This window comes from Bos indicus x Bos taurus, chromosome 4, assembly GCF_003369695.1.
Source record: "Bos indicus x Bos taurus breed Angus x Brahman F1 hybrid chromosome 4, Bos_hybrid_MaternalHap_v2.0, whole genome shotgun sequence".
Lineage (NCBI taxonomy): Eukaryota > Metazoa > Chordata > Mammalia > Artiodactyla > Bovidae > Bos > Bos indicus x Bos taurus.
Window position 1 is genome coordinate 32,273,490 of NC_040079.1, and position 830,135 is coordinate 33,103,624.

Genomic DNA, 830,135 nt, shown 5'->3' on the forward strand with positions numbered 1-830,135 from the left:
CAGAAATGATGGTCGACTGGATGCAGTGGCCTCAGGATAGCTGTTCACCTGCCTGGGATGACATCCTGTGTTGGCTGCTAAGTCACTTCACTTGTGTCCGACTCTGTGCAACCCCATAGACAGCAGCCCACTAGGCTCCCCCGTCCCTGAGATTCTCCAGGCAAGAACACTGAAGTGGGCTGCCATTTCCTGTGTTGGTACTCTCCCCTATTTTTCTGTAGATAAAGCCTCATTGCTAGGTTAACCCGAGCACATCTCTTCCTTGCAACTTTAAAGATTCTGAGACACTATTGTTCATATGAAAAACTCTGGAATGCACTCAGACTAAATTTTTCTTCAATGTATGAAACCACTTTAATTTTATCCAGAACAGTGCCCAAAAATTGATCAGAAAGGAAATAAATTATCATAAAAAGAATTCTGATGCTTCATAATGTCATCTTTAAAAAAAAAAAAATTTAAGGTTACATTACAGATTTCTCTAACGAACCAAGAAACTGACTGTCTCTCAATTTCAGTCATTTTGAAAGTGATTTTTTCTCAATTCAAAATGTTTTAAAATTTTATTTTCTAAGGAATTCAAGACACCTTGGAGGAGAAAGTTATAATGCTTTCATTTAAAGTTTCCATATTGGTCAAAAGGAACTAATGTAGCTTTCTTATTTCCTGAGATTTTTTTAAAGTAAATTATCCTTTTATTACATGAAAACTTTGTAAAGAAAAAAAGTCAAAATAGGTAGAAACTAGCTCACCTAGTTTCCTTTCCAAAGCATACATTTTTAGTGTCTTGCACAATATCTTCTCTGTTCCAGATTATTTTTAGTAAGAGCTTTTTCAATTTGGTGTATAATTCAAGATAGTCTATGAACTATTTTCACTGTTAGGTTACACATGGATAGACTTCAAAAAATTATCATTAACAAACAGTATTTAAATGGAAATTTTAGTAAAAATATGACTATGATTAATAACCATTGTTGAAATGTCAAAGCATGACACATTCTTTTCACATCTTATGGCTGTAATTAGCCCATTTGGAGGAAAAGTGTGTCCCTAACATGTTGCCTTTAAATTACAAATTTTCCAAAGATTATTTTAAATCACGTTTGCTCCAACTTTCTGCTTAAGTGACATTGTCTCAGAAATCAGATTAACTAGAATACCAGATGCCTGTGTGGAATGGGACTTTGCAAAAGCAATATCTATTCATTGTTGTGCCTTTTAGATCAATCAAACTCAGTGCCATACATTAATTAGGTCACCTGGGAAGGGTTTTTGTTTTCCTTTTGATAATAGTAGAGGAAACAAAAGATTTTAATTGGACAAGAGAGTTGGGCTTCCCTGGTGGCTCAAACAGTAAAGAATCCTCTTGCAATGCAGGAGACCTGAGTTTGATCCCTGGGTTGGGAAGATCTCTGGGAGGAGGGCATGACAACCCACTCCAGTATTCTTGCCTGGAAAATCCCCATGGACAGAGGAGCCTGGCAGGTTCCAGTCCATGTGGTTGCAAAGAGTAGGACACGACAAAAGCGAGGGAGCACGCACTGATGGCAGGGCTAAAGGGCTTCCCAGGTGGTGCTGGTGGTAAAGAACCCAATGCAGGAGACGCAACAGACTTGGTTTCAATCCTTGGGTTGGGAAGATCCCCTGGAAGAGGGCGTGGCAACCCAGTCCAGTGTTCTCGCCTGCAGAATCTTATGGACAGAAGAGCCTAGTGGGCTACAGTCTGAAAGGTTCGCAAACAGTCTGATACAACTGGAGCGACTTAGCGTGCCTGCGTGCAGAGCTTTAAAATGAACCAAGATTTGACCGACTGACCACTGATTTTTTTTCCTCAAAGGGAACACTGAAGAGTCAGGAGAAACTGTAAGACTAGGAGTCAGTTTGTACATTGCTTTATCTTTACTGTTTTTTTGTGACCACACATAGACTCCTCTGTGTGTGTGTTCAGTTGTGTTTGACTCTTCGACCCCATGGACTATAGCCTACCATGCTCCTCTGTCCATGGGATTAGTTTGTATCTTTTGAGTCCATAGAGGATTTAAGGCTAACGGATGTTACAAAAATCCCTTATTTCTTTCCATATGTTTGCTATTCCTATACATTTTCTTAAATTTGGCCCACCCAAATTTATGCAGGGCCTTTATTTTTGACCAAGCATATGGGGACAGGAAACTTAACAACGAAACTAACAATGAGCCATCTTACTTTAGATATGAAACTCACAGACAAGCTTCCTTAGATGGCGATCTGGACCAGAGCTCTTTATATGGTCAGCTTAGGACTTTAGCCTTGTAAAGAGTGACAAGCCACAGAATACACTATGCTTCTGATTCCAGAATGGGACGTCTGATCCTCTGCTGGTGCAGAAGAAGATAGACAATCTTAAGAACCAAGAGAGAAGAATCAGGCCTGGAGGTGTGGAAGGCCTGGGCAGAAATATCAAAACCCATACACCCTACTTTCCAAAGTATTTGAATTCAGTTGCATTTTGTTCACCCGAAGGTCACATTTCTGGCAACCTACCCAACACCTGGCACATAATAGATGCTCTGTAAATATTGGGGGAATTGATTAGAAAAAATGGCAATAATAAAATCTTTGACTCCACAGGAAAAGTCCTCTTTTGAGTCATAGATAAAAGTCCATTGATTTACAATGATGAAAATTTTTTTTTTTAATTTAACAAACTTGGTCATCTGTGTCCCTAGATCACAGAAAAAAACAATATTTTGGAAAGAATGGCCAGACTGTTGTGCTAGAAGCTGATGTTGAGAAAGAACAGCTGATATAAGACCCAGAGCTAGAAAAATAGGGTCTCACTGTGTTCACAGTAAAACTGAAACAGTTAAAATTTATCACTGAGTTGCATTAGAGAAGTTTATTTTTTGTTTAAAATACTGTGCTTAAGAAGACAGGAAAATATTAATGTGCATTAAAAGATGTGATTTAAATATTTAAATGGTTAAATATTACAGTGAATAAATTCTAAGCCTGAATTATTTAAAGCAATTTTAATTATGGGAAAACAGCTCATTTTCTGATAAAGTTAAATAGATGATAGTCTCTTTTTTCTCTTTCTATATGAAATTAAGACTCCGGGACACAGAGCAGATATATACTCTCCATGTTCCCCCTGAAACACAGTAATTGCCACACTTCTTCCTGTTACTGTTCTAGCAATGAATTGAATGCCAGTCAATGTTAGCTACCAACACCTGGGGGCTTCTGAAGCTCGCATGCTGACTCTGTAATTAAAAGCCTGTGCAAGGAAGCAACTGTCAGCTCAAGCTTTCCCTCCTACTGTTGGATGTCTGTCAACTCAAGGATTTATTTTTTTAATATGAGAAAATGTCAGTTGCTGTCCGAAATAAATTTTTCGATGATTCAAGCAAACATTGAATGCCTGGTGGTTAAATAAGAAAAATACAACAATGCTTTGAAAGCAACTCCTTTCACATTGTAAAGAGGATTTTACCCAAGATCTCAGGATAGATTGTAAATGTTATATATTCCCAAGTTGTAAATGAAGGAATATATACACACACTTTAAATAATGTGTGCATACATAGTATTTTTTAAAGCTTTTGTCTGTATTGAGGAACTGATTAACTATCAACTATTATAAAATTACAAAAATGTGTGATGCTAATAAGGTCATTGTTGCTGCTGCAGCTGCTGCTAAGTCGCTTCAGTCATGTCCGACTCTGTGCGACCCCATAGACGGCAGCCCACCAGGCTCCCCCGTCCCTGGGATTCTCCAGGCAAGAACACTGGAGTGGGTTGCCATTTCCTTCTCCAATGCATGAAAGTGAAAAGTGAAAGTGAAGTTGCTCAGTCATGTCAGACTCTTAGCGACCTCATGGACTGCAGCCTACCAGGCTCCTCCGTCCATGGGATTCTCCAGGCAAGAGTACTGGAGTGGGGTGCCATTGCCTTCTCCGAAGGTCATTGTTGAAGTTTAAATAAAGAATTCCATTGTCTTAACTGAAACCGAAACTTTTGGCTTTCACCTTTTCTTAGGGTGCTAAGAACTTGAGTAGGAGCAGTGTTTTTTAATAGAAGAACCTAGAAAAACTCAAGATCTCTTATCATTGCATCTGTTCCTATGAACACAAAAACATTCTTCGTAGGGAAACACTATGAAGTTTAGTCACAAAAATGATATTAATTCATCATGAGCTTTAAAACTTGTGAACAATAGAAAGCTTATCCTGATCTCATGTCAAAATAACAGGCTAATATTTTTAGTCCAGGAAAAAAAAAAAAACAGCTCCCATGTTATGAATATTTGCCCATAATGATATTTCCTTATCAAATTCAGTCATGTAAGTTTGAGTATGACTTATCTACATTAATTTATAAAAGCCAGACCTATGATTTTGATAGAGACAGAGTAATGGTAATATCTCATTTCCCTCTTGTTGTCCCATCAACTCAAACTTTAGCCATGCAGATTCCCAATAATTAGTTTGGAGATTCCCATGAATCACATATGTTCTTCAGTCTAATTCTGTAAGACATCACTCCTTCCCCACCACATTTCTTCCCCTTAAAACCTTCCCTGCTACTGCTAAGTCGCTTGTCGTGTCCGACCCTGTGCGACCCCATAGACGGCAGCCCACCAGGCTCCCCGTCCCTGGGATTCTCCAGGCAAGAACACTGGAGTGGGTTGCCATTTCCTTCTCCAATGCATGAAAGTGAAAAGTGAAAGTGAAGTCGCTCGGTTGTACCTGACTCTTGGCGACCCCATGGACTGCAGCCTACCAGGCTCCTCCGTCCATGGGATTTTCCAGGCAAGAGTACTAGAGTGGGGTGCCATTGCCTTCTCCAAAAACCTTCCCTAAGAAGGACTAGTAGGACCACCGGACACTAATATTCTCACCGTGCTGTGGCTCAGCCAGTTCATATGTTCTTCCTGAAAATGGATATCCTTCACTGTGCATATCCTTTCTCCCACAGAACTTTTGGCTGGAGACATGTAGGCCACTGTCTCCTCCTCTTCTCCTTTTCTTTTCCTGCTACCTGAGTCCTTCCAGTACTTTTTCTTTTAATGTCATAAACAGAAGGCTGCACACAAACAACCCACCCAGATCAGTCCCTTTAGACTCTACCCAAAAGTCTTGCTGAACTTCTAAGTCACAGGTAGAGTAGCTGGTACATATTCATTTCTTCAGCAAGCCTTTACTGAGAGTTTTCAAATTTTTCAGTACGTTAGCAAAAGAAAAACCTCTATAGGATGAAGAGTAATGACAGGATGTTAGGAAGATAAGCTCATTAAAGTAAGAGGAAGACTTCTCTTGCTAAGCTAGTTTAGTAGCAGTAGGTGTCCAAGTGTGATTACACCCAATACCTGCTTTTATGAAGTGCCTCTAGATGACTTCGTTACAAACCTTAAGAGCAACAATTTCATCTTTATTTCATAGTTTTATGAATATATCTAGAGGCCTATTTGAGGTATACACTCCATAAACCCAGTTAATAGCTAATAACTCTCTAAGATCACTCAGTTGCTAAAAAGGTGGCACATGCTAAGTTTTTATTTGCAGGGACTGAAATAAAATATGACATTTTGATTTCACACAGCCTGAGGTAAGGATTACTAAAGGTGCTAAGCCCTATTACTAATCTCTTTCCTGCACAATCAATAAATACATTTTTGGCCTCCTGTCATATATAAGAAACTCTTGCCGGGTATTTTGATGCATTAAAAAAATAAAAATAAAGTCACTGACTTGAAGATAATATCTAGCTTGGGAAGAATATATATATATATATATATATAAGACCATATGCTATATTCCAAATTTGCAGAATTGATAAAGCTATGGAGATTTAGAACTTTCTTTAAAAATAGGCACTCTGCTTATACAAGAGCACAGACTCTTGGCTAGTAACTGTTCAGAGATAACTTCTGTGGTCCTCATCTTTTGACATAAAATCTCTATGTTGAGACCTTGTTATTGATATATGGTATACAAGAATAATATAGCATTGCTTTTGAACCAAAAACATGTTTTCTTTGAAATATATTCCTGATGGGTTTTTTCTGATACATAATGTGTTCACTTGGTAGGATATTCAAAAGGTAAAATATAAACAGTGAAGGATAAATCTCAATCTCTTTTCTCATCCATAGTTACAACCCCCACTGCCCCGCCCCGACTCCGAGCTAATACTTTAACCTATTTCTTGTATATGTCTCTATAGAAGTGTTCTAATTTGAAAACTAAACATAAATACTCTGATTTTTTATATAAATAGCAGCATACTATACACACTCTTGTCCCTTCACTAAATATCATAACCTAGAGTTATTATGATATGCATGCTATTTTTATATTAGCCCATGTAAAAGTAGATATGCCATAATGTTCTTAATCAGCTCCCAGTGAAGGACATTTAGTTATTTTCCAATTCTTGCAAGCACATGCAATGTTTTCATGAAGATCCTTGTACATACATTTCACATACAAAGTGGAACTGCTGGGTACATTTTAAGTTTTGATAGGTGTAGTTAATTTCCTTCCAACAATAAACTTCTTTAATGGCAAATCCACTTAGGAGAATAGCAAATCCATGGAAGGTATCTCTACCTTAACATAACGAACCCACTTGTTCCTTAGGGATGTAAACATTCTTGTCTTAATGAGCGGGAGTACTCGAGGTGTAGTAAATTTGTTGAAAATGTGTTTTTAAAAAACTATGAAGGGGGAAGGGGAAAAGAAAATTACTGTTTCCCACCGATTGTATAAAAATTAATTAACTCAACATGCAGATGTTTCTGTGGATTATCAAATTCTCCTTGCTTTTTACTCTGATTGTCGAGTCATCATCATTTTTGAGGTAGGCTTTAGATGTTAGAGCACTGCCAAATTATTTTTGCAAAGTGTCATTGGAAAAGTTCATAATGGTCAAGAAATACCAGGGACACATAGATCTTGAAGCAAGAAAAACATCTGTTTTATTATGCAAGAGCCAGGTGGTTTGAAGTCTTAAGTTTACAGACTATATCTATAACCAGAGTGGTAAAGCCAAAATTATTCAAGACTTATTTTAAATGTAGCATCTGTCTTCAAAATTAGCCACAGTCCATAGAGTATAATTGTCAAGGAAAAAATTCTGGGGCTTTTATTTTTACTAGTACTAAGATCTTAAGCAGGGTAAATGGGAAATTTTTCTGTCAGTAGGATATATAAATATGGTCTAATAATTTTTCTGAACATTTTCTCAAAGTATTTATTTAAGTCAACAAACTACTTGATAAATATTTACTGACATGTATCTATCATGAGCCAGGGTACTGTTGTAAATAGTTACTGGGCACAGCCATGAATATTTCATGGCCTTTGACTTCTATTTTTCTATAGCCTTGTACAGGGAGAACAATATGTTAACAAAAAGGCAGTGAAGTGTTACAGAAGTGTTAACAAGGATCAATGGACACACACAAGAAAAGATCAATTACTTTGGAGAGAGAAGGAAAGACTTCACAATGGGGACATCACTTGAATTGAGTCTGAAAGGATGAGTTGATATTCAACATGCAGTTTTGGAGAGGGGATGACGTGAGAAGGTAGAGGCCAGAGGATGAAAACATCTGGTATATTCCATGAAAAAATTCAGAATAACCAGAGGAAAAAAGCTATAGAGACAAAGATAGAGATAGAAACACACACATATATTAGAATACATGTATACACATATGTATGTATATTTACACACATATAATACTAATACATCATATATCTATATTTGTGATATATGTGTAATACACCATATGTGTATGTGTGTATAATCATAGATTACCGAGGGTAAGGGAAAGAGCAGAAAAGGAATGAAGCTTGGATAAGGCTGGAGGGGAAGGCAAAGACTGGGTGAGCTCTGTATGACATGTGTAGGTATTTTGACTTTGTATCTTCTAAATCAAAGTTTCCCAAACAATGTCCAATTCATAGGCTGACTGTATTCCAGGCACCCATTCCGAGAACAACTCTGCTCTGGGGTGTCTGAGGGTGCAACAAAATAACCGTGGACAAATCATCTCATCCATTTGCCCCAAGATAATTTTCCATGTGTTCCATGAAAAGGGAAAAATAGAGACATACTTCTGTCTAGATAATAAGGAGCTATTTAAGACTTTTTTCCAATGTTTTTTAATGAGGTATAATTGAGTTACAATGCTGTGTTAATTTCTGCTGTACAGTAAAGTGATTCAGTTATCCATACACATAATTCTTTTTTTATATTTTTTCCATTATGGTTTATCATAGGATATATTGAATATAGTTCTCTGTGCTATACAGTAGGACTTTGTTGTTTATCTAGACTTTTAAACTAGCAAATTAAATGCAGTTTACAAGGCTCAGTAGCAGCTGCATAAAAGATAAAGTAGTTTTAAAGTGCAAATGCAAAGTTGAGAATTGCTAACAAGAAGGTATCATTAATATGTCCAAGGAAGTAAAAGGATACACCCACATTTTGGCTTCATTGATGAAGAGAATAATGATGCCTTTCACTGCATTGAAAAATAAAGGATAGGAAAGAGCTTTTTGTGAGAAGGATGAGTTGCACAGTAGAGTCCTCACATGTCAAATGCCAGTGGGACATGTAAGATACCTGTGCAATGTCAATATAAATATCAAATATTGCTAGTAGATACATGGGTACTTAAAATCAAATAATAGAAACTATAGATATAATTATCTAGCTCCTGTTAAAATCTACCCTGATTATGAATAACAAATACATGAAAAATTAGATTCAACAAGATAGAGATTTTTTTTTCCCAGGTAGCACAACTGACCTGGAGCTGGGTATTCCTGGGCTGGATGACTCAGCTCCAGTATATAAACAATGACCCAGGCACCCCAAGCTTTTCCACTGAACTATGCTTTCTGATGGTGTCCAGCCTTAAAGTCATAAGGCAAGGCCATAAAATGGCCACCATTTTTCTAACTAAAATGTTCACAATCCACAAAAGAAGAACAAGAGGAGATGACCAAGGCCACAAGCCAGCTGAGTTTAGTCACTCTTTTAGGACATCCCCCAGATCCTAGCCATTAACTTCTATCCGTACCTGGGTAATCAAAACGGTGACATGTTAAAAAAAAAAAAAAAAATTGTCTACACGTGGCTGCCCTTTTCTGCAAAAAAAAAAAATCCTGGAAATGTGATTTTTCAGTTATGCACGTTACTATCCCAACTAAATCTTAGATCAGTCAGAAAGAAAATAAGGGGATTAAATACTGGGTGCATTACTATAGTGGTTCCTGGCACTCAACCTACTAGATTAAAAAGAGGAAAATATCATTTGAACTCTTATTTTGAAACCATGCTACTCCACAATGACACAAAAGTTTTTTGTTTTTTTTTTTGCACTGTTCAAAGCACTTTCTTAGACATCTCACACGATCCTCACAACCATCCAGTAAAGTTGGTGGGAAGTAATGCTTTGTCAGTTATTTTAAAGAAACAACAAAAAAACCAGAGCTAGTAAGCAGTGAAAATAAAACAAGATGCCAAATTTTATAAGATTAGAGTTTCTGCCATGGTTATAAGGAGCAAGACTGACCAGTTTGTAACTGAATTGACAGGATATCTTTAATATTAGGTAGGCCCAATGTTTCTCTCCATCCTTCAGAAGGTATGGCAAATTACAGTAGTTTATTTTCCAGTTGATATCAACTTGGAAAAAAGTAGTCTACCATTTGCCTAAACAATTCCAGGTCAACATTAGGATGGCATCACAAAGTCCCTTTAAATATGCATTGGGGTTGAGGTCGGGGGTTGGGGGGTGGGCTTCCCTGGTGGTCCAGTTAAGACTTCGCTTTCCAACGCAAAGTGTATGTGTTCAATCCCTGGTCAGGAAGCTAAGATCCCACGTTCCACATGGCCAAAAAACCAAAACATAAAACAGAAACAATATTGTAACAAATTCAATAAAAGACTTCAAAAATGGTCCAAATTAAAAAAAAAAATCTTAAAAAAAAAAAAAAAGTGTGCATTGGGATAAGGAGATGTCAGGAGAATGAATGATTAGACCTGTTGTTCCTTTCTTGCTTCTTACTGTGATCAAGGGGCTTCAGTAATGCAGATACTTTGTTCATTTAATAAAATGTTACCATGAGACACGACTGAATGTGTATATTGTAGATGGTCCATTCTGAGTAGACTGGAAAAAAGAAGCTCTTGCTTTGAGAGATGATGAGAACCCATCATGATCTAGCCATAGGAACTGACAGTCACCCTTACCCCAAAGATGTTGAAACTTGCCTCTGGGATAAAGATGGACCCTGTAAGGGTGACAGAAGCCTAGAGAAGTCAGGGGGCACTCTAAAGGAAGAGGAGAACAGGAGGCTGAAGAAAGAATATGCATAAGAAGCTGACTCAGTGTGTATGGCAAGACAACTTGGTATGAAAAGTTAAGTTTTAGCTTTCAGGGAGTTTGAACCACCTGTCTCCTTGTGTGGCCCTGCAATAAATTTTTCTCTGTTTCACACACACACACAAATAAATTTTACCCACCTATGCGTCTTCATTTGCATCTGAATCAGCCTGTAATGCATTTGTTTTCTAAGTATTTTGCTATCTCTGAGATTAGAGGTCCTTCCCAGCTGACAATGAATTTAAACATCTTGGTGTAGCTGGGAACAATATTCAGAGAAATTAGGACTTGAACAGAGGACTACATAAAGAGATAGCAAAATGAGAAAAAATTAGAACTATCTCCACCCTCTTGGTCAGATTAGAGCTCAGATATTTTCTCTGGGACTTTTCAGAAGCTTGCCAACATTTATAGAAGATCAGAAAAAACTTAAGAGAAATAGAATAAACAAGAGTTGCTTGGGATTCTTTTAATTCCAAAAAGAAAAAAAAAAAGGTAGCTTCATTTAGGGGCAGTCTTTTTCCCAGTGGTACTTCCTTTGCTTTTGTTCACTTGGAATGTTTGTTTGCTGGTGAAGTGCGTTAGTCGCTCAGTTGTGTCCAGCTCTGTGATCCCATGGACTGTACCCCTCCAGGCTCCTCTATCCACAGAATTCTCCAGGCAAGAATATTGGCATGTATAGCCATTCCCTTCTTCAGGGGTCAGACCCATATCTCCTGCATTGCCAGTAGATTCTTTGCCACCTGAGCCACCAGGGAAGCCCTTGTTTGCTGGTAAACATGCCTTGTAAATAAATTTTCTTAGTCTGTAATCCAGGGTCCTCAAGGCCAAATGTTATTAGTAGAATAACAAAATTTGCTGAATATTGCATACCCTTCCAAAAACCTTTTGATATTCTTTGTCTAAGCAATCTCCCATTAAATAAAAATCACTTATTATGGTCATGATTATAATATAAACAGACAAACTCTTGACATTTCTGTTTTAAAAAATATATCCGTCAATTACCCTATTCCTTTCAACATTTCTCCTTTGGTGACTCATACGTTTCTTTTTCAATTACTGTCCCGTTTACCTTAAAAGGTAAATTAATACTCTAGAAAAAAAATGTAAGTGCAATGACAATCTCATGAAAATAATCCCACACAGAAGCTTTAATGTTTTGTTTTCCATTTACCTCCATTGTGAGAGTTTTCATTTCTTGTGAAAGGAAAATTTATCATCCAAGAATTACAGTAGTTTAGGAAATGGAGCCATTCTTTATATCTGCGTGTATTCTCTCACCTCAGAGACCACATGCCCAGACCTCTCTGAGTTAACCGTATCTTAATGTCAGTTGGGTGCTTCACATTCTGTAGTTCATTAATAATAATGACTGCATTTTTTTTTTAAATGGTAAATATTCCTAGCAGCTCAGGTAATCTTTCTCGGTTTTTTGTTTTGTTTTCAAAAGGTGTTGTGTTTTGTTTTTTTTTTTTTTGGTATGTGCTTTTGGCAGAACTTGTATGATCTTTTTTGGGGGTTTATCTGTTCCTTCTGCCTTCTATTTTCTTTTTCTACTTCCGACAGCCAGGAAATAGAGAATGTGTCTTTTACTTTCATTCTCGAATTTTCAGTCCTTCACAAAAAGTAGAGAGAAAAATATTTGCAGTTAATGAAAGGCAATTTTTCCTTTACCCACTGGAGAAACTGAAAATCTAACCTTTTGAGAGACAGCTTAAACTCTGATAAAATCTACGCCAAATTAAGTGATACACCATTCCATAATTGCTCTAGTAGTTGAACTCACTCAGTATTACTCAGGAGTCAGCTTATTTTATACAATTTACAAATACTCTCTACTTTTTCCCTGTGAGTTGACCCCTTAATTTCAGTCCCATTACTTCTCTGTCATTTTTCAGCTTTCACCCATTTGCTGATCAAATTACACAGCAGCCATCAGTAATCTTGAAAATCAATTTCACGTACAATAAGTTGAATGAAGAAGCTCATAGAAATGTCTCCTTTGCCTGAGAAGAGCATCTTAATTTTTATGCTGGGAAGAAGGTCTATATCCTATTATGGGTTTAGATATGACTAGTATGTAACCTGCATCTAGTCTCATTTCTAAATTATGAAATAGGAATGAATAATCCTCTTAGGACTATTGTCACACACTAGCAAAGTAATGCTCAAAATTCACCAAGCCAGCCTTCAACAGTACATGAACCATGAATTTCCAGATGTTCAAGCTGAATTTAGAAAAGCCAGAGGAACCAGAAATCAAATTGCCAACATTCATTGGATCATAAAAAAAGCAAGGGAATACCAGAAAAAAACATCTACTTCTGCTTTATTGACTCCATCAAAACCTTGGCTGTGTGGGTCACAACAAACTGTGGAAAATTCTTCAAGAGATGGGAATACCAGACCACCTGACCTGCCTCTTGAGAAATCTGTATGCACGTCAAAAAGCAACAGTTAAAACTGGACATGGAACAACAGACTGGTTCCAAATCAGGATAGGAGTATGTCAAGGGTGTGTATTGTCACCCTGCTTATTTAAATTATATGCAGAGTACATCATATGAAATGCTGGGCTAGATGAAGTGCAAGCTGGAATCAAGGTTGCCGGGAGAAATATCAATAACCTCAGATATGCAGATGACACCACCCTTATGGCAGAAAGTGAAGAAGAACTAAAGAGTCTCTTGATGAAAGTGAAAGAGGAGAGTGAAAAAGTTGGCTTAAAGCTCAATATTCAGAAAACTAAGATCGTCCCATCACTTCACAGCAAATAAACAGGGAAACAATGGAAACAGTGAGAGACTTTATTCTTTTGGGCTCCAAAATCACTGCAGATGGTGACTGCAGCCATGAAATTAGAAGACACTTACTCCTTGGAAGAAAAGCTGTGACCAACCTAGACAGCATATTAAAAAGCAGAGACATTACTTTGCCAACAAAGGTCCATCTAGTCAAAGCTATGGTTTTTTCAGTAGTCATGTATGGATGTGAGAGTTGGACTATAAAGAAAGCTGAATGCTGAAGAACTGATGCTTTTGGACCATGGTGTTGAAGAAGACTCTTGAGAGTCCCTTGGACTGCAATGAGATGAAACCAGTGCATCCTAAAGGAACTCAGTCCTGAATGTTCATTGGAAGCACTGATGCTGAAGCTGAAATTCCAATTCTTTGGCCACCTGATCCAAAGAGCTGATTCACTGGCAAAGACCCTGATGCTGAGAAAGATGGAAGGCAGGAGGAGAAGGGGACAACAGAGGATGAGATGGTTGGATGGCATCACCAACTCGATGGACACGAGTTTGAGTAAGCTCTGGGAGTTCGTGATGGACAGGGAGGCCTGGTGTGCTGCAGTCCATTGGGTCTCAAAGAGTCAGACACAACTGAGTGACTGAACTGAACTGAACTGAAATCTTTTAGGGTGGTTGCGAGAGTAGAGAAAGGTCCTATTACATGATGAATAAAAAAGATTATAACAAAAGTAGTAATAACAGGAAGTAAATGATAGTCTAGCAGTTTAAGCAGTACAAAGGGGTTTCACATGTAGGTTTCATATATGTATATTATCTAACTTGACCTCACAAGGAATTCAAGAAGTACATAGCTAGAAGATATGACCAATGAGGAAATGTAAGAGACTTCAAGTATCTTTATCAAGGCAAATCTTCTTCATTAAGAAGAATCAAAACTTTGACTAAAGCAGTCATTGACTTTTACTCTCCAAACTATTTTTTTCTATTTAAAATAAAATAATATATAACTAAGTCTACTACTCTTCATTCTTAAAATAAAATACTACTGTTCTGATCATTGAAAAATAGCCTCTAAAAGTTAGAAAATTCTTATAGCCCAGTCTGTGACTCTATCCATAAATCTTTTCCACAACATATCAGATTCTCTGGATTCTTCTTAAAAGCAATGCCAGGAAACATTCCATCTTGTTTATGGCAGCCTGATCCACTGTTAGTGTGAGTTGTCTTATCTTTCGTGGAGTCAGTATTTTGTTCCTCTCAGCTTCAAATTATATATGCCATTTACCCTCTCCATGTAGGAAAATCTGCCTGGCATTTGGCTATGTTCTTCGGGCTCTCTTACCCTAGCCCATTCCACATTGATGAACATATAAAATGCTTGACAAAAATCTGAGGCCCATCTGTGGTTACTACCCAACTGAATAAAATCATAGGTCTTCCATCAACAGAAGAGATAGATTTCACTCACATATTTGGAGACACATAGACTCAAAGATCATTAGCTCTCCAAGTGAATTTAAGGTCTCTATAGCAGCATAGCCCCATGAAAACTAAATCCTTCCTTTTTTTTTTTCATGAGGACTACTGTACTTCAAATCATATTGATGTTAAAATAGGTCTTATCTATTAGCTAAGCAGAATCTTAACTAGGTCTCAGCTATTAGCTAAGCTCTTAGCTTAGCAGAATCATACTTGCCTGCTATAATAGACATGAAAACAGAAAAATATTGTCAAAGCATCTCCCAACACTCAGACAGGTGGGAAAACTGCCCAGAACCCAGGATAGAGTCACACTAAATAATTGATTGGGAAAGGAAACAACCAGTACTTTTCAGGCTTTCCTCGTGAAACAGAAAGGACATGGAGACCATACATCCTACAGTCTCCAGCCTCTACTTCACAGACACGAGTGGAGCGCCCAGGCAGGCACACCTGGACCAACTGCAGTGGCAGAATACTGCCTTGGAATCACTCAGTACCTTGCGATGTGTACCTTGCAATGCTCTGTACCATCTTCTTTTAGGACTTGGCCAAAATGGGATGACGCCTTACTGCAGGTAGGTCTGATTGAATTGATTTTTAAATATAAACAATGAGATGGACGCTTTTGAATGCCGCGGAATGGAATTCTGTTAAAGGAATCGGTCAACTTACACTTTTCAGTACCTATCGTTATCGCTGTTCAGTCACTAAGTCTTGTCCAACTCTTTGCAACCCCATGGACTGTAGCCCACCAGGCTTCTCTGTCCACAGGATTTCCCAGACAAGAATACTGGAGTGGGTTGCCATTTCCTTCTCCAGGGGATCTTTCCGACCCAGGGCTTGAACCTCCGTCTCCTGAATTGCAGCAGATTCTTTACCATTGAGCCACTAACTCACCAGTACTTACTAACTAATTCAAAATAACATTCCACTTTCTGCTTGTCTAAATCCTCTGAGAAATCAATATCAGGAGGATTAAATATGCAAGGAATGTAATACAGGAAATTCCTATGTGAAAAAAATAAAGAGACAAGTGGAAAAAACTGAGAGAAACTAAGATTGAATTCTGAATTCAGGTGAAGGAGAGAACCCATGTTTCTCCATCCAGCCAGAGACCCTCTGCTCTGCAAATAGGAATATCTGGTTCTAGATCCCACTAATCTGGATCCCACTAACCTCACTCTGCTCACTAAAAGTTGCATGACTGTGAATGAGTGAGCACATCTCTAAGACTAGTTTCTTGAGCAGTTGAACAGGAATACTAATAGTGCTGCCCTGCTAGAGCTGTGCTAGTGAATGAAATAATAACTGTAATTCAGTATCTAGCATAAGCTAAATTTTCAATAAATATAGCTATTGCAAAAAAAAAAAAAAAAAACCAACTTGATTACCTCAATTTTCTTCCAGATAAAAGAAAATAGTTTCAAAATAACTTTTTTTCTTTTGATAAGCAGCATAGGATAAACGCAAAGAAATAGAGGAAAACAATAGAATGGGAAAGACTAGAGATCTCTTCAAGAAAATTAGAGACCAAGGGAACATTTCATGCAAAGACGGGCTCAATATAGGACAGAAATGGTAGGGACCTAACAGAATAAGAAGATATTAAGAAGAGGTGGCAAGAATACACAGAAGAACTGTACAAAAAAGATAATCACGATGGTGTGATCACTCACTTAGAGCCAGACAGCCTGGAATGTGAAGTCAAGTGGGCCTTAGGAAGCATCACTACGAACAAAGCTAGTGGAGGGGATGGAATTCCAGTTGAGCTCTTTCAAATCTTGAAAGATGACACTGTGAAAGTGGTGCACTCAATACATCAGCAAATTTGGAAAATTCAGCAGTGGCCACAGGACTCGAAAAGGTCAGTTTTCATTCCAATCCCAAAGAAAGGCAATGCCAAAGAATGCTCAAACTACTGCACAATTGCACTCATCTCACACGCTAGTAAAGTAATGCTCAAAATTCTACAAGCCAGGCTTCAGCAATACATGATCCGTGAACTACCAGATGTTTAGAAAAGGCAGAGGAACCAGAGATCAAATTGCCAACATCCGCTGGATCACAGAAAAAGCAAGAGAGTTCCAGAAAAACATCTATTTCTGCTTTCTTGACTATGCCAAAGCCTTTGACTGTGTGGATCACAATAAACTGTGGAAAATTCTAAAAGAGATGGGAATACCAGACCACCTCACCTGCCTCTTGAGAAACCTGTATGCAGATCAGGGAGCAACAGTTAGAACTGGACATGGAACAACAGACTGGTTCCAAATAGGAAAAGGAGTATGTCAAGGCTGTATATTGTCACCCTGCTTATTTAACTTGTATGCAGAGTACATCATGAGAAACATTGGGCTGGACGAAGCACAAGCTGGAATCAAGATTGCTGGGAGAAATATCAATAAGCTCAGACATGCAGATGACACCACCCTTATGGCAGAAAGTGAGGAAGAACTAAAGAGCCTCTTGATGAAAGTGAAAGAGGAGAGTGAAAAAGTTGGCTTAAAACTCAACATGCAGAAAACTAAGATCATGGCATCTGATCCCATCACTTCATGGCAAATAGATGGGGAAACAGTGGGAACACTGGCTGACTTTATTTTTCTGGGCTCCAAGATTGCTGCAGATGGTGATTGCAGCCATGAAATTAAAAGACGCTTACTCCTTGGTGCTGAGGTCCAGCCCTGGCTGATCCAGGGTATTCGAAGGAGAGACAGCTTCGGCGACCTATTTATTTATTTACTTATCAAAGATATAAAGAGTAATAGAATGAGGATAGCTCAGTAGGAAAATTCAGTAGAGAAAAGAAGCTGAGTAGCTTGGTTTACACGGAAAATCAATATAACCCGTGACACCAGGTTAGCTCTGACCACGGAGGCCGCAGGGGCCCTCTGGAATAGCGGAAGGTGCCCCACCTTAGACACCTTCTCGAGTGGGTCTTGGAAGCCCAGGCAAATAAATGGTCACAGAGGATATCCGAGCTCCAGATGGAGACTCAGCTGGAAGTTAAGGAGAAAAATGACATGGGGAGACCAAGCTTTGGTGAGCAAGGCCCGTAGGTTTATTTTCAACAGGGGCTTTTATACCCTGTGTTACACATAGAGGATAATAGGGGATGCAAAGTCAGCAGTCTTTGATCCTTATCAAAAACCAGGGTTTCTTTCCTGCAAATTTATCGTATACAAATGGTTTAGGTGATTTACATCATCTTCTGGCCAGAAGGCCTATTAACATTTTATGACTCTTGACAAAGACTTATTTTCTCTAAGAGTAATTATTTTAAGGTTTGGCGCCATCTTCCAAAGGTGTTAGATAAAATTGCATTCCTATAGGGCGGATGTGTAATGGGTTTACAACAAAGGAAAGAATTTATTACCTTAAGAGTCTAAAGTTGCTAACACCAAGGCCACTACTTATTTTTTCTACATACCAACTATATTAATTAATACACATTCAAGGATACAATACAGGGGATGTGAAAACTTGGCAGCAAGCATTGGCTCATCAATGAAATCTTTTACTAGTTTTATTTTGACAGTTTCTAACTCTCTGAGAGGCTCTAAGCTATTTGAATATCTTAAGCTTCCCGTGCCTCTCGAGGCTGGGAGACTGTAAACAATCGTATGCATAGCTGTAGGAGTCCGGGTAAACTTGTCAGGTGAGTTAGAGAGCTATCTGAGGGGTTTGGATTTAAACACTCCTAATTGCCCAGGAACTTTATTAATTGGAGCTGTAAGTTAACTCTTTGACAGAGAGAGCGAGATGGTGGTGGGGGACAGCCCCCAGTAAAGTCAGAGGTGAGAGCACAAAGCAATAAAGTAGGCAGACTCTGGTTTTTTGCAGGTAGATGCTCGAGAATATCCAGGGGGACTCCTGAGGCTCGATCCCGCCTTTGCGTATGCCGAGCCTCCTTCCTCATGACCTTTGTCACGAGTGGAATGCCTCACCGGCTCCCGGCACCTTGGAAGGAAAGTTATGACCAGCCTAGATAGCATATTAAAAAGCAGAAACATTAGTTTGCCAACAAAGGTCCGCCTAGTCAAGGCTATGGTTTTTCCAGTGGTCATGTATGGATGTGAGAGTTGGACTACAAAGAAAGCTGAGCCCCTAAGAATTGATGCTTTTGAAACTGTGGTGTTGGAGAAGGTTCTTGAGAGTCCCTCGGACTACAAAGAGATCCAACCAGTCCATTCTAAAGGAGATCAGTTCTGGGTGTTCATTGGTAGGACTGATGTTGAAGCTGAAACTCCAATACTTTGGCCACCTGATGCGAAGAGCTGACTCATTTGAAAAGACAGTGATGCTGGGAAAAATTGAGGGCAGGAGGAGAAGGGGACAACAGAGGATGAGATGGTTGGATGGCATCACTGACTTGATGGACATGCGTTTGGGTAGACTCCGGGAGTTGATGATAGATAGGGAGTGCTGGCATGCTGCGGTTCATGGGGTCGCAAAGAGTCAGACATGACTGAGCGACTGAACTGAACTGATAGGATAGTGAAGGGTGACAAAAAAGGTATTTTAAAAGCATAGACTGCAATCCCAGAGACCAGAGTTTGAATCACATTTCAGCCCCTCAAACCTACCAACCTATTGCAGATTAATCAAAATATCTGAGACCTTTCTCATCTGTACAATAGGGCCAAGGATAATATCTATAGGAAATAGTTGTATCAAGGATTAAATGAGATAATAAATGTATTAAAAATGCCTAACCAGTGCCTAACACATAATAAGAGCTCAATAAATGTCGGTTATCAACAATTATTCAGTTCAGTTCAGTCGCTCAGTCATGTCCAACTCTGTGAGCACATGGACTGCAGTACACCAGGCCTTCCTGTTCATCAATAACTCCCAAAGCTAATTCAAACTCTTCCTATCGAGTTGGTGATGCCATCCAACCATCTCATCCTCTGTTGTCCCCTTCTCCTCCTGCCCTCAATTTTTCCCAGCATCACTGTCTTTTCAAATGAGTCAGCTCTTCGCATCAGGTGGCCAAAGTATTGGAGTTTCAGCTTCAGCATCTGTTGTTCCAATGAATATTCAGGACTTATTTCCTTTAGGATGGACTGGTTGGATCTCCTTGTAGTCCAAGGGACTCTCAAGAGTCTTCCCCAACACCACAGTTCAAAACCATCAGTTCTTTGGCATTCAGCTTTCTTTGCAGTTCAACTCTACATCCATACATGACTACTGGAAAAATCATAACTTTGATTAAACTCATCTTTGTTGACAAAGTAATGTCTCTCCTTTTTAATATGCTGTCTAGATTGGTCATAACTTTTCTTCCAAGGAGCAAGCATCTTTTAATTTTATGGCTGCAGTCATCATCTGCAGTGATTTTGGAACCCAAGAAAATAGTCCTTCACTGTTTTCATTGTTTTTCCACCTATTTGTCATGAAGTGATGGGACCAGATGCAATGATCTTAATTTTCTGAATGTTGAGTGTTAAGCCAACTTTTTCACTCTCTTCTTTCACTTTCATCAAGACACTCTTTAGTTCTTCTTTGCTTTCTGCCATAAGTGTGGTGTCATCTGCATATCTGAGGTTATTGATATTTCTCCCAGCAATCTTGATTCTGGTTTCTGCTTCATCCTGCCCAGTGTTTCTCATCATGTACTCTGTATATAAGTTAAATAAGCAGGGTGACAATATACAGCCTTGACGTACTCCTTTCCCAATTTGGAACCAGTCTCTTGTTCCATGTCCAATTTTAATTGTTTCTTCTTGACCTTCATACAGATTTCTCAGAAGGCAAGTCAGGTGGTCTGGATTCCCATCTTTTTAAGAATTTTAAACAGTTTACTGTGATCCACACAGTCAAAGGCTTCTGTGTAGTCAATAAAGCAGAAGTAAATGTTTTTCTGGTATTCTCTTACATTTTTCATGATCCAACATACGTTTGAAATTTGATCTCTGGTTCCTCTGCTTTTTCTAAATCCAGCTTAAACATCTGGAATTTCATTGTTTCGCGTACTACTGAAGCCTGGCTTGGAGAATTTTGAGTGTTACTTTGCTAGTGTGTGAGATGAGTGCAATTGTGCAGTAGTTTGAGCATTCTTTGTCATTGCCTTTCTTAGGGATTGGAATGAAAATTGACCTTTTCCAGTCCTGTGGCCACTGCTGAGTTTTCAAAATTTGCTGACATATACATTGCAGCACTTTCACAGCATCATCTTTTAGGATTTGAAATAGCTCAACTGGAAGTCCATCACCTCCACTAGCTTTGTTCATAGTGATGCTTCCTAAGGCCCACTTCACTTCACATTCCAGGATGTCTAGCTCTAGGTGAGTGATCACACCATTGTGATTATCTGGGTCGCAAAGTTCTTTTTTGTACAGTTCTGTGTAAACTTGCCACCTCTTCTTAATATCTTCTGCTTCTGTTAGGTCCCTACCATTTCTGTCCTGTATCGAACACATCTTTGCATGAAATGTTCCCTTGGTATCACTAATTTTCTTGAAAAGATCTCTAGTTTTTCCCATTCTATTGCTTTCCTCTATCTTTTCACTGATCACTGAGGAAAGCTTTCTTATCTCTCCTTGTTATTCTTTGGAACTCTGCATTCAAATGGGTATATCTTTACTTTTCTCCTTTGCCTGCTTCTCTTCTTTTCACAGCTATTTTTAAGGCCTCCTCTTACAACTATTTTGCCTTTTGTATTTCTTTTTCTTGGAGATGGTCTTGATCCCTGCCTCCTGTACAATGTCACAAACCTCTGTCCATAGTTCTTCAGGCACTCTGTCTATTAGATCTAATCCCTTGAATCTACTTGTCACTTCTACTGTATAATCGTAAGGGATTTGATTTAGGTCATACCTGAATGGTCTAGTGTTTTTCCCCACTTTCTTCAATTTCAGTCTGAATTTGGCAATAAGGAGTTCATGATCTGAGCCACAGTTAGCTCCCAGGCTCATTTTTGCTGACTGTATAGAGCTTCTCCAACTTTGGCTGCAAAGAATATAATCAATCTGATTTCGGTGTTGACCATCTGGTGATGTCCATGTGTAGAGTCTTCTCTTGTGTTGTTGGAAGAGGGTTTTTGCTATGACCAGTGCGTTCTTTTGGAAAAACTCTATTAGCCTTTGCCCTGCTTCATTCTGTACTCCAAGGCCAAATTTCCCTGTTACTCCAGGTGTTTCTTGACTTCCTAGTTTTGCATTCCAGTCCCCTATAATGAAAAGGACATCTTTTTTGGGTGTTAGTTCTAAAAGGTCTTGTAGGTCTTCATAGAACCGTTCAACTTCAGCTTCTTCAGCATTACTGGTCGGGGCATAGACTTGGATTACTGTGATATTGAATGGTTTGCATTGGAAACAAACAGAGATCATTCTGTCGATTTTGAGATTGCATCCAAGTACTGCATTTCAGACTCTTTTGTTGACTATGAGGGCTACTCCATTTCCTCTAAGGGATTCTTTCCCACAGTAGTAGATATAATGGTCATCTGAGTTAAATTCACCCATTCCAGTCCATTTTAGTTTGCTGATTCCTGAAATGTCACCATTCACTCCTGCCATCTCCTGTTGGACCACTTCCAATTTGCCTTGATTCATGGACCTAACATTCCAGGTTCCTATGAAATATTGCTCTCTACAGCATCAGACTTTACTTCTATCACCGGTCACATCCACACCTGGATATTGTTTTTGCTTTGACTCCGTCTCTTCATTCTTTCTGGAGTTATTTCTCCACTGATCTCCAGTAACATATTGTGCACTTATGGACCTGGGGAGTTCATCTTTCAGTGTCCTATCTTTTTTCCTTTTCATACTGTTCATGGGGTTCTCAAGGCAAGAATACTGAAGTGGTTTGCCATTCCCTTCTCCAGTGGACCACGTTTTATCAGAACTCTCCACCATGACCCATCTGTCTTGGGTGGCCCTACATGGCATGGCTCATAGTTTCACTGAGTTAGACAAGGCTGTGGTCCATGTGATCAGATTGGTTAGTTTTCTGTGATTGTGGCTTTCATTCTGTCTGCCCTCTGAGGGATAAGGATAAAAGGCTTATGGAAGTTTCCTGATGGGGGAGACTGACTTAGGGGAAAACTGGGTCTTGTTCTGGTGGGCGGAGCTATACTCAGTAAATCGTTAATCCAATTTTCTCTTGATGGGTGGGGCTGTATTCCCTCCCTGTTATTTATCTGGGGCCAAACTATGGTGGAGGTAATGAAGATAATGGTGACCTCCTTCAAATGGTCCCATGCAAGCACTGCTACACTCAGTGCTCCCAGCCCTGCAGCAGGCCACCGCCCACCCATGCCTCCACCAGAGATTCCTAAACACTCATGGGCAAGTCTGGGTCAGTCTCTTGTGAGGTCACTGCTCCTTTCTCTTGGGTCCTTGTGTACACAAGGTTGTTTGTGCCCTCCAAAAGTCTATTTCCCCAGACCTGTGTAAGTTCTGGTGGCTCTATGGTGGGGTTAATGGCAACATCCTCCAAGAGGACTTATGCTATACCCAACACATTATTCTCTATTATATATCATATAATATTATTATATTTTAGTTTGATGGCTGATGAGTTCAATAGAGTCATCAAAACCTAAATTCAGACACTGCGATTTATACCCTCAAGATTTTCATCATCCCTTTTAAAGATGTTTTTCAGTCTCTTACTTTGTTGTTATTCAACAATCATGGACTGAAGAGTCATTCTTGTCATCCTTACCAGTGACAAAGTGACCATTGTAGGGGATTTGTTCCTTCTTGGATTTTACTTCTAATCTGCTAGGTGCCTGGTAACTAGAGATTCAGATTTAACTCAGTTGTGTATAAAATAAGGATAAATATATTGTGATGAGAATCTGGAAGATTTTCTTTATGTAATATTGAGCTTGAGTACCAAGACATCAGTGAGAAGCATTTTATTTTCCAAAGGTCATCTTCACATGCCTCCTGACTCTGCACTTTATCCCCATCACAACTCTCAAGCAGGCTGTGGTTGCTAACTGCAGTCCTGTGTACATACAAGATGCCAATAGATGGCTGTTAATTGAATGAAACGAATTACCTTGAAATTTAGTAACATTTATGGCCCTTTTTTCAGTGTAATAGTGTTACAGACTAAACAGTCTATAAATGTTCACATTGTTTTATTTCTATCAATCACTTCACATGTCTGGCCACATGCCTTTAGTAACTTTGATTCTCTACCTTTTTACTAACAAAAGAATGAAAACTGTGCTAGTCCTGGCACTTCTCTTGTGTCTGATTAGGCAAGTATTGGCATATGAACCTGCCTTTAGTCACGGCAAACATTCAATAACTCTCTGCTTATTTGGCTTTAAAAAGTTTGTGAAGTGTATGTCTGGGTATCCTCAGCACTTCATTTTCCTTCTTTTCCAAGTGGCATTTAATACTAAATAAAAACTGATCAGAGGTTTAGAATTATCCTTGGCCCATTGTGTTTCCATGGTTACAGGTCTGTGTTGTTCATCTTCCGAATTCAGCCTCAGTGACTTACCCTGGCTTTGTGACCTGTGCTTATTAAATCTTGATTACTATGTTCTCTCTGTGTCAGCCTCTTATTTATACACTACAGTCACTTCTAAAGGAGACAGTCTTCCCACATCGTGATTGAAGCACCTGAACACAAACACTCCTTTTTCAATATTTCTCACCTCTCATGGCAAAGTCCACACTAAAATAACTAGCCCATTTTCAAGTTACTCTTTGAAGAAAGCAACGTTTTTCTAAATCTCTCTTAACAATGCTACTCTTTCCCTATTCTCTCCAATGGATGATTAACCACCCACTGGTCTACCTTTCCACTTGGCAAAACTATTATTTGCATGTTTGTTTCTTACCAGGGTAATGAATGGATTAATGCAAAATAGAAGATAATGAGATTGTGTTACCAAATTAGTAGAATGTTATAACACTAATTAAAAGAAATTTTTCTGAAAATAAAAATGTAACTCAATTCATTTGGAGTGCCTACTACACTTTGTGAGTATGTTTTAGAAAATCTTTTTTTTTATTTTATTTTATTTTAAAACTTTACAATATTGAATTAGTTTTGCCAAATATCGAAATGAATCCACCACAGGTATACCTGCGTTCCCCATCCTGAACCCTCCTCCCTCCTCCCTCCCCTACCCTCCCTCTGGGTCGTCCCAGTGCAAGTAAAATAGAGAAACTTAAAGTAGATTATCAAAGGAAGGTAACTGAAAAGTAGTCTGTGTCATCATGTAACAACCATAACAAAAATAACAAGAAAATAATCACATCTTAAGGAAAATAGAAATTTATTTTTCTCACAAAAGAATCCTAAAAGTTGGCTGTCAATGGAAACAATAGCAACTCCACAGCCATCAGGGATCCAGGGTTCTTGTACCTGATGCCTCCAAATTCTTAGTGGTCTGATTTATGATTCAGTGTGGTTGCTGGAGCTCTAGCTCTCATATCCACAGTCCAGGCAACAAGATGGAAAAAGGGGAGGACTCCTTGAAACTTCATATGTCATGTGTACTTAACATCTCTTTGGCCAGAACTTGGTTATCTGGTTACATGTAGTTGCAAAGGAGTTTGGGAAATGTAGTCTTTTAACTAGACTACAATGTAACCAGCTAATTCTGTTACTACAGAGGAAGAGGGAAATTGATATTTCCCTGTTTTCTAATAGCAGTCTTTTCCATAAATTTTAAAATATATAGCTTTAAAAGCATAAAGAATACAGTGGACAATATGCACTACGGACATAAATCATATTAAAATAAGCTTTGTAGCACCACACACACACACACAATATTTCAAATTCCTTAAAACAAAAGAATATTTGAAAAATTAAATTTTCATCTTTTCCCCCTTCTCATCTCTGACAATGTCACCTGTATCTTTGGTAGGCCATTTGATAGTAAAGATAATTGACATTTATTGAGCATTTATTAAGTTCTAGGCAATGAACTAAAGTTTTTACATGGACTTTTTTTTTTAAACCCTCAAGCCAACCTTTTGATGAGATTGTAAGTAGTTTTCTTTCCATTTTATAGAAAACAAATTTAAGGAGGTATGCAATTTGGCCAAAGTCACAGAACTATTAAGTGGGGAAGCCAAAACTTTAACCCAGTTCATCTGACCAGGGAATTCTCTTCTCACTATACTATGGCCTTCTTCACTAAATGTTAGCGCTCGTCTCTTGTGCTACTTCTATGTACAATTCTTACTTCCCTTACCTTCTGCTTTTTATGTCCAATTACCTTTTTCCGCTCATTTTCTAACCAGCACTCAGTAAATAACCTAAGCTGTCTACTGAGATGCAATCTTGAGTAAATTAGTGTGCTTATTGTCTAATCCAGCCTCCACACTGCCTAACACAGACCCTTGCAGAAAGAAGGTGTTGCTAAATAATTAGGGACAGAATAATAGAAAGTAATAGATGATATACTTGTGACTGGTTTGGAAGCAAATTGTTCAGGAAGAAATAGATCATAACATATGAGCAGAAATAGAAAACAGAAATTGGGCAAGTCTACACTCTGAAGTTTTGCATTAAAACATTATGGGTTGAAGAAAGGCTAAAAGGACTAGCAGGATTTTGTGCAATTTTGATTCCGATCATTTAGTTTTTGTTTGTTTTGATTTTGTCACCTGGGAATGTTGAGAATGTTTAAGGATATAAAAAGCCTGATGAGACAGAATGATATTATTGGTAAGGGAGAGGAAAAAATATGAAAATAACTCTGAAGAAAGTAGGTCAGGATGAGATGAAGGGGTAACATGAGGAGCAGAGTCTCATCGAGGAGAGAAAAATCCATTTTCCTGAGCTGCATAAAAGGATCAAGACATAGGATCAATAAATAATTGTCCTTTACAAAGACTTTGTTAGGCTCTATTGTTAATTGAAGAATCAAGAGAAGGAGAGGGGCTTCCCTGGTGGCTCAATGTATGCCTTAGAGCAACTAAAGTGGTGTGCCACAACTCTCGAGCCTGTGTTCAAGAGCCTGGGAGCCGTACTACTGAGCCCAGGTGCCCTAGAGAAGCCAGTGCAATCATAAGTCCATGCACCACAAACTGGAGAGCAACCCCCCTCGCCAGAACTAGAGAAGAGCCTGCACAGCAACGAAGACCCAGCACAGCCCAAAATAAAAATAAATAAATGAATTTAAAAATAAATAAATAAATAAATAGAAGAGTAGGAAGGAAAATTGAATCAAAAGGATAAAGGAGGGAAAATGTTGGTGTTGAGTCATGAAGTAACCTAAAACCTAGACATGGGAGCTTAGACACAGAAAGGTCATCAAAGAGCACTGCTACCGATGGGCAAGTCAGGATGGTGGCAAAAGACGTACTGAAAGGCTCAGAAAGAAGTCACCAGGGAAGAGGAGCCCGTGCAATGGATGAAAATAAAGGTACTGAAAGCCAACCCCAACTGGGTGAGGGCATCTGAAAGAAAAGACGGAGGTAAGCAGGGGAGGTGAGAGATGAGTGGACTTCTCCTCTGATAAACATTCTTTCGTCAGGTCATTGCATTCCAGGGTAATTTGAAAAAATCTGCTATTTTAGCACATGACAACAAAAGAGGAGAAGAACATCTTGTACAGGTCTATTCTTTGAGGATATTCAAAGTGGCAGCATATTGTTTCTTATCGTATTTCATAATCACAGAGTTATTATACCCACCTGACATTTTTGTCAAGTACTCCCTTTATTTTCCTCACCACCTCTCCTTTTGACTTCTGATACTATTTACAAATTTATCTCTTTGGTGAAATGAGATCTTGAACTATTGCTCCGTGAAATAACTCATCAAAGGGTACATTCTCCAGACACAAGGCCAAACTGCCCCCAGTGGCAACTTTCAGCTGTGTAAATGCCGATGCTGGTTATTTCCATGAAAAGATCCTTATGGTTTCAATACTGTTATAGCATTTGTGTTTAATTATTTCCCCAACATGAGGTATATTTCCAATACACATTCCTTCATAGGGTCCTCTGTGATGAGAAAATATTTCTGAGGAGTTATGCTTAAACCAGGATTGCTGCTGCTGCTGCTGCTAAGTCGCTTCAGTCGTGTCCAACTCTGTGCGACCCCATAGACAGCAGCCCACCAGGGTCCACCATCCCTGGGATTCTCCAGGCAAGAACACTGGAGTGGGTTGCCATTTCCTTCTCCAATGCACGAAAGTGAAAAGTGAAAGAAGTCTCTCAGTCATGTCCGACTCTTAGCGACCCCATGGACTGTAGCCCACCAGGCTCCTCCATCCATGGGATTTTCCAGGCAAGAGTACTGGAGTGGGTGGCCATTGCCTTCTCCAAAACCAGCATTAGCAAAATTCAATAGATCATTCAAGAAAATATTCACCAGGCTTATTCTGATCCCACCGCTGCTGTGGGCACTGGGAATACAGCAGTGCATAAAACAAAGTTTCTGTCATCATGACACTTCCATTCTGGTGCAGAAAGCAGACATGAAGCAAGTAATTTAGTATATGGAATATCAGTTGGGAAGAAGTACTATGAGAAAAAAGGAAGAAAGAGGGGATGAATGAAAGTTGTTCAGTCATGTCCGACTCTTTGCAACCCCATGAACTACACAGTCCATGGAATTCTCCAGGCCAGAATACTGGAATGAGTAGCTGTTCCCATCTCCAGGGGATCTTCCCAACCCAGAGATTGAATCCAGATCTCTCACACTGCAGGCAGATTCTTTACCAGCTGAGCCACGAGGGAAGCCTGAAGGTAGGATAGCACTGGTGAAATAGGGCTTCAGTTCAATTCAGTTCAGTCGTTCAGTCGTGTCTGACTCTTTGCGACTCCATGGACTGCAGCACGCCAGGCTTCCCTGACCATAACCAACTCCCAGAGCTTGCTTAAACTCATGTCCATCAAGTCAGTGATGCCATCCAACCACCTTATCCTCTGTCGTCCCCTTCTCCTCCTGCCTTCAATCCTTTCCAGCATCAGGGTCTTTTCCAATGAAGCTAAGGAAAAAGAAATTGCAATCTTAAATAAAAAGGATAAATAAAGTCTCCTTGTTGAGAGGGATATCTGAGTGAAGAGCAGGAGAAGTTGAGACAAAAAAACTAGAAACCAGAAGAAGGTGGAGAGAGTGGAGGAGGAGGAAGAAGAGGAAAAGAAGAAGTAATTAAGTGGGACTGGGAATAATGATGAAAAGACCCCAAGAGACTGAAGATGGAGCCTGCATAGTCAAAGAAATGATGGGGTTGGAAAAAGAAAAAATCTTGTAGAGTTTTTTTTTTTTTTTTTTTTTGCAGTTTACATTTTAATGCCTTATTTATTTATTTTTTAATATAAATTTATTTATTTTAATTGGAGGTTAATTACTTCACAATATTGTATTGGTTTTGCAATACATCAACACAAGTCTGCCACAGGTAGACAGGTGACCCCCATCCTCAACCCCCCTCCCACCTCCCTCCCCGTACCATCCCTCTGGGTCGTCCCAGTGCACCAGCCCCAAGCATCCAGTATCATGCATCGAACTTGGACTGGTGATTCATTTCGTATATGATATTATACATGTCTCAATGCCATTCTCCCAAATCATCCCACCCTCTCCCTCTCCCACAGAGTCCAAAAGACCATTCTATACAGCTATATCTCTTTTGCTGTCTTGCGTACAGGGTTAGTGTTACAATCTTTCTACATTCCATATATATGCGTTAGTATTATTTAATCCTTTCTCTCCAATTTTCAGAGCTGTGGTCCACCCTAGACGATCTCTTTCCAGACAAATTTCCCTAGATTTGATGTTGTTATCAACATTCCTATTAGGTTTTTTAAATGTTCCTTTAAAAACTCTTTTTATTGTGAAATATAAAACATGAATAGAGAAATATATAATATATATTATATGCAATTATATATATATTGTAAATTACAGTGAATAGTTATATAATCATCACTCTGGCAAAAAAACCTTGTAAGGTCTTGTAGACCATTATAATATGAGAAGCTATTGGAGGATTTTGTGCAGAGGAGTAACACAGTTTTTAATAGATCACTCTGGACACTGTGTTGAGAAGAAATAGTGGATGGCAACAGTAGAGTCAGAAATGGTAGAAAGGCTATTGCAGCATTCTTGAGGTAAGGAAGGATGGCAGCTTGCTCCAGAATATTAATAGCAGAGGTAATAAGAAGTGATAGGCTTCGGATACCTGTATTTGCTAATGGATGGGATGTGAGATATGAAATAAAAGAATAAGCAGTGACTCCAACATTTTTGCCATGAACAAATGAAAAGCTGGCATTGCTATTCAGGGCCGTGGAGGTAATTGCCCAAGGAGCAAGCTTGCAGCTTCTCTACTGATGGGAGGTTCAAAGACGATAAATTGAAATGTAAGAATTGCCACGTAATTCTTCCAGATGGCTTGATTAACTAGAGGAATGAGGAAGGGGTTGAGGATCATTTATCCCAATCCAGCCACACTGAATATTCATCAAACCAGACTCTTGAAGAAAAAACCAATTCGTTTTGCTCCAAAGAACAAAACAGGAGTGAGAGGCACCAGCCTGTGTGACCTTTTGGCTCTTATGATGCTACTACCACTTGTGGCCTTAAGAGAGGCTCTTCTCAGCCAGAGTACCCTCCCTCAGGTTGGGGCTTGGGGAGCCATGGCCAGAAGGCTAATTGCTCCCCTTGCTGTGTTGTTGTTGTTCTGTCACTAAGTCGTGCCTGGCTCTTCGCAACCCCATGGACTGCAGCACGCCAGGCTTCCTTGTCCTTTGTTATCTCCCTAAGTTAGCTCAAACTCATGTCCATTGAGTCAATGATCTAACCATTTCCTCTTCTGTCATCCCTTTCTTCTCCTGACCTCAATCTTTCCCAGCATCAGGGTCTTTTCCAATGAGCTGGCTCTTCGCATCAGGTGGCCAAAGTGTTGGAGTTTCAGCTTCAAAATTAGTGCTTCCAGTGAATATTCAGGGTTGATTTCCTTTAGGGTTGCATGGATTGATTTTCTTGCTGTCCAAGGAACTCTCACGAGTCTTCTCCAGGGCCACATTTCAAAAGCATCGATGCTTTGGTGCTTAGCCTTCTTTACGGTACAACTTTCACATCTGTACATGACTGCTGGAAAAACCATAGCTTTGACTTATGGACTTTTATTGGCAAAGTGAAGTCTCTTCTTTTGGGGAGCATCAGAGAATGAGATGGTTAGATAGCAACACCAACTCAATGGATTTGAAGTTGAGCAAACTCTGGGAGACAGTGAGGGACAGGGAAACCTGGAATGCTGCAGTCCATGGAGTTGCAAAGAGTTGGACATGACTGAGTGACTGAACAACAAACAACATGGTAGGTGTATGCTTAACTTTGTAAAGAAACTGCCAGACTGTTTTCCAAGTGTTTGGAAAACATCATTTCACATTCCCACTAATAATACAGAAGAGCTCCAATTTCTCCATGTTAATGCCAGCACTGGATCTGGTCAGTCAGCTAATGACAAATTCTTTCAGCTTTCACATGTCTGAAAAAGTATTTATTTTATCTGAATTTTTAAAAGATATTTTTCTATGGTTATAGACTTTACGGTTGAAAGTTTTTAATTTTTTTTCAGGGCATTAAAATTTTGCCCCACTACTTTCTGGATTTCATTGTTTCCTACAGGAGGTCTTTCATCATGCTTAGTTTTCTTCTCTATTTAATTCATCATTTCCCCCTGGCTACTATGTTTTCTCTTTAGTGCTGGTTTTAAGTAATTTCATTATTATAAGCTTTGGCATAATTATCTTCATGTTTCTTTTGTTTAGAGTTCATCAAAATTCTTAGATCTGTAAGTTTACAATTTTTATGAATTTGGACAATTTTCTGACCATTATCCTTTTAATGGATTTTACTTTTTAGAGGAGTTTTAGGTTTCACAGCAAAATTGAACAGAAAGCACAAAGTTCCTGTACACGTCTTGTTACCCCACCATCCCAGCCCCCCGACATGGACAGCCTCCACCACTGTCAACAGCCTGCTCCAGAGTAATAACATTTGTTATAATCGGTGAGTCTACACCATCCAAAGTTCTTAACTTGCATCAAGGTTGACTTGGGGTGATATATATTCTGTGGGTTTTGCCAAATGTACAATGACATGCATCTACCATTAGAATATCATACAGAATAGTTTCATTGCCCTAAAAATTCTCCATACTCCCCCAACCTCTGATAATTGCTGATCTTCCATAATTTTGCCGTTTTCAGAATGTCATATGATTGGATTTACAGACGATGTAGCTTTTTCAGATTAATTTCTTTCACTTAGTAATATCCATTTCAGTTCAGTTCAGTTGCTCAGTCGTGTCTGACTCTTTGCGACCCTATGAACCACAACATGCCAGGCCTCCCTGTCCATCACCAACTCCTGCAGTTTACCCAGACTCATGTCCATTGAGTCAGTGATGCCATCCAACCATCTCATCCTCTGTTGTCCCCTTCTCCTCCTGCCCTCAATCTCACCCAGCATCAGGGTCTTTTCAAATGAGTCAGCTCTTCGCAGGAGATGGCCAAAGAATTGGAGTTTCAGCTTCAACATCAGTCCTTTCAATGAACACCCAGGACTGATCTGCTTTAGGATGGACTGGTTGGATTTCCTTGCAGTCCAGGGGACTCTCAATGGTCTTCTCTAACACCACAGTTCAAAAGCATCAATTCTTCGGCGAAGCAACAATTCTTCGGCGCTCAGCTTTCTTTGGAGTCCAACTCTGACATCCATACATGACTACTGGAAAAACCATAGCCTTGACTAGACGGACCTTTGTTGGCAAAGTAATGTCTCTGCTTTTTAATATGCTGTCTAGGTTGGTCATAACTTTCCTTCCAAGGAGTAAGTGTCTTTTAATTTCATGGCTGCAGTCACCATCTGCAGTGATTTTGGAGCCCCAAAATAAAGTCAGCCACTGTTTCCACTGTTTCCCCGTCTATTTGCCATGAAGTGATGCGACCAGATGCCATGATCTTAGTTTTCTGAATGTTGAGCTTTTAATATCCATCTAGGGTTCTTCAATTTCTTTTCTTGACTTAATAATGCATTTATTTTTAGCAGTGAATAATATTTCATTGTTTGGATGTATTAGATTTTATTTTTCAATTTTTCTACAGAGACTACTATTGTTCTTTTCTTTTTTTTTTTTTTTAATACATCTTCAAATGTTTCTCTGTTCTTTCCCCTCTCCCCTACCTCGTCTCCTTCAGGGACTCCAGGTGCATGTATATTAGGTTATGGGAAATTGTTCTATAGCATTGTTCTCTCTCTCTCTTTGGTTTAGCTTTTATTCTCTCTGAGTTTGGTTTCAGGTATATTCTATTGTTATTTCTTCAAGTTCACTGATCTTTTCATCTGAGGAGTGAGTCTATTATTTTTTCCAGCCTTATTGAAATATTATAAACATATATCTAAGTTAAGGTGTAGATAATGATAGTAGATAGTGAAGTAGCTCAGTCGTGTCTGACTCTTTGCGACCCCATGGACAGTAGCCAACCAGGCTCCTCCGTCCATGGGATTTTCCAGGCAAGAATACTGGAGTGGGTTGCCATTTCCTTCTCACTGACTAGTCTATGCAAATACTGCCCTCTAGAGTTCTGAAAGGTGTCTCTGACTCCTAGTATCTACTGCACAAATTAGCCTCTGTCTTTAAATTCCAACATTTAGGACTTCCCTGAAGGCTAAGTGGTTAAGGCCCCTGGGCTTCCCATGCAGGGAGCAAGGCAAGTGCAATTCCTGGTTGGGGAACCAAGACCCCACATGCCACGTGGTGTGGCCAAAATAAATAAATAAATAAATAATAAGTAAATAAATTCCAACATTTTGGTCCCTTCTTCATTCTAAAATCAGGGAACCTTGCTTCCTACTTCACTGGGGTGGGGGGGGTAGGGGGGCAGGGGTAGGCATAGTAAGAAAGGAACTTCTACATATTTTTACCATGTGTACACTTCTTTTCCTCTTGCTTCTGGGGAAAAATATCCTTTCATAGAGCAAAGGCCAACTCTTCTACTTGACCAAATCGTACCACCTCTTGCTTACTAAAAACAAAGCTCCAGAATTTTTAATTCTCTCTCTTTCTCTCCTGAAATCAACTTCCCTCCTCTACTAGGTCATTCACACCATACAAAAGCTTGCTATTATTGATCTTTTAAAAATGTATGAATTTATGAGCATGGGTGAAAGTGGCTGGTCCCAGCAGGATAGTCACAGGTGGTTGACCTCTTAATCCTTGAGAAATGCTTGTTTTCAAACTCCAGGAATATAGTCCTTTCTTACCTCTACAAATAGGGTCTAGATAGCCTGTGAACAGCTCCTAATTCTAAAATGGAACAAAGGCAGTAGGTTTGAGAATGCATGTCCTCTTTCTCTTCAGTTCTCACTCCTTTTTTATCTTCCTGTCTTTCCATCTTGCCCATTTCACTTTCTCTGTTCTGTTTTGCTTTGTTTTTTTCTAATCAGATCCTTTGGTGGTCCAGACCACCAAGGGATCCTTGAGGATGGCACCACTCTGTGCACCTGGTGGTGGCTGATGAGTTACTGACCTCGTAGCTGTAGCTGAGAAAGATCCAGAAGGTAACCAAGTGGAGGGTTCTTACAGCTCTCCTGTAGCCAACCTACCTCTCACTTCCCATTACCACATATTTTTACTAAAGATTTATTCCAGAACCTCTCTTTTCAACCTTTGAAAATCATATGCTGCCCCAAAACTAGAACAAGAAAATTTTCACAGTGGGATAGCATTTATTAAAAACCAAATCAAAGACTTCACTTCTTTTATATGTTGAGAAAGTCTCAGCTTGGGGCAACGTGGTATCTTCCATTGAAGTCAATCTATTTAACTGGAGTTTCTAGAGGAGTAGCCATGGGGTAGCCCATTCCTATAACCCTATTACCCTGAGTACTCCCCAGGTTAGAAGAAACCAGGCATGACCTGTTCATGTTTTCTCTATTCATTTTTATTTTTTTGGTCATATAACACAGCACAGCACTTGGAACTGCCCTGAGCAGGATTGAACCCTGCAGTGCAAGTGCAGAGTCTTAACCACTGGGCCCCCAGGGAAGTCCCAGACATGAAGTGTTTTTAATCAATGATTCTCAAACTGTATGAAGCATCAAAATCACTTAGCAGGCTGGTTAAAATTCAGATTGTTGGGCCCTACTCCCAGACTCTCTGATTTAGTATGTGTGGGTAGAGTTCACGAATTTGCATTTCTAACTGTTCTCCAAGAGATTCTAATACTGTTAATCCAAGGAATCTTGGCTTTAGACCCTGTAATAGAGGAGTGTCTCTGAGGGTGGTACTTAATCTTTCTGCCTTAACCCCACCCAGTCTCGTGGAGTTGTGCTATGTCCTAGGGAGAGAGACAAAGCAACTCTGAGGCTCTAGAGGTGTGCTTGGCTTTTGTTCGCCTCTAATTGATGCGACTGAACTGAACTGAACTGAATTGAATGTAACAGGAGCAGGAGAGAGTTATTCTCCTGCACGTATCTCAGACCACCAGAGGCTCTGCACCTTGAGTCTTGAAGTGTTCTAAAGCATCATGGCCAGTGCATGGGAAGAGCGATGAAAGCGGAGGGAGTGGTGAGAGCAGTTATATCACCTGAATCACAGTCGTTTTGCTGTTGATGGCGAGGATGGTCTTTAACTCCTTTTTGTCAGAATTTTTCCTAAGGCCTTTGGATGGGATCATTTTAGTATTAAATTAAAGTTCTTGAAGCTTCTATAATTTGCAATTTGCCAGTTGACCAGGTACATGCTCCCAGGGTTTCAGTAATGTGTACATTCAATAAATTGAAGACTAAACAAATTAATGCTATGATTCTTATTTAAAGAATGTGATAAAAAGCAGAGAAAAAAAAATGAACTTGCTTCAGGCTCCACAGGTTGGTGGCAGAATTAGAAATAGAAGAGAGAATGAATGTGGATCCTATGCTTGGACCACATTAGTTATTATTAAATATTCTTTTCAAATGCTGACCCTTCGGGAAACATCGCCACACCAGAAAAATTCAATTCTGACTTTTCCCGAATGCCAGTAACACAAGGAAGAAAATGTATTTGGCTAATTGGGAAACATCTGATTCTACCTTTGGGGGATCTGATTTGGTATTGCCTTAATAAGGGTCAAAGGTGAAACTTCATGACAAGCCTATGAGGAAAGGAGTCCTATTTTTTAGGAAGGGGAAAAGGGGAGACAGGTAAACAAAAGTGTGCTCTTCATTTTAAGATGAGAACAAAATCATGTCTCCCACAGCCTTCAAGGATGGATGCAATCTTCCTCCCCAGAATAAATACATCCTGGGAAAAATGAGACTAAGCACAGACTGAAAAGAAGCTTCCCCTGGATTCTTTGACTCAGGACTCTGGTTTCTCCGATTGCATCGTCTCCTCTGATTCTTACCCTCCTGCCTCCTCTTGAAAGTAAAGTGAAAGTGAAGTTGCTCACTCGTGCCCTACTCTTTGCGACCCCATGGATAGTAGTCTGCACCAAGCTCCTCCATCCATGGGATTTTCAAGGCAAGAGTACTAGAGTGGGTTGCCATTTCCTTCTCCAGGGAATCTTCCCAACCCAGGGATTGAACCCAGGTCTCTCACATTATAGACAGACACTTTACCATCTGAGCCACCAGGGAAGTCCAAAGCCTCCTCTTATAAAGACCTTTGTAATTACATTGGGCCCACCCAGGTTTCCTGGGATAATTTCCCTAATTTAGCGTCCTTAACTTAATCACATCTGCCGTCCCTTTTTGCCACAGACAGTAACGTATTCACAGGTTTTGTGCATTAGGATGTGAATATTCTGGGAGGAAGACGTTAAAATGTAAATAAACTACCACATTGTATTCACATTGTGGCAGTCACATTGTTGAGTTCATATTGTATTAACTTGGGGTCCCTTTGCCATTCCCACTGGTCCAAACACTGATCAATAAATGTGCATTCACAGACCTGCCAATCATGGGAACCACTCTCCACAAAGTCATCTACAGGGAACTTATAATCACCTTTTGTCCCATTCAATTTTGATGCATTAGTTCAAATTAAATGCCCAAGCCACAAGTGTTTCCCTAAAAACTAGCTGCCAATTTAGCATCTTTGTCAATTTCAATACTTCGAATGACATAAGATTGTAATCACATGTGTGCATTTCTCGATTATGCTAGGAGGTTGGTTTTATGATTTTCAAGGCCCTTGCTCTTGTGATACAGTAGGACGCATGCTCTGCTCTCCTTGTACTCATCCTGCATTCAACAGCTGTTTTCTAAGTACCTAGTATGGGCTGTCGTGTTCTAGTTGCTGATCCCAGAGTTTGCTCGGCAGGATTCACATGCACACACAAGAAAAGAGCCAGCCTTTGAACTGCTAACTCCAGGGAACCTCAACCACCAGTTAGGGACTCACTTTATATGTCTCACATTCAAGCTTGCACAAAGGGAATCTGGGTTACTTGAGTGGTCACTATCATTATAGAGAGTGACCCTGTGGAGTTCAGTAGTCCTGGGTCCTGCGGGTTCTCAGAATAAGGCAGTGTATACAGAAGGCAATCTGCCTGGTGTATCTAGGGAAGAAAACAGATAGTAATGCTTTTGTTGCACATTTCACTTACCATCATTCTTTCTCTCATCTTTCTCCCCTCTTATATCTGGATCTATGTCAACCAAAATTCACCTTTTAATTGCAAACTATTGTTTTGTCATCTCCCTTTTAAAATTTCCTGCTTCTTTCATTTTGTTAAGCATGTAGATCAGATGCTTTCTAATATTCTGTTTCCTAGTGTAATTTTTAAGTATAGTTTACCTTTGCATCAGTGGTTTCTCATTTTATGTTCAAGGATGCTAAGGTTCATATTGGATTACTTCTGCTTTTTTCTTCTTTGCTTATCACACATAGGGTCGATGACTTTCACTTTGTCTCCTTTGTCAACTGTAATTATCAGAATTATCCTCTCAATTTTGAAGGTGTTAATTAAATATTTGGTGTCTACCTGGTGTAGTTTTCCAGAACTTATTTTCTGAATTCATGTTTTGATCTGCCTACATAGCTATGGATTCCTAAATATTTAGATATTTAGAAGTAATGTGTAGTTTTGATGTCTCTGTGTTGTTTAGTCACTAAGTCGAGTCCAATTCTTTTGTGACCCGATGAACTGTAGCCCACCGGGCTCCTCTGTCCGTGAGATTTTCCAGGCAAGAATACTGGAGTGGCTTGTCATTTCCTTCTCCAGGGGATCTTCCTGACTCAGGGATTGAACCCACATCTCTTGCATTGGCAGGTGGATTCTATATCCCTGAGCCACCAGGGAAGCCCAATTTGTAGTTTATCGGTTGTCCAAAATAGCATCAAAAGACTACAAATTCACAAGTTCCCTGCTTATAAGGCTCTTTTTGTCTCTGAGGTTTTCTTTTTTTTTAATTGTATTGGTGAACATTTATGTGTCCTCAGCCACTCACCCCATGAACTGTAACCCAGCAGGCTCTTCTGCCCATTGGATTTTCCTTGCAAGAATACTGGAGTAAATTTCCCTTTCCTTCTCCAGGTGAACTTTCCAACCCTGGGATTGAACCCACATCTCCTGCAGTACAGACAGCTTCTTTACCGCTGAGCCACTGAGGAAGCCTGGTGAACATTTATACACATAGGTAAGTTGAGAAGACTAGAGACTCCATGTAAACCAACATTTATATATTTCAATAAAGGTGCTAAGGAAATTCAACAGGAAAAGGATAGATTTATAAACTAGTAGCCTAGAAAAATTGGATTTTCTTCCTTTTTTTAGTTTATTTTTAATTGTAAGATAATTACTTTACAATATTGTGTTGGTTTCTGCCATAATCAACATAAGTCTCTGAGTTTTTTGTGTTTTTTTTTGTCTCTGAGGTTTTCAATTACTGTCTTCATATTCCAAGGTACCACCCTCCACCAGGCATTCAGTTCCACAGTAGCAACATTGAATACTTGGAATGTGGGCCTAGACTCTTGATAGAAAAAGAGCTTGCCTCAAGTGGGTGCTACTGTAGTTGTTTGAAAGTTAAAGAGTTAGTTGCTCAGTGGTGTCCGACTCTTTGCAACCCAGTGGACTTTAGCTCGCCAGGATCCTCTGTCCAAGGGATGTTCTAGGCAAGAGTATTGGAGTGGGTTGCCATTCCCTTCTCCAGGGAATATTCCCAACCCAGGAATCTAACCCAGGTCTCCTGCCTAGCAGGCAGATTCTGTACTGTCTGAGCCACCACTGTAGTTGTTTGGACAGCTGCAAATCAAATTTGCTTCCAGTGAGACTACAAAGATAGAAGGGCAGAGTTAAGCTTCCAAGTTTCCTCAAACAGCTCAGCGTGAATACTGGGCTGCTCCCCCACAGACAGCCGGCTAGATCTCTCAGCCTCAGGGCCTTTAGGGGTGGAGTTCTGAGCAGCAAGAGCACAAGTTAGAGGTGGTGCAGCCCAAAGCCGGCCCCACAACTGGACAGGGAAGCACCTGCCAGGAGACTACCTTCAGCAGGTGCCTGGCAGAGCAGCCCATTCTGCATCCCCTGGGGTCAGACTCGATTGCGAGCCCACAGGAGTCACCTTCAGAAATATCTAGTGGGGACTTTACAGCGAGTTACAATTTCACAGAAACCAGATTACACCAGAGTCAGGGACATTTGAAGTCACACTCATCAGCAATTCCCTTTGTCTCCACAGGCTGGTCAGGGAAGGGGAAGCTCGAAGACAATAACTACAGAAACAAACGAACAAAGAGAGAAAGTCCTTTAGGCTGCTCCCTTCAGTAGATATCAAGTTTAAAAATTGTTTTACTAGTGGTAAGAGGGCCCTCTTTCAATTCATCTTGAGCAGTGGGAGCAGTGACAAACATAGCCTCACCACATAAGGGAAAAAAAATAAACAGTGACGATAATGGAACAAATGGATATATATATAGCTTTTATATATCCTAAAGATATATAAAACCTGAGCTCGAGGTACTGGGATCAGCAAAACAATAGCCAAGGAAGCCACCTCTCAATTTTAGGGAGTGAGTGGGCACTGTGCGGTGATTTCTCTGAGTTAAGAAGTCCAATGGGCAGCGAAGAAAATTGCACATCTTAGACGAGGAGCCTTGAAGATCTCAGCTTCCCACAATTTCTTGGGTGGACTCTCACAGCAAAGATTTTCTTTATTGTTTCTTACACAGATTCAATGACTTCCCAGGTGGCTCAGTGATAAAGAATCCTCCTGCCAAGCAGAAGACCTAGGTTCCACCCCTGGATTAGGAAGAGCCCCTGGAGAAGGAAGTGGCAACCCACTCCAGTATTCTTGCCTGGGAAATCCCACAGAAAGAGGGGCCTGGAGGGCTACAGTCCATGGGTCACAAAGACTCAGACATGACTGAGTGACTGAATGCACACATTAGAGAGGTTGAAACTTTGATTGTGGCATCTGTGCCCAGCAGCTGCAGAAGCTGGGGAGGCAGGGTTTTTGAAGTTGACCTTGTTACAGCACTCAGTGAGCAGACTAGAAATATTACCTGGGACATGAATGGACAGAGAAGACTTTATCTTTCCTGTAGTTCAAGTTTTAGGTATAAAGAATGAGACTATCCTATTGAAATGATGGAGAAATAAGCTAAAGACACCTCCAAAGATATAAACAGCATGATTATGAAATAGGGATGTCTTATATGGGAATAATCAAATCACCTCAGAAGCAAGAGTCCACATTCCAACCCCATTTCCCTGCATCCAGGCCTGATAACAAACCAGCAAGCAAAGCATAAGCAAATCCTGCAGCTAGGAAAATGGCAAAGTCAAAAATGAGCCAGGGAAAATTTGCATCGGGAGGGAGGTATTTTCTTGCATGAAACACTAATGGGGCCAGGAACCTGGTCCCAAACTGGAAACTGTGGCAGAGATTCTCAGTACATGCCCAGGAAGTTTCTTTGGAATAGAAGGATGACAACCAGCCAACTCTCTGTCTTCTTCATGATTATCTATATGCTCGAGTTCTTGACAATAACTGGGCAGAGCAGCCTGATTGTTGTAGCGCTGGGCAGAGAGTGGGTGCAGACTCAAAGGCTGCCACCTGCGGACATGATTCTCATCAGCCTGGGCATCTGCCGCTTCTGTCAACTGTGGTCATCGATGCTGTACAACTTTGGTTCCCACTTCCACCCTAATTACAATTTTTGGTATTTCGGGATCATCTGGGAATTTACTAACATCCTTTCCTTCTGGTTGACCAGCTTGCTTGCTGTCTTCTACTGTGTCAAAGTCTCCTTCTTCAGCCACCCCGTCTTCCTCTGGCTGAAGTGGAGAATTGTGAGATGGGTTCCTCGGCTGTTGCTGGGCTCTCTGCTGATTTCTTGTGTGTCTACCATATTTCCAGCTACTAGTTATTACATTGATATTCAATTCATCGCCATGAAGCATTTCCCTAGAAACAGCACCATGCTTGAGAGACTTGAGGCGTTCCTGTGGGATTTTTCCACACTGCACAAAGTAGTTGTGTTGGTTATTCCTTTCCTCCTGTTCCTGGCCTCCACAGTCTTGCTCATGGCCTTATTATCCCGACATCTGAAGCAGATGAAAGACCTTCACACAGGCTGCTCCAACTCCAGCCGGGAAGCTCACTCTGCCGCCCTGAGGTCCCTTGCCATCGTCCTCATCTTGTTCACCTTTTATTTTCTCACCGTGCTCCTCTCCATATTGGATGTCCTATTTAATAAAGAGTCCTGGTTCTGGGCCTGGGAAGCTATCATCTATGCATTAGTCTCTATTCATTCTACTTTACTAATGCTGAGCAGTGTCAAACTGAAAAGAGTTTTAAAGGCAAGGTGCTGGAGCCTAGAAGCTGCCTGAGGCATAGCGGACAAGACCTCTGCGCAAATGAGCTTTTGCACGGATACAACTAATACCAATAACCCAACTGGCAGGATCTTGACAATCCCCTGTGTGACAATGAGAAACCATAAACATCAGCCTCATTCTCTTTGCCCACAGCCATCTATCTCCAAACAACCAAGCTCTTCTGTTCTGTGCCACTGCTCCCTTCTCCTGTCCACAGTCCCCAGGTTGGTGCAAACTCTCTCATGGCTTCCCCTACCTCTCTACCTCTGGGATCTTTCTCCTGGTATATTCAACACAAGAGACCCGAAATCATGGTGTCCCCATTCTGTTTTTATTTGACCTACTCTATGACTGCCAATTCCTCACTGACTAATATGAGTCTCTTCCCTATAAAGCTTATTGCCCATACCCTGAATGTTTTCCATACTAACCCCTTAATTTACCTTCCCTACTTTAGTCAGGAAAAGATCTTGAATATCTCTCTCTGCTGCTTCTGAACTTTTATCCTATAATATGATTTTCCTTATTTGTGTCTCTTCCAAATTTGTGTCTCTTCCTTTATGCTTTTAATACTCAAATCAAATTTTAACTCTTTCATTTTCATTTGTTAAGACATTACACTTTTCTCAGAAAAGGAGATGACTTACCCAATCTAGGTTCATCTTGGAATTTGTTCAAATATTGGCAATTTAATTTGACCGGTTGATTCCCTGGCATAGGAACCAGCAACCAATTCAAGTATTCTTGCCTAGAAAATTCTGTGGATAGAGGAGTCTGGCAGGCTACAGTCCATGGGGTCACAGGAGACAGACACGACTGAGCAACTAAGCACACACACACGTGTGCGCACACGCGTGCACACACACACACAGTTTCTATTGGCTGGATTCTTGCCTCTTTAGTGTACTACAAGACGGTATGAAATTTCTAGAAATATTCCCAGATTGAGGCTTAGCTGGTTTTCTTCCATGCGTAACCCAGATGTCAGCAGGAACTCCTCTTCATAAAATCTGAGTGACATTGGCTTAAGCCTTCTATAATCTTCTTTGCTCTCTGATAGTCTAAAGTTCTTTCCAAATGGACAAGAATATAGGAACTACGCAGGAATCTAGTTAAAATCACCTTTAGGACTCAAGTCCTTTTCAGCTTCCCCAATCCCACAGGTTTCTCTCATACTCTTATCTTTGTAGGACCAAGTCTTACCTTACCCTCATGGCATCTATCTCCTTCTTTCTTTCCTCTCCACCCTCATCCACCAGCAACAAAATTGGTAACTGACGACTCACTGACCTTTGAGTCTCAGCTTCCATAAGCTCCGGCACTTATCCACATATTGTTCCTAAGGACAGCTTCATCTCTTAAAGCTTTCTGATGTCAGAGTTAAGAATACACTTTGTTCACCTCATACATATTAGGGATGTCTGGTGAACTGAACTTCTGGTTCTGCCATGAGAAGACTTAAGAAAGTAGATATCTCAAGTTTGACTACAAAAGAAGGCTTAGTCCTGGAAGGAAATGGAAATTCTGACCTGGTCTTGGGTCTATCACTCTGATTTGTCTCATCATCTCTTGAATTCATATTTGAAACCAAGGGTGTGGATTATAAGTACAAATTGAAAGAACTCTTTCCAAAGACTCTGTTCCATCTGATATATCTCAGTAACGTTTCTGCTGTTGCATTTGGCATTTCCCAAAGCCCAATGGTTCAACTGTAGCAGAAAGTGGGACAGGACCCAGTGAATGCAGTAATGTCAATTGAGCAGAGTCATAGCTAGATGAAACTGCACTGGGTAGAAAAAAGAAAAGTAGAAGGTAGAAATCAACTTTGTGTTATCTGATCAGAGACCCCCAGGAATGCTTAGGAGACTGGTGGGCTGGTGTGTTGCTAGAGTTTGGGAGCCTACCAGAACAAGTGGGACAAAAAAGCAACTGAAATTTGAGTGATTGCTATTGGTCATTTGTATCCACATATTGCATGTTCTAAAGTCTCAGAAAATTGAAAGAAACTGTATTCCTCATATATGTGTAGAGAAAATGGACAAAATAAAAGCCTTCTTCCTCTGCTCCCAACTATCAAATACAGAGATATTCTTCTAGAAGCTCTTAAATATCTGTAATACTTTCACTGTCTTCTTCGGAGGAAGGTGCAATGGAAAAGGTATCCAGAATATGCATGAGGTGGAGATGTAAGAGCCAGTGGAAGGGATCCAGAAATTAATAAAATAAAATGAAGACACAGAAATAACAACCTCCCCTTATCGTTGTAGCACCTAATAGTTCACAAAGAGCTTCCACATGTATTTAATAATTTTCAACTGGACAAGGTAGGTCATGATAATCCAATCCTGGGAAACAGAGCTACAAAAGTCATGTGAATTACCTAAGTTCATACTGCTGGCTAATACCAGACCTAAGAATTAAAGGAAAAGGGATGGAAACCAAGAGGTAAGTTTTAAAGGCTTGAAGAGTTTTAATTTGGAAAAAGATGGGTAGGATTTAATAGGGAGATACTTTACAAAGAATAACAGAGGTGTTTGGAGCAAGAACAAAGTTACCGTTGAGAGCTTAAATTAGCAGTCACCAGGGGGCTATCCCATATAACACTCATTATTCATAGCACCTGCTGAGATGATCATTTGATTTTTATCTTTCATTCTATTAATATCACATTTATTGATTTGTGCATGCTGAATCATCCTTGTATCTGGGGATAAATTCCTCTTCATTGTGGTGTTTAATCCATTCAGTGCACTGATGAACTTGATTTGCTTATATTTTGTTGAGGGTTTCAACATTTGTGTGCATCAGTGTTCTTGTCTAGCTTCAGTATCAGGATAAGATAGCTTCATAAAATTACTTGGAAAGTGTTTCCTCTTCTTTAACTTTTTTAGAAGAGTTCAAGAAAGATTAGTGTTAATTCTTTAAATGTTTGATAAGCTTCACCGGTAAAATCATCTGGTCTTTGGTTTTTTCTTGTTGAGAGGTTTTTAATTACTGATTTAATCTTCTTAATCATTATTAATCTGTTCATATTTTCTCTTTCTTCATGATTCAGTTTTGGATACTTTTATGTTTCTAGAAATTTATTCATTTCTGCCAGGTTACCTAATTTTTGGCATGTAATTGTTCATAGTAATCTCTCATGACCCTGTGTGACTCTGTGATGTCATTTGTAGTGTCTCCTCTTTCATTTCTGATCTCGTTCATGTCTTTTCTTCCCTTGGGTTTGTCAATTTTATCTTTTAAAAAGCAGCTAATAGTTTTACTGATCTTTTCTATTATATTTCTAATCTCTGTTTCATTTATTTCCATGCTGATCTTTGTTATGACTTTCTTTCTACTTACTTTGAGCTTAGTTTGTTCTGTTCCTAGCTCTGTGAGATGTAAAGTTAGGTTATTTATTTAGCATTGCTCTTTTTCATAAACATATACATTCATCACTGTGAATTTCCCTTTAAGAATTGCTGTTGCAGCATCCCATAGATTTTGGTGATTGTGTTTTCATTTTCATTTGTTTCAAGATATTTCTTAATTTCCTTTTTGATTCCTTCTTTGATCCATTTGTTGTTCAGGAATATGGTTCCTGCATGCTTCTAAAGTTTCCAGCTTTCTACTTGTTGATTTATAGTTTTATACTATAAATCAAAATGGAGCTATTCTTAGGAACCTGTGGAATCTATAATACTCAGAAGAGGTGAGAAATGATGCTCTCTGGTACATGTTTGAAGGCAAGGTTGGAGAAAAACTTGTTTCTTCTGAGCTGTCTATTCAATAAAATTGTTACAGGAGACATAAAAGTCAATAAGATGTTAAATGCCCCTACGTTTTCTGAGATTGTTATCAGGTGTTGTGTATTACATTCTCCTTATAAATCGACCCTGAGATGAATTCCTTTCTCAGAAGGAACTAAACCAAAGGCCAAGGTAAAGGCTTGCCTCTGATAATCCTTTGTTTTACCACGACCACAGCTTTCATGATTCCCTTTACTTGAATCCAGACAGAGTGACCTTAAATTTTGGACTTGAGCACAATAAGTTTCAGTTTCTACTCATGAGTAGAACTCTGAGTTCTGCTCTTTTTCCCATTTTGGTGTTTGTGTTTATACTTTGTTAAAGGTGTTACTGTCCTTGTGTTAATGGTCCTCATTATTCTTGTGTGTGCGCAAGCTTAGTTGTATCTGACTCTACGACCCCATGGACTGTAGCCCACCAGACTGTCCGTGGAATTTACCAGGCAAGAATACTGGAGTGGGTTACCATTTCTTACTCCAGGAGATCTTCCTGACCCAGGGATTGGATCTTCATCTCCTGGTCTCCTGCATTGGCAGGTAGATTCTTTACCACTAAGCCACCTATGAAGCCCCCATTGTTCTTGTGTTTCTATCATAAACTATGTCCAGTTCTTTCCAAAATTGTTCTTGATAAAGGTAAAGGTGCAGAAGAGAAATAAAGACCATCAAAGGTAATAGCATGAGAAGTATTGTAGTCAAAAACCAATCATAACATACGTGGAATTGTAAATCTTTTTAAAAAAATTTATCTAGATTTACTTCAGTTCCAGAAACACATATTAAGGGAGAGGGTTGGGAAACTTTCCCATAAAGCCCCCAGGAGTATCTACAATATATTTTACAATCAGTACAAGATAACTTATTCCTGTGGCTATTCATAATGTCAAAATGCTTCCTAATAGGAGGGGGAAAAGCATCATCTTTGATTTTTCTAGACAGAGCTTTTAATAGAATCCTTTAGATTCATTCACCATTTTTAGCCGTATCTCAAACTTCCCAAACACTTGTTTAGGATTATGTTCTATTTTTAATAAAGCTTACAAAATTGATACTAAGTGTGAATTGACTTTTTGCTAGTTTGGTGGCAAAGATATAATTATATAAACTATATTTTTTGCAGTGCCAAGTTTCTTCAAATATTTTTTTTAGATAGAATATATCAAAAATGACAGGTCACATTGGTTAGATAAAAGATAAATCCTATATCATGACCGAAATTTTCCTTTAAATCTTAAACTAAGATTTAAATGTTAGATTTTTTTAAGATTAACATTTATTAAAATATGCTAATTTAATAAGTGAAACACAGCAAAGATATAGTCAAAATGACTGGGAATAATCACTTGCATTTGCAGGAAAAAATAGATCTTAAAATTTAAGTTTAAAATTAGAGGGAAGATAAGTTTCACAAGCCCTCATTCTTAAAGTCTAAAGATAGAGTGTGTAGGTAGATATTTCTTGAGAATATTGGCAGATTGGTGTTGTCAGTATTTGATGGTTTGAATGAGATCCACTCCAAGAACTTAGAAATAAGACTGTCTTCTGAAGGATAAATCAAGAAATCAACTTTGCTCCCTACCTCTGCTCTAAATGTAGGAACCTAAGAATTAACCAGAAAAAGGGTGGGTAGAATGTGCTCCCATCAAACCTCAAGATTAATGTCTAGACAAAGTCCAGATTGTAACATGTTACTCAGAATGAGAAATAAAACATGTCTCAAAATAAACTAACAAACAAACAAACAAACAAAAATAGTTAAGTAGAGAAAAAATAGGTAAGAGATTTGAACTTGATGATATTATTCCAGGTCTGCCCACAGTGGGACAAGGGCATGTTTGGTCAACCAACTTGAAGCTTTCTAGTCCTATTGATAAGTCCTTCAAGCTATCATCTGAGAGATTTGTCACAAGCTCATACAAATCCCTCCAGTTTTTCCTCTATATTCTCTTGCTCACTCATTATTATGATTTGGCATTTTATGTTATGATAGTCTCTGACTATGCCTCTAAGTGGACATAAAAGGAAAATGTATAGGTCCTAAAATATGGGTACAAGTAAGAAGAGGATCCATGACATACGTGAGTACAGCATGGCAACACTTTCGGGACAGGTCCTGGAGATTCGGAAAGTGTCTGATACCCACACCAACTGCTCTGCCACCTTTGTTGCCTTCTGAGAGCATCCCCTGAGACACAGAAGAGAGACTGCAAGGCTACTGTGCAGCTGAGGTTATCATCATGTTTTTGACACTTGATAAATATTAACATATTGATTTCTATGAGCTTCATTTCTCCCATCTTCTTTCTCAGTCCCAGTTGTCTCTACCCAGACTTAAGATCATATAGTTTGAGTTTAGGGTGAAATTTCCCTGACATCTTGATTATTTAATTAACATGCATGCTTATGCTCACCTCAACCTCATTGGTCTTTGTGTCAGTTTCAGTAGTATGAGTCCATTTCTTTTTTATTGAAGATATATATGTTCTTCAATAAAAGGAATTTCCCTTTTATATTCACTTAGAGGCATGGTCAGAGATTATACACACACACACACACACACACAGATATATATTCCTTTTCAGATTCTTTTCCCTTGTAGATTATTACAAAATATTGCATATAGTTCCCTGTGCTGCACAGTACATTTTTTGTTGATTATATTTTATACACAGTAATGCTTATAAGGAGAAGGCAATGGCACCCCACTCCAGTGCTCTTGCCTGGAAAATCCCATGGATGGAGGAGCCTGGAAGGCTGCAGTCCACAGGGTCACTGAGGGTCGGACACGACTGAGTGACTTCACTTTCACTTTTCACTTTCATGCATCGGAGAAGGAAATGGCAACCCACTCCAGTGTTCTTGCCTGGAGAATCCCAGGGACAGGGGAGCCTTGTGGGCTGCCATCTATGGGGTTGCACAGAGTCACCCACTACTGAAGCGACTTAGCAGCAGCAGCAGCAATGCTTATAAAGTTGAAAAGTGTGAGTTGACAATTTAAACACAGTACACGGATCACTAGCTAACTTAATCCAGAAATAAAAGGAAAAATCAAAATTATACAAAATTTTAAATAGCAAAAAAGAAATAATCACTAAAACATAAGAACTTTTTAATAAAAATTATGAGACCATTTGCAAAACTCTAAGCAAACAGTTTTAAAATAAAGATGAAATAAATTATTTTCTAGAAAAATACAATGGGAACTTCCAGTTTTCTCTTCCACATGTAAGGAGATTGAAAGTTGATATTCTGTCCCAACAGCAAGTAAAAAGCTAAACAACTGAGCCCTGGAAAATATTACGTAGGCCAAGTGATCACAGCTAATCTCATCAATAAGGCATGTTGATAGATAGTATGGGCCCTTGTTATAAAAAAGTGAGAACCACACTTAAACTTTGTGATGTTCCTCCTAAAACTCTAGTCTAACCATGAGAAAAACATCACAGACAAGCCCAAGTCCAGGGGCAGTCTACAAAATATTCAACCAGTACTCCTCAAAACTGTCCAGTTTATCAGAAAGTTGGAGAAATTCTCACAGACCAGAGGAGACCAAGACAGCATAATGAGTAAATTCAATGTGCTATTGTGGGTAAGATCCTGGAATAGAAAAAAAAAAAAAAAAAAACATTAAGGAAAAACTAGTGAAATCTGAATAAGCTTCAGAAGTTAGTTAATAGTAGTGTATCATTAACATTAGACCCTTAGTTTCCCTGGTGGCTCAGACGGTAAAGCGTCTGCCTATGATGCAGGAGACCTGGGTTCGATTCCTGGGTGGGGAAGATCCCCAGGAGAAGGAAATGGCAACCCACTCCAGTACTCTCGGCTGGAAAATCCCATGGATGGAGGAGCCTGGTGGGCTACAGTCCATGGGGTCGCAAAGAGTCGGACACGACTGAGCGACTTCCCTTTCTTTCTTTCTTTCCAACAGGTGTATATGTTCCCTATATATCCTAATAAACAATCAGGGAAAACAGTTATTAACATTCTTTGTTCTATCTTTGCAACTCTTTTGTAAATCTGAAAGTGTGTTTAAGTCAAAGTTTATTGTTAAACAGCAATTGAAGTTCCCTGTCTAATACTTCCAACATTTGGGTCATTTCTTTGTCTCTTGAAAATGATTTCATTTTTCTTGTGTGTTTTGTAATTTTTTGTTGAAGGCCAGACATCTTGTGTAGACTTGTAGAGGCTGAGATAAATAACATTTGTGTCTAGAGACAGCTGTGTCATTTGTACTGTCAGGGTATAAGAATGGTGGCTGGCATCTCTTTCTGCCTTGCTCTGCACAAGTGATCCATTCCACACATTCCTTCTCTCTTTGGAGGAAGTTGTCCCTCCATCAGTTTAGATTATTTAGTTTCCTTGTATCTGTAGTTCTCTGATAAGTTCAGAGAAAGTTACAAATTTGTCATTTATCCAGCTTTTCTCATTGATAGATGGGAGCATGGCTTTTTTTTTTTTCCCCTGCTTCCTACATTCTAGAATCAAGTAGAACATCAAGGTTTTTCCTTCTTAACTCTATGTATACTACAGTCAAACATGCATGTAGGAAGAATGAAATGCAGGAAAGGGATTAGAATACTATTAAAAAAAAAAACAACCAAGAGATTCTGAATGTTTGAAAAATCACATAACCTTAACATTGAAAGGAATTATTAGAAGCTGTCTATCCTAGATTTAAAATCTTTTGATTTTAAATATCTTCTTTTGTTAAAATTAAATTTTCACTCCTCATATTTCCTCTAGAAGGAGATCTCTTGCTAAAAATCACTTAATCTTCTGCATATCTCCACCAGTCAAAAATTATCTGTTGCACTTTCAGCTGATACGAAAAGCACAGAAATCATTTTTATTTATAAAATAAATTTTAAAACTTTATTTTTTACAAATAAAAAAATCATATTCTAATATTGAGAATATTTTCGAACTGTGTGCCCCTTTCCTGATTCTGGTACACCATCTGGAGCACTTCCCTGGTGGTCCAGTGGTTAGGAATCTGCCTGCCAAAGCAGGGAACACTATTCAAACCCTGCTCTGGGAAGATTCCACATGCCCAGGGACAACTAAGCCCACACACCACAACTCCTGAGCCTGAGCTCTAAAGCCCTGAAGTCGCAGCTACTGAGCCTGAGTCCTGCAGCTACTGAAAGCTGCCTGCCCTAGAGTCTGTGCTCTGCAACAAAAGAAGCCACTGCGATGAGAAGCCTGCACACCACAACCAGAGAGCAGCCCCTGCTCCCCACAACTAGAGAAAGCCCGTGTGCAGCAACAAAGGCCCAGGGTAGCCAAAAATAAATAAAATGAAATTTTAAAAACTACCATGTGGAATCTCCCTCACCTCAGTTTGAAAATTATCTACTGTACCAAACACTCATCAAAAAATTTTTTTTTTCTTCTGTATATGTGCCTATAGGCTTCCCTGGTGGTTCAGATGGTAAAGAATCTGCCTGCAATGTGGGAGACCTTGGTTAGGAAGATTCCCCTGGAGGAGGGCATGGCAACCCACTCCAGTATTCTTACCTGCAGAATCCCCAAGGACAGAGGAGCCTGGCAGGCTACAGTCCATGGGGTCACAAAGAATAGGATATGACCAAAGTGACAGAGCACAGCACATGTGTTTATAGAGAGAAGTGTATTATGCATCAAATTCTTTCTACTAACACATCAACTTAGTAATCCCAAGGTATAAAATGGGCAGAGTGGGGGAGGTCAGAGATATATTTTTTGCAAGGAGGTTAAAATATCTGCTGTATAAAACAGAACTGACCCATCTAAGGATTCAGTGTATCTAAGCCAAAAATGGTTAAACACCAGTCAAAGAACTAAGGTGATGGAACAGATTTAAATCAAGCATCTCTATCCTTTTACCAGAGGCAGGAATCTATGTAAAGAAGAAATCAGAAGCATCCACAATGTGAGGCCTGAAGAACACAGCCCCTCTTCCTTTTCTGTAATTCCTAAATGTTAAAGAAAAAAAGCCTATAATGATGACCACCAATCAGGAAGATCTAACCTTGTAGCAATGTCCTCTGACCTTACTTGACCTAAGCTTCTTGATTAGAAGAAGGTCGATGACCTAGCTTCTTTAAAGAAAGATTTCTGGGAACAATTCCAGACTAACAAATCAGAGTTTCCGGAGAAGCTGCTAGAATGTGCACTTTTAACCAAATTTCATGGGATTTCTTGGATCAGAATTATTAGGGAAACAGTATTAGAATACATTCTCTTACAATTTCTCATCCTAATCAGCATTTTTGTATTACTAGCTAATCATTGCTGATGATCAAGGCATGATCAATGTGATGCTTAACAATAAAATATTAAATACCAGGAGCTGCCTGGGTGCTGCTAAATTATAATTTCCTTTCTCAAAGTATAAATAGAAGAAACTTAATATTGAATTCACCTTATAGTAAATTTTAGTGAAAAGCTGGTAGCAAACATGTATTTTCTTTATTTTTCGCCTGGATAATTTCCTTTAGAAAATTATTCAAGGATAAGAGATAATCTTTTTAAAGGAATTATTTCAAGGCAGGTAAAATTATATGAGGAGGAACAAATCAAAATTTATTCATGAAGACATGACTGACAGAGGGTAGAATCATTGCTGAAACCTCTGGAGAATATGTCTCAGACGGAATCTGCTTCGAGAGCTTCTTTGTGAAATATCCAGGGCTACATACTTCAGTGGAAATGTATTTGCTTTACAAGAAAGTGAGAGTTTCTAATGAGGAGAACTTTGTCCTTTGTGGGAAAGACAAAAAGCACCAAGGCTTGATCTTAATTTGGGGGAAAGGGCTGATAAGACTGTAGAAAGATCTTTGAATTTTCCTGCAAACTACCCCTTGAGTTTTCATCACTGACCCTCAGGCAGTGTTTCTCAATGTTTGGCTCAAGACTATCTGAATCAGCACTATTTGATGGAAGTGTCTAAAATGCTAATTCCTAGGCCTCTATAGATTCACTGAATTAATATTCCAAGGATGGAACCCAGGAAGCTACATTTTTAAAAAAGTATTCCAAATGATTTAGAAGAACATTGAGGTTGGAAAACAAGTGCCCTTAAGCAGAGATCAGCAAATCTTTTCCAGAAAAAATAATTTCTAAGTATTTTATTTTATTTCTAAACCACTTTTTTGAGGTGTGATTGACATGTAAAAAGTGGTATGTATTTAAATATTTATATATATTATATATAGCTTGATGAGTTTTAAGGTAAGCGTATACCCCTGATATCATCAACAAGGCCATAAATATAGCCATATTCATTCAACCTCCTAAAGTTTCCCATGCTCCCCTTATCATTATTATTATCATTGTTTTTGCATGTGTGATAAGAACATAACAGAGGCTCTATCCCCACAGAAAATTTTGTGTATAAAATACTGTTGATAAGTTTTAGGCCCTGTGCTATATGGCCAGAACTTACTTATCTTGCATAACTGAGACTTTGTACTGTTTGACCACCACCTCCCCCATTTTCCTCTCCCCCCAGATCCTGGTAACCACCTTTCTATTTCTTACTTCTGTCAGTTTGTTCATTTTAGATTTCCATATATAGATGAAATCATAAGCTATTGGTCTTTCTATGTCTGATTTATTTCACTTTGCAACTTAGCATAATGTCCTTCAGGCCAGTCCATGTTATCACAAATGATGGGTTTTCCTTCTTTTTAAGACTGAATACTATTTTATTGTTTGTATACACATTTCCTTTATCCATTCATCTGTAGATGGAACATACGTTGTTTCTATATTGTGGCCATTGTGAGTAATGAAGATAGGAGTGCTGATATCTCTTCAAGATCCTAATTTCAATTCTTTTGGGAAAACATCCAGAAGTGGGATTGCTGGATCATATAAGCAGTTCAATTTTTTAATCTTTTGTGGGGACAGTATAGTTTTAGAATGCCTTTAGATAGAGGGATAAACCAAATTATACTTTTATCTAGAATGTTTTTGTGTTGTCTATTAAAAAAAAACATAACAACCTAATTGCATTTTTAATAAGAAAAATCAGATACACTAGTCATAATGAAGTGCTTTTTTCTTTTTAGCTTATTTTAGATTCCACATATAAGTGATATCATATGGTATTTGTCTTTCTCTTTCTAACTGATTTTACTTAGTATAATAATCTCTAGGTCCATTCATTGTGCTGCAAATGGCATTATTTCATTACTTTTTATGGCTGAGTAGTATTCCATTCCGGAGAAGGCAATGGCAACCCACTCCAGTACTCTTGCCTGGAAAATCCCATGGACGGAGGAGCCTGGTAGGCTTCAGTCTATGGGGTCGTGAAGAGTCAGACACGACTGAGTGACTTCACTTTTACTTTTCACTTTCATGCACTGGAGAAGGAAATGGCAACCCACTCCAGTGTTCTTACCTGGAGAATCCCAGGGCTGCCATCTATGGGGTCGCACAGAGTCGGACACTGCTGAAGTGACTTAGCAGCAGTATTCCATTCCACATATTCTTTATCCATTCATCCATTCATATATCCTATGATGGATATATAGGTTTCTTCCATATCTTGTCTGTTGTAAACAGTGCTGCTATGAACATTGGGGTGCAATATTCATATAATTTTAAAATTTCATAAATTCATATAAAATTCATATAATTTTAAAAGTATAGTTTTCTTCAGATATATGCTTAAGAGTGGGACTGCTAGGTCATGTGGTGGCTCTACTTTTAGTCTTTTAAGGAAACTCAATGCTGTTTTCCATAGTGGCTGCACCAATTTACGTTTCTACCAACAGTGTGAGAGGGTTCCCTTTTCTCCATAGCCTCTGCAGTATTTGTTATTTGTGGATTTTTTTTTAAACAATGGCCATTCTGAGAAGTGAGAAATGACCTGTGAGAAGTGATATCTCATTGTAGCTTTGATTTGCATTTCTCTCATAATTAGTGAGTTGAACAGCTTATCATGTACCTATTAGTAGTCATCTGTATATCTTCTTCTCCATACCTTTTTGTCTCTACCCTATCCTTCACCCTAAGATGACTGTCTTAATACCCTAAGATGTTCTATGTATGCTATCCTCCTTGCCCCCATCAGGAGCTAAAAACTTTGATCCTCAAGTCAATGATTTGATTCTCAGGTTAAACAGTAATACAACACATTTGGATTACAATCCATTTTCCTAGCCTGTTCTCCTCATAGTCTGGTCTGGTGTTGGCCAGAGGAGTAACAGCAGTTTCGTGGCCTCTGGTTCCATGCCCTGTGAGCTCTTTCCAAGGGGAGCTGTGAAGCTGAATGTCTTCCATTGCTCACCTTATAATAGCACAGCCCAGGATGGCTGCACTGTTGCCCAGGTTACAGGTTGATTTGCATGAGACACAAAAATCTCCACAAACTGAAGATCCCCGCGGAGCTGATCGTTTCAGGAGATAAACCATGTAAGAAGGGTTTTTGCAAAGTGATTGTTCTTTCATTCTTAAAATAGACGCTAATTTCAGAGATAAAACATCTTGGAGACAGGAAAGGCCAGGAGGAAAGTACAGATAAGAACTTACCTTTCACTAAAACATGAATATTTTACACGTGAAAACTGAGATTAACTTTTGCTCTGGTGCTTGGATTTTATTCTCCAGCTAGAATTTGCTTTTCTCAAAGTGTAGCAGGAAGATTATATAACACAACAATATTTCCTAACATTGTCCCTCCTGTGCTGCATTCAACTGTTGCTGATCACCTGTTTAGCTTGTGCTTCAGACTGCACATAGCAGTCGTTATTAAAACCTCAGACAGACACTTTAAAATTTATTGCCAGTATTTGCATTCTTAGTGGAAAATGTCTCCCTAGTCTTTCCCCACCTACATAAGGGAGGGATGGGACAGGAGAAAATTATTATAAACTAAAGGCAGGACTATGAGTAAAATATTAAGCCATCTAAAAATATATATTTCAGTCATTTTGAATAAACAGCTCTACGAGTATGTAAAGGTCCTTGTGTTTATGTGGATTACAGCTTGTATTTATATACAATGTGATGCATTGGTATGTAAACACTAGAAGTTGCTACAGCCTCTCCCTCAGGAAATAATATCTATTTCCTCTGTGCCAAAGGACTAGGAAGCTCTCTACCATGTCAGGAAGAAATCATCCAAGGGGAAGGAAGGAAGGATGCAATAAGAATGGAACCCTACTTGTTTAAACTGGATTAACCAAGCCGAAGTCACAATGAACATTAAGAAAAACAGTTTTTGCTTACCATTAAGAGAGGAGGAAAAAGCAAGCATAAGATGTCTTGTCAAACCAAAATGAGAATGTTAAATTCTGTCTTATGAAACTGTGAGCACTAACAATCTGTAATTGAGTCTTGTTTAAAGGTACTACAGACAATAAAAAGCCTAAAAAGAAAATTATTAATAAGTTTATATTATATCTCCCTGATGCTGGGAAAGATTGAGGGCAGGAGGAGGGGGAGACAGAGGATGAGATGATTGAATGGCATGAACCCAACGAACATGAGTTTGAGCAAACTCCAGGAGACAGTGAAGGACAGGGAAGCCTGGCATGCTGCAGTCCATGGGGTTGTAAAGTCAGACATGACTTAGCAACTGAACAGCAATCTCCTTGAATCTGTGGATGCAGCCTGCTGTACATGGTGTAGTAGGAGTAAATGGGCACCAGTCACTGCAGACTTGGATTTAGAGAGCTTTTGAAGGATGACAAACTGTTTTTATGTTTGTGATGTGTGTGTTTTCTTAGGGTTTTCTTGCTTCATTTTATAAAATAAAGAAAAAGAAGTCAGAGAGATAGAAAACTGAATGTGATAGAAATGAAAATACTAAAAATCTACAAAGATTTGAAATGGGAAGGAGGAGTTGGTTGCCAGCTTCCATTCCACTTCTGCCTATATTTCATCAGAACAGTTGGATCTCCCTTTGAACACCAACTTTATCTTTTCCGATAGCCCCTTTCCAAATTTCGTTTCCCTTGCCTCTAACTTTCCATATCTGTCCCTCCACTCTTCTTGATTCTCTACACTTCTTTTCCTCCTTGTCTTATCTTTCTTCCTCTAATTCTTACTTCTCTTCCCTTAATCATCAGAAACGTGCAACTTGGAAGTATTGACAAACACACAGAAGGACCGACACACAGAGGCACATTTAGGGGATCTGCTCGATTCTGCTCCTCTTCTCCTCCGCAAAAAACAGATCAAAGAAGAGAGTGGGGAAGGAGGTGAAGGAAGATGAGGAGGAAGAGGGAGACAAGGAGGAGTGGAAGACTAGGAAGACTAGGAAGGAGTGGAAGACTGAGAAGGGGGAGGGAGGAGGAGGAGAAAAGAACTTCCACAAAAAAATAGCCAGTGACGTTTGGGGACAATTAGACCTAAGCTTGAAGCACTAAGAAGTGATGCAGTCAAAATGCGGGGGATCAACAGAGAAGAATAAGAAAGGGTGTCCATGAAGAGGGCAGAGATTAGGATTAGTCATGAATACAAGCAGGAAAATGTGTAAATTGGACTGTTAAAATTTTGTATTCAATGCTCTCAGTTATTAAAGCAAAATATGATCATTCATTATAAAGGCTTTCATTCTAATAGTATCAAATGACATACCAATTAAGAACTGAAATTGCAGCTAAGTACCTTGTTTTAAAAATATATTAGCAACACTTAAATGTACAGCATATATAAATTCTTAAATATTGCCCACTCAAAACTATGAATAATTCAGTTTAATATGTAGCTGCTAGTTCAGACAAATGGCTTCAGCAGACTTATTTAAATAATGAAAGACTTCATTAATTATGAAGGTTAGTAGAGGGATAGAAAGGCGTTCAAATTGGTTTCTTTCTATGATATGTTCTTACAGAGAATTTTAAAATACTCTAAGTTTAAGCAAAGATGAGATTTGCAGTCTGTTAAAACATCAAAAACTAAGGACTGAAATACTGCCAAATATCTACTTGTATTCAATATAATGCCATACTAGAGGATGTTATCTTTTTTTAATTTGATTATACCCAATAGATTGTATGATTGTTGTATATCCAATTATCTTGTGAAATTTCTAAAGAATAAATTTTCAGATAAGTGGGAATATAACCAGGTAAATTTTTTTCATAGGGTAAATCATACTTTAGGATACCTAGAGAGGCTAGCAGTAAATTTAAATTTTATTAATAGGACAACTGTGTTAGAACTAATTCAATAATCTGTAAAGGGACCTAAATATGTTTTAAATATATATTATATAATTCAGTCAAAATTGCTGACCATCTACTCTTTATTTAAGACCCTATATTAGGCACTCTGTGTGCCTGCTCAGAAGTGTTTGATTCTTTGCAACCCCATGGGCTGTAGCCCACCAGGCTCCTGTATCCATGCAATTTTCCAGGCAAAAATACTGGAATGGTTTGCCATTTCCTACTCCAGGGGATTTTCCTGACTCAGGGATCAAACCTGCATCTCCTGCACCTCCTGTATTGCAGACAGATTCTTACCAGTGAGCCACCTGGGAAGCCTGAATTAGGCACTAAGGTGGACAAAATATTTTATGTAAGAAACAAAAATACAAGTAATTGCAAAACTACGTTTGCTTTTATGTACACTTTGATAGTTCAACAATACAGTGGGAGAATAGATGTAGGAGAGATTAAAATAATAATAGGAGGATCTGGAAAATCCCTATGGATGATGAGAATAATGCAGTGCCTCCAACAGATATAACAGGATTAGGAAGTTTCAAGTAAGTGAAAAACAAGAGCTAAGACCCAAAGGTAGTCATGCTTTTATTTTTGAAGTGTCTGCACTGTATCAATTTGAAATCAGTTCCCTTGTGATTTCAACCCACTGATACTTCTCCTGCCTCTGGGGTCACACACACTAAAACTATTCATTGCACTAAAAGAAAGCTTTTAATAATGACTGATTGTGTCTGAGTCTTCCGTAAATAAAGACCTTCTGTTCCTTTTTAAATGACATTTTTAAAGTGTTTCTTAGCTGTCAAAGTTTTGAATCACTTTATTATCTCCATTGTTTTCTTCTAAATCAGTTCCAGATTGATAATACTGTTTCAAAAGTGTTGTCAAAAAGTCTTTTTAATGGTAACAAAGCAAAACTGGATTACAAGATCTCCTGCTCCCAAATGCAAATTAAACAACAATCAAAAATTACAAACCATTACAATTAAAGAAAAAAACAGAAAATTCTAGGGGTTTTTTATGTGCCTCTTGGAGAAGACAATGGCAACCCACTCCAGTACTCTTGCCTGGAAAATCCCATGGACGGAGGAACCTGGTAGGCTGCAGTCCATAGGGACGCACAGAGTCAGACATGACTGAAGCGACTTAGCAGCAGCAGCAGCAGAACCCCAAGAAATATTACTGAATTTGTTCTGGAAAAAGTAAATTTGATGAAATTGTAAGAATTCTCACTAATATAATCAATATAGAGAGAAATGTACTATAAAGTTGGTGGAGCAGAGGAAAGCTTTGAGAGTAGAAGAAACTGTGATTGACATCAGGCTTTTAGAAGCTCAGAAGAGGCAGAAAGAATTATTATGGATCACACGGTCTAGGGGTTAATTTCAAAACAAGGGAACAATCTAAAGCTTGAAACCATTGTCTCTTGAAAATACAACAAACCTTGAACTAGATAGTGTAGACTCTACAAAGACAGGAGTGGGTTGTGAACAAAATATTAAGTGAGAACTCAGCTTTCAAGTCCTGTGAAGAAGGCTCCAGCTCACACATATATTTCAAGTTTCACAAAGGAGATAAAATGCATCCCCAGTCTTTAAGCAGAAGATAAATCAGTCTTAAGCAAAGTGCTAAGGCTGCCAAAAAAGAACCCAACCACTTTATATCAAAACATTGAGGATCTGGATACAACTGCCCATATTAAATATCAGTAAGCTGAGGGAAAAGAGCAAAAAACAACCACAAAGAAAAAACAAGCAAAGATATTAGAGAGAGAATGAGAGGGAAAGAGGGATGAGGACAAAGCATGTAAAGACAGATGAAGAACCTTATATGGAAGAAAACATTATCCGAGGTAAAGAAAAGCTCTCCAAAGTGTTTTGAACCATAGAAAAATAACATATGAACAGTCATTCAATAAAAAATAAACTAAAAAAGATAATAAAGCAGTTATATAAATGGCTTAAGAAATAACATTACGTCAGAGCTAATCACTAACTTGAAATCAGCAAGGAACAAAATTGACGTGGCTGAAAATCTATTAATTATACAGAAGAAAGGCTTGAGATAATCCCAATAAATGCAAAAGGTGAAAAAGGAATTAAAATAATTAGCTAAAACATAATACATATATTGCATTGCTAAAAGTAGAGGTCTGAAGAATAATTTCCCTGAAATGAAAATCCAAGTACATAGATCAAATGGGTACATTGTAATCCAAGAAAAAAAATGAATGTAGGATTCTCTATATAAATATGTTCTAGTTAAACTGTGTACTTCAAAAATAGAGTTACTTTCTCCTTGGAAGGAAAGTTATGACCAACCTAGATAGCATATTCAAAAGCAGAGACATTACTTTGCCAACAAAGGCCCGTCTAGTCAAGGCTATGGTTTTTCCAGTAGTCATGTATGGATGTGAGAGTTGGACTGTGAAGAAAGCTGAGCGCCGAAGAATTGATGCTTTTGAACTGTGGTGTTGAAGACTCTTGAGAGTCCCTTGGACTGCAAGGAGATCCAACCAGTCCATATAAAAGAGATCAGCCCTGGCTGTTCTTTGGAAGGAATGATGCTAAAGCTGAAACTCCAGTACTTTGACGACCTCATGCAAAGAGTTGACTCATTGGAAAAGACTGATGCTGGGAGGGATTGGGGCAGGAGGAAAAGGGGACGACGGAGGATGAGATGGCTGGATGGCATCACCAACTCGATGGACATGAGTTTGGGTGAGCTCCGGGAGTTGGTGATGGACAGGGAGGCCTGGCGTGCTGCAATTCATGGGGTCACAAAGAGTCGGACACAACTGAGCGACTGAACTGAACTGAACTGAAGTGATGCACATGTGGGAGCTGGAAGTATATGGGAGATCTCTTTATCTTATTTTTAATTTTGATACAAACCTAAAACTGCTCTAAAAAAATAAAGTCTTAAAAAGAGAGTTCTTCAGTTACTCCAAACACATACACTCACATATCACCATAAGGGGAAGAAAATTGTTCAATAACAAAAGAAGTCAGTGAAGTTCTACAAAATTCTGATATTAAAAAAAAAACAAACACATAACTTCAATTTTTATCCTTAGCTTAATTGCTTGCCTTCAGGTATATGAAATGTTTTCCATATAACTATCTATGAATCTACCCTTTCATAAATATTTTAACCCTTTAAATCACCTTTTTTCCCCCCTAGTTACCTGTGTATTGTTTGGAGTGATATTCACCTAAAGTTAAAATAGTGATTTCCAAGTTGTGAAATAGCGATTTCCAAGTTGTTCACCTTTATTCACAAGAATATTTTTCCCTTGTACTTCTCTGTATTACTTGAATATTTTTTTAAAGTATTCAAGGAAAAATAGCACCTGAGTGTGTTCCAATAGAACCTAGTGAAACTTTAAGGATTTTTATATTTTAATCTTAGAAATTCCTTCTTCTATATTCTTTTGGTCAAACAACTTGAAAAGGCCAGCCCAATTCAAAGAGAGGAGATTTAGACTCTACTTCTCAATAGAAGAGCAGCTAAAAATTCAAGACCATTCTTCATCTACTTTTAATCTACACATACTGACATGCCTAAAATCACAAACTAGTTCCTTGAACTTTATAGCTCATAATTATCTTCATGCATTTCAGAATAGAACTATTTTTAATGACCTATAAATATGAATTACCTTGATGACAAGTTAGGGGACTTAGTTTACAGTCCTCACTTAATAATTAAGTGAGGTGAAGTGAAAGTCACTCAATCATGTCTGACTCTTTGCAACCCCATAGACTATACAGTCCATGGAATTCTTCAGGCCAGAATACTGTAATCAGTAGCCTTTCCCACTCTCCAGGGGACCTTCCCAACCAAGGGATCGAACTGAGGTCTCCCTCATTGCAGGCAGATTCTTTACCCACTGAGCCACAAGGGAAGCCTAAGAATACTGGAGTAGATAGCCTATCCCTTCTCCAGTGGATCTTCTGGACCCAGGAATTGAACCAGGGTCTCCTGCATTGCAGGCTGATTCTTTACCAACTGATGGGAAGCCCTAATGATTAAGTAATGTTGAGCAAATCATTTAAATATTCTAGTCTCAACTTTTTTCACCTATAAAAGACGAATGTTGGGTTATGTTAACCAAGACTTTACTCTGGAAATCTTGAGGTGATGCCTGGAGATGCTGATACTGAAGTCCTAGAGCAGTGTTAGGAGAGGGCAGTGCTCTCCTTCCTGCCCACCTGGAGCAGCAATGGGGCTGTGTGTTGGCAGGACCACAAAAGCATCTGTCAAGTAGGTGCCTGGCTTTAAATGGTCACTCTCTCCACTTCAGCTTTAGAATTATCATCTGTTATTGAAGAGGAAAAGTTAAAATTTTACAAAACCTCTTGCTCGTTCTGCCTCTGAAACTCAACTTGCTCCTTGCAAAGTCTGGAGCATGTAGGTCACGTAGTCTCAGAAAGTGGGGACTTATAATACTAGGAACTGGAGCTTATCTCACTCACCCTTGTCTTGCTCTTTGCAATTGCCCAGCCCCTGAAAACCTGCTTAATCATGCCTGTCCATGTTAAAGGTCAGGTATTCCCTTCCCTATCTTGACTGCTGTTCCCGTGCATGCAAAATCCCTTAGTTTAAACCAGCCAATTAACAGCTAGTGTTGCCCACTATAGTCTGTCTATAAAAATTCTGTAACCCCTTTGTTCAGGGGCTCAGAGCTTAAAGTGTTAATGCCTCTGGGTCCACCAGCATAATAAACCTGAGTTCTCCAACTCTCCAAGTATGGTGCTTGGTTTCTTGATTACTGGTTTCTGCAAATTATTGGTAGTAGGTCAGATCAACCTGCCTTCATTTGTGGATAACCTCAGTGGGTTAACACAATAAAAGTGTATTTCTTACTCACATGAAGTCCAAACAGCAGGGGCTGGGGATGAGAGCCGATTTGCTCCATGAAGTCGTTCAGGGACAAAAGCTTTATACATTCTGTAGTCCCACCATCTGTTAGAAACTCATAGGCTTCCACTGAATTCTCCAAAGCCATTTGGCTGACAGAAGGAGAGAGAAAACAGGGAAAATCACACAGTTGCCCCTTCTGCACCAGTCTGAAAATGACATATAACCCTTCTGCCTTCCATTTGGCTGGAACTCACTTGTATCTGCTACACTTAAAGAATGGGAAAGAAGGTCTATCTGTGACGCTGAAAGAAAAAGGAAATCGATTGTGGTGAAGATTCTGCTGTCTGACACACTGCCTAATCTTTGAAACAGGGAAGAATCATGGTGTTGTTCAAATCCAGGTGAATTCATCCAGTTGTCCTTTAGAATGAAAAGAGAGAAGAATTTTTTTCAAGATTCCTGCCTAAGGGATACCAAATATTGAGTGCCAAAAGGAGAACTGAACAAATGAAACTCCTACTTGTTCTTTTTTGTGTCAATGCAAAGTTTTCAGTTACAACTAGAAATGTTCATAAGATGTACTATGGATGTTGAAAATGCTTCAGAACATGCTAAAGTTCCTGTTAATGGCAAATGAATGCCAGTAAAATTATCAACCCTTTCTTGATGACCTGGGGTATACGAGAATTCCTGTTGGGAAGCTCCCATGACATCTGTCCACACTGTGCTTGCTTTCATAGGCAGCACTTGTAAGCTGCCACTTTGTTAGGCAGGACATTTACACACCATTTCTTCAGAAATGCATCACTGTGTGCCTACAGTTCCCAAACAAGAATCTCAAACGTTTGAAAAGATTGCTCTGTAATCAGAAACCATTCAAATTAAGCAAATCTGTATTTGCTTGTAAAATGACTCCCTCTCTTTTCATCGTGTTCTTTAATGAGGCTTATTATTTTCATGTCCAAGGTTAAATGTCCATTCAGGCTTAACCAGTTTGCTCCTGATGTTCATTTCAGACTTGTACCCCAAGGAGGTCATGATGTCAACTCTTGGGAGTTGGAAGAGTTACTGAAGTTATTTTTTTTAAGTATTTGATGCCTACCTCAAAAGCAAAAATATAAGGAGATATGACAGGTAGCAAAGACTTCAAGTCTTCAAGCAGTTGCCTAACTTCTTATCTATTTTCAAAGCAAGAAATTGACACAGGAACAGAACAATACTACAAGCTAGAATACATCTGGTACCCCACGATTCAACATTTTTTTCTGATCATTGCTATCTTTTATTTATTGATAAGAAACAAAATCAGAGTCTATAATTTTTTTTAGTATTTTAGTCCAGTTATTTTTATAATTTCCCTCTTTTTACTCCAAGTCATGTTAATTTTCTATTTATATCCATTATAAGAAGTCAATTTAAAGAAAATGTTACTTGTTAAATAAGTAACATTAAAAGTCGACTTGGGTATGGCAAGTATTCTGAGGGTGGTACAAGAACGAAAAACTTTGGGAAACAGGGTATGGGGAAATTATGCAACACACATTCAACTGTATCTATAGTTGTCATTGCTGAAGTAACATGCAAAAAGAGGCAATAATATAAGAGGCCATTTTCTTTGTACTAAACTACAAACTATTATATTCACAGTTTGTATTGTTCTTCACAGGGGACATTCCATGCTAAGGAATAGTTATTTACACATATTAAAGCAGATGGACTTGGCTATTAGACAGTGCTTCCTTGGTAGCTCAGTCGGTAAAGAATCCACGGGTAAGGTTTACTTTTTTCTCCTCTAAAATTCATATTACAAGTGATCCAGGAGAGTCTCATGTTTCTTGTTCCTCTTCCATCCCTGGAGCAGCTACAGGTTCAAAGATGCCTCACCACCCTGTCCACATCCCATACAGCAGGATGAAGGAAGAGACCAAAAGAACAAAAGCTCCTTCTCTGTAAGTGCTACAGTGCTACATGTTTGTAAAGACCAACTCAGAATGGCCACATGTACATTTAAAGGAGGCTGATTGGTTGGCCGTACGGTCCCCTGAAAACTCCATTCATATAGAAGAAGAGGATGTTGATGAACAAATAGCAGTCTGTCTAAAGATCTGAGTGATTTCTCAGAACAGAAAAGATGAAATTATATTTAGTATTATTTTATCAATGCAGCACTTTATAGTATCTTACTGTTCCGTTCCATATCAAGTTACGTACAAACACCTTGGCCTAAAGCTAAAGAACCTTCATAGTTGTCCACAGTGTACAAATGTGGCATAACCTGAAAAAACTTTGAAAAGGCAAGAAGTTAGAGCAGCTTCTTTTTCAAAAACTATACAGTGAGACTGACTTTATCTGGGTGAACCTGATAGTTAAGCAAGATGGGAATTTGAGCATTAAAGAGCATGCATATAGGGTTTATTTAGTAAAGATGTTAACCGACACTAAAGCTTAGAAAGGTATTTTTATATTTTTAGCTCTGCTAAACGACCAGCAGGTCACAGAAGGTAAACTTAAGACTCCCACAGAAGAGGCTGACACTGACAAATGAAAATGAGGTTAAACAGAATCATTATAAAAATCCCTCTGGTAGAATTTCAGAAAAATAGAAGTTAAAGCCAGATGCTTCTCTTACCCAGCTCATCCAATTTAAGTCTACATAAGAATCCAAAAAGCTTGATTCGGAGTCTTCATAGAAAATGCTCAGGGTTTGGGGAGTGGCAGGAGGCTTGGTTAGCATTGGCCAACACTGGGACATTTTGTAGGAGGCCCCGAAATCACATAACTAAATTTATAGGAAGTCCTTGAAATCTGTTCTAGAGATAATAATTAAATAATATTCATTATCATGATACTGCCATTGGGAAAATAACTCCCAAATTTTCAGTATCCTAGAAATAATTGTGACATGTGATAAATAGAAAGTTTAGCCATATTCTCCACAGAGTAACATAGCTTTCAGTCCAGTATAAAAATGAAAATAGTGTGGAAACAATGATTAATAGAACAGAGTGACATTATTACTCATTGTTCAAATGATATCTGAATATAAGAACACACTTAAAATTGGTATAGTCATTATGAAAAACAGTAAGGAAGTTTCTCAAAAAATTAAAAATAGAACCACCATATGACCCAAGGGCTTCCCAGGTGGCACTAGTGGTAAAAAAAAAAATCCGCCTGCCAATGCAGGAGATGTAAGAGACACAGGTTTGATCCCTTTATTGGGAATATCCCCAGGAGAAGGGCATGGTAACCCACTCTAGTATTCTTGCCTGGAGAATCCCATGGACAGAGGAGTCTGGCAGGCTAAAGTGCTTAGGGTTGCAAAGAGTTGGACATGACTGAAGCAACTTAGCATTCACCATATGTCCCAGCAATTTCACTTGAGTATTTTTCCAAAGAAAACAAGAACACTAATTCAAAAAGATATATGCAACCCTATGTTCATTGAGCATTATTTGCAACAGCCAAAATATGGAAGCAACCCAAGTGCACATCAATAAACCAATGGATAAAGAAGATGCAGTATATATATTTCAATGGAAAATTGCTCAGCCATAAAAAGAGCGATATCTTGCCATTTGTGACAACATGAATTGATCTAGAGGGTATTACGCTAAGTAAAATGAGTCAAACAGAGGAAGACAAATAATACTTCACTTATGTGTAGAATCTACAAAAAAAAATGAACAAACATAACAAAACAGAAATAGACTCATAAATACAAAGAACAAACTATTGATTGCCATAGGGGTGAGGGATGGAAGAACACATGAAACAGGTGAGGGAAACTAAAAGGCACAAACTTCAGGTTATAAGGTGAATATCACCTCCCAGTGACATTTGTAATATACAAAATAGGAAATATATTCAATAGTATTGTAATAACTTTGTGTAATGAGAGACAGTAACCAGACTTATCATAAGGATCATTTTCAAAAGTATAAAAGTTTCAAATCACTATGTTGTGTACCTGAAACTAAAATAATATTGTAAGTAAATTATACTTTTTAAAAAAAGAATAGGGAGGCAATGTACAGCTTGATGATTATACCTGCCGTCAACTTACATGCAGAATCTAAAATATGGTACAAATGAACTTATTTACAAAATGGAAACATACTCACAGATTTTATAAACAAATTTATGGTTACCAAAGGGGAAAACTGGGCTGTGGGAGGGAGATAAATCAGGAGTTTGGGATTAACATACACACACTAGTATATAAAATAGATAACCAACAAGGACTTGCTATATGATACAGGAAACTATACTCAATATTCTGTAATAACCTATATGGGAAAAGAATCTGAAAATGAATGAATATATGTAAATGTATAACTGAATCACTTTGAGATACACCTGAAACTAACACAACATTATAAATCAACTGTGCTCCAATAAAGTTTTTTAAAAGGTAATGCTGAGAAAATTAGCTTAACTGGGTATTGGGTATAGTTTCACACATAATGGCAGAATAAATAGAGCCTCTGTCCTTTCTTAGAGCCTAGCTGTTCTGCTCAGAGCTTTAAATTCCCAGCTCAAGATCAAAAGAATGAACCAGCATGTTCCCTTAGGTTGTATAGCAAAATGGTTGATATTTAATGTCAGACTTTATTTTTGGGGGCTCCAAACTCACTGCAGATGGTGATTGCAGCCATGAAATTAAAAGACACTTACTCCTTGGAAGGAAAGTTATGACCAACCTAGATAGCATATTAAGAAGCAGAGACATTACTTTGCCAACAAAGGTCCATCTAGTCAAGGCTATGGTTTTTTCAGGGGTCATGTATAGATGTGAAAGTTGGACTGTGAAGAAAGCTGAGCACCGAAGAATTGATGCTTTTGAACTGTGGTGTTGGCGAAGACTCTTGAAAGTCCCTTGGACTGCAAGGAGATCCAACCAGTCCATTCTAAAGGAGATCAGTCCTGGGTGTTCTTTGGAAGGACTGATGCTAAAGCTGAAACTCCAATACTTTGGCCACCTCATGCAAAGAGCTGACTCATTGGAAAGGACTCTGATGCTGAGAGGGGGCAGGAGGAGAAGGGGACGACAGAGGATGAGATGGCTGGATGGCATCACCGACTTGATGGACACGAGTCTGGGTGAACTCCAGGAGCTGGTGATGGACAGGGAGGCCTGGCGTGCTGCAATTCATGGAGTCACAAAAAAATCGGACACGACTGAGAGACTGAACTGAACTGAACTAAACATTTCTAAAAACAAACCTAAAGTCCAATCCTGCAGGCAGCTAAATGATAATGTGTGTGGAATTCCCAGCCATATATCCTCTTAAAGTTGAAGCACTGATTGGAAAAGAACGAGAACCATGAAAATGGGAATGAGAGCACCTGGATTAATTCTAGAGAAGCTGGGGAGCTTGAACTTCCAAATTCTGCTTTGCCACCTTTGCCGTGGAAGCAGCCCTTTCTTGCTGTCTAAAGAGGCTAGACTCTTCTCACCGAAAGAACCGATAATGATCTTTCCAAGAGAGTTTTCTAGCAGGGAAATTTTAATCTTCCTCTTCTTGTTACTCCTGACATATAATTTTATTAAGATCCAAGATGTTAGGCACAAAGGAAGAGGAAGTAGTACACACAATATTGTAAGACTTTGCCAATATTCATTAACTGAAGCCTGGGGAATACTCGTCATAATGCATTTTAAGGGGCTAGAATCATGTAGAAGGAAGGCAATATTAGATGAAGCCAAATTTATTGATATAAGAGGAATTACCAGAAAATTTGAATTAAAGGCATTAAACAAAGTAGCCTGGATTGGCTGGTTTGATTGCTTGCCTAAGATTTAGAATCAAATATGGTTTGTGCTAACTGGGGCTGAAGAATCAGAACTAAGCTACGATCTTTTAGTGAAAGGCATCAAATATTTAAGGTAATTGGAATGCTTTGGTGACTTTTTAATCACCCATCTTCTAATTATGTCCCTAGGGAAGGTCTGGAGGGTGTCTCTTTCATAAAGGCTTTGAGAAGCACGGTAAGGGCAGGGACCACTAGTATGTTTGAAGTCTTCTGGAGGCCAGGATTAACAGAGTGGGAAATGCTGCTATTTAAATAGATTCTCTGCATTCAATGTGGTATACAGGTGTTGACTTGGTCATGTCTTTTTTCTATACTTCTTAGAAACCATCAAGAGTAGCTTGCTTTCAACTCTCCATCCCCATTGTATTTAGTTTTCAGGGACTTTGAAAGCCTATCTATCCCATAGTATATAATGCTGATTTAAAGCAATGTTATCACATTGACTGGACCCTCCTGGTAAGCAGGAAGTAGAAACCTTGATATGTCACATGAGGATCAGAGAGTAGGAAATATCCCCCAGGAAAATTCAGGGGTGGACAATTCAGTGAAATTTCTGGGAGTCCAATAGTCTGGGACACGTTGGTATAGCCTTCCATGGTGAGAAGTCCTCTTTAGCTACTAAGAAAGAGGCTAATTAGATTCTCTGTATCTCTTGGTGGTATTGTATATTTTATTGGAGTGTAATGTTCCAAATCATCTACCGAGAAACCAGAAGGGCTTCACATTTTTTGTTTGTTTTTGTTTCGTTTAATTTTATTTATTTATTTATGGCTATGCTGGGTCTTCACTACTGCGTGGACTTTTCTCTAGTTACAACAAGTGGAGGCTACTCCCTAGTTGGGGTGCACAGCTTCTCATTGCAGTGATTTCTTTTGTTCCAGAGTGTGGGCTCTAGGATGTGCAAGCTTCAGTAGTTGTGGCTCCTGAGCTCTGGAGCACAGGCTCAATAGTTGTGGTGCATGGGCTTGGTTGCCCTGTAGCATGTGGGATCTTCCCAGATCAGGGACTGAATTCTCCTGCATTCAATGTCTCCTGCATTGGCAGATGGATTCTTAACCACTGAGCCACCAGGGAAGCCCCTGGCTGCAAGTTTAAATGGGAAGTGGGTCCAGAGCAAAAGATAGCTCAGCAATAGTCCCAGGCTGCTGTGCAAATTGTTCTGCCACTTGGTCATACAACCCAGCAGATCCATCTGTGTTTCAAATGTTTGTGGCAGATAGGAATGCTATATGGAGTCTTTGGCCAGACCCTGTAATTAAAATACATCACAGATATTTCAGATTTTAGGGCAACCAGTCAATCCTAAAGGAAATCAACCCTGAATGTTCACTGGGAAGACTGTTGCTGAAGCTGAAACTCCAATACTTTGGCCACCTGATGCAGAGAGCTGACTCATTGGAAAGGACCCTGATGCTGGGAAAGATTGAAAGCAACAGGAGAAGGGGGTGACAGAGGATGGGATGGTTAGATAACATCACCGACTCAGTGAACATGAGTTTGAGCAAACTCCGAGAGAGAGTGAAAAACAAGGGAGCCTGGCGTGCTACAATTCATGGGATCACAAAGAGTCAGACACAACTTAGTGACTGAACAACAACAAATGTTATCATCTGCAGATAACTATTTTCCTTAAAAAAAAAAAAAAATCTTATGACTTGCCAGTGAGGGTAAATAGAGGTTGAATGCTTGATCATTCGCCCTCAGGTTGCCATATTTTCTAAGTTGCCCGTGCTGAATGGGAAGGTATCTGACCTTTGAGTCAGAAAGTTGAATGTGCACAGAAACAATCCTCATCAGGAAAAAGTAGTATAAAGGAGATGAGAATTAGATAGGTCCCAAAATACAAATAGCAAATGAGTCAGATTCCTGTAACTCCTACTAGAGCCACATCTTCTTTATCTCAGCCTCATGGGAAGTTCACAACAACCAAATGATAAAGAAAATATTCAGATGGTTTCCCACACTACACTGGAATCGCCCAAATGGAAGAGTTGCAGCTCTGCGGCTCCATTGCGTGGGTAACCCTGAAGTACAAGAGTGAAAGGAAATTCTCCCAGTTGGCAGGATTTAGAATAGTACTTTTCATTTTTCATTTTGCCTGGAAAGATAGTCTAATCCATGTATCTACATTGGCTTATAGGCAATGGTAACGGTTTGGCTAGCTGTCAAAAATTTGGAAGAAACACAGGTAGAAAATTGATGGCAAGAAGGCCTGGGGATGAGATAGTGACCCTCTGAATGAGCATGGAGTGTAAGGATATTTATGTTGATGTTTAGTCGCAATGTGGTGTCTGCCTCTTTGTTACCCCATGGACTGTGGCCCCTTAGTCTCCTCTGTCTATGGGATTCTCCAGGCAAGAATACTGGAGTAGGGTTGCCATTTCCTCCTTCAGGGGATCTTCCTGACCCTGGGATCAAACCCATGTCTCTTGTATTGGCAGGCAAGTTCTTTACCACTGAGCCACCAGATAAGGCTAACGGATATTTATATCATATGTAAAATCACGTGAATGAATAACTTCAGCAGAAGAGAAATTTAATGATCAAATGGAGCAGATAAATCACTCTGTAGATGTCAGTCAGACTCTCGAAAACCACTCCAACCTTGCCAATAAAGGGGACATGACAACAGGAATGGAGGTTATGTTTTCACTCAGTTTTATGAACTTTTAATCCCCAAAGCCAATATGTCTCTACTACTTTTGGGTTCCCAGCCTGTCAGTAGCAACAACCAAGACTGATTCCCTGAAATAGTATAATTCCCTAGGAAATATGGCACCTGTGGAAAAGGAAGCATTTTGTTCCCGTTTGGACAGACACCTATTCTGAAAATGTATTTTCCTTCCCTGCATGCACTATTTTGACAGAAACACCATCCAAAGATTTACAAAAATCCTATTCATCACTGTGGTATTCCACACAGCATTGCTCCTAACCAAGGAACTCATTTTAAAGCAAACAAATTTCATCAATGGCTTATGCTAATGGAATCCACAGAGTTGGCCTCATACTATAGTGTAATGGACTTTGGACGACTCAGTTACAGTGCCAGCCAGGTGACAAAGCACTGTGGACATAGCTAATATCTTCTAGCATGAGGTCATGCTCTAAACAGTGATCGGTATGTGGTGGTGATTTCCTTACAGCAAGGATTCCTAGTTCCTGAAATCATTAGGTAAAAATGAGAGTGGTTCCTCTCACTATTACCCCTAATGACCCTCCAGAAAAAGTTTTGCTTTTCATCACCACAACTTTGTAGTCTGACAGTTTAATAATCTTAGTTCTCAAGATATGAGTACTTCCACAAGGGGACACAACAATTGTTCCATTAAATTGGAAGCTGAGAGTGCCACCTGGCCATGTTGAAGTACATATACAGCTGAATCAACAGGCAACACATGTTACAGCTCCATTTGGGGTTATTAATCCTATTTGTCAAGGACAATTGTGGGGAGGGGGTTTGATTTTTATACAATAGACTAGGGAAGAATTCAGGAGATCTTAAGTGTATGGATCAGTTTCAATCATTCAGAAAGCATACACTAATACACAGTTGGAAATGCAAAAGAATTAACAAGGATATTCCTTGAGAAAACTTAAGGAGAAAGGAAACAGGAATAGACAAGGAAAGCTTCAGACCATAATTCAGATCTGACATCTGTGAGGGGAGACTGGTAGATCAAGTCTCCTACTGTGAGTCAGCTTGAGAAAGTCCTGGTTAGCCTCATAGGGAAGTTTCCTATAGAGGAGTCCCTTATTTGGCCAAATAGTCAGGCCCTCGTACCCCAGGATACTCGTTATGGGCTGGGAGCTCCCTGGAAGAGCATAGCCTGAGTCTGAATGCTGTAGCAGATCCTGAAGGTGCTACAGCTGGAGGCTGTCAGTTCACTGCACTCCTTCTGGTAGGTTGTCTCTTGAAGCAAACCAGAGTGTTTCATCTCCATGACTGAAACAGTTCACCCACTACACAGACACATTTCTTCATATACATTCAATAGAAGATCTTCTATGGGTCTAGTGAGCCTCTCCCCTTGAGAGAAAATTTATTAGTGGGATGAACTCTAGCCCTCATCACTGAAGTTGGTCTTCTGTCTGAAGCTGGTACTCAATATCTTCTTTCTCCACTATTTAGTCTAAATTTTTTTTCACCCTTACTCATCATCTTGACAGTTCTTCTTATATAGTAGTGTGACATATACCTTCTTCCTAAGAGTTCTGGTCCCCTGTTCACATATACTTTTAGGCATAGATTGTGTCCTTTGTCCATTTATAATCCAAAAGTCAGGAGGTATCCAAGTGAACCAACAAGGTCCCGTAATTATTCCTACCTGCCTGTACTGTGTAACTGCAGTTCCCCTTCCTCCTTCTGAGCAGAGGCAATTATCCCTGCTAAGATGTTAACTCGGAGAAGGCAATGGCAACCACTCCAGTACTCTTGCCTGGAAAATCCCATGGACAGAGGGGCCTGGTGGGCTGCAGTCCATGGGGTCGCTAAGAGTTGGACATGACTGAGTGACTTCACTTTCACTTTTCACTTTTCACTTTTCACTTTCATGCATTGGAGAAGGAAATGGCAACCCACTCCAGTGTTCTTGCCTGGAGAATCCCAGGGACGGGGGAGCCTGGTGAGCTGCCGTCTATGGGGTCGCACAGAGTCGGACACGACTGAAGTGACTTAGCAGTAGCAGCAGTAGCAAGATGTTAACCACCCTTCTCTGCTTGTCCAAAAACACAGGGAATCCAAAGTGCTCAAATGGTAGCCATGGTTATAGCTCAGTGAGACCTTTGTTGTGTCTTGAAGAAACAGTAACCATCCTTTGGGGACCAGGCCTTACTACTTTGTAAAGACTAGAGTTGAGATGGGAGGCAGAAAATCTTCCAGCAGGTCATTAGAGTCAGTGCAGCCAATTCTGCTTTTATCCCTTGATTTCTAGACCTGTGCCTCCATATTATTCAACTCCTGTGCCAACAGGAAGCAACTGGACCCCTAAAAACTTTATGATATATCAAGTTTCTTAATATTCATTGGATTTATTTACTATACTCTGGAGAGTATGTGCCTTATTAATGCTTCCAGCAAGCTAGCCTCTTGCTCATTCTGTCCAATGAGCATGATGTCGTCAATATAACAGATCAATGTCCTATTGTATAGGATGTTCTTATGGTCCACATCTCTGCCTGGGAGAGTAGGAGCCTCCCACATGGCTTCCACTGATACCATGGAAGGGGCAACCTCAATACCAACAAACAGGGGTGAAAGTCATTACTGTCCACTAGGCCTCCTCTGAGTATCCCAGCAGGGAAAGGAATGAGTGCCTCTTTATTGCTGGGTGTTGTGGAATCTATTTCACCCATGAAGTCTCCACTGACACCCTGCGGTGGGATGTCTTATTCTCATTACTCCTGGAAATGAAAGTCCTCACTCTCTGCTTAGCCTCCTCTGATTCTTCCCCAGCCAGGGAACTGGAACGCCTCCTTACAGCATGACAATAGCAGAGTTCTAGGCTTTTGCTGTTGTAAGAGGAAGGAGGACGAAACCATAGCTTTTCCCCATGATGTTTAGTTGGAGTAGAACAGTTATTATCCACAAGTTTTCTGTCTTGCTGGCATACCTCTTTCCTGGTACTTTGACGAGCTGAAACAGATTTTGTTGGAGTTATCATTATCTGTGCCTGTTAGCATTTCCAGGTCGCTGATTCTTTAAGTTTGGGATCCATAAGACAAATATAAAACCTAGAGAATTCACCACTATGTTATTCCTTAAGTACCAAGGTCCCTAGACAGCCTTATTTCCACCTTTGAGGGAACTCTTATATTTATTTTATATATAAAGTTTAGGATTTTTCATTTGTACTTAATAGGAGGAATAGAGGGGAAAAAGCACATAAGCTTCATCTTCCTGGAAGGCGAAATCCAGCTTGTGTCTTTTAAATTTTAAGTCTGATTGTAACATTCAGTGCATTAAACTCTCCAATAGTTTAATGCACTATTAAACTATTTTAATAGTGTCTTAATAGCTAGAGTAAAACCCAAAATCCTGATAGCACCCAACTATGTCTTATTCTAATAGATATCTGTTTGCCTGACATTATCCCCCTGACTCAGTCTCTGGTACCTAGAAGAGGCCTGGCCCCTAATAGGTAATCAATAAATACTTTTGAATTAATGAATTAAGTGATCTCTTTTTAATATTGAAGACAATCACTTGAGCAACCACATTCCCAGAGGGTCAAGTCTCTCATATCTCTCTTTGGACCTGCATTCCCTGAATTATCCAAGAACCCCAGAGGCTTGCTTATCCCAAAGGGGCTCTAGTAGAAAGAATTCTAAAAATATTCCCCCAAGATTTCTTTTCCTAACACCAGGGACTGCAAATATGATAAAATATTATGCTTATAAATACATCATGTTGTGTGTCAAAAGGGCTTTTCAAGGAAATTAAGGTTACTAATTAGTTGACCTTAGGTTATTAATTAGTTGATTGACCTTAAGATACAGTGTTCTGGATTATCCAGCTGAGTCTAACATCAGTCCTTTAAAAGCAGAAGAGGAAAGCAAAGTGGAAAGCATGAGAAAGACCTGACATGCCATTACTGGTACGAAGACAGAGGGGCCATGTGAGAAAGAGAGTGAATTAAAAGTTGAATGAGGCCCTCTGGTCAGTTACTGGCAAGGAAGCAGGAAATCAGTCCTATAGCTGAAAGGCACTGAATTCTGCCAACAGCTCTAATGAGGTCAGAAGCAGATTCTTCCCCAGAGCATCCAGAAGAGAGCCCAGCCTGGTCAACACCTGGATTCCAGTCTCTGAGACCCTGAGCAGAGAATCCAGTCTTGCTGCAGTCAGACTTCTGACTTACAGAACTGTGGCTAATAAATGAGTATGGCTTAAATCTCTACGTTTGCGGTGATTTGTTACACAGATATGGGGGGGGGGAATATATATATATATATAGGGACCATTCTTGAGTCCAAATGCCAGAGAAAGTGCTAGAGGAGTTAATTGTTTCCTTATTTCCTTTGTACATAGTAGTTTTCTTCTGTCATTGCTTCTGTTAACATGTGTAGACTATTGTTATTGAAAAGAACTCATCTTGCACTGTTAACACGTCCTTACCCACCAGTGTGGTGAAGCATATCTCATCCAGTTCTCACAGCAGCATTATTATTCTTAAGGAAAGCTCGAGCTCACAAGCTAAAGAATTACAACTGAAGATTGTACTTACTAACTGAGTCATTGTTTTTTGAAGAATGCTACTACTCGAAGGTGGCTTAGTCCAGAAGTCCTTCTAACTGCAGCCACAACTGTGCTGGAATCTCAGTCCTCAACTGGTCTAGGACAGTGGCAAGAAACTGTTAGTCACACAAGATGCAGAATGGTTTTGATTTGCCATCACACTTAAATGCTGTTTATTATGAATGGCAGGTATTGAATTCTGTACCCCCAAATCCATAGGTTGAAGTCCTAATCATTGGTACCTCAGAATGTGACCTCATTTGGAGATATGATCTTTTTATTTTTAATTGAAGGATAATTACTTTGCAATACTGTGTTAGATTCTGTCATACACCAACATGAATTAGCCATGGGTATACATATGTCCCGTCCCTCTTGAATCTCCCTCCCACCTCTCACCCCATCCCACCCCACACCTCTAGGTTGTCACACAGTACTGGTTTGAGCTCTGGAGTCACACAGCAAATTTCCACTGGCTATCTATTTTACATATGGTTCAGTTCAGTTCAGTCGCTCAGTCGTGTCCAACTCTTTGCAACCCCATGGACTGCAGCACGCCAGGCTTCCCTGTCCATCACCAACTCCCAGAGCTTGCTCAAACTCATGTCCATTGAGTCGGTGATACCATCCAACTATCTTGTCCTCTGTCATCCCCTTCTCCCACTTTTAGTCATTCCCAGCATCAGGGTCTTTTCCAATGAGTAGGTTCTTCGCATCAGTGGCCAAAGTATTGGAGTTTCAGCTTCAGCACCAGTCCTTCCAATGAATATTCAGGGCTGACTTCCTTTAGGCGGTGTATATGTTTCCATGCTTCTCTTTCCATTTGTCGCACCCTCTCCTTCCCCTCCTCCTCGTGTTCATATGTCTGCATCTCCATCACTGCCCTGCAAATAAATAATTTCATCAGTACCATTTTTCTAGATTCCATACATATTCATTAACATACAATATTTGTTTTGGAGATACAGTCTTTAGAGAAGTAATCAAGTTAATCAAGAGTTAATCAAGACCTAAATTAAGGTCATTAGTTTGGGCCCCCAGGCAATATGACTGGTTTCCCTTATTGCAAAGGGGAAGGTCAGGCCTGCAGCTTTTAGCCCTTGGCTGTTATCCTGAGATCATTATCTCAAGATAGTACAAGACTGGGAGACTGCAAGACCAGGAGACTGCAAGACCTTGAGACCGTTAGCCAATAGTGGGCCAGCAATGGTCCTCGAGGAGGAGAGCGCGGTGAGAGAAGGATTGCTGCCTTCTCCCAGGGGCCCTTTGAGCCCTCTAGTCTTCAGTTGGCAGGTAAGCTGGAGGGTTTGGGGGCAGGCTGAAGGCTGTGTCCCACAGAACTCCAGAGCCCCGGCCATGGCTGGCCGTGCTCAGGCCTTGAATCAGTGGTAAACTTCTCTCCCATCCCCACCTCTGTGCCTTAAAGGTGGGATTGGTCTCCATGGGTTGTGATCAGAGGGACCCAGACCACTTTGGGCAGCCTGAGAAGCTTGGCTGGGTCCTGGGGGCCTGGGTCTCTCAGTGGTGATGGCTGGGCAGGGTCTGGAGGCCTAGCCCTGAAGGCCCTGAAATCTGCCTCTTTAGCTGGGCCTTGGCACTGGCAGAAAGACTCAGACTGGGTGCTGGACAAATACTCCTGGGCATGAGTAAATCCCCTCCTCTCAGCCAGGACCTGGGCCTTGGAGGGTAAAATTCAAGCCTTGGGATCGTGCCCTTTCTTATTAGACCAGAGAATAACAGTAGCATTGGTTTTGCTGGAGGTTTACAGGAACATCATGAAACCTTTCTTTACTCCAGACTCCAACATTTTAATATCATTTGGACTCACTTGCATTCAATAACAAAGTGAAGAAACAGGGAGAAGATGGCCACTTAAAGTCAGGGTTCAGATCAGTTCAGTTGCTCAGTCGTGTCTGACTCTGCAACCCCATGGACTGCGGCACACCAGGCTTCCCTGTCCATCACCAACTTCTGGAGCTTGCTCAAACTCATGTCCATCAAGCTGGTGATGTCATTCAACCATCCCAGGGAGAGAGGCCTAGAACAGATTCTTCCCTCACAGCGCTCAGTAGGAATCAACCCACCTGACACCTTGATTCTGAACTTCTAGCCTCCAGAATGTTGAGACAGTAAAGATATCCTATTTATGCCACTCAGTCTGTGGCACTCGGTTAAGGCAGTTCTAGCAAGCTAACATAGCGGGTATGTGCTCTCTACAAGCAACCTCCAGTTGGGCTTCACTGGTGACTCAGATAGTAAAGAATCTGCCTGCAATGCAGGAAACTTGAGTTTGATCCCTGAGTCAGGAAAATCCTCTGGAGGAGAGCATGGCAACCCACTCCAGTACTCTTGCCTAGAGAATTCCATGGACAGAGGAGGGCTACATGGAGGGTTACCATCCATGGGGTCTCAGAGTCAGACATGACTGAGCAATTAACACCTTTACCCTCTCTACAAATTACACCTTTTCTTGAATCTTATAAGCAGCAGCTGTACATATTTACTTTACCTGCCTGGACCCTTGAAAAGACTTGCATTTGTTGGCCCTAGCAGTGAACTTGGATGAACAGTCCAGACCTACCCTTCCCTTTGAAGAGCACTCTATGATCCCTTCATTCTAGTTTGCCTTGGACTTTCTCAGTTTTGGCACTAACCATCCTGTGTCCTGAGAACCTCTCAGTCCCAGGCAAACTGAAATGGCTAATCTATGTCCTTTCCTGCCAGAAAGCCTTAATTGGAATTATACCAATCAATCAGAGAAGTTCTAAGAATGTTGAACACCCCAAATGCAGGGTTGATACCAGGGGACACATGGCCTCCTAACCAAATTTTCCAGCCTCCTTTTTAATGTTCTCTTCTCTGAACTCACAGTAATAGAAAAGAGTGACTACTTTAAGCTGCTTTACCACGTATTCCCAGAGCAATGTGTAGTGCCTTGTGTTAAATCAATGCAAACAAGGCAGACTGTTGAAATTATTCTTTTAGAGCAAGTAAATGCTGCTCCAAGTCAGCTTACTACCTCCAATTAAGTCAATATGTTGCTGGCAATTTGAAATGGAATCTTTCTCACAAAGAAAATTTTAAAGTTCTACTACCATTCCCCATTATGTTGAGAACTCTGAGAGCAGAAACTGTGACATGTTTATTCCTTTGGCTCTGTAATGCCCAGAATCATTCCCAGCAAATGTCAATAAGGTTTTATGGAATGAGTCCAAGAATGAAATAATTAGGGCCTAGACAGGGGATTTGGGAATAGAACACAAAGGAATTTTTGGATTAAATTAAATTATCAGGAAAGTGTTGTGACCGGGGCACAAAGCTGAAAAAAAGTCCAAATTTTTAGATTTCAGGAACAAACAGGCAGCAGGGGAACCATGGACAAGAAGGGCGAGAGCGCTGCTTCTTCAAGTGAATTTAAGCTTGAAAACTAAAATTTTCTTAGAGGATGGTAAGAGAAATTTCAGAAATAGAGAAGTCAGAGAGATGTAATGCAGTTTGAGAGGTGCCTATGAATATAAGATAGATATATATTTGAAACATAAGGAGCTCTTAGAGGTACTTAGGATCCCAAGGAAATAGTCCTCCAGAAAGGATCATAATCAAATTAAAGGGGATTATGCAAAAGGAGCCAACAAAGAAGAAACTTAAAGAGATAAATGGAGAAAGAAAAAAGTTATTGTGTCAAACCAGGCAGTATACAGTATTGTCAAATATGGAGAATGGAGAATAAGAATATACACTGATTTAGGTATGTCTGGTCACTTTTTAAATGAAATGTTTTCTGTAAAATGGAAACAGTGGAAATCCCAATAAAGAAGCACAAAATTTGAAAAAAGTAGGAAGTGACTGCAGGAATATTTTGTTTGACCAAGATAAAACGGACAGAAAAAGTATTGGATTGGCCAGAAAGTTCATTCAGGCTTTTCTGTACGACATTATGGAAAAACCCAACTGAACTATTTGGCCAACCCACTAAAAGCATACAATTTGGGTACATAAGGATAGAAGCCATACCTCCACGTGTTTGCATATAGCACGACAGGAAGTGATGGAGGACAGATACAACAACAAAAGAGAAAGCAGGAAGCACAAGCATAGGGACAAAGTTGAGGACAGGCAGGTGCGTGAATAATAGGTATGTCCCTGGAGAACAGCTGGCTTATCATTATGGTATTGGGAGATGCGGGAGAATGAAAAAAGATTAGGAGCCACAATCAATGATGTTTGCCCAGAAGGGCACCTCAGGAGTAGAAAGAAAGCTGAACATGGTAGAAAATTATATATTCCTTCACCTTGATTGGCCTTGTCATTCTTATAAACTTTTGTTTTAACTGTATTCTTGAGTAGGCAGTATTGCACTAGATCACAGTCATGCATTTTGGATTACTGAATATTTAACAATAAATATCATGATTTTGGTACTAAATTATGCTGTGTACTCAGTAATCTCAATTATGAAACATAATTTTCCAGACTATAGCAATTTTCCAGTTCAATAGCAGGCTACATTTACATTAACAAAGTCTTAAAAGCCTACACATATAAATCCCAAATTGAAATATCATTGATACCATGCAATCTCGGGTTTGGAATAAATGGAAAGATTTAAGAAATGCTCCTTTCTTTTGCTAGTTGACATTATGAGGTTAAGTAAAGTTATAGAGACTTCCAACTGAAGGGAAGCTTTTCTTTCTTGAACATTTTTCTTCCACTTTGTTATTCCTACTTTCAATCTAAAAACTCAATATAGCCTTGACATAGCTTAAGTTTGTTTATTATTTTCACTTATTTTCCTCATCTTAAGAATTCTAAGAGAGAGGAGGCAAGGAGGAGTCCTCTTCAAACTTCTACACTAATGCTGCTTTCATTGAGTAACTTTCAATTAACTGGCATCTGAGCCCCAGACCTATACACATCTCCTGGAAAAAAATCAAAATTTCAAATAAATGCCCAGTAAGCACGCTCAGTAAAAGATGTCCTGGTGTTTATTATCAAGATTTTGTTTTCACATAAATTAGGTTTCTGGTTTCATAGTTTTCCTCTTTTACTATTAGGAGAGAGCAGATATAAATATAACAAGTTATTAGAAAGTAGAATATTTCTAATAAAATGAATATTGCCTTGTTTCTGTTATTGATGATCTCTCTCCTTTTGTTGGGACTGAATGGCAACTATAAAATGATTTTTTACATGAATTCTTTGCTAAGCTCTCTGGGGTTGCAAGGAAAAGACAAATTAGATATTAGGTTATTATAAAGATACCCTAGAACGTAAAAAAGCATGGAAACCCAACACAGCAGCTATATTTATTCAGAAGTGCATCGTGACATTGAGGTCCATGAAGAACCAGAACAAAGGTCTATTTTCACTTAGAATATTTCAGACTGAGGCCTAGAAACCCACCTTTTATTGAGGCAGCCTCCCATTAATGAGGTTATCCAATATGGAACACCCCAATTGGGCTGAATTTTGTACCAAGCTATCTCAGTAGCCGATGGCATACCGTATGTCCAAACCATATAAATTTACTTTATGCAGGGCATCTATCTGTGGCTGAATCCCTCGGTGCTGTATCTATTTAATTTTATGCACCTGGCATAAACCATGGTCTCTTAAACAGAAGCTCATTTCCTTAGAAAGGGTCTGAAAGCTATACGTACCCACCATTCCTCTCTGGCTTTATTGCTTCTGGAGGTAGGTGCTGTCTAAATAACAAAACATCAGTTCTCAAACATGAATATGTAAGATTAACCTGTAATGTTTATTTAAAACGTGGATGTCGATCCGCAGTGCCTGCATGCTTTTATTGAATAGATCTAGAGGGAAACAAGGGTGTCCATTTTTAAAAAGCACCTCCAGTGCTTTGATAAAGCTGATGAAGATAGTAGAGGGCCATACTTTGAGGAATTCCTAATAGAGAAGACTCAGGATTTGATGTTTTCTTGGTGTGCTTTGCTTTGTCCAGAATTCAGTTGAAGTTATTCAGAATTTAATTTTGTCATATAATCTTGCCCTAAGATTCTTTAAACACTTCAGAACAGGAATCAGAAACACTTTGCTGCTGCTGCTGCTGCTAAGTCGCTTCAGTCGTGTCCGACTCTGTGTGACCCCAGAGATGGCAGTCCACCAGGCTCCCCCATCCCTAGGATTCTCCAGGCAAGAACACTGGAGTGGGTTTCCATTTCCTTCTCCAGTGCATTTAAGTGAAAAGTGAAAGTGAAGTAGCTCAGTCGTGTCCGACTCTGCGACCCCATGGACTGTAGCCCACCAGGCTCCTCCATCCATGGGATTTTCCAGGCAAGAGTACTGGAGTGGGGTGCCATTGCCTTCTCCGCAGAAACACTTTAGATACCCATAGAAAGAGAAGAGAGAAATAAAGGGGGGGAGTGTGTTAGATGTTACCTATCACATCAAGATTAGAAAAAAATTATATATCAGAAATGATTCTGTGCAAAGTGACCATAATTCACCATCATCAGCACTTCTAAACTGTTAGACGCTGTTAGAATGGGGGCCATTAGAAGTCCATCCAGCTGGACTTGGAAACTTGATGAGATCGTAGCCCAGTGACAGATGGTACCATGGAAAATAACGCAAAGCACAACTAAATGATAGCTGGAAATGAGGGTTCATACTGGGAGGTAACACACCATGATCCTTAACTAACTAATGAGAAATTAAGTTCATTTAACTAAACTTGTCTAAGCCTTCAGTATTAGGTTGTGTCAAGTGTTAGGAAAAAAAAGAAAAAAAACTTTGCCTAACAAGAACAGACCATTTCTTTTATAAAGAACTTAAACATAATGATTTGTCTTCTTATGTGGATGGTTAGATATTTTCATTACCAAGCTTTTCTTGCAATACTTTTTAATCGATTACTTCTGTTTAAAGGGTAAGTGTTTATAAAACATCAGTGGGAAATTTTGCTGCTAGATAGTCATATAAAACTTATGAATCATTTGTTAGGAAGCAGTAGAGGTGATCTCTCCTCTACATGTAACTGGACCTAGAAGATTAAATGGGTAATACTCCTAAAATATTATAGAAGGTTTCATTAAAACTAGGTGATTCAGCATATAGGATTTGGAGAAGCAATGTTTGTCAGCAAGATGGGAAGATGGGCACTGGAGAAAAGATCAGAAAGGCTGAGCATGAAAGAAACTAGAGTTGATTAAGAACTAAGACAGCACAGGAGCCCAATAACAGAGTGGTTGAGAGCGTAGATATTTTTTTCTCTCTTCCCCCTGCCCTCCCAGGTTTATAATCCTAACTCTTCCCTATCTCTAAAGCAGTGATAATAACAGTATCTGTTTCACAGGACAGCTGCAAATAGTCAATGAGCCAACATTGGTGAAGAGTTTAAGCCAGAGCCTGACACATAGTAAGTTTCAAGTAGCTCTTGGCTCTTATTATTAACAGGAGACTCCTGCTACTCTAAGACAGGGGTTTTAAATAATAAAACCTTCCCCATAGGCAAGCCAAATCCCTTCTTCTCTTTCAATTTAAACTCATATTCTCTTATTCTGTCATTTATGGCAATAGGGATTAGCCAGACACTTTTCTCTGCATGATGACCCTTCACACTCTGAATAGTTTCATGCAATCGGAAACATTTGTGGATGTAGAGCTCTTCAGGGGAAAATGTGTCCCAATCTAATTTCACAAAGTAATGTCAGGAAGGAAACAATCAATGAGGTTACTCCAAATCAAAGTGGTTTAGGGAAACTCTTTTAATCCATCTTTAGGCCAGTAAAGCATAGAGACTCACTGATATACAAGAGATGCATAAGAAAGGTGTTCTTACATCTGTGTTTCTTACTATATATTGAGGTAAAATGAAAGATTGAGAAAAGGTCTGATCTACTAAATCAGAGTCTTCTACAGTCTGCTTCTGTATTAGGCTATCAGAATATTAGTTTTGAACCCTGGGTTTTATAATCCATGATTTTACTTTAGTCTAATCTTGGTTTTCAGTACAGTTCAGTTCAGTCGCTCAGTCGTGTCCGACTCTTTGCGACCCCATGAATCGCAGCACGCCAGGCCTCCCTGTCCATCACCAGCTCCTGGAGTTCACTCAAACTCATGTCCATCGAGTCAGTGATGCCATCCAGCCATCTCATCCTCTGTCGTCCCCTTCTCCTCCTGCCCCCAATCCAGCCCAGCATCAGAGTCTTTTCCAATGAGTCAACTCTTCGCATGAGGTGGCCAAAGTACTGGAGTTTCAGCTTTAGCATCATTCCTTCCAAAAAACACCCAGGACTGATCTCCTTAGACATATTTAGATTCTCACAAACCCAGCAAATTTTTTACCCATTTTAAGTATTCACTAAACATTAGTGCTCAATGAATCTATAGTGGTCAAGTCAGAAATTTAGGAACTAACTAACTTATGATTTCTGAGCTGTTTATTGAAAATAATGGCAACTGGTGAACATCACACAGTGGTGTACATTCCACATATATGCTGTTTTTTTCAAACAGTGCAGACATATAGTAAATACAACGGAAACTACATTGTCTTTAATGAGCCCTGAGGGTGCTCAAGGGCCAGTTGGGGGATGTGTGGGTGAGGTATTCCGGGGCCTTGTGTGTGGGGTTCTTGGTGGAGTCAGTAGGACCCAAGTCTCCTTACTGCCCTCTGAGAGTCCTCTCTCTTCTTCTCCCTCCCTCATTTTCTCCCTCCTGTCCTGCAGCTTCTGACTCAGTGCTCTATGAAGCTTGTGCCTCACTCATGCATCTACATTCCCCCATTGGAGAAATCATGGATCAGGAAGTTCCCACTTGGCCCTAACCTGTGCCAATTTTGGCAGGGTTTGACATGGGGTCTAGGGAGTGACCCAGGTAAATTTCCTCCTATCCTCTATAATGCTTCCAGACTTACATTGTTTTTCTCCAGTGGTGTGCTGAACTCCTCCACTAGAAACCTAGAAAACAAAAACTCTCTCATCCATCCGTGACTGGTCCAAGACACTGTTCTCCAGGAACTCCCAAACTGCAGTAAAGAGGGGCTGGAGCCAGTTCACAGGCCACGGCTGGAGTGCACAGACAAAGGCACTTTGATCTGTGGATCGATACCAAGTTGTGGTTGTTGAGGGCGAGGGATGTAACCAGAGTCTTAGCCAACCACACTGCTGACATCATCCTCAAACATATACTTGACTCATGCAGGTTCCTCCCTAATGGAGCAATATGTTTCGTTCCCTATGTTATATCATCAAGTCACCATTCTCCATGGAATCGATACTGGCCGCAGGCCTTCCCTGACTTCATTCTCATTGAGTTCTGAGGTTGTTTCACAATTAGTCAAATCCCTGTAAGAAATAAATCAGAGCCTTTGACAGCACTATAGACCCAGTGCTTCTATAGTGATATAGAAGCACTATATATTCTATACTTCTTTTCAAGTAGCATCAGGATATGTTTTACATATTAAACATTAATATACACAATTCTTCTGTTGTTTACCATAACAAAAATTTGAAAGATATGTAACAAAAGACAACTAGAATGCTTCAGGGTGATTTTCCCCTAAGAAGTCCATAAAGTTAAAAAAAAATTTATCATTCATGTCATCTCTCCCATATGTACTTGGGAAATGGTAAAAGAGCTGCAGATTACTAGAGATCATGTGATATGAATCTAAATATTAGAATCTAATGACTAAAAACCATGTGAATTACAACTGTACAATAATCTTCCAGTAATAGCAAGAGCTTAAGCGTTTCCCTTGCATGTTGAATTCTTTAACTGTAAGTTTAATCTGTTATTTTATGTTCTACAGAATTTTACTTTGCTTTTATTTATGTTTGTTTTCATCTTCTATGTTTATGGCTTAGGCAGTTCCTTACTGAATTGTCACCTGCAGGTAAGGTTGGTGAATAACTGCTGATGATATTTGAACTATAGAGAATATACAAGTGCCCCATTTATTCCTTCATTGCATGAACTTTATACTCTTTTAAAATTAAAACATTTCATATCCATTATTCTCTTATTAAAGTTCAAATATGATGCTTAGAATAAATGATGTTTTAAGTTGTTATCACTCAGTCACTACCTCACCTTGTAATCAACTTAGTAAATATGCATAGTTCATGGAATCTTAAGTAGGTAAGTTTATAACATATTCAATTCATCTTTTCATGAGTTTATTATTTTTAGTGATATTTATTAAGAAAACTGTGTTTTAGCTTTCAACCAAATTAAAGCAGATTTATAGGCAATTCCAGATAGGCTAATGAACATTTATTTCAGTCATAAAGTGAAGTCACTCAGTTGTGTCCAACTCTTTGTGACCCCTTGGACTGTAGCCTACCAGGCTCCTCTGTCCATGGAATTTTCCAGGCAAGAGTACTGGAGTGGGTTGCCATTTCCTTCTCCAGGGGATCTTCCCAACCCAAGGATGGAACCTGGGTCTCCCACATTGCAGGCAGATGCTTCACCATCTGAGCCACGAGGGAAGCCCTGTAAAGTCTATATTTCAGTTATAGACTTTAAAAAAAAATAAAATATAAGGTTGAGAGGAGGAGGCAGGAAAATTAACCGAAACTTCAATGGTACTTACAAAATAAATGTAATATGAACTTAGATTGGTAGGTCCAAGAATCAAACACTAAAACCTAAAATGGAAATTTAATAAACTCTTTTCAACTGTTACAAATTACTCAAGTAAAGAACAACTCTATAGAAAGGAAGCAATGCACACACACAGGACCAACAAATGTTAAAAATTTCCACTAAGTTTTTAAAAATAAAATGTGCTTTAAGACAGCAATGTGAAGTTTCTACCTCAATTTGTCATATTTTAAAAGTTGAAACAACAATTGCACTGAGAAAAAAACAGGTATGCCTTACATGGATGGAGGGAATGTTAATTGATATAGCCTTCTTGGCAACTGGATGATAAATATGTACACAAACTTACTGGCAATTTAAAAATACATACCAAATAACTTGACATACATGTTTATTAAGTCAGAAATACCTCTCCCAATAAAGCTATTCTGAGGAAATAATATATCTGCAAAAATGTAGCCGTGTTAAACTCTGTAAATAATCTGGGTGAGTAACTATGTCATAAATTATTGGATAGCCTTTTAAAGGCTCAGATGGTAAAGAATCTGCCTGCAATGCATGAGACCTGGTCCGATCCCTGGTTGGGAAGATCCCTTGTAGACAGAAATGGCAACTCACTTCAGTATTCCTGCCTGGAGAATTCCATGGACAGAGGAGCCTGGTGGGCTACTAGCACTTTCACTTTCAGCCTTTTAAAATGATGTTTACATATTTGCTGATGAAACGTATTTGTTGGCATGTAAAATTATTTTAAATTATTGCTAATGTGAAAAAAATCATTTTTAAAAGAATATAAATATCTATGCATATAAATATAAATAGATGTAATTTGGGGAATACATACCTGTGTGGTGGGAATTTGTGTAACACCTTTTTTTTTTTTTTAACTTTGGTTTATCTATATTTATAATTTTGTTCAGTGAACATGTACTTCAAGTTTTTTTAAGTAATCTAATAATTATTATATACAAATGGAATATACCTTAAATATATCATGCCCCTCCCAAAAGATCTCAAGTTGTGATCCTTTTTAATGAAAGAAAATTAGAAAATATATTAGAAACTCTTTAAGCCATACACTCAGTGTATTGTCCTCATCTCTGACAACTATTCTTGTTCACCCAGGTGGTAGAGCCCAACTCCTGTATTTATAATGGCTAATGCTGCTGTTACCAAATGTGGATATTGTGCAAACAAAGCCACTCAAGGTTTCCTCCTCTTCTGGAAACTGGAATTCATATTGACCCCAAAGCAGGTGTGTTATATAAAAAGGTAGAGAAAATAAATTTACTAAGAGAGAAAGAAGGTGAAAAAAGAGTAGAGAAGATGGGAGATGTACCAGAAAGAAAAAAAAATGACTAATCTTAGTTTCAGACTGTTTTCTAAAGCTGATCAGGCCTGATTGTACTTCCTGTTCCAGGATTCCAGGAAAAAAACTATATTCCACTATAGTCTATTTTGTTCTTCACCTAGTTTAAGTGAGTTTTTGTTACTTGCAAAGAAAAAACATAAGTTAAGAAATGGTCTATCAATTAAGAAAATAGGAATCATACCAACTATTTTAACAAGTGAATGTAACAGAAGGAATTGACTTAAAAGATAGTGGAGAGCTGAAAGATGAGTAAAGGAACACTGGAGTATGGTACGGAGAAGGCAATGGCACCCCACTCCAGTACTCTTGCCTGGAAAATCCCATGGACGGAGGAGCCTGGTAGGCTGCAGTCCATGGGGTCGCTAAGAGTCGGACACGACTGAGCGACTTCACTTTCACTTTTCACTTTCATGCATTGGAGAAAGAAATGGCAACCCACTCCAGTGTTCTTACCTGGAGAATCCCAGGGATGGGGGAGCCTGGTGGGCTGCCGTCTATGGGGTCGCACAGAGTCGGACATGACTGAAGCGACAGCAGCAGCAGGAGTATGACAGAGGAAGCTACCACCCCTAGAGCTGAGATGACAGAAAGAAGAGAGTGGGAATCCTAGAAAAACTAGTAGTTTGAGGACAGACTGGCTGGGGCTTGTAACTCACAGTCCTAGAGGATAGATGTCAAGGAGCTGAGATTCAGATATGCAAGGATAGGATGTCAGCCAGCTGGTGCTGGTCTCCTGGAGAAGGCAAAATGAAGCAGATTGCTTAATCTGGGGAGATGTAGAAACTAGAACCAACTGCTGCTGTACCTACTGCCATGGTGAAAAATCATTGCTCAGGTGATGTTGACAGTCACAAGAAGCAAGACAGGAAAGAACATGCCCCCGTTTTCTGCTCCAGTCTCCAAAGACAAGGAGACAGTCGTCAAAACAGAGAAGTGATTTGCAGAGCCCTGGCCCTAGTAAGACAAGGCAGAGTATAAAAGAGTCGGTTTAAAACAGAAACAAGATGACTTAATAACAAGTAACTATGGTAAAAGTACATTTTATTTTGCTTCTTGATTTTATGTTGATGCCAAATACACAGTCTAAAAGTACTTTCAAAATGAATGAATAACTCTGTAGAGAAATCATAGGAACTGCTCAATAGATAAATGAAAAAATTCAGGGAAAATTTGCTATTTTGGCAGCCTGTGTCCTACTAAAAGTCTTTTAATTAGCTTTGTTTAGCCCTAAATATAATCAAGTTTGTGAATTTAGAAGCAATTTAGCATGTTTCAGTTGAATAAAAATGAAAAAACAAGTTGATAACTTTTTGTTCCCATTGAATTCCAGTAGTACCAAAATGAGTGTAAGACCAGGAAGTCAAAAATTAAATGGTAACTATGTGAGATGATGGATGTATTAATGATGGATATGATGTTAATTGCTTTGATTATGGTAATAATTTCACAATGTATGCATATATCAAAACATCCATTATATTCCTTAAATATATACAATTATTCATAAAAAAATTAAAAACTAAATACTCCTAAATCTATTGAAGAAATTGAATCAATTACTTTAATAAAATAAAGTCACATTCTTCAAAAATTTCACTAGTGACAATTCCCAAGTATTTAGGCAAGAAATAATATTAATCAATTTCAGATAAACTCTTTAAAAGAGCAGAAGAGTAAATATTTTCCATATGCTTTATACCAACATAGATATTACAAAAAAGTGAAAGTATAGACCACTCTCTTGCAAATGTAGATGAAAAAATCCTTTTAAAAGTTGTTAAATCAAATATAGGCTTATATGAGAAGAATAATGCATCATAACTAACTGGGGTTTATCCCAGGAATGCATCAAAAATTAATTAATGTATTTTCTACCTTAACAGGATGAAGGAGAAAAAAATGATAATTTTAAGAGATGTGAAAAAGGTATTTGATAAAGTTCAACACCTACTCGTGATTTTTAAAAAATCTTAGCATACTGGGACTAGAAAGGAATGTTCTTAAACTTATAATGATTGTCTATGAAAACCCCACGGAGAAGGCAATGGCACCCCACTCCAGTACTCTTGCCTGGAAAATCCTATGGATGGAGGAGCCCGGTAGGCTGCCATCCATGGGGTCGCTGAGGGTCGGACACAACTGAGCGACTTCACTTTCACTTTTCACTTTCATGCATTGGAGAAGGAAATGGCAACCCACTCCAGTGTTCTTGCCTGGAGAATCCCAGGGACGGGGGAGCCTGGTGGGCTGCCATCTATGGGGTCGCACAGAGTTGGACATGACTGAAGTGACTTAGCAGTAGCAGCAGTATGAAAACCCCATAACTAATATTGCAAATTTATTGGAAATATTGCAAATATTGCAAAAACTATTAGAAAAAGTAAATGCTTCAATCTGAAGTCAGGGATAAGATTCAAAGGCCTACTCTCACCACTGTTATTCAGCACTGTACTAGAGGTCCTGGCATGTATAAAAAGACAAGTAAAAGAAATAAAAGATACAAAGATCAAAAAAGAGGGAGCAAAACTGTTTATTTGCACATGACATATGTATGTATATTTGTTAATCCAGATAAAACATATACAAAAACTATTAGAACTAATAAATGAGTTTTGCAAAGTTGCAGGATTAACAAGGTTAATAAACAAATATCAATTTTATCTTCTGTGCTGGCAATGAATCAGTAGAAAGTAAAATATTAAATCAAAATCATTTACAACAACATCAAATACCTAAAATTAAATCTAACAGAAACTGTGAAAGACCTCTATGATGAAAATTTTAAAACTTTATTAATAAAAAATTAATTAAGCATGGCATTCACCATATTTATAGTTTGGGCGACAATATTTTTAGGATGTCAGTCCTCCCCAAATCAACCATGATTTTAAGGCAATACCATCCAAAAGTGTAGAAAGGTGTGTGAGTGTTGGTCAGGGTATAAACGGCAAGGTGTTTCTAAGAGTCACATAAAAACTCAAAGAAACGAATAGACAAGACAAGCTTGAAGCAAATGAACTTGGAGAACTTTCAGTATAATATTTCAAAATTTACTATCATGCCACAATAATTAAAAATATGGCATTGTACAAGGGAAAATAAATGGAACAGGGGAATCAAATAGCCATTAGCACCACAGCAATTCAGTGGGAAATTAATAGTTTTTCAATAAATTGTTCTGAATAATTGGATATCTATATAAAATTTTTAAAAGCCCTTAACTTCCTGCTTCATAAACTATATAAAAATTAAATAGATGTATCAAAGGCAAATGTGAAAGGTAAATAAATAAAGCAAATAGAAAAAAATAGAGGACAGTATCTTTAGTATTTTGGGATAGACAAATACTTCTTAATATTGCACACAAAGAGCAGTAGCAATTAAAAAATGGATTTGTTGGATTGCATTAAAATTAAGAACTTGTAATCATCATCAAAAGATACCATTATATGATATGACAGCATTACTGGTGAATGATATTTTCAGTTTGTCTAACTGTCAAGGGCTTGTATCTAAGATATTTAGGAACGCAAATATTTAGGAACTCAAAAAAAAATGAGGGTTAGGTTAGGGTTATCTGTATAAAGACAGATAACCCAAGAGAAAATCAAGCCATAAACTAAAACAGGCATTACAAAAAGAGGAAATTGAAATGACTAATAAATGTATAAAAATATGTTCAATTTTAAATGTCAACATGAAAAGAACAGACAAAGATGACAAGGATGCGGAACAATTGAAGCTGTCATACAGTGCAGTAGTGATGTTATCACTTGGAAAAACTATTTGGAAATACCTACTAATGTCAAATTTACACACATGTTATCAAGCTTCTATTCCTTGATATGTAGCCACCATGTTATGAATGTTAATATGAAGAACATATATAAGAATTATTCATAGCAGTGCTGTTTTAGTAGCCCTAAATTGGACAAATATAAATGTCTATTTGCAATAAAATTGATAAATAAATTGTGGTATTATTTTTTAAAGGAACACTACAGAACAATGACAATGATCAAATTACAACTTCATGCAACAGTCTAAATATATTGCTATATTGTTAAAAGAGAATATATGCTAAAATTCCATTCATAAAAAGTCAAAAGAAAAAGAAAAAAACAGACAAAACTAACCAGTTCTTTTTAGTCAGCATATTGATTGCCCTTGTAATGGGAAGAGAGGCTTGATGCAGCATAAAGAGGCCCTGAGATTCTGGTAAAGTACAGAGTATGTGGGTGTGTTCACTTTGTGAAAACACATTGCTGCTGCTGCTAAGTCGCTTCAGTCGTGTCCCACTCTGTGCGACCCCATAGACGGCAGCCCACCAGGCTCCCCTGTCCCTGGGATTCTCCAGGCAAGAACAGTGGAGTGGGTTGCCATTTCCTTCTCCAATGCATGAAAGTGAAAAGTGAAAGTGAAGTCGTTCAGTCGTGTCCGACCCTCAGCAACCCTATGGACTGCAGCCTTCCAGGCTCCTCTGTCCATGGGATTTTCCAGGCAGGAGTACTGGAGTGGGGTGCCATTGCCTTCTCCGAAAAAACATTAAGCTACTCTTAATAGCTTAAGATGTGTTGATTTGTGTATTTTTAAAATGTCTGTTATAATCCAATCATATTTGCCTTAGCAAACCTGAATGGAAGCACTAAGCAGTTAATTAAAGAGAAATGAGGAATAATGAGATAACTGGAAAACAGATCCAAAGAAACTTGATAAAATCAGAAGACAAATAGAAGCAATTAAAAGATGCAGAAAGTAAAATGACATGTGCTAATGTATAGAAAATCGGGGCTTCCCTGGTGGCTCAGATGGTAAAGAATCTGCCTGCAATGCCGGAGACCCAGGTCCAATCCCCGGATCAGGAAGTCTCCCTGGAGAAGGGCATGGCTACTCACTCCAGTATTCTTGCCTGGAGAATCCCATGGACAGAGGAGCCTTGGCGGCTGACAGTCCATGGTGTCGCAAAGCATCGGACATGACTGAATGACTAACACACACACACAATGTATATAAAATAGTATTCCAGAAGGATACAATAGAAAGGGAGAACTCATATTGGAAAAGGTAACAGTTCATCATTTACTAAAGCTGATGAAAAATTAGAATGTTCAGTTTGAAGAACCACAAGAAATCCAAATGAGGATAAATAAAAACCAACACACACTTCAAGTGTAATGAAATACAAAACACCAACAGACACCTATACACATACACTCAAAATTTAAGCAGCAAGAGATAGAAAAATTACCTTAAAAAGGAATGACAATTATCCTGGAAGCCGGAAAACTGTGGAAAAATATCTTTCAATCTAGACATGTATACCACATGCCTGTACCCTAGAAGAAAGTAAATCTGGGAATGTGAATGTATTTACTTCTTGGAAAGGCTTAATTTACAATGTAGAAAATGGCCAAAAAGTAAGAAGAATGTTCAGAGATGTTGGACAGCTCCATCTAATGAATATCCTCTAAATCTCACCCCTTGATTGCCCAACCTCAGTGTGCTAGACATCCAAATATTCATTCTCTCACCCCAGCAGAAGAATGCTGCTTCAACAAAAGCAAAGCATAATAAAATATGCTCATTTCCTCCCTAAACAGGTTCAGAAAAAGCCTCCCCCTAAAGTGCCACTTTGGCATGTGCAATCATGATTGCCATGAGCTAAAGGCAATCAAGACCCTGTGGGCTCAAGTGAAACTTGTTTCTCCTGTAACTACTTAGAAGAATTTGGAGAGTCTTTTGCAGAATGAGAATTATTACCAGAGACAAATTTTATCTGAGTAACCTATCTGTATTTCAGGGCAAACATCAAATTATTATGCATTTGATCTTCTTTTTATTGTCCTGTGAATTGCCTTCCTCCTCTTTGAAACCCCAGGCCCTTTCCCCATTCCTTGGTTCAGGATGGCATACCTACCTCATTTTATGCTTCTGTCTTGACATAATTTTTTTTCCCAGTTAATCTGTGTCATGCCAATTGATTATTAGACCAGCTGAAAGAACCTTGTAAGGATGGAGGAAAATTCTTTCTCCAACACTTCCTAAAAAGGCACAATACATAAATTTCATTAGTTATTGCCTCCAACTCCAATTTCTGATTCCTAGGTCATGTGCTCTCCTCCTTGGGATTACTCACAATGATGATTTTGTTGTTTTTTAAATTAAGATATGATTAACATATAACATTATGTTACTTTCAGGCATACAACATAATAATTTGATATTTGTATATATTGCATAATGAACAACGGAATAAATATAGTGGGTACCCATCACCATGCAGTTACAGTGCTATTTTGATATTTTATAATTTATCAACTAAATTCTAAAAATAATCACCAGCCACAAACCCTATATAAAATACTAGATGAAATGGGGGAAATAAAACTTGATTAATACTCTAAGTACCATTTTCATTTCTACAAATAATCACTAGACCTTAGTTGGTGAACACGACTTCCCTGCACACTATTCAATCAGTATTGCCTTTGTCCTCAGCCACCACCTCAGCTCATTAAGACTTTCTGACTGACAAAGAGGATCAACTTCATTCATTAGAGAAGTGAACAACGGATGATCCTGCCTGGGTGAAAATGCTATAATGTTCCATTAATTCTAGTGAACACCATAGTACACGAGGACACTAGGGGATCCCAAGTTTCCATCTGTGCTCCTTCCAGTCCTTATTGTTTACTTTGTACAAAATGCTCTGCAAAATGCCTTCTGCTGCTTTGCAGTATCTTGAAAATACCATTTGTTTGGCACTACCGCTGAGAGTCTTTGGGAAACTTGAGGCCAAAAATACATATACACACTCAAAATTATCTTTAGAACAGCATAAACAATATGCCTTCTCCATCTATGTACTGCTGTTTTTAAAATGTGTAGATGCTCTGCTGATTAATAAAATACAGCTTATTTCATTATTTCACTCATTCAACTTTTGTTAAGGGGATTCAGTCCATCTCATCATGTGAAACAAATAGAGGGCTGGAATGATGACCTCAGGAACGATTGTTCTCTTACCAGGAGAAAGATGATACCTTTTGAGGCAAAAGCAGAAAATAGCCATCCCACTATTTTCAAAATCTGTATAAGCACAGAAAAACGGGAATTAAGATTTAAGTTTTGAAAATCTGCCAATTATTATCTCTTCTACTTGAAACTCTGTATATAAATACAAAAAAGAAAATGACCACCATGATATAATGAGGTGTGAGGAATCTTAGCTTTGGTCTTAGCAATATCACAACAGAATTATTTAGTACCTATGTAAACAAGTTTTCTCGTTCTAAAAATGGAGGGGAAGGTCAAGGAGAGAAAGAATTGAATAAGCTAAGATCTACAGTATCAAAAACTCTATCACTATCAAAATTCTATGCCTTTCGATCTTTCAAGATTTTTAATTACAAAAACTCATTTTTCCTTTTTCTTTTTAAGAAATGGATATTTTTAATATGGCAGGCTTCCCAATTATGAGTCACATATATGCCATGGGAATAATTTTATTGTCTGATATTAAGGTTTGAGTAAAATCAGAGCTGTACTATTTAATGACAAATATATAAGGAAAATTTTTTATGGAAGTCTAGATTCATATTTTGATAGGATTATTTCTCTGACCTGACTAACACATGACTTGGATGCTTTTATAAGAAAAGGATGATGTGTTAGGAATAGATTAGAGCTCATGAAAACATGTTGCACTAACATGAAGTACAGTAATCATGCATTAGAGTCCAGGAGACTAGAATCAAGCAAATGATAATTGCCATTTTCTCAGTGAACTCTAAAAAGGATGCTTTACAGCCCTGGATAGAAAGATAATAATAATAACCCTTTATTAAACATATACTATGTGACAGCTATTTTGTATGTTCTCTGTAACACTCTATTATAAACCACATGGCAGTATTGTATGTAGTGACCACCCGCTAAAATTTATGTATGAGGAAATGATGCGATTAGGGCTCAAATAGATAAATAACACAACTCACAGATCTGGTTACTGGCAGACATGGATCCATTCTCAGTTCTCTTTGATCTTACGATTCCCCTGTCATTTCCACTTTGAGACCATGACCTTTTGTGATCTCCAAAAAGGGAGTGCTATGTTCCCTGAGAAATACCTCTGTCACATTTAAATCTCAGATTTTACTTCATAAAAATCAAGTAAACCAAATGAGGGAAAGTCTACAAAAAAATGCAGAAAGAATATTGAGGAGTTGCAGCTTTTATTCTTTAGTATGTGGTGGAGTGTATGAAATTTTGACATAAAGAGCAAACTGGCTCTCATTTCTAAATCCATAATTGCATTTGGTAGTAGTCTTGTAAAAATTGTCTTACTAGAATATCTAGCAGAAATAGAATATTTGTTTACTAATTTAGGAGCTGTTTAAAGCTAGCAGTTTACAATTTTATTTGGAGGAAGATGCCTCAGAAGCAAGCAGCACAACTAACTTAGCAGCCGAAAGTTTCTTACTCTTAAAGAATGGTGATTGTTCCTTATTAAATCAGTGGACACAGATCAGCAGAGCTGCCTCCAAAGGTAATTTTGGTCGAATGAAACCCTCAGGGAACTGAGGCAAAGGTTTCATGTTAATTTAAGTATGCCTCACAGTGCCAAAGGCAATAACGGAACCCACAGCAAGGAACATGGTAATAAATTAGCTGGATGTACATATTGGAAAAGAGAAGTCGAATAGGTAGCTAGTCCTAGTTAAACCTGGGGATTTTTTTCTATTCTCGATTTTCACAACAAAGTGATTATACAAGTGCAGGTAAATCTCAAGAGGCTGAATAAATGATTCACAAGCCAGTTGGAATGTCTCTATTTTAGATATAGTCATTGTTTTGGTAATGACATTGATTGCTTAATTCTGCCAGTTTCCTTAACAACAAAGGGAAATGGAAGCCATTCCTGTAATTGCCAGTCCCCGGCTTAAAACAGAATCCAGTTGAACTGGAATGAAAGCATGCTAGCTTTTCATTTAATGAGGCTTCTCAATCAATCAGCAATAGTTGCTGAGCGACAGCTCCAAGGATACTCCTCCAGGTAAACTCAGGTTGTTAGATTTTCTATGGAGAGCTACACCGAGTGCCTCTCAAAAATTTGGAGGGAGAGGAAATGAGTTTGCTTTAAGAGCTAAACTTTGAAATCAACATATTAAGCAGCAATGAGCAAATTTGCCTCCAAGAGATTGAATGGTTCCCCTGACTAATTGTAACCTGATTGAAAGAAAAAGCAAGTTATTTAAAGGAAGAACGTATTAATGAATGAAGAAATGAATTTGCTGGCAGGGAGGTGGGGAAACAAAGGAAGGAAGTGAAAATCCGAACATCCAGAGGAAAAGGAATCTGGTCAAAGCAAGTCTGAGGCAAATTTAATACTGGAATATTCTACCTTTGAGGACCAACACAAATCAAAAATAGGAGGCTTAATTCTTCCTATTGTAAATAAGAGAACTTTTCTTTCTTCCCTTTTCCTAGGGTAATTACGCTAAAGTTTATAAGTTCTTCCTCTCCTTTTCAAAATGTATGTCTTTTCATTTTTGTAATTTTTTAAAAATTGGATATATTTGACCTATTTGACCTATAGATATATTTGACTTTGTGAAATGAAATATTTTCCTCTCTATGCTCTACCAGTAAGCTGCTGCTGCTAAGTCGCTTCAGTCGTGTCCGACTCTGTGTGACCCCATAGATGGCAGCCCACCAGGCTCCATCATCCCTGGGATTCTCCAGGCAAGAACACTGGAGTGGGTTGCCATTTCCTCCTCCAATGCATGAAAGTGAAGTCACTCAGTCGTGTTCGACTCTTAGCGACCCCATGGACTGCAGCCTACCAGGCTCCTCCATCCATGGGATTTTCCAGGCAAGAGTACTGCAGTGGGTTGCCATTGCCACCAGTAAGCTAGTCTTTTCCAAACATAAATTTCTGAGCCCAGGTGAAACAAAGCCAGCTATTTGGAAGCCATCAGCTACTTCCTCCCCAGTAAGAGCTGAGGAGCTGGGGGATGTGAGAGGTGACCATCCACCACATTTGCCTTCTGTCATGGTAAATAAGGAATTAATATGTGAATAACAAAGAGAGCAGGATTGGCCCCAGATAACTAGATGCACATAAAAGGTATGATTTCAGCAAACCCAGATGCTTTCCTCTTCCCATACATGTGAGATTTAGTTTTCTCTTAATTAACAGTAATATTTTAATATTTAGATTACCTGCTCCTTGCTGCAAACTTGTATGTAGCCTGGCTCCTCCTCTGCTTCCTCAGAGTCAGCTCTCTTGGGGTCACCTGGGATACTGTCTCCCAGGCTAGAGTCATAACATTCCCATAGAATAAAACCTAACTCTCAACTTTTAGGTTGCATGTATTTTTTAGTCAACAGTATCATATTAGCTTCAGGTATATAGCATAATGGTTTGATATTTGTATGAATAGTCTACCCTCCACATCCATGGGTTCCACATTTCTGAGGCTCAAAAATATTTGAAAAAACATTCCAGAAAGTTGAGAAAAGCAAAACTTGAATTTGCCATGCTCTGCAAACGACTTATGTATTTATGGCTACTTATGTAGGATTTACATTATATTAGGTATTATAAGTAATCTGTAGGTGATTTAAAGTATACAAGCTGTTCTTTCCCTTAAAAAAATAAAAAATAAAGTATACAGGAAGATGTGTATGTTATATGCAAATACTGTGCCATTTTATATAAGGAAATTGAATATCCCTGGGGTTTGTAATTCACTGGAACCGATCCCCAGGATACCCAAGGATGACTGTATTGAAAAATTATCACCACAATAAGTCTAGGTAATATCCATTACTGTTCACAGATACAAAATACAGTATATGTCTTCTTTTCCCAATATGTTTTATTGAGATATAATGACATACAGCACTGTGTAAGTTTAAAGTATACAGCCTAATGGTTTGACTTACATACATTATGGAATAGTTACCACAATAGGTATAATAAACATCTATCATCTTGTTAGGCAGAATAGGAAAAAGGAGTCCAGAATGGCAGTGGCTAAAAGACAGAAGGGAAAAGCCCGTGAAAATAGAACAAAGGAAGGTCCGAGGACCAGAGTGAGGAGCTCAGGTAAAACAAACAGCACTCCTGGCTAGTCCAATTTACATAGGGCAGGCCCAGGGGGAGGAGAACAAAATGTATAAAAAGAGGAGCCAAAATTTGGCCAGGGCTTCTCTTCTCTTCTCTTCGTGTCTTTTGGGTCAACCCACTCTCACACATAGAGAAGGCAATGGCACCCCACTCCAGTACTCCTGCCTGGAAAATCCCATGGACGGAGGAGCCTGGTAGGCTGCAGTCCATGGGGTCGCTGAGGGTTGGACCCGACTCAGTGACTTCACTTTCATTTTTCACTTTCATGCACTGGAGAAGGAAATGGCAACCCACTCCAGTGTTCTTGCCTGGAGAATCCCAGGAACGGGGGAGCCTGGTGTGCTGCCGTCTATTGGGGTCACACAGAGTCAGTCGGACACGACTGAAGTGACTTAGCAGCAGCAACCCTCACACATTGAGGATGTATTTTCCTTTGTTTTCCAAAAAAACTGAGCTGTAACACAGCTGTTACAATGGTCCATCTGAGGAAATTACACAGGGCTGTAACACCGGTCTGTACATCGGTTCAAATTTTTGTTGCGATGAGACAGAACTGAGGAAATTACACACTCCTCTGACAAGCTCATGTAGATACATTAAAGCAATTCAAAAGTTTTATTTTTCTTCTGATGAGAACTCTTAGAATTTACTCTCTTAATGATTTTCATTTACAGTGTCCAGCACAGTTAATTACCTTTGTTATATTATACATTACATCCTTAATATTTATCTTTAAACTGGAAGTTTGTACCTTTTGATTGCTGTTAGGTGGGATCAGAGCCCAACAGTGGCCAGGAGTCCTAGAGTGGTTCCCACCTATCAGTGTATGGGGCCAAGTCCTGGGGCTACTGCCAGTCCACTGACAGGCAGGCCAGATCCTGGGGTTTCAGGCTGTAAAAGGAAGGGTCCTGGAGCTGGTTCCAGCCCACCTGTCAGTAGTTCTGAAGCCCAGGGAGACCCAGAGCTATTGTCAGCACACTGGTGGGCCCTGATGAACCCAGGATCCTTGGCTAAGGGGCACTGGGGGTCTCAGTTTTGATGTCAACTGGCAGGTGGGCAGAGCCAAGATCCAGGCAACCCCAGGGCTAGTGCTGGCCCTCTATTGGGAAGGACTGGGTCCAACAGCCAGCTGCAGGCAGCCCCAGGGGCCCTGGGGTTAGTGTCAGCCCACTGTTGGATGTTCCTGCATTCTGGGTTCCTCTGGTGGTGGGACTAAGTCCACAGACAGCTATAGGCTCAGGGGGACCTAGGGCAGCTGGCCTACTGGTGGGTGAAGCTGTGTCCCTGCCTAGCTACCCGCCCCACCTGGCTTAGGGCATCCTAGGACTGGTGCCCACAGGCTTGTAGGCAGGGCCAGTTCTGGCACTAATAAATTAGAGAGAGGATTTCAAAATGGTGCTCATCAGCTCCAGTGTCCTTGTGGTGGCATGCACTCTCCCGGCTAGCTACTGCCAGACTCTACATCCCCAGGCTGAGTTTCAATTGCCTCCTACCTCTCCAGGAGGTTCTCCAAGATCAGCAAGTGGGTCTGATCCATGTTCTTTTCAAAGTACTGCTTCTGCTGAGAGTTCCAGAGTGTGTGAGATTTTTGTGTGCCCTTTATGAGTCAGATCTCCATTTCCCAGAGCCCTGTTTCTCCCCTGAAAATATGTTTCACTGGCTTTTAAAGCCAGACATTCTTGGGGATCATCTTCCTGCTATGGGACCCAATGTGGAGCTTGGATCTCTCACTCCTTGGGAGAAGCTCTACAATTATAATCATTCTCTTGCTTATAGATCACCTACCTGGTGGTATGGTTCTTGACTGTACTATGTCTTCACCTCTCTTACCCGATCTAACTGTGGTTCTGTCTTTATCTTTATAGCTGTAGAAGATCTTTTCTGCTAGTCTTCAGAGTGCTATTGTGGATAGTCGCCCAGCTATTTTGGAGAGTTGCAACTTTGGTGTACCCATGGGAAAAGGTGAGGTCAGTGTCTTCTGGCTTTGCTATCATAACGTGTCCTCCCACCACTCCCTCATAAGTCTTTTCAAAAGTTAAAAATTAGCTTCTTGCCAGCTTAAAGACCCAAGAATGTTTTTCTCAAGGACCTAGGGCTCATATCTTGGAATTGTACTAATCAAGGAAGATAGCACCCCTATCTCCCAGCTTCTGTGGGAGAATCGTGGCCTAACTTCAGTAGTAGCTTCATTTCAAGTTGCAAAACTGCCTCCTGTCATAAACATATGAAGTTTATTTTTCTTTGGATAAGGCCAATTCACTGCCACTGCTGATCACCGCAATTACCAAGTGAATTGAGGATGAACTCTGTGTGACACGTGGTTTTTTACTGAAGAACTTACTGTACACCTTGAGAACAAGTATGTAATGCATCATACCCACTTGGCTACACTAAAGGGAGAAAATTGTTTTCGTTTTTGCAATCTCATTAGCACATTGCCTGTGATGTGCATCACATTGTTGATGAATGCTTATTCAATAATAAAATGGTTTTCTTTCTTTTCTACTTTTGTGGTGAAGTTCTCCAAGACAGGAGGATTTTGTTTCTGATTATGTTTTTCTGATACAACTCCCTTTGCTTTGATTTTATGCTTGTTACAAATTCTTTATTATAAATGGTTGTCCCTAAAAAGTCTGAGTTTAATGCATTAAATAGGTGCAGGAGTTTTGATTTGCAAGATTATTCTTCTCATTATAAAATAACAAATATTTGATTACACACATCAGTCTCTATGAGTTTGATTATTGTCATCACTCTCTCAAACAAGAGCCCATTGTTAATATGCTATCAAGATTTTAGGTTTGTAAATCTGAGACCTAACCTCCAATTCCTGATGAATTGCTAAGATTAATGCTATTCTTTGAGGACACAACAAACAGCCAACAGCCTTCCCTAGTGAATTTCTTTAGACATGCAAAATTTCTTCAGAAATAAGAAGGAAATGGCAACCCACTCCAGTGGGAGAATCCCAGGGACGGGGGAGCCTGGTGGGCTGCCGTCTATGGGGTCGCACAGAGTCGGACACGACTGAGGTGACTTAGCACCAGAAAAAGTTGACTCCCTAGCAAGAGCTGCTAAATGTTAAAATAAATGCCGTCTATTCGGGTCTTACTCTAGGCTTTAGACTAAAAAGAGGTACTTATTAGGAAGGCTTCAACTCTGTTTCTGTGAATTCTTTAAGGTAGAAAGGAACAGGTATTCTATTAAGGAATTAAGAAAACAACTACAACATTATGTTCCAGTGTCCCTGTTTTAACATCTCTCAGACACAGAGCTTGGTAGACAGCAGATGGAAAACACCAAAAAGTCCTCTTTATTTTGACCTTAACATTAGGGTTCACTGCTCCCCATCTACAATAGTGTAGAGCTTTCATTTTGTTCACCATTTGGGGAGCCTGATACTCTGTGATTTATAGAGGTTTTATTGTATGTATCTCTGACAATTTTAGTTCTTGAAAATTATTGTTAAATATTCACGTGCTTCACTGACTCAATGGACACAAGTTTGAGCAAACTCTAGGAGATGGTGAAGGACAGGGAAGTCTGGCATGTTGCAGTCCATGGAGTGGCAGAGAGTCAGACACAGCTTAGTGGCTGAACAACAACAACAGTTCTTAGGTAGCATAGAAATTGAAAGAAACAATTTTCTTGGAAATTTCAAGATACCATTGATTATCTTGAGCTAGATAATCTTTTAACTAGATAACACAGTTGGATCCCTTTGCTTGAAGTTCTAATAACAAGCTCTCATTTCTACTTACTCTTCCCATGCTCATTTTGTCATATAGCCTTTAAATATGCTGGCACATTTTCTCAGAGCAGCTTATCTTCAGTATATCATCCTTTCTCTGGACTATGTACAACCTAACACTATGGATGTATTTCACTAGGCTGCTGCTGCAGCTGCTGCTAAGTTGCTTCAGTTGTGTCCGACTCTGTGCGACCCCAGAGACGGCAGCCCATCAGGCTCCCCCGTCCCTGGGATTCTCCAGGCAAGAACACTGGAGTGGGCTGGACACTATAAATTCCTTACGATTCTAGATAAACAATCTGTTTTTAAATCACTGTTTACTAGGAAACTTTTTAGTTTTCGAGTCCCTGATTTTTAGACTAGCTTAAATTTTGAATATGACATATTAGGGAGGTATGCCCATAACTAAATTTTATTATTCAAAAAATGAATATTCAATTATTCACCTCAATGTCATCCAAAAACTAAAATATTTATGAAAATAGTAGCTAGTTACATTTTAATCTCATCCCTAGTTCCCATGTTTTGTAAGAAAAAAGGTATTAGATGAATAGTCTATTAATCTCAAAGCCTTATCCCAACTTTAGTCTTGAAGTGTATAAAACATATAATCGTTGTTAGTCATACTCATCAAAGGTGAAAAACAACAAATGTACAAAAATGGGCATTTGAAAATGGCAAGCATAATTAGTTCACAGACTTTCTTCAAAATCTTCTATAAAAGTTTTAATGGAAATTAAGCAGAGTGAGATCAAATTGCCAACATCCACTGGATCATTGAAAAAGCAAGAGAATTCCAGAAAAACATCTATTTCTGCTTTATTGACTATGCAAAAGCCTTTAATTGTGTGGATCACAATAAACTGTGGAAAATTCTGAAAGAGATGGGAATACCAGACCACCTGACCTGCCTCTTGAGAAACCTGTATGCACATCAGGAAGCAACAGTTAGAACTGGACATGGAACAACAGACTGGTTCCAAATAGGGAAAGGAGTATGTCAAGGCTGTATATTGTTACCCTGCTTATTTAACTTATATGCAGAGTACATCATGAGAAATGCTGGGCTGGAGGAAGCACAAGCTGGAATCAAGACTGCCGGGAGAAATATCAATAACCTCAGATATGCAGATGCTGCTGCTGCTGCTACTGCTGCTAAGTCACTTCAGTCATGTCCGACTCTGTGCGACCCCATAGATGGCAGCCCACCAGGCTCCCCTGTCCCTGGGATTGGATTCTCCAGGCAAGAATACTGGAGTGGGTTGCCATTTCCTTCTCCAGTGCATGAAAGTGAAAAGTGAAAGTGAAGTCGCTCAGTCGTGTCCGACTCTTAGCGACCCCATGGACTGCAGCCTACCAGGCTCCTCCATCCATGGGATTTTCCAGGCAAGAGTACTGGAGTGGGGTGCCATTGCCTTCTCCGGATATGCAGATGATACCACCCTTACGGCAGAAAGTGAAGAGGAAATAAAAAGCCTCTTGATGAAAGTGAAAGAGGAGAGTGAAAAAGTTGGCTTAAAGCTCAACATTCAGAAAACGAAGATCATGGCATCTTCCCATCACTTCATGGCAAATAGATGGGGAAACAGTGGAAACAGTGGCTGCCTTTATTTTTGAGGGCCCCAAAATCTGCAGATGGTGATTGCAGCCATGAAATTAAAAGACACTTACTCCTTGGAAGGAAAGTTATGACCAACCTAGACAGCATATTCAAAAGCAGAGACATTACTTTGCCAACAAAGGTCCGTCTAGTCAAGGCTATGGTTTTTCCAGTGGTCATATATGGATGTGAGAGTTGGACTGTGAAGAAAGCTGAGCACCGAAGAATTGATGCTTTTGAACTGTGGTGTTGGAGAAGACTCTTGAGAGTCCCCTGGACTGCAAAGAGATCCAACCAATCCATCCTAAAAGAGATCAGTCCTGGGTGTTCTTTGGAAGGACTGATGCTAAAGCTGAAACTCCAGTACTTTGGCCACCTCATGCGATGAGTTGACTCATTGGAAAGACTCTGATGCTGGGAGGGATTGGGGGCAGGAGGAGAAGGGGACGACAGAGGATGAGATGGCTGGATGGCATCACTGACTCGATGGACAAGAGTTTGGGTGAGCTCTGGGAGTTGGTGATGGACAGGGAGGCCTGGCATGCTGTGGTTCATGGGGTCGCCAAGAGTCGGACGCAACTGAGCGACTGAACTGTACTGAACTGAAACAGAATGAAAAAGTATCAATATTAAAAAAAAAATTATATATTTGAACATACAACTTAAACTGTACTTCTGAAACTAACTACCTGTATCACCCATGTATAGATAGACCCATATATAGACATATACATGCACATACACACAACATGATTTATCTTTTATTTTCTGAAATCCCCCATAATATTTTGTATCCTTCTTTGGATTGAAATCAATGTCTGAATTTTGCTACCTAAAGTTTTTAAAAGATTCGTATTAATATTGTTTTTCACTTGCTTAAGAATGTTCTGTTCCATCCTATATTATACATAGTTTGTTACAAAGCTGGCTTTTTGCTTCACTACGTGTGCATGTGTTGCTAAGTCCCATCAGTCATGTCTAACTCTTTGCTACCCTATGGACCGTAGCCCACCAGGTTCCTCTGTCCATGGGATTCTCCAGGCAAGAATACTGGAGTGGGTTGCCGTGCTCCCCTCCAGGGGATCCTCCCGACCCAGGAATCAAAACCCGTGTCTTGTATGTCTCCTGCATTGACAGGTAGGTTCTTTACCACTAGTGCCCCCTGGGAAGCCTCTTGCTTCATTGTGTGTTAGTTGCTCAGTCATGTCCGACTCTTTGTGACCCCGTGGACTATATAGCCCACGAGGCTCCTCTGTCCATGAAATTCTTTAGGCAAGCTATTAGAGTGGGTTGCCATTCCCTTCTCCAGGGGTTCTTCCTGACCCAGGGATCAAACCTGGGTCTCCCACATTTCAACCATATTCTTTACCGTCTGAGCCATCAGGGAAGCTCCTTGCTTTACTATAAAAGTTCATCCTTCTAAGTCACTTCAGTCATGTCTGACTCTGTGCGACCTCATAGACGGCAGCCCACCAGGCTCCCCTGTCCCTGGGATTCTCCAGGCAAGAACACTGGAGTGAGTTGCCATTTCCTTCTCCAATGCATGAAAGTGAAAAGTGAAAGTGAAGTCGCTCAGTCGTGCCCGACCCTCAGCGACTCCATAGACTGTAGCCCACCAGGCTCCTCCGTCCATGGGATTCTCCAGGCAGGGGTACTGGAGTGGGGTGCCATTGCCTTCTCCGATAAAAGTTCATAAATTTCACTTAAAAATAAAGTGCTTAAAATATAAGTTCATAAATTTCACTTAAAAATAAAGCACTTAAAATAAAATCCCCATCTCTACCTCCAAACAAACCCATCTGATTTTTAGTTATTCTTCAAGTGGAAGAACTTGTAATTAAGGTCTTATCATCTATTTTGTCTTATTCTTTCCAGTGCTAATCAGCAATTATATACAGAGAACATGATTCTTTCCATTAAATTATTTATGTGATCACATCATAAAAAATGTGATTTCATTAAAAAAAAACTTATAATAAAGTTTTGTGATTTAAGTAGCTAAATTATATTTAGCAGTTAAAATGTAATTTCATTTCATGTTGTCTTAGAGGGTGTTGAAACGCTACATTCAAACATCGAGACAGGAGGAGAAATTTGGGTTTAAATTGTTTAAACAGCAAGACTCTGACAAATAGGAAGATTCACTGGCATGCAGTAGAAATTGACATGCCCTGAACACTAAAATATCAAATTATTTTCTTATCTTGCTTTAGTAATCCTGGTTCTCAGTTGCAAAAAATTCAAATAACCATGTCTATTACTTCAGCTCTTTTCCAGGATGGCCAGGTGCAGTCAGAAAAAGTTCACTGAAATGAAGAGAAGCAGTGATGGGGTCTCTCTCAGGGCCAGGGTCTCTGGTTGTTCATGCCCACCTCCAGGGAGTGTCATTTACCTTCACAATTGCCCTGGACTTGTGTGTTTACCGCTACAGTTGTCTGTACTTGTCTTGAGGAAGAGATAGTTTTTTCCTAATAGGAGGAAAAGCACCATTCATGCTGTGGGACAATAAACCAGAATCTCTATCTGATTAATTTGCAGCTTCAACCAAACCTGTATCCGTTATGAAAATATGTGGAAATTCAAATGTGTTATTTCCACTAGAAAACTACTAACTTTACTGAGGATACCCTAATCTGAAGTAAAATAACAAAAAATGATTAGCTTTTATGGTAAAAATATAAATAGAAGTCTAATGAACATATTATTGGTTCCTCTCGGTTGCAGTCAATAGTTTTAGTTGGTTTCAGTTGAAAAATGGCTAAGAATTTTGGACATCATAATTTGAAATGGAATATAATTAGAAAATAAATTGAAAAAAATTTTAACAATCTCTATATTTAAAAATTAACCTAGGAAAGAAAATGAAAACAAAATTGCAATGAATGAGCAAAATAATGGTACATTAAAATACTTGAGACTATTATAGAGAAGGAAGTAGTTGCTTATTAAATGTTATTAAAAATAATAATGTAGCAAATACCGTGACGTTGTAAAAAAATATGTTAATATAAAGCCAAGAGGGAAGGTAAGTACTTGTCTTAATTCTTTTGTTCTCTTTACCTCTGTTTTAACACTGTATTTACAAAATTTTTAACTTTTTATATAGCTGCCTCCTTTGCTAGTCTGTGTAATCTTCAATAATAGACTCCCAATATTATAGAATTTTGGACTTTAGAGCCTGCTATAAAACCTGACACGCATGCAATTAGTATGTTTCTTGTACCCCTGGTTATTAACATCTTCTAAGGAAGGTGCCTAGTTTCTGCCATTCTACTTAAAGATTAGGAATAGTTAACTTTCACTCCTCTATATACTTCAAATAGTTGCAAGTCATGGTATTCAGTTCACTTCAGTTCAGTCGTTCAGTCATGTCCGACTCTTTGTGACCCCATGAACCACAGCACATCAGGCCTCCCTGTCCATCACCAACTCCCAGAGTTTACCCAAACTCATGTCCATTGAGTCAGTGATGCCATCCAGCCATCTCATCCTCTGTTGTCCTCTTCTCCTCCTGCCCTCAATCTTTCCCAGCATCAGGGTCTTTTCAAATGAGTCAGCTCTTCGCATAAGGTGGCCAAAGTATTGGAGTTTCAACATCAACATCAGTCCTTCCAATGAACACCCAGGACTGATCTCCTTTAGTATGGATTGGTTGCATATCCTTTCAGTCCAAGGGACTCTCAGGAGTCTTCTCCAACATGACAGTTCAAAAGCATCAATTCTTCGGCGCTCAGCTTTCTTCACAGTCCAACTCTCACATCCATACATGACCACTGGAAAAACCATAGCCTTGACTAGACGGACCTTTGTTGGCAAAGTAATGTCTCTGCTTTTGAATATGCTGTCTAGGTTGGTCATAACTTTCCTTCCAAGGAGTAAGTGTCTTTTAATTTCATGGCTGCAGTCACCATCTGCAGAGATTTTGGAGCCCAAAAAAATAAAGTCTGACACTGTTTCCACTGTTTCCCCATCTATTTGCCATGAAGTGATGGGACCGGATGCCATGATCTTCGTTTTCTGAATGTTGAGCTTTAAGCCAATTTTTTCACTCTCCTCTTTCACTTCCATCAAGAGGCTCTTTAGTTCTTCTTCACTTTCTGCCATAAGGGTGGTGTCATCTGCATATCTGAGCTTATTGATATTTCTCCCAGCAGTCTTGATTCCAGCTTGTGCTTCTTCCAGCCCAGTGTTTCTCATGATGTACTCTGCATATAAGTTAAATAAGCAGGGTGACAATATACAGCCTTGACATACTCTTTTTCCTATTTGGAACCAGTCTGTTGTTCCATGTCCAGTTCTAACTGTTGCTTCCTGATCTGCATACAGGTTTCTCAAGAGGCAGGTCAGGTGGTCTGGTATTCCCATCTCTTGAAGAATTTTCCAGTTTATTGTGATCCACACAGTCAAAGGCTTTGACATAGTCAATAAAGCAGAAATAGATGTTTTTCTGGAACTCTCTTGCTTTTTTGATGAACCAATGGATGTTGGCAATTTGATCTCTGGTTCCTCTGCCTTTTCTAAAACCAGCTTGAACATCTGGAAGTTCACAGTTCACGTATTGATGAAGCCTGGCTTGGAGAATTTTGAGCATTACTTTACTAGCATGTGAGATGAGTGCAACTGTGCGGTATTAAGAGACTGTATTCTGCAGGTAGACTATCTATATTCAAATTTCAGCTCAGCTGTGTACTAACTGAACAGCCTTGAGACAGAATGAGAATGAAGGCATTTGTTCCCCAACCCTGAGTCTTTTTGAGATGTGTGTGTGTGTGTGTGTGTGTGTGTGTGTGTGTGTTCAGTTTCTCAGTCATGTCAGACTCTGAGATGCCATGAGCTGTAGCCTGCGAGAGGCCATGAATTGTTGCCTACCAGGCTTTTCTTGTCCATGGAGTTTTTCAGGCAAGAATACTTATTCCAAAAAAAAAAAAAAAAGAATACTTATTCCTCCTCCATTTTTCTCTTCCAGAGGATCTTCTTGACTTAACGATTAAACCTGCTTCTCTTTTGTCTCCTGCATTGGTAGGCAGATTCTTTACAATTAGCACTACCTTGAAGAAGTTACCTAACATCTCCAAGTCTCAATTTCTTTAGCTGCAAATTTGACATAATAATAGAAACTACTTCGTGGGAGTTTGTACAAACTCAGTAAGAAAATTCATATTAAGGTCTTAGTAAAATGCTGGGTTATAATGCACATATTCACCTTTAAGTAGATGGCAATGCTTCTGGGTGTAACTTTAGGGAAAGGGAAGTCACTCAGTTGTGTCTGACTCTTTGTGACTCCATGGACTGTAGCCTACCAGGCTTCTCCATCCATGGGGTTTTCCAGGCAAGAATACTGGAGTGGGTTGCCATTTCCTTCTCCAGAGGATGTAACTTTAGTTGTTATTATTACTATTGATATTATTAGCCCCTTAAATTTTTTACTTCCAGTATGATTAGATATCACATTTCAAATAATAATGGAATTTTATTACTGAAGGGAGTAACTGAATGGACTTCACTTTGGAAAAATTCCAGATCATTTTACTGCTGAAAATTAACAGTATCAACAAGATGCACTCATGCCAGGATTGTACTCTATTGTTCATAGGCCGTCTGTTTGCAGGAAAGCAAGTTTTATATTTCTAGTTAATCTTCAACTCATCATTTGAATTCACTGATGACTATCTTCAGGGTATTAGCAAGTGTCTATATTATTATACAAACTCTAAAATTCAAATAAAGAGTTGGCAGTGACAGGGGAAAATGTTAATAATATTTTGTGGTACATTCAAAATGCTGCAAATTTTCCCATATTTTCTAGCAAGATATCATTGTGGATAGGTCAGGATTATGAAAGATTTGGAAAACTGATCATTAACTAAAAATGCTGGTTATTTGGTATTGTCCCACTAACTCTTTAATTTTTCTTCCTAGTTTCAGGTCTTGAAAGTTTGTGTATGTGGTGGAAATATGTGTAGGTATATATTTGCCATAGGAAATTTAATTATATAAATGCCAATGCTTCTAGTGAAAAAAAAAAATCCCCAAATATACAGATTCCTTTAGAATTCCAAAGAATCTCACTTGACTACATTATAGCTCTTTAGTATTAGCCCTCTGAAATCAAGTTGAAAAAATTAAATTAGTTGGAACTTATAGAAATTGTCCTGTAACAAAGTTTAGCTGTGATTTTTTGTTGGACTACAGAAAAATTGAGTTTATTTTGGAAACAGACTCATAAACCCTACTCTGTTCTTTGTAAATGTCATATTTAGGAAAGAAAAAACAAAATGTAAGATCAATTTGCAGATTCAAGTGTGCCAATTGTGAGAGGATAGCAACTAAAAAGCAGCAACAGTCTCCTCAGAGATAAACTCAATTAGGTCTGAATTTCATGAGCTTTTGTAAGCACTTATACTGTGCCATGACTTGGGAGTACTTTCCCTGAATTCTCACAACTGCATGTGAAATATTTAATCCTTGTTTGTTTGTTTTTTTTGGCCAGTACTTCCAATTTAATGGGATTACAAGCACTACTGTTAATATTATATTTTATTTTTACACCTGAAATATTCTCCCTCCTCCCTCAAACTAATCCTTTTGTGTAATCAGCGTTGCTTAAAATAAAAGATCTTTTTTCAACATAGGAAGAAGAGAGAAATAAGGAGAAAGGAGAGAAGAAGGGAAACAATATCCATCTGTTCAGCTAAGGAAGTAGGGGGAGTAGAGTAGAGATGAGGCAGGAGGACAAATTCATAGACTCAGAAAGCAGACACAGAAATAATGTATATTTGATTATGTGACCCTCCAAGATTTGTGGAATGTTGATTTTTTAAGCACTAAAGAATTTTTTTCAGATATTCAGCAGTATTACTTTTTTTTTCTATTTTGTAATAAAATATCTTCCAATAAAATGTCAATTCTCTATAAGTCATTCCATCCCATGCCTTTTGGAAGTCTTTTATCTTTAAAATCAACTTTATAGAGCTATAATTTATAAATGATGAACTGCATATTAATGATAAAATTGTTGAGCTTTGACATATATATGTATCTGATAAACTATTGCTACACATCAAGATATGGAATGCTTTAATAACCCCCGAAATATTCCCCATGGCCCCATGCAATTTATTTCTCTCTCTGCTCCTGGCTCCAGGCAACCTTTGATCTGCCTTCTGTACTGATAGATTGGTTTGCAATTTCTACAATTTTAATGAAATAGATACATATGTACTTTTTGTGTCTGGCTTCTTTCACTCATAATAATACTTTTGAGATTGATCCATGTTGCATGTATCAGGAGTTTATTCCTTTTTATTACTGAGGAATATTCAATTATATCAATTCACTAATTTAAAAAAAATCCATTTACCAGCCAATAAACAATTGGATAGCTTCCAGGTTTTAACTATCGTGAATAATGCTGATCTGACCATTCATATACTAGTCTTTGTGTGGACACAAGTTCTCATTCTTCTAGGGTAACTTAGGAATGGTCATACGGTAACCTTATGGGTTTTCCAGGTGGCAATAGCAGTAAAAAAAACCATCCTACCAATGCAAGAGACGTTTAAGACACTTGGGTTCAATCCCTACGTCAGGAAGATCCCCTGGAGAAGGGAATGGCAACCCACTCCAGTATTCTTGCCTGCAGAATCCCATGGAAAGAGGTGCTTGGCTGGCTACAGTCCATGGGGTTGCAAAGAGTCGGATACAACTGAAGTGACTTAGCATGCAGGCATGGTAACATATGTCTAACAGTACTAGAAACTGTCAAATAATTTTTTGAAGTGGTTGCACCATTTCACATTCCCATCAGTGAAATATAAGTTTCATGAGTTCCACATTCTCCCCAAGCATTGTTGTTGCTAGTCTTTGTAACTTTAATTCAAATGGGTATATCAGTTTAATTCAGTTCAGTCGCTCAGTTGTGTCCAACTCTTTGCAATCCCATGAACCATAGCACACCAGGCCTCCCTGTCCATTACCAACTTCCGGAGTTTACCCAAACTCATGTCCATTGAGTCGGTAATGCCATCCAACCATCTCATCCTCTGCTGTCCCCTTCTCCTCCTGCCCTCAATCCCTCCCAGCATCATGGTCTTTTCAAATGAGTCAGCACTTCGCATCAGGTAGCCAAAGTATTGGAGCTTCAGCTTCAACATCAGTCCTTCCAATGAACACCCAGGACTGATCTCTTTAGGATGGACTGGTTGCATCTCCTTGCAGTCCAAGGGACTCTCAAGAGTCTTCTCCAACACCACAATTCAAAAGCATCAATTCTTCGGTGCTCAGCTTTCTTCACAGTCCAACTCTCACATCCATACATGACCACTGGAAAAACCATAGCCTTGACTAGACGGACCTTTGTTGGCAAAGTAACGACTCTGCTTTTGAATATGCTATCTAGGTTGGTCATAACTTTCCTTCCAAGGAGTAAGTGTCTTTTAATTTCATGGCTGCAGTCACCATCTGCAGAGATTTTGGAGCCCCCAAAAATAAAGTCAGCCACTGTTTCCACTGTTTCTCCATCTATTTGCCATGAAGTGATGGGACTGGATGCCATGATCTTCGTTTTCTGAATGTTGAGCTTTAAGCCAACTTTTTCACTCTCCTCTTTCACTTTCATCAAGAGGCTCTTTAGTTCTTCTTCACTTTCTGCCATAAGGGTGGTGTCATCTGCATATCTGAGCTTATTGATATTTCTCCCAGCAGTCTTGATTCCAGCTTGTGCTTCCTCCAGCCCAGTGTTTCTCATGATGTACTCTGCATATAAGTTAAATAAGCAGGGTGACAATATACAGCCTTGACGTACTTCTTTTCCTATTTGGAACCAGTCTGTTGTTCCATGTCCAATTCTACTGTTGCTTCCTGACCTGCATATAGGTTTCTCAAGAGGCAGGTCAGGTGGTCTGGTATTCCCATCTCTAAAAGAATTTCCCACAGTTTATTGTGATCCACACAGTCAAAGGCTTTGGCGTAGTCAATAAACAGAAATAGATGTTTTTCTGGAACTCTCTTGGTTTTTTGATGAACCAACAGATGTTGGCAATTTGATCTCTGGTTCCTCTGCCTTTTCTAAAACCAGCTTGAACATGTGGAAGTTCACAGTTCACGTATTGCTAAAGCCTGGCTTGGAGAATTTTGAGCATTATTTTACTAGCATGTGAGATGAGTGCAATTGTGCGGTAGTTTGAGCATTATTTGGCATTGCCTTTCTTTGGGATTAGAATGAAAACTGACCTTTTCCAGTCCAGTGGCCACTGTTGAGTTTTCCAAATTTGCTAGCATATTGAGTGCAGCACTTTCACAGCATCATCTTTTAGGATTTGAAAGAGCTCAACTGGAATTCCATCCCCTCTACTAGCTTTGTTCATAGTGATGCTTCCTACGGCCACTTGACTTCACATTCCAGGATGTGGGTATTTAGTACTGTCTTATTGTGGTTTTAATCTAAATTTTCTTAATGGTTAATGATATTGAGTATCTTTTCACGTGCTCACTTGCCATTCATATATCCTCTTCTGTGGAATATCTATTCAAATCTCTTTCCTATTTTTATGTTGTATTATTTGACTTATTAATGAGTTGTACAAGTCCATTATATATGTTGGGACCAAGTCCTTTGCCAGATATGTGTGTTGTTGCTAAATTTTTTTCCAATATGAATAGTGTCTTTGTATAGAAAAATGTTTTTAATTTTGCTAGAAACCTATTTATCATTTTTTCTTTTATGATTTACTTTTTTGACTCTAATCTGAGAAATCTTCATATAACTTAATGTCAGGAAGATTTTGTCTGTCTAGAAATTTTTATAGATTTAGTTTCTCTCTTAGCTGTACCATTAATTTGAGTTAGTATTTGTGTATGATAGGAGATGATGGTTGATACTTATTTTTTGCATGGGTATCCAGTTAATCTAGCACCAATTATTGAAAAGATTATTTTTGTGCTACCTTTCATATTTTTCACAATGCTGATTTTCTAGTACTAACCAAAGCTCAATTTTAAAATGTTTAGCAATATTATTTTATACCTATTTTATAATAAATATCATCATCTGCCAGGAAATGGTTAAAACTCCTTATGGCATTTATTCTTTGTCTTTTGGGAATCTTTTTTCAAAACTAAGTTTTATTGAGGTGTAGTTTACATACAGCAGACTTTTAGTGAACATCACTTTTGAAGTTGAGTCAGAAGTGAAATCAATGATCTTTTGTTCTGTTCCATTGCTGTCTTCTCCCTAATTTTATTCAATGAAAATTATGGATCATTTCTTTGTATCATGTACTGTGTTAAGAAAGAGACAAGAATAAGAAACCATTTCCTAGAAGATTTCATTTTAAGAACTAGGAGTAAAAACGTCACATACAATCTAGTCACTGCTATAATAAAGGTTAAGAAAAAAAATATTGACAATCACAGAGAAAAGAGAAGTTAAGAGAAAACTTCATAGAGATGGTATTGCTTGAATTAGTTTATCTTTATTATAGTACTTTTTGCCTTCTTTTGAAAAAGAAACATTCATCACAGAAAATTTAGAGTATAAAAAAGGATATTTACCTCATTAATCTGGATTTTGGATGTTAGGAGGCTCATCTTGATCAGAAAGCTCAATGGTGAGGTGTGCCTTAAATAAAGAAGGGAAACCTGTACAGCTTGCCTGAGAGATCTTCCCTATAGAGAAGTCATTTATTGATTTGGTTACTAGAGCTAGCCACACCCAAGTGCAAACTGTCTTGGACTGCACAAAAGAAAAAGAATGAATATTAGAGGAAATTGGATGGCTATGAAAGGCCTGGAGGTAGGATTCCATTAAATAAGAAGAGACATATTGAAACAGGCAGTGTCTACTGTCTGCCTAATGCTCACCCTGAGCTAAGCATCCTCACTGCTTTATTGAATTCTCACAGCATCCTTAGGGAAGCTTTACAAAGAGAGAAATTAAGGCAAGAAATGTTAAGGCCACCATGGTAGATTAAATTATGGTTCAAAAATATTCACCCTCCCTTACCATCACTGTTCCATCCACTGATCTTTGGGTTGGTCATGTGATTGGCTGTGGAGTGTACTTCCTGGTCCCTTTGCTTAGACTTTGGGCTTGGCCGTGTGATTTGCTTTGGCCAATGGGATGCTAGCAGACATAACACAAGAACGGGTTGAAACATGCATGCGTGGAGGGCTTTTCCTCTTATGTCCCTGCTTTCAGTATGAGGCGAACATGCCCTAGGATAGCCTCCTGGTCCAAAGAGGATGAAAGACAAGTAGAATGGACCTGGAACTGACCTGTAATTTGGAGCACAGCCCAGCCTGGATCAGGTAACCCACAGAGAGGTGAGAATCAGTTCAGTACAGTTGTTCAGTCGTGTCTGACTCAAAGCGACCCCATGGAATGCAGCACAACAGGCCTCCCAGTCCATCACCAACTCCCAGAGTATACCCAAACTCATGTCCATTGAGTCAGTGATGCCATCCAACCATCTCATGCTCTGTCGTCCCCTTCTCCTCCTGCCTTCAATCTTTCCCAGCATCAGGGTCCTTTCAAATGAGTCAGTTCTTTGCATCAGGTGGCCAAAGTATTAGAGTTTCAGCTTCAGCATCAATCCTTCCAATGAATATTCAGACTGATTTCCTTTAGGATGGACTGGTTGCATCTCCTTACAGTCCAAGGGACTCGCAAGAGTCTTCTCCAACACCACAGTTTGAAGCATCAATTCTTTGGCGCTCAGCTTTCTTTACAGTCCAACCTTCACATCCATATATGACTACTGGAAAAACCATAGCCTTGACTAGGCAGACCTTTGTTGGTGAAATAATGTCTCTGCTTTTTAAAATGCTGTCTAGGTTAGTCATAACTCTTCTTCCAAGGAGCAAGAGTCTTTTAATTTCATGGTTGCAATCACCATCTGCAGTGATTTTGGAGCCCCCAAAATAAAGTCTGTCACTATTTCCCCATCTATTTGCCATGAAGTGATGGGACCAGATGCCACGATCTTAGTTTTCTGAATGTTGAGCTTTAAGCAAAGTTGTTCACTCTCCCCTTTCATTTTCATCAAGAGGCTCTTTAGTTCTTCTTCACCTTCTACCATAAAGGTGGTGTCATCTGCATATCTGAGGTTATTGATATTTCTCCTGGCAATCTTGATTCCAGCTTCTGCTTCTTCCAGCCCAGCATTTCTCATGATATACTCCTGTAAGTTAAATAAGCAGGGTGACAATGTACAGCCTACACATACTTCTTTCCTGATTTGGAACCAGTCTGTTGTTCCATGTCCAGTTCTAACTGTTGCTTCCTGATGTGCATACAGGTTTCTCAAGAGGCAGGTCAGGTGGTCTGGTATTCCCATCTCTTTCAGAATTTTCCACAGTTTGTCATGATCCACCCAATCAAAGGCTTTGGCATAGTCAATAAAGCAGAAATAGATGTTTTTCTGGAGCTCTCTTGCTTTTTCGATGATCCAGCAGATGTTGGCAATTTGATCTCTGGTTCCTCTGCCTTTTCTAAAACCAGCTTGAACATCTGAAAGTTCACAGTTTACATACTGTTGAAGCCTGTCTTGCAGAATTTTGAGCATTACTTTGCTAGCCTGTGAGATGAATGCAATTGTCTGGTAGTTTGAGCATTCTTTGGCATTGTCTTTCTTTGGGATTGGAAATAAAACTGACCTTTTCCAGTCCTGTGGTCACTGCTGAGTTTTCCAAACTTGCTGGCATATTGAGTGCAGCACTTTCACAGCATCATCTTTTTAGGATTTGAAATAGCTTAACTGGAATTCCATCACCTCCACTAGCTTTGTTCGCAGTGATGCTTCCTAAGGCCCACTTGACTTCATATTCCAGGATGTCTGGTTTTAGCTGAGTGATCACATTATCGTGATTATCTGGGTCATGAAGATCTTTTTTATGTAGTTCTTCTGTGTATTCTTACCACCTGTTCTTTATATCTTCTGCTTCTGTTAGGTCCACACCATTTCTGTCCTTAATCGAGCCCATCTTTGCATGAAATGTCCCCTTGGTATCTCTAATTTTCTTAAAGAGATCTCTAGTCTTTCCCATTCTGTTGTCTTCCTCTATTTCTTTGGAGTGATCAGTGAGGAAGGCTTTCTTATCTCTCCTTGCTATTCTTTGGAACTCTGCATTCAAATGGGTATATTTTTCCTTTTCTCCTTTGCTTTTTGGTTCTCTTCTTTTCACAGCTATTTTAAGGCCCCCTCAGACAGCCATTTTCCTGTTTTTCATTTCTTTTTCTTGGAGATGGTCTTTATCCCTGTCTCCTGTACAATGTCACAATTCTCCGTCCATAGTTCCTCAGGTGCTCTGTCTATCAGATCTGATCCCTTGAATCTACTTGTCATTTCGACTGAGTAATCGTAAGGGATTTGATTTAGGTCATACCTGAATGGTCTAGTGGTTTTCCCTACTTTCTTCAATTTAAGTCTGAATTTGGCAATAAGGAGTTCATGATCTGAGCCACAGTCAGCTCCTGGTCTTGTTTTTGCTGACTGTATGGAGCTTCTGCACCTTTGGCTGCAAAGAATATAATCGATCTGATTTTGGTGTTGACCATCTGGTAATGTCCATGTGTAGCATCTTCTCACAAGTTGTTGGAAGAGGGTGTTTGCCAACAGAACAAACTGGTCATAGCAAACACCCTCTTCCAACAACACAGAGAGGTGAGGGAGAATGGCTGACTGTTGTTTTCTCCAGGGGGTTTTGGTGGTTTGTTATTCAGCCACCTAAGTGAGTGGCAGAAAGAATCTGAACACTGACAATACGGGTACCGAATCTCTATCATACTTCTACCTGTACAAGAAATAATGAATTTTTTTCAAATGTTCAGGTAAAGATAATTAGTTGGAGGACAAAGCAAAGGTCCATAACTCAGGAGAAAGTAAAATAGATCAGGAATTAAGAGAAAATTTCATCAATAACTAGATCTTGGCAAATCGTTTAATCTCTCTGTATTTTCCTTGAAAGACTATTGTGAAAAATAAAGTGATCGCTGTCAAAGCTCTTTGAATATGTTAAAAGTGTTATGGAAATTGTAGTATTTCCTTTAAGTCTATTTTGTTTCCTGCAGAATCTCAATGCCTGATGTCATAAGTGTAAGTACATTTGTTAAAATAAATTGAAGTAAATTCTTTGCAAACAGCATTCTCAGTTCATAACTAACAAAAACATAAAGCATATTTATTATAAGGGGAGTAATTAATTTCTATTCTTGACAAGAGCAGGAAAAAAATGTCAAGGAAGTCCCTTGCTTTTATAGCAGTTGACCCATATGGAACATACAGAAGATGTCATTTCTGACCTCTACTACCAACTAATGCTACCCAGACTGACATTGTATAAATCCTAACACTAATGAGAATGTTGCTGCTCTTCTAACAGGATGCCTTTTGCCCCAAAGAGTGTTTTATTAAAGGGAAAATATTTGAATTTAATATATTTTATGCAGTTTAAAAATTGAGTTTTATTTTAAAATACAGATAATTCAGAAAACAACCAAAGGAGGTAGTGAATTCCAAAGCTAGGTCACTATGATAGGAAGAAAAGGTTCATTTATCCTTTTGCCTTCTCTTTTTACCATAAAGCAAGATGTAGCCAAATGAAATGTCTCCTTTTTAATATATTTCACATTTTATTCACTTAGGATTCAGGCCAAGATAATGGTTAGTTTGGGTTCAGGTTAGGAGGAAGTTTGTTCCTCATACCAAATCACAGAGAAATTCAAGGTTTAGAGGTGCCATTTAGGTTTTTCTACTTTCTATTGTAACATAGCCTGCCTTTTTGTCCCAAAACTTCTCCCATGATTTCCTGAAAAAATTTTTGGTGATGTAGATAAAGAGTTACATCAGCTCCAAACTTTCCTGTTAAAATATTAAACAGTAACATTTGAACAGTATTGCATCACCAACATGAAACGAACAGTCTGGAAGCAATAAATTTCACCTAAGTATCCTTCACTGCAGTGAGTGTTTCATCCTGTGACAGATATTCTCCAGTGAGGATTTTGAATGAAACTTTCTGTCTAAGCTAAAATCTTTTAATAGCCAATCCTGAACCATTTCTGCCCTCCTGTCCATATGAATTAGGAATGTGATTAAATCTATTGGTGTCATTATTATGAGTATTGAAAGAAAGGAAGAAAAAGATCAATCTTCTCATTTTGGCTGTAAATTTTCATCATAATGATTTCTTTGTTTTATTTATCCAAAATTTATTGTATCTGTGCGAAGGCCATATATTTATAATTCTTTGAAATGATGGAAGATGACAGGAGGGAAATAAACATCAGAAATACAAATATAACTGATATCGTGGATTCCTTGACAGGATCCAAAGTATTAAAGTTGGTTTTATTCCTTCCCTGGAATAGAGACACAGACATAGAGAATGGACATATGATCACAGGGCAGGAAGAGGATGGTGGGACGAACTGGGAGATTAGGATTGACATATATACACTACCATGCGTAAAATAGATAGCTAATGGGAAGTTGCTGTATAGCACAGGGAGCTTAGCTCAGTGCTCTGTGGGGACCTAGAGGTGTGGGATGGAGCCGTGCAGGGCAGTTTAAGAGGGACAGGAAATATGTATACATATGACTGATTCACTCTGTTGTATAGTAGAAACTAACAAAGCATTGTAAAGCAATTATACTCCCCTCTCCCCCAGCAAAAAAGTTGGTTTTATTCTACTCACAAAAGTTTACCTAATTTTAGTCTCCACACTCTAGATGAAATAGAAACGAAATAGAATTTAACACTCTTGTAGGGACTGAGGTAGTGGTTTAGACGCCAAGTCATGTCCCACTGTTGTGGCCCCATGGACTGTAGCCTGCCAGGTTCCTCCGTCCATGGGATTCTCCAGGCAAGAATACTGGAGTGGATTGCCATTTCCTTCTCCAGGGGATATTCCCGACCCAGGAATTGAACCTAGGTCTCATGCACTGCAGCCAGATTCTTTACCAACTGAGGCACGAGGGAAGCCCATTGCAGGCACATTCTTTACCAACCAAGCTAACAGGGAAGCTCATATCAATATTGATTGTGCTTAGTCACTAAGTTGTGTCCAACTCTTTGCGACCCCACGGGCTGTAGCCTGCCAGGCTCCTCTGTCCATGCGGATTCTACAGACAAGAATACTGGAGTGGGTTGCCAGGCCCTCCTCCAAGGGTCTTCCTAACCCAGGAATTGAACCAGGGTCTCCTGCATTGCAGGCAGATTCTTTACCAACTAAGCTACCAGGCAAGCCCCTTGCAGTGACTTCAATCTTATAAAAGAGACAAAAGGGATTGAACGGCTCAGGATTCTGCGGTATAAAAACAATAGCAAGTCAAAAATGTTAGTTTTGAAATCTGATAAAAACAAAAAATTTTCAATTAAAAGAATTTCTTAAGCTGAGTGCTGCACAAACTACAAAATTTGGGAGAATTTCTTAACACTTTTCTCTCATCTTTGCCTAATATCTTCAAGATGTTCAAGCTATTTCAGTTGTACTTCCTCTATTTCTTTCCAGTCACTTCCTTTTCTTCATTTCTATTACCCTCGCCTACTCTTGCCATACTCTAAACTCTGTAGTACAACCTGGGTGATTTTTATTGTAAAAAATAAAATATGTGACTATAACCCTGGTGCCTAACACCTTTCATTGCTCTTTGGATAAAGGTCAACACCTTTAGGATGGTCTACAGCACTCTATTTTATCTGGCTTCACTTCTATGCATTGCAGCCACCCTGGCCTTCTTTCTGGCATTTAGAACAAACCAAACTCCTTCTTGCCTCAAGGTTTTCAAATATGTTCCACTTTCTGCCTGAAATACTATATAATCACTATATAAATATACATATTTATTACATATAAACCCATAAAGTGCTTCTTATTGAAATGGTCTAACATTCATATTAATAATACATGTCTCATCTTATTTCATCTATGGTATCACTCCCCCTACCTCCTGGGTCAGAAAAATCCTCTGGAGAAGGAATAGGCTTACCCACTCCAGTATTCTTGGACTTTCCTGGTGGCTCAGCTGGTAAAGAATCTGCCTGCAATGTGGGAGACCTTGGTTCAATCCCTGGGTTGGGAAGATCCCCTGGAGAAGGGAAAGGTTACCCACTCTAGTATTCTGGCCTGGAGAATTCCATGGACTGTATAGTCCATGGGGTTGCAAAGAGTCGGGGATGACTAAGCAACTTTCACTTTCACTTTCACCCTACCTCCACCCCAGATAATTTTGAAGCAAATCCCAGACATGTAATAAAGACTTTCTAACTCACACTTACCCTGAAGATCTCTGCTCAAGCACCAGCTGCTTCCCCCATCCCTCTGCCTTCTAAGTCATACCTTTTGGTCATATGGTCTCATTGTACCCAGTGCGTCTACTTTAATGCTATTATTTCAGTATGTAATTATATATTTATGTGTATGGGTTTTTAATGTCTATCTTCACCCTATACTTTAGGTTCCAAGAGAGAGAAATTGTGTATTTTTTGCTCATTATTCTGCCTTCACAGTGCCTTTCTCAGAGTGAATTCTTAACAAATATCCATTAATTAAGCTGTGGGGATTGTCATAATAGAACTCTGTCCATTGTTGCCTTCTTAGCATTCTTCATGGTCTTTTATTTTTTAAAAAATATTTATTTATTGGAAGGTGCCAGGTCTCAACTGCAGCCCACAGGATCTTCGATCTTCATCATGGCATGTGGAATCTTTAGTTGGGGCCTGTGGGATCTAGTTCCCTGACCAGGGATCGAACCTGGGCCCTCTGCATTAGGAACCCACAGTCTTAGCCAATGGACAACCAAGGAAGGTCCCTTTTATGGTCTTTTAACATGGGAAGATTTCCTGCACATAGCCCCTGCCGTGTGGTACCTTTAGTCTCTCCCTATAGAGAGTTTTAATCTCTCTTTGATTTCTTTTGAAGCACTTGACCAGGTATTACTTTACCAACAGATGCAGTTGGTCCTATTTTCAAAATGAATGTGCAAACAAAACTTATAAGTAATATTTATTTTCTCTATTTTTTTAATGCTCACTAGCTTTTACATCATAATACTATTTCTCTCCACTGAATAATATTGTCAAAGAAAGCATTCTGGGAAGATGCCATCAACATAAATGTTTATTATGTATCATTGGTATAACCAACACTATGTCAACTGAGAGGAAAAATATTTCATTGATAGGGCTGATAGATTATCTTAATGAAAATGACTGTCAACAACATTACTTGATCTTAGTTTCTTAATTTTTAAAATTTTAGATCATACGAATGTAAGTTTTATTGTATTACTTTATTTACATAAATGCCAATATTATTTGGATTCTATATTTTAATATAAGAAAATCTATATATCAAGAAAAATTAAGAAAGTGAAATTCTGGGAAGTTTTTGAAAAGGTAAAAATGCCCCTACGAATCTGGTATTACATATTTCTAAGAAATTCATAATTTCTTGGAATTATTTTATAGTTCTTTAAGACAATAGCATATTTTGATATTTCGTTGACAGAAAATTTTAACCTAAATGTATAATTCTTAATAATAATTGGTCAATAGATTTTCCTACCTTGTAATATAATGCTATAGGGGATTCTCTGTTTATCAGTACTTCATAATGACTAATTACAGTTTTCTGCAAAACTACTGCATCAGCTTGAATTAAGAGATGTCATAATGGTGTAATACAGAAGATGACACTGTTCAAAGGAAGAGAAAATTTTAAGCAGTTGCTAGAAAAGCAAATCTATAAAATTAAATATGCCCCCAAATCATAGCAGTAAATATTTTATTAGAGATTTTCATGTGATTATGTAATGAAGACTTGGTTCTTGTCTTGGATTCACCCATATCAACCTTCCTGACTCCAAATTTTCCCTTTCCACATTTTCCCTTGTTACCTTGTCACCTCCACTGCAATGGTTTCTATTCCTTTGGCATAAGATTGTTCATCTTAAAAATAAAATATCCTATAACCAATTTTAAACACTCTGTTTATTAAATCTGTTTATAAGTGATAATTAAATGGGATATGAAATATTACCTCTCCTGACTGCATCAGCCTGAATCAGAAATACATTCTATAATTAGCATATCTTAAATTACTCTTCCCTCACTAGGTATATAATCTTACTAGGTAGAGAAAATGATTGAGTTAATTCCCCTACAGTTTCTCAACATTTGAAAGGAAGTTCTTGCATGCAATGTCATTTTTAATTTCCATCAAATTGGATGTTTCAAAGGACTTTTAAAGACTCTTACTGACCTTGGTAGAAATTGATACTGTATATAATTCAACCATTTCATTTGTCATATGTAGTATGTGTGAAGTGGCTGTTCAGAAAATGTTAGTTGAAATGAGAATTTCAGTTATTTTTTTTCCACCTATGGTTGGCAACTAAATCTGGGCAAAGAGGCTTTAACATTCTGTGATATATGAAAAATAATTATGTAAAGATTCTAATTATACTTATACTGACATTTTTACAGCATAAGACTCTTTAAAGATCAAACTCTATAACCTAGTCTTTTAACTGCATATGTAATAGACATATTTTAGCATTCAAGTATCTCACCAAATTAAAGATACAGCACCATCTTATGGATATATCTATATTTTTAAATTTTGGAAATATAAAAATCTTTTGAGTTTGAGAACAGAAAAGCTTTATGAGTAAAATAATTGTAGGAGGAGAATATTTTACTGTAACAAGGAAAAGGGATGCAATATTGAATAACTTGAATGTGTATGTGGGCATGCAGGTATGAATGTGTGTGTTTGTGATGGCATGGTAAATAAAGAGATTTGAAATTCTTTTTTCCTGTCAGAATTCAGAATTTGAAGAAGAAAAATAAACCATCATCACAATACAAATTCATAGCTTTGTGAAATAAGACATGTAGCTCAGAATACTGTCAGTCTCTAAATGACACTGGGACATCACCTATTATCACCTTGCAAAGATATATTCTTATAAATACATGAACCACACTTTTTAGAGAGTGATAAAAAATTTAGGTATGATAATAAACCTATTTAACTACCTCCTAATACTACAGAACTGGTAATAAACTCTCCTTATATTTATCTAGCATTTAAATCGGAGAAGGCGATGGCACCCCACTCCAGTACTCTTGCCTGGAAAATCCCACGGACGGAGGAGCCTGGTAGGCTGCAGTCCATGGGGTCGCAAAGAGTCAGACACGACTGAATGACTTCATTTTCACGCATTGGAGAAGGAAATGGCAACCCACTCCAGTGTTCTTACCTGGAGAATCCCAGGGACGGGGGAGCCTGGTGGGCTGCTGTCTATGGGGTCACATAGTGTCGGACACGACTGAAGCGACTTAGCAGCAGCAGCAGCAATTAAATGTTTTCATAAGTAATTTATGTCCATTATTTTGTTCCAATTTTAGGTACAGATATTTTTGAATAAACACTTCCTAATAATCATTATTATTTTAATATAAAACACAGCCATTTTAAGGAGATTATAAAAAATTGATGAACAAAGCTCCCCTATTAATTATTAAGGTGGAATTATAAGTATATGGTTCATATCCTTAATACTTAGCTCACTTTAGCTATCACAAAGACTTAAGGCTCTACATGATTTACCCAGTTCATATCGTGTAAAATTACTCTATGCTGACCAAAACACAGATTCCGTGGTTCTTGACTTTTTGGTGTCTTGACCTTCATGATAAAAGCTTTGAAGTCTCTCTTCTTCAAAAAGTTCATATATAAAACACATTTTGCACACAATTTTAGGGACTTTTGGACTCCCTGGAGCTCATCCATGCTCTATGATTTTAAATATTATTCTCCTTATTTTAACATTTCTTTCCTTAAGATGTAATACTGACAAGTAAAACCGAGGAGCTTTATCACAAAAATGCAAAGTTTTCTTGTGGTAGAAATGATACATAACTTTTACACACACACACACACACACACACACACACACACACACACTCCTATTGGGCCTTAACTCATTTTCTCCCACAACTAAATTATACTAAAAGACCAGTGTAAATAAAGAAGTTCTTGTTAGTTTATTTTTATACACATTTTATTTTCATGATATTTACTTTAGAGTGAGATGTATTATATGATACTACAACAATAAAGAATTTTTGGTTTTATCCTCATGGAGTACTACAAGTTCCAATAATGTCCTGTTATGAATAGTTTTCTGTCATTTAGACTAGACTCTAAATTTCTAAATTGTGCTTCAAATGTAAATGAATTGATGTAACAAATTAAGTTATTCCTGGATGTCCATATTAATAGAAAAATGCAACATAAAGTTAAAAAATTCTAACTACACCATATATATATTTTTATGTTCACTTCTGAGATGTGGATAAGTAGTTTATAGCTTAATAAGTAAACCAGGGAGAATTAATAGATTTATAATAGTAGTATTATATTTAAATTCAGATCCAAGACTCTACATTAATTTTTCATGTTATCAACTGCAGAATTATCATAATACAAAAGTTATTTTATTGGTATCCTAAAACCATCTTCCTAACTTAATACAATGTTTTAATTTTTAAGGGCATATTTGATAAAAATTCATGAAAAATTTAGATACCTGATAATTTAAAATAGAAATGAAAATAGTTTCACAACCTATACCTTTCACTGTAATAAGATCCATGGGATGGATTTATCTGCTGTACATAGTATAATACTTACTTTGTCCTTCGGAGAAGGCAATGGCACCCCACTCCAGTACTCTTGCCTATAAAATCCCACGGACAGAATGAGCCAGGTAGGTTGCAGTCCATGGGGTCGCTGAGGGTCAGACACGACTGAGTGACTTCACTTTCACTTTTCACTTTCATGGACTGGAGAAAGAAATGGCAACCCACTCCAGTGTTCTTGCGTGGAGAATCCCAGGGACGGGGGAGCCTGGTGGGCTGCCATCTATGGGGTCGCACAGAGTTGGACATGACTGAAGCAACTTAGCAGCAGTACTTTGCCCTTAAATTGGGAGGAAAGAAGAATATTTGAGAGTTAAGTAATTGCTGAGTAAAAAAATGAGTGAGCTGCAATAGTAAAATTGGAGACCAAACCTTGAAGACGAAGGATTCTCAATGCAATGTCAAAACAGTCAAAAAAAAAAAAAAAAAAAAAGATCTATGGTGCAGTAGAAATAGTGGATTCCTGCTAGAGCTTTAGCACCAAAATCAACTAGTAATCATTGTGTTCACTGTCATACACTAACAGAAAAAAAAAAAAAAAAGCCAGATTCACTTATGAATATTTCTGATTAAGAAGTAAAAAAATATTGATTTAAAAAAATCTCAATCCTTGGGTACACATTTAAAAAGTAAGGTGAGATGGAATGAGAAGTATACATAAAACACTTTTGCTATATAATGAATGGCTTCCCTGGTGGCTCAGCTGGTAAAGAATCTGCCTGCAATGTGGGAAACCTGGGTTCAGTACTTGGGTTGGGAAGATTCCCTGGAGAAGGGAAAGGCTACCTACGCCAGTATTCTGGCCTGGAGAATTCCATGAACTGTTTAGTCCATGGGGTCATGAACAGTCAGACACAACTGAGTGACATTCACTTTCATATAATGAAGTACGATGGTGTCTAGAGAACTGTTTGAGTTGCAAGCCGAACTATCCACTTTTTTCACAGAACACTGTTTTTACTTGTAAGAACAACTCAACAAACAAATTATAAATAGTTAGATATTTGGCAGACACTTTCTCAAATGAGTGTGATTAGCTTTTCACTTTGAGGAAAATAGCTGACACCTTTTGTTGTCCAAGTGATAAATTCAAGCTTTCAAGTGGAAACTAGAATTTTGTAAAAGGTTATCTGCCAAAGTAAACAGACATTTTCCCAGTAGTTAATGACCTTTTGATGAGATTATTGACAAATGTAATTTGTTGAAACTATATAATAAAATTAAATGTGTCAACTTTTTGACCGTCTACATTGCCCAATGAACCAGTGTTTTCCAAATGACCAATGATAGTATGAAATTATGTATCAGTAAAAGATCTATTCAAAGTTCAAGATAGACTAATGGATTTTTTAGAACCATAGAGTAAGAAAAACTTATTGATGTGGTTGTACATTTCACATTGCAACTAATCTTAAAGAAACTACCACTCATTTAGTTTTGGTTTAATATCAAAGAAGAATATCCACCATTGTGTGAAAAGGCTATTGAAATACTCAACTCCTTCCTTTTCAACCACATATCTATGGTTATTTTTCATCTTTTTGAAACAAAGCAATATATTGCAACAGATTGAGTATAGAAGTAGATAGAAGAATGTAGAAGCACATGCAAACCAGACATTAAAGAGATTTCTGTAGTGTAAACTAACACAATTATTCCCACCTTTTTATAAATATAGTGTTTTTTTCATAAAATATGTAACATGTTATATAACAGGTTATTATTATTAAATGAATAGTCATTTCTAAATTTCTTTAGTTTTATCTTTCTAATATTAGAAATACTAATAAATTTAACCTACATAACCAAGAGATCTTTGGGAACCTTAATAACTTGTAAGAGGGTAAATGGTTCTCATACCTGAAAACAAATGTATTAATCACTGTTAGTTCAGTTTAGTTCAGTCGCTCAGGCTTGTCTGACTCCTTGTGACTCCATGGACCACAGTATGCCAGGCCTCCCTGTCCATCACCAACTCCCTGAGTTCACCCAAACTCATGTCCATTGAGTTGGTGATGCTATCCAACCATCTCATCCTCCATTGTCCCCTTCTCCTCCTTCCTTCAATCTTTCCCAGCATCAGGTTTTTTCAAATGAGTTGGCTCTTTGCATCGCATGGCCAAAGTATTGGAGTTTCAGCTTCAACATCAGTCCTTCCAATGAACACCCAGGACTGATCTCCTTTAGGATGGACTGGTGGATCTCCTTGCAGTCCAAGGGACTCTCAAGAGTCTTCTCCAACACCACAGTTCAAAAGCATCAATTCTTCAGCGCTCAGTTTTCTTTAGAATCCAGTCTCACATCCACACATGACTACTGGAAAAACCATAGCCTTGACTAGATGGACCTTTGTTGGCAAAGTGATGTCTGTGCTTTTTAATATACGGTCTAGGTTGGTTACAACTTTCCTTCCAAGGAGTAAGCGTCTTTTAATTTCATGGCTGCAATCACCATCTGCAGTGATTTTGGAGCCTCCCAAAATAAAGTCAGTCACTGTTTCCACTGTTTCCCCATCTATTTCCCATTAAGTGATGGGACTGAATGCCATGATCTTTGTTTTCTGAATGTTGAGCTTTAAGCCAACTTTTTCACTCTCCACTTTCACTTTCATCAAGAGGCTTTTTAGTTCCTCTTCACTTTCTGCCATGAGGTTATTGATATTTCTCCTGGCAATCTTGATTCCAACTTGTGTTTCTTCCAGCCCAGTGTTTCTCATAATGTACTCTGCATATAAGTTAAATAAGCAGGGTGACAATATACAGCCTTGAAATACTCCTTTTCCTATTTGGAAAGAGTTTGTTGTTCCATGTCCAGTTCTAACTGCAGCTTCTTGACCTGCATACAGGGGTCTCAAGAGGCAGGTCAGGTGGTCTGGTATTCCCATCTCTTGAAGAATTTTCCACAGTTTATTGTGATCCACACAAAGGCTTTGGCATAGTCAATAAAGGCTTTGGCATAGTCAATAAATTTGAAATAGATGTTTTTCCAAGATTCTCTTGCTTTTGCGATGATCCAGCATTTGTTGGTAATTTGATCTCTGGTTCCTCTGCCTTTTCTAAAACCAGCTGGAACATTTGGTCACTGTTAGAGACCGTGGTAATAGTAAATAGTTAACAAAGGCATATTCTTACTCTCCCTGCTCAATATCAGTAGACTATCCCTCATAATTTTCTCTGGTTAAAAACTTGATTTCAATTTAATTTTCTTGAGCATTATTGTTGAAACAGTTAAAAGTATTTTTTTTTTTGGTAGGACTAGAATCTTCATCCCTGGAGATATTGGTTGAATTCCTGGTCAATCAACACAATGCTTTCTTTACAGTGTCCTAGTACAGTGCTTAATATAGTCTAGGCACTCAATAAATTGCATTGACTAGCAGAAAATGTGTTTAACAACAAAGTCAATAAAAGTGAAAAAAAAAAAAACTGTGAGAGCTAGAGGGAAAAAATTTCCATTTATTGCTTTATCCATTTATGAACATAATTACTAGATTTTATCCATACCCACAAAATAGTTTGTATCTCTATTAACATTTAAAACACAAACACATTCTTGTAGGATAAGTACCTGCTTCTCTAGGAGATCTTAATTATCATCACATATATTATACATCTTGAATTAATGCAAAACTTTTTTCATGACATTTTGGGCCCATAGGTCACAATATGCTTTTACCTTTCTTTATTCCCTGTACTTTACAACAAGCTCATTTCTGTTACCTCCTCCAAATTTCTTATAAAATGGAAATTAAAAAAATGGAACTGTAATCAATCATTGTTGAATGCTGACAGATTGAATAGGAACAGAAAGAAAGTAACTTCTTATTGTGGGCTCAAACCTTCTTATAAAAATTATGAAATCTTTAAGATTTTAATAAAATCCCTTACCATATTTGGAAGTTCTTTTAGTTCAGTTATTTCAAGGCAAATAATTTAGACATACAAACTATAAGCTATGTTAAAAAAATCAATAAATAAATGCATTGAATCATTTACTAATTTATCTGCAATTTATTTCTATGGTTCTACAGTTTAAAGTGAGCTACATAATAAAGTAATTACAATAACAATAAAGTACTTGGCATTTACTCTATGCTGCCGCTTAGGCACTCAGTTCTGTCTGACTCTTTGTGACCCCTGAGCTGTAGCCTACCAGGCTCCTCTGTCCACGGGGATTCTCCAGGCAGGAATACTGGAGTGGGTTGCCATTTCCTCCCCCAGGGGATCTTCCCAACCCAGGGACTGAACCCAGGTCTTGAGGATTGCAGGCGAATTCTTTACCATCTGAGTCACAGGGAAGCCCATTTACTCTATACTGGATAATCTTTTAGTACTTTGGATATATTATCTTATTTAATCTTCACAACAAAAGTTTAACTGTATCTTGCATGTGTAACAGTATGGACTAGTAATTTTTCTGATCAATTTGTGCTGATCATCTGCATATATTCCTATCCTTTATTTGTAAAAAGTTGGGGGGGGGACGTCACAGAACAATCTTAGCTAGGATTCAAATTCTAACTTGAAAGGTGAAAAAGAAAAAGCTGGAAAAAAGAAAAAGGAAATGCAAAGTAAGTAGAGAGATTTCAATGAAGTCGCCAGGAGGATTACTGCCTCATAAGATATACTCATCTTAAAAGTTTCAAAAATGTGTTATTTTATCTCACTTTTACAAATGCATACCTTTTTATTAGCTAGGTTTGTGAGTTGACATTTTTCTCATACATATTTATGGAACTGGTCCTTCCATTTGACCTGAAAAAGATTCCTGTCTGTTGTAATATAATTTTAGCTATAACTACAAAAAATCATAGACTTAAGGAATATTTTGTGAATTTTTTCTCTATTACCACAGGAGCATATATTACCATAACTTCTTATTTTGTTCATGTCTGTTTCACATGCACCCCCTCAGGGACTAAATTTTACTGTTTCTATCTACTCAGAATAGTGCATAGCCTAGAGTGGGTGCCCCCAAAATGTCTGTTCAGTGAAATTATGATTTCATCTGTGACTTGAAAGAGTTAATACCTTTCTTTCAGGTCAAATGCACAAATCAATTCTCAACTAGAAAACAGACCACCTATAGCTATTCAGGTCACACACCTGTTTCCTTAAATATCGTTTCCAAAACACATTTGATATTCTATTTTATTACTGTACATCCATCTTATCCTAGCATTAGAAGTGTTTCATTAAAAAGCAGTATAACTTCCATTTGTTTTTATGCTCACCTTGACAAAAATAAAAATGAATCATTGACTACAGTGTATTTTGTGTATTTATGAAACGGCATAAAGCAATCATAGTCTTATTTTAGGCATCATTTATTCAATTATCCCAGAGCATCAACTGATGTTATAATTACCTGAAAAGGTAATATTTAAGGTAGAAATTTGGCAAGAATATTAGTGTAAGCACAAACTCAAAAATGTTAATTAAAAATTATTAGGGCTCTGTTTATTCTTAATGATCAGGTTTTCTTTTCACATTCCTTTTCTTCAAACCATCTCTATTTTGGAGGACAGGTAGGGAGGGTTCCTCATAAATGCATCATTGGCCACCTTCTCACCACGAATGTGTTTTCTGGACCTCATAATCCATACCTGCAGCTTCAACTACCACCAACCTGCTGATGATTTCTTTGCCCAGGTGTGAGTAACAGGTTTGCATTTCCAAATGGGTCTAGGAGCACTCCAATAAGCTCCTCAAAACCTGATGTTTCTCCATACCTACACGTCCCTTAGAAGTTCACATTTCATCTCTTGGTTTGTCATATCCTGGGAATTACAGTCTACCCTTGACCCTCTTCCTCAGCATCTCATACATGTTCCCTTAATTCCTTTGTCCATCTCTTAGGCTTTCCTCCCTTGCTCATTTCCATCTTAAATTCAAGCCCTCATTGTATCCGTCCCAGATTTCTTTAGTAACTAATCTCAGTGGTATCCTGCATCTTGTTTTACTGCCCTTGTATTGCTCCAGATTGACTCTTAAGAGTTAGAGATCACCTCGTGTTGTACCTTACTGTTAACTTTGTGTGTATTCCCATTTTCTTCAGGACATAGTTTATATTCCAAAGCATGGTATACAAGGGCATGGACGCCCGCCCACTGTCCTTCTGCTCAAGGCTGAATTTGCCTCTGTCTGCTCTCTAGCCTCATCTTCCCCATCTTCATATGTAACCTTTATTTAGGGCATGCTAGTTTGCAGTTCTCCAGAGGTGAAAAACAATTTCATACCTTTGCAAATGTGGTTGCATGGTCTATAGTGCCCTCACTCCAATAACTATAAATCATTCTTCAAAACATCTATCAAGCATAGGGGAAGCCTTCCCTTACTCAAACTTGAATAAGATATTTTTTCTCTGTATTACCATTATCTCCCAGGTTATCAGACCTATCACTGGATTACAGTTCTAATATTTATTTTCTGTTTTTTCTCAATGAACGTTTTCTCCTCTGTCATTCTCTAACCTGAAATTTTCTAAAGACTATCTCTGGTTCTTCTAAATATACCCTGCATAGTTTTAACAATGTTAGTTTCTTAACCAATATAAGTTTCATTAATTAAATTCTTAAACATTCTCTTTGTTGTTTTGGATGTTTCTTTAATTTATGCCCTTTAAGCCATTTTCATCATTACAGACATTGTATGTTATTCTACAAATTATTAGGTATTTTCCAGTGGGATTTCCAAGGCTTGGAGAATCTTTAATTCAATAACCATTTTTTAATAGGAAGAGAATAATAAGCTATCACATCAAGCAATTTTAACTAACTAATAAAGGAAACAAAAAAATACCTTTCCTTGGCAAGAAAAGGAAGGGCAATAAAGCTGCTCTATATAAATTACACTTTTGTGTGCCTAGGAATTAAATTCTTGTTATCTATTTAATAAACATCATACATTTAATATACTGATTTATAATTAGACAAATTATAATAAAAGCTACTATTTGGAACTAGAAAAGATTCAGTATGTTGTGTCCTTGTTTTATTAGATGTTGGTTCTGCATGAAAGGGTTGTCTAAGTCTCAGGATCCTTATCTGTACAATGGAACTAAAAATAAATGGGATCAGGTTTGTAAAGGGCTTAGAGTAGTACCTGGTACAAAGCACTGTGAATAATAATCCTCATCACCTATCTCAAAAGGCTACTTTGGTGACATTATTCGTCAAGCACATGTACAAAACTTTACCAAATGTAATGTATACAGCATTAGACACTATAACTTAAATGAATAAGCTTGTTATTTATGATTTACCCTGCCAAAAATGAAACACTGTCTTTAAATAATCAGTTTTTGAGATTTGTGTTTCTTGGCAGATGGAGCTCAGCCAGCTGAGCACCTGAGGTGTCACACCCTCAGGAAACACCTTTTATCACTGTGGGCGTCATCAAGGATTGATAAATAGGCAAGTTTCCTCAAGAGTAAATGCCTCTTTGTTTTTCTACGTCTAAGGAGACTATGGGTAAATGCTGAAGGAAAGTTTCTCTCATGGGTACCTAACTGTGGAAGTGGCTGCAAAAACCAAAAGCTCCTATCTGGCCACGGGGTAGACAAGCTCAGAGCCGGAAGTTTTACCTGCCCGGTGATAACTGCCGTGAGCTTCAATTGCTTCCCCGCCACTTTGGCCACTGCGCACTGCACCTTGAGTTGAAGGCACTGTTTTCCCTATTTCCTTCTTCGTCCGGATTAAGAACACCAGAAAAATCACAGAAAGAAATTCCTAGGTGGTTCTAACACCGGGACTGAGAAATCTGCGCAGTAAGACAGGCTTCGGGTGCTGCAACAAGACGCCCACTTGAGGCCGGAACCAACAGTGACCAAGTGTGTGCTTCCATGCGCTGCGGGCTCTTCCAAACGCTAACAGCCCTGGACACCCGGCGTGCGCCCAAATATTTACTAAATAAATGTCTACACTGCACAACTTGTCTTGAGTCAAATGCATCCCCACCCAGAAAATAATCAAGCTATGTGATTATTATAGAGCTGAATCAGACTGCCATTTCGCAAATACAAAACCGATCTTGCTCATGCATCTACAGGAATAAAGACGGTTTAAAAAGAAAGCCTCTCGCGTTTTGTTTTTGCTTTTCTTTTCAAGAACATTCCTCTGACTTTTACAATATGGACTTCACCATAGCATCGGACAGCAGCAGAGCAAGATAAAGTCTCTTCCCAACGTTATTTGGAGGTAAACGGCTCTGGCCGCACTTTTCCGCTCTGGGGTTCAATCCTAGGTATCAATTTCGGGTCGGAGACGCCCCTTATGGCCGTTCCCCTCACCTGGGGAGGTAGAAGGGGGCAGCTCTCCTGGCCCCCTGTCCGCCTGTGCCTCAGAAATCTTGCGGAAGAAAAGAAAGGTGGTGATGGTGAGGTCACGACCATCTAAAGATCCCGGGTCGGCGCACGCAGAACCACTAAGCTGAGCGCCTCTGTATCTTTGCGAACCGCCCGCCTGGCACCCAAGCATTCGGCCCGGGTCGCGGCGGCGGCGCGCGCACGCGCACTTCGCGGCCCCGCGCCCGCTCCTCAACATTCCATTCCACGTGTTGCTTGTTGTAGGCGCCACAGGTTCCCCACCTGCGCCGGGGCGCTCGGGCGGCCGCGCCTCGGCCGGCGGAGGTTGAGGAACCAAGAGGGCGGCGGGGCCACGGCCCGCTGAGCAGTTCACTAGGCGCTCGGGCTCACTCCCGGCGCTAACTCCGCCTATTTAATCCGGGCGGTCCCCGCCCGCCCCTTTCGCCCTGGTGGTAGGAAACACTCCTGGGTCCAACTCGACGTGTCCGGAAAGCCTCGGTCAGTTTCCCTTTCGTTCTGCCGCAGCAGCTGCCAGCCGCTCAGCTCGTGCAGACCCGCGGGCGCAGCCGCCGAGAGTGAGGCGCCTGGGGGGCCGCGGATCGCGCGGCAAGGCGTCCGGCGCACCATGCTGGACCCGTCTTCTAGCGAAGAGGAGTCGGACGAGGGGCTGGAAGAGGAGAGCCGCGATGTGCTGGTGGCGGCCGGCGGCTCGCAGCGAGCGCCGCCGGCCCCGGCTCGGGAAGGGCGGCGGGACGCGGCGGGGCGCGCAGGTGGAGGCGCGGCCAGACCCGTGAGCCCGAGCCCCTCGATGCTCAGCGAGGGGCGAGACGAACCTGAACGGCAGCTGGACGAGGAGCAGGAGCGGAGGATCCGTCTGCAGCTGTACGTTTTCGTCGTGAGGTGCATCGCGTACCCCTTCAATGCCAAGCAGCCCACCGATATGGCCCGGAGACAGCAGAAGGTGAGTTGCTTTCAGGACCCGGCGTTTCCAACCTCCACTTCTTCCTCCCTGGGCTTTTCTCCTGGTAGAACTCTGGGGCCCCTGCCCGCTGTCCTTCTGCAGGACACTGTGTTTTTGTTACTCTTGGAGGGCAAGGGAATCTTTGGGGGTGTGGGTGTGTGTGTGTGTGTGTGTGTGTGTGTGTCGAGGGGTACAGTTCTTCAGCCCGCCGGGTGTCGGGTTGCCGCGGACTCGCCTTCTCCCCCACGGTTGGCAGAAGCGGTCAGTTTGGCATCCATGGGGCTGATACCGGCCCGGCGGTGCGGCTGCTGCACCCGACGGGCTCGGCCCCGGCCGGATCCGGACGCAACTCCTATCAACTTTAATTTCAAAACACCGGTGGTGCATTCCTGTCCACTTAGTTCTGCTAGAGCAGGGCTTTACCCTGGATCTGAATGAATGCGGGATCTGAGCAAGAGGGAAGTCTTCTCTAAGGAGAAGGTGTAGAAATGTTCCCCAAAACAAACCTAACCTGACAAGTTTTCCTGTACTGCTGTACAACTAGGACATCAAATCCTAAGGCGGAATAGTGTGCAGCTTGGAGAGTGGCTGTGGGTTAGTAATTACTAGTCCCGGCAGGCCTTAATGAAACACGCTATTGATGAAAAATAGGATTGGTTTGTGACCACTTCAAAACAACGTACTACACACCCCGCCATTCCCAAAGAGGTAAGGCATTTGTTTCGGGTGAAATGCACGCCAACTTTAGTTTTGAAACAAGACCCCCAGGAGTCTAATTTTGTAGCAGACAAAAGTAATGACTCAAATTGCCCTAATTGGGTATATGTTTTTGATAGAAACTAAGAAACCCTCATTAACAGAATATGAACCTAGAGGTTCGCTGGAAATTTTCACCAGTCGCCTTAGTTTGGGACAGGATATGAAGACCCAGAGAGACTGTAATTTGCCCAGAGCATGCCTGGTCTCACAGAGATTTGTTTTCTGAAGCATTAACCTCAGAATGTGAGGCATTTCTTAGAAATTTGGAGCACTTCTGAATTGACTTGTGAAAAGCTATATTTCAGAGTAAATGCAGTCTCCCCATTACCCTTCACCCCCATTTACCCAGCTTCTCTAAAACAAGCCTAAACCAAGCAGCTGTCTTGAATCACTCTCTGGGTATGCTTATGGGATGATTCTGTACACCTGGAAGCTAATTACCCAGACCCTTCAGGTGCCTAACCCTCTAGGTAACTCAGTCACAGAATGCTAGAGCTGGAAAAAAACCTGGGATCCGGACAGGCCTCTCATTTTGGAGACATATTTGAGTAACATTTCCTATTCCCTAAACAATTGGCATGATCAGAGCCACCATTCCTGAGGTCAGTTTGGAGGCAGTGCCCCATGGAGTTCTTGGAGCCTTCCATTCTGCTCTCAGGTGAGTACCACACTGTTCTCTTTTGCCTGCATTGGGTTGCACTGCAGTCACTCACTGCCTCTCAGCTCTGTAGGTCAAGTGACTTTCAACTTCAGTACCTACTCTAAAATTATAACTAAATTTTGATGTATGTTGTTTAGTCATATTGAGTTTATGACTATCATCCAGTCTCCAGTACTTCCATTCATATTGCATTTAACCTTATTTTTGGTATTAAAGTATAAAAATAATGTGTAATGAAACAGAGACTATTCCTATCTGGAATATTATTACTGAAGATGCTTTTGCAAAAAGTCACTTGCTGATAGCTGATTCTTACTGTGCATACTTGTTGCATTTTGTTAGTAAAACAAACACTCCTTTGCTTGTTCAAATAGTACAGATTTCTCTGACTCCTCTTGTTTAAATAGAATGTTTTTCCAGAAATTATTTGAATTGGCAAACAGGTGCAGTCACAATACCGCTGAGGAAATAATTTTTTATAACATCATTCAGACGTCATCAAAAAGAATTACGAACAGCAGAAAAAGAAGCAGAACTCTGTTTGTGCTCTGTGCAAGAACACTTGGAAATTTGTTTCCCAGATATTGAGCATTGAATGCTGTCAGATGAAGTTTTGCAAAGTATTCTTATTTTTAAGGGGGAAGGCCCCGAAACAACTTAAGTGTTTTCCCTTATTCAACAAGCCCCACATTTTTTCTCTAAGCATGTTGCTTGCTGAAGGGAGCTGGAGTAATTCTTAGCAGTTGGGTTCCCTCCTAGGACAAAATGAAATGAGAATTTAACTATATTCCTGTGAATTTGATGCTCAAGCCAATAATTAATGCCCAAAACTTTGTCTTGAATTATACAGTTGGGTTATATAAAAGAAGTACCAGGATAATTGCAAAATCACTAATCCATTGTATATTTTTATTCTGTATCTTGAGGTAGTCAAACATCTAGTAAAAGGATATAATGGCTTAAATTGTTGTCATTGAAGTGCATATTGCTGCTTACTCCTCCTAACTTGAGAATTTAGAAACAGAAGTTGAGATCTGAAAGGGTCCTCATCTTTAAAAGAAGAAAACTAATCACAGGATGGTAGAAGCCTTATTCTGGCGGTCAAAGCTCTCTTGCTATTAGGTTGAGTGAGTTGGTTGAGTTTCTGTGAACCAGCTGAGCTGCAGTGATTTTTGTTTTCCTAGCTGGCTAAAATGGCCCACAAAGCTATCAAGAGGTTGTATCCATGAATTGAAAAATCGTAGTGGCATTAAACTCAGTTGACTTAAACATGGCTGTCTTTGCTTTTGGCTGGGAAGTTTCAGCTTAGAATAATAATGGTGGTTGGCTTATGCCAGTCTAACTTAGGACTTTACAGAAAATTCTGGAAGTGAGTGTATAGACATTGACGAAACTTTCACGAGGTGGTCACACTGCCTAAATGGTTTGCACATGATACAACTGTGAAGTAACAAGCAGCCAGTGGCAGAATGACTTCAGCTGTGGCTAATGCCTCAGTCTCTGCTTATTTACATAATCTTTGCTCTATCCGTTAACAGATAATGATGAACCTTGGATGATTCCAGATCATTGGTTAAATGTGGAATCAGTGTTCAAATTAGGAAACAATAACAGATAAAGCTATTACAGTTATTACTTAATAAAGGCAATTTGTCTTTGGACATCAATTTTTACTTCATAAAGGCAGGTTGTCTTTGGAAAACATTGAGACCCTAAAGGAAAAATACAGTCCATAGTTGTTAGAAGGTAGGGGAAAATCTGATGAATATAATGACTGCCATAGAAGAGGTTAAGCACATTCCTTAATTGGGGGCTTACAGATTGCAGGTCTCAATTTATAAGAAATTTCAGGTGTGTATGCGAAGTTTTGGTTGTCCACTCCATAGGTTTATAGTCAGTAAGTTGCTTTTTCATTATTAAATTTAGTGACAGATACTAAAGCCAACTACCTTAAACTAGAAATAATGAAGAGGGAATTTAAAAGATTAAAATGGTACCTGATAACTCTCCATGGGATTCATATACCCATGTTCTTTGCATTTTTATGTGTCCCTGTAATCTTACTAAACTCCTTAAACCTCCTTATGTAATCACTCCCACCACTTTGCATAATTTTCCACACTAATTAAGTTTGAGAAATGTATACAAATAGTGTGAAATCGCAGATGGTGGGGAAGTAATCTCCTTTGGTAAAACTGATCAAGGAGAGAGCATCACGGGGAAATAGTATTGGGTGGAGTGACACACGGTGGGTTCTTGCCTACATGTCTCACATGTGAGTGTCAGGCTGCAATAAGTGGCTGCTTTTAGCCCTCTTTGGAAATGGGAGTATTTTTGTGGCTGAAACAAAACAAAACCATTTCTCACTGCTTAGATGATATCCAAGCTCGGGGAAAGAGCCAATTTTATGGGAAAAAAAAAAAAAGCTAGATTTATAAACTCCAGGAATCACATACCTTACGCTAGACGTCATTGTGCCTTAGTGCTGTGTTGTGCCATCTGCAAGACCTAAGATACGACTGAGGCCTGGGGTATAAGAATCTAGTAAACGCTTGTTGGATACATGAAGTATCAGGTTTAGTCCATGTTTCAAAGACCTAGTGAGGTGTGTGGGCTTAGTCATTGCCGACTCTTTCCGACCCCATGGGCTATAGCCTGCCTGGCTCCTGTGTCCTTGAAAATTTCCAAGCAAGAATACTGGAGTGGGTTTCCATTTTCTTCCTCTAGGGGATCTTCCTGATCCAGGGATTAAACTCCAGTCTCTTGCATCTCTCGCTTTGGCAGACAGATTCTTTATCACTGAGGCCCCTGGGAAACCCCTCAGTGAGGTATAGGGTGGCAGAAAGAATATAGAGGGAAAGAGTCGACTTCTCTTCTTGGAAATTAATCTTCCTAAACATGTTTTGAGATCTCTTGGACTCACCCCACCCTCCATAGTGCCCTGACCAGGGACTGAACCCAGGCCCCCTGCATTGGGAGCATGGAGTCTTTAGCCATTGGACCACCAGGAGAGTTACCCCACCGTCTCTAAGGAAAGCCATGAAAATGATAATACCTGCTGCTGTATAACTAATGACTTCACAGGGGTTTTCCCAATGCCACTACCAAATCCAGGGGGACAGGCAGTGTGGAAGCCCCATGAGGTGCCTTTCTTGCTTGCAGGGTTCCAGGAGATACGGTGATAGTCTAAAAAGCCCAGCCTCTCAGGGAATTGGGATAATTCATGCTTTACTACTCAGGCTTTGGTTCTTTATGGGGCAAACACAGAAGGGATGGGTTATGTTGTTTTTGCTGCTTTTAATAATAGGGAGTACATTGTCCTATGGGGAGTAAGTAGGAAACCACACATTAAAGTGAAACCTTGGACTGGACTTACACAGTATCTCAGAGAAGAAAGTGCCACTGGTTTCAAGTGATTCATCTGTCCCTCCAGAGGGTATCTTGGGACCGCAGCACTTAATTTGGTGGAATGAGTTGTGCTAATGAGAACTCAAATGGATTGAGTGATGTTGGAGTTTGCTTCGTTCAAAAATGAAATCAGCAGTAATCTCTGATATACATTGACTGCATATAAAGTGAAATAAAATATTGTGTGTGTCCCCTCTTCAGTTTTAAATGGAAGCAGTTTCCTCAATTTCTACACTCACAAGATAAATAGCATAGTTTGTAAAGTCATTAAAGACCTTCAAAACAGAATTAAGGCCAGTTGCCAGGTTATTAAGTATGGGAATTATGAATGGAAAATCCCATCAGTTATAATTTTCTATGAGACAAGCCTCTTGAGTTATTGTGCTGCTTTTTATGCATTTCAAATTAGGCCTGTTTTGGGAAAGAGGGTGGGTCTCATTGTCATGTGTTACTGCCATTTCAGTTTTTAGCCTAGGGAAAAAAAACCTAATAATATCATTAGATGATATAGTCCCAAGGTTTTAAGAGTATTCAAAAATCAAATCATGAAACTGTCCCAAATCTATAACATTTTTTTAGGACCAGTATTTAAGTGACTTATATATTTTGATATGATTTCCTTGTTGTTGTTGTTCAGTCATGTCTGACTCTTTGCAGCCCCATGGACTGCATCATGCCAGCCTTCCATGTCCTTCACCATTGCCTGGAGCTTGCTCAAACCCATGTCCATTGACTCAATGGTAACATCCAACTATCATGTCCTCTGTTGTCCCTGTCTCCTGCCTTCAATCTTTCCCAGCATCAGGGTCTTTTCCAATGAGTTGGCCATTTGCGTCAGGTGGCCAAAGTATCAAAGCTTCAGCATCAGTCCTTCTAATGAATATTCAGGATTAATTTCCTTTAGGATTGACTGGTTTGATCTCCTTGTGGTCCAAGGGACTCTCAAGAGTCTTCTTCAACACCGCAACTCAAAAGCATCAATTCTTTGGCGTTCAGCCCTCTTTATGGAAAGGCAGAAAGATACAATTTCCTTTCTTTACAAAAACAAAAAAGCAAAACTTGGGATTCTTCTCCTTAGCTGCATGCTAGAATCATCTGGAGAGCTTTTTAAACAATCCTGTTATTCAGATTGTACTGCAGACTAATTGAATCCGTCTCTGGGGTTATAGTCATAAAGCTTTCTGGGTGCTTCCAAGGTACCATCAGACATGAGATGCCCTGTTTTAAAGGGAAACTACAGGGAAATGACTTACAGCTTGTGTCTGTGTCACCTGGGCAAGGTGAAGGTATTTGCAGTAATGAGTTAGATTGCTCAGTAATTAAACCCATATTACACATGAAGGAAAAGGTAATAGGGATGCTCTAAGCAAGGAACAAAAAACATCAGTATTTTAGACTTTACTGAATCAATAGTGGGAGGGCAGTGCATATTTGGACTTTTAAAAGGTCTTTAATATGATGAAATGCTGTAGACCATTAAACTGCATTAACAGTTGTATAATTTATTTATTACAAAACTATGGATAGATTGCTAGGTTCGCAACAGAAAATACAGCAGGGTAAACCTGAGTGTTTTTTTTATTAAAAAATGAACTGGAAAACATAATATAGTGAAACCTTAAGTTGGAGTTGACACTGAGCAATGACTAACTGCTTCCCAGTTGGCTCACTGGGATAGAACCCACCTTCCAATGCAGGAGACACAAGAGATGCAGGTAAGATCGCTGGGTCAGGAAGATTCCCTGGAGTGGGAAATGGCAACCCACTCCAGTATTCTTGCCTGGAAAATTCTATGGACAGAGGAAGGCCACAATCCATGGGGTTGCAAAGAGTTGGACATGACTGAGCAACTGAGCATGAATGCCTGAGTGAATTTCACAACAATTTCCTCCTAGGAGATCATTGCTGCTGCCGCTGAGTCACTTCAGTCCTGTCCGACTCTGTGTGACCCCATAGACGGCAGCCCACCAGGCTCCCCCGTCCCTGGAATTCTCCAGGCAAGAACACTGGAGTGGGTTGCCATTTCCTTCTCCAATGCATGAAAGTGAAAAGTGAAAGTGAAGTCACTCAGTCATGTCTGACCCTCAGCGACCCCATGGACTGCAGCCTACCAGGCTCCTCCATCCATGGGACTCTCCATTAGTGGGTGGCATTTTTCTTCAGTGTGTGTACTAAGAATGTATATGGGTTTTTCAAAAAGTAAACTTCAGGAGACATTCTCAAGTAATTGTTTTAAGTGAAGTAATTACAAACTAAGGACTTAGCTGAGAGTGTCTTTATTTATGTACTCTTTTTCCAAACTATAACATTAGGTGGACAGGTAAGGAAAACCTCCATTTTCCTCACACTGTGTAACTTAAGTCTTTGGTTTGCATTTGGGAGCCTTTGACTTTGTAGAGCATCATTGATGCTTTGCTTTGCTTCTTGAGATTTTATCACATCACTTTGTAAACTTTATGGTTTGAATACTTTCATTTTATAACCTCCAAGTTAGTAATACATTTTTATGATGAGAATGTTACTGGGGCAAAGGGTATGAATAATTAAAAGGCTATCTTTCTCAATCTGATAGCTGAGATGATACTTAATTTGCTCATTTCTGATTGCTTGGGGGGTGATGAATGTATATGATCTGATATCCTTTTCCCACTTTTCTATTGAGATCATGGTTTTACTTATTAATGTGTCCCCTTCATCAGTATGTTGAAGATAGTGTTCCTTTGGGGAGACTGTTTATGTAGTCTGCCTTTCATTTTGTTTTTAGATATAGTTCAATTGATCTTTAAGTTTCTTAAAAACTTATTTCTCATTTATGTTCTTAGATAATCAATTTCCCATTTTGAATTAAAGTTTGAATCAAGGAGTTGACTTTGCTTTTTTCCCCAAACAGCTCAGCTATTCTTGAAGCCTAACTTTTGATTAAGCTTTATTTTCATTACTGAGGTGTTCAGTTCAGTCACTCATTTGTGTCCAACTCTTTGTGACACCATGGACTGCAGCACGCCAGGCTTCCCTGTCCATCACCAACTCCCAGAGCTTGCTCAAACTCGTGTCCATCTAGTTGGTTATGCCATCCAACCATCTCATCCTCTGTTGTCCCCTTCTCCTCCTGCCTTCAATTTTTCTAGCATTAGGGTCTTTTCAAATGAGTCAGTTCTTTGCATCAGGTGGCCAAAGTATTGGAGTCTCATCTTCAGCATCAGTCCTTCCAGTGAACACCCAGGACTGATCTCCTTTAGGATGGACTGGTTGGATCTCCTTGCAGTCCAAGGGACTCTCAAGAGTCTTCTCCAATACCACAGTTCAAAAGCATCAATTCTTCAGCAATCAGCTTTCTTTATAGTCCAACTCTCACATCCATACATGACTACTGAAAAAAACCATAGCTTTGACTAGATGGATCTTTGTTGGCAAAGTAATGTCTCTGGTTTTTAATATGCTGTCTAGATTGATCATAGCTTTTCTTCTAAGGATATTTCTAATTTTATTATGCTGTCAGTGTGGCTCACTGAGCTATTTCACTATATCTAACTAGTATTTTTACATTACAAATTTGTATATATATAGTCTGACTTTAAGATGTAAAGTTTTATATCTAAATCAGCATTATTGTAGTAACCCTTCCTATCTGGTCATCTTTGCAGTAACTGAATTATCCTATAATTATGTGGACAGCTGACCCTTGAACAACATGGGTTTGAACTGCACAGGCCCCATCTGTACACAGTTTTTTCAGTAGTAAATACTACTGTACTACCTGATTTACCATTGGCCTATGCAGAACCTCGGATATGGAGGAATGGAGAGTTGGAGTGCTGGCTATAATAATGTGCTGATTTTCAACTGTGCCAAGGGTCAGTGCCCCTAAGCCCAGCATTGTTCCAGGGTTGACTGTATTTTCAATTTATCTTGCATTTCTAGAAGTATTCATGAATTTTAATGTTGGATTCTTTATATACTTAGGAATTTTTATACTATTACCAGTGAAAAGTAACTCCCTTTGATTCATAGTGTGTTGAGTAAAATTTCTATTCAATGTTTTATCCAATTTTAGCATTGAAACAACTTTCTTTTGAAGAGTTTATCAGGTATATTGTAGGTATCCTTAATACATACACATCCGCACTCATACATTGACCTATATATACTTTAAGCATTTGTATACACATTATTTGCATATGTATGTATATATGTGGGCTTCCCTGGTGGCTAAGTCAGTAAAGAACCTGACTGCAATGCGGGAGACCTGGGTTCGATTCCTGGGTTGGGAAGATCCCCTGGAGGAGGGCATGGCACCTCACTCCAGTATTTTTGCCTGAAGAATCCCTGTGGACAGAGGAGCCTGGCGGGGTACAGTCCACGGTGTTGCAAAGAGTTGGACACGACTGAGCGACTAAATAAATGGACACACACATGTATGTATGTACACGTTTTGAGGTTATTTTGTATTAAAAATTATTACAATTTTTACCTAGTCTTTGCTTTTTATAAAAATGTTTTAAACATTTTTCGTCATTGCCACTATGATATATTTAATCTAATTTTCTATTTTTAATGTTTTGTTTCCTTTGCCTTTTATTTTGTCTTTGCTGTGTGGCATTTCAGCTCTCCTATTCTGGAGTTAAGGACAGGTAGAGTGACATGATATAAATCTTTTTTTGTCTTCCTCATGGGCTTCTCTAGTGGCTCAACTGCTATAGAATCCGCCTGCAGTGTGAGACCTGGGTTCAATCCCTGGATTGGGAAGATCCCCTGGAGAAGGGAAAGGCTACTCCACTCCAGTATCCTGGCCTGGAGAATTCCATGGACTATATAGTCCATAGCGTCGCAAAGAGTTGGACATGAGCAACTTTGCCTTCCTTATGGTTGTGCTTAATGTTTTGATTCACTGGGCAGAGCACGCTTGTTTTAAGAGGCTCTGTCTCCAGTTTTCTTCATGGATTTTGAAGCTAGTGGACATTCCTCTGAAAATCAGGCTTTCATTTTATATTTAGTCTGCAGTGTTTTTACAAATTTTATGGATCTGTATATTTCATTGGAAGATGGGAAAAATTAAATTCTGCCATGAAACCTGTATTCTTACTATTTTAACAAATTTAGGGAAATATATTCCAAATCTTATTTAAGGAGATGAGAATGTTGTTTTGGTTCTCTAGAAAAATGCCTAAGACTAAAATGCTACTGTAGTCAAAAGGCTTACAAAATATTGAATGTCATCAAGAGCAGTTCTGAAATATAACAGGATGAATCTAACCTATATTTGTGAGCTCTGGTTTCCTTAACCAGAAGGATTGCGTATGTTGTTGGGCAGTGGTTAAGTAAGGAGACTGAGATAAAGCACATTCTTGTTATTCCATCTCGGCTTCACCCATGGTCATGCTGCTTTTACATATTAGAACAACACACCTAAAATGACAGAAGGGGAGGATGAACTGTCTAATTATGAAAAATTTGTGATTTGAGTGTAAAATCCCATAAGAATTTCGAGAGTTTGATCACCACGTCCTAGAATCCTAGGCTTTCAATTTTATTTTTCCCTTTTATTTCCTTACACATATGTGAGACAAGTGATGGAGGATGTATGGTTTAATCCAATATACATCTAATCGGTGAGGTGTGGAATCTGTGGTCCTTCAAATAAGTAGAGATCAAAGGACAGTCATTTGGAGCTCAGGGGAAAGATTTGGTTTCAAAAGGTAAACTTGAAAACTGTCCTGTGGATAATAATTGAAGTCATGGGCACGGCTGTGGCCAAAATAGAATCCAGTAAAGAGGTTTTAATGACTTAGTCTTAAAGAACTTCAGGATTTAAAAGATAGGAGGGAAAATTGAATTGGCAAAGGAAATGAAGAAGGAACAGCCAGGTCTATAAGAAAGTTAGGATGACCTTTGTCACAGAAACTAAGAAGAGCTATTTCAATAGAAAGAGGTAGGAAACGATGTCGGGTGTTCAGAGGTCAAGTGTAATAAGATAGGGATTGAAAATGTTAATATAATTTGGCTAAATTAAATGGAGATGACTGCAGTATTGCAACTCAGAAGCTGAATTTCACAGCCCAGTTTCTCAAATGTTGATTTCTAAACTATAGTTTGTATGCTGAATTCACATCTGATGAACAGCTTGAGTGGTAACACAGTGACTTTGCCACACAAAAGGTTCAGTGTTTGCATAGACTGTTTTGTGCGGGACACTGTACAAATATAAATGTGTACATGTACATGCATATGTATTTGTGCTTTTGTTTGATAGAAGTGAAATGAAAATTATTAGTGATAAACCTAGATTTCAAATATGGAACAGTTGAGACAGATCACGAAATATGCTGCAACTAGTAAATCTTTGACATCAGTTGGGTACTTAAGTTTAGCTGTCCATCTGTTTTGAATGAAATGATCTCAGAATTTGTGCAAAGGCTGGAATGTGTAGAAAGTGGGATAAAGGACTTCCATGGTGGTCCAGGGTTAGGATTTTGAACTCCAAATGCAGGAGGCCCAGGTTTGATCCCTGTTCAATGGACTGGATCCCACATGGCACAACTAAGACCTGGCACAGCCAAATACATAGGTAAAAAGTAGGATGAAATCAGGCTGGTAATAGTTTTTAGCCTGACGGTAATTTATCTCTCCCCTGTTGTCCCCTTCCTCTTTCTTTTACTTTCCCACTTCCGGTGTCTGTCATGTTTATGGGAACCTTGTCTGAGAGGAGTGGGGTTCAGCCTTTCCTCATCCTCTAAATTGCTGTCTCCTTATCTGTAAAATGAGGCTTCCCTGGTGGCTCAGTCGGTAAAGAGTCTGCCTGCAATGCTGGAGACCTGCTTTCAATCCCTGGGTGGGGAAGATCCTCTGGAGAAGGAAATGCCAACCCACTGCAGTATTCTTGCCTGGAGAATTCCATGGACAGAGGAGCCTGGCGGGCTACAGTCCTTGGGGTCACAAAGAGCTGGACACGACTGAGTGACTAACACTATCTGTAAAATGAGTCATACTCGCTCAGTAAGATGCTGTGAAGATTACATAAAATTTCTGAAAAGTCCTTAGCACATTACCTGGTGTGGAGTAGATCTGCAGAGTTTCCTTTCTTGTAATTTTCATTTAGTAAGGAATTTTCATTCTGTAAAGTGTATTTCATTTAGCTGTCAAATACCGAGGCTATGTTTGAACAGATACTATATGCTAGGCCCAAATTTAGGCATTGAGAGTACAGGTGTAGACAGGACAGCTCCCATGAGACTTGTATTATAGTAGAGGAGACAGATCATTAACATGTGTATGTTCATATTAAGGGATATTGACTGTGGGGAGGGATGGAGGCATTGGCAACTATTTTGGGTAGGGTGGGCAGGGAGTGCCTCTAAGGAGCCAACAGTGGTTGAGCAGCACTTGAATGAAGTGAAGGACTGAGCCACTTTATGATGGGGGCGTAGAGGGGAGAAGGACATCCAGATGGCATTCACAGCAAGTGCAAACAGCCTTGCAGGGGAATAAACCTGTCTTATGAAGACCAGCTTGAGGTCTAGGGTGGCTAAGGTGGAACTGAGAGAGGGCGAGTAGGAAGTGATGAGTCTGGAGAAGTTGGCATGTGTCAGCTTGTGTACGTTCTTTTAGGCCAGTGGTCCCCAACCTCTTTGGCACCAGGAACCGATTTCGTGGAAGACAGATTTTTGGGAGTGGGTTGGGGGAATGGTTTCAGGATGATTCAGGCGCCTTGCCTTTATTGTGCACTTTAGAATGCTGTCGCTGATCTGACAAGAGGTACTCTTCCATGGCCTGGAGGTTGGGGAGCCCTGCTTGGGCCATGGTAAGGTCAAGAATTTAAGTGAGGTGTGAAGCTGTTGAGTACTGAGCAGGTTCAACAAGTGATCTGATTCACATTCTAAAACAGTCTATATCTGAGAATAACCAGTGCCACTGCCTTGCACAGTTCCAGGGATCATCCTTTATGCAGAATTTAAGACCATGCCTCGAGGTCGTCCAGCCTTGAGAACAGACTGTCAAGGCAAGAGTGGAGGTCTGGCAGTGGTTCCAGTTTGAAGAAGGTGGTAGCCTAAAGGGGAGTAGAAGATATCAGTAGTATTTGCTCACCATTTTTTAAGTTTATGATTATATTAAAATGGACAATATGGAAGTAGTGTTATTTTGAAAATTATAAGGTGTTGTATCTGTTTAAGTAAATTTGTTCATGTGGTTAAAAATCCAAGCCTTTCAAAACTTACAATAAAAAGCAGCCTCCTTTCCCACTCTTCCCCAACCCCAGTTACAGTCTCCATGGGCACCCTTTGACTCTTCACTCTGATGTTTTTAATTCTTCTGGTGCATCCTTTTATACATTGGATTAAGATGTACAAACCACTTTTTCCTCCTCCAGCCTCCTAAAATGTCAGCCATTACTTTCTGTAGAAGGGAGGAGAGGAAGTCGGAGAGGTCAAGCTCACCTGCAAGCACCTGGCTCACTTGCTTCTAGTTGGGATGTGGTTATTTACCATTATTGGTTTCTGATAGTTGACCCCAGTAAGTCCACAGACGTCTTAGCTAGGTGCATGGCTACCTTTTCTCATGTTGTTCTTTTTTTTGGCTAACCGTGGGATTGAGCATGATTATCTGCAGAGAGTGCTGGACAAGAACCCAGCCCAGGGGAATGTTGACTTTATTTCTCACACATGAGAACAGGACTGGGTCCCATGAGACCATAGGTCTTCAGGAGAAATTACACAGGCAGTGTCTTTGTCCTTACAAGAATTCAGAAAGTCAGGCCATGAGTAGCTGAGATTTGCTGAGAAGAGCAGACACTGAGTCTTGGCAGACTGGAAGCAAGTATGTGGCAGACAGATTGTTGCCAGGAATAGTTAGGGTTGTCAATGGCCATCAGGAGAACAAGCAGGGAATCCCCCTGTGGTCCAGTTGTTAGATGCGATGTGCCACTTTGATTGCTGTGCCAAGGTTCCATTCCTGGTTGGGAAACTAAGATCCCACAAGCTGAGAGATGCAGCCAAATGGTTAAAAAAAAAAAAAAAAAAAGAAAGTGGGGCGGGGGCGGTCTTTTCTCTGTACCGGCTTCTGGTGGCTGGATAGAGCCAGAAGACTAAGTTCAGGCAAGTGCGGTAAGAATAGAGGTGACCTCTGCAAACCTTCTGGGCCTTTCCCAGAAGAGGGACACATCCTCCCTTTTTCCCACAGGCTGGAATCCCCAAGTCAGCCCCTCGATCAGCCATGTGGATGAGGAGGACATAATTGCTACTTGTTGAGAATCGCAGAGCATCATGTCTGGGGAAACTGGGGCCCTCATAACTTTGCAAGGAAGAGCTGCCACATGCTCAGATCTCAGAGAAACAAACTTCTGTCATGTTTGTGCTAATTTTAGGTGACTTGATTTTGGTTATAGTCTCTGCAGCAGAGGATGAGATGGTTAGATGGCATCATGGATTCAATGGACATGACTTAGAGCAAACTCTGGGAGATAGTGGAGGACAGAGAAGCCTGGCAGGCCACAGTCCCTGGGGTCACAAAGAGTCAGATATGACTTGGCAAGTGAACAGCAGCAACAAATAATCTCCGTTGTATCCATATCATATCTACAATTAGCCTTTTTAATTTATGTAATATACTCATCCCTCTATTTCTCAGTTTTCCATCTATAGCCTTTATAGCTGTACTGTTCCTGCTGTTAGTGTTAATTACTTGCTGTTCATTTCCTCCTCTTTGCTACACTTCTAACCTAGCTTCCCTGGAAACCTTTGTGGCCATGTCACAAGGTTCTGGGGTAGGAGACAGGAGATAATGCTCTTGTGGCTGAGGAAAACACTAAGGGAATTCGAGATGTGGGGTAAGGCACACTTGATTCTGAAACCGTTGCCAGCAGCACCAGCATCCAGACTTTTTCTGTAAGGAAAATAACCTACCCAGGTTGCTAATCTTATTTCACATTTTGTAAGAATCATTAAGTTCTCTGCTCTTTGAGTAGTTGCTTCTAGAAATTCAAGGCTGCTTAATGGAGTTGACATCATCAAGACTGTTTTTCACTGTGAAACCCCATAATACACTTGATTGCATTTCTTATAAAATTATTTTTTTTGGAGTCTTTTCTTCTCTACCCATCTTGTCTCCCTTCAGTGCTTCCTTAAGTTGTTCCATATTATAAACCGGAGCTTATCAGCAGGGATGGTAATAATGCGTGGCAGACATTTAAAGAAAATGGAGTGTTTTTTGGTTTTCTCAGTGATTACAGGGTTGTCACTGCTGTTTAGTGGGTGGGCTCCAGGGATCCTAGAAATCCTGGAATGCATGCTGTGCTGTCTATCATACATGACATTTGAATTCCCAGTTCACATTTCTGTAAGGTAAAGCTGGTTTATACTTATTTGAGCCTAGAGCATAACTCTCCATTTCAAAATGAAAAGTATTTTTTTGCATGGGTTTAAAAAATTATTTTTCTAGAACTACAAGATCTGAGTAAATTGAAGGAAGATTGGACTCCAGTAGGAACTTTCCTGAGACTTGCTCACCATTTTGAAAAATGTCACCAACAGCAGCGATGTTTCTGATATTGTGTTAGCAATACACAATGCTTGTGTCAGCCTTCATTTTCAGTTGTCACATTCTCTTTGATTTTATGGGTCTGTATATAAAAACTATTTAGCCCTCATTTCAAAATGTCAACACTGTTCTTTGTTCTTTTGACATCTTTCAGTTAAATAGTGCCTAACTTCCCTTAAATTCTGACTTCTTCATTTTATAAGGCTAGATGCATACATTCACTGTCTTGTAGACCAGCTCTGCCTAAACATTTACATACTAATAGCCGTGTTATTTCAGTTATTGATATTTTATTGTTTCTGTTCCAGTTAGGATGTTTATACTTTTGAAAACATCTCTGCAGATAATATAACCTAGGTATAAATTTCATTGCTGCAGAGCAAAAGGATTATTGTTCTGTTGTCATTTGCAGTTATAGGACTCTATCAGTTAGTGCCCAGCAGGAGAGAGCGATTGCACTCCAAGGGGCAGTTCACAAATGAGAGAGTCTGACAGGTTTAAGGGAGCCAGTGAAAGGAACGATGAAGCCCTTACTACCCGTGGGCCTCCAAGGGCAGGAGGAAGGCTGCCTAACTGAGGCTGTGGATAGCGTCTAGTCACTGAGACTATGCCTGGCATGGAGAGAGCTAGAAGTGTGACTCTCCCTTGTCTTTGTCTTCCATCCTTCCGATTCCTCTGATGCTGGTCCTTCACCAGAGAGGAAACCCAGAAAGAAGGTGGGGAGCACAAGTGCTTGCTGGTGTGAGTCACTGGGGCCCCAAGGCACCGGGCAGAGTAGACGGTAAGGGTAAATAGGCCTGGAGGGTGAAGGGGAACAGCCAGCACAGGGAATGTTGTGTCTGATTAGCTTTGAGTCATGATTCCGCAGAACATTCATCTCTCTCTCTCCAGTTCACCCCAGATCTGTCCCCCATATGGTCTTCCTCTGGGGTTCTCTAATCTGAACTGGTGTTTGGACAGCAGACTGCATTGTCATTCTCCTTTCATTGTTCTTTTGATTTGGTGACACTTGTTGTTTGAAACTTTTCCACTTGCACCTTTGTAAGAAAGAATGTGATAAATTTTTCAAATCCATACAAGTCTGTAGTTATCTTTATTGTGATGGAGGGATGGGCTGGCCATAGAAGTCTGGGATGAAATCATTTTCCCTCAGACCTTTAAAGGCATTGCTTCACAGGTGTTGCTAATGAAAAGTTTGAAGTCTGGCTTCATTTTCACATGACCCATTTTTTCCCTGTCTCATATGCTTCTACTGTTCTTTATTTTGAGGGGATTCTAAAATGTTATGACAGTCTTTTTAGCTTTTAAAGAATGAATTGTGCTGGGTACTTATTTACTCTCAATATGGCTGTAGGAGTGTATCTTTCAACTCTTGGACATTCTTATATTTTGTGAACTTGAAAGGTAGGGAGGCTAGGCAGTAAAGGGTGGTGTTTGTTTACCTTTAGGTTGAGACAGCTTCTTAATCTTCCTGCTGTCTTTACTAGAACATTTAAAGCATTCTATTTGGATGCATTTTCTAATCATAATCTTGAGATTGTGATTAACAAACAAGTGACTTTCTTTTCGTCTGCCTCTTGGCTTTACTTCAGGAACACAGAGTAATATAAAATTCAAGAGAATCAAAGAACATGACAGTATTTATATTATGTGCATATTCCTTATTATATAATTTTCTATAACTTCGTTTTATGTTTGACTCTCCTGTGCATTAATGAATCTGTTAACGGGAATGAGGCCCAAAGATCCTAAAATGACCTTGATATGATGAAATATAAACATCTGGCTGTAGAAAGGAATTTTCAAAAGAAATGTTCTCATTCATCATTTTTGCCTATAGGCATTCACGTAATGGTAAAGATAAGAATAAAATGAAAGGTTCTCACCTAATTAGTTATCCAGCTCATTTTAACCTGTGTGTGTGTATGTATATGACTTCAGTCGCTCAGTCATGTCCAACTCTTTGTGATCCCATGGACTGCAGCCCGTCAGGCTTCCCTGTCCATCGCCAACTCCCGGAGCTTGCTCAAACTCATGTGCATCCAGTTGGTGATGTCATCCATCCATCTCATCCTCTGTCATACCCTACTCTTCCTGCCTTCAATCTTTCCCAGCATCAGGGTCTTTTCAAATGAGTTAGCTCTTCGCATCAGGTGGCCAAAGTATTGGAGTTTCAGCTTCAGCATCAGTCCTTCCAATGAATGTTTAGGACTGCTTTCCTTTAGGATTGACTGGTTTGATCTCCTTGCAGTCCAAGAGTTTGGGATATTTTCTTTAATGCAAAATAGTATAAATTTTCAGTTAAAACCAGGTTAAGTTGAATATTTTAAGCAGTGTTGGGACAAAACCAATAAGGGAGTAATGAGGGGAATTAACTTATGAAGTAAGTGTTAAGGTCAGAGAGAGGCCTGAATTTCATTAGTAACTTTTTGGCAGAAGTTGGTTCTTTTTATAGTGTAAGACCCCCACGCCCTGCTCCTTGACCATATCAATATATAATGGTTTCAGTAGGGAGTACCATCTGTGTTTTTTCCCCAACCAAGGTCCAAGTGACTTACAATGAGAACATTTATACTTTTTACAAACCAGCTTCTTGTATTCTCATTAAAGATGGCTCTTCTTCAACGTATTTGCTAAAGTACTACACTTTGGACTTGGGTTTTTTTCCTTCACCAGGGACTTTACCAGGCCAATGTTTTCATTAATTCCCGAATTATATATTGCTGTTCAGAGTCCTTACAGCAGAATAATCTCGATCTTCACAAAAATATATAGTCTAAAATGTCAACTCTACATAATGTGCCTGAAATATTAATGTTTACCAGGTGCTGCTGAGATATTGTTCTTCAGAGCATGAAGGTTAAAAAGGGATAATACTCATGATGGTTTTTGAAAGAAATGAGAAGGATTAAATGGCATTTTTAAGTGTTTGAAGTCTGAGCTCCTCTTACTTCTTTTTCTATATTTGCTCAGAGAATGTAAGCAATCTGCTTAAGGTCATTCAGTTTGTAAATGATGGTGTTTGAGTTCTAACTCAGATCTCTGTCTCCAAACCCTTGGATCTTTACTCAGGCACTTCCTAAGGTGTCTTTTTTTTTTTTTTTCTTGCAAGATTAGAACTGCTGTTTCTGGTCTGCTGCTGCTGCTAAGTTGCTTCAGTCATGTCCGACTCTGTGCCACCCCGTAGACGGTAGCCCACCAGGCTCCCCTGTCCCTGGGATAAGAGCTCTTATTTAAAACTCTCTTATTAGGTTATACTGAAGTCAGGAGTACATGGGTCAAATCACATGCCCCTGGAACTTTACTGTCTAGAGTGAAAACCTGACATAAGATAACTTGGAGCATTTTTGTGATCTTCAGCAGTGGCTTTAAAGGGAAGTTTGTGGGGATTGTGTGGGAAACTGAATAGGAAATCTAAAAATGTCAGGACCTCATAATTGGAATTCTGAATTCACATAAACTGTAATAGAGTGTGTCAAACTACAAAGGAGGTTATTGATCTCGATTCTAAGTGCCTGCTCTGGGGGGCACCTGTACCCAGCTCTTCTCATTCTGAATCTGGCTAGGGAAAGTTGTCATTTAAAATAGCTCAACCCAGGTTTCTGTTTTACTGTTTCAACTTTTACTGTCTTTTTCTCTATTACTTATCAATTTCCAGAATTTTTTATATTCTGAATATAGAAATATGTGCTTATAATAAAGTCCAGAAACATAAACTGGGCTGAAGTACTTATGCTTTACCCAGAGGGTAATGGCAATGAGTCCTGAGCAATTCATCCTTCTCCTTCACACTTCTGTTTTCCCCGGTTGATCATGCTATAAACACAGTTTGGTACCTTGCCTTTTCCTGAAAAAGAAGCACTAGATCCTGAACACTTTCCTATTCAAAACACTTCTCTTAATACTTTTTAACAGTTGTGTACTCTTTCCTTAAATACATATCATAACAATTATGCTGTGATGAGCATCTGCGTGTATCTTATGGGATAAGGGAAGGATTTCACAATGTTTCTAGTATGAGAATAAAGAATGCAGATATTGAGATTTGTAATGTGTTGAATAATTCTTGAACAAATGTACACACATATTCCTATGAATAGTTTATAACAAATACACTTATTTCACTGTGTCCTTGCTGACTTTGAACATTGTCTTTAAATTTTTTTTAACAGACATCTGGTCCTTACTATTGCTCCATAGTTAGAGAGCTTTGTATATTTGACACACATGGTGACTTGTTTTTTATTTTTTAATGTTAAGATGCTCGCTTTTCATGTGTTTTTCAGACATCATTGAGCCCCATATTGTGAACGCTCTTGAGGCAAGCTAAGGGCCAGGAACTCATGTTGGTGTGTCCAAAAAGACTAAGGTTTGTATTTGTAAGAAGATTAGCAGGTTGGTGATAGGGAGAGGAGTTTGGTAGTGTTTCATTAGTCTAGGAGAGCATGAAAGTGGTGAAGGTAAAGATGTAAAACCCTCCTTTTACAACAGGAGGGTTGTAAAAGATGTGTAAGAAGTAGAATGAGAAGCAAACAGGTACTGATTGGATGAGGAGGATTTAAAGATTCTTCGGATCTTGCTGGTGCCACTTGTGGGATGAGGAACCATTACCAAGATGAGAAACAGGAGAAAGGTTTGGGTGTAGTCCCGTGCAGATTATCTTGGCCCTGAACAGAACGCCTAATAGCTTAAACCACTGGACTTACTTAGCTCACTTTACAAGACACGTTGCCTGGGTTGGTGGCTCAGATGCCATCAACGTGCAGCCTCCTTTTGCTTGCTGCTCTTCCATCCTTTGTTGTTCAGTCGCTCAGTCCTGTCTGACTCTCTGCAACCCCACGGACTGCAGCATGCCAGGGTTTCCTGCCCTTCACTATCTCTCAGAGTTTGCTCTATGTCTGTTGAGTTAGTAATGCCATCCAACCATCTCATCCTCTGTCGCCTCCTTCTACTCCTGCCTTCAATCTTTCCCAGCATCAGGGTCTTTTCCAGTAAGTCGGCTCTTTGCACCAGGTGGCCAAAGTATTGGAACTTCGGCTTTAGCATCAGTCCTTCCAGTGAATATTCAGGGTTAATCTGCTTTAGGATTGACTGGTTTGCTCTCCTTGCTGTCCAAAGGACTCCATCCCTGGCATGAGGCTTTTGCCTTCATGGTTGCAGCTACCTGCAGGTCCGGTATTTATTTCAGGAAAGAAGGAGGAGCTGTGGAGAGACTTTATTCAGGAGAGGAGTATTCCTCTCCATCTTGACTTCTTTCTGTACCTTATTGGCAAACTGTAGCTATAAATAAGGCTGGGATAGTAATTTTTTTCTTACTGATCTCTGTGCTGGAGAAAAGCAGAGAGAGAGGGCTTTGGAATGGGAGTTAAGCCACTGACAGTCTGCCAACAAGAGAGCAGAATACAAATATACATTTTAGTCATGTTTGTAAAAAAGGCTTTTATGGAATGGAAAATAGCATGTAGATTTCAGAAGTTCTCAGGATTTAGGGACAAAGGTAGATGCAGTCTGAATTTGCTTCATATTCAATCTTGTAACTAAAGGACTTCAAATTCCTGTTTCAAGGTTTTTCTTTGCGAGGACCCCACCCCGTACCTTCCAACTATAAGGCCAAACTCTCATGACATCCCATCAATCTGGTTCAGTTTACTGTTCTTAATTGCCCTCAGAATTCTCTTCAGTGTGCTTATCTTGTTAGTGGTAGGGTCCTTTGTCCACATTTGGAAGTGGAATTCCAGTCTGTGATTTATCAGATATGACAATAACCACATTTTTCAATCACTCTCTATATACCTTTTTGTATCTGATGAAATAGATTGTTAGGACTAAATAAAATGTGTCTAGTAACTCACTTCCAATGATGGCTGCCTTCCTTTCTCCCTCTCCACGATTTTGAGAGGAGGGCTAGGCTAGCATCCAGGCAGAATACTGCTAAGGAATACTACTTACACCAATAAGAAAGTGATCCCCTGCATGAAATTCACAACCTCTTTCTCTAGCATCATGCTTGTTTTCCCATCAGTCTTCCTCTCCTGCCCTGACTTCAAGCAGATGGGGATCAAAGTCACACTTGAAAAAGCTTTCAGACTCCACAACCAACTACTTCCTCTCTAGGGAGAAAGGCTTTTAAGTCATTCAGAGCTTTTATAGGTTATATTTATATGAGTTATATTTTCATATATAACAAGTCAGTAAACATTATCTAATTTTTTTAGACCTTGTATAAATATAGTGATGTCTCTTTTGTACTACGATTTTCAAGGACATGATTCCTTTTTTTGAATTAAACAAAGTGGTGACTAATAGCTGGGGTGCTAAAGCCAGAGTTCTCTGTTCAGTACTCTCTTCAGAGGGTACCTGTCTTCCCCAGGGTCAATTCAGCATTCCCTTCATACCAAACACGTATGCAACACAATATAATCTTAAGTGTTTTGCTGTGGAACTTGTCACTCTCTGCACATTCAGCTAAATTTTTTTCCGTTGTTGATGCATATTCTTTTATCTGCAGTGATAATAAGCATTAGCCCCGAGGTTGCTCATGGGAGTTCTGGGCCCTTGATTGTGTGGAGCGTGCCTGTGCCAGCATGGCTGAGCATTGTGGTGGTGTGGGGTGCTTGTTTGTTCTGTAGCAAATGTGGGTGGTGGCTTTGTCTTGACACCTTAATGGCTTGAGTTTCTCTCCCTTTGCTATGCATATGTATCCTCTCCTGACTTTCCAGTTATTATATGTTACATGCAAAGCACGGACCTGGTGAAAGAAAGCAAGCCCCTCATTTCTGGCAGCTCCTAGAACATTGCTTCAGAGTGCCTGGAGCTCAGTTGTGTTGACTGATAGTAGCAGGCTCTCCGGAAGGACTGCAGTGGAGTGTTCTACCAGAGCTGTGTGCCAGGAGGCACCTCTGGGGTTTCTCCCTTAAGCTATAGGAAAACGCTTACAAAGCATGAAACCTGATGCCCAGTGCCTGCCCTCCACCTCTTCTTCCCCCCACCGTAAGTCCCTTTGTCTCCTGTCTCTCCCATTTCTTCCTTTTTCCTGCCATCCCTCCAGCCTGATTTCCTTGGGACAGATTTGGTATGAACGGTGTGGATCATGCAGGATGATACATGATACTGTCAAGATTTTAACACAATAGGAACATTTGTGTATCTTTTGATGTAGGAGTTCACTGGTCAGGATCCAGTTAGGAAAACAGTGACCCCCAAGCTGTTTAGTGGTGGGAATTGAGTAGAGGGAACCCTGAAGGTGTGGGAAAGCCAGAAGAGCACATGTGGATGTGTCATGCAGTGCAGTGGTCACCAACTTCAGGAAGCTGCTGCTGTCCCTTGGGCTAAAGGGACACAGGAAGGAATTGGTGTTTATTGGAGCCGGGGAGGGGAGCTGCCTGCTGGGGGCTGGACTGAGGCAGAGGAGCTGCCTGGTGAGAGCAGAGCTCAGGATCTTGGGTTGCCCGCAACAGGTGGAACAATAAAGGAGATGTGGTTTTCTAAAATATATATATTATACATATTATATATCTGTATGTATACAAAAGCTTTTCTGCTACATTTGATAAAGGCTTATTTTAGAAAGCTTGTGAATTTTTACCTAACTAAAAAATTGATGGCATTTTGATTCCACTTATTTGACTTGGCATGAATAGAATGCTAGATTCCTAGTTAAAAGAGATATGCAACAAGCGGCAAAGGTTTACTGTATAGCATAGGGAACTATAGTCAATATCTTGCAATAACCTATAATGGAAAATAATTTCAATAATATATGTATATATAAAGCTGAATCACTTTACTGCCCACCTGAAACATTGTTAGTCTACTATCCATCAATAAAATATATATATATATGTATAAAAACAAAGGAAATGTGACTGCTGGAGGTGCTACCTGCAGGAGAGGAAATGGGGGTAGAAATACCCTGAACTTTCCCTCCTTAGTATTCATTCTCCCCCTCAGTTCCCACTAGCTGCCAGTCTATCCAGGAAGACTACCTATGAAAGGGGCAGGTAGAGGGGAGGGCAGGCAGAGTTTGAAGAGCTCTGAGGTTCATGAAATCTGAAATTTTTACCAGGAAACTTCCTTGCCAATCTATAGCAATGGCATTTCTGCTGTCCTGAATACAAATAGTCAAGCTGTTAGGATTCATCTGTGCTGTAAGTGTACTTTTAAAGAGGCTTAGTAAAACGCAGACTAAGCTTGTTTTAGATATTCTTTGACTAAGCAGATTAAACGTAATGAAAATAAGTTTTCCCCCAGATATTTTACAGATTGAGAACCTCAGAATGCACTAACATACTTTGTAAACAGAGCTTTTCCAAAATTTGATAAACACAAGCTGGATTTGTGCTTATGAAAAAAAATGGGCAACTAACGCACTTCTTAATCACTGATAGAAATATGAATTTCTGCATTGTCTCTAGATAGCTTAGTAAGGAGATGGAGTTTAGACTGAATTTCTTTCTTCGCCTTCAAATGAAAACTGTAGATGCAGAAGGTTGTGAAAGATTTAATAATTATTTGTTAACCTGACTGGGACTTTGGAAAGCAGATTCCATGCTCTTGCATTGAAACTCTTAATAGTACATGAAAAGCTGTTATAAGAGACTTCGGAAGAAGCATTTATTTTCTTCCCTGTGAATTCTTCAGAAACACAGTGTAGGGGAGGAAAAATAATTTTCTTTCTACCCTTCTAGGTTCTTGGCTGAGATAGTCCATGTAATAAAAGACAGATTAACAGGAGAAAAGCAAACAGAAGTTTTGATATCATGTATACTTCCTATGGACATGGACAGAGGAGCATGGTGGGCTACAGTCCATGGGGTTGCAAAGAGTCAGACACGACTGAGCAATTAACACTTTCATTTTTTCATGCTTCCTATATACATGGAAAAGACTCCAGAAAACTCCCCGAGTCATGCCGTGAAATGACCCAAGCTGCTGTCTTAAATATCATTTCCATCTAAAGACAAAACAACACTTGGGGGAGGGAAGCCAGTTATGGGAGATTTTCAGGCAAAGCACAGTATACAAGGGGATGGTTATTACTTAGGTTTAAGTTAGTTGCCTTAGCCATTGATAACTCAATGATAAACTCTTTGGTAAGAGTTTCAGAAACCTGATCCCCTCCTTATTTCCTGGAATAGAGAGGGAGAAACCCTTTTGCAATTGGAAATTTCTCTTATAAATGTCTTTCAGAAGGGTAACTTCTACTTGGTTTTCAGAAGATTCTGCTATTTCTTAAAAAAATCAGCTCAAGATAATTCTTATGCCAAAGAAGCATATTTTTGGGGTGATATATTCTCCCCCTCAGTAACTTCTGGGTATAACTATCCAGATTTCCTAGATGTAGTTTCTCTTTTCCACCATCCACTGCTTCTGAGTTTGTCTAGTGTGGCTTGCTTGAAGCTGCTGGTTGCCTTGGTGTGTCAAACTCTTGAAGGAAAAGTAAGAGCATCACATTTTAGACACCGATGCAGAGTATATGGCCTGTTAACTTGGAAATATTTTAACTTGTAGTGATCTCAGGGTAAAACAAAGTGCTGTGGAGGGCAGAGAGGACAAAGGGCACTCGGGACTTGGCTTCTGTGAGACGTGGTAGAGCTGGGTTTCTGAATCTGGTCTTGAAGACCTTCGAGCCTTGGTTCTCTGGTGGCTTCCCTGGTGGCTCAGATGGTAAAGAATCCACCTGCAATGCAGGAGACCCGGGTTCAGTCTCTGAGTCGGGAAGATCCCCTGGAGAAGGGAATGGTTGCCCACTCCAGTATTCTTGCCTGGAGAATTTCATGGACAGAGGAGCCTTGCAGGCTACAGTCCATGGGGTCCCAAAGAGTTGGACACAACTGAGCAACCAACACTTGGACTTTTTCACTTGAGCCTTGGGGAGCCCTGGCTCCCCTTGGAGGAAAGCAGAGCATAGATCGGGTGCATAATAGCCTATAGACACAGGGTCTCCGTTCTCTGAGGTTGCACAGGCGTTTGCCAGCTTGAGAGGAAACTTTCTGTCCTTTGCTCTCTTTCTGTGTAAACTGAGGAGACATTCAGACTCCCTTGTCCTCTTTGACCCAGCAGTGACTCGGCGTCTGTGGGCTCTGTCTGAGGAAGGGCTTGTCCTGGCACACAGCCTCAGCGGGGACTTCTGTCTTAGTCATGCTAGCTCCTGGGCTGAAGAATAAAGGCATTGCTCTTCTGGGATGTCTGTAAAACCAGAGCCTAGCTTTAGGCGAATACTGAGGTATGCTGATGTCGATTTTAAAAATGCACAAGTTATGAGTGAAGCTTTTTTTGAGGCAAAATGAGAACTGCAGCCTGGGAGACAGCACCTTTGAGAAACTGCTCCAAAGATCAGGGGGGAGGTTAGGGGGGCAGGTCAGTATATATGTGGTTTTGGTGAAGGGAGAGTACATGCTATCAAGCATATATTTTCCCAGAAGGTTTCTGCCTAGTTACGAGGCACAGTCATCACCATGAAGGATTTTAGTACTTTTCTAGATGGGAGGAGATACAAGAATTGGGCTCGTGAAATCAAATCATGAAAATACCTCAGTATCTTGACAGTTCCCCCTGACAACCCCAAGCATCAGTTCAATTCAGTCGTTGAGTCGTGTCCAACTATTTGCGACCCCATGAATTGCAGCACGCCAGGCCTCCCTGTCCATCACCAACTCCCAGAGTTCACCCAAACTCATGTGCATTTAATTGGTGATGCAATCCAGCCATCTCATCCTCTGTTGTCCCCTTCTCCTCCTGCCCCCAATCCCTCCCAGCATCAGGGTCTTTTCCAATGACTCAACTCTTTGCATGAGGTGGCCAAAGTATTGGAGTTTCAGCCTCAGCATCAGTCCTTCCAAAGAAATCCCAGGGCTGATCTCCTTCAGAATGGACTGGTTGGATCTCTTTGCAGTCCAAGGGACTCTCAAGAGTCTTCTCCAACACCAGAGTTCAAAAGCATCAATTCTTCGGTGCTAGCGTGCCTCATCTCTGCCCTCTACCCTGCACTCCTTTCAGGAGGTATTGAAGGTCAGCAGCTGCAGAAGCACATGAGTTAATTTTTGAGGAGGTAGATGGCAAGTGCCAATTTATAGGTGGTACTCTGAGATCATCTCATGGCAAATTACCCTGGTGCACTGGACCAGAGTAGTTACCTTCTGTCCCAGCTATCCTTCTGTTCTCTAGACACCTTTTAGTTGAGCCACCAGGGAAGTCCCCTTAATCAGCACTTAAAGCCTTTACCACTCACTGCAGCTACTCCTGTTCCATGCCATGAACATGCTGTTTGCTTCCTTTCTGTATTGGTAAGCAAAACTTGCTTCAAGGAGATTAAGTAAATAATACTTAAGAGCAATAACTGATAATGCTGTCTGAGTTTGAATATAATTTTACTCATTTCTGGCAGTGTGAGTTGAAGCAAAAGTATTTTTGAAAGTGTTTTCCCATGTGTTAAATTGGCAAAATGAGAGTTTCTTCCCTATAGGGTTGTTGTTAATGATTGAATGAAGAGAAAAAAAATTTTTAGGTCGATCTGAGTATGTGTTGGCCATTTTTCAAGCAAGTAGAATGATGTAAAAACAATAAGTGCAATAAAATGAGAAAAGATAGAGTTGTATACATAATTATTGAAGAAAGTAAAAGATCCATCAGAGTTTGAAAGGAGTTTATCATAGACACCTTCTGGTAGGAGGTGAGTGAACTAGATTAGAAGAGGTGAATATGTGGAATAATGGAGAAGAGAGACTTAAGTTCTGGTCTTTAGAATAGTGGTCCTCAAACTGCAGCATGCTAGTCACCTGAGCATCAGGCAGAGCTGGAGATGTACTTCTGTTTACGTCTGAAAGCCTGAGAATTGAGGGGCTGCTGGTGTGTGTCTGAGACCGAAAGACCAAGAACTCTGATATCCAAAGGCAGGAAAACGATGTATATCGCAGCACAGGTACAGAGAGCAAATTTGTTTTTCACCTTCTTTATTCTCCTTGAATCCTCAGTGGACTGGGATCCAATGCCCAGCAGCAGTGGTGAGGACAGTCTTTACCCAGTCTCCTGGTTCAAATGCTAATGTCTTTGGGAAGCACCCTCACAGACACACCTGGAATACATCTTATTAGCCTTTTCTGAGCCCAGTCAAGTCGACATGTAAAATTAATCATCACATCACCTTTCGTGTTTTTTGTGTTCTGTGTCTTGGGACCTCATTTTTTACTGCATTCAGCCTATCTGATCTTGCTGTTCCTTACCAAGACGTAAGTCACTGGTCTGCCTCTTTCTTTACATTTTTGGCTATGTATTTGAAGGGCTACCAGCAGAGTCTGTTTCACAAGTTATATCACAATTCCCTTCTATAATGATTTTTGGGCTAAATTTCTGAATATACATAGCTCATACAGTGGCATTTCAAACCCCTCCTGATAGGTTTCCTGTTTCCTTTTACCTCTAACTTGGGCTTCCCAGGTGGCTCAGTAGTAATGAATATGCCTGCAATGCAGGAGATATGAGTTTGATCACTGGGTCAGGCAGATCCCTTGGAGAAGGAAATGTCAACCCACTCCAGTTTTCTTGCCTGAAAAATCCTAAGGACAGAGGAGCCTGGCAGGCTGCAGTCCATGGAGTTGCCAAAGACTCAGACACGACTGAGTGACTGAACAACAAACTCAGTTTACCTTTGAGATTTACAAAGCATACCTATCAAGATGAAACTGGAGCCTATTATACAGAGTGAAGTAAGCCAGAAAGAAAAACACCAATACAGTATACTAACACATATATATGGAATTTAGAAAGCTGGTAACGATAATCCTGTATGTGAGACAGCAAAAGAGACACAGGTATATAGAACAGTCTTTTGGACTCTGTGGCAGAGGGAGAGGGTGGGATGATTTGGGAGAATGGCATTGAGACATGTATAATATCATATATGAAACAAATCACCAGTCCAGGTACGATGCATGATACAGGATGCTTGGGGCTGGTGCACTGGGATGACCCAGAGGGATGGTACGGGGAGGGAGGTGGGCGGGGGGTTCAGGATGGGGAACACGTGTATACCCATGGCGATTCATGTTGATGTATGGCAAAACCAATACAATATTCTAAAATAACTAGCCTCCAATTAAAATACATAAATTTATATTAAAAAAGATTCTCAACATTTATAAAATATTAACTATTTTCATTGGTATTTGAGAGATTTATACCTTTTGCTTTAGGCTAAATTCAGTATACTGTCTTTTTAGCGTATGAAGCAATTTTTCTTCCACGAGGTTGTTAAATCAATTTTATATCTTTTTATTCCTTTATAACTTTTATTCCTTAGAGTAGGGGTGAATAAACTTTGCTTACTAGATTTTATGGTACCTTTATCACTTAATATTTGAACATCCTCAGCACTTTAATATGACTAAATGGAATATGTAAGATGCAGTGCTGGCCATTTATTACCTTGCTTTACAGTAAATGTTCCAAAAACTTAATTGTGAAATTCCTGCAGATACATAAAGTCGCTCAGTTGTGTCTGACTCTATGTAACCCCACAAACTGTAGCCCACCAGGTTCCTCTGTCCATGGGACTTCTCCAGGCAAGAATACTGGAGTGGGTAGCCCTTCCCTTCTCCGGGGATCTTCCCAACCCAAGGATCGAACCCAGATCTCCTGCGTTGCAGGAGGATTCTTTACCCTCTGAGCCACTCAGATCAGATCAGATCAGTCGCTCAGTTGTGTCCGACTCTTTGCGACCCCATGAATCGCAGCACGCCAGGCTGCCCTGTCCATCACCAACTCCCGGAGTTCACTCAGACTCATGTCCATCGAGTCGGTGATGCCATCCAGCCATCTCATCCTCTGGCGTCCCCTTCTCCTCCTGCCCCCAATCCCTCCCAGCATCAGAGTCTTTTCCAATGAGTCAGCTCTTCGCATAAGGTGGCCAAAGTACTGGAGTTTCAGCTTTAGCATCATTCCTTCCAAAGAAATCCCAGGGCTGATCTCTTCAGAATGGACTGGTTGGATCTCCTTGCAGCTAAGGGAGCCCAATATGGGAACTCACCATATTTCCTTACTCCTGAGTTTTTCAAATACATATATACTCCAATTGTCTCCTTCGATATTTTAACTACCATGATGTGCCGGGGACCAGCCCCGGCTGATCCAGGGTATTCGAAGGAGAGATGGCGTAGGCGAAGATCAGGAAACAATTGCTTAATTAAACGTTAATTAAGGATATAAAGAGTAATAGAATGAGGATAGCTCAGGGAGGAAATTTAGTGGAGAAAAGAGACTGAATAAAATTCCAAAGCAGGGAATTAATGTCACCTACGAAGGCCGCAGGCGTCCTCCCGTTCTCCCGAAGGAGAGGAGACACTAAGGCCTCCCCGGTCGGATCTTAGAAGCCCAGGCAAAATTAGTAGGCTTGACAAGCTTCCCTGCCTCAGAGGAAAAATTCAGCTAGAAGGTGAAAGAAAGAACGACATGGGGACACCAAATTCCGGTGAACAAAAGGAGATACTTTATTTTCCAAAGCAGTTTTATACCTTAAGTTGTGCATAGAGGATAATGGGGGAAGGGGTAGAGGCATGCAAAGACAGCAGTTCCTGATCCTTATCGAAGTCAGGCTTTTAAACTTATCATATGCAAAAGTTTAGGTGATTTACATCATCTTCTGGCCAGGAAGCCTGTTAACATTTTAAGAAACTTATTTTTCTCTAAAGGTGATTATTCTAAAGTCAGGCGCCAGCCTCCAAAAAGCATTGGAGAAAGTTGCATTCCTATAGGGCAAAGGTGAGGTGGGCTCAATCAAGAAAAGAATTAACTCAAGGGTCCAAGATTACAAACATTGAGGCAACTGCTTACATTTCTATACACCCATTATATCAATCAATACACCGCCAAGGACACAGTAGGTAAGGGATATGGAGACTTAGTAGCAAACATTGGCCCAACAAGTGAAAAACCCTTCACCAATACAATTTCTAATCAATCTTTTAACTACTCAAAGGAATCTGTGTTTAGACAGTTTAGAACATCTCCTGCCTCTCACAGTTGGGAGGCTCTGAACAATCACATGTTGCCGGAAAAAACCTATTCAGGCAGGCTAGAGGACTTCCAAAGGAGTTTGTATGTTGAAACACTGTCACACCCAAGAATTATTAACTGGAGCTGTAAGCTAACTCTTTTTTCAGAGAGAGGTAGTGGGGGACAGCCCCCCGTAAAGTCAGAGGTGTAGGTGACAGCACAAAGCAGAAAGTAGGCAGACTCTGGTTTTTGGGGGTATATGCTCGAGAATTTCCAGGGAGACTCCTGAGGCTTGATCCCGCCTTTGCGTATGCCAAGCCTCCTTCCTCATGACCTTTGCCAGGGGCGGAGCTCGCTCCCCACAATGATGTGCAATACTTTGTTTCCTTTTGTCTCTTTAAACATCTGGGTACCATGACTTTTCCTGGATAATCATGTCTGACTCTTTGCAACCCCATGGGCTGTACAGTCCATGGAATTCTCTAGGCCAGAATACTGGAGTGGGTAGCCTTTCCTTTCTTCAGGGGATCTTCCCAACCCAGGGATCGAACCCAGGTCTTCTGCATTGCAGGCAGATTATATACCAGCTGAGTCACAAGGGAAGCCCAAGAATACTGGAGTGGGTAGCCTATCCCTTCTCCAGCAGATCTTCCCAACCCAGGAATTGAACCAGGGTTTCCTGCATTGCAGGTGGACTCTTTAGCAACTGCCCAGATAGTAAAGAATTAGTATGCAATGCAGGAGACCCAGGTTTGATCCCTGGGTTGGGAAGATCCTTTGGAGAAGGAAATGGCAACCCACTCCAATATTCTTGCCTGGCCAATTCTATGGAGAGAGGAGCCTGGCAGGCTACAGTACATGCAGTCCCAAAGAGTTGGACACAACTGAGTGACTAACATACACACACACACCCCCTTTGTATCGAGTACTAGCTTTGTCTCCTTCATTGTTTCCCTCTCCAAAGGGTATCACTTTATTATCCGGACACAACTTGTTTCATGATTTCAGACCAAGGTATGTATATATGTGTGTATATGCCAGGTCTGCAGCTGAATAACTTAAAGCTCTTCTAGATCCCTTAGAGTAGGAAATGGCAACCCACTCCAGGATTTCTTGCTTGGAAAATTCTACAGACAAGCCTGGCAGGCCACAGTCCATGGGGTTGCAAAGAGTCAGATGCAACTGAGCACACACACACGAGTTTAACTAAGGACACATTCAAGAATCAGAGATGAAACTTAAGACTACATGTCCTAGCCCCTGCTAGTCTTTGATTCATGTACCTCTTTTTAAGAAGAATCTTTAAAAAAACAGGTTTTTTTGGAAATTATTTTTGGTTTTTTGATGCTAATGCAAAACCCATTAATGTGGGGTAGTGAGTAAGCTGGTGATCTTCATTCCTGTTCCCTGTCTTCTGTCCCCTGGGAAGTACCTCTGTCCTGTATAAGCTAAGCCTGTTTCTCATGATAGCTAGCTTTCTGCTTTCGATGGCTGAGTAGTGACTTTATTTGCCATAGGGCTATTGTAGTTGCTCTCTGGAGGCTTAGGGACCATGGAATGTAAGGCAATGATGCGAGCTCTTCTTGAGCCATGAGGGCAGAAGGAAATACCTTCCAAATATGTGAATGATTAGAACCTAAATTTCTAAAGAAAGTAACTAAAAAGTAATATTGACGAACTAGTATGCAGACTTTTTTTTTTAAAAGCAGGCACTTAAAAAGTGAGAACATTGAATCACTTACTAAGTCTACTAGTAGGACTAGCGCTCCCTTTTTAAAAAACATCTTACATTAACACCATTTCTATCTTGAAATAGAATTATTAGATGATCTATAATATTTAACTAAGCATATTTAAATAAATGTAAAATATAATTATATAATATAAATCAATATAATACATTATAAATCAATGTGATAGCCTATCTATAGCACGAAGAAGTACAAATGATTTTAGAAAGTAATGTGTAAATCAGTATTCAATTAACTTGAGCATAACTACCCTGAAGAAAACATTTAAAACGGATGCATTCATATTTAAATTGAAGGACTGTTTGGCAATCATCAGTGCAGACTGCTATAACTATGTGCTATTGTTGATTCCAGTATTGTGGCCAGTAACACGATTTTCCAAACCAGCAGATAACCACTGATAAATTTTCTTGTAGAACAGAATACTGCCTTTCATGGATTTGTATAGTGGTTGTATTTCTGAAAGGCAGAGGAACCAGAGATCAAATTGCCAACATCTGCTGGATCATGGAAAAAGCAAGAGAGTTCCAGAAAAACATCTATTTCTGCTTTATTGACTATGCCAAAGCCTTTGACTGTGTGGATCACAATAAACTGGAAAATTCTGAAAGAGATGGGAATACCAGACTACCTGATTTGCCTCTTGAGAAATTTGTATGCAGGTCAGGAAGCAACAGTTAGAACTGGACACGGAACAACAGACTGGTTCCAAACAGGAAAAGGAGTTTGTCAAGGCTGGATATTGTCACCCTGTTTATTTAACTTACATGCAGAGTACATCATGAGAAACGCTGGACTGGAAGAAACACAAGCTGGAATCAAGATTGCCAGGAGAAATATCAATCACCTCAGATATGCAGATGACACCACCCTTATGGCAGAAAGTGAAGAGGAACTCACAAGCCTCTTGATGAAAGTGAAAGTGGAGAGTGAAAAAGTTGGCTTAAAGCTCAACATTCAGAAAATGAAGATCATGGCATCCGGTCCCATCACTTCATGGGAAATAGATGGGTAAACAGTGGAAACAGTGTCAGACACTATTTTTCTGGGCTCCAAAGTCACGGCAGATGGTGACTGCAGCCATGAAATTAAAAGATGCTTACTCCTTGGAAGGAAAGTTATGACCAACCTAGATAGCATATTCAAAAGCAGAGACATTACTTTGCCAACAAAGGTTCATCTAGTCAAGGCTATGGTTTTTCCTGTGGTCATGTATGGATGTGAGAGTTGGACTGTGAAGAAGGCTGAGTGCCGAAGAATTGATGCTTTTGAAGTGTGGTGTTGGAGAAGACACTTGAGAGTCCCTTGGACTGCAAGGAGATCCAACCAGTCCATTCTGAAGGAGATCAGCCCTGGGATTTCTTTGGAAGGAATGATGCTAAAGCTGAAACTCCAGTACTTTGGCCACCTTATGCGAAGAGCTGACTCATTGGAAAAGACTCTGATGCTGGCAGGGATTGGGGGCAGGAGGAGAAGGGGATGACAGAGGATGAGATGGCTGGATGGCATCACTGACTCGATGGACATGAGTCTGAGTGAACTCCGGGAGTTGGTGATGGACAGGGCAGCCTGGCGTCGATTCATGGGGTGACAAAGAGTCGGACACGACTGAGCGACTGATCTGATCTGTATTTCTGAAAAACTGTATATTAAAACCATGCAAAAAAAATCATGCAAAAATACTTCATTTATATAAAGCTGGCTTAGAGTTAGGCTCAAACAGTAGGTGAATTTTCTGTTAACAAGAATGTCCTGGAAGATGCTTGAAGCCCCAGAGTGTCCTTAATGTGGCAGATCATCTGGTAACTCTAAGTTCCTCTTACCTAATGCCAGCTCTACCCCTCATCACTGGGACAACTACAAATAACGCCACAGATTTCCAAACTATCTCTCAATGAAGGTAGGATATGGCCACCTTAGAGACCCTCTGATCCTGTCTTTTGGCTGGGGCTTACCTGTTGGGGAGCTGCCTTGGGGCAGGAGGAGGTGGGTGAGGACCCCTGTGACCCTCAGTGTGAGAACATCCCTGAAACCAGATGAGTCGAAGGCCCTGTCATTCATACACATCAATGTCTCAAGTACACATCATATTCTTGATAATAGTATTTACTTTTCTCTCCAGTAGTGAGTTCTGCTGTAGAAATTTAAACTTTGACATTAGAGCTAAAATCTGGGTAAGGTAGGTTATATGTTACATTAGAAGCACTTCTAGGGTTAAAGTTTTGTGTGGTGAGGCAGTGACTTCTAGAAAGGAGCAGAGCTAGTGGTTTCAGGATAGTCCAGGATAGGGTGAGTGGGGTTCCAGGATAGGCTGGGTGGGTGTGTATATTTACACTTTTTCCTTTTTTAGGTTTTTCAAATTTATACATTTTGGCCACACCATGTGGCATGTGGGATCTTAGTTCCCTAACCAGGGATTGAACCCCAGCCCCCTGCAGTGGAAGTAGAGCCTTAACCACTGGACTGCCAGAGAAGTCCCTTAAGTCTTAGGTATGGATTGATTTATACTTAGGTGTCAAGTGTAGATTGAGGTTTTTTCCTTAAAACATGCAGTCACACTCCCAGTGCATGGACACTGGGAGGAAGTTCCTTCTGCTACCACATGATGGCCTTGTGCATGTGACTGGTTTTGCCCAATAGGATTTTACCAAATAATCTGGTCACAGTTGGGTTGATCCAGACCAGAAAAACTGTACATTTGGTTCATAGGGTTATGAGGAATAATATTTCTCGTTTAAATCCCTTAAGTTTTAGAGCAGCGTATAACATAGCTCAAGCTGACTAGTATAAGAATCATCCAGATAGGAACAGCGGAACCATTCAGCTGCCCAAATTGTTAGTCCACAGAATTGTGAGGTATTACAGGATTGTTCCTTAGCTACTGTTTTGAGATGACTTGTTACACAGTCAAAGCTAATCGATACATATTTGTGTGCAATAAAAGCTTAGTTCTTGTTTTCTCTCTATACCCACTCTTCTTGGTTGCCAAAACTATGGCCATCTCCCTAATCCCTCTTGCTTGAGGTGTAAAATCTTACAGTTCCTTCCCTTCTCTTGCCTCTCTGTGATGCTTCTGGTAACATCTTTATAGTCTGTTGCTTCTTTCAGTTCCCGAAAACAATAGGCCTTTGTTAGAACCATCTGGCCAAGCATGACAGCTGCACTGTAGACTTTGTTACAACTCAATCTCCAGCTCTTCATAATCACGTGTGTAACTTCTAGTGGAACAAATATTAAATTTGAAGTCAGAATAGTCGAGTATAACCTGGCTAACTGTTAGTTGTGACCGTAAGAACTTTCTCCAGTCTCTTCAAAATCTGTGTCTTCAGCTCTTTTCACCCATCACTTATTTTCTGTTTCAAACTTTGGCCTTGTCCTCTTCACTTCGAAAATGTTAACTGCATTTAACAACCCAGGCCTTTTCTGCTTCTGTCTCCTCTTAACTTGCAACCTCCAATTCACTGATGCAATTTGTATTTTAGAGTAGGGTCCTCCCTAATTTATGCTGGGCATAATCTTTGATTCTCCCAAGTACTGCATTCAGCAGATCAAGCTGGACTGAAGGTGTCCTGGTCAAGATGTTTTTTAGCTGCAAGTAATAAAATCTACTTGAAGGAGCTAAGAAACAAAAAGGGTAGTGATTATTATTATAAGGGAAATGTCTCAAAGTGCTCAAGGGCAGGGTAATCAGCCAGGCCTCTTGAAAGCCTTGACTTGCGAACTGGAAACTCTTAGGAACAAAGACAGCAGATTTGTTTTTCTGTCTGGGGCTGTATGACCTCTCCGATTTGTCTCTGGTCTCATTCTTGGTACTGCAGTTTGGTACGCTCAGTTTCTTCATGCCTAAGACTATGATACATGGACTTGACATGTTATTAAACTGCCTACCAACAGACTGCCTAGAAGAGGTGGTTCTGGATCCCTTGGAGAGGGAAACTCTGACCTAGCTTAGGGCAGGTGTGCGGAGAAGTGTGATAAAAGTGTGAAAGGTTCACGTGGGATACACATGGCATTGCCTCTGGCCAGGACAAAGGAATTCTTGAAAGGACCTGCTATGAATAGGGCAGACAGACCATGTGTGTTTTCTTTTTTTCTGAATAAACTGATTTTTGCCTCTCTTGCCCTCATTTATGAAGTCAGAATCCACAGTGGGATCTATAGGGCTTGTGGGTGAAAAAAAAAGTTTTTTCAGTGTCTTCCCTTAAGCTTTGTTCATACCTGATGATAAACAGTAGAACTATCCTTGGATACCTACACTGTTTGAAACTGTCTTGTTGGTCCTGTAGAACACCAGTGACTGAGGGTGGCAAGATAATGTCCATCTGGTAGCTGAGCCAGGAAGAATGGTATTGTAGTCCTTCTGGCAAGAATGAAAGTGGCTTAGTTGTGTCCAACTCTTTGTGACCCCATGAACTGTATGTAGCCCACCAGGCTGTCTGTCCATGGAATTCTCCAGGCAAGAATACTAGAGTGAGTGGCAGTTTCCTTCTCCAGGGGAATATTCCTGACCCAGAGATCAAACCCAAGTCTCCTGCATTACAGGCAGATTGTTTACTGTCTGAGGCAATCTGGCAAGAAGGGATACAAAATACTGTTCTGTTAGTAGCTCTCAGCTCTTCAGTGGAAGATGGGGCTCAAGTACTAGGATGTAGTCAATGTGAGAAACTGATGCAGGTTCCTTCATTTCTCACTCAAGGCAGGGCTGGAGAAGGAGACAAACATTTTTGCTGCCCCATAGTTCACAACCATGGTTTCACATTAGTGTCATCTGATAAGCCTTTAAGAAAAGCCTCATCCAGATCAAGTGAATCAGAACTCTGGAGCTTGGCCTTTTTCTAAGCTCTGTAGGTGATTCTAACATCAGTCACAATGAGAGATGACTTCTCTGTCCTTTCTTGTTCCACTTATAGGCTGGCACATTGTTCTATCTAAGGCTTTTATGTTCTGGTAAGATTTCTGGGTAATCTATGTATCTAAAATGTGCTAGCTGTATGGATAAAAGGTTTTATTCACTTGTTAAGCAAATATAAGAGATGAAACTTGACAGATGGGAAATAGATATGCAGAGCCTTTTGCAGGACTTTGGGCTTTATTCTGTAAAATGAGATCTAGTGAAGAGTTTTAGAGAGAGAAGTATAGCAAGATCAGGTGAGTGCTTTTAGAAAGATTCTTCTGGGCGAAAAAAAGAAAGATAGAGGAAGGCAAGGTGAGTATCTGGGGGAAGTCCTGGCAAAAAACATGACCACCTGAACTAAAGTAGTTGCTGAGTAGGTGGATTAAAGATTTACCGTGTTGACAGGATGAATAGGATTTGATCGTGGATTGGATGAGTGTAAGAAAAAGATAGGGATTTACCGTGACTGCCATGTTTTGGATTGACTGATGGTGAATGGTGGTGGATGTCCTCAAGTTCAGGAATGCAGACAAAGCAGAGTTGAATCTGAGACTAGTGTAATCTGGGCACTTTGATGGGACTCACTGGCTCTTGAAGCCTAGGCTGATTCAAACTAAGCCCCTTGGAAGGGTCGGAAGCTAATAGTATTATGAGCAGAGGTGCAGTTTTTTTTTTTTTTTTTAAATTTTATATTGGTGTATAGTTACAACAATGTTGTGTTAGTTTCAGGTGTACAGCAATGTAATTCAGTTATACAAATACACATCTATTCCTTTTCAGATTCTTTTCCCATTTAGGCTCTGATAGAATATTGAGTAGAGTTCCCTGTGCTATACAGTAGGTCTTTGATAATGAGTTTTATATATCAGATCATTCAGTCGCTCAGTCGTGTCCGACTCTTTGCGACCCCATGAATCGCAGCACGCCAGGCCTCCCTGTCCATCACCAACTCCCGGAGTTCACTCAGACTCATGTCCATTGAGTCAGTGATGCCATCCAGCCATCTCATCCTCTGTCATCCCCTTCTCCTCCTGCCCCCAATCCCTCCCAGCATCAGGGTCTTTTCCAGTGAATCCACTCTTCGCATGAGGTGGCCAAAGTACTGGAGTTTCAGCTTTAGCATCATTCCTTCCAAAGAAATCCCAGGGCTGATCTCCTTCAGAATAGACTGGTTGGATCTCCTTGCAGTCCAAGGGACTCTCAAGAGTCTTCTCCAACACCACAGTTCAAAAGCATCAATTCTTCGGTGCTCAGCCTTCTTCACAGTCCAACTCTCACATCCATACATGACCACAGGAAAAACCATAGCCTTGACTAGATGAACCTTTGTTGGCAAAGTAATGTCTCTGCTTTTGAATATGCTATCTAGGTTGGTCATAACTTTCCTTCCAAGGAGTAAGCGTCTTTTAATTTCATGGCTGCAGTCACCATCTGTAGTGACTTTGGAGCCCAGAAAAATAAAGTCTGACACTGTTTCCACTGTTTCCCCATCTATTTCCCATGAAGTGATGGGACCGGATGCCATGATCTTTGTTTTCTGAATGTTGAGCTTTAAGCCAACTTTTTCAGTCTCCGCTTTCACTTTCATCAAGAGGCTTTTGAGTTCCTCTTCACTTTCTGCCATAAGGGTGGTGTCATCTGCATATCTGAGGTTATTGATATTTCTCCCGGCAATCTTGATTCCAGCTTGTGTTTCTTCTAGTCCAGGGTTTCTTCCAGTCCAGGGTTTCTCATGATGTACTCTGCATATAAGTTAAATAAACAGGGTGACAATATACAGCCTTGACGAACTCCTTTTCCTGTTTGGAACCAGTCTGTTGTTCCATGTCCAGTTCTAACTGTTGCTTCCTGACCTGCATACAAATTTCTCAAGAGGCAGATCAGGTGGTCTGGTATTCCCATCTCTTTCAGAATTTTCCACAGCTTATTGTGATCCACACAGTCAAAGGCTTTGGCATAGTCAATAAAGCAGAAATAGATGTTTTTCTGGAACTCTCTTGCTTTTTCTGTGATCCAGCAGATGTTGGCAGTTTGATCTCTGGTTCCTCTGCCTTTTCTAAAACCAGCTTGAACATCAAGAAGTTCACGGTTCACATATTGCTGAAGCCTGGCTTGGAGAATTTTGAACATTACTTTACTAGCGTGTGAGATGAGTGCAATTGTGCGGTAGTTTGAGCATTCTTTGGCATTGCCTTTCTTTGGGATTGGAATGAAAACTGACCTTTTCTAGTGGCCACTGCTGAGTTTTCCAAATTTGCTGGCATATTGAGTACAGCACTTTCACAGCATCATCTTTCAGGATTTGGAATAGCTCAACTGGAATTCCATCACCTCCACTAACTTTGTTCGTAGTGATGCTTTCTAAGGCCCACTTGACTTCACATTCCAGGATGTCTGGCTCTAGGTCACTGATCACACCATTGTGATTATCTGGGTCGTGAAGATCTTTTTTGTACAGTTTTCTATGTATCCTTGCCACCTCTTCTTAATATCTTCTGCTTCTGTTAGGTCCATACCATTTCTGTCCTTTATCGAGCTCATCTTTGCATGAAATGTTCCTTTGGTATCTCTCATTTTCTTGAAGAGATCCCTAGTCTTTCCCATTCTGTTGTTTTCCTCTATTTCTTTGCACTGATCACTGAAGAAGGCTTTCTTATCTCTTCTTGCTATTCTTTAGAACTCTGCATTCAGATGTTTATATCTTTCCTCTTCTCTTTTGCTTTTCGCTTCTCTTAGTAATGTGTATATGTTAACCCCAACCACCTAATTTATCCCCCCCTTTCCTCTTTATTAACCATAGGTTTCTTCTTAAGTCTGAGTCTATTACTGTTCTGTAAATAAGTTCATTTGTATCATTTTTTTAATATTCAATATATAAGTGCTATCATGATATTTGTCTTTCTGTGACTCACTTCACTCAGTGTGATAATCTTTAGGCCTCTTCATGTTGCTGCCAATGGCATTATTTTGTTCTTTTTAGTGGCTGAGTAGTATTCCATTGCATATATGTGCCACACCTTCTTTATCCGTTCCTCTGTCGATGGACATTTAGATTGCTTTGTGTCTTTGCTGTTGTAAATAGTGTGAGCATTGAGGTTCATGTATCTTGTCAAATTATCATTTCTTCAGATGTATGATCAGAAATGGGATTGCTGGATCATATGGCTCTATTTTTTAGTTTTTTAAGGAACCTTCAAGCTTTTCTCCATTAGTGGCTATACCAAATTACATTCCTACCAACAGTGTAGGAGGGTTCTCTTTTCTCCATACCCTCTGCAGCAATTTTTTTTTTTTTTTGGAGACTTTTTGGTGATGGCCATTTTGACAGGTGTGAGGTGGTATCTTACTGTACTTCTGACTTGCATTTCTCTAATAATTAGTGATACTGAGCATATTTTCATTTATCTCTTGGCCATCTGTATGTTGTCTTTGGAGAAATGCCTATTTCAATCTTCTGCCCATTTTTTTTTTTGATTGAGTTTTTTTTTTTTATATTGAGCTACATGAAGTGTTTATATATTTTAGAGATTAATTCCTTGTTGGTCACATCATTTGGAAGTATTTTCTACCATTTGGTGGGTTGTCTTTTCATTTTCTTTATGGTTTTCTTCATTGTGCAGAAGCTTTTAAGTTTAATTAAGTTCTATTTATTTTTTCTTTCTTTACTCCAGTAGACGGATCCAAAAAGAACTTCTGTGATTTATATCAGAGCATCCTGCCTGTGTTTTCTTCCAGAAGTTCTATATTCTGGTCTTACATTTAGGTCTTCAATCCATTTGAATGTGGTGTTAGAGAATGTTCTAATTTCACTGTTTTACAAGTAGCTATCCAGTTTTCCCAGCACCATTTATTGAAGAGATTGTCTTTTTGAAGAGATTGTCTTTTCTCCAATATATGTTCTTGTCTCCCTTATTGACCATAGGTATGTGGGTTTATTTCTGGGCTTTTTTTTTTTTTAATCCTGTTCCATTGATCTCTAAGTCTTTGTGCCAAAACAGTAGTGTTTTGATCATTGTAGCTTTGTAGTATAGTCTGAAGTCAGGGATCAGATGGTTAGATGGCATCACCGACTCTATGGACATGAGTTTGAGTAAGCTTCAGGAGTTGGTGATGGACAGGGAAGCTTGGTGTGCTGCAGTCCATGGGGTCACAAGGAGTGGGACATGACTGAGAGACTGAACTGAACTGAAGTCAGGAAGCCAGATTCTTCTAGCTCTGTTTTCTTTTCTCAAGATAGATAAAGATTCCAAAGGGAGATGATATCCTGTTCCTTTTGAAACAGGGTCATATCTGGTTAGAGGAGGTGGTTCACTAGATCTGAGTCAATTTACCTAGCAACCAAAGGTCTTTGGAGGCCTTCACCTGGAGCTACCAGATACTGTTGTTAATCAGTAGGACATCTCAAGTTTGTCATCTCTTTGTGTTGTAACTTTTTGACAGTAGAAAGTGACATTTCATAGGTCAAAACCTTATAGCCATACTATCAGACTATTTATATTCCTTCTAAACTTAACATTTTTTTTTTAATAGCTCTTTCCGTTATGGCAGATACATGTATATAAGTGGGTGGCTTTCATCCTCTCTCCATCCTTATATATTGAGGGTAAGTTTCTTCTGTATGTTTTGGTATGGAAGAAAAATATCTTGTTTACTGAATGAGTACAGTCTTTTGCCTAGCAAAATTCATTCAGAAATGAGTCATCTGGTATTCACAGAAAGCATCGTTCCTTTAATGAAGCCTTTTGTTTTTCCAACTACAGTATCGTTAGCCATTTCTAAAATCAGCATAATCTCGTAAGTGCCTTAGTCATATGAAATGAAGGCATTGTTTTCCTTTGTGCCTTTTTCCACACTCAAATGTGATAGCTGTGTTTTTCATTTCTGCCCCTGATTGTGGTTCCCTTTTAAAAAACTTCCCTGGTATTGTGGTTACTAAAAAGCTTAGCAGTCTCTCTAGCTTATTTCCTCTTAATTGTCTGTAGAGCAAAATTATGGTTGTTTTCAAACTAAGCATTCCCCAGGCCCTTATTGGATAATGTAGACAAGTGTTTCCTTTCCTCCTTTTCTTTCTCCCCCTTTATGCCTCTATCTGTATTTGTTTGTATAATGGCCTTTGAACCTCTAGAGAGTGTGTTGACATAACACTATCAACATATCAGCTTTCTTTTCATTTTAATGTATATATTCACATAACCTTAACATATAAAGGATGTGGTTTATTTTTCATATGCCACATTATTAGCATTGTCTACATTGGACTTAGTAATGAGCTTAATTGACTTTCCCATATTGTTATATTTCTAGTTGTTGTGATTATTTTGATGTTAAGCATCAAAGTTTCTAAGATGGCTAAAGAGGACAAGAGAAAGCCTTCATGTTATCAGGGGCTTTTCACTGGGTTTCAGGGCAAGGCCTGAGACTGGCAAGAACAAAGCTGCAAAGCAGAGCTTTAAGCAGAAGAGAGGTCCTGAGTGTGGGCTTACCCTGCTACACCAGATTTCTTTCCTTTGCTCTCCTAGACCCACCTTCTACTCTTCTCCAGTCTGCTCTCTGCCCCAGGGGCTGACCTGTGTGGACATGTGCCCTCCAGCTTCGGGTTGGAGTCTGGCCCATGGGAACCTGGCAGAAGGTAGAGGGGGGAAAGACATCTAAGCATTCATTCTCTGTCTCCCTGTGAAGGTCATCTGGAGGAAATAGTATGCCTTAGCTGGAATTCACTGCTCTGCACAAAATAATCAAGTGTGTGATGATCCCGCGGGTTGCAGCAACTGCTGCTTCCCAGCTACCTGTTCAGCCTGGGGGAGGTAAGAACTCCAGGGCTGCTGGCCAGGTCAGGGTACCATCCCTTGGTTCCGTTACACCCCCTCCTTGTCAATCACTCTTTTGTAAATAAATCCTCCTCATATAATCTCATTCTGAGTATTGCATCTCATATGTGTGTGGCCCTGACTGATGTATTGGTTATACTGGATATTTTGCTTAGAAGAACATTCTGGGTATCATGTGTGCATACTAAGTCGCTTCAGTTATGTCTGACTCTCTGCAACCCTATGGACTGCAGCCTTCCAAGCTCCTTTGTCCATGGGATTTTCTAGGCAAGAACACTGGAGTGGGTTGCTGTCCCTTCCTCCAGGGGATCTTCCCAACCGAGGGATCAAACCCAGTTCTTTTGAACTAGACCAGTCTCTTAGGTCTCCTGTATTAGCAGATGGGTTCTTTACCACTAGCACCACTTTGGAAGCCCTCTGGGTACCACTTAATAGGAATTACACTCTTTAAATTTGGGTTTAGTTGACTCTGGCTGAGGTTATTCAGTTCTTCCTTATTATGATGGTTTTAGAAGGGATAGACAGGAATCCAGGTCAATTTTTTGGGCTATTTTATGGTGTGCAGAGAGGATAGCTGGGTTTTTTTTTTTGTACATTCAGATCTTTGGATCTCTTTTATTTTCACCAGCTGCTTGCAGCAAAGCTTGAAGGAAATTAATATTCCTTCAAAAACCTAATAAATACTCAGTTTTCATTTCTATCTCTACTTTGATAAAATGATTTAAAAGAAAATGTGTTTTTCTATGAGGTGTAGATTTAAATGGAAAATTTTCTATGGTGATCTCTACATAATCATGTAATTCTTCCCAATCCTTTAGTTTAATATCAAATGTATCATATTAAATTTTATATAATTAGGTTTGCTTTTCCAATTTTATGGTAGTGAGCTTGGGTTTTAATGACTGTAAATTTGTAATAAGGCTTCGCTTGGAGCTCAGTTGATAAAGGATCTGCCTGCAATGTTGCAATTTGTAATAAATGTATCAAGTAGGGGTATACTGGCTTATCTCTTTCATTTTTCTTGTAGAGTATTCAGCTCAGTTTAGTCGCTCAGTCGTGTCCAACTCTTTGTGACCCCATGAATCGCAGCACGCCAGGCCTCCCTATCCATCACCAATTCCCGGAGTTCACTCAGACTCACGTCCATCGAGTCAGTGATGCCATCCAGCCATCTCATCCTCTGTCGTCCCCTTCTCCTCCTGCCCCCAATCCCTCCCAGCATCAGAGTCTTTTCCAATGAGTCAACTCTTCGCATGAGGTGGCCAAAGTACTGGAGTTTCAGCTTTAGCATCATTCCTTCCAAAGAAATCCCAGGGCTGAGAGTATTAGATAACATTTATTCTTTGAAATTAAATTTTTATTGATAGTTGATTAATATTCCAGAAAATATAGAATTAACTGAAATAATTGACATTTTGAATATTCAGGTTTTTTCATAAAGGGACATTCATTTGCGTTATTTCTAACACTCTCATAATGTTGCATAATTCTGTTTATTGCAAATCTTACTCCGTATTTTATAATTTTTCTTGGTCTTGTGTGTTTTGTGTGATGTCTGCCTTGTTTAGTTGCTTAGTTGTGTCCAACTCTTTGTGACCCCATGGAGTGTAGCCTGCCAGGCTCCTCTGTCCATGGGATTTCTCAGGCAAGAATAGTGTTGCAATTTCCTTCTCCAGGGCATCTTTCCAACCCAGCGATTAAACCCGCGTTTCCTGCTTAGCAGGCAGGTTCTTTGCCATTGAGCCACCCATGATGTCTACCTACTTGCTGGTATACAAGAATGCAGTTTTTACTGTGTACATGGCTTCACTAAATACTGTCAATTTTGCCATTATTCTGTAGATATTATGTCTGAATAATAGTCATTTATGTTATTTCTTAATCTTTCATAGCTTCATGTTATTTCTTAATCTTTCATAAATCAATTTTATAGTAATGAGAATTTTCAAAGGAGTATTAATGATGGTAGTAGACTTCTTTTTGAAGCTGATATATTTGAAGAGAAGTTCTGCAGTTTTCCCTGATGAAGTATGTTTTAACTTTGGTATAATACATTTAACCATGTTTATCAACTTCTATTTTTAAAATATCTTAATTTTAAAAATAATGGGAAAATTGTTTTATCATTTTTTCCCCTAGATATTTTGGACAGTAGCAAAGCCCCCCTTAAGTTGGAGGCTGCCTCTGTCTGTGCTATGTGGGTTTGGGGTAACTTTTATTAGTCTTATGTATGCTATTGTTGGCTTCCCAGGTGGCGCTAGCGGTAAAGAACCCACCTGCCAGTGCCGGAGACATGAGACACAGGTTTATTCCCTGGGCTGGGAAGATCCCCTGGAGGAGGGCATGACAACCCACTCCACTATTCTTGCCTGGAGAGTCCCACAGATAGAGGAACCTGGTGGGCTATGGTCCATAGGGTCACAAAGGTCAGACACACTGAAGCGATTCAGCATGCCTGCTAGTGTTACATTCTCAGATAGGCTAGCCCAGGGAATCTCTGTTGTTTACGTCTCTCCCTTAAGGAGTTTTGGTATCACTTTGGCTGCCTTGAGCCTACTCTCTACTTTGATATACAGTAGAACAGAACAGAGTGAAGCAAAGAAAACCAAAGGAATCTGGAAGATGGTGACTATGGATTTTTCTTTTCAGTGCCATTTTTGTAGAATGCCATGCTAGATTATATATGCAATTGTGTGTCTTTTATCCAGAATTAAGAATAAATTTCCTCTTAATGCTTGTACTGGTGTTATTTTAAAATATTTAGTGATGGTTGGAGATGATGTGGGGTGGTGGTGGAGATGGTCAATATTACAACTGGAAAGTGGATCTACAGTTATCAGAGTAAATGTATTATACAAATAAGACAAGCCTGGCACATATATACCTATATAAACATGTGATAAATATTTAATCTCTTGGCTGACAAAACACAGTGTTATAATCTTTATTGTAAATAAAATCAAATTGATTAGTTAAATTTTTATTGGTACTTTTATAAACTGGATGCTGTTAATTATCTTTCCTACAACTGAATTGTTTATCCTTGAAAAATGGTCTATGCAGAAAGTGAATAATATAAGATGTAAGATAATCTGTTTTATATCAAATCTAATACTATGTATAAATTCATTTTCACATGCAGTATTGCTATTGAACAAATGGAGGGATTAGGTAATTTTCATTTCTTATCACTCAAGTAGACATGACTGAAGAGTCTAAGTCTTCCATTTGTTGTCTTTATTTTGTATCTTGCCAAAATGTAAAATCAAAGGTAACATGCATTCTAACACTTAAGGTATTTGTTTTCCCATAGTGTAAAATTTATAAAAATATAGTTCTATTTCTTGGTTGTTTTTTTCCTTTAAAATTGAAATTGCTTACACAGATAATTAATTCTTGCCTATCTATAGAAAAGTGCTTCATAATTTTTTCCATGTTATGTTATACTTGGAGATATGGTATTTGTGTACTTCTGGTTTTGTGTACTTCCAGGTAACCGGAAAGGCTACCCTCATTTGAGTTGATAGAACCAGGTGATTCTTGCTACCCTGGGCCTAGCCTTGTTCTGGTTCATGGCACATACGCTGTGGAGTCTAGTGTAGACCTCATTACAAATTTAACCAGCATAGTGAATGCAAGTTCAAGACTGTTAAACACAGAAAGCACTATAGGAATAGGTCCAGTCACTGAACGGTTCTTTCTTGGCTGAGGTCTCTGCCTTAGATGGTTTTTCATTCTTCTCCAAACTCTCCAGTGGCTCCCTAATACTCACAGCAGAAAACCTGAAGTGCTTAGAGTGACCTCCGAGGTGTTGGCCCGTTGATTTTGTGCCTTAGGAATCTCTGCCTCCTGTTCTTTTCCACTCACCGCTGGCCTCTTTGTACTGCCTCATGTGCCAGTGCCCTGAGAGGCTCCTCCCCAGATACGTCATGTCTCATTCCTTTACCACCTCAAGGTCTGGCTCAGATGTAACCTTTTGTCTGAGACCAACCTGACCACTCTTTCGAAAATGGATTTGTTGATTTTTTTTTTTTTTTTTCCCCTTCACTTCCCTGTATATTTTCACGTTAGCTAACGGGGAACTTGGGTGTGTTCTCATCTTTTTCGGAAAAAGGTGAAGCGCAAAATCTGCAAGGTATCTCAGCTTGCCCTTCCTATAGAAATTGCGTTCTTGAATGTCTTTACCACTAAATCCATAAATCCATTGGTGTCTTCTCAGTTGATGTTCTCCTGCCCTTTGTAGCAGGAGAAACTTAAAAATGGTTCCTCACTTGCTGCTTCTTTACTCGCTAATTTATGTCCGACTCTTTGCTATCCCATGGACTGTAGCCTGCTAGACTCCTCTGTCCATGGGATTTCCCAGGCCAGAATACTGGAGTGGGTTGCCATTTCCTTCTCCAGGGGCTCTTCTTGATCCAGAGATCGAACCTGCTTCTCTTGCATTGGCAGGCGGATTCTTTACCACTTCCCCTTAAGGGAAGCCCTTAATTCCACCCTACTCCACCCTACTCTAATTCCACAAATGAGTTCCATTTGTGAAGCTTTGATGGCTCTTCTGTTTTTCTTTCCTTTCTTTGTTTTTTATTTTTTAGCAGCACTTTGGATTCTTCAACTCTTTAGGGTAATTTCCCAAGGGTTAGACTCTCACTTTTCAGTAAATGTCTGTTTAGTTTTTCTACCTCAAATATGTCACCTATTTCTATCATATTGCTGTCATCTCTGTTCTTCTAGGCCTATCTTGGCTGTTATCTTCAAGGGCACACTTCCCTAAATAGTTTATAAGTATTGTTTTTAGCCTAACCTGTTTGTCAAGTTATTCTCTGCTTCCTGGTTGTCTCCCTGCGCACCCCCCCCCCCACCCTCCCCCTCCCACAGGTTCAAACCTTCCTTGTTCTTTAAGAACCAGCTAAAAGCTGTTTGCCATCCGAAATCTTCCCAGAGCACTCTAATCTGATATTTCTTGAATTTTTACAGCACTTCTTAAATCATGTAATTTTAAGGCCATGAATGGATCAAGGACTTATTGTTAACTCTTAACTATTCTTAAAAAAAATTCCTTTTAGCTCTTGAAGCAAAAGTTTTAAGGGAAATGTCTTTGGGTACCAGTTAAATACTAAGAAGTGGAAAATACTTTTAATGTTTTGTTCCTTAAAATTGTTCACTTTAGTACTTAAAGCATGATACATATCAATAATTGTTCCGTGAATTCCCAATTTAATTATAGTATAGTGGAAAATGGTCAATTTCAGTAGGAATTAACACATTGAAAAAAAACTAGATACATTTTCATCTATTAGCAAAGATTTTGGATCCTGTAGTGGCCTGTCATGTTGCTAATAAAGTAGGATCTCATGAGTACAGTTAGGTAAAATAAAAGTGTTATGGACAGAACAAAAGTTGGAAGGAAATAAATGAAAATGTTACTAGGAATTGTGCATAGACAACTCTCTGGATTGTTTACCCCATTTTTTGATAGGAAATAGTACCCTACTGCCATTCTGTGTTCTTGCCTGGTGAATCCCAGGGACAGGGGAGCCTGGTGGGCTGCCATCTCTGGGGTCGCACAGACGGAAGCGACTTAGCAGCAGCAGCAGCAGTAGCCATTCTGTAATACCATACTGCCATCATAAGCTGAGAAGGAAAATGCATTATTTCAGTTAACTAAACTGGTTTTTTTTTTTAATTAAGACTTTTTTTTTTTTTTTTTTTTGAGTAGTGTTAGGTTCACAGCAAAACTGAGGTGAGGGGAAGGTTCAGAGATTTCCCGAATACCCTCCACTCATACACATGCCTCACCATTAGGGTGGTACGTTTGTTAACTGTGAGCGTACATTGACACATAGTCATTCTAAAGTCCATAGTTTACCATAGGGTTCCTTCTCCGTGTTTTGCATTCTCTGGATTTGGACAAATGTGAAATGACATATATCCACTATTATGATATCATAGTATTTTATTGTCCAAAGTGAAGTGAGAGTGAAAGTCTCTCAGTATGTCCGACTCTTTGCGACCCCATGAATCGCAGCATGCCAGGCCTCCCTGTCCATCACCAACTCCCGGAGTTCACTCAGACTCACGTCCATCGAGTCAGTGATGCCATCCAGCCATCTCATCCTCTGTCGTCCCCTTCTCCTCCTGCCCCCAATCCCTCCCAGCATCAGAGTCTTTTCCAATGAGTCAACTCTTCGCATGAGGTGGCCAAAGTACTGGAGTTTCAGCTTTAGCATCATTCCTTCCAGTCCATGGAATTCTCTAGTCCAGAATACTGGAGTGGGTAGCCTATCCCTTCTTTAGAGGATCTTCCCAACCCAGGAATCGAACTGGGGTCTCCTGCATTGCCGGCGGATTTTTTACAAACTGAGCTATCAGGGAAGCCCAAATTGTCTTTAAAATTCAACTGTCATTCTCATTATCAAAATTGCATAATTTCATGGAAAAGGGGACTTTGGTGGTTTATGTCTCAGCTATGTTTATGGTCTCAGCTACAGTATGGTGGTTTCCATATTGTACTGTGATTTCTTCTACAGTTTAGCTGTGGTTTTGGATATATAGCAGCATTTTAACATCTATTCTTTTACATATGTGGTGATTACTTCACTGGTCTTTAAATGGCAGCTGAGACCAGACAATAATATTGCTGTCCATCCCCCATGGCTATGCTGATAGATTTCTAGTAGCACAGGAAGAGGTCTACTTATGTTCCATTTCGCCCTAATTCAGATGGAAGACTAGACTCAGAGAAGCATGTCCTTATGTCTCCAAATGACTTCTGGACATTTGTGGTAGGATAAGACTAACTTATGGGTAAATAGGCTTTCGCAACCATGTGTGTCACATTTGCTTTGGCGAGTGGTGCAGGCAACGGGCCCACATGCAAGACCAGATTTCTAAATGGTGATTCAGGATTCTTTTCTAAGTTTACACTTTTATTTAGTAATTGCATGTATGCAAACATAGGTGATTTTTTACTTTTTATATTAGTCTAACTGTTTTATTTAAGACCATGATCTTGCAAATAATAGCTTTGCCAAAGTATTTTTCAGAAAGTGACTTGTAGATGTTTTCAAGGGAATGATATTATTTACCTCTCATCCTCCACTGGCCCTGACTAGAATTCCATGAAAGACAGAACCAATATTTCATATATATGTTTTAACTATGCTTGACTACTTACATAGTAAGTTGTTTCACTAGTGGCTCAGATGGTAAAGAATTTGCCTGCAGTGCAGGAGACCTGGGTTTGATCCCAGGGTTGGGAAGATCCCCTGGAGGAGGAGGGCATGGCAACCCATTACAGTATTCTTGTGTGGAGAGTCCCCATAGACAGGCGAGCCTGCAAGCTACAGTCCATGGGGTCACAAAGAGTCGGAGTCCACTGAAGCAAATAAGCACACAGCAGTTAGTTTTGAATGAGTTCAGAGTAAGGGAAATATACACACGTACATAAGCAACCCTATACACTACGGTGAGTATTTTATAGCATAGTTTGTTACATTCATGATCTCTAGCCAGAATGGAACCATCCTTTTATCTTTGGAATGATTAAATACAGCTTTCTTTGTATTCTGTTAGCATTTCCGTTTTCCTAGACAGATTTTCATTAGTTTTTAAAGGGAAAGGTTATCATTTATTACAAACTTCAGTCTCTTAATATTTGAGAGCTACAGTGGTAATCCCAGCATATGCTTTTCTTCTGTATGGTGCCCTCTTACCAACCTCTTTGTCCAGCAGTTTGTCAGGTAAAAAGGGATCTTTGGTCTTCGGTGAAATTGCTTCGTGTGAGAGTGAGTTTTCTGAGTTCAGACTTTGCCCGGTGCTGAGGTGGAAAATTAGTGAAGTTTGTAACTGACATTTTATTGGCAGCAATCCCAGGGACTTAATGTAAACCAATAGCCACACCCATCCTCATTCCAGCAGGAATTGTAGAAGTACTTCCCTACTTGGGCATGTAACTCCCAGATCTTAAGTCCTTTTTACTTTAAAAAATGAGCTTTATCTGTATATATTCCTTTGAAATACAAATTTGATATTAAGTTCTGATGAAAATCTGTGATTGAAGATACTTAAGATTTTGGAGATAGGGATGTTTGTTTTTCAGGTATGGATGGCAGAGTTACATGTCTATTTTATTGCTGGGGGGAACCCCAATTAACACCAGTAAGGCATCATAGTTTGTTGCTCGAGGTGATGATGTAATATGTGTCTGAGTTGCTTGCTGTTAGTCACTAAGGCATGTCCGACTCTTTTTGTAACTATGTGGACTGTAGCCTCCCAGGCTCCAAACCTTTCTTAATTGTGTAATATTGAATTTGGTTTCCCTTTTACAGTCAGAGGAGCCAAATAACAGCTCCAATTGATCCTACTGGAGGCGAGGGATGAGGCCTGCTTTCTACTTCTTATTAGAACATTGAGTTTTGCCTGGTATTTCTTCCAGCTTCTGAATTGCTTTTGGAGTCGCTTAATAGAATGGCCCTCAAATGTTAATTTCTCCATTAAAAAAAAAAACAAAAACATATAAACAAACAAAACCTTTCTGATGTTGGATTTTTCTATTTTCATTTAAATCTTCTGGTTCTTTATTATTATTATAAATTCTGTCCAGTGAAAGTCCAGATTGCTTTCTTTTACTGATGACATTTTAGAACTATGTTCTTTTGAGCTTTATTATGTTATAGCTGAAACTTAGAAAACATCAACTGACTTTTTAAATAAATGAAGTTATTTTATAACTAAAGAGGATATTTATTGAACTTGGAAATATAACTTTCTTTTACTTTTGCCATCTACAAATTGTTGCCTTGTGATCTTTAGCTTTTCTTTTTTTTTTTTTCTGAATAACCTATTAGATAAAAATTGAAGATTCCTCAGTTTCCAGGTGCAGATTTTTTGCTGTTATTACAAATGAAAAAAATGGAAATTATTGAAAAAAAATCTATTAAGCCTATTTGGTTGGTTGGTTGTTTGTCCTCTGATAATGCACTGTATATGGGAGCAATTAAATTTCTTTTTAGTTTATTTCAGTGTTTAGTGCTTGCTTACTTTTAAACGGCTGCGTATTATCCTGAATTGTTTGTCATCTTTGCAGATCTTTTGAAATCAGTGTGATTGTTTTCATCCATTGATTTTAGCGGCATCAGAATAAGAAAGTTTTGATTTCATGCTGTTTCTATAGCAGTGTCAGTGAATGAATGCTATTTGTCTTTATTTCACTTAGAATAGAATCTTACAGATTTTATATTTACTTTACCTTTTTAGTCTTGCAGTAGACAATCTTGTGAATTCTTTTATTTCCCAGGACTGGAGTATTTCTGCAGTGTAGTGTTAGGTTAGGAGCCAGGGACTCTGAAAACTGCCTGCCTGGATTTAAATAGTGATTCTGCTTCTTGCTATGGTGTGACCTTGAGCAAGCTAGTTAACATTTCTGTGTTGAAAGTATTCTTACTTTGAAATAGGGATAATAGTTCCTATCGGTATTATTTTACACTATTACGTTCACGGCTATGAAGTATAATGGATTGTTGTATAGAATGCCTTGTTTTACAGATTCATAAGTGTTCTTGCTGTATAGCACAGTTTTTACATAGTTGAAAAGGTGGCTCTTCTTGAGCTATGATGAAGATAGCTTTATTTACCTGGTTAACCATCATTCTTCATTCACAGAATAGTTTAAAAGATAGTTTTCAGTGTGGCTTTTGCATGCAAAGGCAGGAATCTGGGAGGCTGGTTTTACAATGTTGTTCAGAAGATTTCTTTTGCTTTGAAAAACATTGTTAACAAATTTGATCTAGTATCTCTTTAGCATGTGAAGGGAAGAAAACTTAAGTTTTGCTTTTGAATTCTCTGTGTTGAAGAAAAATAAAACGTGTTAAAATTGATGAATACAAGTAATATAAATTGCATACATAACCTTAAAATGTGGGTGAAATCAATCAGGTTAGAGAGAGTGGAGGACAGTGCTCTCTGACCAAGGGAGTACCTAGGTGTTACTGCACCTGACCTTCAGCTGGACTCTCAAGGTTGTAATGGCCTTGTTCTTAAGGAAGGACACAATACACCATTATCATATTTTTTTGCTGTTAAAGTGGTGGTTTGGAGATGGACACTTAAGAACTATTTAAATTTTTTGTACACTTTAGTTCTAGAAAAGATGGTATAGGAGACAACCCATTTTAGACAAACTCTAAAATGTAGTTAGGTGAACAAAATTGGAACAGCGCAGTGGCAAGTGTCTTGTGTCCCCTGCACCCAATCGAAGACCACCCGCTTTTAGCATATCTTACTTGCAGCCTGGAATAGCATATCTTGACCTACAGCCTGCAATATTTTAAAGTGCTAGTAAAAACAGAACTATTTACTACAAGTTTTATCATTCTGGAAAGATAAAGGGAAATAAGAACCTTCTAAGATGAAGGAAAATGAAGAACTAGTTGTTTAACTGACTTTTGCTCAAAGACTGGCTAAAGTTCTTCAAACAGAAAGGAAGTAATGTGGGCAGGAATCTTGGTGCTTCAGGAAGGAAGACAAAACATCATAATGAGTGCATGCAGGAGACTAAACATTTCCTCATGACTTAAACACTTGATGATTAAAACAAGTGATCACATCTGTTTGTAAAACAATGATACTTAAAAGTGGGGGAGGCCAAAGGACCTAAATGAAAGGGAGATCTCCATGCTGGAGGTGACAAAATGTTGGAATCAGTAAATTGTTACAATTCATATATATAATACCCAGAGCACACTGAAGAAATCAAGGAATTCTAAAAAGTAAAAAAACAAAACAAAAAAAACTTCAAGTAACCGGAAGGAAGGCAAAAGAGAAACCACTTGAGATAAGAGGAATGAAGAAAACAAGTACGAAACAAATAACAGGACAGACTTAAGCACTGACAAAGCAATTACTTTAAAATTAGATTCTTATACCAACCATTTGCAGGGTTCAGCATAGTGGATAAAAAAATTATACGCTGCTTGCAAGAAATGCACTTCAAATTCTGTGCCTGTGGGTAAGTTGAAAGTAAAAGGATGGAAAAATTTATACCATGCTATCATTAATAAAAGAAAATAATAGAAATGACATGTCAGTACCTGGAGAGTTAGATTCCAAAATGAAAAAAAGTTGTTAATGGGATGTTAACTAATGATAAAAGGGGTAAGTCCGCCAGAGATATGTGCATGTGTGCTCAGTCACTTAGTCGTGTCCAACTCTTGGCAACTTCATGGACTGTAGCCCACCAGGCTCCTCTGTCCATGGAATTTTCTAAGCAAGAATACCGGAGTGGGTTGCCATTTCCTTCTCCAGGGGATCTTCCCGACCCAGGGATCGAACCTGCATCTCTTTCACTGGCAGGCAGATTCTTTCCCACTGAGCCACCAGGGAATCCCTGATTTCTCTTTATCTTCTGAGGATATTGTGTTGTAAGATTGTAGGTTGACAGTTTTTGTTTCAGCACTTGTATAACACTGGGCCACTTCTGACCTCCTTATTTTCTGATGAGAAATCATTTTCTCCCCCTATAGGTAAGGCATCATTTTTCTCAGCTGCTTTTTTTGTTTGTTTACTGTTAGATTTCAGAATTTTAATTATGTTGTGCCTTGGCATGGATTTCTCTGGGGTTCTTCAACGTAGGGTCTTCTCAGCTTCTTGAATTTGTAACTTTGTCTCATGGAAAATTCAGAGTTTTTAGCCATTATTTCTTCTAGTACTTTTTCAGACCCACTCTTGTTTCTCCTCTGCTTCCGTGATTCCAATGAACGTTAGATTGTTACAGTCCCACAGGTCACTACGTTTTTCTTCCACTATTTTCTTTGGTATTTTCTACTGTCTTCCAGTTCACCGATTCTTTCCTCTGTCCCCTCCATTCTGCCTTTGAGTCCATCTGTGGAGTTTTAAATTCTGGTTACTATATATTTCATTGCTAAAATTTCTCTTTTTTGTCTTTCCTTTGTAGACTGCCCATGTCTTTGAGGTTTTCTATTTTTTTTCTATGGGTTTTCTTTCCTTCCTAGACTTCCCATGTCATTTAGGTTTTCTATTTTCTCCCCATGTATTTTACATGTAGTCACAAATGTTCCTTGAAGTACTTTTATGTTGGCTGCTCTAAAAATCTTTGTTTGGTAAGTCTAACATGTCATTTCAGTATTTGTTATCTATGAGATCTTCCTGGTTTTTAGCTATGCTATTTTTTTTTTCTATTGAAACTTAGATATTTTTGTATCATGTTAAGAGACTCTGGATGTTGTTTAACCTTTGTTTTAACTGTTTCTGATGGGGCTGTGGTGGGAGAGAGGGATCCTGCCTCATTACTGCCGGTGGAGATATAAGTCCAGGTGCCTCAGTTGACGAGGAGGAGGGGATTCTTATTTACTGCTGGCATTTCTGCCTCAGTTTCTCCCTCACCATGGACTGCATAGTGGTTCCCACTGGTTGATGGTAAAAGTCCTTAGTCTCCACTAGGCCTTTTCTGCCCCTACCTTGGAGGAGGAGGGGCCCACCTTATTGTGTGGGGGCTGAAGTGCAAGCTCCCATGTTGCCTCCACTGAGACAGGTAGGGGTGCCTGTTACTGCATAGTGGGCATGATAATCTTGACTCTCTACTTGGCCATCTTTGGCATCACTCAGGCAGGGGCACAGGGAACATTGTTCATCTAAAGAGAGTGGAATTCTAGGTTTGCACTTTTCCTTTGCTGGCATGAGGGGGTAGGGGTAGAGGTTTTCTGTGGTGATTGGTGGAATAGAGAGGCTGTTATCTAAGTGTTTTCATTTTTGTTATGGTGTACATTTCCTGGTCCTTAGGCTGCATCAGTTCAGTTCAGTCACTCAGTTGTGTCCGACTCTTTGCCACTCCATTAATTGCAGCACGCCAGGCCTCCCTGTCCATCACCATCTCCTGGAGTTCACTCAGACACACGTCCATCGAGTCAGTGATGCCATCCAGCCATCTCATCCTCTGTCGTCCCCTTCTCCTCCTGCCCCCAATCCCTCCCAGCATCAGAGTCTTTTCCAATGAGTCAACTCTTCGCATGAGGTGGCCAAAGTACTGGAGTTTGAACTTAAACATCTGGAAGTTCACGGTTCATGTATTGCTGAAGCCTGGCTTGGAGAATTTTGAGCATTACTTTACTAGCGTGTGAGATGAGAGAAGCCCTTTCCACTAATTTTTTCACTTGGGCCTGTTGGTGTTTCTAGGTCTCCTACATCTTCATCTCCAAGTCAGGGATATATGAGGTGGCAGATACAACCCCCATGTCCTTACTTGGTTTGCATAGCTTCTATCCTGTCTGCTGTTTTCTCTTTACCAGTCTTATGCTTGTTTTATATATGATAGCAGATATTTTCAGTTGTATTTAATGGTGGGAAAAGTATGTCTACTCAGTCTTCCCAGAAGGAAAAGTACTGTATAGCATTCTGAAATGACACAGTCTTAGAAATCATGGACAGATTAGCTTGTAAGGGGGTTAGGGACCAGGTGAGGAGCGGCAGGATATGAAAGTGAAAGTTGCTCAGTTGTGTCTGACTCTGTGTGACCCCATGGACTATTCAGTCTACAGAATTCTCCAGGCCAGAATACTGGAGTGGGTAGCATTTCCCTCCTCCAGGGGATCTTCCCAACCCAGGGATTGAACCCAGGTCTCCCGAATTGCAGGTGGATTCTTTACCAGCTGAGCCACAAGGGAAGTCCAAGAATACTGGAATGGGTAGCCTATCCCTTCTGCAGTGGATCTTCCCAACCCTGGAATCGAACTGGCGTCTCCTGCATTTCAGGCGGATTCTTTACCAACTGAGCTATCAGGAAAGCCCAGAAAGGACATGGGTGATGTGTAAACTGGTGACATGACAAATCCGAATGTGTCTTGTGTCCACAGGATGGATGTAGGAACCTTCGCAGGTGATACAGTCACGTACAACTTACTATGCACACACAAAACCTGGCAAAACTAAATAAGATGGATGGATTATCTGTTAAAGCATTGGTTGTGATACCATAGGATGGTTCTGCAAAATATTACCATGGGAGCAAACTGGCAAAGTGGGCATGAGATCTCTTTGTATTATTTCTTGTAACTGTGATTTTGTGTTTAACTCAGTAAAACTTTTAATTAAAAATACATTAATGATTCAGAATAGAAATTTTGTTTCCAAAGCTAAAAGTGTATAGTAAGGTAATATTCATAGAAATCTTGTTTCCAACCCTGGGCCCTCCCTCTTGCTGTAGGTAACCATGTTAATAATTTTTGTTTTATCCTTGTACTGTTCCTTTAGAGAAACATATTTTCCATTAATTTTGCGTCCCCCATGCCCACTCAGGAAGAATCATGAAAATGTTATTCTGCACTATGCTTTTCGCTTAGCAGTCTTTGTTGATCACTGTATATAGACTGGTCTCTGTAGGGAGCTCAGACCTTCATCAGTGGGTTGCATGGATGAACCATATTTGTTTGCTCTTATAAGTAATGACACAATATCTTTGTGCTTGGGTTGTTTCGTATTCTTGCCAGTGTGTTTTAGAATATACTAAAGACAGGATTTCTGGATCAAGTGTGAACATATTTGTATTATTTCCAGAATTAATTCTAAATATGTTATAAAACATTTAATATCTGCTGTGGCTGGACTGCCTTCCTGTTTATGAAATTACTGTGCTTTTCCTGGCTATTCTTGCTATTTATTTTTCCACCTCGACCTTTTAAATCAATCTTGATAGGGCATCTCGACTGTTTCAGCTATTGGATTGCACCTACATTATATGGTTTTATTAGTCAAAATTTAGTATCTGAAAAAGATGGCATATCAAATCAGTGTGGGAAGATAGACTTTAATAAATAGTGTTGGAACAATTGGATAGCCATATGGAAATATAAAATTAGATTTGTTCCTCACATAATATGCAAGAATAAATTCCAAATTCAGAATAAATTGTAAATACTGAAAATGAAATAGTATAAACCCTTAGGAGTGGAGAAAAACATTCCAGTGCCAGATTCGAACCCCAGAAGCTGGTACATGACCAAAGACATCAGGAACAAAGTCAAAATACCCAGACAGGTTAAGAAATTTTGTTATGTGTCAGAATAAGGGCTAATCTTGATTTGTAAGAGCTACTAACTGAAAAGTGAATGAAGCTCATTAGACCAAAGGCAAAAGAGGAAATAAGTGCAAATAGTCCTTAAACTTATGCAGGTACATGTAATCTGTAATTTAAAAGGTCATTTCTGGGATTTCTGGTGATCCAGTGGCTAAGACTCCATGTTCCCCATGCAGGGGACTCGAGTTTGATCCCTGGTCAGGGAACTAGATTCCTCATGCCACAACTAACGCTGCTGCTGCTGCTAAGTCACTCAGTCGTGTCCGACTCTGAGCGACCCCACGGACTGCAGCCTACCAGGCTCCTCCGTCCGTGGGATTTTCCAGGCAAGAGTCCTGGAGTGGGGTGCCATTGCCTTCTCTGCAACTAATCCTGAGAGAAGCCAAATAAGTAAATGTAAAAAAAAAAGGGGGGGGGGCATTTCATCACTATCAGTGGCAAAATTCCGTTTTATATTTCTCACCTGGCAAAGCTTTGAGGAGAATGGATTCAGACATTGCCTGTGACTTCAGATTCACTGTTCCTGGGCAAGAGCTGTTGCAGGGTGTTGTAAAGAGCATGCATATCATAACCAGGCGGGCCTCTGCTCCTGTTAGCTCTGTGACCTTGCTCAAACTTCTTAACCTTTCTTAAGTTTCAGTCTTCTTGGCCATGAAGTAAGGATGGTAAAAACACTTACCTTGGGTTGGTTGCTGTGAGAGTTGAATGATACATAGATATACTCAGTTTTCATCACTGCCTTTATTATTGTCACTGTTTCCTAATGTTTATATTAAACAATGGGTGCTAATCCTTACAGGACCAGGAAAGTTCAGAGTAATTCATTTAGCTGAAGAATAAGGAGCAGGAGGTGTGAGACCCCATGGACTGTAGCCTGCCAGGCTCCTCTGTCCATGGAATTCTCCAGGCCAGAATACTGGAGTGGGTAGCCATTTCCTTCTCCAGGAGGTCTTCCCAACCCAGGAATCGAACCCAGGTCTCCTGCATTACAGGCAGATTCCTTACCAGCTAAGCTACCAGGGAAGCCCACTTGGAGGTTGAGATTGGGTAATTGCACGCTGGTGCCTTTTGCCTGAGCTTGTTTACCTGCCCTGCTGAGGCAGGTCCAGCAGAACCCCCAGAGAGCTTTTTAAAAACATAGATCTACCACCTGCACCCCCAGTATGATACCTACTGGAGTAGGTGGTGAGTAGGGACCTGGGGAGAAAGAGGAGAATGGGACTAGGTGCAGATGGAAAGAGACTATCTCAGGGGCCCAGCTCCATTAGGTCTACTCCAGGTTATGCTTTAAGTTTCTGGAATGGACTCAGTGGAGTCTCTGTTCCTTGCAGCCAAAATAGCCCTTCTAATTGCAGCCAGTCTCCATCCATACTCAGTTACAGAACCCTGTTACTTAAAGATCATGGACAGGCAGGAGGATCAAAGCTTGTTAGAAATTTGAAATTTCTAGCTCCACCAGAAGCCTACTGAATTAGAATTGGTGTTTTAGCAAGATCCTCAGAAGATTTATATGCATATCAGTTAGAAGCACTCTGTTGGGTTCAGTTCAGTTCAGTCAGGTCTGACTCTTTGTGACCCCATGGACCACAGCATGCCAGCCCTCCCTGACCATCACCAACTCTCAGAGCTTACTCAAACTCATGTCCATTGAGTCGATGATGCCCATCCAACCATCTTATCCTCTGTCGTCCCCTTTTCCTCCTGCCCTCAATCTTTCCTATCATCAACGTCTTCTCAAATGACTCAGCTCTTCGCATCAGGTGGCCAAAGTATTGGAGTTTCAGCTTCAACATCAGTCCTTCCAATGATCTCCTTTAGGATGGACTGGTTGGATCTCCTTGCAGTCCAAGGGACTCTCAAGGGTCTTCTCCAACACCACAGTTCAAAAGCATCAATTCTTCAGCACTCAGCTTTCTTTATAGTCCAACTCTCACATCCATACATGACCACTGGAAAAACCATAGCCTTGACTAGATGGACCTTGTTGACAAAGTAATGTCTCTGTTTTTTAATATGCTGTCTAGCTTGGTCATAACTTTCCTTCCAAGGAGTAAGTGTCTTTTAATTTCATGGCTACATTCACCATCTTCAGTAATTTTGGTGCCCCCAAAATAAAGTCAGCCACTATTTCCACAATTTCATCTATTTCCCATGAAGTGATGGGACTGGATGCCATGATCTTAGTTTTCTGAATGTTGAGCTTTAAGCCAACTTTTTCACTCACCTCTTTCACTTCATCAAGAGGCTCTTTAGTTCTTCACTTTCTGCCATAAGGGTGGTGTCATCTGCATATCTGAGCTTATTGATATTTCTCCTGGCAATCTTGATTCCAGCTTGTGCTTCTTCCACCCCAGCGTTTCTCATGATGTACTCTGCATATACAACCTTGACGTACTCCTTTTCCTATTTGGAACCAGTCTGTTGTTCCATGTCCAGTTCTAACTGTTGCTTCCTGACCTGCATACAGGTTTCTCAAGAGGCAGGTCAGGTGGTCTGGTATTCCCATCTCTTTCAGAATTTTCCAGTTTATTGTGATCCACACAGTCAAAGGCTTTGGCATAGTCAATAAAGGAGAAATAGATGTTTTTCTGGAACTCTGTTGCTTTTTCCATGATCCAGCAGATGTTGGCAATTTGATCTCTGGTTCCTCTGCCTTTCCTAAAACCAGCTTGAACATCTGGAAGTTCACGGTTCACATATTGCTGAAGCCTGGCTTGAAAAATTTTGAGCATTACTTTACTAGCGTGTGAGATGAGTGCAATTGTGTGGTAGTTTGAGCATTCTTTGGCATTGCCTTTCTTTGGGATTAGAATGAAAACTGACCTTTTGCAGTCCAGTGGCCACTGCTGAGTTTTCCAAATTTGCTGACATATTGAGTACCTCAATTAAAGCTATGAGAAACTATATCTAATTAAAATTTTTATTACCTGATTTGGCTACCTTTTCATTCTCAATATTGAGACTTTATAGTGGAAATGACCTGCTGCTGCTAAGTCGCTTCAGTCGCGTCTGACTCTGTGCGACCCCATAGACGGCAGCCCACCAGGCTCCCCTGTCCCTGGGATTCTCCAGGCAAGAACACTGGAGTGGGTTGCCATTTCCTTCTCCAATGCTTAAATGCATGCTAAGTCGCTTCAGTTGTGTTCCGACTCTGTGCGACCCTGTGGACAGCAGCCCAGCAGGCTCCTCTGTCCATGGGATTCTGTAGGCAAGAATACTGGAGTGGATTACCATTTGCTTTTCTGGAAATGATCTACTAATCATCTAATATGCTAAGATATTAAATACTGTATACACATTGTCATTTAATACTTGAGTTAGGTTCTAGTCTACCCATTTTGTGGACGGGGAAACTGAGGCAAGGGGAGTTTTTCTCCCTAGAATGGGATGGTGATGTTGTTTGTTGTTAAGTCATGTCTAACTCTTTTGCAGCTCCACAGACTGTAGCCCACCAGGCTCCTCTGTCCATGGACTTTTCCCTACAAGAATATTGGAGTGGGTTGCTGTTTCTATCTCCAGGGGATCTTCCCAACCCAGTGATCAAATCTGTGTGAAATTTGAGATGAGCATCAGATGTTTTCTCTATTTGATAAGGATTGGATTTTGAAGGAGCACACCCCTTGGTTTAAAATTTATTAAATTTAAATTTTAACCTTTGGGAAAGTAGAACTTGATCTTTTCTTTCTGCTAACAATAACTCGGTTAATTTCTAAGCTAAATAATTTCAACTGGAGCTACTTTGGAATTAAAAGGAAACATTTTTCTATTAATGGTTGCTAGTTTAGAGGTAATGATTGACTGTTATCATGTGGGAACTCATACAGACTTACTCTGTATTACTCTCATCACGGTCTAATGGATGTCTGGAACAGTCCATGATTTGGGAGACTATTTCATGATTAGCTATGGCTGTTTATTTGTTGTATTTCTCCATACTTCCACCCTCCTTTACTGCTTCTTGCTCGAGCCCAACATGGAGAATAACATTTAGAATCACATTTCCATTGACTTCTAAATGAGGGTTAATGTTTAGATCTTTTGTTACAAATTGCAGTTGAACTTTTCTGGGGTACAGCTTTTCAAAGTTACCATGTCAGTTTTTCCAGATGTGAGGTCAAAGCATAATCATTTGAACACCTTCATGAGTTTGGGCATTACGGGGGACCTTGAACACATCTCTTGCTAGAAGGGAATTAGCTGGCATTTTGGGTTCGTTAGGAGTTGCATCACCAGTAGGTGAACTTTTGCAGATCGACTCAATTATAGTTTTGATTAGGAAAGCAAACCATATGCTCCATGTAGAATAATTTAATGAGTTGCAAGAGTAACGTACCCAAATCACTTTCTTTCTTGTAGTTGTGTTGCAAAGTCTGTGCAGAACAGTCTCTTTATTTAGCCTCATTTATATCTTAACTATGTCTTGGCTTTTGCATAGACAACTGCCTGCTTCATTTTTTTTCCCCCTTCATGCTTTCTAATTTGAATTTTGAGCTTTGTGTAAGAGCTCTGTGGGACTGACCTAGGAAGTATTCCCACCTAGCCTGTTACAGTATATTTTGGCTGAGTGGCTTTTTAGTCATGTCCCACTCTTTGCAACTCCATAGGCTGTAGCTCACCAGGCTCTTCTGTGCATGGAATTTTCCAGGCAAGAAAACTGGAATGGGTTGCCATTTTCTTCTCCAGGGGATCTTCCCAACCCAGGGATCAAACCTGAGTCTTTTACATCGGCAGGTGTATTCTTTATCACTGAGCCACCAGGAAAGCCCTTACAGTATGTAGCCCTTTAATTAAAAGTGTCCAAAGGAGGTTTCTAGAAAAATAGAATGTAACAAACTTAGTTAAACAGCAGTTCTAGTTGGTAATTGACATTGTTTATTGATTCAGTTTCTTTTATTATGAAAATAATACTATTTTCAAAATCACACAATAATAGATTCAATTTGTTTTAGTACATTCAGTTCAGTTCAGTCCCATCTGACTCTTTGCGACCCCATGGACTGGAGCACACCAGACTTCCTTGTCCATCACCAGCTCCCAAAACTTGCTCAAACTCATGTCTATCGAGTTGGCAATACCATCCAACCATCTCATCTGCTGTCATCCCCTTCTCCTTCTGCCTTCAGTCTTTGCTGGGATCAGGGTCTTTTCAGATGAGTCAGTTCTTCACATCAGGTGGCCAAAGTACTGGAGCTTCAGCATCAGTCCTTCCAATGAATATTCAGGACTGATTTCCTTTAGAATGGACTGGTTGGATCTCCCTTCAGTCCAAGGGACTCTCAAGAGTCTTCCCCAACACCACAGCTAAAAAGCATCAATTCTTTTGCACTCAGCTTTCATTATAGTCCAACTCTCATGTCCATACATGACCACTGGAAAAAACATAGCTAGATGGACCTTTGTTGGCAAAGTAATGTCTCTGCTTTTCAATATGCTATCTAGGTTGGTCATAACTTTCCTTCCAAGAAGAAAGCATCTTTTAATTTCATGGCTGCCATCACCATCTGCAGTGATTTTGGAGCCCCCCAAAATAAAGTCTGCCACTGTTTCCATTGTTTCCCCGTCTAGTTGTCATGAAGTGATGGGACCGGATGCCATGATCTTTGTTTTCTGAATGTTGAGCTTTAAGCCAACATTTTCACTCTCCTCTTTCACTTTCATCAAGAGGCTCTTTAGTTCTTCTTCACTTTCTGTCATAAGGGTGGTTGTCATCTGCATATCTGAGGTTATTGATATTTCTCCCGACAATCTTGATTCCAGCTAGTGATTTTTTCAGCCCAGCGTTTCTCATGATATACTCTGCATATAAGTTAAATAAGCAGAGTGACAGTATAAAACCTTGACATACTCCTGTCCTGATTTCGAACCAGTCTGTTGTTCCATGTCCAGTTCTAACTGTTGTTTCTTGACCTGAATACAGACTTCTCAGAAGGCAGATCAGGTGGTCTGGTATTCCCATCTCTTGAAGAATTTTCTACAGTTTGTTGTGATCTACACAGTCAAAGGCTTTGATGTAGTCAATAAAGCAGAAGTAGATGTTTTTCTGGAACTCTCTTGCTTTTTGGATGATCCAACAGATGTTGGCAATTTATTCTCTGGTTCCTCTGCCTTTTCTAAAACCAGCTTGAACATCAGGAAGTTCACGGTTCACATATTGCTGAAGCCTGGCTTGGAGAATTTTGACATTACTTTACTAGCGTGTGAGATGAGTGCAGTTGTGCTCAAACTATGAGCATTCTTTGGCATTGCCTTTCTTTGGGATTGGAATGAAAACTGACCTTTTCCAGTCCTGTGGCCACTGCTGAGTTTTCCAAATTTGCCTGCATATTGAGTCCAGCACTTTCACAGCATCATCTTCTAGGATTTGAAATAACTCAACTGGAATTTCATCACCTTCACTAGCTTTGTTCGTAGTGATGCTTTCTAAGGCCCAGTTGACTTCACATTCCAGGATGTCTGGCTCTAGGTGAGTAATCACACCACTGTGGTTATCCGGCTCATGAAGATCTTTTTTGTACAGTTCTTCTGTGTATCCTTGCCACCTCTTCTTAATATCTTCTGCTTCTGTTAGGTCCTTACCATTTCTGTCCTGTATTGTGCCCATCTTTGCATGAAAGGTTCCCTTGGTATCACTAATTTTCTTGAAGAGATCTCTGGTCTTTTGCACTTTATTGTTTTCTTCTGTCTCTTTGCATTGATCACTGAGGAAGGCTTTCCTATCTCTCCTTACTATTCTTCGGAACTCTGCATTCATATGGGTATATCTTTCCTTTTCTCCTTTGCCTTTCAATCCTTTTTTTTTTTCTCAACTATTTGTAAGGCCTCCTCAGACAACTCTTCTGCCCTTTTGCATTTCTTTCTCTTGGGGATGGTCTTGATCACTGTTTCCTGTACAGTGTCAGGAACCTACGTCTGTAGTTCTTCAGCTCTCTATCAGTTCTAATCCCTTGAATCTGTTTCTTACTTCCACTGTATAATCATAAGGGATTTGATTTAGGACATACCTGAATGGTCTAGTGGTTTTCCCTACTTTCTTCAATTTGTCTGAATTTGTCAATAAGGAGTTCATAATCTGAGCCACAGTCAGCTCCCAGTCTTGTTTTGCTGATTGTGTAGAGCTTGTCCGTCTTTAGCTGCAATGAATACAATCAGTCTGATTTCATTATTGACCAACTGTTGATGTCCACGTGCAGAGTCTTCTCTTGTGTTGTTGGAAGAGTGTGTTTCCTATGACCAGTGCGTTCTTTTGGAAAAACTCTCTTAGCCTTTGCCCTGCCTCATTTTGTACTCCAAGGCTAAATTTCCCTGTTACTCCAGGTAACTCCGGACTTCCTACTTTTGCATACCAGTCCCCTATAATGAAACGGACATCTTCTTTCGGTGTTAGTTCTAGAAGGTCTAGTAGGTCTTCATAGAACCATTAAACTTCAGCTTCTTCAGCTTTACTGGTCAGGGGATAGACTTGGATTACTGTGATATTGAATGGTTTGCCTTGGAAATGAATAGAGATCATTCTGTCATTTTTGAGACAATATCCAAGTCCCCATTTCAGACTCTTTTGTCGACTCTGATGGCTACTCCATTTCTTCTAAGGGATTCTTGCCCACAGTAGTAGATATAATGGTCATTTGAGTTCAGTTCACCCATTTCAATCCATTTTAGTTCACTGACTCCTAAAATGTCAATGTTCACACTTGCCATTTCCTGTTTGACCACTTCCAATTTACCTTGATCCATGGACGTAACATTCCAGGTTCCTATGCAGTATTGTTTTTTACAGCATCATACTTTACTTCCATCACCAGTCACATCCACAACTGGGTGTTGTTTTCGCTTTAGCTCCGTCTTTTCATTCTTTATGGTGTTATTTCTCTACTCTTCTCCAGTAGCATATTGGGCACGTATGGACCTGGGGAGTTCATCTTTCAGTGTCATATCTTTTTTTCCTTTTTGTACTGTTCATGGGGTTCTCAAGGCAAGAATACTGAAGTGGCTATCCATTGCCTTCTCCAGTGGACCACTCTTTGTCAGAACTCTCTACCATAAGCTGTCTTGGGTGGCCCTACATGGCAGGGCAATAGTTTTATTGAGTTAGACAAGACTGTGGCTCATTTTACATAAATGTTTTAGTACATATATGTATAGAAAATACTTTCGGCTTCATGGGCCCATGGTATCTTGGTATCAACTACTCTTGTGTCATAGTATGTACTACATAGCATTCATAGTACATGAATGAATGGGTTTGGCAGTATTCCAGTAAAACTGTCTACACTAATTTTAATTCAATGTAATTCTGACATGTCACGAGCAATATACTTCTGATTTTTAAACATTTATATATTAGAATATCTGTCTTAACGCACAGGTCATGGAAAATATTTGCCAACCCCCATATTTTAGATTTTATAATTTTTACTGTTATATTTATGAAGTTAAGATGGTTATTACAGTATTTGTTTCAAAAGTCTGCATTCATTTTGGGCTTCTCTGAGAAGGTTTCATGTCGTCATTTTGCTTATACACTCTGCCTAATACAAGTCTCCTTCCTAGTGGAAGTGTAAATGGTATAGCCCACTTTGGATGATAGTTTGGCGATTTCTTACAAAACTAAGCATACTCTTACCATACAGTCCAGCAATTGTTTTCCTTGGTCTTGACCCAGAAACTTTTGTTCACATAGGAACCTGCTTGCGGATATTTGTAACAGCTTTATCATAATTTCCAAAATTTGGAAGCAATCACGATGGCCTTAGTAAGTGAATAGATAAATAATCTGTGGTACATCCAGACAATGAAATATTATTCAGTGCTTTAAAAAAAAGTGAAGTATCAGGCCATGACTAAGATAGAACTTTAAATTCATATTAAGTAAAAGAGGCCTTTAAATGCATTACTCAGTATATGTATATGCAGAGTACATCATGAGAAACACTGGGCTGGAAGAAGCACAAGCTGGAATCAAGACTGCTGGGAGAAATATCAATAACCTCAGATATGCAGATGACACCACCCTTATGGCAGAAAGTGAAGAGGAACTCACAAGCCTCTTGATGAAAGTGAAAGAGGAGAGTGAAAATGTTGGCTTAAAGCTCAACATTTAGAAAACGAAGATCATGGCATCCGGTCTCCTCACTTCATGGAAAATAGATGGGGAAGCAGTGGAAACAGTGTCAGACTTTGTTTAAGGGGGCTCCAAAATCACTGCAGATGGTGATTGCAGCCATGAAATTAAAAGACACTTACTCCTTGGAAGGAAAGTTAGGACCAACCTAGATAGCATATTGAAAAGCAGAGACATTACTTTGCCAACAAAGTTTCGTCTAGTCAAGGCTATGGTTTATTCATTGGTCATGTATGGATGTGAGAGTTGGATTGTGAAGAAAGCTGAACGCCGAAGAATTGATGCTTTTGAACTGTGGTGTTGGAGAAGACTTTTGAGAGTCCCTTGGACTGCAAGGAGATCCAACCAGTCCATTGTAAAGGAGATCAGCCCTTGGTATTCTTTGGAAGGACTGATGCTAAAGCTGAAACTCCAGTACTTTGGCCACCTCATGCGAAGAGTTGATTCATTGGAAAAGACCCTGATGCTGGGTAGGATTGGGGGCAGGAGGAGAAGGGGATGACAGAGGATGAGATGGCTGTATGGCATCACTGACTCGATGGACATGAGTTTGAGTGAACTCCAGGAGTTGGTGATGGACAGGGAGGCCTGGAGTGCTGAGATTCATGGGGTTGCAGAGAGTCAGACACAACTGAACGACTGAACTGAACTTAAGTAAATTTATATTACTATGCATCTGAAAACGCTTCTCTATGATTCCAACTATGAAATTCTGTTAAAGGCAAAACTATAGAGAAAGTAAAATGATCAGTGGTTGTCAGGGGTTAGGAGAGGGGAGAATAATGAATGGACAGAGAAGAGAAGATTTTTAGGGTAGTGAAAATCTCTGTGTGATATTAATACCATCATTATAGATACATGTCATTATGTGTTTGTCCAGACCCAGAGACAACACCAAAAATGAACCCTAAGGTAAACTGAGGTTTGGCCGATTTTGATGTGGCAGTATAGGCTTACAATTGTAACAAACATTACCACTCTGAAGGATGTTGAAACTGATGCTGTGTATGTTGGGACCAGGGTGTATGGGAGATTTGTTCCTTCCACTCAATCCTGTTGTGAATCTAAAAAATATTAATTGAAAGTTTGCATGGATAGAAAATACTACTTTTAAAACTGGGTCAGATCTCCCTTCTCCTTAGCTATCATTAAGGAAGTGTTAAAAGCTAGTGCAGCTGTAACTGGAAAAGAAAGACTGTTCCTTAAGTATTGGGTTGGCCAAAATGTTCGTTTTCCCAAAGCCAAACGAGCATATTGGCCAACCCAGTATTGCCCAATACCCATTGTGCTTTTTGTGCTATACTAAAAGTGGTGTTACCAATTAAAACACTAAAAAGTAGTTCAGACGAGGCTGTTCTTCAGAACTGTATGGTATTAAAAAGCAAAGACATCACTTTGCTGGCAAAAGTCCATATAGTCAAAGCTATGGTTTTTCCAGTAGTCATGTATGGATGTGAGAGTTGGACTATAAAGAAGGCTGAGCACCGAAGAATTGATTCTTTCAAACTGTCGTGCTGAAGAAGTCTCTTGAGAGTCCCCTGCATAGTATGGAGATCAAAGCAGTCAGTCCAAAAGGAAATCAACCCTGAATATATTCATTGTACTTTGGCCACCTGATGGGAAGAGCTGACTCTTGAGAAAAGACACTGATGCTGGGAAAGATTGAAGGCAAAAGGAGGAGGAGCAGAGAATGAGGTGATTAGAAATCATTGATTCAGTAGGCATGAATCTGAGCAAACTTGGGGACATGGGACAGGGACAGGGAAGGACAGGGAAGGCTGGCATGCTACAGTCCATGGAGGTTGCAAAGAGTTGGACCGGAGTTAGAGACTGAGCAACAAGAACCATGTGGTGACGTTGTCAGAATGCCCCTTTGAGGCCACCATGCATCCCCAGGCATTCACTTAAGTTCAACATTTTATGAGGAAATTCAGTTTCTAAGACAATTTCTGCACTTTGATAAGGCATAAGCAAGCAAGGTAATTTACAAGTGAATATGGTTCTGAGTGTTTTTTGACTAGAGAACTATAAGAACTCCATTTTGGTTAATAAATAATTTGAAATGATGAGTTTTAATTTCACAATAACACTAGCAAAAAGACTTAAATGCAATCATTACAAATTAGCATAATTAAGCATTATAATTAGACTTTTAATATAGTTAAGTGTAAAATACTTGTATAGAAAATGAACGTGTTTCTTGATTTTGTTTTAAGTATGTCTTTAAGTTGGAAGTGGGAAGAATAGAAAATAAATGTAAATGCAGGTTATTGATTTACATCTTGCAGGAAGGGTCAAAAGGCACTTGGTGGTATAAAGACATAATCAGCTTGCTTGTTTCTCTAAGATAATGAATAACATTGACTTTTAAAGTTTTTTCTGGCATATGTTGCTTTGAAATCTGTGGGCAAAGAAGAATGGGCAGTGATAGACCCTTGCCTGTTGGTCCTTTTATCATAGCTTTCCCTGTTGCTTTCCACATGGGTATAACCCCCAAAGTATGTGAATTCTAACTTTATGACAAACAGTGCATTGAGAGCCAACTGAAAATAACTTTCCAGTGTGCATCAAACAATAGCATTGGCTCTGTAACTTCATTGTTAGAGGGCACTATACTTTAAAAACAACTATAGTAGTGTTGATAGAATTAGGTTTTATTTTTAGTTTTGAATTTACTGTAATACCTGGAAGAGAGTAAGTACTAAAATATGGAATGTGTAAATGCTGTGCACTAGGTGCTGTAGAGAGATTATGAAGATATGTTAATGTATTAAACTTGTTAAAGTGTTTTAACACTTTATGTTAAATAAAGTGTTTTATGTTAAAGTGTTTTAACTTGCAATTCCCATGTTAGAAAGTTCTTTTTTACACTAGTTTTCTTTTTTGTTTACTAGAACATTTATCATTTCATAGACTTTGAGCTTTTAGCATCTATTCTAAGTTTTGCATCTGTAGCTGCTGCTGCTGCTGCTGCGAAGTCGCTTCAGTCATGTCCGACTCTGTGAGACCCCATAGACGGCAGCCCACCAGGCTCCCCCGTCCCTGGGATTCTCCAGGCAAGAACACTGGAGTGGCTTGCCATTTCCTTCTCCAATGCATGAAAATGAAAAGTGAAAGGGAAGTCGCTCAGCCGTGCCCGACTCTTAGCGACCCCATGGACTGCAGCCTACCAGGCTCCTCCGTCCATGGGATTTTTCAGGCAAGAGTACTGGAGGGGTGCCATCGCCTTCTCTGGCATCTGTAGCTAACTAGAAGTAAATGCTCTTTCCATTTTTTGAAGTTCTATTTTTTATCAGTGCCATGAAAATCCTTTAGAATAATGCTTTTCAACATGTAACCTCCATGTATACATCATTTCCATCTTATACATGAGGAAATTTATTTGCTTAAGAAACCACTGAGTAAGCTACTGTTACAAATAGAATATGTAGTCTTTCAGGACTTCAGTTTACTGAGTTCTTTGAAATACACGGGAGGGAAAGCAATCAGTGAAATCTCCAATTAACTGGGGACCAAGAACACTAAAATCTTAGAAAAGGAAAAAGTACCAGCAAATGATTTAAATGACTGAGTAGATAAATAAAAGATGAGTTTAGCAAATTTTCTCCCCAATCAGTAGTTAGTCCTGCTTATTAGCACAGTGAAATATAATAAAATGTTCTTAGGAAAAAGTTATCTTGCTATTTAAAAAACCACTTAGCTATAAGATTTTTCCATGTCTTTTCATGGCTTGATAGTTCTTATTGTGGGTACTTTAAAATACCATATTAAAAAGCTGTTTTATACTAGGATGTGAGGGAGCATATTTTTATCTTAAGACATTGCCATCTTTTTAATGTTGCAATTTTAAGCATTTTTCATGATATGAAATAGCATATATTTAGTATGCATTCAGAAAACCACGTGAAATAAATATGGAGATTAATTAATTATTAAAGGCAAGTGCCCTTGTCTGCATATGTACACATACATACATACATACATATATGTGTGTGTGTGTATATATATATATATATCTACATGAAACTAAAGGTAGATAAGCCCCTAGTTTCTACTCTTTCCTCTTTCTACTGAACAAGCATAGAAACAATAACCAAATGAGTGTAGTATCCCTAGTGCCAAGACTGAGGTCTTTAAATACTGCTTTCCACAGACTCATCCAGTATCTTATAATTTGTTGACCTGTAGAACATTATTGAGGCAAATGCTAGAGCATCAAAAGATGTCAGGTGGATAGTTTGCCTCTTTTCAGAGCTATCTGAATTTGATTTGCTTTATGCTTCTGTTGTGGCTCAGGTGGTAAAGAATCTGCCTGCAATGCAGGAGACCCAGGTTGAATCCCTGGGTTGGGAAAATCCCCTGGAAGGAAGGCATGGCAACCCACTCCAATATTCTTGCCTGAAAAATCCCACGGACAGAGCAGCCTGGTGGGCTACAATCCATTGGGTCACAAAGAGTGGGACACAACTGTGGAGCTAACATGTTTCACACCCCCAAATATTATGGGCTGCATTGTGTCTGAACTTCTCCAAATTCATGTGTTGAACTTCTAACCTGCAGTACCTAGTACCTAAGAATGTGACTATCTGGATACCTTTTAAAGGGGTGATTAAATTAAAATGAGGCTGTTATGATGTGCTCAAATCCAATTTGGTCAGTGTCCTTACAGTGGGAGATGAGTGCATAGAGCCAGTAACGCATACACACAGGAAACACTGTGAGGACGCGGTATGAGAGTGGCCTTCTGTAAGGCAAGGAGGGAGGTCTGAGAAGAAACTGAGCTGCTAGCTACTAGAACTGAGAAAATGAGTTTGCTGTTGAAGCCACATAATCTATGTATGTTATGGCAGCCCTTGCAAGCTAATAAACCAGGGCAGGAGTGAACTTAGAAAGGGAGCCCCCTTTCTAAGGCTGGGATTCAGACCTCCTTGTAGGAGCTATGGATGCAGCCCACTGGGTGTCAGAAGTTGACAGAGTTGTCCAAGCCAGAGCTGGTTCACCATTGCGGCAAGCAGGAAACTTCTCCAGGTGAAAGGCAGCTTGAGACTGGTAGATAGGCAACACCTCTCAGGAGCTCGGGTGGACCCAGACTTGTGGGTGGATGCACAGAGAGATTCAGGCTGGGAACCTGGTCTTGGGCTGAGTAGGGCAAAGCACTGGGGTGTGCAGTGTCGGGGCCATGGTGCTGTGCTTACTGGGCCAGGGTGGATCTGTGGTCTCACTGAGGTTCTGTGGCTTCAGGTATGGGCTGGAGTGCTGCGTGCCTCCCGTGTGCTTGCTGTTTACTGCTCAGTGATAGTACCCGGAAGGCGCTTTTGTTGTTCAGTCGCTAAGTCGTGTCCAACTCTTTGCAACCCCATGGACTGCAGCATACTATGCTTCCTTGTCCTTGTCTATCTCCTGGAGCTTGCTCAAACTCATGTCCGTTGAGTCAATGATGCCATCCAACTATCTCATCCTCTGTCGTCCCCTTCTCCTCTTGCTCTCAATCTTTCCCAGCCTCAGAGTCTTTTCAGCCAAGGCAGGCATGTTTGAATCAGGGAGAGAAAGCTCCTTCCTTCTGCAGTGTTCCTCTGGCCTTCACCACAGACAGAGCTTAACATCACCTTTAGTGCAAAGGAGGAATGCTTCCCAGTGTTCAGCTGTCTTTATGGACAGGCAAAGAAGGGTGGATCTGGAGCCAAGGAGTGATAGATTGACAGATGGTTAAATTCTCCCTCTCCTAGAAACTAATACTGTCTGTAAATTTTTGGAGGAAATCATTAAGAAAAAAAAAAAACAACTTTTAGCTGACTTCTTTGGTTCTAATATTCCCCATATTCAGATCATAGGCTAAACTAACATATTTCTTTCTAGACTTGAATACAGTTATGAATACCACAGAGGGAAGGATTATGTAAGGGAGTAGGTTTGGCAAAAATTCTTTGTGCTAATCTTAAGTAACTCAGGGTTTGATCTTTATTATGTGTACTGAGATTGCCGTATTAGACTATTTCAGGCTTCTTTATGGTAAGCTGTGAGAGAAAGAGAAAATGAGTAGGGTGGTTAATAGATGACAGGACTCTGGATGATCAAGTTGTATATCTAGACATATTAAGTTATTTAAGTCAGTGTTAAAGTAGCATTTACAAATCCACTAACTGTCCTTGCCAGTAGAATGAAGTTACTATAGGAGGAATTAACTGGGCAATAAATCCTAGATTCTGGCCTTTATTTCCCAATCAGAACGTTGTTAGATGTGTCCTTTTTTAGTTTGGGTGCAGGAACAGGGAAAAAATAACAGGTCAAACTTTTTTATTGCTAGTTCTAAGCAGCTTTGTTTCAGCATAAAACTAAGATCATCACCAAAGTTATTTATTCACTCAAAAGAGAACACTAATCTTGTACAGCTGCAGAAATAAGAAAACATTGATGTAGAATCAGTTTTTATAGCTTCAATATAATTTTGTAAGTGATCTTCATTATGAATAGCTTCTGACAACCCAAGTCTCATCTGGTGAGTTGACCACAGCAGGAATATCCAAAAACCTGAAGATGCTACAGTTAGTAGCTCTTCTTATTACTTTCAGAAGTGATTATGCAGCCAAGGTTTGCATATCCAGAGTGCTAATACAAATGTTAATATAGTTGAAAAGGCATGACTCCTACTTAAATGAGAAACTACTGTTTTGTTGGAGAAGACACTTTAAAACTACATAAAACATCCATAAAACACTAGTGTCATAGGTCAGTGTGTCTCCTTTTATCACCCTATTGAAGTTTAAGCACTGGTAGGAAATTAGTAGTATCTTTGAGGACCTGGTGGCTCAGAGGTTAAAGTGTCTGCCTTCAATGTAGGAGACCTGGGTTCGATCCCTGGGTCAGGCAGATCCCCTGGAGAAGGAAGTGGCAACCCACTCCAGTATTCTTGCCTGGAGAATCCCATGGACGGAGAAGCCTGGTGGGCTACAGTCCATGGGGTTGTAAAGAGTCGGACACGACTGAGCAACTTAACTAACTTTGCATATTTTCCCTTTCCTCTGTTGTTGGGGGTTGGGATTCTTTGAGTTACAGGGCACACGTTTTCCTGGTGACTGCTGTGTTGTCAGGTCGTCGCTGTTGGCCTTTCACTAGTCCTTCAGAGTTCTGAGAACCTCAGTTGTGACTTCTCCTCATACTTGTCCCGGGTACAAGTCTGATGGCTTGACTCATAATTGGGAAAGGTGTTTAAGTGACATGGCAGGGTAAAAGATTTAGAAGCACTACAATTTAGCTTGCAAGCTCATAAGTGGTGGAGAGTTTTGATCTTTGTTTCTACAAAGATCAAATGAGTCTTAAGCCATCTGGACCTAAACTGTGTAAAGTATAAAGGAAGTAAACAATAAGTGTCTGAGAATTCTTTCATTGTTAGTCAAAGCACTGTGCTGAGTGGTAGCTTTGGGAACACAAGGAGATACCCTATGGTTTTTGCCCTTGAGGAACTTGTAGTTAATAATGGAAGATAAGACCCACAGCACTAGTATTAACTGGATAACCTATTGCTAGTCCATAGTACCACTGACTCAATGGATATGAACTTGAGCAAATTTCAGGAGATAGAGGAGGACAGGGAAGCCTCACGTGCTGCTGTCCATGGGATCACAGAGAGTCAGACACGACTTAGTGACTGAACGACAACAACCTGTTCCTAACAACTGGTCCTAACCAGGTCCTCCCATTGAGGTACAGAGCTTGTGTTTGATAAGAATGCTCCTTTCTACTCCCCAGAGGTTATTCATTGTTTCGCATGGGGTTCTAACAAACTCAGTGGCCTAGCTTTTTGTTTTAAGTGTATGATGTTAATAATAGCAAATAGGTGAGGGTAAGAGATTCTACAGACAGCATAGTGATTAGAATGAAAACTGGTGGTTGACTTCCAGGCAGGAGCTAGAGAACGTAAAAAATGTGTCAATCTAGAAAATCTGGAGAACAATCCAGGAAATCTAGAGAAACAGACCCTCTATGGTATATTGTGCCCTGAGGGCCTTTCTCTCTATGATTGAGAGTAATAATTGCCATTCATAATAATAAGGAGTTTAAGAAAGGCTTAAATATTTTCTGTTTCATTGTCTTGGTACCACACACTCTGGTTATTCCAAAATCCTTGGTATTTCCTTTGAATGCTATCAAAGAAAATATTCTATGAAAATGGTAAACTGGGTTATCTTTTGTCTTTAAACACAACTCATCATGATTCTAAAATTGTCATTCATCTGCATAGTATTTCAGAGATGCTGGATGTTTGTCAAAACTATTTTCCTGAAAGAATAAAAGTATAACTAGTACACAGTTTATACCTGTGGTTGTGAAAATGCAACATGATAGTCTTCCATGTTGTGAAGTCTTCCATACTTATATATAAAAAAAAACAACAAGCCTGACTGTCAGGTATCATGCCAGTCCCTGGAGACTTAAAGAGACAGGATTCCTGCACTGGTGAACCTCATGTTCTGGTCAGGATGCCAGGCAGTGGGCAGGTGAACAGACTGACATGATTATGGTTTGAGATTCACAGTGAGACGGACCTACACCTGGGGTGCATCTGGGCACATGTACACTTGCATTAGACAAAATAAGGCATTTTTGAGCTGAGATTCAGTGAGTGAGAGGACTTAAGAGCACAACATTTGAGACAAAAGAGTGGGATGTGCAAAGACCCTGAGGCAGGAATGTACTCAGCATATTGGAGAAAGTTAAAGATCTTTTATCATCTGTTTCGTTTTTTCTTGTTGAACGTGAACTGTAGATAGAGTGTCAGTTTTAAAAAGCCAGTTTTTTTTTAGGCATTTATAGGGTAATTTGGGAGGTATTTTATTTATTCACAGTATAGATTCTTCCATAATAGACACAAATTTTTGCTTCATTTATTCAGTTTATTTACTTTTTTTGTCCTTCAAGGATTTCTTTAAAAGGTGGATTTTTTTTTCATACTGTGACAATTTTTAGACTTTTAAACTTTTTTTCTGGAGATTTTTAGTTAATTGTATGTTTTACATTTTGCTTCTTACTGGAGTCTTATAATAGTTACTAAATTGATTCTTTTAGTGTTTACATGTAAACCGCTATACAATTTTTTAGTTAACTAAAACTTTTCTTCCTTCCCTATGTATATTTTTTGATTAACATTTTCATTTTATTGCATTTAAAGCATCCAGTATGTGTCTTATAAGCAGCAGTGATAATAGTTGTCCTTGTCTTTTTCCTGATCAAATGGGAACATATCTAATATTTTACTATTAACTATTATATGTGGGATTTTGTGCTAGATATACTTTGATACTCTACTAAATGAAGCACCTCTCTTGAACACTGTTCCTTACTTGTTAGTATTTTTGTTAGCAGAGGGTAGATTGAATCTTTTCAAACATTAATATGATGACATGACTTTTGCTCTTTAATCTGCTGATGTAACAGATTATTCAGACATCTTTTCCATGTTAGACCACCTATGCGTTCCTGGCATAAACCTTAGTGGATTTGGGCAGCATTGTTAACATCTGGGAGCTTATTAAAAACTCAGACTCTTAGGCCCCATCTGTGTCTCCTGATTCAGATTCTGAATTTTAAAAAGACTCCAGGATGATTCCTATGAATGTTAAAGTTCAAGAATCACTGCTTTGGAACTCGATCAGTGTTTGTAAAGGTTATGTGGGTGTTTTGGGGAAAAAAGCATATTATCTGTGAGGTAAAAATTTTTCTCTAATTTGGTTTGACAAGTTGTTAGGTTGAACACTCTGTGCTCTTTACTTTGAAAATCTTGAGGTGTGTTAAATTTCCAACATTTCATAAATAATATTTACATTGTGAATCAAATTTCTGGTAGGAATAAAACTAGTATTATGACTTGAAGTATTCACTTATTATTGAATGCATAATATTTTCCAGGTATTGGCCTAACAGTAGATAATGATGTTCTGTGTTCATGCCATTTATGGAGCACCGTTTGCATATAGTATTGTGTACCTCCGGGGATAACTGACTGAGAGGAGTTATACTGATGAGGATCTAGACACATCTGTTCTGAAGTCTTCCTGAAGCTTCTAAATGACACAACCAAGATGTCATTTCACCTCTTGATTTTGTGGTTCAGTAACTTTTTTCTCCTATCATCAGTAAATGTGTTGACTGAGAGAGCTGTGAACCAAATCCTCCATAAGACAAAGCAAACAACTCCCTATTTAAGATTCAGTTGGTAGTGTATATTCACTAGTTGGAAAGTGCACTGTTAATATTTTAATCTCCTTGTCCGGACTCCTTTTTGGCTCTTACATAGATTTTAGGCTTGCATTTGGTTCTCTTTTTAATTCTTTAGGTTTAATTATATATTGTATCTTCAGAGAAGGCAATGGCACCCCACTCCAGTACTCTTGCCTGGAAAATCCCATGGACAGAGGAGCCTGATGGGCTGCAGTCCGTGGGATCACAGAGTCAGACACGACTGAGCGACTTCACTTTCACTTTTCACTCTCATGCATTGGAGAAGGAAATGGCAACCCACTCCAGTGTTCTTGCCTGGAGAATCCCAGGGATGGGGGAGCCTGGTGGGCTGCTGTCTATGGGGTCGCACAGAGTCGGACATGACTGAAGCGACTTAGCAGCAGCAGCATATATTGTATCTTAATGAGCTGTACTCATTTAAAATGCAAGTCTGTTAATCAAAGGAAAAAAAGAAAAGAATGTGTCTTGTGTTCGATTTTTTGCACTATTTAGTCACCAATTTTGTAGGTAATAGTCTTAGATAAATTGGCAATATCTCAAAGCTGGCATTTAAAGGGAAAGTTCAGTATTCTTGGATGGTAGGAAGTTAACAAATTTGAATCTGTTTAAGATGCTTGTAAAGCCATTTGTGATTTATGTACCCTGTGAATGAGTGAGCATGAAATAGTATTTTCACAATGGAAGACCATTTTCTAAATGTGAGGTACACCTGGGCAGGTGATGTCTTCCTTGCCATGGGTATAGGGGTCTTCATTGGGTCACACCTAGCCGTCCATAGTAACTGTTAACAAGTGCCTTTTGCAAAGGGAGTTTTCTCCCCTTCCCCACGCTGGGTCTTGGAACAATTGAGCAAATTAGGCAAATTTGCATAAATAATCTACAAACTTGGGAAGCCTCAAACATTCTACTCATAGTATTGTTCTTTTATTTTCCTCCTGGGGACAAGCACTTCATGAAGTACAGTTTATAATAAAACAGAGGTCTCTACAATCAAGTCCAAAAAAACCTGTGATGAAAGCAATGGTAGTTTCCTGTGAAGGTGTTAGTCACTCAGTCGTGTCCCACTCTTTGCAAACCTATGGACTGTGGCTCACCAGGCTCCTCTGTCCATGGAATTCTCCAGGCAAGAATACAGGAGCGGATAGCCATTCCCTTCTCCAGGGGAATCTTCTCGACCCAGGGATCGAAGTTGGGTCTCCTGCACTGCAGGCAGGTTCTTTACTGTCTGAGCCACCAGGGAAGCCCAGAGTTTCCTGTAGTGATTTTAATAAGATCTTCATTAAGTTGTTAGAGTCTTCTGTTACATATTGAAACTATAATAAAAGTAGGCTTTGTGAAGACTAGTCTTTGGTTGGCTTTGCAGTATTTGAGATAATAGAGAACATATGTACAGGTTGATGTAGACAAGCCGTAAATATCCTCTTGCTGGGTGTGTTTCCAGGTTAAATTAAAGAATTTCATTGTTTCAACTAGTATGTCACACCTTAAATAATCTGGTTAGTCTGTGGGAAAGTGTATATGCTTATTTTGACTTTTCATCAAGGAGGGCATTTTTACTTTGACCCAGGACTAGGTGAGCTACAGCCCTGGGCAGGCAGGGATAGTGGTGTCAAGAAGCAAGATGATGTGTTTGAGGAGTTTTATAGGATCTTTTTCTGTTTTTCTTTTTCCCTTGGTAATTAAATAATTAGGGAAGGAAAGAGAACTCTTTGGTTAGAGCTTCCCCATAGTGTTAGAGTGCTTTTGTAGACATACTTGAAGGGATTGTAAAAATGAGAATTCTGGGTTTGAACTTCAAAGCATAATGTTCAAAGGTCACAGATAGGTGGGATTGACTGAGGAGTTTTAATCAGTGGAAACACAAAGGGGGGAAAACTTGTAAAATCATAAGGAGCTTGAGAGCTCTTTTTTTTTTAAGGGAGAATTTTAGCACATGTAATGGTATGACTGAAAGGTAGAGTTGTTTACATTTCTTCCTCTGCACTCAGAACTCACTTAAAAACAATCCAATAGGAATATTCTAGTTTGTACATGAATCACATTAGAACCGCCCGGATCCTATCCATGGCATATTGGACTAGAGGCTAACAGAGGCAGGGTGCTATTAGGTAAACAGTTGATCTTGAGAAACCAGATGTTTGCTGTTAGTTGTTTCCTGGCGTGGGGTGAGCCATCTACCTTTATTTGTTCACTTTGTTCCTATTAAGACAGAACATCATGTAATTGGTTCACTTTCTCTGCTTTCTAAAGAAAATAGACTATTTAAAAGATCATCATATCTAATTTACTTAAAATTCAAAACGCTGTGCCATTAAATACTTTTGAGAATCGTAAGAGTGCTTCTTTTAAAGACTGTTGCATTTTTAACAGTTAAAGTTAGTTTAAAACGGTATGTTTTTCTACACTAGCTTTTATGTTCTGACAAGGGTCCGTGTAGTCAAAGCTATGGTTTTTCCAGTAGTCACGTGTGGATGTGAGAGTTGGACCATAAAGAAAGCTGAGCAGCGAAGAATTGATGCTTTTGAACTGTGGTGTTGGAGAAGACTCTTGAGAGTCCCTTAGACTGCAAGGAGATCCACCCACTCCATCCTAAAGGAGATCAGTCCTGGGTGTTCATTGGAAGGACTGATGTTGAAGCTGAAACCCCAATACTTTGGCCACCTGATGCAAAGAACTGACTCATTGGAAAAGACCCTGATGTTGGAAAAGATTGAAGGTGGGAGGAGAAGGGGACGACAGAGGATGAGATGGTTGGATGGCATCACTGACTTGATGGACATGAATTTGAGTAACTCTGGGAGTTGGTGATGGACAGGAAAGTCTGGCGTGCTGTAGTCCATGGAGTCACAAAGAGTCAGACAGGACTGAGCAACTGAACTGGTGTTATCAGAATAATCATGTCTGTTTACCAAAAGATGTGCTTGAAAATTATATCTTGCTTGGTATAGTGTGTTCATTTGATTGGCAGATAATGAGTCTGCCTTTTGTTTCAGGTTCCTTCCTTTTTAGTATTCAACACAGAAAGCAAATGTGATACGTGGGAATTGGTCTGTTTACAGACTGACTTTCCTATATGATTTAGTTACCTTTAAGGCATCAACATTAATATAAAATGTATTTTCTTTACCAGTGATGATTTTGAGACACAATTAGATGCATATGAATCATTTATTTTAATGAAAAATTTGCATTTGTGATTTAATCAACCTGTTCGGTAATCTTAATACTCATGACTTTAACTTTGCACAAACATTTTAGATTATGGATTATAATTAGATTGAGTACATTTCAAAAAAATTTAAAATTTACTCTGAAATTGAAAAACTTCCAAGACAGGCTGTTCTTGTTAAAAAAAAAAAAAAAAGTTTTTCATTCTGTCTTGCTATGCTTAGAATAATTAAATAGCAATGGATTAATGTTTAAGTTGGTAAATCACATTTACTTGTTAATGGCATCCTGTGTAGTCTGTCTTCAGATGGTTTGAAACGCTGCTGTTAACCTGGCAGCTGCTATCCGTTGCTCTGCTGCTGTATATCCCTATGTGCTGTTTGTCCTTTCCTGGTTCATGACAGACTGAAGTTTTAGTTCACATTGGGAGTCAAATAAAATGACCTAAGGAAGATGGGAATGTTTGAAAGAAGAACCAAGAATAGTTAAGGTTTAAGAATTGATTGTTGTGTGTTTGTGTGAATGTCTAAAAAGAACCCCATCTTGTTTCATCTCTGGTTTCCTCTGTGTTTCTTTCTGTAGTATAAAGTCTAGAAGTTAGACACTGTTTACTGCCTAAGAGAATTTCTTGTATAAAACAAGTACAGGTAAGAACTTCAGCATCTGAACTTTATACATACATTACAGTTTGCTCATTTGTATTCGTTCTTTCCCCATCAGCATTGTCTCCTACAACTGATTTTGCTTGGTCCATCGTGGTCTGAAGTGCGGGAAGAAAATGTAACTCAGATATCTGGGGGAATCGCACCCGTATAGGCACTGGGGGCATGCTATGTATTGAACTCTGAATTAAAATGCTTGCTTTTTTATTTTAGGTGCTGCCATTTCCTTATGTACTTTGTCATAGTTACTATTCCTGGCGTTTAATGTTAAGACTTGATGGCTAGGAAATGTTATAAAGATGGACTGTGAGAGCTTGAGTCCACTAAAGCTTGGATTATATGCCTGTGAACTTTCAAGTATTGACTCAATTAGGCAGAACTAGTCATGCATTAGGAAATCTTTAAGAGCCATCTTGAAACAAATTTCAGACCCGAATGGTGTTCATGAGCTATAATTTGAAGAGTGACTGAGGGATGTGAGTACTAGATTTAGATACTTATTTTAAAAAACAATTTCCTGTGGATTAAGATGGATGTTTTATTCATAAGTGCTAGTTTGATCTTTATATGCCTTGATATTTTAAAGTCTTACAGTTCCTGTTTTGAATTCATTTCTATATAAAGTCTTCATTTTCAAAAGTTAAATTGGACAAGGAACTATTAGTATTGTCTTGGGTTATAAGAACTTTGATAAAATCCCATTTGAGGAAAAACTCATCCACAGTGACAGGTTTTTCTCTTTTTAATCCACAGCTTTTTCGTTTGCAAACTTAGATAATGGGACCTGTGTTTCTCTCCTCAAACCTTCCCACTATGTGAACATGTAGAATTTGTCTTCCTTTAGCATTCTACCTTCAACTGTGGTTTATTTTTGTAGGAAAATGGGTAAGTGCCATTTCTGTTTCCTTTCCTGTGAACTGAATATTCTTTGTTCAGGAAGATCCTTCTTTACCTCCTAGCACTGCAGATACTTCTCTGCACATTTCTGCCTTTCTAAATGGTGTTTTTATTTTTTGTCCTCACACATTTTAAAGTTTTATATAGTCAAATTATCAGTGTTTTCCTTTTGGCCTCTAGGTTTTATATGCAAATAACCTTTGAAGGCATTTGTTGAACGTACACCTTTATCTTTAGGTATCTTTAGCTGTAAGTTAACTTCTTAGAGCATACTGTTATGACTATTTGGTTGCTGTGGGAGGGGGATGGGTTAGTATTGATGTCCTCTGGGCTGGAAGACTAGAGACATTTTGAGGTTAGGATGTCATACTTCTAGTAAGTGGCTGAGCTTTTTGTATTCCTTAGCAGTTATCCCCTGCAAGACCTTTTTTCTCTAGAGTGTTTTCCAAAGTCAAGATAAAGTGGTTGAGGCAATTAAATAGGAGCTCTCACTTCTAATTACTGGGCCTTTGGAGTCAACGAACCAATTAGAGGCTAAACCTTCCTTGAAATGTTCGGGCCTTGGGGAAGTTGGGTAGTAGAGCAGTATGCCTTCCTTTCTGACAGATAAGGAAGAGGTTATAAAAACACTTAAGCCCTGAATATTATCTAGCTGCTGTCATTGGCATTCCTTCCAGTATGAATGATACCCTAATAGTGAAATCTCCTACTTCACGTCCTTACCATCCTTCCTCACGTGGTAACCAGTGCGGCCAAGCTGAGGTCCAGGAGAATCATTATCATCGCCTCTACCATCTGAGGCTTTCCCTCTCTGAGAACTCATGGATGCTGAGCTGCTGAGACCAAGAGTTGGAGAGGGAAGGTATTGTTGTCTCCTTCATGGTCAATGTCCGATAGGAGCCAAGGTGTTCTGAGTTTTGGAAACAGTAAGGGTTAGTAAAAGGGAAGTAATGAACTGCTTCTGCTGCAGCAGGCATTTGCACAACCCTGGTGACTGGTTGAGAACTTAGGTCCTCTGGGGAGGACAAGTCCACTTAAGCCTGACTGAACACAGGTGACATTTCAGTAAACTAGTTTCGTTGCACAAGGGTTTTCATCCTGAATGCATCTAAAGTCATCCTGAATCATGGAAAGGGTGGTTACCACAAGACTTTGTAAAAATCTTGCCTTAGCCCTCTTAGCCTAAGATCATCTGGGACATAGCTGTAGTCCAAAGAGATCATTGACTCACTGCAGTGAGGGTGACCACACACTAGAGGAACCATTCATGGTCTTCCTCCCAATGAAAGGAAAATAGAGTTACAGAATTTTGGAGGAGGAGGGAATTCAGGTGAAATTTAAATGAAGTAACATTTTGATAGGTTCAAAGCAGAACAGGACTGTGTTTGAAATGGGTCAACATGCCTGCAAAGTGGACCATGGTCCTATTTCCTAGGAAACTGCAAAGTTGAGAGCAGTGTGGAATGTTGTATCCAGAAGCCTCTTTCAGAAACTCTGCACCGGGGCTGTAAATCAAGGTGACTTCTGTTTGAAGAACAACTTACATCTTCCAGGCAAGAAGGAAAGGCTTCATTATAACTAGAATTTCAAGCAGCAAAGTTTCTGATAGTTTGATTTTAGAGAATGAGGTTTCTCCATGAGGAAGAAGAATATCCTTGACAAAAATATAGCCTCCTGTCTGTTACTCCAACCTGATGAATGACTGGGCAGATTTTTTCTTTCTTTGAGTGAATGTTTGCTGCTCAGTCTCCTGTAGCTTGCTGTGCCATGTGTAGAGCATCTATGCCATCCAGTCTTTGAGTGTGTGTTCAGTCAATTCAATCACTAAGTCATATCCAGCAATTTGTGACCCCATGGACTGCAGCACATCAGGGTTTTCTGTCCTCCAGTATCTCCCAGAGTTTGCTCAAATTCATGTTCATTGAGTTGGTGGTGCTATCTAACCTTCTCATCCTCTGCCACCCTTTCCTTTCTTTGCCTTCTATCTTTCCCAGCATCAGGGTCTTTTCCAGTGAGTTGGCTGTTTGCATCAGGTGCCCATAGTATTGGAACTTCCACTTCAGCATCAGTCCTTCCAGTGAATATTCAGGGTTGATTTCCTTTAGGGTTGATTGGTTTGATCTTGAGTCAAGGGACTCTCAAGAGTCTTCTCTAGCCCCACAATTCAAAAGCATCAATTCTTCAGCCTTCAGCCTTCTTTATGGTCCAGCTCTCACATCCGCACGTGACTACTGGAAAAACCATAGCTTGGACTACATAGACCTTTGTTGGCAAGCGATGTTTCTGCTCTTTAATATGCTGTCTAGGTTTGCCATAGCTTTCCTTCCAAGGAGCAAATGTCCTTTAATTTCATGGCTGCAGTCACCATCTGCAGTGATTTTGGAGCCCAGGAAAATAAAATCAGCCAAATGATTTAAGATATTCCAGAAAGTTGTCCTACCTGCTGGGACCAGAAGATTTCCTGGAATGTAGTTACTTCTCTTGGCTTGTATATCCTCCTATTTCCCTGTCTCAGGCAAGTAAGTGGAAGCCTGTAATGAGCTATGCAATGTACTAGGTGCTTCAATTAATTACTAATATGAACACAACATCATTTTCTTTGCAGAGCCCGTCTCTATTGGAGGAGATGGATGTGGAAGCAAATTGTTACAGTGTGCTATAGTTAGCATTGAAGAACTGAACCACCTGTCTTGGGGACACACAGCTGGTGGTGATTAATTGCCTGTTTCCAAATGTCTGTTCGAACTATAATAAATCTTCAGTCATCTGGAATTTGGGCCTCACATTGGGCTCAAAGTCTGGGCTCAACAATGAGAGTTCAACTGTCAATTTTCAGAGTGTGTACATCATTCAGAAAGTTTTGTAATAAGGATTAAATAGCTGATAGGCCTGTGGTTTTTATAGTCCTTTCTGCAGTGCCCCATGGAAGTGTGGCTTCCCTGGTGGCACTAGTGGTGAAGAGCCTGCTTGCCAATGCAGGAGACTTAAGAGACATGAGTTCTGTCCCTGGACCAGGAAAATCCTCTGGAGGAGGACATGGCAACCCACTCCAGTATTCTTGCCTGGAGAATTCCATGGACAGAGGAGCCTGGTGGGCTATAAGTCCATGGGTTTGCAAAGAGTCAGACACGACTGAAGTGACGTGGCATGCAAGGAAGTGTATGCACAAGTTCCCAATACTTTGCTGTCAAATGGGCTGAAACACAGGTGACCAGACTTTCAGATTTTTTTTTTTTGAGGGGAGGCATGTTGTAAAACCCTTGTGAAATGCAGGAAGGTGAGATATTTTGTCTCAAATCACTCAACTGGTAGAGCATGGCCTGTTCTTCTGCTTAAAGTTTTATTTTTTCTGGAATGGTTTACCCAGAGACTATTTACGCAAAAGAGTCAAGAATGGTGGTTTCTAACTAGTCCTTAATATTCTTAGGGGGCTTAATTCTTAAATATTAAACTAGATCTGCTTTCTCTAGCAATGGTGATATATTTTTGAGAAAAATAAAAGCTTAATTCCCAAGGAACTCAGTTTCAACTGGGGATAATGGATGGGGCTGGGAGGACTGGGTCATAAACAGGCTTCTGTTTTCCAGTGTGAACTTTTTTTTAAACCCTTTTGGAAAAAAAGTGGCCAAAACATATTGGAAAACCACTTTTATAGAAGGGAAAAAATTGAGTTTGGTGATGCTTCATTGCCCTTTGCTTTTTTCATGTAATGGCCAGAGCTCTGAAAGTAGCTGTTGGAATCCTGTCTTGAATATAACATTATACTGTTGACTATCACCCTTAGTAGAAACACTTACATCTCAAATTGGAAGGGAAAATTATTCACAAAAGTTGTGCTATATGTTTCTTACCTAGACAGTACCATACACTCACTGATAAATCTATCAAAAGTTCTTGATAAATCCTTACAGTCAAAATTTCCCAAATTGACGAATAATAGAATCACTGCAGATGGTGATTGCAGCTATGAAATCAAAAGATGCTTACTCCTTGAAAGTTATGACCAAACTAGATAACATATTAAAAAGCAGAGACATTACTTTGTCAACTAGGGTCCGTCTAGTCAAGGCTATGGTTTTTCCATGGATGTGAGAGTTTGACTATAAAGAAAGCTGAGCACCGAAGAATTGATGCTTTTGAACTGTGGTGTTGGAGAAGACTCTTGAGAGTCCCTTGGACTGCAAGGAGATGCAACCAGTCCATCCTAAAGGAGATCAGTCCTGGGTGTTCATTGGAAGGACTGATGCTGAAGCTGAAACTCCAATACTTCAGCCACCTGATGTGAAGAGCTGACTCTTTGGAAAAGACCCTCATGCTGGGAGGGATTGGAGGCAGGAGGAGAAGGGGACAACAGAGGATGAGATGGTTGGATGGCATCACCGACTCGGTGGACATGGGTTTGGGTATACTCTGGCAATTGGTGATGGACAGGGAGGCCTGACGTGCGGTGGTTCATGGGGTCGCAAAGAGTTGGACACAACTGAGCAACTGAACTGAATGTCAGTCCTTGTTCAGTCACCTCCAGATGAAATCCTTGTGTAAACCTAATCTATAAATATATTGCTTACCCACTTGTATATGTCTGTAAATAATGTTGACTTTAGGCATTATCAGTCCATTCTTGCAGTCTCTTGACTGCTTGATCCTCTGCCCTCCCATTTGAAATTTACTCTTGGCATTCTTATGCTCATTATTAGCAGACTTGCAGTTCTTCCTCTCACCTGTCACCCAGTGATGCTAATTTACCACATACAGGAATAAAAATTGTAGTTAGATGTTGACTATAGAGATGGAGCAGAGAAGGCAATGGCACTCCACTCCAGTACTCTTGCCTGGAAAATCCATGGACAGAGGAGCCTGGTAGGCTGCAGGCCATGGGGTCGCTAAGAGTCGGGCACGACTGAGCGACTTCACTTTCACTTTTCACTTTCATGCATTGGAGAAGGAAATGGCAACCCACTCCAGTGTTCTTGCCTGGAGAATCCCAGGGCCGGGGAAGTCTGGTGGGCTGCCATCTATGGGGTCGAACAGAGTCGGACACAACTGAATCGACTTAGCAGCAGCATAGAGATGGAGACATAAAAGATCAAAGGGATATGATCCCTTCTAAAAGATAAGGTTGGTTTCTTCTGGAGCCTTGTTACTTGACTCTTCTGACCCAGGAGGACTTAGAAACAACTGGGTTAAAGGAGACCTTGTGCCAGGTGGGGCTTCAAGGAAGGGAAATGGGTCATGTGTTTGGGGATGGGGGGCTTGCTGGGAGAACAGTGTTGGAACCCCAGAATAAAGAGCACCAAAGAGGCAGATCTTGGGAAGAAAACCTTGTCTTCAGAAATCCTGGAAGTAGGGGTATGAAATTGTGTTGGATTTATTATCTGTAGACTTTTTGATGACATTCTGAATGGTGTGAAGTGATACTTTATTGTAGTTTTTATTTACATCTCGCTAGTAACTTAGTGATTTTGAGCATCTTTTCCTGTGTCTTTGGACATCTGTATGTCATCTACAAAGAAATGTCTATGTAGATCTTCTAGCCCTCTTTTGGATTGTTTCTTCTTCTTCTTTTTTTTAAATATTGCGCTGTATGAGCTGTTTATTGTAGAGATTAATATCTTGTCTCTTGCATCCTTTGCAATTATTTTCTCCCATTTTGTAGGTTGTCTTTTCACTTTGTTTATGGCTTACTTTGCTGTGTAAAACCTTTTAAATTTAATTAGGTTCAATTTGTGTGTTTGTTTTTATTCTCATTATGTGATGGGTCAAAAAAGATCTTGCTGTGATTTATGTCAGTGTCCTGCCTAGGTTTTCCTCTAGGAGTTTTATAGTATCTGGTCTTATTTAGGTCTTTAATCCATTTTGAGTTTGTTTCTGTGTATGGTATTAGAGAATGTTCTAATTTCATTCTTCTACATGTAGCTGTCCAGTTTTCTCAGCACCACTTATTGAAGAGACTGTCTGCTACACTGTATTGTGTATTTTTGCCTCCTTTGACATAGATTAATTGACCATAGCTGCATGTATTTATTTATGGATGTTGTATCCTGTAGAGGATATGGAGAAAAGAGAACCCTCCTATACTGTTGGTGGGAATGTAAATTGGTACAGTCACTATGGAGGACAGTATGGAGGTTTCCTTAAACTAAAAATTGAGCTAACATATGATCCTGTAGTCCCACTTCTGGGCATGTATCCAGAGAATACCATAATTTGAAAGGATACATACACTCCAGTGTTCATTGCAGCACCACTTGCAATAGCCGAGATACGGAAGCAACCTTAATGTCCATCAACAGATGAATGGATAAGAAAGATGTTGGGGGGGTGTATGTCTATAAAATGGAATACTACTCAGGCATAAAAAAGAATTAAATCCATTTGTGGCAACATGGATGGGCCTGGAAATGATTATACTAAGTGAAGTAAGTCAGACAAAGACAAATATCATATGATACCACTTACATGTGGAATCTAAAAAAAAAAAGATACAAATGAACTTATGTACAGCACAGAAATAGTAAACTAATGCTTACCGAAGGGGAAACATAAGGGTGAGAGGGGGAGATTAGGAATTTGGGAGTAGCATATACACACTACTATGTGTAATAAACAACAAGGAGCTACTATATAGCAAAGAGAACTATACTCATGATTTTGTGCTCACCTATATGGGAAGAGAATCTGAAAAAGTAGATACATATATAACATATAAAGTGTATAACTGAATCACTTTGCTGTGCACCTGAAACTAACATGTTGTAAATCAGCTTAACTTCAGTTGAAGAATAGGGTGCCGGATATTTGACTCCCCAAATATCCAAGGAGAAGCTGAATGTCTGGATTGAGTCACCCAAGCTCCTGAGCCCGAGAGAGGACAAGTAGACCTGAGAACAAAGAGGCTTCCCTTTGCTGTCTCTGCAAGAGCTGGAATGAGTGAAATTCAGAATAGCATTAGGGTTTTAGTCTCTTAGCTGGATTTTTACTGGGGAATTTACATAAGTACTGATGCCTAAGTACTTCTGTCAATTCTCATTTAAATTAGGCATAGGTCCCTAGGAGTCTTAAACTTCCCACCACCTAGGTGAATCTAATATGCAAATTAGAGATCCTACATCAGACTGGAACTGAAAGAGCAATCTGCAGAAGACCTGTAGCTGGAGAGAGGAAAATGAAAACAAATGAAGTGAGGTAGATTTAACTGTGGCATCTAAAAATCTTAATCATGAATTCCCAATTAAATGGTTTCCAAATAAAGGAGAGGGAGGTTGGTTGGTCACTGTTGAGACCTGATTCAGTATCTGGAAGATTCAGTGCAAAAAAATCTCAAAACATAAAGGAAAGATATGAAAAGCTAAAATAGAAATCATGAAGACAAAAATGAGAGTTGGAGAGTAGATTTGAGACTGTAAGTGAAACTAATTGGAGTTAGCCTTGTTAGTAAGGCACATAAATGGGAAAGGTGATAATTACATAATAGGGGACAATCTTCCTGACCTGAGCTAGAGAGAGAACTGGGCCTGCAAATTGAAAGGGCTCAGTAAGGTCTAGGCTCACCTGATGAGAAAGGTTTACATATATTCTGACAAAATTCCCATTTTCTCTATCCATATGTACTCTGCTGTGTTTAGTCTCTCAGTCACGTCTAACTCTCTGCAACCCATGAACTGTAGCCAACCATGTTCCTCTGTCCATGGGATTCTCCAGGTAAGAATACTGGAGTGGGTTGCCATGCCCTCCTCCAGGGGATCTACCCAATCCAGGATTCGAATCCAGATCTCCCGAACTGCAGGTGGATTCTTTACCATCTAAGCCACTGAGTGTGTACTAAGTCACTTCAGTTGTGTCCGACTCTTTGTGACCCTGTGGGCGGTAGCCCTCCAGGTTCCTCTGTCTGTGGGATTCTCCAGGTAAGACCACTAGAGTGGGTTGCCATGGCCTCTTCCAGTGGATCTTCCCAACCCAGGGATTGGACCCATGTCTCATTATGTCTCCTGCATTGGCAGATGGGTTCTTTACCACTAGTGCTGCCGGGGAAATCCCAGCCATAAAGATACAAGAAAAAAAAAAATCAACTTTAAGATAATGGTGCAAGGTGGCTTCTAGCTGGCTGTGGTTTTTTCATCTGCCAGGGAGTTAGAAAGAGATGAGATAGGGGTATCTATACATTATTGAGAGAAACGTACCACAATCCAAGAATTTTACTTCCAGCCTACATCATTTACCTGCCTAGGATAAAAGAAAGATACTTGAGTCTATGCAGGAATTCAGAGTATCACTCACCTGCCCCATCTAAGAACAGATGCTAACCAAATAGTAAATGAACTAGAATAGATTTCAAGATGGGAAAAGGTAAGGAAGTATTCACAGTAAACCTTAACGTTATAAGTACTCAAGATACCAAGAAATTAAACCTCAATGGATGGAGATAGCTGTCCGGGGATTTGTAATCTAGTGCAAAATAAGGACACAGTGTTAATTGCTCAGTCATGCCCAACTCTTTGTGATCCTATGTACTACAGCCAACCAGGCTCCTCTGTCCATGGGATTTTCCAGGCAAGGATACTGGAGTGGTTTGCAATTTTCTTCTCTAGGGGTCTTCCTGACCCAGAGATTGAACTCAGGTCTCCCGCTTTTGCAGGTGGATTCTTTACCCACCGAGCCACCAGGGAAGCCCAAGCATACTGGAGTGGGTAGCCTATCCCTTCTCCAGAGGATCTTCCCATCCCAGGAATCCAACCAGGGTTTCCTGCATTGTCAGGAAGATTCTTTACCAACTGAGCTACCAGGGAAGCCCCAGGACACAGTAAGCCTCTCTAAAAATGTAAAAATGAACTTCATCAGACACCCTAAGTGGTGAAAGTGGTGGGCAGAGGAGAAGCTTTCTGAAAAGATTTTGAGAGAATGAGGAGAAAAATACGAGTGAGCTTACTAGGGGATAAAAGAGGGTAAATAGAGGATTATAGTTGACAAACTCAGTTTCTTAAGCAGAGTATTTGTAATCTTGTTTCCAAAGAATTGTCATCTGATTATGAGAATAGGAAAAAGGAAGATGACTACTCATCAGATGAAAGAGTATAGCAGAATTTCTAAACCAATGAGGGAGAAGATAACTTGATCAGCCCCTCAAAAATAAGGAAATGGAACAAAAATAGCAATATAAACTGACTGAAATACAAAATAAAAGGAAGGAATAAAATGACTAAAATACCAGTCATTATATTAAGAATGAACAAATTCAGTTATAAAGTCAAAAGTCATGAAACTGGCTTAGAAAAGCAAACCCAACTAGGTGCTATTTATTGCTTTGTTGTTGATATGTCTACAAGAATGTTTGAAATACAGAGACGGATTAAAATGATGCTAGGAAATGCAAAATATATTGAGAGAGCAGTATTAATATTAGGGAAAGAGGCTAGGACAGAGTGAAAATGCAAGTTTGAGGGTAAATTAAAAACATAGATGCACCAAGAAACATCAGTTTAAAATATAAAACAGCAAATGAAGAAATGAACAGAAAATCCTTGCACATAATTGATTATATCAGCACATTTGGTGTGGATGGCCCAATACAAAAGGTATAAGAAAAGCATCTATTGATATGCAATGACTTCCTCAGTCATTTCCAATGAAAATTAAAATAGGAATAGAAAGAAAGAAACTTGAAGCCAGTCCTTAAAGTTTAGAATAAATATCACCAACTCAATAGACATGAGTTTGAGCAAGCTCTGGGAGTTGGTGATGGACAGGGAAGCCTGGCGTGCTGCAGTCCATGGGGTTGCAAAGAGTCGGACACGACTGAGCAACTGAACTGAGTGTTGTTTTAGTATCAACCAAGTTATTTAGTCATAGCATATTTAACATGTTCTGGAAGATTTTAATAAATTTTAGTAGCAAAATATCCTGCAAAGGTATTGAAAGAGAAGATTATCTTTATGCTAATAGATGTTATTTTTTTACCTAGGAAACTGAAGAGTGTAGTTGATAAGGTTGCTAGAATTAAGTTAAATGTACTAAAATTAATAGTTTTTCTTTGCACTAAACATCTAGAAATGCAAATAATTTGGAAGAAAGACAAAAGTCGAGTTAGTAATAAAGTCAACAAGATAAACCTAAGACGTGAGACGAAAATTATAATTCTAACATAAAATCAAATCTGAACAAATAGATTGACATTTCTTGTCCTTAGATGAAAGGTTCAATGGCTTCAGTATGTAAATATCAAGTCATTCAAAATATACAGACGTAAAAGCCTTTTCACTTCAGATCCTATCCTGCTGGTTTTTTTTTTTTTTTTGATTGGAAGAAATAATTGTACATTTTATATAAAAGAATAAGTGCTTGAGAATAGAAAACTTACTGAGGAGGAAACTGGCTACTCAAGTTGGGATATCTCTAAATCTAGTACTATAAATTATCAATATAGTATTAAGAATAGTTAAGTCAGTGGAACGAAGTGAAATCTAGAAATATATTTTACAAAATTTTACATAGGATAGTGATGATTCATTATGAAAGTAGGAAAGGATAGATTATTAAATGGTACTGGCACAGTCAAAGGAGATGTGAATTCTCTTGTGTATTAGAATAAAATAAGGCACAAAGGGGATAAGACATAATATAAAAAATTGAAGCCTAGAAGTAGAGGAGACCTCCTTAACCAAGACTAGAAATAGAGAAAAGAACATTTGACTTCATGAAATCTCTTCTGAGTAGCAGCAGATACCATAATGTCAAAAGTCACCGCCCTCTGCAAATATGGTACAGATGGTAAAGTATCTGTAGCAATCCTGTGGAAAATCCTTTTACTTAAAAGACAAGACAACAGGATAATGGATAAAGAAATAAATGCAGTTCAGAGAAGACCAAGTTGAAATGAACACATTTATGAAAAGATGAAAATCAAAGTGGTAAAAATACTGCTTTCTACTAATGCTTTGTCTTTGTTTCACTGGTGTGGCTAGAAGGGTTAGTCTTGGATATAAAACTTTCTAGAGTGATCTGTCAAAATCTATTAAAATTAAATGTACCTTTTAACTCAGCATTCACACACATGGGAGTCTACTTGGTAGAGTCAAAACAGTGTTAAGTAAGGATATATGCATAAGAATGGTTTTTGGTATATTATTTGCAATGTCATAAAGCTGGAGACAGTGTAAATGCTATCAGAGAGGGGATGGCCATGTAAATTACAGTGAAGCCCTATGTTGTGGACTGTTGTTCAGCCCCTAAAAGAATGGCTTAGAGCTTCAACCAGATATCTTGGAGGAGGGGAGGTTTCCCTGGAGGTACAGTTGAGTGAGAAATACAGCCTACCAAAAACTATACAATTGCCCATTTTTGTAAAACCAAAAACAACCATGATTTAAAATACCTTCATGTGCAGTTCATGTAGTTGTGTGCATATTTGCATCTAAGGCATTATGAGTATAGGGAAAAATAGTCCAAATGTTATCAGTTCTCACTTAGGGGCAGGGTGGCATGGAGGTGGTGCTCAGAGGTTGGTTATAAGACTCAGTATGTAAAGAGAAGGCTGATGAGGCAGTAGTGTGGAATCAAACAGAAAATAAAAAAAAAATGGTTGTGATATTCATGTATTTATGTAAAATTATGTAATGTATAGAGAAATGAATTAAAATTATCATAGTCTCTTTTGGACTTCCAATGTCAAGATAAGTTGAGCCTACACACTTTTTTCTCCTAAAAACGTTGAAAGGAACAACAAATATCTAAAAATTTAAAAACTTGGCAGTACTGCTGGAAAACATGGAAGGATGCCACCAAGTAGCCTGAGACATTGAGGAATTTGTAGCAGTTCCACAGCAGATAGGCTCAGATAAAGGGAGATGCTGACTGGCCATTTAGTCAGCACGTGCACTGGATGGGGCTGTCAAGTGAGTAACCAGTCAGTGGATGCGTTTCACCCTGAAGACTTAAGTCTTTAGTTTGAGCACCAGGATATTGGAGCATCATAGGAAGGTGTGCGGCGGGTGGTAAAATGAAGGCTTTGGACATGTATCAACAAATTCTGCACATATGACTCCTCACTGAAGACTGATGATAGAATGAATGGGAGATTGGCCACAGTGGGCTTTGCTTTCCTTGAGCCTTGGATCTTGAAGACCTGGAAGGAATTGTTACTGGGGCCAGGAGAAGGGGAACGGAACTAAGGAGCCTTTACTCAGTTGCATATTGTAGATGAATATTTAGGTTGTTGTCTAGCAAATGCTCACTCTCCTCTCTGCTCACTCTGGGCAGAGTGTAGTCCTGCCTGTTCACTTCAGCTTGGCCTTTTGACTTGTTTTAGTGGGTGTAACATAAGCAAAGGTTTGACATGTGCCGTCGAGCTGGGGTTGGCCCGCTGAGAGTTATGGACTCCAGCATGAGGAGACTGTGTCTTAGTAGCGTCTGTCCGTTGAGCCTGGCCCCAGCATGAGACCAGTAGAACAGTCACCACCCTGGTCCACCCCACCCTGAGCAGAGCTGTTCCAGTTGAAGACCAGCGAGCATGAAAATTAATTCTTCTTCCGTGCATGGAGAAGTCTGTGGTTGTCACACAGCAGTAGCTGAAATGAGACCATTTCAGTAGGAGGAAAATTGTTTTACAGTCCTTGCAACTATATGTTCCTCTACAGTTAAAAACTATAGGGGAAAAAAATATTTGAACTTGGAAAAAGTACTAGTTAAAAAAAAAAAAATCCTAATGAGGGAGGAAGTGGAATGGAAGAAATAGTAATGAATACTGAGGCTAGTAAAAATTTACAATTAAGTTTAATATCTGTTTATAAGAAGGTTGTGAATCTTAATGCAGCTAGGGAAAGATTTTCAAAACGCACAAGCTGTCCTGTTGGAAAGAACATCAGGAATCTACTGTCAGTAAAGTTTATGTTGATCTGGAATGGAAGTGAAAACCTTGTTTACCATTGTGTTTTATTAGGGGAAAAGATCATATATAGTATTAATTCTTGATGGTGATAAGCAAACGTGGGTTCAGATATGCTAAAAAAAGGATAACCACTAGTAAGAAAGACACACTGCATCTTTTTCTTAAAATACTGTATCTCCTTCTGACACAGGGGGCAGATTTATTTTCTAACCAGAGTAATAAATTGCCTCTCTCTGGAACAAAGTTTGGGTAGATGTTCTGGTAGCATCTTTAAAAACAAAGAGAAAATGACATTCCTTAAACTGCAGGATTCTTCAGCTGTAATACAAACCCGCTGTGTGTGCAGCATCCCGTTGAGCCACCTTGCGTTACCCCTTTGGGGTTTGAGGGCAAGGAGGACCCATGAGAACATGAAGCTAATCCTGCCTTCTGTGTTGTGAATAATAACATCCTTTATCTTTGATCCAGGAGTATCATGTCTTGCGCCAGTATTTGTTAGCTTGCAGATAGAGTGAAATCTCAGACTCGTCACAGACGTTGTGCTGTACTGTTTAATTTTTTATATCATACCTAGGTAAAAGGTATTAGTATAATGAGACTGAGTATAATTGTCATCAAACTTTTATAATGCAAAACAACACAGCAACTGAATATATAAGATGGAAACTCCTAGAATACTGTAGGTTATTTAGTATTTTAAGTCATAGTTGAGAGACTTTAACCAGTTCTTTCAAAATTTAACAACTGGTCAAATCTCCTGAAATTTGTATTTGCCTATCAGCCTCTAAAAGCTGGAGTAAGTATATATATTGAATATGTATAGAGGTACATGTACCATATTTAAAAAATAACGTAAATTAAGTGTCCATGAAACAGTTTAAAGCATTAAATATAGTAGACTTCAAAGGACATTTCAATACATATTAGAGTAGAAACAGTTCAGTCTTTATTTGCTTGCTTAAATCCACTTAAATTAGAAGTTTGGGACAAAAAAAAATTCTAACAGAAATTAACATTCTTCTAACTTGGGGATCAAAGAGAATATGAAACAGGAAATTAGACTGTGGGAATCATAAGAGACATGCTCTGAGGCAAAGGTTATGGTAACTGGATAGACCATAGTTGATAGAAAATTTTTAGCCTGTGCTTTTATCAAACAAAATGACCTGAAAATAAATGAATTTAGGCCTGGAAACTAGGGAGTCTAAACGAAACCATTTTCCTTGGAAATGTTTCTGGTTCTTATTGCTAAATATAAGCCTGTGCTCACACATTGTTCCATTTTTAGAAAAGAAAATATAGCTCTTTCACTTTGAAGGAAATAAATTGGCATGATGAATTTTTTGTCAGTTAGTATGTTTCCACTGTGTTTTTGAATTTTATAGAAAGACCAAAAAATTTAGAAAGGTAATTTTTTATCTTCAGAAAACAACTTTCAGTAACTCAGACCTACTCTTAGAGAGATGAATACTTATTTCAATAGGCAGTGATTGAAATTAAGTGAAATTGGAAAGTTTTCTCTTTTAAAATCTTAAAATGTTTATGTGACTTTAATTCAGTATCTGTGAACTACATTGATGTTTTGTTTTTTTCTTTCTGGCTGTCTCTTTTCTACACCTTTCACTAAAAAAAAACCTGTAATATTCAGAGTTTGCACCAAGCAAAACTAAGCAGCCAAAAGTTTAATCTATATAGCATGCACAGCAAACAGGTTTTCACAAAATATGAACCCTAGACGTCAGAGCAAAACTGGTGAGATCTGTCTTCGTTTCTCTAAAATGTATAAAGTAATTTAAGGAAACTGCCTAAGAAAAGGAGTTGGAAGTACAGTCATATAAATTTTGGTTTGCTACAAGTAGAAAAGAAAATTAAATTCTTGTATGCTAACCTTTTGCAGATATTAAAGCAATGCTAGTAAAAGTAATACTTGTTCATTGTGTAGCATTTAGCATGTGTGTAAACATATAGAAACGTTTTGTCAGCAGAATCCTTTCCCAAACTTTTGGTCTGGATTCTGTTTGTTCATCTTGTGTCCAAGGTACATTCTTCAGTCTTCTTTCATGGTTTAATGTACAGTAATAAAGTTATGGGTTTATCTTTATTTTCCTATTAAAATAGATAGCCTTAAAGTTCAAACAGTCTTCATTTTTTTTTTAATATCAACAATTTAGTGCTGTCACTAATCACGCTCAGTAAATGAGCAATGATTTTTGAATTATTGGGGCTGATTTATTTTAGAAGAGGAGCTGCATAAATAGAGTAAATAATGAGTGAGGCTTAGGCCAACTAGCTTTTCAGAAATGCTCTGCCTGTTTTCATACTCATCACAAATGTTTAAAAGCTTCCATACCTCCACGTCCTTTCCAGCATCAAACATCACAATTTTGAAATTTTTAATCTAATAAAAAAACTTACGATTTAGTGTTCTTTTTTATTAATAGAGCAGTTGAGCACTTAAAAGTATTAATTTATATGAGCTGTTCATATTCTGTATTTCAGTTCTAATTCTAGAAGTTAACTTTTGCCCATTTCATGTGATGCAGTTTTCTTCCAGTTTGTTTGCTTTTTAATTTTCCTTAGGATCTGTTTTGACATATATCTTGTACATTAAAAATCATTGATTCTTATTTCCTTTGCCTGGAAAGTTCTTCTCTGTCAAGAGCCTCGATTTTTACCTTTGTTTTCTTATACCTTTATATGGTTTAAGGATCTTGTCTGTACTGGATTTTTATTAATTTTGCATGTGGATTTGTGAAGAACTGGCATTCACCTTCCCATCCAGAAACAAATGGTATGTTTCTCCAATTATTTAGACTTTCCTAAAAATCTGTTAGTAAAAGCTTGTGGTCCCTATACAGGTCTTTGACCCTTACATTTTTTTTTTTCCTGTTTTAGTTTGTGATTATATTTACCAGAGGAATTTTCTATTACACTGAAAATTATCTTTGTGATTTAGGAAAGCTTGATTTTTTTTTTGAGCGGACGTTTTGATTCTATCTATTGGATTTCCTGAACTCCCTTATTTATCATTTAATTTAGTTATTCAATTAGCTCAGATTTCCCAGATGGAAAGTAATATCAAAGTAAAGTGATATTCTTATGAGTGATTCTTTTGTTGTATGACTTTTAATGGGATATTCTCAAATTTTCACTGAAGGAATACTTGCTGTTTTGAGAGAAAGGTTGTAATGTGACTCTTAAGATTTATTTAATTAAAAAAAATCAGTCCATGAATTTGACAAAAACCTTTTTTAGCATATATTAAGCTGAGCACCAAAGATTTGATGCTTTTGAAGTGTGGTGTTGGAGAAGACTCTTGAGAGTCCCTTGGACTGCAAGGAGATCCAGCCAGTCCATTCTGAAGGAGATCAGCCCTGGGATTGCTTTGGAAGGAATGATGCTGAAGCTGAAACTCCAATCCTTTGGCCACCTCATGCGAAGATGGATAGGAAAGAAGGAAAAGAAATGAGCATCTCCTTGTGTGGCTGGCACTGTATACAGACTTGTTACACATGGCATTCTCACTGAGTGAGGCAAGGTGCCTCTCTGAGGGTTCAGAGTTCTGCAGAAAACGCTGAGTTCCGCTTCTTGTCTCATCAGTTCTGTGCTTCAATTTCCTGATTTGTAAAACAGATACTAGTTCCCATTTCCTGGGTAGCCTTGCAGATTAAGTGAGTTAATTATGCAAGTGCTTAGAAAACTATCTGACATATAAATGTGCTTAACACGTCTTCCCGGCTGATGCTAGTGGTAAAGAACCCACCTGCCAATGCAGTAGACATAAGAGACACAGGTTCTATCTCTCAGTGGGGAAGATCCTTGGAGGAGGAAATGGAAACCCACTCCAGTATCCTTTCCTGGAGAATTCCATGGACAGAGGAGCCTGGTGGGCTACAGTCCATAGGATTGCAAAGAGTCGGACACAACTGAAGCGACTTAACACAGCGTGTGACAATTATGATAATTTTACTCTTAAAAGAGCCAATTGAGATTTCCATTACTATTCCTGTTTTAGAGGAGGAAAAAAATGATTTAACAGCCTCCGATGTTAAATTACTTGTTCCAGGTTACCCAGTTAACAAGTATCAAGTTTAGACTCACATGTGTCTTACTGTGAAGCTCAAACCATTTATTTTATACCATAGAGTCCCTGAACAAGATAAGGGTATTTGAAACCATTAGTATTTTGAAGTCTGTGATTAGGAAGTTTTTATTTTATCTTAGAGACCATTAACAATATTGACCTCTGGCAGAGGGACTGATAGTATTTCAAGAAAATTAGGCTTCATGTATAAAAGATTTAGAGGAGGAAGGGGCTTTTGTAGGGCAGAGAATTGTCACTGTAAGGTATGATGGGTTTTGAATGAACAAAGTGATAAGAGTTGAGGAATAACATGGACACTGTGGCCTGGAGATGTCAAGGAGTCCTCAGAATTGTGCCACTGGGAGCTGTGGATCCCAGGGCTACTTCCCCAAGGTATGGAGAGCTCTGCCGTGTCACAGATGGGAATGGTTCAGTTCAGTTCAGTCGCTCAGTCGTGTCTGACTCTTTGTGACCCCATGAATTGCAGCATGCCAGGCCTCCCTGTCCATCACCAACTCCTGGAGTTCACTCAGACTCACGTCCATCGAGTCAGTGATGCTATCCAGCCATCTCATCCTCTGTCGTCTCCTTCTCCTCCTGCCCCCAATCCCTCCCAGCATCAGAGTCTTTTCCAATGAGTCAGCTCTTCGCATGCGGTGGCCAAAGTACTGGAGTTTCAGCTTTAGCATCATTCCTTCCAGTGAACACCCAGGGCTGATCTCCTTCAGAATGGACTGGTTGGATCTCCTTGTAGTCCAAGGGACTCTCAAGAGTCTTCTCCAACACCACACTTCAAAAGCATCGATTCTTTGGTGCTCAGCCTTCTTCACAGTCCAACTCTCACATCCATACATAACCACAGCAAAAACCATAGCCTTGACTAGACGGACCTTTGTTGGCAAAGTAATGTCTCTGCTTTTGAATATGCTATCTAGGTTGGTCATAACCTTCCTTCCAAGGAGTAAGCGTCTTTTAATTTCATGGCTGCAGTCACCATCTGCAGTGATTTTGGAGCCCCAAAATATAAAGTCTGACGCTGTTTCCCCATCTATTTCCCATGAAGTGATGGGACCGGATGCCATGATCTTCGTTTTCTGAACGTGGAGCTTTAAGCCAACTTTTTCACTGTCCAGTTTCACTTTCAACAAGAGGCTCTTTAGTTCCTCTTCACTTTCTGCCATAAGGGTGGTGTCATCTGCATATTTGAGGTTATTGATATTTCTCCTGGCAGTCTTGATTCCAGCTTGTGTTTCTTCCAGTCCAGCGTTTCTCATGATGTACTCTGCATAGAAGTTAAATAAGCAGGGTGACAATATACAGCCTTGACGTACTCCTTTTCCTGTTTGGAACCAGTCTGTTGTTTCATGTTCAGTTCTAACTGTTGCTTCCTGACCTGCATACAGATTTCTCAAGAGGCAGATCAGGTGGTCTGGTATTCCCATCTCTCTCAGAATTTTCCACAGTTTATTGTGATCCACACAGTCAAAGGCTTTGATGGGAACAGAGATGCTACCGAAGCCTCATCAAAATGGAGAGAGTGAGATTTGGACTCTAGTTTTTGACCTATGAATTTTAAAACCATTTTTGGCAGAAGGACAGAGCTAAGTGTCATCTATCCAGGAATCATAAAACTAAGCTGAATTGTCTGAAGGGCAGTGCTAATCAGTAAGCAGAAAGTCACATTAGATGTCTCACTCAGTTACCTACTGAGGTCTCCAGTAAGTATGCGGTATGTATCTCATATTAAAAGTAGATTCAATTTGACAGTACAGTTTGAATGGCAGCCTTGCTGTAATCTGGAAATACATACTTATGGCAGCTGGGACTTTTTTTTGATAGTGGTACTTAGCAGCATATGCTGTCTTTCAGGTTATCTACATTTTCCCATCATAAGCTCTGTGCTTTGCAGCTTGGTTGTCATTCCTCATTTGGGTTTTCTTTTTAGAATAAAGTACATCTTCTGTGCTCTTGTGACTTTATATTCATGAGATCTTTGGGCTATTCAGTACTGAAATACAACACATAAAAGGCAAAATATTTGCTTATAAGTCTAAACATATGGCTTCCAAAGGAACTGTTATTACTTACATAATTATGCACAATATGATTTTCTTCACATCTAAGCAGAAACCTTAAAAATAGCATGCAGTTTATTTCTTTTTGCAGAACTGAAAACATTATTTTGTCCTTTTTTTTTTGGCATTTTGTTTTCAATTTAAAAACAATCACAATTCTCTGTGACTGATACTGTTTTAAAGATCAGTAGTGAAGGACCAGTGGGTTAGCTACTTCAGAAACCTTTCAGGTTCCTCTTTTATTTGACCTTAGGATTAAGTAGCTGTCTATTTGGATCCTATATTTGGTTTTAAAATATTTTAAATAGTTATAGGAACAAAGTGCATGTGTGCTCTGTCCCTAAGTCATGTCTGACTTTTTGCGACCCCATGGACTGTAGCCTCTGTCCATGGAATTTTCCAGGCAAGAACACTGGAGTGGGTTGCCATTTCCTCCTCTGGGGGATCTTTCCAGTGACCCAGGGATTGAACCTGCGACTCCTGCCTTGGCAGGTGGATTCTTTACCACTGAGCCACCTGGGAAGCCCATGGGAACAAAGTAGGAATTTAAAAAATTTCTGTTTTCCTTAGACTTACAACGATTTGTTACATATTTCCGATATGGGTAACTCAATCCTTGTGTTATACCTTCACCCTCACTACTCAAGCATGCTAGAACATTAAGTAGCAAATGAAGGTCATGCCTCTAGATTTGGGCTTGCCAGTATCACCTGTTTCTGTGACTAATCTGTCAGGTGCTTGTCTCACTCAGCCAGGTCTGCAATAGAGACTCTTGAAGGTGCCTGCTTTAAACCATCCTTTATTAAGAGACAAGTTTGACTTTAATTATCCCATTTCCTTCGTTAATTTGTGATCGAAAGCTGGCTACAGACTTTAAGAAAAGCTGTATATAATAAAAGCTTTCTCTGCCCCCCAGTCTTTAGTTATTTTCTAGATTTGTGAGCAAAAAGCAATGTAAGCTTATGTCCTCGCAGTGAAATAAGGAAACAAGAGGCAACAGATTAGTTCCAGTAAGGGTATCTGAATACCAGAAGCTTTGTAGTACAGATTATTGAAGTTCTATTAGGAAATGCTTCCTTCACCCCTTTTAACTATCATCACATGAATATCTGAAAATCTGGAAGTTCTTTCAATCAATAATAGCTTCCACCATCATATTTTCCTAAAGGTAGTTGGAGTTAGATGATTTGGAATGTCCATGACTAATTTACAGTTACTAAAATTATTTACACACCACACTGTCTAGAGGTAAGGCAGAGGGAATAAGAAAAAGGCACAGTGGATGTGCCAGCTGTGTAGAATTGAAGGCTTTGTTGGTCTAACTGCACACTTTTGAATGTCTCTCAACTATCCACTTTTCCTTTTAGAGATAACCACACGGTAATCCCTCTCCAACTGAGAAGTTAAACTTTCCTGAAAAGCACTGTGGTTGGCACAGCCATGGTCTCCAAAGAAAGAGAGAGTTAGGGTAACATAATGTTTAAAAGCATAAACTCTAGTATCAAACAGACGTTCAAGTTTGGAATCCCAGCTGTATCATTTGTCGGCACGGGCAGTGTCCTAACTTCTGAGTCCACAGTTTCCTATCTATGAAATGAGGATAATATCTTTGTCACGAGAGTCTTGAAGATGAGAGCACTGTTTAGCATGGAAACCTGGGAAACATTCAATACAGAAAGATGTCTTAACTATCTAAGAAAAGAGTTAAAATGACATCAAAGGCATGTTTAAAAACCCATTAAATCAAACTTCAAAAAGTTCTTCTTGAAAACAGTCTATGTTTGACAAGCATTGAAAACCTGCTGCGGCAGGTAGCCTTTTCCTGAATCTTTTCTTACATTGTCTAGGGGCTGATTACTATTTTTTTAATTAGGTAGTCAATAAATGCCAGACATTTGTCTTTTGTCCTTTATATGTATTAGTTCACTTCATTCTTATGTCAGTCCTGGGAAGTAGAGACTACTTTTATCTCCACTTTCCAGATAAGAAAGGGAGCTGTAGAGAGAAGAGGGGAGTTCCTTTTCCAATAACCAGCAAACGGGGGAGTGGGGTTTTAGCTTCAGCTCCATCAATAGGACCTGAGTTTACCTGTCACTCCCTATCATGTTAGCTGGGATATATCATCTGCCGAAGAACCTTCTGCCACATCTCAGTGTTCCGAAAAGCCCTTTTAAAAGCTTTTGAAATAACCCTTTCTTGCTTGAGATTTATTGTCTTGCACTGGCACGTACCCTTGCTAACACCTAAGAAAAGGTGTTAGCGGGATGGCTTTTCAAAATTACCTTGGTGTTAAAGGGCATGTTTTTTTCTTAGCTGAATCTGTCTGTATATTGAAAGGGAAAGGAATGAACAGTCTGTCTTGTTTCCCTACCCCGTGGCCCAGTGAGCATGGTCTATGGGACACGTAACAGAAATTACTGGGTTTGTTTGAGAAGAGTGAGCCAAATGACATGCTGGTTAAAATGATGAGATACAAGAATACTCTGAAATCTTTATAAAATATTTCTAAATCACAGCTGGATGACAAAGACTCTTTTGCATTTACGTGACAGCGGTTCAGATCATTTCAAAAAACCCTCGTATTGTTGGTTTACCTTCGTAAGAGATAGAGAAAATGAGCCCAGAAGACAAACACTTGGGATTAGCTCCACACCCATCCAACTCTTTCGTTATCCTTGGAAACATCAGCTAGCTGGAGTATGCCTTCTCAGTTGTAAATTGGAGACAATAAGGGTTACCCTGTAGGTTCATTTGTGTGAGAAAGTGGGTTTATGTTTCAGGTAGCAGAGCACATTCTGGGCTCTCAGTTGATAGCTGTTGCTTCAACTATGATCATTTTTATTGTTATTTGATACCTTTCTTTACATAGAGGGCACTTTATATCTCTAACAGAGTATTTGTATTTAGTTTTCAGTTCAGTTGCTCAGTCGTGTCTGACTCTTTGCGACCCCATGAATCGCAGCACACCAGGCCTCTTTGTCCATCACCAACTCCCAGAGTTCACTCAAACTCGTGTCCATCAAGTCGGTGATGCCATCCAGCCATCTCATCCTCTGTCATCCCCTTTTCCTCCTGCCCCCAATCCCTCCCAGCATCAGAGTCTTTTCCAATGAGTCAACTCTTCGCATGAGGTGGCCAAAGTACTGGAGTTTCAGCTTTAGCATCATTCCTTCCAGTGAACACCCAGGGCTGATCTCCTTTAGAATGGACCGGTTGGATCTCCTGTATTTAGTTTTAGAAATATCCAAGACAGCTTTGCTTTAAATAGATATTGAAGTGGATGCTGTAGGAAGAGAGTTTGGGTACTACTGATCCGTGGGTTCCTCCCTGCTCCTGCCCCCCGGCCCCTCTCTCCCAACCAGGGAGTAGCTAGCAGTCACTTATCTAGGTGCTATTTGGATATTTAGATTCTTACATCTTCTGGGCATTCTTCTAGGTACTGGCTCTCCATCCTTAGCTTCCTGGGTTTATTATTATTTTTAACACAGGTCAGAAGTAAGCCATGTAAAGTGACTAGAATTCTCTGGCCACTGTAATCAGTTGTCCGTGAGGAGGGAGAATTATATATACTATTAGGCTTGAACTAAAAATCCTTGATTTAGAGAAATTGATATCCTACTTGATATAATTTTAATTTGAGCCCTGACTTTTTGCTGGAGTAAAATCTAACTGTGAGCCTTCTAAATCCTGATCTGGCCAGTGTACTGTTTGGAGCATGTGAACTCCGTTACATGCCAGAACATGTAGCCTTCAATTGGTATAATCCATCAGTGTCAGATGAGCCCCTGTGTTTGGATTAGATTCATGAGAGACAGAGTCAGTGAGGGACTCTGTATGTCTCAGAAAGCCGGCACACTTGGCCAGCCATCTGCCCCAGGCTGAGTTGTGGAAGGAGGTGCAGAAGCCATGAAACCACAGAGTAGGATGGAGTCTAGGCAGCAAGTGTTGCTTTTAGTTTAATAGACTCCAGATTGTGTCAATGGGGAAAATAAGGCTTCGATGGGATGAAATTATTTTATGCACTCAGTTTAACCAGTGAGTGGCATGCCCATGCCTGCCTCGAATGCATCCAGTACGTTGTCTTTTCTGGGCTGTGCTGTTTGGTTATTCTCCTTCCTGGAATAGTCTTCCCGTTGATTTAAGTGACTTTTCCATTTAGATCTCTACTCTTAATCCTTCCTTCTGTCATCATTCTAAATAGTACTCTGTCCTGTCTCTTTTTATCTCTAGACCCTGCTTAATAACACCAAGCAGCATCCTTCCACTGTGTTTTATACAAATACATATATACAGCCAGCCCTCTGAATGCGGGAATGTGGAGGGCTAACTGTACTCCTGTTGATATGTGCTCAGTCATGTCCAGCTCTTTGTGGCCCCGTGGATTGTAGCCCTCTAGGCTCCTCTGTCCATGGAATTTTCCAGGCAAGAATACTGGAGTGGGTTGCCATTCCCTACTCCAGTGGATCTTCACAACCCAGGGATTAACCCCTGTCTCTAGTGTCTCCTGCATTGGCAGAGGGATTCTCTACCATTGTGCCACCTGGGAAGCGTTGAGTGTACTACACCATTTAATATAAGGAACTTGACCTTCTGCAGATTCTGATATCGGGGGGGCGTTCCTGAAACCAATCCTCCACAGGTACTGAGGAGCCCTTTTTTCCTGCATCTTTCTGTTTCTCTATGTAAAATGTAAGCTTCATGATGGTAGACTATTTTTTCTTTTTACAATTTTATTTCCAGTGCCTGGCACATAGTAGGTGCTAAATAAGTATTACTTAAATTAATGAACAAATGTATTTGTTAATCAGAATGTATGTGTTTATGATTACCATGTTGGTTGCCAAGGATACAATTATAAATAGGATAGAGTTACTGTAATCAAGATCTTATTGTCTAATGGAAGAGAGTAAAAACCAGGAAATTGGTGTATTTTATGTTCTGATAGAAATATGAATACTTCATGGCAAATAGATGGGGAAACAATGGAAACAGTGATGGACTTTATTTTTGGGGGGCTCCAAAATCACTGCAGATGGTGACTGCAGCTATGAAATTAAGAGACACTTGCTCCTTGGAAGAAAAGTTATGACCAACCTAGACAGCATAAAAAGCAGAGATATTACTTTGCCAACAAAGGTCCGTCTAGTCAAAGCTATGGTTTTTCTAGTAGTCATGTATAGATGTGAGAGTTGGACTATAAAGAAAGCTGAGCACCAAATAATTTATACTTTTGAACTGTGGTGTTGGAGAAGACTCTTGAGAGTCCCTTGGACTGCAGGTAGATCCAGCCAGTCCATCCTTAAGGAAACTGGTCTTGAATATTCATTGGAAGGACTGATGCTGAAGCTGAAATTCCAATCCTTAAGCCACCTGATACGAAGAACTGACTCCTTGGAAAAGACCCTGATGCTGGGAAAGATTGAAGGCAGGAGGAGAAGGGGACAACAGATGGTTGGATGGCATCACTGACTCAATGGACATGAGTTTGGGTGGACTCCAGGGGTTGGTGTTGGACTGGGAGGCCTGGTGTGCTGCAGTCCATGGGGTTGCAAAGAGACACGACTGAGCAACTGAACTGAACTGAGGAATATGAATAGGCTTCTATAGGAACACCTAGGATAAGATTTCCAGACTTGGGAATCAGAGAAGGTATCCTGGGAAATGTATTATCTTAGCTGAGCTGTCTTAGAAGCAGCTTGAATGAAACAAAGTGTGGGAGGGGTCATGAGGGGGTACACCAGGGAGAGGGGACTCTGGATGGAAGCATCTGAAGAAGCAGCAGAGCTTAAAGCATTTTAGAACTTATGTGCCTGAGTAAGTAGATCTTAAAGTGTTCTGGACAAATTGCATATATACATCTTTAGATATACTGATGAAATAAATACATATTCATAATATTTGGCTACACTCAATCTCATTTCATATAAAGTAATTTTGAAAACCTTGCTTTTCCTGCTTTAATAGTTATTATTTATACTTTTAGTGTGTATTTTCCATGTCAGTATTGAATAGAACCCCTTTGGTGTTTTCAAACAGAGTTCTCCAGAGCTCATTCGTAGTTGCTAGGGCCATCATATACCAGGCACAGTGAATAAAAATGGACAAAACCCCTTTCCTCTCATGGATGGAGTTTATAGTTTGGATCTTGGTGATAAGGTGCTTTTTGAATATAGGTGTGGTGTTGCACAGTGTTATCTCTGTCTATCTGCATAACATTCAGAACCATTTTTGTTCCTCCCTCTTCTGACAGTTAATTATGCCTGTATTTCTAAATAATGTTGCTGTTGTCAGTACTGGTGTATTGATGAGTCTGGGCCCTTATTTGCTGATTTCCTATCATCAAGGTGTAGGGCTTAGTGCGGGTACCCGTCCATCTCCTAAGTTTCCCTTCCCTCTCTTCACTCTTCCCATAGAGTTGTGTGAAACTTTATTCTCAAATCACTATATATTATGTAAATACCAATACTGTTCACCACTGGGAGTTATGTAGTACAATTATATTTCCTTTTCTTTCTCCTGAAGCCAGTGGTGATTTGTTTGTTTCTTAGTTTTCACTTTACCAATTGCACATTTTCCCCCACGATCCGAAAGCCCCTCAACACTGCTCTCTACAAAGTTGGTCCATGTTCAGGACATCCCTTTTACTTTTCGTGGTTTAATCTCTGGAGACCTCCATCTTACTAAGTGGCCTGGTTGCTCTGCCTAAGACCTAGGCAGACTCCTAGGTCTTCCTTCGTAGAACCTTCCTTTGCTGCTGTTCTAGTTATTCAGTTTGCCTCTTCTAAGTCATTTTTCCTGCAACCTAGATTTCCTGTGTTTTTCTTTGTCTTTCCTTTGTTAGGTCAGGACATATTCTGTCACAGCATCATCAGATTAAAAAGAAAGTGTGAGAGCAAAGTGCATTGTGATGACAACCCTTAACAAATCTGCCCTTTGAGTCACGGTGCTCCAGTCTGGGCAGGGGTGCTTTCTGTGGCTCATGCATCTCTCATATCCTAAGTTTTCTCCACCTTCCTAGTTGAAGCTTCTGTTTTTTATGACCTTGTCCTTCCCTTTCTCGGGACAGAATCTCCTTTTGATGAAGCTCATCTTCCAAAAGCTTCCTGAGAGATGGTGGTACATGGGAGGAATATTTTTGAAATTCTTGAACACTGAAAAATGTCCTTTTTACTCACCCACTCAGTTGATAGGATGACTGGGTAAAGAATTTTAAATGATCAATTTCCTGGAAATTTTTGAAGCCCTGGCTCAGTTGTCGAAGTTGCTAGTGAAGAGTCTGAAGGCATTCTAATTCCTCCTCTGTTTATTACAGTGATGTGTTTGTTTCCTGTTTATTTCACCTTTGTGCTGGGAACTCAGCCTTAATCTGGAAATTCACAAATTTCCTTCCTGGGAGGTTTTCTTGAATTAAAAATTATCTGTTCATTTGCTTTTCAGCTTTCCCTGCTCTTTGTCTGGATTTCCAATTAGCCTGGTTGCTTAGCTAGTCCTCCAGCTGTCACTTCTGTGTTCTGTATCTCTTTTTCTCTGCTTTCTCGGGGAGTTTTTGAATTTTTTCCCCCCAGCCTCCCTGTGGAGTACTTCATCTCTGCTATAGTATTTTTCAAGAGCATTTTTTGCTGAATTTTTTTAATAGCTTTAGGTTCTTTCATGTTGGATCTTTTATTTTTCAGGTAGTATTAGGGATAGGTTTGTTGTCTTTCTCCATAGTCTGTTTCTTCCAAACTGCCTTTTTCTGTTTGTTTTTATTTTATTTTATATTAGAGACCCTTACCTCTCTGGGAATCCTTGGTTGAGTATATGTAATTATATCTTATCAAAATATCTATGTATTTACAGGTACAACTGAGAATGATGACTTGTTTGCTTAATAATACGTTTTTATATACTGCTGATTAATTATACAAATTCATAATTACATAGCATATATATACACCTGTGAAAGTGAAAGGTGTTAGTTGCTCAGTGGTGTCTGACTCTTTGCCACTCCAGGGACTGTAGCCCACCAGGCTCCCTGTCCATGGAATTTTCTAGGTAAGAATTTTGGTGTGGGTTTCCATTCCTTTCTCCAGGGGATCCTCCCAAATATACCTGTAGATACTTAAATACACAATATGCATATACATACTGATTCTATTATGTTCTCTCTATGAAGTTATTCACTGTACATATCTACCTGTATTCATATATTTGCCAATTATACAGATATACACACAAATCAATCTTGTGACAAATTCTGAATTAGTTGGAGAAAGATTCATATGTGTTATCTTCTCTTTATAAGCTTACTTTAGGCATTAATCCAGTTTAGATTTTTATTTTCTCATTTGCTACTAGCCTTAAATGTTTGCCATATCAATTGAATATAATTAGGCAAAATAATACTAATATCAAGTTACAAAGATAAGTAGCTTTCTTCAGAAATGGTGACAATCAGATTAATAGCAAAGGTCTAGGCATGAAGGAATTCTGCATTTCTACAGTCTCATTTCTGAATAATCAGTTATCCATTAAAATCATTAAAGTCATCTATAAATCAGTGTAATGACTGTGTACTCTAATGAAATTAAGCTCTTCTACAGAATCTAGGAGTTTCAAAAGCCTTTTTGCAGTGAAACCCCAACTTTCTAAGATTTGAGGAGCAATATCCCTATCATTTTCCTTTGATTTGCAATGTGATTTGCTTAATGGAAATGTACCAAGTTAGTAATTCTTTTCTATTTGTACTTTTGAAAAATCAGAAATGTAACTTTATTAAAATGTTATTTCATTTTGTTTTTTAACCTTTGCATTTCAGTCCATACTTTGTCTTTTGTTTTAATCCTGCTTTTTGTCCACTGACATATGCTTTATAACTTGTAAGAATGTATGCCTTTTCAATAAAATAACTGTTCATTACTCTGCATGTGTGCTCAGGCGTGTATGTCTGACTCTTTGTGACCCCAGGAATTGTAGCCCACTAGGCTCTGTCCATGGCATTTCCTAGGCATGAAAACTGGAGTGGGTTGCGATTTCCCTTTCCAGGGGAATCTTCCTAAGCCAGTGCTTGAACCCACGTCTTCTGCATCTCTTACTTTGGTGGGTGGATTCTTTACCACTGAAGCCAGTTGGGAAACCTTTTACTCAGTAAGAACCCTAACTTATTATGTCACTAGATCTTCATTTTCAGACAATAATCAAACCTAAATGAGACAAGCTCCACATTGGTTTTGGCAGTACCTTGGAAGACTACATAGACTGTGATAATCCATAGGGTGAAAAAATAGTGAATTTTTTGTCTTTGTGGAAATAATGGTTTCCTCCTTTAAAACTATCTGAATTCCTTAACCTGTTATTTTTCTTTTAAAATCTCCTGGATTTTCCCCCCGGAAATAGGGAAGTTCTTATAAACTATTGTTAGTTTGTGAAAAGTAAAAATTTTCTTTCCAACAAAAGCACTCTTTAAATGTGTTAACTTTAGTGCCTTTTTATTTTTCTGGCCATCCCACTGCCCCAACTCTGTTGATAAAGATTGGTTTAAGAAACACTGATGGTTTGTAGCTATCACTTTTTTTTAATCCCAAAGGCTTTCATGGTATAAAAAAGAAATAATTGAACTCCTTTCTCACTGTGAAGGGTGGCTTAGCATCAGCTCTGAAGATTGCTTAGCAAAAGGTCAGTAAACATGCAAATCCCACCTTCTGTTGAATTTAAGAAGCTTTTGCCCCATGTCCCTGCATGTCTGATTTCCTATACTATTTTAAGAGCTGGCTTAAAACTCAACATTCAAAAAACTAAGATCATGGCATCCGGTCCCATAATTTCATGACAAATAGAAGGGGAAACAAGTGGAAACAGTGACAGATCTTATTTTCTTGAGCTTCAAAATTACTGCAGACAATGTAGCCATGAAATTAAGATGTTCCTTGGAAGGAAAGCTCTGACAAACCTAGACAGCATATTAAAGAGCAGAGGCCTCACTTTGATGACAAAGGTTCCATATAGTCACAGCTATGGTTTTTTCCAGTAGTCATATATGGATGTGAGAGCTGGACCATAAAGAAAACTGAGCACTGAAGAACTGATGCTTTTGAACTGTGTTATTGGAAATTCTTGAGAGTCACTTGGACTGCAAGGAGATCAAACCAGTCAATCCTAAAGGAAATCAATCCTGAATATTCATTGGAAGGACTGATGCTGAAGCTCAAGCTCCAACATGTTGGCCACCTGATGCGAAAAACTGACTCATTTGAAAAGACCCTGGTGCTGGGAAAATTGAGGGCAGGAGGAGAAGGGGGTCACAGAGGATGAGATGATAGGATAGCGTCATTAACTCAGTGGACATGAGTTTGAGCAAACTCTGGGAAATGGTGAAGGACAAGGGGAGCCTGGTGGGCAGCAGTGCGTGGGTTGCAAAGAGTAGGACATGTCTTAACAACTGAACAACAACAAAAGATGATTTGATGTGATGCCCCCTTTTAAAAGGGCTTCCCAGATGGTGCTAGTGGTGAAAAATTCATGTGCCAGTGCATGAGACATAAGAGACGTGGATTCATCCCTGGGTCGGTAAGATCCCCTGGAGGAGGAGATAACTTGGCATGTTTTGAGTAGGAAATCCTTTTAAGAAACATAGATACTAAAATCCATGTCATTGCTACTCAAATCAGGCTGTTGATTTCACCACTTGGGATACATCACAAAAACATTATTTTACAGTCCTTGTGTTTTACTCCAGTAGAAGAGGCTTTCAAAATCAAATGTGAAATTGCATTTACTGTCTCACGTCTGTGGTCATTGAAATACATATGAAAACATTTACAAGTCTTAATGTGAATGCCCAGAAAGCATTTTTTAATTATATTTTACTTCATCGTCTAAAATGTTTGCTTTATTTGCAATCTGACCCTTTTCTAAGGTTGCTTACTCCAAAATTCATTTGAGAGGTGACACACTGTATAAATTGAGAAAGAAACAGCAACCCACTCCAGTATTCTTGCCTGGAGAATCCAATGGACAGAGGAGTCATGCAGGTTACAGTCCATGGGGTCGCAAAGAATTGAACATGACTTAGCGATCAAACCACCACCACCACACACTATAAAAATCAATAAGCCCTGGCTGTTTTTGACCAAAAGCAACTCCTAATTTCATGGATTTAGGGTGCTTTTTGAGGACTTCCCTGGTGGCTCAGACGGTAAAGCGTCTGTCTACAATGCGGGAGACCTGGGTTTGATCCCTGGGTCGGGAACGTTCCCTGGAGAAGGAAATGGCAACCCATTCCAGTACTCTTGCCTGGAAAATCCCATGGATGGAGGAGCTTGGTGCAGGCTACTGTCCATGGGGTCGCAAAGAGTCAGGCACGACTAAGCAACTTTACTTCACTTAGGGTGCTTTTACATGTACCTAAACAACTGAGATTATAATCCAAGTGTATAAACACTACAAGAAAGTTATTAACAAAGTACAAAGGGAAGCAGGTGTATCTTCTTTGGGTTCCATTTGCTTTTAAGAATGGATTTTATGCTTCTCTCTTGGGAAAATGTTTGGTTTTAAGTGTCATGTGATTTTTTTTTTAAACTTTAGCATTTTAAGTAGGAAAAGCAATCATTTTGGGAAATCATGACTGTACTTGTACCTCATACTTCTGTCAGTCTTTTTCTCTCTGAACTATGTCAATATACTCAGGAAGATGGGCAGGCTAATAGAATCTGGCCTAGAAAACCTTTTATAAAAACTTTTAAAATGGATTTCTACTCTGTGTCAACAGTATGATGTGAGTAATAGCTACCTGTGGGGTTTTCTTTTTTCCTTCAATTATAATTTATTTCTCCTAACCTGCAAGTACCTCATGGGGTCTTCCAGGTGGCACTAGTGGTAAAGTACCCACCTGCCAATGCAGGAGACATAAGAGACTTGGCTTTGATTCCTGGGGCAGGAAGATCCCCTGGAGGAGGGCATGGCAACCCACTCCAGTATTCTTGCCTGCAGAATCCCACGGACAGTGGAGCCTGGCAGGCTACGGTCCTTAGGGTCACAGAGAATCAGACACGGCTGAAGCCACTCAGCACATACACATGCAAGTACTTAGTAGTTGTTAGTTACTTTTAAAACATGCAACTAGAGATTAAATGTCCAAAAAAAGAGTATTAATAAGAGAACTGTTGAATCCTTTGAAATTTCAGCCGATTTCTTGGGGCATGTATGTCAGGATTATCTAGAATTATAAATTATTACAAGCCATCTAAACCAGGAACTGGAATTCTGAATTTGGCCAAGTGAGCCTCAACCAGGGCATTGCTATCCCCTTCCTGTGTTGCCACAGAGAGCACTTTCAAAAATAATTGTTTAACTTATGCTAACAGAAGCTGAACAGCAGGGTTTCAAAATATTGCCCCTTGGCCATGTTTCAGAGCTTTCCCACCAGTGTGCTGAAACACACTAAAACGGGACATTTATAATACATACATACATATAAACATTTGAGAAGGAAATAGCAGCCCACTCCAGTATACTTGCCTGGAAAATGCCACAGACAGTATACCCTGGTGGGCTGCAGCTCACGGGGTTGGAAAGGGTTGGACACAACTGAGAAACTGAGCACACATACAAATATATGGAAAGAGGGAGAAAGGGGCAGGGGACGCGCTGCTTTGCAGCGTGATTCCAGGAAGTACTGCTCACATTGATTCAACACAGAGGGTATTCCCTGGAGGTGTGCAGGCTGACAGGACTGTGGATACTGCACTATGAGGCACCAGCTGGAGGGGACTGGGATACCTGAATGGCGTTTGATGAAAGAACCTACGACTTGATCATATATCATTCTGATACGAGACTATTTGCAAGTGTTTGGAAACTCAGTTATATATCAAAGGTATAAATATTTAAAAGCCAAATCTTTTATTAACAAATGTACAAGTTTCTTTTGTAATATAAATAAACTTCCTTAGATAAAGAATTTCAAAATTATTCCTTAAGCATACTTGGAGAAGGAAATGGCAACCCACTCCAGTATCCTTGCCAGGAAAATTCCATGGATGGAGGAGCCCGGCATTCTACAGTCCATGGGGGTCGCAAAGAGTCGGACACGACTGAGTGACTTCACTTTTCTAAGTTTACTTAGATGCTGTTTTGCAGTATTCAGATACAAATGATAGCAGCTGAACAGGGCTTCAGTTCAGTTCACTCACTCAGTTGTGTCTGACTCTTTGTGATCCCATGAACTGCAGCACGCCAGGCCTCCCTGTCCATCACCAACTCCTGGAGTTTACCCAAACTCAGGTCCATTGATTCAGTGATGCCATCCAACCATCTCATCCTCTGTTGTCCGCTTCTCCTCCTGCCCTCAATCTTTCCCAGCATCAGGGTCTTTTCAAATGAGACAGCTCGTCACATCAGGTGGCCATCAGGTGGTATTAGAATTTCAGCTTCAGCATCATTCCTTCCAAAGAACACCCAGGAATGATCTCCTTCAGAATGGACTGGTTGGATCTCCTTGCAGTCCAAGGGACTCTCAAGAGTCTTCTCCAACACCACAGTTCAAAAGCATCCATTCTTCGGTGCTCAGCTTTCTTTAGAGTCCAACTCTCACATACATACGTGACTACTGTAAAAACCATAGCCTTGACTAGATGAACCTTTGTTGGCCGAGTAATAGGGACTTGTTTTAAACTCACTTTCTGACTTTGCTTTTTTATTTTGAAACAATCGACCTTGTCAGTATGCATTGAGCTATTTTTATGGACTCCTTATAATTTTCAGTTAGTTCATTCTGGTTCTGTAGTGTCCATTAAGTTAGCCATCTTTTAAATCCATTCACATCCAGCAACAAATCCGCAAAATGAAAATAAAGCGTTAATAATTTTCTTAAAGAGAAAAATACTTTTAGCTTAAAATTCATTACTAAACTTTTTTGTACCATTAGTACACTATGGTAGGCAACAAACGATGCGCTGATCCTGTTTCTTCACATAAAAGCTGAAAACAGATGGGACAATGCAGTTGAATTATATTATATTCACTCTTTTGCTAACATAATTTCGTGTAGAATCCAGGCGAACTTCTATAGGAAGCCTTGTTTGGAAGAAAACGATGTGTTAATTGAAATGTTTTCAGAATCAACTCTTGGTGTCAAAGCCTTTGCATATTCCTGTCAGTGTAGACATAAACATAGGCCTCATTTGTGTAATGTCTTATTGATTTCATGGTTTTCTTCTACCGCACAGAATATTTTATACCCAGTATTTTGTATATTTCTCTACAAAGCAAGTAGTGTTATTCCAAGCATTACTTCTCAGTGACTTAATTTTTTATAAAATATTTTTCATAACTGGGTATTCACTAATATATAATGGGAGTTCTTTTGATAAAATAATGTGAATTTGTGTTGTCTCTGTCATCTGACATCTTTGTTTCTACTAAGAATTTTGACAACTGGCACCTTTCCATTATCCTTTGCTTCATTCATCCCTTATACAATACAGTGTCCATACAGTACCATATTCATGACATGGTATTGATCATGTGTGTAAGCTGATGAAATAGGTTTTGGTGAGAGACTTGGTTTTAGCTCTTATTTGCATGACCTTGAGTCCGTGAGTTCAGTATGATAGTCCTGTAACCTAGCTTGTGAAACTGTTGCTAAGCTATTAAAATTCATAGATTTTTAGTATTTAAGATGGATGTATTATGGGAAGGTATCAGCCTGATTAGCTTGGTATTTTTGCTTAACTTGATAATGTTTACATGAGACATTTTTTTTTTTTGCATAAAATTGTTAAGAGTACACAAATCTAGATTTTGTATTGTCCTCATCATATTGCCTAATTAGTGGCAAAACTATGACTATCATCAGAGGACAGTCTTTATTTAAAAAGTGCTTTTTAGCAGAAACAGATCCATAAAAATCTATTTAAATACAAACTTTTGAAGGAGACTGAGCTGTGAGGAATTTAGAAAATTGATTTACAAAAATGAAACCTGTTTCCTGAAGAGTGTGTAAAACAGCCTATTCAAAAAATTTAAAATAGGATTAGGACATACTGAGGCCACCTCATGCGAAGAGTTAACTCATTGGAAAAGACTCTGATGCTGGGAGGGATTGGGGGCAGGAGGAGAAGGGACACCAGAGGATGAGATGGCTGGATGGCATCACTGACTCGATGGACGTGAGTCTGAGTGAACTCCGGGAGTTGGTGATGGGCAGGGAGGTCTGGCGTGCTGCGATTCATGAGGTTGCAGAGTTGGACATGACTGAGCGACTGAACTGAGGTATGAATTTTATCTAATTCAGTAGTTAAAATCTAGAAATTCCCATGATACAGATATTATAAGCATAAGATTAAAATTTTTAAATATGTATTTCAAAACTCTCAAGATTCTTTTGCTTAGTCCTTTTAAGTAAATTGCATTTATTATTTTAAAAGCAAACATTTTTTCCCATTGTCCAGTTCCCTTGAGTCAATTTGTTTTCACTTTATTATTACCAGTTATAGTTAATAAAGTTCATAAAATTCACACAAACTCAACTTAGAAGTACTAAAATAAGGAAATAATAATGAAGACAATATTAAACAATAATAATGATGTAGTGATGGTAACATCTTTATTTGTTAGAAGGAAAGATTATGAAAGAGAAGCAAATTAAGTGAGAACTAAGCACTTTTTATGTGTATACTAAACACTTTTTGATTATGAAGGGATTGTGACTAAATTTGTTTTACTGACAGATTTAGCCAGAGGTCAGGGAGTCCATGGGGTCATAGAGTCAGACACACGCAGAGAGAGAGATTTGTTTATTACTGAATTGATGCTTTTTAAGTGTGGTGTTGGAGAAGACTCTTGAGAGTCCCTTGGACTGCAAGGAGATCCAACCAGTCCATTCTAAAGGAGATCAGTCCTGGGTCTTCTTTGGAAGGAATGATGCTAAAGCTGAAACTCCAGTACTTTGGCCACCTCATGTGCAGAGTTGACTCAGTGGAAAAGACTGATGCTGGGAGGGATTGAGGGCAGGAGGAGAAGGGGACGATAGAGGATGAGATGGCTGGATGTCATCACCGACTCGATGGACGTGAGTTTGAGTAAACTCCGGGAGTTGGCGATGGACAGGGAGGCCTGGCATGCTGCGATTCATGGGGTCGCAGAGTCGGACACGACTGAGTGACTGAACTGACTGTCCAGCACTTGATGGGGACTGCTCTGCATCAAGTTTTATCTGCCAAAATGACAGTTACTTCATTAAGAAAGTTGAGCTATTGAAATAATATTTAAATATGATCCAGCAGTTTAAATAGTGGTTTGAATAGTGGTTAAGAATAACAAAAAGGGCCACCTGCAGTACGTTGGTTGGAATGCTCCACCGTGTAAAATATGACCCCCAGTAGATGGGTAGGGGTGTATATATGTCCACAGATTCATGCAAGCATTTGTATTTGTATGTACTCAACTGAGTATATTTTAAATTATTCATCTTTTTTGACGGCCATTGCTACTGTCTAACGTGCTATATTATAATCCAAGACCATAGGAAGAAAAAATTCTGCTTTCTTCAACCATAACTGTATTCAAACATCTCATTCAAAGTATTAGGTTATTTTACAAAGTATTGGAAAATGTGGATTTCCCCCGCCCCCCCCCAAAAAAATATCTCTATTGTTTGAGAGTAGGCATTTCTTTCTTGTCTTCCCTGTCATTGTTGCAGTACTTGGAATATAGAAGGTTCTCAATTTGTTGAATCGCTCATTCGCTGTGTATATGAAGAAATGTTAAAAAGTTGAGACAGTTAATGCTCTAAAGTTTAGTTTCCTGTTTTCATGCATTTAGAAAATTGTAGGGTGATGCAGTAGTAGAGAAGCAAGCATCATTTAAGGCTTTAGGCCTCACTGAGTCCAAAAGTCTTTTCTTTACATCTATGTCTCTTTTGCTGCCCTGCATGTAGAATCGTTGGTACTGTCTTTCTAAATTCCATATTTATGCATTAATATACAGTATTTTCTTTCTCTTTCTGGCTTCACTCTGTATAATAGGCTCCAGATTCATCTACGTCATTAGAACTGACTCAGATGCGTTCCTTTCCTTTTTACAGCTGAGTAATGTTCCATTGTGTATATGTTCCATGACTACCTTATCCATTCGTCTGCCAATGGACGTCTATGTTGCTTCCATGTCCTAGCTATTGTAAATAGTGTTGCAGTGAACATTGGGATACATGTGTCTCTTTCAATTCTGGTTTCCTCAGGGTGTAGGCCTAGGAGTGGGATTGCTGGGTCATATGGCACTTCTATTCCCAGTTTTTTAAGGAGTCGCTATACTGTTCTTCATAGTGGGTGTACCAGTTTGTATTCCCACCAACAGGGTAAGAGGGTTCCCTTTGTTCCACACCCTCTCCTGCATTTATGCTGCTTTTGTGTTGTAAGGAACTGATGGGTTTACATACTAACATATTGCAGGAATATTTACAAGAGAGGGGTCCTGCAAACAGTACTATACTCCAAAGTGTTTGCCTACCAAACTGTCTTCATTCTATAATGACAAAGAATAGGGCGAGTGACTAATATTTGGAAGATGTGATGAACCACAAAACGGTCTCATGGAAGTTTTTAAATTGTTTAAAATTTACCCACCAATTTTTCACTTTGATAACCTCATGTAATTCCTTGAGATATACTAATGATTTTGATGCTAAATTATATTTGTGATTGTTAATATATTGATTTCTTGTATTGATGTTATATTTATTCACCTCCCTTTGTAGCTAAATTTCACTGTGATATTCAGATACATTTCAGGAATTTGTCATACTTAGGACTTCAGAAAGTTGTTCTGGAAAGTGTGGAATGTGCTGTTCTTTGCTACAAAAACAAATTTGGGTGGTTCTGTAACTTAGCAATGTAAATAGATATAGGATCAGGGGTATTTGTTAAAAGGATTTTCATGAGAGAAATTAACTGAAAAGAAACTAACCCTAGGATAATTTCTTTAGTATGAAAAAAAAAAAATTCAGATCCATTGTAGCACAAAATATTTAAGTTTTCTGTTCTATATATTCACATCCTAGAATATCTTTTAGTTTTTGGCATCTTGAATTCCTTTTGAGTTTTCTTGGACATCTGTTTTGTGATTTTAAGTTTTCTTGTATAAAATGGAACTGATAGTATTTCTAAATATTAATGAAGTGAATAAGGACTCTCCTTTAAGCTGGCTTGGCTCTGTGTCTCCCAGTAGGTGGGCAGCAGATGGAGTGGAACCAAAGGCCCCTGTACCAGGTGACAGGGTTTCAGGAGCAAAACGCATAGGCCATGACCAGAATGACACAGCATTTCACTGTTTACAAGTCTTTGTTTATGGGTGTTTAGTATAATTTTAGATTCTCTCTTTAAACCAATGTATTGTGTGGTGATACATGGGACATCTGGTCACCGGTGAGCGGCCTGTGCGGTAATCCGGCTCCACCCCTGCGGTTTTTGTTGTATTTGGAGGTTTGTTCTGTTTGTGTAACCAGAGCCTTTCCGTGTTTGTTCAAATTGCTTTAATTTCTCAACATTATAGCCGGTTTTATATTCTTTTTGTTTTTTAAAGCTTATAGGTTTAGTGTAAACTCACCAGTTTCTGTAAGATCCAGACAAGTTAAGGTTAGGTTGTCCTAAGTGAGAACTTTGCTTCAGATGTCATCATTTCTAAGTTTTTCTAGTGGGCAGGATGTAACACCTAAGAAGCGCTTATATCTTAAAATATGATTTATCATCACACTAACCAGAGGATGAATCTGCTCTTGTTTTTTTGTCATGGGTAAAAGCCTAATTTAAAAATTTATTTCAGTCCTATCCTGTGTATCATGTGTATCTATCATTCCATCCTAGGTGGGTCAAAAATTAAAATTCTGAAGTTTGTAGCCAAGTATTGTGCCATAGACGTCTAAATCATTCATTGATACCTTCCTACCATTTGATTTAGTTGAGTAGATTTGTTTAACTAATGAATACCAGGTTCAGCAAATCTCTAACCTAGCTGAACATCAGCCCCTTCAGAGCTTAAAAACTGAATAGCTTTCCAGGAGGTCCCTCTATTCAGAATTCGGAAATAGTCGGTGTAGGTTAGGTATTCAGTATGTACATTTTTGAAAAAGCTTCTCAAAGTTTATGATTAGCCAGATCTGGAAACTTGATGGTTTTTTATTATAGAGAAATAACCAGACTTGCCTCTTTGTGGCATCTCATCTGTTTGCCTGGATTTAGTCTTGCACAGCAGCTTGAGCTCTGCTGTGGAAATTTCCTCTGAGTTTCCTTTTCAGGCAGCACTGAAAAGATTAAGAAGTTGGACGTGACTGGAACTATGAGACATTATCAAGTCTGAAGAGGCAAAGATAACTAGACAGAAACAGACAACCTGATGACTGAAAGAAAGATGTTATCAAAGACTTAGAGTTAAGATCAAAAGCTATACTACAAATGAAATATAGGATGATTAGTTACATTTTAATTTTAGGTAAATAATGGATAATTTTTATTTGCAAGTATGTTCCAAATATTTCATGGTATACTTATAGTAAAACCTATCTGGAATGTTTAATGTAAATGTTTAATCATTATCTATTTATCTGAAATTGAAATTTAATGGGACCTCCTGTGTTTAGCTTGGCAGCCCTACCTTGGAATCCTAGGGCTTCCCAGGTGACTCTGTGGATAAAAGAATCCACCTGCAGTGCATGAGACACAGGAGACAAAGGTTCAGTCCTGGGGTTGAGAGGATCCCCTGGTGAAGGAAATGGCTGTCCTCTCTAGGATTCTTGCCTGACATATCTTATGGAGAGAGGAGCCTAGCAGGGTACAGTCCCTAGTGTTGCCAGCAGTCTGACACAGGTGAAGCGACTGAGCACGCACAAGTGCACACATACCTTGGAAGCCCACAGTCTGGAAGGAGGGCAAGGCACCCTGCTCAGATGAAGTGGAACACACAACAGCTAGCTGTTCAGCTTAACTAGCCCCAAGAGCAGGCTTCATTTTAAAATACCTGTTTTTGATCTGAAATGAAGACATTAAATTTTTATTGAGATATATTTATAGTATATTCAAGTGTGTAATGTAGTGATTCTTAGTTTTTAGACTTTATACTACAGATATTGGCTATAAGTCCCTGTGCTGGACAATATATCCTTTTAGCTTATTTTACAAATAGTAGTTTGTACTTCTTAATCTTGTTATCTGTCCTGCCCTTCTCTGCTTCCCTGTCCCACTAGTAATCACTAGTTTTTTTATCCTGTACATCTGTACTCTGTTTCTTTTTTGTTATATTCATTAGTTTTTTAGATTCTACATATAGCTGATAATATACAATATTTGTCTTTCTCAGACTTTTTTCACTAAGCATGATACTCTCTAGGTCTGTCCATGTTGTTGCAAATGGCAGAATTTCATTTTTATGGCTGAGTAGTATTCCGTTGTGTATATACCACATCTCCTTTCTCCATCCATCTGTTAATGGGCAGGTTGCTTCCATATCTTGGTTATTGTTAATAATACTGCTGTGAATATGGGGTGCATGTATCCTTTTGAATTCATTATTTATTTTTTTTCCTAGATGTATACCCGGGAGTGGAATTGCTGGTTCGTATGGTAGTTCTGCTTTTAGTTTTCTGAGGAAGCTTTATACTGTTTTTCATAGTGCTTGCGCCAGTTTACATTCTCACCAACAGTGCACAAAGATTTACTCTTCTCTGTATCCTCAATAACATTTATTAATGACGATCTTTTTGATGATAACCATTCTGACAGGTGTGAGGTGATATCGCAGTGTGGTTTTACTTTGCATTTCTCTGATTAGTGATATTGAGCAAATTTGCATATGCCTATTGGCCATTTGTATGTCATCTTTGGAAAAATGTCTTTTCAGATCTTTTCATTTTTAAAGAAAAAGAACATAAAAAGTAGCAAGGAAAAATAACAAGTTGCAAACAAGGTAACTCCCATAAGGATATTAGCTGACTTTGCAGCAGAAATTCTGCAGGCCAAAAGGGAGTAACACTGTATATGTAAAGTGATGAAAAGGAAAACCTGCCTTAAGATGACTCTACTCAGCAAGGCCCTCACTGAATTTGATCGAGAATTCAAAAGCATATAGCCAAGCAAAAGCTGAAAGAGTTCAGCACCACCCAGTCAACTTTACAAGAAATGTGTTTGTTGTGTTAATCACAGTGTGTCTTGGTATAGCCCTCTTTGGCTAATCTCTTTGGGACTCTTTCTGGACTTGGATGTCTATTTCCTTTTCCAATTTAAGGAGATTTCCAACTATTATGTCTTTAAATATGTTCTCTACCCCTTTCTTTTCCATTAAGAACCCCTATAACATGAATATTGGTACATTTGATGCTGTCCCTGCAGTCTCAAATAGCCCTCATTTGTTTTTAGTTTCCTTTTTTATTTTATTCTGTTCAGCTTCAGTGATTTCCTTCACTGTCTTCCAGCTCACTGATCTATTCCTTTGTCATTTAGTTTACTGCTGATTTTTTCTAGTGTCTTTTCCGCTTCATTTATTGTGTTTTTCATCTGTTTGGTTGTCCTTTATATTTTCTCTTTGTTAAAAAAAATTTTTTTCCCCTAACTTTCATGCCCTGCTCATCCTTTCTTCTTCTCCTGTGTTCTTCAATCGTCTTTACAACCGTTACCTTGAACTCTTTCTTGGGTAGATTGCCTGTGTCTACTTCACTTAGTTCTTGTTTCTTCATTTGGGACCTGGACATCTATTGCCTCGTTTTGCCTAGCTTGTTTTTTTATTTCTGTGTATCTGGGAAGTTGGTTATATTTCCTGGTCTTGGAGAAGCACAGTTTTGTAGGAGACATCCTATGAGTCCCAGCAGCACATTCCCCTCTAATTCCGAGAGCCATATGCTCCAGGGTTGCCTTCTAAGTGGGCTGTGTGGGTCCTTCTGTTATGACAGGCTGACCACTGTAGGTTGTCTGGGAGGACATGGCTAGCTCCTGGTTTGGTTGGCTGTTAGATCCTGCCTTGTTCTAAGGCTGCCACCTGATGGGTGAACTAGTTCATGAGATGGCTGTTTGGGAAACCCTGGGGGTTCCTGAGACTAGTGCTGGCTCACTGGAGGGCAGAGTTGGGGTACAGGAGATTCTGGGGTTGGTGCCCACCCACTAGTGAGAAGAGCCATGTGCTGACATCTGACTGCAGGGCATGGATGTCCCAGAGTGGGTGTTGAGCCACTGGTGGGTGGGGCCTGTCCCCAGTTGTTCTATAAATAGTTATAATTTTGGTGTGCCTATGAGAGGAGGTGAGCTCAGGGCCTTTCCACTCTCTGCCGTTGTTGAAACTCCCTCTGTGTGTGTGTGTGTATTAATTACTTGAAAGCTAACTTTGTGATAGAATGGACACTTATTTTGTTGTTCTCTCTTAAGCAGAAATGGACTTCCCTGATGGCTCAGACTGTAAAGCATCTGCCTACAATGCGGGAGACTCAGGTTCAGTACCTGGGTCGGGAAGCTCTCCTGGAGAAGGAAATGGCAACCCACTCCAGTATTTTGCCTGGAAAATCCCATGGATGGAGGAGCCTGGTAGGCTACAGGCCATGAGGTGGCAGAGAGTCGGACATGACTGAGCGAGTTCACTTTCTTAAGCAGAAAATCACTATGTTCTCTTTTTTTGACCTTACTTGGTGAACAGATGTGCTAAGCATTTGCCTTTACCTAGGAGCAGTCTTTTGTATTTGAATTCAGAGTTGCTTTTATAATCCAAAAATCTAAAGCAAATATTTATATTATGTTAGTCTAGGTGGTTCAGTTATTTTAATGTTAATCTTGAAGAGGATTTTTATCTGTTTAATCTTCACAGATCCTTGAGTTTGCCAACATGTATGATGGCTTAGAGGTAGTATGGCATTTTTTTGCTGGCTAAATTTTGTAAAGTTAAGGAAGTGTGAAATAATCTTCATTGTTAAGGGAGTAATGTAACCCTTGCATTTTTGTCCCCAAGTATATAGTATAAATGCAATAATCAGTATGATTTAGTTCATTTGACATTTTTAAAGTTGTTGCAGCTAAGATTTCTGTCCTAGGTAGAGACAGAATTTTGTTATTTCTTAGGCTGGATGGCATCACTGACTCGATGGACATGAGTTTGGGTAAACTCTGGGAGTTAGTGATGGACAGGGAGGCCTGGCGTGCTGCGGTTCATGGGGTCGCAAAGAGTCGGACGCGACTGAGCAACTGAACTGAGGGAAATTGTGTTAGGCATTACGAGATGTTAGTTGATTATTTTTTACGTGGTTTTTGATTCAGGTCTCCTTATTGGAAAGGTCAGGACAGACAGCAGAGCTAGTTGACCAGATGGTAGCTGTCCTCTATCTACTTTTTCCTTAACAGACTTTGGATTTTATTCAGATACATGGTTCCTGTTTTTTAAACAGGATTGCCTGATTTCTTCTTGTCTCTGGGTGACTCTTCATTGGTCAGCCATAATATTTACTTTCCTTTAGTGAGTTCTTTAGGAATGGGTGCATGAATCATTTCTGGCCTGTGACCTGTGGGGGAAAATCTTTTCTCCTCCCTCTCTTTTTCAGAAAGGGAATATTTTCTTCCATTTTTCCTTATTGTTGCATGAAGATGCCTTGCACAGATTTGACATACATTTCTTTGGAGACAATAAATCTGTGAAGAAGCAAACACAAGGAGGATACAGACTTACGGACAAGGTTTGGGTCCTCCATGAGTTTATTGAGTCACCAAGTTAACTGACTCTGGAACCCTCTCACCTTTGGACTTTTTGAGATATGTGATAATAATCCTTCTTATTGTTTAACAGGCTGTTTTGAGCTGGGGCTTCTTCAGCTTTCAGTCAAACGCACCATCACCAAATTAATGGAGTAGACTTAATATTTTTCTTAATAGAGTCTACTCTGCTTTATTGACTATGCCAAAGGCTTTGACTGTGTGAATCACAATAAACTGTGGAAAATTCTGAAAGAGATGGGAATACCAGACCACCTGATCTGCCTCTTGAGAAATTTGTATGCAGGTCAGGAAGCAACAGTTAGAACTGGACATGGAACAACAGACTGGTTCCAAATAGGAAAAGGAGTTCGTCAAGGCTGTATATTGTCACCCTGTTTATTTAACTTCTATGCAGAGTACATCATGAGAAATGCTGGACTGGAAGAAACACAAGCTGGAATCAAGATTGCCAGGAGAAATATCACTAACCTCAGATATACAGATGACACCACCCTTATGGCAGAAAGTGAAGAGGAACTAAAGAGCCTCTTGTTGAAAGTGAAAGTGGAGAGTGAAAAAGTTGGCTTAAAGCTCAACATTCAGAAAACGAAGATCATGGCATCCGGTCCCATCATTTCATGGGAAATAGATGGGGAAACAGTGGAAACAGTGTCAGACTTTATTTTTCTGGGCTCCAGAATCACTACAGATGGTGACTGCAGCCATGAAATTAAAAGACACTTACTCCTTGGAAGGAAAGTTATGACCAACCTAGATAGCATATTCAAAAGCAGAGACATTACTTTGCCAACAAAGGTTCGTCTAGTCAAGGCTATGGTTTTTCCTGTGGTCATGTATGGATGTGAGAGTTGGACTGTGAAGAAGGCTGAGAGCTGAAGAATTGATGCTTTTGAACTGTGGTGTTGGAGAAGACTCTTGAGAGTCCCTTGGACTGCAAGGAGATCCAACCAGTCCCTTGAAGGAGATCAGTCCTGGGATTTCTTTGGAAGGAATGATGCTAAAGCTGAAACTCCAGTACTTTGGCCACCTCATGCGAAGAGCTGACTCATTGGAAAAGACTCTGATGCTGGGAGGGATTGGGGGCAAGAGGAGAAGGGGACGACAGAGGATGAGATGGCTCTGTCTCCATGGATGTGAGTCTGAGTGAACTCTGGGAGTTGGTGAGGACAGGGAGGCCTGGCGTGCTGCGATTCATGAGGTCGCAAAGAGTCGGACACGACTGAGCGACTGATCTGATCTGACTGATCTGATGTGTACGTATGTCAGAAGGATGGGTTCACAAAGATGACAAGCTGAAAATCCCTTACCTTCCTTGCTAGTCAGTCTTGTCTTCTTTACAGAGAGCCATTTCTCATCCATGACACCCCTGCTTTAGAAAGAAAGTAAAACTGCAAACATTTCGGGGAAAGCAAATTTATATCATGTTTTCTTCTTTCAAAAGAAACTATCTCAGACTACTTACTATCTACTGGAAAAGGCCATTCTGTGTCTTGGAGCTGGTCAGTGTGTCTGAGCTGTTAGGCCAGCCCGTGTCTACTGCTGAGCCTGTCTGAGTTCTTTAAAATGAGTGTAAAATCACTGTTTCTTGCAAATATGTCTCCAGCATATGAAACTTTGCGATGAAATACCAGATGGTTTTTAGGCACTAAGTTCTTCCTGCCTGAGAACAATATCCTCTGCAAAACAGAACCACTCACATTACAGCTCGACAAAGAAACCCTTTGCTTTCCTTCATGCCTCACCGAGTCTGGCCACGAACTTATTGGACACACTTATTGGAATTCTTTTCTAAGACTGTTTGTTCCCTCTTCTTCATTCAGTTTTATCTCTGCCAGTGTCTTCTGTCATGGTTGTGATGGGATACATTCCCAGAAAAGCAGTAGTGAGTGGTGATATTTTCTTCCACTCTGGATTTTCTTCCCCTCTGGATAAATTCATAATCAATAAACATTTTCCTTAGTGGGGAAAGGGGACGTATAGAGGTAACTGCCATTGCTGTTTAAGGAGTCTGCCCCTTAGCAAGGAGAAAGCCATGTGAAGCAAATGATACGTGTGTGTATGAGGTGCAAAAGGGACAGAGAGGATGGGATGACTTAATATGGGGGGAGCAGAAGGAAGATGATTTCTGGGAGGTTTCATCTGAGTTATGTTCATAAAGGATGAAAGGATATTCCAGGCAGAGGGAAGTGTTTTCAAAGGCTCAGTAATGTGGAGGAGAATGATGAGATGTTTGAAGGTAAAGGGGAAAACGAGGAGCTTTTCCTTGCCTCCTCAGTCTGATCAAATCACGTTTGGCTTTTCTAGCCTCTGATAGCCCTGTCTTGACATGAGTATGAAGAATGGGGTTTGGGGAGTTCCAGAAGAAACCCCAAGGTTTGCCAGTGGCTAAGAGCATGCCAGTGGATATACCCGTCTCTGCCCCCAAATTGTATGAATTGGACTACTTTATTCACTTCTCTGAGTCGGTTTCCTCCAATTTTAAACAAGGAACCCACCTTGATAAAAAGTTTAAAGTGATCCTTGTAATGAGGTTAGAATCCTTGTAATGTGCTTGCTATGTATAAGTAGTCAGCTAGTATAAGGTACTGGGTATTAAATTACACAATAGTTTTTGGTTGGGGGAAATTAAATTGTCTCAAAAAGGCAGTTCCTTCATGATGTGTCTTGACATAATTCACTAGTGTTATTTGTAGGAAACCATTGGCTAGAGTTTGAAAGATGGCTCATGGCAGACTGTTCAACCTTTGTCGGACTATAAGGTAGCAAAACTTATCCTGAACTATTTCCTATTCCTACTATTTTTCCATAGTAAACCTCCAAAATTGGACTTTTGAGGAAGCCTTGTTGATTTTTGTCAGACCTTAATGGGGGAGAGAGAGACTTTTCATTAGAGTAAGAACATCTCAGAGTGGGTCCTAAGGTTTCTCTTTGAACTTTCTACCCCGACCCCTACCTCCAGCCCCCAGTTCGGTTCAGTTCGGTCGCTCAGTCATGTCCGACTCTGCGACCCCATGAATTGCAGAATGCCAGGCCTCCCTGTCCATCACCAACTTCCAGAGTTCACCCAAACTCATGTCCATTGAGTCGGTGATGTCATCCAGCCATCTCATCCTCTGTCGTCCCCTTCTCCTCCTGCCCCCAATCCCTCCCAACGTCAGGGTCTTTTCCAATGAGTCAACTCTTCGCATGATGTGGCCAAAGTATTGGAGTTTCAGCTTTAACATCAGTCCTTCCAATGAACACCCAGGACTGATCTCCTTTAGGATGGACTGGTTGGATCTCCTTGCAGTCCAAGGGACTCTCAAGAGTCTTCTCCAACACCACAGTTCAAAAGCATCAATTCTTTGATGCTCAGCTTTCTTTACAGTCCAACTTTCACATCCGTACATGACCCCAGTCATCTCTAAATTGCTTGATTGCACCAGATTACTAAAGCTGTTATTATTTATGGTGATTGGTGTATTAGAGTTTTATAGAGAAACAGGCCCAGTAGCAGATTATATGTGTAAATATAATACAGGAATTGGTTCAAGCAATATGAAGGGCAGAATGTCCCATAGTCTGGCCTCTGCAAGCTGGAAAAGTGAGGAAGGCATGTGGTATCTTCAATCTTGAGTCCAAAGACCCCAAGAACCAGGAGCTCCAATGTCCCTGGGCCAGAAAAGATGGACCTATCAGCTCAAGGAAAGAGTTTGCCTTTCCTCAGCCTATTTCATTGTATTCAGCCTTCAATGGATTACCTGATTTCTGCCCACATTAGTGAGGGTGGATCTCTTTATCTGGTCTACTGAATCAAATGCTAATCTCTTATAGAAAAACTGAGTGATATACACTCAGAAATAACTAGCAGCTATCTGGGCATCCCCTGGTCCAGTCAAGCTGACACATAAAAGTAATCATTGCCTTTGGTTTCGCTTTTGATGAGCTTATGTTAAAATGAGGACCATTAGAAGTGACCTGTGGAAGACCCTACAGATTGTGGAGTATCCTGAATACAGACAGCAGTCTTAAGCTAGAGCTTGTGCTCTTAATTACTCACTCTAGTGGCCCATTATATATTGTTGTTGTTCAGTTGCTAAGTGGTGTCCAACTCTTTGTGTGACCCCATGGACTGCAGCACACCAGGATTCCATGTCCTTCACCATCTCTTGGAATTCTCTCAAACGCATGTCCATTGAATTGATGATGCCATCCATCCATTTCATCCTGTTACCCCCTTCTCCTGCCCTCAGTCTTTCCCAGCATCAGGGTCTTTTCCAATGTGTTGGCTCTTCACATCAGGTGGCTAGTGTATTAGACCTTCAACATCAGTCCTTCCGATGAATATTCAGGGTTTACTTCCTTTAGGATTGACTGATTTGATCACACTGCTGTCCAGGGGACTCTCAAGAGTCTTCCCCAGCACCACAGTTTGAAAGCATCAATTCTTCGGCACTCAGCCTTCTTTATGGTCCAACTCTCACATCTGTACATGACTACAGGAAAAACCATAGCTTTGACTATACGAACCTTTGTCAGCAAAGTCATGTCTCTTCTTTTTAATATGGTGTCTAGATTTGTCATAGTTCCAAGTCATATATAACCTTGTTAATTGATGAAGTGAGTGATGAGAACTATTATAGGCTATTTTCTCATCCATTGTGGTGGTTTGAGGCACTATTTTAATAAGTAATTTGTGCTGTTCTCATCCTCAAATTGCTTTTAGTGTAGAGGGGACTTTTAATAAGTGAATACATACAGGAATGAAATACTTCTTATTGGGAAAAAAAAGTGTGGCTATGAGGGAAACAGGATAAAATGGAGGTTGGAAAGAATGTACCCTTTAGATCAGGATAATGGTTGAGATTTTGCTCCATCTTTTCCTAGATGTGCAATTAGGCAACATGCTTAACTTCCTCATTTGTGAAATGAGGATGAACTTCCTAGAAGGTTGGGGGGGGGTTAATGAGACATGTGAAATGGGCTAAGTATAATGCAGCAAGGAAATTCATAAAATCATGGATTTAACTTTCCTAGTTTCTGTGTTCACTAGAAGCTCCCCTCCCCCAAGACCATCCCCTATAATGACTTGTAATCTTGCTGGGGTTTGATTTTGACTAGCAGGTCAGTGAGAGTGTGGGTAGAAGTCATATTTAGCAGCTTGGTAAGCCGCACCTGGGGCCCATTGTCCACAATGCAATGGACTTTTCTGCTCTGTACTCATCACTTAGTGTACATGCTATTATAAAATATGTTAAAGCAGTATTTGCAAACCTGGGGCTTTTAAAAGTTCCCTGTTTCAATAACTGTGGGACCAGTACAACTGTCTGTCCAAATAACTTTATTTTTAGGCTGCCTCAGGCACTTGGAGTCTGGTATTCACTGTTCACTGGGGCAAGTTCACTGAATGAGGACTTTTTCATATAATATAGCATATGGAAAGAATATTTTGGTTTAGAGTGAATCAGGATAAGCTTTACTAGCCAGGGATGGTAGTGCTAGGGCATTGCCTTCTTAATGGGGTGTGTCATTGAGATTTCTAGCTGTTAGGATTTGGTTCAGCCATATGACCAGTTATCCTACCCCCACTCCCCCAAAAGAGTGATCTGTTTGTGTGTGTGTGCTAAGTTACTTCAGTCGTGTCCGACTCTTTGCAGTCCTGTGGACTGTGGCCTGCTAGGCTCCTCTGCCCAAGGGGTTCTCCAGGCAAGAATACTGGAATGGGTTGCATTCACTCTTCCAAGGGGTCTTCCTAACCTAGGGATTGAACTCACATCTCTTACATCTCCTGCATTGGCAGATAGGTTCTTCACCTCTGGTGCCACCTGGGAATCCCAAGCCATTCATAGCGATGTTCATTTCTTTTTCATATAAAAGGAAGTTGGGAGGTGGCAGTCCTGGGTTGTAGTGACTGCTCTGCACTGGGGAGGGTCTTAGGCTCTTTTTATCTTATTGCTTCACCATCATCTTGGGCTAAGTGACAGTTCTAGTTAGCAGGTCAAATTTCAGCCAGTGGAAACAGAGGAAAGAGGCAAGGAGGGGCTTGCTTCAGCTATTCTTTATGGTTTCCTAGAAATCACACACAGTTTTGCCTACATCTCACGGGCTTTCATTTGGTCACTTGACTATGCCCATTGTCAGGTGAGGATGGTATTTGTAGTCTTAGTTGGGCATATTCACGTATTCACATGTCTGAAATACCTGCAGTGATAGAACAGAGTGAGAAGTCATTTGGTTCAGTTCAGTCGCTCAGTTGTGTCCAACTTTTTGTGACCCCATGGACTGCAGCATGCCAGGCCTCCCTGTCTATCACCAATTCCCGGACCTTACCCAAACTCATGTCCATTGAGTCGGTGATGCCATCCAACCATCTCATCCTCAGTCTTCCCCTTTTCCTCCTGCCTTCAATCTTTCCCAGCATCAGGGTTTTTTCCAATGAGTCAGTTCTTCATATCAGGTGGCCACAGGATTGGAGTTTCAGCTTCAACATCAGACCTTCCAATGAATATTCAGGGCTGATTTCCTTTAGGATGGACTGGTTGGATCTCCTTACAGTCGAAGGGACTCTCAAAAGTCTTCTCCAACACCACAGTTCAAAAGCATCAGTTCTTCGGCACTCAGCTTTCTTTATAGTCCAACTCTCACATCCATACATGACTACTGGAAAAACCATAGCCTTGACTAGATGGACCTTTGTTGACAAAGTAATGTCTCTGCTTTCTAATATGCTGTCTAGGTTGGTCATAACTTTCTTTCCAAGGAGTAAGCATCTTTTAATTTCATGGATGCAGTCACCATCTGCAGTGATTTTGGATAGGAAATTGTTAATAGCAGTGACTCCCACAGGATTGTATAATGTATGAGATGGGCTGGAACTCCTTTGTTACTCTGTTCTGACAGGCAGTTTGGGGAAGTCTGTTTCAGAAACCTAGAAGGCTATTTTTCCAGTGGTTTTAAGCAAATATTTTTGGCAGAGTGTCCATAGCAAAGGAAAAAGCAAAACCTGTCCCATAATCTCCAGCTAATATCTTTTCCTTCGTTTCATTAACGGGAGTTAAAGCTATGCCTTTGTGCGTTTCTGAGACCATCTTTACATGGAATAAACCCTTTACCTCCTTGAAGAGTGTTTTTCTACTTTATTTAAGATTTTTGTGTACACCAACCCACTGCCACCCCCCACCTCTGCCACTGGTCACCTGCCACTCTGCTGTAGAGTCTGCTGCTGGTCTCCTTCACTCACCAGGAGGTCATGCAGTGCCTGCCATGAGTGTTAACACTCATGATGAGGACTGCAGGTCAAGGCAGGCTCACACAGTGGTGGCTGTCCAGTTCCTGAGTAGCATAATGGTTGGGCTCCAGCTGTAGCCAGGATTCGGGCTAATCCTTCAGTTGGTCATGACTTAGAATGAAAAGACTAGCATATAATTTGAACAGGGAGAAAAATAAAACCTAAAAAAACAAACCAAAAAAACCCCAACACTCTAAGGAACATACACCATCTGTGAACTCTGCAAGTATTTTTTCTGAGGCCACCATTATTATGAATAAATTATCACTGCAAGACCAGATTTATAAAACTTAGCTGTAACTGTTAGTATTTTAAGTGTTCTTTATATAAGGCTGATTTCTAGCAAGGATATTTATGTTCTAGTTTAGTTTCATATAAAAAGCTCTTCTAAATTCCCATTAAATAATTTCAGGTGGTCAATTTTTTTTTTTACTTTAGAAAAATATTCATTTTTTAGTAAATAGACTAGTGTGAAGACAGTCCATGGATGAAACTAAAATATAGGCTGACAAATAAAACTGGCTGCCCTCCAAAATGTTAATCAATTATGTCAAATAGGAGGTATGCATATGCCAGGTTTCCCCCTTTGCTTAATTCTGAACTGATTTTTTATAATTATCTGAAGACTGCAGATAGCATCTTATTATGTTAGTGTTATAACAGCTGGGAGGGTTCTTTGGTCATGGAGTGAAGGAATCAATCCCAAGGAAAAAAAGTCAACTGGAACAATGGATCAAGTAAATGGAGTTAAGATGAAATGTGGCTTGATGAAGCACACGTAAGAATATTTTAGAATTTTTGTTGATTATAAGCATGATATGAGTCAGTTGATGTGACTGCCAGGAGGAGTTCATTTGTTTTAGTTTGAACTAATAGACACAGAGTGCTTAGAATGTGGGAAGTGTTTCTCCCACTTGTCTGTGTTGGCCACATGACCCTAGGATAATCATGATCAGTCTATTGAGTATATTTGAGGAGGGACATTGCTGTTCTAATGAGTGTCATGATGTTGTAGTGTTCAGAGTGCTTTCTTATATTTAGTATTATGTAAGTAAGTTTTGCTTAACTAGGTAATGCTTAATTTACAGACAAACCAAAGAGTACTCTTAGGTTGTTGGAGGGAACTGGGAAAGTTTGTTCTAGAGTTTAATTCTAGAATAGAAGTTTATTCTAAAGTTTATTCTAGTACCTGTCTCCAAGTTCCTGAATGCCTGTATTGAAGAAGAGAAGTAACATTTAGTTTGTTTGGTCTTAGATAGTATAGAACTAGCATTTATGAAAGGCATAGGGAACCAGGTTTTTTTCATTCATCAGTTCAGTTCAGTTGCTCAGTCATATCCATCTCTTTGTGACCCCATGGACTGCAGCAAGCCAGGCTTCCCTGTCCATCACCAACTCCTGGAGCTTGCTCAAACTCATGTCCATTGAGTTGGTGATGCCATCCAACTATCTCATCCTCTGTCGTCCCCTTCTCATCCTGCCCTCAATCTTTCCCAGCATCAGGGTCTTTTCAAATGAGTCAGGTCTTCGTATCAGGTGGCCAAAGTATTGGAGTTTCAGCTTCAACATCAGTCCTTCCAATGAATATTCAGGACTCATTACCTTTAGGATGGACGGATTGGATCTCCTTGCAGTCCAAGGGACTCTCAAGAGTCTTCTCCAACACCACAGTTTTTCCTTCATAGATGTCTAAAATTAAAATGAGCTTCATAGTGAGGTATAAAGGTAGCATGTGTATGTGTGTGTCTATTTTAGTTTTAATAGGCTCAAATGGAAACTGAGCAACTACTTGATATGGTAATGCATTAAGTAGACTGTTGAGTACCATGGTTGTTACAGCTTTTTCTGTTTCTGTGAAATTCTCAACCTTGAAATTAAAAAAAAAAAAAAAGATGTGGGGGATACACAGTCAAGTTCAAATCTTATACCTGAAAGGAGAAATGAAAAAAGTAAATTGGTTTGTTCAGCCTTTCTGCAGGATGATCTGATTTAAACAATGTGCAGGGGGTTATAATTGTTCTGAGTTTAAAAATGTGTAAAGTGGCTATTAAAACTTAATTTAAAAAGAAAATTAAAATTTGAGTATATAAAAAGTATCCTGTGATTTAAAACTTAAAATGAATAAAATGATACAAGTTGAAAATTTTTTTCATCCTTATTCTCCATATGTCCAGTGTCCAAGGACATCCTTCTTCCATAGTTTCTGTGTATGGAAGCAAATATATGTTCTGATTTTTCAGAATAAAAATGGGAGTGGTGGCTTATTTTACGTACTTTTCTATATTGTTTCCTTTCCCAAGATATTTTGAAGATCTTTTCATATCAGTACATAGGATAACTTGGTCATATTTTTTTTTCATAAAGCTAATAGGATTACCACTATTTGGATGTAGTGTTATTTACATGGCAAAAAGTGAAGAGGAACTAAAGAGCTTCTTGATGAGCATGAAAGAGGAAAGTGAAAAAGCTGGCTCGAAACTCACATTCAAAAAACTAAGATCATGGCATCCAGTCCATCCCTTCATGGCAAATAAAAGGGGAAAAAAGTGGAAACAGGGACAGATTTTTTTTTTTTTTGGACTCCAAAATCATTGTGGATGGTGACTGCAGCCATGAAATTAAGATGCTTGCTCCTTAGAAGGAATGCTATGACAGACTGAGACAGAGCATTAAAAAATAGAGATATCAGTTTGCTGACAAAGGTCTATATAGTCCGAGCTATGGTTTTTCCAGTAGTCATGTACACATGTGAGAGTTGGACCATAAAGAAGGCTGAGCACTGAAGAATTGATGCTTTTGAACTGTGATCCTTGAGAAGAGTCTTGAGAGTCCCCTGGACTGCAAGGAGATCAAACCAGTCAATCCTGAAGGAAATCAATCCTGATTATTCATTGCAAGGACTGATGCTGAAGCTCCAATAATTTGGTTACCTGATGTGAAGAGCTGACTCACTGGAAAAGACCTTGATGATCAAAGAGATTGAGGCAAATGGAGAAAGGGGCAACAGAGGATGAGATGGTTAAATAGCATCACCTATTCAATGGACACGAATTTGGGCAAACTCCAGGAGATAGTGGAGGACAGGGCAGCCCTGCGTGCTGCAGTCTATGGGGTTGCAAAGAGTCAAACATGACTTAGTGACTGAAAACAGTAACTTATGAAAAGTTGGGTTGTTGGCTTTTTTAAAATTTTAAGATACTATGGGTCTTGAGGGGGTGGGAAGTGCTACTGTGCAGAGCTGAAATTGGTTAAAATTAACTGCAGTTTTAACTCAAGCCTTCCTTGTCATGTTGAAAGCCTTAAAGGGATTCCAGAGTTCCAAAATATTTACATGAGACACATACTGCCAATGCAGTTGTTATTTAGGTGGGAGACAGATTTCTGGTGCTTCCTATTCCATCATCTTCCCGAATCCTTCTGCTCTCATGTAGACTTCAGTTAGAAAAAGAAAAATGTAAATTGTTAGGCATGCTTTCATAACTTGATTCATTTCTCTGAGTGTATCCATTTAGTCTATATTTCTGTTGTCTTATAGGTTAGACTCTTGTCAATTTCCAAGATACGTGTGTTTGAAAATTAAGATGGTAACAATAACCCGTACGAGACAGCAAAAGAGACACTGATGTATAGAACAGTCTTATGGACTCTGTGGGAGAGGGAGAGGGTGGGAAGATTTGGGAGAATGACATTGAAACATGTAAAATATCATGTAAGAAACAAGTTGCCAGTCCAGGTTCGATGCACGATTCTGGATGCTTGGGGCTAGTGCACTGGGACGACCCAGAGGGATGGTATGGGGAGGGAGGAGGGAGGAGGGTTCAGGATGGGGAACACATGTATACCTGTGGCGGATTCATTTCGATATTTGGCAAAACTAATACAATTATGTAAAGTTTAAAAGTAAAAAATAAAAAAAAGGAAAAAAAAAAAAAAGAAAATTAGTTCTTTAGGATATGAGTTGCAAGTATTTTTTTCCTGGCCTTTTTTTCCCTCAGTGATTTTGTTAATGCTAAATTTATTTTTTTTTTAAAGATATAATTGACCTATAATATTTTGTAAGTTTAAGTATATAATGTAATTATTTGACACATATCTATGTGGAAAAATGATTACCACAATTTATTTTTAATTTATTTTTAATGTTTATGCAGTTAAATTTAGGACCTGTAGATTTTGATTCATGATTTAAAACAAATTTTCTCATATCAGTGTTTAAAGGATTTCTCCCATTTCTTTATACCTTTATGGTATAAGAAGTTACAGGTAATTCATTTGGGCTGTAACCTTGTGTTATGGTTCAATTTAATTTTTTCTGCATGGCTACCTAGTTATTCTAACACCATTGATTGAAGAAACCATCTTTTACTACTGATTTGAGGTGCCATAAAGGTATTTTATAGTATACTTCTAGTTGTATTTGAATCTATTTCTTGGGTCTATTACATTGGTCTCTATCTATTGATTTATAATACAGTTTATTTTGATAATGCAAATAGCTTTTTGGAAACTCTGCTTTCTGCCTTCCCACTGATAGATTTTAAATTGCCTTTTTTCCTCCATATCTCTTTTATACGGAATTGTAGACCTTTTCTCTGTGCTAATAAAGTATTTTCTGATTGACTGTTCATATATTGTTATAATATAGCTATCATTTTATGTCTTAAATGTAACTACAGTAATTTTTATCTATAAAAAAGTTGAAGCCTAATGCTCTGGCATGTTTTGTGAAGGACATGAGCATTGTTAAGAGTTTCTAAGAAGATGGTTTGTGCAAATCTCCTTCTCTCCATTCATATTCAGGAATGTTCCATGTCGTAATCACCAGAACATAACTCATCGCAACAATGGCTAAACCAAAACACTGGCAAACTAGAAATTGCAGAGATTTAAAGGAGTTCCTACAGAACAAAATGCCTCTGATAGAAGAAAACTGAATAAAGATGCCCCAGTTTCTAGGTTTTGAATAATATTTATTTCTCAAACAAGGGAGATGGGACAAATGATCATTGACATCCTCTCCAGGTCATTGTCATCCCTCCCGAGTCTCTTTCCACTATTTTCTGAATACCTGGACACTTGGTTTGCAAATTGAAGCCCTCCTTGGCAATTCCCGGTGCTTGGCAACTAGAGTGCTATCAGTGGTCTCAGCAATTGCTATCCTCCTTCCATCTGGTCCCTTTGGTGAACTGTGTTTAGAGAAGGAAAGGCATGGGCTTAATTTGCCTTGCTAGTACACACACACACACACACAAGGTACCTCCTTTCATTCTCTGTACATTATATAGAAATGGAGAATGTAATATGATGTTGATATTCCTGCTTTCCAGCTTGGTTTAGCTTTCCCTAAAATGAAGAAGATAACCTGAAAAATGGAATGTTCACTTTCACTTTTCTCTTTTATGCATTGGAGAAGCAATGGCACCCCACTCCAGTACTCCTGCCTGGAAAATCCCGTGGACGGAGGAGCCTGGTAGGCTGCAGTCCATGGGGTCGCTGAGAGTCGGACAGGACTGAGCGACTTCTTTCACTTTTCACTTTCATGCACTGGAGAAGGAAATGGCAACCCACTCCAGTGTTCCTGCCTGGAGAATCCCAGGGACTGGGGGGCCTGGTGGGCTGCTGTCTATGGGGTTGCACAGAGTCGGACATGACTGAAGCGACTTAGCAGTAGCAGCAGCTTCTCTTTCCACTGCTCAGGGCAAGAGGTTTTTTACACTGGAGCACAGTAGGACACTTCTTTATCAATTTGTTTCTACCAGCAGTGATTTTTTTCACAGGCTGTCTTGTTTGTTAGAGTCCTAAATAAAACCCATGTTTTGAAAGAGCATGTCTCTCTGATTTGAATGGCATTTTAACAAGCCTTTTGAACAGTTTTAAACTTACTTCATATCAACCTTCTTTTCGAAGCCAGATCATCCCAGCTTGTTTAGTCTTTCTAATCCTTTAATCATTTTGTCTTAGGCACGATTCCAAATGCTTCACAACTCTCCATAGAATCCAGAACTGGGCTGAATTCTTTTAACAGTCTGATGAGGATGACTGAAATGGAGAGATCACTCCTTCCTTGTCCCTATATATCTCAGGATTTGTTGTTTTCTCTGCAAGACTATGTTCTGTCTCCAGTTAAGCTTTTAAAAAAAAAAAAAAAAAAATATATATATATATATATATATGTATGTATGTTTTTTATGTGTTTGTGAGCTGTGTTTAGAGCGGCCACACGGGCTCCTGCTTAGAAGGGTCCCATGCCGGGTTGAATGCTCTTTTGCTGCTGTCTTGAAATCAGTTTTTTCATTAAGGGGCTCCTCGCTCTCATTTTGCAGTGAGCTGTAGAAATGAAATAGCTGCTTCTGCTTGTAGTTGATGACTAGAAGATGTGGTTAGTAAGTCATGGTCCGTGTCTAACCTACCCTCCGTAACCTGGTAGATAGCTCCAGGTGAGCAAACGTGGTTGTAAACTTACACTCCTCTCCCTGAGTCACTGCCTTCCCCTCGCCTGCCTGGAGATGCACTCACTGCCCCCATTGCCTCTCTGTTCCCCTCCTCATCATCCCTTTATCACAGCTCAAGCACTGAGATGTTTTTTCATGATAATCCAAGCTTTTAGCATCCAACAGATGTCCTTTCTAGAGAATTCTTTCTCTGAGTCTCTGTCTTTCCTGTCCTGTTCAGAGCTGTTGGTTGTCCACTCACCTCCAAGAATTCTTATCCCTCTGCCCTCTGTTCAGGACAGCTGGCAGGCAGTTAACTTTTCATTTGAATTTTAGATTTTTTCCCCTTTCTCTGCAAAGAGATTGGAGTGTAGTCATCACAAAAATGCTGTTTGGGGCAGAAATTTGGATTCCGTTTTCAGTATCAGGTATTCCAAAGTTCGTGGGGCAGTAACTTACTGCTGCTAAGTCGCTTCAGTCCTGTCCGACTCTGTGCGACCCCATAGACAGCAGCCCGCCAGGCTCCGCCATCCCTGGGATTCTCCAGGCAAGAACACCAGAGTGGGTTGCCATTTCCTTCTCCAATGCATGAAAGTGAAAGGTGAAAGTGAAGTTGCTCAGTCGTGTCCGACTCTTAGTGACCCCATGGACTGCAGCCTACCAGGCTCCTCCGTCCATGGGATTTTCCAAGCAAGAGTACTGGAGTGGGGTTCCATTGCCTTCTCTGGGGGCAGTAACTTACAAGCTTTTAAAAATTGACCCATAAAGTGAATTCTGAGTATTGAGTCTTAGACACATGTGGCAAATATAACTCTTAAAAAGCATTATGTGTCATGGATTAGCCAGTTTTTTTTTAATCTGATTCCACCCCCTATTTCTTTTTTTCTTACAGCTTAACAAGCAGCAGTTACAGTTACTGAAAGAACGGTTCCAGGCCTTCCTCAATGGGGAAACCCAGATTGTAGCCGACGAAGCATTTTGCAATGCGGTTCGGAGTTACTATGAGGTGAGTTTGAAGAGCTTTGTTTCTGGCATTCTGATGCCTTTTAAAAGATGTTTTTAATGGCTTCCCCTTTTAAGAAGCTCACACGTATAATAGGAAGGCTGTGAGTTTGCAGCCTTCCTTGAAAGCATTGTTGATTCTCTTTTGCAATTTAAAAACTAATTCCACAGCCTGGTTTTGAGAGATAAACAGAATTGGAAATTATTCAGATCTTTTGTGGAGAACTAAGCTGTTTAGAAAAATCTTCTGGCACTGATTGATAGAGCTGCGCTTAGCTATCTGTGGGTCCGCATGTCTAATTTATCCTTTTTAATCAGAATCTCAATAGTAAATTCCTATCTTAAATAGCAGTTAATAAGCCCTTAAATATTACTTGCTAATAGTACATGAGCCATTCTGTTCACTAAACTTTTTGTAATAATTAAAGCCAGTAACTAATTTTATGACAATGAATGGAACTCTTTTCTTGACGGAGAAATACTACAATCCCAACTTTCTCTTTCTTCTGATTTTAGCTTGTGACTCATCAGGAATTCTCTGTGGACTTCCTATGGGCATCAGTTTTCACTCAGGGTCATTAATTGCTTCAGTGAATGGCCAGTAGTTGTTAAGAGTTTCCTTTTTTTCCCTAAGGACTTCAGACTCATTTTGGGCATGGACTTCTTCCACTGTGCACATAACTACACCTCTCAACTGAAAAACAACATGCAAAGCCGTATTAGGCTAGTACAGATGAAAAATGTAGAGGTACAATGTGTCTGAACTTTCTGAGGTAGGGAAATATCTTTGCAAGAATAACAGAGTAACTGGATGTACAGATTTCTGAGGTTAGTGATTAATTGATGATGTGTGTGCCTCAGAAGTTGCTTAATGCAACTCTAGAGAGATTTATGTTCAGTCGCTCAGTCGTGTCCGACTCTCTGCAACCCCATGAAACACAGCACGCCAGGCCTCCCTGTCCATCACCAACTCCTATAGTCCGCCCAAACCCATGTCCATTGAGTTGATGATGCCATCCAACCATCTCATCCTCTGTCGTCCCCTTCTCCTTCTGCCCTCAATCCCTCCCAGCATCAGGGTCTTTTCCAATGAGTCAGCTCTTCGCATCAGGTGGCCAAAGTACTGGAGTTTCAGCTTCAGCATCAGTCCTTCCAATAAACACCCAGGACTGATCTCCTTTAGAATGAACTGGTTGGATCTCCTTGCAGTCCAAGGGACTCTCAAGAGTCTTCTCCAACACCATAGTTCAAAAGCATCAATTCTTCGGTGCTCAGCTTTCTTCACAGTCCAACTCTCACATCCATACATGACCACAGGAAAAACCATAGCCTTGACTAGACGGACCTTTATTGGCAAAGTAATGTCTCTGCTTTTCAATATGCTGTCTGCTGCTGCTGCTGCTGCTGCTGTCGCTTCAGTCATGTCCGACTCTGTGCTACCCCATAGCCAGCAGCCCACCAGGCTCTCCTGTCCCTGGGATTCTCCAGGCCAAAATACTGGAGTGGGTTGCCATTTCCTCTCCAATGCATGAAAGTAAAAAGTGAAAGTGAAGTCGATCAGTCGTGTCCAACTCTTAGAGACCCCAGGGACTGCAGCCTACAAGGCTCCTCCATCGACAGGATTTTCCAGGCAAGAGTACTAGAGTGGGTTGCCATTGCCTTCTCCGAATATGCTATCTAGGTTGGTCATAACTTTCCTTCCAAGGAGTAAACGTCTTTTAATTTCATGGCTGCAGTCACCATCTGCAGTGATTTTGGAGCCCAGAAAAATAAAGTCAGCCACTGTTTCCACTGTTTCCCCATCTATTTCCCATGAAGTGATGGGACCGGATGCCATGATCCTAGTTTTCTGAATGTTGAGCTTTAAGCCAGCTTTCTCACTCTCCTCTTTCATTTTCATCAAGAGGCTTTTGAGTTCCTCTTCACTTTCTGCCATAAGGGTGGTGTCATCTGCATATCTGAGGTTATTGATATTTCTCCTGGCAATGTTGATTCCAGCTTGTGCTTCCTCCAGCCCAGTGTTTCTGATGATGTACTCTGCCTAGAAGTTAAATAAGCAGGGTGACAATATACAGCCTTGACATACTCCTTTTCCTATTTGGAACCAGTCTGTTGTTCCATGTCCAGTTCTAACTGTTGCTTCCTGACCTGCATACAGGTTTCTTAAGAGGCAGGTGAGGTGGTCTGGTATTCCCATCTCTTTCAGAATTTTCCAGAGTTTATTGTGATCCACACAGTCAAAGCCTTTGGCATAGTCAATAAAGCAGAAATAGATGTTTTTCTGGAACTCTCTTGCTTTTTCAATGATCCATCGAATGTTGGCAGTTTGATCCCTGGTTCCTCTGTCTTACTCAAGCCCAAACCTGTCGCACAAGATAAAAGTATAGAAGTGTTGCTTACCAGATCACTGTGTGGCATGAATCTAGAGGCACTAGTAGATGCTGTCTATTTGGACCTTGACTCAGAATATCTTAACAAGTATAAGGCATTACATTCTATCTTGTAAAACTCAAGGTTTGAGTCTTTGTGTTGAAGTCTTGCAAGATGAAATCATGGCTATGAATCTTAATAGAGGAAATGTAAGAGCCTATACTTGCATCATAAAATGAAACAAAAGTCAAAGTCTGTTTAGGATGAAAGAAAGGTGTTGAGGAAAGTAATTTCTGGGAAAAGATGTAATTAAGAAAACTCATTTTTGGTTCAGGTAGATGTACTGTGGTACTGTATGTGTTAACATTTGGAAAACAAGCTGGGTGAGGGGGCCATGGATGCTGTTTGTACTACATGTGCAACTTTTGTGTAAACCTAAAATTGCTCCAAAATAAATATATTCCAAAGTAAGTATTTTTAGTAAGGGTATTACAAAGAAGTAAGCGTAATATGTTGTTGTCAGTTTAGTAAAAGGCACACTTAAACTGTGTTAATATTATTCCTTTAATGAAGGAGTATCATCACTGTTTTTTTTTTTAATATTTATTTTTGGCTGTGGTGGGTCTTCATTGCTGTGTGGGGTTTCTGTAGTTGCGGTGTGAGGTCTCATTGCAGTGGTGTCTCTTGTTGCAGAGAACGGCTTCTAAGGTGTTTGGGCTTCAGCAGTTGTGGCATGAGGGGGCTCTAGAGCACGGGCTCAATCATTGTGGTGCACAGGTTGAGTAGCCCCATGGCATGTGGGATTGTCCCAGACCAGAAACTGACCCCATGTCTCTTGTATTACAAGGCAGATTCTTAACCACTGTACCACCAGGGAAGCCCACCAGTGGTTTCTAAATGAGAATTGTGCTCTCTTCTGGGTACTAAATATAAATGAAAAGATGTGGATAAATTTAGGGTCGTCAAGTCTGAAACATCATATAAGTCACCTGAAGGGCCTGGAGACAGATTAGGCTTGTGTTGTGTGTGGCCCCAAGAATAAAAAACTAGGCCTAACGTGGAAACTGAAGTAGGCAAGATTTTAGCCTAACATCATTGGAGTTTGGTTGCACAGCCAACATACTGAGTAGACTGGAGAGTGCAGCATCGCAGGCGATCAGGTTCTGGCTCACGTCACAGTTTTCTGGGAGGCATTTTGCATAGATGGGTCCCAGGGCCCTCTCCTGGACACACTGAATCAGAATTTCAGGATACCTTTTAAATACCTTTTCTATACCTTTTAAAAGCTTTCCAGGCGACTTCCTTTCAACTGGTAGATTGCCAACCAATGGAATTAGATGATTGCTTGGCTGCGATTGTTACAGCTGCTAAGTCGCTTCAGTCGTGTCCGACTCTGTGTGACCCCAGAGATGGCAGCCCACCGGGCTCCCCCGTCCCTGGGATTCTCCAGGCAAGAACACTGGAGTGGCTTGCCATTTCCTTCTCCAATGCATGTAAGTGAAAAGTGAAAAAAGTGAAGTCGCTCAGGTTGTCTACTTGAAAGTTATACAGTCGTGTCTGACTCCTAGCGACCCCATGGACTGCAGTCTACCAGGCTCCTCCATCCATGGGATTTTCCAGGCAAGAGTACTGGAGTGGGGTGCCATTGCCTTCTCTGGCGATTGTTACAGAAGGAGATGTAAATGCTGAAGAGGTGTATTCAAAATGGCTGCTGGGAAACAACCAGCCTACTAGAAAGTCACAAAATGTGGCTTCATATCAGACTCATATGTGTACTAAATATGTAACACCACACAAGTCATTGACCCTCTGTGAGCTTGTGTTTCTGTTTATGTCGTTGGGCTTCCCTGGTGGCTCATACAGTAGTAATGCTTAAGTAGTGAACTAAGTAATCAAGGGTTTCTTTTCTTTGGGTAGTATTTCCAGCAACTGTTGGCTTGTGAAACTATATCCAACTTGGCTTTGTGGAGTTCTCATAGGAATTAAGATTTGTATTATTAATGTGTATGGAGTCTATATTCCTGATTTACATTTGAAGGGTTACCATTTCCCAGGTGGTACACATTCTGTACTCAAACTCTTGAATGGATTAAGTACATTTTGTTGGGAAAGTGAAAGTCGCTCAGTCATGTCCGACTCTTTGCGACTCCATAGACTGTAGCCCACCAGGCTCTTCTGTCCATGCAATTTTCCAGGCCAGAATCCTGGAGTGGGTAGCCATTCCCCTCTCCAGGGGTCTTCCCAACCCTGGGATCAGACCCAGGTCCTCCACTTTGCAGGTGGATTCTTTACCATCTGAACTTGCAGGGAAGTCCAAGAATAATAGGATGGGTAGCCTATCCTATCTCCAGTGGATCTTCCTGACCCAGGAATAGAACCGGGGGTCTCCTGCATTGCAGGTGGATTCTTTACCAGCTGAGCTACCAGGGAAGCCCTTTGTTGGGAAAATAAGGTAAAAAAAAAAAAAAAAAGCCTTTTTCTCAATTTTTCTCACATAAGACTTTCCCCTCTTTTTCAAGGATTATATTTTCATAATACTTTGCTATGACTAAGAATGCCGGTAGTCTCAAGTGAAGTCAGAAAGAAAAAGACACAAACCATGTGCTACCACTTATATGTGGAATCCCAAACACGACACAAATGAACGTATCTAGGAAAGAAAAACAGATTCGGACATGAAGTACAAGGGGGGAGATCAGGTGGGGGGAGTAAGGAATGAAAGTGTGAGATTAGCAGATATAAACTAATATATAAAAACAACAAGACTGTACTGTATAGCACAGGAAACTGTATTCATTATCCTGTGGTAAACTGCAATGGGAAATAATACACATACATGTAACTGAGTCATTTTACTGTGTAGTAGAAATGAAATACAACATTGTAATCAACTATATATACATCAGTAAAATTAAAAAAAAACTGCTGGTAGCCTCTACTATAATTACCTCTGTGTAGTATTTCTTATAGCTTACCAAAATATTATTTTTTTCTTCTGGTAACTTTGTGTTAATCAGTGGCATTATTACCCACAAATTACATAAATAGAAACTGAAGCTCACAGAGGTTCAATGCCTTTTCCAGTGTTATATATTTGGTAGGCTTCTTCAGTGTAAATCCAGATTTTCTGACTTTCATGGTGCCATTTTGAATACACTTGTGCCAGGTACTGTGCAAAACACTTCAAAAATGTTTTTATTCTGTAGAGTAAACCTTTTAAGCAGAATTATTCGAATCTTGGGCTTCCCTGATAGCTCAGTTGGTAATGTTCATCGCAGCACTGTTTATAATAGCCAGGACATGGAAGCAACCTAGATGTCCATCAGCAGATGAATGGATAAGAAAGCTGTGGTACATATACACAATGGAGTATTACTCAGCCATTAAAAAGAATACATTTGAATCAGTTCTAATGAGGTGGATGAAACTGGAGCCTATTATACAGAGTGAAGTAAGCCAGAAGGAAAAACACCAATACAGTATACTAACGCATATATATGGAGTTTAGAAAGATGGTAACGATAACCCTGTATACGAGACAGCAAAAGAGACACTGATGTATAGAACAGGCTTATGGACTCTGTGGGAGAGGGAGAGGGTGGGAAGATTTGGGAGAATGGCATTGAAACATGTGAAATGTCATGTATGAAACGAGATGCCACTCCAGGTTCAATGCACGATGCTGGATGCTTGGGGCTGGTGCACTAGGACGACCCAGAGGGATGGTATGGGGAGGGAGGAGGGAGGAGGGTTCAGGATGGGGAACACATGAGAAATAAAGAAATTAAAAAAATAAATAAATAAATAAAAACATGACTATGCAGAGATCAAAAAAAAAAAAAAAAAAGAATTCACCTGCAATGCAAGAGATCCTGGTTCTATTCCTGGGTCAGGAAGATCTGCTGGAGAAGGGATAGGCTACCCACTCCAGTATTCTTCAGCTTCCCTTGTGGCTCAGCTGGTAAAGAATATACCTACAATGCGGAAGACCTGGGTTTGATCCCTGGGTTGGGAAGATCCCCTGGAGAAAGGAAAGGCTACCCACTCCAGTATTCTGGCCTGGAAAATTCCATGGACTAGTCCATGGGGTTGCAAAGAGTCGGACACAACTGAGCGATGTTGACTTCATTTCACTTCATTCCCATCTTAGAAACGAGGATAAGTGACCAGTGCCCAAAGCTGCTACCTAATTAGTAGCAGAGCTAAAACATCTCTCTTTCCATTAAAGCTTATTAAAAACAGATCTTGAGTTCTGTTCAATACCTATTGAATCAGAATTTCTGGGGATGGACATCAGAATTTTGAACTTGCACCGGGATAATTTTGATTTACTCTATATTTTGAGAAACATGTTGACCTAGATCTTAATGACTTCTACAATATATGTTCCATGAAGGAAACATTTCTATCCTGGTTATCATCTTATTCCACAAATATAGCACTTATTATGGCACACAAATGCTTTAAACAGGTTGACTTGTTGACTAAGTGGATGAGTATCATAGCACTTACTTCTCTGTGTAAAAATTATGTATTTTGTTTTTTCTTTATAATATTTTAAAGTATCACTTCAATACTGCCATGGGATTTCTTCCTATTGAGATTTCAGTTTCATGGTTTTGTGCTTTCTCAAAGATGGCCGATGCTTCAGAAGCATGGTTGGGCTTTATGTTATTTCTAACTTAGTATTCTTTGATTTTCTTGTCTTTTTTGGCTTCTATATTTCAAAATCTGTCTTTTCAGAGATGTTACATGTTTGCCGTAGAGAGCTCTTTTCAACAGTCTATCAGTGGTGCTTTTCTAATATATTAGATTTTTGTTAGTTGTGGTGGCCATTTTTAACCATGAAGATATGTATGTGTGGGAATATATCCATATGTGTGGAAACCCTAGTAAATGTGAATTACCAATTATATTGAAAATATTTCTTAATACTGAGGGCTTACAAGTTTCCTAAAGTCTGCTTGTTATTAACTTTTTTAGCTTCATAAATGTTATTGCTTCAGTGATTTCATGTATAGTCTTTTCCATCTTGGTTGTATGTCTGTATTTTATATAGACAATAAAGAATCATTTATCTCTTGAATTGGTTGTACCTTGGAATATTTGGTTTAATTTACGACTCTTTAATAGGTGTCATCTTGCTGGGCAACTCAAGATATTTCTTTTTCTCCACATTATTTGCCCAAAGTAATTTCAACTAGATCATGACAGGATACAATCTTTCTAGGTTTTCAATATGTGGTGCCTTCTTGGGTGTGTATTCCTGTGTTTTTGTATATCTGTGTCAGTATTGAATATTTATCATGAATATTATTAAATACAGCATTTACTGTGAAGATAATTTTTGTATGACAGTGCTGTTTCTATCTCTCCCATTTTTATCGGACGTCTTAACTTTGATTTGAATCAGTTCTGTTCAGTTCATTCACTCAGTTGTATCCAACTCTCTGTGACCCCATGGACTGCAGCACGCCAGGCTTCCCTGTCCATTGCCAACTCTCAAAGTTTACTCAAACTCATGTCCATTGAGTTGATGATGCCATCCAGTCATCTCATCTTGTGTCATCCCCTTCTCCTCCCACCTACAATCTTTCCCAGCATCAGGGTCTTTTAAATGAGTCAGTTTTTTGCATCAGGTGGCCAGAGTATTGGCATTTTCTCTTCAGCATCAGTCCTTCCAAAGAATATTCAGGACGGATTTCCTTTAGGATGGACTTGTTGGATCTCCTTGCAGTCCAAGGGACTCTCAAGAGAATTCTCCAACATCACAGTTTAAAAGCATCAATTCTTACCTTTCTTTATAGGCCAACTCTCACACCCATACATTACTATTGGAAGAAACATAGCTGTGACTAGATGGACCTTTGTTGGCAAAGTAATGTCTCTGCTTTTTAAAATGCTGTCTAGGTGGGTCATAACTTTCCTTCCAAGGAGTAAGCATCTTTTAAATTCATGGATGCAGTCACCATCTGCAGTGATTTTGGACCCCCCCCCAAAATAGTCTGTCACTGTTTCCACTGTTTCCCCATCTACTTGCCATGAAGTGATGGGACCAGATGACATGATCTTACTTTTCTGAATGTTAAGCTTTAAGCCAACTTTTTCACTCTCCTTTTTCACTTTCAACAAGAGGCTCTTTAGTTCTTCTTCACTTTCTCCCATAAGGGTGGTGTCATCTGCATATCTGAGGTTATTGATATTTCTCCCAGCAGTCTTGATTTCAGTTTGTGTTTCTTCCAGCCCAGCGTTTCTCATGATGTACTCTGCATACAAGATAAATGAGCAGGGTGACAATATACAGCCTTGATGTACTCCTTTTCCTATTTGGAACCAGTCTACTGTTCCCTGTCCAGTTCTAACTGTTGCTTCTTGACCCACATACAGATTTCTCAGGAGGCAAGTCAGGTGTCTGGTATTCCCATCTCTTCAAAAAATTTTCCATAGTTTGTTGTGATCCACATAGTCAAAGGCTTTGGCATAGTTGTAAATCAGAAATAGATGTTTTTCTCGAACTCTCTTGTTTTTTTGATGATCCAGCCGATGTTGGCAATTTGATCCCCTGGTACCTCTGCCTTTTCTAAAACCAGCTTGAACATCTGAGAGTTCACAGTTTATGTACTGTTGAAGCCTGGCTTGGAGAATTTTGAGCATCACTTTGCTAGCGTGTGAGATGAGTGCAATTGTGTAGTAGTTTAAGCATTCTTTGGCATTGCCTTTCTTTGGGATTGGAATGAAAACTGACCTTTTCCAGTCCTTCGGCCACTGCTGAGTTTTCCAAATTTGCTGGCATATTGAGTGCAGCACTTTCACAGCATCATCTTTTAGAATTTGAAATAGCTCAACTGGGATTCTATCACCTCCACTAGCTTTGTAGTGATGCTTCCTAAGGCCCACTTGACTTCGCATTCCAGGATGTCTGGCTCTAGGTGAGTGATCACACCATTGTGATTATCTGGGTCATGAATATCTCTTTGTATATTTCTTCTGTGTTTTCTTGCCACCTCTTCTTAATGTCTTCTAATTCTACTAGGTCCATCCCATTTCTGTCCTTTATTTTGCCCATCTTTGCATGAAATGTTCTGGTTTGAATATCGCCCTATAATATAATAAGAATAATAAAGAAATTTGATTTTGAAATTAATTCAGTCTTTTTCTTCATAGTTAGTAGCATTGTTAGGGGAAAAATGTGGACCCAAGTGTCTAAACCACCTAACTGGGCATACTTGATGATAGAGAGGAACCACAATAGGAAAAGAAGAAAGAAACGGCAGGTACATACTCAGTTGCTTAATAAAAGTTAGCAGTAACAATCTTGATAATTTTATAACTGCTAATTACTATTCGATTCTATAGTACCTTCATCTTCTTTTCTTTATAGAAGTTTTCTTTTTTTTCTTCAAGCTCCCCTGACCCCCACAGTAACTCACTGTGTGGAGGAAGACGTAAAGTAGAGAGTAGTTCTACAAGTATTTTTCTTTCCTAGCCATATCTTTTTCCCCTGTTCTGTTTTTCCAATTAGGAGACTTCAGCTGATTCTGTGGATGGATAAACATAGGTTTATTGTAGTATGTTACTTTGCAAGTTGTTTTTCCCATCAGATATTGGCTTCAGTTTACAAAATTCAGGTGGACTTCATCCGAATGTAACCAGTGACAGTATGATTTATAACAGATAGATGGGAAAGAAAATGGCCTTTCCTTTTTGGATTTCCGAAAGACAGCATATAACTGCTTACTAGCTGCTTTTAGTGTAACAAACATTCAAGTTCTATCACTGTGCCAAAAATGAATGTTGTGGTCTTCTGCCCCACCTTTTTGTGGGTTAGCTTTGTTTACAACTTTTCAGAAGTCAGTGAGTGAAAGTCGCTCAGTCATGTCTGACTCTTTGCAACCCCATGAACTATATAGTCCATGGAATTTTCCAGGCCAGAATACTGCAGTGGATAGCCTTCCCCTTCTGCAGGGGATCTTCCCAACCCAGGGATTGAACCCAGGTCTCCCACATTGTAGATGGATTCTTTACCAGCTGAGCCACAAGGGAAGCCCAAGAATACTGGAGTGGGTAGCCTATCCTTTCTCTAGCAGATCTTCCCGACCCAGGAATCGAACCGGGGTCTCCTGCACTGCAGGTGATTACTTACCAACTGAGCTATCAGGGAAGCCCTTCAACAACTTTTTGGAAAGGATGTGTATTTTTCAGATTATTTCCATTAATTTATGTTCTTTTCTGGTTCCTGAGAATGGATGAGAGTTATAAGTGTTTAATCTTTAAAAATTACCAAAGTAATATTAAAGTAAGTCTTGCCTCCATCATTACCACGACAACCACTTGCTTTTCAGATTTTCTACTTCTATAATGATACAAATGGGAATTCCTTCTGTAAGGGAAAAAAACACTCTTAAGGGTGAAATTACAAATCTCATGTTAAAGGAAAAATTACTCATTTTCATCCTAAAATATTAAGCTCTATTTTTGGTACTTTTTCCACAATACATTGTGATCCACACAGTCAAAGGCTTTGGCATACTCAGTAAAGAAGAAATAGATGTTTTTCTAGAACTCTTGCCTTTTTGATGATCCAGCAGATGTTGGCAATTTGATCTCTGGTTCCTCTGCCTTTTCTAAAACCAGCTTCAACATCTGGAAGTTCACGGTTCATGTATTGCTGAAGCCTAGCTTGGAGAATTTTGAGTATTACTTTACTAGCATGTGAGATGAGTGCAATTGTGCGGTAGTTTGAACATTCTTTGGCATTGCTCTTCTTTGGGACTGGAATGAAAACTGACCTTTTCCAGTCCTGTGGCCACTGCTGAGTTTTCCAAATTTGCTGGCATATTGAGTGCAGCACTTTCACAGCATCATCTTTCAGGATTTGGAAGAGCTCAGCTGGAATTCCATCACCTCTACTAGCTTTGTTCGTAGTGATGCTTTCTAAGGCCCACTTGACTTCACATTCCAAGATGTCTGGCTCTAGGTCAGTGATCACACCATCGTAATTATCTTGGTCATAAAGATCTTTTTTGTACAGTTCCAGAAAACCATCTATTTCTGCTTTTTTCACTATGCCAAAGCCTTTGACTATGTGGATCACAATAAACTCTGGAAAATTCTGAAAGAGATAGGAATACCAGACCACCTCACCTGCCTCTTGAGAAACCTGTATGCAGGTCAGGAAGCAACAGTTAGAACTGGACATGGAACAACAGACTGGTTCCAAATAGGAAAAGGAGTACATCAAGGCTGTATATTGTCACCCTGCTTATTTAACTTCTAGGCAGAGTACATCATGAGAAACACAGGGCTGGAAGAAGCACAAGCTGGAATCAAGATTGCTGGGAGAAATATCAATAACCTCAGATATGCAGATGACACCACCCTTATGGCAGAAAGTGAAGAGGAACTCAAAAGCCTCTTGATGAAAGTGAAAGAGGAGAGTGAAAAAGTTGGCTTAAAGTTCGACATTCAGAAAACTAGGATCATGGCATCTGGTCCCATCACTTCATGGGAAATAGATGGGGAAACAGTGGAAACAGTGTCAGACTTTATTTTTTTGGGCTCCAAAATCACTGCAGATGGTGATTGCAGCCATGAAATTAAAAGACGCTTACTCCTTGGAAGGAAAGTTATGACCAACCTAGATAGCATATTCAAAAGCAGAGGCATTACTTTGCCAACAAAGGTCCATCTAGTCAAGGCTATGGTTTTTCCAGTGGTCATGTATGGTTGTGAGAGTTGGACTGTGAAGAAACCTGAGCGCCGAAGAATTGATGCTCTTGAACTCTGGTGTTGGAGAAGACTCTTGAGAGTCCCTTGGACTGCAAGGAGATCCAACCAGTCCATTCTAAAGGAGATCAGTCCTGGGTGTTTATTGGAAGGACTGATGCTGAGCTGAAACTCCAGTACTTTGGCCACCTCATGCGAAGAGTTGACTCATTGGAAAAGACCCTGATGCTGGGAGGGATTGGGGGCAGGAGGAGAGGGGGACGACAGAGGATGAGATGGCTGGATGACATCACCGGCTGGATGGACATGAGTTTGGGTAAACTCCGGGAGTTGGTGATGGACAGAGAGGCCTGGCGTGCTGCCATTCACGGGGTTGCAAAGAGTTGGACACGACTGAGCAACTGAACTGAACTTGGCACTTTTATTGTATATTTTCATTTTGAAACACTTTATTCTGGGATTCAGATGTTTTCTACATTAATAACACTTTAAGAACACTTTAATAGAAGTATTGTATAATATGATTGTTAAGAGAATTTTTAAAACATTAAAGAGGAAGTTTCTGCAATGCTAAAACTGCTCTAAAAATAATCACTATTAAGAAGGGCAGTGTTAGTTGCTCAGTTTTGTCCAGCTCTCTGCAACTGTATGGAATGTAGCCCACCAGGCTCCTCTATCCATGGACTTCTCCAGGGAAGTATACTGGAGTGGGTAGCCACTCCTTTTTCCAGGGGATATTCCCAACCAGGGAATTGGGCTTCCCTGGTGGCTCAGATGTTAAAGCGTCTGCCTGCAATGCGGGAGACCTGGGTTTGATCCCTGGATCAGGAAGATACCCTGGAGAAGGAAATGGCAACCCACTCCAGTATTCTTGCCTGGAGAATCCCATGGACGAGGAGCCTGGTAGGCTACAGTCCACGGGGTCGCAGAGTCGGACATGACTGAGCGATTTCACTTCATTTCTCCTGCATTGCAGGCAGATTCTTTACTGTCTGAACAACTGGAGAAGCCCTAAAATATTAAAGAGGACATTAAATAATGCCTTATTATTCCAAAGCCTATAGACAACTCAGTTTGTTGTTTCTCTTTTGTATATATGAAACTGGAATTACTTCAGTTTTTTTTTTTTTTTTAATGTATGTCATGAGCATTCTTTAAATATTCTCCATGAGTATGATTTTAAGTAGCTGTGTAATAGACCATTGTCTGCCTGAGTCTCAATTTTATTTTTAGATACTTAAGTTTTCTTAAAGTGTTAAAATAAGTGTTGAGATGGTCATTTGTATTCTTACATAAATTCGTCTTTGATAAATTTCTGCAAGTGGTATTCCTGGATTATGGAAGATAAATATTACTTAAACTCTTATACAGATTACCAAATTGTTCTCAAAAGTATTAAGTTTTTGCTACCGTAACAGCATATGAGAGTGCTGTTTTTTTCCCTCCTTTCATACTCGGTATTATCATAAAATAAATGCCAACTGATTTTTATTTTACTGTTAGCAAAGTTCAGCATTTCCATACCAGTCATTCGTATTTATATCTTTCTGAATTATCTGTTCAAGTCCTTTTTGTCCATTTGGACGTTCATCTTTTAAATACTGATTTACAAGTGTTCTTCATACATTAAGATGACTGTTAATCCCTTTTTATACTGCAGTTATTTTCAGAGCCTACCCCCCCCCCACCCCCCATTTTGCAGTTTCGTTAAGTTACCTTACCTCTGATACTCATTTGTTTCCTGTTCTGGTAGAATGAAAGACATGTTCATATTCCAAGTAGAGGCTGCACCACATTTCCTTTCAACTTTATTTTCTTCATAAATTATTCATGACAGTGGTTTGCATCATGCTTTTCATCCTCTCCTCATTCCATCTACAACCCTTCTTGGATTAGTAACTCTCAGAGTAGAATCAGTCAGTTCACTCACTCAGTCATGTCCGACTCTTTGCGACCCCATGGACTTCACCACACCAGGCTTCCCTGTCCATCACCAACTCCCAGGGCTTGCTCAAACTCATGTCCATCGAGTCTGTGATGCCATCCAACTATCTCATCCTCTGTCGTCTCCTTCTCCTTGCCTTCAATCTTTCCCAGCATCAGAATCTTTTCTAATGAGTCAGTTCTTCGCATCAGGTGGCCAGAGTTATTGGAGCTTCATCTTCAGCATCTGCCTTTCCAATGAACACCCAGAACTGATCTCCTTTAGGATGGACTGGTTGGATCTCCTTGCAGTCCAAGGGACTCTCAAGAGTCTTCTCCAACACCACAGTTCAAAAGCATCAATTCTTCAGTGCTCAGCTTTCTTTATGGTCCATCTCTCACATCCATACATGACTACTGGAAAAACCATAGCTTTGTCTAGATGGACCTTTTTCAGTAAAGTAATGCCTCTGCTTTTTAGTATGCTGTCTAGGTTGGTCATAGCTTTTCTTCCAAGGAGCAAGCATCTTTTAATTTCATGGCTGCAGTCACCATCTACAGTGATTTTAGAGCCCAAGAAAATAAAGTCTCACTGTTTCCATTGTTTCCCCATCTGTTTTCAGAGTAGAGTATGTTGGTGAAACTAGGTCTTTACTATTGATCTGGTTCCCCACCTTTGTAGAGGGAAGATAATTTCTGAAGCTCCTTTTCTCTCTGCAAGCCTCCAGGCGTTAATTTGTTTCTTTATTTCTTCTGTTTCTTGCCCTGCAAGCTTTCACATCTCCAAAATGTAAAGGACAACAACAACAACAACAACAAAGAGCAGGGCTTGATACTATAGGTCCAGGACTAAGCTCCAGGCCATGGTGTTTAAATTTTTATACACATTTATGTTGGAAAATCTGTATATACTACTTCCTAGTCTAGAGCATCAGGGAGCTTGACTCTCACTGTTCAGTTCAGTTCAGTCGCTCAGTCGTGTCCGACTCTTTTCGACCCCATGAATCACAGCACGCCAGGCCTCCCTGTCCATCACCAACTCCCAGAGTTCACTCAGATTCACATCCATCGAGTCAGTGATGCCATCCAGCCATCTCATCCTCTGTCGTCCGCTTCTCCTCCTGCCCCCAACCCCTCCCAGCATCAGAGTCTTTTCCAATGAGTCAACTCTTCACGTGAGGTGGCCAAAGTATTGGAGTTTCAGCTTTACATCATTCCTTCCAAAGAAATCCCAGGGCTGATCTCCTTTAGAATGGACTGGTTGGATCTCCTTGCAGTCCAAGGGACTCTCAAGAGTCTTCTCCAACACCACAGTTCAAAAGCATCAGATCTTGCAAAGAAATTGGGAGTGGCTGCCTTAGCTTCGTATTTGCTGCTGCTGCTTAGTCACTTCAATGGTGACCGACTCTGTGACCCTATGGATTGCAGCTTGCAGCCCATGAGATTCTGTCCATGAGATTCTCTAGGCAAGAATACTGGAGTGGGTTGCCATGCCCTCCTTGAGGGGATCTTCCCAACCCAGGGACTGAACCCAGTTTCCTGCACTGTAGGCAGATTCTTCACCACTGAGCCACCAGGGAAGCCCTACCAGCTTCACATTACCAGCAGTCAATTTCACATCATTCCTTTTCTTCTACCTACTTTCTTTGCCTGACATTATGCCCTGTCCTTTAATATCTATTTAAAAAATAAATACAGTTAACAGTTGATTTGTGAAAACTGAGTCTTTTGAGTCTCTCTTGCTTTGATTTTTGTAACTGCCTTTTTTAAATTAAAAAGTACCACCCAAGGGTCTTAGTTTTTTGTGTATGCCAAGATAGAGGAAGCAGGGCTGGTAAGGTTTGCATTTAAATATTTTGGTGTCCGCTTTTTGTTAGCACTTTACTTTGGGATGGAAAGATTTACTCTTCATATTCCAAGGGCTGTTTGACCTGTTGAAATTTCTTTTGAACTCTAGAAAAAAAATACCATGAAAAAGGCTATTTTTTCAGAGTGAATTGATGATCACTAAGTAAACCAGGATTGGCATTCTGTATCAGGAGGGTATGAAGAAAGGTCATTGCATTCACACATGAAATCCAGTAACCAGTAATGAGAAGTGAGGATTTAAATTTTCGTGCAGCTCTGCAGATCACATTGTGTTTGTTATTTTTGATATTAGCCATCTTGTTTCACATCACATTTCCTTAAATTCTAAGGATGGCATTTCAAATTAAGTATTTGAAAATGTCTGAGAGTCCTGTTTCTATTTTAGGGTAGTTTGCTTTTTTTTGCTGCCTGTCTGTTTTGTAGACTTGCCTGCGTTCTTGACGCTGTCCATTTTGTGAAGACCTGATCTATAGATTGTAGAAATTTGTTGTTTGAGATAGCTAATGAAATCCTGTTGGAGCATTTTTTTTCTTCTTGCTTCACGTATTTTCAGCAGAAATTGAGATTTTTTTTCCCAAGCCCATGGAGTGAATTTTTGTGGCTCAGGACATGTTTTAGTCCTTTGTTAACTAAATCTTTTCTTCTGCATCTGTGTTTTTATATAAGGGTATTGTATCTTTACAGTGGATCATGGGTTAGTCGACCTAGTACAGATTTCAAGTTTGGCTGACGATATGGAAGTTAAATCCAAGCCAGGTCACCACAAAGGGCAGAAGCACGTCATTGTCTCATTCTGTAATCCTCAATCTTACTTCATTGTCTCATTCTATAATCCTCAAATCCAGTGGGCAGATGCTCAAGTGTGGGTCTCCATATAGCCAAGGTAGGGTTTAGCATATCTGTGGTGCATATTTCAGTGCTGTGCTACAAGCCTTTCTGACACCGTGATTCAGGAAGTTTCGACATACCTGGCCCTTCATAGACTCTTGACTCTTTGAATAAATTCAGAGCACAGCGGTATCCTCCTTCAGGGAAAGTGCGAGGTTGGTGATTCCAGGATCTCTTCAGAGCAGTCAAGCTTCAGCTTCCTGATGAGTAAGCTTTTTGGTCACAGATTACTTCTTATAAGATTTCTTTAATTAAAAGGGGAAATGCTCTTTAACTTTAAACGTCTTCAAGAAGTTGCTTAGTTTCATTTATTTTAAATTTTCTTGTAACCATATGCTATGCTAAGTCACTTTAGTTGTGTCCAACTCTGTGCGACCCCATAGACAGCAGCCCACCAGGCTCCCCCATCCCTGGGATTCTCCAGGCAAAAACACTGGAGTGGGTTGCCATTTCCTTCTCCAATGCCTGAAAGTGGAAAGTGAAAGTGAAGTTGCTCAGTCGTGTCCGACTCTTAGCGAGCCCATGGACTGCAGCCTACCAGGCTCCTCCATCCATGGGATTTTCCAAGCAAGAGTACTGAAGTGGGGTGCCATTGCAAGGTTAAGTAAAATTTCTTTGAAGAACTGTATTTGGCAAATGATATTTTATATAGATTTTTTTTTTTTGGTATCAAACGTTCTTTCTAATTTTAGAATTAAATTTTTCGTTTGTTACTTTGAGCATTGTTCAGTTTATAAAAGTTTTTAGGGTAAATATTCTTATTTCCTTGACTTTATGACCCTGAAAGAATTATGAACTTTTTCGCTTATTTAAATGTCACTGTTAAGTATCTGGTGGCTCAGACAGTAAAGAATCTGCCTGCAATGCAGCAGAGATACAGGTTTGATCCCTGGGTCAGGAAGGTTGTCTGTAGAAGGAAATGGCTACCCTCTCCAGTATTCTTGCCTGGAGAACTCCTTGGACAGAAGAGCCTGGTGGGCTGCAGTCCATGGGGTTGCAAAGAGTTGGACACAGCTGAGCAACTAACACTTTACTTAGTCAAAGATATTTATTCTGCTTTTTTTTTTTTCTGTTGAACTTCTGTCTTTAAAGATTTTTGTCTTGTCTTTGGTTTCAGTGGCAAAAGCTTGAGAGGAACCGTATGTACCCTTGTTAGTACAGTCCCAGTGGGTGCTGAATTCACCTTTTATATTTAAAGGTGTATATTTAAAGCTTTTCTCTCGCATAGCCATAAAAATGTTTAGAGTCTTGAAAATAAACAGGTAAAATATGCAAGATTGTGATTATCTCAGATAGTCATTGATCGTCTGTTCCTTAGTACAGTTTTGGTTTAGTTTATGTAACACCTTCCGAATACTTGTTGAAAGACCTGTTTTCATGTGGTACCCCCATAAAACATGCTAAGACATAGTCCTGAATATTTACCATTTTACAGTTGAAACAACTCTTTTTTTTTTTTTTTTGGTCACTGGAGGAACTCCTAGAATGGAGAATCTTGTTTTCATAAAGAGGTGCCCCTCTTTTGCATCCAAATCCTGGTTTGAGATGGGAGTTTTAGTTAAAAGTGATTGAGCTAATGAGGTAAGAATTGGTGTCCTGGAGGAGGACAGCTGTTTCTTAAAAATGTAAGCTGTTCAGTAGGTGCCTACTATTTTTAGCTGAAAGTATAATGTCATATTTGTATGCATGTGTGCCATAAACTTTCAACCATCCCTTCTGCATGAGGTGCTGGTGGTACCCCCAGGTACGAGGGTTATCCCTTGCTCCTAAGGAAGATGATAGTCCCTTAAGGATTAAGGCACATTTCCAACATTCTAGCCATGGTGAGAGGAGGGACCAAGATGAGCTCTACAAGGGAACAGGGCTGGTTTCAGAGAGAAAGTGACGAGTTGCTGTATGCAGCTGATGTTCTTAACCTGGGTGGAATTCAGAAAATCTGTGAACTCCGATGGGCAAACAGGACAGCTTTAATTTTCACTAGCCTCTGACTGAAATTTAGCATTGTCTTAGAATTAGGAATATAGGCAGTAAACCAGAGTAGTTCTAGCAGTATCTGTTGGCTTTATCACCAATCAAAAGTGGTATATTTTGGTATCATGAATTTTATTGCAGCTGTCTTGAAATACTATTTATGTACATGAACTCCACTGAAACTGGTACTCTTAAATCCCTTATTACATCTCGCTGATGACTTCTGAAAAACGCACATAAATTGCTACAGCACAAATTTGTTTTTAAAAACATTTTTATAACTGTAGTAAAACTGCTTTCCTTCATACTCCTATGAATTACTTTTACGCTGTTAAAAGCGTTATTCTGAGAAGGTAGTCATAGACTTTACCAAAATGCTAAAAATTTCATTCTACAGAAATGGTTAGCTACCTCTGACTTAAAGGACCTGTGAAGGCTTCATCATAGAGGAGATGAGTTTAAACACAAGGGGGAGACAAGCGGAACAAAGTCGTTTCTATCTGTGTTGGAATTCCAACTCTAACACTTTTCATCTGTGAGACTCTGGAACTGGATCTTGTTGTTGTTAGTCACTAAATTGTGTCCTACTCTGCGACCTCATGGATTGTAGGCTGCTAGGCTCCTCTCTCCATGGGATTCTCCAGGCAAGAATACTGGAGTGGGTTGCCATTTCCTTCTCCAGGGTATCTTCCTGACCCAGGGATTGAACCTGCATCTCCTGCATTGCAGGGAGATTCTTCACCACTGAGTGACCAGGGAACTTGATATTGCTACTCTTCATTTTCTTCATCTTTAGTATAGATGATAATGTACCTACTTCTCAGGATTGTTGATTAAAACAATTAATGAATTTAGGTTGCTAAGCACAATGCTTAATGTGAACTGCTATTATTATTATTATGTGGCTTCTCTAATAGCCTTTAATCTCTACATGTTTTGATGAAGCAGTAAGTAATGATTTTTCTACTTTTGTGATGTATTTGTCACACTGGAATATATTTAATCCTCTATAAATTGCTGAGATTAAGATTTTAGCTTGACAACTTAGTTCTCTGTTCTAAAAGTTTCTGTCATATAGAGGAATTTAATTTCCTTCCTAGCTTACCTTTGTTTCTCATAAAATTACGTGCAGGTCTGATAGTGTAGCATGGACAGAAGGTATTAAGCTAGTGGCAATCACAAATGAATATGTAGGGGCATTCAAAGGGAAAGAGATTAAATATACTTACCTGTGTTCCAGGCGTACTGGGAAGGGAGAAGGGAGACCAGCCTTCCTCTTTCTCCCTGTGCCTGGTAGCCTTTGTTTTTTGAAAACTGGCTCCTTTTCATACTTTGATGCACTCACACGTGATAGGCTAGATGTGAACCTGGCCTTTCTTCTTTGGATAGCCAGAGAAGGATGATGGTTCTAGCAAGTGAGAGAGCAGAGAAGAAGGGCTGTGTTAGGGGGCTTGCAACTTACTCCCCTCCATGCAGAGTTCCACACACCCATCAGGCTGGCGTCTTCTCTCCCCGACTCCCTTGTCCCTTCTCTTCCTTCTGCCTCCCTTTCTTCCTTTCCCTTTCCCTTTCCCTTCCTCCCCTGCTTTGCAGAACTCTCAGCACACAGACTGGCCCCTTGGGGCGCCATGAAGTGGCGGGTTGTGGAGGTTTCTTCTGCACTTGAATCCCAACTTGCTCATGACTAGCAGGAGCACAAAGAGAGCTGAGAGTCTGCATAACATGGAGAGATTGATATTTTGATTTGTCCATTTCATGGCTCTTCAAATTTGTGTACATTTGTAATGGCATAAAGTAACTGTTCCTGAAAGGTTTATTATTGAAATAATATTGTCAAGTGATCATAACATAAATGTTGCAGGCTTGGAGAAAGCAGAAAGAGAGTCTACCATGACCTTAGGTTGTTTTCCTCTGATTGAGAAACAGGTTCATTTCATTCTCTATTCCCTGTTACACCAGACCAGCTGGCAGAGTTCTTTGTCCTTGCATTGTTTCTGAGAAGTCGTCCATGGTCACTGCATCAGCCTCTCTGCTCTGAAGTGTTTTCTCCATAAATGTTGTGTTGTGATGCTCAGATTATACATGTACGGTAAGTTCCTTGTGAACATTTAGACCTTTGTGTCTTAGTCCATTCAGGCTGCTTTAACAAATCATCAAATTGGGTGACTTATAAAAATCCAGATTTCTCATTTCTGGATTCTGGGAAGTCCAAGATCATGGTTCTAGTGTTTGCAGTGTGCTGTCTGGTGAGGACCTGTTTCCTGGCTCATAGACGGCACCTGCCCTTTGTGTCCTGGCATGGCTGCAGGGCTAGGGAGCTTCATGGAGGCTTTTTGATAAGACCTCTGATACTGTTGGTGAGGGCTCTACTCTCATGACTTAAACACTTCCAAATTCCCTACCTTCTAATACTCTCCCATTGTGGATGTTTGGGATGTCAACCTTTGTATCCTGGAAGTACCCAAATATATTACAGCACCTTGTTTCATTCAGCTTCCTCATATATACTTGACTGGTAAGTGATGGCGGGGGAAATGTGATTACCTGAATATACTATACACATCTTGCTTTTCATTATTCTGTGACTTTTTTTCAAAGGCTCCTGCCTTACTTCACTGTGTGTGACAATTTCTAGGTCCATCCACATCTCTACGAAAGGCACAATTTAGTTCCTTTTTATGGCTGAATAATATTCCATTGTATATACGTGCCCAGAGAAAACTAAATATTGTATATTAATGTGTATATAGAGAGAATCTAAAAAAATTACACAGATGAACCTGTTTGCAAAGTAGAAGTAGAGGCACAGACATAGAGAACAAATGTATGGACACACGGGGGAAGGGGGATGGAATTAATTGGGAGATTAGGATTGACATGTATACACTGCTACTACGTATGAAATAGATAACTAATGAGAACCTACTGTATAACACAGGGAGCTCTACTCACTGCTCTGTGGTGACCTAAATGGGAAGGAAAACAAAAAGAGGGGATACATGTATATGTATGGCTTCCCTGGTGGCTCAGTCGGTAAAGAATCTGCCTGCAGTGCAAGTGACCCAGGTTCTATTCCTGGATTGGGAAGGTCCTCTGGAGAAGGAAATGGCTACCCACGCCAGTATTCTTGCCTGGAGAACTCCACAGACAGGCCCCTGATGGGCTACAGTCCATGGGGTCTCAAAGAGCTGGACACAAGTGAGCAACTAACACTAACTATGTCTATGTATAATTGATTCGCTTTGCTGTGCAACAGAAACTAGCACAACATTTTAAAGAAACTACACTACCACAGAAGTTAAAAGTAAATGTTCCTGCCATCTACTCTATTTATCCTGTAAGACTGAGCCCGCTGGCTACATCCTCCAGGTAACTTGCCTAGTCCCCCTCCCTCCTCTCTCCACCTCTCCCTCATTCTTCTTCCATCTTTCTCTCTCCTTCCACACCCCTTCCTTCCTCCTCCCTTTTCACTTCCTTCTTTTCACCTTCCTCCCCTCTTTTCCTTCTCCCCTTACTCCCCCCTCACCATGATTTTTCCATGTCAAAAAATGTCTGCTGTTGCTGCTGAGTTGCTTCAGTCGTGTCCGACTCTGTGCGACCCCATAGACAGCAGCCCACCAGGCTCCGCCATCCCTGGGATTCTAACTGTGTAGAAATGTAATGGAGGGTGTTAATAGGAAGTGCTTTGAGTAGTCAGATTAAAAGGTAATGGTAGGACTTCTCTACCAATGGTGGTGTAATAGATCAGAGTTATTGCTGAGATTTTTTATTATTATTATTTATTTTTATTGAAGTATAGTTGATATGTAATTGGGATTTGCTTTTAAATCAGCATTTAGCCATCTGAATATAATTGTTTTATGTGCAGGAGGGGAGACAAGGAAAAAGCTCTCAAGTTAGTAGTGTCTAAGTACCAATGTATAGCCAGACTTGTTAGGAATGCTATCAGTTAAACATAGCAGAATTAAAATTCTGTTCCATTGAATGCCTACCAAAAAAAAAAAGGGTAATGGTTGAATTGCTTAATGACAGTCATATCAACTGCACATACAAAGTTTCTATTTAGCAGACACTAAATATTGTCTTTTTTTTAAGTAAAAAATGTGGGGTATACTGCTGTGGTGAGATTATGAAGTAGTATTTTAGTATTTTCTGCCCAATAATTTTACTTCATGGGGAAAATGATTATGCCTTCTCCAGGGCATTCTTAAATTTAAGACCTCTTCAACTAAGAGATGGAAGGCTTGGAAAGATTGCGGTTTCCAAATGTTGTATAAGATTTTCTATAGTAGACAGTCATTTCCTCCCCCAGATCTTAAACACTTCATTATTACTATTAACTTTTGGGTATGAAAGTTACTACCTTTTCATTGCCAAGATAAATTTCTGGTGGGAAATCTGAGCAGTATTATCTGTAAAGTGTTTGTGTGTGTGTGTGTGTGTTAGTTGCTTAGTCATGTCCAATTGTTTGCAACCCCATAGACTGTAGCCCACCAGGCCCCTCCATCCATGGGATTCTCTAGGCAAGAACACTGGAGTGTATTGCCATTTCGTGTTTGTAGCTAATATTTATTGGGAGAAACAGGTTCTGTTTTTTAAATGTTAATATGACTTATTTTTGTAAGATTTTATGTGGTCTTACCCATTTAATATTTTGTTTACTCAAAATTTAATCTTGTTGTTGAGAACTATTTATGGGCTGTTTTTATGCCTTGGTACCTTCAATTTACACATTTTTGAAGTTGCCAGACTATTCAGGCATTGCTACTAGATATCTGTCATTCTCTCTTGCTTGGAGGGACAAAATTGAGTAAAGGAGAAAAGTGTTTAATTGGGTTCTGACAAGCCTGTTTGGAAAATTGATGCAAAATGGTAAAAAGTGATAGGTTATGCCAAATATGGGCTTCCCAGGTGGCACAGTGGTACAGAACCCGCCTGCCAATGCAGAAGATGTGAGTTCAGTTCCTGGGTCAGGAAGATCGCCTGGGATAGGAAATGGCAGTGCACTCCAGTATTCTTGCCTGGAAAATTCCATGGACAGAGGAGCCTGGTGGGCTACAGTCCATGGGGTCACAGAGTCGGACACGACTGAGCACTCATGCACGATGTAATGCCAGATATAAGAATAAGGTTGGGATCAGTCATATTCTGAATTCAAAAGTGTGACTGTATAGAGTAGATAATATTGGGAAAGATAATTTGTACTATGTAATGGGTCTTTGTTTTGCCAGTTAGCTACAAAGTTTCCTTAAGTGGCAAATTTTGTTGATTTTTGAAGGTCAGGTCCAATACATATGTTACAGAGATTGTCAGTATTTGAACCATTATTTTCTGTTGTGGTCTGGTGAAGGCACGGGCAAATTCCAAGTAAAGACTGAACTCCATTTGACTTCCTTTGGGCACTAAATGATTATAAATAGACTCACACTATTACAGGTCAGGTTTTTGACCTCAAATGAGTTTGCTGCAAACTTCTGGGAAAAAAAAACAATTCTTAGGGTGTCTCATGTTGAATTGTGTGTAAAAGTCTATGGCCCTTTGTAAAATCTAGGGGAGCCCAATCGTATGTTTTTGTTGAAGTTTGTATTAGGACCAGGGCAGACTTTAAGCTTCAACAGTAACTTACTAAGAGCAGAACGTGTGGGACTTTTATTTTAGAACTTTGTATCATGGTTGGTTTTTACAGTCATACAGCTTGCTTGCTTTCTCTCACAGATTGTGTTCATTTTTAAGCCTTAGATGCTGGAGAATTTTGACCACAGCAGATGATTATAGCTGGTTTTGTCCTTGGGAAAGCAACTCTTTTTTTAGATGCAGGACCAACACTGGACTCCAGATCTTGAAAGGAGCATGAACTCTTTGAATTGTGGGTGGGCCGTGCAGTTAGCCTTGGTCCACAGGCATGCAAGGACACTGGCATTTTTCTTGGAATAGGTGTGTGGAAAAGACCCTGATGCTGGATAAGATTGAGAGCAGGAGGAGAAGGGAATGACAGAGGATGAGGGAGTTAGATGGCATCACCAACTCAAGGTGATGAGTTTGAACAACTCAAGGTTTGTTCAAAAGCATGAGTTTGAACAAACTCCAGGAGATAGTGAAGGGCAGGGAGGCCTGCTGTGCTACAGTCCATGGATTCTCAAAGAGTTGGACACGACTTAGCGACTGAACAACAAGGTGTGTGGAAGAGAATCCTTTCATATCTTCTAGATGTCAGCAGGACAATATTTGCTGCTTTGAAATTTCAGGGAACAGAAATCTTCTGTGACTTATTGAGGAGCCAAACTTGATTCATGGGGCTTGTCCAGAAGTTCAAATCGCCCCCCACCAGTTTGGCTCAGGAGAGAGAAACCTCCAGCAGGAAGAGTTATGAGGACTGACCAGTCCTAAGTAGCAGTCGGGGGCAGTCCAGTAACATTTCCTCACTTAAGAGTGGTGTCCAGTCACTAGAGAGAACTCCTGGCTATTCAGCACTGGAGAGATGAAAGGTTAAGAGGTTTGGTATGTGATGGAAGAGAACAAGAACCTCAGATAGAACATAGTAACAGGGGCAGTCACCCTTGTGAGGAAGGAGGTGCAGTCTCATGCCATTTCAGAGAGGATGTGTATAGGTCGATTCGTCCACCACCCAGGCTTGGTAAATTCATAGTGCCAAAATTAGCCTCTGGATGGGGGTGTTTAGGCTCATAGATCATAAATTCAGAACAGTCCTGTGAACGGACTAGCATCTTGGCAAAGCCAAAAGCAAGGCTGTTAGTTTACCTTTTTAAACCTACACTCTTCACTCTTTGCTATAGTGTTTGCTGAATAGACCACTGTCTGAGATAACTATTGCTGTCTCAGCCTGGGTGTTCACCAACTTATGAGAAGTGAAAAGACATAAAGATAAAATAGAAATTTTTAGAAAGTAAAGAAACAATTACTTCAAGAATCAGTTATATGAGAAGACTTACTGAGACAAATGCTACCAAGATCAATGGAAAAAAATGTACAAATAAACACAATTAGGAATATAAAATGAAAATTAACTGCAGATAGAATAATTTAAAAATTGTAAAATTACTTTCAATAATGCTATGCCGTAGATTAGGAAACTTAAACAATTGACCCAAGAAGAAATAAGAAACCTGAACTGTTATCCATTAAGATAGTGAAGTGATAATCCAGTCTGTACTACTCAAAGAGACTAAGCTCAAATAGTTTTACCAAACCTTCAAGGAAAGTTAATTTCTAAGAGTTGTCTCAGAAGTTAGGAAGAGAAAGCTTGTTTGAAGCTAGTATATCTTTGCAAATAACCAAATTTGGAAATGTAATAATAAAAAACTAAAGACCAGTCTCATTTTATGTGGGTACATGTGTGTGTTAGTTGCTTAGTCATGCCTGACTCTTTGCGATCCCAAGGACTGTAGCCTGCCAGGCTTCTCTGTCCATGGAATTCTCTAGGCAAGAATACTGGAGTGGGTTGCCATTCCCTTCTCCAGGGGATCTTCCCAACCCATGGATCAGACCCAAGTTTCCTGCATTGTAGGCAGATACTTTACTGTCTGAGTCACAGAAAAGCCTGTGGCTGCATGAATCCTTAATAAAATATTAAATTTTAGTGATATACATCAGGATGAAGTATGTTTTATCCTATGCGTGTGTGAATGATTCAGTATTAGAAAAACTTAAAATCACCAATTAGATTAAGAGGTAAAAGAGAAACATTATATCATTTTATTAATGTGACAAAAATGGCCTCCCTATTCCTTGGGAAACACCAGTGTTGAAATTAGGCCAATTAATAACCCTGCGCTTCCCTGATAGCTCAGCTGGTAAAGAATCCTCCTGCAATGTGGGACACCTGGGTTCAATCCCTGGTTTGGGAAGATCCCCTGGAGAAGGGAAAGGCTACTCACTCCAGTATCCTGACCTGGATGATTCCATGGACTGACTGTACACTCCGTGGTGTCACAGAGTCAGGCACGACTGAGTGACTTTCACTTCACTTCACAGTAGTTTCTAAGTATTCAAGTGAAAGGAAGAGTTACCTATTGCTCACTTTAAATCAAAACAAGGTGTGATTAAGCTTAATGAAGAAGGCATATTGAAAACAAGGATAGGCCAAAAGCTGGACTCTTGAACCAAACAGTTGGCTGGCTAAGTTGTGAATTCAAATAAAAAGTTCTTTAAAAAACTGGAAATAGAACTGCCTTATGATCCAGCAATCCCACTGCTGGGCATACACACTGAGGAAACCAGAAGGGAAAGAGACATGTGTACCCCAATGTTCATCGCAGCACTGTTTATAATAGCCAGGACATGGAAGCAACCTAGATGCCCATCAGCAGATGAATGGATAAGAAAGCGGTGGTACATATACACAATGGAGTATTAATCAGCCATTAAAAAGAATACATTTGAATCAGTTCTAATGAGATGGATGAAACTGGAACCTATTATACAGAGTGAAGTAAGCCAGAAAGAAAAACACCAATACAGTATACTAACACATATATATGGAATTTAGAAAGACGGTAACAATAACCCTGTGTATGAGACAGCAAAAGAGACACTGATGTATAGATCAATCTTATGGACTCTGTGGGAGAGGGAGAGGGTGGGGAGATTTGGGAGAATGGCATTGAAACATGTATAATATCATGTATGAAACGAGTCGCCAGTCCAGGTTCGATGCACGATACTGGATGCTTGGGGCTGGTGCACTGGGACGACCCAGAGGGGAGGGTATGGGGAGGGAGGAGGGAGGAGGGTTCAGGATGGGGAACACAGGTATATCTGTGGCGGATTCATTTCAATATTTGGCAAAACTAATACAATATTGTAAAGTTTAAAAATAAAATTAAATTAAAAAAAAAGAAATGAAAAAATAATAAAGGAAAAATAAACATTTTTTTCACATATAAAAAAAAAAGTTCTTGAAGGATATCAAAAATGCTACTCCATTGTATCACTCATTCTTGTGAAGGATGAGAAAGCAAAACAGGCTTGCTGACAGGAGAAAGTGTAAAGGGTCTGGACAGACAATGAAACTACCCACAACATCCCCTTAAGCCAAAACCTAATCTAGAAATAGGCGCTAACTCTTCTCTTTAATGCAATGAGGGCTAGGAGAGCCCTTTTGAACTGTGGTGTTGGAGAAGACTCTTGAGAGTCCCTTGGATTGCAAGGAGATCCAACCAGTCCGTTCTGAAGATCAGCCCTGGGATTTCTTTGGAGGGAATGATACTGAAGCTGAAACTCCAGTACTTTGGCCACCTCATGCGAAGAGTTGACTCACTGGAAAAGGCTCTGATGCTGGGAGGGATTGGGGGCAGGAGGAGAAGGGGATGACAGAGGATGAGATGGCTGGATGGCATCACTGACTCGATGGACATGAGTCTGAGTGAACTCCGGGAGTTGGTGATGGACAGGGAGGCCTGGTGTGCTGTGATTCATGGGGTCGCAAAGAGTCAGACACGACTGAGCAACTGAACTGAACTGAACTGAGGAGAAGTGAGGAAGTTACAGAAGAAAAGGTTGAAGCTAGCAGAGATTGGTTCATGAGGATAAAGGAAAAAAGCCATCTCCCCAGCACTGCCAGGTGAAAGCAGCAAGTGCTGATGTAGAAGCTACGGCAGATCCATTCATTATCCTAGTTAGAGACCAAAAGTCTCTCTGAAACAATGTGGCTGCACTAAACAACAAATTTTCAACATAGTACAACAGCCTTATATCAGATAGGACTTTCATAGCTAGAGAGGAGAAGTCAATGCCTGGATTCAGAGAACTGGCTGGATCTCTTGTTAGAACTAATGCAGCTGGTGACTTTCAGTTGAAGCTCATGTTCATTTACCATTCTGAAATCCCTGGTCCTTAAGAATTATGCTAAATCTACTTTACTTGTGCTCCATAAATGGAGTGACAAAGCCTCAATGACAGCACATGTGTTTACAACATGGTTTACTGAGTATTTTAAGCCTAATGTTGAGACCTACTGCTCAGAAAATTCCTTCCAAGATGCTAACTGCTCACTGATAGTGCACCTGATCACCCAGGAGCTTTAAGGATATACTACCAAATATTTTCACGCTTGCTAACACAACATCCATTCTTCAGTCCATGGATAAGAGAGATGGAGAAAAATCAAGTTAAAAACTTAACGTCATCTAGCAACAACTCAAAAGTTGTAGAGAAGAAAGAAATGGTGAATTCCATCTCCTCTTTATATACTTACAGGTTAAGAGGTTGTCACATGCATTTTTTGATAGACTGTATGACTTTTCCTCTTGAGTTATATGAAATCAGTCATATAGTTTTCCTGCCTGTATAACCTGTTAGTATAATCTGTATCAAATGGAAAAAATCATGCCAGGAGAGCTAATCAAATTCTTGTTTTGATCTTGTTTTTATGGGAGGTTTGTGGGTGTGAAGGAACAAAAGCTATTTTTCTGAAGTTGGCATATACATTAAGATGATGATAATCACAATCCAGCTATATTTGCATGTATCCTTTATGAGTCATGAAATACTTTCCATAATGGGCAATCACTTATTAGTTGTTTAGCTGGAGATATTAACAGGCACAAAAATAGATCAGTAGTTATATATGTTATATATGGAAAAAATGATACTGAATGTTTTACATCAATAGAGACTTCATTAGAATTAAAGGATTGTGAAAATCCCTTAAAGACCCTATCATCATTCTTATCTCATAAAATAAGTGAATTAAGACTATAATGTAAAGATGGTGATAGTGGTGGTAACACATATCGGACTATATATTGAACTGAGCAGTGTTTTAAATGCTTTAGATACTGTACATTTTTTTCATTTAATCCTCATGAGAGTTCTAAAGGGTGGGTTCTGCTTCTTTCCCTATTTGACAAGTAAAAAAGTCAGGGCATATAATTTCAAGTAATCTGTTCAAGGCTGCAGAACTAGTATAAGCACAGGATTCAAACCCGGGAAGCTTGGCTTCAGAATTAACTAAACCTGTGTAATTAACTAAACCTGAAGCTTCCCGCATAGCTCAGTCAGTAAAGAATCTGCCTGCAATGCAGGAGACCTGGGTTTGATTCCTGGGTCGGGAAGATCCCCTAGAGAAGGAAATGGCAAACCCACTCTAGTTTTCTTGCCTGGAGAATCCCATGGACTGAGGAGCCTGGCAGGCTACAGTCCATGGGGTCACAAGAGTCAGATACAACTTAGTAACTAAACCACCACATGTGAAATGTAACAATTCCTATTCGTGTTAAAACTAATGAGAACTATCTAATACTATGAAATGTGATATGAACCAAAGACTTGTTTTTAAATATAAAAATGTCACAGCTCCATGAGCTTCATGAACCCGAGTCAAAGAAGCTTTGTGATCAGATGTGCCATTTGGGCTGCTTTATCATCAACTGCATGAAACACGCTAGGGAATGTGGTACCTTATCGTAGGGTATCTGGGCTGTGTGTGAATACACTGCTCCATCTGTGGGCAGGATTTTCCTATCATACCTCTCTGCCACTTAGTTTACATTACTTATTTGTCACATCAGAGTTCTTGAGTGAGGTTCAACCTTGACTTCATCTTTGAATTCCTGGATACACAGAAACAATTGATTCATGAATATATTAAAAAAAAAAAGTTGTTTTTTTCCCTCCACGCAGTGCAGCATGTGGGATCTGGGTACCCTAACATCCTCCAGTGGAAGTGCTGAGTCCTAACCACTGGACCACCAGGAAATTCCCCAAAATTGGTTTTTTTTGATCACTGCTCTAGTACCCAGAACTGTACACATAAGTCAGTTCTTGATAAATATTTGCATGAATGAATGAAAGAATAATGTAGATATTGAGTAGATGGTTCTTGGATTGTCCTCCTGGAGCATATGTGAAGAACAGACAGTGCCAAGCTCTTATGCCAGAGAATCACTTTTACTATGAAAAATCAGATCAGTAATTGATTTTATACAAATCAGTGTGCTAGGCTCTGAAGGAAGACAAACAAATATTATAAAATCCTACCCTCAAAGAACTTAGAATTGAGAATCAAAAAGCCTCTATTAGAGGTAAGAGTTAATTAATGTTTTCAACACCTGCATAAAAATATACCCATGCAGTATATAATTTCCTAAGAAAGGATGTAGAAAATGAAGAAAATACTATTTATTTCTTTAAAATGTAGCTAGCACTTATTTTTACTTTAAAAGGTACATATTTGTATATACTGGTAACCATAAACGCAAAACTTTTTAATGATAAAAAGCCAGAGACAGTTCAGAGTAGAAAGAATATAATTTGTATTGGGTTAGGTGGTTTCTCAGAGAAGGCAATGGCACCCCACTCCAGTACTTTGCCTGGAAAATCCCATGGATGGAGGAGCCTAGTAGGCTGCTAAGAGTCGGACACGACTGAGCGACTTCACTTTGACTTTTCACTTTCATGCATTGGAGAAGGAAATGGCAACCCACTCCAGTGTTCTTGCCTGGAGAATCCCAGGGACGGGGGAGCCCGGTGGCTGCCGTCTGTGGGGTCACACAGAGTCGGACACGACTGAAGTGACTTAGCAGCAGTAGCAGGTGGTTTCTGGTTGCAGGATCTGAGTGTGTCTTGAGCTGGGAAGAGAATGTCTATGGGTTGTTGAGATAGATAGTTGCACTTATAAACTTTTTGCTTTAACTGTTACTGCTGATATGATAATAGGGCCTTCTTTGAAGTACCAAAATGAACAAAATCTGGTACTTTTCTTTGGATAATATCTATTTAGCTTACGACCTGATGCATATTTATATAAGTATATATGTGTGTGTGTGTATATATCTTGATATACAAAAGATAATTAAAGGAGCATTTAAAAATTTGTAGGGTCAAGTTGGTTATATATTAGAAATAGTTGTTACTTTATGGCTGTATATTACTCCCTTTTTGTATCATTTTTTCAGATTCAGAGATGTGGATGGAATTTATTCTTGACTTTTGGAGAGAAAATGTGAGACAGATGGCCTCTGATCCTGTGATATTAAATAAGCCTTTTTCTGGACAACTGTTGTCAAAGTAATTCCTAGTGGAGGGAAGACATGTCAAATCATTGCCTGTTCTATTTTTTTTTTTAATGGATGACTGTATAATACAGAGGTTGCCAAAAGCTGCTGATAAGTCTTAATATTTTGAAGAATAAGTGCTTGAAAAATCAAACATTTGTTGGGTACCTTGAGCAAATTGCACTGTGTTGGTGTTGGGACAAGGTGGGGAAACAGAGTTTAGAGAAATAAGAGGACACTGCCCCTCTCGAGACATTCTACATCAAAAGTATAGCCAACATAAAGCATCCAACTACACTATGTAACATATAGCAAAATTAAATGAATGTCAAGTAGGTGCGGAAAGAATATGCTTAGTCTCTCAGTCATGTCCGACTCTTTGTGACCCCACAGACTGTAGCCCACCAGGTTCCTCTGTCCATGGGGACTCTCCAGGCAAGAATACTGGAGTGGGTCGCCATGCCCTCCTCCAGGAGATTTTCCTAACCCAGGCATCGAACCCAGGTCTCCTACATTGCAGGTGGATGCTTTACTGTCTGAGCCACCAGGGAAGCCCAAGAATAGTGGAGTGGGTAGCTTATCCCTTCTCTAGGGGAACTTCCAGACCCAGGAATTGAACCGGGGTCTCCTGCATTGCAGGAGGATTCTTTACCAGCTGAGCTACCTGGGAAACCCACAGAAAGAATAGGAGCAGGATATTTCAACTGGAGTGACTGCAAAAAAGATAGGGATCATTGGTTTTGTTTTAACATTGATTCATTCATTCATTTTGGCTGTGTTGGGTCTTAGTTGCAGCATGTGGGTTCTTCATTGTGGCATGTGGGATCTTTCATTACAGTGCAAGGACACCCTAGTTCTGACATGCAGACTTTAGAGCGCTGGCTTAGTAGTTGAAGCTCATGGGCTTAGTTGCTCCGAAGCTCATGGGATCTTAGTTCCCTGACCAGGGATCGAACCTATGTTCCCTGCATTTCAAGGAGGATTCTTAACCTCTGGACCACCAGAGAAGTCCCTGGGGTCAGTCTTGAAGGATGACAAAATGTTCCTAGGTAGAAAACAGGAAAGAGCCTTCATCAAATGGGGAATGGGGAGAGGACCCTTTTATTGAACTCCCACCATGCTAGCAGTGTGCTTGGTGAATTACAAAGAGATGTGAAATGGATCGTCTGATATTCATCATGGCCGGGAAGGCAGGTATTACTCCCCTGTCTTACACATGAGACAGCCAAGTCTCAGGGTGACTTAGCTTACACAGCTAGCACATGGCAAAGACAGGGTTTCATGGAGGATCTGTTTCACGTAGCCTTGCGCTTTAGTACCATTTCTGCTAGTGTGATGACTCTATTGCTGTTTTTATCCTTCTCTGCTGCCTCCCAGAAGGGATTAAATTCCCTAATAAATAAGTAAGGGTTTGTGACCTGTGAATTGGAAAAACTTAAGGGATCTAAGGGGGAAAATCCTCTTAAACACCACTGCCTTGCTATTTCTTACTGCTGAAAGCTCACTCTGAGTTAACCGCACTCCGGGGAACTGGTCTTTGAAAGACAAAGCTTATACAGGCCTTTGATGACCGATAGCGGCCTAAGAAGGTCTCCAGTCTTTTTCATGGTTTTAGGGCAACTTTGAAACAACAGAGCTCCAAAAGCAGGCTCCTCATCCTCAGCGATTCTTAACTATAGGAGCAAAATTGTCCGTTAATAGAACAGGGAAAGTTCTTGTGGTTATTCTAAAGATTCTGTACCCGCCCCCTACCCTGCTTTGAGTATATTGCCTCTTCTCCACCCCTTTGAACAAAAATTGAATCTAAATGATTGAGTTAATATTAAAATGTATTTTTCCCCTAGACTCAGAGAAAGATAACAATACCACCAATTACTGTCCTTAATCTTGTTTTTAAGGATGTTCAGCTCCTTTTTCTGCCCTCTTAATGAACAGGCTGTGGTGTGAGGCTTTTCCCCCAATTACTTTCCAAACTACTAGTAATGTGTTTCTCTTTGTTGATGGTCATTTCTGTCCTCTAACTTAGTAGATTGACTGAGAAAGAAAAGTTGTTCTCAATTTGGTGTTCAACTGTTTTAATTCAGAATGTGGAAGAAAGTATAATTTATGTAGGTTGATTTCTGCCTGTTAAAGTATAAATGAATTTAGTTATATTCCAAATGCTCATTTATCTTAGCATTCAGATATGGCTATAAGAAATTCTGTTTTATGAGTGTTCAATCTGTAGAAGAATTAAAGATTAACCACATTATGCATATTTAACTATTCTGTTGCTTGAACTAAATGATCACCCTTACGAAGATAAAATTAACTAGATCAGCCTTATTGTGTGAGTAATATTACAGGTTAGAATCTAGAGGATAAGACATTGCAATTTAATTAACCTTCATTGAGAACCTATGATGTGCCAGAAGCTGAGTATTAAAAAAAATGAGAGTAAGATTTAGTCCCATACCATGAGATTATAGAGAAGAGCATTTTGTAGAGGGAACTATATCAGTTGCTATCTAAAAGCTCAATATAAGGGTAGTGATTTTTTTCATTTTTAATTGGAGAATTACTGCTTTACAATTTTGGTTTCTGCCATACAACAGTGTGAATCAGTATACATGTGTCCCCTCCTTGAACCTCCCTCCCCTCCCCACCGTCTCCTCATCACAGATCACCAGGTGGAGCTCTCTGTGTTATACGGCAGCTTCCCACTAGCTGTCTGTTTCACACATGGTCGTTTTTCCGTCAGTGCTGCGCTCTGAATTCATCCCACCCTCTCCTTCTCCCGGTGTGTCCACAACTCTGTTCTCTATGTCTGCATCTCTGTTCAAGGGCAGTGTTTTTTTATAAACTACTTTTTAAAAGGTCAGTATCTGTCACTACTCAGGAGTCTAGATGGGCTCAGCAATTGGTCTCAGCTGGATTCAGTCGCATTTGTGCCATCACCTCAGCATTAGGAAGACATCTCTGCTCATCATGGGTGTTCGCACATATTTGTCCATCTATGGGTTGACCTAGGTCGCCTCAGCTGGTACACTTGTGCCCTCCTCTATCAGGCTAGCCTTCTGTGCTATAGGATAGCAGGATTTCAAGAGTGAAGGGAGGGAGAGCAAAGCCTTTGAGGCTTAGACTTGGAACTGGCGCATCATCACATCCGTGCCAGTCTTTTCACCAATTTGAGTCACCAATCTATCCAGCTTCAAGAGGTGTAGAAATAAATTCCACCTCCTGATGAAGGACCTGGCAAGTCACATTGCAAAGGCATCATTAGGAGGGAAGTACTTAGGCCCATTTTGTAATTAGTGTTCCTACTGTAGGTACAGTTTCATAAAAGGAACAAAAAGTCTGTCTAAGGTCTCCATAAAATGAGTGCTGCAGTAGGAGCCCAGGAAGCTGTAAGCCCTGTGAGTTGAAGAAGCATACATTTCAGGCTGATAATAGTGGAAAATGAGGTTGAATTGAAGGAGAGAGGACCAGGCTGGAGAAGTGTCTGTTGAAGTTTCTAGAAGCTTGGATGTTATCCTTTGGATAGACGGAACCATCTAAGGTTTTAGACAAATAGGAATGCCATCGTGAACTTCATTACTTTTTTTGATAGGTTGCTCTGGCAACAGAATGATTTCAAGGTGAGCAAAATATTGCTGGAGATTAGATGCTGTTGCCAAATTCTAGACTGTGGAATGACGACGATGAAGCCAGTGAAAAGTACTCACTCACATGTGGTAAAGCTGACCATGTTGCTCATTCTTTCAAACAAACTCCTTTGATGCAGGTGCTGTGTTAGGTGTTTGAGAAACGCTAGTGAGAATCCCCTTTAATGTTATAAAGGCTTCTTGGAGCTATGGGCTCCTGGAAGCTCTTAGACAAGTTATACCTTTCTCATGCATCTCACTGTTAGGAGTGCAGATAATTGAGAAGAACAGTGATCCCGGCTTACATAGTGAAGAAGTGATGGCTAGTGAGATGGTAATTTAAAATGTCTGTTTTGGCTGTTCTTTCTTATATATTTAGTTACCAGAGCTTTTAGTGATATTGAAAATTATTATATTGTTTAATATAAAGAATACTGAATGAGGCGTTTCTGTTGTTCAGTCACCAAGTTGTGTTTGATTTTTGTGATTCCATGGACTGCAGCACGCCAGGCTTCTCTGTCCCTCACCGTCTCCTGGAGTTTGCCCAAATTTCCAGTGAATGAGGAGTAGGAGTAAATTTTGTAACTTTCACGCATCTGTATCTGCCCCCTAGTATAGTGTGTGACTGTCAATGTAATTCAAAAGCTCATATATTAGTTTTTAAATTTACCGTATTCCATTTTAGCATATTCAGAGCTCTTTCCTGGGTTCAGAAATAAGTGGAAAATGTATTTGTATGTGAAAAAAATTTTGTTGCATGTGTCTGAGAGAATATGTGGCAGTAGTGATTAATTTATGGGAGAAATTTTGAAAAAAATGTAAGGATTTACCAATTTGCAATCAAATGTAATAACATCTTAAAATAATTTACTGTTAGAATTCTTTAGAAATAAAGATACCTCTTTCAGAAAGTATTTATCATTAGCCTTACTCACTTTTTCTTGTTCTTAGTCTACTTAGAATCAGTATTCTGTTCCTGCTAAATCCCATTATGATGCATTTAATTACTCACAGAAACCCTGCTGCTGCTGCTGCTGCTAAGTCGCTTCATTCATGTCCGACTCTGTGCGACCCCATAGACGGCAGCCCACCAGGCTCTCCCATCCCTGGGATTCTCCAGGCAAGAACCCTGGAGTGGGTTGCCATTTCCTTCTCCAATGCATGAAAGTGAAAAGTAAAAGTGAAGTTGCTCAGTCATGTCCGACTCTTAGCGACCCCATGGACTGCAGCCCACCAGGCTCCTCAGTCCCTGGGATTCTCCAGGCAAGAGTACTGGAGTGGGGTGCCATTGCCTTCTTCGACAGAAACCCTATCCAGTTGTTATTCTTAAGATTAAAATCAAATCCAGTGTGTTTTGTGGATTCCTAGAGATCTCTGATAATACTTGGATAAAGCAACTTGTGAGGTAGTTTATTGAAGCTTTTTCAGTATCCTCTGCATTTAGAGATACATCCACACAGTATTGTCCAGATAGTATTTAGCTATTTTTCTTATCAAAGTTGAGATTTCTGGATGTTTGAGCATTCTTGACAGGTTGATGAATAGTGGAGGGATAGAGATCAGGTGATTTCTCTCCATCAGGTTAATGAAAATTATAACCTTCTTGAACTTATTTGGAACCTAGAAATTAGGACATGTACATGCATGTACCTAATTGGTGTATAACTCTCTTCTTCCACCTAGATGATGACCCTCTGAGAACAATGGTGCTGTGTCCCTGGTGACATAGGCTCTGGCTCACATCAGTACCTTGTGTATAGTGAATAATACATTTATCATGGTTAGTGGTTATATAGGTATAATTCCGCTGGGTAAATCTTGGGAACTTTGTTTAGGTACTCACCTTCCAGTTGGTACCCGTTCCCTTTGGTGGCAGGACACTGACTGACTTTATGTTCCTTCCTGCCATGTGCTCAATCAGGGAAGGGATTTTCCATAGCAGGATAAATCATGGTTAACCTGAGCCAAACATGATAATTCTACCCTGGTTACCAGTGGGTCCATTCAGTGTGGGTTTGCTAAAGCACTGCTACCGAAGGAGACGTTGAAGGAAGTTTAGTTAGGTTTCTGGAAAATAAAATTGCCTTGCTCTTCTATGGAGAGATGTGAGAACAGTCTCTTTGTGCCTCTGAATGTGATCTGTCATTCTTCCCATTGAAACCTAGAACAACAGTAGCTAGCCTGGGGGATAATGAAATGAGCCTGTAGATGAGAAAAATCAACTTACTATACTTAGACGTAGGGTGGCAACATGGAAGGGCAGCCAAGGATATTTGGAGCATGGAATGAGCCAACCTTTGTATATTTCAGCCTCCTTTGGTTGAACTTTGCAGGCAGGCTAATGAAAGCCTCTTTAATTCTTGGATGTTAAAAAGATAGAAAGGTTAGATATTGAATAAATGGTCTAATAGTCAGAAATTAACATTAGTCATCTGTTTTCCTCTCCTCCCCCCAGCCCCACTGCCCAACTTCCCTTCTGTCGTGTTCAGACATCCTGGCCCCAGGATAGAAGACCCCTGGACCTGGTCCTGATAAAATGGATGCAGTTTTGTATCAGGCTTCATAGGATTATAGGCATTTGTGCAAGTGTCTGCTGTTTTAATCTCAAAGATCAGGAAACGGAGACAGGTTGGGGACTCCTCCTTATTGGATGTATTGCCAATTATAAACTTCATGATAAGAGCTCGGACCTAATTTCTCAGGGACAGGTGAATCTGGGGATGAGTCCTCCCTCCCAAGGCTGTTATTGACATTTTGGGTCAGGTAATTACTTCCTGTTCAGGGCTGTTTTGTGGATTGTAGAATATCCAGCAGTATCCCCGTCCTCTACGCACTGGATGCAGTAGTACTCTCACACTGTGACAATCTAGAGTGTCTCCAGAAACAGCCAACTATTTCTTGGGAGACAAAATTATCCCCCACTTGAGAACTGCTATGTTGGGGGTAAAAAATTGTTTCTTACCAGTGCGTTTGTCCTAAGAGAGGGGGGACGTTCTGGCTGCCATTGCCTAAGCAGTTCATCGTACAATGAGAAAGAGACAATGAATTATTAATACTAAGTTTTTCAAATTGGTCTTTTCAACCATATGATGAGCCTTTAGATTTGAGATGTCTTGAGCTAAAATATAGCTACCACTTAAATTCCTTCAGCTTTCAAGATCAGCAACTGATCTTTAGCAAGCTAAATTGTATTGTTTTTAAAATCCTGTCTTCAGTTGTTAAATAATTGCATGTCTAACAAACAGCCTCTGATATGATGATAACTGTCTTCTTGATAAGGTTTTATTTTGTCAGTGTTAATAAATGTCAGTTTACATTCCCCAGAAGCAGCAGCATGTTGAATCTTTAGGCCTGGGATAAGCATTTAATGTTGCAAGACAGAGGGAATGATTTGTTTCTGCTTCCCACGGACTGACTGGCATATTGGGTAGCATAAAACCATACCTGAGAACTGATGACTGGCCAGAAACATGCAGTCATATATGAATGATTTCTATTTTGCCTCTCAGATGGGAAAACAATGAGCAAAAAGTGTTTAGGCAGCTTTCAGTCTCTCTAGAACTAGGAAAGAAACTCAGGTATTTAAAAAGTTATCTTTTTTTTGCTTTAGAGTTTATTCATATTAGCATATGTCATGAGTCATGGCTGCCTAGCTTTTTGGCCAATAGGATTTCAGTATGCAGTGCATTCATATAAACTCTCGGATTGGCTTAACTGGTTCTGATGTCACAATTTCCCCCATTAGGAAGTCACAGTTTTCTTGAAATCACATTGTGCTAATAACAAATCCTGTTATTCTGTTTCATTATGAGAAAGATAATCTACCAAAAATAAAAATGCTGGAAGGAGCAAGATATCTTTGATCCATGCAGACCTTTTCCATTCCTGTGCTTTAATTATCTCCTACCAACCCTTGAAGCTAACTTCCTAACTTTCTTCCACAACGAATGCTGTTGTATTTTTCACATTTGTCTGTTAATAGGCAAATGAAGGAATGAGCCTACTTAGAATTACTTCTTCAGCTCACAGTTCTGCTTCATCTCGACTGTGGAGGCTCGGCATCTTTCTACTACTAAGCCTTCCTGACTCAAAAGGAAAAGCCATTTGGACAGCCCACCTGAATATAACATTTCAGGTAGGAAGTCGCCTCATATCAGAATTGGGGGAGAGTGGAGTGTTCGGGAATCATTCTCCTCTGGAAAGGGTGTCTGGTGTGGTGGTACTCCCCGAAGGATGGAATCAGAATGCTTGTAACCCTATGACGAACTTCAGCAGGCCTGGGCAAACAGACCCTTGGCTGGCCCTCATTGAACGGGGTGGCTGTACCTTCACACGCAAAATCAACGTGGCTGCAGAGAAGGGAGCAAATGGGGTGATCATCTATAACTACCCAGGTACAGGCAACAAGGTATTCCCCATGTCTCACCAGGGAACGGAAAATATAGTTGCTGTGATGATAGGCAACCTGAAAGGCATGGAACTATTGCACTTGATTCAGAAAGGAGTCTATGTGAAGATCATCATTGAAGTGGGGAGAATGCACATGCCCTGGCTGAGCCATTACATCATGTCTCTATTCACCTTCCTGACCGCCACTGTGGCCTACCTGTTCCTGTACTGTGCCTGGAGACCTCGAGGGCCCAATTTTTCCACCAGGAGACAAAGGCAGCTGAAGGCAGATGTGAGGAAAGCCATTGGGAAGCTTCAACTGCGAGTGCTCCAAGAAGGGGACAAGGAGCTAGAGCCAGATGAAGACAATTGTGTTGTTTGCTTTGACATTTACAAGCCTCAAGATGTAGTACGTATTTTAACTTGCAAGCATATTTTCCACAAGGCGTGCATCGACCCTTGGCTTTTAGCCCATAGGACATGCCCCATGTGCAAGTGTGACATTCTGCAAACTTAAGAAACCCAGGGGATCTCCTGAAGATGTAACTGAGTCTTTCCGGTGATCAGTTAAGATGAATTCTCTTTTAGCACTTTATGTAGAGAGAAAATTCAATTGCAACTTCTCTACACAAGTACTAAAGAGGGTGAAATTTGGTTTTAAAAATAAAACTCCGTATCATGTCCAGCTATTTGAACTTGTTTTTCTAGTGTTTTTTTATACATTTTTGTCCTTATCTAAGTAAGGGCTTTAGTATACATTAAGCCTTGATTTTCAAATTACAATGATTGTGATATTGATGCCATGGAGAATTAGTCATAATATTTTAAAGTTTCTTTATACTAATTTTTAATTAGTTTAATTTTTGGTATCTAATAATACTTCTGTTCAGTAAACATAATTATAAGCTGAGATCTTGATTTAATTTTCCACAGTTAATTTTATTAATACCCAGGAAATCTGGTTGCCAAATCTACTGACTTGGAAGGAAATGTGTTCTGAATAATTATTTTAGATGCCAGTACTTTTGGTTATACATCTAAAAATATTTTAAATTATTATAAGCCTCATTTAGGGCAGCATTATATATTGTAAAAAATGTATCTTTGTTTGCCAGACCCCTTTAAACCCTAGCATAATGTATCAACTATGGTTGTAGGTTTTCCTTCTAGAATGACTCTAGGAAATACTAAATGGGACTGAGCAACTTCACTTTCCCTTTTCACTTTCATGCATTGGAGAAGGAAATGGCAACCCACTCCAGTGTTCTTGGCTGAGGAATCCCAGGGACGGGGGAGCCTGGTGTGCTGCCGTCTCTGGGGTCACACAGAGTCAGACACGACTGAATCGACTTAGCAGCAGCAGCAGCAGCAGTATGTCTTTATTTGGGACATTTTGAAAATATAGACCTAAAGCAGAAGTAAAATTTTATTCAATTGCATTTCAAAATTGTATCTCTTACCTTTTTTTTTTTCTTCTGGTAGATATCTGTGTAACAATAAGAGGCCTACAGATGTGGGTTTTGTTGCTTTGATGAAAATCTCTGGATAATATGCAAAAGCATTGATGTCCAACTCACGTGGCACTTTGTGAGTGAACACACTGTGTACCTCACTGTCTGTTTTGAAGAGTGGGTGTGTGGAAATCAGATTAACGGCCTTTGGGAAAGAACATAGACCACTGTGAGCTGAAGGTGTCACATCAGTGTTTTTCTTTTAATGCTACTTTTTGATGGGCCCATAAGAAATCTTTTCTCCTTTGTCTTTCCTGCTTCAGGTTGTCATGTTGCTAATTGATATTTTATAAGAATACACTAGGAGAAGGCAATGGCACCTCACTCCAGTACTTTTGCCTGGAAAATCCCATGGATGGAGGAGCCTGGTAGGCTGCAGTCCATGGGGTCGCTAAGAGTTGGACACGACTGAGTGACTTCACTTTCACTTTTCACTTTCATGCATTGGAGAAGGAAATGGCAACCCACTCCAGTGTTCTTGCCTGGAGAATCCCAGGGACGGGGGAGCCTGGTGGGCTGCCGTCTATAGGGTTGCACAGAGTTGAACACGACTGAAGTGACTTAGCAGCAGCAGCAGCTTCTGTAGTTCTGGCAAGATGGAACCTGAAGTATCTGTTAGTACCCTATGCCTAGAGGTCAGAGACATTTATTTACAAGGTCAAAATTCTTGGCTTTGGCTTCCTAGCTGGTGAATAAGAACCACGGAGCAATTCTTCCAAGAAAGTGTATTGGCAGTACCAGTGAGTGCCCATGCCTGTTAGTTCACATGTCATTCTTTTGGCTTTGGAGTTATATTGTGCTCTTGGCCTCAGTGTAGCAAAAATACAGGCAGAACTAACAGTGTATGTGGGGTCTTCCACCAAGGATGTTTGCTGATTTAGGCAAACATTTTGTTAAAAGATTCAATGACCTTTAACAGTCACTGATGTCAGTGGTTAAATCTGAGGACCTCAAAGTTTGTCTTTCTAGAATCTATAGCTACATTTTTGTTCAGAGTAAACTGTGGTAAACCAATATTGCTCTATTTAATCTTTTCCCCTACACTCGTCCTCCTCTTTCCTCAAAATATTGTTAAGCTACTAACAGATGTCAAGGTCTGCAGAGAAATGACATTGGTCTTTTCTGTCTTTAGTGCTGCCAAAAGTGAGGGTAGTGAGGCTGAAGAAATTGAGTGGGATACCCTGCTTTTAAAAATTAAAACCAAACGGATCCAACCAACTTTTGAGCAAGGTTTGTTAAAGTTCAAAATTTTACATGCTAGATTAAAATTATATATTGTATGGTGAAAACATGAGTTAAAAACAGTGTTATTCACCACTTCTACCCCATATCTGGTCATAGTGCTAATTTTTAATTAACATTCGTGGTTAAAACTTGGCTTTTTGCAACAGATATTTACTTCACTGATTGTGAAGGCAAGTGTTAATTGTATGGCTTTTCTTGCATATGTATTCGGGTTTTAAAATTCATGCATTATATAATTTTTATATTTTTTATTTTAATGTGATACCTGGTATCATAAGATGTAACTCAAGGGCTGAATCTGTCCAGTAACATTGAAATTACCCATAGCAACATTCAAGGCATTCAACCAATAAATATACAGCATGCTCTAAGCTCTTACCTAATTGGCTGTGTTCTTTTATGTCATAATCACATCACCCAACAGTAAACAGTATCTAGAGTTACAGTAGTGAGACTGGGATTTTTTTTTTTCAATCTAAAGTTTTCCTCTTTCTCTCTCTCTCAAAAAAAAAAAAAAAAAAAATCCAAAACGCATAAGACTTCTTTAAGAATTTCTTACAAAAACATGCTGGAAGACAGTCGAACTTGTTTTCACCCAGAAGGTATTTTTCATTTTAATAGTTTACACTGATCATCAACAGATGTGGAAGCCACATCCTTTTGTTGGGTTGGTTCTTCAGTCACTTAAGCAGAGAGAGAGATGCATCTACTCAAGGTTGGCACTCAGAGAAACAATGCTGCCTCTTCCTGGCTCATGAAATTCAGCTTCCTTTGGCTGCTTAGCCAGCACTGTTGCAGAACCAGTGCTGTTTGGACTGCTTACATGAACATATCGTTTCATGTTGGGAATCGCATGTTGTCAGAGTTGGGAGAGACTGGCGTGTTTGGAAGAAGCTCCACTTTGAAGAGAGTGGCAGGAGTCATCGTGCCTCCAGAGGGAAAAACACAAAATGCCTGCAGCCCCAATACCAGTTTCAGGAAGCTGAAGAACTCGCAGACATGGCTCGCTCTTGTCGAACGGGGAGGCTGTACCTTCACCCAGAAGATCAAGGTGGCGGTGGAGAATGGAGCCAGTGGAGTGATCATCTATAACTTTCCAGGAACTGGCAATCAGGTCTTTCCCATGTCTCATCAGATATTTGAAGACATCGTTGTGGTGATGATTGGTAACTTAAAAGGCATGGAGATTTTGCATTTAATTCAGAAGGGTGTTCATGTGACCGTCACGATTGAGGTGGGAAGAAAACACATCATCTGGATGAATCACTATTTTGTCTCTTTTGTGATCGTCACAACCGCTACGTTAGTGTATTTCATCTTTTATCATATTCGAAGACTTTGGGTAGCAAGGGTTCAGAACCGGAGGTGGCAGCGGTTAACAAATGATCTCAAGAAAGCATTTGGCCAGCTTCAGGTTCGGGTACTGAAAGAGGGGGACGAGGAAGTAAGCGGCAATGGAGATAGCTGCGTAGTTTGCTTTGAACTCTATAAGCCTAACGATACAATTCGTGTTCTGACCTGTAAACATTTTTTCCACAAGAATTGCATTGACCCCTGGATCTTAGCCCATGGGACATGCCCCATGTGCAAATGTGATATTCTTAAAGCTTTGGGGATTCAGATGGATGTTGAAGATGGAACAGAGTCTTTGCAAGTTTTAATGTCCAACGAATTGGCTGATATCCTGTCATCTAGTGAAGAGGGCACAAATAATGAACTTCCTCCTTCAGGAAGGTCAGATAAAGTGACACACGAGGAGGAGGAGGAGCCCGTTTCTTCTCAGGACGTCGGCCACTCTAATTCAGTAGCAGCGGACATCCATCCTCCGCCTTGACAGCATGGCCTTCAAGGAAGTGAATTAAACCTGTTTGTGAAATCAGGTCCTAAATACTGACAAGCAGTTTGTTCAAAGTGTGATTTTCGTGTCTTTTTTGTTGTTGTTACTTTGGTAATTTTCTGCATTTGTCAAGTCTCAGAAAAAAGAAAAAGCCCTAGCAGGGTTTTTTTGTTTTTGTTTTTCCTGTTTCTCACCTTTACTAAATGTAATTTTTTTGTCAGTGTATGTTGCTCCTGTGAGTATTTATGTTTATTTCTGTGTGCACATGAATTTTTTTTTTTACTTTTTGGTCACCCCGTGTGGCTTGCAGGATCTTAGTTCCCTGACCAGAGATTGAACTCGGGCCACCACAGTGAAAGTACTAAGTCCTAACCTCTGGACTGCCAGGGAATTCCCAACCAAGGACAAAATTTATTCCTGAATTTTTTTGCATATATAGTGGGCTTTATTTTGGTAGGAAAATTGTTAATATATTTACATGTTCCTTATAATACAGAAACTATCAATGAAATTTGAAAAACATAAATGAGCTTTTATAAGCTAGGGAGAATAAAATTTATCTTTTGATATTTTTAGTACAATATGCTAACTTGAAAGTCATTGTGCTGTGTTCTCTTCATTCTTGGTGTGAAAATTTTGCTGTATGGAATTGTACTGTTTTGACACACAATTCTGTTCAAGCCATTAGTACATTTTATGTGATCTGTGTATATACGGTGATAGGAATTTTAGAGTTAAAATACCAGAACTCTTTAAGGGAATAGCAGATATTTCAGCACCGAGTATTGCTAATCATAATTGTTACATGTTCATAATGTATAGAAAGACTTAAATAAAGAATTGCTGTGGTTAGTCATAGTGTATTTGTTTCACTTATGCCCTACCCCACTCCCTAGTTAATTTTTTGTAATTAAAACACTGTAACTATGTCATTATTTTGTAGATAAGTACTAGAATGTAGAAATTATTATGACTTGCTGGGATTGTTAGTTTTGTTCACTCTGTATTCCCAGGATCCAGACAACGCCTGACTCAAATATTTGAGTAAATGAATAATTATTTTTTGAATAATGTAATTATTATGTGTTAATCTGAAAAACCGGACTGTTTATCCAAATCACAGAAAATAGTGGAAACTTAATCCTGAAAAGTTTCATCCCAAATCACTTTGATAAAACAAAAATTTAATTTTTAGCCCAGGCAGGATTCAGTATCACAATTTAGCATGGATAATTTTACTTAAGAGCCTTGAACTCTCCAAGGCTGACACAGGGATTTGAATTCTTGTACGACCCTAGAGAGAGCTCTATTAAGAGGAATTTTGTGAGCTGCTGTGTGCTATCAATATTGGAATGCACAGCCAGGCAGGAAGGCAGTAGCTGATTCTAACTGCAATGCCAAGGAAGACTGTTTAAAGGAAGAAGTACGCTCCTCTAAGACCAGAGAGAACTGAGACACAGAAAAAATCTAAGCAGATGGCCAGGTGCTGGCAGTCCCCAGACCCAGGGTTCTCAGGTCATTATCGTTCTGTGTACTCTTGGCAAATTCATGTGGAGTGTGTATTCCATGTTAGACCTAACACTTGGGGAATTTGTTGTTTGCTCTTCACACTGATACCGACAATTGTCTTGTCCATCTTTCCACTACACACATTTTCTCCTTTCTCTCCCATGCCTCCACTCTGTTCATTATTGTCCATCTTAGATCTGACTTACCTTCATGTGTGAGAAATTGGCATGAATATGCTTTTATAATCAAGCATTTATTTGTTAATGTGGACATCAAACATTGAACACAATGTGCTTATGATCTTGATTTGGGATTTTCAACAGATGTTCATTAGAGGATAGTTAGAGTCTGTTTGAAACAGAAGGAAAAGGTCCCATCAGGGAACTCGGGAGCTATGATTGCTTTAGTGCCTACCAGGTGGCACTAAAGTTCTTTGCCTAGCTGTTTCGTATGTCAGAACAAAACAGCAGTTTTAATCCTTGTCTTTAGAATGCTGTAAACAGATCAATAAACCACTTTTACTCTGGGTTTAATAACCAGAACCTGGAAATAGCACTGCTGTGTCAAATGTCAGGTATTATTCATTGTAATAGTTTTTTATACCTATTCTTTGGGCTATACGTTTTCTCTTATACCTAGTGATGCAAATGTATTTTACCATAATGGCGTGGGACCATAATATGAATTATTTTGCCCCTAATACCAATGTCATATGAATTTCCCTTGCATTCCTCCTTTGTATATATTTTTGCATTTCTCTGGTAATTGATTCCCCATGCTCGCCTCACTAGGTAGGGGTTTGACACTCCTTATAAAAATGACACTTGTTTGTTTATTATGGGGATAACTTGGACTTAATGTTTACTGACATGAAAATGATTCTAAAGCACTTGACCACTGATTGAGTGAAGCTACAGGTAAGTTTACCTATACAGTAAATCATAAGTGTTGCCTCATATTCAAAGGCACAGTATGTTTATAGTATGTATCCCTGTTTCTTGGCTATAGATTTACTCTAGTCATCCTATAGAGAGATGTTGGTCAGCCATAATATTTACAGTAATGTATTTCAAAGGATTTAGTGAGCCAGGATCTGGCATTTCTGATGGTATTTAAGCATAGTATATAAAGTGTTTTCTCCTATCACACAACTCACTGGTTTTTGAAGCAGCTGGCATGAACAAGTGGGAGAAAGGATCAGAGTTTGAAGAAGCGTTAAAGAGGAAGCCTTCACACATTGATACTGTGAAGTCCATTTAATGGCAGCTTCACGTTCCTGCTCCATCATTTACCGTGAGCACTAGTTTTTGTAGTTTAGAATTTGTTTATTTGGTTTTTGTACTTTTTCTTTTTTAATGATTAGTGCTTAGTAATGAAAAATAAGGATTATGGGTTATTATAATTATTAATACAGAAATATGCATACCTAGTTTTCTAAACTGTAAGAATTTTGGGGGGAGAAGAGGGATTAAGTAATGTACTTTAGGTTAGAGACATGATCTGGTCCCTGGGCACGGGTGTTAGAGTTGAATGCACACTTTACACTCTACAACACTTGCACATTTTATAATACTTCAGTGTATATTTGTTGTTGTTTAGTTGCTCAGTCGTGTCCAACTCTTTGTGACCCAATGGACTGAGGTACACCAGACTTCCCTGTTCTTCACCATCTCCCAGAGCTTGCTCATACCCATTGAGTCGGTGATGCCATCCAACCCTCTCATCCTCTGTCATCACCTTCTCCTCCCACCTTCAATCTTGCCCGGCATCAGGGTCTTTTCTAATGAGTCAGCTCTTCGCATCAGGAAGCCGAAGTATTGGAGCTTCAGCATCAGTCTTCCAATGAATATTCAGGACTGATTGTCTTTAGGATTGGCTGGTTTGATCTCCTTAATGTACATATTAAGCTCAAATATCATCATAACCTCACAACCAAAATGTCCCTTTTTTTTTTTTTTTTTTAATAGCGACACCACAGCTTATAACATCTGTCTTTACAATTATGCTGTCATTTTTGTCAGGCCTCTAAGATGTTTTCTTTGGTTTCAGCTGCTGGTAGGAATTTTTCTTCTCATTGTTGACGACCAGGGTAACTGATTTGGGGACGTTCCTACATTAGTAACATTTATCTCCTAATTCAGCAGCACTATTGATACTTCTTTGGTGGCTCAGATGGTAGAGACTCTGCCTGCAATGCAGGAGACCCAGGTTCTATCCCTGGATTGGGAAGATCCACTGGAGAAGGCAATGGCTACCCACTCCAGTATTCTTGCCTGGAGAATTCCATAAATAGAGGAGCCTGGCCAGCTACAGCCCATGAGGTCACAAAGAGTCAGATAAGACTGAGCGACTAACACTTCAACTTTCATGGCTGCCACATAAGTTCTGTCAGTTCTAAAAACTTCCCAACTTAACGGCGACTTCTTCAGCATTCTTTCTCTGAATCCTCTTGACCTTCCTACCATTTGCTCTTTGTTCTCATCCCAAGCAGAGTTGCCCGTAACCATGCTTTCCCATCCCATCTTATCTTCTCCAGCTTCAGCCTAGAACCAGTTGTAAGACATTTCAGTCTTATTCTGTGTACCAAGTGATACCGAATTTCTTGTTTTCCACACTTTTTTTCTATAGTATCATTCGCCTACCCTGATTTGTCTCTGTTGATATCCACCAGATCTTTACTTCTGTTTAAAAATTCTTATATTAATCTCAGCTATTTCTATTCCTCCATAGACCAGTACTTCTTAGCCATGGCTACACATCAGAACTTCTTGGAGAGTTTTTAAAATGCTCAGTACCCTGACTGTACCCAAGACCTCTGGGATAGGGCCTTGGTACCGGGTACCCAGGTGTTTCCAATGTGCAGACAAGTTTGAGAACCACTGCCAAAAATAAGGCTGTTCCAAAAGGCCTTTATGTTAATTGGGTTCCCAATTTCATCCTCTGATTCCTTCACATTTACTTATTGTCATTTTCCTGAAAATATGTAGATAAACATCTAAATATCAAGTTATAAAGGATTACATTTAATGGAGAGAAATTGATAAAGATTTCTGGGAGTATGGAGGAGTGGATTTCAACTAGAGAAGCAAGGAACTCTTAAATAAGGAATTAACATTTGAAATAGAACTGCTTGGTGCGGAAAAGGACATTCTCATGGAAGAAACAGTGAACAACAGTGTATTTTAAAGAAGTTTGAGTGTCATGTAGAATTTTGGTTACGGAAAATGAAGAACGGGAATTTTGGAGGCGGTTGTAATAACCCAGGAGTTGATAAGGTGAAAATATGAATAAAAACAGCAGGTGAATTGGGTGAGATGAATCAAAGGTGGGTCAGGTCCCAGATAATATTCTTTGATTTTATTTGCTGATGGGAATTTTCTGCTTCATTTCTTACTGACCAAAGTAGCAGTGATTTCAAAACTTACCTCTACCCGTAATTTTCATCTGCAGTTTAGCAACCCGCAGAGTGAATGCAAAAGAGAAGGGGGTGGTCTAGAAGGAGTTGAGGAGGAGTGAAGAGTTAAGGATGACTCCTTGGTTTCTGACCTGGGCCTATAGGAGGTGATATCATTCACTGAGGTAGAAAATATAGTTAGATGAAGCAAGTTTAGGGTAGAAGGGGAGTTCCAATTTTTAGTATGCTCAATTTGAGGAACCCAAAGAACTTACAGGTGCTTTACTACATGACTCCAAGTATAGGTCTGTGCTAATTAAGGTAAAATACAGCAAAAGACATGATATATGCTAAGTGCTTAATTGTAGTAATTTATTAATGAGAATTCATCTGTTTACTTTCACATTAATTGTAATTTACTATTAAATGAAATTTAATGTTACTACTTTGAACCCCTATCTCCATTTGCAAAGTTGTAGTAATAGGCCTTTTTCTCTCAAAAGTGTGTGACAGCCTGAGTAAAGTTGATGATTGTCAAAATGATGATGAGGGTGGTAGTGATAACAAGAGCTACAGTACACTTACCATTATATAAGCTTCACAGGTAGAAACCCACTAATCCTAACAGTAACTCTGAGGTAGGTGTTATCAATACCCCTATTCTTTAGATGAGGAAACTGAGGCCCAGCCAGGCTAAGTAATTTGCCCAAAGTTAAACAGTCAGTATGTGGCAGAGCCTGTATTTGAACTCAGTCTGGTTCCACAGCTCCTGATCTTTACCACTACACTACAGGTGGCTTGAACAGCTAGTTTTTAAGTAATGGAGAACATGTTTAGGTGAGTCTAATGTTGAGGACTTAAAGGATTGGACCTTAGAAGAAAAATCTTAACTATAGGCTCTGAAAGTGCTAACAGGAGGAGGTTAAAGTAGTAACTCATGAGATCTCAGTGTAATTAGGAAAGAGGCGTGTGGGTAGACAAGGGTGTGGGAAGGGTGCATCTGATTGAGTGAAAAAGCAAAATTAAGCTCTAGGAATGGCCACTCCCAATTAGAGGTACTGATGCTGAAAACTAGTCATTCCCTCATGTAAAAACTTTAGTCAGAGGGGTTTTCCATACCCTTCCTTTCCTCTGAAGTTGGAAAGGGACAAAAAAGTAATTTTTTATAATTCTCCTAATAACATCAGTTTGTTTTAGAAGTTTGGGCCTTGGAAGCACACTTGCCCTATTGAAAAGAACATCATGCTTTTCCATCCGATGACCTGCACACTCATATCCTTGCCCTAGGGCAGAACATCTAGAAACAGTGGTCCTCTGACCAGCAGCATGAGCTTCACCTGAACTCATATAGTTGTTGGAACTCACAGTCTCAGGCCCCACTGCAGACCTAAACTCGGGGGGACCCAGAATCTATTTTAGCAAGTCTTCTATTTGATTCTGATGGACATTCAAGTTTAAGAACCTCTCCTGTCTCAGAGGGTCAGTTCATTCTCAGAAACGGATGCATCACACAGTTGTAATCAGATAGAAATAATGTAAATGAAAATAATTGTAAATTTTAAAACCTTGCACAAATAAGAGTTGTTAAATTTTCCAAGACACACGTTTAGGTGCATTTCAGGTGCTGCTGCTCTCAGATTTTATGCATAGCTTGTGCATTAATGCTTGCTCCTTTCCTCTTCCAGTTCTGGTTTCTTTACCACCACTATCACATTGCCAAAGAATTGTAAGGAAATGAATAGATAGTAGATAGCAGCGTATTAATTTCACAGTAAAGGTTAGGAAAATGAGAAGCTGAAACAGCTTGGGGAGTCCATGCACTGGACTAGGCAGCCTACATTGGAAAGGATAGTATTTCACACCACCTATTCACTAAATCCTGGACTTCACTGGTGGCTCAGATGGTAAAAACATCTGCCTACAATGTAGAAGACCAGGGATCAATCCCTGGGTTGGGAAGATCCCCCTGGAGAAGGAAATGGCAACCCACTCCAGTACCCTTGCCTGGAAAATCCCATGGACAGATGGAGGAGCTCACTTCTCACTTTCTTTCATTCACTAATGGTCTGAAAATAACATACGAAAACAGTGGGCTGTACATGGAATTCAGAAAAGAAACGTAAATTCTCAGGTTTGGGACCATAAAACCAGCTTCACAAACACTGGAGGGAGAGTCAGTGTCTTCAAAATTGTAGCTGAAAGTAAGTACAAGATGAGTCATTGAGCATCTAAGCAGTTCATCTCAAGGTGCTTGGCCTTTCCTAGTGCATTAATGGACCTCCCTGGTGACTCAGACAGTAAAGAATGTCCCTGCAATGCAAGAGACCAGGGTGCAATCCCTGGGTCAAGAAGGGAATGGCTACCCACTCCAGTGTTCTTACCTGGAGAATTCCTTGGACAGAGAAGCCTGATGGGGCTACAGTCCATGGGGTTGCAAAGAGTCAGACAGGACTGAATGACTAACACACAACACACTGCGTTAATAGAAGCATTGCTTCTGTAACTAGAATTGCTGTCCTTTTGCATTAATATATTTTACTCATATGGCATATTCATTGGTGAAGCATTTCATGCATGCATTCATTAAATATTGATTTGCCCTGGAAGCAAAGGGGTGAGTAAACCCAGCGCCCTCAGAGCTTTCTTTCTACTGGAAAGAAATTATAATAAATATAATTTATTGAATAATTGTAAGTGCTGTGTAGGAAAACAAAATAGGATGGAATTGTCAGAGGCAGAGTTGGCAGTTTTAAATAGAGGTTTTGTCAAGAAGATGACTACTTGGGCAGAGGGCTGAAAGGAACAAGGGTCCCATGCTAAAAGAGAAAAAAGTGGAGTGTGTGCTAGGAGAGCCCCTGTCACCTCAGGAGTGTTTAACCTGGAAGGCTGAAGACAGTGTTGTTGCTGCTGCTGCTAAGTCACTTCAGTCGTGTCCGACTCTGTGCAACCCCATAGACGGCAGCTGACCAGGCTCCCCCGTCCCTGGGATTCTCCAGGCAAGAACACTGGAGTGGGTTGCCATTTCCTTCTCCAATGCATGAAAGTGAAAAGTGAAAGGGAAGTCGCTCAGTCATGTCCAACTCTTAGCGACCCCATGGACTACAGCCCACCAGGCTCCTCCATCCATGGGACTTTCCAGGCAAAGTACTGGAGTGGGGTGCCATTGCCTTCTCCAGAAGACAGTGTTAGCTGCTGTTAAAACCTGAAGAATGGCCTTGGGGAGAATTTAGATAGTCTCTGCTATCACAGAGGTAAGAAGTAGGTGAGAAAGTGACAGCTACCTGTGGAAACAAAGGACTTTCCGGTAGTTGGTCCTGTCCATAGACAGGTTGAGCTTCCCAGGTGGCACTAGTAAAGAACATGCCTGCCAATGCAGGAGACATAAGACCTGGGTTTGATCCCTGGGTCAGGAAGATCCCCTGGAGGAGGAAATGGCAACTCACTCCAGTATTCTTGCCTGGAGAATTCCATGAACAGAGGAACCTGGCAGGCTAAAGACCATGGGGTCTCACAGCGTGACACAGCTGAATTGGCTTAGCAAGCATGCACACACAGTTTATTGTCCCCCCATGAACTGAGGGTTTCTCTTCCCTAAAGGAGTTTGGTGGTCTGGATGTCGTTTTAATGGTGGTGGCCACGGTGGTGAGAGAATTCAAGCTCTGAAAGGGTGATTGGATTTATACCTTTGAAGTCTTGCGCAATCCTGAAAATGACATTCTGAGATTAAAAAATATTATTATTCCACCCATAGTTGCCATCTGGTGGAAAAACTAATTACACAGTACAAACTGCAGAACTCATCCAACACGTTTTTATTAAGAGTCGTTACTTGCCAGGGAGATGTGGTTCAAAAGGTGTGGGGTTCATTTTTCTTTGACATAAAGAATATTTGCTTTTAAGATTGATTTACTTTCCAGAAATTCTTTCTCAGTTTTGGAACTTCGTCTGCGTGTAGGCTCTTGTCTCATCAAGAGTAAATGACTTGCAGTCCTCAAGATTCATGTTTTCTTAGCTGCTGTTTGAAAGGGCAGTAGCTTATTCTCCAGTGCACTGATAGTCTTGTGGAAAATATAATTTGATTCTTAGAAATATCTTCTCCCAATTTCTGTGTCAACATCTTCTCAGAAAACTTTCTTGATAATGTATATGCAGCAAAGGACTTATATTATTTTCAATCCATTGTGGATTATTTTGTTAAAACACAAGATCGTGTATTTCACTAACTCTGGAATATATAATGAAAATAATTTAAGTCAATGGAGAAGACAGATAGTTATGTGAAAGAAAAACTGATTCTTGTTGAGGTTTGACAGAAAACAGCAAAATTCTGTAAAGCAATTATCCTTCAAAAAAAATAAATTAATTAAAAAAATGTTATTTGTGAAAACAGGGCAGGAAGTAAATTTCAGAACAAAAGGGAGTGTTTGCTGTTGATTTTAACTTATGGTTTCTTCACATTTGGTAATGGGATTGGTTAAATCAGTGATTTTCAAACTGCTACAGACTTTCTTCAGTTTTCCATATGTTTGCACATTTTTGTAACATGATGTTGGTATAAAATAGGGTACAGGAATGAAAGGGCAATGTCTCATCACTGAAAGTTTCTAAAGACATGTTCTCTGCTTCTTAAGGGACAGGTAATGATTCGGGTGCTCACATAGGTCCACAGATTCACAGTTTGCATAACTGATTAAGAGCACGTGTTACTGTATTATTTCATGTAATACTCAGAAAACTGTGTGAGAGAAAGTGATGTTTATTCCTATTCCTCCAGCGAGGAAACTGACGCAGTACGGCTCAGTCTCTCAGCTTGGGTCACACTTTGGACACTCAAGTCTGATTTCCTTCTGGGTTTTGATACATTCTTTCATGGCCAAGAGCAGTGCAGCAGACATGAGGATGAGATAAGAGCACTACACAAAATTGGAATATTGTAAACCTGGAAACCACATTTTCTTACATACAATGGAAAGAAATGATTTTAAGGATTTACTGAATATTAGATACTAAGACTGTAAAGTAATACACATTTTAAAAATTTATTTTCTATATCATTATAATACAGGGAAAAAAAAATCCCCAAACAAGCAAACCGCTCCATAATATAGGCAGAATAAAACAGCTCAACCTGTGAACTTTCTGCTGCTGTTGAGTCACTCAGTCATGTCCAACCCTTTGTGACCCCATGGACTGCAGCACTCCAGGCTTCCCTGTCTTTCACTATCTCCTGGAGTTTGCTCACACTCATGTCCGTTAAGTAGGTGGTGCCATCTAACCATCTCTTCTTCTGTCATCCCCTTCTCCTCCTGCCTTCAATCTTTCCCAACATCAGGGTCTTTTCCAGTGAGTCAGTTCTTTGCATTAGGCAGCCAAAGTATTGGAGCTTCAGCTTCAGAATTAGTCCTTCCAATGAATATTCAGGACTGATTTCTTTTAAGATTGAGTGATTGGATCTCCTTGTTGTCCAAGGGACTCTCAAGAGTTTTCTCTAACACTACAATTCAAAAGTGTCAGTCTTCAGTGCTCAGCCTTCTTTAAGGAGCCTTCAAAGTTTTCTTTAATTTTCTATAATACTATGAAATGTTGAATGAAACAGGGGAAGAGTGAGGGAATGGGTTGGAAAGTGGGAGGGTGATGCCTTTCTTTCACTGTATATATGCATATAGGAGTTGACCTTTTTGCCCTTAAGACTTTCAGTCTGTACAGATCAGAAGCCCAGCTAGTAGTCAGTCATTATGCTTCTCTGTTTTTATTTCTGCTTGGATTGAGTGACTTGGTAGACTTCATTTCCTGCTCTGTAGTTACAGGGTTAAGGATATTTTCTTCATCAGCTTAGGGAGATTTAAACTAATCATTGAGCTGGAAAATACCTATAAAGGAATACTAAAGGATCTGCTATTAGCTCATATTAGATGAAAAAAGCTTTATAAAAATGTGTAATATTGATGACAGGAATAGCATGCATATTTTTCCCCCAAAAAAGAGTTTTTTTATACTTTTCAAATCACATTTAAGTTCATCTGAATGCAAAGTCATCTCAATTCCTACTGCAGACAAAGTGAGAAGCCTTTGGTAGTTTAAGGGGTTTAGATCTGCTTTAAGGGCTTTAAGAGTTGATATAAGGAATTTAGATAAGTTATAAGGCAGGATCTTTTGAGAGCATCTGCTTCCCAGTTTATAAAGGTCTAGACATATCACTTACCTATATGTGTGTATGTGTGTGTGTGTATATGTTTTAAGTTTGCTGTCAGTTTTAAGTTACAGTTTCCTAACATCTTTGAAGGGAATGGGACTGGTTAAAGGAGTGATTTCTAAACCTTTAAAATTCATGGATCAGAAAGGAAAGGAAAAACCACCAAGGTCAAATATTTTTTGCCAAGAAAGGTCATGAACCACTACAAAACAAACAAAACTAACCCACCATCTACTGTTGACAGCATTGTATTACAGAGAAGTGACTTGTGTCTATGATTTCTACAAATAATATATGGAATAAATTTAGCTTTATTAAAATTACTTTTAGTGTTCATTTCTTTACATTCAATCAGTGAAAACTTCATCCCACACTGGTTAAAACACCCCCATTTGGATTTAATAACTTTCCAAAATCCATTAGGACTACAGGGACCTCATTATTTTCTTCAAAATTTGCCTATCAAATGATACCATACCGTACAGAGGATTTTTAAAGGTGTGGTTCTAAAGAAGTTCATAGTCTAAGCAGGAGAGAGATATAATGATGCTGTACCGAATTTGCTCACTGGAGAACAGGTATGTTTCCTACCTTCAGAGAGAATGGACAATGCTAAGAAGGCCCAGCCACTCCAATACTCTTGCCTGGAAAATCCCATGGGCAGAGGAGCCTGGTAGGCTGCAGTCCATGGGGTCGCGAAGAGTCAGACACAACTGAGCGACTTCACTTGCACTTTTCACTTTCATGCATTGGAGAAGGAAATGACAACCCACTCCAGTGTTCTTTCCTGGAGAATCCCAGGGATGGGGGAGCCTGGTCGGCTCCCGTCTGTGGGGTCGCACAGAGTCGGATACGACTGAAGCGACTTAGCAGCAGCAGCAACAAGAAGGCCCAGAATGAACATGTGGCATAAACTGTGGACAGCTTCACAAAGTAGGAAAGAGTGACAGGAGTATATTCTGCCTGATTCTCTTCGTTCTGTCTGCTCCTTACTTTTTCCCCTTCAGTTTAATGAGCCATAAGTTGATAAATCATCACATTTGATTGCATGGTCTAGGCTTAAATTTTCACTCCTCTACAGTTCGGCTGTGTGACCTCAGACAAGTGTCTTTACCTCTCTGTGCTTTAGTTTCTTACCTTTAAAATAGATACCACCACCTACTTTATGTTTCAAGGTTAATATAAATAAAGACCCTGGAATAAATTTCAGCTGTTTTCAAATGCAGTCTTTCTCATGTGACTCCCTGACTTGAGCATTTGGATGGCAGTCCATGCTCTGGGGATAAAGACTAGACACCTTTTGAGGACTTATAGTCCCTTCTCTCTCATCACTGTAGGTTCATTCCCTTCACCAAAGCCCACTGAGACCAGCTGTGTCCCAGTCACCCCACTGTCCCTTGGTCTCCCCTCACGTCTCAACTGATTTCTTCTTTGTCTTCATCCCTCATTCACCTCCTCAGGGAAGCTCTGTGACTTCCTCCAGTAGATTCACAGCCTTGCTACAAACTCTTATCATGCCCAAAATGCTCAGTTCTCAGTAACATTCATCATTCCACAGTCATTTTAGTTTCTGTAGTTTGTTTCTTCCACTATAAGTTCTGTGAAGGCAGCAAACCTATACCATTTTGCTCACCAGTAAATCCCCAGCACTGAGCACATTGCCCAGCATGGAGTATGTTTTGTTAAATATTTATGGAACAAATGGATGTGCTATTGGGGTGGAGTCTGTTGGAGGTTAAGTATTTTTCTTTATTGGAACAGAAAGTATGTTCTTTGGAGCAGTGGAAGAGAATGCTGGAAAGATAGGTTGAGGGAGACTTGGATGGGTGGAACGCCTGAAATTATATAGTGCCAACAGGGAATAATCTGTCAACTAGCTTTAGGCATGAGACGTGACCTGATAAGAAATAATGGTATTAATACTGGAAAACTGGGAATTACTTGATATCTAGTAAAATTAAATTCATCCCTGTTACCAAAAAAATTGATCATGGATTTGATAACACCTGAAAAATAGTTTAAGAAAGGGTTTATCCACGGGCTACATAGGTTATTGAAATTATTACAGTGTTTTCTTTGTTATTGTTAAGGAGAAAAAGGCATCTCTTGTAAGTGGGGCTCTTGTTCTTTCTCAGTGTTTTTCTGGCTGAAAACATGCTGGCAGCCTTCCCAGGAACCATCTCAGAGATAGCCACGATGATTTGGCAAGCAGATAATGTTTTTCTCATCATTATACAATCCTTTTGAATCAAGAAGCAATGCATGTTTCAGATCAAAAGCAATATGTGAACAATAAGTACTTTTGTAAAAAAAAAAAAAAAAAAGTGTATTTGAAGTTTTATTTGGACAGCTGAGCAGACTTAGCCTTTGCAGATATAGCTGCTTGTTGCAGTCACCACATTTCAATTTTGTTGTTAGTTCACCATGACTTGAAGATAGTCAGTAACTTCTATGGTCTACAAACTTAGCAGGTGAATGGAAAGGGTGGCAGTTGGTGGTGATCAGAGGACCCATGTACACGTTAAAAGTCCCTAAGATGTGGAGAAAGGCAGCATGCATACGGTGTTAGTTTTCTGATGTCAGGACCATCACACCTCCACCCCCACCCCGCCATGCTGAATTGGTGTGTTCAGTGGCTTTTTCAGAAGGAGATCACTGGTTGGTAATTCCATAAGTGTTGGCCAGCACCCAGCATACTATATGGCTCTCGGGGTGAACCCTTGGTAGGAGGAGGAGGGGTATAGTCGGGTGGAAGAGTGGGAAAGAAGAAAAAGCAAAGGGATGTTGCTTTTAAATTCCAAAGGTGGGGATTCAGTCTCTATTCTCCCAGTAACTTTGTGATTTTCAGCTAGTCACTTCTCTGCCTACCCACTTGATCTGTCAAAGAGACTGATAGTGAAATAAGGCACAGGAATGATGAGGATGAAAGGAGATAATATACTAAGAGCTCTGGGGAGACAAAATCTGCTTATCAGTGGGTGTGTTTGTAAACTAAATTCCTGAAGCCACTTCTGTGCCAGGATAGCCCCAAGTTACATGTTCTTCAGACAGAATTTCATTAGAGAGGAAGGCACCGTAGACACAGAGACGAGCATCTGGGACTGGCATCGGCACGGGGTCACACTTTACCTGCCTTTAACTTGGTAAGTGTTATTATGAAAGGACACAGGAATCAAAATAGTTGCAACCTAATGAGACTAAACCTATCATTTTTACAGTTTCATAACTTACAACATCTGAAAAATTTTAAACTATCATTTCTGCAAAAACAGCACAGGTTGAGAATTAGACAATAGTATGGTTTTTAAACAGTGTACATCTTATTTTTCTCACTGAACTGGTTCTCTGTGACATCACTTATTGTGCCTCTTTCCCTGAGATGTCTTTCCTTCTCCCATCATATGGACAGGGTCCATTTCCTATACTTCTTTCTTCTGTAAATATAACTGAAATTCAGTTAACCATACTGGTTAATTATTTAAATTATACAGTTGCATGGAGGGGAAATATTGAATTATTAGTTTAACCATCCAAACTGTTTATTCGCCCCTCATTCTCTCATTCAGTGGATACTCTGTAAGTGCTTGCCTTGGTATTAGGTTGGCCAAAAAGTAAGATTTTATGGGAAAACCCTGAATTAACTTTTTGGCCAACCCAGTACTAAGTGCCACAAATACAATGGTGAGTGAAACTGTATTTGGGTTCATGGAACTTAGCCTCATGTGAGTAAAATATAATAGAATTTACAACTACATATTACAGTTACAAGTGACTTTGAAGGAAAAAGAAAGGGTGCTAGGATTGCATACAAACAACATAGGTTATGGATGATTCAGGGCATTAGTGGGCATCTGGAGAGCGGCTTAGAGGTGACTTGGGGGGTTGTGAGATGAATAATGGGAAGAGTTTGAAGGAAAGATGGTGGAGGCAGGGTATGGAGACTGAGTGACAGAGCCATTTGCAATGAAGCCAGAGTGGTAGGTAGTTTGGCACCCGTTGAAGTGTAGGACCTCAAAGGCCTTGCTGATGACTTTTGGTGGCAAGTCAGAGAAGAATTTTTAAGCTAGATAAGAATTTAAATGATCAGACTAAAAATAACTTTTTTTTTTTTTTTAAATCAGTGAAGAGCACAACTTGGGGAAGATCAGAGTAGGGGGGAAGATCAGAGTAGAGAGTGGCTGTCAGGAAAATTTCCAAGGCAGGAAGGCCAATTAAGAGGCAGCTACCCTTAGTCTCAGTGAGGGGCATGAAGAGGTGAGGAGGGATTTCAGAAGGATTTGGGGGTGGGTAGGGTCAGCAGGGTTCAGTGAGAAGGTGTATGTTGGGAAATAAACATGGAGGAGATGGTGGAGTTACGAAGAGTTTCCAGGTCTCTCCAGAAGGGAGGGGGAGGTATTGCTGCTCACTGAAGCAGATGGGCAGAAGGGTGAGCAAATAATGGGAAAAGTCATGAATCCCATTCAAAGTTTGTTAAATTAAGGGTTCAGTGGGATGTGTAAGGAGAGCTCATGAGTCTCTTGCGAAGTTGCCATCAAGCTGTCCATGGAGACCACACTTATCCTGTGGCTCAACTGGGCTAAAGAATTTGTTTTCCACCCCACTCCCTTGGTTCTGGGCTGCCTGCAGAGGACTATTAGACAGAGAACCTCAGTTCCTTGCCTCAGAGCATCTTACATCCAGCCCCAACCACCCTGGGCAAGGATGGGAGAGCGCATGGCAGGCTTCCATATGCTAGTCTCACAAGTGACATACTTCACCGTTCTCTGTCATCCAGACCTCACACCGCCCTTGTTTCCTGATTGGTCTCCCTCACTGCCTACGTGTCATTTCCCAGTTTCAGCTTTTTCCCTCCCTCTCATTTTCCTTTTCACCCACATTTTCTAGAAGGACAGTTTATATTTGCTGTCTTAACTTGGTTACAAGGTGTCGTCTCCTGCTGCAGATCACTCCCTACTCTTTACCAGTCTTCTCTGCCACAGGTGACTTGACGGTGGTAGAGACAAATCTCTGCCAGTCTTTGTGGTACTTGATTCTCTCCTGACTGCTGACATGTCATATTTTTTTTCCATCTTTTTCTGTAACACTACCCGCCTTCCCCTCAATCCCATTCTTCTGCCCGGTTTGTAAATGTAGGTATTTCAGAGAGTTTTGTTCCATACTTTGATACTGTTTTATTTGGTTTTCAAAGATGGCCATTATCAAAACTAAACTAATAATCAATGACCATGCCCCTCCCCCCATCTACCCACCACCATCTGCAACCCCTGCCCTCCACATGTTGTTCTGCCTGTATTCATCTGTGGCTAGTGGAATCCAGACACCCCAGTAAAAACTGAATCATCGTGTTTTCCTTGCCTTTACACGTCCTAGAACTCATCAGGATGTGTTAATTGTCTCCCTTCTGCCTCTCTGTCTAGCCCACGATGCTTGCCCTAGATCAAGGCCTTAGTGCTTTTTGCCTGGTCTCCTGTGCTCTCTTGGTAGCTGATCCCAATCTCTGTTCTGGCTGATTGTCACCACCAATCGTTTGTCTAAACTGTGCTTCTCAGTGTTTGAGCAACGAGGATACCCAGCCATCATCCTGACCCTCTGGCAGAGCTCAGATTCCTGGCTTGGCACAAACTGCATTCTGCCATCTGGTCTCTGTTGGTGTGATTGGCACAACTTTTGCTCCCTTCACCCTTATATTTAACATTTCTGAAGTATAGAAATTCTTGTATTTCCCTCAAAAGGTCTTGCGATTTTATACTTCTTTGCTTTTTCTGTTGTATTTTTCTGAAATGTCTCCTTTTTCTCCTTACTCAACCTACAGGTCATTCAGATCATAGGCCCTTTTCCTGTTTTTCCCTCCTCCCCAACCTTGCCCCGCAGATAACAGAGTTTATAACCTCCTTCTCTTCCCTCCCTTTGCATAGCTTTAGTCCTCTAGGCTTCTGTGTGTCCTCTCTCTCAGGTGTTCCCAGCTATTTGAGAGCAAGGTCTTTGGTTCACTTTGTGTCCCCAACTCTCAGCAAAATGCCTGACACATTGTTACCACTTAGGAAATGTTGATTCAGTAACATGAAATTGGATAGAGTCAGTATGAGTGTAGGTATCGTTTTATAGGGGAAATTAAGACTTTATAAACCTAAGTTCCTCAGTGCCCTTGCTTCAGAAACACTGTTTGGTGACTTGGTAGAATTTAATACTAACTGTTAAGCAGAAGAGATTGGAGGAGAAAAAAAAACTGAAACCCCTGCCAGCTAAAAGCATTAGATATCAAAGTAATTAAATGTTTTTCTGAAGCCAGTCATAAGGTATTTATGTTGTACTTTAAAAATATCTTGCCATTCCAGCTTTATATGATTACTACATTTTAAAAAATTGTTTCGATTTCAAATGTCTTCCCCTTAGAAGTAGTCTTCCATGTAACATTTCAGTATTTCTGTATCATGGTGCAATCTAGAGATAGAAACCACACAATAATTGAACAGGAAAATGTATTATAAACAATGAGAGATTTGCTACAGTGGGTAAAGAAAATGCAAGAATATAGGAGTAGCAGACACAGGCAGCAGAGCCCCCCAAGGAAGCAACAGATCTGGAGGAGGGTCCCATTCCCTTCATCCCAAAGGCTGGGGGCCACATCTCACTGGAGGAGATGTGGTGTGTCCTACACAGACATTCACCGCCGTATTGTACCAGTGGGACCCACAGGAGTCTGCCTCCTGCAGTGCCACACCACACAAATGCCCAGGAACCTGCCAGGGGGAGGGGTGCCTCTCTAAACCAGCCCTGGGGTCTGCAGAGAAGCTGCCCCAAGGATGGTACCCTGTGCCTGTAGGCAGATGAAAAGATTTAAGAACTAGAGCCCTCTTCCTCCAGTGTCCCTCCAGCACCCTGTAAAATTGTGCCAGCTGCCAGAGGCAGGGCCATAGAAGGCCAGACTGGAAAGCAGTGGGTTGACACTGGCAGTGCAGTTAGAGGAGGAGGAGAAAAGAGATGGAGACACCCCGGTGTATTTAGATGTATAATAGTTAAAGGCGTTTTTAGGTAAAATATACTGTTAAGTATCTTAATTTATTTTCCTTGATTTAAATAAATGCACTCTTCTTATACCTGTGGCTTAAGAATTAACTGTAATTGGGCCATAGCTGGTTAAAAAAAAAAAAGAGGAAACATTGTGTATATGTGTCGTATGTTTGCCTGCTATAAAATTCACAACCCTTATAAGCTGTTGTTCAGTTGTTCAGTCATGTCCTACTCTTTGCAACTCCATGGACTGCAGCATGCCAGGCTTCTCTGTCCTTCATCATCTCCCAGAGTTTGTTCAAACTCATGTCCATTGAGTCGGTGATTCCATCCAACCATCTTGTCCTCTGTTGTCCGCTTCTCCTTCTGCTTTCAATCTTTCCCAGCGTCAGGATCTTTTCTAAAGAATCAGCTCTTCACATCAGGTGGCCAAAGTATTGGAGTTTCAGCTTCATCATCAGTCCTTCCGAGGAATATTCAGGATTGTTTACCTTTAGGATTGACTGATTGGATCTCCTTGAAGTCCAAGGGACTCTCAAGAGTCTTCTCCAACACCACAGTTCAAAAGCATCAGTTCTTTGGCACTCAGCCTTCTTTATGGTCCAACTCTCACATCCATACATGACTACTGGAAAAACCATAGCTTTGACTAGACAGATCTTTGCTGGCAAAGTAATGTCTCTGCTTTTAAATATGCTGTCTAATTTTGTCATAGCTTTACTTCCAAGGAGCAGGCTTCTTTTTTTTTTTTTTGAATCAGTTCTAATGAGGTGGATGAAACTGGAGCCTATTATACAGAGTGAAGTAAGCCAGAAGGAAAAACATAAATACAGTATACTAACGCATATATATGGAATTTAGAAAGATGGTAACAATAACCCGGTGTACGAGACAGCAAAAGAGACACTGATGTATAGAACAGTCTTATGGACTCTGTGGGAGAGGGAGAGGGTGGGAAGATTTGGGAGAATGGCAATGAAACATGTAAAACATCATGTAGGAAACGAGTTGCCAGTCCAGGTTCCATGCACGATGCTGGATGCTTGGGGCTGGTGCACTGGGACGGCCCAGAGGGATGGTATGGGGAGGGAGGAGGGAGGAGGGTTCGGGATGGGGAACACATGTATACCTGTGGCGGATTCATTTTGATATTTGGCAAAACTAATACAATTATGTAAAGTTTAAAAATAAAATAAAATTAGAAAAAAAAAAAAAAACCCTACATATGTTGTCTACAAGAGACCCACCTCAAAACAGGGGACACATACAGACTGAAAGTGAAGGGCTGGAAAAAGATTTTTCATGCAAATAGGGACCAAAAGAAAGCAGGAGTAGCAATACTCATATCAGATAAAATAGACTTTAAAACAAAGGCTGTGAAAAGAGACAAAGAAGGTCACTACATAATGATCAAAGGATCAATCCAAGAAGAAGATATAACAATTATAAATATATATGCACCCAACACAGGAGCACCACAGTACGTAAGACAAATGCTAACAAGTATGAAAGGAGAAATTAACAATAACACAATAATAGTGGGAGACTTTAATACCCCACTTACACCTATGGATAGATCAACTAAACAGAAAATTAACAAGGCTTCTTTAATTTCATGGCTGCAGGGACTGTCTGCAGTGATTTTGGAGCCCAAGAAAATAAAGCCTGTCATTGTTTCCACTTTTTCCCCATCTATTTGCCATGAAGCAATGGGACCGGATACCATGATCTTAGTGTTTTGAATATTGAGTTTTAAGCCAGCTTTTTCACTCTTCTCTTTCACCCTTACCAAGGGGCTCTTTAATTCCTCTTCACTGTCTGCCATAAGCTAGTAAGTTCAATTCAGTTCAGTTCAATCGCTCAGTCCTCTCCAACTCTTTGTGACCCCATGAATTGCAGCACGTCAGGCCTCCCTATCCATCACCAACTCCCGGAGTTCACTCAAACTCATGACCATTGAGTCAGTGATACCATCCTAATTTAGTCAACCAAAATATTCAAGTCAGGAATACCCCCTGGCCAATGAGCAAAGATAGGAAACAGCATTTTGTACGAATGGTCTGAAAAAGGGAGAAATCAAGTGGGGCCAAGGTTTAGGACATGGTAGCTCAGATGGCAGTCATTGGGGCTGCTTTGCATGGACCGTGTGTGCTGCTGGCCCGCACGCAGACAGACATGGTAGTAGCAGAGAACAGGGAGTGGGGTCTTGATTTAGGAGCACCTTGGTATCCTGAGTCAGTTCTTAGGAAAATGATTGATATTAACTTGTGTTCCAGAAGTCTCAGCAATGGATGGAACTCATGGGGGCTATGTTAAATAGTCCAGCAGGCTCTTTGGAAGAATATTTTGTTATTATAGGAAGAAAACAGGAATGAAATCAGTCTCTTGTGACCTATAGAGGATTCATAGGAATATTAATAACAGAATCAATGTTTCATGAATCCTGACTGATGTTTGTTGATAATTGGGTCTTTGACTTAGAAGAAAGGAGAGAGATGAGGCCAAGTCTGATGTCTCCCACACAGGATGACCTTACTACTTGTCACCCATCTCTTCCTACCCACTTCAAAAGTGTCTCTCTCCCTAGTTGTCATTGTATTTTATTTCTTACCTGGCATTCGTGGACAGCTAGAAGTTTCTTAGATTTTGCTTTTTCATCGTGGATTCTTTGCAGCTGTGAGAAGTGTATGAGAAATCGGGGAGCTGGTGAAGTCATGCATGGGAACAGGTGTACCCCACCCCCATCTGTACAGGAGTGGTGATTAATGATTGTACCCAGAGGGTATTGACTTAGATACTAGACTTACAACACTGATAGCTTTCAGTTTCTCAAACCTTCTCCTTACTGAAGAACTACTCAGAACTCCCAAGTACAGATAGAGAAGCTGGGTCATCTCACCAATTACCTTCTCAATCAACTCTTAAGGGTATCAGTTGCAGAGATCCCCCCACATGACCTTCATGTGGGGAGTCTGTAAGTCAAGGACGGATCATCTTAGGAGGTCCTCAAAACTCATTGTTTTTTCTCCTAAATATTTCGGCATTTTAAGAGAGATGATTTGGAGCCTCTATTTTGTCACGAGTTGGCATGTTTTACAAAACATTTGAACCACTGAAGAATGTTTGGTGTCATAACTCTTGGATTGCTAAAAGCAGTTGGTATTAGTGGCCCCACCTAATTGGAAGTGGGTTTTTATTTTTTATTTATTTTTTGTTTGGTTTTCAGGTTTTTCTGAAGAGTGATCGAGTGGCCAGAATGGTTCAGAGTGGAGGATGTTCTGCCAATGACTTCAGAGAGGTGTTTAAGAAAAACATAGAAAAACGTGTGCGGAGTTTGCCAGAAATCGACGGCTTGAGCAAAGAGACAGTGCTGAGTTCCTGGATAGCCAAGTATGATGCCATTTACAGGGGTGAAGAGGACTTGTGTAAACCGCCAAACAGAATGGCCCTGAGTGCTGTGTCTGAACTTATTCTGAGCAAGGAACAACTCTATGAAATGTTTCAACAGATTTTGGGGATTAAAAAACTAGAACACCAACTTCTTTATAATGCATGTCAGGTAAGTGATAATGCTATTTCCTATTCTGCTGTCTGACTCAGAAAATGAATACCAAGTGTTTGCAAGCCTATAAAGAGGTACTTTACGTTCTCTCATCACTTTGTTTGAAATTTTGAGTGAAACTGAATTTTAATAAGTCAGATAATGACATTTGGAAGAAGCTTTAAAGAATTATTTGATAGGAGAAGAAGAATATCTGTGCATTTTATTCAACAAGTAGTAGTTCTCATGTGCCCTATCTTAGACCATCAGATTTGTACCTATTGGGTATATATGGGGCATGCCCTGAATAGTAAAGTGAAAATCATTTGTTATCTGAAGAAGCTGGGCAATTTATCATAAATAGGTATTCCTCACTGCAAAATAATTTTTCGAAAAGATATGATACTCATCTTCAGAGTTGTATGGCAGTGACTGAAATTTCAAAATTTTCCTTCCTTAACCCAGCCAGAGAGAATGAATTGAAGAAGGTTGCTAAATTTCATAATTCAGTAGTGGCAGAATAAATAATATATTTGCTCCTCAGTTGTTATTTTAATCATGCATATCAAAAATTGAATAAAATGTCTGGTTTGTTCCATGTCTTTCATCTTTAGAGCCTATGATTTGTCTAAATGTATGCCTTCCATAGTTGTATTTTGTCTGCTTATTTTAGTTGTATAAATGATTGAACTGTACCCTAATAAACAATTTAAGTTGACAAAATTCTGGCATTTTAAAATTTGTGTGTTCATTAAGAGTGATACTTCTATAATGTACATATGTTTACATTTATTTTAAATCTTTTTGCAAATCTGCTTCTCAATTTCTGTATTCTATGTGTCATTTACTTTGCATTACTAATTTGTGAATCATTTCCAGCGAATAAATTAGCAGAGTTAATTAATAGACAAGCAATGTGGAACCTTAACCCTGTGAACAATTCATGCATTCACTGTAATTGTTTTCACTTGTTATTAAACCAGGTGGTGGTTTTGATAATATTGGAGGATGCCTGTAAAGCTAAAATCTTCCATTGTAAAAGAAGCACAACTGGGACTTTGTATTTTTAATGAAACAGTAACTCACTTGTATAGTTAAATATTGATGAGCATAATTTATTAGTAAGAGTCAGCTTTAGACATTCAGTAGATGTTTACCAACTATGCAAGTCAAAAACTTTGCTAGGTGTTGGGGAAACCAACCTAAACCAAATAAAATATTTGTTCTCTATGTACTGAAGTCTTAATGGAGCAGATAGACCTCTAACATCCATTATTACAAATGCTTTAGAATTTATCCTGAATTTTAGAGGGTCCTCACATAAATTCCTGTGGACTTGTGACTTTAAATTAATTCAAGATGTGTTAAATTTAATCTTTTGCTTACTTTTGCAGATGACTTCTACAGTAAGGGTTTTGACTTTTGACCCCCTGGTTTCTGTCCTCTGTGGTCTGGAACATACTTCTAGTTTAAATCTCCATCTATAATAATGCATGTATTTTTTACCTTCAGTTCTATTGGTACTTAACCTCCTGTATCTTGATGCTTTTTAAGTTCGTACGCATTTAGCATTTTATGTCTTTTTGTGGAATTAACCTCTTCATATAAACTCCAGTTTTGTCCTTGATAATCTTTTTTCTTTTTTCCAAAGTCTGCTTTGTTTCACACTCATATGGCTTCTTCAGCTTTCTCTTTTAAAAATCTTTATTGGAGTATAGTTGCTTTACAGTATTGAGTTAGTTTCTGTTGTACAGCAAAATCAAACAGTTATATGTGTACATATGCCCTCTTTTAAAATTTCCTTCCCATTTAAGTCACTACAGAGCATTGACTAGAGTTCCCTGTGCTATGCAGTAGGTTCTCATTGGTTGTATATTTTATGCATAGCAGTGTATGTGTGTCATTCCCATCTCCCAGTTCATCCCACCCCTGCCAACTTCACTCTTTGGTATCCATAAGTTTGTTTTCTACATCTGTGAATCTTCCTTCTATTTTACAAGAAACTTTATGTGTACCATTTTTCTAGATGCCACATATAAACGATATTATACAAGTCTTTTTTTTTCTGACCTCACTTCACTCTGTTTGACAGTCTGTAGGTCCATCCACGTCTCTGTACATGGCACTCTTTCATTCCTTTTCATGGCTGAGTATACTTTAACTTTCTTTTGGTTAAGGTTAGCATGGTGTATCTTCCTCCATCTGTTTACTTGTAGCCTATCTGATCCTTTGTTTAAAATGGATTTCTTATAAACAGCACATTACTTCTTGTTTTTGTTTTTAACCCAGTCTGACAACCTGTCCTTTAATGGGTGTGTTTCGACCATTGTATTTAAAGTGACAGAACTGGACCAAATTCCAGTCTTTGTAAGCGCTGGCACTTTTTTGTGTTTGCTCTTTGTCTCCCCTCCTTTTTGTTGCCTTCTCTAATTTTAACTGGATTTTTGTGTTGTTCCATTTTATAGCCTATTTTGATGTACTGCCTATCTTTTTAAAGTGTCTTTAGTGATTGCCCTTGGTTTTACAATATGCATTTTAACATAATCTATGGAAAATCCCCTGGACAGAGGAGCCTGGTAGGCTGCAGTCCATGGGGTCGCTAAGAGTCGGACACAACTCAGCGACTTCACTTTCCTGCACTGGAGAAGGAAATGGCAACCCACTCCAGTGTTCTTGCCTGGAGAATCCCAAGGATGGAGGAGCCTGGTGGGCTGCCATCTTTGGGGTCGCACAGAGTCGGACACGACTGAAGCAACTTAGCAACAGCAGCAAGCTCATCTTCAATTAACACTATAGGGCTTCAAGTGTAGTAGAGTTCTCCCATAGTAGAGAATTCTCAATTCCTCACTCCCATTCCTTGTGAAATTTCTGTCATTTATTTCACCTATAGTATCTTCTATTCACCCATCATATGGTTACTACTATTGCTTTTAACAGATAACTTTTAGATCAACTAAGAATAATAAAAATAAAAGATACACACATATATAATTTCACCTTCATTTATTCCTTCTCTGACACTTTTCTTTCTTCATGTGTAAGTTTCTGACCTGCATCATTTTCCTTATCAGAAAAACTTAACATTTATTGAAAGGCATGACTACTGATAATGAATTCACCCAGTTTTTGTTTTTCTGATAAAGTCTCTTCCTCCTTTATGTTTAAAGGATAATTTCCCTAGATATAGACTTACTATATCTTTTTTTTTTTCTTTTAATACTCAAGATTTTACTCCATTGTCTTGCTTGTGTGGTTTCTGAGAAATTTGATGAAGCTCTTATACTTGATTCTCTCTAAGTAAGATGTTTTGTTTTTGTGTTTTTGTTTGTTTTTGTCCTCTGGCTTCCTTTAATATTTTCTCCCTATCTTAGTTTTTTGTAGCTTGAATATGATATGCCTGCCTAGGTATGAGTTTTTAGTATTTTTCTTGCTTGGAGTTTGTTTCAGCTTTCTGAATTTGAGGGTTGGTGTCTGTCATTAACTTTGGAAACTTCTCATCCATTATTAACTTCAGATGTTCCTTATATCCTATCTTTACCTTCTCCTGCTAGTATTTTAGTTATCTTTTTTTATGTCTAGTTATGCTACTCCTCATAGTTCTGGAATGTTCTGTTTTGTGTGTGTGTTTTGTCTTTGGTTTGCTTTTTATTTCTTTTTCTCTTCGCATTTTAGAGAGGAAAGTTGCAGCTGACCTTCAGGTTCGCTGATTGTTTCCTCAGAAGAATTCTGATTCTAAAGAAAGAATCCGCAGGAAGGCATTGTTTTGTCAGTGATTTGGATTTCTAGCATTTTCCTCTTGACTCTTTTCTTAGAGTTTCCATCTCCCTACTTATATTACTCAGCTGTATCGTTTCAACTTTTTCCATTAGAGCCTTCAATATACTGTTAGTTCAGTTCAGTCGCTCAGTCATGTCCGACTCTCTTCGACCCCATGAACCACAGCACGCCAGGCCTCCCTGTCCATCACCAACTCCCAGAGGCCACCCAAACCCATGTACATTGAGTTGGTTATGCCATCGAATCGTCTCATCCTCTGTCGTCCCCTTCTCCTCCTGCCCTCAATCTTTCCCAGCATCAGGGTCTTTGCACATGAGTCAGCTCTTCACATCAGGTGGCCAAAGTATTGGAGTTTCAGCTTCAACATCAGTCCTACCAATGAACATCCAGCACTGATCTCCTTTAGGATGGACTGGTTGGATCTCCTTGGAGTCTTCTCCAACACCACAGTTCAAAAGCATCAATTCTTCGGCGCTCAGCTTTCTTTATAGTCCAACTCTCACATCCATATATGACTACTGGAAAAACCATAGCCTTGACTAGATGGACCTTTGTTGGCAAAGTAATGTCTCTGTTTTTTAATATGCTGTCTAGGTTGGTCATAACTTTCCTTCCAAGGAGTAAGCGTCTTTTAATTTCATGGCTGCAGTCACCATGTGCAGTGATTTTGGAGCCCAGAAAAATAAAGTCAGCCACTGTCTCCACTGTTTCTCCATCTATTTGCCATGAAGTGATGGGACCGGATACCATGGTCTTAGTTTTTTTCACTCTCCTCTTTCACTTTCATCAAAAGGTTCTTTAGTTCCTCTTCACTTTCTGCCATAAGGATGGTGTCATCTGCATATCTGAGGTTATTGATATTTCTCCCAGCAATCTTGATTCCAGCTTGTGCTGCCTCCAACCCAGCGTTTCTCATGATGGACTCTGCGTATAAGTTAAATAAGCAAGGTGACAATATACAGCCTTGACGTACTCCTTTTCCTATTTGGAACCAGTCTGTTGTTCCATGTCCAGTTCTAACTGTTGCTTCCTGACGTGCATATAGGTTTCTCAAGAGGCAGATCAGGTGGTCTGGTATTCCCATCTCCTTCAGAATTTTCCAGTTTATTGTGATCCACACAGCCAAAGGCTTTAGCATAGTCAATAAAGCAGAAATAGATGTCTTTTCTGGAACTGCCTTGCTTTTTCAATGATTCAGCGGATGTTGGCAATTTGATCTCTGGTTCCTCTGCCTTTTTTAAAGCCAGCTTGAACATCTGGAAGTTCATGGTTCATATACTGCTGAAGCCTGGCTTGCAGAATTTTGACCATTACTATACTAGCGTGTGAGATGAGTGCAATTGTGCGGTAGTTTGAGCATTCTTTGGCATTGCCTTTCTCTGGGATTGGAATCAAAACTGACCTTTTCCAGTCCTGTGGCCACTGCTGAGTTTTCCAAATTTGCTGGCATATTGAGTGCAGCACTTTCACAGCATCATCTTTCAGGATTTGAAATAGCTCCACTGGAATTCCATCACCTCCACTAGTTTTGTTCGTAGTGATGCTTTCTAAGGCCCACTTGACTTCACATTCCAGAATGTCTGGCTCTAGGTCAATGATCACACAATCATGATTATCTGGGTCATGAAGATCTTTTTTTGTTCAATTCTTCTGTGTATTCTTGCCACCTCTTCTTAATATCTTCTGCTTCCGTTAGGTCCCTACCATTTCTGTCCTTTATCAAGCCCATCTTTGCATGAAATGTACCCTTGGTATCTCTAATTATCTTGAAGAGATCTCTAGTCTTTCCCATTCTATTTTTTCCCTCTGTCTCTTTACATTGATCGCTGAGGAAGGCTTTCTTATCTCTTCTTGCTATTCTTTGGAACTCTGCATTCAAATGGGTAGATCTTTCCTTTTCTCCTTTGCTTTTAGCTTCTCTTCTTTTCACAGCTATTTGTAAGGCCTCCTCAGACAGCCATTTTGCTTTTTTGCATTACAGTTACTTAAATTCCTTGTTTCTTAACTACATCTGTGTCACATCTTAATCTGATTTGGAGGCATGATTTATCTCCACAGACTGTTCTTTTTTCTTTTTTGCCTTTTGACATGCTTTGTAACATTTTGTTGAAAGCCAGACGTGTAATATCAGGTAATACATGCTGTGATATATTTGCCTTTAGTGTCAGCACTAATGTTAGTCTGACTGGGAGGTTGGTTGGGTTTAATATTTGTTGTAGCCACAGGTATAAGAAGCTTTAAATTCTTCTAGTGTCCTTGCCTTTGTCTCTTGTCTTGACTTCGTCTTCCCTAAGTATTCCTCTTCAGAGTGCATCTTGCAGCTCTTTTAGGCATGGCCAGATGTTATTCTGGAGCCACTGGTAGTGTGGTAAGGTGTTGGGGAGAAGGGAGTGTGTTTGTTCTACAATTTGATAAAGTCTCAGTCTTTCAGAGGATCTATGTCAGAAGAAAAGACCCCAATTCTGGGAAAGATTGAAGACAAAAAGAGGAAGGGGGCAACAGAGGATGAGGTAGTTAAATGGCATCACTGACTCAATGGACATGAATTTGAGCAAAGTCTGGGGAATAGAGGAGGATAGAGGAGTCAGGTGGGCTGCAGTCCATGGGGTCACAAAGAACTAGACCCAACTTAGGGACTGAGCAACAACAACAGTATCTCAGCGCAGTAAACTTCACAGATGTTTCTATCCTTTGTCCATGAATATTGTTTTTTCTCTTTCTACATCCCTTTATGTCCTTCCCTAGCTGAACCATCCCTATGTATTTCCTTGAAATCTTGACCCTGTTCACACTGGGGTTTTTGTTATTATTTCCTATAGACATGACAGAAAGACTGCAGAGGACTAGAGAGGGCAGCCTCCTCCTCCTCTAGCTGGGATTTGTTTTTCCATGTTTTCCTCTAGCCAAGTCTTTCCCCCTTTGTTAGGGAGAAGAATCAGGGAGGTATAACAATGGCTTTTCTTCCCCTCTCCCTGCCAAGTCCACATGTGAAACCGTCTTGGATCCTTACTGTGAGAATTTGATGAGGTTACTGGAAGAAAGCCCAGGAAAGCATGGAAGCTCCCTTATGGTTACAACCCCAGGGGTTTCTCACTCTCGGCCCTCAGCTTCTAGTTATGTGCCCAAAATTACTTGTCAGATAAATGATTCTATATTTCTGGCATCCATTGACTTCTGCTCTAAATGTAGTATCTCTCTGTTTTGCCTGTGTTTCCAGATATTGGGTTAGTGGTTTGCCCTGAAACCTCAGTTCTCCCATAAGTGAAGAAAAGTCATTGATTTTCAGCTTCTCCAACTCTTATTGTAAGGACAAGAAGGATGACATCTTCCAAGCTCTTTACATGTCTGAGCTGAAATTGGAGTTCTCTTCACTTCTAAGATTTGAAAGAAAAGCTTAAAGATTTTTTGATTAACTTAAATTACAAAAATACTCATACATAAGCAAAGAGCTTTCCTTTGGAATAACAATCACTTTTCAGAAATGAGGAAAATAAATGGATTGTTGAGAAAAACAGCTGAGATTCTTTTTTTTCCCTGTCAAGAACCAATCTATCTTATCTGTTCCTTTGTTGTCTTTCAACAGAATTTAAAAAAGAAAAGATTATAGAAACCACAGAAAATAGCCTGCCCAGTATAGGAAAGGAATGATGTGAGGAGAGAAATCCAGAGAGCAGGGCTTGGAGGAGCAGAGAGGGTCTAAAGCTAGCTGAGTGGCTGGCACCTGGCTCCAGGTATGCTATGCTATGCTAAGTCACTTCAGTCGTATCCTACTCTGTGTGACCCCATAGATGGCAGCCACCAGGCTCCCCCGTCCCTGGGATTCTCCAGGCAAGAACACTGGAGTGGGCTGCCATTTCCTTCTCCAATGCATGAAAGCGAAAAGTGAAAGGGAAGTTGCTCAGTCGTGTCTGACTCTTAGCGACCCCATGGACTGCAGCCTACCAGGCTCCTCCATCCATGGGATTTTCCAGGCAAGAGTACTGGAGTGGGGTGCCATGTTGGTGGAATTTTCTCCACTTTCCCTGGGTCTCAAGAAAAGCTCTGAGGCTCTTGCTAAGTGTAACACTCTTGCTTCTGTATTTATTTACCCTTGTCTGACCCCTTGTTTTTGCCAACAGCATCCTCCTTGTTGTTCAGTCTCTCAGTCGTGTCCAATTCTTTGTGACCCCATGGACTGCAGCATGCCAGGCTTCCCTGACCTTCACCATATCCTGGAGTTTGTTCAAGTTCATGTCCGTTGAGTCAGTAATGCTCCTAGGAGTGCCCTCCTAGGAGATCTCAAAGACATGTTGTTGCTTCAGAGTCAGAAGCTCAGAATAGGAAGCTGTTCTGCTAAGACATGCAGGAAGTCTACAGCCAGACAGCCCCTGGGGACTTGGGAAGGAAGGGATATGAATGAGAGATACAGCCAGCAAGAACCACACATGGTTTTGTAACCCTTGTCCCAGAGCCCTGGGAATTGCATCTAGAATGGAAAAATAGGAAGCCATCTTCTGAAAAAGCATAGGTGTTTCTGTGACTTCCAGTCAAAGCCAAGAACTTAATAAATTCAGAATGAAGGCATAAAAGAAACTCTCATATCATAATTAAGTTATGAAACCAGAGATAATCAAAAGAAAAATTATTTACATTATATCAGAAATAAAGCATAAGAACAGCCCACATATGACATAGATGAGTGATTGTGCTATTAAAACTGTCCGATTTTGGTTTCTTTGGTTTGAGAATATTGTGTGTGCATTGGAGCACAAAATGCTAAGGAAAAAAGATGGAAAAGAGCGCAAAGTGTACATTCAGCAATGAGCAACATAACAATACCACAATCTGACACCATTAGCCGTCATTTACTTGAATCAGGGTATTAACGTAACAAGGGTGAAAGAAGCCCAGTCTGTCAGTAGAAGGTTTAATTTCAGGGTAACTCTAAGGAAATGCAGTGGACTTCAAGTAAATACAGTTACACTTGGGAAAAGGAAGCTAGTTGATATTAAAGCTGTGTGTTTTATAGTCTTGGGTATAATTTTTATCCTTTTAATCACCTATTTTTTAATTAAAATACTGTTGCCTAAGTGGTACTAGTAATGAATCAGCTGCCTTTCTTTGAATGGAAATGAAATGCTTTTTAAAGATTATTTAAAAATATGACAAAGGAAGGTGCGGTTTGTTCAAATCAATTAGTTGACCCATTCTGTGTAATCCTGTAGGGAATACAGATGTGAACATAGACGTGAGATTTAGTTATTTGCTAGCTTTCATTTAAAAGAAAAGAAAAGCACTGCTGTACGTGCCTCAGTGATGTGGTCAGTCCCTGATACACCTTCTTGAGGTTGAAGATGCCACGTTGGGGAGGACTGTGTAATCTTCAGGTGTGTCATGAAAGAGGGTCAGGAGGACAAGAAGATGCTGTGTATTCTGGGGGAGGGACGAACATGTGCAGGTATGGAGATATAAGCAGACCCTGGCGCCGCGGGGAGCTGCTAGTATAAGGAGGGGTTGGGGCTGTGGTTTAAGGTGATATTAGCACTTGTGGGTAAGGCTGTTGTAGATTGCAGAGACACACTCCTAAATGAAAATAAGCAGAGTCTGAGCAGTGGAATACACAGTCCCATATACAGGCTGTCATTCTCCCTCTTCTACCTCTGTATTTTAAGAGGATTAATTAACTGAATTTTACAGCCATCTAAATCCTGATCTTTTCTGCCAAAGGCAATCTTCATTAATCTTTCATAATCTCATTCCATTCACTGCAGAAAGTCTCACCCATGTTTACTCAAGAGTCAAAGCAAAGTTAACTTAAATCTTCCTCTTTAAATACAGCCCCCCACTCCTCCTCCAAGTTCCTTATATCCTGCAGACTCTTAAGAACTGTAAAGTAATACTCCTGAATTGTTTGGATGTTTGTAAGGAATAAACAGGAATATTTATGAATAGTTAAAAAGTATTGTGTTCAATCTTATGATTTCCTTTCACTAAGAATTCTCAGCTTTGGAGATTAAGTGCTTCAGGTCTAGAAATTAAAAAATAAAATAACAGAGGCAGTTGCAATGCCTCTTGCATCTCTCATTATGAGAGTCTTCGTTTGAAAGTGCAGAAACCATGAGGCATTCTGTTCTGAAGACCCACTATCAAGGTTGTAAAGGGAACATAGAGATGTGCATTCTCAGAGGAAATTGATAGCTGCCTTTCACCACTGTCATCTTTTTTCTCAAATAGTAGCATGTGGCTGATAATACATTTTAACATAATTTGTCTACTTTGGCAAATATAGAAAAGCACATTCTATAGAGACAATTACATTTAATAACAGTCATTTGCTAGATAGGAAAATAAAGTTGAGGAAATGACTGTTAGCAAGGTATATCTTTCCTTGTGAGTGTAATTTTAAATCTCAAAATTCTTGAGGGAAATATTCAAGTGAATGTCATTAAATGGCAATTGTCATGTTTTAGGAAACAGCAAGAAGCAACTGAAGACCTTGAGACTGATTGGATCTTATAATACCTGACTTTTGAAATCCTGAATTTAATAATTGGAATAGCTATAAAGTTTATATACATATTCACTTTTAAAAGTGAAGGTATCATGATATAAGTTGATGAATCTGATTTCCGTTAAATGAATTAGAGTTTGGTTAATAATATTGAATCAATTTCTTCTCTAAAAATTAAGGCTTAAAAATTGTGAATACTACTGTATTATATTCTTAAATCAATTTATAGCTTTTATCAGTGTTGCTTCATTTGCCTTTGTATTATTATTATTTTTTTCTAATCTTTGGCCTCTGTGTATACAGTGGCTCAGATGGTAAAGAATCTGCCTGCAATGAGGGAGACCCGGGTTCAATCCCTGGGTTGGGAAGATCCCCTGGAGAAGGGAATGGCAACCCACTCCAGAATTCTTGCCTGCAGAATCCCCATGGACAGAGGAGCCTTGTGGGCTATAGTCCAAGGGGTCACAAAGAGTCAGGACATGATTGAGTGACTGTCACTTTCACTCATGTGTAGGGGAGCTACATAAAAATATTTCTAAGTAAGATTTCTCCTAAAATGTTTTAATTTCTTTTTGCTTTCTCCCGAATCTCATCAGATAAAAATATAGCCTACCATCAGACATTCTGTGCATTATTTTTAGGCTTTTCTTCTTTACCTTGATCTGGCCTGTTGAAATTAGGATTTTATTCCAATATTTCCACATTATTTTACATGATAAGACAACAGAAATCTACAGAGATAAGGCATTTTTGTAATAGTAATAGAAGGGAAAAGTGTATTTGCCAATGTGCTTTGTGACCTATTTCATCTATTCATGAATAAAAAATTATATGAATCTATTGTTCCAAGTATAATATGAATGCTGTTCTCAATTTTTCATGAAAATATGTTAATGAAATATCCTATCAAAATTAAAATTAAATATATGTGATAAACATATTTCTTTTATACACTCAAAAACGCTTGTTGAATTCCTTCTAAAAATACCGGTTGACAATGAAGATACAAAAATGACAAGATTTTATCCTTTCAGTCAAGGTAAAATGACAAGATTTTATTCTTTTCCTCACAGTGTTTGGTGTGGTCAGGAGACAGGTATGTAAAGGAGAAATGATGAGTGGTATAGTTAATCAGTGTGTCTTTGAGGTTATTTATGAGGCAGTATGTGAGCACATGGATGGCAGTATCTTAATTTGGTACTGGATGTTCTGCATGGATTTCTTTAGTGCTCCTCCCCTCCACGTTAGAATGACCTGAGGAGCTTTAAAAGCCACTGGATTCCTGGGCCCCACTTCAGACTAAGTGAAACAGCCTGTGGACGTGGGGCCTAGTGTCTGTTTTGTAACCGCTTTCCCGTGTGATGGCTGAGACCCAAGGACCCCTGGGGACCTGACAGTTCATTTGAGGACTTCATGCCATGGTCACTTCTAACTGTAGAGTAGGCTGGGAAACAGTCTAGCTGTGTGCCCAGAAGAAGAAAGGATTTGGAAGAATGGAAACTCAGTCCTCTTTTGGAGCTTCAGTGAAGGTTCTGAGGAGGACAGTTCCTGAATTTTGGAAGCTGCACAGAAATTTAGCGAGCTGGAGGAAAACAACATGTACAGAGGCACAAGGAGAATGAAATGGCTTGGTATCTGTGGGGTTTGTGTCTTGCTGAACTAACAGATGAGGCTACAGAGTTAGGAAAGGACATGAATATTAAGGACCTTGTATGCTAGTTGGAAGAGCTTGGGATTATCACATAATAGGGAACACTGTTGGTCTGTGAGCAAAGGAAATGACAGGAGCGAGTTGGGATTCTGGAAAGATTGCTCTCTGTGTTCTAAAGAATGGGTTGCATGTGGCCCATCCCCTGTCTCACCTGACCTTTGGGCGTAGCCAGCATTGCTAGAGACAAAAATGGAACATGACCTACATGTTAATCATTAGAGTAGATTTGAGGCTCTGCTTCTTGCCCTACTGTGCTCCTGTTTTCCTCTGTTGGTTTATGAAGTTCCTAGACAATTGGATTTCACTTGGGCATCTCTCTTCATATTCTCTTGGATCCATACCCTGTATTAGGCTTCAGAATCCTCCTCTGTTCCCACACTTGGAGCTTTAATCTGAGTCAGAGCACTCAACCACCTGCTCGCCTTAAGGCACCTGTGCGCGCTCAGTTGTGTCCATCTCTTTGCAACCCCATGGACTGTAGCCCTCCAAGCTCCTCTGTCATGGAATCTTCCAGACAAGAATACCAGAGGGGGGTGCCATTTCCTCCTCCAGGAGATCTTCCCAACCCAGCAATCAAACACACATTTCCTACATTGGCAGCAGATTCTTTACCACTGCACAACCTGAGAAGCCCTTGTCTTAAAAGGGATATGATGAAAGCCCAGGAATTCAAGCAGAAAATGGGAACAACTTGAGTCTGTAGTTTAAGACATACTGTTCTCTAGAACTGTGGGTACCATCTACCTATTCCTCTCCCTTACATTTTATAGAAAAAATAGTATGCTTTAATGGCTCTCTTCCATTTTATGTTGTCTATGTTTATCTGATGGAACATTTATATTAACCCTGGTCTGATAGGGGCATTGCTGATTCGAGTTTCTTTCAACATAGTACCCATTCTGTTCAGATATTGATCCAGGCTATCTGTATATGGCAGTCCCTCTTCCTATGGAGCAATGTTGTGGGGTGGAGGCATATGTAGGGGGAAAATTAAGCATTCCCTTGTGTACCTGATGAAATCAGAATGTTAGTTGTCAATGATGGTAGGTGGTAGTTGAAGCCTGAAATTTCAACAAGAGATCAGAGCTGGAGATAAAGATTTGGAAATCGTTTTGATAAAGGTAAGATTTTAAGTCATGAGACATGATGAAATCATATTTGTAGAGTTTGGACCTCCAAAAAAAGGGGGGCCCGGGGCAGAAACCTGCAACACTAGGATTTAGAGGTTGCAAAAAGGGGAAAGAGCCAGCGATGGAGGAGGAAACCAGAAAGGGTTGGTGTCAGGAAAGTCACGGAAAGACATTTCAAGGAGAGTGGTTACCCATGCCACGTGAAAGCAAAGTGACCCCTGAGTTTATCAAGTGGAAGACATTGTTGACATGGGAAGCTTTTCTAGAGTGTTAGGGAGCAAACCTGATTGGAGAGGATTAAGCGAAGAACCAGGAAGGTAAAAAAGAAGTATTAACAGGAAAACTTCAGGGAATCAGCTAGCAGTGAAGAATATTAGTCAAGAAATTCCTGCTATCTAGTATACTGAATCATTTTATTAAAAGAAAACAATTTACCAAGTGCTTTCTATGTGTCCGGCTCATAGCATCAGACTTGACTCTTAGTTGTCTATTGCTTTCAGATTTTTAGAAATATAAGGACCACAGAACCTTGATTTCTTCTGGTAGGTGGTCAGGAAAACTTGTTCTTACAAAGCACTTTTTAAAAAAATGAAACTTGAAAAAGCTAAAGAAGAGGGATTGATGTATGCTTACAAAGAGTATTCTGTGAATTTAACACTTTTAGCTGATTATTGGGGTCATGATATCCTGAATCGTCTGCTTAAGACCAGAAAAAGACGAAATACCTCCATTTTCCCTAATCACTTTAGATAGAGCAGGGCCAGTTGATCATTATCTTAGTAAGATTTTCCTTGTGTAATGGGTAACAGTGATGTTTCTAGCTATTAATATTTGTTACAGACTGGTAGAAAGGCCTCTTTTTAAATGTATAAAAATGATGTTGTATCCTATTTGCAAAGTGTTTTCATGATTCTGATGTGAATGTCTCCAGATGAATGGCCTTTATATCTTTTTTATGAAGCCTCATCAGACGTGTGTGAACTTACTATGTACATGGTTTGGTACCAAGAGGAACAGTGTTTGAAACATATAAATAGACTTGCTACCTTGTTTGTTTGTTTGAGAAATCAGATGCTGTTAGGACTGTTGCACTGAAAGTATTGCAGTGATTTTTTTATTTCACTATGCTTATTTTGAATATCACTTTCTTTCACCCTGTTCACATGGATCAGCTCTTCTTTCTACTCTTTTTGTGGCAGACTTCTGTATCTGAAACTTCTCAAAATCGGTAGGTTCAAAATGCTATTTTTTTCTCATCTCAAACCTGGTTCTACTTATGTATATTCATCTTTCCAACTCATAACCAGGAGCTGTTCCTTTTTTACTACCTTCAGTCCAGACAATGCTGCTGTTGCTGCTAAGTTGCTTCAGTTGTGTCCGACTCTGTGCAACCCCATAGACGGCAGCCCACCAGGCTCCCCTGTCCCTGGGATTCTCCAGGCAAGAACACTGGAGTGGGTTGCCATTTCCTTCTCCAATGCAGGAAAGTGAAAAGTAAAAGGGAAGCCGCTCAGTCGTGTCCGACTCTTGGTGACTCCATGGACTGCAGCCTACCAGGCTCCTCTGTCCATGGGATTTTCCAGGCAAGAGTGCTGGAGTGGGGTGCCATTGCCTTCTCCAGTCCAGACAATGGAGTGGCACCATTACTTTCTCTCTGTGTTGTATTGTCTGTTCCTGTCTTAATTCCATGTCCATCCCCACAGCTGGAAGCTTCAGTACCTCTCATATGTAGCATGATAGTAACCTTTCACCTGCTTCCCTCTTCCTATCCTATGTATCTTTTTGCCGGATTAACATTATTGAAGTGTCATCCTGTTTTCATGATAACCCATGGCTCAGACAGTAAAGAATCTGCCTGAAATGTAGGAAACCCAAGTTCAAGCCCCAGATCATGAAAAACCCCTGAAGAAAGAAATGGCAACCCACTCCAGTATTCTTGCCTGGAGAATCCCATGGACAGAGGAGGCTGGTGAACTACAGTCCGTGATGTAGCAAAGAGTTAGACATGACTGAGCGACTTTCACTTTTCACCATCCTGTTCTCTTCATGACCCAGCTTTTTTTTTTTTTTTAATTTTATTTTATTTTTAAACTTTACATAATTGTATTAGTTTTGCCAAATATCAAAATGAATCCGCCACAGGTATACATGTGTTCCCCATCCTGAACCCTCCTCCCTCCTCTCTCCCCATACCATCCCTCTGGGTCGTCCCAGTGCACTAGCCCCAAGCATCCATTATCGTGCATCGAACCTGGACTGGCAACTTGTTTCTTACATGATATTTTACATGTTTCAATGTCATTCTCCCAAATCTTCTCACCCTCTCCCTTTCCCACAGAGTCCATAAGACTGTTCTATACATCAGTGTCTCTCTTGCTGTCTCGTACACCGGGTTATTGTTACCATCTTTCTAAATTCCATATATATGCGTTAGTATACTGTATTGATGTTTTTCCTTCTGGCTTACTTCACTCTGTATAATAGGCTCCAGTTTCATCCACCTCATTAGAACTGATTCAAATGTATTCTTTTTAATGGCTGAGTAATACTCCATTGTGTATATGTACCATAGCTTTCTTATCCATTCATCCATGACCCAGCTTTGAATAGGGAAAAAATATGGTGGCTATGAGCAGAATGAGATTCACCCCTTGGCTAAGCGTTCATCATCTGTGGTGTTCATCTGGCCCCCACCTGGCCTTCTTAGATTCTTTCCCAGGTTCTCCCCCTGTAACTATTCTTTACATATCTCCTGTGCAAGGTAAGCCAAGTCACTCCCTGTTGCTCATTAACACCCTGTATTGTCTTGACTTTTCATTTTGTCTCACTTTACTCTTTTCACTTGTAATCCTTCTTCTCCATTCTTGAAAATGCAAGACAAATTCCACTTCCACAAATCTTTCCCTCACTCACATTTCTTAAATATCACAAGAGGTGGGGAAATTCCATGAGGAATATACAGTTCTGGAGGCCTGGCGTGCTGTGATTCATGGGGTCGCGAAGAGTCGGACACGACTGAGCAACTGATCTGATCTGATCTGATCATACTCATGTGTATTAGTGTTAGTTGCTTAGTCCTGTCTGACTCTTTGCAACCCCATGGATTGTAGCCTGCCAGTCTGTTCAGTCCATGGAATTTTCCAGGCAAGACTGCTGGAGTGGGTAGCCATTCCCTTTTCCAGGGGGTCTTCCTGACCCAGGGATCAAACCCAGGTCTCCTCCATTATTGGCAGATTCTTTACTGTCTGACCCACCAGTTGTTGTTCAGTCATTGCTGTGTCTGACTCTTTGCAACCCTGTGGACGGCAGCATACCAGGCTTCCCTGTCCTTCACTATCTCCCAGAATTTGTTCAAACTCATGTCCATTGAGTCGTGATGCCATCCAACCATCTTATCCTCCATCGCCCCCTTCTCCTCCTGCCCTCAATCTTTCCTAGCATCAGGGTTGTTTCCAATGAGTCAGCTCTTCCCACCAAGTGACCAAAGTATTGGAGTTTCAGCTTCAGCATCATTCCTTCCAATGAGAATTCAGGGTTGATTTCCTTTAGGATTGAACGGTTTGATTTCCTTGCAGTCCAAGGGACTCTCAACAGTCTTCTCCAACACAACAGTTCAAAAGCATCAATTCTTTGGTGCTTAGCCTTCTATATGATCCAACTCTCACATCCACACATGACTATTGGAAAAACCATAGCTTTGACTAGACAGACTTTGTTGACAAAGTAATGGCTCTGCTTTTTAAATACACTGTCTAGGTTTATCATAGTTTTTCTTCCAAGGAGCAAATGTCTTTTAATTTCATGGCTGCAATCACCATCTGCAGTGATTTTGGAGCCCAAGAAAATAAAGGCTGTCACTGTTTCCACATTTGCCCATCTATTTGCCATGAAGTGATAGGACAGGTTGCCATGATCTTAGTTTTCAAATGTTGAGTTTTAAGCTAGACTTTTCACTCTCAACTTTCAGCCTCATCAAGAGGCTCTTTAGTTCCTCTTTGCTTTCTGCCATTAAAGTGGTGTCATCTGCCTATCTGAGGTTGTTGATATTTCTTCTGGCAGTCTTGATTCCAGCTTGTGATTCATCCAGCCCAGCATTTTGCATGATAAACTCTGCATATAAGTTAAACAACAGGGTGACAATATACAGTCTTGATGTACTCCTTTCCCAATTTGAACCAGTCCATTGTTCCAAGTCCAGCTCTAACTGTTGCTTCTTGACCTGCATACAAGTCTTTCAGTGACAAATAAAGTGGTCTGGTATTCGCATCTCTTAAAGATTTTTCCACAGTTTGTTCTTATACACACAGTCAAAGGATTTACCATAGTCAATGAAGCAGAAGTAGATGTTTTTCTGGAACTCTCGTGCCTTTTCAACAATCCACAGGATGTTGGCAATTTGATCTCTGGTTCCTCTGCCTTTTCTAAATCCAGCTTGTATGTATGGAAGTTCTTGGTTTACATACTGTTGAAGTCTGGTTTACAAGATTTTAAGCATGACCTAGCTAGTGTGTGAAAAGAGTGCAATTGTGTGGTAGTTTCAATAATCTTTGGCATTGCCCTTCTTTGGGATTGGAATAAAAACTGACTTTTTCCAGTCCTGTGGCCACTGTTGAGTTTTCCAGATTTGCTGGCATATGGAGTGAAGCACTTTAACAGCAGCATCTTTTAAAATTTGAAATAGCTCAGCTAGAATTCCATCACCTCCACTAGCTTTGTTTGTAGTAATGCTTCCTAAGGTTCACTTGACATCACGCTCCAGGATGACTGGCTCTAGGTGAGTGATCACACCACAGTAGATATCTGGGTTATTAAGACCTTTTTTATACTTGCCATTTCTTCTTAATCTCTTCTGCTTCTGTTAGATCCTTGCTGTTTCTGTCCTTTATTGTGGCCATCTGTGCATGAACTGTTCCCTTAGTATCTGATTTTCTTGAAAAAGTCTCTTGTCTTTACCATTCTGTTGTTTTCCTCCATTTCTTTGCATTGTTTACTTAAGAAGGTTTTCTTATCTCTGAGCCACCAGGGAAGCTAACATAGCTATACACACCTCTTTTATTGCATTATAACAACTTGAACATATTAAAATATTTGAATCTTTGTACCGTTAATTATAATGTAATATTTCATGTGTCTCCTACTGGGGGACTCATGGCAAGTGACCAACAGAGTGAAAGCTGGGCGTGAGGTGTCGTGAAAGGAGTAAGTGGTGATTACGTTGAACCCTCAGGTCAAACTACAGGATTCAGAGCCTGGCCTTTCCAAGTATTAACTGTGTGACCTTTACTCTAAAAAACGGCTTAAACCTATCTGTGCTTCAGATTTTTCATCATTAAACTGGAATAATGATAACAACTACTCCATATGGTTGCTCTGAGGTTTCAATGCAGTAATGTTTACAAACGCTTAGAATGGTTTCTGACATAGAGTGCTGTATAAATTTACTCTTATTAGTCCTGGTGAGATTAAAGTTATAAACTGCACTGCAGAGTTCTCTAAAATCTCTGATAGTGTCTCTGTTATTTTACTTGCTGCTAAAATCTATTTCATTGTTATTTCATTAATGTGAATGGATATTATTTTATTGAGGGAAGTGTAGTTCGTAAATAATTGCTTGAAAATGTAAGCTCATGACTTCTGTCTAGAAGAGAAAATGTTAATACCAAATGGAATACTAAAGAAAATTTCATGATATGTAAAAATTTGCAAAGTTCTACCTATCATTTTAGAGAATATATATGACTATTCTCCAGGCTATCAGAGTCCTCTGGTTTTTATGTTTGAGGTTACATTTCTTATGTTCTTAATTTTGAACTTTTTGATCCATTATTTAATATAGTTTAGTTCAGATCACATAGGGCAATTTTATATCTAATTAACTCATTCATCTTTCTTCTACTTTTAAGTAGTAATGACAGGGAAGTGTAGTTCGGGAAATTCATTTTTAAGACTCTTAGAACTGTGCTACAAGAATCCATGGCAGAACTGCTATTTCTGAGTCAGGTTCCTTATACATAATTTAGAAAGTAGATATAAGAGTGTTCTCTAAAAGCTTTGCCTCCAGCAAGAGAGTGGTACCTGATTCATACATAACATCATACAGGCAATGGATTGCTCTCCAGAGTATGGGAATAACTTCATTTCCTTATATTCTTTTTGTTGTATGAAATTGCACAAAGAGTTTTAGTTGCCTTGTAGTTGCTGGTTAATTGTCAATGATCAGAATAGCAGGGAGGAAGATTTTTGTTGTTGTTTCTTTTTTTGAAGGAAGGTGCTTCATGAAAGATGAGTCAAACTGGAGGGATGTTAGGGTCCAAAAACCTTACAAATACAGGTGGTATTATTCTCTGTATTTATTGTATGTTAGAACTGGGAGTAGTTACTTGAATCTCCCACCGTTGGAGATGGATTGGTTTAGGCCTCTTGTCAGGGTGATAGGATGAGCTAACAAGTGTCATATGTTGCAGTGTGAGGTAGAGTTCATAAATACCGGAGAAGCTGAACAATTAGAAGACAACTATGAGAGAGATGTCATCAGGCAATTCCTGCTTTGTTACTCGGTAGGTAGGTAGGTCATCTTTGCAGAAGATCTGGAGATTGATCTGGGCAGCGAAGGTAAGAAGAGCAACCCATGCAGGAGAAACACAAGCAAATTACATGGTTGGGAAAATGTAATGTGTTTCGTGTATAATGGGCAAACGAATTTGTATAGATAATGTAACTGTCTGGGAGGTTAAAAAGTGAGATTGGTACAAGATAGGGTGGACCTGAAAACTAAGCCAAGCTATCTGGGTATCATTGGTTCATTCATATCCATTTATCCCTGTTCACTTACCCGCATCCTTCCATCACCTGCCCTTTACTCCTCGACTTCTCTTCTAAGCTGTTAGCCTGATCGATGGTAGTAAGAATCATATGTGGAAGTAGGGGAGCCATGATAAAGAGTAGATTATAAAGAAGGGCAATTCAGTCTTAGTTGAGGCCATTGTTGGATGCCTGAAAGTAAAGACCTTGCCATCAACAACGGAAGATGAAGAGCTGGGCCTTGGGAGCGAGGGCAGAGCTATGTGCTAACTTACAACATTGTATTGAGAAACAACTACAGACAATAGCTAAGAACCAATTGTGTGTGCTTAAGGGCTGAGAGCGGAGAAGGCCCTGGCACCCCACTCCAGTACTCTTGCCTGCAAACTCCCATGGACGGAGGAGCCTGGTGGGCTACAGTCCATGGGGTCGCTAGGAGTTGGACACGACTGAGCAACTTCACTTTCACTTTTCACTTTCATGCATTGGAGAAGGAAATGGGAACCCACTCCAGTGTTCTTGCCTGGAGAATCCCAGGGACGGGGGAGCCTGGTGGGCTGCCGTCTATGGGGTCGCACAGAGTCATACACGACTGAAGTGACTTAGCAGCAAGGGCTGAGAGAATGAAGGGGTGAAGAGAATGAAAGAAAACAGCAGAAGCAATCAGTGAGGTGGAGTAGCACACCATCTTCATGATAAATAATTTGATCCAAGTAATGGCAAGAAATTAACAGATCTGTTGATAAAGTAAATGAATTTGCTAATACTTCAACTTTTGATCAGGGTTTTTCAGCTGTGTTACAAAATCCATGCATATTAGGCACTGTCAAATAAATCATTGGGCTATTAGAAAATTATATGAAAAAACAGAAAAAGGAAAATCATATAATAAATTGTTGGATAGAGTGTCCTTTTGGAATCAGTGTTATGATTGTGTCAATTACTTCTCTATATCTCCAGATATATAGATAATATAAATAGAATAACCAGCAAAAGAATTAATCTCAGAGAAAACATTAAGTGTATAGAGCAGTACAAATCCTAGTCTACTTGTATTTTTCATACTAAAAGCTGAAGATGAATATTACAAGAAAATAACATAATTTGTTTGAAAAGAGATGTGCCATAATTTGACTGGGGACTCAGAAAAAACTAATTTTTTTTCCAGTGGGAGAAAGAAGGGCACGATTGACTAGGGTTAGCACGTACAAAGACATCATTATGGAAAAACACAGCTATTAATCCTTCTTTTTAGTGATTGACAATATTAGTGTGAAGACGATTATCCTGGTTCTCGAAAATAGATTAATCATAGAGGGCAATGATGCTAAACAGTGCTATGAAAAGTACTTTTTATAAAAGACTTTTTTTCCTTGAAGATATGAGCAAATTTAATGAATTCAAGTGTTTGATGTTTGCAGCTTTTAAAGCATTAGAATGATATCACATATTACTACTATAAAATGAAGCTGTTGGGTGAAACTTTGTAAGATTATTCTTATGCTGTTTAAACTTTTCTTACCTATAAAATAGTTGACTTCCAGTGAAGTCTTTGCATCTTCCTGAGGACTTCTGCAAAGGGAGATTTGTTGACTTGTAGGACCTCTTCTCAAACAGCTTCAATGGAACTTGAGAGGACTGGGCCCCAGAGAGCCCAGGATTTGAGAGATGCAAGTCAAGACTAATCCATGTTTTCTATCCTCAAAGTTCATTTTTAATATTTCCATTGTTTAGTTCAGTCGCTCATCGTGTCTGACTGTGACCCCATGAATTGCAGCATGCCAGGACTCCCTGTCTATCACCAACTTCCGGAGTTCACTCAAACTCACATCCATTGAATTGGTGATGCCATCCAGCCATTTCATCCTCTGTTGTCCCCTTCTCCTCCTGCCCCCAATCCCTTCCAGCATCAGAGTCTTTTCCAATGAGTCAACTCTTCACATGAGGTGGCCAAAATACTGGAGTTTCAGCTTTAGCATCATTCCTTCCAAAGGACACCCAGGACCGATCTCCTTCAGAATGGACTGGTTGGATCTCCTTGCAGTTCAAGGGACTCTCGAGTCTTCTCCAACACCACAATTCAAAAGCATCAATTCTTCGGCGCTCAGCTTTCTTCACAGTCCAACTCTCACATCCATACATGACCACAGGAAAAACCATAGCCTTGACTAGACGAAACTTGGTTGGAAAAACCATAGCCTTGACTAGACGAAACTTGGTTGGCAAAGTAATGTCTCTGCTTTTTAATATGCTATCTAGGTTGGTCATAACTTTCCTTCCAAGGAGTAAGCGTCTTTTAATTTCATGGCTGCAATCACTATCTGCAGTGATTTTGGAGCCCCAAAAAATGAAGTCTGACACTGTTTCCCCATCTATTTCCCATGAAGTGATGGGGCCAGATGCCATGATCTTCGTTTTCTGAATGTTGAGCTTTAAGCCAACTTTTTCACTCTCCACTTTCACCTTCATCAAGAGGCTCTTTAGTTCTTCTTCACTTTCTGCCATAAGGGTGGTGTCATGTGCATATCTGAGGTTAGTGATATTTCTACCAGCAATCTTGATTCCAGTTTGTGCTTCTTCCAGCCCAGCGTTTCTCATGATGTACTATGCACATAAGTTAAATAAGCAGGGTGACAATATACAGCCTTAACGTACTCCTTTTCCTATTTGGAACCAGTCTGTTGTTCCATGTCCAGTTCTAACTGTTGCTTCCTCACCTGCATTTCCACTGTAGCAATCCTTTTTAATATTATCAACCAGAAAGACATATCTTCCATCACTGAATTCCCACAGTCCTTGATCAGTAGTTTCTTGTGGCACTTCTATTCTGTTTTAAATACTCTTTTTTAAAACTGTTTTCTGTATGAAGTGTGAACTCGTAGAAAGCCACTACTTCTGTAGCTACTGAAGAGCCTTCAGTAGTACTTGCTGTATAGTAGATGTAGAAGAAACAGCAGTTGGTAAAGTAATCCTTGGATCATTCAGTCAGCATTTTTCAGAGCTTATGTCATTTTCCAGAGCCAGTGTCCTTTCACAAAGAATTTAACACATCTCTGAAAGAGTAAGATTCATAATGTGTACATATGAGGTGACCATTTTCTATTGCTTATGTTTGAAAAGTCATGCAGCCTCTTCTAGAACAAAACAATAGTAGAGACTTCTATGAAGAAGATTCTCCTAGAGCCGTGGTTCTTTATGTGTTTTGAGTTAACCACCCCTTTGGGTAAGCTCTGAAATTCAGACAGTTCCTCAAGGAAAAAAATGCATACCTCTCCAAATTTTTTTCCCAACTTGGATGGTTCAGACTCCTGATGTTCCAGGTTAGGAACATCTTAGCCAAGAGAATTCTGAATGTAGAAACAGTTGTTGTTGTTGCTAAGTCACTTCAGTTGTGTCCGACTCTATGTGACCCCATAGACGGCATCCCACCCGGCTCCTAATTCCATGTAATGAATAGAAAGAAAATAAAAGTACTAAATATTTGTCAAGACAGTGAAATATTTTGAATATTGAAGTGGTAAAAAGGCAAATCACTCAGTATCACAGTAATCCAAGTCTGTGCCACAACCAGTAATGCTGAAGAAGCTCAAGTTGAACGGTTCTATGAAGACCTACAAGACCTTATAGAACTAACACCCAAAAAAGATGTCCTTTTCATTATAGGGGACTGGAATGCAAAAGTAGGAAGTCAAGAAACACCTGGAGTAACAGGCAAATTTGGCCTTGGAATATGGAATGAAGCAGGGCAAAGGCTAATAGAGTTTTGCCAAGAAAATGCACTGGTCATAACAAACACCCTCTTCCAACAACACAAGAGAAGACTCTATACATGGACATCACCAGATGGTCAACACTGAAATCAGATTGATTATATTCTTTGCAGCCAAAGATGGAGAAGCTCTATACAGTCAGCAAAAACAAGACCAGAAGCTAACTGTGGCTCAGATCATGAACTCCTTATTGCCAAATTCAGATTTAAATTGAAGAAAGTAGGGAAAACCACTAGACCATTCAGGTATGACCTAAATCAAATCCCTTATGATTATACAGTGGAAGTGAGAATTAGATTTAAGGGCCTAGATCTGACAGAGTGCCTGATGAAGTATGGAATGAGGTTCGTGACATTGTACAGGAAACAGGGATCAAGACCATCCCCATGGAAAAGAAATGCGAAAAAGCAAAATGGCTGTCTGGGGAGGCCTTACAAATAGCTGTGAAAAGAAGAGACGTGAAAAGCAAAGGAGAAAAGGAAAGATATAAGCATATGAATGCAGAGTTCCAAAGAAGAGCAAGGAGAGATAAGAAAGTCTTCCTCAGTGACCAGTGCAAAGAAATAGAGGAAAACAACAGAATGGGAAAGACTAGAGATCTCTTCAAGAAAATTAGAGATACCAAGGGAACATTTCATGCAAAGATGGGCTTGATAAAGGATAGAAATAGTATGGACCTAACAGAAGCAGAAGATATTAAGAAGACGTGGCAAGAACACACAGAAGTACTGTACAAAAAAGATCTTCCCGACCCAGATAATCACGATGGTGTGATCACTGACCTAGAGCCAGACATCCTGGAATGTGAAGTCAAGTGGGCCTTAGAAAGCATCACTATGAACAAAGCTAGTGGAGGTGATGGAATTCCAGTGGAGCTATTTCAAATCCTGAAAGATGATGCTGTGAAAGTGCTGGACTCAATATGCCAGCAAATTTGGAAAACTCAGCAGTGGCCACAGGACTGGAAAAGGTCCGTTGGCATTCCAATCCCAAAGAAAGGCAACGCCAGAGAATGCTCAAACTACCGCACAATTGCACTCATCTCACACGTTAGTAAAGTAATGCTCAAAATTCTCCAAGCCAGGTTTCAGCAATATGTGAACCATGAACTTCCTGATGTTCAAGCTGGTTTTAGAAAAGGCAGAGGAACCAGAGGTCAAATTGCCAACATCCGCTGGATCTTGGAAAAAGCAAGAGAGTTCCAGAAAAACATCTATTTCTGCTTTATTGACTATGCCAAAGCCTTTGACTGTGTGGATCACAATAAACTGTGGAAAATTCTGAAAGAGATAGGAATACCAGACCACCTGATCTGCCTCTTGAGAAATTTGTATGCAGGTCAGGAAGCAACAGTTAGAACTGGACATGGAACAACAGACTGGTTCCAAATAGGAAAAGGAGTACGTCAAGGCTGTATATTGTCACCCTGCTTATTTAACTTCTATGCAGAGTACATCATGAGAAATGCTGGACTGGAAGAAGCACAAACTGGAATCCAGATTGCCAGGAGAAATATCACTAACCTCAAATATGCATATGACACCACCCTTATGGCAGAAAGTGAAGAGGAACTCAAAAGCCTCTTGATGAAAGTGAAAGTGGAGACTGAAAAAGTTGGCTTAAAGCTCAACATTCAGAAAACGAAGATCATGGCATCTGGTCCCATCACTTCATGGGAAATAGATGGGGAAACAGTGGAAACACTGTCAGACTTTATTTTTCTGGGCTCCAAAATCACTACAGATGGTGACTGCAGCCATGAAATTAAAAGACGCTTACTCCTTGAAAGGAAAGTTATGACGAACCTTTCTATTTTCTTTCTATTCATTACATGGAATTAGGAGCCTGGTGGGCTGCCATCTATGGGGTCACATAGAGTCGGATACGACTGAAGTGACTTAGCAACAACAACAACTGTTAAAAATTAAAAAGCAGAGACATTACTTTGCCAACAAAGGTTCATCTACTCAAGGCTATGGTTTTTCCTATGGTCATGTATGGATGTGAGACTTGGACTGTGAAGAAAGCTGAGTGCCGAAGAATTGATGCTTTTGAACTGTGGTGTTGGAGAAGATTCTTGAAAGTCCCTTGGACTGCAAGGAGATCCAACCAGTCCATTCTGAAGGAGATCAGCCCTGGGATTTCTTTGGAAGAAATGATGCTGAAGCTGAAACTCCAGTACTTTGGCCACCTCATGCGAAGAGTTGACTCATTGGAAAAGACTCTGACGCTGGGAGGGATTGGGAGCAGGAGGAGAAGGGGACGATAGAGGATGAGATGCCTGGATGGCATCACTGACTCGATGGACGTGAGTCTGAGTGAACTCTGGGAGCTGGTGATGGACAGGGAGGCCTGGCGTGCTGCGATTCATGAGGTCGCAAAGAGTCGGACACGACTCAGCAACTGAACTGAACTGAAAATGTTCTGTATGATAGACACTTGAGGTATTGCACAGAGTCAAGATATGTATGGGAATCTTTTATGGTCAGGGTTAAATGTCCCTCTGTAAAGACCTGAAGAATATAGTGTACCAGGAAAAGACATCTGGGAGGTATAAGTAGTCAGTTGTCATATAAAGCATTGATATCAGAAATCTAAAGAAAAAGAAAATGAAATTAAGAGATATCTTTGTGTAGTGAAGAGTTGTCTTTGGCTCCAGCCTCCAACTCCACACTCCACAAATTATCCTCATTGTCTTGATCTGAGAGTCCAAATCAGATGGTAGAGATGGCTGCCTCACCAGCATTTAAAAATGTGATGTTCCACATCTACTAAAGTATCAGTTTGGGCTTTTTTTCTGCTTTTTTGTTCGAAGAGAAGGAGGACAGGAGATAGTGTGTAAAACCAAGTTTTCAGAAAAGAAAAATAATATTCTCATCATAATGATGTATACAACTGTATTGGCCAACTGAAATGGACTTGACGTGATTCTAGGTTTCACTACATGACTGTAGTTGGATGGTTGTGGGTTGTGAAGGAGAGATCACATACGACACATGGACTTTGGGCTTGAACACATGGTAATTAGGCATGCCAATTATATGACATGGCATTACTCATGAAAGGAGTGATTGGGGTGGGTAGCTGGAAAGCTAGATTCTGTTTGGGGTATGTTACATGCAGTGTGTCTTGTCTTCATGCAAATTGAAATGGTAGGCAGTGGTTCAGTTGCTCAGTCACGTCTAACTCTTTATGACCCCATGGACTGCAGCACACCAGGCCTCTCTGTCCTTTACTATCTCCCAGAGTTTCCTCAAATTCATGTATACTGAGTCAATGATGCCATCCAACCATCTCATCTCTGTCACCCCCTTCTCCTCCTGCCCTCTCTCTTTCCCAGCATCAGTGTCTTTTCCAGTGAGTTGGCTGGTGTGATCTCCTTGCAGTCCAAAGGACTCTCAAGAGTCTTCTCCAGCACCACAGTTCAAAAGCATCAGTTCTTCGGCACTCAGCCTTCTTTATGGTCCAACTCTCACATCTGTACATGACTACTGGAAAAACCATAGATTTTATTATATGGACCTTTGTCAGCAAAGTGATGTCTCTGCTTTTTAATACACTGTCTAGTTTTTTTTAATACACTGTCTAGCTTTTTTCCCAAGGAGCAAGCGTCTTTTAATTTTATGGCTGCAGTCACCATCTTCAGTGGTTTTGGAGTCCAAGAAAATAAAGTCTGGTAGGCAGTTGAAAATAAAAGACTGGGACCCTGGTGAGAGGTTGGAGTTATAGATACATACTTGAGGGTTATCAGTGAATAAATGGCTATTTATGGCTATGGGCTTTGAGGAAAAGACCAAAGAAATGAACATGTGGATTAAGAGGTCTGTGGCCCCAAGGCAGTGTTAATAAATGTTAATTTCTCATGGGAGCACATCTCCAATGTAATAATGGAAATTAAAAGGAAATTTGTTGCCTTATTAAATTTAGTTTTGAAAAGTCTGAAAATGAGGTACGTTGTTGAAGCTAAACAGTCCGGGATTGGGTTGGGGGAGGTGGATGTGTTTATAAAAGGGCAAAATATGGAGTTAAAGCTGATCAGTGCCTTGACGGTGATGGTGACCGTACAAACCTAGACGCATCATAAATTGCATAGAAGTCAATACACACAGATACCTGTGCATGAAACTAAGGAAACTGGAATACGCTGGATGACAGTGTCAGTCGGTATTCTGGTTGTATATGATGGTCTGGTTTTATAAGATGCTACCGTGGGGAAAACTGGGCAATACAGTGGATATCTCTCAATTATTTCTTACTACCGCATGTGAAACTACAGTTATCTCAACTGAGAAATCAACCTTTAAAAAAGCATTCATAAAAATTAGATAAACTTTCCTGTTATGAAAAACAAAGATAATACTCAAAGACAAACCATATGGAACATGGAATGGGAAACTAAAATTCTTATTTAAAAAATTCAACCAGCTGATTTAGTAATACCTCCTTGAATTCTGTCTAACATGTGTTGTCTTTATTGTATTAGCTTTTCCTGTTTTTTTTTTTAACATGTTTAGAAATATATTTTTCTAGTTTCACAAAATAACATTGTAGTCATCAAAGTTAATATCGTTTCTGTCTCAGAGAGACTGCTACTAAAAGACAGTTTAGTATAGCAGTGATCTGCCTTTCTTTGTGTTTTTTTCAGACAAATGCAGTTAAGGCATTAACATTTTTTGATTGTATTTATTTGGCTGCCTCGGGTCTTGGTTGCAGCACGTGTGATCTTCATTGTTACACAGGGTCTTTCACTGCGGTGCAGGGGCTCTCTCAGTAGTTGTGGCGTGCGGGATCTTAGTTTCCCAACCAGGGATCGAACCAGTGTCCCCTGCATTGCAGGGTGTACTCTTAACCACTGGACCACAAGGACAGTCCAAGGCATTACTATTTTTTGAAAGTAATGGAAAACTCTCAGAAAGCACTGATAAACCCCAGAAGTGACTCAAACAACTCCATTTAAAATTAGGTAAGAGCTGTTAATATAAAGATAGAGATAAAGATGTTAAATAATATTTTGTGGTGTAATTTGTAGGATTTCTAAGATTTTAAGATGTTAAATGCTATTTCTTGGCAGAACTCTTACTCTTTACATGCGAGGAACCATTTTGTTTCTTTGTAGAAAAATATTTATCAGCATTAAGCAAAGATGAGAAGATATCTCATGTTATGTTTACTGTATTTGAGCTACTGTAGTTAAACAAAATTTTGTTTTTAATTTTTTTCTTAAAATTTTTGTTTTTAGGACCATGATTTTGGTTACCTGGAATAGACAGTTATCACATTTTCTTTTCCATAATAATTATATTAGTTTTTAATGTAAATCATTTTGACTTTAGACACAGTGAAGAAAAAGTTGTTTAATTATGAATATTAATTTAAATAAAAAGTATATTCATTTTTGAGATGACATAGAAACTCCTTTATATCAAGGATTTAGTTTAGGAAAATCCTATTGTTAATCTCATTTTTAAATGAACTTAGTTTTTTAAAATCAACTTAGAAACATTTTTCAGAAAGGTAACCCCAGATCTGTCTGTTAAATGAACAAATTAGATAGATGAATGGACAGACAGAAATCTTTATGTCCATCTTGCCTGTTGTTTTTGATGGAGACAGACACTTATGAAGTTCTGCTTAAAATCTCTTGGTGAATTTCCAATGTGTTAAGAACCAATTCCAAACTCCTTTATTTATTTGGCTCAGGTGTTTAAAGAAGCCCCGTCTCTCCAGCCCCACCTCTCATTACCCTTCCCTTTTCCCCCTGCCCCAATCCATTCCCCACACCAATGTCTGATCTCATCCAGATATTTGGTGCCCTCTAACTAGAGCATCTTTCCTTCTTCTTGACTTTTCATATAGTGCCTTCTGACAGGACCATCCTACTGACCTACTCATTTTGTTCAGAATTTTTCTTAAGCCCCCCCCCCTTTTTTTTTTAAATGTAGCATGGTTTATATGTAGTTCTTCAGCAAATGGACAAGTTAGTCTGTATTATCCCGGATGTCTAATGTTGTACTCACTACTAATCCAATTTTTAGATGGACTTTTCCTAAAGTATGGTTGTATTGTGAGGTCTAGGCTTCTTGATGATGGAAATGAGAGGAGGGAATGAATTAAAATGGAGAGAAGCATCAGTCTGATCCGTGTCTGTCACCCACCCAGTGCCTCCCACACTGTGCGTTGCTCACAGGAAGAGGTTTTATAAGGAACCAATAAAGAGATGGAAAGAATCATGAGGAAAAGTTAAAGGAAGTTATAGAAAAAAGTTAAGGATTATTTCAGTGGAGAAGTTATTTTCCATGTAAATGGAAATATCTTTAAAAATGAGGCTAACATGCTAAGCTTTCAATCAAATTTAGAATGAGATAATGGAATTCTAATGTGGTGCCAGCCTGTAAAAGGATTTCTTGGCAGTATGAGCCTGTTGGTACTAGAATGAGGAGCATATGAAGATTTAAATGGTAGAAAGTGATAGCAGTCAATCAAATAGTACTTTAATAGTTTAGCACTAACAGAAACTTGTTATACAAAGGAAATATTTTTTGAAAGAGCAAGGAAAATAGTGAAACATTAGTATCTCACTCTCCAGAAATGCATTCTGGGAATTTGAAAGAACAAGAGATTTATCTATTTGGAACTGTTTAGGACTGACATTAATGGAGGCGGAAGAATGAACTGAATCTTTTCTTAATGGAGACAGAAGAATGAACTGAACTGAATAAACTTAATGATAACTTCATGCATCCTCAAGGAAACAAGGACTTCTTGGCTTAGATTTGTTGGGGATATATTTGGCAAAGGATTATTATAATTAGAGTTTTTGGTAAGCTGAACTATTAACCTTAGAGATTTATTACCTTTTTTTTGTGAGCAAATCATAGTGAAAAGTGTCCAAGAAATTTAATTATACTGTCAATCTAATTAAACAATTTTTCTGTGTTCTCAATAGGTAGCTGAGAAGACTTATAAAGTTTTTTTGGAGTCATTTTAGTGTTGCTTTAATCTGTAGGTCACCGCCATTAAGTAATCATGTACGTGTGATTTTCTGTTTTATTTTTAAGTTGGATAATGCAGATGAACAAGCAGCCCAGATCAGAAGGGAACTTGATGGCCGTTTGCAGTTGGCTGAGAAAATGGCAAAGGTAAATTGTTAATTTTGATATACTGAACCACATTTCTTTCTGTACTTAGATTTCTGTAAGCTGACAGTTATGTATAGACAAAGCCAGTGTAATTTTATCATTTTCTTGTTTCCCTGCATACCTCTTAAGCTCAGATTCATGAATGCGTATTATCTAAATGGAGTATATTATTTATTTTACATATCCATCTTTATATGAGATCTTTAAATTCAATGATAACTTTTGTAGATTATTCTTAAAGCAATGCCCAAATTTCTCAAACTGCCAGACTTAGAAGTTTAATATTGCACTAAGCATAATATAATCAGAGAGAAGACCATCCTCCCTGAAAAATCACGTGATACACCCCAAAGTATCTGGCACAGTGTTTGGCCCACAGTGGTGTCAACTAATATTTGAATGGGTGAAAACTATAATTTGAGATTTGTAGTACAGAATCTCAGGATATATCAAATACAATATTTTATTTACTTTTATTTATACAGTCACTGTGTTTCTGTGAACAAAAATAGATTTCAAACAAAAGCTGTGCTTGTTTTTAATACTGAGGACTCTTTGTCTAAATCATTCGCTAATAAATTGATGCATTAATTTACTTCAATGGTAAAAGTAAAATTCTAGTCCCTTAAAAGAGACTTGAGGTTGTAATGCTTTGGGTCTGAGAATAAGATTTTGTTTTTCCTTTTCTCTTCTACTGAATGAAAACTTTGAATATGTTTTATTCAAACATAATAAAGGAGACTCTTACTCTCCTTTCTCCCCTTTTCCCTCTGATTCTGTCTCTGTCTTTCTGAAGAGTCCTGTCTATTGGGGATTTTTTCATTTTAAAAATTAAGGCACAATGTGTATATAGCAAAGTATGTAGACCTTTAGTTTACAGCTTGATAAATGTGTGTGCACCCTATATAGTGAAAGCAAAGTGAAGTCGCTCAGTCATGTTTGACTCTTTGCGACCCCATGGACTGTAGCCTACCAGGTTCCTCTGTCCATGGGATTTCCCAGGCAATAGTACTGGAGTGGATTGCCATTTCCTTCTCCAGGGGGTCTTCCTGACCCAGGGATCGAACCCAGGTCTCCCGCATTGTAGACACACGTTTTACCGTCAAAGCTACCAGGGAAGTCCCCAAATCAAGACAGTGAACTTTACCAGCAGTTAAGAGGATCTGTCCTACACTGCATTTGACAATTGAAGTTTAGTGTTTTTCAAAGAAAAATATATGTATTAATATGTAAATTTTAAGACAGCTAATGTTGTATTATATAAATGTCTATTCAATTAAAAAGTAGAGAAATCATTGAGAAATTGGAGATAAATAGAAAAACAGAGGAAAGAGAAGTTGGGTAACAGAGATGGCAATATTTTGTGAGAGCCAAGCCAAGAGATGCATGAGGATTCTCCAGATGAAGACATGGGATGATGATATGAATTAGGGGCTAAAGAGTTAAATTCATACAAAGGGCAGAGGTTGAAAGGACAACACACCTTGTTACTATCCTCTGCTTACCTGGAGAGTCACTACATGATTCCAGAGATTCAAATGTGGAATTTATTGGCTAGAAATCAAGTAGCTTGAGGGTTTTAGAAGCTTTAGGAAGAAAAATTGTTGTTTAGTCACAAAGTCATGTTCAACTCTTTTTTCAACCCCTTGGACTATAGCCCACCAGGTTCCTCTGTCCATGGGATTATCCAGGTAAGAATACTGGAGTGGATTGCCATTTCCTTCTCCAGGGGCTCTTGCAGACCCAGAGATTGAACTTGGATCTCATGCATTTCGGGAAGATTCTTAATCACTGAGCCATTGGGAAAACCTTGGGAGAAAAATGCTTTCCCTCAAATCCTAACCTGTGTTGGAAGCTGTCTAGAAGGGCATTGCTTTTCTTGAAGAACTGAGGCTAAGAGAGAATCCAGAGAGATGTGCCTGGCACTGTGGGCAGGACTCTGGACCTGTGATCTGCATTTCTGAGTTGTCTCCTTGTATTTAGATTGTACCTGAGCTGTTCACACTGTCCCAAGTTCTTCTCCAAGGGTCTGGCTGGGTATGTGATAATTTAGATGAATTTCCAGAGGGGTCCAGAGTAGGCTGGAGAGTCTGGGGTGTATTCTCAAGTTCATGTCTGTGGAGAAGAATGTGTCTGTACAGCCTCAGAGCTGAGTCAGAGGTGCAAGGTCAGTGATGCACACCAGCAGCTTCTCTTTGAGGGGACCCTACTGATTCCATCAGAAATGTTGATAAAATAGAAAAAACATGAAGAAGGAAGGAATTGAAGCCAATGGGATTGGAATGAAAAAAAAAATATAATGTCTTTTGGTAAATAGATATTTAATTGCTTTCTACTTTGTTTCACCAAACTAAAGCCACCTTCCTAAAATATAAGGCTAGTTGTAATTTACTGACCTTATTGTCTTAGATCTTTACCATAATCCTTTGAACCCACAAGGGCAGGTGATATAATGAATTTATTTTATAGACAAGGAGATTGAGTTTAGCCAAGATTACTTAATAAAAGACCTCAGACATTGGTCTTTCAACTCCAGAGCTTGGGTTTGTTTTTCTAGGCCCTGATGCCTCTTCAGTCTCATAAATCCAGAAACATGGCTTATTCATAGTTTAGAGTTGGCAATCAACTATTAGGAACACCTATCCCACATGGAACAATGAGAACTAGTGGTTTAAAGATCTGAGTGGAGGTTTGAATCTGTTCTTCCTGCACAGTCCTGGGCAAACTCTAGCAAGGATATCAAGCCAGTCAATCATAAAGGAAATCAGCCCTGAATATTCATTGGAAGGACTGATGGTGAAGCTGAAGTTCCAATACTTTGGCCACCTTATACAAAGAGCCAACTCATTGGAAAAGACCCTGATGTCAGAAAAGTTGAGGGCAGGAGGAAAAGGGGGTGACAGAACATGAGATGATTGGATGGCTTCACTGACTCAATGGACATGAGTTTGAGCAAACTCCAGGAGATAGTGAAGGACAGGAAAGCCTGGTGTGCTGCAGTCCACGGGGTCACAAAGAGTTAGCAATAGAATAGCAGCAACTATTACACTTCACAATACAATACAGTAACATTAAATCCACAGGGCAGAAATCTGTTTCAAGGGATATAAATTTTTTTGTTGTTTCTTTTTTCTTATCATTTTTTATTGGAATATAATTGCTTTACAATATTGTGTTTGTGCTGCACAACAACATGAATCAGCCATATATATATACATTGACTTTGGCTAAAATTATGCCTTTTAAGGCATAATTAAGAGGTAGTGATAGAAAAAAATGTGGTGGACTGGGCCAGAAAGACCTGTGGACCAAATCTGTGTTTGTGTTTCCTGGATATATAACATGAGCAACTTATCTAACCTTTTGGAGCCTGAATTTCTCGTTCATAAATTCAGTGGATAAATATTGAATACCTTATTAAAATAATCGGGTGCTATTTTAGGCATTCGGGATACGTCCAGGCAGATGTAGTTGTCTTAGGATAACATCAGACAAAAGTATCCCTGCCATGTCCTCAGAGAGCTTACATTTTATTTGGGAGAGACTTGCAATAAGCAGCAAACATGCTATGTAACAAAATTATGGAAGGTGATCATTTGCTATTTAGAAAATAAAGCAGAGAAGATGGAGTTGGGAATGTGGGAGTGAAGGAGGGTGTTGACAATTTCCAGGCAAGTGATCATGGTAGGCCAGTTCTTGGCAGTACTATCTTTCTAGTACATCAGGCGTAAAAGCTTGGAATCATATTTGACCCTTTTTTTGCTCATGCCACGTTTGTCAGGGAATCCATTTGTACCTCTCTTCAGGTATTTCCACAGTCTGACAGTTGTCACCATCTTCATCCTACCACTGATCCATGCTTCATCTACTGGAAAGTGAAGAGCCCTTAAAGAGTGACTAAATTTGAATAATGGAAATTTTATAGAGCAGATTTTTTTAATGTACATAATGTGTTAGGGCTGGTAATGAGCTAAGCTGTACAGAAGACCAAATTAGAACACTAAAATGGTTTATAGGAACAACTCACAGTTAAGCTACAGAATAGTGCTATTTCTGATGCTGTTCTAATTTAAAAGATCAAATTTAATATGTACATTTGGTTTTGTTTCCAAGAAAGAGGCAACATAAGCAGGCTAAATAAAGTTTAAGAAATACTATCAACAAACCTCAAAGCTTTAAAACAGAGTTGTTGTTTTTATTCCCCCAGAGACAAAAAGAAAATCTAGTATAGTCTATTTCCTGTAAAGTTTGAAAATGCTGATACAGTCGAGGTGATTTCTGCCAGTCTCTTCCTTGAAGTATTTTTAATGAAAGCTACGTAAGAGTAGATTTTTTTTCATGTGCTGATATTACATTTTCCATGAAATAACACTTTGAAAATTTAGGGAAAATAACCAGTACATCAAAACTGTAAAACACATGATGTATCTGCCTTTTACTTTCCTAAAATATTTCTAAAAGGCAAAACTCTGATGGTCATACAAATATAAAATGAATAAACAATGATTGTACTCGGTGTATAATTAATAAGCAAACTAGTTAGATATTAGAACCTAGTCTGAAGAGCATTTGAAAAGTAGGTGTTTTTAGGCAAAGTTAAGATCCAAGTAAAACCCAATAAAAGTGATTAATTTCCAACAAGGGTTTAAAACTATAACTGTTGGATTGTCTTACTCACCAAACACATATTACTTAAATCATCACCAGGCAAAATTCTACAAAGTAACAACATGTAGCTTCAGCCATCTGGGATCTTATATCAGTATTAACAGTACATTGGGGGCTTCCTTGGTGGCTCAGGTGATAAAGAATCCACCTGCAATGTGGGAGACCTGGGTTCCATCCCTGGGTTGGGAAGATTCCCTGGAGAAGGGAGCAGCTACCCACTCCAGTATTCTGGCCTGGAGAATTCCATGGACAGAGGAGCCCGGCAGGCTACAGACAGTAAATTAAACTAGGGACATTTCCCCTGCATGAGCCTTGGATGGTCTTTGCTCACATATGCTGTTGAAAGGACATGTTCTCTCACCTTTTTGCCTAATATCTGAGCTTTGGCTGCTTTTTATGATAGCTTTTAAAATCAGTTCCCAAATGTAAAAATGCTTTTATACTTTATTTTTTCCTCTTTTGCATGTATTAAAAAACTATCCAAATGCTATTCCCCACCCCATCCCCAAAAGAAACCAAGTTATTACATAACTGAGTAGCTGTGTGTTTTTTTCTGAGGATGCAAACTTAAACTATGTGGGAGTAAGTAAGCAACTTATTTACTAGTTGCTTCAAACTATAGAGGAATATTAAAAGGCCACTTAAGAAGCTTCCTTGGGAAAATTAATAATGGATGTAGATATTTAATAACTATGATAATATATTTGAAGTTTTAATATTGATTATATGTAAATTATTTTAAAAGAAACATGTCAAGGTTAGGTTGGGAGGAAAGGAAAACAGGTGGTTTGAGGCTCTGGGACTGACTCATGAGGTGGTGCCAGATGTTCCTTGCCACCTCATGGACAAACTGGGGCGAGAGAGTCAGATGAGGTACAGGTTGATGAACATGCTCTGGACATGTTCCATTCACCCTGGAGATGAGGATGTCTTAGGTTGCGGTTTAAATGATGCCAAAGAAAGCGGTAGTAAAGGCATTGATTTTCTGGAGCATTAAGCAGTCATCTGAATGACGGCTGCTTTAGGCCATCATTCCCCTGCCCATTTTGTACAGCTGTCATCCCATTCCATCCCTGGTGGCTCAGACAGTAAAGAATCCACCTGCAATGTGAGAGTTGTGGGTTCGTTCCCTGGAATGGGAAGATCCTCTGAAGGGGAAGGCGTGACAACCCACTCCAGTATTCTTGCCTGGAGAATCCCCATGTACAGAGGAGCCTGGCAGGCTACAGTCCATGGGATCACAAAGAGTCAGACATGACTGAGCGTCTGTGCACACAGCACAAGGCTTTTAAAGCCTGGAGACTAAAGGATCAGGTAAATGCATTATATTTAGTGTCACAGTTTCTGAGACAGTCAAGTATATGTACATAATATAGTGTTTTATGATGAAATTGAGACCTGACTGGTGTGACATTGTTATTTTAATAATTATTTTCAAGGAAAGAAGATTCCCCAAGTTTATAGCAAAAGAAATGGAGAGCGTGTATATAGAAGAGTTGCGGTCTTCAGTGAATTTGCTAATGGCCAATTTGGAGAGTCTTCCAGTTTCAAAAGGTGGTCCAGAATTTAAATTGCAAAAATTAAAACGTTCCCAGAACTCTGCCTTTTTGGACATAGGGGATGAGAATGAGATTCAGCTGTCAAAGTCCGACGTGGTGCTGTCATTCACCTTGGAGGTAAGTGCTTTTATCCCACGTTCGCTTCAGACAGCGTAAATGAGGCTGCAGGATAATTTCTGCTGACCTTTGTGATAACATTTCAAATTTAAAGCACCATGATATATTTTAAAGAGGTTAAATTATTCTTCATTGGCTAGACAATCAGATTGTGAATGCAAATTAATGCAAATTGTCCTTTAAACATAACAGTTGTATAAGGGTTCAGTTCAGTTCAGTCGCTCAGTCCTGTCCGACTCTTTGTGACCCCATGAACCGCAGCACGCCATGCCTCCCTGTCCATCACCAACTCCCGGAGTTCACCCAAACCCATGTCCATCGAGTCGGTGATGCCATCCAACCATCTCATCATCTGTCATCCCCTTCTCCTCCTGCCTTCAATCTTTCCCAGCATCAGAGTCTTTTCAAATGAGTCAGCTCTTTGATTCAGGTGGCCAAAATATTGGAGTTTCAGCTTCAGCATTAGTCCTTCCAGTGAACACCTAGGACTGGTGTCCTTTAGGATGGACTGGTTGGATCTCCTTGCAGTCCAAGGGACTCTCAGAAGTCTTCTCCAACACCACAGTTCAAAAGCATCAGTTCTTCAGCACTCAGCTTTCTTCACAGTCCAACTCTCACATCCATACATGACCACTGAAAAAAACCATAGCCTTGACTAGATGGACCTTTGTTGGCCAAGTAATGCCTCTGCTTTTTCATATGCTATCTAGGTTGGTCATAACTTTCCTTCCAAGGAGTAAGCATCTTTTAATTTCATGGCTGCAGTCACCATCTGCAGTGATTTTGGAACTCAGAAAAATAGTCAGCCACTGTTTCCCCATCTATTTCCCATGAGGTGATGGGACCAGATGCCATGATCTTAGTTTTCTGAATGTTGAGCTTTAAGCCAACTTTTTCACCCTCCTCTTTCACTTTCATCAAGAGGCTCTTTAGGTCTTCTTCACTTTTTGCCATAAGGGTGGTGTCATCTGCATATCTGAGGTTATTGATATTTCTCCTGGCAATCTTGATTCCAGCTAGTGCTTCCTCCAGCCCAGCATTTCTCATGATGTACTCTGCATATAAGTTAAACAAGCAGGGTGACAATACCCTTGACATACTCTTTTTCCTATTTGGAACCAGTTAGATAATAAAATAATGTAAGCTTTGAGGCAAGTCGCTTGGTGCCAGTGAGGCCAGTGTAAGTTTATTGGTAAAAGAAGTACTGAAACACACTTGAGTAGAAATAGGATTTAAAATATATAATTGAATTCTCTGTAGTTTGAAAACTCCTTTTGAGCTTTTGATTATTCTTGTTGTTAATCTACTTTGACTATGAGAATCAGATCACATAAACCAGCTATAATGTATAATATTACAAAAGATGCTTACTTCTTAGAAAAAAAGTTATGACCAACCTAAACAGCATATTAAAAAGCAGAGACATTACTTGGCCAACAAAGGTTCGTATAGTCAAGGCTATGGTTTTTCCAGTAGTCATGTCTGGATGTGTGAGTTGGACTATAAAGAAAGCTGAATGCCGAAGAATTGATGCTTTCGAACTGTGGTGTTGGAGAAGACTCTTCAGAATCCCTTAGACTGCAAGGAGATCCAACCAGTCCATTCTGAAGGAGATCAGTCCTGAGTGTTCATTGGAAGGACTGATGTTGAAGCTGAAACTCTAATACTTTGGCGACCTGATGCAAAAAGCTGACTCATTTGCAAAGACCCTGATGCTGGGAAAGATTGAGGGCAGGAGAAGAAGGGGACAACAGAGGATGAGATAGTTGGATGGCATCACTGACTCACTGGATATGAGTTCGAATAAACTCCAGAAGTTGGTGATGGACAGGGCGGCCTGGCAGGCTGCAGCCCATAGGGTCACAAAGAGTCAGACATGACTGAGCAAGTAAACTGAACTGAATGTCTGATATTGAGTACTATAGATGATGAGAAGTAAAGACTTCCTCCTTTCTGGGACTTGCAGTTTCCTTATAGGTACAGTAAAATTCTTTTTTTTAAAAAGCAAGTATAAATGTTGTTCATTTAAAATTGTGTTCCCCAAGACTGCACAATTCATCCCTTGTATACAAAGCACTGGAAACCAAAGATAACTGATCACTGACTGCTGCTGCTCTCTGTGGATATTTTTCATGATGCATTTCCTCACTGCTCATCTCTGTATATAGGTTTTTACACAACATCCACACATATGCTCAAAATATCTAGCTTAAATTTATAGCCTCTCAAAAATTAAAGCTTGTAGCTCTCTTCTTGCATTGTACTATTCTTTCTCTGCTGGGGCCCACTATTGCTATTTGAGTCTGCTAATTAACAAAGCAAAGTATGTAGTCTTAGGAGGTACAGTTTTAGATTTATTTGTTTATAATTCTTACACTTGGCTTGTTACCTTTGTGGCAGAAAAAGCAAATGTCTGCTTCTGTTCCTTCCTCCACTTATTCAACTTGAAATTCAGGTTTAAAGAGAAGACAACTGCCTCTCTTTTTTCATTTCTAGCCTAACCTTTCCTTTGTAAGTTAATAGGTTAAATTCAGTGTCAGAGTAGAAATAGGAGATTTTCTTCTGACTCCAAACTCGGTTCCGGGATTAGCTAATAACTTTGCCAAGTAGCTTTGCTCCTGGGTTTCTTCTCAATCTCTTTAACCTCATAACCTAAGAAAGTTTAATTTGAATCTAAGTAATATCTCAGGTATAAAATTTCCCATTCATTCCTGAGTCAGGTTTCCTATGGACTTAAATGATAAGTGCCAACTCCTTTTTTTCTTAAGGTTTTGTACAAACAAAATCAGCCATTTAATGACAGTCTAACTTTTCCTACCAAGAGTTTGGCATTTAAATTCATTAATGATAAAAATAATTTGAAAAGCAAATTATTTTTGTAATGTTTAAGCATACCATTATTTCTGTAAGCATGCACAACTGAAAACAGTTCAAAACACATTCTCTTTTCTCTATGGTTTGAAAATCTTACACCATTGTAAATAATTAGCTTTTATGAATTCTCTCTCCCTTTTGAAAACAAAATTATGCTCATGAGTTCATTTTTCTATGAATTGTTAGTCTGTGCTTTATTGCCAGTGTGTTCAACAGGGCTGTTCAGTTAACAATAAAATGGTGTTAGGAGGATAATATGAGTTAAAACTTCATTTAGCCATGGTCTAAGAAGCTTCCATATTTTTATAATTATTTTGACATGCTCTGTTACTGTGTCTGTGTAAGACAGATATTTTCCTGTCATAGCATAGTACAGATATGTTCCATAGTGCCTACAGTATTTTAAATAGGAGTGGTGTCTCAGAACAAGTTGAGGTCACTTTCAAGGGCAGACTACACCATGCTTGTCTGTAGAACTCCAGAGGGAATGGACTAGGTACCTCCTCCAGCCCCAGGGCTTCTGACCTTTGCCTAGCTAAACTGAATAATTATCCTTCATCCATTATCTAGGCTTCCCTCATCAGACACCAGATTTCAGCCTGAGAAAACTCAGAAAGGCAAGCAGTTAATCCATTTTAAGGGTTTCACATTTCATCCGTCAGGTTGAGTCTATTCAACGGAGGAGGAATTTTTTTTCTCCTAGAAACAGAAGTCCCAGTCTAAAGAATAAGGGCAGATTTGAAACACTGCTTCAATTTTATCATCTCTGTAAAATTTCTACCCACTCATCCCGTCTCCCACCACAGCACCTAACATAAAATTCAGTTATTTATTATATTATTCATTATCCGGTTTTCTCTTCTAGAATGTAAACTTTAGGAAGTTAACATTTAGCAAGTCTTTTTTTCTTCCGTTTTTGCTTACTGAGGTAAGAGCCTTCTGAAAGAGTACCTGGCCACTCAGTTGACGCGATAACTGTTTTTTGAGTTAGGGACTTTAATGGTATCAAAAATCAGCCATTGGCCTCACAAGATTACTTTTAGGTCTCTTCATTCATGAAGATTTCAGAGAGAATTATAAAGCAAACGACGAGCTAACTCACAAAACACTAACCTATACAGTGGTATGTCAAAATTAAATAGTCAAGTGAAGTTAGGAAAGTACTTATCCAGGAAGTGATGAGTCTGTATGTTGTAAGGGAAATGGTGTCAGTGGCATGAATATAGTTGATTTTCACACTGTTTTTTTTGGTAATAGGGCAGCAGACCCCATGACCTCCTCTGTATCTGGAGGTACGTTTATGGTCCCCTGTTCACCAGACTGCTGAGCTTCCTCTTACTGCAACCTGAACATGCCTGAGTTGCCACGTAACTCTGTGGATGGACAATGTCTTATTCAGAAACATGCTATTTCATATTTTGTACATTCTTCCCTTCTTTATGCTTCTAGAATAACTTTGTCTTATCCTTATTACATCATTCATCTAGAGAAATGGGAAGAGAAGACAGAACATGGATCAGTTTTATTTTCTGCAGTTTCATTATCAAGTTTTGCTGGGAATTGGTTGAAACAGTTACCTAAAGTTAGAGGAGATGATGGTCCATGGAATTCTTAGCTGCTTTTATCCTTCATAATTGAAACTAGCTGTGCTTTTCGAATTCCTTTTGGAAGTCAGATCTGCAGAATATTGTTGTTTTATTTACTTATATGTGTGGGCTTCCCCAGTGTCTCGGCGGGTAAATAATCTGCCTGCAATGCAGGAGACACGGGAGATGCAGGTTCTATCCCTGGGTAGGGAAGATGCCCTGGAGGAGGGCATGGGAACCCAGTCTCCATTCTTGCCTGGAGAATCCCATGGACAGAGGAGCCTGGCGGGCTACATGAGGTCACAAAGAGTCGGACACAACTGAGAATCTAAGCAGGCACGCGTGCATGGATTCACAATAGAAGTTACATCTTTTGAAAGTGGCGGTCCTGCAGGAGAGAATGTTCCCAACACAGAAGGGAGTGTTGTTTGGAGGGGCAGAAGACTGTTTCACAGTCATCTGGTTTAGGTTGTCCTGTTTATAGCATAGCTTGTAGTAGCGGTAACGGAAATAATGGTAAGCAGATGCTTCCTTTGTTCTCTCTTGCACTCTAGCTATTAAACACACAAAGGAAAGAAATGCAGGACAGATACAATGTGAACTCGTGCCATCGAGATTTCTAGATTTATCTAGTGTACTCAATTCTGTTTCATGTTTAGTACTTCACCTCAGCTTCCTTGAGTGTTAGAGCAGCTGTGAACACTGTTACTATTATCTATTCATTCTCACAGTCTGTTTTCATTGTGTTTATTTTTATTCATATGTTGGTATGCATTTCCGTATGACAAAATGATAAAAGCCATGGCTGAGGGAAGAAAATGCTTCTGAATTTGACTTGTATTTTTGGTGATCAGTTTCCCAATATGTTTTTTATGGAAAAACAAAACAGTAGGTATTTGTATTTACAAAAAAATCTTGTACCAGAACTAAAAGGAAAAAAAGTTCTATTAAGATGATTTGTTTCTTTGAGACTTTTTGCCTCAAGGTTCATATCATAACTCTACAAAAGGTATACTGATTTAGTAATGTATTTAAAAAATCAGTAAATGATACATTCATTTTTAGTGGATATTTTGGTAGCTACATGGCATGAATGCTGTTAATCTTGTTTGTACATATACAACAGGAGATCAATAAAATATATGTATTTTTTATTGAATAAATATATTCAATGAATGCCATTGAATATATTTTATGGATGTTGAAAATTTAGGAAAATTAATGATGCAAATATTTTTAAAAGGCTATAGTAAATAATATTCAGCAGTATTCATATTTTATATGTATATCCAGTGAGAATGTTAGGTTACAATATTTTAAGATTGGCAGCCTTTTATACAAAGATAAAAAGCACACTTGAAAAGTATGTTTTCCTTCTCCCCAGGAGTTATGAATATATAAGCTAATATCAGTCTTTCTACTCTTTTCCAGTAGACTTTATCAAATTAATGGATTGGGAAAATAGTTTCCCTTGTCTGGTTAATAGTAAGATATTCTTGGCAAGTTATATTTTTTATATTTTCATAAGATATACGTTGGCCATAAAGAAAATTCTTTTGTAAATGCTGATAGTCATATAAATGAGTATGGACATTTTCTGATGCCATGTATTGATTATCTGTGAATTGGTGTGATGGTGACAATGCCTAGCAGTCACCTTATATGGAATTCAACCTGTATTCTTGTAACATATTTACTGCATTTTCATCATTCTGCCTTACCTCATGCAGACCTGCCAAAATTGTTTTGTAGGATCTGAGTGTTTATCTCACTTCATTGTGGCTCATATCTAGAGACTTTAACTTAATTGCTGGTAGGAGATGCATCTTCAGATACCTGACTTTTTCAAAACGTTATGTACTATACCGTCCCATGAATAAAGATGGATTATAAAGAAGATAAAATACCATTGAGATTGTCAGATAATTATATCAATTGGTCTCTCTAATTGTAGTTCATGCTGCTGTCTCTGTTGCTAAATGTTTCAATTTGACAAATCTGTGAAACATTTTTCTTGTCTTTAGATTGTCATAATGGAAGTGCAAGGTTTGAGGTCAGTCGCTCCCAATCGAGTTGTTTACTGTACAATGGAAGTGGAAGGAGGAGAGAAACTGCAGACAGACCAGGCGGAAGCCTCAAGGCCACAGTAAGCCCGCTGGGAAAAGAATGTGTTTTCTTTCCCTCCCAAAGAAACGTGCCTTATCGATTTGCAGAATTGTGTGGTTTTGCACTCTGAAACTGTTACTTGGCTACCTTTGTCTCAACTGTGTTACAATCAGTGTGTGCCTTTCTGAATAATGAGGCTGTAATTAGAGCTATAGCAGAATCCCCTGTGTAGTGCAAACAGAAAATCCAGTATGCATATGTGAAACTAATTATTAGGCAATTAAATGTTTGTCAGTCATTCGTAAGGAAAGCATGTGTTATCATGTGTTATTTAAAAGGTAGTTCTATTTCAGTTACTAGTAATATAATATAATCTATAGCTTTTCCATTTCAGTGGCGGTGCTGAGGTAGATGTAGTGGGTGATGTCTTGGGATGCTCCAGTGAGTAGGCTTGAGTTAGAGAACCAGTTCATGACTACCGAGCAGTCACTGGAGATGCTAATGCTGTTCACTGCTGGCAGTTTTATGTTTCAGATGCTGGGAATGAGTGTAATTAAGTTTGGAAGATGTTCTGTTTAACTGATTTCAAACTTGCAACACATCACAACCTCTGGTAGAAATAACCTTACGTTGGCCAAAAGAATTCAAATGAAGATCCCCTGGCCTTAATCTGCACACTGCCTTTCAATAACACTTTTTTTATTCTATTTAAATTTCATTCAGAATTTCTTTACAGGACTTGGCATTTTTGCCTTATTATGGTGTCCATATGTGGAGTCTTCATTCAGGAAACCTCACCTTCTGAGCTTCTGGCTAATCACTGGCTAGGCACTGGATAGACAGAGATGAATAGGAAACTTTGATTTTTCTTAGAGCAGAGGGAGTCAAAGGAGGTACGCAGAGGATTACGAGTAACAGAACAGATGTGCACAGACTGTTACAGGGTTGAGAAGAAGCAAGCTGAAACTTCTCATCTTGCCTTACAAAACCCTACAGGTGTACCCCTGGCCAGTCTCACCTTACCTCTGGGACCTCACCTTACCCCTCTGTTCCTCTGGTCAGTCACTCTTCCACCTCCCTGGACCTCATGAAGTTCCTCTTACCTCTCAACCTTCTCTCGTCATGGCACTTGCTTTTTCCTCTGCCTGCAGTGACTTTGCCTCTTATCTTTTTAAAGCTGATCTTTAGTATTGAGAAATAATCATTTGCTGAGCACAATTCATTCCTTTAGATAACCCATTGCTAAGTGGATATTTTCTGACTCATCACTTTATAATTTTTAAATTAATGGTTTCTCATCTGTGTATTTTGTATTGTTTCCCTTCCTCTGTCTTTTTTGGGGGAAAAAAAACTTATTTGGCTGCACCAGGCCTTGGTTGAGGCACATAAGGATCTTCGATCTTCACTGCAGCGTGCAGGATGGATATATATATATATATATTTTTTTTTTTTTTTAAGTTGCAGCACGCAAACTATTCCCATGGGCAGAGGAGCCCGGTAGGCTGCAGTCCATGGGGTCTCAAAGAGTCGGACATGACTGAGTGACTTCACTTTCACTTTTCACTTTCATGCATTGGAGAAGGAAATGGCACCCCACTCCAGTGTTCTTGCCTGGAGAATCCCAGGGACGGGGGAGCCTGGTGGGCTGCCGTCTATGGGGTTGCACAGAGTCGGACATGACTGAAGCAACTTAGCAGCAGCAGCAGCAGCAGCACGCAAACTACTAGTTGTTGCATGTGGAGTGTAGTTCCCCAAGCAGGGATAGAATCCAAGCCCCCTGCACTGGGTGTGTGGAGTCTTAGCCACTGGACCACCAGGAAAGTCGCTGCTCTCTCCCTTTGAACAGAACTCTTGTCCTATCAGTCTTATGTCCTAGTACCTAGTAGACACTCAGCCAGAATTTACCAATTTGTGTGCCTGAGCTTACTTTTATGCCTTGTCACAGTAAATATTAAAGGGTGTTGTGTTTATTCCTGCAGCCAAATAGAATTGATTTATAATATGACAATGAAGTGAAAATAAGGAGGATAAACAGCTTTTTAAGAGGTTAAAACCTCTCAGGAAGAGGCTATTTGAGATGGAAAGGGAGATTGGAACCATTTCTAGGAGGGCATATGGAGTCAAGAGAGAGGTTTGGTATTTGTTTTAAAATATTAGCTGTTTAACTGTATTCACAGTGTTATGCAACCACTGTCAATTTTAAAGCATACTCATCACCTCGAAAAGAAAATCTTTTTTTTAAAAGCTTTATTTATTTTTTATTACTTGACCATACCATGTGGCCAGTTAGATCTTAGTTCCCCTTCAGTTCATTCACTCAGTTCTGTCCAACTCTTTGCAACCCCATGGACTGCAGCACACCAGGCTTCTCTGTCCATCAGCAACTCCTGGAGCTTATTCAAGCTCACGTCCATCGAGTCGATGATGCCATCCAACCGTCTCATTCTCTTTCATCCCTTTTGCCTCCTGCCTGCGATCTTTCCCAGCATAAGGGTCTTTTCCAGTGAGTCAGTTCTTCGAATCAGGTGGCCAAAGGATTGGAGTTTCAGCTTCAGAATCAGTCCTTCCAATGAATATTCAGGACTGATTTCCTTTAGGATGGACTGGTTGGATCTCCTTGCAGTCCAAGGGACTCTCAAGAGTCTTTTCCAACACCACAGTTCAAAAGCATCAATTCTTCCATGCTCATCTTACTTTATGATCCAACTCTCACATACATTTTTTTTGGTCTCCAAAATCATTGCAGATGGTGAATGCAGCCAAAAATTAAAAGACTGTTACTCCTTGGCAGGAAAGTTATGACCAGCCTAGACAGCATATTAAAAAGCAGAGACATTACTTTGCCAACAGAGGTCCATCTAGTCAAGGCTACGGTTTTTCCAGTAGTCATGTAAGGAGGTGAGAGTTGGACTATAAAGGAGAACGGGACAACAGAGGATGAGATGGTTGGATAGCATCACTGACTCAGTGGACATGAGTTTGAGTAAACTCTGGAAGTTGCTGATGGACAGGGAGGCCTGGAATGCTGCACTCCATGGGTCACAGAGAGTCGGACATGACTGAGTGACTGAACTGAACTGAACTCACATCCACACATGACGACTGATAAAACCATAGCTTAGACTGGACAGACTGTTGTTGGCAAAGTCTCTGCTTTTCAATATGCAGTCTATGTTGGTCATAGTTTTTCTTCCAAGAAGCAAGTGTCTTTTAATTACACGGCTGTTCCCTGGTGGCTCAGAGGTTAAAACGTCTGCCTCCAATGCGGGAGACCTGGGTTCAATCCCTGGGTGGGGAAGATCCCCTGGAGAAGGAAATGGTAACCCACTCCAGTATTCTTGCCTGGAGAATCCCATGGACAGAGGAGCCTGGCAGGCTACACTCCATGGGGTCACAAAGAGTCAGACACGACTGAGTGACTTCACTTGACTTCACTTCAGTCACTGTCTGCAGTGATTTTGGAGCCCAAAAAATAAAGTCTCACCGTGTCCACTGTTTGCCCTATTTGCCATCCAGTGATGGGACCTGATGTCATGATCTTAGTCTTCTGAATGCTGAGTTTTGAGCCAGCTTTTTCACTCTCCTCTTTCACTTTCATCAAGAGGCTCTTTAGTTCTTCACTCTCTGCCACAAGGGTGGTATCACCTGTTTATCTGAGGTTATTGATATTTCTCCTGGCAATCTTGATTCCAGCTTGTGCTTCAGCCAGCCTGGCATTTTGCATGATGTACTCTGCATATAAGTTAAATAAGCAGGTTGACAATACAGCCTTGGCTCATTCCTTTAGCAATTTGGAACCAGTCTGTTGTTCCATGTCCAGTTCTAACTGTTGCTTCCTGACCTGCATACAGATTTCTCAGGAAGCAGGTGAGGTGCTGTGGTATTCCCATCACTTTCAGAAGTTTCCACAGTTTATTGTGATCCACACAGTCAAAGGCTTTAGCTTAGTCACTAAAGCAAAAATAGACGTTTGTCTGGAACTCTTGTGCTTTTTCGATGATACAACGGGTGTTGGCAATTTGATCTCTGGTTCCTCTGTCTTTTCTAAATCCAGCTTGAACATCTGGAAGTTCATGGTTCACATACTGTTGAAGCCTGGCTTGGAGAATTTTGAGCATTACTTTGCTAGCATGTGGGATTAGTGCAACTGTGCAATAGTTTGAACATTCTTTGGCCTTTCCTTTCTTTGGGAATGGAATGAAAACTGACCTTTTCCAGTTCCACTACTAGGGATTGAACCCATGCCTCCTGCAGTGGAGACTTGAGGTCTTAACCATTGGACCACCAAGGTAGTCCCAAGAAACCCTTTACTTTTACATATCAACCTCAAATCACCTCAGCCCAACCAACTACTTACTGGCTTTCTGTCTCTATAGATTCGCCTGTTCAGGACATTTCATGTAAATGTCATATAATATGTGTTCTTTTGTGACTGGCTTCTTTCACTTAGCATGTTTTTCAGTGTTCATCCATCTTGTGGCATGTGTCAGGACTTCATTCCTTTCTATGGATGAATGGTATTCCATTGTATGTATATGCCAAATTTAGTTTATCCATGTAGGCTAATGACACTTGTGTTGTTTCTACCTTTTGGCTACTGTGGCTAATGCTTCAAGTAAATCTGGTATACAAATATCCACTGGAGTTCCTGTTTTCAGTTCTTTTGGGTATATATAGCCAGGAATGGAATTGCTGAATGATATATCATTCAGGTTTTTGATGATCCATCAAAATGCCTATTCACAGTGTACCATTTTACTTTCCCACCAGCAATGAAGAGTTAAATTTTTTCATATGCTCACCAGTGCTTGTTGTTTGGCCTTTTAAAAATATAAGTATATAGCGGTCCTAGTAAGAGTTAAGTAGTACTTTGTGGTTTTGATTTGCTCTTCTCTGATGAGAGTTGGACTGTGAAGAAAGCTGAGTGCTGAAGAATTGATGCTTTTGGACTGTGGTGCTGGAGAAGACTCTCAAGAGTCCCTTGAATTGCAAGGAGATCCAACCAGTCCATCCTAAAGGAGACCAATCCTGGGTGTTCTTTGGAAGGACTGATGCTAAAGCTGAAACTCCAATACTTTGGCCACCTCATGTGAAGACTTGACTCATTGGAAAAGACCCTGTTGCTGGGAGGGATTGGGGGCAGGAGGAGAAGGGGACGACAGAGGATGAGATGGCTGGATGGCATCACCAACTCGATGCATATGAGTTTGGGTGAAATCTGGGAGTTGGTAATGGACAGGGAGGCCTGGCATGCTGTGATTCATGAGGTCACAAAGAGTCAGACACGACTGAGCGACTAAACTGAACTGAATGATTAATGATCTTGAGCATCTTTTCATATCTTGTATTAGCCATCTTTAGAGAAAGAAATGTCTATTCAAATTCTTGGCTATTTTTTGAGTTGTTTGCCCTTTGGTTATTAACTTGAAAGAGCTATTTATATACTAGATTAGTTCAATTCAGTCAGTTCAGTCGCTCAGTCATGTCCCCATGGACTGCAGCACGTGAGGCCTCCCTGTCCATCAGCAACTCTCGGAGTTTAAGCAAACTCATGTCCATTGGGTCAATGATGCCATCCAACCATCTCATCCTCTGTCGTCCCCTTCTGCTCCTGCCTTCAATCTTTCCCAGCATCACGGTCTTTTCAAATGAGTCAGCTCTTCGCATCAGGTGGCCAAAGGATTGGAGTTTCAGCTTCAACATCAGTCCTTCCAATGAATATTCAGGACTGATTTCCTTTAAGATGGACTGGTTGGATCTCCTTGCAGTCCAAAGGGAGTCTCAAGAGTCTTCTCCAACACCTCAGTTCAAAAGCATCAATTCTTCTGCACTCAGCTTTCTTTATTGTCCAACTCTCACATCCATACATGACTACTAGAAAAACATAGCCTTGACTAGATGGACTTTTGTTGGCAAAGTAATGTCTCTGCTCTTTAATATTGCTGTCTAGGTTGGTCATAACTTTTCTTCCAAGGAGTAAGCATCTTTTTATTTCATAGCTTCAGTCACCATCTGCAGTGATTTTGGAGCCCAAGAAAATAAAGTCTGCCACTGTTCCCACTATTTCTTCATCTATTGCCATGAAGTGATGAGACTGGATGCCATGATCTTTGTTTTCTGAATGTTGAACTTTATGCCAACTTTTTCACTCTCCTCTTTCACTTTCATCAAGAGGCTCTTTAGTTCTTCACTTTCTGCCATAAGGGTGGTGTCATCTGCATATCGGAGTTTATTGATATTTCTCCTGGCAGTCTTATTTCCAGCTTGTGCTTCATGCAGCCCAGCGTTACTCACAGTGTACTCTTCATATAATTTAAATAAGAATGGTGACAGTATACAGCCTTGACGTACTCCTTTTCATATTTGGAACCAGTTTGTTGTTCCATGTCAAGTTTTAACTGTTGCTTCTTGACCTGCATACAGACTTCTCAAGCGGCAGGTCAGGTGATCTGGTATTCCCATCTCTTGAGGAATTTCCAGTTTGTGATCCACACAGTCAAAGGCTTTGGCATAGTCAATAAAGCAGAAATAGATGTTTTTCTGGAACTCTGTTGCTTCTTCGATGATCCAGCAGATGTTGGCAGTTTGATCCCTGGTTCCTCTGCCTTTTCTAATTCCAGCTTGAACATCTGGAGGTTCACGGTTCACGTACTGTTGAAGCCTCAGTTCAGTTCAATCGCTCAGTCATGTCCGACTCTTTGTGATCCCATGTACCGCAACACGCCAGGCCTCCCTGTCCATCACCAAATCCTGGAGTTCACCCAAACCCATATCCATCGAGTCAGTGATGCCATCCAACCATCTCGTCCTCTGTCGTCCCCTTCTCCTCCTGCCCTCAATCTTTCCCAGCATCAGTTTCTTTTCAAATGAGTCAGCTGTTCTCATCAGGTGGCCAACATATTGGAGTTTCAGCTTCAACATCAGTCCTTCCAGTGAACACCCAGGACTGATGTCCTTTAGGATGGCCTAGTTGGATCTCCTTGCAGTCCACAATACTCTCAAGAGGCTTCTCCTGGCTTGGAGAATATTGAACATTACTTTGCTAGCATGTGAGATGAGTCCAATTGTGTGGTAGTTTGAGCATTCTTTAGCATTGCCTTTCTTAGGGTTTGGAATGAAAACTGACCTTTTCCAGTCCTGTGGCCACTGCTGAGTTTTCCAAATGTGCTGGCATATTGAGTGCAGCACTTTCACAGCATCAGCTTTTAGGATTTGAAATAGCTCAACTGTAATTCCATCCCCTCCATTTGCTTTGTTCATAGTGATGCTTTTCCTAAGGTCTACTTGATGTCACATTCCAGGATGTCTGGCTCTAGGTGAGTGATCACACCGTTGTGATTATCTGAGTCAAGAAGATCTTTTTTGTACAGTTCTTCTGTGTATTCTTGCCACCTCTTCTTAATATCTTCTGCTTCTGTTAGGTCCCTACCATTTCTGTCTTTTATTGAGCCCATCTTTGCCTGAAATGTTCCCTTGGTGTCTCTAATTTTCTTGAAGAGATATCTAGTCTTTCTCATTCTACTGTTTTCCTCTATTTCTTTGCACTGATCACTGAGATACTAGACCCTTTATATATATATAAACATATATATATACGTATATATATATACGTATATATACACACACACATATATATATGATTTGCAAATGTTTTCTTCCATTCATGCATTGTCTTTTTACTTTGTTGGTAAAAATCTTTTGAAGCATAAGTTTTATCTAGTTTTTGTTGCTTGTGCTTTTGGTGTTGTATCTTAGAATCTAGTGCCAAATCCAAGGTCACATACATTTATTTATTCCTGTGTTTTTTTGCCTACACTCTCATGATTTCAGCTTTTATATTTAGGTCATTGATCCATTTTAAGCTAATTTTGGTACGTAGTATGTAGGGTATGTAGGGCTTCCCTGGTGGCTCAGAGTTTAAAGCATCTGCCTGCAATGCGGGAGACCAAAGTTTGATCCCTGGGTTGGGAAGATCCCCTGGAGAAGGAAGTGGCAACCCACTCCAATAGTCTTGCCTGGAGAATCCCATGGAGGGAGGAGCCTGGTAGGTTACAGTCCATGGGGTCGCAAAGAGTCGGACACAACTGAGCTACTTCACTTTTCATGTAGGGTATAACTTCCTTCTCTTGTGTATGACAATCCAATTGTCCCAACACCTCAAAAGTATTCTAATGATACATCTTTATGTTTATTCTTATGCTAGTACCACATTATCTTGTTTTCCATCGCTTTGTATTAAGTTTTAAAATCAAGGGCGTGTGTCTTCCAAATACATTCTTTTTCAGGATTGTTTTGGCTATTCTGATTTTGCATATTAGTTTTAGGATCACTGTCAATTTCTGCAAAAACTTTGTAAATATCACCAGCTAAGTTTCAGATAGGAATCGTAATGGACCTGGGGTCAATTTGGAGCGTATTGCCATCTTAACAATATTAAGTCTTCCTACTGAGGAACATGGGATGTCTTTGCATTTCTGAATCTATAATTTTTTTCCAGTGTTTTGTAGTTTTCAAGATATGTTTTTTACTTCTTTGGTTAAGTTTATTTCTAGTATTTTATTCTTTTTGATGTCATTATTAATGGAATTGTTCATTTAAATTTATTTTTGGATTATTTATTGCAAGTGTATAGAAATACAGTTGATTTTTATATATTACTTCCATATAATGTACCCTTACTGAACTTGTTTATTCTAATGATTTTTACTGGATTTATTAGACTTTTCTCTATTTAACATGACATTTGCAAATAATGATTCTTTTACTTCTTATTGTCCAATCTGAATTCTTTTTAATTTTTTGCATAATTGCCCTAGCTCCTTCAGTACAATGTTAGATAGAAGTGGCAAGAATGTACATTCTTTTATTGTTGATTATAGGGGAAAAGCATAGTCTTTCATCATTAAACATGATGTTAGCTGTGCCTTTTTAATAGATACCCCTTATCTGTTTGAGGAAACTCTCTTCTATTGCTAGTTTGAGTGGATTTTTTTTCCATGAAAGAGTATTGGACTTTGTCAGTTGTCTTCTTTGCTTCTGTTGAGATGATCATGTGGTATTTGCCTTTTATTCTATCAGTATGGTACATTGCATTATATGGTATTGGGGGTGTTAAACCAACCTTGCATTTCTGATGTAATTGCCACTTGGTCATGATATGTAATTCTTTTTGTTACTGGATTAAGTGTTCTAGTATCTTGTTAAGGATTTTTTAAATCTATGTTCATAAGAAATTGGTCTGTAGTACCCATTCCTGGTGACTTCTGTCTGGGTTATATTGGCCTCATAAAAACTTCTTGGAAGGGTATGAAAAATTGGTATTAATTATCATTTATGTGTTTGGTAGAATTACCAATGGTACCATCAGGGGTTGGATTTTTGTTTGTAGGTCTTTTGTGATTACTAATTCTGATTACATAATGAACCATGAGCCCTGCTAGGTTAGGTTCTTGGTGAAAACCTGCTTTACAGAAGGCTGCCTTCTTGCTGTGTCTTCACATAGTGAAGAGAACCATCTCACTTCTCTTCATCCTCTTAAAGGACAGCCATATTTTCATGGGTCTCTCCCCACATGACCTCATCTGAGCCCAATTACCTCCCAGAGGCCCTGCCTCCAAGTAAAATCACATTGGGGATTAGGGTGTTAGCATATTAATTTGGAGGGTTCATAAACACTACCCTACTCTAGCACTCCATGAGTTCTTAAGGGAGTGCAAAGGCCCTTAGAAGCTCAATACCATGATGTTTTTAAAGAATCTTTTTTTTTCTTCAAGTTTTACTGATGTATAATTTATATATAAAACTTCCCTGGTGGCTCTTCTTTTATTGAAATTTAGATGATTTTTAATATATTTATACACTTGTGCTATCATCACAATTCAGTTTCAGAACACATTATTTCACAAAATTGCTTCATTCCCATTTGCAGTCTTACTCAGTTCCAGGAAACCACTCATATGCTTTCTAGCTCTATAATTTTTTTATGAACATTTCATATAAATGATATGTAAAATATAGTCTTTTGTATCTGGCTCTTTTTTCTCTTGGCATAATCTCTACAAAGTGTATTTAATTGATACTTAAATATTTGTTCAATGAAATGAGTTAATTTGATACTTAAATATTTGTTCAATGAAATGAGTTAATTTTTATATAGTTATTTTAACAATAACTTGTGTCACAAATAGTAAAATTTTCAAAAAATGCTTCCTATTTAATTTCTAATAAATTCAGAATGTATTCATAAAGAGATGCTATACTAGGAAAATTACACATGGACACTTTAAATGAATTAAAATATTTGTGAGTTAGAAAATATTACAGTAAGCCTTCAATACTATTTTCTTGGGGGCTTCCCAGGTGGCACTAGTGGTAAACATCCAACCTGCCATTGCAGGAGATTTAACCTATATCCCAGGTTTAGTCCCTGAATCAGGAGGATTTCCTAGAGGAGGAAATAGCAACCCACTCCAGTATTCCTACCTGGAGAATCCCATGGAAAGGTGAGCCTGGTGGGCTACAGTCCACAGGGTTGCAAAGAATTAGACACGACTAAAGCGACTTAATGCACGGACAGTCCTTTTTATTACTCTTACCACAGGGAAATTTGGCGGAAATATCTTATGCGCATTTCCTCATGAATTCTGAGTTAATTTGTAAGAACTAAAGGATGTGTTTATTATTGTTCCTAGCACAAATTTCCTTAAAGATGTATCTCCTAAATGCTGACCAACTGCAGCTTTTCAGCAATGTGGTTACTTTTATCTTGAATTCATCTTACTCAACAGGAAACGGATTCATCTCCTCCATCATAATAGTGAATTATGCCTTGGACAATTTTTCTAAATTTTACTGTTTAACAATTTGTGCTTTGTTGGAGATCGATTCATCCTTCTGTCTGATAGTAAAGTGCCTTATTTAGTCCATATTCCCAATAAATGTAATCAGGATTTCTAGCCATTGCCTATTTCATTCCTATAATTCAGATTTCCTGCCAGCAATTAGGTAGAAAACAGCGTGTGAGGTTGGTACATAACTTAGAATATAGAACCTGGGATCTAATAAAAACGATGTTTATAGACAAGTCTGATTCGTGAAGAGTGGTAGTCATCTATTGAAGCTTTATTTGTACCTTTGTTTTCTTTTTTAATAGAGATGAGGGGAATGTAGACAAATGGTATCGTCAGTCGAGAAAATTCGTCGTTTCATAGTCTCTCAGTGAACCTGGGAAAGTTTGGTTCTCTAGCATTGTTGCTCCACTTTTATAGCTTTTTACCATTTTGAGATATTTCATTATTTCAGTTTTAGCCCATACCCTTAATGATACCATCTGAATGGAAGTAGAGAGATAGTCAGACAACAGGCTGATGCTGGAAGGGACAGGGAGTGACTTCTTCTTGTCATGTAGTGGTCACCAATCTCTTCATATGTGGTGATCTTTGCACACTTACACACTTGCCCTACAGACAATGAGCATTCTTCGAGTGCGTAAAACATAAGAGCTAATGGTACCCTATGGAAGGCCAAGGTAGATCTTGGTTCTGGGGAAATAAATGCAAGGAAATTCATTTTAAAAAAACAAATCAGGAACTTCTGGGAGCTGGGAATGGGAAGTTACTTTTCAAGGAGTGCATGCTAAGTCACTTCAGTCATGTCCACCTCTTTGTGACCCCATGGACTGTAGCCCACCAGGCTCCTCTGTCTATGGGATTCTCCAAGCAAGAGTACTGGAGTGGGTTGCCTTTTCCTTCTCCAATGCAACCAGTATAATGTTTCAAATATGCAAGGTGACTAAAATTCAAGAGATTTGCTGTCTGTAGTTGTACCCATAGTTAACAATACTGTATTGTTCTCCTAAAAGTTCTTTAAGGGGTAGATCTCTTGTTAAATGTTCTTGCCACACACAGAAAAGATCCTAGGAAATTGCACTGTTTTTTGCGATACCCTCTCTCTCTCTCATCCAGTGGTACTCTCTTATTAAAGACACTTGAAGGTTAATAGGTCTCTGTCCCTGACCCCCATCAAAGCAAATAATAAAATAGAAAGGCAAGGAACAGTAAGAAAAGCTATTGAGTTGTGTCATTAGACAAATATATTTATGCTTATTGGAACAGAACATTCTTCTACCTCATGGAAATGATGGGAAACGCAGACTTTAGTACTTGCTTCTGGAAACTTTAAATTCTGAACCAGAATTCTAATAATCTGTCAAACTATTGAAAGATTATTGCCACTTATGGGAAGCTTAACAGAATGACAAGCTACTGGGACACATGTTTAAGAGAGATTAAATAAAAATAAACCAAGAGAAAGGTAACCATATTTTTTCAAAAAAACATAGTTGTTTCCATTTTAGTATCTACTAAGGCCAAAATTAGTTTTGAAGTGTTATTCTTTATCCAGCTACTCTTGCTCATGAAAGATAGAATATACTACATTTTAAAATCATCTGTCAAAAATATGCCTATTCTTAATGCATCAAAAGGAAAACACAAACCACACACATTTCATTTTTCTCATTTTCATCTTTAAAAATACGATATTCTCTCCTCTTAAATAAATTTGCCAGAAATAACATTTTTGTCAAACTCATGCTACTGGTGCAGAAGAAAATGAAGCCTAAAGAGACAGACATTGGCCAAATACAGAAATTACATTCATTGAGAGATTATTTGGAAGTAAAAGAAGCTAATGTGTGGATTCTGATCATTGGTGGCATCTGAATTAGAGGGAAAGCATGATGGATTAAGATTCCAGATGCTTGGTGAAAAGCACTAATGGAAAACAGCATTGAGAGAGCTCGGGAGAAAGTGTGTATCTATGAGTCTCAACATCTCAAGGAGGGATTTACAGTTTGTAAGTAAAATGAAAAGAAAGTGAAAGTTGCTCAGTCATGTCCAACTCTCTGAGACCCCATGGACTACACAGTCTGTGGAATTCTCTAAGCCAGAATACTGGAGTGAGTAGTCTTTCCCTTCTCTGGGGGATCTTCCCAACCCAGGGATGGAACCCAGGTCTCCTGCATTGCAGGTGGATTTTTTTTTTACCAGCTGAACCTCAAGGAAAGCCCAAGAATACTGGAGTGGGTAGCCTATCTCTTCTCCAGTGGATCTTCCTGACCCAGGAATCGAACTGGGGTCTCCTGCATTGCAGGCAGATTCTTTACCAAATGAGCTATCAGGGAAGCCCCTGACGTTCCCTTATAATCCTTGACTTTGTTCCAGAGAAATGTTTTGGAGCTATTTTCATCATTATTTGATCTACGTAGCCAATTTATTGAGTGGAAAACATTTCACAGAGTGTAAGTAGCAAACAACTTTTCTCATGGTACTGCTCTCAGATGTGCTCCAGAAATACCCTCCTGTTCTAGTGGGAGAGATCTTAGCAGAAACCAGAGCTTTGCTGCCCATCCAATAACATGTTTGAAAGTGAGAGTGTTAGTTGCTTGATTGTGTCCAGCTTTTTGCAACCCCATGGGCTTGTAGCCCACCAGGCTCCTCTGTCCATGGAATTCTCCAGGCAAGAATACTGGAGTGGGTTGTCATTTTCTTCTCCAGGGTATCTTGCCAACCCAGAGATGAAACCTGGGTCTCCTGCATTGCAAGCAGATGCTTTACACTCTGAACCACTTTTCAGGTGTCAAATAACATGTTTAGGTGTTCAAATTTCCCTATCACTTTAAATCAAAACCTACCCATTTCAAAAGGGTAAGATTTCCCTTGGTGGCTTCCCAGTGGCTCAGATGGTAAAGCATCTGCCTGCAATGCAGGGACCCGGGTTCAATCCCTAGGTCAGAAAGATGCCCTGAAGAGGTAAATGGCTACCCACTCCAGTATTCTTGCCTGGAGAATTCCATTCACAGAGGAACCTGGTGGGCTACAGAACATGGGATCACAAAGAGTCAGACATGACTGAACGACTAACGCTTTCACTGTCACATTCTTTTCCTTTCTTTCCTCCCAGCATGCCCAGAAACCCGTCCTGGGGAAAGGGTACTGTTGTCTGTTCCTCACTTGCATTTTGTTTTTGCCTGCTCGTATGTTCTTTTCTACCAATTTTGGGTAGGCTGGAGGAGGGAAGAGGTGAAGGGGCAAAATGCCATTGTATTAATATACAAGCGCTCTCTGTGGTCCTCTCTTGGTTAGTAGATGCCTTCTATCATGGAAAATGTCCACATTTAACCTTTCTCTGGTGCAGTTCCTTGGAGAAACACCCCCTGCTGCCCAGAACTTCTGACCTCACGCTCTTCTTTTCTAGAATAATGCATTCTGTAGCCACCTTCTTTCCTCTTCCCCTGAGCCATTGCTTTAATAATGTTACCCACAAGTCCTCTTCCTGCTTGAATCTAGTTTTCTCAGCAGATGGCTCACATATTGGGTTGGCCTGAAGGGAGAAAGAGGGTGGCAGTGGATGAGATGGTTAGATAGCATCACCAACTCAATGGACATGAATCTGAGCAAACTCCGGGAGTTAGTAGAGGATAGAGCAGCCTGGCCGGAGAAGGCAGTGGCAACCCACTCCAGTACTCTTGCCTGGAAAATCCCATGGATGGAGGAGCCTGGTAGGCTGCAGTCCATGGTGTCACTAGAGTCAGACACGACTGAGCGACTTCACTTTCACTTTTCACTTTCATGCATTGGAGAAGGAAATGGCAACCCATTCCAGTGTTCTTGCCTGGAGAATCCCAGGGATGGGGGAGCCTGTTGGGCTGCCGTCTATGGGGTCGCACAGAGTCGGACACGACTGAAGCGACTTAGCAGCAGCAGCAGAGCAGCCTGGCGTGCTGCAGTCCATGGGATCAAGAATCAGACACAATTTAGTGACTGGACAACAACAAAATTTCATTCAGCTTTCTCCATAAGATGTTAATGAAAAAACCCAAATGAACTTTTAGGTCAACACAGTAAATTGGAGACCTAGGTTTGATCCCTGGGTCAGGAAGATCCCCTGGCGAAGGGAATGGCTACCCGTACTCCAGTATTCTTGTATGGAGAATCCCACAGACAGAGGAGCCTGGGGCAGGGCTGCAGTCCGTGGGGTCACAAAGAGTTGGAGACGACTGAGTGACTTCCGCTTTACCTTTAATAAAATGGAAGTTCCTTCAATACAAAGGCTGTATATGATACCTCCTGGTTCTTGTCTAGCACCAGCCACAGATAATATGGCCCATTTGTGGTCTGTAATCTAATTAAAATGTTTTCTCTACTACTTAGATTATTTTAAAAAATACAGTCTCTCAGTAGGTATCAGAGTAAGACTCTTGAGCCAGCACCTACCCAGATTAACAGGATATCCAGTCCTCATTCTCACACCCCAAGCTCCCATTTATCTAGAAGTTCCTTTGGAAACATATACCCTTTAAAGGACCAGTTCTTCTGCTTCTGTGTGCCATGTTGAGGCTGGAATTCAAAAGCACTTTCAGATCTTTGTTACCCTGGATACCCTGAGATGAGGGACCACTTGGGTAAACAAGAGGACTTGCCGAGGGATACAGAGGCACAAGTTCAGCTTTAACAGAATTGGTATATGATTCTTCTAGTTCATAAATACTGCTCCCTGAAGCCCTTCTTTTCAGGGAAGAGCCTGCTAAGTGCAAGTTCTCTCTCAACCCACTTTTCAGACTTCTTTCTTTAACTTTACAAAAGAAAGGTTCACCTCTCATCCAACTTGAATCTTACCATGATGTTTTTCCTAGAGTAGAAAACCTCCACATCACCATTCAAAAAGCAAAAAAAATTAATGTTCCTGGTAGTTTTGAGAAAACAGTTGACCAATGATATAATAAATCCTCCTGCAAATTAGATGTCTTCTATTTCTCTGCTTTCAACAAAGTTGATGGATTTATTCAAGTTTTAAACTGCTGGATGATTGAAAAATAGTTTTTGCTTATCAATCACTGTATTTTTGTACATTCAAATATGAAGGGGACAAATTGATAGTGCTGTAATAATGCCCCATCTACTTATTTTCTTAGAAATTGTAGGAAAGAAGGAAAACTTGGGTTAAAATTGATGTTGAACTGTCTCAGTGTAGAATTAAGCTACAATCATTTGTATATACATGAAATAATGGGAAAAATAGCTCTATCCATTTCATTGACATGCATTTCTAATGAATATTTTTACTTTTCATATTTATCAATATTCATTTGTCATACTTCTTTTGGATCACTTGAATAGTAATTGTAATAAACTAAATTTAGAAGGAATTTTACTTTGATTTTTATTTTTGACAAATTTTGTATGTATTTAAGATGTCCAATGTGATTCCTGTTATGTGCAAACATTTTAAATTGATCTAACTATGGTAATCATTTCACATATTCATCACCTCCCATAGTCACCTTTGTGTGTGAGTGTGGTGAGAACCCTTGATCTAGTCTTAAGAAATTTCAAGTATACACATTATTATTAGTCACCATGCTGTACTTGAACCTTTCATAACTCAAAATTCATACCCTTTGATCAGTATCTTTCCTTTTCCTCCACCTCCCAGGCTGTTGGTAACCAACATTCTATCTGTCATTATGAGTTAGATTTTTTGTTTAAGATTCCACATATAAGTGAGATAATACACTATTTGTCTTTTTGTGTCTGGCTTATTTCACTTAACGTAATGTCTTTTTTTTTTTTTTGGCTATATCAATTTATTTTTTTTATTTTATTTTTAAACTTTACATAATTGTATTAGTTTTGCCAAATACCAAAATGATGTAATGTCTTCCAAGCATTCAATATTTCCATGCTATTGCAAATGACAGGACTTCCTTCTTTTGTAAGGCTGTGTAATATTCTGTTGTATGAATAACACATATTCTTTCTATAGATGGGTACTTGTTTCCCTATGTTGGCTACTGTGAATAATACTGCCATGAACATGTGTTAGTCGTGTCTGACTCTTTAGGACCCCATGGACTGTAGCACGCCAGGCTTCCCTTGTCCTTCACTATCTCCCAGAGTTTGCACAGGCTCATGTCCTTTGAGTCATGTCCTTCTCCTCCTGTCCTCAATCTTTCCCAGCATTAGGGTCTTTCTCAATGAGTCAGCTTTTCACATCAGGTGTCCAAAAGTACTAGAGCTTCAGCATCAGTCCTTCCAATGCAATGAACATAGGAGTAAAAATATCTCTTCAAGATGGAGATTTTATATCCCTGACTATATACTCAGAACTGGGATTGCTGGATCATTTGCTTGATCTACTGTTAATTTTTGACAAACCTCAGTAATGTTCTCCATGCAACGACATCATTTTTTTATATATGAACAGTGTTAGGAGGGTTCCAGCTTTTTCATATCCTTACAGTCACTTGTTTTCTTTTGTTATGTAGATAATAGCCATCCTTACACGTGTAATGTGACATCTCATTGTGGTTTTGAATGGCACTTTCCTGATTACTGATGTTGAGCATCTTTTCATATATCTGTTAGCCATTTGTATATCTTCTTTGGAGAAATACTATTTCTGTTCTTTGCCTATTTTCTGATCAGGTTTTTTCCTTTTGCCATTGAGTTATATAAGTTCTTTATATTTTGGATATGGCCTCATTATCAGAGATACAGTTTGCAAATATTTCCTCCCATTGCATAGATTGCCTTTTCAGTCTGTTGATTATTTCCTTTGCTGTGCAGATACTTTTAATTTGATGCAGTCCTCCTTGGCTATTTTTGCGTTTTTGCAGCTTGTGCTTTTAGTGTCATATCTAAGAAGTCATTGCATAGACTAATGTCAAGGAGACTTTCCCTTATGTTTTCTTTTAGGAGTTTTATGATTTTATGTCTTGTTTATAAGTCTTTCCTCCATTTTTAGTTGAGTTTATGTGTGGTATAAGATGTACCATCTGCACATGGATATCTAGGTTTCTCAGCACATTTATTGAAGAGATTATGTCATATGTCAACAGTTTTACTTTTTCCTTTCTGGTTTTCATGCTTTTCACTTTTCTTGCCTTTTTCATTTTTATTATGGATAGGACTTCTAGTATTATGTTGATTAAAAGTGGTAGATGCCCTTATCTTCTTCTCAATCTTAGAGGAAAAGCTTTCAGTTTTTTGCTGCTAACTATGAATCTGTGACCACTGGAAACACCATAGCCTTGACTAGACGGACCTTTGTTGGCAAAGTAATGTCTCTGCTTTGTAATATGCTATCTAGGTTGGTCATAACTTTTCTTCCAAGGAGTAAGTGTCTTTTAATTCTATGGTGTTTCCAGTGGTCATGTATGGATGTGAGAGTTGGACTGTGAAGAAAGCTGAGCGCCAAAGAACTGATGCTTTTGAACTGTGGTGTTGGAGAAGACTCTTGAGACTCCCTTGGACTGCAAGGAGATCCAAGCAGTCCATTCTGAAGGAGATCAGCCCTGGGATTTCTTTGGAAGGAATGATGCTAAAGCTGAAACTCCAGTACTTTGGCCACCTCATGAGAAGAGCTGACTCATTGGAAAAGACTCTGATGCTGGGAGGGATTGGGGGCAGGAGGAGAAGGGGACAACAGAGGATGAGATGGCTGGATGGCATCACCGACTTGATGGACGTGAGTCTGAGTGAACTCCGGGAGTTGGTGATGGACAGGGAGGCCTGGCGTGCTGTGATTCATGGGGTTGCAAAGAGTTGGACACGACTGAGAGACTGAACTGAACTGAAAGTCCATGGAGTCACAAAGAATTGGACACGACTGAGCGACTGAACTGAACTGATGAATCTGTGGGCTTTTATAATGTTGAGTTATATTCCAGAAGGAAATACATTCATTCGTTCCCTCCTTCCTCTCTCTCCCCCCACAGCGTATATGGCTTTATGATCAGAGAAAATTAAAGTTTATATACATATTTATATATATGTAGGTAAAGATAATTTTAAAAATTTGGATGTGACTGGGTGACTGGACAACAGCTAATTATGTTGTTGTTCAATCACCCAGTCATGTTTGACTCTTCATGACCCTGTGGACTGCAACACACCAGGCTTCTCTGTCACTCATCATTTCCCAGAGTTCGCCCAAGTTCATGTCCATTGAATCAGTGTGGCCATCCAGCTGTCTTATCCTCTGTTGCCCTCTTCTCCTGCCTTCTGTCTTTTCCAGCATCAGGGACTTTTCCAATGAGTCAGCTGTTTGCATCAGATAATTATAAAAGCATCAATAAAATGTTCAGTTCAGTTGTGTCTGACTCTTTGTGACCGCATGGACTGCAGCATGCCAGGCCTACCTGTCCATCGCCAGTCTTGGAGCTTACTCAAACTCATATCCATCAAGTCGGTGATGCCATCTAATCATCTCATCTTCTTGTCATCCCGCTCTCTTCCCGCCTTCAATCTTTCCCAGCATCAGGATCTTTTCCATTGAGTCAGTTCTTAGCTTCAGGTAGCCAAAGGATTGGAGTTTCAGCTTTAGCATCAGTCCTTCCAACGAATATTCAGGACTGATTTCCTTGAGGATAGACAGGTTGGATCTCCTTGCAGTACAGGAGACTCTCAGAAGTCTTTTCCAATACCACCGTTCAAAAGCATCAATTCTTTGGTGCTTAGCTTCCTTCATGGTCCAACTCTCACATCCATACATGACAACATAGCTTTGACTAAATGGACCTTTGTCAGCAAAGTAATCTCTCTGCTTTGTAGTATGCTGTCCAGGTTGGTCATAGCTTTTCTTCTAAGGAGCAAGCGTCTTTTAATTTCATGGCTGCAGTCACTGTCTGCAGTGATTTTGGAGCCAAAAAAAAAAAATAGTATCTCACTGTTTCCATTGTTTCCCCATCTATTTGCCATGAAGTGATGGGACTGGATGTCATAATCTTAGTGTTCAGAATATTGAGTTTTAAGCCAACGTTTCCACTCTCCTCTTTCACTTTCATCAAAAGGCTCTTTAGTTCTTCTTCACTTTCTGCCATAAGGGTGGTGTCATCTGCATATCTGAGATTATTGATATTTCTCCTGGCAGTCTTGATTCCAGCTTGTGCTCCATCCAGCCCAGCATTTTGCATGATATACTCTGCATATATATATAAGTTAAATAAGCAGAGTGACAATATACAGCCTTGACGTACTCCTTTCCTGATTTGGAACCAGTCTGTTGTTCCATGTCCAGTTCTAACTGTGCTTCTTGATCTACATACAGATTTCTCAAGAGGCAGGTCAGTTGGTCCAGTATTCCCATCTGTTTCAGAATTTTCCACAGTTTGTTGTGATCCACACTGTCAAAGGCTTTGGCATAGTCACTAAAGCAGAAGTAGATGTTTTTCTGGAACTCTCTTGCTTTTTCAATGATTCAACAGATGTTGGCAATTTGATCTCTGGTTGCTCTGCCTTTTCTAAATCCAGCTTGAACGTCTATAAGTTCATAGTTCACATACTGTTGAAGCCTGGCTTGGAGAATTTTAAGCATTACTTTGCTAGCATATGAGATGAGTGTACTTGTGTGGTAGTTGATTGTCAAGCATTAAAATATAGTAGGGTAAAATTCTAAATTTATGAGGAATAAATAGAATCAAAGTAAAAATTCAAAGCAAAAAACAATATCAAATTTTTTTGTTAAAGAAAAATTATAGAGATGTTTTTTAATGGATGGTGATGAAATCATTTTTTGTGATAAATTCCCTTGAATCCACTTAAAAATAATATCACTGCTTCATGTTAAATGTCAGTGTTTCCAACACACCAGAAATCATACCCTTTGCAACTCTTTAAATTTATATTTAAAATTTCTATATGTCAATTTAAAAATGTGTGAAGAGGGTACATAATTTTTCAAAATTATTTTAGGAAGTACATGAGACAAACTTTGAAGGCTGCTTTTCTAGAACATGCAGTATTTTGGAGCCAGACTGAGTCCTGAGGTTAGAAGACTTTACTGTTGCCGTGCTACAGACTTAGGCTGCTGAGCTCAGACAGTCAGAAGAGATGCCTTTATTCTTAACTGTTCCTATACTTAAATCTGTAGTACTGACCAGCGGCCAAGGAGTTATCCCTGGGGCTCAATTCCACTGATACACATCTTCATGGAGACCAGATGAGCATCTTAAGACTACACGTCTTAAGACTGTGTGCTTAGTCGTTCAGTGGCGTCAAACTCTTTGCAACTCCATGGACTGTAGCCTGCCAGATTCCTCTGTCCATGGGGAGACTCCAGGCAAGAATACTGGAGTGGGTTGCCATTAGCTCCTCCAGGGGATCTTCCCAACCCAGGGATCGTATCCAGGTCTCCCACATTGCATGCAGATTCTTTACTGTCTGAGCCACCAGAGAAAAGACATGTGCACAGTAACCACTGCATAGACATTGCTGTGAACAATAAGCTGGAGTAGTGCATGTAAAGGATTTGCCAGGATCCTCAGAACAATTGAAAAAATAGAAGAATGATAATATCCACAAGTAGGAAAGACATTTTACAGTTAACTGCATGGCATTTGGTGTGAAGTGGTAAAATAAGCTGATTTTTTTTTTAATGAGCAGAATTTATAATATTTAAAAATAGAAATACATAGAAATTAGATAAATTGGCAAGAAAGTAGCATATTTAAAAATTTAAATTTTAGGATTTTAAAACGTTAATTTCAAGGTGATCTATATGAGGACAACATGGCTGTAAACCAAAGAATGAGATAGATCAGAGTGTAGATCTCAGCATTGCCACAGATTAACCATCTCATCATGGCTAGCTATTTTCGTCTGTGAGGTGTTTCTTCATTGGTAGAACGGGGACATCTATGCTTGCTCAGTCACATCCTACTCTTTGTGACTCCATGGACTGCCAGGCTCCTCTGTCCATAGAATTCTCCAGGCAAGAATATTGGAGTGGGTAGCGATTCCCTTCTCCAGGGAATCTTTCCAACCCAGGGATTGAACCCATGTCTCCTGCATAAACTGAGGGGATTCTTTACCACTGAGCCACAGGGAAAGCCTCAAAATGGGAACGGTGGTGCCTGTATGAAGGATTATATTGTGAATAATTGACCTTCTGTGCATAGGAACACTTGACCATGTTCTTCTGCTTTTGTCTCACCCCATATACTCACTGTTCTCTGTTTAGCCTTTGTTCTGTTCATTTTCAGGTTCTTTAACCTTGTGTTCATTTTCTACTTTCTTTAAACCTTTTCTCTTAGCACCCTGTTTTAAAGTCCTAGGTGTTCACTGGAAGGACTAATGCTGAAGCTGAAACTCCAGTACTTTGGCCACCTGAATCAAAGAGCTGACTCATTTGAAAAGACTCTGATGCTGGGAAAGATTGAAGGCAGGAGGAGAAGGGGATGACAGATGATGAGATGGTTGGATGGCATCACCAACTCGATGCACATGAGTTTGAATGAACTCCGGTAGTTGGTGATGGACAGGGAGGCCTGACATGCTGCGATTCATGGGGTCACAAAGAGTCGGACACGACTGAGCGACTGAACTGAACTGAACAATGAGTGATGCTGAGTATCTTTTTATGTGTTTGTTGGGTATCTGCATACCTTCTTTGGAGAAATGTCTGTTTAGGTCTTCTGCCCATTTTTTGATTGGGTTGTTTTTCTGATGTTGAGCTATATGAGCTGGTTATTATTTTGGAGATTAATCCTTTGTCAGTTGCTTCATTTGCAGTTATTTTCTCTCATTCTGAGTACTATCTTTACATTTTGTTTATAGTTTCCTTTGCTGTGCAAAAGCTGTTAAATTTTATTAAGTACCATTTATTTTCTTTTTGTTTCCATTAATCTAGGATATGGGTCAGAGAGAATCATGCTGCAATTCATGTCAAAGAGTGTATTGCCTGTGTTTTCCTCAGTAACATCTTTATCCATCCATCCATTGATAATCATTTAGGTTGTTCCATATTTTAACTGTTGTGAATAATGCTGCAGTGAACATGGGAGTATAATGTCACTTTCAAATTCTGATTTACACACACACACACACATGTATATATATGCCAAGAGTGGGATGGTATTGGGTCATATAGTAACTCTGTTTTTAATTTTTTTGAGAAACCTCCGTACTGCTTTCTATAGCAACTGCATCATTTTTTATTCCCACCATCAGTGTTCCATGGGTTCCAACTTCTCCACATCCTCACCAGTACTTGTTTTATATATTTACCTATCTATATCTATCGATATATATATATATTAAGATAATAGCCATCGTAACAGGTGTGGGGTGATGTCTCATTGGGTTTTGATTTGTTTTTCCCTAAGGATTACTGATGTTGAGCAGACTTTAATATACCTTTTGGCCATTTGTGTAATTTCTTGGAAGAAATGGCTATTTATGTCCTTTGCCCATTTTCTAGTCAAGTTACTTGTTTTCTTCCTTCTGAGTTGTATGAGATTCTTCTGTGTTTTAGACATTTACACATTATCACATTATCAGACACAGTGTTTGTAAATACTTTCTCCTATTCCATAGGTTGCCTTTTCACTCTGTTGATTGTTTTCTTTGTTTTGCAGCAGTTTTTTTTTTTTTCCAGTTTGATGTAGTCCTAGTTGGCTATTTTTGCTTTGTTGCATATTTTAATACTTTTAGTCTCATATCTAATAAATCGTTACCTAGGTCAGTGTCATGAAACTTCTTCCTTATGTTTTCTTCCAGGAGTTGTTTAAATTCAGACTTTTTTATATTTAAGTCCTTAATCCATTTTCATTTGATTTTTGTGTATATGGTGTAAGAGAAGGTTCCAGTTTTATTCTGTTGCATATGAATATCCAGTTTCCCCAGGACTACTTGTTGAAGAGACTACCTTTTCTACATTATGTATACTTGGTACCTTTTTGAAATGTCAGTAGATTATATATGTAGGAGTTTATTTGGGGGCTTTTTCGTACTGTTCATGGGGTTCTCAAGGCGAGAATACTGAAGTGGTTTGCCATTTCCTCTCCAGTGGACCAAGTCTTGTCAGAACACTCCACCATGACCCATCCATCTTTGGTGGCCCTGCACAGCATGGTTCATAGTTCCATTGAGTTAGACAAGGCTGTGGTCCATGTGATCAGTTTGATTAGTTTTCTGTGATTGTGGTTTTCCTTCCACAAGCTGGATTTAGAAAAGGCCGAGGAACCAGAGATCAAATTGCCAACATCCATTGGATCATCAAAAAAGCAAAAGAGTTCCAGAAAAACATCTACTTGTGCTTTATTAACTATGCCAAAGCCTTTGACTGTGTGGATCACAACAAACTGTGGAAAATTCTGAAAGAGATGGGAATACCAGACCACCTGACCTGCCTCCTGAGAAATCTGTATGTAGCTCAAGAAGCAACAGTTAAAACCAGACATGGAGCAACAGACTGGTTCCAAATTGGGAAATTAGTACATCAAAGCCGTATATTGTCACCCTGTTTATTTAACTTATATGCAGAGTATATCATGCAAAATGCTGGGCTGGATGAAGCACAAGCTGGAATGAAGACTGCCAGGAGAAATATCAATAACCTCAGATATGCAGATGACACCACCCTTATGGCAGAAAGCAAAGAAGTACTAAAGAGCCTCTTGATGAAAGTGAAAGAGGAGAGTGAAAAACCTGGCTTAAACTCAACGGTCAGAAAACTGAGATCATGATGAATAGATGGGGAAACAATGGAAACATTGTTTTTCTCATTTATGGAAACCCATAAATGACAGACTTTATTTTGGGGTGGTTCCAAATCACTGCAGATGGTGACTGCAGCCATGAAATTAAAAGACACTTGCTCCTTGGAAGAAAAACTATGACCAACCTAGACAGCGTACTAAAAAGCAGAGACATTACTTTGCCTATAAACATCCATCTAGCTATGGTTTTTCCAGTAATCATGTATGGATGTGAGAGTTGGACTATAAAGAAAGCTGAGCGCCAAAGAATTGATGCTTTTGAACTGTGGTGTTGGAGAAGACTCTTGACAGTCCCTTGGACTGCAAGGAGATCCAACCAGTCCATCCTAAAGGAAATAAGTCCTGAATATTCATTGCAAGGACAGATGCTGAAGCTGAAACTCCAATACTTTGGCCACCTGATGTGAAGAACTGACTCCTTGGTAAAGACCCCGATGCTGGGAAAGATTGAAGACAGAAGGTGAAGGGGAAGACAGAGGATGAGATGCTTGGATGGCATCACTGACTCGATGGACATGTGTTTGATCAAGCTCTGGGAGTTAGTGATGGACAGAGAAGCCTGGCATGCTGCAGTCCATGTGGTCACAAACAGACACGACTGAGCGACTGAAATGAACTGAAGTGATTTGGGGGTCCTGTGTTCTGTTCCATTGGTGTATATTTCTGTTTTTATGTCAGTACCATACTGTTTTGATTAGTGTAACTTTGTTATGTGTTTTGAAATCAAGAGGTGTTATGCCTCCAGCTTTTTTCTTTTTTTACTCAAGGTTGCTTTGGCTATTTAAGGCCTTTTGTGGTTCTGCTTGAATTTTAGAATTTTTTTTTCTATTTCTGTTCAAAACATCACCACTGGAATTTTGATAGAATTTGTATATTGCTTTGGTTAGTATGAACATTTTAATAATGTTGATTCTTCCAATCCATGAACATGGAGTCTTTTCCAATTTATTTTTTGTCATCTCTAAATTCTTTCATCAGTTTCATATCATTTTCCTCCTGTAAGTCTTTCATATCCTTAGTTAAGTTTATTCCTTAATATTTTGTTCCTTTTGGCACTGTTCTTAGTGGGATTGTTTTCTTAACTTCTTTGGTTAGTTCATTTTTTATTGTACAGAAATGCAATTGGTTTTTTTGTGTGTTGATTTTGTATTCTGCAGATTTATTGAATTTATTAGTTACAAGAGTTTTTGTGTACTCTTTAGTGTTTTCTACATATAAGGTAATGTCATCTGGATAATTTTACTTCTCCCTTTCCAACTTGTATGCTTATAAAATTCCTTCTTTTCCCTAATTGCTCTGGGTAGAATTTTCGTTATTGTGTTGAATAAAAGTGGTAAAAATGGACAGCCTTGCCTTGTTCCTGATCTTAGAGGAAAAGTTTTCTGTTTTTCTCCATTGAGTATGATATTAGCTGTGAGCTTGTCGTAAATGGTCTTATCATATTGAATAAATTCCTTTTATTCTTAGTTTGTCAGTCTTTTATCATAAAAGGATGCTGAATTTTGTCAAGCTCTTTTTCTGCCTCTGGTTTGATGATCAGGTGATTTTTAGCCTTTGTTCAGGTAATGTGGTATGTCACATTGATTTGTATACGTCAGGCGCAGGAAGAAACCTCACTTTGTCCTGGAGTGTATTACGACCTTTTCACATCCTGTTGAATCTGTGTCACTGGTAAGTTGTGAGGCCTTTTGTATCAGTATACATAGGTGATATTTACCTGTAGTTTCTTTTATTGTGGGCTTCCCAGGTGGCACTAGTAGCAAAGAACCTGCCTGCCAATCAGGAGCTTTAGGAGATGTAAGAGACATGGGTTTGTTCCCTGGGTTAGGAAGATTGGAAAGATCCCCTGGAAAAGAAAATGGTAACCCATTTCAGTGTTTTTGCCTGGGAAATCCCCATAGACGGAGGATCCTGGCATTCTGTAGTCCATGGGGTTGCAAAGAGTCAGAACCCACTGAGCATACAGTCTTTTCTTGTGCTTTTGCTGTCTTTGTGTGGCTTTGGCATCTGGATAATTCTGGCCTTTTCAAATGAGCTTCAGGGTGTTCTCTTCAAATTTTTGGAAGAGATGGAAAAATAATTATCATTAATTCTCCTTAAAATTGTGGTATAATTCACCAGTGAATCCATCTGATTCTGGGCTTTTTGGGGGGAAGTTTTTGATTACTGATTCAGTCTCCTTGCCAGTTACAAGTCTATCAGATTTTCTCTTTCTTCATGAATTGGTCTTAATAGGTTGTATGTTTCTAGGAACTTTGTCCATCTCTTCTAGGCTATCCAGTTTGTTGGTGTGTAATTGTTCCTAGTGGTCTCATTTGATTCTTTTTAATCCCTGTGACATCAGTTGTAATGTCCTTTTTTCATTTCTAATTTTGAGTCTCTCTTTATAGTACATAGTCTAACTAAAGGTTTGTCAATTTAAGAAATTCCTGCTCATACCACCTAAGTGACATTCTTTTTCCCCTACTAAGGTAAGTTTTATTCATGACTGGCTTTCTTCATTAAATGTCACTTAAAAGATACTTTGTCACTAATTATTTAGTAAGATTAATTATAGGTTGATTATTTTTAATTTCATGTATTTTTTTTAATTACAATTCTAAGGCTTTCTGTATAGAAGAAAGTAGACACTTAAATCTTCTAAAGTATTGATAATTATCAGGTAACTTTTACTGAATGAGACCCATTGTTCATAGTATTTTTGCTCCTTTCTGAAATTTAAAGAGAACTCTTTATGTATGGAAGCTCTGTTATCTGGAAGATGTGGCAGTGTTTTCCCTTAAGTTTTCTTTTACTTCATAGAAAGAATAAGTCTTATGTAAACTTTTGGGGGTTGTTGTTTGTTTTGTACTTTTCATCTTCTCAAAAGTATCAGCTCTGGAAATACTGCATCAAAGATACTGACGTAATATCATTTAAAGAGAGTTTTGAAAGATGAAGAAAGAAGTCTATTCTAAAATTTCTCTTGTTCTCAGAGCAAATCTCATTGACTTAAGATGACCAAAGAAACCAATAAGTTTGGCAAAAAAGAAGTGAAGAATTAGCCAATTTTTAAATTTAATTAGTTCATTAGTAAATTTTTAATTTTAATGCTATCATTATCCTGGCACAAATTTCCTTGTTACACAAAATGCACGATGAATTTTGTTGGCAAAGATTTGATACTTTGGCTTATGAAATAGCAAATTTTTACCTGAAGCAACTCTGTGAAACTCTCACTGTGTTCTAATTTTTAATTTTCCTCTCCTTGCCGTAATATAGCTTTGCTGGCAGATGGCAACATTTGGATCATATTGAAATTGGCAAATTCTCATAGAAATCTTCAAAAAATTTTAATATTTGAATGTGGGGGGTGAATCACAAGTTTTACATAACTGCAAGAGTGGCAGAGACAAATTCTTAAGCATTTTTCTTCTGTTCATATGCTGTATTACTTAATGTTTAAATAGGATAGATGTCTAGAAAAAAAGTTAAACTATTTACTATGAATATAATCTTGAAAGTGAAAAGTGAAAGTGTTTGTTGCTCAGTCCTGTCTGACACTTTGCAAACCCACCAGGCTACACCAGGACTGTAGCCCACCAGGCTCCTCTGTCCATGGGATTCTCTGGGCAAAAATACTGAGGTGGGTTGCCATTCCCTTCTCCAGGGGATCTTCCCCACCAGGGATCGAACCTGGGTCTCCTGCTTTGCAGGCAGATTCTTTACTGTGTGAGCCACCAGGGAAGCCCATGAATATATAATCTTAGAGTTGTAAAAACTTAACCTTTTGTCTTCCACATTTGAAAACCAGATTCTAAAGTAACAACTTAAGTTTCTATTAACATAATATCAGTAGCTAACATTTCTGTCAATGTCAAACAAGTTTTCCTGTGGGTTCCATCTAAAAAATCAAAACATTTTCGTCCAATTACTTTCTTTACAAACATCAGTGTTTCAGGTTACCTCCTCATGTTATTTCGTTGCAAATACTCGATTCTAGGAGAAAGCTCCAGAGTAAACTTCTAGGGGAAAGACTCATGAGTTCTTCAGTATATAAAACCCTCGGCAAGTTGGGATGAGCACAGACACGTGCTTTTTTTCTAAGTTTGACTTCAAGTGAATTCACGTCATAGCAGGAACTTGGTGGACTTCAATATTTATTTGTGCTTCTTGCTTAAGCACACACTCTACTTGTAGTAGGAATAGAATGGTTAATGGCTTAAAGTAAGGGTCTTGATTTCTAATGAAAACTCATTAAAATTGCAGAAGTAACTATTTCTGGAAGGCTCAGAGCAGGTTTGTGGGCTTAATGTTGATGAATCACTTTTGTGATGAGACGTACTGACAGATGGACCTGTTTCTCTCATCATCAGAGAGATGAGTGATTACATTAAATTTTCATTGTTAATATCCCTGGGCATATCTGTGAATGTTTCATGGTTTGGTTTTTCAGAGAAGGTCCCCAACCTAGCCAGTGACCTTTGCTATTTTTCCTCAGTTGGTGGCATCTTTAGAAAGAGAATGCTTGTTTACACCAAGCTGAGCTTGGCTTTGTTAGTTTGACTCCACAGGGCTGCTCTTTCTGTTCACAGAGAGGTTAATTCCTTTACTTAGCTACTGCATGTGTTGTTTTGTTTTCTTTCTATCATGTAGCTTCTGATGGCCTGGGAAAAAAAATTTACATCCATTTTATACTCATCCTTTTCTTTAAAACAATCCAAAGATGTAATACTTCACAGCACATTCTTCTAAATTGCAAAATTATTCACAGTTTTATAGCATCACTTATGTAAATTAAGACATATTACAAGGAGGATAATTAATCTGATCTAGAAATATTTATCCATATGGCATGAATGAGCAAGAATTTCACAGTAGAAAATATCCCTCTTTTATTAGATAGGAAACAGATTCATTGTTCATAAAAGAAGGCTTTCTTATCTCTCCTTGCAGTTGCTCTGGAACTCTGCATTCAGATAGGTATATCTTTCCTTTTTTCATTTGCCTTTCACTTCTCTTCTTTTCTCAGCTATTTTTAAGGCCTCCTCAGACAACCACGTTGCCTTCTTGCACTCTATCTACCAGATCTGAACCCTGGAATCTGTTCATCACCTCCACTGTATAATCATAAGGGATTTGATTTAGGTCCTACCTGAATGGCCTAGTGGTTTTCCCTACTTTCTTCAATGTAAGCCTGAATTTTGCAATAAGGAGCTGATGAACTGAGCTACACTCAGCTCCAGGTCTTGTTTTTGCTGACTGTATAGAGCATTTCCATCTTCTGCTGTGAAGAATATAATCAATCTGATTTTGATATTGACCATCTGGTGATGTCCATGTATAGTCTCTTGTGTTGTTGGAAGAGAGCGTTTGCTATGACCAGTGTGTTCCCTTGATGGAACTGTGTTAGCTTTTTGCCCTGCTTCATTTTGTACCCCAGGCCAAACTTGCTTGTTACTCCAGATATCTCTTAACTTCCTACTTTTGCATTCCAATCCCCTATGATGAAAAGGACATTTTTTTGTGTGTGTGTTAGTTCTAGGCCTTGTGGGCTTCCCTGGTGGCTCAGAGGCTAAAGCACCTGCCTCCAATGCGGGAGACCCAGGTTCGATCCCTGGGTCGGGAAGATCCCCTGGAGGAGGTAACCCACTCCAGTATTCTTGCCTGGAGAATCCCATAGATGGAGAAGCCTGGTAGGCTACAGTCCACGGGGTCGCAAAGAGTTGGATACAACTGAGCAACTTCAGAATGGTTTGACTTCTTCTTCCATGTTAGTGTTTGGGGCATAGACTTGGAAAACTATGATATAGAATGGTTTTCCTAGAAACAAGACAAGATCATTCTGTCATTTTTGACATTGCACCCAAGTACTGCATTTCAGACTTTTGTTGACTGTGAGGGCTACTCCATCACTTCATGGCAAATAGATGGGGAAAAAGTGGAAACAATGACATTTAATTTTCTTGGGTTCCAAAATCACTGTGGACTGAAATTAAAAGATGCTTGCTCCTTGGAAGAAAAGCTAGACACACCTAGGCAGCATTTTAGAAAACAGAGAAATCACTTTGCTGACAAAGGTCCATATAGTCAAAGCTATAGTTTTTCCAATATTCATGTACAGATGTGAAAGTTGGGCCATAAGGAAAGCTGAGTGCCAAAGAACTGATGCTTTCAAATTGTGGTGCTGGAGAAGACTCTTGAGAGTCGAGTCCCTTGGACATCAAGGAGATCAAACCAGTCAATCTTAAAGGAAATCAACCCCAAACATTCATTGGAAGGACTGATGTTGAAGCTCCATTACTTTGGCCACCTAATACAAGGAGCCAACTCATTGGAAATGTCCCTGGTACTGGGAAAGATTGAAGGCCAAAGGAGAAAGGGGTGGCAGAGGATAAGATGGCTAGATAGCATCAGCAACCCAGTGGACATGAATTTGAGCAAACTCTGGGAGATAGAGGAGGGCAGAGGAACCTGGTGTGGTGCAGTCCATGGGGTCGCAAAGAGTCGGACATGACTTAGCAACTGAACAGCAACCACATGGTCTGGACTTCTTGTTCTGTGTTGTAGTTGCCTCTCTGCTACCACCTAACTATGAGTTCCCTAAAGGCAGAGGTCGGGTCTTTTTCAGCTTTGCTTTTCCAGTGTCTGGCTCAGTGCTTGACCTGTAGCAGATGAAGCCTTTGACCTCAAATGATTAGCAACAAAATTCTGTTGAATCATGAGAGTAATCTATAAGGAGAATACTGATTAACAAAAATTAGATATGTTTATAAAACTGACAACCACCTAGTATTCGTGCTTGCGAATGTTGAACCAGAGTCTGAACAGACTTAAAAGTAGCTAGGAGCCAGTTGTCACCCTAATTTCCACTCACTGTACAGTGAAATACAGTCTGCTAAGTGACACTGTACCAATGGCCTTCTGTGGCCCAGATCTTCACAAATTGCAAATAGCACAATACTGACATCCCATCTTACATATCCAGAATATTTGTGCAGCAACAGAAGCATTATATAAAATTAAAATCTCCTCTAAAAATTAAATGAAGTTTCTTGAAGAAAATGCTCCTTAAATGTAAGCTGGAATTGTAAAGTTCTTTAAAGCTATTATAGTAATTTTTTAAAGCACATGGGCAGTTTTCAAAAAGACATTTTTGTAGCAAGGTAGAATATTTTTATTTAACCAGACACACAACTGTGCTTGTTTTCACTTAAAAGTTTTCCACCCACATTGTTTACTTCTAATTTTGCATATGTAAATATGGATTAATGAGGCAACCACTAAATTTACATGCATATAGTTATTTAAGAAGAAAGCTGCAATTCCAAAATAATGAAATAGCCAACCAGGCAACTGAATTCCACCTGTTTTGTAAATATATGATTTTGGTGGTCAGAGGACCCAGATCATATTTCATTCTCTAAAACCATATTATTCCCTTGAAAATACGTGAAATATGTCTTTACACAAGTTCTTTATGTGTGCATACTAAGTTGCTTCACTCATATCTGATTCTGAGCAACCCTATGGACCATAGCCTTCCAGGCTCCTCTATCCATGGGATTCTCCAGACAAGAATAATGGAGTGGGTTGCCGTGCCCTCCTCCAGAGGATCTTCCTGACCCAGGGATTGAACCCACATCTCTTATGTCTCCGGCACTGGCAGACAGGTTCTTTATCAGTTGACCCACTGGGGAAGCCCCAAGTTCTGTATGCTTTCATTGAAAAAAACATGACAAATGTGTCTTTAGCTGGTTGAATTTGAAATATAATCCACAATTAAATTTTGTGATTCTTCTGAAGTTATAAACATATCAGACGTATGATTTCATTGGTTAATGTTTGTGAAGTCTTCAAAGGGAAACTGGAAACAAAGTGTTTTCTGATTTTAAATTAGTATTTGGTTTTATAATATGTACAAAATAGACCCAGGTGGCACAGTGGAGAAGAATCCACCTGTCAATGCAGGAGACACAGGAGATGGGGTTTTGATCCCAGGTCAGGAAGATCCCCTGGAGTAGGAAATGGCAACCCATTCCAGTATTCTTGCCGGGAAAGTCCCATAGACAGAGGAGCCTGGCAGGCTACAGTCCATCAGGTCACAAAGAGTCTGGACACCACTGAGCACGCACACAAATAGACTTTCCTCAGTATTTCATTTTTATTTCAGTAAATACTGTCTCAGATTCACCTCATAGAGAAAACCGTGATTACTGCTTAAGCAGTCAGGTAGCTTTTAATTCCTATGATGTATTCTATAATAATTCTCGCCTTAAGTTGGGCACGGGTGCAATGATGACAGGATAAGAAATGTGTGCCCAAAAAGACAAGTGGTAAAATACCACAAAATTGTTTTGTCCAAGCTCCAAAAAGAGCTTAAATAAATTTCAGCTCTCAAAAAATAAATGAAATGTTTATTGAATAAATTGCTAAAACACACCTGTCACTCATTAAAAATTTTTGGCTAAAGAAAGTTCCATATCTTCACAGTTTACTGAGACAGAGATGAAGAAATGAACAGTAATCTTAGGTAAATACTTTAAAAAGGTACATGTGTTGTTTATCAGTCTCAACAGTTCTGATATATGGACATCCACTTGTTTGAGAATTGCTCTGAAACACTATAAATACATTAAAATTACTGATGATATTTTAGTTAAATATAATGTTACGCTTTAAATACAAAAATGGCTTTCAGACTCAGGTGATTAACAACACCCCCTTCCACTTGGCGTTGGCTGCCTTATCCGTAGAACTGTCTGTCTGTAAACATGAAATATTTTCCATGTTTTTGTTTATATCACTGGAAGTCTGGTCTAGGCTCTGGTACATGCAAATTGTCCAGTTGTCTGATGTGGGAGTAATTAAAGAAGCACAGCTCCCGATCTTAATTCTCCATCTATGTAAGTCGTCCGCTCACAACCACGGGTTCCGTGTCCACAGCTTCAGCCAATCGCACTAAATCCTCAGTTGGTAGAATCAGCAGATGTGGAACCCACCGATACCAAGGGTGTCAACTCTACCTGCATAATTTTATACGAGGGGCTTGAGCATCCACAGATTCTGGTATCTGACGGACACACTGGCACTTGTCTCTCACAGACACCAAGAGACAACAGTATAGCCCAGCAAAATATACTGTAAACCAAACTCGGTTATTCAACTGCTGACTTACTTCCTTGTTCTTTGAAGACTGGTTAGAATAAAGCATATGGTATCATTCATGCAACAGAGAGTTACTGAGCACTAAGTATCACACAGGTACTGGATTTGAAATGATTAAAATCAGAAATAGCTAGTAAATCAACTATACATAAAAAAATTAATTTTAAAAATGGCTATAGCAATGGCACTTGAAATCTAAAGCAGAGATATACCTTAACAAGGAAACATCCAGGAACATATAATTACAAAGTAAATAACTGCTTTGTAGAAGAGGAATATGATCCTAGGCAAAATAAATGGCACAGTAATGTTACTTCTTTGGGGGATTGTCCTGTGCTGCAGATGGAGATGGTTAGGGAAGTCTTTTTGAGAAAGTAACTCTTGAGTTCTCAGCAGAAAGACAAGTAAAGACATCAAACCAGTCAACCCTGAATATTTGAAGCCAAAGTTCCAATACTTTGGTCACCTGATGAGAAGAGCTAACTCATTGGGAAAAAACTCTGATGTTGGGAAGGATTGAAAGCAAAAGAAGAGGGTGACAGGGAATGAGATAGATAGCATTGCTAAATCAATGAACATGAATTTCAGCAAACTCTGGGAGATAGAGAAGGATAGGAAAGCCTGGCATGCTGCAGTCCATGGGGTCACAAAGAGTCAGACATGACGTAGCAAGTGAAAAACAGTAAGTACCTCCACCGTATCTCACACGCTAGTAAAGTAATGCTCAAAATTCTCCAAGCCAGGCTTCAGCAATATGTGAACCGTGAACTTCCATATGTTCAAGCTGGTTTTAGAAAAGGCAGAGGAACCAGAGATCAAATTGCCAACATCCGCTGGATCATGGAAAAAGCAAGAGAGTTCCAGAAAAACATCTATTTCTGCTTTATTGACTATGCCAAAGCCATTGACTGTGTGGATCACAATAAACTGTGGAAAATTCTGAAAGAGATGGGAATACCAGAACACCTGATCTGCCTCTTGAGAAATTTGTATGCAGGTCAGGAAGCAACAGTTAGAACTGGACATGGAACAACAGACTGGTTCCAAATAGGAAAAGGAGTTCATCAAGGCTGTATATTGTCACCCTGCTTATTTAACTTCTATGCAGAGTACATCATGAGAAACGCTGGACTGGAAGAAACACAAGCTGGAATCAAGATTGCCGGGAGAAATATCAATCACCTCAGATATGCAGATGATACCACCCTTATGGCAGAAAGTGAAGAGGAACTCAAAAGCCTCTTGATGAAAGTGAAAGTGGAGAGTGAAAAAGTTGGCTTAAAGCTCAACATTCAGAAAACGAAGATCATGGCATCTGGTCTCACCACTTCATGGGAAATAGATGGGGAAACAGTGGAAACAGTGTCAGACTTTATTTTTCTGGGCTCCAGAATCACTGCAGATGGTGACTGCAGCCATGAAATTAAAAGACACTTACTCCTTGGAAGGAAAGTTATGACCAACCTAGATAGCATATTCAAAAGCAGAGACATTACTTTGCCAACAAAGGTTCGTCTAGTCAAGGCTATGGTTTTTCCTGTGGTCATGTGTGGATGTGAGAGTTGGACTATAAAGAAAGCTGAGTGCAGAAGAATTGATGCTTTTGAAGTGTGGTGTTGGAGAAGACTCTTGAGAGTCCCTTGGACTGCAAGGAGATCTAACCAGTCCATTCTGAAGATCAGTCCTGGGTGTTCATTGGAAGGACTGATGCTGAAAATGAAACTCCAATACTTTGGCCACCTGATGCGAAGAGCTGACTCATTGGAAAAGACTCTGATGCTGGGAGGGATTGGGGGCAGGAGGAGAAGGGGACGCCAGAGGATGAGATGGTTGGATGGCATCACTGACTCAATGGACATGGGTTTGGGTGGCCTCTGGGGAGTTGGTGATGGACAGGGAGGCCTGGTGTGCTGCAGTTCATGGGGTCGCAAATAGCCGGACACGACCAAGCGAGTGAACTGAACCAAATTGAACTCTCACTGATGAAGCAAAACATGCATCAGCCGTGTTTTCTGGTCAACACAGATGAACTTCCCAGAAGTCAAAGAGCTATTAGCAAAACCCTTGTTGTTACCACCTAATGTGGATAAAACCTAGAGGGTTTTCAGGACCTGTCTTATTTTGTACTTGATATATTTGCTGCTGCTTTCCGCTTAAAAAGAGAATGTGAGATCACTGTCCAGCTGCTTGCCCACCAGTATGAGAAATCAGTCAGGAATTAGTCATTTGGACCTCTGTCCTCCTATCAGGAGAATAGGGTTCTCAGGTGAATTCGAAACAATCATTTATTTCATATGCCCTTCTAATTTTCCAGACATTATGATAGATGTTTTCTTATTAACTTCATTCACTCTTCTGAACCCTTGGCAGGGAAGACTCATTCCTACTTTCTAAAGAAGAGAATGGATCCTCAAAAGTTTGACATACCTGATTAACTCAGCTATTGACACCCAGTCCTCTTAGATTACAAAGTCTGTATTTTTTTTAAACACATCATCATCTTCTCTCTTGAATGTGTAATGTGTGCTTGTTATGTCCAGAGCCCAGTGGTGGTTGTGGTAAGGGGTCTCACTGTGGTTCCTCAGACAAATCATAAACATAGAAGGGTAATGGCATAAGTGGGAGACTATGGTCTTAATGTGAAAGCCAGTGGGTACCTTTAATCAGAAGAATACTATCTATCTAATGCTTCTTTTTTCCCCACAAGGTACGTCCCTGAGGCCAGAGTCTGTTTTCTTTCATCTTTGTATTTTTAACATTCATCCCTATAATGGGCATACTGGGTGCTTATTAAATATCATTCTTAAGGTTGCACAAGGGAAGCAAGAATTAGTTTCATTATTAAAATGCCTCATCAAGTGCCAACTTGGCAAGTTACAGGGAAAAACATAAGTCACTTTCACTCTTTTGAAACCTTAACGGAGTTTCCACTATCTCATAAGTATCCAACATTTCTTTAAAAAATCAATTTAAATGCCCTTAATTTTTAAAAGCATGTCTGTTTTTCATTTAAGTTGGAGAATATCACAAAATTGAGTAATCCCTGGCCATCAGAAGTCAATAAATGGGGGTTTCTCTTGCTGAGTGACACAGGGTAGGTCTCATAGGATCTAGAAGCATCAAGAGCCAGCGGCAACTATGGTCTGTGAAAATGACCAGATCCAGCTGCTTGCCAGGTTCCTGCTGAATCGCCTGTGATGTCACCTCTGGGCTGTAGAGCACAGTCTGGAGCACAAGTCCTCATCTGATACTCCTGGGGCCGGTTTGGATCCTGCCATATTTCGCTTACTTTATTTAAATCCACTTTTGTTTCCGCACCATACATCGTGCCCTTGTTGAGCGCTTGGTGCCTTTGGCTGTCTTCTCAATCTCCATCAGAAATGGTCCCAGATGACTCCAGTCCTCTCTGGAATCTGAGATGTTGGTGTAATTCAGAGTCTTCTCCCCTGGCTCCCCAACTACTCTGCACTTGGAAAATATTTTCGTTTCACCTAAAAGAGGCATTTAGGAATGAAAAAAAAAAGTAATCTGCAAACAGACCCCAAGAGGACATTTTCAAGAACTAAAACAGGCCTTTGTAGATGATTCAGTCTGATGTTTCCCTTTCAACCCTCTGCTCAGAGACACAGCCAAGAGTCTTTTACCTTTGGAGCAGCTAGAAACAGCTGATGAGTGTTTGCTTTCAAATGTTAAGTCACTAAAAATGGGATGCACTAACATTGTATTACCCTAGCAATTCCAGGGCTTTCACATTAAAAATACGTATAAATTTTCAAAACATTTCATGCCGATATGTTTAGCACCAAAGAACATTAACCCCTGCTTGAAGTTCTGGCAAATTAGAGATTAATCATGGGAAGATCTGGTAAAGTGAGTTCCAGCTGACCCTTGAACAACATGGGTCTGAAAAGTGCAGGTCCACGTACATGTGAATTTGTTGATTTGAGTTGGTCGAATCCACAGATGTGAGAGTTGGACCATAAAGAAGGCTGAGCACCGAAGAGCTGATGCTGTAGAATTGTGGTGCTGGTGAAGACTTGAGAGTCCCCTGGACAGCAAGGAGATCAAACCAGTCAGTCTTAAAGGAAATCAACACTGAATATTCATTGGAAAGGCTGATGCTGATGCTGAAGCTTCAATACTTTGGCCACCTGATTTGAAGAGCTGGCTCATTAGAAAAGGCTCTGATGCTGGGAAAGATTAAGTGCAGGAGAAGAGGGTGACAAATGAGATGGTTGGATGGCATCACCAACTCAATGGGCATGAGTTTGAACCAACCCCAAGAGATAATGAAGAACTGAGAAGTCTGGTACGCTGCAGTTCATGGGGTCTCGAAAAATCAAGCATGACTTAGCAACTGAACAGAAGCAGATGCCTGTATAAGAAGGGCTGACTATAAACTCTACTTGGATTTGTGACTTCACAGAGGGTCAGCACCCCATCCCCTGTGGTGGTCAAGGATCAGTCATACCAGTAACTGATGGACATTCCAACTTACTAATAACAATATGCTGTACTGATTGGTGATACTTATAACCTAGTAGTTGGAAGCAGTATAAATAGTTTAAATTTCCTTTTATCTTTAAAGGACAATACATTAAATCTATGACATTTTAAACGGTTTTTTTTCTGATTCCAGTTCATATAACACATTCACCTTTTATTTTCATGTCAAAAAACAGGACAAAATCAGATGATGGTCTCACAAGTTTCAAAGGTGCAGGTATGAGAGCAATATGAACATATATTGATAAACATCTGTAGGTGACTAGTGGTTTCTGCAATAGGTTCTTATTTATACACCATTGCATTTTATTATTTAAACCTCTTTCTAAGAATTTGTATGTGTATAACAGATTTTATGCTTTAATTTATCTTCTGTATCAATTATTTAGTTTGTCTTTCTCTATGTAGGCTCTTAAAAATCTTGGTTTCTGTTTTATAAAAACTTATTTTTTGTCCTGTCTTCACCAAGTAAAATTGTAATGCATGACATGACAAATGGTTCTCTTTGAAATTAGATGCTTCAAGGTAATGTCTCTGGACTACCCTGCGATGAGGGAGAAAACGAAAAATGCTTATGAGAGATTATATCTTCTTTCTTTTCTGAAACCTGATTTTGTGCTAACAGGCTTGTTTGACTTGTTCAGAAGAAAATGGTACAAATATAATGATTCTCTGTACTCTGAATATGGAAGTTTAATGGCATTGAATACTTCATAAATGAAATGCAGACTTTTGAGATCCTGTTTTCCTTGAGGCTTTAGCAATCTTGAGAGCACTAAAATGGAGTTGTCCTTTGAAGGGAAAAATCCTACAGATGGTAAGAGTGAGAATGAAGGTGAAGGCTGTAGCATTTTTCTTTCTTTATGAAAGTGATCATTACCTACCCAAAGCCATTGCCAAATATTGTTCTACCTTAAATTGCAACATACACCCCAAGATTTCTTCTTTGTCATGTTGAAGAAACAGATAATTTTGTATTGTCTTTTTTATCATTATAAAAAGTTTTAGTGTGATTTTTTGAAAGGTCCTCTCAAAACTTAGAGTGATAAAACTTAGTTATTTGAAAGGATGTTTTTAATTTCTGTTATTAAGATTTGCAGTGTGTCAGCTTCCCTGGTAGCTCCACTGGTAAAGAATCCGCCTGCAGTGCAGGAGACCCTGGTTCAATTCCTGAGTCACGAAGATCCCCTGGAGAAGGGATAGGTTACCCACTCCAGTATTCTTGCCTAGAGAATCCCCGTGGACAGAGGAGCCTGGCAGGCAAGAGTCCATGGGGTCCCAAAGAGTTGGACACAGCCGAGCAACTAAGCACAGCATGGCACAGCATTTTAGACTGTAAATGGTCTTTAAAAGAAAGATCAAAGATCGTGTGCAAAAATGGGTTAAGATTCAGAGTACTCTAACGCTCTCCTTTCCAGATTGGTCTTTTTTAATCCGTCTTTCTTTTCTCCCCCTCTCTACCCTTTTTCTCCATTGTTCACTTCTTAACCCATAATTTCTTTCTCCCTGTCTCTTTCTTTGCATCCCATTCTCAAGCATCTTTATTCCTTTTTGATCCTTGGAGCTTGTGAGGAGTGATACCTACCTTATTACCAAATAGGAGTAAAATAATCCAAATCCAGTTTCTTGGGCAAATTCCCTGTAGGACAGCAGAAAGAGACCTCAGACCTATTTGAAGTCAATTGCAGAAAACTTGGAAACATTTTTGACTTTCCACGATGGTGTTTAAGTCAATGCTACCAAATATCTGATGCTTTCATGCTTAAGTTATGAACAGAAACTTTTATGTAGGCAAAGATTGTTGGGTAAATATTACATTATTTTAATCTTAAAATGCCAAAATTATGAGAATGCTAATTTATCTATACTTTGACTGTTTTATAAAGTAAGTTCAGCATAAAACAGCTTAAGAATTACATATAATTCTTTAAGACTCACCTTTACCTCTGTAATTGAACCCTTATTTAATGTTTCTGTTTTAAAGTTAGCAATGTATAGCATAGAATTATGTCATTTTAAATTATATTAATAACTCAATTTCTGTAATAGAATTAATGTTAATTTGGTGAAGACATCATTTGGAAAAACAGTCACTAGATTGAAAATAAAGCAAAACTATTTGAAAAAGGAGTTTATAACTTTCTTATATGACACCAATAGTCAGACAACATAAAGGAAAAAGACTCCTTAGAATCGCAAAATAAGAAATACAGTTGACCCTTGAATAGCATGAATTGGAACTGTATGGGTCCACTTACATGTGGGTATTTTTCAGTAGTAAATCCTACAGTGCTTCGCAGTCAGTGGTTGGTTGCATCCATAGATGGAGAGGAACTAGATACAAAGGCCAACCATAATTATATGGGGATTAACTCTCATGCTGTTCAAGGATCAACTGTACTGTGAGATGAGTTCAGTAAGCAATGTATAAGACCTATGTGGAATGTGAAAAAAATTTAAGTCTTTACCAAGAAATACTGGAATAGATTTTAATTAATGGAGACTTTTCTTTTTCTTAAATCAAATATAATTTCAAAGTTCAAATATAATTTGAAAATGTCTATATTCTTTTTGTTCTAACAGATATCTTGTGAAGCTCTAATGAAACTATTATTTTATTAGCACAATTCAAGAGATAGATTTTTAGGACAGAAACTTTAAAACCAAACTCAACCTTATACAATAATAAATATATTTGATTTCTAAACCAAGTGATATTGGGATAAAAAGAAAAGTGAAACTGCCATTTTAATATTACTACTGAGTTTCAGACAGATTGAAGATTTAAACAGTGGAAATGTATGAAAGAAATGTAGGTTAAATTTTATATAATCTTTAAGAAGAAAAATTTTAAGTAGGATGTTAATGTCAAAAACTATAAATCAGATCAACAGAATTGGCTACCTAATATTTTTAAACTGTGCATTTTAAAAAGCCATACATGGGTTAAGTAGAAAATAACCAAGTATGAAAATATTTGCCATATGTATGGCAACAGTTAATGTTCATCATATAAAGAGTTTTAAAAAATTGCCAATTGATAGAAAGCCTAAGAGAGAAACAGACAATGGTAATAAAAAGGCAAGCCAGAAATGCAGGTGACCAGTAAAAAGACAGTGCTTGACCCCAGAAGTAATTTAAAAGTGCACTTTATAGACCCCTGTTCAGTTCTATATGATTTGGTTTATTGTTTACATTTGAGTTTATATGTTTGTCTCCCCTATTAGTCTGAGTTCATTTAATACGAGATCTGTCATCTTGATTTTTTTTTTTTTTAATGCCCACTGCCTTTTCCAATTCTAGTCACATAGTCGGATAGATGAAAAGATGAAAAGGTAGTTGATGGATGAAATAATTTTGAGATTACATATATTTTTAATTCATTACTACTGGTTACAGATGAAAAATACAGATTGAGACTGCTTTCAAGTTCGTAGCTTCTGTAACACAGTGCATTATGCATTCACAATGAATACAAATTTTGAGTTGAGGGATTTGAGTACTTTTTTGACATAGCTATTTTACTACTTATGGTTTTCAATGGACTTTAAAACAAATACACTATTAACTTTTGAGAATTCTTTCAGATCACAATATATATCTAGTTCTCTAGCTACTTTAAGAGACCATGGGAGGTATCTAGCTGTTGAGAATGCAGAGCAAGAGTGGAAAGAGACATATACTACAGAATATAATAATAAAATTATTTATGTCTATAATCTTCTATTAGAATGTATTTTTTAAGAGGTTAGACTTTGGTTACTGACACTAGAATATGTCTGGCACACAAGAGGTACTCAGTAAGTTTTTTGAATGAATGAAAGGCCCTGATTCTGTTTCTAAAATTGATTTATTTTAACTGGAGGATAATTACTTTGCAGTACTGTGATAGTTTTTGCCATACATCAACACCTGATTCAGTTTTGTGTCCCCTCTTTTTTAATACATCGTGCATGGTTTTACATCACCTTGATAACTGTCATAGATAGCAGCAAACATTTTCATTGATTTCACATAATTTACCTAATCTTTCCCCTAATATTAGATATTTAGGTTGCTTGCTTTTGTTATTTATGTATAATGCTATGGTAGAATACATTCCTGCTTATACTTTTTTTTTTAATTATACATGGTGGTTTTGTTAGGATAAATTCTTAGAAATAGCCTTACTGGGTGAATAGACTGAACATATTTTTTTGGCTCCTGATACAAATTTCCAGCATATTTATTTATTCAGTTCAGTTCAGTCGCTCAGTCGTGTCTGACTCTTTGCGACCCCATGAATCACAGCACGCCAGGCCTCCCTGTCCATCACCAACTCCCGGAGTTCACTCAGACTCACATCCATTGAGTCGGTGGTGCCATCCAGCCATCTCATCCTCTGTCGTCCCCTTCTCCTCCTGTCCCCAATCCCTCCCAGCATCAGAGTCTTTTCCAATGAGTCAACTCTTTGCATGAGGTGACCAAAGTACTGGAGTTTCAGCTTTAGCATCATTCCTTCCAAAGAAATCCCAGGGCTGATCTCCTTCAGAATGGACTGGTTGGATCTCCTTGCAGTCCAAGGGAGTCTCAAGAGTCTTCTCCAACACCACACTTCCAAAACATCAATTCTTCAGCGCTCAGCCTTCTTCACAGTCCAACTCTCACATCCATACATGACCACTGGAAAAACCATAGCCTTAAGTAGATGGACCTTTGTTGGCAAAGTAATGTCTCTGCTTATTAGCACATACATAATAATGTCAGTCATTTCAGTTTGTATATGACTTACCCAGTTTTCATGGCTGCAAAACCCTGCAGTCCTCATAAAGATACTTTGTAGATATTTTATTCATTTGAAGATTTACACTGGAAATCTGGGTCCTCATAAATAATACATTCATAGAAGAAGGAAAAGGCAATGCATTTTGAGTCAAAGCAAATTGACAGCAAGGGTAGTGTATTCTTTCATCACATAATACAGAGAAAATAGCAAGACGATAATAACTGGTATTAATTCCTGAAAGTGTTTAAACATGCCATTTAAGTAGAAGGCAAGGAAGTATCATGGTGAATATTGAAAATAGGCCTATTATCTTTTTCCTTTCTTCCATGCTGCCTTTTTTGGTGGAAAGGGAGGGAGACTTTGTATTTTTTAATTAACTCGTTATAGAATTCATCAGCATTTTTAAACTGCACCTAACTTCTTAACTTTTATTTTTCAGTGGAGAAATTATCAAGGTGGTGCCAGTTTGCTTATATCCTGGGATGTTGGAATTTATGAGAACTATCATTGCAGTATTTTTATTTATGCACCCTTTTAAAATTGCATTTTCGTTGTTGTTGAATGCCTCTAAAAATGTAGACGTCGGGCTGTTAGTTAGGATCTGCTGATAACTTTGTGCCTTGGCTTCTCCCTTCCTGAAAGCGTGTTATTTAAGCTTTCCTCATTTCATAGGAGTTGACCATTAGCATTCCATACTCTGGACTCAGAGTTCCTATACCTTGTTTGTAGGGAGATGTACCCTCATGGATTGCCTCCGGGCCTATGATATTCATCTATTTCCTGTCTTTATTGGTGTTACTGATTTTGAGACTGGATATCGTGGATTCCCTTCCAAGTTATATATATTATCAGTGATTTCCCATTAAATTTTAGCTCTTTGTTTTCTAATTACTGTCTCTACTTGCAATATATTGATTAGATTCCTTATTTGACTTCTCTAAGTTGGTTTTTTGGAGAAGGCAATGGCACCCCACTCCAGTACTCTTGCTTGGAAAATCCCATGGATGGAGAGCCTGGTAGGCTGCAGTCCATGGTGTCGCTAAGAGTCGGGCACAACTGAGCAACTTCAATTTCACTTTTCACTTTCATGCACTGGAGAAGGAAATGGCAACCCACTCCAGTGTTCATGCCTAGAGAATCCCAGGGACAGGGGAGCCTGGTGGGCTGGTGTCTGTGGGGTCACACACAGTCGGACACGACTGAAGCGACTTAGCATAGCATAAGTTGGTTTTTACCTTATCATTATTCCTAGCATAGTGTTAGTTCTCTATTTTTACACAGGTCTAGTAATTGAGAAGTAACAAGACCATGGGATTGTGAAAAATAATAAACTATTCATACTTAAAGGATATGGTTACTATTGAACACTTTCAGTTCAGTTCAGTTGCTCAGTCATGCCTGACTGTGCAACCCCATGGACTACAGCATGCCAGTCTTCCCTGTCCATCACCAACTCCCAAAGCTCACTCAAACTTATGTCCATTGAGTCGGTGATGCCTCACTGAACATTTTACATCACCAAATAGGACACCAGAAGTTGACAAAAATATATAAGGAAGTGTCAAAATTTCAGTCTTGGTAGGAGATCTGAATACCTATATGCTGCTATATAAGGGATACCAACGCTCATCAAGGATAAAATAGATTTAAATAGCACAGTAGCAACCTTGATCTTATATCCATATATATCACACTGTACCCACAATGCAGAATAGTTTTCAAGTACTCATGGAAAAGTTAGACACACAGATAAATATTTTATAATACGAAGCTGGTTTTAATTATTTTAAAAGATTACTGTCATACAAATTTTATTCTCTAATATGATGTGTAAACATAGAACTTAAAAAAGGTGAACTTCGTTTACAAAGTTAGTTTTCCAAATTTGGCTGCATGATACTCGACAAAGAAAGGGGTATGTCATGGGAATCGACTCTGGAGTTACCATTCAGATTGCCTGACTGTATTAAGGCTTAAGACCCCTCACTCTAAACTGAAAATCATTCTGTCCTTCCTTATTTTGATTCTGAATCTATTTTCATTTTTTATTCCTGTTTTAGCTCTACTTTATCTCAGACCTTCTCAATTCTTTGAAATGGCAAAAAAAAAAAAATTCTTGGTTAATCCCTTTCTAGAAATCTAAGATAGAAATTAAGTTGTTTTCCATCCTTAATGGATCTCCTCCTTCCCTCTGAAGTATTACGTTAATTTCAAAAGAACAAACTAGCATTTTGATGTTAGTTTCTTTAGTCATTGAAACAGCCTCTGCTTTTACTGAACATATACTACTGTGTTAAAAATTAAAATTGCATTGATAGGAGAAGACATTGTGAGTATTCAATTTTGGTATACTTTTCTCAGTTTTGTTTTTTATTTCTGTATTTCAGCTTTCTGAATAAGTTGTATAAAGTAAACTTTAGGCAGTGCCACTACTTGCTTTTTTTTTTTTTTTAAGAGATTGGTGTTTTTATTTAGTGATTTATTTTTAATAGGAATCTTTATTTCATTGAATTTCTCTTTCTTTTGTCACTTACATCTTTCTTCCTCTTATTTTTCCCAATGGCATTTTCTTCATGCTGTGCTAAATCTCATGTCTCATCTATCAGAAATATGAGAAACATTTATAAGATTTTTTTTAATATCAAGTGTATGCCAGTTGTTTGTAAACAGACTAGAATGAGTTGGTATGTGGTAATGATGAGATGCTGTTAATTAAAAGATAAACCAAGGAAACGTTATTTTGTTATGATGATTTGAAAAGTCAGATATAGACAGGTTTACTCTATTCTTTGGAGAATGTACTAGGAAATCAATGGCAAAACACTCCTATATTTTATGATGCTTATTTCTTTCCTTTTGACATGAACTTAAAAAATCATATGAAGTAAATGACAAGATAATTGCCTCCACTTTTAAAAATATAAATAAAATGTCTAGTAAAGATTTTACAAAAAGAGATGGGGTGAAATTTTCAAAATGAAAAAGTGGTTTCTGAGACACTGCCTCTTATACTCAAACCCCTAGAAATGTTCCTCAGCCATCCATAAAAATGGTATTGTAATTTATATTTAAATTAATAAAATAGGTACCAGTAGCTATATCTACAATGCTTTGCTTTTTTATGGAAGTATAGTTGATTTATAATGTTGGGTTAGTTTCAGGTGTACAACAGTGACTCAGTTACATATATATTCTTTAATGCTTACCTTCATCTAGATTCTTATGTTTTATAGTCTAATGTGCTAATTTTTTGACCAGCTGAATAATTATTACAAGCTGTAAAGCTTATTGTTATTTTCTTTCTTGACTACCACCTGTCAGAATCAAAAGGGAAGGTAAAAATCTCACTGAGCCACGAAAGATTCTATATTGCTTGATGTGCCTTCTAAGGAGACACATCTATATGGAAGACTAAAATTAAGGCAGCATTTTAAATCGAAACTTTGTTACTTCGTTGCAGGTGGGGAACACAAGGAGACTTCACCACTACTCACCCACGGCCTGTGGTCAAAGTAAAACTCTTCACAGAAAGCACCGGCGTCCTGGCTCTTGAAGATAAAGAACTGGGAAGGGTGAGTTATGGTCAGCGCCACATGTCCCAGGCAGCATGGTTTTAACTTCTCTTGATTGAGAATTGAAGTGGACCAGCATGCACTGTGTGAACTACATTAGTAATTTATTTGTAATTTCCAATGAGCCCAGCTTACATCTCTGATTTACTAAACACAATTGCTGTAATTAGACTGTATTGTGATAGGTCTTGGGTGTGTAAGGGAAACACATAAAGTCATAGTCACTGCCTGAGTCATTCCTGTCACACGTACTTCACTGCCAGCAAGGGAGTGGTATGGACCGACTCATCCTTCTTGGTGAATGGTAACCCTGATTTAAACGCTTCTGTCCACGGACTAAAAGCATCCTCTTTATCTTTAAGTCATCTGTTCCTTGTATTGTGATTAGACTGATTACAGAATATCTCAAGTGTATTTCTCTCTTATACCTGTTTTTCTCTGTGTGAAGATTTTTGTCACACACCTTTTAACACAGAATTATTTTTCCCCCCATGGCCACCTCCTCATACCTAGAATATGAGTGCTGAGTCACGCTAGTCGTGTCTGACTCTGCGACCTTATGGATTGCAGCCTGCCAGACCTCTCTGTCCGGGCAGTTTTCCAGGCAAAGGTACCGGAGTAGATTGTCATTTCCCCCTCCAGGGGATCTTCCTAGCCCCCTCTAATTCCTGTCTCTTTCACTTATACTCAGCATCTTCTGACTGTAAAAGCATGAATGTTAACATGTTGTGCTCTCAACACCTCTCTGTGTGAAAGATTTTCTGCAGTCTTGTTTCTGAAGATGAGTCGTCTATAAAGTTATCTTCTGTAATGTTTCTCTATTTCACTCAGACCTGAGCTCTGCTTTCACAGGTATTTTGCAGAGGATAAAGCCTCAAGAAATCTCTCTCAGGGATTTCTCATAATGGTGGATTGCTGCTGTGATGCTCCGTGTTGCAGGACACTAGGATTAGTGTGTATACTGGATTTTCTTCCCCTTAAAGTTGGGATTGCTATTGATTTCAAATCTTCCTCCTTTTCTGTCTACACCTTTGAAGTTTCTTTCCATTTCTAGAGATTTTGTGAATCTCTACCCACAGTCCGGAAATCGTGAGTCTGCACTTACATTCTATATTTCCTCTTCTGTTTCCCTGTTGCGTCTATTTCTTAATTACCTAAGAGAGCTAAACCATAATGTTCATTCATTCGTGTGCTTGTATATTTGTGCATTTATTCGTGCAACAAAGGTGTACAGGTGGCATAATCTAAGAGAAGAGCCCTGGAGATTCCATATAGTGTGATGAATTTGTGAGTCCAAATTTTTCATTTAAATTATGGTTACATTCATTTTACCTTATTCCCTTATTGTGTTTTCACTGTCTAATAGCACCAGCCATTTAAGTCTAATTCTGTAATGTAACTTGAGGTATATTTAATTTATTCTTCAGCTCTCCAGACATATATATATATATATATATATATATATATATATATATATTGAGAGAGAGAGAGTGAGAGAGAGAGAGAGAGAGAGCATATACATATCCCAAAGAAAGGCAATGCCAAAGAATGTTCAAACTACCACACAATTGCACTCATCTCACACGCTAGCAAAGTAATGCTCAAAATTCTCCAAGCCAAACAAACACATGAAAAGATGCTCAACATCACTGATTATCAGAGAAATGCAAATCAAAACCACAATGAGGTACCATTTCACGCCAGTCAGAATGGCTGCGATCCAAAAGTCTACTAGCAATAAATCCTGGAGAGGATGTGGAGAAAAGGGAACCCTCTTACACTGTTGGTGGGAATGCAAACTAGTACAGCCACTATGGAGAACAGTGTGGAGATTCCTTAAAAAACTGGAAATAGAACTGCCTTATGATCCAGCAATCCCACTGCTGGGCATACACACTGAGGAAACCAGAAGGGAAAGAGACACGTGTACCCCAGTGTTCATCGCAGCACTGTTCATAATAGCCAGGACATGGAAGCAACCTAGATGTCCATCAGCAGATGAATGGATAATAAAGCTGTGGTGCATATACACAATGGAGTATTACTCAGCCATTAAAAAAAAATACATTTGAATCAGTTCTAATGAGGTGGATGAAACTGGAGCTGATTATACAGAGTGAAGTAAGCCAGAAAGAAAAACACCAATACAGTATACTAACACATGGAAAGTTGTGACCAACCTAGATAGCATATTCAAAAGCAGAGACATTACTTTGCCAACAAAGGTTCGTCTAGTCAAGGCTATAGTTTTAGAGTTGGACTGTGAAGAAGACTGAGTGCCGAAGAATTGATGCTTTTGAACTGTGGTGTTGGAGAAGACTCTTGAGAGTCCCTTGGACTGCAGGGAGATCCAAGCACTCCATTCTGAAGGAGATCAGCCCTGGGATTTCTTTGGAAGGAATGATGCTAAAGCTGAAACTCCAGTACTTTGGCCACCCCATGCGAAGAGTTGACTCATTGGAAAAGACTCTGATGCTGCGAAGGATTGGGGGCAAGAGGAGAAGGGGACGACAGAGGATGAGATGGCTGGATGGCATCACTGACTCGATGGACATGAGTCTCAGTGAACTCCGGGAGTTGGTGATGGGCAGGGAGGCCTGGCATGCTGCGATTCATGGGGTCATAAAGAGCCGGACACAACTGAGCGACTGATCTGATCTGATGGAATTTAGAAAGAAGGTAACAATAACCCTGTATGCGAGACAGCAAAAGAGACACAGATGTATTAACAGTCTTTTGGACTCTGTGGGAGAGGGTGAGGGTGGGATGATATGGGAGAAGGGCATTGAAACATGTAAAGTATCATATGTGAAACAAATCGCCAGTCCAGGTTTGATGCATGATACAGGGTGCTCAGGGTGGTGCACTGGGATGACCCAGAAGGATAGGATGGGGAGGGAGGTGGGAGGGGGGTTCAGGATGGGGAACACATGTACACTCATGGCGGATTCAAGTCAATGTATGGCAAAACCAATACAATATTGTAAAGTAAAATAAATAAATTAATTAAAATTTAAAAAATATATTAAAAAAAAATTCTCCAAGCAGCCTTCAACAGTACTTGAACTATGAACTTCCAGATGTGAAACCTGGATTTAGAAAAGGCAAAGGAACCAGAGATTGAATTGCCAACATCTGTTGGATCATTGAAAAAGCAAGAGAGTTCGAAAAAAAGTCCCTACTTCTGCTTTATTGACTAGACCAAAGCCTTTGACTGTATGGTCACAACAAACGATGGAAAATTTTTAGAGAGATGGGAATACTAGACCACCTGACCTGCCTCCTGAGAAATCGGTATGCAGGTCAAGAAGCAACAGTTAGAACTAGACGTGTAACAACAGATTTGTTCCCAATTGGAAAAGGAGTACGTCAAGGCTGTATATTGTCACCCTACTTATTTAACTTATATGCAGAGTACATTATGTGAAATGCTGAGCTGGATGAAGGACAAGCTGAAATCAAGAGTGCCTGGAGAAATATCAATAACCTCAGATATGCAGGTGACACCACCCTTATGGCAGAAAGTGAACAGGAACTAAAGGGCCTCTTGATGAAAGTGAAAGAGGAGAGTGAAAAAGCTGGCTTAAAACTCAACATTCAGAAAACTAAGATCATTGCTTCTGTTCCTATTACTTCATGGCAAATAGATGGGGAAACAATGGAAACAGTGTCAGACTTTATTTTTCTGGGCTCCAAAATCACTGCAGATGGTGACTGCAGCCATGAAATTAAAAGATACTTACTCCTTGGAAGGAAAGTTATGACCAACCTAGATAGCATATTCAAAAGCAGAGACATTACTTGGCCAACAAAAGTCTGTCTAGCCAAAGCTATGGTTTTTCCTGTAGTCATGTATGGATGTGAAAGTTGGACTATAAAGGAAGCTGAGTGCTGAAGAATTGATGCTCTTGAACTGTGGTGTTCAGGAAGTCTCTTGAGAATCCCTTTGACTGCAAGGAGATCCAGTCAGTCAGTCCTAAAGAAATCAGTCCTGAATTTTCATTGGAAGGACAGATGTTGAAGCTGAAACTCCAGTCCTGTGGCCACCTGATGTGAAGAACTGACTCATTTGAAAAGACGTTGTTGCTGGGAAAGATTGAGGGCAGGAGGAGAAGGGGATGACAGAGGATGAGATGGTTGGATGGCATCACCGACTCGATGGACATGAGTTTGGGCAGGCTCTGGGAGTTGGTGATGGACTGGGAGGCCTGGCGTGCTGCAGTCCATGGGGTCACAAAGAGTCAGACATGATTGAGCGAGTGACTGAACTGAACTGATGCAACCTCTAAATAATGTGCATGAATGGTATATTTTCCAGTTGTTTGTATATCTGAGAAAGGCCTTGTACTCCCGTGTTCCCATCATACACGAAAGCCAATTTTTCTATCTGTATAAGAGTTTCTCAACCTCAGCACTATTGATGTTCTGAGGAAGATAATTCTTTGCTGTTGGGAGCACTCCTGTGCATTTTATGATATTTGAGTAGCGTTCCTGATCTCCAGTCAATATATGCCAGTAGTCTCATCCGCTCTTAAGTGAAGTCGATAAGAAATGTCTCCAGACATTGCCAAGTGTCCCCCTGGGAGCAGACCTGCTTGCAAGCCATTGATCTATACTAATGACTTCAGTAGGTTCCATGATTATAAATGTGTTCATGGGTTAATGGCGTCCCATTTTTAAATTGTCTTCCTTGGAGCTTTGGATTTGTATATCTAATTTGCATACTTGGTATTTCTAGTGTATTAATGGATATCGCACACTAAATATTTTTGAAATAAGAACTTTTGATTAGCAACCCCATCCAGTCTTCCATAGAGGTTGTTGTCAAGGCAGTGACCTCAGCTTGCCCTTTTTTCTTCTTCTTTGACTAATATCCAGTCTATTTGCAAGTTCTGTCAGCTTTTTCCTAAATTTATACTGAGTTGGTTCACACTTTAACATTTTCTCTACTCTGATTCAAGACAATTTCTCACTAGTAGTAGTCCACTTACTGCTTCCTCATTTGTCATACTGTCCCCTCTGATTCAGCTTTCACACCTCAGCCACTATTATCTATGTAAAATTCAACACAGAAGCACATCATTCTGTCTTTAAAACCTTACATTGTCTTCTCATCTATTTGGAAGAAAAAACTCAGACTCTTCATCGTAGTATGGTATGCCCAGGAAGGGTTCTCAAAGTGGGACCCTGTACCAGCAGCATCAGCAACACCTGGAAGATGGTTGCAAATTCAGATTTTCAGGCCCAGATCTCTCTCTGCTGGATCAGAAATTTCGGGGTAGGATGCCACAGTCTCTTTTAACAAGGCCTCAACATTGGACACAATCAACATTGAAGAACTCCACTCCACCTGAACAGGTCTCTCTAAATTTATCTCCTATCACACCCACCTTGTTTACTATGGTTCTTCCTTCACGCTTGGCTTTCTTTCCTCAAACATAATCAGATTTTAAATTTTGGGTCAGACTTCCCTGGTGGTCCAGTGGTTAAGAATCCACCTGCCAATCTAGATGCTTGTATTTATTTTGACTGTTCTATTGCATCTGTTGGGCTTCCCTGATGACTCAGATGGTAAAGAATCTGCCTGTGATGCAGGAGACCTGGGTTTGATCCCTGGGTTGGGAAGATCCTCTGGAGAAGGGAATGGCAATCCACTCTAGTGTTCTTGCCTGGGAATCCTATGTATAGAGGAGTCTGGCAGGCTGCAGAACCTGGGGTCGCAAAGAGTCAGACACGACTGAGTGACTAACAACAACAATCGCATCTATAAGATTCTCCACTACAGTGAATAGATATAGTGAAATTGGACATTCTAGTCTTATTCTTGATCTTAGGGAAGAAACACTCAGTCTTTGAATATTAAATTTAGCATTAATTTGGACTTCCCTGGTGGTCCAGTGGTTTAAGAGTCTGCCTGCCAATTCAGGGAACATGGGTTTTATCCCTGATCCAGGAGGATTCCACACGCCATGGACGACTAAGCCCATGCACCACAACTATTGAAGCCTGCGTTCTCTAGAGCCCATGTTCTGCAATAAGAGAAGCAGCTGCAGTAAGAAGCCTGCATGCAGCAACAAAGACCCAGTGCAGCCAAAAGTATATTAATTAATTAAAAAAAACTTTGGGTCTTTAGACATGACCACATGTGCACTCACACACAATTAGAAGAAAACGGTAGTCATCTCTGGATGGTAGAGCTGTTGGTAATGTTTTCTATATATTTATCTACTTTTACATGTGGGGTCCCAAGAGTTGGACACAGCTTAGCAACTGAACCACTACCACCACACTCAGAAACAGCATAAAGAGTTTAATTTGAAGAAAAAGGCCTTACATCATCTGAAGTCTGTAGTCTAAAATTATATAATTCTGTATCTGGGGATCTTGGCTGAGTGAAGTTTTTAAATTAAAATTTAGTGTGGTATTGGAAAGATGAGTAAAGAGCCCTTAAAATAGATTGATAACACAAGGTGATACCATTGAATGGCTGTAGTATAAGAAACTGACAATAACAAATGCTGACAAGGATGCAGATCAACAAACTTAAACTTACAACATATTGTGTGATTTGTTCTAAAAGAGGCAATACTGTAGAAGCAGGAAATAGATGAATTGACCGGGGATTGACCCAAGGGGAAAGTGGTTGTCTGTAAATGGTGTTCAGGGATCTTTCAAGGTGAAGGAGTATTTATGTGTGACACTGGGTATTGGGTATATGGATGTATGCATTTGCCTAAACACATAGAACTGTACATTACAGGAGATCAGTCAAGATGGAGGAGTAAGAAAATGTGGAGCGCACATGTGTTTGAACACATCAAAAATAGACTTCCATGTCTAACAGTTCTCACTGAAAACTAACTGGAAACTGGCAGAGGGACTCCTGCACAGCCAAGGCTGTAGAAAAGATACAAACATCCAGTAAGAAGAGAAGAAAAGCAATCCTGTTGAGCCTTGTGACCCTGGACAGGAACTTAGAGAAGAATCGAGAATACAGTTGGACCCCTGCCCTAGGGAATGTGCAGTGAGAGCCACAGATTACACACCTTAGTCCTGACGTCCTAAACAGGGAAGGCAATCCCCCTCGGCTGGCTGGAGAATTGCTGGGACAAACACGTAGACTCTGGGAACCCGAAACTCAGCTTGTGAGCAGCAGGAGTGCACTGGCTTCTCCCCCAAGTCAGAGTGCAGGGAGGTCTGTCCTGGAGGCTGCCAGCTTTCCCAGGACACTGGACCTGAGGCAGCCACGACTGGGGAGCCAAGTTCTGGGCGGGGCCTGGGTGAGGTGGTGATGGCCATAGCTGAGCATCTACTTAAGCAGCCTAGATCTCTGTGGCAGACAGTCCACCACCACTCACCACCCCATATGTGCTGAAAGACCACGTGGGTTCCCCCGCCCCGCAGTGTTGTTCTACCACAGGGCAAGGGTAACGGAGGCTGGGAGCAGTGATCAGCTGTGAGCGACAAAGGGATTTGCACCCGAGGCTGTGTCTGAGCAGAGTGAGGGAAACAATTGTGGGTGCACACTCAGCACAGCAGAGGAAGCTTGGGCCTCTGTCTGAAGCAGACAGGAGCATAGAGGACACTGTGTGTCCCATTTGCTTAAGCACTGCCCACTGTTGGGCATGGGTTTCCAGTACAGAGAAAGAGAATAAGCCATCCTTAAAGGGAATAGAGCCAGCTCAGGCTCAGCCTCAGGGATTCTGCTGCAGCAACTTGGGATCAGACCTCCTGTAGGCTGTCGAGGGTCACTGAGCAAAAAGGAGGACCAGCCGCACACCTGGCTCTGCCCTGCCGACTCCAGCCCCACCCACTACCAAGGCCATAGCTGCCAGCACACGCTAAGCAAAGACATGACTTGTGTTAACATCAAATCCAGCTCTCCTACCAAAGGCATTGGACACATCTCCAAAGGGACTCTCCCACGTAAGAATACTCCTTCAGGACCACAGTAGGTAACTTTCAGCTAAATTCATAGCGGCAGAGAAAATTAACCAAAAGGAGGTAGAAGGATTGCTGTCATTGATACAGCAAAAGAAAACCTCTGAACAAATAATGGAATAAACACCTTGCCAGATAAAGAATTCAAAGCACTGGTAATAAAAGTGTTAACTAAATTAGGGAAAAGGGTAGATACATTCAATGAAACTGTTAACAGGGAACTAGAAAATAGAAAAAAGATACAATCAGAAATGAATACAAGAGCTGAAGTTAAAAAAATCACACATGAAAATATGAAGAGTGCACTAAATGATACAGAAAAACACATAAGTCATCTGGAAGATAGAATAATGGATATCACCCAATCAGAACAGCAGAAAAAAAAATTTCTTTTTTTAATGAAAACAGTTTGAGATCTGTGGGATAACATTAAGCCTGCCAATACTTGCAGTATAGAGGTCCCAGAAAGGAAAGGAGAAAAGGAGTTCGAAAATTTATTTGAGGAAACAGTAGTTGTAAACTTTCCAAACTTGAGGAAGGAAATATATATCCAGATATTGAAAGCAGAGCAGATTTCAAACTTGGTGACCTCAAACAGACCCACACTAAGACATATCATAATTAAAATGACAAAAGATAAAGAATTATAAATGCAGAAAGACAAAACCGTCAAATACAAGGGAATCAGAGTCGGACACGACTGAAGCGACTTAGGAGCAGCAGCAGCACTACAAGGCTATCTTCTCTGCAGAAACTTTGCAAACCGAAAGAGAGTGATGTGGTATATTCAAAGTGCTGAAAGGGAAAAACCTGTAACCTAGGATATCTTCCTAGCAAGATTAGCATTTAGAATAGAAAAGATAAAGAACTTCTCAGGCAAGCAAAAACTGAGAGTTTGTTAGTAGTAAACCTATTCTAACAAATATTAAAGGGTCTTTAAGATAGGAATCTATCAGTTCAGTCACTCAGTTGTGTCTGACTCTTTGTGACCCCATGGTCTGCAGCACGCCAGGCTTCCCTGTCCATCACCCAACTCCCAGAGCTTGCTCAAACTCATGTCCAAAAGTCGGTGATGCCATCTAAGTATCTCATCCTCAGTCATCCCCTTCTCCTCCCATCTTCAGTCTTTCCCAGCATCAGGGTCTTTTCAAATAAGTCAGTTCTTCACATCACATGGCCAAAGGATTGGAGTTTCAGCTTCAGCATCAGTTCTTCCAATGAATATTCAGGACTGATTTCCTTTAGAATGGACTGGTTGGATCTCCTTGAAGTCCAAGGGACTCTCAAGAGTCTTCTCCAACACCACAGTTCAAAAGCATCAGTTCTTCGGCACTCAGCTTTCTTTATGGTCCAACTCTCACATCCATACACAACTCCTGGAAAAGCCATAGCTTTGACTAGATGGACCTTTGTTGGCAAAGTAACATCTCTGTTCTTTAATATGCTGTCTAGGTTGGTCATAGCTTTTCTTCCAAGGAGCAAGCATCTTTTAATTTCATGGCTGCAGTCACCATTTGCAGTGATTTTGAAACCCAAAAAGTAAAGTCTGTCACTGTTTCCATTGTTTTCCCATCCTTTGCCATGAAGTGATGGGCCTGGATGTTAGATCTTAGTCTTTTGAATGTTGAGTTTTAAGCCAACTTTTTCACTCTCCTCTTTCACTTTCATCAAGAGGCTCTTTAGTTCCTCTTCACATTCTGCCATCAATAGAATAAGGAAAATCCCACTAGGAAAGGCAAATATATACTAAGGACTGAGGTTCAACCCCTTACATTAAGCCAGTATGGAGATTAAAAGGCAAAAATTATAAAAGCAACTATAACTATAATAAATTGTAAAGGGATAAGTGTGAAAATTAAAATATGACGTCAAAGCACCATGTGGAGGAGGGAAGTAAAAACTGTGGCTCTTTTAGAGTATGTTTAAACTTAAGTGACTCCTAGTTTAAAACAAGCAAATATGTGAACCTCATGTTGTTCACAAATTTAAAACCCACAATAGATACACAAAAACTAAGAAGAAAGAAACACAACCATACTACTAAGAAAAATCATCAAACCACAACAGGAGAAACAAGAAATGAACAGGTTAAGGGATAAATATTTTTTTAAATCATGACTTTACAGGTTCTCTGCAGCATCAATATAAATTTAATATTTTCTGTTTTATAATACATACAAATTTGTTCCAGAAATACTGTACCAGTACCACAACCAACAAAATACTTACAAGTAATGGTATTTCTTAGCAGTTCTTTTTGTCCTTAGAATGTATCTCAATAAGGATGTATGTCTGATTACTTTATTTAAAATTGTGCTAAGTCGCTTCAATCATTTCTGACTCTTTGTGGTCCTATGGAGGGTAGCCCACCAGGCTCCTATACCCGTGGGATTCTCCAGGCAAGAATACTGGAGTGGGTTGTTGTGCCCTCTTCCAGGGGATCTTCCTGACTCAGGGATCAAACCTCCATCTCTTAAGTCTTCTGCATTGGTAGGTAGGCTCTTTCCTACTAGCGCCACCTGGGAGGCCCTTATTTAAAAGTAGCCAGTGCAATAGAAAGGTAAAACGTCTTATTTATATTCTAAATGGTAAAAATCACTGAAAATATCTGTAAATTCAGTCATGATGGAGATTTCCTTCAACAGATCTATCAGATAATAGTTCTCACCCAAACAACTCACTGAAGGATTTATTAGATCAGTTTTGCCATACTAAGTAAGGTTGACTTTTTATTTGGCATGGTCTGGGAGGCATTTACTCTCTGGATCTCTGACCCCTTGTCTGTAAATTGAGCTAGGTGAAATGCAAATACTGTTGTCATTTCTAGTTCTCCTTCTCTACCATTATATTGCTTTACTGGTTGCTGTATGTGATTCCTTACTATTCACATATCCCATTTAATCCTCTTTGAAGAAGAGAGTAACGGTCCATGTTTAGTTAAAGAATGATAATCAGAGGTTAAGACCACTCAGCAATTGCAAGAATCTGGATTTGAACTTGAGCTTTCTGAGTCCAGTCTTTCCTAAAATAATCGTTAAATACTGTTTGATAGGATGAGGAAATGTGACTGTTTTACAAATCGTGGTGTCAGTATGGGCCAATTTAATTTCATGACTTAAAGCAGGACTGAATATTATTTAAGCTAAAGCCGTTTCATGCATCCATTCCATTCAGTCGCTCAGTCGTGTCCGACTCTTTGCGACCCCATGAATCACGGCATGCAAGGCCTCCCTGTCCATCAACTCCCAGAGTTCACTCAGACTCATGTCCATCAAGTCAGTGATGCCATCCAACCGTATTATCCTCTGTCGTCCCCTTCTCCTCCAGCCCTCAATCCCTCCCAGCATCAGAGTCTTTTCCAGTGAGTCAACTCTTCGCATGAGGTGGCCCAAGTACTGGAGTTTCAGCTTTAGCGTCATTCCTTCCAAAGAAATCCCAGGGCTGATCTCCTTTAGAATAGACTGGTTGGATCTCCTTGCAGTCTAAGGGACTCTCAAGAGTCTTCTCCAACACCACAGTTGAACAGCATCAATTCTTCGGTGCTCAGCCTTCTTCACAGTCCAACTTTCACATCCATACATGACCACTGGAAAAACCATAGCCTTGAGGTTATTGATATTTCTCCCAGCAATCTTGATTCCAGCTTGTGCTTCTTCCAGCCCAGCGTTTCTCATGATGTACTCTGCATAGAAGTTAAATAAGCAGGGTGACAATATACAGCCTTGACGTACTCCTTTTCCTATTTGGAACCAGTCTGTTGTTCCATGTCCAGTTGTAACTGTTGCTTCCTGACCTGCATACGGGTTTCTTAAGAGGCAGGTCAGGTGGTCTTATATTCCCATCTCTTTCAGAATTTTCCACAGTTTATTGTGATCCACACAGTCAAAGGCTTTGGTATAGTCAATAAAGCAGAAATAGATGTTTTTCTGGAACTCCCTTGCTTTTTCGATAAAACTGTTAACTAGTCAATTTTCCATGAGTATGTATTCTCTATGAACTTTCCATATTATTTGAAAACAAAATTTTGCTGATTCCTATTACAGCATCATTTTTTTACAGCTAATTGAAAATGCTTGAATCTAGTAATCTGCACTAAATGTATAGTATATGTATAGAAATACATATATATATTTTCTTCCATCATTATGTCAGCCTTTTTATTCTCTGCATCAACCTTGTCATATTTCTCATCAGATCAGATCAGTCACTTAGATGACACCACCCTTATGGCAGAAAGTGAAGAGGAACTAAAAAGCCTCTGATGAAAGTGAAAGTGGAGAGTGAAAAAGTTGGCTTAAAGCTCAACATTCAGAAAACGAAGATCATGGCATCCAGTCCCATCACTTCATGGGAAATAGATGGGGAAACAGTGGAAACAGTGTCCAACTTTATTTTTTTGGGCTCCAAAATCACTGCAGATGGTGACTGCAGCCATGAAATTAAAAGACACTTACTCCTTGGAAGGAAAATTATGACCAACCTAGACAGCATATTCAAAAGCAGAGATGTTACTTTGCCAACAAAGGTCCGTCTAGTCGTTTTCTATCATTTTATACAGTGATTTGAAACAATTAGGGTACTCGCTGGCTGCTTTTATTACTTTCATTTATGATGGTGCATATCAACTTTATGTTCACACAGGGAATGGTTCAGGGAGTGTTTGAAAAGATTCAAGTTCTGGACTCCCAGTTTTAGTTGGTTTAGGATGAATCCAGAAAGGAGCATTTAAACACTTCTCAGGAGCTAGTCATGTGCGTATATGGTTGACAAACATTGGCACAGAGAGTATCACTGATACTAATGTACAGCCAGTGTTGAGAAGTAGTAACTCAGTAAACAAACAAACAAGCAAACAAAAAACCCCACAAATTATTGTACCACATAGTTTTGTGAAATGATACCTGAAATTTAAATAGGTATTAGGCAGTTGAAAGTTATGTTCTTTGGCAAATGCTTGGCATGTAGATTTTGTTAGCAGATGACAGATGCGAATACCTATTTATGGAAACTAGGTGGCAAAAGGAGATTTTTCATCTGAATTGGTGGCCAGCCTCCCACTGGGTGCTGAGGGACTACCTAGAGGCAGAACAGGGTATTTTTCTTATTACGGGTATGTGCAAGCAGGTAAATAGTGGACCCAGTTAAGCACCCAAAAATATATGGTTTATCATAATCTATTGTCCCCTCACACTTTGAAAACAAGGCTTAGATAACATAACCATATAAAAATCTAAATAATCCCACAAGGCATCTATTTGTGAGCAGTGCAGTTTCCATTGACTCTTTCAGGATGAATTATTGTTTTCTTTGGTACTGTTTAACTTATCAAATTGTGTTCTTGAGTCCAAAATGGATTTTTGAAGTTTATACCCAGACAACTTTTTAGTTTTAAGAGTATTGCTATGAACACATTCTTTCCAATAATTGTTACAAAAAGAACCTATTATCTGTGCAAACACTGGGAGTTCATGGTCATGGTACCCCATCATCAGCATACCCAGGAAAGCACTGGTTCTTCTGCCTCCCTGAGGATAGAGAAGCATATAAATTAGGATCTATTTTCTTTATGGTATAGTGGAGCTAGAACAGTGCCTTTTTTTTCTTATTTGATGAATGGTATTTCAGTATTTGTACTTTTATTCAACATTCCTTAATATAGAGATAGTCATAACCTAACAATTCAAAGTGACAATCATTATGCATGTTTTACAAACGTAAATACTATACGGAAAGTTCAGGTACATTTAAATATTAAGATAAATTAGCTTTGCTCAATTGATTATTCCATTAAAATGAGCTATTATCTTTAAAACATCTTGTTACATCTTAATGTAACAGGTACAAATTAGCTTATGCTGCTGCTAAGTTGCTTCAGTTGTGTTCGACTCTGTGAGACCCCATAGATGGCAGCCCACCAGGCTCCCCCATCCCTGGGATTCTCCAGGCAAGAAGTGGAGTGGGTTGCCATTTCCTTCTCCAATGCATGAAAGTGAAAGTGAAGTCGCTCAGTCGTGTCTGACTCCCAGCGACCCCACGGACTGCAGCCCACCAGGCTCCTCCATCCATGGGATTCTCCAGGCAAGAGCGCTGGAGTGGGGTGCCATTGCCTTCTCCGAAATTAGCTTATATATATGCTTTTTTCATCAACTTGTTTCTTATGTGGCTTTCTGTTGTATCGAAGGAGATCCATCTGAAGAATTATCAGAATATGCATGATTTCTGTTTAAGAGAGAAGCAATACAGTGTGTTCAAACATCTGTTTTCTTGGGGGATAATTACTGTTTCAGAAGCTCTAATTCATTGGTCAGTCTAATTTTCTTTTTTGCCCCTCTTGTTTTCCTAGAGTATATCCTTTTTAATTATTCTCATTTATATAGTACTCTCCAAGCTGAGTTCCCTCTGAGTTCTTCATTTATGTTAAAATGTTCAAGAGCTAACATATTTTTAGCTAAGTTCAGGATATTTAACTACACCCCATATATAGAACTGGTTAAGACCTATAGAGTTTAAATCATGCCTCTGAATGCCTGGGTTTATAGGCAGTCAGCATAGAACTTCTTATTGCAACATGCAAAGCAGTAAATCACGAATAGACTACAGATGTTTTATTGACTAATTAACAATCCTAGTTTTCACAAATAATTATAAAATCTTAAAAATCATTTTAGGTCTTCCCTTCACTCAAAGTTTATATTTGAGGATTAAACTTTCCAGCATTATACAAATTTGATTCATCTACATATGCATCAAAACAGCTTTAGAGAAACTGCTTATGAAATCATAATCATAGATATTTTACTATTTTAAAGCAAAATTTAACATCCAATTTTATTGAAATAGCTGATATTAGATGACAGCTATTTTAGCCAGCAAATTAATATCATCTGCTGCAAAGTGGAATGGAAATTTGTTTGCATTTCACAGATATCTAACTAACATCACCATACAAAATAAACTTTTATTTTTGTAGTTCTAACAAGTGGTACGGGGCTTCCTTGGTGGCTCAGCAGTTAAGAATCTGCCTGCAGTGCAGGAGATGTGAGTTCGATCCCTGGATTGGAAAGATCCCCTGAAGAAGAAAATGGCAACCCACTCCAGTATTCTTGCTGGGAAGTCCTACAAACAACAAGTCGTGCACCTTTTCTGTAGCCATTTGTCACAAGACTTTGATGTCATATCACAGAAGCCATTCTAGTGACAGGAAAGGGACCACAGACAGGTGATGGGCCAGAGATCAGGCATATATAGTGCAAAGTCTTTCTAGATATTTTTCTTTGCAGCTTACATCTGGCTCGTTAATCACAATCTGTAAAGTGTTAAAGAAGACTTAATCATCCTGAGTTAGACTTGGAAAGGAGACTGATAACCTGCATCACTTGTTCCTTAGGGAGTCTCCCTCAGACCCTCTCTGAGGAGTTGGCCATCATCTTCGCAGTAAAGTGAGGGGAAAGCATTTTCTTTCCTTCTCAGTGCTGAAAGAGCAAGTTATAAATAGACATGCTCCACAGTGGGTCCATGTGGGTGATTACAGTTGACATTTCTGTTTCCTCAGAAAAATAGAGGCCTCCCTCAAACCTACTCAGGTTTCCCCTTAGCTTTCATATCACTTTCCCTAAGTTTTCCTCAGTGAACATTTTATGGGTGAAATGCACTAACTTCTTTTTTTTAACTACTTAGTCTTCCCTTAATCCATTGCTAACTCATCCATCCTTACTATTAAACTAAAATCACCCCTTTAAATTGATTATGGATTTTATTGTCCAATCTTTAATATTTTTTCTGCTGTGTTTTTTGACTACTCTCTGTCCCCTTGAAATAGCACACTTCTCTACTGTGTGGGTTCTATTTATTTTTTTATATCGTTCTCATTTCATTTTTTCTCATTCTCCTATCTTTTGATATCTTTATTTAATCAGGGTCCAGACCCTCTTCTGCATCAAAATTTCTACTCCTATATCTTCAGAAATCACCTCCATTAGGGCTTCTGCATCCATGACCAGTAACTTATCTAGTTTCTCATTTAGCTAATGAGTTAGACTTCCCTGGTGGCTCAAACGGTAAAGAATCTGCCTGCAGTGCAGGAGATCTGGGTTTGTTGCCTAAATCAGGAAGATCCTCTGGAGAAGGGAATGGCTACCCACTCTAATATTCTTGCCTGGAGTATTCCATGGACAGAGGAGCCTGGTGAGCCACAGCCCATGGACTCGCAAAGAGTTGGACATGACTGAACAGCTAACAACAGCAACCTTGATCCCAGATAGAATAAGTATTCAACCTATACACTATACCAAATCCTTATTTCTAATAGATGTGGTGTCATATTATGGTTTTAATTTATACTTCTGTAACAACTAGTACTAATCATGTTATCTTTTTTGCATGCTTACTTGTCATTTGTAATGACTTAAATAATAATGATTTACTTTGTCATTCTTTGCATCTGTTCAGACATTTTTCCAATTTTTAGTTGGATTGCCTGTTTTCTTATTCTTAAGTTTGGAAAGACCATAATAATCTGTTGTTTGTGCATCTTTTACCAGAATTATGATTTGAAAATATTTTTCTCCCAGAATTCAGCTCATCTTTTCTTTTTGTTAACAGTGTGTTTCAAAGAGCAACGGTCTTAATTTTGATGAAGTTCTTTTTTTTGTTTTTCCTTTTATGGCTTGTACTTTTGTTGCCATATGTAAGAAATCTTTGCTTAACCCTGGGTCAAAATTTTCCTATGCTTTCTTCTAGAAGTTTTATAGTTTCATATTTTTAAATTTAGGTCTTTGATCTTTTTAGTTTTTATTTCTAGAGCTACTCATAAATCAGAGTTCACATTTTTGTGTAGGAGTATCAAGTTCTAGTACCATTTATTGTAAAGACTTTCTTCTCTTAGTACTTGTCGAAAATCAGTTGTCCACATGTTTGTTGGGTCCACTTCTGGACTCTGTATTCCGTTCCATTTATCTAGTTTTCTATCTCAATGCCAGTAGCACACTGCCATGATTACCTTGACTTTACTGTAAGTCTATTATATTAAGTAGTGATAGTTCTCCAGCTCTGTTTCTTTCTTTTTTCTCTCCAACTCCTGCATAGTTTTGGCTATTATAGGTCCTTTGTTTTGCCCTCTGAATTTTAGAATCATTTGGGGGATTTCTGGGGAAAAAAATCCACTGTGATTTTTACTGTGATTATATTGAATCTGTATATCAATTTGGTAATTGATGAACAAAGTTGAGTTTTCTGACCCAGGAGCACAGTATACCCCTCTGTTTAGGTCTTATTTTGTTCTCCTTAACGATGTCTTAATAGTTTTCAGTGAACAGATCTTCTTGCATTTCTTTTGCCACATCTGTCACTGAGTATTTCATATTTTTGTTGCTACCTTAAATGACATTATTTTGTTAGTTTTAATTTTTCAATTTAGATATTGTTATTATGTTGAAATGTAATTGACTTTTCTATATTGATCTTGCATCCTGTAACCTTGATAAACTCACTAACTAGTTCTGCTGGTATCTTGGTAGACAATGTTTCCATAAACAATTTCTTGTCTACTAATAGAGATCATTTTACTTCTTTGCAATCTAGATGCTTCTATTTATGTATTTTGGTTGTCTTATTGTACTTATTTGAACCTCTAATACAATAGAAATGGTGAAAGTGGACATCCTAGTCTAATTCTTGATCTTAAGGGGAAAAAATGAATCTTTGAACATTAAATATAACATTAGTTGTAGGTTTTTGGTATATCCCTTTCCTCAAGTTGATAAAATCCCTTCTGCTATTTTTTATTTAATCTATTTTGGCTCTAATATTTATAGTTTCTTCTATATTACTTTGAGTTTAATTTGTGATACATTTTATTAAAGCTGAATCCAATGATTTAAGAAAAATCTTTTTTTCTGTTGGGTTGACCAGAAAGTCCTTTTTGATTTTTCTGCAATATCTTAAGATGCAAATGAACTTTCTGGCCAACCCAACAATCTAGACATTTAGTGCTCTAAGTCCCCATTCCCTAAATACTAGTTTAGTAGCAGCCCAGAAAATTTTTTATATATTTTTTCTCATTTTCATTCTCTTCAAAATATTGTTTTATTTTGATTCCTTTGACCCATGGTTTATTTGAAATGTGTTAGTTTCCACATATGTGAGAGCTTTTTGGAGTTCTCTATGTTATGGATTTCTAATTGATATCTAATTGAAGTCTATTGGCCTCAGAGAATATAGTTTATATGAGTTGGATCCTTTTTAAATTTATTGAGTCTTAGTTTATAGCTTATAATATGGTCTATCCTGTGAATATTCCACATTCAGAGTTTAAAAAACAAACAAACTGCATATTCTTTTGTTCAATAGAATTTTATAAATGTCAAATAGTTCAAGTTGTTGTTTAAATATCCAAATCTTTACTAATTTGGGGATCTACTTTCTAAAAAGCAATTATTGAGAGATTGATATTAACCTGAGTATAATTATGGATGTATTATTATTTTTTTTGATGCTTGTATTTTGAAGATATATGCATAAATATTTAGGATAAATATTATCTGCATAAATACTTAGGATTTCTATTTCCTCTTCATTAATTGACCACTTTGTCACTCTGAAATAACTTTGTATTATATTTCATTTATACCTTGTAATACCTGGTAATATACTTCACTTTAAAATCTTCTTTATTTTAGCTATCCAAGCTTTCTTCTTAACTAATGTTAGTATATTATATATTTTTACATCCTTTAATATATTTGTTTCTTTGTATTTAAAAGCCACATATGATTGGATCTTTATTTTTTATACAATCTGACCATCTCTGTCTTTCAATCAGTGTTTAAAATGTATTTTAATATGATTATGGATATGATTAAGTTTAAATATCATTTAGGTTTTTTTTTCTGTCTTCCATGTTCTTTATATCTCCTTTTTTTCTCTTTTAGACTAATTTAATATTTTTTTGGTTCCATTTTTCTTCTTTGTTTGCTTATTATTGATTACTATTAAGTGTTGCTTTAAGTTTAGTCTAACTTCAAATGATAATATAACAAACATTTCATGTGTAGTTTATGAGCTGCACAATATTATATCTCCATTTCCCATTGAAGGTAAGGCCTAGGACATACTATTTCAGCAATAGCATCTGTCTCGGAGAAGGCAGTGGCACCCCACTCCTGTACTCTTGCCTGGAGAATCCCACGGATGGAGGAGCCTGGTGGGCTACAGTCCGTGGGGTCGCTAAGAGTCGGACACGACTGAGCAATTTCACTTTCACTTTTCACTTTCATGCATTGGAGAAGGAAATGTCAACCCACTCCAGTATTCTTGCCTGGAGAATCCCAGGGATGGGGGAGCCTGTTGGGCTGCCATCTCTGGGGTCTCACAGAGTCGGACACAACTGACATGACTTAGCAGCAGCAGCAGCATCTAACAGTTTCTGATGCACAGTACATGTCCAGTTACTGCTGAAAGGATGAATGAACAAATGAACCGTCTCCTGAAATTTCAGTTTCATTTTTCCTTTGCACAGTTAGACAGTCAAGGGAGTCAATTTTGCTTGAACACCTGGGCTCCCTAACCAAGTGATAAGCCTAAACAGCAATAACTGAATAATATATGATTTGGATTCTATTGTAAAAGTGAGGTTCTAGGATGTTCAGCCCATCTCCTAGTTATAGTACACTGAAGAAGCAGGTTGAAACATCCTCACAGTCATTCCTAACCTATTCTTTTAGTTACTGTATCTGGGAACTATCCAAAGCCTATTGTTCAGTTGCTCAGTCACATCTGACTCTTTTGTGACCCCATGGACTGTAGCCTGCCAGTCTCCTCTGTCCTTCAGATTTCCCAGGCAAGAATACTGGAGTTAGTTGCCTTCTCCAGGTGATCTTTCTGACCCAAGGATTGAACCCATGTCCCCTGTATTGGCAGGTGGATTCTTTACCACTGAGCCACCAGTGAACCCCCCAAAGCTTCTTTGGAATATCTATTTTATTGTCTTTAGCACTAATACCAAAGAGCTGAGTACTTTTATCTCCTGCTAGTTTTATTACATGTATTTTGAGTCAGAAATACGGTCTTTAGGTCAAAGGTCCAGCATTCAGATTGGTTGTTGAATATCACAAAATGAAAAGTTTGAAACCTGCTTCCAGAAGATGTAAATTGTGGTTTTTAGCTCTGCCTTAATACACAAAGGTTCGTCTAGTCAAGGCTATGGTTTTTCCTGTGGTCATGTATGGATGTGAGAGTTGGACTGTGAAGAAGGCTGAGCGCCGAAGAATTGATGCTTTTGAACTGTGGTGTTGGAGAAGACTCTTGAGAGTCCCTTGGACTGCAAGGAGATCCAAGCAGTCCATTCTGAAGGAGATCAGCCCTGGGATTTCTTTGGAAGGAATGATGCTAAAGCTGAAACTCCAGTACTTTGGCCACCTCATGCAAAGAGTTGACTCATTGGAAAAGACTCTGATGCTGGGAGGGATAGGGGCAGGAGGAGAAGGGGATGACAGAGGATGAGATGGCTGGATGGCATCACTGACTTGATGGATGTGAGTCTGAGTGAACTCCGGGAGTTGGTGATGGACAGGGAGGCCTGGCATGCTGCGATTCGTGGGGTCGCAAAGAATCGGACACGACTGAGCGACTGATCTGATCTGATCTAATACACAATAGGGCATGAACAAATCACTGAAGTTCTCTCCCTTGACCTTTATTCCTCGCCACTTCCATCGTATATTTCTCTGAATTCATGAAGTTCTTTGGAACAAGTGAAAATGTAACACCAAGAGTTCTTAACCTCCTATTGTCCTATCTTCTTTTTTCCCATTCTTTAAAGGACTTCTTTCTAGTTTGCATACATATAGAATGACAAATTAGGAAGGTTTTCATGAATCTTATCATCTTGCAGATTGTGAGGTTGTAATTATCAGCCCTTGCTTTGACATCTTATTCAAATGAAGAATAATAATTCACCTTCATTCTTCAGGGTGGCAGTTAGTTTTTAATATAAATACCAACACTTATCTGTAAATTGTTTTCCAAACCCTTAGCTATAATTGTTTTCAGTTTAAGGATGCAGCCGAAGTAATCCAAGCATAGACATTATCATAACTTCCTCCTTCCTATCCCACCATCGTATGTATGGATTGACAGAAATAAAATTGGTTTGACTCTAAGAATTCTTATAGTACTTAATAACCAAAGAGTGAGAACAAAGCTAAATTAGTTATTATACTGTTGTGAAATTATGAAGGGAATGTGTTGGGGAGGGGAAGTAAAATTGAAAGTGCCTATCGTTATCTTGAAGTAATTTTCCTTGGCTATTCATTTAACTTCAATGTCAAGTTATTTACATAACAAGAGCAATGCCTATCTTTTAAGGGTGATGTGAGAATTAATTTAAATTCCACAAAGTGTTTCGAGGCACAGAGTTGAAAGGTTCTTTATAAATGCCAGGCATTATTATAACCAGACTAGTAAAAAGAAACACTCAAGATAAAGCTACTCATGCAGGGTCCTCTAATAGAAACTGTATTGGTAAGGAAATATAAAGGTTACTGCTATTCATAATTTATGGCTGAGGGGAATAAATCAAGACTAATAATAATGCTTTGCTGTCTAGTTAAGTCTTAAAGACAGACGTAGCTGTGATGGAATATATTGCTCCACTCAAGGAGAAGTTTGAAATTGACCCCTACAAGCAATAACAGTGATATATGAAGATTATTTAAAGCCAGTGTCTTTAACTGAGCCATGGAAAATACCATAACAAATTTGACTATGTCTTTCAAAGTCTTCAAGAAAGACTTTGAAATGGAAGATGTAATCCTTTAGCATTTGGGTGTGTGGAACTTGACATTTGCTAGAAATATAGGCATGATGGTCTTCATTCTAGTAGCCACCAAAATCTGTCTCATTGTGAATCCTTTTTAAGTTTTTCTTTTGATTTATGATAAGCAAAAGCTTTAACACAAAGGGAGAAACATTTTTTTCAAAAGATTTCATACAAGCAGAATACTTCAGGAAAGTAAGAGAGATAATCACATACATAAAACCATCTTGTTAAAGTAATCACAGGTAATGATAGAAAACTATATGTAAAAATCTTTGAGTCACACAATTAGCTAAAGAAGTCTAATAGGTAAATTTAATGTTGTTATGATCAAATTGTAGCTTTTATTACCTGTGTATTGGTTTCCTGTTGCCACTTCAACAAATTACAGAAAGCTTCGTGCCCTAAAACAACACAGAATTATTATCTTAGAGCTGTGTTGGTCCAAAGCGAATCTTGGTGGGCTCAAATTAAGCTGTTGGCAGGTTGTGTTCCTATCCAGAAGACCTAAGGTAGAATGTAGTTTTTTGTTGTTGTTGTTGTTTTAACTTCTTCCAGCATTTAGAGGCTGCCTGTATTTGGCTCATACATGGCCCTCTTCCATTTTCAAAACCAGCAATGGCTGATTGTTGCTCACATCACGTTGCTACATCACTCCTTTGTCATCTTCTTCCACCTCTGAGAACCCTTGTAATTGCATTGGGCCCACTTGTATAATCTCCCTTTCTTAAGGCCTTATTTCCATTATTAGTGACCTTAATTCCATCTGTTACCACAATTCCCCTTTGCCAGGGAAGTACCATAGTCACAGGTTCTGGGGATTAGGACTAGGCATTTTGGGGAGACTATTATTCTAAATTAAAAGATACTTGCTCCTTGGAAGAAAAGCTATGACCAACCTAGACAGCATATTAAAAAGCAGAGACATCACTTTGCTGACAAAGGTTTATATAGTCAAAGCTAAGGTTTTTCCAGTAGTCATATATGGATGTAGAATTGGACCATAAAGAAGGCTGAGCGCCAAAGAAGATGCTTTTGAACTGTGGTGTTGGAGAAGACTCTTGAGAGTTTCTTGGACAGCAAGGAGATTAAAACAGTCAACCCTAAAGGAAATCAAGCCTGAATATTCATTGGAAGGACTGATGCTGAAGCTTTAGTACTTTGGCCACCTGATGTGAAGAGCAGACTTCTTGGAAAAGACCCCGATGCTGGGAAAGATTGAGGGCAGGAAGAGAAGAGGTGACAGAGGATGAGATGGTTGGATGGCACCGTTGACTCAGTGGACAGGAGTTTGAGCAAAGTCTGGGAGATAGTGAGGGACCGGGAAGGCAGGCATGCTGCAGTCCATAAAGTTGCAAAGAGTCAGACACCACTGAGCAACTGAACAACAACAACAAATTACTCTACCTGTTACGGTCGAAAAGTGGGAAGATGAGAGTTTCAAAATATTTTAGAGACTGGCAAGTAAGTGGCACACAGGTTCTGGCATTTGCTACTGGCATTTTCCGTTATACAGTTTTGGCAGTAATTTAGTTGGCAAGCCTTTTTCTCTTTTCACCACAGTGAGGTATCCATTTGCATTTTGCATCTTTATTTCTCATTTCTCTAAGCATCCACCCATCTTTCCAACAAATTCTTGGTAAGTATCTAGGATGTGAAGCAGTAAGGATAGGCCCAGACAATATAATGCTTAGTGAAGTCAGTCAGAAAAAGACAAATGCTATATGATATCACTTGTATGTGGAATCTAAAACAAAAGTACAAATTAGTGTATACACAAAACAGAAACAGACTCAGAGATGTAGGAAACAAACCAGTGGTGAGCAAGGGGGAGAGGGGGAGGGGAGAGACAAATTAGGGGTATTGGGATAAGATACAAGCTATTATATGTAACATAAATAAGCAACAAGGATATACTATAGGACACAAGTTTATAGCCATTTTCTTATAATAACCTACAATAGAAAAGAATCTGCAAAAATACCAAATCACTATGCTGTATGTCTGAAGTTAACACTATATTGTAAATCAACTACACTTGTCAAAAACAAAATGCCTTACTTGAATATATTGGCTTAAATTACCCTAGAAACCACTCTGTCATTATGAGATCTTGCCCTCAAGGAGCATACTCTGCTAAATGCATTACTTGAGCCCCTTCATATAATCGTTCATTAAGTAGTGATATGAGAAAAGATTTCAAAATAATTTACTCACCTTGATGTTTGGTTTCCATGCTGTCTCCCTCACCCCCATTATTCAAATATCAAAGCTTATATGCTGCTGCTAAGTCGCTTCAGCTGTGTCCGACTCTGTGCAACCCCAAAGACAGCAGCCCACCAGGCTCCCCCGTCCCTGGGATTCTCCAGGCAAGAACACTGGAGTGGGTTGCCATTTCCTTCTCCAATGCATGAAAGTGAAAAGTGAAAGTGAAGTTGCTCTGTTGTGTCCGACTCCTAGGGACCCCATGGACTGCAGCCCACCAGGCTTTTCCATCCATGGGATTTGCCAGGCAAGAGTACTGGAGTGGGGTGCCATCGCCTTCTCCCAAAGCTTATACACCTCTCTTTAAAAAAAAAAAATCTAATGCCAAGAAAAAATACATAGTTCAGATAGTCCATGCTTATTCGCTCAATTGTGTCTGTCTCTTTGAGACCCCATGAGATTCTCCAGGCAACAATACTGGAGTGGGTAGCCATGCCTTCCTCCAGGGGATCTTCCTGACCCAGGGATCAAACCCTGGTCTCATGCATTGCATGTGGGTTCTTTACTGTCTGAGCCACCAGGGAAGCCCCTAGTTCGGATAGTACTTTCTTTTTTTCTTGTTTAACTCATTTTTCGAAATGACTTTTCCTATTTTAAAAAAGTACTATATAGAAGGAAGGAAATGTGTAATTTTCTGTCAGGTCAATGGCACACTTATTTAAGAGCTTGCAGGTTTGACCAATTCTATGTTGTAAATTCCAGGATTCTTTCCAGCTTGAAAATACAAGGAACTGGATTTAGCTTATAGACAATAAGTTGACTGCAGACTTAATGCAAGTCTTTCAATATGCAAAAAAAAAAGAAAAAAACCCTTGTGAAAGTGACCAGGTTGCTCTTTGTTTTAACTAAGTACGATAGGAGGCAATGATATTAAATCAAAAGAGAAATAATTTAGACTAAGCAACCTCAAGTGTATTAAAACACTGGAAAATGTTACTTAAGGATGTAGATTTCTCTTAGGAAAAATCTTCTTCACAAACTGAAAATATAGGACTTGAATATTGGAGAAAATATGCTAGTTAGTAGCATGTGCTAATTAAAAAATGTATTGAAATGAAGTAAATCCAGTTAGTCCTTTCACAGTACACACTTTATCAAGTTTCTAAGCTCTCAACAAGGTACTTGAAAGGTTCACCAGGAATAGTCATCATGAGTCTTTGCTAAACAGTAAAATATATTGTCAGTTGAAGGAGAAAGAAAAATGTCAACTGAACCCCCAAAGTCAAGGTTTCCCATAGAGATAGCTCTACTTGTCTGGAGTGACGTCCCCTTGGACACTTCCTTAAAACTCCCTGTGTCTCAAGGACATCTGATTGTCAGGGGGAAAAAAAAATCTAATCACAAATTGAAAGATTCTAGCTAAAAGCATTTGCAGTCCCTTCTTACTCTGTTTTAAAGATGTATTTTTAAAGGCCATTTCATTTCTTAACTGGATGTTAGACACTTGACTGCACATGACTCCTCTCCAGAATGTATACAGCTGGATAGGTGGAAATTTTCTTTACACAAGAGTATGAGATTTTGATTGTCATTCTCTGGTTTAGAAGCATCTTTTGACTATGTGTTATGGGATAATATACAAACTCCTTAGCAAAACTTATGCTTTTACAGTCTATCCCCAGTCTTCCTTTCCAGTCTCACCTATCAGTACAACCTTCCTATCCCCTTACCCTCTTCAGCCTACATGGCCATATCCTCACCCCCTTTCCTTTGCACACAACGTCCCTTCCATCCAAAGTGATCTTGCTCATCTTGCCCCATCTTGTTCATGAAATAGTTAAGTGATGTCTTCCCCCATCCCTAATTGATTTCATCCCTCAAACCATTATACTCTGCCTCACCTAAAATTTCTCTTGTTGATATCTCTAGTGACTTCTCCGTTTTTAAACCAAACAATAATGGCCTTTCCATCCTCACTGTGCTTGGCATCGATGGCCACTTCCTATTTCCCAAAACACTCGCTGCCTTAAATGTAGTAAATCCCACCCTTCTGGTTTTTCTTCTGCCTCCTTGACCTCTGGTCTTACTTATGGAGTTCTCTCTTTTCTTCACCCTTAAAAGTTAATGTTCCACAGGGTCCTCTCCTTCCCTTTGGATACAGTAGAGTAATTGACATGGCAGAAAAAATGTAATGAACATCTGTGTCGGTTGACGTTTTGTTGGTGGCAAACAGTGTAAACTGATTAAGCATAGGTCCCAGAAAACAAAGAGCTGACCAGTCAAGCTTGGGGCAGGGCTTAATAACCAAAGGTGGTGGGATGAATGTCAGTATCAAGATGGGATGGTGTGCCTGTTTTAGGGTGCCACTCTAAGGGTGGTGCAGTTCCAACAGCCTCCTGTCTTTAGCAGGCCCTCCTCTGTGTTTTTCTCTTGCAAATCATATCTGTTCTTTTAGACTCCAAAATGAAGCAGTGATTCTTCCATGAAGTCTGTTCTGATTCCTTCAAGAATTTGTTGATTGCACCTGCCTTTGAGCTAGATTCATATCAAATATGTAACTATTATTTTACTCAAAAACTGCATTGCAGTTGTTATGGTCATGTGGTCTTTTTTCTTCCTCTGGACTGAGAGATTTATGGGCAAAGGTGGTGAGTTCTTCATCTCACTCAGATCCTACCTAGCTCACTCTCAGTTATTCGAGATACCCCCTTCCCAAGTTTTTAGTTTTTCGGGTTTTGAAACAGTTTAGGGACATATTAAGTTGTGAATTCATATACACATTAGTGTATATGTACACTAATATGTGCATATGTACAGATGCATGTGGCTTGGCTTTAATTAATTAATGTAATAGAAGGAAAAAATGTAGAGGTGTCAGCTTGTACAAGTATATTTTAACAGGAAAATCCTTTTGAACTCCATATTACTCTAAATATTATGTATATATGCTTTTACACTTCTTTATCTTCCTTAGTATTAAATTTGACAATTTTAAACAAAGCCTGAATAAAACTTCTTTTTTGTTTTCCATTACACTTTAGCAAAGATGGAAAGTAATGTTTCCATTTTATTATGAAGAAGATACATTGGCTTTATATTTAAAATAAATGGTAAAATGTGTTGTGTTATGCTAAATAACAAGTCATTTCATGTGTTGGTGATAAAAATAAACTAAGAAGACTAGAAACAGAAATGTGTGTAGAAAAGCTAAGAGAAATGAATAGCAAAGAACAAGCTATTTTGCTAAATAATATGAGAAGCCAACTATTTTGTACAGAGCTATGATTTAACTTGGAGAAGGCAATGGCACCCCACTCCAGTACTCTTGCCTGGAATATCCCATGGACGGAGGAGCCTGGTAGGCTACAGTCCATGGGGTCGAGAGGAGTCGGACATGACTGAGTGACTTCACTTTCACTTTTCACTTTCCCATTGGAGAAGGAAATGGCAACCCACTCCAGTGTTCTTGCCTGGAGAATCCCAGGGATGGGGGAGCCTGGTGGGCTGCCGTCTCTGGGGTCGCACAGAGTCGGACACGACTGAAGCAATTTAGCAGCAGCAGCATGATTTAAGTAAAATATGAGAAGAATTGGGCTTTCTTTATGGCTCAGTGGTAAAGAATCCACCTGCCAATGCAAGAGACACAAGAGACACAGGTTCAATCCCTGAGTTGGGATGATCCACTGCAGAAGTAAGGGGCAATCCACTCCAGTTTTCTTGCCTGGAAAATCCCATGAACAGAGGAGCCTGGTGGGCTACAGTCCTTGGGGTCACAAAGAGTCGGACACAACTGAGCAAGTGAGCACATGATTTAACTAAAATATGAGAAGAATCATTAGTAAAATGTTATGTATACTAAATATTTTAATTATTGTACATAATTATTTAATTATGTATATCAACATCAGACATCCCTCTCTGAACATGAACCAAGTCCTATTGAAGAACTGCTTATCTACTTATGAAATAAAAATCCTGAAGCACTCAACTAGATGTGCAAGTCTCATGCAGCAAAGCTCTGTTAATGTAATGTTAGTATACTACTATATGCTATAACAAACAAATGACAACATTTCAAAATTTTAAAATAATTGTTGTTGTTCAGTCACTTAGTTGTGTCTGACCCTTTTCGACTTCATGGACTGCTGCATACCGGGCCCCTCTGTCTTCCACTGTCTCCCAGAGTTGGCTCAAATTCATGTCCACTGAGTCAGTGATGTCATCCAACCAGCTCATCCTCTGTCATCCCCTTCTCCTTCTGCCCTCAATCTTTCCCAGCATCAGGGTCTTTTCCAGTGAGTTGGCTAGTCACATCAGGTGGCCAAAGTATTGGAGCTTCAGCATCAGTCCTTCCAGTGACTATTCAGGCATTTATTGTGGGTGTTCCTGAGGTAGATTTCCTCCATGTGGTGATTCAGGACTCTGGTTTCCACCCTCTTACAGCTGTCTCATTTCCTAGAACATTGTAATCCTCTACTTCTGGCTAGCAAGTAAGTGAATACGGCTTACGTATATCTTAATCATCATTACCCCAAAGACTTACCACTTGTCTTCATATTCCTTTAGCTGGAACTTTCATGTGTTTCTACTTAGATGCAAGGGGAGCTAGAAGATGGGCTGGCTAGCTGCTTCCTGGCACCAATTCTGTACTAATGAAAGCATGAATCCTGGTGGACAGTTAGATGATCTGTCATAGCTCACCCCTCTAGCCAAGGCAACAACAATTGTTACCCTTTCTCCCACCCATAGAATGCTTTCAGTAGAACTCAAGGGAAACAGCCCAGAATTTCATCCTGTCCTTACTTCCAGTTGAAAGTCCAGCATCTCAATCAGATCTAGCTGTGGCTCTTTGGAGCCTGGTGACCAATAAACTAGGGTTTATGTTAACTGCCTACTGTTCCCCCTCCCCTCCTCACTCTGCCCAAGCACAAATCCAATATACAGCAGCTTATCAGGGGGCAGGAAAGCTACAATTAAGTTTCTTATATTAAAAAAAAATGTGAAGTGGGAAATACAAAGCAATACTTGTCCAGTGAGAACAGTGAGATGCTGCCATGGCAAACCCTCTGAAGGCTCCTTGCCTCGCAGTATTCAGGAGTTCTTGATTATTATGCATTTGAAATTATTGCATTATTGTGCATTTAAAAAGAATTTTTTTGTCCCTTATTCTCCCTGGCCCTTTGATCTCTGCACATTTAGAAACTTCTTCTTTGTCTTGTCATCCATGGCTGAATCATGTAAAGGAGTATGATCACTTTCTACTTGGAAACCTGGTAACCATTTCACAGAATTTCTTCACCAGTACCATTTTTAGAAGCAGTAGATTTCATATCTATGGGCCTTCATTTGTTACACATGAGAGTATTTGCACCTTTAGTACAGTGTTCGTACCGTTAGTAAGTACTGCTGCTGCTGCTGCGTCACTTCAGTCGTGTCCGACTCTGTGCGACCCCATAGACGGCAGCCCACAAGGCTCCCCCATCCCTGGGATTCTCCAGGCAAGAACGCTGGAGTGGGTTGCCATTTCCTTCTCCAGTGCATACAAGTGAAAAGTGAAAGCAAAGTCGCTCAGTCGTGTCCGACTCCTAGCGACCCCATGGACTGCAGCCCACCAGGCAGCTCCATTCATGGGATTTTCCAGGCAAGAGTACTGGAGTGGGGTGCCATTGCCTTCTCCAGTTAGTAAGTACAGTATGCCCAGAAAAACAGAAAATCCCAGGTTATTTCAATGGAGGAAATTTAACACTGGGAATTAGCTACATGTGTAATAGAGCAGAGACACCAAACAAATGATGTTGAATAAACTTAGAGGCTAACAAAATCAGTAAACTGCTGCACCCCAAGGGATAGAAAGGCGGTAGAAAGAAGTGATATTACCATATATCATCTGAGTTTTTAGCTCCAATAGGAAGAAGCCATCAGCTCCTTGCTTATTCTTTCATCTTTGTGTCCTCACATAGTAAGCCCTTAAATGTTTAATTGAACAGAGATAAGCAATAAATCTTTCTACTGACTTCAGTTAGAGATATTGATGAGAAAATTAAAATGTGGCAGAGATGATGGTGCTCAGTACTGAGATGATCCTTAATTTGGGAATCAACTGCAAACAGTTATTTTTGGACCTTTTTAGTAACGTGTTATTGGCGTTTAAAGAATAAGAAATTGTCAAAAGTTTTAAATATTCTCTTCCTGTATGAGACGTTTGGAGTTTGGAACAATACCAAATTTCATATCAACATAGAAGAATTTAAAAGGAATAAAGTCTGTAGGTGGTTCATGCTAAATTTTTATTTTTTAAAGATGGGATAGGGAGAAATAGAAAAAGCTTTCCAGACTTGCTAGGGAAAAGCAGTTACAACTACAGAGGATGTATAGCTCTGTTTTAGTCTTGGCTTCTTTTTTGGAATCATCTCCTGAGTTAAAAGGAGAAGGCAATGGCACCCCACTCCAGTACTTTTGCCTAGAAAATCCCATGGACAGAGGAGCCTGGTAGGCTGCAGTTCATGGGGTCACTAGAGTCGGACACGACTGAGCGACTTCACTTTCACTTTTCACTTTCATTCATTGGAGAAGGAAATAGCAACCCACTCCGGTGTTCTTGCCTGGAGGATCCCAGGGAGGGGAAGCCTGGTTGGCTGCCGTCTATGGGGTCGCACAGAGTCGGACACGACTGAAGTGACGCAGCAGCAGCAGCAGCAGCCTGAGTTAAAAATGACATTCCTTTGTCTGCTGGTTTCAGCCAGAAACTTTCAACTCATTTTCCTTTACCATTTGTTTAAAGTATCTGTAAAATATCCCATTGGATAGTCCAGCAGTCAAAAAGAATACATTCTAGAAGCCAATCATAATTTTTGAAAACATCACAAATGCCATGTAATCTGCTCTTGGCTGAGCCTTCATATGCTTAAGTGTAGAAATGCCGGACTGAACCTGGTTGTAGCTTCTAGGATGGGCTAGAGAAAAGTCTCAAGGTAGTAGATACATTTAACAACTTGGAAGTTGAGACTCGTTTGAGAAGCTTTTATGATATGACTGTGTTGTCTCTCTTGGAGAAAGAGCCTTGCCTGAAGATTTCTTCGTGAATATTTTCACTTACATGTGGAAACGAAGATTTTTTTATTTTCTGCAGAGTACACCAAATTCAGTCACCGTGTTGTGATTTAAAAACATTTTATCATACCTAAGCATGTTTATAGTTCTCCCATTTACTTAGAAACTTCAAGTTTATTTACTTTTTCACGATAGTTTAAAATAAGGATAGCTGAAAATATAATGTCCTGAGTTCCGTATGTTTATTCCATTTAAAAATAATCATTAAGACTTGAATATAGGCTGTGTCTAAATGGTGTCATGACTGACTGAAAAGGGGACAATACTTTTTCTTTTATCTAATTGATACCTAGCATCTGAAGAGCATTTCTTGCCCATGTTGACTCTGTGGGACTGTGGGATTGTGAAATGATGACTTGATAGTTTGGCAGTTTTATGAAAAATAATTATTTTGTTAGAGTCCTCATAATATCATCTTTATAGTTTTGAAAACATGTAGTCAGGAAAAAGCTTCCTGGGTATTGATGGATGTGCGGTCATCCGTCTTTCCCATCTCTAATTGAGTTGATTTCCTTTAATACTGCTTTGCAATGAAAATATTAAAACACGAGGTATACATTTGCTACTTCCAATAATTGGTTTTGCTTTTTGAGCATGCTATCTGTAATTTCAAAGACCATTTCTTTCTGAACTCCTTTGCCCTGAGGAGTTTAGAGTGGTCTTGAAATTATAGGTGTCTATTAAGTATTTTTCAACTGTCAAGTCAACTGTAGCTGCTGTGCTATTAATTCATTATGAAGTGACACAGGAAGAAAACTCATTATGTGATAATATGAAAACACATATTTGTCAAAAAAAAGTAAAGGAGTCTGTATTGAAAATCCATTTGCTGTGGTGGGAGTGAAATGGTTTATCAAACACATTTAGGTGCGACACCAACTTTTCAGACAGGAAAATGTATAGAAAAGATTGAATTCTGCTCCTTAGAAGTTCTATATTATACACCTAAATGTGTTCTTTTTTGTCCCTTACAGGTGGTATTATACCCAACTTCCAGCAGCTCCAAGTCAGCTGAGTTGCACCGAATGATAGTTCCAAAAAATAGCCAGGACTCTGACTTAAAAATCAAATTGGCAGTGCGAATGGATAAACCACCACATATGAAACATAGTGGGTGAGTGTGTACTTGAAGAGGTTTTTCTTCTGAATTACTGAATTTCATGGTATCATTTTTGTCATTTTCCTCGGAGAAAGTATCGGGCATTCACATGGAATTCCCCCCCACCAAAATTACATTCATGAAAAGGGTGAAAGTGAAAGCATTAGTTGCTCACTAGTGTCCAACTCTTTGCACCCCCATGGATTATAACCCACCAGGCTCCTCTGCCCATGGAATTCTCCATGGATACTAGAATGGGTAGCCATTCCCTTCTCCAGGGGATCTTCCCGATCCAGGGATCAAACCCTGGTGTCTTGCGTTGGAGGCAAATTTTTTTACCATCTGAGCCATCAGGGAAGCCTCAAATTTCATTCTAGGTTAACTTAATTTTTTAAATGTATAGACATTTTTATAGCTAGATATATGAGTATTTAGTGTAACTGCATGCTAACATATTATTGGTGCTTGGTTACACTGGTATTACACATCATTTACATGGATAAAGAACAATGATGTATGGAGGTAACATTGAAGACATATTTTTCAAAATACAGGAATAGTTGAAACAAGCCTAGCTTTCAGATCACCAGAAATACACTTACATAGACTAAAGTTAAATGCTGGTTCAGATATAACCCAAGAGACTGTATAAGATTTTATGGGAAGGCTATGAGTATTCATCCAGTATGTGAGTGAGAAACCAGATCAATATGGGAGGAAGCTGATCCTGTGGATAACCAGAAGTGCAGGGACTGGCCCCTGGGGATTGCCATGGGTCAGTGTCAGCTTTTATTTCTGAGGTTCCTTTTTACCTTGTAGCTGATGAGGAAATAGGCCTAAACTCATGAATACAATTCAGTGAGCTTTTATTTAAACCGAGATTTTTCCCAGCTTAATGCTTTGTGACTCGCTACAGCCAAATTCTAGCCTAGGGTGCTAGCCATAATAAATAAATTAAAAAAAAAAAAGAATGGAATGATTTTCATGACTAAAGTTTAGCTGCAGAGTACATCATGAGATGTGCTGGACTGGTTGAAGCACAAACTGGAATCAACATTGCTGTGAGAAATATCAATAACCTCATGCAGATGACACCACACTTATGGCAGAACGCTTAGAAGAACTAAAGAGCCTCTTGATGAAAGTGAAAGCAGAGAGTGAAAAAGTTGGCTTAAAACTCAACATTCAGAAAACTAAGATTGTGGCATCTGGTCCCATCACTTCATGACAAATAGACAGGGAAACAGTGAGAGACTTTATTTTCTTGGACTCCAAAATCACTGCAGATGGTGATTGCAGCCATGAAATTAAAAGACATTTGCTCCTTGGAAGAAAACCTATGACCAACCTAGACAGCATATTAAAAAGCAGAGACATTACTTTGTCAACAAAGGTCCATCTAGTCAAGGCTATGGTTTTTCCAGTAGTCATGTATGAATGTGAGAATTGGACTGAAAGCAGAGGGCCAAAGAATTGATTTTGAACTGTGGTGTTGGAGAAGACTCTTGAGAGTCACTTGGACTGCAAGGAGATCCAACCAGTCCATCCTAAAGGAGATCAGTCCTGGGTGTTCATTGGAAGGACTGATGCTGAAGCTGAAACTGCAATACTTTGGCCACCTGATGCAAAGAACTGATTCATGTGAAAAGACCCTGATGCTGGGAAAGATTGAAGGCAGGAGGAGAAGGGGACAACAGAGGATGAGATGGTTGGATGACATCTTCAACTCAATGGAGATGAATTTGAGTAAACTCTGGGAGTTGGTGATGGACAGGGAAGCCTAGTGTGCTGGAGTTCATGGGGTTGCAAAGAGTCGGAAACAGCTGAGCAACTGAACTGAACTGAAAGTTTAGCCACAAACCTAACAGTCTCTGTTTCTTCTTGTACAAAGAGGCATCTCTGCTGGTTTTGGAGCTAAATCACTAACATTGTGCCAGAGTTAACTGGTAAGTCAACAAGATAAGGATTCTTCAAATGACCATTAGGGAGAAAAGTTAGACTGAGCAGGAGGCAACCCAGAGGTACCTTCTGCAGCTGAGATGAGCCTCTAAGGACCATATGGCTTCCTTGGTTTGAGCAGGCAATAGTGTATGCTTTGTCAGAACCAGTCATATTTGGGCAAAAAAGACCTCAGTGGATAGTCTCTGAGGAAGAACAAGAATTTACATATCCCATAGTATCGTATCTTTAATGCAGTGATGCTCAGTGTAACTATGACTCAGATAGAGTTCCAGGGATTTAAAACCTAGGGCTCTTTCTTCCCCCGTCCATCTATCTGCTCACTGTTGATTTACAAAGCAGTCATGAATTGAGCCCTTCCTCTGTGTCAGCCAGAACAAACCTCAGTGAGATACATCCCAGGCCTGAAGAAACTGACTAGCCAGGGGTTCAGGCTTGTAGACAAATAATGATGATACTGAGTGATAAGCACCATAAAAGAGGAGTGGGAACTGGTGGAAATAATACCTGATTCTTGCTGGAGCTGGTCAAAGGAAGTCTCAGAAGACAACTGCCTTTGAGATGAAGCTTGAGGCATAAATTCAGCAGGTGGGCAGTGGGGAAGAAAGGCAGTCCAGCCATCTGTCATAGGGTGTACCTAGGCAGGAGATCTGGAAGGGCCGTTAGCTAACCATGACAATTTTGGTTCTGGAGAGTGCTTAGACTAGAGAGAGTACTAGTGCTCTAAAATACTTACAGAGTAATAGACACTAGAGGGAGATATAAAGGAACACATTATGTTCCAAGCCTTATAGTTAATTCCCTACTCTTCTGGATTCAGTCTCTTGATGAATAATGGCACAAGAAATGGGAACCTGGAGACCTCCCTGGTGGTCCAGTGGCTAAGATTCTAAGCTCTCAATGCAGGGGGCCCAGGTTCAATCCCTCCTAGATCCCACATGCTGTCACTAAGACCCGGTGCAGCCAAAATAAATTTATATATATATATATATATATATATATATATATATTAAAAAAGAAATGGGAACCTGTATACTGCTACACCAAGATAGCCCCTGATTTACACATGGGCAGCACCGTGATGAATACCCTTAGAACCTTCAGATTGTCCCAAGAACCATACTGAATATGAAGTTGAGCACATGGCAGGTTCTGAAGCCTTCAGCTCCTGTGGAGAGTAAGTTCTGCTCTCTCATCCTTGGCATTTTCTTGCTCTGGAATAGTCCAGTCAGGTGAGACAATCCACCTGCCTTTCAAGACTTTATATGTATATTCCCTTTTTATCATTCCTTTGCAATGAAGGAGAATTGGTTGATATCACATCTTAGAGCCCTCTGGCTAAATGAGGACCCCCAGAATGATTCTGGAGTTGACTACTGCCCAAGACTATAGATGAAGGAGATGACTCAGGAGAATATATCATAGTCTCTGAATGTAATCTGCAAAACTTAAGAACTGTCGTGACTTACCTTTACTAAGGGCTTTCCTGGTGACTCAGATGGTAAAGAATCTGACCCCAGTGTGGGAGACCCAGGTTTGATTACTGGGTTGGGAAGATCCCTTGGAGAAGGGAATGGCAACCCACTCCAGTATTCTTACCTGGAAAATTCCATGAACAGAGGAGCCTGGCAGGCTACCATCCATGGGATTGGAAAAAGTCGGACACGACTGAGCAGCTAACACTTTCACTTCACTTTCACTTGACTTTCACTAAAAGATACCGGCAAGCATTTCCAGACATTCAGGTAACTGCAGTTTATGGCATGTAAAAAGACATTCTAGAAATTAAAATATCGATGATGTTGTTCTGCTAGTTGGTATGTTATGAAGCATAATTAAGAATATTGTATTTCCTAATAGTTATTCAAAAAGGCTATATAAGACCATTATTGAACATAATAATAATTATCAACCAGAATTTCATCATTGCCGTAATAGTAATTTATCGCTTGGGGCAGACCACAAGCACCTGTCTAGGTTTCTCAGTGCCTCTGAGGTAACAGCTTTAAACAGTTTGAATATCACCCTGTATTTAAATATATATGGAAAAATATGAATTGATGCATAATCAAAGCTATCACAACCATATTCGCCTTTCTCTTTGGCACTTCATAGATGGATTTTACTGAACTTAATTACATTGAAGAAGCAAAAGTCACCCAACCTTTTTCTTTCTAGTGCTCTTTCATATGCCAAAGTGGTAATGTAGGCATACATGGGAATAGTAGATTAATAGCATTTTGCTTTTGGGCGGGATTACGTTTTATCAATAAGTAATCCTATAATGAATGATTAACAGATGAATAATGAATAATTAAAAGAGAGACAGTTTAAAAATTTATCTTTACAGTTGTCAAATCAAACAATAAATTGGAGGGTTATGGCTTTTTGTGCTTGGAGAGCTTTTCAGAACTAGACATCTTTGGGACATTCATCATAAAAACCTTTACTCTGTTTTAATGGTATGGACAACAATGATCAATTTCTCTCTCTTATATGAACTGTTTTAACATGAATTCTCCTTTATTAATATATGTATATGGCCCTGTTACCACTATGTAAATATTTTTATTACTGTTATCTGTATTTTATGTGTTCCTGACTATATAAGTTTCTTAGACCCATTTGAACCCCTATCACTTCCCACCATGTGTAAACCAGCAAAGATATTAATAGGAATAGTGACGGAAGTGATAATAATGTGCTCCTTAGTGTTTTAAGGAAAAAGTAATGAATACATTCCTAAGTTAAAGAACTTTAAAAGTTTAGAAGTGATTTAGAGGATAGTGTATAATTTAATGTAAAAGAATATCTAAAATAAATGAAGTAAATGGTGTTTGGACCTTAACTGTTGTGTTTTAAAATGATCTTTTTTGAACCAGAAAGAAAAATGAAACCAATCTAAAACTCATGTTTCTGGTAATCAGCCCATGTCTATACATTATAGTTTTTCTTAAACAGGACTCAGTTCAGTTGCTCACTCGTGTCTGACTCTTGCGACCCCATGAATCACAGCACGCCAGGCCTCCCTGTCCATCACCAACTCCCTGAGTTCACCCAAACTCCTTCATGTCCATCAAGTCAGCGATGCCATCCAGCCATCTCATCTTCTGTCGTCCTCTTCTCCTCCTGCCCCCAGTCCCTCCCAGGATCAGGGTCTTTTCCAGTGAGTCAACTCTTCGCATGAGGTGGCCAAAGTATGGTCCTTCCAATGAACACCCAGGACTGATCTCCTTTAGTATGGATTGGTTGGATCTCCTTGCAGTCCAAGGGACTCTCACGAGTCTTCTCCAACACCACAGTTCAAAAGCATCAATTCTTTGGTGCTCAGCTTTCTTCACAGTCCAACTCTCACATCCATACAGGACTGACTATATGCAGATGAAAATGGATATTTAATTTGGGTAACTTACTAAACATTACTATATGACACGTGATAAAATTTGGGTACATTTATTCTTTGTCGGTATGTCATATAAACTAATTACATAAACCCTTATATAAATCTGTTAAATGAATTTCAGTCTAGGTTTCAAGTGGTTAAGTAATTTACATTCAGCTTTAGAATTTATTTTCCTGCTTTTTTTGGGTGGCCGGAAGACAGAAGTGCTTTTGAACAAATGGATTGTCCTTTAGCATAGCCTAGTGGCTGAGTGACAGTATTAAATCTGAGTACTGCTATCCTCATTTTTATTAAATCATGTTTTCCTAATTAAAATGTTATTTTTTAAGCCACAAGAAAGACAAAATAAAGTGGAACTAATAAAGCAATGATTATTATGACAAATCTACAACTGAAAAGGAAAAAGAAGAAACTTAAATTGTCACAAATAGGTAGAAGCATTATGACTAGAATCTACCACATGTCTGCTTGATGCTGATTTTTTTTACCATAAAAATAAAAAAGAAAACTTTATAAGTATATAACTGTAGAATAATTATTTCACAGTTAAAATTGATAAGGTAAACTGTCAGCCAAATCACTGCCATATAGATCTCATCATCCTTTGTGTGTAGTCATGCTTGACAGTTTGAACATTTATTAAATGAATAGACATTTTGAAATACTTTGAGATTGTCATATATAAAACTCCTTAATTTGCATTGTAAAGGTATAAAAGGCCCTGTGCCCATTGCTTGCTTCAGGGTCAAGACAGCAGATAAGCAGGAAGAACAGGATAAGCCTAAAGCTGGCTGTGTTGCTGTTTTCCCGTGCTTCCCTGTATAGAGGACCAGCCAGGCATTCAGGGGCTGCGGTGTGGTGCTTAGGGAACCTTTCAGTTGTAATCTTAATGTTCAAGTGTGGCATTTGCTCCTAAAGTGAAATGACTGTACTCTTAATAAAATTTCATTATTTTTTTATTTAAGGTTTATGATCTTCGAGTAATTTAGGGGACAGTTGAAGACCAAAAGGAGGAAAATCTTTGTCAAAGTGGCATTTACTTGTAGGGTACCTTATAAAAAAGACAAGTCTGTTTTGTTTTTTTTCTCCCAGGGAAAATTGATTCCTCATTTTAAATTGACCTTTTAGCATGATTTTTCTATATGCTTCTATATGCCCTTGTCTAAAATTTTGACATCTGACCTTCATTCATCTGAATATATATATATGCACACACACACACATATATATGTCTATTTGCATTCCCAGTTCCCAATTTACTACCTCATTCTGGCTTACCCTATTTTCATTGAAGTGTTACTCCTTATAGCCTTGCCAAAACTTGTGACAAAGCATTTGCTAGATTCTTAAAAAATGATTGATTCTTTTTCTAAATATGATTTATGTAAGAGAAGTCTGTCTGTAGTACATTGATTTAGTAATTGTAGAATGATAAGAGTAAGTCAGAAAGCCAACTTTATTTTGCCAACTGCCTTAAAATTCATGTCATTTTATATATACTAATAAAAATCATTGAGCTATGGTTTCATTTTAAATAACTAGTGATTAATTATAACGTTAGAAATTTTTTCAAACATAGCTTTAATAATTATTAAACTACATGTATAATTGTTATACTCCTTTTCAAACTTCTCTGATTGCTCCTGTGACAAATTAGTCTGTAACTTTAACCTTAAACTGTGTATTTCTATTCAACACAATATTTTTCTGTAGGAGGGTAACATCTTAACATACATTATTTTTTTCTACTGTTCATGCACCAAATAACTTTTTTTTTCTTTTAGACATGCTTGTTTCACATCTGGGCATCTTAAACAATGGTATTTTAGGTCAAATAACTAAGGGTAGAAGATTAACTCTCTTTTTCATTACTTCAGAAACCACAGATCATATACATTGGTTATCTTAATTAATTTGGGACACTTTTCAAAAAGGTATAGTGAAAACTATTTAGGAATACTATAAAATTTTATAAACAGCATATATAATTATCATGGAATGGTTTCCTCTTAACTGAAGCCTTGCTATAAAATTTTTGTACTATATACTTGAGACTGTGGTATGTTTTATTATTTGGATATATCCAGAAGTTTGGAAATATTAACACTGAATTAATAAAACAAAAATCTTGGTATTGTTAAAGGTCTGAGCATGGTGGAAGGTCAAGAAAAATTTGGACATTTAAAGATAACTATTTTTGGTTCATTTCTCTGATACATGTAGCTGAACTGTGGCATAGATGGAGGATGGTGCGATAATAGTTATGTAGAATGAAACTAGTTTAAGAGCCAAGACACCTGTATTTTGGTCTCAGTTCTGTCACTGACTTGGGGTAAGTCATCATTTTTGGCCTGGGTTTCATCAGTTACTGAAGGAGAGTGGGCGAGAAAATGTGAAGGCTCCTTAGACCCGTGGAAAATTGTAACTCAGTCAATCATTTCCTCCCCCATGTTTATTACCTTTATAAGAGTATGAATATCTTTTAGTGTCTTTATTTCATGTATCAGAACTTCTGAAAAAAGTGTTTTAAACTTTCTTTGACAGTAGATTGCTGCTGCTGCTGCTGCTGCTAAGTTGCTTCAGTCGTGTCCGACTCTGTGTGACCCCATAGACGGCAGCCCACGGGGCTCCCCCGTCCCTGGGATTCTCCAGGCAAGAACACTGGAGTGGGTTGCCATTGCCTTATCTAATGCAGGAAAGTGAAAAGTGAAAGTGAAGTCGCTGAGTCTTGTCTGACTCTTAGCGACCCCATGGACTGCTGCCCACCAGGCTCCTCCATCCTTGAGACTTTTCCAGGCAAGAGTACTGGAGTGGGGTGCCATCGCCTTCTCCAGTGACAGTAGATTAGAAGAGCACAAAAGTGAAATTCACTCAGTCCTGTCCAACTCTTTGCGACCCCACGGACTATACAGTCCATGGAATTCTCCAGGCCAGAATCCTGAGTAGAAGAGCATAGCAGTCAGAAAATTTGAATATCCGCTGTTTCCAGCTTTGTGGAATTGAGAGCCTTATCCTTTCTGCCAGTTAGACTGATCTTTATATTCATCTTTAACTGCTCCTTCTTCATTCATTGTAGTTAAGCTCCTTCTTCCCTGTAGTGTTTCCCACTGATAAATCCATTCCTTCTGCCAACCCCAGTGTAATCTCTGCCCTAACAGCAGCAACAAACATAGAAACCTGTTCAATGACTTTTGTACTGATTTTCTTGTTTTACCTGTTTTCCAACACATGCAGGAGTTAGGAATACAATTTAATGTCTCTACTAAAAATCTTCTAGTGCCTCCCCATTGCCTGTGGAATTAGATTCACACTTTTAGCCTAGCATTCAAATTCTCCAAAAACCTGGCCCCATCTCATCTTTCCAACTTCTTTTCCTCTCTGTACCCAACACCCCCAACAACTTCAACCAAATCAGTCAATTTATGTACCCTGAACACGCTTTTACTAAGGCAATCCTATTTTGTCCACTTTTTCACTTGACAGAACCTACTAGTCTGATTCTGCATTACACATTTTCCCACGCTAGTACAGGCATCCCAAGAAAGATAGCTTCTTAATCTAACTTGCCCTTGAGCAGAAACTCGGGTAGTCCCCATCACTTCATCTCCATGACTCTGGTTTTGAGGGAATTTCTGAATCCTTTACACCACGAAATTATAAGCCCAGCTCAGCTCCAGCCCTCTGTCTGCTTCATCGGGACCCCTCCCACAAAGTTGAAAGTGAAAGTTCCTCAGCCATGTCCGACTCTTTGTGACCCCATGGATTATACAGTCCATGAAATTCTCCAGGCCAGAATACTGAGGTGGGTAGCCGTTCTCTTCTCCAGGGGATCTTCCCAACCCAGGGATCAAACCCAGGACTCCCGCATTGCAGGTGGATTCTTTACCAGTTGAGCCACCAAGGAAGCCCTCCCACCAGGTTATATCACAGAATCTGAAGTGGGGAGTGGGGCAGAAGCCCTTGTCTACCCTGCTACTGCTAAGTCACTTCAGTCGTGTCCGACTCTGTGCGACCCCATAGACGGCAGCCCACCAGGCTTCCCCATCCCTGGGATTCTCCAGGCAAGAACACTGGAGTGGGTTGCCATTTCCTTCTCCAATGCATGAAAGTGAAAAGTAAAAGTGAAGTCGCTCAGTCGTGTCTGACCCTCAGCGACCCCATGGACTGCAGCCTTCCAGGCTTCTCCGTCCATGGTATTTTCCAGGCAAGAGTACTGGAGTGGGGTGCCGTTGCCTTCTCCATGTCTACCCTAGTGTGTTCCTTAAGTACAAGGTGTTCCTCTAGCCTGCCCTCCTCTCCATTTTCCTTTCAACATAGTTTCCAGGCCCCAGGAGGGTGAGCACCCCTCTTCTGTCTGCCTAGGACCGACCGACCTTATGACCTTATGTAAAACTCTTTAAGTTGGCCATACCTCCTGAGCTTTGCTACATTGAAGGAGGAGATATTTATTTACAAAATTCATTGTCTATGTGGTGGGTTGACTACATAAGTGGACCCAACAAATGGGCTCCCTAAATTCACACCCTTTGCCCTGTATCTACGTTGTCCCCTCCAGCTTTGGGCTTGGTCCTGTGACTCACTTTGGCCCTTGAGACAGTAGCAAACTTGGCATAAGCAGAGGCTTAAAAAAGCATTTGTGCATTTTCACTTTCTCTCTTCCTCTCTTCATCATGAGGACACATGTGGGCTAGACCACTAGAGGAACAGAACTGAATCAACCCAATTGTTCTAAGGTCTCAGACATATGAGTGAACCAAGACCAACTAGCCAGCTTGTAAAAACACATGGGTGGGTCATGCTGAGCCCAGATCAGATCAGTAGAATTGCTCAGTTAACTATGTGTTCATGAGAAATAATAAATGATTTTTGTTTTAAGTTGCTAAGTTTGAGTGTGGTATATTGCACAGCAAAGGCTAACTGATACTATGCAGTGTTGTCTTGCTATAAAATCCTATTCACTTTTTTTCCTCTCTTCTGATATATATTAGATACACAAATCTGGGTTAGTCTTAATTCTTGGCCTGTCCCATATACCACATTAATTAGTATATGTAGCATGCAAGCTCAGTTGTGTCTCACTCTTTGCAGCCCCGTGGACTGGAGCCCGCCAGACTCCTCTGGCCATGGGATTTCCCAGGCAAGAGTACTAGAGTGGGTTGCCATTTCGTCCTTCAGGAGATCTTCCCAACCCAGGGATCAAACCCCTATCTCCTGTGTCTCCTGCATTAGCAGGTGGATTCATTACCCCTGTGCCACCTGAGAAGCCCTTATATTTAATTATATGTATGCTATTTCCTGAATATGCTGATCTATACACATAATTTATCCATTTTATCCAAATAGACCTTTGTGTGATTTCCAGATTTGTCCGATTTGAGACAGTGCTTATTATATCTCCTGTTGCACACATGTAGTTTCTCTTGAATGTGTACCTAAGAGTGAAATTGCTGAATTGATGAGAATACACAGGTTATCTTTACAAGACAATACTACAAGCTTTACCAATAGTTGTACCAGCATATATCTTCTCCAGCTATATGTGAGCTCCTTTTCTTTTTTCTGGCTTTTATTACTTACAGTTACATTTTTGTCTTAAATCTATAGCTTTTTTGTTGTCTCCTGAGGCAGGGATCCTTAGAACAATTGGTTCATCATGTTGCCCACAGGATTTAAATGCTGATAACTGGTTGATTTTATGTACTTTCAAATGAAGATCGAATGCAAAATTCCTTCATATTCCTCATCTTTTCACTTCAGTCTCCCAAATTTGTGTTCCAGGTACACTGAACATTCTCTGTTACAGAATAATAGTCATCCACAATTTTGTTTGTCCCTCCAGCTGAAATTAACTCCTTGTAGAATGGAGTTTATTATTTACCATTACTTGACCAGCCAGTGAATACATGCTTGGTTTCATCAAATCAGTCATTCAGTACAGATTTATTGATTACCATGTGCCAAACTTTTTGAATGAAAGAATGAATAAAAGGGTTAAATTTGCTATAAAATTATTGATGCTTAAAAAGAGATATTAACCAGCACTGAAAGATACATTAGATATAGTAGAAGTAATTACTTCTCCCACTGAAATAGAGTAGCTATTAAACTAATTGCATAGGCTAGAAAATAAAACTGTAAAATGGAAAACTACTGAAGCTGGTAAAATACAGTCATATATACAGAATGTAATGGACTACCAGGTATCAATTGCTTCTTCCATGACTTTACAACCTAATTAAAAGTATATCGTAAATAAGTGGTTCGCAGAATCCCTTTAACTGGTGGTTTGCAACTGCTTCCAAAACCCTTATATCATAATTCAAAACAGTTTTAAAAATAAGCTCTTTTATTACTCTTTTTCGAAGGTATTGCCCAAATTGGGCAAGTGTAGTTTTCATTGGTCAGTCCTGTAAGTGAAAGAATGGGGATATAATGATTACTTGAGAACAGTGTGTTGACTGAACAGTATTGTCTGTGTAGGCACTAATTGTGAGGACTGTGTGTTTATGAGTATTTAGTAAACTAAACAAACATGGCATTTTTAAGAAGAGTGAGAATGGCTCAACCCCTCTTATGAAATGTGAAAATCTATAACAGGAAAATTGATCAATTCTGAGTGATCAAATTTCTAGACTGATGCAGCCTGTGATGACCAAGGCAAAACAAAATCACTGAAATGAATAAGGATTGGAAATGAGTAAAACTGCTATTTTAAAAAATCGGAAAGTCATGTTACAGTTGCAAATACTAGGGCAGAGAACGTGGATAGCTTATCAGGCCCCACCTTGCCTCTTTTTGCATTAGACGCAAATATACCTTTTTATTCAAAGGAAAACATGCTTGCTTGTGTTTAGTCTTTTGCCTTGACCTTAAGCAAGACACTCAGACGGTAAAGCGTCTACCCACAATGCGGGAGACCCTGGTTCGATCCCTGGGTTGGGAAGATCCCCTGGAGAAGGAAATGGCAACCCACTCCAGTACTCTTGCCTAGAAAATTCCATGGATGGAGGAGCCTGGTGGGCTACAGTCCATGGTGTCGCAAAGAGTTGGACACGACTGAGCGACTTCACTTCACTAAGCAAGACACCGTTATAGACATTTGACGGGACATTTAACAACACTTGTCCTTAGTTACAGACAGCCGTATGTTATTCACTTAGAGGTGTAACCGTTACATTTACTAAGCATATCTGAGAGAGTGACAGTGTGAGGTGTGTTTATAGTGAAATGTATGAATAATTGATGAAACATTTTGAGGCAGAATGGAAGCTTCTAAAGGACCATGTAATGCCGTAGCAGTACTGCTTTGTTGGAGTGGCTGGAGTGTGCAGTCTGGCTCTCGCCCCATCACAGTGTACTCTTGCTGTAAATTTGTTAACCTCCTTGTGCCTCAGTTCTCCACTTGTAAAGTGGAATAGCAATCGCCTATTTCACAGGGTTGCTGCAAGGGTTCCATGAGTTAATATCGGTAAAGTGCCAGGCACACAACTGACATTCAGTACATTTTAGCTGTTATCATAAACAGTTAATTCACACTCATTTGCAGTTAAATGCCATGGTTTTTTTCTTACTGAATGAAAGGTTCTTTAAATTTTATAGTGCTTTACCATTTTCAAAAGTTTCACACACATGTGAATACCGTGTTTTAATTTTATGTAACTAGTATTACATAATATAAAATTTTAATTTATGTAACTATTTTCCTATTACTGTAATAGTACATATTTAACTTTGAATTAGAAGAGAATCAAGGACATAAAAGTTACCTCATAAAACCACTTTTTAAAAAATCTTAGGTATAAACAAACTATACTTCAATAACTTTTTTTTAAAACAGTAAAGGAACTGGGTAGAGAAAAAAATCTTAGGTATTTAAAAGTTAAAAATAAAAGTGTTTATTCTCTGACCCCACCAGCCATATCAATAATTTTGTGCATGTATCTTTGTTATATTACAATTTACAGTCATTTTCCATGTCTCTTATTCCACCACTATTTTCTGCCAGCATCAATCACTCTGTGTATTTAATGTTCTGATTGTTAGAGTCATATCATGAATAAATGGGTTAAAAATTATTTCTTAATTACAAGTATCCCTATACTTGGATTCTGACAAAATCAATTGGTTGTAATAAGTTATGTAAAATGAAAAATTGAACTTTGTAAGACAGAGCACAAATTGCATTAATGATTGATGGGTAATGAGTGAAATGAAAAATTATTAGGCAAGGAGGAGAAAGTGTTTACCCTGCTACCAAATATTCAGTGAATGGATTATAGCTGAGATCTTGCCTTTAATGTTTCTTATGGTAATTGTCAGGAAGAGGTATGAAGGATCATGGGACCTTAATAATATGCCTTGCCATTTTAATTGCCAAGAGAAGCAAGATAATCTTAATTGCCAGGAGATGCATTACTAATTAAAGTGTCATTCTACATTCATTCTGAAATAATTACTTTGAGTATTTATAAGAGCTGAGATATAAATTTAGTTCCAAATTCAAGAGCATACCCACAGCAGACTTTGTTAGAGTGATCTGTGGTTAGGAAAGGTTAACAATCATAAAATTTGAAATGTTTCTTTAATTTGCCACAAGTTCATTTTTTATTGGATTGATTATTGAACTTTAACACAGTTTCTAATATTTTAAAGCTTAGCATGTTTTAGAAATTAGTATAATGTTAAGTTGAGCTCCTAAATTGCTTTCAGATTTCTTGATGTTTGTTTGTTTCGGCATTTATCGCCTTTTGGGGAAAATCTTCAGTAAATAGTGATGTCAGTATTATATAAATTACATGATCTGTTAATACTCCATTCAGTTCAGTTCAGTCGCTCAGTCGTGTCTGACTCTTTGCGACCCCATGGACTGCAGCACGCCAGGCCTCCCTGTTCCATCACAAACTCCCGGAGTTCACTCAAAATCATTTCCATTGAGTCAGTGATGTCATCCAACCATCTCATCCTCTGTCATCCCCTTCTCCTCCTGCCTTCAATCTTTCCCAGCATCAGGGTCTTTTCCAATGAGTCAGTTCTTCGCATCAGGTGGCCAAAGTATCAACTTATAAATGTCATGTTCAGTGGACTCTTAAAATTCTAGATTACATCTAAAAATTTTGTGGTTAAAATAAAATCACCTAAAAGAACATGTACTTGAGAAGAGTTTAAACAATTACTTATCTCTCTAGAATTTGAGGTGCAGAAATTTGCATTCTCATATTCCTCATTTCATTGCACACCATCAGCAGCTGTTTTACTTTCTAGCCCTTTTTTTCCTGGTGTCTTCTTCTTTGCCTACCTGCATAGGTATCCATTCTATATTGGATAGTGTACCTTTGATGTTAGGTAATTTTATAAAATACATTTAGTGTGTGTATGTGTTTTAAATTTATATATTTTGTGCTAAAGATATTCAACTTCTTATGTTTTCATTAAACATTAAGTATTTTAAGACCTAGACACATGATTATGTTTATATTCTCCTAGCTCACTGCTTCTTGATATTATGTACATTCCACACTATTTATTACATTTTACTTCTGCAGTTCTCTTATGATGACCACACAACACTGTCTCCAATCCATCTCCATACACAGTACCCCACTGATTGTCCTGGTTCATGTCCGCTAGTAGGCCTGTGTCAGAATTTCTCCACCATACATAATGAAGAATCAGACATACACATACTTAATTTCGTTAAGTATTTGTCTCTGTTTACAATTCTACTTGCCCTTATGCTTATCCAGTAAACTTACCTTTCAGATTTTTGCTTTTTCTGATTAATGGGTGGGGGTGTTTCATTTGATTAATAAGTCTGAGTACCTTTTCCCACACATTTTTGCTAGTTAGGCTCCTGCTTTTGTGATTCATATGTTCATCTCCTTTGCCAAATTGAACTTCTAACTTGCTTTCAGATTTCTGGAGTATTCACGTGTTTTCTTTATTTTTGTTTCAGCATTTATCACAATTTGGGTACCACTGTGGCTTTTGAGCACTTAAAAAATGCAACCAGTGGAATTGAAGAACAAACATTTTTATTCCATATAATTTTTATCAACTTAAGTAGCCACATTTATCTTCTGGAGATAACTTGTAGATAATCTTCTGGTGGTTTTTGCTATTCCACATATCATCTCCATCTCTTTTACCTGCTGAATAACCTTGTTGAACAGAAGTGCCTGATATTTAAATCCATCCATTTTCTTCCTATATTTGTGCTTTGTGTGTGTACATGTGTGTTAGTCGCTCAGTCATGTCCAGATCTTTGTGACCCCGTGGACTGTAGCCCACCAGGCTCCTCTGTCCATGGAATTCTCCAGGCAAGAATACTAGAGTGGGTTGCCATGCCCTCTTCCAGGGGATCTTCCCAACTCAGGGGTCAAACCTGGGTCTCTGGCATGGCAGATAGATTCTTTACCATCTGAGCCACCGGGGAAGTCCGTATCTGTGCTTTAGAGTCATTTAAAAGGTATCCTTTACCCCTAAATCATAGAAATAATCTCCTTTATTTTCTTCTTTTAAACTTACAGTTTTTTTTTTCTATAGGTGATTATGTCATCTGCAAATAATGGCAGTTTTTCCTCTTAATTTGCTCTTGGCTCTCTCCTTTTCTTGTCTTATATAATGGCCTTAGGCCTTGAATGCTGTTATTTAATGACAGGCTTGCCTTTTCTCAGTGTTAGAAGAACTAAATCTGTATTAACATTCTCCAGAGAAAAAGAACCAGTAGGAGATTTGTCATAAGAAGTTGGCTCATGTGATTATGGAAACTAGAAATTCCAAAGTCTGCAGAATCACTGTCCCAAAGGCTAGAAATTGCTGTATAACCAGAAAGAGCCAATGTCCCGGTCTGAAAGTGTTCCAGTTTGAAGGCTGTCAGACAGAATTCTCTCTTACTCAGAGGAGGGTTAGCCTCTTGTTCTAACCAGGTCTTCAACTAACTAGATGAAGCCCACCCATATTAGGGAAGGCAGTCTAGTCAGTGGGCTGATTTAAATGTTACTCTTATCCAAAAATATCCTCACAGAAACACCTAAAATAATGTTTGACCAAATATCTAGGCACCCCATGGCCCAAAGTGTGAAACATGAAACAAAACATGAAATGATTAAGCCAAACAGAAGTGTGGCATGATTAAGCATAAGGTCATGAAGAGTGAAATAGTCAGGATTAGTGGAATCAAGGGAGCATGCCCTACAGAAAGAAATTCAGAATCGTTTTTTTGTGATGCTGAGCTCTCAGAGTTCATCTACAGGCCTGATTTGGCTCTGCTGCTGCTGCTAAGTCGCTTCAGTCGTGTCCAACTCTGTGCGACCGCAGAGACGACAACCCACCAGGCTCCCCCGTCCCTGGGATTCTCCCGTCAAGAACACTGGAGTGGGTTGCCATTTCCTTCTCCACCGATTTGGCTCATTAGGCCACAATTGTTGAGTCTTGGTTACAGAAATGATCCCTCACCATTCTTAACTGTTGAGGCTTTGCTGGTTGCCGCATACTCAGAAATAGCATTTGTTTATTTTCTTAATGAGTTAGGGACCTTACACAGTCACATATTTTGAAACTGATTTTAAGAGAATGAAGGGAATTAAAAATTAATGCACTTTCCTTTTTTAAAACCTCCTCCATATAGTCTTTTAAAACAATGAAGTCTCCATTGAAGTACACTGCTATTATTCTGCCATCTAATCAGATATCTTTTTCTTTGTCTCCTCTGACTATCTGACATAAAAGTTTTAGAGGTATATAGCCTTGCTAGTTCTTGAATAACCAATTTGCAAATTCTCAATATTAGGGGTCTTGATTTAGGACATAATTCAGCATCAGCCTGGTATTTATACATCCTTGCAGGATTGTGTCAGTCTATGAGCTTGGCATGGTGAATATCTTAATAAGTAAATTTTAAGCCTGTGTCTTTGTTGTAAATTATATTAAAAAAGCAAATCGTTTAGCCAAGTGAATCTATTTGGCCCCTCTGTGTGGTTACTTTGCTAAAATAAGTTTAGATAGCATGTTGAGAGGGCTTTGTTGAAATAGGCTTTCCATATTAACAGCTTTGAATATTCTTAGTTCAAGAAATTTACCTTAGTACAAAAGCAAATTGTTTTGATTGTTGAAAATGTAATATGAGGAAACAAAATTGCTCATGTTAAAGTGCTCTAGAGTTTAGATAAAAATCAAAAGCATCCTTTTTAAAGAATTCAGGTACGATAAAGAGAATTTAGATCACCAAATATTCACACTCCTAAATCAGTGGCAAATTAGATAACACACAGGGCTGGAGATGTGAATATTATATAATGAAGATAATAAAGGAGTTGAATGTGATGTGCCTTGGGTGCATGTTAGTAGCTAATTCCAGTATGAATGGTCGGCAATCATTTGCTGGTTGAGATGCATGTGTTCAGCTAAATGGAAGTCTTGGGTGTTCTCTCATACACCCCATTATTTGTAATTGAACACCTGATTTCTATCATGCAACAAATTAACATCTGCACTGGATCTGTCTTTTATGCATATGGATACACTGATTAGAATTTTGCAGATAGTCAGATACTTGAAAACAAAAAGACAACGTTGTGAAACACTTCCAGCCATAATTTTTGATTACATATTGAGAATCGTTTAATTATCTTACTCCATTTAATTAGCCCTTCTACTTAGGTCAATTGCTTTTTTTATTAACATGACATGTTAGCAATTTGTTAATTGGCATGAAATAACATGAGACTTTAGGTGTATTTCGTATGAGAAATACATGTATTTAAGGAAGCCAGGGGAAATGCGAAGAGGTAAATGTGTGTGTTAGCCCCCTTGGAGCATGTGCCAATGTCAGCATCATGCCACCAAACCTGTATTCATCCTTCTTTGGATTTCTATCCTTCTTTGGATTTCTATCCTTCTATTTTTAGGCAGAATGAATTTACATGAGCAGTTTATAAAAATATGAGACTGTGGATATACATTTGAAATAGAAGGTGCTTTTCTGAAATCAAGAGAATGATGAAAAGTGAAGAGACAGAGTTACACACGTATATAAATACATGCTAATAACTGAGAGGGAGATAGGCAGAAAGATACATGCATGTAAGAAAATTATTAAGATTTCGTATCAATCCTTTAAGCCAGCACACCCCAGCCTTTTTGGCACCAGGGACCGGTTTTCATGGAAGACAGTTATTCCTCAGGCCAGGGTCAGGGGAGTGGTTTCAGGATGATACAAGCACATTCCAGTTACTGTGCATTTTATTATTATTGTATCAGCTCCACCTCAGATTATCAGTCATTAGATTCCGGAGGATGGGGACCCCTGCTTTAAGCCACAAGTAACTTTAACCTATCAGCAGTATCCTTTTCATGGCATTGACTAAGGCCTCTTTATTTATTGGTTTCATATGTGCCCACTGAAGTAAAAAAAAAATACAATCCTGTTGATTTTTTTTTTAATCCTGTTGATTTTTAAATGAATTATAGTGCTACAAATTTCTATGGAGTGTCTGTAAAGATACTATCAATTATAGGCTGTATTTTCTTCCAAAGAATTTCTCCAGGATGTGCTATGCATAGCCATGTTGGGGGGGCAGGTTGGTTAGCCAGAGCCCCTTTAACCACCTAGCATTATATTCAATCATTTAAATACATGTATTTTCTTTTTAAACCTTAAATGAATGCTTATTGCTTTCCATCACAAGTTCGAGGAGCTATATGATGATGAGAATGGAGAGCAGAGAATAATGCTGGTATTTCTGTTATTTCTCTACTTTCTACTTGATTCTAAATAGGTTTTTGTGGTTACTTCCTGCCAGCATAGAATTTAAGAACTAAGAGATTTGGGGATTACTTGACCAATATTAGCATTTTATAAATGAAACACTGAAAGCATGAGTGGTAAGCCTTTTTAAAGTGCATGTGGGTATTCATTCCATTAACCCGTACTGAGTATATCCTAGGAAAAGCATTTGGTTGGGCCTTCTGGAAAATATAAAGATAAATTCAGGTAATGCCCTCCCTGGTGACTTGGACAATAAAGAATCTGCCTGCAATGCAGGAGACCTGGATTTGATCCGTGGGTTGGGAAGATGCTCTGGATGAGGGCATGGCAACCTATTCCAGTATTCTTGCCTGGAGAATCCCTGTGGATTGAGGAGCCTGGTGGGCTACAGTCCATGGGGTGTAAAGAGAGTCAGACATGACTGAGCAACTTAACACACACAGCACAATTCCTTCCCAGTGAAGAATTGTTTTCCTTTCCTATTAGTAACATTTTTATCCACTTGGGGGCACTGTGATCCAATTTAAGAGGAAAAGGGGAAAATGTTATTTTGTTAGGTTTATTTCAGTTAGAAAACGTGTTCCTAGTGCTACTGTAAGGAAACCGTAACTCATTATATACTTTTAGGTAAAGAACCTTTTTAAATCTACAACTGGAGGTGGCTGCAGTTTTTGTTCAAGTTTCAGAATAGGTGTGGATTAACCGGTGGTTAATGCGTGTTGTCTGTATGAGAACCGTCAGCCTCACCTGAGAACTTGTAGAAACAGATTTTCAGGCCAACTGCGCTAAGTCAGAAACTTGGAGCATGGGGCCCAGCCGTGTGTGTTGTCACAAGCTCTCTATGCTGATTTTGTTGCTTGCTAATAACATTCAAGAAGCATTGAATTAGAGTAAGTGATTTTTTGTATACTTTAAAATTTTCTGTTAAAAATTGTTATGTTGAAAATTAACTTATCAGATATGTTTGAAATGTTGTGCAAATGTGTTTCTTAGGAAAGTATTCTCTCCTATAACAATAAATAATTCTAAAGAATTAAATTTATTTTTTATTCGTGATTATACAGCTGGATCCATATGAATCAGAACAGTTAGTAGATTAGCCACTTTCATCCACCCCAAAAAAAGAAACCGATTTTAATCAATCATTTTATATTATGTAGATAAATAGGGCAATTAATGGGATTTCTCAAATTTAACTCCTAGGTCATATGACATGACCTAGATTTTAACATAAAACTGCTAATAGTATTTCTTTACATCTTTATAGCATCTTTGTCTTTATTATAAGAGCTATTATATCTCTTGGGTTTGGTTGGGTCATTTGATCCTCAACCGTTTCAGGCAATCAAGAAGCCAGTCATTAGCTCCGTTAATAGTTAGAAAGAACTGAGGCTCGAGACCAGTTTCAGAATTCTTATCTAAGTGTTATATTAGTGTAGGGACACTATGCTAGTTCTGTTTGTAAAAGCTAATTTTGTTCCTCTGTCTCAGAGAGTTAGTGAAAACTGCCTGGAGAGAACACCTCTGCCCTTAAAAGAACAACTCCAACCCTCCAGTGGTTTAGGAAGGAAGGAGAACCTTCTGGAGATACGGTGACTGGACTGTGAGGTCAGAACCAAGGTTTCCCCTCCTGAAGGGATTCCGTTACATCTTCCCTCCATGCTGCGCTAGACCTCAGACATGCCCTGCCTGCATCTCATTCTCTTTCTCTTCTATAATAGGCTTTTCTTCCTAATTTCTCTTTGGTCAGCTGTAATCACAGAAAATACAAGAAAGTACCCATAAAGCTTGCTATGATTCTGTGGATTCTGACCTGTTTATCTGCTGTCCTGGGATACCAGGGGATCTCTCCAGAAAGCTGGCTTGAGTTAGATGGCGTCTCATCATGGTCTCTGGCTCATCTGCCCTTAGTCTTTTCTCCAAATCAAAGTAATATATGTAAAATACAAAGCCTGCCATTCATACCCAGTTCAGCAACTCGGACAGAATGGACTTCATCCCGTGTACAAGGACTGGCCTTGAGATTACTCTTTGGGGCTCAAGACCACCTTCTCCATGAAAGATTAAACCTTGAGTGAAGAGAAGCGTTTCATGTATATAGAAGCAGGGGCCTGCTCTCTCACAATTCACTACAACTGTGAAGTGAATCTTGTAACAAAGTCAGAAAGTATATTCAGTGAGTGTTGCTAATTGAAACTTTAAGGTGGTGCTTAATATATAGTTTCTATAGTACTGAAAGAATCAGAAGTTGGTTATAAACTGTGTGTTTCCTGTAGTTCGTAGCAATAACTCTACCTACCTAATAGGATCATTAATGAGTATTAAAGTAATATATGTAAAATGCAAAGCATGGTGACTGGAATTCAGTAAATCCCCCTAAAATAAAATATAACCTGCTATAAACAAAGCAATCATGAAATGCAGTGGGAGTAGTTACTTGATTCAAAGGATCTCAGTGGAGGATGTGGGCTACGACAGGATATGTTCTGATGTACTATTATAATCTGTTATCTTACTTACTTTTTTCTGGTTTTGGTTTTGACTTTTTTAAATTTCAGGTTGATTGAAAAGGTTAACCTGAATGCTAGCAAAATTAACTTATTTAAACATTTTAAAATTTCAGACTTTATTAAATCGCCTTAATGTTTACTCCTTGGAAGAAAAGTTATGACCAACCTATATAGCATATTCAAAAGCAGAGACATTACTTTGCCAACAAAGGTCCATCTAATCAAGGCTATGGTTTTCCCTGTGGTCATGTATGGATGTGAGAGTTGGACTGTGAAGAAAGCTGAGCGCTGAGGAATTGATGCTTTTGAACTGTGGTGTTGGAGAAGACTCTTGAGAGTCCCTTGGACTGCAGGGAGATCCAAGCAGTCCATTCTGAAGGAGATCAGCCCTGGGATTTCTTTGGAAGGAATGATGCTAAAGCTGAAACTCCAGTACTTTGGCCACCTCATGCGAAGAGTTGACTCATTGGAAAAGGCTCTGATGCTGGGAGGGATTGGGGGCAGGAGGAGAAGGGGACAACAGAGGATGAGATGACTGGATGGCATCACTGACTCGATGGACGTGAGTCTGAGTGAACTCTGGGAGTTGGTGATGGACAGGGAGGCCTGGCGTGCTGTGATTCATGGGGTCGCAAAGAGTCAAACACGACTGAGCGACTGATCTGATCTGATCTGAATGTTTACTAGAATTCTGTATTTCTCTTTAGAGTTTCATAAATACATTTAAATTTTATTTGATGATCAAGAATCATGTATTTACCATGGTCATCTGAGACTCTCTTGAGTTATAGGAACTCCCATGGTAGTTCATGTTCACTTTTCATTGTATTTTCTACCTTTTGTTAATGTTTATGGTGAACATATCTTCTATCCTAAAATGCACAAAAATATTAAATTAGTTATTCCTAAGGAGTACCACGGAGAAGGCAATGGCACCCCACTCCAGTACTCTTGCCTGGAAAATCCCATGGATGGAGGAGCCTGGTAGGCTGCAGACCATGGGGTTGCAAAGAGTCGGACATGACTGAGTGACTTCACTTTCAATTTTCCCTTTCATGCATTGGAGAAGGAAATGGCAACCCACTCCAGTGTTCTTGCCTGGAGAATCCCAGGGACAGGGGAGCCTGGTGGGCTGCCATCTATGGGGTCGCACAGAGTCGGACACGACTGAAGCGACTTAGCAGCAGCAGCAGCAGCAGCAGCAAGGAGTACCAACTCCAGCATATGTCTTCAGTCTGTGCAGTGAGGGGCTATTTTTTGTCTGTTTCCTCTAATTACAGAGAGAGAGGGAGAGAAAAGGGCTTCTCATAAATCAAGAATTATTTGGATTCTAATCTTTTATAGTTACAGAGTAATTTATGTTAGCATCCCACTAAAAAGCAGATATATATATGCCTGTAACTGAATCATATCCCACATCCAGAGATGTAATTATGAAACAGACCTTCAAACAAGATTCTCATTTCTTTTACTAGGGAAAAAAAATAGCCTGCCTTCTTAATTGAAAATGAACAGCTCTTAAATTCTTCTGCTTTAGGTGGTGCCATCATACAGAGAATAGAGGAAAAAGCTATTTAGAGATCATGGTCTTCTGTGTAGTGATTTTTTTTTACACTCCATTTCATTATGATTGTGGTTATGTATTAAGAAAAAACCCAGAGATACCTTTAGAATGGTTTCAATTCTTTAAAATAATTTTGACATTCTACAAATTCATTTGTCAATTCTAGTCTTTATTCCGTAGCTGTATGGCTCAATGGGAGAGAACTTCTGCTTATATTCATTTAAAATTAGATGTTTGTATACTTTGTAAATAAATAGTAAAAGGGTTATATAATCTCTTTTCTCCATCTGTGTTTCTCTCTCCCACATCTACTTTTGCCTGTGGACGAATAGCTGTCAAAATAAGATGGGAATATCGAATTACTTGAACTAATGTATGTTTGTGTTATTGTGCGGGGAAAAGTACTGATTTCCTGTACTGACACGTGCAAGAAAGAAAAGGACCAGATTTTGTCCCAGTGTTGCATTTTAGAGGCAAGTACTTCACAAAGCACCTTTGGAAACGGTGTTCAAGTTGTCATTTGACAAAAATAGTAATATAGTTCTCCAGTAGATGGCGCAAGCATCCCCCCAGAAAAGAACTATTTTTATCTGTTGAATAGAAAACTTGATAATAAAGGTAGTGTTATTTAAGTAATATTAAGTAATCTTCAAGACATTTTTTTAATTGTAAGAAAATTTTATAAAGTGAAGTGGTAGTTCATTTTGGACCTATCAAACTTGTCAAGACATTTTATCAAATTAACATAGAAAAACTGTAATGTTTAACACTATATGAATATCAAAGATGTCACTAAGGTCAGTTTGAACCAAAAATAGCTGAGACTTTCTTTTTTTTAATTTATTTATTTTAATTGGAGGCTAATTACTTTACAATATTGTATTGGTTTTGCCATACAACAACATGAATCCGCCACGGGTGTATACATGTTCCCCTGAGACTTTCAATTCTGAATATGTTTTGTAAATGTCAGAGGTGTGTTTTGTTTTTTTTTCTCCTACTGACTATCTCGATTTCATTTCTCTTTGTATCCTGCATTCACAGGCAAAAACATTGCCTATGAATAAGCAAGTAAAGAAATAAATGGAATTATTAGGCTTTAAGTTAAAGGAGAAGGAAAACCATTTTACAAGAGTAGCCCAATGAATCCCAACCTGATTGTACATGGCCCTCTTATTACTGTTGCCTTTCTTTTGTTATTCATGCTCCTCCAAATAGATGCAAGTGTGAAACTGAACATCAAAGTGTACTTTTTCACAGTAGTCCAGGGTTTTTTAGTAGGTGGATAAGTGGCAATTTCTTAATAACCTAAGGAATTAAGTAGCTGGGAAACATAATACATGTACTCTATAGAAATATTGCTTTTATCTCACAAATAAGAGCTAGGCGTTTTGTCATAACTTGTGTGATATCATAGTTATCCTTCACTGTAGGAAAATGTATACTTAAATTTTTGTGCCACTCTATAAGTTTTTTTCTTAAAGTGGGAAAAACTGAAAAATTCATAGCCACTTTCCCAAAGCTTTCCAAAGAGTCCTTTAAAAAGTTAAATTGAAATATTTTCCAGTTTATACTACTCCTATAATAAGATGATGCCTTGATTTCCACTGTGCTTTGTAATTTCAAAAGCCCCTTTGCATACATCATTTAACTAAGTATTTGTAATGACACCACCTGTTTTCATCAGGGCAAATACTGCATTTCTGTTTTACAGGTGAAAAAATTGTGAAGGGCACACCAGACGTGTAACAGTTAAAAGTTAAGGAGACTTAAGAGACTCATTCATTTTCCCACTCACACCGTCTTTCTCTGGTGTCCTTCTGTCTCATTATTTTAATTCTTTCATCTCTATTTTATAAAAGCTCTTATTCTGTACCCATATTATTTCCTTCCCAGCAAGGAATATCCATAACAGTAAAACTCCTGGCTTCTCTCTACCCCCCTTTTTATATATATATATATATCTAATTAACTAGTTTGAGAGCAGAGCCTGGGCGTGCATAGTTCAGCTCTTTCCATTTGGATCTGTCAGGGGCAGGATCTCCACGTGGACACATTAGGCCTGACCAGCACTGCCTGTGACAGAGTGGGGAAAGTATGTCTGATATAATACCGAACCTCATAAGGGAGCCCACTCTTACAGAAATAAGCCAGATTCTTCAGTATTTATCAGTGAGAAGGTGCCCTTTTAGCCTTTTCTTAACAGCTGTTTTTGTCTTTAGCCAGTTTGTTCAAAACTCAGGCAGAGGAAAGAGCTACTGAATTACTGAGCCTTCTCAAGACCCCACCCATGTTTATGTATCAGAAGGTTAAAATCTGTGTATATTAGTGGTAGTTAGAAATCTGGTGATATTTTGAGATCTTTGGACAGAATATATTTTATTGAGTTTGACTAAAAGGTTCCTGTGATACTGTGGCCTAGAAGCCATTTTCAGCCGGAAGCCCTAGGAGTCCCTTTCAGGAATGATGGTCTTTTTGGACAAGGTGGGACTCTTGCACCTTTGTGCCTGCTTCTCCAGCAGCCACTCCACTTTCCTTTATGTCTGAGCTCCTATGTTAAGTTAAATATCAGGATGAAATCCTGCTGCTAAAATGCTGAGTACTCTTGATTAAATAAATATAAAACCACCCACTTCCTGGAAGATCCAAAGTCTACCTAAGACTTTTTCTTTTACCTCAGTATATACTATATAAATTTTTGCTGGAGATTTACTTTCTTTATTAGGTTCTTATCATCATTCCTAATGGCAAGACTAAAAGTAGCTGTTTAGTCATTTCAAAACCGTTAATGAAATATCTGCGGTATAAAGTCGTGGTGCTATGACAGGGTGGTGAGTGGTAACGGATGTGGTCCTTACCCTCATGGAGCTTCCCGTGTTGTACTGGAAATAGACTTTGGTCCACGGTGCCGTATGCTCTGGCAGAGCCGTGGAAGGAATGTCTCCATCTCACCTAATCTATGTAAGAAGGCATCTGACCTCATTAGGGACGTCAGGGAGAGCTTCTCCGAGAAAGTGATAGTTGAACTCTGAGGAATGAGAAGAAATTGGAAACCTGAGAGGCAAGAATGAAATGAATTTAAATTGCTGGAAATGGGTGACATTGTAAGATGTGTGGGACTGATGGGGTAAATCAGCCAATGCACAGACAAGCAGAGCAGCAGTGACAAGTCAGAGTACTGGTGCAAAGGAGTAGGTGGTGTCCCCAGAAAAGCCAAGAAGAGTATGAGAGGATCTCAGCACAGGAGTATTCCAGATGTGAGCGATCATGGAAATGTCTGCACCCACCTAATCAGACCAGAAGTCAAGAGCAGAGTATCAGAGAAAGATGAGCTAGAACAAGAGCAAAGCTGGATCCTCAGCTTAGAGTATTGGGTGACATCAGCCACGACCATGTAAGCTCCAGGGAACAGGGCAGGGACAGGATGCTGAGGCCAAAATACAAGGTTGAGCTGTCAGGACAGCGAAGGGATCTCACTGCTCAGTCCAAGTCTTGACCCAGAACTCACCTTGATGGCAGGTGAGACTGGTCACAAAACACAGAAGTGAAGCTCAAAGTGATACAGTTTAGGTAGAACAAGGCTGTGGGGGTATGTGAGTGTCAGGAGGCATTCAAATACCTTTGCAAATAGCTGATGTGAAGAAAAGTTACTTTAAAAATGGATATACACAGTATGTCTTCTAAATTTTTAGAGCCCTCCAAAAATGTCCTCATTAACTAAGACCGGAGAATAATGTTATAGAAGCAGAGACCTTTCAGGAATCAAATAGAACATGGTGATTATGACCCAAATTTTACAGAAAACTTTTTGTTTCCAAATACAAATGTTTATAGATTCTAAGACAATATTAGAAATGAAGAGGATATTTGTAATCATGATGAGGATATTGGACTTCCCTGGTGGCTCAGACAGTAAAGCGTCTGCCTGCAATACGGGAGACCCGGGTTCGATCCCTGGGTCAGGAAGATCCCCTGGAGAAGGAAATGGCAACCCACTCCAGTACTCTTGCCTGGAAAATTCCATGGACTGAGGAGCCTTGTAGGCTACAGTCCATGGGGTCGCAAAGAGTTGGACACAATTGAGCGCTGATTAGGATATTAGTTAATTCCAAACAGAGTGCAAAAACTGAGTTATAAGATTGTAGTGTTTAAAGACACTTGTCATCTAGTCTAATTTCCCAGAGTGTGCACTGGAGAACATGACTCCTCCATGGTCTTCTATGAGAGTAATTTTGGAGACACTAGTTACTCTGTTCTCCCTAGCCTGTCCCCACTCTTCAGCATCCCATCTCCCAAGTCTGTAACAGCCTTTTACTAGTCCTCACACACAGAGAAGTTAGCTTTGCTTAACTCAGTATTTCTCACATTTATTTGCTCGCCAAATCCGTTCTTGTCTCCATGTACTACGTTCTATCCAGATGTCCCAAGACACACCCAGAGGAAAATACTGAATCCCATATTATCTTCTCAGTGATTTTCTTTTCAGAGTGTGTATGGTTTATAAAAATTGTCATTTTTATGTTTGTATCTCATTGAATTTATGCTGAATATGAAGTAGGTAGAACAGATATATCCACTTACAAGAGAGGATACTGAGAGCTATAGTATCCATGTTAACTCAGGATTATCCATATTGCATATAATGTTTAAAAGTGTTAAAGCGTTTTGCATTGCTTTAGGAGTATTTTGCCCCCAACGGATAAGTATTTCCCCTAGTAAATGAGATGTAGTATGATACATGCGTAAAAGCCTTTGCTAAAACTTTTTGTTTCATTATTACCAAACCATTTACATTTTCAGGGAGAGGAAAGTTGAATGAATTGTGTCACAAAAGTATCTAAGAGTACATAAGTAATTTATTTCATTTTCATCATTAAGTGCACCAGAAGTTTTTTGCTAAGTGGTGCAGAGTATCGTTCCCTTTGGAATGTGTTATAGCCTGACTCCTAGAGAGTCACATCCTCACAGCCTGTATCCCTCCTCCAAGGAGATGGAGGCATAGGCTTGACTCTAAGCAAGTTTGCCTGATAGGAATAGATTACTCAGTACATTCTTGTAACATTCGTTTTCCTCTTACTCTCTTCTGAGACATTTTATAATCAGCTTGGTAAGTTCACTAGTTTTCTTCAGCTTTTAACAAGGCAGTCAAGTTTCCACACATGCAGAAAAGCATTGTAATTTGAAATACATTTAAATGGAGGAAAAGCATGAAACTATGCCTACAAAATATGCCCTCTATAGTAGAGTATATTAGAATAAGAGCCTAACATATTTGTATAACTTTTTAAATATCAAAATTGGTGAGATAACCATTAAAGCGTATGTATTGGGGCACTTTTTCTGCTAATTGAGATGTAAAAGAGTATTGATGGTCAGTTATCAAAAAAACAGGAAACACTGTCTCTATAAGAAAAGATTTCTCTGCACAGCTAGAATGATTTAGCTTTTACTTAGCTATTTAAAACTACTTTTTGTAGAACTGCTTGGGTAAATTTCCCCAGATCATTTTTGTTTCTAGGTGACAGTGCATTATCATTTATTTTAGAGCACCTCCTTTCAGAGTGGTCACTTGTAGATCTTGATGTCTTGTCTAAGGGCGGGATATGATTTAAGGTCTTCTCATCTTGGAAGTTTGCCTATATTCATTTTCCAGTTTGTACAGTGTTGGTGTAGATGGTAAAGAATCCTCCTGAGATGCAGGATACCCAGGTTCGATCCCTGAGTTGGGAAGATCCCTGGAGAAGGGAATGGCTACCCACTCCAGTATTCTTGCCTGGAGAATTCCATGGACAGAGGAGCCTGGTTGTCCTACAGTCCATGGAGTCGCAAAGAGTCAGACACAAATGAGCCAGTTTTTAAAGGATAGCTTTTATATCTTAGACTGTTAGACTTAATCTGATAATGCTGATATGAGCTCAGATTTAACTGAAATTAACAGGAGATGAGACTCCTCAGGGAGAAAGAGAGGAAGTTTTTATGTTACTGATTCTACAAAACGTGATACAGAAAATGAACTACATTTTACTCCTCGGCTATTACAAGTTTCCTGTTTACATAGCACACACATTTTAACTTCTTACTTAACAATAGGAGGGTTTTTTTTTTTAATCATTTATCATTTCTTTCAAAATGTTCTATGGTTTTGTTTGGTGATGATCCTTCCCTGGCCTCCTCACCTCTTTTTCTCCTTCCCAGAATTCAAGAAGTTTTATAAAAGCCAACTGGCAAGTATATACTTCTAGGTGTCTTAATGCCCAGGTCACGCTGTTGTTTTGAATCAGTTTCTTTTTCTCATGCTTAGCTGAAAACAAAACCAAAAAAAAAAAAAAAAAGACTTAATCTTGTGGGGTTAAATAAAGGAAAGAATGTAGTGAAAGAAGGAAGATTCCTTTTATTCTGGAGCAGAGTGGGAGCGGCAAGCAAAGACCGTGTGGGGAATGACTGAAAGTGCCTGAGGGCATTTGGTCCCTATTGGTTTTCACATCAGATGCAGTGGTGCCCATGGATAGCCTGTATTGTTGTCAGTTAAATGGGATCATGAGTGTCTGAAAGGTGTTTGAGAATGAACCGAAAATCATTTTCACAAGTGGATGATTACTTCTGCCACATGTTAACCGAACTCTATCAGAATGGCCCAGATTTTTGAGCCTGCATTAATTGCTCTTTCAACCTTGACTGAGGTTTCTCTTTAAGAAAGGTCTTTCCAGGACTAAACTACTCTATATATTGATTTTTTTTTCTTTCTCTATTTTTCCTTGAAAAATGAAGGCTCATAGAAGAATAGGCTTTATCATTCCACATGTAGATTGATTGTTCCATTTCTTTGAATAAAAAGCTAGACTCATAAGTGATCTGCCCAAAGTAACAGTCTTTTTTTTTCTTAAGTGCCAAATAATTCCCGGATTCTGTATACAATTATGTTTTTCAAATATTCATTAGTGATGATTTTTCATCATAAAGTAAAATCATGAACTCCCACAGCATGGACTCGGTGCAAATATATCGTCATATTCACTTTTCTATTAGAACTGTCTGCCACTGCTCTAATTGAAACTAAACTACAATATTTAGTAATACATCTGGAGAATTTGTGTGTTAAAGTGTTCTTTGAACAACTTTCTAGTTAGAAAGGTTTTATAAAGTGATTTTAAAATGTTTGGATAAATGAATTCTTGATTTCATTTTCCAATATTTTCTTTTAATATTCCATTTTCTTTTTCAAATATGGCATGGTTAGAGAATATTGACTATTTCTTTACTAGAATAATATAGGGTATATTGTAGTTCAGACATATTGTGTTATGTAGATAAGTTAAATCTAAATTTTTAAAACTAATCAGAAAATGAGCACTTGAAATTTCATCAACTTATATATATATATATTAACAGATGATATATAGCATTTGTAGAAATTAGCTTAATTTATTAGTAAAACTAGTTTCAGAGGTTTTCTGGCTTAAAGGAAGGCAAGTCATACAATGTTATATGGGAATCTGTTTTATTAAATACTCACAGGGGTACTGTGTAAAAAAACAAGCATTTAAAATAATTTTATTTTTATACGCATTGCAATGTGAACATGTGATGAAATATGAATATCTATTTGAAAATTCAGCAGAAATAAACTTAATTATGTGGATTTTTGTTTTGCTTGAAGATGATTTTTACCAAACTTCATTTTACTCAACAAATATGTTGAGATCCTTTTATTGGTAATACATGCTGTTAAGAGTAATACATGCTGTTAATATCAACATATCTCTACAGAAAAGTTTTTATTCCTGTTGTCAGAGAATATTCTGATGGATCTCATTAAGACTCTGCTTTTCTTTATTCACAAATGAAAACTTTAAGGAACAACTGTGGTATGTGTCCCAGCTGGCTTCTTAACAGATAACGCTTTTAAGGATCACATTGAGACCATAGAGGTTGTATGATTTTTCATGTTAAATATTGAGATTCTCATATATAACTGTGCCGTAATAGATGGAAAATGATGACCAGTTTGCCTTGTTGATAATACCTATGTTGACTTAAAGGCATGACTATACCAAAACGCTTTTTATTTTCTTTTTTCTTGACATTTTTCCCTAACAACATGGTTATCGTGATACGTAATCTTCATGTCCATACCATATTTTAAGTATACAAGTAACAGACTTGAAGTTCGCTGTCTCTTAACTTTGACATTTGAGGATAGAGCATAGAATAGTTAGAAATTAAAAAAAAAATCATAGGTGAATGAAGCACTGATACGCATTTGGTTCATTTTGTGCCTTGTTTCCTAGCTGATTCCTATGTTTCTGGGAAGCAAATAGTATTTTTCATTAGAAATAGTCCTAGAAGAGGGATTAATACTTTAAGACTATTGCTGTATATATACTGATTTATAAAACCAAATATTTCAAGGCTTTATTCTTATATGTTAAATCCAAGCTTTGTGTCAGTGCCGCTAATTTCTTTGTAAACAGAGAAGATTTTAAAGTTAAGCAGGCAATTTTTTTGTTCAAAGGGAACAGCTTCTTAATACCTTACTTAAGTTGGCTTTATTGATGAAAGCAAACACTTTACAATAGTATCTGAGCAGTTATTTTTAACTAATCCAAAAATACTCTAGTTTACATGAGTATTCTGACACATTGGACTTATTTCAATGGAAAAAGTGTTATTTTTGGTATAAATTAGCATTGGAAATACTTGCTTTTCAAATATATTACACACAATAGAATATATCTCATCCTCATTTAGATAATAATCTTGAATCAAATTTAAATTTGATTAGGGAATTTTTTTCCCTAGCATCATACTCTAGTGCAGAATACTAGAGAATGCAGTGGGCCAAGAGGAGCAACTAGATGTGATAGAAAGAGTGCCTGATGAACTATGGACAGAGGTTCATGACATTGTACAGGAGACAGGGATAAAGACCATCCCCAGGAAAAAGAAATGCAAAAAAAGCAAAATGGCTGTCTGGGGAGGCCTTACAAATAGCTATGAAAAGAAGAGAAGTGAAAAGCAAAGGAGAAAAGGAAAGATATAAGCATCTGAATGCAGAGTTCCAAAGAATAGCTAGGAGAGATAAGAAAGCCTTCCTCAGCGATCAATGCAAAGAAATAGAGGAAAACAACAGAGTGGAAAGACTAGAGATCTCTTCAAGAAAATTAGAGATACCAAGGGAACATTTCATGCAAAGATGGGCTCGATAAAGGACAGAAATGGCATGAACCTAACAGAAGCAGAAGATATTAAGAAGAGGTGGCAAGAATACACAGAAGAACTATACAAAAAAGGTCCTCACGACCCAGATAATCACAACGGTGTGATCACTCACCTAGAGCCAGACATCCTGGAATGTGAAGTCAAGTGGGCCTTAGAAAGCATCACTACGAACAAAGCTAGTGGAGGTGATGGAATTCCAGTTGAGCTATTTCAAATCCTGGAAGATGATGCTGTAAAAGTGCTGCACTCAATATGCCAGCAAATTTGGAAAACTCAGCAGTGGCCACAGGACTGGAAGAGGTGAGTTTTCATTCCAGTCCCAAAGAAAGGCAATACCAAAGACATGGCTCAGACTACCGCACAATTGCACTCATCTCACACGCTAGTAAAGTAATGCTCAAAATTCTCCAAGCCAGGCTTCAGCAATATGTGAACTGTGAACTTCCTAATGTTCAAGCTGGTTTTAGAAAAGGCAGAGGAACCAGAGATCAAATTGCCAACATCGGCTGGATCATCGAAAAAGCAAGAGAGTTCCAGAAAAACATCTATTTCTGCTTTATTGACTATGTCAAAGCCTTTGACTGTGTGGATCACAATAAACTGTGGAAAATTCTGAAAGAAATGGGAATACCAGACCACCTGACCTGCCTCTTGAGAAACCTATATGCAGGTTAGGAAGCAACAGTTAGAACTGGACATGGAACAACAGACTGGTTCCAAGTAGGAAAAGGAGTATGTCAAGGCTGTATATTGTCACCCTGCTTATTTAACTTCTATGCAGAGTACATCCTGAGAAACTCTGGGCTGGAAGAAGCACAAGCTGCAATCAAGATTGCTGGGAGAAATATCAATAGCCTCAGATATGCAGTTGACACCACTCTGATGGCAGAAAGTGAAGAGGAACTAAAAAGCCTCTCGATCACAGTGAAAGAGGAGAGTGAAAAAGTTGGCTTAAACCTCAACATTCAGAAAACTAAGATCATGGCATCTGGCCCCATCACTTCATGGGAAATAGATGGGGAAACAGTGTCAGACTTTATTTTTCTGAGCTCCCAAATCACTGCAGATGGTGACTGCAGCCATGAAATTAAGACGCTTACTCCTTGGAAGGAAAGTTATGACCAACCTAGATAGCATATTCAAAAGCAGAGACATTACTCTGCCAACAAAAGTCCATCTAGTCAGGGCTATGGTTTTTCCAGTGGTCATGTATGGATGTGAGAGTTGGACAGTGAAGAAATTTGAGCACTGAAGAATTGACGCTTTTGAACTGTGGTGTTGGAGAAGACTCTTGAGAATCCCTTGGACTGCAAGGAGATCCAACCAGTCCATTCTAAAGGAGATCAGTCCTGGGTGTTCATTGGAAGGACTGATGCTAAAGCTGAAACTCCAATACTTTGGCCATCTCATGCGAAGAGTTGACTCATTGGAAAAGACTCTGATGCTGGGAGGGATTGGGGGCAAGAGGAGAAGGGGAAGACACAGGATGAGATGGCTGGATGGCATCACCAACTCGATGGACATGAGTTTGAGTGAACTCCAGGAGTTGGTGATGGACAGGGAGGCCTGATGTGCTGCAGTCCATGGGGTCGCAAAAAGTTGGACACGACTGAGCGACTGAACTGAACTGAAGAGAATGCAGTATGACTCTGATTGTGAAAACTGCTGATATATGTGCCTTTTATATCCATTTCGGGTTTTTTGGGAGGGCACACCATGCAATTTGTGGGCTCTTAGTTCCCCAACCAGAGGTCCAGCCTGAATCCCCTGCAGTAGATTCTCAGAGCCCTAACCACTGGACAACCAAGGAAATCCCTTCATCCATTTCTTACTAACTGAGATTATTTAACAGGATGAGAAAACATGGTTTTGTTTAAAACCAAATTCTATAGGTTGATGAAAATGAATAATGTTTAAAGCCCCACCAAAACTAAAACAAAAGACTTGCTTTTGCTTTGCTCTTCAAACCCTCTTTAAATAAGGTGAAAAAAATTCATTCGTTAAAGAATGTTGCTCTCCTGCTGTGTGATACTTATTTTATTGGGTAACATTACATAAATTGTCACATAGAACCCAGTTAAATGTCTGTTCCCATTTTGTCTATTGTTTGGCAGGTCTGATGGACATACTCTTAAGTTTTTTGTTTTTTGTTTTTTTTTGAGATAATCATGTATTTAGAGGAAGCTAATATTGACTCAACGGGCTATAGAATATTTGGGGAGAATACAACTGCAGAGCAGATCCACTCGCCCCACCCCAGCCCCTCTATAGTTTACCAACCAAGGTACTGTCTGTCTCCTGGATGACAAATACACCTCTTGGATAATATTCTCTATACCTTTTTGGGGTAGAATCAGATTTCATAAAGCATTAAAAAATGAATTTTTCCAGAGTTCAGATTCACATAGCAGTGGAATATTAATAATAGACTTTTGAAAATTCTAAACTATTTTTATGAAGCAGAAATAAGTGGCAAGTAAATAACTCTCAAGGATTTAATTAACACTGTTGCCACTGTATGTTGAATAGATTTAGTCCTATCAGATGTACCTTCTCCTTTTACAGAACTGCGCAGTTATAATTAATGTTCATGCTAATCACCCTGAGATACTTATAGGGTCCTATTCTAAATCATTAAGGAATGATCAATTTATATTTTATGACTATTTGAACTCAAGTCAACCTATTGTATATAAATTCTTTAAAAATTCGTTATAGATGTATATACAGTCTCCCTAGAAGAACTCATTTTTCAGTAATTAAGCATTTCTATATGTGTTCAGTTCCGTTCAGTTCAGTCGCTCAGTCTGTCCGACTCTTTGTTACCCCATGAATCGCAGCACGCCAGGCCTCCGTGTCCATCACCAACTCCCAGAGTTCACTCAAACTCACGTCATCGAGTCAGTGATGCCATCTAGCCATCTCATCCTCTGTCATCCCCTTCTCCTCCTGCCCCCAATCCCTCCCAGCATCAGAGTCTTTTCCAATGAGTCAACTCTTTGCATAAGGTGGCCAAAGTACTGGAGTTTCAGCTTTAGCATATGTGTGTAATGAAATGAATTTTTTGCTTAATATAACATATGTTAAATGTAACTTTAGTATATTTTTCTGAAATTAAAAAATTACTGCATTTTTATCCATAAAAGAGATAATTTATAGCCTAACACTCAACATTAAAAACAAAACCCCATGCTCTCAATTCAACAGTAGTGCTCAGCATAAAGATGAGTCCGAAGAGAATGCATTTTCACTTTTATAGATGCTTTCTAATAAATGGACTACCTGATTATTACCAAGTATTCAAATGATTTGGGCTCCTTTTTCCTTACTCTCTACACTTCAGTCATCCCCAGATAAGACCACCTACCTTCAAAGAATTTAGACTGCTTTAAATATCAGACTTGAAAATAGTTTTGAAAACTAGAAAACCCATTTAACCATTAAAGCTTATAGGAGCCTGCCACAGTACTCAAGATAAAGTGACAAGACATCCTCATCTTTGGTCTTTAGGAATTCAGCTTAATCATGGCAGAAATATTATTTATTTCTGTAATGAATATTATAGAATAAATATTATTTATTTCTGTATTATTTATGTAATGTCCACATCCTTCAAATCCTTAATAAAAGGTTTTTTTTTTTTTCTAATTATAAAAGTAAGATGAGGAGACTTGCCCGGTGGTGCAGTGGTTAAGACTCGATGCTTCCAATGCAGGGGGCACAGGTTTGATCCCTGGTCTAGGAACTAAGATCTCACGTGCTGCATGCCAGGAGCAGGTTAGTAGGATGAGTTCTCATGCATTGTTAATGGTAATGCAAAATTGTACAGCACTTTGGAAAACAATTTGGCAGTTTCTATAGTTAAACACACTTTCACTATAACTCAATAATCCCAATCCTAGATATTTACTCTGGAGAAATGAAAATATGTGCCCACACAAGGTCTTAAATATGAATGGTTATGAGAGCATATTAAATCACTTCAGTCATGTCCAGCTCTTTGTGACTCCATGGACTATAGCCCGCCAGGCTCTTCTGTCCATAGAATTCTCCAGGCAAGTATACTGGAGTGGGTTGCCATGCTCTCCTCCAGGAGGTCTTCCCAACCCAGGGATCAAGCCTGCATCTCCTTTCGGCTCCTGCATTGCAGGTGGATTCTTTACTGCTGAGTTACTGGGAAAGTCCAAATGTGACTGATTATAGCAGCCTTTATTTATGATAGCCATACAGGTAGGCTGCAGTCCATGGGGTCGCTGAGGGTCGGACATGACTGAGTGACTTCACTTTCACTTTTCACTTTCATGCACTGGAGAAGGAAATGGCAACCCACTTCAGTGTTCTTGCATGGAGAATCCCAGGGACGGGGGAGCCTGGTGGGCTGCCATCTATGGGGTCGCACAGAGTCAGACACAACTGAAGTGACTTAGCATAGCATTTAGCATACAGGTGGAAACAAATGTCTACCAACTGGTGAAAGATAAACACATTGAAGTCATACATTGAAATAAAAAGGAATAAACTCCTGATACAGACAAAAGCTGAATCTCAAAAACTTTTTACTAAGTGAAAGATGCTAGACACAAAAGGCTGCATAGTGTGCAATTCCACTTACATGACCTTCTAGAAAACTGAACTCTAAGGTCAGATCAGTGGTTGCAGAGCTGGGGGTGTGAGGAAAAGACTCATTGTAAAAAGGCATAGAGAGACCTTTGGGTGAGGAGTGGAGATGTTCTATAAATTCATTGTGGTGGTTACATTCCTCCTATGTCAACTTTCATCAAATTATATATCTAAAATGGGTGAATTTTACTTTAAGTACACTAACAATAAACCTTACTTAAATGGTAACCAAAAAAAAAATGAAGACATGATTAATGTAGAAATTGTGGAAATGCAGAAAGACATTAAGAAGAAAATGAAATTCATCCTTAATCTGATCAGCCAGATATTAATTTTCAGGTGTAACATTTTGATATATCTTTCTGGATTTTTTTTTTTGCCATACATACACTATGAGTTCACATGACAGCTTTTTAAAAACTTAGCGGTGTTATAATTTCCATGTCATTTTTTTTGGCATCACTCTTAATGACAACCTAATCATTTTGACTCCTTGATTCTTATTTGGGTTGTGACTTTTTGCTCTTGACTGACATTGGTGAACATCTTTTTTTTTTCATTCTCCCCTGAACTTTACATGTGTCTCTTATACTAAGAATCTGATTTTATACCAGTAAAAAAGCAGCCAGATGATGATTATTGAAACCTAATTCTAGAAGGCATGATTATAAGGAAAAAAGTTAGATTTGAAATTAAGTTTAATGTATTCTTATTTAGTATTAGTTATTGCTTCTGACATCTTTTATTTCTGTTCATTTCTTACGTAAAATTTTTGTCTGGCTACTAGGAAAACTAAAGGAAGAAACTGTCATATTTTCTTTTTCCCTCATAACATTGGTAACATTTACATTATGCAGAAATGTTTACTTCTGTTGAATATAATTTTTTTTATATTGCCACAAAAACTCTAATGAGGAATTCCTTTCTAGAAATGTATGATCAGTGATGACTTCTTCCGTGCATGTTCTATTGAATTCTTATAGTACAGTAGCCCGTAATGGCTCAAGGCCCAACATTCAAATGCTTACCTTGGTTCCAATCTTGAATTGTCTTTTATTCTATTCTTCACAACATCTTTCAATATACCCACGTGCATCCACCCACCCTTTTGCTTTCTCTCTTCACAGAGATCATACCTTTTCATTTTGAATGCGTCGAGGCATCATTTTGAATGAAGTTGCTGCTGACAGTATCATCCCTTATGCAGAACCTTCGCTGTCGGCCAGACTTACACTTGCTTGTGGTGTTGATGGTTTGTGTATCACTATTCACTTTCGCTTATGTGTGACCAGCATGCTAAGTGAGACACGTTGAAGAAGCAGCCTGCGGTCACAGGCAGAAGTTATTCCAAATGCCCTCTTGACTCCTTGGCAGCTGTTTGCTGCGCATCTTGCTGGTGAATTTGTACAGAGAGCATCTGTCATGTCCACAGTATATGTAGCTCTTGAGGTCATTGCTCTTAACCCTGTAATAAGCACTGGGGTGTGTGCCTTTCAGAAGAGGAAAATTATATGGGGAAGACAGGAAGAGAGCAACTCAACACCTATCACTGGAACCATAGAAGAGAAATTAGAGGCTGGAGCAAAGGTGGGGCAGAGGGTTTTCAGGGGCCATCAGGAGGGGAGAGTGAGCAGGTGAGAAGAGTACTGACGGATGTTTCTGATAGTCTCTAACTGCATCACTACTGCATTCAGAAGCGCAGACGATAGGATATCCAGAGTATTATAAAACTAAATAGAAGTTCGCAAAATACTCCCGTTAACTAATGTGTCTGAGAGAGAGAAACTACATCATTGATTTGGGCAGTACTGGCGATGTTTGCTAGGCAGGAGCCTAGGATTTACGTGCACTTTTAGTCACTCCATTTCTGTTTGTGTGTGTGTGTGTTTTTTTTCCCTGAAAATTTAGAAATACAGGAAATAAAGATGGAAAATTAAATCTTCCATAATCCCACGATTCAAAGGCCCTATTACTAAAATTTTTGAAATATCTATTTCATATATTTCTTTTACAAATTTCAAATCTCTTAAGTATTTATATGTTTTTGAAACTTTTTTCATAAAATATTATATCATGAGATATTCCTTGTTATTAATTTTATTAAAAATATTTTTTCAGAGGCAGCATAATATTTCTTTACGTGCATTTTCCAGCATTTATTAAACAATTCACCTACTGTTGGACATTGTTACCTTTTTTTAATATGAATAATACTGTTCTGTATATCCATGTAACATATGTATACGTGTGTGTGTCTGTTTCCCTAATTCCATGATGAATAAGTGGGGGACTATTTTTGTATCAGTTCAGTTCAGTCACTCGGTCGTGTCCGACTCTTTGCGACCCCATGGACTGCAGCACATCAGGCATCCCTGTCCATCACCAACCCCTGGAGTTTACTCAAACTCATGCCCATTAAGTTGCTGATGCCATCCTCTATTGTCCCCTTCTCTTCCTGCCTTCAATCTTTCCCAGCATCAGGGTCTTTTCCAGTGAGTCAGCTTTTTGCATCACGTGGCCAAAGTATTGGAGCTTCAGCTTCAACACCAGTCCTTCCAATGAATATTCAGGACTGATTTCCTTTAGGATGGACTGGTTGAATCTCCTTGCACTCCAAGGGACTCTCAAGAGTCTTCTCCAGCACCACAATTCAAAAGCATCAGTTCTTCGGTGCTCAGCTTTCTTTATGGAGCTGGACCCAGCTCTCTCATCCATGCATGACTACTGGAAAAACTACTACTGGAAAAACCATAGCTTTGTCTAGATGGACCTTTGTTGGCAAAGTAATGTCTCTGCTTTTGAATATGCTGTCTAGGTTAGTCTTAACTTTTCTTCCAAGGAGCAAGCGTCTTTTAATTTCATGGCTGCAGTCACCATCTGTAGTGATTTTGGAGTCCAAAAAAATAAAGTCTGTCACTGTTTCCTCTGTTTCTCCGTCTATTTGCCATGAGGTGATGGGACCGAATGCCATGATCTTCGTTTTCTGAATGCTGAGTTTTAAGCCAGGTTTTCACTCTCCTCTTTCACTTTCATCAAGAGGCTCTTTGGTTCTTCTTCTCTTTCTGCCATAAGGGTTGTGTCATCTGCATATCTGAGATTATTGATATTTCTCCCAGCAATCTTGATTCCAGCTTGTGCTTCATCCAGCCCAACATTTCTCATGATGTATTCTGCATGTAAGTTAAATAAGCAGAGTGACAGTATACAGCCTTGACGTACTCCTTTTCCTATTTGGAAGCAGTCTGTTTTTCCTTATCCAGTTCTAATTGTTGCTTCCTGACCTGCACACAGATTTCTCAAGAGGCAGGTCAGGTGGTCTGGTATTCCCATGTCTTTCAGAATTTTCCTCAGTTTATTGTGATTCACACAGTCAAAAGCTTTGGCAGTCAATAAAGCAGAAATAAATATTTTTTTCTGGAACTCTTCTGCTTTTTTGATGATCCAGCAGTGTTGGCAGTTTGATCTCTGGTTCCTCTGCCTTTTCTAAATCCAGCTTGAACATCTGGAAGTTCACTGTTCACATATTGTTGAAGCCTGGCTTGGAGAATTTTGAGCATTACTTTACTAGCCTGTGAGATGAGTGCAATTGTGCGGTAGTTTGAGCATTCTTTGGCATTGCCTTTCTTTGGGATTGTAATAAAAACTGACCTTTTCCAGTCCTGTGGCCACTGCTGAGTTTTCAAATTTGCTGACATATTGAGTGCAGCACTTTCACAGCATCACTTTTTAGGATTTGAGATAGTTTAACTGGAGTTCCATGACCTCCACTAGCTTTGTTCGTAGTCATGCTTCCTGAGGCCCACTTGACTTCACATTCCAGGATGTCTGGCTCTAGGTGAAGTGATCACACCATTGTGATTATCTGGGTCGTGAAGATGTCTTTTGTACAGTTCTTCTGTGTATTCTTGCCACTTCTTAATATCTTCTACTTCTGTTGGGTCCATACCATTTCTATCCTTTATTGAGCCCATCTTTGCATGTCATGTTATTCTACAATGCTAAGTCACTTCAGTCATTTCCGACTGTGCGACCCCATAGACGGCAGCCCACCAGGCTCCCCCATCCCTGGGATTCTCCAGGCAAGAACACTGGAGTGGGTTGCCATTTCCTTCTCCAATGCATGAAAGTGAAAAGTGAAAGTGAAGTCGCTCAGTCGTTTCCGACTCTTAGCGACCCCATGGATTGCAGCCTAACAGGCTCCTCCGTGCATGGGATTTTCCGAGCAAGAGTACTGGAGTGGGGTGCCATTGCCTTCTCCATATTCTACAATAAGGTGGTCTTATTTTACACTCCATGAGCAGTGAATAGGAAAGCCCATCATTTCAGCACCCCTTAGCCAATATCCCATATCTTTTTTAAAAGGGGGCAAAAAGTATGTTTCCTTTTTTTTTGCAAAGGATAATTATTTTCATAAAACAGAAGCTAAAATTTGAAGCTAAGATTTCAGTTTTAAAAATCGAGAGGTAATCTAAAGACTTTAAGACCGTCAACAAACTATTAGCTAAAGGGTTTTTTTAATCATTCAGAATTGTATATAATTTAAATTAGTTTGAATACCCTCTATAATGTTAAATCTTGACTACAGAAAAAGGAATTGTGATAAAATATTGAAAAATCATACTTTAATTTAAAAATTAGGTCTCTGTCATACTTTTTTTAATATAAAGTTATTTATTTTAATTGAAGGCTAATTACAGTATTGTATTGGTTTTGCCATACATCAACATGAATCCATACTTTTTAACTTCTAAAATGTTTTCCACTTTTGTGGGAAGTATGGGATATAATTTTAAATAGCTCTCCATGACATGTTCATACTTGATTAATATTTAATTTCTTCCCTTTCCTCCTCAATCCTTAAGCCTATATCGGTGTATTCAGTAAGAACAAAAGTTCTGTTCTCCAGTGATTAACTACTTGAATCATTTCAATTCAGGTTACTAACAGCAATGCACAGTTAAACAGAAGTCTTGGTTGAAACCACTATTAAATTATACAATGTCACTTTCATTAGTATCTGAGTTTCATAGTTAGGAAATTTTGCATTAAGAAGCTCACATAAGTCAGATAAATCTCCAAGTTACAGGGCTTGGACCTTAGAAATCATCACATATACTTCTTTGATTTGATAGTTAAGGAATTGGAAACTGAGATTGGTACAGGCACATCTTGGGGACACTCAGCTGGAAAGAGACTCTTCATCCTGGGTTCTGGACTCTGCAGCCGGCTCCCTGCCAGGCCACACTCCTCAGCCTCTGTCACCTGCGAGCTGAAACATCTGGTACCCTAGCCTCAATTCATAGCATACGTCTCTCCTGAGAAATATGTGTAAGAATACAATTCCTACTGCTTCTTTGATTATCCTTTCCAACTTGGCTCAATTTGTAAAGAGAACTGACAAATTGATAAGCCACATATATCAATTCCCTTTCAAGAACCTTAGAACAGACTCAGTCGTTTTGTAACACAGAAGTCGCGTGCTGTCACAGGTTCCAATTGAACTAAACTTTGCAGGCTGCTTTCGAGAATAAATACCTATGGAATAAATATGATTATGTGGCACCACACCATTATTCATATAAGATATTTTTGTTTTTCTTACCAGATATCTGTATGCCCTTGGGCAGAAGGTTTGGAAAAGATGGAAAAAACGTTACTTTGTTCTTGTTCAGGTAAGTACACTTTTTTCCTGTCATATAACCACTCTAAGCCAATCAAACTTTTATTTGGGTTATTCTGGCAGTATCTACTGTATTAGAAATTAAAACTGAGAAATTTAGAAAATATTTATTCATTTTAAAATGAAAGTAGTAAGGCCATTCCAATGCAACTAACCTTTTTTATTTAAAATAGCTATTTTTTTCAAGCCAGACATTTTAGTGAACTAAATGGCATTATTTTATGCTTTTGTGCACCTCTTCAATGTCTGGCTTAATAGAGTGCAGCTATATTTTCCAATCAGATTCTGCCTTCAATGTGTTGCAGTCTCAGGTGAAATTTAGCCTCTGGAAAACTCCAGTATATGTTCTTGAGAGAGTAAGTGTGAAACGGGCGAAGATGTTTAAACATAACTTTAAAACTGGTTTTGACCTCACAAGTCCCCTGAAAGGATTTTGAAGATCCCCAGGATCCCAAGACCATACCTTGAGAACCACTGCATTATTCTGATGTTTTATAGATAAAACTTAATCCATAAAAACATGTCTTTAAAAAAAATGTATCGTATATATCACTTATTCAGAGGTACAGGTTTTTTAATTGCCTTGACTGGTGGATTTGTTTGTGATAGGATTCTGAATATAGGCAGAGTACTACAATGTACAGTTCAGTAGACCCTTGTTTTGTTTTGGTGTTTGATCATGAATGACCTTTGCTCATAGAATATACTCATTTAGTAAAGTTACTTTAAAGAATAATTTTGAGTAATAGTCATTCCAGTTCACGATAAATTCAAGCTGTCTTATTCCCAATGAATATATATGAAAAGAGAAGCTGTCTTGGTATCGTTAACACAAAACAGTCTGTAAAATCTTATCAATTCCTATCCACACATTATTGTTGTTCTTCAGTTGCTAAGTCATATCTGAACTATTTTGCAAGCCCATGTACAATAGCATCCCCCCAGGTTCCGTCTGTCCATGGGATTTCCCCAGACAAGAATGCTGGAGTGGGTTGCCATTTCCTTCTCCAAGGGATCTTCCCAAACTTGCATCTCCAGCATTGGCAGGTGACTTCTTTACCACTTGAGCCCCAGGGAAGCCCTACTCAATGCATTAAGCAAGTATAGACTAGATCAGGTTAACATGGTGATATCCCAAGGAAGGAAAATCATTTGCTATCTTCCAGAAATAAAGTAATCTATCTACTGCTGGATACAATTATTTTATTGATGTGTCATAATAGCATGGTAACTTCATGAAAGTTTAAATTTTTAATCAAAAGTGGGTTTTTTTCCCTGCCTGGGTAAAGTGTAACTTTTTCTTATGTAAATAGAACTGAGAATCCCACGGTGGTGCAGAGGTTAAGACTCCAGGCTTCCATTGCAAGGGCCCTTGGTTCAATCCCTGGTTAGAGAACCAAGATACCACATGCCATGCAATGCAGTCAAAAATAAATAATAACAAAATGTATAAGTAAGTAAATAGAACCAATATTTGGTCAACCAGATTAATAAAATATGCACATACATTTGCACACACAGACAATATATTTTATATAAAACTCACACATTTGCTCTGAGTAAGGGCTCCCTGTTGGGAGTTCTCAATGGTCTGTCCTCCAAAAGTCACACCTATAAGGCATCTTCTTTGGTTTCTAGGCTTAATTTCTCTACACTGGCACAAAAATTTAAATGCATTTACTAGGCAGCTTGAGCACATATCTTTCTGTACATTTTTATTTTATTTCCACTTATAGATTTTCTCACCTACGTCTAATTTAGCAAGTTTGTGTTAGTGACTTGTCTTTGTCAAATCTTTCCAAAGCATTCAAATGATTTTTCATAAAAACTGAAGCTTCTTTTTCATGGTCATATATCATGCATTTACACAAAATATCGTAAGTTCTCATCCCATAAGATCAGTAGCTGATGTTATTGGCCTAATCAAACGCTACTGATTCTTAGTAAGCATAGAGTTGAACTGATGGAAATAAGTATAAGAACACATGAGAATGTCACCCAGTAACCACAGATTTCAACATGTCATACCTATTAGTCAATATGGTTTTTTAAGAGCAGTTTTAGGTTCACAACAAAATTTAAGGGAAGGTACAGAGATTTCCTACCTATCCTCTGTCCCCACATAGCTTCCCCCACTATCAACATCTCACCAGAACGGTACATATGTTACCAAGGGTGAACTACACTCAACACATCATCTTCATCGAAAGTCCATACTTTTTCTTAGATTTCACTTTTGGTGTTGTACATCTGTGTATTTGAACAAGCATACTATTTATCACTGTAATATCATACAAAGCATATCACTCCCTTGAAAATCCTCTCTGTTCTGCCTGTTCACCCTCCCACCTTTGGCAACCCCTGATCTTTTTACCGCAGGTTTGCCTTTTCCAGAATGTCACAGTTGGAGTCTTGCAGCATGTAGCCATTACTCATTAGCTTCTTTCACTTAGGGATTTCATTTAAGGTTTTTCCATGTTTTTTCCATGGCTTAAAAGCTGATTTCTTTTTAGCACTGAATAATATTCCATTGTCCAAATGAAGCAGTTTATCTGTTCACCTACTGAATGACATCTTGGGTGCTTCCAAATTTTGGCAATTGTGAATCGAGCTGTTATACACATTTGTGTGCAGGTTTTTGTGTAACCATAACTTTCTAGCTTCTTTGGGTAAATACCAAGGAGCATGATTGCTGGATCATATTCATTATTTTTAAAGAAAGAATCCTGTAGAGATCCAGTAAAGTAACAGTAGGCTAAAAGAGTTTCTAATATACATTGTTTTAATATGAAAATTAGGGCTTAATAGATCAGTTTTGAGAGTTCGGATGGACACTTTATGCTTCAAGCCAGGTAAAGTTCAGAATAATCCTTTGCTCCCTACCTTATTTTTTGATATATGATCACAAGAATCAAGTTACAGAGCAACCATATATATGTTCATTATTACCCCATAAGAGACTTATAGAAATAAAAGAATTTTCTTCCTTTATTCAAAAAAATTCAAAAAAAAAGAATTTCAGTGCTTTGAGATCATTAAGTGTTCTTTACAGAATATTAACCATGTCTTTTGAGAGCTGGAAAATTCTCCATATAACAAAAATATGTTTAACATTTTAATGACAACATTCAATTTAAACCAAATGAGGTTAACCTCTATACTCCATAATTAAAATTTAGGATAAACACCACCAAACTTTCATGAATTCAGATGTATTCTACCTGACATATCGTCTTAAAATTTGAAGTCATAGTCTTTGGAAGGAATGATGCTAAAGCTGAAACTGCAGTACTTTGGCCACCTCATGCCATGAGTTGACTTATTGGAAAAGACTCTGATGCTGGGAGGGATTGGGGGCAGGAGGAGAAGGGGACGACAGGGGATGAGATGGCTGGATGGCATCACTGACTGATGGACGTGAGTCTGAGTGAGCTCCAGGAGTTGGTGATGGACAGGGAGGCCTGGCCACTGATCTGATCTGATCTGATGTGATAAGTATTGTGAAAGTGTTAGTCACTCAGTTGTGTCCGACTCTTTGCAACCCCATAGACGTTGCCCGCCAGGCTTTTCTGTCCATGGGATTCTCCAGGGAAGAATACTGCAGTGGGTTGCCATTCCCTTCTCCAGGGGATCTTCTCGACCCAGGAATTGAACCCAGGTCTCCTGCATTGTGGGCAGATTCTTTATTGTCTGAGCCACCAGGGAAGCATTGTATCTTTATACAAATATACGTATATACATGTATTCACACAGAGAATCCCATGCCCAGTGTATTGAGATTTACATGCCAGTACTCTGACAACTTTTTAAAGTGTTAAATATAATTGAATCATCCTTTCAATTCCAAATGTAATGGGAAGACGGATGTACACACTTCAAAATCAAGACGGGTATGTATGGATATTCAGCAAGAAGGACTCGTTGGGAAGAAGTGGGTCATTTTATTAGGATCTCTAAAGATAGCTCTCATTCTGTTGGCACATGGCTTGTAGATCCATACCTGCAGGCTGCACTATTGAAAGGTGAGGGAGTTGTTTCCAGGAGGACAGTGTGCCCCTGCTGTGTCTGCTGCTGCCGTCGGCAGAATGGTGCTCTGGTGATAATGTGAATCTCATCACCACTTGTGAGTGTGTATTATCTGAGTGATGGAGCTGGAGGTCTAGCCATCAGCCCAAGAATTTGTGCTCATAAAAATTGATTGAGAGTCTCGTTTGCTCAGCGGCTAAGTCGTTGTTCAAAGTGAACACTTGCGGAGTTGCTGAGGTGAAGAGACTTTTCAGAGACTCTTGTATCAACATTCAAATCAGAGTTGAAAATGGGAAAATGAATTAGTTATCATTGTGGGGTGTTAACTGAGCTACGTAAGATTAATTTTGGACCCCATTTACATTCTAAAGCCAGTATGCTTACAGTATTAAAAAGATTTTTCATGCTTTTTTTGAGGCTGCATTTGTTTCTGATGAAGGTAAATTTGGGTCCAAGCCAAACTGAAAGAACAGTGATTTTGATGAATATGTTGAAAATCTTCCCAAAACTTACATGTGTTTTTATTAAACTTATATGTGTTTTTTATTAATTTTTTAAGCGTATTCAGTGTTTAAGTGTTACATTTGGAGGATATCATTGATGTAAAGGACTTTTGATACTAGTATGTTTTAGTTCATTGTAATAAACCATTTAATGGCTTTAAAATTCCATATTTGTATCTACAATTTAAGCAAACTGAATTATTTCATAAATCTGTATTCAGCTAATACCTCTGCAAATAACTGTATGCCCTCAGATGCTGCATATTTTGTGGTGATATAAAAATTCCTGAAGCAATCACCTATTAATACAACTATTGCTATCTGTAATCTAATATTTATTATGCAAATATGGCAGGCACTTATGCAAAGCACTGTTTTACCACCACACTATCTCTTTTAGTCTTCAGAATAAGATTTGAGGATAGGTATTATTATCCCCATTGTACAGATTAACTTGATGTACAAAGAGGTTTTATATTAATAATTTGGCCAGAATTATACAGTTAGTATGTGGTAGGTAGCGTCTGGTGATCAGATCCAGTTCTGTCAGTCTCTAGATGCTAAGCTCCCATATCCTTTGTCACTGTGCCATGATCAAATAAATGCACACAACTACAGTTGATCTGAAGACAAACAGGTATGTGCATAATCACTGTGGAACATTCATTTCATGAGGTACATAACAGTGTTACTACGTTAAAGAAATGGCCAGTGAGTGATGGCATAAAGAGACCCGCACTCATGAAGCCCACTTACCACGGGACATTACTGGAAACTGAAGTAGATAGACATCTATGTTGTTTTGGCCTCATATCAAAGTGTTCTCTGCTTATTGTCGATGTGTCAGAATCATGACTTGAAGTTGCTGCAAACAACAGCAGGCTATCAAGGCATAATGTTAATTACATATCAGCTGAGCTGGCACAGGATGTAAACAGTCAGCCATGCCACTAAGTGGTCTGTACCTGCTGGAAACATACGAGAGCCACTCTCTTAATGAGACGCCATCAAAATCTGCTCTCAGCTTAAAGAAATGGCTGCACCAGCCTATTGATATCTGAAATATCCTGCACACCCTGCAGCAGACTGCTGTCACGTTATCTGAGAATGCCACTACTGCAGGAAATTAGATGATCTAGGTTTAGTCTTAGGACATAAGCTGATGTTTGCTAATAGTAATGCAAAGTGAATAGATACACTGCTGTCAAATCAAGAAAGTCATGGGGTAGTGTCTCTCTGGCTTTACGTTTTAAACTGATTTAAGATGTACAAACCCAAGACGTGCTCAGTATAGGATAAACTCAAACCATACAGAAGTCTCTGTGGCCCTCATCAGAACCCTACCAGTATGGCCCCCTGATTTCAGTCTTTTCCCCCAGTGGCCAAGTAGCCACTGCTGGCAGTTTGAACTTTTAAACTTGTTTCAGTATAATCCAATCCTAATGGAATCATCCGCATATATATTTGTTTCCTGAATTGTTTTGACCCACTTTTAAAATGTGTGATGGGATTTCCCTTGTGGTCCAGTTGACTAAAACTCTGTTTCCAGTGCAAGGGGCCTGGGTTTAATCTCTGGTCAGGGAACTAGGTCCTACATGCTGCAATGAAGATTGAAGATCCCACATGCCACCAAGACTGACACAGCTAAATAAATTAATTAATTAAAACAAATATTTAAGATAAATAAAAAATAAAACATCAAGTTACCATGTCAGTATCTAAAAATTCACTTTATTCCTTTTAATGGATGATTGGATTCCATAATTTAGTTTACAATAATTTACATAACAGTTCCCTGTTTTTAGAAATTTAAGTTCCTTTCATTAATCAACAAATAATGCTGGAATATATATGCTTGATCTGTGGGCTCATCCATGTGTGTTAGAGTATCCCTATAGAAATGAAATTGCTAAGCCAGGGCATAGACACCTATAATATGAAGTAAGATTTATAAAACTTGATGACTCATGAATATTTAAATATTCACTGAAACTTAGTTTTTTTTTAAATTTGTCTTTTTTTTGTATAGTTAATGGTTATTATGAGTCGAGTTGCATGTATTATTTTATCTTTCAAAATACACATAGGAAAGAAAATTGAAAATTGTTTTGGCTGTGGGAAAAAATCTCAGAGGAAAAGAATTTTTTAAGTTTCCTTTTTATGATAGCCTTTGTAATAATCGAGTTTTCTGTAATGAAATAATGCATTTACTCTTCAAAATAGTTGTAAAATATATTGAAATGATCATTTACCTATGTCTCAAGAGTTAAAATTATAAAAGAAAGTAGAATGAGAGTAGAGCTGAATTTGATAAGAAATGTCTCACAAGGATCAGGAAATGATCCCAATGCCAAAATTCCTCTTTCCCATGTACCTTGTGTTCCTTTAAAATTTGTGTTGGTATGTTCATGTAGAAAAATATCTGTTTCTCTTCTTTTTTAGCTCACACCTACATGAAAGAGTAAAGACCTATGAATGAGGAATGTGCAATATTGTAACCGTATTTATCTGAATTGAATGTTAATGGACTTGATTGTTTTATAAGACTCAACTTTAAAATGCTGTATGTGTATATGTTTATATGTATGCATGCATTCATATGCATATATATCTTTACACATACATGTGGAGTGTTCCTCCTGCATGACTGGTAAATGTAAGATAAGTAAATATTATCTCACCTTTAATTTGGGTTCCTTCTCAAACCTATATAAAACATAAACTTGATTTATATTTGAGCATCTGTGCGTGTGTGCACAGGTGTACCTGACTTTTTACAACCCTATGGACTATCCTCGTCCAGGAGATCTTCCTGACCCAGGGATCAAACCTGCATCTCCTGCATTGAAGGCAGATTCTTTACCATTGAGCCATCAGGGAAGCCCATATTTGAGCACACTTGAACCAAAACCATGGTGTCTCTTTTGTCCCCCTTTTTTTTCATTACCCCATGTCAATCAGAAAATCCTATTTTATCTACAGCCAGAATAGTATCCTGCTTACATTCAGTTCTTTCCATCTTCTCTGCTATCATTCTATTTGAAACCATTATTATCTTCACATGGATTTTCACAATAGAGTCCCAGCTGTTCTCTCTGGGTCTACTTTCTACCATTCTCCTGACAATCCATTCTTCACATTGCCAGAATAATCTATTTGAAGCATAACTCAGGTTTTGCCAATTTTCTGTGTAAATTCTTCCATGACTGCCTATTACACTTAGAAAACCTCTGACCATAACCAAGGGAAAGTCCTATATATTGTCCCTATTGTGGCCTCTAGCTTCCTCTCAGATGAGTCCTCGCCTATCACTGAGCAGCAGCGTGACTTGTAATGCTCTGCATCCCAGGGTAATTGCAGCACCGAGAACTGGGGTTTAGCACCTCCAGGTCACCAGCCTCCTCTCTCAAATATATAATAATATAAGTTTCTTTTTAAAGTGTGATCTCTATGCAAATATGCCTTTGAATTAAATCTCCCTACCTTTCTTCCTAGGACTGGGAAGCCTGGTTGTGCTGCAGTTCATGGGGTCAGACATGACAGTGACTAAACATACCACACACCTTTCTTCCACTTGGTTGTTGCTTAGCTTCTTAAGCATCTAAAGAAATTCGGAACATTTATTCTAGCTTTTACATTTTCCCATGACTAGCTTGTTCTACCTACCCACTTAGGTATCAGGTCAAATGTCACCTTAAATGGGTCTTTTTTTGCCCACCCAATCTGAAGTGACTCCCTGTCACATTACCCAATTTTATATTTCTCAGAACATTATTCTCTGATCAGAGTTATCCATCCTTATATATTTATTTGTTAATTATCTCTTTATCCCTTCTAGAATATGTGCTCCATGAAAATAAAGACCTTGTCTGTCTTGTAATCTACTGTGAGTAGAAACTGGCTAAATATTTGTTCAATAGATGAATATATGTGAGTCACTCTGAGCACTGTTTTTAAAAAGACTGCCTTTCCTCTTTCTAATTTATACACTGATTGCTAAATCTTTTTTATGCCATTTGGTCAAGACAGTAAATATATATTCCCTTCAAATCCATCATGATCTTGAAAAATATATTCATTTTCCTTGATTAAATTAAGCTCTGGGATTTTTTTTTTTTTTTTTTAATAACTCTAGCAGCACCTTTGGCCTCTGCCAAGAACATTTCCAGCTAAGGATTTTTAAGCCTTAATCTTTACTGAAATTAGACGGTGGCAGTTGCTAAGCTGCCAGCTGTTAACATGATCCCTGAAGTAGGAACCCAACATACAAACCAGAACGTGGTGGTCTCTAAGAACTCATCGTTAGCACTTACACGTGTGGACACGGACAGGTGTTGAACAGGTTGGCAGTTGAAAATAAAATGGGAGGTTTCCTAGATCAGAAGCTGGTACCTCATGGGACCCCAGCAAATTAAGGCGCCCTGTGATGCCAAAAAAGCCTGATTTAACTCTGTCCTCAGATTAAAGTACATTTATATCCCCCAGTTCTCAACAAATCCATTCTTTATGGAGTTATTAAGAATAGACTGGGTTAAGGATATTGAATGTTTATCATGGCTCTGTCTTTCCACTGAATGGATTTTCAGTCGCAATATAGTATATTATATAAGCTTATAAGTCAGCTTATCCCTGAAAACAAATACCAGATCAGAATAGGTCCGACCACCTGTTTCTATCTAATTCCCTGGCATGTGGAGATGGGCCAGACTGCCTTCAGCTGGAAGCACAGGGAGCATGGGGAACCCCTGGCCCCTACCATTTAGCTTTCAACAGCATACATTAGGGCTTCCAGGTAGCACTAGCGGTAAAGAACCCGCCTGCAAATGCAGGAGACATAAGAGACGCACTTCTATCCCTGGGTCAGAAAAATCCCCTGGAGAAGGAAATGGCAACCCACTCCAGAATTTTTGCCTGGAGAATCCCATGGACAGAGGAGCCTGGCAGGCTGCAGTCCATAGAGTCACAAAGAGTCAGACACAACTGAAGCGACTTAGCACCCATGCACAGCATATATTAAAGATTAGTGCCAACTGATAATAAGTTATTTCCAAGTGGGATTTCCCCAGTGTACCCCCACCCCGGATGCTGGCTGCCAAACCAGTAGCTACAAAGTGTTGACACTGTTCAGAAGGATTCACCTGATCTTATGCTACAGGTTCACTGTAGGGTTTGCCTCAGTAAGGTGAATGGGCAAAGTGGAAGGTGCTTGGGGATATTAGAGGAATCAAAAGAATAAAATGCAGTGTCATTTTATGGAAACAGAACCAGGAGCTAGTGAGTCAAAGGATGGTGTTCATACTTTTTTGCTTCTTGAACCAAAGTATTGAAAAGCCAAACTGCACTTTTTTCAGTTGTCTCCTGGGTCAGATTCCCTAATTATCAGCGACAGCTTTGTTGGGCGTTGGTATTTTGTTTCCCTTCCATCTGTGCTCTTCGTTAAACCTCAGGGCCCAATCATCTGTGGTAAACTCCAGGACTGTTAGGTGACTTTTGAAATATTAAACAATATTAAAAGAAGTAAAAAATAAAACATATGTTTAATACTTATTTAAATCACCATGGTTGTCAAAAGTACGTGATTTTTCTGAAGCTGGCGGCTTTTTTGCTTGGATTTTTTTTTTCTTGGTATCTCCAAAGATTTTGAAATTGGTACTTAAACATGTCCATCATGTTAAGAAATAATTGTGTTATTTAAAGCTAGCTAGAAATACAGTACTTAAAGCATAAAACAGCAACCAAACCTGTACTTCAAGTTATATAAAGAAAAAAGCAACATAGATGTAAGCATTTTACACTGCATATGAAAAACAAGTAGCCTTTTGACAGGTAGTTTTTAAAGCTAGATCTTAAATAGCAAGCACATTTTTAGCGCTTTAGGTATGCTATGCATGTCAAGCCTGGACTCTTTAATGCACGACAGCATGAACATGACTTGTATAAAGACCTTTAGAGATTAATCTTTTTTGTTGTTTTAAGAGAATCATTTTTAAAATATATACATTAAAATATATATTCATGATAATATCCATTAGAAATAGAGGGAATATGGGGAGGGAGGAGGGTTCAGGATGGGGAACACATGTATACCTGTGGCGGATTCATTTTGATATTTGGCAAAACTAATACAATTATGTAAAGTTTAAAAATAAAATAAAATTAAAAAAAAAAAAGAAATAGAGGGAATAATATCTAAACTACATTTAGAGGCATCTCTGATTTTTCTTCTCATCCTCAATTTCTTGTCCATTTATGTATTTGAATATTCAACAGGTATTTTCAATACCATGATTGCTATCTTTTTAATGGGAAGAAGCAACCCATCAGCCTGGGGCGAAGTAGACATATAAGTTGGGGAGAACCCAGTGAGGCTGGAAAGCAGAAGCCTGAGGCATGAAGGCCAACAGTCCTTAGTCATTCCCAGCCTGGAAACATACAGCCTCAAAATGGGGTCAAGCCTGACATCACACTTTCTTACCTATTACAGAACAAAATGTATCTCTAACCCACAATGAAATGACTCTAGAAAGACACATAAGAAGAGAGAGAGGGATGATGGATCCCTGACAGCTGGATTTGACTTATTGGGAGCCGACTGCGTATTAGGCAGGCATGGTGCTAGCTATCCTGCATTAGTATCTCCGGTGCTCACAAGGGCTTCCCAGGTCGTGCTAGTGGTAAGGAACCCATCTGCCAATGCAGGAGACATGAGAGACGTGGGTTTGATCCCTGGGACAGGAAGATCCCCTGGAGGAAGGAATGGCAGCCCACTCCAGTATTCTTGCCTGGAGAATCCCATGGACAGAGGAGCCTGGGGGGCTACAGTCCACTGGGCAGCAAACAGCTGGACACAACTGAACCAACTCAGCACACAGTGCTCTCAAAGACCTGTAGAACACGTGTTACTGTCTCTGTTTTATAAAAAATCAAGCTGAACAACACAAGGGTTAGAGTGAGATGTCCCCAGTCTTGTCAAACAGAAGCTGAAAAGAATAAGGAGAAGTAATTGAGGGAGAAATGAAAGTGGGACCTAGATTTGAAATGGCAGACTCATTTGTTAAACATGGTTTATCCTCCTTCACTTCCAATCAAAATACTTCCAATATTGAAATATGATTGTCTTCAGAGAGCCCTTTTCTGGATGCTTTATCAAAAATAGACTCCCTTCCCTGTCATACTCTACTCTGTTTTATTTTTCTTCAAAACAACTCATTCAAAACAACCCAAAATTGTTGTAGGTATTGTTTATCTGTAATCCAGTCTTCTCCATATCACCGTGTGAGAATTGATATTATTTTTCTATTTTTTTTTCTTATTCTGATGCCGAGGACGTTATTGTATACTCAAGGCCTAGAAAAAATGCACTGTAGATATTCAATAAATATTTGTTGAATGAATGAATAACAGGGAAAACTACCCATGGAAGAAGATAATAAAAACTGAAAGTGGACATAGAACTACAGTTAGTTATTTGCCATTCTGACTAGTAAGAAATGAAATACTAGTTATCATGTCTCTAAAAGGTATCAAGGAAGAACCAGATGCATCTTCCTAAAAAAGACCAGAGAGAAATAGGAGCATGCCCGTCAGGCTTCAAACTGTCTTGCTAATTTGCTAGATTTTACAACTGTAGGTCACTGTAAACTTTTCATCATAAATTTAGTTACAATGGAGGTAGTTTCTATAATAAAACCATTAAATCAATAATAAACGTTCTCAATCAAATTTGAATATTGTTGTGATTTTATGTGCATCTCTAACCAACCTAGACAGCATATTGAAAAGCAGAGACATTACTTTGCCAACAAAGGTCCATCTAGTCAAGGCTATGGTTTTTCCAGTGGTCATGTATGGATGTGAGAGTTGACTGTGAAGAAGGCTGAGCGCTGAAGAATTGATGCTTTTGAACTGTGGTGTTGGAGAAGACTCTTGAGAGTCCCTTGGACTGCAAGGAGATCCAAGCAGTCCATTGTAAAGGAGATCAGTCCTGGGTGTTCTTTGGAACGAATGATGCTAAAGCTGAAACTCCAGTACTTTGGCCACCTCATGTGAAGAGTTGACTCATTGGAAAAGACTCTGATGCTGGGAGGGAATGGGGGCAGGAGGAGAAGGGGACGACAGAGGATGAGATGGCTGGATGGCATCACCGACTCGATGGACGTGAGCCTGAGTGAATTCCGGGAGTTGGTGTTGGACAGGGAAGCCTGGTGTGCTGCAATTCATGGGGTCACAAAGAGTCAGACATGACTGAGCGACTGAACTGAACTGAACTGAACCATTGCAAATTGTATACTATTAGCTTTTTCTCCTTGAATTCTTATTTCCATAACTGATCCCCAACAGAATTGTATTCTTAGGAAATAAGTATTATGCATCAATGGGCTTCCCTGATGGCTTAGCTTATCTGCCTGTAATACAGGAGACACAGGTTCGATCCCTGGGTTAGGAAGATCACCTGGAGGAGAAAATGGCAATGCACTGCAGTATTCTTGCCTGAGAAGTCCCACGGACAGAGGAGCCTGGCAGTCTACAGTCCATGGGATCACAAAGGGACACGACTGAGCAACTAAGCACACATTATGCATCAGAATCTGATCCCTCTATCGCGCTTTTCTGCAATTAAAAATGTCTGCAAAATTGGAGTAAAAATCTCTCCTCTGTTGGAGAGTCCTAAACCCCAGTTCCTTAGAATATGACCTTATTTGAAAATAACACTGTGTGCATAATCAAGATGAGGTCATACCAGAGAAGGGTGTGCCCCTAATCGAGTGTGACTAGTGCCCATGTTAAAAAAGAGGGAGCTTGGAAGCAGATACACACACAGGAGAATGCCAAGTGAAGATGAAGGCAGAGATGGATATGATACCTCCACAAGCCAAGGAGTGCCAAAACTTGGCAGCAACCCACTACAAGTGAGAAAGACAAGGAGCGAATTACCCTCACAGCCCTTAGAAGGAACCAACCTGCTGACCCCTTAATAGTTCAGCTTCTCGCCTCTAGCACTTCAAGACAATAAATTTCTGTTGTTTAAGCCAAATAAAGATCCAGAGAGCAAAGAGAGCCAATATAAAGAATAACACAGGAAGGCCAAAAAACCCCTTTGCCTAAAAAATCTTTGTTACTAGATCTTTTTCTCCTAAACTCCCAGATTTATTTCCCCTTGTCCTTCTGTTTGAAAAAACCAAGTCAGTCAAACTGCCTCACCTGAAGGAAAATGAAAGTCAAGGGCTTCCCTGGTGGCTCAGTGGTGAGGACTCTGCCTGCCAATGCAGGAGACACAGGTTCAATCCCTGGTCCTGGAAGATCCCATATGCTGTGGGGTGGCTAAGCCCCTGTGCCCCAACTACTGAGTCTGTATTCTAGAGCCCAGGAGCCACAGCTTCTGAAGCGTGCGTGCTGCAATTACTGAAGCTCACACGTCCTGGGGCCCATACTCCACCAGGGAATCCACCACAGTGAGAAGCCTGCACATCAGAACTAGAGAGCAGCCCCTGCTTGCTGCAACTCGAACAAATCTTGAGCAGCAACAGAGACTCAGCACAGCCAAAAATAATTGTTTCTAATTATAAAAAATGAAACAAGAGGAAGAGTAAATAAAAATTCCTGTGACCGGAAGGCTTTAAGTATTACAAATGTATTTTGTATTGAAGTATAACTACAATTATAAGTAGCACACAGCTTATGATAACATATGAGTAATTGAAGAATAATTATTAAGGTTAAATTTGACTGGAAATGCTTATGTCAATGAGCTGGATATAGCTTCCCTTCCCAGTTTACCTGTGAATGACTTATTCTATAATGAGAAAGGGTTTCACAGTAATTCCTTTTTTGTTTTCCAAGATATGAGCATTTCCAAGATGTTTTCTTATAACGTTCCAAAATGTGAACATAGGGAAGCCTGGCTTATCTAAATAAGCAGATGGGAACAGAACCTTTGTCACAGTGATATCTCTCACTGTCTCAAAATTTTTTTCTAATTCCTGAGTTAGATGCCCCATAAAGTGATATATCTTATTATTTTTAATATTTGGTCATTTTATAACTAGAAGGCTAATTCAAGAAGGCTTTAGAATTAGAGCCTTCTACAGTTATGCTGAAAACAAAAAATTATGGAAACCATGTTACTTTCAAAATACGTTGTTTTGCCTCTGATTGTAGAGAACCATACAGTTGCAACAGGAAGAACGTCTGTCAAAACCTCACTATCATGTGTAAAACAGATAGCTAGTGGAAATCCACTGTATAGCACAGGGAGCTCAGCTCGATCACTGGATGGGTAGGATTGGGGAGGAAAGTCCTAAAGAGAGGCAATATATGTATACATATAGCTGATACACTTCATTTTAGGGAAGAAACCAGTGCAACATTGTAGAGCAACTGTACCCCAATTTTAAAAAGTTGCTACATACATGCCTGCTAAAGAATGAAAATTGGGTTAGAGAGAGCTGCTAGTTTCTACTTGCTTTCAAGCTTGAGGCTGAAGAGGTGAATTCCGTCACTACTTCAGTGGGAAACTACAAGGAATCAATGAGGCTCTCCTATCATTTGGCAAATAGCAGACTTTGAAAATCTGTTTTTCAAGGATAGATTTAAAAAGCGGTGGAGGAGGGACAAAGGGAGACCTATGAAGAGATTCTATAATATTGAAATCAAATATATTGATTTTATTTTTGAAATTTATGAGAAACACGGTCTGTATTGAAAAGTTTGTAAAAACGAGGAGTTGTCTGAGATTAATGAAAGAGTTCTGGGAGAAATCAGAAGGATTAAAACTAAAAACAGCAGATAATTGGTGCCCACATTTTAGGTAGTGATGTACAGAATGAGGAGCTTCCCAGGTGGCTCAGTGATAAAGAACCTACCTGCCAGTGCAGGAGACATAGAGACTCGGGTTTGATCCCTGGGTTAGGAAGATGCCCTGGAGAAGGAAATGGCCACCGACTCCAGTATTCTAGCCAAGGAAATCCCATGGACAGAGGAGCCTGGCATGAGTCAGATACAGCTGAGCAACTGGGCATGCACACACATACAGAATGACCACTGCTTCAAAGTCAGTTCTATAGAAGAAGAAAAGTTTCTGAAAGACAAATCTTTTTTTTTCTTTACTGAATGTAACTTGCATACAGTATATAACTTCCTTATATAACTTTCACAAAATCTGAAGTTTAGGTTTTACATATTGTTATAATTACTTAATTATTTCATACACCTGTAACATTTTAGGAATCATTTTTCATGTTTTTCTTCGAGTCAAGTGTGAACTGAAAGCTGCTCACAATGGCAGATACTAAGGAAAGAAAGCAAGTATCCAATAAAACAAAAATCTGCTTTTCTAAGTGTGAAGAGAAGAGGACAAAACAGATGAACAGAGCAGAAATCAGAATAAAAGTAAAAAATGCAGCAAAAGAAACATCTTGTGAAATTTAAAAGATATTGTCTGCAAATACACAGACTTCCCACATTTCAGGAAGTTTAGTGAAAACAGATTTTCATCTAAACATTTCTTTCAAAATATTTTTTCAATTAAGGTTGTGTGTGTTGCTTCAGATATCTCCTTAACACCGAACTGTGGAAGTCAGTAGAGTTACAGCTGCAGAGAATTGATGGGAAATTGTATGACTTGAGAATTCAGTATACCTCCAAGAAGTTGTTCATGAATAAAAGCACTGGAAAAAAATATTGGGTTGGCCGAACCGTTCAGGTTTTTCTATAACAACACTTACCAGAAAAAGCTAAACCAACCTTTTGGCCAAACCCAGTATTATAATATGGGTTATATATTATAACCCATATGGGTTATAATAGGTTATATTATATTATATGTTATATATATTATAATCTATATTATAATTATAATATGGGATTCAGAAAATACACAATTCACTTTCCTAAAAATATTTAAAGGGAATTTCTGATATTTAAAATGTAAATCAGTGTGCAGGGCTGTGCTTACTTGCTCAGTTGTGTCCGACTCTTTGCAACCCCATGGACTGTAGCCCATCCATGCACCTCTGCTCTTGGGATTCTCCAGGCAAATATACTGGAGTGGGTTGCCATGCCCTCCTCCAGGGCATCTTCCCAACCCAGGGATCGAACCCAGGTCTCCCATATTCTTTACTGTCTAAGCTACCAAGGAAGCCCGAGAATACTGGAGTGGGTAGCCTATCCCTTCTCCAGGGAATCTTCCTGACCAGGAATCGAGTAAATGAGTTGTAGTATCTTAGAAATATCAAACTTAAAATATAGAAGAATTAAAGAGCATAATGTTAAGAAACAAAGATAGCTACATCTAAATTACTGTTACAAAATATTTTGACTCAAAGAAAAACTTGAAAAATTATTCCTATAATAGGTTACAGGCTTATGAAGTAATTAAGTAATTATAACAATATGTGAAATTGTAAACTCCAGATTTTGTGAAAGTTATATAAGGAAGTTATATACTGTATGTAAGTTATATACAGTAAAAAAAAAAAAAAAAGGTTTGTCTTACAGTAGGTAAATAAAATATGGGGTCAATGATGCCTTTGAAAACTTGTAAAATGGTATAGATTAAAAATAGGATGCCAAGGAATTTTTAGTGACCATATAGCAGAAGACAGAAATATATATGTAAAATTCATATGTATAATTGTATTGTAATATAAAATTCACATATATATATGTATATATGAATTTTTAGTTTAAATGAGTTAAATGGACCTAGTGACAGATTCTTGGAATGGAATAAAAACCAAAATCCACATGTGATTTTCCTGTGATTCAGAAAATTTATTTTTCTGAATTCACAGACAAAAGGCTAAAACACAGAAAGTAGGATGACAGTGTTAAATTCAGACCAAGTTAAATTCAAGAGGAGGATTAAATATATGAAAGGATTATACTTTTATATCAATTACAGATATAAACATTACTATAAAACAAATGAGGGTGATTTATCAAATATATACCTGAGAGAAGATAAATAACAAACAGATAATGCCTCAACTTGTTTGCTGCTCAACTCGCTTTCCTCTCTCCCATACCGTTAGTAGTCTTTGATGATAGATTCTTAGACATATCTAAGTAAATGTCTTACACCTCTCTTAAATAGTAGCTTTGCCAGAATTTGAGGCAATTAGCTTGTTATTTGGGCTTCCCTGGTGGCTCACATGATAAAGAATCTACCTGTAATGCTGGGAGACCTGGGTTCAGTCCCTGGGTTGGGAAAATCCCCTGGAAGAGGGCATGGCAACCCACTCCAGTATTCTTGCCTAGAGAATCCCATGGACAGAGCAGCCTGGCAGGCTATAGTCCAAGGGGTCGCAATGAGTCGGACATGACTGAACAGCTAAGCGCACAGAGCACAGCTTGTTATTTGGCAATACAGTTGTTTGTAAGTTCCAGAATGTGAATTCTAATGTGATACATTGGAAGGACTGCTTACTAGATTGTAGAGACTTGTGTTCTCCATTCCAGATAGCGTTCTCTTTCTGGGTGACCTTAGGAAAATCAGTTTCCACATCTGTGAACTTTGTAGTTAAAATCGCACTCTCAAGGGCTCATACATAACCCTCATCCCTCAATAGCAGTATGTTTCAGAGAATAATCTTTTGTTTCCTTTTCGGTGAAGCTTAGCTCTGGGAGTAGCTACTTGATTTAGTGAGAAATCATAGTCTCTAGTTTCCAATGTATTATTTTAAAATCCTTACTACATAATTGAAACCTGTAATTCTAGCAAATGTAACAATATTTTGTTCCCTTGGTCAATTTTTACTGATTAAATAAATACCTTGTAGAATGTTATGACAGTACTCTCAAAAAGTAAATCTGTAATGTTGAAAAATACAACAACCGTATGTGTTATTATATAATATGTATCTGATACACATGTAAATAATATTTGGAATTTGTAATGAAGTTATACATTTTATTATGTTCCTTTACAGCTTTGAAGCTGCTTATTGTTTTTTGTTTGAAACAGCTTTCAGTTTGCAGTACATTTTATTATAGTGGTCTCTTTTCTTGAAGTAGAAATGCATGAAATATAGAAAGATACCATTACTTATATGAACCACATGTTTTTGAGAAGGTTAAGAATTTCTTTTAAAATGTGAATAATCACTCCCTAAATAGTTGTTTCCTAAATTATTTTTTGCTTTATTATTTGTTGTTTCATTTTATTTTTCCTGAATTTTCTTAGCATTTTGATGACCTTATGGTGAGAAACTAAATTTAGTGATCTATAAGTTCAGTTCAGTTCAGTTGCTCAGTTGTGTTCGACTCTTTGCGACCCCATGAACTGCAGCACGCCAGGCCTCCCTGTCCATCACCAGCTCCCAGAGTCCACGCAAAGCCATGTCCATCGAGTCGGTGATGCCATCCAACCATCTCATCATCTGTCATCTCCTTCTCCTCCTGCCTTCAATCTTTCCCAGCATCAGGGTCTTTTCCAATAAGTCAGCTCTTCGCATCAGGTGGCCAAAGTATTGGAGTTTCAGCTTCAACATCAGTCCTTCCAATGAACACCCAGGACTGATCTCCTTTAGGATGGACTGATTGGATCTCCTTACAGTCCTTGAAGTGATAATGATGCAGGTCACACTGGGCCACATTGAACTGCTCACCATGTGTCAGAAACCCAGGCCCAGAGTTAATCAGGCAGAGCCCGGGGAGATGGTGACATATATTAATGTAGAAAAATGTTTTTTATTTTTTATGGAGGTTGAATAGATGATTTTTATGGATAGATCACCTTGGCAGAGTCGATAAGTCCTACATTTCTTCTTCTGAAATGTACTTCCAGTTGTGGTTACAATACGTTCTATGACATTAGTCTATCAAGGAGTGGGTCAGTTCTTGGCTGCAATCACTATCTGCAGCAATCTTGGAGCCCAGAAAAATTAAGTCAGCCACTGTTTCCCCATCTGTTTCCCATGAACTGATGGGACCGGATGCCATGATCTTCATTTTCTGAATGTTGAGTTTTAAGCCAACTTTTTCACTCTTCTCTTTCACTTTCATCAAGAGGCTCTTTAGTTCTTCTTCACTTTCTGCCATAAGGGTGGTGTCATCTGCATATCTGAGGTTATTGATATTTCTCCCAGCAATCTTGATTCCAGCTTGTGCTTCCTCCAGCCCAGCATTTCTCATGGTGTACTCTGCATAGAAGTAAAATAAGCAGGGTGACAATATCAGCCTTGACGTACTCCTTTTCCTATTTGGAACCATTCTGTTGTTCCATGTCCAGTTCTAACTGTTGCTTCCTGACCTGCACACAGATTTCTCAAGAGGCAGGTCAGATGGTCTGGTATTCTCATCTTTTTCAGAATTGTCAACAATCCTAGAGTAGCAAGAACCATAAGTGTCTCAAGTTATTAGATTCACTATTCCCAAACCTAGCTTTGGGTGTTTTCCCAAATTAGAAAAAGTCATCTTATAAAGTAATTCATATTCTTTGAGAAAAACTATAAACAGTGATGGAGAAGGAAACTGCAACCCACTCCAGTACTCTTCCCTGGAAAATCCCATGGAAGGAAGAACCTGGTAGGCTACAGTCCTTGGGGTCACAAAGAGTCGGACACAACTCATAAACACTGAAAAAAAAAAAACTTTAAATGACCTATAATTGTACTCTGCAATAATAACTACCGTTCATATGTATGAATAGTGTTTACCAAAAAAAGTGCACTCTACATTTTCTTAAATCTTCTCTTTATGTTGTAATACATATTAGAAATAGTAAAGAATTGTGCTGCTAGGGACATCAGGATGCATGTATCCTTTTGAATTAGTGGGGTTTTTTTTTCCCATATATATACCCAAGAGTGGAATTTCGGGTCACATGGTAGTTCTAACGTTAGTTTTCTGTGAATCCTCCATGCTGTTTTCCATGGTGACTACACCAGCAACAGTGTAGAAGAGTTCCTCTTCTTCACATCCTCTCTAACATTTGTTGTTTGTGATCTTTTTGATACTAGCCATTCTGACAGGTGTGAAGTGATACCTCATTGTGGTTTTGTTTTGCAGTTCCCTATTAACTAGAGGTATTGAGCATCTTTTCTTGTGCCCATTGGCCATCTCTATGTCTTCTCTGGAAAAATGTCTATTCAAGTCTTCTGGCCATGTTTTTAATACATGGTTTTTTGATACTCAGTTGTATGAGCTATTTATATATGTCAGATATAAATCCCTTATTGGTCATTTGCAAATATCTTCTTCTGTTCACTAGGTTGTCTTCATTTCATGTTGATAGATGGTTTCCTTTGCTGTGCGAAACCTTGTAAGTTTAATTAGGTCCCATTTGCTTATTTTTGCTTTCATTTCTTTTGCTCTAGGAGATAGATCTGAAAAATATATTGCTATGGTTTATATCAAAGGGTATTCTGCTTGTGTTTTCCTCTAAAAGTTTTATGGTCCCCAACTTATATTTAATATGACTATTTTTTAATGGCTCTTCTGTTAATAGTTCATAGAATTTTGGCCAGGAGTTCATCAGTTTGGGAAATGCTGGATCATAGGCATAAAAGACCTAACTGTAGATGGATAAACAAAAAGTGCTTTCATCTCTGAGCAAGGTTTTAAAAAATGCTAACATTTAATAACATATGCAAATTTTATGTTATGGTTTTAAACTTGGGCAGTCTTCTGATAAAAAAACTAAAAGATAAATTTCATGCAACCAATATGTAAACTTTTTTTCTCATGCAGGTTAGCCAATACACCTTTGCTATGTGCAGTTATAGAGAAAAAAAGTCTGAGCCACAAGAATTAATGCAGCTTGAAGGATACACTGTGGATTACACAGATCCCCACCCAGGTAATTCCTAGTTGAATCACTTGTCATGCCTCTCCTATATTCATGAAATTCTCATAAATATCCTGTGTCTATTTTCCATTCAAACTCCATTCCATAAATGGAACATATTTCATTCATATACCTAGCTAGATAAGACTTGATGGGATTTAAATTATATCTTTATGAGGCTACTTAGTTTTAGCCATAACTCACCATCTCTGTTAACTTAGTGAAAGGATGAAATATCTGAAAGATACTATAATATGGAAATTATAGGATAAGTATCAGCAGTGCTTGCAGAAACTTCTTTACTGAAAAGCAAAAAGGTACAAGAGACAGAAATGGGCAAAGAAATGGCTAATGAATTACTACCATATATTATATTCTACTAATTTTCTCCCCAACAATGGATACTTATATTTCTCTCTCTCCCTCCTAATGTATTAATGCTTGGTATAGTACTGGATACTCAGTGTCTGAGATTAGTGAGCGAGTGAGTAAATGAATGATTATGTGGAGATTAATAAAATTAACCAGCAAGGTAAAGAAATATATGGATTTCCCTGGTGTCTTAATGCTAAAGAATCCATCTGCCAATGAAGAAGACGCAGGTTTGATCTCTGGGTCAGGAAGATCACCTGGAGAAAGAAATGGAAACCCACTCCAGTATTTTTGCCTGGGAAAATCCCATGAGTAGAGGAGTGGGCTACAGTCATGGGGTCACAAGAGTCGGACATGACTTCACAACTAAACAACAAAAAAGAAATATATGTATCTGCTAATAAATAGAATAAGAAATTAATATAGAGAGATGAAAAAAGAGTCAGTGATTATATCCACTAATAAATCACTTAAAATCCAAAAGATCTTCCCTGTAAAAGAGTTTTGTAAAAGTAAAATACTGTACAATGCAAATATCATTTTAGTCTTAGCTGTATTGTTTTCATATATGTCTTCTACATATAGAATGAGAAATGTGCTAACAGATAAGGAGTGTCTTCTCTGGCATGAAATACCAGACTTTGCTATGCATTCTTGTGTGTGTTGCAGAACTCTGCTGTGTTATGAACTGTTTCCTAGGCTATTTTTAATTTCCAAAGTGATATGGAAGTATAAATCTTTCTCATATCATTTTCCCTTCAATTCTTCAATTGTGGATATGATTCAAAGGCATTGAGCTGCAAATAGCAGATCAGTTCTTTTCCATGAGACCATTTAATGAAAGAGGCTAAAATCTGCCAACTGTGTGAATTTTTAACAATTTTTTTTTCCTCCACAGGCCTTCAGGGTGGACATATGTTCTTCAATGCTGTTAAAGAAGGAGACACTGTAATATTTGCCAGTGATGATGAACAGGATAGAATACTGTGGGTTCAAGCCATGTACAGGGCCACTGGACAGTCATATAAACCTATTCCTGCAATTCAAGCCCAGAAGCTGAATCCTAAAGGAGGAAGTCTCCATGCAGATGCTCAACTTTGTAAGTTTTGTTGAAAAATAATTTGATTATCAATTAATAACCTTAATAAGATATAAAATTGTCTGAGTCAAATTTGCTCAGTATTATAGTTTGCATCATTACCTGATTCCTAATTGAATAAAAATAGTTCATTTTAGTAGTCATAGAATAAGTTATCTAGCTTTTCACACAAACCTGGAGTAAATGGTGCGTGTGGTTTTCAGTCATGAATTTGCCAGGCCTTGGGGTATCTCTGGGAATCTCAAAAGCATAAGAGAAATTTTATTTAAACTTAATGTAATTTTAACTTATATGTTCTATTGAAATGGGAAGCATATTGCAAAATCAAATTGGCGTTGCTAAGATTCCAGAACACCGAAACAATGAACTGTCACTTTTTAGAGTTGTTCTTAACAAACCAAGAGAATACCAGGCCTATTTTCTGATGTAAGTCAGGAAAACAAAAGTCATCAAGGCAACTTTATTTTTCTAAATACCTTTATATCCATGTCACTTTCTGTATGCTAATTTAAATCATTAAGAACTAAATTATTCATTTTAATTTGCAAGTAATTAATTGCAAATTATGTAATAATGATAGAAACATTTTCAAACATAGCTTTAGTAATCATTAAACCAAATGTTTTAACTTCTTATACTCCTTTCCAAAACTTCTCTGTTTTCTCCTGTAATGTAATAAATCAGTTTGTCTTTAACTGTAAGCTTAAATCGTGACTTTTCACTCAACACCTTTCATTCTCAAGCTTCATCTCCAGGGGAACAACATTCTGACTTCTCTTACTTTTCATGCATCAAATAACTACTACCTGTTCTGCTTAGACACCGATTAGTATTACATTTAGACATCTTAAACAAAGGCACTTTAGGCCAAATAAAGATGGGATATAAGCTCAACCCGTCTCCTGCATGCTTTAGACTTCTTAGCATACACCTTCAAACTTACCTGATCCATCTTCAAGCGATTATGGTACTTCATAATGTACATGGACCTCACAACTGTAGACTTCTGTATCTCCCTTCCTGGCTCCTGTACAATTCTGGTCATGCATCTTACTTCTACAAATGTTATAAATCCCACAATGCATTGATATTATTATTATGCCTGGAACAGTCAATTACCTTCTAAAGAAATGTAAATAATAAGAGAAAATATTATATACTCAAACATGTAGTTACCATTCCTAGCAGTCTTTATTCACTTACTGAAACATTACACGTCCTGAAGGATGTCCTTTGACTTTTCTTGCAGTACGTGCGTAGCTTTTAGCTTTTTTATGTATGAAAATGTCTTCATTTTACCTTCATTTTTGAAAGATGCTTTTCTTTCAGTTCTTTAAAGACTTTGCTCTGCTCTCTGCTAACTTGGTTTTTTTCTTCCCTGATGAAAAATTTTGCTATTATTTTTGTTTCTTCCTCTGTACATAATGTGTGTTGTGGTTTGTTCCCCACCCCCCTCTCAAGCTGCTTTAAAACCTTTCGCTTAAACACTGGTTTTGAGCAATTTAATGATGATGTACTTTGGTGTAATTTTCTTCACAAAAATATTCTTGAGTTTTATTCTAAGACATAGTTAAATTACTCAAAAGTAATTTAATCCTTTCAGGTTTAGTGTTTAAGTGGAGCCAAATAACATCTAGTCTGGGCTCTCCTGGTGGCTCAGTGGGTGAAGAAATCTGCCTGCAATGCAGGGGACCCAAGTTTGATCCCTGGGTTGGGAAGATCCCCTGGAGAAGGAAATGGCAACCCACTCCAATATTCTTGCTGGGAAATCCTATGAACAGAGGAGCCTGGAGGGCTGCAGTCCATGGAGTCACAAGTGTTGGACACGACTTAGTGACTAAAACACTACCACCTGGGTGCCAACTGATGAGCAGTGAAAATTGAAGTTTTACCTTCTGGCTGTTGGAAACAAGCACTGTTCTAGTCTCTGTGTGCATGTGGGCACTGTCCCCTCTAATCCTTTGAGGATTCTTCCTCATCCTCATATTGTTGCCTCCATTGAGTGATGTGGTCAGTATTCATTTGAATACGGAGTGGGGTAGGGGGAAGAAACAATAAACTTTCCTGCAAATTTCAGCAGCCTTGACCTTCCTGAACTGTCAGCTCCCATCTTCTCAGCCCAGAGACACCCTTAGCTCTCCCTGAGTTCTTCTTCCCAGAGCCACCGCTTTGAAAGTTTCTCCGGGTATTAATCTGAGGCAGCTAAAAGGCTCATCTCATTGGTTTCCCCGCCTCTCAGAAATTACTCTGCTATGTTGCCGGATATCCAAAATTTTGAGAACTTTCTTAAAAGTATTTTTAATGATTTTTTCTTTAGTTGTTTCAGGTAGGAGGGTTAATCTGCTTTTAATTACACTGTTTTGACCATAAGCAGAGTAATTGTTTTCTTTGTTAGAGCAGTATTTCTCAGCAAGACTGTCATTTTGGGCTAGATAATTCTTTGTTTCAGGGGTTGGAGGGGAAGGCTGTCCTGTGTATTATGGGATGATTAGTAGTCTTCCTGTCTCCTACCCACTAGATCCCTGTAATAATTGACTCCACTGTCCCAGGTCTAACGACCAAAATTTTCTCTGCTGCTGCTGCTAAGCTGCTTCAGTTGTGTCCGACTCTGTGCGACCCCATAGAAGGCAGCCCACCAGGCTCCCCCGTCCCTGGGGTTCTCCAGGCAAGAACACTAGAGTGGGTTGCCATTTCCTTCTCCAATGCATGAAAGTGAAAAGTGAAAGTGAAGTCGCTCAGTCGTGTCCAACTCTTCACGGCCCCATGGACTGCAGCCTACAAGGCTCCTCCGTCCATGGGATTTTCCAGGCTAGAGTACTGGAGTGGGGTGCCATTGCCTTCTCCAAATTTTCTCTAGATGTTGTCAAATGTTCCAGGGGACAGAGACAAAGGTGGGGAAGGTTACCACCATTTAAGAACTGCCAAGTTGCATTGACTTGGAAATTATTTTTATGAAAATGTCTCCCTAATTCACTTGTGTTCCAGTATTTTTTCCTTCACATCTTGAGTATAAGGAATACCCAAGACATATACTGGTGTTATAAAGGATGTTGTTGTTCAGTAGTGAAGTCATGTCTAACTATCTTGCAACCCCATGGACTGTAGCCCGCCAGGCTCCTCTCTTCATGGGATTTCCCAGGCAAGAATCCTGGAGTGGTTTGCCCTTTCCTTCTCCAGGGGATCTTCCAAACCCAGGAATCAAATCTATGTCTCCTGCATTGGCAGGTGAATTCTTTAGCACAGAGCTACCAGGGAAGCCCGTATTATAAAGGATATCATCCATCTTACACAAAGTGGAAAGAGAAGTGGTTGGGAAGCACTGGGTCAAGAACATTAAAATCATGACTTCCTGATATGGATTTAATAAAAGATCTGATAATCAGTTTAGTAAGAGAGCCATATAATGTCTTCCCAGCAAAATCTTTCCATTGGATAGCAATGTACTATGAAGGCAGTGTTGATCAGCCTAAGTGGAACTGAATTTTTTAGCCCCTTGATTAACTTGCTTTAAAAAAGCTAAATTTGTTCTAAAAATCCAAACTGTTCCAGTTGTGTTGAGGTTTTTTTTTTATTTACTCACAGACCCTGATGGTTTATCTTTAAAATGAAAGGAAAGAAGAAAGAAAACTGTATTTCTGTCTCATCTAAATGAGATACTGACCATGACCTTTATCATAGATGCCATTGAACTGATCCAGAGAGTAGTTTTGCCTTAATTTTCCTCTCTTCCTTGACCTCCGTATTATTCCTTTCTTTCTTTCTTGATCATCTCTTGGAAAGACAACTTCTAGAGTCATTAGTGGAAACTGAGAAAATGACATAAAATTAAAATGACTAGAAATAAATGTTTCTAACCCATTTAAATATGTTTTTCATTTCTCTGCTGGCCTATAGCTGGTAAGGGTAAGTATTTTTATGACTTTTTTTTGCTTTACCATATTAAAATTTTTATAATGATAAAATTTTTTCAAGTAATATCATGATCTTATTTACAGTATCATGATACTGCTTTCTAGGCAGAACTGGAATATTTACAGTAACCTTGTCACTTAGGAAACAGAAACGCTTATTTTTGCCACAACAGGGAAGTAAAAACAACCTAGTATCTCTCATTCATGTGAGCATAAGGGAAATTGCTATGAAATTGTTACTATAGCTTGCAAAAATGCCCTGTAACATTAAGTGAGAAAATGCTAAATTATATATGTGATATTATTGTCACTGTTAAAATTTTTTTAATATAGGTAGAATTATACCTAAAATATTTACAGTGGATGAGTTTAATTAGAGGGATTGATTGCTAATTCATTGCCTCTGTTTCCTGAATTTTCTTTGAAGAATCTATGTTATAACTTTAAAAAGAAAAGCTCAGTTTTAAATCCAACCATACTGAATGGTTAGGAATAGTCAGAACAAAATAATAATTATCAAATCTAACTTATTAGGAACAACATTATTATCTTTTTTAAAATATAAATAATGGTGTGTATTCATAGATTTATCTGATAAGTGGATGTGTTCTACTTCCCTGTTTCATTGACTTTTAAGATACATGGAAATTCTAAGGAAAAAAGTGACTTAAAGCAAGGCTGAAGGAATGCTATCCAGGTTTTCTGCTTCAAACTTTGCACTGTCTTTTGCCAAACTGCCAGACATTGTTTGGTTAAACTACCCTTCATTGTTATCCCCCAAAAACAAAAGATTATGCAAGCACCTTTTAAAAAAATTTTACTTTGACTTTGGCACAAACATAATATATTGTGTTTGTTATCTAATACAATACAGTAATAGCTGACTTTCAATAATAAATCAGTGTCAAAAATGAACCTGAGTACTTCCTTTCAATGTTAAGCCAAATTTTTAAAAAATTCTTTAGTCAGATTGTAAGCTTATATTTAATTTTTTAAGCTAATTTCTCCTCACTGACCCTAGTAAGTTAAATTTCACCCTTCACTGGTAAAATATGATGAATAGATTATTTAAAATAAATGTTTACTTTACTATGATTATAGGTCTATATGTGTTGATTAAAATTGCCATCATGTAAAAGTATCATTTGTTATCTGCTGCAGAAAGTAAGACATATAAATCTGTACATTCATTTTTAATGTATTTACCAAAATAGGCCAAAAAATTATTTGATTTAATAATAGAGGTATGAACAGACTCCTCTAGAAACAGTATCTACCAACTTTTTCTCTTAGGTCTTCAGCATAAAACATACAGGAACATACCAACTAGATAAATCTACATAAAATTTTAAAACATTAGCTCTTCCTATTAAAGGCTATATGTGTGCCATAAAAAGGGAAGTGGTAGTTCTTTGTGTCACTTTTAACTTGCTGTGAATCTTCAAGCCAATGAAGGTTGGAAGCTAAAAGGAAAGTTTAATTGGAGTGGGAGGTGGTAAATGGCTACAGGCAAACCCCTAAACACAGGGTAATTCTAAAACAAGTTGTTGTATTTCCAAAGGTTTATTTGCTACTTCGTTTAGCTCAAGATTTTGCAGAAGAGACAAGCTCTCAGCTAGCAGCACCCTCTTATTAGTCCTTTTGGTACCTGGGTCCCAGGCCTGGACCCCTGGGCACAGAAGGGTCTTAAAAGGCAAATGAATGGCCTCCTCCTCTTCTTCTTGCCCTTTCTCCCAACTGTATTTTACCTTCCCTTTGCTCTGTTAATCTCTAATCTCTCTCACACCAGGAACAGCAAAAAAAAAAGAAAAGAAAGGAAAAACATTCAGCATCCTTAAAACTAGTTGCAAAGGAAAGAGAAACATTTCAATTAATTTTTTCCTTTCTCACATTCTGAACTCTGACTTAGGTGCCCTTCCTAGGGTTTGGGTTCACTGTGGTCAGCTCCCACCAAATAGCCCTCCCAGCATAGTGGGATCTGCCAGCTTGCTAATAGACCTCACAGGGTTTTCTATGCTAGCTATTTTCTAGTCAGTGTTAACTGTTTAGATTGATACTGTGAGCCTACTTATTAATCTTTTCTCTTGACGTCCGACAGCTATTAATGAAAAACTTACATTTTCAGATCCCGTTTAAATAAAGCCTCTAACATTTCTTAAATCTATTGCAAATAGTAATCTTTCTCAATTTGAGTTTTATTTATTTTTTTTTTTATTTTCTCCTTTTATTCCAGGGCTCTGTGCCCACTTCAGTAATCTTTCCTTTATCCATCCCTTCTTCACTGAATGTTTTAGGAGCCCACCCCCACCCCACCTCCATAGGAGGCTTCCATGGTGGCTAAGTGGTAAAGAATCTGCCTGCAATGCAGGAACCACAGGAGATCCACTTTTACCACACCTGGTGACAGTACTACCTAAAGACGCTAGAGCATGTATCCAACTGTTACCATAGAAAGTCTCCACCAGTATGCTCATTTACCATGTCTAACATCTGTACTTAGTCCATAGGTTAATCATCACAATTTATGACAGTTTTATAGTACATTGTTTCATCTCATATCTCGTTGGTTTCTTTTGATAATTTCCTTATATTATTTCAGGGGACAAACTAAACTACCTTTGAAGAATTGATTAGTGCCATGAATAACTTTCTGTTTAAGACTAGTTACCATACTTTTGTGTTATGATGAACATTAACTGAAGAGAATCAAGTATAACTCAGTTTTAAAGCAAGCTTTCCAAGCCTTCGATTTGGTTACATAATTGATTGAAAGCATGATTTCCATTTAATCCAATTGATAACTCTGTGTTACCCCCACAGTTAATTGAAGATATGTTATACCAAGAGAAAACTATATGGAAAATATAATTTTATAAAAATAAGAAACTAGATATTTAATACTAGCTAGATCTGCAGATGGTGATTGCAGCCATGAAATTAAAAGATGCTTACTCCTTGGAAGGAAAGTTATGACTAACCTAGACAGCATATTAAAAAGCAGAAACATTACTTTGCCAACAAAGATCAGTCTAGTCAAGGCTATGGTTTTTCCAGTGGTCATGTATGGATGTGAGAGTTGGACTGTGAAGAAAACCGAGCGCCGAAGAATTGATGCTTTTGAACTGTGGTGTTGGAGAAGACTCCTGAGAGTCCCTTGGACTGCAAGGAAATCCAACCAGTCCACTCTAAAGGAGATCAGTCCTGGGTGTTCTTTGGAAGGAATGATGCTAAAGCTGAAACTCCAGTACTTTGGCCACCTCGTCTGAAGACTTGACTCATTGGAAAAAGACTCTGATGCTGGGAGGGATTGGGGGCAGGAGGAGAAGAGGACGACAGAGGATGAGATGGCTGGATGGCGTCACCGACTCGATGGACGTGAGTTTGAGTGAACTCCAGGAGTTGGTGATGGACAGGGAGGCCCGGCGTGCTGCAATTTACGTGGTCGCAAAGAGTCAGACACGACTGAGTGACTTAACTATGAACTAACTACTTTCCTTTTTTACTTTGGTTCATGAGAGAATTTTAAAATGAAATGTTTTCCTACAGAAAGATCAAAACTGTCTCCTTTATAATTTATTTTTATTCATAAATTCAAGAAATATAGTAAAGTAGTACATGGTGAAGTATGTTTGCATAAAATATTTTGAATTGTGCTGATCAGACAGAAGTAAATAGTAAAGTAGAAAAGAAGTAAATACTCAGGGTCTTTACAGCCTGTGTTTGGAAAATGGGATAATCCCTAAGAGAACATTTCCCTTTCATCGAATTTATAGCCCTGGAGGGATTATAAGGTTTTTTTTCTTTTTTTTAATAAAAATTGTAGCAGGTTTGCCTGTATGTTTTTTCACTGTCAATATATAGTCTGTTTGTGGCTTAAATTGTTATTGTAAGTATTATTTTTATTGCTAATAGTATTTGCTAGAAAAGTACTTATCCATTTATGTGTGTAATTTGGAAAAGCTTATCACACTAAATAATATATGAGTTATATTTCATGAGAAAAATACTTCATAAATTCATTTTTGAAAATAATTACAGAAATGAACTATTGACTCAATTTTTTCATGAACTTGTATATTTTATTTAAAGACTGTACACCTATAAGAATTTCCTTCTATAAGCCTTTATAGTAAAAGGGGAATTATGGATTTTTTTTTCTCTGAAATATCTGCATATCATGTTCTCAACAGGTAAACCATTAATGGGTGTTATTTTTAACATCTTGTTATGACCTTCTCTGGTGAAAGAAATAATGAATAAAATTCAGCAGATGTTTTTTAAAACTATAATTTCCTAAAGGTGATGCTAAAAACTTTTTTTTTAAATGGAGAGATGAAGATTCTAAGATAAATTCTTTAAAATATAAAATCTTATTTTATAATGGGTGCCTTGCAGTTTTCAATATTCTGCCTTCACATTTGAGATAATTTCACATTATCATATATTTAACTATATTAAAAGACGATCAGACATAAGAATAAATACAGGAGAAGATGGATTGTCTCATTTCTCAGTTCAGGAAAAGCAGTTTAGTTCAGTGTTAAATGCAACTAATACTAATTTACCACATGTAATGTATTTAATCATTCAGATAAGCAATTATTAGATGTAAAAGAATATATATGCCACTTCCTCCAAGGACAGAACCTCATACCTCACATCGTTGATGAGTGGCCATTCATTGCTTCCTTGCTGTGTTCACCTTTTGATATCCTTCATTGATGTGAGATATAAATTAGTTTCTGTATCTTTTTTTTTTTTTTAACATGTGATTCTGAAGACCCTTCAGCTTGAATTATATACTTCTTCCATCCACAAATATGGCTGAAAGTTGAACTTGACATGGATCAATATGATCTGGGCTAAATATCTAAATGTGACTGATTATGTTAGCATCATGTCCACAGATCAATATTGAGTTTTATTATGAGCTGGACTCTATAATTGGGTGTAATCAATAAACTTTTGTCTCCTTTCCTATTGCAGTTTTAGGGTTGGACCATCTAGGTTTTTAAAAACTACATTTAGCTTACATTTAGAACTGTGCTGCTTGTGATGACCAGAAATGAGATCTCTCTGTGAATTTTAAGGAACAATGGAGCCTTAGCCCGACCATTGTGAGGAGAGCCCACTTTTATCTTGATAGCTGGTTGCTTGCCCAATATGCGCAACATCTCTTACGGAGCTAATGTAGTAACACCCCAGCACTCCTTTGGGGTGGTGTGTGGCTCGCTGTCTCTATCGTTAGTAAAGGACTCACATTGAAGACTTTGACAAAACATACCATTAATGAAGGCAATCATAAAAGCTTGCCTTTTGATAAACCCGCAGGGTCTACAGGCGTTGAAAGATGCAATCTGTGAAGAACAATAAATTTGGGCCTTTGATTGAAGTGCCATTTGGGACGTTGTGCTTTGTCTGCATATTTGCACAAGCATGATGTTCCCTTTTTCATGTCTCTTAAACTTGAAGCCTGGAAGCATTCATTGCCATTCCTACATTAAAGTTGGTCCCATTAAAAGCTCCCTACAAAAAAAAGGCTGGAAGTGATCCAGCTGAAGCAAGTGTGTTCATTTCTGCCCTAGTTTGCCATTTGGAAAGCAGGCTTCTAGCAATCGTTGTCATTTTTTTTTTATGAATAGACCTGGGCTGTTTTCCAGCTCAGTAAATATATACTTAAAATGTATCAACTTTTCTTAATATTGGGGTGGGGTGGGATTATTTCTGTGGTAGATATTTGAAGTAGCTTTGAATGAAAATAGAATTTCCTCCTTCCAACTGATTGGCAGGTTTTTCCCTGACATTTTTATTTAGGCTACAAAAAATATTGTATTTTATGGTTTTTGCTGAATTCATGGCCTCATACTTTATGTAGTGCAAAGTATTTATCTGTTATGAGACATTCATTTTGTGTTGTTCAAAAACCTCATTTTCTATTATTATTAAACCAGAAAAATAAAGGTTCATGCTTTTCTGAATTCACAGACGCAGACCGTTTTCAGAAACATGGTATGGATGAGTTTATTTCTGCGAACCCCTGCAAGCTGGACCATGCCTTCCTGTTTAGAATACTCCAGAGGCAGACTTTGGATCATAGGCTGAATGATTCCTATTCTTGCTTGGTTAGTACAAACCTATCTCATCCCCTATAGGTTAGAGTGAGAGATTTTTTAAAGTGAGAAATACTTGTTATGGGGCAGCCTTTTATCCCTGACTCATTTAATAACTATAGTTGGAGTTAGGGATAAAGGATTCCAATCAATTGCTTCCCAATTTGAAAATTATACACTTGAAGATCACTGCTGTGCCACTTAATAGCCAGGAGAAAAGACTTCGAACAGACGCTGAACTGTGGTTTCTTGGTCCCTCTGGAGAGGTGGAATGAAAATAGAAGGCTTTACTAAAGACTAAAAAAATAACTTCTGATAGTATTTACTAACACCTATACAGACATTTTAAGGTTTAAATTCTGCTCACCAGATGGTGATACCATTCATGTCTCTCTCTCATTCCTACAAAGACTACCTAAGTGACAGGGGAGAGTAACCGTGTAATACACAACATTATGATGGCTGTGTGTAACAGAGGAAAGCTTTAGTTTCATCTAACCCTCCAAAAATAATTGGAATTACTTTATTAAAAAAAAAAACACATTAAGAGTAGCTAAACTGCTACTTTTTGTTTAAACCAGCAAAAATTTGGAATGCAAGGTATAATTTACAATTAGAAGGGAAGGAATCCTTGACTCCTTAGAATGTGTGCATTGAACTATAGCCTAAAAATCTCTTGTGCCTTTAAATCCAAAGATTTATTTTGTTGGTGGCAATTCCTCTGAAATTCCTCTGGCCAGAATCTTCATGTTTCTATCACCACTTAGTCTCTTGGCTACTGAACATGGTAGCTGCATGCAATACAGTTGCACTGTCTTTAAGATTTTAGACCGGACATACTCTAAGCTCATCAGAGATGTTTCAACAGACAGGAAGAAATGGAACAACTTACTGCCATGATTATGCTGATGTTCATTAATTCGTTTATAGACTCACTATTAAGTACGTGTTATTCAGCATGCAGTTGTGTAGCTTAAACCCAATCCAGCCCAAACTTTATAATTAGATGGAGAGTAAAAAACAAGTCATCACAAAACCCTCATCTGTGTTTCCAGGGACAAGCACACATAGATTGATCATCAACAGGAACGCTTTCCTCTTGGATTCCACTCCATGGGGTTAGTTCTTGAAATGTCAGAAAGTCGCTTTGACCATGTGGATGACCTCACAGGCCACATGGAGTGTGAGGAGAACACTACAGTGTATTCAACTGGACCTAGAGGGCAGGTGTGGTTAGAAAGAGCATTTGAGCTCAAGATGACCCTGGATGTTAACAGGGCTCAGCAGCTGATTTGCACTGTGGTCTTGAGCAATTCTCTGAGCACCTCTCAACTTCAGCTTCTGTATCTATAACATGGAATCATAATAACTAGTATGCATGATAGTTCTAAATATTAAAGATATATACAGTGTGTCTAGTACAGTGCCTTCACCACACCACAGTATTATTCCAGTATTTTTTTCTCCTCTTCCTTCTTTTAAAAATTTGTATTGAATTTTAGTGCATTTTATTTTTATCTCATCTTTCTGCATTTCACACTCTTCTTTTTCTTCTCTTTCGTGATTATACTGCCCCTTTTGAAAACTCTCCATACCCCCCCCTTCTTTCTCTTTTTTAATCTTGAATTAATCCATATAATCCACTGAAATACTTTGTAAACTGACTCTCCCTAACCTGGCCCTCTCTTGTTAGCCAAGCTCATATACCCACCCTAACATCTCTTTTCAAGAGAACCAGAAACTACTGCTATAAGACATTAACTTTGTTATATTTGTCACTGAAAGACAGTAGAGTGAGAACAATATCCAAACTATTTAAATACCAAAATAATAATTTAAATACCACTGCTAAATCTTACTGAAATTCTCTCAGTTCACGTTATACAATGCTTTTGGAAACTAGGTGATTTCAGTTATCAGGTCTGCATTGCCATTTTCTTTTTAATTGATTCATATAGAGATTGAAGTCTGTTGGAAGGTTATTCTTTGCAACCTACATTTTAGATGCCATGAATAAATTTGACTAATTGTGAGTGACGGTGGAGAAGAGCAGGTTGCCCCTGCCTCTTTGTGGCAGTAAAGAGAGGATGGTGTTAAGCTGTCAGTGGCCCAAACCAGTTCCAAAACTGATGGCATTTGCTGTTTTAAAAACAATATGAAACATACTGCTAATAGAAAAAAAATTGTCAAAAGACACTGTAACGCATTTTCTGTTTACAATACCTAATAGTGCCTAATAGTGCAGAAAAGTGAATTCTGGTACAGAAAAAATAATAATTTTTTTCTGTTGTTGTTCTTCCTTTTGCAGGGCTGGTTTAGCCCTGGCCAGGTCTTTGTGTTGGATGAGTACTGTGCCCGTTACGGCGTGAGGGGCTGTCACAGACATCTCTGCTACCTTACAGAACTAATGGAACATTCGGAAAACGGTGCTGTCATTGATCCAACCCTGCTCCATTACAGCTTTGCATTCTGTGCCTCTCATGTGCATGGCAACAGGTATTTTTACTTGCAAACACACAGTGAAATGTGGAGGGTTGAACTTGGGAAGAGAGAAAAACGTGCTTTGCCATCATCACCTAGTAACAGATTTTAAATAGCAAACACTTCTTGCAAGAGGGGAAAAAAATACAACCCACAAAGGAAAAATGTACATCAATATGCTGTTGATTTAGGTGGGCTTCACTTTATGTTTCTTTTTGCCATTAAAACCACTTGAAACACAGAGTATCTGTGAGATTAGAAGTTGCCTTTTAGTTCTTACGTACCACCTAGTACTAGGCTCTGCCTAGCTTGAGTGTCCTCTGGATTTCTATTGTAATGCATATATATGTCTGGGTAGGGTTTGTGGGCAGGTTTGTGAATACCTAATGATTCTTGCTTTTCCATGGTGGAATGTGTTCACTGATAAAGCAAGATAAATAATCGGTTGATGTAGGTCTCCTCCCAGCCCCTTCACTGATCCATACTTGAAGAACAGGTATCCCCTTTTAGCACTCTGAGCCAGTGACCTCACCTCTTGTTTTACCAAAATAGCAAAATATCATGTTATACAGGCCCCCACAACTATGTATCTCTGAACTTAGGTCTTTCTTTTATATTATTTACTCTCTTCTCCCAGGCTCTTTCCAGGGAAACTCTGCTAGCGGGGGCTCCTCCTGTAAAGGAGGTAGCTCTTATCATTGTACCTTGCCTCAACCATTCTTTCATCGTCACCTCTTTATTTTCTTTATATATATGTACTGTGCCGGGTCTTAGTTGCAAGCTCAGTGGTTTTGACACACTTGGGCTTGGTTGCCCCCAGACATGTGGGATCTTAGTTCTCCAACCAAAGATCAAATCCACATCCCCTGCATTGCAAGGCAGATTCCTACCCAACTAGACCACCAGGAAAGTTCCTATCTCCCTCTGTTTTATTTCCATTCTTCCCACAAGCCTAAGCCTCACAACATAACAGAACAATAACACTAACTGTGTGAGGGAGGGCAAGCTGCTTCATCTAGTTGTGTCTCCACTTACCTGTCGCTAAGAAAGAATAGTATCTCTCTCAGAAATCATCAGTTGTGATAGAGATTCATCAAGCACTTAGAACAGTGCCTGGCTTGGGAGTGGTGAAAAGAATGTTCAGTTCAGTTCAGTCGCTCAGTCGTGTCCAGTTCTTTGTGACCCCATGGACTGCAGCACGCCAGGCCTCCCTGTCCATCACCAACTCGGGGAGTTTACTCAAACTCATGTCCATTGAGTCCATGATGCCATCCAACCATCTCATCCTCTGTCGTCCCCTTCTCCTCCTGCCTTCAATCTTTCCCAGCATCAGGGTCTTTTCCAATGAGTTAGTTCTTCGCATCAAGTGGCCAAAGTATTGGAGTTTCAGCTTCAGCATCAGTCCTTCCAATGAATATTCAGGACTGATTTCCTTTAGGATAGACTAGTTGGATCCCCTTGCAGTCCAAGGGACTCTCAAGAGTCTTCTCCAACACCACAGTTCAAAAGCATCAATTCTTTGGCGCTCAGCTTTCTGTATAGTCCAACTCTCACATCCATACATGACCACTGGAAAAACCATAGCCTTGACTAGAAGGACCTTTGTTGGCAAAGTAATATCTCTGCTTTTTAATATGCTGTGTAGGTTGGTCATAACTTTTCTTCCAAGGAGCAAGCATCTTTTAATTTCATGGCTGCAGTCACCATCTGCAGTGATTTTGGAGCCCCCCCAAAGAAAAGCATGTTAAGGGATAGTTTACATTGTCTAAGTATGATTATCCTGTCAAGCTACCTTTCCATTGTTCTCTTCATCTTCCCCACAAAACTCCTCTCACCATTTCCCCCATTTGGCTCCCAGCTCCTCACTTTGCTGGTGAGCTTACTTGAAATGGATCTCCTTCTCCAGCTCCTCCCTCTTTACTCTCATGGGAAAGTCAGTGCTATGGAATTCATAAGTCCCTGTGCTTCTGGTAAAGGTTGCTCATTTTCCCCAATGTAGCTATTTCAGCTCTCCTCTTTTTATTTTTTTTTCTGCCACTTCTTTTTTTTAATAATTTCTGTTTCTCTAGACCCCAAGTGTGGCACGGTGTTTTGTTTTTATATCTGTTCTTGAACTTGCTCTCTTGTCCTGAAAATTTTTTTCTACTTCAGTGAAAAATTCTACCTTTGTGGTCTTGCCACTTTCCACAGCTTTAATGCTGACCTCTCTTTATACAGATAATGCCAACTATTCTCTTAAGCTATCGGTCTCTTATCTACAACTGGCAGCTTGACTATTCTGCTGCTGCTTTAAAGTCTCCATGTTTAAACTTAAATCCATCATCTCATGAAGCCAGCTCCTATACCTCTCCGAGCTCCTAGCAGAGTGCCTGACAAAAAGTAACACCTGAGCACAAAATCTAAGTGTTCAGTAAACGTTTGATGAATGAATGAATGACTTTATTATTTGTGTTAATGTCTTTTCCAGTTACAGCCTATCCATCTTCCATTTGTCTTTTCCTTTTACTTCCCTGGTGGCTCTGCCTACAATGTGAGAGACCTCAGTTTGATCCCTGGGTGGGGAAGATCCCCTCAAGAAGAGAATGGCTACCCCACTCCAGTATTCTTTCCTGGGAAATCCCATGGACAGAGGAGGCTGGCAGGCTACAGTTCATGGGGTCGCAAGGAGTCAGACACTACTATGCAACTAACACTAACTGCAGAGTTTAATCACTTTTCCTGTTACCCCAAATTAAACCCTCTGCACTCAGCAAACTTTGAGGGATTGGGTGAGATGCCAGGGCAAGCATGAGACAGTCAGGATAACCGGATGACTAATCTTTGATAGGCAAAGTAAGGGGCTATTGTAGTAAAAATGGTCTCTTCTCTCTCCAGGCTCTATCTTAATTCCTCCTGACCAATGGGTATCAAAAGTTAGGCCTCCAAGTTTAGGCAGCAATCTGAAATGTAAGAGGACAAGAAGGTTGCTGTGAAATAGACAAGCCCAGAGAGCACAATAGGATCAGCATGTTTTAGTCATTAACACAGAAAGGTGAAATTAAAGTGAGAACATTACATGGAAATTTTAGCTAATGTGCCCCCAAAAATGCATGTGTTTGAGACACATGTTAATGGAAAGTTACTGAGGTAACTGGGAGCTCCTGCCACCACATGGGAGGCAGCGTGATTTGAATCTGCAGGTTGCCATAGTTACTTCTATTCTACAAACTATCGTTTTTCTTACGATGGTACACCGTAAAGTGCAGTGTAAGGTATGTTTATATGTTCACACATATATTATACTTACTATTACACATTAAGGGCTTCCCTGGTGGCCCAGACTGTAAAGAATCTGCCTGCAATGCCAAAGACCCAGGTTCAGTCCTTGGGTCAGGAAGATCTCCTGGAGAAGGGCATGGGTACCCACTCCAGCATTCTTACCTGAAGAATTCCATGGACAGAAAGGTCTGGCAGGCTGCAGTCCATGCGGTCTCAGAGAGACATGACTGAATAACGCTTCCACTTTTCATTACACATTAAATCCATTTTCCAGGTTAAAATGTGTACATATACAGGTATCCCTGGGTGAGGTTTTAGAATAGTCAGTTTCAATAGTCAGTAGTCAGTTTCTGATTCAGCATTTAGGTCAGATATATCTTAAGAAAAAAGAAAGGAAAGAGTCTAGGTTTTAGGGAAATTTGAACCTCAGTTTAGGGTAAAATGTTCCAAGATAACCTTAAAGACATAATACTTACTATAATGTTTAGAATCTAACAAATGTCACTCAGAAATGTCATGCTGTCACAGTAAAAGAAATAAGAGGCAGAAGATCTCTACTTGGTTCTACAAGGTTCAAGATCTCTACTTGAACCTTGGCTCTGAAACTTACAAACTGAGCCATGGTGCACAAATTATCTAATCTTTCTTAAACTGGGCATTATCATATGGAAAAAGGGAAACACTAAGGTGAAGATCCTGGGTAATTGCAAAGTACAATATCAATATGGATTGGACATTATTCTAATGTTTCCCTTTGTCAGCCAGCCAGAAGCATGTGAATTATGAGAGGAAAAAAAATGTGAAAAATAAGTAGTTATACAGGGCTTCCCTGGTAGCTCAGCTGGTAAAAATCTGCCTGCAATGCAGGAGACTCTGGTTCAATTCCTGGGTCAGGAAGATCCCCTGGAGAAGAGATAGGCTACCCACTCCAGTATTCTTGGGCTTCACTTGTGGCTCAGCTGGTAAAGAATCTGCCTGCAATGCAGAAGATCCTGGTTCAATCCCTGGATTGGAAAGATTCCCCTGGAGAAGGGAAACGCTACCTACTCCCTATTCTGGCCGGGAGAATTCCATGGACTGTATAGTCCATGGGGTTGCAAAAAGTTGGACACAACTAAGTGACTTTCAGTTTCACTGCAGGCTCACTCGAAATATTTCAGTGTGTATGTAATTGCACTCTTAATTTCTTCACTGATAGAAGTTTCTGGATTTTAGCAACCTCCTCCTGTGAAAATAAACTTCTCTCATCCCTGTCTGTGGCGTCTGATATTTATCCAGACTTCCATTAAAAATACCATCAATGTCAAGTCTGACTTTTCTACAGCATTGGCTAGATTCTCTTGTGATCATTTTTCCTTCTATCAAGACACAGCCTCAAAGAGTCACTTTGCTCATTACCTAACCTGCCTCTGTCAAAAATTCAAAAAAAAGGAAGACTGTCTTTTGTTCAGGATGGACGCAAACGACAGCGGTGCTGTCTGGCTCGGAACCATTTCCAGGAGCCCATGCTGTCACCAGGCACTCAGCACCGTAGGCGTGTGCATTCCCAGCAGACCCAGCGTCTCTGAATAGCACTCTGAGTGTTTCAGGAGTAAGAGAATAGAGTTCAACAGAAGAGATCTGGCTGGTACTAAGACCCAAGGAAGAGAGAGAAAAGGAAAGGAAGACAGAGAAAAGTGAGTCAAGGACAGAAAACCGACCCACTCCTGCAGGATGCAGCATGCTTGCCTCTCATAGCCATGAAGAACACGGCCCCACCCGCAGCCTCGGCGCCACGCAGGGCTGTCAGCGAGGAGAAAAGAGACTTTCAGAGACAATGCCCATCGGGCAGAGTTCTAGGCTGATGTACGGGCTTAGGCATCCTGGTTTTGTGAGTCAGGCTGAGGGTGGAGAAACTAAAGCAAGAACACAGAGGGCTTTTGTGTCCCTGTTTGATGTGAGAGACGCAGCGGAGACCCTGACTCTTGTGTGATCTAGTAGGGCCATCTTTGAGCTGCTGTGTACCCGACAAAGGCCAGCTCAGCTGTGCAAGCTTTTCAAGTCCAGGGAGGACAACATGACTGCAGTTTATGTGTAAAGCAATCCCTGCTTTCTGTGGATTCCAGATCATACCACGGAGTAATACACAACCTTCACGGGTGTCAGTCAAATCATCATATTATGATACCTCTGTCTTCAGAGACGACATTTCCTCTTACCTGTCACTTCAGAAATCATGCCTCAACTTCCTGCCTCTCATTTTAGAGACAGGGGTGCACATTTGGAGTCAAATCATAGAAAATTGCCTCAAATAGTCTCATTGAGAATTTTCATTACCACGTCTTAATTCTGATCTTTTGATATATGACTTAGAGAAATTAAGTGTAAATATCACACCCATTATGACTCTAGAGACTGACTTCTGGGACAGGGGAGCAAGCAGATAAAATATCATAGCAAAGTGAAATTTATACCATGTGGCTGACCTGACAGATTTTATCCCAGGTGCTACATGTATAGAAGCAGAAAGGACAGTTAGCAATGAGGGCCTTTTAAATACACACTGAGGAACTTCATGGGAAATAGATGGGGAAACACTGGAAACAGTGTCAGACTTTATTTTTCGGGGCTCCAAAATCACTGCAGATGGTGACTGCAGCCATGTAAAAGATGCTTACTCCTTGGAAGGAAAGTTATGACCAACCTAGATAGCATATTGAAAAGCAGAGACATTACTTTGCCAACAAAGGTCCCTCTAGTCAAGGCTATGGTTTTTCCTGTGGTCATGTATGGATGTGAGAGTTGGACTGTGAAGAAGGCTGAGCACCGAAGAATTGATGCTTTTGAACTCTGGTGTTGGAGAAGACTCTTGAGAGTCCCTTGGACTGCAAGGAGATCCAACCAGTCCATTCTAAATGAGATCAGCCCTGGGTGTTCTTTGGAAGGAATGATGCTAAAGCTGAAACTCCAGTACTTTGGCCACCTCATGTGAAGAGTTGACTCATTGGAAAAGTCTCTGATGCTGGGAGGGATTGGGGGCAAGAGGAGAAGGGGACGACAGAGGATGAGATGGTTGGATGGCATCACCAACTCGATGGACGTGAGTTTGAGTGAACTCCAGGAGTTGGTGACGGACAGGGAGGCCTGGCATGCTGCTATTCATGGGGTTGCAGAGTCGGACATGACTGAGCGACTGAACTGAACTGAGGAACTATTATTGATTCTGTCAGAAACTACATTACAACCCAAATCTGCCTCAATCAGACTTTCCAACAGAAACTCCTACCCAACCTGGAGTTCAGTACCATTGATAATTATGCTTTTTAAAATAAGACAGAGTCAGAAACTGAGCAAGCTGGGGAGAGATCTACTATGTTGGAAAGAGTATTGAGCTAGCAGTCAGCACATCTGTCTTCTTACCCAGGTTCCCCCACTTTTGAACTATTTTTCTTGGAGCTATTGGTCCTGTCTGAGCTCATTTTCCCCATCTGTTCCTTGTGACTAATATCATCAATTTTGCCTACCCCATACAGTTGCTAAATCGGTTAAATATGATTATGTAAACACTTTGTAAGTGATAGTATATCACTTAAATATCAAGCAGTGATATTTTGCATAGGGTATGGGACTTAAAGGGCTTCCCAGGTGGTACAGTGGTAAAGAATCTGTCTGCTGATGCAGGAGATTTAAGTTTGATCCTTGAGTCAGAAAGATCCCCTGGAGGAAGAAATGGCAACCCACTCTAGTACTCTTGCCTGGAAAATTCCCTGGACAGAAGACCTGGAGGGCTACAGTCCATGGGGTCACAAAGAGTTGCACACAACTGAGTGATTGAGTGTGCACACACACAAAGTAGTTAATAAGCTTTGGGGAATTTCTCTGTAAAAGACTAACAGTGCAGAGCTGGCCTTGAGAGTGGCATCAAGTAGCTCACTCTACACAAGTCTCAAGCAGGAAGATGAGAGTGGGAAAGCCTTAAATAGGTGCCTCACTTCATCTACTGTCCATGATCATTAGAAGGAGCCACAGGGAGGTTCTGGGATCTCCTTCCCCACATTCCATCCCAGCCCCTCCTGTTGCTGGAAAGCAGTGGGGGTCTAACAGGGCAGCCACATAGAAACAGCCAAAGCAGGAACCAGGTACCCCATTACCCAGGGTAAGTAAGTTACCATACTGCACCTTGCAGCAGGACTTACCAAGGTCACCTAATCAATTTTCTTTCTTGTCACTCCACACCATTCATGCACAGCAAACAACTCCTTTTTTTTCCCCCTAAAGCAATGCATTAAATAGCCTACTGAACATAGATCATTGCAGAAGAAATAAGGCAAAGGGATTTTTCAGTATGCCTTAGAATAGCAGTCCCCAAATTTTTTGGCACCAGGGACTGGTTTTGTGAAAGATAATTTTTTTCCACAGACTGAGGGGATATAAGCCATGGGGAGCAGCTGTAAAAACAGATGAAACTTCTCTCACTCACCCACTGATCACCTCCTGCTGTGCAGCCCAATTCCTAGCAGGCTATGGACCAGTATCGTGGGTTGGGGAACCCTGTATTAGAATATAGATCAAGTTAACAATGAAGAGAAACAAGAGCTGCTTTTCTGGTGCAGCAGAAAGTTTAGGACTTTTCAAGCCTTTTAGCATCTAAAATATGGAAGAGAGTTTGAGGTCTCAAGTTGGATCTCAGTGTGGTTTTCTAACATACTAACGTTTTTAAAGAATATAGTGTGTGATGCTATTGCATTAAAAACAATCCAGTGAAACAAAAAAATATATATATATATCCATCCAAACCATTTGTTACCACTATTGCATGTCAGTTTGGTACTTTAACACTGTATTGTATATGTATACTAACCCATGAGTTCATACTGATGTCTCTGCCTCCAATCCAGTACCCCAGAGTTCATAGTAACCATCCTTTTTTGCTTATATGTAACTTTTCCCTTCAGCAGTGGGAAACTTGGCTTCCACCATCCCATTCACTTACTTATTAGTTCAGTCCCAGTATATGTGAAAAGCAGTTTCAAAATCCACCAACTGTACTTTGTGTACAGGTCCTGCAGGACCATTGAGCTTAGAGTTTCCAATCAAAACTATTTTCCAAGGTTCAATATGACACTTCCTTTCCTCCCTCACTCTCTAGTGAGGTTCTGTCATACAATACAGTTCGAGTCATGTACACAATATGCATTCCATCCTAGGGTCCTTCAGCATCCTAGTTGATATAGAATTTTTTTTTTTTTTTTACGCTTATACCCATCACTTCATGGGAAATAGGTGGGGAAACAGTGGCAGACTTTATTTTTGGGGGCTCTAAAATCACTGCAGATGGTGATTGCAGCCATGAAATTAAAAGACACTTACTCCTTGGAAGGAAAGTTATGACTAACCTAGATAGCATATTCAATAGCAGAGACATTACTTTGCCAACAAAGGTCCATCTAGTCAAGGCTATGGTTTTTCCAGTAGTCATGTTTGGATGTGAGAGTTGGACTGTGAAGAAAGCTGATCACCGAAGAATTGATGCTTTTGAACTGTGGTGTTGGAGAAGACTCTTGAGAGTCCCTTGGACTGCAAGGAGATCCAAGCAGTCCATTCTAAAGGAGATCAGTCCTGGGTGTTCCTTGGAAGGACTGATGCTAAAGCTGAAACTCCAGTACTTTGGCCACCTCATGTGATGAGTTGACTCAATGGAAAAGTCTCTGATGCTGGGAGGGATTGGGGGCAGGAGGAGAAGGGGACGACAGAGGATGAGATGGCTGGATGGCATCACTGACTCGATGGACGTGAGTCTGAGTGAGCTCCGGGAGTTGGTGATGGACAGGGAGGCCTGGCGTGCTGTGATTCATGGGGTCGCAAAGAGTCGGACACAACTGAGCGACTGAACTGACTGACTGATACAGTAAAGTTCACTCTTTTGCTATATGGTTCTTACAGTTCTGTCAGTCTTGACAGATACATTGAGTCCTCTATTCACTACCCTAGTGCCAGTTCTGTCACCTTAAAAGTTCCCCTGTGTGCTCCCTTCTATAGTCAACCATTTCATTAAATTTTGTCTTTATTATTTCTTCCTTCTACTTTCTTGGATTATTTTTTTCTACCTTCCTAAATTAACTAATTAAATTCCTAAATTTAACTCATTAATATCATCTTTTCTTCTTTTTCTAAAATAAGTATTTAAGGTTCAATTTCCACTAAGTACTGCTTTTATTACATATATGCATTTTGATAATGTATCTGATTAAAATTCATTGTAAGTAATTCTAACTTTCCATTATAATTTCTTCTTAGACACACAGTTATTTATAAGTATATTTTAGAATTTCTACAAAAGTGAATCTCTTTTGGTTAGAAACTTGAAAATTGATTTCTAACTTAATTTCTTTGTGTTCAGAGACTGTAATCCATGTGATATTGATTATTCATAACTAGAGACTCCTTTATGGCCAATTATGTGTTAAATATTATAAATGTTTCATCTTGCTTGAAAAATATATATATTTTGTAGCTTGGTGGGGCAAGCAGGAGTTGTGTGGTTCAAATCTTCCAAACTCTTACTGATTTTTTGTGTACTTGATCTGTAAGGTTATAACCAAGGTGAATGGAAAGCTGCCACTACAGTCGTGGTTTCTTCCTCTGCTTCTACCAATTTTTGCTTTCTAATTTTAGGCTGTTTATTAGGTACTTTCAGGTTTAAAAATTATTAAATCTTCTTGGCAAATGGCAATTATTCTCATGATTTAGTGACCCCTTTCATAATTAATAATGCATTTTACATTAAAGTTTCTTTAGATGGTTATTAGCATAGCCTTCTTTAGGCATTTGTCTGATATATGTTTATTTTTTTAGTGTCATATTGACACTGCTGTACTCTTACATCTTATAAATAGCAAACTAGATTCTGATTTAATTATCTAGTGTAATAATTTCTATTTTTAATCATTTTAGTTCATTTATGATTATCAGATGTATTGATATAAGTAAATGCATTTCTACCATTTTATTTGAGACTCTTTTTGGCTCATGTTTCTAAGTTTTCTGTTTCTTTATTGCTTCCTTTTTGTTTCATACAGGTTATTTTCTTTTTTTTTTGTTTCCTCCTCATTTACAGTTTTCACCATTTGAGATTTTATCTTGTATATTGCTAAAATTTTAAATCTTACATTAATCAGCAAATTTCCTCTCATTCTGGAGAGTGGAGAGTGCAGAGGCCTTAGAATATTTGTGTGTGACTTAACACCCTAATGCTGTCTAGTAATTTAATTTTATCCTTACTTGTTTTCTAATCTTAAGCATTAGACATTATTTTTATTGCTTTTATTATTTGATACTCAATACTTGCTTCAATTTAGAAATTACATTTTTCCCAAAGTATATTATTAAAATAGAATACCTATAGATCATGAATTTTTATTTGGAGTTATCTTTGTTTCATTGACATTTTTGAAAGAAAATTTTGCTTGTTATACATTCTACTTTGTTATTTTCTCTCCAAACTTTGAAGGTAGCACTCCATTTTCTTCTGGCTTCCTTTGTTAAGAAGGCTTCATTACCATTCTTTGAAGGGGAATTTAACTTAAGACTTTTAAGATTATTTTGATTTTTTATGTTTTGTGGATTAACTATTGTATGACTACATGTGGATTTCTTTTTAAAGAATTCTGTTTGGGATTTCTGTGGATTTCTGATCCACATGCCCTGATATTGGGTAGGTATAAATTTCTTGTGGAATTTTACCTTGATTGGAATATGAAGATCCATGCTTGTCATCAGTTCTGGAATATTGTAATCTCTTTAAGTGTTGTCTCCCTCTAAACTTGCTCTCTCTTAAATGCCAATTAACCATGTATTAGGCATTTTATCTTCTATATCTCTGAATATGTCTAATATATATTCTATCTACTTATTTCTCTAGCTTCATTCTGTGTAATATTTTTAGTTCTATCTTCTAGTTCAGAACTCAGCACATTTTTTCTATAAAGGGCCAGATAGTAAACATAGGAAATATTTTGGACTTTATGGGCAATATGGTGTCTATCACAGTTATTTTACTCTTCCTGTAGAGCAAAAGGAGTCAATGGACAGTATGTAAATGAATGAGTGTGGCTTGTGTTCTGTACAAATTTTATTCACAAATATAGGTGGGGGGTTGTAGTTTGCTGACCCTTCCTCTACTTCCACATTTCTCAATAAGCTGTGACATCTGCCTTTTGATCCACTCATTAATTGTTAACTTCCGTTTTCTAGGTGTGTTTATCTATTGTTTCTGCTGATGTTTTTGCCATGGTCACTGTTTGCTTATACTGCTAACACTTTTTGTAGTAAGCACATATTCTTGGATTAATCTGAGGAAATTCTAATTCAAGGCCCAGGTTGAGAATGCTTTCTTCCCAAAAGGACTTGCTATTGTTTTCACTTAGTGATACAGGAGCTCTCTTATTTTTCATCTTAGAAATTCCTCGATTGCATGGGTGGTACCCAGTTTATGAAGCATATTCATAAACCCAGGTACCCAGGCATATTCTCAGGAATGACTCTTTTTATTCAGTCTATGGATGTGGTAGAAACAGACTGATTTCCTTGTTTGCTCTCCTTTGCAAGGATATTTATTTTCTAGCCCATCCTTTCACTGATGGTATAGCCCATTCATGCATCCCATTTTTTGCAAGCATCTCAGGTTCAGCAGCCCCTAGAGATGGTCTCTCGGAGAAGGCAATGGCACCCCATTCCAGTACTCTTGCCTGGAAAATCCCATGGACGGAGGAGCCTGGTGGGCTGTAGTCCATGGGGTCGCTAAGAATCGGACACGACTGAGTGACTTCACTTTCACTTTTCACTTTCATGCACTGGAGAAGGAAATGGCAACCCACTCCAGTGTTCTTGCCTGGAGAATCCCAGGGACGGGGGAGCCGGTGGGCTGCCGTCTATGGGGTCACACAGAGTCGGACACGAATAAAGCAACTTAGCAGCAGCAGCAGCAGAGATGGTCTCTGACTCATGGTGCATCCATCCCCTTGAATATAGCCATGAAAGTGAAAGTCGCTCAGTTGTGTATGACTCTTTGTGACCCCTTGGACTATATAATCCATGGAATTCTCCAAGCCAGAATACTGGAGTTGGTAGCCTTTCCCTTCTCCAGGGGATCTTCCCAACCCAGGGATCGAACCCAGGTATCCCACATTGCAGGCAGATTCTTTACCAGCTGAGCCACAAGGGAAGCCCAAGAACACTGGAGTGGGTAGCTTATCCCTTCTCCAGCGGATATTCCCAACCCATAAATCAAATGGGAATCTCCTGCATTTCAGGCAGATTCTTTACCGTCTGAGCTGTCAGGGAAGCCCCGAACATAGCCGTAGACCTCCCTGAAATTGACAGTTGCCTCTAAAGCAGCTCTGGTGTTCACATTCCCCTTCAGTTTCAGCTCCTAGTTCATTTTTTATTTTCCTGCCCTTAGGAAAATTTTCTCCTTTTTTGTAAGTATAAGATAACACTTAACAATATACCTATATTTTTATTCAGTGTTTAGGTGCTTCGCAATGAAGAGGGATTTTTGGAGTATCGTGTCAGTCTACTAGGAGCAAAAATTATATGATAAAACTTGCATTTTGAGAAAAATATTTGGATATCTCTAAGGAGAACCTCCTGAAATCTTCTCCCTAATCCTTCTATTTCAAGCAGCACCTGATTAACTGCTGCTCATACATTGCATCTCTGCTTAAATATCATTCCTAAACTACATCCTTACCTAAAATTCAAATTATAACAGAGCTTTGTGTTTATGTCCTTCTTAATGTAAGGTACACTTACTGTCTGATTTTTCTGTTTTGTGCCTTTCCCTATTATAAACTCTGCTAAGGCAGGGGACATTTCTGTTAGCTTTGTATTTTGTCACCAGGACCTGGACAGTACTCAGTAAATATTCATTGAGTAAGTTAAATGAATGACATTGGACCATCTATTTACAGATTTTATAGATGACATGTTGGAACACTTCATAAATACAGCTCACAATTAAGTGTTCTTAATGAATCAATTACAGTGAATTTTATGGCCCTTGGAAAGACCCCATATAACCATCAATATTGTGTCATTTTGCTGCATAGAAATCAATGACTTAAAACAATGAAATACCCTTTAATATATATAATTGAAAGTGATTATAACAAATGATAAAAGACCACAGTTGATAAGGTCAGAGGGAAATTAATAATTCCATGTGCTATGGGTCAGAATGTAAGCTGATAAGTGCTTTCTTAAGAAGTTTTGCGATATATATCAAATGCCTACAAATGTCATCTTATTTGTCTTAACTCAGGCTACCATGACAAAATATCATAGACTACGTGGCTTAAAGAACAGAAATGTATTTTCTAACAATTCCAGAGACTAGAAATCTGAGTTCAGGATGCCAGTGTGCTTGGGTTCTGAGGAAGACCCTCTTCCTAATTTGCAGATGATTGCCTTCTCTCTGTGTTCTTACAGAAGAGAGAGAGAAAGACTCATTCTTCCTCTTTAACAAAGCAACCAATCCAATCAGATTTCTATCCCAGCCCTAAGACCTCATTCCACCTTAAGTACTACCTAAAAGACCTGTCTCCAAATACAGTAATATTGAGGGTTGGCACTACAGCTTGTAAATTTTTAGGGAAATGCATTTTGATCCATAGCACCATTTAACCCAACAATATACTTTCAGGAATTTATCCCACGGAAACAATCAGAGCTTAAAAATATGTAGTGTAAGATTGGTTATTGCAGCTGTATTTATGGTCATAAAAAATGGAAAAAGTCTAAATTTCTACTAATGGAATATTGAATAAATAGATTGTGGTATATCCATATAATGAAATACCAAAGTTCCATTAAAAAGCATATCTTAGGATATTTAAATGATGTGAGAAAATGTTTATACTTCATTAAAAGAATCTAATTATACATCAGAATGTGTAGTATATGTATAGATTTATAGAAAGAAGACTGGGTTATATTTACAAAATGGCATTATCAGTTGTTTCTGATTGGAGCATTTACAAAAATTTTTGTCTTTGTTTTGTTCTGAACTCTCCCAAATTATGATGTCTATATAGTTCTTTAATTTTTTAAAAAAGTGAAGCAACTGACAAATAACTAATCTCAAAAATATACAAGCAACTCCTACAGCTCAATTCCAGAAAAATAAATGACCCAATCAAAAAATGGACCAAAGAACTAGACATTTCTCCAAAGACATACAGATGGCTAACAAACACATGAAAAGATGCTCAACATCACTCATTATCAGAGAAATGCAAATCAAAACCATAATGAGGTACCATTTCACGCCAGTCAGAATGGCTGCAATCCAAAAGTCTACAAACAATAAATGCTGGAGAGGGTGTGGAGAAAAGGGAACCCTCTTACACTGTTGGTGGGAATGCAAACTAGTACAACCACTATGGATAACAGTGTGGAGATTCCTTTAAAAACTGGAAATAGAACTGCCATACGACCCAGCAATCCCACTTCTGGGCATACACACTGAGGAAACCAGAATTGAAAGAGACACATGTACCTCAATGTTCATCGCAGCACTGTTTATAATAGCCAGGACATGGAAGCAACCTAGATGTCCATCAGCAGATGAATGGATAAGAAAGCGGTGGTACATATACACAATGGAGTATTACTCAGCCATTAAAAAGAATACATTTGAATCAGTTCTAATGAGGTGGATGAAACTGGAGCCTATTATACAGAGTGAAGTAAGCCAGAAGGAAAAACACCAATACAGTATACTAACGCATATATATGGAATTTAAAAGATGGTAACGAGAACCCTGTATGCGAGTCAGCAAAAGAGACACAGATGTATAGAACAGTCTTTTGGACTCTGTGGGAGAGGGAGAGGGTGGGAAATTTGGGAGAATGGCATTGAAACATGTATAATATCATATATGAAACGAGCCGCCAGTCTAGGTTCGATGCACTATACTGGATGCTTGGGGCTGGTGCACTGGGACGACCCAGAGGGATGATATGGTGAGGGAGGAGGGTTCAGGATGGGGAACACATGTATGCCTGTGGCGGATTCATTTTGATATATGGCAAAATCAATACAATATTTTAAAGTTATAAAATAAAAAAAATTTTTAAGTTATTTTTAAAAATAATATTAGGTATTGATTAGATATAATACTTATATCAGAGAACACTGTTAACCTTAATTCTCTTTATTTTTATTTTAAAATCCTCTCAATATTTTATTTTTCTTTAACTCAGGAATTGTGTGCAATAATGATTTTAGTTTGGTTCTAGGAGAGACCAATTATGAAATACTTGATAACTATCCTTTACTTGCCTGTCTATCACTGCTTTACCATAAAAACTAAGTCACAAAATTGCATATCAAATTCCTGCTCTTTTTGTACAAGTATCTAAAACCTCCAAAGAAAATAGCATAAAGTTGGAAATTCAAATATGGAAAGGATTAGGATGGAGGAGGGTTTGGAAAAAGAGAATATGATTTTTAAATTTAATCTCCAAGATATTTGCACCTAGAAAATTGGTTTCTTCTATTTCAGTGAATGTATAGGTGTAGAGTTAATATCTGCTTCTAGATATTTAAAATTTCAGGGGAAGTGAAAGAACACTGATTATGTATTGTATGGCCATCTAAGTGATATATCCTTTTGTCTGAAACAACAGGAGGTATTATAGGTTAGAGAACAAAAATGAGAGGTTACTGTTTTCTCCCTCAGCTTCTACCATTTCTCATTCTCGCACTGTGTCTGTCTTTTTTTTTTTTTTCCATTCTGTTCACAAATGGATATTGGTGGGAAATACACGAAGTACAAAGTGACTTTTACCTGCTGTGCTGCAGGCAGAATTGACAATTCAGAAAGACCACCCTCCAGGTGTCTCTCCCCTTCTCACTCTCTCTGGTGGAAACCAGGATGTCATATATCCCTCATCAAAGAGGCCAGGTGAAAAGCAGCCAGTAAGAAACTCAGAGGCACCATGAACTTTATCATTTGCCTACTCTTTACTTGTAAAATATCTTTTACCACAAACCACCAAACTGCCAACATAAGCAAACTTCCTTAAGGAGTTGGGGAAGGAAGAGGTTTGTGAGGAGGGGAAAGGAAATCTCATCAATTTACCAGACTTTTCTATGCAGTATTAATTCCTGGGGTATTTATTCAACCCACAGATTTCCCAAGCACTCTGTTGCAGGTGGTATGCCCACTGCTAGAGATTATAAAGCAAAGGGCACATTTATCCTCTAAGTATCTAGATGCTGTCCTGATGATGAAAGTGCTTAAGGAAATAACCATAGGCCTGACCTTGTGGCTCAGTAATAAAGAATCCATCTGCCAATGCAGGAGACATGGGTTCAATCCCTGGTCTGGGAAGATTCCATATGCCTTGGAGCAACTAAGCCCAGGTGCCTCAGGTGTTGATTCTGTGCTGTAGAGCCAGGGAGCTGCAGCTATTGAGGCCACCTGCCACAACTACTGAAGCCCATGTGCCTTAGAGCCCTTACTCTGCAACAAGAGGAGCCACTGCAATGGGAAGCCCAAGCACCACAACGAGAGAGCCGCCCCAGCTCATTGCAACTAGAGAAAGCCCAAGTGCAGCAACAAAGAGCCAGCACAGTCAAAAATAAATTTTTAAAAAGTTATAGAAAGAAAATAATCATAGAAATGTTATGGTTTTCACTAATAGCACAAATGCTCCTCATCCCCAAATGGTGTTTTTTAAGTGGTAATTGTGGGAAGATCCCATGATTGAATAATTCCGGATGCATCATTACAGCAAATTAAACCGATTCCTTTACTGTCAACCTTCTCAGGACTCAAGGTTGCCCTCGGAACCTCCAACAAGTTCTCATGATTTGTGGTATTCAAAAATGAAATATATGGGCTGTTTCACCCTTTTTCTTGGGGTTTGTCACAGAACCGTTGCTCCTTAAAATACGGTGGTAGCTGGTAAATCATCGTTACTCAAATTTGTGCAGATAAAATGGATATTAAAATGCCAGAATTTGTAGTGGTCTTACAGGCCTCTGAAATGTTGTATGATACTGAGAAAAAGGCTACAAAACACATAAACTGTCTGCTGTCCTGTCAAGGGAAGGGAAGCTACCAGATTAGTCCATGTCTGAACATTTAGGCAGGTCCCCTCTGTGATATTTTCTCTTCTGCTCGAACACCCAACTCTGCAACCCGGTTCTGTACACTTTTCCTCTTGGATCTTTCTTGAAATACAGTGGAATCATCCTTTCCCTTCATGGAAACTAATTTATTCCCTGAGCTACCCCAAAGGCCATCAGAGATTATAGAAAATGGATGGGTAATACTGTGCATCCCTCTTGTTCTGCAGTTGTCTTTTCAGAGAATCTGCCTCACTTTAGACCTTGGCTTAGTCAGTTAAGAATCGGCCTGCGATGCAGGAGACTGCAGTAATTCAGGAGACCCGGGTTCAATCCTTGTATTGGGAAGATCCCCTGGTGAACAAAATGGCAGTTCACTCCAATGTTCTTGCCTGGGAAATCCCATGGACAGAGGAGCCTGGCGGGCTATAGTCCATGGGGTCACAAGAGTCAGACAGGACTTAGTGACTAAACCACCACCTCACTTAGAGTTTACATTGCACTCATTATGGAAGGAATTTGTAATCATGACAAGATGTCACATATACAGAAAGGGTTCCGTTTGCTTTAAAGTGCTTAATGTGCCAGATTGATGGATAGTACAAGTATAAAATCCCTTAGTTCATGAAGGAATTGAGTGAAATTAATTTTACCGGCATTAATATGTGTATAGGATCTATTTTTTTGGATGAATCTGCCCTTCAAAAAAGGTATTCTGCGTGTATGTGTGCACACACAGGCATGCACACGTGCACACACATTGGCTTCTGTGAAAACAGAATGTGACCCATAGACAGATGTAAGATCAGTCTACTAAGCATGAATGAATGGCAGAAAATTCTGTTATACGATTGTTTTTTAAGAATCTTTCAGGTAATAATTAACATAGACACAACCACTCATGGCATTCAGTCGCTTTTTATGTAATACCAGAAGGAAGTTCTCTGTCATAATTCACTTGACAGTAAGTATCTTTTATTTTAAAAAGTATGTCTACTATTGAACTATGCTTTATAATTTATTCATATCTTAAACTTTCTCCTAACACTCTATTTTTATTAAAATCATGTAACTTCAATAACTACAGACCTCAGAAAAAAAGTGAAAATATGTATTAACGCTTGGTACATGAGCATACCCTTCCTTCTCATTGGAACCACTTTAATATATTAAACAGAGAGTGAAACCCCAGTTAACATTCAAATTAGAAAACTGGTCTTCTTTGTTAGAATTTTAAATAACCACATTTTAACTTCATTATTGTCAATGTCAAAGAGGCAATGTTATTTTTACTTTTATTATCTCAGGAAAAAAAATCTCTTCTTAAGATTTAAAGCACTTCATTTTACTAATAATAGTGTTTAGGTAAACACTAAAAATTTTCTGCTTAGTATAAATGTACATTAACTTTTGTTAGAGATCTTTTTACCCAAAATTCTTGACTATAATTCCTGCTACTGTTTGCTTTTCAAAAATTTCCTATTTTACCTACTGTTATATGATGAAGACATTCCAAATAGTGCATGCCATAGTAATACTAATAAGTAATAATAATAATATATGTGATGTTATTAATTCATGAATTCTTATAATCCTATATAGCTGATATTTTCTATTCTACATTGCACTTATTCATATTTTTAGCATTTATATATTGAATGTTAACCATATGCCAACTACTGTTCAGGGCATTAGGACTGCAGCACAGAGGAGACAAATGTATAACATGTTAGACGACATCAGTCATCTAATACATAATGGCAAACAACAGAGAGGCCTGTGGCAATGGGAGATGACACTCTTACATCGGGTGGTTAGAGATGACCTCGTTAATCCTGAGTCATGTCACTAGAGATGAGAATGAAGGAAGTGAGAAAGCCACGGGTGTGCCTAGGGAAAGGCTTCTGCACGGTGGAAGCTTCACATGAAAGGCCATGAGGCACGGAGCGCTTCCTGTGTTTGACAACTGGGGTAGGGAGGCCAGCATGGCTGCAGTGAAGGGACTAGCCTTGAGCAGGCAGAGAAGAGCAGAGTGGGCTTTTGGCTTTTACGATGAGTGTTACCTCTGCAGGGATATGACTCCTGCTTGAAAATGGCTCACAGGAGTGTGCAGCCAATACTCTGATAAAGAAAAGACTGAAAGAGAGAGACTGTGTTTGCCATAGTCATACTCAGGGGAGAGCCTGTGATGAATGACAGCAACAAGGGGAGCAGCAGAAGTGGTCAGGGTGGTCAGTTCTGAATAGGTTTTGAACATGTAGCTGACAAATTAATTTATAAACTGAGCTTGTAAAACTATTGTATTTTAAATCTCCCCTTACCCTGAATCTACTAGGTACATGTTCATAAATATGACTGGTTTGAGTCTCTCTCAAGGCTTCTGTGAGTACCTATGTTGTAATATACAAAACAGCAAATTTTAGGATTTCCTTTGTTAATGTCTGTTTTAATTGAATTACTGATGTGATAGTAGGTGTTTTAAATTGTAGTGATATTTAAGCTCTCTGCCTTATACAAGTAACAAAATGTACGATGTAAATAAGGGTGATATCTGATGGATCATTGAAAAAGCAAGAGAGTTCCAGGAAAACATCTATTTCTGCTTTATTAACTATGCCAAAGCCTTTGACTGTGGGGATCACAGTAAACTGTGGAAAATTCTGAAAGAGATGGGAATACCAGACTACCTGACCTGCATCTTGAGAAACCTATATGCAGGTCAGGAACCAACAGTTAGAACTGGACATGGAACAACAGACTGGTTCCAAATAGGAAAAGGAGTACGTCAAGGCTGTATACCTTCACCCTGCTTATTTAACTTATATGCAGAGTACATCATGAGAAACGCTGGGCTGGAGGAAGAACAGGCTGGAATCCAGATTGCTGGGAGAAATATCAATAACCTCAGATATGCAGAAAACACCACCCTTATGGCAGAAAGTGAAGAAGAACTAAAGAACCTCTTGATGAAGATGAAGGAGGAGAGTGAAAAAGTTGGCTTAAAGCTCAACATTCAGAAAACTAAGATCATGGCATCCAGGCCATCAATTCATGGCAAATAGATGAGAAAGCAGTGGAAACAGTGGCTGACTTTATTTTTCTGGGCTCTAAAATCACTGCAGATAGTGATTGCAGCCATGAAATTAAGAGATGCTTGCTCCTTAGAAGGGAATTTATGACCAACCTAGACAGCATATTAAAAAGCGGAGACATTACTTTCTCAACAAAGGTCTTTCTAGACAAGGCTATGGTTTTTCCAGTAGTCATGTATGAATGTGAGAGTTGGACTATAAAGAAAGCGGAGCACCGAAGAATTGATGCTTTTGAACTGTGGTGATGGAGAAGACTCTTTAGAGTCCCTTGGACTGCAAGAAGATCCAACGAGTCCATCCTAAAGGAGATCAGTCCTGAATATTCATTGGAAGGACTGATGCTGAGACTGAAACTCCAATACTTTGGCCACCTGATGCAAAGAGCTGACTCATTGGAAAAGACCCTGATGCTGAGAAAGATTGAGGGCAGAAGAAGGGGACAACAGAGGATGAGATGGTTGGATGGCATCACTGACTCAATGGACATGGGTTTGGGTAAATTCCGGGAGTTGGTAACGGACAGGGAGGCCTGGCATGCTGCAGTTCATGGGGTTACAAAGAGTCAGACACGACTGAGCGACTGAACTGAAACTGAAACTGAAAAGAAGTTCCACCATTGTTGCTTCTCAAATATAGCTTCCATTTTTTATTAGGGGTTTCTCTTATTGCTCTGTATTTTCTTTTAAACATAGAGGAAGGACTGCCCTGGAAGTCCAGTGGTTAAGGATCCATGCTTCCACTGCTGGAGGCACAAGTTCGATCCCTGGGTGGGGAACTAAGATCCCACATGCCTCATGATGCAGCAAAAAAAAAAAAAAATAGAGGAAAGACAATAATGCATGGGCACTAAAAGCCCTGGATTTGGAATGTAAGAGACCTAGTTCAAGTCCAGGATCCTGTCCTTACAAGCTGTGTGACCTTAAGGAAGTCACCTAACCTCCCTGAGCCTCAATAGCCTCCTCTCGTGGGGACTAGAGAGAAGGTTACTGTGTTCAGCCTATGTTACTATACATATTAAACAGCACAGTACCCAGTGCATTGATCATTACTTTGTTTGTTTTAATAACAATCATGACAAGAAGATATTAATGACACAGAAGTATTTGTATTTCCTGGGAAGAATAATTTTAGAAGGAGTTGTTACTTTAAGGCTTGACTACAGCAAAGTTGCCATTTAGCCTCAATATTTTAGATATAGAAGGTCACTTCATATACCGGCTATTTAGTACACAGTCTGGTATATTGGTGTATACATAGTCTGGTATATTGGGTCTTCACCTGTAGCTCAGATGGTAAAGAATCCACTTGCAGTGCAGGAGACCCCAGTTTGATCCCTGGGTTGGGAAGATCCCCTGGAGAAGGGATAGGTTACCCACTCCAGCATTCTTGGGCTTCCCTGGTGGCTCAGATGGTTAAAAATCCACTTGCAATGTGGGAGACCTGAGTTTGATCCCTGGGTTGGGAAGATTCCCCTGGAGAAGGGAATGGCTACCCACTCCAGTATTCTTGCCTGGAGAATTCCATCTACAGAGGATTCTGGCAGGCTACAATCCATGGGATCGCAAAGAGTTGGACACCACTGAGTGACTTTCACTCACTGACATATACACTAAAATAAGGACATGTGAATAAGAGCAGGTCCAAAATATAAAATGTATTTAACCTATCAGATGTGTACCTAATTTAGTAATGAGCTCAGTAAAATGACAGCCCTTCAGTATGAATAACCGTCTGTATCTCAGTGAAGATGACACAAGCAGCATCCCCCTGACTAACTTTTCTCACTCTTTGCCGACTAAACCCCTGGCTCCATTCAATCAGGTAGGCGATGTGCCCCAGTGAAGTTTCATATCACCTGATGACGTATACTATCACTGTGGATTAGTCTCCTTGGATAGTTGAAACAAACAGTAAAATTCACTCAAATATAATCACATGGCATCCGTCAGAGAGCCAGATCAAGGGCTGTGTCAGTCATCAGAACAAAAAAGATAAGGGCTTTGCTCTTTTTCATCATTTACATAAGTGTATTTAGTGAAATAATCACCTACAACTTGGTGGTAAGAGTTTTTATGCTATGTGTTAATAATAGCATAATGTAAGTAACAGTTTTCGTCTACCCAAATTCCCAAATTAATGAATTATATAGATAAAACTCTCCAGTTCTACATCTGTGATCATTGATAATAGTCATTCTTGGGTTATAGTCTGGGTTTTGTGCTGTTATTTGCTCGATAGGTAATAACTCCAAAGTAAACATGTGAAAAAATCCATTGTTAAATTATTATAAACCATTGGGGTTAGCTCATAGTTCATTGCTCCAGAATTTAAAATCAGACTTCCTTTTTTTCTTTCTTAAAAATTTTGAAAGACCAATATTTTGCCATTAGTTTTTTTTTTTTCAGTTAACTTTCAAACTGCATTTCAATGGATCAGAATGAAATATAATTGTAGGTAATATTTTCAAAGCATAAATTCAAGCAGGATACAACTTTCTGAAATAATTATTTACTCTGTTTTAGAAAAAAATTCTCAGACTTTACTGATAGCTGTTTTTATAGAAGGTCTTTAAGCCAGTCTGATTCAGGTATAATCTTAGAATTAATTGCTTTTATCCTACTTGACTAGTTTATAAGTATCAAAAATGCACACACACACGCATACATCCTTTTGTAGAAAACAGTTGGAAGAACAAATACAAATCTTGTTGGAAAGTTATTTTTAATATCCATATTTTTCATAATCCTCACTTCTACCTATTTTATACATAAACATTAAAATAGTAAGTTAAAATGATAAGTCTTCGGAAATTAAAAATATAATCTTAAAAAAATAAGTTAATTGGACAAAGAATGATTGGTGCTAAGAAATGTGAAAGATTCATTTTGTTGAACTGTATAAATATGTAAAGTTAATGCAGAAGTCCTGTATCTTTTTCTCTGTTTTTAACAAAGACAGTTAAATTCACATATTGAAAATTTTAGATGAGTGCTATACTACCAGATACTTAAATTGATACAGAATAAATTCTGAATCCATGCTGTTAGGTATATTTTATATTTTCAATTCTAATCTCTTAGTAAAAGAATACTTCTGTTTGGTCATCATCTTTATTTCATAAGCATATTTGGTTAAGCACAAAAATCTTGAAACATAGGTAGACTTTCTTCTCTGTGTGTTTTCATTCAAGTGTTTATATTTAATTTATATTTAAACAAACAAAAAGAGCAGTAAATCACTACACGTATCCAAAATGTCTTTTCCGTATATCTCTAATTTCACATTAGCTCAAATTTTATTTGGAAGAGAAGCAGTTAAGACATTTTAGCTTACGTTCAATATATTCTTTATAATAATTCCATTCAGGATATTTAATTGGTCAACTGTTTGGTATCACTATAAAACACTTTTCATTGCCATTCTCAAGGACTAGTTATTGTTTTCTGGATCTGCAAACTATTTATTGTTATCCTTTGCCTTGAAGGCTCTCTAAAAGAGAATAAATGCCTTCCATTCATTCCAGGTCAAAATACGGAGCAAACGACTACAAACACCTCCAATAAAATTTCACTGTAGACATAATAAGCTTTATGTATACTGTGAGCCAATGTGCATTTTCCTTTATTATTTTGATTTTTCAGGGAAGTAGAAAAATATAAAATATATTCATTTTCTATCACTAAAATTACTGATTCTACTTTTTTTTCAGGCCTGATGGAATTGGAACTGTTTCCGTGGAAGAAAAAGAGAGATTTGAGGAGATAAAGGAAAGACTCTCTTCCCTTTTAGAGAATCAGATAAGCCATTTCAGGTATGTGCTCCATTAGTACAAGTGTTTGCTTGCTTAATTCACTCAATCTTCTCATCTCCTACAAATGTGGATTATGTTGTTCTACTACCGCTCAAGTACTATCAGTTAGCTTCTCCTCCATTGCTTGCAAGGTATGATCTACACATTCCTCTATCTGTGGTCTCCTTCTCAGCCTGCCTTTTCAATTTCCGCAGCTCATTAGGTAGCCCCCATCCCCTGCTCCATCCATTCCGTTCCGCTCACACTGTCTTCTCAGCTTTGCATAAGCTGTTTACCCCTTCCTCCTGCATCACCAGGCAAGGAGACTTTCTCATTTATTCCAACAGAGAGTGGAAACCCTGAAGTCTTTTATTGTTCATCATCTGTACTATGCCCTCGTCACCCATCGCCTAGTAAGGATGTGCACTTAAGTCCTTAGTTATCCTTTTATTTACATTCTGTGAGAAGAAGGACCACAGTGCACCTGGCACCGTTTCTCAGTCAAAAAACTGAAGTACTGACACTAAGAAATATTTGCAGGATGAAAGATAAATACCTTGATAATATTCCTTTTTTTCCCTGATTATAGAGGGCTTAATAGAACTTAATGGCCAAAAACAGAATTATGCCTTTTTCTATTACTCTCATCATCAGATCCTGTAAAATGCTGCCATGCCAACGTATTGTATCTTATAGCCCATCTGTCATGTTGTGGATCTGTAATTTGGAATCATTTCATATGAACTTATTGAAAAATAAATTTAGTTAATATTGCCCTCAACAGTTTGAAAACACTGTATTAACCATGTGAACAGTGTATGGCTGCTCTGAGTCTCAGTTTCCTTATTTGTAATATGAAAAGCTTAGACTCTGTGATTTTTTAAAATGATCCTGAAGGAAAAAGTTATCATAGGATATACTATCCATCTCTTTCCCTGCATTAGTGATTTCAGCTGGAGCTGGTACCACCAACTAAAGGTAAGTGAATAAGGGAAGATTTACTTTCCCATGATAATTGGGCCTGGGTCAGTCATTCAGTGCTGTATTTAGAAATGCTATGCATGAGACAGAATTATTGGAGAATTATGAGAATTATTCTGTCCAAAAGGCCAATAAATTCACATTAGCAAACACATTTGCAGAGGATATTTATGCATTTGCTGCCAAACTTAGTATCTTTCAGGTTGTATAGACACCATTATATTCATTGTGTATGTCATTTAATGAAAGTATGTAGTTGTTCTGTTGTTGGCATTATTGAGACACAGCTCACCATTCAGCTGAATATCTGTATCAGGAGCTGTATAAGTCTCCATGGTTACTTGTAGACCATGTGCAAGTAACAGATCCCACCTCATATTGGTTTAAACAAATAGATGCATATGTTCACTTACACACAGCTCTCAGATAAGGTGAACTTCAATACAGGCTGAAGTTAGTAGCCAGGGCTCCATTTCTCTGTGTTTCTCACATGGCTGTCTTTTTTCATGGGGTAGCTTTAGCCCTAGATGGGTAGCAAGACCAGGAATTCCTGACCTCACATTTATACATGGAGGTTTAAAAGGAAGCTAGTAGAGGCTCTCTCTTTCTGTGATTCTCTCTTAAGATGGAAAGTTGCCTTAGAAGATCCTGGCAAACCACCTCTCATATCTCATTTGCCCCAGATAGGTCATAGGCCTGGTCCTTAACCCAGCCCAGAGGCCAGAGGAAGCCCATCCACTAGGTGCTTACTCACTGACAAGCGATGGGACCACCATGATTGAGTCAGCCTGGTCAGAACCAGCCCCCCAGGAGCCTACCACCACAAAAGGAGTTGTGAAGTGTGAAAGTGTCAGTTGCTCAGTTGTGTCCGACTCTTTGCGACCCCATGGATTATAGCGTGCCAGGCTCCTCTGTCAATGGGATTTTTTCAAGACAAGAATACTGGAGTGGGTTGCATTTCCTTCTCCAGGGGATCTTCCTGACCCAGGGATCAAACCCAAGTCTCCTGCATTGCAGGCAGATTCTTTACCATCTGAACCAGCAGAATGACTATTGTCCACATCATTTATTGTATTCATTTCCTCTCTCTCACAGTTTTATTTCTCTACTTTTCTGTGTAAAGTCTGTAAAAATGTACTCGAATTCTTTTTCGTTTTTATTTCTTTGATGTACTAAAGATAAGAGCTAAACCAAACTGCTCTAGATACTTTGGGCTGACTTTTATATTCCCTTTTGATATATGTAGAGTTTGTATAAATTTTATGTTTTGTTTTTCCTGAGTCCATAGAAAACTGGATGAGAAGAAATGAGGTTAAAATAAAACAGAGGAAATTTTAGGTTTCCATATAGACAAATTTGGAAGCATACTTAAATTATCCATGAAGATTTTCCTAAGGATTCTTTCAAATGATCTTCCTTAGCCATTTATCAATACATTAAAATTTAGAGAGAACATAAATTACTTATCAGCTCACACTAAAGAAGTAACCAGAGTACTATTAATAACTCTTGCATAAAAAATTTATTCAGGCCCAACTGTGTTTCAGAAATGAATTTCAAAGACACAGATAAAGTAAGGCAAATTAAATTAAACATAAATGCAGGACTTCTGGTTAAAGACAGCAGGTTAAATGCATGTCTGGCTCAGCTTCCTAACAGAACCTAACCAAAATAACAGAACAGTATTTTTCAGAAGATAGAAACCTACAAAGACAAGAGGAAAAGAGGAAAAAATGGAAAAAAGTTTAAAATGTGGAAGTCAGATGAATGGGTAGTATCTAATTTAACCACCCAGGAAAAACTGGATCATAAACTGCAAGTAAGGAAAAAGAAAGAAACAATCTAATTTATGTCATACAATCGCCAAAACATTTGGAACTGCCAGTTGTAAACCCTCCTGGAAATTAAGAGTAGGACGATTTGCTGTAAATCTGCTTAAGACACTTAGATCCCCAGATCTCTTTTCTAACTCATCAGCTAGGCTGCTGCCCCTCCCCTTCCCTAGCAGAGCACTGCAGGTTTTTTCCCTAGAGAGGGTAAAATTAGAGGGTACCTGGGGTGAGGTGGAGGAGGGGAGGAACAGGCGCAGTTGGAGTTCGGGATTATATAGAAACGTGGGGATTAAATAAATGTTTATTCTGAAATTTGAGAATCACAGCCTTCTCCTTCAACCTCACGCACTTGGCACCCAAAATGCTGGCAGGCAGGCAAACAGGCTTACACCTTCCATACATATTCTAAGTGTCTTCCCCTGGGACTCTGACTAGCCCGAGAGAAAAGACCTAAAGCTGTGAAAAATAAAGACTCCCACAAAACAGCTCAGCTCTAGTCCCTGTCAGCAAAGACCATAGTCTACACATACCCACCTAGGTGTGTATAGCTTCTGTTCAGTTATTTAATAATGCAGTTTTGAAAATGATCAGACAGCCAAGGTAACATTTACTGTAGGACTCAAAGCCCAAACAAGTAATACAAAACAGCAACTTGGGAAAAAAACAGACTATATGGGGGAAAAAATGGTGGAGGAGGTGGTGGGAATCTATTATTTATACATTTGGAGAGATTTGAGAAGATAGAGTGTTTATGAAACAAAAACAAGATTTAAAAAAAATCTTAGGGAAAAATAAGAGCTGTTAGAAATTGATGCAGATGGCACAAACAATACGTACACGCTATTGAGAAATTAAGTTAATGAAACCTTCCAAAAAGTAGGAGAGTGAGAAGGATAGGAAAATAGGAAAAGAGTTGGCCCTTCCTGTCCTCAGGTTTCACATCCCTGGCTGGATCGATTTGGATTAGCTGAATCTGCATGTATACAGGGCCGATTGTACTGCACCATTTTATATAAAGGAATTGAGTATCTGTGGATTTTAACATCCATGGGGGTCCTGGAATCAATCCCCCACAGATACTGAGGGACAGCTCTACAAAGACAGGAAAAATGAAGCATCTGCTTAGGCATTTCATTATCATTCAGTTCAGTTCAGTTGCTCAGTGGTGTCTGACTCTTTGCAACCCCATGAACTGCAGCACTCCAGGCCTCCCTGTCCATCACCAGCTCCTGGAGTCCACCCAAACCCATGTCCATTGAGTCAGTGATGCCATCCAACCATCTCATCCTCTGTGGTCCCCATCTCCTCCTGCCCTCAATCTTTCCCAGCGTCAAGGTCTTTTCCAATGAGTCAGCTCTTCTTATCAGGTGGCCAAACTTTTCGAGTTTCAGCTTCAACATCGGTCCTTCCAATGAACACCCAGGACTGATCTCCTTTAGGATGGACTGGTTGGATCTCCTCATAGTCCAAGGGATTCTCAAGAGTCTTCTCCAACACCACAGTTCAAAAGCATCAGTTCTTCGGTACTCCGCTTTCTTTTTAGTGCAACTCTCACATCCATACATGACCATTGGAAAAACCATAGCCTGACTAAGCGGATCTTTGTTGACAAAGTAATGTCTCTGTTTTTTAATATGCTGTGTAGTTTGGTTGTAACTTTTCTTCCAAGGAGTGTCTTTTAATTTCATGGCTGCAGTCACCATCTGCAGTGATTTTGGAGCCCAGAAAAATAAAGTCAGCCACTGTTTCCCCATCTATTTGCCATGAAGTGATGGGACCGGATGCCATGATCTTAGTTTTCTGAATGTTGAGCTTTAAGCCAAATTTTTCACTCTCCTCTTTCACTTTCATCAAGAGGCTCTTTAGTTCTTCACTTTCTGCCATAACGGTGGTATCATCTGCATATCTGAGGTTATTAATATTTCTCCCATGATTTCATCATCATAAATAATAGGAATTCCAGAAACAGTTAAGGCTGAAGGTAGGAAATTATCAGTAAAGTTATTCAAAACAATTTTCCAGAATTAAGAGGCATAAGTTTTCAGGTTAAAAGAGTTCATTGAGTACCGAGCACAATGAATTAAAATAGACACTCATTAGAGTATGTTCTTAGGAATTTTCACAATCTTGGACATAAAAGTGGGGATCCCAAAGCACAAAAAAATCAAGAATCAAAATTACTCCTCAACACTGATTTCTTCTACAACAGTTTTTGTTTGTTTTGTACATTTATTTCATATTTTATTTTGAAATTATATTTATAGAAATATTGCAAAGAGAGCACAGAAAGTTCCTGTATATGCATCTCCCAGGTTCACCTAAAATTAACATCTTATATGATAACTTAAAAAATTACATTGACACATACAGTAACTTATTAAAGCCTACCATGTGCCAAGCAGTGAACAGATTTTTTTAAATGATCCTTTTCTTTATCTTTCATTTTGATGGGAGGAGCAGTACTGATATTCAGAAAGCAATTCATCAGTGACTTCACAATTTTGAGAAAAAAATTATTTCCAGCCTAAAATTCTATACTAGTAAATGTCTCCATTAAGGGTAGAAAGAAAAAAAGAAAGTGAAGTTGCTCAGTCATGTTCAACTCTTTGCCACCCCATGGACTGTAGCCTACCAGGCTCCTTCGTCCATCGGATTTTCCAGGCAAGAACACTGGAGTGGGTTGCCATTTCCTTCTCCAGGGGATCTTCCCCACCCAGGGATCAAACCCGGATCTCCCGCATTGTAGGCAGAAGTTTTACTGTCTGAGCCACCAGGGAAGCCATTAAGGGTAGTGGTAGGATAATGATATTTTCAGGATATCATAAAATAATGATACTTTGAAAACATGTGCTTCCCATATTCCCTTTCTGGAGAATGAAATTTACCAAGATAAAGGAGAAGACAAAGAGGGAGAATTAAGATGCCTGCAACACGAAATCAATGTGAGAGAGGAAGGAATCTTCATAGTGGTAGCTAGTAGAGGCTCCCAAAGTGGAGTTGGGCCTAGAAAGAAAATAGTTCTGACCAGAGCAGGTCAGAAGATTCTTCAAGTAGGTCAAAGTGACAGACCATGGAGATATTTTAACATGACGAGAGAAGTTGTATTAGACTAAGTATATAAAAACAAAATTAAAAGAGACAAATTTAGCAAAGTATTAATTATAAACAAAATAGTGGCACATAGAAAGTAACCATATTAAATACATCTCAGTTATCTAGGACATTTATGTAATTAACATAGATAGTGAATTTAGATCTAACCCACAGAAATGATGTAACTGCACCAGAAGGGTAGGAGGAACCGAAATTATGTTTAGGATGGTACAAAGTAGTCTTTAAAAAAAGCAACTTTACATCCAAGATGGAATAATGGGATGATATTTACCTTCCACCTGAAACTTTTTTAAAGACAAAATATGTGGGGGGAAAAATGCTTTTCAAGCTAGTAAATATAAGACAATGAATAACAATGATTCCTAAGAGATGGGAGACAATGAAGAGGCCCCTTAATTGCCCTAGCTACATGGACTTCCCTTGTGACTCAGCTGGTGAAGAATCCACCTGCAATGCGGGAGACCTGGGTTCAATCCCTGCGTTGGGAAGATCCCCTGGAGAAGGGGAAGGCTACCCACTCCAGTATTCTGGCCTGGGTCAAAAAGAGTCAGACATGACTGAGCGACTTTCACTTTCACCTGGGCATCCCTGGTGGCTCAGCTGGTAAAGAATCCACCTGCAATGTGGGAGACCTGGGTTTGATCCCTGGGTTGAAAAGATCCCCTGGAAAAGGGAGAGGCTACCTACCTTAGTGGTCATGTATGGATGTGAGAGTTGCACTATAAAGAAAGCTGAGTGCAGAAGAATTGATGCTTTTGAACTGTGGTGTTGGAGAAGACTCTTGAGAGTCCCTTGGACTATGAGGAGATCCAACCAGTCCATCCTAAAGGAGATCAGTCCTGGGTGTTCATTGGAAGGACCGATGTTGAAGCTGAAACTCGAAAAGTTTGGCCACCTGATAAGAAGAGCTGACTCATTGGAAAAGACCTTGACGCTGGGAAAGATTGAGGGCAGGAGGAGAAGGGGACAACAGAGGATGCAGTGGTTGGATGGCATCACTGACTCAATGGACATGGGTTTGGGTGGACTCCAGGAGTTGGTGATGGACAGGGAGGCCTGGAGTGCTGCAGTTCATGGGGTTGCAAAGAGTCGGACACCACTGAGCAACTGAACTGAACTGAACCCACTCTAGTATTCTGGCCTGGAGAATTCCATGGACTGTATAGTCCATGGGGTCACAAAGAGTAGAACACGACCAAGAGACTTTCACTACCAAGTCAGTGTTTCTAGATTATGATCCAGGAAGGAGGAATCTGGGCAGATCCCAGGGACACCCTGACTTGAGAAGACAGAGCTGAGAGTCCAGGAAGTGTAAGGCAGCCAGAGTTTTCAACTCAAAGCTCTAAAGGAAGAGAGTAGACAGACTTGCAACTATTTGCTGAGGGCCCCCCTGGAGTCTTCAGCTAAGTAGTGATCTGTGCATCACTGTGAAGAAACTGTTCGAAGTTGGACAAAGAATTATGGAAAGGATTATAAGGGATTTCTTTACACAGAGCTAGGGCTAGTTTCAGTTTTTAGTATCTAAAATAGAAGCCTAAATCATGAGCATCAGGTAGAATACAGACGATTTTGCCTCAGTAGTGGGAAAAAAATTAGCCCTGGAATAAACACTGTCATGGTCTTTCCTAAGGTTTAAAACCAAGATTCATATAATAAAACTATTTTCAAGTAATTTAACTGCCTTCCAGAACAAAATTCAAGAATATTTAAAGGAATACAAAAGTTTTCAGCCACCAATATGGTAAAGCAACAGTGTCTAACATCCAGTCTAACATTCTCAGCATACAAAGAAATAGTAAAATACAACCAATTAAGAGAATAAATACAAGCAAAAGTGAAACTGACACTGAAGATAGAATTAGTGAACAACAGTATTAAAATAATTATTGTTACCGCATGCCCTATGTTTAAGCTGTTAAAGGCATCATGGGAAACCTACAACTAACATCATACTTAATGGTAGAAAAGGAGAATGTTTTCCACCTTTGTTCATAAGCAAGGCAAGACTATGTACTCAAAAATCAGTAATTAATGTGGTGTAGAGTCCAGTAATAGACTCACATACATATGGTCGGTTGATTTTCAACAAATGTATAAATAATTTGCAAAGTATACTTTATTCAACACATGAAACTGACTATTGGATATCCCAATGTAAAATAAGAACCTGGATCTATAGCTCACACTTGGTCCAAAATTTAATTCAAGATGGATAGACATAGAAAACAAAATCTGTGTCACTGGACCAAGCACAGATGCTTAAATGAAACACCAAAATAATGATTCATAAATGGAAAGATGTTACCTTGAATTTTATCAACATTAAGAACTTTTGATCTTCCAAAGATGCTGTAAGGGAATCTCAGAATGGGAGAAAATATTTATACAATACATATTCCTCAAAAGACTTCTATCAATAATATATAACACTTTTTTTTTTTAAGCTGCACCACATGACTTGCAGAATTTCAGTTCTCTGACCAGGGATTGAACCTAGGCCACAGCAGTAAAGGCCTAGACTCCTCGGTCACCAGGGAACTCCCCATAAATAACTCTTAAAACAATAAGAAATACAACAACCCAATAGAAGGTTGTTTTGACAGATACTTCATTGAAGATGTATGATGGTGAGAAGGCATAAAAATATGCTCAACATCATTACTCTTTAGGGAACTATAACCTAAAGCCACACTGATTGACAGAAATATAAAATGATACAACTCACTTTGTAAGATAGTTTATGATTTTTAAAAAATGAAACACCTAAGGTATGACCCAGCTATTCCACTTTTAGGTACTTCCCCAAGAGAAGTGATGGCATATACCCACAGAAAGACTTTGATATGAATATTTATACCAGCATTTTCATAATAGCCAAATATGGAAACAAGTCAGGTGACCATCAACAAAGAATGGATAAAAAAAAGTATTAGATTACTTCTGAGAAATGAAAAGGAATGAAATGTTGATGCATTGCAATAGCATGAAAGGATATCAAAACAGCTGAGAGAAATCAGACCTAAAAAAGTTCATACTGTATGATTTTTCTTAACGTGGAATTACAGAAAATATAAACTAAATGACAGTAAATGAGCAGTTGCCTGGGCCCCAGGTGTTGGAAGGAAACGTTGGGGGTCATGAATATGAATATTGCATTTGTTGTCATGATGGGTTCACACATGTATGCCATGCATACATATTGTCAAAATTTATCAAATTGAATACTTTATAAATATGTGTAGTTCATTCTATATCACTTATACCTCTAAAATCTATTTTTTTAAGTTAAGTACTTCTCTCTCATTGTGGAAAGTTAGTAGGATAATATCTAAAACTGGAAAATTAAAAATTTGAAATGTTTTCATGTAGGTCAGGGATATGACATTTAAATACCAAAAGAATCAGCTAAGAGTTTAGAACATGTTTTCCTAGAGAAATTACTTGAAAAGTGGGATGGAACTGACAAAAACAGACAGGTTTTTCATAAAAATCCCCTTAGAAGAAGTTTCCTTTTAGGCTATGTGCATATGTAACTTTTATAAAAATAGATACTGTATTTAAATTTTTAATTTAAAATTCAAAGAAAAGAAATAGTTTAATCATTGGGCAGATCTATGCAGGCTCATTTATCTGTGTAATTAATTGACTAAAGTGAAAATCAGGGTGACTTTAATTTATTCAGATTAAGTATTAAACTTGGTTGAATTTTATTTGATAATTGAGTGTTTTTCACTTTGCTTAGCTATTAGAGAGCTATCAAAGTGGTAAAAACCCAAAATATTTATCCTGAAAAGCAGAACAAAATGATTCCCTTCTTTTCAAACTTGTTTTGTGAGGATTAATTAAGCTTCTGTATAGTTATTTTCTGTATTTTATTGATTCAGGATTACTTGTACTCTGTAAATGTGTTAAATTATTTACACATCATGGGCAGCTAATGCTAATTCAGAACATACCCAGTGGGACCTCAGAGCCCTGAAATGCTAAATGTAATCTTCGGATCAGTAACATTCCATTCATAAAATGTGTCACCCACAGGTTAATGGAAATAAACAATAGGAAAGACAATGGGTGGATTATGCAAATATACTGAAAAGATTTTAAGCAGGAGGAGGGGACTACAAGAACCCAATTTGTGTTTTATTTAAACATGGATTAAGGTTTATGGTATACAAAATGACTAAAGCTACTTTCCTAGTTTGCTAATACTCAAAAGAAAAGCACCAGTGGGGTGGGAGTTGGGGGCAGGGAACTCTGTCAAAATAAATTGGTGATATTTTTTATGTATGAGTGGGGCAAAGGGTTAAGAGGATGCAGAGAGGCAAGATTAAATGAAGGAAAATTTTAACAGTAAATGAAATGATGCACAGTATTCTAAAGAGAAATGTGAGTGGCTAGATTTATATGACACTCATTTGCACTTATCTGACACCAATGAAAGTTTCACAAAACTAAAACCTAATCTGAATATAAATTCAACTACTGCTTTGTGAGGAATCAGTCTTTCCGTGTAAAATTTGGGATCAGTAAAAGAAATTGAGTTTAAACTATGTGTGCTTTGGAGGGAAACCTCTTCAAATTACAGTGTGAAAAATAATCATTCCCATGATAATTATGCCTTAGAAAATATGTCTACTGAGCCCTTGGGTAATGAATGGCAAAAGACATGGAAATGGGTAAACTTTCCAAGTTATTAGTTTGAAGGTGTCTAAGTCAGAGCAAAATGGTGCCACAATAGCCCAGCTGCCTCAAGCACTTGATCTTGAGGCAGGGCAGTGGGGAGGGGCGCGGGGGTGGGTGGATGAGTGGAAGAGATCAAGGAAGGAGGCGCTCCTGCAGGATGAAATGGCTGACATTCTGTGCTCTCTAAGTGGAAAGTGACCCTAAGAGGGACCCCTTGTAAAAAGCAGTAAACCTGCCCCTACCATGTGGCAGCTGACTTATGAGGAGCCCACGCACCCTCCCAGCTCCGACCCTCATTTCAGAATATCCACGTGGCCTGCCCTCCAGTTATCCATGTGTATGAGGATTACATGGGACTAGAAATACTTTGGATAAATGACTTCTGGCAAAAGAGCTGCAGAAGGTGGGAGGGGTGGGGTGGGGGGACGATGCAGTGACATCAGCGAAGACTGGTAAATACGAGGAAAGGTGGGGAGCTGGGACCTTGCTTCCCACAGAAGTTAGATATGTGGTGTGGGTTTCCATCTTAAAATCACACATAAATACACGAGGAAGTGGGGGAAATCATTTTATTTTATCACAGAGTTTGAATAACGGAACTTAAACAAGAAATTAGAAGGAAATGCATTTTAAGTTTCCTTTATAGGACCTTAGGGATTCCGCTTTGATTACCATATTTTTCAATGTACCTGTATCACCGAAACTTGAGAATCTTTTTCATCACAGTTTATACCTTTACCGTTTTAAGACATTTAAATCATGGGACTATATAAATTTCAGCAGTTAAAAATTTCCTGCATGGGTCAGTGCCCTTTTAACCGTGTTTTACTGTTGTCCAATAATGCCAAGTAATCGAAAAGGGCATTATTAAGCATTTTTGGATATTACATGTTTGACTCTTTTGTTCCTCCTTTTTTAAAAGATACTGTTTTCCCTTTGGACGACCTGAGGGTGCGCTGAAAGCTACACTTTCATTACTTGAAAGGGTATGTTTGAACATGACTCTGTAAGTACTATTTGCCTTCTCAAAGGCTGTATAGTTCCTGAACTAGGCCGCGGGCCCCATTCCTTAGGAGTGTGATATCTTCTAGGTTTGTTGCGTTTTATCAGTTTATCACTTTTTCTTACTACATTCAAATTCTTCTATATCCTCCTTTTCTTCTCCAAAACCTTTCTGAAGCCTACACCACTGCCATCCTGAGTTTATAGCATCCTTTTGGTAATATCCATTTTTCCCACCTCTTCCCCCCCCCCCTCAGGAAATATAGTCATTTTTTATTTCAGCTTAATATAATCATCTGTTTCTCAGACTTCACAGTTCTCTTATATTATCCCCCCTTATTTGTACTCCTACCTGTCATATTCCTCATATCTGTAAGAGTTCTCAGCATTTAATATTCACACACATATCATTTCTTTCATTCTCAATTTGTCTCAAAATTTATTTCAATTCAGTTTATGTGTTACTTTGAGTGAATTCACAAATGACAGAAATTGATGATCATAGAAGTCATGAAATTATATATGAAAAGTAAACAGCAAATAAGGCTTTATGTCCATGTTAAAAATCATTTATTAATGGAAGTATATTCTCCACTGCTTTTTTTTTGTGGTAGATTAGGTGAGAAAGGGAAATATCATTTCATCTATCTATAAAACTATTCACATGCTAGTTGGAAACTAGCAGTTGAGTAATGTGGACAAGTTTTATTCCTTATCCATATTAAAAAGTATATCTAGCGATCATCTCTGTCTCATGATTTGATTATTCTAGTCTTGATTTGTTGACTTCAGAGCACTTGTTCTTACTGATTTTTCTGCTCAAGGAATTCCAGGTAATGCATTATTTATTCGCACCTCTCTGAAAAAGCAAAAAGGGGAGACAGTGTTCAGTGATTTAAGCGTTTAGGAGAGGAGAGCTAGAACTGATGACTGAAGTGAGATCTTTGGAATACAGATCAGTGTTTCTATCCATCTCTGTATTATCCTTGATCACTGTGAATATTATTGTCATAATTATTTTACTAGAATGTTTATAATATTAAAAGTTGCATGTAACTCAGACTTTTCATAATTTTCATTTCATCCTATGCATTAAGGTATTGTTGATGAGACAAAAGTCTTTAAAGGCAGCTTTGGTTTTTAGAACGGCATCCCATCCTGGGTACCCAGCGCAGCCTGGCTATGTGCTGGTTTCCATGGCAGAGCTACTGTCCTTCCCCCAGCAGGGAAGAGTTAGTAATAGCAGAGATGCCCTCATGCCCTACACTGACAGGTGGCAGAATGAACAGTGACCTTTATTTCAATTATAGTAACTGATCATGTCTCTTACTGAATTGAGGAAATGGTAAGGGCTATTTCTTCATTTTCATGTCTGTACTTACTGACATCTTAGAAAAATAAAATATGTGTGTGAATTGTTGATACTTACAATGCCTTGAATAAACATGGGGAGGAAGCATGAAACATATGCTATGCCTCCCTTTTGCACTTGCCAGTCCTTTCTCTGTACTTCTCCAGGAAAGGAGATTCAGTTTCCCCACACACACCTCAGACAGTGTCCAGCTTCTAGATACTATGAAATACTGCCTGATTTTAACATTTTAAAGCTGTTACTGTTATTTGAAAGCTTGGCACCATGGGGAAAGTCTAATAGTAAAGTCTAATCTTAAATTTTAGTAGTAATCACATTAAAAAGAATAGTGCCTGTTAATGCTTTAACTGTAGGCAGAAGGATTTTTTTCTGTGTGGTAATAAAGAGTCTAATGTGCAGTTCTAGTTAAAGTGCCGAATATATGTCAGTGTGTTAAAGATCTTTAATATGAGAATATGAAGAAATTTTAATTTGATAGGAAAGGGAAGTTTTAAGTGATAAAATTTGCTGTTTTAAGAAGGAAACCTTGCCTGACAAGATGAAAACGTGTTGTCAAGGGTCACCAGTGCTAGAATAATTGAATGAATTTGAGATTAGAAAATCCTTAGTGCCGAGGCTGGTCAAAATAGAATGATATAATGAAGCATGAAATGGATGTCTTCATGTTCTTTTAATATTTTTTTCAAAGTGAAAAACTGATAGAGTAATAAGAACATTTACAAAAGTATTGTCTTCTTTATGTTAAGATTTTGCTATACCTGTATCTTGTAGAATTTGAATGGAAGCAAAGCAAGAAAAATCACATTACTTATAGGGAAGATAGAGTTTGACTAATTGTATAATTAAAACTTACTGTAAGCAGTTTTTTTTTATCACTAGGAAAGTTTTAAGGAAAACTGTCAAGGAGCCATTATAAAAGTACTTAACTGAGTTATATTTTGAATTCTGTATATAATTGCATTTTCCATTTGCCAACAGTAATACTTGTAAATGGAAAATCTAAAAGTATAATTTAGGAACCCATAATAATAATTTAGGAAAGTAATCAGTTTTTTATTGTTTTTTTTTTTAATTTCAGAAAGCTTCCTTTTGTTTTGACATTTAATAGTCCTTTCATTTCACTAAGACAAAGAAGTCCCCCCCTTCACCTCCCCCAGCCTCCAGCAGATCAAAATAAAGTAAAATTAGTAAGAGTAGAGATCTTGATTTTTGTAGAGTCTGTAAATAATGCTTATTTTAATGGAATTTGTGTTTTCATGTATATTGCTCCAAATATTTAAGGATTTTAAATCAAGGATGTACAAGGTAAACTTTGCACAAGGACAAAAGTTTCGTCCCAAGGACCGTAACCCTCATCTGAAACAGCTGCTCTAGTGGCTTTGTGTTTCCCTGGAGGAAGAGTGACAGTCACACTGAATGGTTGCTTGGCCTATGGGAGTTTTTGATGTCCTTACATGAGGCTTAGACAGGAGGAGCCAAGACTCAGAGGTTACTGCGCAGTTGTGAAGTGCCTACTCATTGCCTCCCCTGAGGTTACCTAGGACCCCTTCCTACTAATAACGTTTAGGACAATTTGTGTACTTGCTTTTCATATTCTATACAGTCTCTGTCTTTCTCTTTTTCTCTCTAGGTTTTAATGAAAGATATTGCCACTCCCATACCAGCAGAAGAGGTGAAAAAAGTGGTCAGAAAATGTCTTGAGAAAGCTGCCTTGATCAATTACACGAGACTCACAGAATACGCCAAAATAGAAGGTCAGTGCAGTGAGCAATTGCTGAAGTGGCCGTGAGAGCCAACAATGCCTATTAACTGCATTTTCTGTGAGAAGTCCTTTCCTTCCCTGAACAAACCTGTGCCATGGCAAAGGGAAATGTCTCATTAAAATCTCAGCTGGTGAACTGAAGAGCTTTTTCCTATTCATTGCTTTAATATGCCTCCTGGGACTCTGCTTGAATGAAAGACCCGGGATTCGTGCTTAAGTTGTCCTTTGTTCTTATTTTGAGTTTTGAAGAAACCAAAACGTGTTTTCATGGGTTGTATTTTTTGACATTACAGTGAGTATGTCTAACATTTAAAGGATGGGCAGTGTATTCATTCTTGGTCTGTAACAGTGTAGTGTTACATAATTTCATTTTCGCTTCTGCAGCATCTCAGAGAAAAGAGGAGACTTGTTGATAATGGTGAGGGCTGAAACAAACTGATAGAATGTTCTTGCAACTTTTAATTGCTTACAATATACTGATGCATTTGAAAGATTAGATCTCTTGAGAGGATTGTGCATTTTTTCTCTTTCTTCAGGTTTTATTCATTAAGGATAATTATTCATTTTCTTCATTAAGGTTTAAGATGCTTAGAAATACATAGATTGAAATTTGTGGAGAAGTCACACAATCAGCTCTTATCTAACCGTCCTTTGACTGATATAATTAAAAGCAATAGAAATGACCTCAGATTCTCTAATTATCATAAAACTAGCTTGTGTAATACACGTAGCTTTAACTTAGGGAAGAAAAAGTTTATGGTGTTAAATAGTTATCTCTAAAAATAAAAAATAATTGTCCATTAGAAAAAATTTTAATGACTTCTAATATAAAAGTGTACTTAATGAATTATAAGTTTATTAGTTGATATTATGATAGATTCATCAAAATTGGGACGGTGAAATAGATGATTATAATTGGCTGTGTTATATCCTTTTTTCTCTCCAAACCTGATCAGGCTTTCTAACGAGCACGTGATAACCAACCTCCTGAGTGATTAACAAAAAAGCCATCCCATCACTATAGCAACCAATATTATATCACGAGAGTAACAACATGAGACCTCCTTAGTTACCAGTTTAACATCATTAATTATGATATCATGTTGTGTTAAAGCAAAAGCGATGAATATTAGATCATTTGGGGAAAGTAGAAACAGATTGGTTTTCACATTTTCAATACTCATCCAAACAATTTTCATGTTTTGGGAATATTTTGGGCTTTGTGAACATGGACTGAAAGAAAATATATATAAATAGAGATACTAAAACTTTCAAGTTTGGCAAAGAGAAAAAACTTGTGGATAACCTAAGCAAACACAATATTGTTTTATCCAAATATTATGAACCTTGTACAAAAAAACTTGTGGAATCCTTTTGGTTTTTACTATTTTAGTTAATATTTTTGACCATTATCTTATCCAACATTGGTCTTAACTATTTTAGTTAATATTTTTGACCATTACCTTATCCAACAATATTGAAAAAATATGCCATGTATTTTTAATTTTATTTCTGTATTTATTTTCTAGTTGTAGAGTCCGTTTTAATATGGACAAATGAAAAACTTGCTTTTATTTATGCAGAACCGTGGGCTTCTTTCATTAATCAGCTAAATAAACACATCAACAATGTGATCAGAAAGAAATGGTTATTCTGAATCACACACAAAAACAAGTCTGTGTTAGAGAACAGCCTAAAATAGGGTCCAGTGGGGTGGGAGCAGGGAATTCTCCCACCTGTTCCTTTCTGGAGTCATCCCTCTCAGAACATTCTAGAAAGGGGATCTTAGAAATCTTGTCAGGTAGGACTGCTGAGCAGTCTCTTTTCAAAAAAAAAAAATGCATGCTTATTAGATAAGGAAAACTTTTATGCTTTTCATTTTCTCCCTTTCCCCTCTTTTTTTTTGTATCTTCAAAAATAGAGTTTTGCTTCATACTTAGGGTGAGACCAAGAACAAACTCAACTTTAAGTTAGAAATTGGAAGTGGGCTGATTTCTTTGCTTTTACGTTATGCAAGTGAGTGACATGGACAGACTTTGCTTTTCTCCTTAATTTTCTTCTCTTATGTTTTAGGCCCAGCAGAAAAGGAAACAGGTAATAAATGTTTGTGCGTGCGTGTGCCGTTATTTCTAACGTGGGGGTGTTATGTTTTGATATGGACGAATAGCTCTTTCCCTTTCAGGGGTCTTGTTTGATCACTTTGAATAAGATACGGAAAAGATTTTGACTTTTGTTGGAGCTATTGCTAATGCTTTGTAGGGAAAATACAGGCCATTTATCTCTGCAGAAGTTCAATACTATTTTTTGATATGAGTTCAAAGCAATACATGTTAGGCTGTATTAATGTTATGCATAAGGTTTTAAGCATGTACACTAATCTTGTTTGGAGCTGTCACCAATATTTGAAGGACTCTTACAACTAGAAAAAAGGACCATCTTCCTTTCATCATTCCCGGAAGATAACCTGAGATTAAAAACATATAATGCTGTTAAATAAAAAGTAAGCTGCTCTTACCTTTGCAAGTTGTTCATCATAGCAGAGGTTATAAAACTCCATCCTCAAGAAATTGCTGGGAAAGAGTTCTTCTCCAGGTCTCTAAGGTTTTTTAAAGGTTTTGTTACTTTTGTGTGTGTGCATACCACTTTTTGCCATTGTAATTAATTTAATTACAGGGTCCATTGTGAGTTCATCCCATCCATCTCTGCTTCAGATTCTTGCAGGCAAGGTCTCTACTGCAATTGTTCACTGTTTTGTCTCCTACACCCAGCCCATGACACAAAGTAGATACTCACTACTTGGAGAGAGACAGAAGGGCCATTAGTTAGTTCCACCTGAAAACAGAGGTGCTTGAGACAAGTGATGGACCTTTCTAATGCTAGTTTTCTCATCTTAGTCAAATTTTGCACGCGGACTTATAGACAAGTTTACTTGGGTTGTTTTTAACTGAAGTTTTCCATTCAGGACACTATTTCATTTTTGTTTTTGCCTACCTTCAATTCTCTTCCAGTATTTGACCTCAGAAAGTGTCAGGAACAAAACACTCAGAGTGAAGAAAAGGGGAAAGAACACACCTACAATGATCGCTGAAGTGCACTTTAGAAAAAAATGAATTCGGAAAAGAATATGAGACTCTCCTCCCTTCTCATGACAGCCCATTGTCAGAGCCACAGTCCCATGCTCTTTAACAAACTTTTTTAAAACCTTTGAGAGCATTTTATCCCCCACATTTCTGTTGAAAATAGTTTTTACATAGTTTGCAGACAAGAAGTCCAGGGTTGTCAGTGGTTTTCCCATTTGCCACAGAGTATACAAGTCAGCCAGCTGGGACTAGAGTCAGGTGTCTTGATCCCCAACCTACAGTGGCTACGCTTCGGCCCCCGTGAAATGAGACGGGGTCACAGTTCGCCTTGGTAAGAATGGAGCAGAGGTAGTTGCCCTACTTGTGAAACTTGCTGTCCCCTGTGCACTCACTTCCACCAGATAAAAGTCAGTCTTCCCTTCACTTGTGTTTAACATCCCTGCCATTTCTCAGCTGTCTAGGCTGCAGACTCTGGGAAAAAGACTTTTTAAAAATTAAATGCTTGCATAGAAAAGAGAAAAAAAATCGGTATAGTCTCAGTAGTTTAAGTGAATGGAAGAGAAAGATACCCTCCATGAAAGACTGTTCTGAAGTAACAGAAGAGAGGTTTTTAAGAAATGTAGTTATATTCTTCTAGTTGCATTGGGTTGCAAGTTAACAGGGTTGCTTAGTAAATGTTCTTGGAGGTACTTTTAACAGTGAGTAAAAATGAGAGTATCAGTTGCATGTGGAGGAGCTTAAAAGCTTGATAAAACTTTGAAATAATACTCTCTTGAGCATTATAATCATTATCCTTAGTTAGTTTGTACGACGCAAAGAATAAAATTCATCCAGGGTTTGTCATCATTTTGTCGTCTATTGACCTGCCTGTTGCCCCAGGGGTTTTTCATTTGTACTGCTTCAATAGTTTCTTAAACTGCTCTTCAAAATAAATATTTTACAGATGAGGCAACTGAGACTTTAGAAAAAGTCAGCAACTTGCATGAGGTCATGCTGCGATTAAAATTCAGCAGACCTGAGATTTGCACCCCTGTTCCTCAGTCACCATAGCCCCCTCCATTCTCTTCCTCTGGCTTCCCTGCCTCCAGGGCTGTCTGATCCAAAGTCATGACATTTTCTGAGAAACCACTCACATGCATCACAAAAGCCAAGGGTTATTTGTACAATCACTTTTTCCAAAAATAATATTTAATAAGAGGAAACAGTTACATGCTAGGCACTATTCTAAGCACTTTACATGGATCCATTTATCCTTTACAACCTCTCTTTACAGTAAATATTACTTTTATTTTAAATATTATTTTTATTACCTTTTAGAAAACAGAAGCAGAGGGGTAATTATCTACGAGCTGGTCTCTGGTCACATAGCCAGTAAGTGGAAGATTAGAACCCACTGTCTACCTATTAAGCTGTCTTCATATTTTCCCTGCGTCTTCCTTCCTCTCCATTTTGCACCTGGTTAAAATGGACATATGAAATGGAACATTGCTGCCCATAGACATACAATGAAAGCCGTATTTGTAACTTAAAATTCTTTGGTAGTTGTATTTAAGAGGTATTTAAAAAAGCAGTGAAATTAATTTTAAGATTATAGGTTATTAACCCAATATATCCAAATATTACCGCACAAAAAATATATTCAGTATACACAGTTATTACAATATTTTACATTCTTTTTTTCCTATGATGTTTTTGAAATCCGGTGGGTCTTTTCCTCTGCCAGCACACCTCCATGAGAAGTAGCTACTCATCCATATCACAGTGACCAGTGGCTGCTGAACTGGACAGCACAGGTCTCTGGTGGAAGGCTAAGAGGACTCCAGAAACTAAATCTTTATTTTCCCTGACACTTCTAAAGTGTCAAATGTTGAATGTAATTAAAATGTGCCACTTCTCTACAACCCCGAATGATTCTCCCTTATTTTTCTTTATAACCCATATGATCTAACACAGAAGAGAGTTATTTCATCCAGCTATTGTCCCAGAATGTTAGCCCCTCCCCGTCAAGGGCAGGGCTTGTGTATTTCAAAACTGCTGTATCTCTAGTGCTGAAAAAAGTGCCTGGTGCATTGTTACTCGATATAAACTTTATTGAATAAATGATTGAGTTTATGGCACAGTGATCAGACTCTACAGTAGAGAGAATATCTGTAAACTAGCAAGCTGGCTTACAAAAGGTCATTCAAACCAACCCCTGAATAGTTAACAGTATAGAGCAAAAACGAACCAGTGATTTAAAATAACAAGATTGGAAAAATTAAACCAGAATTTCATGCCCTTTATTAGGGTGGAGGTTGGGGGAGGCGTGGTGAAGAGGCTTTGGATCACACAAGCCAGAAGTTATAGACAGCAATTGTATTAATTACAGCTAGTAATCTAACCTGTTTCAGTAGTTGTTTCTATAATTTAGAATGATGTTCAGTGTTTGACTCATAATTCTCATCCTTGGGAATTCTTCAAATTTTCCATTGGCAGCACAGATTTGAAGAGAAAAAGGAATTTTACAACTTTATATTAGATGAAATAAAACAGATGAGCCCTCTCTAAATGCCTGCTTTCCTTCTTGGAAATTACTTATATGAGTTTTATGAGAACACATTTGTAATTCATTTGAAGAACCTAAAATTTCTAGAAAGCAATTTTTTGTTGTTGTTGTTTGAGATTTACACTGTTGCAAAATCAGCTAGTTTCCTCTTTGGTTGAATTTTACCCCTAACTTTTTGCATAATAGGATCATTTTTATTGATAATCCAAGGTTGAAAATGATACTGAAACTAGGTTTCTAATTGTGTGTGTTTTTCTAATCCCATGCCTTATTGATGCAAATTAGTTATTTTTAAAGAAGAATCCATTTGTTCTTTAATTCGAGGAATTTTTTTAATGGACAGAAACAACTATAAAATGTCTAATAACCATCTCTGCTTTCTCCTAAAAACTACATAACATTTTGTGACTTACAATAAAAGAGAAGGAAGACCTCTCCTTAGAGCTTGCCTTGACCTGAGATGTTTTACATCAGTTTGGTACCTAAGCTCCTTGTAAATCTCAATACGTGGAGGTGCCCTGAACAGAAGGTAGCATGGAATGAACACGCAGAGGCTTTGTGCAGTGAGGATCTGTCTGGGCCCTTGTTGCCAGGTTCCCGGCTCTAACCCCCTAGTGCTCTCATTTTCAAGGTCTCAGTTGAACAGGAGAGACGTGCTTTCCCAGAGGGCCGCGCTGCTTGCTTTCTTTGAGTGGGGAAGTTGCACTGCAGCTCTCCTTACGTCATTAGGATGTGTTTGCCATCTGGGTGGCATTTTAATTTAGCACTTCATTGTCAAAGTGGAGCAGTAAATAATAAATACATGAAACCAGTAAAGTATCTGCCTGCAGTGCAGGAGCCCCTGGAGATGCAGGTTTGATCACTAGTTGTGAAAGATCCCCTGGAGGAGGGCATGGCAACCCACTCCAGTATTCTTGCCTGGAGAATCCCATGGACAGAGAATCTCCTGGACAGAGGAGTCCATGGTGTCACAAAGAGTCAGACACAACTGAAGCAACTTAGGACGCACGCACATTCTACTTAAGGACATGTGTACAGAAGTAAGTATATAAACTGCAGAGTTGATGAAAATTTTTTTGTTAATGAATAATTTCTTTCTACTATTTCCAGGATAACATAACAGTTTACTATCATCAAAGTTTTTTGAGTTTCTTTACAAATTTAATTTTTAAATTTTTGAAGGATTATGTGTTACCATGAATTCAGGCTAGAATGTCTAAGTAATAGACCTGAAATCTTGCATTCCCATAAACCCTGACAACACTTTTCAAGAGGTAATTTGTGTACTAAAAGAAACAAATGGAAATTCAATTGTTAGTTTCTCAGTCATGTCTGACTCTTTGCAATCCCATCGACTGTAGCCTGCCAGTCTTCTCTGCCCATGAAATTCTACAGGCAAGAATACTGGAGTGGGTTGCTACTTCCTTCTCCCGGGGATCTTCCTGACCCAGGAATTGAATCTGGGTTTCCTGCATGCAGGCAGACTTTTTACCATCTGAGCCACCAGGGAAGCCCAAAGTCCTTGCCTTGAAAATAATAAAATTAAAGAATTGAAGAATTTCTGTCCAGCTTTTAGGACAATGTGACTTGGACTCTGGCATCTTGGCCTGCAAGTAAAAACCTCAGTGACCATTTCTACATCTGATAATTTCAAATGATGGTTTAGGGACAAATTGATAGATACAATTTCTGACTCTAAAACAGAATGACCTGTTGTCATTTTCTTTAAAATATTTGAGAAAATCATATAAATCTATAAAGTTTTTTTTTTTTTTTTTGAGCTACCCTGATTTAGTATCACTGATTATCTAGATAGGGATCAAATTAAAATTCATTTTTGCACTATATATAAGGAAAAGCTGTGAGAATTTTTCAGGTAGTCAATAAAATATTTAAATTAACTAAGAAGATAATTGTTTTCTGATAGCTATAAATTACTTTGATTCTATCAGCTAGGATGATACAATTGAAATGTTAATTTTAAACTATTTTTATCAGTATGTCCTTGTCAATATATTGATGTCTTTCACAACTCCTTGCCACACCATTAACCTTATTCTATATGATGCATGTACAGAAGGTATTAAGACCATATTCTTTTTTAAGTATTATGCAAATAATATAAGTTCATTTTGACTATTTGCACATCTGATCTGGAATAAATGAGGATTTCTAGTATGTTTATTTGCCCCAACTTTTCTCTCGCACCAACTCACTAGGCACTCAAGATAAGCAATATAAAATTTGCGTTCATGTCAGTTAGCCAACTGATGACAATGTTGGCAGATTCGTTCCATATATCCAAAGCCAGTTTGGGAACATAACAGGCAGGAGTTGCAGGGATTATTGACTAGAAGAGGCAAGTGAAGGCAAAGCTTTAATGTTCTGTGTGTATCTTCCCTCAGCTTAGGACAGAGTACAAGTGTGTGGTACAGTTGCTCATTAGCTCTCTGTACACTCAGGTCACTAACCAACTAAGTGAAAAGTCAAATGAAGACATGAGGTGCACCCCTGTATGCCAGTGGCAGCATGATGGCAGTGCTTTCAACACTCCTGGGACCTCTGCACCCACTGTTTATCCACAGCTTTAGTTACCAAAGGACAAGGGTTCTGACAAAGCATGGAGACATTTCTTTTCAACTTTTTATTTTATATTGGAATACTGAAGCTGAAACTCCAATACTTTGGCCACCTGAAGCGAAGAACTGATTCATTTGAAAAGACCCTGGTGCTGGGAATGATTGAAGGTGGGAGGAGAAGGGGACGACAGAGGATGAGATGGTTGGATGGCATCACCAACTCAATGGACATGAGTTTGAGTAAACTCTGGGATTTGGTGATGGACAGAGAGGACTGGTGTGCTCCAGTCCATGGGGTTGCAAAGAGTTGGACACAATTGAGCGACTGAACTGAACAGCTAGTTAGCAATGTTGTAATAGTTTCAGGAGGACAGCAAAGGGTCTCAGCCATGCACATACATATGTCCATTCTCCCCCAAACTCCCCTCCCATTCAGGCTGCCATGCAACATTGAGCAGAGTTCTCTGTGCTATACAGTAGGTCCTTGTTGGTTATCCTTTTTGAATATAGCAGTGTGTACATTTCCATCCCAAATTCCCCAACTACCTCTTTTCCCCATTCTTCCCCCCCTGGCAACCATAAGTTTGTTCCCTAAGTCTGTGAGTCTGTTTTTGTTTTGTAAATAAGTTCATTGTATCATTTCTTTTTAGATTCTAAATATAAGGGATGTCATAGGATATTTCTCTTTCTCTGTCTGACTTCCTTCACTCAGCATGACAATCTCTAGGTCCATCATGGAGACATTTCAGGACACTTAGCCCTGTCTCCTCTAAAATTAGTCCTGGGTCTGCATTCCTCTAATGTCCTTTCTGATTGACCTTCATTTAGTTCTGGGAAAGCATTAGTATGTTTTGCTCCATCTAGAGCAACTGTTGGCTGCACTGTCATGCTACCCTCTGCTTTTGGCTTCTGTCCTTTATATTGGGGTTAATATTGCCAGTGCTGAATGACTTGTCATGCCATAAAGTCTTTTGTGACCTAAGTGAGCAGAACTTTTCCTTGATCATCAGTCTCTTTGTCAATGTGTCATCCATCTTTTTTTCAGTTATCATTTTATTCTGTTTTAAGTGTGAATTGCGATAGATAAGGACAGTTTCAGAGACAGTCATAGTGTATTCCATATATAAAAGAATGAAAACCTGAGTCAATCATGAACAATGTTCTCTTTCCAGATTAGGCTATCATAGGAACATGACCCTAAGTCTCAATGACACCTAAATTTAAGATTTTTTAAGGGCAGTACCTTTTAGTCTTATAAAGGGCATAGCAAGCCTCAGCTTTCTAGCTCTGTAGCTGCAAACTTCCTGTTACTCACACCCACTTGTCTCTTCTCTTCCGCATCATCAGGGGATGAGATGAGTTATCTTCTCTTCAAGGCCAACTCATCCACCTGTGATGTTGACCCCATTTCTACCTACCCCTTTCCGGAGGTATTTTGTTCCATCATATAGCCCTTCTTTTTCCTGTGGCTTGTACCTCTGTCTTCTTTTACATTATTTACCTTCCTTTTATAACATTGGTATCTCCCTAAAAAAACACCTTATCTTGAGCTCTGCCTCCTTTCAGCTGCCATCCAAAGAGCAGGGTATAATCTCACCTTCATTTCACTCACTTTCATTCCACTTTGTCCAAAGAAGTTTCACTCTACTTGGCCCAAAGAAGATTGCCTTGCAGTCTCACCAGTTTGTCTGGTGGGGAATTAGTTACTCTAGTCTGGTGTATGGCTGTTCAGAAGGAGAGAGGGAGGGAGGGAAACTTTTAAATTCTGCTCCGGCCTCCCGCCACATTGCCTTGAGACATCCAATGCCTTACCTCTTGTCATTGGGATTGGTAGCAGTAGGTCAGGGGGCCAAGATCTGCAGTATTATCAGGACAAGGGCTCAGCTGTGCTTCAGTGAGAGCTTGATGAAAACAGGAAAGAGCTGAGCCACCCGCACTCATCCCTTCACTCTTCTGCATCCCAACCCTCTAGCCTGGTGAACACTGGAGTGGGTTGCCATTTCCTTCTCCAATGAACTAAAGCTAAGGAGACTTTTAACCAAGTGCTGTTGCTTTAAATCTAACAAATCAATGGTGAATCCCTATCCATAGTTGCCTGATGGATTAGCATGAAAGGGAATCTATCAGTATTGGTTCTGTGTTGCCTGAGACTCTCTACTCCAAAGACTAAGATTCTCCCCTTTCAAAGTCCCTGCAAAGGGCACAGGCCCACCCATCACCCCATTCTGTGTACTTCCAAATGACCTTGAGCTCTCAATCCAAAATTACTGGACCCCTAAGGAGTGCAGCTCTTAGTAAAGACAATAAGTAATATGTATTATCTGGAACTGGTGGAGGAAGAATTTAAACTGAGCATAATATTCTCAAAGCAATACAGGAAGATGCTTAGCAATATGATGCAGTGACTAGCAGTAGTGAAAAACTGAGTGGAAATATTGGGTATGAAATAATATGGTTGTAAGAAAAACAGGATATAGGATGAATACAGCTGAAAAACTTGCTAGTGACCTAGGTGATTAGAAGGAGGGCAGCAAGAAAGGAGAAATAAGTAGACAATACCAAAGAAAAATATAAGTGTTATAAAGAATAGAAATAGAGTAAGATAGACTTCTATCTGACTACTTAGGAAAAAATGCATATAAATACAGTATGAAAACAAAAATGAACTAGAGATACATGATAGAAAAAATACTCGAAAAGTATTGTGGACAAATACAAAAAGTTAAAGTCAGAAATTGATGCATTTCTCAAAAAGCTGTATATTGGTAAAATCAGCCCAAGAAACAAAGTTTAAATGGCCATAAGTTTTAAAGAAAATGAAGTAGTTGTCAAAAATCTCCCATCCCCGAATCCCTAAGAACAGTCAAACAACTGCTGCTGCTGCTAAGTCGCTTCAGTCGTGGCCGACTCTGTGCGACCCCAGAGACGGCAGCCCGCCAGGCTCCCCCGTCCCTGGGGGTAAATTCTACCAAACTTTTAAGGAACAAATAATTCCTATCCAAAATAAGTTCAATAAAATGGGAAGTGGGGGAAGTTCACTTCATAAAACAAGCATAATCTTGATTCCCAAGCCTGATAATGACAATAGAACAAGAAAGAATTATTATAGGTCCTTTTTGTTATAAGCATATATATATAATGCCTATATATATTAGCTCATGAATCCAACAGTATATTTGGAAAATAACATATCATGATCAGTGAGATTTGTTTCAAATATATAAAAGTGATTCAACATCAAAAACTAAAAAAGATAATATGACCTCAATAGATATTTTTTAAAGGGTGAAACAGTTCAACACTTAGGCATTAAAAAGATTAGACCATTAGCTTAGAAAGAGTTCCTTAGCTTTGTAAAATTCATATAGAAAAACACCTACAGTGGATATTTAATGAAGAAAATTTAAAGTCATTCTCTAGGATTAGAAATAAAACAAATATATACATTATAATTTTTCATAATACTGAATCTCAGACTCTCTACCTAAGAGGAATGAAAAAAAGTGAATCAAAAGAATGTGAAGAGAGGAGATAAAACCACCATTGTTTGCAAATGATCATCTTCCCTAGAATATTCTACAGGATCTAAATAGAACTTATTATATACTAGAGTTCGTCAAGGTTGAAAAGTAAGCCTGTTAAAATCAATTGTCTTTCTCTACACCAGTGATCCTCAAGCTTTATAATTTTGGACCTATTATACTCTTAAACACCCCACTCCAGTACTCACCTGGAAAATCCCATGGATGGAGGAGCCTGTTAGGCTGCAGTCCATGGGGTCGCACAGAGTCAGGCATGACTGAGCAACTTCACTTTCACTTTTCACTTTCATGCATTGGAGAAGGAAACGGCAACCCACTCCAGTATTCTTGCCTGGAGAATCCCAGGGACAGGGGAGCCTGGTGGGCTGCCGTCTATGGGGTCGCACAGAGTCAGACACGACTGAAGCGACTTAGCAGTAGCAGCAGCATACTCTTAAAAATTAATGCAAAACAAACATATAAAACAAACGTATAAAATGTTGTTTAAAAATAAACATAAACCCATTACTTGTTAACATACAATATTTTAATGAAAAGAAAAAATGTCCAAAATGAACAAAAAACTATGTTGTGAGAAGTGTAACAGTGTCTTACCTCTTTGTACATCTCTTTTAATTGCTTCCCTAACTGAAAACATCTAGATTCTCATACATACTTGTGCATTCAGTCTATTGCAATGTGTTATTTTCGGTTAAGACAGGAAAAAAGTCTGTGTTCAAACTTACTGTAGTTGAAAAGTGTTAGTAAACTTTTCATATGAGTTTTTTTCTCAGCAAGTGGAAGTTTATTATGGGTTAATTGAAATATGGAATCTGAAAGCAAATCAGTAAACTCTTCATGATGTTTCATTAAGTTCCATTGATTTATCATGTATTTTGAATACATCTTTCACCTTGTGTAATTTTTAACACCAAGTATTGATCATTTGAAAAATACGCAGTGACTTGTGATCTTTTTAATATTAACAAATATTCTGTAATACTGAAAAAATCACCCTTGTCAGTATCACCCCTGACTCATCAAAAAAGCCTTAAAGTGTTGGGAAGCTGTCAAGCTCATGACATATGTTTTCTAAAATTCTGCCCTTACTTGAAAGCTTCCATTTTATCACTGGCAACAAATGCTATCTGTCATTTCCTTAAAGTGACAGGTTTACTTCATTTTTCAGAAAACATCTGCCAGATTTCTAAGTCTGAATAACCATACTTTGTCAGTAGTTCTCAACTAAAAATGGTTCTCTGTGAAAGAATAAAATGCAGTTAGCTCAGCCTCAGACTGAAACAGTCCAAACACTTTTCCCTGAGACAGTCACTGTGCTTCAGTCTACAAAAGCACTTGACACAAATTTCTCATTTTGTCATAGATGATATTTTTTTAAAGGTATACTCAAGGGTAGAAATTCAATAAAATTAATCATGTTTACTCTCCCATCAGACATTCCTGTGTAAAACCAGCATTTTTTTCTTGAGTACACAGTGATAAAGAATACATGAGAAGTATAATTTAGCACCTTAAGCCTTGATTCATGGTGAGGTAACAACAGTTTTAGCTACTATGCTTTTGCACCATTAGTGTAAATGTCAACAGAATTTAAAGGCAAAACATCTTATTATGAAAGTACTTTTGACTATGCAGGCCCCCCAAAAGGTGTTGGGGATCCACAGTGGTTCATGGACCATGCTCAGAAATACTACTTTGTACCATCATTCTACTAGGTAGATAGATGGATATTAAGGTACCTTTCACAGTAACCACCAAACCCTAAGGTATCCAGCCAGACTATACAGAACTTCTAGACTTGTATAAAGAAAACTTTGAAATTTAAATAAAGGTCACAGCGAGTAATCTAAATAGATATAGAGACAGTTCATGTCCTTAAGAGAGATGACTTAAAAATATATAAACTCTCCCCCCAAGTTAATCTATAATTTCACAACAACGTCCATCAGAATTCCAGGATTTTAAGGAAAACTGATAAAAGTTACTTCAAAATTTAAATAAAAGAATACAGGGTACAGGAAAACTTTATTAACTTAAGGTGAAAGCAAAACAGTATAGACACTTACCTTGCCACATACTGAGACAATTTATAAAACAATCCCCAAAACCCAGGATCAACCAGATACTCAGAACAGGAAATGTAGAGACAGAGGTGTGTATAAATGGGAGATTGATGTGCTTCATCCAGAATACAGTGGGACCACAAATCACTTTGGAAGGATAGGCTGTTCCAGGAATGTTAAAAAGACAACAGCAGCAGCAGCTAAATGGATTAAGAGAAACTGAATCTGTCTCTAAGAAAAAAACATGGTCTCCAGACAGATTTAAGACATCAGAGTATTACAGAAAACATCCGCTACTATAAATGCTTCATTTCTTTTTATTGTTAACTATCATCAAACAACATTTTTATCTTTTCACTTCCTCGGTTTTCCAAACTTCCAGTTTAGTAACTTCATTTTTCTCTGCAGAATTGTTAATCAACCATTTATGCTTGAAAAAAAAAAATTCTTCACACACTCTGAAAAGCTACATTGAGTGCTCCATGAACCATATTGACTCTCAACATTTCAAAGGAAGATTTGTAAAATAATATGAGGAAAATGCCCAAGATAAGGCATCGGGAGTACTTAATTAAATATACCCCAGATTCCTCAGAATCTGGAAAAGTTACAGCCTTCCAAAAGCTTCTCTTGGGTGAATATTTGCCTTCTGTAAAAAGTCTTAGAACATAAGCGCCTGCTGAGAAAACAAAACGTTTATGTAATGTCTCCTTCAGAGCGTTCCTCCCTGAGAACTATTCCCTTGGCCGTGCTCCATAACACTCTGAACAGCTCTTGCTAGAATCTTATCCCCTTCCTCTGAAGATGCATGGAAATCTCATTACAAGTGTTCAACACCTGTTACCTAAAAGGTCTCAGAAAGGATGTCATTTTATTCAGCTCACTTGACAGTGTGTCGTGTATTGTTTTGTGTTTTATTTTTATTTTTGTATCAAATGTGGCTCACAGATAAATGTAGTCTTGAAATAACTAGCTTTCCTGAGCAATTCTGTCGAATTTATCATTCTCTAAATCCAGGTTTTGAAACCAACTGATTGATGACCCTTTTATTTATTTACTAACACATGTCAACAGGCAAACCAAGTGACAGGCAGCAGTGTGGCTCCTGTGGCACCTTGTTAATCCGAGTAGTTTAGATGTATTAAAAAGTCTTTTCACTTGGACAAAACCAGAGTAATGCAAACTGACAGATTTCACCTCTTTATTTCTCAACAGGATGTGTGAGTGCTCAAAGCCTTAGACAGATAACTAGTTTGGGAAATTAGGGAGATATCTTGTAGCCCATAGCAAAGTGGCCATATAGCTTCAAGCACTCAATTTAAAAGACCTAATCAAAGAATTTGTATTGCTGGATTTTTTTTTTTCAGAAGGGAAACCTATAAAATATCCCTAAGGCATCAGTGTACACATACACATTCCTGGTGGCAGGCAGATCCAGGAGGTTGCAAGCAACCGTAGACGTACTCAGAAGGTCACCAAGCCCAACCCTACTGTCTTCAGTTGGTCTATATACTTGCCCAACTAGACTTTTTCCAAATCATGGCTTCAAATACATTATCACCACTAATGCATGGGCTGGCTGCCCTAACAGATCTTGATTATGTGTCAAAGGGAACAAAGACATGCATACATACAGACAGATATCAAAATCTTTTGACTAGGGACTTCCTTGGTGGTCCAGGGGTTAAAACTTCACCTTCCAAAGTAGGGTGTGCAGGTTCAATCCCTGAATAAGGAGCTAAGATTTCACATGGCTTGTGGCCAGAAACCCAAAACATAAAGCACAGCAATATTGTAACACAGTCAATAAAGACTTTTTTTTAAATGGTGAACATCAAAACAAAAAATATCTTAAGGATCTTTTGACTAATTTCTTAGCATCCAAGGCTACAAATCTTCAATTGTGGTTGCTGTGTCTAGAAAACTTCTCATTTCTTCTCCTTCAGCTTGTCTTACAGCTGGCAAGCCTCTGCGATGCCTTTCTCCTTGGCCATTGCTTATTGCTGAGCAAACCATCTTCACCCCATTGCCTCACTGGATCCTGCTTACCTAACCCACATTGTTCACAGGCAGGCTTTCTCCTAGAAAATGAAAAGAAGAGTATAGGGCCAGGAGAAGGATGAGTATGGAGGTATGCAGTTACTCCCTTTATGTAGGAATGTAATGAATGACCATGGAAAGGCTGTTTGTTTTAGGTAAATTGCTTCTGATTACCTTTATTCTTGGGACTTCCCTGGTAGCACAGATGGTAAAGAATCTGCCTTCAATGCAGGAGACCCAGGTTCGATCCCTGGATCAGGAAGAGCCCCTGGAGAAGGAAAGGCTACCCTCTCCAATATTCTGGCCTGGAGAATTCCATGGACAGAGGATCTTGGCAGGATACAGTCCATGGGGTCTCAGAGTCTGACACCACTGAGTGACTTAACACTTTCACTTTCAATCAGAAGACTGGAAGGACTAGGCATGAAATTTAAGATGCTATAGGCCTTAAATGGAAAATCCCATGGATGGAGGAGCCTGGAAAGCTGCAGTCCATGGGGTTACTGAGGGTCGGACACGACTGAGTGACTTCACTTTCACTTTTCACTTTCATGCATTGGAGAAGGACATGGCAACCCACTCCAGTGTTCTTGCCTAGAGAATCCCAGGGACTGGGGAGCCTGGTGGGCTGCTGTCTATGGGGTCGCACAGAATCGGACATGACTGAAGTGACTTAGCAGCAGGCCTTAATTATATGATAATTTAGTATTGGTGTGACAGTTACTATAATTGAGATTATTCTGATGGTTTTCAGTTTCTGAATCTGAGTTATATTGAGGAGAAATAAATATGGTATATATGTGTGTGTGCTTACTTGCTCAGTCATGTACAACTCTTTGTGACCCTTTAGACTGTAGCCTGCATGGGTTCTCTGTCCATGGGATTTTTCCAGGCAAGAATACTGGAGTGGGTTGACATTATCCTCCTCCAATGGATCTTCCCAACCCAGGGATCAAATCCACATCTCCTTTGTCTCCTGCATTGCAGGTGGATTCTTTACCTGGTGAGCCATCAGGGAAGGGAAATCCATGGTGTGTGTGTGTGTGTGTACATAAACACACATACATATATATGTATGTGTATACATACACGTGTGTGTGTGTCCATGTGTGTGTGAAGAGCAATAAAACCAGGGAAGGGACCATTTCTCAGTTTCAGCTGCTGAATGTATTGATATATGTGTGCATGTAAGATACAGATAGATTTCATGGCTGAAGACTTGTCTTTAGAAAAGCACCTGTTGTACAGTTATTAGCTGTCAGAACTACCAATGGAAAAAAATTCTGCTGTCATTAGAATCCTGCCACATAGTTCTAGCAAGAGCTAACCAGGCCAAAGTAAATATGCACACAAGAAAGTTTTCTTCTCTCCTCTTTCAAGCCTTCATAGGCTCTGCAGTCAGCAACACTGCAGATTTTCATTTTGGTTGTGATCTTTGATCTTCTGGTTTCACAGATTTGAAGAAAGCCAGAGTCTCAATAGCTAAAAGGACTAAGTTAAACTTGAATAAAACTCAAATGCCTTTTTTTTTTTTTTTTTTTGGCCACTTTGCAGCTTGTGGGATCTCAGTTCCTGGCCCAGAGATGGAATTGGGGCCACAGCAGTGATACCCCAAAACCAGTAGGCCACTAGGCAACTCCCCTGTTTCTCCACTCTTAAAAGTCACGTATTAGAAGCCTATGACAAATGTTAAATGATACTCAACTGGTTGTGTATGGATCTTAATAGTCCCGTATATGTAATTCCATCACAACATTCCTCGCTTTAAGATCTTAAGAGAAGGGACTTCCCTGGCAGTTCAGTGACTAAGACTCCACTCTTCCAGTGCAGGGAGCCAGGGTTTGATCCCTCGTCTGAGAACTACATCGCACAGGCAGCAAGTCAGAGGTCACATGTCACAGCTAAAGATCCTGCATGCTGCAACCAATATCAAAGACACAGTGTGCCACAGCTAAGACCCACAGCAGCCAAGTAAATAAATAATAAATAAGATAATTTTTTTTAAAAAAAGATCATCAGAGGAAACAGTACCTCCATATTCTTCCTCAAGAAAGTTTCACTAAGTGTCACTGACATTTACCTCCAAATATATCTGACTTTTTCTGGCCTGTCCCTCATAGATCACTGGCTGTGACTTATGGAGGTTGCTCAATTGGATCCAATTTGGCTGCCGTTGTCTATAGTTCAGTGTCAATTCTCCTGTGCTCTATAGCCAACCATTTCCTTAAAAATGGATTTATTGATGCGAAAGACAATCCAGGTAAAGTATTTAATATATCTGTGACCACAGGACAATTATTGGAAAGCACTATATCATTAGCATGATTAATTCCAAGGAGGTATTAACTGCAACTGTTGCTTTAAATGACAGGGTCATTAAACAAGTTGGCCCCAAAGGGAGTCTTGGAATTAGGAAGCCACAGACCTAATGTTTTCAAACATCTGTGGCATTGGTATTCTCAGGGATTGTAAATGGCTATAGGGAGGCATTCTAGATTATTTTCGTTCACCTAAGGATTGTCCAAAAATATACCTCATCCTATCTGGCATAACATTACAGAAAGGGATAGTGTGTTCTGATTTTACGGAATAAAGTCATTTTTTTTCTAAAATGAAATTTACATAACCATGTAGCTTAACTACAGGTAAAGGAAGAAATAATTTGATGTTTCAACAGGTCATCTTTGTTTTTCATAAACACTGTTGCTTGTTGCTTGCTAAGTCGCTTCAGTCGTGTCCGACTCTGTGCAACCCCATAGACGGCAGCCCACCAGGCTCCCCTGTCCCTGGGATTCTCCAGGCAAGAACACTGGAGTGGGTTGCCATTTCCTTCTCCAGTGCATCAAAGTGAAAAGTGAAAGTGAAGCCTCTCAGTCCTGTCTGACTCTTAGCGACCCCATGGACTGCAGCCTACCAGGCTCCTCCGTCCATGGAATTTTCCAGGCAAGAGTACTGGAGTGGGGTGCCATTGCCTTCTCCACTAATAGTTGTCAAAGTGCATTCCTGAGACCAGCACCTCCTGGGACCTGAAAATTGTTTGACCCCCACATGAGAGCTACTGAATCTAAAACTCTGGGGGTGGTGTCATCAATCTGTGTTTCAGCAAGCCCTCCAGGTGATTCTGGTGCATGATGAAGTTGTGAATCATAGACCTATACTGAAGACATCCAATTCATTGATTAGAGCTATGTATTATGTCTAGCACTCAGGGTGTGTGTGCACATGCTCAGTAGCTAGGTCTTGTCTGACTTGTTGTGATCCCCATGGATGGTAGCCCACCAGGCCCCTCTGTCCATGGAATTCTCCAGGCAAGAATACTGGAGTGTAGTCATTTCCTCCTCCAGGGGATCTTCCAGAGACTGAACTCAGATCTCCTATATTGGCAGGCAAGTCCTTTACTACTGAGCCACCAGGGAAGCCCATATGGAACTCATAGAACCATAATAGGTTGCAGTAAGACAGTTCAAGAGAAAGTGGGTAATAAGCCATCCTTTTGCAACAGTTAACAGTGCCAAGTTTGGGGGAATCATATCCTAAGCAAATATAGATCAGGTTCGGGGTGTGGGGTTCAGATTTGAGCCACACCTCTCCCCTAGATTCTAAGATGGTCTTTTTAGCCAGCAGGTTGTATTCTCTTCCCTCTTGGGGACTAAGTTGAGAGCATTTCCCCCAAAATCATCTCATGTGGTCATAAGCTCTAAAGTGGCAGACAGGTGGGAGGAGGAGTGGTTGTTTTGTTTAATGGGAAAGTATTTGATCTCCTGCCCTCCTTCTCTCTTGAGATATAAAGGCCCATAAGTACTGAGGTCTGACCAGGGGTAGGACCCCCCAAACTTGGTAGGTCCCCCCAAGGACCTACCTGTACTAGACTCTGGCACTGTATCTCTTACCAGGTTGCTGTGCCTGGAGCTAGAGGGTAGATCAGAAAATCTCAATAAAATTTAAATTTTCCAATTGTGTTCTCCATCTGAATCACATGTACAGGGGGAACACTGACCCCAGACAAGAATTAAGATTCAAATTAAGACAGGCTGGGGAGCCAGCAGAAATTCTCTGAGCCAGCTGGGCTGGCGTAAAGGGTGTATGAATGGAAAAAGGCATTTAACATAGAGGTGGGAGCTCGGTTGGAGCAATTTCTGATCTAATTGGTATAAAGCATGTATGTGTACATAGCAGTGTGCAGCATATGTCCATAATATGATACTGCCCTGTATTTTTATAAGAGGGTGAGGAGGGTGACAGGAGCAGTCACCATCTTTTGGGTTGGCCAATAGATGGCCAAGAAGTTCATACGGATTTTTCCATAAAATGTTATGGAAACCCATATGAACTTTTTGGCCAGCTCAATACTTTGGTGGAGGAGGGGCACAAGGAAATAGAGGGATCCATTCCACCATTTCTCAGCGGGGTCTGTGGGTAGATAAGTTTTTCTGATCAGCAGTCCACAGGGAGGGTGCCGACAGTCCTTGCTACTGAATGACCTGTGGGATTTCAGGTAGAAGAACTCAGTTGTACCCTTGCACCAGCCTGCTTGTTTAGCTGAACCTCACAAGGCAGGCTCCCTGTCTGGGTCTGCAGTGTCCCGTGTAGATGCTTCCGTGTTGCCCATCTCCTTACTTGGAACAAGCCATACACCTTCCTTTAACGCCTTTCTCTAGATGACAATCATTTCTCCATTTCCTCCCCATCTTTCCTCTTTCTCTTTTTATTTCTTTATTTTTCCTTTTCTCCCCAGGACCTGCAGTTCTCCCCAGCATCTCTTCTTCAGGTGTACAAGTTTCTCTCCTCAGTTACCCTCTGAATGTCAGGGCTTTCTCCTCATTCATCTGACTTCTGTCCTTTAGAGGGAACGAGAAACAACAGGAGAGTGAGTGAGTTCTTTTTCTTTGGATGGGAGGAGGGGAAAGATGGGCAACTTCAGTTTCAGCCTGCAGCTAACTTTCTCTGATCTAAAGTTTCTGAACTCAAACACACACCCACCAAGAGGATAATTTGATTCTGAAGAACTCCATGTATTATACACAAGCAGTTAAAAGCCTTCTTTTTGATACATCTTTGATCCTATTTCTTTCTGCATAGTGAGTACATTTAATTCACTCTCTGTCAGAGCTTTTTTAGTAGAACTTATTGACCAAAAAGGGATGGGATGCAGTTCTGTCCTCTACCTTATAAGCTGATTAGGGAAAGAAATACATAAATTCATTGAAGGCAGAAGTTCTGTTCATCATTCTATCCCCTCAGTTATTAATACAATATCTTACATATAGTATATGCTTTGTTGAATCAAATTCAGGGCCACAAAATCTGGGGATGGTGAAGAACCAGGAAGAAATCTTAGCACATATATAGGAGCTATTGTTGGTGCACTCCAGCTAGTTGTCATGATCTTGGAGAAGGAAATGGCAACCCACTCCAGTGTTCTTGCCTAGAGAATCCCAGGGACGGGGGAGCCTGGCGGGCTGCTGTCTACGGGGTCGCATAGAGTCGGACACGACTGAAGTGACTTAGCAGCAGCAGCAGCAGCAGCAGACACAAAGGAGAAAAACAAGGCAGCACTGTGATGGGATTATCACCGCAGCCCTCAGTCCAACACCATCTTGAGTCTACTTCTTTAGCTGCAAGTACAGATATAGTCTGTTAAAAGTTAAGGTCAAGTACATTTCAAATCTCTGTATATCTTATATGGATAAAAATGGGCCAAATGATCTTTAGACTAGTCTTCTCCCCATGTCCACTTACAAACTTCACCGTGAGCATCAGTGTGTATCCACAAGGAACTTTGACAGGCAGTGGCAGGGAGGGAGGCAGCCAAGGAAAGGATGCTGAGAATGTGCACCCTGTTTGAAGCAGGGGAGCAGAGTTAAAGCATACTAATGCACAGTGGTCAAGCTGTCTTTTTAAATGACATGTTCAATTGTGTCTGACTCTTGCAACTCTTTGGACTGTAGTCCACCAGGCTCCTTGTGCATCAGATTTTCCAGGCAAAAATATTGGAGTAGGTTGCCATTTCCTCCTCCAGGGGATCTTCCTGAGCCAGGGATAGAACCTGTGTCTCCTTGCATTGGCAGCAGCTGCTTTCCCAGTGAGCCACCTGGGAAGCCCCTCTTAAATGTACAGAAGTGAAGCCAATCAGTCGTGTCCGACTCTTTGAGACCCCATGGACTGTAGCCTACCAGGCTCCTCCTTCCATGGAAATACATAATTAAAGGGCTTCCTTGATGACTCAGGAGTAAAGAATCTGCCTGCCAGTGCAGGAGACGCGGGTTCAGTCCCTGGCTCAGGAAGATCCCCTGGAGAAGGAAATGGCAATCTACTCCAGTTTTCTTGCCTGGGAAATCCTGTGAACAGAGGAGCCTGGTGGACTACAGTCCATGGGGTTGCAATAGAGCCAGACACAACTCAGTGACTAAACAACAACACATAATTAAAAGGAATTGCTTTGAGGAGCCAAGAAGTGTTATCATAGAAAAGTAAAAGTGTTCCAGAATGAAAAACCATCTTAGCCAAGAGTAATACTTTGAAATTCATCAAGAAATCTTGCTACTTTAGGTATCTATTTTTTTTTAATATCACTGTTTCAAATGTATTACAACTATCAGCAACTTGATGTTGAAGCTTGAAGAATATTCAGGCATCTATAATGCTGTAGAAATGTTACAAAAAGAGGGAAGTGGACATTTTAAGGGTGATTTCTCAAATATTCACAGCATTCAGAATTTTAATGGTGCTATTGATAACCTTGTTATCTAATAGACTTCTGACTACAAAATGCATTAAACTTCTTGGCAGTAGTCAAATGAGTGGCAGCCAGAGATGGCATACATAGTGTGCTTGATAAAAATGCTATTTATTTAAAGTGTTAGAGTGGCCATTATGTTCAAGTATGAAGTTTTGAGACTCTCAGTAAATTTAATCTAGAAGAAAATGTTTCAGACTGTTTTTAAGTTTCCGTAGAACACAAGGTACTCTGAGTTTTTCCTTAAGAGAATGTCAAATGTAAAAGCTAGTTTTGACATATTCACAAGTAATAAGTTTTCTGGTAGCTTCCTTGGTTCTTTTCCATTATTGCCTACTTGTGGCTAAGGATATGGTGACTTTATAAGCTCAAACTTTCAGCTATTTCAGAAGTTTATATTAAATAAAGGTGGATGAGTTTATATTAAATAAACTTCTGAGTTTATTGAGAAGTTTATTTATATTGAATAAATATAGCTTATTTATATTGAATAAACTGAGTTTATTTATATATTTATGTGTGTATATATATATATATATATTGAGTGTGTATATGTGTATGTTAATCCTATTCAGAGAATTGAGTGGAAAAGAATTCAAGTTATTGTATTACTACTGTTTTAACCTTTCTAAGACTCTTTTCCCTAATCTGGAAATGGGGGTCCTGATTCCCTAACTGGCAGAGTGGTTTTAGGGCTTCAGTAAATAATGTTCTAAAGTATGTAGAAGAAATAAATTCCCCTTCTGTGATCAAGACAATTACATTTTGTTGCCTTTTCCTTTCCTTATGAAGTTGAAATAATATAACCCAATATAGGTAAAGCCCCAAATCGATAGGAAGCTTAGACTCTCTTGCTGCTGCTGCTGCTGCTGCTAAGTCTCTTCAGTTGTGTCCAACTCTGTGCGACCCCATAGATAGCAGCCCACCAGGCTCCCCGTCCCTGGGATTCTCCAGGCAAGAACACTGGAGTGGGTTGCCATTTCCTTCTCCAATGCATGAAAGTGAAAAGTGAAAGTGAAGTCGCTCTGTCGTGTCCGACTCTTAGCGACCCCATGGACTGCAGCCCACCAAGCTCCTCTGTCCATGGGATTTTCCAGGCAAGAGTACTGGAGTGGGGTGCCATTGCCTTCTCCTAGACTCTCTTAGATGGAAGCAATCTTAGAAAGTATATGGTTCAGTGATTCTTGTCATTTGTGTGGCTCATGGACTACTTTGAGAATCTGAGTCGTAACTCTTCACTACCGAAAAAAATGCCTCTATACACAAAAATTATCATATAGCTTTAAGAGGTTCAAGGATTCCCTCAAACCTAAGGTTAGAAATCCTCAATTTCATGTGACACCCTCAGTCTAAAGATGGAAAAATTAAGGAATATAAGTGATATGCTCTTTGAGAACCAAAATAATTTCAAAATTATTTTGAAAACTCTTCCCCCCAAAATCTCTAATTTAAGAACACAGCTTTCATTGATTTTTGAGCAGTGTCCTCAGACCACAGCTGCATTTTATCGGTGGACTTCCTGTCTCGTCAACCTTTGGTGTGTGAGTGACTAAAAGCTATTTGTAATCCCACACAAAGTGAAATGAAATAATTTGGGTATTGATTCTGTTTTTAACGTGCACATTCCCCAAAATTATACTACTGCATTCTCGTGAACATTCATTAAGTACCCATCATATTCCAACATCTATTCAAGAGAGTGAGAGCACAAGATCTTGAGACCCAGGTTCTCACTGATCTGAGCCCAGTCTAATAACAGGTTCATGAGCCTCTAGTGGGAGAGCTCAGAGAGAGGAGTAAGTCACTCAGCCTCAAAACTCTGAAGATGTCCCACACTTAAGGTAACATTAAAGTTATGACTTGAATGATGAGTAGTTTTCTTCTCCTTGTGGATGCAAATTTTAATACAATGCACAACTTTCCTTTAAGTTTAGAATAATTTGCTTACTTTATATGTACATGGTAATTACTCCCAATATGTGTGGGTTGACCTAAAAAGACCTGTTTGGTAGTTTCATCAACGATGCGTCTTCATTGACTCAGCCTCACAGTTTGCAGACCTCAGGGTCATTGTCCTCTCTGGCTTGCAATTTCCAGTCACAACATGCTTGCAGATCCTCTCCTCAGTGTCCCTCCGCCTTCCTCTTTCTTTTCTGTTCCCATTACCATCTTCCAATCATTCTCCATACACTAGACCTGGCCCCCACCAGTCCTTCCTTGTTCTGCACAGTCACAAATTCATTTTCCCAAAATTAACTTATTCTAAAGCCCAGAGAAGAAACATTCATTCCAAGTTACCTATAGCATAGAGTTGTGTAATGTGTGTGTGTGTGTGTGGTCAGTCATGTCTGACTCTTTTGTGACCCCATGGACTGTAGCCCACCAGGCTCCTCTGGGAAGTCCATGGGATTTCCCAGGCTCCTCCTGGGAAGTCCATGGGATTTCCCAGGCATGAATATTGGAGTGCATTGCCATTGATCCTCCAGGGGCTCTTCCTGACCCAGGGATTGAACCCATGTCTCCTGCATTGCAGGTAGATTCTTTACCACTGTGTCACCTGGGAAGCCCCATAGGATATAGTTACTAAGTCTTTTATATTCTTAAAGCCTGGATGATCCAATCTCAGGCTCCTCAGCCATCATAACCCAGTACATTTCTGCTTCATCCGGGCATGTGCAGGGCAGAGATGGTAAGAGCTCATGCTAAGTTAGGTCTCACCTTTACTATGTATTAGCTGTTTCATCTCATCTCTCCATGCTTGTTTCTTCATCTATGACTTACATGAATAAATAGCCAAATGGCTTAAAGTTGTTGGGAAAATTAGTATGATGACACATAGGAAGTGCCTGGTGCTGCACCTGACACATCCTTGGTCCTCAGTAAACGATACCATTTGTAGCCAGCTGCATCCTCGCCTTCCTCTGAAATGCACCACGTCTCTGTCATTTCTAGAAACGCTTCTTTCACTTACCAAGGTCATTGGTTTCTCCTTTAGGACTTGCCTCAGTTTCTGATTATCTTCCCACTGATTCCCCCACATGCACCTGCTCTCAGCTGTCTCTCCTCACATCCCCTTCATCACCTCTGTTGGCTTGACACAGTTTCCAAAATTCTTACGTTTCCTCACCATCAGAGCTAGAACTGTTCCCAAATAGAGTAGACTGCTGTGCAAAGTCATGAGCCTCCTTGATTTCACCTTTATGTGAGGACATTGAAGTGATCATGAAACAGAAGGAAGATTGGATAATGGATGCCTGAGGGTCCTAGCAGGAGTGATTTTTGGAGTTTGAGCTGTTTAAAGCAGGGTCATGTCTTATATTTCCTCCCACTTCCCACAGCCGAGATCTTTGTAGGCACACTCCACTCTGCGGTGTTTGGCTCACTGTTTTCCTGAAGAATCAACCTACTCTTTGATCCTTGTCAAGAGGGCCAATGGCTTTCATCCTGCAGGGGAATTTAGGAGGATGGGTACCAGAGTTGGAGGATGGGAACCCCCACGTGCATCACACTGTAACCTATAGTGAGTGTATAATAAATGTTTAATGAACAAGCACCAACCACAAGCTGTGTTTCACTGCATCATTGTGTGTCACTTAGGGACAAATTAAGAGCAAATGAAAGTCTCCTCCACATTTAAGGCTCAGGTTATAGGGAGATGCTGAGGGACTAGATTATTGCCCCCCCCCCCCAAAAAAAAGACTCCTTAGGTTCCTCAGAAAAAGCTCTTTATCTGAATATTTTCCTTTTCTTCCCTACAATCTCTATATATGAGCAAAGAGAGAGTCCAGAAATCTAAGACAATGTTTATCTTTAATATCCTTATTGAAAGCTCTATTTTGAAACAATCTCATTACACAGGGCACCTCTAATTTTTGCCAGTTTCATTTTCTCTCTGAAATCAACTGCTTTGCCTTCTGAATTCCAGGTAGCTGCACTTAATCTCTTTGTGGCCTGGCCTTTTCATACTAGTTTGCTGTAATACGAAAAGAACCTTCAGCTTTAAAGAACGGCTCCCCACCCTTCCCCAGTTGGAAGGGAGGAAATCAGTTAATTGCAGCCTGTCAGAGTTGTTTTAGGTGACTTTGTACTTCTTCAGTTTAAGATCAACATGAACCTTAGGCATTTCAGGCTGGAAATTTAAATAGCAGCAAAAAAGCCTGGGTTTCGCTAATGCCAGGAATGACTCATCTGGTGAGAATGGTATTGTATTGATAATACAATACCGAGAGAAGGAAAAGACTGTGGTATCTGCTTTTATTTGTATCTCTGACCTTGAGGAGAATTATAACTTGTTTGTTGCAGAAGTTGAGCATCTAATGTGCTGATGCACCTGTTAGCTCTAATATGTTAAATGGCAAAGCACTTGCCGTTTCCTGTGATTGCTTTGTGGGTGAAGTATTTTCTGCAATCTGGTGAACTGATTTTTGTTTTGTTTTGTTTTGTTTTAAAGAATGTATTCATTTGTATTTCTTGTCTCTCTTATTTCTCAAAAATATGCTTTCTCATTCTGTTTCAACACCCTGGTCTCATCATTACATCTTTTAGAATCCGCTTGGCTTTTTATTTTCAAGGTAACATGATTATGATTTGTTTTTAATATAGAGACCATGAACCAGGCGACTCCTGCGAGGAAGCTGGAAGAGGTTCTTCATCTAGCAGAGCTCTGCATCGAAGTCTTACAGCAGAATGAAGAGCATCATGCAGAGGTGATGACTTGTTTTAACTGTCACATAAAGCCGCGCATAATGCTTTGCGACGGTGGGAATGGCACTGAAGATGTGGCCTGTCCGTTGCCTTTGATACACACCTGGCCGTTTATCTATAGTAAACTGAGTGTGCGTGCTTTTCCTGGAAATATAACTCCTATATGTTACAAAGGAATTGTGTATGTCTATAATTTAGTATCTGTACCTGACAACTGTCTTTCTGTGTGGAACACGGAAGAGCTTATGAGATCTGCCAAAGGTGTACAACTAGCAAGAAGCAAAGCTGGGACATGACCCTCATCTAATGATGCCAGATCACTCACCAGCTTTTCTCCCTGTATCCTGATGGCTTTAGTTTAGAAATGTAAGTTAGTCAACGTGCCCAAGAAGAAGTAGTGAACAATAACAAAATCGCACTGAAGACATTCATAACTGCATCCCTGGTAACTCTAGTGTTTCACTTTTACCATCAAGCTTTTCTTTCAATTTTCACTAACCCTGCATTTTTAATAGTTTTCGAAAGTTCTGGTTCTAATTATGTATTGACATTCAGTAGAGATATAAAATGGTATTTCATCAGGCAAGCTGCTTATTCTGAGGTTTAAAAGTGCCATTCTTTCTAATAGCTATGAGTTTATTTTTTTGTAAAAACAGGAGTTTTCTGACTTTGAATTAGGTAGAGAAAATGTATAAAATTAAGTAAATGTAATAAATTTCAGTGCCCTAGCAATCCTTTTATTCTTGAGAAAGTATGTGAAATGAGCAAGAAGGAAAAAGAACAGATACAGAATAATTTATAAAATATTTATATTTAATGAAGCCTAGTCCTCAAAAATATAAGAAAGTATAGGAAGTACATTTTAAGCAAATTCTCAGAAAAGAATATTCATGGAGCCCTGCTATAGATAACTAAGATGTATTGTATCTGCTTATAAATATGATCATTCAAAACATCTGCTTTTAGCTCACACTATGGAATCTAGTTTTTACCTTGCATCTGTCATGTGTGAACTTGTTATGGATATTTTATTTTAAACTGAAGAAACAGCTGCTTCAATAATTTGAAATGAATTCCCAGGAGGAGCTTTTCTAGGCTAGTACTACTGCTGTGTTACAAGGAAAATGATTATATGATAAAAATGTATATATGTGTTGTCTTTGTCTTTTGTTAAAAGGCATTATCATCAGAATATTAGACCTTTTTGAATTCAAAAAAAAATTCTGATTGGCTATCCAATTTCACCTAAACAGGTACATGTAATTTACATTTCACAAAAATTACATTTAATCTTCCTACACTAATAAGGAAAATAATAACTCTTCTGTCTTTTAAGTGTAAATAATGTTAAATACTCCCTGCAACCAGTACCTGCTTGTTAAAGTACAATATATCCAAACACAATTAAAATGTAAGTATTACTTATTTTCTAAGCTACAAAAATAAAGTTGATTTTATTGAACAGACATAATCAAAACTTATAAATATCACTGAGCTAGATGCCAAAATGCAGAAGTATTATAATGACCTCTTTTTAAAACGCTTTGTGACACTATGGCATGTCTTCATTCCACAATGCTTCCAAATTCTTGGGATTCCTCAGGGAAGAGAGGTGAGTAGAATCGTTTTCATCATTTTTCTAGCATGGAATAATTCTTTTATGTGAAGATAAGATAGAACCCACTCGGGTTACAGTTTTAAAGCTACCTTAATCCCTCTCCTTGGAATGAGCCATTCCCTTCACCAGGGGATCAATCGAACCCAAGTCTCCTAAATGGCAGGTAGGTTCTTTACCAGCTGAGCCACCAGGGAAGCCCAAGAATACTGGAGTGGGTACCCTGTCCCTTTTCCAGCAGATCTTTCTGACCCAGGAATTGAACCTGGGTCTCCTGCCTTGCAGGCAGATTCTTTACCAGCTGAGCTACCGGGGAAGCTGAAATTAAAGACTGTATGTATTTAAGGACCAGTCTTGGTTGTACAGTTTCCATGGATGTCCAGGCTAGACTGTCTTCACTGCACAAAAGAGAACCAGCCCAGCTCCCTAGGTGGAGGTTAACGCATCTGTCTGAGACACCTTCAAGTGGCCGTGTGTCAGCGCCTCTCTTTTTCCCTCCTTCCCTCCTCAGGGCTGGTTCACTTCACGGGGCCAAGAGGTTGTTTCTGTCCTTCAGCAGTTTCTCAGTTGAGCAGGTTTCACGTCCTTCAGATCTTTCACAATAACTTGCTTCTAAGACAGTCCTCCCTTCTCTCTGAGGGCCTCTCAACCTCTCCCCTCAGGCTTTTCTTCCGAATTTCTGTGTTTTCTCTTGAGAAAGATAGTTTAAGCTCCTTTCCAGAAAATTTTTAAAGCCCTCTTTCACATTCCTGGGACGAGACTGTGTCTGACCAGAAATTTAGACAAACTGATCTGACCACTGTCCATCTAAGGCCTCTCACTCTGACAAAGGCAGCAAGTTCCAGATGCCTTCTGGAAAGCCTTGGGCTCTCACCCCAGCACACGCCTCCATACACATGCACCACATTCCTGGTGAGAAAACTTGCCGGAGGTACACAGTCAGGCCGACTCCAGACTCTACACTTTCCAGGGAGCCATGTTGTTATTTCTGAATTTCAGAAATAACAGAGTGGCTGGGATGGGCTTTTGTCTTAGTTCTGCTGGCAGGTTTGACACTCAGCATCATAGCAGGGATGTAAATGCAGAGAGAAAGATTACACTGCAAGCCTGAGATGTCCCTTTCAATCCTGTCAGACTCTTCCTTTCCTGGTGGATCCTGGGACTTGGCTATGGGGATGGAGGGTCAGGAATATCCTCCAGGGAAGAGGCAGAGAGAGAGAGACAGAATGATGGATATGAGCCCAGCTCAGGTTATTACTCTGTGACTTATTGTTGCAGCAGAATCTTAATTGAAGGTCCCTAAAATATTTTAAATATGATATTGTTCGCCATATTGGTGACACTGTAGGCCAGGCGAATGTCAGGCAGTAATTCGGTGTTTGCCATTTGGCTCACTGTGAATGGTGGATGTATCCTGCTCTCCAGCTGACTGGGTCCCAGGCTGTTCCAGCAGCAGAGGAGTGCAGGGAGAGGAGTTCAGTGCAGACACGCATACTTGTGATTATGGTCATTCATGTAAACATCAGTGTCTGAGCCAGATTATGTGTCTGGATGTGCGTGAGTGAGTGAAAATCGCTCAGGCATGTCTGACTCTTTGCAACCCCATGAACTATAGCCTGCCAGGCTCTTCTGTTCATGGCATTCTCTAAGCAAGAATACTGGAGTGGGTAGCTGTTCCCTTCTCCAGGGGATCGTCCTAACCTGGGGATCAAACCTCAGTCTCCTGCTTTGCAGACGGATTCTTTCCTGTCTGAGCCACCAGGGAAGCCCATGCATCTGGATAGATTCTGACAAAAAGAGAAAGGATGTTTGATTTTTTAAAATGTTTCCCATTGTTTTTGTTTATTCCTTATCCTTATTGTTGTTCAGTCACTAAATCCTGTCCAACTCTGTGACTCCATGAACTGCAGTGCACCAGGCTTCCCCGTCCTTCACTATCTCCTAGAGTTTGCTTAAACTCATGTACATTGAGTTGGTGATGCCATCCAACCATCTCATCCTCTGTGGCCCCCTTCTCCTCTCACCCTCAGTCTTTCCTAGCATTAGGGTCTTTTCCAATGAGTTGCCTGTTCACATCAGGTAGCCAAAGTATTCAAGCTTCAGCTTTAGAATCAGTCTTTCCAGTGACTTATTCATAAACAAGATCTGTTTACTACCCACTACTAAGTAACTGCAGTCATCTCAACAGTTGAGTTCATCTTAATTACACAGCATTTATATCTGGATAGCCAGTGAGATAAATCGACCTTTCATGTTAAGGATGGGTTTAGGTTTAGGGTTAGATTAGCCTGTGGTACAACAAATGTCCCTCTTTTTGGAAGAAGATGACCAGCAAGTGACTTTCATATGGCCGAGCTATAGAGGAAGAATTCCACTTGCAGCAGGACTCTCAGACAAAACTGCATGGTCACAAATACCCTACCGAAAATGTTTCTTAGTCACTAACTTACAAACATATAATAATAAGACTAGCACTTTACCTTGACATACCTTTTGAAGGATTTTCAGCTCCACATTTCACTTGATTATTTCAATGTTTATATTCATCTAGGAACAAAATTAGGGAGATATTTTCATGAATTGAGTTGCAGAAAACTATGATTCCTTTGACATAAGTTTAGGTGTCACCCTGAAGGTTCAAATCCATTCTACTGGCTCCTCAAGAGAGCTTCAATGTTTCTAGAATATGGCCTCTCAGCATCATATTACTATATGTGTCTGTTGGGGGGTGTAATGATACCCTAGACACTGAACTGTGTCCAGAGCTTTTAGGATCATCCACAAAATACAAGATTACAAACTGATCTTTTCGGGGTGTGAAGGAAGCATATAATATGTTCCAAAATCAGATGTGCTGTTTTTGCTCATTTATGCAGTCATCATTTTTTTGTTGTTATAAAATATGAAATGTTTACTGCATTTTGAGGGTAAAAGTAATAAAAAGACTAAGACCCCAAAGAAATATGAAAAGATATTTTTTAAAATAAGACTATAATAGATGTTCTGGCAAGAACATCCTCAGAGGACAAAAACATTGGTCTGATCTGCAGAACTAAATAGACAAACAGATGAGCAGAAAGGCAGTGTGCTATATATATAGTTGATTAAGAAACTAGATAGACAGTTTCTAAATATGTAGTTGATTAAGAAACTAGAAAGACAGACAGAAAGGCAGTGTGCTCTATATAGAGTGGATGAAAAAGAGGCCATATATGTAAGAGCTTGGTCTCTACAACTCCAGCTGACCTGAATTCAAATTATTGCTCTGTTACCAATTTTATGACTTTGGGCAAGTTCCTTAATCTTTCTGACTTTGCTAACCTGTAAAACCCCTGGGTTGGGAAGATCCTCTGGAGAAGGGCATGGCAACCCAGTCCAGTATTCTTGCCTGGAGAAACCCATGGACAGAGGAGCCTGGTGGGCTACAGTCCATACGGTTGTAAAGAGTCAGACACAACTGAAGCAACTTTGCATGCAACCTGTAAAATAAGGATCATTGTACCATCTACCTGAAAGGATTAAGTAAAATAATGTGCAGAAAGTCTTTAGAACAGCACATAGAAACTATTCCATTCATGTTGGACATTACTATTCTTAAAACATCTAAAACTAACATTGTAAGATTTGTGTGAATTTTGACTCATTTTTGTGTTGCTGATAATATCCCTTGACTTTTCCATACAACCCTGGAGGAGGCTAAGACAAGTATTGTCACTGCCAATTTGCAGATGAGGAAGTGGAAATCCATCCAGGAACTGATTTGCCCATGAGCACTCAAGTCTCACCAAGTTCAAAAGCTCAGTACTCTTCCAGTTTCAGAGATAGTCTTACTCGCCACTGTTTCCAACTTCACTGAGTAAACAAGCATGGCTTTCAGAGTATTGTCAGCCACAAATATCGTTCTCACCATACAAGATTTATTTATTGTTAGAATTTTGATAGAAATAGCATGGCTAAAGAACTGCAATCAAGTTTTGTTTTACTTCCCTCTTAATCAAGTTAAACGTTGCTTTCTGCCCCTGCTGTCTCATTTACACTAATTCGTGGCTTAGCTTTAGGGCCAAGACTTCTGATTGGTGCCCTACAGATGAATGCGTTTCTCAGAAGGGTTTTCCCCTCCCTGGTGGCGCCCCTCATGCTGAGGAGCCTCGGCCACCCCCAGGAAATGGTGTGTAGGTAGGAAATTATACAGCCTCTCCTCTTACTACCAACCCAGAGTGGGAGGACTGCCACCCAGAGGGGTGGCGAAAAGCAGAAGCAGGCAGACAGGTGGTAGAACTGACCCTGTGTTCTCAAGGTAACAGCCTGCAGCCCTTGCTTTTCATTTTCAAAGACAGTAGCTGCTTAAAGCTTTCTCAGCTAATCATTAGAACAATCAGTATCCATCACAGATTGTCTTGTTCAGCAGGAATAACATTATCAGAAATACAGTTTAAAACATAAAATATATGCATCCGTAAAACATAATGAAAATTTCAAGTTGATAGCAAAGTCTTGCCAACCTGAAGCTGTTTTGTGTGTGTGTGTGTGTGTGTGTTGTTTTTAAGAAAATTATATTCCATTGCGTTCCATTCTCCATCATGGCTCTATCTTCCAAGTTAACTTTAAAAAGAGCTTTGGAAATTTTTCTCAGAGTCTTGAGACAGTCGTGACCTAACATGACTGTTATTTTCTTAATTTGAACCTTTTGCAAAGCTATTGGTTGTGAACTGGAAGTGAGACTTTGAAAATGTTTCTCTTTGCGGTACTGCATTTTTCCTAGCATTTCTATCCTGCTGTACTCAGAGGAAAGAATCCAATTTTTCTTATCTGTGTCACTAACACAGCTCTAAAAGACAGGAGCAAGATACATGCAATGAAATTGTGTCCGCTACTTTATTTTATTTTTTTTGCATTTATATTATTGTCATAAACTCATTCTAAGAGAAATTTAAATTTAAAAAATTCAAATATAATATTTTCAAAGAGCAATAGATTGATGTACATAGAATATACGGCTTCCAACAGATTTTTACATTCATATATTTGTAACAGCAAAGTCAAAGTTATATGCATGGAGTCAACCATTAAAATGTCCCTAACACTAGAGCCTGTTATTTGTGCCGTACCACTCTTTTTCTTTAACTACTGTTTTCTTCATTTTCCACCTACTAATTAGTTACACAATAATATTTTTTATAAATATACTGAACATTATTATTGTGGCAAAAGTTTTTAAGAAAATACTCAATATGTCAATATCTTATAATCCACTTTTTTTGGTTTGTGGTTTGGCTCTTTTTATTATAATTGAATTTACATTGGAAGAAATTAATGGAGTTTTGCAACCACAAATCTCACATGTTATTAGAAAGTTCTTCAAAGTAAATATGGACTTCTCTGAGTATAGTATGATGAAACTTTTTCTAAGGTTACTTTTAATTGAAAGAATAACAAAAATATCTGTATCACACAAATTCATGTGATAGTTTTATAGTTACTTGTTTAAAAAGTTATAGTACTATCAAAAGCTACATTTAAAAAGGGGAGGGGGGAAGACCTGAGAGATATTTCACTCAAAGCAGTGTAAAGAGAGCCCTGCTGCTGCTCCTGCTGCTGCTAAGTTGCTGCTGCTAAGTTGCTTCAGTCGTGTCCGACTCTGTGCGACCCCATAGATGGCAGCCCACCAGGCTCCCCCGTCCCTGGAATTCTCCAGGCAAGAACACTGGAGTGGGATGCCATTGCCTTCTCTGAAAGAGAGCCCTAAAACATGTTTAATTAATCCAAAATTAGAAAAATTCAGATTAAAACAAAACTGAGATACTATAGCCAGAAAAGCTCACATTATTTTTTATGTGAGTATTCTCTGGTGGCTCAAACATTAAAGTATCTACCTGCAATGCAGGAGACCTGGGTTTGATCCCTGGATCAGGAAGATCCCCTGGAGAAGGGAATGCCACCCCACTCTGGTATTCTTGCCTGGAGAATTCCATGGACAGAGGAGCCTGGTGGGCTACAGTCCGGGGATCACAAAGAGTCAGACACAACTGAGTGACTAACACACGCACATAATGAGAATACTAAAAATAAGATATACCTTCTAAGAAAAATGTCAAGTATACAATGCAGTGTTGTAGGTACTGTCCTGTTAGTAGACCTCTAGGATGTGTTTACCTTATATAATTGAATTTGTGTACCATCACCACCACACTTTCACAAATACCCTCCTTTTAGATCCTTTCCCCAGTCAGTCCACTCTCTGAAATGACCATTCCACTCTCTGCTTCTATGAAATTGACTATTTTAGATTCCTCATATAAATCATAAAGTATGATTATGTACAGTATTTGTCCTTTGTCTGGCTTATTTCATTTAATATAATGTCCTCCAGGTTCAATCATGTTGCTACAAATGGCATGATTGCCTTCTTTTTTTCAGGTGAAAATTATTTTATTGTGTGTACCTATCATATTTTGTTTTCCAGTCATTCATCTGTGGGCTTTTGTTATTGTTGTTCAGTCACTAAGTCATGTCCAACGCTCTTTGACCCCATGGACTGCAGCACCCCAGGCTTCCCTTTCCTTCACCATCTCCTGGAGTTTGCTCAAACTCATGTCTATTGAGTCGATGATGCCATCCAACCATCTCATCCTCTGTCACCCCCTTCTGCTCCTGACTTCAGTCTTTCCCAGCATCAGGGGCTTTTCTAAAGAGTCAGGTCTTCAAATCAGGAGGCCGAAGTATTGGAGCTTCAGCTTCAATGTCAGTCCTTCCAATGAACACTCAGGATTGATTTCTTTTAGGATTGACTGGTTTCATCTCCCTGCAGTCCAGACTCTCAAGAGTCTTCTCCAGCACCACAATTTGAATGTAAAAATTATTTGGCGCTCAGCTTTCTTTATGGTCCAACTCTCACATCCATACGTGAATACTGGAAAAAACATAGCTTTGACTATACAAACCTTTGTCAACAAAGTGATGGCTCACTTCTGTGTCTTGTATACGTGTTCAATCACTTCGGTTGTGTCCAACTCTTTTCAACCCTAAGGACTGGAGCCCACCAGGCTGCTCTGTCCATGGGGATTCTCCAGGCAAGAATATTAAAGTGAGCTGTCATGTCCTCTGTATCTTAGCTACTGTGAATAGTACTGCATTGACTGTGACAGTGTAAATATCTCTTTGAGATTCTTATTTCAATTCCTTTAGAAATATACCCTAGGATGGGATTGATGGATTATATGAGAGTTCTATTTTTAATTTTTGAAGGAACTTTCATACTGTTTTCCATAGTGGCTGCACCAATTTACATTTCTATCAACAGTGTACAAGGGTTGTCTTTCCTGTACAACCTCAAAAAAACTTATCTTTTGCTTTTGTAAGTAATAGCCACTCTAACAGGTGTGAGATAATATCTCATTGTGGTTTTGATTTGCATTTGATAAATCAAATGATGATTAGTGATGTTGAGAACCTTTTCATATACCTGTTGACCATTTGTTGGTCTTTGGAAAAATGTCCGTTTGGTCCTATGTCCATCTTTTAGTCATGTTATTTATTTTTTCTTTTGTTTTGTTTTTGCTTTGAGTTGTAGGAGTGTATTATATATTTTGGATATTAGCCCTTCATCCTGTTTATGGCCTACAAATATTTTCTCTCATTCCCTTGTTGATTGTTTTCTTTGCTGTTCATTAAGTTTTTAGTTTGATGATTTGCTTGTTTTTTCTTATGTTGTCTGTGCTTTTGGTGTCATATCTGAGAAACCATTGCCAAGGCAAAGCTAAGAAGCTTTTTCTCTATGTTTTCTCCCAGGAGTTTCATAGTTTCATATCTTAAGTTTAAGTATTTAATGCTTTTTGAGTTGATTTTTGTATATGGTGCAAAACAATAGTCCAGTTTGATTATTTTGCTTGTGAATATCCAGTTTTCCCGGCACTGTTTATTGAAGGGACTGATCTTTCCTCGTTTTATATTCCTCAAGAATATAACCTTTTTGAAGGTTAGTTGATCATATATGTGTGGGTTTATTTCTGGGATCAGTATTCTGTGTCATTGGTCTAGGTGTCTGTACTGACATCAGTGCAAGATTGATTTAATTACCACAGCTTAGTAATATACCTATTTTGATATCAGAAAGTGTGGTGTCTTCAGCTTTGTTCTTAACATTATTTAGGCTATGTGAGGTCATTTGTGATTCCATATGAGTTTTAGAATTTTTTTTTTATTCCTGTAAAAAAAAAGGTCAATGGAATTTTGATAGGGCTTGTGTTGAAACTGTAGATTGCTTGGGGTAATATGGGCATTTTAACAATATAAACTCTTCCAATCCATGACGCTGGGTAGTTTTCATTTATTTGCGACTACTTCAGTTTCTTTCATCAGTGTTTTATAATTTGTAGTTTACAAATCTTTTACCTGTTTGGTTAGGTTTATTTCTAAGAATTTTTACTCTGTTGTTTCTTAATTTCTAATTTCTTTTTCAGATTGTTATTAGTGTATACAGAAATGCACATGATTTTTGTATGCTGATTTTATATCCCAAGTGTGTGCATGTATGCTCATTCACTCAGTCATGTTTGAGTCTTTGCAACCCTATGGACTATAGCACACCAGGCTGCTCAGTCCATGGGATATTTCAGGCAAGAATATTAGAGTGGGTTGCCATGCCCTCCTCCAGGGCATCTTTCCAACCATTTGCATGCTTATATATTCATAATTATCCTAGTTTTCTGGTGAATTGACCCTTTTCCATTATGTAATGACCTTTTTTGTTTCTTGTGGTAATTGTTAACATATGTAAGTATAGCCACTGCTGGTCACTTTTGGTTATCATTTGCGTGGAATATTTTTTCTACCCCTTCAATTTCAGCCAATGTGTGTCCTTAAATTTAAAGTGAGTGCCTCATAGGCAGCAACCTTACTGTTGTATCTTGTGGTTTTATCCATTCAGCCACTCTGTGTCTTTTGGTGAAGAGTTTAATCCATTTACATTTAAAATTATTGATAGATAAGACTTATCTTTCAGCTGGACTTCAGATCTTTTCACCATCTATTTTAAACTTTTAACTCCAGTCACATACAAAACCCTGCAGTTTTACTTCCTGAATATACTTTATGTTATTGGTGTCAAATGTTACCTCTTCTGTACTAATATGTATCTCTTAACAAATTTTAGTGGTTATAGTTATTATTAATGCCTTCCTCTTTTGGATTTTATAGTACAGTTTAAAGTTATTTATGTACCAGCATTACAGTATTATTTGTCTATATATTTACCTTTACCAGTGATATTTATACTTTCATACGTATTTATGTTAGATTTAGCATCCTTTTGTTTCAACTTGGAGAATTTTCTTTCACACTTTTCTATAAGGCAGGTTTAGTGGTGACAAACTCGCTAAGTCTGGGAAAGTCATTATCTTGCCTTCATTGTTAAAGGACAGTTTTGCTGTGTATGATACTCTTGGTTAGCAGTTTTTCTTTAGTATTTTGGATATATCTTACCACTCCCTCCAAACCTCCAGGGTTTCTGCTGAGAAATCTGATAATATTAGCCTTATTTTTTATATGATGAGTCATTTTTCTCTTGCTGCTTTCAAAATCCTCTCTTTATCTTTAATTTTTGACATTTTATAATTATAATATGTCTCACTATGAGTCAACCCAGCTTGGATCTTTTGTGCTTCATCAATTTGTATGTCCACTTCATTCCCCAGATTTGGGAAGTTTTCAGTCATTATTTCCTTAAATAAGTTTTCTGTCTCTTTTTGTTTCTGGGACTCTAATAATACATATCAGATTGGTTCACTTGAAGATGTACCACAAATATCATAAGCTTTCTTCAGTCTTTTTCGTTCTTCTTTTTTTTTCATTCCTCTGACTAGATAATTTCAAATTATTTGTTTTCAAGTTCATTGCTTCACTCTTTTACTTGATCAAGTCTGCTGTTGAAGCTACCCTTTAAACTTTTTGGTTATTGTATTCTTCAGCTCCAGATTAATAATTGGTTCTTTTTTATTGTTCTCTTTGTTGAACGTCTCATTTTTTCTTATATTATTTTCCTGATTTCATTTAGTTATCTGTTTTTTTTTTTTTCTCTTATAACTCACTAAAGTGCTTTAAAACAGTTTTTGAACTTTTTTAGGAACTTTATAGGTCTCTATTTCTTTGAAATTGGCTACGGGAGCTTTATTTTGTTCTTTTGCTTGGTGTCCTGTTTCTAGATTCTTCATATTTCTTGTAGTCTTGCATTATTGTTGTGCTTTGAAGAAAGTGTCACTCCCGCCTTTCTTTACGGACTGACTTCAGCAAGGAAAGGCCTTCACCAGTCAGCTCAGCCAGATATTTTAGGTAGTCTGGCTGGTCAGATCCATAGGTGGGCTGGTTGGTGGGCCTGCTTCCAGTTTCCATGGACAGGTCACATTATTTTCGAGAACTTCCTAAAAAGTAAATATTCTTTTCATCCATTTAAACAGCAGAGAGTTTTTAGGTCCTATCTAGTCGGACCTAATTTACACTGGAGGGACCGGAAATCCCTCTGTCTGAATGTGTGTTTTAGTTTTAGACTCTTGATTCATAAAAAAGTACTACAAGTAAAATGTAATTCTTTAAATGAGAAATCATTTTATGGATATATATTTAAATAGTAAGCAAATTTTGTATTGATAAACATGAAATCTAATATAGAGTTAAAATATAAAATGACATTTTATTTCTAAAAATACATCAATTTAAAACATTTGAAAAATATGTAAAACAAAAATTCCTTGCATGTCTTAATTTATTCATAACTACTATGAATATGTTGGTGTATTTATTTCAATTATTTTTCTCTATGACTACAAATATTAAAACATTTGGTATCATATTCTACAGTAGTGTCCTACAACTTCACTTTTAGTCACATTTTCACAGTATTTGTGTGCGTTTCTATCAAGTAATCTATATTTACATTATTTCTTTATTTGTTTACAGGCATTTGCCTGGTGGCCTGATTTATTAGCAGAGCATGCAGAGAAATTTTGGGCTTTATTCACAGTAGATATGGATACAGCACTTGAAGCACAACCACAAGACTCCTGGGACAGTTTTCCTCTTTTCCAACTGCTTAATAATTTCCTCAGAAATGACGGTAAGCATTTGCATTTCTTTTAGTGTATAAAATGAGGAAGAGGAGAGAACGTTGTGTGTGTGAGTATGTATTTACAGAGTTCTAGCACTCGCTCAACAAGGATCAACCCAGGTAATACGTTTGCTCATTCCCCAGGTATATCTGGCTGGGGTCCATGGGAGACCAGCAACACTCTCACATTGCTCCACTGGCCCCCAAAGTTGCTCTTATGCCTACCCTCCTGCCTTCAGGAGTACTGATAACACAGGGACCTTCTCATTCTTGTGAATCAGAAAATCTTCAAAGATCAATATTTCTAAAGTACCTGAGAATGCTAACATCCCTGAAATACATCCTAGAAACTTACTATTCTAGATGTCCTGCCATATCAAGGCTTCTGCTAATCCACAGTGTGCTAATGCTTGTGGAACAGATTCGGTTCTACAGATGATAGTAATGTTGCCCTGTGGTATGGCTTGCTCTATCTCATTTAGAAATTAAAGAGAATATAAAGTTTCTCTACTGAGACATTTTTTTCCAATGCAGTAATAACTTTTATCATGATTCTGGTCCGTGGTCTTCTAGCAGATTGTATAGACACAGGTTTTCATCTGAATTTTTCGCGGCGTTTCTTAGCATAGTTTCCTGTGGACCTTTCCTATGATGATTTTTTAGATGCAGACACAGAGAATGGACTTGTGGACACAGGAGGGCAAGGACAGGGTGGGAGGAATTGAGAGAGTAGCGTTGACGTATATACACCACCAAGTGTAAAATAGACAGCTAGTGGGAAGCTGCTCTATAGCTCAGGGAGCTCAGCTCGATGCTCTGTGATGACCTACAGGGGTAGGTGAGAGGCTCAGCAGGCAGGTACTATATGTATACATATTATCTGATTCACTTTTCTGTGCAGCAGAAACTAAGGTGATGTTACAAAGCAATTATACTCCATTAGAAAATTTATTTTTTTTTAATTTCCCTTCAACTTAAGTTTGGTTTCTACTGACAGCCTTTGCTTCTACATTTGTAGTGGTCTTGGAGTCACTAATTCCCTATTCTAGGACATTCCTGTCACTTTAAGCCAGGTTGAACTCTGTGTCCTCCTAACCTCTGGTTCTGACTTATTCTGTTAGGTCAGTAGAATGTCCTTCTTTTGTTGCATATGTTCTTTCTCCAGCCATTATTCCCAGTCATTTCAGATCAGATCAGTCGCTCTTTGCAACCTCATGAATCGCAGCACGCCAGGCCTCCCTGTCCATCACCAACTCCCGGAGTTCACTCAGACTCACATCCATTGAGTCGGTGATGCCATTCAGCCATCTCATCCTCTGTCGTCCCCTTCTCCTCCTGCCCCCAATCCCTCCCAGCATCAGAGTCTTTTCCAATGAGTCAACTCTTCGCATGAGGTGGCCAAAGTACTGGAGTTTCAGCTTTAGCATCATTCCTTCCAAAGAAATCCCAGGGCTGATCTCCTTCAGAATGGACTGGTTGGATCTCCTTGTAGTCCAAGGGACTCTCAAGAGTCTTCTCCAACACCACAGTTCAAAAGCATCAATTCTTTGGTGCTCAGCCTTCTTCACAGTCCAACTCTCACATCCATACATGACCACAGGAAAAACCATAGCCTTGGCTAGACGGATCTTTGTTGGCAAAGTAATGTCTCTGCTTTTGAATATGCTATCTAGGTTGGTCATAACTTTCCTTCCAAGGAGTAAGCATCTTTTAATATCATGGCTGCAGTCACCATCTGTAGTGATTTTGGAGCCCAGAAAAATAAAGTCTGACACTGTTTCCACTGTTTCCCCATCTATTTCCCATGAAGTGGTGGGACCGGATGCCATGATGTTCGTTTTCTGAATGTTGAGCTTTAAGCCAACTTTTTCACTCTCTTCTTTCACTTTCATCAAGAGGCTTTTGAGTTCCTCTTCACTTTCTGCCATAAGGGTGGTGTCATCTGCATATCTGTGGTTATTGATATTTCTCCCGGCAATCTTGATTCCAGCTTGTGCTTCTACCAGTCCAGCATTTCTCATGATGTACTCTGCATAGAAGTTAAATAAACAGGGTGACAATATACAGCCTTGACGAACTCCTTTTCCTATTTGTAACCAGTCTGTTGTTCCATGTCCAGTCCTAACTGTTGCTTCCTGACCTGCATACAGATTTCTCAAGAGGCAGATCAGGGGGTCTGGTATTCCTATCTCTTTCACAATTTTCCACAGTTTATTATGATCCACACAGTCAAAGGCTTTGGCATAGTCAATAAAGCAGAAATAGATGTTTTTCTGGAACTCTCTTGCTTTTTCCATAATCCAGCGGATGTTGGCAATTTGATCTCTGGTTCCTCTGCCTTTTCGAAAACCAGCTTGAACATCAGGAAGTTCACGGTTCACATATTGCTGAAGCCTGGCTTGGAGAATTTTGAGCATTACTTTACTAGCGTGTGAGCTGAGTGCAATTGTGCGGTAGTTTGAGCATTCTTTGGCATTGCCTTTCTTTGGGATTGGAATGAAAACTGACCTTTTCCAGTCCTGTGGCCACTGCTGAGTTTTCCAAATTTGCTGGCATATTGAGTGCAGCACTTTCACAGCATCATCTTTCAGAATTTGGAATAGCTCAGCTGGAATTCCATCACCTCCACTAGCTTTGTTCGTAGTGATGCTTTCTAAGGCCCACTTGACTTCACATTCCAGGATGTCTGGCTCTAGGTCAGTGATCACACCATTGTGATTATCTGGGTCATGAAGATCTTCTTTGTACAGTTCTTCTGTGTATTCTTGCCATCTCTTCTTAATATCTTCTGCTTCTGTAAGGTCGATACCATTTCTGTCCTTTATCGAGCTCATCTTTGCATGAAATGTTCCTTTGGTATCTCTGATTTTCTTGACGAGATCCCTAGTCTTTCCCATTCTGTTGTTTTCCTCTATTTCTTTGCATTGATAGCTGAAGAAGGCTTTCTTATCTCTTCTTGCTATTCTTTGGAACTCTGCATTCAGATGTTTATATCCTTCCTTTTCTCCTTTGCTTTTCGCTTCTCTTCTTTTCACAGCTATTTGTAAGGCCTCCCCAGACAGCCGTTTTGCTTTTTTGCATTTCTTTTCTATGGGAATGGTCTTGATCCCTGTCTCCTGTACAATGTCACGAAACTCAGTCCATAGTTCATCAGGCACTCTATCAGATCTAGGCCCTTAAATCTATTTCTCACTTCCACTGTATAATCATAAGGGATTTGATTTAGGTCATACCTGAATGGTCTAGTGGTTTTCCCTACTTTCTTCAATTTAAGTCTGAACTTGGCAATAAGGAGTTCATGGTCTGAGCCACAGTCAGCTCCTCGTCTTGTTTTTGCTGACTGTATAGAGCTTCTCCATCTTTGGCTGCAAAGAATATAATCAATCTGATTTCGGTGTTGACCATCTGGTGATGTCCATGTATAGAGTCTTCTCTTGTGTTGTTGGAAGAGGGTGTTTGTTATGACCTGTGCATTTTTTTGGCAAAACTCTATTAGTCTTTGCCCTGCTTCATTCCGTATTCCAAGGCCAAATTTGCCTGTTACTCCAAGTGTTTCTTGACTTCCTACTTTTTGCATTCCAGTGCCCTATAAAGAAAAGGACATCTTTTTTGGGTGTTAGTCCTAAAAGGTCTTGTAGGTCTTCAGAGAACCGTTCAACTTCAGCTTCTTCAGCGTTACTGGTTGGGGCATAGACTTGGATTACTGTGATACTGAATTGTTTGCCTTGGAAACAGAGATCATTCTGTTATTTTTGAGATTGCCTCGAAGTACTGCATTTCGGACTCTTTTTTTTGACCATGATGGCTACTCCGTTTCTTCTGAGGGATTCCTACCCACAGTAGTAGATATAATGGTCATCTGAGTTAAATTCACCCATTCCAGTCCATTTCAGTTCGCTGATTCCTAGAATGTCAACATTCACTCTTGCCATCTGCTGTTTGACCACTTCCAATTTGCCTTGATTCATGGTCCTGACATTCCAGGTTCCTATGCAATATTGCTCTTTACAGCATCAGACCTTGCTTCTATCACCAGTCACATCCACAGCTGAGTATTGTTTTTGCTTTGGCTCCATCCCTTCATTCTTTCTGGAGTTATTTCTCCACTAATCTCCAGTAGCATATTGGGCACCTACTGACCTGGGGAGTTTCTCTTTCAGTATCCTATCATTTTGCCTTTTCATACTGTTCATGGGGTTCTCAAGGCAAGAATACTGCAGTGGTTTGCCATTCCCTTCTCCAGTGGACCACATTCTGTCAGATCTCTCCACCATGACCCGCCCGTCTTGGGTTGCCCCACAGGCATGGCTTAGTTTCATTGAGTTAGACAAGGCCGTGGTCCTAGTGTGATTAGATTGACTAGTTTTCTGTGAGTATGGTTTCAGTGTGTTTGCCCTCTGATGCCGTCTTGCAACACCTACCATCTTACTTGGGTTTCTCTTACCTTGGGCGTGGCGTATCTCTTCACGGCTGCTCCAGCAAAGCGCAGCCATTGCTCCTTACCTTGGACGAGGGGTATATCCTCACCTTCCTGACCTTCAATGTGGGATAGGTCCTCTAGGCCCTCCTGCGCCCGCGCAGCCACGGCTCCTTGGACGTGGGGTTGCTCCTCCCCCCCACCACCCTTGGCCTCGGGCTTTAGCATTTTCATGCCCATTACCATTCTTATCAGCTTCCTCTCAAAAGACCTCACTCCATTTTTCATTATTGCTCTGGAGTGTGGTGCTAAGTAGAACACAGTGCCCACAACATGACTTGAGTAACCCAGGCCCCAAGAAGAGCTGCCCATCTTCTGCCTTGTCTTCCTGCAGCCCATGACTGCCCTCTCTTTCCCAGGCACTTAGTCACACTGGTGATACAGTTCACACTTGCTGTCTTTGAAAACTTCAGATCTTTTTCCTTCTCTCTTTCCAGGATATCACTACTCTGTATTTCTAGGTTTAAACTTAAATCGTTTTTTGGACTTTTATCTTTTTTTTTTAATTATTGATTTTGTTCATCACTCTAGTCCATCATTTCTTGCCTTCCTTTGGTTATTCATCCCTTTGAGTCTATGCTAAAACTACAGCTCTTTTATTGGGAAAAAACATCTACATAGATATGAAATTGTGTGTAATATTGGACTCCCCATGGACATCTGTATTTTGGATATCAGGGTAAGAACCTTTGTTTCAGTAATAGGGGCATCATGTGGTAGTAATTAATAACATGGGCTTTAGTGCCCAACAGATTCACATCTGTCTCTGCTAGTTGCTACCTGACTTTTGACAATCACTTAACCTTGGTAAACTTTAAGTTCTTTATCTATAAAATAAGGAAATAATAGTACGTACAGTGTCATTGGTGGTGAGGATTAAAGAAGGCAATAGCTCATGTATAATGAATGCTAAACAAATATTTTAATATTAATCAGTTAAAATTTCAATCATGATTCCTTTAGCCATCTTATTCATTCTCTTATCCAATTTAATTTCCAAAAACATCTTATTAATAAGTCAAAGAACTAAGCTACAATTCCTACTTCAGTTTCAGCAACAATGTCTGCTCTTAGGAGTTGCTACACCCAGTTATCCATATGTGAATCATTTATTCTGCAAATTGTCTTCAACCAGTGTTTAAGTTCTAGTTTAGTTCCCTCCTGCCAGCTGCTGCTGCTGCTGCTAAGTCGCTTCAGTCGTGTCCGACTCTGTGTGACCCCATAGACAGCAGCCCACCAGGCTCCCCCGTCCCTGGGATTCTCCAGCTAGCAGACTTCAAATAACCTTCTTCTTTCCCAGCCTCTTATCTTCATTTTTTTCTGCTAAGAAATTACAAGTCAGGTTTAATATTGTCTTATAAATATATAGCAATAAACCTGCTGCCAAAAATGATGAATATATTATACATTAAGTCCCTAAATGAAAATAAATAAGTATAGGATTATTTCTAACATTGCTTTTCTCTACTTGTGTGAAAATTCAAGAATCAACCATATTTAAATTTATTAGAGGGTTATTTTAAGATGAAAATACTTATTAATGCTCACAGTAAAGATAATTTAACTTATTCAATATATTGCAATTTATTTATAGAGAAAACAAAATATGTTGTAGATTTCTTAGAAATTTTCTTGGGGAACCTCTGCTATGATGCCAATGAATTAACATCTTTTAAATTTTATTTTTAAGATCTCTTAAAATGTCCAAAAAAAAAAAAAAAACACTAAAAGGGAAAAATTGATTTTTAAAAGAGAATGTGATTTTTAACCAAATGTTTAATTCAAAAGAATGTCATATCCCTCTCCTGTTTAAACCATTTATATAATATTGGCTACTATCAAATGCATAACATAGTGTGTTTTGTCATTTTTGTACATGTTACTTAATCACACAGAAGCACTTATTAATGGTCTCTCTTGAGTGCTGTCCATTTGGGGGGGCAATTTTGCAGTTAGGTTTGATTTTGCAGTGATTAACATATTTTAGAAAGCATCAATTATTTCAGAGAAAAACAGCTCCTCTGTGTAGTCAGGTAAATAGAAAAGTTCCCCTGTGCCATAATTTCCTTTTGGTATTGGGAAAACGATGTGGTCTGGGGAATTGAAATAGAACACAGTAACTTTCAACTCAAACTCACAAGTTACCATCCAAAGCCAAGACCACTTAGTATTAATATCTCACTAGCTGCTAAGACATAAATTTTTTTGCTTGTAGTATAATAATGAAGAATATAATAATAATGAAGATTATTATTAATAATGATGTGTTTGTTTTATTAAATTCCTGAAGTGTTCAGATGGTCGTTTAGTGAATTCAGTTCAAATGTTAAATGTCAACCTAAAGCTGCCCCCAAGTTGTCCTTTTGGAAAGCTTATGGAAAAACATAAAATTTCTACCCTTTTACCACTGCGTCCCCAAAGAAAAATTCTTATATCACTGCCATGGCGTGACAGTTTTTACCATATTGACCCAATTAGAATTATAGTCCAAATTCTAATTAATTTCAACCTTAACTAGTCAGGGGTAAATGGGAACAGATTGCTCTGAACTGTCCAGTCTTGTTAGGTGAGATAATTTGTTGAATAGCAGTGCTTACTGTTACCCCAGAGAAGGCAATGGCACCCCACTCCGGTACTCTTGCCTGGAAAATCCCATGGACGGAGGAGCCCGGTAGGCTGCAGTCCATGGGGTCGCTAAGAGTCAGACATGACTGAGCGACTTCACTTTCACTTTTGACTTTCATGCATTGGAGAAGGAAATGGCAACTCACTCCAGCGTTCTTGCCTGGAGAATCCCAGGGACGGGGGAGCCTGGTGGGCTGCCATCTATGGGGTCACACAGAGTTGGACACGACTGAAGCAAATTAGCAGCAGCAGCAGCAGCTGTTACCCCACACGTAGCATACCACTAATTATACAGAAATTTTAAATGGTTGTGATTTATTATTAATGATGTCACATACTTATGTCTGCTTTTCCAAAATAAAATTACTAACATGCCTCTAACAGAGATATTAGTTAGAATTTGTGCTTTATTTGTGCTTAGAAGCCTTCTAGCTGAGTTGTCTTTGTTTTTTAATGAATAGTTTAGCTGTTCGCACTGGATGTTTACCATCTTTATTTTGTGAAAACATCTATGCTTTGATATTTAAAAATAATTGTTTATCTTTAGGGGAGTGGAGAGGATCCTAGGAAAACATCTTCATTTTCCATCTAGGGGGCGAGGTACCTGGGAGTAAGGTACCTCGTCTAGAGCTTGCTGACAGGAAACCAGTACAGCAGTGAGTTGGAGCCTGATCACTTGGTCTGCAATAACAAATGCAATTCTGGGGACATTAGAAAATAAGATAATATTTTTAAAGCTAGTAGATTCTTTAAGCTTTTGAAAGTGAAAGTGTTAGTCGCTCAGTCATGGCTGACTCTTTGTGACCCCATGGACTATAGCCTACCAGGTTCCTCTGTCCATGGAGTTCTCCAGGCAAGAATACCAGAGTAGGTTGCCATTTCCTTCTCCAGCGTATCTTCCTGACCCAGGGATCGAACCAGTGTGTTCAGCATCACAGGCACGTTCTTTATCATCTGTGCCACCAGAGAAGCCCATTTAAATTTATATTCCTGTCTAATAAAATGTTTATCAGGACTTTGAGTTATAGAGGTAGAAGAAGTAGGTTAGTTAAAGCATGCAGAAAGGACCAGATAAAGTATTATCTTAGCACATACACTATAAAACATCCATGACAAGAATTCCAGGGACTGAACAAATTAGAGGGGAAAGAGATTCAAGATAGCAAATTCGATTGCTGTTTTAAGGAGGGGAAGCAAAGAATTGTGTCTGGGGTAGGTGTGTTTCCTTCCAGTTGTGCATGATTAGGGAAAGTCTTAGACTTGAGAATCCTTAGAGATGCAACGTGATTTTCCTCAAGGGAAGAGTACCAGCTGCACCACAATTTTAGCTACTGTCCCCAATCTCCTGCCCCTCACAGGCTCATCCGCTGGTTCCCAGAGCAGAACTGATGAAGAAAACAAACTTGGGTTCCTTCATTTCTGTCCAAAAAAGGCTGAACTCCCGTTTGCCTCTCCACCCTGCCTCCATCCATCCTGATGCACTCTCCCCAACTAAAGCCTTAATTAGATGGATAATCACTTTAAATGGTATCTAAGGAAACAGTTTTGAAAAAGAGATGTATTAAAATTAGTGAAAATAAATGTTTTCATAATGAAGCAATTAGCATGATAGTTGAATGATCCTGAATGACTGTGAAGCTGGTACAAATAGACTCTACCCTTGTGTGCTATATTCCACAATTGTCCTGTGGATAATAGGTAGGGCTAGTGACTGCTTCTGACAAATGAAAGCCAGCTGCAAATAGCACAAATCATTCCTCTCAGGACTACCGAAAGGCAAACCCCTGGAGCTAGTCACCTTTTAATCTGTGGATATGCTAGCAAGTGGCAAATGACCATTCTATTGGGAACTGATTCCCGAGTGAAAAATACCATGGCGCTTCTTCTTTAATTAGCAGCCTTTTTCACATTGCTAGCACATTAAAGCCATCCCAAAGAACACCCGTGCTTCTATAATCAGTGTCACAGCATCTCTGCCTAAACGAATAATAAATGTTCAGGTTCTACACTAAGTGAAAACCTATTCTCCAAGACTTTCACCTTCATAAAGATGGGCTCATAAAAATCGAAAAAAGAAAAATTGGAATGTGGTCTCATGAGGATAAAAAGGCTAGTGTTAATAATTAACAAGGAGAGTGAAGTGGAGTCAAATTAGCCATAATAGAGCCCAGAGTGACTGGCAAAGTCACCTCTCATTATCAAAAAACTCATTAAGAAATGAAGAGGTGGAAATCCCGCTGGGTTCTTCTCACACTTCGGCTGTATCAGAGATTATTTTTCAGATTTCTTTCAAATGAAGAACTGTTAGGTCACCATATTGTATATTAGGTTAATCTTCAAGGTTTGAAATATGGAGGGCTGGCACGTGCATGTCATTCTTCCTTCAGTGCTTAAATGAGCTGTATGTCTGAAATTCACAAATTAGTGTTTACAGATAGATCTGTACATGCATCTACTAGGAACAGTTGAGTGTAACTTCTAGATTATAGCAGGGCTGTGTGCCCACTTAGATTTATAACGCTCTTACAAACGATGAAATGACCACTAAGATGCGAAAATGACTCCGATCCCAAAGTTGATTAAATTCAAAATTATGTGTCACAACTTGTTTTACCCACCAGTATAGTAAAAGGAGGGTAAATGCAATGACTTACTAGTTTTGTTTATATTGAATTCTTCTCTAGAATCTTTACTCCATGTAGACATTAAATTTTAATCTATTTGTGTATTTTCTTAGAAGTTAGTGTTACTGCCATATTCAATTGTTTCCATTACCAGGACGGTATTGAGGGACATAACCCCAAAGATCAGAGGGCTGCGTGTAACTGGAGTAAAATTCCAGACTTTCCCATTTGGCTTTAATACTAATCTCATGAAAGGCAGCATGAGAATTGCTAGACAACAAGACTTTCTGTTTATTTTTGCCTTAAGCCTTGCTGAATGTTCCCAGGTAGCTCTGTAGTAAAGAATCTGCCTGCCAATCAGGAGGCACCAGTTCAATCCCTGGGTCAGGACGATCCCCTGAAGAAGGAGATGGCAACCCACTCCAGTATTCTTTCCTGGAAAATCCCTTGGATTTTGGAAAATGGAGGAGCCTGGCAGGCTACAGTCCATGGGGTCCCAAAAGAGTTGGACATGACTGAGGACTAAAATAGAAGTTGCTGAATGATTATATTAGTTTGTTTTTCCCTGAGTTAATTCTATAAGAAACAGGATCTGAATGCCTACAATTTACCAACTCTCAGTCACCAAGATCAGATCAGATCAGATCAGTCGCTCAGTCGTGTCTGACTCTTTTCGACCCCATGAATCGCAGCACGCCAGGCCTCCCTGTCCATCACCAACTCCCAGAGTTCACTCAGACTCACATCCATCGAGTCAGTGATGCCATCCAGCCATCTCATCCTCTGTCGTCCCCTTCTCCTCTTGCCCCCAATCCCTCCCAGCATCAGAGTCTTTTCCAATGAGTCAACTCTTTGCATGAGGTGGCCAAAGTACCGGAGTTCCAGCTTTAGCATCATTCCTTCCAAAGAAATCCCAGGGCTGATCTCCTTTAGAATGGACTAGTTGGATCTCCTTGCAGTCCAAGGGACTCTCAAGAGTCTTCTCCAACACCACAGTTCAAAAGTATCAATTCTTCGGTGCTCAGCCTTCTTCACAGTCCAACTCTCACATCCATACATGACTGGTACATAAATAAAAAACAATTCCTGCCCTTGAAAAGGATATAATCTAATGGAGATGGGCATATACTACTATGCCCATCCATGGGCGCTATTATGGGCACTACTAAGTATAAAGCAACAGATTATAAAGCTGCAATTCAATAATATGTACTACGTGCTCTGACATTTTTAATTATAGTTTTAAACTTGGATTTGTTGGATTTGTTGCCCCCCAAATTATAAACATCATAACATCAGTGCTCTTGCTCCTTCTAACCTCCTATCTTTAGGGAGAGAGAGACTTTTTAACAAGTGCCCTGGGCTACTCTGGTGGTCTAATGGCTAAGACTCTGCACTCCTAATGCAGAGGACCCAGGTTCCATCCCTGGTCAGGGAACTAGATCCCATGTGCTGTAACTAAAAGATACTGCCTGCTACGACTAAGACCTGGAGCAGCCAAATAGACAAATAAATTTTTTTGAAACTGCACTGAGAGGAAAGGGAGGGTTGGGTGTGGTTTTAGGAGGTTCTCATTCCTATATTGGAATTGGTATAAATTAAATATTACCAAACTATATGAAATTGCTGATCATGTTTTTAATTAATGGAGAATGAAACCTGAAGAGTTTTCTATTTTACTTAAACTTGAGTGGGATGCTCTCAGAGTTTCCTTTAGGGGTTGGATTTTTATTGATACTTGTTCAGTAAACACATATTTACTGAGTGGCTACTTAATGTCCCAGACTCTTGGTTGGGTACTGTTCCTATATCTGAGTGGGGAGTACGTTGGGTTTGCTTTTGTGTGTGTGTGTGTGTTCTTTTTACATAATGCTGTTTTAGGCTACAGCCCTCCTGGCGTTTCTCCTGAACTTCATATTCATACTTCCTGTGATGGGGATCCCATTATATGCATCTGTCAACAGAAGAAAGTGAAAGTTGCTAGGCTGAGTCCGACTCTTTGCGACCCCATGGAATTCCATGGACTCCATGGAATTCTCCAGGCCAGCATACTGGAGTGGGTAGCCTTTCCCCTCTCCCTAAAGGAGATACATGAACCCTAAACACAATACACGAACTCTTTTATCTGCATATTCTTAATTTTTCCAGTGATTATTGTCTTAGTAATTGTTACTAAATGGATCAAGTTTAAATTCTCTGTTGAAATCTGACTGTTAAAAGCCTATGACGAGTACTTTTGTAAATGTAAGACTCTTTGGGGTATGTAAATAATCAACACTAATTTATTATTGGAATTAATTAATTAATGCTCAAAATAATTGGGCACATCTGCACCCCAGTTTACCTTTTATTTAAGCCTTTTACTTTTTTTTTTGCCATTTCTAATTGTACTGTTGGGCTTGATGTCATTGATGCTCCCTATTTTCGACAAGGTGGTATTTGGAAAACATGGAATCTTTTGGAAAAAAATACTTTTATCAACAAAGTAGATGCTGGTCTTCCACTTACGTTCTCATAACCACTATGTGAGAATCCTTCTGAGCAGTTCTTTCTACTTCCACACCTCTGGTATAAGGTCATGACATTCTTGAATGATGCTGTGTTGAGAACCTGCCTCTTCCAATGAGCTGTTGCAGTGGAAGCCTTGTAAAGGCTTGATTTGGACAGGTGGCAGTCCCAAATCCTAACCCATCCTCATTACACCATATGGGGAAGATAGACACACTCATTCTGATGCCTGGGGCTATGTATTAAGAGGGCTTTTGACAGTGTCTGATAGGAGTGGGATGCAAACTGGCATATGGGCAATTGAGAAAAGGAGCATACATTTACATACACAAGTATAGTGTCGTCTGTATCCAGGGAGTCTTGCTTTTTGAAACCGAGTCCTCTCTCTCTCTTTGCCTTTCTATGTGTATTTTCTCTTCATTTCTTCTCATTTTTCCTCTTCCTTTCTCTCCTCTGTCCCATCTCTCCCTTCATCCTTCCTTGCCTTTTACTAAAGAAGTAGTACTACCAGTTGCCAATTTTCTAAAACTTTGGGACTTGTGTTTATAATTTGATATTTTTAATGAAAAAGGAAAGCTCTGCTAAAATGTGAGCAAACTTTTGGCCAGAATTCAACACTTGTGACTGTACTTAGGAAATAAGGGAAATAAATCTCCATTTTCTCCTAATTCTGCAGGATGTAATAGTCTGCTGTCAAGTCATAACTGAACAGAAGAAATACTCCCTTTGGTACATTCACTAAAATAAGAGACATAGAATTCCCTGGAGGTCCAGTGATTAGGATTCCAGGCTTCCATTGCTGGGACCCCGGATTTGGTCACTGGTCAGGCAATTAAGATCCCACAAGCATGCCCAAAGGAATAATAATAATGAAATAAGAGACACAAAATTGACATTTATATCCAGTAGAGGAGCTTGCCCAGGTGGTTTAGTGGTAAAGAATCCATCTGCCAAGCAGGAGGCACATGTTCGATTCCTGAGTCAGGAATATCCCCTGGAGAAGGAAATGGCAACCCACTCCAGTATTCTTGCCTGGAGAATCCTATGGACAGAGGAGCCTGGTGAGCTACAGTTCATGAAGTCACTTCAGTCACATCCTACTCTTTGTGACCGTGTGGACTGTCACCCGCCAAGCTCCTCTGTTCATGAGATTCTCCAGGTAAGGATACTGGAGTGGGTTGCCATGCCCTCCTAGAGGATCTTCCCAACCCAGGGGTCAAACCTGTGTCTCCTCTGGCTGCCATATTGCCCATGAATTCTTTACTACTGAGCCACCAGCGGAAGCCCAGGCTACAGTCTATGGGGTCACAAAGAGTTAAACACAACTTAGTGACTAAACAACAATGAATATCCAGTAGAATCCTTAGCAGTCTAATATTGAACATACTGGTCTAAAAATAGGATTTCTTATAAAAGTATTTAGTACTGTATATTTTATATAAAATATGAAAAGATACACAGGCCTTGATACATTCTTATACAGAATAATAATGTAGTAACTATATAGTAATCTTTAGAGTATTCAAGTCATTCATTCAACAAAGATTTGAACACTTGCTCTGAGACAGGGATTTTGTTGAGTACTAAGAGTACAGACACGGTCCCTTCTTCATGGACCTTGCACCCTTATAGGAAGAAAGAGATAACGTCATCAAGTACAGAAGTATAGCATGGACCACAGTAGAAGCCTGTGCAGGGTGAAGAATAAACAGAGGAAACCAGTAATTTGGCAAAAGGACAACAGAATGAAGCATTTCAAGAGAGACTTAGACTGGAAAGTGTCTACTTAAACTAAACCATCAGAATCATTATGGCTGGACCACAGGAAGTAAAGGGAGTCAGGTAACCAAAATGAGCCGGAGAGGTCATATTAAGATACCTCATAGATGGCTTTCATTTCATGCTAAGGCTTTTGAAGTTTGTCTTGAGGATCCATTTAAAAATTATAATCTTTAAGAGATACATTCTTTGTTTCATATTTTAGCACACTCCTCTGCTTGAGATTTTAAGAAGATGAATGGGCAGAAGGAAAATTAGGTGCCTAAGACCAGTTAGAAAATTATTGCATTAGCCAAGACGGGAGATGAGAGGGTTGGACCTAGGACAACAGCAGTGTTGATGAACAGAAGGAAGAGATGTGCTAGAAAGATAGTAAGGATATAAAATATGCAGGTTCTCACTCCTAATTGGATGTTAGAACTGAAGGAAAGCCCTCTGGTACAACTTCCAGGTTGCCAGTATATTGATCAGGTGGATGATCTGTTTTTATTCCTGGGTTCAAAATAAGAGAAGAGAAACAAGCTTGTTTAACAAGATAATGAATCCAGTGCTTATCAAGTATATCAAAAAAAAAAAAAAAGAGAGAGCTCTTACTAGAAATAATCTGAGTCAACTGCTACTTAATCTTAGAATCATTATAACATGTAATAACATAATAATCGTGTGTGATTCTCCTTATGTGCTTCATTTTAACAAACTAAGCATGACTTAATAGCCAACATATCTAATCTCTAAATGTACAATAAAGTAGCATTTGAATTAATGAGGTAAAGTGCTCATTTGTAGATGTGAAATTTGTTTCATAAGAGAGCGCTCTTGCCAGAAATACATTTGAGACAACTGCTACTTAATCTTAGAATCATTGTAACATTTAATAGTAACTGAGCATGATTTTCCTTATGTGCGTTTTCATCTTAACAAACTAAGTATGGCTGAATAGCCAACTTACCTAATCTCTAAATGTGTAGTAAAGTAGCATTTGAACTGATGAGGTAGACTGCTCATTTGCAGGGGAAATGATTTGTTAACATTAGTCAGTATTTTGGCTTTGGTATAGTTCAAAATAATGATGCTATTTAATAGTACCTATCAGGATGCAACTGCTGAAGAAGCAATCGGCTACCCACTCCAATATTCTTGGGCCTTCCTTGTGTCTCAGCTGCTAAAGAATCCACCTGCAATGTGGGAGACCTGGGTTAGATCCCTGGCTTGGGAAGATCCCCTGGAGAAGGGAAAGGCTGCCCACTCCAATATTCTGACCTAGAGAATTCCATAGACTGTATAGTCCATGGAGTGGGAAAGAGTCGGACATGACTGAGCGGCTTTCACTTTCATCAAGATGCAAAGCCTAAGGTTCTTTATACTTTTTATTCAGAGGCCATATAAATGAAGGTTTAGGCACACAGTCTATCTGTACAGCCATGTAAAATTGTCCATGAAATTGTCCTTTCAATGTGTATTATAAGCACACTGAATATTTTCACAGTGTTAGTTCACTTTTATTTATTGAAATATAGTGGATATAAAATCTTATATATTACAGATGTACAGGGCTTCCCAGGTGGTGCTAGCGGTAAAGAATGCGCTGCCAGTGCAGGAGACACAAGACACACAGGTTTGATCCCTGGGTCAGGAAGATCCCCTGGAGTAGAAAATGGCAACCCACTCCAGTATTCTTGCTTGGAAAAAATTCCATGGACAGAGGAGCCTGGCAGGCTGTGGTCCATGGGGTCACAGAGTCAGACATGACTGAGTGACTGAACCTGCACACACATACATAGGTGTACCATGCAGTGATTAACAATTTTTAAATGTTACACTCCGTTTATCTTTACTGTGAAACGTGGGCTATATTTCCTGTGTTTTGCAAGGTATCACTGGAGCATACTCTTTTATTTTCTATTGGAGGGTAATTGTTTTACAATGTTGTGTTGTTTTCTACCGTACAACAGCAAGAAACAGCCATAAGTGTACACATGTCCTTTCCCTCCTAAGCCTCCCTGCCAACCCCCCATCCTACCCCTGTAGGTCATCACAGAGCTCCCCTTGCTAAACAACAGCTCCTGCTAGCTGTGTGTTTTATACACTGAAATGTGTATGTATAAATGTGTATGTATGCCGCGCTCTCTCAGTTCATCCCGCCCTCCTCTTCCCACACTGTGTCCACAAGTCTGTTCTCTGCGTCAGTGTCTCTGTTCCCCTGGAGCTTATTTTATACCTGGTTGTTTATACCTCTTCCCTGGAGTAGGACATGGCACCCCACTCCAGTATTCTTGCCTGGAGAATCCCACGGACAGAGGAGCCTGGTGGGCTGCAGTCCATGGGGTCGCAAAGAATCGGACACGACTGAAGCGACTTAGCATGCACACGCCTCTTAGTCCTCTTCCCCTTCCTACTGGTAACTACTATTTTGTCCTCTATATCTGTGAGTCTGTGTATTTTTTATCTACTAGATAAGTACATTTTTAAGATTCCACATGTAATAATATTATATTCTATTTGTCTTTCTCTGTCTGACTTATTTCACTTAGCATCAGTTCAGTTCAGTTCACTCTCCGCTTTTTAGGCTCAGTTAAAATACCATCTCTTAAGAAATACCTTTGCTAACCAAAGAGTATTTTTTTAAATGAATACATTTTCACTTTGAAGATTATTTAAAGTAATCACAACTGAGTTTAGGATGTCCCCTTGAGAAATATGTACTATCATCTAAAAAATGACAAATTCTTTGTTGACAGTTGCTTAGCATTACTTTCCTACAGAATGTATTTTCCTACAGAATTTCTCTTCATTCATGGTGTAACTTGGGCACACACTGTGTTAGTTCCAGTTACCACAACAGAATACCTCACACTGGGTGGCTTATAAGTCACAGAAATTTCTTCCTTACAGTTCTGGAGGCTGGGAAGGCTCACATCAAAGCACCAGCAGATTCAGTGTCTAGGGAGGGCTAGATTTCCTGGCTCACCACCAACCATCTTCTCACTGTAACTTTACACGGTGAAAGGGTGGAGGGATTGTCTCTAGGGTCTCTAAGAAGGGCCCTGATCCTATTGTTGAGGGCTCTGCCCTCAACCTAATCACTTCCCAAAGACCCCGTCTCCCAATACCATCATATTAATGTGCTTACTGTCCTCAGTCACTCAGTTCTGTCCAACTCTTTGCAACCCCAAGGATTGTAGCCCACTGCGCTGCTCTGTCCATGGGATTTTCCAGGCAAGACTACTGGAGTGGGTTGCCATCTCCTTCTCCAGGGGATTTGCCAGACCCAGGGATTGAACCTGTGTTCTGTGTCTCCTGCTTTGTGGGTGGATATTTTACATGCTGAGCCATTGGGGAATGGGAGTTAGGATTTCAACATACGAATTTTGGACATGGACATTCCATCCACAGCACTGACTATTCTAAAACAGTTATGACCTGTGCGTAGAAAGCAGCCATCTCTTAGTGGAGGTAAAGTGCATCTTGTCCAGCAGTCCTGTCCTAGTAGTATTGATTCTTAGACTCCTGCAATGGCATTAGGTAGGATGTTTATTCTATTACTTCATCACAATTCACTAAAGACTAATGGACAACTAAAAAATGCATGGGATATGCTGACTCTCTTTACTTACACACATGGAGAAGTGAGTGATTAAGAAAAATTTCACAAATAACTAAAAAGTTCATAAAGTGGAATAGACATTCCCAAGGCCACAGTCACCCTCCTGGTGAGTTAAACTAGTATATCTCTTAGAAGCAAGCAGACTTAATTGAATAGGTTTAGTTCTGTGATTGGAGAAGGCGATGGCACCCCACTCCAATACACTTGCCTGGAAAATCCCATGGACGGAGGAGCCTTGTAGGCTGCAGTCCATGGGGTCGTGAAGAGTCGGACACAACTGAGCGACTTCACTTTCACTTTTCACTTTCATGCATTGGAGAAGGAAATGGCAACCCACTCCAGTGTTCTTGCCTGGAGAATCCCAGGGACAGGGGAGCCTGGTGGGCTGCCATCTATGGGGTCGCACAGAGTCCGACACGACTAAAGTGACTTAGCAGCAGCAGCAGTTCTGTGATACACAGCATACCACAGGGATTATGTATACATGCTAAATCTTTTCAGTTGTATCTGACTCCTGCCACCTCGTAGACTCTCGCCCGCCAGACTCTTCTGTCCGTGGGACTCTCCAGGCAAGAATGTGTGTTAGTCGCTCAGTCGAGTCTGACTTTGCGACCCCATGGACTGTAGCCCACCAGGCTCCTCAATCCATGGAATTCCCCAGGCAAGAATACTGGAGTGTGTTGCCATTTCCTTCTCCAGGGGATCTTCCTGACTAAGGGATCAAACCTAGGTCTCCTGCATTTCAGGCAGATTCTTTACCATCTGAGCTACAGGGACTTTCCCAGTATTCCCAGGCAAGAATACTGAAGTGGATTGCCATGCCCTCCTGGATCTTCCTGACTCAGGGATCTAATCCCCATCTCTTATGTTTCTTGGATTGGCAGGCGGGTTCTTTACCACTAGAGCCACCTGGGAAGCCCATGAGAATTAGAACGCTGGTTAATTGCCGTATTTACATGTGTTAAGATCTTTAGGGCACTCCACAGTTCGTTTGACTCTCCAACAAGTGGCCAAATGCCTCGTGAGCTAATCCTTTTAGAAAATAAAACCATACCACCTGCCAGGAAGATTTTATAGAGATACATTTATGGTTTTTACAGCCATATGGAGATGGTGACTATACTTCTTGGTTAGTTTTCATTGCATGATATCCCGTATGAGGAACAAAGCCCGTTATTCTCTGTATTTTATTGGTTCTGTGTGATACTCTTTCCAGAAAAGTTTTTCATCCGTATTTTCCAGATGCCTGCTATAAGCCCTCTGACAAACTCTGTTTCTGCTTGACTGTTTCAGCACTTTTATGTAATGGAAAATTTCATAAACACTTGCAAGAAATCTTTGTGCCGTTGGTTGTCCGCTACGTGGATCTCATGGAGTCCTCCATCGCTCAGTCAATTCACAGAGGTTTTGAGCAAGAGACATGGCAGCCTGTCAAGTAGGTATCTTGCAATAGTGTCCACAGAGCCCCTGTCTCTTCTGTCCTGCCCTTATGACTTTCCACATGGCCATCTGTAGTTATTGCTCATGGTGGTCCCTTCCCACGTTGTCTGTTTCTTTACAGGAATATCGCCAACAGTCTTCCCAATGTAGCTCTTCCAAAAGTTCCAAGTCTGCCTCTTAATCTTCCACAGATTCCTAGCTTTTCTACTCCTTCGTGGATGGCTTCTTTATATGAGTCCACGTGTGTATCCCTCACTTCTTTCCTGGTGGTGTGTTAGCTGGTGCATGGCCTGGGCTGTGTTCTGTGCAAATGTGTTTAGATTGCATGGCATTTATCTTCATTGGTTGAGGAATACTGTGTTTTGGTTTTATTTGTTTGAGTTTTTGAAGCTATTGAGCTAAGCTTAGCATATCGATGATACATAATATAGATTTTCTTTTTAAAAAAAAAAGTACTCCCAGCTTTGATGTTCATATGTGATCTGTGGGGCAGGGTCATTTTGCGCCCTAGGTTGTGCCTCTAGTGTAAGTGGTATAACCGGAGTGTTCCATATTCAGGCAAGCAGTGTGGTTAGCGCTGTGTATGTCCAGGATCCTTTGTTGCCTCCAGTTGTGTGATTTATCTTGTCTATGTAGAAAAACCTTTGTAAGAACAGTTTTAAGAACACAATCTTTTCCTGCTTTTATGTTAGTCTCACCTTTAAAGAAACAATCATGCAGGTTGCAGATAAGGGTTTGTCCCTTGTTTCTCAGCACCAGCGAGTCTTCTTTTGTCCTTTCATGTACCATTTGTTGCATCTTGTTATTTTTAAATAATCTTTATATCATTACAAGCCATATTTATTAACTCCAGATTGTCACCAGCCTCCCTATTGCAGATTTGGTAAATGAGAGTCATTAAAGTGAAAAGGACGTGGGCTTTGAAATCGATCAGCCTTACTTTTAGATCCTTATGCATCATTAGCTTAGCTTATTCATCATTAAGTCTTCATTAACCTCAGTTTCCTCAACTCTAAAATGGTTATGACATCTAATTTAAAGATGTTTTGGGAGGATTAAAAAAAAAAAAAAAAAAACACTGTGAAAAGAGCCTGGCACAGCCTAGGGTCTCCATAAATGATAACTACTATATAACTACAATCTACGTTATGATTGTTATTAGCATAATTATTATTACATTATCACCAATCATCATTATTACCCATAACTGAATGGTTTCCAAAAGTTTGAGCCTCACAGAAGTGAAATGAACTCAGTAATACCCCATGCTTTGCACAAGATCTCACATGAAGTCAGCTAGAAAAAATAATAATTCAAAGAAGAAAATTAGCTACCATTAAGTGAGATAGAAGGCCAAATTCTTTACCTTGGTTAAGCCTTGTGACAACCCTGTGAGGTAAATATCACTTTCCCCAACAGGAAACTAAGTCACCAAGAAGTTAAAAGGCAGAACTCACAGTCAGCAAATGACAGGCTTTGAACCCACATGTGTATAAATCATCTTCATAGATGCTCCTCTAAATCTCTCCCTGTCTATAGAATTCTGGCTTTTTTAGCTCTAGGAGTGAATGCCAGTAAGGTAAGTTACTGCTGGCATTTTCAGGAAATTATCTCACACTCCATTTTTCACATTTGGATTCTTTAACCTGCGATTAATACTTTTAGGGATAGGTTACTAATCAGAAGTTATTTTAAAATGAAAAAGTTATGAATAAATTGCAGGTTATACATGCCAGCTTGAGAGAAAACCTATTTACATTTTTCATCTATTTAATTGTAACAAACACTTGTTACCTTAATTACATTTCCAATTGAGCATATGTATCATTTAGAATCATTCTGTAACAGGATCAAAGAACAAAAAACATATATCCATATTCTCTATAAAGGTTTGTTTGTCACATATAATGAGAAAGTCAATTTTTATTAGAATTATACCTTTACTATTTGGGGTTTTATCTTAATGGTGGGTTTTGTTGCTGTTGTTTTGTTGAAAAATTATAAGAAATAAATTTACTTCTTTGCCAATTACATCCAATTACTCTTAAAACATAGTTCTTCTAATCTACCAAACTGCACACTGTAAGTGTATCAGAGGATTTTGCTTCATGATCTTTTTCACTTATTTTTATTATATAAGTGGCAAAATGAATTAAATATAGTGTTTTCTCAAACTTTTTTATAGCAGTGTCAGTCTGGTTCTCTGGTTCTTTTGTTTAATGATACTTTTGGGGCACTGAATATTAAGGTTTGGAGACAGTAAGTGAAGAAAGTGCTGTGAGTAATGTTCACTGCTTTGCTGCGATTGCTCCCTTGAGAATTTAACTCTGAGGACATCTTGGCTAGACGAGGAGATCATGAGGAATTACTGGCAGAATGGGAGGACGAGAGCAGAGTAGCTTGGTGATGGAGCTGAGATGCTGAGGCTGTGGGGGAGCAAGGGCATAGAAATAAGCCTTTAATTAGCCAGAGCAGGAGGTGATTGTTTTTAAGCTGACTAATTAAGATATGTTTAGCTAAACAATGTGGTTATTTAAAAGAATTTTTCTTTATAAAAATTTTCCACTGTGCCTTTGTGATAAATTAGTTTATCTTAAAATTTTTCTTTTACACACCTGAAATATAAATTTCAGGTTAGTATATGTTAAATGTTGGAAAGCTAAGCAGAAATGAATCATACAGCAGTTTTTGTTTCTTTTTCTATTGTTCTCTTTTATAATTAAGTTGTAGTATACATAGGACTGTTATTTTCAAATCATCTCTTTTCCTCTTAGGCTGTATACTAGGTTAATGGGAAAGTAAATAATACTATCATTGGCCCAAATATTATATACTCTGACACAAATTACCTCCTTGCATGGTGTGAAAACATGGTCCCTAGAGTAACCTTTGGAGAAGGCAATGGCACCCCACTCCAGTGCTCTTGCCTGGAAAATCCCATGGACGGAGGAGCCTGGTAGGCTGCAGTCCATGGGGTCGCTAAGAGTTGGACACGACTGAGCAACTTCACTTTCACTTTTCACTTTCATGCATTGGAGAAGGAAATGGCAACCCACTCCAGTGTTCTTGCCTGGAGAATCCCAGGGAAGGGGGAGCCTGGTGGGCTGCTGTCTATGGGGTCGCATAGAGTCGGACACGACTGAGGCGACTTAGCAGCAGCAGCAGCAGAGTAACCTTTACCATAGTGGTGAAGGCATAGCAGACCTTGGCTTCTTGGTTAGATAGATGGAAGGACCTGAAATATATGATGTTGCTCCAACTTGAGAGCACCTTGCATATCTTTTCTCTGTTAGACCATACCTTGTAGTAAGTAAGGTTTAATTATGAGCGAGAAAAGGCCCAAAGCATTTCAAAATAGAGGCAAGATTTGCTTCCCTACCCACTTTATTATTTCCTTCCCGGTACCTGTTTCACCTTTACCTGTAACTGAGAAATTTAAAGCCCTGAAGGCAACATACGTGAAGACAAACAGAAGCCATCACGATGATAGAAGCATACGTGCATGAGTTGAGTAAAGCTTGTAGTTGCCATCATATGGATTTTATTGCATAAAACATACTTCTTTGAATTTCTAGGAGAAAATATGTATTTTATGTTTATCCTAGAGGTTGGTAAAGAACATTTGTCTGTTCCTATATATATAATTTTATTTTTTTCTTTAGTAAAGATCATTACCTATTATTTGACCCCTTCATATGAAACTTTACTGCTGTATTTCTATTTTGTTCTCCTTGCCTTGCCTCATGCATTAAGAAGAAGTAAAAAGGGAAAATTAGGAGGCTGAGCAAAGAAAATATTGATCATTAGAAGTTTTATGTAGCATTTTTTCACTGACAACAATTGATACAGAAAAAAAAATAATAATAATGTATGGGTGATCCATGTAGATAATAGTGGAAGTTCACAATGTTCCTTCTTCCTTTTTCTTCTAGCAATGGCTCAGCAACATCAGAAGACCTTTTTTGGAAACTTGATGCACTGCAAATGTTTGTCTTTGATCTTCACTGGCCAGAACAAGAATTTGCCCATCACTTAGAGCAAAGACTTAAACTAATGGCCAGTGACATGATAGAAGCCTGTGTCAAAAGGTAGACATATATTTTCAAGTTGCTGCTTACTCTGCCAAGCACCCAAAATACCACATTTCGCCAAGTACCTTTTACATAGCTATCACAAGAAAGGTTTCAATATGTATAGCTTTTCCAAAATTTAAAGGACGTTACATACTTCGACCTAAACTCTGAGGATGAATGTGCTTGGTGCAGTTGGCCCACTACTTTTTTTCAGGTCTCCTAACATTGCCCGTGGGGCTTCCCAGGTGGCACTGGTGGTAAAGAACCCACCTGCTAATGCAGGAGACATCAGAGAAGCAGGTTCCATCCCTGGGTTGGGAAGATCCCCTGGAGGAGGGCATGCAACTCACTCCAGTATTCTTGCCTGGAAAATCCCATGAACAGAGGAACCTGGTGGGCTATAGTCCATGGAGTCACAAGGAGTTGGACACAACTTAGTGACTAAACAATAAATCATTGCTCTCAGCCATAGTACCCATACCCGTATTAATCCTTTCTGTTGTGCTTATTGTTATCTCTGGGAATGCTGTACTTTAAATCCCCAAGGCAGTGCTTCCTGAGACACATGGAAGAGATCTGTTAAGTACTTTATGAATTATGTACCGTGTTCACGCGCTGTGAAATGGCGTGGCAAACTTCAGTGATGATCATTGCCATCAATTGTTCTGTTTTCTGGTATTCTCTATCCACATCAGATGAGTTCCAAGTGTCCACTTACATTCTTCAGAACTTAACCAGAAATAAGTTATGAAGCTTTGAATTCTTCCACATGCGCTTTCATTGTATTTAATACTTTTTACAAAATCAGCATTTCACCCTAATTAGCATGATTTTCCCCATTGCCTTTGTTCATGAGATATATAAGAGCAATGCAGGCAGCATATTGAAATAACAAATTCTGGTTGGAGCAACTGGATAATACTGAAATCTTCAAAGCAAGGAAAATTCTCTCTTTAAAGTAATGTTTAATGGCTTTGTAAAGCAAAGCCATGAATTAGATTATTTAATGTTTAAAAAATATCAGGTTTGGCATCTGTGATTCTATTGTATCAAATCTATGAATATTCTTTGGACATTTTAGCAAAACCATTTCCAAATCATCTATTATGCAGTTTCTTTAAAAAAAAAACCTAAATGCAACTTCAGGTGTTTGAAAGAGAAACTAAGTGACATAAAAGAATTATATATTCTGTGTTGCACATTAATTATGTGTTTTAGTGTTTCCCAAACATGTCCTTAATTTGGTAAACCCTCACACAGAGGATTTGTTCTGCTTTAATATACTACTTGGATACTCACGCAGACATCTAGTGTGTACTTTGAAAGGAAAAGCTTCACGGTTTCACTTACCTGTCTGAGTGAGTATCCAAGTAGTATCACAGTCTGATCTTTCATACATGACACCTAAAAAGAAGAGCATCCCACCTCCCAGCTCCCAGGCAGCCACACTCCGTATTTGCCTGTTTTAAATTAGCATCTTGTAGTGTTGATTTCACTTTTATAAATCAGGGGGGACATGTCAGATTTCTTACTCTGAATTCATGTTTTAATGAATAGAACAAGAACCGCATTTGAACTCAAGCTGCAAAAGGCAAGCAAAACCACTGACTTGCGCATCCCAGCTTCTATGTGTACGATGTTTAATGTGCTAGTTGATGCCAAAAAGCAAAGCACTAAGCTCTGTGCCCTGGATGGAGGACAGGAGGTAAGTGGATTGAATGTTGCATGTGGTAATGTAGGGTGCCCTTGCAGAGAGGGACATGCTGTTTCCAGAAGTTTCTTACTTGACTAGATGAAACAGACCTAATTCCCCATACAAGTGTTTGATCTTTCCTGTATTATAATAATGGAATGCCCATTTATCCTTTGCTCTTATCAGTTTCTTCTTTTTAATACAAAGACTGCCCCAAATTTTACAAGTGGCCATTGAATTTCAGATATACCTTTTAATGGCTTAGGTATTGTGTATTTACATAAACCTTGCTTTTCACAAGCAAATGAGAAAGCTAGAAAGCTACTTGCTTTGTTTATACAAATATAGAGTATCCAAAAAACAAGCCACAGAAAATAGCCCATGAAATATTTTATTTACACAAAAGTTTCCTTTTTAAAAAAAAAGATCAAATAGAAATATACTGGAAAATTGGTCTTTGCTTTTTTTCAACGAATACCCCATTGTTTCAATTTGATTTCTATTTTGTTTGGTTCTGTATTCAGAAATAGAGTTTATTTTACCCCGTGATTTTATTTTTGTTGAGAGTGGTGATTGGGTAAAACGGATCTCTTTTTCTTAGATTACCTCTTTAAGTTAATATTTTGTTGCCTCTTTGTCCATTGTAATTACTTTTTCATCATTTCTTTATTTTTTCCTTATGTTCTCCTTCATCGTGTTTTATTTTCCCTCATGGCATGATCCAGTTTGATAGTCAGTGGGTAAGTTTCATTTAAAAAACACACACACACACATTTTCATTTGAATTATTATTCTTGTAAGTGTACCTTTTTTATGTTCATCTTTTCAAATTAAAATAATATAATTCCATTTTCAGGTTTTTGGTTGGTGTGTATGTATATAATACTTCATAGCAATACCCAAAGATGCATTAAAACACATGTAAATACTTTCACCTTAAATAATGTCAAAGGAAATGTTTCCTCCCTGTTGAGCTGCAGAATCAACAGACTACTTTATAATTTTTTAAGATAAAATTATTTAAAACCAAGTGAATTCACCCTTCTTTAAATTCTAAATGAATTCAGAAGCAGAGTGATTGTTAACATTTTTAAGATGTATATATATGTAGTGTATACTTTCACTAATAATATTAAAAGAATTTAGAGTTAGAGGCTATAGATGACATATAGCATATGTACATGGTAGCCTGTAAATTTGAGAACCAGGAGGCCACTCTTAAGGTCATTCCATACAGAAGAACCCAGTTGTGAATTTCAGTGAAGGATATGCCCACTGTGATAACAGCCTTTCCTCCTACTCATGGTCTGGGATAGCACCATCATCAGATTCAGGGAAGGGCTGCTGCTGCTGCTGCTAAGTTGCTTCAGTCGTGTCCGACTCTGTTCGACCCCATAGACGGCAGCCCACCTGTGTCAGAAGCCGTACCCCTTCCGCACACAGGTTTTCTTGAGGTACCACCCAGAACCTTGGAGGAACATCGTTTGAAAACCCTTTATACCTTACAGGATTGACTAGATTAAATAAATATTTTTTAATAAGTCAAATGCCTCTGTGCTCTACAGATATGTTAAATCTTACAACTCTTAGAGTTGACACGTGGGAGTCAAACTCAGAACCAGCTCTTCACTGGGCTAACAACTCTAATCCAAGCAGAAGGGCTTAGGTAACCACTAAGAGGATAAGAGGTTTCCCAGGTGATGAGTGGTAAAGAATCCGCCTGCCAGTGCAGGAAATGCAAGAGTCATGTGTTCAGTCTCTGGATTGGGAAGATCCCCTGAAGGATGAAATGGCAACCTGCTCCAGTATTCTTTCCTGGGAAATTCCATGGACAGAGGAGCCTGGGTACAGTCCATGAGTCGGACACAGCTGAGCACACACACACAATACTACACAAGAGGATAAGAAGATCCACTATTTTGAATGTCGTGCTTATTTAACCAAGAGACAGACATTAGCTATTTGGCCATAATTTGTTCACATATCCACGTATTTCATTCTTTGAGCAATTCGGGGGGAAAAGTGTATTTCTAATACCACAGCATACAACCTTACAGACAAAGTAAGGAGCTGATACGTGTTATGGAGTATTCAGTTTTATCATTCTCTGATCTCTTGAAACGTGATTTATTATCTAATTATCTGAATGAGTAGGCAGCTGGCTTGGCTATCAATGGCTCATAACCACCTTCTTGGTTTTCTATAGCCAGATGTAAACCTTTTATTGTCTGCTTGAGAACATTGTCTGTCTCTTTATACACACATCCATTTCTCATCAGGTTTATGGAATCCTCTTGCCTCTTCCATTAATACTGGATTTATCCATTTGTTCTTGTTTTCACATACACTGCAGTACCTGACACACAATAGATACATAGTAAATGTTTGTTGAATGAGCAGACTGATTTTTTGTCACTGCTTTAAAAATCTTATCCCCATTTAAAAAAAATCCTCCCCTGTAAGAAACAACTCACTCCAGTACTCTGAAAGAAAAACAGGCGCCCACACAAATGACAAAACATTGTTGCATTGTCAAATGATTCTTTACATTAATAGGTGGATGATTTTGAAGAGTAATCTGCTGTTGTTCATTATGTCTGCACCTGTACCTTCTCACCAGAGACAATTAGTTCCCCACAACTTTCACACAATTAATATACTTCAAAATGGGCAGGTGTAAAACCCATTAGCAACCCTGAAAAGTGGTAAACAAGAGTTTCCGTGCTCAAGAAGTATTTTATACTTTGCTTTTAATCTCCAGGAAATATATACATGTAATTGCACCGGCTTTTCCTCTCTGTATGTGTTTAAGACAAGTTTGGGGATGATTACAAAGTGATGAATACATTACATGCATAGGTGAGCCCATGCATAGGACCCCATTGTATAGCAAGCAACAAATTAAAGTTATTGAAAAAACTAGACTATTACACAATTTGGAAACTCATAAAGATATATAGTATACTATGTAGGTAAACCTAGCAGATTTTATTTTTTTCTAGATTTAAGGGAATTACCTCTGTACAATCTCTAGTAAATTTATCATATCATCATTTCTGGGACAAAAGCTTACCAACTCCTTACCCACAGTAAAGCCCCTTCTGGACTCCTGAATTATGATTCTGTTTTCTTACATTGCATACGATGATGCAGACACTCTCAGCCACAGCCCGGAACAGCATTTAATGGAGTAATTAGTGATCGAATGATCTGCTCTTGTGACAGCTGTGTGTAATGAGTCAGCAATCTCAGGCCAGGCCCTCAGGGACAGATGTGGAGATCCGAAAACCACCAGTGCTTAGAAATCCTCGTTATCCATCCCTGCAAAAGAGCAGACGACTGCATGGGCCTTCAGCAGTCATATGCTCTCAGACCCACTGTATCTCATGGTCCATCCACTGAAAGTGAAAACACATTAATGGAGCAACTCAGGGACCCCTACATATGTGGAATTTGTTCACAATTGCAGTAAAATACTTCCATTTCCAGATCTAACAATCCAATACCTTTAAAAATCATCCCAGCAGAAGGACCAAAATTTTTAAGAATACTGGATTGCACTGGCATTTGGCTAGTCTTCATTTCTTATGTGTCTGCATGAGAACAGTCAGGTGAGATGAGGATATTTACCCATGTGTAAAGGGGCCAGGACTTCAGACCCATGCCTGATCTGAATTCCCTGGGCTCCATGAAGTAAAAATTCCTCAGTCAGTCCAGTCACTCAGTCATGTCCGACTCTTTGCAACCCCATGGACTGCAGCACACTAGGCTTCCCAGTCTATCACCAACTCCCGGAGCTTACTCAAACTCATGTCCATCTAGTTGGTGATGCCATCCAACTATCTCATCCTCTGCCGTCCCCTTCTCTGCCCACCTTCAGTCTTTCCCAGCATCAGGGTCTTTTCCAATAAGTCAGTTCTTCACATCAGATGGCCAAAGTATTGGAGCTTCAGGATCAGTCCTTCCAATGAATATTCAGAACTGATTTAATTTAGGATTGACTGGTTTGATCTTGCAGTCCAAAGGACTCTCAAAAGTCTTCTCCAACACCACAAAACATCAGTTCAAAAACATCAGTTCTTCAACATTCAGCTTTCTTTATAGTCCAACTCTCACATCCATCCATGACTACTAGAAAAACCATAGCCTTGACTAGACGGACCTTTGTCGGCAAAGTAATGTCTCTGCTTCTTAATATGCTGTCTACGTTGGTCATAGTTTTTCTTCCAAGGAGCAAGCTTCTTTTAGGGCTGCAGTCACCATCAAAGTTCATCTTAATCCAAGTGCAGAGTCACCTAATGGAGAAGCAGGGCACTGACAGTTTTGAGGTCAGTTGTGGAAAGAATTCATCTAAGAATGATCTGGAAAGTACCAGTTTGTAGAATCATTGATCCAACTTGAAATATTCTGATAGAAATTTTATAAGCTTTTATTGTTGCAGACAAAAACTTGTCAGGTTTTGAACAAAAATTTGGTCTGCTAATCTAAATGAAAACCTATCAACTTTAGCTTAGGAAATGTCCATGTTTCCAGATAAATTCTGTTCATAACTGTTTTGATCTCTTTGTGTGTTTACATTTGTCTTTGGAAACTATCTGGATCCCCTAATGAATAACTTTTTTCTAGCTAATTTTCTGTTACCTATATGTGGCATTTCTGGGTTATTCTCTTTGCAGAGTATGTATGTAAAATGTGAATTCTGAAGCTACCTCCACATTTCCACTCAGAGTACTCCTAGACCACATCTGCTGCCTGTACAGCTAGAGCAGACTCTGGAAGTTCCCAGCTGCTTTCAGATTTAGTATCAGTGAAGTCAGAGCTGATCAGATACATTGACAGTAGCAAACTACTGCTCAGTCACTCAGTCATGGCCGACTCTTTGCAGCCCCATTGACTGTAGCCTGCCAGCCTCTTCTGTCCATGGAATTTTCCAGGCAAGAATATTGGAGTGAATTCCCGTTTCCTACTCCAGGGGATTTTCCCAACCCAGGGATTGAACCCATTTCTCTTGTGTCTCCTGAATCAGCGGACAGGTTCTTTACTATTAGCACCACCAAAATCTCATATAAAAAAAAAACAACCTAGCAATCATTATACTATTTAGGTTTGCCCCCTCCACCCGGTAACACATTTAAAATGTATACTTTTTTTCCCCTCTTTTTAAATTATATACTTTTTAAATCAGAGTGTAATTGATTACAATTGATTATAATTTATTACAAAAGCTTACAGTATTATGTTAGTTTTTGCTGTACAGCGATGCAAATCAGCTAGAAGTATACACATGTACCCTTCCTCTTGAGCCTCCCTCCCACCCTGTTTCTTCCTTTTTAACTTGCTCTCTTTCCCTCCCTCTGCTTTTGGCTGGATTAAACATTAAAGAAAACAGCAGTCTAAAAGTGTGCATTATAAGAGAATTGGATGGCTCCTAGAGCCTGCTTTTCCCTGCCTTTCAATAAAAAGGATATAAATGACCTCTTTAGTGGCTCATCTCTTGATTTTAAGAAATTGCCAAAAATCAGTGCAACCCAAAATTCAAATGTGTAGAAGCTCTGCTGTTCTATATCCAATAGCTTTCTGATGCCATTTCATTATTTTTTTTAAATAATGTGAAAAATGAAAGTTATGGCAAAGAGAGATAAACATTGAGGATAAGGCATGCGCAAGAAGATGAAACTTTGCAGCTTCAGGTGACTGAATGTTTTCTAGCACTTTCCATGTAGAGGAAGGAGAGTAGCTTGAAACCCGTCTCCTGTATCCCTTTCCTCTTCTACCCCAAAGAGAAGCCTCAATCTGCTATTTTTATTTCCTCCTGCTACACAGGCACAAATCTGGAGAGAGAAGGATATGAAAAGAGAGTGCCTGGAGAGGGAGCCGTGCAGGGCTCATTTGCACAGGCTCCTCCACTGCCTGGTCAGTGGAACAGTTTCAGTTAGGAGGAGGGGTTAGTGGGGAGAGGGAAGTGATGTTTTTGTACCTATATCTCTGGGGTCTCCTTGGTCATCTCAACTACCAGCCAGGGTTTTAGGCCAGGTTTTTCAAGCTCTTTCTCTTCTACCTTGCTTTTCTTTGTTTTGTTGTCTTGTTTTTCCTTTTCCTTCTCTTCAAGCTGTTCTGAAAGCAAAAAAAAAAAAAAAAAAACTACAGCAGTAGGAATCCACCCTCTAGGCTTCCATTCTGTTTGTCTTTTGGGGAGTACAAATTTGGGGAGACAGACACTTAGTAGTTTCTTTCCCTGAGTGAAAAATACATGCCTAGAAAGTTCCCTGTTCATATATGTGTGCTTAATTTAAGACCTCTTCTCAACACACACATATACACACAGGCATACACACACACACAAGCAGGAAAAGAAAACAATTCCCGTGCTCCAAAATTCTGCCTCCTTTCTTCATTATTTATGCAGGTAGATGATGGCTTGTCACTTTGAAAGCCTGTGGGGGGGGGACCTCATTCCTGTGTGTTCCAGAACAGACCTAAGTTGATGTTTTGTTCTGTGTGGAAACTTTGAGACATGTTTTCAGAAGGAAAAATAGCTTTCAAAAACTCACATCTTTGGAAACCATTCAACCAGCAGCTGTTAAGTTGGTCTAATGTTTATCCTGACCTGAGTACTTTTACTCCATGCATTATGTTAGCTGTTCCAAGAAGCCTTGAACCATCAAGATAGGGTTAGTCTTTACAAGTCACATTTTCGTGAAGTGGCTATTGCGGACAATCAGCCGTCAGATAAATGCTTCTAAAGGAAGAATTACTGTTTCAATGAATGTGCCTTCACACGCCGCCAAAGCCAAAGCTCCTGCTAATTTAAGAAGAGAACTCTCTAGTAGTCTCTAAAGAAGGCAAAAAATAAAGAGTCTTTCAGGTTTATTTTAAATACATCTTTTTTTTTTTTTGCATTTACTTAAAGGCATCATTTTCATGAGGAAGCAGTAAAAAAAAAACTATGGGGAGTGAGTGCTGTTTCATTGTACCTTTTATGGCCTATTAATTTGTTACCATCTATCACCTTTGTTGATGAAATTTTAATTTTGCCCTTGCTTGAGCATATTGTAAGAATTGTATAAACTGCGGCTCCCCATGCTGACAAAAAGGTCCTTTCAGCGAGAACAATTGGGAGCTCATTTTATTTCTAGAGCACATTTAAAATAACTTATGAATGAGAGTTGTCAGACATGAAATGCTGTATTAATTAAATCTTTTTCCAGTCTTTTTGCTTCCCCGGCTAAACCAACCCTTTAGAAAAATACTCGGCCACCTTAATTATAGAGGAGAAGACAAAAAGTATCCTTCACATTCCTCTGTCTGAATAAGAATAAGAACTCAATTCATCTGTATAATAACCCCATTAGCTGCTTAACTCAACAGAGCACATGGGAAAATTTTCAAACCCCACAATGTAAAAAGTGTTGATTGGTGGATCATTTTCAAGGTTTTGTTCTTCTAAGGTGCAAAATGGTCATTTTGTGTAAATCTGATATGTCATAACTGGTAGCTTTAAAGCATTTATGCCTAATGACATAAATAAGTTTTGTGTCCACTTCAGCTAATGCATCTTTGTCTTTTAATATCTAGCAGCAGTACCATTCCAAAATAGATGATTTGATTGACAACACTGTAAAAGAAATCATTTCACTCCTAGTTTCAAAGGTAAGGTATTCTTTATATAATTTTCAACTGTGAATTTTTAGAAATGTGTGTCTTAGGTTTTGAAATACCTGATTGAGAAATAATAACTTTAAGGTAGATGTGAAAAAGTTCGTATTCTAAGAAAAATTAGGATCAAATTATGAATGCTCTTTGTCAGTACTTTTTGGGGTTTTGTTTATGATTAATTTTGGCTTTTTTTTCAGTTGTCCTTCTAGAAATAACTCTCTTGTCCAGTAACCCCTTACGCTTTCACACTCACGTTCCCTTACTGTTTGTCTCTAGGGATGAGTTGAGTGGGCATCAGTTCTTGGAATTAGCTTGTTGGTTGTGTTGGCAGCACTGGGACTCCAGAACCAGTCTCACAGGTGGACAAAGAAGGCTGACAGGGTGATATCTGAGGTTCTCCACTCAGAGGCCTCCCACGACTTCCTTCAGATATCTTTGACAAAAGCTATGACCTTGAGTTGTATAAGTAGTGATGAAGCATCAGTGAGTGTTCCATTTAAAATTCCACTAAGGGCTTCTCTGGTGGCTCAGATGTTAAAAATCTGCCTGCAATGCAGGAGACCTGGGTTCAAACCCTGGGTCAGGAAGATCCCGTAGATAAGTGAATGGCAACCCACTCCAATATTCTTGCCTGGAAAATCCTCATGGACAGAGGAGCCTGGTGGGCTACAATCTATAGGGTCGCAAAGAGTCGGACACGACTGAGCGACTAGCACCAGCACTAAGGTGGAACAGACTGCCATAGGTGACATTTGAATTCAGGGGCTGATAGGAAAAGAGATGGACAGCCTGAAAGCCTGGGGAGCTGAAAGAGTGAGGAAAGAGGACAGATGGGTCCCTGAGGGGCACTTTCATAAGAACAGATACTTGACTGAAGAACCCCAGATTAGACTTCATAAAACAATTAGAAGTATATACAGAATGCGAAAGAATAAAAAAATACAAAGGAAAACCCACCTTCAATTCAGTAAACAGACACAGGACATGCTGTTTATTTTTTCAAGGTCTTTATTGAATTTGCTACAAGATTGCTTCTGTTCTACGTTTTGGTTTTTTAGCCACAAACTATGTGGGTTCTTAGTTCCCCAACCAGGGATCAAATTCACACTTCCTGCATTGGAAGACAAACTCTTGACCACTGGATCACTGGGAAAGTCCCCAAGTACATGCTGCTTAGAAAAGAAAAGCTAGAGATGCCCAATAAGCATGAAAAATGTTAAGCCTCATGAATTTAAGCAATACCAAAAAACTACAATTTACATAATATTTTCTTCTAGAAATTAGCACAGATGTTTTTAAGCTATCGCTCGATTTTAGAAAAGGTCAAATGGTACACTCACATTTTCTGTATATGAAGGTGTAAATGGCTACAAACTTTCTAGAAGATAGTTTAGAACTCTATCGAGTACACTGACACCCATTCACCTAAAATCCTTTTTGTATTTTTTTCTTACTACCCAGAGAGATGCACAAAATTTATATACATTAATAGTTGTCACATTATTTCTAATTAAAAACTGGCATCAACTTTAATCTCTAACATGCGATCAGTGGTAAATTATAGGACGTCTATATTAAGAAAGTTTGCTTTCAAAGACTATAATATTAAAGTTTCATAATATAGTGTTAAATGGGAAAAAAGCTGAATATTTAGAAGTGGAAGCTATGATCTGAAGTGTTATCACATACAGAAAAGATAGATAAACCTGAGAATGTCAACAGAGCTTTTATCTGGGTGGTGGGATTATAGTTAATTTGAGGGTATGGAGGATTTCTTAGAATTTATTTTGTGTGGTTTTCCAAATTCTCTGGTAGCAGGTCTTCAGGTGGAAAAAAGTCACAAATAAAAATGATTTTGGAATAACATCACCTCCCATTTGTTCTTACTCTGGTGGCTTCCACCCCAGAAATGAACACCCACACTGACAACACTCACCAACAAGGGCAACGGAGAAGGGTTAATAGGAAAACCTCTGGCAGGTGGGGGAGGAGGTGAACCGCAGGAGAATGAAGCTCCTAGAGGAAGAACCAGGAGGTTCCTGCCCTCCCAGGAGTCTAGCCAGCCTGTCGCTTTTAGCAGCAGTGTACTACCAGCCCGCCAAAGGGACATAGTTAACAGAGCGCCTTCATTGTCTGTGAGCCATCCAGGGAAATTTTATCCAAATGGAGCCTCACTGTCAGCACCGTTCTTCTGTGGAAGTTGTCTTTCGTGAGAATGATACATAAAAGGAGCTACTGGAAGTGCAAGGGCTTCCCTGGTGGCTCAGAAGATAAAGAATCTGCCAGATCCCCTGGGGAAGGAAAGGTCTACCCACTCCAGTATTCTTGACTGGAGAAATCCATAGACAAAGGAGCCTGGCAGGCTATAGTCCACAGGGTTGTAAAGAGTCAGACACGACTGAGTGACTAACATTTTCACTTTACTTTTTTTCATGCAGTTCATAGGGCTTGCCAGGTGGCGCAGTGGTAAAGAATCTGCCTGCCAGTGCAGGAAACATGGGTTCAATCCCTGGGTCAGGAAGATCCCCTGGAAGAGGAAATGGCAACCCACTCCAGTATTCTTGCCTGGAGAGTCTCATGGACAGAGGAGCTTGGCAGGCTGCAGCCCATGGGGTCACAAAGAGTCAGGCATGACTGAGCATGCACTCACACACATGCAGTTCATAAAGGTTTAAATAGGTAACAAGGCAAAAAGACTGCAGTTAGTTTTGGTTTGGGGAGGAGAGGGTGCAGAGAAGGCAGACAGGGCTGCACATCATCTCTGCATTTGTTTCTAGCAAAGTAAGAAACCTAAATTTTTCTATATGAAATGCATTTAGATAATCACAAATCCAGTGTATTTGAGTCAGGAAATGGTGTTCCAGAGGTCAGCACCATCCTCTAGAACTGTCTGTGATGATACAAATGTTTATCCCGCACCATCCAGTATGGTAACATGTGGGTGTGGAGCACTTGAGACATGGCTAGTGCAACTGAGGAATTGAAATTTTCATTTTAATTCATTTTAAATAGTCTATTGAAACTAGCTATTAATATGATATTAGAAATCAGTTCTAGATTGTAGTTATTCTCTATGGATCCTTTCTCCTATAGTCAAATAGCACTTCTAAATAATCTTTAGTTTAAAAGTATAAAATAAATTCATTTGGTAGTTTGGGCAACCATCTTATTTAAAAATGCTATTTGTACTTGTCATTTGTCATTTGCATGACAGTAAATAGTAAATTTTGTATCATTAAGCAAAGATGAATTATTACAATTCTGTTATACAATCCTTAAATGCTAGCATGCCAAAAAAATTGCCTGAGAGCTTTTTAAAATGCAGATGCCCAAGTCCTGCTTTCCAGAAGTTTTGGAAGAAGGACAGGATTGTGCATGTTTAACCACTCATCATGGTGATTTTGATGTAGGGGTTCCTGAGTCAGACTTTGAGAACCACTGCTCTGATGACCCTGCACCTAGATGGCTATATAAACTACTTTAAGACTAAAGTATATTTTAAAATAAGACAGTTCCTAAGATAGTGTATTCCCATTTGTTTTCACCAAAGAAGAATGATTTTTTAAGAGAGATATTTATGAAGTACCTACTGAGAAAGAGTGACTATACATGTATTATTTAATTCAAACTTCATACATAGCACCTAGGAAATAGGTGGGCTTACCCTATTTCACAGATAGGAATCTATTCTTCAAACCAGCAGAGTAAACTAACCAGAGTCACACACCTAATAAGTGCAAGTGTCAAGATTCAAAGCTTTTGAGTTTCAGATTCCCAGCTTTTGAGTTTCAGATTCCCAATCCATTGCACTTGCTGATTCCAGATCTCCAGGAAATCAGGAAAAAGCAAAAGACTGTGAAAATTAAAATTGTAACTTCTACATTAATGGTCTTTATGAAAGGCAAATTCTAAGAGATTTGTCCTAGACTTTTTATACCATATTAATTATTTCAATATTATATTAATTCAATATAAAGTAGATTAATAAAATAATTCTTTGTATCCCAAATGTTTCTTTCCATACTTTAAGTTGTCTGTGCATATTGAGAAATATGTTTATTACATATGGATGAATAAGAAGTAACACATCCTTCTTTTTATCTCCTCTCTTCAATTCTACTTCTTCATCCTCTTCTTATCCACATGTCTTCACAAATATTTTGAGATGATCCATGGGTGTTAATCACATGTAACACTCAGCAGCATATGTCCCACCTACACGCCCATTTTTCATGCCTGGAAAAGATCTCAGCTTTCCATCCTTGTGTTCTCTCCACCTAGCTGCTAAATGGTGGTATTCTTGACTTTCCATCTATGCTTTTCTTTTGAACTCATTCCATACATTTCTGTGACTTTCCCACTTCCCGTTTAACTATACGCTGATGGTTCCCTCAGCATATAGGGAAACTCCTCTCCCTGAGAGGTAGTATGGAATCTTGCTGCAAAGCCCAGCTATAGGCCTGAGGAGTTTAATGTGTTCATCCTAAGAGGAATGAGAAGTCATTGAAGGGCTGGAGTGGCAGAGAGCAGCGGTAGGGAATTAATCATATTTATTTGCATTATAAGATGATTCATTTGATTGTGCACAGCAAACTGATTGAGAGGAAGTAGGAAGGAGGTTGTAACATTGGTCTCTGTTGGACTAATCCAAAGACATTTAAGATATACAATGGGTAGGGTGCTAAAGACTGAATGTTTGTGTCCTCCCACAATTCATATATTAAAACCTAATCCTCAGTGTGGTGGTATTTGAAGGTGGTACACTTGAGAGGTAATAAGGTCATGAGGTTAAAGCCCTCATAAATGGGATTAGTTTCCTTATATAAAACACCCCACAAAGCACCCTAGTCCTTTCTGCCAGGTGAAAACACAGACAGAAGGTATCATATGTGAACCACGAAGTGGGTCCTCCTCAGACATTAAATCTGCCAGCACCTTGATTGCTGCCTTCTCAGCCTCCAGTTCAGTCGCTCAGTCATGTCTGACTCTTTGCAACCCCATGGACTGCAGCACCCCAGGCTTTCCTGTCCTTCACCATCTCCTGGAGGTTGCTCAAACTCATGTCCATCGAGTTGGTAATGCTATCCAACCATCTCATCCTCTGTCATCCCCTTTTTCTGCCTTCAGTCTTTTCTAGCATCAGGGTCTTTTCCAATAAGTCAGTTCTTTCCATCAGGTGGCCAAAGGAATGGAGTTTAAGGATCAGCATCAGTCTTTCCAGTGAATATTCAGGACTGATTTCCTTTAGGTTTGACTGGTCGGATCTCCTTGCAGTCCAAGGGACTCTCAAGAATATTTCCCAACACCGCAGTTCAAAAGCATCAATTCTTCAGCACTCAGCTTTCTTTATGGTCCAACTCTGACATCCATATGTGACTACTGGAAAAACCATAGCTTTGAGACTTTCCTGGAGCTAGAGCTCTGCCTCGCTCCCAAACATGCTATTGTAACTTGTAACTCCTAGCAAGGCTAGGCACTTCCATGACTGCCACGCTTGGGGTCTAAGTAAAAGTACATAGTAACGGCATGAATCACAAGTCCATTGAAAGTCTATGATCCAACAGATTATGTTAGTAGTTCTGATTCCCCGTGCAATTACAGAATGGTCAGAGAGTCCAGGAAAAGGTGACCAAGAAAGGAAAGTTCAGTCCACACACTTTGCCCACCTCTGGCTGCTCCCCTAGGAGGGACCTTGGGTATCTCTTGGCATTGGCAGGTCAGTATAAATCCCTGACAAGGCTCCTCTTTTGGGGGCTACCTTCAGTCATTATGAGGCACCACAGTACCGCAGAGCAGGACCTAACAGAAGCAGAGATATTAAGAAGATGTGGCAAGAATACACAGAGAACTTCACAAAGAAGATCTTCACAACCCAGATAATCACGATGATATGATTATTCACCTAAAGCGAGACATCCTGAATTGTGAAGTCAAGTGGGCCTTAGGAAGCATCACTACAAACAAAGCTAGTGGCGGTGATGGAATTCACGTTAAGCTATTTAAATCCTAACTGTGAAAATGCTGCACTCAATATGCTAGCAAATTTGGAAAACTCAGCAGTGGCCACAGGACTGGAAAAGCTCAGTCTTCATTCCAATCCCAAAGAAAGGCAATGCCAAAGAATGCTCAAACTACCACATGATTGCACTCATCTCACATTCTAGCCAAGTGATGCTCAAAATTCTCCAAGCCAGGCTTCAACAGTACATGAACCGTGTCAAACTGGTTTTAGAAAAGGCAGAGGAACCAGAGATCAAATTGCCAACGTCCAATGGATCATCAAAAAACCAAAAGAGTTCCAGAAAAACATCTGCTTCATGGACTGTGCCAAAGACTTTGTGTGGATCACAACAAACTGTGGAAGATTCTTAAAAGAGATGGGAATACCAGACCACCTTACCTGCCTCCGGAGAAGCCTGTATGCAGGTCAAGAAGCAACAGTTAGAACTGGACACGGAATGATGGACTGGTTCAAAATTGGGAAAGAATTATGTCAAGGATGTATACTGTTACCCTGCTTTTTTAACTTACCTGCAGAGTACATCATGTGAAATGCTGGGCTGAATAAAGCACAAGCTGGAATCAAGATTGCTGGGAGAAATATCAATAACCTCAGATATGCAGATGATACCACCCTTATGGCAGAAAGTGAAAAAGAACTAAAGAACCTCCTGATGAAAGTGAAAGAGGAGAGTGAAAAAGTTGGCTTGAAACAACATTCAGAAAACTAAGATCATGGCATCTGGTCCCATCACTTTATGGCAAATAAATGGGGAAACAGTGGCTGACTTTATTTTTGGGGGCTCCAAAATCACTGCAGACGGTGACTGCAGCCATGAAATTAAAAGACACTTGCTCCTTGGAGAAAAGTTATGATCAATCTAGACAGCATATTAAAAAGCAGAGACATTACTTTGCCAACAAAAGTCTGCCTAGTCAAAGCTATGGTTTTTCCAGGAGTCATGTATGGATGTGAGAGTTGGCCTATAAAGAAAGCTGAGCGCTAAAGAACTGAGGCTTTTGAACTGTGGTGTTGGAGAAGATGCTTGAGCGTCCCTTGGACTGCAAGGAAATCAGCCCTGAATATTCATTGGAAGGACTGATGTTGAAGCTGAAACTCCAATATTTTAGCCACATGATGCAACGAACTGACTCATTTGAAAAGACCCTGATGCTGGGAAAGATTGAATGCAGGAGGAGAAGGGGACGACAGAAGATGAGATGGTAGGATGGCATCACCGACTCAATGGATATGAGTTTGAGTAAACTCTGGGAGTTGTTGATGGACAGGGAGGCCTGGCGTGCTGCAGTCCACGGAGTAGCAAAGAGTAGGACACGACTGAGTGACCGAACTGAACTGAACTAGACTATATGGATCTTTGTTGGCAAAATAATGTCTCTGCTTTTTAATATGCTGTCTAGGTTGGTCATCCCACTCCAGTACTCTTGCCAAGAAAATTCCATGGACAGAGGAGCCTTGTAGGCTGCAGTCCATGGGGTTGCAAAGAGTCGGACATGACTGAGCGACTTCACTTTCCCTTTTCACTTGCATGCATTGGAGAAGGAAATGGCAACTCCAGTGTTCTTGCCTGGAGAATCCCAGGGACAGAGGAGCCTGGTGGGTTGCTGTCTATGGGGTCTCACAGAGTCAGACATGACTGAAGCGACTTAGCAGCAGCAGCAGCAGGTTGGTCATAGCTTTCCTTCCAAGGAGCAAGCGTCTTTTAATTTCCTGGCTGCAGTCACCGTCTGCAGTGATTTTAGAGCCCAAGAAGATAAAGTCTGTCACTGTTTCCATTGTTTCCCCATCTATTTGCCATGAAGTGATGGGACCAGATGCCATGATCTTAGTTTTCTGAATGTTGAGGAGTTTTAGGCCAGTTTTTTCACCCTCCTCTTTCACTTTCATCTAGAGGCTCTTTAGTTCTTCTTCACTTTCTGCCCTAAGGGTGGTGTCATCTGGATATCTGAGGTTATTGATATTTCTCCCAGCAATCTTGATTCCAGCTTGTGCTTTATTCAGCCCAGCATTTCGCATGATGTACTCTGCAGGTAAGTTAAATAAGCAGGGTAACAGTATACATCCTTGACATAATTCTTTCCCAATTTTGAACCAGTCCATCATTCCGTGTCCAGTTCTAACTGTTGCTTCTTGACCTGCATACAGGCTTCTCTGGAGGCAGGTAAGGTGGTCTGGTATTCCCATCTCTTTTAAGAATTTTCCACAGTTTCTTATGATCTACCCAGTGAAAGACTTTAGCATAGTCAATGAAACAGAGGTAGATGTTTTTCTGGAATTCTCTTGCTTTTTCTATGATCCAGAGGATGTTAGAAATTTGATCTCTGGTTCCTCTGCCTTTTCTAAATCCAGCTGGAGCATCTGGACATTCTCGGTTCATGTACTGTTGAAGCCTGGTTTGGAGAGTTTTGAGCATTACTCTGTTAGTGTGTGAGATGAGTGAAATTGTGTGGTAGTTCAAACATTCTTTGGCATTGCCTTTCTTAGGGATTGGAATGAAGACTGAGCTTTTCCAATCCTGTGGCCACTGCTGAGTTTTCCAAATTTGCTGGCATATTGAGTGCAGCACTTTCACAGCATCATGTTTTAGGATTTGAAATAACTCAACTGGTATTCCATCACTTCCGCTAGCTTTGTTCATAGTGATGCTTTCTAAGGCCCACTTGACTTCACTCCAGGATCTCTTGCTCTAGGTGAATGATCACCTCACTGTGGTTATCTGGGTCATGAAGATCTTTTTCCTATAATTCTGTGTATTCTTGCCACCTCTTAATATCTGCTGCTTCTATATTATTTTTGTCCTTTATCAAGCCCATCTTTGCATGAAATGTTCCCTTGGTATCTCTAATTTTCTTGAAGAGATCTCTAGTCTTTCCCATTCTATTGTTTTCCTCTATTTCTTTGCATTGATCACAGAGGAAGGCTTTCTTATCTCTCCTTGCTATTCTTTGGAACCCTGCATTCAGATGGATATTTCTTTCCTTTTCTCCTTTGCCTTTAGCTTTTCTTCTTTTCTCGGCTATTTGTAAGGCCTCCTCAGACAACCATTTTGATTTTTTGCATTTCTTTTTCTTAGGGATGGTCTTGATCACTGCCTACTGTACAATGTCATGAACCCCTGTCCATAGTTCTTCAGGCACTCTAACAGATCTAATCCCTTGAAACTATTTGTCACTTCCACTGTATGACTGTAAGGGATTTAATTTAGGTTATACCTAATGGTCTGGTTCTTTTCCCTACTTTCTTCAATTTAAGTCTGAATTTGACAATAAAGAGTTATGATCTGAGCCACAGTCAGCTCCCAGTCTTGTTTTTGCTGACATCTAGAGCTTCTCAGGAGAAGGCAATGGCACCCCATTCCAGTACTCTTGCCTGGAAAATCCCATGGACGGAGGAGCCCTGGTGGGCTACAGTCCATGGGGTCGATAAGAGTCGGACACGACTGAGCGACTTCACTTTCACTTTTCACTTTCATGCACTGGAGAAGGAAATGGCAACCCACTCCAGTGTTCTTGCCTGGAGAATCCCAGGGACGGGGCAGCCTGGTGGGCTGCCATCTATGGGGTCGCACAGAGTCGGACACAACTGAAGTGACTTAGCAGCAGCAGCAGCAGAGCTTCTCAATCTTCGTCTGCAAAGAATGTAATCAATGTGATTTCTGTATTGACCATCTGGTGATGTGCATATGTAGAGTCATCTCTTGCTTTTTTTAAAACAGGGTGTTTGCTATGACCAGTGTGTTCTCTTGACAAAACTCTATTAGGCTTCTCCATGCTTCATTTTGTACTGCAAGGCAAAACTTGCCTGTTACTCCAGGTATCTCTTGACTGCCTACTTTCGCATTCCAGTCCCCTATGATGAAAAGGACAGTTTTTTTTTGTTAGTTCTAGAAGGTCTTATAGCCTCCTGACTATGAGAAATTATTGTTGTTTGTAAGCCATCCCATCTACGGCATTCCGTTACAGCAGTCTGAGCAGACTAAGACAAGGGGTTAGTAGTGGGGAGAAAAAGAAAAACATTGAGGATTCATCTAGGTTTATAGCCTGAAGCAGGAGATGGATGTTGATGTCTTTCAGTGACGCAGGATGCCCTGGGAGAGGAACAGATTTAGAGGAAAAGACAGTGATATCAGTATCAGCCATTTGGGAGTTGAGCTGCTTTTGAAATACTGGAAAGAGGAGATACCAAGGGAACATTCAGATATTTAGGTGTTTGGGGCTGGAATTCAGAGGAAGGATATGGGATTGAAATACTGATGTAATCATAAGATGTCAGTTATTAGAAATGATTCTATCAGTAACTGCTATTTTCAGGCATATGTGTTATAACTTTGATCTACAGGGACCCCTGTGGAAGACGTAGAGAAATGGAAACCACCTTAAAACAAAAGCAAAAGCTTCTAGGGACTTCCCTGTCAGTCCAGTGTTTAAGACTCCATGCTTCCAATGCAGGGAACTTGGGTTCAGTTCCTGGTTGAGGAACTAAGATCCCAAATGCTATGTGAATGTGGCTGAAGAAAAAGTTTCTAGCCAGAAAAGGACTTAGATAATTTTTACCAAGAAAAAAAAATGAAGGCAGGAACATTAAATCTTGCCAAGGAAAGCATACAAGAAATGCCACATTTATTGCTACCTTATACTGTTGTTGTTCAGTCACTAAGTCATGTGTCCAACTCTTCAGCACCCTGTGGACTACAGCATGCCAGGCTTCCCTGTCCTTCACTATCTCCTGGAATTTGCTCAGACTCGTGTCCATTGAATCCATCTCATCCTCTGTCATCCCCTTCTCCTCCTGCCCTCAATCTTTCCCAGCATCAGGGTCCTTTTCAGTGAGTCAGTTCTTCACATCAGGTGGCCAAAGTATTGAGGCTTCAGCTTCAGCAACTGTTGCTGAACATGAATAATCAGCGTTGATTTCCTTTAAGATTGGTTAAGTCCAAGGGACTCTCAAGAGTCTTCTCCAACACCACAGTTCGAAAGCATCAGTTCTTCAGCACTCAGCTTTCTTTATAGTCCAACCCTCACATCCATACATGACTACTGGAAAAACTGTAGCTTTGAGTATACAGACCTTTGTTGGCAAAGTGATGTCTCTGCTTTATTAATACACTATCTAGGTTTGTCATAGCTTATATTAGAATTAACTCAGACAAACTGGGAGTCCAGGAGAGCTAGACTTCATTCCTGCTTCATGCTACCAACTGGGTCTCCTTGCATGACTCAGTGTCCTCATCAACAAAGCAGGAGCATTGGATGAGAAAAATATCTACAGCCTTTTCTCAGTCTAAAGCAAAGATCCTTATATATGCTTTTGTGTGGAGGCCTCAGGGGCCTGCATCTTTTCTGCCCAGGCTCTCAAGTTGCATAGCACACACGACGTGCTAGAGTTAGAAGACAGCCGTGAGATCACCTAGCAGGGACTTTTCAAGCATTTTTATAATGTCTGTGACATATTTATATATACTTTTATGATGTTTGTGAGATATATCAATATTTAATGTCTTCAAATATGTCTTAGATGGTGGTTGTTCAGTCACTAAGTCACGTCCAACTCTTTGTGACCCCAGGGACTGCAACCTGCCAGGCTCCTCTGTCCATGGGATTTCCCAGGCAAGAATGCTGGAGTGGGGTGCCATTTCCTTCTCCAGGGGATCTTCTTAACCCAGGAATCAAACCCTGGTCTCTTGCATTGGCAGGCGGATTCTTTACCACTAGTGCCACCTGGGAAGCCCATGAATACATATACATACACATACACATGAAGACCTATTCTTCTTGGTAACCTAGAAGATTTTCCCCTGTATTTCCCTTAAGAGGGACAGAAGACAGATTTGACCTGTCTGGATGATATAATTAAAATATCTTCTCCCCCAACCCTAACTCAACCTGATTAAGTCAAGTATTTTTTTTTAGATTTGTTTATTTATGTATTTTTGGCTGTGGCGTGTCTTCGTAGCTTTATATACACATAAGAAAATGATTCTTGGGGTACACATGTCTCTTTCCCTTCTGGTTTCCTCAGTGTGTATGCCCAGCACTGGGACGACCCAGAGGGAGGGTATGGGGAGGGAAGAGGGAGGAGGGTTCAGGATGGGGAACACAGGTATACCTGTGGCAGATTCATTTTGATATTTGGCAAAACTAATACAATATTGTAAAGTTTAAAAATAAAATAAAATAAATAAAAAAAAAAAAGAAAATGATTCTTGCTGCTGCTGCTAAGTCGCTTCAGTTGTGTCCGACTCTGTCCAACCCTGGAGGTGGCAGCCCACCAGGCTCCCCCGTCCCTGGGATTCTCCAGGCAAGAACACTGGAGTGGGTTGCCATTTCCTTCTCCAATTCATGAAAGTGAAAAGTGAAAGTGAAGTCACTCAGTTGTGTCCGACTCCTAGCGACCCCATGGACTGCAGCCTACCAGGCTCTTCCATCCATGGGATTTGCCAGGCAAGAGTACTGGAGTGGGGTGCCATTGCCTTCTCTGAATGACTCTTAAACCCTGTTAAAACCCAGCAGGAAATTTAAACCCATATGCTGTGTGGCACACTGCAAGTTTCATTCTACCGGTCACTTCAGTGTGCCTTCATCTTTAATTTCCCTGAGGTGTATGTCATGAGGCCAAGTTGGTAATCACCCAGACAGAGTTTAGGTGCTCAGTATTATTCCAACAAACCCAGTAAATGACAACCACAATAAAGAGCAGGGAAACAAAGAGATTACAGGGTTTCATTCCCACCCGACGGTCTCAGGAGAACAGAGCTCAAGGCAATCTGTGAGTATTTATATACTCCCTGAGCTGTACAGAGAAGGTTCACAGGAAGCAGTTAAAGACACAGCAACTAAATCCAGCATTTAACTGGATTTTTTTGGATTCTTGCAGCTTTACACAGTTAAAAGCCAGGTGGAAACTATATCGCTGTTAGTCAACGTTGATGTTAATAGATGTGGGGTTTTAAGGTAGCTCTTCCACCACATGTGCCTTGACAAAGAAAACCTTCCTGTTGGAACCATATGGCTCACCTGGTTAGTCCCAGGGGGGCAGTCACTGCTCACTGCCATGTAAGCACTTAGAGTCCCTGCTGTATGGGGCCTCCCACAGGACCATTTGGAGTAGGAAGGATCCCAGGGAGAGACTCTGCCCTGTTGTTAAAATGGAGGCCAAGAATTCTGTGACATGCGTGCAGCAGGACCACCCATCCACACATTGGACTTCGTGGGGTATAACCTGGTGCTGCTTCATAATCTAAAGAAAGGACAAGCTAGACAGGCTGTCATCTGCCACAGTGGGGAAACTTCTGCCTGCGGGTCATCTGCTGATGGACTTCCCCCAATGTTGTTTTAGCCACTGCATTTCAGCTATCCTGCTCAGGTCCCAAGCTACCATGTGAATGAAGCTTACCACTGTCCTCCGATGGAAGTCAGTTTCAGTTACACTGTTTGCCCCTCCTCACTTCCTGCCTTGCCTCATGACCAACTGTATACATCTCTTTCTCTCCTGCTAGTTTGTATGTTCCTGGAGGGAAGGTTCTAAGATTCCTTCTTTTTGTATTTCCCATATTAGGTGCTCAATAATAATAACCAAATAGTGTTTCAGTTCAGTTCAGTTCAGTCGCTCAGTCGTGTCCGACTCTTTGCGACCCCATGAATCGCAGCACACCAGGCCTCCCTGTCCATCACCAACTCCCAGAGCTCACTCAGACTCACGTCCATTGAGTCAGTGATGCCATCCAGCCATCTCATCCTCTGTCGTCCCCTTCTCCTCTTGCCCCCAACCCCTCCCAGCATCAGAGTCTTTTCCAACGAGGCAACTCTTTACCAGCCACATAACTGTCATATCATTTAATTATTACAACTTTGTAGTTTGAATGTAAAAAACAGAGCTTTGGAGCCAGACCACCTGTATCCAAAGCCTCCCTCCTCTACCGTCAGCCCCAAGACCTTGAAACAGATAGTATTCCGACCTGGGTCTTCTGACTTATGGTGTCAACTCTATCCTGCCTCCACAGATATCATTTCATTGAATAAGACCCATTCTCTCATAACCAAATTTATTATTTCTCCTTACCACTGAACAACCCCAAGGTTACCCCCACTAACTTGTAACTTAATATGTGTAGGTTTTTAGACATATAATCCCTAGTGATTTAGCTAATCATACCAATAATATTCATTCTTTACATCTCTTAGAGTGTTGCCGTTTTCACAGCCCCTTCATCTGAATCATCTCTGTTGATCTTCACCCCATCCTTGTTGTGGGCAGAGCAGTGTCCGCCTCCTCGTTTCATTGATGAGTACACTGAGGCTAGAGAAGCTGAATGTCCAGCCTCTTCACTCACAGGCCAAGAGTAGGCAGAGCTACAACTCGAACTCAGACCTTCTAAATCCATCCAAGGTCGGCCTCTACCTTGCCTAGCCCCTCAGCATCACTCACCTGTGTAAACAAGTACTTGCTTGCAGGCACCAGGAACCAGGTGCTGTGCTAGAGCCTTCAGTGGTTCAGGTTGTCTGGTAACCATAGCAATGGTCGCTCTCCTTGTGGCAAATGAGATCACCCAGTTCACACTAGCGCTCAGGATTTGAGTTACTAGAGATGAAGCATTTTCCACAGAGGGCCATTAACTTTGGAATTCCCTTCCCCTGATCTGACACAGCCCTGGAGTATTGGCCTTCTGGGTTTTTGCCAACCACATCAAATTGAGTTAGCCAGCTATGATTGGTAAGAAATCTGAACAAGCAGGAGGAAAGTGCTCAATTGACTTTTAGTTGTAAGCAATTTGTAATTTCGTGTTATTTGCTGTTTGTGTGCCCTAGGATAACTAACCAACCGTACATAATTCTTCTTTAAAAACAAAATTTTAGTCAGCAGTTTGCATGAATTTGTTTCTGTGTTCTTACATCATGTCGCAAATGATGTGATGGAGAAACCTATAGGGAAGTTTTTGTTTCTTTTGCATAAACTATTTTGCAGTAATTGACCAGCCATAGAGAAAAGATTATCTCCTGTGCACTCTCAGTGAGTTCCCTGGTCACCAGAGACCAATAAGCTGTGTTCCTGGAACTATTATCACTTTGTTGAAGAAGCTGCTATGTGAACAAAAACCAGCCTTCATTAATTTCCCTTTTCGTATTTAAAAAACCTTGTTGGTACTTTCCCTTTGGGAAAGTATAATATCTCAATAGTGCATATTATTTTAGTTCTAAAAAGGAAAGATGTAGGGTAGGAGATCCATATTAACATCTCTTCTTTATCTTCATGCCATATCTTAATGTTCCCACTCAATGAAATAAAATGCTTCACATTTTTAATTACATTACAGTATATATATATATATATATATATATATATATATATATATAATGTATATATCTTAATTTTAATTTCATAGAAACTGAAAGTTTTAGAAAGGTAAAATTCTTAAGACAATTTAAATTCCATATCGCTCCCCCAACACAAACACACTATTTGACTGATGGGGGAACTGGTGTACTGGTTGTCTGGAGCCCACGTAGCAGTCAGTAACAGAATCAGGATTTATTTTCTCAGTCTGGTGCTCTTTCCATTGTACCTTGATGTGTGTGTCTCTGTTTGAGCTCCTGATTCCTTTGTAAGCTTCTGAAAGCAGGGCTGATCCTTACATGTCCCAGTTGGAGCTGCTTGGTGAATACTCGCAAGCTAATGGATCAGACTTCATTTTAGTGTTACAAGAGCTTCAGATGTTACACCTCCTTTTCATTATCTGTTTTCTTTTTCATTCAACCTCTTCTGTGGTTAGAAAAAGTTGGCGAATGGTCAAGTGATATGTGATAGAATGGGATTTGGACGCTTGACCATTGTTGTTTCTAAACATCTGTATTTTTCTCTTGAGGTCTTATTGACATGCAACATTATATTAGTTGCAGGTGTACAACATAATGATTTGATACCTGTATGAATTTCAAAATGGTCACCAAAATAAGCCTACTTAACATCATCCATCCCCATTCATAGTTATAATATTTTTCCTTGTGATGAGAACTCATCTATACTGGAGTTGAAAGTTATTTTAAGCAATAGTCTCAGGGATTTAAAGTTATTTACTAAGTGGTTTAAATTATCTCACACATAGTAACCAGACTCCTATTATACATTGTTCTTTTATCCTTAAAAATGTACATATTATTTCCTGAAAAGTGAAAGGACCTTAGAGTTCATCTTCAAAATAAGATAATAAACATCACAAGTCAACCTCTTAGGTGTCAGTTTGTGCATTTGGGGTTTTTGTGCCATGGGAGAAGTTGGTTCAAGAATTGTTTGCCCTGTTATATGTTTGTGTGTACAGTCCTTTCCTAAATACTCAACCATAAATTGGATTCTAGTTTGTTTCAGTGCTGGAAGGGGTGTTGTCTAAGCTCTCAAGATATGACGAAGGCACTTTCTTTTCATCCATCCTGTCGTTCACTGTGAGTATTTTGAATGAGTTCTCTGCTGTCTTTTGACTGCTATCATAGTAGTTATAAGTTAAGAAAATAATTCTCATAATTATCTCTTTTCCACTTAAGGTGAAAGCAGCTGCAAAATATGTTGATGTTCCAGTAAGTATTTTTTATTTGATTTTAAAAACTATATATAATTCTTCTAAAAAAGTATTTATGGTTCACCATGGGTTTATTTCAAATCTTTAAACCAGTGTGAATCCTTCAGGGAGCAGTTTATTTTTCTTAAGGGAGGACTAGCCGTCATAGCAAAACCTGGCAAGGTTATTTCAGCGCACTTTTTCTGTTGTAACTTGGGGACGCTTATGGAGGTCAGTTCATCATGAGAACATACCAGCTCATGGGTAGCTCCAGGATCAGGGAGAAAATGCCTCATATTATTTATAGAAAAATGTTCACTCTCCTTCCCTTTTCATGAAGGCTCTAACAGGTGTCTTATAGGAGTTTAAGTAACAAACAAGAGGAATCAGTTAAATCAGAGGACTAGTTTTCTAAATACAGAAGTGTTATAAATAAATCAATGTTGACTTACTTATCATTTGGTTTTTCACAGAATTCTTGGGAAATAACATATAACCTGTAAATTTGTTCAAAAATTAAGAGAATAAACTATGAAACTTAGCTACAATGAAAAAAAAATTCACGTGATAAATATAATCAAGTTAGTACAGCATTTGTAAGTTGACAATCATTAACAAAGTTTTTGCCTTAAATTCTGTTGTCACATATATATGATCAAGGCCTCTTATATTCTGTTGAATCATGTGTCTTGGCATGTATATCTAAGAGTTAGAGCACAATGGAAAAAAAACATAAAATTTAAAACTAAGTGGAATATAAGTCATCTCATCTTTAATTCAGGCTGTGCTTGAATAGCATTACTATCTCTAAGTCATTATTATAAATGTTAGCACTTTTAGTGCTGGCAAGCTTTGTATATCTGTTGTAGGTGGCTCTCATTTTTAAATTGCATGACTTCATTTTATACTATGGATAAACAGTCCCCAGATTTATTGATGCTATAGTTATTAAAAATGAACATTTGAAATGAAAAGGCCATGGACTTTCCTATCTTTGCCTAGGGTTTCTTGGGAGTAGGTTTTGTTTCTTTTTAGTTTTACAAATAATTCACAAAGAAGTTTTGGCATACTCTCTGTCTTCTATTAGAATCAGAAAATCAGTACTGGGCAATAAGCAAAACAATCACATGTGTGTGGTCCTGCAAAGGAGCAGCTAGAAAGAGAGAAAGGAAGCAATAAGGGGGAATAGTTTATGTTTGCTATCTGAAGAAGAAAAGGACAAGTCATCATGGGAACATATGGACTTTATTGTTCTTAATGAGTACTTTATAATATAGATTTTGTTTCTAATTTTGAATTATTAAATACAAATGTAATGGAACACCGTAATTATTTCTGTTCTTAGGGCTTTTGTGATTCTTAATTTGACTCTGTACTAGATCTGTTAGAGCCCATAGAGCTTCATTGTTGAAAGACATGGAAAGTGGTTCATTCATGCTCCTTCTCAATGCAGAAACCCCCTCACCTAATAGCCCTCAAAAAGATTCAGTCAAGCTCTTTTAATTTTTTCAGTGATTGTGGGCTCACCATAAGGAAGCTTCCTCTTATGTGTAATGAGTTGAAATTCTGTACCTCTGTGAATTCTATTTTGGTTCTAATTCCTTTTCTGCATGATAGCCCTTCAGATATTTGGTAATAATTATCATGCATCCTCTTCCCAAGAGATATGATGGCTATTCAAAAGGATTTGTTGTCTAAGGAATTCTTATTTTCTACATTAAACAACCTCAACTTCTTCACTAAATTTGTTGATTAAATCTTATTTAACACTCACTAAGTGCTAGACTCTGGGCTACAATGAAAATATATATGTCCTGCCTGCAAGCTGTTCAGTGTCTAGGAATAAAAGAGATAGAGAAATAGTTCAGTTCAGTTGCTCAGTCGTGTCTGACTCTTTGTGACCCCATGATCTGCAGCACGCCGGGCTTCCCTGTTCATTACGAACTCCCAGAGCTTACTCAAACTCATGTCCATTGAGTCGGTGGTGCCATCCAACCATCTCATCCTCTGTCATCCCTGTCTCCTCCCGCCTTCAATCTTGCCCAGCATCAGGGTCTTTTCCAATGAGTCAGTTTTCACATCAGGGAAATAGACATATCATGGAAACAGCCATGGCAATTGTACTCAGACTCTTCATCATGCCAGTCACTCTCTAATGAATTCCAGCTTACTAATGTCACTATTATATTAAGTTGCCACACACAGCAAAGCATACTAAACATAGATGTGGTGTGGCCTTGGTAGATTGCTAAAGATAGAGTTTCTCCCTTAGATCTGGAAATAAACTTTTATTTCAAAAATTATGAGATCTGTTAGCTGTTACTATTTTTTTATGCTAAAACTCCAGCAAGATACCTTTCTGAAGCAGTCTTTTACAGAGAACCTTATGAGAAAAAAGAACAGTTAATTTTCTTTCACAAAAATTAACTCACAACTGATTTAACAACCTACTTGTGAATGCAAACTATAAAACTTCTAGAAGAAAACATAAGAGAAAATACTACCTTAAGTTTAGATACAAACCCCAAAACATCCATGAAAGAAAAACATTGTAAGTTGGACTTAATAGATGGCTCAGATGGTGAAGAATCTGCCTGCAATGCAAGAGACCTGGGTTGGGAAGATCCCCTGCAGGAGAGCATGCCGGCACACTCCAGTATTCTTGCCTAGAGAATCCCCATTGACAGAGGAGCCTGGTGGGGTACAGTCCATGGGGTCACAAAGAATCAGATGCAACTAAGCAACTAAGCACACAGCACACTGCACTTTTAAGGAAGTAAAAAGACAAGCTACAGACATATATTTGCTCAAGGACTTTATGTAAAATGTACAAACAACTCTTAACACTCAAACAAATACCACAATTAAAAAATGAGCAAAAGATCAGATACTACAGTGAAGACATATAGGTATCAAATAGGCAAATGAAAAGATATTCAATATCATTAGTCATTGGAGAAATGAAAATTAAAACAATGAGATACCATTACATACCTATTGGTATGGCTAAAATTTAACACTGTTAATAACAAAATGTTGACAAAGATTCAGTGCAAAAGGGATTCTCATTCATTGCTGGTGGAAATGCAAAATTGTACAGCCACTTTGGGAGACTATTTGGCAGTTTCTTACAAACCTAAATATAGGCTTTAGCAACCCACTGATTACACTCCTAGGCATTTATTCAACTGATCTGAAAACATATATCCGCAATGAAACCTGCAAAAGTGTTCGTAGCAACTTTATTCATAATCATCAAAAACTGAAAGCAACCAAAATGTCTTTCAGTCCAGCATATGGATAAACAAGAAGTGGTATATCCATACAATTAAGTGGTATTCCTAATGCAAAAGAGAAGGAGGAATTCATGTTCCTGGAACATACTTGATTATCAGATATACCTTATAGCACAGGCTAAAGATATATAAGTATCAATAACAGAAAATGATTCAAATCTAGTCATTTAAATATAGCATGTTATGAACATAGTCTTTATGTATCTTTGTATTTTCATGATACTTCTGTATAAAAGAAAATCATACATAATAGAAAAATCATCAATATATTCCTGAAAAAAAAGAAACTTTATTATCTCCTACTTCTTAGCAAAGATGCTAGTAGGGCGCCCCATGATGTCTTCCTCAGTCAATCAGTTCAATCGCTCAGTCGTGTCCGACTCTTTGTGACCCCATGAATTGCAGCACACCAGGCCTCCCTGTCCATCACCAACTTCCAGAGATCACTCAAACTCATGTCCATCGAGTCAGTGATGCCATCCAGCCATCTCATCCTCTGTTGTCCCCTCCTCCTCCTGCCCCCAATCCCTCTCAGCATCAGAGTCTTTTCCAATGAGTCAACTGTTTGCATGAGGTGGCCAAAGTACTGGAGTTTCAGCTTTAGCATCAGTTCTTCCAATGAACACCCAGGACTTATCTCCTTTAGAATGGACTGGTTGGATCTCCTTGCAGTCCAAGGGACTCTCAAGAGTCTTCTCCAACACCACAGTTCAAAAGCATCAATTCTTCAGCACTCAGCTTTCTTCACAGTCCAACTCTCTCCCTTGACTAGATGGGCCTTTGTTGGCAAAGTAATGTCTCTGCTTTTGAATATGCTATCTAGGTTGGTCATAACTTTCCTTCCAAGGAGTAAGCGTCTTTTAATTTCATGGCTGCAGTCACCATCTGCAGTGATTTTAGAGCCCAAAAAAATAAAGTCTGCCACTGTTTCCCCATCTATTTGCCGTGAAGTGATAGGACCAGATGCCATGATCTTAGTTTTCTGAATGTTGAGCTTTAAGCCAACTTTTTCACTCTCCTCTTTCACTTTCATCAAGAGGCTTTTTAGTTCCTCTTCGTCTTCCTAGTCAAGGTGATAATAGTGACCTTCAGATGGTTTGATAGATTTTTTTCTTGATTAAATAGCCCTAATCTGGAGATAAGAGGCTTCCCTCATAGCTCACTCGGTAGAGAATCTGCCTTCAATGCAGGAGACCCAGGTTCGATTCCTGGGTGGGGAAGATCCTCTAGAGAAGGAAATGGCAACCCACTCCAGTATTCTCGCCTGAAGAATCCCATAGACAGAGGAGCCTGGCAGGCTACAGTCCGTGGGGTTGCAAAGAGTCGGACACGACTCAGCAACTTCACTTTAGGTCACCACAGAGCATTGGGTAGAGTTCCCTGTGCTATACAGTAGGTTATCATTAGTTAGACTTTCCTGATAGCTCAGTTGGTAAAGAATCCGCCTGCAATGCAGGCGACCCCTTTTCAATTCCTGGGTCAAGAAGATCCCCTGGAGAAGGAATAGGCTAGCCACTCCAGTATTCTTGAGCATCCCTCGTGGCTCAGCTGGTAAAGAATCCACCTGCAGTGGGGAGACCTGGGTTCAATCCCTAGATTGGGAAGATCCCCTGGAGAAGGAGTTAGCTCTTTTATACATAATAGTGTAAATATGTCAATCCCACTCTCCCAATTCATCCCACCCCTCCTACCCCTCCTTGGTGTCCATAATATTTATTCTCTACATCTGTGTCTCTATTGTGCCAATAAAATGTTTTTAATTAAAAAAAATTTAGGTAGTATATTAAAACTAACCCCCCCTCCAAAAGACATATTGCCTCCCTATAAGGTTGGGAAGATGTAGCTGATAGCAATGTGTGTTAGAAAGTAGGATGAAAAATTGTATGAGACAGTAATGTAAGGTAGCTACTAAAACCCACAAAGTGGTATGGACCTCTGGAGGGAACACAGCAGAGAAAGTACAAGCCAAACTCAGGAGCCAGACTGCCTCGGTTTCAACTTTTGCTGCATTGCTTTGCTCAGTATCTGTATAATCTTGAGCATCACTTACTTTTTTTTACAGCTTTATTGAGGCATAACTGATATATTAAAAACTGCACATATTTAGTGTTTATAATTAGATGAGTTTGGAAATAGGCATATACCTGTGTGTGGGCTTCCCAGATGGTGCAGTGGTAAAGAATCCACTTGCCAGTGCAGGAGACACAAGAGACCCAGTTCGATCCGTGTGTCGGGAAGATCCTCTAGAGGAGGAAATGGCACCCCACTCCAGTATTCTTGCCTGAAAAATTCCCTAGACTGAGGAGCCTGGCGGATTACAGTCCATGGGGTTGCAAAGGCGTCAAACATGACCGAGCGACTAAACACATAGCACACATACACCTGTGTGAACACCAATTACTTTATCAAATGGAAAAGTGGTACTTTATACCACTTCTAGGCTTGTTGCAAATATGTTAAGCACTTTTCAAGATTCCTAGAATGAAATTAGTGATTGATAAATGTTAGCTGTCATTATACAACATTATTATTGATTATAGTAAATCTAGTGTCCAGATTCTAAAAAAATAATCATTCTGTTCTATACTATCTTGTTCACATCTATTAATGTGGCAAATCTATCAATAGTCTTTTAAAACCAACATATACTTTTTAGTTTACCTCCTATTGTAGAGAGCAGCCAGCATAGTTAAGGGAATCTGGAAATAATGGCTTATAGAGGAAAAAAAAAGAGGGGGGGGATCAGGATATTACTCTTCAGGGAGGAAAAACCTAAGAGAGCCCTGTTTAATGTATGGAGTTCCATTTTGCAGAAGAGGAAGCCTCAATATTTATCAGTCAAGAGGACAGAACAAGGATCAGTAACTAAAACCCAGTGGGAGGCAGAACTGAAATCAGTGTACTAAGAACAAAAAAAAAACTTAAATTCTTTACAAGGGTGATATAGTAATGATTACTCCACTCTTTGCCAGGTGTGGTACTGCAGATTGCTGAACTTGTGGGGAAAACAACCAGATGACATTTAACATTTAAAGGGACATTTAAAAGCCCTTCCTGGGGCTTCTTTAATGGTCCAGAGGCTGCGAATCTGCCTGGCAATGCAAAGGCACAGGTTCGATTCCAGGTTAGGAAACTAAGATCCCACATACCTCACAGCAAGTGAGCCCACATACCACAACTAGAGAGTCCGCGCACCGCAATGAAGACCCCACCTGCCACAGCAGAGACCGGATGGAACCAAATGAATTTTTGGTAAAAGCCCTTTCCAACTCCAATTCTGAAATTTTGTTTTATAGGTCGTTAAGTTATCGGGCGTTTTGGTGTGGGTGTGTGTGTGAACAATGCCTATTGCAGGTTATTCCTGCTGCCATTATTACACACATCACATACGATCTCTGTGCTAGTCAGGAGGTGACACAGCTAAAGAGACCTGGAGGACAAGATGGGGTTGACAGTGACCAAGGACAAGGAAACTCCCCCTGGATCGGCTGCTTAGCGCTGCTGCCTGATCCTGGTGGTCCTCCCTGAGAAGGTGCAGATGGCTTATCTTTTTCCCGTCTTCATTAACAGTTCTCTCAGTCATTCTCTCTCTAACACTTGCCGAAGATTTCTAACCCTCCAGTTCTCCACAGTGTGACTTGAATTCAGCTCTATACTGTGTGGGCTTCCCAGGTGGTCCTAGTGGTAAAGAACCTGCCTTGTCAACGCAGGAAACAGAAGAGACATGGGTTCAGTCCCAGGTTGGGACGATTCCCTGGAGAAGGAAATGGCAACCCACTCCAGTTCACACTGGAGTCAACCACTCTTGCCTGGGAAGTCCCATGGACAGAGGAGCCTGGTGGGCTACAGTCCATGGGGTTGCAAAGAGTCACACAGGACTGAGCGACTAAACACACAGCATACTATACTGAACAGGCTTGGTGTGGAGTCCAGGATCTCAGTTCCAGTCCCGCCTTTGCCCCTTACTGGCAGTCTGACCCCTGGCTTCCCACCTGGGCAGTGACAGTAGTGCTGTCATCCCTGTGGTGCCTCCTTCCGTAGGCTTTTTTAAGGATTTGATGCACATATTCATGTGGATAATATTAAATAATAATAGAAGTATGTATTTGTTTATAAAAATAATAAAAGAAATAAATATCAATATATTATAAAAATAATAAAAGCATATATTATGTGCTTTATAAATGTCATACACTATTGATATAAACAGGATTGTCTTTGCTTCTACCTGGAATGATGCTCCCTGCACCATACATTGCCCTGCACCCTCTGCTTCAGAACATGACCATTTTCCAAAAGAAAAACCATTTGTTTTCCACAGGGTGAAAAACACTAGATTGCTTTGCATTTATTTTCCATTTATTTTAGACTCTCAAGCACCTTGCATGTGCCAGTGATGACTTTTAAAAGTACAGCCAGTCAGTTCAGTGACAAGAGGTGTCTTTCCTCCTTCCTTTGTTCAGACATTGTTTGTTCCTTAGATGAGGCCGCTGGAACACTCAGTGCTTTACGTCAGAGTGAGAGCAGGCAGAACGTGGGGAATGGTGCGCGGGCCCACTGGGACGTGTTCACCTGCAGAGGCAGATCGCACCAGGACCAGGCTGAGAGTCTCCCGCCGTTAGAGGAGCAGGGGAGGGTGCCTTCTGTGCTTCCTAGGAGAGTGCTTTGCTGCTTTCATCTTTATTTCTTTGGTTTTCTTGTCTGTCTCGTTCTTCTTACAGAAGGTAAATCCATGAACTGCCTCTGGACCCTAACATTCTAGTATCCTCATGCATCCTTTAGGCCAAAATACGAAAGGTTCCAAATTAGGGCCAAATAACACAACCCCAGGCAATCTGAATTTTAAAGGCGAAATGAAATAATACCCACAGCATTTAAATTTTACTTCTTCAAGTCTTCAGTGTAGTTTCTGTAGTTGACATCATAGCAACTATAGATAGACAGGGAAAAGGTTACAACAGTGTTATAAATGAGAGATTTAATATCTTCATAATCACCCTAAGTATTACTCATAATAATGAAATAATATTGAGCATATATAATAATGAAAATAATAGTATAAAGCTAATGTGTGACATACATGTTAGCACTTTCCTCTCTGTATCAGCAGCCAATCGTCAAAACTCTTGAGACGTTAGTGATCTTATCAATCAGAAATAGCAAGAGAGATACTATACGCTCGTGACCTCAAGTGGGAAAGTCATAGTAAGATAAAAATTAAGCCCATAAGTCTCATTTGAAAATCAACCTGCCTCTTTTCCTTGAGTACTTTGGGCTATTATTTTAAATTACTATTCAATATTCCTTTTAATATTTAAAATAACCTCCTCTTTGGAAGGTTTTCTGCCACAATACAACAAAAATGTTTAATCATGCTAGCACTTAGATCAATGAACACATAAAATACGTCACTATTTAGAAGGAATAGTGTGAAGCTTTCAGGTGAATTTTAAGAATTTGAACAATATGACTGCATAAACTATAGGAGTGTTAATTATAGCAGATTCTGATGTAAGATGTTCTCACAGCATTGTGATAGGAATCTGCTTTTTTACTGACTGTGCTTACAGGGAGCAAACAGAAAACCCCAGAGCAAGATCCTGGAGTAATGGAACCCTCTCCATTAGAATGTGGGACTGAATGAAATTACATACTTAAAACATACATGTTACATGCTCCAAGTCCGAGAGATGTTTTCAAATGGATGTACATGCCATTATCTAATTCAGAATTTTCTACTTCCTAATTTGGGTTCAAAATGTATTATACTGTGAATTAATAGAATTTTGAATAGCTCTACATTTAACAAAGGGAAAGGTGTCTGTGGCTGCTGCTGGAAATAATTTGTTTTAAAAAACTAGATAAACTGTTATTAGAAAATCTCGAAAATTGTATATCCTTATGACTTTTCCATTATTTACGTTTCTTCTGCCCCTTTTTATGAATTAGTCCTTATCCTGGGCTTATATTTAAGTTGGAATAAATCTAATTTGAAGACCTTAGTTTGGTTTCTTTCCTTTTGATTTTCTATATTAATGAATACAATATAATTATTCTAGTTTTTAGAAAATTTGGTTAAAAAAGTGTATATATGTTTTACATATAATCATCACAGCTATACTCAAAACTTTTTTTTTATTTTAAGTATTTGAGTGTATGTAATGTGCAATTCACCGGGTCACAAAGAGTCAGACATGACTGAGTGACTGAACTGAACTGAACTGAACTTCTTAAACTACTCCAAATGTTTTTGAGAAGCTTAATTTTAAGAGCATTTTCATTCAAATATAAAACATAGAAATTGCTTCATAAATTCCAAACTAATAAGGAACATATTAAACAATAAAAGAAAAAATATGTTGTAGTTAAAAGTACCTTGGATAAGTTGTGTGTTTGTACAGTTAGGTCCTGTGTTCTTCGATGATCAGTCATAGACTTTTCCTGAATCTGAAATGCCAGAATAGGAATGTAAATGTTTCCTACCACAACTTCAAATTGAAGAGACATGCTATTGTTTTAAATCTCAGAAGATCCATTTTTCTTGCAAATTAAAATAATGACCAGGTGCAGGTATTTCATTTATGAAGCACGCAGATTATCATAAATCAAGATATCAGAGTTCCACTCTTGATTGTTTCTTCAAGGCAGGCTTTTCTAGGTTATGAGATGTGCACTTTCAAATTAAGTCAATTAGACTGTAGCTTCTATTAATCTTTGAGACGAGAATAGTATATTTAAAAATCTGTCTCCTTGTTAAATAGACACCATGACAGTGTTTGCATAGTGTATTGTTAACCTTCCGTGGAAGGTTAAGCGGCTTCTTCTGTATCTATATCTGTAGCTGTGAAAAATGTCTGCAGCCCTGCACCCACCTACCCGTGAATGAGGAAAGTGGAGACTTGCACCTGTGGAATTAGGCGCAGCGGCAGGAAGTAAGAGCATTTGTAGCATATAATTAACGAGGAATTTTTTTCTTTCCTTTTTTTGAACGGCGTGTTCATCTCACTAAGTTAACTAGTGATTAACACTGGAAGAAAATTTGCTGGAGTCTGCACCCTTACTTAAACACATTCACTTGCTGGTGTATTCTGTTTCTTATGTGGCCCAAGTCAGAGGAACTCACCTTTCCATACTCTACTCTCTTCCATGTGTATTGATTTCTTTATGCCCCTGGGGGAATTTTTTAGATGTTTTACCTTTTACTGTCATTTCATTAGCCACATTCTGTTCTTTTCTGAATCAACTTAAAAGTAATCCAGTAAGTCTTATTTTGATTTAGAGATTACTACCCTAAAAAGCAAGACGGAGAAGTTAATGCTTAGTGAACTGAGGATCTCAAAGGTTTAAGTGGAGAATGGAAAACAACATTGACTCTCTTTTAGGGGTATTTAGGGCTTTCCTGGTGCCTCAGATGGTAAAGAATCTGCCTGCAATGCAGGAGACCCAGTATTTTATACACAATGTGCTTGCTACAGGGCTTCCCAGATGCACTGGTGGTAAAGAACCCTCCTGCAAATGCAAGAGACGTAAGAGACACGGGTTAAATCCCTGAGTCAGGAAGATCCCCTGGAGGAGGGCATGGCAACCCACCCAGTATTCTTGCCTGAAGAATCCCATGGACAGAAGAGCCTGGTGGGCTATAGTCCATAGGGTCACAAAGAGTTGGAACCAACTGAAGCAACTTAACACGCATGTGCTTACTATATGGTCTTTAATCGTTATTTTCTCCTTTGTTAAGAAAACTATAATTACAAATTACTTTGCTAACAAAGGTCCATCTAGTCTAAGCTATGATTTTTCCAGTAGTCATGTATGGATGTGAGAGTTGAACTATAAAGAAAGCTAAGCACCAAAGAGTTGATGCTCTTGAACTGCCATGTTGAAGACTCTTGAGAGTCCCTTAGACTGCAAGATCAAACCAGTGCATCCTAAAGGAAATCAGAAATCAGCCCTGAATATTCATTGGAAGGACTGATGCTGAAGATGAAACTCCAATACATTGGCCACCTGATGCAAAGAACTGACTCATTGGAAAAGATCCTGCTGCTTGTAAAGACTGAAAGCAGGAGGAGAAGGGGATGACAGAGGATGAGATGGTTGGATGGCATCACTGACTCGACGGACAAGAGTTTGAGCAAGCTCCGGGAGTTGGTGATGGACAGGGAAGCCTGGTGTGCTGCAGTCGATGGGGTCGCAAAGAGTCAGACACGACTGAGCGACTGAACTGATAATTACCGATATAGAAAACATTTCTAAGTGTTCCTCTCTAGAACGTAATATTCTTGATAAAGATTCATCCAAATGTGCAGTTGTTGAAGTTGAACCGGCTGTTCCTTTGATAAGATTGAGGACACCCACTTGCACCAAAATGCGTAGCAGTGTTCTGTCTGGCTGATGCCGTCACATGCATGCCTTTCATTTACTGAACCAAGTGTGTTCAGTTTTTGTTTCCTAACTAAACTTTATTTCCTAATAAGATAATGTTATTAATGGAATGAGACACAGTGACTTCCAAAGTATGTAAATTTCACTGCCATAAAGCAAGAGTCTTAGCACGAAGGAGCACTGAGCCAGCAATAATGTCTTCTATCCAAACACATTTGTACTGTAAGTAGAAACTGTTTAAAAGGAAAATTATATCTTTTTCAGCAATTTATCAGAGATAATTACCCTTCATACACCAAAGGAACGATAAAGTGTTTTAAAGAACTATAATTCTAATTGGTAAATGTCACCAGCTGTTGCAGTTATTCTTACTTGTGTATATTCTTTTAATGATTATAGTCTCATGCCACAAACTACATGAAAATATATTCACTAGGTGTGAAATTCCCATATGTCACAGTTTCAAGAATAGGTAAACAGCTCAAAGATAAAGGAAGAAATAATGCTAATGAGGAATGCAAAAATTGTAGGTTGTGTTTACTAGGCAAGCGGAGCTTAATTTGCCAAAGGGGAGAAAATGTAATTTCAAGAAGAAAAAGACGACACTTAATTTGTTGAAATAAACTTAAATGAGCCTTACTTCACACCCCCAACCAGGGATTCTAATTTTCTTAGTTGTAGAACTGTCTCAGCTTACACATTTCAGTATTAACAGCCCTTCGGTCTGCCCAAGGGAACAGCACAGAGTTTTCTTTTAGGCTTAAATTGTAAAGTGTCTGTTAGTTTCAGGTGGCAAAAGATACGTTTTTCCTGGACAATGTTTCATGATGTCTAATGTTATCTTAAAAGTGATCAAGAAAACAGAAAATTACCTTCTGAGTCTGTGGCAGGTGTATAAAGGCATCATTCTCCATTTCATCTGGCTATAACTCAGTTTCCAGTGAGTCTGATGGGTCCATTGTTTAACTAGTGTAAACTTATAAGCATACTCCTCTTTTGAAAGGCAGAAATAAAAATGGGGTGGGGTGAGGAGAAACGGTGGAGGAGGCAAGCCTCTCCTGTGTTTATTCTTTAACTCTCAGTCCAGCTGGGCAAAACCCTGCTGCCTTGGAATTATACATATCATAGCGTTTCCTTTCCACACACTTGACTGAAACTCACAGGTGGAACTGACTTGTTATCATACATAGAAAATTATTCTGTCATTTTCATTCTGCAGCAGTATGTTTTCTGAATGTACTAATTTTTAGTGTTTTGACAAAGTTTGAGAGACACGGAGAGAGATCCTTATCTTACGGGCTTCAGCTGTTAATAGTAGCTAATAATCCTGTACAAATTACCCTGCCTTTTCACTGGAAATCTCAGTATAACACCACTTGCCCCCAAAGAAGAAAATCGCCTAGGTTTCTCTTGAGTACCCTTGCAATTATTTAAACTTTCAAACACTGCTGGTGAGAATTATGTAGAAAAACAGCAAAATGAGTTTGGGAAGTTTGGAATATATTTTCTGCATTGTGTAGGAATGCTCTTGAAGGAAAGATTAATAAAGACGTTTATATAAATAGTTGTTTCTGGTTATAACTAGTCGTGAATTTTGTTATATCAAAGTTATGTTTGAAAGTATCCTTCAGTGTATGTGATATAAATTTCCCTTTAGGCTAAGTATAAGAACAGTAAGTACTTCCTGGGATTTTCATTGCCCAGAAATAACTTCATTAGCAAAAAGTCAAATTAATTTTTATCAGTGAGATATGCCAATGTCTGCACTGTGCACTCGTTAAGAGATGGGCAGTTTTATCATTGTATATAAACTATTATCCCTCCCCCCCAAAAAAAAGAAGTGATAAGAACTTTCTGTCTTTCATTTAAGGAAAAGGCATGACCACTGTCCTAACATCACTCAGAGGTATATCTTGTCTTTCCTGCAGTGTGTTAGTAACTCAGTCATGCCCAGCTCTTTGAAACCCCATGAACTGCAGCCCACCAGGTTCCTCTATCCATGGGATTTTCCAGGCAAGGGTACTGGAGTGGTTTGCCATTTCCTTCTCCAGGGGATCTTCCTGAATAGTTAAATGATTCACATCCTCTTTCATCTGATTTCCTTATGTTATTTACTTTTGTGAAGAGTCCATTGATGGCTTATATAAGTGCATCCTACAGATATGAAATGATGCACAACTGACTGACTTATTTGGGCATCAGTTTTACCATTTCATCATATTATTGCCCTATTCTAATTAAATGAATAACTCAGTACAGACTATGAATCAACTCCAGGTATAGAGTATGCAAATCATCTAGTCAAGCTATGTGAAACTCTGTAAAGAACTAAAGATAAGTTTAGAAGGAATACTCCTTAGGAACCATTCAGAGTTCTGTCCCCTCCTTGTGCAGATTTTGTAGATTCCATAGCAAGGAGGACTTTTATTAACTGCCCTGCCTCATCTAACATTAGAAGATGTGAAATGTTGGATAACTTTGGAAAGTTAGCTAGTCCACACCTTTGGCTCTTCATGGGAGACTAGTTCATCCATAGTCTTATCACATTTCTAAAATAAGTCCTTGAGGTAGTATTGATAAACATGGATGAGCAGAAGCCATGGATAACCCACAAAATTTTGATTTGCATTTCATTTTGTAATGCATTAAATGTTTTTTGTTCAATATCTTCCTAATAAGAAAACTTATTTTCTATTCCTTGAACACCCATAGTAGTTGAGGAAGGCAACCCAAGGAAAGCTAACATTTTTAAAATATATATATGGATAAACAAGCCAGAAATGGTGAAAAAGAAGTTGTAGTTGCACTTAAGAAATGATTATTGATTATGGGAGTTTTTGGAAAAATTTATCTATTTATACTCAGCATATTGGCTTTGCAAGGTAGCCATTTTTTAAAAAAGGTATCTACTATCTTACAACCACATATTTCTAATCATTTAAATGATGAACAATAACTATGACCTCAAGTTATAGACCTCAATAATAAACTTTTATTTACTTTAATTATGGAGTTTGAAGGTGTCCATTGTTGATCTTTTTTTTTTAATTACTGATGCAATGGGCATGAACTTGGGCAAGCTTCAGGAGACGGTGAGGGACAGAGAGGCCTGGAGTACTGCAGTCCATAGGGTCACAAAGAGTCGGACACGACTAGGCAACTGAACGACGACAATTGTTGATCTTAAGCATATTTTTCTAGTGTAACTTTTGAAATGATATAATGAATGCTTTTCTAGGGTGGTGATTAAATAAATTTTCACAATCAAAACCTAATATTGTTCTATTCCTCGTGCTTTTTCCTCACAACAGAAACCAGGAATGGATCTGGCAGATACCTATATTATGTTTGTTCGGCAAAATCAAGACATTCTTCGAGAAAAGGTCAATGAGGAAATGTACATAGAAAAGTTGTTCGATGTAAGTAGCTACTCTTCCAGAGCCAGCTGGCATTGTAGATGTACTGCGAAGGGAAAAGTTGCATTTTGAGGCTGTGTCTGCAAATCACTTTTTCTTTCCTTTTTTTTTCTTCTACACAGCTAATAGTTTATTGTTTTGTTTCTTAGACTGCTGACAGAAGTTTTAATAGATTTTTTTTCCTATACTTGAAATTGTCTCTATTAGAATGAGAATCTCAAAATCATTTGAAGGTTCATTTTAGCAAGCAAGATGATATCCAGTTTACCATTGTTGTACAGCTTACATCAATTGCCTTTGCTGCAATCTGTAAACAGAATCATACGGTAATGTATTCGGCCCCTACTATAAAAGTTTTTCTTAATTCAATATGATATTCTTCATGCAAACAAAGAAATAAATCTCAGTAAAGCCAGATATCTGCCATGCACTGTTAGTGTGCCTTTTCATCTTGTTTTCCAGCACTAAGGTTTGCTAACAGATAGAATGCTGCTCCGGTCTCGTGGAGGTCTTCACAGAGGCATGGCAGCTCCTAGGAAGGGGAGGTTGTAGTTTTAGCTGCCTTGATCCACAAGTTTCATCCACTGAGTATCTGTAAAAGAGACTAAGAGAGCAGTCCATTTCAATAACAATGTTGTCACTTATTTGTAATTAGGCAGCAGTCAGTTCAAAGGAAATGGTACTTTGCTGATGACATAACTTTGCATAATCCATTCCATTGCTGATTCTGACGTGTAATATTTGCTCTGAACTGTATTTATTTATGTACATCTTCTCTGCATTTTAGAAATGCTTTTCTGGCAGTTTCATTTAATTATGCAAGTTACTGCACATGTTTTCACAACAGCAATTCACGGGCTTCGTGGTGACACTTCAGCTGTGGCAGTTACAGGAGGTCTTGCCGCGTCATCCTCTCCACCATGGTCCTTATGTCAGTATTTGCTGTTTGTCAGGTTGGGTGGTCACAATGAGCCTTCTCTTTCGTATTTTATGTTTCTAGCCTCTACCCGGGCTGTTTTACAATAAAAGTATCATCTGTTTTAATAAGCTAAGTGTTAATATGTGTGAAGAGAATGATTTCCGAAAAGCTTTGATGCCCTGCAGGGGTAGAAAAATTATCATCCATCCAGCTGGCTCTTTTACAAAATACTGAAACCGTATTAGCAACTTCTGCTTCCATTTGGTATTGCTCTGAATTTACGAGCATATGTTTCACTTCCAAGTTCTCTTTTACTTTTTTTTTGCTTATGTGGTAATTTTCAAAACTGTTGAACAGAAAAGAAGAGTTTGTGTTATTCCCATTGTGTTTCTTCTTGGTATAGTGGAAGCACATTTTCTGTGTTGAAAAAATGGTACAGTCATTCTACAAATAGCCCACTACACGTGTCTGTGTGTGTGTCTCTCTGTGTTACACAGTTCTTAACATCTTCAATTTTTTGTCTTGGTGACCTTTTTACTACAGAACTCATCCTCAGTTTGTAACAGAGGTAGAATTTCTTTCTTCATGAAAATATTTCCCACTTCAACTCCCGTCCATTCACCAAACTTCTTTTGAGACTTTTGTATGGCAGCAGTTAACAAAGGGAGCTAACTAAAGTAGATGCCAAGAGGCCAACATTAAAATGATGTGCTTATTCTATTGTCGTGGCTGTAGGTGTATACTGTGCTTTCCTGCCAATGCCTAAGCATCAGACATGGCTTGGGTTTGCTTCTAAAAGGAACCCATAACCAAAAACCATTCTGTTTTGGTTGTGAAGGTTTTGTCATTTTGAATATCCCCAGTAGGACATTGGACTTGTTATTTGTAAAATAGTTACAGTGTCCTTAAACATTCTAATAATTTTAAGTTGCACACTTGTATTACTGTAATTAAAAACAAAAAAGTAGACTCTAATTCTATTGATATGTCATCAAGAATAACATAGATGAGGGGGTACTAAGAGCCCCTAATTAGCCAAGACTGAATTTGCCTCAATTACAGTTAGTAAATGAGAGGTTATCAAGTATGTGTTGAAAGGTAAAGTAGAATGTGTATCTTAAGCAACAAATCATTACCAAGAGACATTATATAATTATTGGAAATCCACTTGGCTGTAGCTTAAAATAATATTGTTAGGTGTCAAGAAGCAGTTGAAAATAATGACCCTATAAATACTGTTAGCAACCTGAGTCTATTACAGATAAAAGATTGAAAGGAACAATTTTATTCAGGCATCAGTGACAAACTTTTGCTATTCCAATTAAAGTGTTTCCTGAGTAAGTAAGGGAATGGAGCCTCCCACCTTCAGATGCAAAGGAAAATGTGTACACACACGCACGCACACAGCAGTGAGTCATTATATAGTGGTTTTAACCAACCCAGATAAGAGTACAGGGGCTACAGTAAGAGAGCTTCATTCCTTATAAAGGATATGCTTTTTATCCAAAAGAAATTTGCTTCATTTCAGAATATATACTAATATTTCTATATAAATAAATTATTCTACAAAGCACTGATCCTGCCTCCAATACCAACGCTTTAAAAAAGAAATCAGGTGTGTTACTAAAGAATCTTTTTCTGCGTGATGCCCCGTGCATGGAAAAGACTGCTGAAAATTCTGTGAAACTTGTCCTAAGAGTAATAATAAATTACTTATGGTGTTCCTGGAAGTATCTTAATAGTTCCTAATTTGAAGTGAGATATGTGCTCAGTCGTGTCTGACTCTTTGCAACCCTATGGACTGTAGCCCTCCAGGCTCCTCTGTCCATGGGATTTCCCAGGCAAGAATACTGGAGTGGGTGGCCATTCCCTTCTCGAGGGGAATATTCCTGACCAGGGGCTCAAACCTCTTCTGTCTCCTGCATTGGCTGACAGGTTCTTTACCACTGGCGCCACCTGGGAAGCCCGATAATAGTTCCTAATGTTTCTGACTAAATACCTTAGGGTTCTGTTTAAATAATTGTACCACTGACTAAGGTCCAAAAAGACAGGCACTGCCCTAGATTTGTGTCCATTGTTTTGGGGCTGTACCATGAAGGAGAAGTGTACCTCCATCATTGTCCATGAGCAGCCCACACAGCCATACGCCATCACCCTTCTTTCTGAGCATCCTACATTGCTGTGATTATTGTTTTAGCTTCTATGGAAGTTTTTTGGTTTCTTCAATGTGTGAAAGAGGGAGGTGACTAAAATATATATTATCTAAAAGGCCATAAATAGGATAATCTTAGACTTTTAGGTCAAATCTTGAAATATTAAAACTAAAGTATCATTTGAAGATCATGATTAATATCAGAACAGATATCAAGACATTCTGCTTTGCTCCATAAGTTAAACTTATAAAACACTTTCTGTTTTAAACAGAAATAACTTCAGAAAAATGTTCAGTAAATGATGGCAGATACCATATTTAACAGAAGGTACTGGGTTTGACTAAGATATTAGATTGGCCAAAATGTTGTTCAGTTAGTGAATACATTGTTCAGTAAAATTCATCGTGAAAATGAAAAAATATGACTTTTATTGTTACTTAAAACCGAACAAACTTTTTGGCCAACCCAATACATTCCTGATTTTTTCAAAGTGTCAAAATTATACCTGTGGCCTTACCTGTCATCACTGCTATTCCTAGGGCACCTCCATGTACCAGGAAAGGTGCTAGGTTCTTGACCTGTATCATCTCTAACCTAGGTAGATGCTTGCATGCCTGCCAAGTCACTTCAGTCATGTTCTACTCTTTGTGACCCTATGGACTGTAGCCCACCAGGCTCCTCTGTCCATGGAATTCTTCTGACAAGAATACTGGAGTGGGTTGCCATTTCCTTCTCCATGGGATCTTCCCAACCCAGGGATTGAACCTGTGTCTCTTTTGTCCCCTGCATTGCAAGTGAGTTCTTTAACCACTGGCGCCACCTGGGAAGCCATGTGGGTAGATGCTGTCACCCCCATTTTAGCCTTATTTTCAGGTTAAGAAATGTCTCATCCAGAGATGATAAAAGACTTGTTACATACTAAATCAGACTTTGAAATTGTGTCACTCTAGTTTCAAAGTCCATCTTATGCCTACCATACTTCCAACTCAGTGGACATGAGTTTGAACAAGCTCTGGGAGATGGTGAAGGACGGGGAAGCCTGGAGTGCTACAGTCCCTGGGGCGCAAAGAGTCAGACATGACTGAGTGACTGAACAACAGCTTCAGATTTACAGAATTTGAAGTGATAAAACAGTGTTTGGAGGAAGAGGACTGGACCAGGAATCTAGAAACCTGAGTTCTAGCCATAGTTCTGCCATTGACTGGATAAGTGCACTTCAAGAAGTTCTGTCACTTGGCTGAAACTCAGTATAGATAGCACATGCAAACCAAAGAAGTTGATCTAGAACTCCAGATGGTTTCTGAAATCCCCTCCAGATTTTAAATAGTTTTAATTTCAGCAGTGGCAACAAAAGTTACTGGGTTGTTTGCATGCCAAGTCTTGCACCCCGGAGTAGCAGACAGTTCTAAGGTGTTTTTGTGATGGCCAGGTGAAAGCAAGAAGCAGTAGCAGTTACAGTAGATGAGTAGAAAAGAGATTCTACATAAGGAATGCCATTTGATATTCTATACAGCTACCACCATGGTTCTGAGTCCTACAGGTAGAAAAATAGTTGGAACCCATATATTCTGTATTCATGTTAAGTCTTTCAGAATGACCAGAATATCTTAAACGGAGGCTGTCTTTGCTTGTCAAGTGATACACATACTGAAATCTATATGTGAATATAATATTCCTGGAATTGCACAATGTATTATTGTAGCTTATATTGTACAACATGGGAAATAAAGCCAGTTGACTGTTGTTGTTCAGTCGTTAAGTTATGTCTGACTCTTGGTGACCCCATAGACAGCAGCAGCTGGGCTTCCCTGAATGTAGTATAACCTTTAAAAATTGTAAGTTACTACATGTACACCTGTAATATACAATATTGTGTGTGTTAAGTTGCTTCAGTCCTGTCTGACTCTTTGCGACCCTGTGGTGTATAGCCTGCCAGGCTACTCTGTCAATGGGATTCTCTAGGCAAGGATACTAGAGTGGATTGCCATGTTCTCCTCCAAGGAATCTTCCCAACCCAAGCACTGAACCCACATCTCTTATGTCTCCTCCATTGGCAGGAGAGTTCTTTGTGACTAGTGCCACCTGGGAAGCCTTAATATAATATTACATAGCAACTATTTTGTTTGTTGGTCACTAAGTCATGTCCAACTCTCTGACCCCGTGTACTGCAGCATGCCAGGCTTCCCTGTCCTTTGCTGTCTCCTGGAATTTGCTCAGATTTATGTCCAATGAGTCAAGATGCTGTCTAACCATCTTATCCTCTGCCACCCCTTTCTTCTTATGCCTTCAATCTTTCCCCGAATCAGGATCTTTTCCAATGACATCCATACATGACTACTGGAAAAAAAACCATAGCTTTGACTATATTTTTGAAAAAGAAAATAATTAAACTTAGTGATTATCATTGTATTTTGAATTTAGCCAATGGGAAAAAAAAAATCTCACATGTGAAATTTACCTTAAGACACATTAAAAAACTGTGTCTTATCTGAGTCAGTGAAATTTAAAGGAAGTTCTCTAGCAGAAGAGAATATGGATTTACCAGAAGAAGTTCTGCTTTAGAGGTAATCTCTCTTATCCCAACTTATAAAACATCATTGTCAGTAGCTGTTTAAAAAATGCTAGCAAATCAAAGCCATTTACAACTTGTCTGATCCCAATGTAAAACCATGGCAATGCTTTTCTTTTTTTGGAGAAGGGAATGGCAACCCACTCCAGAATTCTTGCCTTTAAAATCCCATGGATGGAGGAGCCTGGCAGGCTATAGTCCATAGGGTTGCAGAGAGTCAGATACAACTGAGCATGCAGCACAAGTCCCATTTTTAATGCCTCCTATGAGGTTTCTTCTCACACTGTCAGGTTTCAGGAAACACAGAGCTTGCCCCAGGTACCCATGGGTCAGCAGAGAGGCTGGACACTTTCCCAGAGAGCTCTGAGTCTCTGGGTTGAAAAGTCATGATGTTTCAGAAATCAAAACTGCCGCTCACAGTAATTGTCACAAGAGTACCCTCTGTGGTCACTTATAATGTCCAAGAATATCCCAAATGCTGAGGCTAGTAGAGGTCAACAGAAGTGCATCCCGTTGTCTGGGAGAGACACTGAACCCACCTAACTCTCTAAACGTTTGTGCCTTTACAAAGCAGTGCCCATCTTGAGACCCTCTGAGACAATTTTGTTTTAGCGCTCATGTTGCTGAAGACACATCAGGGTGCAGTCTTTAATTGGTAAATCATGCAGATTAAGCATTCTCTTGTGTTATAAACTGATTAAATATTTAATTGTTGAGGAGTTTCATCTCAATGAGATTTTTTTTTTAATTGTGTTGTGATGTCTTCTAAAGTTAAAAGTAATCCTTTAAATGATAGTTAATCAGTGATATTCATCCACATAGTGCTTTGTAAAGGATTAATTTTCAGGACTTTCCTTGAAAAGGATTCTTTTTGGTAAAGAAACTCTAAGCATTTTAAGTAAAACTGACTTCAAAAATGTCAGTGAGTTTCATGGCCATTTTAAGATATGGTAAGAAGGGGAAAAAATGAAACTCTTGCAAGTGAATATGCTTTTCAAAATAAAACTAATTTTGCACTTCTACCTCTTGTTTATCTCTGGACTCCAAAAAACAAAAAAAGAGTTTCATGGCCATTTTAAGATATGGAAAGGGGGGAAAAAAATGAAACTCTTGCAAGTGAATATGCTTTTCAAAATAAAACTAATTTTGCACTTCTACCTCTTGTTTATCTGTGGACTCCAAAAAACAAAAAAAGAGTTTCATGGCCATTTTAAGATATGGAAAGGGGGGAAAAAAATGAAACTCTTGCAAGTGAATATGCTTTTCAAAATAAAACTAATTTTGCACTTCTACCTCTTATTTATCTCTGGACTCCCAAATAAAAAAACTCTGGACTCAGAGTTTTAGAGTTCTGTGTTTCACACCCGTGCCCAATCTTTTTGATTCAAGAATTTATTCATCCTCAGTAAGATTGATGCTACTATTCTTATTTAAAAATTAAATTTGTTTCATTGGTTTGCCAGAAATACTTGAAATCCACAAAACAAGAGTAAGAATGGCTGCTATTAATAGACAGTAGAATATATTAGAACTGACCATCTACTTTTTCAGTCATATTCCTTGGATGAATTTCTTTGTATGTGTAATCAGCCTCATTATAAACAAAAGCTGGAACCCAGTAAGACCCAGAGGGCTTCTTTGCCTTCTTGCATTTCTTATAATTCCATAATATGATAGATACATTCGCTCATATATGACTGTCGATTTTAAAATAACAGTTTTCCTCTTTTCAATGTTATTTCACTTTCAATTGACAAACAAGTTGTTATATCCAAGGGTCCCCAACCTCAGGGATCTAGTGCCTGCTGATCTGAAGTGGAGCTGATGTGATAATAATGGAAATACAGGGTACAATAAATGTAATCTTCTTGAATCATTCCAAAACTGTACCCCCCTCCCTAGTCCATAGAAAAATTGTCTTCCACGAAACCAGTCCCTGGTGCCAAAAAGGCTGGGAACCACTAAATCAGTATAGATTCTGATTACAGAGTATTTTCTCTTCAACGTTGTCTCTATGTAAAAAGAAGTCAAATATAAAACATTAACTTGGACCCATCCATGATTTTCCTATCAACAATCAAAATCAAATATTGCTATCACTCTCATGTCCTAACCATTATTTTGCTTTTCCATCACTAGAAAAGATGGATGTAAGCTCAGTGATGTACTTGAGACTAAGATCATTTATTTCTACCCACTGTTATGTCATGTACCCTGGGGTCACCTTGTGCACTAAAAGTAGACCAGAAGCTTGACTGTTTCTTATCCATGTTCATAGGACTGGCATGTCGCCTCTCCTACATTTTAACAATTTCTTATTTAGCAGCTTTAATATACTGTTTTCCAGGGGGTGTTTTTTAATGTAATTATATGTATTTGTTCCCACTTTATTTTATCCACAGTATTTGTACTCACATAGAAGTTGTTTGACCTCTTCTAAGACAGTTGTAGTCAACACTTGTTCTGTATATGGTCACGTCTGCTTTAGTAAATGGCATACAAACCTTGCTCCTTACCTGCTTCCCCCCCGCCAAGTTTATTTCTCTTCAAAACCTCTGCTCTCAAATTACAGCTGTCTCATTCATTTTAGTTAATCATCTTTATTTTAATATTGAGTTATCATTTGTAAGTATAAGAATTTATGAAAGACTCTACTTTAGATGTACAGTGTGCGCCAGAATAACTTTGGCAAGTCCAGACGCGGCTCCTCATGACCAAAGGCCCTCATTTGAATCTAAGCTGTTGGTGAATGAAGACCTAAGAAACCTGAGCTAAGCACGCCTAATTGCCTAAAAGAAACTCCACCAGAAAAAAAATGTATTGTAGCTGGTTGATCATATTTCTTTGATAATTCAAAAGAATCGTCAAGAAATATGTGGACTTCTCCCTTAGATTCTTGAAATGTGATCACGAGACACAATTGTCATTTGGCACATGCCCAGAAATACACATCTTTGCATGAGGCACCTGGACATATGTGGCAGGTCTGGTAGAATCAGGCTAATTAACAACACAGGCTTAAACAGGCACCTCATCTGGCAGTGCAGTTAGTTGCCTGATGGTGCTCAGCAGGATCGGGTAGTGCTTTTTATTTTTCTATCCTAATGGTCTGCTGCCCACCTAATTTTGCCTTATTGTCAGTCACTACTTACCGCAGCTTGGGGCCCTCCCAGGAGGCTAAATTATTATCAAAGGATTAGGGAGATGTAGCCTTGCAGCTCTGACATTTCTGATTACTTGTCTATGCCAGAACACTAATTAGCTGTGACTAATTAAGAAAAATGTTCCTGCCATAGAAAACCATTTAAAAGAACTAAAAAGTAGAAAAGCAATTCAAAAGCTGAGCAGTGCTCAGATTTTGCTGATGCTCTTTAGATTTCCACCAGAGCCTTAACTCACCTTTAATTGTGCTCAGAATTTAAAAAAAAAAAAATCTCACTTGTGAACTGATCTGAGGTTTTTGCTTGAATAGGAGGAAAAAAAAATTGGGGTTGATCACTTAAAATCACTTCACCATGGTAAAACTCTCTCTGATGAATCGAAGATGTCAAAACTTGCATTTTCCTCAAGAAATTTTTCTAAACATCAAATGCATAAATGTGTATTTACTTTCATTCACCCAAGCCAGTGACAGTAACTTAATAGTCATGGAAGAAATCAGAATATTCCCCCTCCTGATTTTATCAAAGATAGTTGAAATAATTACAAGCAACATGTTGAGCAGTTCAAAAGTTATTTAGTATTGATTGCTTGCTGCTTTCACATGGATGATGGTCTGGAAACTCTTGCTTCTCTACACAGAGCCTGGCTTTTCCTCGGTGGCTTTGCATACTTGCACTGCAGCTGGCTCCCAGTGACCTATTAATGAAACTACCCAGGGCTCCCCTGAGACCAGCCGTCGCCATCAGTTGGCCAGTGTGATGTTTTCATAGAAATGGTGGCTACCATTCTCCTTCTCTTCAAACCCGACTTCATAAGCAAATGACACATGGCTTTAAAGCCATTTTCTGTGGTGGTTTTTTGATCTCCTCCTCCATCAAACACGTCCTCTGCAAGCCTCCCCTGCAGCCTCATCTACATGGTTGGTGCCATTCACAAGTGAGCACAGAAGTGGCAGCCAAAATGCCACCGTTGACTAAGTACAACTAAAAACAAAGTCTGTGTCAAGAAGCAGCTGTGGTAGTAAACCAACATCATTGTGGCAAAACAGGGTGTTTGTTAAACTCATTGAAAGGAAACTCTATAAACAATTTTCACAGGTACTTACCTAAACTCAAGAGCCCTCAATTTCTTGATCTCAGCCCAGCCCTAAGTAAGACACCATCTAAATTTCACTCTCTTAAAATAGGCAAAATGTTTTATTTGAAATAAAGCAAGTTCTAATCCTTACCTCACCTAAATTCTTCATGCTGTTTTTTAAGCCCATTTCCCCTTTTCTTCTCAGTGGAGAACAAAAAACAGGTAGCCAGCATCCCTAGGGAATAATCCTTCCTATATATGAAGACTGTTAGTAAGACACCTGTCATCCTTGTCTACTCCAGGATAAATAATCCCTATTTGCTCAACTTTTCATCATAGGCCCCTTTTCTAGCCCTTTAATCTTTTGGGGGGCTGTCCTTTGAAGCTTCTCAAAATGCTCTGTGTCACGCTTAGGCTTTTAGAGTCAGGAATTTGTTATTGTGGTTCAGTCACTAAGTCTTGTCTGACTCTTTGCGACCCCATGGACTGCAGCATGCCAGGCTTCCCTGTCCTTCACCGTCTCCCAGAAGCTTACTCAAACTCATGTCCATCAAGTCGGTGATGCCATCCAACCATTGCATCTTCTGCCACCCCCTTCTCCTCTTGCCTTCAACCTTTCCCAGTAGCAGGGTCTTTTCAGATGAGTCAGTTCTTCTCATCAGGTGGCCAAAGTATTGGAGCTTCAGCTTCAGCATCAGTCCTTCCAATGAATATTTAGGACTGATTTCCTTTAGAAGTGACTGGTTTGATCTCCTTGCAATCCAGGGGACTCTCAAGAGTCTTCAACACACAGTTCAAAAGCATCAGTTCTTTGGCTCTCAGCCTTCTTTATGGTCCAACTCTCACATCCATACATGACTACTGAAGAAACCATAGCTTTAACTAGACAGGCCTTTGTCAGCAAAGTGATATCTCTGCTTTTTAATACGCTGTCTATGTTTGTCAAAGCTTTTCTCCCAAGGAGCAAGTGTCTTTTAATTTCATGGCTACAATCATCATCTGCAGTGATTTTGGAGCCCAACAAAATAAAGTCTGTTACTTTCTATTGTTTCCCCTTCTATTTGCCAGGAATAGGATGTAGTATTTGAATGTGGCTATACACATTCCTATTTATACATTCTCATGGAAAATTTTCCCATACTTTTGCTCTACTGATCCTCATAAATTTGGCTCCATATTCTCCCCACATTCCTTGTTGACTTTCTCCTTAGTTCTGGCTTTCCTGATGGCTCATATGGTAAAGTGTCTGCCTGCAACGTGGGAGACCTGGGTTCAATCCATGAGTCGGGAAGATCCCCTGGAGAAGGAAATGGCAACCCACTCCAGTACTCTTGCCTGGAAAATCCCATGAACAGAGGAGCCTGGTAGCTTACGGTCCATGGGATCGCCAAGAGTCAGACATAACTGAGCGACTTCATTTTCCTTTCCTTTCTCCTTAGTTACTGCCTATATTATACACATAAAATATATGTTTATTAATGTCAAATTGTTCATTTCATGTTTTGGGTGCATAAGATCTAGAAAACAAATCCAATTGGTCTTTCAATTAGGATGTATAAGAAATGGTGGTAAATATTGAGACTGGAAGGTTAAGCACAGAGACTTCCCTGGTGGCCCATGGTTAAGACTCCACACTTGCAATGCAGATGGCATAGGTTCAATCCTTGGTTAGGGAACTATTAACAAGATCCCACATGCTCCACAGCCAAAAAAATAAAAAAGGTTAGGCATTGGTTTTGTCCCACATCGTTGAGTATCTCTGTCACAATGACTCGGTAGGATTCAAATTACAACTAGTATTTACTTTCTCGAAGCCACATAGTGCTGCTAGAGGCTGAGAATACAATGTTAGGTAAGATAGACCAAGTTCCTGCTCTAATAAGGGAACTTACATTCTTATGGTCAAATGGGTCTTTTGAAAAAGTTAACTTGTACATTAAAATGTTTCACATTTTCATCTACTGAATAGACGTTGTTGTTGTTTTTTCAAATAGTATACCGTGGAGAATTAAAATTTAGAAAGCTTTCAAATAGGAGATAGTGATATCTTTAACTTGTTTTTATTTCTCTCTGTTGCAAGTGGATGATTGGAAACCTGCCAGGTTGTAGAGCTGATTCAACAGTTGTGCCTAGCTCTAGTGCTTACAATATCAAATGCCATGACGGTGCAACAAGGGCACGCTCTCCCTCCCTACCCTTCAGAGGTTCTCTGCTGAAAACCCAGGCTTATGCCACCTCCCAGGAGGGCTCTTCATGTTCACTCAGACACAAGTCTGAGTCACAGTGCCACAGCATGGCGGTTCTCTGCCTTTTTTATACACTCTCACAAGACCAGCAAGCACTAAAGGCCCCAGGACATGTCCTTTAGTGGTGAAAACTCACGAGGCAGCACTGGCAGCGCCACACTAGGTAGCCCCACGGCCTCTGGTACCCGCCATGAACAGCTACTAATACCCCTGAGCATATGCCAGAAAGGTGGTCCGCTGCATGCATGACAGACTCTGAAAAACAAGTCTGGAGCTGAGCACATCAACCTCTGAGCACATATAATGTTATCATATCCTTGTGTGTAAGAATGTATATGTTGTGTTGTTGGCTTTCAGTTGCTAAGTTGTGTCTGACTGCGATCCCATGAATTGCAGCACTCCAGACTTCCCTGTCCTTCACTATCTCCTGGAGTTTTCTCAAACTCATGTCCGTTGAGTCAGTGATGCCATCCAACCATCTCATCCTCTTTCATCTCCTTCTCCTCCTGCCTTCAAAGTTCCCAGCAGCAGGGTCTTTTCCAGTGAGTTGGCTCTTCATATCAGGTGGCCAAATTATTGGAGCTTCAGCATCAGTCCTTCCAGTGAAGTGTTATTTCCTATATGTGGATACTCTCATATGTACCTAGGCATGGGGGGTTCATTAGTTTACAGTACTTTCTCCTGTACTTAGTTCATCACCTACAATGAAATTAGACTGTCACATTTTCAGTTCTGTTTTAGTCGTGTGTTAAATTTCATTAGCCAATTGCAGTTGTTTACTTTTTGGTGATGCCTGCAACTTTAGCATTCATTAAATTATTTTGCTATTAATGAAATGTTTCATTCAAGTCAACAGTTCCTCTGGCTCTGATATTATCCTTTGTCTATTGAAAAGCTGCCCTGCCACTATTATATGTGTAACAGTTTATATCTCCAAATATTTTAGAAGCATTCAGTCCCTCAAAAAATATGTAACACATGTTATGTGCTGGACATCCTGCTAAGGGCTAGAGATATTAATAAAAAGACTCGGTTTCTGCCTTATAGATACTCACATCCTGTTGAGGCAGATATAGAGCACATTATGCAGTATTTCTACAGACACATGTACAGAGATTTAAAGGCAGAAAATACGGGAGCTTCTAATTCTGCCTGGTAAGAGAGAGTGTTGGCTTCATAGGAGAAATGATGGTTGAATGGAGTCATCAGTGTCATGAATCTGGCCAATGAAATGTACGTGGGGATAAAAGTCCCAAGAGAGGGATTGACTTACCCAAAACTTGTAGGTATAGAGAAACACAGTATCTACCAGAGCAGCAGATCACTCATTTCCTGTGAGAGTGCACCATGAGTCAGAGACACAGGGATAACTGTTTATTTCAGTCCCTACAACACTCTGGAAGAGGACCTTTGGAATAATTTTTCCCTATTTTTTATAGGGAAACTGAAGCAGAAAGACTGGCTAACTGTTCATTCTCAGACTGAGGTTTTATCTCAAACTTGTACCATTCAATAGAAATTGCAGGAGTCTAATTTATTTTTATCCAGATCCTACATTATTGATTTAAATGCAATATTGACCAAACTTTTATATATAGTACTCAAAATAAGTCACTGAACCAAATGAACAGGTCTTATCCCCAAATAAATCATTCACAGTGTATGTCTGCATCCCAAACTAGTACACATACCCTTATAACTGGGTTGACCACTGTGTTCAGCCAAACCATTGATTAGTCAAAAGATTAGCCCAACCAGTATGCATTCCATCATTTGTCATTAAGTAGGGGAGAGGGAAACAACTGATGATCTGAAATTTTCACTTTGTAATCCCTGGCCGTTTTAGCACCAGGAAGAGAACCGCAGAATAAATTTACAAAGGCACTTGCCTGCTTGATGATAACGAATAATGAAGAATAGTATTGATTTTAATGCTCTTTGTGTAGTGTGAGGATAGATAGGCTAGTTAAGTAATATTACTTTCAGGATATTTTGGGAGAAAGGAAATTTGGAGTTAATAAAATAGAGGTGAGTGGAAAAAAGCTTGTGCAACCCCCAGTTTCTGGAACTTACCCTATTATATAACTTACCCTGTTTTATGATTGAAGAGGGTTGAATGCATCTGGAAGCACCTTAGTTATTACATTCATGCATTTTAAAAAAGAATGGAAGAAAGTACTGAACTTCAAGAGTAGGAAAAATGTTTCATCATTCAACAAGCATTTATTAGGTACCAACTATATGCCAAACCTCCCATGTTTGCACGTCTTACACTTTCTCCTTCTTAACAGACACCATAGTGTTCGTGAACTCTGCTTTGCAGTCTTCCTCATAGAACTAAGAGAAGCTCATAGAGCTTCCCTGGTGGCTCAGAGGTTAAAGCGTCTGCCTGCAAAGTGGGAGATCTGGGTTCGATCCCTGGGTCGGAAAGATCCCCTGGAGAAGGAAATGGCAACCCACTCTAGTATTCTTGCCTGGAGAATCCCATGGACAGAGGAGCCTGGTAGGCTATAGTCCACGGGGTCGCAAAGAGTCGGGCACAACTGAGTGACTTCACTTTCACTTTCATCGAACTAAAAAATGAAAATTGCCCTAAATGTGAGTTTATTGAACACGGAAGGGGAAAAAGCATGAGTCAAGTTCTTCTATGTTCTGTATTTAAAAAATAAGAAAACTGTACATATAGATTGAATCCCTTCATGAATGAACTAGGATCTTCTTTCCACATTGTTTTGTTGCAGTGAAAAAAGATTTTCTCAGTATTCCTAAGTTTTAGAGTATATGGCACTTTAAAAGCATTCGAGTATATGGCACTTAAGAAGAAAACATGTGGGAAATGCATAGCACAAGAGCCAGTTGGTTAGTTATCCTAACAGAGTCTGGTTCTTCAAAAAATTTATTATATTGTGTAATTACATTGTCAGGTGTACAAATACCTTTGGTAATGTAGATTACATTAACTTGTAAGAAAATGTGATGGACTTCTTTGGAACAATAAGCTTCTCCTATATTATTTCATAATTCTGCATCATAACCATGAGGGAGCACCAGGAATGATAGAGCTATTTTCTTAGTTGTCTGCTACAAATACCAAACTGTTCTGAAAAAATCAGAGACTTCATTGATGAAACACACTGTTTCATAGAAGGAAATGGAATAACCTGGTAGTCATGAGCACAGACTTTGAAGCATAGATATAAGATGAATCTTAACCCTGCCACTTATATAAACTTAAATAAGTAAATTATTTAACCTAAACTCAGTTTTCTACCTCTGTGAGTTCAGTTTCCATGCAAAATGAAAATAAGAACCATCTCATCACAGTTGGTATAAGAATCAAATGAAAATTGAACTGATGCACTTGAACTTCCCATGGAGGCATTTAAAAAAAAAAACGGATACTTTTATAGTCAGATTATTATTATATATTATATAAAATATTATAGGTAGCATTATTAATATAAAATCATAGTAATGCTTCAGAGTTCTTAATAAATTCCATTTATTCTTCTTTATACTTTATTGTTTCATTTTTGTAGAATATCTATTCTTCATTAAAAGGCCAAAATGAATAAGTTTAAAACAAAATAACATCTAACAGAAACATCTATAATTCTAGACTTGCATATTTGGATGAACAAAGCTATATTTAACCAGCATTTAAAAAAAAAGACAATTTGGCTTTTCCCTTCCGTTCATTTTTAGGAGAATCACAAGCTGCATGGTTTCTAATCACGCCCTTTTCTTTGATAGTTAAATCTAATCTCAAAGTATTTCTGGAGAGTATAAGAATCTTATTGTAAAGCTAGATTCATCTCAGCTGCCCTTCATAACCCAGATGAGAAAACCGAGGCCTACAGAAAGCAAGAGGCTCAGTCAGGTGAATGGTAGCCTCACAGGGCTTCCGCGTACTCAGCCCCCGAAGCTTCTGGGTTGATAATGTCATTCTCTGGTGTGTTCACGACCAGCCCTCAGCGGCTAAGTCCTCCTGCATGCCTCTGGGTTCAGCTGGTTGATAGATGTAGATTGGGTTGAACACTTCCTATATTCTAAACCTAATAGACTGGTTTCAGTTTTCCTTAAATAGAGCCCTTAATCCTATTCCAAACCAACAAAAAATCCACACTTTAGAACTTTCAAAATGCTTGTGCTTTGAGGATCTGTTTTATGGAGCCAAATATAATTGTTTCTGGGGGATGCCTTGACTAGAGGGGGGAAGGATGGAATTATTACACCAAAAGTACATTTTAGTGTTAAGAAATGAGAAGTGAGTGACTACAAATTTAATTATGTCAAACAGATGTACTGTGGACCAAAGGAGCACTCCATGTATAAAGAAGCATTTATATTTACTTTTTAATGTAGTGGTGAACTGTAAGGTATTCACTTTTCTAAATATTTTGTAGCCCTCTAAAGCCACAACATGATCTTAAAGGATGCTTTATATTTATCAGATTTTTTCAAAACCTTCACCTTTTCAAAACTGTTATTTGTTCTTTTATTCAATTCATCTTAACATTTAAGAGGTACATACTTCCTCAGATGAGATTTTCTAGATGGTATTTCATTTCAACACAGTGACTTGACTCTGATAAAAACAGACAGCTTCTCTTGAAATAAATGAAGAAATACATACATACTGTGGAAATTTAGCCATTCCATATCTGGGGGCACTAAAAAGTATTGGTTGTGGGGTTTTGTTTTTTTTTTCTCTGTTGTTCACCTATTGAGACGAGACTAGCTGGAGAAGAATGAAAATATATCAACTAGTTGTACCAATTCATAATCAATAAAAAAGCTAAACACTTAAGCAGAAAATAGATCACAGATTTGTTCCCCAGCAAAGCACTTATTTTTACCCAGCCATCATCATCAGAAGCCGCATTATGACAAATGATTTGCTCGAAGCCGCCGTAATACATGTACCCTATGGGGTCCTGTGATTCAGATTTAGGAATATCAGCCCCAGAGGGTCTGAAGACATTGTGCATTAGTATGTATTGAGACCTCATTCCAGGTGGCAAGCGGCTGGATTTTCTTAAAAAGAAAAATATATAAAACTTCCAAAATAAAGGTAGAGTGCTTATTTCCAAGCAAGAAGTGTTATATTGCATTGAATCCTCTTGCCTCCAAATGTTATAAATTAGGCAGAAAAGGGAGCCGCGCATATTTAATATATTTGTTTTGTATTTCCACTAGTCAAGGGAATAATGAAATTCCTTAACTACTTCTCTTTAACTTGCATGAAGAAAGCACGGTGTGTTGCTAAATCTCTTTTCAACCAGCACTGCCGAGAAACAACTTTAATCCTTGTTAGAAAATTGCCGAGTCTGGGACTGACAAAGAGCTCATGCTTGTTCCATTGTTAGTGCTCCCCGGCCCCAAGAGCAGCGCCCTTTACAGCTGCGTGGATCCCGCCCGGCTCAGCTGCACTATTTAGGAGACGAGGTTTGTCAATTTCTATTGACAATGGAGAGAGTTTTTCAGGGCCTGTAGCAGTGCTGACACAGTTGGGGATCAATGCCAGCCATTCAGAATGCACCCTCTTTCATTGCTGTGGTTTGTTAATTCAAGACTAAAGGTCCACTGAGGGGGTTCAGGGTGTTTAAGAAAGCTGATGAACTGTTTAAGAAAGCTGATGAACTGCAAGCGTTTATAGCCCTGGTGTGGCAATTTCCATAGTCAGTGGCAACTCCTGGCACTAAGGGAGCTGTGTCCTTGTTGACCCTCTTGTTATTAAAAATGCACAAGTGCTGCGCTTCTCAATATTTCAACACTCTTTCATTGTCAATACCACCTTCTGAGCCCTTCAGCTTGTTGCTTGCTCTAAAGATCTTCTTAGATTGGGTTTGAAAACTTCACCTTAAACACTAGATTAGACTGATGTTCTGTTTTCCGTGCTCCTGTTGATTTGTTGAACCTTCCCAGGGCTGGAAAGCAAGTAGCAGCTTGATGGGGAGACGGGCCGCTAATATGATTTACCAGTCTACAGTCATGCACAATAAGTGTGAATAAATACAGGGGTCTCACAGAGTCAACCCTAGCCTTTCCTTTCCTTTTATTTTTGCTTTAAAAGAGATATCTCAAGAAAATGAAGTGAGTAATGCATGCCCTTACAGGAGTTGAATGAACCACAAAAAGAAAAAAAAAAACACATATTTTTTGTTAAAGTGGTAGGCTGCTGGCATGGATTGATGGAGGGGGAAAAAAATAGTGCAGAATATACACTTACTGCTTTATTCTTAAGTAGACCAAGCAAAGAATAAAGCAGTAATGCCATACCCATGACTTGAGTGCAGGCTCCAGCGCCCCTTCGTTGTCATCCCCTGAAGGGAAAAGTGAATAGTCAACCAAGTTGCTTTATAAAATTAACTTTTCCAAACTGAAAGCACATTTTCTAACAGTCATACTTCACTGCACATTCACCCCTTTCAAATTTTTTTTTCTTTGTTTTGGGGGATTGGTTTGCTTCAGTAGAGCGGGTGGGTGGGTGAGGGGAATGAAGCTAACTTACCTTTGAATTTTTTCTCAAAATGGAAAAAAAAAATGGGACCTATCATCCTCCACCCAAAAGAAGAACATTTCTATTCGAGCTCAAGAAATAGGGAAATGCTACTGACATTTTTTTGGCGGGAGGGGGGTGTGTTTCACCATATACAAGAAAGAAGCAAAAAAAAAAAAAAAAAAAGAAGCAGTCCCAGTGAGGTTTTTTTTGGTTTGTTAGAGCTTAGTCTTCATAACACCATAAACTCCAAGCTAAGCTGCTTATTTCTCTTCATTTGCTTGCTTTCGCTGAAGTTCTTCAAAATGCTTTGACTTAGGAATTAAAATTATGCATGATTAGTGGATGAAATCATTTCCCTTATAGAATGTTCCTTGTAGAATAATTTGTTTGCCTTTAAAGCAAGATGATGATAAAGTGGCTTAAGCATTTTATTAACATTAATTCTTTTTCTCTGATTTTATAGTTAACTTTAGATATTTGATTTCCAAATTATTCTTCTTTAAAATTACAATTTTGGCATTGTGTTACAGAAGGTATATTAATAATAAGTTTCTGTGTTATATTAGATGTCCCTTCAATTATCACTTAATCATAAGTATCATTTACATGTAATAGAAAAATGAAGTTACATTAATTTTAAATTATCTGTGGATTTTTTAAGAACATAAGATGCATAAGGAGTAATTTTAAGAAAGTATTTTCATTTATCTCAAATTCATACAACTTACCACATATATAGTAACTTTACAGTCTGACACCCAGATTATTGCGTATGTTATAAACTTAGTACAATATATCATATTTTGTCCCCCAACTAAATTACCCCTTGAAGAAGCGCTATAATTTAAGAGTCATAACCATTACGGCTACATTTTAGCTTTCAAGTTACTTGGAGAGTGGAGTCGAGGTAAGAGTGTTACGTTACTACAGTATACTCATATTCAACATCACCAATACCTCTGAGTGCTTGCTTGCATTAAAATAGAACTCAAGAAGTTGAGGCTATCATTTAAAATAAGAAAGTAGAGGATTTAAATATCAGATACTAATCTATTAAGATTTAATATGTCAGCTGAAGTACTAAATTTATTAGTTTGTTTTTTAAGAATTTAGGATTATCTTGTTTTATAAAACTTGTATCTGATACCTTTACACGTTCTGAAAGTTAGGAAAGTAATCATTAGGAAAAAGCAAAATTGGGTACATGAATAACAGTTTTTAAAAAAACCTTAGCCCATCTCACAGTTTAAAAACTGGAATGGTCATTCATCCATTTGATACCACAGTATTCAATAGACCAGTTATTCATTTTCAAATAGCTCATCTCATTTATGCATGTGTGTCCAGTATATCTACCGATTATAAGAAATAAGTCTGATGAAATCTTAAACCAATTCATTTTTACATTGGGCTTAAACGACCATTCCTTACACTAAATTTTGTTAGAACATGTTATAAAATACAAGTCCAGGTGAATTTCAGACTTACATCACTTGAGATTTCTTTTAGAAATTTGAATTTACTGCTTTATTGTGGAAGAAATATGAAGAATTTTTCTGTTTGAATACCTAACATATGCACACGCATATGTGATCTGTGGTGTCACTGTTTTTGTATATTCAAGCAAGGCACAAAATCCCTTCTCTCTCAAAGACTCTTTCGTCACTTCCTAAATGCTCTGTGGCCATTGATATTTCTCGCACTTATCTGGATGAATAGCATTATTTTCTTACAGTATTACCTAAACCTAGCTCTGGCATATGAGTACCAATTCCCTTAAAATGCCATCACTAATGGCAGATTGCCTTTTCTTGACAATGGAAACAAAATTTCTTCTTTGACAGTACTCACAGACATGATATAGGAGCAAGAAAGTACATTAGAGGAGAATTTCAGTTTTCCCAAGAGAGTTTTCATAAACAGAAAACATGAACCCTCCGAAAACACTTGCAAAATGAAACAGATTGTTTTCTTTTATAATTTGGTCAACTGACATGTGTTTTTGTAATTCTTATAAGACACAAGAATTCCATCCTGATAACATTCCTTTCTAAGATCTGAAATCTTTATTTTAGGTGGTTTTAAGCCATCTTGGCAAATCCTTAACAACCAGTTATAGATAAAGGTGTTTTGGGGGATTAGAGGTTAGTAAACTGTAGATGTTTTTTGCTATCCCTCCTTTAAAATGCTGTTTCTAGGCATTGCCTACATGCATTATGACATCTACTGATTTTTACATAACCTAGAGATTAATGGGAAATTTCCCTTTGAAAATAATTTACCCATTTTTTTCCTGCTGCTTGGCAGTCCATTCACTCCCATATTATGTATTTAGTACCCATTGTTACCTATAAATTACAAAGCAGGCTGCTAGGCTGCAAATGCAAAAATACTGTTTCCCATGAATATGTTGCAGCTGAAAGACTGTAATGTTAATTCATATAAAGAATAGCCTGGGTCAACTTAGCAGATTTTCTAGCAAAACATACAATTCTGTTCACAGAAAATTATAGCATTATTGACTTCAAGTGCTGATCTGTGGTCATTTTGGAGTGTTTCATTACCCCCTCATTACCGAATCTGTTAAATAAGTACTGCAGAGGTTGTTTTCTTGTTTTGTTCTCCTGCCTTCTGCCCCCATCCTTCTTTGCAGCAATGGTACAGCAGCTCCATGAAAGTCATCTGTGTGTGGCTGGCTGATAGATTAGACCTTCAGCTTCATATTTACCAACTGAAGACACTCATCAAGATCGTGAAGGTAAACAAAATGTGTTGAGACGTGAATTGCCCACCAAGCTATAAAGAATAATGGCAAGATATTGACATATAAGAAAATCATATTTAATAGAACCGAGTGGATGTAAGTACTTTAAAAACATCACTGTTGGCAATGATGCACTGCTGCTTATTCCATTTTCAGTGAGACTACGAAATCGTGTTTCCACTAGTAAAAAGTATTTTGTTACCATAAAGGAATCACATTTTAAGATAATATACATAAAGCCCCTACCATATTTACCTAAATGTAGTAAGTCCATAATAATTTTGTATTAATTATCTTAGGTACAGCAGTGTTTTTTCCTCATACATTTCCTTCACATTTATTAATACATCATTAGAAGGATTTTTAATTATATTTGCCCCTAGGACAAGGAGAATCTCCATTATTTTTGTTATATCCTGATATGAAAGTGAAACATTGTCACTGCCTGAATTCTTTTGGAAGCATACCCCAATATGTGAGAGATGATCAGTGTGAGTATTGGGGATGTAATCTCGGTTCACCAAGGCTGTCTTGACTTATGCTTTTCAAGAGTATACTTAGGAGGGACTTTAAGATAATATCTTATTCACACCTTTAAAACTCACATGATTTTTCACACCTTATAAATTCTAGTAGAAATGCAGAATATACAACAGATATAACTTTTTCTTAAAATTGAGACAAATTCTACATTTTGGCCAAAAACAACTCTAAGCTATTGCAAATCAGCGGTTCTGGGCTATAATCCTTGGGGTCGCAGAGAGTCAGGCACAGCTGAACGGCTAGCACTTTCACTTCACTCTCATATATTTATATATATGTGTGTGTGCCTGTATATTTGCATGTATCTTTATGCACACATATACATATGTATGTATATTCGTATGTGTATATGTACATACACACATCTAGGCAGTGGTTCTGACAGTGTCATTCCTGATTTAACATTACCAGCATCACCTGAGAACTTAGACATGCAAATTCTTGGGCTCCACCCCAGATCAACTGAATGAGAGTGTCTGAGAGCGGTGCCTGGCCATCTGCACATGAACAAGCCCTCCAGAGGATTCTGATAGATGATAAACTTTGAGAAGAACCATTGTATCACATTGTTAAAAGTTTTATTCATATTAAAATATTTTCCACCATTCTCTTGGTTCCTGCAATCTCATTAGATTGCAGATTCTTTTGTACCATAGACACAGAAGTTATCATAGATTAAAGTACCCACCAAGACGAAAGTTCTAAAGTCAGAAATTGGCAAATCTGCTAGAACAGAACCAGACCTATGATGTCACAGTGATAGCAATCATGATTAGTCATAAACAGCAAGTAAAATTGTAGCCATCCAGTAAGTTTTATACACTAAACACATTCCGTTTCAATCAACAAACTACCTTTGATCTAGAACACTTTTTACCAGGTGTTATTTATTTTATAAAAAACCTGAAAACGCACCACAAATATGTTCATATTTGCTTTAGCTCCTCTATGATTTCTTCCTTGTTTCTACAAACGTGACTTGGAGAGCTTTCAAATGAAGTTTGTTTTTCATAAAAGAGAATCAGAATAATCTGTGTTTATGTTGTAAATATACGTACATGTTAAGACTGCAGTCAATAATGTGACTAATATTAGGATTAGCTTAGGATCAGCTAATATCCCTTAGGATCAGCCATATTTTCAAGGTAATATCTACTGTATTCAGGATGTCAGAAATTACAAACTCAGGTAACTGATACTAGATAGGTAGGTAAGCTCTTGTTTTTAGAATAAGAATCTGCATGTTTTATTAACCCATCATTTTTTCTTTCAAAGTCATTCCTATTCTAATGTCCACTAGTCATTCACATAGTTAGCAGGAAAAATGATTAATAATTTTGTTAATTATAGGGTGACATTTCCATTTTATTCTAAGTCAATCTATCTTGTTTTTTAATCTTATTTTAATATAGTGTTCATTATGGCTACCAGCAATCAAGACTGACAAATATGAGATTAAAATTTCATGTATATATGTTTGACTTTCCGGGTATTATTTTTCACAAGCAGGCCCCCAAACTCAGTCAATACTTTCTTGGGCTGATGCATTTAATCAAGTCCTAGTGTTTTATTTAATAATTAAAAGTGATTATCTTTACAATAAAAATTAGGATGAATTAATTTAGTATTCTAGTTATTTTTTTTCTACTTTGAATATAAGCAGACACTAGCCAATTTCATACACAGATTCATCACTCTTTGGAGCCTATATAGTTATAATGTTCATTTTCCAGTGAATTTACACAGCTATTAAATAGCACATGTACAGAGGTGTGTAGGCTCTGAGTAGGCTGTCCTTCCATCCACATCACATAGACTGGACCTGCCTGTTACAGCAGAGTAGTACATTCTACTCAGAGCCCAGCTACTAGACCCTAGAAACCTGGTTCTCACAAGCATTGTCATTCTTCTGTGCCCATGGAGACCCAGATGCCATCAAAATGTATATGATAACCAACTGTCCCACAAAGACACCTAGACAGCCATTGGTTCATTCGTGTTGCTCACTAAGAAAAAACAAATTGCAATAAAATTTTCACAGAAGATGTAGGACTAAGAAATTAACAAAGTTGTAATATCAGAATGATTTATTTGGGGAAGGGTAAAATAGAATCCTCAAATAAAATGGCTGATGGATTGCTGATCTCCCTAGAGGCCATTTGACATTTTGAAGCAGTTAACATAAATGAGCTGCCTCTTTTACCAGGAGAAAAGACAACAAGTGAGCAGCACCCCGCGGCAGGCACTTGTCTTAAGTAAGAGCCAAGCAGACCTTCTTGGCAGCCACAGAGGATCTCTACGTGTCAATAACATTTTATGAATTCTAAAAAGAGAGAAAGAGAGAGATTGCAAGGGTTCCTGCCCTGCAGTTCCCCTAATGGCTTATCACTTCCTAATAAAATAAGGAAGCAGAATCCAATTTTATACAAACTACAAAGCCTTTAATATGGCAAATCCACACTATAGCTCTGTCCTAGCCAACTTATTGATAATTAGAGTAAATGTAAAGAAAGCCATTCCAATAAAATAAGAAAGTAGGACTCACAAACTCAGTATATAATTGTCAGTGGAACAATAATACCTTATTTCAGATGCTTTATCTGTAGATGAATATTTTGTATGTTTGATATATTTTTAACCTGTTAGACCGTTGTTAGAGGCTTGAACACAAATCTCTTATGTAGCAATACCATGTAAACTAGTTACCAGATTTTCTAGACAAAATTGACCTAACAGAGTTACTTTGTGGGTTCTGGAGCAAATTACATAAATTTTGGTGTGAAATATCACAATAGTAATAATAAGGTTTAATGGTTTAGAGGGCTTCCCTAGTGGCACAGAATGGTTTAGAAAGAGACAATGAGGATGGTAGGTTTTATGTGTCTTAATATAAAATATTAAAATCAAATTAGAATCATTTTGGTCATCTAAAGAAAAACACTAAACTCTTTTTGCTGTTGAGATGCTGACCTCAGATACAGTCCGTGTTCCTCACAGTTCAGTTTATTTTTTGGACATGTGGTAGACTTTTCAAATATGCATTTTGTTTATGACAAGAGAATATCACTTCTGAAATGTGAATGATACCATAGGGCATAAATCAAATCCTAGATGACAAGAAGATAAACTGTGAAAATACCAATGACCCCACTACCTGGTAATGGTTCTGCTCCTTCCCCGAAGTTCATAGACCAGGTGTGTATATGCAGGGGCTTAAGATGCCATCCATCAGCACTTCCGCCCTCAAGTGAATAAGCACCTTCAGCTCAACTGTCTGAATATTATATTTTCCTTCTAATTGTGTTGAGTGAAATCAGGCAACCTATAATGTTTCAGCTATTGGAGTTGTTACATTGGGCCAGAAAGTACAACATTCCTTCTTCTTCTTTGACTTTTTTCTTCTACTAACTGCAACCTCCAAAAAAGTGACTTTTAGCAATCATTTAGAACAAAAAACTGGCACATGGATATGTACTGATACTCTGGGACAATCCATTGAAACCTGGCTGTTTAGTATTCTAAATCTAACATAGGACAGAAAAAAAAACTTTAAAGATATTTAGCATTTTAATGGAGAAGGCAATGGCACCCCACTCCAGTACTCTTGCCTGGAGAATCCCATGGACGGAGGAGCCTGGTAGGCGGCAGTCCATGGAGTCGCACAGAGTCGGACACGACTGAGTGACTTCACTTTCACTTTTCACTTTCATGCATTGGAGAAGGAAATGGCAACCCACTCCAGTATTCTTGCCTGGACAATCCCAGGGACAGGGAAGCCTGGTGGGCTGCTGTCTATGGGGTCGCACAGAGTCGAACACGACTGAAGTGACTTAGCAGCAGCAGCATTTTAGTGGCCTTGGAAGTGTTTCTGTAGAATCCCCCATTCAACTGACTACAACTTTAAAAATCAATAATAAAATGCCAGCTTTGTTTAGTCATAAAAAAGTCACATGTGAAGAAAGTCTCACTTAAGGGGAAAAATAAAATGAGGAAAATTCTATAGTTTACATATCTTAAGAGCCACAGAAATCAGAGTTGTGTAGTTATTTCTGTTGTTAAGAAGCACTGTATAAACAATAAAATGGTATTTGTTCTATGTTTGACACATAATACACCAAATAATTTACTGTTTCACAAAAGTGTAAATATGTCTTTCATTAGCCAACCAAAGGAAGCTTAATGCTGGAATTTAGCACTTCACATTCCAAGGCAATTTCAGAAGGGCAAAATTCATAGGGACATTTAGGTGCTCACAGAGTTTTACCCAGTATACATATAAATAAACTTTATAATTCACAAATGCTAAAAATGCAGACTTATTTTAGTGATAATAGGATTAATCCTCTTCCCTCCACAAACACCCAAAACCTAATGCAGTTTATAAAATGCATTTTTGAATCCTCAGTTGAAAAACTAAGAATTCCTTCAGATTGAAAATGTACATAAGTACTTATCATTTTACTTTTGTTACAGGTTATTCAAATAGTAAATGTTGTGCAGTTAGTAATATATTGGTTAAAAAAGCTCATTTGTCATCTGACAGTCACAACATTTTGATCTACTCAGAGTGATTCTAGTTTGAATAGCATTATCAGAAGTCTCTCATTTCATTTTCTCCCTGGAACTACACCTATAGGATGACTGGCATGGGCAACTACAATCTGAATCCATTAGTGAATTGTACCAGATCATTTTTGAAATGCCAACTGAGTATATATACATTTAGGCATACACATATACATCCACAGGGGCTTCCCAGGTGGCGCTAGTGGTAAAGAACCCGTCTGCCAATGCAAGAGACATAAGAGACGCAGGTTCAATCCCTGAGTCAGGAAAATCTTTGGAGGAGGACAGGGCAACCCACTCCAGTATTCTTGCCTGGAGAATCCCATGGATAGAGGAGCCTGGCAGGCTACGGTCCATTGGGTCGCAAAGAGTCAGACACAGCTCAAGCAACTTAGCACATATGCATGCATATACATCCATACATATAATCTGTAAGGGATCTAAGTGGTTTCTTTCTCCTTCATCCAGAAAACCTATAGGGACTTCCGACTGCAGGGTGTGCTGGAAGTCACCCTGAACAGTAAGACCTATGACACCCTACACAGACGTTTAACGGTAGAGGAGGCTACAGCTTCTGTTTCAGAAGGAGGAGGACTTCAGGGCATCACGATGAAAGACAGTGATGAAGAAGAAGAAGGCTGATGACACGCAGCTCTGCAGAAGGAAGGAGGACCTTGACTTTATTTTGTACTTGTTCTTGTAATTACACTGATTGTTTGGACCAAATATAAATGCTTGTATTTCACGCTACATTTAAAAAGTTAATGTGGAATTAGAGTTAAAGGAGAAAATGCAAGTATTTTTTTTAAAAAAAAAACAGCCTTTTTTTTGTGTAGCTTGATCTAAAATGATGACCTTTGGCTGGCTCTGTGATTGGAACATGAATCTTTTTTTGAAGAAGATTTGACCTTTGTTTTCTGTAATAACATCAAAGTCATGTCCTGTGTTGTGAAGTGAGATATGTATTTCTCATGATAAAACATTGTGAGAATAAGCCACTTCTAATCACTGTGCCAGTCCCATCTTACGTACCCTTGTTAAAATGGCGTGTACTTGACAGTTTATCATTTATGTGCAAGGTTTGTCTCCTAGTCAAATTATCATTGTTGTGATGTGTAACCTTGGCTCTTAGCACTCCAAATTGGTCTGCAGGTGTATTCCTGGGCTTAAAGGATTGCCAAACCCAAATATAGACTAGATTATCCAATGGACTTGTGTCTTGTTCCATTCTGAATATGTCTTCTCTCAAGTATAAAAAAAAATCTCAAAGTGTGGGTAATAAACGTGCTGCCTTCAACATACCATGTCCTACTTCTCAGTGTAACAGCTTGCAGGCAATGGAAGTCTGCTTGGCCCTAACCACCTCTGTATTTATTAGGATTGTATAAATTAAATGCAGTAAAAAAAAATGTTAGCAGTATTACAAACATCTCAACAGTTGGCTCTGTGTTTTTATTTTGTTTATTTATAATCAAATGAGTATGAGATATTAACACTGCTTTCCACCTAGTAGACACACACTTGTTCAAAGAACTAGTTACTATGACAGCACATTTCCATAGCAAAGGTAATGTTGACTACATACTCATATATTATGTATTACTAGTTAACATTATCAATTAGTGTTAATAATGAGTAATACTAGAAATGCAAATAATGTTAACTAGCAGTTGACATTTAATTAACTTTTTTCTTCCTCCAAAATATTTTCTGGCTATAATTTTGAAGTACTATTTATCTTTGATTTTTTTTTCAAAAATATGTCAGCATTCATTCATAAGTAATTTCTAAATTTTTTTAAATTGTTATTTATTTATTTGGGCTGCATGTTATCCATGTGGGATCTTAGTTCCCCAACCAGGGATCGAAGCTACGTTCCTTGCAGTGGAAAGCACAGAGTCTTAACCACTGTACCACCAGGGAAGTCCCCATAAATAATTTTTAAATGAAGTAAGTTAATGCAGAATAAGTGAAGGTACCCCTGAAGTTGTGTAAACATAATTTCTGAAGCACTGGAAGTGAACAACTTCTTGGCTCTCCACATTTACTCTGGTGCCTGACCTAGACTAGGCCACAGTTAAAATACTGTAAAATATTGTATTCGTTCAGTGCTGGGTCCGAGGGGTAGGAGACCCTATAATACAAGGTAAACTGGACAGGAAATTTCTTCTCCTTTCCTGGATTAGAGACCCACTCTACGTTGACAGGCAGTCTGTCTTGGAATGCTGTCCTTTCCTTTCTTGTCCACCATCATGCCAATACTATCCTTTTTTCAAGTCCTCAACTATCCAGTCATGCTACCCTCAAATTCCCAGTGGTACCCTCCCCAAGGTAGCTCTGCACAGCTCAAATTGCTCTCTACTTGGAAATTATTCACACTTCTTTTCCTTTATGTCAAATGCCTGTTTCTTTGACACACCTTGTTTGTTGTTTAGTGTCTAAGTCTGGTAAACAATCTGCCTGTGAAGCAAGAGAGGGGGATTCGATCCCTGGGTCGGGACCAGCCCCTGATGGGTTACAGTCCTAAGGGTTGCAAGGAGTCGAACATGACTGAGCACACACAGTTGCTAAGCCTGTCCAACTCTTTGTGACCCCGTGGACTATAGCCCACCAGGTTCCTCTGTCCATGGGATTTCCCAGGCAAGAATACTGGAGTGGGTTGCCATTTCCTACTCCAGGGGATCTTCCCGACCCAGGGATCAAACTCAAGTCTCTGGCATTGGCAGACAGGTTCTTTACCACTGAGCTACGAAGCAAATCCTTGAAACAGCACATCTAAGAGTAATTGGTACATTTTGTCCTAAAATGAATGATGACCCCACTCTCTTAGCCATATATATATTCAAGGACTATCTAGCTGATAGAATTCAGAAATAAAGGGGAAAGCATGTGTTGTAGGGGAAATAAATTAGTTGGGACCAGGAGGGTCTCACTGCTGACCTGACCTATGTCACCTTCTTTGCTGGTCACTAGCCTTCTTTGCTGGTCAGCCTCTTGTAGCTTCTCTCCAATTTGGGTGTTCTTACCTTTTACACCCAGGAGATTTCTGAAAGTTTCCTCCCCAACTCCAGTCTCCATGGCTTGCACAGAGAGGACAACAGTCAGGGCAGGTAGTGGAGATGCTTACGGTTTTGTAAGGAGTGTGTGGACTCACCTTTGAACCACAGAAAGGTGTGTGGAAAGAAATTTATAAAGTTACCCTGAAAAAGAATGAAAAGTTATTTTTGGGTTTTTGCCCAGAAATGCTCTTCAATATAACTGCAAATTGCTTGAAATAACTTCATATATTATTGTTCATTGGTGTGTGTAACTGTGAAGGTGAATGCCAAAGCATCTGTCTATTAAAAGGAAGCCAAGTGTTGTTTTTTTAAATTAAGAATTTAATTGAAAATCTAACAAATGTAGCACAATTTTTGAAATGAAAATAATTTTTAACTTAAAAGGAATCTCTCTACCTTCCTAAACGTCTTGAGAAAGGGCAGGGGGGCGGGCGGAACCTTCTTTGGACAGTTCAGTGACTGTTACAGGAGAAAATAAATAATAGTCTAATATCCAGCCGGAATGGGTTTATTAAATAACACATCTAGAGGGAAAGTTTCTCCAAGCACTTATTGGAGAAAAATAAAAATAATAATAATGCCTTTTTCCCGGAAAGGGAAAGAACCACACAGAGCTTAATGGAAACCTCGCAGCTCCAGCTGTGGGTCGTTCTTGTATTCACGGATTTTTCCACTTGAATTCCCTTTAGTTCTTGTTCATTGTCCCTCGCTCTGGAGAAAGGATTTCCTGCTACTTTTGCAATAAGCACGCGGGCAAAGCGATTCGGGACTCCCGCCGCGCCCCCAGGGGCACAGCCGGTCTGGCCCCGCGGCGACTGAGGGTGAGGGGGTCCCTGAGCTCCAGGAAGGTGCCCTTAGTGGGAAAGCAGCCACTCAGCCATCGCCATTCCTGAACCCTGAAACCTTTTCCCTCTGCCGCGAGAGAGGCGCGCCCGCAGCCACCCCGCGAAGGCCCGCGGAGACCCCAGGCCCGGCCTCCCAGAGACCCTTCCGCCACGCCTTTGGTAAAAGGCCCTATGGAAGAAATTAGAGCAAGAGCTCGATCGCTTTTATTTCTTCCTCCCGACACAGAAGATGGAAATTTCCCGGTCCGGATCCCTAAAGGGAGGTGACAGATCGATGTTCCCAAGAACTGTTCACGCGCCGCTAGCAGAGCGGCGACTCGCCGGGAGATCGCGTAGTCCGTTGGCCCCCGGAGCCTCTGTGCTCGGCCTTCCCCGCATCCCCCGCCCGGCCGACAACCCTCCACCCATCCCACCGCCGCGGGCTCAGCCCAGATCTCCGAGGTCTAGTGTGTTCGGAAGGGTGGGGCTGAGTCCCCATGTCGCCCCTTCCCCGGTGCTGTGCAGGGAGATGCCGTGGGCGGGGGTCTCCTTTTCCCTTCAAGTACGACTCCCTGGACCTGCAAGAACTTTCCCGAAAGGCCGACGGCTCACTTGGCCCCGGTATCTCGCTGCAGATGGAGTCAAGCCTAGGGCCCTGGCAGACGCAAAGAGGAGCGGGGTAGACCCCAGCAGCAGGGTCAGCTCCCAAGTGCCCCACCCCCAAATTGGGTCCCACCCCCACCCGCACCCGCACCCCGGTTTGGGCTGGAAGATGCTGCGGAGCGCACCTGCCTTCATCTCTGTAAGATTGAAGACACTTTAAGGGAACAGAGGCGCTGTGAGCGCAAAGCTCTGAGAACGGGGTTATCCAGAAGTCACAGGGAGGGTCAACCACAGCCTCTATCAGGGTGCAATTGCTGTTGCTAAGTCACTTCAGTCGTGTCCGACTCTGTGCGACCCCATAGACGGCAGCCCACCAGGCTCCCCCGTCCCTGGGATTCTCCAGGCAAGAACACTGGAGTGGGTTGCCATTTCCTTCTCCAATGCATGAAAGTGAAAAGTGAAAGTGTAGTTGCTCAGTCGTGTCTGACTCTTTGCTACCCCATGGACTGCAGCCTACCAGGCTCCGCCGTCCATGGGATTTTCCAGGCAAGAGTACTGGAGTGGAGTGCCATCGCTTTCTCCCATTGGGGTGCAATACGTGACAGTTTTAAGGGAGGAGACCCTGGAGTGTGAGTATGTACCTAGAGAAAGGAAGCTAGGCAACAATGCGATGTGTTTCCCCAGGTGAAAAAGACCCCAGTGTAAAGAACTACCCAGAAGCGAATGCACGTGACACAGCTTTACGGAAACCGTAAAGAGCTACGACCTTAGAGCTAGAAAAACCTGGGTTTGAATCCCAACAGCTACACACGTTGTCCCCTCGTCCAAGCTCTTCTCAGGCAAGTTACTTAAACTCTCTGTAAAGAAGGTGATTGTGAGAGTTAGAGGCATGTAAGAAGTTGTGACCATTGTTAATTTTTTTTTTTTAATTTATTTCTTTTTTGGCCATACCACAGGGGATGTGGGATCTTATTTCCCTGACCGGGAATGGAACCCGGGGCCCACTGCAGTGAAAGTGCAGAGTCTCAACAGATGGTCTGCCAGGGAAGTGCCCTGTTAACTATTTCTAAATGTAGGGGTGGATTCAGAAGAAATTGTAGGAGATCAGCTCTGCCAGTGTACACGACCACTCTCCCACAGCCCAGTTCCTCCGGGTTGGCTCAGGGTCCTTCCAGATCACAGTCATCTCAGTGGACCTTTAGCCCTGTCCCTGGCATGTCCGTGGACTGGCTACAACTGTCCAGTTCCAGGGTTATTTATACGGCCAGCCTGGTAGAAGGGGAGGAGACAGGGTGGGTCAACTCAATTGTCTCCAAAGAGCGCCAGCATTCCTCGGCCTCGATGTTGGGAGGGGAGGCCACTGGAGACATGTCTTGGGGTCCACATGGGTATATTGTTTGCCAAGGCGTCTGGAACTGTACGGTTCCGATCTGGGGGTGTCAAACCACAAGCAAGGAATCCCAGGCCTCGGCCTGTGCCCAGTAGGTTGAGTTCAAGAGACTTTCAAGGACAAATTGCTGTTCATTAATGTTTTCCAAAGTTTAGGGAGGCTAGAATGACGTCCTGAGTCAGCCCAGAGATGCTCGCACAGAAAGCGCTTGGAAAATTCGAAGCGGCATCAAGAGAGAGGCAGAGGAGGTCAAAGGCCGCCCCAACCTCAGCCTTCCTGACCTCAGCCTTGGCAGCCAAGTATAAAGGGCAGCGTTTAGGATGACTGACAGCACGGAGTCTTGCCCCGAGCGTTGAACTGACAGCTCTTGTAGACTGTTGGAAAAATGCCAATAGCGTGGAGACCCCTCGAGGGTGCACCCAGGGTCATAAACCAGGATGCCCGTGGTGGGGGAGACGCAAGCCCCCGGTGATGCCGGGGCCAGGCACGCAGTGGCCTTGAGGAGGTAGAAACTGATCAATCACCAAAGAGAAAGATTCAGAGCCCTGCTTTGTGCCAGGACTAGAACTGCTTTTTTTTTTTTTTTAATGCTGGAGGGATGTTCCTCGGCCCCCTCAGTCCTTTAAGATATCCTGCTTGCAGCTTTCTGAGTTACAGACCTAGGGAACACGATTTCATGGCCCCACCTCCAACTTCCCACTCCGGAATGCCACGGTGACTTTTATCTCCCCTACTTTGCATTTTATATTAAAGTTAGCTTTATTTATGTGCTTATTTGCAGTGTGATTCAAAAATAAATCAGCCAATAATCATCTTCTAGATTTGTCTGAAATCTCCTTTCGTGTTGTCCATCCCTTGGATCAGCGGTTCTCTGGTCTGAGAGGAAGTGAAGAGTTGATTTCAAACTCAAGCACCATCAGGCACTCTTTCCTGGGCCCTGGCACAGGCTTGTTTATGAAGCCTCTACAAGGTATGCACCTTTGGAAAAACTGAAAGTGGTGTGTCAAGTTCTTTTTCTACTTTGTCAATTCCAGTTTACCTTTTTTTTTTTCTCTCTTTTGTTAAAATGATTATTTATTTATCTATTCATCTGCATCAGGTCTTAGTTGCATCTTGCAGGATCTTCTGTTGCCACCCACGGACTCTCCAGTTATAGCACCTGGGCTCAGTAGTTGAGGCATGTGGGCTTAGCTGCTCCCTGGCCTGTGAGATCTTATTTCTCCCACCAGGGAATGGAACCCCTGCATTGTTGCAAGGCAGATTCCTAACCATTGGACCACTAGGGAAGTCCCTGGTTTGCCTTTTAACACCACCTCCTTTCTGACACCCAACTGGTAACACCTCTCTTGGGTATGATTGCCAGAAAGAAAACTTTAAATGCTGAAGTTTGTTGTTAAGGGTATTTTCTTAAAATGCCAAGGAAGCAAAGCTAATTGTAACTTTGGAAGGAGATTTTGGTAGGGAGGTAGAAAAAAAAAAATTCATTAAAAGGGGTTATATTAGTAAAAGGTCAGAACTCAACAGGACTCGATTTCAAAAAGTCGAAAAGTGAAACAGAGAAATGCCAGGGTAGCAGCAGATTGTATCAGGGGAGGGCTTTTGTTAAGCATCCCTCCCCAACCCTCACATACAAACCCAGAACTGGGTAATGATTTTTTAAACACACGTCAAAGTTGCTATATTGAAGAAGCTTACTTATAGTCATTTATTCAAACCGTGCAGTTTTGTTACATTGGGTGATTGCTAGGTGTGTTCTTTCATATAATTAGGACGGTCTATCAGAAATTTGATTAATTTTAGAAATGCATAGCAGCTTCTAAAGAGATGAAATCTGCTTTAATCAAATTGGGATTTTTGAAAAGCTTTTGTGAAAGGTTAATTCGCACATCTACAGAAGAAATTGTCCTCTGGGGAACTCAAGGCTGGATGTGGAAGAGGAGGCCCCCAAGGATAAGGAAAGTCCTCAAGGTTGTGAAAAAATAATTTAGCAAATGGGATTCTTCAAGTGTATTTTAGCATTTCCATGTCTATAACCAGAAAGCAAATCATTGAGCAGGACAGTTGTTTTAAAATACAGTTGTCTGAAAAACATTTGGGAAAAGTTTATAGCTTAACTTTTTAACAAGGTGATGGATAGCTTTTCATATGCAAAGTAGTTTTATTTTGAAATCTCTTTTCAATCTCAAAGCCTCCCAACAATAAAGTGGGCTTTGATTTAGTCCCATTTTACAGAAAAACAATTCAAGGCAAAGAGGAACTGCCACCATCCATTCTGGTTAACAAGGAGTCCACTAGCTGTGTGGCCCTCCCCAAGCTGGCACTCCCGGGCTAGGAGGCCAAAGCAGGACGCCAAACTGGCATCATTTATTTCAGCCCTGAAAATGTCTGGGACACATCGGTAGGAGTACTTACAAAGAAGTTTCTTAGAGGGGAGGAAAGTTTCTCAATTTCAATGGCTAATTGAAGAAACTGGTTATAAAAGGATGGAAAGAAACAAAGAGAAGGAAAGAGGATTATTATTTACCCTTTATGGGGCAGCAATGGGGTGGGGGTGCTTAGTGGAGGCAGAATTCACTGCTTACTTGAAAAAGTAGATGTTTTCTCCTCTTAAGTTCCTGCCTATACAGGTTTAACTAAAAGCTCTAGAAATTAAAATAACTGTAAACTGCTAATGGGTTGGACTGAATGTTAGAGAATGTGGCCAACTTTACACACAGGTTTTGCAGAGAAAGGGGAAGCTGGAATAACAGTCAGATGCAGAAAGGCAGAGATGGGAGAAAAAAAGGCCTTTCCTCTTGCCAATTTCCAATGACAACCACCTCAGCAACTGGGCATGAGGGGAGCATGCCACTGCTCACCCGCAGACCGACTAGACTTGCCTGGCGGGAAGCACTTGGCGGAGGCATAGACCAGTCCAAAGAGCACCTGCTAAAATAAGGGGATGCTGGGATCCCACAAACCTTGTCCTTAGGTTTTCCCTTGCCTCGTGTTGCACAGGGAATCATTAAGAAAATGCCTCCAGTAGGGCTCCAGAATTTGAATTTGGGTGAACTCCGGAAACGGTGAGGGACAGGGAGGCCTGGCATGCTGCAGTCCATGGGGTCACCAGGAGTCATACACAATTTAGAGAGTGGACAGTAACAACAATCCCCAGTGGTAAAGAATCCACCTTCCAAGGAAGGAGATGCTGGAGGCAGGGGTTTGATCCCTGGGTCAGGAAGATCCCCTGGAAAAAGGAATGACTACCTACTCCAGTATTCTTGCCTGGAGAATCCCATGGGCAGAGGAGCCTGGCGGGCTGCAGTCCATGGGCTCCCAAAGAGTTGGATACCACTGAGCCACTGAACACGTACATCTGAGTTCAAATGCAGAAAGAAAATAACCTAATCCAAAAGGTAAGACAGCAGTTACATATATTTTGTAGCTACTATGTTTTGCATTTGGCTCTTACATTTATGTTGGTCAGTTGAAGCCACGTTGACAGTGGGGCCTTCACTTATCTAGAGTAATAATAAATTGAAATTTCCTATTAATATTAATATTAAAGGGCAATGAATGTGCTTTATGAATAAAAGGCCCACGTTAGCCAAATAAGAGGGGAACAGGTCCTTTGGAAAATGAGGGACCCTAATTACTGTCATGTCCACTGCCTTTTGAACACAGCATATGCTCTCAATTTTTAGAACTCTTTTGCCATCAATGAGAAATCTAAATCAGCATCACTAAAGCCACTCTCTATTTCTCTTCTTTTTTTCCTTCCTCTCTGCCTTTCCTTTCAACACTGTTGTGAAACTTCAGTTACTCTCCCGCGTGAGCAAAAAGCTCAAAGAATCAGCGACTGTGCCAACACCGGGAACATATCCAGGCCCATGGTGCGAAAAACGGAATATGTGCTGTCGAATTATTATTTTTGTCCTTTAGGTTTACGTCGACGCCCTTATATTATGTAAATTTCTGAGAAGCTGTGAATCACAGGGTTAGACAGAAGAGAGTCCCCCCTCCACCCTCGCCTTCACTTGCAGCAGGAACCCGACCCCATTCAGCCTTTGAACGGTTCACAGCCTTGTTTCTTCCTCCCGCTTTTTACCCGGACCCAGCTTGCCTCCCTGCCCTCGACCTCGCGGATCTACAGAGAATCAGAGCCGCCCACCCGGCCCAGGAGCTGCGGCGGGCCGCGTTCCGGACGTCAGCCGACCGTCGAGGTCACCGCGGTTCGCGGAATGCTGTTTCTCTGCGGCCAACGTCCACATGGACGCGGGAGGCTTAGCTTCGCGGGGTTTCCGGCATCCTCTTCGTCTGTGAGACCGAGGGGAATCTCTGAGGGCAGCAGCCCCACTATTTGTGAAATTTTAAGTTCTTAAAGAAGAGACGGTGAGAAAAGTAAAAATGACTTCCAAATGACTTCAAACTAAGAAGGCAATGATTTAACCTAACATGGTAAAAGTTGTCAGATTCCTTAATGACGGATGGATCAAGCCTCATCTTGGGATCTTCCCGGCGTGGGTGTTACAGCTCAACTCTTGGAAAAGGGTCAACAGCTGTGGGATCTGGTCTGAGAGAGGCTTTAGGGAGGGAGGTGTCGGGGATCACAGAAGAGCGTCGGCCCCCACTGAGAAAAGGGGGCCGGCCAGTAGCTGAGCGACCCCTCAGCTTCAGGACTGGGGAAGCCCCCTGCAGGCGGCCGCGGGGGCATTGTGCTTTGTGGACAGCCGTCCCATCTCCTGTGAAGAGGGGAGAAAAAAGGAGGGGCTTGACAGGGAGAGTTTAGGACCCGGAATAAAAGGACAAATTGGAGGGTGAGGGCAAGAGGGGAAGGTAGAAGGAAATTGTCTTAGAACAGGAGAATCTAGTTGGAAAATTCCCTCGCATTCTCCAGGACTGTCAGAAGACACGAACTCATTCTAAGCTCAAGCAAAAGGGCCCGAAGGGACTCTTCGTGGGGACAGGCAGCGGGGGGCTACAAAAGTGCAGTACAGGACAATGGACTGAAAGGTTTTGGGGGGAGAACTCAGAGATACCCCCGCCCCACCGTCTCCATATAAAATTGGCTTAAGAAAGTGTTCTCCGGGAAACTCAAAATGATGGGCAAAACTAATAAAAAGATGTTCTAGTTCCTTCTTGGGCGTGTCACCGCGTCAGACCTGTTTTCTTTCACCTGACAACTAGATTCAATGACCCTTCAGTTACACTCTGAGTCGTCAAAGCAAGTCTATTAGCAAATGTTCTGTTCCAAAACTTTACAAACACGATTTCTCTGCCATCTGTTAACGTGGTCTTTAAACCTGATCCAGCACCCCCTCCCCCTCCCGAAATCCTTTGGAGGTTTTGGAGACCCCCCCTCTTCTCGCAGCCTTGGGGCCCGGAGGGAGGGCAGCCGCTGCAGGATCCGCCGGGGTGCGCGGGGAGAGGGAGGCGAGTGATCACGCCCGGGAGGGGCCGCGGGGCCCCCAGGGCTGGTGGTGGTCCCCAGGGCCCGAGGTCAGAGGGATCAGGTCGGCGAGCGCGCGGCGCTGGCTGACCCCGCACCCAGGAGGCCGAGCCGGGGCCGCGGAGTCGGCGGGACTGGCATCGGCACCGCGCGGCGGGCGGGGAGGGAGGGTCGAGCGGTCGGAGCGGCCCCCGGCTCCCAGCCCCCTCCTGGAGGCCGGAGCCACCGCCCCCAGGCCTCTCCAAGGCCACCGCTGGGAGCCCGGTCGCCCTTGGTCTCGCTAACGTCATTTGAACTGTTTGGGACTTCTGAGCAAGAGCCAATGAGTGGAGAGTCCGGCCGGGGAGAGTGGGTCAGCTTTTGTGTTTCACTTCAGGCTTTTATCACCTGGCTCAACTTCGGCCTGTTTGTTGGGAGTGAGGCCGGCGCCCGAGCTCCCACGCTACCGCCACCGGGAGGCAGTCCCCTTCGGAGGCCGGGGCTGGGGGCGCCAAGGCACCCCCAAGGCACCGTCAAGGCGGTGATGGAGGCCCAGGCACCCGAGCGCTGAAGGTCGGCGCGGGGCGCTCGGACGGCCGGGGTCCAGGGAGGTAACTGAATTTATAAACGACTCTCAGAGATTTCTGTCTCGCCCAAAGATTTTTATTTACCTCGATTGCTTCTCCGGTTTTCTAAGCTCGTTCATTGCTCTGTGTTATTTGAATGGTGACTGTCGACTTTTATTTCGTGAGAGATAAGAAACTTGGACAATAAAACTGCTCTAAACCTCGTGCGTAATATCAAGGAAAGGTTCGCGTTGTGTGTTAAATACAGTTTTTATTTTGACCAAAAAAGCACCTTCAAAAAAATATCCCGACTGCGGCAAAACGCCAAGCGGCAAATTGCATAACCGTGCTACCAGTGTAAGACAAGAGAGCCTACTTGAGGTATCCTTCTTCTCATTGTTCACTTGCCGGGTTTCGGTAACATCGCTGTAAATTACCAGCAAAACTTTGCTGGTTTTTTTGTTGCTTAACTTCTAGGCAGCTCCTCGAATATGTTGGAGAAATTGGGTTGCTTGTTTATAAACTTCATTTTCCATCAAGTCCAACCCTGAATTGCAGCCTGGTAGTCTGGAGGGAAAACACCTCACAGGCCTGTGGGAACGGGTGAGAAAAAGCCCAGCGTTAGTGGAAGGGCAGAAACAAACCCAGGGCAAGTGTCCTGCCAGCTCATTACCAGCTCTCACCTTTGGGGCTCTTCATTTACTCTGACAAACTGACCTACTATGCAAATGCTGTTCTGAGAGGAGTAATTTCATTTGGTTTAAGGGAAACCCTAATATGAAAAAAGGAGTAACAACAAAGACCTAGGGATAAACAAGCCCTATCTCCATCCCTCCTCCCTCAAAAGAAAGGAGGGGTCTTCCAGTTAACTAACCTCCTATACTCCTAACCTGGGATACTTACTGCCTTTCAAGTGCTATCTGAAATTAGCAAGAATTCCTTATTTGCCAGCAAACTAACCAAAAGCAAAAGTAGAAGCCTTAAATCTGAACTCTTGGCCTGTGTATTTGTTAATGTCCTGGAAAGTTAGTTCTCACAGTATATTCCTGAACTAATCAGAGGAACACAACAGGCTCTTTCGTTGAACTCTGCAGACCCTTCCTATTTGTGTCCTATTCCATCACCCGCCTCCATCACACACAAGAAATAACAAAAGACCAGTCAGAGATAAAGACTGAGCAAAACTGTAGGAGAATTTATGAATGTTTTTCCTCCTCTAGAAGGAAGTACATTACCCTTGCTACTATTTATTAAATAGGAAAAAAGTGGGGATGAATCTAAATGCCTGGGAAAGTGTAAGGGGTCATCATCTTAATCTCTTCTCTCTTTTTAGCTTTCAGTAACTAATAAGAAGCAAAAAGAAAGCTGGATAGTTGCTTTTGCTGAAGAGGTGGGGGTGGTAGATGTTGGAAAGCCCTGAAAATCTTAAAAACCTTAAAAATGTGACTGGGGATGAAATAGGGCACTTGGTAGGAGGATGAATACATTATAATATTTCCCAGTCTACTTTTTAGTTTTTAAATATTCAGCAGTATTTTGTGACATCAAAGAAGAAGAGGTTAAAGACTGTGGATTATTTGGTAACTGATGGGCTATTATATTGTCTTCTATTGCAGATTGCACTAATCATGACCCGTAATGGCATTTCCTTGTGACAGGTACATAAATGAAAAGCCTGTGAAAATTATGCAAGTTCTTGAAAAATATCAAGAACACAGGTTAGGAAGCATTGAGATGAAAATCAGATTCCCTAGAAAAAAGAAGATAACTTTTAAATTACTTTTGCAAAACAGAACTTCTTTCTTCTTTTCTCAGAAAGTCTTAAGTTAGAGTTTGTTATCTGGTTTCTTCCTACCAAAGGTTTTTCTGCTTCCACATCTCATGCAAGATAAACCACCCATTTGAAATTCACCTTCCATGAGGATTTAAAGTAGTAGGGCAAATGAATACTGCTTTTCTGTGGCTGGGAAGGGGAGGGATACTTAATCGTCAGTTCTAGTGAGCAAAGGGGGATTATAGGATTCTCTGAAGAAAATCCAAAGAAACCAAGTTTCTATTTTGCCATTAACAAAACAAACAGGTCTCCTTTGCATTCTTTTAACAAACAATTTTAAAGTGTTGAACTGTTTTAGAAGCCTCTAAATTTGTCAAATAAGCTCTGCTTTCATTGGTAGTGTTTTTGTTGTTGTTATTTTCCAAATGTGCTTGGAAAAAAACAAAAGTACTGGATAGATTTGTTAATAAAATGGAAGAATTTGCTGAATTTGTGCATTTTTATTTCAGAGAGCCCTAATTTAATAGAGATTTTTTAAAATGAACATATAGGTTAGTTTTTTTAATGGAAAATATTCAAGGAGTGTTAGAATCACAAGATCTGGATTTATAAAGCACCTCCTCAGTCTTTAAGGTAAGGAAGATCCAGTCTAGTAAAGGACGGGTATAATTGCTACTTTGCGATATTTGTGTTACTCAAATGACACTATACTTTCAGACAACACTTGTCAAAAAGACAAATCTGCAAGAGACCAGTGAAAAGCAAACCACTGAAATATTAACCCTACCAAACACATACTTTAGTCAATAATTTTCCCTTACAATTCAGTGTCCGATGAAGGAGAAATTTACCGGGGTCAAATCAAGGCTCTGTGCCGTTAAGGAGGAGGGAATGGGGGAGGGGAAGAAGAGGGAGGGACACGCGACAAACGTAAAACAAACTGGTGGCATTCAGCCTAGGAGACAGGTAACGTTCCGTAAGCGGGTGAGTTGTACATGTCAGCTAAGCGCTCCAAAGCTTTCCAGAGTCGGGCAGTTTCGTGCTTCTTTGCTTTTTCCTTTAAACTGGCACTGCATCGGAGGAGTGCAGCAGGAGGGGGATTTTTCGATGTTGAGAAGCGACAGGTAGGAAAGGAAACCTGATCCGCCCCCAAAAGGCAGCAATTAAAGTCTTAACCACGATCCATCTGTCGTGGGACCCCCACCCCCACTTTCCCTTAGCAAAGCCGTCCGGCGCTCTTTGTCTGAGTAGGGGAGAAGACACAAGTTCGGCGGCCCCAACAGCAAACGGAAAGACAGTTTCCAGCCTGGGCACACCCTGGGTGACTGCGCTTGGGTCAAGGACCGCTCCAAAGTGCCCCCGGGGGCGTGGTGCCTCTTCCAGAACCCCGGCCAGCGTTCTGCGCTCGCCCCATTCTGCACTTCTCTACCTCTGTATCTGTCCTCTCAGCAGCCCGGCGCCACCTCGAGACCTGAAACCCGGCACTTGCAGGCCTAGTGGCTAAGGCCGGTCGCATCTGGACCTTCCTCCCACCTGGCCCTTCGGCTACCTTCAACTTCCAATAAGACTCACGCCCCTCCCCCATTTCCTTAGCAATCGGGTTTCCCCCACCCCACCCCCACCCCCATCCATCCAGCTGCTCTGTTTCGCGGCTGGGCATCTCTCCGGCTCTCCCAGCCCAGACTCTGGGTTTCCACTCTCCTTGGCCCGCCGAGTAGAGGCGGGATAGATCCCCCCCAAAAGACAGAGGGAGTGGCTCCTAGCTTCTTTTGGGCAATGGGGTAGGAAAAAGGGACTATTTTGGAGTATATGGAGGTCAATTTCCTCCGCTTGGGGTCCAACTTTGCATTCGGTGTGTAATTGACCAACGGCTCAACAGTTCCAGGGTTTCTAGTCTGCTTGCATCCAGCTTCCCACCGCCGACCCTTTCCATCGCTCCTGCTGGAAGAGGACGCCCACACCCGCTTGGCCCGATGTCTGGCACCCGCCACCACCCGTTCTACACGCACCCATTCGGGGTAACTCACCAGGTAGATGGCACCCTGGGCTGCTGCGGGTGGCCACTCACAAGGGCTTGCAGGCCGCGAGACCTGGGAGCTGGCATCTCTGCGCTGTTCCTCTGCCTCTCGGCGCGGGCTCCAGGCTCCCACATCCTCCCGGTGCAGCGGCTAGTGAATGCCCGGCACTAGCACATCTGGCCGCAAGGCTAAGCTCTGCAAGATCGCAGGCTGGCCAAGGGGAGCGACCAGGATCGTGCGCACCGCTGCTCCCGGAACGCTCCTAGCCGCGGCCCGCCTGAGAGGTGAGAACCCGCGCTGCCGGAGTCGCTGGCCCTGGAGTCTTCCGGGAACACTCCTTACGCTCTGCAACAACTCCCGGGGAGTTTTGGCCTAGACGTCACACCCAGAGGGTGCTTGGAAGTGGGGCGTTGCAGGACATAGTCTCCAAGCGTTCTCTCCGAGGCGGAAGCGCGGCTAAGGCCACTCCCGGAGCGCAGGCAGGTCGCTATGCTCATCGCCCCCATTTGCCCCCCTGCACACTCACCCTGGTTGTCGCCCGCGCTTCTTTGGGGAGGCGTGCGGACACCAGCAATCAGAAGATTGGAGGAGGAATCAATAACATTGCTTCCCTTCTCTGCCCAACAGTTATTTTAAATGCTCCGAGAGAGCTCTAGCTGAGCGCAGGTACTTAAAGAAAGACTCGTTCCGGGAGAGCGCGCGCGTATATTTGTGTGTGAGGGGGGTGGGGGTGGACTCGGTCCTAGCCGAGGCTTCTTTTGGTGTGACTCTCGCGTATTCCCTGCAACTCCTCCTTAACTTTGTGGATGGAGTGTGTCTCTCCCAAGCTTTTGTCGTGGCATCGCACTTACAAAACCACAAACACAAAACAATCCTCCGGTAGGCCTTTAATTCTCAGAGGCATTTAGGGAGGCCAGTTACCTGCTGGCGTCTTCCAAATGGTCCAGAGTCGGTTCGGGCCGCGGAGACTTCGGGACTCCGGGAGTCCTTGGTCCCGGGCCCCAGAGGAGGAGAGAGACTGCGGAGGAGGAGGCGCGGCTCCCACTCAGGTCCAGCACCGGCCGGGAGAAACCAAGCGGGGAAGGCTAGGATTTCGCTGCCGGAGGCTTCCTGGCCGTGGCTTTCTAGAGCCTGGCGTTTGATAAATATAGCCTGGCGTTTGCCCCTGAATTAGAGTCTGTTTCCTTATTTAGCCCTTGCACAATGATTTTAGATGATGTCATTTAGAGCTAAACGAGAAAATTGATCTCAGATTTGCTTGGCTTCTAAAGCCTGGTTAAGCAGATTGAGAATTAAAAAGACAGAGGAAAAAGCAAAGCGGGGGGGGGGCGGGGGGCGGACGGAGGAGACCGAAGTGTGCGCCCGAAGAGTGTGTGAGCGGAGGGGAGGGCCCGCGGTGCGGAGGAGAGCGCCCCCGCCTCTTCTGGGCGGGGGAACCTCACTCACCAATGAAAAGTAGTCACTGACTGCCGAGGGGGGGAAAAAAGTTTTCCTGTTGACTGTTGGAAGCGAATTGAGCAATTATCTAGTTTACCTTCTCCTCTTGGAAGTTAACGATTGGCGAGATCTTGGCTGCGTTATTGACACAACACTTTCTATTGATAGAAATAAGTAGTGATTGTCCCCGAGTCATTGGTGCGCCAAGAACTCTGCGATGGGCTGGCAGGAGTCCATTGGGCTGGGCAGGCAGGTTCGGCTGGTGATGCTGGGGAGGAGGAGGAAGAGGCTGCTGGTGGTGATGGTGCCCGTCCCCTTCTCCGCAGGTCTGTGACAAGCAGGGAACAAGGCAACGACGGCGCAGCCCGGCCCCGGCTGACGACGGACGCTGGCGACTCCGACATGGACAGTAGCTGCCACAACGCGACTGCCAAAATGTTAGCGACTGCTCCGGCCCGGGGCAACGTGATGAACACCTCCAAACCCTTGGCTTTCTCCATCGAAAGAATCATGGCACGCACCCCCGAGCCCAAAGCCCTGCCCGTCCCCCACTTCCTGCAGGGAGCCGTGCCCAAAGGGGACCCCAAGCACTCGCTGCATCTTAACTCGTCGATCCCCTGCATGATCCCCTTCGTGCCTGTGGCGTACGACACGAACCCCAAGGCGGGGATGACGGGCGCAGAGCCCCGAAAGGCGAGTCTCGAGGCTCCGGGGGCCCCGGCCTCAGCACCCGCGGCGCCCGCGTTCAGCTGCAGCGACCTGCTCAACTGCGCGCTGAGTCTCAAGAGTGACCTGGCCCGCGACGCGCTACCGCTGCAGCAGTACAAGCTGGTAAGGCCGCGGGTGGTCAACCATTCCTCCTTCCACGCCATGGGCGCCCTGTGCTACCTGAACCGAGGTGACGGCCCGTGCCACCCGGCGGCCGGCGTCAACATCCACCCGGTGGCCTCCTACTTCCTCAGTTCCCCTTTGCACCCGCAGCCAAAAACGTATTTAGCCGAAAGGAATAAACTGGTGGTCCCGGCGGTGGAGAAGTACCCCTCGGGAGTAGCTTTCAAAGACTTGTCTCAGGCTCAGCTGCAGCACTACATGAAAGAAAGCGCCCAGCTTCTGTCGGAAAAAATAGCATTCAAAACCTCTGACTTCAGCCGAGGCTCTCCTAACACCAAACCCAAAGTTTTCACTTGCGAAGTGTGTGGAAAGGCAAGTACTGGGGGGCGGGGGGCGGGGGCGGTGAGTCTTCTTTCCTTCCTTCTAAATTTATTTTGTAATTATTTGTATACACTTGTCAGAATGTTATCACCTCCTTCCCTTTCCTCTACCCGGGGGTGATCTCCAAGGGCTGTTTGGGCTAACCTGTTGTACTTGTGTTTAATTTTAAGGTCTTTAACGCGCACTATAACTTAACCCGTCACATGCCGGTGCACACAGGAGCCAGACCCTTCGTTTGCAAAGTGTGTGGAAAGGGCTTCAGGCAAGCCAGCACCCTGTGCAGACACAAGATCATTCACACCCAGGTGTGTTCGACTGTGTCAGTTTCACCTGGTTTGTTTCCGAACGGTTTTGTTTTTGTCTTAATGGCCGATAAACTCTTAACTCCCTGCAGTTAAGGTTTGTTTGAAATGTGCCGGCTGGACGAAGGGGAAATGCCGGTATTGTTTACCTTTGTTCTGCTTAAAAGCATGAGGGAGAGCATGACAGTGTTTTGAGTTTTTCAGACTCCACTCAATAACAAAGTAGCTTCACTTCTCTGCTTGTTTCTTCTTTCCGCTTAGGAAAAACCCCATAAATGTAACCAGTGTGGCAAAGCGTTTAATAGAAGTTCTACTTTAAACACGCATACCCGAATACACGCAGGCTACAAACCGTTTGTGTGTGAATTCTGTGGCAAAGGATTTCATCAAAAAGGTATGGAACCCAGAAGGCGTTGTCTTTCGCGGGAGTCTTACCGAAAGCCCTCAGTTCTGGGGGCTGTTTTAGAAGATGTGTTTTAAGTGCACCCAGTTACCAGCGCGTGCGTTGCCTTTCCAACCTCCTATCCCTAAGTGGGATTAGACAAAGGCATGGCTCGTACACAGAGGGGATATTTCTTTTTAACCTCTTGTTCTCGTTTTATAGAACTGAATTAATAACTATTGTATTGAAATGTAGCGGGAACGACCTCATTGTCGATATTTAAAAATAACTTCGGGGAGCCGAGTGCAGGTGGGCATCTAAGTCCTGCCCGGGGTTGTCGGATCTGTGGCCCCTCTTCTCCCGCCTCCTGGTCCTTCCACCGTCTGCCTCTCCCTTTTCAAGCTCTCTTTTCAGGTCCACGTCCCTGTCGTTTGTCTGTTGCAGGGAATTACAAAAACCACAAGCTGACCCACAGCGGGGAGAAGCAGTTCAAGTGCAATATTTGCAACAAGGCTTTCCATCAGGTTTACAACCTCACGTTCCACATGCACACCCACAACGACAAGAAGCCCTTCACCTGCCCCACGTGCGGCAAGGGCTTCTGCCGGAACTTTGACCTCAAGAAGCACGTCCGGAAGCTACACGACAGCGGCCTCGGGCTGCCGCGCCCGTCGGCTGGGGAGCCAGGTGCGGACCCGTCGCCCCCTCTCCAGCCGCCGCCGCCGCCCGCGACGCTGCCGCCTCTGCCGCCGCCGCTGCCGCCCCCGGGGCCCCTGCAGCCTGGGCTCCATCCGGGCCACCAGTGATCAAGGCCAAAGTCTCTTCCCCGCCCCAGCCGGGTTCCTCACTCCCGAAGCAGCTGGCGGAATAGAGCTGGACCTCTCTACCCAAACTCGTCTGTAGAACCCAGGGCATGTTGGGCCCCACGCGTTAGCGCCAACCAGAAGCCTCTGAATCCCCTGGTCTTTTCTCCTCTTGCATGCACCTGCTACATGGTTTCGTGTATTATATGCTATATAGGCACTAACAATTATGAGAAAACTTGGGGGTTTGTGTTCTGATTTTTTTTTTAATTTGGAAAGACTTTCATCTCGGGTGGAGAGACAGTGTTTCTTTTGTTTTTTAAAACAAATTTTCTGCTGTATTTATTGAGATCTGTATTACCCTACGCGGGCTTGCTGCAACCGTTTTAATTTTATTATTGTATATATTCCCATTGTGTTGATTCTGCAATCTCGAGATGCCTGCCGATTGTTTATTACCATTTTCTCTTTCCCTGAAGTCAAAACCAAACTCTGTGTGTATGTTATATATACACGCATAGATGTGTGTGTCTGTTAAGACACATGCCACATTCATGAGCTCACATGCACATATGCACACATACACGTTAGATAAGGGTGGTTCATTATGGATGAATTTGAAGTTGAAATTTTGGGTTTGATTCTTGCACGTGAAAACTGCTTCATTGACTGTTGGAAATAAATCCTTGGAACATGCTTATTTAATCAACAACCTTCAGGGCTCTGTTGCTGTTTTTCAGCTAGAGATCACTGATTCTGACCCCCTCAGCCTTCTTCTTTTTTAAAATGTTCAACCATGGATTAGTACTGCCCAATGTTCTAAACAATTCACCAAGAGCAAATAATAGTCTCTCCAAATAACAGCAAATTGTTACAACTTTGGTAAAGTAAGGAAATTTGATTCAGTTCAAAGAAGATGTGGGCTTTCTAACAGAAGCATATCTTTGTCCTGGACCATCGGATGTGTTTGTGGTGCAAAGTTAAGTGGGAACAACATATCTAGAAGGTGCATGCAATACACACCTTCACACAGGATTACAAGGATGCCTTGTAAACGGGGGATCTATTGTTCATACCCTGAAGGCACAAACTGACTTGTACACAGCTGGCAAAGGAAGCCTGCATGTTTTTATGTGTCTATGTATGTTTGTAGACGAATATGCCTCCATTCAAGGAGGAAACATGGATGAAAACCAAACTGTGGCGGGTGCCAGGTCCTTGAAATGCTTCAAGTGTTAATCAGCAGCTCTGCTGTGAGCTCGGGCTCTGGTGTTTTCTAACTGCAAGTCTCTCCTGTTTTCTTGCCAAAACAGTGAAACAACTGCTAAAGACTTTAATTAAGAGGGGTAATTAGTTCAGATTTATCAAAGCCGGGTTGTTATACTATTAGCTGCTCAGTAGAAGCTGCCAGACAAGCTCCCAGCCCAGCCCAGCCATCCTGCTGCAGCGGGGCCACATCCAGGGAGAGAGGCTGGGGGTGGGGGGAGTGGGCAGCAGGGGTCCCTGTAACCCCGGGAGCCTCGGGGTGCATCTCAGCCTCTCCCTCGGCCTGGCGCTCCGGCTAGGCCAGGCTATGATGCAGAACCCACCGCGGATCCTCACCAAGAGCTTAGGATCCCCTCCCGCACCGGGGCAGGGCGGTCTTCCCGGCCCTCCTAGTGCCTCGACGGTTGCGAGAGAGGTTCGGGGAAGGAGTTTAAATTTTTGATCTGGCCTCAAAGAGAGTCTTGAGGGCCGCTGAAGGAAATGCGGCGAAAGAGACAGGCTGGAGGAAGGGAAGATAGGCGGGGGACACGTCCCGGCGAGACGGCGATTTCCTTGTCAACAAGAGCCCCGCATTTCCAGGTAGTGGAAGGATTGACGGCTTCCAGGATCCGAGAACCGACGACCGGAGGGGTTCCTCGGCGGTCCAAGACTGAGAGAGGTGGTAGACATCCTGGGTGAGGCGACCACCGACGAGTGGGTGAGCGGGTCCCACAGGACACCCTAGCCAAGTTCCACTGGAACCCCTCTCGGGTTGGGGAGCCCAAGACCCCGGCCACGGAGTGGACGGCAGAGCTTCCGAGAGTAAGGAATTCCTGGTTCCGCGTGCAGAGGTCGGGTCTAGACTTCCCAGCCCTTGAGCTGGGACGCACGCCCTTCATCAGTCACCCCATCGCCCCCGGGGCACTGGGACTCTGAAGTCCCAATCCGGCAATCTAGAAATCGAACCCCAAACTTTCTCTTTTCTTGACCTCCCCACACCTCCCCTTATCCTTTGCTGAGACTAGATCCCTGTTAGATTTAACTTCAGAAAGAGATGGAGAGTTTTGAAATTCCATAGGTGGGTAAATTCTGAATCTACGAGGCTGGCAGAACGGCCATTCCTGTTGAATATCTCAGCCAAGTAGAAAATCTTGTCCGAGGTGCTTGCCACATTCCCTCAGAGCAGCTGCCTGAGCCCCAGGGAGCTTGGGGGGAATATCGAGGTAGCTTAGTCGAATCTTGAAAGCGTTTGTTCTCTTTAGGTACACAGAATGAAGTCAAAGGTCATTATAAAGGGCAGAAAATGGCCTTTGCCTCTTGAATTTATTCTCAATAAGTATTTGAACTTATTCTCAAAACCAGGATGTAATTCTCCCAGACTTTCAAGGTTACACAGTTTTACTGGTGGAAAAGAAAATGAGCATATTTGAGGAAAATTACTAAGCCATAAAGCACTTATAGTTAGGAAGTACTTATAAGTGGTCCTCCCATCTTTTAGCCCCTGCCAGTGTACCTTGACTTGTGTTGAAAAAGAAGTCTTCTAGGGAAGGATAAAATTGGTCTGTTGAGGGGGGCCGAGGTATAGAGGATGTTATGGTAATCTGAATGACCTTTTGCAGGTCTGATTTGGGATGGGGCAGCCATTCCAGAGAAGACAGGCAATGGAACCCTTGTCTGTCTGGTCACAGGTTTCAGTAGCCTGAAGTAGTGATGATTAACTAGGAGAAGCCAAAAGGAAATTCTCAAAACTAAGCACTCAGGAGAACTACTTGTCAGGAGGTGAATCATCGATGAACTTTGATTTATGACAAAGCTGTTAGAACTCACTGAACATCAAGGAGAATCTCTTTAAAGACAGGATGAGCTTAGAGATTAGTTGGAGTGGTGGCTGCTGGGGAAGGGGGTGTTGAAAATTGATGAAAAGGGCTACTTAGCTAATAGTCAATAGAAGACCTTACAGTTCTCCCACTTCCAACAGATATTAAAAGGTGCCCTTTCACTATCTAACCTGAATGTTTGTGTTTGTGTGTGCTTGTATAAATGTTTGTGTTCATTCATGAGATAGGCACCCCAATGGTATGCATCACAAATTGACTCACATCTCAATCCACTATCTTTAGCCAGCAAATTCTCTCCTTTAGAAAGGAAGAATGGCCAGTGTTCCGATTATCTGCAGAGGGGAATGGTTTATCTTCAACTCTCAGCTGGAGTTATTAATAACTTTGGGTACAGGGGAAGGTGGCCCATCAGACTGCAGGAACCAGTTTTAGAAAGTTACTGATCTGGGGCCTTATGTTTTGCTCAGTTTGGGAAATCACAATGTAGAATGGAATTAATAACATAAGTAATTAACACTTACAAATTTTATTTTAATCCAGATCCCAAATTCTGATTTCTAATAATCTCTTCTCAAAGGATATAAAATGTTCCAACTTTAAAAAATTTAGTTTGAGAACAAGTTGTTATTGTGCAAGGTTAGGACTGAAGTGTCAATTTTTCAATAGTAAATGGAAGGATTTTTAGGGGCTCATCAGAGCAGTTATTTGTTCGTGAAGTTTGCAACTTAGTGAGTTTTTTTGTAGAACTTTGCTCCTTTCTAAATATGAAAGGAATGAATCCACAAGGTGCAATGGAATCTAGTTTCCAGAAATGTGAACACTGTATTAAACAGTTGCCTCTTAGTTAGTGGCAGATAAGTCAGAAATCATAATTTTGTTAGATGTGGGGACAACTCAAAGCATTGACTAAGTTATAACTGTAATGGAACATTTTGTCTTTGCAAAATATTTATCCCCAAATATATAGTATAAAATACAAATGATCTCAAATTCAAAATTAGGGTTTATTTCTTATAGAAACATTTTTTTGTCACTTTATAAACCCTTTTAATAGGTAAAACCTTTATGATGCATAAAGTTTTTGATTTTAAGGGATCATGACTTGCTCTGTTACAAACAGTATATTTCAAAAGCATGAAAAGTAAACACAAACCTAAATCTCAGTGGGTAAGAATATGCAGTTGTTGTCTGGTCCCAGGAAACATTGCCTTTTTCTATATTTTTGCCAAAAACACATGTTACTTTCACACAAGAAATTTGTTTCCATTAGGTTAATTAAAGACCAAAAAATAAATGATATTTGCAATTATAAGATACCTTATTATAGATGTCATTGTTTCTAGAAATCTATTCATATGTCCATTCCAGCTCTAGGCAGACTAAAAACAAATACATTCATCAACCCACTGGTCATTAATATTCTCTTGGTGTTGAAGCAATTGCCAGTTCAAGCCAGGATAGGTTACTGACTCCAGGCAATAAAGAAGAGGAAGCTTGGTTTTTAAATGACCTTGATAGGAAAAGCTACCTCTGCTATTATACTTTTTCTGCTTGTATTGTAACATGTTGCTTATAATGAACTTTGAAGAAAAGTCAAAATCCATCATGCATTTGACCATTCAAATATCACAAATAACCATATACATTTTCTGTTCAAGTCCAAGGTGATATTGGTGTCAAATGAAATCATATTGTTATTGGTCTTATGAAGATCAAGTTATTAAATAAAGATGAAATAAAATTCTGTCAGTACAAGTCTCCAGGGCTAATATTTTGCTGTCAAACAAACAAATGTTTCTCATGGGCACAAAGCTATGCGAGTAGGGAGAAACAGCATCATGTACCAGTTCCTCACTCAAGCTACAAATCTATTCCCCAGTGAAGAACAGATTTCCAGTCTGATTGAATGTTCTTCTTGATAGCAATAATACACACTTTTTTGTGTGAGAAATATCAAAGTTCAGACCAATGCGGAACCCTTGAAGCATAGTAGCAAATATTGAGATATCTCTTGATAGCCCACATAGAAATGTAACTGGAGGAGAAACTGGCAAACTGTTTCAGTATTCTTGCCTGGGAAATCCCATGGACAGAGGAGCTTGGTGGGCTACAGTCCATGGGGTTGCAAAGACTTGGACGTGACTGAGCACTCACGCATACATAGAAATGTAATCTGTCAGTTAAAGGTGAACAAAACCTGGAATTGGTGAAACATTCCACACATGTAAATTGTTTACACAAATTTCTGAGTAAGATTTGCATTTTTTAAAATTTCGGCTAGAACTAAAGTTTGGAAGAAACCTCTATAGAGCAAACAGCCTAGCTTCTTCAACAGACAACAGTAAGAGAGTGGGAGGGACAGCTGGAAAAAGAGAAGCAAATGGTACGGGGACCTGTAGAAAGGCTGAGCGCAAGGCGGAAGAGGATGAGGGCAAGGAGGAAAACAACTATCACTTAGATTAAAAAACATTTTTTAATGTGGACCATTTCTTTAAAAGTCTTTATCGAATTTGTTACAATATTACTTCTGTTTTATGTTTTAGCTTTTTGGCCTAAAGGCATGAAGGATCTTGGCTCCCCCACCCGGGACTGAACCTGTGGGTTGCAAGAAGGGGAAGTCTTAACCACTGGACCGCCAGGTGAGTCCCCAGAGAGATTTTAAAGATGGTTGCCATGTTTTTAACATAGCTATTTAACAGTTGCTAAAATAGTGCTATTAATAATCAACCGCTACATATAAATCTTATTTCAACCCCAAATTAATGAAATAAACTGTAAAAATGAAAGTCATTTGTAACATCTGAGACAATTGGAAATTTGAACACTGTTTAATAAAATTAACAAATCATGTTTACTTTCTGAGATATGAAAAAAGAATAGTGGTTTTGTTTTACAAAAAAAAACAGTTCTTTTAGAACTGCATTCAATGATTTAAGAGTGAAGTGATATCAGGAATTTGCTTTAAAATAATGCAGGAGAAGGGAAGGGGTATAAGTACAGATGAGTAACATTGGCCATGAATTAATCCTTGTTGAAGCTGGGTAATGATAAACAATACTATATTATACAACCTGAATACTTTGATTAAATTTAAATTTTCACTTAAAAATATTTTACACTAAGTTGTATCATAAAACATTTTCTCCCTAAACACTCCTATTCCTATCACCTGAAAGCATTACTTGTGTATCCTGAATAAAGCATTAATTGTCTATGCTGTTCTTTTTAGTCTGATTCTAGCATTAATACCATTACAATAAAAAACCTTAAACATTTTGTAGAATTAAATAATTCTACAATAAAGCAATTACATAACTGTCAGTTTGTGGAAAAGAATGTAAAGGAAGAGAACCAATGAATCTACTCTCTAAAGAAGCAAAATGTGAGAGTAAATGACAGTTGAAAGATTATATTGGTTAAGATATTTGCGATAGTCAGAAGAAATATATATATGCAAGGGTTAAATGAAAAGCAGTACAAAAAAGGGAAACTTCAGCCTTGTGTAGCAACTCAGTACCAAGAAAACCAAAATCAAAACTCAGTGTTCATTCATTATTTCATTGATTCATTCAAAGTGCTTGGGTCTGGGTATCCAATAAGAATTAACATTCATATTATTTTATGTTCCTGTAATTCACATTTTATCTTGGAAAACAAAAAATTGTGTGTAGGCTCAACAGACTTCCCTTTCACTAAGACTGATATGATCTAAATGGATGAAAGACCTCCTTGCTAATATAGGACCTAATGTAGGAGCCTCTGGTATGGTACCATGGGACCAGATGACTAGCTGCTGGTACATTGATTACACTGGACTCCTTCTTCTTGAAGGACAGTATGTTGTTTTTTGCTGGAAAAGATACATATTGTGTACATAGATTTGTCTTTCTTATGCATAGTGTTTTTGCCAGCACTTTCATTTATGGATTCGCTAAATTCCTCATTTACTTTTCTATCACATGAAATTTTCAGGCTAAGAAATTTTACAGCAAGAAAATGAGGCTAGTAAGTACCCAGTGAGTACAAAGAAATTTGCAATGCCTAAGAAATCCAATGTATATAATTGTTGTTATCCATCATATGTATCTTACAAATAGCTGAGAAAAGAAGAGATGCTAAAGGCAAAGGAGAAAAGAAAAGATGTATCCATTTGAATGCAGAGTTCCAAAGAATAGCAAGGAGAGAGAAAGAAGCCTTCCTCAGTGATCCATGCAAAGAAATAGAGGAAAACAATAGAATGGGAAAGACTAGAGATCTCTTCAAAAAAATTAGAGATACCAAGGGAACATTTCATGCAAAGATGGGCTCAATAAAGGACAGAAATGGTATGGACCTAACAGAAGCAGAAGATATTAAGAAGAGGTGGTAACAATACAGTGAAAAACTATACAAAAAAGATCTTCATGACCCAGACAACCACAATGGTACGATCACTCACCTACAGCCAGACATCCTGGAATGCGAAGTCAAGTGGGCCTTAGGAAGCATCACTACGAACAAAGCTAGTGGAGGTGATGGAATTCCAATGGAGCTATTTAAAATCCTAAAAAATGATGCTGTGAAAGTGCTGCAATCATTACACCAGCACATTTGAAAAACTCAGCAGTGGCCACAGGACTGGAAAAAGTCAGTTTTCATTCCAGTCCCCAAGAAAGGCAATGTCAAAGAATGCTCAAACTACTACACAATTGCACTCATCTCACATGCTAGTAAAGTAATGCTCAAAATTCTCCAAGCCAGGCTTCAAGAGTATGTGAACTGTGAACTTCCAAATGTTCAAGCTGGATTTAGAAAAGCTGGAGGAACCACAGATCAAATTGCCAACATCTGCTGAATCATCGAAAATGCAGGAGAATACCAGAAAAACACCTACTTCTGCTTTATTAATTACGCCAAAGCCTTTGACTGTGTAGATCACAGCAAACTGGAATATTCTTGATGCTGCTGCTGCTAAGTCACTTCAGTGGTGTCTAACTCTGTGCTACCCCATAGACAGCAGCCCAACAGGCTCCTCTGTCCACAGGATTGTCCAGGCAAGAATACTGGAGCGGGTTGCCATTTCCTTCTCCAAGGCATGCATGCATGCTAAGTTGCTTCAGCCGTGTCTGACTCTGTCCGACCCTATGGACAGCAACCCACCAGGCTCCTCTGTCCACGAGATTCTCTAGGCAAGAATACTGGAGTGGGTTGCCATTTCCTCCTCAGGGAATATTCTTAAAGAGATGAAAATACCAGACCACCTGACCCACCTCTGAGAAATCTATATTCAGGTCAAGAAGCAACAGTTAGAACTGGACATGGAACAACAGACTGGTTCCAAATCAGGAAAGGAGTACATCAAGGCTGTATATTGTCACCCTGCTTATTTAACTTTTATGCAGAGTACATCATGAGAAACGCTGGGCTGGATGAAACACAAGCTGGAATCAAGATTTCCAGGACAAATATCAATAACCTCAGATATGCAGATGACACCATCCTTATGGCAGAAAGTGAAGAAGAACTAAAGAGCCTCTTGATGAAAGTGAAAGAGGAGAGTGAAAAAGTTGGCTTAAACCTCAGCATTCAGAAAACGAAGATCATGGCATCCAGTCCCATCATTTCATGGCAAATAGATGGGGAAACAGTGGAAACAGTGTCAGACTTTATTTTTGGGGGGGCTCCAAAATCACTGCAGATGGTGACAGCAGCCATGAAATTAAAAAATGCTTGCTCCTTGGAAAAAAAGCTATGACCAACCTAGACAGCATATTAAAAAGCAGAGACATTACTTTGCCAACAAAGATCCATCTAGTCAAAGCTATGGTTTTTCCAGTAGTCATGTGTGAATGTGAGACTTGGACTATAAAGAAAGCTGAGTGCTGAAGAATTGATGTTTTTGAACTGTGGTATTGGAGAGGGCTCTTGAGAGTCCCTTGGACTGCAAGGAGATCCAACCAGTCCATCCTAAAGGAAATCAGTCCTAAATATTCCTTGGAAGGATTGATGCTGAAGCTGAAACTCCAATCCTTTGGCCATCTGATGTGAAGAAATGACTCACTGGAAAAGACCCTGATGCTGGGAAAGATTGAGGGCAGGAGGAGAAGGGGACAACAGAGGATGAAATGGCTGGATGGCATCACCGACTTAATGGACATGAGTTTGAGTAAACTCTGGGAGTTGGTGATGGACAGGGAGGCTGCAGTCCATGGGGTCACAAAGAGTCAGACATGACCAAGCGACTAAACTGAAGAATTTTCCACAGGTTTTTTTTGTGTTTTACACAGGCAGCTGAGTAGTTATGGAAAAAAATACATATGGTTCATACCTCCTGCCTTAACCAAGGGAAATTGCAAAAGGACAAATATTTATATGAAAAATAGGTAACCATAAAAGAAATAGCAGAAATTATGGAATATTTTTTAATACTCATGTAGTGAGGATAACTTTCTAAGTATGGCAACAAATTCAGAATACATTAAAGAGATGTGTATAAACTAACCTCATAAATATGAAAAAAAATGCACATTAAAAAAAAAAGGAAGCAAAGTCAAAAGAAAATCACAAACTGGGAGAATGTTTACAACTTAAAAACCAAACATAGAGCAAATATCCTTGCTGTATGGAGAGTTCCTGACACATTTGTTGTGAAAAGGATGTACCTAACAAGTGTTTATAGAAATAGTTCTTTAAAAAGAACATACAAATGTTTGGTAAACATCAGAATATGTTCAACCTCACTGTATTAAGAGAATTGTAGATTAAAACTTCAATGAAGCAATTTTCACCTATCTGATTAGCAAAGATTTAGCTCACTTTGTTGGTGAGGTTTGTGGAAACAGGCACTCAGGCATTACTGGCGGTAGTTACTACTGATACAATATGGGTGGAGGGCAGTTTGACAACACCATTCCAATTATGGGTTGTACATTGCCTTTGATGCCACAATTCTACTTCCATGACTTTATCTCATATTTGGAAAATTCTTATTATATAATTTATTTCAGTATAATTGATCAGAGGAAAGACTGAAAACAGCTTGTATATCTATGCCTGCTGCTGCTGCTGCTAAGTCGCTTCAGTTGTGTCCGACTCTGTGCGATCCCATGGACTGCAGCCTACCAGGCTCCGCCGTCCACGGGATTTTCCAGGCAAGAGTACTGGAGTGGGGTGCCATTGCCTTCTCCAATATCTATGCCTAGAACTAGGTTAAATTTACTGTACTTTATTCATATAATTAAAACCATGAAATCATCAAAAAATGAGAAAGGACTTTAGAATGTGGTTGGAATTTTACAAAGTTAAGTTTAAAAAAAAACAACAAGGTTTTACAAATATCATATATTGAGGCATATATATGGAATCCAGAAAAATAGCACTGATGAACCTGTTTGCAGGGATGGAGTGGAGACGACGCAGACCTAGAGAATGGAGTTGTGGACACAGTGGGGGAAGAAGAGGGCAGGACAAATTGAGAGAGTAGCATTGACAGATATACACTATTATGTGAAAAATAGCTAGCTAGTGGGAAGCTGCTGTATAACACAGGGAGTCCAACCTGGCGCTCTGTTATAACCTTGAGGGGTGGGATAGGAGGGGGGAGGAAGGCTCAAGAGGGAGGGGTATATATATACCTATATATCAGCTCAGTTCAGTTGCTCAGTCATGTCTGACTCTTTGTGATCCCATGGACCACAGCACACCAGCTCTCCCTGTCCATCACCAACTCCCGGAGTTTACTCAAACTCATATCCATTGAGTCGGTGATGCCATCCAACCATCTCATCCTCTGTCGTCCCCTTCTCCTCCTGCCTTCAATCTTTCCCAGCATCAGGGTCTTTTCCAATGAGTCATTTCTTCACATCAGATGGCCAAAGGATTGGAGTTTCAGCTTCAGCATCAGTCCTTCCAATGAACATTCAGAACTGATCTCCTTCAGGATGGACTGGTTGGATCTCCTTCCAGTCCAAGGGACTCTCAAGAGTCTTCTCCAACACCACAGTTCCAAAGCATCAATTCTTCTGCACTCAGCTTTCTTTATAGTCCAACTCTCACATCCATACATGACTCCTGGAAAAACCATAACCTTGACTAGACGGACCTTTGTTGGCAAAGTAATGTCTCTGCTTTTTAATACGCTGTCTAGGTTGGTCATAACTTTCCTGCCAAGGAGTAAGCATCTTTTAATTTCATGGCTACGGTCACCATCTGCAGTAATTTTGGAGCCCAAAAATATAAAGTCAGTCACTGTTTCCCCATCTATTTGCCATGAAGTGATGGGACTGATGCCATGACCTTAGTTTTCTGAATGTTGAGCTTTAAGCCAACTTTTTCACTCTCCTCTTTCACTTTCATCAAGAGGCTTTTGAGTTCCTCTTCACTTTCTGCCATAAGGGTGGTGTCATCTGCATATCTGAGGTTATTGATATTTCTCCCGGCAATCTTGATTCCAGCTTGTGCTTCATCCAGCCCAGCATTTCTCATGATGTACTCTGCATAAAAGTTAAATAAGCAGGGTGACAATATACAGCCTTGACGTACTCCTTTTCCTATTTGGAACTTCCATTTCCAGTTCTAACTGTTGCTTCCTGACCTGCATTCAGATATCTCAGGAGGCAGGTCAGGTGGTCTGGTATTCCCATCTCTTGAAGAATTTCACACTCCAGAGGAGAGTGAAAAAGTTGGCTTAAAACTCAACATTGTGAAAACTAAGATAATGACATCTGGTTCCATCACTTCATGGCAAATAGATGGGGAAACAGCGGAAACAGTGACAGACTTTATTTGGCGGGGGAGCTCCAAAATGTCTCTGCTTTTTAAAATGCTGTCTAGGCTGGTCATAACTTTTCTTCCAAGTAGCAAACGTCTTTTAATTTCATGGCTGCAGTCACCACCTGCAGTGATTTTGGAGCCCCCAAAAATGAAATCTCTCACTACTTCCATGGTTTCCCTATCTGTTTGCCATGAAGTGACGGTACCGGACGCCATGATGTTACTTTTCTGAATGTTGAGTTTAAGCCAACTTTTTCACTTTCCTCTTTAACTTTCATCAAGAGGCTCTTTAGTTCTTCTTCACTTTCTGCCATAAGGGTGGTGTCATCTGCATATTTGAGGTTATGGATATTTCTCCTGGCAATCTTGATTCCAGCTTGTGCTTCATCCAGCCCAGCATTTCTCATGATGTACTCTGCATATAAGTTAAATAAGCAGGGTAACAATATATAGCCTTGACATACTCTTGTCCTGATTTGCAACCAGCCTGCTGTTCCATGTCCAGTTCTAACTGTAGCTTCCTGACCTGCATACAGGTTTCTCAAGAGGCCGGTCTGATGGTCTGGTATTCCCATCTCTTTAAGAATTTTCCACAGTTTTGGGTGATCCACATAGTCAATAAAGCAGAAGTAGATGTTTTTTTGGAACACTCTTGCTTTTTCGATGATCCAACGGATGTAAGTCAAGTACTCCAATAAAAATTGATTAAAAAAAAGAAAGAAAATGAGAGTGGCCCTGTGTACTAATCAAGATTTCTGAGAAGAGCCCACAAACCTGGATCTGTAGATCTGAAAAGAAAAGGAATTTATTAAGTAGGATTCATTTGGCTTACAGATCCTATTGCTCACAGTTTGGGTTACAGAGTTTTGCACTGAACTCAAGCAGAAACAAAGGGAGGCAAGGCATAGCCAGGGTTCTGTCTAGGATGCTGCCAGTGGCACCATTGTGCTAGATACTTGACTCCATCACAGCCATGGGTCCTTTTGCTAATATCTCAGAACAATGAATCCCAGCCAGAAATCCCATGTTGGCCTCTCAGAGAATGGCGTTTGGGTGTTTGTTCTACTCATCCGTCTAAGCTTTCCCAGATTAGAGATTCAAGGCTCATCAAAAAGCCTTAAAAAATGAGTTACAAAAGGTCTTTCTTTCTTTCCCCACAGCAACAGTCTGTGCCGACTGGTAGAGTAGGTTGAAGAGTCGCATTTAAAGGAGAACCCTGGTGATGAAACACATTTTCCTCCTACTTGGCCACCTGAATTACCCTCACAATTTTCATTTGATTTAGCTGGAAACACATTCCAAGAAAGGTTTCCTTAGGGGTATTGGGAACTATTTTTTTGTTTTGTTTTGTTCCAGAAGCAATTAAAAATAGGTTATTAAAATACACACATATGATAAGAAAAAGTTTAAAGCTAACAGGTGAGAAAATGGAGGCAGGAAACATAAAATCAAGCCTGGGTTAGGTTTAGTACCTGGAACTTATAGCCAGATCTTAGTGGTTTCCTGGCACAGAGACACAAATTTTGTTTTATGCATTCAAAAAGCAAACATGAAAAGAGAGAACTCATCAGTGTCGTGATTGACTATATCTATGGGAAGATTTGTCGGGAAGAAATACACTACGCTGGAAGTGAGACACGGTAGGAATTTCCACGGGTAGGTCTTCCTAGAGAGAAGACACTGAGAGGATGCAGTGAATTTCATCCTCAAAAATGTCTGAGTAAACACTCAACTCTTAAAAATTGTTTTACATAGTTTTGCTAGCCTGGGCCATTGGCAAAATGTCAAAGTACAGTTGAGGGGCCTAGCAGTTTGACTTCTTCAACAACTGTATTAAAATATAATTTATATATTATATAAAATACTCATCTAAAGGATACACTTTAATTTTTTAAAGTGAATCCATAGGGTTATGTAATCATTAGTAAAACTGCTGAGAACAATTTTGTCCCCACAAAAATAAACCCCACCCCTACAGGTGCTCACTCACTTTCTCCCCCACCTCCCAATCCCTGGCATTCTCTGCCCTGCTGCACCTGGGGAAGCTCTTCTACCCTATGGATGGGGGCTGCATGGGGGAGGGCGCATACTCTGGGGCCTGGAATCTCCAGTTTCTGCAGCCTGGGCCTGGGAGAAGGGGATGAGCACAGGCAACTTGCACCTTCCAGGAGGAAACCAGTACTTTAGACTGGGAGCTGGGGATGGGGGTGGGAGAGAGGGTAACACTTACCTTCTTCACTGTATCTGCCTGCAATAGAGCACCCAGGGATCCAGGACTGAGCTTCTGTATCGTGGAGCTAAGTGTAGGATGATAAAGAACTGGGCCATGGTTCAACCACCCCTGACTCTCACTATAATTACAGGATTTGGTTCATTTTCTTAAATGAATGTTTCTGCACTTCTCATGTACCCTTAAGAATAATTTCCAGAGATTTTAAGTTATTATTTTGTATCTATATCTATATATGTATATGTAATACATATACACCCTTATGGCAGAAAGTGAAGAGGAACTAAAAAGCCTCTTGATGAAGGTGAAAGAGGAGAGTGAAAAAGTTGGCTTAAAGCTCAACATTCAGAAAACGAAGATCATGGCATCTGGTCCCATCACTTCATGGCAAATAGATGGGGAAACAGTGGAAACAGTGTCAGACTTTATTTTTTTGGGCTCCAAAATCACTGCAGATGGTGACTGCAGCCATGAAATTAAAAGACGCTTACTCCTTGGAAGAAAAGTTATGATCAACCTAGATAGCATATTGAAAAGCAGAGACATTACTTTGCCAACAAAGGTCTGTCTAGTCAAGGCTATGGTTTTTCCTGTGGTCGTGTATGGATGTGAGAGTTGGACTGTGAAGAAAGCTAAGCGCCGAAGAATTGATGCTTTTGAACTGTGGCGTTGGAGAAGACTCTTGAGAGTCCCTTGGACTGCAAGGAGGTCCAACCAGTCCATTCTGAAGGAGATCAGCCCTGGGATTTCTTTGGAAGGAATGATGCTAAAGCTGAAACTCCAGTACTTTGGCCACCTCATGCGAAGAGTTGACTCATTGGAAAAGACTCTGATGCTGGGAGGGATTGGGGGCAGGAGGAGAAGGGGACGCCAGAGGATGAGATGGCTGGATGGCATCACTGACACGATGGACGTGAGTCTCAGTAAACTACGGGAGTTGGTGATGGACAGGGAGGCCTGGCGTGCTGCGATTCATGGGGTCGCAAAGAGTTGGACGTGACTGAGTGACTGAACTGAACTGAACTGAATACATATATAATTTAATGTATTTGTTGTTGCTTAGTTGTGTCATACTCTTTGTAACCCTATGGTCTGTGGCCCATCAGGCTCCTTCTGTCCATGGAATTCTCCAGACAAAAATACTCAAATGGGTTGCCATTTCCTTCTCCAGGGGATCTTCCCAACTCAGGGATCAAACCCACATCTCCTGCTTTGGCAGGCGGATTCTTTACCGAGTCACATGGGAAACCCAATTTAATATATACAGTATAATAATTTAATAATATGTTACATAAGCATATATAAAATATATAGTTTTTACCAGTTAGATTGTTGTTTTGCTGGAGAACAGGACTTCTGAACTCTTTATTCCCACATTCTGAAAGTTCTAAACAGCTATTTTTTGTCTTTCTCAAGATATTTATCCAGTACATCAAAGGTGAAATAATTACACCTAAATTGTCTGCCACATCCTCTCTCATTTGCTCCATAACTCCCACACTGGTGTTCTCTTAGCCTCTTCAACACGAAGACAAACATGATAACTCTCCGGTATGGGAGGGTCCTCAAAAAATTAACAGAGCTACCGTGTGATCCAGCAATCCCACTTCTGGGTATATGTCTAAAGGAAATGGAAACTACTATCACAAAAAAAATTTGCACTCCTGTGTCCATTGCAATATTATTCCCAACAGCCAAGATATAGAAACAACCTAAGTGTCCATCAATAGATGAATGAATAAAGAAGATCTTATATATATGTGCATATGTGTGAATATTACTCAGCCCTGAAAGAAGGAAACTCTGTCATTTGCAATGGCATGAATGAAGCCAGAGGACAATATGCTAAATGAAATAATCCAGTCAAGGAAAGATGAATACTGTATGATATCATTTATCTGTGGAATCTGAAAAAAAAGAAAAATTTGAACTCATAGTAACAGAGAGGAGAATGGTGATTACCAAGGCTATAAAGTGAGTGGAAAATGGAAATGCTGGTCAAAGGGTACACACTTTCAGTTATAAGATACAATAAGTTCTGGAGACATAACATACAGTGGGATGATTATAGTTAGTGTATTACATTCTTGAAATTTACTAAGTGAGTTGATCTCACCTGTTCTTACCACACACAAAAAGAATTACTATATCAGGTGATAGACATGTGAGTTAGCTTGATTGCAGAGATCATGTCACAATGTATATGTTTATCAAAACATGATGTTGTATAACCTAAATATGTATGATTTTATTTGTTAATCATACCTTTATAAAGTGGAAGGAAAAAAGTCTCAGACTCATAGTCAATGATGGACATCGCCAGTGCTTTCAAGAAATATCCAGTTTCTCAGAAGTGGATGAAAATAGGAAGTTCCAAATTGCAACTTTTCAAAAGCAGCCAAGTAGTTTCTTACTATCCTTCTATTTGTGACACTAAACTACAGACGTATTGATAACTTCCTTGGTGGGGGATCCAGGATAGGGAGAGCTCAGTGGTTGACACCCCTCAAGCTTGCATCCAGCCTGCTTAAAATCTTAGCCTTAAGACCTTTCAATCCTGCTGTTCTCTCAACCCTCATCCCCTGCCATAGTCAAAATACAAGTCTACCTGGTCAATTTGCTCTTCCACAAAGTCATCCTCATCCTTCAAGCCATTCGTCAATTCCAGCGATCTTCTTCAGCCAGATCCTCAGCATTTCACAGCCAGCATGACTTCAGCCACATGCTTGTCAGCATTTTCAGCATCTTAGTCCCCTTCTATTTCATTGTACCCCCACTTCAAGCCTCAACCTTGAATCAATTCATATTCCTGTTTTCTCTCTTACTGCACAGTTTGCTAAAGTGCTGCTAAAGAAAACCACAAAACTGAGTGGATTAATGCCACGGTACACAACCGGTTTCAATTTCAGCTGGGGAGTTCCACCTCCCTGAAGGCAAAGTAGCTACATAAATTATTTGGAAATTTTCTGCATGAGAGATTTATTTTTCCCCATTTATTTATTTATTTAGTCTCATATATATATATACACATACACATATATATATATGTATCAGTATAGGCTGACAGATGTTTATTTTATACTTTGGGTTATAATAAAACACCACTTTATTTTTTGCTCAGATTGTCTCAGCTGTGGCCATTGGAACTTCTTTCAGTTGGCTCCTGGGTCCTTTTGACACATAATCCCATTATTGTCAGTGTGTGTATGTGTGTGTGTATGCCTGTGTGTGTGTGTATTTGAGTACTTTCTTACAGTGGCACTGCAAGATGTCCCAGACATTAGCTAGGACTTCTAGAACATTACTGAAGAAGAATGGTAAAACAAAACATCCTTGCCTTGTTCCCAGTTTTAGGGGTAAAGCATCCAGTTGCTCATCAGTAGATTTGATGTTAGCTGTAGATTTATTAAAGATAGTACTTATCAGGTTGAGTAAGTTCTTCTCTATTCCTAGTTTGCTGAGAGTTATTACTAACTGGTGTTTGATACTGCCAAATGCTCCTTCTGCATTAACTGGTATGATCACATAATTTTCTCAGACTATTGACATGGTGGATTGCAGGGGCTTCTCAGGTGGCTCAGTGGTAAAGAATCCAGCTGCCAATACAGGAGGTGCAAGAGACATGGGTTTGATCCCTGGGTCAGGAAGATCCACTGGAAGAGGAAGTGGCAACCCACTCCAGTATTCTTGCCTGGGAAATCCCATGGACAGAGGAGCCTTGTGGACTACAGTCCATGGGGTTGCAAAGAGTCACACCTGACTGAACACACACTCATGCATGGTGGATTACATTAATTGATTTTTTAATGTTGGATCAGCCTTAGATACTTGGACTAAGTCCCACTTGGCTGTAGTGTGTAATTCTTTCTAAACATTATTGGTTTTATGCAAATATAAATAAAAATATCTCTTCCATTAAGGGATCTTATAGTCAATTAGGGAGAAATAAGCAGGTATACTCTTAAATATAATGCAAGCTGGAGCATAGCAAGTATTCTAAAAGAAGGGGAAATTCTCCATGTTTTTAATGGAGGGAAAGATCACATCTGGTTTGGAGGAGTTCAAAGACCCTGCTGTGTAAAGTATGGCTAATGTAGAATCAGAAATTGAGACCTGGGAGAAACTTTTGGATCATCTAATTCAAACCCTTTCTTTTTCTTACAAATGAAGTTGTACATTGTCTCTCTCTCTCCCCCTAAATAAAGAGATGGAATCTGATCTCACTTACCCCATCTCTATGTCAGTAAGTTTTCCTCTGCCTCACACAGCCACCCGCTTAAATAGGTAACATAAATCTTGACTTTTAAGTAGCCTATTTAGAAAATAAGCATGGCTGTTCCTTTGAATTTCCTCATTCCTTTCATAAAAAGAAAACTGGAGGCACTAGGTGAGTATGGAATTGCCTAATTCTGCAATTGAGTAACTCAGTCGTGTTCTCTGGCCTCAGACCTATGAAACCAAACAAAGAAAACATAATCCCCTTCTGCTACAATCTGTAGCTCCCCAGCTCCTCCCCGAGGGAAGGAGGTGATGCCCTGGTCGACGCAGCCATTACTGTGTGTTTTTTGCACCAACTTGCCTTGAACATGTAAGTTAGTTCTTTTTTTTTCTAGACTTGGGCCAACTTTTTCCCCACAAAAAATCTACAGAGACACTTAAGTTGAAGTTCACCTGTGTTTAATGTTTGCAATTTAAAGAGGTGAAGTTCACTTTGCCCTAAGGACATTTTTAATAAGGAATTTCTTTATTCTGAGAAGTATATGTTTAAAGACTGTTCAAAATGAAAACAGCCTGTATCTTACTTGCTTTACAGCATTGCCAAAAATGGGGTTCTCCCTATGAGAGCCGTGTGCAGTAGTAGATGGATATTTTTCATTTTGGTATTTTTGATAAATATCATCTTGATATTTCTCATCTCATCCCATCTCACATAGAGAATTAATTTTCCTGAAAGAGCAATGATAACACTGAAGATGATAACAACAATCGTGTCTAATATTTATACTTAACCTTACAATGTGTCCAGTACTTTGTGGAGATGATTTTATTGAATCCTCTCAACCACCCCCATGAATTAGGAATTGTTAATATCATCCCCATTTTGGAGAGGGGGTAATTTTGCCTTATATAAGTAATTTGCCCAAGGTGGCAGAGTTAGGAAGAGGCTCAGACAATGTTTTAGTTGCAGTGTATCTGACACAAAGCCTTCAGGTTTTGCTACAGTGCTCTAATAGTCCATTGCCACTTATGGTTATCCCTTATCAGCCCAAGTCCTTGGACAACACCCATTTCCCCTCCCCCAACACGCTCACTCACTCACTCACCTCCATGGCTTCTGTGGCTTCCAGTTATCGTGACATTCAAATTCCTCCACAAAGTGCCTGCTCTATAACTGCTTCCACAGGAGAAGCCTTCAATCCCACCAAAGAAGTCACTTCCTGCCCCCCTCATGAAGTTTCACCTTTGTTCAAACAGCTGCCTTCGGCCTCCATGCTCCCCCCACTTCCTTCACCCTCGCCTCCTTACCGCCTGTCTACATTCTAGCTGGGTCAGCACAAAAGAAAAATTTCCAAGGATGGAGAGAAGCTAGGCAGTGGGTGGCTGAGCCCAAGGTGAAATAAAATAATGTTTTCTTATATTGATTTACCAATGTTTGTCTTTTTAATTTCTGGAGAGCCTCAACTGCATGCAAAAATGTTAATAGGAGTTGAAGGTCTCTTATTCATACAGTTCCAATCTATTCTGCAAATATAAAGCGGTGAAAATGATTCGGATGTGAATAATCCCCCCCCCCAAACCTTTACTTATTGAAATGGAGCAGAGCTAATTACCAGGTTGGAGAATCTGCATCCACACAATTTGCCAGTCTCACAAACATAATTTTCTTTAGAATGAACAGAAAATATTTGCTCTTTTAAAAGCTGTTGTGAATGGTGGGACTGTGTTCTTTCTGTCTGCAGAAATGTGGCTGCACCATTCACTGCTGTTACTCCTCAGAGCAAGGGATTTCTCTCCCTACCCCTTGCCTGTCCAGCACCGTGGGGCTCAGCATATGTTAAACTCCTATCTGTATTCATCTCAGCGTCGTGATCTGTGTGTTCTGCTGGTCATCGTGTCCACTGGGGAACGTTAGTGTGATCATGGTAGTTTGGGTATTTGTCATTTCTTCCTGCAAGATGACTTCACGTTCATACTCAAGTTGGGAGGATAAAGATAACCTGTCACAACTCAGGGGTTTATTTAACCACTTAACTTTTTTTATTTCGCTGAGAGTGGGAGGAAATTTTCATTGGAGCTGCTCTGTAAAGGGGGTGGAATGAACGTTTTTTGTCTATGAGCCTTAGGAACCATCTGGAATACACATGAGATTCGTTTTCTGTCATTGTCTCTCCCAACCATGAGGCTGTTGTTCCAGGTGTGTGAAGTGCCTGTAAGGCTTATGTTTAATACTTGATTTTCATTATGCCCAACAGCTTGGCCCTTTATTCTCTGAGGGATGTGTTTTCAATACCACGGGAGATTTCTTTATACCCAATCAAATGAATCTTTACAAACAGCTCAACTGGTGTAAAGTCGCAGGTGGGCTTAAGGGATCTACAAGAGCAAGGTTGATGTGTAGGCCCAGGGGGCATTCAAATGTGGCTTTATATTCAAGGCATTTTGAATTTCTCTGTTCTGGTTTTCTAGGAAAACAAGCACTCCTCCTCCTGAAACTAAACAAGCCATGCCAGGGTTTCTTGAAACTTGTGTTGGAAAAAGAAGCAGCAGGGCACATATGAGATACACAGGAAAGTGAATGAGGATGCTGGGGGAGACAAAGATGTTGTCTGTAGAGGCATTTCTAGAAATGGATGAGATTTTTGTGTTGTTCAGAATTAACACATTCTCTATTTTAAGACTTTTTTTTTTTGACGTGGACAATTTTTAAAGTCTGTTACAATATTGTTTCTGTGTTATGCTTTGCTTTTTGGCCTCAAGGCATGTGAGATCTTAGATCTGACCAGGGATGGAACATGCACGCCCGCCATTGGAAGGCAAAGTCTTAACAACTTGACTGTCGGGGAAGTTCGCACATTATCTTTAAGATAGAAAAAAAAATCAGTAAACAAAATAAATGAACACAGCTACATATGACAATAGCCATAAATGACAATTCACTCATAGGTGAATTTTTGGAGTATAATTTTAAGTGAAAAGTACCCAGAGATTACATCTTGCATGACACCTTTAAATAATCCTTTTCATTGTGACATATAATACACTAAAAATGAGTAAAGAGATCATTTTATAAGTTTTAAGACAACCAAACAAAACTTTATGCTATTAATAAATACAGTTGAGTTTAATATAATTATATCAAAAAGGAAGACAACAATGAACTCAAGTTTCAAGGTGAGAGGCAAGGACACAGGATGGGTGAGGATCTCATGTGGCTGTGAGTTGTCATCATTTAAATTTTCTCTTAGATGGTGATTTCACAATTGTTTATTATATTATTGAAACCAATAAACTGACAAATGAACAATAAATAAATAGGAACTTTTTGCATATCACTGATAGAAGCCTGTTATGAATTTAGGATTATGGTTAGTGCAGTTATCTGCGCTTGATGTCCAAAAAATAATTCTGACAAAGGAAAAGAGGAAAGAAATATATATTTGCCCTTTGAGGAATATACTCCAAGCATGGCTGCTCCCATATTGCACTATGTGTCTTTCCCCCCAGTACTGGACATTAACTATTCACCTTGCCTTTAGATAGATCACTAGAGAACTCTCAATTCCATCAGCAAGCCTTTGGGAAACTACCCTCCTCTTGCAGCAGAAAAGTAGTGAGAAAAAAATTTGTTCTCACATGTTCCAGGCAAAAGCGCCCTCTACTGTCAGGTAGTGGAGTGACAGTCCTGCTGGGACGCTCACCAAGCCCATATTCCAGTAGAGCTCTAGTCGAGGTGTACGTCTTCGCCATCAGAAATAAGAGAACTAAAAAAATAAGTTGAAAGTCTTCCCTGGTGGTTCAGTGGTAAAGAGTCCTCGTGCCAGTGCAGGGGATACAGGGTTGACTCCTGATCTAGGAAGATTCCACATGGCAACCAAGCTTGTGCACCACAACTCCTGAGATAGCGCTCTCGAGCCCGTGAGCGGCAACCACTGATTCTGAGTGTCCTAGAGCCAATACTCCACAGAAGAAGCCACCGCAACGAGAAGCCTGCGAACCACAGCTAGAGAGTAGCCCCCACTCGCCTCAACTAGATAAAGCGTGCATAGCAACAAGGACCTAGCACAGTCATAAATAGAGAAATACTTTTAAAAAGTTTCAAAATTGATAACTTGAGTTTCCAAACAGAACAAACAATCCTCCTTGCCTCCCACAAACTTTCTAAATGTAGAACTTTTAAGCCTGACTTATCTCACTGATTTTTTTAAATCCACTGTTTGCAAGTTGGGTTTCCTGGGAAACAGGCTGACTTGGAGATACTTGAGATGTATTCTTGGGCATAACCTCTATAAAGATGGGAGGGAAGCGGGACTGGCAGAGGGAGAGGTTGGACTGTTAACGCAGTCTAACAGAAGCCTCGCCCGACCCCACTGTGTGCTGTGAAGCTGGGATCAGTCTTCAGAGATGTCCTGAATGGAGGTGAGGGGGCTGAGCCTTCCAACACCCCTTCCCCAGGAGCAGCCCACATCCAAGACTGCTTTTTGGGAGGATTTTCCCGTTGCCACTTTCTTCTGGGCACTTCCTCTCCCTCCAAGTGAGGAGAGAGTGACACTGCCGCCAATTTTTGTCCTGCGTGTATATACTGAGCCAACTCATCTACGACTGCAGCTTGACCTCTTGTCACCTCTGTCCTCAGGGCCTACACTCGCACTCGGCTACACGTGTGAGCTGAGCAGGAAGCACCGTTGCACTAGTAATGGATGTCACAGGCGTCTGGGCCATTGCTGGTACTGTTAACTGTGCCTCTGGCCTTGCTCAGACCCCATCTCTAATGCACCACTTCCATCTAGTTCCCGCTCATTCTCTCCTGCGGATGCCATGGCCTTACTCCAGAACTGTACATGTCTCACATTTCAATTCTCCCACAGCAGCTTGCCATAAATCCACACAACATCTTTTCCATCATGGATTCCTCTAGGACCATAGGGTCTGCTGGGTTATACAGCCCAGTGACAGGGTTGCTTGTCCCACAGCCTAATCCTGCCCCAGGGCCCCTTACTTCTCTGGATCTTATTAAAAGCTGTCAACCTTCCATGTCATTCAGTAAGTGGTTTGGAGCAGCATTTGCAAGTGTGAAATGTGCTGTCTCCAGAACCTAACATGTGGTAATCCTGGCATACCTCAGACCACTAAAATCTTAAACAACTTTTACTGATGTGGCTGACTTCTGAGGCTTCTTAAGGTTTATTTATTTATTGAAATTTATTGAAATTTGGCTATGCTGGATCTTCGTTGCCGTGAGAGAAATTCTCTAGCTGACGCGAGAGGGAGCCACTCTCTAGTTGTGCAGGGGCTGCTCATTGTGGTGGCTTCTCTTGCTGGGGAGCACACAGGCTCCAGGGCGAGCAGGCTTCAGTAGTTGTGGCTCCCGGGCTGTAGAGCTCAGGCTCAACTGTTGTGTCACTTGGGCCTAGTTGCCCCAAGGCATGTGGGGTCTTCCCAGATTAGGGATTGAACTTGTGTTATAACAGATAGATTCCAAACAGGAAAAGGAGTACGTCAAGGCTGTATATTGTCACCCTGCTTATTTAACTTATATGCAGAGTACACCATGAGAAACGCTGGGCTGGATGAAGCACAAGCTGGAATCAAGATTGCCGGGAGAAATATCAATAACCTCAGATACGCAGATGACACCACCCTTATGGCAGAAAGTGAAGAGGAACTCAAAAGCCTCTTGATGAAAGTGAAAGAGGAGAGTGAAAAAGTTGACTTAAAGCTCAACATTCAGAGAACTAAGGTCATGGCATCAGTCCCATCACTTCATGGCAAATAGATGGGGAAACAGTGGAAACAGTGGCTGACTTTATTTTTCTGGGCTCCAAAATCACTGCAGATGGTGACTGCAGCCATGAAATTAAAAGACACTTACTCCTTGGAAGGAAAGTTATGACCAACCTAGACAGCATATTAAAAAGCAGAGACATTACTTTGTCAACAAAGGTCTGTCTAGTAAAAGCTATGGTTTTTCCAGTAGTCATGTATAGATGTGAGAGTTGGACTATAAAGAAAGCTGAGCACAGAAGAATTGATGCTTTTGAACTGTGGTGTTGGAGAAGACTCTTGAGAGTCCCTTGGACTGGAAGGAGATCCAACCAGTCCATCCTAAAGGAAATAAGTCCTGGGTGTTCATTGGAAGGACTGATTTGAAGCTGAAACTCCAATATTTTCGCCACCTGATGCAAAGAGCTGACTCATTTGAAAAGACCCTGATGTTGGGAAAGATTGAAGGCAAGAGGAGAAGGGGATGACAGAGGATGAGATGGCTGCATGGCATCACCAACTTAATAGACATGAGTTTGGGTAAACTCTGGGAGTTGATAATGGACAGGGAGGCCTGGCGTGCTTTGGTTCATGGGGTCACAAAGAGTCGGACATGACTGAGTGACTGAACTGAACTTCCTGCATTGGCAGGCAGATTCTTTACCACTGAGCCACTAAGGAAGTCTCATAAGGTCTATTTTAAATCTTCTGGAATACAGATGCTTTACCCAAACTTTCAACATACTAGCTACTTTTGCTCCTCTGTTTTAGTTATCATGATAACGTTGGTGGAGTGGCCAATGGCATGTCACAAGCGATGTCCAGACCTAGAGCTCTTTTAGAAAACTTTGCAAACAATTCCCCAAAGTGGTTTTACTAATGTTTCACTCACACTTGGTGCTATGTGGAAGGATCAATTGATCCACATTCTCATTAGAATTTGATAAGGGCATACTTTTAGACTTTAGCCATTCTAACAGGTGGGATGTTGTACCTCATTATGGTTTTAATTTGACTTTATGGTGATTGCAGCCATGAAATTAAAAGATGCTTACTCCTTGGCAGGAAAGTTATGACCAACCTAGACAGCATATTCAAAAGCAGAGACATTACTTTGTCAACAAAGGTCCATCTAGTCAAGGCTATGGTTTTTCCAGTGGTCATGTATGGATGTGAGAGTTGGACTATAAAGAAAGCTAAGGGCAGAAGAGTTGATGCTTTTGAACTGTGGTGTTGGAGAAGACTCTTGAGAGTCCCTTGGACTGCAAGGAGATCCAACCAGTCCATTCTAAAGGAGATCAGTCCTGGGTGTTCTTTGGAAGGAATGATGCTAAAGCTGAAACTCTAGTACTTTGGCCATCTCATGCGAAGAGTTGACTTCATTGGAAAAGACTCTGATGCTGGGAGGGATTGGGGGCAGGAGGAGAAGGGGATGACAGAGGATGAGATGGCTGGATGGCATCACTGACTCAATGGACGTGGTGAATTTGAGTGAACTCCACGAGTTGGTGATGAAAGGGAGGCCTGGCGTGCTGCAATTCAGGGTTGCATAGACTGAGTGACTGAACTGAAATGAACAATTAGTGGGATTCCCTGGTGGCTCAGACGGTAAAGCATCTGCCTACAATGTGGGAGAGCCAGGTTCGATCCCCGGGTCAGGAAGATTCCCCTGGAGAAGAAAATGGCAACCCACTCCAGTACTTTTACCTAGAAAATTCCATGGATGGAAGGAGCCTGGTGGGCTACAGTCCAGGGGGTCACAAAGAGTCAGACACGACTGAGCGACTTCACTTTCACTTTCAGTGATTAGTGATTTGGTTTTTTTGTCTGGCCATGCCACACAGCTTGTGGGGATCTCAGTTCCCCACCAGGGATTGATCCTGGGTGCTCAGTGAAAGCCCTGAGTTCTGATCACTGGACCACCAGGGAATTCCCCTAATAATTAATGATTTTGAGCGCCTTTTCTTGTAATATAGGCTATACCTATATTTTCTATTATCAAGTGTCTATTCAAGTCTTTTGCCCATTTAAAAAAAAGGGGGGATTTTTTTTCTTTTTTTGTTGGTTTGTAGTAGTTGCTAAAAATATAGCAAGGCCATGATTTCTTTTTAAAAGCATATCCCCAGAATACCATGGCCTGATTATTCATTTTTAAAGGTGACTTTGATGAGCTGAACTTTTTTTTATTTAATGAAATCTAAACTATTATTTTTTCTTTTATGATGAATGTTTTTTGAGATTTGAGAAAACTTTTCCCACTACAAATTCATGAAGATATATGCCTATATTTTCTGCTAAAAGCTTTATGGATCTAGCTTTTACATTTAGGTCTATGATCTATCTCAGGTTAATTTTTGTATGTGGCTGCTCAGGGGTAGAGGTCCATTTTTTTACATATGTTTATCCCCTTCCAGAATTATTTGTTAAAAAGACTTCCTTTTCCCATTGAATTGACCATACGTGTGTTTATCTGTTTCTGGACTCTATTCTGTTTCATTGGTGCATTCATTGATGCTTAGGCCAATTAAATATTTAATAAATGTCTTATTTTTGTAGCTTATAAAGCCAGTGAGTCAGGCAGAATAAGTTCTTTACTTTGTCCTTCTTTTAAAATATGGCTTTGGATGTTGTAGGTCCTTTACATTTTCGTATGCATTTTAGAATCAGTATGTATATTTCTGTAAAATTCCTTCCTGGAATTTTGACTGGGATTGCATTGTATTTGGAGAGAGAGGAAATATTATGATATTGAATCCTTCAATCTGTAAATGGGTTATGTCTTTTCATTTGTATATGTCTTCTTTAATTTCTTTCAGCAATGCTTTCTATCAATAGTTTCCAATGTTGGTATATTTTGTGTTGTTTGTTGGATTTATTCCTAGTTATATGGTGTTTTTGATGGACTTGCAAATTGTATTTTTAAAAAGTAATTTTAAAATGTTTTGGATTACAATCTATTTTTGCATCCTGTCCTTTTATTCAACCAAATTAATAAATTCCTTGGTAGTAGTAATTTTTAATAGCATTATTTATTAGCATTTTATTTTATTAGTGGTTTTATTAGTACTTTGGGAAGATACAATTGGGTTTTCTATGTGTATTTGAACATTATTTGAGAGTAGTGGGCTTCTCTGATAGCTCAGTTGGTAAAGAATCTGCCTGTAATGCGAGTGACCTGGATTTGATCCCTGGGTTGGGAAGATCCCCTGGAGAAGGGAAAGGCTACCCGCTCCAGTATTCTGGCCTAGAGAATTCCATGGACAGTCTATGGGTCGAACACGCAAAGAGTCGCAAAGAGTCGAACACGACTGAGCAACTTTCACTCACTGAGAGTAGTGATGATTATGCTTCCTCCTTCTAATATTTATGCCATTCATGTTTCTTTTTTTTTGCTTTGAAACATTGGCTAGAACTTGTACAATATTGAATGGAAGAAGTGAGACCAGACATCTTGCAACATTCCCAGGATTAGTAAAAAAGAGGTTAGTGTTTCATATTATGTATAGCATTAGCATTAGCAATAGTATTTTATGGATGTCCTTTATCAAAAGGAAATCCCCTTATTTTTTTTAATTTTAATTATTACTGGAGCCATAGTTTCTTTACAAGGTTGTGTTAGTTTTTGCTGTACAGCAAAGTGAGTCAGTTATACATATACATATATCCCCTCTTTTTTGGATTTCCTTCCTATTTAGGTTACTACAGAGCACTGAGCAGAGTTCTCTGTGCTATACAGTAGGTTCTCATTAGTTATCTATTTTGTACATATATCGGAGAAGGCAATGGCACCCCACTCCAGTACTCTTGCCTGGAAAATCCCATGGATGGAGGAGCCTGGTAGGCTGCAGTCCATGGGGTCGCTAAGAGTCCCACATGACTGAATGACTTCCCTTTCACTTTTCACTTTGATGCATTGGAGAAGGAAATGGCAACCCACTCCAGTGTTCTTGCCTGGAGAATCCCAGGGACGGGGGAGCCTGATGGGCGGCCGTCTATGGGGTCGCACAGGGTCGGACACGACTGAAGCGATTTAGCAGCAGCAGCAGCAGTAGCGTATATATATGTCAATCCCAGGATCTCCCAGTTCACCCCACTCCTCCTTCCCCTTCTTGGTGTCCATACATTTATTTGTTCTCTACTTCTGTGTCTCTAGGAAATTTCCTTCTCTTTCTAGCATGATTAAGAGTTTTTATCATTAATACATTTTTTCCATCTGTTAAGATATCAAATACTTTCTCACCATCTATTAATATGACAATATGTTTTATCACCTCACAATGTGCCTTCAAATAGCGTTGTATTACCTCGTGAAAAAGTATAATAATACAACTGCTTTTATTCTTTCTCCTGACACATGTTCTCTTATTCTTTTAGGTTTTATTTTTGTATAGTCTATAACCCCAGTACTATCAGTTACTGTTTTTCATAATTAAGCCTTTTAAGTAAATTATATATATACACATATATATTATTTTGTCTTTCCCATCCTCATTCAGTGCTCCATTTGACAGTATTTTCCTTTAGCCTGAGAAACTTCTCTCAGTGTTTCTTGTAAAGGTCCACTGGAGACAAAATTCCTCAGGTGGTCACTAATGAGAATGACTTTATTTCATCTTCATTTTTGAAGGATAATTCTGCTGGAAATGGAATTTTAGGCTAGGAATTTTTTTTCTTGCAGCATTTTAAAGGTTTTTTTTTTTTTTTTCATTCTCTTTTGGTCCTTTTCACTAGCTTTTTTTATTGTTTCTGATGAGAAATAAGTTATAACCCACATCAGCCATTGTTTTTTTTTTCCTTTTGGCTGATTTTTCAAATCCTCTCTTTATCTCTATTTTTTCAGCAGTTTAACTTATACATGTGTGTGTGTGTGTTTTGTACTCGACTTGTGGTCACTACACTGCCTGGATCCATGATTTGATGTATTTTATGATTTGAGAGAAAAATTACCATTATTTCTTTGAATATTTCTTCTGTTCCTTTTCTTACTCTTTATTTTTGCTGCTCCATTTATATGTATATTTGACTCCATTTATATGTTTATTGTCCCAGACATTTAAGATGTTCTGTTTTATTTTTTACCTTTTTTCTCTTTGCATTTTAATACGAATATTTTTTTATTGATTTATCTTCAAGTTTGGGGCTTCCCTAGTGGCTCAGTGGTAAAGAATCTGCATGCAGTGTAGGGTTGGGAAGATCCCCTGGAGAAGAAAATGGCAACCTACCCCAGTATTCTTGCCTGGAAAACCCCATGGACAGAGGAGCGTGGCAGGCTACAGTCCATGGAGTCACAAGAGTTGGGCTTGATTTAGCCACTAAACCACCACCACCATATTCAAGTTTACTTATTTTTCCTTTGTAGTACGGTGTGCTGTTAAGACTATTTCTTGAATTCTTTTTTAAAAAATTAAATTAATTTACTTTTATTGATGCTTAGTTGACCAATATTGCTTGAATTCTTAATTTGGATTCATATTTTTAATTTCTAGTGATTTTATTTAATTTTTGTTTACAGTTACATCTCTCTTCTAAAATTCTCTGTCTATATATGTATACATAATGTCTTTTATACTACATCTTTTGAACATTTATCATAGTTACTTTAAAATCACTATGTTATAATTATGGGATATTTTAGACCTGAGATATCTCTTAATCTGCTTCTATTCACTGTTTTCCTCTCTTGGCCATGGATGGTATTTTTTTGTTTCTTCTTGTGCCTTACATAGTTTGATTGTATGGTCAGATATCATATACGTGTAAGAGAACAGTAGACATTAAAGTAAATGATATAATGATCCCATCTTTTCTGGCAGGCTACTGGTATAGAACACTAAGGTAATCTCATCCGTAACTGAACTGAATCTCAACTTTGTTGCAGCTTTACATTCAATTCACCTCTGGTTTAAATATCATGGGGGGCAACATCAGAACTTTTCTTCAGCAGTGCTTCGTTTCTGAAAGAAAAGTGAAAGTGTTGATCACTCAGTCATGTCCGACTCTTTGTGGCTCAGCCCACCAGGCTCCCCAGAATCCATGGGGATTCTCCAGGTAAGAATACTGGAGTCAGTAACCATTCCCTTCTCCAGGGGATCTTCCCAACCCAGGGATCAATGTGGGTCTCCTGCACTGCAGTCAGATTCTTTACGTCTGAGTCGCCAAGGCAGCCCCTTTACCAAATATCTGGAGATCTTTGTGCTCTAAAGCCTAGTTGCCGGCTTTTCGGGTTGTTGAAGAGCACTTCAGGAGATATTTCTCTTGGCTCCCCTGCATGTAACCGATCTTTTTGTGTATCATCCCTCTGTACTGGGTGAAAACCTGTAGGAAAATTGGGGTAGGCACAGACTCACTCTTGGCTTGGGATCCTCAGGGTTCCAATCCACACGTGCTGCCACCAGAAGCTTGTTGAAGATTCAATTGGTCACTCTTTACCACTGCCAAGGGTGCCTTCCACCTCTTCCCTCTGCTCTGCAAGAGATGGAAGAAACTCATTACTATGTTTTTTAGTTTACTTTGGTTTCTTTGTGTCGTCAGCTTTCTGGTTGTTAAATAAAGCCATGATTTAGTGTCATGATAAATAAGACCTAATTTAGTGTCATGGCTTTTTCTCGTTTTTTTTTTGCAGAAGGTTAGCTTTTTCAGCTGGTTGACAACAGGGTTGGAACAGGGGTCTCTTGTTACTTTCTGTATTCTAACTGCAAGTGGAAGTCCCTTGCTTTTTGTCCACTATGTCAGCAAGAAAAGGGGAAGATTCAGAAGCTTCTACCTGGTGTTCTTCTCTGCAATCATTTTTATCCTGCATGTCAAAGAATTACCATGTTAGTTCTGTGTGTGTTGTGCTAAGTCGCTTCAGTTGTGTCTGACTCTTTGTGCCCCCATGGACTGTAGCCCACCAGGCTCCTCTATCCATGGACTTTGTCCAGGCAAGAACACTGGAGTGGGTAGCCATTCCCTCCTCCAGGAGATCTTCCTGGCCAAAGGATCAAACCCGTGTCTCTTGAGTGTCCTGCATTGGCAGGCAGATTCTTTACCACTCTGCCACTCTAGCAACTGGGATCTAATGGCACTTCAGATCTCTGAAGATCAGCTTCAACCCAGACCATCTGTCCAAGAGTCCTAGAAAAAAACAAAACAACAAACAAACTGCATTCTCTCTCCTCAGTAAACAATCACCCAAACAACTGGCTATAGGACCCTTTGGGGAAGGATTGGAGGATTTATTATCATGTATACTTGCCAGAATTTTGCAAGGCTCTTTCTCACAACACTTCTCTCTGTCTGTCTCTGGACTACATTATTTTCTCACTCGTTCAAATGACGATAAAATGGAAAATTGCAGGGCACCAAGAGATGCAACATTCTAAAGAGTTTTTCAATCCATTTCTTTCCTGTCAAATAGGATACTAAGCAATGCTGAGATGTTTAACTGCTGCTTCCAGTCTTTTGCCTAAAGGTGGGATTCTGCAATTATTGAAGGATTCCGGGCCATGAGATGACATTATCTCCTCAGAATTGGAGATGAACTACAAGCAGAGGTTCTTGAAACTTCCAACTGAGTCTCTGATGTGTTGAAGTATTGTCTCCCAAAGGAGTGATTATGATCTGTTTTTGTTAACTTTCTCTGGGATGCCAAATTCCAGCAAGTGTTTTATGTAACCCGGAATCTAATCATCACTCATTATTTTTGATACTTTCTATTAAACTAAATGCTAAAGGGAAAGTTTCTCCCTATTGTCCAGAAGAAACAAGAGTAGGTTTGCATAATTTCTAAACAAGCAGGGACTTGTGATAGAAAATTTGCAATATTATATGTTCTCTTCCTTGGCTGAAATATACAGCCTATCTTCTGGGAAGTGAAGGTGTTAGTCACTTAGTCATGTCCAACTCTTTGCGACCCTGTGGACTGGGCTCCTCTGTCCATGGAATTCTCCAGGCAAGAATACTGGAGAGGGTAGCCATTTCCTTCTTCAGGGGATCTTCCCGACCCAGGGATTGAACCCAGGTCTCCTGCATTGCAGGCAGATTCTTTACCATCTGAGCCACCAGGGAAGCCTATCTTCTGGGAAAAGAGCCCACAAAGAGCAACGGATCCTAGTTCCAGTCCCAATCTGTTAATTCCGTCTCCGCCTCTTGAGTGAAATGTAGTTATTTATTGCTTACTGACAAACGTTCATTGAATGCCTACAATCACTCATGCGTTGTCCCAAATATTGGAAATACATTGGTTAAAGGAGATGAAAGCCCCTGATTTCATGGAGATTCCATTCTAATGAGGGGAGGTAGTAAAAAATAAATTAATATGTGAAATGGAATTAAATGTTACAGAGAAAAATAAAGGAAGGACGAAGGGAAATGCTTCTGGATTGGAGTTGGTAGTGGTTTTAATTTTTTTAATTAATTAATTTATTTGATTGCACTGGGTCTTGGTCCCCACATGCTGGGTCTTCACTGTGGTGCCGGACTCTCTAGTAGTATGTGCGATCTTAATGCCCCACCCAGGGCCTGAGCCCGTGTCCGCTGCATTGCAAGGCAGACTCTTAACCATGGGACCACCAGGGATGGCCCTGGTGTTAATTTTAACTAAGCTAGTTAGGAAAGGCCTCTTTTTAAAAGATTACATTAAAGGTGCTTGTGGGAGGATACCCAAAATCTGAAAGCCCCACGGACAGGCATTTTTTCCGAGCATCTCCCACACCTAAGTTAGCAGGAGATTGGGACCAAAATCCAGGTATTAGCATTCCCTGTTCCCTGCTTCATTCAATTATGTGACACTGTTACAAGGACTCATAAGGGATTCACTGAAGCACTGTTTCAAGCAATGTGAAGTAGCTGTAAGCTGTTGGCAAACAGGAGTGGCAAACAAATTAGCCTAACGAGTCCTTATTGATTACCTACTGTTCAGAGAAGATCACCACTTCCCTAGGGATCTCAGAGGAATGCACACTGGATTTTCTGCCTCCAAGAAGCTAACAACATGGGGTGGGGGTGGGGCCAAGGCGCAAACAAATAAAGCAGATGTTCTGAGGATACAATCTGAACAGTGCAGATGCCGAAGGACAGCTAAGGATGCTCTTAGGGCAGTGTCTTTTGCCAAAATTCAAATGACTTTCTTCACAGGCTTGCTGGGAATAAAGAAAATTCTGCTCCTTCACGGTCCTTTCAGCCTCGCTCATGTACATGGATTATCATACTGTCAACAGCATAATCTAATAAGAAGGATGGCACTCTATTGTCTTTTGTTAGCTGGCTGAAACCCAAGGACTGTGGTTATTGAATACAGAAGGGCAGACAGATGGAAGCTTCAAGCTGTCCTGTAATTGCAGAGTAGCCTTCTCTTTGAGAATCCTTTCCAGGACAGCACTATTACCTGCGGTTAAGTTGGATGGTACCTTCTAAAGTAATATGGAATAGGCCTACTGACGCAGTTTAATTGTTACCAATTAGATTAGCAGGAAAACTTATATCAGACACCATGACTTACCTAATTGGGCTACAGAAGTGAAGCTGTCATATTCAGGATAAAAAATAGTTGTTTTCAATGCCAGTTTTTACACTGCATGAAAAAATAGTGGCTGGAAACTGGCATTATATTGCCTCCTTATAGGTTACCGTCTATGGGGTCACACAGAGTCGGACACGACTGAAGTGACTTAGCATAGCATAGCATGCTGTGTACAATGGTGTGGAAAGTAAACCAGCAACTGGAAAGGGTGTTAAAAAGTAGTTTTGATAAAAAGTAGAAAAATTTCAGAAAGTCTAAGAGGGAAATGGCAAACCACTCCAGTGTTCTTGTCTGGAGAATCCCAGGGACAGAGGAGCCTGGTGGACTGCCATCTATGGGGTCGCACAGAGTCGGGCACGACTGAAGCGACTTAGCAGCAGCAGCAGCAGCAAGATGTATCTACTTTGTAGGAAACCTTGCTATTTACTTGATCAAGCAAGTCCATTAAGGCACGATTCAGTCAAACCAGTTGTTTGTCCTTGCATTGTCATAAAAGCTTATAATTAAAATCTTCTGGCGTTTATTTGTCTTGATACCTTGAAAAGGACTCAGTCTCAGTTAAAAAATATTGCTTGAATTTATTTTTACCCTCATTTTAAATATATGCATAAATATGTACATCCATACATACATTTCTATTTACAACAGTTCAAGTTTTATCGCTCATTTAAACATTTCCCATTTCATCCTGTTTAACAAGAATTATCAAAGAAAGAGCATGAGTTGCATTTCAGGTTATGTGAAACATTTGCTGGAAGGTGATAACCTAATTTTGGGGGATTTATGCTTCATTCCATTGCTGACTTTGAGTTCATTTTCCCAAACATTATTGACTGGAGACATTTCAGTATTCACTTACGTAACAAATCACTGACCACAGGCATTAGTTTCTGCAAAAATCCCCCCGTCAATAATGTGTTAACATAAAATAAACTCCGTTACTAAATATGTAACATTTTTTCCCATATTACGTATTTCCCATATTACATATTTCTTAATTGGGAGATTTGTGGTCTACTAGGTTTTCTTGTTATTAAAGTGTTATTAAGGGTCTTCCTTTAGGAGTTTGAATTAATTAACTCCTCAATATCTGATAGTCTTTTAAACACTTAGAAGTGTCAATTAAAGTTAGGAACAGTATTGTTGGATTTTTATTGGAAACTTCATTAAAATTATTTCAAGATGATCTACAACAGATCCCAGAAAAAGCAGCTTCTAATTGAATTCATATCAGAATCCCCTGTGAAAAGGGACTGTCTATGCTTCATGGAATCAGGTACCATCCAAAGACCTGATTTACTTTAATTCTCTACAGGCCTAGAACTTACAGGCAAGCAGAAAGTTCAGTCTCATCACTCCTAAAGTTGTCTTAACGAACCTGGTGAACTGGAATAGAAAGGTCTTTCAGGGACTTCCTTGGTGGTTCAGTGGCTAAGACTCCCTGCTCCCAATGTGGGAGGCCTTGCTCTGATCCCTGGATGGAAGACCCTGTGTGCTACCACTGAGACCTGGCTCAGTCAAATAACTAAATATAAATGAATAAATTTTTTTTTTTTTTAAATTTCTTTCAGCGTCTCCCCTTGAGTCTCTCTCTACTGAGGGAGTTGAAGGAGATGGCCTGGTCACTAAGCCAGGGATAGGTTAGAAGTAGAACTAAGCTGTGTTGTAATTAACAAGTTATAACCAACAAGTTTATCTGTGGTAGGTCACCGTTAGAGAATATGGTGTGAATTGGAAAAAAAACAAAAACCCTGTTGAATATGGTCGAATACGGTGGTGTGCAATCTGTGATTGATTGGAAGAAAACAAAATTATTGCCAAAGATGGTTGGCAATTACCTAGCAACCCTCTCTGGCCTTTATCTCTTGCTCATCCAGACACCTAGAATAGGTGGTACTGGGGGCACAGGACAGGATGGCACTACAGCGATGAAGGAAACTTTAAAGGCTGTGGAGAACAAGCGGTGAGTTTAAAGTAATCCAAAGCACCCAGCACCTAGCTGAGGCTTGAAAGAAGCAGAGCTGTAGTTGTCTGAGGAAATGCAGGTGGACCCAGAGAAAGACTGAGAAATGGAGTCAGGGCCAGGATGGATATAAAGGAACACCCATGAGAGGGATATTCTGGAGTAGGGGTAGATTTTGTTTCTGAATGCAATAACTGAGTGCTGTTATTTGTGTTTTCTCTGAAAGAAAAAAAATTTGTCCTTGGCTGTGCTGGGTCTTCATTGCTGTGTGTGGGTTTTCTCTAGTTGCTGTGAGCAGAGTCTACTCTCTAGCTGTGGTGCATGGGTTTCTCACTGTGGTGGTGTCTCTTGTTGAGGAGCAAGGGTTCTAGGGTGCATGGGCTTCAGGAGTGGTGGCTCACAGCATGTGGAATCTTCCCAGACCAGGGTTCGAATCTGTGTCCCCTACATTGGCAGGTGGATTCTTAACTACTGGACTCCCAGGGAAGTCCAAAGAAGTTCGTTTTCTTCCTAATAAACTTGTGATCATGATGATAGCAGGAATAGTGGATATGTCATTACAGGAGAGACAGGAGTGACCTGTATGCAGGTCAAGAAGCAACAGTGAGAACTGGACATGGAACAACAGACTGGTTCCAAATTAGGAAAGGAGTACATCAAGACTATATATTGTCACCCTGTTTATTTAACTTTTTTGCAGAGTAAATCATGCAAAATGCCAGGCCGGATAAAGCATAGACCGGGATCAAGATTACTGGGAGAAATATCAATAACCTCAGATATGCAGATGACACCACCCTTATGGCAGAAAGTGAAAAAGAACTCAAGAGCCTCTTGATGAAAATGAAAGAGGAGAGTGAAAAAGTTGGCTTAAAGCTCAACATTCAGAAAACTAAGATCATGGCATCTGGTCCTATCACTTCATGGCAAATAGATGGAGAAACATTGGAAACAGTGGCAGACTTTATTTTGGGGGGCCACAAAATCACTGCAGATGGTGACTGCAGCCATGAAATTAAAAGATGCTTACTCCTTGGAAGGAAAGTTATGACCAACCTAGATAGCATATTAAAAAGCAGAGACATTACTTTGCCAAAAAAGGTCCATCTAGTCAAAACTATGGATTTTCCAGTAGTCATGTATGGATGTGAGAGCTGGACCATAAAGAAAGCTGAGTGCAGAAGAATTGATGCTTTTGAATTGTGGTATTGGAGAAGACTCTTGAGAGTCCCTTGGACTGGAAGGAGATCCAACCAGTCCATTCTGAAGGAGATCAGCCCTGGGATTTCTTTGGAAGTACTGATGCTAAAGCTGAAACTCCAATCCTTTGGCCACCTGATGTGAAGAACTGACTCATTTGAAAAGACCCTGATGCTGGGAAAGATTGAAAGTAGGAGGAAAAGGGGATGACAGAGGATGAGGTGGTTGGATGGCATCACTGACTCAATGGACGTGAGTCTGAGTAAGCTCCAGGAGTTGGAGATAGACAAGGAGGCCTAGCATGCTGCAGTCCATGGGGTCGCAAAGAGTCAGACATGACTAAGTGACTGAACTGAACAGAATCTTTAATGTCTATAATAATATGATCATCTCTGTTTCCCATATGACAAAACAGGCACAGAGAGGTTATATAATTCATCCATCATCATAGAGCTAAGGGTGGTAAATTGCAGAGTCAGGATTAGATTCCCAAAAGTCTGCTTTCAAACTCCAAGCTCTTAGCCACTATATTACCCTGCTACCAAGCAGCAAGAAGCAGATGTGGGGTGAGAAGGTGAAGGCAGTGGATATATGCTAGGAGGAGGGCAATAGGGAATGTGTCAGATTATCTATCTAACATATAGATTATTTTAGAAACATGGCTTACATTGGCTCATATTTTTCAGATCCTCCCACTCAAGTCATACCTGTGCCAGCAGTGCTAAGATTATGTTAAAGAATAGGTTTTGTGTGTGTGTGTGTGTGTAGTGTTTCAGATAGCATCTTCACATCCAATTTCCTGAGCTGTCCCTTCAACAGTTCAAATGAAAGAAGTAAACTATCACTTGAAAAGGATGTATTATATAAAATGTATTTCTAAGAAACTTGAATTTATTTCAAAATTTTTGTTCGTGCTCAATTTACTAAAGAAAAAAAAAAACGTTATTTCATGCAACTAGCATTCTCAAGAATTGAAATTTGTCCGTTAAGTGCTAAGGATTTCGTATGCTATCAGGTTTTAAACGTTTCTGAAAGAACACCTAAAAGCACCAATGACACAAGTTATTCTGCTGTGTGTTCAGAATTAGAATAAAGCTTTTGACAAAATCATCAATGTGCTGACGTTGTTATTAAAGGTCCTTAACCTTTTTATGGAGCAGTTGAACAATACTTGTTTGTTTGTCCCAGAATCATGTCGGAATGATTGTTGGGTTTCAAGGTTTTCAGGTGCTTTTTTCTTTTCTTTTTTTTTTTAAGCCAAAAGTGATGCTGGCAGAGACAAAGAGTGCTGTGACAAAAGCTGCTTGTAACAGCGGAGATGAGTTCTCATGCTATCCTTAATAGTGATAAAAGTGTTTAGCCATGGGTAGCTTTTTTCATACACTTATTATTTTTAAGCAAAGTACTTGCATAAAATAGTTTTTTTTCCCCCTTTGGAATTCACTTCCCTTTCAGAGGTTGTAAAATAACCTGTTACATAAACTTACAATGGATATTTCAACAGTGTTTCACATTGCCTCGAGTGAGGTATACATGGGTTTAATCAAGGGCATTGAGAGGCTCCATGTGCTGTCGCATCTCTGGATGGGACTGGAACTCAAAGCCACTACATTTTTGAAAATGTGACATTCTGATTCACCTCCCCACTTTACTCTCTGGTTCCTTAAAAAAATATTTAGAAATGTATAAAGAAGACAAAAGTCTTACTGACCCTCCCAAGTCAGTACCCAACAAGGGTTCTTCTGCCTGGTGTTGCTCTCTCCATTAGGAGACCCAGGTTGGTTCAGAAGCAAAGAAACGCTTAATTCTTTGGTGAAAGATTGGAGAGAGGGGTTTCCCTGGTGGCTCAATGGTAAAGAATCTGCCTGCCAATGAAGGAGACACAGGTTTGATCCCTGATCTGGGAGGATCCCACATGTCACGGAACAATGGGGCCTCTGTGACACAGCTCCTGACCCTGCACACCCTAGAGCCTGTGCTCCACCACAGAAGCCACCACAGTGTGGTGCACCGCAACCAGAGAGTAGCCCTCCCCTGCTGCAACTAGAGCAAAGCCCATGCAGCAGAGGAGACCCAGTGCAGCCAGAAACAAATAGATAAATAAAATTACTTAAAAAAAAAAAAAGAGGAGAGAACAAGATGGTGGAGGAGTAGGTGGATGTGGAGTACATCTCTCTCCAGGGATACATCAGGATTACACCTTCCAGACACAGAAGTGCATGCAGAAAACCAGCTGAAAGTGGACAGGGGTACCTGACCAGCAGAAAATAATATATAGAACCATGCAAAACTCGGTAGGATGAAGGAACTAAGGGGGGAAACACGAGTGTTAGTAGGACTGGACCTGCCCTTGGCAGGTGGGGGAACTGAAGCAGGGCTCTGATCCCCAGAGTGGGGCAATTGTCTGAGTCAGAGGAGAAACATTTAAGGCTGAGAGTGAAAGAGCTGATCTGTGGCAGCCTAAATGAAGTGAGAATCAGGTAGTCCTTGCCACAGCCATACATACTCAAGAGGGACACAGGTCCCCTGGAAGGCTCAGTGGCTGGGGGCTGGAGTTTAGGGATTGTGGAGCAATCCCAGGGTGAGGGTTGCTGTTGAATGTGCAGAGACAGATAAAGGGTATGGGAGGGAGGGGATTGTGGTGGGAAATTCCTGTGGAGGAAAGCCAGGCAGCCATGGAAGCAAGGCAGTTCTGCTGAGTCACATGTAGAGGGTGGAGCCATCACCACAGCCTCTCTCTCCCCACGCGCCAGCATTGGCAGCTTAACAATAGAGAGGCTGGCCCATCAAAAGCCTGACACACTGAACTAGAGAGTAGAATCTCACCCAGAGTGCCCTTTAAGTGTCTGACATGGCAATCTACAGGGTAGGATCCCAGTCAGGGGGGCCCCTCTATGTGCTTGGCACCGAACAATAGAGAAAGACCCCAGGCAAGGGAGACCTCTACATGCCTGAACAGGCGGAGCTACAGAGAAAGACTGGTCAAAGAGGCCTTTTGATCACCGGCTACAAGAGGCTCAAAAAAAGATTCTGATAAGGCCATAATGTGGCCTGCCAGGCTTCTCTGTCAGAGGAGTTCTCCAGGCAAGAATACTGGAGCATATTGGCCAATACTGGTTGCCATACCCTTTTAGAGCACAATATTTCCTGCTGCTGTAGCCATCAACTCCCCTGAGTACCTGGTGCTGTCAGAACTCCTACAACCCAAGCAGCTGCACCACCTCCACACCTGGCCCTCACTGGGGCAGACCCAAGTCCTCCAGGGCAGCCTCTGGAACAAACCCTAGTGGACAACCCACATGCAGAGCTGGAAATAAAACCACAATTGAAACCCAGGGGCAGTGTGGATAAGGAAGAAGACCCAAAACCTTCTGACCAGCTGTACAAACTGCAGATTGAATCCACACAATCAACTGGGCAGACTCTGTGTCTATGGAATATATAAAAGGACATTGGGAGCTCCCACAAAAGAAAACACACTAGTTCTGATAGCTGCGGACGTTGGAGGCAAGAACACACAGGAGTAGGAACAAATTAGAAGCTGAGCTGCCCCCACAGCAGTTCCAGAGACCAGCACAGTGTTGAAGGTCATCCTAGGGAGGTGAGGTGGACTCTGACTCCCAGTGAGGGAAAGAACTCTCACAGCAGTGACTCAAGAAAAACATTTATTATTCTTACGTTTTGACTTGTTCTGTAGATTCTTTTGTGTTTTTCTTACTTTTTTCTTTTTTTTTCTTCTCCCCCACTTTGCCCCCAAATTGTAATTGTTGATTTTATTGGCACTATGAAATCTATTTAAGGTTTTGAGCTTTTTTTCCTCAGTCATTTTTTATTGTTGTTATAAATTAGAAGACGCTTACGCCTTGGAAGGAAAGTTATGACCAACCTAGATAGCATATTCAAAAGCAGAGACATTACTTTGCCAACAAAGGTCCGTCTAGTCAAGGCTATGGTTTTTCCTGTGGTCATGTATGGATGTGAGAGTTGGACTGTGAAGAAGGCTGAGCGCTGAAGAATTGATGCTTTTGAACTGTGGTGTTGGAGAAGACTCTTGAGAGTCCCTTGGACTGCAAGGAGATCCAACCAGTCCATTCTGAAGGAGATCAGCCCTGGGATTTCTTTGGAAGGAATGATGCTGAAGCTGATCAGCCTCCCTGTCCATCACCAACTCCCGGAGTTCACTCAAACTCACGTTCATCGAGTCAGTGATGCCATCCAGCCATCTCATCCTCTGGCGTCCCCTTCTCCTCTTGCCCCCAATCCCTCCCAGCATCAGAGTCTTTTCCAATGAGTCAACTCTTTGCATGAGGTGGTCAAAGTACTGGAGTTTCAGCTTTAGCATCATTCCTTCCAAAGCAATCCCAGGGCTGATCTCCTTCAGAATGGACTGGTTGGATCTCCTTGCAGTCCAAGGGACTCTCAAGAGTCTTCTCCAACACCACAGTTCAAAAGCATCAATTCCTCGGTGCTCAGCCTTCTTCACAGTCCAACTCTCACATCCATACATGACCACAGGAAAAACCATAGCCTTGACTAGACGGACCTTTGCTGGCAAAGTAATGTCTCTGCTTTTGAATATGCTATCTAGGTTGGTCATAACTTTCCTTCCAAGGAGTAAGCGTCTTTTAATTTCATGGCTGCAGTCACCATCTGCAGTGATTTTGGAACCCAGAAAAATAAACTCTGACACTGTTTCCACTGTTTCCCCATCTATTTGCCATGAAGTGATGGGACCGGATGCCATGATCTTTGTTTTCTGAATGTTGAGTTTTAAGCCAACTTTTTCACTCTCTTCTTTCACTTTCATCAAGAGGCTTTGTAGTTCCTCTTCACTTTCTGCCATAAGGGTGGTGTCATCTGCATATCTGAAGTTATTGATATTTCTCCCGGCAATCTTGATTCCAGCTTGTGTTTCTTCCAGTCCAGCGTTTCTCATGATGTACTCTGCCTATACATTAAATAAAGAGGGTGACAATATACAGCCTTGACGAACTCCTTTTCCTATTTGGAACCAGTCTGTTATTCCATGTCCAATTCTAACTGTTGCTTCCTGACCTGCATACAGATTTCTCAAGAGGAAGATCAGGGGGTCTGGTATTCCCATCTCTTTCAGAATTTTCCACAGTTTATTGTGATCCACACAGTCAAAGGCTTTGGCATAGTCAATAAAGCAGAAATAGATGCTTTTCTGGAACTCTCTTGCTTTTTCCATGATCCAGCGGATGTTGGCAATTTGATCTCTAGTGTCTCTGCCTTTTCTAAAACCAGCTTGAACATCAGGAAGTTCACGGTTCACATATTACTGAAGCCTGGCTTGGAGAATTTTGAGCATTACTTTTCTAACATGTGAGGTGAGTGCAATTGTGCAGTAGTTTGAGCATTCTTTGGCATTGCCTTTCTTTGGGATTGGAATGAAAACTGACCTTTTCCAGTCCTGTGGCCACTGCTGAGTTTTCCAAATTTGCAGGCATATTGAGTGCAGCACTTTCACAGCATCATCTTTCAGGATTTGAAATAACTCAACTGGAATTCCATCACCTCCACTAGCTTTGTTCATAGTGATGCTTTCTAAGGTCCACTTGACTTCACATTCCAGGATGTCTGGCTCTAGGTGAGTGATCACACCATCGTGATTATCCGGGTCATGAAGATCTTTTTTGTACAGTTCTTCTGTGTATTCTTGCCATCTCTTCTTAATATCTTCTGCTTCTGTTAGGTCCATACCATTTCTGTCCTTTATCGAGCCCATCTTTGCATGAAATGTTCCTTTGGTATCTCTGATTTTTTTGAAGAGATCTCTAGTCTTTCCCATTGTGTTGTTTTCCTCTATTTCTTTGCATTGATCACTGAAGAAGGCTTTCTTATCTCTTCTTGCTATTCTTTGGAACTCTGCATTCAGATGCTTATATCTTTCCTTTTCTGCTTTGCTTTTCGCTTCTCTTCTTTTCACAGCTATTTGTAAGGCCTCCTCAGACAGCCATTTTGCTTTTTTGCATTTCTTTTCTATGCAGATGGTCTTGATCCCTTTCTCCTGTACAATGTCACGAACCTCCTTCCATAGTTCATCAGGCACTCTATCAGATCTAGGCCCTTAAATCTATTTCTCACCTCCAGTGTATAATCATAAGGGATTTGATTTAGGTCATACCTGAATGGTCTAGTGGTTTTCCCTACTTTCTTCAATTTAAGTCTGGATTTGGCAATAAGGAGTTCATGGTCTGAGCCACAGTCAGCTCCTGGTTTTGTTTCTGCTGACTGTATAGAGCTTCTCCATCTTTGGCTGCAAAGAATATAATCAATCTGATTTCAGTGTTGACCATCTGGTGATGTCCATGTATAGAGTCTTCTCTTGTGTTGTTGGAAGAGGGTGTTTGTTATGACCAGTGCATTTTCTTGGCAAAACTCTATTAGTCTTAGCCCTGCTTCATTCTGTACTCCAAGGCCAACTTTGCCTATTACTCCAGGTGTTTCTTGACTTCCTACTTTTGCATTCCAGTCCCTTATAATGAAAAGGACATCTTTTTTGGGTGTTAGTTCTAAAAGGTCTTGTAGGTCTTCATAGAACCGTTCAACTTCAGCTTCTTCAGCGTTACTGGTTGGGGCATAGACTTGGATTACTGTGATACTGAATGGTTTGCCTTGGAAATGAACAGAGATTATTCTGTAGTTTTTGAGATTGGATCCAAGTACTGCATTTTGGACTCTTCTATTGACCATCATGGCCACTCCATTTCTTCTGAGGGATTCCTGCCCGCAGTAGTAGATATAATGGTCATCTGAGTTAAATTCACCCATTCCAGTCTATTTCAGTTCGCTGATTCCTAGAATGTCAACATTTACTCTTGCCGTCTCTTGTTTGACCACTTCCAATTTGCCTTGATTCATGGACCTGACATTCCAGGTTCCTACGCAATATTGTTCTTTACAGCATCGGACCTTGCTTCTATCACCAGTCACATCCACAGCTGGGTATTCTTTTTGCTTTGGCTCCATCCCTTCCATGCAAATGGGAAGCAAAAGAAAGCTGGAGTAGCAATCCTCATATCAGACAAAATAGACCTTAAAATAAAGAGGATTATAAGAGTTAAGGAAAGACACTATATAATGATCAAGGGATCAATCCAAGAAGAAGACATAATAATTGTAAATATCTATGCAACCAACATCGGAGAAGGCAATGGCACCCCCCTCCAGTACTCTTGCCTGGAAAATCCCAGGAACAGAGGAACCTGGTGGGCTGCAGTCCATGGGGTCATGAAGAGTTGGACACGACTGAGTGATTTAACTTTCACTTTTTACCTTCATGCATTGGAGAAGGAAATGGCAACCCACTCCAGTGTTCTTTCCTGGAGAATCCCAGGGATGCCGGAGCCTGGTGGGCTGCCGGTCGCACAGAGTCAGACATGAATGAAGTGACTTAGCAGCAGCAGCAAAAGCAATCACCCAATATAGGAGTACCTCAATTCATAAGACAGATGCTGACAGACATAAAAGGAGAAATTGACAGTAACACAATAATAGTAGGAAACTTGAACACCCCACTCACACCAATGGACAGATCATCAAAACAGAACATTAATAAGAATACACAAGTCTTAAATGACACATTAGATGAGATGGATCTCATTGATATCTTCAGGATATTCCATCCAAATGCAGAACACACCCTCTTCTCAAGTGCACATGGAACATTCTCCAGGATAAACCACATCTTGGGTCACAAATCAAACCTCAGTAAATTTAAGAAAATTGAAATTGTATCAATCATCTTCTTGACCACAATGCTATGAGACTAGATGTTAATTATGGGCGGGGGGAAGTGTAAAAAATACAAACACATGGAGACTAAACAATACTTTTCTAGATAACCAACAGGTTACTGAAAAAATCAAAAGGGAAATAAAGTTTCTAGAAGCAAATAACAATGAAAACACGTCAATGCAAAACCTATGGGATGCAGCAAAGCAGTTCTAAGAGGGAAGTTTATAGCAATACAATCCTATATCAAGAAACAAGAAAAACATGAGTAGACAACCTAACCTCACACCTAAAACAACTGGAAAAAGAAGAACAAAAAAACCTCCAACAAATTAGTAGAAGGAAAGAAATCATAAAGATCTGAGCAGAAATAAATGAAAAAGAAATGAAAAACACAATAGTAAAGATTATTAAAACTAAAAGCTGGTTCTTTGAGAAGATTAACAAAATTGACAAACCTTTAGCCAGACTCAACAAGAAAAAAAAGAGAGAAGAATCAGATCAACCAAATTAGAAATGAAAAAGGAGAGGTTACAATAGACAATGCAGAAATACAAAGGATTACAAGAGACTATTATGAACAACTATATGGCAATAAAATGCATAACCTGGAAGAAATGGACAGATTCTTAGAAAAGTTCAATCTTCCAAGACTGAACCAGGAAGAAATAGAAATTATGAACAACCCAATTACAAGCACTGAAATTGAAACTGTGATAAAAATTCTCCCAAAAAACAAAAGCCCACGGCCAGATGGCTTCACAGGAGAATTCTATCAAACATTTAGAGAAGAGCTAATGCCTATCCTTCTAAAACTCTCAAAAAACTGCACAGGAAGGAGCACTTCCAAATTCATTCTATGAGGCCACCATCACCCTGATACCAAAGCCAGCCTACTACTACCAAAGCCACCCTAAGACAACACACAAAAAGAAAACTGCAGGCCAATGTCACTGATGAACTTAGATGCAAAAATCCTCAACAAAATTTTAGCAAACAGAATTCAGCAACACCTCAAAAAACTCACACACTATGACCAAGCCATCCTTTAGGATGGACTAGTTGGATCTCCTTGCAGTCCAAGGGACTCTCAAGAGTCTTCTCCAACACCACAGTTCAAAAGCATCAATTCTTCTGTGCTCAGCTTTCTTTATAGTCCAACTCTCACATCCATACATGACCACAGGAAAAACCATAGCTTTGACTAGACGGACCTTTGTTGGCAAAGTAATGTCTCTGCTTTTTAATATGCTGTCTAGGTTGGTCATAGCTTTTCTTCCAAGGAGCAAGTGTCTTTTAGTTTCATGGCTGCAGTCACCATCTGCAGTGATTTGGGAGCCCCCCAAAATAAAGTCTGCCACTGTTTCCAATGTTTCTCCATCTATTTGTCATAAAGTGATGGGACCGGATGCCATGATCTTAGTTTTCTGAATGTTGAGTTTTAAGCTAGCTTTTTCACTCTCCTCTTTCACTTTCATCAAGAAGCTCTTTAGTTCTTCTTCACTTTCTGCCATAAGGGTGGTATCATCTGCATATCTAAAGTTATTGATATTTCTCCTGGCAATCTTGATTCCAGCTTGTGCTTCATCCAGCCCAGCATTTCTCATGATGTACTTTGCATGTAAGTTAAATAAGCAGGGTGACAATATACAGCCTTGACATACTCCTTTTCCTATTTGAAACCAGTCTGTTGTTCCATGTCAGGTTCTAACTGTTGCTTCTTGACCTGCATACAGCTTTCTCAGGAGGCAGGTCAGGTGGTCGGGTATTCCCATCTCTTTCAGAATTTTCCACAGTTTATTGTGATCCACACAGTCAAACGCTTTGCCATAGTCAATAAAGCAGAAATAGATGTTTTCTGGAACTCTCTTGCTTTTTTGATCATCCAGCTGATGTAACCTAGCAATCCAACTCCTAGGCATATACCCTGAGGAAACCAAAATTGAAAAACACATGTATTCCAATGTTCATTGCAGCACTATTTATAATAGATAGAACATGGAAGCAAGCTAAAAGTCCATTGACAGATGAATGGATAAAGATGTCATGGGACATATACAATATACACAATGGAATATTACTCAGCCATAAAAAGGAATGAATCTGAGTCAGTTCTAATGAGGCAGATGAAAACGAGGGCCTATTATACAGAGTGAAGTAAGTTAGAAAGATAAAGAAAAATATCATATTCTAATGAGGGATTGGGGGCAGGAGGAGAAGGGGACGACAGAGGATACGATGGCTGGATGGCATCACTGACTCGATGGACGTGAGTTTGAGTGAACTCCGGGAGTTGGTGATGGACAGGGAGGCCTGGCATGCTGCGATTCATATGGTCGCAAAGAGTTGGACATGACTGAGCGACTGAACTGAACTGAACTGAACTGAATGCATATATATGGAATCTAGAAAAATGATACTGAAGAATTTATTTACAGGGTAGCTGTGGAGAAACAGACATAGAGAACAGACTTATGGACATTGGGAGAGGGGAGGAGAGGGTGATATGTATGAAAAAAGTAACATGGAAACTTACGTTACCATATGTAAAATAAATAGCCAACAGGAATTTGCGCTGTGGCTCAGGAAAATCAAATAGGGATTCTGTATCAACCTAGAGAGGTGAGATGGGGAGGGAGATGGGACGGAGGTTCAAAAGGGCGGGGATATATGTATACCTATCGCTGATTCATGCTGAGCTTTGACAGAAAACAGCAAAAGTATGTAAAGCAACTATGCTTCAATTAAAAAAAAACAAAAAACAAAGAATGGAGAGGTGTGATCTTACTGAAGGCTGTAAGTGGGGCTGTGAGTGGGGCTGTTTTTAGGCAGGGGGAAAGACTGGGTCCTTGCTGATTTTGTGCAGACACATGTATGATGCACCTGGCTCAAGATTGCAATGCCAGGTTGGTCCAGGGCACAGCCTCTCTGCACATGGCCTGCCTCCCACCATCTTGAATTGCAGTGTTGTGTGCAACGCTTCATCACACGGCCTGCCCAGCTCAGGTGTCGGTGAAGCCATTTCATGCTAGGAACTCTGCTCTGAAGTGTGGGCTGAGTGGCCTGTGCATGAAGCAGGCACCCGATGAGCAAGTGAAACTAGACTATCCAGAAAGGAAAAGAGAAAAAAGAGGTTAGACTTAATTTTAGTATCCAGATTCTATTTTTATTTCTTGGGAAATGTTAGTGGGTTTTGCCAGTGAGAAAAATGATACTGTTGCACCATCCAAACACTTCTAGTTGAACTTTTTACTTAAAAAATTAAAGTACTACATTTACATGAGTAAGAAGTTATAATAGAGGTCTAAATGTAACAGTATTGGAATGTTTGTTAGGGCTTCCCTTGTAGGGCAGCCAGAAATAAATAAATAAAAGAATTGTACTAAAGAATCTACCTCCAATGCAGGAGACCCTGGTTTGATTCCTGGGTCAGGAAGATCCCCCAGAGAAGGAATAAGATACCCACTCCAGTATTCTTGGGCTTCCCTGGTGGCTCAGCTGGTAAAGAGTCTGCTTGCAATGCAGAAGACCTGGGTTCAATCCCTGGGTTGGGAAGATCCCCTGGAGGAGGGCACAGCAACCCATTCTGCCGTTCTTGCCTGGAGAATCCTCATGGACAGAGGAACCTGGTGGGCTGCAGTCCATGGGGTTGCAAAGAGTCAGACACAACTGAGAGACTAAACACACTGTTTTTAATATCGTGATTCACAGGGACTCATTTTACTGTTATGCTTCATAATAGAGGTTTCATATATTCTTTTGGATGCATGATGGTCTTTAGCCCTCCCTCAAATAAATAAACAACAATGAAAATAAAGAGATTGAAACAAAGAAAAAATCTCTTCCATAATGTGGCACTTGCCTTAAAGGGAACTATTATTTTCATAATTTCTAGTTTATTTTTCCTGGAAAATGTCTTAAGCATATAAAAATACATGTTTTAAAAGTTCTTTTTTTTGTACTATAGTTAAGACAGTATGGGGCTGCTAGGCAATGAAGCTCTAGAGCCAGAAACTGGGATTGGAATCCTGTCTCCTCTGATGACCAGTTCTGTGACTTTGAGTTACTTAATCTCTTCATGCTTCAGTTCCTGCATCTGTGTGTGCAAAGTTGCTTCAGTCCTGTGCGACTCTTTGTTATGTCATGAACTGTAGCCCTCCAGGCTTCCCTGTCCGCGGGATTCTACAGGCGAGAGTTCTGGAGTCGGTGGCCTTTTCCTACTCCAGGGAATCTTCCGGACCCAGGGATCGAACCCGTGTCTCTTAAGTGTCTCTTAAGTCTCCTGCACTGGCAGACGGCGTGTTTACCACTATTGCTGCCTGGGAAGCCCTCCTTGCAGGTAGATTCTTTACCATCTGAGCCACCAGGGAACTCCTTTTGCATAAAAATGGGGCCAATAAGCCTCAGAGGTTGTTTTTAGAATTAAATGTATTATCTATGTTACATACTTTTCTGATATAACATTTGGTAAATGTGAACAATAATTTTATTTATGTAAAACAGTATTTATTTTTCAGCTTTATCGAGGCTGAATTCACAAAATTGTAATACATTTAAAGTATACAACATGATAACCTGATATCCGTATACATTGTGAAAGGTTTCTCCCCACTGAGTTAATTAACATATCTATCACGTCACATAATTACCTTTTGGGATTTTTTGAATGAAAAATATTAAGTTCTACTTTCTTAGCAACTTTCAGTTACACAATACAGTATAATCAACAATGTCACTATGTTATCCCTTAGATCCACATCCGTCTTACTGCTGAAAGTTGGCACCATTTTGCCAACTGATCCCTATTTACCCGACCCACACCCCTGGCAGGGCTTCCCTAGTGGCTCAGCTGGTAAGGAATCAGTCTGCAATGTAGAAGACCTGGGTTCAATCCTTGGGTTGGGAAGATCCCCTGGAGAAGGGAAAGGCTACCCACTCCACTGAGTGACTTTCATTTTCACCTTCGGCAACTGCTTTTGTATTATTTCTTTCTATGAATTTGACCCTTCCTTCCTTTTCTCCACCCCTCCTTCCTTTCTTTCACGTTTCACAAATAAGTGATAACACAGTGTTTGCCTTTCTCTCCCTGGCTTATTTCACGTAGCATAAAGCCCTCCTGGTTCAGACATGTCCAGTTGTGCATCCAGTTCCTGTGTGGGGGCTTTTCCCCCACATCAAGCAGTTCTCAGGCATCAGTTGGGTGTCCTAGTATTCATCTCACTTCTAATGATATCTCTCTGGAGGTAGCATCAGATTCCATAGCTTTAGGGCTCACTCCTAGAAGACTGCCCCCCCCTGTGACAAACACAGTTTTGTCATCTGTATTTCTGATTGATTGACTATAGATTAGAAGCTCCTCTAACCCACTGCTTAGGTTTCATTAATTTGCTAGAGTGGCCAACACAACTCAGAGAAACATTTTACTTACTAGATTATCTGTTTATTACAAAAAGGATAAAATACAGGGTCAGTTGTATGAAAGAGATGCTTAGGGCAAGGAAGGGGGAAAGGATTTGTAGCTTCCATGCCCTCTCTGAGTATATCACTCTTCCCAAATACCACAAATTCGCCAACTGGAAGGCTCTCCAAACCCTGTTCTTTGGGGTTTTTATGGAGACCTCAATACAGAGACTTCTGTGGTTAATCAACCTCTGTTCTCTCCCCTCCCAGAGGTCAAGGGAGTGGGGCTGAAAGTTCTCAGTCTCCAATCTCATGGTTGTGTGCCCTGATAACAAGCTTTCCAAAAGTGATCTCATTAACATAACGAAAGGCACTTTAATTGCTCTCACCACTGGAGAAGCCAGCAGCAGAGGATGAGATGTTTATATAGCATCATTGATTCAATGGACATGAATTTGAGCAAACTCTGGGAGACTGTAGAGGACAGAGGAGCCTGGTGTACTGTAGTCCATGGGGTTGAAAAGAATTGGACACGACTTAGCAACTGAAGAGCAACAACATCACTGGAAGTTCCAAGGGTTTTAGGAGCTCTATGTTCAGAATGGGGATAAAGACCAAATATTTATTTCTTTTAAAAGATGTTTATTTTATTTATTTATTTGGCTACACCACGTCTTAGTTGCAGCATGAAGGATCTTTTTCAGTTGGGTCATGCAAACTCTTTGTTGAGGCCTGTAAGATCTAGTTCCCTGTCCAGGTATCAAACCTAGGCCCCCTGAATTGGGAGCATGGAGTCTTAGCCACTGGACCACCAGGGAAGTCCCAAGATCAAATATATATTTCTTAAAAATCATGTTATATCATGTTGTCACTAATAAAAGTTTTTCTTTTTTATGACTGAATATACTCCATTGTAAATACGCACCACATTTTCTTGATCATTCATTCATTAATAGACACTTAGATTGTTTCCATTCCTTGACTGTTGTGAATAATGCTACCAATGAACATGGCCACACAGAGATCTCTTTGGGAAAGTGATTGTGCTCCCTGTGAATACGTGCTCAGAAGTAGGATTGCTGAATCATATGATGGGTTGAAGATGCCCTGGAGAAGGAAATGGCAACCCACTCCAGTACTCTTGCCTGGAAAATCCCATGGACAGAGAAGCCTGGTAGACTGCAGTTCATGGGATCGCAAAGAGTCGGACACGACTGAGCAACTTCACTTTCATCCTAACAGATGAGAAGTGATAATCATTATGCTTTTGATTTGTTTTTCCCTGATGACTAGTGATGTTGAAACCTTTTCATGTATCTGTTGTCCATTTGTATGTCCTCTTTGGAAAAAATGTCTAGTCAGGTCTTCTGCCCATTTTTAAATTGCATAATTTTTTTTTCAGCTGCAGGAGTTCCTTTGTCTATTTTGGATATTAACCATGATCAGATATGTGGCTTGCAAGTATTTTCTCCCATCCAAAATTTACCTTTTCACTGTCTTAATGTTTTCCTTTGCAGCAGATGCTTTTTAGTAGATACAGTCTCACTTGTTTGTTTTTGCTTTGGTTGCTTTGCTTTTGGTGTCAAATCCAAAAAATTATCACCAAGACCAATGTCAAGAAGTTTACCCCCTATGTTTTCTTCCAAGAATTTTGTAGTTTCAAGTCTTACATTCAAGTCTTTAATCCATTTTGAGTTAATCTTTGTGTATGGTGTGAGATAGGGGTCCAGTTTCCTTCTTTTGCTTGTGGCTGTCCAGGTTTCCCAACATCATTTATAAAGGAAGAAACTATCCTTTCCTCATTGTATATCCTCTGTTCCTTTGTTGAAAATTAACTGACCATATATGCATGGGTTTATCTCTGGGCTCTCTACTCTGTTTCATTTATCTATATATCTATCTTCATGCCGATGCCATATTGTTTTAATTACTGTGAAGAAAGGGACAGTGTTAGTTGCTCAGTCATGTCTGACTCTTTGCGACTCTATGGACTGTAGTCCACCAGGCTCCTCTGCCCATGGAATTCTCCAGGCAAGATTACTGGAGTGGGTTGCACTCCCTTCTCCAGGGAATCTTCCTGACACAGGGATCAAACCCAGATCTCTCACATTGCAGGCAGATTCTTTACCATCTGAGCCACTGGGAAGCCCATAACTTTGTAATATAGTTTGAAATCAAGAGGTGTGATGCCTCCAGTTTTGTTCTTCTTTCTCAAAATTACTTTCTGGTTCTACTTAAATTTAGGATTTTTTTTTTAAACTATTTCTGTGGAAAATGCCATTAGAATTTTGATAGGGACTGAATTAATTCTGTAGCTAACTTTGGATAGAATCTGGATCACAAGCAAGGAATATCTTTCCACCTATTTGTGTCTTATTCAATTTCTTTTGTCAGTACCTTATAGTTTTCGGTACACAGATCTTTCATCTCCTTCATTTATTCCCAACTATTTTATGCTTTTTGATGCTATTGTAAATTGTATTGTTTTCTTAATTTCTCTTTCTGATAGTTCACTGAAAAAAAATTATACTTCAACACTTGCCTTTGAATCACACTGTTTTAGATGTGTCTCTTACATACAATATATAATTTTAAAAATTTACCAAATATAAGTTTTTTTCTTTTAGCAGATGAATTTACAGTTTATATTTATTATAACATATTGAGCTTTATTTATTTTTGTCATGCTAAGTATTAATACTTCATAATTTTTCTTTTGCTAAATGAATTTCTTGATGTATGCAAGGTTTTTTTTTTAATAATTTTGACAATTTTTGGTTTCTTTTGATACTTCTTCTTACCCTTATAACTTTATATTCCAAATTTTTGGAATTAATATTCCAAAATTTGGAACTAATTTTCCAAATTTTTAATTTGGCAAATTTAAGGTATACTATTCCTTTTGGAACGAAATAGGAAAATTTGCATTTTACACTTTCCCTTAGCTCTTTCCTTATCTTTCATCTTCCAAATGTTGTTAGTTACACTTATTTTCAGTCACCTTAGGTAGTTTCTTATATGTGGGCTGAACAACGCCAATTCTTTAAGTTTCTTGAGTCTTGCCTGTGGTTTGTATTAGTTTCAGGTGTACAGCAAAGTGATTCACTTATATATGTATATTTTTGCAGATTCTTTTCCCTTATAGATTATTACAGGGTATTGAGCTATACAGTAGGTCCTTGGCATTATGGTAATTTCTAAACTCTCTTTTTTTGGTCCTTCAGTTTGTTTTCAATCATGTTTAATATGCTGTTAATCACTAGTAGTAGTAAATGTAAGTTACTATTACTATTCCAGTTCTTGCATTAGGTAGTGAAATTCCAAATGTTCATTATGTTTTTGAGGTAAAATAAAGTACAAAGAGCAAGCTTGTTATGATTAAATCAATTCTGTGCTTCAAATTCCTATTAAAAATTTTCAAATAATCTCAGAAGCTTTAATAGCTTTTTCTAATTGAAAAATTCTATTTTTTCATTTTAACACTATTCTATACTATCACTAGTGACTTCCCTGGTGGCTCAGATGGTAAAGCGTCTGCCTACAATGTGGGAGACCTGGGTTCGATCCCTGGGTCAGGAAGATCCCCTGGAGAAGGAAATACCAACCCACTCCAGTACTCTTGCCTGAAAAGTCCCATGGACAGAGGAGGCTGGTAGGCTACAGTCCATGGGGTTGCAAAGAGTCTGACATGACTAAGCAACTTTACTTTCATTATACTATGCTAGGAATCTTCATATAGCATTATTTCATAATATAATAGTTCCCAGAATCCATCAACATTAGAATGCAAAAGTAAATTGTGGTATATGCATAAAACAGAGCAATGAAAATGAAGTACTGTGATACACACAACAGCATGAATTAATCTCAATATTGTTGAAAGGCAATAAGCCAGACACAAGAGTACATACCATGTATTCCATTTGTATAAAGTTGAAGGATGGACAAAACCATTATAGAGTGTCAGAAGTCAGAATACTGATTAACCTTGAAAGTGGGGTAGAGACTGGGAGAAATAACACAGGAATAGGCTTTTGAAATACTGGTAATGTTCTATTTCTTGATTTGGTTACTTGGTGTGTTTTTTTTTTTAATTTATTGAGCAATATACTTATTACTTGTGGACTTATGTGTTCATTCATCTTCAGTGAGAAATTTACTTGTAAAAACAATCTGCATATTCTCTATTCCAGAATTTGATACTAATTTATGTAATTTTTTCAATTTTTTAAATGGTTCAAATTGCCCTTTATGGACTATGTTCCATATAACATCAACTGTTTGCTAGGAAGTATACTAAATATTTTGCATTTGCTATCCTATTAAATCTTTATAATAATCCTGTAAGCTAGAAAGGTCCTTTATGCATAAGAACTAAATTCAGAGAAACAAAGTTTTTTGCCCAAGATCATACAACTAGTAGTACAGCTATACTCTCCTACCCTGACAATATTTAAAGCTACAAGTTAATTTTGGAGCAGAAACAGTTTTCAAATTGGAGTCTTAGGTATGGAGGACATAGCTGAGTCACTTAACCTAGGTGTTTTTACTTAATAGTTGTAATAGAAATTACCTTTGACAAGCAGAGCAATGCCAGTACTGTTTTTCCTGAGTTTTTGAGTTCCTAAGTGAATGAATAGAGGGAGAAGTCATAGACAACCACTAATAATACTAAGTACTTTCTTTGGACATGGTCACCTGAATTGGTTTCTAAATAAAATGCTTGGAAAATTAACATTTATTTCTATTTGTTGTGGAACAAAGAATTCCAACCAATCACTGGATTTCTGAGGCTGTGATAAATACTTGCCTCTGTCCTTTGATGCTTTACACAGGGAAGCAGACTGCCTAACACTCCAAAGGGATTCTACTATGAAACATATTGTCTGACATTACATTAAATAGCTTGAAAATACTGTAACCATTGATGCCCAGTTGTTGTTAAAGTATCTTAGAATCAATGAAAGAAATTAATAAATAGAAAACCCAGTCCTAAGAGAGATCTTCTTATGGTTTTCTAGTTAAGAAAAAATAAATTAACACTCTCAGCAGGGGGAAAGCAGTAGATTGTGTGGGATTCTCTTGAAAATGAAGACTTCACTCCCAATGTTAATTTAATTTGGATGCACTTCTGAGGAAGTCATTTATCACCTTACTATGCATATATCTTGAATAAAATTTATAGTTCTATACAAGCATTTAGTAAAATATACTTCTATCTCTGAAAGGCCAATTCAGAATTGGCTAATAGAAGCAACAATTGGAGGAAAATTTCGATAAGAGAATAACCCCTTCACATGTCTTATGAGCATCAGTGTTATGATCAAAGACTGAGAACAAGGAAGCTCTGGTTGAATTTATCCACTCCTTGTGCTATTTATGATGCCCTGGGCATCAATTCTTTGATTCACAAGATGCAAATTATCAGTATGCTGACTCCATTTTCAGCAGTCATGAGTTTGGGAAGCTTAGGTAACAAAAAGACTAGAGCTGTTTTGCCTTACAGAATCTGAGCTATATTAGATGTCAGCGTGAACTAGGGTACAAGTACGTACAGCCTAGTTCAAGAACGGATGTGCTGGGCAAATAATTATATCAGAAAGCAAGACCTATTCCACTGTACTACCATTGACTGTTCACCCCTAACCTGGACTTGCTGTTGGGAGGCCCTTTCTATCACACCCTCTTCATGCCTCTGTGAGCTCTCAGCTCTGAACAAAGCTCTCAGCTTTTTTCCTTGCTGAGAGGACAAAAGAGTCCAGTCTTTACTAAACATCTTAGTGTTTTGATTTCCTCATTCCTGTAATTGAAGGCCTTCTTTCCTTGCCATGATATCTTGAATAATGATAGATCTGACTACTAAAATGAATTCAGTCTTTCATTAAGAAAAGGGGAAAATCAAATATTTGAAGATCAGAGGGTTGCAGATGTTTAGCAGATAAAGAAGTATCAGGAAAAAAAGGCTATGACTCTGCTGCCAGCATAGACTTGGACTGTGTGGGTTCAAATCCATACACCTCCACTCACCGGCAGTGAGACTGGGAAACCACTTAAACTTTTGAATCCTCAGTGTTATCTTCTATAAAGTAAGAATAACACCTAATTCTTGAGGGGTGAGGTAAGGGATAGAAGCAATCTTATAACAGCAATGCTTATTAATTATAACTATAGTATTCATAAGTGTATATATAATTTGTTATATATTATAATATAAAATATAGGCATGATAGAATAATTATTGGAGAAAGCAATGGCAACCCACTCCAGTACTCTTGCCTGGAAAATCCCATGGACGGAGGAGCCTGGTAGGCTGTAGTCCATGGGGTCACGAAGAGTCGGACACTTACTGAGCGACTTCACTTTCACTTCCATGCATTGGAGAAGGAAACGGCAACCCACTCCAGTGTTCTTGCCTGGAGAATCCCAGGGATGGCGGAGCCTGGTGGGCTGCCATCTGTGGGGTCGCACAGAGTCGAACACGACTGAAGCAACTTAGCAGCAGCAGCAGCAGAATAATTATAAATATGTTTCGTAATTGATATATATTTTATATGATGTATTTATTATATTTTATATAAATATATGTAAGTATAATTATAGTGATTATTTTCATCTTAATTATAATGCCTAGCACATTTAAGATGGCCACGTTTAAAGCTGAACATTTTTAGGTCTGTTTTAGTGGCTCCCTCTCCATCTGGGACACACATGATTGGAGCACGTGATTTGAACACAGCCAATCAGAATGACAGGTACCAACTCTAGTCACCGTGATTAGCCTAGGATGGGCAAGGGACTGAATTGTGTCAATCACTTGAGATCTTTTTTTAATCCCCTTTTATCAGTTGCTTACTGTAGGGCTTTTACTATAGTTTTTATCATTATTAAGTTTCCTGAATGTATGCCATAATGATAAGTAATTAATCCATATATTTATAGAAAATTCTGGTGAATAATAATGAAGCAACTTCGACATTTTATATATTAAAGGGGGAAAGAATGAGAAGTGGGTCAAGTAGTAAGTAAACATTAGTTTCTAATGGTTGGATGATCCCATGCATTTCCTTTTATTTTATTCCTTAGGCTGGTTGGAGTAAGAGCCCTGTCACACACAATCAGAAGAGTCCTGACTAATATTAGGAAATAATAAGAGTCATCCATGTCCAGAGACTTGTTCAGTGGGCTCTGGGGGCAGCGCCCAGGGCAGTGTAACCAGAATGACCACAGTTGGGTCCTTAATAACCATAACACTCAGATCAGCTGGGGTAAATCAGATTTTAGGGGACCTCTAACAACTTTTACAAATCAGAGGTAGCAAATCTCAAACACCTGGATGACAGAATAATCGCTACTAGAGCTAAGACATCACACCCCTGCTCTTGCTGCAGGCCACTCTCAAGGCAAATTGTCCTCTTTGATCAGAGAATTCATCCCTTTGGTTAGAGTCTCCTGGTGTTCCGGACAGAAGCTTTAAAATTTTGCCTCAATTACCTAGAATGTACTCTTTGACAGTTACTTAATTTTAAATCTCATCAATATTTTGCATTTCTTATCTGAAGTTTTAAACAAAAATACAAATTCTAACTCTAGTTTTTTAAAATTTAGTCATAAAATGGTTTGGACTGATAAGCTGATTGACTTACATGAAGAATTTTATTTATTTTTTTTTAATTTTTTTAAAATTTTATTTTATTTTTAAACTTTACATAATTGTATTAGTTTTGCCAAATATCAAAATGAATCCACCACAGGTATACCTGTGTTCCCCATCCTGAACCCTCCTCCCTCCTCCCTCCCCATACCCTCCCTCTGGGTCGTCCCAGTGCACCAGCCCCAAGCATCCAGTATCGTGCATCGAACCTGGACTGGAGACTCGTTTCATACATGATATTATACATGTTTCCATGCCATTCTCCCAAATCTTCCCACCCTCTCCCTCTCCCACAGAGTCCATAAGACTGATCTATATATCAGTGTCTCTTTTGTTACACGAAGAATTTTAAACCTCCTGAATTTTCTTTCCTCTGTCATTTTACCCAGTGGTGATCATCTTCATCCAATCAGCTTTCAGTATTTGATTATGTAAATAATGCCCCCAGGAAATCTGATGTTCTGATGACAGTGACCCTGGTCAGTGACATTTAATTGTGTCTTTACCCTTTACCTAGTTTTCTGTCATACCTCTCCGACCCCTCACCACCGTTGGTCATCCCAGTAGCTGGTCCATTTATGTCTTATTTCTAGGGCAGAAAATTGCCTGTATTTGAAAATGCTGTAAGAAGCCGTGGGCTCTGGGCTCCCAGCTGCCATCTGAGTAAATAATGCTTTTTTTTCCAATAAAAAGATCATGCAAACCAAAGGTCACATTTAGACTTACTTTAGTCTTTTATATGATCAGCCATCAGAGATGAAGCTAGCAGTGGGATGTGGACAAGAAAGACTCTCAATTCTGATTTTCATCTTTGCTCCCTGGCAACACTTCCTGAGAACAGTGTGAAGGAAATTCCAAGACTAAATAGCCAATGGCATAATATACTTTCCGGCATGCTGAGAAATAGAGAATGAAGAAAATTAAAGCTCCCAAAGTTTCCCATGAAAGATTTCATAAATTATCTTCTAGCACAAAATTGAGGTTGAAAATAGCTCCCCATAACATTTTTTTATACTTGTACCAGGTTTACAACTATGACAAAAATAAAAAATTATGTGGGCATGGATATATAATATACTTAACTATGAATGAATATAATTTTAACTGTGACTAAATATGTTGAATACTTACAGTTTTACAGGCACAGGGTGGTGTGCTTAAAGGAGTTGGCTCATTTAATTTTCACAGTATCCCTAGAGCAGTAGCTATTATAAAGTCCATTTTACAGATGAGAAACTGAGGGTTGTGGGTTAAGAAATTTGCTGGCAGAGCAGGAACTGGGGCTTCAGGGCAGTTTTGTCAGTTTCAGATCCTGGACAGTGCTGACATTGCTGTTCCATGGAAAACTTAAGGAGAAGAGGGCGACAGAGGATGAGACGGTTGCATGGCATCACTGATGCAATGCACATGAACTTGGGCAAACTCTGAGAGATGGTGAGGGACAGGGAGGCCTGGCGTGCTGCAGTCCATAGGGTCATGAAGAGTCAGGCACCACTGGGTGACTGAACAATAACAACACTTAAGCAAAACAAAAAACAAAAAACCCTACCCAAACTTGCTCAATATGCAAGCATATATTTATTTTTATTTTTAATGTATTATTTTGAAATAATGATAGTGTGTTAGGGTCCTCCAGAGAAACAACCAATTGGAGGGGTGTGTGTGTGTGTGTGTGTGCTCAGTCGTGTCTGACTCTTTGTGACCCCATGGACTGTAGCCCACCAGGCTCCTCTGTCCATGGAATTTTTCAAGCAAAAATACTGGAGTGGGTTGCCATCTCCTCCTCCAAAGGATCTTTGCAACCCAGGGTTTGAACCCGTGTCTCCTGCGGCTCCTGCACTGGCAGGCTGATTCTTTAACACCGAGCCATCCAGGAAGCCCTGTATGTATGTGCGTATCTCTCTCTCTCTCTCTCTCTCTCTCTCTCTCAAACAACGTGGGGTTAGGGGCACCAACGCCCCCAGGCTGTAAAAATATCCATGTATAACTTCGTACATGGCCTTCCCTGGTGGTTCAGACGGTTAAGAATCCGTCTATAATGTGGGAGACCTGGGTTCGATCTCTGGGTTGGAAGATCCCCTGGAGGAGGGCACGGCAACCCACCAGTATTCTGGCTTCCCCAATGGCTCTGTGGGTAAAAAATCTGCCTGCAGTGCAGGAGACACAGGTTTGATCCCTGAGTTGGGAAGATCCCTTGGATGAGGAAATGGCAGCCTACTCTGATATTCTGGCCTGGAAAATCTCGTGGACAGAAGAGCCTGACTTGCTACAGTCCATGGGGTCACAAAGAGTCAGACATGACTGAGCAACCAACATATAACTTTATAGTCAGCCCTCCATATCTGTGGTTCTGCTTCTGAGCAGATTATATAAACCCAGATTATATAGTGCTAGAGTTATATTTATTTTTTAAAAAATTTGCTTATGAGTGAACCTATGCAGTTCAAACCTGTGATGTTCAAGAGTCAACTGTTTAGGTATAAATTTATATATGTATCTCTGTTTCTTATTTATCATAAAAACATGTTGCAATAAACAGTGGGGTGCATGTATTTTTTTTTAATTATGGTTTTCTCCAGGTATATGCCCAGGAGTGGGATTGCTACATCATATGGTAGTTCTATCTATGGTTTTTAAGGACCCTCCATACTGTTCTCCTTAGTGGCTGTATCAATTTACATTCCCACCAAAGGTATAGAAGGGTTCCCTTTTCTCCACACCCTCTCCAGCATTTATTGTTTGTAGATTTTTTCATGATGGCCATTCTCACTGGTAAGAGTTGATACCTCATTGTGATTTTGATTTGCATTTTTCTAACAATTACTACAGGGAGGCCTGGCGTGCTGCAATTCATGGGGTCGCAAAGAGTTGGACACACTAAGCACTGAACTGAACTGAACCGAATAATTAGTGTTGTTGAGCATCTTTTCAACTGCCTCTTGGCCATCCTTTTCATTGTTTTAATTTCGTGGGTTTGTTTGTTCGTTTGGGGAGCAGAAGGATGTCACCATCTTTTGATAAAGGCACTTTTTTTTTAAACTTTTCAATATTGTATTGGTTTTGCCATATATTATAAAGGCACCTTTTAATCCATTGTATTCAGGCAGCTAGATACTTGGTAAATAAAATTCCATTTATGAGCTCTCATGTATAGCACTGTTTTGAGTTCTATCTGGGGAATACAAATAATCATAGGATGCAGTCATTGCTCAATAAGCTTATGGTCTGATTAAGACACAGACACAGAAGGCATAGGAAACTTCATCCAACGTCTTTTCTTACTCTTTGAGGACTTGACTACCTGACTTTCAATTCATGTGTTGGCTTGGGGTTTATCTAGAAGTAGGAATATATGTCCCAGGCTTGGTCTTTGGGAGAGTTTCATTTTCCAACTACTATGATGGCTTCAAAACTGGGCTTGGAACCCAGGTTAGTTAGGTGAATTTTGAGACTTTTGAAAAGTAATTTTATTTATTAACTAATTTATTTCAATTTTTATTTTTGGCTGTGCAGGGTCTTCATTGCTGCACAGGCTTTTCTCTAGTTATGATGAGATGGGGCTGCTCTTTAGTTGCAGTTTGTGGGCTTCTCATTGCAGTGTCTTCTCTTGTTGCAGGCTCTTGGTGCCCGTAGGCTTCAGTAGTTGATGTTCCCGGGCTCAATAGTTGTGGCTCACGGGCTGATCTTCCTGGACCAGGGATCAAACCTGTGTCTCCTGCATTAGCAAGAGGATTCTTTACCACAGAGGCACCAAGGAAGGCTGAATTCTGAGACTTTTGCTAGAGTTATTGCAAAAGAAAACCTTTGAATGAATTTTATATTAGCAAAATTTAAACCTGAGGCTGCCAATGGGTCATCTCATAGAAAGCAAACAAAAATTGCCTGAGAAGAAAGCCAGGGTAGAAGGTAGCAAAACTGAGAGATGGAGGGAAGAGACCAAGGTTGATGCCATCACTGGAGCCTCTGAATTTAGCTTTGTCTGTGTGTTCATCACTTGAACTTCCTAGTTATCTTTTTGGCTTGTGCTAGTTTGAGTTTTTTTTTTTTTCTATTCATTTCAACTAAGATTTGTAACCATATAGGAATATTATACAGACATGGAAAACATGCAAGGAAGCTTACCAAGTAAAATAAACTATCAGCCAATTTATTGGGAAATCAAAAAGTCCATTCCTCTTTCTAGGCCTAACTGTTCCAGGTTTGATTCATGCAAACTAGGGAGGAGTTTGGGGAGGAAATGGTAGCCATTGGGATAAGTTTTAAAAGTATCCTTAGAAATTTAGGTTTCGTTGTTGATAATGGAGCCCAAGATTCAATGTGAAGAAATTTTCTTTCTTATGACAAACTTGTATTGTGGATCTAGAGTTTCGGCATATTTCCTTGGGGAGAAGTCCTGAAAAGGACAACAAAAATAGAAAGAGAGAGAATTGGTTTATTGGAAGGATTGAGGCCTAGGTGGATAATGTTTAGGCATGTCAGGCCCTGGAGTAGGAAATAGAAGCCCACTCCAGTGTTCTTGCCTGGAAAATTCCATGGAAGAAGAGTCTGGAGGGCTGTTGTCCATGGGGTTGCAAAGAATGGGACACAACTGAGCATGTAGGCACAGGCATGACAGGAAGTGCTCTGGAGTAGGATGGATCCACAGTGGAGGCTTCCTTCTGGTGCCCCCTGATGCTCCCTCCCTTTCACTGGGAATATCTTTTGGGCAAATCTAGAAATCTCTGCCTGCCCAGAATCTCCTTCCAGAGAGCTCAGCAACTCTTGCTTCAAGAAATAACATCTTTGAATTAAGGCAATTACATTAAGACATACTATTGTGTTTATTTTGTATTTTTAGGTCATGTCATTTTGAATATTATGGTCATGACATTTTATTTTATTTTGCTGCACCACACAGCATGTGGGATCTGAGCTCCCTAACAAGGAATCAAAACTGTGCCCGTGCAGTAGAAGTGTGGCGTCTTAACCGCTGGACCACCAGGGAAGTCCCTATAATAGTTTTTAAAATAGACACTAGAATCCATAAACCAAGGGCATTTTTGCCCTTGAGATTGGTTAATAATATTTTCCAACCAAGATCTAAGGCACAGAACTGGCAAGTTCTAATCTGAATAAAGTAGAAGGGGTGATGGAATGTGGAATCCAGAGGAGGATCAGTTGTGGTGGCCTCTGGCTTGCTGCGACTACATAGGAGGCCTGTGAGAACAAGGGCGTGAAGAACCTGTCTGATCAACGTTTGAGTTGTGGCCCTATCGCTTCCCTTGGCAGTACCTAGGAGCTCAGTGTCCTTTTCCTTAAGAAAGGGTAATAAAAATACCTACCTCCGATGACATTAAGAACATTTGATAAAAATGGGCCATAGACCATGGAGCCTGAGCGTATGCATAGATGCTCAATGTATGTTTGTTATTATCATGTCATCTTCATCACCATTGCTGTTGACTGGTTTTATTACAACAGGAAAGACAGATGCTTTAAGGAAGGTAGCATGACTTAATTCCCAGGTTTGCTTCAGGCAAGTATGTTCTGTTAGAGCTGCACTGTCCACTGGAGAACCTGATGGGGACCTGATGAGGAATGGAAAAGCTACGTATGCTCTGGACCTCAGTAAGTCTAGAGAAGAGTAAAATGAGAGAATTGTACCAAAGGGAAACAGACATCTGCTACTGAAACGTGTTCCATACAATTCAAGGAAATTACCCACCTCATTCTTTTTTCCTTATCACTACAAGCATATACTGGTTTATAAATATCAATAATATCTGAGTGCTTTATCAGGTCCAAATAAATGAATGCTTTTATTGATAGCAGTTTTCCTCATTCCTTGAATCAGAAATGCTAAAATCATCAGAGCATCTCACTTTGAACACTGTATGTGCTTAATTGGATTCTGTTGGTCTCTATAGCCCCTAAATACCCAGACAAAATATAAAACATCCAGTCCATGTTGTAGTATTACCAAAACCCATGTCCAGAGAGCCGGAAGATGGATGTGTGGTCCTGTGGAGTCAGAACATTTTGATGCCACATAATGTTTGATGAGTGGGGATTTCCCCCTCTCTTGCTGCTCAGAAAACAACACAGATCCAACCAGGGTCAAGATCCTGAGTCCTAGAAAATCCACTTAGCTTCCATATTCAGAATTTTTTGTATTTGTGTCAGGGTGCAGTATAGGAAAATGAACACAGCTTTGGAGTCATGCAGACTTAGGTTTGACTTTCATTTTATGTACTTACTAAACCTGTGGAATCTTATTAGAGCTCTTTGAGACTCATTTCTCGCATTTGCAAGGTGGAAATGATCATCTGTTCTGTGGCCAGGGGACATGAGGGTCATATCAAGGTACTGTGATCTCCATGTAGACCCCAAGAGAACTGGGGTTCTCCTAGAAGAAGCTCCTAGGAGCTTTTCCTCCTAGGAAAAGGTATATAGGGAAGTAGCAACTATGAGAAGCAAAGCTCTGACACCAATTTATGTCTCTCACACCCTGAAAGTGTGGAAGTGTTAGTTGCTCAGTCATGTCTGACTCTTTGTGACCCCATGGACTGTAGCCCACCAGGGTTCTCTGTCCATGGGATCCTCCAGGCAAGAATACTGGAGTGGGTAGCCATTCCCTACTCCAGGAGATCTTCCCAACCCAGACGTCAAATCCAGGTCTCTTGCATTGCAGTCTTTACCATTTGAACCACCAGGGAAGCCCCTCTTCTACCCTATGACTCAGTAATTCCATTTCTAGGTCCTCTCTGGGTTGCACACTTCTCACTGTATCTTCACATGGCAGAATAAGTTAGGGAGCTTTGTGGATTTTGTTTGTTTTATTTCATGCATTTATTTTTTAAATATTTATTTATTCATTTGACTGCATTGGGTCTCAGTTGAACAGTATGTAGGATCTAGTTTTCTGATCAAGCATAGAGACCAGGCCCCCTGCACTGAGAATCTTAGCCACTGGCCCACCAGGAAAGTCTTTGTCTGATTTATAAAAGCACCGGTCCCATTCATAAGGGCTCTGCCCTCATGACTTCAGCACTTTTCTAAGACCCCACCTCCTAATATCATCACAACGGACATTTCAACATACAGATTTTAGGGAGACACAAACATTCAGACCACAGCAGACTTGTATGTGTTTTGAAGGTAGAGAATTGAATACACATTCAATGAGAAAAAGAGAGGAGTCAAGGATAATTCCAAGTATTTCTGCTTTGAGCAACTGGAAGGAAGGAATTGTCCTATAAGACTTTTTTCTTGTCTTTCAAGCACCATCCTTTTCTGGTTTTCCTCTTTCTTCTGTGCATATTATTTTCTTGGCGGTATGTGGGCATCTGCTTATGATATGCCCAACCAGTCAGTAGATAAAGTACCTTTTCCCCCCTGGCTTTCTTGAGATATAATTAACATATAATACTGTGGAATTTTAAGGCATGATTTGATATTAATACATATTGCAAAGGGGCTTCCCAGGTGGCTCAGTGAGAAAGAATCTGCCTGCCAATGCAGAAGACACAAGAAATGTGAGTTTGATCTCTGGGTCAGGAAGATCCCCTGGAGGAGGAAATGGCAACCCACTCCAGTATCCTTGCCTGGGAAATCTCATGAACAGAGGAGCCTGGCAGCTACAGTCCATGGAGTAGCAAAGAGTAGGATACCACTGAGCATGCACGCACACACATGTGCATACATAGAAAAATGATTAAAGTACAATTGTGGATTAGATGTGTAAATTACCGTCAGAGGAAACTGGAAACATGAACCAAGAGCAACTTGAAGGTTCACTGCCTTTAAGAGAAGGTCACTTTGATGGGGACATCAAAGGATGACTTCATAGACCACAGCAAGATTGAGAAAATCCACCAAAGGAACGAAACACTGGAGTAAGCTCCTAGAGCAGACTGTTGGGAAAAATAGGTGGTTATCATAAGCTTTGGGTATTTCCCAACCTGAATTCTTGTTTCTGGAGCATATTTGCATTGCTTTCTGTGTCTGTATTGCAAGTTTCTTCAAGTTTGCTGTGACCTAGCTTGTTTGAACAGTTTTCTTTGGATTAATGTAATAGCAAGTTTAAACCCTCACTGGTGCTGTTACATACAATTTGCTTTGAGTCACCGAGTTTAAATTGTTATGTTCATTTGTACACGTATTTTGTTTCTTCAGTTACAAACATGTGGTGCAGAAATGTTAGTTTGTAGTGTTGACTAGAGGATTAGGGTATGATTTTACTTGATTGAAGTATTTAGTTTTTGATGAATATTTAAGTTCTGCAACTTAAATATTTACTGCTTGTGCATCAATTTCAACGGGAAAAAAAAGCAACTTTAAAAGATAAAATTTGGTGCCATCCAGTGGCAAAATTGTGAATTGCCACATAAGAGCAATTGTGAGGAGAATTTCATGGTGAAACTAAATTGGTTCCTTAGTATATCCTGTAACCCACAGAGACACCAGCAACTATAAAAGAAAAACATGGCATAAGTTTGGAAGTACATTTAACTGCAATATGGCATAATATAATATAGAAAAAATATTGAATTAAGAGAAGGTAAACATGTTCTGGAGTTGCTTCATTTATAAAATGGGAATATGTTCCTACACTATGGCTAAGAGCTGGAAAGCTTACATTTTTCAAAGATTTAACTTGCATATTATACTTTGGCACCAACTGTATTAGACAAATAAGATTTTTATATTGCACTGTTAAATAAAATCTTTATATTTGTGAATTTGAAAATCTTTCTAAAATGTTTAGTTCAAGTTACACGAGCCTTGCAGAAATCTGAAATTTTCGGTCATCCATAGGAAAAATATGAAACCCCTCCCCCCGGGTGCCAAAAATAAGAGTGAAAGTCCTCATCGTGTAGGAGACTCTGCCTGCTGACACATGCATTCTGTTGAAGTACCAGGACCCGTTGAGTTATAGCCATATGTATTAAAAATCCTTTTTTTCAATGAGACATTCATTTATAGTACAATGACCTGGTTAGGACTTGTATTGTAGGTTCAGCTGTTGAAAAACATTCAGTAATAACTAGTTTAAACAAGACAGAGATACAGATCTCTCTCATGTTCAAGTCTGAGTAGGCATTTTAGAGCAGTCATTCTACAATCATCCAGGATCCTGACTCCATCTATCTCTGGCCTTAAACATGCAGCTTCCATCTCATAGTCTCTGATGGCTGCCCTTCTCCTCTTCTCATCCCTAGCTTTCTCTGCACTTGACCTTTGAAAGCAAATGAAGCAAACGAGGTAAATGGGTCTTACTCTGCTTCTGACTCTCTTATCTACTGAAAGTTCCGTTCCTGATGAAACATCTGGTGCAAAAATAATACCAATATACTCTTCTATAAACGGAACATACACAGTAAAATGAACTACCATTTTACACCTTTGGTTTCACATATATCCTAACAGTTTTCATTGTTAGCTGTCTTTCAATAACTTGATTACATTGAAATGCCCAAACGTTTGCTTTTGTCATTTGAAGGTCTCAGGCAGAGACCGTTTTATTGTTGGACAGAAATCATAACTTCTTCTACCGTGGCCAACAGCTAGTATATTCTGGGCTGACTGGAAGTTCTATGTCCTCCCAAAGGGATTCTTTTCACCACTCACATTTGGAGGCAGCAGAAACAGATTTTATTTTCTTGGGCTCCAAAATCACTGTGGACAGTGACTGCAGCCATGAAATTAAAAGACACTTGCTCCTTGGAAGAAAGGCTGCAACAAACCCAGACAGTGTATTAAAAAAGCAGAGACATCACTTTGCTGACAAAGCTGCGTATAGGCAAAGCTATGGCTTTTCCAATAGTCACGTATGGATGTGAGAGTTGGACCACAAAGAAGGCAGAGCACCGAAGAATTGATGCTTTCAAACTATGGTGCTGGAGAACACTCTTGAGAATCCCTTGGACAGCAAGGAGGTCAAACCAGTCAATCCTAAAGGAAATCAACCCTGAATATTCACTGGAAGGACTGTTACTGAAGCTGAAGCTCCAATACTTTGACCACCTGATGTGAAGAGCTGACTCCTTGGGAAAGACCTTGATGCTGGGAAAGTTTGAAGGCAGGAGGAAAAGGGGACGATGGAGGATGAGATGGTTGGTTGGCATCACAGACTCACTGGACATGGATTTGAGCAAACTCCAGGAGGTAGTTGAGGACAGGGAAGCCTGGCGTGCTGCAGTCCATGGGGCTGCAAATAGTCGGACATGACTGAGTAACTGAACAAAACAGTAACAAATTCTTAATCCATTTTGGAATTGAATCTGCTTATCTCTGCCCTGTCACATTCTCTCTTTTTTAGATCTGCTTGTGCAAAAAGGAGCTGTGTCTTGGTCTTCTATCCACAGGGTGGCACACTAAGATCAACACTGTCCTTCACTTAGATCTGCTAAGCTCCAGTGCTTCCCAGTGTATAATCATAAGGGATTTGATTTAGGGCATACCTGAATGGTCTAATGGTTTTCCCTACTGCTGCTGCTACCCCATTTTCTTCAATTTAAGTCTGAATTTGGCAGTAAGGAGTTCATGATCTGAGCCACAGTCAGCTCCCAGTCTTGTTTTTGCTGACTGTATAGAGCTTCTCCATCTTTGGCTGCAGAGAATATAATCAGTCTGATTTCAGTATTGACCTCTGGTGATGTCCATATAGAGAGTCTTCTCTTGTGTTGTTGGAAGAGGGTGTTTGCTATGACTAGTGTGTTCTCTTGGCAAAAGTCTGTAAGTCCGTTAGCCTTTGACCTGCTTAATTTTGTACTCCAAGGTCAAATTTGCCTGTTACTCCAGGTATCTCTTGACTTCCTACTTTTGCATGCCAGTCCCCTATAATGAAAAAGACATCTTTTTGGGGTGTTAGTTCTAGAAGGTCTTGTAGGTTTTCATTAGAACCATTCAATTTTAGCTTCTTCAGCATTACAGGTCGGGGCATAGACTTGGATTACTGTGATATTGAATGGCTTGCCTTGGAAACAAACAGAGATCATTCTGTCATTTTTGAGATTGCATCCAGGTACTGCATTTCGGACTCTATTGTTGATTATGATGGCTACTCCATTTCTTCTAAGGGATTCTTGCCCATGGTAGTAGATATCATGGTCATCTGAGTTAAATTCACTCATTCCAGTTCATTTTAGTTCACTGATTCCTAAAGTGTCTATGTTCAGTCTTGCCATCTCCTGTTTGATTACTTCCAATTTGCCTTGATTCAAGGACCTAACATTCCAGGTTCTTATGCAATATCGCCCTTTACTGCATTGGACTTTACTTCTATCATCTGTTATATCCACACCTGGCTGTTGGTTTTGCTTTGGCTCTGTCTCTTCATTCTTTCTGGAGTTATTTCTCCACTGATCTCCAGTAACATACTGGGCACCTAGGGAATTCATTTTTCAGTGTCATATCTTTTTTGCCTTTTCATACTGTTCATGGGGTTCTCAAGGCAAGAACACTGAAGTGGTTTGCCATTGCCGTCTCCAGCAGACCACATTTTGTCAGAACTCTCCACTATGATGTGTCTGTCTTGAGTGGCCCCATACAGCATGCTTCATAGTTTGACTGAGTTAGACAAGGCTGTGGTTCATGTGATCAGTTTGGTTAGTTTTCTGTGATGGTGGTTTTCATTCTGTCTGCCCTCTGATGGATAAGCATAAAAGGCTTACCAAAGCTTTCTGATGGGAGAGACTGACTGAGGGGGAAACTGGGTCTTCTTCTGATGGGCAGGGCCATGCTCAGTAAATATTTAATCCAATTTTTTGTTGATGGGTGGGGCTGTGTTCCCTTCCTGTTGTTTGACCTGAGACCAAACTATGGTGGAGGTAATGAAGACAATGGTGACCTCCTTCAAAAGGTCCTGTGCACACACTGCTGCACTCAGTGCTCCTGACCCTGCAGCAGGCCACCGCTGACCCACGCCACCACTGGAGACTCCTGGACACTCAAAGGCAAGTCTGCGTCAGTCTCTTGTGGGGTCACTGCTCCTTTCTCCTGGGTCCTGGTGTGCACAAGGTTTTTGTTTGTGCCCTCCAAGAGTCTGTTTCCCCAGTCCTATGTGGCTGGTGGCTCTATGGTGGGGTTAACGGCAACCTCCTCCAAGAGGGCTCATGGCATACCCAGGTCTTCCACAATTGAAGCAAGTAGGGAAAACCACAAGATCATTCAGCTATGACCTAAATCAAATTGCTTACTTTACAGTGGAAGTAACAAATAGATTCAAAGGATTAGATCTGATAGAGAGAGTGCCTGAAGAACTATGGACGGAGGCTCATGACATTGTACAGTAAGCAGTGATCAAGACCATCCCCAAGAAGAAGAAATGCAAAAAAGCAAAATGGTTGTCTGAGGAGGCCTTACAAATAGCTGAGAAAAGAAGAGAAGCAAAAGGCAAAGGAGAAAAGGAAAGATATACCCATTGGAATACAGAGTCCCAAAGAATAGCAAGGAGAGATAAACAAGCCTTCCTCAGTGATCAGTACAAAGAAATAGAGGAAAATAATATCATGGGAAAGACTAGAGATCTCTTCAAGAAAATTAGAGATACCAAGGGAACATTTCATGCAAAGATGGGCACAATAAAGGACAGAAATGGTATGGACCTAACAGAAGCAGAAGATATTAATTAAGAAGAGGTGGCAATAATACACAGAAGAACTATACAAAAAATATCTTCATGACCCAGACAATCACAATGGTGTGATCACTCACCTAGAGCCAGACATCTTGGAATACGAAGTAAAGAGGGCCTTAGGAAGCATCACTATGAACAAAGCTAGTGGAGGTGATGGAATTCTAATTGAGCTATTTCAAATCCTAAAAGATGATGCTGTGAAAGTGCTGTACAAAATATACCAGAAAACTTGGAAAACTCAGCAGTGGTCACTGGCCTGAAATGGTCAGTTTTCATTCCAATTCAAATAAAGGCAATGCCAAGTAATGTTCAAACTACTGCACAATTGTACTTATCTCACACGGTAGTAAAGTAATGCTCAAAATTCTCCAAGCCAGGCTTCAACAGTATGTGAACCATGAACTTCCAGATGTTCAAGCTGGATTTAGAAAGGCAGAGGAACCAGAGATCAAATTGCCAACATCCGTTGGATTATCAAGAAAGCAAGAGAGTTCCAGAAAAACATCTACTTCTGCTTTATTGACTATGCCAAAGCCTTTGACTGTGTAGATCACAACAAACTGGAAAATTCTTAAAGAGACCTACCTCCCGAGAAATCTGTATACAGGTAAAGAGGCAACAGTTGGAACTGGACATAGAAAGACAGACTGGCTCCAAATCGGGAAAGGAGTATGTCAAGGCTGTATATTGTCACCCTGCTTATTTAACTTATATGCAGAGTACATCATGAGAAATGCTGGGCAGGATGAAGCACAAGCTGGAATCAAGATTGCCGGGAGAAATATCAATATCCTCAAATATGCAGATGACACCACCCTTATGGCAGAAAGCAAAGAAGAACTAAAGAGCCTTTTGATGAAAGTGAAAGAGGAGAGTGAAAACCCAGCTTAAAACTCAGCATTCAGAAAATGAAGATCATGGCATCTGGTCCCATCACTTCATGGCAAATAAATGGGGAAACAATGGAAACAGTGAGAGACTTTATTTGTTTGGGCTCCCAAATCACTGCATATGGTGACTACAGCCATGAAACTAAAGACACTTGCTCCTTGGAAGAAAAGCTATGACCCACATAGACAGCATATTAAAAAGCAGAGACATTACTTTGCCAACAAAGGTCCATCTAGTCAAAGCCATGGTTTTTCGAGCAGTCATGTATGGATGTGAGAGTTAACCTATAAATAAAGCTGAGCACTGAAGAATTGATGCTTTTGAACTGTGGTGTTGGAGAAGACTCTTGAGAGTCCCTTGGACTGCAAGGAGATCCAACTAGTTCATCCTAAAGGAAGTCAGCCCTGAATGTTCATTGGAAGGACTGAGGCTGAAGCTGAAGTTCTAATCCTTTGGCCACCTGAGGTGAAGAACTGACTTACTGGAAAAGACCCTGATGCTGGGAAAGATTGAAGACAGGAGGAGAAGGAGACAACAGAGGATGAGATGGTTGGATGGCATCACTGATTCAATGGACATGAGTTTGAGTAAACTCTGGGAGTTGGTGATGGACAGGGAGGCCTGGCATGCTGCAGTCCATGGGATCCCAGCGAGTGGGACATGACTGAGCGACTGAACTGACTGACCTGAGTGCTTCCCAGTGATTCTACCACATTTCTCTAGTCCTGTCACACTTCTACTCATTGGTGAACACTTCATTCTTCTCTATTATCAAATTTCCAACCTTTCCCTCCCCAAACTACATGATCAGTTAATGACCCTGCTTTATTCCTTGCTAAGAAAATGAGGTAATTAACAAAGGATTTACACAGGATCCCACTATCTAATCTACTAAAGCATCAATACCCAAACTCATGTGACTTTCTTCTACCCCTTGAAGGAGATGAACAGCTTATGGTCCCATTTGAGTCCATCTCTCCTCTTGTGTCCTGAATTCCATTTCTTCTCACTTTCCCAAGGATATCACTATAGCAAGTCTCCCCTTCTCTTTTCATAATTATTATTCACATCAGTATATAACATATGGTAATATTTCTCATCTAAAATAAGTTTCTCTGGATCTCACATCTTCCACTGGCTTCTGCCATGTCTCTGCTCCTGTTGATAACAACATTTCTCGGAAAGGTAGTGAAACTGAGCAGGATGCTGTGGGCTCCGGGGTTCCAAAATCTTCCTGCATCCCCCATTTCTTGTCTGCAGGAAAAGGTTTTTACCTCCTAGACCTTCCCTGAGTTACAAAGGGCAGATTCAAACAGTTACTAATTAGGGAAGGGCCCTCCCTAAACAGAAACAAAGGAGGAACATTCAAGAGCAACAGTGCAGAGACAAAGCAGGGTCTTGGTTCCTCCTCAAGAGATATACCTTAACAATATATCATTGAGTTCCTTTGCAGAAACTAAGGCCCCCACCTGGGTGGAGGATGGTAACTTCAGGCAGAGCACAAGATTTCTGGAGTGCCACCCTGTTACCTCACCACCAACCAATCAGGAAAAAATTACACATCTTGCAGCCCTCACCTCAAATTTGCCTATAAAAACAGTTCCCCTAAAAACATTTAAGAATTTGTATTTCTTGAGCATGAGCTGCCCATTCTCTTTGTACGGCCCTTCAATAAACTTTTCTCTCCTCCAAACTCTGATGTTTGGTTTGTTTGGCTTCACTGTGTACCAGGCATGTGAACCTGTGCTTAATAGCCTTTACACTTACTTCCCCTCCTCCCATTCTCCCATGAATCTGTTCAAGGAGGAGACTCTTGAGATTCCCTTGGACAGTAAGGAGATCAAACCAATCAGTCTTAAAGGAAATCAATCCTGAATATTCCTTGGAAGGACTGATGCTGAAGCTGAAGCTCCAATACTTTGGCCACATGATACAAAGAGCTGACTCACTAGAAAAGACCCTGATGCTAGAAAAGATTGAAGGCAGGAGGAGAAGGGGATGACAGAGGATGAGATGGTTGGATAGCATCACAGGCTCAGTAGACATGAGTTTGAGCAATCTCCAGGAGTTGGTGATGGACAGGGAAGCCTGATGTGCTACAGTCCATGGGGTCACAAAGAGTCAGACACGACTGAGCGAATGAACAACGATAACAGACTTTCATTCCCATCACTGTACTCAGAGTTGTTCCACTCAAAGTTAGAAATGATCCCCCCATTCCTAAATCTTTGTGCTGTGCCTAGTCTCTCAGTTGTGTCTGACTCTGTGACCCCAGGGATTGTAGTCCACCAGGCTCCTTTGTCCACGGGATTTCCCAGGCAAGAATGCTGGAATGGGTTGCTATTTCCTACTCCAGGGGATCTTCCCAACCTAGGGATCAAACCCAGGTCTCCCGCATTGCAGGCAAATTCTTTACTTCCTGAGCCACCAGGGAAACCCAAAAATACTGGATGGGTAGTCTATCCCTTCTCCAGAGGATCTTCCTGATCCAGGAATTGAGCAGCAGTCTCCTGCCTTCTTTACCAGCTGAGCTACCAGGGAAGAAGCATTCCTAAATCCTGTGGAATATTTAGGTCTTCATTTATCTTGATCTATCAGAAGCATTTGCCATCACTTTCTCTACCTCATTGGTTGCTCCTTCTTAATTTCCTTTGGTGGATCCTCTTCATTTTTCCAACTCTTTTTCCTCTGTCATTTTCCCATTCCCACATCACCTTTCTTCTTTAAATCCACTCCCTAGGTGTTTTTATCCATTTGCATGGGTTAAGTAATCTATGGTACTTAAAAACTGGATGACTTCCCAAAGAATTTTGTCTTCAGTGAAGCCCTCTTATCTCAGGGCTTCTCACCACTTCAGACTTGTAAATCCAGATGGTCACCTGACACTTCCATCTAGCTATCTAGAAGGCATTTCAAAAATAACATCACTAGAAACATAGTCTTGATTTTCTCCCTTAGGTCTGTTCAGTCTCAGCCTTCTCTTCCATAGTAACTGGCAGCTCCATTCTAAATTTCTGAGACCAAAACTTAGGAACCATTCCTGTTTCCTCTCTTCCTCTTGTAGTCTAAGCTCAGTATGTTCAGAAAATTCTGTTGATTCCATTGTTGAAATGTATCAGGATTCAGTTAGAAAGGCAGAACCCTACAAGGTCTGTATCTATACCTAAGAAGGATTTGTTGCAAGGAAGTGGCCTTATAAAACAATTGTGGAGCTGGTTAAGCAGTGTATACAAAATCATTGTCATCACATTTGATACAGAATCTGGAAGCCCACAGCTCAGGCAGTCAGGATGAGAAGATCTGTATCTATATTTATATATAGATTTATTTATAATAAATAACCATATACATATTTAAAGATTATATTTATAGATATCCATATACAGATAGATATATACATATATCATTCTGCTCTCATGTCTCTCACAGACTCTATTGGGACCCACCCTAATCAAAAACTTACACAAAAAAGAATTCTGGGATATATTATTCAACCTACCTAAGTGAACAAACCACCACAGTCCAATCCCTGTTTACTTGCATGCAAATACATTTCTTAAAGCAAAGTTAATCTCAAACTGTGACAATAAGAAAGTCATATTTCCACCTCACTTGCTGCAACTCTATCACATATAACCGAAAAACCATCTAACCCTTTTCTGAGGAGAGGCTGCAAGTCTCTTTTTTGTCTTTGGATCTTTATCCTTCTCCTATCTGATTTACACTCCCTCTTTCATAGCCTGTTAACTTAAACACTTAGTTTTCTACTATTCATACAACTTATGTTAGATAATAAAGGGTGAAAGAGGTAAGAAAACAAAAATATTCACATAAAAATAAGTAAAAACACTCATAGCTATTGTAGTCCTCTTTTCTGCAACAGGTCACATGATTGTAGCTAATATTTATGGTGACATCCATGCAGTACCCCTTCCATATTTCGTTTGTCCTGAGAATTTATCTTAACTTGTCATGAATCTTTGCCTGGTGAGGTGACCCCAAATTGCATTTCTGAGGGGTTTGAATCATTACAAGTTCTGCTTGAATTGATAGTTGCTGTTTTCCATGGACTTTACTTACAAGGTGTGTGCGTGTTCAGTGGCTCAGTCGTGTCTGGCTCTTTGTGGCCAGGCTCCTCTGCCCATGGGATTCTCCAGGCAAGAATACTGGAGTGGGTTCCCATTTCTACTCCAGGGGATGTTCCCAACCCAGGGATTAAACTTGTGTCTTCCTCATTGGCAGGCAGATTCTTTACCACTGAGCCACCTGGGAAGCCCCTTTTATTCACAGGATATGACAAAATAAAGAGGTGACTAGAGGATTTTGGCACCCCACTCCAGTACTCTTGCCGGAAAATCCCATGGATGGAGGAGCCTGGTGGGCTGCAGTCCATGGGGTGGCTGAGGGTCAGACACGACTGAGCGGCTTCACTTTCACTTTTTACTTTCATGCATTGGAGAAGGAAATGGCAACCCACTCCAGTGTTCTTGCCTGGAGAATCCCAGGGACAGGGGAGCCTGGTGGGCTGCCGTCTATGGGGTTGTACAGAGTCAGACATGACTGAAGCGACTCAGCTGCAGAGGATTTTTTCTCTCACTGTGTACTAATAATTTCAATTTCCCCCTCTTCTCTCAGCATGCATCAGCCTTTAGCACTACTTGCTGGAGTACCTTCTAGTCTTCTTGTTCTGCCTGTTGATTCAGTGTCATGAGGTGCTCAAAGTGTCCAGGTGCAGTCTCACCTCTCAGTACAATGGATCCTTTGTTGTGCTCTAGAGAATATCTTAAAAAAAAAAAAAAAATTGGAGTAGAATTGGTTTAGAACATTCTATAAGTTTCATGTGTTCAACACTATATTTCTGCTTCCGTATACACTACAGTAGTCTTGAAGGAGGAAGCAGACAGAATAGGCTCCATCTTGAAAGCAGGACTCCATCTTGGGCCAAACTGTGGACTTTGAGCTATATGCCCAGTATCTATGAAAATGACATACCAACTGGAAAACCAGACCCCCCTGGATAGAAGAGCCCCAGGGCTCATACCTAGACTCTCTGTTGCCTAAAAGAATATCCTAATTATCTGTGTAACCGAATAGAATCATAAATTCTATTATGCTTATTGGGGTATGACCACAGGCCTATTGATAATTGTCCACTGTTAGCTACCAAGGCTTAAGGCATATGCATCATGGGTTAATTTTGATTGTATCTTTCTTTTCCTTTGTTCAGACTAGATTCAGGGAATTTGGGGAGGTGGGTTTGGGCACGTACACTTAGGGTATATAAGGTTTTCAGGAAAACTGGTCAGGGTCCTTGGCTAAGAGGAGACTCTGCCTTGGGCCCGCCAGTGTAATAAACTGCACTCCACTATCTGCATTGTCCTTCTGAGTGGGTTTGTTTCCCAGAACGAGTGGCTACAGCATTTGGTGCATGGGCGGGGAAACTCCTCACTTTGAGGAGACAAGTCCCATTTCGGACTACTCCGAGGCCTTGCAGCTTGAATCTCCTAGAGGGGGGAAGGCGCCTCACCCTTCTGGAAGGATTCTGCTTCTCAATGCCCGGACCTTTCATGTTAGCAGGTAGTGGACGGTAGCAGGGGAACTGAGTGCTCAGGTGAGGAGGAACCCACCCGGTAGGGTGGAAGAGGGGACCTGATCAGCCCCCTGGGAGTGATTAGAAGGGGCACAGACCCACAGGAGCCTGGAATAGACAGGTGGCAACAATCGCTTGGTACATAGGTTGACAAGCGTGTTAGGGCTTAGGAAGGAAATTTGTGAAGGTCATTTAGGAGGTGGTGTCCATGCCATCTTGGGGAAAATTATTACCAAGCAATTGCTACAGGATTTTTAGGAGAAGAAACTTGTGTTTTTTTTTTGTGCTTGTATTCTGCCGTCCCCAAGGAGGTGTCCCGTCTGCTATGAAATTCTTGACCCCCTCGGAACTGTCAGGCTAGAAGGAGGGGGATACATAAATGAGTACGAATGGGCTTTTCTGGAGACAGCTGGGACGTGGGATATTTAACCCATCTGTATTTTCATCCACACCTGATCAAGCCCACCAAGGCAGAATGGACTTTAAAAGTTAAGGGAGAAACAGTCTTGGATCACGTGGTGTTCTGGTTCGGCTGTGCTGACGGGCAAGTGAAGACACGCTGACCCCCCTTATCCCTCTGGGATCTGGCAGGTAAGGCTCTTCTCACCCCAATTAGGAAGGAGGCAGAATGGCAATTTAAGTGTCATTGAGTGGAAATATCAGAAGTACATAGGGTACTGAGAACTTTGTAGACAGAACGAAAAGGAAAAGTAGAAGAAGGTCCGAGAAGGTAAGCAAGATGGGCGGAAGTGAATCTAAGGCAACTGTATTGGAGTGCATGATTAAACATTTAAAGAAGGGATTTGGAGGAGACTATGGGGTGAAGATGAAGTCTAACCGCCTCCACATACTCTGTGAGGTTGAATGGCCCCCTGTGGAAGTAGGATGGCCACCAGAGAACACCATGAACTTAAAAATAGTGGAAGCAGTCTAGACAGTAGTCACAGGAGAGCCAGGACACTTGGATCAATATCCATATATTGACTCATGGCTAGGGTTAGCTCAAGACCCTCCCACTTGGACAAGGTTCTTTATTCAGAAGAGAAAGAGAAAAATATTAATGGCACAAAAGTTGACTGATGATAAAAAGGGAAATTCTACAAGATTTGGACGGGGATGACCTGACCCCTCCCCCATACTGGATAATGATGCGCCTGCCTCCCAGTGATCCACCAGGACAGGAGGCCACCTTACTGCCCAATCCAGGGCCAGGTGAAGTTCCTGCAGCAGCCAATGCTCTTCCATCAGCTCTCCCAGAGTTCGTAGAGCTGCCGTTTCGGTAGTCTCCAATCCCAGCAGTGGAGACCTCTGGTCAATGTCCCCAGAATTCCACCTCAGCTGGACCTCCTAGATTGTATCCACCTCTCCCAGTGAGTACTGACGGGAAGGGGGAAGAAAACACAGCAGTTAGAGGCTGCGCTCTGCCAAGGAACAGGGGAAAGAACCCCACAACAGATGCCCCTCAGAGAGCTACAACAGCCTCCAGTTCAGGACGCATGGGGCACTACCATCAGTCCCCTGTAGCCTGTTATTACCAGCCATTTTCCTCTATGGATATATTAAACTGGCAGAGACACCCTCCACCATACTCGGGGGAGCCACAAGCCATGATTAGGCTAATGGAGACTATTTTTCGAGCCTACCGCCCTACATAGGATGACATAATCCAACTACTAGTCTCCCTTCTCAGCACTGAGGAAAGACACAGGATCCTAACTGAGGCCAGAAAATGGTTAAGAGAAATGGCACCTGAGGGTACTACAAACCCGCAGCGGTGGGTAGAACTAGCCACCCCCGATGAGAGGCCCAGCTGGGACTGTAACGCAGAGGAAGGGAGGGGCCACCTGGAGAGATATCGGGTGACTATTTTACAAGGTCTCAAGAAGGGGGCCCGCAAACCTATGAGTATTGCAAAACCCTCCTAAGTGATTCAAAGGGAAAGCGAATCACCCTCTGAGTTCTGCGAAAGACTGTGCGAGGCCTATAGACTTTATACGCCAATAGACCCAGCCAGAGGCTGCTGGGTCTCAGATGGTGATAAATGCAGCCTTTGTGTCTCTAGCCTACCCTGAAAATGTCAGATGGGGGGACACCAAGTGACTCATGAATTTTTATACATCCCTGAATGCCCAGTACCTTTCTTAGGAAGAGACTTGCTGTCTAAATTGGGGTCACAAGTGACCTTTCCCCCCACGAAAGGCCCACTGTTCGTGTGGGCTCAACCACCTATTTACTCTTCCTCTCAGTAACCCCTCAAGATGAATGGAGGTTGCACAATCTCCCGGAAAGGAAACCAGACAGGCTAAACAGTCAAGAGAGAGAGTTAAGTCAACAATTCCCTGAGGTCTGGGCGGAAGACAACCACCCCCAGGCTTGCAAAACAAGTCCCACTGGTAATAGAACTCAAACCCGGTACAAGTATGTCAGCACCCACCTTGGGCCTGCCAGACCTTGCTTAGCTGTTTGCTCTTTATGTGACTGAAAAGAACAAGGTGGCTATGGGAGTGTTGTCCCAGACTATGGGGAGATGGGACAGACCAGTGACTTATCTCTAATCAGCTGGACAGTGTTGCCACTGGGTGGCTGGGATACTTACGGGCAGTTGCTGCAGTTGTCTTACTGGTCCGGGAGGCAACCAAGCTGACTGGGCCAAGATTTGTTCGTAAAAGTCCCGCATCAGATCAATACTCTCCTGCGAGGGGACCCCCATAAATGGCTGTCAACATCCCGGATTACTCAATACCAGGGACTGTTATGTGAGAACCCCCATGTTACTACTGAGCCTTGTCAGGCCCTGAATCTGGCCACTCTCTTTCTTGTGGGAGAAGGTGGGCCCTCACATTATTGCAAGATAATATGCCAGCAGACCTGACTTGAGAGACCAGCCAATCCCGGACCCAGATTTGCTCCTGTATACCAACGGCACCAGCCTGGTGAAACAAGGACAATGACTGTCGGGATATGCAGTAGTCATGGAAGAAACCATCGTTGAGGCTAGCTCCGCTCAATGGCCGAACTATATGCTCTAACCCAGGCCCTCCAGCTGTCAAAAGGTAAGAAGACAAACATTTACACAGACTCCAGGTATGCTTTTGCCACACTACAGGGCTCTGTATAAGGAGAGAGGCCTTTGGCAGCTAGTGAAAAAGATATTAAAAATAAAGAAGAAATTAAGACCCTGTTAGATGCTGTCTGGTAACCAGAAAGGGTTGTAGTCATACACTCCTGAGGACATCAAAAAGAGGATTCCCCCCCACCCCTCCTGGGCTCAGGGAACAGACAGGCAGATAAGACTGCTAAACAAGCAGCTGAGGGCTTGGGGGTGACAAGTGAAGCCCCTGTTCAAGCTCTCATATTGGTGGAGCTACCTGAGCTAATGCTAGACTCTCCAAAATACACTGAAGCCCCAAACCAACTAGCCGAAGCAGAAGGGGCCATCCAGACTGAAAAGGGATGGTGGGAATTGCCAAGTGGCAAATTATTGGTACCAGAGGAGCTGGCATCCACTCTGGTAAGCCAAACACACCAAGTGACCCATCTAGGCCATGATAAACTGGAAGAGCTAATTTGAAAATATTTCTTGGTTCCCCACCTCTCTTCCCTAATGCAGGACAGAATTTCAGAACTGCACTGTCTGCTCACAGGTCAATACTGCCTCTCAGCACAGACAGAAAACTCCAGGGATTCAGGTAAAAGACACGCTGCCCTTTGAACACCTGGAAGTGGACTTCACTGAAATGAAACCTCACCGACACTACCATTACCTGCTGGTCATAGTATGTACGTTCTCGGGATGGGTAGAAGCTTTTCCTACCCGGACTGAAAGAGCATCAGAAGTAGCCTGGTGCCTGCTTAGGGAGATAGTTCCCAGATTTGGATTTCCTACCAGCAGTGGATCAGACAATGGCCCAGCTTTTGTAGCTGATTTAGTACAACAAGTAAGCAAAACTTTAAACATCAAGTGGAAATTACATGCAACATATAGGCCCCAGAGTTCTGGGATGGTGGAAGGAACCAATCAGACACTTAAAAAGACATTCTCCAAGTGGAGCTTAGAGACTGACGTTCCTGGGTAGACTTGTTTCCGATGGTTCTGCTCAGACTCAGGATGACCCCACAGTCCCATGGCTCTTCTCCATACAAAATTGTGTATGGGAGGCCTCCTCCCATAATAAAACAGGTGTCAACAAATTTGCCTCAGGTAAGGGGAGATGAGATTTCACAGCATATGGAAAAACTGGGTAAGGTAATAAATCAGGTAACTAAGTTTGTACAAGAAAGGGTGCCATTCCCCTTTGGGGAACAGATTCATGAATTTGTGCCCAGGGATCAGGTGTGGTCAAGGCCATCACGACTCCTTGGCCCCTCATGGGAAGGGTCCATATACTGTTGTTCTAACCAGCCCTATGGCAGTTAAAGTTGCAAGTGTCACTCCCTGGATCCTCCACATGAGGGTGAAGAGGGCATACCATGCAGACCCAGGGGACGCTGAGCAGACTACATAAAAGGACCCCACTGATCCCTGTGAAACCAAGATCATCTTAAAGAAGAAAAAGAGATGAAGCTCTACAATCAACTGCTGCTTCAAGGACTTGTTGGTATCATCTTGCGACTAACCATAGTTTCAGTACAAAGAGGGACCTGTGCTGTAATTAAAGTTGAATGTTGTGTATATATTCCTGATTTATCTGGCTATATATCAGCCACCCTAGATGACATGAAAGGTCAGGTAAAAGTTATGTCTGAGGATAATCTTCCTTTTTGGACTTTGGTCCTATCTTGGGTGAGGGGTGATTGGTGGAAAACTACATTTACCATTGTTATAGTTGCCTTGCTAGTTCTGCTTTGTGGACCCTTTATTTTACAATGTATTATGAACTTTGTAACCCAAAGGTTGATGTCGTTCTCCCAAATTGGATGTCGGAGAGTCAGGGTGCAATAAATCCCTATGAATGATGCTCATACTATGAATTAACTATGGTGTTTCCAGTAGTCGTGTATGGATGTGAGAGTTGGACTGTGAAGAAAGCTGAGCACCGAAGAATTGATGCTTTTAAACTGTGGTGTTGGAGAAGACTCTTGAGAGTCCCTTGGACTGCAAGGAGATCCAACCAGTCAATCCTAAAGGAAATCAGTCCTGGGTGTTCTTTGGAAGGAATGATGCTAAAGCTGAAACTCCAGTACTTTGGCCACCTCATGCGAAGAGTTGACTCATTGGAAAAGATTCTGATGATGGGAGGGATTGGGGGCCGGAGGAGAAGGGGACGACAGAGGATGAGATGGCTGGATGGCATCACCAACTCGATGGACGTGAGTTTGAGTGAACTCCGGGAGTTGGTAATGGACAGGGAGGCCTGGTGTGCTGCAGTTCATGGGGTCGCAAAGAGTCGGACAGGACTGAGTGACTGAACTGAACTGAATGAGTTAAGAGCATCAAGAGGAGGGAATGAAGGAGGAAACAGACAGAACAGGCTCCATCTTGAAAGCAGGACTCCATCTTGGACCGAACTGTGGACTTTGAGCTATATGCCCAGTACTATGGAAATGACATACCAAATGGAAAACCAGGCCCCCTGGATAGAAGAGCCCCAGGGCTCATACCTAGACTTTCTGTTGCCTAAAAGAATACCCTAATTATGTGTGTAACCGAATAGAATCATAAATTCTATTATGCTTATTGGGGTGTGATCACAGGCCTATTGATAATTGTTCACTGTTAACTATGGAGGCTTAAGTCATATGAATCACGGGTTAACTTTGATTGTATCTTTCTTTTCCTTTGTTCAGACTAGATTCAGGGAATTTGGGGAGGTGGGTTTGGGCACGTACACTTAGGGTATATAAGGTTTTCAGGAAAACTGGTCAGGGTCCTTGGCTAAGAGGAGACTCTGCCTTGGGCCCGCCAGTGTAATAAACTGCACTCCACTATCTGCATTGTCCTTTTGAGTGAGTTTGTTTCCCAGAATGCGTGGCTACAACAGTCTCACCACCAAAAATTTAGTTTTGTGAAATGAAATTCACATTTTATGGCAAGACAAGAAAAATTTAAGCAAAACATTTTTTTCCTGCTCTTTGGCCTCTTCTCTCCCCTCTACCATGCACTGTGTATCTGCATTATACATCAACCAAACCTCCCCATCGGCAGAAATACCTGATCAACCATAAAGAGCGACATTCTCCGAGCATCAACAAGGTAACTCCTTAGAAGATAACATTCCTTCTTGATCTTGTAAGGAGTCACAGTGACCCACCACTTCATATTTACAGATCTGGGATTATGTAAACTTTCAAAAACACATCATTTAAAGTATAGCTCTCTGTCTTAAAAAACTTATATAAATGACTCTTGACTGCTAACGGGTGGGACAGTCCTCAGAACTTTCTGGGAGGCCATTTTCAGGTTATAACCCTCAGTTTGGCTTGAGTAACATTTCTCATTTCTTTCTTAGACTGACTGATTAATTTTTCTATTGACAGTTTCCACCCATCACCACAGAGGGTCTAAATTTAACATAGTGACAAAGCGTAAGGAAATGAATTGAGGTCGAACATTTAAGCCACATCCTCCTTCTTTTTTTTTTTTTTTTTACATCCTCCTTCTATCTTTTATTGATAATAAGGATCATGGTTTGGTCTCTGTTAGATTGCTGCATCTCTTGGGGTAGGGAAGAGTGGAGTGATATTTTTTGGCTCTCTTAAGCTACAATCACAAGGCCTAGAGCATTGAAATAAATGTAAGTATTTCATTTTTAAGATTATATCCAATCCAGCCAGTGTAGACATTTAGGGAGCTGTCCTTTCAGAACTTATGCTGAACTCACTGAAGCTCTCAGTTTATAGGAACTGATTTGCACATGCCCATGTTTTACATTGAGAGGGTAACAGGCAGGAAGGCCTGGGGTCTCCAAATGGAAGAAATAGGCTGCAAGTGTCAGACTTTCTTTTATCTCTCTCTTAAGTGGAAACAAACTACAAGTGCCAGATTTTTCCCCCCTTCTCTGTACAAAGTTAAAAGGAGGTTTCCTTTAAAATTCTGTGTTGCCATGACAACACCTGGTTCCACCTGAACTTAACTTTTCTCAAACCTTGAGCTAACCAGTGTGGTTTTTCTTATGGAAGTGTCTTTCTTAAGCTATGTTAATGTATTTGCTTAGAAACCTGACTTTCTTCAAGATTCATGTCATTTGTTTCGTGGCCTGGAATGACTCACCTTGTGCCCATGTTATCTCAAAATGCATCTTGTGGGTGAGGGGTGTGGTGCCACTCTCTGAGTTTTGAGACATTTCCTTTCTCTAATTAGAAGCCTGCTAGCAGGTATATTGGAGAAGGAAATGGCAACCCACTCCAGTGTTCTTGCCTGGAGAATCCCAGGGATGGGGAAGCCTGGTGGGCTGCCGTCTATGGGGTCGCACAGAGTCGGACACGACTGAAGCAACTTAGCAGCAGCAGCAGTAGGTGTATAGCTTCCTGCTAAAAACTAGCAGGGGGAGCACTCTTTCTGCCCCCTTCTGATGTCTATGTCAGAAGCTTTCTCTATCTCTTACACACTTCAATAAAACTTTATCACAGAAAAGCTCTGTGCAATCAAGCCTCGTCACTGGCCCCGGATTGAATTCCTCTCCTCCAGAGGCCAAGAATCCCCGTGTTGTTCAAGGCTCAGCAACAACTTTTCAATATGAGGTGTTCAGCTGGACTCTTACAAAGATATCGATGCTGAACCCTGGGAATCTCAGACCCTCAAAATTGCCAGAACTTAAGTTGCAATTGTTGTTCAGTTGCTAAGTTGTGTCCGACTCTTTGTGACTCCATGGACTGCAGCATGCCACGCTTCCCTGTCCTTCACCATCTTCTAGAGTTAGCTCAAATTCATGTCCATTGAGTCAATGATGCCATCCAACCATCTCATCCTCTGTCGTCCCCTTCTCCTCCTGACCTCAATCTTTCCCAGCATCAGGGTCTTTTCCAATGAGTCAGCTCTTTGCATCAGGTGGCCAAAATATTGGAGCTTCAGCTTCAGCATCAGCATTAGTCCTTCCAATAAATATTCAGGTTGATTTCCTTTAGGATTGACTGGTTTGATCTTCTTGCAGTTCAGGGGACTCTTAAGAGTCTCCTTCAGCACCAAAGTTCAAAAGCATCAATTCTTTGATGCTCAGCTTCTTTATGATCCAACTCTCACATGGTACATGGTATAACTCTCACATTGGTACATGACTGCTGGAAAAACGGTAGCTTTGACTGTAAAGACCTTTGTCAGCAAAGTGATGTCTCTGCTTTTTAATACACTGTCTAGATTTGTTATAGCTTTTCTTCCAAAGAAGAATAAACGTCTTGATTTCATCACTGCTGTCACTGTCAGAAGTGATTTTGGAGTGCAAGAAAATAAAATCTGTCACTGTTTCCATTTCCCCCCATCTATTTGCCGTGAAATGATTGTACCAGATACCATAATCTTCATTTTCTGAATGTTGAATTCTAAGCCAACTTTTTCACTTCCCTCTTTCACCTTCATCAAGAGGCTCTTTTGTTCCTCTTTGCTGTCTGCCCTATTCAATTTTCTCATGGTTGATAGGTATGCTGCTGCTGCTAAGTCGCTTCAGTCGTGTCCGACTCTGTGTGACCCCATAGATGACAGCCCACCAGGCTTCCCCATCCCTGGGATTCTCCAGGCAAGAACACTGGAGTGGGTTGCCGTTTCCTTCTCCAATGCATGAAAGTGAAAAGTGAAAGTGAAAGTGAAGTTGTGTCAGACTCTTAGCGACCCCATGGACTGCAGCCTACCAGGCTCATCCATCCATGGGATTTTCCAGGCAAGAGCAGTGGATTGGGTGATAGGTAGAGTCTTTCCAAATTTTAATAGCTTATTGTAAAGTGTTTTCTGGTTTCACACAGTACAAAGGAGGTTGTCCCTGAAATACATTGTGCATAGAGAAAAGGGGATTGGTTTAAAAAAAAAAAAAGTGCAGCAACAGTAGTCCTTTGAATTAAGCCAGTAAGACATTTATTATGTCTGAAATGTTTTGTACTTTTTTCCCAGATATGCACATTCTTTCTGCTTTCAGAATACTTTGACAGTTGTAACCAGAGAAACAGAAAGGATGGAAGTTTTAGAGTAAAACTGCATTTATAAAGCATTTGTATCACAATATAATAAATCTTCTTCAAAGTCACTTATCACCTACATTTTTCAAAACTAACTGCATAGTTAACTGCTAATAACATGCTATACAGCTGAAAAAAAAAATCACCTAATCCAATCTAAATCCCTTTCCAAGAGAATCACTCAGTGGTATTGTTAAAAAAAAAAAAAAGAATAAAAAACACTGTTCACCTTGTAACCATTATTGCATGTTCATTGCTGAGACTTCTGGTTTGGTTGCCATTGAGGGATTTTTCTTTGAAAATGTGAAAATCAAGGTAACAGTTTATTTTCAGACTTTTGTTACTATGGAGGTATTCATTATCGTGGAACACTTAATGCAAAGGAAACAAATAGAATTATGGGAGGCATAAATGGATGTGAACTTGTGACCGCCTCCTCTGAAGCTAGAGCAAGTCTTTTTCCTTACCTTTCTCAATAGATGGTTTGAAACAGATCTGTGAGAATATGGGGAGGCTACAGAGGGAGTCCATTAAGCAAAGTCTGGGGGAGTTAACTAGGGCCCTACTACCATTAATGCTAATACAGGGTTTCACCTTAGGGAGTGGGGAGGCATAGAAACAAAACAGGTGAAAAGTTAGGGTGTTTTGCATGGCGTGGTTGATATGATGAGCTCAGCCACCGTGTCTTCAGGACTTCAAGTGGATGTCTAAGCCCCAGTTTTGGTCGTTTTCTAGGTTCTTTAAATGGATCAAGGCAACAAATGAGACGTATCATGAATGGAAGCCTGGTGGCTCTCTTTAGGGACTATCTCCTAAGTAATTCAGACAGCATCTTGTTCTTGCCTTCTATCTAACCAGAGGTTATCTCATCAATGACTCCGGGTCCTTGGCTCTCAATACCAAACTCACTACATCTTAGGTCTCATCTTTACTCCATACTTAGACTTCCCAGGAAGTTTGAAGTGAGTCCTCTGGCCTTTTTTTCCACCCCATAAGCATTCCTCTCCATAGTGGTGGTAGCGGTGGTAATGGTGCTAGGGCAGGGGCAGGTGGGGGTGGGGGTGGAAGGCTGATTTAGTGGAGCCTGAGTCACTGTGCTAAATTAATGCCCTTTGGTGGCACAGACTCAGCTTTCTGACACTCTGTTCAAAGAAAGTGAAAGTTTTAAGTCAATCGTGTCTGACTCTTTGTGACCCCATGGACTGTCCATGGAATTCTTCAGGCAACAATACTGGAGTGGGAAGCCACTCACTTCTCCAGGGGATCTTTTTGACTCAGGGATGGAACCTGGGTCTCCTAAATTGCAGGCTAATTCTTTACTGTCTGAGCTACTAGTTAAGCTTGATATGCTGTTGGATTTAAACAAAAATTAGATAAATTGGAGTGTCTTCACAACAAGCAGAAGACTGGGTAAATGAGGTAGGGCCACTTCTTCTCATCCATGCTGCTGGCTGTTCGATGGTCAGATGTATGCTCTGCACAACCACCCACCTTCTACCTGCCTTTTCTTCCCTTAACGTCCTCTCATGTAGAAGATCTCAAATCAACTTAAAGCTAAACTGGACTTTCTCATCCATCTTTTACCATGGAGATACAGAATACTTGCCCTCCTGTTAACAAAACTGGCAATAAATTCTTGCTTAGCTATTTGATTTTTCATAATGTCATCTCTCACCAGGCAGCCCCAGAAGGGAGGAGGGGCCAATTACAGGAACTAAAATGCTGCTGAAAACCCTCTAGTTTAGTTTTCACCACTTTGTCATCCTTATCCAGTTCAGTTTAATTGTTCTTGTGCCTCCTTCTCAGGCCTCCTTGAACTTCCCCCTGACAACAGCTCCTCTCTTCCTTTCAACTGATATTCTGTTGTCAACAAGCTCAGAAATACTCCAGACAATCCCTTTACCTCCCTTCTCAGCAAAATCTTGACTTTTGTCTGATGAAAGCACAGTTATGTTTTACAATACCCCAAGTGGAGACCATTTTAACCCGTTGTTATTGTTATTTAGTCACTTCAGTCGTGTCCGATTCTTTGGCGACCCCATGCTCTGCAGGCTGTCAGGCTCCCCCGTCCATGGGATTCTCCAGGCAAGAATACTGCTGGAGTGGGTTGCCATTTTAACCTGAACATCACGGTATATGGAAAAAAGACTGTTACAAGTGTTTAGTAGTAAACCTTGGAAAAGTCTTCATGACTGGGGTTAAACAAAGAGTTCTGGACAAGGTATCAAAAGCACAGTCCACAAAAGAAAAATATTAACACATTAGACGTCATAAAAATTAAAACCTTTTTCTCTGTGGTAGACATTTTTCAGGAAAAAAAAAGAGAAGTTATAGATTTAAAGAAAATATTTGCACTCCAGATATTCTATAGAGGGCTTATAACCAGAATACATAAAGTATCTCAAAAGTGAAGAGAAAACAACCCAATTAAAAATGTGGAAATGCCCTCCCCCTCGGATGTGACTGGAGCTTGAGGCGCGCAGGGCCGGAGACGTCGCAGACCCGGGACCCGGAGCAGCTCAGAGGCCGTGAATAATAGCTCTTCAAGTCTGCAATAAAAAATGGCCTCCAATAAAACTACATTGCAAAAAATGGGAAAGAAGCAAAATGGAAAGAGTAAAAAAGTTGAAGAGGCAGAACCTGAAGAACGTGTAGTAGAAAAAGTGCTGGACCGCCGTGTAGTGAACGGGAAAGTGGAGTATTTCCTGAAGTGGAAGGGATTTACAGATGCAGACAATACTTGGGAACCTGAAGAAAATTTAGATTGTCCAGAGTTAATTGAAGCATTTCTTAATTCTCAAAAAGCTGGTAAAGAAAAAGATGGAACAAAAAGAAAATCTTTGTCTGACAGTGAATCTGATGATAGCAAATCAAAGAAGAAAAGAGATGCTGCTGATAAACCGAGAGGTTTTGCCCAGAGGTCTTGATCCAGAACAAATAATTGGTGCCACAGACAGCAGTGGAGAATTAATGTTCCTCATGAAATGGAAAGATTCTGATGAGGCAGACTTGGTACTGGCAAAAGAGGCAAATATGAAGTGTCCTCAAATTGTAATTGCTTTTTATGAAGAGAGACTAACTTGGCATTCTTGTCCGGAAGATGAGGCTCAATAATTGTTTGCATTGCCTTTTATATATATTTATATATATATATAAAACATGGGTCTTGGTTTTTTGATTTATTAGTGTGAAGAAATAACTACATTCTAATGAAAATCAGGTTTGATTTGTTTGTTTTGAAGTAATATTGGGAAAGTTACATTGGGTTTTTTGGGTTTTTTTCCATCTGTAGCACTGGTTACTTTGAACAAATAAAAAGCTTTCTGTAGTTGCCTTCTTCAGTAGGAAATAATTTGATACCATGGTATATTATTTCCTCAGCATTAGAGAACAGTTTTTCTAAATGTTGGAGGAAATCTCCATAGTCATTACTCAATCAGAATTTAGAATTTGCATTTAACTCATATATGCCTGAGGACCATTCTAAGTTTTTTATATGTATACATAAAAGACATATGTAAATGCTTTGGAAGTTAACTTTATTTGTTGTAGTTTTTGTTTTGGTAAATATATTTAAATCACAGCCTTTCATAACCATGGATAAGCCCATGTTCTGGAATTACATCATTTTGAGCAATATAAGAAATAACTTCAACTTAGACTAAAAATTTAAGTCTTAACCTTTCAAATTAAATAATTTTGTAATTAGACACATTAAGGAATTTAAATTGGGTAATTTTTTAAAGCATCCCTATCAGAATCTGCATATAAATGCAGTTTTATATGTAGAAACCCTGGAAGGAAAATTTTTATCACTATCAACCACCTTCCCAATCAAATGAAAAAAGTAGAAAAATTCTGGTATGTTTTAATATAGCAAAGCAAAACTTAATTAAATGGACACTTGATGATTCCTTCTGGTGAACCATTGTTTTACAAGAAATTGAAGTCTCTGTGCTGTATTTAGGAAAGGTTGTGATACATGGGATGTCTCAGATTTGTTCATGGAAACCTAATCAGATAGTTTTTAAATATTGGCAGTTTACAATCTACAGGAATAAATGAGTGAACAAACTTTTCTAATCTACGCTTGACCTACATGTATTTTCAGACTTGACTCCAATCCATTCCTTACATGAAGGCTCAATTTTCTCAGTATTTTGGGTTACTAGTTCAGCAGAAGCCAAGAAAAACAATAACTTTGTAGTAATCAGAATGTTATTCAACTGTATATTGTTTACTTTATTGTAAATACTGGTGAACAGTGGTCAATAAATAGTTTTATATTCCTTTAAAAAAATAAATAAAAATGTGGAAATGCTTGAAAAGACACTTCACTAAAGAGCTTATGTAGAAGGCAAGTAAATAGCACATAAAAAGATATCCAACACCATTTGCCACTAGAAAAACACAAATTAATACCATAATTTTAATACCACTATAGTATCTCAATCAGAATACCTAAAATTAAGATAAGTAAATATACCAAGTCCTAATGCTGATGCAGAGTAACTGGAACTCTTCTGGACTCCTGGTGATAATAAAACACAGTAGAGCCATTCTGGAAAACAGATTATCAGTTTCTTTTTTTTTTTTCTTATTAAATTAAAATTTTTTGTTTATTTTTCTTTCTGCTGGGTCTTTGTTGCTGCATGCAGGCTTTCTCTAGTTGCAGTAAACAGTGGCTACTCTGCATTTGCAGTTGATAGCTTCTCTTTGCGATGGCTTCTCTTGTTTCGAGCACAGGCTCTAGGGCACACAGGCTTCAGCAGCTGCAGCACTGGAGCTCCGTAGGTGCAGTGCACGTGCTTAGTTGCCCCACGGTATATGGAATCTTCCTGGACCAGGAATCAAAGACATATCCCCTACATTAGCTGGCAGATTCTTAATCACGAGACCACCAGGGAAGTCCTGGTAGTTTCTTAAAAAGTTAAATTTCCCTAAAACCTAGCAATCCCACTCCTAGGTAGTAAAATGAGAACATAAAAACCTCTACAGATATTTGCAACTCTATTCAAAATTGCCAGGAGTCAAAACACTAAAGTGGTCTTTAGTGAGTGAATGGATAAAGTGTAGTACATACATACCATGGAATATTATGCAACAATAAGATGGAATGAACTATTGATATACTCTACAACTTAGATGTTTTCTGAATATATAATGCTGACTAGAAGAAGGTTATCGCAAAATTGCATACAATATGATTCCATTTGTATGTCTTTTTTTGTTTTTGTTTTTTGCTACATTGCACAGCATGTGGGATCTTAGTTCCTCAACCAGGGATGGAACCCACACCTCCTGCATTGGAAGGGCAGAGTCTTAACTATTGGACTACTGGGGAAGACATTCTTGCAAAGATAAAAAAATAGCAACACAGAGCAAATCAGTGATTGCCTGGAGTTAGACACAGGAGCACAATGTTACTACAAAGGATGTTATGAACATGGAGGAAGTTCTGAGGATGATATAACTATTCTCTATACAACATGTATCCTCTCATTTTTGCTGTCTATATTTCAGTTCAGTTCAGTCACTCAGTTATGTCCAAATATGTTCAACTCTTTGCGACCTCATGAACTGTAGCAGACCAGGCCTCCCTGTCCATCACCAACTCCCGGAGCCTACTCAAACTCATTTCCATTGAGTCTGTGATGCCATCCTACCAACTCATCCTCTCTTGTCCCCTTCTCCTCCTGCCCTCAATCTTTCCCAGCATCAGGGTCTTTTCAAATGAGTCAGCTCTTTGCATCAGGTGACCAAAGGATTGGAGTTTCAGCTTCAACATCAGTCCTTTCAGTGAACATCCTGGACTGATCTCCTTTAGGATGGACTGGTTGGATCTCCTTGCAGTCCAAGGGACTCTCAAGAGTCTTCTCCAACACCACGGTTCAAAAGCATCAATTCTTCAAGCGCTCAGCTTTCTTTAGAGTCCAACTCTCACATCCATACATGACTGCTGGAAAAACCATAGCTTTGACTAGATGGACCTTTGTTGACTAAGTAATGTCTCTGCTTTTGAATATGCTATCTAGGTTGGTCATAACTTTCCTTTCAAGGAGTAAGCGTCTTTTAATTTCATGGCTGCAATCACCATCTGCAGTGATTTTGGAGCCCCCCCAAAATAAAGTCAGCCACTGTTTTCACATCTATTTGCCAAGAAGTGCCAGGACCAGATGCCATGATCTTAATTTTCTGAATGTTGAGCTTTAAGCCAACTGTTTCTCCCTTCTCTTTCACTTTCATCAAGAGGCTTTTGAGTTCCTCTTCACTTTCTGCCATAAGGGTGGTGTCATCTGCATATCTGAGGTTATTGATATTTCTCCTGGCAATCTTGATTCCAGCTTGTGCTTCTTCCAGCCCAGCATTTCTCATGATGTACTCTGCATATAAGTTAAATAAGCAGGGTGACAATATACAGCCTTGACGTACTCCTTTTCCTATTTGGAACCAGTCTGTTGTTCCATGTCCAGTTCTAATTGTTGCTTCCTGACCTGCATATAGGTTTCTCAAGAGGCAGTTCAGGTGGTCTGGTATTCCCATCTCTTTCAGAATTTTCCACAGTTTATTGTGATCCACACAGTCCAAGGCTCTGGCATAGTCAATCAAACAGAAGTAGATGTTTTTCTGGAACTCTCTTGCTTTTTTGATGATCCAGTGAATGTTGGCAATTTGATCTCAGGTTCCTCTGCCTTTTCTAAAACCAGCTTGAACATCTGGAAATTCATGGTTCACATATTGCTAAAGCCTGGCTTGGAGAATTTTGAGCATTACTTTACTAGTGTGTGAGATGAGTGCAATTGTGCAGTAGTTTGAGCATTCTTTGGCATTGCCTTTCTTTGGGATTGGAATGAAAACTGACCTTTTCCAGTCCTGTGGCCACTGCTGAGTTTTCCAAATTTGCTGGCATATTGAGTGCAGCACTTTCACAGCATCATTTTTCAGGATTTGAAATAGTTCCACTGGAATTCCATCACCTCCACTAGCTTTGTTCGTAGTGATGCTTTCTAAGGCCTACTTGACTTCACATTCCAAGATATCTGGCTCTAGGTCAGTGATCACACCATCCTGATTATCTGGGTTGTGAAGATCTTTTTGTTCAGTTCTTCTGTGTATTCTTGCCACCTCTTCTTAATACCTTCTGCTTCTGATAGGTCCATACCATTTCTGTCCTTTATCGAGCCCATCTTTGCATGAAATGTTCCCTTGGTATATCTAATTTTCTTGAAGAGATCTCTTGTCTTTCCCATTCTATTGTTTTCCTCTATTTCTTGCATTGATCACTGAAGAAGGTTTTCTTATCTTTCCTTGCTATTCTTTGGAACTCTGCATTCAAATGGGTATATCTTTCCTTTTCTCCTTTGCTTTTTGCTTCTCTTCTTTTAACAGCTATTTGTAATGCCTCCTCAGACAGCCATTTTGCTTTTTTGTCTTTCTTTTTCTTAGGGATGGTCTTGATCCCTGTCTCCTGTACAATGTCATGAACCTCTATTCATAGTTCATCAGGCACTCTGTCTATCAGATCTAGTCCCTTAAATCTATTTCTCACTTCCACTGTATAATCATAAGGGGTTTGATTTAGGTCATACCTGAATGGTTTAGTGGTTTCCCTCACTGTTTATACTTACTAATACCAAATCCTGTCTGAGCTTTAACCTAGTCTTTAACAACTCTAGTCTCTAACACGGAGAAGGCAATGGCACCCCACTCCAGTACTCCTGCCTGGAAAATCCCATGGATTGAGGAGCCTGGTAGGCTGCAGTCCATGGGGTCACTAGGAGTCAGACAGGACTGAGCAACTTCACTTTCACTTTTCACTTTCATGCGTTGGAGAAGGAAATGGCAACCCACTCCAGTGTTCTTGCCTAGAGAATCCCAGGGATGGGGGAGCCTGGTGGGCTGCCATCTCTGGGGTTGCACAGAGTCGGACACAACTGAAGTGACTTAGCAGCAGCAGCAGCAGCAGGCTCTAACAACTCTAGTCTTTAATTTCTAAGTTCCTACTATACACTGTCATTTAGAGATCTTGCTGGAATATTGCATTCAATTTATCTAACCCAACACTTCAACTCCACCTACTCTGTGTTAGTTACTATCCTTCTATTCTACTGTTTCCAGTTCTGCCATTTCTGGCTCCTCTCTTTTCCAAGCATTTTCAATGTTCTATTGATTCTACCTCTATACTATCTTTCTCATCAATGTAATCGTCCTTTCCATGTCTATGTACTTTTCTTCTGCTTCTGAAATGCCCCAGGTACATCCATGCTGGTGGTCATGAGAACTGAAAGAATACCTTTTCAGCTGTCTGTGTTTTGATTTGGAAACTTCTTCAGGCTCACTCTTACTTATCTTACTTCAAGCCTCCTCTTGTATTGGCTCCTATTAGTTTCAGATCACATGCTGCCCCTTTTTTCTTCTCTACTAGTCCAAGTGCCTCCCCCAGGGTTCTCTACCATCTACACGGTCAGAGTCTCATGCCAATAATTTTATGACTAGATGATTTCTGATAGGTATCAACATATCCCAAGAGAGTTCAGAAATTATATATTGTCACTAGGCTACTTCATCACAAACTTTAACAATAACAAAAAAAACTTCTGTCAGTTAACTCTGAAAGTTTGCCAAGGAGGAGAAGGAAAGGAGATGTAACTATAGCCTGGCATTGAAACTGAGTTCCTCTGCCAACTTTATAATTAAACTCTCTGTCCAAAACATTATTTTCTTTCTTGTCTAATACCTGTTTCCCTCAAGACTGAGGATTATGAAAGAAAAGGAGGGACTGAAACTAAGTCAGACCCTGTGAGACCCTCCCAGGTACAAAAGCCTTCCGTGTCCACCATTTTTAGTTCATAGGAAAAAAGCTTCAGCCTCCCAGATCTTCCTTGAGTTCTAAAGGGCAGGTTCCAAAAGTTACTAATTAGGGAAGGGAGGAAATGGAAAAATGAAGAAGAAATGGTCAAGAAATAATAGTGTGGAAACAAACAACTCTCACCCCAAATTTTGTCTATAAAAACACCCCTTTGAAAACCAGTGTAGAGTTTGGGTTTTGTTTTGAGCACAAGCTACTCATTGTCATTGCTTGGCCCTGAAGTAAATCTTTCTCTGCTCCAAACTCGGACATTTAGATTTGTTTGGCCTCACGGTGTTGGGCTCACCAACTTACATTCTGTACAACTGACGTTACATTAAAAATATACCATCTTGTAGAGATTACTGGTGATAGAAGCAAGGTCCGATGCTGTAGAGAACAATATTGCATAGGAACCTGGAATGTTAGGTCCATGAATCAAGGCAAATTGGAAGTGGTCAAACAGCAAATGGCAAGAGTGAAGGTCGACATTCTAGGAATCAGTGAACTAAAATGGACTGGAATGGGTGAATTTAACTCAGATGACCATTATATCTACTACTGTGGGCAGGAATCTCTTAGAAGAAATGGAGTAGCCTTCATGGTCAACAAAAGAGTCCGAAATGCAGTACTTGGATGCAATCTCAAAAATGACAGAATGATCTCTGTTCGTTTCCAAGGCAAACCATTCAATATCACAGTAATCCAAGCCTATGCCCCAACGAGTAATGCTGAAGAAGCTGAAGTTGAACAGTTCTATGAAGACCTACAAGACCTTTTAGAACTAACACCCAAAAGAGATGTCCTTTTCATTATAGGGGACTGGAATGCAAAAGTAGGAAGTCAAGAAACACCTGGAGTAACAGGCAAATTTGGCCTTGGAGTACAGAATGAAGCAGGACAAAAGCTAATAGAGTTTTGCTAAAAGAACACACTCGTCGTAGCAAACACCCTCTTCCAACAACACAAGAGAAGACTCCACACATGGACATCACAAGATGGTCAACACCGAAATCAGATTGATTATATTCTTTGAGCCAAAGATGGAGAAGCTCTATACAGTCAGCAAAAACAAGACCAGGAGCTGACTGTGGCTCAGATTATGAACTCTTTATTGCCAAATTCAGACTTAAATTGAAGAAAGTAGGGAAAACCACTAGACCATTCAGGTATGACCTAAATCAAATCCCTTATGATTATACAGTGCAAGTGAGAAATAGATTTAAGGGCCTAGATCTGATAGAGAGAGTGCCTGATGAACTATGGAATGAGGTTCGTGACATTGTACAGGAGACAGGGATCAAGACCATTCCCATAGAAAAGAAATGCAAAAAAGCAAAATGGCTGTCTGAGGAGGCCTTACAAATAGCTGTGAAAAGAAAAGAAGTGAAAAGCAAAGAAGAAAAGGAAAGATATAAGCCTTTGAATGCAGAATTCCAAAGAATACCAGAGAGAGGTAAGAAAGCCTTCCTTAGGGATCAATGCAAAGAAATAGAGGAAAACAACAGAATGGGGAAGACTAGAGATCTCTCCAAGTAAATTAGAGATACCAAGGGAACATTTCATGCAAAGATGGGCTCAATAAAGGACAGAAATGGTATGGACCTAACAGAAGCAGAAGATATAAAGAAGAGGTGGCAAGAATACACAGAAGAACTGAACAAAAAAGATCTCCACAACCCAGATAATCAGGATGGTGGGATCACTGACCTAGAGCCAGACATCCTGGAATGTGAAGTCAAGTGGGCCTTAGAAAGCATCACTACGAACAAAGCTAGTGGAGGTGATGGAATTCCAGTTGAGCTATTTCAAATCCTGAAAGATGATGCTGTGAAAGTGCTGCACTCAATTTGCCAGCAAATATGGAAAACTCAGCAGTGGCCACAGGACTGGAAAAGGTCAGTTTTCATTCCAATCCCAAAGAAAGGCAATGCCAAAGAATGCTCAAACTACTGCACAATTGCACTCATCTCACACACTAGTAAAGTAATGCTCAAAATTCTCCAAGCCAGGCTTTAGCAATATGTGAACCATGAATTTCCAGATGTTCAAGCTGGTTTTAGAAAAGGCAGAGGAACCAGAGGTCAAATTGTCAACATCCACTGGATCATTGAAAAAGCAAGACAATTCCAGAAAAACGTCTATTTCTGCTTTATTTCTATGCCAGAGCCTTGGACTGTGTGGATCACAATAAACTGTGGAAAATTCTTCAAGAGATGGGCATACCAGACCACCTGACCTGCCTCTTGAGAAACCTATATGCAGGTCAGGAAGCAACAGTTAGAACTGGACATGGAATAACAGACTGGTTCCAAATAGGAAAAGGAGTATGTCAAGACTGTATATTGTCACCCTGCTTATTTAACTTATATGCAGAGTACATCATGAGAAACGCTGGGCTAGAGGAAGCACAAGCTGGAATCAAGATTGCCAGGAGAAATATCAATAACCTCAGATATGCAGATAACACCACCCTTATGGCAGAAAGTGAAGAGGAACTCAAAAGCCTCTTGATGAAAGTGAAAGAGGAGAGTGAAAAAGTTGGCTTAAAGCTCAACATTCAGAAAACTAAGATCATGACATCTGATCCCATCACTTCATGGGAAATAGATGGGGAAACAGTGGCTGACTTTATTTTTGGGGGGCTCCAAAATCACTGCAGATGGTGATTGCAGCCATGAAATTAAAAGACACTTACTCCTTGGAAAGAAAGTTATGACCAACCTAGATAGCATATTCAAAAGCAGAGACATTACTTTGCCAATAAAGATCTGTCTAGTCAAGGTTATGGTTTTTCCTTTTCCATACATGACCGCATGACCATACATGTGGTCATGTATGGATGTGAGATTTGGACTGTGAAGAAAGCTGAGCACCAAAGAGTTGATACTTTTGAACTGTGGTGTTGGAGAACACTCCTTAGAGTCCCTTGGACTGCAAGGATATCCAATCAGTCCATTCTAAAGGAGATCAATCCTGGGGGTTCACTGGAAGGAATGATGCTAAAGCTGAAACTCCAATACTTTGGCCACCTCATGCGAAGAGTCGACTCATTGGAAAAGACTCTGATGCTGGGAGGGATTGGGGGCAGAAGGAGAAGGGGACGACAGAGGATGAGATGGCTGGATAACATCACTGTCTCGATGGATATGAGTTTGAGTAAACTCCAAGAGTTGGTGATGGACAGGAAGGCCTGGCGTGCTGCGATTCATGGGGTCGTCAGGAGTTAGACAGAACTGAGCGACTGAACTGAACTGGGAGGTTACTTTGTTCCCCCCTCAAAATTCATGTTGAAGCCCTTAACCCTTAAACTTCAGATGTGTCTAACTTTAAAGATTATTCAAAATGATAATTAAGTTAAAACGAGCTTGTGAAGTGGACCCTAATCTGAGGACGTGGTGAGAAGCTGGCCGTCTGGAAACCAAGGAAAGAGGCCTCAGGAGAAATCAAATGGGCTGACATTTTGATCTGGGATTTTCAGCCTCTAGAATTGTGAGAAAATTAATTTCTGGTTAAAATACCCAGTTTGTGTTGGTGGGAATGCAAACTAGTACAGCCACTGTGGAGAACAGTGTGGAGATTCCTTAAAAAACTGGAAATAGAACTGCCTTATGATCCAGCAATCCCACTGCTGGGCATACACACTGAGGAAACCAGAAGGGAAAGAGACACGTGTACCCCAATGTTCATCGCAACACTGTTTATAATAGCCAGGACATGGAAGCAACCTAGATGTCCATCGGCAGACGAATGGATAAGAAAGCTGTGGTACATATACACAATGGAGTATTACTCAGCCATTAAAAAGAATACATTTGAATCAGTTCTAATGAGGTGGATGAAACTGGAGCCTATTATACAGAGTGAAGTAAGCCAGAAGGAAAAACACCAATACAGTATACTAATGCATATATATGGAATTTAGAAATATGGTAACAATAACCCGGTGTACGAGACAGCAAAAGAGACACTGATGTATAGAACAGTCTTATGGACTCTGTGGGAGAGGGAGAGGGTGGGAAGATTTGGGAGAATGACATTGAAACATGTAAAATATCATGTAAGAAACGAGTTGCCAGTCCAGGTTCGATGCACGATACTGGATGCTTGGGGCTAGTGCACTGGGACGACCCAGAGGGATGGTATGGGGAGGGAGGAGGGAGGAGGGTTCAGGATGGGGAACACATGTATACCTGTGGCAGATTCATTTTGATATTTGGCAAAACTAATACAATTATGTAAAGTTTAAAAATAAAATAAAATTAAAAAAAAATACCCAGTTTGTGGTATTTTGTTATGGAAGCCCTAGCAAACTAGTACACCATCCACAAAGGCAGTGGAATGCATTCATTGTGTGAGCTGTAAACTAGTATAAGGGCTTCCTTGGTAGCTCAGCTGGTATAGAATCCGCCTGCAATGCAGGAAACCCTGATTCAATCCTTGGGTTGGGAAGATCCCCTAAAGGAGGAAATGGCAACCCACTCCAATATTCTTGCCTGGAGAATCTTTATGGACAGAGGGTCCTGGTGGGCTACAGTCCATGGGATCTCAGCGTTGGACATGACTGAGTGACTAAGCAGAGCACAGCACACACAAACTAGTATAAATACTAATGATCAGGCCTCAAGGGAAACATCAGGCCCTGGACAAATTGGATAATCATAATAAAGTAGAGCAAAAAGGAAATTCCATTTCTCCACTTTCATCTCTTTTTTCCCCCCATTTTTTGAGCTAATAATACATGTAATAGTTAGGCCATCTAATGTCATTTTAAATATACATATGTTGAAACGAATCTATCTATCTTTGTAGCAGCAGCAGTAGCCAGAACACAGGCCACCTCTTTCCTGCTTCCTCTCATTGATTCAGAATGGACAGTTATGGGGAACCAGAGAATTGATGCTTTGAAACTGTGGTGCTGAAGAAGACTCTTGAGAGTCCCTTGGACAGCAAGGAGATCAAACCAGTGAATCCTAAAGGAAGTCAATCCTGAATATTCTTTGGAAGGACTGATGCTGAAGCTGAAGCTCCAATACTTTGGCCACCTGATATGAAGAGCTGACTCACTAGGAAAGACCCTGATGCTGAGAAAGATTGAAGGCAGGAGGAGAAGGGGACGACATAGGGTGAGATGGTTGGATGGCATCACAGACTCAATGGATGTAAGTTTGAGCAAACTCTGGGAGAATGTGAAGGACAGGGAAGCCTGGCATGCTGCAGTCCATGGGATCGCAAAGAGTCAGACAAGACTGAGTGACTGAACAACAGGAATGGGCAACAGTAGAGATGCAAGAGATGAAGCATTTGCCCACTATTCTTCACATTCTTCTCTGGCTCTGTGAGATGGATATGAATGGCTGGGAAGAAAACCATCCTTGCTGAGTGATGGGACTCCTCTGCAAATCCCTCAAAATGATTTTTAATGCTTTCAGGTTAAATGTGTGAGAACCTGGCAGCCAAGAGCTACAACATACCTTGGGATGACTTGTCCCATCCTTTATTTCTGAACTGTCTCAATCAAACCTCTGAATTTGAATCTAGTGATGTTTCTTTTCCTTTTTCTTCTCCTCCTTCCCC

The 830,135-nt window shown here is 39.6% G+C and overlaps 4 protein-coding genes and 1 pseudogene across 20 annotated transcripts; all 5 read left to right on the forward strand.

The window, feature by feature from the left end:
- The first annotated feature begins 40,495 nt into the window (after positions 1-40,495).
- Positions 40,496-41,401, forward strand: TAS2R16 (taste 2 receptor member 16). The gene has a single exon (XM_027540333.1). The coding sequence runs from the start codon at positions 40,496-40,498 to the stop codon at positions 41,399-41,401; it is 906 nt and encodes a 301-aa protein (XP_027396134.1).
- A 92,526-nt stretch (positions 41,402-133,927) lies between these two features.
- Positions 133,928-711,650, forward strand: CADPS2 (calcium dependent secretion activator 2). 16 transcript variants are annotated; one of them, XM_027539120.1, is made up of 32 exons: positions 133,928-134,659; positions 273,988-274,101; positions 313,463-313,615; positions 339,796-340,128; positions 370,848-370,928; positions 377,036-377,272; positions 383,757-383,878; positions 430,276-430,387; positions 462,431-462,570; positions 505,201-505,267; positions 526,494-526,602; positions 527,861-528,061; positions 531,956-531,964; positions 537,958-538,094; positions 540,391-540,578; positions 564,739-564,840; positions 576,352-576,415; positions 579,434-579,557; positions 581,639-581,659; positions 606,753-606,856; positions 608,458-608,466; positions 619,420-619,576; positions 638,478-638,619; positions 638,746-638,865; positions 642,557-642,712; positions 644,255-644,402; positions 651,966-652,040; positions 668,418-668,501; positions 668,601-668,633; positions 683,607-683,714; positions 704,996-705,100; positions 710,684-710,857. In XM_027539120.1, the coding sequence occupies exons 1-32, from the start codon at positions 134,324-134,326 to the stop codon at positions 710,855-710,857; spliced, it is 4,065 nt and encodes a 1,354-aa protein (XP_027394921.1). In that variant the 5' UTR covers positions 133,928-134,323. The 16 variants fall into 16 exon arrangements, with proteins under 16 accessions (XP_027394921.1, XP_027394922.1, XP_027394928.1 ...); XM_027539121.1 differs by lacking the exon at positions 313,463-313,615 and adding an exon at positions 645,116-645,130 and having other exon boundaries at positions 133,932-134,659; positions 710,684-711,650; XM_027539127.1 differs by lacking the exons at positions 313,463-313,615; positions 638,746-638,865 and adding an exon at positions 645,116-645,130 and having other exon boundaries at positions 133,935-134,659; positions 710,684-711,650.
- Positions 315,895-318,776, forward strand: RNF133 (ring finger protein 133). Its single transcript, XM_027539137.1, has one exon. It carries the CDS (start codon positions 317,326-317,328, stop codon positions 318,457-318,459), a length of 1,134 nt encoding a protein of 377 aa, XP_027394938.1. The 5' UTR covers positions 315,895-317,325; the 3' UTR covers positions 318,460-318,776.
- A 15,781-nt stretch (positions 711,651-727,431) lies between the features above and the next one.
- Positions 727,432-730,702, forward strand: FEZF1 (FEZ family zinc finger 1). Its single transcript, XM_027540334.1, has 4 exons — positions 727,432-728,496; positions 728,676-728,810; positions 729,069-729,201; positions 729,634-730,702. Exons 1-4 carry the CDS (start codon positions 727,696-727,698, stop codon positions 729,993-729,995), a joined length of 1,431 nt encoding a protein of 476 aa, XP_027396135.1. The 5' UTR covers positions 727,432-727,695; the 3' UTR covers positions 729,996-730,702.
- An 87,465-nt stretch (positions 730,703-818,167) lies between these two features.
- LOC113891275 lies at positions 818,168-819,683 on the forward strand (annotated as a pseudogene). The gene has a single exon (XR_003510707.1). The product of XR_003510707.1 is annotated as a chromobox protein homolog 3 pseudogene (transcript).
- The last annotated feature ends 10,452 nt before the right edge of the window (positions 819,684-830,135 follow it).

What these genes read in the sequence shown, in the direction of transcription:
- TAS2R16 (XM_027540333.1), top strand. Translation starts at nt 40,496, where the DNA reads ATGACAACCAGCCAACTCTCTGTCTTCTTCATGATTATCTATATGCTC.
- CADPS2 (XM_027539120.1), top strand. Translation starts at nt 134,324, where the DNA reads ATGCTGGACCCGTCTTCTAGCGAAGAGGAGTCGGACGAGGGGCTGGAA. An exon ending in TAATTTCCTCAGAAATGACG is followed by an intron (nt 619,577 to 638,477) that starts GTAAGCATTTGC and finishes TGACTGTTTCAG; the next exon opens with CACTTTTATGTAATGGAAAA. An exon ending in CCCTGGATGGAGGACAGGAG is followed by an intron (nt 644,403 to 651,965) that starts GTAAGTGGATTG and finishes TTTAATATCTAG; the next exon opens with CAGCAGTACCATTCCAAAAT.
- RNF133 (XM_027539137.1), top strand. Translation starts at nt 317,326, where the DNA reads ATGCATCTACTCAAGGTTGGCACTCAGAGAAACAATGCTGCCTCTTCC.
- FEZF1 (XM_027540334.1), top strand. Translation starts at nt 727,696, where the DNA reads ATGGACAGTAGCTGCCACAACGCGACTGCCAAAATGTTAGCGACTGCT. An exon ending in CTTGCGAAGTGTGTGGAAAG is followed by an intron (nt 728,497 to 728,675) that starts GCAAGTACTGGG and finishes TTTAATTTTAAG; the next exon opens with GTCTTTAACGCGCACTATAA. An exon ending in ACAAGATCATTCACACCCAG is followed by an intron (nt 728,811 to 729,068) that starts GTGTGTTCGACT and finishes CTTTCCGCTTAG; the next exon opens with GAAAAACCCCATAAATGTAA.